Source organism: Chrysoperla carnea, chromosome 3 (assembly GCF_905475395.1).
Source record: "Chrysoperla carnea chromosome 3, inChrCarn1.1, whole genome shotgun sequence".
Taxonomy (NCBI): Eukaryota; Metazoa; Arthropoda; class Insecta; order Neuroptera; family Chrysopidae; genus Chrysoperla; species Chrysoperla carnea.
In genome coordinates this window covers 81,086,427-82,069,089 of record NC_058339.1, presented here as the reverse complement: position 1 = coordinate 82,069,089, position 982,663 = coordinate 81,086,427, and the positions used below count along the sequence as shown (strand labels likewise).

General features: G+C 28.8%; 4 protein-coding genes and 1 non-coding gene across 5 annotated transcripts; 2 read left to right on the top strand and 3 right to left on the bottom strand.

The window, feature by feature from the left end:
• Positions 1-13,872: 13,872 nt before the first annotated feature.
• On the bottom strand, positions 13,873-25,681 carry LOC123294565 (serrate RNA effector molecule homolog). Its single transcript, XM_044875637.1, has 15 exons — positions 25,586-25,681; positions 25,265-25,386; positions 25,025-25,192; positions 24,707-24,892; positions 20,738-20,804; positions 19,807-19,984; positions 18,094-18,704; positions 17,836-18,033; positions 17,630-17,770; positions 17,381-17,569; positions 17,072-17,247; positions 16,869-16,995; positions 15,909-16,134; positions 15,581-15,848; positions 13,873-14,063 (listed from the first exon to the last, which is right to left on the bottom strand). Exons 2-15 carry the CDS (start codon positions 25,384-25,386, stop codon positions 13,988-13,990), a joined length of 2,733 nt encoding a protein of 910 aa, XP_044731572.1. The 5' UTR covers positions 25,586-25,681; the 3' UTR covers positions 13,873-13,987.
• An 11,427-nt stretch (positions 25,682-37,108) lies between these two features.
• Positions 37,109-780,672, top strand: LOC123296297. The gene is made up of 5 exons (XM_044877758.1): positions 37,109-37,530; positions 583,010-583,507; positions 624,766-624,902; positions 777,207-777,486; positions 780,569-780,672. The coding sequence occupies exons 1-5, from the start codon at positions 37,434-37,436 to the stop codon at positions 780,670-780,672; spliced, it is 1,116 nt and encodes a 371-aa protein (XP_044733693.1). The 5' UTR covers positions 37,109-37,433.
• Trnas-gcu lies at positions 154,970-155,040 on the bottom strand. The gene has a single exon. It is a non-coding gene; the product is annotated as a tRNA-Ser (tRNA).
• On the bottom strand, positions 579,915-581,843 carry LOC123295101 (zonadhesin-like). Its single transcript, XM_044876320.1, has 4 exons — positions 581,756-581,843; positions 581,327-581,512; positions 580,210-580,403; positions 579,915-580,042 (listed from the first exon to the last, which is right to left on the bottom strand). The coding sequence occupies exons 1-4, from the start codon at positions 581,832-581,834 to the stop codon at positions 579,974-579,976; spliced, it is 528 nt and encodes a 175-aa protein (XP_044732255.1). The 5' UTR covers positions 581,835-581,843; the 3' UTR covers positions 579,915-579,973.
• Positions 780,673-830,171: 49,499 nt separating the features above from the next.
• On the top strand, positions 830,172-840,161 carry LOC123296296 (facilitated trehalose transporter Tret1-like). The gene is made up of 4 exons (XM_044877757.1): positions 830,172-830,189; positions 832,841-833,051; positions 833,145-833,830; positions 840,048-840,161. Exons 1-4 carry the CDS (start codon positions 830,172-830,174, stop codon positions 840,159-840,161), a joined length of 1,029 nt encoding a protein of 342 aa, XP_044733692.1.
• Positions 840,162-982,663: the final 142,502 nt, after the last annotated feature.

Below are 982,663 nucleotides of genomic sequence, written 5' to 3'. Positions count from 1 at the left end.
GGAGTTCAAATTTATGGTTTCACCTTCAGTATTTTCAAAATCCTCTATATTTAAGTAGTTTTTAACAGAAAGTATTTATTAACTAAATTTAGCGAGATTTTTTTTAAAACTTTTTATTGTTTTGTTAAATATTTAAGTGCCATTAACAAAATTTTTTGCATATAATGGCATTTTCACGTTTTATATGATTGTGCATAAATTAATATTACCCATAAATTATCGAAGGTACTTAAGTCATTTTATTAAATTCAAGTTGGATTTAATTGAGTTATGAATTTGACTTGACTACCGTATCAAAATTTAATGGAAAGAAAACTGATTTCATTATTGAATTATACTTTCAATAATAGTTCAATATCAGTTCAGTCTGCTGCTTTTCAGAACAAAACTTATCCGCTAAAAGATAAAATTATCTTTCTTTTCGTTTAATAATTTTAATATGAAAAGTTTAAATATCATTCGACTAAAATATCGAAAAAATTCACAGAGGAGATAAGAAATTTTAGGATTTTTAATTAATTATATATTTCTAATTGTATATATTTAAATGAAAGTCCGCAAGCAGGATTTGCTTAAGCGTTCACTTTAATCACAAGTAATTGTATTATATATGGGTATTATTAAAATTGAGATTGTTCCGTAATAAGCCATTTTCGGAAAATAGATACACAGAATAAAATCTTTAGCAAAAAAGTTCTTCGAATATTTATCCGATCTATCGAGATAATCTTTCCTTGATTATTTAGTATCCAGATTAAAAGATTGTTTAATGTCCATAAGTGAAAAAAAGCAAATGGATTAATTTTAATTAATGATGGGTTATCTTTTTATTGCAAAAATTTTATTCTCCAAACTTCTGATTTAACAGCATGCGGCTATTACGGAACACTCTCTATAAACAATCTACAATTTCAAACAAATTGCAAGATTTTATACATTTTGTGATTAATTTCCTTTCATTTTTAAATGTAATTAATATCAATAATTTTATTGTATTTTTAAATTATGCTGACAACCTAAACTAAGTCAGAAAAATTATTTTAATTTATATACCGTCTGTTTAATATAAACTGCCATTCAAAAAAAATATTAAACTGTATAAAAATTTAGCAGTGTAACATTGGACACTCGGAATATAAACAAAAATCAGCAGATAAAAATATTATTTGCTTAAAAAATGCTGATAATATTTAAGTATTAAAAAAATTTTGTATTATTTTGAGCCATAAAATAAATATTTTATATTATATATATAATTACTGTAAATTTATACACGTTATTTATACAAAGACTAGTCGCTATGTACTCTTTTTATTCCAAACAAAAAGTGAACACACTATATAAATAAAATAAATACGTAAAAAAACACATACACAAAGTAACCTTTCCAATTTTTATTTTTTTTTAATTTTAAACACAATCAATTTTGCATTCCAAAGTGCCTACGTAAAATCCAAAAAAAAAAAAATTGAAGTTGTTTAAATATTCTAATTTTTTGTATTTGGCGCTATAAAAAAATATACACAATTTTGAGTAGAATATTCAAATTATAATCTCTTTAGACACCAAATCTCATTCCATTTTCAATAAATTCTGGAATTAAATTTTCCACTGTTTTTATAATTATATTTTTTGAATTATTATCATTTTAAAATTATAAAAATTTTTCGTCCAAACCCCAATTGATCCAATTTACGTTAAGCAAAATACTTAATCGGCATGTCTCCAAAGAATTAGACCTCATATCTTCAGAAAAGAGAAAAACTCGATGGTAATACATAAAAATACATTGTCCAAACGAAAAAAATAATTCCAAAAAATATAAACTTTAAAAACAAATTAATAAAATTTAATAACAAATAATTTGTGATTTATTTAAGGTTTTTTCTATAACATTAAAAGAACATTTCCATAATTAATTAAAAAATTGTTTTTAATATTTTTTTTATTTTATTAGAAATCAGTTACCACATTTTATATATTTTTTAATTTTTTTTTATTGTACATACAAATTTTTTTATAATAAATTTTATTCGATATTTTTTAAAGATACGTATTACAAAAAAGAAATTATATTAAAAAAATATATTAATAAATAAAAAAAATTATATTACTATCAATATTGACTAGAAACTAGTCAGTTACACACGTGTTTCATGAATATTATGTAGTTTTAAAAAAACAAGAAAATATTATAAAAATAATTAAAAAAATAAATAAACGGTAATTAAAAAATAAATATTAATATTTTATTAATCATATCGAGTTTTATGATATTTTAAAATACATTTAAAAAAATTAAAAGTTAGTAAAACATGAAAACAATAGTTAAATGGGGACGGTAGAACCATAGTGAACCAAAGTAACATTTTCGTATTTGTGAGAAAATCAAGAAAAAACTTTTTTAGTGGCTAATATTTATAAAAATAAATATTAACCATTCTTAGTAAAATACAAAAATAAAATCATTCAAAACGGCACTTGAATCAAAGTGCTTGGATAAGGATCACTATGGTTTAACCATCGTCAAATATTTTTCACAAATTATATTAAATTGTAATTACATAATTGAATTATATAGAATTTGAAATAACTCAAATTTTGTGAATGATCTGAAGTCCTACATTTGGTGATAATCATTTTTAGTCCTCAATACGTATGTAATATTTTTTCGTGGGAAGGGAAGGTTAACTGACATTCAAAAAATTGAAACTTTTGGTTTAATGTTTTTATTATTTTTTTTTTTTTTTTTTTGGGTCCAATCTGCACGTAGAAAACATTTTTGAGAGTTTTCCATAGAGATAATACCACATAGCTGCAAAGTCGCCGCCCAAACGATTGATCGCAGTAGAGAGAGACCAGATTTGATGGCGCGTATGCTGTGCAAAACATATGTTGTAGTCCCGGGCCAGGTATAATAACCATAATAATACTCTTTCTCTGTGGTCAAGAATTCACTTATTGCGTTTTCTATATCTTTACAGCTGGTGGTTATGGTTTTATTATCTCTATGTACTTTTCCCAAATAAAAAATGCTTCAAAATTGTTATGACAAATCTATATACGAAATTTCAAAGTAATCAATAAAAATTTTTACTAATACGTATTATGGACTATTTCTTTAAGCTATGATTTTACAACACAACTTCCACAATGTTAATTTTTTTAAATGTTTCTTAAAATCTTCATGAATACTGTAAGCATCTAGAAATTTGTGCTTTAAGAATTTCGATAACTTTATAATTTTATTGCATATGCATTTTTGAAAAAAATCAAAATCGTATGATTTATTGCCCCCATAATTTTTCCAATATTTTCGCAATTATCAAAAACTACGAAATCTACTGTAGCTATAGTCGATAATAGCTTCATTTGGTTTAAAAACTTTGAATAATATTTGAAATTTGCTAAAGTATGAAAAACCTACACATTACTCCGAGTAAATTGCGCTAACCAACCAAGCTACTGCTATCATGTGCATATGTATTGTAAAAATTTAGCAAAAATGTAGTTTTAGAAAAATTAGCGCAAAAAATTTTTATCATCAATAATTTTTAAAGCACATCGGTAAATTTCTTTTGACTTAGAACAAAAAAAAAAGAAAGTATGAAATACTTAACTACATTTTTAATGCAAATAAATGAAAAAACACTTTTAAATTAAATTAACTGTACTTATAAAAAATAAATTTATTATTATTGCCTTGTAAATTGATGCCTTATTTACGTATAAAAATATTAATAATATATATATAAATAATATACATATCTTACCCTATTTTGTCTTACCCCAAATACCCTTATCTCCCCCATCCTGAAAAGATATTGACAAATATTATTACACTACTCGATAATATTTTTTTGTTTTATTGTTAGTCAAAATTAAATTATTATTACACGCCATTTTGAACAAACAAAAAAAAACACCATATTTTAGTCTAATTAATATATTTAAAAAATAATTATCAAAATAAAAAAAAATCGTAAAAAATACGTAGTTTTATAAAAAAAAAAATACAATTTTTATATAATTTAAAAAAAAAAAATTTTGTTTGTAAGAAATTTTGTGTATTGTACTTAAATCTTCTATGTTTTTTCTGTGAAATATTTTTAAAAAAAATTAAATTTTATGTCTATAATTTTTACCAGTAAAGTTTCATCGCACTCATGATAATATGCGTCTCAATTTTTCTTTGAATGCAAGGATGTTATTAACCATTATTTTTTTTATTCTTTTCTAATTTCTTGGATGAACCAAAGCTTGTTTGTATATGGAACTTTTCTGGACGTTTTTATATAATAATTAAAAAAAAATTATTTTTAATTTTATTGTACAATTTATGATTAAACATGTGTTAAATACATATTCTCGTTCAAAAATTGATTTTTGAATTTTTTTTTAAGACTAGCCCTTTTAACCATGTTCTTAGTTCCTACCCGATTACTAACATCTTCACAACTTTAAAATAAAACAAAAACAAATATTTTTACCATTAATAAAAGTGGTTTTATTGGTAAGATAATTTTATACCATTTGTGTTTGTATATAATTTCGGCCATGTGGCCGCCGCGATTGGCGCAATATGGATATGCAATTTTCAGGTAATTTTCGCAGCAATTACACTTTTCAACCGTCTCTGATAGATTAGATCGCACGATCTTGGAGCCCAATTAACAGGCCTATTATGTGAAATTAACAAAAGAAAAGGATAAATTTTTAAAATAATAAATTGTGTTTTAAAGAAAATAAAAACACGATTTATTGAGGTCTAAGAGACGTTGCTATAAGGTCGATCTTCACCATATGAGATATATTTTTTATGAAATTTTATTGATTTTAAACACTCCTATCATTGTCTTTCTATCGAAAAGTGTTCATAGCTATTTTTAATTAAATTAATTTTATTTAATTTTTTCCATGAACGGTTTTTTCAGGCAAGCCTTTACCATTATTTTCGTAATTAAATTATCTTTCTTCTGATACCAATTTGAATTGGTTAACAGATCGAATCAATTAAAGAACATAATAAATTATATTAATAATTTAACACGTTTAGATAGATCAATTGAAGGTATCTAAGTATTAGAAATCTGACGATCTAATTCATAAACTTAAAAATCGGTCTAAACAGAAAATTGCATCTATAAAAATAAAGGCGGCAAGAAACCAGATAAGTTAATTGTTATAATATTGTGACACTCATTTATCTGTTATACCTACTGATATTAATTAGCTGAGATTTTTCATCAATTTCATACTACATTATAATTCTCATACTAGAATATTTTTAAGTAATTATAGAGGTTATTTTTTTTTAATTTTACCAAGATTCCTAATGGGACAAGGTTCCTATTATCAAAGATTTTAGAAAATATTAATAATTATTGATTATAAATAAATTTTTTGGTTAAAACAATATTTTTTGAGTAAATCAAATTGATGTACTAAAACTGGCTGTGTAAAATTGAGAAGTACGATTATATTTACTCTTCCCTAGACGTAAATTAGTATACATAAGGCAAGCAAACTGTTTTTCTATGTCTTATTTTATAGCATCTGATATCACATGGAAAAACAAAAATACACGAACATAAAGCTTAAAATATTTATTTCTTAAAATACAAGTAAAGTACCTATAACTAATCATCAGTAACAACGCCATCTAAAAAATCTCGCTCGTATGGATTTCCAAGAATACCTTCCTCCACTTTGATATTCATGAACGAATCGCCAGTAGATTTGCTCTTATTGCTACCGAATTTACTGCTTCCACTGCTTCCCTGAAGTTTTAAATTTGATATACCCTCTGTATGTACTAAACGATTACCTTTAATTTTTCTTTCCATACGATCATCCTTAATTGGTGGGCCCCAAAGAAACGTTGGTTTTATCAATGATATTACATTCTAATCAAAAGCAAAAACATCGCAGCATATTAATAAGTACCTATTCGATTCTGGAACCTAATTCAGAGGCAAATGTCTGGCGGGCATTTTCAACTTAGTAAATAAAAATTTCCAACTTACATTGTCAGTGAATGCTTTTATAAACTTTATAAAAGCTCCCAAGAAAAAAATACTTAATAATATCCCAAAATAAGACTCAACGGCCATTCCACTACTTTCACAAATGTTATCAACTTTTGTTTCAAATGCTGTCATTATTGTGACACAAAACTAAAAAAAATTCATCATTATAATACCATTATCTATCGGGTCCTGAGAAAAATACGAAAATTTTGATGAGGAGCTTTTTTGATAGAGAATTGCAAGTTCTTTAAGTATACAACGGTTTTTTTTTTGTAATTTAGAGGAGATATTTACAATCAAAGTTAATCTGAGCGGAAAAGACCCATAATTATTTTGAGCTATTGATAGACATAAGTAAACTTTTATATTTTGGATTTACCCCTCAAACTCTTTATATCACCAAAAATTTATCTTGCTTGCTGAAAGTAAGATGTTGGTTTAATAATCTGTTATAAATGACTGTGGTATTATCAAAAAATGAACTATCAGTTTTTTTACCCGAAAATGGACTATTAACTATGCTAGCTGCTATCAATATAGTCGGTTCCTAAGATTTCCAATCCGCACTCACTTAATATGTCGACAACGACGGGCGCAGAATTTTTAATGTTCTGGTAGACTTTTTAGGGTGTTCTTTCCAATGGCGCTGCCCATATGTGGAAGACAATACACCCAATTAAATTGGCATGGGCAGGTCTCATTTATCAAAATTTCAAAGCGTTTAAGAAATTCCAAGAGATTCGAAATGCAAATTTTTGAAAATAATTGGAAGTCATACAACGCGAAGGGACAATATCCCATAATTATATCATTCTAGGATAGAATTAAAACCATTTTTTACAGTATCTGCCAATCAAAACAAACATTTTGAATATAAATATCGATTCAGATAATAAAAAATCACAAAGAAATTTTTGAAAAATGTAAGTACAGCCAACAAATGGTTTTTTATGGTTAGAAAAGTAACCTTCACACTTTTTGCTTGCCAACAAAACTTTATCAAACGAACGAAAGCCGAGATTAATATTACATACTAACTAATGACAAAACAGGTATAATGAGCCATGCAATTCGTAAAAATAAAGACGGAAATTTTCCAAATGCATATAAAAAATCGTTATTAATTCTTGGTATGCCATAAAATGCCATATAAATCCAAACTTCGAAAAGGTAACTTATTCCCGATCCATATGTGGTCAATAGGAACATATAATAATGTTGAATACAGTAGACAATATTCTGAAACAAAATAACAAAGTATATTTTATATACAGGGGTGTTCAAATGAGCTTGAACTTTCCTTTCAAAATATTGGTTTTTAAAGGTTAATTATTTCCCATAAAGAGGGTCTGAGGTGCCGGCCTTTAGTTAAACGGATTCGAAATTTAGTAATAGTTTCAAAGGTCACCAAAATAAAACTTGAAAGAAAAATTGTCTGTGGATAATTTACCTTTGAGTGTAATGGTATACTTAATATAAACATTGTTAGGCAAAATGGAAAAATAACTTGAATTTTAAATTCTTTATAGCGTGGAATCCAATCAAACACATTCAGTAAGCAAACATGGACAGTATTAACCTGAAGGAACAAAATGATTTATTAAACAGCATTTTATTATCAGGGAAAGAAGTATTCTGGATGAAAGAAATAAGCACCAATCAGCAAACCTTTAATTGCAACAAGCATTGCCATCTAGTAGTTTAAATTTGAACTAACGCCGAAATAAAAATTTATAGGATAATAGAACATTAATTATTACATTGAGTAATCGACGTCACATCGGTGTAGGTACACTACTTCCATAGTTTGAAAGGTTTGTCCTTATACGTAGTCAATTCTTAGACTATAACTTTTCGACTATATACATACGTGATTTGAAAGAATGTTGATTGTTAACAGCCAAAAATATAAAATAGTTATAGTATTTTTCATATTCGTGTTAAATAAATATTCGGGAATCGTTGCAAATAAAATTCCGCGCTCTGCAAAACAAATATGTAATTTGTGACCAGCATTTGTTCCAATTTTTTGGATATAGGCAAGTTTCTAGCAAAAAATTGGGTCGGGGATCCAATCTAATCTCCACTTGTATCAATTGTTGCTCCAAAAAAATGTATAGCCTATTCCGATAATTTTTGTTCACTTTTACTTTGAAAAGTAAAACCATTTAAAATTGTTTTTTCTTAAATCTGAGCTCCAATCATGGCAATACAAAACTGAAAGTGCTTCATAAGTGGTTATTTAACTTAAATTTAAACTGTTTAGAAAAAGGGCGAGAATATGATCTACATAAATTATTGCACAATTTAATCTACCTCATCCAGGGGTAGGTTAGATTTTATTGGCCGTCCACGAGGGACACACTTAAGCAATAGGGCCCATTTTGATACCATTATCTGTCTCATCCTAAAATATGTAAAAATCCTGAAACGGTTTATCAGTTTTGCATCTTCTGTTGGTAGCATAAATGGTTAAATCGTTGTTTTTGAATTGATAATTATCAGGTTAGACTATAAATTTTAATAATTGAATTTACATTAGGTTTTTGGTAGTATATACTATAATACAATAAATAATTAAAAAATAATATAAATTAATTTTTTTATTGGTGTATGACTACAAGTTTCATTATATTATCTCAAAATTTTTCGAATTTTCGGTCATTCTCAAAAGATTAAATTTAAAAAAAATTAATAAAAATTAAATTTGATAAATTTTAAAAAGTTTCTAACAGTTGATATAAGTGGCGTCCAAATCAGAGTCTCGATCCATTTTTCGGACTAGATACAGCCATAAAATCAATCTAACTGGTCGAATACTCGAATAGCATCGTACCTTCTATTAAAAACATATTACTTGTCGGTATATCATAAATATCCTTCAATTTGTGATCAATAAAATGCAACAATATGATAAATCCCAATAAATATAAATCACCAAATACAAGTAGTAAAGTTGCATACTTTGTTGGATTAAAATTGCCTAAATTATAGTATGCAGATGATGTCATATAAATATTTGGAAAACCAACCGGTGTTTTATACATTGCAAACCAAAATATACGTTTAATCTACAAAATACAAAACCACTTTACAAACTTCCATATCTAATGTTGGTCAAATTCCGTTTATTTAATTTTTATATTACACCAAAACTGTTATTTCCAATTATAAAAATCGATTATTATTAGAAAATTCTTTAACCGTCCGAAATTTTTTTGGGGACGAAAAGTTTGAGAAATTTTTGATCAGTAAAAATTTTGATCGCAAATAGCTTCGAAAAAATAGAAAATACAAAAAAAATATTAAGAAATCAATTCGAAGGATAAAAAATTTTCAAAAAAATGATATTTATACTAAAATTTTTATCCTTTTCTGACTATGTGTAATATTCAGGAATTAATTTTAAAAAATCTCAAAACTTACTGCTTTCCATTCTACTTTATTTTTATGAATAGTAAACACATTTCTCAGGACAGTATAAGTAGTCGATCCACTAGAACTTATAAGAAAATATACTAAAAATACTAGATTGAACATCATAAATACCGTAGAAGCTAAAACTAGCTGAAAAAACAAGTGCAAATAAACAATTGACTCAAATTTAACTGTTGAAATACCCTGTACCAACAGAGTTTAATATCAGTTTCCACATTATATTTTATCAAATTTTTTTAAAAGTAGCTATTTCCGCAAACATCAAGCTTTTATGCTTTCCAGCATAAAAACTTGAACACAGTGCCGGATTAAGCCCATCGGGGGCCCTAGGCCAATAAAATTTTGTGTATCTTTTATGTGTTATTTGTGTATCCATAGCATTCGTACAGCCTATTCATATCATTCCAAGGTTATAAACGAAATAAAATGAACAAAATAATTGATAATTTCCAAATTTGAAAAAAAAAATAACTTGAAATTGAAAATTTTTGTTCAAAAATAATCATATCAGATTTTCGTGGGGGCCCCTGCCCGTCGGGGGCCCTAGGCCATGGCCTAGTCCGGCCTAATGGGTAATCCAGCACTGCTTGAACACCTTTTGGTTGAAATATTTTTTGGGTAAATTAACGTGTCCTTTTCACAGCCGCTTGGTTTCCGCGTATCTTAAAACAAGGTAGGTAATTCTGATCAAGAAAAACCATTTCAAATCCTCAATCATTTTTGAGTTTTAAATTTTCTGCTACGATTCAAAATTATTTAAAATGATAACGATATAAAACGATTTAAATTATTGAATCGTTTCAAACAGTAATTTATAGTTTTCCACTGAACTATACGAAACGGTTATAAATGATTTATTTTCAAACTCTCGAAAACAGATGCACGATTTAAAACCATTCAAAAATATTAAAATTGTAATGTTTTGAATTGTTTTAAATCGTTTTTCTTAAAGCGGGAAACTCTCTGGTTTAGTGATCTTTAGTCTAATTTGATCCTCTAACCAAAGCTAAAAGTATGCACTTTGTTTACAAAACTTATGTTTCTCTTAGAAATAGCTCTTACTTTAGAAATAAAAGGTCTGCCTTTGTAGAGAAAAAAACATGTCAGCGTCCATACGACCATGTGACTTAAGAAACTATCACGAAAAAATTGCGTTCTTTGCAAATATGGATCACAAAAATGGTCCCTAAAACAAAACAATATCGTTATCGTCAAACATATGGAACTAACAAAATAAATAGTGTTTCTTTTAGGAACAAATAAATTTAGAATTATAAGTATCGATATTCGAATTCGTACCTACTTGGAAAATTTGTGATCTATAGCAACTTTTGGCGAGTTTAAAAAACGAATGTCAGTCGACTAATATAAAAATTTAAATTTTTTTGTGGGGTTGACGTCCTCATCTAAAAATATAAATAAAATTACCAAAAATAATGCAATGCCATAAACTGCAAATGTTTCTCATGATTAGAGCAATTGAAGGAAAGACTTGGACTTTTCAACAGTACACAGTTTTCTAGTCTATAATGACCGTCGCTAGGTTTTAAACATTCAATGTCAGCTTTCTCCGTGTCTTTATGAGAACTTCCAGTATGACATTGAGACCAAGGAAACGGAGCTTTTAAAAAGGAAGCTTCGTATGTGTAGATTACTGAATGAGCTGTATTCAACGATGTTATCAACAAAAATCCAATATATAGAAATATATATGTGATTCCAAAACCTTTATTTTAAATTCCAGTTCAATTAAAAAGCATGCACAATTTTTTTGAATTATTATTATGGTGCAAGAGCCAACATGGCACCGTGACACCCGTATCTTGTTTCATGAAATTTCGGAACAAATTATACAAATTTGATTTTAATTCAATTGTCATTTTCCCTTAACGAGAGTATTGGCCAATTACGTTGAAAATAAATGAAAAGACTAGACTTTTTCGGTTTTTACTAAAACTAGTTCCACTGACGGTGAATGTCCGCACTTTCCCCTGTTTTTGGATCGCTTAAAATTTGTCGCCTGCGTGCAACAAAAACCTTATACGCCCACGGTTACAGTAAACATTCAATTCGCTCTTGCACCATTTGAAATCTGTAATTTATTTGCATATCTGCAAAATACTTAAATATACATACCATGAAATAAAGGAGCCATACGCCATATTTGACTAAAAGTAAATTTAGTAAAGGAACCAAAAAATAATTCAAGTATAAGAACTGGATATACAAATACGATATTTAGAATAATTAGTACAAAAAAAAATATGCCTGAAAAATAATGTTTAACAAAGTTTAGTTATTAACATCCTCGCCTCTCTTCAACAAAAAAAAAAAAAAAAACCTGTGCCGCAATTAGAAACAATTATAATTTTTTTACGAAATTTTAAATATCTCTGCGAAAAATAATCGGATCTGCATCACTCACAATCCACCGAAAATATCGAATTAGAAGCTATCAAATTATTAGTAACTGCTAGCTCTTTCAATCGATGGAGGCGAACATTAGAAAGGAATATTACTCCTTAAATTTTATAAATTTTGAAAGTGGCGAAAAAAAAAATTGGATAATTTTTTTTGTAAAGATATCTTTGTCAAAGCTTTTATTTGAGTTATATTGAAACTTCTGAATTTAAACTAATGTATCTCCTGAAATAATGATTGCGCAAAAAAATAAAAATTTATCACCTCCAGTAGTTTCTGAACATATATAAACAGCCATTTGAGTTTGAGGCGTTCCATTACTAAAAGTGAATAAAAACAACAAAAAATCAAAACGACTGTCCCAAGTGTCCTTTCTATTTTGTTCTGATAACTGTAATAAAAAAAATTAGATTCTTACTTTTGAGTTTTTACTTATTTTTGTTTCCATATATAAACACCCTAACGAAATTATAGCTAGTGGGAGAAAATTGAAATATTTCCAACCGAAGTCATGAGTCATGAGCGTCTTAGCATGCATTTAAACGTCTACCCGTTACTAACTGGTTGGTTTCGGGAATTGAGTTAAGACAAGGCAAGAAAAGTTCGTCAAATATAATAATTAAGAGAACGATTGACTGATTAAATTCCTATTCAAAAAAACTGATGATCGGCGTTAAGGCGCCAATGAAATCCATAAACAAGCAATATTTAGGTGTTTGAGTCCGCTCTCTGATTTTTCGGAGAGATACAGCTGCTTAAAATTTTGAGTTATTAAACTTTTCCAATAATACTTTTGATGAGTATATAAGTCAAATTTTATCTGCATGATCTCTGTAATTTACAACATATTTTCATAATAATTATGGAAATATTTCATTTCCCAATTCTTACCTTCTTCAATACATGATGTTGTGTTGATATTTGTTCCAGGAATTCTGCATCGAAACTATCTTTTTTATCTTCACCTGCATTTCGTTCAGAAGAATTTCTAGAAAAGCCAGAAGATGAAGAGGCTGGCATTTTTTTATGTTTGATATTTATTGTTGAATGCTTATTATAGCGTGATGGGACTTGTATCTATGGAAATAAAAGCGTAGTTTTGATTTTATCCAGTGTTTGTACTTTTTTGAAAAACAATTTTAAAATGGAATGGCAAAATAAAGGAGGTGGGGTTGGTGTATACACAAAAGATACACAAAATTGGAGATCATTTCTGTCAACACCCGGAATATTAATTAATAAGCTTTTCTAAACAAAGATCAACTGACAAAATGCGGTCCACACATTTCGCAACTCCAAATTCTTTCAGCTCCTACTCTATTAAAGGATGTGGTTTATTTATCGTAGATTCTCAGAAATTGTAACAATTGTTATTAATAATCAAAGAAAGTAAAATAACTTGATAATTAAATGCGACGGTAAAGACAGCAAACTGTATGTTTTAAGTTTTCGATTTCATATAATTTGGATTTAATATAATGTCCAATTAAATTATTTTAGTTTTTTGGTAGTCCCATCCACATTAACAGATGCATATATCGAAATTTGGTAAATAACTTTTTCGTTCGTCTTGATAAGCTTATTCAGGAAGTGTAGAGTTCTACAATCAATTATAGAACACCCTGTATATATTCAAAAATAACTTGATAAGTTTTGATTTTTGTGCACAACCATAATTTCTGAAGATACAGTAGTAGTTAAATTCAGAAATCTTAATATTTCTTTGACACTATTCTTTGCAATATTTAACTCCGCTAAAAATATTAGAAAAAACTGGTAACTAAAATAAAACACAGATAAAAATAGAAAAAAGATAATCATATTTTTTTTGTTTATGTTTTTTAAACGTTATCTTACATATTTTGTTTATAATATTTTATTCCCGTCATAATGATTTTTTGAAATCAGTAGTAATTTGTTTTTAAAAAATACATTTTTTTTTTATTAAATAAATTTATCATAATTTAATTATGAAACACATGTATGTATGTTTTTTTATGGATATTTTTTATTGTATGTGTTGATTTGATTGGTTGGTTATGTCACCTTTAAAAACTATACAAAATTATTTATATAAAAACAGTTTTTATTTATTTATTTTAAATAAATTCTTCTGGTTCTCTTGGAGCATCTAAATCTCGATAATGTACAACAGGTCTAAAATCTGAACCTCCCCTAAAACATAATATTTTATCACATACGATTGTTTTAATAATATTTCAAAATTTATTACATAATACAAAATTATCTACTGTAATATATATTCACGATCGTTAACAAAATGGCTGTAAAAAGAACTAATTATTTAAATATTCCGTATGTATTAAAATATTTTTAATTTCCATATAAAAATAAATTTAACAAGAAAAACCAAATTGTTTTCGTCTATTACTGCTTTAAAGATAAGATTTTTATGGCAAAATTCTTACGACTGTTGTCTTGCTACACTATTGTCAAAAAGTATTGGATTATATGCGCGGCAAGAGTAAATAAGCATAACGTAAAATTTTGTATCGAAACTGTACCACTCAGTTGCTTCTCATGTTTCTGATTTTCTGCAATAATATACAGTGTACGATGAGTAGTTTAAAATTCTGCTAAAATAGTTATTTCTCTTCAACTATAATAATCTAATGTAGTTGTTTCTGTTCACAAACTTACAAGTTTTAACTCTTCATTCATATATGTAAACAATGAAACGGGCAATTTCTTTTTAAACTCAGAACAAATACAACAATGTTCAGTTAGTTTTTTAAAAATTTCGAAGTTTTTCTAGAATTAAAAATGACCCGAAATTTAATTAATTATATATACTCTTAGAGACGGTCAATCGACTTCAACTTTTGATTGATCCAAGGAAAAAAATTCGGAAATTTCTACAAAATACAAAATTATTCTCGTAACTCGTAAACAAATCATTGCAAGATTCCAGTACGTACGATCATACTATCCTAAACTCAAAACATAACGTTCAACGAAAAAGAAGTTTTTCGCGATCATTTCCAGAAATAATACATCGAAAATAATTTTCTTAAATTTAATTTCGTTTTTTAAAACAATGATAATAATTTGCAACTCGCAATTTGTTCGTCAGAGAGCATGAAATTAAGCCCTTTTGTTATAGATCGAAAATATTTTTTATTAAATACAACAAAATATTACTTGCATGGTATCTCCAAATTTTCGTACGAGCCACACTTAAAATTGTACTGGAGCTCGAAGCGTAAATACGTACATCACGTATCAATAAACATAAGTGACGCAGACACTTCCCACGAAAATTTGGACAAATCAACGTACTTATATCAAATCAAGTAAAGACACTTAACTATTTTCCGCAAAATCAATTTTTATGGTGCGTAAGTTCAAAAACATTAGTGTTATTACTTGCTCCGATGTAGGTGCGTTGGTTAAACCATTCATAAAACATAATTTACATTCTACAGGGTGTCCTAATTAATTAAGAAAAACAAAAAAGATTTGTAGATTTCTCCAAAATTCCCAGAATTTTTTCCAAAATCAATTTCCCAATAAAAATAATTTTTTTAGAATAATTACTTCACACATCGTGATGATTGATGATGGTGCTGTCACCTGTTTTTAAATTTCTTAATAATTTTTTCGTGATTCTTGACTATTTTGTTTTTTTAGAGTTTGCACCCTGTATAAGCAGTCCAAAATAAAACTGTTACCTTGTACGTGCATACCCTCTTGAACGTTGACCATACCCTTGATTATAATAACCGCCACGTGGCATTCCACCATACCCATATATGCTACCATAAACTGGATGGCCTCCATAAGCTGGAGTGGAGTCCTCACGTTTAACCGGTTGTTGTTCGGCTAACATCGGTCGTTTAGGGTCTTTTAAATAATTGTTAAAGAATTGTACTTCTTTTTTGACTTCTTCAACTTTTTCCGCGTGTTTATTAAATATATGTTTTCGTACAAAGTCAGGACCTGAACGAAAAAAAAAACATAATATTTGAAGGGAAAATAACAAATAGTTTTTAATTTTACCTTTAAATTTCTTTCCAGATAATGGACATAGCCATTTATCTTTAGCTAATTCTCTAGTATTTGCAAGTACGAATTTATCCAATTCTGCTTGTTCATCTTTAAGTGCTAATTGTACTAGTTTATCAGTTTTACTATCTCCAGAGCCACCACTGGCTACAGTTTTATCTGGTAAGAAGTGAGACATTTTTGCTTCTACTGCCGATCCCATGAATGTTGAAATGTCGGTCTGAAAACGGAAATCATTAAAACTAATAACAAAATAAAAATTTGGGTTGCATTTGGAGAGAGTAGGGCAGGGTGTCATAAAATGACCCCCTAAGAAAAATTTTTGGTTTTTTGCATGCAATTTCTTTTAATTTGATCAAATTTTTAGAACTATTCAATATTCTTCAAAAGGAATCGTTTTACCGACCTTGTAAGAATAGATGGGTAAACAAAAATTAGTGGCAAAATTATCTAAATCAACACATTCAAGACCCGTCACAAGATAAAAAATATGGGGAGTTATTTACTTATTACAATTTTACACAGAAATGAGGCCCCAATTTACCCAATAAAAAAGGGGATCATTTAACCTGTAACGACATATTTGAATATCGTCATAAAAACTGACTGGGTGAATAGATCAAAAGCAGTCAAATTAATATTTTTTTTACGGAACACCAAATAGTTTTCACATCACAATAAGTCTTTGTTCAGCGATTAATTTGATTACGTGGAAGCCATCTATCGATAAATGTAATAGATGTCTTATTTAATTAAATAGTCACTAAAAACAGCGAGGGTTGATATTATACCACTGTACCCTAATTAGTATCCAAATCATAAAAAATGCAGTATATTTTTCTGAATAATTGATCTCTGGTAAAGGAGGAAATAACACGATCCAAAATTAATGGACTTCATTTGTTAACCAAAATAATAAACTGTGTTGCTAAGATCTGCAAAAATGAAACTGACCTTAGTTAATGGCGGTGGTCCTCTAGCATGTAAAATTCCACATCGATTTGGCATTTCATCTTCATTTGGATACTCACAATGATTATAGTAATCCACAGAATGTACAACTCGAAGATATAAAATAATTCTAAAATATCAGTAACAAAAAAAATTAATTCTTGAATTAAAAATTAATTCACTAAATTAGATTAAATATTACGTACTTATCTAATACTTTAATTAATTGTTCATCTCTTTCTACTATACAACTCGATGTATCTTGTTGTTCTGTACTTGATTCTAATCCTAATAGCTCTTCTTCTTCTGCCGAAGCTTCTTCAATTAAATAATCGGTAATATTTTTTAGTACTGGATTATTTGAGTCCAAGCCAAAGGATTGCTGTCAAACAAAAAACCGATTAATTTTTACGATTATAATGTAAGATTCGCCTTGAAAGATGTTATAACGAAAATTGTTTTTGGAATTTTAGTATTGAAATATTTATTAGCAGCTTTAATTTTTCTTAACTCACCTCTTGATTAGTTTTTGGATTATTCTCATCAACCCATAAATTAACTTTACCATCCAGATGTAACGCAACTTTTGCAGATATTCGTATATCTGATCGAACTACTTGTTTATGAGCAGTAATTCCATTTACTTGTCGAATTCGTCGACTTAAATCTCTATTTACTATAGCACCTAATTCACAATCTCGAAGCTAAAATAAAAAAATGTATCAATAATTGCAATTTTCATAATTTTAGGACAATTTTTTTACCCTTATATTATTTAAATTCCAACAAATTTCCTTTATATTTGCATTCCGTGTAAATGTAACCCATCCTCGTCGAAGCCACCTTCTTTCTGGTTGTGGGTCAGCGAGTGCAACACGTAGGAAACCAGAATATCTTGAGCACATCTATTCGAAAAGAAATTTGTATTATTTTTTTAAAAAAGTTAGTAATTATTTTTAGAAACACTTACAGCTTCAACTTCTTGCCTAGTGATGGTTGGTGCTAAATTTCGTAAGAATATTGATGTTGTTTTGTGTAAAGCTCTAGGTGGTTCGACTTTTGGTGTAGAAGTTGTTTCTTCGGGAATTTCAACTTTTTCTGGGGATTTTTTTCCCGAATCTTCTTCACCTTCTTCTGGTTCATCTTTTTCGCCATCTTCTTTTGAACTCTGTAATTGTTAAGTTATAAAAAGTAATGACGTTAACTTTGTAACATTAAATTAACTTACTTCTTCATTTTCCTCTGGCTTCTTTTCTGGTTCAACTTCATGCTCACTTTCACTGTCACTGGAAGAACTACTTTCACTGCCAGAAAAAGAAGACCGTTTGCGTTTCTTCTCTTTTTTTGATTCTTTAGGTTCTTCAGGTTCTACAGATTCTTCAGGTGCTTTTTCTACACCATTCTCTTCAACTTTTTCTTCTGGTTTCTCTTCTACGTCGTTCTCGTCCTCATCTTTTTTCGTTGAATCATCTAATTCTTCAACAGGATCTGTATCCATTTTTTCATCTTCATCATTTTTATCCTCTTTTGTTGAGCTATCAAGCTCTTCGTCGTTATCTTTTGAAATGTCTTCCAATTTATCATCACTTTTATTTTCTTTGGATTCTTCGCCATCTTCGGATCCTTTGTTATCATCTTTTACAGATTTAACATCATCACTTTTTTGAGATTCTTCATCAGCTGGATCGTCAATTTTTTGCACATCATTTGATTCATCCGATAATGCTTTCTCTTCTTTAGCTTGTTTATCTTTTTCCTCTTTATCCTCTTTTTCAATTTTTTCATTCTTATTATTTTTTTCTACTTTTTCAACTTTTACTTCTTCTTTTTTCTCAGTTTCTAAAAATTTTGGTAATATTTTACTTTAGGAAAGAGAGAATCGATTTAGAAACAAATTCGGGCATATATACAGCAGTTCCATAAATTTTTTTTGTTGATAATCTACTTAATTTTTAAAGACAGATTTTTGATGTGAAATTTCTTTAGGGCCGTATTGTTTGGAGATTTATTATTTCTTCAAAAATCGTTTAAAATTCCCAATTTAATCGTTATTTTGTTTAAAGGTAAAATAAATTAATTTTACAACTTTTTGTTTTAAGTTTGCAATTCCACTTTTTATTTAAAATTATTTAAATTTAGTTGACATGTTTCGGGTTTTATCCCATTGTCGAAACTGTACTGTCACAGTTTCGACAATGGGATAAAACCCGAAACATGTCAACTAAATTTAAATAATTTTAAATAAAAAGTGGAATTGCAAACTTAAAACAAAAAGTTGTAAAATTAATTTATTTTACCTTTAAACAAAATAACGATTATCATGGACTTCCACAAATTGAAGCTCTCAACAATCAATTCCCAATTTAATGTGCTATTGTTTTCTGATTTATTCATTAAAAATAGAAAGAAAGAAAAAAAAAAAATTTTTCGTCGTTTATACGATTTTACTAGAACACTAGAACTCGGTTCTTGATGATTAAACAACTAAATTTCAAAAAAACAAAAATCCAAATAGGAATCATGGTCTCTGTTTTTTTATTTTCTAGAGTAATAGGACCTAATCAATAGAAACATTCTTTTGACTGTCAAATATTTTCTAAAACACTTTGAAATCGTCCCAAGAAACGAGTCCTCGTATGGGATTTTGAATATTTTTTAAAAACTATGCTTCCAATAATTAAAAAGACGCAATTTTTTGTAAAAAATTTTGAATTCCTTGAAATCTTTTTAAGTGTACCCCAATAAATGAGGTATCCTAAAAATCAAGTAGTTTGAAATCGGAAAAAATTATAACGTTTGTTTGAGTTTTGGATAAAGATTAGCTCCGATAATTAAACCCCATAAACAAATATATAAAAATTTTATTGTTTCCCGGTGAGGTATTGATCTGAAAATGGGGAGATAACCTTAACTATGAGATATTTATTTAAATTAACCATACCTGAAGCGACAACTTCTGGTGTTTCATCTAAAACAGCTAAATCAGCCTCTGTTCCACCTTCTAACTTAATAACAACGGTATCTAACAATTTAATAAGATCATCAGTTCGACTACAGTCAACGCTGATATTATCTAATTTACCCCCATCGAGTAATTCCAAAAATACACCAACACGTTTCTATAAGAAAAAAAACAGATATTACAATTATTTTCGAGTACCTAGGTACTTAGAACAAAAATTTGCATGCAAATTCGATATTATTATCAGATACGCAAAAAAAGAATGCTTATTTTATAGGTTACTAACCGTAACCTGCCCACTTTGCTGGACGAATCCAACTTTCTTCAAAAACAATTATCAAAATTAATTTGAGGTTTGATTATATACATAAAAAACAGAATTATACATATATACAGCACACAGTATTTTAAGTCTCATCAACCCTTTTTTACCTTTAATCCACCTGTTTTGACCCCCAAACCCCCTATATGTCATTAAATCTTTTAATACAGCGATTTTAACCCAAACCTCTTTGACTCCTGAGCAATCGTCTAGCCTCAGAGTTTGGTTCACTCGCAATAAAGTTCAGCTAATTACATTTAACTCCCTTTTTTCAAAAAAAACTAAGCCTTAAATTTGTCTACGATAATAAGACAGCGAAAAAAAAACAGGTGGGGCACTTCAATTTACTTATAATTCAATAATAACAAATTTTTACATGAAAGTAAGAAGATTTGATAATGCAAATCTACATTCATTCGATTACACCTCTTTAGGAATTTAATTTAAAATAACAAAATAGCTTAAGTTCTCTGCCAGGATTCAAAATATACTTATGACAAATTTCATCAGAATCGATTCGGCCGTTTATCCGTGAAAATCAAGCAAACAGTATAATAATAGTTATATATATTTAAATTAAATAATTACTTTTAATGCATTCAATTGTTCCTCCTTGCGCTTGACGGAATCCTCAGGATGATATTTTAATCGGAACCTAAAAATAAATTAAATAACAAATGTAAACAATCACAATTTATAAATGGTTCCCAAAAATTAGAAAATCAACTCCAAAAAAATTTGTTTTTTGTTTTTGTTTAAAAATCTAAGGACGCGAACAGACAAAATAACGTTATTTATGAAAATTTATAGCACGCCGAAAATAAATAAGATAAAGACATATTCACACTCCGATCATAACAAAAAAAAATCTATTTATCTATACCCTAAAGTTTTCAGTATAATTGTTCAGTATAAAATTCATTTGAAGAGGTCATACATATTACGAAAAAGAAATCGTTATTAGAAAAAATGATAAACACTTTATATTCGATTTTCCCTAAAGAAGACTAAATTCCCTGATATTACTAGTATCTCAAAATTATCTGACATGGCCATTCATATTGCGCGACTCTCTGAATAGTACGAAATAAAGCCCCTGTATTTAATCCCAACCCATAGATGTAGCTCATACCATTGGACGAGCGACTGAAAGAAACAAAATGGCGCTACTAGTGGGAAATCATGTTTGATTGTCTAGTACATGGGCTGTTAGTCCTCCTATGCTTCTCAATAGTCGACGTCGAAAACAATCGCGCGGATGGTTTTAAAAAAATACGATAAGATTTGAGACAAGGTCGGAAAGATCTCTACCTTACGTTAAGTATATAAGCATGTCAAGAGATCTAATATACAGGGATTTAACTGTGAAACATTAGAGAGCACCTCTATAATTTATTACTTTAAATTTCAATTATGCTGGTATAACTCAAATTTTACAACCAATTTGTTATCTTAGCAAGAACTCTCTGGCTATGACCTGGCACTGCAGCTTTGAACTATTTAATGCCACATTTTGTTAGGATTATAGGTGTCAGTTTTTTAAGATCTTGTAAAGATTAACATTCAAAAGTGTGACAAAGATTCAGCACTCCTTTCACGAAGAAGTTTGCAGTAAGTTAGTAAATACATACCCGATTCAAAAAATCTTTGTATGATCTTAGCCGTGAGAATTTCCCATTTTAATATCAAACTCCTAATCCTAAGATGAATGGGCTCATGTTCTGTTTTATTATTGGATTTTAATACTAAGAAAGACTCTATCAAGCAATGGAAAAAAGAACTGTAGTTTGCAACGCCCATAGATACATAATATTTAACGGATATATGTATTTGTTTACAATCTTGTAGACCAGACGCACATATAAAAGACTACAGCACATTCAAATGTAATTCAAGTAGGTATCTTTTGCCTATTAATTCAATGAAAAAATCAGCTGAGTTAATTGAGTATGGTTTACATTTTTTTTATTCGTGGCGCTGACATCTTAGCGTTAAAATATAATTTTATATTTTAATGGTTCTGCTGTTATTACAACACGGGGCCGTTTGAAATTCTGGTTTCTAAATGATTTCTTTGATTTCAATTCTTGAATGATTTGTAATAAAGTTGATTGTAATTTCCATAGGAAATTAAATTAGTAAAAATTTTATATGTAAGTCGTTGATGTATGACTTTTTCAAGCAAATTTTTACCACCTAGACTATTCTATCCTACAATATAATTGATAAAACTAGCATGAATTCAATCACACCTTTCAAACATTCATACATTCACACACCTATACAAAAATAAATAAAAAAAACATTGCGCGAAAATTTCGAGAAAGGGGGGCGAAAAATAAAAAATTTGAAAAACAAAATTTAATAAATATGAAATATAATTATAATAATTATTATATAATAAATATATAAAAATTTGGTTTTGTTTGGTTTTTTAAAACGTAGATCTCACCTGTTTAGACATTTTTTTATATAAAACCTAACCTAACAAACGCGAAAAGCTATGCATTGCGCGCATTGCTTTATATTATTAAACGGATTCTAACTAGTTTTGAGCTAAAGCCGCTTTCCGGCCGAACAACACACCATTATATATATAACAATATTTTGTTTTCTTAAATTTTTTGTTTGTTTTTTTATTAAAATACATTTCGATAGTTTAACGAAGGTAATATATATTTTCACCACTATTAAATGCACAACTTTTATATGATTATTATATGTACAAACAGAAGTAGAAGTGCGTTGACTGGTCGCTTTATGCTGTAGGGAGAAAGTTGTTTAAAAAAAATCATAATAATTTCATATTTTTAGTTTCTTTTTCCTATACAGCTTATTTATTCTTGAAAAATTTGGATAAAAATCATTTTCATCGTTTTTAATTTAATAGATATTGAAAATAATCGAACGGCGACACGCCAATATAATTATATTTTAATTTTTTTCGACCAGTATGCAAATCAGCAGGTCGCAATTAGAGCCCTTAAGGCGTCAAGATTCCTATCCAAAACAGTCTTTGAATGCTTCAAGAAACTGAATCGCCTGGGACTGAATAACACAGACTAACTGGCCGGAATACCCGGACCACTCTGACGTTAAAGAGATCGAAGAAGCGGACTCACGAAAAGGGTCGTGCATAGCTATAGCTAGACCATTTATGAAGGATGAGGAAATTTCAATACATGCTATTTACACTAGCTTCATCTTCTTAAAATAGCACCTCTTACCTGGCGACGTCTCGCTTTCGGGTGATAGGTAGTTTTCAAGGAAGGTACAGAGGGCCCCTTTGCCTAGGTGCTAGGTTGCCATTTACGGTACCCCTCTTTTATATCATTATCATTATACAAATCAACAGACTTTTTTGACAGTAAATTTACGAATCGATACAAAAAAGATGTTCCAAAAATCGATCAAGATTTACTACCTGCGCTTGCACTGTACGTAATAATTTTGGAAATTTCAAAAGCTAATTTAAATTCCTGAATTCATTATGAATAATTTCTAATTTAGAATTATTTTAACATCAAGTTTTGTACCACCCTTTAGCTTAAAGTATGGCGATATCAAAAATTTTCGAATTTCAAATTTTAATAGATAAATCCATTTTGAATATTTGTGAAACTATTTTGACTAGTTTAAAAGCATACAAAAGAGTCATGTAAAATTTGCATAAAAAATTATATTTACTTAATCCGAATTTAGTGCATTTGTCTATAATAGAGTACTCGAAACGGAAGAGTGATTTTATTACGTATTAAATTCGATTGTAAATATGTGATAATATCCGAGCATAATTTCAACATATACGAATCGATTTGATAAGTTTTTATTTCTTAAGGATACACTCGATTGAAAAGGGCGTCTAAATATCAATTGCAGGCTCCTAATAATTACAATATCAAATTCAGATTGATGAAAATGATTTTCCCAAAAAAATGTGTATTTCGTTTTAATTTTTATAAGCTGTGTTTACCTTTTTTCCTCAAAACCCTGATATTTATTGCGAATGTTGCAAATTTGTTCTTTAAATTGTTCACACATAAATCTAAAAATGTTTTAAGCTGCATGGTGACATCATTGATTCATGCATCTTAAAATTTCGGATACAAATCACAAGGTTCTGATACAAGTTTTATACAAAGAACCACCCAATCTTTTTTAATTCGTGTAGTGTTGAGGTTATGACATATCTAATAATATCTTTAGAGTAATAATTTTTCTTCCCAGCATGAATGAACGGGAATGTCTAAATTATTTAATCGCAATTTTTTTTTATAGAAGTAAATTTATTCAATTTTTTTAATAATCTGATAGAATTTATAATATAAAAATAATGAAACTTCAAGAGTTATGTGTGAAAATTTAAAATACATATGTAACATACAATCCAACATTAAATTGCTTTATTATTTTAATGATGTAAATCAGGGTCAAGGTAGAAGCAGAGATTTGAACTCTACTATATTTATCTTTGAATACAAAGTAAAACAGAAAATTTTTTAAATATAGAAATCAGACTAAATCGATAAAACAAAAAATTTATTTGATGCCACATACCATTCATCATCCTTATGTGCAACGAAAAATTCATTCAACTGTTGACGTTGAAACTCTAATTTATAATCATTGTACTTCTCCACAGCTTCACTATCCGAAATATTATCATCTTGGGCAGCAAGGAACGCTTTGAAGGACATCATAGGTGGTTGTGAACCTTCGGTCACTGGAGCTGGAGCTGGTTCTCTGAAGATTATAACATTCTGATTTCCAATTTTCCATACACTATATTTCATTTTACATTAGGGTACAAAGTGGGATATAGGAACGGTTATCAAAAAGGTTTAAAGGAAATTGTTCATATAAAAAAAAATTTACCTATGCTGAGGTTGATGGTATGGTTGATAATGATTATAATAGCCTTCATGGGGTGGATAATAATCATGACGCATTCGTTTTGATTGAGGTTCTACGCTTGGTGAGTATCCACGATCTCTTGGTGCACCTCGATATTCACCCCGTGGACGTGGTCTTGACCAAGCTTCACTAAATTATTAAATAAGTTAATTTAGGGTGGTGATAGATAAAAAAAAATATATATATTTTTATATTACATACCGATCTTGCCAATCATCTCTGGAACGAACAGGACGTTCAACACCACGATAATTGGGTTCAGCTCTTTCACCACGAAATTTATCACGACGTTTTCGATCGTATTCATCTTCACTATCACCCATCTAATACAAGAAACAAAATTAAATTAATACCGTAAAAGCAATTAAATTTTCATGTTTAATGACCTAATAAACTCAATCCATTCACTGTCTGGCGCCTTGTCATCAAATTATTGTAAAAGAACATTGTGGGATTTTAAAGAGAAATCTTCTAGACAAAAGAGACTTATTCTATTAGGAATTTAAATGAAAATAAACATACCTTTAAATATATTAAACAAATTTAAGCTTATTACAATTTACAAAATTTCTTTAATGGCTGTTGTAAATACCGACGCTGATGCGGCTGATGGCACTGATGACTAGTAATGGAATTATTTCGACTTAATTTATTCATAATTTCATATTAAAAGAGTGTAGTGGTTATTCCATTACTGACGTAATGCAATATAGAAGAAATAAAATAGATAGAGAAGACAAACTTATAAGCTATTTGTACTTTCCATTTCTAATGACAAAACATAGAATATATATGTGACAAAAAAACAATAACTCTAATAATCAACATTAAATATTAGAGTGGATACTATTTAATAATTTTACAATCACAAGGCTACCAAAGAATACAGATTATGCGAGTGCAGGTCTCTATCGGTGAATAAACCAAACCAATGCAAATGTAACGTTCAATCCCTCTGCTTTTCGTACTATTAACCAACAAAGTTGTGGGTATACAAAGCTGAACATGAGCTAGTATTTGTCTTTGTGTGGACAAATTTAATACTTTAAATCGTTTGTTCATGACGTACATGATGGCGTATGGTCCATTTACCAGAGAATGTATACTTGGATTAGTATTACTACATTCCATACTTGGCTTATCAATATGCCATGGGAAATAATTTGAAGATGATAGAGCAGAATTAAATTTTGGATTTTGATTACGTCATAAAGTTCAAAAAATTGATTTTTGGATAACACAGCCAACTGCCGTAAATTTGCATGGTTTTTTTTGAAACTCACTAACTTTGGATTATTCTTTTGATCTGTGATATTAGTTACTCGCTAAAATTCCCCTTTGTGGTAAAAGCCGAGACCACGACCCCACATGCTTGAAACCGATTATGGTGAGGTTAAATTTGACCAGAAATTTGAAAAGTATGATCCAAATTTAGTTGGATTACATACTTGATTTATCAATATTGGATAAAATTTGGAGATGATACAGAAATTAAATTTTTTGGATTTTGATGACGACATAAAGTTAAAAAAAATTGATTTTTGGATAACACAGCCAAATGTCATCCAATTTGTACGGAATTTTTTTTGAAACCTACAAATTTTGGGTTACTTTTTTCACCTGTGATGTAAGTTTTTCGCTACAATTCACCTTTGTGCTAAAAGTCGGAACTAGGGCCTCGCGTTTTTGGAACCTATTATAGTTAGGTTAAATAGGATTAGAAATTTTCAAAGTATGAAAGAAATTTTTAGATTTTGAAGACGTCATAAAGTTAAAATAATCGATTTATGGAAAACACAGCCTAATTTTACTAATACAGCCAAAACTAATGGATTTACACAAAAAAATATAAAAAAATTTCCACTTTGTTTTGGCATTATCTACTTTCGATAAAATAAAATTTGCGAATAATTAATTGATTACAGTGCATGAAAAAAATACGCCAGAAAAATTTTGATTCTGCCATACACATCCATGGATTAAAATAGGTGTCTTAGCTCATAAAATTTGAAGCTAAGAAAATAAACTGTCTGTAATAGTATTAACGTATTAACGTGCTTGATAGAATAGTTTTGTTGATTAGCTTTTTGACTTGAGCCAGAGTTTACTTGAAATAAAGTTCAAATATATATATATATATATATATATATATATATATATATATATATATATATATATATATATATATATATATATTAGAAAATTTTTATTGTCATCAAAATTTCTCAATAGAAATTTTTATTCTTTTAATTAATCATACATCATTTAATAGATAATTCAAGACTCATACAATATTTGTCAAATCGAAATAATTTAATTAATTCATTTTTTATAAGTATTTCATTTTTTATAAGCACTTGCGGCTCCTAGCGATGGGAGGGAATAAATCATAGATTATAGTTTTTATACCATGTATATATGAAATATACATAGTATATTAAGTTTAGTCCCAAGTTTGTAACGCTTAAAAATACTGATGCTACGAAAAAAAATTTTAGTATAGGTAAATCGATCCGAAATATCGTTTTTTTTGAAAATTACTCGGCCAATCGCCAAATAAACTCGATTTTTGAATTTCTTGGGTCAAAATTACTTTATAAACTGAGTTTCATCAAATTCCGAAACAAATAATTTTTTACGATTTTTTCGAATTTTTCTAAGGGGTACCCCTTGAAAAAATTGCAAAAAATCGATTCAAATTTATCGTCTCCAATTTCGATAAAACTCTGTATATATGGTAATTTTGACCCAAAAAATACAAAAATCGGTTTCATTTAACGATTGGGCGAATAATTCTCGAGATAATACCGGAAATCGATCCGAAATATCGTTTTTTTTGAAAATTACTCGGCCAATCGCCAAATAAACTCGATTTTTGAATTTCTTGGGTCAAAATTACTTTATAAACTGAGTTTCATCAAATTCCGAAACAAATAATTTTTTACGATTTTTTCGAATTTTTCTAAGGGGTACCCCTTGAAAAAATTGCAAAAAATCGATTCAAATTTATCGTCTCCAATTTCGATAAAACTCTGTATATATGGTAATTTTGACCCAAAAAATACAAAAATCGGTTTCATTTAACGATTGGGCGAATAATTCTCGAGATAATACCGGAAATCGATCCGAAATATCGTTTTTTTCGAAAATTACTCGGCCAATCGCCAAATAAACACGATTTTTGAATTTATTGGGTCAAAATTACCTTATAAACTGAGTTTCATCAAATTCCGAAACAAATAATTTTTTACGATTTTTTCGAATTTTTCTAAGGGGTACCCCTTGAAAAAATTGCAAAAAATCGATTCAAATTTATCGTCTCCAATTTCGATAAAACTCTGTATATATGGTAATTTTGACCCAAAAAATACAAAAATCGGTTTCATTTAACGATTGGGCGAATAACTCTCGAGATAATACCGGAAATCGATCCAAAATATCGTTTTTTTTCGAAAATTAGTCGGCCAATCGCCAAATAAACACAATTTTTGAATTTCTTGGGTCAAAATTACCTTATAAACTGAGTTTCATCAAATTCCGAAACAAATAATTTTTTACGATTTTTTGAATTTTTCTAAGGGGTACCCCTTGAAAAAATTGCAAAAAATCGATTCAAATTTATCGTCTCCAATTTCGATAAAACTCTGTATATATGGTAATTTTGACCCAAAAAATACAAAAATCGGTTTCATTTAACGATTGGGCGAATAATTCTCGAGATAATACCGGAAATCGATCCGAAATATCGTTTTTTTCGAAAATTACTCGGCCAATCGCCAAATAAACACGATTTTTGAATTTATTGGGTCAAAATTACCTTATAAACTGAGTTTCATCAAATTCCGAAACAAATAATTTTTTACGATTTTTTCGAATTTTTCTAAGGGGTACCCCTTGAAAAAATTGCAAAAAATCGATTCAAATTTATCGTCTCCAATTTCGATAAAACTCTGTATATATGGTAATTTTGACCCAAAAAATACAAAAATCGGTTTCATTTAACGATTGGGCGAATAACTCTCGAGATAATACCGGAAATCGATCCGAAATATCGTTTTTTTCGAAAATTAGTCGGCCAATCGCCAAATAAACACAATTTTTGAATTTCTTGGGTCAAAATTACCTTATAAACTGAGTTTCATCAAATTCCGAAACAAATAATTTTTTACGATTTTTTGAATTTTTCTAAGGGGTACCCCTTGAAAAAATTGCAAAAAATCGATTCAAATTTATCGTCTCCAATTTCGATAAAACTCTGTATATATGGTAATTTTGACCCAAAAAATACAAAAATCGGTTTCATTTAACGATTGGGCGAATAACTCTCGAGATAATACCGGAAATCGATCCGAAATATCCTTTTTTTCGAAAATTAGTCGGCCAATCGCCAAATAAACACAATTTTTGAATTTCTTGGGTCAAAATTACCTTATAAACTGAGTTTCATCAAATTCCGAAACAAATAATTTTTTACGATTTTTTCGAATTTTTCTAAGGGGTACCCCTTGAAAAAATTGCAAAAAATCGTTTCAAATTTATCGTCTCCAATTTCGATAAAACTCTGTATATAAGGTTATTTTGACCCAAAAAATACAAAAATCGGTTTCATTTAACGATTGGGCGAATAACTCTCGAGATAATACCGGAAATCGATCCGAAATATTGTTTTTTTCGAAAATTAGTCGGCCAATCGCCAAATAAACACGATTTTTGAATTTCTTGGGTCAAAATTACCTTATAAACTGAGTTTCATCAAATTCCGAAACAAATAATTTTTTACGATTTTTTCGAATTTTTCTAAGGGGTACCCCTTGAAAAAATTGCAAAAAATCGATTCAAATTTATCGTCTCCAATTTCGATAAAACTCTGTATATATGGTAATTTTGACCCAAAAAATACAAAAATCGGTTTCATTTAACGATTGGGCGAATAATTCTCGAGATAATACCGGAAATCGATCCGAAATATCGTTTTTTTCGAAAATTACTCGGCCAATCGCCAAATAATATCGATTTTTGAATTTCTTGGGTCAAAATTACCTTATGAACTGAGTTTCATCAAATTCCGAAACAAATAATTTTTTAAGATTTTTTCGAATTTTTCTAAGGGGTCATAAGGTCATTTGGGTCTTTGCTGCGTAGGACCTATCTTGCAAACCGTTAGAGATAGAACAAAAATTTAAATGTAAAAAATGTTCCTTATAAAATATTAAACAACATTTTTTCGTAAACATCACTGTTTACCCGTGAGAGCACAAAATTGAATAACATAACATTTTACAATGAAGGCCTGGTTTTATAAATACCATCGTATTCAGTGCAATTTTTTTAGATACAAATTGTCAATAAACTAACTCTTAAATTTTCTGACAGGTAATAACAAAAACAAAAAGCAAACCGACTTTAAAATAAAAACTTTTCCAAAACAAATTAATATGCACTAAAAAGTAAAAAAAAAATTATAAAATAATGTTGTTAAAGTTATTGTTATTTTTAGAGTCGGTGTCAGCCAAGGAAACAACTCTGACAGAACAGTTTGCTACATTAGCTTAGCTGACACTGACTACAAAAATAACAAGTACATTATATTATCGTTATTTTTTTCTTACTTTTTAGTGCATATTAATTTGTTTTGGAAAAGTTTTTATTTTGAAGTCGGTTTGCTTTTTGTTTTTTTAAAGTTTTTTTTATTTTGTGATTTTTAGTGAATCTGAAGTACCTTCACTAACTAATTTATAACTAAAAAAAGAATTATTGAAATTGGTTGACGTAATATTGAGTTATTCGCCCTCTTGTCGTGCATACTTAATGCAAATTAAAGACTTTTATGGTGTTCTCATGGATGCCGTTGTCAGAACTGGACCAAAATGAAATGGGACCACATGAGAAGCATCAGCTTTCAAATAGATAAAGAATCATTACAATTGGTTCACCCAGTCGAAAGTTCTAAGGTAACACACATTAAAAAAAAAAAAAAAAATACAGTCGAATTGATAACCTCTTCTTTTTTGTATGAACTCAGTTAAAAAGTGTACCCGACTCGTCTAATATAGAAAATTCAAGCTAATTTAAATTTTCTTAAAATACAGATTTCCACTTTAAATACCAGCTAAATTTTATAGAGTAATAATTAGACATACGAAAAAAAAAAGTTTATCAAACTGTAATAATAAACACAAGGCATAATAGAAAGACATGCGCATTGTTCAATATAAATTTATTTTGACGCTCAACGTCGCAACGCTTTTCAGTTATCATCAGTGTTGATATATAATTCCCGCGAAACGAATATATACATATATATAACTTATATTCGAAATTTACTATATTATCGAAGGTCCATTGTTGTGTTATTTAATACTTGACCGGTATTTTTTATTTTTAAATTTAAATTTTGTAATTATTGTGGTTTTCGATTGTTAAAAAGTGAAATATCTTGATTGAATCAAATTTAAAAGAAATTTGAAAAGTTTTATAAAGTTTATTATTGTTGGGATAAAAAAGTTTTTTAATGCGAATTTTATGCAATTTGGATATGACAACAATTGAGCGAATTTTTAGCAAAGTGATTTTTGCTCAAAGTGCTGATTCTTTAAATATACCCAAAATTGTGGATATTTCTTTTTAATGTTTGATTACCCTTTTTTAAGGATTTTTTATAATTTTGAGAATTTTACAGAAGAAGAGCCAATTGTTATTAAGATTAGATTATTAACTTTATTAATTTATTATTTGGACCAAAAAAAAATTTACTTGTTAAATTAATAATCTAAATTTCGGAAAAAGCTTAAACAATCAAAGAGCAATTTTTATAATTTTTTTAATAATTTTTTTGTCCCTTTTTCTGAACCGATCAGTGTACGTGCGGTTCATATGAAACATATAATTTTTATCTCAAACGTTCCAAATTTCGGAATATTTTCAGTGTGAATTGGCTTATCTTGAATAGATTATAAAGAGTTAAATTTGTTATCAGTGCCCCAAAGTTAAATGAAGTTTGTTTCTTGGAAGGATGTCCTGATACGCATTATAAGCACTTAATTCGATTTACCTTCTTGTGTCCTTCGAGAATTCGGATAAATACAGAGTGGTGAAACGTTACAGATTGAATTCTATAATACTTTTCCATATATAAGCAATAATTTTTCTTGTTTTCAAAATATCTTACATTATTTGAGAATTTTTTTGAGTTTACTTGCAATTGAGATTCATAACACCAACATTTCGTCTGCATTTTTTCAAAACCTATTCTCGTGGCTAATTAAATAAGCCACTAATTTTGTTTTTTAAATATAAATATTTTTTTAAATAAGTCATTAAATTCGGAAAACACTACAGCGAGTTGAAATAACTCTTTTGCGAATTACAGCCTTAGCTAAAACCATCCATTAAGACCTCAACATAGTCAAGAAGTCCTATGAGGTCTGCGGTGTATCTTTTAGAAAGTTCTCTGACTGGATAATTTCCCTCTAAGGATTTTGAAGGTATAAAAATTTGTGTCAATGAAAACTTCCCTGTTCTCAGACTAATCCCAAACCACGAAAAGTAAAATTTGGTTAAGAAGTTTCGAATGTTCAAAAGACTAGAAAACAGAAAGTTTGTGGTAGGGGGATAAAATTTTTAAAAATATCAAAATAATGCACTTTGTGTATCTTTTTTTTATTGATGAGAGGATAAAACTTTAATAGGCTTCTATTGAAGTAAAACTTTTGAAGAATTTTCGAACTCTTTTGTCCGCTTTAAATCACAAATATTCAACTTTCGATAGACTTTTCTCTACTTCAAGAACTATATCTATAATAATATAAATGAGAACTATTTATTAAAATAATAGACTATGAACAGATATCGACAATATAATTATGACTGCAAGGGAAGAAATTGGGTGGGGGAGGTAGTTATAAAACCACCACCGTATTCTATATATGAGGGTTTGTTAAACTCATTTTGTGTGTATAAATCAACATAACGACAATAAAAAGTTTTTTTTTTGGTAGTTAATAAGATTTCTACTATAGTTTTAGAGATATAAATTATTGTAGTCATCCATTAAAATTTTATACTTAGACAAACTTCGAGATATACAGGTGGTCTAAAAGTCAAGTCAACTTCTTTTTAAAATTAAAATAATTTTTTATAACTCCCTTCCCCCAACAACTGCTTTCTTACCTTATTTGATTCTTAGTCTTGAAAATCGAAAAATCACAGTTTCGAATTTTTAGAATACAGAATGAAAAACTGGTTAAAATGGATTCAAACTTGCTCCGATGTCCCCTTAATAATGTTTAATTAGAGGATTAGAGTGATAAACAGGCTAAAATTAGAAAAAGAAAGGTTCTTTGTAGGTTTCAATACCGATTTATATCATTAAATAGGCAATAGAGACTCGTACCAAAATTTAATCTATTAGCATACGGATGAATTCTTGTTGACTCCGAGTTGAGATATAGTTATTGAAATAAATACCACGATACTCGAAATAAAATTTTATTTCGAGTATCGTGGTATTTATTTCAATAACTAATCTATTAGCATTTTTTTCAATGCTCCAGAAAATAAATTTTTTAATTTTCGACAAAAAATCAAATTTTAATTTTAGAATTTTTTAGAATTTAATTTTAAAATGTCCACTCTATATAAATGTTGAGCTTAAAATGAGATTTAACTAATATTCAAAAATTTCTATTGATGACGTTTTTAAAATCTGAAGTAAATAATACAAAGCTCGTTAATTCTAGAGAGAAATGTTTAGGAGTGTGAAATACTTGTGTGTCCTGTTCACACAAACATAAATAGAATTAAGACACGAAGAAGTTACATATAATTGGAGTCACTCACATAAAACAGGAGTTACGTCCTAGATGGGATAATAAGAGGATCTGGATTCGAGTCTCGATTGCTGTGTAATTTTTTTTTCCTCTCTATTTATTCAAATGAAAATACGCAATGTGCGTTAATCTATTGAAGTGTACAGTCTCATCCTCATATGTTACGTGGTATAATGTGTTAATATGACAAAAGGTATTAAAACTATCATGTATGAAGGACTTTAACTTATATAAAGTACACAAAAGCTTGAAAAAAATGTAAAAAATTGATTTCATTATAAAAATATGAGGCTTAAACTGGGATTCAGTAGGAAATTATAGTAATTTACAACAATACTACTCAAATGTGTGAAGGAACTTATTTTGTGTTTAATAGTTAATCCATTTTATAGACTACTGTTAAAATTTGAGTTTGCTTATGATTGCCATTTTGACTGCTGAATGTCATAAATGATTTTCCTTATAAAAAATATTGTAAATCAGCCGGTTACTTTTGTGATACCCGGTATAAAACTTAAGATAATACATATATAAAGACCAATTCACACCATACACTAATTTTATTTTCCCTGTGTATTGTTGTATGAAGATAATACTGTACTCTATAAAGGGGTGTGTACCTTATAACTATTTCTTAAAGGATAATATATCCTCCAAGTTAAAATACGACCTTTCTTTATGTCTATTATGAAAACATCACACATTACTATTATGTGTATTTGTAGAAGAGGCAGGACGTATCTTTCTAAGACTCATGTATTCAGAAAATGTTTCGGATATATGAATAAAGATATTCGTTTTTAGAGTTGTAATATAAAATATATAAAGCTTAGTCGAAAGATTAAACAGTGTCGGATTTATTGTCAAAAAGAATTTTGAATGTAAAATGATATTTTTTTTTATCTCACCATTATCTAACTTAAGATTATACGAATACAATCTTTCATGAGAATCTTGGTTTCCTATGATAAATTCCGTTTTTCTGTATTCTGCAAGAAAAGTGCATTTTAATGTGTATTTATATCAAATTAGTTACCCACAGTTACTCTTTATATATAAAAACTTCTGAAATTTTATTCACGATTTTAATTCATCATTTCTAAAAATTAGTATGCTCCAAAAACTAATAGATATTAGCTGAATAGCCATTATGAAAAGCTACTTTAAACAGTTAAAAACAAAAGTTGTTCAAGTTATTATAAAAACATCTATTTTGTTTTACACAATTTGCCGAAAATCGCAAGAGTATGTCAAGTACAATTAGTTGATCTTTATTCTCAACTATAGGCAACTCTTTTTACATTATTGTACTAACATTTTTAAATAAATTTTATTTTATTAATAGTATTCTTTGAAAAGATAATACGAAAAGAAAATTACATTTTATTCACTTATTAAGCGTAAAAAATGATAAATTATTCAAAAAGAATTTTTTCGTTCCAAAAAATATAATGTATTATTCTATAAATTATTTTGAAGTAAGTTTTCAGAGGTTTGATAAAACATTCTCAGGTTAAAAAAAATTTGTTGAATTTTGTGCTCATAGTTTACAAATTTTCTGAAAATTTATTAAACTTATTTTCGAAATATTCGATTAATTAGAAAAATTGCAATAATCATTGCCAATATCAAAATAAAAAGCCTTCACTTGAAATGCAACTTTTAACAATAATATTACACGATATAATCCGCTAATCGGTAATAAATTAGGATTACCTTACTTTGTAAAACTTACGATGGTAATGACATCTTTAAACGATCGTAAATATCTTTAAAAATCAAAAAATTATACTTCTAAAAATAAAATACTTTACCTATAAATCCGTCACTGAAACAGTATGCTGCTTTCTCTCTAGTTTAAGCTACAAAAACTAAGATGTTAATCCCTAAAGGGTAACTTTATTTCATTTTAGTGGTAAAAATAAAATATATAAATATTACGTATAAATTTACCACCCTCCAGTGGTGTTACATTTTTTCTTTGTTTGAGAATTTTTTTTTTTCGAGAATATAAAAAAAAAATATATCTATTTGTCCATATATACGAAATAAATACTTATCTTAATTAATAATGAACTCGAATCATTGAATAGAATTCTAGAACATCTGTCTATCTTAAAGAGTTTATCTATTTTTTTTATCGAATCAAATAAATTTCTTTGAAAAAATTTAAATGTTCGATAAATTGTCAAAGCATTTGTTGAAAATGTTTAAATTTCAGTTCACTCTTCATATAAACGAGTTTGATAAAATGAATAATAAATTTAATTTACTTAATTAAAGTAATTAAATAATTCTAGTTCTTAATTTTAAGTTACTTAATTTAATTTTTATCCGAAAAAATATAATTATTTTTATAATCAGAAATTTAGTGTGTATGGTAATTTTTCCCTAAATATTCGGTAAAATTATTGTAGACTATTTCCAAAAATTTTTGTAATGTCTCAAGAGTTGTAAAAAAGCAAATTACCCTAGTTTTTTCAGACAAACACTGCTATAACTTTTGAAAATATTCGAAAATTTTCAATTTTTCTTAGGGCTTAGGTAACTTGTTCTGTACAAATTTTTAATTAGAAAAATTTCCTAATTAACAAATAATAAATTTTAAAAAAGCAAAATATAGTGAGTTTTTCAGCCAAATATGTAATTTTTTATGTGCTTTAATTAAATATAAATTTATTGAGTAATAACAGGAAAAGAAAAACAAAATTGAACGTTAATTTCTCGATAATCTCGATAAAATTTTTGAAATTAGCGGAAAAAACGGAGTTTCATGCATTTTTTCTGAAAATTCGGGAAAAAAATATATCAGACAATTTTATTGCGAGAAATGTAATCTTCTATCAATTATGAGAAATACAATATTTTTTCTTTGTATGAGTTTTAAAACTGTATGACTTAAAATACAATCGATCAAATTTCTAAGTTGCATAAAATATGCAAAAAAATTGTGATCCCAACAATAATGAATTATTCTTGGAAGAATATTATGAATATTTAAAGCTTAGTTTAAAGCTAAATATTTAAAATATTCTTAATATAACTAAAAATATATTAAATTTAATAATAAATTTTTTCTTTTAGTTTCTCGAAAATATTTAAAAAATATAAATAATAATTTCTAAATCGTTTGAAGTGAACTTTATTTAAAAGTGAAATAAACTTTAAAGTTTTTATTTTCCTAAAAAAAAAACAAACAACTATTACCAAAGGAATATATACAGAGTGTGCAAAATAAATTCCAATTACATAACCCACAAAAGTGTGTAATAAATGCTAATAAACAACACCCTCATCTAAAAAAATCATCCCCTTTTAGGTGAAACTTTGTTGGTGTGCGGTGAACGAATTAAGATAAATGGGTTGTTTTAGTGTGTGAAATTGACGGGACAGATAATTGAATTGAAAAATAATATGAAATAGATGGAGTAAAAATCATCCATCTTTTGATTGACCCACCGTTATTTTGTGTGTTTGTTGTTCGTTCTCGCTCTTTGTTATCCTCGAAAATAGAACAACGGTAGTGTGAGATAGATACAACAATGGTGCAACAATACAATCGCAAATATTTTAGTGGTGTTTCAACACTTTTACTTTTTATTGTGCAGCTGTTCTCACAAGTGACGGTTATATATCCAGGTAATGTGTTATGTCAATGATATATGTATTTATAGTGGAGGCAATGAAGGATGAAAATCAAACAATTTATCAAAATCGGAATTGTTCTTGAGACGTAATATACAATTACATATTACGATTTTGATGAATTTATTTTTTGAAATGTTTGCTTTTGTTTATTTTTTGAAATTATTTTAATTAGAGGACAAAAAAGACTGTCTCGAAGAATTGTGTTCGTAAATATATGTAAATATGTAAAAAAAAAATGTGTAAAAATTATCTAATTATTCAAGGATAAACAAAAAATAATTATTAAAAATCAATTTGATGAATGTAAAATTTTCTACAAAGAAGATTTTTAACCAAATTTTTGTATTTTTGAAATTTTCGATATTTTTGTAAGAATATAAACCTTTGATCAAAATCTGCTAACGTGCTAACAAATTTCCCTCTACCAAAATTTTCATAAATAGAGAATTTCTATTTTACGAAGACAGAACATTTTACTCGGCTTCTGGAATATTCATGTATTTTTTTTTATATTTTTAATTCATTGTTTACACCGTTATAACATAGTAAAAAATATAAATACTGTTTAAAAATGCTGTAATTAAGTGTAAAAAAATATTAAAAAGTACGCGATCTGTCAATTGGTGAAAAAAATGAATTTAGAACACATAATTTACACTCGTTATTATTAAGTTTCTAATAAAAAGCCGTAGAATAATATAACTCAATGTAATACCATGTAAAATGTAAGTAATTAATACCCAACAGTATGCCAACAAATTTGAAAAGCCAGTACTATGATGTCACGTCCGTATAAAAATTTGAAATTCGGTTTTTGAAATTATTAAATGCCCTCACTGAATTTGTACTTTTATTAATTTATTTTTTATCGTTTTATTTTATCGAATTTCATTATTTGCCAATTTTTGAAAAAATTCATAAAATAATTTTGAGTAAACACTTTTTATGGTCTCTATAAATATCATTTATTAATCTGCTATGATTTCCAGAAGCCGAGTAAAATTTTCTGTCTTCGTAAAATAGAAACCCTCTATTTTAGGGAAAATTTGCTAACACGTATAAGATTTTGATCAAAGTTTTATATTCTTACAAAAATAACGAAAAAAAATTTACGTTCATCAAATTGATTTTTAATAATTCTTTTTTATCTTTTCCAAGTTTTTGAAGATTATTAACTTTTTGTAATCATTAAATCGTTACTGAAGATGAGTTTTGCATTTTGGGTCCCAAACTTCTAGAATGAAATTTTGACAAAGTTACATGTAATTATTAAATATTTTTAAATATCCTATATCTTTCAAATAGTAAAAAAATCGGTAAAATTATCGTTCTTGTTTGTGTTTAATGTACAAAAATTAAAACAAATCTCATTTGATGATTGAAAGCAATCCAAGATTTTTAAAAAACATCGTCAAAATCGAAACTATTCTCAAGAATTAAGAAGTATCCTTTTTTAGTCGACTATATATTGATGATAGATATATTTTAATGGTTGAATGATTCATACTATTTCATCATCCCTCGTTCGAGTTTCGCCCCTTTGGTATTGACGTTACTGTTGATAATAAATCCCTTTTAACTTAATTTATTTATGATTACAATTTTTTAAATTATCGTAATTATTTTTAATGGATTTTTTTTAGAGTGGTGGTGCTGTATATTTTAGTAATTAATTAAATTCATTAATTTTTTTTTTGCACAAATGTTTTGGCCACGTGTGTTGTTTGTAATATTGAATTTCAACTGAAGTTTGATAAATGATGTCTCAAATAATCATTTGGACGAATTCAATTTGAAGTTTTTTTTTTTTTTTTTATATAAGATTGAAAATGTTGAGTTAATTATTATACAGGGAATTTTAAAAAAGTTAAAGGAAGAAATAATTTCAATTTTAAAATAACTAAATAGAATAAATTTTTTAAAGAAAAGTTATTAGGTTTAAAGAGGAATATCGTATGAAAAACTTGAATTTAACCTAAAACTTTTTAAGATCAATTCTCAGCTCATAGATGACAAAGGATGGAAGGAAATTTAAATTAGACCGATATTAATTGCAAAAATGAGTAATGAGCAACACTTGCAACATGCTAGTTTATTTAATCAAAAAACTTTTTTTCGAAAATTTTTTTTTCGAATTGTATATTTTTATTAAGTTGAAAATCCTTTAAAAAAGCGTTCCCATATCATGATAATATTTGGAGCTTTTTCGTTTAATTTTTTCCTCAAAAGTAAATTTTGAGAATACAAATAATCCTTTTAAGTCAGTTAAAAGGACCATTTCCGAAATGCCCAACTTAGAATTGTCTCTTCGCAATATATTTACATCAATATTCAAAAAATAGTTATTTCTGTATATCGTCTAGTAACTTCGCATTTTGTGTCCAAATCTTCATGAATGGTAAATTTTGACGAATTCGCACGTAATTACTTACAATTTTTGACTTACAGTGTCCTTAGTTTTTCCTGATGGTTGATAGTTGTCCTGTTTTTCCTGATGGTTGATAGGAATCAAATATTACTCGAGGGAATCCAATTCATTGCAAAGAATGAATGCTTATCAAATACAATTTTCGTTCCTTCCAGCATCCTTTGCACAAAATAATTTTCAAATGCAAAATAAAAGTAATTTGATTAGTCTCTTTGAATTTTTAGTTTTAATTAGAGATATTCTACTTTTGATCTCATAGAAACCCTCTATGTTTTTCGACATTCGCTAGTGAGTGTGTACATTATTTTTTAAGATTATGAGAGAATAAAACAAAAACGAATGAAAAATATGATTAATATAATCATTAATTTTCATAATAATATTAGAAGTAAATATAATATAAAGGAATAAAGCAGATATTAAGTGAAGAAGAAGTGGCGGGCGACGACTGCACCCATTTCTCATAAATTTTAATTTAGAGTATGTTGTTTTATAAATTGCTTTTATTGGATTTTCTATTTAAAAATGGCAGACACTTTTAACTTTTCATGTTTTTGTCAATAATAATATAGAATTATTATTTTAATTTTTTTAAATTAAATATAATTCATCATTTTTATTAAATTTGTGTAAAGTACGCCTTAAATAGCTAGGAAATAGTGCTTTACTGTTTTTTCGAAATATGCCTGACAAAAAATAGTTGGTTTTAATGTATTGTCAAATAATATTATTGTCAAAATAATTAATAATATTGTCAAAAAGTTTTTGATTATATTCGCGGTTAGAGTATATAAGCTTGTAATGAAATCAAATATAATTTTATCCCATTTTCGAAACTGGGATAAAACCCAAAACTCGTGTCAATATAATTTAAAATAAAGTGTACTTAGGAAATAAAATGTTGTAAAAATTATTTTTCAACACCTAACTAAATTAAAATGAATTTCCACCAATTAAAGCTCAGTACAATCAATCCGTACTTTAAGTTTCAATCTTTAATAAGCATACAAAAATTTAGAATTCTCTGCGAAATAGCCGTTGCAAGACAACAGCCTTAATTATCAACTTGGTTCAAAATATAAAATTTTTTAAGGTTAGTAAAATCGCGATATTTTTTTGACGATTTTCTTGTTTGGCGTGTATATACTGTGTTTTTAATAGATCTTTTTTAACATACACAGAAGGGAAAAGAATTTGTTGAATAGGAAAATTGAAAACTCGATTAGGATATATTACATATAGTTTTCTTTACCAAATTTACTTTTATCATTTGAATTTATATTAGGTTTTTGGTTGTACGTACTATATTATAATAAGTAATTAAAATAATAAAAATAATTTTATTATTAGTGTAGGTATGAGTACAAGTTTTTTTATTTTATCTCAAAATTTTTCGAACTTGCGTTGATTCTCAAGAGATTTAATCTAATTTATACAAAATTTGTTTATGATAAAAATAACAAAAATAATACCATGGTTTTATAAATTTTTTGACGTTAGTATGATTACCTTGAAAAATGAAATGAAAATTTAAAGAAATTTAATCAAATTTATTATTATTTAGAAAATTTTTTTCTTTTATCATTCTCAAAAATAGGAAGGTAAACCGAATCATTGAATTTTGGCTTTATTGTGTAAGCTCACAATCATTTAAGCTGCCTTGTGTCGAGCATGGGCTTTCAGACGTTTCGTATGAATTTTTTTATATAAACACCTAAAAGACACTCGAAGTAGGTATATTTATTCTAAGTAGAAATAAAATATTCTAAAGTGGAAGGAAACGTTTTCAATCGTTTGCTCTAAAGTCAATAAATATTATTGCTTGAATTTTTTTAATAAAATTTATAAAATAAATTTCTATATTAAAATCCATTAAAAAAGTTTTTGTTAAAAACTTTCCTGTGTCGTTAAAACTCTTAAAATAAAAATATCTGTAAAAACAAATAAAAATTGATAAAATGATTCCACTTCATTTATAAATTTTATTTATTAAATACTCTTAGGTTAAGGTTGTTCGATTATTAAAAATACAAACTAGAGATGAAAAAAAGTTCGAATATTTTGATGTTATCGATAAAGCAAATAAATTGTAATTCAGAGGGATGATTATTTAAAAACTTATCAGTTTTATATCTCGAGAGATATACAACTGAGCGGAAAATCTCGTAAAAACACGAGTTGAGCAATTTCAGAAGTACGTTAATAATGCGTTTTCATATGTATTTCGTACAAAATTTTATCTACGCCACTCAAATGTAAAAATAAACGGTAATTATAATTTAAAATTTATTATTATTTATTGAGAAAATTACATAATTAAAAAAAATTATTAGTTTAGATTTTGACAGTAATTTATCGATTTTGATTTGTTGAAATTGATAAACTATATATTCTTATAGGGAATATTCCTGAAATTTAAATTTGGTTCAATACCATAACTTTATTGGCTGGTCATTTCAACTAAACTATTATTTTAGTAATTAATATCTTTTTAATTACTTAAAATTAATTAATAAAAGTGCAAATTCAAAGAGAGAAATTCAAAATTTCTAAAACGGAAATTAAAATTTTTAAAACGCACATAACGTCATAGTATTGGCTTGCAATTACTTGTCAAGTTCGTTGACATACTGTATGGTATTAATTACTCATATTTTGTATGATATTACATTGAGTTATATTATTCTATGACTTTTGATTAGAAAACTTAAATATAACGAGTGTTAATTCTGAGTCGTAAATTCATTTTGTTAAAGTTTAAATTATACATTGAGCTGTCACCAATTGACAGGTCACATATTAATACGTCATCAGCAGAGAGCACCAAAAAATCTGCGTTTAAATATCTCAAAATTATTCTGTATTTTAAATATTTTTTTACACTTAATTAACGCATTTTTAAACAGTTTTTATACTTTTTACTATGTTATAACGTTGTAAACAATGAATTAAAAATAATTAAAAAATACATGAATAATCCCTATTTTTATGATGGTGAGAGCACAGGTTAGTTTTCTTATTTGTACAAAAACATTATAAAATAATGTAAAATAAAATAATTCGTAAATTTTTTTTGGGTAATTGAATACCCTCAAAAAACTTTATTTATTTCTTATTATAAAAGAATATCAAGTCAATATCATTAAGGAAATAATTAAAATCTATTAAATTCAATTGATAGATTGAGTTCTTTTTTATTTTTTGTTATTTTATATTTTAAAATATTTTATTACCAATAAAATAACATAAAAATTTCCTTGTTATTAAAATCTTGTTAAAAGAGCTTTTATTTCAATTTTTATTATTACGTTGTATTATTTTTATTTAAATAAATATAAATGTGACTCATTGTGTATAAATAAATGAATAATATTAAATAATTTTAAGTATTATTTGTAATTATAAACAAATTTATTTATCGTAAAATTTATACTTGGGGGCAAAGAAATCGAACCATTTGATACATTCATTTATTATTATAACTGTTCATACATGTTCTAAATAGAATTATTCTATATTCGTATTGTTTTTCCAAAAAGGCTTTGTTGAGAAAGTTTCTGTTAGGGAAGTAAATTGTAATCGCTGAAAAATTAGGTATTAGAATTTTCAATAGAAATATCTTGAATCATTTACAGAGCATTGTTGAATTTTTTTTTTTTCAGAATCATAAATTTCAAGAAACAGTGAAAATTTAAAATAGTGTAACCTTTTCAAAATTAATCATGTGTCTTTTAATCACGCAATTAATTATTTTCATCATGCCATTAATTATTTTGCTCTCGAAAATTGACATCTCAATCAATATGAAAGAAAAGGTATGAAGCTAGTTTTAAATAAATTTAAAAGGTTTTCAGTAGTTTTTATAATAAAGATTATGGAAATAAAATACATTTACCTAAATACTTTTTTTTAATTGATTGATTGATTGATTTTTTTAATAATTAAATCATTATTATGTTGTGTACCATTTTCGTTGTTCACAAGTGTATGTATACATAATTTTTATGTATAAATTTTCATTTTAGTTTTATATTATTATTTTTTGTGTTATGCATTACTCGCATAATAAAAACTATGATTTGTATATATTAACATATCATTAAATATTTCCGTCATTATTATTAAGTTGTCATATTTATTTTATTTCTATAATATAAAGTTCAACATAAAAAATATTAGTGTATATTATTATTTTGTGTGAAGTAAGGGTTTTTTTTTGTTTAATAGTTCAATTAGTTTCTGATGAAAAAATCAATTTAATAAATTAGTGAAATATGTTAAATTTTAAAATATATTTTTTATAGGCGTTAGGCGCTATGGTGCCACAGATAGACACACTCACAGAAACACACACACATAGCGGTCAAACTTATAAAACCCTTTTTTTTTAGTTCGGAATTTAAAAAATAAAAATGATACTTAATAATAATTTTTAATAAACTTTTTATACTTATATTTATCATTTTTTTTATTAAGTTTATGCTTTCGTTTTGTAAAAGATATATAAAACGATCGTTAAATCTTCATAAAACATAATTTAAATTACTAATACCTTTTTATAAAATGGAAATTGCATATAGAAACGTCGCCAGAGGCTTTTTACAACAACAAAACAAGGAAAAAAAGTAGAAAATCCATTTGATATAAAAATTACTTCACATATAAAAGCATAGATTTTTTTTTTAAATGCAATATACTTGTTTGTACGTTGAGAGAGAGTATGGTTTGTATACTATGAGCAAGTTGACATTACGTAGAAAATCACTGAGTACAGCGTACAGTGGAGTCATAATCGGAAACGTCAAGTAATTGGAACATTTTTTGTGTGCCTGCGTTCTACTAATCACTCAAAAATGATTTTGTTTGTTTATGTACATGTTACAGGAATGGTCAATAGTTAGTAAGAGTTGACTCTTTCTAGGAAGAGTAAACTTTCTAGGAAGAGTAGAAAATGAGGTATATAGAAGCAAGTTCTCTGAGAAAACTGAAACAGATATGAGGTACGGTCTAAAATTTTCTAAAAATTGTCTTTCTGAAAACATGGCTTCAGGGACACTCTCCTCTATATACAGAGTTGTTCACGTTATACGACACGAAAGGTTATGCCTAAGCGGCTTGATTTTAACAAAATTTTCTTTCACGAATAGATGAAGAATTATTGGTTGTACATTTTAAATTATTTTCGTAATATGTAGGGTGACCGGAAACGTGGAATGTATCAAAGTTTTATTTTTTTTAATGAAACACCCGATGTATTATTTCACTTTGACTTCACCGTTTTCGAAATATTCTGTATTTTCTGTAATTATAGTAGCAATGTTAACGTATAATTTCTCAAAGCTTATATCAGTTTTTCAAACCAAATTTAACTTGGAGTCTACTAATCAACTAAGTTGCTTATCGCAACTGTGAATAATTTAATTACGTATACAGCTTGTCCCAAAAGTATTACTAAAGAATTACAAGTTTTCAACGATATAACTTGTTAAACAGGATTTATAGAAATTGTTAACTATCCTAACTGTTAACTATCAAATATCATCTACTTTCCTATAACTAACTGTGTATGTTTTCATGAGAAACGCACATTTTTAGAATGGAACTGATTTTAGCAAGCCGTTTAGCCATAATGTTCCGTGTCGTATAAACAACACTGTATAAACAATGTTCCAAAAAAAAAAAAAAAAAAAAACTGTCGTGGATTGTCTTGCAAACGTGATTTACACTTTTTTTTTTAAATGTTCTATTTCCGGGACATAAAACTATGTGGTAATTGCTCACCTGGAAATTGTTGTTAAATTTGTACACTCCTGAAGAGCTTGTATGAGGTTGCTAATACATTTTAATGCTGAAATGTGGAGAAGAAATAATAACAACTAATTGACGTCTTTAAATCGACTTTCGGAGGGCAATTAGGTGTTTGTGTAACCAAAGTAATATATACGAGATGGTGGAAATCACCAGTTCGTTACAAGCTCATAAACTTTTCATCTCTCCGAACTTAATGTTACTATCTGAGAATCATTCCATGAAAAAAATAATTCATTATTTATTATTATTATACTTTAAAAATTTTTTACAATAAATACTAACTGAATTGGAAATATATTTTTATATTAAAAATACGTAACTTAAGAACCAACCGAACGATAATAATAAATATAAATAAAAATATTAAAATATATGTATAATAATATTAAAAACTTTAAATATTATTATATAGATTTAAAGTTATTTTTTTTTGTAGTTTTATTTAAAAAATATAATATTTTCTTGTTATATTTTATGAAAAGAACTAAAGTCTGAGTATGTTTTAAATGACTGTAATAAATATAATAAATGTTTATTAAGGCTCCATAACATACATTGAGCAAGGAAAAGCATTACTTACATGGGATTTATAATTTAATAAAGCTGGGCAAAACTATCATTAAATTATATAGAAGTTGAAGCGTTTTTCATTAAGAGTGATCGAAATGTTCATTTTCCCAGCTTAAATTAAAAAAATTATAAATGAGATATCATTAGAATTGTATATTTTTCTTAAAAAACCTCATAAAATTATGCTCTTACATACGAGAACAGTGTATAATACTAAGACATTGTATCAACATGAATTATCAATACCTACACCCATACAACTACAAATTTATAAATTTTTTTGGGTGTGTTTTCTTTTTAACAAAACAAGCAAGAACCGATTTTTTAGTACAAAACAATTCTTCATAAATTAATGTTTCAATACACAAGAAAAGTAAAAACCCTTTTCGAGATACATAGGAAAGTATCTATTTTTTTATACTCGGTATACCTCCAGCATGAACCTAAAAATTCAAAAATCCAGTTCCAGAAAATGTTACATCGAGGTGTCCAAAGAAGTTGCGATTTCCATTGGGTTGATGTTAGATTATCACAGAAATTGCCTTAAAATCTTTTCTCGTTTAAATTAAATTTTTTTTTAAAGTGATATCTAATACAAAAATTGTTTAATTTAAGTTTAAAGCTTTCACACTCTTAATGGAAAACCCGCTATAAATAGATAAATTTTATTTAAGTTGTTGATATGAAAAGAGAATGTTTTTTGTTATTAAAAACTGAATTTTGTTTCTTATTTATAAAATGATTTTTAACGAGATTATACATTTTTACGTAATTGAGCTTTTAAAACTAAAAATTTAAACGGCGACTGCGTATCCTGTTTTAGCGTATACTGTTTAAAATGCAGTCTGTTCTCTGGAATTCTCAAAATAGAGATAGTTTCGAGGGTTGAAAAGGTTCAAAAATATCTCTTCTTCATAGTTAATAACAGAGAGATGAAAATTTAAATTGTAATATTATTCTTTTTAAAAGCATTTGTTTGAACAATACAAACTAATGGCGCCCCTCTCTCCAGTATTTGATATAAATTGTTAAAAAAACTCACTAATAATAGGTGGCATTTTTTGTCTCAAGATAGACATTCCGGACTTATCGATGAACGCGGATTGGTTTTAATTGGTTTTAGTTTATCTAAGCTTCATATAAATAAAATTTCAAATTTTCTGGATCACTTTCATTTTATCGATATCGAAATACCTTAACTGTATTATGCCATATCATTTGTTTCTGTTAAAATCGTCTAAGTGATGGCATTAATTCAATTAAAAAAATTGGCAGTACCATTAAAAAACGGCCCAAGTAATTCTGCTAGAAACTCTTTCAGTTCTTAAATACGCGATTACGCGCCGAATAAACCCAGTCCCGTGTTAATGTCATAACTGGTTCGCGAATTAATCGAGGCGAAATAATCCGAACCAATATTCGCACATACGCACACACTCTCACATACACACAGACATCCCATTGAAAAGGTTTAATTCTGATATTGCGGACTTTAAACCGCGGAAATATGTAAAACTGGAGATTTTCAAAATCGGCGTCATTACATTAACTTCCCCTGGGAAGTTAAAAATGGATAATATTGACAATGAAAAAACTACTTATTCGCAATTAATATTCACACAAATAAATATCAAATTCACGTTTTTTTTTATTTTTCAACTTGTAAAAGGCTTTGTGTAATCAAAGGTAAATAACTTTTATCCTTAAGTTAAAAAGATAAAAAAAAACTTGGAGAGATATACGTACTAAATAGTAGATAGTTAGTATTTCAAGACGATTTCGGATTAACATCATCTAAGCTTCTAGTTTAAAGTTTATCTAAGGATGTTTTATATAATAATAAAAGCACCAAACGATAATTACTTCATTCTAAAACTATGCACTTTATACCATATATACCTTATATGCTGCTCTAGTTTACCAAGCCCCATTTACATTATTAATTGCACTATTATTTATCAACTATTATTATAGTCCTGAAGAGAGACTAGTTTTAGTGCATACATACATGCATACATACATATACATGCTAGGTATTCAAACAATAGAATTTAATTGAAAATATGTACTAGAATTAAATATTTAATAAAAAGAAATCGTTATTCTAGTTTATTTTTTATATTTGATGCATTCTCTGTCTTTAATTTTACACATTTTACAAATTTAAATTGTTTTGGGACAACCGATGTCTTAAGGTATTTCGATACCAAAAATGAGAATGTTCCAAAAGATAGAAATCCATAGAACATTCCAGAATGTTCGAGAAAATTCTAGAAAATTCGACAGAAACCCATGGAACATTCCAGATTGTTCGAGAAAGTTTGATAAAATTCAATAAAAATCTATACAACATTCGAGAATATTCGAGAATGTTCTAGAAAATTCGATAGAAATCCATAGAACATTCCAGAATGTTCGAGAAAATTCTAGAAAATTCGATAGAAATCCATGGAACATTCCAGAATTTTCGAGAAAAATCGAAAGACATTTGCGCCAGTAGCGCCATCTAGTGAAAATTGTACTATTGATAGTGGCGCCATCTATTGAAAATTATTAGAACTATTTTTTTAATCTATTTTCTATGAATTCCTAGATCATTTTTAATTCCACCCCCACCAAACTCCCTTATTCACAATGCACCCCCACCAAACTCCCTTATTCACAATGGGAGCCTAAGGGCTACCCAATGACATAATCCCCTACCGAAGGTCAATGGTTAGTTTTAGGGAAAATCGGGGACATACAAACAAACACTCTCTTTTTATATATATAGATTACACCAAAGATTTGTTTTATTTATAAAATAATCATCCTTTTATACGTCTATTGAGAAAACTTCATATCGATTCTCTGTACGATTTAGGAGAAACAAACTATCAAACTCAGTGTTTTAACCAAAACAAAGTTATCATTTTTATGCAAAGTTCTTAATTTTGATATGATTAAAAAGCTTAAAACTTGAGGAATATTATTGATAACAGTTGTTTATGTCAATGGTAACATTTTAAAAGCACTTATTGACTAAAATGAATTCGTCATATACCACCATGCACAAAGAGCTGTTTTTATTTAATAAATAATTCATTGTAATACGTAGAGATATTCGACTTGAAATGTATACAAAAGGCGCACTAAATACACATTAATTGACACACAAAATTTCAGTTTTTTGCTAACAATTTCGTTTTGGTATTGGAACACCTTAAAAAAGATCTATGATAACAGGCTTGGATTAGGCTTAAGTAGACGAAGAACAAATAGATTGACATTAAAAAACCATGGTAATTCATAATAATACTATTCAAATGTATATATATGAACTGTCTAAAAAAATTGTCTACTGTTCTAATGGTGTTGCCATTCAATAGCATAGTGATAAGGGCCAACAAAAATTGTTGGCCCTGAACGCAGGATATGGATATAAATGAAAGTGAGTGGGGGGTTTTATTTAATATCCAATAATATTATCCTTAAACCAATAATAATTTGTAAAATAAAAAATTTTTACGAAAAGGATGTACATACCCTGAGTTTTACAGCACTTATAGAAAAAAAATTTATAATACACACTTCTCGTGTAAAAAACTTACTGAACCTTAGCACAAACTTACAATGGGTAAAAACAACACAAGGTTGAAAAACATACAAAGTATTTGTATTTTAGGTTTTTTTTAAGTATAAATAAATTCAGATTGAATTTTCTTCATGGAAGAAACATTCTTATATGAAATTAGATTGAAATGATATGAATACAAAAAACGAACTACATAGAATTAATAATAATTGATGGAGAAAATTTTCATTACAAAGATTGTTTGCAATAGTTTTGTTGTGTGAATGTTTACAAATAAAACTTTGTAGGGTTTTAGTATTCCTATGGGAAACAAACAAACAACAGAAAACATTTAAAATAATGTCTTTTCATCATTTTATTAGATATATGGGTGAGTGAGAATGAAAGATGTGTTTCTTATAATAAAATTTGTTATATAAAGATAAGATAAAACATACCTTATTCATCCACTTATCATGATGTCTAGTTAATTTACGGTATGTAAATCTGATAATTGATGCTTATAATTTTAGTTGATACCCGTAAACTGTCTGCTCATTCTAATACCCCTTAGTGTATATAGTCCTGCCAATGAAAATTTAATTGTAGAATGTAACCATCTTTGCAACAAAGTTTTCTCGCTTGTATTATTCATACCAATTACGAAAATGGGCTCCTTTTGATCTGCCAGCGGAAAATGTCCAATACAGACGTTTTCGATCATGTAATAACGTTCATAGAGATTTGAGGTTGTGACCGTTGATGCAAATTTCTAAGCATTTTATTTTAAGTGTGTGATTGAAACTTTTTGCCTTTTCGATGAACATGCAGACGAACTAGGATAGATTGTAGGACATGGTCTTTTGTGTAAATGGTCATTATCATACTGGAAAAATCCCTTCTGTTGTTATATCTTTCCATTCAAATAGCATTTTTTCGAGTCCTTATAGCAGGAGTTTCAAGATAAACGAAATAGGTATCTTTAACGTTTCTAAGAATGATAATGTTCTACAAAGTATTCTCATTTTTCTGCATGTTATAAGATTGGCGAAGCAAAATAGCAACAGAATTAGACGCCAAAGCAAGTTGTTATATAATCGAGAATATTAACATTGGAGATGTACCGTTGACAGGCATAGAGGAGGTTCTTTTCGGATTCAGTACGGTTAATATAGCAGGAAGAACTATGCCGTAAAGGTTGTTATATCACTTTCCTGAAATTTTACTGGTCGGCGAACTATAAACAAGATTTTATCAAAAAAGTAGTAAAAGGTTTTAGTGACTTTATATACCTCTCTTATTTGGTGATATAAGACGACTATTTTATAATACATTGTTTATATAATTAGTAAGGCAAGTGGTTTTAAAAGGTTGTTCTTCGGTAAAACGTCTAAGAAATGTAAGGGTTATAATTTTCCAACGGGTTGCAATTTACCCGATTTATTCAAGAAACAAACGAACTAAGAAATACTTAGTTAAAATCTTTTTTGATCGATTCGTCATCGATTTATGTCACACATCGCTTTTGGAGTTTAATTCTTTGCTATAATATACACGCAAGAAATAGAAAATATGATTTAATACAAAGTTTTTCATGAAAAACTAAAAATGAATAACACGTTTGCATTACACATGTGTATAAACTAACTACATAGGATGTGCTTGCATAGGAAAAGAGTTATTCGTACAGGCACTTAAATGAGAAGAAAGTGTTATATTTTATTGAAAGGTTGCAAGCGACGAAGAAAAGCCGTCGGTAAAGTATAAGAGATACTATAATATAATGACTATCCTACCTAAGCAGTATAAAAGATAGAAGTTATAAAGTCACCTATGTGTTATTTACTAAAAGTTCTTAAAATATTGAGGTTGGAATTACAGTTAATTTTTTAAGCAACTCAATAAAAGGCCTAGAGCAAGGATGTGCATTTTATCCTAATTTGAAAATTTGAGAGGCTTTTACCGGCATCCTTTACTTCGATCGTTGAGCAAAATCTTTTTAGCTAGTATTTTTAATGACTGGGGGTAATATTTAATGCGAATAAATTAGCATGTATCCATGCTACATTATGTTGTTAGATTTATGGTACATTACTTTGCGTATATGAAACTTAAACTCCTCAAAATTTATCATTTAAACTTAAATATGGTATAACAACTGACTAGCCAATAACCAATAACCAAAAGCATCCAGTGAGACCCTATAGCTTTTCGAACATAGCTCAGCAGAAATCTGGATAAAGAGATCGGACATAGTGCTTGACGTTATACACCATGTTTGCCATAATAGCTTAATTCTTAATTCTGTTATGCTAGAAAGAGATATAACTAAATGGTTGGCGGGTTTTATCTTTTTTACATTTATTTATTTAAATTTTATTTAAATTTTTAGTTAACATTATTTTTTCTTGAATGCTGTTTGTCTCATGAATGAGCCATTATTAAAGGAAAAAAAACAATTTTCCTTATTATCAGCTTATATTTTCACCTTTAACATTTTTTAAACTTCCAGTATGTATAATACGCTTTGTATGGGATATATAAAATGTTACACCTGTAACAGAGTCCTACTGTAATAGTGTACGTAAGTATTATTACATAATTCGCTTGTTTACTTATGTACTTTATGCTTCTTTCTTTACTACAAAGAAACTACTAACTGTCTTCTTTATACAATGTATGTGGGGAGGGGGGGTTAGTGAGAGGATGGAACGACGATGGGTTTATACGAAAGAGAATATTATCCATCTTATGCGAAGTATAAAGACTTTGCTGGCTTTTGTAGATTTTACTTAAGATAGTACGAGCACTATACCTAGTGGGGATTCGCCTTCAACATCCCATGTAATTAAACAAGTAGCAAAATACGCCTACAGTTCAGGCGGAGACAAACACTGCCAAGGAATCCAAAAAAGACATTCGTTTTTTTTCTACCGCTGAAAATTCTCTTCCCTTTATTTTTAAGTTTTTCTGTTTTTCGTATCCAATTATTATTTGAATACGCGAACAAATTTTTTTTAAATTACTTTTTTCTTTTATGAGTACCGAGCTCAACGGATATTCAATAATTTTATGTTTTTTGTCCAATTAAAAAGTTTAAATTTCTTTCGCAGTACAAAAATTTTCACCCCTAAGACTTCTTAAGGCGCGTTGGACGCTTTTGAGATGGAGAAAAATCAATGAACTTGCATAACCGCCACGCGGTGACGGGGTCCCAACTACCATCCAAAAAACCTTTGAAAACCAACCCAGTCAAAATATTTTTTTAATTAGTCATTTATCATTATTGAATTTACAAATTATGAAATTTTAATTATTCATATTACACTTAATTTAAAAATTCTTAGAAAAACCCAGTTATTCCAAAGATTGAACTTTTCACTTATGTCGACAGTCCCCATGACTGACGATCATTTTAAAAATTATACTTTAACCATCTAGGATTCACCGTGTTTGTTCAACCTTAGACGAATAAAATCTTTTCTTTACTACAACCATAAGTATAAAAATAAAAAATGATTATATCATTTGAGGGATGATAATGAAAGGTATTGTTGACAAGTAAATAGGGGGATGAAGAATAACGTTTAATAATTATGTGTTGAACTGATTGTTGTTTATAAAATTTCCTTCATTACACACCAATACAACTTTCTTGATTTTCTTTGAAGAAGGGTGTCATAAATTGTCGGGTTTTTTGTATCGAGAAATCAGCCCTTATTTCAATTATGTATATTTGCAAAGATTAAACAATAGCTACTTTCCTTATTAAATATTTCATTAAAATTTTAAGCAAGACCATTTCGTATGATCCTTAAAGTTTTCGTTCGTGCAAACCCTCTCAGATTATTATATGATACGAGAGTGATCTCCACCCGCTTTGCTGGGTTTAAAAGTAAAGATTGATTAAGATTGCTCTCGCTTATCCCCTTTCTAGAGACTTTCTAAAATTTCCCATGAGTTATGGAGAAAACTAGAACAATAAAAAATTATCTCTTGTTTATTAGTTGATATTTTGACAGTTATTTGGCTTATTTGATTATTTTTAAATGCATGTGGTAATGCAAATGCGTGCGATAATAAAATCCCAAAAAAGTGGGATAAGTAGTTCTTTTCACACGGACGTAGATAAAATAAATATTGCATTACATCATCATCAAAGACGGAATAAACAATAAAGTTTCAGGAATATAAAAAAACTTATAAAATATTTACAATCATCTTATTCTAATTTTTAATATTCATTGAGAATAAAAGCTCTATAAACTGCAGAGATATATACACTTACAGTAAAACAGTAAAAGACTATGATTATATGAGAAAATATTCTGATCTATGGTTGAGAGAAGCTTTGGGTAAGAAGACAATAAAGTTAGATTTGAGTTGAAGTATGTGTGTTGTCTTCATATAAACATATTAAAAATGTGTACAGAACAGTTCAAAAATGTTTAAAGTGAATTTTATAATGATTGACCCGAGACTTGACCGGAAAATGTATTTTTGGACTGAGATTAACATTAAACTAATCTTGAAATAATTTATATTTGAGTTCCAGCAATACATAATACAAAAAGCCTTGTTATCTATATTCCCTATCCCGATCCCTATATATTATAAAGGTGACAAAAAGTAAGGCTGTTTGTTTGTTTGTTTGTTTGTGACGCTTTCTCGCAAAAACTACTTAATGGATTTGATTGAAACTCTACAATAATATAGCTCAGACATCAGACTAATACATTAGCTTTAATTTAGAAAGATATATTTAAATACAATAAAATAAATTATTAACTAATTAAATTTTGTCTGACATTTCACTGCACCATCTATCCTATGATCATAATTTTGAAACATAAATTAGAGATTTCTGTTAAAATGTTAAACCATAATATGTAAAAATGGTGAAATACAATTCATGGCCATCTGTTCACTCAATAAATGAATATTTTTCATTTAATAAAATAAAATTGAAAACTGTACATATATTTTACTTGTTTAAAACAATTCTTATCCTTATTTCGAGCGTTATGGAAGGAGGATATTGAAAATTGTTCATATATTTTACTTGTTTAAAACAATTCTTATCCTTATTTCGAGAGTTATGGAAGGGGGATACGTGAGAGCAAGAGAGGTAAAGGTTATACTACGAAGATCTTTTTCCAGTTTTTACTTTTAAGCCCAGCAAAGCGGATGGGTATCAAGTTAATATTTAATAACTTTCTAACGATTTTATTGAAATTTCAACAATTTTGAGCATATTTTTCGCCATTATTTCGTAAACAATAGTCAAAATCAATAGACTTTGACATTTAAAAATTTGTATACGAAATTTAGTAATAAAACATAAATAAATACTTCTAGCTACATCATTGTAGAAACTTTTTGTATATTACATAACAAAAGACGACACATAACATCCTTAAAGTGTTTTGTAAGTTCCTGTTTATGTGATATGCCTCTTAACTTTATAACCAAAGTACTAAATAGTCATACATATTATAACATGGGAGTATAGTTGTTGGTTCCTTCTTTGTGATGAAATACATATAAAATAGTTAGAAGCGGAATAGTTACGAGAAGAAGATTTAGTTAGAAATCTTAAAGTATAACAACTATTTTATGTAGAAAGGGTGGAAGAAAATTATTCTTTTTACATAGAAAACTGCATTACCTACATTTATATAGTATCTAAGTATATATATCAAGTAGCCAATCTGTAGTAAGTTATGTATGCTTCGTATATTTTATACGCGGATGGTGAGGTTAACAAGTGAAGAAACAATTTTATTATTAATTATACAGGGTGGCTTTTTTATGTTTGCATATGCTTGAAGCTCGATCAATAAAATTAATTGAGGAAAATCTTTCAAACGAAAAATTTTAGTCGAAAAATTGAATAAATGTAAGAGAATCTTAATCGCTCGTAAGAAACATCAAATGAGATTTTGTGAAGTATTTTCAATGACCATAGGTTTTAAAAAATGTTGGTAAATAACTACTGAAATGTTGAATCGTATAGAACAATGAATAAATATGCGCTCTCACTCTAACTCATAGGTTTCCATATACATTGCTCTCACTCGCACGGATACGTTTTTCGATTTGGCAGACTGTTGGTGATGGAATTTCATTTTGGCATTAAATATTATGAATTATTAATATATTTTCTTTATTCTGTTAAAATTTCCAGGCTGATGAAATGACAACATTGGATTTTTTTTTAAATAAAGATTTATAGCGTTCTGGCAACAATTAGGAGGGATGTAAATGTTCTGGCAAAAATTGTATGAAGTAAAAATATTGTCGAAAGTAATTTCCTAAAATTTTATGACTTATACTTTAACAAAAATGAGCCTTATTTCTTACCCTCTTTAAAAAATTAGGGTATTTCAACCCGGCCATATTGAGCTGCTAGAAGTGGCTTTTCAGTATCCGTAGGTATTGAGGTTTTTTTATGAAAAGTTTCGTGACTTTTGAAATGACAACCTTAAATTGGTCACTGGCTCTTGGTCTATAATAGATATGTCATCACTGTGAACATTAAAACGACGCATATTTCCGTGATATTGTTTTGTTTGGTAACAAAACAGCAACCTATAAATATTTCTTTTTTTGATCATCGCGTACTTCTCAAAAAAAAAATTCTTGCTATTTCCGTCCCACTCTGTATAATAAACCTATATGTTTCATAACAACGGGTCTTTCTTTTGGGATTTCAATTTGATTTTTTCGTTCAATACATTGACGGTTTTCGACACGATGGTTTAAGTATCTGAAGCATGGGTTTTGTTACTTTTTGACTTCAATCTTCAAAAAGTGTATTCATGTAAGAAATCCCAGTGGAGAGGTAGTATTATTTATTATATAAGCATGCATATTTCAAGAGAATTGAATTTGTACCTATTATTCAATATTAATATATAATAATTAATTATGATGAATTAATTAGTCAATTGAATAAACAGTACAAATAGAGTACTAATAAATGCGGTACTAACAACCTATGGAAGCTTCTACATAGCTTTCGCATATATACGTCATAATAGTTTTGGATATTGAAATTATTATTGTTGTTATACACTATTGCTATATAAATGGTGGAGTATTATGCCTTGGATCAAGAAACAGGAAGTCGCAGGTATGTAAATAAAACATTCAAAATACTACAAGTTTCCCTTATAAGAATCATATTTTCTTATTTGTATATATCATCACTTATTTCATTAACTGTGGGTCAAAAACAAATTTTTTTCCATGTGATTTAAAACCTAAAAAACTATAGTCACATTGTAAAAAATATGCAGTTAAAGCAAAAGTTTTTCTTTTTGCATTAAAAAACTTTAATTTATATTTTGCTAAACAAAAATACAAGGTAATGTACATTCACGCTTACCTTGAAATATAATGATTCAAAAGTTTTTCTCCAATTTCTCCAGATAACAGAAAATGCATATACCAATACATACATATGTATCTATACGTTTATGTGTCTAGCGGTCGCAATTTAAATCCGATTTGAATAAAATTTAGTATCAAGAAACGTTTTGGTATTTGAAAGGTTAAGTTCGTTAATGAGAAAAATCGACATATAAAACAAGGGATGGGTCGGGGTGTTTTTTTGCAAAATACGAAATTTTGATTTTTTTCAAAATAAAAAATATTTTTTTATCAGTTTTAAGAAAAAGAGTTCTCTTGTGATTTTTTTAGACGCTTTGTTTTCGAAATAAAAATTTTTGAAAAATAAAAAATGCAATATTTGATTTTAAGAAAAATGTATTATTTTTTCAATCTTCGAGGAAATAAGCTTAGCTAAGGCAGCTCTTACGGTACGAATTTTTTAAATTTCTGTCTCGCTCTAAAATATAAAGAAATTCAGACGCCATTGATCAGTTTTTTATTCTTTAAAAAGTACGATACCTTTTATGTGCAAGTTCAGCTTTCTACAAGGAAGGAGAGGGTTGCATTGGTTACTCTTCGTATACAGAATCCTAAAACTAAATTTTTATATTTTGAAGTAAACGTGGGTGAGAATTATCATAGTAGGTTTATGCGTTTTAATGGAATCGGAATAATTGATGTAAGTTGCGTTTCGATTAGAATCGCGATTCTTTTTTCGGAAAAAGAACCGGTCTATATAATATCGCTTCTATAGCAATATCTTAGAGGAATCTGAATGGAATCTTAAGGTTTTATCATCAAGGTACAACATTCTAACCTGTGTAATATTGCCTCTCATTAGAATTTCGAATATTATATTAATAATTAGTGTATTAATATGTGACAATAGCTACTTATAGACATACCTTAACTCTTAGCTTCTGCTAACTAACTGGTTCTGGTTCTAATATTCCTTCTATAGTTCCAAATATATAACAATACACAATATTCAATTAACATACAAAGCCTAAAGGTTTAATCTAATTTATATTATAATTTTCGATTTATACAAATATGTTTGGTAGGTACCTTTGATGTTTTCAATTCAAATATACGGTAATGAAACGTTCTACCTGATAAATTATAAAGTCAACAAAATATGTCAATTAAGTTGGAAATGGTATTTCAAGTTGGAAGAGTATTATCTTTAACTAGATTGATACCCGCCCGCTTCACTGGGCATAAAAGTAAAAACCAACGCTTTATAGCCTCCACCCTCTCTTGATATTAGGAACTGAAAAATCGAGGCACGCAGTCTGGTGGTAGAAAAATAAACTATTAATGGGTTACAATTGTCGAGTAAATACATACTGTTTATATTAGCAATAAATTGTTTATAATAAATTATCGATAAATAAAATTTAAATGGAAGTTGGAATTTTTACAGAACGTGTTAAATCAAAAAATAGAGTAACTTGTGCAGTTAGAGATTGTAAGAGTAAAGCAAATACAAATTTATACGTAGTTTTCCATAAATTTCCAAAAGCAAGCGATCGTACAGTGTTATTAGAAAATTTTTTTAATAACAATTTTTTATTACTACAAATATTATAATAATTATTTCGAAGTTAAATTTGTATAATAATAAATTAATTAAATATTTTATCGACATTGTAATACTTTGGGCATTAGTAAGATCTACAAAAATCTTTGTTTTTCCAGTTTCCAGACTGCAAACACTTTAGTTTATATTTTATTTCGCAACTAATTCTGTCTGCCGCTTACATAACATTCAAATTGACTGCCGGGTATTATCTGGTTATTATAATTATTCTGAAGTTGATGGACTTTTGTTTTTGAGTAAACACGCTTCATGTAATAATCGTTCAAAAAACGCCAACTTTAAAGGTTTGAGCATAATTTTTAAGTAATTTTCATTAAAGTCTATATTAATTATAAATAAATTTCTATCAACAAACGACGAATAGAAAACGAAAAAGGTTTTTTTTAAAGTTTTTTTGACTATCACATGAGTTAAAAATTTAAAAGTGTAAGTTACTTTCCGACATTTTTTTTAAGCCACGCCTCCATGTCAGTTCCCAATACCCAGTTTTGTTAAATGTAAAATAGTCATAATTCATTGAGTATATCAGATTAGTTGGCTATGATTTGTTTGACATTTATTATTTTAAACTTTTACAGTGTTACAAACTTGGGACTAAACTTATAATACTATGTATATTTCATATATACATGGTATAAAAATTTTCTATGAATCAATAATAATAGATTCAAATATTTAAAAATTGGATGTAGCTATCATCAGTATGAATTAGCTAATCGTAATTACTCCTATAAATAGTGTTTGTTACTCGTTGCTAATTTATTGACTTTTTTCAAAATTGTCAGCTACTCTTAAAATTACTGTTATAGCGGGAATATTTAGTTTGAACAGCGATGATTTTTTGGCAGTGTGAAAAAATCATTACCATGCGATCGAACGTCATTGTAATTATATCAAGGTTTGCATTCCTGAAAGATGAAAATAGTTTTCCGTAATTTGTAAAACATGCAAAGCTATCGAGTTTTCCCGAGACAAACAACACATAGTTGCACAAATATGTTTTGAACAACAAATTTAAAAGACTTAATTAAAAACTAACCGAAGATTGAAAAACGGAGAACCGTTTGATATTCGTAGGAGAAAAAAAGACATCGTGTCGTTTGTTTTCCAAGTACCTAAAACAGAAAAGATTAAAGGTTGAATGGAGGGATTAAGTTCTTTGGATTTGTTTTGATATACGAAAACTTCCAAGCTTTTGTACATCCATGCTAGCTTTATTGACATGATTATGGATTTTGATTAATCTTAGTAGCTAAAAATAGATCTTTCTTCCCAATTATTATACCTTCATATTCGTCATAATTCAAATACATCTTAAACGTTGCCATGTCTAGCTTCCTGGGTATATTTATAGCAAATAGTTGATATGATGTTGTCTGATCGATATATGAATATCACATAGTAAATAAAGCAGTTATTACGGGTGACTAGGTATTGGTCTTTTTTTTTTCTGCTGTGCTTTGAACGACTATTGTAATAGTAAATGCTCTTCTCTGCTGATAAAATAAATGGAAATCCATAGTATAAATATCTTCACATGGTCTTCAGTCCACTATGATGCTTTTATAAACGATACTACTTCTGCTGATTTTGTATAACATTTGATTGCCTTTTCTTACAATGTATACGTATAGTATTTGAAAAATATATCTTTGAAGTGTAAAATCAAGTTTTATGATAAAAAAAGGAATCGATTTTTTTTTATTGTAATCAAAGATTATTGTTATCTTTTGATATAGAATGGGCATAAAAAATAGTATATCATTAAGAGAGATAAATTAATTTTGATGTAAATAGGTATTTGGTATTGAATTGATAAATTAAGTTTGAGATATTTCTATCGAAGTAAGATAAAACGCGATATTTTCGAAAATTGAAAAAAAATTTAAAAACGCTACACCGCATACTCTCATATATTGCTCATCTATGCACACATCATATCAAGCACTTATGTATTAGGCTAAATATTCAACAAACAGTAATTTTTTTTTCTTTTCGTAAAGTAAACGGCCAATTACATCCTAATGGGCTCAAAGAGTCCCTAATATACTTATATACATATATATAGTATTTTACCGATCACGTAAACGTACCGATCGTACCGATCACGAGCCGATTTTAAGGACTTCAACTACTCAAATTTCACAGGCTCTGAAATTATAGTAAAATAAAAGCCGTAAGTTATTTTTCTCTATTATTGGCTTTGAAAATTTCCCGACGCTTCACTGGCGTTTCCTATCCCTTCCGATACTAAGATAGTAAGTTTACTTACACCGGAAAAAAAAAGTTTATATATGTTGTTACCAGACTCACCAAAATATCATTTGCAAATATTCAGATTGATATCCGAAATCATCAAATTTTTAAACAAAATGGTTCATTTAAATTTAATGGATTTAAATTATGCGCCTGTTAACGATTGAAAGGTAGTGGTAGGTATAGAATAACATTTTCCTGCTACCCGTTTTATTAATATGGTAACAGTTTTGTCACAAAATACAATCTAGGTACCATAAATTAAACCCAAAAATTTAATAACATTCAATTCAAGTGTAAAATATAATATTTTCAAATAATATTAATAATATATTTTGATATATATCTGTCAACACATATTAGAAATCAACCACAAAATTTTAATATAGAAATTTATATTTGTACAGAAAGTTTTGATAATTTTGAGGGTATCTTGATTTTTTTATGTGAATCACACCTTTAGGTACTAATCTAATATTTTCTATAGTCCATTCTTTAAAATAAATTCTCTATATAAACCAAAAAAAAAAATTTAAATTTGAAACTTATTTTCCGCAAGGACTCATTGACTTACAACAAATTTCGATTCATAAATACTTAACTTAAAAGTGCTCTTTTTATTCTTTTATTCTTAGTTATTTACGAAGCTTGGTGTGATATCCATAAATTAAAACGGGATAAATCTTTGCTTGCAAATTTGTACAAATGAACTGAACGTGTAAACTATTCTCATGCAGTATTTTCATTGTCAAGATTTCAACTTTGTTGAGAAAATGGACTTTTATAACAAATTGATTCTCGCGGAAACGGTGGTTTGTGTAACTTGACAGTTTAAAAAATTGAAATTATATTAAGAATTTAAAATTGAAAAAAATTAAAGAGAAGGCAATTTAAATCACGGTTTCATTAAAATCGCATGCATCACCTCATATCAAGGATGCATCAATAGCTGTATAACATCTTAATCGCTGTATTACATAGTAAACTAAATGGTTTCCCCAAGTATTTACGTATTAGACGAGAACACTTACCTTCAATTAATGAATTTAATTCTTCATTTACCAACATTTATACGTATTTGTTAAAAATTTAGCTCATTAGGTGCGGTAGTTTTCCTTGAGATTTATGCAATTACACCAACATCATAAAAATTTTTGAGAGTTTGCATTCAACAGGTAAGAATACTTTAAGGTAGTTCGAGCGCCAAGACAAGCTTAGACTGATTGAAATTATTTGTACGTTATTTTCAACTTTGATGATGAATTTTTGAAAGCTCATGATCGAAAGCTAAATAATTAAACAAAATTTTCAATTTTCGATATTTTGAAAATTACTCCAGATATCGAAAAATTGTATTCTTACTTTTCGTCTTATATTGTCAAGTTATAAAATAATTCACAATCAAAAAGGAATATATATATATTTTTTAAAATTTGTATCCCCACTACCTTCTTCATACATCATTAATTAGTCGGGCAAAACTGGATTGCTTTGTTTTTAATAATTTATTAATGTTTTAACTTTAATTTAAAAAGCTTTTTTTTCCACTGACTAGTATTGGAGAAATTTATGAAAACATGTCATTCATCTACCGTTTTACCATAAGACCAATGTTAAATATGCTTATTTTTGAAGTCATTTAATAATTTAAATAATCGGACAACTTCCCTAAAAAATTCAGAATTGATTTAGACTTCAATATAAAAAAATCGTACCTTTTATCCTAAATTGCTCTGGCGCTCGTACACCCTTAAAGCATAAATATGATTTTTCTTTTACAATTTTTGGAATATTTTGTATTATATAAAAGTGATATTTGGTGAATTTTTCCCTTCAATAATAATATTATAGTATATGTGCGAATTGTATCCATCTATACACAAGAGACCATCTTATAAAAAGGGTATTAGAGAATATCTCTACGCATCGATTGTTACGAAATATGAAACCATCATTAACACTCATGGTTTCATCTTAACGCCTCTTATATTATTATGAAAATAATATTTGTGGTTATATTATATTTATTTATATACAAAAATTCTGTTTAGAAATATTATATGTTCTTAAATTATTAGTTTAGGACGATCATAATGGTTAGAAATAATAAATAGAGAAAACATTAAACGTACCATGATTTTAAGAGAATTTATAAGGTTTTTGGTTTTGAAGAAGAATTATTGAACGCGTGATCCAAAAGTCGTGTTATTATACCATGTATATGAAATATAACAAGGTATACAAAGTTTAGTCCCAAGTTGGTAACGCTTAAAAATATTAATGCTATGCTCAAAATTTTGATATAGGTGATATAGGTGTGACGTCGTATAGACGGTTGTCCGTCTGTCTGTCTGCCTGTGTGTCTGTCATCACGATAACTCAAAAAACGAAAAAAGGTATCAAGTTGAAATTTTTACAGCTTGCTAAGGTTGTAAAAAGTGAGGTCGAGTTCGTAAATGAGCAATATAGGTCAATTGGGTATTGGGTCCGCAGGAAAAATCTTGTAAACCGTTAGAGATAGAACAAAAGTTTATGTTTCTTATAAAAAAATAAACAACTTTTGTTTGAAACATTATTTGAAAACATCACTGTTTATCCGTGAGGGCGCAAATTACGTTCAAATATTGGATAGTATGTATTATGTGGGAATTTCAGTCCAGTGCAGTTGTTTGTTTTCACTTGTTTTATTGGAAATCGAGTCAATTTTTGATGTTTTTCGATGAAACTGAAAGAAGTTGGTAAGGATCAAATGATAACCACTTTCTAAGTCTTTCGAAACTTTAAATTATCCTGTTACTGTTTACACATGCAAGTATAGAAACTAGAACAAGTATTGAAACTTGAAAATCGCACCACCAGACTTACCTTTTCGTTTTGTTTTTATTTTTGGAGAGATTAGTGAAAAAGTGATGTGTAAGGTCTTGTTTCTGTGAATTCCATAGTACAAAAGTACCCTCTTGCTAGATCAAGGTGAGTTGTGCATTTGTATATTACCAAGATTTTCTCCGTGATATTAAAAAACTTTAAAAATAAATAAAAAACTAAAATAAAGACCAATAAAATATGATGATTTCTGGCAATAAAAAAAAAAATTAAAAAACTTTATGCAAAATAATTTTCCCACTGATAATATTTTACTTATTATTATTATTTAAAATTTCTGCAAAAATATAATATTTATACATTTACAGAAAATCTGCATAAATTTTTTTAGTTAACAATTGTTGAATATATAAAACACAAGAATTATGTAAGCAGGAACACACAAGCGAACCATTTCAATGGAATGAGCTGTTTTCTGGATTTATAATAGAAAGTTATTGTAGTGATCCTGAGAATCGAAATCGTCAGTTTGATTATAATTAGTGTCCGAACGAAACTGGAATTTCTACCAAAACCAAAACCGAAATTAAACTTCGGCGTCTGTCTCAGTTTCCGCCGAAACTTTTTTATACATGTTAAAAATTGATTGTTTACTGAAATTTGGCTTATTTTTCACATTTATACAGTTAACACAGTTTTCAAAATAAAATTCACACCGCTAGTGATTAAATTAAATTGCAGTTTGAATGAAATTGTGTACATACTGTGTTTTCTCATTGTTAAAATCTACAAACAAGTATCTGAATATCACACACAATTAAATCATAGCGAAAGCAGGCAGTTGTTTCAATGTTTGAGTGGTTAAAATTTAAAAAACCCAAATCTAAGAACGCACACACAACACAACACATCAAGTCACAACAAAATTACACCGGACGGGCGGCAAACTCAGCAGACACCAACTCACTCAAAGTTAGCCGAACGACGCGCGATAATTCACGAACGCAGAGTTTCGATGTGGCCGACAGTTCGGCAGATTTTCTGCCGAAGCCGAAACTGATGCCGAAACTACATTTTTTGTCCGAAACTGGCGAAACCGAACCTTCGGTCGGACACTAATTATCATATCATGCAATCTGATTGTGCATGTAAATTTTTGGGTAAATATAGTTTTTCATTAAAGTATCCTGTTATAAATAGTGAATGTGTTTTTTTACAAAGTTTGAAAAGTCTTCGAAAAATTTGAACAGTAAGACGGGTTGGAATGAGGTTTTCTGAATTTTATTCGTTACAGCTTCAGGAATCACTGTGACCTAAATTGATTTATAAGAAATTAAAAATATGCAATTTACAATTTATATAATTGAATTTTAAATTAACCGTAAACACTAAAGTCACAATTCGGCTAATAGAGATGAAAAGTTAAACACGAATATCGCGACAGAATTGGCATCCGAGGTATTTGTGTTCAGGGATCCCAAAAACCCCCCGAAAACTCTCCGATTATATACAAATAAAATAAAATTTGAAATTTTGTGGTAGGTAAAAAATAAGACTGCAATTTATCTAACACACCAGCCACACTCGTCTGTACTCTCGATATACTCCGGTACAATAACCGCTTTTTTTTTAGCAAAGTTAGACAAGACGAGGTGAGGCCATGCGAGGACAGACGAGGACTACAAGTATCACCTATTCATTCTCGTTCCTCGTACAACTTCGTGCTACTTCGTGAGAGTATGAAAGAATCTTAAGAATGTCATAATTTACTCAATTTATAAGAAAGTTATTGGGCCGCCTTCTTAAGGTTATTTCCACCATGGCTTGTTTGATTGTAGGTTTAGATGATGAGATCATGATGATTATATACGGGAGAGGTGGGTAAAGAGGTGTGTACAAACCTAAGTAAGCAAATAATTTACGTTATTGCCAGTCAGTGAGTAAGTCACTTGTTTTGTATTGTATTTTGTATTATACCAGAGAAGGTATAATGGGATGATAGTATTTTGCATAGTGTGGAGAAAATTTGAGAGAGACACAGCAGCGATAGATAGGGACAGAGTGCTGGAAATTGTTTTATTTTAGTGCATATATTAAAAACTTTATAATTGGTTATTCTGGAGGGGATTCTCTCATATAATATACAATATTTATCCAAGAATGGTAATAAAAGTTTAGCAGGCCATCATTTTCATGAATATTCTATACTGTTGATGAATTTATTGCAGTTAAGCTTCGTTAAATTTTTTTAATTTCATACTGCTAAGTAATTAATACAGAGTGTTCGAAAAAACTGAGGGAATCGTGAAATAGTTATTATATAGATATATAGATATATCTATTCCAAAAGCATAAAATCTCACCAAGGAGCTGTTAAAGATAATTAAAACAAATTAATTTTCATTTTTTGCGACTATAGTAAAAAACCAAACAAAATTAGTTTCTTTTTCAAGTGGGAAAGCAAAATAAGTTAAATCTTTAATTCATAAAAGGTGCATTTTCGAAACAATAGAAATCATCTTATTTGTAGCGAAATTAAAAATACTCTGAGACGAAGACATCAGGCCTGATTAATTAGGATTTTTTGACAAACATTCAATGGGACTAATTCAATCATAGAGCAAGTACATCGTAAGTGAAAAAGATTTTCGAAAGCTTTTAAAAAAAATGTAAGTACATCTGCATTTCAACAGACTGGCATATCAGAAAAGGGTGGCCAAGAAAATTTTGCAATTTCTGATGTATGGGCTATATTGCTTTACAGTTTCATTAAAACCAATTGGCTAGTTTTTGTGTGAAAGCGTAACAAACAAACAAACAAACATCCTTACTTTCACATTTATAATATATAGGGATAGGGATACGGATTCGAGACAAAACTGTCTAGCAATGCAGACATTTTTTAATTTTAAAATAGTAAATAAATTTCGTTCAATTTTAAATATACGATAATAATAATTTGTAAATATTTTATGTTAAATTTAATAAGTAAACAGTACATAAATATTGTTTATTTTATAGAAGTTTCACTGTCTAAATGTACATATATTGTATAACTTTATTAGTAATTTTATACAATATTATATGTATCTTTTTGAGAGATGGTGGATATCTATCTATTCTACGTTATTTATAAACACACAGCAAGCGATACAGTGATGGGAAAAAGTTCGGTAACTCTCAAATTACGCTCAGACGATTAAAGAACACGGATTAAAATTTATATGATTTCAAGAAAACTGTAAAACAGATCGTGTACGCAATCCTTTTGTAGCAAGTGGCAAAGTAAAGTTTTCTAAAATAGAACGGATGTGAAACGATGAATCGCTTGAAATAATTTTTCATGTTAAATAGACCAAAATTAGAAAATAATTTAACACTTTTTTCACAACAAAAAGCAACCGCGCACACACCCAGATGTAGCTTAGATTAAATGACATCTTTTTGGAACTTTTTTGTAGTTAATTATCTTTAAATACTAATAGTATTGTGAATGAGGCCGTGGTCATGTGTTTACAGTGCTTGCTCTTCATGAGGAAGATCGAACCCTATCCACGTTAATAAAATTTTTTTTAAGTTCTCTTGTTAAGATAAATTTTAATTCTAATCTTTAGTTTTTGACATATAATTTGAAAGACATCTTTCGTTTTGATTACTTCGAACAGTAATCAAAACAAAATTATTCTAATTTTTGGTAATTTACCAATAAAATAAAAATGATACTCATTTAAATATTCAAATTTGATAATATACATACTGTGTCCAAAAAATAAGGTGACATTTGAATTTAAATTGCACGCGTTTGTTGTGCATTATGAATTGCTTCCGCCCGACCAAACAGTCAACAAGGAATATTATTTGATCCTTATGCGTCATTTTCGTAACGCTATCCGCCTAAAAAGGCCAGAATTGTAGAAAGACAATTCATGGTTTTTACACCACGATAATGCACCATCTCATACTACACTCACAATTCGTGATCAACTCAACCCATATCGTTCCGCAACCACCGTATTCACCTGATCTGGCGCCGTGCGACTTCTAGCTGTTTAGCAAGCTCAAAAGACCGCTCCGAGGACACCATTTTGATACGATAGAGGAAATTCAAGCCGCAGCGAACACGGAACTGAAGGCAATCCCGGAAAGTGACTACAACCAGTGTTTCGAAGATTGGAAAATCCGTTGATATGTGCATTGCATCGGGAGGGGATTACTTTGAAGGGGATGAAATTGATTTGGAAGAATAAATAAAGAATTTTCATAATAAATACAATGTGACCTTATTTTTTGGGCACAGTATATATTTTTATAATAATAACATTGGTAGGCAAAAATTTGATTTTTTTTAAAGCACTGATGCAATAGATTATTTTGTACTGTTTTTGGGGTACTGAATTCGAATTCGACTTCAAAATTTTTCTAATGCATAAGGTTTTTGAAATATTTTTACCTAAAAAAATTGAAAAGTCCATTTTTCGATTAGATTCGAAATTCTCTATCACTATTCTTCGTGCCACCACTATGTAATTCTGTTCTCAAATGAAAATTAGAAGCAATCTTTTTTTCCTCTCCCTTTAAAATATTTTTTGATTTATTCCGATTTCCCTTTTGCTCTTCTAAAAATCATATGATATATATAATAGTCAAAATACATACTGTAATACTACTAATATAAATATATAGGTATAATTAATTAATAGACCTTTTTTAAGATTTCCTTGATCTGCCTTTGAAAATCTCTGGTCGATTTTTGGAGGAATTTTATTATTGACTTTCCGAAATGAAATAACATAGACAATATTCCTTTAAAGTTGATATTAACGATATATTAATACAACTGTTGACACTGTTTTATTAACATTGCTTGTCGAATTGACGTCAGAGATCACACAGCAAAAAAAAAAACGTTTTAAATTATTTCAAATATTGTGACTTTTTTACAATTTTTTTCATGGCGTTTTTACTGTTAAAAATGAGTAATTTTGGAGTTACAAGGTCTACTCGATCTATATTTTCATAAAAGATTAACCAAAGGCATTTCTATTTTTCATGAAAAAGGTCTATTCCACTTTGATATGATCTATTTATTCTATTTCCTGTAAATAAATTTTGGAAAATATCAAATTTTTTCTGAACTTTTTTCCATCACTGTATATAAACACACAGCAAGTACTAGGAAATATTCATAATATAATAATATAGTATGCATGCTGTTATATTGTGCGAATCATCTCCATAGATAAATATTAAACTACATAGACATCATACCCAAGCTAGGTGGTGGTGCTAGCTAGAATACTGTGAAAATCTAAACATAGTGTATTGGATGACCCATATAAAAACAATGGTACACAAAATATGATTGCATTGTTTATTTTAGAATCTAGATTATAATCTGTGATTCGATCATTCTCGAAATTTAATTTGACAGTATTGAATTTACTTTAAATATTGTCAAAATGGTGAAAGAGTTAGCAACGTCACGAAAAAGTTGATTTTAAGAAGATTGAATTTATGACATTTCTTTTCTTTTTGAAATTAGTTAGGGATGTAGTATATTTGGCACTTGAGAGCGGTTGCGTTTAATTTGTTTACTAGTGCCCATTCCCGATAAAAGCTTCGAAAATTGCTAATTTAAAAGTCATTTTAAGACATTCTTTTTAAAATACTTGTTTTTTGTCTTTTTAGAAATGAAAACTATATCTACCATAGTTAGTTTTTCCGTGGCTGTACTAGTAAGTGTAACAATAAAGTAATTTTAATTTGAAAGGAGTTCCGTTGCTTTTACTAATGTTGCGACTCCCAGTAACAAGACTTAATGCATTATTACTGTCTTAAAATACTACAATACTGGCGGCACTGCTTGATGTTACAATTCTTTTTATAATTTTTTAAGCTCCCATGATTATATTACCCACAAAGATGAGTATTTATTCAGAAAAATTAGTCGGGACTTTGATCTGTGTGTCACTCACATGAATTGTTAGAATTCTTGCAAATTTTTAGTCTGCTCAGATAATTTTCATTCATGTTTACTTCGAAAAACGGTAAAATTTTTTCCCCATAGATCTACAGATCGTTATTTATAACAAAAAAAAAGCAATAGTTGATTAATCTTATATGGGTTAAGTATTTAACTTAAATTTAAAACCGATTTTAAAAAGGGCCGAGAATTTGATAATACATGGACTTTAGCTTGATGGACTAGCTTTAAGGTTGCCACCTCTCCGGTTTTGGACCAAAGGTTCCGTTTATTAAAGCTTTTCTTCATCTCCCATGAAATGAAAATTCACTAATAATTTTTTTTCACAAAGTTTCTGGTACTTTACAATCGATTTACATTTTCTTATTTAGAAATTCTAGACAACTTTTGCGTGTTTTATAAAAAATAGATACATTTACATACATCGAAAAAGTAGCGCGAATAAATATAAACAAGACATACTTGCTACGGCTTTTTAATTGATATGAATAAAGTCCTATAAGTCCTATAAAGTCCGTGTTAATTTTTGTTGTGCTGAAACTTCATTCCCAATAATTACTTCTTTAATATAAAAAAATTTTGAAAATAACACTTGGAAAATGAAAATCTGAAAATCTTTAAGGGTACCACATACCTCTAAACAGTCTAATAAAATTTTAAAGTTTATACAAAGTTTATATACATATATAGCCAATCTCTATTTTTAATATTCCACCTGGTATAATTTAAAATATACGTAACTGTATACATAAAACTAGGGATGCCCAGTTCATTACATCCTGAGGGAATAATAATATGATATGCATACACATATACAACAATACTATATTATACATACTTACGAGATGTTTGAATTCTCGCTTTTCTTCGACTAAAAATATATAACAAAGTAAACAATACCCTCTGTATTTTTGGGTTAAAGAAAAAATTATATGGAAGTTAACCAGTACAATGAAGATAAAAATTATGGATTGATCTTGTTTTAATCCGTGATTGACACAAGATCACAAGAAGACGCTTTATATTCCACACCAAATTTGCTTTTCCATTTTCATTTGACATTCCACACTTCAACAAATTTTTCTGTATCTCCCATTTTTTCTCTTTCGGTTCTTGTTTATGCCTGATACGCAGGACAAAGTATGCAACATTCGAGAGGACTAGACCTCGGCTAGATGGGCGCTTTTTTACCTGCTACGTTCTCTACTCGAGTTTTATGTCCTGCATATGTTATTGCATGGAACATTTATATTTTCATTTTAACTTTCAACTCTCTACACCAGGCATGGGCAAATGTGACTAAGAGAAGTCCCTCGGACTCCTTACTTAAAATACGAGTAAGACAGTGACAACCTTACCAGCGACAATATAAAATACGAATAAGACAGAGACACAACATTTTTTTTCTACCGCATCTCATTGCTGTTACAGAAACTGAGATAGGTAGAAGATTCGTATACCCGTCTCGCTTGCTCCTCTATGAGCAATGCGAACTTGATACACAATATAGTTTATGACACACAATAAAGCTATAACAATGGTGACTTCGACTTAAAATAACTTGCCCATTTCTCCATTTTTACATTCGAAGGCTGACGTTGTACGAGAGTGAACACCAAAACTGAATGAGAGAGATGAAAAATTGAAGCGTTATGTGTGATATTATTGTTATGATTACTCATAGTAAGAAGGGCAAATATGTATTCTTCATGTTGTTACCTCAATATAATGTTAGTTTAAACATCTTTTCCACTCTATATTATAAATACCCTTTACTTACTTACCAACTTAGTTTTCCTTCTAAAACATCATATTTGCTCCTAAGGTAGTGGTTGTAGGTATTATTATTAGTGTCAAAAAGCTTTGGAAACATCATGTGGAATGTGATGTGTTTGGGTTTATATACTATAAGAGTCAGATTTCAGTCATAAATCTGTCAATTTGTTTCCTTAAAAATAGTTTATATAACTTTGTAATACCTGCCTGCCTGATAAAATCTGTAGAGAATGCAACCCCTAGAGTATTATCAAATATAGAAAGGATAAATGTGAATGATAACGATAGTTGATGGTAGAAAATGGTTTTAGAGAATTTTCAGTAGTAAATTTTCATTGATACGTTACTATACAAGTGAAATTTACAAAATTTAAAAACCAACGAGAAATTTTTCGCTTACGGAACCCTAAACTCACACTTGAAACGTATCTAAGAAAACTCTCGTTTAAATAACCTTTTCCCTTAGGCCTTTTCCAAACTGAACCGATTTTGAAGATCATCGCCAATTTTTTGGTTTTTTCGAGAACGCAAACCCTATACTCGAACTTGAAACACCGCTAAGAAGACTCTCCATTAAATTACCTTCCAAACGAAATAAAAAAAATCCAAATCGGTCGATCCGTTTAGGCGCTACGATGACACAGTTAGACATACAGACACACAGATAGACATACATAGCGGTCAAATCTATAACATCCCTTTTTTCACTTACGATTTCTGACAAAAGTGTGCTTTTTTTTAGGAATGTTCTATTTAAAAAATAATTGGCGAAGAAATTAAAGGAAATAGAACCTGCTTCTAGCAAAGATGTGGTTCTAAATTAAATAAATTATTTATCATTCATAGTTGAAAAAGAAATTTACATAAAAAATTTCCCTGTAGGCGGTGTGGACTCTTTGGGTTTCCAGCAAGACTATTTTACTTGTACAGTAGTACTGTCGTGAAAATAGAATAATGAAAAACGAAATTTTAATTTAGCACATGGTACTGTTTGAATCGCAGCTGGTTTTGCCGTAGAATATTTATAACAAAAACAAATCTAGACTATACAAACCTAGATTTGAATGCAGGAATTTTGTCCATTTACAGTAATGTGTGTCTAACATTGTTATACTAAACAACACTTTAACTATCACACATTTCCTCCTCTTTAATATAAAATACACCAACAATCTGTATATAGGGGAGAGTTGGCTACCCCGTACCGATATTCATAGCTTAAGAGTTTTTATTGACATTGATTAATTTTATTAAAACATTTTGAGTAGTTGAAAATATCTTTTAAGTTGGTCGGTCGGGCATACAGGTAATTTATAGATAAAATTGAATTGAATTTATTATAAGTTGCTAGCTCATACGTATAAACAGTATATTACACATGTAGGGAGTAAAAGTAAATACCTAACATCTCATGTATCATCTTCGCCTCATGTGACAACCATGAGATCTGAGACATTCCTTACTTGCCCGCATGGAGTGTATCCTGTTTTTCTGCTCGACGGGGTCGGAAAGCAGCAGCTTCGTTAGTACAGAAAGAAAGTTGGAGCTTCCAGCTCGGAGGGGAGAAAATAATTTTTTGAAAAAATCTGACGAAGGCTTTTCATATACTTAACATAAATGGAATTTTGACATGTTGTGAATACATGAATTAATGAACAGATTCAAAGTTATAACTTGTGTTCTAAAATTTAATGTGATGGAAAATAGTTGATTTAGTGAGAAATTGTAACATTTAACTCGTTAGCACTCGCGTTATGATCATTTTGCTCGATTTAAATGGTATATGTGGAATGTGGATGAAAGTTTTTCTATTTTCATATAATTTGATCTATTTGCGAAATGAAGTTTTCAGATTTTTCAAGTTTAGTCCCAAGCATGTAACACTGATGCTACGAACAAAATTTTGGTATAGGTGCTCATAAAATGTCTGTCCGTCCGTTAACGCGATAACTCAAAAACGAAAAGAGATATCAATCTGAAATTTTTATAGCGTGCTCAGAACGTAAAAAGTATTGTTTGTTTTTACTAGTTTTAAATATATTTTAAAAGCCTTCAGAAATTGAGAGAATTTCTGCCATCGGGAGGGTAAACTTAACAAAAATAATTAGAGTAAACCTAACAAAAATATATTCACTTCGAATATTTTCGGGGCTTTCGTCTACTTAAGAATCGTTAGTTTAATATATATTCTACTTCATAAATTAAAAGAAACTTACGGTAGAAATATGGTAAAATCTCAAATATCATATAAAAAATAAATTTTCAAATAATTATGTAGAGGCCATGTTTTAAAAAGTTAAAGAATATTTAATGCGCAAAATATTTGACGTATGTGCAGAACACATGAGTAAATCTCGCATCATGCGACTAAATAATACCGAACGGTTGACGAGCGGGCTAACGGGTTATATGGCAGCACGATACACCCACCCAACTCTCCCCTAAATATGTATACAGTTATTGTTGTAGGTACAAATGTGTTGTTATATAACTTATACAACAACTAGTATCCATCTAATGTTCTAGTGTTTGTTTCCTTTATAAACTTTGATAACATTCTCAAAGAAAACATAATTTGTCCATTAACATGTTAATGTCTTTATTATTACCTACCTTGCTTTTATTATAACAGGTAACAACATACGTACGTACTTCTACTGTGTTGTGTTACCTTTATTGGATATATTATAATAATAAATATTATTATTACAACTGCAGTAGTAGTAAAAAGGATCATGAATCCTTTTTTTGGAATTTCATTTTTGTGTGTATGTTGTATGTGACAAGGAGTAAAACATGTTTACACGCACATAAAATTACGTATTATAATATACATATATAATGTTAATATGATGTTTTAATGTGATGTGTTATTTTAACGTGATCATGTTACGACTGTCTTTGGAGAGATTGTTTTGCTTATGTAATGATAAATCATTACTTTCGTAAGATAAAACATGTCTTAAAACCACAAATACAAAATAAAACAACCAAAAGTACTGGAAGTGTTGTGGGACACTTGTTAGGAACTATGTTCATATCGTACAAATAACTGTATTAGTAATTAATTATAAATATTAGTTTTGTGGTACGCCACCTTGCATGTTAGTGAAATAAGTTTCTTTAATTTTTTTTTCTCTCTCGATAATTTTTGCATTTCTATGCGTTGATAATTTTAGGTTTAAAGTATTAATTTAAGTAGTCCAATACTTGTTTTATTGTTATGAATTTTTCTAAGGGTTACCCCTTGAAAAAATTGCAAAAAATCGATGCAAATTTATCGTCTCCAATTTCGATAAAACTCTGTATATAAGGTAATTTTGACCCAAAAAATACAAAAATCGGTTTCATTTAACGATTGGGTGAATAATTCTCGAGATAATACCGGAAATCGATCCGAAATATCGTTTTTTTCGAAAATTACTCGGCCAATCGCCAAAGAAAACACGATTTTTGAATTTCTTGGGTCAAAATTACCTTATAAACTGAGTTTCATCAAATTCCGAAACAAATAATTTTTTACGATTTTTTCGAATTTTTCTAAGGGGTACCCCTTGAAAAAATTGCAAAAAATCGATGCAAATTTATCGTCTCCAATTTCGATAAAACTCTGTATATAAGGTAATTTTGACCCAAAAAATACAAAAATCGGTTTCATTTAACGATTGGGTGAATAATTCTCGAGATAATACCGGAAATCGATCCGAAATATCGTTTTTTTCGAAAATTACTCGGCCAATCGCCAAAGAAAACACGATTTTTGAAATTCTTGGGTCAAAATTACCTTATAAACTGAGTTTCATCAAATTCCGAAACAAATAATTTTTTACGATTTTTTCGAATTTTTCTAAGGGGTACCCCTTGAAAAAATTGCAAAAAATCGATACAAATTTATCGTCTCCAATTTCGATAAAACTCTGTATATAAGGTAATTTTGACCCAAAAAATACAAAAATCGGTTTCATTTAACGATTGGGTGAATAATTCTCGAGATAATACCGGAAATCAATCCGAAATATCGTTTTTTTTGAAAATTTCCCGGCCAATCGCCAAATAAACTCGATTTTTGAATTTCTTGGGTCAAAATTACCTTATAAACTGAGTTTCATCAAATTCCGAAACAAATAATTTTTTACGATTTTTTCGAATTTTTCTAAGGGGTACCCCTTGAAAAAATTGCAAAAAATCGATGCAAATTTATCGTCTCCAATTTCGATAAAACTCTGTATATATGGTAATTTTGACCCAAAAAATACAAAAATCGGTTTCATTTAACGATTGGGCGAATAATTCTCGAAATAATACCGGAAATCGATCCGAAATATCGTTTTTTTTTGAAAATTTCTCGGCCAATCGCCAAAGAAAACACGATTTTTGAAATTCTTGGGTCAAAATTACCTTATAAACTGAGTTTCATCAAATTCCGAAACAAATAATTTTTTACGATTTTTTCGAATTTTTCTAAGGGGTACCCCTTGAAAAAATTGCAAAAAATCGATACAAATTTATCGTCTCCAATTTCGATAAAACTCTGTATATAAGGTAATTTTGACCCAAAAAATACAAAAATCGGTTTCATTTAACGATTGGGTGAATAATTCTCGAGATAATACCGGAAATCAATCCGAAATATCGTTTTTTTTGAAAATTTCCCGGCCAATCGCCAAATAAACTCGATTTTTGAATTTCTTGGGTCAAAATTACCTTATAAACTGAGTTTCATCAAATTCCGAAACAAATAATTTTTTACGATTTTTTCGAATTTTTCTAAGGGGTACTTTTGAAAAAATTGCAAAAAATCGATGCAAATTTATCGTCTCCAATTTCGATAAAACTCTGTATATATGGTAATTTTGACCCAAAAAATACAAAAATCGGTTTCATTTAACGATTGGGCGAATAATTCTCGAAATAATACCGGAAATCGATCCGAAATATCGTTTTTTTTGAAAATTTCTCGGCCAATCGCCAAATAAACTCGATTTTTGAATTTCTTAGGTCAAAATTACCTTATAAACTGAGTTTCATCAAATTCCGAAACAAATAATTTTTTACGATTTTTTCGAATTTTTCTAAGGGGTTCCCCCTTGAAAAAATTGCAAAAAATCGATACAATCTTGTAAACCGTTAGAGATAGAATAAAAATTTAAATGTAAAAAATGTTCCTTATAAAATATTAAACAACATTTTTTCGTAAACATCACTGTTTACCCGTGAGAGCACAAATCTGTATAGTATGTATGTTATGGTTATATCAGTTATAGTATCAGACAGAGTAATCAACACTGTCCATACATGGTATTTCGACAATTAACTCAGTCAATTGTTTGTTTTCTCTTGTTGGATAATTATTTTTGAATTAATGTATTGATAAAATACAGGTGGTAACTCAAACCGGATACGTTTATTGCGTTTTTTAAGTCGTTTTACAGTTCGTGTAATGTTGAATTCGCATTTATAACCCCAACCTGTAGACATATCATAGATTTGGAAAAATAGATTTTAACAATGATCTCAACATTAGATGTACAATGAATCAAAATAATTACATTTTAAAATAAAATGGTTAAAGGAATCATTTTCTACAAACTATTGAATTTAACGACAGTAAATAATTGTTTCACATTATTTGAGTAAATTTAAATAAAATATATAGTTATATTATTTATAATGATAAAAAGTAAAATTTATCATCCCAACAAACAACAGGAAAAATCTGATTTTCAATTTTATTTAAGAAGATTTAATTTTAAATAAGATTTTATTTTGATTTTGACGTAATAAATGTGTCCATAATTTATCAGTGATGTTTTATTATTGAATTGAAATTGTATGCAAATCTTTATTTAGAGCGTTTCCTGAATCGACTACAAAACTTTGCGAAAGAGTATTTGATGAATATTAAGACGAAAATACCTTTTCTTGCTTGCTTCTTAAATACTTGGAGTCTGACGTTATATACATGATATATAATTGCTTAGTTATATAGTGAATGGTTGTAATGTTTCTAACCATCAAGACTACTAATAGATGTAGTTAAATGGTGAATTCGAAAAACGCAAGTAGTCAGTTTCATTTTCTTTATAGTCATTGATATTTCAAATTCCTTAAAACTTTCGAAAAATGATATTTTGAAAATGACTTAACAAAAATTAAATTCTATGATTTTTAATCAAGAGCAATACCAAATGAACCAATTTTATCGTTAAGGCCATTCTCGAACATGCTTAAAGTTTTTTTTTTTCGGAACTTGTTCGACCGAAAATTTTTAACAGCTTATTATCTTGCATGTTAATAGTATTCTCAATCTAAAGGGCGTTTGGTCGAAACCCATCTGCGAAAATATATTTTTTTAATATTCTATTTTATAAAATAGCTTCTGATTCAGATCTTTGGTAACTTCTGATTACTGTTCATAGATGGCTTTTACATAAATTTAGAAAAATATCTTTGATCAGTACAAACAGTAGTTAAATTAAAATTGTTCTGATACTTGGTAATCTACCGATAAATTAAAAATATAAACATTGATGAAATAATTTATCGTATACATGATGTAAATAAATATCGTATACATGGTTAAAAGTAAACAAAAACAAAAAGTAATAATAATAAATCAGTGAATAAACAAGTAAAAATAAAAATTGAATGAATTGAAAAAATTGCACTCTGTGTCTAGAACTCGAATGGCCTAATTGCTAGGGCGTTCGACACGAATCCAAGAAGTCCGAGTTCGAGTCCTGGTTCGAGTGTATATTTTTCAATGTCCTTTAATTAAGATTACTAGACAAGATATTTGTCAATATTTAGTTTACGCTGTATGTATCATATTAAAAATCATCAATTATACTCGAGAGACCATGATGTTAATAAATATCGAATACATGATTAAAAGTAAACAAAAACAAAAAGTAAACATAATTTTTTATCTAGATTTGTATTCATATTTACAAAATATCTATTTTTTCTAATTGATAAAAGAAAATTGTGCTTCTTATTATATAATTCATAATTAAAGTAACACAGTTCCTGCCTAGTGCCCCGATACCTGTCGTTCTTTTTTATCTATTGAAATGAAATCTTCTTTTCATGACAATATAGTTGAGTCTCTTTAGATCGGCTTTTTAAAATACTTTAATATTCAATGTACTTTTCTGGTTAGTTTGAAGAATGTTGTCTCTTACACAAAGCTCAATATTTTGAATTACAAAAAAGAAAATCATTTAAAAAGTAATAAGTTTTTGTTATAATACATCTTCTGTAGTATAGATATTACCAATAAATTCTGCATCATTTCATCATAAAGATATGTCAAACAAAAAAATTACTAAACACTTTGAAGTATTATACTTACGAGAGCTACGTTCTAACGTAGTGTGCCACGTATATCTATTGTAACAATTTAAAAAGACATTATCTGATTGTCATAGTGAAAAGAAGTAGGAGACGAGCTATATGCGGCAAAATGTAGTGCCTTTGAGTCAGTGTACGATAACTGAATTTTTGATATATCATTTCTTATTAGGTGGGGATCAAGTATGTTTTACAACTAATAGCAGTTGCATTAGCTAACACATTTTTACTAACTTTTATTGCTAAAAAGACATGAATTTTGATTTTAACAAAAGTGATTTTAAATCACCAACGCTGTAAACGCAACCGTTTTCAGGTATTACGCGTACTTTATTCCTATATAATTTCAATAAGAAAATAAATTTGCAAAATTTAGAAAGGAAAGGATGTTATAAAAGGCGATCAATTTCTTGAAATGCTGCCCTCTCTAAGACTAGTATTACCTCTTGCCATTGCTGTGGTAAACTCTCTATGCAGATTTTCGATGCCCTTATATAAACTTACCCGTCACTGATTTGACAGACGATCCAGCTGCCAATAATTTCTACTGCTTTTGGTCGGCCCTGAGTAGATCACTCTCATGCCAAGGGTTCATAAGCTACGTGACTAAATTCTAGCGTGCATGGAACTCTCTTTTTCCTCCATAGCATTTACAAGTCAAGAAGACATTTTAAACTTTCTGAAACATGACATTATTGCATTATGCGAATATGGCGTTTATAAAGTATAAATGTACCCAATTTTTGGATGCTCCCCATGTAAGCCATGCCAACCGAGCCTTTACTTTACCACTACATGGGAAGTTGTCTTCAGGAGGCCAACAAACTCCACACGAGGCCAGAACTAAGTAAAGTGGAAACACTTTTTAAGCAAGCCAAGATCCAGTGACGATTTTTTTGCAGCTATTATGTCTTATCCGAGGTACAGGCAGTAATCCCATAAACTTATAGACGTCGACTCGTTCGTCGAGTAGTAGTAGTACTAGATATAGATATTAGCGACTTTAACACATAAGTAAAAAAGATATAATATGAAAATGTGTACTTATAATATATTGTATAATAATCTATTCTTATGAATTAGTATTATTAAATCTTCCATAAAGATATAAAGAATATAAATACCGTATGTTTAATGAGAAATTCACATTGAATTTCACTTGGCGCGTCATCATACAATACATTTATAACAATTCGCTGCTTATAGTTTGAAGAAAAAAAAACATGCAACCGAATACACGAGTAACATTATCCACCTTGCATGAAACCGAAGAAAGATTGTTATTTTCGATCATCTAAAGTTTTGCAGATATTGGTGTACAGGATAAGAAATTTTTTGGGGATATCACTATGTCAGTGTCGGTGTTGATGCTGTCGGTGACTGTGTATTGTATTGTGGGAATAGTGTCGCCCTATTAGCTCAATTGGTTAAGGCGTAACCAATTCCGACCGCGGTATGCTTACGGTAGCGGGTTTGGTTCCCGCCGTCGCAACAAAATTAATTTAATTAATAGTTGTGATGGGCTGGTGTAGTGCATGGTATATGCATGAAGGAGGTGCACCCAGTCTCTGAAAATGAGGAGTTGATAAATGAAATTATCAGTGGACAGGTGGTAAACCACATATATGGTATCACAATGGGCTCCATAGACTAAGTGTGTCCTTCGTGGACAGCCAATATAACCTAACCTCATCTAACATTAGCAATAGTTATAGCGGACGAGTCAATGCCTGACGCCCATACTGGTTGGTGATACACACAATACTTCTGGTGGATAGCCTTATTCAATACTATAATATTACTTTTGTTAACATAAACACTATAATATCTTTCTCTATATTATACCATCGTTGTAGTAAACGCCATGCATTTTTTTACTGTGCATTTTTTACTGTAAAATATAGTTGTTACGGAGGAAATGATGAAACTCAATCTCCTATCATCTTATATTGATCATCGATTCTAGAATACATATTCTATGCTTTATAGAATGCGCCTTCTAGAATCTTTCTTGTCACGAACTTCTATTAAAATTTCTTATACTAGAAGAGTCTAATGAAGTAAGATATGCAAAATTTAATTTCTTTGACAATTATTTTCCTTTTTCTAGAAAGTTTATTGAAAATAATATACTTTACACTTTGTTAATGAACTAAATAATTATACAATCCAATTATGGGATTCAATTTACAACAAACACCTGGTGTAAAATGTATGATATTAAATACATATTTCTCATTCCTTTGTTATTAAGTATAAAAGTAAAATCCTTTTTCTGATACAAAATATGTAACTTCTATGTTACGTATGTATCTGCAGCAGCATTGCATACATATATAGGGTGTCTCAGAACTACCGTGTTAGAAAAGCAGTGCCATATAGAGGATGAAATTCTAGGCAGAAAATTTCTTTCTAATTTTTGGGCCCGACGTTCCGTTAATGAGGAAGGAGAATTATTGTCTGTAATATTGAGATTTCTCGATGAATATTAGTTCAAATTGAATTTTTTATATTAAGCTTAAGTTATAGATTTTAAAATTTTCTACAGTCATATATGCTAGTATTTTTGTCCCTACGTTGAATGTTTACGGAAATATTCGCTAGTTTAATATGTATTAGTATTATATTTATTGTTTTGAATATTAAATTCATACAATCTATATATCGATTGGTACAAATATTAAAAAGTACATATAAAACGATACAGAAAGATTTTAGCCTTAAATTTAATTAACAATATAAAAAGATATTGAAATAATATAATAATAAATTAATACAAAAAGAAATAACGAAATTATATAAATAAAGAAATTAATTTTTTTGCTCTTAATTTTTATGCTTTTGTCATTATGTGTCTCACTGGTTCCTGGCCTTGTAGGAAACATACAAAAAGATATAAAGATGGTTGTTTTTTCCTGGGTATGCGTTAATTCTTTTGTCAAACTCCATGATTTACTGAATTTTGTTCATTATTTGTACATCAAATCATATTTGTATATCACATTTGTAGGTAATAAAAGAGTCTGTAAATAAAAAGAAAATAAATAAATATTGATATTTTGTATCACTTATATATTCTTTCTCTAGCCTGTTTTTAACCACGGGTACCTTACCGCGAAATTTCCAATGAGTCGAGCTAGTTTATACTTAATATATCATGTATATTGGGTTGTATACTTTTTCTAAGAAAAATTTTTCTCTCATGCGATCGAAAGCATGACCATTGAACGAAGAGATAATAGACAGTGACACTATTCAAACGCAGTTGGAATGTCTTGCATCTTATCTCAGTCTGCAAAACGTTCGATGTTCGTAGATGGAAGATTATCCTAATTTTTAAGATAATCTTCACCAACTATGTTCGTTTGTGATCATTAAAGAATTTAGTATACTCTACCAATCCAAAGCTACTACTAGTTTAATGTTTTAAGACAGGACTGCCAGCCCGCTGCTCAAAAGGACTTTGAATGCAGCCCGCAGAGCTAACTTTATATTTGTGGAATTAAGGCCTTTAGCAAAAAAATCCAAGTTTGTATTTTCAGAATCTTAAACGTAAAGTTTAAGAAGAAATGCTAGATAATAAATTTTAGTAAAATTTATTCTTTTAAGCTCTCCGTATTATTTTAGATTTTCTCAAAATTACAAATGATAATTAGCGGAGCTGTATCTTGTTAATGATACATCGAATCTAGAAACTGCAAATGAATTTTCGCTTCAGAATTTCATCTTCGATATCATTCTGCGCTTCGAATGCGATAGTTTTAGACACTCTGTATAAATAATGTCGACAACAAACGACACTTTGGAATGATAAAGGTAAGTAAAATAATTGTATTTGAATGGAATTCTGAATACTTATTACTACTTACATAGTCAAATTGTATCCTAGGCATCTCTACGAATATAGTTGGAATCTACTAGTTATACATAGGTAATCTTCAAATAAAATAAAAGCGCATTGAATAACTAAAAAGTGAATACTGGGTGTTCCTGAATAAGCGAATAAAGCTCTTTACCAATTTTCTATCTGAGATCTTGTTTCCGAGATAATTAATAAAACGTATAAATCTATCCAATGACAGAGGCATTTAGATGTTGTAGGTCTCCTCGGTGTATGTATTGATCGCAAACGTGTACTTATCAGTAAGCATGTATGTACAATACAGTACATAACTAACATACGAAATCATCATATGTGATTAATACACACGATGATATCTCCTACATCTAAGTGCCGCTCTCATTGGTTATTTATTCTTTATTAATTGAGTTGGTTAATTATCCCGGAAAATAGGCCCCAGATCGAAATTTGGTAAAGAGATTTTTTGTTCGTCTTTATTTACTTATGCAGGAAGTTTCAGTAGTCAATTATAGAACACTCTGTATTATATAGTACAAAGTGCTTTTAAAGTTTTAAGGGTGGAATAGTAGTTAAAAAGTATTACTGGATTGAAGTAAACGTGTTTACTCGGCTGTTGGTGTTCTTATAACAAGTAAATATTTCAATAGAAGAAAATGAATATTTCACATTTTAAAAATAAAATTGTAGCCAGTAAATATTATCTTGATACAAGAAAATATTTTACAACTAGCTTGATACCCACCCGCTTCACTGGGCTTAGAAGTAAGAACCGCTTTATAGCCTCTACCTCTCCTTGATCTCTTTGATCCCCCTTCCATAACACTTGAAGGGATGGTTTTACGCAGCTAAAAGATATGCAAAGTTTTCAATTTTTAAAATTGTACAATAGTCATAATTCATTGAGTATATCAGAGCTGCCATGCATTTTTTGACATTTACTGTTTTTACAGAAATTTTTAATTTATGGTTCAAAATGATGATCATTTTGCTCCATCTGTGATAATTCTTTTAAACCATAAATTTAAGATTTCTGTAAAAATTCTAAATAGTAAATGTCAGGTTAAATTTATTTTTTTTTGTTTATACATTAAAAACCATTCGCTAGTTTTGGCTTGAAAGCGTAACAAACAAACATTGTTACTTTCACATTTATAATATACTAGCTTGATACCCACCCGTTTCACTGCGCATAAATTTAAAAACCACCGCTTTATAACTTCCATCTCTCTTGAAGATATTCACTCGAAGCGATTGTTTTACACAGCTTATACAGCTAATTAAATGTATGCATAATTTTCAATTTTTCAAGAAGGCCATGATTTGTTTGACATTTACTATTTAAAATTTTTACAGAAATCTGTAATTTATGGTTAATAATGATGATTAAAGATGGAGCAATAAGATGGTTTTTTTTTTTAAGAATATCTTTATAATATATACCTTGTCTGTTATTCTGATGTATGAGCTATTTTATTGTTAAGCATCATTTAAATACATTCATTGGTTTTTGCGTAAAAACGTAACAAACAAACATCCTTACTTTCACCTTTATTACTTATATAATATAATTTTGGGAATTGAAAAGAGGTGATGATCTTCAAAATCGGTTCAGTTTGGAGAGAGTTATAGGGTAAATGGATTATTTATTGGAGAGTGGTCTTAGCTATGTTTCAAGTGCGAGTTTAAGGTTTCGTACTATAATTTGATTTCGATTATAAATAAATTTTTTGATCGGGAAACTGTAAGAGTGTTGATTTTCTCCTCTAAGGTTAGTAAATACAGCGTCTAAGGAGTAATGGGAATACACATAGTATGGTAGTTGCCTGATGTCCGATTTGCGAAATTACACATAAAAAAATAAAACTGGACTTGATACCATGACAAATTTTGAAAGTGAAATTAAAATTGATTAAAAAACGATGAAGTTATAAGCATTCAAGGATGGTTGGCCATCATTTTTTAACAAAACAAAGTTTTATATGAATTTTATATGTATTTCTATATGGTGATACATCGTACAATGACATCACTCACCCAGTATATTCCTCTTTGGTTAATTAGGAATTTTAGAGATTCATATTTTGCGTAATTCTAAAAAATTTAAAAAATCCACTTCAATTTTGTGCGTGCAGTGAGATTTTTTCACTAGAAGTGTTTAAAAAAATTAAGTCACCATGCCTATTTCAGATTTCAATTTCAGTATTTCATGAACTCTTTTTATACAGATGTATGTGATTATACATATATATTACCTTCATAGTTATTACAGACATTTAAATACAAGAATATGTACAGCATAAAGATATCTACCTACCTACACTCACTGTCAGAAAAAGTGCCACAGTTAAAACATTCTAAGCGTACGCATCATATGTTATGTTATAATAGTAACACTTAGAATGTTTTAAAACGAGCATTTTTTGTGACATTGAGTATACCTACATAGATACTTCTAAGTCGTATATAAGTGTAATACTAATGCCATATTATAAGTATTATTGGGTACTTTCTAAAACAATACAGAATACACAATATAACAATACTTATTACGTAGGAACCTACTATTCGTACTATAAGGTATTTTGCAAATGAGTATGTAACAATAATATGTAATAGTTACATTGTAAAATGATTTTTATCTTTAATGTTTTGAACAAATAAAAAATGTATTTTTAGATAGGTACTATGTGGTATTTTATTATTTCACATAATATTCTATTCCGTATTGGATACGATAAGTTCATAAGCTTGGATTCAGGGGTTGTGATTTCTTCTTTCAATTATTAAGGACTAGCGTGATACCTACGCGCTTCACTGGAATTAAAAGCAAAACCACTATTTAAGAGCTCCCAACCATCTTGGTCTCAGTTATTCTCCTTCCATAATACTCGCAGGAATTGTGTTACACAGTTAAAATATTGACACAGAAACAGTATATCAGGAAAGTATGTAAGAAAAGATGACCAAAATTGTTTGACATTTACTAGTTTAAATTTTTACAGAATTCTTTAATTTATGGTTCAAAGTGATGGTCATAGATGGAGCAGTAAAATGTCACATTAAATCTCATGTGTTATTCCGATGTATGAGCAATATTGTTGTACAGTTTCATTTAAATCCGTTTGGTAGTTTTTTCGTGAAAGCGTAACAAACAAACAAACAAACAAACATCCGTACTTTCACATTTATTTAAAAATATTCGTGATACTACGAAAATTGCTCTGAAATTAAAGCTTTTCGTAAACAATTTTGGGAGATATCATAAATATTATTTACCTATTGATATGAAAGTGATTTTTGAATTTTTAAGATCAAAATTACCCTCTAAATCAAGTTACACCGAATTCCGAAACAAAATTTTTTTCGATTTCCTCAGAAAGTTTACTGTTTAATTTTGACCCAAGAAATACAAAAATCGGCCCTCTGGGAAGATGGATCGAAAAATAAATTGTATTAGTCAAATAGTTGGATTTAAAATAAATGGTGATAAGAGAAGAATCTCACCTTCGTAATGTAAAAAAACCGTAGGTAAAATATTTGGTTTTAAGGAGATGCAAATTGTAGAAAATAATGCATAATACTAGCTTTACTTAAACTAGGAAAAATTAGCAATGAGAATTACGTGCACATGAAAGGATGAAAAGTGAAAAACCTCATCTTAGAAGAAATCTACAAGAATTTATCTTAATATATAACTTAAAATTTAACAAACGTAAAATCTCTACAATAATAACAACTTCACTTAATACATCTTTGTCTCAAAGTAACATTATATACATTTTATAACCAAAAATGATGATGCTAGATGACTTTTAACTAGAATGTACTTTTGTTATTAGAATGTTTTTTGGTTAAGTATTGTTCTGTTTTAGTATTTTTAACTTTCTGAATGGAAAATGGGTGTTTTAACCTCAAAAGCCGAGTAAAAAAAGTATTATCTCTAGGTTTTTTTAGGTGACTTCAATGCGTTTTTATTCTATTTAAAAACAGGCATATGATTCAAAAGTGGGTCTTATTATCAAATTTTGACGGCTTAAGAAGGCGCAAAGTTCAAAATTCTTAAAAAATCGATACATGTTATATCTTGATCATCTTTAATATTAGTAAGAAGATTCAAAAGATTCGGGACATTTTCCAAAAAATTCGGGAAATTTTACAAAAGATTTGGGAGATTTCGGTACGAAACTATAGGTGTAATTGGCGATTGAAAAGGGTTTAAATATGTATTTCTGTGGTATAAAACAATCAAAAACTATAGAGTGAATTTCATCCATAAATCCATAAAAACTGGAAACTGAATTGATGTCGCGTAAAATAATAGTTATAGATTCAAAGAAAATCGTGTAATCTGACTCTCAATGGATTTCACTCAACTAATTTGATTCAAACACGCAATTACAGTGACAGTGTAGAAAACATCGACAGATAATTTCATCCCAGCAATGCTATACCACAAAATACGCACATTTTCAATGGAATAATAAAATATTTAAAATCCTTGGCTATCTTTTTAATTGGTGTATTTATCAATATTCCTATGCAAATAATTCGGTTCAATTTTTCGTTCAGGCATCTAAGTAGCTGTGCAGTGGATGTATAATGGGTTTCCCAGAAAAAGTGCAAAATTCTATTGCTCAAAAGAAATTATCTCTATAAAATTAATTTCTGTAATTTTCATTTTTTTTCATTGCAATTAGTACACTCTAAATTATTTTTCATAAAAAACCAAATATTTTTTCTATAAATGAATTATTTAAATTTAGAAAGTATCTAACATAATTTTAGTAATCGGATATATGTAGTTATTTACTAAAAAATTATTTTATTTGCACGATTTAGCAATTAATAACCTAATAAAAAATTCAGATTTGTTTCTATACATTACCTTTATCCCATCCATCCTAGTGAAAAAGATTTTAGAAGAATTAAAACAGATAATTTTCAAGTTATTAAAGACAAATTTGTACAAAATATAAATAAAAATGATTATAGACCAAACTGGTCTCAACAAAAATAACTTTTTTCACTTGGATAACAAACGGTTTTTCACTTGGTTAGATGGAAATTATTTCCATTTTGACCTAACAAGCTTATCTGCATTGAAATTTGAAAAATATCTTTGTAAAAAAGAAAAATTACTTTTTTTACTTCTACGTGGAAAACTAATTCAGTGTAGTTTATCAATAATAATATAGTAATAATTACAACCATTTATACTTCATCAGAAAGTTACTATTCTAACCCCTAAGGGCCGTATCCACCATAATTTGCCATGGTACTATTGTTCTGGTTATAGTATTTTATACTATACCTCTAGCAACAACAACAATCTTTGTAAACAATACCACCAACCAACAATCTCAGCACACCAAGGGAATACACAAATAACTCTCACATAGTGTATGTTGTGTACGAATACAACACAAATTATTATATATATATATATAGTATATGTACACTAAGTTAATAGCATGAAATTCATTTTAACCTAATGGGTAATTTATGTCCACATATCACCACCGCCAAAACATTACACATTGTGGGTCCTACGGTACCTCAACCGCTGTAAAACAAATGAATATAAAATTCTCTCTAGTCAAATAAAGAATAATGATAATTATAAAATTAATTATACCATACGGATTAGATATGTAGGTATGTATAATAGTAATAAATAGCAAAGAGTGGGGAAAATGTACAGCTTAATATGGATTGAAAAGGTCCAGTACGTTTTGAAATTGAAGTATACACGTGAATTTCGATGGGTTTGGTAGTATAATTAGGAACATTTTTGAGAGTAAACGTTAAGAAGCCTGACATCCGAGAGCGGTAGCGTTAACTAACAAATGCACACTATTAAAGACATCAAATTCTGTTTGGAAAAATTTAATTAAATTTATTCTTTACAAAATAGAATTATATTGAAATTGCAGCTTCATTAAAATGATTTGGAAACCATATAGACCTTTTTCACATTTTTTTTCTTTTTTTTTAAATGAAAGAAAACGATCCAGAAACACAGAATTTAATAGAATGTTTCTATTGTCATAAATAAAAGTTTCTCCACGAAATTAAAAGCTCAAATTAACTTTATAGAGCTTTTTTTGTCTATGAGTGAAATTCTATATAAAAAACAGTTTTTTAAAGATTGTAAACGGTATCTACAGACCTATTCCTGCACATATACTCACTAATCATAATAATCCCTGGTAATAAATTTATAATATACTCCAACTCTACATAAAAACAGAAGATAGTATGAGAGACTTTTGTACCTTGAATTTATTACATTCATATTTTTATACCATGTATATATGAAATATACATATTATACCATGTATATATGAAATATACATAGTATTATAAGTTTAGTCCCAAGTTTGTAACGCCTAAAAATATTGATGCTACAAAAAAAAAATTGGTATAGGTGTTCATAAAATCACCTAATTAATTCATTTCCGGTTGTCCGTCCGTCCGGCCGTCCGGCCGTCCGTCTGTGGTCACGATTACTCAAAAACGAAAAGAGATATCAAGCTGAAATTTTTACAGCGTGCTTAGGACGTAAAAAGTGAGGTCAAATTCGTAAATGAGCAACATGGGTCAATTGGGTCATGGGTCCGTAGTACCCATCTTGTAAACCGTTAGAGATAGAATAAAAGTTTAAATGTAAAAAATGTTCCTTACAAAAAAATAAACAACTTTTGTGTGAAACATTTTTTTGTAAACATCACTGTTTACCCACGAGGGCGTTAATTAGGTACAAATTTTATAGTATGTATTAATATAGGAATATCAAAGTGAATATCTTTTGTTATTTACATGACGTCAAAAAAAACAAACGATTGCGCATCAACACTTGCGCATTATATGAGAATATCAGTTAAATATGTCAGATATGTATGTATGTGAAATGTGACAGAGTTATCAACACTGCCTATACATGGTATTTCAACAATTAACTCAGTCAATTGTTTGTTTTCACTTGTTTAGAAACATTTTTTTTGAGTATCTGTAAATCTGTGGCATAGTAGCTCTTAAGCGGATGAACCGATTTTAATTTTTCTTAGCTGCGTTTCAAAAAAATCTACTCAGATGTTTGAAAATTAGCGCTTTTTTTAGAGTTCTTCCGGGTACGAAAACCTAAACTCTATCATGAAACATGGGTTCTTAGCTATAAACAAACAAATACAAATCAAAATTAGTTGATCCGTTTAGGAGCCACAAACGAATCGATCAGATCAATATTATATAATAATTGAAATATTTAAAAAAATTGTGTTTTAATAAAATAAGATTATATTATAAGAAATAGCCTTTCTTTGTAGCACCATTTTTTCTACACACTTTGAATTATTTTTGAAAATTTAATATTTTAATTTCAAACACCTATCGATAACGACTTTATTTACACTTAACTGTTCGTGATTTATAATGCAAGATCATAATGTAAAATAGATCACACTCTGATCTACTTATAATTACCCTCAGAGATTGTACCCGAAGGCGCTTTCTGCAACATGTTATCTTTATAGTAAAAAGTTATTTAACAGACGAAACATAAAAGTATGTTTGTAGATGTTTCCTCGGGTAAATTTAGAAAGGTTTGTCTTCAAAGCTTACTATTATATAAATGCAGTCAAAATTGATTATAACGACATTGAAAAGACCAAGAATTATGGTTGTTAAAACCGATAGTCGGTATAAGCGATATGTCTCAAAATAAATTTAATATAAATTAAAGTAGGACATGTTTTTTTTTTGTTTAACTGAAAAAGTGTATACATGTAATACTTATATTAATGAGCAGAATTCCAGTGATTGATTATTGGTCGCTTTAGCCGATATGTCGTTATACCGACAAATGTTGTTATAGCTAGTTATATCATATGGTCATTATAATCGGTTTCTTGTTAAAATTGATTTTGACAGTAGTAAGATCAAGAAATTAAATAGTGACGAAAGGTACAATCCTTTACCTTATTATTTACTACAAATGATGTCAACATAGTATACAGTGTGCCTTTTTTAAAAGCACTATGCACGAAACTCGAAAAATAAGTTTTATCGCTAAAAATGATTCAAGCAAAAAATATTGGGTCTATATAGGCGCACATGTAACGCGTACATTAAACTTGATCTAGGTTTTCAGGCTCAGTAAATAGCCCAGTCTATACCATACTTAGTAATAAATAGATAAACAGTTTAAATTAGTAAGTTTTTATTGATTAAAAAGGTAAAATTTTTAGTAACCGTTTGGGTAAAAATGGATTGAAAAGTTTTATCCAAAAATTGTCTCAATGTCTTCTGCGGAATCTTAGTACTCTTCGAAAAAAAAAACTTTCCAATAAAAGCGGTTAGTTTTTCTAAGATCATTTTTGTTGAATTGAATGGAGAAACGCGCAAAAAGCAAAAATTTCTTATAGGGACTTGTAGGGTATCTTTGCTATCAATTACTGTCAAAACGATTTGGTTTACAAAAAATGCTTCAAACAAAAAATTTTTGCATTTTTATAAACAACAACTTTCTAATGTTCGTCAAATGTTTGCCAGTTATGGATTAGAGGGAAGTTTTTCATTTTTCATTTGAAGCATTTTCCTCAACTAAACTTAATTTTCGAGGTTCAAGCATATGTCAAGTTAAAAAAAAAGCATGCTGTATATGTAAAGGTGTACTTAGTAATTGTATATCAACACATTTACTAATGATAGTACTGTTAGTAGTTAATATGAACAGCTACGGTGTAGCGTTACTTACAACACTCATTCATTTACGCTTACAATAAAGCGTACAAAGCGTATAGTATATGAGTACTATTTTATAAACAACATACGTAATTAAGTTTTGGAATTTGAACAAAAATGTAAAATATTTTATATATGAACTTTGTTGTATATGCTATGCTTTGGTACCTACGTGATATGAATTATATTTGAATATGGTTAGTTATAGTATTTATATTTCTTACTATCTTACAATAGTTTTTGTAGAGAGCAAGTAAATTCCTCTAAAAATATCTGCTCGGTGCTGATTTTGATCGATCACCGCCTATAATGTATCAGGGTATTCACCAATTCAAAAAAGAAAAAAAATTCCCTCATTGAAAAAATAACACATTTTTCTTAAAATCGAATATTTCGAAAACTAAGCACCTAGAGAAAAAAATGAAAACAATACTTTTTTTGTTTAAAACTGCTCAAAAAATACCAAATTGTTTTTAAATTCAAATTCAAAATTTTGTACTTTGCACAAACCTAGCCCCCACCCATCTCTTTTGTTTATTTGTCCATTTTTCTCCATAACGAACCTCGCAAATACCAAAACTCTGTTTGATACTAAGTTTTATTCAAATCGGACTCTCCATGAACATTTCAAGAAAGTTTTAGTTAAAAGCAATAGCTCCATTTCCTTAGACAATTAGCTAATAAAAATGATATGAAAATTTCATGGTTTTATCCCATTTAAAGAACCATATGAGTGCTATAAATTACGAATAAAGATGTTTGTCTAAATATATTTTGTGATTGTGTACATATTCGTTTATGGTACGTATATTTAGATTCATACCGCAATTCTCAAAGAAAAATCGGGATCAAAAGTAACCTGAATGAATAAAATATTGAAACCTCGAGAGAATGTTAACGAAATCAAACTAGCCGTTTACTTTCATTTATAAAGATTTAAATAATTTTATTTAAAGTGCTTGCTTCAATTTCATCAGTTTTGACTAACAATTTTCATAAATGCACTGTTATTGCCTTATAAATATGGCCGTGGACGGTGTAATTTCCATCACTACATATTATAAAACAAAGTCGCTTTTTCTGTCCCTATGTCCCTTTGTACGCTTAAATCTTTGAAACTACGCAACGGATTTTGATGCGGTTTTTATTAGATAGAGTGATTCAAGAGGAAGGTTTTTATGTATAATACATCCATATTATAGTAGGGTAAGGGGTTGAAATAGGGGTTGAAAGGGATATGCTTCAAAAAATAAAAAAGTTGTGCATCGATTAAGCTCAAATATTGACACGATATACAACTAGCTTCAAAGATCTATTGTTTTTATCTACTTTTAACCTTCGGAGGGTAGAAAGGTGTAGCGAGAAAGTGGGAAGGAATTATCGAATATTTACAAATATACCTAAGTGTTGTATCAAATAAAAGAGCATGACGTGTACATTACAAAACTGTTATCCCACGCAAGGAAATGTGGAGGGAGGGGTGTAAGTGGGGATGTTGCCCAGCAAAGCGGGTAGTTCACAGCTAGTTGTTGAATATTGGGAAAGTCGTTTTTCCCTCCAACAGACTTATGTACTGTATTTTAAGTGTTGAATAAATAAATGGATATTAAGAAATCATAGTAATATACAACAAAATTTTTCAAAATGTATGCATGAATTGGCACGTAAAAATTACCATCTCTTTTAATGATCTGGTTATAAAATTGGCCGCTGCTGTTTTTTAAACATTAAGTCTGCTTAAAACTGTCATATTGGATGTTCGACTTGAATTTTAAAACTTTTTCTAATTTTATGAATTTACTAACGTCTTGTTCATTTTATTATTTACTATCTTTCTTACTATCTTACTATAGTTTTGTACTATTTACAACGTTACTATATTACGAGGATTTGAACAATAGCTAGAAATACTATGTGCGAAGCGTATTAAGTAGATTTTGTTGTATGAAACAAACTGTATTTATTTACAGTTATTATTTAACAAATCAAGATTCTAATCAACTAAGTATGTCTTTTTAATATTCAACGTTTTCATTTAGAAATTGTAAGAAGAGAAAAAATTAGCTGCCCAATTTCCTTAATGAAAATTCTTCTTATTTGGTCGTCGAAACTCAAGCACTCAATCAATATCTTTTAAAGTTGCTCGAAAATAAAAAAATATACCAGCAGTTCGATTTACATCTAGTTATATAACTATCAGGAGTATGCCAGAGTACATGCGTTAAGCAATGCATTTAAGTAAGGAGTATTATAGATGTTATATGAAATTGCTAAAGTCACTTGTACCGTGGCTTCGATGTCTTTTAAGCTATACAACAGTTCTTCTGTTGTGTGCCTGCAGAGAGTGGGGGTTAGTTGCGCACTTTGCAGCTGATTATCTCGCGATCTAAACGACAAAAAATTCTGCAACTTCTCACGAAAATTCTGCAGGATCTCACAGATAACATTATTGCGAGTCTGTGAAAAAGTATGCTAAATCTGTCGACCAGAGCTGTCATGTTGGAAATATCTTAACAACTATTTGCCTGTCTACAAAATTAAAATTTAGTTATTTTATAAATAATTCATTTTTAACAAGTGAAAACAAACAATTGAATGAGTTAATTGTTGAAATACCAAGTATAGTGTTAATGACACAATCGCTTGTTTTTTGACGACACTTATGTAAAGAAAGATATCCACTCTTAGGTAGCCACATATTCATATCTGAGATATCCCCATATAATACATACTTTAGAAATTACTTAAGTGTTGAATGTTGTATAATCGTAGGGAAAAACAATTTCCTTGTATATGAAAATTGATAGAAAAAGTAATAAACAATAAAAATGTTTTTTCATTTATTGTAAAAATAAACCGAATGTAGTTCATATACGACTTACCTAATAATACAAATTTTCCACCCAAAAAATATAATAATGAAAGTTCGGGAAAAAATATAAAATCAATATGACATGGAAATCTCTTTATTACATATATATTTTTTTTTTCGGACGAACGTGTATTTACAATTTTTCGTTGAAAATGACATTGAAATGTGTGACAACATATGATATACTAAAAATGTTTTAAGGCATTAGCGTAGCTAATAGAATTTGCTTCGGGAGTAGTTTATTTCTTTTTTATTTTTAACCCCCGAACTAAAAAACTGAGTGTTATAAGTTTGCTATGTGTGTGTGTCTGGGTGTCAGGCGCTACGATGCCACAGACAGACTTGTGGCATCGTAGCGCCTGAACGACTAAACCGATTTTAATTATTATGGTTTCATTTGAAAGGTAATTTAACGGAGAGTGTTTCTAGCTATGTTGCAAGTGCGAGCTTAAGTGTATCCGAAAAAACTATAAAATTGGCGATGGTATTCAAAGTCAATAGAGTTTGAAAAGAAATGACATGTCATTTTAATATATAAATAATTACTTAAATAATTACGATATAAACCTGGCTCAATTAATTTCGAAAAGTGAAATGGTAAAATAATTAGGTAATTCAAAACAACAAAGTCAACTCAAATATTTCAATTTCAATTAAAATATTTCAAAAAATTTGTTCCAAAAAATGATAGTTCTCTAAATATCCTTTTCATCTCATCTGATGTACTTGGCCATCATTTTGATATTGATGTAATAAGGAGTGTTATAAGTCTTTATCTGTACGTCTGTGTGTTTCTCAGTGGCATCGTAGTTCCTTAACGGTCGAACCGACTTGATTGAGAACATTTTATAGCTTAATTACATTTCATATAAGTTTCCAAAAGTCAGTTTACAAGAAGACTAAATCGCATTTGTAGGGGATTTTTAAAATTTTGTTTTGAATTTCAAAGTCTTAACCGAATTCGAAAATTAAATCCATTTATATTAAAATCATTTTCATATCACCACTAAGAAGCAATGAACACTTCCATTAAAATTATCAATCCCCACCTCTAACTAAACACTAAATAATCACGCCTAAACTGCTATAACAGGTTTTCAAAAGTTCAAAAGTGGAACAAAGAAAACTAAAGAGTGGAGAAACTGTAAACTACTGTGAACTACGAGCAAAATTTATTACTTTTGTTTTTCGTAGATACTATAAATAATATTTTCATTTTCAATTTCAATTATAATTTTTTAAATAAATATCGGTAGTAATATTATTATTACATCTGTCAATTCGTTATCTCAAATCCTCTGGGGCAATCTATATAACTGCTTTGTGATGACATTTATCTGGTGCTACCTACGTCAATGGTTGAAAATGCAATGAGTGTTGACGACGTAAACTGAAAAATAATATCAAATGAACTTATCACATGTGACAGGAAAATCACTAGTTAAATAAACTTGTGTTGTTCGGTAGGTGGTATAAAATCTATCTTTAAAGGTGTGTACTGGCGTACGTTTTTTTTTATAGTTCTATATTTTGTTTTATTTTTATCCGTTTTCGATTTTCTCAATTCTAATATGTTCACTCTGCACGTTTATATTTTCAATTCGAAAGTTACTCTTTTCATGTGTAATGTTAGTTTTTCGATACAATTCAATTTTGTGCTAAAAGTCGGGATCAGTCCCCGCATTCTTTAAACTTATTACAGTGAGGTTCAATTTGACCGGAAATTTGAAAAGTATTGACCCAAATTTGGTTGGATTACATGCTGGGATTTTCCAAATTGGATATAATTTGGATAAGATAGAGCAAAATTAAACATTTTTGATTGTAATATCATAAAGTTCAAAAAATCGATTTTTGGTTAACACAGCCAAGATATTTTATCCCATTTGTAAGATAAAATTTTTTTACCTACTCATTTTTTATTACTATTTTCATTAAGTTTTTCGCTATAATTAACCTTTGTGCTAAAAGTCGGGATCAGGACCCCACATTCTTGAAAACAATTGAGGTTAAATTTAAAAAAGATTACATACTTGGTTTATCCAAAATAAAAATATTTTTCAAGTGATAGAGCAAATTATAAATTTTTTGCATTTTGGCGACGTCATTAAGTTTAAAAAATCGATTTTTATATATAACAGCCAAATTTTATCCAATGTGTATCGAATATTTTTTGAAACCCACTAATTTTTGGTTGCTCTTTTTATTTGTGATGTAAGTTTTTTACTACAATTCCCCTTTGTGTTAAAAGTCGGAACCAGGACCCCACATTCTTCAAACCTATTATAGTGACGTTGAATTTGACCAGAAATTTGAATAGAATGACCAAAAATTTAGTTGGATTACATACTTGGTTTATAAAAATTGGATATAATTTGGAGATGATAGAGCAAAATTAAATTTTTTAGATTTTGATGACGTAAAAGATAAAGATAAAAAAAATCGATTTTTATATAAAAGAGCCAAATTTTATCAAATTTGTATGGAATTTTTTTTGATTTCCTCTAATTTTTAATATCTCCATCCCTGATTTTCGTATATATGCCTTAAATTTTAAAGGGTTCTTAGATAATACTAAATATTCAATTTTTAATTTAATATTTGCAGTTGTTTGACTTTCCTGGCTTAAATCATATTATAATGTTTTTCTGATGTTATGAACTGATGAATAAATTAGACTTTTCCGTAAAAACCCTTGTCTATAAGATAAAACCCTCAGTTTTTGTAAGGAAATAAAATTGAATCTTCCTGTACATGTATCTGTATAAATAATACATCTGTACATATGTAGTTAATAGAAAGTTAAATTGACAGGTAAGTATAATTTGTTAAGTGGAATCACGTTTCATGGGTTAATTATTCATTGCGTAATTACATTCAATTAATACAGATGATACAAATTTCAATTAACAAGTTTCATATCAATTAAATAATATATATAGTTATGGAAGCTTATATAGGCTGTTACTGAAATACCAGGAACAAGTTAATACGATAAATACGACCCTTCATGTTTGATAAGAGTAAAGATTTCTTTGAAATGTGTTGTGTTTTAATGTTTTTGAAGCGCTGAAAAATTCTGAAGTCAATACACAAAGACACTTAACAATCATTGACGTGAAATTTATTAAGAAGCTTTGAGCGATTTTATTAAGATAGTTTGTAAGTAGGGGGTAAAAATTATATTTTGATGTTCCCATGATTTGGATGACCCGTTACCTCGGAAGCGACAAGCATACAACGTGATATACATACGACTTTGTAAGCACCGGTTCACGACCGATTACTGAAGGTCCAAAAATGTTTATATATACTTTTCAACCCGAATTTATAACGGGAAGAAATATTTAAAAATAACTGTAACAAGGGATGAAGGTTAAATATGTCAAATGTGTTTCTAGACTATATTTATTAACTAACTTTAATAATAAATATCAGACAAAATCAGGACGAAACATGGCCAGGTCTAGGTTGTAAGTTAATAATTTTAATTTTCAAATTGTAAAATATAAATTAGTCAAATGATAATTCAAAAATTGAATTGAAGCTGAAAAGCCTGGTAGAAATGGCACAAGGCTGTCGGACTCACCAATAGGTATCCGGAAGTTTCGTTTGTAAGCTTCCAGCTGCGCTTGAATGAAAATATCTTAAGAATGGCCAATCTTAGATTGTGATACTACAAGACAGATATAGTTTGAGGACAGTTAGATGTTCCGAATATCTTATTACGCTACAAACGGCTTATATAAGTAAAATCGTTGCGACTAATATTGTTGATTGCATGTCATAGTGGAAAAGAGGAGGAATCAATCTCTCAGTTTCTCGGTCAGTGTCTTGCCATGAGGAAATGGATTGATTTAAGACAGCTTTTCTTTGACGATCTTTCCGACCGAAGCCCGTTATCGTTAAATCACTCCTGCTGTTCATATACAGCTCTAAGTGGTTCATCAAGTTCTGAACGGGGATGTGCTAACTCTTTTTTCGGTATCACAACGGACAAAGGATGATATAAGTGTGCTCTGACTCAGGACAGTCACTTTAGCCTGACTTAACCTAACCTTACGTTATCTACACTTTGGTGAAGTCCTGCTGTTATAACTTTGACTAGTCTGTATATACATACACCCATGTGAATCAGCTGTGTAAGAGCTGTGCAGAGCTCTTGACTTCCTAAATAAGCTTAAAAAGACGTACGAAAAAGCTTTTTTTATATTTCGATTTGATTTCTAATTTCCGAGATAATAAACTAAATCAGTAAATAAATTTATCCAATGACAGAGCACTTAGAAATAGATGGGTGAGGTTACATAAAAATTTAAAAAAGTGCGATAGGTAATTTCAAAATAAATGCAGCGATAAAGAAATTATTATATTTCTAATTACTCTTTCATTGGATAAATTTAATAATTTATTTGATTATTTATCTCGAAAATTAGGTCAAAGATCGAAAGGCAAAGAAATTTAAAAATTTTTCGCTTTAGCTAGGAAATCAAAAACTCTCCAATCCATTATAGAGCACCTTATATATAGTAAGTGCCTATACACTTGTAAAACTAACTCTAACAAATGTTAGTTGATATCATTCCATTAAAATGTGTTGTAATGTAAGCGAGTACTAACAGAACAGATAATTGTCATAATAAAAGAGAAATAATAATAATTATTATTAAAATCAATGGATGTTGGATGTTGGATGTTGAATGTTAAAGATAAAGATGATAATGTATTATTATCAATTAATTTGTTATAATAAATTAACAGACTAAACACCAACAATTACTTTTTATTAACAATACCCTACGGATATCATCATCACAGTTGCAGTGGTATGAATACACACAACCTATTGTTAACTTATTCTTTTTTAACAGCGTTATGGCGTTCTTTTTTATTTTCTTTGTTTTTTTTCTTCATGCTAAATACTTTCTTCACTTATACGGGGTGTTGTAGAAACCGTTTTGACCAATTTCAGAATCACTTTTTTCCTAAAATTTAGAATCCATTCTTATTCAATTTACTAGTATAACAGCAAACCATCCATAAATTATGGCACATGTTGAGGGGAGGGGTGGAAATCAGCGAAATGTGATATTCTGTAACAAGTGGTATTCTGTGATATCCTGTAAAAAGTTTTCTGACGATAACATTTTTTTAAATCATTTTTAATTAGTCTTTTGTTTTGTCAATTATCCTAAATATTTGACTTTATAAGCTTAATTATCCAGTCAAATTACACTTTGAAGGTTACAAAAATTCCCATAGAGCTAAAAATTGGTATGAATGTTCAGAATACTATTATAAATGAATTGTGAAAAGTTCCCATCAATCCCCTCTGTGAAAAAAATTTTATTGAGGGGGGAAGTTTGCAAAAATAGGTTTTTCGCGTTTTTCAGCAAAACGGCGAGCTTAACAGCAAAAATAGTTCCAACAAAAATTGTAGATCATTCAATTTTCTACAAAGAGTGTCTGGACACTTTTTTCATAAGTTAATGTCTTTCAAAATATAAAGTGGCAAGTCAATATAGTACACTTTGTTAGAAATTTCTTGTTGGTCTCATGGAAAACAGTGCGGAAAAACAATCTTAATATTTGTGAGAAAACGGTAATGATATATTCTTTTTTATAGGGTTGATGATATCGTGTTTAAAAGACCTTTTACGGCAGGGTGGTAAAAATTGTAATGCAGGGTGATAAATAATTTAATGCATGATCGTTTAACCTAATTTAATATTAAAATTACACATTTAATATTTAAAAAAATGTACATTGTAGATTTATAAACACTGATAGGCTGCATTATTATATTTGGTCCCGGAGCCCATTCCGTTGCATTGTTCTTGATAAATAGACTATCTATTCTCTAGAAATCAGTGTATCGCTTAACTTACGCTTAGCCTTAGAAAATTATTTTAGATTCAGAACTTTAAGCGGCTTGGAAAGTTTTTTTATCACGTGCCCGCGCTTTAATTTGAAGGATATTGATTTTTTGTTGTTCTTTACGAAAGATTGGTAATTAAATAAAAATGCAAAAATTCTATATCTGCGACACTGAATTAGAGAAATTTAAATGTGTTCGCCTACTTGAAAGTTGCAAGTAATCGTAATTTTTCAAATTATCGGGGAATGAAAATTGCTTTTAATACAGGGTCGAACAAATTTTTGTATTTATTATTCAATTAGCTGATTAAAGTAGTTCGTTTATACTCGTGAAACGGCTTTATTTAGAAATTAAAGAAAGAATTCTGATATTATTAACAATTAAATGTGCATAATTAACAAGCTGGAAGTGTACCGAGTATCAAAAAATTAATATTTTTCTATTCGTTGTGTGGGTAATGGTAAGGACAATAAAATCGATGCCAGCGTTGCCAGTGAAAAATTTTGTCGTTAAAGGAGGCTGTTATGTCTAATTTGCAATTCTTTACATGTTAATTTTATAGAAAATTTCAAATTAAAATTATTGAAAAACACTAATTAATTAAGCTTATTGCATTAAAAATTTTGAAAATAAGAAAATAAATTGCATAAATATTATTTTTAAAAGTAAATTATCATAATTATGTATTTAAATTTGTGGTATAATAATATTAAATTTTCAATGTAAGTCATTAATGCAATCCATGCAATTATATATGCATCCATACAATTCTATAATTAAAGTAGTTTATCGTTACTAAGGAAACGCCTCCAATAAAACTGACGCACGGTGCCAATAAGTTTAAGTTGAAAACCGTTATTTTCATAACGGTTAGGTATATATATATTGTTCACTGTTGTAAGAATATAACAGCTTAATGTATATCCGTTATATTGAAGTTTGCAAGTTTGTCAAAGACTAAAAGATTACGCCACGCATAATTAAGTTCACATACATTTTTTATAGGTTTGTAAATCCAGGAAAATATATGCTGACGGGCAACAGGACTAATTCAACAAGGTATATAGATAGGTATCTGATATTTGTTTTTAATTATTATTGAAATAATACACAATTTAAAAATAATTCTTTTTTATTTTTCATGTTTTTACTCTTATTTATTTTTTTTTTTTTGTTGAAAACCATGTTCAACCCAACCCAAAAATAATAATAAAATAATATTCATTAATTTATTTGTATGTGTATTTGTTTATTTTTATTGTGTTTTTCAATAACAATTAGAATAATGATAATAATAATAAATGATTGTTGTAGGTTGTTCTGCGTACATTCAATTTTATTGTTTATTAATATCGATTAATTGTAATTTGTTTGTTTTAAAATATTTTATAATTATACGTTATTTTTTACCTCCATATAGGAATACGATGTCGCAATAAACGTGAGATAACGCATTATTAACGTACTTCTGCGACTGCCCAACACTTGCTACGCACTTGCTTCACATGATATCTTTATTTACAACTTCCATCGAATTTACTTAGAAATTGATGATATCGTCTCAGGCGTCACAATATGGTTAAAAAAAGTGTTTTAAGATCAATGATAAGGGTTTATAGTAATTATAATTGGTTTGTTGATAAGAAACAAATATTGGTCAGAAAAAATGGAAATAACATCAGGGTAATAGCTGTGAGAAGATTGTCTCTAACAAAGCTTTGAATCATTAGTGGCAGTGGAAAGACTATTAGCAAAATACAGCCGCATCATTTGATTAATACATATAATATCCACATTTTTTTGATTCAAGTTACAAATTTAATTTTTGGTGATAATTTAAAGTTTCAAATGTTGAAAAATAGAAGTTAATTACTTTCATTCTCCCTGAAACTTCACTATAAAACAAGTGAAAACAAATAATTGACTGAGTTAACATTACACATACACATACATACATACATGTCACACATACATAACTGATATTCCCATGTAATATATCTATACAATTTGCGCCCACACAGATAAACCGTGATGTTTATGAAACAAAAATTGTTTATTTTTTGGGAAGGAACATTTTTTACATTTAAACTTTTGTTCTATCTCTAATGGTTTACAAGATGGGTCCTACGGAACCAAGACAGAATTGAACAATGTTGCTCATCTAGAAATTCAACCTCACTTTTTACGTCCTGAGTACGTATTAAAAATTTCAGCTTGATATATTTTTTCGTTTTTGAGTTATCGAGTTGACAGACGGACGGAAAATCGAATGGACTAATTAGATGATCCTATGAACACCTATACCAAAATTTTTTTCGTCGCATGAATATTTTTAAGCCCTACAAACTTCGAACTAAACTGAATATACTATGTATATTTCATATATACATGGTATAAAAATGATGGTCTACCTATTATTGAAATACAAATACTGCAAAAATATCATTTGAAATATTGTAAAAAACTTGAATGCAGTATTCTGGCAAAGATACGGTGAATTGGGTCATTGATGTCTCCTTGAACAACGGAAATCTTAGAGTATAGAGGTAAAGTGATGTTTCTACCGTCCGTGATATATTTTTTTTATCATAATATGATATCTGTTAATAACAACATGCTTGTACGTAAATTGATTTATGTATTTAAATAAACATTATTAGCAAAATAATAAATGACTAGAGGGTGGTTTTTTATTTGGCCATGCTATTATCTATGGTTTTTGTGTGTTTATTGTTATTATTATTAGGGTTTGATGTTGTACCTAGAGCAGGCATGGGCGAGTTATTTTAATTCGAGATCACCATTGTTATAACTTTATTGTGTATCTCCTTATCCAAGTCAGCAATGCTCATAGAGGAGAAAGCGAGACGGGTATACGACTCTTCTACCTATCTCAATTTCTCTTATAGTAATGAGATAGGTAGAAAAATAATTTTGTCTCTCTGTCTTAATCATATTTTTGGTTGCCACTGTCTTACTCGTATTTTAGATACATAAGTCTGAGTCAATTTTATAAGCCACGATGCCCATGCTTGACCTAGAGTCAAATGTACGTTAAATTATTGTGTACAAATATTGATATTTACTGGATAGAATTTGTATCAAAATGACGCTGTCTAATCAGAATGCAGGTAGGTTGAAGAATGGTTGCTATAGAAGTTTTGTTCTCAAAGAAATTGAAATTAATTAAGTAAACAATCTTGATTCAGCTGGCTATCTATTTTCCAGCTGACCACTGCATATTGTTGCAAAGGTACAAAAAAGTGTGGCCTATGGTACATTAGGATATTGTACCAATGATTAGACATAATATACCATGAATCATACGTTTTTATCGTCAATATTTAAGTCTAGTATAAATACATAATGTGGGGGGCAATTTTCGTTATCTTATTAACCCCCGAACTAAAAAAGGAGTGTTATAAGTGTGTCTATCTTTCTGTCTGTCTGTCCGTGACATCGTAGCGCCTTAACGTATGAGCTGTTTCTAATTTTTTTTATTTCGTTTGAATGGTAATTTAATGAAGAGTGTTCTTAGCCATGTTACAAGTTTAGAGTTTATGGTTCCGCATCCGAAAAAACTAAAGAATTGGCGATGATCTTCAAATTCGGTTCAGTTTGGAAAAGGCTTTAGGAAAAAGGGTTATTTAAATGACAGTGTTCATAGATATGTTTAAAGTGCGAGTTTAGGATTTTGTAAGCGACAAATTTTGGGGGTTTTTTAAATTTTGTAAATTTTACTTGTTTTAACACTTGGCTCTTAAAAATATATAAATAAAAATTTTGATTCTAGGTAATACACCTTCCCCTTTTATTGCTGCCACTGCTTCTACTGTTTGCTACGTAAGCGTAGCATGGTAGCGTTCATGCATTGGTCATGGTGGTGTGGTGAGAGTATTTATAATTTTGGATGATAGGTATTGTGGTTATGTAAATATTTATGGTTAACAAATGTCCATTGAATGAAAAAAAATTCAGTGGTTAAATATATCAACGTGATATTTATTGTACAAGGTTACTGGGTATTATTTTGAAGTAAATGAAATCATATTTTTATGCGTCCGGGGAGGTAAATTGTATACACCTGGGTAAAATCGTTCACCTGAATATAATTTATTACACAACTGTAGAATTTCACAAATCTGTCGTTGATTTATGCGAACTCATATTTAACTTGTTAACAAATACTTGTCAATACATGGCATTCCCTTGTTATCAGTTTTTTTGTAAATTTTTGTAATTCATGCAGCCATTCAAGTCGCATTCGACGAATATATTTTCCGTTTACTTTTCCAACCAATATGGAGTAACAACAAATTCTCTTGAGTATTGATACGAATCGGATTTTTAAAGCAGCCTCAGAAAACCATTTTCATTAATATTGGTTACAAAAATTATGCTAAATTAAATCTCTTAACAAGTGAAATTTACAAAATTTAAAAAATCCCCGGCAAATGCGATTTAATTCTTGTAAATCGATTTTTAGAAACTTAGCTATAAAATGTTCTCAATCAAGTCGGTTTGGGAGTTTAGGGGCTACGATGCCACTGAGAAACACATAGATGCACAGATAAACACTTTAAACTTAAAACACTCCTTCTTAAATCAATATCAAAGTGATGGTCAAGAACATCAGATGAGATGAAAAGGATACTTAGAGAACTATCATTTTTGGGAAAAATTTTGGAAATTTATTTATTTAAAATTGAAATATTTCAGTTGAATTTGTTCTTTTAATTATGGTTTTGAATTACCTAATTATTTTACCATTTCACTTTTCGAAATGAATTGAGCCAGGCTTATTTGACCATTAATTTCCATCCGGACCAAATTGAAATGGGACTACACGGGAAGCACCATCATTCAAATAGAAAAATCATCAAAATTCGGTTCACTCAGTCGAAAGTTCTGAGATAACACACAAAATACAGTCGAATTGATAACCTCCTCCTTTTTTGTTTGAAGTCTTTTAAAAAGAAAAAATTTTTATAATTTATTTATTTTTAATTTTCTAAAGAGGTAGGTAATGAAAAAATCTGTCGTAAATAGGTCGTATTTTCGACTTTTCCGTTTGAATTTTCTTAGCACATTTTAGAAAAAAATTTCAAATATATCGGTACAAAAAATCCGTTTTCAAAGCAATAGGATATTTATTAAATATATTGATAACCAATAATATGTCCACGTGACCATATTTAAATCCCAATTATTTTCTAGGTATATCATTCTTCGATCGAGGTAGATTATAGCATATACCTTTACCTTTTATAAACATAGATATAATAAGTATTAAAGGTTTTAGTTCGAACTTTAAATAATAATGTTCAGTTATTGGAAATAAAATGGATAATATAATGTTAGAATATTTAATAGCCATTTTGTATCAGCTTGTCTCTAGAATGTATAATATTAACTAGGTACATCATCCTTTCTGGATTGGATTCTGAACTGCTACAAACCTCTTTGATGGAAAAGGATATATGTTTTAATTACATATTGATTAAGTAATCTATTTTCTATACATATAGATTGAATTACAAGCATATACATATACTTTATTTAGAGTGCGAATATTATTGGTATATAACAAGGGTAAATATGTATTTACTGCAACTTTTTCGAAATTATAACTAAAGCTAGTACTTTACTCGATTAAGGTTGATTGGATATTCAGGCAACGAAAAATTAAAAATTTTAATTTAATAAGGTTAGAATGTGACATTCAGTCTGTTTTTCGAAGTGAATTCTGCAAAGTACAGAAAAAAACTTCCATGATTCTGTGTGCATCGACCTCCACAACGCGATGTATATTGAACGAGGACTAAACCGTTTAGCCAATTTTCAGACATTGTCGATCTAAGGTAAGTTTTGTGACGACGCAAGGTTGAAAATAAGCGTTCATTCGTCGCTGTTGTCACAGACAAAACTGCCAGAACGCAAAGCATTTAGTAGACATTCGGAAACGCATCTTTATTGTATATATAGAGTGCTTCGAGTGAATTTTTGGCACCCCGCCCGGCAATGCGTTTCGCTAAATGTATACTTCCGTCTACTCAGATGCCACGGGAATTATCGTGCAAAATTGAATATTCTAGTTCAAAAAGTCGAGCACAAGTTTTCATAAAAATTTTTCATTTTATTGAGAAATAGACAAGCTAATTTGATAAAATATTGCGATGATTCAAAATTTGATCTATAATCTTAAACTGAATCTGTCTGTTTATTCGAGCGTTGAGTCTGTTATGACGCGTACATTGGCTTCAGCACTTCTATGTCGTATTCATAGCAGATATAGTTCATGGTTTTGAAAAATTTCCTGAACTTTTCTGTAACGCTTTCTCTTCTTTCCAGCAAAATATGTTTTGCAGCATCAGTTAGTTCCAAGTACTTGGCTCAAAGACAAATCTAAAGAATGTACCGAGCTCAAAATATGTACGGATATTTGATTCGTCAGTGGAAATGAGTCTCATAAATGAGTGTATTTACAGGACTATATTGTTAGTGCAAAATTTATGTGGACAGATTCTCAATGGGAGGGGTTTTGATCTCCAAAACCTCTCTCTTTCGCATGGGCTTGTCTATTATCATAGAAAACTGAATAACAGGGCCAAGGAAGTCGTAGCTTGTTTTGAGAAATAGTGAACGAATTTTAATAAATATAAACTAATCTGAAACCATTTTTTACGATTTATGTGATAAATTTTTTTTAAATTACAATATGCAAGAGCTTCTCATTTCTTATTTAACATACTTAGATCAAATATAGAACATCTTTTTCATTTTTCTGCCACAAAAGTTTTTAAATTTTTATCATTCAATTTCAAAAATGATTGTAATATACTTTTGTATCACATTATTACTCCTGTTATATACCTGGTAAAGCAGCAATATTTGAACCTTTACCGAATAATAACTTTTCATCATTAATTACTGAACAAATGTACGAGATAGATTTTAATCAATATACGATAGATACATAATAGATAAGGGATATCTACTCTAGTCTCAAAATACTATTTAATACTATTCGCTTGGTCTAGTCTGGTTTGTACCTAGAAATTAACTATTGTTTTTATCTCTGTGAAATAATTATTCAAAATTAATGAGCAGACAAGCATATAATTTGAAGTCAAAAGGATATCCAGTATTACGAACTACTAGTAATCCAGTATTACGAACTACAATAATAAAATTGATCGGACAGTATACTGAAATTTTATAGTAAATGTATAAATTGTTTTTGACAGATATTAAAAATTATAATCTGTAAATTATTTAAAAAATCTATATTATAACCACATTAAAAAATAATTTTTATGACTAAAATATGAGATCAAAAAAACTTGCAGTCATACACTAATAATAAAATTATTTTTTATTATTTTAATTATTTATTACATTATAGTATATACTACCCAAAACCTAATCTAAATTCATTAAATTTATTAAGACAATTAAAAAACGCTTCGTTAGACTATTTTTGTTGTTTTTTTTTTGTGGTAATATATGAGATTCAATTTATAAAAATAGTAGTTTTTCACTTTTAAATATATCGAAGGTGGAGAAACATTAGCGAAAATGCATGGGTCATTCAACATCTGCTATTCACAACATGTTAAAATTCTAATTTTTAATGATTAATTACATGGAAAAAAACCTTTTGCCTTTTTTTTTCATAACATAATTTTTAGGTTATGAAAAATGAATTTTTAGGTTATCACCTAAATTTAAAATTTAGTCATTTGTTATAATTATTAAAACAGAAAAACTTTATTTATTGTTAAATCTGTTGCTTGTCTTGAAAAAAACCTAATTGTGGTCGAAACGTTGACAAATAAAAAAAATTAACTAAAGCAAAAACAACCCACTAAGGCAAAAACAATATAAATTTTCAACGACAAACGCAAAGATATTCATTATCAATCCTGAGAGATTCTAACTGACGCCGTTAAAATATATGGATAACTATTTAACAAGTTATCCAAAAATGTATATATATCTTTCTATACATCAAAAAAGTTCACTAAGGAATCGGAGAAAATTTCAATAAAAATATAAGAACAGAAATGTATTTCCTACGTAAGCCTGAATGTCTCACTGTCAATTTATGAGAAAGTGGCGCTACACTAGCTTATTTTTTAAATGTGTACTACCCACAAGCATAAAATCAACTTTTAAAAAAGTCACTAGTTCACTTTCAACAAATGCACTTGTGATTTGTGGCATTATGGAAACAAACCTTTTTGAAGATGTCGGTATTTTGTCATGTGCCTATTTCTAATAATCCGCATTTTTTTATGAATTTTTGTATATATATTTATTAAATTTACTTTTTAGACAAGACTTTAAATCTAAAAGAAAGGTATTTAAAATTTTGGACATTTTCTATCAATATAAGCTTCATTTTTGTGTCCTATTTTGGAGCTGCGATACAACAACCAGACTAATGATACACACACACACACACACACACATAGGGGTAAAACTTATTACACCCCTCTCTTTGGTTCGGTGGTTAAAAAATGAAAAAAGACACGATACGAATATGACTCGCCCCTACAATCATTACATAATTAAGTAATTAAAGGGACATTTTAAATTTGAATTCCATTTTTTTTCATATTATATTTATTGTAAAATTATAGAAGAATTCATTAATCTATTTAATATTTAATTAAATTTTCAAAATTCAAATAAATAATATTTAAATACTTTTACCATCATTTAATACGATTGAAATGTTTATAAATATTATTAAATTGTGGACATTTTACAAAAACAAAAACAAACTAAATGACTGAGTGACATTCATTATAAAATATAGTTTCCATATTATACAAACATATATTTATTTACGATATAGAATGATACACACATTATTATATAATAAGTACAGAATGAGTCAGAACACTTAGTACTAAGACTCAAAATTTACCATATATGTTAGCATTTACGTCTAGTCACTTGTACTCAAGTCTTAGCAGAAAGCGAAAGTTTCGTCATACTTTAAGTATTTATACTATATAATAATATTTGCGCATTTTTCGAATAATTTTTAATTCTATAATTAAAACCATAAACAACCAGTACTTTAAAACTGATAAAGCTACGAAAATCTTAATAATTACGCGATTGATAGAAGATAAGTAGAACAAAATTAAAACAATTACTTGGAAATCCCAAAGATAAAATCAACATGGAACAACAATCGGGAATATATTGCATTGGATGTCAAAATTGTTCGAAGAAGTATGTAGGTCAAAGTAGAAGACAAATTATCACAAGATTCAAAGAACATATGGGCCATTTAAAATATGGAAGAATTGAAAAATCATGTGTAGCCGCTCACGTTATCGAAAACGACTACAAAATTGACAAAACAAACCTTAAGCTCCTGAAATCAGTACCCAATCCTTGCGAATTAGACGCTTATAAAAGCATCTTCATTGAAAAGATAGGTAATGAAGCAATGAACTTGGACAAAGGACCTATTCCAAATTCGGATCTAATTAAAATTGCAAAATCATGGTTGAATTTTTAAAAATTGTTAATACGTTATAAAAATAAAGGATTATTTATTTTTATGATTTATTTATAGTTTTTTAATTTAGGTTTGATTTGTAATTTATTATTTTAAACGTCAAAAAAATACTCGAATGGGCTTGCGCACAAGTATCACGCTCATTGGCCAGTACTAGTCAACTGATGGAAGTTGATTGGCTAGCGCCACTGATACTACAATTTGACAGATACTGTGAACAGTATAAATTGTAAATACACGAAAGTAACAGTGTGCAGTCCGCCACCAAATTAGCAAAGAGCAACATTCACTAGCTAATTCCTACTGATGATGACTACTTGGTAGTCGAAAATACGTATTTTAAAAATACAAAAAACTGATCTAGGAAATTGGGGCAAAAATCGAAATTTATTTCGACATATCCTAGAGTTCTCATTTATTATCTTCGATAATATTCATATTATTTCGAGTGTTATAGAAAGGGGATAAGCGAGAGCAATCTTTATCAATCTTTACTTATAAACCCAGCAAAGCGGGTGGGTATCACTCTACATCTTTAATAAAATCGAGAAAATCGCAAAAAATGATTGATTCGGAATTTAATGAATCTTGGTTAATAGGGAAATTTGGATCCAGAAAATAGAAAAATCGTGTTCTTTTAACAATTGGGTGGGCAGTTTTTGACCTAAAATCTTTTACGATAATCTTTATTTTCGGAGCAATTTTGGGCATATTTCGAATAATCTGTACGTCAATATCAACTTTCTAACTTACGATATCAACTTCGATGCAAATCACGCCCAAAATTACTTTACCCTTTTCTAAGCCAATTAGGCGATGAGTTTCAATAAAATACGAAACACGTCTTCCGTCAAGTCTGTTAAAGAATGTTTATGAGTTCAGATGCAGATCTCTAAATATCTCAAACAATAGATCCTCCAAGTTTTAGATTTCTACGATGAGCGGTTAAGGCTGACCATTGATCCGTCAGGTAGTAAGTCAGTCAGTCATTCAGGACAAAGCATTTTATACGTATTGATGTGCTTTTGTTAAATATATAAAATAACATAAGTTTTTCTTTGATTTAGAGATCACATGCGTTATTTGTCTGCTCTAAATACATTTTATATACAAATTTATTTTGTTCACGACCCTGAGTAAACTCTACACACGTAGGTATCAACCGAATACAATTAGCTTCGTGAATCACCCTGTAAAAGGTGTAAGGATATTGTGTTTGTTGTAGCTTGAAATATGTATTTATGCCTAGTATAATGTTTGCTGTAATTAGCTATTTAATTTATTATACAAATATTCATTCTATTCATAATATGAAGCACTTATTTACAATAAACAATATTATTAGTTGAACCAATCATATTGTTGTGTGTTTGTGTTATTGCTGGTCATTTCAGTTGGTGGTGTACACACTTAACAATAACAACTAAATCATTGTTGTGTAACAATTAACACATATGTTTGATTACATAACACATGCATTCATCATACGTATTAGTTTTATTATATATCATGTGTTTATGCGCAAATAATTTACCTTTATTTTAGTACGAAAAAAAATCATAATTTAATTTTTTTATCATTTGAACACTCTGACAGTTTGGCTTCATGGAAGTACGAATTAAAACTAACTGGGAAATTATTATTTTTTTGTCACAGAATGAAATGTGCAAACATTTATATTTACTGTATTAAATTCTCAGCTTCTCACAAAAGGTTACAATACAGGGTGGCCTTTTTTTATGTTGGATAGGTTAGGTTAGGTTATGTTATATTGGCTGTCCACGAAGGACACACTTTGGCAATAGAGCATATTGTGATACCATATATGTGTTTTACCACCTTTCCGCTGCCAATTTCATTTATCAGCTCCTCATTTTCAGAGGCTAGTGCTACCTACTTCATGCATATACCACGCACTACACCAGCCCATCACAACTATTAATTAAATTAATTTTGTTGCGACGGCGGGAATCGAACCCGCTTTATGCTGACATATGTTTAAAACTCGAAAAGAACGTTTTAGCGATAAAAATGCTCCAAGCAAGAAATGTTGATTCTATAAGCGTACATCTTACACAGACATTAAAGTTGACCTGGGTTTTCAGACTCAACGAAAATCTCAGTCTACTGCATAACTGGTAACAGATAGATGAACCCTTTAAATTAGAAAGTTGTTATTAACTTAAAAAGTAACATTTTTTGTTGTATACAATTTGTATGTCTTTTGGGGAATCTGGACACTCTTTACAAAATTTTCCAATAAAAGTGGTTTGTTTTTCTGGACAGACTAGAGGTTTGTTTTTCTTATAGGGGTCTTACAGGGTAGTTTTGCTATTAATCCCGGTTTAAACTATTCGGCTTACAAAAAAATATTTCAAACAAAAAATGTTTGCGCTTTTATAAAGAACAACTTTCTTATTGAAAGTGTTCGTCTAATGCTTGTCAGTTATAAATTAAAGGGAAGATTTGACTGAACCAGAAAACTTGAGCTTGAATTAAATACCCGTATAAGATGTGTGCCTTTGAAATTAACATTTTTCGTTTGAAGCATTTTCCTCGAGTTACGCGGATATGTTAAGTTAAAAGCCCTGACTTATATTCATCTTTCCAACATATTTGTTATGTTCATACAATGTGTATGAAATATACCAAGGTATACTAAGTTTAGTTCCAAGTTTGTAACGCTAAAAAATATTGATGCTATAATCATTTATAAAATCACCTAATTAATCCATTTCCGGTTGTCTATCGTCTGTCTGTCTGTCTTCACGATAACTCAAAAACGAAAAGGATTATCAAGTTGAATTTTGTAGCGTGTTGAGGACGTAAAAAGTGAAGTCGAGTTCGTAAATTTTTTATTTGAAACATTTGTTCGTTAACATCACTGTTTACCCGTGAGGGCACAAAATTAAGTGCAAACGATATAGTATATATATAGGTATGTGTAATGTGATAGAGTAATCAACTCTGTCTAAACATGGAATTTAAACAATTAACTCAGTCAATTGTTTGTTTTCACTTGTTGTAATACTCTTTTTTGAGTTGCATAATTTTCTTCTTTGAAAAACAAAATACTGTCTTGTGGAAATTGAAATATATTTCTAAGAAATAAAACAAATGAACTCAAAAGAAAAATAATAGAATTAAAATAATTTCTAAAATAAATAATTATTTAATTTATGTTTGAATGAATGCACAGCGTACAATATTTATTTGTATTTTATTTATTTTTTTAATAAATATTTATATGCTTTTACCGCACAAAAATAAAAGTCTATATTTATAAATAATTTTATTATATATACAATTTTTTTTTTATTATATTTATTTATTGAAGTATAAAGAGTTAGAATATAGTAGTTGAACAAATTACAAACATACATTACAAATTTTATGTAATATTTATGATTTATAACAAAAAAAAAAAAAATTAAATAAAGTTGTTTATTTTAGTAATAATAAAATTGTAAATTGTCACAAAACTAAAATAAAATTCATAGAACAAGCACACAAAATAATATTATTAAAATCGATTAAGTTTGTACACAAAATTTTATGTTCATTGTTTTATTACTTGTTTGGTTCAGTTGATCAAATTATTTCATTAATGGTTGACATTCATACCTGAATATATGCTTAATCTGAATAGTCTGATATTAAACCATGTATATGAAATATACCAAGGTATGCTTAGTTTAGTTCCAAGTTTGTAACGCTTTAAAATTTTGACGCAACGCAAAAAATTTTGGTATAGGTGTTCATAAAATCACCTAATTAGTTCATTTTCGGTTGTCTGTCCGTCTGTATGCTATCAAAACGATAGCTCAAAAACGAAAAAAGATATCAAGCTGAAATTTGCTTGATGCTCATGACATAAAAAGTGAGGTCGAGTTCGTAAATGAGCAACATAGGTCAATTGGGTCTTGGGTCCATAGGACCCATTTTGTAAACCTGAAGAGATAGAACAAAAGTTTAAATGTAAAAAATGTCCCTTATCAAAAATTAAACAACTTTTGTTTGGAAACATTTTTTCGTAAACATCATTGTTTACTCGTGAGAGCGCAAATTAGGTGCAAATTATATAGTTTGTATTATATGGGAATATCAGTTAAGTGTGTATGTATGTATGTATGTATGGCTATGTTTCTTTACTTATATGACGTAAAACAACATTGCATGATTGCATGATCAACACTGTCTTTACATGGTATTTCAACAATTTACTCAGTCAATTGTTACGTGTTTATTAATCAAATTTAAATAAAGACAAAATCAAATTTCGTCGTTATAACTTATAGTTATTATGAACGATATGTACGAACGATATGTTATACCATGTATATATGAAATATATCAAGATATACTAAGTTTAGCCCCAAGTTTTTAACGCTTAAAAATTCACTTCGCTTAAAAACTTTGCTATAGGTGTTCACAATTGCAAAAGCACCTCGAATTTCAATCATAATAATAAAATAATATGCTAAAATCTAGAGGTGTCGTGGGGCTTACAAAAAGATCAAGAGGTGACGTGGGTACCTGGTAGGAACTATATTCATTTCCTACCGTGGTACATTATAAATACAGGGCTTACTTTTTTATTTACAAGATATTTCTCTAAAAATTTAAGGTATTAGGTATAGCAAATTTCCATTTATAGCTACTTTTAGTTTTTACTGTATGAATACATTACCGTTGGGTTGATTATTCTGTTTATTATGACATAACATAAAAATTGCATTGTACTTACTTTAAATTATCTCTGTTTTCTTTAACTTCTGATAACTTTCACAAGGGAGTTTTTTTGCCTTGAGTGATTTATAATTACAACATCCTAAATAAATGAAAACAAATGGAAAATTGTAAAATATGTGTTAAAAAAATTATTTGATCACAGAGCAAATCATTTTATTGTAATAAAAAAATATTACATATAAAACTTCAGACCATATGATTTATACTTGATTATATTTTCAATTTTTTTTTTGTTTAAACTCAAACTAAAATTGAAAATTTTGTGAGTAAACATAAAAATTATATTTAAATCAAAATGAAAGAAAACCGAATGAAAAAGTAACATGATAATTTTCTTTATGATTATTAGTTTGAAGAAAAAAACGGTAAATACAGGAGCTGATAAGAATGGTGAACTGTCTACACATTTAAAATGGGTTAATAAAATATTGTTTTAGTCCGCTGGATTCTTATTTCAGAATAGGAACTCTCATTTTCAACTGTTTTTATTTTCGTTTCGGCTTTTTAGCTCTTTACAATATTCATCTACTTGACAATAGCCAAATTCATTACTACTCTGTTAGCTGTCAAACAAATAAATTATTATAATTAATTAGTTCTTATCTTGAGCAATCAAAAACAGATTATGTGTATAATACAGATTTGGAAAAGTAAGTTAATAAAATTGTATAAGTATTTATATAACGTTTATATTCATTTTCGTAGAAGTTTCGTAAGGAACTTCTTTTATAACTTATTTTTTATAACTTAACAATGAAAACTGTTTACTAACGTTCTTAAACAAAAACCATGCAATTAATCCAAATTACTTGAATATCGTTACGTAGATAATTTTTGTATAAGTATCTTATATAAGTAAATAGAAATTTTCACAGCTCAAGATTTGTGGCAATCTTCGAAAATTAGTGTGCGTGAAAATGTACTTGACAAATATTATATGCTCTATATCATTTCAAAATTTGTACTGATAAGAACAAGCAGGCCAAAAATTAATTATACTTTGATCTCAAAAACCAGCTCAATTTTAGTAATAATTAGTTTTTGAACTTTTGTTTTGGCAGCTTAAAGAATCCAAACCTGCTTGTCAACAATGTCATTCAATTTCTGAAGAAAAAAGTTACACAAATGTCCGAAAAAAATGATAGCTCCCTAAGTATCCTTTTCATCTCATCTGATGTCCCTGACCATGACTTTGATATTCATTAAAGAAGGAGTGTTATTAGTTTAAAGTGTTTATCTGTGCGTCCGTGTCTTTCTTAGTGACATCGTAGCCCTTAAATGGTCGAACCGACTTGATTCAGACCATTTTATAGCTAAGTTTCCAAAAATCGGTTTACAAAAAATAAATCGCATTTGTCGGGGGTTTTTTAAATTTTTTAAATTTCACTTGTTATTGAACATTCTGTGGCATACAATAAAAGTTTTCCCAACACATTTTTTGTTTTATCATATCATACAATCGTTAATCACCAATAATAATAATAATTTTTATTTTGAAAAAGTTGTTAAACTTTTGACTCCTCGACTTTTTAATTTTGTGTGTGTAGGAGACAGGCAATTTTTTTTTCTCGCATTTCTTTTATTTATTAATTTATGGTTCAATTTTAAAAGTGGAATGAATATTATTTATGATTATAAAAAATTATTATTGAATTTTCAGCAGATATTGTTTTTTATTTACAACAGTTTGATAATAAATATTTACTGTCTGTAATAATTATTCATAAATGAGATTAATTGCCCGTTGAAAGAGTAATACATTTTTTTAAATTGAATTTCTTTATTTTCATTATGGAAAAGCTAACAAAAGGGTTTTACCCGATCATCTTATGTCAAAATAAGTGGTCAGCCTCGGAATCTAACAGGATTAGCTGAATTTTTGTACATACCCTTATTTTGATACTACAAATGTTGTCTGATAAGTCACATATGGTCACTCATGCGCGTCCTTAGATATTCAAGGTCAAAGGTCTAATAAATCAGTTTTTGGTGAATATCTCGTTTCTGTATTGCTTTTAATAGCATTAACATTTATTAAAAATTTAGAGGATGAAATTTTCTACAAATTTTGTCTGAAACTTGTTTTTGTATGTTGAACCGTTTTTGAAATAGAGGGTGCAGAAGATGTTTAGCTTAACGTACTTCAGTGCTGGGTCAATATTTATAAATATAAGGTATTCAATAATTAATTATTTAAGTAGTATTTAATGAATAATTAAGAAAAGACCGCATAATAGACTGGGATTCACGGTTGATCCTGTCTATTATACGATTTTTTCTCTTAATTATCGATTTAATACTATTTAAATGATTATTTAATACTTTATATTTACAAATATTGACTTTGTGAATTGACTCTATTTCAAAAACCGCCCAAATTATAAAAAAAGCTTTCTGGCAAACATTATCTCAGCTATACGTACTTAAATGCAGGGTCAATATTTATATATATAAAGTATTAAATAATTATTTAAGTAGTATTTAATCGATAATTAAGTGAAACCGTATAATAGACAGGGTCAACCGTGAATCCCAGTCTATTATGCGTTCTTTTCTTAATTATTCATTAAATACTACTTAAATAATTATTTAACAGCCATGAACCAGCACTGAAGTACGTTAAGCTACGCGCACCATCTTCTGCTTCTCTATTTCAAAAACGGTTCAAAATACAAACAAAAGTTTCAGACCAAATTTTATCGTCTACAACATTTATAATAAATGAAATGCGATTGAAGGCAATAGAGATTCACAAAAAACCGATTTTTGAGGCCTTTGACCTTGAATATCTTAGGACGCGCACGCATGACGATAAGTGACTTTTGAGTCAACATTTGTAGTATCAAAATAAAGGTTTGTACAAAAATTCAGCTTATTCCGTTAGATTCCGAGATAAAACCCTAAGATGAGTGGGGTAGTTGGACGAATGTTGTGAAGCGTTTGGTATTGTATCGAAAGTATTCTGAAAAATTTTTCTCTAACTCATCATCGATTTTAGAAGTCAAAATAATTAGCTCGACCAAAATTTATGTATTAAAATCAGAATTGCGTGGCTTTCAATCATTTATCGAAAAAATTCAGTCTTGTGACAACAGTATTTTAATTTTCATTTCCTCAAAACAACAAACATTGAACAACGTATAGAGGATATTAAGGTAAATTAGTTATACCTATGTTATGATTAATTAACTGTCCAATATGTTTAGAGAAGTTGTGGTAATCAATTCAAAATTATTTAGTTCGTGATAATTTCATCAAATATTCATGTTTGAAACATGGTATTGTCATTTTAGAAAGTTATAATCATAAGTTTCGAAGGTTTTCTTTCCTATATTAATCATCTATATGAAAGTTTTGAATTTAATTTGATCAACAATATAGTATATGTTCCCTGATAATAATTTATTCACTTCTTGTTCTTTATAAATACCTTATCAAATACACCTTTCTGAAGAAATTCTATGTCTATTGAGATTTAAAATTATTTCGTCAGACTTAGATACATTAGATTCCTGTTACGGCCACGTAATGCCTTATGAATCGCCCACTTATTGGTTCAAGAGTAAATTGTAGCCTTAACACTCCTCGGTAAAGTTCATTGTCCTCAGTTTTATCGTCGACAAAAAAATCAGCTTTCATCAGTTGATGTGTTGTGCAAATGCACATTTGTGAAATTTCAACGATTACCCTTGTAATGTCCTATAAATGCAAGCATTAGAGAGGTTTTTTCTCTCTTCACTAGGTTTTAATCGATTTTTCTGTAAAGTAAAATATTGGATATATGATTGCCTGAAATTCAGGATATCCATAAAATTTATCAAATAGAATAAAAATTATCCTTCATGGGTAATATGGAGGTTTTATCATGATCGGTCTTTCAAATTATAGGTTAACAAAAAAATTTACATACACTATGTTTCATTAAATATACCTTAATACTTACTATTTCTATTGAGACATTATCATGAATTGAAAACAAATCAAAAAAACTGAGTCAAACAAAAAACAATTTCTTTCTTTTCTCAACTTTTGCCAAGAAGAAAAGTTTTTAAGTTCATAATTTGTAAATAATTGGAAATATATGTTTATAATACACTCTTATTTTTACATTTTTATAATCATCACATAAATCATTTTTTGTGAAAATTTTTCTTAAACCTCTATTATAGTCAGAAAGCTTATAAGAACGAAAAAATACCAGGTGCTTTAAATAGCACTTTTATTTTCTTCTTTCACTTTTTGTTCTGGTATTAAAAATATATTACGAGTTGTGTTTGTGTGTAAAACATAGATATATAACAGGTGTGTAGATATTGACTTTATTTCATGTTAATGTGTGCATAAGCGTTAAGTGTTTTTATTTTATAGATTCTATAAATTTGTTTCGATGAAAAAGTCAAAGATTATTATTTAAAAATTCAAATTTATGCAAAAGAACGAGCTACACTTGTCTATATTCGATGTTCTTGTTTTATGTTACTTGTACAGAGACCTTTAATATCATGGTATAAAAATGTAGTTAGTCACTTTTACACAATGTAATAACTGCCAATCAAGACATATGCTGGTAATTCATGACGCGAAATGTGCCTTTAAATTTATTTTAAAAAGACTGATGGGGTTTAACGCCAGTCATTGCTCAATCTGTCACTTTTAAACATTTTTAACTTCCAGATAAAGGAAGCTATTGCAATGGGATCGATTTTCGAAAATGAAATTTTCAACATATCTTTATGTTTCATGGTTAGGAACAGTCATTATCACTAATTTTCGAGACCACCAAACTCGAAAATAATTTCATAACATTCGGTCAAGTCGTTTCGTGTCGGGCGAGTTTTTTCTTAAATTCTTTCTTGATTGATATCGTGTGAAAAAAAATATATCGACTTCGTTGAGGTGCCGATCGAAGTGTATTAATGGTAATAATATCCGAAAAGAATTTTATAACATGCAGTCGTTTCGAGTTTTTTATCATTAATACTTTTTATTGTGCTGGGAAGTTATTTTTGTGGACCTCAAGGGCTGCACCAGACTATCCGCGGCTTCTTTTTACTGAGATTCCCCGGATTTTTTATTTCGAAAAAAAAAACATACAAACTAACATTAAAAAATACACAGATTTTTCGAAATTCAATTCAATTGTAAAACTCAATATAATCTACAACATCGATCAAATTTTCAATAGATATAAGAACATAGTAGGGACAACGTGAAAACTCTTCTGTTTGGTCAAGATCAAGTCCTTATTATGGTCTTCAGCATCTATTATATGTTTTGAGAATGCTTTATTCTACAATATCTTAAATCATTAGTTAAAATACTTAAAACTTTAAATCGAAAAAAAAAACACTTTAAAATAAATAAATATAAATATTTTTTATATATAAAATAAAAACAATAAATTAATTTATTTAGAACAAAACAAAACAGCACTACTATATTCAAAGACATATATTTTAAATTACATAAAATAAAAATATATTTATATATAAATAAATATAATAAAAGTAATTTATATCATTATAAAGTAGTTTGTTTGTGATTTTTTTTAGTTTTTATAGTTAAAAACTGTAAATATTCCAGTATATATAGAAAATATGGGAGAGTATCGAGCCTCGAATCACTGTATTTATATATTTTTAAGACAATTTCTAAAAATATAACAATAGAAAAATATATGTTCTTGTAGAAACATTATTCTTACAAGCTATATACTTGTTGAGACTGGGAATAATAAACTATCCATCAATCATAACTTACTATGGATCACATTTGCATTTACCTTTGACCATTCATAATATCATATTTGATCATTTTATTTGCTTGTTACATTTACAGTTCTGTTTAGGGTAAATATGTTGAAACATTGTACAGCTAAAATGTGTCTCTTTTAGATAGCCACGATTCTGGGCGCTCAGTAACAGCAGCAATTTATTTTTTACTTAGTTCAGGCTAGCTTATGCATGTTAAGCTATAAAATTGGAAGAAATAATAGTTATAACATTATATACCTATCTATAACCATGGATATGTGATACAGTAACAACTAAAGTACATAAGGATACATTTATTAAAATTTTACCGTCTCAAAATTTTATCTAATGTTAAAAAACTCACCTAGCAACGCTTGCTGACAAACAGAAAAGTAAAAGCAAAATATTCACTTTTATACCAAAATAAAAAAAACGACTTCAAAAAAACGATTCAAAAACAAATTAATATGCACTAAAAAGTAAAAAATAACAATAATATAATGTAGTTTCAATTATTGTTATTTTTAGAGTCGGTGTCAGCCAATGAAACAACTGTGACAGAGGAATTCGCTACATTAACTTGGCTGACACCGGCCCCAAAAATAACAATAATTGTAACTACATTACATTTTAGATTGTTTTTTTTACTTTTTAGTGCATATTAATTTGTTTTTGAATCGTTTTTTTTAAGTCGGTTTTTTTTTTTGTTAAAAGTTTTTTTATTTTATGATTTTTAGTGAATCTGAAGTACACTAACTAATTTATCACTAAAAAAAAATCATCGAAATCGGTTGGCGTGATACTGAGTTATTCGTCCATTTGTCGCGTACATACCTACTCAATGCAAATTTAAGACATATGGTTTTCACATTGGTATCATTATCAGAACTGGACCATATTGAAATGGGACCACACGGGAAGCATTAGCTTTCAAATAGATAAAGAATCAAATCGGTTCACCAAGTCAAAAGTTCTGAGGTAACAATCATTAAAAAAAAAATACAGTCGAATTGAGAACCTCTTTCTTTTTTGTTTGAAGTCGGTTAAAATTTATTTTACTTGAAAACCGGTTATTTATCTTCTGGTAAGTAAACTATATCTTTGTATAGTTCCTCTCTGATAGATAATATCTAAGAAATTGAACAGTGATCCAACGTACATGATTCTCAAGGTACAACACCTTACTCTATATACTTTATTTAAAAAAAAGATATTTATACGTATATGTATGAAAATTGGAAAATAAATATGAAATATTACAGAAAAATAAACTGTAATTCTGTCAAATTAATCTTATAAGTTTTGAATTTATTTTCTCAACTAATATGTGTACAGTTACTGCGAGGAGCTCTAACCATCTGTATAGTTAGTTGTGTTCTAGTGTTTTTGTTTTGTTTGCAGAAATTTTGTAGAATATAAGGAACAATTTAAGAAAAAAATTGTGTATATTAAAATATTTAAATTTTGTTTTTGAACCGAGGTACGTTTGCTAAAAAAATCATTTTCAAATCTTTATCCATTAGAAAGTAAAAAGATCATCCTTATCTACCCTTAATAGCTCTTTTTCTACACACAATAAAGGAAATTTCTTAAAGTTATAAATCAACTTTCAGTAAGAATATTTTTGCATTTTAAAAGGAAGATAAAATATTCTTGGAGAGAGAAGAAATTTACTTACTGTATATAAGTCTTGAGGTAGTATAGATATTTATACTAACCTTGAAGGCGGTTTTACTATCTCGGCGCCTTTGAGTATACTCTTTTCTATTATGTATTATTTATTAATCTATCTAGAAGCCTATCGGAAGCACACAATGGCCTATTACAAATGTTAGACCTAAGAAAATTTTTAAAAATAACTAGATGGAATATTAGATTACACACTTGAAAACTAGAACAGCTATTTTAGTTTCATGATTAATGATTATTAAATAAATTTCAAGATTATTAAAAAAAATTTTATCACCGTCCCACTCTCCGGTTTTAAAACCAGATTATAAAAGAATTTTTCATTATTTGAGGGCTTTTTGTCTGTGTAAGACATATTTTAAGACGAAAAGTGAAAGAGTTATAAAAGTTTGTACAAAACATGCCACAGTTTAAAAGAAGACTGTTTAAGTTTTTGAATGATTTGATGAAAAGAAACAGGAAATTCAAATCCAGAAGTGTCAATTTAGCATTGAAAGGGAATTTCTAGGTCTTAAAAGCTCGTACGGGAAGAATAATTTTTATACCTCGTTCATTTTCAAGAAAACGAAACCAGATTTCGAGTGGTCTTAAATAATTTGCTTTAATTTAATTTTACGAATTTTGGTACGCTTTCAAATTTCATTTAAAATTTATAGATGACATTTCTCACCCTTTCAACAACTTTTCGTACAAAGTGGTAACTGGTGTTAAAATTTTGTTAAAGTGTCCAAACGAGCGGTTTTAAATTCGATGATTTTTCGCAGAGACAAAGCTGTCCAAAATTTGAAAAAATTTTCCTTAATACTTTTCGTTGAGTATATTATAAAGAAAAGTAACTGTAAAATACATTTTCTTGGCTTAGCAGAACAAACGTAGATTTAAATGAAAGCCATCGATTCAAAGCAAAATTCTTGGAAGTGAAGGTCATGCAAAAAGTTAATACCAATTTCAAATAGTAAATGATACCATAAAAAAATTACTTGAAAAAAAAACTTTTATCTTTTTTTCTTTTATTAACTTAAAAATCCTTTAAAAGAAATTTGTAAAAACAGTAGTAAAAAAACTTCACCATAAACTGTACACTGACATACAGAAAGGACATTTCCTTTCATGTAGAAAAAAAATGTTTCTGCTTTTATAGACAAACAACTTTTTCCTCCCAACTGTTTTTCGTACCTGTATATACATGCTATCATGTGTGTTGCGAAAACAGTAACAAAACATAAATATTTATAAGAAACAAAGTTGTAGAAAATACAGTTTACTAAAAAACAGACCATTTTTTCGCTAAGTTCAATATTTATATGGAAATTTATATTCAGTTGTTATTCCATAACTATGAAAGCGAATTTTTTTGAAAATATTAACCTTATAAAAAATGACTTATTGATAAATTATAATTGACTTTGTTTGCTACAACTTTGTTTCTTATAAAAATATTAGTCAAAAATCATTATATTAGCCGTAATATTAGTCGAAAAATTCTACGATAATTAACAAGTCTTTAATCGTTAACGCTGCGGTGCGTTAAACCGTAAAACGCAAAAAGACTTAGTCGTAGAATGTAGAAAGGAATTCTCAGTTTTTGTTTGACTTTGACTATCTGATGGCTTAGGGCGGAATTGCATTTTATCTCTACACAGATCAGAGCTGAATTTAATGATTCAATATTACAGATGAAAAACTTTTAACTCAACAACTTCCTTGCATGTCATTTACAAATCTGGGAAATGGCATACCTTCTTGCAAGCCTGTGAATAAAATTTAAATCAACGTGACTACATCAAACAGTTTTGAAAACCAGTAATTTGTTTGTATATAGAGGTGGTTTTTCTTGGTGTCTGTTTAAATATCTTGGTAATATTCAATGTATTTGGTTTTGTGTCATTCATAACTAGGAAATGGGGAATATTCAGTTGGATATAATTTGTTTTTTTATTCATTCAGTCAGAGGCAGGTATCTTCTTTAAATGTAATAATATCGTAACATCATGACTCGTTATATTATCGTTTATTGGAGTAGGAAAGTATATAATAATATTTTTATTTTATTTGTACGTACATACGTATATTATTAGTATGATGGTATGCATGTTTTTAATGGGTTTTCTAGCAAGAGTGTCCAAACAATAAACTTAAAATAAACAAATTGTGTATGATATATCATTAATATCAATTGTGTTGAGCTTTACTTTGTGGAATTGCATTTTAATAATTAAAATATACACGTAATATATATTTTTTTTAAATTTTATTATACTTTGCAGTATAAAATTTTAAGATTTCCACTATAAAATTTTAAAATTTTTTTAATAAAAATCTATTGTGATAATTGTTTTGCCTTGATTTAAGACATTTTCAAACAAAAAAATTTTAATCGAGGATTGCTAAATATTTGTCATAAATTAAAAACAAATTAGGATTAGACAAACAAATGCTTTTTAAAACAATAAGTTAAAAACACAATACAACACAGATAAAATAATTATTGATAAAATCATATAGCAAAAATTTAAAATGGTATAAAATAATGATAGGAAACAAAATATTTACATAATTCATATGATTTTGGTAAAAAAGTCCATTTGGTCGTACAAGAGTTCTTTTGGACCTTTTTCATGTTTGTGAATCTCTAACGATTCTAACAGAGTCATTTTTTTCCCTTTTTGTGTGGTATGGAGTATATCAAATTTAAAACTAGGTTTGTGGTCAGATTCTCTTAAATGGTTCACAAAAGTTGAATCCGTTTTTCGATTTTTATAAGATCTTAACATCAATCTAGAAGTGAAGTACCTGGTTATGAAATATAAACATACATAGAAAATTTCGACTTGGGTTTTCGATCCCATTACAAGATCTTCCCTATAAAAGTAAATAAAGTTTGTAATGTTACCTCATGTTCAGTTTGTTCGGACACTGTTAATGGAAAACCTTTTATTTATGTATTTATGTTTGTACGTATATGTAATGTGCAATGGCGCTTAGCCAATCATTTGCATTACTTGTCATTAATTTATTTTTTACGATAAATAAAATATTATAATGTGTTTTACATTTTTTGTTTTGAGTCTCCTTTTTACTAGTGTTTCGTTATTCATATAATTTTTTGCAATGATTTTATGTTTATAATAAAGTTATAAAATGAAACCCTATTTTAAATGCCGTCACAGGATGGAATACTAATGAGATGAAATTAACGCATTTCTAACGACATAAGAGACAATATGATATTTTGGAGAGAAAAAATTTCTTCTTTTAATAGTAGTTGTATTACTTTAGTAAATTTGTCAACGCTACAACTATAATATGTTACCGATCTGTGTACTCAGTATACCAAGGAGTACAATGGTCACACCTAAGAAACAAATTGAACAACGCTATCGTTTGTACAATTCACTTCTTGATAAGTATCTAAATATTCGTCACAAAATAATCTATGTAAACTTCCTAGTATAGAAAGTTATTGCAATGTATCCGATTTTCGAAATTCAATTTTTAACATATGCTTACGTTTCATGGTCAGGATAAGGCATTAAAACCAATTTGGAGAAGAAGACGTATGTACGAATGAACCGAAAAAAATTTCATAACTTTGTGTTTCGAGTCGGTCGACTTTTTTCTTTAATTTTTCCCTGATCGATATTGCATGAACAAAAAAGATATTGACTTCGTTGAGGTGTCGGTCGAAACGGATTAACGGCATCATGATCCGAAAATAATATCATAAGTTTCGGTCGAGTCGTTTCAAGTCGATCGAGTTATTATTATTATTATTATTGTTATTATTATTTTTATAATTATTTATTATGCTAGGAAATTATTCGTGTTGATCTCAAGGGTCAGTCAACTATTACATTCTATTTAGGCTCAAAACATTTCTAATTTGGTTATTTACATTTATTTAGTTTTGTTTGTAAAGTAATGCAAAAAATGTTCAAAAATATCTTGTAAATAGTTTGGATTCATATCCTTTACATGTTAAATATCGATAACTTAGAAAATTTATTGCAGCTAACAGAGACCGTCAGTGGTCCTAAAATTGTATACAACTTTATGTAGTTGAAAACTAGAACTTTGGAATTTTTAAAATTACTTTTTATCACATCGTCGTGAGAAATAAATACCTTAAGTTATGTTAAGTTATTTTTATTAATATGATGGTGTTGGCGCAAGGAAGAATAAGCCTACATTGTGAGGTATATCGAATATTTATGGTATTAATACTTATCGACTCTTCCACCATTTAGTGTTTTTATTGGACGACATATGTTACTTAGTTTTACTTTCCTAATGCATGCTGTTTTAATTTGATGCTGATGGAGTTATTGCAGGAATTTGAATATTTACTCAACAACTCTATATTTATAGCATAAAATTACGCAAAAAATTTAATTTGAAAGTTAATAAGCCTTTTTTCCACTCATTAGACGAAAATCATTAAGATTGAATTAAGTGTTTTAAATAAAAATTTGAAGAAGCCACATTTTTTTTCATTGTTTTAGGACAATATGAGTGACAATTTTGACTCTACTTTTTATTCACTTTAAAATTTACTAATTTTAAGAGTATTTGATTCAAAACCTTAGGTTAAAAAAATTTATCACAACAGGTTTTAAATTTATGTTGCAACTTTGCGAGGTACATCTTGAAAACTTGAAATAACTGATTCAAATTACAATTAAAGTTTAAAAATTATTTAGCAAATAAAATTTTGCTCAAGGTATGCAAAGTTGGTAAGTTATTGGTCATGAAATTTACAAAGGGTAGTAACGTTTTTTCGGGATAAAATTCAAATCATTCCAAATTTGTTTATTTACATACTATATATAGTTTTTCTTGAAAAGTTTAAACTTTTAAAACAAAAAACGGGCACTAAAAATGTTCAACATTGTATTTTAAATAGTGTGGGTTCGTATCCTTTACTTGTTAAATATCGACGACTTTGAACTTCTATGGCATCTAAAAGAAAAGGCCTATGCCCTTTACAATTTTTGTACAACTATCGTTAAAAACTAACTTACCTCTTTTTAATCGCATGCCGTAAGAAATGCTTTAAATGAAAGACTTGTAATATAATAAGATTATTGTTTTAATTCTTTTTTCACGCAGTCGAAAGTTCTGAGGTAACACACATGAAAAAAAAATACAATCGAATTGATAATCTCCTCCTTTTTGTTTGAAGCCGGTTAATAAGATCATTGTCTTAATTCCTTTTTGAGATATTTTATTGAAGATCGAGTGTAATCGCGTTATTTAAAATATTTGAAAAATAATTTTATTAATAAGTATAACTTTTTTTACTTGAGTTTCATCTAACACACTGTATTCTTGCTACAGATTCTAAGATTGAGATACTACACACATTATAAAAATATACTAAAAAAAATATATATAGATGAATGTGAGGATGATATAAATTTGCATATAATAATGATTATTGCCAAATTATCAAATATGAATTTAATTATCAAAATAAATGGCTTATACATATAATTTTATATATTATAAAATATGAATAATTTATTATTTATGATTTTTTATATTTCTGTGTGCTTTTATAAGAATGAGGGTAATAAAGTTTGTTTAAATTTATTGTTATTATTATTATTATTATTATTATTATTTAATATTTTATGAAATTGTTTTTGTATTTATTTAGTTGTTTTATTTTTTTGTCTGGTTTCATATTATTGCTAGAAATTAAATGTTGAATAAATTAATTTATTCTTGTGCTTTTTCTATGTTTTATGAAATGGATGTTAATATTATGATGAAATCTTTGTAATTTCAATCTTTTATTGCTCGTTTTTTCATTTAATTACTTAATGCTTTGTCTAATTGTATGCACTGAAAAGATACAAGTTAGAAGAAAATATGTTTTTTAAACTTAATTAGTGAGATCGTTGGCCCAAAACAACGAACATGGACTAATTAGGCGATTTTATGAACACCTTTACCAAAATTTTGTTCATAGCATCAATATTTTTAAGCGTTACAAACTTGGAGATAAACTTACTTTACCTTGATATATTTAATATACATGGTATAAAAAAACCGTATTATTTAAAAATTAAATAACCTAGAACTAAAAAAAAAAGCAATTGAATTATAAAACAAATTTTTGCTGTCCTAATTTTTAGAGTGTTAACAAAACAAAAATAAAAATTGTAAAATTTAATTTCAATACATATAATATAGACAACAAAATTTTTATCAAAAACGTTATAATAAAATTACATTTGAAAAAATATAACAAATAATATTACTATTTGTATAAAAGTTAAAATAATTTGTTAATAATAAAGCAAAATTTTCATTCAGTATTTTAAACCACTGAAAATACTATCTTTACTTTGCAAAAACATGATACAGGAATACCGAATAACGTGTGTAAAATACAGGATGGCCAGTTTTAGCAATATTATATCCGTATCAAGTGATAAGGGAACAAAGTTTCATATAGTACGTTTCAAATTTAATGTATGAAAAGTAAGATTCTGGACAATTGTCACATTTTTATTGCCGCTTCGAAACATAATAGTGAATTACATTTTTTTTAGGGGTGATTATAATAATTGCCGATCAGGAAATTAAAAATACAAGTAGCTAATAAAGGCTTTTAATTACAAGTGAAATTTTACAAAATTAAAAAAATTAAAAAAACTCCCGACAAATTTTTCGGGTACGAATCTTTAAACTCGCTTAAATTTTGAATCAATATTATTTATGAAAAAAAGTATTGGAATAGTTTTGAAATTTTAAAATTTGACGACATGATTGGAATTGGGGTTTTGAAGAAACTTTTTTTTTTTCGACAAAAATGGAAAGATCATATTTATAACAAAAATGTTTTCATTTTTTATTTTTTAATGATAATTTTAAAGTTACAAACAGTTCTAAAAGAGAAACGAAAACGCCCGAAAAAAAAATTTCGTAAAACATCGTTGTGATGTAATAATTTTAATTGAATAATATACACTGTATGCAATTATTAATTAACATTATGACGTTATGACGGTTCTATACACATTTTTCAATGACTTGAATCACTTTTTGATTTCCGTGAAACATTGTAATATTTTTAAGACTCCTCTCAAATATTCATTGGTGGAAAAAAATTTTTATAAAGAAAAGCAATTTTCCAGATAAGAATGGTTAAAGTTACAATTGAATTTCAAGCACTCCGAGTATACCCTTTACTCTATCAATTTTAAATTTGGATATGTTATAGATACTCATATTCTATCTGCCCTGGTTACTCGGAAATCCTGTTAATTTTCCCAATTTTCATTGTTCACATCTAGGTATAGTGGAATACGATAAAGTGCCTAAGTATGCACAAAGAAAAGTGTTAAAATTAACAGGATTTTCGAAAAATAAAAGTAACCAGGGCAGATAGAATATGGTTACGTATAACCTATCCAAATTTCAAATAGATAGAGGAAAGAGTATAATCGTAGTGCTTGAAATTCAATTGTAACTTTAACTATTCTTATCTGGAAAATTGCTTTTCTTTATAAAAATTTTTTTCCACCAGAATATATGAGGGGAGTCTTAAAAAAATTATAAAATTTCACGGCAATCAAAGAATGATTTCAAGCCATTGAAAAATGTGTATAGAACCGTTTTATACGATCTTTTTTTATTACGACAAAAAAAAACTGCCTGTAACTTTAAAATGATCATGAAAAAAAAAAGTTTTGCTATAAAAATTATATATGATCGTTTCAATTTTGTCAAAAAAAAAAAAAGAAGATTTTTTTCTTTTAAATCCCAATTTTGTGATTTTCGAAAAATTCACTTGGTATTTTTGCGAAGGTAAGTTCTTTGCTTGGTTTACGTCATTTTTTTTGTTTTTGATTTTTTTTTAAATCATCATTTCGTGCTTTTGGACCATTCTGTATCAATGTGTTCATTATATTAAATAAAACATAAAGTGAAGTCATCCCGAAATAATTCTATAAACATAACATATATTTATATTTATTTATATATGTTAACAAACCACGATCAACCACTTAAACATCTGCTACCCTTTTCTATTCTATTTTATTCTATGTGCGCTAGGGTATCTTAAATTTTCAACACCAAATAATATACATAAAGTTCAAACTTAAATTATTATCAAATAACTACCGTCGTACCTATACGAAAGTACAACATAAGTCATTTTAATCGATACATCTTAATATTCGATAACCGATATGTATCAAAATGCATCATTTGAGACGAGGAGCATCTAATCTGACCATGAATAAGACCTTGACTTTAAGCAGGTTTCTAACAAATAAGAAAGTTAATCATTTAGAAAAAAACCATTTTTTTAAACAGTTCGAAATAAATCGAATAAGAGCAAGAAAATTCGATTTAAAAATTCAGTTATTTTTAACTCCCGAACTAAAAAAAATGGGTTTTATAAGTTTGACCGCTTCTGTCTGTCCGTCTGTCCGTCTGTCTGGGGCATCGTAGCACCTAAGCGGGTGAAATAATTTTAATTTTTTTGGTTTAGCTTGAAAGTTTTAACGGAGAGTGTTCTTAGCTATGTTCAAAGTGCGAGTTTGGGGTTCCGTACCCGAAATTTTTTTTAAATTTTGTAAATTTCACTTGTTCATTTTAATGGAAAGAACGTAAACTACATAATATTGGACTACAGTTATTAAGAACAATGTAGGACAACTGTTCTAAAAAATATGCCCTTGAGATAAATTTTCAAAGTCATTTGAAGATCAAAGTTGAATTATGAGGAATAAGTTTCTAATTTATAGTGTTCATTTTTTATCGATTATGGACCTGAATTGACTATTAATTAAATGTATTATTCACTTCTTTGTAATATTGTATTAATTTTTGGATGTATCCATTAATCCATTAAAATGACTTATTGTGTACATATAACATATAAATGTATTTACAAAACGTATTTTACGTTTTACAGAATAACGTATATATTCATTAATATTATTGTTTTACTATATCTTATAAAGAAAATAGTTGGAATTTTAAAGGCTTTTATAGTCATTGAGTTTAGTAAAATGGTAAAGACAAAGCAAATTAAGGTTGCGTGGCAGCCAGTACTGAATATAAGTATAGGTATTCTGACGTGAAGTTTTTTTGAAATGTTTATATCAAATCAATACATAAAATTTAGGAAATTCGAATATTAACAAACATTCAATATCGTTTATTTTATTCTAATAGAGTTATTGTCCATTTTAGCATCGTTGATTCCATTTTGACAGTTTTTGGTATGTATAACTCAAAAATGTGATAATAAATAACATTTAATCTCGCTTTTTTTACATCTTCTTACGAAGGCATATCGAAAATTTTCAATATCTCTCATAAAACAAATATCGTTTGAGGTGGAATCTTCTTTTGAATTTAGTACTGTTGTAACATTGTGTTGAGGATATCCATTTTTAAAACTTCCTTGTACACAGTGATATCAACAATTTTCGAATGTGAAAAATTATTTTGTTTTTCTTTAATCTATTTTCAAAAACTTATAGACGTTCAAGAAAATCATGTTGTGCTTAGGTCAGAAAAGTCATCGTACAATTAAAAATTTTAAATAATTCAGTTAGCTTCTTTATGAACATGAGTGTATTAAGATTAATAATGTAGGGAAGGGTGTCCCCAAATAATTCCACTAAGAAAAAAATGTAATTTACAGCCAAACTATTCGAGATATGTATAACGGCAAAATGTTTTTGGTTTCTTTATTGAAGTGTTGCAATATTGCCATGCTAATTTCTTTTGATTTGTTTAAATTATAGGTATTGGTATTAATAGAAAAAAATTTAATTTTACAATCGCATGAATTTTTCAAATCAGGAACCATAAAGAGTTTCGGAAGGGGTTAAACTTTTTAGTTGACCATATAATAAGTTTATTTAGTAATCTTTCCAGTAGCCTAAATTCGAAAATCTCGAAGATACCAAATTTCTCAAGTATACAAGAAACAGAAGTCTTTACTAAAAATTTATGCATATCGATGCGAGGCAGCTCCTTTATTATCACCATTTTTTTTTCTTCAAATCTGGAAGCCCTCACTTAAATCTAAAATGATTATTTCCGAATTTAGTTTTTTTTTTTTTTTTTTTTTTTTTTAATAAATGTCAATTTTCTGTACATCCAGAATTAAGGGTGACATACTTTTATTTTTTATTTTATTTTTATTATTCTGTCATTTTCCTTTTTTTTTCTGGTGAATATCAGATTTTTTGTTTTGTAATAAGAAAATATACAATGATCATGAAAATTTGAGAATCCCTTAGTCAGACTGTGTGAGACCATGTTGATATTTTATATAAAAATATGTTAATAATGTTATTCAAAGAAGAAAATCTTCTATCTTTCGAGACGAAGGCAAAAATATAGAAGATAAAAATTGTGTATATGAACGAATGAATATCCCCCAACTGTTGTATTGTATATTGCCAAGTATGGATAATATCATGTTTGGATACAAGAATCTTTAAAAGTATGTACACCAATAATGTGATTATACAATCCGTTTTTGTACCATCTAGGGATACCAATATCACTAGTATGACAGAATATATGCGTTAAGCAATGCATCCAAGTAAGAGGTATTATAGGTGTTATATGAAATTGCAAAAGTGACTTTACGTGACTTCGATGTCCTTTAAGCAATACGACAGATCTTCTGTTGTGTGCATACAGAAAGTGGGGGTCTTGCAACTACCTAGCTTCAACACATGTTTAATACCTCTCACTTAGATGCGTTGCTTAACGCATGTATTCTATCATACTAGTGATATTTATATGTCTAGATGTAACGTCGAAATACTAATTTTTGAGGAGGTCTGGTTCAGTTTGTTTAGTAATAAAAAATCAGTGTACCGAATTGGCAAAATTGAATGTCTTTCTAAACTATTGTTAAAAAAATTTAAAGCATTTTTTATATTCCATTTTAATTTAGCCATTTTCCATTTAGAACGAGTAAGTTTTCATAAAGAAAAATTTATTACATGAAATAATCTGTAGCCGAAACTTTTCACTATCTCTCGTATATATTAACTACGACTGTGACAATGTACTATTTACAAATCACATGCAGCACACAATTCACAGAAAAATTATCGATTTATCATTTAAGAGAAATTGGTCACCATTTAGAAGTGTTTTTTTTTTTACAAAGAAAACTATTACATCCGTTCAATCAATCAACTAATCAATTATTCTAAATGTGAGGTTTTTTGAAAAGCTGTGTATTTGATCGTTTTTCAATACCATAAAGTGACCAATCAAATCGGATGAGGAAATCACTATATATATATATATATATATATATATATATACAGATATATCTCAAACATTTTAAAAACAATCTATTCATGTTGTAAGAGAGAAAATGATGCAAAAAGGGACAAAAAACATTACCAAGGAATAAGGAACACAAACCTTATCTAAACGATTATTTGGTCAAACGGTTTGACCTCAATCTTTATGGGGCTAATAATTGTATTTATGAATTCGATGAGTATAATTTTCGGGAAGACAATTATGGAGGGAAATTATTTCTAGTTAAAAAAATCGCTTATTCTTGTTTTATCTTTATTTATTTACCATTATTGAAATAGTTTACTGTTATACTTTGTTTATATTCATCATATTGGCTTTTATGGCCATAATTAGAATTCTTCGTTTACAAATTCGGTGACAGAATATGAAGTCTCTCCGAAATATACCATCAGTATTAATATATTTGAAAATTTTTTCAACATTTGTCTAGTCAAACACCGTCTCCAAATGCTTGGCAATTATTTTCCTACCCGATTGTTTCTGTACTAAATTGTTTCCATTCTGAAACTCATACTAATTTCTTCCACAGATGAAGTTATTCATGGTTACGATAAAATACATCTCTCAAATTTTGGAATTGATAATTTGCACTGGTATAGTTGACATTTTGGTGAAAGCTGCATTCGGTTGGAACTCGTCTAGCAAAAAACATAGGATATTCAAATTTAATCAATACAACCCTCGATCCACGTTACTCTCCCGAAAATTAATTGACAAACAATTCGAATTTTAAGTAAAGAAAATTGAATTGACACTTGCACCAGGAGTCAAACTCGGACCTCTGAGATTCCTGCCAGGCGCCTTAGCTTGTTCGGAAATACGAGCTCTAGACATAGAGAGATTAAATAATAAACTAAAATAAAAATTCTATGAGTTGAAAAAAGTACACTAAGTGTTTAGAACTCGTTCGGCAGAACTGGCAAACGTACATGGAATAAATCCAGGAAGTCCCGGATCGACTCATGAGACAAGTGTATTTTTTTCAATTCTCTTTAATTAAGATTGACTCGACAAGCTATTCATGTAGTATATGTAATTTACGCAATTTATATCATAAGAAATCAATTATAATCGAGAGACTTTGACGCTATATAAATTTGTATACAAGAGTTTAGCAAAACAAAACATAAAAAATAAACATTCAAATTTGTTATTTTTTTAGATTCTAGCATATGAGCATTGTTCCTTAATCTGCCCTTAGGTTTCGACAAAACCATAAATACACCGATTTTGAAAATAATTATACATAGCTTTTTTATGCCTTATATGTTTATCCAGGAAACAAAAAAGAAAAACACAACGAACCAAAAAGAATATTAGAAATAAAGATAAAACAAGAAACCTTTTATATCTATATGTGTATTGTGTACATATATGTTCCTAAATGTATAAGCAAAACGAGGAAAATTGAAAAGGAGTAGTAAAACAACCATACAAACACAAGGAACGCAAACCAAAGCCAACAAGCAGCAACGTAAGATATTCATAAAAAACAAAATGATAAAATCAAATTGAGAAAGAACAAAAACAAATTTATTTATAATAAACAAAACAATAGATTTTGTTTATATTTTTGAAAATCATTTTTTCATCTTATTTTTATTTAAGGAATTTTTTTTTGAATCGTGAATTTCTAAGTACCTACGATTAAATACTTCTGCTTTTAAATAGTCACACTCAATTTCAATAATTGACCTTTTGTTTTCATGTTATGTAAATATGATGAGGTATCACAATAAAAATTGAAGGCTCTAAAATAATGTGACTAGGAACGAACAATTAAATTCTAGACCTCTAAATTTTTATCACTTGTGAGGCACATTTATGCATTGTTGGAGTGGTTTTCTTTAAAAATCGGGATTTTATATCTACCCAATTCATTATTTTGTGCCGAATGCAAGTGATTGATGAGTTGTTGACTTAATTTTTGAAGCGAACTATGCTAAAACGCATGAGGTACTTGAAATTACAATTTATGAAATACCTAACTAAAAAGTTTGTCAGGTTTTTCTTAGATTTTAGCTACATACCTTTCAATGAAAGTCACATGCACTTCATTGGTATACGGTCTGTTATCTTCGGTCGGTTACCTTCTATATTTTTCTCATTTCGCTGGAGGAGGAAAGGTATTGAAAAGTACTCAATTATTTGATGATTCGTTTAAAATTGCTCAGAAAATATCCAATGTTCCTCTGTAAAATACAGTGAATTGGCAAAGTGATCAAAGTTTCCTGCTGGAACTTTTCTGCAGAAGGTGTCGCGAATGTAGGTAAGGTTACCCACTACCCTAAGCATACCGGGAATGAAATTGATAACGCCTTAACCAACTGAGATACCAGGGCTGACGTCGTTAATATAAGAATCGATAGAAAAGAAAATGGAATATATTCATCTATAGAAACTAGTAAGGCGTGATTTAATTATCAGCTAAACTTATTTCTATAAACTATTGGTGTAAATTGTTTCATTTGATGAAAATAAATCATTATCTTCTTAGTGATACATTGAATGAAACAACGCTAATAAACTTTTTTGGAATTTTTTTCCCTACCACTTTTCGCATTGATAGAGCGCGGTAATTACGATACACCCTATAAAGCATTGATGTTAAAAAATACATGCATTCAAAAACAAAAATTATTATTCAATTCAGTTTCAAATATAAAATGCAAATTATTAGATTTATTTAACGCACACACAATTTTGTTTCAAAAAATAAAAAATTCAAACGATTTTACTATATTTTAATACACACTGTATGTAGTGCCTTTTTGTTCCACTATAGCCAACTCTTTGTATTTACAGCGAAAATTAAAACATTTTACTATACAAGTTTTGAATACTAAATACGATTACAATTAATGTGTGTGGGGCTTATTTAAAATTCTAAAGTGATTCTAAAATGTCAATATTAAGTTTTTTTTTTTGGTATATTTTATTTTTGTGTACAGTAGTACGATTTTTGCACATTGTTGTACGTGAAAGTTGAATACAATCGGTGGTGAATATGATCTCTATAAATCAAAACAATAATCTTGAACTCTGATATATATTTGATTCAAACTAAAAGTATTCGTTTTGTCAGGTGGTGGAAAATATGAATTTTCGATTTTCATTTATTTAAATTCTTATAAAAAAGATAAAAAAAGTTGCTCGTTAATATATTTACTATTCTCTTAATTAAATATGCTTCTACATAGAGGCGTTGCTCATTTTTGTCCATTGTTGGCTTACGCACTATTTTCCAATACGAAAAATTTACTCAACTAAAAAGTTTGTGACTTTTCTGATTTTGTCTGCCAATTAACAAGATTGACAGTGCGACACGGTACCAGCTATCGATCATTTAGCTTTTTGTTGGCTTGAAATCCATTTCTTGTCCGCATTGAATTTGGTTTTGGCCCAGAAGCTTAAGCTATAATGCAACTGAGGGCCTCGACTTCACTGGTACACAAATCTTAGCAACGTCTTTTGTACTCTCTCAGTCGTTAAATTCTCGAGAGTGTCCACGCATTTGAGAATCAGAGAATTTGTTATTTTGTTTGAGCAGAAACTCTTGAGTGCATATTGGCTTCGTGAAACTCACGTTTCTTCCAGCTTTGCCACTGTATAACGCAAACCATTCATTTAACAATCGATGACTTATTGACTCAGTAAACTGGCTCTACAATACCCATTTTACCACGAACTCCATCAACCGATTGGCTCTCTTTACGCTTATTATTTTCCGAGGAAGACAGTTTTTTTGTCAAGAACGTTTTTTCAAACATAAGTATATTGTACACTTTTTTTTTGAAATTTTCAAGGTCAAAACAAGAACTTTCTGTTACAGAATTGATGGAAAAAATCATTTCTACATAGTATATATATATATTTATTTGATGTCAAGCGCAACTTCCTGTATATTCTTCCCACTTCCTATAACGTTTTAGTATCTAATAAACGATCCATTGATTCTCTCTGAACCAATTTTTATTTTTATTTTTTCATATTTTTATTACATTTCAGCTAGAGTTTTGTATGTGGATTGTGAAGAACAAAAAAAAAAAAAAAAAAAAAATTGTGGAAATTATTGTGTCATATTTTATTATTTGATTTGATTTTTATCTTTAAATTTTTTATTTAAATATTAATAAATTTATGTGATTGAAAAAATTGATGCTATAACTCATGAATTTTGATTTATTTGATTCGTATAATCTTATTAAATTTTACCATATCTTCCACGATTTTTTAGGCAATATTGATTTAAATATGCTTCAAAGTAAAAGAGTTGCTGACTATTAAAATACGACTTTAGAAATTTTTTCGTAAAATATTCAACGTTTTACCTAATTTGTGACCTAATTAAAAGAACCTCATCGTGAAAAAATCTAAAGTACACGCCTTTATCGTAAAAAAAAAAACAAAATGCCGCTTGATACATGACATTTTATATTGGAGTACCTAAATCTTTTGATCAACTAAGAATTTTCTACGCACCTTATGTTGCAAGTATTGCAGTAAAATTTTAACTTGAACTGGTTGCAAAATAATATTTAACATTTTAAACGTTTGAGGGTTTTACTCCTTCTAATTCTCGGTGCTGCATGTTTGCCACACTGATATCCCCTTTTAATTTCCTATATTTTGATTCTCAACTCGATAGATTTTGTTAATTTTTTTTATTAACGTATACGCCATTTTGTTTTGATTTTTCAAACACCTATCTAAAGACATTTGGGTTATTAAGACAAATATTACGAATGAAGAATTTTACAAACAAATATACATTTTAATTAAATAAATTTTTTAAATAACCATTGAAGTGATAGCTGTCAAATTTTATAGGGTATATTTTCTAAATTTAGTATATAACCTAAAAAACATGTCCTTTATTAAAAGTTGTACACAATTATCGAAACATTTAACACAATTAGTACAAAATAATTATAATTTATTCGGATTTTCATTTAAAAATTACCTATTACTCTCGATAAATGTTCGAACAATTCATACAACATCAATGAATAATGATTTAATGGAATTTTTCGATGATAAAAAGAATTGGAATCAAAGTGAAGTGAAAGTTGGACGATCATGGCGTACAGATGAATTACGATTAAAATCAAATTCTGATTTACATAAACTATGGTTGCGTTCCTGATACGTATGCACACGTATCAGGATCACCACTGACAGTACTAGACGGCACTGATCTCCTAAAACACATTTCTAAAAAAAACCTGGAGAACGAAAACTTAAAATGGGTACAAACAATTCCAATAACCAATAAACTACGAAAAATAAGAAATATATTTAGTGAATGGGAAACATCATATCAAGATGATCGCAGATTTGAAGTAGCTCCGACAAGACTTCGAATAGGGCACAACAAAATAACCCATTCTCACATCTTGAACAAATCTTCTCCACCAATCTGCAGCCATTGCAATACAGAACTCACAGTATAGCATCTATTCCAATGCATTAAATACAGAGCAATGACAATTTCCAGCAAAATTTCATCCGACTTGACAATTACACTCGGAAACGACCAACGAGAAATTCAAAAACTCCACAATTTCCTGCGAAACACCAAACTTCTACATCAGCTATAATCAATGAAAAGACCAGTTACTAACCACACCTAAGAGAACAACATCATTCTTGCTGATACTGCGTATATGACCATAGTAGTTAAACACGCAGTATAATATTTAAAATATATATATACCGGGTTAATCTATATAACTGGTACATGGAGGCGGAGTTTACATACATAAGGGCTTACCCTTATACAAAAATTTTTAAATAGTAGGATATTTTTGAATCATTCAAAATTGTAATTGACCATTTAGATAAATTTTAACCTTTATTGATTCGTTTTAACATGAAATATTTATTGCTTTATTGCTTTATTGCTTTACAATGAGACAGATAATATATTTGAAAATAGATATTTTTTATTATTTACAAAAATCTCCTACTATTGGATATTTGTATATCCAATGAAAATATTAAATTAAATTAAGGCGGTCAACTTAAAATACTCAATGTACTCTATATGTTGGCTGACCCTGTATATATATATATAGAGTTCTATCAAAACTAAGTGGCACTGAACAAGAGAGAGTATAGATACGAGTGCACATACATATACATCATACACTCTTTCTTGCTCGGTGCCACTTAGTTTTGATAGAAGTCTACATACATGCATTTATACATAGAAGATACGCGCGAAAAACATAATCTCTTTGTATGTCCGTCTTTATATACAAAGGCAACTTTTTGTAAAATTAATCGAAATAAATCCTTTTAGACCTGACACATTTTATTATCAATAAATTAATAATCTCTTCATTTTCATATCAAAACGTACATAGTAGAAAATAAAGTTTTTATATTATAATAATATAAAATCCTGTTGAAATTCCCAGGTGATTATTATTACAAGGAAACATACATACACATATGTGATCCTTATAAAACAGTAAGTATTAGGGTAAATATTACACAAAATTTACTTAACTAAATAAAATAATATGATGGTGAGAGAAAATGTGGGGAGTTGTGGTATTTTGGGGTATGAGAGTTTTAATATATGTTTTATATGTACACACATACAATAGGTCTAGAGTCAGTGGTAAACTTTGACAGTCATTTTAGATTGGCTATGGAAATCGGGGAACCAAAGCTCGTGTGTCAAACTTTTAAAAATAAGAAGTTTTCATATTCGAGCAAATTTCTTTTAGGGCTTGGAAAAACGTCCACTTTTGTGATTCTAGACGTGTAACTGCACATAATACCTTTAATCGTATATACAGGATGATCTTTTAAATTGACATTTGAAAAAAAAATTAAATAATAAGTCATATACAAAAAATTGTTTTAAACCAATTTCAAGGTATGCCTTGGTTAGCGGGTTCGATTCTCGCTGTCATCAAATTAATTTAATTAATAGTCATGATGGGCTGCTGTAGTGCATGGTATATGAATAAAGGAGGTGCACTCAGCCTCTCAAAATTATTGAGGAGCTGATAAATGAAATTATCAGCGGAAAAGGTGATAAAGCACGAATATGGTATCACAATGGGCTCTAAAGCCTAAGTGTGTCCATCGTGTACAGCCAATATAACCTAACCTAACTATACCTAAGTTAAGCTCGATCATTTGAAAACCTCAATTAATGCCAAAATCATGTTTATTTTTGGTGGATAGGTTCTAGGTTAAATTGTGGTCAATATTATATTTTCAAATAGAACCCTATATTTTTGCAGGTTATTTGTAGTTTAAAATAAAATATATTTTCATTGATTTCTTATACCAAAGCTATTGTTTTTTTAAGGAAATTCGTAGCATGTGAAAAAATGTTTTTTACTCAAACATTAAATCATTAAGTGATTTCTTGGTACCAAAAAATTCTCTCTAAACTAATATATTAAAGTTGTTTTGTACAAAATCTATTGAAAGGTTTTTCATACATGATTTAAAATATGTGAATTTAGTCAACTGGGGATTTTATAATCCATGGAAAAGGCTCCAACTCAGATAGCGAATATCTTTTTTAATTGATGGGTAATAAATTTTGAATAAAGAAATTCTCAAAAGAACGGTTATTCTTAACGTTTACTCAAAATTGATTTCATTGTGTAAAATAGTGAGTTTACGGAAATTGTACCTTAAATTATCCTTTTATTTTATTATCGTTTTTAATGAACATTCACATTTTTTAAATTCGCCGTTATTAAATTTTCGAATTTTCAAACGATTGATACCGCCTTGACAACAACGTCGTTATATTTCCAACCAAGTTTTTCAACTGGCCCTAGTGTTACAAAGATTACATTATGAAATTAAAACCATAATCCTTGTGGAAGTTCGTACACATATACAAGCACAATACACACATTTTAGTTTAAAATTAAAATAGTGTTTATATATTTAAAATCTGCTTACTTCTTGTTTAGATATAATTTTAAGTGTAGTGTGTTTTCTGCCTTAGCAACCAACCATAATCAAATAACCCCTACCTTACCCTTCTAATAAATATTTTATTCAAGTCATATTATTATAATTTATAATTATTAAATAAAATTTAATTGTATTTGATTTTTGCAATTATGGAAATAATTTGACGTCAATTTATTATGGAGAAACAAGAGTTTGACTCGATATTTACTAGTCACGATATTTTATCGTAGACCTCTTACGCCTATGAAAACTTAGAACTTATGAGTTTGCTCAAGTTAAAGACCCCGCAATATTAGATAGGAAATTCTGTGAAACTTTTTCTAACCCCCTATAAAATGTTCTTTGGATCATTCTGATCAAAAGCTCTCAAGGCCACAAACATGTTTAACGAGCAGTTTTCGAGCTACGGCCGATATTGGGAAAATGGCATTCTGTGAAATTTTTCCAAATCGATCCCAAAATGTTTTTTGGATCTTTCTGATCCAAAGCTCTAAAGGTCGAAAAATTTTTAATGAGTAGTTTTCTGCAATTTTTCGTTCACTCAAGTTTGTTTGTCCACTTCTTATAAGGTTAAAGGAAATATCAACAATTCTGAAATAACTAAGTTTAGGCATTAAAATTGAAATCGGATTAAAGACATCGTCCTTTTCAATACTTAAAGCTCAAAAGAAAAATACACACAAAAGTATTCAACGTAAAAGTCGTAATTCATTTAGTATACAATATTATTATTACATGTTGTTTCTTTTCCCGAAAGATATAGTTTTTTATTTCAATTTTGCTAAAATAAAATTTTTTTATCCTTAGTTATCATCGCTGGTATATATATATATATATATATATATATATATATATATATATATATATATATATATATATATATATGTATATATATATATATATATATATATATATATTTTTTTTTTTTTTTTGTAACCACATAAACTACAAGTATCTTCCGCATAATAAACCAAACTGACTAAAAACACAAGCAACCTCATAATTATTATTTTTATCCTAGTAAAGAACAAAAAATACGTAGCGCAGGAGCTGCGTATGCTAAGCGATTGAAAATTCCATCAGAGATTGAAAGACAAAGTAATCTTTGCTTAAAACTGATTGAAAAACACAAAAATTTATTTTATATTGAAAAATTTCAAAATTTTGTTTTTTCGGATCCCCCACCGTTTGTTTATCGGTCGATTTATCTCATTAACAAATTTGACCTTTCAAATACCAAAAACCTTCTTGATACAAAATTTTACTCAAATCGGACGTAAATTGCGACCGGTAGAGAGTTTACGTCCGATTTGAAATATATATATATATATATAAATTTTAACGATGGCTTTTGACATCTCGCAGGAAGAATCGATGAACATTTGAAGAAATTTTCCCAAGATTCCACCATCAGTACAAAAGCAATAGCTCCATTTCCTTCGACAATTCGCTAAAAATTCGAAGTGATCATCACATAACTTCCGTGTCTCCTTATAAACAACTCAAAATAAATTTAGTGATAGACAAAACTTACATTGCTGTTTAATTAGGAAGATTAGAAGTTTTTGAAGAATTATAAATTTGGGCTGAAACTAAATGCTGTCAACCCTAGTATCTCAGTTGATTAAGGAGTAACCAATTCCATTCGCGGTATGCCTAGGATAGCGGGTTCGATTCCCGCCGTCACAACAAAAATTAATTTAGTTAATAGTTGTGATGGGTTGGTGTAGTGCATGAAGGAGGTGCACTCAGGCTCTGAAAATAATTGACGAGCTGATAAATGAAATTATCAGCGGAAGAGGTGATAAAACACTTATATGGTATCACAATGGGCTCTATTGCCTAAGTGAGTCCTTCGTGCACAGCCAATTTAACCTAACCTAACCTAACCTAAATGCTACAATAATTCTAAACTCTATGGCTTAAAATTTAACATTCTATGGCTAGTACTTTCTAGTTATGTGATTTATCGAAAAATATTGTTACATACAACAAAAAAAAAAAAAAGGATATTCCAAACTTGATATTTTCAAAAATTTCCACATTTTCTTAATAATGTTGAAAACTCAGTAGTAATGCATTTTTTGTGCTAAGAACACCTTCTGTACTTGGTACAAGGGAGTAAAAAATAATAATAATGTATCAAATATCTTACATAGTGGGAAATGATATATTTTTTTTGTATTAATATCATAAAACATATTTATATGTAATATTTTAAGAGTAACATCTTTAGAGAACGTCTTCTTTCTTTCTAAATAAACATTCCTCTGCTATAGTACCTAATAAAGACTACAGTAGTAAACTATATATTTTTAAAAAAAATAATGATTTACTAAACTGGGCAATACAATAGTCTGTGGTGCCTACTCCACACTTTTGTGAAGTATAGATAAAAGTAAGCACAATGGCGTCAGTTTTGCGCGGTACAGGGTGAGTATAGGTGAGAAATAACTATGTCATATCCCTTGGTGACTCACCTCTGCACCAGCAAATATGTACGGCGTTGCTGGATACTAACTTTCCAAAAGTATTCGAAGTGAAACGTAGAAATAAATCCGGTAACTTCTGTACCGAAAGTAAATTTTTTTTTCTCCCGTCAATTTCCGAAGGCCTTTGTGGTTTATTTCTGTACGGCAAATGTGTACTTCGCTTCGAATACTTATGTAGAGATAGTATCCGTCAATGACGTTATATTTGCTGATCCAGGAGTAATAGTCCGTGGGACAGTAAGGGTGCTTTTTTAAATGATACATACATTTTTGAAATACTTCGTGAGTTGCTTCCTTTTGGCGAATCTACCAAGCTTCTTTTTTCGACTTTTTTCGAAAGCGCTGCTTGATAACTTTAATACATATTAAGCAATAAAATATTTTGTTCGACAAAAATACTGCACAGCTGAGTTTGCGTACGACCTCGAACATTCCGTAGTTAAGTATTTTTACCTTTCAATACATACGTAGTTCATTTTTGCTGAATTGTTAAAGTTATCGAAGTATCATAGTGTCTGACAAATTCCCTGGTGCGTTATTTGAGATCGATAGCTTAAAAACGACGTCATTGTGCTCATTTGAGAACGCAGCGATTTCGAAAAAAAGTCGTAAAGAGAAGTTTGATAGAATCGCCAAAAGAAAGCAACTCACACAATTTCAAGTATTTATGCGCCATTTTAAAATGCATCCTTACTGTCTCACGGACTATAACACAAGACTTAAACTTACTTTTTCATATGGGAGCATCTTTTATAACATGATTCCTGGTGGGTCATTTGACCCGAAAATTTTTAGCACAGGCTTGTAGTCTACAATTTCCATTTGCACAGTTCAAATTGTTGGATTTTTTTAGTGCAGCGAGTTGGTTGTTAGTGCCTGTTTTTATATTACACTCGCTACATTTGCCATTCTAAATAGAAACTATATTTATATTTTCTAAAAATTATACACACTCAAAAAATAAGAAAATAAAATGGTACAGAGGATTATATTTATGTTGTTGACAGTGAATTTAATCCTCTAACATGATATACCTCTTTCATACATACTTACATTATTTAAACAAATGTTGAAGTAGAAAATATACTTTATTTACTTATATAAAATACCAGAGAGCCAAAGAGGAGCCTAAGCGTCTGAACCAAGGCACATATACCAGACTCATGCACAATTTTACGTATTTTTTATGCTTTTTCTTTTCGTTGTGTAGGTATGTGTATATTCTTTTCGTACATTACTTCATTCAAAAAACCATTAACTTGACGTAAAAAAATAAATAAAACGAAATTATCTGTTGTAGGAAGTTATAGTACGGCCATTAAGTATAGTGTGTAACAGACGTTAAATATTTTTGGAAATATTTCAAGAAACGGTCTTTTGCATTATTTTACAATTTAAATGTTCACTTCACTTCCAAATAAAATTAAGATTATAACTAGATTTTTGAAGTGAAAGCGACGTTGGGCACTTTTTGGTAGGGGAAAATGTTATGTGTTCGCGTCACCGACATGCTGTGCGCACGCCGACAGGCTTATAGCAGTATACCTGTAGCTATACAGGTGACATATTGTGTAACACTGGTGTTGCATCTATAAGTACATTGAAATTTATGTAAATACAAATGCTATACACAAATCATATGATTGTATATTAATTGTTATTTCAATTAAAGTCTATTTATATTTTTTCATCATTCTTGTACAGCCCGTAATATATTTAAATAAAAAAAACCATATAAACATGCATATAATTATTGCTCAGAGTGTGAATAGTTGTGAAAACCAGATTGATGTTGATAATTTTATTTCAAATATTATAAAATTTCAAATTTTTATACTAAAATTTCTAAGTTTTCATTTTATCGACAGTCCTTATGACTATTGTTTTAATTTAACGCTTATACAACAAAAAATTTGAGCAATTCATGAGCACTCTATTTTTCCCACTATTTTCCCAAATCCTTGCATTAATTAAATTTTTTCAAAATTTTTCAAACTTTTTCCGACACAATGTGTCCTTAAATACCAGACTCTTCTCCAACTTTTTTTGGAAATTTTTTATTATATGGGCCAGGGATATCGAACTCACCATACCGGATACCGGAGTATGTTGAGCTCAACAACTTTTTTTTCTTTACTACGCCATTCTTAAAAGGTAAAAGATCTCTTAGACTCCCTGATACACCCAGTGCAGACATCCTTTCGTTATATTTTAGTCTCTAGTGTGTAGCTGATATATAAAATAAAAAAATATAGCACGCAATCTTTTTACCATATATTCAACCCTAGGTACATATATATTAGTTTTTCGAATTTTCTTACAACATTGTAGTTGAATGAATATCTGTGAGATGTAGAAAAATACCAGTGAAAAATAAACGCAAGCATTTTCTTTCAAGGAAGAAAGGATACATTCATATAATCACAATAAAACAGGTAAAAAAAATTAAATGGTAAAAAATATATATTTTTATTTTCAAATTATGTGTTGTGATATAAACTTATATACAGAGTGTCAATCAAATATTGATAAATATGTGCTAGAATATTTAACTTTGGCCTATATTCCGGTTTCATCTCGGAATACAATGGAATAAGCTGAATTTTTTGTACAAACTTTGATTTTGATAGTACAAATGTCGTCTCAAAAGTCATATATGGTCACGCGTGCGCGTCTTTAGATATTCAAGGTAAAATGTCTGGAAAATCAATTACGTGAACCGCTTTTGAAATAGAGGACGCAGAAGATGGTGTGTTCAGCTTAACGTACTCCAGTGCCAGGTCACTATTTATAAATATAAGGTATTCAATAATTATTTGAGTAGTATTGAATGAATAATTAAGTAAGAAATAGCTAAATAGACTCAGAAAAACCATTGAGCCTATCTATTAAATGTTTTTATCACTTATTTATCGATTAAATACTACTTCAATAATAACATTATACCTTATATTTATAAATATTGACTCTGCGCTAATAGGTATGTATAGCTGAACGCTTCATCTTCTGCGCCCTCTATTGAAAAACGGCCCAACGTATGAAAAAGCATTCAGGCAAGTTTTTTTATTTTATCTCAAAATTTTTCGAACTTGCGTTCATTCTCAAGATATTAAATTAAAGCTTTTATTAAAAGAATTAACGAAATAGAAAATAAATTTAAATCGTCTTAACAGAAATAAATGGAATTGTATCGTGAGCCATTAATGTATGACTAGCTAATTAAAGCTTTTCTTTAACTTTATAGCTATAAAAGGGTTATTCGATTATAAAATTTTTAGTTTATTGAGTTAAAAAATAAACCTACGCTTCAAAATCAATTCCTATTATTTATAATGTAATTGCGTTTAATTGTTTTCAGTTGTTTGTTCATTGTTAATTTTACTTAATAAAATGTGGAGATTGAGTCACGTGACTTACCAAAATCTTTTCGACGATTACATAAATAAAATACGAAAAAGAATAAAATGATTACGAAACTTTTACAGAATCGTATAACAATAAAAAAAAGTTTCTGATACAATATTCATATCTAGTTGTTATAGTTAAATAGTTACACGCATTGAAAATAATCATAATTCAATAAAAATACTCATGAGAATACAACGGAAAGTCTATATCTCTTCCCGAGAATAAAAAACAACAATACAATGCGTAATGGATATGGCCTTTCGATGGCAAGGTTAGTAACTTCCTGATCAAGTTATTTGAAGGTATTTATTGGTAAAGCACTTGATTTTTAATACTTTACTGATAAAAAATATTTCAATTTTACGAAAATCAGTTTAGAAACTCAACATTTCCTTCTTTCTTCAAAGCATTCATTTTTATTAACTGCCTTCCTCTTATGGACAAGAGATTTATTTCAAAGAGCCCATTCTAATTGATTATCATTTATTCCCGCAGAAAAATATCCATTTTGTAAACAGTGTTAAAACGTTGTAGCGATTTCTAGGTGAAAACAATAAACTTCATTCAGAAATGAAATAATATTAATTAATTATGTGTATTGTTCCCGTTTTAGGGAAAAAATAATAATAAGAGAAAATAAAAAAGTTACATTATAACGAATATCTATGTCGATAAATTCTCATTTATTAAGAATTCTTTTATTTTTTCACTTGTATTTTGTGAAACAAGCAAACAACACCTTTATCAAAAAGAAGTTTTGTTTTTAAGACTACTTAAACAGTAAATTTCATAATACAGTAGAATCTCGATAAGTTAAAGTCCAAGGGAAACAAAAAATATTTTAAGTTATAGAGGTTTTTAGTTATCAAGGGTCTATGTTATTGAATGCATCAGAAGGATGGGTTCAATAAAATACTGAAAATTAAATACATATGTAATCATATTTATTCACATTACTTACATTACATAAAAATAAAACAACAACTAAAGGTTTAGTCTACTTATAAAAATCTGTGATTTTCTTTTGTTTTAAAAAATTCACTGTTTCTAAATCGATTTGATTTTCAATGACAAATAGAGAAGAGAATACATTATCTTCTATGTTGCTACACTGATCTATAAATGATCGTACAGTTGTTTTGACACTCTTTCAAAATGATTCATTCACACAATTTTATGTTATAGAGGTTGTGGAAACATTTCTTTTAGTTACTGAGGGCCTAACAGAAATTATTTATTTAAGTTATAGAGGTTGCGTATTTTAAGCTATAGAGGTTTTGGGCTCTGATGGGAAGGGAACGTAGTATTTTTTGAAGTAACTAAGGTTTTTATGTTACCGAGGTTTAACTTATCGAGATTCTACTGTAATTCTTTTTTTCTTCATTCCTGTGCGTTGTTTCTCTTCATCAAAAAAACTTTTTTTTATATTGTTAAAGAGGTTTAACTTTTATAACATAGTTTTATATGTGAAAAAATACATGGAGTATACTGAAAAATCTAATATAATCAATGCGACTTCCTTAACCATCCATTTCGTTATCTTTAACATCAATAGGTTTGAGGTTATGTGTACAAACTGTTCGTCCTGTTTTGGCACACCATTTATTTATCTTGAAAATAAGCATCATTTTGTATAACTAATACTATAAAATAAATACATTCTCATGAGCCTGTTCTTAAAGGACCCCGAACGATTAGATAAGAAAATGGCTTTCTGTGAAACTTTTTCAAACCATCCGCAAAATATTCTTCGAATCATTCTGGTCAAAAGTTCTGCCGGCCACAAAATTCTTTAACCAGTAGTTTTTGAGCTACCGGGGATCGAAGCTTCATATTTATTTTAGTTTAATGTATAACTACTGTCTTAATAATGAAGCACGCACAACGAACGCACCAAAAAACAATGCAACTATACTAAAATACACATACACTAACATACCACTTAGTGAGGTTCTTATTAATCACTCATACTTGAATATTTGGAAAACCTGGACGCGCCCAACTTAAATTATCAATGTTGATTTAGAACATCTCAAAAAAAAAAAAAAAAAAAAAAAAAAATTAAAAAAAAAAATAAAAACGCCTCATAAGAAACATAAGGTTCTACTTTTAAGAATAATAAAACCTTGTCTCTAAAAAAGTAAAGTAAAATGCCTTGTCTGCCTGTTGACACATGCATACAAAATTTCAACTCAATTGGAAACAGGATGACTAGGTCTACATTTATAAACGACCATTAACATTTCTATCGAACTTTCTCAATTTGTGGTCACCCTGTATATTCGATGTCAAAAGTCAACGGCTGAATGTTAATATTTTTGTAAGCAGAGCTTTTTATAAAAAATACATTTTTTTCGTAAATCTTATAATAAAAAAATTTTCCATATGTAGCCAACTTAGCTAGACACCCTGTATAAAAGTGATGCTAAATAAAAGCTTTAAAAGTACTTTTTTGTTGGCATTGTACAATTGTATATAGTTTTGAATGTCACAGCTTATCGAAAGCAAACTTCCGTAATAATTTCTCTATTCTATTTAGATATAATCAGAAATTTTTGATTAAAATTTATAAATCATATTACAAAAAACGATAGGGCGCGATAAATTTGTTGACAAAATTTATAATCAATTTTTACTACCGGGAAATTTAAAAAACAAAAGTGAAACGATACATTTTTTTTACATCGAATAGAGAAGATATCACACGCTTGATATTTTCTATCACAATATTAAAATTTAATTTCCGTTTTCGTATAAGCCAAGTACATTTTTTTGTTTTTAAGTAATTTAAAAAAAAATCTTATATACAGAAAGAATGAATCATACATAATATGCATGCACTAGATCAGATGAAGAGAAGAATTTTATCATCACTGTACTTACTACTAAGGAGATGAAGATGATCTGATACCACAATTTACTAGAACAGCAGCTTTAGATAGGTATGAGAAGATCGTCAAAGTCAGTCATACTTTTATCCATCAATTTCGGAACGAAATGTATGAAAGTCTTGCCATAATGACTTTGACTAAAATAAAAATAATTTTAATTTCTACTTTAATATTAGAAATTATCATTCGAGAAAATGAAATTTATCGCCATATTATGCCTAATATTCGAACTAAATTTTTTGGATATTGTCGTAAAGTAATTCATGACAGATTCTACGATCTTATCTTGGCTTACATAACTGTTGACCAATAAATTAAATTTACTAGCTGACGGACTTGTTCGATTGTTTCAAAACGCCAAGTTTAAATGAAAAAACATGAAAATTTTCCAATTTATTTTAATCCTCTTCCGTTGCAAAGTACGGAAATCTAACGTATCAACCTTGGCATAAAAAATTATCCAATCTTGACGACAATCTCTCCCTTCAATAGTTTCGTTACCTCAAGTACAAACTCCTTATGGAATTGGATTACTGTCAAAATCAGTGATATCGAAATTGGTTATAACGAAGAAAATGGAAGATTCCAGTTGAACCCCTATATCATCGCATATCATCGCTCATACATGAATCGATATCGATTAAAACGACATATCGACTATAGCCACCAATATTCATTTGAATTATAAGCAAATGTATCGGCTTTAACGCCCAATATATATACATTTTCAGTTAATCAAAACAATCCGGTTTTACTCTTTCGGATTATACAAACTTTATTTTGATTCTTATTACTATATTTTTAATTTTATTAACTCTAATATTGGTTATACCACAATCCAAGTCAATACTTTCACTTTGATATAAAAACAAATATCGCTCATAACAATTATTGGTTATAGCGACGAAATTTATTGTTTTGAAATGTCGTTATAATCAATTTTGACAGTACCTCTTTGGCATAAAAATATTTTCATTATATTTTCAGACAATCTGACTTAACATCAATAAAAGGATATTTTACTTAGTTTGAGAAGTACTTCAACATGTTGATTTTCCTAACAAAAAGTCACAAAAAATATATTTAGCCAAAATAAACTCGATTTCTTGCCATTAAATTAAATTAAATTTTAAACCTTTTTCATTCTCGCAAAAATTCTGTCAACCATTTTGGTGACGTAATATTGGTAAAAGAATAGTCGTGTATGTAATTATTATATGTATTAAAAAAGTTGATGGAAACATATCCTACAATTATTGTTTTTGCTTATATGATGTCACATTATGGCGACTCTTGGTTTACGTCACGTGACATACAGAAAAATTACGACTATGAATTTTAATGTAATAAAACTGTAATGACTGCTTTTATGACAAAAAATCAGAATATTTAAGTATATTTCTCCATAAATTTTAATTTTTATGAAATTTCATCATTTATTTTCACTACCGAAAGTACCCTGATTGTAAATGAATAAAAACTTGTATGCCAGTGGATGGCTATTATTACAAGCTTTTATTTAGTTTCACCTGCCCCGTTGTCCGTCTGTAATCAAATTTTGCAAGTCAAATTTGATCCACTTCCCGGTTTCCGATTGAGCTGAAAAGTAGATGCCCATTTAGTTTGAATGGCAATGCATGGTAGGGTTGTAGCGTCCTGATTTTCTCATTGCTTCCACCATATTTGATATATATGTGTATATGTATATATTATATACATTTTTTTAGCCTTAAATTAAAAATTTTAATAAAAAATTCTTTTAAAGAGACAAGCTGTCATTGTACTACTTAAAAGTAGAAAATAATCATCTCATCTACTCCACATGCATAATTTTTTTTCGATTCTTCCTTGATATTAAGGGCCTGAATCTTTAACAAACAGTCGGGTATGAGTGACTCGGGTATGATAAAATTAGTTTCTACTTTTTATTACAATAAAAGCTTGTCCCCTAAAAAGTATTTCTTCTTAAAATTTTTTGTTGTTGACAAAGGACAAAGGACTTACATAGCCAACTTTCTCCTACATCTCTATTTATCTATCCTGTAGCTGCGATATGATGTATTTATTATAAAAACTTCTAATATCTTATGGGAAATTAAATTGAAATTTTTAACATGTAAATCTTAAAAACATATCAAAAGATGTATGAGTAAGTCTCTGAAGTCGTCTCAGTAAGACTATACATAAAAGATATATATGTACTTTATATACATAAATTTATACGATTTTAATAATAATATTCTATTGTTATATTATTACGAGAGCTGACAACAGTTTCAACAGTTGAATTTTGCATATTTCTCTTTCTTGCGAACTTAGATAGCGATGATGTACGTCTTGCTTCTGGGAATGGTTATGCTAATTAATCCGGGATGAGCGCTAATAACGCCAACGAATTGCTATCTAACAAATTAAAAATTATTCTAATTATAAAACTAAATCATATTCAAATAAGTGCAGTAAATACTTAAGAAAATATTTTCCAACAATATAGCTAGGAGAAAAATAGTAGTTTTTAAGAAAACATACTTTGAAAACAATCGGACAGGGTCAATTGTGAATCCCAGTATATTATGCGGTTTTTTTTAGTTAATTATTCATTAAATACAACTTAAATAATTAGTTAATTCCTTATATTTATTAATATTGACCCTGAGCTAAAGGTACATATATAGCTGCGCACTCCATTTTCCACGTCCTCTATTTCAAAAACGGTCCAAAGTGTAAAAAAGAGTTTCAAATAAAAATTGTAAGAAGGCAAAAGAAACTAGATATTCTAAAAAGAAAAAGAAAAGATTTTCGCGACCTGTAAGCTTGAATGTCTAAAGATGTGCGTACGTGACCATATATGTGATTCTTGAGACAACATGTTTAACTATCAAAATAAACGTTTGCACAAAAATTCAGCTTATTTCGTTAGATTCCTAGGTTGACGACATTTTTTTAACTAAGATGATCGGGTTAGAAAGTGTGTATAGATCAGATTCTCAGCCATTTTTAAAACGATTTCAAATGGAAGGTAAAGTGAATCTTTGAGCTATTTAAAGCATTTTAAGTTTTGTTTTGATGTAAATTACGATTACATATTTCGACGTAAATACAAATAAAATTATTTTGAAGGAATCCTAACTATTAAAAGCGATAGGCGCAAAAATCAGAGTCTTAAAGCACTTTTCGGTATGTAGTTTTCTTTTTAAGATTATTTTTCTATTTTTTTTTCTTTGCGATAGCTTTTCGACACCGAACTTCGATCATCAAGAGCGATTTTCTACTTTCGTCAGTTATATCGAGCGTCGTTTGATTTCCCTTAAAAACCCATGGGTTTTCTTGTTTTTCCATTTGATATCAAAAATATTTTTTTTACCTGAAGTTTCACGTAGTATAAATAAATTGCCTATATTTTTTTTAGGTTGAAGTAATATTCAATTATAAATATTACTATTCTGAAAAATATTTTATCCTCTTTATTTTCTATTTTAATCTTTTCTAGATTCTAGAGATAGGTGTGTGATGGTTTTGTGCACATTCACATGACACAATTATGTGAGAATTATTAGAAAGGAAACAAAAATTTAATTCGAATTGACATGTAGCACGTAATACAACTAAAGAACATAGAAAATAACAAAAAAAATCTATATAATCAACATTTGTGTTATAACTAGAATCGAATATTTTCTATAGAAACATAATGAAATTATGGCTATCAAAAGTATAGGGTGTTAAGAAAATATGAGGTTTGTTGTCAGAACAGTTGATGTTAAAAAAACAGTTTTTCCTTCGTTCGAACATGATCTCATTAAGGTTTCGAACAAGTATTTTTTTTCGGCTTAAGAGTTTAAAATTCTTTAATTTTGTTTCTTCATCTAAATATAGAAACAACAAGTGAAAACAAACAATTGACTGAGTTAACTGTTGAAATATCATGCATAGACAATGTTGATTACTCTATCACACATATTTAACTGATATAATAAATATCCCATATAATAAATAATACATACTATACAATTTACGCCTAATTTGCGCCCTCACGGGTAAACACCGATGTTTACGAAAAAATGTTTCAAGCAAAAGTTGTTTATTTTTTGATAAGGAAGATTTTTTACATTTAAACTTGTGTTCTATCTATAACGGTTTACAAGATGGATTCTACGGACCCATAGGTCAAGACCCAATTGACTTATGTTGCTCATTTACGAACTTGACCTCAATTTTTACGTCCTGAGTGCGCTGTAAAAATTTCAGCTTGATATATTTTTTCGTTTTTGAGTTGTCGTGCCCACAGACGGACGGATGGACAGCCGGAAATGGACTAATTAGGTAATTTTATGAACACCTAAACCAAAATTTTGTTCATAGCATCAATATTTTTAAGCATTACAAACTTGGGACTAAACTTAGTATACCTTGCATATTACATATATGCATGGTATAAAAAAATGCGCACTCTCGCCAAATAATGTTAACGTGGAAATAGAATATTCCAATTTAAATAATCTTACAGAGGAAGATAAACTACGCTATCTGATTCAGAAAACCGGGCTGGATAGTGAGGAGTTGGGTACGTCTCATGGTCGAACAAGCCACTCCTTCACTCTATTGAAGATCATACCCATTATTATTTGAAATTCCGCCCATTGATAAAATGATCCCGCCTTTGGCGCTGACCATAAGTTTCTCCAAAGATTGGAAATCCATTTAAAAAAAAATTATGCATCGTCCGGGAATCGAACCCGGGCCGCCCGCGTAGCAGGCGAGCATTCTACCACTGAACCAACGATGCTCTTATGTGTTGAAATGCAAATATAGCTTCATATCTTTTTTCGTTTTTGAGTTATCGTATTGGCAGACAGACGGACAGACAACCGAAAATGGACTAATTAGGTAATTTTATAAACACCTATATCAAAATTTTGTTCCTAAAATTAATATTTTTAAGCGTTATAAACTTGGGAATAAACTTAGTATACCTTGCATATTACATATATGCATGGTATAAAAATGTGAATTGCAACACTCTCCAAGCCAGGAAAATTTGATTCATTTCACGATTGAATAAAAATCGCGATTTATTGGATTAATATCGCAATTTCTTGGAAAATCCAAGAAAGTTATTTTTATCCAAATCAGAGACAAAATAATACTCTCATTTTTCTGAAATGTTTTTATGGGTATAATAATATAAAAGTAAACTTGACACCAAAACAAAATTTGAAAGTTAAATTAAAATTGAATTCAAAAGCGAAAAAGTAATAAGCGTTCAAAGATTGTCGTCCTCCCACTCTGCAAAACAGAGTTATGCGTTAATGCGCTGCAGAATTTTCATGAAATTTACGCAGTAAATGAATTCAGTAAATTTTTACACACCGTACTAAATTCTCAAGAATTTCTATGCTTATTCACTTAAATAAAACCCAATTTATATTTAGTAATTCAAAGAAACTTTAGTGTGAAATAAATTACGACACAATGTTAAATTTATTTCAATAATAAATTTTGTAGAAATACACACATATTCTGTATTTATATTATTTTAAATGTTGTGTAAACAATTTTCAATTTAAATTAATCTCATAAATATGTTTGAGTGTTTTGTAATATATATTTTATTATAATAAATAATAGTAGTATAGTTATTTTAAGTAAGAGAGGAGAGGACACCCTGTAAAATATATATTAGTCACGAATAATATGTCGAATAACTGGAAATAGATGGAATAAATTTTTATCAATTGAACAAATAATAATTTACAAGTTGAAAATAATGTTTCTCTTAATATTAAGATAAAATGATAAAAATTATTGTAGTTGTTATTTTTAATCTAAACCATTTTGTTTAGGTTTTCCTGTTATGTTTAACTATAATTTGATTTTCTTTAAAATTTTTAGTCGGAGTGCTATGTAATTTTTATTACTTCCTCCTATAGTCTGAAGCGTTACAAACTTGGGACTAAACTTAGTACACCTTGGTATATTTCATCATAGTTTAATAATCGGTGATAGCTAAACTAGATAAAAACTTTAAAAAGTCAAAAAAAAAATTTTCAGTAAAACTATACTTCAACAAATAAATTCGTCATTTATTTTATTTCGAAACCTTCATTTATATTCTAAACAAAACATTCTTCACTTCATATGAAATGAACATTTCTAAATAGATAAAAAACATCAATTTGAGTGTTTAAATGTTATTAAAATTTTGTCAAAAGGACAACAAACAGTTTAATGATGAATAGAATCAACCATATTATGCATCGCTGATTTTATTTTTATACTTAGTTAAGTTTATTTTGTTAATGTCGAACCCTTGATCTTTTGTTCCGTTTCCTTTTAGTCATATCATTTAATTTATGTATTAAATTTTAAAGATCTATTGTGTCCAAAAATGACCAGTCAAACAATGAAGTTAAATCTATAGAAATTCTACAGGCTAGTATTAAAATTATTTTCTATTACAAGCATCTAATATTACAAAATTTGAGTGTTATTTTCAAATTTTAAATGGAAAATTCTCACTCACATATATGCAGGTACCTTTAGACTGTCGATAATTTTGTATAGTATTCAATTTGGGACAATTTCATCCACCGCAAGGTCATCCACATCCTTATCCCCATATATTAATAAATGTGAAAGTGAGCATGTTTTTTAGATTGTTTGTTTGTTTGTTACGCTTTCACGCTAAAACTAGCGAATGATTTTTAATGAAACTGTGCAGCAATAAAGCTGATATATCAAAATAACACATGAACAATAATTTATACAGATATATTAAAAAAAAATAAATAAAAAAATTTAATTTAATTTGACATTTACCATTTTTTAAATTATTACAGAAATCTTTAATTTATGGTTCAAAATGATGATTATAGATGGAGCAGATTTATAATAATCATTTTGAACTATAAGTTAAAGAATTATGTAAAAATTTAAAATAGTAAATGTCAAACAAATCGTGGCCAGCTATTCTTATATACTAAATGAATTATGACTATTTTACATTTAATAAAATTAAAAACTGTGTATTTCAAGAGAGGTTGGACGTTATAAAGCGGTGGTTTTTACTTTTAAGCCCAGTGAAGCGGGCGGGTATCAATCTAGTAGCTTATAGTAGTTTAATTTAATAGCTTATAGTAGTTTATTACTTAGTTAGTAGTTTAAATCAATATACGTTATTCAACACGATTATTACAAGGAATGAAATTATTTAACCAAGAATTTCCCTCAAATGTTGTTACAGAATTTTGTATGTCCACACACAATTACTCAAACGTTTTTATGAATCAATTATAAAAAATAAAAAGTGTGTCTACTATTCAACGCTGGCAGCCCGTCCCCCGAAAGGGCAAAAACCCTATCAAAGCTGTACCGATATAAATGTAATATTCAGTTTTTTTTTTCAATACTCGTGAAATAATTGATTTAAGAAGCAAAAATGATTAATATAACACTACTGGGGCTGAGAACATCTGTAAAACATTAATAATTTTAAACAATTCGTGGCTTTTATTTTTCGATAATCCGCCGCATGGAGGATTTAATTTTTTTAACGGAATTAACCACAAAATACACGGAAAACAGTATAAATAACTCAGAGTATTTATGTATGGCTCCACATGAGTTATTGTATTTACGAGACTAAATATATCACTTTGTTGTATACCTTTTCAGTCGATCGAAATCCAAACTTGCTGCTTCGAAGAAAAGTAACATTGGAGTAAATGTTTGCCTCAATTGTTGTTTCACCAGTTTCATGGCGTCAACATTAAAATTGAGAATCAAACGAAATTTGTTCCATTTAATTATTCCTCATACTTTTTAGATAAAGAATAGTAGTTGATAAATCAATCAATATTGATTAGAACGAACAGGATATTGCACATACTTGGTGGATGCCCAGGGAAATTACTTGATAATATAATTACGCAATATTTTTGAAAGTCGAAGGGCCACTTTAACATTGTGCCTTTTAATTAACAGTTGTTTTATGGTAACTGAATAATCCTGTACATAAATAAAATAGGAACCTTTTAGGAAGTATGTGAAAGGATATTAAAGTATTTTGTTAATTATAGTTGTAAACACAGTACTATGGGCATTATGTAATGCTTGATTTTACACACATTTTACAACTATCCCTAGGATATATAACACTTGATTTACGATGACCTTTTACTAGAAAAATTTCTCTTTGTCCTTCTTACTGTGTATAATATTTGATGTAGACATTATTAAAATTTTCATCTTATCTTGGACAAAAAGTTACGCATATTTTGGAAATCAAAGATAAGAATGGAAACCTCATTAAAGGAAATAAAATAAATGGGCAATTTATGAGTGGAATGAAACGATTTTCATTATAGTCATCAAGAAATTTTTTAGAAAAATTTCTGGGCCCTAATTTAATTATATTAACATGTACGCACATAGAAAATAATTGTGAAAATTATTTGCGTTAAATTGAGATAAAAGTTGTTAGACTTTTATGATCATTTTCGTCCAGGTAAAGATCATAAATTTGGTAAAATTGGCCCATTTTCGCTTCTAACTCTAAGGGAAAAGAATATCATTTTTTATTAGATTCAACATATGACTAGTTTTTCGTGGGCTACAGATTTAGAATTTGTTTACCATATTTCTTAATTACCACGATTGTGAAGCCTTTGTCATGATTAGAAAATAAATGTTTGGTATAGCCCAAAAACAAAACTGTTGAAATAAGGGCTTGATTTTCATTTTCCGGTTACATATAAATTTTTGCATTTTAGAAGTATTTTAAAAGTATTGTACCGATGAAAGTCGATACCACCAGAATCATAAAGCATATTGGCATGTAGTCTGAGACTAAATCAAGCAGGTTAAAAACCTGAAAAATAGAAAACGAATTTTTCGAAATGTAATTTTTGCAATAAACTCGGAAATTTCCCCTCATTTAAATCAACAATGGAGTAGTTAAAATGATGCACCTAAACGCTATCATACAGTCTAGTCTGTAAAATTTTGTTTGATTGTCAGAAAACGTATGTAGAACAGCCACAAAAGATACTAAAAGATGGAAGTGTTAAGCCTGAGACTTTTAACTGTGATTCTTTTTTATTTGAAAAGCGGTTTAATCAAAATTGTTTGGTCACAGTATTTCATGCAAATATACTCTGCCGTTTCAAACTTAGGTCTTGCATGTAGCGATCTGATGATATAGGAGAATTTCTGGAAAATTGTAATAAAGCCCAATGCAAAGTATTTGGTGTTTCAAACTTTTATACCAAGCATATATGTATGTAATACTCAAGGTATACTAAGTTTAGTCCCAAGTTTGTAACTCTTAAAAATATTGATAAATTAAACAAAATTTTGTTATTGGACACGATAACTCAAAAACGAAAAAAGATATCAAGCTGAATTTTTACAGCGTACTCAGGATGTAAAAAGTGAGATCGACTTCATAAATGAGCAACATAGGTCAATTGGGTCTTGGGTCCGTAGGACCCATCTTGTAAACAGTTAGAGATAGAACAAAAAATTAAATGTAAAAAATGTTCCTTATCAAAAAATATACAACTTTTGTTTGATAAAATTTTTTCGTAAACATCACTGTTTATCCGTGAGAGTGCAAATTAGGCTAAATTATATAGTATGTATTATATGGGAATATCAGTTATGTATGAGTGACATGTATGTATGTATGAGTAATGTAATAGAGTAATCAACACTGTCTATGCATGGTATTTCCACAATTAACTCAGTCAATTGTTTGTTTTCACTTGTTTAAATTGGATTTTTTAATCATAAATGCGTATTAAAATTGTTCAATATTTTATTGAATTAAAAATTGAAAACTGAACAATTATGAATTACATACAAAATAATTTTGTAATAAAATCAAATAGAAAGTAGGTATTTACATTAACTTTATTAAATAAAAATAGATTTATTTCACACGATTTCTATATGTAAAAGGTATTATTTCGTTGTACACCTGTATGTATGTATGTTTGTATAAATTACCTTATAGACAGGTAATTGTTATACCAAAGACAATAACAATTTATGTTATCGATCGGGATTTATATGCTCACTATTATTTCTATCTATAGTAGTAGTACCAACTATAATTTTCTATTAAAATCTAATACAATTCTCGTCTTCTTTTTTACTATCTCTAATACAGGCATGCTTCCCTTTTTACAGAATGTCTCAGGGCAATGATTTTTTGTTTTTATGAGTTTCAAAAGTTCTCTCTCAGAAGAAACCTAAAATTTTGCAAAAATTGAATAAAAACTTATAAAATTCGTAGCGCAAGAGCTGCTTGAGCTGAGCGAATTACCTCAGAGATTGAAAAAAAAACCCCATTTTCTTAAAAATGAATATTGATTACAATCTTACTTTCTCAAAAAAATTTTATTTTGAAAACTGAGCGTCTAGAGAGAAAATCACGAAAGTACCTCTTTTGCTTAAAACTGAACAAAAAATTACAAAAATTTTTTTTATTTTGAAAAAATTCATAATTTTGTACTTTGTTAGCTATATGTGGCTGCTTTAACTATCTTTATCTGCTTCTTTGCAGTTATTTGCACCTACTTTATTTGTCTCTAGCTATTGCCATCAAATGTTTGAGTGGCGTCTTTGCAGATCTGTGCTATTATCTCTATAGAAAAACTTATCAATTTCTTATGAATTGTATTTTTTTTAAACTAACGTAAATATGTCTACCTACTACATGCTAGTAAGTTATACAATTTGTATTTTCGAAAACGTAAAACATAAATTGTGGGTATTTTATATCGAAACATTTATTTCAAACACAAGAATTACCTGATGCAGGAGATAAAAAGTTTTATTTTGAAGATCCTGTAGCAGGAATACCCATTTTCTTGAAGTAATGGCAATAGTTTAGATTGTATGTAGTACATTTTACAATTTGTACCTCTACTCATGAAATGGAGTGAATCCGTGTCGATAATAAATATAAATTTTCGTTTTTGTAATGTGTTATCTGTGTTAATTTTATTACTTTAACTATAAAATATATTATTTCTTTTTCTAAATACATTTTTTCGAGTTAGTGTGTTCGAAATCTATTGGGGATTATTCATATTAAATTTTACTACACAAAGTGAAATTTTTTCTATCCGGATAGAAATTTTAATTAAACTTGGCTTTTTCATATTTTCCACATAACCTTCAAAACTTAAGGATGCAATGTTAGGTGTCGAACAAATCATATTAAAATTTTAACTCACTGGAATTTTAAAATCTTTTCAATTTCTGTTTATAATTGATTCAAATGCTTAATTGTAATCAGGCTAAAGTGCTTATACGGTCCCTAATTGGATTCCTACCTGAATTTAAACAATAAGTATTATATTATACTTTTCATTTTTCATATTTTTCTAAAAATGTCAGATTTCTGCTGTTTTTATTGGTCAAAAATTGGGATACATTGTAACGTGAACAATGTTTTAATAATTTTCTTCCAACTAGAATATGATAATAAGTTTATTTAAATAAATTAGTAGCTTCTATCACTAGACAAAGGATAGTTTTAGATTCCCACAGGCATAGTTAAAAGTAGATCTTAGTGAATGAAAGACATGTATCATTTAAATATTATAAGTAGATACTTGTATACATTCATCACATGGGATTCAAAATGTTTGAAAACATGTATAAGCCATATATAATATTTATGTAACTATTAAAGTTAAAGTTTTACTACAAAAATAACTGGAAACTATAGAGACATACATTGTACGAAAAAGTTTCAAATAAAAGTGTTCTTAAGATAAATGTAGTTTCGTTAGTAAGTTGATAGATATGCCTTAAAATATAATTATTTTTCAACGATACTCTAGCTATTTGAGGCCGTGAAAAAGCTGGGAGGGAGCTGGCAACGTTATCGAAGGTTTATTTTCATACGTCTGAATTTTGGATATTCCTTATTGATATTAAGTAGTGATGAAATGCTTCTTGCCTGCGAGAGCGGTTTCCTTAACTAACCCTGAATGTGCGCTAGAAACGTAACCGGATTTCTGCTGTAAAATTGAAATTACATATTTCTATACTTTATATTACAGAATGTCGGGCTCGGCGTCTGTCTGTTTATACAGTTACTCCTTCTAAGTTAATAGATTTTGAAGACGGTTTTCATGTAGATAATGTTTTCGGAAAGGCTGATATGCATAGCAAATCCTGATTAAAATTGCCTATCTGCAAATAATGAGGATATTTCAGATCAAAGTCGGTAAAATATTCACTTTTATGGCTACGACATACTTCAAAATAACGTAGTATCGAATTTTAGTCGTGCAAAGGTTAAAAATTCAAATAAAAGCAAAAAACAAGAATCAAGTACAAAAAATTCGTAGCGCTAAAAAAATAAACAAATAATTTTATTTTGAAAAAATTCAAACTTTTGTACTTGCGTATACTCCGCCCCCTTGTTTATCTGTTGATTTATCTCATTAACGAACTTGACAATTTAAAAAAAAACAAACAATTGACTTAGCTAATTGTTGAGATACCATGTATAGACAGTGTTAATTTTTCTGTCACATTACACATACATACATGCCACACATACATAACTGATATTCCCATACAATACGTACTACAATTTGCGCATAATTAGCATTCTCACGGGTAAACAGTGATGTTTACGAAAAAATGTTTCAAACAAAAGTTGTTTCTTTTTTATAAATAACATTTTTTACACTGAAACTTTTGTCCTATCTCTAACGGTTTACAAGATTGTTCCTATGGACCCAAGAACCAATTGACCTATGTTGCTCATTTACGAACTCGCCCTAATTTTTTACGTCCCAAGCACGCTATAAAAATTTCAGCTTGATATCTCTTTTCGTTTATATGGAATAAAAAGATGGAAACTTAAAAAAGTCACTCTGTATGTAAAATTACATTTGAATACATGTTTCTGGTTGAAAGCTCTCCATGATATCTAAGCTACATTAATGTAATACATTTATTTGTTCAATTAGTGAGAGTTTATAACATTATAAAATGTTTATAAAACCTATAAATTAATGCATGTACACGAATATTAAATTATTATCAATTTACAATGTGGTAATCTCTGAAAGTTTTATTCATGTACAATCATGTATATTCTATTCGAATTATTCAAAAACCGATAATATTTCATGTATGTATATTTATTAATATCTTGATTGAGGTTTATTTCTTCCCTGGAACGAAAGTATGATCTCTTTGCAAACACATTTTTAAGAGAAGGAATTACATATTACAGTAACAGTATGCAGAAAAACGAAATCAATTAATATTTACGATAAATCTACATTAATCTTCAATCTAGCGATATATCTATTTAGTTGGGTTACTTGAAAAACTAACCTCAGTTATAATATATAAAACCAATTAGATGATAAAATAAACGTTCACAATCGCGCACATAATTACTTTTTTTTTGACGACAAGTACGAATTTGAAAATTTTAAAACAAAAAAAGAACGAGAGGTGGCGTGAGAAACTTGGCAGGAATTATGTTCCTATCATATCTTCGTACATTATAAATGTAGCGCTTACTTTTTATTTTAGTGACGACCATTTTGATGTTCATATCGTTCCAAATGAGCAAGTTATTCGTTACATTTCACAGGATTTGAACCACCCACTCTTTGTTCCGTTTTTTCAATGCTTCAACCGTTGGGGGTCGGTTATTTTGGCACAAGGTGTCTCTCTACTGATATTCTACTTTGTGGATGTAACCAAAGAAAAAACTCGTATGGTGTTTGATCCGACTAATCTTTAATTTACTTTATTATTTTTGAAATAAATATTATCTTGAGTCAGGGACCTGAATACTTAATTCAAGAAAATAAATGTTTGACTGCTTAAAAATTACTTATAGCTTGTAAATATTTTTTTGAGCCAGAACAGGACAGGTATTAAAGAACCATTTGGTCTTGACCAATTTTACTATCTTGATTGTTCATTATACTTTTTACGGAGCAGAACTCTTTTACTTCCTGGACTAAAAGCTTTCTAAGTTTGATTTATGCAGATTCATTTCGTTCCCCATTTTGATCCATATCATGAACACATATTTACCTTGCGTCTCATACGCTGTGGTTTCTCTACATACTTTGTAACAATATTAAACCAACAAAAAAGTATTTATGTATATTTTATATTTTTCATAAATATTATGTTACGATATTTTTTACCTTAAAGGTATTTTTATAGTTACATAATTTAATAAAACATGGCTCTTGGTTGGTTTCGGTTGTGTGTGTCTGTTGTTTTTTTGCTATATTTTTAGAAAAAACAAAAAAGAAAATATGGGAAAACAAAAAAAACTTTTCTAGTATTTTCTAGTATGTATATGAAATGAAAAAAATGTTTACCTCAACTCAATAACTTAATAATATACTAAGTGTCGAAGTATGTGGAATCTGGGTACAAAATTCCTGAAAGTACCCATCGCTTCCCCCATCAAAATTTATATTGATTACATTTAATGATTTTTTCCTGATGATTCTAATAGGGTACTTTCGGTAGTGAAAAATAAATTATGAAATTTGAAAAATATCGTTTTTTTCGAAAATTACTCGGCCAATCGCCAAATTAACTCGATTTTTTAATTTCTTGGGTCAAAATTACCTTATAAACTGAGTTTCCTCAAATTCCGAAATAAATAATTTTTTACGATTTTTTCGAATTTTTCTAAGGGGTACCCCTTAAAAAAATTGCAAAAAATCGATACAAATTTATCGTCTTCAATTTCGATAAAACTCTGTATATAAGGTAATTTTGACCCAAAAAATACAAAAATCGGTTTCATTTAACGATTGGGCGAATAATTCTCGAGATTAAGCCGGAAATCGATCCGAAATATCGTTTTTTTCGAAAATTACTCAGCGAATCGCCAATTAAACTAGATTTTTGAATTTCTTGGGTCAAAATTACCTTATAAACTGAGTTTCCTCAAATTCCGAAATAAATAATTTTTTACGATTTTTTCGAATTTTTCTAAGGGGTACCCCTTGAAAAAATTGCAAAAAATCGATACAAATTTATCGTCTCCAATTTCGATAAAACTCTGTATATAAGGTAATTTTGACCCAAAAAATACAAAAATCGGTTTCATTTAACGATTGGGCGAATAATTCTCGAGATAATGCCGGAAATCGATCCGAAATATCGTTTTTTTCGAAAATTACTCGGCGAATCGCCAAATAAACTCGATTTTTTAATTTTTTGGGTCAAGATTACCTTATAAACTGAGTTTCCTCAAATTCCGAAATAAATAATTTTTTACGATTTTTTCGAATTTTTCTAAGGGGTACCCCTTGAAAAAATTGCAAAAAATCGATACAAATTTATCGTCTCCAATTTCGATAAAACTCTGTATATAAGGTAATTTTGACCCAAAAAATACAAAAATCGGTTTCATTTAACGCATCGGCGGGAATTATGTCCTGAATCTTAAGCTTCTGAGATTGGTGGTTTCACCTCTATATTTTTACTGAAATTTGTACCAAAAATTTTTCAGGATAGGTACCTCAAAATCTGCCCAGATAACATTGCGTGCATGTGGTACACCTCTATCTTCACCCATATACCTTCCTGTAAAAAATGGTTTTATTTAAATTTACAGAACATTTCAATGAGCTCTTTTTTTCTATTTTTTGTTTCTGTTTTTAATTTGAATAACAAAAATTTTATATTTTGTGAAAACTATAGGTAGTCGGTTTATAAGATAAAAATATCCTGCAGCGTTTTTGAAATATGAAAGGCTTAAAAATGCAACCTTTATACGTTAGTGAAAATAGATTCAGGGGTAGCCAAAATAGATGTTTATAAAAAAAAATTTACAAATTCAAATTTCAACATTTTACGAGAATAATTTTTTTGGTATTACATATGTCTCTACATCCTAAGTGTGTCTTCGACAAGGACGGCCACTCTATTCTAACTTAAGTATTGAGATTGTTCAAAAAATATTCACTTGTTGCATCAATCGCAGATAATGCGCTTACTAGAGTATTTTTTTGTACTGCTTATCTTTCTACGATCGAACAATGTAAATAAACTGTACCTACTCAGAAATTAATCTCATAAAAGTTACGCTAATCACCGTTTCGAAGCAATTAAACGAATAGTTTCTTCTGAATTTATATATCGTCTGTAAAGAACAACAAAAACTTTAATATCAAATTAAATATAAAAAAAAAATCAAATTTGTTTGATAAAAACAATAAAACTAAACTTAACTATAAACTTCATATATTTTTATAAAAATGATTTGTGTATAAAACAATATAAATACTGTCAGTTAAATATGATCGCTTTAGGAGAGCAAAAAAAGAAAGTTTTTTTTTTTTTTTTTTTTTTGTATACGTTGCTACCATACATATAAAAGCTGTCAAGATATTAACGTGATAGAACAAAAACGAATTCGTTTTTCTATTTTTATAGAGAATCTAAAGAAATCTGTTGAAAAATCACTGTTCAAATTATTGGGAAAATCTATCCACTAGCAATGGTCAATGAAAAGAGTGGAATATTTTTTATTCAACAGTTCATTCGTACATTTTTGTTGTAAATAACTATGATATCTTATCCTCCATCTATTTTAAGTAGTTTTATTTTAATTAACCAGGTCAGAACTTAGCAGTTGATGATGATGATGATGCGTTCCATATGAGACCACTTCTCGTCAGAATTCTTTATCTGACACATTATGTACAAGTTACTATAGGTTCATCTTTGGCTACGTTTTATATTATCCTTCCAAGAAATTCTTTATCTACATTTTGCCCTTAGATTGATGTTTCCCTAGTTGTACTAACTGCTGTACATATTACTTATCAGATCGCATAATGTGGCCTAAATACGAAACTTGCCGTTGTTTAACTACTCTGACCAGCTCTTGGTTTATCTCCCACTTAATTCTAATCATACGTTTATAGCACCATAGTTCAAAAGTCTCAATCAATTTTACTTAATTTATATCGCTCCGTAGCGTAGCACATGTTTCACACCCATATAGTAATATTGACCACACATAGCATTTTAGTAATTTATCTCTCAGGCTTTTGTTTATTTTATTATTCAACAGGAACTTTTTTAAATCATAGAATACCGTTTTCGCTTGACCTATTCGAGCTTTAATTTCATTTAGTAGTTTTTTTAACCCACAGTTTTTTTTCTAAAGTTCTGAAAATATTATTTTTAGACACTGGACTTCAAGTATTGGTCATCGGGAATTCAATGCTTTTTTTTATATTTGTTTAATAGAAATTCAATGTAACAATAATAATTATCTATCAGATAGAAAAAATCATAAATAGATAAAAAGAGAAAAATATTTATTTTGACGTAGATTAATAATTATTTGATAGAACATCATATTAATTCAATCAGTAACGTTTGAATCGAAATACATCATTAATAAAATAGTCTTTCTCCGAATTTTTATTTTGTATCTAAAATTCTCAAAATAAAATACGCTTCAAAATTATTATTTGAATATCTGATACATAAAGAAGATACTACTATGTCTTCATTCCAGTTAAAAGTTTTACCGAATATTTTCGAGTATTTAGATGGAAAGCGTTTAAAATTTTGAAGGTTAAAAAATATGATAAAAATTATTTTATTAGAATAAACAAGAGAAAACAAAAAATTGATTGAGTTAATTGTTGAAACACCATGTATAGACAGTGTTGATTACTCTATCACATTACAGCGCTGAGCTTACGCAGCTCTTGCGCTACAAATTTTGTTTGTTTGAAAAGTAATTTGATCAAGAGTATTCTATTAGAGTCTGCTGTTGTTGAAAATACTCACCACTTCTTTTCTAGTTCTTGCGGGTACGGAACACTAAACTCGAAACATAGCTATAAAATGCTCGATACAATTCCACAAAAGCAAGTCTGATCGACTCGTTTGTGACAGCATAGCTCATAAATGAATAATGTATGAACCGATTTGGTTTTTTTATTTGTTTGAAAGGTAATATAAATTAAGTATATACCTTTCCGTTACAATACTTATGTAAGAAGTCAACCGTACAATAAATTTGGCAAGTCTAGGTTCTGAATATGTAAAAAATAAATGAAGTAGCCCCACGTAAACATTTATACTCCTACACCAACCAACCATTTCAATCTATTTAATTATTTAAACTAATACGATTACTTTTTACAATAATAATAAAAATTGTTTGCATAAGTCAATTAACAACGTTTGTATTTAAAAAAATAAAAAAAATAAAAAAAAAACAAAATGAGAAGAAGAAGGTATGAACTTGGATGTAATTATTGTTATTGTTGTCGAGTACAACAAGAGACGCACATTGATTTCTCTTGTATGTTGTTTGTTGGGTGTCGATGTATAGATTCTAACGTTATACTGACAATTGTTAAAGTTAACCATATACTGAGATCTTTTGATTTAGCTACTGATTTTACTGAAATAATACATTTTGTGGCAATTGATGAAACAAGACAATTTCAAACGAGGAAAAAAGTGTCGCTCGAGCGAAAAGAGGATTGGAAGCTTCCTCGAAACGAAAATAAAAAAAGAACGAGAGGTGTCGTGTAGTAGTAATATTAGTTTAAATAAAACCTACATCTGATATAGTAGTAAACCCAAGATGTGCATACATATATTACGTTTGGTTTGATCAGGATATTTATTATGACATAACATAAAAATTTCATTGTACCTACTTACATTAAATTATCTCTGTTAGCTTAAACTTCTGATAACTTTCACAACTCAATTTTCTTAAATGATAAAATATATAATTTTGACAAAAAAATCAAATTGACAAATTGGTTACAATGATAGACTCTATGAACGAATTCATTCATTAAATATGACAAATCTAACAAAATCTATGCTGCTTCGAACAGTGGAAAAGGAGTTGTCCGATATATTAGCCACTTGAAAATTACTATTTATTCTAATTAAAGTTGAAAAAATGGGGCCTTTTGACCTGTCATCAATTTACGGTCTATAAAAAAATAACAGGAACGAATAAGTAGTTAAAAAAAATCGTGTTTCGATGGACTACTACTACCCTTTCGCCACATTAACTCTTAAGTGCTTTTATGCCCATAAAACAAGTTGATCGATATGTTTGTCCTGCATAAACTTCAAAAGTTGCTTGTCATACTCTCTCTGGCTCTTTGATCTGTCCCCACATGAAAAATCGCTGCAATAAACACTAAAGTGTCACCTAAAATTGAGTAAACGCGTTGAAAACGAACAGTTTAAATGGTAAGAGTAGACTGAATTTTTTCAGTAAGATTCATTTTCAATTGAATCATTAAAAGTACCTTCTAGAACCAAGAGATATAGCCTGAAACAAAGCACAAAGTCAAGATAGTACATGAAATACAAATAAAAACTTATCATACATTAAGGTATTTTCAGCATGGTATTTGCAGTTTCTATGTTAAAGCAATGGTACAATTTTTTTTCGACAGAATTTAACGAAAAATTAAATTTAAGAATTTAATAATGCTTACTATTAAGTCCCAAAGTTTCAGAAATTTTGACCGTTTAAAATGGGAAATAATTATGCCAACGTCCCAATTTCGATCAATTTACGTCAAAATTAATATCTCGAAAGTGAAAATTAATTTCTAAATTTTTTTTTTAGAATTGTATTGTATAAACATTTTTTTCTACTTTTTCTTCAATATATAATAATATCATAAAAAATAGTTGGAGAGACCGGACATTTTACATGCTTTAAATGGGACATGACCCTCAAAATCGCGAACTTTGTCTTTAAATATCTCGCGATCTAAACGGTCAAAAATTATGAAATTTTAGGAATTCATAAATAAAGCTATTATAAACCCGAGAAAAAAAATTCGGCCAAATCTGTCGAAAAGTGATTTCATGCTGGTACTTAACACATTTTTATAGATGAAAAAACAAAATATTTTAAAATAATTTTATGGTTAACTTTAACTAGTATCTATGGCCATGCCAAGCTAGTATAGATGATACACATATTAAGTGTAAAGTATTGTTGTAACAAAGGTCGTTATAGCTAATGGTATTGAAACAAAAGTGTAGTGTAATACTGTATGTACTGTACTATAACTGTAGTCACTTCTACTTATATAAGAAAACTTTAATGGAATTGAATGAATGGGAAAACTTTATGAGAAAACCAATTAAATAACGTAAATAATTCTACTTACTTTACGTACGGCACTGTGCTCTGTAAGTGTATGTAAGTTGTGTTGTTTTTATTCAATAATCTTTTAGAGAAAATAATTTTTGAGTTGTTATTATATTATGAATGTATTATGAATATATTATAATTGAAAGTAAAGTCATAGGGGAAGAGAAAGAAGGGAGAAGTTTAAGGGTTTTGAATTTTTAAAAGAAAATGAAAAAAAAAAAATTATATTGTTTAAAAATAATTCAATTTTTTTTAAGTAACTGTGGAATTAATTTTATTTGGCTTCCTTTACTTTTTCAAAAAATCTTGTATCTATGAAATTTATTTGCTCTTTGATTTTATTTACTTTTTCAAAAACTGAGCATGTATGGTCGAGTTAGTTGGACATTTGGCATGAATATTATGGTATATGTATATTTCATTTGATGAGCTATTGGTCTTTATAGTGTACGCCATTGTATTATAAATATTATTAATAATCAAAAGAATCTGATGTTTATAGTCAATAAAAAATTTAGTTCACAAACAAAAAAAAAATAAATTTAAAAACTGATAAGACTGAAATATGCGACAAAAGCTGGTCTGAATGAACTGTTCTAAAAAATACGAATTTAAACTGGACGGAAGTACGTATCTTTAATATTTCAAGGCAGAAACGGTCAATGCCAGTCAAGAAATATCCAAACATATATATTTGTCCTCTAAGGGTCTCCTCAAATTGCAGAACCGCAACAATAGGGTGTTATCGTTAGTCAAAAATAAATTATGAAATTTGAAAAAAGTTAAAATTTACGTAAAATTATACTTAAATATTCTGATTTCGAGTCATAAGCCCTCCTGTGATGTAATATCGGTATGAGCCATAGACCATCAGTTAGTTTAGTGTAGACAGCTGGATATAATGTATCCATAGATAATCAGTATTTATATTTATTATAATCAGATGTCTATGAATATATCTATCAAACTTATTTGTGTTATTTCAGATAATGATACCGATATTATCAAATTGGATGCCCGCGTTTTTGACAGTTTAAAAAAGGTTTAAAATTTAATTTAAGTTTTTGGCAAGAAAGCGTGCGTATTTTTCCGAACTAAATTTTTTGGTGGCTTTTTATTAGCAAAATCAAAATTTTGAGGTACTTTTTCGAAAATAGTAGAATACCTTATTACAGACTACTATTTAGTAAGATAGTGATATGCCACAACTGTTGAAAAAGTTTCCCCTCAACGGTCAGCGTCCTTAGTGATCACTTTTCAATAGCTACAAAAGACCTGGCATGTCTGATATGAAAAAAAAAAACTTGTTACACTGTAGGCAGAGTGATTCAATTAAATCAACTCTGAGTTAAGAATAATGTTAAAGTTGTTATTATATTAAATGTATTAAAACTCAAATAAAGATAAAGGGAAAAACCGGGAGAATTGGGAGGGACGTTTTAAGTTTATTAAAAGAAAAAGAAAGAAATTATTATTGTTTGAAAATTTATTAAGTTATTTCGGCGACCATTTCTTCAATTATAACTTATACATTCTAAATTGGTATTATTAATTTGACTTTTTATAAAAACCTTTTTATTATTTTCAATTTGATTCGATTTTAAATTAATTCATTTGTTTTTTCTAATATTTTTCTGATTTGAAAAAAAAAATTGAATTATTTGATTTGATTTATCAAAGTCGAAATTTATTTATGTTATTCTTAAAAGATTAACTGAGTCTAACAGTTTTTATTTCACCCTATTAGCTCATTTGGTTAAGGCGTAACCAATTCCGTCCGCGATATGCTTACAGTAGCGGGTTCGATTCCCACCGTCGCAACAAAATTAATTTAATTAATAGTTGTGATAGGCTGGTGTAGTGCATGGTATCTGCATGAAGGAGGTGCACGCAGCCTCTGAAAATGTGGAGCTGATAAATGAAATTATCGGCGGAAGGTGGTAAAACACATATACGGTATCACAATGGCTCTATAGCCAAAGTGTGTCTTTCGTGCACGGCCAATATAACAACCCACTCTAACAGTTTCTATGAATTTTATTTTAGGTAATTTTATTATTAATATTTTTTTATTTATAACATATTATCTCAAATATAATGAATTTTATTTCTTTGTTACAGGTATGGAGAGTAATTATATTCTGGCGTCCTTACTCATGTTTATCGATTATGTTGAAAAGGATTATAAAGTACTATGGTTCTATAGACGTTAAGAAAAAATTTATTTTTTGGTCTTTAAAATTGGTATGATTTTCACTTAATTTGACCACTACAAAATACTGGTTCCAGATTTGATTGGCTCCATTGTCTTGTATTCACTTTTGAAAGCATATTTCAACAATGACTTAAATAAATACAAGAAATGGAAATTATAAATTTTCCCAACTAAAATGGACCAAAACCCATTATTATAATTAACCGTAATGGATTTGTGTCTAAAGATGGTTAAGTATTTATAATATATAATTTAGTTATAAACATTATGACATGGTCGAAGGTATATAATATTATGGTCTTTATTAGGGTTTTCCATAAAGAGTGTAACTTTAAATTTTAACTAAACTTGTTCATAAGATATAATGATATTTTACTTAGAACAAGAGTGATACCCACCCGCTTCGCTAAGTTTAAAAGTAAAGATTGAAAAAAATTGTTATCGCTTATCTCTTTTCTATAGCACTCGAAATAATGGTACGGATTGTTTTACACAGCTCAAATATTAGTATGGTTGTCTATTTTTTTAAATGTATAATAGTAATTATTCATTGAGCATATCAGAAAAGATGGCCGTGAAATATTTTATATTGACTATTTTTACAGAAATCTGTAATTTATGGTAATGTCAAATGACTACTTTTACAGAAATCTGTAATTTATGGTAATGTAAAATTAAATTAATTTTTTTTTTTTATTAATCTATCATTATAAATTATATCTCATGTTTGTTTGTCAAACAAACAAACAAACAAACATGCCTACGTTCGCATTTATAATATACATAGAGACAGAGATAACATTTTATGGAAAATCGAGTGGCACTTACTTTTAAGATCAAACCTCTCGTTTTAACAATGTTCTCGTGGTTTTTGAATATTTACTGAACCAGGTGATTTAAAATTCCATAATCGAATAATATTGATAATATGAGATAACTACAACTCAAACCGTCCACGATAAGTACCTAGCTCGAATTGAATCCTTAATTTTATTTAAAAAATTTAATATAATAATAGTTTGTATACTACATTGTTCAAAATGTTTGTATACTACATTCTTTCAAGGAGTATCCTCCTCTATAGTATACTCGCCAAAGTTAGCCGAATTCAAGCACTTACTACCACAATCTAGCCTTACTTCGAAAGTATTTCTTGCTGTGGGTGGCATTGTATTGGCAAGATCTGCTGCAGATGCATATTCTACCTGCACTGGGAACTTTTATTTTTTGAAAATCCCATTTTTCAAATTGTCATTGTTCCCACTTAGGTTCTTTTTGTTATTCCACTGTACCTGGGTGTGAACAATGAAAATTGAGAAAATTAACAGAATTTTCGAAAAATAGTACCCAAGGCAGGTAGGATATGAATGCCTATAACATATCCAAATTTCAAATCGATAGAGTAAAGTGTAAAATCGCAGTGCTTGAAATTCAATTGTAACTTTAACCATTCTTACCTGGAAAACCGCTTTTCTTAAAATTTTTTTGCTTTTTTTCCACTAATTAATATTTAAAAGAATTCGTAAAAAAATTATAAAGTTTCTGGCCAATCAGAGAATATTTCACGCCAATCAAAAATTTGTACTTAACTGCCTTAAATGCTCAATGCATTAAACTATCAATCTTTAAGAATATTTATTTGAAAAATTATGAAATTGAGACATTCTTAATGGAAATTTTTTAACTTTATACAAAATAATAATAATATAACACAACATTAATAAATTGAATCCACTTTAGCCATTTTATGATTTATTAATATCGATTCAGTCACTTCGGTATGTACCTCTTTAGATGTAACTAAATTCTAAAAACCCTAATTTTAACATAAATGTTTATTTATGAAGACGACAGATATTAATAATTATTTAAATTATTATACATCATATCATCCAAAATTTATTTGGTTTGGTACCCTTTTTAATATAAATAATATTGTAATAAATTTATTTAAATTAATTATTATTTAATAAAAGCAAGTGCAATTGGTGATATTCAATAGCCTACGAAATATAACCCAACTTATAAAAAAAAACTTCATTATATTTATATATTTATGCTTTCATATTCTTATAGCAAAATATTGGGCTTATTTTTAAGAAATTTTGGTTACAAAAAAACTTTTAACAAAAAGAACACCGACTTCAAAAGCAAATATTTTCCAAAACAAATTAATATGCACTTAAAAGTAAAAAAATAACGATAATATATTGTAGTTAAAACTATTGTTATTTTTGGAGTTGGTGTCAACCAAGGCAACAACAAAACAGTTTGCTACATTAGCTTTGCTGACACCGCCTACAAAAATAGCAATAATTTTAACTATATTATATAATCGTTATTTTTTTACTTTTTAGTGCATAGTAATTTGTTTTGGAAAAGTTTTTCTTTTGAAGTCAGTTATCTTTTTGTTAAAAGTTCAAAACAAATTTGTCACTGAAAAAAAGAAACATCGAAATCGGTTGGCGTGATATTGAGACATTCATCCTCTTGTCGTGCGCACTTTATGCGCACTTTGGTTTTCTCGTGGTTACCGTTATGGACCAGAACAGTACCAAAATGAAATGGGACCTCACGAGAAGCACCAGCTTTCAAATAGATAAAGAATCATTAAAATCGGTTAAACCAAAAGTCCTGAGGTAACAAACATTTTCAAAAAACTTCGAAATGAGAACCTCCTTTTTTTGTTTGAAGTCGGTTAAAAGCAGAGGAAAACGATTTATTAAAGAAAACTATACTGTGAACTACACGAATGTGGGGAAATATTTTTATTCCCGACACATAATCATAAAAACTAAGAGTTTTTGAAAAGTAAAAATGTTATACTTATTTTATTCAACATTAATTATTTTTTGATACTAAAGAAATACTTTTAATTAATAATTTGGCAAAATTCCAACTCTTGTATTAGATAAACCAATTTCCATGTTACATTTTAACTAATAGTAGAAAACGTACGTTCTGTACGGAGTGTTCCGTAATGATTGTGTTAGGAGAATACTGTCAAATATACCAAAAACAATTCTAAGAAGAACAAGTGAACAAAAACAATTGACTGAGTTAATTGCTGAAATTCCATGCATAGACAGTGTTGATTATTCTATCACATTACACATACATACATGTCACACATAACTGATATCCCCATATAACACATACTATACAATTTACGCCTAATTTGCCCCCTCATGGGTAAACAGTAATGTTTACGAAAAAATGTTTCAAACAAAAGTTAATTTTTTTATAAGAAATATTTTTTACATTTAAACTTTTGTTATATCTCCAACGGTTTACATGATGGGTCCTACGGACCCAAGACCCCAGGACCTATGTTGCTCATTTACGAACTCTACCTCAATTTTTACGTCCGGAATACGTTGTAAAAATTTCAGCTTGATATTTTGACAAACGGACAGACAACCGAAAATGAAGTAATTAGGTGATTTTATAAACACCTATATCAAAATTTTGTGCATAGCATCAATATTTTTAATCGATACAAACTTGGGACTAAACTATACCTTGCATATTCCATATATGCATGGCATAAAAACTTAAGTTCTAGGAAAAGCTTGTATCTGAAAATATCAAATTGAAAGACAATATGGTCAAAGACTGGTTAGAGCTTTGGTTATTTAAGATCTTTAAATTAATGTTTTACTTCCTAAAGATTTATTGATATTTATATTTTAAAATACGCTTTTAGTTTGTTATTTGTAATTATAATTTTGTATTTTTCTAAAGCTTGGTTCAGATGATTAACATCATAATAATAGAGAGTCGTATAAACCCACTTTTATATATAAACAAAAAGAAGCATTAGTAAATATAAGTATAATTTTCTTCAAAAAACAGAAATCATACAAAAGAAATAAATAAATATAAGTATGAAAAGCATTTTAATTTTGTACAAAATAAAATTAGGTAAACATACAAATATTCATTTTCATTGTTTATTTTTAAAACAAAAAAATACGAAAAAAAGAAAAAAAAAGTATTTGTAAACTTACCTACCTAACTAGGTAAATAGAAATATTTTAATTCCAAACTTTTTGAAAACAATCTTTGTTTTTATAAGATATACTTATATATATATTTAAACAACAACAAATTTTTCGTCTTTTATTTTATAAAAAAAAAAACAGAAGTAGATATTGTTCTTGTACCACGTGTGGTTCGGTAATAACGTTTAATTTTTAATACTCAATTAATTTAAAGAGAAAAAAATCAATTTTTTTTAGAGTAATGACATATTTTTTAAGACATAATGATCGATTCTATTTTAAAAAATATATTTTTACCCTCAAAATTTATTAATAGACCAAGAAAACCCACTCTGTAAATTTTTCCGAAAATTAGAAAGGTTTTCAAGACCTTTTTGTCCATTGTATGCTTAAAAGCCACGTAAACTCGGAAAATAATTGGTAGAAAAGTCTTTCCTGTTCGAATCGTCAAAGTTGTGTAATCATTATGGCCCGAGTGCTAAAAAAATAAACCCTAGGTAAAAATTCTTATAAGCATACTATTGTCCCGATTTCTGCAAATTTTTTTAATGAATTTTTGTTTGCATCATCATAAATGAAGTTTAAATTTTGTTCGACTCCTTTTCAAAAATTGTATGGCTTCAGAAGTTTGCATATAAATTTAATATAATAATAACAATAATGATAATAATAATAACATTATACATTTAGTTAGTTAAATAAGACTTAGAGTGCAGCTATAAAAAAAAAATGAAAGGTCTAGGATGAATCTTTATGGAGGGACAAGGACCTGAGATACCAAACAACAAGTTTTTTATCTTGAATTTGAACGGAGGAATTAACGAAATATTAATTTATGAATGTTCGGGGAAGATACAATGAAAAAACTCTGATTTAAACTTTGATTCTTGCCAAAAGTTGCTCTTTTTCTTTAATTAAAAAAAAGTTGTACTTGAAGAAAAAATCCTTCGTTCAGAAACTAGTATTTAGTATGCAAATGAAGTGTGCAAAGTTTAGGCGAAATCGGTCCGAAGGTTTTCGGTAAATTTTTACTACCGTTAAAAAAAAACGCGATTAAAGTTTGAATCATGAATAATACCTTAATGGTTTAGGCACGTTCAGAGGGACCAAGTTGCCGGAGGACCAAGTTGCTCAATTGTCTATAAAGTTTTGCTCCAAATCCAACTTCTTTTCCGATAATCTTATATATTTAAACGAGCATATCTTGTATATATATATTTATATTCGGAAACAGCTCTAAAGATTTTCATGCAAATTAGGATGTAGGAAGTTTTTGGAGCGGATAATCGATCTAGGTAGGTTCATTTTAGAAAACGTCTTTTTATCTTATAATATATATAAGATAAAAAGACGTTATAATAGGTACTATTTCTTATACGTTGCAGCATAAGAAACAAATTTTTCTATTTTCAAATCTTTTTCCCTCCTTATATAAAAACACATTCTTCATGTATCGACTATTATAATATTGGTTTAAACGACAAATAGGCAGTAGTGGGTGGCAGAGAAAATATACTTGCTATAACGTCCAGCACATGTGAAAACACACTTTTTCTATGTAGGTACTTTTTCAATTTAATAATTACACCAATGTAATGCTATTTTGAGCCTTATAAACTTTATTTTGGACCTTATTAAATCATATATCGGTTGTAGCGACTAATCGTTATCGAAATTTCATCAACAATAACGACTGTAGATGTGCACATATTCTCACTTTTATAAAAAAAAAAATGTAGTATCCGATTTACAGTGTAATTTGTTTCATAATAATTAAAGTTTGACATTAGATAAATTCTAAAATAGGTTTTTTAAAATAGGAACTCAACAAGTCAGTTAATTAAATTTTCTACATTCATAAGTAAAGATGTGTAGTGTTGTTACATAATGATTAAAGTTTGATTAAACTCTTGTATTATATATTTTGTAATTAATAAGAAGTTAAAAATAGTATTTCTAAAGCATTAATAAAATGATATTTTAATATAGATGAGAAAGCAACAAAACTAAAATATTTTACATTTTACACGTACAGTCAGTCAGTCTACTGTTTTACAATTAACAGTTTAACAGTACATCATTGAAAGATATTATGTAGATAGATGAAATGTAACAGGCTGTATAAACTGTTCATATTATATAGTCTATATCAAACTTTGTTAAGATGTTAATTTGTTAATAACACCTACAGAGTGAAACGTGCAATAAACTATGTGTATAATAAGCATTTAATGAAATAAAAAGAGACAGGAAATGCTACGCAAGTTTTAACAATCATGTACAGGGTGATATTATATAGATCGGATAAAATATCTTTTGTTATGAAGTCTGTTGTAGAGAAACCAAGAGTTCATATATAAATATGATGAATATAGTGACCAAAATCAACGTGGAGATTATCCGGGACAAACTACCTTTTGTTATCCAACTGGTTTGGCGATACACAACGTTATTTGAACGATAAGTCGATCCTTGTACTACATACAACACAGTGTAGTATTTAGAGCATTCGTAACTTTCGTGAAACATTTTAATATAAAGACGAGGCCTTATTGTGTGCTACATGAAATTTAATTAATGTAGTAAAGGTTTTAAAATGAAAATAACGTTTTCAAGACATATATTCTCTTCAGGATGTACCAGCGCCAGGTCAATTTTGGATAAATTGCTTGTCTTTGTTTAATATGAAGATGAACTAAATCTAAATCAATTCTGAAAATTTTAGGGGGGGGGGGTTGGTGTCCCAAATATTTGAGTAAATAAATGACTTAAAAAGTAGGCATCTTTAACATTGGTCTTATGGGAAAACGGTAGATGGCTGATTTGTTTTCATTGATTTCTCTAGGTAGAAATTTAAAAAAACAAATGTTTAAATTAAAGTTTAAACCTTAATAAATTATTGAAAATAAAAAGAACCGGTTGTGTCAGACTAATTAAGGTTGTATGAGCCATTATTATGATGAGAATATTAATACCTTTAATGGTGGATTTTAAAACCTGAAAAAATAATAAAATATATTCCAATTGCTATCATAGGCTTGAAAATGAAGCATTATTCTCAAACAGTATTATTTTCAACGCCTTTGATTTTGCTCACCGAATCGCCATATTTGGCAAACATGCGATTAGTTTTTAGATAAAGAAAATTAATTTTAGATAAATCTAAAAATTTAATTTTTCACAAACCGAAGAAATGTATTCTAAAATCATCAGAAATACTTTTAAAATAACTAGAAAGCAAATAATCAAACAGAAGATTCATAAGACACTTAGTAAAATCTTAGAATGAAGATTATTATTAAATCTATTTCGAAAATTATTAACTCTATTTCGAAAAATCTTTCGACTCATTTTTGAATGCTACGTGGCATTCCATGGGGAGAATGAATTAACTCATTAAAAAATTGTATTCATTCAGTTCAGTTTGGAGAATGCTTTAAGGAAAAAGTAATTTAATGGAGAGTATTCTTAGATACGTTTCAAGTTTGAGTTTAGGGATCCCTACCCGAAAAATTACTCGGGAGTTTTTTAAATTTTGTAAATATTACTTGTTTAATGAGCGTACCACACCATAGAACTTATATTACGCTCATACATATATATTATGCCTTTAATAAAATCTGTTAGACTTTAAATATATTTTGTTTGATAGTTTTCATATTTATAATAGATTTAGATAGATGTACACTATAAAACATAAATTGTATACTAGTTTATAATAATATGTAATATTTCCTTGTTTAATATGCAACATACATATTATAGTATTAATATTATAATACATATAGATATAATAGTTTAAATTCAGAATAAAGTTCAGTACTACTCCTTAGTTTATAGTTCTTAGTAGAAATATACACGTTTTAAAAGGAAAATATATAAACTATGGTGAGTTATCTATTCAGAAGTTGTACTGCAACCTTTCTGATAAAGATTATTTTTATAATCATTGATTAAATGTAATAGAAACTATTGAGAAAAGCACAAATGACGTCAAACTGCCAATATGACAGACATAATTCTCAAACAACAGCGCCCCGCGGCTCCCAATGAAAATAAGAAAATTTAGATGCAGAAGAAAATACGGTTTTTTATTTTTATTACAATGTCAAAAACTAATATGTTGTGATTTATGTTAAAATTATAAGTGGTGTGTGGCCTTGTTTTTTGTTGCAAATTGAGCCAATTTTAGGAGTAATTTTTGAAAATTTGTAGCCTTGACTATGATTAAGCAATTTTCAATTTTCAATAATAAGTATAGTATATCAGTAATAAGTATGTTGTTGCGAAGGGTAAAAGGAAATTCACCGCTTTGCGAGAGAATTCAAGATATTCTTCCTGTCTGTATATCCAAAAGCCAACTAAAGTCATCCCTTTTTAAATCAGCATGAAATGTTTCACCTACGTTAATTTCTCGCTATGACTCCCGTTGCTTAATAATCAAACACGAATCTATGCATCAGTTGTAACTATACCTGGATTTTGAATCGAGCCTTCAGTATTATCAATATCTTGAAAGAACTTTTTCAGTTCGTCTTCATCCACACGCTTAGCTTGAGCCAGCACTTCAGCCGCTATTACAAAAATCCTGTCGCAAAGCCTCTACTATCAAATAGTGAACCCCTAATGTTTCGCGTATCCTACTTTGCGTAAACCTGAATTACACCATGAAAAGAGTAGGCTATTATTTATTAGACTGTTCATTCATACATTTCAATATTATTTTTGAAAGTAGTTACGATTTCTCAATATCCATTTACAAATATACTGCTAAAATTTGTGAATCAACTGTCGGAATCCTAAACTCACACTTAAAACATAGCTTAGACTCTTCATTAAAATACCTTCTTCCTTAAAGCCTTTTCCAAGCTGAGCCAATTTTGAAGATCATCAATTTTTTAGTTTTTCGGCTACGGACCCTAAACCCGCACTTGGAACATAGCTAAGAACACTCTCCATTAAATTAGCTTTCAAACGAAACAAAAAATCTTAGGCACTACGATGCCACAGACAGACAGGCAGACAGACAGACAAACAGACACACACACACATAACGGTCAAACTTATAAAACCCCCTTTTTTTTTTTAGTTCGGAAGTTTAAAAAAGCCTACTTTTTTCATGGTGTAGTCTTTATTACTCCATAGACACTGATGCATTTTTTAAGATTTAAGCTTCATGATGACTGGTTGACGGCAAAATGAGGTCAGTGATTTTTCCAGTAAAAATATATACAAAAATGAAGAAAAAGTCGTACGTTATAACAGAAAATAAAATAAAATTTTTAATTTCGCTTTTCGATGTTAATTTAATAATTTTCTATCAAAAAGCTTAAACTGATATATCTTTCTTCTGTATAACAACATACATACAAGTTATTTTATTCATAATATTATTTCCTACGTTTTATCAATTTAATTTAATGCCTAAATGTGATGATGAAATAAACATTATGATTATGATTATGATGATTATTATTATTATAAACATTTCATACAATATTAAATAAATATATATTTAACATTATTTCAATTTAACTTTAATCTGATTTAATTTAAAAGATCGAATGCATTTGAAAGGATACAAGAGGAAAATATTATATCAACTACTTATTACGTATTTCTTGATTCATTAAATTAATTTTATTTGAAGGTGTTGTAGAAAATTAAAGAACATACTCTAAACCTACAATTACATTTATCGACTATTCGAAGTTATTTGTATTTCGTATTCAGCCTTCTTTACACTCTTGCAAAGTAGCACGAAATGTGGAGGTATATTTGCGATGCTATTTTTTGTAAGTCAAAGGTTAGTTTCTTTAAAAACATTTTTTCAGCAAACAAAATGATTATTGCTGTTAAATTTATTTAGTTACACTTCGATGCCAGCCATAGCAATGAGATACTTTCAAAGTATGACCAGAGAGTGGTAGTGCTTCATATCGGTTAATTTAGGCCAGTGTTCTCAGCGAGCATTCTACGCGAGAGTCTGGATGAGGGATTAGGAATACACAAAAATTTGAGAGACGTTGGAATTGCTGAAAATATATTGACAATAATCCATATTTGTTAACTCGAGATCATTTAACTGGCTCGTTAAACCTCAAACTCATATAGAAACTCACTAAAAGTGTTGAAAAAGATAAGGCGTAGTAAATGACGTCAGCAACAGTTGTTCGATGAAAATAAATTTTGCACGAATAGAAAGATAGGAAGAAGTTTCGCAACCATTAAATATCTTTTTAACAATATCACTCACGCAGTCCCTTCATAAGGGACAGGGGTGGTAAGTGGTTTTTTTTTTTATCGAAATGGAGAATCGATTGATGCCTCGTTTTGTAAGACACACTGCTCAAAATTACTACCTCCGTTAGAATTGTTTCAGGGATACTTTTTTCTTATTCTTTTGCATTGTATAATGAAATGAATATAGTAACGTATTTGAAATTTTTGTCTATCTCTTATGACCTTAAAGATAGATAACTAAAGCTCCAGGTGCATGTTCACTCGAATTCTAATCTCTCTCTTAATTCTACGTTGTTCGTCATTTTACGGTTTTTAATCTTTTGGTGCAGAACCCTTATTTTTCAAAAATAAAATACAGCCTATGTTACTTGTTGATAGTGTAGCTTTCTATAGGTGAAATAATTTTTAAAACCGGATAAGTCGACGGCTCAAAAATGAGATATTTTCATACAAACCTTCATCCCCTATTTCACCACCAGAGGGAGAACTTCGGAAAATTCTAGGTCTTACAAAGAACACACCCTCCAAGAGTCAGTTCTCTACGATCAACGGTTTAGGCTGTGCGTTGGTTCGCCAGTCAGTCAGTCAATCAATAAGTCATTCAGGGCAAAGCATTTTACATGTATATATTTATGTAAAAGCACTAATCAGATCATTTAAGAACGTAGCTACAATATAATCGCATCCAGAAATTGATAAAATTGAAAAATTTATGAAACACAATTTTGCCTGAACACAACATTTTCCATCATTAATTCACAATTTCTATAGAAATTCTTGGATCATTTACATTTGTATAGTTTTCTTATTTGTTAAGCTATCTTTCTTTTGTGTTTTTTTTTTTGCATACAATATCTACACTGATTTTATATGTTTACAAAATTCATTTTATGTAACAAGGCCATCCTTATCTATTTACACACAGTGTATAACACCGAGTCAAAAAGAACAACCTTTTTTATTTCTTTCCGCTTTTAATTCTGTTTATTTCTCTAAACAAACTACTATAAGCACAGAACGCATAGTCTAATAATGTCCAGATATAAACAAAGTATTATATAACAACAAACAACAACAATTTTCTTTAACGAAATTTTCTTGATTGTTTTTTGTGTGTTTTGTTATACATGAACAAACTTTTTGTATGAAAATAATATATAATAATAATAATCATCATCATCATAATAATAAAATTAATGAAAATCATTTTATAAACTGACAGTAGTTGTTAAATAAAACTTTCTTTTTTATCCACAATAGCAAAACTCATAATATTCTATTATTATTTGTATAAGTAAGAATAAAAAAATGTTCAAAAAAAGTTTGTCCCACAGGAGCCGTGTCACAGAATTTTCAGATAACAAACAGTTTTCAAAATACATCTTAAAACTAGTGCTCAGTCTGAACTTTACCTCCAATACATCTCTCAAGGACCATTGGTAAGCTTGTTGGCAGCTTTCGACTGCTCTAAATGCAGCTCTTTCTAGATCTAGCAAGAACAAATTTAGCAGCCGTGTATAGTGTGGATGGAATCGACAACTTGTCTGGGAGGTTTTGGGGCGTAAGTGACCTATGAAATTTTTAATTTGCAATTTTTCTATGCAAAAAAAGTTCTTGCGGCACTTTGAAACCTACACCATTTTAAAGTCTGATATTCCATCATACGAAATATCATCGCCTGGCAGGCTTTTTTAGCCCCCACCAAATCATGCCAGCGATATATCAGCTCTCCAGCTATTTATACCTTAGCAGTTTCTTAATTGTTAAAAATACAGTCATAATAAAGTTTTAGCATCCAGGCATGATATTGATGCATTTAATTGTTTTAATTAGTGCCCTCATTTTTGGTGGCGATTAAAGCAAAAGACAAGGGTCTATCAAAATATTCCCAATTCGTCTAAGTTGCACAGTTTTGACTTATATACTACACTTGATTCCAAGCAGACTTGCAGATTCTGTGTCTCACAGACTACGATTATTTAGTTAATCAACTTACCATATAGTACTATAAGTTTGACAGTGGAAGATTCGTAAATTCCGTTATTGGCAATTTTATTGGCGGAATCTTGTCTAATTCACTCTCCTTCCCAACTGCACCCTAGTAAGTTTTAAATCAGTAGAGGCTAAATGGGCTTATTATGGCTTCGCATAATTTGTCTGTTGTATGCTTTCTGTGAAAGAGATGGTAAGTTGCAGTCATTATGGTCATTAGGTTTCACCCAGTATATAGAAAGTACAATGAAACCTTTGAATTATATGCATAGTAAAATTTATAAAAATTCTTTTATCTTATAGAATATAGAAAAATAAAATTAAAAAAAAAAAAAAAACCAACAAACTATATGATGATAAATTTTTATACTAATGAGTTACACAAAAGGGATTGTTGTTGTCGCTTCAAAATTGTTTTCTATCTCCGTGTTCAGTTTTTTGAAATTATTTTATTTGTAAATTTAATTCTTTCTGTATTTTCTTTTTTATTTGTAGAATTGTGTGTGTGTTATGGATGAACATAAGAGTTTTATACAGTTTTAATTAGATAAAAATGATTAAGAGAAAAATGAATTTTTATCTATTTATAGTAGTTATCAATTAAATTGCATTTAGAAAATTTTTAAAACAAACAATTCGTTGTGTGTGTTGTTAAGGTAGACACAATAAAATCGATGCCAGCGCTTCCAGTGAAAATTTTGGCGATAAAAGAGGCTGTTATGACTAATTTGCAGTTCTTTACATGTTAATCTTATGGAAAATGTAAAATTAAAATTATTGAAAAACACAAATTAATTAATTAATGCATTAAAAATTGTGAAAATAAGAAATCAAATTGCACAAATATTATTTTTCAAATGTAAATTTTCATAATTATTTATTTAAATTTGTGAGACAATAATATTAAATTTCCAATGAAAGTCATAAATGCAATACATACAATTATATATGCATCCATACAATTATATAATTAAAGTTGAGTATCGTTACAAAAGTTTTAAAACAATTACCATAGTTATTTAAAAAATATTAGGGATTAGTTTTAGTTTCTCGACCAGATTTATTTCTCGAGGAACGAGCATCTTCAATCAGGATTTCTCTGAGTTTCTCGAGAAATTTTGAAAATAACACGACGTTATTTTCAAACTCTCCCTTAAAATACCTTTCAAATGAAAAAAAAAAAAAACTGTTCATCCGTTTAGGCGCTACGGTACCACAGACAGACACACACACATAGCAGTCAAACGTATAACAATCCTTTTTTTAGTTCGGGGGTTCAAAATGTTCTCAATCGAGTCGGTTCGACCGTTATGACATTCCTTCTTAAATCAATATCGTGACGTAGTGATGGTCAAGGACATCAGATAAGATACTTAGAGAGCTATCATTTTTTGGGACAAATTTTTTGAAATATTTTGGCCAGTATTATTAATTGAAATATTTGAGTTGACCTTGTTCTTTTGAATTATTGGTTTGAATTACCTAATTAGTAATTATTTTACCATTTTACTTTTCGAAATGAATTGAGCCAGGTTTATTTGACCATTCATTTCCATAGTAATTATTTCTATGTTAAAATTATACGTCATGCCTTTTACAAACTGAATCGATTTTCAAGATCATCGCTAATTTTTTAGTTTTTTCGAGAACGGAACTCTAAGCTCGCACTAGCCAAGAACACTCTCCGTTAAATTACCTTTTAATTGAAACTAAAAAAAATAAAATCGGTTTTTCCGTTTAGGCGCTACGATGCCACAGACAGACAAATACACAGACACACACATAGCGCTCAAACTTATAACACCCCTCTTTTAAATTGGGGGTTAAAAAAATGTCTAAGACGTACACACACACACACACTCATACACACACACACACACACATACACACACACACCTAACCTTATCCTAACCATAAAACGTAAAGATAAGTTAAAAATTTTGAATTCGAAAATCGAAGTTAAAAAAAACGTTACAAATTATTCAAATCGACCTATATTTCCATGATATAATATATTTGGAAAACACTGCAGCATAACGTTTTTTGTATTTAATGATTGTAAATCTAAGTGTATGTATGGTATGTTGATATAATGCGATGTTGATAATGAGAGAAATTTGTTTTCACTTTGTAGAATATAATGCACCATGCACATCACTTCTCTATGGAGGAGCTAGCGTGTGTCGTTAGTTAGTAGATAGTAGCTTAGAGTTCTTGCTGAGCTTTCGTCTTTATCATTTTTCACTGTTAGTTGTATGTTCATCAACTAAAGAACGAACATCATAAGTAAATAAACCAATAATGTTTTATTCTTAACTGCAGAATAATATACAAAAGTAAAGAGAAGATAGATGTGTTCTATTTAGAGTAGTAAATGAGGTTATACTTTAATCTGCAATTAAGAAGAAATTTATCAAAGTATGGTTACACAATGGTTAAATTTTCTTTTCAACATATTCTAACATAGCTAGGTAAAAGTGTCAAATTGTCAATTGGAGTACTTCTAGAATCAATACTTGGACCTCATGTGTTTTTGTAATAAATATGAAATTTAACAGCAATATGATGGCCTTAAAGTCAAAGTTGAATAAGCTTGTCACAAGGATTAATTTGTGATCCATTTTTCTTCCTTTATTTTATTTAAAAAAATGGATATTTTGTAAATGAATGTAAAAAGATAGCAAAAAGTGGCATTGATATGGGCATTTTAAAGTTCTAACTAAACAGATATTATAACAACACATAGATTCTACATAAACTATGAAGGCCATATCCTACTTTAGCTTCTCCTAGTACGCTAAATTTTGTTTTGTTTGTAAAAGATATATTAATGTAGGAAAAAAATCATGCCATCATTATTGACCATTTCGTCAACAGTATAGCATTTGATTGCTCTTTTTATAAGTTAAACCTTAAAAGATATTCCAGTTAATTAATCCTTTTTAAAAACCAACCATCATCCCTTAAAACTTATTTACAAGCAAAGGCAGAATTTTGGTAATGCCTACGATAGCTTGATATGTCAAATGAGAAATACATCTAGAAATTGCCTATTAGACAGTACCGAAATAACCTGTTCTAGCATCTTGTTAATTTATGACAATGTATGATATTTTCAATTCATTCATAAATTCTGGGTGAATCAGGAGGTTCGGAAATTTTTTGCTAAAGAATTGTCTATCGTGTTGGTGTGTAGAGTACACCTGAAAATAACTCGGAAGAATTTTTTATCTACTCTTGAAAATTGAAAGAATTGTAAAACGTCCATTCTGTATTGGCCAGTTGGGACAAGGAAATAAATAATAGAACCTGAGATTTATGATTCTTTTTCTAAATAGATATGTCAAAGATACTGCATAGGAATATTTACCTTAAATTTTAGGGGTTTCTTTGATAGTAATTTAAGTTCTATTTGGAGATATTAACTTCTGCGAAAAGTGCATTTTTTAGTTTTCCAAAATCGTATGATTTTCCATCCTCTTGCTTGAAAATCCCACAACCTAAAGAACATTAATTTTTTAAGAAGCATTCAAATTATCAATTAAGCTTATAGCTTGTCTGTCATACTATCATCAATCGATCGTTTATCTGTATCTACTTAAATCTATTTAAAAATCTCCGTAAATCAGTGGATCAAAAACTGAATTATTATGGAGATCATATTATGAAGATCAGGTGTAAAACAGATCTTCAAATGTAGCCTTCACAATTATTTACAACTATTGTCGAAGTAGAAAATATCTTCTAATATATATAATATTTCGAACAAACTAACATACAAAGAGAGAGATTTAATGTATGTGAGTGTATTCTAGCGTGATATTTTCTAACAAAAGAAGGACTTCCACTACTAATTCATTATGGATCGAGAAGGATATCTTCGAACTATTTATATGTAACTACCTACCTCTTTCTAACACATACACATAGAATTATTATAAAAATTGTGCTTGGCTTGTATATTACAACATCGAACTTTCTAGATAGTAAATCGAAAGATTCCAAATAGATTCAATTGTATATAATAATACAGTGGGTGTCAGATAAACGGTTAATAAACAAATGTATTACCAAAATATTTGCCTCCAAAGAAATATGTGAAGCATTCTTTCGAATGTGACCTGCTCTCTGAAATTCCACCATCTAAATTTCGATTTTGAATCAGACTATTGAATCTAATGGTAGTAATACAGAAAATTATAAATTTTTCACCAATTAGTTCGATGATAATTTCAGAGAAAACAACGGCACTAATTAAAATACGATAAGAGATATGATTTTCAAGGGATTTTTCAAATTGTGCATGAATTGTCCAATATCTGGGATTCTGTGATGATTTTCATCAAAATTGGTTATAACAAAATTTTCGATATTTTTCGAATGTTTTCTAAGGAGCTAAGAAAATTACAAAAAATTTTATAATAATTTTTTCCCACCAGTCCTATTTAGCGAGAACAATGGTGACTATTAAATTACGACCACACTTATAATTTTCTAGATATTTGCCCTTAAGCGAGGACTCGATATTTTGAATTCTGTTTGCTTGGCGATAAAATACACTCTATGCTTGTTTGAAGCTTTTAGATCAAAATAGCCTTAGAAATTAATTTTCATCAAAATTGCAGATAACAAAATTTCGGCCTTTTGTAATTTGAACCCAGCGAAAATAATGACGATGATTAAAGCATGATCCGGCTTATGACTTTCAAGATATCTGTCTTAAAAAATTTATTGTTTTGAGAATTCATTTTTCCTTTCTACTCTAGAATGATTCTTCGAGATTCCAGCAACTAATAATAATATACAATATGCTTAAAATAATGTTCAAAATTAATATATACAATGAAAATTGCATCTAAACAAATATATGAATACTAGCTTGATACCCTCCCACTTCACTGGACTTAAAAGTGAAGCCTCCGCTTTATAGCCTCCACCACTCTTGATATGCACAGTTTTCAATTTTTTTTAATGTAAAATAGTCATAATTCATTGAGTATATCAGAAAAGTTTGCCATGAATTGTTTGACATTGACTCTTTTAAATTTTACAGAATTCTTTAATTTATGGTTCAAAATGATGATCATAGATCTGTTTCATCTATAATCATTATTTTGAACCATAAATTAAAGATTTATGTAAAAATTTAAAAGAGTAAGTAAATGTCAGATTAAATTTAAATTTGTTATTTTTTTTTTTTTTTTTTTCGGATACATCTATATAAATTATATCTCATGTGTTATTCTGAACAAACAAACAAACATCCTTACTTTCACATTTATAATATATTGGGATGTAACAATAATTACTCGTGCTTCTTTGATATTTAGAACAACATGTATGATAGTATATTGCACTAATTAAAGAAGTATATTTTTTTAAGTAGTTTAGTACCTTGGTTGTAAATTTCTTTTGATAAACTATTTTTGACTTATCTCTTCAAAACTTTAAGAATTCTGAATGATCTTGTAGAGTAAGGAAATCGGATACAGTATGAGAAGATGTTTATACGTTACGGAATGAATGATTCTTCTTCTTTTCTATCACTGTATGTATGTATTTGAAAAATATAACCAGTTCCAATGACAATCACAGTTCCAACACACAGTTTCAAAGATGTTATTCTTCTCCTATTCATTCATACATTCATCAATGATATATGTTTAGAGTTTCTTTTTGCTGTTGAGATGCTACAACATTTAGAATGATTTACAATTCATTTGATTGGTGATGTGAAAAGTTCTTGTGAATGTTGGTTTTTTAATTTTAGTACTTTTGTTGTTACTAAAAACTATTTACTATCATCTCCAGCTCGAGAACTGTACGATTATTTAACTGTTATATAATTTTAATGAGTTTTTGTTGTAATTATGTAATGGAAATTTATTTAATCAATATATATGCAATAAAAGTTTATAGTTTAAATATATATTATATTTTATTTAATAATGGCACAACAATAGTCAGATAGGGTTGGGAAAAAGTATTTAATTATTCATCAATCTTTTATCTTAAACCTTAAAATATTGTCAGTTGTCAATGAAAGCTTGGCTTCAAAGACGTCTAGAAAAACCCAAAAATGAATAAAAGTAAAAAAATGTCGGCGTAAAGTGCGAGGATAACATATCAGAATATTTTAAGCCTTTTAATCTTACAAGATCCTAAATGGCCGAGCGGTCTAAGGCATTAGTCTCTGATCGTTTATATATAATATCCTCGTCCATATTTTGTGTTTTTCGACAATTGGTTCGCTCCATTGTATCTTCGAAATCCATACAAGGAACAGAACGTGAACGAACTCTTTTTTTCAAGATTTCCATTTTTTCTAATTTGAATAAATTAGTACGACTGATATATTGTTTCAATTTTTTCTGCAATACATCGAGCTACCGAGTTCCAAAGACTTTTGAATTTCCGAGCTGATGGGAATTGAATCTTCTGGGTGAGTTACAAATGCATCATCACTATTACATTCATATGGCAAATATAAATTTCTGTTTATAAATGAACCGTCACTGTTTGCTTGCATAAATAAACTTATAAATTACGAAAAAATTTATTCTTGTCAACAATAATTTCAACAATTTTTTAACAATTAACACGTCTGTACTATTTAACTGTATGAATCGAACTACAAACTACGGGGTCTGGCTCTGTCAACTTAATATCTTAATAGAAGATCGTTGAAAATAACCGTAAATTTCACACAAATAATGTATAGTCTCCCTATTTTTTGTAGAAGACGCTTAAAACCATTCAAGAATCATTTTTCGGATTCAATTCCTATGGTATCAAAGAATAGTTGAAAACAAAATTTTTAAACCTGTTTAGAAAATAAGTTTAAAAGTTCATTGAACTACAACACTTTTCATAAAAAAAACACAACAAAAGTGTATTTTTTGATATAAAAATAAACTTTATTTAATTCGATATAACAATATGGTGGCTGTATAGAAACTTTGTTTAAATAAGTTCAAAAAAAAAAAAGAAATATTGTTTGTGTATTACGGTATTAATTTCTAATAAAATTTCACTTGAAACAACACAAAGAAAATTCTATATAAATTACGAGGAAATTACAAATAAATTATATGGCAGGTATCTATTTGCTATACATAATTTTAAGGAAAATTATAATGGTGATATTATATATACAACACTTTCTACTTTTCTGGATGTCTACACTTATGATAGCATTAATAAGTATAATGAATTTATGAAACATTGAAGGTGTACTTAGAATTTCGTCTTCTATTATGGCTTTTGCTCTACTTAAAAGGATAAACATGTATCAATGATAAAAACGGGATTTAGACGTATAAAATTTTTTAACTGTTTTACTGAAGATTATTATAAAGATTATTCAATTCTAGTTGAGAATAGAAAAATATGGAATCGCAACGTACCAGGAAATAAAAATAGGGAAAGTGTATTTTTCTACATAATATAACAATCTTAAATTCAAAATTTTTACCATATTTCGGTTAATGGTAGTTGAAATAAATTTGCGGATACGTAAAGTAGATATTTTCAGGAGGATAATGAAGATTTAGGGTATTTGGAAAACAGTCTAGAATGACAAAAATTAAAGTTTAAAACTATTTAAAAAACACTCTTTCGTACTCAGCTGAACTCAAAAGTACAAAAATATTTCTATGTGAAAGTGAAAAAGAAAAAAATTATGATTAAGTCATTTTATCGTAAAAAGGTGTGGGGAGTTTTTTAAGATATTTTATAATAACTTTACTTTTATCAATATCTGTAAATAATATATTCATGTTTTTCCTAATCATTCGATTTTAACTTAAATTTTTAATTAAGCTAGGTACAAAAGCGTGCTTTTTTATTTTCTTTAAACTATTATTTATCTCTTACTTTTTAGTTTAGTTTAAAACTTTGTTTTAAATTCAAGACTGAAAATCACCTTTCATATTTACCAATTTCTTTAATCCTGAAGACTCCGATTAGAATATTTAGAAAATTTAATGAAATTATCGTATTGTCATGGGTCCATGATAAGTACTAAGTTTCAATTCATTTTGAAGTGGGTGAAAATCACGAGGGGGGGGGGATTTTGTGAAGGCTAAAGTATACTACATCGTTGGAGAAAGGAGTTCCAAAAAGGCTGGAATTGAGTCACGTTGAAGGCTCCAATACAATGTAGTAACTATCATGTGGCTTAGTCTTCAAAAATAATGACAAATTAATTCTACCGTCACTTTTTCTGAAACTTTCATTCAATAAACTATATATAAAATGTATACCTCCTGTGTGTATTAAAGTATTATAATATTTACAAGACAACAGAACAAACAAACAAATAAACAAACAAACATTCAAACAAACAACATAGCTCTCAGTATACGGTACACACATATGAAGAAGAAATTAAATTCTTAAAGTTTGTATGTTGTGTTGTGTTGTTTGAAAGATGAACGAATAAGAACATTAAATCTACATATCTACATTACTTATATAAGATGATGGGGGTATGTATGTATATCTTATACTGGTGTTACATATACACATATTTAAACTAGGGCCAGTTGTAGAATTTAAAAGATACTACAGAATAGCTATAAATTAAATAAAAAGAGAAATGTGGTGAGTCACCCATTTCGTACCTTGGAACATTATAAATGTAGTGTTTGCTTTTTTTTATTTACAAGATATTTTTTTGGTAATAAACCTTTATTTATTTATTTATTTATTAATTTTTGAAATCAAATACTTGTTTAACTTTAATTTTACAGCTACTTTTAGTTTTTACTGTGTGAAATAATGGTAGTATTTTAGTATGAAAACGATATACTTCTGATTAAATAGTTAATCAACGTTTGGTTTGATTAAAATATTTATTATGACATAACATAAAAATTGCATTGTACTTACAATAAATTATCTCTGTTTTCGTTAACTTCTGATCACTTTCGCAACTTTTTTTGAAATGATAAAACATAAAATTTTAACAAAAAATACGAATTGACAGTTATAAAAATATTTTTGCATTTTCTCAAAGTTTGTGGCAAACCTGGATCGATTGAAAAAGTTTTATTTTCCTAGGAAACCCAGATGTCAGTTTTTGGTGTTTTTTTTGGTTTTAACTCCTAACCAGCAAACAAATATCGTGCGATAAGGAACATAGTTACAAAAACAAACTGTTACTTAGATCGTGTTGGATAACTTTTCAAATTAATAGACTAAGATCACAGGGTCCCCAGACCTTTCTTATTTTCTGAGGGTCATAATATGTACAAAAGAGCAGTATTAGTGTGTACAGTGAACGAATACATACCTGCTAGCTAGCCGTAGGCCAATTCTCAGGTATCAGATGTTATACGTACGTAAAAGTTGTACTCACTTTACTTACAGTCTGAGGACTCACTCTTACATATGTTTTAGAGAATATTGTAAAATATTTGAAATGCACACTGCCTTTTGCCGGCAGTATTTATTGCCAGACACGTTAAATATCCAAAGCAAATATCAAAAAATCTTGGCAACCGCACAAAACCGATTCCACATGATAATAAATGTCGTAAGACACCTCCTTAAAAAATGGATACAATTTTGACCAACCGGAATCTTCCGAAAAATGGGAAAAACTCTCTAAAATTAAGTTTTTCAATTCTGAATATGCTTGAAATGATGAAATTTTCAACAATCGACTCGAGAACAGAAAAGGCAAGTGTACATATAAGATAATGTAATACTTTTGACTTGAATGCATTTAATTTCTTATTTTCGCAGTTTTGTAAATTTCTTAATATATTGAGCCGCGGAGCTATATAAAAAAGTATAAAAAATAATAGAAAAAAAATGTACATTTGAAAAAAATATGACATAAAGTTTTCAATCATGAACTCAGTTTTTCCAGCCATTCTGATGTCAGAATATCAAGTGCCACGTCTGGCTCTAGACCTATGAGATATATACGAACATACAAACATTACATACTAAATCGTAAATGAGCACTTTGTTATTCACAACTTGAATACAAAATATATTCATACAGTAAGAATAAAGTATTACCTTACTATGCGAACGTACTATAAAAACCATGCATGATATCATAAATAAATTTGTTCATTTAGAACAGTTTGAATTCAACGTATCAGCAACAGTTTTATTATTTTTAACCTAGAATTTTTGTCGTTAATGTCAATAATTTCGGTTGAAGAAAATTGCATGTGCATTGACACGTCAATAAGCCAATTCTTTAAAAAATATATTTGATGAATGAATTTTTGACTTTTTCTTCCAACTGCATCTCATTGTATTCGAAAAAAATAATTAGAAAAGCCCAGTTGAATCCAAGAGATCTGCAGATAAATGAAAGCCATCAATATGATTTAGTTTTATTCTTAACTAGCTGTGGACTGCCCGCTTAGCTGGGATAAAAAGATAACCTTCACTTCATTTGTCGTACTTTTGTTCACAATATCGTCGACATCATATTAACCTCTTAAATAATGAGTGTTTCTCTACTTTATTATGCAGATATTATACCTAAAAACCTTCCTCTTGAATACACTCTATCTATTGGAAAAAACCGCATCAAAATCCATTGCGTAGTTTTAAAGGTCTAAGCATACAGGTACAGACAGCGGGAAGTGACTTTGTTTTATACTATGGTATTGAATGCTAATACTATATATTGAAATTTTAATTAGAAATTAGGCTTACTTACCAAATCATTCTCAGATATAAAACATACTTTACCCCTACCTAGGAGCAATATGAAAAGAAATATCCGAAATTCAGCTGCAATTTTACCGAGATCTTATATATTTTGTTGAATATATTAGACTTGAATCAATTTCATAGGTAATTTAGGACTCAAAAATTTAATTTATTGCCTAAATAAATAACTTTTGATATATTACCAATTTGTGTGTAATTTTAACATATATCTATGAAACGGTATTAACTTTGTTACGAGTAAGTTCATTTTAACTTAACTAAACAATAATTTATGTATCTTCAATTCTCAAGTATCTTTACTTAAAATATATCTTATATATCCACATCGTATCTTATGAATATCGTACATAATATATCCACTAAGAAGAAGAATATCTTTAACAATTCTCTCACACACATAAATTTTAACATACAATGATCATCATTTTCTCCATCACAAATGTTGAAATTTTCAAAATGTTTAATAGTAAAAGACACTTAGATATTGTGTGTATGAAAAATACAGGATGTTCATGAATAAAGTAGCATTTATTAGACAAATTTCTAGCCCGAATAACGAAGTGGGATTCACAAGCATCAATAGATACTTCTAGGAGTTTCGTTTGCGAACTGCAAACTGCTCCATAAAGAGCATGTCTTAAAAAATGACCATCTTCGATGGTTGCAGGAACGAACTAATAAGACTGATATTCTCTTAGTTCAATCGTAAGCGTTCCGAAGATCTTATATCTTCCAAGGGCCTGTATAAGCAAAATTGTTAAGAATATTACATGACACTGGCAAACTTTGTTTTGACGCCTCTCCCTACTTAAGTCCGTTGACTTCAAAGCATCCAAGCCGTTCTGCAACAACTCCAAACTCTGCAACATTACATTAGAACAATGGTCTAAGTGTGTCCCGCTCCAGGACAGACACTCTCACCTTACCTAAATTAACCTAACGATAATTTTGAATTATGTTTACTTCGGATTATAACGATTGAATTTTTATTTTTTTTTTAAAGCGAAGTGCTAATACAAATCCGAAAGTTCTTGATAGATCTCATATGAGCTAGTTATTTAACTTTAATATATAATCAATTCGAAAAAGGGCTGAGAATTTGACAGAATTTGAACTTTTGCTTAATCGTTTACCTCGCATGAAATATGAATATAAAATTTGTGCAATTTTTTATTAATTTCACGTAATGGACCTGCTAATTGGTTTCCAAGATCGTGCGATCTAACCATTCGATTTTTTTTTTTTTTTTTTGAGGAGATGTAAAGTTGGTTGTCTACACCTTTAAACCAGAAACTGTTGAACTCTTAGAATACAACATTCGGTGAGTTATTGGTGAAATAATATATTTTACACCCAATTACATGCCAGCTGCGACGGCTATTTGACTGAAATCTTATTCAAATCTTAATGGCACAAAATGAAGTGTTCAACAAAGCCATTTTCATTGACATCAAAAATATTTTTCTTAATTTTTATTTTATTTCAAAGTTGTGAACCTCTAAAAAAGCATCCATTTAAAACATTGTTAGACATAGTCTTGGTCAGAGCGTGCGTCTCAAATTTCCAGCCTCAAATTTTTGTGATCACCTGTAAATACACATACATATTTATATTGGGAAAGAGTTGTGAATTGTGTGAAAATTTGAATTGTAGATTGTTTGTTGGTTGCTGCTGGTACTCAAACGTTAATGTTAGCGTTAGCTAACTGTAATAATTTATTCAACTATACTTTCACCATTGTTTGTTGTTTTGAGAAATTGCGCGTAATATTATACGTAACAAAGAAAGTATTTGTTTACTTGTACACGTTGTTGCCAAGAAAATTTACTTATTTTAAATTTTCTTTGTACAACGCGAACGTAAGAAAAACTGGCTTTTATAAATTTGATAGGTTCGTTTATTTGTCTGTGGTTTCATATTTCCTAAATATTTGAACTAAAGTTTGACGATTGTTAATTCTTTATCGATTTATATACAGTGAGAAAGCAAAACTTCATAATTATTTTTAGAACCTGATAGGCAGGGCTGTTGTTGTACGCTGGGAGTTTTTATCGTTTGTAAATACCACTAAAAATTCTAAAATAATTATTATTATGCATCACTCATGCATCACTCTTAATAAAACCTTGATGCGAATATAGTATTTGATGTTGTCATGTATGAGTGACTAATAGAAATAATTATTTTCTACTTGTAGTAAATAAAAGCTTGTCTCTTAAAAATATTTATATTAAAATTATTTTTAAATCACCAATTTTATAATTGATAGTCACTTATTGCTACATATTTTATAAATGTGAAAGCACGGATGTTTGCTTGTTTGTGACGCTTTCACGCAAAAACTGCTGAATGAATTTTATTGAAACTCTACAATACAATTGCTCATAGATCATACTAACAAATAAGTTATAATTTATAAAGATATATTTTAACAAAATTAAGTTTAGTTTGACATTCTACTGCACCATCTTGAATCATAAATAGTAAAATTACAGTTCATAGCCATCTGTTTTGATATACTCAATAAATGATTATTATTTTACATTAAAAAAAATGCGCTTGATCAGTAATTTTTCAAAAACTTTGATTAATGCCCGTTAATGATTGACAACTACTTAGAGCCAACTTGTTTCGCTAAAAACAAAGACTAATATGCATATAATATAAATATAGTGTGATTTTAATACAATTCATCAACAACAGGAATAGATAAGTTGAAACAATTAATCAACGCTTTCTTATGTTTATTTAATATGTATATATTCGTTATGTACTATACTTGAACACTTCTTAGGCTGTGTTCTTTGTAAAAGTAAGTAGGTAAGTAGATATCTGATTATATGAATGCGAAAAGGAAATGTAACATGAAATCAAAAAACAAAATTGGTGTCTTGAAATGGTAGAATAAATATGTTGATCTACATTTTATATTATATGTGTGATAGAAGAAAATTACTTTTACCTCTTCTTTGACTTTTTTAGTATACCGTTACAAAACTTCCTCGAAATGGCAACTCAAAACGTATAATTAATTTAACGTAATTCTTAATTTTCACTTAAGCAAATCTGCGGTGGCGGGGCAGAGTGATTTAATTCCCCCAAAAATTACAAATACTTCTTTCGGAAGATTATTTTGGTTTAAAAAAAGTATTTTTAATGTTTTAATCATTCCTCTGTTTCTTTTTCTTTGTACGTAGAAATACGTCTCCATAGAAACACTTCACAATCTACATAGAATATTTATTTTCAAGAAAAGAATTTAAGAAAATATGTTCCAATAAGATGAATGATAAAAGCTTCCTATTGTAATGGATTTAGGAGAAAATAATTGAATCTCCCCCCGAAAAGTGTTTGGAAAAATTGCGCACAATTTGAAACTTGTTATGTATTTTCGAAATTATAATTGAGTTTTTAGATAACGGAGGTTAACTTCTTCGGAGGTTGTTAGAAATAATATCAGTTTTGATTGTAGTTTTTTCGAGACTTCTGTGTAACTAACATATCGAAATTCTTGGTTTCCCATTTCTCGAAACATCTAAAATATTTGTAGGCTCGCTCTGTTGTGTATTGGAAGACCATTGGCTTTACGGTTGGAAGTAGCAAAGTTTGAAACTAAAGCCTGTTTTTGTAAGGCATATTGAGAATTTTTCGCATGCTTATGAAAATGATACAATGAATTCCACAAAAACATTGCCTTAAAGTTTACGACTAAGTGGTTTATGGTTTGAAAAATGGAATAAGTTTTACTATCTCTGCGAGTCAGATACAACAAATGAGACGCCCTAGTCTGTTACTTTCCTACAGTCTGCTATTAACAATTTGACACAATTAAAAATATATCTTTAGAAACCGATGACACCACTGCTATCAAATAATCTAACTTAACCGATACTATATTTATCTTTTGAAGTTTGATTTATAATTTGTCATTTACAATTCATTTATTTTGTGGTTGATTAACTATTTTTAAGAAAACAGAAAATACCAACTAACCAGGCCAAGCAAGAAAAGTTTTTGATTTTCTTGAATATTATATAAATATTTAACACTGATTATTATTATTTACATTAAGAAATAAAATATATTTTTGAATCAAGTATTTGGTGACAAATACATTTGAAAGTGTTGAATAATTCAAATATGAACTTCTATTTTGGTTCATTAGTGACTTTATTTGTAATTTGGGTCATAATTAACAATTTATGTATATGTATTTTATACTTCTTGTATTCGTTTAAAGGAACAGTCGTATTTCGTGTTGGATATTATTTTGTAGTGTTTCATATAAGAGGCCAAAATAATTCAAAAATTGATTTATTGAACTTTATGACGTCATAAAAATCCAAAAAATTTGATTTTGCTCTAGCACTCGCAAATTTTATTCAATTTGGATCAATCAAGTATGAAATTCCACTAATTTTGGGTCATTCTTTTCATATTTTTGGTCAAATTTAATGTATATCCAATACTTTTGAAAATACAATATCTTGGTTTCCAAATTTAGCATAACGGCTAATATATATGAATAATTACCACGAAAAATGAAAAATATGACCCAAAAATAGTGGGTGTCAAAAAAAATTTCATTCAAATACGATAACATTTGGCCAAAATATCTCAAAAATTGATTTTTTGAACTTTATGACGTCATAAAAATCCAAAAAATTTGATTTTGCTCTAGCACTCGCAAATTTTATCCAATTTGGATCAATCAAGTATGAAATTCCACTAATTTTGGGTCATTCTTTTCATATTTTTGGTCAAATTTAATGTATATCCAATACTTTTGAAAATACAATATCTTGGTTTCCAAATTTAGCATAACGGCTAATATATATGAATAATTACCACGAAAAATGAAAAATATGACCCAAAAATAGTGGGTTTCAAAAAAAATTTCATTCAAATACGATAACATTTGGCCGAAATATCTCAAAAATTGATTTTTTGCTCTAGCACTCGCAAATTTTTTCCAATTTGGATCAATCAAGTATGAAATTCCACTAATTTTGGGTCATTCTTTTCATATTTTTGGTCAAACTTAATGTATATCCAATACTTTTGAAAATACAATATCTTGGTTTCCAAATTTAGCATAACGGCTAATATATATGAATAATTACCACGAAAAATGAAAAATATGACCCAAAAATAGTGGGTTTCAAAATAAATTTCATTCAAATACGATAACATTTGGCCAAAATATCTCAAAAATTGATTTTTTGAACTTTATGACGTCATAAAAATCCAAAAAATTTGATTTTGCTCTAGCACTCGCAAATTTTATCCAATTTGGATCAATCAAGTATGAAATTCCACTAATTTTGGGTCATTCTTTTCATATTTTTGGTCAAACTTAATGTATATCCAATACATTTGAAAATACAATATCTTGGTTTCCAAATTTAGCATAACGGCTAATATATATGAATAATTACCACGAAAAATGAAAAATATGACCCAAAAATAGTGGGTGTCAAAAAAAATTTCATTCAAATACGATAACATTTGGCCAAAATATCTCAAAAATTGATTTTTTGAACTTTATGACGTCATAAAAATCCAAAAAATTTGATTTTGCTCTAGCACTCGCAAATTTTATCCAATTTGGATCAATCAAGTATGAAATTCCACTAATTTTGGGTCATTCTTTTCATATTTTTGGTCAAATTTAATGTATATCCAATACTTTTGAAAATACAATATCTTGGTTTCCAAATTTAGCATAACGGCTAATATATATGAATAATTACCACGAAAAATGAAAAATATGACCCAAAAATAGTGGGTTTCAAAAAAAATTTCATTCAAATACGATAACATTTGGCCAAAATATCTCAAAAATTGATTTTTTGAACTTTATGACGTCATAAAAATCCAAAATATTTGATTTTGCTCTAGCACTCGCAAATTTTATCCAATTTGGATCAATCAAGTATGAAATTCCACTAATTTTGGGTCATTCTTTTCATATTTTTGGTCAAACTTAATGTATATCCAATACATTTGAAAATACAATATCTTGGTTTCCAAATTTAGCATAACGGCTAATATATATGAATAATTACCACGAAAAATGAAAAATATGACCCAAAAATAGTGGGTTTCAAAAAAAATTTCATTCAAATACGATAACATTTGGCCAAAATATCTCAAAAATTGATTTTTTGAACTTTATGACGTCATAAAAATCCAAAAAATTTGATTTTGCTCTAGCACTCGCAAATTTTATCCAATTTGGATCAATCAAGTATGAAATTCCACTAATTTTGGGTCATTCTTTTCATATTTTTGGTCAAACTTAATGTATATCCAATACATTTGAAAATACAATATCTTGGTTTCCAAATTTAGCATAAGGGCTAATATAAATGAATAATTACCACAAACCGGATCTAATATTAATCTTATCTTTGTTTCAGGTATGTCAAACAGTTCGAATCGATAAAACAAACTTGGATTGGTAACAGCCAACAGGTTAAACCATGAACAGGTTAAACTCTTTAATTACTATCAGTAGACTGTTTATTTTTTTTGAAAAACTTCTGAAAAATCAATATAGGCCAGTGAGATAATCTTTAATTAAGAAATTTCATCGAAAATCAAATAAGATTTACCATTCCTAATCAGAAAGAATAATCAAAAATAGTCAATAATTAATGTTTTATTAGGGAAAAGAAAAAAGAAAAGGTTTTTTTTTATATTATTTAACAAATGAAAGTGTACACAAATTATAAAACAAAAGAACGAACAAAATAATTGAACACGTATAGTGTGTGTTCGTTTGTTTTGTTTGTTTATTCTCACATATATAGAAATAGAACTTTCTTTTCTATTTTTTTTTTTTTTTTTGGAACTCGTGTGTTGGGTTTGTACGATCAATCTTCATTATTTTAAATATATCTAATAAATAACAAACAACACCATCATGACTTTTATTTCAAATAATATATAAGTTAAAGTTAAAATAAAATAAATAGGTAAAACATTTTTCAAAATAAACATACAAAAGAAAAAAAAAAAAATCTCGAATGAATGCCACACATCCTCTATATTACTACAAATATTATAATTCCAAAAATCAACGTTTAAATGGCCTAAGAGACCATTAAAGAGCCTACATGACCGAGCGGTCTAAGGCGTTAGTCTTTGATCGTTTGACTACTTAGACATAGGTTGCGGGTTCGAATCCAAGCAGCGGCTGTTGGAACAGTTATAATTAATGGGTCTGTGGAATTGATCACATTGTCGTCGCTTGGATAAGAACGAAGTAACCGATTCCACCCACATCATAAATGTAATTGTTAAATAGAAATGAAATTTAATATATAAAGATAAACAAATAACGATATGGGTGACCTCTGTTGTGGGCGTATGTCAGGAAGACGGAGGTTAAACCCCATTATTATTATTATTGTTATTATAATCAACCAGAGTAAAATATCACGTATCTAATCAGTAACCTGCATAAAACGCGAAAAATACGAAAAGAAAAAATCTCTTGACAAGAAATAAAAAAAAAGTCAATTTTTTTTCTTAAATGGTAGCCCTTAGCGCTCTATGCCTAACGCTAGATAGCTAGATAAAATTATGGGGAAAAAGTTTCTTAACAATGTTTGGATTCGATGTTTTATGAACAACATATACAATAAGAATAATATAAGCTTATATGACTTTAGTAAATGGGCAACGTTCCTTTCTCATTTAAAAAAAAATCGTAGAGAGTTTTTCTTCATTTGGATTCGGATTAACTGCCTACACCCGCTTTTTGTAGAATAAGTTCATTTGTTGTTTGTTGGGTCCATGATATCCGCTGGGATCGATGCAGGAACCACATTCGCAGTTCATAGTTTTTCAGCAGCAGTTGACACTGTCCATGTTTCACATGCATATAATAAAACCAGTTTTATTATATGCATGACATATTAGTCTGTACAATATTTGTATTGGTTAAAGATAGAATTATAAAATTGAATTGAATTGAATTGAATCAATTGAAAACTCCACATCGATGTTTCACATATGGTAAACACTGCCTCAACGTATACGAATATCGAGGTTAAAAGAGCTAAAGAAAAAAATAAAACTATTTATGTTTATATTAAATAAGTGCAAATGTTTGCGTGAAACATAATTTAATATATTTTATCTATCTTCGATGTTGTCGAAGTCGAAGTGGTAAATCAATTCAAATAACTTATCTATCTCAATAAAAGTGAAATTGAAAATCGTGATACAACATATGGAACTTTATTTTATTTTTTTTTATAAAGTGTGTGACTGAGATGGTTTTTATCAAAATTCGTGATACTTTTTCTTATTTCTAAGTCAATGTTTTTCCAATAACAACTTCCTTAGACAAGAAAATTGTTAGACGTAACCTTGAAAGACTGTTTGCTCTCTGCTTATGCTGAATTTAGTTGCTAAAATGTATATCCTTTCCCTAAGATCAATAGTTATTAGCTATTGCTCACTATTTTATCTGTGGAAATGCCATGAAGCATTATTTCACAGAAGAGTTCAATTCTCGTTTTTTTAAATATTTTTCCACTTTTCAGCATCCGTAATAGACAGCGTCGTAAAAATGCTAAAAATATTTTCTCTTATAATTGGTAAGAACTGTACCGCTTTCCCTGGGTAAAATTTTTCCTCTAACACTATTTGTAAACCACTTAATAAACACTCACACTTTATAAGCATCTTTAAACATGATTGCATTTTCTACAGTTCTCAATTCCAGCGGGTGAATTCTTAAAACCATTGCGATCCATATGTTCTAGATTGCAGCCATGTTCTGATATCATTCAGGTGTCAATTTACCTATGTTTGGTTTCTGTATTTGTTCATCCAAGATCTGAGCTAAGTAAAAAGGCGGTTTTCCTATCATCTCATTCAGCTTGCAACTATTATGAATTCAGATTCTCATTCACGATTTCTCTCCTTCAAGTCCAAAAGTCCCTAATCATCAATTCTCTCAATTATGACAGCAGGCAAACAAATGATTATTTTGGCAACTGTTAGAATTGCTTCTACTTTGATAATGTCGAAAGCGATAAAATTCAAATGAACTAGATAATTGTCTTAAACTGCACATAAATTTCAAACAAAAACTATATAAAATCAAGTAATAAAATTACACAATTTTAAATCGGAAAATATTTGATTTATTAAAAACGATCTCAAAGAAATGACTTTCAATTTTATTTTTAAAATAAAACTGAAATTTTCGTCTCGATATTAGATAGATGTTATTATTAGAAAACTTTTTTGTCCATAAGATAAAAATTGGTAATAAAAATCAAAGTTGTTTTTGTGAAAATTGTTGTAATGAAATGCAATTTTTAAAAACTTAAAAACAAACGATAAATTCCTTTTAACATTCTGATAGAAAGATATTGTTTATATTCTGAAAATAAGAAAACATTAAATGATTTCGTTTCAGCTAAATTACCCATTCATAAAATGGTGACGCGAAGTTAAAGAATACATGTTCAACGTCCCTCAGTTTGCCACTATGGTGAGAAGCTTCTTAAGTATAAAGCATCCATTTACAAGATGAGCTGCATGAAATTAAAAAAAAAAAATACTTTATTAAGATTCTTCAAAGCTCCTATCTATAAAACTTCTCGATAGCTCTGCATTTCATGAACTCAATGCATATCATCAGTATGTGTCATCGGTGCGTTAATTTTGAAATCTGTTCAGATCTTCTTTCGACTGTCCTAATATCTGATAGTTGCACCGGGCAGAAGTACAATTTTCCAACAACTTTTTTCTGAATTTTTTTTTATAAAGTTTCAAGATATTGCTAATCGGCATATAAATATATATTTGGCCGTTGTTTCCGATTTTTAGAACATGACTAAAGATATCAAAATTTTTTATTCTTTTAGGGAAAAACATTTCCGACAATTTTTGTTTGAAACTATTTTTCATAAAGTTGATGGTCTCCAAGATATTAGCCAAAAATCGAGTTTTTATGTATACATAGCGTTAATTATCGCAACCCTAGCACTTTTAAGACTGCGCGTTAGTAACGTTTTAAATGAGGTGCCGAAACCTTCCTTTTTTTAAGTTTTTTTTTTTTGGTCTTTGAATACATTCACGTAAAAACATTACTTTGAGCTGACCATAAGTACAATAATTATTATAATGTTAATGATCTCGAATTCAAAAAATTTTTTTAAAATTGAATTTTACCATAATCAATCAAATAATAAAAAGGTCTCTTTATCCAGCAAGTCATTGGTTTGACCACTGCCGGGTCTTGTGCACTAGAGTTTGCTAGAATTTGTACTACACTTATTCATCCATTCATCCATTCATTCGCTGAAACGTATACAGAAAAAAAAGAAGATAAAAATTATTCTTTTTCTCCCTCGTGTTTTTTTGTGTTTGTGTGTGTGTTTTTTATTACTTAATAATATATATGTGGTAGATGAGGGTAGAGGGGTAGGTAAGTAGGAGATAGATGGAAGTAAATTATTTTAGTAAATAAAATTGTGTGGTATATATGAATTAAATTGGCGACATGCAGTAACATAAAAATAATGGCTAAAAGAAAATTACCACTGTGAAGAATACTGACTATATGTATATACTTTTTCATATACATTTGTACAGAATGAATCAAGAAAAACACGGGCAATATATAGCATATAAATCTATTATACTATTTTTCCTTTAAAAATAATTCAAATTTCTATCTTCAATGGTTTTGCCCTCGACTTTTTCTGTCGCATAAAACCTTAAATAGATAGCTGTATTATCATTGTTTCATATATTTCGTACAACGATAAAATATAGTTTCAGACTTTCACTTTATAAATAAGCATTCCCCACATACCGCTTGTGAACATGAAAAACATGCAAACGTTGATCTATATTTATCTATAAAACTATTAACATGAGTATTCCATATACAAAATTTGCATCCCCTTTTTATCCCGTTAGGGGTAGAATTTTGAAAAATTCTATAATCATTTCATCCATGATATTGAATAATTGTGATGGAAATTTATCAGGAGCTTGGATAGTGAGTAAAAACAAATCTTAATTTGTCAAATGTTGTAACGTTTCGTGTACAAACTACTATTTTACTAATGTTTTTTGTAAAAAGATTGCTTGATGAAGTTTTTAACATTTGATTTTACTCCTTCTCCAAGTTCCTGATTTTCCATCACAATGAATGATTTATATTATTTATAAAAATTAAATTAATTTTTGCACATTAAACAGTTGGTATTTCTAGAGGAAAATGATGAAAAATGACATTTGGATAATTACGCTTCTTTCATGCTTACAGGTCAAAATCCTTTGAATCTTGGATCACTACAGTTCTACTATTTGGGGAGGAAAAAACTTCTGCATTAGAATTAGTAAATTTGAATTGAAATCAACAATATAGAAAATAAAATTTACAATTAATTTATCGCTCTTAACATTATTTTCGCTAAGTTTTATAATTATGAAGATATTGGAATATCTCTCAATTTAGAAAATGCAATTTTACAACTCCGCTGCATTAACACGAACAATTCACATAATTTTTGTAAGATGTATAAACCATCTCATCTGGCCAAAATTTGCATCCCCATTTTATCCTGTCAGGAGTAGAATTTTGCAAAATCGGATCTTATCGGATCAATACGCACACAAAGAGCACATCCTCCAAGTTTCAGGTCTCTACGATCAGCGGTTTAGGCTGTGCAATGATCCGTCAGTCAGGCATTCACGGAAAAGCATTTGATATATATATATATATATATATATATATATATATATATATATATGTCGTGACCTCCAATTTCACTTTTAGGAAAACCAATTTGGTCCGAAAATTGTTAGTTGTTCTCCTATGAAATGGATTCGACTGGAAATCCTTCAGTTCAGTTTAACGGGATCGCCACTTGATTTTTTCGTTAAATTCAAGAAACGGAGCTTTGATCTATTGTTGTGTTAACTTCTCGATGCTTTCAATGTTCACTTTTATTTTTGTTGAATGTTGATTACGTCGTATTTAGGATGTTTTTCAAATTATAACACTTTATTAATTTTTAATTAAATTGAGATATTTTGTATTTAATTAATAAAAATAACTTTACATTACAACAATGATTATAACAATTAATATGATGTAAACTATTTTGAACATATTAACAATTCGAAATTAACTTAAAAATTTTATTTTTTCAAAGATTATCAAAGACTAAATAAAATTAGAAAAATATTTTTATTTATAATGAAAATAATGCAATCCTGCAAAAAAGAAGAAATGAATTTATTATGGGAGTCTGCTTAGTCAGCGATTCTCAAATATTCAGTTTATGGGAATCTGTGTTGGAAATCTGATGCACCACAATCCTCCCCTATTAAAAGAATTTACGCAGTTTCTTGAACGAGGAAATTCTTAAAGTTTTACTTGACGGATTGGACGCCGGCCAGAAATGCTTGATGATTCTGAAGGTGCCCGTCTTCTGTTTTGTAGAAGAACAGTTTCTTGATCTGGTTCGTATATGATTTTGGTTTCGTATGGTTGAACTTGATTGTTCCTGTTTTCTCCGAATAGGCAGTTATAAAAGTTAAACGTATCTCCATTTTTCTTTTTGCATGGTAGTAAGCAGTTGATGGTTTTTGACAAAAGGGTTGCGAGGACTTTGAAGATTCCATATTTGTATGTGTAATAAAGAATAACTATTGATGCCATAGCGCTTCCAATGTAACATAACCATTTATAAATTGTATTTTCGTATTTGATTATGAATGGTTTATTTAATTGTGTTTGCAGGTTTTCATCCATTTTCTTCAGTTGATGTTGTGTGTATTTGATTTCATTTAAATCCAGATTTCTTAATTTTATTGGTTTTAATTGTTCTGGACTAAGTTTTTCTTCTTTAAAAAGATATTTACAACAATCATCTTCTAAAATGTTTACTTGTGGAATTTGTAGGTACGTAGTTACATTTCGAATTGTTATTTCTGGTTGTAGAATAATATTGTTTGTTATAAAGCGACAATCTCCAGTAATTTTTAGTAAACCCATTCCATTTAATGTTGATTCTTGGTCTGCTCCAGTATTGCAAAGTAGAGTTCCTTTTGTTAATTTGGAAAGGATAAACAGCCATTGATTTTTTGATACTTGTTGCCATATTTCAGGTTGGGCAATGATGGTGGTAGTTTTACATGATTTTGGTATAATTTGGTTTTCCAAATCGAACATTTCCAATTCACATATATCGGTTGAACGTCGTTCCATTGTGTCGATGTGCTTACAAATGTACAATTCATTTAGGCGAATGCATTTGTCAAGCTGTTTAAGTAATGCGAATTGAGATTTACTTCTGCTAGATATTAAATATGGATAATCAATTGTGATATAGGAAATTTGGCTTGAATTTTTATGTGGAGTTGGTAAAGGAAATACTTGAAATAGGTTAAATTCTGAGATTTGTGCTATTGGGATTTTAATTAATATTACTAATGTAGATTCTTTTATGAAAGCTTTAACATCCATAATTTGATAATAATATTCAATATTTTCTGGTTCTATTTTTATTGGTAATGATAATGAAGTGATTTGTTTTAATTCATTATAAAGTGTGGTAGGATTAATTATATTATAATCTACAATTCCATGACGAATGAGCGTTAGAGTCATGCTATAGGATTGTAGCTGTCTAATATTTATATCGTTTATTTGTTTTATTAATAATAAATGATCTAATATTTCTATTTCTAGAGAGTTTTCGTTAATTGCTGCAGATGATTTATTTATAAATTTATTAAAAGATTTAATATTCGCGTTTAACTCCTGTTCAGCGTCTTGTATTGTTTCTAAGGTTTTATTTAGTGTATTCATGGTGTCTGAAAGTATTTTTATTTGGTCTTTCATCATTAAGTGGGTGGTTTTCCGATCATCGATAAGAGAATTAATAGAATTTGTGTAGAATTCAGAGTCGTCTGAATCGGGTGTACCTACTAGCCATTTCAGGATTTTAGATCCTGCATTTATGAGACCTCGACGTTTTCTTAAAAGAGTTTTTGTTGTAGTCGGTTTGTCTAATTGTAAATTGTGGGATTGAACGGTATTAATTAATGATTTAATTTCAGTTAATTGTTGCACTAATAATTTTTGTTGAAGTTTACAAGCTGCTGCGTTGGAGTGATTACTTGGTATCAGTGAACATAACGTATAAGATTTATGGTAAAAGCGTGTTGCTGTGTTTAAGTTTTCATTGAAGGTAGTAGTATTTATAAAGTGAAGTAAAGTTAGATGTTGGTTACATATTTTTGCTTCTCCGAGGCGTTTGAAGAATAAACCAGGTGATTTATCAATTTGTTCCACCTGTAGTTCTGTTGTCGCCTGGCGAAGTAATAGCAGTACGAACAATCTGATCATCATCTGAAATATAATGTTTCAGATTATTTTCATGGTACGTTTTGTTTGATTTTTTCATTTTTATAGTGACGGTGTGTGATTCAGGATGGACTGAAATGATTTTGAAAGGACCTCTGAATCGGTTTTTTAGTTTTCCTGGGGCTGCTTGGCCTTCCTTGATTAATACACCGTCTCCTACGTTAAATGTGCGTGGTTTGGTTTGTTTTTTGTCATATTGGGCTTTATTAACTTCTTTACTTTTGGTTAAATTTTCTCTTGCAACTGTCCGAATACGTTTTAATTTGTCCTGAACTTCCTTTGATAAATTTTGATAGGTTTTCCTTGTTGTGTTTTTCTCGAATGAAGTGGGAATGTGTGGATCTATTCCGAATACCAATGTGTATGGAGTTTCGTTTGTGGAACGATTTTTATGACTGTTGTATGAGAATGTTGCTAGGTAGAGCATTTCATCCCAATTATCCATTTCGGCGTTAATGTATGCTCGAAGATAATTTTCAATATAAGAATGCGTCCTTTCTAAAGATCCATTGGTTTGTGGATGATATGGTGATGTCAATTTTTGTTTTATGTCGAATAATTTGTTTACTTCTTTTATTAGTGCGCTGGTGAAGACCGGATCTTGATCCGTGAGGATGGCCTTAGGAAATCCGAATGTACAAGCATATTTCAAAAAATAGATAGCTGTTGTTTCAGCTTTTCTATCTGACATTGGAAAAGCTTGCAGATGTTTCGTAAGGTGATCTTGTATGGTTAAGATGAATTTATTTCCATTTGATGTGACCGGTAGGGGACCTACAAAGTCCATTGAAATTTCATCGTTGAAATTTTCCGCAGTGGTGGTGATAACCATGGGCGCTTTATTTAGATTAGAAGATTTTGCTTTTTGACATGTAGGACATTTCTTTATATAGTTTTCAACGTATGTTTTCATTCCCTTCCAAAAGTATTTTTCTCGAAGTTCACTATACGTTCTTGAGACGCCTGGGTGTCCTCTAAGTGGGGAATCGTGATATTCTTGTAAAAGTCTCTTCTTTTCTTCGTCTGTACGGATAATGGTAGTGGTTGTTCCTTCCTCAGATACAGTATTCTCGTTTGGTTCTGCATTATTTGGTTGTGTTTCATTTGGTGGTTCTACCTCGTCTGGTTCTATGTTGTCTGTGTCTATATCATCTGGTATTTCGATGATTTCGTTGTCATTTTCTTTGGAAGTAGATGGAATTTGTTCGGGTTCTTCATTTGATATATTTAGTTCGTTTTCTAATATATTCTGTATTTCATCCTCAGTTAGAAGCGTACTGTAGTTTATATTTTCGACGTTTATCTTTTCGATATTATTATTAAAATGATATAACAGTAGGTTATTTAGATATTTTGTTTGAATTGATTTATCTATAAATGCTAAGTCAATGAAGGTGTTGAAGTCAGGTGATGTAAGTGCTACTTCGTCCACTACTTCATATAAAAGTTTTGGGTTTATTTTATAATTTTCGTGTTGTTTTAGAATTAGTAAAATTATATTTTGGTTAGCATTTTCTTTTCTCAGAACTTGACCAAGATTTGCATTTTTAATTTCATTTAAGGTAAAATTGTTTAGAATAAATGTTTTTAAATTTTCGTTAATATTTAAATTTTTTGCACATGGTATTATTAAATTTTTAATTGTTGCTATATCGCAGCCAGGGTTGAATCTTATTATTGGGTTTGATTTTTTGTTGAATTTTTGAAAATCTTCATAGGATTTTTCTTTGTTTATCATTGCAACAAATATTGGACGACTTAAAGTGTCTGCAGTATAGTTTGTTTTTCCCGGTGTGTAATTTATCTTGTATTGATAGTTCATAAGTTTTAGTCTCCAACGTACAAGTCTGCTAGTAGGGTCCTTAACCGAATTCAGCCATACTAATGGGCGGGTTTTTACCAAAAACTCGCGGCCATAGAGAAAATGATGGAAATTTTTAATAGTTTTTAAAATAGCAAGGCATTCCTTCTCTATAGTAGAGTAATTTTGTTCGGCTTTGTTTAGTGTGTAAGAGTAGTATGCGATAGGTAAATCTACTCCGTCATACGATTGTGTTAGTACCCCACCTATAGCCAGATTTGAAGCATCTGTAGTGATTGAAAACATTTTATTATCATCGGGGTATTGTAGAATTGGTGCTGAAGTAATTTTTGATTTTAAAGTTTCAAAAGAATTTTTACATTTTTCGTCAAATATGAATTTTTGATTTTTCTTCAATAGTTTGGTTAGAGGCTTGGCTATTTCACCGTAATTTTTTATAAATTTTCGATAGTATCCAGTGATACCTAGGAAACTTTGAATCTGTTTAATATTTTTTGGTTCGTTTAAATTGAGAATTTTTTCAATTTTTTCTTTTTGAGGTTTTATACCAGATAAAGTTATTGTATGGCCTAAATACTTTAATTCTTGTTGAAGAAATTCGCATTTGTCCATGTTTATTTTTAGATTATTGTTTTTTAATATTTGTAAAATTTCTTTTAAGTATGCGATGTGTTCGTCTAGACTTTTTCCAAGAATAATTAAGTCATCTAGATAACACATACATTTTTGTTGTAAAATTTGGTCATGAAATATTTCATTCATAAGGGTTTGGAAAGTCGCTGGAGCGTTTACCAAACCAAATGGCATTCGAAGGAATTCGAAATGACCGTGACCAACGGTGAAGGCCGTCTTGGGAATATCCTCGGATTTGATCGGAATTTGGTGGAACCCACTCGCCAAATCAAGAGCCGAAAAGTACTTGTTTCCCCCTAAATTTGATAATATTTCATCAATTCGTGGAATTGGGTAATTATTTGGTATGGTTTTTTGGTTAAGCATTCTATAGTCAATTACCATACGATATTTTTTTATGTTTGAAGCGTCTAGTTTTTTATCTACAATCCAAACAGGAGAATTGTATGGACTTTTACTTTTACGAATAATATTATTTTTAAGTAATTCGTCAATTTGTTTTTGTGCTTCTTCACGTAAGTGTTTGGGTAGAGGATAAATTTTATTTTTGATTGCACAACTCTCATCAATCAATTTAATTTCATGTTCAATTTTATTTGTGCACCCTGGAATATCGTTTTCTAATTTTACAATTTGGTTGTATTCAATAATTACTTCGGTTAACTTAGATTTTTCTTCTTCATTTAATGTGTCCGTACGTAATAGTTTTAAAATTTCATCTTTCCTAGATGGTTCGATTTTTGTATTAAAAATTTTCGCGGGATCTAAAGAAATTGAATTAGTTTTATAGTTAATTACAGCATTATGTTTCGTTAGAAAATCTGTACCTAAAATTCCGTCATATGGTACAGTGTCACTATCCACTAAATGAAAGAAATGATGAAATTTGTGACCATTTTTAGTCATGTAGACTGATACAAGTCCAAATGATGAAATTGTTCCATCAGTTATACCTTTAATTGATATTCTAAGGTTACTATTTATTTCCGTTTTATGATTGGGGTTTAAATTGTTAACTTTTAATAAGCTAACACTAGCACCTGTGTCAATTAAAAAATTAAATTGATTGTTTCGAGAGTGTTCGGAATTAAATAAAAGTTTTTTATCATTTATTATTGCATTTGGAAGTTTAGTGAAGCCCACTCTGTTGACTTGCTCGTAGTTGGGGCTTCCGTTAACCCGAGCGATTTGTAGTTTAAATGATTTACATCATTATTGGGATTATTTGATTGCCTTGAAGTACTGGGATTATTTGAGCCACTATTTGCGTGGGCTACTTTGGGATTAGAATTATTCAAATTTTCGTTAAAACGTTTTTTCCGGCATTCGTCAATTGTATGCCCTCTAAATTTACAATAAGTACATTGTTTAAAATTATAATTTCGATTATCTGAGCGTGATGCCTCTCCAGAATTAGAATTATTAAATTGTGAACTATTATTTTTATTTCGACAGTCTTTAGTATTATGATTATTTTTTCTACAAATTTTACAATACTTTCGCGAATTACTTGAATGAATATTATTTAAGCTTGTATTTCTAAGTTGGTTTTGCATGCTAATGAACGCTTCTTCTTCGCTTGCTATTGATAACGCTTCATTCATTGAGTTGCAATTTTTGTGACGTAGAATATTGGATATTTCCGGTTTACAATGGTGTGTAAACCTTCTGAGTGCCATATCCTCGATTAATGCTAATTTTCCAATTAACATGGATTTCGAAGTAGTTTTTTCTTTTACTTTTTGAATAATGCGAGAATTTAGACGTTCAATGCGAGAGTAAAATTCTTTTATTGATTCATTCGGTTTTTGTTTACATGTTTCCAATTGTTCTTGTAAAAATGTTAAACTTTCCGTAATTTGAAAAATTTGTTCTAATTTTTGTTTTAAATTTGCAAAAGTTGTAATATTTGTAGCGTTTAGTTTATTTTTTACATCGGCAGATACTTTAGAAAATATCAATGCTGTTAAGGCTCTTTTTTGAGAATCTTGTGAAAGACTTAAAGCATTTTCGGCATTTTGTAAAAAATTTTGAAGTTCGGCTGGATTGCCATTATACGGTGTAATCATTTGTGCGAGAAATGATATTGGAATTTTTTCGCTATCGACAAATGAACCCTCATCTTCAGAGATTTCTGGTTCAGGAGAATTATTTCGTGATGGGTGAGAGGACATTGTGAATTGTGTATGGGATAAAAATTATTTAAAAATTTAACAGCAGAAGCAAAATAAACAATTCGCTTACCTTGATACAAGCTCGGCTTTGCTGCGTCTAGACCTGCACTGGTTTGGAACTGCTTAAGCTTTTGTTGTTTTTGTTATCGTTGAACCACTGTTGAATGTAATTATACAAGCACCGTCTTGACCTGGTATTTTTCCAAGCTGGTAATGTTCGTAAATCACAATTTTTTAAGTTTTTCAACTCTAACTAATACGTAGTATTATCCTGGCAGGATCGCCAATTTTGTCGTGACCTCCAATTTCACTTTTAGGAAAACCAATTTGGTCCGAAAATTGTTAGTTGTTCTCCTATGAAATGGATTCGACTGGAAATCCTTCAGTTCAGTTTAACGGGATCGCCACTTGATTTTTTCGTTAAATTCAAGAAACGGAGCTTTGATCTATTGTTGTGTTAACTTCTCGATGCTTTCAATGTTCACTTTTATTTTTGTTGAATGTTGATTACGTCGTATTTAGGATGTTTTTCAAATTATAACACTTTATTAATTTTTAATTAAATTGAGATATTTTGTATTTAATTAATAAAAATAACTTTACATTACAACAATGATTATAACAATTAATATGATGTAAACTATTTTGAACATATTAACAATTCGAAATTAACTTAAAAATTTTATTTTTTCAAAGATTATCAAAGACTAAATAAAATTAGAAAAATATTTTTATTTATAATGAAAATAATGCAATCCTGCAAAAAAGAAGAAATGAATTTATTATGGGAGTCTGCTTAGTCAGCGATTCTCAAATATTCAGTTTATGGGAATCTGTGTTGGAAATCTGATGCACCACATATATATATATATAATATAAAAATTACTTTAATCCATGATATTGAATAACTGTGATGGAAATTTATCAGGAGCTTGGATAGTGAGTAAAAACAAATCTTAATTTGTCAAATGTTGTAACGTTTCGTGTACAAACTACTATTTTACTAATGTTTTTTTGTAAAAAGATTGCCTGATGAAGTTTTTAACATTTGGTTTTACTCAGTTTCCAAGTTCCTGATTTTCCAACAGACTGAATTATTTATATTTAAAAAAATTAAATTAATCTTTGCACATTAAACAGTTGGTATTTCAAGAGGAAAATGATGAAAAATGACATTTGGATGGTGGCGTTGAATAATTACGCTTCTTTCATGCTTACAGGTCAAAATCCTTTGAATCTTGGATCACTACAGTTCTACTATTTGGAGAGGAAAAAACTTCTGCATTAGAATTAGTAAATTCGAATTGAAATCAACAATGTAGAAAGTAAAATTTGCAATTAATTTATCGCAATTAATATTCTTTTCGCTAAGTTTTATATTTACGAAGATTATGGAATATCTCTCAATTTAGAAAACTGGCATGAAATTTTACAACTCCGCTACAATTCACATAATTTTTGTAAGATGTATAACATTAAACCATCTCATCTGGCAATATTAAAAAATTTTTAAGCCGATGTATCCATGATTTTTTAAAAAACCAATGAATAATCGAAACTACCTTTTCTGACTGAGTATTTACTTATGCACTCGCCTATATACTACATTTAATAGAGCTCTTTTCACTATCATATAATAACAGTTCGTTTATTGCATACACTAGATGTTAGCTAAATACCTTCCCCTAGCATGTCCATTTGGAGCTAGTGTTTGCCTGGACTATAAGATACTATACACAACACATTCATAGTGAGAGTTCTGATGTATATGGTTCGTTGGTGACTCTGGCGTCAATTTATCTATGGCAGACACACTATTTCAACTCTATTTGTTATGGGTTTTAATGAAGAATATATTAACTATACAATGAGATACAGTCAAAATATTTTAATATGACACTATTCCAGTTTCGGTTTGCACACGATATTTCATTCCAGGCACTGACAATATGCGAAATGTCTCGCTTAAGGTAATACAAACGCCAAGGAAATTTTATACTTAGTTTTGAAATTATTTGTTTCTTATTTTCAACTTTGACGATTAAAAAATATTTTCAATTTTCGATATTTTGAAAACTACTCCAGATATTGAAAAATTTTACTCCTACTTTTTGTCTTATATTGTCCCGTTATAACATAATTCACCACCAAATTTAAAAACATTTTTTTTTTAAATTTCTATGAAATCTATTTCTATGAAAAGAAATCTATGAAATAGTAATGGTAGTAATTAAATAATCGGGGAACTTACCGCCCCTAAAATTGATTTAGACTTTGTCCAACTATATATAAAAAACAATCAAACCTTTTATCCAAAATTGATCTGGTGCTCGTACATCCTTAAGGAATTATAGATCGTGAATATACAAAAATAAACTTATAGAAATTTGGGAACTCGAGTAGGAAGAGAATATGTCGTTGACCTGCCAAATCGCAATGATCTCAAAAGTCATAATACTTAAAACCAGAAAGTTCCCATTACTGGAAGCTTCAGATTATTGAGACTACTGTATTTAGTTTATTTTTCCCCCGATATAGGATTCGTTTCTACGGCCAAACATAGAGAAGAGAGGCGAATGTGTTTTGTAAGTATATTGTGCTTTGTTTCTGACTGATTCAAGGGTACTTTCTTTTTACCCTAAGACTATATTTCGAACGATTCTAACTCTTTAAAAAAACAATCCGTATAGTAAGTGACGAAAATGCATAAGCATACGCAAGAAGAGTTTTTCTCCATGAATCAAATTACAATATACAATATAGATGATATATTATACGATGATTCATTTATCCAAAAATCTAAAAGCATATCTAAAGGTACTGTATACAGATATGGTAGATGATGTCTTATGAAAACTTGTCTCTATTCTTCAATCTACTGAATGAATGAATGAATAAGTAAATGGATGCAGTTTACAACCAAAACTTTATGTTCTAACTGTTTACATTCAATCACACCACTTCATTTTTAAATGTTTTCTTCAATTTTCTTTTATTGTTTTTGTTCGTTCAAACTATCACAATGTTTTTACATTGTTTTAGGCTTGTTTGGTTTTGTTTTCTTTTGTTTTTTGCGTGATATTTTAATTCGACTTTATAGTTATATATCATGTATTCGAAACGATTAACTTATTTTTGTACTGTTAAAGTCCCTTGAGGTTATTTGACAACTTTGTGGATGCAGGAGATTTATTTCATGATAATTTGGAAGAGTCAAACAATTGTTGGGATACCTACTCAAGCATATATTTTATTGGTCGACCTGGATGTGTCTCCTTAATCGCCCTGTTAACTTCACTAAAGAAGCCATCAATAAATAATTGTAGGAAGCTGTGTGCAATGAACGTTTTTAGTTTGAGCTCTATCAGGTCTTTAAAAAGTCGACCTACCTGATAACAAATAGAAAAAACACTTAAATAAAATAAATAATTAAAAAAAAAGCCGACTCAAGTAAATAAAATTTGAAAATGAAGAAACAAGTCTAGTAGTTTGCTTAGCGGCTTTAATAGTCGGGGTCCATTTTTGTGAAGATTTGAGCGGGTTTTGATTTTTTTTGAATTATTTTTTTATTAAAAACTTTTTTGTGTCGCAGCACTAAAAAAAGCCACTTATTATATTAAAAATTTTAACCAATTTATTATTCCTCATTAAATTTAAACATATTACTTTTGTTTTTAATTCCCTTCTAATTTTCTTTATTTTGATACCCTACTGGATAGGGTTTTTTTTTATTTACATATTACTATTTCGCTCCAAAAATATGTCATTTTGTTCTGTTTTTTCAAACACCTATCTAAGAACACTTTGGTTTATGAGACAAATATAATGATACCTTAAATTGGCTAAATCTATTGAAATTTACAAACATACGTACAAGATTCGCGTGAAAATCATAACCTCTCCTTAACAGTCGGGTGATTTGGAAAGATTTTTCAAATAAATGAATTGGAGGGAAAGCTTTTTCAAAAGCTTGCTGATTTCATCTAAAATTGAATGGAAAAAATGATGGCATTTTTAGTTACAAACTTTGTTTCTATTAAAATTAAATTAACTGCAAATTTTATAGGATATTCAAGTAGATTCTGTCTGTATTGGTAAAAAATTCTATTTCATATAGTAACGATTTAAATTTCTATCGAATCTCATCAATTTCCAAAATTTATGCTAAATATGTGCTGATTTTGACCTCTTTTTGATTCATCAAACTATTTTTATGTTTTTGTTATTTTAAAACGGTTTCTAATGACTTTAAAACTAATAGAATAAGAAATAAAACTTTCTCTACAATATGTACTTTATAGATTCGATAAAAATGGTAGCATATTTTTTGAAAAATGAACAAAATAAAACTTATAGTTTTAAAATTTTCAACAGATAATATTATTCATTCGAAAAATACACATTGATTCCTTAAATGTAAAATAATAGAATATTTTATTTAAGAAAAATACTATAAATTTTATTAAATGCTTTAAAATTCATAGAATCTTGAGCATCGTATGAATGCGACGTATAAAAACTAGAAAAGGAATATGTACCTGGAAACGACACTAATACGAAAACTTGAATTGAAATAAAAAGAAGCAAATATGCGTTTTTAAGTGGTTTGATACATCGGCTGATCATTTTGATCGATAAGAGAAAAAGTTTATGGGGTGACTAAAATACAGAAGAATTTTTAACTCACAATAGGATATCTTTTAAAGTAAAGGTCATCTCAAGCAAGAATAATTCAAATTAGACAGTTGTTTCTCATAAAAAACGAAACATCTGCTATTCGAAACAATTTTTTCACAAATCAAAAAGAGGAAGCTTGAACTAAGCAGAGAGCGCAGCGAGGAAAAACAATCAACTTTTTCCAAATTTTATGAGTTTTTTCCTCCTAAAGTAATTTTAATTTTTAACTAAATATCTTAACAAAATAATCATGATAAAAATACATTTTCAACAGCTTTTCACAATATTTAATAGGTGCACACCTTTTGTAAGAAACATAAAATTTTTAGTCGGTTAGACATTTTAATGAATAAAGACTTAGATTGTAAAAAATTTAATCAAGCAAACATTTTTATCTTAGAACAAACATTAAACTAAAGGCGTTAATAGATGAACCATCAAAATTGAGAATGAAATCCTGTTGAATAAATAATCAACGAAATTCTACAATTTTGTCAGCACTGAAAGACTTGATATTTATAATCATTGAAATGGAAGACATGTATGGTAAGTTATGGAAAGTTATGGTTTGCAACCCACATTACTTAAAGAGAACTTTTTCTTTACATATTTATCGTTTTATTGAGCTGAAATTTTGCATACACGTTTAATGATGACAATGCATAAATAGGTAAGTGCCGTCATTTTAAATCAAATATGAAGGATCTTCAAAGATGGTGGGAGGGTTACCTGAGAATAATTTTTATGGTAAGCCGGATTTCATTTCCTATCGCTTCCACCATGTTTGATATATATGTCTTTTTTTAATTTTAAAATGAAAAATCTTTTAAAGTTCTTAAACGATAAACTTTTATTGTATTAAAAAGTAGAAAATAATTGTTTGTATGAGTCCAAATCATCCTTGATATTATAAATTGAGCGCTGCCAGCTTTTACTAATAATTATTTTATTATTTCTCTATAAAAGCTTGTCCATGCAAATGCTGAAACTGCAATTTTTGCTAATGAAAACATATTCTTATTTCAATCGTTCTTCTGCTTGTAACCTTTAAAGCTACGGTTTTACGAGATTTACTGTAGCCGTGCCAAAAAAGAGCAAAATGTAGCAGTTTTCGGGTCAGAAAACAAGTTTTTCAATATATCAGTTTCGTTAAAAACTTATATAATGTTCAGTTCCTTTACGAGGTAGACGGAAGACAACGAAGCATAAAAAAAACTTAAAACTTTATCAGTCGTTTTGAAATAACGTTTTCTAGCATTTCGAATCCGGAAGATAATAAAAATTATTCCTGCATGTTTTTGTGTGCTTTTCATCCAATTATTTCATATTAAAGTTAATTTAATGTGTCTGGACAGCGAGCGGATGAAATAGATGAATCTAGACATCAGATATTCAAACAAAATATTCATAAAATAAGCGAAAACACCTCTCACTGTTCCTCACACCCACGCACACACAAATAAAAGGTAAAGAATAACAAATTATGAACACACACAAAAAATTTAATTTAAACAAATTTTTGATATAAAATTAAATTATTCAGAAATAAAATGAACAATTTATATTTATTTCATGTTTTACTTAATTTGCCTTTTTTTTTGTCTCGAGTACTTTTGTCTTTGAGTGTGAGACAAAAAGATAGTGCTATAATAGTGTGATGAGACTATCTTTTTTTATATTCATTCAGTGGAAAAAGAACATATCTTATGTATAATGATAAATTTTTATTATGTTCAGACACAGAATTATTACATTTTTTTTGTTGATGTTGTTTGCGCTTGTAGTATATTGTAACTAAACTTATTTCATGTACATTATTATTCTTTGTATACAACAAAGAAAATTATTATCATCACACACAATCAGAGCATACTTTATATTTTACTAGCTTGACACCCGCCCGCTTCCCTGGGCTTGAATGTAAAAACTACCACTTTATCTCCACCTCTCTTGATCTCACTTATCCCCCTCCCATAGCACTGGAGGGGATTGTATTACAAAGCTGAAATATATGATACTATATGATACAGTATATGCTCTTCTCTCAATCGCTTGTGATAATGATTCATTTACTGAATTTAGAAATCCAACCTTTACCTCACTTATCCTCTCTATATACTGCAAGATAAACAATGTTAATAATTTTGAAGACCCAAATGCTATCGAAGAAGAATAAAAAAAACTTTTAACAAAAAGAAAACCGACTTCAGAAGAAAAACTTTTCCAAAACAAATTAAAATGCACTAAAAAGTAAAAAAATAACGATAATATAATGTAGTTAAAATTATTGTTATTTTTGGAGTCGGTGTCAGCCAAGGAAACAACTCTGACAGAACAGTTTGCTATATTAGCTTGGCTGACACCGACTCCAAAAATAACAATAATTTTAACTACATTATATTATCGTCATTTTTTTACTTTTTAGTGCATTTTAATTTGTTATGGAAAAGTTTTTCTTTTGAAGTCGGTTTTCTTTTTGTTAAAAGTTTTTTTTTTTAATTTGTGATTTTTAGTGAACCTGAAGTGCATTAACTAATTTATCACTAAAAAAAGAATCTTGTCGTGCATGCTTAATGCAAATTTAAGACGTTTATGATTTTCTCATGGATACCGTCATCAGAACTCGACCAAAATGAAATGGGACCACACGGAAAGCACTAGTTTTCAAGTAGATAAAGAATTATCAAAATCGGTTCACCCAGTCGAAAGTTCGGAGGTAACAAACATAAAAAAAAAAATACAGTCGAATTGATAACCTCTTCCTTTTTTTGAAGTCGGTTACAAAAACCTGATATTTTACTAACTCTTTTAGTTGTTCTGTATTAAATATTATTTCTAAGATATTTGATTTTGTAACAAAATAATTCTATTATACTATTTTTCCTTATAAAATAATGCTATCTTCAATGGTTTTCCCCTTGAATTTTTCTGCCGCTTAAAACCTTAAATATACAGCTGTATAATCATTATTTCAAATATTTCGTACAACGATAAAATAAAGTTTCATACTTTCAGTTTATAAATAATGATTCTATACATACCGCTTGTGAGAATAATAATTAAAATTCTCTGTAATATATATAAATTACATAAAATTAGAAAAAAAAAAAAATTAGTAGCATGACAAACATGCAAACGTTGATATATAAATGTCTATATTTGTAGATCAAAATTATTAACATTGGTTTTCCATAAACAAAATTCGCATCCCTGTTTTACTCCCTTAAGGGTAGAATTTTGGAAAATCCTTTCTTATCGGATGCCTACGTGATACAAAGAACACACTCTTCAAGTTTTTTGATTTTTTCAAGCTTTTCATGATTATTTGTTCAGTTCTTGATTATAAAAGTACTCACAGAATAATCCATGAAATTAATGAAAATGTAGTGCTCATTTTTCCCTTTTGGACTTATGGGATGTTGGATGTTGGTCCAACAGCTGGCAAAGTTTTTTTTTTCTACTATATGTAAGTGTATATTGAATTAATTACTTTTTATAAAATATTATTTACAACCTAAAATTGGGATGCTAAAATAATTAATGGAGTCGACCCGTTATTTTCCATCACACCGATATTATATCCTGGTGTATTTTGTTGATATACTATATTATAGATAGGTATTAAATAATATATGTCACTTCAATATAATAATACTAGCTCGACCCGTACGGGCTACCGTAGAAACCGTAACCCATGGCTACCCTGTACTTGTGGCTAAAAGCAACAAATTTCGTGAAAAGTGGTGAAAAAAAGTTCTTAAATTAACATTATTAGAACATGTATTTAAAAAAAAAAACTTTTAATAACTTAAAAAAATGAAAAAATAAAAATGCACTAAAAAGTACACAAAATAACAATAATTATAACTACATTTTATTATTTTTTTTTTTTTTTTACTTTTTGAAGTCGGTTTTTTTTTGTTATTAAAAGTTTTATTAATTTTTTTATTTATAGTGAATCTGAAATACAGTAACTAATTTGTCACTAAAAAGGTATCATCGAAATGATACCTGATATCGCGAATTGGCGTGATATGGAGTTATTCGTCCATTTGTCGCGCACTTACTTAATGAAAATTTAAGACTTATATGGTTTTCTCATAGATGCCATTGTCAAAACTTGTCCAAATTGAAAGGAGACCACACGGGAAGCACCAGCTTTTAAATAGATAAAGAATCATCAAAATTGACTCGCTAAGTCAAAGGTCGGAGGTAGCAAACATAAAAAAATACAGTCGAATTGAGAACCTCCTCCTTTTTTGTTTGAAGACGGTTAAATAATAATTATATGTTTAGAGTATTAGGAGAGTTTCTGTTAAAACTAACATGTTTGCCAAATAAACTTATTATTTAAATTTATTTACAATTAAATTTTTGAATATCTCAGTTATCAGAACAGTTTACAAAATGGGTCCCAAGGACCTAATTGACCTATGTTTCTCAATTACGATCTCGACCTCACTTTTTACGTCCAGAGCACGCTGTAAAAATTTCAACTTTATATCTTTTTTCGTTTTTGAGTTATCGTGATGACAGACGGACAGACAGACAGACAGACGGACTAATTACGTGATTTTATAAACACCTAAGCCAAAATTTTGTTCATAGCATTAATATTTTTAAACGTTACACTAAATTTAGAATACCTTAATGTATTTCATATATACATGGTAAAATAATCTTGAAAATGAGGGGAGAATTATGGAATTTGATAAAAGAATAAGAAAGATAAGGATAGGACAGAAAAAATGTTGCTAGAGTAGTAATATATAAGATAACATATATGTCACGTTAATATAATAATATACATGTTATCTCATTATCTGTTCTGTTCAAATTGATTTTTTAAATGAATATTTTGTCATTACACGTTTTCTATCATGGTTGTGTCCATATGTAATCTATATTTTTAAATGAAAATATTCTATCAACAAAGTAATTATTTTATGTATGTTTTGGCAATGTTGTCAAATTTTTAGAATGAAATCATTGACTTTGAATAGTTATGTATGAAAAATACACTTTAGCCTTTGTATTTGTTGTGAAATGTGTAACGAATAATTTGTTCCCAAGCCTCAAAGTGTTTGTTTATGGTGGTTGACAGATATAGAGTACATTTTCTTCATTAACTTCGCCGTGTCTTTTGTTTTTCTTTTTTAATGTTCCAACTTGTTTTTCCTGTAAGAGCTGTCACAGTGGTGAGGAGGAGGAGACACTATCTCATCTTCTCTGCCACTGTCCAGCTCTTGCCGTGAGTTGCTTACTTGAGCCAGACTCTCTTTGATGACCTCTCCGACCTAAAGTCCGTCGACTCCAAAGCTCTCCAACTGCTTCATGGAGTAGTGGCGGACATAGGCCAACCCTTTTTCATCACAACGGGTCTTATGATCTAAATGTGTCAGCCACCATTACAGCCACTCAAGCCTAACCTAACCTTACTTACGTAACTTGCTTGCCCGATGTAAATATCGTTTAATCCACATTTTCTCTTATAGATACTTCACATTTTCTTTTATAGATATTCTATTAAGAGTAAAGCGATATGATTACCCTCTTTTTTCCTTTTTCTCTTTCTAAATTTCCCTGTAATTCTATTTTTGGACATGTTTGGGTTCAGCATCATCTGAATCACTGTTGAATCCGTTCGTAGAGCAAATGGACTAGATGTAGTAATCACTGATTCAAAGTTTCTTTTCTCAAATGGCATATCGATACATACGAGAAATATTCCTTGAATATAAATTATTTAGTCCACAGAGATCTTATTATTTCATAACAATAAAAATAGACTTATCTTACGAAACGGAAAAAGTAATGATAATTGGTAATATCTCTGTATCTAGGAAAATTTTGAAAACCTGTTTGTAATTTTAATAAGATTGTATCGATTGATCGAAGTTCTTAATTATTAAATAAAAATAAAATTACTAACAATAAGTGAAAACAAACAATTGACTGAGTTAAATGTTTAAATACCATGTATAGACAGTGTCTCTATCACATTACACATATACCTATACATGTCACACATACATAACTGATAATATCATATTAATACAGTGAGGTTTTCAAAAAAATGTTTCAAACAAAAGTTGTTTATTTTTTTATAAGGAATTTTTTACATTTTTGACATTTTACCGCACTAAACGTCATAATAAATAATATTAAATAATAATTAATAAAATAAAATCTATTGACTGTTTCTATCTTCTAAGTATCTAATTATTAATTACGTTTTCAAATATAAAATATACTTTATTTTATAATTAAGTATAAAAGTTTTTTACTTATTTATATCGTTCAAAGTTAAATTACACTTTTAACCGTAAATCTACACAAAATATTAAGTTTTATTTTTATTCAGTTCTGATTATGAATATCATTTGCTTTTTAAGCATACCTTACCATAATTACTTATCATTTGAAAGTATTCAAATGAGTTAGTTAATCATTATTATTCATCCAAAATTATTCAAATATCATAATTATTCATCATTGGAAAATATGCGACTATTAACAATCATGCAAATTATTTCAATAAACTACACATTTTGAAAACTTTTGTGTTCTGTTAAGTTTAAAAATTACAATTTTTATACAAATCATAAAGAAACATTTTTTTACAATTAGTCGATAAATAATGGTTCCTTGTTTTGATATTATAAATCTCAGAAATTACGCATTTGATCGTATATATGTTCTTTTGAAATTAAAATTACACTATAAAAGAGTTTTTTCACTTTTTCCAAGGAATGATTTTAAAGGAAAATTGAGAAAAGTGGAGATAAATTTTCTTTCTGATTTGGATAAAAACTTATATATATATATATATATATATATATATATATATATATATATATATATATATATATATATATATATATATATATTCATGGATCAATGTATGGCGATATCTAAGGGATTGTGCATCTAATAATAAACTAAACCAGATCTTTATAATTTTTGGATCAAAATTACTCTTTCAAATCAATTTTCTAAAATTCGCGTACAAAAAGCGTTCGTTGTTTTTTTTTTTTTTTTGGGATTTTTTGGAGAAATCCCCTTTAAATAATAAGAGAAGGCTCAACTAAAATAATAAGATATAAAATAATTTCGTTCTTTAAATTATCCTTCCCCAATTTTAAAAGTATGATATTTGTCTATAATTACTGAAATTTTTAGTCTTGGACGATCGAAGCAAAACTTTCAGTTCAATAAACATTAAATGCCGCCCAAATTGATCAATGTTAAGAATTCTAATTTTCTATTTCGAGAGAAAATTTAATTATGATATCAAAACAATTGAATAAAACATTTTGAACCCTTGAGACTTGAAGGATTTCATGTTTTTAAACTTGTGTGAGGTAATTTTTACATTTATATCTATTTAGAACTGGGCGGAGTATTTCACATTCTTTTCAGAACACTTGGAACCTTTTACTTCAGGGGATCTGGAAAATTCGTAATTGTATGAAAAGCTATATATTTTAGAAAATTTTTAAAATATTTATTTGTTTGTTTATCAAGTTATGAACATAATCATTTTATTATTAAATATTATTATTATGTATAAATATAAACTTAACTCATGTCATTTCGAAATTTATGTCAAAAGCCATCTATGAACAGTTATCTTAAGTTACTTATATACAGAATCAGAAGTTAATTAACAAAGAAGTATTTAAAAAAACATCTATGAACGTGGATGGGTTACGACCTGGAGACCTTCCGCTCAAAATCCGGTACATTTTTTTGTCTATCTCCACCCACTTAGCACGCGATAAACAAACGCTAACTACGGAGGAGGAGAAGTCATCAACCATATAACAGGTTTTAGACTCAACCTCCTGAACGTTCTTTTAAATTTCCACTTTTTCTGAACTTTAATACAAGTTTTTTTTTACCAATACATGCAATGTTCAGAAAATTCGATAAAATTCGATAGGGCAAATAAAAGAACAGAGACGATGTGCAGCTATGGGTGACTTTGTTAGAAACTATCCTCAAGAGTCTCTCAAATAATACGCTTAGCCCCAGACCGAATTTATAAATGTGTGAGTGTGTTTTTTAATAATATTTTTATACTCAACATAAACTTTATAAAAATTTATCTACTTTTTAATCAGATACCCGATGGCGGTACAGAAAAAAAAAGCATATAATATTTGAAAAATAAAAAGTTTGTTCTTTATTTTTTCTATTTCAATTATATGATAAAGTTTTCTACCATTTTCTTTTTTTTTTTTTTTAAATTAAATATAGATAACGAATTAAAATTTTTTGCAAAAAATATAACCGACCAAAAATTTACAAAAAGTAAAAAAAATTGTAAAACTAAATAATTAAGAAAACTAACTCTAATTAGTAATTTTCCCATTTTTTTAAACATAGTTATTTTAAACTTTTTTGTGATTTTAGGTCAACCATCGAGTATTATGTTTCCACTTGGAATGTATACCCTTTCAAACAAAATATTTTCAAAATCGGTCCAGAATAGGTGTAGAAATGGGCAAACATACATAAGATTATGCTTGTCGATCAAATTCAGAGATTTCATCGTTCTTTCCCTATTCAAGTCAATCAATCCCTATTTTGATATCCGTCCAACCATATTCAAAAACAAAAGAGCTTTCAAAATGAAACTATTACTTTATGTTGAGTTGAGAAACTTCCTCTTATTTAATCGGTTAAAAAGTTTATTATATGGAAGCATGGATGGAATTAGTATATTTCCCATTTACATTTTAAAATGGTTTTAAAAATATAAGGTAATACGAGTGTTTAAGGTTTTTGAGGTTATACGGACTCTGCATCTATACTATTCGGTCATAGACATACAATATACTGTGACTGTGACTCGGTTTTAACTTATTCAATCATTACCCTGAAAAAATCGTTTTTACTCAAATAGAAAATTAAACCATCATTTGTAAATTTAAGTCTTTTTTCGCAAAAAAATCAAAAAATTCAATTGACGATGGAAATTGATATCAATCAAAGATATCTGCCTGGAGTTTCGATATCAAGCAATGTCCGGGAAGTATATTGCCAAAAAAATTAGACTTTTCTATTTTGCCTCGGAAAGCACAGCATTTTATGCCTAGCAAATCACGTTTATTGAGTGAACAAGTCGAAGAAATCATTTTGAGCAGAATTCGGAAAAACTCAAAAAATAGAGATCATCATGTCATCATTTAATGATGAACGAGTAATCTTTGAAATATTACTTTAAAATTTTACCTGCGTTTTGATAAAATCGGAAACACTTAGAAAATTATGGAGAACATTTAATTACAAGGCGTTTAGTCAAATCCACACGCGGTATAATCATAAATAAATAAAAAATATTTGTTTGTAAAAATATTTTTTTAAATTTGCTAGCTTTTTTTATGTAAAATTAACTCAAGAACAAATTTAATAAAAGTTGCAATCAATTTAATAGTTTATGAGATATTTGAAAAAAACGTATTTTCGCGAATTGTGATCTTGAACAAGTTTTTATTGCGCTCATGATTTTGCAATGATTTTATGCAACTTTTAATAAGTTGCATAAAAATAAATATAAATCCGATGAAAAAACTTCTCTTGGACTTTTTGAACATATCGGCTGTTCTTTGTCTTATTTCTCTGGATTAATTTACCACCCATTTTTATTTTTTTTGTTTAATAGAATGCATCATATTTTTATAAAAATAAATAGAAAAAAAGTTACCCCAGTGATTATCCACATTCCAACTCAACCTTTGCTAATAAATTTTTTCCAGATTACCCTTTTTCCATGCTTTATGATAAATAAAAGATACCTAGAAATTTCGTTAAAATAAATACCTGATGTATATAATCACAAACAATCGATTTTACCAAATATAATAAATTATTTTGTGAAAGACATCCGATACCGATTATTTATGTATCTATACAAAAGTATTATTATTACCTCATTAATCAATAATTATTTTATAAAGGACAAGTCACACGCATACATTCAATACATGCCTCTATAATAAAATAACATATAATTTATTTCGTTAATAATATTATATAATCATTCATTTATCAAATTCAGAGAGAAACTCATCGAATACGTTTATTTTTATATGACATATAGTACTTCTATAATATATTTTACGTAGAATATATCAAGCATATTAAATAAAATAGTTCGTAGCCGTTGCATTATGTACATGAATTTGTCTATGTGAACCGTTTCCCTCTCTTAAGGTTTATAAAGAAAAGCGGTTTTCCAGATAATAATGGTTAAAGTTACAATTGAATTTCAAGCACTGCGATTATACCCTTTACTCTATCGATTGAAAATTTGGATATGTTATAGGTACTCATATTCTATCTGCCCTGGCTACTTTTATTTTATTAGAAAATTAGGAAACCAACAGGATTTTCGAAAAAAAGTAACCAGGGCAGCTAGAATATGAGTGTCTATAATATGTCCAAATTTCAATTCGATAGAGTAAAGGGTAAAAGGAAATTCAATTGTAACTTTAACCATTATTATCTAGAAAACCGCTTTTCTTTATAAACATTTTTTTCCACCAACGAATGTTCAAGAGGAGTCTTAAAAAAATTATAGTTTCACGCCAATCAAATGATGATTTCACGTAATTGAAAAATGTGTATAGAACCGTCTGAATCAAAATTGCTTTGAAGTGTTTGAGTAGTCATTTTTTCATCCGGTTAAAAATTTTTTTATTTGGATTAAGATATTTTTTTTGGAAAATTTTATTATTTTTATTGTTTTACTCACCCATTTATAAAACTTTTCTATGGGATTGAAGATCACTGCTTAGTAAATAACTAATGCTTTCTCCATTATTGAGCCCGACGTAGAAACTATCTTGCTGTCGTCTGTTTCTAAAACAGAAACTGAAAACACTAATCAGTTAAATTTCTGAGTGTCCGGTATTGAGGACGAGTATTGTGTACTATAATATCTACTCAGTGAAAAGCTGGCAAGAGAAGCGAAAACGAAAATATTGGTACACAAAGTGTTTTTAATCATGCAACTGGTCAGTCCTTTTTTTTCTTTTTGGTGTGGATAAGAAAAAACGTCATTTGTTTCACTGGGTCCAATACTCAGCTCTTGGGATATCAATTTCTGGCACAACTTCCAAGCTTGCGTACTGTCTTTAAATGATTTGGAAAATAACAGCGATATTCATCTATAATGTTTTCATAATTATTATTTTTCATTGTAATTTTTGTAATTTTTTTTTGTAATTAATTTAAAAAAAAAAAAAAAAAAAAAAAATGTTAAAAACAAACAAGAGAGCATTCAATTAATAATTAAATAATAATTTGACAAACAAAATTAATGTACCTAAAGTAAAATATGATGTAAAAATAGTTGATGCTTTTTGTGTATTTTTTGTGTGTATTCGTGATCAGGATAGTAGAGCCTGAACAGTCACACACAAAAAAATGGGAATGGATAGGTGAATGGTGTGTTTTATTATTGCTGTCACTTAAAAACATATATTTATGTCATAATGGTGTTAGATTTTATTAACTAACTAATGAATGAAAGCAATAAAAGGTAGCCATAAACGAATATATTCCATCATCAAAGAGAAACAGATTAGCGGTTTTAGTATTTTTTTGGCTTTTGTAGAAAAGTCGTCAAGTAATGATTATCGTAAAACTATGTGCTTTACGGCGTTGTCAGTTTGCCATTTATTTACACTTAGAAATTATAATAATATAATTTTTGCCCAAACGCTAGATTCAACTTACGGGATCTTGCGTGTAGATTTCTCCACTTCGTAGAAAATGAGACGGGGAGTGATTGCCAAACATCTCTTGCTGGATTTAAGATGGGAGCAATTTTACCTCTAAAAGAATATCAAAATAGATATTTGATATTTATTTCCCCAAGAATGATTTTAATCTGCTTAATAAGCAAATGTTGGGGCAAAACCGAAATGAATATAAATATATTCCCTTTTAATAATATTGAAATATCATCAGATAATAATACTCAAAGATTTTTCAGAAGTGTTAGAAATAATATATTTGAAAAATTTTTTATTTATAAATATTCGTTCTAAAAAAAAAACCCTTTTTTCTATAAAACGTGGTTGGTTCTTGTTAATTTCTAAGAAATATCCTTCTTTTCTTTTCGAAAGTTATTATTATTTTTCCTACACATTTTTTCCCTTTTTCATTTCATCTTAATATAAAATAAAAAAGCGGAAAAAAGTAAACCATTTTCTCTTTTTCAATAAAAATATTTCATTTGAAATTCACGGAAAAAAATATATAATGACTATTGAAAAGTACCTTTTCTGTTATAAATTAATATTTCAGGTTAAAAAATGTGGATTATTACTTATAAATCTAGGGCCAGGTGTTGTATTTGACTTTCTAATATATAGTTAGACGACCTGGCATAGAAAATTAAGTATTGATTTTAGCGCCTTTCTGAAAATTGAGATCTGTTTTTACATGAAAACCTTTATGCCTCTCTTAATTTAATTTAAATCAAATTATTTTTATATTTTTGATTCGCGCTGTTAAAAATTTTTCAGGTGAAATACAAGTCTATGTCTGTAAATTATCGTAGAGAAAATGTATTTTAAAAGAATTTTGACAACAGCCTTGCCAAATTTTCAGTTCTGAAATGATTTTTCTAGACCTAATGTGCCTGTGTCTGGCCTTAAAGCTATAAATCATATAGTCAGTCAGAGAACTGAAGCTATATTTAAATATTAATAATAGTAAACAAAAAAAAAATTTTCTCAAGTTATTTCAAGTCTGAGCTACTACCTACGCCTTTCAGTGAACATGACTAATTTATATAGGGTGTCAAAATTGCAGGAAATCGAGATTTTCTAGTTTTTCTAGGATTTTACAATAAACATTCCAGCGTCATAAATCAAAAATGACAATAGACCTTTTTTATGGAAAACAGAAAACAGCTTTTTGTTAATTTTTTATGAAAATATAATATAGGTCGAATAGAGCCTGTAACTCGAAAATTACGCATTTTGATAAAAAAAAATACTATGAAAAAAATTGTAAAACAGTCACAATATTAGAAATAATTTTAAACGATTTTTTTTGGCTCCACCGCACGCGTGATCTGTTACGTCAATCCGACAAGCAATGACAATGTCAACAGGCGTATTAATATATCATTATTATCAACTTTAAATTACGTCATACCAACCTTCTTGTAACTTCGTGTGTTTCCGGATCGTTTTCGTCAATTTGAATTTTAATGTTTTCATTGTCTGTTTTCTCGGTCATATGGCTTGTAAGAAAAGCTTGAGGCGCTCAATTTAAAATTACAAACATGAATCGGAACGCCTCATTTACTCCATATGCTTAATTATTTTTCGATTCATTGTTGATATTAAGCGCCTCAAGCTTTTACAAATAGTCGGGTACGGGTGACTCATAGAAAAAATTATTTTTTAACTTTTAGTACAATAAAAACTTGTCCCTTATAAAGTATTTTTTATTAAAATTTTTTTTTTTTAAAGCCTAAACGAGGTATTTAATTTAAGACAAAATTAAACATTTTTTCTGTCTAATTAAGTAAAAATAATTTTTTTGTTTTGTTCATTAACTTAAAACAGTACAGTCATAACAAAAACTTATTTACATATTATATTATTAATTCATTTTAATACTTTAGCTAGAAAAGCTAGGGTTATGCAAATAAATTACATCTCCTACACAGTTTACTAATTATCATATCAGACATTTATACCTTCAAGAAATAAAACTAAACATACACAAAGCTTTTCTAGTTTATTAAACTTAGAGTCCTGCTTGATACTGTTAGTTCAACGTAATATCAAATAGAAAAATATTAATACAGGTAGTATCAGTATACAAATAAATCCTCGTCAAACATCTGCTTGGGGTGCTAAACAACTAGTGCTAGTGGCAAAAAGTTCTCTAAGACTCTAAGAGAGGCCAATTTGTGGGGATGTGTCAACAACGAGTATTTGAAAGGAGCTTTCTGAGCTAACAAATAATCGTCAATCAAAATCACATAGTAACGAATCTTGTGGAAAGTACAACTGCACAAATATTCTCAATAAAGCACTTTCATTTAAAAACTAGATACTAGTCAGGCAATATTCAAAGCTCGCATAGGCTATTGCGTAGCAGGAAGATAATTTGCACAAGGCGAGATAAGAGCAACATTAAATATACATAAACAATAGTGTCAGAAATATCGTACTCAAATAGCAGGACTGTAGTTACAGTGCGTTACGTCACCGAGGATGAGTCACAAAGTTGGTGATTAGTTGTCGTGAAAAGAAGTTTTGGTTGCACAAATGCAAAGTTTGTCTACGCTGATGTTCTATATACAGTGATGCGAAGAGAAACTTTGAGACAGAATAGAAAAGGGAAAGAAAATTAGTAACAGGAAAGGATACCTTGAAAATCTGAGCACTATAATTATTTTGATAAAAAAACGCGTAGCAGTAAGCCAGAATCGCGTTGATTATTTATTAGCTTTAAGTCCAAGATAACTGACCGGATAATGAATCATAAAATAATCTCACCTGCGTAACCACAAGAGTTAGTACAAAAAAGTGTGATGTTTTACAAATGGCTGTGTGGAAGTTTGATGGCTGAGCCTCTCGGGTTCATTAATGCACCATTTTAGAAACTGATAAGAAATATAGCACCTTATAAATGACTACTATGAAGAACTTCTTTATCTTCGTTAGAGATAAGTTTTCTCTTTAGTTAAAAAGTACAGGAGAGTTGCAGTATCTGAAATTGAATCACATTGTATTCTGACATAAATTTTAGAATAATATACTTACACTTCGACTTTTTAACATTATAACTTTTTAAAAAGTAAACATTTACCATTTAGAAAATTTTATTACATTCAAACATAATAACATCTTTTACTCTCAAACAATTTTTTTTTTTTTTTTGAAATAAAAACTTTTGTGTTGGTATAGCATTAGGGAAGAGATATAGTAGGTAGTCGAGTATTTTATACCCTGTATATATAAAATACATATCAAGGTATACTAATTTTAGTCGCAAGTTTGTAACGCTTAAAAATATTGATGATACGAAAAAAAAAATTTAGTATTGGTATTCATAAAATCTCTTAATTAGTCCATTTTTGTTTGTCCGCCCGCCATCATGATAACTCAAAAACGAAAAAAAGGATATCAAGGTAAACTTTTTTAATTAATAATTCAATAATCATACACGAATTCTAGCTGCACGTGTTTTCAAGTTTATCAAAACTTCTCTATTACAATGTCGACTTTTAACGACCTACATTACCGAAATTCGGTAGAGCGTCGCAATATTCAAAATTAAGAAAAGGATTTTCTTTACATATATAAAAAAATAAACAACTTTTGTTTAAAATATTTATTCGTAAAACTCACTGTGTACTAATAAGCGAGCCAATTATAACAAAACTTGTTGTCCATTTTTTCCAAAGCTGTAAAAGAAATTCAGTAGAAACTTTGCCAGTAGCTTCAACTATAGTGATCTTGTAAAAGTTTCTCCAAAAAAGCCGCTATCATATGGTTGATTTTTTAAATTTTTCTAATTTTATTAAAAATAATGCAAGCACTGGCATTAAACACTTTCTATACAGAGTATTTCAACAATTAACTAAGCCAATTGTTTATTTTCAATTGTCATTATTAGGTTGAATTTTATTATAATAAATACCTGCACATACATTAGCGAATTTCTTTTTGAAGAAAAATCAGATATTTGCATTGTACAAGGAATTAGTCACACTGGACTCGAATGATAATTGAATTAAGAATTCTATTCTATACAACAAAAAAAACGTCCTTTGTAACAAAAATTTTTCGTAAATGAAAACGATTTGTTCCATTTCTTAAGATATTTTTCCATTTTTTTATAAGCTGAACATTTTTTAAGAAATGTAATGAAATAAAAACTTTGAAATTTGTCTGCTCAAAAATACAATATTTGCAAACGGATTTCTTCATGATCCGAAAGTGATGTGACATGAATGGGAAAATCATTAATGACTTCAATATGGGCAGTCATATTGACTTCTTACGTTATTGGTGATTTAGGACTTACTATGCTAAAATTTTGAAAAAAATGCAGTGGTCTATGGAATGGCTAGACCATTAAACTAGTGGGGTATTTTGAGTTAGACAGGATTTTTAGAATTTATTTGCGCACTTTATGTCTATTTAAATTTTAGCCATCTGAAACCCCGTGTTAGCCTATTCTGGTTGTTTTATTTTAAAGCAAAATTTTTCAAATAGTCAAATGATTTTCAGAATAATAATAAATGTTTTTGAGTTTTTTTGTACATAAAATTGACAAAATAATTCCTTCTATTTATTTTAAATTGTTCTTCAAGGATTTCACTTAACTAACGCAGCTCCCGTATGGTAATTTTTTTTGCATCGTTTCAGTTTTTATTTAAAAGATAATAATTATGTGCATATAATTTTTATTCTTTTTTCCCTTAGTGCCCTCTGTCATTTACCCATCTCCCATTTAGTTGAAGTATAAATTGAGATACTTCAAGCTTTAATTGAGATATATAACAATTTTATTTAAATAACAATAAAACTGCACAATATAATATGTGAAAAATAATAATATGTACTCTGTATGTAAACTCAAACCAATCTATAAACTTGAAAAGTCGCTTTGGTCGAAATTGATGATGGTATCGCTTATCCCATAGTATATTTACGCAGGTTGTTCTTAATAGGTCTGTACAACGGTACACCAGGTACAGTATGGATTGAAAGAAGTCGCTCTAGCTAGGCTATTTTAGCTTTATTTGAGATCTAAACGATCCTAAAGTTGTAAATGTTGTTTTATAAAAATTCAGGTTATTGGAATTGTTTATAGGAAAAAACAAACATACGTAAAAGTTTATCATCAATCCATGAGTGCAGAACGTGGAGTTTGTAGATTTTACATTTAATATATCTTGTACTAACTCTTGTACTTGAAGGAACTCTTAGAAAAAATTGGTTATCCGCAAAATTTGTAATTTTGGATAGTTGGAATTCTTATTAAATGAACATTTTATACTAAAATAAAAAAAAAATCATGTCTTTTAATGCAGATTGTTTGTAATATGGGTTTACTAAAGGAATTCTTTTATAAAAGAATTCAATAAATCAGAAATATGTATTTAATAAAATAAAGGAAATTTTTTCACGGTCAATGGAATGAGATATTAAAAATCAAAAAAAAGAAATAGATACTTTTCTATATATCTCGAAAATTGTTTACCATTTTTATCAAAAATAACATATTGGGAAATTAATTTAAGTCAAATTTTTTGGTACAAAAAAAAAAAAAAAAACGGTTCTTGCCCGCCTTAAAAGATAAAGACAAAAAAAGCTGTGTGTGTATGAAGTGTATAAATGCAATGTCATGGTATTGCACACTGTTGTTACAAATAGTACACGTATATGAAGCTGCGTTCTCAAATAAGCACGATAACGTCGTGCTTAAGCTATTTAGGGAATTTATTGGACATTATAAACACTTGATAATATCAGAGAACACAACCTTTTCGAAAAAGATCGCCGAGAAAAGTTTGGTAGACTCGCCAAAGGAGTGCGTGCCACTCACGAAACTTCGAATATGTATTAATCATTATACAATGCATCCTTTCTGTCCCATGGTCTAGTTCTAGTTCTTAAGTTTAGCTCTAGATAATATATAAAATATCAAAAAACTATTTGCCCAAATTTTGATCGTTTACTTTCCAGCAGAAATTTCATACAGGACTAAATCCTACTTGTAAAAATGCAAATTATATTTTTACGCCTCTAGTACTTAAAACGTACGATGATACTTTTTGTAACTTAGCTATTAATAACTGTAATTAAATATGCATTTTAATATTCACTTAAAAGTTACAGTACAAGTTTTTTTTTCTAATTAATAGCTTTGGGCATTTATACCATAAATGTACGTACTAAGTAAGAACCAAAGAAATTTAATATAATAACTAAAAACAAGTAAAAGTAACTAGAGTATAAATTAACTAAAAACTTGTTGTTAACTAAATTGTTGTTTAACATTTTACCAATGTGCAGATTTGTTACATTGTTTTATAAAATAATTACTAATCATAATAAGAAGTCAAGAAGTGAAGAAATAACGTTATTGTGTTTGTTCTATACTGTATGATTCGTTTCATTTGATACAACTAGGTATATGACTTATACTACAGTTAAAGATGATATAGAAATGAAAGAAACCGCTCGCATTTTCCAAAAACCTCATGGAATGCCTAATTACTTAAGGGAGTTGTCGTTGTACAATATATATATATATAAATATTATGGAATATGCACGCTGTAAAAGTATACGAGCTTGTACCTAAGTGATCCATAGTATTTAAACAAGCCTGTACTCGTGGAGACGTTACACATGCAATATTCATGTGTACGTATACAACACAAATCCTAAAACTCTTCTGTCTGACTCGCTACTATGTATACTCGCTACTACTTCTTTCTGTCTGGCTAGAAACTATGTATACTTGCTTATAAATTGTTGAACTTTAAACCATTTTTAAAAAATAACTAGACGGTCAAAAATTTTTTTTTGGAATCGAAACAAATCAATTAATAGACAGTTAGTTTGTTTTTTATAAATTAATAACTGATGCAAAAGTATAAGGAGTGTATACCATACATGTTAAATATCGAACTTTTAATTAAATTTATTTCGGATTCTAGACGGTCAATCAGATTCAAATTTTAAGGGTAAGTACACAAAAATTTTGAATTTTCTGTCGCTACTCAAATAGCATGACAACAATCTTAACAAATAGAATCGTTTGCGCCACCAACTCATGAGTTACTAATGATATTTGACACCAAGAAACACATCTATGAGGTCTTAGCAATATGCGAGCGCTCCCTTCATTTTCCTTTATTAGCCGATTTTTGTGACATCTTTTACTGAACTATTATATCGCAATGGAAAGTTCAATTAATAGTGATTCAAAAACGAAGAAGTTAATAACTTCCAAATGTTATTGCTCATTATCTTTCTCGCAAAGATATTTTATATGCTGACTAGCTTTTGCCCACGGCTTCGCTCGTGATAATGATTCATTATTTTTTCTATACCCTCGTAAAATCCAAATTGAATGTTCTTTTTTATTTTTTGAGATAGTTAGTCAGTATCCAAAATATACTTTTTATTTTCACTCAGTATTTAAATGAATTATCGAATCCAATTCTCATAGCATCAAACGTCCAATATTTTATATAAAATTTGAACCGTTTGAGTGTGTAGTAAAATTATATAATCAATAATAAATTTTCAATTTAAAATTTTCATAGAAACAATTTTGATACTGATTATTATTATTAAATTGTTCTTTATACAATGTTTATTATACGTTAAATTATTATTAGAAAATTTTGAATAGTATAAAAAAGCAGAGTCGGCTTGAAAACTATCGGTGTAAAAAATATTGTGATCAAAGTTTGGAAAAATCTTGCATTTACTCATAAAGTACAAGCGATTTGGTTCAACTTCTAACAGTCAATTTTCGCACCCTCAAATAGACACCACCAAGTATACACACGGATTACTCTCGGGGTACGCAAAAACAAAATTTTGAATTTTTTCAAAATAAAAAATATTTTTGTATTTTTTTATCAGTTATAAGCAAAAAGTATTATCGTGATTTTCTCTCTAGACGCTTAGTTTTTAAATAAAAATTTTTGAATAATAAAAATGCAATATTCGATTTTTAGAAAAATGTGTTATTTTTTCAATCTGTGAGGGATTTCGCTTAGCTAACGCAGCTCCACCACCGGCAAAGCAGCTATAGAAAAGTAAGATGTAAAAACAAGACAGAAAAAATTCAAGTTTAAGTGTGGAAAAGATTGAATTTTTCATTACTAAAAAAATCCATTTTGTTCCTTACTCTCTAACTATATTCAATAATTTTCCTGGCAATAAAATGAAGATAAAGTTGCCATTTTGTTAATGTAGGTACTCTGTAATTATCGAAAATTAAAACAGAGTTGACTTTTGTTGGTGAATCCGTTTCTGGAACTTATCATTTTTAATATTTGAACACACCAAAGCCACCGCTACCATATTTCCCATCCCTCCGATTACATGATATAAAGTAACAAATGTAGCCAACAAAGCAAACACTAAAGTACATAATATTAAAATAGCTTCTTGCTTATTGTTCGGTTCATGCAATATAATCTGATATTTATTCTTGCTATTGTAAAATTTCATAACAAGAGGAATGGGGCTATCTCTTACAGCCATCACGTTTACTTGATACTTTTTAAAATTTTTATAATACTTTGTTCAAAATTTATTTGTATTCGCACCATGCATGAGATGAGTTCTACTTCAGGAGCTTCCATGTTAACACATTTTATGAATATATTTTTATGGATTGGCATATCAGTCTATGATTTGTATATATGGCTTACATTGAAAATTTAATACTATTTTTTAACAAATTAAAATAACGTTTTCGTTAAAAAATATACTTTATACAATTTTATCTAAAAATTTTATTTTCACAATTTCTAAATAATACAACAAATTACATTAATTACTATTATTCAATAATTTTTAGTTAACATTTACTATACCAATTACATAAAAACAATTTGTAAGTCTTGACCACCCTGAGTACATATATATCCTTTGGTATTAATTAACAGTATAATTTTCCGGAGATTCAATTTCATGCTATATGTTTTTTAAACGATTTTTTAAAGTTAAACGTATCAGAAAATAAAATGTATCTTTAGTTCTTGGTAAAGAGATTTTGTTTAAATATCGGTATGCATATGCAATATTTTCCTCGTTTTAAAATGTGATTTAAGCATAAAATTTCTTTTGCTACAAATTTCTTGATAGGGAACTCTTGTTTTCAAACCGAAAAACCCTAATGTTTCAGGATTTCGATTCTATAAGATTTATATTTTTTAAGATTTGAATGTAAAATACTATGGCACGCCATTTTACTATTTAATGTCCGAAAAAAAATGATCGTAATAATAATACATTATTATTATGTTAACATCATAATAATAATCATTTTCATTATGTACATAATTTTAATTCAATCATTTTTATTATGTACATAATTTTAATTCAATCATTTTTATTATGTACATAATTTTAATTCATATTAAATAGTAAAACGGCGTGCGCTATATTTCCATTATGTACATAATTTTAATTCAATCATTTTTATTATGTACATAATTTTAATTCTCTATTTCCATTATGTACATAATTTTAATTCAATCATTTTTATTATGTACATAATTTTAATTCTCTATTTCCATTATGTACATAATTTTAATTCAATCATTTTTTTTTTAATCTAATACAAATAAAATTAACTGATTTATTATTATGTATCATCATAATAATAATACATTTTTATTATGATGATAACATAATAAAAATGTATTATTATTATGTATCATGATAATAATAATACATTATTATTATGATGATACATAATAATAATACATTTTTATTATGTTATCATCATAATTTTAATTCTCATCTCTCTTTTCTCATCTTATCTTATATCAATCTCTCTTTTACTAGGATTTATTTTACAAAATATAAAATATAAAATATAAAATTTCTGATTGAAAAAAAATAATTAATTAATTTTTTTCTCGATAAAAATTAGTCTATTAAATAGTAAAATGGCGTGCCATAAAATACAAAGTTATATTTTGTAAAATATTATTTAAATAGACCAGAAGCTGATTAACAGAAGCTAGCAAATTTTTCTCATTTTTGTTTCGTAGGGGGATAGTACTTAAAAGTCTGTCAGTGTTGACTAAATTGAACAGAAATTTGGGAGTAAATATTTCGAAAAATTTGTTATAACTACGATTTTATCGAATTTATATCTCAATTTTGTCATGCTTCATGTCAACTTCTACCTTCATCAGAAAGTTATAAATCTACCCCTGCATGTTAAATCCATAACGCTTTATTATAAATATGATGGATACCTGATCATATTGTAAGCATAACTTATCAGGTAAGTTGTAGTACCAAGGACAGAACAGTAAGTATAGTAGATAGAAGCAAGCAAGCCACATAGAAAATGATTATCCATGAGCATTTGTTCCAAGTAAAATAGTAGTGTTTTTAAATAAAAAATACTTGTATGTTTATTGACTATTGTAATTGTTGCGGTCTATTTCTACCTTAAGCATTACATATTGCTGCATAATTTAGTAACGGCATATTAAACGTATTTTAAGCTCGGATCTTGCAATAAGGTACATTTTAACACGTACGCACTAAATTTAGATTAACAATTATTGTGTGTTTTGTAATATATTATCGTAAATCCAAATAAAAGGGAAAACAGAACGAGTGTCATTGGCCCCGATTCAATTAAAACATCTGTTGAAGCTGTTACTACGCGCTTAGAGATGATGGCTTGTACGAGAAACTTACAATTTTATCAATAATATACGATTTTATCCATAAAAAATAATTCAAAAAAAATTCAATCCATGGTTTTATAAAACGCTCATAAAAGTAAAATTTAACCCCTGATACTACACTCTCCCCTATACCTAGAAATAATATGTATGTAAATATAAACAAAAGTAAAATAATTCATATGTTATGTTATTTATTATTATTATGTTTACGTAAGTAAATTATTATTTGTGTAATTTACTCCATATTTTACTGTTACCTACCCACTTACCAACCTTTATCCAACATTACCTTACTACCGATCCATCTATCTGTAAGAACTAAAGATGTTTGTATATCGGGTGTATCAAAAAAAATATTAATAATATATTAGGTGTAGCGGTACTACAAGACAAATCTTTTGGTACAAAGAATATTTGACCTGTAGAGGACTCAGAGCCATGTACATTTGAAAAACGAATCGAATTTTTGCGGTATTTGTCCTCGTTATCAAATGTTGCCTGGTTAACAAGCTTTGATTGTACTAAAAAGTAGAAACCATTTTTTCCTTTGAGTCTCCGCTACACGATTACTTGTAAAAGCCTGAGGCACTCCGAATCATCCGTGATATTATAAACTGAGCGCCTCCAGCTTTTACAAATAGTCTTGTATCAAAGAAAAATTATTTTCTTCTTTCCAATACAATAAAAGCTCGCGTATTTAAAAAAGTAAAGTATTTTTTATTAAAATCAAAATTAAAAAAGCAAATTTTATCAGAATTAAGAAACAACATTTGTATTTCTCTCTAAAAGAGAGATTTTCCGTTCACACGTTCCTCATACCTATGTTTTGGCTTTGGTGTATCATCACTTTAATTATTGACCATTTATTCTGATACACCCTGTATCAGTACCTACATATGTAATGTACCTAAAGTAATAATGTTTTTCCTGTATATACTTGTTTTGTTATTATTATTATTATTATTATTATTATTTGTCAAATAAATGAAACATTTACTTGTTACGTCATCTGAATGTAATACAATAAATTACAAATGTATCTTGGAAGAAGGTACAAGGGGACGCAAAAGTATTCGTCCTGTAACAGTCAATTTTTTCATTAATGATTACTTATTCTGTCGCAATTAAGATGGAGACACCCTCATATTTTGGTTATTTATAGGCATATCTATAACTTTAAACACAGCCTAGTACAAATTGAAAATTAGGGCCGATTCATAATATTTTGTCTAGCGTCAGAGATGGTTAGAAATATCGAAAAAATTCGAATTTTGTCATGCAAATCGGTATCTACGTAAAAAAAAAGTTGTCTAAGCACGTTTTTTTTTTTTTAATTTTTTTCGATATCTCTAGCCCTGGCGGTAGACAAAACATAAAGGATTGGCTCTATTTATCAATTTGTAGTAGGCTGAGTTTAAAGTTCAGATTTCGATTAAGTATCTTAAAAAAAGGTGACACATCACCCTTGTATGACAGTGCAGAATTTTAAATCGATATCCCTATAAATAACGAAAATGTGAGGGTGTCTTCATCTTAAATGCGACACACTGTATAATACAATTTTAGTACCATTCCTTAATGGTGCTTGTTATTTATAACCAAAGGAACATAGTTCCTACCAGATGTCCCATGACATCCATTGTACTTTTCCTCTTTACCAAATTGGACGAGGTCCTGTTGTTTTAACTTGAACCATACGGTATATTTGTTTATAATATTTTATGAAAAATTTACTTATTTCCTCAATCCATCAACTCAAGCCGTCTTTCCGCCTATGTAGTATTTTTGTTTGAGGCTATGCAAAAAAAACGTATTTTCTAAAAACAAATGCAATTTATTTTGTGGTTCAAATTTCTAGTGAATAGATTAATTAGAACTATGTTAGAACTCGATAGTAGAAAATTACATGCATCGTTCTATATAATTAATGCAAAACTAATAATTACACGTAGTCAATTTTCTACGAAAATAAGGTTTTGCTTGTTTACCTAGCTAGGTATGCAAACTCTTGCAACTCGAATATTATGAGATACTATTTAATATAGGTTTATATAAATTATTATATGGTTAATCTATTTTTGTAGACTAAGAGCAAGTGAATTTTTGTGTATTAAAAATCAAAAGGCTTTCTGTGAAACTTTTTCAAACCGCCTCTAAAATGTTCATCGAATCAGTCTTATCAAAAAATTTCAAGCAGTAAAAAATGTTTTGATAAATTTCTCTAATTTGATAAAATATATTCCTGTTCATTAATAAAATCGTATTAAAGTTTGCAATTAAAGTTTGTAACATTTAACACTTGTTTAACATAAATAACTTAAAATAGTCTAAGCCCGGAAAGGAAACCAGGAACATGTTTTTACAAAATTTTATAAAACCCTCAACAAAATAGGATAAAATGTAGCCTTTTCCCCAAGTATTTCTCCATAATAAAAATTTTTTTTTAAAACATAGCTACATTTTCTTAAAACATAGCTTCACTAAAGTACACTCTCGATCAAGTAACCTTTCAAACAAACAAAAATCAATTAAAAACGGTTAATCCTTAAGGAGCTACGATACCACAGGCAGGCACACAGATTCAGAGGTACACAAATGTACTGATACACACCTCAAACTTATAAAATGCCTCTTTTTTGACAGGGGCTAAAAAGCATAGATACAAATAAAAGTTAAAATTTTTCGAATTTATCTTGTTTTTAACTAATTAAAAAGTGGCCATTTTAAAATTAAGAAATACATCTAATTAAACTAATTTTAAAAAAGTATTCTTTTCTAAAAAACGTTTTTTTACGGATTCTTTTTTCAGTTTTTCGAAAGGTCTCCTGTTAAAAAGGGATAGAGAAATATTTTATGCAGATTTTGAAATTATTGATAGTTGGAAATAATATACATTAGTATATTGCATTAAGTATTGATGAATATGTTCTTTCCAAGATCCATTGCCTTTATTCTCTGAACTATTAGTGACAATTCATTAAATACTTTTTATACCATGTATATATGAAATATACATAGTATTATAAGTTTAGTCCCAAGTTTGTAACGCCTAAAAATATTGATGCTACAAAAAAAAAAATGGTATAGGTGTTCATAAAATCACCTAATTAATCCATTTCCGATTGTCCGTCCGTCCGTCCGGCCGTCCGTCCGTCCGTCTGTGGTCACGATTACTCAAAAACGAAAAGAGATATCAAGCTGAAATTTACAATGTGCTTAGGACGTAAAAAGTGAGGTCAAGTTCGTAAATGAGCAACATGGGTCACTTGGGTCATGGGTCCGTAGTACCCATCTTGTAAACCGTTAGAGATAGAATAAAAGTTTAAATGTAAAAAATGTTCCTTATCAAAAATTAAACAACTTTAGTTTGAAACATTTTTTCGTAAACATCACTGTTTACCCGTGAGGGCGACAATTAGGGCGGAAATTTTATAATATGTACTATCCTTGATTATCAGTTATGTATGTGTCACATGTTGGTATATGTAATGTGATAAAGAAATCAATACTGACTATACATGGTATTTCAACAATTAACTCAGTCAATGTTTGTTTTCACTTGTATATATATATATATATATATATATATATATATGTATAATATACATAATTCAGATGTTTTAATTTAACTTTTATATATTGGTACACCTGGTAACTTTTAGCTAGGCGTTGGACATAGCGTGTATCGATTTGACATGTTCTAGTAGTTGAAATCATAATTAATCAATATATTAATTAGAAAATCCATAGATTCAGTTAAAGTGTGAATTATTAAACTTATTGCAATAAAAAAAAACTAAATTGATGTGTTTCGAACAATCTTTAAAACATAATTTTTGTGATAATTAATCAATATAATGCGCTTCAGTTCATGTAAATTACTGTCAATTTTTATTCATTCATTTATTTGATATAATAATCAATTTTACAAATTTTGACATTAAACGTCAAATTATCAATATAAAACAATTACAAAAACAATAATTAATTATAAATATTCTAAATTTTAAACATTAAAATTACATTCCAAATATTCTAAATTCTTAATATTAAAAATAAATTCTATAAATGTTCTAAAAAAAAAGTAATTCTGTAAATGAATCTATTCATGAAAGAAAAAATATAATTTTTAAGTGATAAAAAAGCACAAAATAATTAATAAGTGTGCAATATGTGATTCTGGTTAAAATATGATTTAGATAATCTGTTATGATGGGTACCTTTTTTTCGTCATACTCATTCAAGATGCTTAATGCTGAAAACAGAGTGAATTCGTTGACCTTGTCTCTTAAACATCCAGCTTTACCTTCGCAATCTTCCAACAAATGTTCCACACTTTCTATCCTGCCACATAAAACACAAACACGTTCATCATTTATCCCTCGGCTGTTCCATTTAAAGCCGTACTTATACTTGAAAATTGATTTTTGAAAATTCAAATTGATTTTGTTTTGATTTGTCGATTTTTCATTTACTTTTCTTTGGATAACGTTTTTGTTTATACTATCATAAGGTTCCCTGATATTTAATTCGTTCATTTTTATAGCAAATTCGTCGCTCCAACTTCCGTTCATACATTTTGTAAATATTTGCCACTTTTCATTATTCGTAAAAAGTTACACAAGGCTTTTTGTATGAGTTCTTCAATGGATCTCACACCTAATTCAATATTAATTGCCGAGTTAGGGGTAGATTTCGGAACACATAGAATTTCTTTATAAAAATTATAAGCAAGTGCATTGACAATTCTCAACTCATTTTTGTTGCAGTTTAGGGTCCATATTTCACTGCCATAATGGTAAGGTTTAAATTTTTTTCGAGTGGTTTTTATACTTCATTCTTCTACTATCATTATACCATGCATATATGTAATATGCAAGGTATACTAAGTTTAGTCCCAAGTTTGTAAAAAATAGTTTGTTGCATAAAAATATTGATGCCATGCACAAAATTTTGCTATAGGTGTTCATAGAATCACCTAATTAGTCCATTTCCGGTTGTCCGTCCGTCCGTCTGTGGACACGATAACTCAAAAACAAAAAAGATCGAGCTGAAATTTTTACAGCGTACTCAGGACGTAAAAAGTGAGGTTGTGTTCGTAAATGAGCATCATAGGTCAATTGGGTCTTGGGTCCGGAGGATCCATCTTGTAAACCGTTAGAGATAGAACAAAAGATTACATGTAAAAAATGTTCCTTATAAAAAAATAAACAACTTTTGCTTGAAACATTTTTTCTTAAACATCACTGTTTACCCGTGAGGGCGCAAATTAGGCGTAAATTTTATAGTATGTATTATATAAATTGTATATGTGCAATGTGATAGAGTAATCAAAACTATTTATTCATGGTATTTCAACAATTAACTCAGTCAATTGTATGTTTTCACTTGTCGAATTTAAATTATGTACAAAATTAACAGAGAAACTTTTAACTTGTTCTGTCAACAACAGGTGAAGTATTTAGAATAATTACAGTATTCGATACATTTTAAATAAATCTTTTTCAGAAAATATATTTCAAACAGTCATAATTATTGTAAATTATAGTTTTTGAAACAAAAAATTAATTATTATTTTTATGATTATTATCTGTTTTGACGATCTGTTTTTAATTAGTTCTAGTCGGCGATAAATGTAAAGTATAACATTATCTGTTACGTTCGGAAGATTTCTCAAAGATTTCAGTGCGGTGAAATTAATGCCCCGATGTCTGGAAAACGAATAACAATCTTTCGAATTTAGTTCAAAAATTTTGTATTACGTTTTAATTCAAAACAACCGTCGTTATAATTTCAAATTTACTCATTCTTAAAATGGTTCTGACATTTTCATGTGAAAAAATATTTTTTTTAATTATATAAACAAAAAGTGTTAAATTTCATAATTTCATTATTCGAAAATAATTCGAAAGTAATTATTTTTTACTTTCTTATAAATTAAATAACAATAGCTCCAAAAGTAGATAATGTAGGTTGCTGTTAATTTTCTTTACCACTTTCATGTATTCATTTGGTAGAAAAAATTGAAGCAAATATAATTTCAAGCATTTCAATTTGTACAAAAAACTTTTAACAAGAAAAACTGACTTAAAAAAAATTATTCCAAAATAAATTAATAAGCACTAAAAAGTAAAATAATAACGATAATATAATGTAGTTACACTTTATTTTTGGAGTCGGTGTCAGCCAAGGACACAAGTGTAACAGAACAGTTTGCTACATTAACTTGGCTAACACCGACTACAAAAATAACAATAATTGTAACTACATTGTATTTTCGTTAATTTTTTACTTTTTAGTGCATATTAATTTGTTTTGGAATAGTTTTTCTTTTGAAGTCGGTTTTTTTATTTTTTTATTTTTAGTGAATCTGAAGTACACTAATTTGTCACTAAAAATATTGGTCGGAGTGATACTGAGTTATTCACCCATTTGTCGCGCACATACTTAATGCAAATTTAAGACTTATACGGTTTTCTCATGGATGCCCTTATCAGAACTGGACCGGATTGAAATGGGATGACACGGGAAGCACCGGCTTTCAAACAGGAAAAAAATCATCAAAATCGATTGACGGAATTAGTCTGTTCCGATTTGCAGAAAAAATCAGTTTTAAAAGTAATTTTGATCTGAAAATACAAATATCGATATCTCGAAATTACCTTATAACATGAGTTATATTCAAATCGGAAGCGGAAAATTTTCTTCGATTTTTTGCAATTTTTTTAAGGGGTACCCCTTTGAAAAAATCGAAAAATTCGAAAAAAAATTTTTTGTTTCGGAATTTGATAAAACTTAGTTTATAAGGTAATTTTGACCCAAAAAATTCAAAAATTGGGTTCATTTGCCGATTGAGCTATTAGTTTCGGAGAAAAACGATATCTCAGATCGATTTTTGACGATATCTTGAAAACTACTCGTCTAAATGGTAAATGTACCCGATTTTTGAATTTTTTGGGTCCAAATTACCTTATAACATGAGTTATATTCAAATCGGAAGCGGAAAATTTTCTTCGATTTTTTGCAATTTTTTTAAGGGGTACCCCTTTGAAAAAATCGAAAAATTCGAAAAAAATTTTTTGTTTCGGAATTTGATAAAACTCAGTTTATAAGGTAATTTTGACCCAAAAAATTCAAAAATTGGGTTCATTTGCCGATTGAGCTATTAGTTTCGGAGAAAAACGATATCTCAGATCGATTTTTGACGATATCTTGAAAACTACTCGTCTAAATGGTAAATGTACCCGATTTTTGAATTTTTTGGGTCCAAATTACCTTATAACATGAGTTATATTCAAATCGGAAGCGGAAAATTTTCTTCGATTTTTTGCAATTTTTTTAAGGGGTACCCCTTTGAAAAAATCGAAAAATTCGAAAAAAAATTTTTTGTTTCGGAATTTGATAAAACTCAGTTTATAAGGTAATTTTGACCCAAAAAATTCAAAAATTGGGTTCATTTGCCGATTGAGCTATTAGTTTCGGAGAAAAACGATATCTCAGATCGATTTTTGACGATATCTTGAAAACTACTCGTCTAAATGGTAAATGTACCCGATTTTTGAATTTTTTGGGTCCAAATTACCTTATAACATGAGTTATATTCAAATCGGAAGCGGAAAATTTTCTTCGATTTTTTGCAATTTTTTTAAGGGGTACCCCTTTGAAAAAATCGAAAAATTCGAAAAAAAATTTTTTGTTTCGGAATTTGATAAAACTTAGTTTATAAGGTAATTTTGACCCAAAAAATTCAAAAATTGGGTTCATTTGCCGATTGAGCTATTAGTTTCGGAGAAAAACGATATCTCAGATCGATTTTTGACGATATCTTGAAAACTACTCGTCTAAATGGTAAATGTACCCGATTTTTGAATTTTTTGGGTCCAAATTACCTTATAACATGAGTTATATTCAAATCGGAAGCGGAAAATTTTCTTCGATTTTTTGCAATTTTTTTAAGGGGTACCCCTTTGAAAAAATCGAAAAATTCGAAAAAAAATTTTTTGTTTCGGAATTTGATAAAACTCAGTTTATAAGGTAATTTTGACCCAAAAAATTCAAAAATTGGGTTCATTTGCCGATTGAGCTATTAGTTCCGGAGAAAAACGATATCTCAGATCGATTTTTGACGATATCTTGAAAACTACTCGTCTAAATGGCAAATGTACCCGATTTTTGAATTTTTTGGGTCCAAATTACCTTATAACATGAGTTATATTCAAATCGGAAGCGGAAAATTTTCTTCGATTTTTTGCAATTTTTTTAAGGGGTACCCCTTTGAAAAAATCGAAAAATTCGAAAAAAATTTTTTGTTTCGGAATTTGATAAAACTCAGTTTATAAGGTAATTTTGACCCAAAAAATTCAAAAATTGGGTTCATTTGCCGATTGAGCTATTAGTTTCGGAGAAAAACGATATCTCAGATCGATTTTTGACGATATCTTGAAAACTACTCGTCTAAATGGTAAATGTACCCGATTTTTGAATTTTTTGGGTCCAAATTACCTTATAACATGAGTTATATTCAAATCGGAAGCGGAAAATTTTCTTCGATTTTTTGCAATTTTTTTAAGGGGTACCCCTTTGAAAAAATCGAAAAATTCGAAAAAAAATTTTTTGTTTCGGAATTTGATAAAACTCAGTTTATAAGGTAATTTTGACCCAAAAAATTCAAAAATTGGGTTCATTTGCCGATTGAGCTATTAGTTCCGGAGAAAAACGATATCTCAGATCGATTTTTGACGATATCTTGAAAACTACTCGTCTAAATGGCAAATGTACCCGATTTTTGAATTTTTTGGGTCCAAATTACCTTATAACATGAGTTATATTCAAATCGGAAGCGGAAAATTTTCTTCGATTTTTTGCAATTTTTTTAAGGGGTACCCCTTTGAAAAAATCGAAAAATTCGAAAAAAATTTTTTGTTTCGGAATTTGATAAAACTCAGTTTATAAGGTAATTTTGACCCAAAAAATTCAAAAATTGGGTTCATTTGCCGATTGAGCTATTAGTTTCGGAGAAAAACGATATCTCAGATCGATTTTTGACGATATCTTGAAAACTACTCGTCTAAATGGTAAATGTACCCGATTTTTGAATTTTTTGGGTCCAAATTACCTTATAACATGAGTTATATCCAAATCGGAAGCGAAAAATTTTCTTCGATTTTTTGCAATTTTTTTAAGGGGTACCCCTTTGAAAAAATCGAAAAATTCGAAAAAAATTTTTTGTTTCGGAATTTGATAAAACTCAGTTTATAAGGTAATTTTGACCCAAAAAATTCAAAAATTGGGTTCATTTGCCGATTGAGCTATTAGTTCCGGAGAAAAACGATATCTCAGATCGATTTTTGACGATATCTTGAAAACTACTCGTCTAAATGGCAAATGTACCCGATTTTTGAATTTTTTGGGTCCAAATTACCTTATAACATGAGTTATATTCAAATCGGAAGCGGAAAATTTTCTTCGATTTTTTGCAATTTTTTTAAGGGTACCCCTTTGAAAAAATCGAAAAATTCGAAAAAAATTTTTTGTTTCGGAATTTGATAAAACTCAGTTTATAAGGTAATTTTGACCCAAAAAATTCAAAAATTGGGTTCATTTGCCGATTGAGCTATTAGTTTCGGAGAAAAACGATATCTCAGATCGATTTTTGACGATATCTTGAAAACTACTCGTCTAAATGGTAAATGTACCCGATTTTTGAATTTTTTGGGTCCAAATTACCTTATAACATGAGTTATATCCAAATCGGAAGCGAAAAATTTTCTTCGATTTTTTGCAATTTTTTTAAGGGGTACCCCTTTGAAAAAATCGAAAAATTCGAAAAAAAATTTTTTGTTTCGGAATTTGATAAAACTCAGTTTATAAGGTAATTTTGACCCAAAAAATTCAAAAATTGGGTTCATTTGCCGATTGAGCTATTAGTTCCGGAGAAAAACGATATCTCAGATCGATTTTTGACGATATCTTGAAAACTACTCGTCTAAATGGCAAATGTACCCGATTTTTGAATTTTTTGGGTCCAAATTACCTTATAACATGAGTTATATTCAAATCGGAAGCGGAAAATTTTCTTCGATTTTTTGCAATTTTTTTAAGGGGTACCCCTTTGAAAAAATCGAAAAATTCGAAAAAAATTTTTTGTTTCGGAATTTGATAAAACTCAGTTTATAAGGTAATTTTGACCCAAAAAATTCAAAAATTGGGTTCATTTGCCGATTGAGCTATTAGTTTCGGAGAAAAACGATATCTCAGATCGATTTTTGACGATATCTTGAAAACTACTCGTCTAAATGGTAAATGTACCCGATTTTTGAATTTTTTGGGTCCAAATTACCTTATAACATGAGTTATATCCAAATCGGAAGCGAAAAATTTTCTTCGATTTTTTAGAAGCATAACGAATATTTATCGACGAATAGCATTTACAAGAAGGAGTTCTATCTGTCGATACCTCAAAAATATGACATTTAATCACAAAATAAACCGAAGCTTTGTCTTTATTTACAAATTTTCGGTGTTAACAGACAACGAAATTAACGAAAGTACCGTTCAATGTTCTACGGTAGTAAATTTGGATAATTTTGGACAGAAATAAAACTTTGTATTTTAGAAATTAAAAATTGAAATTTTTCCGATACGATCGTTTCAAGAAAATATGCAAGAGTAAGGATATTTTTAGTTCTAAAATATGTCAGTAAATTAGTTCATTTTTTCCAGTTGGACATGTACATATTTTCATTGAAATCATATAGAAAATATTTTACAAATGTCCTATTATTATAATTCTTAACACATGCAGGATAAGTACTTTCTTTCTGCACTGTTATCACTGTGACAAATAGCACATTATCATTCTTATGAGCTACATTTCGCTTGTCACATGCAAACTTTGCGTACTTTGGTGGTAATTACCTGTTTACATTTGCCTGGAAAATTGTAATAAAAGAGAAAATTTTACATAAGTAAACAAAAAAGTTTTTCCAACTCGTGTAGATTGTCTATTACTTTAATTTTTGAACAGTTTTTTCTTCTTAATTAGAGGTCATATTTAACCGGTGAATAATTTTTTCTAACAAAAAAATTTACGCCATCAAAACATGCCATTAATTCCCCCCCAAAAGCCATTATGAGTTTTTCCAAAATCTTTTTCCAAGAAATAGGAAATATATAAATATAGTAGTTATATAATGTATAGGTATTAGTAATACAATGTATAGGTAGTTTAACTATAATAAATGTCATATGATTTCTCGACGAGCAAAAAAGATATCGGATTGATTCAAAAAGTATTTTAAAGGAATAAGGAAAATAGTATATCGTTTTGCATTTCTTACAACGTTCCCATGTTCTATTGGCAAGTTACGCGCACTTGTTGTACAATATACTATTGTACAACAACACAGTACAGATATTTGATTTGTTATTATATTCATGGAATTTTCATTTCAACAATTATATACAATATTTTGTAAATAATAATATTTTCCTTACATAATTAATGTTTATTTAACAAATGGAAGAAACTGGGAAATATTAATTATTAATGTTGGATATGTATATGTATGTATTTTTAGTGATACATGGAGGATAGGGTAAGTGTGGGATGTTTATTTGTAAGGTAAAATGAAAATAAATAATTTTATTTACATATTGTAGTGTTTTGTATACAATTGATTAACTCTTATTTTCTTCTTCCATTTTTTTTGTACACACTGTTAAATAATATCATGCATATATTTATTTATTCATTTGTTTATCTATATTTGAAACTGCATTCGAATAGAAATAATTAATTTATCTAATTACGATGAATCTAAAACAGGAAACTAATGAATGGTTTGTTTCGTTTTACACAAGAGTTATTTTACATACACGTGGACTAAAAGCATTATTAAAATACGTACGAAACTACGCACTTGTTGTGCGAAACTCGCACAACAATTGCGTAGCTTGAGTTAAGCAACTGTAAAAGTAAGAAAAATTTTGACAGTGATTTGACTAATTTGATTGGTTGAATGATGCGTGCCGTAATAAACTATTTAAGTAAATTGTAGCGAATAACTAACAGCACAAAATAATAACCCAAAATTAGTGGGTTTAAAAAAAATTCCCTACAAATTGGATGAAATTAGGCTGTGTTATCCAAAAATCAATTTTTTGTACTTTGTACGTCATCAAAATCCAAAAAAATTAATTTTGCTCTATCATCTCCAAATTATACCCGACTTAGAAAAACGAGTATGTAATCCAAGTTTTTACTGATTCTCTCTCTGGATAATTTTTCGGACTATAGACAGGTTTATACCGATTTAATTCGTTACACTATTTTAATACAATATTAACTTTCATTTATATTTGTGAGCTAGAATCTGTCCAGCTCATTTACTAGCATAAAGTAAATTGGTATGAGAAAATTTAACCGGTTATTTTTCACAATAAAAATTTACTTTTATTTATAAAACGTAGAATAAAAACACACACATAGATTATATTTTCTGTTTGTGACAGTAAATTGTATTATTTTGAAAGCTGTAAAATATATATCTGTTTAAAAATGTGTCACTGCTGAAGAAAATTATTCAACTGCACCTTTCTACTATGGGTACTATACCTTCAAGTAAAGAGAGATATTTCTACTTCTTTATATAAAGTGAAGTTTTCAAGTCAAGATAAAATCATGTTCAATGAATAATGAATAAATGATGTATATTTGTGTTATATCTCTTTAGCTATTTACGAATAGTGCTGGGCAAAAAACGCTATATTATACTTAAAACTAGTAGAAAGTCGTTGACTTTAATTTACTTGTAGGTTTTTTAGAATCTGCTAACGGCGTTTTCTGCTGACTTAACCCTGTGAAGATATTTTTTTGAGTCAAAGATTTCAAACCAGCTGACGAATTCTATACGAAATCTACCAAGTCAGTTTTCGACTAACAATTAGTAAAAAAGTAAACATATATAACCTAAAAAGTTGAAAGTTCAATTAAAGTGACGTTATGATCGAGAGAGTTTTAATATACGGGCTCGACTAAGTTCTCTAAGATCTTTGGAGGATACTTTGTTTTATTAGTACTCGTACATTTAATGAGAAAATACTGACATCTCTTGAAATTGTACTTTCATAATATGATTACGCACAAACCTAACGGGAAATGGCTGCTTACTAAATTTTCTGAATTTTTTATAAGTTTTAGTTCTATGTAATCTGAATAAAAGTCACAATTGATACAAGGAAAAAAATTAATAATCACTAGGCATTTTCGCAACTGATAAAGAAAATTTTCATTTTTATTAGTTAGTACTATTTTTATTTCTGAAATTGTTGGAATTGGTATTTCAACGAATTTTAATAAATCGTAAAATTGTGTATGTACAAAATAATAATGAAAATTCTCAATAATATATCAAAAGCTATTTAAATTATGATGAAACGAGAAAGAGGTGCACTCAGCCTCTGAAATTGAGGAGCTGAGGAAATTATCAGTGGAAAGGTGGTAAAACACATATATGGTATCACAATGGGCTTTATAGCCTAAGTGTGTCCTTCGTGGGCCAATATAACCAACCAACCAACGAACCGCATATTGAAATGAGAATGAAATTTTGTTTTGTCACTGAAATGACATCAAAACTGTTCACTTATCTTACCTAGTTCCCATTTATTCGGAAAGCTTAGACAATTTATCAAAAATTCTGACAATTCAGTTGGGAGCCATTTCCAAAAAGGTTTGTGGCCCTTGGTTCTCAAATCTGTATTTTGTTAAAGTCTCCAAGTCTTCTGATTAAACAATTCTTATATTGAAATGCCGTAAGATTGCAAAACATACCATATATTTATGTACTTTAAATGTCTCTTTCAACGACGCAACGATTTGAAAATCACAATCTTCGTAACCAACTGTTCCACTTTTCTTTCAACTATCATTATAAAGGTTTATATTTTTATTATTCAAGTTATAAACATAATTTTTTTCACATTACATAAAATAAAAACGTATTTTATTACCATAAAAAGACTATACAGTACCTCGTGTGGTTTTTAAACAGGTTATCTGTATAAAATCTGTGTTACCCTCAAAGAGCTTCTTGCTGACTTCTCATACACTTATAGAAAGAAGTAGAAAGCCGTAAGAAAAAATAACATCATTAAAATGAATTATTGCATTATTTTGTTAATAAATTTAAATACCTTTTTAAGTTGACTCTAGTTTACCTATATTATAAGGATTTTCCATTTCCAACAGAGATTATCATGAAACTTTGATAAGTAGAGGAATTTTTCATAGAGAAATTGTTTGTTGTAGAATTACTCAAAAAAATATTGTTTTAAAATATGCATACGATAATAAAATATACATTACACTATTAAAAATATACATTGCCATTAACCAATTCCTAATCTGAATACAAACGATAGACATATTTTGATTTGAGGGAAAATATTCGTGTTTAATTGTGTTAAAAATTCGCTTCTTTAAATACGTAATTCTCAACATGCCAATAATTTTAAGATTTCTAAATTTTGCGTCAGAAGCGATATCAAGTTTCCTCACATAGAAGAATATTAAAGATCCTTTAATTATAAAGATAATTCCGTCGTCTCTAGTCACGTTCATATTTACCTACAGGATCGATATTTCGAAGAAAGTCATTATATCCCCATCTCATCACCACAAACTACTAAATAAGGTAAAAGTAACTACTTCGGGAAGACTGATAAAGAGATCCTTTAAAATAAAAACCTCAAATTTTGAGGGAGAAGGTTAAAATTGTTTTCTTGGTGCGATTTCAATATATTTAAATTGCTTTGAAGTCAAAGTTTTCATGATAGCATGACGATTTACAATGATACAGATTCACTCGATACATCTTATGACTCGAAACATTTGCTAGTAAATCACAACCTCCTTGAAAATTGTCAAACAAATAACTTTTCAAATGTTATCACTAAATATTTCGCGGTATGCTTTGAGTTGTGGTTATTTGCAAATCACACATAACAGGTACTCAGCAATCACAACAAGCTCCGTTATTACACATCAAAGTGAATTGCAACGAGCATTACAAGTGAATAATGCACCACCAATTCAACCCCCAACCATCCAATCACACGTAGGAAGGTACTACATTGATGGTTCTAGTGCTAGGAGACAGAGCTTTCTAGTTCAATATAATATACAATCTCTCAAACTTGTGACTATATAATGCAACATACTACATTGATTATGAATATGTGTAAGATGTTCCAGCTGTGTTATTTTAAGCCTTAGTTAAAAGTCCTTGTTTTCCGTCATCACTAGTACACATAAAGGATTCGAGGTTGATTTGAAAAGGACACATTTCTTAAATCATGTTTAGAATTATTGATATTGAGTCAAGGAAATTTTTTTTTTCTTGAAATCGAAACTTATTTAATTAGCTTTCAAAGAATACAAATTGAAAAATTCAATATTTATCAATTGATTCATACACCATAAATTATTTGGCATCTTCCGTAAAAAATTAAGCCATAAAATATAAATTTGAACAATTTGATCAAAGTGAAGAGTATTGTTCGTTCAATAAAAACAATTTCCAAATAAGGCTTAACTAGTAATGTTTTTATTGTTGCATCTTTCGGCTGTAATATTGCAAATAACCAATTCCTAATCTGAGTGCAGTTCCTCGCCCAGTTGTTCACTTCCAGATGAAATTGAATTTTATGAAAGTAATCTTTATAAAAGTTAAAATAATGGTGAGATGTTAAGGATATGCCTTATAATTGAGGGTAAGGAAGTGTTTCGAGTGGTTTTCTGAGGTAAAATGGAGAGATTTTTGGTAAAACATTAAATTGGTAAAATTAGTAATGTAGAAATATTTATGATACATAACCACCTTTTCGGAATTAGTAGGAATTTTGTCAATTTCCTTCCGGGGTTCGAGAAGAGATATTGCAGAAAATTCTCACAAGTAAAGCTGATATTTTTATCCAGGTGATGTAATCAACTAAGTGTTACGTTAAGTTTATACGATTCCAGATTTTTTAATACACGAACCAAAAAAGGGGTGTTTTAAGTTTGACCTATCTGTGTAGCTGTCTGTGTAATGTTCACTCCAAAACACATCAGTTTTTCATGTAAGCTTTTTGGAATTTTTTCTGGGAGTATTTTTTCGGAGCCTACCTCCAGCGGTCAGACGTCCGGTAACTGATTTTTAAAGTAAATCATTTTGAATTAACAAATGTATTTTTCTTTTACATCCTGTAAATGCACAGTTCCTATAACACCGTTATGTTACCTGTGTTCACTTTGGCTTTAGCATAACCGACATTGTGGTTTACCACAAAATCGTGCATGCATAATACTACACCATACTCCTATATACTACACACCTGTCTAACAGTCAGTCACGTAGAGGTCTACTATACCTACAATTGTATATATGTATATTGGAACGGCATAGGAACGATGTAGTTTTGGAATATGATGTGTACACAAACAAATAAAATATTATAATACACAATCGAAAATGTTATGATTGACGACGAGTTATTTGTATGACTTCCTGGGTTCTGTGTATTTTTTTTTTTTATTTTTTTTTGTGCTTTATGGATGAAAGCACTTAAATTAAAAATATAATAACAATTTTTGATGAAAAGAGGCGGTGACATTTTGTTAAAATAAACAATACATTTTTTCATGACTGGATTCTGTCAATGGAAAGAGTTGTAGTACAAAACAAACAAAATAAAAAAATACGGATTTGAGATAAATATTTAATTAATATAATTAATATAATATTTGTTATTCTCCATAGAAGTATCGTTCAAAATATAATATAATATAATAATGTTAAATACATTAAGACTTGATATGATATTCACTGATTATGGTCTTACTACCCCGCCCCATTATGGCGACCAAACTGAACATACTCTTTGTGTCCGGGTATATTTAACTAATGTAGAAAATAGGTGCATGGAACAGGTAGTTATAAACATTATTTATGAAAATTAAAAAGTTTTATTTAAAGATAAGCATTTAAATCAGATTAAAAAATTGAAAAAACTAAAATGGATATATAAGTTGCGTGGACATTGTAGCCGGGTATAATTTAACCGCTCGCTCTTTACAGACGAGCAAACTCTACGCACAAAAAGGTCAATCACCGCAGCTACTGTCAGCAACAAATAACAACAATGAAGCCGGGCTAATTATTAACCTTTTAAACAAATTCAGTTATATCAAAATTGATTCAATAATTTTTGCATGATGCTCGAACAAATAGGCTGCTTACAAAGAAAATTAACATAAGGTGCTTACAAAGTAAAAACAAGAAGAAAGAGACTATTTTGATCAAGTTCGTGAGTGAAAGTGATGCGGAAAAATTTTGAAAACTTAAAAGTGAACTAGACTTTAAATTTTGACTAGAATTATGTTTAATTTACTCTAGTAGTATAATGGCCTAGTCTTTATGACATAGTTAAAAGTGATGTCGATATGTGCAAGGTATTATAAAGGAGTGACTTATCTTCAATATAATTTATGTTTTAATGTAGAAGTAGTTCTTAGATTGTATGACAACCCTCAGCAAATATACATCAATTTAAAGCTGATGGGACATTTAAAAATTGCCAAGCTCAACGCTTAAAAAAGGCAGCTCTCTACATATTGCCCTTGCTCGATGTAGTTAGATTACAAAAGAACTATACTCACAGAAATTTTTGATTTCTTACAGTTAAGTCCATAACTTATATGTTTAGCTTTATATCTATTTCATCCCCTTCCATAAATTTTAAAATAAATATTTTTCTAAACTTAATAAATAAATAAACTTACAAAACAAAATATAGCAAAAAATGTAATAAAAAAGAATAAAAATATAATAATAATAAAATAAAATTAATATTATATATAAATAAAATACATAATACATAATATACAGTGGTAGTAAAAAGCTGGGTAAAACCTAAAATTACTTAAAGTAAAGGATAACATTTAACTTATATAGGTGACTATAGTATGAATTGGTTAACGAAATTTCCGTTGTACTTAGAGATAAAGAACTGCTCGTAATACGTTATTATTATTTTTTAAATTAAATGAAACGGCAGCAATGGTTTATTGAAAAGGGTTTTTCAAGATGAATAGAGCTTCTAGCCCGCTGCTACTACTGTTTTCGCGCAATTAAGGGACTCGAAATTTTCTTTGGTTTGTTTGTCTCATAAGTCCGTAAAAAATGTCGTAGTGAACTTTTCCTTGATTCCTTGTTCGTATTGAAAAACGCTTTCAAATGTGTCTTCTGGTCTTTCCTTCTTTTAAAAAATACGTACTTCGTAACCACCATTGCGTCGTATTGACGTTAAACGACGCATATTTTAGTCTCCTGGAACTTATATATAATTTATCCCCTTATTTTGAATCGTTAACTTAAGGATTGTTGAAATTTTTCCAATCACTGTATAAAACATACTTAAGGTACGCTGTGAATTGAACTACTTAACCATAAATACATGGTAGTACTTTTGACTTCAATAATCATAATAATATTATTATCGATTCTTTTATTTGCATTATTATTGTCAAATGATGTTTGAAATTCTTACTTACAATATGTATGTTTTGTATATTATTTATACAAAATGTTTATTGAAAGTTCTCCTTGAAAGTACTGTTCAAAATATAATTATTTTTCTATTATTAATAAAAAGAAATTAAATTTAAAAAATAAAAAAAAATTATCCAAATCTAAATTCACTAATTGAATCAGCTTACAAACAAGATTTTCCCATATAGGTACTGTTGATGGCGGATGCTAGGCTTGTACAACATCGGTTTTCCATGCTTTCATTTGCTAACCTCAGGTCAATCATAGTCTAAGCGTAATAAATTTAACCCTTTCCCCTTGTTGAGCCAGCAATAATTTTCCAAACCTTTGCCTGAGTCTAATAGGTCTCACGTTGAAACGATGATATCATTATTCGATGCTGCTAGAAAATGGGGAAAATCTCGGGTGTCAAGCCTGGTTCGATACTCAATCTCCAAACAGGCTTGTGCCAATACCAATACAAGTTTGGTTCGAGATTTCTTGTAACCTGGTTGTTAATATCTATATGGTAAGAGTATTTATCCTCTATAAGAACAATATCAACTGTTCACTTCTATACGGTCTCACGGCCTCACGATTTTAAAGACACCCGGTATAAAAACATACCCATAGGATAAAAAGAATGTAATATTTGTAATGGTATGGCCTCTAGAATAACGGTTTACATTATATGTATTATACATGTTCAAGTGGCTTTACAGAAAAATGAAAACAAATAATATCCTATGTAGAAGAAGTATTGGATAAAGTAGAATCGATGTAAAATTTATTACAACAAAAAAATAATATTGTTCTTTGATAAATAATATTAAATGAAAACAGCAGAATAAAATCAGTAATATTATAATAAAATAATACGCATCAATTCTTATTAAATTTTTAATTTAACATTCCAGAAAGAATCAAGAATCAAGAGATTTATCCATAGAATTATTTTCTTCAATGAATTTTATATTAAGCTCTGCTTTGGATATTTTACCGATTAGAAAAACTAGGGAAACGTTCTAATTTTAATGATATAAGAGTACAATTTTTTTTAGTAAAGTAACCAAAAAGTTGATTTCGAGACGGTTGTTTTTTTGATATTCCTTTAATTGAAATTAGAAACGGATGAATTATGTCTGGTAGCTGAGAGCGGTTGCACTCATGGCATTTACCAGCGTGTACTTCCGAAAAAATGGGCGGAACTTTCTATTATTAAAATCATTTCTTAGAAACATTTTACATGCCTTTTTAGAAATATCATTTATAAATACCAAACAGTTTTGCTATCCTTAGCTAAATTCAAAGACCAAAAGCAAGATTTTATTCGGAAATTCTTAACATGCCTACACGATAAGAAATATTTTGTGGATATCGCTATGTCAGTATCGGTGCGAACTGATTCGACCATTGAGGGAATAGTAACATTAGCAACAGTTATGGTGGACGAGTCAATACAGACTGGGTACCAGGGCCAACTGGTTGGAAATTTCTACAATACTTCTGGTGGATAGCCCTATTCAATACTGTAATATTACTTATGCTAGGTAAGGTTAGGTCTTAGGTTAGATTATGTTAGGTTATATTGGCTGTCCACGAAGGACACACTTAGGCTATAGAGCCCATTGTGATACCATATATGTGTTTTACCATCTTTTCGCTGATAACTTAATGTATCAGCTTCTCAATATCAGAGGCTGAATGCACCTCCTTCATGCATATAACACGCAGTATTCCAGCCCATCACACCCGCTACCCTTAACATACCGCGACAAAGATAACCTTTTTTTGGGTGAAGTAAGATAAACGCTTAAAATCATCACCAAAATACATGCATTAGTTTGTAAGAAAAGATTTAGCTTATCGCTACTTTTTCTTTATATTCTCTATTACCTATACAGTCATATTAAGAACAGTTTCAAATAACACCTATACAGTCGTATTAAGAACAGTTACAAATAATGGATAAATAACAAAAATTCAGAAATAACAAAGATAAATACACATTTTTAAACAGAATACATAGTTCGCCTGCATAATTGTAAAAAATCTCCTCTGTAAATAATTGTAAAAAATCACTTCAGCAGTGACTACCCATATAAACAATAAACCGGTTAAGATTTTATCTAAATATATTCATGTTCGTATTTTTAAACCGAATCACCTTGAAATTTTTATATATTTTGCCCAGGTTTGTATTATAAAACACCGCATTCAAGTTCCGATTCTTTTATATACAAATTGAGAGACTTACAGAAAATTTACTACTGATTTTTCAAACGAATACTAAAAGAGAGCGAATGTGTTATGTTATACAATAATAATATATTTTCTATTGTTTTTCGAGGTCGTCGAGGGAGGAACAGGAAGGGGGTTGTCTATATGGATGGTTGTATGTATTTTTGTTATTATAATGTCACACTTTGTAATGTTTTCAATGGTGTCACATTCTAAAGTTTTCTTCTTATGTAGCAAGCAAGCTATAGGTGTAAAATAACATAACATTGTCACATATACGTACAAGTAAACATGGGGTACCAACTGTAGTGGTGATGACCCATAGAGGAAGCGCCTCTAACTTTAAGGCTGTACAGATTACTTTTGAAACGATGTTCATTATCGCCTGATATTTGTTTGCTGGTTGGGAGTTTAAACCAAAGGAACTGCAAAAAACACCAAAAACCGACTTCTAGGTTACCTAGGAAACTAAAACTTTTTCAATCGATTCAGGTTGCCATGAATTTTGTGAAAATAAAAACATCTTTTAATAACTGCCAATTTATATTTTTGTTAAATTTTTATGTTTTATCATTTAAAAAAATTGAGTTATAAAAGTTATCGGAAGTTAAAAAAAAAAACAGAGATTATTTAAAGTAAGTACAATAAACTTTTTATGTTATATCATAATAAATATCCTAATCAAGCCAAACGTAGAGTATCTAAAGTACATATTGGGTTGCCCACTAAATCAGAAGTATTTTTTTAGAACTAATAATACAATTATTTCATACAGCAAAAACTAAAGGTAGCTATAAAATTAAATTGTTTCCAGAATCAAACAAGCATTTGACTTCTAAAATTAATAGCTTAATCTTTCAGAAAAACATCTTGTAAATAAAAAAATTAAGCGCTGCATTTATAATGTACCAAACTACGAAAGAAATATAGTTCCTACCAGGTGCCCACGACATCTCTCCATTTTTTTTAATAGCAGCACAACTCCAAAAACAAGCATATTTTTACAGTGAGTAGGTACCCTATTTATTAATATTTTAAAACTTATGGTACATTATTAAGAATTATTCTCAGAATATTTTGCTACATTATCCTACAAAGTTTTGAAAATTCAGCCAGTGGTAGTGGTAATGATGAGAACCAACTAAGCTCGAAAAAAAAGTTTTCCTTGTGGTAGTTAGTATAAGTACTAATTTCCAATTTTCACTTTCCCACTACCTAAAAACTGCACTTTTATTCGCCCCAGTGCTACTATAATGGAATCGAAGTGTCATAAGCCTGACTATCGATTATAATTTTATATTGAAACTTTTATGGTGAGAAAATACAACATACTTTAAGATAAGTTGTTATTTTTTTTTCGGGGATGAAAACAATTATTTTTGATCAGTTGAACAAGTAGATGTAAACGTCTATGTGTGTATATAATATATTACATTTAAAACTGTCATATTTCGTTCGCGACACGTAACTTCGATAACTTTTACAACGTATATTTTTCATTATATTGAATGTGCTAAATATTATGCGATAGACTTAGACTTATTCCGTAGGAATACATTTTATCCACATTTCTTCACCTGATCATAAAAGCTCAGAAGTTATTATTATTTATACTGTATTTAATCTTCAGATTATTATCGGGGATTGGTATTTAAGAATAAACCAAAAATTATTAGACAATTTATTCATTCTTAAGACTAGAAATAAAAGAGTGAAAGTAAAATACGTGACTTGTTTTCTAACTGAAAATTTTTATATGGTAGTCATATAATGTAGGCTGAGCAAAAATTAAGTTAGGACAAAAAAAAAACAAAAGAAAGTAGCAAAAAACAAAAGTAAGTAGGTAAAATAAAAAGCAACAGAAGCACGTCGAATCTCGAAAAAAGATTATTAGCTGTTCTAGTAAAAGAATTTTCTAAATTATCTGAAAAACATTGAATTAGGATAGTTCAATCACGAAATAGCTTTTCTTAGCAATGCAAAATTGAAATATAAGATTAATAAATGTAATAAAAAAAGACAAAATTTTTTCCCCAACTGTAAAAATGCTGGAGTATACAAAAAATAGGCACTATTTTATATATCTCGAAAATGGTTAACGTATTGAAACATCACTTTATGATACATTTTTCGGTACCAATAAAATGGTTCTTGCCAGATGTATTGTAAAGATAAGATAAGCAAAAAAAACACACGTTAAATTTGCAGTTCTGTATCTATGCTTTGTATATGTATAGATGCAATGTCTTATTATTGAACACTGTTGTCACAAATAGAGCTCGAGTTTAAGAGCATGTTTTTATGAACTTGATTACAACGACTAAACTCCCTTAAAAAAAAGTGTGAGAATTAAATATATCGAATTAAAAAATTTATGAGCCTTTTTTGAAACGTTTATTTGTAGAAGCAGTAAATCAACGGTACAACCAGAATGTCCCTTTTCTATTTAACTATTTATTGTCTGAAATAGACAACAAATTAGTTCGTATGAAACTGGGCTTTATAACCACTGAATTCTTGTTGATTTTTCGATGAGATACGTTATTGATATTTGATTTGTGTTTTTATTTCATGAAAAGGGAACACATACGACATATAAAGCCCCAAGCCTCCAAATTAATAGTAACGAAATACACCACAATTTTATAAATATATTGATACAAAAAACAATTTCTACGTAGTGAAGAGCAGTGTTGGATTTACCGGGAAGCAAAGGAAGCAATTGCTTGGGCAGGGGCCCCAAAAAATGGAAAATTTTGAAAAAAAAAAATAACACATGAAAAAAAGAAAAAATCCATGTGAACAATATATATATTGTACCAAATCATTTTCAAAGATGAACTGTTTTCAGCGTTTCCAAATGTTGAAGGCCTCATCAGGCTATTCCTTACAATACCGATAGCTAATAGTACAGGGGAGAGATCGTTCAGCGCATTAAAACGCGTCAAAAATTATTTACGCTCATCAATGTGTCAAGAAAAAGTTAGTGATTTAGGCTTACTGTTTATCGAAAAAGACAAGCTTGAAAACTTGACTTTGATGATGTCATTCATCAATTTGCGACTGAGAAAAGTAGAAAAAAGTTGTAATTTAGATAGTAAATTATAAGTTAACTGTAAAATATATTGATTATGCAAAATTAACTAGTTATTCATTATTTTGAAATATCGGGGGGGGGGAGGGTATTTTACAATGAGGGCCCCAAAAACCTGAGGTTGCTTGGGGCCCCGTCAGAGGTAAATCCGGCACTGGTGAAGAGTAACTAATAGAACAACGAAAATCTTATCAATATCCAGATATGAATTCTCAATGAAGATTACTCAATCATTTCCACAAATATGATAAATTTTTATCATTCGGTTTCCGGTTAAAGTAAAATTTTCCTATCTAGCTATTTGAGACATTTTGTACATTGAAAAGTATAACTAGATTTTCATACATATCTACACTACAACCATTTCCACCAGAGTGTTGCGAAATATATATGAATATTCCTTTTTTTTTAATCCTTCGGGATATTATAATCTTTTGAAAAATTATATCATTTATAATAATTTTAAAATTTATATATATATATATATATGTGAAAAATATTTTGGAACCGTTATATTTATGTGCATGTATACTACGAATGATTAACAACGACATTAATTTTACCCAAAATTGAATTAATGTGTGAAATGTCATACAAAACCGGGTGACTCAAAATTTTGAGCAAGTTAATTTTGTGAAATTTACAAAATTTGTCAAACCCACGACGTAAATCGTTGATTTTTATGTTTTAGATAATTAAAACATCCATTGTAAAACCATAATTACTGGGACTGCATTCAAAAGAAACCAACGGATGTACGCAAAGACAGATTTTGTGAGGAAGTCAAGATGGCAGTAAAACAGCAGTTATCAAATGGAATGGGTAGACCATTAAAAAAGTAGGCTATTTTTGACCCACGAACTAAAAAAAAAGGGGTGTTATAAGTTTGACTGCTATGTGTGTGTGTCTGTCTGTCTGTGGTATCGTAGCGCCTAAACGGATGCACCGATTTTGATTTTTTTTTGTTTCGTTTGAAAAGTTTTTTAGCGGAGAGTGTTCTTAGCTATGTTTAAAATGCGAGTTTAAGGTTCCGTACCCGAATTTTTTTTTGGGGGTTTTTAAGTTTTGTAAATTTCACTTATTTGTTGGTAACTTCATTACATTACAGTAATCTTGTAAGTTACTATGATTTCCAAATATCGGTCCATTTATTAAAATTTTACTGGTTGTCGTATAGTAAAATTACATTTCCAAGGAAAATTTCTGTAGAACAAAAGTTGCCATTCGAAGGTGAGCGTTGTACATTTTTTCAAAGCATTTAAGTTGATTCGCTTGACAACTAAAATTAATCATTTTTTATGCAGGCTAATTTTGTATAAATTAGAGTATATCGAATAATTAAAGTTAAACTGCATAAAGTCTGTCAGATCGTATATATTGGCATCCCTCTTACAGCAACCGTAAAATCCAGACCAAAATGATGCAGAAATAAAGAAACAATTTTTAAAATTAATAAATGTTTTGTCTAAAAAAAAATACCAAAAAATTAGTTTGTAACGCCCTGGTGAGTCTGATTACTTATTTATCTGATTCAGGATCAATTATACCATCTTGCATATAATACTCACCATCATAAGAAGGAACAAGATATAATTGATTCCGATATCGCAAATCGACCCCGAGCCTCTTGAGTTAGAGCCAGGTATATTGGCTCTCACCCAAGCTGTATACCAATGTCTGGAAAATAATTTCAAGAATGTAACCATTCCCAAGCAAAAAAAAAAACAACGCGCGCGAGGAGTATTTAGTATGACGGTCGATGTACTTAATAGTTAATTTATGTCAGTAAGAGAAGCATCTTGGTCGATAAATGACACATAATTTTTTTGTCTCTTATTTTAAAAACCGATTCACTCAAAATGAAGAGTATACATATACAAAAAAACCAAACCTCTTGAGATTTGATATTAGAAGAACAGATCATGAGGTAGAAAGGGAATCGGGGAAGGATGTAGAGACAGATAGTCAATACATGTATAGATAAAATATCTTTAAAAATACTTTTTTATTAACATCATTAATACACTCTCCCACGCAACCGTACACACACACCCGTTCACATACAGAATCCCTATTATTGATGGATGGTTTTCTTGAAATAAATGACATTAAATAAGCATAGGTTCATTTTTAAACTGTTTTGAAATTTAATTCTGTTTTTTCCGATATATATAAAAAAAAAATTATATATTATCGGTCTTATCGATATATTAGTTATAGTATTTAACAAATAAAATGTATATTGGAGAATCTAAGAGATTGGCTGACTTTTGCTCGGCAGGGTACATAAGATATATTCGGAAAATCCGAAACAGCAGTGGTTTATGGAATAACTAGAATAATAAAAGAGTGAGCAAGTTTTTATTGGACAGTTCATTCACATATTTGAGCAGAATTCTTGTAAAATACTTTGAATTCTTAATATACAGGGTGGTGCATTTTAATCAATACACCTAAATAACTTGTCTTGTAGTTAATCAATCAAAAATAACCTAAACAAAAATTGCAGTCATCAGATTGGACCTAGTTCTTTGGTTTTCTTTATCGAAGAAAGATGATTTTTAAGTGTGTCAGTTTAAGTCAATTGGTATATTTAGCCCATGCAGAAAGTAAGAACTTTGATTGCGAATATATTTTTTAATTGACGGGCAAAAAATTGTACTGAGAAATTCTAAACGGGACAGTTATTGTTAGTATTTAATCAATATTTTATTTCAGTCTGTAAAAAAATAGATTTACACGGATATTTTACCTTAAATAAAAATTAATTTTGGTTTTGTTATTTTAACTTTATTAGTAGTTTTACGCTTTCGCAAGTGAAAAATCGAAGTGAAGAGGTCAAGGTCATATTCTAATATAAAATTATTTGTCAAAGACTATTCGAATAGATTATTAAACCCGATGTATGTATGATGTTTAAGCGTTAGTCAGTTAAAAAAAATGCTAACCTACATTTACATGAAATGTATTGCTAAGCCGTTTTTTCGCCATTTTTTATGTGTTCTGTTAAATTATAATATTTAATGTGTACAGCATCAGCCCAAAAAACTTGATATCACTTTCAAAACACTTGACAAAAAAATAACACCTTGTTGCCATAATTCGACGAATGCGACGAATTAAAATTGATACCATGTATAGTGGAATTAAAATTATATACATTACTCTTAAACCATTACAACTTCCAAAACCTGCTTATCCCACACTTTTGTAGTGATCCAAGAGATGGTTATGAATAAAAGTAATAAAAAATGTATTCGATTCATCGTTTGTGCAAGAATCATTTGTCTTACAAAAGGGTCCTAGTACGAAGATTGATTCTTTACCTAAAGATTTAAGTCAAAGTGAACAATTTTTATGAACAAACTTGTACCTTAAGTTGTAAATACGTCTGTCGGTATCGTTTCGTTGTACATAATATCATTAAAACTTTTTGATGTATATTTTATAATACTTTTTATGTATTAGGTCCTAAACACACTTATATCCAATACTGAGCAAATTTTTAAGTTCCTTATCGCACATTATGATTTGTTTGCTGGTTGAGAGGTTAAATCATTAAAAGTGCAACGGACCACAAAATCTGACATGTAGGATACCTAGGAAACAAACACGTTTTTACTGGATTCAGCCAGCAATGAATTTTGAGAATAGGCGAAAACATTTTACAATTTGTTAATTTGTATGTTTTGCACAAAATCTATGTTTTTTCATTCATAAAAATTGGCAGTACATAGTCGGAGTGGTACTGAAGTCGTGTGAGTGCGACCCCTGCAGTCCACACGACTAACTTCCCAGAGGGGGTAAAACATTAAAAAAAAGGTCTTGTTAATCTTCATAGATTATTCTTCGAACATGTACTGCAGCTTTTGCTAGAATGATCATTGTTTCCATAGATAAATGATGTGTTTTATCCACTTTTCAGATTCTGATTATTACTAAAAAACGGCTCAACTAATTTTGCTGAAACTCTTTCAAATCTTAAATACGCGATTACGCGTCGAATAAGCCCAGTCACGAGTAAAGGACACTTATCGTTGTTTTTTTATATATTATTCGAATGCTATTGTGTACGTTTTCTGAGCATATCAATCTGTAACAGAAGCTGTCGACATTATATTTTTATGCTATAGTAATTCTAATTCCAATGGCTGGTGAGATGGTGATTAAGGACACAACAATTTTTGAAGTGTAGGTAAAGCCTTATGTAGGTAGCTACTTTAACAACGTAACACCATCTATTTCCATATTATAAAGAGATGAAGAGATGATTTTTTTAACATTTTTTTCCTTTTCTAGTTTTAGAGCGATGCTGTAATAAATTTTAATAAACATTTGTGAATATTTTTGTGAAAAATGATTTATATACATAATAATACCATTATTATATTACTATTTCCCTTTTTTTATATTTTTAGAAGAAGAAATTGGAGAAAATGTATCTTTCGATTAAAATTCAAAATATAAGATTTCAAGAAAGCCCAGGAATTTTTTATAATTCAAGCGAAATCGAAAAAGAAAATTTTTTTTATCAACCAACCATTAAAGTAAACAGTTGAATAGACCACCGATGTTTTTTGTCCATTTTTTTTAAACTAGCTTCTACTGCTATACTGCAGGCATTAACATAGTTACAACCACCATTGTTTCTTTTAAAACTAAAACCAGTTTAGGACAGCCATATTGACTGCTTGATGTTATTCGTGATTTTTCCAATAAATGTTATTCCGATGATATTCCAACGGGTTTTCCATCATGCTCTCTAAATAAATAACAATTATTAATAATGAAAACTAATATTTTGTAAATATAAAAGCATATTATTATTAAAAACATATATAAAATAAACGCAACAAACATACGTAGTCTTTCAACGTTACACCATAACGTTACGTTGGTACAATATTAACTAAGTTAAAAGTTTTAATTTTAATGTAATAGGAATTATAAATATTACTAAAGTTTCATCTATCAGCTATAGTTTATAAAATATTTATCATTGTAGGATTGGTAAGTATACAATATACGCTGTTTTGTGTTGTTTTAGTTGTAATTTTTGGTATTAAAAGCTTTTAATAATATTTTGCTACATATATAGAATAAATAATTATTATATATTGAATATGTTGTATTTCAAGAGAGATTTCGGAAAAAAGAATTATTAAAATTCTATAAATGTATGATGGGTCGACGAGTTATTATACCATGCATATATGTAATATGCAAGGTATACTATGTTTATTCCCAAGTTTGTAACGCTTCAAAATATGTTTGCTGTGAACAAAATTTTGATATAGGATAGGATTTGATATATGATTTTGATATCTGGCCGTCTGTCCGCCAGTCGGTATGTCTGTAAACACGATAACTCCAAACGAAAAAAGATATCAAGCTGAAATATAGCGTACTCAGGGCGTAAACATTTTTTTTAAAAGAGTTTGTAAATGAGCAACATAGGTCAATTAGGAGTTGGGTCCGTAGGACCCATCTTGTAAACCGTTAAAGATAGAACAAAAATTTTAATGCAAAAAATGTTCCTTATCATATCAAATGTTCCAAATATATAACTTTTGTTTGAAAGATTTTTTCGTAAACATCTCTGTTTACCCGTTCATTTCTACTCCATGATTTCTGACCGTCAGATATATCAGGAAATTCACATAAGGTATTGGTTAATGACTCGCAACAGTCTTAAAGGTTTTGTAGCGGGCTTAACGTAATCAAATTTGTGTAATGAAAAAATGAACTGTCTATAGTCAAATACTTATACGAATTTTTATTGTTAAGTTTTTTTACTACATACAAATACAATATAGTTCACAATGCTTTTATTTTAATGTTATTCTGATAGATGATAAAACTTGACTTGAAGATATCACTTGAATTCGCTTTAATTCACTTCTGTAGTTAACTTGAAAAGTCTGTATTCTAATCTGACACTGTGCGCTGTTTATATAGTTACAATCAATTGTTACCGTAGAGTCTAGCAAATTCTAGAACTGTCACGTATGTTCTATTGCATATATTTTACTTGTATATGTTTTCTATCTTTGTTTAAGTAATATAAAACGGTATTATTTATTTCTTTTTAGAATTGTCTAGATTGCATTTGTTTTTAAGATAGTACTGTGTGTGTGTGAACCGTTGAATGATTATGTCGCCGGGTTGTTTAACACCACAGTTTAAAGGAAAACATAAACTTTCTACAAGAAAATACCTGATGTGCAGAGGTAATGTTTTCGACTGTACTAATTTTGAACTTACGCTTTTAACAAGTTTAGCATTCCAAATTTCGAAATTCCGAGTTTCAATGCACACCATAAACAAAATATTCATTCGCTGATTTCTTGAGTTATTTTCAAGAAACCAACAGAGATTAAACAGTAATTTACAAATTGCAAATATCTTGGAATATATTTATCCAGTGGAACGGAATGTTTGTTTTTGATTCCATTTTCCTTTAAATAAATTATTTTGTAACAAATGTTCTAATCAAATGATTTTGTTTGTTTCAGGTATGTCAAACAGTTCCTCGGACTTAAGTTGCAGCGTAAGAATCAATTTTAATTTTTTTTCTCAAAAATGATTTAACTTTTAATGACGCCATTTATATATCAAAACGTTTTCTTAACGATAATAGACTACCCACACCAAAAATTCTTAGAATATTAAAGAAAATAGACAAACACTAGAATTATCTTCGAAAGTTGGTCAATAATAATACGTTTATTCTTACAGGCTGCATTTCTTATTATTGCATATAGAGAATGAGGTAATAAACATTTTACTTTAACCGAAAGTAACAAATTTTCTTGGAAAATAAACTAAAATAAAAATAAAACTATTAGCTAATTCTTACCGATACAAAAATTAATCTATTCTATGTTTTGGGTGGATTTGAAAATTAATTTCATTACTCTTATTTTAAATACTTGCTGAAGGTGTTCATTTATCGATAGCTTGAAGTTAAAAGATCTTATTAAACAGCAATTCAAATATAATTTCTCATTTTTCTGATTTCTAAGTAACAAAGAATTGAACTATTAAAAATTTGGTACAAATTTTGACTTAATTGATGTGGTCAATTTAAATGCTCAAAGCAGCTGGGAAAACAAGTATTTAATTATTAAAACAATGATAAAAATAATTCATACCTCGATATCTTTTGTATTATTGAAAAAAGCTACAATAAGAAATAAATTAAAAATTTAATGAAACCCCACCGACACAAAATCAGAGTTAATCGATTCGTTTGTGACACCGTATATATATGTTATAGGGTACTGATATATAGCCAAGAACAGTCTCGATCAAATTCTTTTTCAAACAAAAAACATCAGTCCGCTCGTTTAGGAGTTATGATGCCACCAGAAGGAGACATAAAACTCCAACAAGTCAAACTAGTAACACTCCTCTTTACTAGTCAGGGATAAAAAAAAATAGGTTAAGACTTTATAATAATAGATACGCCTTCTTTCTAGTATTATTAAAGAGGTTATACAATTACTTATTGTTGTTGTTTACTTGTAATTATGTATACGTTTTTTTTTTTTTCAATTCTCTTTAATTAAGGTTATACAATCTTAGAAAATACCACCTGTATAATGTATATAACTATCCCTTTCTAAATATATTTATTTGGGGATAATCCTGATGAGGCGTGATCGGACATCTTAAAGAGATACACCCTAATCTGATCTTTCTATGTATATACAAATACTTACAATAAAACTCTTAGAAACATGGTTATAACCTTTACGAAGGACACTTATTTTTACTACATGGTTACCTTACTATTCGACATGTTTTGAATTTGAAATTTTCACATGTTCGAAAAATATTATTTTCAGTTTGGAAATGTAATTGATTAGAATACCCATAAGTAAGGTACATATCTTTTACACTAAAAACAAGAGTATCAATAGCTGAATCATCCTTATTTTCGGAGAGAACATCGAAAACAATATTTTAATTAAGTATATGAATGTGTCTTTTGTAACTATCGAGATGGTTAGGTAAACATGTAAGTTTTGATCGAATAAATATTGTTATAATCTTTTCTGATAATTAAGGACGGTATCGAGATTAGAATTTTCCGATTAGGAAGTGAAAATGTGTTAAAATTTATGGCTATTTTACTTTAGGCCTTATTTGTGATACAACGGGGAAACTTAATATTTATAAAAGTCGAAATTGAAAACGAATTATTGTATTTTGTTGTATACATGGGGGACATTTTAAGCGATGCCTAATAGCTCGTTATGTAATAAACCAATCGAAAAATAACAAAATTTGCAGAATTTAATGGTTGACGTCATTAGATTGAACGTAGTTCCCCAGATTGCTTTAAAAGTTAATTTAGATCCTTAAATATAAGAGATAGAATAAAAATTAAAAAAGAAAGTTGATCTTCTTAAAGAATTAATTAATTTTTTTTATTTAAAACTTTTCTTTAAATCTTCAGCTTTCGGAAGATTATTATTATTAAAATTATATCTTTATTGCATTTAATCGAAAAAAAAAAGAAACACGCTTAACGTATATGGACAATTGAAAATGGAATTAATGGACACAGGCGAATGTCCTATATTGTCATTGAAAACTTTTGCCTGAAGTATTTTTCTGTAGCTAGTGTGTTTTCTTTAAGAACAATAATGACATAAATAAGTGCAATAATGACACATTTTTGCACTTATCATCCGGAAGCCAACGATTTTTGAAAAAATATTTTGAATAAAAAAACTTGTTTTACGTGTTAACTTCAATCCAGTTATTTTATTTTATAGTGTAGCTTAAGTGCGAGAAAAATCTGTGCTACCGGAAATAAAGACGCGGATTTAAACTGCGTTAAGATCCTGAAATATGTAATTTAACTTCGCAGAATGATTTCAGCACAAAACTTTCTGGTGGCATGCATAAAAATTCATCATCCTTTCTCGCATCATGAATTTTTGCCAAACTTCAAAAAGAAGAAGCCAAACAAAAATATCAATAAACTTTATTTTGTAATTAAACATTTGGAATAGATTGGAAGCTCTTGGTTTGAGCCTCAGTAAGATTTTATTAAGAATACCATATTTATTATGTACATATTATTTATGTATGTAACATATTATATATCAAAATTAGTCGAAGAGACCATGATGTAAATATTGTGTGCATGATTAAATGTGAACAACAATAATAAGTAATAATAATAAATAAGTGGATAAACAAAGTAAAAATTCATTGAGTTGAAAAAAAATTGCATTCGTGTCTAGAACTCGAATAGCCTAATTGGTAGGGCGCTTGACATGAATCCAAGAAGTCCGGGTTCGAGTCCTGGTTCGAGTGTATTTTTTTCAATTTGTCAATAATTAGTTTACGAATGTATGTAACATATTATATATCAAAATTAGTCGAAGAGACCATGATGTAAATATTGTGTGCATGATTAAATGTGAACAACAATAATAAGTAATCATCTTTATACGTTAGAAATGGTTTTATTCGAAGTTAGTATTGAACCAAAAAATATTTACAAAAAATAATTTGATAAAAAATATATTGGCTTTTCAATATTCAATTGTGGGAATTCAGGAATATACATGCCTGAAAGCGTCCACTCTCAGTATCTTTTTCAAACATTTCCTAAAAAATAAAAGCAATTCGAATTCAATCTAGATTAACAAAATATTTGTGTATTATATTTTAGAAATTGTAAAAACATAACGCAACAAGTAGATAAAAACGAGTAGGGAAAAAAGGTCTCAGACTTCTTTATTTATTTACAAACCTCGTATCCTTTCCTACATACTCATATTATACCAAGTATTATCCTACTCATATAAACAAAACAAAAGGATAAATACCATTTTTAATGAAATAAAAACAATTTGCCTTCTTTAGGCATAAAATATTATAATTGTTAATGCTTATCAAATTTTAAAATCTGAAAATGTGAACATCAAAGGGCCTCTATAAACAAAATATCCTGTTCCTGGAGGTAAAAACTAGGTTAACCAATGTGATTTTTGAAAATAGGTATCTTTTGAAAATAAGTATCAAGTTATGCGCAGCTTTCCAATTTTTGTACATAATATTGATATTCTGAATTCATCATCATTTTTGGGTGTTTTGAAATTTATTGAATAGCTTTTGGTTCATGTAACACAACAAATAACATGATAACAGATTAATTTACTCCAATTTTAACGTTTATCAAATCAATTTACCTTACGTGATTATAAAAAATGATGAGATGGGGATGGTAGAGCCATCCATACTGATGCAAGCGACATTTTTATGTTCGTTCGAAAAGAAAGAAAATGATTTTTAGTTTGAAGTCATTCAATGATGTTTCCTTTATAATATTTACAAAAATAAATAAAGAACGAAAGGTGTCGTAGGAGCCCAGTAGGAATTAGATTCCTTTCGATATAAATTATGTATGAATAACAAGAATATATTTTATTAATTTTAAATTAATTTTATTGGCAAATTACCAATTAATAAATCCATCAGATAATTTTGTTTTGATTGCTGTTTGCCATTAAATCAGAATAATTTTGTTTTTTTAGTGGTATTTTCAAATTTACGTCAAAAGCCATCTATGAACAATAATCAGAAGTTATCAAAAATCAGAATCAGAAGTTATTTAACAAAGTAGAATTTAAAAAAAATCTACTGGTGTAGATGGGTTCAGCCTGATAACTTTCTCCATGATATTACTGTAAATAATTTTCCGACCGGGTACTTTTTTGTGTAGTTCCATTCGCCCCTCGCGCGAAGAGGAACATTGAAGAATAATATTCGAATAAATTTATTTTATTTAAAAAATTAGATTTGTCTTTAACATAAAAAAAATTCAATTCTTTGTAAAGTATGGGGTTTGGATTTCTCGGGGAAATGGTGACATGATAGAATTATGAAGAACAAGCATGATACTCGCCCGCTTCATTGGGCTTAAAAGTAAAAACTACCGTTTTATAGCCTCCCACTCTCTTGATGTCACTTATCCCCCTTCCTAAATACTTGAAAGGATTGTTTTACGCAGCTAAAAGATATGCACAGTTTTCCATTTTTTAAATTGTAAAATATGAATATCCATTAAGTATATCAGAAAAGGTAGCCATGAATTGTTTGACATTTACTATTTTAAATTTTTACAGAAATCTTTAAAATAGTAAATGTCAGATTAAATTAAATTTCTTAATTTTGTTTTTTTTAATATATCTTTATAAATTATAGCTCATGTGTTATTCTGATGTATCAGCTATGTTGCTGTACAGTTTCATTTCATTTGCTAGATTTTGCGTGAAAGCGTAACAAACAAACAAACAAAAATCTTTAATTTTATATTAATGATATATAATATTAACAAGGTTAGCCAGATTTCTGAACTTTTTTCATAATATGGAGAAAGAAAGTACTTGCCATTCCAATAAGTGGGGCATTTTTATAATTTCGATAAGATTTCGATAAGTAAACCTGTATCATTGTTATCCTTTTTGTTGGGAACTAAACCATCCAAAAAACATGAAAACCATAGTTTTGCTTGTATACAGACGTAGAAAAAATATAAAAATTTGAAACATTAGACATTTTTTAAATAAATTTAATTATAAAATTATTTATTAACTATGTTCATGAAAGCGTACAAAAAACGAAATGAACTGGTTTTTTTTTCATATATTTTGGATGGAAAAAAATATAACAACAAATGTGTTTGTTTTTGACATTTTAACACTTTGCATTTTACAAATAACGTCATAAACTTTTTTGTTTTTTACTTTTGACATTTTGGTGTGAAAAAAAAATGTATGGAAGTTAGAATATTTTTATATTACACAAACTCTCTCCCCCTTAATAAAATAATACATAACGAATATGTCTCTTGAATATTTCATTATGAATTATTATTTTTGGGGAATACAGGAAAAACTACAGGGGTTTATTTTTATGACTACCTGATCTTATATTATTGTCCCTGTTTTAACAAGTAAATATGAAAATTAGTTATTTTATTTTAGACTAAAGTGATACCCACCCACCTGTACCAAATTTTTTTCCGTAGCATCAATATTTTTAAGCGTTAGAAACTTAAGGTACTAAAATTAATATACTATGTATATTTCATACATTCATGGTATAAAAAGCAACATTATTTAATAAAAAAAACTGTATTTGATTTACTAATTAGAATTTTCTCGTTTTAATCAACAGCAGTGAAGCAGCTTTTGCTGTTTATTTTCGTAAAATGTTGCCTTTAAACAATTTTCAAAATTTTACTCCAATAGAGAGAAACTTTACCTGGAAATAAACCGAATAGAGATTTAATTTACTTATAATTTCGTTATATATTTTCTAAAATATATCAGTTGGTTTTTAAAAAGCGTCCATATTAGATCCATAATTTTGTATTTTGAAAAGCATATTCCCTAAGGATATATATTTTTATCTACACATATCGTCCACATCAAATATTACACAAAAATAATTATTTTCCAAAAAAAAAACAAAAATTCATTTTTGTCAATCACTTTAACAAAGTCCAAAAATGATAGTGTAGGAGCGTATAGCCGACAAATAATTTTCACAATTGTAACGATAAAATTTAGTAATATAATTGGAAGGCGTTTTTTTCCCGTTAATTTTCCATTTTTATTTTAAAATATAAAAAAAGGTAAATGCTTTCTATCAGATTAAAATAAAGTTAAACATTCTCAAGTATAAAATTATATTTTCAACTCCTTTCAAGTAAAAATACATTTATTTTCAAAAGGGCAAACTCTTTTCTCCTTATACAGAATAAAGAATTTATGTCGTGCTATAATTAATTAAGAAAAAAAAAGTATATTTTTAATTAATTTACACAAGTAAATGTAAAAAGAAACGAAATACAAAAAAAAAAAAATGATTTACAACTATAAAATCTCTTAAATAAACATTAATTTTACATTAAAATGTAAAAGAAAACTTTTTACTATACAAAAAAAAGCACATACAAAAACGCTCATTGCTCAGAGCACATTTTTGCAGAGAGCTATGACTGAAATGACGTTGGTATCCAAACTAGAGCCTACTTAGGAAAGTACTCTTAAAGGATAGCGTAATATGAGAAGAATACTGTGTTATATTATGTCTGTAATAACGTAAATATATGTACACATACACACAATACAATTTGGCTCAAATTATTACTCCCATTTACTGCAAGCAAAAAATGCATTTGGTTACTTTAATTCTGAAACGAGTGGTTTCTTATCGTTAATTTGGGGATTTTTAATTTTAAGCTCATGAGGATAGTTATTTTACAATTTTGGATCTGAGTAAATAATATAATATTAATAAAAAGTAAGTAACTTTATCGAATCACAGTTCAGTAAAATTTTGAAGGATGGTATTGTATTATTACATAAACTAAGAAACAATAATAATAATAAGAGAAGGGTAATAAATAGGATGTGTTACATTGTACATAAATACAGCCATTCCCACTACTATATTCTATAAATATGCATACAAAAAACTAAACTGATGGTGATTCAGTCAACTAATTCAGACATGCTATGTTGATTATTTTATATTATATATGTATTAAAACACACAGGGCAACTTTCTTCCATCCAACAAATTTGTTGAATATATTGTATAATGAATTGTGTACATTTTTTTACACAATTATGATATGAAACGTATAAAAATATCTAAGAAGTTGAACAAATTTTTAGCAAAAAGTATAAACAGCAAAAAAGGCTTAAAACAAATCAGAAAATTCAGTTGAATGAAGATAATGTATAAAATATCCCAGAAAAGTTGGAACAAAATTCTACCACGTATAGGACAATCCTTTGACTTACTTAATTAAATGCCAAGTTGCTTTCATTATCTTATGATGATGATTTTTATATCAATTGAAAGTTTTTTAATCTAATGTATCATGGTAAGATCACACCCAAAGCTTTGTTTGACGATTAATGGCGGGCAGATAAGTGAAGTTGGATTTTTTGAAATCTTTAGTAGTATGCAACATATGAACGTTTAAAATTTCTAATTAAACAAAGAAGAAGATATAGTTTAGTGAAGTCATTGCACGATATCACCATAGACATTATATATAAAACTTTATTATGCTAAAAAGAGGTGGGCAACAATCTTTGAATGCTCATAATTTCTTATTTTCTAATCAATTTTAATTTCAATTTCAAATTTGTCATGGTGTAAAGTCTGGCTTTACATTTTTATGGGAAATACGGCATATTCGACAATCGGAAACTATTATATTCATAATTTTATATAGTTGTTAATCGCATGTCGCTCCTCACAGATTAGTTTCTGCGCACATTCGCCATTACGTTTGGTGCTTTTTGAACCACTATGTGTCATCTTTATACATCATACATTGTCTAAACAGTTTCCGGTGTATAATAATGGTATATATATCCCCATAAGGATCTTAACGTAAATGTAATATTATGAGATTGGTTGTTTAACTCGTTACCGTAATAAACCTCATATATATACTTCTATCTACGTATGTAGTTATATACTGTAGGTATGTACATTAATATTATATATATATATATATATATATATATATATATATATATATATATATATATTATTATATAATATGCATTATAAAACTAAATGTACGTTATATATAATTATATTTCCAAGTCAACATTTGTTTTAAAAAAAACATGTATACAAACATACCAACAGATGATAGACAAAGAGACAAAATTCCAAATTTTATAGAAATTTTTGAGCAACCTCGGTAAGTATGATATGATTCTACAGCGACGAAAACGCTGTAAGATTTTACAGTGAAGAAAACAGTGAGTTGGCTGATCAAAACTTTGTTGGTTAATCATATTGAATCACATGCAAACGTCTTTGCTATTCACTTATACCTTAGCCACAGTATAATAAATTCAACAGAAATTGCGAAAAAAATTGAAACGTTGTGAGAAGTAAAAACATGACGGTTAATGTATAATAAGATGACAAAACTCTTAAATGACTAGCTATGAACTATCCGCTGCACTGGGCATCTTCAATTTTAAACCCAAAAATTATTGTGTTATAATCTTCACTTCATATGTCGTCACTAACCCTTATTTTGTTCACAATTTCGTTTAACCTCTGTCTCTTGAATCACTCTATCTATTAGAAAAAACCGCATCAAAATCCGTTGCTTATTTTTAAAGATCTAAGCATACATATCGACATGGGTACAGATAGCGGAAAGTGACTTTGTTTTATAATATATATTGATACAGAAATAAGCCTCTCCTATCACGATTTTCTATATTTCTCTAGTTGCTAAGAAAGCTGGGTTATGTACCCAACTAGATACGAATTTCAGACAATTAGTCCCGCTTAAATTTAGATAAACAGTCAAGGTGCACTATTTTCTCATCTGTTCAAAGTCTTATTTCTTTGTATTATTCGTTTTTTGAAAAAACTGCAAGTTAGTGGAATGAGTAAGCACGACTTACTCATAATGAATTAATCATAGAGCTTTTATTAGAAAAGTGTTAGAATCTATTTGGTCAATATTGTATTTCGTGTGGCAAAGAAACATGAAAAGGTTATGCATATTGAAAGTTCGAAATTTTAATCTGGGAGGCTGAAAGAGATTGGCATGAGATTTGCGAATGGCCAAGTAAGATTCGTGACCTGAGAAATGAGAAACAACTCATCAATAAAATAATTTTCGCTCCCTACGAGGAAGACTTGATTAAATTTTATCTATTATATTTTTTGCACAGTTTTTTGCAATCGTCTCTTAGACTAAAATACAAACATATGATATAACATACGTAATATGTAAACAGAGTTAATGGCGCATTTTAAAATACTATAAACTTATATATCATTCCATTTTGAAAAAAAAAAAATGTTTTTCATCATAAATATTTTTATTGTAAGTGATTTACTAATGTCTGTTTTTTTTTAATTAAATAAAATATGTTTTCGACACTACCCCATAATTTTTATGGCTGTTCTAAATGCTTGAAATTTCAAAAACAAATATGGAAAGAATTTTTGTATTTAATTTTATTTTTGTATTAGATACAAATATTTTGTATAGTAAAGTATACTAAAGTTGTACATAAGCCTATACAATATAAAATCCAACTCATATAACACGAAAGCGTGTCCGAGGAATTGTGGTCGCGTAAAATTGTATTTTCATTTCATTTGCTGACCAAAATATTTTAATAATTTTGAAAGTTTTCTTAATGGAATCTTAAATAAACGTTTAAACTTCAGTTCTGACTTTCTTGATAATTCAAGTGCTGTCCATATATCTTAAGGTATGCAAGGGAGGTCAGAGAATCCACTTACACTAGAATTTTTAAGGGATGTTAGCTGCATATTTGTTAACTTTAGATGAAGATGATGAAGAAGAATCGCTTTACGTACTGGATACTAAATTTAGTTTCTGGAATTTTTGTGAAATATGCAAAATGTGATCGTTTGAGATTAACGTCTTTTATATGAATCGTCATACATAATTCCGGCTTTTCAGGAGGAGCCAGGCCACAATCTATAGAGCTTTTTATCCTCTAAACAATTTTAGTTTAATTTTTTAGTAGTGTGCATTAACTCTAGTTTTAAAATTTTATTTATTATGTTGCAAATTCAGCAGCAGCCAACTAATCAATTTTTTTTGAGTATTCCAAAACCATTCAAACATTTCATGTAATAGAACATTTATAATAATTGGAAAAATAAATTAATTTTGGGAAAAGTAAATTTATTTTAAAAGTAATTACATAAATAAATATAACAGCAAATATCGTTAGACTAGAATACAAAATTCTTTCAGAGTACACGGTAAAAAGTTTGTATTAACGAAATATTTGACAAAGTTTAAAAGTGAATTAAAGACTTGAAATTAATGTTGGTCGAAAAAAATTAAGTTTCTACAATCCTTTCCAAAGGGAATAGCTAAGAGGTTGATACTTCGTTCAAATTGTATTGGATCATCTCAGATGGTTCATTTCCCTCTTCTGAAACCGAAAATCATGTAATACTGTTGGTTTTAAGTCAAAAATGTAAGGTGGTTTTCATAACTATTCCATATTTTTGTGTCACAAGAATCTTTTCCAATCATGTTCTTTTTGTTCTAAAAACAAACTATTGATTATTCGATAAAACTGCACATAATAAAAACTAAGAGATATTTCAACTGCAATATGTGATTCTATATCTTTGATTCCATATCATTGTATATATGATGAATGCTTTCGACAATAGCAAAATTGTACGGAAAAGCAGATAGTAGATATAATAATATTCGTAGAGAGAAGATCAAATGTTTTTTTCCAATTTTTACTATTTTCTATCTGAAATAGATGTCAAATCAAATTGACATTCATTTCATCTACATATGCATACATTTAGAGAGATAGATGTACATTATATGATGTCAATTCAAAATGTTAAATTTATATCAAAATAAATATTTTCATACATACAGAGTGCCTCTCCGATTCTCCAAGAAATATTGTATAAAAATATTGGGTCACACATTGGCCATCAAAAAGAGCGAAATACGAATTAATATGATTTACATCATCGATAATTTTTGAAGTTTTTGCTTATTGCTATGTTAGTATCGGTGTGAATGCCATACTGATTTGACCATTGAAGGAATTGTTATGGTGGATGAGTCAACACAGCATGGACGTCATGCCCATACTGGTTGGTGATACCCACAATACTTCTGATGGATAGCCCTACTCAATACTCTTATATTACTTATGCTAGCACAGATACTATATCCGTTCCTATACCATACCAGCTTTGTAGCAAACGCTTAACATTTATTACCGTGTAGTAGAGGAAATAATTCAGTAATTACTTTCTAGGCACTAACTTTTAAGGCACTCTCCATCGACAAAAATGAAGAAAACTAAAAAACTTTCTATTTTGATAAAAAAACAGCATTTATAAAGGTTCAATGGCTCTTTCATTCAAAAAAGGATCCAAATTCGACTACATATTTGGCTTACTAATACTGGTAAAATTTATATGTAATTAAGCAAAATCAATTTGTTTTAAATCTTATATATAAGATGATAAGGTGTCACGGTGTATGTTATTAAACTCCTCCGAAGCGGCTTGACCGATTCTCATGAAATTTTGTGTGCATATTGGGTAGGTCTGAAAATCGGACAACATTTATTTTTCGCGGCCCCTAAATGTTAAAGGTAGTCCACCCCCAATTTTTTTTTAATTTTTATTTTTTTATGGTACAGCGTTAGAAAATACATACAACCCTGAATTTTCAACCCTGTACGGTCAACCCATATTTTTCTAAGAGATTAATTTTTTTTTTCAACTGCCATAATTTATAGTAAAAATATGAATAATTATTTATGATGTTTAGATAGCTATCAAGAATTGTAATTTAAAATATATTCGTTACTTTAATAAACATTAATTTATTACCCTAAATAAAGCATACTTTTATTGTTGATAACGCTTTCGATTATAAGTACATCACCGAACAATTATAGTAGATAGTTATTTTTATTGAACTAAGCACTGTTTCCTAGAAATAATATACATGGCAAATCAATGTTTGCCGAATCAGCTAGTATATGTATATTTTGATAGGATTATAAAGTATAAATAAAATAATTTTTGAATAAATGCAATCAAAAGTAATCAAAATTCATAGGATGAGTAAAGTTCAACTGAAAATCTAATAAATGCGACCCGCGTATAGAATAATTTATAGTATTTTCATTAAGTAAATAAATAAATAATATAATGTGGTCTTTCAAATTATAAACTGATTGACATTTTAGTTTTACTGTTAGGATCACGACAGGACACTCTGTGAAAAGATATTCATTCTTCCTTTTCATGTTTAGAAAAAAATATTTATATTGACAATATTATTATACATGGCTTCTGAAACAGAGCAAATCAAATCGAAGAGAACTCCAGCAATGCTTTAAAAACAAAAGAATATTCATATACAAGAAATAGAAAAAAGTACCCCCACGTGTGTTCAATTATTTTGGACGAGAAGGAATAAGCAAGAAGTTATAAATGTTCCTTCGATTCAAGCCCCTATTCTTTTTGTTTAGTATTGCAAACTTCAAAAATAAAATATGAAAGGGGTAAAAAAGCTTTACAAGTAAAATTTCAATAACTTTAAATTTGCCCGACCTATTTATTGAGCACCAACATAATGACCTGACCTTTTTGTACACCAACAGAATTTGATTCAATCAAATTAGGTTCACTCTTTTCGGGTTGGTGATTTCATGAAATATGATACTAAAGACGATACAAACAATTGCAGGTTATATAATGTAAAGGAGATACTTCCCAAATTGAAGGAAAAAATAATTGTACTGATTAATAAAATTTTTATTTCTACAAATGTAGACAGAAGGTACGCAATAATATTTATATCAAAGGTGACCGGGAAATCTGGATGACCGAGCTTTATTCGGTATTTTTTGAGTTAAAAAGGCACAAATATGATCACATATATAAGAACCATTTAAAATGTCGCCACACAAATATCAATTTCGTCATCAATAAATGTCAGGAAGAGTCACATTGAGCCGTTTCCGAAATTGCTGATATATACACAAGAATTGCTCGTTTAAATATATAAGATTAATTTTAAATGGGAAAATAAATGATGACGTCAAGCAGCAAATAGGGAAGTGGAAAGCAGGCTTAAATCTTTTACAAAAACCGCGGTAGCCTATGAAATGACTAGACCATCAAAAGACTGTACTTTTTCCAATAGACCTTTTCATTGCAATTACAATTCATTATTGTCTCGGATAGACAGTAATAAGTTGGACAAAGTAAGTTGGACAAAGAAAGATACAGTATATTTGTTATTCATTTTTTCACATTATTTTTTAAACAATCTGTCCGAAACAAGAGGTTACCACTTTTTAAAATGAAAAGGTTTATTAAACATTTCGTTAATATATTTGAACAGTATTTTGTAAATTACTTTAGTTTCGTAATAAAAATTTTTTAAGCGGCTTCTGAAATCCAGTTTGAGAATGAGTTTATCGTAGTTCTTTTCTAAGGTCGACTTTGTCAGTTGTACAGGAAGAAAAAAGGATTTTTCTGACAAATATACATGGAATCGGAAAAGTTCTAGGAACTATTACCTTTAAAATTTGACACTCTATAACATGGTATTATCTTATTGAATTTTTAAAAGGATAACCTATAGATTATTATAAAGTATAAAAGCGTGGGCTTAGTATTTTACCCAGAAAAAATTTATTTAAAATAAAATATTTAAAAAAAGGAACGAAATGAGACAACACAGTTTCTATTGTTTTTTTTTTGTTTTCATTTTTAATTTAGTACAAACAAAGGTAAGGAAATATCATTTTCAAAAACATACAAAAAAAAAAAAAAAAAAAAACACAAAACTCAACATAGAAAGAATATAAAAATTGTATGATAATATTTTTATAAAATAAATATCTATAATGACAAATGTAATATATTTTAAAGTTATCAACATCACAGTGAGTTGAGTCAACGACAACGAAAATAAGTTGGAGTTGTATTAGGTCTAGAGCCAGGTGGACTATTTGACGTAGCCTTTTCAGAATGGATGGAAATTTGAAAGTGTATTGTCAAGCTCGTGTACTAGAAATTTTTCCTCCACGATAAATTTCGAAGATAGGGACATAATTTTCTAAAATAATAAAATAATATTTGTTCCTGGTCAAAATATTTTTTCACCATCGATTTTTTGGAACAAATGGACCATTTTCAAATAGGATAATTTAAAAGTAAGTCTTTAAACCATTGAGAGTAGAATTATTTTGGAATTTCATTATAGAATTACAGACGGCGATGATAGATGTAAGAATATTGATACTGTAAAATAAACAAGTGAAATTTACAAAATTTTCAAATCCCAAGACAAATTTTTCGGGTATGGAACCCTATAACCTCGTACTTGAAACATATCTGAGAACACTCTGCATTAAATTACATTTTTCCTTAAAGCCTTTTCTAAGTGGGAGCGATTTTGAAGATCATTGCCAATGTTTTAGTTTTTTCGGGTACGGAAATCTAAGCTCACACTTGAAACATAGCTAAGAACACTCTCCATTCAATTATCTATCAAACGAAAAAAAAAATCAAAATCGGTTCATCCGGTTAAGCGCTACGATGCCCGAGACAGACAGAGAGACACGCACGCACACATAGCGGTCAAACTTGTAACACCCCTCATTTTTAGTTCGGGAGTTAAAAAAAAATTTGATCAGTTTTTTCTTCGAAATGTGGAGCTCGATTCTGGAAAATTTATTAAAACCTATCAACTTAAATATTTGTGCAAACTGTTGAAAATAGCTAAACACCAATCAAACTATTAAAAAAAATATTAATTTTTTTTTTATTACCATTTTTATGTCAATTTGACCAAAAAATCTTTCTTTTTTTTGTTTCACAATGTTTTTTTATAATTTAAAAAAATTTTGTCAGTAAAATGATGCAGTAGTAAAATGAAAAAGTAAAAATATCCGCTTGAGAATATACATATCTTTGACAATAACCGCTCAAATTTCCACTCGTTCTAAAACTTCTATCAAACATTACACTTGGCTCTAGATTTTTTATGTGTATACAGTACAGTAGTCATTTCAGTTCAGTATTCGAAACAACAACTACACATAAGTAAAAAAAAAAAAAAACGACTGAGACTCAAAGCAGCAAAATAAAGAATTGTTTAAATTGAAAATATCTAGAAAAATATATAATACCATCAGAGCTACCAGCTAGAAGGAGCTACATGTTACCAAACCAACAACCGCATCAACGAAAAATATTTTACAATTTATATTTTTATTATAAAGAATGATTTATTATTACATGATTGGTTACTTGGATTCTCAAGGTTAGCCTTGAGAGTATATACAAAATAACTGTAGGTACGTATTTGGTTACGTTCTGGGAAATAGTTTTCGATGAGATTATACTGACCATGTTAATTGAATATTGAACCAGTATTTTCAAGAATCACATTCCGCTTAAGAAGACTTTTTTTTGAGGACAGAAAAAGCTTTCTAGAGAAAGAGTTCTTTTGCGATATTTCAATTCTGTCAGAGGACGAGCCATTAATATACGCTAAACTATTTCACTTAATTTTAGTTTGGTAGCCAATTCTACTACAAAATTCCAAAAAATACCATAAATTACCATCAATTCTATTCGCTTTTCACATGTCTCAAGAAAGTTGTCAGAAGTGAAAAATTATTCGAAAGTACTCTTTATTTCCCAGAATGTAACCACTGATACCTTGAATTCTTCCCCACTTTTTGTGGTTTTAATAACCAAGATTTCGAGAGAGAAATAAAATGGCTCGAACTTGGCGAGTTATCCGCATAGATATTGAAAAATTCATTTTTCACAATTCAGATTGTTAGTCTTCCTCGATTATTCGCAATTCTTATACCAATATATGTTTGTATTAGACTTCACGATATTCAAAAAATGACGGAAAATTGTTTCGATATGTCATTCACGTGGTTCATTAAAGCTTGTTTAGCTTGTTTTGTCCATCTACTTGTTCATTTGCTTGTCTGTCCGGCTTGTAAACATCAAAATTTTCACTAGTTTTGAATTGAACCTACAAATATTTCGCATTTATTTGGAATACACAATAACTGCATAATTTATCAAATCGCGAGTTTTATTTATAAATTAAAATTATGACGGGAGGTCCGTAAGAATTATACAATCAGTGAATAGGTTTGTTTCAGCTTATTCTGAGCCTCGAAAGAAAAAATACATTTCAAAGTTAGCTTTTCTTCAATACAATGAAGAAGAATAAACAAATTTTGTGTTTTAAATGTTGAGGAAATTAGATGAATAAATTTACTAACTTTAGAGGAAAAATGATAAACATAGTTTATTACCGTTTATGTTTCAAACATAACGTATGGTAAGGTAAGGTTATTAAAAACATCCTGTATAATGAAATAATGCCACAGGAAAAGAGAATAAACTAAGAAAAAGCAACATCGTCAAGTCGTAAATCTATTTATTTTTTACTTGAAAATGAAACAAAAGTATATTATTTTATACATATATACGTATGTATGAAATATCTATTGTGTTAGCGAAATAGAATACCAGTAACTGAGTGAGTGTTTTAAGTGAAGGTGTGTATGTATCAAGAAATACATATATCACCAAGAAATACACGCTATTTCAACTAAAATGTGTCTTCGAAATTAAGAAATTTTCCTGATTTAGGCGTAGAAGATTAATCTATTTTAAAATCATAATATTGAAATCACAAAGATTAAAGTCAGAAGAAAATATAAATATTTTAAATGCAGTAGAGTCCCGATAATCCAGACTCAAAAACCAAGGAGTGCTGCTGGGAAACCGATTGCTGGGATTACGTGCAAAATTGTCAATACATTTATGCATTGTAAAAACAGCCCGAAATGTATGTGTCAATCGGGCATTAAATACGTGCTATTACGTTGCTATTAAGTTTTTAAAATCATATTATGCTAGCTGACCCGGCGAACTTCGTACCGCCTAACACTCGATTCTTTTTTTTCATACTTATTCTGCTATTTGGGACATCGAGTCAGCTAGTAAGATAAAAAAAGAAAAAATTGACATTTTACCACAGACAATATACATTTTACCATGGGCAATTTGTTTTGGAATAATGTTACAGTAGTATAAATATTGATAAATATTGACATTAATATTTATACGATACTAACTTCACTCAATTGTTTTGCTTTCCCGGAACCCCTCTGCTAACACTTAAACTTTGTGGAATGCTATGAAAGTTCAAATTGACTTTTAATTATTATTACGAATCTTCTGTATGGGAATATAGAAAGGTGTTGTCTCTACATAAGAATCATCCTCGTACTTCAAAGAAAATAATAAAAAAAGAATTAGCGAAATTGGTTCAGCTGCTCTCGAGATTTGCGCTTAGCAACACATTCAGCAATTCGTTTTTATATTATAAATGTAAACACAAATGGCGAAATTTACACATCGTTTCATGAAATCATGTGATTATTTTGAAGGTCCTTGGAAAATTTATCAGCCATTCGGTCGGGTAAGAAGGAAAAAAAGCATGATTAAATAGTAAAATATTTGCAATCTTCTAAAAGGAAATACACTACATTTCTTACAAAAGCATCCTCTTGTACTTCTGTACTTCCTTGCATAAAGTAAAGTATTTAATGTTTTTGTTCATTTTGAGTAGGTTCGCCTTAACATTTTTGGTATGTGTTTTGCGATAAATTTCAAAATGGAAATACCTTTCGTTTTTATGTCTAAGAGGCAAGTTTGTTTTTATTCCAATTATTGGAAGGAACGGAAGGAAGTAATGTTGTTTCCACCACCAGATATCTTTTTCAAAAGCAATTTTTTGATTTTTTAAACTTATGCCATCAGTAGCTTGGTACAATTTGGAAGGTTCATTACACCCAGAATTGCTTCTATATAAACTAAGTATTTACTTCACAAGCATCAGGCATGAGTTACAAAGACACCCTTAACAAAAATATATATTTTTCAATATTTTATATAAACTGAAAATTTTCATTTATCAAAAAAAAAAAAAAACTTTACTGGTTTTTTTTTTGTAAAACAAATTGTTGTAGAAGTATTAATGTTGTTTAAAATCTACATATTCTATAAACACATTGAGAAATAAGTATTTTCATAACCTTTTCTACTTCATTCCATTCGCCAACCATGGTTTTTACCTCTCCATCCGTACATATCTTTCTTCTCTTGACTAAGTATTTATTATTCACTGAGTTTTGTATATTATATTTCTAAACGATTGATTTTTAAATTTAGCATATAGCGCATATTTTTTATTGTAAAAAATTTATTTTATTTTTTTAGAAGAAAAAAAAATATAATGATGGTTTTCAATTTCCTTTCATTTTATTATTTTAGTTGTGAGATTTGCCTTGAATGTTAATTATATGAATTTTTTTAACTGAACGAGTTTATTTTGTTTTTTGCTTTGGTTTCTTTTGAGTCAGAACCGGATTTTGTTTTAATATGCCCAGATTCAGAAAAGGACGATCGAAGCAATATCGTCACTCAATAACACACAAACTATCCTTCAAACAAAAAATCAACCACATTATTATGTCTTTAGATCATTTTTGCTAAATTAAACTCAAAAAAATAACAATCGAGAGTATTTAACGAAGCGTAGATATATTTCGAGAAATGAAATGGAAGCATTTCTTAGAGGATTTTAGATGATATATTAGAAATTACTCAACCAATTGGTAAATGAACCTGATTTAGGTAGTTTTTGAGACAAAATTACCCTATTACCAAAATTTTCATGCAATTTTGTAATGTTAATGTATTGGTCATTCTAGGGATAAGAAAGTTGCAAAAAATAAGAAAACCTTTTTTCTTTCCGATTTGGATAGTAAAAAACTATCTAGATTAATTATGAACCAAAAAATAATAAAATCTGGTCCTTTTGACGATTGGCCACTTAGTTTCTATAATATCGACTAATATCTCACACGAAGGTTGACTCCAGAACCAGTTTCTTCGGTTTTAAAAAATATGTTTTTTAAGCTCAAATGTTAGTGTCTTTAAATTATTAAGTGTCATAAAGCCCCAAAAACTTGGTTCTGTGTCGAGTTGAAGTCCGATAATTCAAGTTTCACTAAATTTCGGGACTAAAATAGTTCCTTAATTTTCTCAATTTTTTCAAATAGCGCTTAAGAAAATTGCATAAACTAAAAAAAAAACACATCTTTTTGACAATAGGACGCTTAGTTTCTTAGATATCGACGAAAAACTTTAACGTGTCTTTGGATTTTTTTAAAGTTAAAAGGAACCTTAAAAAAATCCAACACATGTGACTCTATTTATGATCTCCAGGTATTATCTCCAAAATCGTTTAAAAAAAATTATTAAAAACTAAATAAAAGTGAAACAAGAATACAAAAATTAAACAAAGGCTTATTTTATGAATTGCTCAAAAAAAAATTTCGTGTTTTTCGAACATAAACAGCTATGTAAACACAGTAAACAAGTAAACTACAAGCAAATAATGTTTTTTGTTACTATGTACACCTTTAATAATCACCAAATACCTTTTACCTTATCAAACTTTTAAGGCTAAACAATGACATGTTTATGAAAGTTAGTGAGGTGATATATAATTTCATTTAACATATGTTTGTTAGTATTTAAGTTGAAAGCATTCACAAAGCTTTACTGTTCTACTGTTAAATAATAACAGTATTTATACCTCTACATAATGTGAATTCATGTATTCATTTACTGTAGCTGTATGGGTAAAGGTGATGGTTGCTTATATGTATGTATATGCAAGGATTAGATCAATGGATCATATATAGACAAAGTATAGTGTCAAATGAACATTCCTATGTCACTCACTCATCTAACACAAAACATTTTGTATCTACTGTCTAAATACAAGAACATTTCTACCTTTATTTATGTTTAAATGGTTTAATATAGTTTATCAGAAAATGTTGGGATAAATCAGTGAAAGTTTGACTATTCCTGGATATTCGGTTCAATGATCACCACGTTTCTTCGAAGATTTTCAAATATTTTTAGATTCAAGGTATGGGAATAATCGCCAATAATACGCCATAGAAGTTGCCAAACAAAAAGTGACCCATATGAAATTTGTGAGGTGCGTAATAAGGAATATTGATTGATTTTGATTTTTGAAAAACAGCGCAATTTTAAAGACAATAAGAAAGGAGAATTTAGGTCTTACTCTTGGTTAAGAAATGAATGATAGAAGAATGATAAATTTTCTTTTATCTGTAAACATAGTCAAAAATTAAAGGTAAGAATTTAGTATCAGTTTTTGGAAAAAAACTTATTTGGAAAGGAATAAATTCTTAAATTAGAATGATCTTTTATCTTTTAAGGATCCAACTAAGCAAAGAAGCTTATTGACAAGAGTGGTATTGGTAGTTGACAAGTTATTTAAGCTTCCTGTTAAAAAAAATTATTCTCTATCCTTAATTGAATTCAGTTCATTTTTTAAGAGAAATCAGATTGAAGGATCGGAATTTTAGACACGGAGACTGTTCAATTTTAAATAATCTGCCCTCTGGGTTCGGTGTGATCTAACTAAATTAATGTGCTAATTTATTGATAAATAATTTGATGGAAAGTATTCTTAGCTATGTTTCAAGAAAGTCAGTTCGTCCGTTAGAAGATCATTACCTCTTTTATAGTTGTTTACTGGCACGGAACCCTTAATCGCACATGAAACATAGCTAAGAACATATACTTGATCAAATTAGTTTTTAAAAAAACAAACAAATCATTATCGGTTCATCCGTTTAAAAGCTATGATGCCACAGATAGACGCACAGATACACAGTTATAAAAGATTCACAGACATGCTAAAGTTATAACACCCATCTTTTTAGTCGGGGGGTTAAAACTATAACATTTACTAATCTAACTAAGGACTAAAACCTTCCAATTTTCTCGTCAATGACGATCCACATTTGAAGTATAATGTGACATAAAATAATGTTGAATCCACTTCTACACACAGACATACACAAACACTAGTAATACTCGTAAATTTACAAGGGTTTAAAATACAACAATACACAATGCTATACAACCCTTATGTTGTATCGTACAATAATAATGCAATACTGTATAAATACAACAATGTTACAAATGTAAAATGGTTGACATCGACATGATTTCAAGTAATTGACTGTAATTACATTAAAACCATTATTTCAAAAGTCGTTAAGTATGTTTAAATATTTAAATTACATTTCAAATACTATATAACACATTTCTGGAATGAAGTTTTAGTAGTTGTTACATATATACAGAGTATATATGGAGTTAAAACCGCATTTCATTTCATTTCATTTAGTAGGTTAGGTGTAGGACTATATGTGATCAACAATGAGCGAGTTTTATCGAATTGACAATTGTTTTGACCATAACAAGTTGTTAACGGATTGAAATGTATTGCGGGATGTTCCGTCTAGAATAGTAATCATTCGTATGATAATACAGTAACCTTGTCGTTTGAAGCTATGGAGTAGTCTGCATCAAATCCGTTAGTTCAGATTTTTTGCAGATTTGTTTTTTGTGTATGTTGTCCTAATTAACAATTCAAGTTTGTGACCTCGAGCGCTAAACTTTGTCTAAAATCGAAAAATCCGTGAAAATTTGGGAATTTGGCGATTGCTACCTTTAAAGAAGACTAAATTTGCTACAATATGCGCCGAGAATGGACTCTGTAGACCCGATACATTCCGAGATAAAGCCTTTCAAAATTTATATACGTAAGTTTATACTTCAGAGCTAACGTCAAATGCGATAGTTCTGATTTTTGGCAGACTTGTTTATAATGTTATCCCAATGAATGATCCAAATTTGTAACCTCGAACGACGAACGCAACTTTGTCAAAAATAAAAAAACGCGAGGAAAATCAGAACTACCGGATTTGACGTTAGCTCTGATGTATAAACTTACGTCGATAAATTTTAAAAGGATTTATCTGAGAAAGTATTGGGTTCTGAGAAGGTTTTATCAAAAAACTAGCCCTTTAGGGTTATAATCGTCATTCAAATTGATTCAATGATTCAAAGTTAACGCTTTATGGGAAAAAAAGTTCGATTCGTTACAAAATTCGTCTTTTGTAAGTAACTGTGGCATGAAATAAACGAATGTGATGTTTTATTCCAGTGTTTTAATTTTTATCACAATGTTATACTAAAAAATTGATTTTTTATTTCACTGTCATTTGTCCTTGATAACGGTTTTAATCTCGTTTTAATTATAATGAATATTTTTCCCCTGTCCTAGGCTGTAACTGTAAATGAGTTTTAAATAAAATTTTATAGGACTAGAAAATTTATTGGAATGATTATTATTATGGACAAATTATAGATTTTTTTATTTTATACACATGCTTTTTATGCTTATTCCTTTTCCCGTTTAATCTGTCCCCAAGGTTAAGTCGAGAGGATCATATTTTCTAGTAGATTAATCCATTTATGTTTGACAAAAATTTTGTTATTATGTTTTCTAAATGTCTTTCGACAAATCGGTTTCGACAAATGTCTTTCGACAAAGGTGTTGGCAACACCTTTAACAAAAAGTGTATATGTAAGTCAAAGCCCCTCAAAGTACGTAATTTGCATTAAATTGAAACTGAATATTTTCAATTATTTTCTTATTAAATGCGTAGAGATCCTATGAATTATAAAAACGTGAAAGTGTTGAAGAAAAGAAAATAGTTTTATTTAGTTTTATTTTTTATAGAAAAGAACATGGGCACATGGCTGTTTATATTGACAAGAATCAATGTTATGATGGAACACATCAATTTATGATCATTTACTGGTTTCGAATCAAAGTTCAAACTATGACAATAATTTTTTTTTATACTGTTTTAGTTATAGGAATTCAAATTATAACATTAATATTCATATTAAATTATTCAATTGAGTAATTCCATAATTTCTGAGAAAATTTTATGATTCTAAAAGTTTATCAATTAAGTTTGTAACAGAAGAACAAGTAAGATGTGTACAAATAACTCTAGCTCGAACTGGAAACATTTATACATATTTTACAATTAACCGTATGTATAATCGCTCATTGGGAATTCTTTGTTGATTATAACTGTGAATAATTTCAGAAAATGATGAGTATGTCTTTTGAAACGGGAATGGGAAAACGATGAATCCTTTTGAGATATTTAGAATTTCCATGAACTTTTCAGTCCTTTTTTCGGAGTTTTTTAACAAACTAGTGAAATTATTGTAGAGGTTGCTTCGATACTGCGCTATTAATGACGATGATAAAAATCAAAGTGACCCTAAAGTTTCAGTTTAGCAAATATTTTGGTATATGAACAAATTATTGTACTATTTTCTATGATTTTCTTTGAGAATTTCCAATCACTAAATGCATGAAGAATTTAAATAAAAATATATTAATAGAATATTAATTTTTCATTATTCTAACAATGGCAATTATAAAATTTTGATAAATATTAACCAGTAAAAAATATCGTATATAAAAAATACTTGAATCACTATGGTACTACCACCCCCAAATTGTCTGCCTCCCTTTATTGAACTTAAAAAATCGAGGGTTGTCATAAAACACCCGGTAGGAACTATATTCCTTTCGTATCTTACTACTTTTTTTATTTACAAGATATTTTTCCGAAAATATAAAGTATTAATTTTAGAAGTCAAATACTTGTTTGATTCCTTAAAGAATTTAATTTTATAGCTACTTTTAGTTTTTAGTGTATGAAATAATTGTAGTATTAGTTTAAAAAAGACATAATTTTGATTTAGTAGCCAACCCAATATGTGAGCACATAACGTTTTATTAGTTATTTATTAAGACACAACATAAAAATTGCATTGTACTTTATATTATCTTTTTTTTCTAACTTTCTGATAACTTTCACAACTCAATTTTTTTAAATGATAAAACATAAAATTTTACAAAAATACAAATTGACAGAAGATTTTTGTATTTTCTCAAAATTCATAGTAACCTGACTCCTGGGTAACCTAGATGTTGGTTTTTGCATATATGTAATACTAAAGGTATATGGGCAGTTCCTATAAGTGGAAGGCGTTCGGACTAAGTGAAACAGATAGTGTATCGTTCTCTCACTCTTCCGATCGCATTTGTCAGCTCTGCGCATTTTTCGTGCGCACTATTTAAAATTTTTAAATGGTAACCATGGTTACCATATTTTAGAGAATTCTCAAGCAGGCGCAGTATAGATAAAATGTCTCGAACGAGAGAGAAAACAAATATTGTCGGCACCGTAAAGTTTGGACATTCTTTCCCGTACCAACTGCCCATATACCTTTAGTATTACATATATGGGTTTTTGGTGTCTGTTGCAGTTTTTTTGTTTTTAACTCCCAGCCAGCAAACAAATATCGTGCGGTAAGGAACATAGTTCCAAAAACATATCCTGTAAAATAATTTCCATGGAAACAAATACATGTACACATATAAACTAATGTTATATAAGAGTAAGAAGTCATAAGCCATTTCTATATGTAATATATTTTACTTCAATAAATGATGATAACAAACCACTGAAAATTACTAGATGTTAAAATTAAGACATCATCGCATCGTACACTAAAACTCATGATCATTACGCTACATAAAATATACTACTTATTTATATAGCAAGCACATAAAGCTATTTACAGAGTGTCACAAAAGTAACGAGACTGTCCAAGAACCATCACAGAGTAGTATTTTATTTAAAAAATGTTTCAAATAAATGTTTCAAGAATAAAAAAATCAAAATCGAGAGGTATCGTGGGACACTCGGTAAGAAGTATATTCCTTTCGTACTTTGGTACATAATAAATGTATCGCCTACTTTTTTCTTTACGAAATATTTTTCTGAAAATTTAAGGAATTATTTTTAGTATTATTAATTTTTGTATCAAATACTTGTTTGATTCTATAAAGAGTTTAATTTTATAGCTACTTTGAGTTTTTACTGAATAAAATATTTGTAATGTTAGTTTAAAAAAGACATAGGTAATTCTTATTTAGTAGTCAACCCAATATGTGAGTACATTTTGTTTGGTTTGATTAGGATATTTATTATGATATAACATAAAAATTGCATTGCACTTACTTAAAATTATCTCAGTTTTTTAAAGCAATATGAAGGACAACTTCAATACTCGAAATGGAAATTGCCATTTTTTCTGCTTGTTTAGGTATTTGATTCGAATAGTCAAGTCCATAAAAACATGCTCTTATATTCGTGCACTGTTTGTGACAACAGTTTACAATACACAGACATTGTATCTATACATATACTCAATACACAGACACAACTGAAAATTTATCAGTTTTGTTTGTGATTATCTTTCAATAAATCAGACAAAAATCATTATTAATTAATGTATGAATACGTTGCTTTTGGGAAAAATTGATAAGAACCCTTTTCGAAATTTATAGAATAGTATCTATTTTGCTATGCGCGGAATACTCCAAGTTAATTATGTACATTTCAATTGTTAATGTCATTCCACAGACGGTTGTTAATGCAATTTCATTGATGGAACAAATTTGATTTTTTTTCTAAAATTTAATATGCCTTTTATTAATCTCATACTTCAATTTTATTGAAGTCTTTAGAAAAGCCACTTCCTGAAGTAATGGATTAAATGAATGTTTTGTGAGGTGAGTGAAAATTCTTTTGACCCTTCTTGTTAAAAACACTTTAAAAAAATTCTTCTTTAACTGATTCCAAATGATTTACTTTTTTTAATTTGGAAAGTTTTTCGACCGTCCCATTTGTTTTGTGACATAGTGTATAGTATATTCGTAGCATAGTATAGTTAGTTGCTACATAGATACACAAAATTTGTGTAATCAAATGTTTTAGTGAATGAAGATAAGTTTCAAAACCTCAACACATGTGTAGTGAAACCCTCACATAGCACAACCTGAAAAGTAGGTACAGGATGATTTCATAAATTTCATAAATTTTACTAAAATGGTCTTTGCTCCAAAATAAAATCAACAAAATAGAAATTTTCACTATTTATTTTTTTTTACTTCTTTTTATTCATTTTAAAAGTATAGCATTTTTTGATAAGTTTCCAAAGTCCTAAGGTTGTCTTTCAAGTGACACTAATTCCTATTTATAATCGCGGTGAACAAATAAACGTACATTATTCGTGCTAACAGACACATGTAACTGTGCATAATATTTATACATCATATGTATACATATATAAACGATACACACACAGTTGCATATTTATAAATTGTATTTCATGTTTATCTTTTTAAAAAGATAGGTCGGATCAATTTTTTTGGATACCAAAAAATTTGTCATAAGTTAAGGTATCAGTAAGGTGTTTTCAAATAAAATCTGCAAAAAGTTTTAAAGGTAAAATGTCCGTAAACTAATTTTTTATACCGAATGAAATAAACTTTTGAGTAGATATTAAAAGTACCCGGTACCTTGAGAATTGCTTAGTTCGAAAAACTTGACCGTCAAAAAAGTTATCTGCTATCAAAGTTGGAACATCTTCATGAGATAAATGTATCATTTGACTAAAACTGACACATTTTAAATCAAAACTGTTCAACATATTTTGTTCAATCACAACTAAATTGTACCTCAAATCATGATACATTTTTTAATACCAAGAAAATAACACAAAGCACAAAAAACAATTTAAAAGTATACCTACGTTTGTGCGTATAGTTTGTATGTGTATACATACTATGTCTAAGAATTACGTTCAGTAACACGTCTTTTTTCACAAAAAGCGTACTTACACATGTTTTTATAAACTCGACTATAACGGACATTCTACCTTAGCTCGCACCACCTCTTTGCCAGTTAAATAAAACCAACCTGTATCTTTCAACTAAATATACATATAATTGATAGAAATAGAAGATTTTAAAGCTGCTTGTAGAGCTAATATCAATAATTTGTATAATATATTTCAATCATTTTGTAATTTGATTTTCTAAATAACTACGATATTCGGTATTCAGCCAACAAAGCTTGCCTCTAAAACTCTACGTTCCAGACAATCGCTATATAGTTAGCGCACATATGTTCAATTTGCATACAATTAAATAAAATATTCTCTTCTGCATTTTATTAAAATACAACAAAATATTTGAGACTTATTTTCAAGTCTTAAACGAAAAAAAAAAAAACAGGATTTTAATTTTGCTAATGATTCAGTCAATATAGACGAAAAAAAGGCCGGACCTGGAAAAAATTAAGCAAATTCATGATATCCTGAAAAAATGAACAAAATGTAACATAAATTTTTAATTCTGAAAAGATTTATTGGAAAAAAAAAAAAAACTTTTATCCCCTTTGGTATTTACATTTTGATATACAGTCGATCGACAAACGAGAAGTCAAGAGTCCCCAATATTTTAAGCTTTCTTAACGAGAAAACTTTGATTTTCAGTGGGTGCCAAGCCTTTCAAATAGGGCAGTACACATGCACATTTGGCCTTATAAATTGAATTAATGTTAAATACGCTCAACTGTTACTCAAAGAAATCCAGCAGTCTCACTTATAGAAGTTCGCGAAGGGTTTTAGAAGATTAAAGTAACGGGACCTGGTAATCACTCTCACCTATATAGTCTTTCTTTTTTACAAGAATGGTAACGAAATGGTTCCCTCCAGATGGCAAACAGAGAAAGACAGACTATGAGATAGGAAGATGATATTAAAAAAGTAACGGGTCTATCATGGACTCGTCGAAGTCAAAGGCAGAAATAAATGGAAAACTTTTGAGGAGGCTTTGTCGGTAAGCATGCAGTAAAAGATTAACGACCGTTAACCGATATTTTACTTAAAATTTGAAGGCATATTTTAAATACATAAAAACAAGTGAAAACAAACTATTGACTGAGTTAATTGTTGAAATAACATGTATAGACAGTGTTCATAACGGAATCGTTTGTTTTTCTATGTTATATAAGTAGAGAAAGATAGCCACTCTTACAAACACACACAAATGATATTCTCATATGATACATACTATTTAATTTGCGTCAAATTTGCCCCCTCAAGGGATGTTTATGAAAAAATGTTTCAAAGTTTGTTAAAGAACACTTTTTACAATTTTGTTATATTTCTAACAGTTTACAAGATGGGTTCTACGAACCCAAGATCCAGTTTACCTATGTTGCTCATTTCAACTCGACCTCACTTTTTACGCCCTGAGTTCGCTATAAAAATTTCAAGTTGGTATCTTTTTTCGTTTTAGATTCATCGTGTCGACAGACAGACGGAGAGACAATTGAAAATGGACTAATTAGGTGATTTTATGAACTACTTATACCAAAATTTTGTTCGTAGAATCAATATTTTTAAGCGTTACAAACTTGGGACTAAACTTAGTATACCTTGATACATTTCATTTATATATGGCATAAAAATCGATTACTTGGCGTCACCCAAAGCGTAATTGCTCCCAAGAAAATTATTGATTGGAGTTGTTTTGGAATCAGTTTTTCTTTGCAAACCATTCTTTATGTTATTTGTCACTTGTTTTTTAGTGTAAATTTCTTAGACAGAGTTGATCAAAAGTTTTAAACATTTCAGAGAAATTATCACACAAAGAAATATTATGAAATTACATCCATCAACTGTTAGATCACATGAATTCTAAAAGTATTCTAATAACGTATATCCATGACAATACAGAAGGATTTAATAAACCTTTTTCTTGTTGATTTCATACTAGATATCTATCTAACAGTGTGTGTGAAGAATCCTTTTATATGTAATAAAATGTTAGAGAAATATTAAAACTTTGGGTTTATTTTCTAACAACTACACCTGACTAGATTACAAAAGCGATATCTAATCTATTCATTTACTTAAAGGTAAAAAAGAAACTATTTTGTGTAAAATTTCAATACAATTTTCAACAATTGAAAGCACACCAGCAAAACAGTAGTATTTGAAAACAATATGTGCTTTATGTAACGAACACGATACACATAGTAGAATTTTAACATTTAATTATATAAGTCAGCGAACATAGTGAAGAAGAAAATCACGTTAAAATGGAAAATATGTACAGAGTGAATCGGTAGAAACGCATGATAAATTTTGATAATTTTTGATAAATAATAAGATTTTTCGCAAATTGCTTTTGCAGCGATCATTTTAGTCTATTAAAAGGTATATGGCTGCATGCCCAAAATCTGGACCGATAATCGAAATTTATTAAACTGTAAAAATTGATCATTTTATTTTACTATAGCTTTAAGTACTAGAAATCCAAATCTGTTGTCCAAATATATTAGAAAAGCAGAAATACTTGCTACAGTATTTCTTCTTCAAGTTTTGGATTGTATACGCGGAAAGAGTATATAAGCTTGTAGTGAAATTAGGTATACTTTTGGTTTAATATTGTTTCGCATACAATGTACTGTATAGGCCCAGTTGCTTAAAACTCTGCTACAATAGCTAAGTTGTTTCTATGACAATCACAATAAATACTCGTATTACAGTTTTGCCTGTTCAACAATAAAATTGTTTAACTTTGCGTTAAAAGATCTCAACAACATATGAATGAACAGGTAGTTGTTGAAAATTTCCGAAAGTCCTTTTTTTCTAGAATTAAAAACTTGCCTCTCTAACGCCCTACGTGTTAATGGCCTGAACTTTAATTAAGTTTATCTCGAGTAACAGACGGTCTTTCGACTTCAAATTTTGATGGTAATTGTATTAAGAGTTATACAAAAAATTATAAATTTCTGTCACTTTGCCCACAGTAAAAACAATAACCTCAGCAAACTTTTCCCGGCATACTCTGTAAGAGGTTCTACAAAATCAACCAAAACTACCGTGGTACTTAGATATACACCTACGATTCTTACAAGGATAACATTGTTACAATATACAAATTATTTTACAGTTTACGTTCGTATCTTGTAGAAATTTGTTTTTCCAAGTACGTAAAGATAACTGTAGCATTACTTTTTCTGTCTGACCAAATTTGTCGAACTAACCGAAATGGACATGGAACTACTTTTAAAATTAAATATGATTTTAAATTTTGTAAAACTGGCTTGAAGGAAGAAAAAAATTTTCAAAAATTCTTTGACTGATTAATCCACTTTGAAGTACTAGGAGTTTCTATACATCAATCCATTGCGGTCATACAAATAGTTTTCAAATTAATAACCTCTACGAGACTCTTACTCTTAATTTGCCTCTTTTATGTGATTGTTAACTTTCCAGATTTCTACTTATTTGTGCATACATTTAGAAAATGTGCAATATATATACAAAGCTATACTGACATATGAAAAAGATTTACATTCACAGGGGTTTCTCATTTAAAATAATCGTTTTAAATGTTTAGACAGAGAGTAGCAAGTAAGGAAATATATGTATAAGAAGCATGTAAATGTTGAATTATTTTACCTTTTCTTTTAACTTGAAAGATAGTGCTAGTGGAAAATCTTTAGAAGATATACTGGTTACATTTTATACAGAATGATTTTCAAATCATGATAATTATGTTAATGTCAATACATTGATTCTTTTTTTGATTGCAACGTCATTCGTGGTACTCTTTTCGGAAATACAACGGAAACTCATAGAAGCAAGCTTTACTGATAATCATTATTGGCGATTATTCATATTTTGCCACTGTTCTTTAGAGGAATATCATCCAAAGGGGTCAGTTCAGATGCAGTAATAATTTTGCAAAAAAGAATTGTTCTTTCAACTACAATTAAGTCGTACAATAAAAAAAAAAATTTAGAAAATTTTTGCAAATTAATATGCACTAAAAATTAAAAAACGATAATATAATGTAAAAAATATTACCTGTATTATATAGAATTTCAAAGATAAACTATTGTATTTATTTACGACGAATCAAATACATTGAAACTCTGTCGATACAGTAATTGCTATAAGCCCGCATGTATATTCGTAAACACGATATTCATATCCTAAAAATAAATTTGTATTTATTTGCTATTAACGTATGCCACTATTAAAGAATTTTCCAGTCTTAGCGTTTATAAGGTGTCGATATAGATATATTCTAGGAAAGATTTTAAGAAACTGAAGAAATTTCCTCTTTGTCTTGAATGAAAGTGAAGATAATTTTGACCCAAAAATGGCAAAAATTGGGTTGATATAACTATAAATTATAGAGCACTTTAACCAATGTTTTTGCTGCGTCCGTCTTCCTATATAGTATAATCTACCTATACTTTAAACTTTAATATTTTTTAAATCTTGCCCAACAGTGAAAACTCGTTCTTTTTTGTGGAACCTTTCATTTAAAAAAAGCTCTAAAATGCAGCTGCCAAGCTGTTTTTGCTTTTTTATTATCAGCACTTTACCACGCAAATGGGCAGACATTCAAAACTTGCGTTAATTTTTGACACCTTTGTATATATATTTAGAGAGTTACATACGTTCGTAGTCGTCAGGTATTATTGCAGTTTGTACGTATAAGTGGTGTAGCTATTTGCGTTATTTAATACCTTACCTAACCTCTGGTGACATTCTCAAGTAGATTTATATAAGAATTTGTATACATAGAAAGAATTTTACGTTGCACTTGTACTAGGTTCTTTTATTTTTTTTATTACTTTTATTGAAAATTTGTTTGTTTCTCTTCATGTTGAAAATCGACTGAGATTTTTGAGCCCATCACAGCTACTGTCCTATATTACGGACTAAACGAAATAATATAATTTGGTATTGGCTTTATCCAATATAGAAACTGTGATTCTATTACTTAATTGACTATTGAAATATGATAAAGTCAAACAGGTAAGACCATGTTATGATAAATTCCCAATGAGACAAACTTTAATCATGGTTCATAACAACGCATTGCTTCGATGCCTCAATTCCCTGGAGATTATTTCATCGTATCTCTCAATTTGTCAATCATACCATATCATCATCGGCTTCAATCATCATACATAATAAGATAACTTATTAGAATGATATTTATTAGAACAAGGAGCAGATGGAGTATTTGATAATCATTTCAGGAAGATTGGAAATTAAAGAGGCTGTTATCAAGGTAATTTTTTTACCTAGAAAATTTTCATATCCGTATATTTCCCTTTCTGATTGCACACCAAGCTTAAAATTTATTACAATAACAAGAAAAATTGCAAAAATAATTTTATCTGACACTGAACAGAATGCTGTTCGTCGTTCGACGTTTACGCTGTCGAACAAGCATTCCTCGGTGTTTTGAGAGTCGGGAAAATAATTTTTACTACATTATGTAATTATCTTCTTCATTGAATGCCGTCATAAAGAGCTACCAACTTTATTGACATAACTTTACATTACCTATATTTACTAGTGCGCATTCACGAAAACCAAAGCTGGGAAAATTGATCATTTTAAAAACATTTTTAAGAGGTTTAAAATATTATTCAAGTCTTTTAGTAATGTAAATTGAGGTTTTTTCGTTGCTAAAATCGAGCCTGATATTATTCTAATAATTTAATAATTCATGATTCATAATATCAATGGGGCTATAATTTTCAGATTATTTAGTTTAGTGTAATTATAATTCGGCACATAGAAATACGTTTGCTTACTATCACGCATGCAGCGTTACATTAAGCAACAGCAATAGTGAACGAGCCGTATATATCCCTGCTAAGACTCAATAAGGAAGTTAAAATTCAAAATTAAGCCATCTTAAAATAAATACTACCAAACCTTGCCAGCTCCTTACCATCAACAATGCTTAGTAGTTTTATTCAAGCTTACCCTTAATATTTTAGATCCCCTTGAAAACTTAGCTCCCAGAAAAATTCGTTGGGCCTGGAAAACAGTATATCAAATTTCCAACTGTTTTAAGCCCCCGAACTGACAAAAGGGGGTCACGAATAAACCGATTTTGTTTTTTTGTTTTGTTGAAAGATGATTAAATGAAGAATGTTTTTAGCTATGTATCAAGTGCGGGCTTAGGATGCCGTACTCAAAAAACTGAAAATTGGCGATGATCTTCAAAATCAGTTCAGTTTTTAAAAGGCTTTTAAGAAAATGGTTATTTAACGGAGAGTGGTCTTAGATATGTGCAAGTTTAGGGTTCCGTACCCGAATAATTGTTCGAGGAATTCTTAAATATTGTAAATTTCGCTTGTGATTGTGTATTGTCAAATAACTCGGTTGGTTCTAGACTCATGAAATTTATTTGAGAACTCCTGTATAATAATAATAATAATAATAATAATGTAGAAGCTTTAACTTTTTCATGCTTACTTGTTATTCATTCATGCTTCACATTACTACCAACTACTTACCTAAAGCTACGCTGCGTTATGCTATTCGTATATTCGTATATATATTACATTTTGTTGCTTGTTAGATTTGTGTTGTACACTTTATTTACATATCTATATAAAGCTTATTTATATATTTACATAAATATGATATATTTTGTGTATATACGATATCGAAGCTGGGCAGTTGCTTTTTCGTCTCGGAGGAGGAAATTTGCATCATCATTTTTTGAGAAATTGTAGTCCAAATATCTGTCCTTATATCAGCTATAAGGACATTCAAGGGAGCAAAAATTTTGGTATAGGTGGTAGTCGTTTTAAGAAACATCGTTGTTATAATGTAGGTACATTTTCATAAGAAAATCAAAGTATGTGCAATTATATATATTGTTGGTCTTTGTGACCATCTAATTTCAATGAAACTTGGTCGCTTTAACTAAAATATAAGTAAGCTATGCGCAAAATAGGGTTAGTAAATCTCATAACAAATTTTATAAAATTTAAAGTACTATTATCATAAATTGTTTAATTGGATTCGAGATATCTCCCTTTTATACGATTTTGGTTGTAATCTCAGAAATTGTATCATATGTTAATTTTGATCCAAAAAAATTCCAAAATCGAGTTCATTTTACACTTGAGGAGTAGGAGTAGAGAAACTGCCTTAAGATATATCCAAAAATACTCATGAAGACATCAATTGGGCGGAATATTTCAGCTTTTTAAGCCTTAAACCCCTTAAAAATTCAAAGATACGGAAGTGTGGTTAATTTTGTGAGTGATTAACAAGTTTTTTGGTAACGCAATTGCTTCGAAAGATTTATCAAAATTTTCGTCCAAATTGAATGAAACTGGGTATAGGGTCGAGTTCATTTAACGATAGGGGGATCAGGTTTTGAGATATTACCTAAAATGCTGTACGAAAATGTTATATTTCAGAGCCATTCTGCAAATATCTCGAAAAATATTCATGTTATCGTCCAATCAAAATACTCATCTTATCGAACTGAATTTTTTTTTTGTTGGTAATTGTCCTAAATAATCCTTTGATATGAATATCTAATTTATTATATCATAGAATATCTAATTCTATGTTTTGCCCGGATTGAGATAAAGTTGCAACCAACAAACACTTGTAGGAAATGTAATGTAATAGAAACATTAAAATATAATTTGCTTAGAATATTTTTGTGTTATAACATTCATGTTAACTCTCTGGCTGGTAAATATGTGTACAAGCTTATTTTTTAAGTAGATGTTTGTTTAAATTAATGAGAGGAAAACTATAATATAGTTTTCACATTTTATATACAAAATTATTTTCAGTAAAATTTCAGGTTAATGAGCAAAACGTTGTTTTTTTATTTATTTATTTATTTTTTTCTGCAAACAAATTTTTATATTTAATTAAAAATAACTAAATATAATACCTTTTTTGTTAAACTGGTTTTAATTATTTTCTGTCGCTGTATTCTGGTTACTTAAAGAATTATTTTAAATAAAGGTCTAGTTTTCCTACTATGTTCCTCAGGTAAGACTTAAGGATTTAGTATAGTAAGGCCTACCCTGTTAAAATGATAACATCTCTGTCTACATGCCTTTCCTGTCGAGTCCGAGGAAAATGGACCTACGGACAAGATGGTTAGTTACATTGTTTTGGAAGTAATAGCTAGATGGCCTAGTTTACACTTGATTCACTTCTATCAGCGAGAAGTTCACTAGCAGCACGCACAGTGATAATGTAAAATCAAAAAGTAATGAAAAACACAGTTCTTCAATCAGCGAAGAGTCCACTAGCAAGCGCAGTGATAATGAAATTAAATCAAATAGTAATTAAAAAGACAACTCATTTTTATATCAAATTGAGGCAAAAAGAAGAAAAGAAAAGAGAAGCGTGAAAAAAAAGAGTATTAGTCTTAGTAACCATTCTTTTACTACCATGACCATCTCTTGCAGATTTCTCGGTACAGATAACCAATCGGGACTTCTGGTAATTTTTTTAAATCATTTTGTTTGATTCGAATTTTGTTGACTACTTTGTGTTTTTTATGGTTAAATGCTTAAAAACTGATCTAAAATAAAAATTTGAGAAAAACTACCACTATAGTTTGATTGTTGCAGTGTCAAACTATGTCAACTACTAAACAATCTACCTTAACGAACCCTATAATTCAGCTTAAATCTCTTCTTCTACTTGTGCGTTGGGTCGTAACATACCGTTATAATGGACACAGATAGGCACGAATGTTCAATATCTCCCCTGCCTCATTTTACTGTCCTCAGTTTTATGCCTGATATATATTTCAATCATTTGTTAATCTCAGCGATTTTTCAACCACAAAAGTTTCCAAATATATAACCCTACGACTATTCCCGATTGTGTCATTGATGTTTTTGTGAGTATGCATTTTTACTATCTTTAATCCCCGAACTAAAAAAAGGGTGTATTATAAGTTTGACCGCTATGTGTGTGTGTCTGTGTGTCTGTGTGTTTGTCTGTCTGTGACATCGTAGTGCCTAAACGGATGAACTGAATTCAATTTTTTTGGTTTCGTTTGAAATGTAATTTAACGGAGAGTGTTCGTAGTTATGTTTCATGTGCGAGCTTAGAGTTTTGTACCCCAAAAAACTAAAAAATTGGTGATGATCTTTAAAATTGATTCAGTTTGGAAAGGCATGACATATAATTTTAATATATAAATAATTACTATGGAAATGAATGGTCGAAAAGTGAAATTGCAAATTAATTAGGTAATTCTAAACAATAATTCAAAAGAACAAAGTCAACTCAAATATTTCAATTTCAATTAAAATATTTCCAAAAACTTGTCCCAAAAAATTATAGCCCTCTAAAGTATCATTTCATCTCATCTGGTGTGCTTGACCATCACTTTGATATTGATTAAAGAAGGAGGAAGGAGGTAGAAAGAAGATTAAAGAAGGAACATTTTATACCTAAGTTTCCAAAAATCGGCTTACAAAAAATAAATCACATTTCTCGGGGGTTTTTAAAATTTTGTAAATTTCGCTTGTGGTATGATATGATGTTGGCGACATATTAATTGTAATGAATTTCGTATATGAATTTAGTTTTTTTTTTTTAAAAAAACAACCATATATACTATATTTTTGTATTACTTTTTATTATTGCAGTAGCTAAGTTTTATTTTTACTTCTCGTTTTCTTTATAATAATATTAATAATAGGTCAGAAGTTTTCCATTGAAATCTAGAATTTATGTTTGAGTATATTTTATTCAAAGATTATTTTATATTATTATATTATATAAAATAAATTTTAAACATACAACATAAAGTTTTATATACGTAATTAAAAACTCATGGAGTGGAAAAAATTGAAAAAGAGTAAAATATCATAACCATAAATAATTATATTTATCAGGTGTATTATTATTTTAGGGTTCCGTAATGACAGCGGATATATAACATAGATATTTTTCAGTAAATTTACGACATAAATAAGTTATTTTTAAAGAGCTTGTATATAAATGTTTTATTATTAAACAAAGTTAAGTTGTTTTAAAAGTTGTATTATGCTACATTCTATTTTTTCATCAGATGACGGTCCGTTGATTCTTACTATTTCTTTTTTCTAGGTTTCACGTCTTTTTAACCCCTGATGTTTCCTCTTGAGCTATCCTATTATTGGGAAAATCATTTTGCCTTGTGACAACTGGTAGCTTAGAGTAGAAAGGTACGATAAAAGGTTCAAACTTGGTAAAGAGTACCATAAAATGTTCAAACTAAGATGCAGAAGACGTTCAATAAGTAAATTAATATTAAGAAACCATAGTAATTTACAACAATACTGTTTAAATGTATGAATGAACTATTGTAAAAAAGGCTCATTCTTTAAATGACCGGAATTTTCCCATCGCTGGGCAGTGACAGTGAGATTTTCTGCAATTCATAAACACTTATAACTATTAAAATATTTAATTTAATTTAAATATTTATTTTAATATTTTATTTAATTTAATTTTATCATTAAATATAATGTTTCCTGTAACTACTTTAGTGGTTGTTAAGGCAATACGACGATAATCACTGCCGCACTTCATTGAAACTAACTTCTTTACTAATGAGAACCCATGACAGTAAGTCTGTTAAGCGTGCTAGTAATACATTTCCGAAAATTTAATTTTTTTTATTTGCATTTCTACGAACTTGTGTGATCATATAAAAATTCTGGTGACGTTGTTCTTCAATAGATTCTTTCTGTGGTTCTGAATAAACGAATCATACTTTTTGTCATTTCACACTTGACTGCTTTCATTACAAAAAAATGACAAGAATGGTATTTGTGATAATAAACATTCACACATACAAATTTAAAATAAAACTAAATAATACTAGAGTGCTACCCACCCGCTTCACTGGGTATAAAAGTAAAGATTGATAATGATTGCTCTCGCTTATCCCCTTTCTATAACACTCGAAAGGATTGTTTTGCACAGGTAAAATATATGTATGGTTTTGTTATTTTTTTAAATGTATAATAGTCGTAATTATTCATTGAGTATATCAGAAAAGATGGCCTTGAAATATTTTATATTGACTATTTTTACAGAAATTTGTAATTTATGGTAATGTCAAATGACTACTTTTACAGAAATCTGTAATTTATGGTAAGGTCAAATTAGATTGTTTTTATTGTTTTTTTATTAATATATTTTTATAAATTATGTCTCATGTGTTATTCTGAAGTACGAGCTATATTACAGTACAGTTTCTTTAAATCCATTCGCTAGTTCTAACGTGAAAGCGTAACAAACAAATAAACAAACAAACAAACAAACATACTTACTTTCGCTTTTATAATATATAGAGATTAAAAATAATTTCATTAAAAAAAGGTTACCTGTGACTTATGCCCAAGAAAAACAACACAGATTTCGATTTGCTAAATTTTGTATTTTGCTATTTTACTCTACTCTACTAAGTTTGTTATATACTTATCTACTTTCCTCTGACTAGACAAACAAGTGTTGTAGTTTACATAGCGACTTTAACAGTGTCCTGACCCTAAAAAAAACCCTCATTATACTATATTACAACTTTTAAACCAATAACTTATCTAAATTTTTGTAGTCCGTTTTTAATTTCCTTTATTTTAATACCCAAATCGAGGGGTTTGGTAATTTAATCTTAGGCCACTTGGGTTTTTAAGACGAAAATAACGAAACCTAAACTGTCGAAATCCATCCAGCCGTTTCGAAGATACGAATAAATAACATTTATGCTCAAGGGAGAAGAAATTGCCGATATGACACACAGTCTCGGCGATAACATGAGCGTCCAAATTTTATTGGAAATATGACAAAAAATTATTAATAATCGATGAAATTGAAAGTCCAAAATGGTAAATTAGAATGTTTCCGAATGATTTTGTCAAGAGGTTGAAATGATATTGTAGATTTTTCAATGGATTTTGTCTAGCATTAAATAAAAGTGCTGAAAATAGTACGAATACAAAAAAATATTTTTATTTATAAGGGTAGAAAAACGAAAAAAAAATGTCGATGACACTCAATCATCCCATTCCTCGATTCAGTGTGCCCAGAATATGCGTGCATGTATGTGTATCTTAGTGGTATGTATATATGTATACAATGGAATTAATGGTATTTGTGTAGACAAAGTAATCACCCCTATGGGACACATTAATTCGGCATATACATGTTACCACTATTTTATTTGAATTGGTCTATATTTATTTAGAGAGAAGACCTACGATGCTGTTTTTATTCTTTTTTAACGAAAAAGAAATTTGTAATTGGATTAAGAATTTAGAACGAAATTTAAGGAATTTTTTGTTTTGTGGAATTGTTGTTTTCTTTTGTTATTGTTTCTTATTGCGGAATTTACAATTTTAAACCAATTTTGTGACTAAAACTGTCATGAAATCGTTTTTTTTTGCCTTCGTTTGGTTGTAGATATAATTCGCCAAAACTGTTAATAAATTCTCAGAAAAAACTTTAAATTTCTCAGTAAGGTCATTTTAAAAAATATTTCTCAGTAAGGTCATTTGTTTTAACCCCGAACTAAAAAAGTGGTGTTATGAGTTTGACCGCTATGAGTGTGTCTATGTGTTTGTCTGTGGCATCGTAGCACCTGAACGAATGAACCGATTTTAATTTTTTTTTTTTTGTTTTTTTTGAAAGGTAATTTAACGGACAATGTTCTTAGCTGTTGCAGCTAAGGTTTCCGTAGCCAAAAAATCTAAAAAATTGGCGATGATCTTCAAAATCGATTCAGTTTGGAAAAGGCATGGCATATAAATAATAATGATAATATGATAATGTTTATAATTTGTCTTATGTAGTTAGCTATAAATTTTTATTAGTTAAAAAATATAATGCTTTAATTACCCTTTTTACTCAGAAGATTAAAAAAAGATTCCCTAGATGGCAACACTGGGGGGGGGGGAGTACAAATATATCCTGCCATCTAGAGGATCTATTTTTAATCTTCAGAGGAAAAAGGCTAATTCATTTCGAAAAGTGAAATGGTAAAATAATTAAGTAATTTAAAACAATAATTCGAAAGAACAAAGTCAATTCAAATATTTCAATTTAAATTAAAATATTTCCAAAAAGTTATCCCTAGCAATGATCAACAAGTATCCTTCTCATCTCATCTGATATTGATTTAAGAAAGAGTGTTATAAGTTTTAAGTGTTTATCTGGCGTCTGTGTGGTTCTCAGGCGCATCGTAGTCCCTAAGCGGTCGAAACGACTTGATTGAGAACATTTTATAGCTAAGTATCCAAAAATCGGTTTACAAGGAATAAATCGCATTTGTCTGGGGTTTTTTAAATTTTTTAAATTTCACTTTTTTACCAGTTTATTTTGAAAATGGTAAAAAAATATATGAAAAAATGAACATTTTGATAATGCACTCGTAATTTTTGTAATGCAATTTCAAAACAATCGCGACTACAGTTTTCGCTAAAAAAAATTCCACAAAGTAAGCACTTTTAACATAGGCTTATATGAAAGCTAGGTAAAATCACAAACGCAATTGTAAATAACTATTGTCGTAGCGATAAGAAAGTTATAAAAAACGAATGATATACTGATATAACGGTAGTGATTACCCATACCAAACGTCGTTAAAATCACGACTACAGTTTTTTTTTTTTTTTTTTTTTTTTTTTTTTTGAAATTTTGACCTACAAATGTTTAAACACAGCTTTCAAAATGTATACCACCTTAGATCATATATTTTAAATAGATAAGCTCAGTGTATACCAAGTATGTATATTTTGGCGTCACAGAGTAAATTAACAAAGATGGAAATACAATATTCAAACAGCTGACAGAGAAAACACCATTTTGGAGGCCTGGTATTCAATGCGCATGATCGTATGACCGGAATCAGCTGCTTCACTGATGTGTTTATATTTCACCTTCACATGGGCTTAAAATAAATAAACAAAATTTATTTTGTTTTAACGTTCAAACGAGTAATATTGTTAAATAATTTTGTTTCAATTCTATGAAAAAAATTTTTTTTAGTGGTAAAATGGTAATTTGTTAAAAATATACTGTTTTAACTTTATTTAAAAGTGTTACAATCTTATTTATTATTTTGTATATTAAGACATGCGTATTATGACCAGGCCTCGGCATTTATTACCCTTGCCAATCTACTTTGAGACGTGGTTCTCACTCTGTTGACAATTCCAGTAGTGAATTTTCAAAGTATACCACATATGGCACTGAAATGAGCGCGAAATTTCATTTGTATTAAAATAGTATAATATGTTTTTTAGATAAACATATTTAATAATTATTTTATACTTTCTTGATTACAAAGAAAGTATAGTTTCAAATAAATATATGTACATTAAAAAATTATTTTATTTAGATAAAAATATTTTACATATTTTATAATATATAAATATAAATAATATAAACAGTAGGACCAACTTGATATTCGTCGTGATTTTATATTACAGTGTTACAAGATTTTTTATCATAAAAAGGACTTCAAAGAAAATCAAATAAAATAAAATACATATAAATCAATTATTATCACGCAACATTTATTAATTTTTTCATAATATTCAAGGGTTTTCATGCTTGTGTGGCAATTATAATATTAAAGATTCACTTGATGAAACTTTTTTCTTTAAAGATGGTAATGGCAAAGAAGTTCCATACATTTAGCATTGAAAGTTTTTCCTCGACCCACCTCCCTCAAGTGCATAACCTTAGTCCCTTAATATAAAATGTCATTTATTTCATGTTGCAACTGATATTTTTCAAAGCATCATTCAGCACATGTGCTAAAATTATTTGTTCATTACGCGGAAAAGGGATATTATCATGAACCCCATCTATTCCCATTGATTTGGTGTTAACATATGTTCTGTTTACATGGTCTGACTGTATGGAAAGATATTGAACGCACAGGACACAGGACATAAAATATATATTATATCATATTTACACACCACAAAACTGTTTTAAACGCAGCAGGATTCATTGATCCATGTGGAGTTTTACTTTTTATTAATGTTTTTGCAAATTTTACGAAAGAAAAATGTGGCTATTGTGGTTGTACCAACGAATTTCGATAAATTATTTCTTTTAGAAAGTAGATGATTTGATTATGAAATCAGCGTCTCTCATTTTATCAATCTTGCTTCGGAGGAGCGAGCATTTCACTTTTTACTAAAGTGGAACGGATAATTTTCAAGTACACTGCATCAAAAACTTACCATTTTGATGCAGCTACGTTTTTCTAAGCACTGTCATGTTCACTGAATGAATTAAGTGAGAGCGAAGCATCGGAAAACGATAAGCATATTAGACTAGATTGATGCCTTGCAGAGCAATAAAAAATAGTGGTATATACTGACCAAGTAAGAAAAAGTGTCCGAAACTACTTTTCATTTCAGAAATACTTATGAATCCTTGCAAGGCAGAGAGATATTTGCGCACCCAAACTGTGCCTTATAACCTAAAATGGGAATCCCTGGTAAGCTGTTGTTTCCTTGAACATAGTTTAACAGAGATGTTTCTGTAAAAATAATTGGAAGTTATGCATCTCAGTTAAATTAACAGTTAAATCTATTATCTATTGTAAAATCCCTTTGTTTTTTTCCACCATTTGTTTGTAATTTGAAACGTTTCTGTACAGGAAGCAAGTCTATGCCCGAGCTTAAATTTTAAGCTAAACTATCACATAAGCGCAGATAATTTCTTCGTTTCTTATTTGTATAGGTACATTCATGTGTAATAAAAATGATATATTTCAAGCGGTCTTCCATCAGAGCACTGAGTATGCCCAATGTTGCTTAAAATAATTAACAAAAACTTAACAAAATTAAATTAAATATATAGGTACACTAATGATTTCTGTCAGAGGCTTTTACTTACGTTTTAGAGAATTAGAGGATTAGGTTTGGATAATTTTACAGGAAAATATGAAGTAAAAACCGGCTCGTGAACCGGTGTTTTCAACGTAGTATGTATGTCACGTGGGATGCCTATGCTTCCAAAGTGATGATCCAAGCCATGGTGGCCACCAAATTAGGACTTTTACCCCTTACTAAAAAAAATTATAATAAAATCGCTCAATGCGACTAAAGAAATTTTCACTTCAAAAACTATGATTTATATGTGCATTGTTCTTAAAAATGATCCGATATATGCTAATTCAGGTATTTGCATTTACATACCGTTTTCGAAGAGCAAGAAATATAAGGGTGGAAAATGATTATAACTGATCTATGTAATACTTGGATATCTTGAACGCTGGTTAAATTGGCAAGTGAAAGATCGGACTTCTTGGAATCAAAATACAATAGATGGTTCATATTTATTGCCTTTAACTGTATCTATCCATATATTGTGTTAGAGAAAACATTTATAGTTCCAACTGCTGGATCTTACAATTCACTAATGTAGAAATGATTCAAGATAAACATTTCTTCTTGATTCCCGATGTTTGCTATATCCAAAAGGATATGGATATGTGTATATATTACCTTCTAAAATACATACAAATACGAAGTTACTCTAGTTTCTAAAACTGTGTACCACTGATCTCTTGGTAACATATTCTTTGATTTACTATAGTAATGCTTCAGTAAAAACCAGTTTTAGTTCAAATAGTGATATGTAAAAGTACGATGAATAACATTTCGTGCCACAAATATCCTTTGTTTTAACGTCACAAATACAAATTGCAATAGATCTTATTAGGCTCTGAAAGCAGACTAATAATTTCTTGAATATGGAAAATTTAGGAATAAAAAACTGGATTTTTCTTAATTTAACAAATATAAAGTTTTCCTTTTTGATTATGAATTTTCGGGAACAATTATTTGGTCGATCAATTCATGTAATTCTTTTTCTCGATATTTGCTTAGTGAATGTATCTAGCATTTCACTCCGTCTACTCGTTGTAAACGAAAATCGAAGATTTCAAAGTTTCATTTTAGAAAAATAGAAATTTATATTAGGTGAAAAATCACAAGAAAACATATGTAAGTCTGTGGCATAAATTAGAATCATATATCTTTTAAGTTTAGACAAATCTCTAGTTTATTCTCGTAATATGAACACTTTCTTCAATTTCTACTTACCATATATCGAAGATAACGTTACGTTTTTGATGTTCGCTTTTTCGTAAATGTTGGGAATTTGCAATGAATTCCCAATTTGTGTATATAAAATATACTTAATGTGTATTAGACCTATGACTACATAAATATAGTAATGGTTCGCTTATAGTAAAAACCACCAAGCAGGGGATGGCTAAGTTCGACAATAATAATGACTAAGTAAACTCTTGACATGCTTATCAACTTTCAGAATTATTTTAACAGAAAGTTTCGATAAAAAGTCAGTTTGAAATTTTATGTTTTATTTATATTACTTAAAACGGGGATATACCGAAAAAACACTCTAATCCAGGAATCGACTTCCCCTCAGTTTCAATTTGTTATGTATGACCAACAATAATTTTAAAACCTTTTTTAAACACTTTTATCCAAAAACTCTGAGAGGAACCTCAAATTTAAACATATTATAATTTAGATATCAAAATTCATAATGAATGAAAAAAATAGGCTTATATATTTTTTTTATTGATTGCTGAAATTGAGACTAAAATACGCGTTTTCAAACGCTTATGTATCGAAAACAGTTAGGTAAGGTCAAAAATGCCAGGGGTCAAACAATATTCAAAATATAAAGTCATGTGTTTTTAAAATTAATTTTTAGCCAGATCCACAAAATAATTTGTATTTTCGTCAATAAAGAATTTGCGATAAAACCCCGTTCTTTTTTTCAAACGCATATATCGATACCGGTGAGATTTGGTGAAAATTGTCGAAAGTCAAAAAATGCTAAGAATTGTCAAAAATACAGGATCTAGTGGCTTCTAGGAGGTTCAAAAACTGTTGATAATTGACCAAAATATAAAATACAATAGTTTTCTTCAATGTTAATTAAAGAGAGTGTGGTGTCTGGAAATAGAGTACTTCTGTTCCACTTTATGGGCGTAATGGGAAAAAGCACAAGTACGCATGAATAATTCCTTAAGTACCTTCAGGTAAATATTTTCGACCAGATCCCATAAAAATCTACTGCCGAGGAGTCGATTCATGGATCAAATGCTTTATTTCTTTGACTATCAATGTAAATCTGTTTTATTTCCAATACAAACAATTTCAATACACAATGTGTATAATAAAACTTCTACCGATAGAAACCCAGAAGTAGAGAAAGATATCTTTCAACTGATAATTCTACTTTGTAAGATCAAACTAACTTAGAATTAATATAACATCTTTATTTTTCTTTAGATAATGTCTTATAGTTTTACTTAAAAAGATGTCCTCGTTTTACAAATGTTAATAAAATACCCTTAATATCTCTACTTAGAACCGGCATCATACTATGTAATGATGACGGTTTGGGCACAGCGTGGTTGAAATTTTATCGTAAAATTAGCTATTTCTATCGTATCTTATTGATAATGTCTCCGTGTTTTTGTACACTTTGAACTTTTCGCAAGTAGAATAGAAAAAAAGCAGCAACTTCTTACAAGCATCAATGTACATGGACTTTATTAGTAGAGTTAGGCGTAGTACCTTGGTGACAATGCTCCTTGCTTTACTCTTCAGTTTCTTGACAGATATTGCTGTCTATAAGCGACTGAATATGAAGGCAAAATTTACTTACGAGAAAGCATTCAATCATGAGAAATTCAACGTGATTTTATTTTCGAGTAAAATAGAAATTGTTGAATATTTGTATAAAATGTGCGGAAGAAAATGTTTTAATAGATTCACCCTCATTTACTTTTGGTCAAAATCCCGTACTGTACCATTGATCAATGATTATAGATATACGACCCAAGTTTTACAATTTTTTGTCTTTTGTTATAGGTTAGTAAAAATATATACAGGCAAGTACTTATTAAATAAAAAGCCAATAGAAAGTGTTTACCTGTTTTTAGAAGCTCGGAAAAAAGGTTGCCTATAAGATAAACTTGTATGACTTGTATACAATGTTTGAAACAACTACCTTATATGATGCTTTTCTCTAGAATGAACTGTAAAGATTACAAGTTGAAAAGATCGTCTTCTGGTATAATTACTGTAGGTGATCTATGGTACCATATGGTATTGTATCATGGATAAAAGATAAATTATTATATTGCTTTAATCGGTATTTGTTGGATATTTAAATTCGCAAAAATATATACTAGGTATTCTATAAATGACTATAGAACTCTGCATTTCCAGAAATAAGGTATGAAAGAATAATACTACTATAAGAATAGAGGCCATTTTCATTGCTATATTAAACAAAATACTTTTAAAAAACCTCCACATTTCAATATGTTCATTGTAATGCTAGGTACAACACTCTCCCACTATAGTTTGGGTTAAGTACACAGTAATATAGTTGAGTTTATTGACTAAAGTTTCTATGTTGTGTGTACATTACAAATTGATATAGTTTGTTTGGATCGTTACTAGAATAGTTATAAACATTTTTATTCGAAATACGTTCTAGTTTAACTAGTTTGCAAAATCTGACATAGTGCGGAGGAATCAAACAGACTTACATACACTCTAATATGTTGAAAAACCTTTTTTCTTTTTTTGAAATAAGTTTATTTTGTAGTTGTATAGCATTTTAACTATACTATCTGAAAATTTTATTCATATCTATATTCTTCTAATGACAAATATTAAAGAAAATTTTATTAAAAAACATTATCAAATTTTACCCAATTTTTACGACCGCTGAATGTATGTTCCAAACATAGTAGTAAGTGAACAATTTCTTGGTTTCAGAAAACATTTACTTGTTATACTTTAATTTTTAAACAGGTAAATACTTATTTTCTCGAATTAGATATTAGAATCGGAAGCTCATGGATATTTACTTGTTATAAGAACATCAACAGCCTAATATACTCGTGTATTACGAAAAGTGAAAAGCTTATGTAATATTATCTTGTTATGTGCCATTTTTATTTTTTATTTTAACATCTATCCAAGGACACTTGGGTATTTAAGACGAGTATAACGATACCTTTACTGTCGAAATCCATCGAGCACTTTGTTGGATACGAGGAAGTAAAGAAATCTACCAACAAATATACATACATACATACATACAGGCAAGATCGCGTGAAAATTTATTACATCCTAATTTGGTTCAAAACATTCCCAAGTTGTGCATTTAAATATATCGTGTTTTGTTTGCAAAGTTACTTTTTAAAGAAAATAAATAATAAAGCAAACCAAAAAATTTTCAAAAATGTCTGCTAAACAGTTCGGATTCCTGCCCTTTACGAGTTAAATATCGACAACTTTGAGCATTTATTGCAGCTAAGAGAGATGGTAATTGCTATTATAAATTTTTTTCAAACTTTGTGTCGTTGAAAGCTACGCTTTTGCAACCCTTTATGCAAAACTTCTTTTAGCCGCATTAGGTTAGAAATACTTAAACTTATCACTGTGGAGCTTGTATGTGTTGTACATATGCACACAAGATTTACGTTTTCACCTATAATAGTTTGTATAAAGTATTTTACATAGGTACTTCATCGAAATAGTTTTAGAATATTTATGATTTACCTACTTTAACACTTATCAACATTCAATGTAGCAACTCTTGTTCTTACGTTGCCTCACTTAAAATACGATCTTTTGTGAATATTTTTTTATATATGCATGATGTTATTCTTTACTGATACGGTCAAAGATTATATAGTCAGAGGTGTACTTAAGCATAATATACAGAACTAAACACCGAGTGTTTCACATAGATGTTTTTGTTGTAATACTTAAAAAAAAAAAAAAGAAAATTTTAATAAAAATAGGATTAAATTGATTGCACATTTTAAGTTTTGAAATTTTTATATTTTATTTATTGCTCTTATGTAATTAATCATAAAAAACTGGAATTTGAACATGTTGTAACTAGCATTTAGTGTTCAAAGAGATTAAAATAATAAATAATTTCAACTTAAATAAGTTAAACCTTGTAGATTGCATTAAAATAACAAAAAAAAAAAAAAAAATTAACAAAGAGTTTTGTAAATAATTTACTGAAAAAGATAAAAAAACTTATTATTAGTAACTATATTATTAATAAGCTCTATAACCAAGTGTGTCCTTCGTGGACAGCCAATATAACCTAACCTAACCTAACTATATTATTACATAAATTTGATTACTAGCGATGTAAGATGCTATTTAAATTTAATTTACAGATTAAAACTTTGAAGGTTTGGAGTGTACCTACTGTATATTTGCCGTACACTCTCATGACCTTGAAAACAAAATAGGGTCTAGGCAATGGGGGTGTACTCATTTTTCAACATACCTACCCCCAAATACTTCTCTTTAATTAATTTTCAAAGATAATTGAGGATTGAGGATTCAAGTTATTTTAAAAAATTTAAATTAGTTCCAATGTTATCGCCAGCACGGACATTTCGTCAAAACTAACGCTAATAATCGAAATGATTTACCCGAAAGATATGTTACTCGTGGCTACTTTGATGACTGTTGTTGGTGAAATAAAGAATCTACAATGATACAATCAAGATGAGAAGTTTTTACAAGAACACCAGGAATATACGTCATATAATATGAGATGAAAAAATATTGTAATATTTTTAAATTATGTATGAATTTTATTACCATCTAAAATAAATTTGAACTTCTACCGAGTGTACTTAAAAGGTGGTGAAGAGGTATAGCTATGGGTCGAAGATAATATATTTTTGCTCATTTGTTAAATTAGAAAAATTTACGACCATTCTATCAAAAGTCTGGAAAATTGTGTCCAGAAAATTTTAAATTTTGATTATGAAAACGGATTAATGATGTATCATAGAATGTGTGTAGCAAATGCGAAAATTTTAAAAAATAAAGTGTATTTGGTTTTAATTGTCTTTCTACCGTCATGTCACTGTCTGTAAGGCCTAAAGTTTATTTAATATTTTCGAGTAATGAAAAAAAAATTGAAAACAACTAGGCAAAAAAATCCAAAAAAGTCATGTATTAATATTTCTTAGAAATTCATCATTGCAAAAAATCAGGAAAATTTGAAATTGTTTTGCCTAAGTACGAAATATCCTTATTAATTATAGATGGAATTTCGACAATTTTAAAAACTAATAGAACTATAGGTGATACTTTAATGGCGGTTGAAGAGGGTATAAACATCTATCTCCATGGTTTAAGCAAATAAAAAAAATTAGAACATACAATTTATTTTATATTATTGACGACTCTAGTTCATAGATGAATTGGTAGAAATTCCCTTTTTGTGTCATTTAATTATATGTTCTAAGATAACGTTTATGTCCTCCTCTTCATTTCATATTTAAATCAGTAGAGGTCAGTACTTTGGAGTCACGACTGCTCCAATCCTATTTTTTCAAAATTTGTTTATTCTGTGATATACGATTAGTTAATACTTCTTTAAGAATTTTTGGATTTCATGCAACGTTTTTCCTTTTGTTTCTGGCACGAAAAAGTACGTACCAATTCCACTTACAACACATCCAAGTGCCAACAAGTAATAAACACCATATATACCCATAAAATCACACAAACCTGGATAAATTTTGGTATATAAACTGTTCATAATTGATCCATAACAACAAACGAACAATGAAGCGAAACTTTTGACATTTGTAGAAAAACTTTCACTAACATAAATAAAGGGTATTGCAGAAATTCCAAAATGGACGGTGACTTGATGTAAAATCAATCCTATAAATGGTAAAAGTGACAACGAACTAATATGTTCATACTTAATGTAATCCAAATGAAAATATACGGCGATTAATAAAAATGGAATAATTGTTCCAAATGTAGCAAGTAATAATAATGGTCTTCGGCCATATGAATCGATCACAAAAAATGCCATAAATATTGATATGAAACCCACGGCTTGGATAATTATTCCACCGATGCTTGGATCAATGGGTGAATTTGACTTTTCTAACGTTAATTGAGTGTATGCAACAACAGGAACCAAACCTGTTAGGGGTTGTATTGATATAACTCCCAAGCATAGAATAAAACTTACTCGATTATTTTTGGCTCGAAATATTTCTGTAAAAATTTTCACTTCATTTTGTTCTCCTTCAACAATTTGTTGCAAATTTTGCAATTGTTTATCTATATTTTTATTTTGTTTCAATATTCTTAAAGATTTTCCAGCTTTTTCTGGTTGATTTTTCATTAGAAAATAGTACGGTGATTCTGGCATCCAAATGAAGATCAAAACTAAAAATATGGGTATTATTAAAGCAATCGACGCGTTTAACGAGATTGTAACATATGGAACCAGCATAAGTTCGAATAATACCCCACCATGAAATCCAAATATAAAAAGAAATCCCATGATACCGCGAAATTGTGGCGATGATATTTCTCCAATATACATGGGAATAATAGCAAAAGCTGCCCCACCAGTAATACCTCTAATAAATTGTGTAACACATAACCAATAGACATCTTTGGCAAATATATTTGCAATCCATGTAAAAATTTCTGGTATAGTTGTTAATAAAATGGCATTTTTTCGTCCAAATCTACTTGCTAATATTGCACCAAATATTGGTCCAATTCCACCGCCAAATGGTACTGCAAAAGCTAACCATGATATTTCTGTTGGTGATAAAGATATTTCGGAATCGTTTGAGGACAGTTTTAGAATCGTTGGTGGAACCCAGCCAGTATGCATTCCAGCTATAAATGCTAACAAGTTTGCTAAAATATCATAATCAATTATCAGGAAAGAATATTCGTTTGAGAGTTTTAAATTTTAAGTCTTAATATTATTTCGATGGGTGATTCAGGATAAAATGTGAATTTCTATAGTTTTGATTTAAAAAAAAATTAAGTTTTTAAGCTGTCCGGCACGAGGGCAAACGCCATACAACAACCGAGATAGCTCAGTTTTAAAAAGGTCAATAGTATCGCACAATGGCTGGATTCTATTCATTTTGTGACGAATAAGTATTTACCTATGTTTGTTGCTGTATGATATTTGCCTTCGTGTCTGGCCACAAGTTCAGTTATTTTACTGAAATTTTTACAGTTCTAGGGACGTACCAACAACTGAAATGCCAAATTGTACCAAAAATTCTTTAGAATACCATAACTTCTTAGGGTGTATATTATTGGAATTTGTATTTGCTTCTATTTGTAGTGTACCCTCTGACAAAATATCATTTTCATTCGCATTGTTCTTAACTTTCGCCTTCGGAATTGTTGCAACAGTCGTTAATGGCAATTTTGAGTAGGAATATTCCCATTGATTTGATGTCTCATAATCAATCATCTGTTTAAAAAAAAAAATTGAATTTGTGAGTTACATTGGTACTTGCGTGTTACAATACTTGATAAAGCATATTTAAATGAAAATCCGCAAATATAGCTATTGTTTCTTTACAATTTTTTCTCCCTCCAATTTTTCACAATCGGATTTGTGACAAATTCACTCTCTTTTCATGAAAATTATTTCACAAGGCATAAAGTAAGATTGAAGTAAAGTATAAATTAGGATTGATGTAAACTAGATTAGTTGGCTTTGGACTCAAGTAAATATTACTTGCTTCAATGATCTCAATATCTAATTCAAGAAAATAAGCATTTGACTATTTAAAAATACATCATAGAAAGTAAATCTTTGCTTTCAAGAAAATATTAATCAGGGTTTAAAAATTTAGGATTCGATTTATTTTACAAGAATACTATACATATAATATAGAATTTCTTGGTATATAGATAAGTTCAAAATTTATTGCGCATATAGCATTCGCATTACCTACTCTATTGTACTTTCAATATTCCGAGGATATGATATTATTTACCTTTCATTGTCAGATACAAAAATTTTTTGAAAGTAAACACATTTAGATAGAGAATGTATCCATAAATCCAAAATTATTAAAATAATAACTTTTAACCTATATTCACTTTTTTTGTGCACTTAACTTCCTACCGTTAATATAAAAAACGAACTTTAAATTATTCTAAGCTATTTTTCCTTCAGATTGTGTGAACATCGATGATAAGTCATACACTATTTTATCAAAAATCGTGTTGTTTATATATTTTATATCGACTACAAATTAAAGCATAAAATTTGTTTTTACTACAAACTGTATGAACCTTAAGAAATCACACGTAGCCATTATATTACAACACATATATGTTAAAAATTTTATAAAATCCCCGACACAAAGTCATGTCTGATAGATTCATTTGTGGAATCGTAGCTCCTATACAGATGGGTCGATTTTGATTTTATGTTTTTTTGTTTGAAAGATAATTTGATCAATAGATGAGTGTCCTTAGCTCTGTTTCCTAAACTTGCAGCTCTGAAACGTAGGATACAATTTTAATTTTTGTTTATTTGAAATCTAATCCAATGGAGAGGTTCCGTTTGGAGAGTTCTAAAAGGAAAACATCGTATTGATCGAGTTTTTTATAATTTGAAGTGCAGATCATTGATATGCAAGTACAGTTATCACTTCCACCCGATCAACAAAATTTTGTGATGTCACATTCACATACGTGTTGAATACAAATAGTGTTTGTCCCATAAATCGTGCATTCGAATAGCGGTACAGAGAATAATATCCAATAGAGTTTGTTTGTAGTTTTTAGATTTGAAGTGTCAGTACCAGGGCTTCGTTATTTATCGTTTTATATTTGAGGATTTCTTAGTTAATATTGATAAAATTTAAAAGAGGAAAGTGTAAAGAAAAAGGTAATTTTTCTTCAGAGCCTTCGCAGAGTGTTCTTAGATGTGCTTCAAATGTAAGTTTAGGTTTCCGTACTCAAAAAATTTGTCGGGGGTTTTATAAATCTTGTAAATTTTATTTATTGAATTGATTGTTTTACTGTAATGTATGTAAATAAATAATAATAATAATAATTGAAGTAAGAAATATATATGGAACCTATGATGTATTTATTGAGTATAAGAAATTCGTTATATATCTACCGTATACTGTAAACTGTAGGAATACTGTATTTATAAGTGAAGGAATTATTAAACTGTAAATACAATTTATTTTTAGTAAACGTATTTTGATCGTTTCAAAATGTATATCATATAAATTCTTATTATTTGTGTTGTTATGATCCTTCTATACTATCTACACTGTATAAAATAGTACATGTAGTTTCTATATTGATTGTCCAAAAAATGTTCTTTAGACATGGCCATATATAAAGGGAGACCCATTTTTGCATGCTTCTGATCGTTGTTGTTTGGTGTTCGCCCGTGTGTCTGGTTACATACATTATTAAGAAAAAAAACTCGCAAAAGAAGGGACGGATTCTGTAGAAATAATATACGAACGAAGTATGAGTGAATTCAAAACTATCTCCGTTTAATCGATATATTATAAAATAGTGAGTAAATATCTCAATAATGATAATAGATAACAGTTTCGAAAATTTCATATAATATAAAACTTTTATTTTCAAAAGTTCTGTTATGTGGGTGGACAATCGCTGGATAGGCTTTTAAAAAAAAAAAGAGTATAATTATTATTGAGGCTTTTCTGCCCAAAAGAATACTTTGCCAGATTCCTGTAAGTGTGTTATTTATTGCTTATTATTTTTAACCTTCGAACTAAAAAAAAGGGTGTTATAATAAGTTTGATCGCTATGTGCGTGTGTCTGTCTGTCTGTCTGTTTGCCGATTTGTGGTATCGTAGCGTCTAAACGGAAGAACCGATTTTGATTTTTTTTTCGTTCGAAATGTATTTTATGTGTTCTTAGCTATGTTTCAAGTGCGAGTTCCGTACCGTAAAACTGAAACCGTACCTGAAACAATTGTCGGGGTTTTTTTTAATTTTGTAAATTTCACTTGTACGTTATTGACATTAATATCTGATTTGTATATGATATTGTTGCCGATAAAACGAATAATTTTTCTAAAATATCGCCTGAAGTAGATTTAAGAAAATATGTTTCTCTTGAAAACAAGTCATATAGTAGTCGTTAAAATAACAGAATTTTTGTTTTTTTAAATGCTCTGTATATTTCGAAGTAGACAAACTCAAATTGGGAATTTCTGTCTGTTTTAAAGATACACCATAGATTTCGTTTATATCGTAGATACGTTGTGACTATGTTTCAGCACCACCTATAATTTATATAAAAATATTATTAAATGTATAAAGAACACCAGGGGACAGGAGAAGGCTTGGTGGTGCAACGAATAAGTACTGTTGATAGTTCAAAGTAAACATCTATATATTTTAGCTTTCTAGTTTTGACCAGACAGCAGCATCTATAATAGACGTGGCTGTAACTCCAACTATCAGATAGATATATAAAAACATAAATACAAGTAAGAGATAATCAAGATAAACTGAGATATACTGTATATACGTGTGGGCTGTGGTGTATTGATGCAATATACCATGTGGGCCACTAAGTATTATCACCTAAAAGTCGTTTTCTAAAAGCCCTTGAATCAAGTTCTAAAGAAAACTTACAGAGAAAAAAAATTACTGACACTTCGGATATATCTTTCATAACTGATAAATTACGTCTGGCACCTGAGTGCTATAACAAATTTCTGTTTGCCAAATAAATCGGTTTTTGGTGTCTGTTTTTTTGGTTTTAGCTCCCAGATAGCAAACAGCGTGCGATAAGGAACAAAGTTCCAATTACATTCTTTAATGATAAAGTTAAAAAATATCAAAATTACAGCCCCACTTAAATGTTTTTAAAGTTATTTTTTATTTAAATATATATTCTATAATTCCACTAATATCTGGCACTCTAAAATTATAATTAATTTTTTTAATTGTCTTAAAAAAAGGAATTTTCCATACATAAGAATTTTTGTATGGCAATAAAAATATTTGTTCAATTGGAGGCGTTACAAAGATTTAATGAGCCGCCCGGTATATAAATGTATATTCTACGAAGATGATCCAAAGTCAGCCGGGTTCATCCGTACTACGACGAACAAACGCAAACACAAGTATTTTGTATAAAGACTAGGCGTTTATCATATTATAAAGGGTATAAGTTTCTATTCAGAAATATACACTGAAAAGGATATGGAAATAATAACTGTAGCATCTTATTCCGGGAGTAAGGAACATTATAAAAGTAGTAATTATAATATATTATAAATGTGAAAGTAAGGATGTTTGTTTGTTTGTTTGTTTGTTTGTTACACTTTCACGCAAAAACTAGCGAATGGTTTTAGATGAAACTGTACAGCAATATAGTTCATAAATCAGAATAACACATGAGCTATAAATTATAATGATATAGATATTAAAAAAAAAACTACAAAAATTAAATTTAATCTGACATTTACTATTTTAAATTTTTACAGAAATCTTTAATTTATAGAACAAAATGCTGATCACAGACGGAGCAGAGCTATGATCATTATTTTGAATCATAAATTAAAGATTTTTGACAAAATTTTTAATAGTAAATGCCAAACTATTCATGGCCACCTTTTCTGATATACTCAATGAATAATGATTATTTAAAAAATTAAAAAATTGACCATATCTTTTAGATGCGTAAAACAATCCCTTCAAGTGTTATGGAAGGGGGATAAGTGAGATCAAGACAGGTGAAGAGGGCGGGTTTAAACCCAGTGAAGAGGGCGGGTATCAAGCTAATCTTGATAATCTAAATAAAATAACTATCTTTATTAAAATTAAGGTTTTAAAGTCATTGGAAACTCAATTCTTGGTCTCCAGTTAAAAAATTCTGGCTATTTGGGAAAGTACATGATAATCACATCCAGAATGGTGCAAGTTATAACAGCAGGACTATCTTAAATAGTAGATAGCGTTAAAATAACGACAGTTTCTCAATACACTTATTTGCGTCCTTTTCTAGGTACAAGTTGTAGAAACTTTAGACAAAAATGATATATTATGAGTAATTTCAAATATGATACACAATGCTCCAAGCATTGGGTATTTCATGAGGTAAAAGTATTTGCAAGTCAGTAGCACTAGAGATTTTTCCGTGAAATGGGAATCATCCTGTAAAATGAAAATATAAAATAAATGAAACGTATATCAAATGAATTTATATGGAAGGAAAATAACTTCCACCGATAACAATTTAATGTTAGAATATAAAGATGTAACTTTCAAAGAAAGTTATAAATATTATTTTTCTTCGTATTATCGCAGAACTATGGTCAATCTAGCTGCCACGGAAAATTTAGCTGCCAGAGAGGTTTAAAGTACCTACCTAAGCGATGTTGTGCCAGTATTGCTTATGTAAGACAATCAGAAAACATTTCGTCGCTATCAAGGACGACAATGATATCCATTCTTTGTGAAATTTCAACATTTTATGTTTTTGACCTCCAAATGTCATAAAGAATGAGTAAAATGAAATGAAGGAGAAAATGAGTTAACATTGAATGTGTTCAAATAAAGATGCAACTGTTAAATTTTATGAAAATCAAATCGGAGTTAGGCGCACTTTGTTCATTTTTTCCACATTCGTCCATTGATCAGTTACGTTAGTTTTAACATAATCTCTTCAACAATTTAACTGATATATTTATTTTCCTGTTTTCCTGTGGTAATATATCCGTGTATATTACTGTAGGTACTGCATTTCATTTTATTTTGCTAAAAATTTCTATTTAAGCTTGTTCGGACACAATTGTACAGTAGGTACAATCTATACTTTTTTTAAACAGAAATTAATAATTTTAATCAGTAAATTAATTATTTAAATTTAGATAGTATCTAACATCACTAATAATCGGATTTATCAAATTATTAAATTACGAAAATTAATAATCGTCTTTTGAGTCTGTCCGTTTGGTCGACGAAAACATTAGTGGATGTTTTTATCTTTTTAATTAAGATATTTACAAGTCTCTTCGTCAGACTATTTTTTTTTTCAACGTAATATACAAGATTTATTTTTAAACTTTAAGTTTTAACGTGAAGTTTTATATTTTTTAATCCATAGACGGTGAACCAATACTATCGAAAATGTATGCCTTCGTTCAACATTTGATATTGACACCATGTTAAAATTTTTTTTATATTACATAATAAAATTAATAATTTTTAGAAACATTATTTTATACATATAAGTTAGTAATTAATAACAAATCAAAAATTCAGATTTTTAATTGTATACATTGCCTTAATGCCCGATTAAATTTAATTAGCCTTTTTCCACTGAAGGATTTAATGAGAATGTTTATAATTTTTCTGTAGTTAATTACAAATATTTGTGAGTATTATTTAAAAAATATAATGCTTTAATTAGCCTTTTTCTCAGAAGATCAAAAAAAGATCCGCTAGATGGCAGCACTAGGGGGGGGGGGGGGATAAATAAATCCATCTGCAGGCTCTTTTTTTAATCTTCAGAGGAAAACGGCTTATTACCATGTTAATAATGATTAGTTAACCAAAATTATTTCTTTTGTTTCAGGTAATGTGGAATTAAGTGACGTCTAGAACTTATGTGTATCTGATTATCTAAATAATACGTTTCTCACATTTGAGCGCGACAATTTGAATTTTGCAGCGAGTTATTTGGATATTATTAAGGAGTCACTACTTTTCAATTTCATTGAATTAAAATGGAATGATAATCATAAGGAAAATTTAAAATAAGTATTAGATGAATATCACGTATTTTTTTATGAAAAACGTAAACGAATTTCTTTTTATAATAATACCAAAATTTGTCATTTAGAAAGAATTGGAGTAAAATATATATAAATTTTCTAAATGTATATAATAAAAAGAGACACAAAGAAAATTAAAAAAGAAATTTTTGAATATTATCCAACCGTAATCAAATTATATTTATCATCTTGTGTGTGTCTCAATGTTTTTCACATGTTCATCTATATATTTAGAAGAAGTTTATTTTTGTTTTTAACATCTTGTTAGAAAACATTCAGTCCACCTCAAAAATTGAAATAAAAAGTTATATGATAGCTGCTATTATATTTACCAATATATCGGGATGTAAAATCAATTAAAAATCAATAGTCTCCTAACATAGGTACTTGATATCATATAAAGCAAGTAAAAAAACAATAGAAGGATAAAATTTCAACAGCTTTGGTAAATGCCATGTTGTCAACCGATTGGCTGTTTTCAAATTTGAAAAGATGAAAATTTATCCTTGAAAATATATTAGAATTATTTTCAATTTGGATTTTGATCAGGAAATCATATTCCAAGAAAATTATGAAAAAATGACAGTCCGTGAGCCCCTGAAAAATTTTTTCATCATGTGTAATGGTACAAAAGAATCTTGACAAATACAATCGGCTGAGCAAAGCCTTAAGATAGTATAATTGCTTGTCGGTTGTAAGAATTATAATAAAAGAGACATTGATTCGGTTAAAGACGTTCATGTGTCATCTTCTTTTCCTATATGCGATCAGTATGCAAATTTTATACAGAATGTTCGATTTACATCTAGGCATATAAATATCACGAGTATGATAGAATACATGCGTTAAGCCATGCATCTAAGTGAGAGGTATTATATACATGTGTTGAAGCTTCGATATACGTTGAGATAGTGTAGGACGCTTGGAGAGTGGGAGTTTCTTAGTTGAATAGATGAACTACATCAGATAAGCCACAATACAATTCACTTTTGCAATTTCATATAACTCTGTAATACTTGAAATATTTATATGCCTATAGTTGCAAATCGAACATTCTGTATAATTTTAAAGTGAGTGGAAAATTGCAAAAATTTGTTAAGTTTTGAAATTAATTTTTGAACAGCATATTTTTCCCTTTTTAAGTCATTTAAACGTTTATATTATCATTTTTTATTTATTTCTCTACTAATATCCTTAATACATGAACATTTTGAAATTACAGTATTACAATTTCCTAAACGAGAAAGTTAATGATCTGACCTCTAAAATCATATTTATCACGAGTTTTATTTTCTCTGTTGTTTCTATTCTCACTAGAAACAGTGAGAGAAGAGTAAGAAAAACTATTTAAAAAAAAACTTTTTTCTCAACAAGTTGAAAAAGATTCAATTAATGTATGGTCCCAGATGGGCAATTTTATATGTTCTATCATTTGTTTATAATTAGATAAATGTTTCAGAACATTAATGTTTATCTTTTCATTTTATTTGTATATATTTTTTCAGTGCTATATCTATTTAAAAAAATTTTCTCAAATATTCGGAGAGGAAATGGTGAGTGTAGGTGGGGCTTTGAACAATTTATATTTAAAAGAAAATGTTGAGTGTATAAAGATTTTTAATCTAAAATTTATGGCTTGAAAAAAAATTTAGTAATTTATAATTTTTATTTATCTCGACCATTTGGGCAAAGTTAGAAGTTGGAAGTACGCTTCTATCTGGCTGTAATTGTTTTGTCAGGTACCTACATGTTTGAGGATAGCTGCATAAATTATTATTAATTTCTACACTATTGTTGTATGGGGTAGTGTAATCGGGATTGTTCACGAAACGATTATTTTAATATTTTGTCCTTTAGGTTACACTGTTCTTTCCGCGCTATCTGTAAGAATTAAAAAAAATTATGATATGAATATGAAGTAAACATTGAGACTGCTTGTTATCGTTTTTTAATCCCTTTCCCTATATAATGTTCGCTAGTCGCTATGTCCTTAAAAATATATTATATATACTATATATACTATGTATATTTTAAAAGCGAAAGTGAGTTTGTTTGTTACGCTATCACGCAAAAACTACGGAATGAGTTTGAATTAAACTTTGCAATAATACATCAGAAAATACATAGGCTATAATTTTTAAAGAAAGCAGTTACCCGATCGCTTCGTTGGAGGATTTCGAAAACTACTGAATGTTAAGATAATATAACTCATTCATAAGCATAAAACATAGGCTATAATTTATAAAGATATATGGGCAGTTAGCCAACCACTTCACCGAAAAATTTAAAAATAGATTGGAATCGAGTATTTAGTTTTTGCTTATCCAAAACAAATATAGTTTTCGGTGCCTTAACATTTATCTCATTTATTAGGTTTTATACCATGCATATATGTAATATGCAAGGTTTACTAAGTTTAGTCCCAAGTTTGCAACGCTTAGGTGTTCATAAATAATCGAAAAAAGATATCAAGCTGAAATTTTTAGACCGTACTCAGGCCGTAAAAAGTGAGGTCGAGTTCGTAAATGAGTAACATAGGTCAATTTGGCCTTGGATCCGTAGGAGCCATCTTTAACCGTTAGAGGGAGAACAAAAGTTTAAATGTAAAAAATATTATTATAAAAAAATAACCAACTTTTGTTTGAAACATTTATTCGTAAACATTACTATTTACCCGAGAGGGCGAAAACTAAGCGTAAACTGTATAGTATGTATTATATGGGAATATCAGTTATGTATGAGTGACATGTATGTATGTGTAACGTGATAAAGTAATCAACACTGTCTATGCATGGTATTTCAACAATTAACTCAGTCATTAGTTTGTTTTCACTTATTAATTTTGAAAATATTTTCATGGATCTTAACTGTGTACGCAAATAAGAGATATATATAAATAAAAATACATATTTATTTAAATTAACAAACCGTATCATTTACAAAAAAAAAAAAAAATTGTTATACTCCTTTTAGCAAATATCGCGAGCCATAATATACATTTATAAATAATGTACATTTTACATGTCTTATATTAATGAGCAGTTCATTTGTAAGAATAAGGTATATATTATATAAAACATATATAAATCGTTGAAAAACTTGAAGAAAATTTAGTTATTTTTACTTTTTTGAGTGTAGGAAAGTTACCTTGGTAGGCATCCTTCAATCAAGGCTACCCTGCTGCAGTTTTTAGTTTTTCGACTTCAAACAAAAAAAGAGGAGGTTATCAATTCGAGTGTATTTTTTTTATGTGTGTTACCTCAGAACTTTCGACTTTGTGAACCGATTTTGATGATTTGAAAGTTGATGCTTCCCGTGTGGTCCCATTTCAATTTAGTCCAGTTCTGACAACGGCAACCATGAGAAAACCATAAAAGTCCTAAATTTGCATGTGCATAAACTATGCACGACAAACGGACAAATAACTCAATAACTTTCGATGATTCTCTTTTTTAGTGACAAATTAGTTAGTGTACTTCAGATTCAGTAAAAAGCACAAAATAAAAAGTAAATTTTAACAAAAAGAAAATCGACTTCAAAAGAAAACAACTTATTATGCACTAAAAAGTAAAAAAATAACGATAATATAACGTAGTAAAAATTATTGTTATTTTTGGAGTCGGTGTCAGCCAAGGTAATGTAGCAAACTCTTCTGTCAGAGTTGTTTCCTTGGCTGACGTCGTCTCCAAAAATAACAATTTTAACTACATTATATTATCGTTATTTTTTTACTCTTTAGTGCATATTGATTTGTTTTTCAAAAGTTTTTCTTTTGTAGTCGATTTTCTTACTGTTAAAAGTTTTTTTTTAATCTATAAGCTATTCCTAAATACAAAATACTGACCTGGCGACTAGCAGTTTCATTATGCCCTTATGGGTAGGGTACAAATACTACCTTAGAACACACAATAAAAGGGTAAAATAAAAATGAAGATAAAGTAGAGCAGTGAATAATACAAAATAAATCCGTTTTTCTCCAAATCTTGGTAGAAATGTTTTTGTGTTGCAAGTGCGGGCCATTTTTCGAGCGGTTATTTTAAGATGGCTGACTTTCAGATATTTTTTCTTCATTAACTTGCTGCGAATTAAGTATGTTTTGCATCTGAGAGTGGTTGCTATAAGTTTTTGTCAGGCAAAGTTTAAAAGAACTGTTTTTGTTATTTTTGCGTTTTTAACTACTCTTTCATTAAGCAGTAGCACCTTTACACCATTATGAACTGAAGTAAAAAATATGACTGACATTGACGACCTTCTCAAATTTTATGTAAATAAGTTACTTTCTTATATTTTCTTTGATCATTATTCTATTTAGTACAATATTTTTCTTGTAAAGAAAAAATACAAATTGTTTCTTCTTGTTATACTATGTATACAGTGAGATTTCGTTACATCTAGGCATTATAAATATCACGAATATGAGAGAATACATGCGTTTAGCAATGTATCTAAGTGAGAGGTATTATATACATGTGTTGGCCCCCACTCTCTGCAGGCATACAACAGAAGAACAGTTGTATAGCATAAAAGACATCGAAGCCACGATACAAGTACCTTTTGTAATTTCATAGAACATACATCTATAATAACTCTTACTTAGATGCATTGCTTAACGCATGTACTCTGTCATACTTGATATACTCTGTCATAAAATCACTTGATTATCAAATTCGAGGGTGATTACATTCAAGGTTGGAAAAATTTCTGCTCCTTCTTTATGCATTTAAGAAGAGTTGGAAAGCATCCTATAGATATCTAACTGCTATTTAAGTTCTCATTAAAATCAAAGAAAATATTTACAAAAATATTAAAATGAAAACTGCCAATGAAAAAACAAAATTTTTAATTTCCTCGCAAAAAAGTATATACTTACGTCACCAAAAAATAAGAAAAAAGAACTGAAATGTTAATATTTACAAATCATTTAACTGTCTCAAATAATTAAACATGGCTAATTCTCAAACATTCGTAGATAGAAGTATTTTTGCATTCTACATAAAGCATAATACAAAGTTGTCATGATTATTAAATTACAGCAAAACTGCTTCATAATAGCAAATTGAAATTTCAAAATATTCGAGCAAATACAGAAAAATAAAAAAGCTAAAAAAAAGCTTATGTAGAGAAAGTTAAATTATATCTTCAAAAATATATCTTCTGTTTGAAGCTTAAATCTGATTTTCTTTATCAAATCATTCTTGTTCTTTCTGAACATTATAGGTAGCTTGTATGATTTTCATGGCGTTATCTGAATTCCATTTTATTATAATTAAATCGATTTAAAACCCAATTAAGATCTTAAAATCTAAAATTAAAAATCCAGTTTATTTAACTATTAAGTTAATTATTTTCTAAGAAATTGTCTGAAATCGATCCAAGAAATTCGCCTTTCGTATCGGTTTTTCGCAAAAATCTCAGTAACTAATTATATGAATCAAATTTATGTAAAATTTTGAATCAAAATCACTTTATGTAGGTACTCAGTTCAGTTGAAGTTTGAGATAAAAAGTTTTTGCTCGATTTTTCGAAACTTTCTTGGAGAGAAAGAAAGCCCTTGGAAAAAATCACAGTCAAGTTTTTGTTTCATATTTTGATAAAACTTGGTATATAGAGTTATTTTTCTCAAAAACTTCAAAAATTATTACACCTGAAATCCTACAGCACAGACAGGTAACATTATTTTGCAAAAGGTTCTCGTCAGTCCCGAGAAATACTCATGGATTTGTCAAACAAAATAGATGTGTTTTTATGACTTCTTTGCCCTTAAAGTTCCAAAAAAGACTGTTGCCTTAAGGAAAATGTGTACAAATCATTCTAAGCAAGACTACAAAAGAAGCTTTTGATATGGATATTTATTAGGGAGGAACGCGGTCCTTTTTAGAGGTAATAGTTGAACTTAATTTTACTTTGCCTATATCTAAAGTAAAAGGTTTTTGACCATTCAAGCTAAAATGTCATCTGGGTTTCACTGTAGACAGTAAATAAGTTGAATCAGAACAAAAAAATAAAAAGTACTGAGAAGGCACAATAAAATGTCGAAAGACAAAAAGTAGAATAAAATAACATAACCTCACTAACGCACACATACAAAATACCAACACATAAAAAGCAAACCACAATTCTAGAAGTCAAGCTAGAATTCTAGTACAATCACACACAGATATAGAAAGGTTCAAGCCCAACCAATGATGTTGGTGTTTGCGACAATGAGGCGAGATGATTTTAACACCATACACACAATAAAAACAGAACAGCATAGAAATGAATCGAATTGTAAATAGTAGTCGCAGTAGAAGAATTGTAAAGTTCAGCACATTCTTTCAAATATGTGTTAAAATGTAACTTTTGTGTATATTTTTACCCTTTATTCCTTTATTATCATTTTGACAACATTTTTACCACCGCTAACAATCCTTACAGAATCGAAGATGAAGGTACAGAAATGTATTTTCAGTGACAGAATCAAATGACCTCTGTACACATGGATAAACAACCATTATAATTTAATCTATAAAACCAGCATTCAAATTCGATTGGCGTCATTCTATGGTGGTATTTTGCGAGAAATTATAATAATGTCAAGGCCACTAAAATAATAGTTGCAATGTTGGTATCAGGTAAAACTGATGATTGAAGGCTAGAAAAGAAATACTCTCTTCTCCTGAAAGCAAGTAGAAACAATTCAAATCTGCCTGGACACACTCAGTAATGATGAAAATTAATTTGCATTGTGGAGAACAGAAAATAGTCTTGTCAAAACTAAAGAGAGTAGAGAGTAGAGTTGCTAAACTGTGTATTCGTAAGTCTCTAATACACCGACTGTGAGTAGAAAACTGCAAAATTATTCTACTATGGAACATAGCAAAGCAGTATATTATAGTCGAAGTAAACAATTGAAATTGCAAAATCAGAACAGAAAAATGCTACCAAAAAAAATGAGACGGCAAAGATACGATTCCCCACTGGCGTTAACCACAAACATGATGCGAGACAGTTTCATAACAAATATGATGGAACCTGTTGGAATAAATAGTAGAGGCTGTGAGCCGCTGAAGTTTGAAAACATAAGTATATGAAAATTAAAGTCGAAAAACGAATATCCTCGAAGAAATAAAATGGAAGCGAGCTATAACGACTGGCAATCTCAATCTAAACTAAACTCAGAGTCTAAAGCTTTGTGGAATTTGTAAGAAAGATAAGATTGTGCCGAAAGAAAAAAGTTTATAAGTTACACTGCTTTATATTTTGACATACATTATTTAAGTTTGCTCAAAATTGGATCGCATCAAATGAACTGAGGGTACGTAATCCACATATCTCACAGTACCTAAAAAAACATATGGTATCTTACTTTGTTTAGCATTTGAAGCTGCAGAAACACAGGTCAGCATCGCATGCGATTCCGCGATAATCTGTAGTCAGGGTTCGACCAACACGTATGGTCACTCGTCGCGCTGAAAAAGTAATATGCATCGTGGACGAAAGGCTGGAGTGGATGCATGAGGAAGATATACATACTACTAACCATTGTCTTCCTGCATTACCGAAAAGCATGGAAGAAATTTGCCCTGTTATTTTAATAGAAAAAGTATATGAATGTCCTTGGAGTTATTACAAAATTCGGTGATGCTTCTATCAAATTTTTGCTTTTAGTTTTATTAAATTTGAATTAATTCTTTATAGGTTATCCGAACATTGTATTATTTTCCAGATTTATAAATCTTACGTATGGGGGAGGAGGTCCAACTAAACCTCACTAAATTTCACCTAAGGGGGTCGAAGGAGGAATATAAATTGAATAAAAAACAGCTCACATAATTAATGGATGACACCTCATATACTCAATGATTCCAAAAAATGTACCTTTGTTCGGAGTTTTGATAATCTCTTCGAAACAGCCCAATATTGAATTCCTAAAATTAAATTTGCTTATTTAACATTTTTTTACTACAATCGCAATAAGTATTCGAACTTTTTCCATATAAAAAGTCTTAATTTATTTAGCTTTGAAACTTGAAAGCTTAAATGCGTTTTCTTGGAAACTAACATAAATGTTTTGCTGTACTCCACAAAAAAAGTTTACGTATAGAGGCAAACATTGTATGAAATAAAGAATATTGTTTGTATGTATATAAAGTTGGAAAATTGATTGTAGCGGTTTTAAGTATATTATTGTAGCTACTAACGAAAAATTTTTACGATATAAAATAATAATAACCTTGCATCTTCTTTTATTATGTTGTTGCCACCACAGTTTATGTCGTACAATTATTTTGGGTTTGGATAGCAAAGCTATATTTCTCTCTGTTTTCTGTTTAACTCACTCACTCACTCTTTTCACTACGTGCTTTTTTAAGGGCTATGTATACAAAAATTAATTATGAATTAAAATTAGTAGGCTGTAAACAATTGTTTTTCAACTTTTAAACTTCATATTTTATTAAAATTGAATGACTTGAAAATTTAATAATTTACCATTGAGAGGAAGGAGTTGCAAGTATAAACGTTAATTATATTAAATATAATAATTTTTATAATAAGGGTTTCCCATCAAGGGAGTCATAACGACAAATAATTGGGCTATATGACGTCATAATAGGTACTTTTTTGTTTATCATACCATTTTCTGTAATTAATACCAGCTAAATGGTAATAGCCCATTTCCTGGATATCATAATGCAATATTTTACACGTATGGAAATTATTAAACTTATTTTATTAAATTGAATCCTACTGTGCAATACACGATTTTGAAATATACTGCTGGTAAAGCCACCATTGGCTTTACCAGCAGTAAAGCTGGCATTACAGAAAACAAAACAAAAACAAAAAGAAGGAAGATATTGCTCCATTTTGTCTAAAAATCAAGATCTAATTGTTTTACATTACATTATATCCTAATTAACAGATGTAATTTACGTTAGCATGGTACAAAAAGCATCTTATTAGGAAGAAAAATGACCCCTGTACTTTGGAAAGAAGTTCCTTAACTCGGCTTGCCATGATATGTCATAAATTGTTCGGACACTCTTAGTGGAAAACCCTTTGTATTGAAATATTTTAATCAAGAACATAAATAAAATTTATTTATTTTATTCTTTATAATATTTTTTGTATGTTTTTGGTATTAATTTACATTAATTAGGTTTTATTATTTTTTACGATTTTGTTAAAAAAATTATGTAAAATATTTTAAAAAATAATGAGATATTGTTTTATTTTACTTTGGATATTTTAAGCTTAAAACAATCTACAATTTTTAAAATTTAAAATCATCGATGTAAATACGATGTTTATATTTTGAACGTCGAATTTAGAACGTCCGTTTATTGGGAACGAAGAAAATTTCAATTCTTCTCATTGTATTCGAGAGAATATTAAATAATTGCCTCATTTTGAGAAAAATTATTCATGAAAATGATAAAATAAGAGATCTTTAGATTAATAGAAAAACTATTTTTCTGTAAATATAATCTTAAAGTAGTTTTCGACTTACACATATAAATTTTACTGAACACCTCGAACTAAAATTATACCGAGTATAAAAAAAGACAAGCACTCACAAATCTGCACATTATTATCCGAACAAGAAAGAACAATTTATAGAAACCTTGTATTCTTTGGTCTTTGATGATGCGAAGAAAAAGATTTAAAAATTAGAAATTAAAAATTTGATCCAATACAAAAATGACGAACATATTTCGGAAATTTGGGGTTACAAGTTGATTCAAAGAATGATATGTGAAAAACGTAAATGCCATATCAGTCTAAATACGCATTCTTTATCACCGTTTTTAGAAATAAATAATTAAAAAAACACGCTCTCTCTCTCTCGAAATTTTCTTAATCTGGAGACTAATACCAATACTAATCAAATACTAGAATAATTCCAAAGAAAAGAATCGATAAAGACAAGTATGCTAACGCTATTTATACCACCAACCTTGCCTCGCGAGACATTTTTAGTATCCTCAATTTCGTGATATTTTTTAAACCCGGGACTAAAAAAGGGATGTTAGGTTCGACCGTTATATGTGTGTTCGTTTGAAAAGTAATTTAAGGGAGAGTGTTCTTAGCTATGTTTCAAATGCAAGTTTAGGATTCCGTACCCGAAAAAACTAAAAAATTAACGATGATGTTCAAAATCGGCTCAGTTGGGAAAAGGTTTTAAGAAAAAAGGTAATTTAATGGAGAGTGTTTTTCGATAGGTTTCAAGTCGATTTTAGTACGTTTAACTTGAGTAAAACGTTTCAAGCCACTTTGTTAATCCAAAAAGGAAGACCATGAGAATCTGAGGGCCGCGAAAACCAAAATCGAATCTGTAACAAAGAATTTAATTATGGCATGAGATAGTTACCCACCAAACTTAATGAATGTTAGTTTTTTTGCAATCTTCGGTATAAAATAAACAACAAATTTTCATGTTATGAAATGTGTGGTTATTTGTTATTTGTATATGTGGTAGGATGATAGTTTTTGATTCTAGAAAAACCAAATGAAAATTAGAACATAAAATTTAATTTAAAGTTGTGTGGAAAACTATATCATTGCATCTCCATCATAGTACAAAACTTTCACATGAAAATACTAGTGAAAATTAGTTTTTGAAAGTTGTAGTTGACATTATAAATACATAATATAGTAATTAAAGCATAACTGAAGCTGTTTGTGCTTGTTTTACCTCCTTGAGTTTCAATGATTAAATTTATACATATATATTTATTTATCAAACATTATTCCGCCATATTTGGATAGTCGATTTAGCTATATTATACCACTTATCAAATCGTAGCACATTTGAGATGCCGCACAGTGGAGTCTTTATACCAAATTTCCGGACAAAACATAATGAAGGGATTTGACAAAAATTAAAAAAAAATTTTTAGTCATATTTGCCTTCTTCATATTCATCTTCAAACCAAAGTATTTCATTTTCTTCTTCAATTTTTTTAAATTTTTTTTTGCTTCGGAATCACTTTTTCACTTATGCTCGCTTTTGTTTCGACGTAAGGTGATTTTGGAATTAAAAGTTAGAAATTTTCACTGGAAAACTGCTTGTTCCCTTTTCAGCTTTTGACTTAAGCTTTGACATATCTCTATCCTTATCTTAGTCTTAAAAGAAAAGGCGCAAGTCCGGGAAAATTTTTTTTGATAAACATGTTAAAGAATACTTAAACTTTGTCCTACTACAAGAAATTTTAACGAGCAAAAAGGGGCACATAAATTAAAAGCTTTGAGTTTGATAAATTTAATGAAAAAAAGTTTTTTAACAGCAAATATGTATCTAACAGCAAATATAAATACTGATAAATAAAGCACAATCCTTCGTCTTCAATATAAAAAAAATATCTTTACTTTTTGCACTAACATACACAGTGAATTGAATGGCTCGGTAAATCGAGAGCAACAAAAATAATAACTAAATCCGTTAGAGCAGGTAGAGTGGAGTTTACAAAACGGGCGGAAGGGGGCGAGGTTCAGGTAACTCAAGTGACCTATTTGTGATGGAGTTGTTCTCTAACTACACCAAAAAAACAATGCAAAACAAAAGAGTTGAAAATTGACTGCAAAACAAAAGAGTTGAGTTTTCTGACTTTTGTCTCGATATTTGGTTTAAAAACTCCACTATGCGCGCTGGAGAACAATGTTCCGTATTTTCATCTTTGCATCTATTTGATTTATTTTGAAAAAATTTTTGTTTATCCATTGATAGAGTATTTATTTGTTTATTCGTTCTCATGGAAGAAAATTTACCGTCAATTTTTATAAATATTTCCTCTGTTTATTAAAATTTATCCAAAAGTTACATTAATTTGTCAAACAGTTTCATGACCGTTACTCACCGCCTCGTAAATGGCACTCCAGTATATAACAGGAACTCATTGATTAGGATTTTTAAGAAGTAGAACTCTTTGTTCTCTAAGATCCGAATTTGTTTTGTTCTTAATAAAACAATGTTAATAATACATAATTAAATAAACCATAAGTTTTATTTTTTATTTAATAAAAATTGAACAAAATAAATAAAAACTCGAAATAATTTGTATGTTCCGTATAACGTTTTAAAAGTACGTTTTCATCAACTCTGTAAACGAATGACGAAATATGGTACAATTTAAAAACTGAAAAAACACGCTTTTGTAACTTCTGAAGAGTAGAAACTAATTTCTATAAGTTAAAAAAAAAAAGAGTGAATAAGAAAAAATAATTTTATCGTAAAATAGCGTGGGCTGCTAGATTTTCATTAGTTTGTAAATAAATATTGATATTGACAGATATCGATAAAAATAAAGTCATTAAAAAATATATTCAAAAGCATCACACGCTTTTTACGATAAAATGATTTTCTTTTAATAACTCTAATTTTTTATTTTTTAGTTTAACTAGTTAAAAAAGTGTATGTTTTTAAACTAGTATTTAATTTCTACTTTCTAGTTCTACTAGCAACAAAAGCGTATTTTTTAGTTTTTAATCAATTATTTATTTTTGCTTTTTATTCTTTAGCGATGATAATTTCATAGTACCTAACAGAGAATACGCTTTTTAGTTAGTGTAGGTATCATATTTATGTGAAAAAGACACCACCGTGTTTTCAGCTATGGAAAAAAACGTTAATCCTGATCGGGATTATTCGAGACACTTTCCGATAATTCGACATTTGGAAGTGGATGAAAATCATGCTCAAAGATTTTTGGTGCGGATTCTTTGAAGGTGATTTTCGCGCATAAATGCATTATAAAGATACATAAATACATGCATATCTTTATAATTAATTGAAAATATCATACGAAGTTGATGTTATAAAATAGGAAAATGTATAAAAATGCTGAAACATTTAGAAAAATATCAGTATCCAAACTTTTTAGATCACAATAGAACGTCATAATAAACTTAGCAAGAAAATAAATTAAAATTAATTTGTTTCTGGAGGATTCTGAAAACTTATAGTAGTAAAGTTCGATTTTATATTTCTTCGTAAGATTAAAGTCGCATGAATAACATACAGGGTTGTGAGCAACTTTATATAAGGTGACAATTTTTCTATGATGATCCACTAGACATTTTTTTAACAATTTAATTTCAATAACATACTCTTCTTATTTTATAATATCTGCTAATTAATTTGTGAAAAACTTTACATTATACGATTAATTATTATCGAAGTTAAATAAAAAACATTATGAAAAGAAAACGGCGAAAAAAGTCTGCTATGCACTATAATAATTAATATACTTCACGATATTATATTTTTTAAATATTATTTATTCTTTCATTTAGTTTGCACACTAATTAAAAATTAATACAAGAGGAGATGAACCAGTCAGTTCAAGATCCGAGGAGTATCTTAACTAATTTATGTAAACAAGTTCATAACAAAAAAAAAAAAAAAAAACCTTTAAAAAATAATAATAGCCTGACAGTATTATATTAGCCACAATGAGTATGATCCTTAAACTCGCCATTTAATGATTTTCAGACTAAAAACCATTTAATAAACACTGATTAAACGAAAGTGCTGTTAACCTTTCTTTAACAAAAACGTTTTGTCGTTTCGATCAACCATTCTTAGCCCGACTAAACAGGAGGAATGTTATTAGTTTAACTTGTCTGTGTATCTGTGTATCTATCTGTGTATCTATCTGTGACATCGTAGTTCCCAAACAAATGAAGCGAATTGAATTTGTTTAACGGGTTAATTTGATTGAGAGTGTTCTTAGCTATGTTTCAAGTACGAGCTTTTTTGGATGAGTGATAACATATTTTTACCCCGACTATACAATGGCGAGGGTTATGTGTTTGATCCATATGCATGTATGTTCATTTGTTCCAATTTGACAAATGCGGTATCGTAAGAAGCCTCTTGATCGCCCACTGGTTATACGCTATATGGCGTCACCATTAAATTGAACATGGCGCCCTCAAGAGGCCATAAAGCTATGATAGCACTATTAAAAATTTATATATATATATATATATATATATATTGTTATACTTTCTCACGAAATTATAACCCCAAAATGGCTTAAATAAAATAAAGTTCAAAAACTTAAAACCAATTACAGAATAGCGCTCTTAAAAGTAAGAAATCAAGAAAATATTTTCATCCGAAATTCTTATAGTAAGTGAAATCGTCATTACAGTCGGGAGACCTCTTTTTGGTCCTTTGGAAAACTGTTTAATCTTAGAATCCTCCGGCTGTAATGACAATTTTACTTGTCCTACCAATTTCAGATGAAAATATTTTCTTGTTTTCATACTTTTAAGAGCGCATTTTTGTAATTGTTTTCGATCTTTATTTTATCAAAGCTTTCCTTACCACCTTTTAACAAAAACTTTTATCAAATAACATCAACGCGTGTTAAACTTAAAATTTATAGAGTCCAGCTCACAAGTCTTTGTTTCAATTTCACCGCACATTTTTTCGAGACATTAAAAACGATTAAACAATTAAACGTCAAATAGACGAATTTCCAATTTTTTTGTGAAATAGTTACGATGAGTTCAAAACGAAAGAATAACAGAAAAATATACATTTCTTTTTTCGAGTGAAACCAATAACTTCTCCATCAGAATGTTAATGCTAGTATTATATAATTAATTTTCAAGAATAATAAGTAAAAAAGTCGACGAACGACCAACGTTGAAGGTTTGATTTGAAAATTAAAAGAAAAACGTAAAGGAAAAAAAAGTACGTTTATAAAATAAATAAAAAGTGTAGAATATTATTATTTTATTTATGTGTACCACTACGATCTAAGATAATCATCATAGTTGATCAACTACTAGAAAATAAAACTAGTAAATTTGTAAAGGTACAGAGAATTTCAATAAAATTGTAGGACAAATTAACACAAATATATCTTTTTTAGAGTTTTTAAAAGTAAAGTGGAGTACAAGGGGTGAAAATATTTTAAAATAAAACTGATAGCTCGGCTTTTTCAAATCACTTTCAAATGAGTTTATTTTTCAATTTGGTTGGCAAAAAATTTGGTTTTATACTTGAGCAAATGAAAACAGTTTAGAATGGGTGAGTCAATCATTATTCACTTTCGCATTAAAAAATATCTTTTAGTGTTTGTATGAAATTCATTATGTTAATAAAAGTAATTATCCATTTTGATTATCCTTTAAGTAATTTTATATTCTCTGTAGATAAATAGTGTAAAACTTCTATTCCATGAATGACATATTTTTTCAATTAATATGTTATAGACGAGTTTTAATTATATCTCAAACTAATATGTTCATAATATGTTTCACTAATTCAATTTTTCCTGAAAATGACTGGTTATTTATTCTGTTAATTTTTTTCGCAGAAAATTTCAGCTTTTCATGCTTTTGTGCTTTATAATTAAGCCAGATGACGCTGAAAATATTTACCCAATAGTCTGTGTCCTTCGATTTGATTTTCCTTCCTAAATTTTAAATATCTTAAAAATTATAGAGGTTTAAAAGTAACAGTTTAGCCTGGAGACATTCCAGACTTATGTGACTAACAAGTGAGTTTCTTCGTAAAACTTAAAAAGAAACCTTTTCTACTCTCCAATCTTTCATTATTGAGGCCAGTTTTTTTTATATTAAAAATTTGGATAATTTTTTAACGAAAAACTATTGGACGCATTTATTGTACTCAACAGTTTATGTCCTATCTACCAAATTTTCCCTGGTCAGAATCCATTGAGCGATTCTTGTTTATTTTGACCGTATTACTACATTATTTAAGAAAAGAGAAAATTCTATAAATTTTTGAAAATTCAATTTACAATTGAATTGCTACAATTTAATGTTTGAATTACATTTATTATTCAAAAACTTTTAATTCTAAAAAATAATGAGTGTAAATAAAACAAAAACTTCTCTATCATCCAAAATACAATTTATTATAACAATTTATATAAAATAATTACAACAAATAAAAAATCGTCCTGTGAATAATAATAATCCAATAGTATATAAATATGTATTACACAGATAAAGTTTATCTGTATTCATTGAACCTCTAACGAGTACCAAGCATCGGTATCAGCATAGCAGTACAGAATCGAGTCTAGGGTCAGGTATAGAATTTGATAAACATTTTCAAATCAGGATTTTGAGAAACTCTGTTGTCAAAATTGCCATTGAAAATTTTCATAGCACAGACTTCTCTTTCAAAGGGCCTGGAAAACGATAACGATAAAAATCTAGAATAACGGGGAAATCTCAAAAATAATGAATTGAGAGAGATATTTTACCCTCTAGCTTCTGATGATTCTCACACGTCTCTCTTTATAATAGTTTTATTTTGCCCCACAAAGAAAACATATATAACAAATCTAAAAATTTTCCAATTCTATTTCTTTGTCAAATTACTTAGCTGGCAGGTATAGATATTTCATATTTAATTTGAAAAATTCACCAGAACTCTGAAATGTTACCACGCAAAAATGACGCCATGATGCATAAACTTACTTTTACATACAGGAGCATCTTTTTCAACATGATTCCTGATGGGTCATTTGGTCCGAACAATTCTAGCATTTGCTTGTGGTCTACAAACACCACGCCTGATTCCAGACCTAGAAATATAAATACGCTCCTCAATCCACATCATCACAGTATTTCATCGCTAGTATTTCTATCTTCTACTTATTTAAAGTAGTATTTGCTAAAGAAATAATAGTAGAATGAGCTCGTAGTAGTAGTAGTATTAGAAAACATTATAGAAACAGAAATGTCGGTTTAAAGCATTAAGATCAGATATGCAGATCAACTATCTTCCGTAATAACATGCTAATAAATACTCTTCTGTTTCCTAATGTAAAAGCATTTCTATATACCATACAGGAAAACAGATATACATATACAAACTATATATGATGATCATCATCATGTCGACGACAAAGGAGTGAGGAAGGTAAGTGGGATATGTTGGTGGGGGAGGGAGGTGTGCTGATACATAGATGAATAATACTAGAAGAGACTACTACACTTTACGGTATTCTTGATGATGATGGAAAGTTGAATACAGAGTGGATATCTAAAATGTATTAATGAAACTAAAAGCAAAAGGTTATTTTTTAACTACTAGTCTAAAGATACATGGAAAAATTTGAAACTGACATCGTAAGTATCATAAATATAGTGAATGTTCGCCTCTTGTCTACTACTTGCCTTACCTACTTGGAGTACCTACTTAGAAAACCATATTTCGTTTTTAAAATTTGAAATACGAGGTAATTTTGACCCTAAAAAAGTACATTTGACATAGCACAGGACAATTAATTTCTAAGATATTACTGGAAATAGTTTCTGGATATTTTTCGAGCTATATCAAGGATGATATTGGAAAATGGTTTTTGTGATGTTATCGAAAATCGGCCCGAACAATCGTCCCATAGATATCTATTTTTCAGACATTGGCTATTCAAACGGCAAACGTATCTCAATTTCTGAGTTTTGTTGAAATTGTATGATGGTATGTTTTTTTTTTTTCGATTAACTGAAGAAAGATTGTTTGTTATCTGAATAAACTAAAAATTAAGAGTTATTTTAAGCATTAACCAGTTTCATGCATAAATAAATGCCCACCTTTAAACTATTCACCCAATAAAAAGATACAATGTACCTTCTCTGTATATCAAATCTCTGACTCGACTAGGTTCTACATTAAATTCATAGTATAGTAAAGATTTGATTAGCGTTCGACAGTAGTGAACTTTACTAAACCTTCTCTCCATTTGGTTCATCAATATTTACATCAATTCCTTATATTATAGATAGATATACCTCATACTCGTTTCAACCACTTTATATAATAACGTTCTTCACTACTCCATCCCACTATGTTCCTTCATTCATCTTATTCTTTGTGTAGGGCGAGGGCCAAAGGCAGTTTTAGGATTAATTTCCGAATAGCTACAAAAATCATTACCGTGAGCTTTTCCTCCAAGGGATACCATATTTTATGGGTAAATCTACCAGATTTTGACAATAAATTCGTAAAATTTTGGGAAATGGCTACTTCTTTTAATAGGTTTCATTCGTTGTAAGAAACAGAGAAAAAGAGTTTTTGGATTCTGGAACGATTCGCATGACGCTCTGTTTGCGGTTTTTATCTCTACATTTTTTTCTTTGGTTTTCTTGGATATCTCTGCTTTTATTAATCGGATTGAGGCAATAGAAAATAATTGTTATTATAAATTTATGCATCGACCAAGCTAGCTATCGAATCGTGAATATAGCTAAATAATCTCAATAGCTCAGAAAAGCGCATTTATCTTATATTTTCAACTTTGTCTGATAACTTTTCCAAAAATGAAGGAATTGAGTTGAATTTCTGAAAAAATATGTAACTTATGATCATAAAAATGTAAATTTTTATCCGATGCATAGCCTCAATTTTGAGAAAACAATTTTTTCTGAAAAATTCCAACATTTCGTACAGTTCAGGTAAATCCACGGGTTTCAACTTTTCTTTTTAAATTGCTGGTTTTTTTAAACGGAGCAACCAAGATTATGAGACGAATTTAAACATAAAATTTTCAAAAAATATGTATGTAGTAGCGTCATCTCATACAATAATGATCGTAAGATGATGTATTGAAGGGTGAGTGTTTCGGGGGACTATATTTGTGCTTTTAAAATCTTCTTGCAGCCGGTTTCGCTAATGCGTTCAATTGCTCTCAGACGCCTACTTCATCGGGTGCGTATCTTATTTCAACCATTTTCGTGGCATTTCTAGTTTTTATAGCATTAAATTTCTGTGAAGCAATAAATTGTTCGCTAAGACAATGACAGGAGTCTCTCAATTTTCCATCCGTTGTGAAATGATTATGAAATACTCTCACCTGATCCTAGATTTATACTAACTCTATAGTATAATATGGTGGCGTAGTATCTATTTGTGAAATATATACATACTTTATTATTCAATTTACAATTAGATTTTATATTTGAAATGACGTCAGTTTATTTATATTACTTATTGTATATATTTCTGATAGTAATAGTAAGTAGTAGTTAGTTTATTTAATAGTACTTACATCTTACAATGCACTGTATAGTTAGTATTTAGTGGTGGACTGACGAATATCGAAACAGAAATTACCATTGATACTATATCGTGCAATTTTTCTATTTTTATTATCATCTAACGTAAATTTAGTTTAAGTTCTTAAATATATCTTGAATAGATTATAAATTATCTGATACGACGAAATGTAACCAAAAGGGGGCCGATTAAACAAAAAACTTTTCCAAGTTTGTATGGTAGTTTGAGCCACACGAAACAGGCTCAGAAATACGAATGAAAACAAAATAACCTTTAACAAAAAAAAAAAAAAATTCAAAAAGAAAAAAAAGAAAAGAAAAAAAAGAAAAGCAAAAAATACACTTAAAAGTGAAAAAAAAAAACGATAATATAATGCAGTTATAATTATTGTTATTTTTGGAGTCGGTGTCAGTCAAGTTAATGTAGCAAACTATTCTGTGACAATTGTTTCCTGGGTTGACATCGACTCCAAAAATAACAATAATTATAATTACATTGTATTATCGTTATTTTTTACTTTTTAGTTTACTATTTATTTTTTTACTTGTTGTCGGAAGTACGCTGACTAATTTATCACTTAAAAAAAAATCATCGAAATTGGTTGGCGTGATATTGAGTTATTCGTCCATTTGTCTCGCACATACTTAGAAGACTTATATGGTTTTCTCATAGATGCCATGAACTGCACTAAATTGAAATGGAACCACACGGGAAGCACCAGCTTTCAAATAGAAAAAGAATCCTTAAAATCGGTTCACACAGTCAAAAGTTCTGAGGTAACAAACTTTAAAAAAAATACAGGCGTATAGAGAACCTCCTCCTTTTCTGTTTGAAGTCGGCTAAAAAGTCTCTGACCATTGCCTCGGATATTGGTTTAAATTCGGTGGTTCAGCAAAGTCTAGCATTTTCATACATTTTCATGTAAGATTTTTCGAGAATCGTTCTATATATGGTTGGTTTATATTAAAACATTTTTAAAAATTCGATTTGTTTCTTAAAACTAAACTAGATAAATAATAGTTGGTAAAATGTAAAGGTTACATTTTTAATTTTGGACAGAAGTGTTAACTTCCCCAACACGAATAAAATGGTAGTACTCTCTCAATTCGATCTGCAAAAGGCAGAAAAGGTCATTCTTGTTCTTGGATGTGTAAAATTTACTAAAACTAGTACTGACTCGGTAGAAATTGCATGAAACATTAATTTCAGCTCTGTTAAAGGTAGCAAACAGATTTAAGTTTGAATGAAGTACAGAAAAAAACTAAAAACTGGTTTAAACCAAGGACTGCAATTTATATAAAACGGAGAGAAGTACAGTTCGAGAATTTTAAGCATGCTGAGTAAGTTGTGAATTCTGGTTCAGAAGCTTAATTTTTTTAAATTTTAGAGGCTTAGAAGATTCTCATATATTTTTGAATCTGAAATATACAGTCCATCACTATTCAGTATCTGTACGAATAGTTATTATACATTTTGTTTTTGTCTATATAGTATTTTATTGTATGGATTACAATTGGGAATTAGTTGGGTTTATACAAACGTTCCAGTACTTTAAAATATATTTTGGTTTTTCGAAAATATACTTAGAAATTTTGTATTTTTATTCATTGTTTGATGACTATAATAATGGGGGATTTAATGAGAAAGTATGTGAGTTCACATAATCGATGTGGCTCGAAAATTGAATTTCGAAGATTTAAAAGAAAATTTATCATCGTTTTGGTAGCGTTGATACAATAACTACAATATTGATGGCTTTTAAAGGTTTTTAAAATAAAGTTTTCATAGTAAAAATGCTTTTACTCACGTCTTGGGTAAAATTAGTTTATTTTTTGAAAATAATTATCATGGAATGTAAATATGTGTAATAATTAATGATAAAAATTAATAATTATAATAATTACTTTTGGGTAATATTCTCTAAATATCGTCTTTAATATGAAACAAAATTTTTGAACAAATAACACTTAAAAAGTGGACGTGTACCTATAGAAAATAAGACATGATAAAGTTTTCCAAAAATTTAGCTAAAAACTAGATTGATAACCGCCCGCTTCACTGGGCTTAAAAGTAAAAAACCACCGATATACACAGTTTTCAATTTTGTTAAATGTAAAATAGTCATACTTCATTGAGTATATCAGAATGGTTGGCCATGATTTGTTTGAGATTTACTATTTTAAATTTTTACAGAATTCTTTAATTTATGGTTCTAAATAATGATTATAGATGGAACAGATCTATCTCAAAATGATGATCATAGACCTGCTCCATCTATAATCATCATTTTGAACCATAAATGAAAGATTTCTGTAAAAATTAAAAAAATGGTAAATGTCTAATTAAATTTAATTTGTATTTTAATTTTTTTAAATATATCTTTATAAATTATAGTTCATGTGTTTTTCTGATATATTAGCTATATTGCTGTAAAGTTTCATTAAAAATCATTCACTAGTTTTAGCGTGAAAGCGTAACAAACACACAAACAAACATGTTTACTTTCGCATTTATAATATATAGGGATAGGGATAGAATTTAAAGCGAGGAAAACCTAAATAATTGTTTTTGATACTTAATCCTAATGTTTCGAAAATGATTAAACGATTTTTTTTCTCAATGGTATTGAAAGAAAACTGACCAAATATTTGTACCTAATAAAAATTATATAAAACATACTGTAACATACGGAACCTATTTGATTTAAATATGATATGGCACATATAGAACAGTAGCCAAAACGTTTCGTTATTTTCATGTGATGGAAAGAATCATTTGCAAAAGCTTTACTATATTCTAAAGCATAACAAACAATTTCTATACTGAGCTTAAGTTATTTACACACTATTGAATTCATTCATCAAATATAAGCTGTTACTATAAATATTGATGATATGAAATTGTGAATGTACAGTAAAACTACTTAATTACAGTTATTTTATTTATAAACATTTTATAAGCTTTTATTTGTCTAACAATCTTTGTAGGCATGTTCGAGACAAATTTTGTAACTAAATTTTAAAGCAGCTACTCTCAACCAATTGAGCTGAAAATTTGTATGCACGTTTAGTTTGGATGGCAATGCATGATTCGCTTAGTAACAGCATTATAAATACAAAAGGGTATAAAATAAAAGGATCTGCTGAAAAGAATACTAATAACATATGTAAATTGGATGATAATGAATTACTTACGTAAGCATGATCTGATATCCCCAAGTTTTATTGTATTGAAATAAAATAATTACCTCTATAAGTCACTCGTACATTACTTTTTTTTAAATTGCGCGCCTCCAGCTTTTACAAATAGTCATGTATGAGTAACCGATAGAAGTAATTATTTTCTATTTTTTATTGCATCAAAAATCAATCTTTAAAAGGTATTTTTTATTTTTACTATATCGAAATATGAAATAAGAAAAAAATTTTGAAGTATCAGATATTTTTCTAATCTAGAGGAATAGAATGAGATTTCATAGTAAAATTGTATGTATAACAACGGCTATTTTAGATTTATTCTCTGGACTACGAATAAACCTGCCATCATATCCACAAACGGAAATATTTCTGTGAAAATATGTAGAGATTTCAGAAAGTAAAACAGTTTATAAAATTCACGTTGGTTGAACAACTGAAGACATTTCTGTAGGGTTAACTGTATTTGGTTAGTTTTAGCGCAGTAACGAAATGAAATGTTAGCCGAAAAGTACGTAAAATTTACGGTGCATCATTAACCAAATAAACCTCCAATAATTAAATTAAATTACCTACACCAAAAATTGCAATATATCCTCAAATTTATTTTTCAATTGGATAGTTTTAATATCCATGGCTGAAAGGAAATCCATATTCATTGAAAATGGAAAAGTGGCCTCATAATAAATTACTGGATCTAAGAAAAATATAACTTTAATTAGTGATGTTTCTCTCTGTCATTCACCTGTGACTCCTTCGATATTTTTACCAAAATATTACAGTTGAATGTATTTAAGATTGATATTTTTACAAGAATAATTTGTTATACCTTAGTTCTAAAACTGATTACGATAAAGTGTGAAAGAGCTGTTACTTTGCAACTTTTTCAAGTTAAATTTTTAATAGCACTTGAAGTTAATTATGAGATAGCCAATTTGTTTTGCTTTTCATTACTGCGGCAAGAAGAATTACATTTCGAATTATGAGGAAACTATTTCAAAAGAAATCCCCAAAGAGGCGAGACAACATGATTTATAAATAAATGATCTTACCGTCTCTAGTGTCGCAAAATATATTTTGTTATTCATTATTAAAGTTAATGATCTGGACCATATTAGGATAGAAAAAATAATGTTTAAAAATATTTTCATCAGTCTCATTGTAAATTATTTTATTTTACAAACAATAAATTTTTAAATGTGCATAATAAATATTTAATCACACAAATGTTTCATTCCGTCTATCTTTTGGTTATAAAATTCTCGCATATCACCCATCCACATTTCTCCCCTTCTATTTCCCATTCCACTATTCCTACTACCTCCCAAATTCAAATATGAGAATATGATATATATTCTCCGCTCCAACTTTATAAAAATATTCTCACATTGTGGTTGTTATAATGTAATTGTCACAATATATAAATTAAAATAAAACATGTATACACCCACAATTTTGAAACAAAAAAAAGGGTGGTTTATTTCATGGATAGCGGGAAAATGGTGGTAAAATATTTGGCATACAGTTATTCTGATGTTTTTATTCATGTTTCTTTTTTTTATTTTATATTTTCGTAAACGAATGATATAGTTTATTTGGAAATTGAACATTTATTTTTTACATTTGCGAAGTATAAAGTTTAAAATGCTGAGGTTTTATGTCTTCAAAAACGTGCAAACAGATTATTCTAAAAAATTTATTGTTAAAAATATTCCAGTGCAAAAATTACCTTGTAAAAGTAGGCAAAATCACAAGCATATAGGAAAAAAAACCAAATGTTTCACAAGACCTCAAGAAGTCAGCCTATAGACGTTTTTTTCCTAACTTCCCTACTTCAACAAGATAGAAAAAGTTTAGATCTTTGGATATAAAGGCAATTATTTTCTCGGGTATACCATAAAATGGTTGATTCTTTTTGATTATGTTGCAAATTTTTATTTTAAACAAATGCAGAATTGGCCTGAATTGAATATGCTGAGCAAGTTTGTATACTTACAACCATTTCATAGAACATGAAAATTTGGCATTGAGTATGGGATATAGCACAACGTTATGGTATTTGCAATAAAGTCAGTGGAACTAGATATTTTTTCTTAAAATTAGGTAACAACACACTCATGCCTCACTGCTGGTTCTTGTAATTTTCCACATTGTCACATCTTAAAGTATGAATTTTCCTTACCTCATTTAGTTAAATTTCCAATTTATCGTAACTGATTTTTGGAGAAAATTCATAAAAGTTCTTTCATGAATAATATCGCAAAATACTCCCAATATCCCTAATATGAAAAATATTTTTAATTAATTTGCTTTTCATGAAATTTTTCCATTTAAATAAACTTGATGACTTTTGATTGATGACTAATTGTAATAGACAAATATTTTTTGTTATTTTTGAATAGAAATAAAAACTCTTCAGCAAAAGCTCTCCATCACAATACTCATATTTACCCCTCATTATATATTTATTATTTAAAAGCCGTTTTTTAATAAAATGAGATATATGTCTTTTCAAGTTTTTGAAAACATGCAATATCTTGAAAAAAGAGCGGTAAGAGAGCCAGAAAGTTGATACCACCGAAATCTTCGACACTAACCAATTTTCAATCACTAAGCCCAATTTGGAGAATCTTTACTAAAATTGAAAACCCTTGTTTTTAGTTCGGGGGTTAAAAATTTTATTTCGGAGGTTCTGAAACGGAATAATGTACCATTGTCCTTACTTTTTGGCCGTTAATACAGTACATAAGTCAATATTTTTGGGGCAAATATGACTTAAAACATATCCTTGATGAGTAAATGTAAAAAACGAATTTTATTTTGTTGGAATAAAAGTCAAAATATATTCTGATAATTTGATTAACTTTCAACATATATACATGTGTAGTTAGTCGGACAATGTTTATTAAACTATTAAAACAATGGGAAATAATGAATACATACACTAAAATTTTAAGCCATAAAACCACGCATCCATTCGTCCATTTAACCAAATTCAGGAGGTATAACATAAACCACTATGTGCGTCATGCTATTTGCCATTATACTATTTAAAGTTGTATCTCTGTGTGTTTTGCTATTAATTTAGTGGGGTGACTTTTGAATATTATACTATTCATAATAATTCTATTTATATGTATTATATAGAAGTTTGCATCAAAAACCATTGTTGTAGTCAAGCAAAATGACATTAATTTCGACCTTACTGAAGAGGTTGAATAGTTTCAGTGTGATTCTGTAATCTCAGTTTCTGAATCTTTGTTGTACAAGCTACCTTGATAGCTTATGGTCAGGAAGAACACTCTTCATTAAATTTCTTTTTTCTCCATAGCTCTCTCCAAACTGAACCGAATTTGAACATTATCGGCCCTTTTTTACTTGTTTCGGGTACAGAACCCTAAACTCGCACTTAAAGCATAAATAAGAACACTGTCCATTCAATTTTCTTTCAAACAAAAAACAATCAAAATCGCTAATCCGTCTGAGAACTACGAGGCCACAAACACACAAATTCAATTAAGTCCAAAATTTAATTATTTTTTTTAGTGAGTGATTTCAATTAAAGCTGATACTTTGAATTGACGTCAAGTTCAATGCAATTGCATACCCATAGCACAATATTGCCACACCACGAGGCCAAAATAGTTACTCTCGGGAAAGGCATTCGTTACTTCCCTGCCACAGCGTCACGAAAAATAGTATATACACAACAGGAACAAGTAATGGTTCTCAAGTCTCATATCTTTTGTTTGTCACCCATGTCTTATCCTTCCTATGTCGGTAATGTACTACTTCTTGATCCCCAAACCGAAAGTATAGTTTCCTCGGCCAAATATAACTCCGAGGAGACCGGCTTTTGTTATTTGCATTTTTGTGGGTGGGTAGAATAGCAACAATCCACGAGACTTTATCTTTTCAGAGTTAAATGCTGCCAGGATGACTTGTGGTTAGAAGACAAGTATACAGCTCATGGTCAGAATGTTGAATGTCACATGTGATCAATCGTATTAAAAAAGAAACAAGTAACAGTTCGATAATGAAAAGGCCTAGAAAATATTTCTAAACTCAACATTTATCTAGAAAACCGAGTACTTTTTCTCATCTTCAATTTCATATTCCAATTTCTATTAATATCGGTAATAGGCTATGAGGCATCAAACTTGATCGGTAATATAATTGAGTTAATTGTTGAAATACCATCTTTTCGTTTTTGAGTAATCGTGATGACGGACGGACAGGCGACCGGAAATGGACTAATTAGATGATTTTATGAACACCTATACCAAAATTTTGGTATATTTCATATACATGGTATAATAAAAAGTAAGCAAGTAATTTTATCTGTGAATGTTGTTCATAAAGAGACTTGTTAAAATATTAGGTGAAAACTTAGGTCCCTGGTAAAATGTAAAAGCATTCAAATTTCTCATCGGACTAGCTATTCCAGAAATGTTTTGTGTACGAAGTTTTATACCATATAAGTGATGTATTTAGTTTGTTACAATTATTATCATTCAACTGTTATACTTGTCTACTTAATTTAATATTTAAGTTTAATGGTTGTAACTATAATTGTATGTGGTTGTACAACTTAAAACATCGCATTAATAATAATAACAGATTGCAATTAGTGTTGTACAATATACATATTATGTAGGAAGATATTTTATATTATTGAAACAGGTAGTAGGTATAAATTAAACCAACTTATAATCCAACAAAACCTTATTTTGTATGATGGTGAAATTCGACAATCTATTATTCACAATTATTTTATACAAATACAATAGAGTCTCGGTAATTAAGACTCAAAAAAATCTACAAACGTTCCGACTACTGCGTCTGTTCCGATTATATGGATTGTATGAGAGTATTCAATAACGCCAAAGGAATATATGTATTTAAACGAAACTGTGCACACAACATTAAGCACGTGTTATTATGTTTTCAAAATCCATTACAAAGAATCATATAAAATGTATATACAAACAAACAATATCATTTTTAAGTGATTGGTGATAAGATGATTGGAACGGGTGGATTGAAAGTATTCTGATTAATGTTTCCGATTATCGACGAGTTCCGACTGTATGAAATTCCAGTCCATGTCACCCGAATATTTTCCTCACAGAAATCGAAAGTCAATGTGAAATTATTCAGTGAAAATACACAAAAAGATCTTTATAATCGATTTGTAGATAATTTTTTTTAATGAAAAATAACGAAATTAGGACGAACACAAGCCGTGGGTATGATAGGGTGGTATCCTTGAGATACACACAAATAATTTCCCAGCATAATAAATGGCTATAAAAAATAAAAATAGTAAAATCTCGACCGACTCGTAACGACTCGAACGAACATTATAGAAACTCCTTGTTATGAAAACTATCCTTTTCGGATCATATTGCCGTTAAAACGTTTCGATCGACAACTCAACAAAATCAATATCATTTTTTATTTGCGCGATATCAATGAAGAAAAAAATAACATACGTATATAGCACACACACACACACACACACACACACACACACACACACACACACACACACACACACACACACACACACACACACGCACACACATATTTTTTCTCCAAATTGGTGTTAATGTCTTGTCCTGACCTTGAAAAGTAAAGATATGATGAAAATTTCGATTTTGAAAATCGAACCCATAACAATAATTTTCTATACTGGGAATTTAAGAAATTTTTTTGGCTTGCAATTTTAAACGAATGGGTAAAGTATCTTGAAAAAGTTGATTTAAAAAAATATTTCATTTGGAAAAGATTACTGATAAGTTTCAAACCATATTTTATACGAAATTTTCAAAGCTACAAATGTTTGAGGTCAAAGTCTCGGAGAAGTATATACAAATTCCAATTTTTAATGCGATCGATCATGCGACGATCACTCATCTTGGTTTCTCAATTTCTTTTTATTTGAAACGGATATCACTCAACCAAAAGTTTTTTATCCATTAAAAATACTCTGATGCCTTAAACCTCTCAGCTATCAATATTTTTGTACTTGCTTGACCTTTCGGGTAACTCAATACTCAATAGTCTGTCATATGTCTCTGATGAAAAAATGTTTATTCATCCTATATCTATTACCAATTCATTTAAAAGACTTTTTTTTTATAGAAAAATTAGGTTTTTATGATGACAAAACAATCTGAAACGAATACATCAAGTATTTGAAAAAATAAACATAATAACTCGTGTGACGTGATGTGTGGTGAAATTGATAATATTTTTAATTACCACACACGTGAAGGTATGTCACAATTCATAAACGTGAAGGTTTATGTTACAGTATATTTTATATACACGTGAAATGTTACAATATTACAGTTTATAGGTAAATGGAAAATGCACATAGGGTAACAGATATTACAGTTGGATAGGAAACATAGAAATATAAAAACAAAGCTTAAATACAACAAATGAAAGCAAACAATTGACTGACCTAACTATTGAAATACCATGTATAGACAGTGTTGATACGCAATTGTATAGACAGTGTTGATGCGCAATCGTATAGACAGTGTTGATGCGCAATCGTTTGTTTTTTTGACGTCACGTAAATAACAAAAGATATTCACTTTTAAATACACAACACACACACAACTGATATTCCTATATTAATACATACTATAAAATTTGCACCTATTTAACGCCCTCGAGGGTAAACAGTGATGTTTACAAAAAAATGTTTCAAACAAAAGTTTTTTATTTTTTTATAAGGAACATTTTTTACATTTAAACTTTTGTTCTATCTCTAACAGTTTACAAGATGGGTCCTACGGAGCCAAGACCCAATTGACCTATGATGCTTTCATTCTTGTTATTTTTTATTCTACGCTGTTAAAGCCATCATTTTATAATTAACTATTGTATAATTTTGTAACTGGGTATTACCCGTTAAATAAATAAAAAAATAAATTTACGAACTTGACCTCACTTTTTACGTCCTGAGTACGCTGTAAAAATTTCAGCTCGATATCTTTTTTCGTTTTTGAGTTATCGTGTCCACAGACGGACGGACGGACGGACGGACAACCGGAAATGGATTAATTAGGTGATTCTATGAACACCTATACCAAAATTTTTTTCGTAGCATCAATATTTTTAAGCGTTACAAACTTGGGACGAAACTTAATATACTATGTATATTTCATATATACATGGTATAACAAATGAAAGCAAACAATTGACTGACCTAACTATTGAAATACCATGTATAAACAATGTTGAATATGAGTGTTTGCATTATTTTTTTTATTTTTTTATTTTAGTAAAGTTTAAAAAACCAACAAATTTATGGTAGCCTTCTACTTCAGACAACAGAGAAATTTTTTCTGCATTAAATTACAGGAGTTATTTTTTTATTTAAATAGGTTTAGCATCGCGCAATGAATGTAAATTCACAAAATCCTAACAAAAATAGGCGGAGGAAGTGCCTCCGTTTTAACGAAAACTATTTTAGACTAAATCTCCATAGCCTGGCACTTTAGAACAAAAACAATGGTCTTTCTTGTAGATAATTAAATTTCCTTCCTTCTTATTAATCTTTAAGGACGTTCATGCGTGTACCTCTTTTGCTATGTGCGTTCATAGGGAAACAGTATGTAAATTTTAAAGAATTTTAAATTAGTAGAAAATAGAAATTTTTTTTGAAATTCTATTAAAAGTTTAAATAATAGGTAACTGGTAAAAGTTTCAAGTGTGGTTATCGATATAATTTTTGAAAAATATCGATTTATATTTTCCATTTAGTCTCATGTTAAACCTTACTTTTAGTCACTTTTTAAACTTAAAATTTAATGAAATTAATTCGATAACAGGATATTTTTCTTGTTTTAAATCAAAGAAAATCATTTAAACTATCGCTTTATCATATTGTTTTTAATTTCTCTACTAATATCGTTGACGCATGAACGTCCTTAAAAAAAAATTCCTTAAAATGCGGGCACTTACTCCACCTCTTTTTGTAAGGATTTTGTGCATTTACATTCAGTACGTGATACTGATCCTATTTAAATAATAAAATAGCTCCTGTAATCTAGTGCATTATGGACAACAGTAAGTAATTCTATATAACCATTATTATTCCGGTCGTCTTTTGTTCAAGTTTTCGAAACGAATATTTATTCAAGAAATTTTTTTTTTCCCCAAAATTTTTTCTAAAGATTCACTAGTTGAAGCTACCTAAGTTTTCTATCCTTTATAGATTTTGAGAAATTGACACCAAAGTTTTGCTCTAATCTGAATTTAGTTATTATTTTTTGTGTTATTGTTTTGTAAAAATTTAAAAAATTCACCGTGTATATTATGTACACCTATATGAATAAAGCATAAATAATTTAATTATAAAAATTTTTTTTCATACTTTTATGAGTGAACATGGTTATTGGTTGAATGATTCTGTTACTGTTAATATATATTTTTATTTATTATTTTGTACAGCGTACTTTAATGTATAAAAACAACATTTTTTCATTATTTATTTTAACATTATTTCTTTTATTTATTTAATAATTTTTATCATATTCTGATATTTTTGGACCTATGTTCCTTATCGCACGTTATGATTTGTTTGCTGGTTGGAAGGTAAAACCACAAAAAGTGCAACAGACCCCAAAATCCAACATATATTTTACTTAGGAAACTAAAACTTTTTTAATCGATTCAGCTTGCCGTGAATTTTGAGAATATGCAAAAACATTTTTTACACATTTTATGTTTTTTTCAAAAAAATGTGTTGTGAGTTATCAGAAGAGATGGTTTAAAGTACGTACAACGAAATTTTATGTTATGTTATATTAAATATCTTGATCAATTAAATTTTGAGGTCTGTACCCACATATTGGGTTGACTACTAAATCAGAAGTGTGTCTTTTTTAAATTAATATTAGAAATAATGCATAAAGTATAGAATTAAAGTAACTAAAATATTTAATTATTTAAACAATAGAACAAGTATTTGGCTTTTTAAATTAATACTTTAAATTTTCAGAAATGCGAATGAAACTTACGTACTTCGAAAGATTTTCAAAAGTCTCAACTTCACTTTCCTGTCTATGCATTGAGAATTCTTCAACTCAAGTAATAAAAAAATCGAGTATAAGGCGAGAAGTGACGTCATGCCTATAACATGCCTTTTGGAGGCGAGAAGTGACGTTGGGATCAGATTTTCGACCCGTTTTTCGAACTGAGTATTTGCTTTTGAGTTAAATACCACAGACCAAACTCAAAAAAAAAATAAAAATAATAAATTTAGTGATAATAAAAAACGCACGCAAAGTTGCATTATTAAAAAAAAAAGCATCGTAATTATTTATAAATATTTTTGTTACAATATGTTGTACATATATATAAATACAAATAGTTAATTATATCTACCATAGCCTACATGTATGTTTTGATAACAATTATATATTGATTACTTAATTGAAGTTATACTACATGGTAGGTATTGATTGAGTACTATCTAAATAAAATTATTCAATTACCTTAATTTAAGTTTATTATTTATAAAAAAAATACATTCCAAATTATATATCTATTTTAAAGATTTGTTTTCCATCTAAAATTGTTAAAATGCAAAACAAATCAATACTTTCCCATTACTCAAGAATTGGTTGGATTTATACAAATTCATATCGATGTCTTATTTAAAACCACCTGCTTCAGAAATCAAATTCTTTGATGTTTCTTGGTATTCATTGAACCAAGCTTTTAGGTGCTCCAACTTTGCGACTTTGTGGGCCTAGACGTGACGCTGGTCTACGGTATCGGAATACAAAATTCTGACACTCGGTCTATGTCGATAAATTTCTAATATTTTATATACTTATAGTATAACATGGATGTTTTTATGTGGTTGAAATCATAACTCTCTCTATTTCTATCTTTACTAACGTATATCTCCCTCTCAACTTGATTACACTTTTCGTAACAAGCTTCGTCATACATTTTAGTCACATTTTGTCAAAGGTGCCTAAAGAAGTTTTGGTTCAAAAACTCAACAAAAACAAGTTCAACGGCGTTTTCTTGCTGAACAATCGATACGATGATACACACGGCAAACTCTACCTCCAATGCTTACTTAATTTTCTCGAACTTTGTTGCGAATTTCTCGATGGTCTTAGTCAAAATAAGTGGTCAACCTCGGAATATAATGGAATAAGCTGAATTTTTGTAAAAACCATTATTTTGATAGTATAAATGTTGTCTCAAAAGTCACATATAGTCACGCGTGCGCATCGTTAAATATGCAAGGTCAAAGGTATCGAAAATCAGTTTTTTGTTAATATCTCGTTTTTTTTTCCCTTCAATCGTATTAATATTTATTATTAAAATTGTAGAGGATAAATTTTTCATTAAATATTGGCCCTGCACTAAGCTACGTATCGCTGAGATATTGGTTGTCTGAAAGCTTTTTTTATACATTGGACCTTTTTTGAAGTAGAGGTCGCAGAAGATGGAGCGCTCAACTATGCGTACCTTAGCGCAGGGTCAATATTTATAAATATAAGGTATTAGAGAATTATTTAAACAGAATAAAATCAATAATTTAGAGAAAAAACCGTATAATAGACAGGGTCGATCGTGAATCCCAGTTTATTTTGGTTTTTTCCCTTAATTATTCATTAAATACTACTTAAATAATTATTTAACACCTTATATTTATAAATAGTGGCCCAGCACTGAAGTACGTTAAGCTGAGGGCACTATGTTCTGCGCTCTCCATTTCAAAAACGGTTCAACGTACAAAAAAAGTTTCGGACAAAATTTTTTAGAAAATTTAATCTTTAACTTTTATAATACATGTTAATACGATTGGAAGCAAAAGAAAAGAGATATTAACAAAAAACTGATTTTCGAGACCTTTGACCTTGAGTATCTAAGGACGTGCACGCGTGACAATATGTAACTTTTGAGACAACATTTGTACTGTCAAAATAAAGGTTTGGACAAAAATTCAGCTTATTATGCTAGATTTCGAGGTGAGACCCTAAGATGATTGGATTAATCTTCCCGTAAAAGTCTATACAAAGTTTTTACAGAAGTGCTATTTCTGTAGAAAAACTGAACAATTTGAATATTGAGCGTAATTGAGCGTTAGACGATTCAAATCATAAATGGAGTATTTCAAATTATCACTTGACATTTGGAACAAGCAAAAGTATTCACACCATTCTAATTTACATAGCTACAAACATAGCAAACTGAAATTGACTCATCCTTTATTTTTCCCTTACCCAAATATTCATTTTTTTTGGTATATACTAACTAATTCATGTATATTTTGTTAATTAGTGTTTTGTATAAAATATAACAGTAATTTGAGCTCATTTTGATGTAATGTCTTTTTAATTATACATCATAGGTACCATACACTCATACACTGCACATTTTTGTTGGTTATCCTCATCCTATTTGGTGATAGGTAAAACTCTATTGGAAATTTTTATTTAAAATATCCAATTTTATGTATAAAAACAAATTATTTATTTTTGTATTATTTTTTATTAATTATTTTTTGAATATTTTATTAATAAATGTAATGTATACCAATGTTGAACATTTGTTCACGCTTACTGATCTATTCAAAAATTGATTAAGACATAAATTATTTTTAATTTAGTTAATTGAAACATCAATTATTTTAGAACAATTATTTATTACTTACTATTTATTCAAATTCTACTTGCATAGGGCATTTTATTAAATGCTGATTAGGATAAGAGAATGTAGGTCAAATGTAAACATCATTTTCTAACGACGATTTTGGATAGTTGAAAAATGCCCAGTGATTTTTCAACTGGGAATTCCTTGCAGACAGCTTTATTTCTCTTAAAGGAAGTGGAATGTTTTCGACAAGGTTTATTGATTGCTATCACAAGAAACCAGTGATTGGCATAAATGATGTTGTATATTCCTTGAGGAAAATAATATCGATCTGAAAGTCTAAAATTGATCGATATTTTGGGGAAATAGGACAAATTTGATAAATGGAGCAAAAAATTTGAAAAAAATGACAAATCAGAGAAATAGGTGAATCCTACCACAATATAAACTGGCACTTTTATGTCCAAAATTTTATACAAACTTTTTGTGGATTTGTCGAAGATCAATGGGGAGGAGTGGGGTCTGTGTAATAAATTCGTTTTATAACTCTTAGAACACAATTTATGCTGTTTTGGAGATGTCTCATATTTGCATGGTTTTTTTTTTCGCACTGCTTTTGAATTCCACCAGCGACCCTGTTTTGATTAAAGTGACCTGAACTTCCATATGCATAGTTATTTACTAAGTGAACCGACATTCGTTTCATGAATTCAGTCACCAAGTGAAGTCCTACCGTACTACGGTTTTTTCGGCATTATTACGAATTTTCGAACTCCTCGAACCTCCTCGAATAGAACTAGGCTGTGAAAATCTCTATGTGTAATGGAAGTGGCTTTGGGGTTTGTCAACTCTCCAGCTATTCACTGCCTTTTTATGTAGAAAATCCCTCCCTTTTTTGTAAATCTTGAAAATAACAAATTATCTTGTCAACAATTAGTGTGGGGAAAATTTAACCATTCTGATGGACCTCTTTTACTCACTAGTTATTTTTTTTTTTATAGTATAAATTAACATTTGTCTATTCATATTCGCTCGATATTTCACCAGATTTTTGCATTATATGTGAAACAGTAAACTCCATTCATTAATTTATACCTACAGTATGTTCAATTAAGTTGACACCATATGGAAAGCTTTAGAGATTTTTCGAAACATTTCAATTCTTCTCATGGTTAAAGATTAATCGTTCTCAGATTATGATATTTTTACTAACTTTTCTCTGCATTAGCATATGCCCGCCCGTGGTTTTCAATTAGGTAATTTTTCTTAATTATTCTCTATTGTCAAAAGTGTAGCAGTAAAGGTGTACCTACGCAGGTCATGCAGGGCTTTTTATTAAAAAAAAATTTTTTTCATAAACTAATACAATAAAAAAGTTTTTTATTTGGTGCCGACTAAATAACCACACTGTATTATCAGAGATGACACATTTATAATAGATTAATTATTTCAAATTGATCAAAACATTTTCTGTACCAGTATATCTAAAGTTTAACACCACAACTAAACTAAATTCTACACAGAAACCCAGTAGTTACTGAGTTACATGTAGATGATGTAGATATAAATATACAGATATATTCTAGACTATTTAACGCAAGTAAAACTCCATCAAAATAATATACCAATTTGTTGGTTGAGTGTCAGGTGTCATTATTTTGATATTAAGTACAAAATAAGTTTATTTTGTAACATACTTACCAGAAAACTTATGATATTTAGATATCATTAATATTTAGTAATGGATTTATGTGAATGATATCTAAATTCAGATTTCATTTAGACCTATCTCAAATTGAAATACAACGTGGTGACATAAAAAGAGAAGAAGACATTGAAAGTATGGAAATCGAGTTTTTAGACTTTTGTCCTGTTTAAGAATTTTTTTGTCTTCCGTGTTTACTAAGGTAGTACGAGCGTCAATGTAAGTTTAGACTTGCGATTGAAATTGTTTGTACTTTATTTTCAACTTTGATGATGAATTTTCATAAATGCCTCCATCAGTTCATAAATGCCTCCAGATACCGTAAAATTTTATGATTACTTTTGATCTTATATTGTCAAGTTATTACATTATTCACCATCAAAATTCAAAAATAAAGTTTTTTAATTTTGTGTACCCACTTCTGTGCTCATACATCCTTAATTAGTCGGGCTCAACGTTTCTTTTTGTTTTCAATTATGTACAAAGGTTTTAACTTTAATTTAAATAGCTTTTATTTTTGAATTTCCATCGACTAGTTTTGTAGAAATCAATGAAAACACAGCATCCATCTACCGTTTTCCCACGAGACTAATGTTAAATATGCTTGCTTTTGATTTATTTATTTAAATATTCGTGCAGCCCCCTCTTAAAATTTTCAGAATTGATTTAGACTTTGTGCAACTTCATATAGAAAACAATTGTAAAAATGGCCAGAAGCTTGTAGCTTTCTAAATGGTTGATCAATGGCGATTGTGATTACTTTCTCTTTAAATTGTCAATAACTTTCTTAATCAATTGTAATGTCAAGGAATGAATATCCCAATCATAAACAGTTTTAAATCTAGAATACAACTGTTTCTTATTTTCCATCTATTTATTCGACGTCTGCTGAGATCCAGTTTCAGCATGTTATCGCGTCAGTTGGTCTATGGAAAATTTATAGGAAAACTCATGGACAGGAAATGTTATCTTCGAAAAAATTGAGTTTCTAAAAGAGGTGTTATAAATTTGATCGCTCTGTGTGTCTGTGTCTGTCTGCCTATCTGTCTGTGGTATCGTAGCGCCTAAGCGGATGGACTAATTTTTTTTTATGTTTCATTCGAAAGGTACTTTAATGGAGATTGTTCTTAGCTATGTTTCAAGTGCGCACTTAGGGTTCCGTACTCGGAACAACTAAAAAATGGGCTATGAACCTCAAAATCAGTTCAGTTTGTAAAAGACTCTAAGAGAAAAGATAACTTAATTGATAGTGTTCTTGGATATGTTTTAGGTGCGAGTTTAGGGTTCAGTACCCGAAGAATTTGTCGGGCAATCTTAAAAACGCAATGAAAATAATCATTCAATTTACGTTTTTATGGACCTACTATCTTATAGATCCATCCACCCATGATTTTATTATGGAAAATTAGTAAGGGTGTTATAAAATGGTATTTGTACGGTAGTATGATGAAGTACTAAAATTCATATATAGTGTTGTAGTGTTTAGTAATTGAATTTCACTCATGTATATGTCAATATTAATTTACATATTAACTAATGAACATTATACAACAAAACTGAATAACACTAAAACTACTAAAACAACTATAAAACAAATGAACAAATGTTTATAATGCTTTAATTATTTTTGATAAATTAATTATTTCAATTTAATAAACTAAATATACATATAAATAAATATTATAAACATAATACCAAGAGTGATATGATAAAATTGGATCAAATAATTATATTTAGGTCTAAAGCTAGTGTACATTTTGACAACGGATTTAATTATCGACGGGAAAAACTTTGTACGATAGTTTTGGAAAATGGCTTTTGGTAAATATCTCTGAGATTTATGTTAATTATTGAAAAGTATACCAATAGTAATAACCTCAAAGCTTAAATGTACTTCGTTTTCGAGATATTTTACCTAGAATTTGATAAAAATGAATTCGATGCATGTGAAAGTTTCATGTGAAGTATCATACATGATACCTTCAATAGCTTTTGTCACCTCAACACATTAAACAACATAATATATAAGGGTGAAGCTATACTTCAATCGATGATGGAGTTTTGAAAAAATTTCTTCAAATGTTCATCGATTCATCCTGATAGATTTAATAAATTGCCACCAGTAAAATTTACATATATATACTAGCTGTTCCGGTCACGCGTTACTGTGGCTAAGGTTCTAATATTACATTGTAGTAAACTATTCAAGGGGAACAGTAGGAGGACATCAGTCATGAAGACTGTAACACTGTATTTTGTTTATTACAAAATAAATTTAGGTTATACCTTAGCCTCAGCAATAAGTGGTGGTTATGCTCTTAAATTGTAGCTTATATGAAACGTTAATATGGATACGAACATACTATAGTAATTTACAGCAATATTGTACACATTTATGAATTAACTATCTAGCAGAAAATATCTACAGAAAATATCTCACTTTTGTACTGCTCTCTCTAGTACGGAAGTCTGAATGGGTCACTGTAAATTTATGAGAAAATGACGCTACACTAGCTTATTTTTTAAATGTGTACCACCCACAAGTATAAAACCAACTTTTAAAAAAGTCACTTGTTCACTTTCAACAAGTGCACTTCTGACTAGTGGCATTCAAAGCATTATATTTTTTAAATAATACTAAAAAATTTAAACTAACTCCATAAGACAAATTATAAACATTAGCATACTATTGTTAACACAGACTGACATCTTCAAAAAGGTTCGTTTCCATAATGCCACAAGTCACAAGTGCACTGGTTGATAGTGAACTAGTGACTTGTGGGTGGTACACATTTAAAAAATAAGCTAGTGTAGCGCCACTTTCTCATAAATTGACAGTGACCCATTCAGACTTCCGTACTAGAGAGAGCAGTACAAAAGTGAGATTTTTTCTGCTAGATAGTTCATTCATAAATGTGTACAATATTGCTGTAAATTACTATAGTTTGTTCGTATCCATATACCAATTCGCATGAAAAAATGATTTTCCCAATGCTGAGCCTAGATTTATGATTAACTAAATTTTAAACTAAATTATTATTATTGTACCTATATCTATGTATTTATTATTTTTAGGAGAAATTTAATTTTACGTTGATTAATTTAAATTGATGAATGATCTCTGATTGTGAATAGTTAATTGATTGTATTAATTCTAAAATTAAAACAATAAAATAAACAATATTTCTTGTTGGCAATTAACTTTGTTGATAATTTAAATAATCTGTATATATTGGAATTCATAAATACCTCAGACTACATGGAATTTTGTTCTGTATTAAATTACAGAAGTTATTTCTTTATTTGCATAGGTTCAGTATCACGTACTGAATGTAAATGCACAAAATCCTTACACAGGGGAAGAAGTTTTACATTTTATGGAAAACCATTTTGGGCTATATCTCCATAACCGGGAAATTGACTAAAAATGGTAGTCTTTATTGTAGATAATTTAATTTTCTATTTTTCTTGTACAATTTTTTTTTGTTAACACTAACCGTTTATGACTTATACGACCATGACGATTTAGTTTTTGATTATTTAACCGATATCTTTTCTTGTATTTATTTAAACAATAAAATGCTAATAACTTATAAATCTACAAATTTTCTAAAACTTCTACTCTGAAATTTTCTTTCTAAAATCAATATTTATGAAGTTATACGCGTTCAATGACGAACTACACCTACAAATAATTGAGAATTTTTTCTTGCTCGAATTTAAAGGTATTTTTTTTTTTTTAATAGGTTTATTATCACGTACTAAATGTAAATGCACAAAATCCTTACAAATTTGGAGGGCGAAAGTGCAATTTTGAGAAAAGTCGTTACGGCCTATAGCCCCGTAGCCGCGGACTTTAAACCAAAATGGTAATGACCTTTTCTGCAGATAATTAAATTTCTTATCTTTTTAGTCAATTTTTTGTTTGTTTAATCTTAAAATAAATTCAAGGGTCAATTGTTGCCTTTGTAGATAAGAAGGCAAATTATTTATTACTAGTTATGTCATTTACATTAATACCTTTTCAGATATTTATTGAATTTTAGAAAGAACTTCATAAATATTAATTTTAGAAAGAAAAGTTTTAAGTGAAAGTTTTGGAAAAGTTGTCGTTTCAAAAGTTAAATTATTAGCATTTTATTGTTTACACAAATATTAGAAGAGAAATTGGTTAAATGATCAAAAAGTAAATCGCCAATATGTATTAGTCATAAACGATTAGTGAAAAAAAAAAAAAATTTTACAAGAAAAGTAGGAAATTTAATCTTGTACAATAAAGGCTATTATCATTTTTGGTCTAAAGTGTACAGTTATGGAGATATAAATAAAACGGTTTTTCTGAAATGGAGGCACTCCCCCTACCTATTTTTGTAAGGATTTTGTGAACCTACTGAACCTGAACCTATTTAAATAATAAAATAACTCCTGTAATTTAGTGTACTATGGACAAGAGTAGTGAGCTTCTATATGTATTAAAAGCACATTCAAATAAATCTCAAGTTGATGGTTTTCAGTAGTACCTATGAGCCGTCGAACAAGTGTAGTAGTTCACATATGTAAATCGTCAAGTGTTTTTTTCTCAATAGATTGGAATTTTCGCAAGTATGATTTTTATCGTTTGTTGAAAATTATCAAACTCTTATTTTTTGTGCTATTAAATATAAAACATTTATAATCGTTATTGGGAAAAAAATTCTCAATACCATTTATGGGTAGATCGTAAAAATTTTTTATATACAAGAAGCACTTATCCCGGAGCTTACTAAAAAGCATAACTTAAAAATTTTAAATGTAAAACCTTAAGGATAACGAACATTATTATTTAAAAGGAAGATATATGTATATATGAATACCCGGTGTTCAAAACCACTTTCCTACTCCTTCTAAATTGTGAAATTTAGTACTCACCTACCTTAACTGTTGGAAATAGTTAAGATGCAAATTTTTTTTTTTTTTTTCTCTGCACAAACAACACTAGTCAGCGCATAATTGTTAAAGCTACGTTTTAATTCATAGAGGAAACAAGTAGCTGTACTGAAATAGGCTAGGTTAACTTATATTGGCGATCCACGAAAGACACACTAAGACCATAGGGCACTATTGTGATAGCCATTATGTGTTTTTCCGCCTTTTCGTTGATAATTTTATTTATAAGCTCCTCAATTATTTCAGAGGCTGAGTACCCCCTTCATGCATATACCATGCACTACGTCAATCCATCACACATGTTAACGAAATTAGTTTTTATTGGCGGGACTCGAACCCACTACCCTAGACGTTTTCGATTATCGTGTATTCTGTTTAGCAAGACTGTAATTCTGAAAAATGTACCATTACTATATCCCTAATAAATCCCTATGAATCATAATAAAAATAAAGAATAAAAAAATGGAATAATACGTGCCATTTGCTTAACTTCCGTAAGTCGCAGGGGGGAAGCAAAAAGCATTCTGTAAATTTTATAAAATAAAATGTAAAAAACCAGTTTTAAAACTCCAGCTGAGTTGCTGAATTTTAGCACCCGGTATAAATTCATAACAAAAAGCTTTTAATTTAATTCCACAGGAATAATAAGATATGTCACATGATAAAACATACAAAAAAAAAATTGGAATTTAAATTTAATTGAAAGGAAGTTACCTGGTTTTTTTTAATACACTAAAATAAAAAACAACATATTTGTTTTCATGAGAAAGAAAATTCATCATTTTCTTCATAAAAATATTTTACCTTTTTATTATATTTTTCATATAATAAAGTATTAAAAACGAAAGAAAAACGTTTTATTTAAAATCGGAAATAATTTTTTTTTTACGTTAGCTATTACAATTTATTTTTGTCGTGTTTTATCGTTAGAATCTTTCGGGATTTGCTAGAAAATATATTGTATATATTGAATATCACAAAAAAGAATTTAAAATCTTTCTAGAAAAGTCAATTTGATGAATATTCTAAATAATAAACTGTATCTCTATTAAGGTTGAGATGTTATTTTTAGATGAAATTGTGGATATTATTCGTAGCATTGGAAATTTTGATAATCGATCACTGGCAATTTTTAGAAAATCAATATATTATCAATTTGTATAACATTAAAAAACTTTCTTTCCTGATGAATTGTGTTACATAATAATAATTAAGTTTTTAAAGTATTTGACAGTTAGAACGAGGCATTTTTATGGACCAAAAGGGATGCACTCACATGGAAAGCTTGTTTTTTGAAAATGTTTTCGTATTAGTAGGTTAGGTTAGGTTAGAGTGTCCTGGGGTGAACACACTTAGACCATAGGGTCCGTTGTGATACCGAAAACGGATTGGCCCATGCCCGGCCACATACATTAACCATTTGGAGCTGTTTAAGAACAGCAGGAGAGCTTTGACGTCGACGGACTCCAGGTCAGGGAGGTCGTCAAAGAGAAGCTGGCTCAAGTAAGTCCATCTCCTCATGACAAGAGCTGAGCAGTGACAGAGAAGATGAGACATTGTCTCCTCCTCCTCACTACTGTGATAGCTCCTGCAGTAGTCGTGGTACACTGCCAGGCCCAGGCGTTCAGCATGCCTACCGCCCAACCAGTGTCCTGTAATAGCTGCACCATTTTGCGAACAGACGCCTTTGGAAGTGATATAAGATCTTCGGAACGCCTGCGATTGTACTAAGACCACTGTGTTGTACTAAGGCCTGAGATTGTACCACAAGTACGTTTCTCCCTCCATCTTAGATTGGCTCTTTTTAAGATATCCTCTTTGAGAAGCAATTTGCAGTTCGCAAATGGAACTCCCGGATATTTATTGATGCTTGTGTCCGGCAGCTTGTGTTCGTATTAGTAATAAAATATCTAAATCCAAAGATTAAAGATATTATCGAAAATTATAACCACAATTAATTAAACAATTTAACCGTCATTTTAAGAATGATATATTTTGTTCTTATTTCAATAAAACTAAATCTGAATATTTAGTTGATAATTAATAGTAGGTACAATACGAAGACATATTATACCTAACTATAGGAGTGTAAAGACATTCCATTGAACCTACACGGTAGGTAGTATGAGAAGAAATGTTTTCGGTATTTGGTAATTAGAGAGAATGTACATATCTACAGAGACGGGCGTAAGTTGGTGTACAATTATAAAAAGTATTCGTATTTTTAGTATTAAAAAGCAAAAAAGAATTTTTGGCCGTAAGAAAAGTTTTACTGAATCAAGAAAATCTTTTCTTGAAATAAGAACTTGGAAGGAGGGAATCTGGGTGCATGAAAATTTTTTCCTCGTCGTAAGAAATGGTTTTTTTTTTTTAAATATTCTTGACCTAAAAAAATAATTTTTTCTGGGTAGCCATTGATTTATAACTGGTTCTGGTTCTATGAATTTGTAAATTATCTGTATGTGGTCGTATGCATTGTATGAAAATGAAAACCATCATGAAAATATTCGGCTCTAGGACCAGTGATTTTCATAAATCTATTTTAATTTTATGGTGGTCTACTGGAGCTTGTAGAAATACTGAGTTTTTTTATATTAATGTTCCACAAGCACGATAAATTAACATTTTTCTGTCCCATAAGATTTCTATATTTGTAAAAGAATAACTGACTGACTGATAAAACAACAACAACAACATCAACTAACATATCATCACATAGACTAAACTACTTTTCATAGGACGGTAAAAATTTGTATGTGGGTTTCTTTGAGACTGTAAGTGAGCACTAAGGAATGAGTTTTGGAAATTTATCTCCTAAGAATGTGAAAAAGAAGATGAATGAAATTTTGTATGAAAATTCGTAATTTTTCAATCTATGGTTTAACTGTCGTCACACTTACTGTTGTTATGATAAAACCTGCATTATTAACGAGTAAAATAGGCTTTATTTAATAGGGCTTTTCATCGATTTTCTATTGTTTCGGACAGTTCTCAAAAAACTATTCAAGTAAAGAAAATAAATATCTTTTATCTTTATCAAGTAGCGCTTTTTGACAAAGATAGAATATATGTGATAGGTCTTTACTGGAACAGTTTTTAGTTTTATGACATTTTTCCGAAACAAAAAGGAATCATTTTTTTAAATGAAAAGGTCTCTAGATAAACCGTTGGAAAACATGTTATAAAAACGGTAAAAAATAAAGCAATTAATACTCTTCAGAACTGTATATCCACTTAGTCATCTCTTTGTATATATTATGTTCCATAGTGGTTGGTAGGTAGTCCTGTTGTGAAGGATGTTACTACATACATCATTATCAGTAATTAATTATAAATCTTTGAGGTGATTAGTGTTTAATATATGCATATTATGTTTGTATCTCAGTTAATATATGTAGATGTTCTATGGCCATATATTGAAATATGTGTTTGATTTGTAATATAAGTCAGTCAAAAGTTTTATTGCATAAATCAAGATAAGGACTTTTTAAACAATAGATATACAATAGGCTTTTGTACTAAATTTGAAAAATTGGTTCAGATATTAATACGTTACATTAATATCTGGATTACACAAAAAAGTATTATTTAAAAAAAAAAGAAAAAAAAGTGAACTTATACCTATACATGTCACACATACATAACTGATAATCCCATGTTAATACATACTATAAAATTTGCATCTAATGTGTGCCCTTGTGATGTGTATGCAAAAAATGTTTCAAACAAAAGTTGTTTATTTTTTGATAAGGAACATTTACATTTGAACTTTTGTTCTATCTCTAACGGTTTATTAGATGGGTCCTACGGACCTATGTTGCTTATTTACGAACTCGGCCTCACTTTTAACGTCCTTAAAAAACTGTTACTGTAAAAATTTCAGCTTGATATCTTTTCTCGTTTTTGTATTATCGTGTTGACAGACGGACGGACAACCAAAAATGGACATTTGGATGATTCTATGAACACCTATACCAAAATTTTATTCGTAGCATCAATATTTTTAAGCGTTACAAACTTAGGACTAAACTTAATAAACTATGTATACTTCATAAATACATGGTATAAAAACACTATTTACATTATTTATTTTGTATTTTCAAATACCAAGTATAATGGCGTGCATGACAATAAATCAAGTAACCTGCTTCGTTCTATCACAATGTAAACCATATTCATAGCATTTGGCATAGCATGACGGAACACTTTCTGATTGGTGGCTGAATGCCTAATTTTACTGAATCTATTACTTAAAAATAATAAAAACCTTTATTTTTATAAAAAATATTTTTGTGTTGTGTTATCTACATGTCATATGGTTAATCATTACAAACTTTTATCAATCCGATTAATTCTGAGACAAAAGCAAGCCTATTGACTTGCTTGGTTGTTAAACTTTCATTATACTTGAATAATATAATTAAATATTCTATTTCCAATAATTATAAAACCAAAATAAAGGATTTGACTACAATAATTAAACACATAATTTATTGCGATTTTTAACTTTATGGATTACAAAATATAAGTACATTGATTTGTGCTAATAGCGTATAATATTGGTATCCACTTTTTGAACAAACGTTAATTATATGAAATGAAATATTCTATCAATAAATTAATGCATACGTTTATATGACTGGGATCAGGTCGAGTATTCTACAGTCATTTTTAAACTTCCGAAAATTGGAGAGGATTTTTCCAAGATCACGCCTAGAAAATATTTTTCTCTACGCAATTTTTCAGAGCTGGGAACATGTCTTTCAAGGTACCTGGAAAATTATAATTACACCACAAGCTTATATTTATATTATATTTCGTCATCAAGTCATCAAGTTCAAAAATTCGATTTTTTAATAACACAGGCAATTTTGATCCGATCTTATTGGAATTTTTTTTGAAACCCACTAATTTTGGGTCATTCATTTCAGCTGTGATGTCAGTTTTTCGCAAGTTATCACTTATGTGCTTAATTCCGAAACCAGACCTCCGCATTCTTGAAACCTATTAGTGCTAGGTTAATTTTGACCAAAAATTTGAAAAGTTTGGCCCAAATTTAGTAGGATTACATACTTTGTTGATCAAAATTGGATAAAATTTCGATGTAATAGAACAAAATTAAATATTTTGAATTTTGATGACGTCATCAAGTTCAAAAATTCGATTTTTTTAATAACACAGGCAATTTTGATCCGTTCTTATTGGAATTTTTTTTGAAACCCACTAATTTTGGACTATTCTTTTCAGCTGTGATGTCAGTTTTTCGCTAGTTATCACGTATGTGCTTAATTCCGGGACCAGACCTCCACATTCTTGAAATCTAATAGAGCTAGGTTAATTTTGACCAAAAATTTGAAAAGTATGGCCCAAATTTAGTAGGATTACATACTTTGTTGATCAAAATTGGATAAAATTTCGATGTAATAGAGCAAAATTAAATATTTTGAATTTTGATGACGTCATCAAGTTCAAAAATTCGATTTTTTAATAACACAGGCAATTTTGATCCGATCTTATTGGAATTTTTTTTGAAACCCACTAATTTTGGGTCATTTTTTTTCAGCTGTGGTGTCAGTTTTTGGCTAGTTATCACTTATGTGCTTAATTCCGAAACCAGACCTCCACATTCTTGAAATTTATTGATGCTAGGTTAATTTTGACCAAAAATTTGAAAAGTATGGCCCAAATTTAGTAGGATTACATACTTTGTTGATCAAAATTGGATAAAATTTCGATGTAATAGAGCAAAATTAAATATTTTGAATTTTGATGACGTCATCAAGTTCAAAAATTCGATTTTTTAATAACACAGGCAATTTTGGTCCGATCTTATTGAAATTTTTTTGAAACCCACTAATTTTGGGTCATTCTTTTCAGCTGTGATGTCAGTTTTTCGATAGTTATCACGTATGTGCTTAATTCCGAAACCAGACCTCCACATTCTTGAAACCTATTAGTGCTAGGTTAATTTTGACCAAAAATTTGAAAAGTATGGCCCAAATTTAGTAGGATTACATACTTTGTTGATCAAAATTGGATAAAATTTCGATGTAATAGAGCAAAATTAAATATTTTGAATTTTGATGACGTCATCAAGTTCAAAAATTCGATTTTTTAATAACACAGGCAATTTTGGTCCGATCTTATTGAAATTTTTTTTGAAACCCACTAATTTTGGATCATTTTTTTCAGCTGTGATGTCAGTTTTTGGCTAGTTATCACTTATGTGCTTAATTCCGAAACCAGACCTCCACATTCTTGAAACCTATTAGTGCTAGGTTAATTTTGACCAAAAATTTGAAAAGTATAGCCCAAATTTAGTAGGATTACATACTTTGTTGATCAAAATTGGATAAAATTTCGATGTAATAGAGCAAAATTAAATATTTTGAATTTTGATGACGTCATCAAGTTCAAAAATTCGATTTTTTAATAACACAGGCAATTTTGGTCCGATCTTATTGAAATTTTTTTTGAAACCCACTAATTTTGGACTATTCTTTTCAGCTGTGATGTCAGTTTTTCGCTAGTTATCACGTATGTGCTTAATTCCGAAACCAGACCTCCACATTCTTGAAACCTATTAGTGCTAGGTTAATTTTGACCAAAAATTTGAAAAGTATAGCCCAAATTTAGTAGGATTACTTACTTTGTTGATCAAAATTGGATAAAATTTCGATGTAATAGAGCAAAATTAAATATTTTGAATTTTGATGACGTCATCAAGTTCAAAAATTCGATTTTTTAATAACACAGGCAATTTTGGTCCGATCTTATTGGAATTTTTTTTGAAACCCACTAATTTTGGGTCATTCTTTTCAGCTGTGATGTCAGTTTTTCGCTAGTTATCACGTATGTGCTTAATTCCGAAACCAGACCTCCACATTCTTGAAATTTATTGTTGCTAGGTTAATTTTGACTAAAAATTTGAAAAGTATGGCCCAAATTTAGTAGGATTACATACTTTGTTGATCAAAATTGGATAAAATTTCATGCATTTTTCTAAGCATGTCCTGATTTCCCATCGATTTCACAGTATTTGATATACATACCTTTTTCAGTTTTAAAATATTTTTTTAAGAGCAAGCTTTTATTTTACCTTCTTAAACGTAGAAAAAAATTATGAAGCACTCATACTTGACTTTATGCAGTGTGTCGCTTTTAAGATGAAGACACCCTCACACCTTCGTCCTTTATGGAAATATCGAGTTGAAAATTATATAAATATTCTAAGCAACTTTTTCTGGCACTTGGCAAAATTTGAAGAATTTGCTCGATTTGTCAATTTGTATTAGGCTCAGTTTAAAGTTCAGGTTTCGGTTTAATATTTTAAAAAATGAGATCCATCCTAATGTATGACTGTGTAAATTTTCAAATATCCTATAAATGACGAAAGGGTGAAGGTGTCTTCATCTTAAATGCGACACACTCTATAAAAGCTTGAGATGCTCATCCCTAATCTTCCTTCATATTTTAAATTACGTGCACTCACCTTTCACAAATAGACATGTATAAATGAATTATAGAGATAATTATTTTCTACTTTTTAGTACAATAAAACCTTGTTCCTTGCACAGAATTTCAGCTGTTTTGATTTGACATATGCAATGAATGGCTGACCCTAGACCAAAAACTAATATCGCTGCTATATTTATTAAATAAATAATATATGAATAACATTTAATTAAAACAATTTATTATTATATAATAAATATAATGTAATACTGTACATACACTACCCATGTAGGTAGCTATAATATGAAAATGAATTGAAATATATATTATTGATTATGGGTAAATGTAATTTTAGAGGTAGGTTATATTAGTAGGTACTAGCTACTAGGTAGTCTATATTATACTAACAATAACTAAATACATTCCGTTAGTAATTATAAAGTACTAGAATTAGTTATTATCACAGGGGGTGATAAAAAATTGATTACGAAACTGTATTATGTCTGTTATTAGCGTAGAATTTTAATAATTTGACGTTCCTAACGATTATTTAGCGTAAATAACATCCTAAAAGATATAATAATCAACTCACTTAAAGCTTTTCGTACAATATTTTCGATAATATCCGATATGTCGACTAAAATTGTACTTCGGAAGTGGCATTTCGGAGCCAAAATATCGGAAACTTGTCATTCAATTTCAAAACCGACCAGATTATTTGTCTGTTGATGCATTGGCTTACTTGGGTCCCTAATAATATAAAATTATATTTATTTGACGATGAAATTAGTGTTTTTCATCAACCAAAATTTTTTTGTCTAGGGATTTATTAGCGAAATCAAAACCCAAATAAAATAAAAACTATATTTTTTGCTAATAAAATTAATATTGGCGTTTAGTTTGAACGAATATCAGTTTATTTTAACGATTGGGAAAATAATTTCTAAAATATCAACTTGAACATATTCTTCAATAAACAGCTGAGATATTAATGTCTATAGATTACCACCCCTAATACCCCTTTACCTGATCCACCTTAAACTGAAAACACATCGATTTAGATATCGAGGGGGAAGTTCGTCTCGATCGCGCTCCCAATCGTAGCGTCTAAACGGGTGAACCGATTTTGATTTTTTGGTTTCCTTTGAAAGGTAATTTAATGACGAGTATTTTAAGTTATATATTAAGTCCAAGTTTAGGGTTCTGCACGCAAAAAAATTAAAAAATTGGCGATAATCTTCAAAATTATTTCAGTTTGGAAAAGGCTTTAAGGAAAAAGGTATTTTAAAGGAGAGTGTTCTTAGATATGATTCAAGTAGAAATTTAGGATTCCATAGTCGAAAAATTTGTCGGGGGTTTTTACATTTTGTAAATTTCACATTTTATTTGTTATCAAAAAATCCAACCACCAAAGAATTACAAACCCTCTGCATACGTATAAATATATTCAATTCATTAGTATAAAATACAAATTGTGTATATATTTCTAACATTGTCTCTTCTAATATAATCGCAAATATATTCTATATAATATATTGTATATACACTTGTTCCTACATTCATATGAAACACTGGTACCAAAGTCCCAATGCAACAGGGCACTACATAACACAAGTGTACATCATACATACAGTACAGTTGATAGGTACAACTGATAATAATACAATGAAGATGCACTTAATAATAATACAGAAATACAATTAATATAACACCTGAGATGAATACATTATATTATGTCAGAAACGTATATATTATAATAGGTTTTTCCATAAAGAGTGTCTGAAATTTAAGCGTAAATGAAACAAGCTCTTTATAAGATATCACAGCTGATATACTTCAAATAACTTTGTTAAATTACAATTAACTATACTTTGTTTTCTTGAACAAAAAAGCTTACATAAAAATAAATGTTATCATCTTCATTGCTATATACGTTGGGTTTTATAGTTCCAACATGCCCAGCCGCACCCGCATTTATACGCCCATAGAAGTAAGGATGTAGAATTTAAAATCAATAAATTGTCTTCTGCATAAAAAGTAATCAAGGGAAGAATCGTTTATCCTTATTGTTTATTCGAAATGTGAAAGTCAAGTTGTTTGATTGTTTGAGTGGTTGCTTGTTTGTAACGCTTTCACGCCAAAACAACTTAATGTATTTGATTGAAGCTCTAAATTAATATAGCTCATTCATTAAACTAACACACGAGCTATAACTTATAAAGAGATATATACATTTTTTTAAGTTAATGAAATTTAGTCTGACATTTCCCAGTGCCATCTATGAGAATCATTTTGAAACATAAATTAACGATTTTCGCAAAATTAATAAACTTTAAAATGTCAAAATAGTAAAAATACAATTCATGGCTATTTTGACATACTCAATGAATTATGAATATTTTACATTTAATAAAAAAAATTGGAAACTGTACATATATTTTACCCTAGTAAAACAATCCCTATCCCGATTTCAAATGTTTTAGAAGGGGATAAGTGAGAGCAAGCACCCCAAGCTCCACAATCTTTAAACCCAGTGAAATATATAACACGGTGATCTTTACTAGTTTTTACGTCTAAACTCGGGCGGGTATCAAGCTAGTTATAGTAATAATTTCAATAGAACACTTAGAACCCATACCAAATTTGAACAGGAGAACCAGCCCTAAAATACGACTCAAATGGCTTTTATTTACTGAACCAGTTGTGTTAAATTAATTTTTTACCCAAACTATGGATAGTTGACTTAGAAGAATGACATGTTCCCCCGCAAATCGTGTAATTCTTGAGCATTATTTTTAATTTAAATTTAAAAAAGGTATATATTTAAAATAGGATGAAAGCGATGTGAAAATGTTTTAAAAATAGGTAGTCTGCCTCTAACCATGCTTTGTGATCCAAACCAAACGTGTTTACAAAATTTCAGTTCAATCGGTTCTTAATGGAAAACCCATTATTATATTACAATAATAATATGTAATTCATATTATCAGTTGTATCCACGATGGGTGTAGTGTCAGTAGTGTTGGTATTGGAGTATTGGTGTTAGCTTTGGAGCTGAAGTCGATACATATATACATGGATTGGTGTTACACCTCACAGATATGGTTCTCTATTATCTCCGTCGTCAATATAACATTCATTTCAATACTAGAAACCAATCGTTACAAGATACATGTAAAAAATAAAAGTAACACTAGCGATGTAAGAACTATCGTTGTTAATTGTTTAAAATCTCTGTATAAATTATCTAAACTATTTCTTCTTTGATGGATGCTTAATTAGATATTTTCGTTTAATTTAGAACATTCAACCACGATTTTTTTTTCGCAATTTCAAAGTTTCTGTTACATAAAGAAAAAATCTTAAAATAATAAAACCAACAGCAAGTAAAAATTTTAAATAATGCTTTTTTATTAGTAATAATAATGTATTTATCTATCCAAAAAAAGTACAGATATGGAAATCGAAAAAAACAAGTAAGTAGAGGAAAGTGGTCTATTATGGTACGTCAGAGTAAAATGATCCCTCGTTGTTTTAAGTAAACCATGAAAGTCTTCTAGTATATTTATCAATAAATGGTTTCCGCGCAATCAAATTAATCGTTCAACAAATTGGTGATGAATAAGATGAAGATATAAACAATAAATATATATGAGATATAAACAAACAAAAAACTATAAATATTAACAAAATATTAAATTCTTTTGAAAAAAATAAAATAAAAAATTATTATTACTAATTAACTTTTATATTAATATTAATTATAATATTATTACTAATTAACTTTAGTATTCGTAATTAAAAAAACGAATATTGTAAGATAAAGAAAGCAGTTTTTCGGCATTTTTACCAAGCAGGTTGCTTCGACAATCTGCGTATATTTATCTAGCGGCACTGTGTTTTCTCGCAGTTAAAATCAACAAACTAGTATCTGAAGATCACACAAAATTAATGTATATCGATAGCAGGCAGTTGTTTTAATGTTTGGGTGGTTAAAATTAATAAAACCAAATTAAAGAACGCATACACAACACATAAAGTTACAACAAAATTACACCGGACTGGCCGGCAACCTCAGAAGACACGAACTCGCTCAAAGTTAGCCGAAACCAAACCTTCGGTCGGACACTAATTATAATAGATAAAATGATCCCCCATCGTGTAACGGGTCTTCAATGTTTTGATTTAAATGAATTTATTAGTGATTTTTGTTTTCATACTAATCGTTGATGCAATGTTAAAGAACAGTAAATATTTTATGTGAACGTTTTGATAAAAAAAATGCAATGGGATCATTTTACCCACTGTCCTTACCAGGTCGGTAAAAACGATCCCTTTAGAGAAATATTCAACAGTTCTAAAAATTTGAACAGATCAAAAGAAATTTACATATTGTAACATTTGAATAAAAAATTCTCAAATATTTCGACGTTGTACATGTGTCGAACAGTTTGGCTATAAATTACATTTTTTGTTAGGATGATCATCTTAGACCACCTTCCCCTACTGATTAGTCAGATGTCATTGCCAAAAAAGAATATCATTTTTCAAAATTTTAATTATTACAAACAATTTATTTGGACCCTTTATAAAATTTACTTGAGTTTTCTTACCTTGATATTATTTCTAAGAATTTCAATTCCATTGCTTTTAAAGACAATCAATTTCACGTTTAATCTAATCTTCCTAAATTATCAGTTTATCTAAAAACTAGTTGGAAACTGTTTTACTTCACAGACGGATGTAAAAGTTGCATACTTCCGCCTGTAAAGGTATTAAGTGTATCCTAAAATATTCGTTCGGTATAACAATAATATATTATTTGTAATACAATATTATGCATATAATTAAATTTCATATAATGCATATTATAATTATATGGAATACATTATTTATCTTCACCACAATTGTTCTAAATTTTCGGTTTAATAATCACTAGATACGAATAATGATCATTTTATTACTAATAATAGTACGCAAATTAGGTTGTTAATTACACTACCTAATCAATATGGACAGTGTTGGATTCAGTCAAAGCTTAATTATACCATGTATATATGAAATATACATAGTATATTAAGTTTAGTGCCAAGTTTGTAACGCTTAAAAATATTCATGCTCTAACAAAATTTGGGTATAGGTGTTTATAAAATCACTTCATTAGTCCATTTTCGGTTGTCTGTCTGTCGTCTGTCTGTCTGTCAATTACTCAAAAACGAAACGAGATATCAAGCTGAAATTTTTAAACCGTGCTGAGGACGTAAAAAGTGAGGCCAAGTTCGTAAATGAGCAACATCGGTAAATTAGGTCTTGGGTCCGTAGGTCAATTGGCTCTTGGGCCTATATTATAAACCGGCAGAGATAGAACAAAAGTTTAAATGCAAAAAATGTTCCTTAAAAAAAATAAAGAACTTTCGTTTGAAACATTTTTTCGTAAAATAACTGTTTATTTGCGAGAGCGCAAGTTTTGCGCAAATTTAGTATGGATTATAGAGGTTTATCAGTTATATATGACAAAGATAGTATGTATTATATGGGTATATATCAGTTATATATGTGTGACATGTATGTATGTCAACACCGTCTTTACATGGTATTTCAACAATGAACTCAGTAAATTGTTTGTTTTCACTTATTTTTATTTAGAAGTAATATTCAGAAGACAGAGCGAGATAAGAATAATTAAACTTACAATTGAAGCTATAGATTTGAAATTCGGATGTGTTATAGGCATTCATATTCTATCTGCCCTGAGTACTTTTTTTTTTTCGAAAATCCTATTAACTTTACTAATTTGCACTTTTCTCAACCAGGTACATTAGAATAAAAAAATTGTATAGTACCAGGGCAGGTAAAAATACGTTCCCATTAAAATGGCGAAAGAAAAATTGAAAAATTTTATTTCGTTTAAGTGCAATACTCTCTAATTTAAAAAGGAAAGTATTTTCACCATTTTAATGGGAGGGTATTTTTATCTGCCCTATGACTATAGAAATTTTTTTTTTCCACTCTATTTGAGTGTGAAAATTGAAAATTGGGAAAATTAACCGGATTTTCGAAAAACAAAAGTACTCCGGGCAGGTAGAATATAAACCTATAACATATGAAAATTTCAAATCGATAGAGAAAAGGGTATATTCGCAGTGCTTGAAATTTAATTGTAGCTGTAACCATTCTCATCTGGAAAACTACTTTTGTTTATAAATTTTGTTTTTCTTTTAATAAGATTATATTTAAGAATATTCCTTAAAAATTCATTAAGTTTCACGTCAATCAAGGAATGTTTCACGTTAATCAAAAGTTGGTACATAACAGCCTTAACGTAATTAAAAATGAAATTATTTTAAATGTTTCATTAAAAATAAAACTGCATCAAATTAAACCACCAAAAATATATTTTAACATATATAAATTTTAGTTTTTTTTTAACGTGATCAGTAACAAGAAGAGCAGCCAGCACACGTGAATTATTCGCGATCCAGGTGTTTCAATCATCAGTTAAATTGATTGGAAATACATTATTTTTGAAACCCTACAGCTATACATTAAAATACAACCAAATAAAATATAGTACTCATCCCAAACCTACCAGTACTCACTAAAATAAATATAAAATGATCAACGTAAAATAATATTGAATCGACATAGGGAGAGCACTATAGGTAGCTATGAAACTGCTATTATTTATATGGCGTATTTTGTTACCTACTTTCGTATGTGATTCCAAATAAATAATTAAATGTTATATCATTATCTGTAAATTATTAAGGTACACGACGGCCCTAGCTAGAGGGCTTCTATGGTAATGAATAAAGTACATAGAGTCCAGCTAGAGTAATCTTATCCTATTGAATACAGAACTTGATCTATCTAGAATGCTAAAATGTGTGAATCTTATGTATAGAGATATTTGATCCGCATGTACTTTGTGAAAATTGATCCAAATAATTTGTGTTTACAATGACAAATAACTGGACGATAGTTAATTCGACGATGTAAACCCATTTAGAATATAAACACAGCTAAGTTAGTTATAAGCCAAGAAGTAAATCGAATGCTTAATAATAAATGATTCTGACTAAATTACTCACGATCATAAGAGTTTTAGATGTGATCAAATCAATTTTCGGCAGATAAACTATCGGGTGGACCGTTTGCCGGTAGTTGTAGTTGAAAGATTTGTTTCTTCGTACCCCCATGCCAAATTCTCAACATCCTAAGTAGATAGAAAACCAATAAATCCTCAAAGTTTCACATTTTGAATTGATCTATAACCTTAAAGTACTAATCGTTACCCCTCATTTCCGTAGTATTTTCGCCAAACTTAACGGAAGTTGAGCAGTCACTACCAAACTTCCGTCTCGCTAAGCAAATACCTCATTGCTAATGAAATGAAGCACGCCTATACTCGCCTGTGTGCCTTGTGGTGACTTTGATTCTAGTACACAAAATCGCTTTATTATCCGAGTAGGGAAAGCAGGTGGGACACCCAAAGAATCACCTCCTAATTTTCGTTTCTTGCCTGATTTTGTGCTACTTCGTGTGGGTTGTGAAAAGGTTTCAAACTTCGTCTTCACATTCCGATTTATACTTATCTACTTTAAAAACAAAAATATGCAAACCTCTTGCCTAAGCATAAAATTGTAAACATTTTTCTATGGTAATATTATTGTTTATAAAAGGTAACTTTTTCATTACTATGAGTATTGTTATTATTATTATAACGCCTATGATTATTATTCTCTACTGTCTGCTTCATGACGTTGCTTTTACTTGTTCTAGTGTTATTTTTACTACATAAAGTGAGTATGATCTTCTATTTCTTCTAAGCATGTAATTCTAAAACGTGTACAGAAGTAAAATATAGTAAACATATAGTAAGACGCAAACTATATATTTATTTTTATATGTTATTGTTGCTGTATTGTTTATAGTCTATGGTTTCTTTATTTTTCATAATGTTAATGTTATTTGTACAGGATTATTCGACAAATATAAGGGAGCGTTGTAGTTTAAATTAACAGGAGTATAGTTTAGGGTAGGAACTAATCATTATTAATTTTGTATTCTAGAATAACAAGCACATTCAAGAATGTTAATAAAATAATTGTATTGAAAGTAGTCCTAAGTAATTAATGCTCTAAAAATATCGTAAACTAGAAAATTTTAATGACGTATATGTAATAAAATGCCCAAAAAATATCGTAAAAGCGTCAAAAAGCAAGGTTTTTTTGTGTTTTATTTTTGCAAAGTGTCGTAAGGTTGCATTAACAGAATCTGTGATAAATTTACCTCATAATCACAATTTTTAAATGAAATCATTCAAAATATTGCCCCGCAGGAGGCTTCAAAACTGAGTTTTCGTTTTTCCAAACCTTTGAGTTGTCGTTTGTCAAATAGACATTTTATTTTTATTAATTATTATAAAACTATATGCAAATTAAACACTAAATCATGTTATTCAAATTATATGTCAAAAACTATTATGTCATAATCTATGAATGATGGTAAGCAGAAGTTACCAAAGATCAGAGTCAAAAGTTATTTAACAATGTAAACAAATACATGAGCTCTATCTTTCTGCCGCGTGGTAAATAGCTCCTGAGTCGTGGAGCATTTTCTCTCATAGGACATATATATGACAGAATAATCATTTTCGAGATAGACAGGAAGGGTCACTTCCTCGAATATAATTTTATACACTTCATTGAACATTTTTATATCGCAGATTAAAAAATCCTTTCATTTATGCTTAATCGCCTGCGTTAAAGGCTTAGTGTTAGAATTTCACGAATATTTATTTGCCGAGCAATTTGTATGACGTCAATGTTATAATTGCTCTAAGAATATCGTAAACAGTAGCACGTTAAGGTGCCCACGGGGCAGTAAGTTAGAGTTCCTGAATTATTGTTTGTGCCTAGAATTTTGTATCCTAGAATATAATTGTATACAGTTTATTGGACATTTTTATATCACAGATTAAAATCGCCTTCGTTAAAGGCTCAGTCTTAGAATTTCACGAATATTTATTCAATGAACTCTTATAAAAATCAAAAAAGCTCAATGTTCTTTTTAAATTTGTTATTTGCTTTAATTTTATTTGCATATGACATTTACTTACGGAAGTTTATTTGAAACGTCCTGTAGAATATGTAGTTTAAAAGTAATATAGAAACACATAAACCGACCGAGGTACTTTTATTTTGATCTAAAGACACATAAGGATATAATATTTATCTTTTATGATCATTTACACATACATGATAACATAGCAACAGCGTGTTCTAAAAACAGCGATTACTAAAATCATTCTAACTGGAGCTACTACTTATATAAATCATATTTAAGATTCATCAAATTTATTTCCGTATAGAAGTATCGGATGAAACCTTTGAACTAATATTTTGTTTGAGATACAGTAATTTACTTAATCTGTAGATATTTTTTATGAAACGCGGTTATGTTTTTACCCGACTGTCAAGGCATGGTTATGTTTTTCGCGTGTCACTCGTATGCGTGTATATATATTTGTTTGCAATTTTCTTAATTACCACGTGCCTTCTAAACAGCGCAATAGATTTCAACATTTAAGGTAGCATTATATTTATCTCAAAAACCCAAGTGTTCTTAGGTAGGTGTTGACGAAACAAAATGGCTGATTTTTTTTATCGAAATAGTATTACGGTAATAAAGAATAACAAGTGAAATTTACAAAATTTGAAAACCCCCGACAAATACGATTTATTCCTTGTAAACCGATTTTTGGAAACTAAGCTATAAAATTATCTCAATCGAGTCGGTTTGACCGTTTAGAGGCTACGATGCCACAGACAGACAAACACACAGACACACACACATAGCGGTCAAACCCCTTTTTTTAGTTCGGGGGTTAAAAATAATTCAAACCAATTCAGAAGAGTATCAAGATAAAGGAAATTTCAAGGGGATTACAAAAAAATGCATAAACTATTTATTAAAACTTAATTAGGAATAATAAATATACTTTAGAGTTTTAGTATAGTATAATAAGAGGGTGATTTTAGTGCCGTGACTCAAAAAGTATAAAATACAATAAATAATTTAAAAAAATAAAAAAACATTACATAACGACTTTAATAGTCGGAGCCCATTATAATTTAGACCGACTCAAATCTTCCCAATAATGGGTTAAAGTCGCTATGTAAGCCACTGGACTTATTTCTTTCTTTTCAAATTTTAATTAACGCAGTTGGGTTTTTCATTTTTATAATTATTTAGTTTATTGATATATTTATAGCTTAATAACTTCCGAGTATAGAGAAGTTTTGTAATCAGTAAGAAAATCCAAACGGAACTTTACCACGTAAGTTTACGTTTCATGGCCAAAGCAATGTATTGACATTTTTTCAGTCATGATTTTATGTATGTAATAACATTAAAATGTGCGAGAAAGATTATCAAAATTAATATCAATAAACTGGAAATATTGATAATAACATATATGTATTTAAGAATGACGAATTTAATAGCCAATTCTATTTATCTTACCAAGTTAGCATATTTAGATTTAATATAAATATCTGTGGTTCTACTATCGTACACCCAATAATACCTTTACGTTATGTTATAACATTTATTCTATATTCTATTATATTGTTCTAAGTACACTTTCATATCAGCTCTCCCACTTCATTCATTCACCCTCATTCTACTCTATTTCATCATTATATATAGAATTCTATAATGTTGTATATAATACGAATGGATGCTATGTGATGTTAGAAGCGAATGGACTTGAACAGTAAATAATTCATTTGTCATAATACAATGTCGTATCTCACTAAGTTAATTATGATTACTTTGTGTATCGCTTGCTAAAACTATAACAATACTGTAGAATTCAAACCATTTACATAGTACAGAAGACAGTATAAGGTAGACCTTCATCCTTCTGGTGAGAAGGCCAAATGAAACATATTTTTATGAATTTTTATTGAAAGATACGCCTTTAATAGTTTGTCTATCGAAGAGTGTTTGTAGCTATTTTTAGTTAAAATAGATTAGGTTAGGTTATATTTGCTGTCCACGAAGGACACTCCTAGGCTGTAGAGCCTTAACTAACTGAGCTAATAGGGCGACTTAATTGAGTTAAATTAATTTGAAAGAAATTAATTATAACGTTTTTTTTCCAGGTAAGTCTTTGATTTTCGTAAATGAATTATCTTTCTTTTTAGACCGATTTCGATTCGTTAACAGATCGGTGTAGGTACCACCTCCATTGACTAACCTGCACATTCCTGTTAACTAGATCAATCTGTTAACCAATCAAAATTAGTATGAGAAGAAAGATACTTGCCTGCAAAAACCCTTACAAGAAAAAAATTGTTGAAAATTAATTTAATTTTAAAAAGCTATGATCATTTTTCTATAGAAGCTATCATCATTGGTGTGACATTCGAAAGGGAAAAATGGCTTTCGATCCTGTTAAAATTATAAAGTTTGGGGTATCAAACACACAATGCTTAAAATCCAGAAGAAAAATTTATTTTTGCATTTGTTATTTGATTGATTTCTTATTAGAAGAAACAAAATAATAGAACTTCAAACATTCTTAGAATGCATTTAAATTGAAAGTTTTCTAGCTGCCATGCAACGACGAAACACTGACAGTATATGCTGACAAACATCTGGACTAATCTAAGTGTGTACATTGCCTTGTATGTACATACATCAGTTAAAACTATTTATATTGAGAAAAGGCGAAGAAGAAGAAGAAGACAACAAATTTCTTCGTCTTTTATTATGGGAGCGGCCCCATTCGCATATATATGTATTCCATTCTGCACTAGTTTTGTTAGTTTACTGATTAAACTGTACAATTTATTACGTTGTAGGATACCAGGGGGTGGATTATTTCTCTTGGAAAATTATATTAACTTTGATAAATGTTATTTTAACATTTTCTCTATAGTCATCTTATTCACACACACACACACACACACACACACACACACACACACATACACACACACATTCTCAGACTCCCACATATGTCAAAAGGTGTGCAATAGTGGAATCGGAAAACGGAATGAGGAAATTATATGAGGGAGCAAATATGGAAGTTGTTTGTTTATAAACAATAAATTTATGTTGAAATGTTTAATTAAAAACAAATTCGGTTATTTGAGAACAGAAAATTTGAGAAAAGTATTAATTTCGGTGCTTTTTATCACTGAGCGTATGCCGTGTTTTTTTTTTTTTTTAATTCTTAGTTTGCTTTACCTACTGAAGGCTAAATTAATGAAGGCCAAACTTCCGCGAACCTGAACATAAAAGTTATAAATTTCGAACGTTCCTATAAAGGTAACTTAGGCTATACAGCCCATTGTGATACCATATATGTGTCTTACCACCTTTCCGCTGATAATTTCAATTATCAGCTCCTCAATTTCAGAGACTGAGTGCATCTCCTTCATTCATATACCATGCATTACACCAGCCCATCACAATTCATAACTAAATTAATTTAGTTGCGACGGCGGGTATCGAACCCGCTACCCTAAGCATACCGCAGACGGAATTGGTTATGCCTAAACCAACTGAGCTAATAGAGCGACGTTTCCATAAAACTGTAGTGCAAATCGATTTTAATGACATCGGCTATAGTTAAAACCGGTTATGGCAACGAAAATCAAAAGTTTCGAAGAAATCTCCGAATTAACCATAACGACATACCTGTTATAGCGAATATTCATTGAAATTATAATCAAATATATCTACTATAGCGATCAGCCCATGTAAAAACAAACTTTTTATTTGTAGAGGCTTACCTTTTCATGTATACCAAGTCTAATTAACTTTATTTGGATCTTATCAACTCAAATATCGGATAAAGAGACCAATCATGATTCAAATTAATCAGCAAAAACGACCAATATACACACATACTTTCACTGAAAATGTACATATCGCATATGACGACTATCGGTTATGACGACGAAATCTGTTGGGCCCTTCAATATCGTTCTAAGCAATTTTGACCGCTCATATTTTTCAATAAAGTATTTCAATAATATCAAACTTATTTAAATTTCTTTACATTCAGTTGTCCAAAAAAAAAAACAAAAAAAAAAAACAGAGAATGACTATTTTACTCCAAGAAAAACATTAAAAATCGAATATTCACCGTAATTTCCGCAAAATCGATTTAAAAAAAGCTATTATGTGCAACATCGGAAATGACAAGCATTATTACGTTTCGAAAAACTTCTAAACTTATTCTACGACACTTTTCTTCTTTTTTTTTTGGTGTTTTAACATGAAATATACAAATGTCGGTTCGTTATTTTAGTGAGCTTCTAACAAAATATACTAAAAAATGTGTTATCTGATAGTTGTTGTAATAACTCATTATTATCGTTATCCTTTTTATCGATGCAGTCAAGTGAAAATAAGTTTTAGTGAATAGTTCGCATGACTACGCGTTTTTATATACAGAATGATTATTTTATATATACCATATATATTTTGTATTCAAGCTTCGTTGACATCATCCGCAAAGTAAACAACCAAACTGAAGCTTTTATATAAATAAGACGATAAAATATTTGTCGTTTATAAGTTTTGAATTGTAAATAATGATAAAATTATTCATTTTATATCATTGCCAAGATTTATTTGTCATTTTGTAATACAAGATCAACTTTTTTCAGACGAATCAAAATATACTGCATTCAAATTTTTAACTTTAATCATTAACTCATAAATTCTTCATTGTCTGGTCTAATAATGCTTCAACGCAATTTTTTCAAAATAAAATAATTTCGGAAGTACTATAAATTTCTCGACTTGCTGCAATTTTTTAAGGTAGTTGCTTTGTTATTGCAATATATTAAAAAATTTATAAAACTTGGAAAAGCAAAATTAAATAGACAAGACACATGTTTGTAATTTGAAGGTGATTTATCACATCGTCTACGAGGTAATTGCGATTAAAATTGACATATTTTACCCTTGCAGCATGAGAGAATAATTTAAAAATATAAGCTATATTTTTTGTTGCTTAGTAGAAATATAAACCATCTTTATGTAAAACTGATATCTACTAGAATATATGTTTAAAATAAGTCTAAAAAAATGAAAATTATTAATCACAAATAATCGTTTCAATGCAAAATTAAAATAATCTCAGAATTAGACTATAATTTTTAGTGGGAGGGAATACGAAAAAAATTGGGTGAACAAGACAACAATAATAGAGTGGTAGTGGTTGTAACAGAAAAAACTAAAGTAGAGTACTGTAAAAAACTGTTCGTACAGTATTAGACAAAAATGATACCTTATTTCATTACAAGCTAAACTTCGATAATATTGTTGAGGAGTAACGTCTTTAAACCCCATTCCCTTTCAAAACATCTAGAAAATCAAACAAAAGTTAATTAGAAGTTTTATGAGACTTGGTATAGGATAATTTTGACTCAAAAAATACAAAAATTCAGGTTCGTTTATCGAGAGAAAAATTTTCGATGTAAATATGGCCTTTATCAAATAGAAAAATATTTTGTTTTGGGTTGATTCTGAAGACATCTTGTCAAACACAGATCGTCAAGTCAACAAGATTTTTATTCTTTATTTATTAAGTTTTTATCTTTTTTTGTTAGGCTAGACCAAAAATTCATATTAATGTCATTTCTTTGGGAGCCAAAGATATAGTAAAAATCTGTTTATCTGATTGTCATAATTTATCGCCCAATTTCCATATGATCCACATATGACCCACATAATATATTATTCCATTACTAGAGTACCAAAACCAATTTACATAATATGAGAATATTAGTCGTTGACTCTTAGATTAAAATGATTTATTTGACTGGTGTTGTGATATATCAAATGTTGCATAAATTTTTCAACCTTACCTATAATAAATGGATGAAGACTACGTCCGTTGTATTGTGTTATGATAGACGTATACATTGTAGTTTTATAAGTGAGAATCGTTGCCAAGGACTATAACATCTGTCATTTACGTCCAAGTAAAATTATAACAACAATAATAATTACACTTATCTTAATATATAAATTATATCCTTGTAAATATATTTTAACTATTATATAACGTAGAGTTATTACAGTGGGTTTGCAAAATAATAACTAAAATACTAAAAATAGTAGGTAGCACATCTATACACAAACGAAAATTCGAGTATGGTGGTATTTATTTCAATAACTATGTCTCAACTCGAAGTCAACAAGAATTCATCCTTATATGGATGCAAAGTCTTTGTCCAATTTTGAAGAAAATCCTAATTCTTACCACACTTTGAATATATTCGAGATCCAATTGAAATTGACGCCTCTCTTTATTTTTAATTATTTTCAGGTACGCGGATTAAATAATATGCAACTTGCATTTTTTAAAAATTTTATTAAAAATACATTAAACTAATTCCCAAGGCACTTAGCCTGTCGGAACTTTATCATATTCGGCGCAGTTTTTGGTGGTTTGCCAAGATTTTTTACTTTTAATTTTTCAAAATTATTTTCTAAATACCTTTTATATCAATAAAACCTTAGCACTTTTAGTAAGGTGTGTTTGTACTCCAGACATGTTAGTCGCTCTATCACCTGATATCGCTGCACGTTAGATTTCACATTCACAGGATATGTCAAGAGGTAGTTTTGTTTAGAATCACATCTATACTATAATATATATATAACATTTCATATCAGTTAAGGTGACCATATTCAAGAATACCAATCAGTTACAAAATGAGGACATAGTTTTTCTTAAATTATAAATCAAGTTTAACAGAATAAACGGGACTCTTTCATAATTTGAAAATGTATCATGAATCTTAAAACGCACCGTGAAGGTCAATTTCAAACTCTGTATCCAAATGCTAACACTAGCTTTATCTAAGTGAAGAATTTAGAATGATCCACAATTATACTTTAAATTCCTTTCAAAAGTGTAGTCCAGTAAAAATTTAGCCATGCGAGATACATACTTGGTTTGTCTACCCTTTAACAAGCGTTTACCAAGGCCTTTAAACAGAGTTTTTCTTATCAAACTTTCACTCGGGCCTTTGGCAAAGACAAGTCAAATTTTGTAGTAAATTCATACTAATTTTTATTGCTACTATTGTAGAAGTGGGTACTGGAGTCCAAGCCAGCTGCTAGCAGATACAGTGATTCAAATGTTGGTTGTAACAATCCCGTTTATTAAATTTATTACTCAATAGGAAATTTTCTTAGTGAGAATTTGGACAAAAAAAAAATTAAACAATTAAGCTATTGAATTTAAAACTGCAACGTTTCGTTCTCAATAATCAAAACCTTTTGCAAGCACTAAAAAATAAAGATAATGACCATTTAACATAAGTCAAACAAAAAAAGGGCATAAAAATACAATCTAAAGTTTTTCTTAATACCTTAAAGCACGTGAATTCTTTGTCATATTAGGTATGAAAGGTATTTAGAAAAAATTTTGATTGTAATTTGATACCCTTTTTTTTTTTATTTATATTAAATGGTCATTATTCATTTTTATTTTTTGTGCTTGAAAAAGTTTTAAATATTAAAAAGAAACGTAGCAGTTTTAAAAACGATAGCTTAATTGTTTTATTTCTTTTTTGTTTTATTTTCCAGTTCCCACTCAGAATTTTTCAATTTTATCATTGGTAGCTTTAAGCTGTATGGGGCATTAAGAGGGTCATATTTTGTTTTTGGCGAATATTTTGTTTGCAGGTTTTTATCGTACTAATTATACATTTTATTATTGTATAATTATCCAATTATAATATAATATACAATTCGATAATAACAGGTATTGGAAAAATTTATAATTGAAATATTTTATATATTTAAATTACTTTATTTAAGTAATTTAAATATATTTGTATATTTAAATTACTATATTTAAGTGCTTTAAAATTTTAATTAATCTATTACGAATAGGTTAATTAAAATTTTAAAGCACTTATTATAGTTAAAGAGCTCAACGACTAGATAATTTTTTTTAAAAATTCAACTTTCAAATGAATCTCGAATCATAGTTCATCTCGCCTTTTTTGAATGAAACTGTTAAAAGAAAAATCTTAAGAACCAACATTTTTTTAATTTTAACTACCACTCCTGGAATTTTAGCTAATAATATTTTTGGGTTCGAAATATTATAATGTGTTAGTTTACTCATATGCCAGTATTGGAAAAGATTATCTCTGGAAACAAAAATGTCTACCAATATTGTTTCTGAATCAAAATATTATGGTTTTAGAAGGAAGTTGAATTTTGAGATTTTAGTTACCAAAGCTTACATTGTAAAAATACGATTCGAAAGTTTATTTCGAATTTTTTGGTTGAAATCTGAATAAAGGCGCCACCTGTAAAAATGCATCTTGTTTGCCCTAATAGCTCAGTTGGTTAGAGCATAACCAATTCCGTCACGGTATGCCTAGGGTAGCGGGTTAATTAATATTTGTGATGTGCTGGTTTAGTGCATGAAGGAGGTGGACTCAGCCTTTAAAATTAATTGAGGCGCTGATAAATGAAATTATTAGCAAAAAACTTGGTAAAACACATATGTGGTCTCACAATGGGCCCTAAACCCTGAGTGTGTCTCTCGTGAACTATCAATATATATAACCTATCATGCCTCATAGACTAAAATAGACGTTTGATAAAATTTGCCATTTCGAGAATTGCTATGTGGATAAATTATTTTTATGGGTAAAATTATTTTTAATACCGTGGTTAATTTATACCAATTAAGATTTCTTTTTACCATTCAAATCGAATAAGTAACAGTCTATTTGAACGTTCATTTGAGATACACATGAAATAAAAAAGATCATAATATGGAAAAAATGGATTTTCAGGTAAATAAATTAACACTCCGTTTTTGTAATTAAGATTAAACAAGACTAGCCACTTTATATTTAGTAAAAAAAGTTTACACAGTAAAAAAAACTACTAGATAGAAGTAAACAGCCAGTTGATATTCTCATAACGAATCAACAATCTCAATACTCAACTCATTTTTTTTAAAATATTTTATTGAACCGAGAAAACTTTACTTGCTATCATGTTAACAACATATTTATTTGCAACTAGTATTTTTTTTTTACTGTGAAGTTACTTTGTGGAGGAGACCCGGAAGGATACCTAAAACCCAGGTCCATCAAGATTACTTGTATTATATTCTAAGCAACTTTTTCTAATAGTATTTCTTCGATACCTTTAATCATCTCTGACGGTAGGCAAAGTATTAGGAATCGGTCCTATTTGTCAACTTTTAGTATGCCGAGTTTAGGTTCAGATTTCGGCTAAGCACTTTACAAAATGTCATTTATCACCCTGTATGACTCGATAAATCGATATTCTTATAAATAAGAAAAATATTAAGGTGTCTTCAACTTAAATGCAACATACTGTACTATAAACTGAACAATATTCTTCGTTGTTTATAAAGTAATTTTTGAACTGCGACAGTGTTTTTTTAAAACATAGTATTAATTTAGATAAAAGAAGATGAAGGTGCAGGTCATTGGGATTGTCCACATTTAGAATTTTTAGCGATTAAACAAGCGAGTGCCAACATCGTACAAAATTCCATAACAGGCGTTGAAAAAAACGACATCAAAAATTTTAATAGGAAAAATCTGGACACAAATTTCTACTATGAATCAAAAAGTTCCTGGTGGTCCAGAGAATTTTTTGTACAATTGGGAGTTGTATTTACTGGTATGTTGAAAAATGAGTTTAAAACGGATACTTATTCAAAGATTTGTGTCATTTTAGTTGGTTTGTTAATGTTTACTGCTGGAATGCATATTGGATGGGTTGGTCCAACAATCCTTAAATTGTCTGGAAATGATTCAGAAATACCGCTCACAACAGAGGAAATCTCCTGGCTGGCTTCAATGGTACCATTTGGTGGCGGAATTGGTCCAATATTTGGTGCACTATTAGCAAATAAAATTGGTCGAAAAACTACGATCCTCGTTACAACTGTACCGGAAATTTTTACATGGATTGCTCTGGTATTCGCCAAAGATATTTATTGCTTATGCATTGCACAGTTTATAAGAGGTATAACTGGAGGGTGTGCATATGTCGTGCTACCAATGTATGTGGGAGAAATTTCATCACCAAAATTTCGTGGATTCATGGGAATGGTTTTTTTTCTACAACATCATTTCGGAATGATTTTTGAATGTGTTCTTGTACCCTATGTTTCAGTATCGTTAAACGCAATTATTGCATTATCCATTCCCACGTTATTAGTCTTAATTTTCTTTTGGATGCCAGAATCACCTTACTATTTTTTAATGAGAAATCAACCACAAAATGCTGGAAAATCTTTGACTACACTTAAACAAAGTAACAATATTGACAAACAGTTGGAACATTTGAAAAGAATCGTTCAAGAGGAGCAAAGTGAGGTGAGAAAATTTACCGAAATATTTCGAGCTAGAAATAATCGGGTTAGTTTCATTCTTTGTATAGGAGTTATGTCAATACAACATTTAACTGGGATTCTTATTTTAATAGTATACTCGCAGTTAATTTTAGAAAAAACAAATTCACCTTTGGATCCAAACACAAGTGGAATTATAATTTCAGGTTTTGGTTTCATAGGTTTATTATTGGGATGTCTTTTGATTGATACAATTGGCCGTAGACCATTGTTATTATTTTCTATATTTGGATCAATTATTCCATTATTTTTAATCGCTGTATATTTTCATTTAGACTACGTTAAGTATGAACACATTAGTTCGTTTTCGGTTTTTCCTCTCGTGGGACTAGTTTTGTATCATTTAACATCGTTTATGGCTATTTATAATATACCATTCGTATTTATAAGTGAGACAATTTCAACGAATTTTAAGGCATTTGCGTCACTTTTTATAACCTGCTATGGATCGCTCGTTCACAGTGTATTGAACAAAATCTTTCCATTTTTATGTTATACAATTGAAACGCATAATGTGTTCTATTTAATGATATTTGGGTGTTTTATTAGCGGGGTTGCAACGTATTTCTTAGTCCCAGAGACAAAAGGTAAAACTTTACATCAAATACAACTATTACTGAAGAAATATTAAATAGTTGTATTCATTATTGTGTTAGTCTTTGAATGCAACTAACTTATTTAGTGGAGAGCCATTAGATTTACACCTCTTAATCTAGGTATAGTCAACGAATCTTTTTAAAAACTGTTCGACTGCATTGTTTAAGGCTTAAAGAAGTTAAAAACAAAAACTTTTGCTATCTTGCCTAGGAAGTGGGAGCCTCCCTTTCTCGGAGACGGAAAAATTTATGTTAAAAATAACAACGGAAATCGATAAAGGGATGAATTCTAAGCAAAAAGTCATTTCAACTTATTTTGAAAAGTCAATACTTTCCGAGTGATTGAAATCCGAAGTATTTAACGTCACATAACTGTTTTGCTTAGAATTCACCCCTCTATCAATTCCCGTTGTCATTTTTAACATAAACTTTTCCAGTCCCAAGAAGGGGTGGCCACTTCTTTAAGTAAGCTTTAAACAATGTAGTCGAACAGTTTTTATAAAGATTCATTGACTATCCCTGGATTCCGAGCTTTTAACATATTTATACCATACGGATCTCTGTTAATTATCAATAAAGTTAAAATTATAAATAAAAGACCTAATTATTTAAATACGTCGCTCATTATTGATTATTTATGTTATCAACTGTTAATTAGGTAATACATTGTAGAAAATGTTAATGAATGAGGCCATCCACATCATAAAAATTTAATTATGTATTGGGTGTAATTTAAATAAAAAGTAAATAAAGAATAAAAAATAATGGTGTGGGTGGCCTCTGTTATCATTATCTCGCTATGTTGGCTTAAAGTTTTACACTGTTTAAACAATTAATCATATTCTGTGGTTGATTTCTTGAAGGTTTTTCATGGATTTGAATTACTTTAGGAATGATTGTAAAGTTAATGATATTATACAATACATGATGTTAATGTTACACTCTGTACGAATTATTAAATCTAATCCAAACAGGCATGTTCTGTTGTATAATGTACGGTTGATCGTAGAAGTTAGTCGTATATAATTTATATTTGCAATTGCAAATTGTGTATGAAAAATATGCCCATATATATAAATAAACGTGTGGCGTTCCCAAATTTTAATCCGAACCAACCTCGAACATTCATACAAATTGCAGGTACTGCCTTCTTGATGAGCTTCCAAGAAGGTTATCGGATTTGGTTAATGCAAAATTGCAGCTGAAAAATATGAAAAATTATCGCCCTATTTATATATATATTTTTTGGCCTGGAGGGACATTGAAGTCTTTAAAACAAACGAAAAATTGAAAAATGTTGTATTCAATTGCAGGACAAAGTCAGCTTATAAGCAGGCTGGGAGGAAATTGAGAACTAAATTGAATAGACTTAAATTGAATAGATTGAATAGAAAAATCGGAAGTGTTTTGGAAAATGGAAGTTTGGGTTAAAATTTTCTAATTTATGAAGAATTTCGAATGTTTTTCACAGGAAAGATTTAGGTCACAAGTAAAGTTAACGCTAAAGTTATTAAGTTTAGTAAGTATACTTTTATCTCCAAAGACACTACACTAAGATTGCTTATTAGAGAAATTATAATTCTGTCAAAATAAATCGTAAGATATTCAAATCCGCCAAGTGTATTTCAAACAAGATTTTTCTATAAATCAGTTGTCGCTTTGACGTTTTTGCATAAGTTTCCAATATAAAACTGCTTGCATAAATCTACCTATTAATTTGCCATGCGACAGCTAAGCACTTCAAATAGAACTGCGATAACAGGTATAAACTGGATTACAGCAGGCGTTGAATGTATAAATGGATATTCAGAAACCATAGTAATTTAATACATATCGCGCAAAATAAATGAAAGGTTTTAAAAAATATAGATTACTTATTTAATGGTCTAGTCATTCCACAGACTATTTTTGTTGTTGAACCCCCGAACTATAAAAGGGGTGTTATAAGTTTGACCGCTATATGTGTGTGTCTGTGTGTGGCATCGTAGCGAGTAAGCGGATGAACCGATTTTATTTTTTTGGTATCGTTTGAAAGATAATTTAACGGATAGTGTTTTATTACGAGCTTTTCGGTTCCGTACCCGAAAAAAATAAAAAATCGATTCAGTTTGGAAAAGGCATTACATATAATAACATATAAATAAACATGGTTCAATTCATTTCGAAAAATGAGTTGGAGGAAATAATTAGGAAATTCAAAACAATTATTCCAAAGAACAAAGTCAACTCAAATATTTCAATTTCAATTAAAACATTTCCAAAAATTTGTTCCAAAAAGTATCTCTGTAAGAATCCTTTTCAACTCATCTGATGTCCTTGGCCATCACTTTGATGATATTGATTAAAGACGGGCTGTTATAAGTTTAAAGTTTTTATCTGCACGTTCATGTGTTTCTCAAAAAACAAATCGCATTTGTCGGGGGTTTTTTTAAATTTTGAAAATTTCACTTGCAAACTCTGTTTATGATTGCTGGACGTCCACATTAGGGATATCCCCAATACACAATTTGTATATCAGTATATATATATATATATACTTAAATACGTACATGTTATGTGTACATACATAGAAGGTTTATAGATTATAGTATCGTAAAGTTAATTTACAATCTTGTTTAGTTAATATTCAAAACTTGTTGTTCATTAAAATATCAGATATCATTTTGAATTTTCATTAGCGAATAATAATCATAATCATAATAATATTGATAAATTAATCGATATAAGGTTTAATTAAATTGTGTATATTATATACAATGGATGTATATTTTCGATAATATCAATATATTTTATATAATTGATAATTTTAAATTAAGAGCCCATGATATCAAACGAATCGTTAAGATCAGCGACTGCTGAGAAAGAAATGACTAAGTATAGTGCGTTGAAAATTTTAAGGAAATTTGAAGTAGTTATTGCTGTGCAAATAAAAATGATATGTTTTTTGATGGTAGGCGTGACATGAGAACGGGTGGACAGGACTGATTTATTTTTATCGAACGGTTTTTTTGCATGGCTCTCCATGGAGAACTAACTGGTAGAAATCGTCATGTAAGCGCGTGAGATATGACGTTTTTGTATGCGTTGAACATTCAGCAGCTTACAATAAGCCCTCTTTCCCTTTCTGTATGTTTCTCGGCTTCTTCTCCCCTTTTTTAACTAAACAAAAAACGTTAACATTTAATTGTCTTGTAGCGGGCTTAACGTAATCAAATCTGTGTAATGAAAAAATGAACTGTCTATACTCAAATAATTAAACGATTTTTTATTGTTTAGTTTTTACTACATACAAATACAATAACATAATAAGTTCTCAATACTTTTATTTTTATGTTATACTGATAGATGATAAAACTTCTGAAGTTAACTTGAAGAATCTGTATTGTAATCTGACTTATTGTAATCTGTCTGTATCGCACACTATGCTCCGTTTATATAATTACAATAAACAGTCTTGCAAATTCTAGAACTGTCACGTATGTTCTATTCACTATTGCATATGTCTTACTTGTAATTGTTACCATACAGTCTAGTAAATTCTAGAATTGTCTCGTATGTTCTATTGCATATATTTTACTACATAAAACGATAAACGATATTACTTAAAACGATATTGTTTGTTTCTTTTTAGAATTGTCTAGAGATTACATTTTTTTAAATACAGTACTGTATGTGTGTGTTAATTGTCAACACCACAGTCCTTTGTATTTTTGTTTTAAATTATATTTTTATTATTTTCTGGTTAGTACAAAGCGCCAATACTGTAGGTACTAGCGCGAAAACGTTAAAATGTAACTTTTGGTTTTTGATTTAAAAGACTACACGCGAGATATTATATTTAAATATTTTTTATTGCAATTAAGTTAAAATTGAAGTTACAGTTAAGAAATAGAAACTGCAGCAAATGTGGAAAAATTTTTTGAAGTTTATTTATTAATTCTTATTAAATTAAATAAAATTAAATATCGTCTTCTGTTTAATATTTTGTTTAATTTATTAATTTTATGTATTATTAAATATATATTACGCATGAATAATTATGAATTTAATATGAGAATAAATTGTTTTTATCGTATCTAGTAAAAAATATTAAATATATTATGTTCCTTCCTTATTAATATCCTTTGTTATTGGACGCAGAGATAAAACGATTCCTATAAGAAAAAAACCGTATGGTTTACAGTGTTTCAATCAAAACTACATTACGTTGAAGAGAATGCTCACACATACCATAGATAATAGTGATCCAAGATACACTTGGATATGACCAATGCTATATTTTAGTCTTGTCCACGATTGAACAATTTTTTAACAATCAATTTTTCTTTTTGTTTCAGGTAAATGATTAACAACATATTCCGTTATTCTTATATTCTTTTTTGAAACAAAATCAACAAACTGGTATTATTAAAAAAGGTAACTATCTAATTTTTACTTCTGGTTTCCGCCTGTTTTAAATTAAAAGTTTCAAATCATGTTTTTTCACCTTTTTTTTTTGTATATTCAAGATTTATATAGTTTATAAATGAAATACTAGATTGTTTCTATGAATAGGAAGGTTGTAAGAGATTGAGTGATTTTGGAATTTATCTCCAATAACCTTTGTTTATAGGAAACTCAACGAGTAAACCATACATATTGTTGCAAACGCCACGAGAAAAGTATTTTGCTTTTTAATCGGATTTTTATTTCTTCTTGATATTGAAAAGTCTACAAGGTGGGAAGGGTTGCTGGCGATGGACTACCGTGTAGTATGAAAAGGCTCTACCATTAACTTTCTTATCATGTAACTAATTTGGAGTTTCACAAAGGATCACAATATGTTCAAGTCTGTTTTTTTGGGGGAAAGTATGACTTTTTTAAAGTGGTGATTAAAATAAAATTGGAGATAATGAAGTAGTAGAATAATTTTTCCTCTACGTTTTTTTAAGGTATGCCTATTTTGTCGAAAATTACGTGGAAAATTAATTTAATGAAACAAAATTTCAAACTTCACCGCAAAATAGTTATGTTTTACGGCTTTCCGTATAACTATTTAGTCAGATATCCTGCGAGAGTTGACAACATTTTCAAGAGAATATTTCTTGAGTTTTTGAGAGTATAATTGCATCTCAGAGCATTTGCTCCCGTACTTAATATCTGGAGAGGTGATAGCAACGATTAAACTGGCTAACAATTATAATTTACATTGCTAAAAAGACATGAGAAATTTAAAAAAAAATCATTTTAAAATGATTCTTAAAATGAGTAGTTTTTGCAGATTTTTCTGGACCGCTATGTAAACATAGCAAATGCAACCGCTGCTAGGTAGCCGGCATACTTTACTTTTAATAATATAATAATAATAAGCCTAATTCAGCCCAATAATTGGACAAAGACCACTTCTAACAGCCTGTAATTATCCCTATCCTTAAACTTTAACCTTTTTTTATACCTTCTAAAATTATAGGGTGGCCATATAGTCGTTACCATTGCCATTAGACGTTGCACCACTATATCTTTTATTTTGCTCTTGTTCCTTCTATTAACAGAAAGGATTTTTTTTATATCCAATATCCAGCTGCCTTGAAATAAACCTTTTCCTGACTTTGCTCTTACACTAATGGAAAATTAAAAAGCACAGGGCCTATTTAGACAACTTTCCTCTGTATTTATATGTAAACACAGTATTATATATTAAATTATATAATGATGTTTCAACTTTCTCATGTAATACGCTCTAGCATACATATACGCTTGCTGATACGCTGGCTATGTACAACGCAGTGTGATATTATTAGCTTACTTAAAACATTATCTAACTAGGAAACCTGCTTCATACATGCATACATACACCTCCATTGTTGATAAGCTTGTGAAACTCATTAAATTTTGTTGCAACACTAGAAGGAGAACCACATAAAATTAGGTTAAAATTTTGAGTGATGAACAATGCAATTATATAGTAAACTTCATGATTTAAAAAAACAAAAATCTCAATTAACATATTTAACTGTTTAAATATACTGTACATATTATGATCTTTTGAATTGATAGAAAATATCTCAGGCAAAATAAATTTTGGCATTAGTTTTATGATGACCCTTCGCTTAGCTTTGAAAATTATAGTGAATAAGATCATTCAAAAGATACCTTTTTTACGAAATACCTGTTTTTGTTTTTCTGGAAAACAATTATTTTTCTTTTTTTAATATACAATTAACTTTGCAACCAGTCATACTTCAGACCTTTGTATTAAAGGTACCTTTCTCATTAAACTAGCAGTCTCAAGAACTTTGGTACAAAGTTACAGCTTCCGAGCCTTTGGAAATCCTGCGATACGGAGGACAAAATTGTAGAATAGTATTTCGAATAGTATGTCGAAAGAAACAATCATACCAATTTTATTACTAAATTCGCAGCCAATTCTTTATTAATAAATTCAAAATTAACGCTGGTGAATGACTCAGCAAGCAATCCTACTACATACGTGTGTAAAAGAAGAGACAACATTCAATAGAAATTGGCCACTTTCCTAACGTCACGCCCGGTTTGAAAATCAAACTTTAGCAATTGGTAGTACACGTATTTTTTCCCTACTTTGGTGTTATTTTCGAAAATTTATTTTGATTGTAGTTTATTAAAAGTCAGTCAAGTGGCTCAGTTAGTTAAAGCTATGGAAGGTAAAGATAAGGAGCACAATCTGTATGCTACGAAATGGCACCCTAAAACTGTACAAAATTAAGATGGCGTTGGTGTTCCAGAGGACCGTATATACATATACCCACAATTCAGTTTAGATCATATCCATCGCTACACAAGCGCCAATCTAGTCCTTTTATCTCTACCCTCCAAACTTAAAGCGTACCAAATAGAGTAAAAGGTATTCTAAGAGAATTGAATTTGATACCTGCTGTAACAACAAATTTTATTATATTGGGCTAAGTTGGTGTAATACATGGTATACGAATGAAGGAGGTGCACTAACCCATTGACGAGTTGAGATTTAAGATTTAAGATCCTGAAGCTCTTCAAACTACCTACGTCTGCACAAGTTCCAATACTTAAAGAATTGATATTGTTTATTGATCAGCTTTGCGAGTGAACGGGTATTTTTTATGGTAGTTGTAGGGACAATCCAGTATAAAATTATTGGCCCAAATTATATTACCCATTGTGTGCGTGTAGCTTGTAGCTTGTAGCTATACAAAAACACTGAATACAACTAAATTTTTACTTCTTACCGGAGTGTACACAACTAAAATCAAATACAACATATTAATACCCACATAGATCTATCCATTAAAAATAATATTCCAAATGCGGAAACTACTTCAACGGAGAGTTTTTTTTTTAATGCTATACTGATGTGTTTAACTACTAGGATCATATACGCAGTCTCAGCCGGTATTATGTTATAATAAATTGTCTTTAAATTTTAACATCGAGTGCATTAGGCTCTTAATTACTTATACCAAAAGTTTTGAAGATTTCATCAGATTTTGCTTAAATGATCCAATTACCTTTAATCATTCATGAAGACTATAATAATATTTATAAAAAATATTATGATTCATATTTTTCAAAAAAGAAACTAGCATTTTTATATTTGCACAACTAAAATAAAACTTACATACCATTTTCTAGTCGTAATAAGTAGTAATTCAACGTTGATATAATAGCTATCATATTACTACAGGCAAAATAGAAACTCATTGCTCTTGTCCATAATGCACTAAATTACAGGAGTTATTTTATTAATTAAATAGGTTCAGTACCACGTACTGGAAGCAAATGCACAAAATCCTTACAAAAATAGGCGGGGGATGTGTCTCCATTTTAAGGAAAACCGTTTAAGGCTATACCTCTATAACTATGCATCTTAGACCAAAAATGGTAATGACTTTTATTGTAGATAATTAAATTACCTACCATTTTTGCGAAATAATTTTTTTTTATCACTAACCGTTTATGACTTATACAACTATGACGATTTATTTTTTTACTATTTGACCGATATCTCTTCTAATATTTGTTTAAACAAGAAAATGATAATAACTCAACTTTTAAATCTACAAATTTCCTTAAACTTTTACTTAAAATTTTTTTTTTTCTAAAATTAATATTTATGAAGTTATAACGCCTTTAATGTTGCAACCACTGGGTGCAAGATTAATACAAAAGAAGTATACTTAGTGTAATGATAAAAATTCCATAAATATATGAAAAATGTTAACGTTATTAACATAATTAGCAATAAATAATTTGACTTCTTACCTGCAAAAGCAACGACGTTATAGGCCTGAACGGTTTTTCCCCCTGCAAATTTGTAAGGATTTTGTTTATTTACATTCAGTACGTGATACTGAACCTATTTAAATAAATAAAAAAAACCTCCTGTAATTTAATGCAGAAATAAATTCTCTGTAGTCTGAGGTATATTCTAGTCTAATATAAATGAATGTTTTAAAAGTTTTCTTACAGTTAGTCGTATAATATAATATGTACATAGTCCACTATCATCCATGATATTACACCATTGAATTGTTTAAGGGTGTTTTATTATTATTATTCCAATAAAAATAAAATATTACACAGCGTGTAATAGGGAGTGTAAGTAACATTGAAGACGGGACTATATGTATAAATAAAATGCAAGAAAAGGCAATGGAAATGTATAATGACACTCATACTGGCATATTATGATATATAAAAATATAGACAATCGGGGCTGGGTGGACAAACGGATGGACAAACGGAAAAGCGAAAATGGACTGATTAATTAATTAGTTTTTATGAATATCTGTATCAAAACTTTGTGAGTAGTATCAATATATTCCTGTTATAAACTTGGGACTAAACTTAATATACTCTGATATAAATCATATAAAATAATACCAATAACCATCAAAAATTGCATAATTAACATGCAGTAGGTATATCGAATATAAAAAAATAGATACTTTTCTATAAATCTCGAAAATTGTCCTTAACATTTTTTTATAACTTATTGAAATATTTATTTATGACAAATTCTTTGGTACAATGGAATCGGTTCTTGTCCAATTTGTTGAAAAGATATGCATAAAAAATATCCGATAAATTTGCAGTTGTGTGTGTATTAAATATATGTTTAGAAACAATGTCACGGTATTGTACACTGTTGTCACAATTAGTGTACGTATAGGAGAGTATTTATGGACTTGACGATTACGGAAAATGACTATCATTACCTTAAGCTTTGGTTAGGTTCGGTTATATTGGCTGTCCACGAGGGACACACATAGGCCCTATTACCCATTGTGATAATTTCATTAACTGCTCCTCAATTATTTTCAGACGCTTACTTCATGCATATACCATGACCACACCAGCCCATCACATCTATTGATTAAATTAATTTTTTATTGTGACTGCGGAAATCGATTCCGCTACCCTAGCCACTAGAGTTGACATCATAATCTCAACGAATTACCTGTCTCAATTATTACGATTGCCTAGTTGCTGGTGCAGAGACTTGATCTCGCTGGATAAATTTTCCAGAAGTTTTTGACTGCATTTTCTGTAGTACATCATGTACTTTAGTTGACTTCCCTCCAGACTTTAACTTATAAAATATTATTAACACAGTATAAAATGTTCTGTCTCTTTATATTTTATAGAACTGTACACAGCACAACAAATACAACTTACAGTAAAAATTTATATGTATTTTTTTTGAAATATTTTTGTTTATTATTTTTTATTTTATTTCCTTATTTGTTATATTTTTTGCTTGTATTTGTTTTTTAATAATACAAACAATTTTCTTAATGATAGCACTGGATACAGCCATTGAGTGATATTCTCAAACTTTTTCTAACCTTTCTAGGATTTTTAATAATTTTTATGATTTTTAATAGGTTCATTTTAATTCATGGTAAGATTTGATTTTAATGGATGCTTTTTTCGAGGTTCAAAATTGTTATTGTTTAAACGAAACCAAGAATAATAATGATTATAGCAATAAAACTAGCTTTGTTGGAAAGATAATTCTATCTATATATTAGTCGTATTTTGACAACAGCCCGTCTGAATGTTGTATTTAAAGTGTTTAACCGTCTATGTTTTATCGGCGTAGACAACAGCCTTTACATATCCCAAAAGAAAATGAACTAATGGGACTAGAAAGATTGGAGGACAAGTAATACTTCCATTTCGTGAAATGAATAAGAAATTAAAAGTTTCAACAATAAAAGATAAAAGTTTGAACAATTTGCAAACTTTGCTCTTAAATGATGCTCTTGTGATTTCACTACGAAATGGCAAACCAAACTATACATAATCTGCTGACAAATAGGTCATCCAACAGAAAAGTGTTGCTAACTCAAAGATGTGAACCTCTAAAAAACAACCCTTATCTTTGATTTTTATATATGGTAAGATGTTTTTATTCAAGAAATATAAATAGATCGGCGCAGGAATAAGTTAATATTACAAATTATATATCCATTAGCTTGCCGTTGATAAGTACACCTTTAGAAATTTCTTAAAGATAACACCCCATTAACTACGATTCACCCAGAAAAAGTTGTTGTAAGTCTAAGATTAATTAAGCAACGCCAAATGTTAAATATTTATCGGATTTAATCGATAATGTTAATATATTTTTGGGAAAATTTATGTGTTAAAGAAGTTTTTTCTGGAATAGGTATGCCGACGTCAGATATTTTTTAAACAATATTCTTGATAAAAGCGAAACGCAAACAACTTTCTATGTTTCTGATAGTTTATTAGTTATTTAAATAAAATTAATTCCTTTTTCTAAAACGCTATGAGTTTTGTGCTTTTGAAAATTAGTAAACTAGTTTTAAAAAATTGAAAAAGCAAAAAAATACTATTAGAGAACCTATCATTTTCCGTCACTACTATAGGTTAAATATGTTGCAAATAAATCCTAGTATAAGCTTTTAAAATAAAGAAGATTTTGTTAGAACATGTGTGAGAATCTCGATCAAAATATACTTCAAAAAAAATTACCATCAAAATCGGTTCATTCGCTTAGTAGCTGTAATGCCACAAATGAATTGATAAGACCTGATTGTGTAGAATCGTCGCTCCCAAACAGATTTACCTATTTTTATTTTTTTAGAGGTAATTTGATCGAAAGTGATCTTCAAACAACTGAGCAGATTTACCATTACCTTTCAAAAATGATATCTAATACGCCACAAAGGAATCAATCAGTCCTGATTTTGAGTCAAGGATTTCTTTTTCACTTTAATTTTAAAACTGTTTAGTTTCTACTGTTGTTATACTTTTGGGCATTTCTAAAAAAAAACATATCGTTAAAAATTAATTATTTTGTGAAAAAGTACTTTTAAATCAAAGAATTATTATTGTTTAATTCATTTTATGTATGATTTTCTTTGTGAATTGTTGTTGAACAAAATGAAATATGATATAAAAATTTAAAAAAATATATATCGTATTTGTAATATAATTCTATTCTATTCCTTCAGTTTTTCATCAACAAAATATTTTTAATGTAATGTAAACAATAATATTTTTAAAACGTTATTATTATTTTTGTACACATTATTATCATTATTTATAAAAACAATAATATTATCATCACACCGTTAATGTTTTAAAATATAAATTATAAATTTATATGTGTTCAGATAACAATATCAACCAAATACATTGCAAATAACAAATATCTGGAAATAAATAATAATGTAAGTTCTGCGTCCAGGTCTAAAAGTATCTCTAAATGTGTGGTCTACTCAAGGTAGTTTGAATTTTCTCTAAAAAATATTGCAAATTAAATGTAAAAAATTTTTTCGAAAAAAAAAGAAAAATCTTTATCGTTAAATAACTCAAAAAATAATAAAGTTGTAGAAAAAACTTTCGGGGGAAAAATTTAGAATTGCTTTGTTTCTATAGGGACGGCAATATTCTATTAATATTAAATTCGAAAATTAAAGAAAGAAAATTAAAGAAATCAGGTTTGATAGATTCGTTTGTGGCATCGCTTCTGAATCTAAGAACCAATTTTGATTTTCTTTGGTTGGAAATGTATTTTGATCGAGAGTGTTCTTATCAATTTTTCAACTTTTCTAGTTAGTTTGAAACGGATCCCTAACATAGCCTTAAGAATAGGTTCCTCGGTTTTGGAGGTATGATGTCACAGGCAGACACATTCAATTTTTAACACCCCTCGTTTTAGTCGGGAGTTAAAAAGCGGACAAGTAAGAATCATAGAAATGTTAGTTCATTATATGGCATATATTCCCTACTTCAATATTACAGTTTTTAATGATTGGCACTCTGATCAAGTTTATTAAATTAACCTACTAAAAAATACCAAATTCCACGATAAATTTGCTAAAATTTTTGTCGATATACTAGCATCTACTAAATTCTGATATGTCAGGGTTGCGGTTCGTCAAATGAATGGATTACTTTAAAGTTTTTTTATCGTGTTGAAATGTTTTGAAAAATGTATTTTCACTCTTAACTATGCAACGCGTTTCTCCCACCTACGTATAAGATGACATAAATAAATTTATATTAAAAAGTTTAAAAGCCACTGGTTATAATGATAATAATAATAATAATAATAATAATAACAATATAAACATATACTTATAATGAAAAAGAGTAAATATAATACTCACAGTTTTTAGTTTAATAATAATAAATGATTATATTTTGTCATATTATTTACAAGATGAAAGTAAATAATAAAAAGATACAAAACACAAGTAACGTACAACAAATGTATATAATGGGTCTAGTGCTAAGCGTCGTATTTGATATTAATTTTAATGCAGCTTTTGATTTTAATAGATTTCTCCTAATTATCTGGAAAGTTGAAAATTGATGAATTTTGGCCACTGAGTTGATCATGAGTGACTTGCAAATTTAAAAACAAAACATGTTTTTATATGAGATCACAGACTATAATTTATTACATAAATAGATAGGCAACTCTACTGAACATGAAATGTTGTCCAAAAAGCCCCCTGGGGTAAGGCACTTACAGTGAAATATTTTAAAAAAATGGAGGGAAGTAGGTACTATTTGAATTATTTCTATTCAATTTATCATTTTTTAAAGTTTTTTTTTCTTTATTTGTTCTAATAAAATAAATTGAAGTTTTTTTTAAATAAAATAACAAGTATTAATAAAATAATAATTTATTGCAATATTTGAAACAAAATAGCATTTATTTTAATATTAACATTATTATTAACAATTATTTACTAGTAAGATGTAATTTAAATGCAATTTCTAAACATTTTAGTTCGTTAATAATCAATAATAATCACAAATAAACACGACCTAAAGGTAATCAACAGGATTTACAAGACCTAAACACTCAAATAAACTCAGTACAAACCAGAAAAAAAAATTTACATACCAAAAAAAAAAAAACAGAAAATAATATAAACACAATTAAAACGAACTAAACTAAATTACACTAATTAATTAATGAAAACACAAGAGGCACAATGAAAACGCCTTAGACAGTTAAATAAAGTCACTACTTTTATTTATTTCTTTTTTTATTAGATTTATTTTTCTTTGACGTCTTACTTCTTATTTGCTTTTGATTTTGGGTCAGTTTTATTATTTTGTAAATAAGGTATAATAATTTATAAATTTTAAAGATTCATTTTTATTACAAGAAAAAAAAATGGAAATGAAACTTTTATTCTATGTTTTGGTTTATTCAATTTTTCAAGCTTGCCAATCCTCAAGAAATACTCATAAAGATTTATCAAGCTCCTGGATGGGGTCCCTGGATATGAAAATTGAAAAGAAACTTGTAAAGCACGATCACTGAAATTTTCAATAGTTCTGAAGTGACTATCAAATACTACGTCTCACCGTGGACTATAAGGAAACACTACAACGTATTAGTGATGAGACGAATGTTGTTTTTAGTACAAAGGCATGTACGAATGTTTACCTCCAATATTCGCGGAATGCGAATGTAAACTTTCAAATGAAGCGCTCGTAAATTGTTATGTATTAACTTAATACATATAATTCTTCATAAGCATAAAAAATCCGTTCTGCCATTCCATTAAACACAATTTGTAAAACTCCATTAAGAACACATCCTATTTATACCATTAAGATTGTTGCCTCGCTATGAGCACAGTGTAAAAAATTCTAAATTTTTTTATTATAATTAAAAATGTGTTAACATAATTACCATAAAAATTTTAAGTCGATATATCGTCTCTAACTCGAGATATTTAATTGTAATTCGGAACATAAACAGGGAGAGGTTGTGTTTTAGCAAGTTTTTTAATTCTACAGTTAAAAAAATTATTGCTATTCTATTCTTGAGATAATTTAACGCAACGTTAAACAATTTTATTGCTGAACAGAAATAACTGTAGTTAGAGTATTGCAGTTGAAGAGAAATAACTGTATTAATTAAAGTAAAGTGTAATTTAAACTCATCGTGCATTGTATATTGTATCTATAGAAACAGTTGAGGTGTAAGGTATATCTCTATATATTGTAAATGTGAAAGTAAGCATGTTTGTTTGTTTGTTACGCTTTCACCCTAAAACTAGCGAATGGTTTTTAATGAAACTGTACAGCAATATAGCTCATACATCAGAATAACACATGAGCAATAAATTATAAAGACATAGACTTTTTTTAAAAATTATTAAAAAATTAAATTTAATCTGACATTTCCTATTTTAAATTTTTACAGAAATCTTTAATTTATGGTTCAAAATGATGATCACAGATGGAGCAGAATGATCATCATTTTGAACAATCATCAAATCAGTAAATGTCAAATTCATGGCCGCCTTTCTGATATACTAAATAAATTATGACTATTTTACAATTTAAAAAATTGAAAACTGTGCATATCTTTTAGCTGCGTAAAACAATGCCTTGAAGTGTTATGGAAGGGGAATAAGTGAGTTCAAGAGGGGTGCAGGCTATAAAGCGGTAGTTTTTACTTTTAAGCCCAGTGAAGCGTGAGGGTATCAAGCTAATATAATTATACATAATCCCATTTTTTAAGACCGCTTGTTCATTATATATCCGTACATAATTTCATTTTTTTATATTCGCATCGAGTGTGAATATGAATGCGAATGTTTAAAAATATGTGAATATTCGTCACATCACTATTACGTATATGCATGCTTAGTGTAATATTAGAAACGGAATTGGATCCCAGCAAGTTCTTTACGTTTTTAGTTAGTATGTATCTATCTCTCTGTCTTATTTTGCTCAGTTCTTATGTTCTTCCTCTGATCATGTTGATGATATTTTCTACTGCGTTTAAAAAGTGTAACGTTGTATTCTTACGAATAAAATATATACATACACAATCTGAAAATGTATAGTTTATGTATAGGGCTCTTCATTTTAAGAGTAGTAAAATATAGAAGTAAAAAAATAAAAAAACATCATTGAAACAGAAATTGATCATGATAGTCTTCAAGCCTATGCTACAATTTTCTGATGGATGAAATGACCCACCAGGAATCATGTTGAAAAGATGCTCCTATATGTAAAAATAAGTTTTAGCTCCATGGCATCAGTTTTTCGCGGCACAGGTGAGTACGGGAGAGAATATGAATTTACACGTTGGTGTCTCACCTCTGCACCAACAAATATGTACGGCCATGGTGGATATTAACTGTACAAAAATTTTCGAAGCGACCTACTTAAAAGCCGTATATTTTCGTTTTTTGAGATTTCTCTGCTGAAATTTGAACCTTTTTGAGTAAAATTCTATCTATAAAAAAATTTTGAACCCTTAAATCTAACATGTTTTTATGCTCATACATTCTTCAGTACCAACAACCACTTTTATTACATTAATTTATGTAGTCCTTTACAATAACTTCTATTAATTGAATGAATAACCCTGTAATTAAGAAAAACACACGATACGTTTCTACAACTGTAAATAAGTATAAGACTATGTATACCGTACTGTACATAGATGATAATTTATAAATGTATGTCCTTTGCGAAGCAAGAGGAAGGAAGCTTTTAAGAATAATTTGTAGTTGTAATAATTTATTGTACATATTTTATTTTAAGAAAGACATAGATACTCCTTATTTTCTTTTACATTGAACGATTACATGCATTATATAAGTATAACAGTACATATACAGTGGCGGATCTTAGTTATATTATCAAATTTTCCACTAAATATGTACATTCAAAAACGTTTTCTTGACTTACCTACTTTTCTTTAATTTCACTTTAACTTTTCGTTTTATTATTTCAAATGTTATTTTCCTTTCAATTTTAAGTGTATAGAATTATTGAAATAAAATTTTATAATAAAAATAAAAATTAATAAATTTTAAAGTAAAAACTGTTCCTTATAAAAAATTAACAACTTTTGTTTGAAACATTTTTTCGTAAGCATCACTGTTTACTCGCGATAAGTATCACTTTTATAATTTTGATGTCCAAAATTCAAAAAGATAGCGAGTTGAAAATTTGCAGGTAGCTTCAGTATTCTTATGAAGCATTCTCGAAAAACGAAAAAATTTCCCGAAAGTAAAGATAATGATGGCAGAAAAGCCGTCATGATTGTGTTGGTTTTTTAAACTCTTCTAATTTATTTAAAACAATAATGCAAGCACTGAGAGATAACCCTTAAGAAAAGAAATAATCCTTTAGGAAATTGCGAGAAATATCGATTTCAATTTTAATTAAACTCAGTAGATAAAGTAATTTTTGTCCATACAAAATCTTCTTTATTTTAGATACGAAGAGTAGTGTTTTAAATTTGAGTGATATAGAAACTAGTCGATAAATTACAAAATGAATATGATTTTTGAGCTTTTTAAATTTATAATATTATAAATACAATAAAATTTTGCGATCGAAAAAATGAACGGCCCCTTATTAGTTTTATCTTCAAAATACGGAATGAGATTTTTTCAAAGTATGATGATGCCATGAAGCTTCACAAGGCACTATTTTTTATATAGAATTAGTTGTTGTTTCAGTACAGTTTTCTTTTTAATCTTTTCTACTGCATTCATATGTTCCATTTCCAATAACAAACGTATAAATCATTTAATCAAAATTATATGGGTGCAGCAGCCTGATGGAAAAAAAGCTTTATTGGATCAGAGAAAAATTAATATAAAAAAATGTTATATAAATAAATGAATAGTAAAATATAGGATTGTTATAAAAATGGTTATTTATTATGAATGCTAAATTAATGGCTTAAAGGCGTGAAGCATAGGTATTATACAATAAATTTATTTATTTCATTGGGCTGCGTTATACACCTGTGTTGTGCTTTATACAAAGTGATTTTTAGAAAGCTTCCACTGTTGTACATTTCAATAAGATAATGAAATATTTATTCATTTTTAAGGTAAATGAAAATACAGTACTTAATTTTTTTCATAGTATTCAAGAACGTCTTTATGGTCACAAAATTAAGATCAATGAAATTTTAAAATAAATTTTTTCATAGAAATTAAGAACCTACTACAACAAATATATAGTTTCACTTAAAAAAATGTGAAAACAAACAATTGACTGAGTTAATTGTTGAAACGCCATGTGTAGACATTGTTGATTATTCTATCACATTACACATACATACATCTTTACATTTAAACTTTTGTTCTATCTCTAACGGTTTTCAAGATGGGTCCCACTAACTAAAGACCCATTTGATCTATGTTGTTCGTTTTCGAACTTGACCTCACTTTTTACGTCCTAACTACGTTATAAAATTTCAGCATCTCTTTTCGTTTTTGAGTAGTCGTGATGACACGTGATACAGACAACCAGAAACTAATTAGATGATTTTATGAACACCTATACCCAAATTTTGTTCATAGTATCAATATTTTTAAGCGTTACAAACTTGGGACTAAACTTAGTATATACCTTGGTATATTTCATTGTTACGTACATTGTAAAAAACAAATTTGAACTTAGTTTAATCTTGAAGACGATACTGTATTTTCATTCTCCCTTAGCATGAGCACAGTATCTCACGCAATTCAAAAAGTCAATTTTTGATTTCCCTTCCTGTTTTCATTTTAAAATAGTGGATACTTTGTAAAAAATCACCTTGTTTATAATTTGGATGAAATATTTTTATTCATAAATATAATTAAAGTATAAGAAAATATTCAGAAACCTTTTTTAAATTAAATTTGAATTGAGAAAATTAACAGTTAATAATTTATTTTTATTTTTCATTCCTTGCAAAAATAGAAAGTCGTAATACTGTCACGTTTGACAGAAACGGATAGATTATCAACCTTGCTTTATTAAAAATGGTGTAGCCAGAAGGCCTTAAAAAATTCTCAGACTGAAGTATTCCAAAAATAAATTCATAAAAAATTTAAGAACGATAAAGAATATTTTTTAATTAAATTAATTATTACGATCTTTGCTCAGTAAAAAAAATTTTTGAAACAAATATTTTAATAACAAAATAATTTTTTTCTTTTTTTATATTTTAATTATTAAACGTACTACAAACACCCGAGTCAAGAAATGATGAAAAATATGCAAACATTTTTCATCCTAAGAAAGAAAATTTATGGTACCTTAGGGGAAATTTTCTTCGTTTTTTTTTAGTTTTCTGTACATATATCACATAATAATATTCTGCTGGTGTTCTATGGGCTTATAATATATGAGAAAATATGTAATTTTTTCTTAATTAACAAACTTTTTAACAAACTTTCAATTAGATTTTATTAAATATTTATAAGAAGATATAATTTCTTTTTTACAGAATGTTATCTTCCAGGAAAGGAGCTATTGTTTTTGTATCTGCTCTGGAACTTATAATATTCCTTCAAACCTTTTCCTTATAAGAGCGGGCGCTGGATGGGGTTGAGTGTGCAAAATATGTGTACCGCATTTTGTCAATTGATTCTTGATCAGAAAAGCTTATATATTAATATTTTGGATCTTGCCAGAAACCCCATTGGTTCAATTTTTGCATCTCCACAGAAACAGTTAAATGTCATTTTTTTGAATCAAGTAAAAGTTACTCTAGGTTCTATGGGTCATTTAACGTCAAAAAGTCTCTTTGTGATTTTTTCGAAAACTTTTTCGTTTTCGAGATATTAACAGTTTAATGTTTGGAAAAATTCCAGAAAAGCCATTTTAAAAGCTGAAAAACGGGGCACACAATTACATTTTTGAGCTTATCAAAATTCTAAGATAATGTTTGAATTACAGATTCTGTAATTCTATTCGGCTTTTTTGGAGTTTTTCCAAACATTAAACTGTTAATATTTTTTTTTAATTAATTATTCTTAAGACCTAATTCGCTTAGTGTATACATAGCCTACGCGAAAGGTTTCTTTTTTATATTCTTTTTAGTGAGTTAATGCTACCAGAGAGAAGGTTTGTAGTATAATAAAAAAATAAAAAAGGGGTCAATGGAGGAATAAATAAAATATGATTAATAAACGAATCATGTGAAAGTTTTTTGTTTGATATATATAATAAATTTTTTACAATTATTATTAACTTTTAATTATTAATTAATTAGCTAAAATATTATGTTACATGAATAAATATTTGTTCTTCCAACTCTTATACCGAGTTATATTTTACAGACTCGATTGCATTAGTGATTATGAAAAGATTCATTCAAATAAAGTGTTCTGACAGGTAGTTTTTTTTAAAAGAATAAATTTATTATGAAAATTAAACCAAGAATATTATTCGTCATGATATTGATAAGAGTACCATGTCGGACTCCAACGAAGCGAATTCTGGAAACATATCAAATTTTAATGAAGAGAAAGCAAGATATACGCCAAAACGCAAAAAAAGTCATTTTCGCGAATCCAAAAATCAGGTTAAAGGTATCCAAACAAACCCCCATTGAATGAATGGATGAAAAATCTAGTGTCACAAAGTTTTTAATCACCCCTCTTCGATTTACGTAACTGCACTGGACTATTATGTGTATTGATATTGTTGCCAATAGGAGGTGTTTTTGTCGTGGGTTCCCATTAAAAACGACAGATTTAGTTGGAAAACCCAGACATACGAGCAAAAGAAAATCAAATCAAATAAAAGGCCATATTATCATTTTTCGGTAATAAATATTTTATACACGCCATACAAAGCCACAGGACACAACAATTTTCAACTCAATATATTTTTTAATAATATCTCTCTTATAAGTTAATAAAACTAAATTAAACTTTATAATATGAAAGGAAGCGTTGGCTTAATTCACAACAGAAAAAGATAATTTATAGATTTAAAAAAAAAAAGTGTATCAAATAATGCTTTTTATAAACAGAGCGTAAAAGATTTCCTCTACTTAATTTATATGTAGCTCTGCGGCCAGACACATTTGACAACCACGGTCGAGCTGCTAGAAATTCGATATTCTGTTGTCAATGTCTTGCATTACATCTTTTGACGAAAATTTCACTGACAAAGATTTCTCTTTCAAGAATCCTGGTTAGACTCAAAATTGATGAATATTCATTTTTATCACGATATTCCTTAACGGGCAATAATTGAATAAACAATTCGAAAGTCAATTAGCTGCATCTGTAAAAAACAAATCTGTAAGCCTGTAAAAAAATTGTAAATAGGATTTAGGATGTACCATTTCTAGTCTACTGCTACACTTAAACCATACAAAAAATTCCGTCTTTGGTAGCAAATATTTTTTTAATTGACGGGCAAAAAACTTTGAATAATTCTGAAAAGGGCGGTTATTCTTAATATTAACTAAAAATCTTCTTTCATTCTTTAAAAATGTTATCGGATATTCTACCTTAACAATCGTTCTCAATGCTCATGAATTGTATGCTTGCTTTGTTAAAAAAATTTATCGGGCTCCTTGAGGACGTAACTCTCAACTATGCAACTTTTCGTAAAACAATAAAATATATAAAATTTCTAGCTATTTTGAAAGAATTTTCCAACATGAAGTTCTGGCCCTTGAGGTTTGGATTATATATGGCCGTCTATCCTCACAAGAACAACAGCATAAAAATATATTTAATCATAATTTTTTTAATAAAATGAAATTATGATATTATAATTAATTATTATGAATAATATTATGGCTGCTAATAAGAAAAAAATATAATAGAAAGGTTCACCTTATTATATGCAAAAAAAAAAAAAAACATTGTACCTAGTGTTTGTACACTCAAATACCAAGAAAAAGAGTCAATTGAAGTTGATTTGACAATGCACTGTAATTTTACAGTATATTCTAAATATTTTCAACTCTTGCATCACTAGTTATCATATTTATGTAATTATTTAATTATTAAAGATAGTGAAAATATTGTCGAAAAATATGCGTTCATTCAACATTTAGTAAAAATTTCAAATTTTTCAAAATTCCAAAAATTTAACTGATTGAATACATAAAAACCGTTCAACAAATTTCCTCCAAAAAAAAAATTTTTTTATGCAATTGAGTATCATATAGAAAATTTAGATTTTTATCTATACATTGCCTTAATCTCCGATCAACCTTAAACTTGATTTATGACTTTTCAGAGGCATCATATTGAACGTTTTCTTGAGAAAACGATAAAATAATTTTATTGCTTTACGATCTTAAAAAGCCAATAAGAAATGAAGAAGCAATAATTTTTATGAGCCTTTTGGAAGTATATTAAGACAAGTATTGTTCTTCAGAAAATTGAGATTTTAACAGTGGTCCAAGTTTTGCTTGTAGCTAATCGTAATGAATAACTATTTTTCACAATACGTATACAAACGGTAAAAACTTTCCACGCGATCAAAATACGAAAATTTATTGAATAAGATAAGTATTGAATAAATATAACTTGAATAAACTTCATGCAATTTTTTCTGTATTTGGTGTTTTGTTTTGAGCCATAACTTTCATGTAACACATACAATATACAACAAAAGGCGAGAAACATGAAAATCAGGAAATCTATTTTCCCTTACGTTTTTCTCTGCTATTTAATCTAAACAGTTTGAGTCCGAAACATTAAACACATGTAACAACATATTACAACTGTAATCAGTGGAAAAAGCAAATAAAAAGAGTTATGATTATAAAAGCAGAAAGTTTCATTTTATTGTTTCCTCAATGAAGGGAAAATTTGTCGATTTTTTCCACTGAAAAGAGTTGAATAATTTGGTCAAAAATAAACGATGTCTATAACCGCGACACAAGATCCACTTTAAAATCAACATCTTTATTACCAAATATTCATAGTAATAAATTTCGATTTTTGACCCAATTTCCTTTATAATTTTTTTTTTTTAATATAATTACGTATCTCAATTACCAAGTAGTTCATCATCAGTATGAATTAGCTGCAGCAGCAAATTAGCAACGACTAACATACGCAATAAGAGTAATTACGATTAGCTAATTCATACTGATGATGGCTACTTGGTAGTCGAAATACGTATTTATATAATACAAAAAAATTGATCCACGAAATTGGGGCAAAAATCGAAATTTATTTCGAAATATCCTAGAGATCTTATTTATCATATTTGATAATATTTATACTTGATCAGTAAATTTTAGAATATTGTTTAAGATAGATTCAATCATTTTGATCAAAAAGGTAGTTGCTAGTGTTTCTATGTTACAACATTGATGCCTTATAAACACCTTATATAACACTGTTCAATGATGGTATGATACAATAAGGAATACTATACTATAACATTCCATATTCTGTTACTTTTTATCATATTATATAATAATACACTTTGTTATATAATATAAAAAGTCATTTATTTTAATCAAGAAACCATTATTTTTTTATATATAACAGACACATACATATAAGGAGAGAAGTCAATGAGAGAGAGAGAGAGAAGAGAAATGAACGGAAAAGAATACGTCATTTTGTCATATTGAACATTGATAAATCTGCTGATATATTATTACGAAACTGAAAACTAGTAGAAGAATCGAAGGTGCACTGTTTCAAGATAAATTGCAGTTGCTATAGTCAATTACATTTTCCTGCTACCAAAAAATTCGTCATAATATCTATTAAATGTTTTTAAAAAAAAAATGGGGAGAATCGTTTTGAGATAAATTTTGAATAAACATTTTGATTGTTAATATCTCATTCCGCAGTTGGTAAAATATTTCCCTTTTTATTAAATACTTTTATTGACATCCATTTCACAAGTGAACTGCCTTAAGTGTATACATTCTTTACTCAAAAACCTTAGTTTACGCTTTCGGTAAAGTCAAAACTTTTATATAAAAATCAAAAAATTTGATCAAAGCAAGTACATTTTCAAAAGGTATAGGTGAGTTTATAAAATTCTAAAATAAATGTGTTCTGTTATCTTTAGGGAGAGATTGAGCTTGTACAAAGAAGAATCATCCTAGATGGGACTTTGATTCTTTGCAAGACCTCTCCAGATTTAATTTTACCTTATTCTAGAGAAGAAAGTCTAGAAAAAACTGTTGGAGAAGATTCGCAACTTTTTCTAAACCATTAATTTGTATTTTGGTTATTTTATTTTGTTTTAAGATCAAAGACAGTGGAGGAGATCAAAGACTATGAGTTGTTAGCTGCCGTAGATATCTGTAGATGCAGACTTAATGGTTAGCAAAGATTGGGATCCACCACTGATCATTCGATTCTAGACTTAGCACTACGAGACGCACTGTTGCTTTGAAGCGAGATTTTCAAAGTGATTTAGAACCTTCAGCGGAATTTGGCACTTCAATACTTATTGTTCATTGCATTGTTCAGTTCGTTAACTGATTTTTAATTTATGGCCAACTTATCTCCCAAGATGCTGTCTAGCGAGTTTTGCTACTATCCTTGAATTAGAGCTTTTCATTTAAGCAGGCCATCGGGATATATACATCGGATAAACAATATAATGATATATATTATGATAAAGCTTACCAGCTTCTTGTACCAATTCTATTGGTGAGTCAAATGTTCTTAGTTGAGATGATGACGAAAAATGTTTTATGGTGGTGTACTGCACTAGGGAAGAGACGAAAAAGGAAGTGATGAATTTTTGTTGATTTTTTTACTACATAGCATAGTGGTTTGATGATGGTTGTTGGTGGTGGAAAGCAAAATAAAATAAAAAAAGTTATTTACTCCGATAATTTCATTTGACATTTTAAAATGTTTTGAAATCAAACTTATAATAAATAATTTTCTATGTTTTTTGTTATTATTATTATTATTATTTTTTTGTTATTTCTTAATATAAAATTTATTATGACGTTAATTGTATGAAATAAATTGAAATAAGCTTTTCATTAATAAATTGAAAGCTTTTTATTTTTTAATTTTTTTTCCCTCCTACAAGAATATTTTTCTTAAAGATACTCGAGTAAATGGTAAATTATTATTGTAATGTAATTACAGCATGAGTTCGAACTTCCAAATTCAAAGAGTCTCAATGCCCACCCTCTATTTAACAAATATTTTATGTTGTATTAAACTTTTAATATAATCTGCGTACATAGCAGATTATATTTTTTATCATTTCTGTTTTAATTATATACAGAATATTCGATTTACATCTAGGCATATAAATATCACGAGTATGACAGAGTACATGCGTTAAGCAATTCATCTAAGTAAGAGCTATGATAGGTGTTATATGAAATTGCAAAAGTGACTTGTATCGTGGCTTATCTGTTGCAGTTTATCTATTCAACTAAGAAACTACCACTCTCCAAGCGTCTTACAACTATCTCAAGCGCATATTGAAGCTTCAACACATTTATATAATACCTCTCACTTAGATTCATTGCTTAACGCATGTATTCTGTCATGCTCGTGATATTAATATGCCTAGATGTAAATCGAACATTCTCTACATATATTTACGGCTGTTGTCTTGCTACAATATTGTACAAAAGTTTTGGAATATATGCATGATAAGAGTATATATTCAATCCTCCAGCGGAGGCTTGACAAACGATGCTTAGTACTGATCACTTGTTTACAAAACTTCTACTATAGTTGTTTCTGTCACAACCACAATACTCTACTATAATCTCTAATAAAGATTATAGTAATCTTTCCATATCCGCTCCACTAAAAATTATCTGGGTGTGTTATTATTTTAATTTTTCATTGAAACTATTTGGTGATTAATTTTCATTTTTAACCGACTTTAAAAAAGGAGGAGGTTCTCAAAACAATTGTATTTTTTTATGTTCGTTACCTCAGAACTATCAACTGCATAAACCGATTTTGATGTTTTTTTATTTAAAAGTTTGTGCATTATCATCCATAAGAAAACCATTTAAGTTTTATATTTGCATTTGTGCGCGAAAAATGGATGAATAACTCAATATCACGCCAATAGATTTCGATACTTCGGATTCATTAAAAATCTCAAAACAAAAAAAACTTTTTGACAAGTATGCCAATTTTAATCGCAATTATCTCATAAATAGTGAGGTAAATCAAATTTGAAAACAAATTTGAAAACGTATGCATAGTGTATTTAAACACTTTTCTTCAATCGCGGGAAAACTACCTTAATCTGCATTCTTCTTCCTCTCAATTTCGTCATTTAACATAAGGATTGCACTTTATATAATTTATTATATAAACTCTCGTAAATAACATAAAATAATTAGCATATTAAATTAAAATAATTTAGTTTGAATATTAAACAATGATTAATATTCCTAAATGTAATATTTATTTAAAATAATGAATGTTTACTAACGTTAACGTGCAGTATATCTAGTTTGTGTAATGTAATATTAAAGTTTTTATACATATTAATAATTTACATTATACTAATATTAATAATAATAATAATAATAATAAAAGACCCATTACATAGTTAATTTATTATAATAATAGTTAGATAATTATTTCATAATAAATTATTATATAAGGATTAATATTTAGAGTTTTAGGAACTAAATCTACTATAGAATATATATTATTTAGTTGCTTATACAAACAGGGTGCTTAAGCCCAAATATCTGTCCATCTTTTACAGATGGAAAATATTTCTTTGTGCAGTAAAATAAATAATCGTTTGAAGCAAATGTGTTAACAACGGCTGAATGTAAGTATTTGACTGGTTACAAATTAAATTGCAGCAATATTTATTTTTTTCCTTGTAAGGAACGTATTGTCGTGTTACTAGTAATTTTTTTAAGTGTGAATGTGAGGGGTGGGCTAGGTTATAATAGCTATCTCAGACTGAGACTCAGTTAGACCATAAGGTCTGTTCTGATATCAAGATAATAATTGCGATGAGCTTGTCCCCAGTTATTATTCTACAAACTCTTTGAAGTTTTAAAGGCTAGCAAGAGTGTTTTGACGTCAGTGAGCATTTAATAGGAGACGTCATCGAATAATTTTGTCATAGAAGGAGCTGCGTAGTGACAGCGGGGGTGAGTCATCATTTCTTCCTCCTCGTTTTTTGACAGGTATTGCAATATTTGTGATACACTGGACGCCCCAGACGTTCAAAATGGTTCATTCAGTAGCATGTAGGAAGGAGGCCATTGGAAGTGAAGAATATTGTAACGCCTCCAAATGCATCTTCAACATATCTCTCTTGTAGAATCGCAAGTATCTTTCTTCCACCGTTTCATATGTTTTGACGGAAGATGGAATATACAGGAATGTGAAAAATCTCCACATTTTCTTTATAATACTTGGATTTTTGATAGCTTTCTGAAAATATAGATTCTGATATTCTTCGATGAGTGTATCGGCAGACTCCATATATATCAAATACTTAAAACTCGTACTTTTGATTTACTTTAACAATAATACCTAACTTTGGTAGCGCAATATAATTATTATCCCTCAGTTTAATCTCAAGAATATGGTTGTCTTCAACCGAAGAAGTCTTATAACTAAGTTTTTCCTCGGGCGAATATTATACTTTTTATAAACTCAGGAATGAGTTTTCTATTCATATATTTAAACTTTGACCCTCCCCTCCTTACCCCTCTTCCGTATCTTAACTTTAAAGACATAATATCTTTGGATATTTTAAATTTCCTCTATTTGTTCCATAATTCATTTGTTGCAATTTAAAAGATATTTTTTGTTGCAAGTAATCCTGGGTTAATTATAAACCTCAGTTTGAATACGTCAGAAATGGCTGTAATGAATTTAGCGCTGATAACTTTCGAGTAAAAGATAGATTTTGTATTCAAGTAAAATATTAGATAAAAATGATGTGAGTGAATTATTTTAGACACCCGTCATATTTAAATATATGTGTATTCACTAGAGTTTAAATATTATGTAATAAGAAATAATATTATAATAAATATCTCTAGTGTACAATAAACAAACAATATAAACATACCATTTAAATTAGGCTTTATATTTAACTGGAGTATATACTGGAGTAAGAACAATACTGTGTTATTGTGCGCAATTATCTAGAAAATATTTAGTGCATATTTTATTAAATGTCTAGACATATTTTCATTTATTTCAAACAATTAAATGCATGTTGAAAATCTGTTTAAATAGATAAATGAAAAAAGAGATTGTTTAGAAAATAGTTTAAAAAATTTACAACCACCTTCACAGAATTTAAACTAGATCATCGGTAGGTTAATGCTCGCATATAATCTAACTAAAGTCCTTTTATAAAAATGTCATCATGCGCCTTCTGCCACGAGCATTACAATCAGTATTACAATAATATTGTTAATATCTTTGTGGATATAAGACTTTCAAAAACAATGCTTACATAAATTTTTGTGAATTCCTACAAGTTTAATCTTTGCATTTCTTGAAACGCGTGAAATCGCCCATCGTAAAAAACTCGATGGTATTTTTCATTCAAGGGTTGGGCAGCGTTGATTCAAGACCTAGTAAAAACTGGTTTGTCTTAAAATAACTGGAGCGATTCCATCTTTGAAGTGAAATGATACCTTCAGAGTGCCTCCTATTTTATTTTGACTATATTTTGTCATAATATAAGTATGTTTCTCCATTAATTATTTACCTTTTTAATCTCCGACTAAGGGCTGTGTAAATGACCATACCATTTAGAAACACAGTATACCGAAAAGAGTGTTATAAGTTTAATCTGTCTGTATGTATCTGTTTATCCGTAGGTTTATCTGTGGCATCGTAGTTCCTTACCGAGCAAACTGATTTTTTGTTTGCTTGAAAGGTAATTTGCTCGAGAGTGATCTTATCTATGTTTCAATAGTTTATGGTTTCGTAACAGAAACAACTAGAAAAGAGGCGATAATATTCAAACAGCTGAGTAGATTTTTAGATTAGAACACTCGCCAAACACATAATCAATATAGGCTCATTTGTTTAGGAACTAACGACTCGATAAGAGCTACTTTTTTGTTGGGAGTTTCTTTAAATTTGCATTTTTTTATTATTTTATATAGTTTCGGCAAGCAATAGCTTAGATTTCATCAAAGTTACCCCCGAATGCTTACTGATACTTCTGCCCAGTTTGTTATACAGCTTCCATCGATATTTTGAGTCAATGTAATCAGAGAATATAGACAGATTTATGTCTCGTTGGGTAGGCAGATCTTAGCAATTTTATCGCCGCTAGGCTGTTGGTAAGAACAGTGACGCCATCGCGTGTTGCAGTATTAAATCGAATACAGTATTCAATCATCTGGCTCGTTAATGATCAACACTACCCCTTGATACACGCAACTAACCCTTAGGTATTATCGTTTCCTTTTGTTTAGTAATTTTCTCTATATGAAATTTCTATGAGGAAATGTAAATATGCACAAGCGAATTGTAAATATGTTATTTTATGAATAACCTTAAATGTTACAGAATACAAACTGTATGGATTTGGTATTTTATTATAAGACATTTTATCGACTTCCCTTGATTTTAAATTGGCTTGCCATAAATGTTTATATATATTTGTACATATTTAATTTATATTAAATGATATAACAATTACTATTCTAGTAGAATATACATCTATCTTTTAAACTTTAGTTTGTTAGTTAGTTGGTATGTGATATGGATGGCTATTTTAGTTTTTGTACGTGACTCTGATATAATTTGAATATAATATACCGCTATATGTATAGTATGTATAATGTTTATAAGCAAAACAGTCGTATCGGAGAATGATTTCAATGCCATTTTAAATGTTATCATTATTGTGAATTTTATTCGTATCGTGTGTACTGTATGAATCATACTTTTGTGGATTTGACAAATATTCCTTACTTCCAAAGAAAGCAATAATCAGGTGATGCTTTTGTTGATTTTTTGAGAGCCTGAGTAGTCGAGTGTTCGAGTATGTCTACTTAGGTTGCGGGCTCAAATCCAGGCAGCGGTAGTATGAACAATTATAATTAATGGGGGCGGTAGAATTGATCTCATTGTCTTCGCAAAGATAAGTTAGCGACTCCACCCACATCAAAAAATGTAATTGTACCTATATATGAATGTAGTTATATAAATAAAGATAAACAAATAATGATGTGGGTGGCCTCTGTTATAGGCATATGTCAGAGAAATGGAGGTTAAACCCCATTATTATTATTATTATTATTATTATTTATTATTGTTGATGTTTTGTTTATCAGTACACAATTTTCAAGTCATCGACTGATTGAAATTGTTTTTAGCATAACGAATGTTTTTGAAGGACCAAGAGATTTTGGAGGGCAAATTTTGAAAAATTTAATTGATTTTGAAATTTAGATAGCTTTTTTAAGTTATACCACCCGTAGGGAAACTCTTGTAATGTGTATGAAAATTCAAATCGAAATTTCTAACAAATTTCAAAAATTAAAATTCGGATCATCAATTAAATTTCTGTAAAATGAATATTTTCAGAAATATCTACTATTGTTTAATTTTATGTATTTGTAGAATTTATTTTTTGAAGTGTTGGGTTTATGTATAAAGCAAGTGCTTCTCTTCTAAGCTACACATTTTTGTTTGAAAAAAGTTATGATTAATAACTATTATTTTCCAGGTTGATGATGTGGACCAGAAGAATCTTATTTATAGGAAAGGCTTGCTATTTAATATAAGAACTAGATAGTAAATTTACTTAACTACATTTATTGTCTACTCTTTCGAAAATTTCATCTCAGCTTGTCATTTTCACGGCAAGCAAGTAACCTACATTAGTTATTAGAATAATGGGCCATGGTCCTAAAATTTGTTACTGCTTCAAAAGACTTTTGTTAAGGAGCCAAAACATCGTGTGAAATCAATTTTTGGATCAAATCCATAACTCGGAAAATATGAAGGATTTAAATGTACAAATAGAAAGAAAGGAAAATAACACATAACCTGCAATTGTCATAGAAACTAAAAATTAAAAGTTGTTTTGCAATAATATGATAGAAAGAATTATTTAATTGCTTATACCTTTTATTTTTTATCAATCGATTTTAATTTTAATTTCTGATTTTGTCATCTATTCTCGCACATTTTCAAATTTTAACGAAAGATACATTGAAATCGACATTAAGACAAAGGCCTATTATTTACTTTTGCCTATTATTAATGCAAACAATTATTTGAGAACAAATCTTCAATCATCTTGTACAAAACCATACTTGAATTCCAGTTCGAAAAAAAAAAGCTTACACAGAAATCACACAAACGATAGAAAATAGGTCAATTCACTTAGAATATTGATTCCATCATTTTTTTACCTACAACATAGATATATTCTGTATACCGATAGTTCACAATTTTATGTATCAATATTTAAAATGATCATACATGATTTTTTTTACCATCATCTCACATAAAACCAGATCAAATTACATCTATAAAATGTAACTATAAACTTTTTTAAACTAGGTTAATTTATTTATAAAAAATAAATAAATAAAAATATACGGCGACAATAAAATACTACAACTTTGATTTGTAGATTTTAGTATGATACAATTAGCGAAATTCAGTTGACAAATCATTTTCTATGAATCTATTGTTTAAAAGATAAAAGCTTTGAGTAATCAAATAATATAATATTTATAGGAAAAATCATTTGCCATGCTACAACTGGTTGAATAGAAGTAATAAAATACTATTCAAATGTATGAGCGAATTGTCTAATAAAAATACCCTTTCTTTTAAGTCTAATCATTCCATTAACCATTGCTTTGTTTTTATACCATGTATATATGAAATATATATCATAGTATGTTAAGTTTAGTCCCAAGTTAGCTACCAACAAAATTTTGGTATAGGTTTTCATAAAATCACCTAATTAGTCTATTTCTGGCTGTTCAACCGTTTGTCCGCCTGTGGACACAATGACTTAAAAACGAAATGAGATATCAAGCTGAAATTTTTATGGCGTGCTCACTGCGTAAAAAGTGAGGCATAGTTCATAAATGATCAACATAGTTCAATAAGGAATATTCATCTATTTTTTTTTCTTTCTTTTTTTTATTTCATTGCTTACACCGTTAAAATAAAGTAAAAAATATGAATACTGTTTAAAAATGCTGTAATTAAGTGTAAAAAAATATTTTAAATACAGTATAATTTTGAGATTTTTAAACGCAGTTTTTTGGCGCTCTCTGCTGATGACGCATAAGTACGTGATCTGTTAATTGGTGACAGTTCAATGTATAATTTACATTCTAAAAAATGAATTTAAAACACAGAATTTACACTCGTTAATATTAAGTTTTCTTGTAAAAAGCCGGAGAATGATATAACTCACTGAAATACCCTACAAAATGTAAGTAATTAATACCATACAGTATGTCAACAAATTTGACAAGCGTGCACTGTGTTGTCACGTCCGTATAAAAATTTAAATTTCCGTTTTAGAAATTTTTAAATGCCCTCACTGAATTTGTACTTTTATTAATTAATTTTAAATAATTAAAAAGATATTAATATTACTAAAGTAATGGTTTAGTTGAAATGTCCAGTCATTAAAGTTACGAAAGAAAAATATTGGAACCAAATTTAAATTTCATGAATATTCCCTAATGGGTTTTGGATCCGTGGGACCCATGTTGTAAGCCGTTAGGGGTAGAACAAAAGTATAAGTATTAAAAATGTTCCTTATAAAAAAATAAACGACTTTTGTTGGAAACATTTTTTTTGTAAACATCACTGTTTACTCACAAGGTCGCAATTTAGGTGCAAATTTTATAGTATGTATTATATGCGAATATAATGAATGTATGGCTATCTTAGAGAGGATATCTTTCTTCACTTACATGGCGTCAAAAAAGAAACCATTGCTTATCTATACATCGTATTTCAACAATTAACTCAGTCAATTGTTTTTTTACTTGTTAAATTTAAGCCTACTTATGACTGCCGTATTAACTTCTTGACGTCATGTTGATTTTCCCAATAAAGAACCCCACAATTTTCAAAAGTGAAATTTGACTTAACAAAATATTTGAAACTGATAAACATTGATGACTTTAGATAAAAAATTGGCAGTACTAGGTCGGTGTGGTACTGAAGTCGTGTGAGTGCGACCCCTGTAGTCCACACGACTAACTTCTTAGAGGGTGAAAACACATTGAAAAAAAGGTCTTGTTAGCCTTCATAGATTATTTTATAACATGTACTGCAGCTTATGCTGGAACGATCATTATCTCCATAAATAAATGATTTATTTTATCCACTTTCCAGATTCTATTAATTCAGTTTTTTCCAGTTTTCTTATTACCATTAAAAGACTTAAGGCTTAACTAATTCTGCTGAATTATAACTCTTACAGTTCTTAAATACGCAATTATGCGTCGAATAATCCCAGTCACGTGTTAATGTCATAACTGGTTCGCGAGATAATCGAGGCGAAAGAATCCGAACGAACATACGCACATACGCATACACACACAGACATCACATTAAAAAGGTTTCATTTGGATATTGCGGTCTTGAAACCGAGGAAATATGTAAAACTGGAGATTTTCAAAAATCGGCCCCATTACATTAACTTCCTCTGAGAAGTTAAAAGTTTCTAGAAAACATTTTAAGGTAGCAATCTCATCAGCAACAATATCTGCTTATCTTATAAAAATTAATGTGTACCTACTTTTATTTTTTATTTTTAAAATTTATTTTTAATATTTATTTATTACTTTATACATACAACAATAAATAAAATATGTATATATGTAAACAATTTCTATTGTTTTTACATTTACAAATATGTTTTTTTTTTTTAACTTTTATTTTTTACATTTTATGCTTTAACAATATTGTACAGAGCAGAATTATGCGATTGATATGGGTAAATAACACGGGGATTTTTACATTTTAATATAATTAAGAATATAATGTAGGGATGTAGATAACAAAACACAAAATTATTTTTTATTAAAAAAATGATGATTATTATTTTTAAGAAATAAATTCATTAAAATAAGTCATTCAGTCACGTGACAGCAAACACCAAACAGAAGAAATTACGGCATGCCATTGCCATTAACAATAATAATTAATAATAATGGCATTACATGTCATGCCAAACGATCAATAAGAATTTCAACTGACGTTTCACTGTCTTGAATAACTTCCACGAATGTGAGTTACAAGTTTCGATATTTCTCACAAGAAGCGAAAAACCAATATAAAAAAATGAATAGTCTATCAATCGTGTTGTTCGTATTACCAGAGTTCAAATTAAAACAAAATACATATCAATTACTTTCATGAAACATTTTCGTAGCTTTCAAACTTCCATTTCATTATCTACATCAACAGGCTTTTGTCCAAAATTTGTAAAATTGGTTTATTCGTTACAATAATATCTGATTTCCACCAAAAAAAGTATTATTTAAAAAAAAACACCATTGGATTACGTATTTTGCATTTTCAAAAACTGGAACTGACTGAATTTAAAAAACATGTAATCAGCTAAAATATAATAGAAACAACAACATTTAACATATGTATAGACCATAATATGGCAGACCATTATTTAGATAATTTATAGGAAATATATTGTTGTATCCGTTACAACAGCTTAAATTTGGTCACAAATTTGAAAAATACGTACCCAATGATATATCCAAATTCGATATAACAAGCGTATATTGCAAACACTTTTTAGATTTTGATAAAGCGTTCACGTACGAAAGATAATTTTGTGTTCTGGATTTTTATTGAAAAATTGTAACAAACTCCTATTATTTACCGCCAACAATCGCACAAAGAGTACCACCTCTGTACTAGAAGAATAGTTACATAAAAAATAAAAAATAAAAATATTTATATAGAGACAATACGTTTTTATTCCCCAGTTGGTTAGTCAATTCAAAAAGTAAACAAAACAATTTATGTACAGAATAACAATATGAAAGAATATAAGATCTCCTCATATTGTTTCTGTTATTATTATTATTATGATTATTATTGTTGTTGTTGTACAGGTGATATTTTGTTTTTGGACTTTTTGTTATATAATGTTATATTTGTTTTTTATCCGGGAATTTAATTAGATCCAGGGCCGGGTGTAGTGTTTCACTATCATTTCAGAACAACAGGAAAATTTGGAGGTTGTTGTCAAAGGCATGGGTAACAAATTATTCCTCTTTACAATGCAAGCTTACAATAGACGAATATTTATTGAGAGTGATATTCACAAAACCAAATAAGAGACCTTTTGCACTTTTTTTTTTCCTTTTTTTTCTTTAAAGAAAAGTAAATGTCTTGATAAATGGGCTAATTTTTTCCCCGATTTTTTAGGAGCAATATGACCGAAAATGAAAATCATTAAAATTCAAATTGGCGAAAACGATCCGGAAACGATACAAATGGCGCTGTTCGTCAGTTGACTTTTATTAATTTATCATAAATATACGAATTGCAAATGAAATAAACCGGCAACGACAGAGATGAAAACTTGCGCATAAAATATATCGGGCGTGTTTTGTGCCTCTGTGCCCAAATACTACTTCAAAACAGCCAGACTTTATTTTTCCGTTTCCAATGGATATGGTTATTAAGAAAAAGTGGTTTAATCGTGCTCATCGCAAGGGTCCGATTGGAAATCAAATTATTATATTTGCGAAAATCGTATTTGTCCATATAGATTAATTTCTAATAAACAAAAAATTGGATCCCACTATTTCGAATAAAATGATTTTTTTTATTATAATTTTTTTTTAATATCACCGGTAATGAAAATTCTTCAATTTCAAACTTGTCGTGTAATTAAAAACTTTTCTGGCACCCTGAAAGATAAGTCTCCAACAATGAAAATTTTCGCAGCGTAAAACTTATACACACCTCAACAAACATCCTTTTAAATTTCCATCCGTTCTGAAATGACTATCTAAAATCCGCCTAGTCGTAGACCTACAGGTAGTACCATTAGGTAGTGTACGTACAAATGATTTTAATCATTTCTCTCTTTATCTTTTGTTGTTTATGATCTCAGTTTTAATCTGCATATAATTTTAGTTGAACAATGAATATAGGTAAATAAAAACTTGTAAATTTATTATTTGTTGCGTGCAAAACTGCATTCAGTGGCATTAGCGGCAGTATCTTTGCTTTCTTTCTCCTGAATTGTTATACCATGTATATATGAAATATACATAGTATATTAAGGTTATATATAGTATATTAGGTCGAGTTTGTAAATGAGCAATATAGGTCAATTGGGTCTTGGGTCCGTAGGACCCATCTTGTAAACCGTTAGAGATAGAACAAAAGTTTAAGTATAAAAAATGTTCCTTATAAAAAAATAAACAATTTTTGTTGAAACATTTTTTTGTAAGCATCATTGTTTTCTCACGAGGGTACACATTAGATGCAAATTTTATAGTATGTTTTAATATGGGATTATCAGTTATATATGTGTAATGTGATAATGTGTATGTGTGACATGTATATGTGTAATGTGATAGAGTAATCAACATTGCCTAAAAATAGACTTTCAACAATTAACTCAGTCAATTGTTTGTTTTTACTTGTTTTATTTTATTATTAATTTGAGATTTTATACACTGTATCTTTAATGTCATAATATTGCCTGTATTTTTAAATAATGGTGAATGAATAAAATTTATGATGAAATCACTGTGTTACATATATATAACGAAATGGTATAGAATTTGTAAGTGTTCCCCCAAAATTTCGCAACGAATAATAGTTTTAAGCAATCATATCATTATACCGCCTTGGTGTCTATCAAAATTATTTTGCTTGTAAATTACTACTGATTGACATATTTTATTAATACGGTCTACTGTTGTACCTTGATGATAGGGTACCTTTGATAACCGATAGTTTTAAAGTGGACTTAGACTGCAATTAAATTTTTTATTTGCAAGGCTTTTTTATTGTGTGCTTTGTGACGCTGGCAGTTTTACGCAAACGTTCTTTAAATGACGCAAGGATTGAAAGTTTTAATTTTGAATTCAGAAATGCAAAAACTGATGTATGGGCATGGTTCAAAACTAAAGTTTACTATATTACTAACTATTTAAAAAAAATTAATTCGTCAACAGGCTAAAATAGGGGACGCAGTGAACTCCATGAGCGAATGCTGCCTTACTTTTCAAGGGGATGTATGTATGGTTCATGTGAAGGGGGCTGGCTAAGCGAGGACAAGTGGGTACAAGGTTAACACGTGCATCTTCAAAGTAGCCATTGCCCATCTTGCAAGCTGTATATAGAGGGGATAAATGGAGTTAAGCTAAGTTCTCTAAATGAATCAATGATTTAATTATTGAATCATGCATGAAATTCAATGGAATGAATCATTATATGATATATATTATATATATTTTATGTTCAGTTATATTGTTGTATTACTCTGTGTTGTATAAATACTCCTAGTGTTTTCGCAATATTTCGATAAATCCTGTAATATTACCATTCGAAAAGTGTTTAAAATTAAAAGTATGACTATCATAGAAATATGTGCATTGCATTAATTTTTAATAAAATTGCATATGATAAAAAGAATAGAATGTCTAGATAAAATCATCAGAGATAAATATCTTTTATAGAATGTGACAAATGTTTCAAATATTCTTTAACTTTTAGTGACAACAGAAAGACAAATCCCATGAAACATTTCGATCACGTTTATTCACAATTTCTTTAATAATTTACGTATAAAATGCACAATTTCTCTACTGACACACAATCCATATCTATACAAAGCTGTGATAGATACTACTATTAGAGGTGCGGATATCAACTTTCTGATTAAATCTTCATTACATATATATTACCTATCATTTGCATTGTTGTAAAATCAATTTACTACAATATGCTGTAAGAGATTCGGGTGCTTCAATATTCCCTTACTGACTAAGAAAACCCAGAAAAGTATTTCTTGATTAAAATAAGATTTGTGACTGAACTGCGTGAGGCACATGTAATTTTTTATTTGAGTGCCTTAATCTTAATAACTTTTGATTAGCAGAAAAAGGCAATACACTTAAAATTGCCTAAAACATTAAATAAAAAAATAATCTTTTAATCGTTAGATGAGCAAGCGGTGTGTTGCTACCACTGACGTCCACACGAATAACTTTCCAGTATATTAAAGAGTTATAAAATATAAACTAAAAGGCTCGACCGAATGTTATGAAGTTTTTTTGGGATCATATTGTAGGTTATACGCTTCGATCAACACCTCAACGATGTAGGCATCAGTTTTCGTTCGCGTGATATCGATGTACGTACGTATATGCACACACACGCACACACATACTTCTTCTCTAAATTGGGGTAAATGCCTTGTTCTAATCATGAAACGTAAATATATGTTGAAAATTTTGATTTCGAAAATCGCACCCACTATAACTATTTCCTACTGGGAAGTTAATAACAATAGCCATAATATAGGAGTCTTCGGAAAGATCATTTTATACCATTTTTTGTTCATAAAGTATTTTTTGACCCCGAGGGCACCGTATTTCGATTTTTATAGAAACCATTTAGGGACGTAAGCCGAAAATGTCTCTACTAATATGGGGTTCCAATTAATCTTATGTGAGTAGATATCTAGCGAATTGACATACACCCACAGAAAATAATCCATGGGTATGAAGACTTGAATCATCTGTCAAATAGATTTTAGTGTGATTTTCGTATAAAGTGGTGGTTTTTACTTTCAAGCTCAGCGAAGCGGGCGGATATCAAGCTAGTATTTAATTAAACATAACCTTTAAAAAAGTTTTCTTTAAAAGTTCAATTTTATTTATAATAAAGAATAGAATTAAATACAAAAATTGAATAATAATTTTTATTCTACAACCAATTACCTTTCCAATGAAAATATAATTGAAAATTAATACTTCTTATAAGAAAACATCGAAACAGTTTTTCTAAAGGACTTTTTCTGGATGATTTTTAATTTTGATTTTCCAGAGGAATACAAACAATTTTTTATCAGAAACTGTATAATACAATACGATATATAGATCTGTTTAAATAAAAAGAAGATACAAACGTATTCCTCCTTCTGTTATCCAATATAAATTTTTCCATCTTGTTTCGTTCTCTGTTACAACTTACAACATCGTTCGTTGCCTTCTTAACCATTATATCTACCTACCTTATACAAAGATAGATATAATATACAAAACATTATATATCCATAGTAAAGTTGAATTATTTATTAAATGAAAATATATATTATGTATATTTATGTGTTATGTGTTATGTGCATAACATAACATAACTGCATATAATATGTTTGAATTATATCAAGTATATAATGTTTACTATTAATATAATATTATATGAAGTTTCTTCTTTATACATATCAGCATACAATGTGCATGTGGGTATACAGGGCATTTACAAATAATTCGTGTATGAAAGCACTGCCGAAGTCATGTGATTAAGCTCATATATTCACTGTTTAATGAATTCATATTTTAGGCCGTCCAAAGTAACTGAAAATAAACAATTTTATTAATTTATTCAAAGGCAAAAAAAATAACTAAAAAAAGGAAGGTTTGTCATCTAGTTTAAGACCCTTCTAACGCGCAATCTCAGAAGTGCTAGGGTTGCGTTAATTATTGGCCAATGTCTCGGAAACCATCAACTTTGTGAAAAATAGTTTCAAACAAAAATTGTCGGATTTTTTTTTCCCCTAAAAAGCATGTATAATCAAAAATTTTAATATATTCAGCCTTTTTGCCGAAATACATATATTTATATGCTCATTAACCATATCTTGAAACAAATTGATTTTATTAAAAAATTTTCAAACGAAGTTGTTGGAACATTTTTTTCCTAAAATAAAATGTAGAGTGAACAATTTCGGTATCTTTAGCCGTTTTCAAAACGATCAATTTTATATTTAAGGCTTTTTTAGGTCCCAGATTGCAAATATGGTGATAAAAAAGATATCGAGCGTACCTGGAGGTTGGTGCGCGCTGGTATCGACGTCGTCTATAGGAGTTATTACCCGATCTTTGGCAGGTGTAAAATTAAGGCTTCTTCATCTAGCTATCTACATCATCGAATGACGTGAAGCAATAGTTCCCATTTGTTCTGTATCATCAAGTTTATTGATTTCAAGTCAAAATTTCTTTTTGCTCTCAGCTTTAAATATTTCATTTATAACTTTGAAAAAATTTGAATAAATTTTATGCAACACCATTTTTATACCATGCATATATGTAATTTTCAAGGTTTACTAAGTTTAGTCCCAAGTTTGTAGCGCTTAAAAATATTGATGCTATAAACAAAATTTTGGTATAGGTGTTTATAAAATCACCTAATTAGTCCATTTTCGGTTGTCTGTCTGCCAACACGATTACTCAAAAACGACAAAAGATATCGAGCTGAAATTTTTACAGCGTACTCAGGACGTAAAACTTAGGACCCATCTTGTAAACAATTAGAGATAGAACAAAAGCTAAAATGTAAAAAATTTTCCTTATCAAAAAATAAACAACTTGTGTTTGAAACATTTTTTCGTAAAAATCACTGTTTACCCGTGAGGGTGCAAAATAAGCGTAAATTGTAGTAGAGTATGTATTATATGGGGATATAATATTAAGAATTAAGAATTAAGAAAACAAAATTATGCACAATTTAAAATAAAGATAAAACGAGGTATTTAACGAAAAAATACTGAAATTTCCTAAAAGGTTTGGGAAGAGGAATTATTTTGCTGCATACGAATAAATTGGATGAAGAAGTAGTATCGGTAAAGTCGTTTTCATCCGACCTTAAATAAAGGGTGTTTGATGTTCAATTAAACAGATTCATAAGTCAAAATTGTGTCAAATTTAAATTTAATGAATATTTCTTATTATGACTATTAACTCTACCTTAAGCATTGCATAAACTCTTTGTCTAATATATATTACATGTGGACGTCGAAGTGAGCTAGATCACAAACCAGAACATAAGCAAACGAAACGACTACCATCCAAACCATACAATATATGGAGCTAGTGGCAATGCAAGAGCAAGGCAAGCAAGAGCAACAAAATAATAATAGTATTCATTTTGTTGTATAAACATCATATAGAAAGCAAGCAATTCGCTTCTCTCATAGTCTAGTTCTCGTGTTTCATTTTGTGAATTTATTAAAAAAGATTTAGGAAGATTGTTAAATTATTTTGAAAAAGGGGAACGGATAAATGAAATTTTAAAGAGGGTAAAATAAACATGTGACATTCATTCATACATACTCATTCATGTCTTGTTATTCATGTATAAGAATAGGAGTCAATTAAAAATCTTAATTAAACTTGAGTTTCTTGGTAAAAGTTTGTAATAATAAATTTCAATTATTATTGTAGACAATAAAATCCCGTTTGATTCCCGCGGGAGCTATACTGATCTTTTCATCGTTAAAGAGAGAATGAATAATAACTTGATTTTTGAGTAATATTTCGACAACTCTTGTGTAAAGGGTAATTCCATCTTTTAAGGCCGATACTTTTTAAAACATGACTTTTCAAAACGCGGGAAAACAATTTACGATCGTTTCAAGACGAAGAAATATTAAAACATAGAGGGAGTGCCTACGACGAGGATTGCGTGTTAAAATCTCGAAGCAAGATAATTTGAAGAAATCAGAAAATAAATATTATTTTTTATAATAGCCTGCTAGGCCGCAATATTTTCTCGAAATTTATTCACACATTTCCTGAAAAGACTCCAGTGGTTTGGAAGATTGTAATAGATTTGAAAGTAAGCAGTCCTTGGGGAGCATTTCCACCAAAAGAAGTACGTATACGTTTTTAACTCTCCTGTTCTTCATAACTTTGTAACTCATGATTAGTTTTGAGATATTTTACCCGTAATTATAAAGTCTCTCATATTCGTGAATTATTGTGACTATTGTGACAACAGTTTACAATACTAAGACATTGTATCGATACATACACTGACTACCCGCTCAAAATTTGAAACTTATTAGTTGTTTTTTCTTTATCTTTCCAACAAATCTGGCAAGAAAAGTAGTCATAAATGAATGCTTCAATAAGTTGTTTGTAAAAAAAATGATGATAATGTTTTTGAAATAATTATGCACATTTTGTTTGTTAAATATTTCATTCTACAGAGAGTGGAAACAAATTTTTTTTTAAACAAATACAAAATATTTTTATTATATTATTTTATATTTATTCTTTTTTTGACATAAAAATCAAAAAATTTTATACAATGAATAGAAAAAGAAAATAAAATTGGCATCAATCAAAATGAAAAACTTAATAATAATAATAATAATAATAGTAATAATAAAAATAAATAATAATAGCAATAATAGTGGTGACAATGTTGATAATACAAAAAAAGAAAACAAAAACAATGATTCTAATATAAAAATGGAAACATAGACGGCTTCACTTGGTGTACGCCTCCCTTTTTTTAAGAATTTATTTGAGTTTAGCTAAAACTGGCTTTATTTTCTCCTGTCCGGACACATTTAGGATATCCAAAGCAGTGTATATATAATATTTTTATTAATAAATACGGACTATTTCAATTTTGACTGAATTCCTAATAAAAGCCATTGAAAATTGCAAAACTACCTTAAATAATTGAAATTATTTATTCATTTATTGAGGTAAAATTTAAGGCTTTCAAAATCCATTTTATACTTTGACTAGACGGGTGATAAACAAAATTTATCCCGACAGTGAAGGAACTTTACATAAGGATAAACTTTGATCCATTTACTAACACACTAGCACTACAGAAATATCTACCCTGTGTCTGCTATGTTAAATAAACTAAATAGTGAATATGATAGCAAATATTTAACTCAGAATCCAATATATAATAACTACATATTGAAGTGTAACCAGAATATTATCAGAAGTATCGAGTGATTATAATAACATAATGTTTGGCTAGTTAGATTTATCAAACCACTGAATAAAGATTCACACCATCAAATATGAAATAATTAATAAAAAGAAGCAGTTAATGATAGTCACTTTCCAGATTATGAAAATAACTTTCCTCAACTAAAACATTCTAATATTTATTAGTGTAAACATGTGTAGTTTAGAGATTTCGTACGTGCGTATATGCAAGAGGTGCTGAGATCAATTCACGGCACTGGAAACGACTGTACTTTTTCGAGAACGAAAAATGCCCCCGATCACATATGTGTACATACATACATCTATGTAAAAGTAGTGTTAAAACATTGTCCTGGTCATGAAACGTAAAGATATGTTGAAAATTTATTTTTGGATTTTCGAATCGTCAACTTTTCTATACTTGAAAATTAAAAATTATTGGCGACACTATTAATTTGTAATAATTTTAGGAATAATGCAGTGGCTTTATTTGTTTAATGTTTTTACGAACAACTGCAAAACTGACACCAGCACAGAGCATAACATCAAATGGTTAAACGTTAAATTAATGACAACTTAGCAATACGCAAACATTCTTGCTACCGGGAAAGCTTCCATTTTAGATACAAGTTGTTAAGCTTTAGGAAGAAAATGGGTATTTTTTCCGACTATCAAGGAATAGTTATGTCACGCGTATCTTGCTTGTTAGTAAATTTCTTCACCTCGCATCTTTCTAACGGCTGGATGGAGTTCGACATTTAGGGTATCGTTATGTTCGTCTTAAAAACCCAAGAACGTTACAGCAAAAAAACAAAATGTCGGATTTTTAGCACAAAAAAGAATAATAATACGTTAATTTAAAAAAAAAAAAAAAAGCATATCGAGTAATGCCTCAAAAAAAAGGAAATTTAATAGGGGCTACTAAGATACACTTAAGTTAATTTAATTAGGAATAATAAAGACAATACAAATACAATATGTGAAATCCATTGAATATCCAATTTGAAAATACTAAGAAGGCTAGGTCAGGCTAGGTTGGAGTGCCTGTCCTGGGGTGGGGCACACCATAGTAGACCATAGGGTCCGGTGTGATGACGAAAAATGGTTTGCCTATCCCCGACCACTATTTCATGAACCATTTGGAGCGGTTTGAAAACGGCAGGAGTGCTCTTCCTGGCAACAGCTGGGCTGCGACAGAGAAAGTGCGACGTTGTCTCTTCTTCTCTGGGGCACCTCCTGCAAAGTCATGATTAACTGCCAGACCCAGTGTCGTCGTTACGCAGTGTAAAACAATAGTGTAAAATGTGAGAAAAGGCAGTGGATCAGTGAATCGCTGCTGGAATGATATACAGTCATTCTGGTGTTATAAATTGAGCGCCTCCAGTACTTACAAATAGAAACGATTATTTTCTAAGATTCAGTAATAAATATTGTTCTTTTAAAAGTGTTTTTGATTTAAATTTTGTATAAATTATTAACTGCATTAATAGACGCTTTTTTATTCACTAGACATTGTTGAACATTTCCAAGTTTTCTTAGGAACAACGATTTTCTGTTCTAGCAGCCTGTATATACAAGCAGCCTGTAAGTACCTATGATAATAGTATAAAACAAACCAATATCATATACATTCACTATTGTGTAGAAATTTCTTTTATGGATCATATATGTATGATGATCTTTCTACTATAAATAAATGTATATATGTGTATATACATTATATGCACATTTAAAATGGCCCTCCTGGGGTAATGTACACCCTCAAGAGTATCACATATAGTACGGGTACTGGTAGTATAGCATGAGCTTTAGAGACCCCCATATGTGTGATTTACTAGTCTCTCAGCCTGAAGCTCTTACATATCATATTAAATAACAATATAACATATCTTCGTCTATACTCTGTATAAATGTTTAGTTGTTATACCGAATACCGAATATGGAATACTTCGTAAATATTATATTATATTTTGACTATTATTATATACTTTATATAAATGTGGCCATATTTATATGTTAAAGATATTATTGTACACAAAATACACAAATCAAAAAGTTGCAAGTTTTGGTTGTACAATGATATTAGTTTCTCGTAAAGGCAAACAAATTTAAGATACCATGGTTAGGTTAGTTTAGGTTAGAGTGGCTGTCCTGGGGTGGGACACACTAAGACCATAGGGTCCGTTGTGATACCGAAAAAGGGTTGGCCCATCCCCGGCCAGTAATCCATGAACCATTTGGAGCTGTTTAAGAACAGCAGGAGAGCTTTGGCGTCGACGGACTTTAGTTCGGAGAGGTCGCCAAATAGAGGTTGGCTCAAGTCCATCTCCTCATGACAAGAGCTGAGCAGTGACAGAGAAGATGAGACATTGTCTCCTCCTCCTCACCACTGTCACAGCTCCTGCAGTAGTCGTGATACACTGCCACGCCCAGGCGTTCAGCATGCCTGCCGCCCAACCAGTTAATATACCATAATTGTAACATAATTTCATAATTAGTGACGAGTACCATGACCAGAATAATGCTAATTTAACTTTCTTTATCTCACAAATTTAGGCTTGAATTTTGCTCTGTGTCTTACATATTGGTCTTATAACAAACTGCTTTTGTATAGTATACGTCGTGTTGTACTTTGATCTTGCTCTTACACAGATGCAAGACCAAACAATATTTACCAAGACCAAGACCAATGAGTGAGGCTAAGATACTAAGCCCGTTACATTTAATTAAGCAAAGATAAAAAAATACAGTGTTGTTTTTGTACTATAACTCCTTATGCCAAAATAAAATTTTTTCCTCTTCTAAGTTTCGCCGTTAAAATAAATTTATAATAATTGGTCGCAAAATTGTTGATTACGATTAATTCATTATCATGGAAATCATGATAAAATTTTTGTGTTTAGTAGGTTCGACGTATTTCAAGCGATGATTTTTAATTTAATTATAATTTTATTTATAATCCAGTAATATTGGTCTAATGAATAATCCAAGTTTGTGCCTCGAGTGCCGAACGCAACTTTGTCAAAAATCGAAAAAAACAGTGTAAATTTCGCTTTTTCATATTTTGGCGATTAGAACCCTAAAGAAACAGTTTTTTTATAGTACTCTGTAGACCCAAACAGTACTCTGTAGACCCAATCCAAGTATGTGACTTCGATTGCCGACTAACCCTAAAGGACTAGTTTTTGATTCTACCTTTTTGGGATGTTTTTAAACAATATGAAACTAGAATTGTCTTATAGATACAATAGATTCGTTTCTACAATAAATCTGGCCAAATTTGGTCCATTATTCTTTTCCAACCTTTTATGCTTACAGAAATACAAAAAAAAACAGAAATACACCAAGACAAAAAAATGTTATTTTAAAACAGTTGTTTTTTGTATTTAAGATTTTCTTTTTTCTCTTTGTTTTCTTCTTTCATCTTACAGTACAGTCGTAGGCTGACTTACTGTCAAAAAGTTTTGCTTTCATCATCATTCTTTCTCACATACAACATAAAGGTGTTCAATTGTGAAAGTATTTTGTTGTGTGCGTATTAGACCGGTATTAAAACCGACAAATAGGTCAGTAATCTTATATCATTTGTTAAAATTGAAACAACAATTCTAGGCATGACCGTATCATGGGCATTTGAAATTTCGGGGTCAGTCTGTCATCACGATTACTCAAAAACGAAAGAGATATCAAGCTGATAAATTATATATAGCTGATAAAAAGAGATATCAAACAATTTTACTTACTTATATCAAGCGTACTGAGGACGTAAAAAGTGAGGTCAAGTACGTAAATGAGCAACATAGGTCAATTGGGTCTTGGGTCCGTAGGACCGCTCTTCTAAAACGTTAGAGACAGATGACAAGTTTAAATATAAAAAATATTCTTTATAAAAAAACTAGCGGCCCCGACGGACGTTATCCCGTAAAAACGTAACTCCAATTCATGAATACCTATACTACGTTTAGCCTGTCCGCTAAACCCATCCCGCTAAACCCCAATTTAACTCCTATTTATTGGAGTGGCCTGACCTTCGACCTTTGGCCTGACCTTTGATAGTAGAGCTCGCTGCGCTCGCATATGGCCCTAATAAATGCCTATTGACAATACCTGAATACTATTAAAAATACATAGTACACATAATATACATAATGTGATATGATTTATATGCGCTCCCACCATTTAATGAAATTTCATTTTTTTGGTACGGAGCCCTCAAAAACAGTTGTACTGGACCAAATTGTAAATCTAAACCATCCTCGAATCCCCTTGAACTCACACAAAAAATTTCATCAAAATCGGTCCAGCCGTCTAGGAGGAGTTCAGTCACATACACACGAACACAAGAAATATATATATTAAAATAACCAACTTTTGTTTAAATATTTTTTCGTAAATATCACTGTTTACGCAAATTAGGCGTAATTTGTATAATATGCAATTATGGAAATATCATTTATGTGTGTTTGACATGCATGTATGTGTAATGTGATAGAGTCATCAACACTGTCAATGCCTGGTATTTCAACAATAAACTCAGTCAATTGTTTGTTTTCACTTGTTTTTACAATATCTTATGCAGCACGAGTTTAATTGATTGCTATTGTTCAATAATTTTGGTATTTACTGTACCATTTACTTGTAAATTAGTCATAACATTCAGCCTCCATTAACGCCAAAATTATCCACTTTTAGCGCGGGCTGCGATTTGTTTCTCTCTGCCATTATGACTAAGCACAGATTCAATAAGTGAAGTGATCAACCAATACGCCAACAATCAAATACTTTCAAACCTAACATGAATTTTCGAAGTAGACTACAATTATTTTAATTTGAAAAAATCCGAACTATTGATATGAGCTACATCAGGATCAGAATTCCAAACTATTTTTCTTATTTAATACCGGTCTATATGTTGCATGTATACACGAACATAAACGTTGCGTTAAGTTAAATTTCACCAGCTTAACAAAATTTGTCAATGTTAAAAAAAATTAAAAACTTTTTGTTATAATTTTGTTGTAAAGTAGAAGTTTTTCATGTACAACAAAAGATATACAAATTTATTATTCTTATAAACAATAACTATATAAAAGTAAATTTGTTATAAAAGGAATAAACATCGAAGTAGTTGTAGCATATACACATTCGCTTAAGGTTCATCAGCTTTCGCCATTTTTCCTTAAATGGGTTTGAAAAAAATATTACTGACGAAAAATAACAAAATTCACATGTTTTACGATTTTTACTTCATATTACTTAACCATGTGTATTCTGTTTCATATTTTCGATTGGCAAAACATATTTTTTTTCAACACAGAAAATGAGATTCTTATTTAAACTCTTGTGCTACATACTTTTACAGGAAAATTATGACCAATTTAATCGACCTATTGAGCGAACAATTCGCATACTTTTGCAAAACTTCGAAAAAACTGTAAGATTGGAGAGTTAGGGGCTCAGCTAAGAATACGCCATTGAATTTCTTTTTGGGGTTTTCTTAAGAGTCACCTCTTTATCACGGACAACGCAAGGGCGCTCATTTGGTTAGAATAATTTTTGATATTAAATGAAATATACTTAATATTCGATTAATAACTAAGATGATCTAAAATTTTGTGTGTTTCTTTAAAATTAAAGCTAGCAAACTCAATTTGAAAAACCCTTTATAGTTAATGGAACTAATACAGCTGTATCAAGGCAAACTTTTTCTCTAAATATTTCTGTAAAACATGGCAAGATATTTCTGAGTAAGAAGAATCTTCCACTGAAACTGAACACTTCAAGACCTGGAAAACCGATTTTGACGAAATGAAATACATAATTATAAATTTAATAGCCGTAAAACTATTATTTTGAATTTTTTTTTGTTAACTTGTTTTTTTTTTTTGATACTGAATGCTAAATATTCACTCGAATAAGATTTGTGATTTTGATAAAATAATATATTTTATACCATTCTTAGAACATTTAAAATTTATTTACGATTTTATATTAAATTTGTATTCTTTCTAAGACACACTAAACGAAATTAAATGAAAAATATTTTCAACGTTTTCCAGTTAGAAAAGGTTCTTATATTATATGGTTGCCATGGTATCCGCAAGGTGTGTATTATTCGCACTGTATGTGAGTATTATTGGAGGCGTTTCCATGGTAACGAAACACTACTTTAATTATAGAATTATATGGATGCATATATAATTGTATGGATTGCATTTATGACTAACATTGAAAATTTATTATTATTGTCTCACAAATTTAAATAAATAATTATGATAATTTTCTATTTAAAAAATAATATTTGTGCACTTTGATTTCTTATTTTCACAATTTTTAATGCATTAAGTTTAATTAATTAGTGCTTTTCAGTAATTTTAATTTGACATTTTCTATAACATTAACATGTAAAAAATTGCAAATTAGTCATAACAGCCTCCTTTATCGCCAAAATTTTTCACTTGAAGCGCTGGCATCGATTTTATTGTACCTTCCATGACTACGCACACAACGAATAGTAACGACACAATACTTCATTAATATAATTGTATGGAAGGACATATAAGTTTATGGATTGTGTATATATTTAACATTGAAAACTTAATTATATTTGCTAACAAATTTAAATAATGAAATATGCTAGTTCACATTTAATACTTTAGGATTTACAAGTAAAAAAATGAAAATTAAGCATAGCAGCATTTTTTAACGCGAAAATTATCCACGAAATTATCAATCAATCAAATAAGCCAAATTACTATCAAAATCTTTATTAATAACAAGTTACTATAGTACCGTTTTTATTGTTCTAGTGTTCTCAATAGCAAATTTTATATTATAATTTCCGTTTGTTTTCATATTTTAAAGGGGTTGTTAATTTTGTTTGATATAAGCGTGATAAAGCATTTTTAACGTAGTTTTGCTCATAGCCCACTTGAATTGTAAATAACTATGAGCGTAACAAAATTTTAATTAGTATTTACACATGACATCCTGTTTGACTCTTTAAATAGGTACTAGTTAAATGAACCGAAAATTTAAAATAACCTTCCGAAAATTTCCATTTATTAAAAAGAAATAAGGTTTATTATCGTTGCAAACCGATTTTTATAATTTATTATAACGTTTATTTATAGAATGCTACGTTTCCAGCAAATATACATGGGCTTAAAACCGGTCAAATAAAACCAAAAAATTAAAACCCTTCAAATTGTGAATAAAAGTTAATACAAGTGAGGGCAGGGGAAGTAAAGGTCATAGCGTTGAATTTTCGAAATTTGAAATGACAGAAAATTAAAGTTGAAATTACCTAGCCAACTGGACATTCATTGATTGTTAGACAGTATAAAGTTCACCGGGTCGGCTAGTTAAAAATAAAAATAAAAATTGAAGCACTTTAAAAGATATTAAATATTTTAAATGAAATATACTTTTTAATTTTATATTTTTCAATTCTTTCTCACAACATAAAAGTGCATGTTGGAAATGTTTTCCATGTATAAAAATATATTTGAAAAAATATTATAAAATTATTCAGTGGAAAATGTATTAAAACCACATCTCAAAGGATCCATTATGAATTATGGAACATATCTAATTCCTCAAAAGATTAATTTAAAATTTTGAACTTTTTCACAAATAATTTAATTTTTTTGGAACATGAAATAAATTTAAGTTATAAATTTCAGTCAAACCGTGGTAAGCATATAAAATTACCACTTGCCATTAAAATCAATTATTGAAGGTCTATAGGATACTCATCTTCAAAAAAAAAAGAAGAAACATCGTAAGAAACAGGTATCCAAAACTCCTTTTAGTGGTAAAGGCATCACAATTTCACCTACTTGAAGTAATAGGTTACTCTACTATTTTTGAAATAGTACTTCAAAATGTTGATTTTCCTAATAAAAAGTCACCCAAAATTTATTTCAGAAAAATACACACGCTGTTTTGCCAAAAACTTAAATTAAATTTTAAACCTTTTTTAAACTGTCAAAAACGCGGGCATCCAATTTGATGACGTAATATCGGTATCATACGAAATAACACAAATAACTTTGACAGATATATTCATAGACAACTGATTATAATAAATATGAATACTATGGAAATATTATACCCAGCTGTCTACACTGAACTAAGTGATGATCTTTGGTTCATACCGATATGACATCACACCAGGGACACAATTATAAAAGAAAAATGTGCTTTTATGACTCGAAATCAGAATATTTAAGTATATTTTTACATTAATTTAAACTTTTTTCAAATTTCAGTATTTATTTTTGACTAATGATAATACCCTATTGAAGAAGACAAAATTATATTGAAACAAATGATGCTCGTGGGAAATTCTGAAGTCCATACTTGTATAAAAGAAGGGACGATAAAAGCTTCTTTGCAAAGCTTTCAGTCAACAAATACAGGATGTCAAAAATTGTGTTTTGGATCCCATAAGGCTAATATTAGAACAGATTCTTCACACAGATATCAGTACTCTTTCACCTCTGAAGAAGATTTTCTTCATCAACATTGGAAAACCATTACTTTGGAAGCCATTTTTGTTAACTAATCAATTACTTGTTTTTGAGTGATATAAAAAAAATTGTGTGTTTTTATTGAAAACGCTAGATAGAGCTGGAAAACCCAACATAGAAAGGAACTGTAGCTAATATAAGGGTTCTTGACTTTTATTCACAATCCATAATTCGTATTTATTCTTTTAAACATATTTTTTTTCCCAGTTTTTAAAATATGCATAGCTCTATCATCATATTCGCAGTAAAAATGTATATAATAAAAACTGTTCTTTACTTATTTCATCAATAAATAACATTTTTTAATATTCAAAAAAATATTAAAAGTTGAAATGGGAAAAAAATAAATTCTGTTCAAATGTAAAAGCACTCATAATTAATGATTTTCAATGTTCGATGTTGTGTATCATTTAGTGAAAAATTCTTTTACATTTTTATTATACAATATTTCAATTTTTTTCCCAATTTTATATTGCAGGCAGGAATATGAATAACTTTATTGACTTGTTAAATTTTAATAGATATAAAGCGATCATTTTTATTGAAATATTTAATACATTAAAAAAATAAAAAAATTCATTGCCATTTCTTATAAACTTTCCTTCGAGTTAAAGCTCAAAAACTATATGATATTGTGAATATACTTCCTAGAGTCAAAATTTGTATGAAAACTCCACAAGTTTCGATTACAGGCATCCACTACTCTGAGCATCGAACAACATGTTTAACTAGTTTTTTTTTAATAGGCCGGGGTTAATGAGACTTTTTCCACTTATACTTCGGCTACCCATACTTGGAAATCCATAAAAACCTAGAATATATTGGTAAATTTAAGGCACATATATAACCATTATGTTTACCATTTTATAATGATAAACCACTTTGCTTATTTGTAACTTTATCGTTTATGTGGGAGGTATCCAATTATATATTATAATAGGTCCGGGATAGGGGGAATAAATTATGTAATACAGAACACAAAATCTTAAACATTGTCGCACTTTACAACGTCAACACACAACATACATACTTTGGTTTGTCTCGAAGTAAATGTATCTAAGCATAAATTTAGCAAAACGGACTGGTCCGTTTTGCTAAATTAATGCTTACGGTAGTTGATATCGCACTGTAGGTTATGTACAACACTGAATTTACAAAGAAAAGCAGTGTAGGTTTTTATGGGTTAGTTTTTATAATAACATAAGTAGCCAAATGGAGTTTTTTTGTAATAATTTTGCATTTAGAGTAGTGTTTTATTGGTTTCATTCAAAATTTTATTGAACTGTGAATCAATAAAGATATATTAATTTATTTTGTTAATTATCTCGCAAAGTAGGCTTCAGATCCAAAAGTGGAAAATAACTTTTTCCCTCGTCGATATGAGCTTATTCTGCAGGATGACGATCTGCAGTCAATAACAGAACGCCCTGTATACATGGTATAAAAACATGAACCAGTCTTTTTATGATGACGGATTTATATACTTTTGCATTTAAGATACTGAACTCTTGACATCAGTGGTAACCTTACTCATTTTCGAATTGTTTAAACTCCTAATTTTCTTTAACAAAAACTTTATTCATTATCTCACACTCCACATATGAAAAGCCATTTGCAGTACATTTTTTTTAACAGTTTTTAAGATAAAAAAGTGTTTATTTCATTTTTATATTTTTTTAACGTTACGATTTAATCCCATTTAGTTTTATATTAAACTTACTTTACACTCTTTTCGTTTTTAGTTATACCTACTTAAATAATATTAAATATTTTATTAATATATTTACCTCTGTGTAGATGTTCGAAAATTATCTTACAGTAAAATCGAAATATATTTTTCATTTCTGATTTCAATAAAACTCAGTATACAAGGTAATTTAGACCCGAATTTTTCGAAAATCGTGTTCATTGGTCAACCGGACGAGTAGTTTTCGAGGTATCGCCAGAAATTGATCCAAAATATCTGATATCTAAGAAATTAATTGCCTAATCGATAAATGAACCCGATTTTTGTAAATTTTAGGTCAAAATTACCTTATAAAATGAGTTTTATCGAATTCTGAAACAAAAGTCTATTTTGCGATTTTTTCGATTTTTTTAAAGGGGTACGTACCCCTTAGAAAAATTTCGAAAAATCGAAATATATTTTTCATTTCTGATTTCAATAAAACTCAGTATATAAGGTAATTTTGACCCGAATTTTTCGAAAATCGTGTTCATTGGTCAACCGGACGAGTAGTTTTCGAGGTATCGCCAGAAATTGATCCAAAATATCTGATATCTCAGAAATTATTTGCCTAATCGTTAAATGAACCCGATTTTTGTAAATTTTAGGTCAAAATTACCTTATAAACTGAGTTTTATCGAATTCTGAAACAAAAGTCTATTTTGCGATTTTTTCGATTTTTTTAAAGGGGTACCCCTTAGAAAAATTTCGAAAAATCGAAAAATATTTTTTATTTCTGATTTCAATAAAACTCAGTATATAAGGTAATTTTGACCCAAATTTTTCGAAAATCGTGTTCATTGTTCAGTCGGACGAATAGTTTTCGAGATATCGCCAGAAATTGATCCAAAATATCTGATATCTCAGAAATTATTTGCCTAATCGATAAATGAACCCGATTTTTGAAAATTTTAGGTCAAAATTACCTTATAAACTGAGTTTTATCGAATTCTGAAACAAAAGTCTATTTTGCGATTTTTTCGATTTTTTTAAAGGGGTTAGAAAAAAAAAAAACCCCTTAGAAAAATATTTTTATTTTTATAATATTTTTTAAATATGACCAAAAACAGATTTCAAATTCTATTTTAAATTTCAATCACTACATTATAGTCTGAACATGGAAGTATGGAGTTCACACTAGATATTATTCTAAAAAAGTTTTTATATATTTTTAATTCACTACAACACTCGCATTCACCCAACCACAAATAATAACTCCAGGTTTCTCCACCGTGTGTACAAGTTTATTTATACTTGTTGCTTATTTTTAATATGAGTAATTAAAATGTTATTTGGGGTTACATATTTAATATTTTTTTTATACTTTTTAAATAATAATAATATTTTGTTATAGTTTACTTAAAAACTTTGTGTGGTGTGAAAAAAAAATTATTAAATAAAAAGGAAAAATATTAATTAAAAAAACATTTTGAAAATACAATTAAAATCGGTTATAACATTGAAGGATTCAAAAAACATTTAAGGGCTGTTTTTGCAATGCATTATTTATTTATAATAAATTTTTCCGTATAATCCCAGTAATCGGAACACTCCTGGTTTTTATTTTATCCCGGACTCTACTGTATATGGATTTGTTGCCTTTAATAAAAACTATAGAAACTAGTGTATCATGATTTTTTACAGAGAAGTTTTTTCTGTTTATGAAACCACTTAGTGAACAATATCCGCCTTTTGTATGACTCCAAAATTCAACAAGCTATATGGATCTGAATAATGGCGTGCGTAGATATTCAAAAATACTCAATATATGTTTTTTTCTAAGCCTTTATTCAAATAACATGTAAAATACGCTTAATACCGAATAAGTCCGAATTATTTTCCCTTTTGCTTTACAGGAAAGGTAAAATCCTGTCTAAAACCGCACATGTTTTTAAACTTAAAAGGTGGATGACAGACAACTTAAAGGTATTTCAAGCTCGGCGATTTTTCCTTTAATTACAAAAAAAATTTTTACACAATTTCAATGAAATCAGACAAAATACTTATGGAATAAGCACGACATACCTAGCTTATTATGCTTTTATACTTTCAGCTTATTATGCTTTTATATATCATTAAAATTGAGATTTAAGCTCCTAAATCAGTCCTTTGAAGTTGAAATAATTTATTAGAAACTGTATGTAAAATTTTATTGAAAACTGACCGAAACTAAATGTTTTAAGATAATCTTTTAGACTTTTTTAAACATTAATGTCAGACAATCTTAGAATTGACATCATAAATCATATAAACATAACCCAAATATTTGGACTTTTACCATACTATAAATCACATTCTTTTCAGTGATTTTCACTGAAATCTTATATAAAAATATACCACATATAAAAGATTTATTTAATATATGACAGAGAAAACCCGTTGAAAAATCAATTTAAAATTATTCTTTTGATAATAACACGATGATAAATTGTAATAAAATTCATGGTAACATTTTTTTAAACATTTCCATCGATTAACTTTATAATTTTCTTTGGTCTCTACCATTTTTCTTTTTATCAAACACGTAGACGAATAATTCAACATTAATCTGTGCTTTTTCGGCACTTTAGTTTAACAGAAAAGTCCTATAGACTACAGTGCCGTATCTGATGGTAATGGGGCCCTAGTAATCCAGAGCTGTCATTTTGTTTTTACCCTTGAGATTCTTAGGGCATCATTAACAGGAAAAACGGCACCATAGGAAATTTGAAGCCAGCAATATAAAAATGCTTAATAAGGAACATCTTAGCTGTCCTTAATATTTCAGAATAAGGTAGACTATTTTCGCATTCGAAGAATGGTCAAACTACTAGTTTACCCAATTCCAGATTTGCAGGACTAAGTGTTAGTTTAAAATAATTTTGAATATTTTAGCTACGGGTTTATGGCTACCTTCGAATTAGGGTCACACACTCGTTAAATTTTAACATTCTAGATTCCAAACTGCATTAATAATAGATTCAGACAGTCGACATGGAACTTTCGAGACTTTTACTTTATATAGATTTCTGATATATACATACGTCAGTATTATGTAAAACACCTGATAATAAGTTTGATGATTTTGCATTTATAGATAGATATATTTTTCTATTTGAATGACGATACATATACACACACAAACACGCAAACAATTGAATATCAGCCAGCAATTCTTTTGTGAAAAAAAAAGCGGGAAGAATTTTTAATAAAATTCTCAATTTCTTCGATATATGCAATACACATACATATGGCATATAAAGGGTGTTTAGTGATATGATATGGAATGTTTAAGAGCATGCTATTATCATAGAAAAATCATTTCTTGGAATTATGTTTAAAAAGAAAAGGATCGAGAGGTGTCGTGGAAAAAATAGGACCAATCATGTTAACATTTTTTAAAATGGGGCAAACAAAAATTTAAAATAAAAATACTTTCATAAGGACAAGCTTTTATTGTACTAACAAGTAGAAAGTATTTATTTCTATGAGCCAGTTATACATGACTATTTGTAAAAGCTGAAAGCGCTCAATGTATCATGACTCATAAAAATAATTATTTTTTACTCATAGTATGTATATTTCAACTCAGAAAAAAAATAAATCGTTTTCAATTATTTCAAATATTGTGACTATTTGACAATTTTTTTCATAGTGTTTTTATTGTTAAAAATGCGCAATTTTCGAGTTACAGGTTCTATTCGACCTATATTTTCATAAAAAATTAACCAATGATATATTTTTTTTTTTATGAAAAAGGTCTACTACAGGAAGTTTGTAAAAACTCACAAGCGATACAAATAGTTTAGAACAATAGTTTAAAAATATAAAATAATAAATATCTAACAGTAGCCTAATCTGATTGTCTTGCGTATATCGGATTGACTTCGGCTATTCCCACTCAAAATTTTTCAAGAAATACTCATGACAAGTCACGTGGCACCCTATATATTATGTAATATGAGATTCTTTTACATAATATATGATTGTATAAATTTGTATATATACCTAGTATATGTATATCTGCCAATATCATGTATCATAATAATGTTTTGTAATTTGATCTATAGAAATATTGTGTCATCGAACAAATGTAGAAACAAAATGTACAATATTTGATTGTAAAAACCACGCTTTTGTTTTGTTTTTATAATAAAAATTTTTCAAATTCAGATGTTGAAATGATGTTTTCTTTTCGAAACTGTTTTTCATCAGTATTCAGTTTTTTCAGAGTTACAATATAAAAATTCTTAGCGGGGAAGATCTTAGTATCCCTTAAAATTTTAGAATACATAGAAGGTTTCCGCTGTTGGAAAATTTCCGCACTACTTTTGGGGCAATCATATTTCATTGCCAGGGGCTTAAAATGAAACTAAGATAACAAGACAAAATTGACAAATGTATGAATAATCTGTCTAATAAAAATTGTCAAATTTTTTAATGGTTTAATCATACATAGACTACTTCTGTTTTTCATACGAATGAGAGTCGCCAAAGAATGACTGATTAAAACACATCATTTTAAAATTGGAGTTGTGAAGCTACTATCAAAATGGCTCATTATAAATTCTTTCAACCGGCTGTAACAGTATAATCCAATAAACATAACAATTGGCGGATGACGACCACTGGAAAAATACCTTTTAATGAAAGCTCCAAGAGTAATATGACAGGATATAATATTTCTGAAAGTTTTCCGTCTTTTCTCTAATCATACCTGTGTTGCAGTCACATAAAATGTGGTTTTCCACTTAATATTGAACTTAAGGTAGGAGGAGTGCCTGAGGCTGTTTACGATACACGTATGTAATGTCATGTTTTAGAATCGAATATTCTTTTAACACACTACTCGTATCACGAATCATAACAAATAAAATAGGATAAATTTGATTCTTCTAAATAAAATATTTAAAATGATTATAAAAACTCAAAAAACCAAGTCCTTCAATAAATTTTCCACTTCCACAGAACAATAAATAAAATAATTTTATTAAATCACCAATAAACTACTGTATATACACCAATGAAGATGATCCAAAAAAACTCACAATTTTATCCATATATGATGTTTATGTATGTGATATTAGATTTAGGGCCAGGCGTAATATTTAACATCATTTCAGTAGCAGATATTTCCGAGTCTGTTGTCATTATGGTACTTTACAACTTTATACCCTAAGAAAATTTTCATAGTCGATGACTTCTCTCCCAGAGACCTTGGAATATTATTAACTACGCGGCAAATTGATGAATAAATTTTTTTTTAATTTCATGTAATTAAAACTTTTGAAGACTCTGTAAGAAAAGACACAGGCTATGAAAATTTATTAATATTTGTAATAGTTTTGAACAGGCAATTTGACTGATTTCTGTAAGTAATCTCAGATTTTTAGAAAATATTTTTATAGAGCCCATAAAAAGTGTTTGCTTTAAACTTTTCATGTGTTTTTAATAAAAATAACAAATAAAATTCTATTTGAATAACCCATCAAAACGATATTTGTAACGTTTGTACAACCGTAATAAGATTTGTGATGTTATCATAATCTTTTATGTTTATCAGAGTAGAAAGAATTTTGCCATATTCAGTCAAATAAGATTGATTTCTATTTCTCTCTTGAGTTGCACTAAAGCCCTCTCTCTCTCCTTAGTTTTTAAATAAACTTTATCTTAATTTTTTTGTCAAATTAGGGCTTTTAAAATGATTTTAAAACGAATAATCTATTCAGGGGATAATCTATTCAAAATTAACAAATAAATAATCTATTCAAAAATAACAAGGGGAGTCTAACGGTTGATGGAAAACCCAGTTGAAACTATGTTCTTTTTGTTATAAATTATATATTATTGAATAACAATCACAATGTAGGAATGGTAATATACGAAAATAGACATTTATTTATCAAAATATACAAAATTCAAAAGCTTTTTCTTGTTTTTCAAATTGATACCAAAAGACCTTTTCGCTTAAGGAGCGAGCACCGTTACCACAACACCATGACCTAATTGAAGATATCATTAATATTTCAAAAAAATTAATTGCGACCCTCGAGGTCCAAACGAAAAACTTTCCAGTATAATAAAAACGTCTTGTTAACATCTATGTATCATGTTTCGAACATGTTTTGCAGCTTATGCTGGAACGATCATTATCTCCATAGATAAATGATGAGTTTCATCCACTTTTCAGATTCTGCTTATCGAGTTTTTTACAATTTTTATATTACCATTAAAAAACGGCTCAACCAATTCTGTTGTAAACTCTTTCAGTTATTAAATACGAGATTACGCGTCGAATAAGTCCATCACTTATTAATTTCATAATTGGTTCGCGAAATAATTGAGGCAAAGAATTGGAACGAACATACGAACATACGCACATACGTTTACACACAGGCATCCCATTGAATAGGTTTGATTCGGATATTACGGCCTTGAAACCGCGGAAATTTGTAAAACTGGAGATTTTCAAAATCGGCCCCATTACATTAACTTTCTCTGGGAAGTAAATAAACTCTAAAATTAACATCAGTTAGACGGTGTTGGAAAGTTTTCTTTGACCCCATCCACCGCAAGAGCGATAGGAACATATTTCTATTACATTTTTAATACTTAACCAATTGTCAAATATTGTACATGAGCCTAGTCCCATTTTGAACGTTTATGTGAACCAATGTTCATCGTTGGTTCGATAACCAATATAACCAATAAAATTCATAAATATAAAATGTTTACAGCTAGATCGTAATATTAGACAGTTATTACTCAATATAAGTATAGTTATGTTTTTAATACAAACATTATAATATTTATAAACCTATATTTTTAGTACACTTCACAAATAATCATATAATAATCATAATATTTTGTATGACAGATAATAAATAGATACATAAATGTAACAGGGTGTGTAAGTCAGACGGGGGGCGATTCCAATTGACACAATTCATGCAATATAAAAACTTTTAATAAAAAGAAAACCGATTTCAAAAAAACCTATTTCAAAACAGATTAATATGCACTAAAAAGTTAAAAATTACGATAATATAATGTTTTTACATTTGTTGTTATTTTGGAGTGGGTGTCAGCCAAGTTAATGTAGCAAACTGTTATGTCACAGTTGTTTCCTTGGCTGACACCGACTCCAAAAATAACAATAGTTATAACTGCATTTTATTGTTATTTTTTGTAATTTTTAGCGCAATTTTAATTTTTTACTTTTTGAAGTCGGTTGCTTTTTTGTTAAAAGTTTTTTTATTTTGTGTTTTTTATTGAATCTGAAGTACACTAAATAATTTGTACCTAAAACTGAATCATCGAAATCGGTTGGCATGATATTGAGTTTTTCGTCCATTTGTCGCGCACATTCTTAATGCAAATTTAAGACTCATATGGTTTTCTAATAGATGCCATTGTCAGAAAAAGAATAGAAAAAGAGGAAGAACCTTATGAATTACTTAATCATTTTTTTTTCGAAATGAATTGAGCCAGGTTTATTTGACCATTCATTTCCATAGTAATTATTTATATATTAAATTTATATGTCATGCCTTTCCAAACTGAATCGATTTTGAATATCATCGCCAATTTTTTATGTTTTCGGGTTTGGTTCATCCTTTCAGATGCTACGATGCTACAGACAGATTGACACACATAGCGGTCAAACTAATAACATCCCTTTTTTTAGTTCGGGGATTAAAAAGATCTTAACCTTTTTGAAGTTACACGTTTTAAACGCTATGTGAATTTATTTAATCTATGAACCGTTAAGTTCTGCCTGTAAGAGCTAAAGTTATTAAAGTAAAACAAACAATCAATATAGAAACTTTCGATATAGAAAATATTTCTGTTATCTTTTATATAAATTTTTTTTTATTATGTGTTTAGATATTATTTTGTTGTGTATGGTTTTTCGGTTTTTGTTTTCAATTTAAATAAATTGTTCAAATGGAAACCAAAGACGAATTTATTAGATTAATAAATCGTGTCTCACACAGAGACTTCCAGCTCATGTGATGAAGAGAGGAAGATGAAATTTTTTGTTGTTGGGTTTAGGTTTTTTTTTTTTAGTAAAATTTCTACTAGAAAATATAGTTATTGGTCTTGTACTGGTGATAAATTTTTTACAAAAAGTTTTTCAAATATTAATCAATTCAATAGGGTATTCTACTATATTGAAAAAGTACTTCAAAATGTTGATTTTGCTAACAAAAAGCCACCTAAAATTAATTTCGGAAAAATACACACGCTTTCTTGCCAAAAACTTAAATTAAATTTTTAAACCTTTTTTAAACTGTCAAAAACGTGGGCATCCAATTTGGTGACGTAATATCGGTATCATTATACGAAATAGCACAGATAGGTTTGACAGATATATTCATAGACAACTAATTATAATAAATATAAGTACTTATTATCTATGGGTATATTATACCCAGCTATCTACACTGGACTAACTGATAGTCTATGGTTCATACCGATATGACATCACATCAGGGCTTGCCCGCATTTTAGGTCACGTGATATACAATTTAAAAATTACGTTTTTTAATTTTAATATTATAAAAGAAAAATGTGCTTTTCGAAATCAGAATATTTAAGTATATTTTTACATAAATTTTAACTTTTTTCAAATTTCAGAATTTATTTTCACTACCGAAAGTACCCTATTCACTAGATGTAATTTCCATATTATCTTCCCATTTGTTGTGAATAACAATTTACTATCCAAATATGGTTTTGCTATTTTTAAATGTAAAGTTCTTCTAATAGTAGATAGGGTGAACGGATACATTGTCCGATAAATTTGGAAAAAATAAAAATTTTTGTAATGAGTAAAATTGTAAAAAATAAATTTAACTACAATTTATTTAAACAATTGAAATGTTAACAGAGATATTTTTTAATCGGATCTAGAAATTGTATGATACAAATTTGGAACTTTTACACGATCATTAGGTGAACGATAATCAAAGCTATATTCGACGAGTAGTATTGGGGAAGTCAATAATGGCGACGAGCCGTCATTATGCCATTCATAAGTACGCTTAATATTAATACAGGTTAGGTTAAGTTAGGTTATAATGGCGGTCCACGAAGGGCACACTTAGGCTGTAGAGCCCATTGTGATATCATATGTGTTTTACCACCCTTTCCGCTGATAATTTCATTTATCAGCTCCCCAATTTCAGAGGCTGAGTGCACCTCTTTCATGCATATAACCTGTACTTAACCAGCCAATCACAACTAATAATTAAATTAATTTTGTTGTGACGGCGGGAATCAAACCCGCTGCCCTAAGCATACCGCGGACGGAATTGGTAACGCCTTAACCAACTGAGCTAATAAGGCGACAATTTTAATATAAAACAAGAGTGGTTTATAAAATGGCTAGGCCATTAAAAGAGCAGCCTCGTGTTTATTAGAGAGCTCATTCATACATTTGAACACTATTATTATAAATTACTATGTATGCAAAATCCCAGTATATGCCTGCTATGGTAAACGTATTTAAGCACCGGTTGTTCCATGGCAAAATGATTTTCGCAATAAAACTACGAACCATACTACGCGTTACTGTAGAAAATTCACAAAACTTATGCTGTTCCTGTAGGATGAATTTTTTTTACTGCTGACCAATGCATTCCACAGTAAAATAACATACACATGAGTACGGTTGGGTATGAGTTTGTTATGCGATATGATTTATTGGTATGTCCTTTTTTCCTGCAGTGAACAGTAGCAGCTTTAAACAGGGGAAATATGTATTGTGATTTTGGTTTTGTGTAACATTGTAAAAAGTGATTGATTATTTTTTACACGAAAAAATTCTGTTTGATTTTAATTTTTTTTGACATTAATATTTTTCAACGAATTGAAATATTTGAAATGTTTTCGCTGCCAAGGTGACGATAACGGCCCCAAGATAGAATTTTTACCTCCTTACAAAAAGTGTTATTTTAGAAATCGCTCAACATGGCTAAAGATGCTTTCACTACAGAAATATAATTTCCATGTGATGAAATTTGTCAAATATATAAAAGAACCACAATCACAAGATTTGTAAAATTGGTAAAATCTTTTTAATAGGTAAAGACATTTAGAAATATTTTAATATGGTACTTTTCCAAGTTATCGTATTTCTCGAAAAATATTTGATGATCGATCGGATTTCCACTGGTTTTCATCACACATTCTTTAGATCTTTGTGGATGAAACTAAAAATCGATAAAAGTTTTGAAATCAGTACAGATGTTTAGTATTTAGCTGAATATTATGTGAATGAATGAAGTGGTATATGACTTAAGGTAGTTCCTCCGCGACCGTTCAGTCAAAAAGTTTTGGACTAATACTATCATTCAGTGCATTAACTGTGCTATGACTATTATACATATACCATATATTATTTTCAAAAGACTGTAGTTCCTCACTACTGTTTTTAGTATACATATAAACACACACACTATGACATATGCCTTTAACATTAGTCTTCATATCTTTTCCACAAAAATCATCGCTAAAACGAGTTATTTATTTAAGTTTTTTATCGAAACTATATGGTAAATAATTTTTATTTTTATTTATATATTTTCTAAATATAGTATTCTACATTATATTAGTTTTTCATAGAGATGGTGGACGTCATTCATTGGTAAATAAATATAATATTTGTAAATTTGTGTATTTTTATACACTTCTCCCATGTACACGTACAAATTGCGTCACTTTTAATTGCTAATATCTCATGTATGGCATGGTAAATCATCTTCTAATTTTAACAGCAAGTGTATTATGAATTAAATATTTTATATTCTGAGTTTTGAGAAATTCTTGGAATATCACTTTCGTGTAGGTACTACCTTAAAAAACAAATCAACAAAAGTAGATAATTTTGCCTTTCATATAAAAGTGAAAAATTTAGCTGTCATACATTTTCCTCGTTTGAGAAAAAAAAATTAAAACGATAAATCCATTGAAAAATTTAGCAAGTATCAACGGTAGTCGGAAAAATACAAACTCAAAAAATGGTCAAAATTTTATAGGTCCCGAGTATTGTTGTAATTACGAGTTGGGTTCTAACGTTTTTAGCTCTTTGTACATAAATCGAATATCAATATTGATATTGGGCTAATCTTTATTACCAAAAATTGAATTTTTTTCTATGACTAAAATTGGAGAAGTATTTGAAGTGGAAAATTTTATTTTCATCTCCGTGACATTTAACTACATTTAAAAATTACACACAATAATAAATAATTAGGATTACACATTTAAAAAAGATCACTGAATAGGTTTATTTGATCTATTGAACTGTTTTAATATAATTTTGATAGACCTAATGAGCAGTAAAAAGTTGGACGTTGCACTTGTGGAATATCAGTTTGAATTTGTGGAAGTTCATAATACAATTGCTAGAACCTTTAAAATTATTTTCAACCCTAAACCAATAATGAAGTAATTGCACTTTAGCTGTAAAAGATGTTTTGTAGAAAGAATTATTGTCGAGTAAATGTGCGCTGTATTGAAAAAAGTACATTGTTTGAAATGTAAAACCTCTATGATGTAACAGATTTATGGGCTTCAACTTTTTGCTTATATGAATATAAATTTCTACCAAATTTATTTCAATATTCTGTATTTTTTCCCACATATTTTCTTTTAAAGTCGCCTTTTTCGTTCTCTTACTAAACTCTCTGACATCAAATACTGTGATATGTTAAATACGACGATATCATATACAACTTTTTGAAAAACAATTTCAAGTATTTCTTTTCTTTCATTTTCGTACAACTTAACATATCATGTCCAAAAATTATCCTGTTAAAGTCTCTTTTTAAATTATTAAACGATGGAAGTGCATTTTATTCGCACAAGCGTTAGGGTACTTTTTCTGATAAGATTTAAGCTGTCGTATATATTTTTTTCTTTAAACAATTTAAATTTATAGATATTTTTTTATTGAATTCGTAAATCGACATTCGTGTAGCAACTAACACACATCGTGTGTATGTAAAAAGTCTTGGATATGGATTGTATGTGGATAAAGAAGATGAAATCAGTATATATATGCCTAAAGTAGGTATAAAAGGAGTTTCAAAAATATTGAAGGCGGAATCTTAAGAGCTTCTTTATATTTAGTATTTTAATATCAATTTGAAAAATTTTATACTTTAAAAGAAAGATATTGTTAAAAAATTCAAAACCAGAATTCATTTATTCTTTACCAACACCCCTTTTAGGTTACTACCCATTTTAGTAGGTTAAAAATGATTCTTTTCGGGAATAGTTTTTAAGATATTGTTTAATATCGATTCGATTAATCACTTTTAGTTTGGAATTTTGAACGATATTTCCGAAAAAATACTTTCAATCATCAAAAAAACCAAATTTTTGTACTTTTTGTGTAAAAATTATCTTTTATATGGAGTTTGAGCAAATTCCGAATCAAAAAATTATTGGCGATTTTTTCGATTTTTACAACAGAATTCCCCTGAAGAAAATTTAAAAAACATTTGGTTTCCAATTTTTGTTTTTTATCTATGTATCACTGTAACTCTGAATCTCTGAAAAAGATTTGCATCCACTTCGTACACTAATCAAGGGTCGATGACAATACAATAATTCAATAAGTTTGTTCGATTATCCTGAACAGGATCAGGATTAACGAACGATTAACTAAAAAATCTTTAATGGTTGAAGTGCAGATAATATTCTATAATATTTAATAAAAAAATTGATTAAGAAAAATCATTTTATCGTAAAAAATCCTGGGGTGTTTCTTAAAATATTTTATAAAGACTTTACTTTTATCAATATCTGCCAATATAATAGTTACAATAATTTATATCTAACATTCTACGATTTTTTACTTTAATCAATCCCAAAAAAGACAAACATTTGGTTTAGCCGACTGGAATAGTGGTTTCTGAGATGTTCAAAAAAATCCTATATGAAGATTTGTCGGATTGATTTTTGGTGATATCTAAAAAATTTTCCCCTCAATCGTTAAATAAGCCTGTTTTTCGTTCTTTTTGTCTCAAAATTTTCCTGTGTACAGATTTTTGTCGAATTCCGAAACAAAAGGACTCACAAATGGATATCCCCTCTTTATCTATGACTTCGATAAAAACCCGTGTATAAACTATTTTTGATTCAAAAATTACAAAAGATTGGATTCATTTAACGATTGGAAGAATAATTTTTGAAAGATATCCTCAAATTTTGTTCTATTCTTAAGAAAAACGATTTCATTCGATCTCTTAGATTAGAAAATATCGCTTATTTTCCTTGAAATACTTCCTAACTTCATTGTATGATAGATTTTCGGTAAAATCGATTATCAATATCACACAGAACCAGTAGCAGTATCATGGTAGATATTTAAGGGTAAGTAGTAGAATATATATTATGCTTCATCTACTACCCCTATGAATTACATTATTTAACATATAAATAACAATATATTAAAGTATAAACCCACTTACCTACCTATCTACCTACTTTAGTAGGTAGCTATGTGTAGCTGATGGTAGGTATTCTATCTATGTACGTACGTAAGCACGTAGATACGCGTTGTTGATCTGAAAATCGAAAGTAATGAAGTAACCGATGTCACAATCATCTGTCGTTATATATATAATACCACCTTTACAAGCATTACATACTTGTATACTGAAAACGATTTTCAATATAAAGAATGTTCGGTAAAGTTCTGAGTGTTGTGCCAATTTGTCAAGGAGAGAAACTGGAGAAGTTTCTCTCCTTGAAACTCCGAAAGCCAAGCTCCGAAATACCTTCGTGGCCAAGAAAGTGTTTCAAGATCCTGCAAAAGCTATTTATTAACTCTTCATCACTTGCGATATGAACATTCTGCTCAAGCTCGATTTAAATCATTAATAAATTTTATTTTCAAATGGTATATGTGGTAGAAACTATTTCTATGTAATAATAATAATGGAGTTTAACCTCCGTTTTTTAGACAACGTCTATAACAGAGGCCACATACATCAATATTATTATTCTTTATTTATTTTTTAAATTACGAATATACAATTAATTTTATGATGTGAGTGAAATCGGTCACTTCCTTCTTACCCAAGCCACGATAGTGTGCTCAATTTACCGCCCATTTTTTTTCACACTATCGCTGCCTGGATTCGAACCCGCAACTTCCCAGCCAGTAGTCAAAGCAAATAAGACACCCTAACAGCTTTTAAAAATTTATTTTTTTTGCGTCTTTCAGAATCTGTGAGAATTTCTCTTGTTATAAGAGTAAAGGTGTTAGTAAAAAAATACTAACTTTAAAAATTTTCGAGCCGTTTTGTGTAATTTCAAGGGATTAATATAAGTCGTACTCTGTAAATTAAAAAACATTGTGAGAGAAATATGGTGAAATTAGTTAAAATGAATTTAATTATTTAGATTATTTCTCCGCTGTAATATTTTCACTCTCAAACACCATTCAATAATCACGCCATTAATTAATAATAACTATTTTATTATTAGCTAGTGCCTTGAAAAATAAATTTGTATAAAATTAGATGTTATCAGAAGTTATGTGTTCATGTGCAGAACGCGCGAGTGCTGACGGGTTAGCATTTTCATGGAAAAACGCTTCAGAGCGTTTGCACCTGTGGAAGAATCATCTTAGTATACTAACTGGCCTCTCACCGACCTTTATAAACATGGTAAGCATATTCAAAAAATCAACCTCCTAAGGAACGATCTCTTCAGATTATGTCATGAAGAGAGGGAATGAGGAAATACACCTTCTATGTAAATGTGAAAGCCTTTCTCTAACACGATACCATCATTTGGGATGTACTTGTCTCCACTCTAATGAACTACATGAAGTGTAGCACAAAAAAATCTTAAAGATTTAATAATCTTAAAGATTATGTAGTTTTTCGACTAATTGCAAAAGTCATTCAATAATTGAAATGCCATTGACTTTGACAACAACAAAAACAGTCCCTTATAAAAGGATACTAAATGAAGGGTCATTACCTCAAGGTTATATATACCTCACCAAAGATTATACTGAGCCGTCTCGCAAACGCCTTATGACTCTAATTTTAGGAATTCATTTCCACTGAATGGAAAAATGACTCATTTTACTCGAGATATGTATTGAGAAATAAAATCTTAAAATATTTTCCATACTTCTACTGTACAAACAAGGAGAAACTCAATAATTTTAATTTAATTTTACATTCATAGATAAAGAAAAGTATATATTACCTGAATTACATCTTATCTATACCTACTTTACTGCAAATTTCCTTTTTTTTTTTCTCCCAGAAAAATATAAATGTATGTTTATTTCTGTAGCTCAATTCCAGATTTTCTTTTACAAATTATTTTTATTATAATCATATACACGTCATATTTTATAAATGTAATCTTACAAAAAAGAAACATCGAGGAAAATATATAATTTATTTTTTATATGAGAACATAAACTGATCACTACTTTCATCCTGCTACTGTTGTGAGTCATGAAAATGAATTTTTAATTTTAGGAATGTTTTGAAAAAAATGTGTAATATTTATCGATTTGTTGTTAACAAATTCCTTACTCTTTTTTACTCATTCCAAAAATGTTATTTTTATAATTTATTAGAGAAAAATAATTCTTTTCAAGATTCTTTGTCTTGATTCTGTCGATAAATTGGTAGAAATTTTTTGAGGAAAAACTTTTTTTAATAATATTATGTCAATTAATGTCGCCCTATTAGCTCAGTTGGTTAAGGCGTAACCCATTCCGTCCGCGGTATGGTTTGGGTGGCGGGTTCGATTCCCGCGCTCGCAACATAATTAATTTAATTAATAGTTGTGATGGGCTGGTGTAGTGCCTGGTGTATGCATGAAGGAGGTGCACTCAGCCTCTGAAATTGAGGAGCTGATAAATGAAATTAGCAACGGAAAGGTGGTAAAACACATATATATATATGGTATCACAAACTTCTGACCACTTTGTTGAATTGCGGACTAAAGCCTGCAGTACGTGTTAGAGATTTGCCAGGCCCATATCTTAGTGCAATTCCCTCAATATTGTTCTTGCCCAGTGTTGTTGGACTAACCAAAAACTTCACCTGGGAAAATTTTTTACTATGATAATATAATTTCGGGAAATGAAATATGTCGTCTTTAGGATTTATATATATTTTAAAATTTACTACGATTTATTAATGAAACCCTAATAATATATTTAACCCTAAGCAAAAAAGAGCTTTCTTTGTTTACAAATTTCACTTATACCTAATTCTTTCAAAATATTGGATATACCTAGAAATTCTAAAAGATAAAAGTAAAAGATTAATTTAAGAGACCATTTATTTATATATGCCTACCTTTTGTAAATCAATTTCGAAAATTCCTGTGATCTTTAATAATACATGCAAGCTACCTGATTTGCTTATATTAATAGAACCAATAATCTCAAATATGTCGTAAGTTCATTATATCCAAAACATATCAAATAATTATATTTCAAGTTGATTGTGGTATTGTATAATTATCCATACTAAAATACATCTATCAATTAATGCACCATATAAAAGCTGCGCAAGCTAAGGGAGTTCCCTTTTAAAAACAATGAAAATGAAATTGTCAGAAACAAATCTATTATTATTAACTTACCTGTCTGAAGTATTTTGTTAGTTCTTGAAAGAAACACCTTATGAAAAATTCAGGCATTGATTTATAAAAATAAATATAATAATACCCTCATGCTTCCTGAAAAAAAGGGCAAATCGTTTATATATGTTTATTTATTGGCAGAGTGGTTGGTTATAGTACAAAACTGTTAAATTAAATTATTTGTCTGGGCTGGACAGAATTTTATTTATCCATTTTTACTTTTTCTTTGAAAAATATCATATAATAAAATAAAAAAACCGACTTCAAAAAGAAAAAAAACAAAAACAAAAACAAAAAAAAAACAAATAAATATGTACTAAAAAGTAAAAAATTACGAAAATATAATGTAGTTACAATTATTGTTATTTTTACAGTCGGTGTCAGCCTAGGAAACAACTGTGACAGTTGTTGCAAACAACAGTTTGCTACATTAACTTGGCTGACACCCACTCCAAAAAAAAAACAATAATTGTAACTATATTATATTTTCGTTATATTTTACTTTTTAGTGCATATAATTTTTTTTTTGAAGTCGGTTTTTTTTCTGTAAATAGTATTTATTTAATGATTTTTAGTGAATCTGAAGTACACTAACTAATTTGTCACTAAAAAAAGAATCATCGACATCGGTTGGCGTGATACTGAATTATTCGTCCATTTATCGCGCATAAACTTAATGCAAATTTAAGACTTATGCGGTTTTCACATGAATATCATTGTCAGAACTAGACCAAATTAAAATGGGACCACACGGCAAGCACGAGCATTTAAATAGATAAAGAATCATAAAAATCGGTTCACCCAGTCAAAAATTCTGAGGTAACAAACATAAAAAAAAATACAGTCGAATTGAGAATCTCTTTCTTTTTTGTTTGAAGTCGACTAAAAATGAGTTTGACTGAGAGAGATTAAGTATTGTTTGAAAAAATTTTATACAGCCAAGCAACAACTATTAATACTTTGAAAGCCACGGAAATCTACTTGGTGAATGAAAATCAATCTTTAAAAGAAATTTACACGCAAATAAAAACCAAATGTTCAAATAAAATAACCATTCGAGGAGTTGAAGAAACTGACGATGAACCTGATATTGACCTCACTGTTATAAAAACTGTCCATTATCTTTGATTATACCCATTAACCATTCATTAAAAATGTTTAGAACTATACAACATACAATAAAACTACAAATTTAGAAAAATTAGCTGGATGCCAATTCTCATAAGATTTTTTGCGGTATGCGGAATTCAAAAGTATGTTTTATTTCAACACGTGACAGGAGCCGCTAGAATGTTGGTACTATAGGTTGAATCGTTTCTTCTCCTGGTTCATGACCCTAGCACTTTTATTCACCAATCGGTTTTTTTTTTACAAGAAATGACTGATAAAAATAACTTTAGAATTTTCAATTGGGCAATTCAAAAATTAATCTTGTATAGCAGAGCGATGAGCAGGCAAGGTTTGTCAATTTTGATCATTCCTAACTGGAAAACAAGTAAAATTAGGAAAGAAATTACTCCCCTCTTTCCCGTAAAGTAAATCATTATTCATCACTGTCTTCTCTTAGCTTTTTCATGTACGTTCAGTTTTGGCCCTTACTAGTCTCAGCCTTTCTTATATTAAAAACAGCTTAGATATCAAATTTCATTCCATCATCGGTACAAAAACAATAGCTTACTTTCCTTCACGAGTAAATTCGTTTATATGTTGTTATTGATTGATAATATTCAGCTTTTATTGTCATAAACATGGATATATGAAAATTTCGTTTGATCATTTCATAATAGGTATGTATGTTATGTTATTAGCAATGGTTATGACCCATTTATTTACCTACTAAGAATTAGTATCTCTATGTATAGGATTATATCTTCAAGGCGATAATCAAACAAATATGGAAAGGAGAGTGCATGTTGTTTTTTGAATCTTTAATGAAGATTATCAATATTGAATAGTAATAGCGTTAAGGAAAATTAAATTTAATCAAAATTGTATTAAATATAAAACATGGTTTGATCTTACATTTTATTATGAACCCGCAAACCACTAAGTATATTTTCCCATTATTCCCATGGATGCCTTATGGTATTATATACCGTCATTTCCTGTACACTGTAAAAAATCTGCCATCTACACTGCAAAAAATGTTCGATGTTTACTACATAACTCAGGAAAATATAGGTATGACTGTTTAAAAAATCAAAGTGAAGTTTTTTCCTCGGGATTATCTTTATTCGGATGCAAGAAATGACTTTTCTAAAGTTCATTAAGGGTGTTCAAAGTCAAAGGTCGCAAAAATACATTACCTCGTATAGCTATTTTAAAATTTATTCGTGAGCTAATTTAACATAAAAAAGGTGCCTTACAAAATTTCCGAGGAAACAATAGTTTTCGAAATATTTAACTACGAAAAGTTAGAGTAAGTCGCTTACTCTACTACACGAAAAATATCAAAAAAGTTGTATGAAATTGAAAATATTTATGAAATTGAAAAATCAATAAAAATAAATATATTTAATTTTTTTAAATATTAAATTTTTTTTAAATTCATTTAAAGTATTTTTTAATATTTTTCTTGATATTTTTTAATGTTTTGTTCATCCAAATAACTACCGCTTCTACGGGTATTTTAAACTTTTTTCTATAAAATTAACTAACGAACTTAATTAATTTAACGATAATATAATTAAAACTGTCATAAACTTAATTGTTTACGAGATATTTGAAAAAAAAAACAAACTTATTTTTGCGACTATTTTACCTTAAATGATTTTTTTGCAAACATGATTTTGCAATGGACTTTTCATAGGTCATTTCGGGCATCCAAATAAACATAATATCGATGAATGAACTTCACATGGGCTATTTGAGCACATCGGCTGTTTTTTTTTTGTCTTATTTCTCTGGGTTATACAATGCTGGTATGGTATATAGAGACAGATACTATAGTATCTATGTTTTACAGTCTTGAACAAGGCTATCCACCAGAAGTATTATGATTATCGCCAACCTGACACCCATGGGCCTGACACCCATACCGCATTGATTCGTCTGAAATAACTACTGATAATGATGCAATTCCTTCAATGATTAAATCAGTATGTCGTTCACACCAATACTGACATAGTGATATCCACAAAAATATTTCTTGCCCTAGATGAACAAGTTATCGACTTCGACCTTCAATGCTGTATCAATGGCCTTCTCCAAGCAGCTGAGAGTTAGGTCACGAACTGATCGAGACTAATCCGAAATATCCTAGTTTTATTTTCAATCCATGAAGAAGTTATCTGCTTCGATCTTCAGTGCTGTATTAATGGTCTTCTCAAAGATGATCCGAGATTGTTCTAGGTTATATAGAACATTTACTGTCACAATTCTACATTGAGAATGCTCCTTTTTCACTTAATTATGTACTAAGTTTGTTGAGATGTAAACAAAATTTATTGAAAATTATTATTTAAATATGGAAAATAGAAGTAAAAAATGTTTTTTTATTTTTTTATTTGTAGTTTTCTCTTCACTAAGTATGTATTTATAAACTCGAAGAAAACTTCTTCTCTCTATAAAAATAATGAGATATATACTTTTATAACATGTAATATACAGGGTTAAACTTCGGAAAAAAGGAAGACAAAACAAACTTTCTGATTATTTTTTATTGGATTAGAAAATTCTTATCAAGCTGTGAAAAAGTCTCTCCTATCTATAATAAAAGCAACTTAGTCTTTAGAAATACAGAAATCTGTTGTAAGTCTCTGATGGAAATAAAACATCTTCCAAGGTTGTTCATTAGCGTGTTTCTTACCTACCATGTTTAAAAAAATATGACTTTTGTATGGCTGCAAATAATAACAAATAAATACTTTAAAACAGTCGAATAATTTTTTTTATTTTCTTGAATTAAGTATTGAGATCATTAAACTCAATAACAGGTTCTTGTCCACCAAGAATAAATTTGTTGGATAAAAGTGTCTAATGATTAATTATAATTTGTCGGAACCAAATATAAAATTATTTCCATAAAAAGTAAGGGGTGTTATTATTTTTATAAAATAATTTTGGTAAAATTCTGTATTCAATCACGTGACAGCAAACACCAACGGAAAAGTATTGAAAATATTATGTCACATCATAACACCGCAATGTAAACAATATTACTTTTTAATAGAACGAAGCAGGTGTTTAAACTTGCATAAACAAAAAAGATTGTATGTCTAGTCGTGATATCATTCAAAACGCCATGACACTTTTTTTCGAAGTAAATTTGAATTGGTTTTTGAAAATGCAAAATACATAATGCAAATAGTGATTTTTTTTTAATAATACTTTGTTGGTGTAAATCAAATACTAATGTAACGTATAAAGCAATTTTTCGAATTTAGGACAAAAGTGTATTATTTATTAGTCATAAAATCATCTGTGTATGAAGTCAGGCTAACCAAAATTTTTCTTTTTTTATCGATTTTTCATAAACTGTCGGCTTAAAACTGTTGAGATTCTTTGACCACAGCAAATTCCATCATTAGAAGTTTAAAGAAAAGCTTAACATATAATCTTACATTTTATAACTTCCATCAAAATTTTCACGCCTAGATTCTTTTGACTTAGGTGTCAAGAACTAGTATGAGTAAATGATAAAAAAGCCATCTTGTTAACAAGACTCGTCGTTTACTGTTCCTTGGAACTGTTAACTAAAGGAAAACTCGTACTTTAGACTTTTGCTTTCATAATAAAAAAATACCGTCACAGTTTAGATTAGAAATATGCACAAATCATTCAGAATTCATGTGTCGATATTGATAATAATTATTAACGGGGACTTGGTAACTGACTTTTCAAGAGAATGTAATTTTCATGACATTTTCAATATCTCGAATCCTAATAATGGGCATTCTTGCATCTTGGCTCCGATCCACTTGGTTGTCATTTTCAGGAATGAGAGGATCGATCGTTTCACTTTTTAGTTCAAAAGGTAAAGCCTATTGATATTTTCAGACTTTTGTTCGTTGTTTGGTCACTTTTCTTACAAGACTATTTTTCATTAAATTTACTGCGTCTTTATAATATGCACCCTGTATAAATACCGAAGTTCCACTTAAAATTCAGTTGAACTTTCAAACTACGGGTGAATTTTATTATGTGTGTATGTATAGATTGATATTGTTATACAGAGCTCACAGTTTGTTTGTACCCTGCTAGAAATAGAATAAAAATTGAGAAAAAAAAAATTCTTCAAAGTACGAAATATAACCGTACCATATAGGATGCGAAAGGCTAATTGTTTAGGTTAGTTTCTTCTAGTATATTTGTAAAATATACTCATCATTTCTTTAATAAATTTTGTCTAAAGTTTATTATGCGTCTTGCCTTCATTAGAATTCTGGATAAAATGCTTAGACTTAGATAATATTCTGACTTAATTCATCCGTATCGTCACTGTTTATTCGACTAAGAAAATAAAATTAAAATAGAAACATATTTTATTGTTCCTTACTTTTATCCCTTTGAATTTTGTTCTTCTAAGTATGTTTCGAGTTTAGATATAATTAATTTCAGGGAATATATCATACACGCTATGAACTTAGTTCAAAATCATACTTTGACTTCCAAAAAAGTATTTTATATAAAAAATATCTTGGTATGCTTTTTAGCGCCCACAAGATTTGCCTAAGGACTCTTTGGCCAAGAAAAAAAATTAAAATACAATAAAAATTATTTAAACTTGAATAAAATCCATAATTTTAACTAGAAATATCATAATTATTTATTATAAAAAATGACAATACTACTCGTATAGTACTCGGTTATAATGAAGCTTTCTTCCGTTAATATTTCTATTATTTCGTAAACTTATAAATAGGGTCCATCAGGGCTCGAAACAAATAATGAAAATAATTTAAAAAATAAAATTTCTAATCAGGTTGTATTGTATTAACTGAATAGTAGAAAATTAAGACTAGTAAAATGTCCACTATTTGTTAATAACAATCATACATTCATAAAATAGTTCCATTAAATTACAGTGTATTTTTTATCTTTTTAACAAAGATATTTACAAAACTCTTCATCAGACTATTTTCTTAAATATTAACGTAACATACGCGATTTTATTTATATAAAATAAAGTTTGGAAACTAAAACCCCGACAAATAAAAAATCACGTTTTTAAAAGTATGAAAACAAGAAAATATTTGTTTCTGAAATTGTTATGATAAGTAAAATCTTCATGTTTGTGTAATGCGATAGAGTAGTTAACACTGTCTATGCATGATATTTCATCAATTAAATCAGTCAATTGTTTGTTTTCACTTGTTTAAGATATTTTCAAATATTTAAAAGAAAAAAGAAAAAATTATGAATAGTTTATAAATTTTCAACATCCCCTTTATGCATAAATTGTTCCTTTGAATTCTTTTCACTGGAATACTTCAAGTTTTTTAAATGTTACGAGTATCAGGTTGCCGTATAAGAAAAAATAAAAACTTTCTTCTATTAAAAAGTAGTTTTTAACTAGATTTCTATGTTACTATAACCAGGTTGGTACTTTATGGTTTATAGTTTCACATACTTTCTACATACTCGGTTTCTCATTTTTACCTCTATATATAAGATGCAGAAGTGTTACAAAAATTTAATGATGTTGAAAATTTCTTTATTTCCATTACACCTTTGCAAGTCAAAATCGGTTATAATGGCATTGAAGGGACCAGTAATTATTCTCGTTGTAACCGATATTTGTTGTGATATGTACATCTTATATATTTAAACGAGCAATTATTGTATATATATATTTATATATATCAACGATCTTGGAAATGGCGCCAACGGATTTTCATGAAAATGTGTATGCAGGGGTTTTTTGGGGCGAAAAGCCGACCTAGCAAGGTTTCATCTTTAAAAAACGTCGTTTTATCCCTTTTTCATGAAAAATTGAATCATGCACAGCAAAATATGACTTTTCCTGACATCTATTCTTGTATATCGTAGTTAATGAAATAAAAGACATTACCGGGACATTCAAATTGATATTTGTGTGGATACTTTTTAAACGGTCGTATATTGATGATAAAATTTGTGTCTTTTTAACTAGAGTAATCAACACAGTCTATGCATGGTATTTCAACAATTAACTCAGTCAATTGTTTGTTTTCACTTGTTTTAATTACTCATCTGTATTTGACTGTATATTAAATCATATGACGCTCCGATTGAAAATGTGTTGAGAAATTCTGCTTGTTTCTATACAGAGGTCACACGGTTTTTTTAAACCAATTTATTTTTTATTTGATTTGTTTCGTTTTACATTTATATTTATTTATTTTTTTGGTTATAATAAAAAGTCATAAAACAAATGAAATTTTGTTTTTTAATATTCCACAAAGTGTTGTAAATTTTATAGGACGTCATAAAAAACGAAGAGAGCAAAAAATGAAAAAACAATTGAAAGTGTCATCTAGATGAAAAACAATTGAATAAATATTTGACAATTGATTAAAAAACATTTGTTTTTTGTTGTAGGCTAGAACAAAGATACATAAGAATATATTTATGATAGTGGTCTTCTAGTACTCTCGTAGTGGTTAGATAATATACCATAGACCCACAGATGGAATTGAAAAATGATAAGAAAATGGTCTAATATAATCACATCATCGACCATCACATATATAAATTGTACATACAACTCCTCATGTAACCTCTATGTTCCAACACATTTGGTTGTTTGCGTTAGAAAGACAAAGTTACACCAGGTTTTTCAAATCATACGATTTTATCATTATTAAAAATACTAAGTAATTTGTAGCTCGAAAAATCTCAACATTCTTTGAATCATCTCCATTTTCCAAGTAATACCGTTCATAAAGACTACTGATTATCGTATACGACAGGTGATATCTCAATCACCTAGAAAATTCGTTTTTTGATTTCTCCAAAAACGTACCAAAAAAAAGCAAAATTCGCTCAATCGTGGGATATATCCGACTTTTGTAGTTTCCGGATAAAAATGATACTATAAAACTATTTTCATCAAATTCCAAAACACAAAACTTTCCTATGAAATTTTCGATTTTCTTAGGGTGGTAGAAACTTGAAAAAATGATGAAATATTTTCTTGTCTGCGATTTGGGTAAACATAATTTTTTGGAGTAATTTGGACCGCCAAAATTCAATAATTGGATTCATTTGACGATTGAACTATGAGAATCGCTTGTAATCGTATACGGCGGATGAACGCCAAATCGTTGGGTCTGATATTGAAAACTTTCACTAAAAAAATAGAAATAATTTGAAGCGAATTTCAAAAGAGTAACAGGGACCTCGTAATGAATCGTAACGAAATTTGAAGCATCCAATTGAGAATTGGCACTGCTGGTGCTGAAGCCTGTAACGATATTGCAATTGCATTTATTTCGGATGTATGTATAAACATTCGTTAGATAAAACTTTGCTGTGTAAATAAATGGCTAAGCAAAGTTTGTTGTTTGTACTACAGTATTGCGCATTAAAAAAAGTTAACTTATTTTGATTTTTATTCCATTTTACCTTTCAGTATTTTCATTTGCAGGAACAAGACTATAACCTAGCCAACTTAAGTATCTTATATCGAGTTTTTGATGGTGCCAACTTCCAGTTTTATCTATCCGTATATAGAAGTAACCAAGATAAGAAAATAGTCTAATATGATCACCATCATCTTTCACCCATATCCACCACCGCTACCATACATATTGTTTTATTGACTTTCCATTTATTTCGCTTGTCTTTCCTCTCTCTGATTCTCCCCCACTAATATGTGTCCATCTACAATGATGGTCTGTGTTCTTCAATTCATTCAAATAAATGTAGGTAGAGTGTAGATAGTCGTAGTTTGATAAACGATGATGGTAGTAAAGTTTATATCGTGAAAATTGTTAAAATATGATCGAATTTCATCACCATTGTCTTTTATTATATTAGTTTTTATTTTTTTATATTTTTCAACAACAACACTTTTATTACTTTTATCTTTATTTTTTTTAGACGGAGGGGTTTATTGTTGTTGATTTTTATAAATGCGTTATCAAATTTTAGGGGTTGTACTAGCTGGAGATATAACTGGAAATTGTGTTGTCGGAATCAATCTTAAATAATATTAAATTCAAAAATTTAAGAAATCTCCCTATAAAAGAAAACCTTTAAAAAGTACAACAAGCAAAATATATCATATTTCGATAAAAAAGGTGTTGTTGAAATACCTGAATAGGCGTATTTTAGATACTAACTGAACTCATATGCAAAGCAATGATTTTAAAACGTGAAAAAACGGTTTTTCTCTTGGAACCTTTTTCTCTTGGAGCAATTTTCTTGAATGACAGGTAATAAAACTTTTAATCAAGTCACCTTTCAATAATAAAATCTAAATGAAAATCGGTTCATTTGTTTGGATGCTACTATAGATAAACTCTTGCTATATAAACGCATCACCTTTCTCTCATTGAGTTGGAGAAAAATTAAACACTTCGCAATTCTCCCTGATTAATCCGGAAATAAGAATCCGGACCATAAACGAAAAAATTTTCCACAGAATGTGACAAAGAATAAGATATGTTAAAGCATCTGAACGGTACTGGATTTTATTATTGCAAATTTAGGAGTAGTTATCGATTCCAGCCAGTTTTATAAGTAGTGCGAAATTTTATCGTGGTCCCTGTGTCTCATTTATAATGACATTTTCGTAATTCAGTCAACTCTAATGGTTCAGTTAAAGTCTAACCAACTGCATGCGTGGTATGTCAACGGTAACAGGTTCGATTCCCGCCGTCACAAAAATAATTAATTTAATTAGAAATTGTGATTGCGTAATGAAGGTGTACTCAAGAAAAATAAGCTACCATTGTGTAGGGTATTGTGGGATCGGTATTTGAAAATAGGAAAGATTAATCGAACAGTGTTCAAAATATAACCTTACAGCTCAAATGTTCAATATAATAATTAATAACTATAAACTAGAACAGATTTTCGTTTCTGGCCTAGTTACTTCAAAACTGCTTTTTAGTAACCCAAAAAATATATACCCAAAGTTACTTTGCGAACTTAATAGTATAAACTCTTCCGTAAATTGTTTCACAAAAGATGTTTTTACCGACATTATTCGTTAGTAAATGTATGCTCATAGGTGTCCTAGGGTGCCAATTTTGTGACTTATCCATTTATGCTTACAGGAAAGAAGTAATGGTATTAATTGAAACGGTTCAAAATAATCGATTCTCGTAAATTGTCGATTATTTCCCAGAAATAAACTCAACATATTGAATTATTTTTCAAGTTGAGTAATTAAAAATATTAACCACTATATTTTGATTGTTTATATAACAATAATAATTGTAATAATGTATTACCACTTTAATCGATGTAAAACCATATGTTACAATTTTATATTTTAAAACAATAATCAGAATATGTAATTTGTAATAATTATTATAACAAACAATACTCAGAATTGTTGTTAGAAACAGTAACATGCAATAAAATTTATTTTAATTATTTAAAATAACATTACATGCGTAATAATGTTAGTTAGGTAGCACTCAATACTCAGTAATAACAAATCATTTTAAAATTACTAATGTTTATAAAATAATTGAGGAGAGTGTAGTACCATGGATCTAAAATTATAATTTTTCTGTTTCTAAGAACCATACATCAAATAAAACAATGGCAATTGTATTTCTTTTCTATGGAACTAGATGTCGCCCTATTAGCTCTGGTGGTTAAGGCGAAACTAATTCCGCCCGCGGTATGCTTAGGGTAGCGGGTTCGATTCCGGTCGTCGCAACAAAATTAATTTAATGAATAGTTGCCTTGTGCTGGTGTAGTGCATGAAGAAGGTGCCTCTGAAATTGAGGAGCTGATAATTGAAATTGTCAGCGGAAAGGTGGTACCTAAGCATTTAACATTACCAAAGCTCATGGCGGATTTGTAACGTGTATTGTAACTCGAGCACGTCAGATTTTCATATTTGAGGTTCAACTTGATGCCCTGGTTATGCTATACATTAATCTGACAAAATACTTTACCCATTATTATTTTTAGTAATGCTCCGACTAGCCGGAAACTATCCAACCACTTATATTTTTCCCTATTTATTTTACCACTTTTTTCCATACTTATTTTTCCTTTTATACAATTCTTTCTTTTTTAAGTCTGTCATAGTGTGGAAGAAAGTATTTTTCAGGTTAAAAACACATTTTTTATTTTTTATCTCATTAATCATATTAATATTTTATTTATATCTTTACAAAATATTTAAAAAGAAAAATTAGTTTCATAACCAAAAAAATAACAAAACCAACAATTAAAAATATTTATTCTTTTTCATCTGAACTAGAACTTGGGACTGCCAATCAGGTTCGATTTGGTCGTCATTTTCTTCTAATCTTTCAACACCTGTAACAAAAAAGTCTTTGTAACATTTTTTTATTATGAAAAACATTTATTGTAATAACTGTGCTAATACCATGCCTACCTGATTCGAGACTATCCACTAAAATAGCTGGTGTTACTACAACGTCTTGGTGTGTTTCTGGAGGGTTGCCCTAACACTTATAACATTTTTTCATGGATACACATTTGCTAATAAATATCTAATTGGATTTACGGTTAGATTTTTTCATCCTGTTTGAAATGTCCCCTTCAAAATAAAAGAAATTGGACCACGCTTGAGCTCCTATAGGCAACATTTTTTTCTATTGCATGCTTTTTCTTGCGCCACACTTGCTTCCTTTCCTTGCGTCACGCTTAAAAAAAAAAATTGAAATGTACACTATTTGACATGAAATTAACCTAAAATATCTTAATATGGAGCGTACTCGAGTTAATTAACTTTCCAAAATGAGTTACACTCATACAAGGTTACTAAAAAGTTAAGATCAGAGTCTATAGAATGAATAAATAAGTGTACGATAAACTATTGTCCTTTGTGACTTCTCTAATTTAAAAGAAAAATAAATTTGTGAGATCTTTTTCTCGCCATGTGAGAGTGACAGCTTCTTAAAGATTTCTTGCAAATGGTCGATCTTACGATCTCTACATTCAAGTCTTAGGCCGGAGCAGATAGAAAATAGTGAATTACGCCGGTGCCGAGGCTGCCTCACACACTCTGGTCTACCTGGTGTACAGGTTTACGTGACAGGTATACTGGAAAGTATATATCGAGTCACTAAAATAACTAGAAAGTGATCTTGATTGAAAAATTGGCTCTGCTCAATAATTATACATCCGTATATTATACTAATTATCCTCAACTGTTTCTCGAATTATGTATAGGAATAATTGTATTTGGTGTGGGATACTAATTGACATATCATTTTCATGACTACAATAGAGCTGGGATCAAAAGGAATCATTATGTTCATTTAATCATAAACATAGATTTGTTTAATTAGTAATACCAGGAACCTATTAGTAATAATACTATATGATGTAATGAATACTAGGTATGTATTGTATATCTGAACATAAACCATTATGACAATGGTTACAAAGATTATCTAATTATCTCACTGAAATGATGATATTAACAAGGATTAAGGGATTCATTTTTTTACGCTAATCGATGGTTGCATGGGACAATATTCTTAAAAAAGTAGTATCAGAACAAGAACATGAATAGGCTTTTGTCCACTAAGAATCAAATCGGTTGAATAAAAATTTCATTTCAATTTCAATCATGATATACATATAGATAACAAAACACTAAATTATTTTTCATAAGAAATATATAAAAAACAAGTGAAAACAAATAATTGACTGAGTTAATTGTTGAAATACCACGCATAGACAGTTTTGATTACTCTATCACATTAAACATACATACATTTCAAACATACAAAACTAATATTCCCATCCAATACATACTGTAAAATTTATGCCTAATTTGCGCCCTCACGGCTAAACAGTGATGTTTATGAAAAAATTTTCAAACAAATTGGTAATTTTTTTTATAAGGAATATTTTTTATACTTAAACTTTTGTTATATCTCTAACAGTTTACAAGATAGATGCTACGGACCTAAGACCCAATTGACCTATGTTGCTCATTCACGAACGTCTCACTATTTACGCCCCGAGTACGCTGTAAAAATTTCAGCTTGATATCTTTTTTCGTTTTTGAGTCATCGTGTCCACAAACGGGCGGACGGAAGGACAACCGGAAATGGACTAATTTGGTGATTTTGTGAACACGTATGCCAAAATTTTATGCGTAGCATCAATACTTTTAAGCGTTACAAACTTGGGACTAAACTTAATATACCTTGAATATTACATATATGCAATACACTATTTTTGTCCTACCCTTATCTTCCTTATTCCTTTCTCAAATTCTATGATTCACACCTCATTTTCAATGTTATCATGTCTAGGTTAGTCAAAAATATACTCACGATCTAAAAATGTACCGCTTTGGAAAAGCCATGCTAGACCATTAATTTGAATGAAAAAATATCATAAATTTAAATAATAACCTTATTAGGCAAACATGTTAGTTTTTACATTTAGAGTATTATGTGCTCCTAATACTCTAAACATATAATTATTATTTTTAATACATGTTCTCCTAATATTAATTTAAAAAATTTTTTTCATCACCATTCTACGAAATTTGTTTTTTATTGTTTTAAGCCACGGATACAGAGTAGCCACGGGTTACGGTAACTACGGGAGTGGAATCCCGCACGGGTCAAGCTGGTGATTATTATTTTTATAAAATAACTTAGTAAGTAGCTAGTAAAATTAGGTATTCGGTCAGGTGACAGCAAACATCAATCAGATAGTATTGAAAGTACTACGTCACACCATACCAAACGATGATACAGTTTAATATAATGAAGCAGGTTCGTTGATTACAACTGCTTAATCTTTCATAAACAAAAACGATTGTATGCCAAGTCGTGATATCATTCAAGGCGTCATGACACTCTACTTTGTTTTCGAAGTAAATTTGAATTTGTTTTTGAAAATGTAAAATACAATCATGCAAATACTGTTCTGATATTAAAATAATACTTTTTAGGTGTAAATCAGATACTAATGTAACGTGTTACCCATTTTTTAAAATTTAGGACAAAAGCCTGTCCGAGTATCTCTTGCTGCTGCATATAATGATGAATAACGGACAGATATAAACGGTGCAAAAAATTTTTTGAACAATACGTAAACGCAGCATGTCTGAAAATCATCATAATAGAAAAAAAAGTATGGTAACTTGTCAAAACGAAATCGCTCACGGAATTTTGGAATGTGTAGTACTAACTGCAAAAAAGTACTGCCATGTACTTATTAAATAATTAATTAATAGTTTTATAAAATGTTGTATAATAGCATAGGTACTTAAGTGTCATCACTGTGTAAATAATATCTATAATTAAATACTGTGATTACTGATATTAAATTGTTATGATTGAACAAAACGTATTGTTTAAAATAATAGCTCTATTTACTAAAGTTAGTGTTTTAAAAAATTAGCCTATCAAATGGTTTTTTTTTACATAGCTAAAAATAATTCCAGAAAATGTAAGAGATTTATAGTATAACATTTTCTGTCCTATACATGCTAGAAAGTTTGGATGTTCACCGATTGACTCGAAACAAAGTCAAATTAACAGAATATTTCGAAAGATTTCTTTTTCCATGTTGCAACCCCTCGGAGAAACTGTTTTTTTTATTTCCCTGGGGGTTGCGTGATGCAAAATAAAATTTTTCGAATTCTTCTGTTAGTTTGACTTTGTTTCGAGTCGATCGGTGAAAATTCCATCTTTCTAGCATGTATAGACCAGAAAATAAAATCTTTATTTTTGGGTGGTTTTTCACGTGCTCTTTTAACTAATAATCAAGCACTTAAAATGCAATTAGGCCAAAACTTTTTGCCGGATGTAGTTGACCTTTACACTACAATTAAAATTTGTCTACACTAGATTGATACCCGTTCGCTTCACTCACTCTCTCTTGATATACACAGTTTTTAATTTTGTTGAATGTAAAATAGTCATAATTCATTGAGTATATCAGAATAGTTGGCCATGATTTGTTTGACATTTACTATTTTAAATTTTTAAACAATTTTTTCTGTAAAAATTTAAAAAATGGTAAATGTCAAATCAAATTTTTTTTAAATATATCTTTATAAATTATAGTTCATGTGTTATTATGATATTTCAGCTATATTGCTGTACAGTTTTTAGCGTGAAAGCGTAACAAACAAACAAACACATTTATAATATTTTTTATGCTCTTTTTGAGAGATAAAAATCGTAAAAATCGTGTTTAAAATAAATTAATTAAAACAATATCCGGGTATAGTTATTCGCCTGGATTTATTGAGGGTAAACTTAGAATTTACTTTCACGAATCAATTAACTCTCTTTTTTAATAGCCAATGTGCCGCTGTTGGAATACCTTAGAAATCCGTAGTTCCCCTTTTCAGCACAACTTGTATGACTTCGCATCAATCTTTAGATAATTTTCTTTCAAATTATAGATCCCTACAATAGATACTAAACACTTTGGTCCTAATAATCCATTTCACATACAGTATAATTAATATATAAATATTATTAAATAAAATAAAATGTATAAATTACAAATATAAACAAAACACTATTTATAACCGCTCACCTAACAAAACAATAGCTGATAGCTGGTGTAACATTGTTAGCGTTGTTAGCATTCGTAGCTGTTGGTAGCTGTTAGGTATACTTACAATATTACAAATTGTTTTTGTTTTATTAATATTAAATATGTTACAGGACTTAAAATACATTATTTGGATTATTGTTATATTTTATATTATATGAAATTATTTTAGTACATACATATATAGTTAGTGTTCGTACTGATTTAATTATAATTTATTTTAGTTTATTTTATTTAATAAATTGTAATATAACTAAACAAAAACAATACTATAAAGAATTTACAGCGTGTCACAGGTAGACATTTATTTCAATTCGGAAACTTATGACGATATTATATCCAGTATATTACTTAGTATGATACTTGAATGGTAAATGAATATTCTCTTTCGGAACTTTTGTGTCACTTAGCCTAATTCTCACCGAATGTCCCACGATACTTCTCTTTCCTTTTTATTTAAAGCACAGAAAAGTGCATATAATTCCCCAAAAATCTTCTAGATACAATTACATCATAACTAATTCAATCACGCCTTATTAATGGATTTGTTTTAAATTTTTTAGTAAAAAATTATGAAACTTAGAACACAAGTGGAAGTAACCAGTTGAAATTTTTTTGTATATTTCTGCTTTTTCGCTGATTTATAAGGTAGAAGTGGAGTACTAGCCATCGTGTCTCATTTTCTCGAACTATATCAGTTTTGACTAGAGTAAAAGGAAATTTTGAAGAATTTAGCTTACAAATCTAAAAATATATTTTTCTAAATAGCTACAATTTTGTCAGCTCTACTGTGTATATTGAATTAATTAGTAGAAAAAGTCTGAAATAAGGATCTTTTTTGTATGACATTTAAACTGAACTTTCAATTCCACTTTTAAGGAAAAGTATTGAATAATTTCCAATCGGTGATTTTCTTACGGTATACGACCGAGAACCCAATAGTTTTGGCAATTGGCTAATTGAATATTTTTTGTAAGAAACTGTATTTTTTGTAAAATTAAAAGAAAAGTAGAGGACATGATTATTATGTTAAAAAAATGTGAGAAAGCACAAAGAAAATCCAGAAAACCCTGTTTTATTTACTATTTTACTGCAGTTTTTAACCCTGCTACATCTGCAAACCTCATGCTGTCCTGCGTGCAGTTTGTTATTTATTTGAATTATAGCCAGTAAAATGAAAAAAATTGTCTTTTATACAGAAGTTGAAGAAAATTAATTTTATTCAATTTTGGACTGGTATCTTCCTGAATTCTTCATATCTTAGGACATTAAATTTGCAAATATCATGACGCATTCTGTATACCTCGAAACAAAAGCAATAGCCTTTGTTGTTGACAAAACACAGGTAAAATAAAGGTTTGAACACAAGAACATGTTTGGGAAAGTCAGGTAAATATAGGACAATACACTCTAGGGGGCTATATCAATATGTATCTTTCTGATTAGAATTAATAAAAAAGAGAATGGGTATGTTTTATGTATATAACGTCAATAGCTTGTCTTCTAAAAAGCCGAAGATAAAACATTGACCTGTATGTTATTTTTAGAAAATATACATAGCTTCAAAACATACAAAAAGTTTGAAAAGTTTCAATAATCAGTGTGGTATTTTAAGCTGAATATATACAGTGTGTCGCATTTAAGATAAAGACCTTAATATTTTCGTTATTTATAGGAAAATAGATTTGAAATTTTCGTTGAGTATTTTAAATTTGATGGAGTGACCTTAAAAGTTTCCACCACCACTAACATATTTGAGATCTAATTAAAATTGTATTTCCGCATACGTGCGTCTCATCAAAGAAAAATATAAATAGGAGTTTTTTTCTTTCTACTAAGAAACTCGAAATTTTCGATTAATGTCCGATAATGAATTATTATGAATTTGTATAGTTAAAAAAATATGATTGCAAGTGTTGGGTGTATGATCCCAGTTAGGGACATAGTTTGACTAATTTTAGTTTCAAGTTCTATCATTTTAAATGGAAGAATCTTTACCATCATCCATATTGTTTCAGGTTTATAATATTTAATATTGTAAATACAAAATATTATCAATAATGAAAATAACATGTAATATTAATTTAATAAACATTAAATTTTAACACAATTTCATTTTAAACAATATTGTAGACCATGAGCCGAAAATGGAGTGAAATTTCTATGTTTTTTTTTTTTTCTTGTTTTTTTTTTTTTTTTTTTAAATCTGCAATTGAAGGATTGTTAAAAATAGTTTTATGTCGAATTCATGAAATTATACGGCTGTTTTCTTTTGAGAATTGCGTTTTTGTTTGTCGTTATGACTCTTGGACAGCACAGTACGTACATACAAGTGGCAGGAAGCTTGCAAATGAAGTGCAAAACAGATTGCAAAATGAAGTGCAATTTTTTTGATTTCTCAAAATTATATTCAACTGTTTCGACTTTTGCAAACTCTTAACCTCTTATAGTTGTAGGGGCTAAAGGGTTTCTTCGGGATGATAAGCCATGAACCTAATTCTTGTTATAAGTGTCATGTTCTCTTTCACGTGGCTCGGCAACTTTTTAATCGTACAAACGAGCTTTACTTTGACATGTATACTTTCTTTTGTTCCTCTGAAAAGCTTAATAATAATAATAATGGGGTTTAACCTCCGTTTCTCTGACATATACGCCTATAACAGAGGCCACCCACATTATTATTTGTTAATCTTTATTTATTTATTTACAAACATATTTACACTTACATTTTGATGTGGGTGGAGTCGACTACTTCGTTCTTATCCAAGCGATGACAACGTGATCAATTCTGCACTACCATTATTTATAAATTGTTCACACTGTCGCTGCCTGGATTCGAACCCGCAACCTAAAATTAAAATTTGCAAGTTTTCAGGCAACATACATTTTATTCTATTCAGTGTCTGACAAGACAATTTTTGAATTTATTATTCAATAATATTTCTATAACAGTAACAAAATAACTGGTGTCATCAGAGTGTAGCTTGTACGTAAGATTAAACAATTTCCAAGCCGCATAAAAACGTTGGGTATCTCTCAAAATGGAAGCCAATTACGAAGTACTACCTTGATACTTATCATCCCTATAAATCTTTTTTGTCCTCCGGATTATGTATTGACTAGAGTGATACCCACCCGCTTCGCTGGGTTTAAAAGTAAAGATTGATAAAGATTGCTCTCGCTTTTCTCCTTTCTATAACATTCGAAATAATGGTAAGGATTGTTTTACACAGATAAACTATATGTATGGTTTTCTTTTTCTTTTAATGTGTAATAGTAATTATTCATTGAGTATATCAGAGAAGATGGCCGTGAAATATTATATATTGACTATTTTTACAGAAATCTGTAATTTATGGTAATGTCAAATGACTACTTTTACAGAAATCTGTAATTTATGATAATGTCAAATTAAATTAATTTTTAAATTTTTTTTGTTTTTTATTAATTTATCTTTATAAATTAGATCTCATGTGTTATTCTGATATATCAGCTATATTGCTGTACAGTTTCATTAAACACCATTCGATAGTTTTAGCGTTGAAGCGTAGCAAATAAACAAACAAAGAAACAAACAAACAAACCAACAAACATCCTTACTTCGGCATTTATAATATATAGAGATAGAGATATGTAAATGGCTGATTTTCAACGAAATTTGACTTCGAACTTACCTATATTAGTCGACCCTAGTGGCTCAGTTGGTTGCAGCGTAATTAACTCCGTACTCCTTATGCCTTGGGTAACGGGTTCGATTCCCGCCGTCACAATAAAATTAGTTTAATTAATAGTTGTGCTGGGTTAGTATCCTGGGTTAGAGCCTAAGTGGCCGAGCCGTCTAAGGCATTAGTTACAGACCGTTAGTTTACTTAGACTTAGGTTGCGGGTTCGAATCCAGGCAGCGGCAGTGTGAACAATTATAATTAATGGGAGTGCAGTATTGTTCACATTGTCGTCGCTTGGATAAGAACGTAGTAACCGACTCCACCCACATCAAAAATGTAATTGTAAATATAATTTGTAATGAAATAAATAAAGATTCACAAAAAATGATGTGGGTGGCCTCTGTTATAGGCGTATATGTCAGAGAAACGGAGGTTAAACCCCATTATTATTATTATTATCATTATTAGTATCCTGCATGGTAAATGCATGCAGGAGGTGTGCTCAGCCTCTGAAAATAATTTAGGAGCTGATAAATGAAATTATCAGCGGAAAGGTGGTCAAACACAAAATGGTATTACAATGGGCCATATTACTTACGTGTGTTCCTCCCTATCCTAACCTATGTTAATCCTACAAATGACAAAAAATTAATAAAATGAACTTGACAATGAACTCACGGTCTTATTATTATAGTATTATTATTAGGAGATAAAATACATAAAATAAATAGACATATTTAAAACCACACTTTTCAATATCAATATCCACTACGCTACCATTTTATAAATACTAATCACAATATTTTAAAATTATTAATTTACAAACATGAAGAGTAGGAGTACTTTTAGTTTAATACAGATTAAAATTATTATTTTTTATACATTCGAATTATCTAAATGAAATTGAAAATGATATTGGAGCCATATATTGTTAGTTTTTGTGATCTAGTTCATCCAATAAAGGTGAGAATTTAAGGTAGGAAGGGCCAGTTAATTTTTCTTTTTTTTAACAATTGAATATCACAGCAAATATGTTTTGTTTAATACTTTACAAAACATATCGAAATTTGTTATTCAAATATGACTTTACCAGAGGAACAATATAAAAATGTCTGATATACATACTAAAAAAATTGATTTATCAAAATGGACAATACAAGACAATTTTGAAAATTAAAAATTTTTAATATCGCTAGGTTCAATGACGTGTAAGTACTAATTTTAAAAATTTCAACATTATACGGTTTATTGTTTTTGCAAATACTTCAAAAACGGAGTTTTCCCAACTGGAATTTTGAAGAAAAAAAAATTACAATAATGGGGATATCGTATATAAGTTTTATAGCAAAACTGTTTGTATTATCTGATAATTTTAAAGTTACAGTCAGTTTTAAAATAAATTTTCAAAAGAGAAACGAAAACGCCCGACAAACCAAATTTGTTTAAAATTCTTTTAAAATTGTCTGTAACTTTAAAAATATCATGAAAAAATAAAAACAGTTTTGTCATAAAAGTTATTTGATGTTATAATTTTCCATTTTTGTAAAAAGAAAAAAAAATGGTTCAATATCCAATTGCCTAATTTCTACGGTATTAAAAATCATAATTAAAAATTTCACTTCTCGCTTAAGAACTTACAAGAAATAGCCAAAAACAAGAATTTTTTGGAAAATTACAAAAGTTAAAATACTCTAAAAACTGTTCCTTGAATTTTCTTGGTATAACACAAAAACTTCGATGAACTTTTGTTGGTTAATAACTTGCACAGTTAAAAATTGATTTATATTATAATTTTCGCGGATTGCTTGGGTTACCAGTAGTTTTTAACCCGCAGAATTTCGAACTTCTAAGTTCTTCTTCGTCAGTTATTTTACGATTAAATATTGTAAGAAATAATTTTTAAATTTTGAAAGTCTTGAAAGTTGTGAATGAAAAATCACAAAATAAAAATTAATACGCATTTAACTTAAATTAATAACGATAATATAATTTAGTTACAATTATTGTTATTTTTGAAGTCGGTGTTGCCCAAAAGGAGACAACTGTGGCAGAACATTTTGCTACATGAACTTGGCAAACACATGACTCCAAAAATAACAAGAATTTTGTTAAAAGTTTTTTAATTTTTTGACTTTTAGTAAATCTGAAGTAAACTAACTAGTTTGTCACTAAAAAAGGATTAGGAAATCGGATGGCGTGATATTGAGTTTTTCGTCCATTTGTCGCACACATACCTAATGAAAATTTGATATTTATGGGCACACACGGGAAGCACCAGCTTTCAAATAAAAAAAGAATCATCAAAGTCGATTAACTTAGTCGAAAGTTCTGGTATAACAAACATTAAAAAACAAATTCTATTCGAATTAAAATCACCTCCTTTTTTTGAAGTCGATTAAAAAATACTTGTCATCTTCTATCTGGTAAACAAAATCCTAAATAGGCCTTTGTAGAGACAAACCAACTGAATTGTTATATTATATGTTGTTTTTTCTCACTAATAAATCCTCCACCCGTTTTTCATGTACAATCAATGAAATTATATTCGATAGACTGAACTATGAATAATTACAAATTCAATAAATTTGTTGTCAATATTAAATAATTAAAATATGGAATAAATAATAGAATATTTATTTTTATTATTTTATAAATATAAATAGTATATAAATATTTATTAATTATACAAATATAAAATATCTCTTTGAATGACTGTTGAATGACATAACATGCAGTATAGATGAAGTATGTAATATGTACCTATTGATCATTATCAATGTTTGACTCTTTGTAAAATGATGTTCAATAATAATAGTTAAATCAATGAAGTGTAAATATTATTTACAATTTATTATGTGTTTCTCTTCTATTCCCATATTCCATGTCTTGAAACGAAAATATGAAAATAGAGAATGTATGTAAAATAAGCATCATTTAAACTGCAATCATTCTTATACTTCTAAAAAATTTTTTTTTTAATAGAGGTTCACATCTTTGTGCTGGCAATACTCTTTTGTTTGATAACCAATTTGACAGCACACAGTTGCATTTTTTGAGTTAGATTTTTCATTATATAATTAATGGACTGAACTCAGAGCAAAGCTTGAAAATTGTTTAAATTTTTTTTCTTTTTTAATGAAAGTTTATGAAATTGTTCATTCGATTTACGATATAAGCCTGTTAGCTCTTCTTTAGTATTGTCATTTATGAGTCGCATAAATAAGACTCTATAATTGTAAAAATATAGCCATCACAGGGTCAATACGATACGACCCGAGACAGCACGAGCAAAAATGGGAAATTTGCGGCGGTATGAAAAAAAATATTTTAGTTATCCTGGATATAATAGTACTGACTCTCCCAACCGCTGGAGGATAGTTTTATATCACAGGCTAGGCTCGTTTTGGTTTCTGATAATACTAAAATATTTGGGAAAACTAGTTTTCATTTACTTTAACTATAAGTGGGTTTCTAGAATGTATACACATAAAATCCGAAGAGCATCAGATCATTTCAAATGGTGAAACAATTGAGATGATATTCTGACAAGAGACAAATAAAATTGAAAAAATTCTAGGAGATAACCTTTTTGTAATTATAAATTAATTTTGTTACCATAATATTAGTTTTTTCATATATTTCAAAATTTTCGCTGGCATATGCAAGATAATTCCTCTGTAATCTGTAACATATACCAGTCGAACAGTCCGTCGACTAATTGGTCAATTTCCGCTATCCATTAGTCGATCAGACTAATTTAGCATAATTGACGCATTACAATATTGCCTAAAAGTTTGGGCGATGAGATAAGCTTGTAATGAAATGAGCCAAAATTTTTCCTCAATATTTACACAAATCCCTTTATATTATAAATGAGAAAGTAAGTATGTTTGTTTGTTTGTTTCTAAATTCACAAAACAATCTCTCCAATGCTTTTTGTGTCACTAATTCAAACTTTAAATAAGTTTTATCTCGATTTAGAGATGGTACATCGGTTTCCATTATTGATGGTAATTCTATTGTAATATCTTTAATAAGAAAACATAAATTTAGAATTTTTTGATATCATGTCGATAGACAACAATTTCTCTTAGGTAACAGCTTGAACATATAGTGTAGTGTACATAACCTATACATTATCAAATAGATTGTTTATATCAATTAGATAAACTTAGTATTTTCAACAATTATCCTTCCATATATTATGTATTGTTATAGGAACGTCTTGGTCCTTTTATATACAAACAACACATCTATAGACATTGTAGAAACAAGGTATCTTGTAAGATATTCCATACAAATTTCCTAATAGATTCATGACAATATATTATAATATGCACCTTATATTGATTTGTGTTTATTGTTGTGTACAATAATTATTGTGTCTTCATTACCATATGTACTAAAAACAAATATGGATCTAATTGTTGTAAGAGACACACCTAGTGGTGAATAAATGAACTATATCGTTTAGCTACATTAAAGTTTTGTACTAGCTCTAAAATTGAATTTCTTAAATCCGTTTGCTTATCTATAGTCACCTATGAAAGAGTAAAATATTCTTTTACTTTGTCAGTCATAACCTCTACATAATTATTATACCATGCATATATGTAATATGCAAGATATACTAAGTTTAGTCCCAAGTTTTAACGCTTAAAAACATTGATGTCAGGAAAAAAAATTTTGGTATAGATTTTCATAGAATCACCTATTAATTAGTCCCTTTCAGGTTGTCTGTCCGTCTGTCAGTACGTCTGCCAACACGATAACTCAAAAACGAAAAGAGATATCAAGATGAAATTATTACAGCGTACTCAGGACGTAAAAAATGAGGTGACATTTTTAAATGAGCAACATAGGTCAATTGGGTCAATTGGGTCCGTAGGACTCATCTTGTAAACCGCTATTTATTACATTTAAACAAAAGCTTAAATGTAATAAATGTTCCTTATCAAAAAATAAACAACTTTTGTTTGAAACATTTTTTTGTAAGCATCACTGTTTACCAGTAAGGGCGCAAATTAGGCGTAAATTGTATAGTATGTATTATATGGGAATATCAGCTACATTAGTTATGTATGTGTGACATGTATGTATGTGTAATGTGATGTTGGGTAATCAACACTGTTAGGCATGGTATTTAAACAATTAACTCAGCCAATTGTTTGTTTTCACTTGTTTTTTTTATACATTGCCTCAATGTCCGATCAATCTTTATCTTATATTTAATTTTTTATTGAATTGAACTACCTTAAACCAAGTGTTATTTATTGTAAGCTAACACATGTTAGCTACATATATTTTGGCTAGTATCGCAGTAAAAATTTTTGGATACTATTTCCCCCTCCCACCACAATCTCTTAGATCTTTCTGTATAAATAGTATACCTGCTAAAACTGATAGCATTATTACTATTATTACTATTCCATTGTTTTAACTGATATATATTAGTGTTATCGTAATAGTGTGCAGTTTACACTTAAGTGCAGTATCAACTAACATCACACAGGTTCTTCTCTAATAAAAAGAGGAACATACAATCTCTCACCACCATGGTGTTGGTACATAGTGGTGATGGGATAAATACATATATATCTATTATTATATATTTAAAGCATAACTTTCAACCTAAGATAAAGATAAATAATACCATCGTCTATTACTAAAGGTCCTATAACTTACTTACCTACTATATTCATGTATATGTTATAATGATAATGTGTCTATTATAGGTCTATACAGGATGTCAAAGAAAAAACGTACCTTAACCCTAAAATCATCAGTGATGTAAACTCCATTTTTAACCCCCAACCCAAAAAGCGGGATGTTATAAGTTAGATCCCTATGTGTGTCTGTTTCTGTCTGCCTGACTGTGGCATTGAAGCTCCAAACGAATGTAGCGATTTTGATTTTCTTTGTTTCGTTTGAAAGATAATTTAATGAAGAGTGTTCTTAGCAATGTTTCAAGTGCGAATTTAATATTCCGCACCCGAAACAAGTAAAAAGGATCGATTATCTTCAAAATCAGTTCAGTTTCGAAGAGTTCGTATGGATAAAGGTAATTCAATGAAGAGTGTTCTTAGTTATATTTCAAGTGCGAGATCAGGGTTCCGTAGAAACGTTTGTCAAGGGTCTTTTAATTTTGTAAATTTTACTTGCTACAGTAAGATATTGGTAATATAAATTATGGGAATACTTAATCAACACCAAAATGCCAGGATACTTGTACACTTTCTGCTTCTTGAAAAATTATAGTGAAAGTTGGCAGAACGTGAATTCCTTAAAATAGCTTTGAAACTGTTAATTTGAAGTCTGACTTCAAAACTTTTAAATGATATTTCAAGATGATGCAGAATAAGCATGTTCTACTTTTTTATAAATTTTTAAGTTTCTAACCAAAATTTAATATCTAGCACTGTTTTTTTTTAGAACAAGAACAAAAACACATCAGCAGTTTTTAGAAACTAACGTGGATTTATACACTCCATGATTCGAATGGGAAAAAAAATTCAATGTTTGTTAGTTTATGTTCCATGGAATCAAAATTATATTTTCTTTTTTTTTTAATTTTCTAAATAGGTATTTGTCAAAAATTACAAAAATAAACAACTAACGTTTCAAACTGTCAAAAATTAGAAGAACAAAATTTTTTTTAAATCAAATGAAATTGATAAAAATGATTTACTTGGCCACACATACCCCAAGAAATTTTTCGGGTACGGAACGCTAAACTCGCACTTGAAATGTATCTAAGAACACTCTCAATTAAATTACTTTTTTCCTTAAAGTCTTCTTCAAACTGAACCGATTTTGAGGATCGCCTATATTTTAGTTGTTAAACACCCCCCATCGAATCACCGTAACGCAACAAAAAAAAAATCGGTTCATCATATAACGCCTCTTTTTTGCTTCGGGGTTTGAAAAGAGCTTTATCGAAAATGTTGATTGAAATTTGTGACATTATCGCACTGCAATCTTACTTGTTAAGCCTAATAGACCTTCTGGAATGTCTTGTAATCATCAACATTTAACTTCGTCCCTACGGATATTTCACTTCCCTTGGATTTTTTTACCATGTATATGAAATTTACCAAAGTATACTAAGTTTAGTCCCAAGTTTGTAACGCTTAAAAATATTGATGCTATGAACAAAATTTAAGTATATATGTTCATAAAATCACCCTATTAGTCCGGTTGTCTGTCTATCTGTCTGTCGTCTGCATGTCGTCTATCCGTCTGTCATCACGATAACTCAAAAACAAAAAGAGATATCAAGTTGAAATAGCGTGCTTAGGACGTAAAAAGTGAGGTCAAGTTCGTAAATGAGCAACATAGGTCCATCTTGTAAACCGTTTGAGACAGAACAAAAATTTAAGTCTAAAAAATGTTCCATATAAAAAATAAACAACTTTGAGGGCGCAAATTAGTCGCAAATTGTATAGTATATATTATATAGCAATATCAATTATATATGTGTGACATGTATGTATGTGTATTGTGATAGAGTAATAGACTTTTTCATCATGTCATATGCGCAAGTGCAGAGTTTATTTTTTCGTACTGACAGCAATAAGTAGGACTAAGATAGAAGATATTTGTTATGCATTTTATCACATTGGCTATAAATCATTTACAGTGCAACCTTAATATAACGAACCTCAATATAACGAATTCCTCGATTTAACAAATTTTTCGCAATCCCCTTGAATTGTCCATAAGAGTCAATATAAAATATACCTCTACATTACGAATATTTTTTGCGAACAGCCTCTTTATAACGAATTTTCAACTACATAAAAAATTTAAATATCTCTAAATAACGAAATTCGTCAATTCAAAACCTTTATATAACGTATAAAGTCCCACCAATATATGACAGTTAGTATACTCCATAGTATGTAATTCATGTCGCGAGAGGTTCCGACACTTTTTTCCTCTTTATAACGAATTTTAGACCAACTTAACCTCAATATAACAAACCTCAGTTTAACGAATTACTTGATATAACGAATATTTACTGGTTCCCTTCAGATTCGTTATATCGAGGTTGCACTGTAGTACGAAACAAATGTGAATCGTGATTTTAAAATCCTATTTTAAAGCCCTATTAACATTGTCTATGCGTGGTTTATTAACTCAGTCAACTCAGTCAAGAATTAAAGCTATATTCTTGTAATTGCAACACTTCCTCAAACCTGTATTCCTGTTACATATTTTCCTATATCCATAAATAGACTACATTTATATTAAAGTAATGCATATACTACCCTACCTACGATAGCTAACAAGTAAAGATAGTGTAGATATCTACATGTAAGATAGTAAGATATCTACATGTTTATATAATAATGCACTCTCTTAAGATAATAGTAATATATTTTAGTAATAATATAAACAGATTATATTGTTGAAATTATATTTATATATTATTAGGTACATATGAACTCAAAGTGTGGTTTTTATATGTATAGTACGTTATACAGAGCTATACGAGCTTGGTGTATAAATTTTATTTTATGAATATTAATGTTTTTAATTTGTATACGTGAAGACAAGAAAAAAAACTTCCTTTATATGGGCGCTGTTTGTATGGTAATTGAATCGTAAAATTAAATTAAAAGTAGTTTTTATGGTGCACTAGCTTGATTTTAGCGTGAAAGCGTAACAAACAATAAAACAATCAAACAAAGAAACATGTTTACTTTCGCATTTATAATATATACAGTGGGTCCCCGGATAGAGGTAACTATACTTGTAAATTTTCTTATTTTGAATTTTAAGAAAAAAAGTCGTTCTTTATAAGAAGTTTTGCTTATTATAAGAGTATGTATTAATATTTCAAACTTCTAAATAATGTATAGGGTAGCCAAAAATTTACAACCTTCAGAAATATTTTAAATTTTTCAGAAATTGTGAAAATTTCGTTTGTAACTAGAATAAAGGTTCGTTAGTTTACTTTTAAGCCGTACTCAGTTAATTAAAAACACTTGTGATAAAAATATAGCGAATATTACAAAAATGAATGTAATTATTTCGAATATTCCTCTGCACTAATACTTTCACTCTCAAAAATCATTCATTAAGCACGTAATGAAAGGCTATTGCATTCAAAAAAAGTTTATACAAAATTATTTAGATGTTATGATTTACAAAGTTAAAGACTATTTAACGTGCGAAATATTTTAATGCAGAATACATGAGCAAATCTATCATCAAGCGACTTAAGAGTACCGATCGGTTGAGGCTAGACCTGACGGGTTAAATAATAATTGTCATTATTGCTAAATGTGAAATGATTTTATTTGAGTAATGATTTGTTTTCTCTAACAGTTTAATTTCAATTTTTGGAGTCATCTAGGGCTCACATATACGGAATCCTTAACGCAAACAAGTGGACACATTTTTCCATCCTTTCAGTCTTTGTTTTACATTTTTAGTTGTTATTTAATGTAACTTATTTTAAAAACATGTATGGATAGTGACGACTATTTTGTATGCGCAAAAAATATATATCGTGGATTTACGCATCGAGAATCCAAGTAGTCTAAGTTTTGAACGTTCAAATATTGTACGATGTTTTTACAGTACAGGCCAAATAATGTAAGTAGGTTAGGTTAGGTTATATTGGCTTTCCACAAAAGACACACTTAGGCTATAGTGCCCATTGTGATACCATGTATGTGTTTTACCACCTTTTTCGCTGATAATTTCATTTAAAATGTTCCCCAATTATTTTCAGATGTTAAAGTGTTAATTTGGTTTTATTGTCCATTATCTCCTGTGGTACGCAGCCAAAGCCAAAGCTCCTTATCCTGGCTTGTTGATCATGCCTTCTTTAGAATGATGCTTTCTCATAGTAATCTGATATGTTTTAAAACGTACGTTTTGTGGTGTTATTATCGCATTTGTTTGTAATTATATTTGGAAATTAGTTTCCAGAACTCAAATATGAGGCTTTCTAGTTTCTATCCGAAGACAGTAATTTCGTAAAAGTGTCTTATACACTCATCTCAGAATTTTTGGATAATTTAGTCATTTTTCCTCTATTCAAAGGAAGGTAATTTTTGAAGGATTCCCTAAAATATTTACTAACTTGCTTTGTAAGAAGGTTCACTCAAAGTCACAATTTTTTTTTCTGACTACAAACCAAAATTAACCGTTGCTTCTATAGACTTGTTTGCTATTTACGGAACTCATTTCGAAAAAATTTCGAGGTAGAAACAACTTGTCAAACATTTGACTCTTCAGCGTCAAAAGTGACTCTGATCTTGCAGAAGTCATTGAAAGAACTTTCACTTACTATGTTATTTTTTCTTCCACCTCAATGAAAAAAGGCTTCTTTAATATTTTGCCTCTATATGGAGTTTTCAAAGAAAGGTTTGGTATTATAAGAGCAAGGCTACACAAACCAACAACACTACAAGACCCCACTTCCAAGACTGCATCACCCACCTTTACAATTTTTCAAGTGCAAGAGTGTTGCAGCTGGTTCTTTTTTAATATGAGTTCTAGCTGGTTCGTTTCTAATTTCAATTATTTCCTAAATATTCATTCTATTTCGGTTTAACTATTATTTTCCGTAGTATAAAGCTGATATTATAGGAAACTGTATACCTCTACACGTGTGTGTAGTATATACTGACAAATAAATAGAACACTAGTGACAGTTTTCCTGCATGGCTTGTAACATGACCGATAACGTAATTACACCATCAAGCTGACTAGAGATGATGTTGTATATTTGTATTGGGTAGGGCGCGGCGTAACACAACGTAGCACAACGTAGTATCGTAGCATAGTATATACATAGTGTAAAATGTAATAATATTTTATGTATCCTCATATGTTCTCTTCTAGAATCAAAATTGAAAATCTTTTAATGGCTTTTGTATTCTTCAAAAAATAAACAAACATTCGTTTTGAAAATAGAATAAAAATGGTTTCAATAACGAGTTTACCGAGTATCGAATATGGTTTTTAAAGATTCCATTATTGTGAATATGATAAACATGGTTTTAGATTTTTTAAACAAAGAAAATTGTGTTATTAGGTGGGTTTTTATTTTAATTTGCTTGTGTAATTATTTTAACCCAGAATTTTTAGCATAATTACCGGGAGTTTTCCTGAAATAGTTCTAGGCTTTCGTTCCCGCCTTGGAAAATTAGTTTTCTTTAAAAGAATAAGTCAAATGAGAACTTTAGTTTTAAGTTTTTTAGTCTAAAATACAACCCAATGTACAAAGTTTTATTAATTTTTCAAACAAGGTTTTTTTTCGATTTTTTCCGAGAGAAATAATCGAAATAAAATTTTATTTCAGGTACGAATAAAACTCATTATATATTCCAAATCTCGTTATATAAATGTTTAATATTCATCCAAAACAATTTCAAAAATGGATTTGGCTTAGGCTGTAGTTTATTAGGCCTGGAATCCATTCCAAACACATTCCATATCTTGAATCGATTTTAGTCAATATCTCAGAGAAGAACTGTTAGTACAAACATCAAATGAATATGATTTTTGTGTTTTTAAGGACAAAATTACCTTTTTAAAGAAGTTTTATCAAATTCTAAATCGAAAATTTGTTAAAAAGTTTTGGATTTTTCTAAAATCCTTTTAAGAAAATTACAAATATGAAAAAAAATTGTTTGTCTCCAATTTTAATAACTCTGTTTATAAAGTACCTAACATCAAAAAAACGAATAAAATAAGTTCATTTTACGTTAGATAGGTAGTTTCGGAGATAAAGCCTGAAATCTTTTATTTTGGACTGGTTTTCAGCGAAATCTCAGAAACCGATTGTCCAAACGTCAAAATAACATAATTTTTGTATTTTTTGAGGACATAATGGCGTTATAATCGCAGGTTCTGTCAAAAAGAGTTCCCCTTCCTAAAATTTCTGCGAAATCGTGAAGAAATTGTTCTCTCGAATTTTGGTAAAACTCAGTAGATATGATTGAATACGTGGATTCCGAGATTAAACTTAAATAATTTATTTATAATTGGCGTTGGAAAGTATTGATTACATCATAAACAAACTCGGGAAGAAAAAAAACCCAAAAATTCAGTATATTTTGAATATAAAAGTATAAAATTGACACAGTGTATACTTTGTTTAAATACGTCCATATACACACACACACTCACCTAACACCCTTCTCACTCACACCTATGAACAACACAAATAGTGTGAGTCCGTTTAATAAATACAATGAATGGACAGACAAAGCATTGTCATTAATATGTACCGTGTGTTTATATTTATATATTCATTCATTCATTATACAACCAATAAAACAAAACCAATATAATATGTCAAACATTTTATTCAATTCACGGTCGATATATCTTTTAACAAAGATACATACACAATAATATTATACACAAAATGCATTTATTTAATCAAATTTTAATTAAGTATCTATGGTAATAATTGAGTTGAATGTTTTTAGTGTTTATAGAGTTGTCTTTGTTACTCGACTATACTCGTAATAAAGTTTATTGTTTTTGAAGTTCAATGTAGCTTATTATTTGTTGGAGATATTTTATATAAATTTCAACATGAAGAGTACTTTTCATTTAACAATCCAATCTCTTTAGCTCCTAACAAACTACAGACAAAGACAAACAGAATCGGGATTAAGTAAGTATCTAGGATTAAACGGAGTGGTCCAGGTAAAACTGTTTTATGTGGAGACTCAAACCAAACAATAAACTTGAAATTATTTTTCTGATAGTCAAGTTCCAACTCAAAGCTGTCTAACTAGAAGCCAATGTTAATATTTTTCGGGTGATGTGACCCACCAAGAATCATGTTGAAAAAGATGCTTCTATATGTAAAAGTAAGTCATGGCGTCAGTTTTGCGTCTTACAGGTGGATACAAGTGAGAATATGAAAGTCACATCCCTTGGTGTCCCACCCCTGGAGACACCAAGGGTTGTGACCCAGCAAATATGTACGGCGTTGCTGGATACTCATTCTGCATAAATATTCGAAGAATTACATAAAAGACGTACAGAAATAAATCCAATAAATTTTGATTTCCCGTCAATTTTCAAAGCTCTACGTCATCTATTTCTCTGCGGCATTCATGTAATTCGCTTTGAATACTTATGTATAGTTGGTATCCAGTGACGCCGTACACGTTCGCTACGGTGAGACACCAAGGAGTGTGATATTCCTTTTCCCCTGTACGCACCTGTACCGCGCAAAACTCATGCCATGATGCTTAAACTTTTTTTTACATATAGAAGCCTGATTTCAACATAATTCCGGAGGGTTTGTATATTTTAGGCGAGATACCAAAACCTCCGCCAAGTTCAAACAGAAAGTGAAACTTTATGTGGCCTGACGCTTTTATTTTTAAGCAAATTTTTTATTTTAGCGAATTGCCAAAAATACACTTGTGTTCATAAGTTGCGCAAAGTTGACAATTAATTAAAATTTTAATGTCAAATTTAAGCTTTGTGAATCTCGGGAACGATAATTTGGAACGAATTCGAACCGGCGGCATTAATTTAATCAGATTTAAGTTTACGTAAAACGAAGAAAAAATTAACGCTTTTGTAGATTTATTTGTTTTTTGACATTACTACAAAAATATAGATTATTTTTAAATCAAATTAAAAAAAAATTATTCTAGCGCTTTTTTGGAAGTTGTTTTATTAGCCTAGAACTTTTTTATAAGTAGATATAATATTCACACAAAAAACTTTTGAAACAAAAATTTTTTCGAGACAAATTAAGTACTTTTGTCATTATAAACTGCCGAGGCGTATCTATTTACAATTAGGTTGGAGTATGAACAACTACGTTCACTTTGCAGCATAAAAATGAAATATCAAAAACATTCTGAATACTTCTATTACTATAAATTTTACATTATCTACACCTAGAATGTGACTTTTAAACTCAAATGTAATGCATATGAGTGTTGTCGCTTTTTTATGATGCAATGGATAAACTGGGGTAGGTACATATTACGTATATTTCGACAACGAGAAGTTAGAAATTACAGTGTTATATTTTGTGTTATATGTGCATCAAAAAAACTAAATATATATGAAGGTGTCGCTTCTAATAAAAACATCGGCAACGTATCAAACAAACTATGGATAAATATGTATGGACAATGAGTTAGCAAATGTTGCAGGAGAACTGGGATCTTCGAATTACATTCAATACAAAGATCCATTAATAATAACATGCCCAAACTAACAATCTGTTAGCAAAAGTGTGAAATTCTGCTGTTATTTGCAGAACCTTGGACTTAAAAAAATAAAAAATACTTGCGTAGGATTTATTCCATTTTATGGTCTGTGTGTCCCTCACTTATATTTTTATTATTAATTTGACTTACTCCTTTGGAGTTAATCCCAATATTTTATTGCAAATTTTTTTCCAATTTTTTCCAGTTCAGTAAAACTTGGCTGGCGTACAGCATAACCGGTTTTATCAATATATTATACATCCTCGCTATAACTTTCACTCATATGAAAATATCTACATTAACTAGAAAATATTCGATGATCTTTCAACCCCTGAACATGCCCTACCTAATGAGTGAAAGCCATCCCGGATAAATCTTTAAATGTAAAAACTGTATATTGAAATTCGTAGTATAGTCACAAAAACAAAACACTAAAAACGGTCAAAGTTCGAAAAATTTGAACATTAAATCAGATTGGAATGCAGTTTTCGGCATTCGATTCGGTAGAGAGTCAGAAAATTTTGTGACCCAAATTGATTTATAAGAAATTAAAAATATACAATTTGTGTCAGAATTGGTTTGTAGCTGATGCCCAGGGTAAACAGAATCCCCGCCGTCCCTTATTGTTTTCAAAAAATTCGTTTTATAATCGGTCTAAAATCGTTACTGGGGAGGGGGATAATATTGTGACAGAATCGGGCACCAGGTCCCTACTGCCCGGGGTACTCAAGGTACCTGGGAATTACCCGAAAACTCCAGGATACGACGGATATACCGTTTACCCTGGGTAACCAGGTACCTCTAAGACCTGTATAATACCTATTCACATTAGTTCGAGAAGTAAATGCATTTGAGAACTAATAACTTCCATACACAAAACAATATACACACTTTCATTGGTTTTTCTCCTTTTTTCGTAAAGAAAATATTTCAGTTCTACAAAGAAATCTTTCGGGGTCATCTGAAATGACCACACAGTGTGACCACCATTCGTTTCCAATAATAAGAGCTGAACAACTTTTGTTTAGAAAACACTTTTAGCAATAACATTTATTTTCAAATTATTTGCTCAATATTACTTAATCTCTATAAAGGAGTTCTTATATTTTTAAGGACACACCTTGAATACTTTACGAACGTTTTGTACCAACACATATGTGCCATGTTTGTTCGTTGTATTTCTCTGACCAAAAATTCGCTATGTATATAATACAAATGAAATATAAATCTGATGTGAAAGTCATATGGTATAGTAATTTTTAGTATGTCTAACAGCATAATGGCCGAACCTGCTATATACTACTCAAATCAAAATTTATTAATGTACGGGTCACTTAAAAATACATAAAAAACTAACACATTTTGACATAAATTTATTCAGGAAAAAAATCTTTAGAATGGGTTTTTATATTAAAAATGAATAAAAACAAATGAAAATATATAATTGTCTGAGTTAATTGTTGAAATACTCTTCATAAACAGTGTTGAATACGTGCTGGTATTATTTTTATAAATAAGTTAAAAAAGAGATTAATGTAGGATAAAATTGTTTCCCGTAAAATTCCGAAATTTTTTCTAGGAATTTTTTCAGTTTTTGAAACCCACATACTTTGAAACAGATTTTTTAATATTATCAGATAAATTGAATATGAATTATAAAACAATAGAAATTTTCGCTAGAAATCGATATTTTTAATATTTTATATAAATAACTCACATAAATCAAAGATACTTACGAAAAAATGTTTCACACAAAAGTTGTTTATTTTTTCTAGAAGACATATTTCTCATTTAAATTTTTGTTCTATTTATGATTTGCAAGAGGGGTCGAGTCCTACGAACTTAAGACTCAATTGACTTTGATTTCAGTCAAATAGTAGGATTAGATGTATCAGTAGTTTCTCGTCTGGTATTGGTATTTACTTGATAGCATTTCAAATGGGCTGCCATTAGAGCCAACTTATACAATGCCGCTGGTCTACTAAAATTATACATATTCTAATATTTAGTGGTTCTTAATTCTATTAGAGTAATTTTCAAAAAGCGCCTGCTTGTTACGATTACCAAACTTCAATCTCTCGATTTTTTTTAACACAAAGTTTTAAAGCAATTATATTAGGCGGATCTATACGAACTGTCTACAGAAGATAACCATATTATTCATTTTTAGTATCCAAGCACCCGATCTGAGAGCCCTGAGCATTTGTATTGAAATGAGGGTATTTTATCAGAATGCGGATAGGCTAAAGACTGATGGTCAATGTGGTTTTGTTTCTGAATAAACTAAAAATGAAATTTTCTACGAAAAAAGTAAAAACTTCGATTATTCTGTTTGCCTATTTAAAAGTTGATAATTCCATATTGTTTCATAAATTATTATCATCGTAAATAATTTTTTATTGGTGAGTAAGTTGTTTTCGCATGTTCCAGTTTTAAACATAGCGTTAAGTTGTGAGGAGGTAAAGTTCCATTTTGAATACCATTTTATCATTATTTAAATATATTAACCTTGTGTATTTAAAGCTTCATTATATGTTGATTAAACAATATCTAATCATATTCTAACGCTGTGTGTATTTTCATAAACAATTTTTTTTCGTTTGTTTCAGGTAATATGAAGGGCATATTCATTCATTATCTCTTATAAAAACTTCAACCAACAACACAGTTTGGATATTCTTGTAAGTAGAATAGTAAAAATACTTTTTGTGTTTGTTTTTAATTAAAACAACTTTTTTTTTTACTAAAAAATTGAAGCGTGTTGGTTAGCAGCTTCAAGTATTTTAATTATTTACAAGTTGTAGTAGATAGATTTATTTTACATATTGTAGTCACTTGAAGTTTCAATTATTTCCATTCATAATACATAGGTATAATATTTGAAACTGTATTCTCTATAGAATTTTTATCCATACACGAATAACAGTATTATTGTATTTACAGGGATGGGCCTAGAAGTCTGTATGGTTATTTTCTAAATATATTTTTATGATTTTGTTGAGACTTTATTAGTTATAAGAATTTTTTTGCATTTAAATCTGATTTAGGGAAGTTATATCGCAGCAGTTCAGGCAAAAATTATTGGCCTATTACCCATGTGTGTTAAAAATGTGATTTTTACTTTCAATCTCATGATAAGTGTGGTAAATTTTCTTCAATTTTTAGTAGCATTTTGAAGATTCCTTTACTCTTGGCTTGCGTGACCCAACTACCTTTAAAACTATTTTGTCTTTAATCACGTGATAAAATTTGAATACAGACCTTCTTGAACTATAATCACCAGATACAACTGAAGCAGTAATTTTTGTTTATTTACAAAAAAGTTTTATTAAAAAAGAGTTCATAAACAACAAGCTTGAATTCTACTTAAAAATAGATAGAAATTACTTTAGCGAGTCTCTTATACATGACTATTTGTAAAACCTGGATGAACTCAAGGGTGATTCAGAGGACACATGACTATTTTTACAAATAGTCATATATGAGTGCCTCAGAGAAATATTATTTGATTTTCCATTTTTTAGCACAATAAAGCTTGTCCTTTAAAAATTATTTTTATTTAAATTTTTATTATTTTATTAAAAAAGGTGGAAGCGATGGACAAATCATGTCATACTTACACATTGCCATCCAATTTTTGTGTGTTATTCGTATTATTCTCAGCAAACCATATTAGACAAAACATATTGAATTTAATATGACGTTACCTAGCTTGCCATGCACTGTCATCCGAACTAAATGCATATGCTATATTTCAATTCAATGCGTTGAGAATAACTGCTCTTAAATAGAGTTGCAAGGTTTGACCCGAACCCGAATAAAAGCTTGTAAAAATTGTATGAAAAACTTATGTAGTTTTGAAAGAAGAAAATCTCCAACAAAGTTGAAAAAGCCCTGAAAAAATTAAACTACTTACCTTAGTTTCAGAAAGTTATATTAATACCATTTTTTGAAAAATAGTTTGTTTACCGCCTCGTTCGTCAGTAACATTAGTGGCAGACATTGTAATTTGTATTTATACATATCAGGAAAGTCCTTAAGCCCACTTTTTTCCGATTGAAATTAAAATGTTAAAAATAACTGCCTAATAATTCAATTAATCTGTTATAAAAGATATTCGCTATTAAAGATACTTTTTGCCCTAGTTATAGTTATTAGTTAATTATTGACGAATGTTTTGATTCCAGGAAAATTTTGTATGTATAATTTGTACATGTATACGTACATTGTCTAAGTATTATTAAGTATACAATAGTGATAATCTTCTTGTTACACACAAATCAAAAAAGTTAACTTGAGAAAATAAACCCATATATGTGTCTGAGAAACAAATTTCTCTAGAGAATTATTTTCCGCACAAAATAAAAAACAATTTCTCCAATAGATTTAATGAAAATAATTCCAAAATAAAAGATTTAAACGGATCCGGCTATTTCAAAGCCGGATCTGTTTAAACATCGACATATGATGCATATTATTTACATATACACTCGTAGATTGTTAAAATGATTATTTTATCAACTCAAGATTATTCTATAAAATACTCCTACGTTAAAATATTTTTATATTCGAGCCTTAATTAGTGCTACTGTATAAACGAGATTTGTTTTTTAGAGTTAATTAAATTTGAAATCTATCCTATTCAATTTTTGCGTATTACAAACAACAAGTCGCATAGATATATTTTTACAAATATTTTAGTTGTTAACAAGGAACTACAGATATGAACTTAATAGCAAAATGAGCAGGGGCTATAATCCGGACACACAGCTCATTAATTTTTAATTTTACGTTTACTTAGAAAAATTACGATTTTACAATTGTACTGGAACAAGTCGGATAATTTCTGGCCCGAAACTTAATATTTTCTTGCTTACACCTTCTCGCGGTGAGAGAAATTCTCACATTTTCTGAAGGACCAGAAAATATATTTTTAAATGGTATATATTAGTATAGGTATATTTTTAAAAACTGTAGTTGGGTTGAAAAATCTGAAAAATTTATAATTAGAAAATAAAAAAAGTTTCAACCAAAATAGTGCTGACGGGTTAAGAGTACAGTTTTAACATAGACATTAAAAAGAAATTTTCTTGGCTTGGTTATTCTAGATGATAAATTTTACAAAATCAGTTTTATATATCATATGTCCCATTATCTAAACCATAAGCCTCATAGTGTCATTTTGAAAAAAGTTTTCATTGCCATGTTGGAATTTAATAACTTCTTTCAAGTATATTTTATAGCATTCGATTCACTGGTAGTCTTCTATTTGCATTCATTTATACTTACCAAAAAAAAAGGAAGGAAATTTGTATAGGATTGACCTACTTACTAAAAAATGGAACATAATCAGATAAATCGACCACAATGTATATAAACATTGTATAATATGATATATGTCCATTTTATACAGGTACCTATAATGCATATAATTTTGAATATTACAATACATATTGAGTGTACTGAAATATACAATATTGGAATTATTCATAGCAGGCAGTTGAAGAATCCGTACATTTCTCTTTATTGTCTTATCAAAATATTCGTAAAAGTATTCCATGCCTATGATGATCATCCTAAAATAATTGTATCCTAATAAAACTGCTTTGTGAGATTAACTACGCAATGAACTTCATGGAATCGAAGTTGCTATATAGAATTTCATACAAACAAGTGCTTTAAGCTTTTGTTCTATCTCTAACGGTTTACAAGATCCCCAATTGACCTATATTGCTCATTAACGAACTCGACTTCAATATTTACGTCCTAAGTACGCTATAAAAATTTCATCTTGATATCTCTTTTCGTTTTCAAGTTATTGTATAGACAGATAGTTGGACAAACGGACAGTCGGACAGACAACCGGAAATGGACTAATTAAATGATTCTATGAACACCTATACCAAAATTTTTTTCGTAGCATCAATATTTTCAAGCGTTACAAACTTGGGGCTAAACTTAATATACTATGTATATTTCATATATGCATGGTGTAAAAAGTATTCGTTTTTAAATCTTAATGCTTTAATGAAATTCTCAATTAATATAGAAGATCTTAAAATTTGTTGTTATAGATATAGACAATTGACAAGCATGGAAGTATTTCTGAAAAATATGTTGAAACAGACTGAAAATCTAAGCTTTCCAGTCTTTTTTAACTTACAGTCATTCCAGTCGCTAGCAAGGACATTAAAGGATTAACTAAAGATTCAGATCGTTTCCTATGTTTTATGACTCGTAAAATCGATTTTGGAAATCAAAATCACTTGATAATCCCGCCATATCCTTGGCAGTCACTAAGAAAAGTCTGTAGCCTTCATTCTGACTCTCCGAAATTTTATCTCGCCATTCGATAAGTGTTTCTCTCGATTATTGTGCTACTTTTCTTTTGAACGTCGAACCATTTATGACTCATTATTATGAATGAAGGCTAGGTTAGAATATTATACAATTCGTGAAATCATTGTTAATTACCCACGCTAGTGGAGCTACGGCGCGAATGGAGCTATCCCGAACCAAATTAGATGAGCATCAAAACCGGAAAGCATTCTTATCATAACATAAGGAAGGTTGCAAAATGATACGGGATACTGGAAGTGTGCAATGAGAGAATTTGGAAGCATACTACGATTTTCCATTCCATATATACAGTACAATTTTCGAAACTCAATAAAAACCAGGAGTGTTTCAATTACTGGATTTGTTCCAATTACTGGGATTGTAAATGAAAAATTTATTGTAAATGAAATGATGCATTACAATTATTTAGCTTTCGATATTTTGAAAAGCAAGACAAATACTATCTCGTACTATCTTAATCATGATTAGGGAGTATTAAAAACAATATTTATAGTTAGATTTAATTTCTGACTTTAGTCACTCGAGTACTCTCCGTATTTTACAATCTAGGTTACCAATATTCCAGGGCGATTTTAATACTATTCACGATTCATTCAGCCATCACCAAAGCAGCATTCAGCCAAACATACAACAAACATATACTCAGTCAATACAACATACACCTATGTGCCATAGATATATTGGTTTACCAATAATATTATATTATCTGTGAAACATATCACAATTTATGTATTTTATACTATTTTGAAATTTTATTTTGGTACTGTTTTATTTGTACTATTTTTTTTTATCGTTTTATAAATATGAATGGATTTTGATTTATCTCTGTACATGTATATATATATCGTAGATTGAATGAGCCAAGAGAAGTTAGGGTTACCAGTAATATATAAGCCTACGAATTATAGGCAATTTTTGAGGTTATATGCGCCATGGGAACTGATTCTAGCGCTGTCTAGTGGTAGAAAATAAAAACTGTTTATGACAAGTCAAATTTATGCATGGCTATGATTGAATTGTTTATTTATATTTTGATAATGAGTGCAATAAAAAAAAATAAATTATTGACACTTTTGACACGTTTGTACTCTTATTTCTGTTGAAATTTGACTTGTCATAGAGAGCTTCTATTTTCTACCACCAGACAGCGCTAGAATCAGTTCCCTTGACAACAGTTACCATCAGTTGCTCATTGTAGATTTCAAGGCAAGTACACTTACAAATTTTTCTAAAAAAATCAAAAGCAAGTGATATTTTGTGAGTCAATTAATGAGTATTTCATACATCTTCTGTATATTTTTCAAGTCGATTCTTTGTACGGTTTACGATAAATTAATTTTTAAAAATAGCCCGTTTAACGTGGTGGAATATGAAGAAGTCGAAATAAATCTTGGGTTTTAAGTCAATAAGTGGTTTTAAAAATGTTTTACTATATACATAAAAGGCTTATCTGTGAAAATGTTGCAAGCAAATAAGTTTAAAAAAATAATAATGCTTTTAAAATTATTTTGTAGACATAACGTATTTTCAAAGAAGTAATGTCTTTAACGAGTTTTATTTAATTAAACGTGTTTTGTTTAGAAACAAAATTTGTGTACCTAATATTAACACAGTTTTAACGGACATTTCCTAGACGATATCTCTACCTAGTATAATATATACACAGACATACTTTTAAAAAAATTACTCGAAAATGTGAATTTTGAGACTTGAAATTTTTAAATTAACTCACATTTGGTAATATTTAGAACATTCTTACTGATTCCCCCTGTATAGACAATTCATTGGCTAGTTGATATTACAACCACACAATCATTTTATTTTCAACCTCATAATATTAAAGTATAGGAAGTATCAAATTATAACCCCAAAAAAAAAAAAATTATTATTATTATTTTTGACCCTGGATGAATATTATTTAATACCACAATAAATTTTTTTTTGTTAATTTAAATTATTGTGGATGTTTGTAATTAATTTGAAATTTCATTCTAACCATAGTTTTTAAAATACTAGATAGAGAATATGATGGATATTTGAAAATTACAATTAAAATCGTATTACTTCAACGCAACGTTTCGTTTTTTTAATTGAATTTATTTAGGCTTTATAAATAATTAACCAATGATTATTAAGGTTAGGTTAGATAATATTAGCTGTCCACGAAGGACACACTTAGGCTATAGAGCCCATTGTGATATGTGTTTTCCCACGTTTCCGCTGATAATTTCACTTATCAGATCTACAATTTCAGCCCATTATAACTATTAATCAAATTAATTTTGTTGCGACGACGGGAATCGAACCCGCTACCCTACGCATACCGCGGACGGAATTGGTTACGTCTTAACCAACTGAGCTAATAGGGCGACATGACCATAAAATCTTATTTGATTAAACTCAATAGTAAGGCTAGTATTTAGAGACTGATCGACCAAACGATTTTGTCATCGAGGCCAGCTATTGTCCAAAGCTCTTAAGCCTCTAATTTAGCAGTCTCTTTATTAACTCTTGACTGAAAAGAAGAGTGTTGTAAGTTTAAAGTGCCTGTGTATCTGTTTATCAGTGTGTCTATGTGTCTGTGTGCTTCTAAAAACATAAACCGATTTGGTTTTTGTTTCTTTGAAAGGTAATTTGACCGTAAATTTTCTTAGCTATGTTTCAAATAGGAGTTGAGTGTTCCGTATACGACAACACTAGAAAAGAGGTGATGATCTTTTAACGGGTGAGTGGATTTTCTAACACACAAATTACCTTTCAAACAAAACAAACAATCTTAGTATTCGTTCGCTTAGAAGCTACGATGCCACAAAAGCATTGCTCAGACCTGATTTTATATCGTAGATTTCTTTAAATTTTTTTAATTTTCAAAAGACAGCTACTTAATATAGCTTTAATCGTTTCACCTTCCTAGTTTCACTTCGTAAACTTTTTTTTAAATCGTTAACGATATTTAAGTAATTATCCTATAATGAACTACGTCCTTGTCATGAATCAAAAGTCAAATTATCGCTAAAATACTTATAGTTTTTCGAACACAGCAATTGAATCTTTAAAGAAAATAACTAATGGCTGTTTTGGAACAAAATGCTAAAAATAAGTGACAGTTTCTCAATTATAATTAACGGCAGGGCATGATATTCTGAATAAGAACTTTGTTGTCGTCTATCTTTCACTTCATGGGCAGCTGACAAATGGAAAACATAACAAACTTGTTGCTCTCGAATGTTTTTTTATTCACCATATCCAATTTTTATCGGAGTGAGAAAAAACGTAATATCTAATGATCAATAAACAATTTCAATTTGAATCGCAATCGTTTGTTATTTGACGACACAAAATTAAAGAAAGATATGCACTTTTAGATAGCCACACATTCAAAACTGATATTCCCATATAATACATACTATAAAATTTGCGGCCTCGTGGGTAAACAAAAAAAAGTGATGGGTAACAAAAAAAATGTTTCAAACAAGAATTTTTTTTTTTTTTTATAAGGAACATTTTTTACATTTAAACACTTGTTCTATCTCTAGCGGTTTACAAGATGGGTCCTACAGACCCAAGACCCAATTGACCTATGTTGGTCATTTACAAACTCGGCCTCTCTTTTTACTTTTTTACGTCCTTAGCACGCCATAAATATTTCTTCTTGACATCCTTTTTCGTTTTTGAGTAATCGTGATGACAGATAGACGATAGACAGTCGAAAATGGACTAATGAAGTAATTTTATAAACACCTATAGTAAAATTTACTTAGTAGCATCAACATTTTTAAACGTTACAAACTTGAGACTAAACTTAGCATACCTTGATATATATTTCATATATACAGAGTATAAAAATTTAGTTGGTATTTTTCAAGAGAATGCATAATGTAGTTAATTTCGATTATAGTAACTTAATTTACTTTCTGTGAATTGGCTAAAATGAACTACGCTGTAAATTTAAACCTTTATAATATCAAGTTTAACTTATTTTTTTTGTAAAAATAGCTAATTGAAACATACAGTAAAATAAATAGCCATACTCATGTATTTATTTTATTTTTTTTCAAATACAATATTGTTTTATATTTAAATAATAAAAACAATATAAATATCAGTAACATGTACCTACTACCATAATATGTAAAATTATTTCATTGTTCCAACAAAATATTGTGTTCCAAATATTTACAGACCAAGAATAAATAACAAAAATGTTTTAAAAATGTTAAAATAAATAATGGAAAATATTTTTAAATAGTCAATCGAAACAATATTTTTTTAAAGCGTTTTGGTATTTTTTCTTTGTTTTCTCTTTTTCCTCTGAAATTGAGGAGCTGATAAATGAAATTATCAACGGAAAGGTGGTAAAACGCATATAGGGCATCACAATGGCCTCTATAACCTAAGTGTATCCTTCGTGGACAGCCAAGATAACTAAACCTGACCGAACCTAATTATTTTATTATTTTTGTCGGGGTGAAAAAATATGCTGTATGGAACTCATATAAGGTGCGATCGTGGGAATCCCAAATCCACGAAGGCGGTTATTTCCAATTTTAATCTTGCTTTATAAAATTATTAAATAAGAAAGTGATATACATTATATTGAAAATTTATTTTTTGAAATTTTATTAGTTAAGGATTAATTTTTCTTTAATTATAGCTTTTAAGACAATTGGTAAAAAGGGTCATAATTCTAAAGGCAACCGTAACGAAAAATATAATATTTACAGTGAAATTAACGTCAGAACGTTAAGTCTGAACGTTAATTTAAAGTAAAATTTATTTTCTAGAGCTTTGCTCATTACAAAAATTACAATTTTCCTAATATTACTGGGAAATTAAAATGATAATAAACGATAGTATACGATGCGACAGATCGAAAAAAAGAGATTTTCCTTTTTAGAAGGAATAATTCACAGTACCTATCTCTTTGATCCAATAATTTTGGACATCCTACATTTTGAATCATAATCAAAATAGTGAGACTATTTGCGGAATAACTGATCCAGTTTTCAGAATTTCAAGGACGTTATTTTTACTTATCAGGCTCATTGTTTATTTCTAAAGCTGACAATTTTTCACAGCGTTATGCATTTTATTAATCATTCCTGGAAATTTTTTCTACGTCACTTCAAATAATGGCGCCTATACAGATTGAAATTTAGCTGAAAATATAGCATGAATTTATTACTTACCTTCTTCTTGATGTAATGAAAATTGATCTCATATATCAATCTTACAAGAATTTGACAAAAGAAAGTTAATATCGTTTGATCGCAAGGAGTTTATTGTTTCTATAACATCGTACAAAAAAACAAAAAAACATTTCCATCATTACAATATTTTCGATTACAATATAATGATATATTTCTTTTATATTCAATTTATATATCTGCCAATATCAGATTTCATTATTATATGTTTTTTGTTTATCACTGCATGATATCACACGAATTATATTCTTACTTTAATGTATAAATGTAATATTTATAGGATAAATATTAAGAAATTTACAGGGTGGTTCAGGTTTAACAGCATATATTGAGGGAAACAGCCAGACTGAGCGCGTATAGCTGTAGAGAGACAGATAATGACAAACAAATTAAAGCTGTGATATAATGACAAAGTCTATTGCCAATTTTTAGTTTTTTCGGGCACGGAACCCTTAACTCGCACTAGCTAAAAACACTCTCCAGTAAATTATCTTTCAAGCGAAATCAAAAAAATCAAAATCGGTTCATCCGTTTAGGCTCTACAAGCCAGAGACAGGCACACACACATAGCGGTCAAACTTATAACACCTCTTTTTTTAGTTCGGGTGTTAAAAATAATTCAGCAGTAGAGATATGCAGTTTCGACAATAATATCTCTAGCACCACTAAGCTTATTGCAAATACATACCGATATGTAGTTCCGCATGTTTGAGGCGTTGGGTACTAAATTTCCAATTTTTTTTTCCATAAAGGAACCGTTTTTGCAATATTCAAAATAATATCCATTTTTTCTTAAAATTCAAACTCTGTATCCAGAAACTAAGTTTTCTTATTAAGAAGTCTTATTATTTTGATAATTTGGACCATCCATAAACGGTGCCACAGAAGAATCTGAACGACCCAACTAACTTTCCAAACTTTTTTTTTTTAGATTTCCATCGAATAGTTTTGGAGAAATCTAAGAAAACATATAATCCATCTACCGTTTTCCTATAAGACAAATTATTAAAAAATTAAAAAACCCGACTTAACAGTCGGAACCCATTAAAATCTAGACCGCCTCAAATCTTCCCATGGGACCCGACTGTCAAAGTCAATTAGTGAACGAGACGCATGATACCAAATAATGAATTTAAGTTTCTTAGCATTGATTTCGAAAAAAATATCATACCTATCTGCATTTTGATAAAAAAATTTTTATCAAATATTTTTGTTACAAATAAAAGTACTACCCTTGTAATTCATACTAATTTTTTATGTCTATTTTAATAAAAAAAGTAGCTGACTTTTGCCATACTTTCATTTTATTTTAACTGAATATTCCCAATTGAACAGTTCACTCATATTGAGATAGATTTGATGACACCACGATAATTATTCTAATCAATAGTTGTGTCTAGATTTTACTCAATTCCGGTTCGTAGAATTATATAATTAATTAGTAAATTCTACGAAATTATATTAAATAAACAAATAATTGGTTCCAAACATTTATTAACAACAATTGAATGCATTTTATAAGCATATTCTAATTGTAAGATTTAATTATGTATGGAGAATTAAATCTGGCAGTAAAATCAATATCTCTCGTCAATGAAATTAGTCACTTGAGTAACAATAACTAATTAATGAAGGAGAAAATTTGGAAATTTTATAAATGAGAGCTGGATATTGAGTGGTTTTCATTGATTTAGGATTCGAATTTTGTCATATTTCTTAGTTTTTAAAATATCTAAATCACTCAGTTATATATGTTTCTATCCTCCAGCGCTAAAACAAATTTTCAGCAGTCTAAATAAAGGTTTTTTCTCCTGAATGTCCTCAATTAACTAAAAAATAAAATCCTGCTTGTATAACACTACGAATTTCAGTTCATTTAAAGTAAAAGAGGCGTCGGTAAATCAGTTTCCCTTCTAGAATGTCTCACAAACGTGTGTCAGTCACTTGTTTCTCTCCGTTCAACTTCGATACATTAAGGTAGTACCAGCATGAAATCACTTTTTGACAGATTTGGCCGAATTTTTTTTCTCGGGTTTATAATAGCTTTATTTATGAATTCCTAAAATTTCATAATTTTTGACCGTTTAGATCGCGAGATATTTAAAGACAAAGTTCGCGATTTTGAGGGTCATGTCCCATTTAAAGCATGTAAAATTTCCGGTCTCTCCAACTATTTTTTATGATATTATTATATATTGAAGAAAAAGTAGAAAAAAATGTTTATACAATACAATTCTAAAAAAAAAATTTAGAAATTAATTTTCACTTTCGAGATATTAATTTTGACGTAAATTGATCGAAATTGGGACGTTGGCATAATTATTTCCCATTTTAAACGGTCAAAATTTCTGAAACTTTGGGAATTAATAGTAAGCATTATTAAATTCTTAAATTTAATTTTTCGTTAAATTCTGTCGAAAAAAAAATTGTACCATTGCTTTAACATAGAAACTGCAAATACCATGCTGGAACATCCTTAATTTATATTTTCGAGAAAAAATATATTTAGTTAGTCCACCGCAAATTATTGCTCTAAAACATTACTAAGAGAGATTATAATCGTTCAAAAAGGTCGGCAGCATCCTGAGAACTATTATCGTTATAATAATTTTATGAAATTACTTCAAAGTAATTATTTATATTTCATTTTCAATAATACTTCTCATAAGAATACCTATTTCTTCTGTAAGGTTTTACATTGAAAATTTAAAACTTAATTTAAACAAATTGTGTATGATATATCATAATAATAATAATAATAATAATAATAATAATAATAACATCCCTTTTTCTGACCAATGCCTGTTACAGAGGCCACCCACACCATTATTTGTTAATCTTTATTTATTTAACTACATCCGTATATATATACAATTAAATTTTTTGATGTGGATGGAATCGGTTACTTCGTTCTTATCCAAGCAACAACAATGTGATCAATTCTACCGCCCCCATTAATTATAATTGTTCACACTGCTGTTGCCTGTATTCGAACGTTCAACCTCCCAGTCATTAGCCAAACGGTAAAAGACTAACGCCTACGACCGCTCGACCACTAAGCCGTTCAGTATGATATATAATATGGGAATTGATGTGATGTATAATAAATTTCAGGGAAATGACAGATTCATCAAGTGGTTTTGTGGAACATTTTCGAGAAACGAAAAAACTTTTTCATAATTTTCGAAAATCAAATAAATGGTAGACGAAATTCCTTCATAATTGTGTTGTTTTCAACTGTTCTATTTTATAAACAATAATGCAAGCACTGACATTCAACACTTTCTATACAAGGAATTTCAACAATTAACTCAGTCAATTGTTTGTTTTCACTGGTTTTCAATTCATTTTATCGTTTGGATTGAAATTTTAAAGTAACATTACATACACGTCATCGAATTATGAGGTTTGATAGATCGCTCTTTGCATTAAGCACAAACAATGCCATCGATGATATCGAACAAAATGTATGCGTTCGAATGAATATACATTTCTATCAATTTCAATGAGAAACCATTTATATACAATGTAAAACTGTTATTATTATTAAAAGGTGATGATTATTTATCTTTAACATCATTTTAAATGCTAAAGCCTTTATAACCACTCTGGAGTCTGTACCTCTACTATAGGTACGTAGCGTCATATTTATAACCTATGTCATATTTATTAAATATTAAATAGAGTAAAGTAATGAAAACGATTATCAATGAAAGAGAGAGAAACAATATTTAAAATTATAATGAGTTATAATTGGAAATTTTCAAATGTAAGGAAATTACTTTACATTGAATATTTTCTTCGAGTTGGGTATGTGATGAGATATTAAAATAGTTTGTAGTTTATTAATAGCAAATATTAAGGTTGTTATGCAGGAAAATAGTTTTTGTACCGAACCTGCTATTCTTGCTATTCTGTAAATCATTGAGAGCAGAAACAATAAGAGAGTTTTAAGGTAGTAAAAACGTCATTTAGACTTGTGGTTGAAATTATTTGTAGGTACCTTATTTTCAACTTTAATGATGAATTTTGTTATAACTCCATGAATGTAGACAAAAAATAATACAATTTTTCGATATCTACCTTGGTTTTCGAAATATCGATAGCTAAATAATAAAAGAAAATTTTCAATTTTCTTTCAATTTTTTTTTCGATATTTTGAAAACTATTCCAGGTATCGAAAAATTTTCTTACTTTTCGTCTTACAGTGCAAATTCTAACATAATTCATCATCAAAATTGAAAAAATGTATTTTTTTATATTTGTGTCTCCACTACTGGGCTCATTATTTAGTCGGAGAAAATAGTTTTTTTTTTTGTTTTCAATTATTTATTTATTAATGTTTTAACTTTAAATTACATAGTTTTTTTTAAATTTTCATCGAATAGTTTTCGAGAAATCTAAGAAAACATATAATCCATCTACCGTTTTCCTATAAGATAAATTATTAAAAAACTAAAAAGGCCGACTTAACAGTCGGAACCCATTAATATCTAGTCTCAAATCTTCCCATCGGCCCCGACTGTCAAAGTCGCTTTGTAAACTACTGGACTACAACTGGAGGTTTTAATTTTTTAATTTATACACTGTATATATGAGTTGTGTATCAAGGTACACAAAGCTTAGTCCCAAATTTTTAGAATTGAATAAGACTTAGACCAACTTCATACAAAAAAAAAATTCAATCCGTTTATCCAAAATTGTCCTGGCGCTGGTACATCCTTAAATAAATATTCAATGTTTTTCATTTCAAAATACTAGTTAGGCACCTTAACTATAATTGAAATAAGTAGTTTGCTCTGTTATATTATATGAAGTTAACTAAAATTTCATTTCATTTCGTGTACATTTTAATATAACCAGAACCATTGATGATTACATTATGAATAATTACATAATTGTGGTTTAAAACCCATTGTACTATGTACTGTAAAATCATATCAAAATTATTAAATACTCTTATTTTTTGGAAAATTTTAAGTAATTAAACTGTGTATTCATGTGTAAACTTTCATATTCGGTTCAGAGGAGAATGGTTTCCTATTTTTTCCATAATTGGTTGACAATTAAAAATAAATGAAATATCGACGACATGGTTTAATAATATTTAACCATGACACGAATTTGTTACAAATAAATGTGTTTGTTAATTGACAATACTCGAAAAATATTTTAACAAATAGAAATTTCATTTGAAGTTTTTACTTCGTAGACCGTTTTACTATCTTTGAATCCTTGCAACTTATCGTCACGCTTTCTACTTTCATGCTTTCGATTTGAAACTTTTAAAGCGCAGAAAATTGTTATGCCTCCTTTGAAATGAGGTACTTACTTCAATCATTCTGCCTTTTTAACTAGACAAGCAGTTACCAGTTGTTCAACTTAAATTTTAAATACATACAAATACTTCAATCAAAATTTGCCCCCGCCTTGCACCTCCTTAGGAGTCGAATTTTGGAAAATCCATCGGATGCCTTCGTCATACAAAAAACACATCCTGCAAGTTTCAGGCCTCTACCCTCAGCGGTTTAGGCTGGGCGTTAATCCGTCAGTGAGTCATTTAAGACAAAGTATTTTATATGTATGGTGGTATTATTGAAAATTAGAAAAAAAATTTGGTTTATAATAGAACCTAAACATTCTGTGCCCTTGGAAATTTTAATCTTGAGCACAGAAAATTGCATTTACGGGAGGTTGTGTATCAAAACTATTGATGATTCGATGAAAAAATAGATCCTGATATTATCTTTAAAAATGAGGTAAAGAATACAAGGCCGAGGCCTATAATTAATACAGAGCTCGGGGATTTTGCTCAACTGTTAACAATATTGTCGCAAAACCCTCACAAACCTCATACTCTCACCGTATTTTATACACCAGTCAAAATCTACAATTTACTACGATTTACCACAAAAATAAATAAACATTAAAAACATATTCAATATGTTTTCAGTATATATTTTTTTTCTCATTTCTCATATTTACTTTATCCATTTCGCACAATCCAATCACCTACAAAACTGGAAAAAAAATATAAACGTATAAATGCAACAACAACGTATAAACCAAACAAACAAACGAACAGACAAACAATATTCGAGATGGACACAGAATAATGTGTGTTGATCTCGAAAAGAAAAAAAAAATATATATATATATACCTCGAAACTGAAATTGTTGTTTTGTTATTGTATAGTGTTGTGTGACGAGGACTGAAGAGAAAAAAAAACAAAATAAAAAAAAAACCTCTATCAATAAAATAATGATAATTTGAGCGGAGATTTCATCATTTTTTTGTTGTGCTTGTGTTATGTGAATTACCTCAACCAATACGTAATGTGTGTTTCATGAAAAGTGAGTACCAATATAGAGGTGTAGAGTAACAAAATTGAAATTATACATTTTTTAATTGGAAATAAAAATAAAAAAATGAAATTTCCATAAAAACAAAAAACAGTAATTTATTAAACAGCTATGCTTTTAGATTTAATAGTTTCAAAAAACACTTGATCGAGGGGATTAAACAATACTTATTAATTTGAAAATGATTACCGATTTGTAGATTGAAAAAGAACATTCATGTAAAGAATTTCTACTGTCCAGGATAAGGCTATTCAGAGCGTAATCCTATTTTCCTTAAAACATCTTAATACAGTAACCTTCTCGTTTGAAAGTACGGGGTAGTCTGCATCAAATCGGGTAGTTCCGATTTTTTGCAGACTTGTTCATGATGTTGGTCTAATGAATATTCCAAGTTTGTGACCTCTAGCGCTGAACGCACGTTTGTCAAAAAATTTATGTAAATTTTGGATTTTGGCGATTATAACCCTAAAAGACTAGTTTTTTAAGTCTTTTTCAGAACGTTTTTAAAGTAGACTAAATTTTCTACAATATGCGATGAGAATGGACTCTTTAGCAGAGTTGCTAAAGATATTGTCCCAATGAATGTTCCAAGTTTGTGACGTCGAGCGTCGAAGGCATCTTTGTCAAAAAACGAAAAAACCCGTGAAAATTTTGGCTTTTTTATTTATTTTAGGGATTATAGCCCTGAACGGGTAGTTTTTGAAGTATCTTTTTTTTATGAGATTAGAATCGTCTCTATAGACCCAACAGTTTCCGGAAAAATCTTTATGATTTTTTCTTACTTCGCAGTTTTTTGCAATATTATGTCGTTTTGAATGAATTTTTACCCGAAACAACATGAATATGAACAACACTAGCAGACTCCGCCGAAAAATTGCGATGTTAGAAAAATGATAAATTTTGAACAGCTTCTTCTCGGAAACTATTGGATCTTCAGTGACAATTCTAGTCTTATATTGTAGGAAATTTGGCCTACTTTGGCATTTTAAAAAGGTACTTTAAAAACTACCACTTTGTGGTTATAATCGCCAATTTTTGAAAGTGGCGTTTGTCGCTCGAGGTCACAAACTTGGATTATTTATTAATACAACATCTTAAACAAGTCTGTTAAAAATCAGAACTACCGGATTTGACGTTAGCTCTGATGTATTTAGTTATGTTGATTAATTTTTAAAGGCTTTATCTCGGAAAGTGTAGGGTCTGCAGAGTCTATTCTCGTCTCATATTGTAGCAAATAAAGTCTACTTTAAGAAACGTTCCGAAAAGGATTTATAAAAACTAGGCTTTTAGAGTTATAATCTCCAAAATTTTCACGGATTTTTCGATTTTTACAAAGTTTCGTTTGGCGCTCGAGGTCACAATCTTGGACTATTTATTGAAATAACATTATAAACAAGTCTGCGAAAAATCAGAACTTCCGGATTTTATGCAGACTGTAATGTATATAGTTACTGTAATATCTAGTATCAAATCTAAAGGTAAATAACACAGATATTGAAGACTTTTTTCTCATTCGTGTCCTTTTTTTCCGGTATATATTATGTGTGTAGAAAACGATGAAAATTATCATTAAATATATTGAAATTTTACGCCTTTCCCTATCCATCCATTCAACCACATTTCTATTATCATCATCTACTCCATTCTCCAATGATAATAATCATGATAATAATCATAATAAGAATATTGTGTCATATCTTACCTACACCTACCTTACACAACACCACTCCCACTCATACAATGCATCGGTTTGGTGTGGTGCTTGCTAATGTTGCTACCACTGGTGTGTGTCGGTAACATTGTGTGTGAAATGTTGTACAGTAATATTGTCGTGAAGTACTACTTACTATACTTAGATTATAACTTCGTATTACTGGGGACGAGGTGCTACTATCTTGTATTATTGTATCATGTGATGTGACACCATTCTAGTTAGAGAATGGATTTTACGAAGAAATCGGGAAAAACAATTTCTAATCTTCAACATAGTTTTTTGTTTATTTTTGTTTACAGAAACATGCTCTGGTTGTACTCTCTTTGCTGCGCCTCTGGATCCTTCTTTTGGGAACTGGAATTAACAAGCCTCGCCAACCTGTTCTAAGTAATCTTACAAATTCGAGCCTGCCTTACACCATTCATATAACTATCGGGGGGTTTTGAATACCAGATTAGGGGATGATATACAGGGTGAATCATTTTAATCTTAAATTTCTAAAAACTTGTTTTGCAGTTAACCAATCAAAAAACTGTAGAGTTTAATAGGGGACAGTTCTGACATCAGATTGGACCTAGATTTTAAACGGTAAGAGATAGAATAACGTATTCAGTTAGAAAGTTGATCCTTCAAAAAATAAAAATTTTTGTTCAAATATTTTTTCGAAAAACATTAGCTTTCGGGGGAAATGCAACTTAAAATTATTTTATTATTGCATTTATTCGAAAGAAAATGCAAATAAAGTTGATAGATAACTGTAGGTCAAAGTCATGGACACAGGACACATTTTTCCGTATTAAGCGTGCTCTCTTTCGATTAAATGTAATAATGATATATTTTTAAGTCGCATGTCTTCCAAAAGCTAACGATTTTCAAAAAAAATGGTTTAGATGAAAAGTGTTACTTTTATCACGAGAATCAACTCTATAACTTAGAGTTTTATTCTATTATCTCTTATCGTTTAGGATCTAGATTGTTATTTGTTAACTACAAAAGGAGCTGCCCCACCCTGTGTTTATCAAAATCAAAGTAACACCATTTGTTCTAAAAATTAGGAACCAATTTGGATACTTATTAATTTTTACCGGCATCTCGTCTACAGGACTGCTTTGAATCTACCAAACCAATCTTTTCTTTGTAATGTATTCGGAGAATCTTAGCTGCTGAACATTAGATATAATTTATTAATGAATAAGCGGTTTTTAATTCAAAATATGGTTTCATTTGAATGGTTTAAAGCTGTATGAGATTAAAATTGTATCTATGTTTTTGGCTCGAATTGAATCTAGAAAATCTAGAAAAGCTCGATCGAATCTAGAAAAAACTCAGTAATTCTGTTCTTTATAAAGTCATTATAAGAAAAAATATGGTATGTTTTTCTTTGTTACCTGATATTATTGGTATTAAATATGTTTATGTGTAATGTTGAGGCGACAATTGTAATCATCTCTCAATCTCTCATGAGAATTCTAACTATCCATTAATATAAAGCTTGCGTAGATCTTTTTTTTTTCCTCCCAGTTACCATAGTAGTATTATATTCTGTTCTGCTACAAAATAAAAAACCATAGAATAAAATGTGTATATGTCTAATCTGTATTATACAGGGTGGATAAGTAAGTATTAACACATTACGTTTCTTCGAATCGTGATGTCCTCGAAACATCTACCGCTAAACAAAAATATGATAGTCGACTTTGTAACATAGAATTAGTATTGTACCATAGCGGTATCCGTTCCATAAAATAAACAGCATGAAAAATATGATTTAAAGTAGTGATAGAGATGATGCGTTTTAAAATCCATACTGGAATATCAAATTTTTTGAAAACATCTATCACGTTATTGTAATAATATTGTAATAACATGTACTGATTCTGTTGTAATTGTAGTAGTATTTACAGGACACAGATACAGGACACAGATGACATTCGCGGCTGTATACGCGACCTTGACCTTCTCTTCTATCTTACTGATGGGAGTATTCACTTTTTACGGGCTCTATGAAAATCATCTAAAACGCAGAGATAGCATCCTGAAATATATCAAATATTCTATTGAAGTCATCTCAATTGTCTCAAGAACTTCTGAATTTAAAGCCGACTTTCGGTTATATTTCTGGTGATATCATTTACTGGCCCACTCGGTGTAGCACACTAACTGTAGATTGTATCATAAAAGCCTTTGCCTGTGTGATTTCAAGTTGAATGGAGAATATATTTTTACAATAATTTCTTTCTTTTTCCAGATGGTTTATTTAATGTTGGTTTATTAAATCTATAAATGCTCTACAAGTATTAAGAAATAAGCTTATTCTTTAAAATTCTTGGAACACTTATTCAAAATGTTTTCATGAAGAAGCTCTCGATATTTACGATTATTTGTTATTCTTATATTTATAAACTTATATTATATATATATATCTGCTATTAAAAAATCAAGATTACAAGATATGATGAAAGATCTTTCGTTTCCTAAAATTCGTGGAACCTATAGCAATGTATAACTATAAGTGAAGGTCATTCACTAATGCATACAAAGTCTTAAGAACGCATAAACATACTAGAGGATGCGGTTTGCCCTCACGACTTAAGAATTATAATGGCGTATTCTCCCACTAGTAAAGATTCTCATGAAAATATTGACATATTTTACGAACCATTAGAATCTGCTTACTGTCACATAAAATCACAAGAAATCGCAATCGTGATGGGTGATTTTAATGCAAAAGTCGGCAAAGGACGGGAAGGTTATGTGGTAGGAAATTTTGGGATAGGAGATAGAAACGAAAAAGGAGACAAATTGGTAGGATGGTTGCAAAATCAAAGATTTGGTTATAACAAATACATGGTACGAAAACCCACCGCATAAAATATACACATGGAATTTTTGGGACATATAATTAGGAAAGGGAAATTAGAATTTGTAACACTGTCGGAAAAGAAGGAAGGGTGTAAGAAGCGAGGGAGAAGGCGATTGAGGTACCCAGATAGCCTGCCATGTGAAAACGCAAACGCCAATCAAATTATTCATACGATCGAGCTAAATGGAAGAGCATGTTGGTCAACGTTTGTAATGTACAAACATGACACTTATTATTAGAGGATGCGGTTTATTGTATTTAACGCAGAATTTCTTAAAGCCTGCGGAAAAATTGAAAAACTTTTTCATTACAACTATTCAACCCTCGAAAAAACATCTCCAAAATTACGTTTATTTGTTCTATACATACAGAGGGATACGATTTTCTGCAGTTGGTAGATCATTTTTTGCTTACATTGTAATTCATGGATTATTATTTTCTGTGACGCACAGACAAGATCGAAGGACGCCACGAGAGACAAAAGAGAACAAAATGGTTTGTATGATAGAGTATACATTGTTATCTCACCAAAAACATTCTGTAAAAAACTAGCCAAGTCTCGATGGAGCTGCTTGTTTATCATTAACTATAAAAATAAAAAAATCGTAGCAAGGAACCTTACTTGGCACGAATTTGTCTAGTTTTCATTACTTTTTAGAGATAAACAAGCAGCTTCATCGAGACTTGGCTAGTTTTTTACAGAATGTTTTTGGTGGGATTTCACTTCTTTTTGTAGAAACGTGAGCATATTGATTTATTTTTTCAGGGTCACCAGGTACTCCAGATCTTCGATTATCCTAGTTTTTATAGTTTTCCTTTTATGCGGCTACTAAACCCTAACTCTGTACCAAAGCTCAGCTCTCTGAGCTTATGTTAAGTACTAGTTCTATTCTAATGATCATGAGTGAGTGTGTGTCATAAATGCGAAACTTTGCTTTCGCTTTACTTCGGAACTAAATGACCTACAGACTTGAAATTTTGGATTTTAAGTATGTGATTATAGCTTACTGGATGACGAAAATTTTTGCGTTCTGATTTTATCCAGAGATTCTCAAATAGGGGCCTGAAAATGCGACGAAATGGTTCCAGTAAAGGATGGTACGGCAGTGTTTGCTTCGCGCACGACTTGACGGGGCACTACCATGGCTCCTGATTTTTAACCTTGTTACATGAATTTTCTGATTAAAAAAATATGTTTTTCTTCTAATTTCTTTTAATTAAATTATCCAGCTAATAATAAAAATATTCGAAGAAAGGCTTTGATACATACAAACATAAATACAAAGTTGAAAATTGTAATCAGTATTAATTTTATTGGGCTTTATTTTTAATCCTTTTTTAAGTGTTTCTAACTTTAAGTGTTTGTGTATTTTATATCTTTTCTATCTTCTTATACCAATTTAACTTTCGACATAATTTTTGCATGTTGTATTTTATTTAGTATTCATCAATTTATATAAATCCTTCAGTTAAAAAAGTTTTTTTTGTAAAGAATAAATATTAAGTTATCATCAAGAAATATTGGTGAATGTTTATTTTATAATTTTGGAGAAATACGAAAAATTTGTAGATTTAAGATAAAATTATATGGTTTTATATTTTCTATATTGGTATGATTCTTCATCGCCAGTTGAAATACGAAATCATGGGATTTAGACCATTTTGATATTTTCGTCCAACAGTTCTTTAAAGTCACAAACGGTATAGTAAATTGCTTTCAAATTTTAAAGCGTTGTGTATTGCGTACTTAATTACGGAAGCATGAAAGTCTCACTGTCAATTTATGAGAAAGTGGCGCTACACTAGCATATTTTTTGAATGTGTACTAGCCACAAGTATAAAACCAACTTTTAATAAGTGCACTTGTGACTTGTGGCATTAAGGTAGTACCTACACGAAAGTGATATTCCAAGAATTTCTCAAAACTCAGAATATAAAATATTTAATTCATAATACACTTGCTGTTAAAATTAGAAGATGATTTACCATGCCATACATGAGATATTAGCAATTAAAAGTGACGCAATTTGTACGTGTACATGGGAGAAGTGTATAAAAATACACAAATTTACAAATATTATATTTATTTACCAATGAATGACGTCCACCATCTCTATGAAAAACTAATATAATGTAGAATACTATATTTAGAAAATATATAAATAAAAATAAAAATTATTTACCATATAGTTTCGATAAAAAACTTAAATAAATAACTCGTTTTAGCGATGATTTTTGTGGAAAAGATATGAAGACTAATGTTAAAGGCATATGTCATAGTGTGTGTGTGTGTATGTATACTAGAAACAGTAGTGAGGAACTACAGTCTTTTGAAAATAATATATGGTATATGTATAATAGTCATAGCACAGTTAATGCACTGAATGATAGTATTAGTCCAAAACTTTTTCACTGGACGGTCGCGAAGGAACTACCTTAAGGAAACAAACTCTTTGAAGGGGTCGGTATTTTGTCATGTGCAGATTTCTAAATATACGTCATAACAAACATTTTATAATACTTTTAAAGGTTAGAAATTAGAAATGTGCAGATGCAAAAGAAAAACATAAACGATTAAAGCATTATATTTTTAAATAAAAAAAATTTTGAACTAACTACATAATACAAAAATTATAAACATTATCATATTATTATTAAATCCGGACATACAATTATTAATAATTCCAGGCAGTTTCGGTACTGTCTAATAAAACGATAGTCATCACCAACTGACATCTTCAAAAAGGTTTGTTTCCATAATGCCACAAATTACAAGTGCACTTGTTGAAAGTGAAATAGAGACTTTTTTTAAAAGTTTGTTTTATATTTGTGGTTAGTGCACATTTAAAAAATAAGATAGTGTATAGCGCCACTTTCTCATAAATTGACAGTGGCTCATTTTCCAAGTTTTTATATTTCTTAATATACGGCAATCACGGAGCAACTCCCTTACGGTATTTAACGAATATCTTATAATTTTGAAGAGATATAATGTAACTTTTACTCATATATCCTATATCGTGTAGTGTAGTTCTATTTTTCAAATTAGCTTATCGAAAATTTTACATATTAAAATATATGGTTTATGCCCCATAAACCATCATAATGGTTTTTTTTTTGGTACGGACTATTAAATAAAAGAAAATAGTCGACCGGTATACCACCATTGTAATAAAAGAAAATTTAATCATAACTAAGATTTGTACAAATGTAACTAACATACATACAGTATTCTACAAAGTGTTTCGGTATTGGGAAAATGAGGTTTCAGAAGGTGTTGAAAAATAGATTAATATTAAGAAACCGTAGAAATCTAAAACTATACTGTTAAAATTTATGACTGAACTGTTTAATAGTCTACCAATTGTAAAGACCATTCCTGTATTTTTTAAAGATTTAGGACTGCTTATTGAGTCCTTGATATTATGAGTGATTTTTCCGACACCTATTTGAAATTTTCTTCGTGTCTTCGAAATTCGTGTTTCAAAATTTATTTTAGATATAGCAATTTTCAAATCGACTTTGACTCGAATCATATAGTGTTTAAACATTTGACTATGATTACTTTTATGACGAGATTGCGTTCTTTCTGAAGGCGGCCACTGTAGGATAGGACAATAGGAATGTCACCTTTAAAGTTGCTGGGGATTCCGTGACACCCAGTATACATATATTATATATACAATATCTATAATTGGATATTTTGCACATTGTTTGAAAGGTTATGGGGTGTGTTTGAAGGTATATACATTATACTTTATATCCTCATATAGAGTAAAGTACCCTCTACGCTACCAAATGCACAAAGATTGCTATTCCTTTTTTTCCTGTTAAACAAATTCAATATATATGGATATATTCTGTTGGTCGTTAGTACATGCATACATATACTAGACTACGGGGTCTGTTATTCTCTATGGTAATGTCATCAATATTCATAAAAAATATCAGACTATACCACTCTGCTCTGTTGTCTTGTGTTTGCTGTTGTTTTTTTTTTACGTATGTTCTTTTGCACTCTTGTGTATTCCATTACATGTAGGCTCAGAGCCAGGTGTAGTCATTTTTGCCAACCCAAAGTTTCTACAAACTTTGGGTTGGCAAAAATGACTCATTTCTACCACCATTTCTTGGTGGTAGAAATGATTGAAAAAGTAGGTTTTTTTCAGCAAATCCTGCTTAAAAGTTGGTAGATATTACCTTTCTTTTTTTTCTGCGTAAGTCACTGTTGTGATCTTTAGTCAGTTTCGGCTTCCCTGTGCCTACAAACTCTACCTGAATGGAAATTTGCATACTGGAAGACTTATTTCGGGAAGCCTGGAATACTTTTAGTAAGATGAAAAGCTTATCGTGTATGAACATACAGTGATGGCGATATATTCAAATGAAAGGATATATTCCAATAAAATAATGATTAAATTCTCCCGTCATGGCGATTGCCGACAGAATTGAAAACATAAAACTTTTTAATTTCTCTGATTTTTTTAATATTTAAACCGTCAGTCTTCGCGTTATGAGGCACTTTAAAAACTACATTATTCAAGGAGACATCGATACACTGCTTCATGTGCGTCATAGAAAATTGTTTCATTAGGTTTGACGAAAAATTAGTAGCGGAAAGAGTTGTAAGCCAAGGTCTAAACATCAGCCTTTCAAATATGCAGCCGTTCTGGAATGACTGTCAAATACTATGCATGGCTCTAGACTTTATGAATTGACTTTGGTATGGCAGTTATTGGCATATGCCATGTTAGTTTTATGTGTTTTCGTCAATGATTACCATTATTTTACTAATAACTTTTGGTAGAATGTTGCACAAATTTGTGATTTTTATACATTGTATAATATAGACTAGGAACAAAATATGATCATCAAATTTGTCAAATAAATGTCCTAATAGTTCGTTTCGTGTTGCAAATCAACTGTCTATACAAGGTATTTCAACAACTAAAACATTAATTTGACTTAAACTAAGCGGAAAACAAACAAATGACTGAATTACTTTTAATTAATTGTTGAAATACCTTGTATAGACAGTTGATTACTCATTCTTTTGTTTTTTTACGTCAGGTAACTAAAGAATGATAAAATGTTTCTAAGCTTATTTGTTCCCTCGCGGGTAAACAGTTATGTTTACGAAAAAATGTTTAAAACAAAAGTTGCTTATTTTTCATAAGGCACATTTTTATTTAAACTTTTGCTCTATCTCTAATGGTTTATAAGATGGGTCCTACCCAATTACTTATGTTGCTTATTTACGAACTCGACCTCACTTTTTACGTCCAGAGTACGCTATAAAAATTTCAGCTTGATATCTCTTTTCATTTTTGAGTTTTCGTGTTCACAGACGGATGGAAGGAGAACCACCTTTTATGAACACCTATACCAAAATTTAATTGTAGCATCAATAAATATTTCAAACTTGGGACAATTTTAGTATACCTTGATATATATTACATATATACATGGTACAAAAAGAAGCAAAGCATAAAACTATGAAAAAAATGTGAAGGAGAAAATAAATAATTCAAATAATTAGTATTTCAGTTCACAAAACAATAAATAAAATTAGTGCAACAAAACCATCACCATACAAAAGAGTTTTTTGCTTTGCTTTTTGTCCCCTTTGTTTACCTGGAATTATTGTTTTAATTGTGTATCATAAACACTGATTTAATACAATTGTTATTAAATTAAATAGTTCACATTGGAATTTATAAACAATATTTATCGATTATCTAACGTTGTCGATGTCAAACGTTTTAAAATGCTGTTTTTTAAATGTTTTAACAACTACTATTTATTTTATTCACCAATTTAAAATAATCATTAAAAATTATCGTTTCAAAACATAATCCCGGTTTTTAAATGAACAATTTTCTTAACAAATATTTACATTAAGAATTTATGAGCCTTAGATATTTTTTCCTTTCGAATTCATTTACAGAAGAAAAAAATAAGTTCATACAGATATCACATACAGTAATATAATAGCATTAAAGAGAAAATATTCTCTAGATATACTACATAAATAGTAAACAGAAAATAATATCATTACATTATGTAATTCCAAATGGAAATTAAATTACAGTTATAAGAATCTAAAAAAATTCTACGAAAAAAAATAGAAACAATCATAGAAAATATGACCTATACATGTCAGGTTAATAACTTTTTGATTAAATGAATTGTTGTTGGTAAAATATAGATATATATCCTTCGAGATATCTGCAGATTTTTGGTTGGTCTCATAGGACTAAGGCTTTTACAATATAATAGCATTGATATCACTGAAGAGTGGGCAGAATCGAATTCGATGGCATTCTTTCTTTTGAACCCCACGTCCTAAGAGGTATACAAATATCCAGATGCAAAAAGGAAAAACTAACAATCTCGGCTCTGCACTTTCATGATCTATCCACTTTCATTATTCGAAGGCAAATATAGTATTTGGGGGGCATTTATTTCAGCCAGTAGATACTCCTGATGTTTTCGATACAACAACAAATGCCTATTAATTTATTTTCTATAAATTTTATTTTATTTTCTATAAATTATTAATTTTGTGTTTCGCTACCTCTGTTATCCGTTGCAATTTGAATGCCAATCTTATCTTAGAACCTTCAAAGAATTGGGAAACATCATAAAACTTTGTATTTCGATTTTCGATGTAAGAACTGTAACTTTCTACCAAGCAGTTAATAAAAATAACATAGAAAAGAAAAAAGCCTATAAATAAGAGGAAATATTTTTTCATTCTTTCATATGTTTATAAATATATATATTTTTTCTTTTAATGTACTTTTTTTCGGTTACTTCTTTTACGTGTATTGTTTTTTTTCCGTGTGCCTTGTAACAGCCAGAAGTAGTAAGTCGATGTGCGGTAAATACAATAAACACAGTCGGTATAAAAATGTTAAGTATTTTTCTTTTAAGTAACTTTCATATGCCAACATGTGTAGTATCGAGATGTTGTGTGAATATATCGTTTGTGCTAATAGAGCCGGAATACCAGCTAATTTTTGTTTATATAGGAGACAAACACTTGAAAACAGTAAAACTGATAATATCTGTAATTAGTTAAATTATAATAATACTAGCCTGATACCCACTCGTTACACTGGGCTTAAAAGTAAAAACACCGCTTTATATTCCACCTCTCTTGAAGTGAAAAGTTTTCAATTTTGTTAAATATAAAATAGCCATAATTCATTCAGTATATCAGAAAAGTTGGTCATGAATGGTTTGACACTTACTATTTAAAATTTTTACAAAATACTTTAATTTATTCTTCAAACTGATTATTATCGATCTGCTCCATCTATAATCATCATTTTGAACCATAAATTACAGATTTCTGTAAAAATTTAAAATATGAAATGTCAGATTAAATTTTATTTTTTTTAAATATAGGTATCTTTATAAATTATAGCTCATGTGTTATTTTGAAGTTTGGGCTATATTGCTGTACAATTTCATTAAAAACCATTCTCTAGTTTTAGCGTAACAAACAAACAAACATCCTTACTTTCACATTTATAATATATACAGATAGAAGAAAAATATATAGAAAACGCTCGCTTAAAAAGATTATGATTACCGCACAATTGAAGCAAGTGCTGACAGAAGGCTAAAACTTAACTACGATAACAGGTTTAATTAAATCAGATTTCTTCGTAGCTCTATTTTAATCAGTTGTCAAATGATAAAATTATTTTCTCAGTCATTTATGTTATTCGTTTCATGGATTTGTTTGCCAAAATTTTGTTTGTTTGCATATTTCGACAGTCTACATACAGAAGTCATTCGGTCTTCATAAATATTTTTTTTTGTTTTAAAGATACTGTAATTTTCTGAAAATGATTTCTTTTTTCAAATAAATTGAACATATAAAAATATTTTTACTGTTATTTCGTCTTTTTAAAGTTTTGTGTAATGGGAAGCTTTTACGTTTATTTTGATTTCAAACTTGGCTTTTAGCTTGTCATATAAATACTAATAATCTATAAATTGTAATATTAACTTTTCCCATTTTCCTGTTTGAAGATTTTGAAGAGGGGCTTTTTAAATGGAAATTTGTGTTCTTTAATGGAAAGCACGCAATATATTTGACACTATATATTCGAAGCTAATAATTCCACTAATAAAAGATTATGAGAGTTGCACAAAAAAGCTCTGAAAACTTTAACGTATGATAATTTAGTAAAGTTCAACTAAAGTTTTTAAATGTCTGTATGGTTTTATTTAATTGCGGACCTTTTTGAAAATCCTAGAAATGCTTTAATATTTGAGTAGTAATACTTGAAAATATACAGTTGGCAAATCATGCCAGAATGAGTGTAGTTACTAAGCTTTTTTAATCATCAGATTATGGAAAAGTATTTTGTATATAGTACAAGAGATGGTATAAAGTCGATCTTCACCCATATAATAACCAGATGAGACATATTTATTATGAACTTTTATTGATTTTTAAACATTCCTATTAAAGCTCTTCTATCAAAAAGTGTTCATGACTATTTTTAATGAAATTATTTCCAGTAACGATTCTTTTAGGCAAGCCTAAACCATTATTTTTGGAATTAAATTATCTTTCATTTAATATCAATTTGAATTGGTTAGCAGATCGGTGTAAATGTGATCATACCTTATAAACAAGTAAATCAATATAGATAACAGCGCCGATTTGATAACCAATCGAAATTGGTATAAGATAGTTTAATTACAAAAATTATGGTTCAAGCTTGCCTGAAAGAAAAACCCGTTTATGGAAAAAATGTACTAAAATTTATTTAATTAAAAACAGCCATGAACACCGATAGAAAAACTATATTATAAGTTTTTGAAAATCAATAAAATTTCATAAAATATATCCCTGGTTGTCAGTCTTATCTGGTTGTCAGATGGGCTAAGATTGACCTTATACCATCTGTTAGAACAATCGACATAATTAAGGTCCATTTTACAAGAAATATTGAACAATATCTCTTTGAACCATTTTATTTCATGTACAAATAGGTAAACATTCAGGTCTTATTTCAACCCCTGCCCGAACTTCTCCAATCTTTATGATACCCGTTGAGGTTTTACGCATTATTTGTTTATTGTATCAAACGTATAGCTGTTACATTTTATGATATTTAAAAATACTCTACCAATATTTTAGTGTTAAATTTTGTATATTATTTCTCATGGTCTTATATATTATTATTTTATGGTATTATTATTATTATTTGGGCTGTAAGGGCTCTTTCTATATGAGTGTTATATTTCTAGAATATTCTATATCATAAATTATATTTTAAAAAGGTATATAACCATATAATACCTATTTATATACACAGAATAACTAATATGGAATATATAAGTGGGAGGTACAAAAATAAATATTGTATTTATTTTGGTGTTCATAGGATTCAGTAGAGAAATAGGAAGAGGCGGAAGATTCACCTTCACTGAGTTTCTACATCTCTTTAAGTTTATTGACCATAAAATTCAATTTATGTTTTCCGAAACAATATAGAAATTTGAACATATTTTATAATAATCACAATGAAACATATGATGCCAGAATTGGAAATGCTGGAAATGAACTAAATTTCGAAGAAAGAATTGTTTTAAAATTATTTTAAAATATAAATATGATCGCAACTTCTTTCAGATATCAGGCGTACCTACATATTGTCTATCTAATATCAATCCCTAATAAATGTCAAAGTAAAGATGTTTGTTCCTTTGTTTGTTAAGCTTTCACCCAAATCTAGCGAATGGATTTGAATGAAACTGTACAACAATATAGCTCATATATCGGTTTTAAAAAAGTGGATTATGCAAAATAAATAAAGTAACACAAATATAACATTTGTTGTTTTAATTTGAATATGGAATTCCACAAAGTAAATCTCAACACATTGAATAATATCTAATAGTAAATGTCAAACAATTCATGGCCTTCTTTTCTGATATACTCCATGAATTATGACTATTTTACACTTAAAAAAAATTGAAAATTGTGCAAATAATTTAGCTGTGTAAAGAAATTCCTTCGAGTGTTATGGAAGGGTGAATAAGTGAGATCAAGAGAGGTGGAGGCTATAAAGCGGTGGTTTTTACTTTTAACGACAGCGAAGCGGGCGGGTATCAACATACTAAGAACATAAATATAAAAAATCTAACCGTTTTAAAATCAACTTTTATGTGACGAACTTCTTTGTCATTCAAAATCGTATCGAAAGAATAATTAAACAAATGAAAGTACACGTAAAAATATACAATAAATAATACTTAACAATAATTGTTCGTTGACAAATAATTAATTTTGTCTAAAATTTATAAATTGTGTGTATTAAATTGTAAAACTAGAATTAGAATTCGAATTAGAATATTTTGAATACAACAAACATAACCATAACATAACATGAATTAGAAGAGTTAGAATGAATGAGACAACATTCATACAATTCACAAAGTTAACTTGAAAACATATTATTTATATTTGCATATCAGTTGCAGAGTAAAGTAATCTAAATTTATGAACGAAACTACATATTAATACACATATAGTTTCATAGAAATGCGAAGAGAATAATCGATGTTTAAACATTAATCTAGATACTTGACTCTGATAAAGATTCGAGGGTTTTTGAATATCGCTCGAAAATTAAAATTTTGTAAATCGCTTGTGTTTAAGATATTATTCAAAATTCCTTAAAATGTAAAAACGTATTGTATGCTGTTTTGTAACAATTAATAATCCAATAGGCAAGCCCAGCTTTGATGGACAACGTATTTGTAAACAAGTGAAATTTACAAATTTTAAAAAGCTCCGGCCAAATTTCGTGCACGGAACCCTATGCGTATCTAAGAACATTAAATTACCTTTTCCCATTAAGCCTTATCCAAATAGAACTAATTTTGAAAATTATCTCTAATTTTTTAGTTGTTTCGGATACGGAACTCGCACTTTAAACATAGTTTAGTTGACTCTCCATTAAATTTCCTTTTAATCGAAACAAAAAAATCAAAATCGATTCATTCGTTTAGGTGCCACGATGCCACAAATAGGCAGACAGACCCACACACATAGCGGTCAAACTTATAACACTCCCTTTTTTAGTTCGGAGGTTAAAAATAAATATTTCCATGACCCAGTTCTTTTATAATTAAAAGGAGCTACGAAATTCCAGTAACTTTAGAAAATTGATTTTGAGCCATTTCATGAAATCGATTCGAGAAGTGTTCTTCTTGTAGTGACTCTCGATGATTATTCAGAAACTATGAATATACAATCATCAAATAAACATGCGATTTTTGTATTTTTCGAATCAAAACTACCCTATGTTATAAGTTTCATTGAAATTGGTGGGAATCGCATATGTGGAGCGGTACAGGGGTCCATTCCACAAAAAATATTTCGTTAATTTTGTGTACTAGTTTTTCATCGGTTTTGTTTTCTTATTTTTTGCAATTTAGCGCCTCAAAACAGAATAATATTAAAAAGATAGATATTAAAAATAATAATATTATATTTTTAACTAAAAAGGGGGTGTTATAAGTTTGATCGCTATGTGTGTCTGTCTGTGTGTTTGTAAGTATGTGATGGTAAGAGCTATGTTTCAAGTGCGAGCTTAGGTATCCGTACCCGAAAAAAACGAAAGAATTGGCGATGATCTTCAAAATCGATTCAGTTTGGAAAGGCGTGACATAACATAATTTTAATGTATAAATAATTCCTATGGAAATGAATGGTCAAATAAACCTGGCTCAATTCATTTCGAAAAGTGAAATGGTAAAATAATTAGGTAATTCAAAACAATAATTCAAAAGAACAAAGTCCACTCAAATATTTCAATTAAAATATTTTCAAAAATTGTCCCAAAAAATGATAGCTCCCTATATATCTTTTTCATCTCATCTGATATCCTTGACCATCACTTTGATATTGATTTTAGAAGGAGTATTATAAGTTTAAAGTGTTTATCTATGCGTCTGTATGTTTCTCAGTGGCGTCGTAGTTTCTAAACAGTCGGATCGACTCGATTGAGAACATTTTATAGCAGTTTCCAAAAATCGGTTTCAGGGAATAAAACGTTTGTCGGGGGTTTTTTAAATTTTGTGAATTTCACTTGTACTCTAAGTCACCTGCATTATCTAATTGAACTTGCTGCTATCCTTTGAACTGTTTAGTCAATTTTCAGCTATCTAAACATAAATTTTTCTCAAAACATCTATGTAAAAAGATATATGATTGTATTATTCTACTAGTAATATTGTGTTGTGTATTTTCAATTCAAACAATAATATTATTACCATAAACCCCTCAAGTTAATGTAATTATATTACTAAGAATAATTAACTATATATGATCATCAACATGTAAATTTATTACCTTTCATTCATTTCAAAATGATGGTGGTTCTATACTCATATACACCATATCAAAATGGTGTATACTACAGGTTTATTATTCTACCATATTTTATTATTAAGTACTTGTGTGTTTAAGTGTATGTAAATCATATGATATTTTTGAACAATCATTTATATTAATTTGATAGGATCTTAAGGTAGTTCCTCCGCGACAGTCCAGTCAAAAAGTTTTGGACTAATACTATCATTCAGTGCATTAACTGTGCTATGACTATTATACATATACCATATATTATTTTCACAAGACTGTAGTTACACACTAATTTATCTCCTATACGTATACACACACACACTATGATATATACCTTTACCATTAGTTTTTATATCCTCTCCAAAAAAAAACATCGCTAAAACGAGTTATTTATTTAAGTTTTTTATCGAAACTATATGGTAAATAATTTTTATTTTTTTTATATATTTTCTAAATATAGTATTCTACATTTAATTAGTTTTTCATAGAGATGGTGAACGTCATTCATTGATAAATAAATATAATATTTGTAAATTTGTGTATTTTTATACGCTTCTCCCATGTACACGTACAAATTGCGTCACTTTTAATTGCTAATATCTCATGTATGGCATGGTAAATCATCTTCTAATTTTAACAGCATGTGTATTATGAATTAAATATTTTATATTCTGAGTTTTGAGAAATTCTTGAAATATCACTTTCGTGTAGGTACTACCTTAATGTAGGTACCTAGTTTTTTATTATTCCTTCAATTATCTAAGAAGCTTATTTTGATATTTAAAAAGGCTGAAGACGAAAAAACTGGACCGGTTACATAAAGAGTAAAAGAGGCACTAAAGCACAATTTTGGATATTTCTTGGAAATTTTTCTTAAAATTGATACTCTCGATTCGAGCATAAGTGAAATCATCAACATGTAGGTCTTTTTATTACCGGTCATTTTCAAATCTATGGAATTAGACGCAGTTCGTTACAGTAAGATCATAATAAAAATTAATCAGTTGTAAGGGCTATGTGGAACAACATTTTGTCCTAACAAAATATTCATACTTAGGGATTTCTTTTTCTAAAAACGAAAGAAGACGTAATTTAAGGGTATGTAAGCGCCAGAGCAATTTTTGATTTTTTTATATGAAGTTGGACTCTAAGTCTAAAACAATTCTGAAAGCGGGGAGGGGTCCCCGATTATTTAAATAAATAAATGATTCAGAACTAGGCATATTTGACATTGGTCTTATGGGAAAACGGTAGATGGATTATATGTTTTCATAGATTTCTCCAAAATTAGTCGGGGAAATTAAAAAAATAACTGTTTACATTTAAGTTAAAACCTTAATAAGATATTGAAAGGAAAAAAACCCGCTGTGCCCGACTATTTAAAGATGTATGATTCAAAATATCGCAAATTGAACGTTTTGTTTAATTATTTACTTTCGATATTTCAAAAACCAAGGCAGATATCGAAGAATTTTATTATTATTTTTCGTCTACATTCATGAAGTTCTTACAAAATTCTTCATCATCATTGAAAATAAGATCTAAAGAAGGCCAGTGTATGCCTCGTTCGACACCTTTTCCGGCCTTTCAAGTATCACTAATAAAAATTTCTGCTTTTTTTATCCAATTATCTTCTAATTTAATTATAACATAAAATGAATAATCATCAATTTAATAGTATACTTAAAAATTTTAATGTTTTTTTTTTAAATTTTAAAGGGACGATGAAATCATTACTGGCAGACCCTTGGTTTATACGTATCGTATGGGTTTGTTTTTCCATCGTATTTTAGTAGCAAATACTGGTACTATAATACAAAACGTGTATATAATCATTTGATATTATTGGACAATAATTTATAATTTTGATAGCATCTATAACAATACAATACTTAGTTCTTAATTATTACTTCAATTTGATATAGTTGAAAATTATTACATCATCAATATTACAGTAATATGTTTTAGATAAGGGATTTAATATCATTAGGTATACTGTATGAACATGCTTACCGAGTGTTTAGAATAAAGCGTTATGAGCTTTAAAGAAAATGATAGTGCGTTATATATAGATATCAGAAATAATTATATGAAGAGCTAATTACTAAAAGTTAATCCAACAAATCAATGATTCATATTATAAATTACTTTAAAAAAATTCTATACTAATTTTTATTTTTTATCGTTTCTTTGTTTGAAAAAAAAAACTGATATGAATTTATTGGAGTGATAATGGATTTTGTTTACTTACTCGGAAACCAAATTGTTATATATTTCTTTCTTAAATATTCATTTATTACACTTTCTTTTCTTATAAGGATACTTTTTCGTTCATTTAAATTTTTTAAAGTAAATCCGCATATTTTAGAATTATAATAGATTCATTTGAATTGAAGGTGCTTTTTCATGTACTTGCTCGGAGACCAGGTTACTATGAGTTTCATTTGCCTATTCTTCTAATTTTTCTCTTTATAAGAATACTTATTTGTAATTAAAATAGTCAAGTAATCACTGGCAGTTTTTATGAATTAATATAAAGAGAATAATCAGTTGCAGCAAGATATAAAAGATGGATAATGTGCCAAAACTGACGAGGTACAGATACTAAGTCTGAATTTTTTTAATCTATTTTCCTATACACTTCTCGAACGTCACTTTATTTCGTGACGAACAAAGACTGTGTAGATTTGGGTAATTAATGAAATTCCAGTGAAAGCAGCGACAAAAAAAAGTGTGAAAACGAACTAAGAATAATATGTATTTTGGATTCCATATACTTTTTTCTGAAAATAAAAATTTGATTTTAATTTGTGTGATTGATCATAGCTAGGGAAAAACCACAAAAAAAAACTAGGACCTTGCGTTGAAGTACAAGTCCCGACAATAGAAAATGTTTAAGCACTTTATAATTACAATGAAGAGATATATAAGAGTCTGTAAATTCTTCACTATTGTACTTCTTGATGACGTAGCGTTGTGGAAGATGGCCTGGTGATGTTGAAGAACAAATAGAAATGATAACGAACGACGTATGTTGAAAGTAGTTGAAATGAACCACCGAATGAAGTCATGATGTGAAGTATGATGAATCAACTCACCAAACCTAGACAAAAAGATAGGTGCTACGTAAAAGTTCTTTATGGATGTAAAGCAATTCTGATATTTTCTTAATAAACACCGTGTATGGTTTTATATTCATATCAAATTTTGACTTTCACAATATAACACCACATGCGCAAACAAATAAAATATCTCAAAATTTTAGATATTATTTTGGTCCCATATCTAAACCATCTACAATGCACAACATATAACAATCGTTTGCATGTTATCTAAACCATACTACCATAAACATGTTCTTTTTGTACCATATACAGTATTTACACTCAGTGTAAGTAGGAAAAGACAGTCTTATAACAATGTAATAGTACTATTCTTTTATGCTTACACCTAATATACTACACCGAGATAAAAAGAACAATCTCTATGGTATATAGTTTTGGAATATGATATGATAATAGTTTTACATGATGCATACAGATGAATATAATAATATATATAATGCACTAGTAATATTCAAACTAGGTACTTGATTATGACAATTGCTATTAGGTAGTAGATAATACCTACCGCTTCATGGTTTATGAAAATAAAACATGGTTTATGAAAATAAAACATAAAATAAAATAATATGAATGTTCTAAGTGAAATAATCATTGTATGTATATTTTAGGAATTAATAAGGTGTTGTAGTTCAGTCTCTTAAACTTTGAAAGCACAAATACCAGCAGATTCGGATAAATTACGGTAGAACTGCCAAGAGAGCAATAAAAAAGTATTAATAAGTTGAAAATTTAGAAATTTACTTTAAAATTGTGCATATTTTGTTGAATAATTCCGTAAAACATACAAAACAAAAATTTAAAAAATTGTATATTGCCAAATTTATAAATTTGGTTAACTTTTTTATATGGTCTTTCAATAAGACAAATACTTTTTTAAAACTGAAAAAAAAAAAAACAATACGGAAGTTGCCTGATGTCAAATTGGCCATATTCCGCATAGAAATGTAAAACTAGACTTGATACAATGACAAAATTTGAAAGTGAAATTAAAATTGATTATTAAACAAAGATAAACTAAGCATTCAAAGATTGTTGTCCATGTACTTTCAGCAAAATAAAGCTTCATATATAGCTCTATGGTGATATCGGACAATGACGTCACTAACCTATATCTGCCTCTTTGTTTAATTAAATTTTAAACGTTTATATTTTGCGTACTTCTAAAGATTTTCAAAAATCAACTTCACTTTTCTGCCCGTGTAAAGATAATTCCTCATCTAAAGTGATAAAAAATTTTCTCAACAAGCCAAATGTGTGCTTTATTTTGTAGCTTACACTAAGGTTATGTTACGAAGTAAATATCGGTCAAAAGCCCAACTCAACATATTTGAAAGCCTTTTGTATGTTTATTATTAACATTATATTCACATTTTAGATATGTCTAAAAATATAAGATTAAATTAGAAATTTAGAAAAATCTCTGACATACAATTAGGTCTTATCGATTCGTTTGTGGCATCGTAACTACTAACCGAAAAAAGAGTTTGATTTTATTTTCGTTCTTAGCTATGTTTCATGAAAATCTACATAGATTTTTGAAGATCGCAGTCTCTTTTCTATTTGACTCGGGTACGAAGCCCTTAACGTATTTGAAATAGAGAACAATTTCGATCAAATTACGAAAACAAAACAAAATCAATTCTCCCGTTTAATAGCTACAACGCCAAAGACTGCGGACACGCAGATACACAGATACATTAAACTATTATCTTTTTAGTCAAGGGTTAAAAAAATGCCAGTGCAAAGAAAATAATAAAAAATTCAAAGAAAACAACCAAATTATAGTCCCATTTTTTTATTACAGAAATTACAAAAAAGTCTTTCGTTAAAAGTATAATTATAACCAATCTTTCTTATCCCGGATAGAATATCAAAACGCCGACTTGTGGGATCATTACAAATTTTTAATATTGTATATTTAACGTGAAATCACCTTTTCATCAGAAAAAAAATTGCTAGAAGAGCGGATGTCTAAAGAAATTCGATTTAGTTTTATTGCATAGAAAATTTTACAAAAATAAAAAAGAGTTAGTTTATTTTATTTAAAATTTAATAAATAAATATAAAAAAAAATTTATTTAAATTAAATTAAATAAATTTTAATTAATTTCTAACAATATATACATAGAGACAAATTATTATAACAATACAATTTTTGCTGAAGTAAGCAATTCATTTATTTAATTTAAATATATTTATTAAAACCACTATGTTAAAATTTATTTTACTAAAATTCATTCTCTGGTCTCTACTAAAATGTGTATTGTGTTTGAAATAATAAAGGGTGTAACCCAATTTAATCAAGTATTTTATAATTTATATCGGACATTGTGATCTCAGCAGGTGGGGAACGGACCCAAATCATATAATGTACCAAAACGAAACCAGATAGATGGTATTGTTTAATGAATATTATTCATATCTATAACATTATTTTAATATGTTTTCCTACGAAATATTATTATATTATCACTTAGGTATTATATTCATAGAAGAATTAATTTATTATAAGAACAATCACTTCTACATTCTGGGTATATTCGAATATTTGAGAAAATTTATAAAACAAATCAATAATTATTACTTGTTATTCTTGTACACTGCTGTGCTTGTGTTCTGCAATAGACTAAGAAATCACGTCAGAAAATGCTAGGTATGCCTTTATATCAATCTAAAATGCGTTTGAAATCAAAAAAGAAAAAGAAAGAAGTCATGGGGACTGTCGACGAAAATTAAAACTTAATACTTTGGAATAACTGGCCTTTGGTCAGTGGAGCTCGCTGCGCTCACATAAGCTCTAATAAATACCTACTCACAACACCCTAATAATAATAAATAAAACCTCAATACTATTCAAATAGCTGTTTACAATTCTAGATAAATATGGTGGGAGGGGAGCGCAAATAAATATATTTGAATAACAAGATGTAATATAATATATTATTTATATGCGTTTCCATCATTTATTTAATAGGTTTTAATTTTTTTGTGCGGAACCCTCAAAATTTTTTTTATAGTAGACCGAATTAATCTAAACCATCCTCGTGTCTACTTGACAACCCACAAAAAATTTCAACAAAATCGGTCTATCCGCTTAGGAGGAGTTCAATTACAAACACCGATGACGCCAGTTCCATGTTCACCAAAAAAGTGAACATGGAACTGTGATTTTAATTTTTACAATCACATTTTGATGTGGGTGGAGTCGGTTACTTCGTTCTTATCCAAGCGATGGCAATGTAATCAGTTCTACCGTCCCCATTAAGTATAATTGTTCACACTGCTGCTGCCTGGATTCTTACCCGCAACCTTAGTCTTAGTAGACAAACGGTCCAAGACACTCTTCTGAAAATTACGACAAAATTAAGAAAAACATTTGAAATTTTTTGTTTTTAAAATTAATAGACGGTTCAAAGTTTAATAATGAAAAAATTAGTCGATTTTTTTTGTTCTTCAGTTTATCATCACTTGTTTGTAACTTAACTTCTGTTCAGCTACTACTTTAAATAAAAACTGAAAGAGAATCCGTTTTCTTGATAACACAGACGACAAGTAGAGAATAATAAAGTAGATACTTTGTTAGAATAAACTGTTATACATTTCTAATAACGTATGATAATTATCAGTTATTGTTTTGAAAAAGTAACAACAAGCGAACAAAACGGAAGTATTTTATAAAGAAAAAAAATGATGTTTTTATGAAGCTTGTGTGTATCGTTACAACAAGTACACAATCAAATTGAAGTATATAATTACAGTGACATTTTCTTTGTACAACACACAACGACATTCATTCAAAAGCACTCTTTTATAAAAATGTAAATCACCGTGCTTTTGGAAATATACGTGAAGAACAGAAAAACAAAGTGAGGCAAAATGTACCATATTACAGGATGTTAACGCGCTATGTGGCTCATTATTAAAAAGTACAAACATTTTCACTATAAAATTTGGTTTGCCATGCAAACAAAATTTTGAAATTTTTTTTGGTCATACAAAAAGAAATAGACTTTTTTCACATTTTTTTTTTCTTTCATAAATGGGCTAATTTTTTCAGACAACGAAAATCATTAAAATTCAAATTAGTGAAAACGATTCGGAAACACACGATGTTAAACGATGGCGCTGTGACGTCAGTTCGTCAGTTGACTTTTATTAATTATCATAAATATACTAATTGCGAATGAAATAAACTGGCAATGACAGGTAAGTCTGTCAATACTGTCTGTCATATCTGTCAAAATTGCGAAGATCATTTTGTAGTAAGTACATTACGAATATTATCATTGTCATGATAAAAATTTGCTTAAAAATTTATCAAAATTCAACATGCTACGAAAGTCCCCATAGCTCTCCCTCGAAGACCTAACAATTTTTAATGAAATTTTATTAATCACATTTTCTTTTCTAGAATGATACGCATTTTCTTATTAAAATTACAAAGTTGCTTTTACTTCACGAACTTTGTTTGCATTAAACCTGTCATCTTACTACAAACTAAAAACCTCTATACCATAAAAATAGTTATTTTCGGTAGATTTCCTTGATCTGCCCTTGAAAATCCTGGGTCGATTTTTGGTGGCATTTTATTTTTCACTTTGAGAAATGGTATAATATAGACAATACGCCTTTAAAGTTGATATTAACGACACATTAATACGACTGTTGTCATTGTTTTATTCTCATTGCTTGTCGAATTGACGTCACAGATCACGTGTGCGGTGGAGCCAAAAAGATTTGTTTTAAATTATTTCAAATATTGTGATTTTTTATAATTTTTCATAGGGTTTTTGTGGTTAAAAATGCGTCATTTTGGAGTTACCGGCTCTACTCGACCTATATTGTTATAAAAAATTAACCAACAAAATAGGCGTCATATTTCCATTTTCTCCCTTTAAAATGTGATACTCCTGGAATTACATACATAAGCAAAAATTCTGCTCGTTTTTTCGGGAAATAGAAACATTTTTAAATATTATTCTTCCTCTTTTAATTAATTTTAATTTTATTTTTTATTTAAAGTTATTGAGTTTTTGTGTGTAGTATACAATGGTGGCCTTCAAGTTACATCAAAATTTCAGTTATTTGAGTTCACAGCTTGAGACGTAGAGATTATGTTACTGCGTCTCTGTATAAATTCATTATATCAAAAACTATATGCCTCTGTGAAAAATAGCGTGTAAAAATTAGTACAAAATAAATATAAATAAAATTTACGAAAAATTTACCGGAACATACATTTGTACGGGAAAAAATGCTCGATAAACCATCTGTGACAGAAATGACATTTTGAACTGTAAAGAGATTTACTTTCTATATAATATACAGTGACTTTTTAAAAACATTACAACAACCGATTTTTTTTACATGATGAAAAAATGTGGATGAAATTTTTTATTTAGTTCTTTGTAGTGATTAGGGCTGCCATCATGAATGTTACCAAGCGAGGACAAATTAAAAAACCCAGACTTTTCGAAATAAAGCCCGGACACAAAATTTGTATACTCATTTATTTATTTATTTTATAATTATGTATTTCAGTCTGCGATAATTCAAAGATACTTATGATTAATATTATAAGATAACATATATTATAGTTAGTTATAAATACAACACATAAAATAATTTGAAATTTCAACAATTTTTGTTATATTTATCTTTTTTCGCTATAGCATCTAAAACATCTTTTTAATATTCTAGACTAAATGGAAGGACAGACTTATATCAAGCCTTTGAGAAATTTTAGGAATATCTCTTATCACGAGAGTAAAAATGTAAGCAAGAAATATAAACTTCGAGAATATTCGGGCCTGATAGTATACTATCGTTAGTTTAATATAATACTATAAAGCTTGTGACAAAAATATGGTAAAATTAGTTAAAATGAATTTAATTATTAGGATTATTTGTCTGTACTAATATTTTCACTCCCAAACATCATTCACTAATCACGTAATCAAGCTATTTTTAATTAGCTAGTGAATGAAAAATACATTTATATAAAATTATGTAGAGGTTATGATTTACAAATTTAAAGAATATTTAACCTGTGAAATATTTGACGCATGTGCAGAACGTGTAGGCAAAACGCATCACGCAACTAAAGATTACCGAACGGTTGACGTGAGTGCTGACGGGTTAGTTGAGTCCACTAATAATTGATATTACCCTAAATGGGTAATCGTCGTTATCGAGCCAGAACATCGTGTGAAACAGATTTTTGGATTTAAATGTACAAATAGAAAGAAAGAAACATAACACTTGGTTAGGTATGAAATAACGCGCAATTGTAGAGGTTACATATAAAAAGTTGTTTAAAAAATTATTTAATTGTTTATATTGATTTTAATATTGCTTTCCACTCTTGATATCTATTTTTTCTTTTTATTTTCCAATTTAAACGAAAGATACATTGAAATCGACATCAGGGCAAAGGCTTATTATGGACGCATTATTTCCTAAGATGATGAATTTTCCATTAAACATCCTATATATTATTTAAAAAATAATATAAGTTAAACATTTATTTGGATATATAAGGTTATTTAGGTTTTAAATCACATGGAATGATATATTAAAACATTTTTTGTTTACTGATATAAACACACAAACACACTTATATATGTATGTATAGAAGAAGAGACGTTCATAGAGAATCGAGTTGTTGCGATGAGGTAATTCAGTTTTTACTTTTTATACACACTTCATTTAAAAAAGCAGTGATTCGAATCATTCGGTTCACCAAAATGTTGTTCAAACTGAATGAATCCATAAATTTCCACATTGTAGAAAATAAATTCACTTCAATCGTACGAAAATATTCAATTTATCTTTATTACGCTAATCCTTATAAACGTGTGTGCGGTGTTTGGAAGGTATACCATAAATATATACATATATTTTAGATATAGGTTCCTATATCTAGGTTTTTATTTTTATTTTTGTAGTGTTTTTTTTTTTTTGAAACTGTTGTTGTTGTTGGTGCTATTTCCGTGGCCAAAAATTGTATTATTCTTTATGTACAATAATCAACAGCATCAAACTATTTTTGTAATTACATAGACTCTGGTGTGAATGTCTCGAATCCTCTATATTAAGTAATGCTTATAAAGAATACACAAAAAGAAATAAAATTAATAAGAATACCTATAGTATAAAAAACTAAAAAACACGCTTGTTGCTTGTTCTAATTATATTGTATGTATATTTTATAGAATGGTTATCGGTAGAATAATAAATGTATATAACTGATGATGTCCTATGCATGGGTATGATATTAAAGACTTACATACAAACATACAAACATACATACATGTGAAGCTTATATAAGCGTGTTAAAAAGAAATAAAATTAATTGTATTACAAAAAGAAATAAAATTAATTTATCCTCCCTCCTCCCCTTAAAAATGCTAAATAATTTTTTTTTTAGAAATAAGAAAGATATTTCATATCCAAGTTGGATATGAAATTTTATATGAGTTAAAAGTTTCAGTTGACTAAAACTGACACATTTTAAATCTAATCTTACAAACTTTTTTAATCACGAACCACAAAAAAGGGTATTTGATTGCTATGTGTGTATGTGTATGTCTATCTGTCTGTGTGTCTGTCTGTGGCATCGCAGCTCCTAAACGGGTGAACGGAAATAGTCTACCGTACCGAAACAACTTAAAAAAAAAAGTGGTGATGTTCAAAATCGGTTTAGTTTGGAGAAAAAGGCTGTAACCAAAGTGGTCATTTAATGGAGAGTGTTCCTAGCTATATTTCTTGTGCAACTTTAAGGGTCCGTACCCGAAATAGCCACACAGATTTTTAATATAACAGATTTTTTAATATTATTAATTTCACTTGTTACAGATTTTGTTTAAAAACAACAACAAATTATACCTTAATTTTCACAAATTTAATTTGTTACAAAGAAAAAGATTCTTATTACAACGATAAACAAAAACAATTTATAAATATGCAGCTGTGTGTGTATAAATTACATATATAACAAATATTATGTACAGTTACAAGTCAGTTGTCACAGTAGCGTTCCTGTATTGTAGCAATTTGACTATAACGGACATATATATACTTAACATATTTTTTACTATACATAATTTTTTTTCTGCTATCTCAAATTAAAGACAATTATAGATCTAAGAAAGATACAACGAGCGACATGTTACAAGATTTTTCCAAACTGTTTTCTTTGGCAAGAAAATTTGATAAAAAAACGTATAATTTTGAAATTTAACACCGCTTCTAGGTGAACCTCGAAGCTTGTACCCCTCTATCCATCCAAATTTCCACAAGACACATAAATACAAACGGAAAGGCATTTTTGGAATCAGGAGACTTAATAACGACATAATTTTGCAATCGAATTTTCGGGTAATAAATTATGTTTCTTCATTTACTGTGTACGGAGGTAACAAAACGTAAATCACTTTTTAAATTAAAATTTTTTTAAATAAAATCAAATGAATTTTGTATAGTTTATCTTTTAAAACATTGAAACAAAAATGGCTACATTTTATTTGAATAGTGCAGTTTTTATTTTGCCTTATTTATAAAATTTCTAACAAGCTGAAAACACTCTGGAAGTTCATGAAATTTTGATCAAATTATACATATCGTATTGAAATATGATTAATTATTTCTCCAATAAATAGATTTTTCAAATTAATGCCTCTTTTTTTTCAAACAATGAAATATGTCACTCGTTTTACCAAACGTAATATCTAAATTTCATCATAATATTAAATTATGAAATAAAATTGATACAAAAATTTTGCGTTAAGAGCATTATATGTTTAAAAACGTTTTCATTTTAAGAACATTTTTTTTTTCTCCAACATAAGTATTTATTATATACATTGATATTTCATATAGTAAGACCCATCATAGATAAGTAATTTTGTGGATTGTTCGATGTTCGAGAATATATATATATATACAGGGTTGTTCACGCTATATGACACGGAAGATTGTAGCTTAATAGCTTGATTTAAACAAAATTTTCTTTCAGGAATAGATGGAGGATTATTGGCTGTACATTTTAAAATTATTTTCTTAATATACAGGTTGACCGAAAATGCGGAATGTATTAAAGTTGTGTTTTTTTAAATGGAACAACCTTTTTCCTTATTTCATTTTCAGGTTCTACGATCAAAATGATGTTTTTTTCATCAGGTCTATCTCACCTAAACGTCACGGTTTTTGAAATATTATGTATTTTACGAAATTTTAATAGCAAGTTTACCGTCTAATTTCTCAAGGCTTCTTTCAGTTTTTCAAACCAAATTTAACTTGGAGTGTAATAATCGATTAAGTTCCTTATCGAAACTGTGAATAATTGAATTGCGTATACAATTTGCCCCAAAATTATGACTAAAGACTTACAATAATAACTTGAATTACTTTAATACAACACAGGGTTGATACCTCCTTGTTTTTATAACCGGCTAGCTTGAAACTAGCCCACTTCACTGTGCTTAAAAGTAAAAACACTTAAAGAGATTTAACGCAGCTAAAAGATATGCACAGTTTTCAATTTTTTAAATTGAAAAATATTCATAATTCATGGAGTATATCAGAAAAGGTGGCCATCAATTGTTGGACATTTACTGTTTTAAATTGTTACAGAAATCGAACTGATCATTCTGCTCCATCTGTGATCATCATTTTGAACCATAAATTAAAGATTTCTGTAAAAATTTAAAATAGTAATTTTTTTTAAATATCTATTTCTTTATAATTTATAGCTCATGTGTTATTCTAAAGTATAAGCTATATTGCTGTACAGTTTCATTAAAAACCATTTGCTAGTTTTTGCGTGAAAGCGCAACAAACAAACAAATAAACAAACAAACATCCTTACTTTCACATTTATAATAAATAGGGATTATGGCTGTAGTTTTAACGGGTTGTCTGTCTTATATGTTTATATAAATAATAATACAAAGGTATATAATATATAAACAGTACTATATAACATGTGTATAGCAACCTACCATAAAATATTTACTTACAATTTTACCATTTCATGTGGAAAGCATTTTTTTTTAACCCAAGCAACTGTATACTGTTTGGTTACTATTCTATACTTCTAGCCCTAAAATATAAATATATTAAATGTACATGAATATAAATATTTTATATCTACACGCTCTCTTAAAGCCATTCATATATAATCATGCATTAGTGTGCCGTAGCATAACAAAGAGAAAAAAAAACTATAAGAAAAACAAGAAAATGTTTCCAAAGGCTATTTTGGAATCATTTACCTATCAAAAATTGATTTATAACGTATACAAAGAAATCAATTTTTAATCGAAATAAGTTTGAGAATAGCGCTTATTTATTAACCTCCCAGGGGAAGTTAATGCAATGGGGCCGATTTTGAAAATCTCCAGTTTTACATATTTTCGCGGTTTCAAGGCCGCAATATCAAAACTTTTCAATGTGATGTCTGTTTGTTCGTTCGAATTCTTTTGCTTCGATTATCTAGCGAATCAAGTATGCCATTAACACGTGACTAGGCTTATTCGGCGTAATCGCGTAATTGGTTGAGCCGTTTTTTAATGGTAATGAAAAAACTGGAAAACAATCGATAAACAGAATCTGAAAAGTTGATGAAACTCATCATTTATCTATGAAGATAATGATCGTTCCAGCATAAGATGTTCGAAACATGATCGATAAATGTTAACAAGAACTTTTTATTATACAGGGAAGTTTTTCGTGTGGACCTCGAGGCTCTCACCAGACTCAATTAATAGTTACTTCATGCGTGGCTTTTATTTGAAAAACTTTAAAAATCAAAATAGGTCATTGCCTATGTTTCCTGATATTTTGTTCAGCCTTTGTGTCAATCACTTACGTTCCTTCAAAAAATTAAACAAAAACTTCAGTGATTCTCATTCAAATATCAAAATAACTCTTTTACTTGTTATTTTAGTTTCCAAAAAAATTTCGCCATAAAATTGAATTCGGTAATTCATCATTTCTATAAATTTCAATGTTTTACGAATAAAATCAAAAAGATGGCGAAGTATGCTCCATGAACTTTCAGATAAAGCCCCCAAAAACAAATTCGTGAAAGTGGTACAGTTAACAAAGAGTCATCCAATTATTGGAGGATAATAAGGGAAGGAACTTAATTCAAGCGGGAGACTTGACAAAATTTGTAAACTAAATCGTAATATTTATAATTACCTTTTGTCATAAATATAATAAATACCATGCAGCTGTTTGGGAACCGAAATTTCTACTTTCTATTTCCCTACCAAACATCATTTTAAAAATATCTTATATTTATTAAATCCGTTTGAACATCGAAATTATTTGAACACCGATTCCCTAAAGTTTATCATTTGAATATTTCATCTTACTGTATATAATTTTTAAGTCAAATATAAATAACATCATTAAAAGTTTAACCCATAAAATGTAAATATTGAAGTGGTTGGGTCCACTTTACTGTGCTTCTTATATGTTATTTATGTATACCATATTTTTTCCAAAATAAATACTTAATCGATTTAGGTTATACATGAATATTTTTTTTAGTTTTTGGAGCAATGATAGATAATGATATGTTTTTTATATGTTAAAAAAAAATCTCAATTTAAAAGTTTTTTAAAGAATAAATGTTTACTACTACAAATACTTTTGCTCACCTCCGTGTTGAAAGTGTTAACTTTCGTCCCGCTGCGCTGTGCAAAACGGAGTTGCCGCTTTCTGCCTCCGTCGGGGAGAAAAATAGTATATACATCATGGGAGCAGGTCAAGAATGTCATGAGTCAATAAACATGAGATCTGCGACATTTAACTTTTGCTCTGTTCATTGCTGAATAAATATCAGAAATAGCCTATCAAAGGTTGATTGATTTCTCCAAACAGAGCACAGAAAATAAATGTTTCAATATGGTATGGTTAATATTGTCTTGAATAAAAAGTAAACATTGTCTTGATTTGAGAAAACTTTTTAGTGGTAAATACTTATTTTCTTGCATTATGTGTTGAGATCGTAAACTTAAAAAATATTTAATTTTTATTTCAATCCAGTCACAGATTATAGTTTTAATTTAAAACAGATCTGCAACTCCTTAAAAAATTTTATTAGTTTGGATAATAATTAACCTATTGCAATGGTTCTTGTGGAAACAATATTTTATATATTTTTAAATAAATAAACAATAAGCCTTTCAAAATTCGTTAAAATTTTGCATGTCGTTAAAATTCGTTAAGTTTCTTTGTGTGTATTCTCAATTGATTAACATTTTGTGGACCATTTGTGTAGTGACTTTATTTAAGTATTAAGGCCGTTTTCATTGTGTCTCTGCTAATTAATTAGTAAGTGTAATTGAGTTTAGGCCGTTTTAGGTGTGTTTTTATTATTTTCTGATTCTTTTTATGGTATGCACTGTGGTTATTTGAGTGTTTAGGTCTTGTAAATCACGTTGATTACCTTTAGGTGTTAATTTGTGATAAGTATTGACTATTAACGAACTAAAATGGTTAAACATTGCATTTAACTTACATCAACCTAATTTATAATTGTTAATAATAATGTTAATATTAAAAAAATGTTTTTTGTCTCAAATATTACAATAAATTATAATTTGATTAATAGTTATTATTTTATTTAAAAACTTTACTTTATTTTATTGAAAGACAAATAAATAAATAAAAAATTTTAAAAGAAATGATAAACTGGATAGAAATAATTCAAATAGTACCTAATTACCGCCTTTTTTTAAAAAAAATAGTTCACTGTTAGTGCCTTACTCCAGGGGGCTTTTTGGACAACATTTCATGTTCAGTAGAGTTGCCTATCTATTTATGTAATAAATTATAATCTGTGAATCCAGTTATTTTTATACCATGTATATGTGAAATATACATAGTATATTAAGTTTAGTCCCAAGTTTGTAACGCTTAAAAATATTGATGCTACGAAAAAAATTTTGGTATAGGTAAATCGATCGGACATCGATCCGAAATATCGTTTTTTTCGAGAATTACTCGGCCAAATAATTTTTTACGATTTTTTCGAATTTTTCTAAGGGGTACCCCTTGAAAAAATTGCAAAAAATCGATACAAATTTATCGTCTCCAATTTCGATAAAACTCTGTTTATAAGGTAATTTTGACCCAAAAAATACAAAAATCGGTTTCATTTAACGATTGGGCGAATAATTCTGGAGATAATACCGGAAATCGATCCGAAATATCGTTTTTTTCGAAAATTACTTGGCCAATCGCCAAATAAACTCGATTTTTGAATTTCTTGGGTCAAAATTACCTTATAAACTGAGTTTCATCAAATTCAGAAACAAATAATTTTTTTCGATTTTTTCGAATTTTTCTAAGGGGTACCCCTTGAAAAAATTGCAAAAAATCGATACAAATTTATCGTCTCCAATTTCGATAAAACTCTGTATATAAGGTAATTTTGACCCAAAAAATACAAAAATCGGTTTCATTTAATGATTGGGCGAATAATTCTCGAGATTATACCGGAAATCGATCCGAAATATCGTTTTTTTCGAAAATTACTCGGCCAATCGCCAAATAAACTCGATTTTTGAATTTCTGGGGTCAAAATTACCTTAAAAACTGAGTTTCATCAAATTCCGAAACAAATAATTTTTTACGATTTTTTCGAATTTTTCTATCATAAGGTCATTTGGGTCATAAGGTCATTTGGGTCTGTGCTGCGTAGGACCTATCTTGTAAACCGTTAGAGATAGAACAAAAATTTAAATGTAAAAAATGTTCCTTATAAAATATTAAACAACATTTTTTCGTAAACATCACTGTTTACCCGTGAGAGCACAAAATTGTATAGTATGTATGTTATGGTTATATCAGTTATGGTATCAGACAGAGTAATCAACACTTGCCATACATGGTATTTCGACAATTAACTCAGTCAATTGTTTGTTTTCTCTTGTTTTAAAAATATGTATATACCTATGCGTCAATAAATCTATTATTATTTTTAGTAAATACACGTCTGTAATATCATAATTAACTTTACTAATTAAAACTATTTGTTTTAGTAATTAGGATATATGTATAATTTTTATTTTATCAATAAACCAGATTTAATCCATGTTTTTACGATAATTATCCAAATAAATTCAATTTCATCAGCCTTTTTTTGTTATCATTAATAATGTAAATTGAGCTTTATTTTTAAACATAAAAAATAATGATTAAAGTATATTCAATATTAAGGTAAAAGCATAATCAGAATATGTACAGATTGTTTGTTTAGAAAAAAATGTCTCATTAGTTTTTCCTATTGTCAAATTTGCATATTTTCTTCATATTTTTAAGAATACTGGATCTCTGACTGGATCTCTTAATGAATCAATTATTTACCAAATGAATCATTATCACAAGCGATTGAGAGAAAATTATACTGTATCACTTTTTTATTCCATTCTTTAAAGGAGCACAGCGAACTCCACAGAGAAATGCCATGTTGTTTTTCAAGGGGATGTAAGTAAAGTATGTTCTCTAAGTCTTTAAAATTGCTTCTCTAAATGAATCAACGATTCATTAAATGAATCAACGATTCATTAAATGAATCAACGATTCATTTAATGAATCATTTATGGAATACATTGAAATGAATCATTATCACGAGCGAAGCCGTGGGCAAAAGCTAGTATATATATAAGAAAAGTACCCTTATGATTTTTCTAGACGCTTAGTTTTCGAACTGAAAGTTCTTGATAAATTAAAATTGAAATTTTCGATTTTAAGAAAAAACTGTTATTTTTTAAATCTCTGAGGGAGTTTATTTCGCTTACGCAGAAATTCTTTGAAATCGATTTACCCGTTTGATATTTCTCAAATAGATACACGATTTCTCAAATTCAAACAGTCTCTTTGACCAGAAAAAATATCTGCAAAATTCCGAAATATGTTATTCTTGCCCCCACCCTTCATTAAAATCCGGTACCAGAAGTTTAAGAAATTTTTGATCTCCCGTGAATTTCTGAAGCTCTGTGTGATTTATTTCTCTACGACATTTATGTAATAAATGCTTCGAATACTTATGCAGAGTTAGTATCCAGCAACGCCGTAAATATTTGCTGGCGTAGAGGTGAGACACTTAGGGATATTACATTCATATTTCCACCTGTGCCGCGCAAAACTGCCGCCATGGTGCTTAAACGTATATTCACATATCGGAGTATCTTTTTCAACATGATTCCTGGTGGGGTCAATTCACCCGAAGAATTAAACATGGGTTTTGTAGTCTATTAGCTTTTTCCAAAAGTAATATTCAGTCATTGTAATTTTTATGTTGAAGTATTTTCACGGCATGAGCTAACTTATTACACGCATCCATTTTAATAAAAGGATAATGAATTAAACAAATCAGGGCAGTAATTTTATTGAATTTATGATTTAATAACACAAAAAACTTTTTTTTGTTTTATGTTATGATGATGATTATTTTTTCATAAAACAAGGGTGAAATCATAAAAAACAATTAATTTTTTTTTTGAACATCAAATAGGTGTGTCATTTTGACATTATTAAAGTTTGTTTTTTATGTGACAGTGCACTAGCCGAAGTGTAGATAGAAAATGATAATGTTATTCAAGATTAACAGAACCATCGTTTATTGTCTACACTTTAGTGCAATACACTGTGACAAAAAGAGCATTTTTATTGTATATGATGCTGCTCATATTATTAATATAAATTGTGGGCATTATCACATCATTATCAATGCTATGATGCTAAAACAAAAAAAGCATTATTAATTCTAAGCAAATTTTTTTTTTGTTATGATTTGTTTTACTTTTAAATTAATGTAAAAAAAGGGGGCAGGGGCATGAATGTGAGTTTTTATACCATGTATATGAAATATACCCAGATATGCTAAGTTTAGTCCCAAGTTTGTAACGCTTAAAAATATTGATACTATGAACAAAATTTTGGTATAGGTGCTCATAAAATCACCTAATTTGTCCACGATCTTGTTTTGTTTTACTGAGAGATTGTCAATGAAAAAAAAAGTGTTTTCACAGGTGTTGGTCGCTATATCCGCTATATTCTCTTTGTTTCAAAGAACATTGATCACTATAGCCGCCAGATCATTAAACCTATGTTGTCGATCATTAACCGATTATCGTGTATATGGATTATTTAATATTTCTAGGATAGAAAAGTAAATAAAAGTCTAACTTAATTTGACGAAGGTTTTTGGCGAGTAGCTTTAAAGATACGCTCTGAAATAATGGCTTTTTGTAGGAAATTTCTTAAAATAGGTTCACCCAATCGTTGAATGACCATACATTTCGTGTATTAATGGATAAAACTTATCCTTCAGACCTATATACAGATTTTCTGATTGAAATTTAGATGGCATTAGGTAGTACAGCAAGTACAAAATCTATTTTTAGACATATTTCATATTCTAGCCTATATAAAAGATATTTTAGTTTTAATATGACGCATCATGTTCAAAACTGAATAAGTAAAATAATTTCTTATGCAATTATATACAGCAAGAATAGCAAGAACAGTATTTAAGATACCTTATGCATGAAATCTTCTTTTTAAATTTAGCCCATTGCTTACAATGAATTACGAAAATATTTTAAAATAATTAGCCTGTAATTAAAGAGAATTGAAAAAAATACACTCGAACCAGGACTCCAACCCGGACTTCTTGGATTCATGTCAAGCGCCCTACCAATTAGGCTATTCGAGTTCTAGACACGAATGCAATTTTTTAGTCTGTAGAATATTTTTAATAAATTTGAAACATCTTCAGACAATTATTCCATGACACACTTAGGTCTTTCCCACATGATTCACCATCTATCTATACCCACCAAATAATAATCCATGTACATGCATACATGTCTCATGGTGTTATATTTCTTTACATCCTGAATTTGACAGTGACGTCACGTGTACATAAATCACTGTACCATGATGACACCGATAGAAAAAAAAAAACTAGAAGGAAGTACGAAAAAAAAACAAGAATTGCTTAAAATGTTGTTGGATAATGTATCATCATTGCTGTGTTGTGCCGTGCTACCAGAATCCATCTATATCCTCCAGTAAAATGTACCATAGGTGTATAAGTATATATATAGGCTGAGGCAAGACAGGCGGCGAGCTACTCTATAAAGGAGGAAGTGCTACTAACAGGCGCGTAGCGTAGGTGAAAGAGTATGTAGAGAATTGAGTGAGTATTATCACACACCCTACTGCTACATCATACGATATTGTTGTGTTCGGGATGTGTAAAAGGAGAACACTACTGATATTAGACAGTATGATGATACTGGTGAGCGTCTCCTTATCTACAGTGGGTTTGTAAAATATCGTTTGTTATAATTGTTTGATGTTAATCTAATAATAATAACATAGAATGCGATTTGTATAAACCAGAAACAAAGACAATTATCCATAATGCAGTAAAAAATAGATTAATCGAACTAAATATGTGTAAAATTATGAAGTTGAAAACGCTTATTTTTTATAGAAATTTACATCACTATAATACTGGGGCGTATTATTTGCAATAAAATAGGGGATGCAAATTTAACCCCCTTTAGGGTACAATTTTCACAAATATTTCAGATAGTGTTTATTTATATCAAATCAAAAGCCTAAAAATTAAGTTTCAAGCTTCTAGCTTTAAAAATGACATAGTTTCAATGCAAACTTGCATCCCCTATTTTAACAACCCTTTTCTCGCATTAAAGGTAGTATATATATTTTCTTAGGCTCTAACCTATCTCTGTACCAAATTTCATTTAAATCAGTTCAGGAGCTTAGGTGTGATTGCTTAACAGACAGACAGAGAAACAGAATTATTTTCGCATTTATAAGTAAGCAAGAAAGGATAACTAAGGATTAGGAGCTTTAATGAATGAAATTTGAGGACAAGACTTTGACTGCTAGTTCAATAGAATTTACTAATTATGGAGTGCATATTCTGGCTTAAGATAAAAGCTTTGAAAATATTATAGAAAGCACAAAAAATTGTGTAGTAATAGTAGGAGAGAATGACGTTTCACTGCCTATACGTCTGCTCAGTGTTGGAAAACAAATCTCAAATTATAACAGAATACCATTTACTAAGAGATACACTGAGGAAAATAAAAGACCTTGATTGGAAGTTGACATAATTAATTCGTAAAATATTTTTATGGTTCCTTAAATACAAATGCCGCATATTTTTAGGCTTGCGAATTGACAAGTTCAATGCTCCTTGCAAATAGGACCAAAATAAATTCAAGCTTAAGAAAAATAGCTCATCACTTTAGATAATTACCGAATCATTTAAATCTGACTAAAAAAATTATCTTTGTTTGAGAATAATTTCCGTCTCAATACGGAACAAATTCAATGTAGAGTAGAACATACACGACCATGTATATATCAACTTGGATGGATGATATTACATTGCCTCAAGTCGTTGTTCCACTGTATGGATATGTCACTCACACAGTGTAACGCAGTAACACACACATAACCTAACACCCTGGTAAAGCTCCGTCAACCACCATGAGCAACCAGATATATATCTACTTATTCATATATCTTTATGGTTCTATATATACAAGGTTTTCAATTAAGAGTGTACTTATAATTTTAAGTTTTTTTGCAAGTTGGGAGATAAAACCAAAAAAAGTGCAACTTAAAAAACGACACCAGAAATCGACTATTTTCATTTATAGGTTACCTAGGAAACTAAAACTTTTTCAATTTCCAATTCAATTAAGCTTGCCATGAATTTTGAGAAAATGCATAGATATTTGTAAAACTGTCAATTTGAATTTTTTGTCAAAATTTTATGTTTTATTATTTGAAAAGATTGAGTGAAAGTTATCTGAAGTTAAACATAGCAGCGATAATTTAGAGTAGGTACAATGAAATTTGTATGTTATGTTATAATAAATATCCTGGCCAAACCAAACGTAATGTACGTACATATTGGGTTGACTAAATGAGAAGTATGTCTTTTTTAAGTTAATATTACAATTAATTCATACAGTAAAAACTAAAAGTGAGCGAAAACTTAATTCTTCAAAGAAGAAGAGTCAAACAAATATTTAACTTCTAAAATTAATATGTTAACTTTTAAGAAAAATGTCTTCTAAACAAAAACAAATAAGCACTACAATTAAAATGTAGGTACGAAATGCATGTAGTTTCTACCGGGTGTCCCACGACACCTCTCTTTTTTATTAGAAAGAATATTTTATATCATTTTGCGATATATATCATCATACAAATCGCAACAACAGTTTCGCTGGACAGTGAAAAATACAATTATTTGGTGATTCGCCTATAATTACCTAATTTGATATCATCGATGGAAATATTTTACCTCACGTTTTGACGTTTCAATGATGCCGTCGTGAAATTGACTGATTTTTTACTGGACCACTTGATTTCGTTTTTTACCAAACTATGGAATTTGGATTAATAACAACGATATAAGGCAATGAAAATCTTATACGCATTAGGTAAACCCAGAAAAGTTAAGGAAACGATAAGGTTGATGTTATAAATCACACAAAATGCGATGAAAACCGCTTCAAAAATAAATTCAAGTAAATATTAGTACTTATTCTTTTTTTAAGCTTAAAGTTCTTACATTCTCAAAGGACAACCTACTTTATATCTAGGTATGTATATATTATATGACACTCACGTTTTTCATGTAAACAGACACATAGAGATACACACATTTAACTTAACCCCACTCACAACCTCATTCCTATTACTTCCCATTCCAATTATCCCATTTTGCTTCCTCTCGTTATAAACCGTAATATGTATCCTCTTTGAAAGAGGACTAAATCGAATGAAAATATATAGACAAAAATTCAGATCCCGTATACTTTTTTTTTCTCTCGACAAGGTATCAGGATTTGTCCATAAAATAAAAGCAAAGTGTCAATATATTTAGAAATTATTGGAGCCACGTGATTGGATGACATATCTAATATGTTGTGTATTTTGGGTTTTTTTTTTTCTCAAGATTTCCATTATCCAGTCTTTACTAAATGTAAAGTAAGTTTTACCTACTTACTTTACTGGTTAGATCTTTACTTATCGATTTTACACCGGTTAGAGCGGTTGTAAGGAAAGGAAAGAAAACGGAAAAGATGGAGTCCGAAAAGAAGGTGGATTGATGGCATGATATAGAATCTTCATCAGATTGTACTTTACATCTGTAAAGAAGTGGCCATGGAAAGGAAAAATATTGAAGCCATGGGTCCGTCTTACCAGCAGTGATAATATATTTATACCGAGATAATTAAAGCAGCCGCGCTCAAATGAAAGACGTATTTCATCCCTTTCTAAGTTCAAATATCTGCAATTCAACCGTCTTAAAATATAACTCTTGAAAACACTAAGAGCTATAGTATCCATTCTTAAAATTTTCCTTGAAGTGTTACAAATGCTTCATCGTACAAATTTTTAATTTTAACATTCAATTTGCTAAATATGCAAAATTTTACTCACGAAATAGCAAAAACTATTATAGTATCATTACGACAAATTCGGGTAAATAACATTCTATCCAGTTTGTCCATTCTGTACAAAATATATCCAATAGAATATAATTCTAGATAATATTGTGGCAAAATCCAGAAGGAGATATTGTAAGAAAACTTTATGGTTTATATGAAGATTCACGTGTCAATATTGATAATGTATTTTAGATATGTAAGTACAGTAAAATCTATTTATACATAAATTTAATATTATATGCGATGATGTATATGTTACGTACATTTATGATTATATTCATATATACTTTAAAATCATCAAATCGTAACATGGTACATTTTTAGGAGGTTTGTGGAGCAGTAGGGATGAGAGGGGATGAGTGTTATTATTATTTAAAGGGTGTTGTGTTGTATGAGAGGTTGCTGGTTGTGACCTAAATTGAAGAATATTTCATTATAGTTTGTTATATGTACGGTATATATGTATATATGATGATAAAATTTGACTCGATTTCATTAATTTTTATCTGATGGTTTCAATTTTATATATTTTTATATAATATTATAAAATATAATATCTTTTTAAATTTTAAATATATTCTATGCCCTGTGGCTCTGCTATTCGCTAAAATGTTGATTTTTTTTCTTGGCTTAAACATCAACTCAAACAAAGGGCAAAGAAAGGACTGCCCTTTATTTAAATCATTGAGTTTTTGGATTGTCAAACAATTTTAGAGATAGTGTGCTATTAAATTTTTTTTAAAGTAAAATTTTTTGACGGACAGATTCTTGCAAATTTTTATTTATACCATCACTACCATCAGTTTCAAATTGATAAGTATCATTGCTTTATCGCTTTAAAAGATGGTAAATAAAAAAAATTAAAAAATATTTTATCCGATATTTGATATTACGACACATTCGTATCCGACGTGCAACACTAGAAAAATTTCTATTATTAGAGCGTCAAACAAGGAGCATCCATTTCGATGTTGACTCCATCTAGGAATTAAATAGATTTCGAAATGTTTAAAATTATAAATTATAATTACGTAAGAAGTTAGTTTTATTGTATTTTTATTATGTCCCAAAAAAAGTAGTAATAAAAATTAATGTGAAAATGTTTTATTGAAATTTATTCTTCCTCAATATTCAATAATGTGAGACCATTTCTGCCATGGTATTGTTTAAAAAAAAATTGCGTTTTTCGCGCGTATATTGTATACTTGATTACCTCGTATCTTCCAAGCGGCTCAATGGATTCAACATTTAAGGTATCCTTATATTTGTCTCAAAAACCAAAGTGTTCTTAGATAGGTTTTTGGAAAAACAAAACAAAAGGGCGAATTTTTGGAGCAAAATAGTAACACATTAATTAAAAAAATTAAACAAAACCTATCGAATAGAGTATAAAAATAAAGGAAAGGGGAATACAAAACTGTATATATGTTATATGATGATGAATGTAGTGTATTGTAGTGTATCGTACAAGTATATTGAGAGGGTTTTTTATTGTTGGGACACTAAAAAGTCTTAAATAAAACAAATAATTAAAAAAATAAAAAACCCGACTGCGTAAAATAAAATCTGAAATGGAAGAAACAAGTCCAGTAGTTTCCATAGCGACTTTAACAGTCGGAGCCCATTACAATTTAGACCCGCTCAAACTTTCCCAATGATAAGCTTCGTCTCTTATAGTCGCTGTGTAAACTACTGGCCTTGTTTCCTTTATTGCAGATTTTATTTCATACAGTCGGATATTATAGTTTTTTTAATTTAGTGATGTAAATTATTTAGACAAAGATACCTTTTCACCTACATCAATGAACTAAACTGGAAAAAGTAGAACTAACAATTATGCGAAATAAGTTCAGATTATTAGATTCATAAATCGAACTCATTAATATCACAACATTTTCCTGTAGAATATTACTACTAATTATGCAGTTTTTAATAGAATAGGTTTGACTATAATTCTTACAAACAAAATTCATGTTTCTCATACAATGTAACAATAATCTATGCATAATATGTGCAGTACAGTTAAAACATTTATATCTACATACACATGTGGCCTTAACAGTCAAACGGTTTTATATTACTTATACTGTATAGAAAATACTACATCTACGGCCAAACGTAATATTTAACGTAAGTTTTTGGACCTTCTGAGAATTTGTGAAATTATTTTCGAGTTCATTCCAATCTGTCAATTAGTGATGGATTTAATGTGCAAATGTAGAAGGGCGACATAACATCCATAATTTTAGTACACACATTTTGTACTAGGGGGATTTGGACAATTTCTCATGTCGTCCACACATCTTGAGAGCAGTACTGTTTCGTTATTTATTAGTTTTTCATTTGCTATATCTACATACCTAAGGTTTTGGTTATTAAATTCAAAAATTGTGTAGCGGTGTTCCAGGTCCTCGCGTTAACGTCATCGTTGTTTATCGTTCGTTTGATTTTAATCAGTTTTTTGTAGCACGTGTTTCAAAATTTTCCATTTTTTCATTAGTAAGGACCATTAATTCCATATTCGATAGGGAGTTTGATCTGTTGCGCCTAAAACATTCTGTGATAGTGTATTTTTGTTGGAATAGCTGTGGCTTTTCTTAATGTTTGATGAACAAGTACATGTAGCGTTCGTTATTACATTCGTTGTACTTTTATTCCTTTCAGGAGAACTTGAGGATAATCTTTTATTTTTGTTTGAATTTTCATTGCTGTGAGTTAAGCTAGAAGGCTTATATGACTGATCTTTTAGTGGTTTGTTGAGGATTCTGATTTGATCTTGGATTAGTAACACGTCTTCACTCGATGACAACTGAAACTAATTAGGTATAATAATTTCTCAAGTAATTATAAATTGATATTTGTTTGACAGCTAACAGAATAGTTATGAATCCGGACACATAATTATAGTACCTGCATTTTGTCATTTTTGTACTATTTACGCCCAAAACTAGTTATGCATATGCATATACATAGTCGCATAACTTGTTTGGATGTAAATAGTAAAAAAATGACAAAGTTCGTGCACTATAATAAATAAAAATAATATAAAGCAGGTGAATATAGGTTGTCATGGATATGGCACACACACAAAGCATATATCACACTGTTACGTGATGTATTTTGCCATTTTTCTTGCCATGACAAATCGCGTTAAGGAACATTGTTCCAAAAAGTTGTCAAACATGAGCTTGTCTACAGCCTATCAAATTTTCAGCTGTTCTTAAATAACTGTCAAGTTCTGCGCCTGGTCTTAGATCTAGTACACTATACAAAATATAAAATAGGTACACCTACAAGTTAACACATACATGCATATATATAAAGCGTAGAGCGTTAAAATTTCAAAAGCGTAAAACTGTCACTAAGATAACATTATCCACTAAACAAATACGATAATAATTAATTTATGATATAGAAATACATAATATGTTACTATTTGCTTTTGCTGCGCTTACACTACAAGTATTTATTTAACATACTTTGTAGATTTTTTGTATTTTCGGTTAATATTCACTAAACGTTTTTAAAGTTCATTAAAATTTTTAAACTGGTCACATATCTTACATATCTATACGTTCGGTTAAGTGTGAATTGGCTGATACATTTGTGTTTCTATATCGAAGAATCATTTATCCCGCCCTACTAGCTCAGTTAGTTAAGGCGTAACCAATTCCGTCCGCGGTATGCATGCTGGTGTAATGCATGGTATATGCATGAAGGAGGTGCACTCAGCCTCTGAAATTGAAAGCTGAATAACGAAATTATCAGCGAAAAGGTGGTAAAACACATATATGGTATCACAATGGGCTCTATAGCCTAAGTGTGTCCTTCGTGGACAGCCAATATATTCAACCTAACCTTACCTAACCTAACCTATCACTTATCCACTGCAAGACGAATAATAATTTTAAAAAATGGATACTAATTTTAATTTTAATGTAAAATTTAAAGCGTGGGTATTCGATATCTGTTAAATCAGCTAATGAACGCCGATTGGACGTAGAGAGGAGTCCACGCTTTGAATTTTAGAATACAATTCAAATTATCCACTTTTTGGTGCAATAAAAGGTGTTGGTTAACAAAATAGAAAAAAATTTATGTTAATTTGGATGGATGTCGACTTCATGACCTTCTGTTGCATGAAAAATTCCGTTACATTCATACTACATATATACAGATAGAACAATAAAAGCGTGTTAAAAATGGTATAGATTCTTATAATTTAGATATTTTTATGATATTTTGGACACAGTAGTACCAAGCACAGAACAATCTCATCAGACAGTCTACAAAGAGCAGTATCAATTAGATTACATACTTACATACTTATTGGACTTTTGATTTACGGAAGTCTAAATACAGCAAATTCACTTTTGCCGTCTTATCCCAGTCCAATGACAACAGGTGAAGTTTTTGTATGCATATTAACTTGGCAAAATGGATATATTTGTAAAAAGGGAAAGTATAGGTAAAAGGGAAGATGTACAACGGTCTATGCTCTATTCGCACATATATATACGAAAGGACAGACGACGATACCAAAATGCAAATTTTGGTTAAAAGTGCTAAACCGCATTTTTTTTTGCAATTTTAATACAATATTTATATAAAACGAAGAATGAAGTAAGAAGAGAACTACTGTAGAGGTAAGAGCCCTTTGTTCGAAAAGTTGTTGCGGCTATTACAGGACACTGGTTGGACGGCAGCCATGCTGAGCGCCTGGGCCTGGCAGTGTATCACGACTGCTGCAGGAGCTGTCACAGTGGTGAGGATGAGGAGACAATGTCTCATCTTCTCTGTCAGTGTCCAGCTCTTGTCATGAGGAGATGGACTTACTTGAGGCAGCCTCTCTTTGTCGACCTGTCCGACCTAAAGTCCGTCGATGTCAAAGCTCAGGGATGGGCCAACCTTTTTTCGGTATCACAACGGACCCAATGGTCTAAGTGTGTCCCACCCCAGTGTTTTGATCGACATTTGGATGTTATATGCTCGTTAATTTCCTTAGATTACGGAATCCTTGCAAAATGTGCAAAAAAAAAAAACAAAAACAAAAACAAAAGCAAACAAACAGTTTAAAACATTGTGACAATGTTTTGGTTTTGAGACATATTATCTATGATGGAGGTCATCCATTGCATGAAAAATGTAACAATTTTAATACGATATACACGCAGTGACTAAAACAGACAACTCTTTTCTATATCTTTTAAAAAATACGTTCGTTTTATTTATAATTTTTAAGTGCACACATATTCATAAAAAATGAAACATACAATAATACGTTAGAAACAGGTTAAAATATAACTGATCGTAATATTAATAAAATAATAATAATTATTATAATGAATAATAATCGGGTTTAACCTGCGCTTTTCAGACATCTATCTATGAGAGAGGCTTCCCACATCATTATTATTTTAATCTTTGTTTATTATATTTAAAACTACTTAGTTTATTACTAAGATACTATTGTCTCGTACTTCTTATTATTTTTCCTGTGTTAGTTGAAAGCCTATTTTTTTAGGCTTTCTTAAACAATTCGATATAATTATCCATTGCAGAAGTCGCTTCATGCTATTGGTGATGTATTTATCTCTTGGTAATACTGCAGCCTTAATTGACCCAACTTTAGAATACATAAATAATAACAATACCAATTGAAGGCCACGTTGCTTACAAAGAGAAGAACCTCATTTAAAAAGTCAGAACAATTTCCTAGAGGAAGATTGTACATTTCGGTTTTGTAAAATCATCAACCAAATAACTATTCTACTATTACAATTTTTTTATATGAAAAACCATTTTCTTCATTTTTATCGATTTATGTGTTGAGAGTTGAGTTTTCTTTTCTCTATTCAATTTTTCAACAATATTCACTGAATGGTAGTAATGTGTATATACTACAGTTTGGTAACAATTTCCTGAAATCGTTATCTCATTCTGTTACCATTAATCAAGGTAATCTTTTAATACTGAAAGATGAGTATAGCAGCAATATATTTTTATGTATTTGAAGGATTTCTTTTTTTATTCATATTATTTATATTTTATTTTTTGAAAATCAAAACACATTAGTGGTAATATATTTTAAAAATGCTCTATATATACGGAATGTCCTCTTTTTTAACTTAAAGGAAGACTCAGGTTTAAAATACAGCGCGACTAATAAACCACATTTAGAAAAAATCTTACAATTTCACAACAGTTTTTTTTTGTTTTTCTTTTGTATTTGCCAGACCAATATACAATATTATACAAGGCATTGTTATCTACATAAATATGTCGTATGAATTTGACAGTAAGAGCACTCATATACGAGGCTCCTCTGTAACTTAAAATTTATAATGTCTATTATCACTTATGTAATGTATTATCACTTATGTAATGTAAACTATCAAAATAATAACATTTATTTAACTTAATTAACAATTTAAAAAAATAATTTTTTTTTTTTTCACTTATACAGTGTGTTCACTGAACGCTTCAACTTGATCACCGTTTGAATAGAGAGTTTTATTTTGGTACTTAATTGGCGGGATGAAAGAAGTTTCACGTAATACATATTTTGTGGCCTTCCACATTTGTTCGTCGCCTGGATTGAATTCGGAAATGTATTGCTGATATAAATCTATTCTATATCTTTCCATTTCTACGTGAATTTCGTTCGTTAATTTGTTAAGGTTATTTTTAATTAGGGGTAACTAATTTTTTTGCCATCGCGTCGCGTTCTATGTTTTTCTTTTATTAATTTCAGTATGTGATGTAGAAGACTATTTTGGGGGGTTATTTGGTCTTTTGTTTGTTCAATAGCATTATTTGCAGATGTTACAATAATGTTCGTCAAGTTGTGTAAAGCTTGATCTATTTCATGTTTTGAATAAATACTACTTTTTATGTGGAGATTTCTATTAATTTCGGGTTCAAAAATTTCCGAAATAACTCTTCTGGATTTGATGGATCTCTTTTTTGATGGTTTTAGGGGTTCTTCTATGAAACTCACCAATACAGCGGTGTGATCAGAAGATAATCCATCTAAGTTTTTTAACATTGTATTGGAGAAATTTCTTTTTAGTACACATTTTAAATTTAGTGACACATTTTTAGTAAATAAGAAAAAAAATAAAATAAATCGTTACAGTGAAACTTCTTTTATACCACTTATGTACATGCACAATAAAATTCGACATGTATGTTCTTTTTATTTCGACACATTTAACTTGATCTAAGATGCCAAATCAAACACCAAAAAACCATCGAAGATTATTTCACTTTTAATCCCCAACTAAAAAAGAGGGTGAAGTTAGTTGAATGTATCTTTGTGTCTGTCTGTGGCATAGTAGTTCCTAAGCGGATGAACTGATTTTGATTTTTTTGTTTCAATGGTTATTTGATCGAGAGTTATGATCTACGTTTCAAGTGCAATTTTAGCGTTCCGTACCGAAACAAATAGAAAAGACATGATGATCTACAAACGGGTGGGCTCATGCAAACGGATGGGTTCATTTTCTTAAAACATAGTTAACAACACTCTCGATCAAATTATCTTTCAAACCTGCCTCGATCAAAATATCTTTCAAACTACCGCCGATCAAATTATCTTTCAAATCCGATCAAACCTAATTGTATGACGGGAGTTGCTCTAAATTTTTAATTTTATACAAATAAATGTATAAAATAATATTTCGTCTTGATTAATAAAGCTTTAATTATTGATAATTCACCCAGTATTGTGCCATTCTCTACTAATACTGAAACTATAATAAGTAATTATATAAATATAAGCTAGAAAAAAATTTAGTTTTTAACAAATAATTAAAATGAAAATTTATCCAGGAAATTTTCACATTAATTAGTTAACTTTTTCTAAAGCTTAGATAACAATTCAATCAAATCCAAACAAGAGAAAAAACTAATTATCTTTTATTTTTTCTTAGTCCTTCTCTAACACAAAACCAACATAAAAGCTAATTTTGCATAAATAACCAAAGTGAATAGAATAAAATCGTTTTTAATTAAAATGAGAGAAATCAACAATAAATATTTATTCTGATCTAGTGTCATCTTTGTTTTTACCTCTGTATACAAGTTCTGAGAAATATTCGTTAAAAGTTGTGGTGTTTCCAAGAGAAACGATATGAGAAAAAATAGTCAGTTCATGTAAGTCAGAGAGAAAATGATAATTAGAATCCTTTTATGGTAAATACTCTAGAGACAAATGACTGTACTCTTTTCCATAATTATAAATTTTTAATATGTAAGAAGGTACTCTCACAAAACAGTAAATCATGTTGGGTGGCAATGGTTTAGCCCTCCCCCCCCCGAACTAAAAAAAAGATGTTATAAGCTTGATCGCTATGTTATTAGTGTGTGTTTGTCTGTATGTGGCATCGTAATGCTTTTTTGAAAGGTAATTTAACGGAGAGTGAGCTATGTTACAAATGCGAGCTTAGGGTTACATAGCCGAAAAAACTAAAAGATTGGTGTTAATCTTCAAAATCAATTCAGTTTGAAAAAGGCATGACATAAAGTAATTCAAAACAATAATTTAAAAGAACAAAGTCTACTCAAATATTTCAATTTTAATTAAAATATTTCCAAAAAATATTTTTATCTCATCTGATCTCGTCCTTGACCATCACTTTGATATTGATTTAAGAAGGAGCGTTATAAGTTTAAAGTGTTTATCTATGCGTCTTGATTGGGAACATTTTATAGTTAAGTTCCCAAAAATCGGTTTAAAAGAATTAAACCGCATTTGTCGGGGGTTATTTAAATTTTGTAAATTTCACTTGTGTAAGTCCTTTAGACTGTTACATTGTTTTCTAATCTATATGTAATGCATTCCTCACAATATAATGCAAAATAATTTGGTAAATAATATAATAAATAACTACAATTAAGACAGTAAATTATTTCCAGTCCGTAAGGACCATTGTAAGTATAGAAAAATAATGACTGTTCATTATCTCAGTCGTACGCATTTGAATGCCAAAACATCAAGGACTACCTACCTCAATTCATCAATTGCAGCAAAGTTCTTAAAATCTGAAAGAAGTAGGTACTCTTTTGTTGATAAAAGAAAAATTTTTCAATTTTTACACTTAAATATATATATGTTACCGTGAGAATTATTAAGGATTAAATATTAAACTGAAAAAAAGTACTAGCAAGAAAATTCGTTCTTAAGGCAGCAAGTAAATACTTTGATTTAAGACTATATTTTCTTGCTAAACTTTAATTTTTAAGAAGTCAAAATACTTATTATATTGAATTAAATTGAATTCAGGAAGTCCTTTCACCGCCAATGTTAATTTTAAAAGAAATTAACAATTTTATATCCATCCAATGCACAATTTACTTCCTCCAAGTGAAAGGATCTCCTTAATCCGGTATAGAGCCAATAGATAGAAGTTACAATATGACACCAACATAAGATTTTTTCACCCTTTCCCCATTCTTTCTTTACCAGTTTATTGTATCGAAAGCAAATGAATAGTAATCATTCTTATCGCCAACAATTATGAAATGTCAATTGTAACAAAAGATATAACACACTAAAAAGAAAAAAAAACACATAATGAATATAAATAAATAAAATAAAATAAAAAAACAAACACAATATAAAACAATTTGTGTTTGCTTGATTTTATTCTTGAAACAATAAAAGTTAATAGACCTTTAGATCATCAAGAGAGATTCATCCATCTCTTCAACAATGGTAGTAGCTCTTGGTTCTATATGTTAACTGTTGGTACTACTTATAACTCTACTACTACAGACGGTCCCAAATTAAAAGTGCACAAATATGTAGAAACTAGACATTTATCGAAAGTACTCTGATTATTTACATTTGTCACAAACTAACGCCTTAGACCGACTCATTGATCGAGCAGTCTAAGGCGTTAGTCTTTGACCGATTGGCTGACTGACTGGATCGTTACGGGTTCGAATCCAGACAGCGGCAGTGTGAACAATCAAAATTAATGGGGGCGGTAGAATTGTTCACATTGCCGTCGCTTGGATAAGAACAAAGTAACCGATTCCACCCACATCAAAAAAAGTAATTGTATATATACGGATGTAGTTAAATAAATAAAGATTAACAAATAATGATGTGGGTGGCCTCTGTTATAGGTATATGTCAGAAAAACGGAGGTTAAACTCCATTATTATAATTACATTTTTAGTTCAGACTTGTCTGACAAGAGCAATGAAATCCTAAGCTTTCCAAATTATTACAACTGGTATGTGGGCATATTAAGTTTCCCTTTCTGGTCTCACAGTATAAATATTGTGCTTGGCATGTTCCTACAGACCGAAATTAGCTTGACTAGTAAATTGTAGGGCTGGTCGTTAAATGATTGTGGTCATTTAGAAGGACTTCTAGACAGTTCCTTTTTTCGCACACTTCTATCGTGAACGAATAATATTTCGTTGAAACTTCACCAGTGTATACATTATTTGAACACTCTGTACATATACCAATGTAAACTCCAGTCGACTGTTGTTAAGAGCGAACGGTCCGTTCCACATCGTCCCATCTATTTATGCTTTTTATATATGTTCGTCTGACATAAAACTTCGTTTTCTAAACATTTATAGATAAATGCCAATATAGTATTAGTTGTAACTCTATTTAGGATTCCGTAATTACCTAAACAAAGCTCCCAGGTACTAACCAAAAAAGTTATGACTGCTCTAAATCAATTGGCTCAGAACTCGTTGCCGTTCAAAACGTAAATTGTACATTTGAGTACAAAGATGTTATTCCTGTAATTTGGGGTACATTACTAGATCAACGAGTCGCTTAGTTACTTTAAATATCTAAAGATGTTTATCAATTAAACGACCACTGACTGATGGGGCAAGGAAGCATACATCGAAAATTCCATCGAAATGAATGAACTAATGGTAAGTAAATGGTGTTAGCGGAACACTTGAGCCAATTTCCCTCCCAAGATTGGTATTAAAAATGGCCACCATCTTGAATTTTTCGTATTATGTCAATTTTTATTGTATGTATTGGTGGAAAAATGATTGCAACAAAATTGTTGAAAACAGTATTTGCAACATGATTTGGTTTACGGGAAACTCACAAAATTGTATCTTTTTTTGAGAAACTGTAACTGAAATATAAACGTATTTAATCTACAAAAATTGGGACAAATTATATTTCTTTTTTTAAATAGACGACGATAAACAAATATTATCAAAGTTACCCAGAACATCAAGATAGTTTGTATACCGTTATACAGAGTCCTGAATACCAAAAATTACCACTTATTCAATTTATCTTCCAATATATTACATTTAGTTGATTTACTTTTGTCGTCCACTGACTCTCCATAGACTAGTAGTAGGTAGATGGTATAGGTAGGTATAAGTGTAACAAATACTCGACTTCGTATGTTTGGCACGTATAGTTAAAAATCTTCAGATATCACAATATTCCTTGAATGTACGTTATAAGTAAGCTTTCTCCACTACACTATGTATGCTATTCTTGTTCTTTTGTTTTGTTTTTCTTATGGTTCTCTATTTTTATTTTGGATTGCATGTCAGAAAATTATTATATTCGACGTGAAAATTTCAGTTAAGAAATTATGGATATATCGTGAAGACTTAATTTTTATTTTCTAATACTAAAGTAAAAGATGTATTATTGTATCCGCGATAGAGGTCTGTATAGGACTGTTATAGCATCTAGACATCTCCCTGTAGATATTGGTTAGCTGGTTGGGAGTTCAAACAAAAAAAAACTACAACAGACACCGACATAAAACCGACATCTAGGTTACCTAAGAAACTAAAACTTTTTTAATCGATGCAGATAGCCATGAATTTTGAGAAAATGCAAAAGTCTTTTTATAATTGTCAATTTGTATATTTTGTCAAAATTTTATGTTTTATCCTTTAAAAAAATGAGTTCTGAAAGTTATCAGAAGTTAAAGAAAACAAAGATAAATAAACAGTAAGTACAATGCAATATCCTAATCAACCTAAACGTAATATACTCACATATTGGGTTGACTACTGAATCAGAAGTATGTCTTTTTTAATACTAACTAAAACTAAAATTATTTCAGACAATAAAAACTATAAGTAGTTATAAAATTAAAATGGTTAAAGAATCTTAACTTAACTTCTAAAATTAATACATTTACATCAAAATGTAAATAAAAAAAGTAAGCGCTACATTTATAATGTTGAAACACACGAAAGGAATATACTTCCTACCGGGTAATATAATCTTACAAAAAAGTTGTGCTACCTGCGTAATACGTAATTATCTTATTTTTAAAATTTTGTACCTTAATACGATAGACGAAGCTAAAACTCAAATATTTTCAATGAATACAATTTATTAAATCAGGTAATTATTTGCCAGACGTATTAATGGCTCATATCCTCCATGGGATGTTCTTCTGTTTTGTTTTTCTTTATATTTTCGTATTGTTTTGTGTCCTATCTTTCTTTCCTTACTTCATACACATAATGCGGTACATTCTTATCCTTTACCCAAATAAACATTCGAATTCTTCTTCACTATTACTTAGATATACATACACACATTCGTACATACATATACATCCACCAAAGGTATCGTATTGACATACGAATTTAATAAATAATTCACACATATCAAGTATCACAAACATTTAAACTTGAATAATATGTACATAGGTACCGTTTCGAATATAGGTAGCTATTCGAATATAAGATTTTTTTTTGTTTCTATATTCACGACAAAAGCACTTTGATCAATCATGGTTAGTCGACTTGAATAACCTAGAGATGAGTGTTTATAAATGATTTCAAACAAGGTTCTATTCGATTTCACCTCGTAATGATAAAATATTTTGTTTTCATGCAATTTGTTTACTAACGATTGTCAATATACGTTAATTCTTATACTCGCCCGATTCACTTGGCTTAAAAGTAAAAAACATCGCTTTATAGCATCCATCTCTCTTGACGTGCACAGTTTTCAATTTTGTTAAATGTAAAATAGTTCATAATTCATTGAGTATATCAGAAAAGATGGCCATGAATGGTTTGGCATTGACTATTTTAAATTTTTACAGAATACTTTAATATAAGGTTCAAAATGATGATTATAGACCTGCTCCATGTAAAATCATCATTTTGAACCACAAATTACAGATTTCTGTAAGAATTTCAAATAGTAAATGTCAGATTTAATTTTCTTTTAAATTTATTTTTTAATATATTTTATAAATTATAGCTCATGTGTTATTCTGAAGTATGAGCTATATTGCTGTACAGTTTCATTAAAAATCATTCGCTTGTTTTAGCGTGAAAGCACAACAAACAAACATTCTTACTTTCTCATTTGTAATATATACAGATTTATATGCAACTTTAAATGAAAACGCCCGTTAGTTAAAGCTGGCTAAGGGATCGTTACTTGGAATTAAATCTGCCAAGACTAGTCTAAAGTTCGAATTAATGATCAGCGAGACATCTTTATGTGTGGCTTCTTTGAAGACGTACTCGAAAACCTACTTTGTCGTGTACTGCCAAAAGTATTGCGTCTTAACTCGAAATCTATACTTTCAGTTAGGTTGAAACACGAAAAATGACGAACCACAAAAGATAATTACCATATGCAACAAGACCAATACCTCACAACCCATCATGTCGATTGTGTCGATTTTTAGATCTAGGAAGCCGATGCTTTGATATTTTGAGACAAAATAGTTTAAACGGACTGGAAAAGGTTCGAGAAACAGGCACCTTCAAAAATGAGCCTTGTAAAATACTAAGAGACATTTATAATTAGTTTGTTTTATATACTAAGGACCACAGCTTATCGTTAGCGCTGTTGTTTAGCGCTGTTGTTTAGCGCTGCAAGTATTTCTTCTACACTCTCAAGATACATAATGACTAACACTCAAGTCAAAGTACCCATATACTTCAAACCTATGCAACCTATTATTCTTCCAGGCAAATATTTATTTATTTTCTGACACTAACTTATTTTACGTTGATTTTCAAACCCTATGCAATGTATGATTACTGCATGACTTGATCAATTTATGTATTATTTACAAATCAATAAATGTTCTCCATAAATATGGTTTAATTTTTGTATTTATAACTCATGTGGAAAAAATTATCTTTATTCAATGGAAATTTATTGCATATTACACAATAAAATAATATTTTTTGTCCTTCGATCAAAGGTCTAACTTAAACAATATTATTAAAATAAATACATAAATAAAAGGTCTAAAGCTAGGCGTAAGATTTCATAGTCATTCCAGAACGGTTGGAAATTTGAAAGTTAGTTGTCTCAATTATACTCTATAAATTAAGTTTCCCATATATGAAAATTTGCCGAAGGAAAAAGTTATTAACAAGACTTTGAAAACAGCCTCTCAAATTTCTAGATATTCTGAAATGACTGCAAAATATTACGACTGGCCTTACACCCATAAATACTGTACTTGAAAATTCTAATAAATATTAATTTTGTCTTTCTATATAGAAATTTCTACTTCATTGAGGATATCATCATTCATTGAGTATTAATTAGAATTAAATAAAATATTGTTTCTCTTGTATTAACATAAATCCTGAACCAAAAAGAGAGGTGTTATAACTTTGATCGGTATGTGGGTGTATGTTTGTCTTTAATGAAGAGTGTTCTTAGGTTTGTTTCAAGAAAATCAAGGGTTGTTTTAATGTCAGTCAAATTTAATTTATTTGAATTTTATGAAATAGTCTTTGGTCCTACAATTTTTTATTGCTTCAAAAGACATTTGTTATCTAGCGAAAACAATTTTAGGATAACATCAATAGCTGCGAAAATATGAAGGATTAAATGTACTATAGCGGGCTTAACATAAACAAATTTGTGTAATGAAAAATGAACTGTCTATACTCAAATAATTATACGAATTTTTATTGTTAAGCTTTTTTACTACTTACAAATATAATACAATTCACAACACTTTTATTTTAATATTAATATGATAGATGAGTTCTTCACTTCATTCGTTCTGTATTGTAATCTCACTTATTGTAATCTGTCCGATTGTAAACTCTCGTATAGTAAGCTTACAATCAAAAGTTTGGCAAATGCTTGAACTGTCACTTATGTTCTTATTGCATATGTTGTATTGGTTTTCCATCTTTGTTTACATTATATAAAACGATATTGTTTATTTCTTTTTAGAATTGTCGAGATTATATGTGTGTATTAATTTGTTAACACCACAGTACAAACAGAAAGAAAGGAAAATAATACTTGGTGACGTTATGACCTGCAATTGCCATAGACACTACATACCAAAAGTTGTTTTGCAAGAATAAGACATTATTTCATTGCTTAAATCTTTTATGCTTATCCATCGATTTTTATTTTTATTTCATGTCTTGTCATGTATTCTCCCACCTTTTCAAAGTTTAACGAAAGATACATTGAAACTGATTTTTAAACTGTTTTTCCGATAAGTGGTCTATCGACAATCGAGTGGTATATCAAGATATCGACATCAGAAAGAGATTCTGCACTAGCAATAAGATATTTTTCGTTTATGTGACACTTTTTTCATTAACTCAATAATAATAAAAGCTAAAAAAAATTTTCTTTTAGCCAATTGGTGCTACCCTTGTAAAAATGACAAATAATATCCACAAGAGTTTTAAGGTGACTGAATATAATTTTAAGGTTCATGATTATAATTCATTAGTTTTTTACTTCTTTTTTACCATAACCACAACCAACGACCTACGAAGCCTAGAGCATGTCATAATTAGCCAAAAATGATTGAATACTTTATCATTTTGTGAAAAAATCGCTGTCATATTATTTTTAAAAAGCGGCCCTGTCAAATTATGCTGAAACATAAAGGAACAAAATGACGTATCACAAAAGTAGATTAATATCACAGTAGTAATAATATCACAAAATAGTTTGTAATTTAAAACAGATCTGCAACTCCCTGGAAAATTTGTACTATTTTAGTTCTCTGAACGTGCCTTACTCTAGGTGGCTCTACACGTTACATTCGTGCAGAGTCATCCATTAGTTTGAATTATAATTTACCTATTTCAATGGTTGTTGGGGAAACAATATTTTATATATTTTTAAATAAATAAACAATACATCTTTCAAAATTCGTTTGCATGTCGTTAAAATTCTTATGTTTCTTTGTGTGTATTCTCAATTAATTGCGTTTATAAACATTTTGTGAACCATTTGTGTAGTGACTGTATTTAAGTGTTTAAGCCGTTTGCATCGTGTCCCTGTTCATTAACTAATCAGTTTGATTTAGCTTACGTCGTTTGAGGTGTGTTGTTATTTTCTGTTTTGTTAGTGTATGTAGGTACTGAGTTTATTTTTATAGTAAACTAGCGGCCCCGACGGACGTTGTCCCGTAAAAACGTAACTCCAATTCATGAATACCTATACTACGTTTAGCCTGTCCGCTAAACCCCAATTTAACTCCTATTTATTGGAGTGGCCTGACCTTCGACCTTTGGCCTGACCTTTGATAGTAGAGCTCGCTGCGCTCGCATATGGCTCTAATAAATGCCTATTGACAATACCTGAATACTATTAAAAATACATAGTACACATAGTATACATAATGTAATATGATTTATATGCGCTCTCACCATTTAATAAAATTTCATTTTTTTGGTACGGAGCCCTCAAAAACAGTTGTACTGGACCGAATGGTAAATCTAAACCATTCTCCAATCCCCTTGAACTCACACAAAAAATTTCATCGAAATCGGTCCAGCCGTCTAGGAGGAGTTCAGTCACATACAGACACACACAAGAAATATATATATTAAGATTACATGTCATTTCTTTCCAAACTCTATTGATTTTCTTTCCAAACTCTATTGAAATCTAAACCATTCTCGAATCTCCACGAACACACACAAAAAATTTCATCAAAATCGGTCCAGCCGTCTAGGAGGAGTTCAATTACATACACACGCACACAAGAAATATATATATTAAGATAATTGCTAATAAATAATGTTAATATTAAAATGAATGCTATTTTGGGCAGCCCTATTTTGTTTCAAATATTACAATAAATTATTATTTTATTAATACTTGTTATTTTATTTAAAAAACTTCACTTTATTTTATTAGAAAACAAATAAATAAAAAAAATTAAACAAAAAAAAAAAATGATTTGAAAACTGAATAGAAATAATTCAAATAGTATCTAATTCCCGAAATTTTTTTTTTTAATTGTTCACTGTAACTGCCTTACTCCAGGTAGCTTTTTGGACAACATTTCATGATCAGTTGCCTATCTGTTTATGTAATAAATTATAATTTGTGATTAATATTGTAAAACCGTAACTCTTTTATCATTATTTTATCATGAACATTTACTTGCCCACAAGTAGCATATCATGCAAAAATGCAAAAATTACAATGTACTTTTCGTGGAAGTTATTCAGAAAAATTGAAAATCATTTCCTAACAAACTCTATGTAATATAATAACCTGTAGCTATAGTTAAAAAAAATAAAAATGGAAACCATTAATATTAGTAAAATATAGTATGTTGATGGCGCCTAAAGAGCCTAAAGAATACACGACCGTATAATAACAATACATGCATAATACTTATACCATAGTACTATAATTATCATACCCAATTTTGTGATTTGATAAATGATAACACTAAAGGATATTAATTTTAATTAAGTAGAAACATCCGTACTAGCAGTCTAGCAAAACACACTAACTGAAGTTAATTTATTTTTTGACATTGATTTATTTAAACCACGTTATTATGTAAATAAAAGACCATTTAATGCCACAAAAAAATATTTATAAATGTTAATACAGATCGTACAAATTAGCGCAGGAATCAAAGTTTTTTCTTTATTCTTCTCTCAAAAATCTTTGATATTCTGTATTATCTTCTGGATATGTTGGGCAGTTAAATATGTGCTGTAGTTTATGAGTTAGTCATATTGTCATTAAATAAAGCTTAAAATAATATATGCAAGTCTGCACACACGAAGCAAAATTGTCGTTTTGCTGAGAAAGAAGTGGAGAAAACAAACGAGGATTTGTATATTTGACAGAACTAAGCATTTTAACATACAAAAGTTTACATTGAAAGACATAGTCTATAGCCCTCTTTCTTTGCTATTTTTAACCTCTGAACTCAAAAAAAAGGGTGTTATAAGTTTGCGCTTAAACGGGTGAACCGATTTTAATTTTTTTGGTTTCGTTTGAAAGGTAATTTAACGAAGAGTGTTCTTAGCTATATTTCAGTAAAGGGTTCCGTATTCGAAATATTTGTTGGGGGTTATTTAAATTTTGTAAATTTACGTTGTTCTTCGTGCGTATGGAAATTGGGATTGTGGCATCATTAGTTGTCATGATTTCGAAAATGACAGATTTTTTACTCTCCTTTTCCCGTCTTACTTTTTTTGGACAGTCTTTCTATTCATAATGAATTTGGCCACCAACGGTCCCAAAAACTCTCTTGCTCTTCCAGGTGGTGAATGAGTTGATAACAGATATTGAATTTGCCACATTATCTATAAAAATGAAACTGATGACTTCATACCATAACAAAATTTGAAGGTTAAATTAAATTATAAACATTCAAAAGTTATTGCCCGCCTCTTTCTTGCCAAACAGAGTTTTATATTTAATCTCTATAACAATACGCAACAATGACGTCGTTTTTAGTTTTATTCAAGAATCTTCTTTCTTTAATTAAGAGTTTTAAACGTTCACTCTTTGATGTTTTAAAAATCCACACCTTTGTTTAGTTGGAAAAAGCGGAGAAAAATATTGAAAATGGGAATTTTTAACAAAGCTTCTCAGTTCATCAACAAATTTACAACACTTTGAAAACGAATGAATTCGCCCATGAGTATTAATATTTGAGCTATGTGTTTCATATTGCCAAAAGTTGATTCAAAAAAATATGAATTCGAGCGTATAATTTTTTCATCTAATGGTAAACATTTTTATATAAAAATATTATAATTTTTTTATTTTCACACTAACTAAATGACCAAAAACATGCAATAATTATTGTAGGTACGTATGGTAAACAATTTAGTGTATGCAAATATTATATTTGAATGTTCATTTTCAAAATATTCATGCGAAAAATTCTCTGATCATTTCTACAAACAAAAATCCTACGCAAAAAGCACTAACAACATTTCTGTTTTATTATTATTATTATTATGAAAAATTATTCAGTTAAAAAATATGATGACAGATTTTCGTCCTAAAATTTCTCGTTTCTGCTTCGAAGTGGAATAAAAAGTATTGCCATGTTAAATGTCTCAACAAAAATTAGTAAAAATAGCTGAAGTTATTTCATGGGCAGTCTGTTTTCGATTTTTCAGATCTTTTAGTTTACCATTCACTGAACTTTTGCCTATAATTTTGTTGGATAAAAAGATACAACATAGAATGATCAACTTGGTAAATTAGTTCATTTTGTCAATCTTTTTCCATCTGCAGCTTTTATACCTACCAATTTCCAATACTAGTCAAATTAAGTATATTTTTATATACAAATATTTTATTTTATTGACCCCTAAATATTTTAACATACAATGCAGAACTAAATTTTTTTGTTTAATAGTATTTATTTTTATAAAATTTTTTTGTTCTGTTTGATGGAAACCCATATTTTAGTTCATTTATTTATTGATCAAATATTTATTTAAAAATATTATTTAAAATAGGAAATTTAGGAAACTATTCAAATGTTTTGAATATTTACTTTTCGTTTGGTATTTTATACCCCATGAACTGAAGGGTAGATTCTTATCTCTATATTTCAAGTCCTTATCTCTACTGTGTATAAAAAGAGAAATCAGATCCTAATTTGTACTTAAGCTACAATGTCCATAATAGTTCATAAAAACATTATGTTATATACCTACTACTTATACTGCTTGTGGCAACAGGCGTGTATCTGTAGATAATACTTATACATCGTATGTATACATACACAAATTGTGCTCACAGCTATACATACATACCACTATACATATTTCAAGTGGAATAATATACTTAATTTATTAAATAGGGTACAATCTAGGTGTGATAGAGTAAAATAAGATTTAATGATTTTGATGACGTCGTAAAGTATAAAAAAACAATTTTTTAGATATTTTGCCCCAATTTTGATCGATTTAAATGAAATTTTTTTAAAGCCCACTAATTTTGGGTCGTTTTTTCTATTTTAATGTTAGTTATTCAGTAATACCAATCCTTGTGACAAATAACGAAACCACGAACAGGAATTATGAAAAAATTGTAGTTTCGTTAAATTTGACAAAAAATTAGAAAAGTATGGCCCAAAATTAGTGACATAACATACTTGTTTTATTAAAATAGGACAAAATTTGGGTGTGATAGAGCAAAATAAGATTTTTTTTAAAGACATCATAAAGTATAAAAAATCAATTTTATGAATGTCTAGGCCCAATTTTGTTTGAATTGAATGAAATTTTTTTGAAACCCACTAATTTTGGGTCTAATTTTACATAATTCGTGTTGAGGGAAAATTCAACCAAAGAATACACATCGTTTTTTACTTGACGGTGTATTATCTCTGGTATGGTAAGAAATCGTAAACGAAGCTGTTCCTTCAATGTTAGAAAGATTTTCGATGATATCTCGAGAACTACTTGTGCAATCGTCAAATGAACATAATTTTTGTGGTTGTTTTATTCTTCTTTACTCTGCCTTTGTCAATAATAGGGACTTTAAAAAAATTATAATCTCTTATTTTATTTTCAAGCATAAAATCACAAAAACAAGGAATTGCTAAAATCAAAAAACTATTGTTTAGGATGGATCATTGTTTATTAAATCAAATCCAAAAAACTACAAATTAATTTTAATTTTAAGTAGTGTAAATAATTTTTTATAAATCCCATCTTCCAATAAAATTTGACTGTAATTGACAATTATCTAACCGAACACATTGATTTGTATATATATTATCTCGATAAAAACCATATTTACAGATACATCCTTGAATGCAAATCTTAGGACAAAAACGCGTTATTGGAGTACATAGGGCGTCACAATGTCCAAAACATTCAGTGAATTCCTCATGTTTCCCTTTACATTCTAAAACAAAGGCAAAAAATTGTATGAATTATTATCAATAGGAGATGAAGAAATTTTGAATCTCATGCCGTTTTCAAGCATAAAATCGAAAAAATTATGGTTATGATGCGGATAAAAAAAATTTTTCTTTTTGACTAGTTTCAATAATTTTTATACTTCTTATTTACCATGGAATTAGGTTGTATTGGACAATCCTCTAATCGAACACATTTATTTATATATTTACTATCTCGATAAAAGCCATCTTTACAAATACATCCTTCCTTGCAAATCAATGGACAATTGCGACTATTTGGGAGAGTACATAGGCGATCACAATATCCTGAACATTCGGTAAATACCTCGTTTTTTCCTTTACAGCCTTAAACAGACAAAACAATTGAAAACAAACAATTGACTGAGTTAATTGTTGAAACACCATGTATAGACAGAGTTGATTACGCAATCGTTTTTTTTTTTTACGTCATGTAAGTAAAAAAAGATAGCCACTCTTAGAGCACCACATATACATACATATCATAGACACATAACTGATATTCCCATATAATACATGCTATGTAATTTGCGCCTAATTTGCGCTTTCGTGGATAAACAGTGATGTTTACGAAATATGTTTCAAAAAAAAAGTTTTTATAAGGAACTTGATTTTTATGAGTAACAATTTTTATATTTAAACTTTTGTTCTATCTACGGACTCAAGCCCCAATTGACCTTTGTTGCTCATTTACGGAATATACGTCACTTTTTATTTCCCGAGTACGCTTTAAAACTTTCAGCTTGATAAAACTTTCAGCTTGATCTTTTTTCGTATTGTCAGTCGGACAGACAAACAGCGAAACAGATGGGCGTCGGGCGGGCAGACGATAGGACAAGCGAAAATGGATTTTATGTACACCTATATCAAAATTTTGTTGGTAGCATCAAATTTTTAAGTGTTACAAACTTGGACTTAGTATACCTTGATATATTTATTTCATATATACATGGTATAAAATTAGAATGGCTAAGAAAAAACATTTTATCATAAGAAAGCTTGGGATTCATTTTAAGATATTCTATAATGACTGATGCTTTTACTTCTATCTTTCAATGAAATATTTACAATAATTGAAATCTAGCACCCCACGCTTTTTGCGATAAAATGATTTATTCTTAATCACCCTTTTTTATAAAAATTTTTTTCTACTTTTTAGTTCAGCTAGCTAAAAGCGTGTTTTTTTTTTAGTTTTTTAGGCTTTTATTTATTTTTGAGTAGTTTCAAAAATGTTTATACTTTTTATTTACCAATAGGCGGTATTGGACAATCATCTAATCGAACACATTGATTTGTATATTTATCTCGATAAAAACCATGTTTGCAAATGCATCCTGGTTTGCAAATCTTTGAACAAGCGCGCATTGTTGGAGCAGTACATAAACGGTCGCAACGTCCGGAACAATGGGTGAATACCTCATGTTTTTCTTTACATCCTAAAACAAAAAAAATTATTAATTATTATAAACAGAAGATAATCCTTAAATTAAATGTCGAAGTAAGTTATGAGAAGGGCCGTTCTCAATTAAATTAATTTAATTATCAAGTTACAATAGAAATTACATGTTTAAATATTAAACAGTATAGTTTCCAAAATTTTACGGTGATTCGTTATCCTAACAAAAATATTTTCCCTGAAAACAACCTATATAAAATAAAAAAATTATATCTTCTCGTACCATGTCGTAAAACTTTTCGATCAGTGCCTTGTAAAGACGCACTAAAACCAGTTAAAATAACAATTAAAATCACAAGCATTCTATTTATAACTTCTATAAATTATTAGAAAATTGAAAAGTCAAAAATTGCTCAAATCTTTTATTAATTAACAAATTATAAACATTTGTTGCGAAACATGTAAGAATTGTTTAAAATTTGATAATTGGATCAGGTTTTTGACTAATAATTTGGTAAAATCATGATTCAAGTTTTTGAGATTTTATTGGTTGTATTAATAATTATCCACACATCATTTCAGGATTCGTCGGTTCATGGACTGTGCGTAAATTTTATTATAAACAATGTATTTATGATACATGTTGATAACTAAAGGTTTTTTTAGGGTAAAAAAACTTGGAAGGATAATTGATCCATGGTGGGTAAATGATCCAAATGGGAGAATTCAATTTTAAGTAATGTTGGCTGGGGAAGTCTACTTCGCCATCTTTCGGAGCACTGTTATTTCTTCACAAATTGCCACAGCTATAATTTGGATAATTCTCACCAAAAATTTTCATTTACATGATGGACTAAGTCTAAATCAATAATAAAAATTTTAGGGAGATTTACCCGATTATTTAATAAAAAAATGACTTCAAAAGTAGGAATATTTAATATTGGTCTTATGGGAAAACGGTAGATGGATGATATGTTCTCATAGATTTCTCCAAAACTAGGTCGGCGGACATTAAAAAAAACTATAAAAATTAAAGTTAAAACTTTAATAAATTATTAAAATTAAAAAAATCTCGCTGTGCATGTCCAATTAAGGATATATGAGCACGGTAGTGAGGACACAAAATAATATATATATATTTTTTTTCAATTTTGATGGTGAATTATGTTATAACTTGATAATATAAAACGAAAAGTAAAAATAAAATTTTTCGATATCTGGAGTAATTTTGAAATATCGAAAATTGAAAATTTTGGGTAGTTATTTAGCTCTCAATATTTCGAAAACCAAGGCCGACTTCAAAAAATTGTATTCTAATTTTTCTTCTACCTTCATGAAGTTATAATAAAATTCATCATCAAAGTTCAAAATAAGGTACAAATAAACAAAACTGCAAGTCTAAGTTTCCATGGCGCTCGTAATACTTTAATCGCTGTATTTAAGTTTTCAGTTTAATTTTCCTGAATCATATATTATTATGCCAATATTCCAACATTCTTAAACATATATCTAATTATTTCCTTTTTCTTTGTTATAGAAAAAACTAGTGGATTACGGCTCATAGAAATGTCCGTACCAACAATAGCAGATCCGCGTGAGTCAATGGAAATTTCATGTACTTTCGATATGGGCGGTGAAGAATTAAATTCGGTAAAATGGTATAAAGATGAAGAAGAATTCTTCCGTTTTATGCCATTGCAACATCCACCAGTTTTAACATTTCCGGTTGCTGGTGTACATTTAGATAATCATATGCATCAACAACATTCATCGCTATCATCATCTGAAATGATTTATGATCATCAAAGTGATGATCACCATATGAGTGGTATTGCTGGGGGTGGCTTGGATGAGAATCATGGTGTTGTACAAAGCTATCATGATGGTATACAAAATAGTTGTACAACATCGTATTGTAAAGTGGTCTTACGGAATTTAACGCGAATACATAGTAGTGGAGCGTATAAGTGTGAAATATCTACGGAAGCGCCAACGTTTAAAGTGGTTTTTGGGACGACAAATGTAACTGTAATTGGTAAGTAGTCGTTTCACACATTTCTTCATTTTTTTCTCAAAACTTGTTAAATATCTAACAGAATTCTAAACGTTCCTACTTGAAAAAAAAAATTAAAATAATAATAACCCAGTCCCAAAGTTGGCAGTTTTATATGAGTTTCCTAATGATTGGAATCAGTACAGCTAAATATTTGTATTTACAATAGAATAATATTTATATAATAGAATGATTGAATTTGTAATATAATAGAATGGAATTGGATTTAAAATATGAATTCATTGATACAAAATCACTGAAGTTAGATAAACAAAACCATTACTTCTATTAAAGAGATTGATTTTGGTTTAAAGTCATGCATTTTATTGATGGAAAATAAAATTGTACTGAGTTGGAATATATAATCGTGTAAATAAAGCGAATTAAAAGAAAATTTTCTTGCGTTTGCTTTAAATAGAAGATTTGGTTATTATGAACACGTATCTATCATGTCTAGTCCATATGTGATTGAGCCAACCACATGAAGATTGTTGTTACTAACTTACAGAAAGTTGGAAATAAACTTATTGATCATATTTATAATATATAGTATATTTCTTGGTAGACTAAGGACACTAAAATCAATAGTAATCCATATATCGCTCTTTCAAATCCGACTTGAAGAAATTTAATTTTTTGAAATAAACTTAATAAAACTGCTTATGTGGTTGTGATAATCACATAAGTGTTTTGTTATAATATTTATAAGTGGTAGAACCAATAAAAAAAAGATTGTTTAAAACTATGTTGCATTTCAAAACAACAAAATTTGTTAGACAGTATATTACTTTCATACAAACAACTAATGCGTTTATATTAACTTCACCACTCAACCTCGTACAGTAGTTGTGTCACATTCGTGGCACCCTTCGCCAAAATTGATCTCGTGACAATCACATACATTGGTATTAAGAAGTTTTTTTTTTTTAGTGTAATCAATTTCATGGCTCTTTCTGTAAAGAGCTTTTACGAATCAGTAAAAGATTCGATACCTTACACAAAGAAAGTAATTTTCTATAGAACGTTGACAATAACAAGTGATAATAAAGTTTACTAAGAATACTAAATATCTTTATTTAAGCACCATGGCGTCAGTTTTGCGCGGTACAGGTGAGAATATGGATGTCACACCTCTTGGTATCTCACCTTTGCACCAGCAAATATGTATGGTGTTGATGGTTACTAGCTCTGTATAAGTATTCGAAGCGAATAACAAAATGCCGTACAGAAATAAACACGTAGGGTTTTGGAAATTGACGGGAGATCAAAAGTTTTTTTTAACTTCCGTTACCTTACTTATTTCTGTACTCCTATTATGTAATTCGCTTCGAATACCTATGCAGAGTTAGTATCCATCAATGCCGTACATGTTTGCTGATGCAGGGCTTAGACACCAAGGGGCTTGACATTCATATTCTCACCTGTACTCGCCTTTACTGCGCAAAAGAAACGCCATTATGTTTAAACTCACTTTTACATATAGGGGCATCTTGTTCAACATGATTCCTGGTGGGCCATTTCCCCCGAAAAATTTCAGCATGGGCTTGTGGTCTATAAATCTTTTCCTCACAGTAGAAGTGTTCAAGTAATACGAAAGTATAATTGTTTGTTAAAAGTTTAACGAATTCTTTGTACAAAATTTGGCGATAATTAATAAAATGATCCACCCGACAATTACTTTAAACAATCAAGAAATAAAATTATTATACCATGTATATGAAATATACCAAGGTATACTAAGTTTAGCCCCAAGTTTGTAACGCTTAAAAATATTGTTACTATGAACAAAATTTTGGTATAGGTGTTCATAAAATCACCTAATTAAACCATTTCCGGTTGTCTATCTGTCGAATGTCTGTCTGTCATCACGATTACTCAAAATCTAAAAGAGATTTGAACCTGAAATAATAGCGTACTTAGGACGTAAAAAGTGAGGTCAAGTTCGTAAATGAGCAAACATAGGTCATTTGGATCTTGTAAACCGTTCGATATAGAACAAAAGTTTAATTGTAAAAAATGTTTCTTTTAAAAAAATAAACAACTTTTGTTTGAAACATTTTTTCGTAAACATAACTGTTTACCCGTGAGAACGCAAGTTATTCGCAAATTGCATACTATGAATTATATGGGAATATCAGTTATATATGGGTGACATGTATGTATGTGTAATGTGACAGGGATAATCAACACTGTCTATACATGGTATTTTAACAATTAACTCAGTCAATTGTTTGTTTTCACTCGTCTTTAGATATTAAATTCGATATTTGGTTAGTGGATCAAATAATAATAATACCACACTGACTAAGAAGTGAAATATGTATTGCATAAATGCATGAATAATGAAGTGTATTCTATATCGATGTAGATAAGTAAATAAAATGTAGATACCTGGGATGTAAGTTAAAACTTCTACAACAAGACTTCTCCTACTTCTAGGTAGATAGTAGCTACTAGACACTAGCACCACCTTCAGTTAGCTAGTAGAAGTATAGAAGTTAGTATGTCAAAACTTATGAATTATTTTATGTTTTGCAAAACATTTGTAGTTAGTTCTTATTGCATTATATGACCTAAATTTACTGCTAAAACTTATACCTCCTATATCAAGGAATATATATTGTTGTTGTACATACATTAATATTTTAGCAAGAAAGTTTTTTGTTTTGACATCATCACACCTTTACATATCAATTTAATCAGAGTTTATAGTTTTTATACATATAGTGTTTTATATACGAAACTCATGTTTTATACGCGAAAGAAATATTTTAGTCGATCATATTTGAATACGCTTACGAAGAAAAACACATGACAAACACAAAACAAGTGAAGACAAACTATCGACTGAGTTAACTATTGAAATACCATGTATAGACAGGGTTGATGACGCAAACGTCTGTTTTTTGATGGCACGTCAGTAAAGAAAGATATCCACTTTTAGATAACTACACATTCATAACTGATATTCCCATATAATACAAACTCTAAGATTTGCATCTAATTGGCGCCTTCGTGGGTAAACAGTGATGTAAACAAAAAAATGGTTAATCAAAAGTTGTTTATTTTTTTATAAGGAACATTTTTTATATTGAAACTTGTGTTCTATCTATAATGGTTTACAAGAGGGGTCATACGGACCCAGGACCCAATTGACCTATGTTGCTCTTTTACGTCCTCAGCACGCAATTTCAACTTGATATCTCTTTTCGCTTTTGAGTTATCGTGATGACAGACGGAGCGACGACAGTCAGTCAGACAACCGGAAATGGACTAATAAGGTGATTTTATGAACACCTATACCAAAATTTGTTCGTAGCATCAATATGTTTAAGCGTTACACACTTGGGACTAAACTTAGTATACCTTGATATATTTCATATACATGATATAAAGAGTGAAAAATACCTGATACGAGTGTACAAGTGCAAATTCTGTGTTGTAAATTCATTTTTTTATCGTGTAAATTATACATTGAACTGTCACCAATTGACAGGTCACATATTAACGTCATCAACAGAAAGCGCCAAAAGACTGCGTTTAAACATCTCAAAATATTTCTGTATTTTAAATATTTTTTACACTTAATTAACGCATTTTTAAGCAGTATTTATTTTTTTGACCATGTTGCAACGGTGTAAACAATGAATTAAAAATATGAAAAAAATACATGAATATCCCCTATTCAATTTGAATTTTTGATGGTAACATTTATATTTATTTTTTTTTTGTGTATGTGTAAATTATTATGATTAATTTAAAACAAATTTGTAATAAATAAATTTTTTTAATTGTAATAATATTTAATAAAATATTCTATTTTATTAAATATTAAATAACATTGTTATTTACCAACACTAGTCAGTTATTATCTATTATTACCTAAATTGAACTATGATGATGTTTTTAAATTAAAATATTATTATTTTATAACTAAAATTTTATTTTTATGTATTATTTTTATATTAGTTAGATGTATAGTAAATGTTTAGGGAAGTGTGAGTTTAAACATGGGGAAATGGAGGGGTGGTGTTTGCATATCCGTACATTTTAGAGGTTGTTTTAATAAAATGTACATTGCCTGGAGATTTCAGATTTCGTTTTTCTTTAATGAAAACAATATTTTAATTCATTTTATTAATTAATTGAAAAAATGAATTAAGGTATTTCGATGCCGTAAATTGGAAATGGTAGATACCAAAGATTTGAAATTCTATTTATCCATTAATCATCCTTTTATACTTTTGTAAAATTCATATCGATTCTCTGTACGGTTTAGGAGAAATTAACTATCAAAGTCAGTGTTTTTACCAAAAAAAGTTTTACATTTTTATGTAGAGTTCTTAATTTTGATATGTATTTAAAGCTTTAAACTTCATGAATAGTACAAGATCCGAATTAAGGTACTTCACTCATCGGTTTACCGAACGAAAGTTGTTTTTTAAGAAATGTAAAATATTTACAAATATTCCTGTAGTAGGTTGCCTAAAAAAATATGGTCAAGAGAACTTTTGATAAAAATATCAAAACTTGGAATGCTTGTAAACTTTAATTTTTGAGTGATATTTTGTGGACAAAGATATATCACCGTATTTGCAATAAAATTATCTTTATTGAGATATGCGAGTTAATGAATTAACAGATGATTGTAATTACTATTCACAACGTGTTTAAATGCGATAATAGTGAACGAAAAGAGGCAGACAGCATATAGCCGCTGCATATTATTTATGACTTTTACTTTCGGGCAGATCAAAATTCGTTAGATATGCAAGTCAATGATAAATTTCAAAAACTTTTACTCTTGAAATTTTCAATAAAAGTAGTCTTGACAACGTTTTTTAGGCAACCTATTGCAGGGATATTTGTTAACATATAATATTTCAAAAAAATAACTTTCATTTGGTAACCAGATGAGTGAAGGTCGATCCTAATTGGTATCTTAGACTAAATATTGACAAAAGTTTTTATGTAAATGGTAACATATTTAATAGCACTCATTGACTATAAAACTCATTTATTACGATTTCTTCATATACAACAATGTAAAAAGGGCTGTTTTTAATAAATAAGTTTCACAAGGTAATCAACTTTCTTTGGCGTCACTCCATAATTGTACATATAATATATAGAAATAAACTAATATTTTATTATTTTATTCATTATGCTATTATTTAATATAATTGATATTTAATTATTATTTTTCGATAGTAACATGTTTATAAATTAGCTTTTTAAAAATTAATTGTTCATTATGGCCAATTCAACACAATATTTTTTGTAAATGTTTCGTATTTTATAGGGGAAACTTTAATTGAAAAAAAATTTTTTTCCAATACATATTTTTTGAGACCTGAGCAAAAAATAATTATAAAAATGGAATATAACCTCCGTTTCTCTGACATATGCCTATAAAGAAGGCCACCCACATCATTATTTATTAATCTTTATTTATTAAATTACATTCATATACATACAATTACATTCTTGATGTATATTATATAGCTCATACATCAGAATAACACATGAGCTATAATTTATAAAAATATATAAAAAAGAAAAAAAAATTTAATCTGACTATTTTAAATTTTTTTCTAAGGTTCATATTTGAACCATATATTAAAGTATTCTGTAAAAATTGAAAATAGTAAATGTCAGATTAAATTTTTATTTTCTTTTTTATATATTTTTATAAATTATAAATTTCTTTATTGAATTCATCAAGACGTTTTATACTGATTTATCATTCCATATTGAATATTTCATAAACTGCTTGTACAAAATGTAAAATAATCTATGAGTATTTATTTTGTTTATTGATAGTTTTGTGTTTGTAATATTAAATGTTTATAGAGATTATATGCATTGAATGTTTTTGAAATCAATTGTATGTGATATGGATAATGTGAAATGGCCTGTGCTTGTTTAATACGTATATTATTCTCATTCCAATTTTGAAAGTACTTTAAATATCATTAGCTTTTTTGACATAAGGCTTTTTTGACATTAATTAATTCGTCCCGATTAATGTATTTTGAGTATTTTTCATGGTTATTTTAGAAGGATTCCAAATTAGAGAGATAAAAAATTACTTTTTTTATTTATTATTCAATCGATATATTCAAAAATTTTTCTCTTCAATTTTTTTTACGTATATATTTATTATTCTTAAGCTAGTCCCACAGTTAATAGTTTTCCATACTTAAATGAGAAATCTTCAGTCATGAAAATTTTCGTAAAAGAAAAAGTTGTACAGCATGACCTTGACCAGAACCTTTTAAATTTCTAGCTGTTCTGTTATAAATGTCAAATACAACGACATTGGTTTTTTTCTTATCTTTTTTCTGAAAAAAATCCGGTTTGTCACTCTTTTCCGATTTTATACTCTGTATATATGAAATATACAATCAAGGTATACTAATTTAATCCAAAGCTTGTTACGCTTAGCGTTAGTGATGATATGAACAAAATTTTGGTATAAGTGTTCATAGAATTACATAATTAGTCCATTTCAGAGTGCCCGCTTGTCTGTCCAACCGTCATCACGATAACTCTAAAACGAAAAGAGACATCAAGGTAAAATTTTTATACCGTGCTCAGGACGTCAAAAGTGAGGTTGACATGGTAAATGAGCAATAGAGATCAATTAGGTCTTGTTTCTTATAAAGAAAGAAATGAATATTGTTTGAAATACTTTTCTTAAGCATCACTGTTTACCCATGAGGGCACAAATTAGGACAAAAGTTTGGTGTCCATTTTCTACAAAAGTATTCAAGATAGTGAGTTAAAAATTTCCAGATAGGTTTAGCTAGTGGTATTGAGAAACATTCTTGAAAAAATATCATGTAAATACTTTTCGAAAACTAAATAATTGTATTGGTTTTGAATTTCTTCTAAGTCATAAAAAGAAATGCAAGCATATACAGGGATTTTTCCAAAGAATTTTTTAGTTATTTTTGTGGTAATTATCTCGTCAAAAAACGGGACGGGTTAATATTTTTTAATACTGAGATATTTTGCTCAGCACATATATATAGAAAATTTATCGTGTCCTGGTTCGAGTGTATTTTTTTCAATTCTCTTTAATTAACATTACTAGACAAGCATTTGTCAATAATTAGTTTACGATTGAATGTAACATATTATATATCAGAATTAGTCGAACGGACCATGATGTAAATATTGTGTGCATAATTAAAATGTGAACAACAATAATAAGTAATAAAATTTATATATTTTCGAATCAATAAAATAAAAAACAACTTATTTTCAAACAAATAAAATAAATTTAAATCAAAATAATATGATGATATAATAAAGTACCTACCTTTATTCGTAGGTACTATAAGACTATTATTGACTATGGCACAAAGGTCGTTAAATAAATATACTTACTACAATATACTTATACGACCAGATAGAACCATTAAAGACATGATATGTTTATGAGGTTCGAAGTGTACGTGTAATAAATATTCATAGAAAATTCTAGCACAATGACGCATAAAATAACGATACCTTTGTTGTGATGTATGAAGTAAGCACCTCCCCCCCATATGTACCAAAAGTTATATAAAAATTGGTTATCAGTCGAACTTTCTGAAATCTTTTTCAAATGCCTAAATTATCTCTGACAAGCCTAGACCATCTTCGAAAGTCTTTCGAAAATCTTTTTGAAAGTCCCCTAGAAACTGATCCTTCTTGTTTTAATTTGAAACCAGTGATAACAATTTCAGATTATTATATTGGATAAACTTTCCTAAGATAGTGATTTTGATATGTTTGGATTTTTCCAGTTAAGAATTTCTGAAACTAATCATCCAATCGCCATGTGTATCCATTTTTTTTTTTGTTTTGTGTTAAAATTACTCTGTAAATCTTGTTTTCCCAAATTCTAAATAAAAAATTTAAAGATAATTTTTTCCTTTTGTTACAAGGGGTTAAAGAGAATTTAAAATAATCGAGAAAAAAATTTTGATTTCAATTTTGATAGAACTGATTTTCTAAAATAATTTTGACCCAAAAATTATATAAATTGGATTAATTTGACAGAATGGATAGTTTTGTAGATAGTTCCCAAATCCATACTAGGTTTGAGCGATTTCAAGATAACTCCCTGAATGATATTTGTCTAATAGTCCAATAAACTGAACTTTCGTCATTTTTGTTTAAAAAATTACTTTCAAAAAAATCCAAAAATAAATACCCAATTTTTTTTTTTTTTTAGTTTTTGGGAATTTCTTAAAATTTATCCATCTGTTATGGAAATCAGAAAAGTTTTCTTCGATTTGAAGAAATATCTTTATTTAGTGTAGTTATGACTCAGAAAATACAAAAATTCAATCCATTTGATCATTTGACGAATAGTTTTTTGTACAGCGATGTTAAAAATTACAAACAAAAATTAAAAAATTAAAATTATTTGGTTGTTTATGTTCTCACAACAAGTAATTTCAGCAAATAAGCATTTGCCTGCTAAAAAATAACGTATAGTAAGTAAATTTTTTTTTTCTCTTAGAAAAAAAAACCTATTTCAAGAAAACCTATTTTTTTGTTTTTGGCATCGTAGTGCCTAAACGGATGAACCGATTTTAATTTTTTTGGTTTCGTGTGAAAGGTTTTTTTAATGGAGAGTATTCTTATGTGCGATCTTTTGTACTCGAAAAAACTAAAAATTGGCGATGGTCTTCAAAATCGATTCAGTTTGGAAAAGGCATGACATATAATTTTAACATATAAATAATTACTATGGAAATGAATGGTCAAATAAACATGGCTCAATTCATTTCGAAAAGTGAAACGGTACAATAATTAGGTAATTCAAAACCATAATTCAAAAGAACAAAGTCTACTCAAATATTTCAATCAAAATATTTCCAAAAATTTTCCCCAAAGAATGATAGCTCCCAAAGTGTCCTTTTCATCTCATTTGATGTCTTTGACCATCACTTTGATATTGATTAAAGAAGGAGTGTTGTAAGTTTAAAGGGTGTATCTGTGCGTCCGTGTTTTCTCAGTGACATCGTAGCCCTTAAACGGTCGAACCGACTTGAATGAGAACATTTTATAGCTAAGTTTCCAAAAATCGGTATACAAAAAATAGATCGCATTTGTCGGGGGTTTTTTAAATTTTGTAAATTTCACTTGCTTACAGAATATTAAACGGTTCTTTTTTTTTTTGGTAATTCGAGAAAGAGAAATCAACTTGCAAATAAGGCGCATTTTAGGGTGTGCTTAATTCACACATTTCCCTTTGTGTTCATAATCTTTTTTTTTGTCTTTTTACTGTATACAATGATGGTTCGTTGTTGGTACTATAACTGGTTAACCACTTAACTGTCACATTGTATTGCCTATAGCTTGTGTGTGTGGTGGAAAAAAAACAGCACAAAAGAAAAAATAAAATAATAGGGGCTATTATCGTTTGCCTAGGTGTAGGTAAGAGGAAGTTTACTATACAGTCATGTAATAATGTAACGATATTGTTTTGTCTGGTGGTAAACTGTAATGGCTTCATTTAACAATACATATAAATGTATCTATTTTTACCTTTTATTAGACTACAATGTAGTATTATATAATGTTTAATCAAGAGGCTTGTGTGCAAGTTCCATTCAAAGCTTGAAAAACCTAATAAAGTAGTGTCATATGCTTAGCGGTGGTTTTAAAATGGTTCAAATGGTACTGACTTCATCGGGCGTTACCATTGCAAGACGCTGCTGGCACAGTGATTTATAATACTTTTTTATTTATTTTAGAGTGTTTCTTTTGAAGTCGGTTTTCTTTTTGTTAAAAGTATTTTTTTGAAGTACACCAATTAATTTGTCCCTAAAAAGGAATCATTGAAATCACTTGGCGTGATATTGAGTTATTCGTCCTTTTGTCGTGCACACTTAAAATGCAAATTTAAAACTTTTATGGTTTTCTCATGGATGCCGTCAAAATCGGTTCACTCATTCAAAAGTTCTGAGGTAACATACAAAAAAAAAAAAATACAGTCAAATTGATAACCTCCTCCTTTTTTGTTTGAAGTCGGTTAAAATGGCAAATTTCAAAATGAAACAGTTTCATTAAATCATTATATATTCCAATAATTAAGTATATATGTTAGCTTACTTATAATGTATACTTGTAGTGTGTGTTGCATATATTTTACATTAAATTAATAATTACATGTTGTTGTAGCCGACTCTATTGTTTCTTTTATAAGTATTTAAAAGTACACATAGTGTTATTGTCCTGTACGATAGTTTGTATACGAATTAGTGAATGTATAACAAGACTGCTTACATTACAAGGTGGTTACAATAATAAAATCTTGCACTTTATTTTTTTTAATTTGAAAAAAAATGTCAAACGATTATAAAACGAACTATTATACTGCTTCTTCATGATGTTAGTTTCAAAATTTTGAATATTTTACTTACTTCTTAATACCAAGCAATATTTTTACTTCAAACTCGGATCTATGAGCAATGCGGATGCAAACTTCTAAGCTAATTATTTATAAAGTTAATTGATAATTCATTCAATTTTTTTGTGTATCTGCAGTCATATTTGAATATAATTTTATTAAAATATATAATAAATACAAGAGGTTTTAAAATTATTTATGGTGGAAATATGTCATGTAATTTTTTAATATTTAAATTTTCTACCACGAAATGGTATTTTACGCGATTAATTTTATTTGTTTTTACTTGTTTAATATTCATTTGTCTCAAAATTGGCTGTACCTACACCGGTTATATTGAAGAAAATGAAAGATCCCGAAATAATCAGCATGTCTAAGCACATGTATGAATGTATTCGATTTAATAACATCGATTATAACGACATATCGCCCATTGCAACCAATATTTATTGAAATTACTAACTCACATTTTACAGGTAAATATTTTGTAGTTAAAAAAATTACTCGCTTTGCTCGCAAACTTCATTACATGAAAAAAACAAATATTGTTTCTAGCTTGTAAAAAAGCGAGGGGTAGTTTTAGGGATGTTTTCCCATTTTCGGAGGGTTGCGATGTTGGTAATGAATTTTTTCGAAGTATTATTTTAATTTGACTTTATTTCGGCTTGATTGGTAAAAATCCTTTTTTGCTAGCATGTACAGAACAGAAAAGCAGTGGGGACCGGATTTCAAAGTTTTCCAATGTTTCTCGTATATGTCAAGCCATTCCACGTCGAGTGCTGAAAATCGCATTTTTCTATCTTTTCCAAAAGTACCTTAGAATTTGTTTAGATGAGTGTATCTGTCAGTCAGTCAGCTTCAAATACATTGTATTAAATTTTGCGCTAACTTGGACTTTATTTTGTACCTTACAATTCGTATATCAATTATAGCGATCAATTTCCATTGGAATTAGTCACAGCAATAACGACCAACTACTAATGATGCACATGTTTTCATTGTAGTATTAGCTCCGTGCGTGAGTTTCGTTTCCATGGTAACGACACACTACTTTAATTATAGAATTGTATGGATGCATATATAAGTGTATGGATTGCATTTAAGACTTACATTGAAAATTAAATATTATTGTTTCACAAATTTAAATAAATAATTATGATAATTTACATTTGAAAAATAATATTTGTGCAATTTGATTTCTTATTTTCACAATTTTTAATGCATTAAGTTTAATTCGTGTTTTTCAATAATTTTAATTTGACATTTCTATAACATTAACATGTAAAGAACTGCAAATTAGTCATAACAGCCCCTTTTAACGCCAAAATTTTTCACTGGAAGCGCTGGCATCGATTTTATTGTCCCTACCATGACTACGCACACAACGAATACAAATCCACTTAGTGTTAACATAACATAATGATTATCGGTTACAACTCTCTAAATTAATAATCCCTGCAATGTTGATATATGTCGTCATACACGATTTTGAACATAATTTACTTCAGTATTTTCTGAATACTGTGTATTAAATTAAATATGTAAACAATATAATATAAACATAACCTTATTAATTAATAAATTAATAATACAAATATTGTTAATTAAAATAATACTACAGGTACTTATTATTAAATCAATATTTATGTCATTCGAACCGTATTCCAGGTATAGATACCTACAAATACCTATATTATGCGTACTTTTAGCTAGTCACATATATTAAATTCATTAATGATAAAATAACAATAAAATTTGAATTCTATTAAATGTATATTTCCATTTTCTATTCGAGCACACTTTTCTCCTATGTTAGGAATATCGTCTTCAGGCTTATACAGGGTGATCAAATTCTGTGTATAGATTTTTATTAAAAGCAAAACGGTATGAGATGTCAATAGGTTTTTTTTTTTATTTAAGACTTTGTGTCATCGCAATTTAATTTAAACATGATGTCTTGTAGAAATAAAATCAAGGCTATTTTCTTTTGGAAACAAATTTATAGATTTCCATACCACAAACCACTTTTCTGGATGTAAACATGGTTAATGAACAATATTCTTAGCTCCAAAGCGACAATTATGGTTTTTCACGACACCATTTACCAAAAACGAGCACCGACTCTTTCATGAAAAAAAAGGTACCGAAAGATTAAGATAAACTCTGCGATAAACAGACATGTTCAGGAATTGCGTTAACTTCCACAAAAATTAACCGTTTGGAGTGTGTTTGTGGTATGGGAGAGTATATAATAATAATAATAATAGGGTTTAACCTCGGTTTCTCTGACATATACGCCTATAACAGAGGCCACCCACATCATTATTTGTTAATCTTTATTTATTTAATTACAAACATATTTACAATTACATTTTGATGTGGGTGGAGTCAGTTACTTCGTTCTTATCCAAGCGACGACAATGTGATCAATTCTACCGCCTTCATTAATCATAATTGAGACCTTTAGGTGTTCCTAGGATTGGTATAGGCTACATATCCAGGAAAATTCGAGAAGGCCCAAAACCTTGGGAAAACCTTTTTAATAATTTTAGTAAACTGTTTAAGTTCAAGTGCAAGTGCAATTAAACCTCAAAAATCGAAAAAATCGCATGATAAAATCGTTTAATTATTCAAATTGTTCACATAATCAAATAAATCAATTAAAGAAATAAATAAAACTTAATTAAGCCAAATTAGTAAAGTTAAGAAACTAAAACTTGTCCTTGTTTTTAAATAATTCTTACAATTGGCTGCTTTCAATCAAATTGTTACAAGAATAATATATCAATTTTATAATATAATAAATTCTGTCCGATGTTTCGGACCGTTTATTATTTTTATTTTAATTATATCTTTATAAATTATATCTCATGTGTTGTTCTGAAGTATGAGCTATATTTCTGTACAATTTCATTAAAAACCATTCGCTAATATCAGCGTGAAAGCGTAACAAATTACTTTGGCGTTATAGATAGAGATGTGCCTAAATTATTTCCAACCTAAATATAATAAAGTTTATCACTGTAACGTCATAAAATAATAATTTACGTATAAATCGAATGCATTTCATTCAAATGATTGATTCAACCTTACCGTATTGTATGATAAAGATAATTGGAGTCGAGTTTCGAGGAATACAATTCATTCCATTCAAATTGGTATAATAATAATTGAGGATTAGAATCTATATTCAAACATAAACTATTATTGATATAATACTTATTTGAATGAACTAATATCGGCCTAGACCGACCTACTATTGTGACATTTTATTGAAAACTAAAATTAGGAATTCTAGTCCATTGAAAAATTATTGTAGACAACAAAATAATTGGAAAATGACCATATTTTTTTTTATACCAAGTGTATGAAATATACTAAGTATACTAAGTTTAGTTCCAAGTTTGTAGCGCTTAAAAATATTGATACTATGAACAAAATTTTGGTATAGGTGCTCATAAAATCACCTAATTAGTCCATTTCCAGTTGTCTGCCAGTCTGTCATCACGATTACTCAAAAAGGAAAAGATATATCAAGATGAAATTTTTATAGCGTGCTTAGGAAGTAAAAAGTGAGGTCGAGTTCGTAAATGAGCATCATAGGTCAATTGGGTCTTTTGTCCGTAGTGCCCATGTTGTAAGCCGATAGAGATAGAACAAAAATTTAAATGTGAAAAATGTTCCTTATAAAAAGTTAAACAACTTTGGTTTGAAACATCATTGTTTACCCGTGAGAGCGCAAATTATGCGCAAAATGTATAGTATGTATTATAGGAGAATATCAGTTATATATCTGTGTATGTACACTCACTGTCAAAAAAAGTGCCACAGTTAAAACATTCTAAGCGTACTCATCATATGTTATGTTATAATAGTAACACTTAGAATGTTTTAAAACGAGCATTTTTTGTGACATTGAGTATATGTATGTGGAATGTGACAGAGTATTAAACACTGCCAATACATGGTATTTCAACAATTAACTCAGTCAAATGTTTGTTTTCACTTGTTATAAATATTTTTAATCTATTAGGTATATAGGGCATTCAAGTGATAAAATCTTTGGTCAATAATTCATTATGTTATTTGTATTACTGGTAAGTGATTGAAACTCGTTGAAATATTAAAAATACTATCTCCACACAGACTTGACACTATACGCGTGTTGATAGACGGAATTCTATTTTTTACAAAGTCGCCAGGTATGTTAATAATATATTCATATACGTAAGGCAAGAATAGAATTTAAGATAAAATTTATTACTTAGTTTTTTTTTATAAAACCGCTAATAGATATTTTACCTCGTCTATCGTCTTGGCAGACAGACGGACAGACGGGCAGACAACCGGAAATGGATTAATTAAGTGATTCTATGAACACCTATACCAAAAATTTTTTCGTAGCATCAATAGTTTTAAGCGTTACAAACTTGGGACTAAACTTAGTATACCTTGCATATTACATATATGCAAGGTATAAAAGTTATTTTAATAATAAATTGCTCACTATGACTTCATTATTTTAAGAATTGAGTTTTATCAGAAAAATCTACGTTCCTATTTGTTTAAAGGTTGATTATATTGAAGAAACCATAAAATATTTTAACCATGTAATACGATATCACATGAATTGTTTTAGGTTTCATATTTTCAAGATTTCTTCATCATTTTTCGTGGTAATTTATAGAGAAGAAAAAGTTGTAAAATATTATTTTATACTTTTCATTGAAAATTGTTTATTTCCGCCCTGAACTTTTCATAACGGAAGGTTTAGTTAAATTCTCTTTCAAATTTTAAAATATGTATGATTTATTTCAGCCGAAATATTTGAAGTATCGGAACTTTTACTCTATCATGACTTGTTGATATTCCATTGTAGAAAAATCTCGGCGGAAATCCGCTTGTTCTATCGGCTGATGAAAATCCAATTTTCTTCAATTCTTCTCAGCAAAATTGGAGACAAAAGCTTGTATATGTTTGATGTGATAGTAATTGGACTGTAGTTTTTAATTGATCATGTTCCCCTTCTCTTGAATATTAAAGATATTAATGAGTACATCCATTTTTGAGGGAAGCATTCATTTTGAAGCACAATTTTAAATAAATTAGTTAGCACTTCCACTAAGCACTGACCACCACATTTTATAAATTCAATTTTTATACTGTCACAACCAACACTTTTTTAAGTTTTTAGCTTATTCGCGACCGAGGTTACTTCACTTTCTAAAATTGCTGGGACGTTTTCATTTGTTTTTTTAATAAAAACTTAACTAACCCTTAACTACCGACACCTTGTTCTATGCCAAAAAATTTGAGTACGAATGGAAGACGGAGGTAACGAAAAATATCGTTTATATTTGTTCGAGCGTCAATTGGTTTGAAATCTGAAATAAAATTTGCCCAGTACATTGTTTGTAATTATTGTTAAACAACAATAATATATATTTTATTGTATTTAACATATTGTTATCTATTATAACAATGTATAGACGTATTGTACGTATGTTAAATGCACGAAAATAACACGTTAAGTTAATTAACTAAATTCAAATTGGTATATGTAATTAGTTAATAGCCAGTTTATGTTATTCACTCTAGCTGAAAATTTCAATTTTAACTACTTAATTTATTGTATATAAAATGCAGATAAATGTATATTATAAATGGTATTTGTAGTTCTACAAAAAAGTTGTAAACTTTTGAGGATGGAATTTATGCTAAAATTTTTTTAATGTTATAAAAAAGTGAATAATTTATAAAGCTCTGTATATGTCATATATATGTTTTCGAAGCGGTGCAGTTTTACGTGGTGCTAAAATGAATTTACTAAAGCTGAATATTGTTATACAGTTTGTATATTTCACATAAATAACATGATTGTCAGTCAGTTAGGTGAAAGAACAGGACTGGTCAGTCAGCCCTTATTTATGAACAATTAATACATCAGATTCATTTATGATTTCCGTAGTATTTAAATGAATTTACTAAAGCTGAAAATTTTTATATAGCTTGTATATAGCATATAAATAACAGTTATGACAGTCACTAAGTATAATGTTAGAACAGCCCTTATTTATGAACAATAATCAAACAGTCATCAATAGTCTAAAAATAACAGTTTCACCTTCAGTATGATTTAAATTCCCTTTTTATGTAAGTTCAAATGCAAAACTGTAGTTAAGTATTATCCATTTTCTTTCTAAAGGCTGATTATTTATCTGTTTTCGATGCAAAATTGATACGCAGGTATCTTTGTACATTTTTTTACTGCAAATATAAACAAATATTGCAATCAAATATTAGTTCTGTTCAAAACAGTATTTCGCAACCCTCCGTTACAGGTCTTTCTTAAATTTATTTTTTTGAAAGATACGAAATCTTGAAACAGAAAATCGAATGACTTGAAATACGTAAATAGCCTATTGAGATGGACATTATTTTATTTTTTTATCGAATCTGAAGAGACAATTTTTTTATTTTGTAAATTTCATTTTCAAAAATATCAAAATAACGTGGTGTTTGTAATTTTCTTTCCTTAATTTTGCTACTAGAAAATACTCCTAAATACGATAGGGCAAGTTAGAGTGGCTGTCCTGGGATGAGACACACTTAGACCATACGGCCCATTTTGATATCGGAACAGGGTATAAGTATTACCAACGATTATAAATGAGAACTAAGATTTTTCGAAATAAATTTCGATTATTTCCCCAATTTCCTAGATCAATTTTTGTATTAAAGAAATACGTATTTCGACTACCAAGAAGTCATTGTCAATATGAGTTAGCTATAAATAGCGTATGCGATTCTTTGCTAATTTGGTGAAAAAATACCATTTTGCAATATTTTGGTGTGTTCACTCCCGGCCATTTCTTTATAAACCATTTGGAGGAGTTTAAGAACAGCAAGACTGCGTTTGGCATCAACCGACCTCAGATCGGAGATGTTGTCAAAAGCTGGCTCAAGTTAATCAATCTTCTCATGTCAAGGAAGGCACTAGAAATTAATAAAGAAAATGAGTCAACCTTTCCTCCTCCTCCTCCTCACTGTGAGAGGTTCTGCAATATTCAGGAAGCAGTTCTGCGTATCTGCCTTCTTTCTTTACAGAAGCCCTTTGATGTAAGTAAAGATCTTTGGAACGCTTACGATTGTATTCTGACCATATCTGAATATTGACCTTTCTTTGGATTTACTCTTTAAAGAGCATATTATAGCTTGCAAAGAGAACTCCCAGGTGCCTAGTGATTCCTGTGTCTATATAAAGATCAGGTACCCATATTTGTTACGTTAGGTCATGTAAGGTCTGGTGCTATCTTTGAGGCTAGGTAGATCGAGCTTCAGGATTTTAACTCTACTTGGCTGTCACTACATATTAAAGTTCACCTGTATACAAATTTCCTCCAACATGTAATTACTTAATAGTTAGGTATTTTGTATATATTTATACAGAATAATACGTATATATTCCTTCTATCTATATATGTTATTCAGTCCAGCATATCGACACAATTTTCCCCAAATTTCCATATAAAACCACCCCAATTTAATAATATACTATGGATATATATACACATACATCTACATTCGTAAATATATAATAATTTAACAGGACCATCCTGGGGTATGTACCTACTTAAAAGGGTTTTAATTTATATATTAATTTATATTTATTTTCTGTACCTACTATTTAATATTTGCTAACCATTTTTTTCATCATTTATGTGATCTATTTAATTGATTCCTTATATGTTTTTGAAAATATGGGTGTAAATTCATTCCAGGTAAGAATAAACATGGAAGATAAAAAGAAAATAACTTCTAAAACTCGAATGATTTTCATTATAATTAAAATAAACGGTCCGAAACATCGGACAAGACTTTATTATATTATAAAATTGATATAGTATTCTGGTAATATTTTTATTGAAAGCCGCCAATTGTAACAATTATTTAAAAACAAGAAATGAGGAACAGGCTTAGGTATTTATTGGATTTAGTATAATATTTAGAAGGTTGTAGATTGGTAAGGGTGGGGTTAAGCAAAGATTTCCAAGTTACAAAAGTTACTTAAAAAGACATTTTAAATAATATTTGATCAATTTTAGGGTTGGTAATTAGGTAGGGTTGATTTGACCACTTTGGACGATTTCATCCCCTCCAGCTCCACGGCTCCAGGGAGAGGGGTCCCAGAGGGGAGTTATATCAAACCTAGGACCTTGTTGATATAAACCCTGATACGATATTTCACTGCTGTCTCCTCAGCCCCTCCCTAGAAAATCCCATTTTCCTGTATTTGGAACGGTTTTCCCTAGGGTGTGGGCCTTCTAGAATTTTCCCGGATATGTGGCTTATACCAATCCTAGGAACACCTTAAGATCTAGTTTTGTGCCAAGTTTAATCGAAATCGTTACAGCCGTTTTTGAGAATACTTCCAAAATCCTGTTTTGCCTTGAAGGAAGTACCCTTGAAAAAAGGCCTAGAGAAAAATGAACCCATGTACCGAGTTTGAGAAAAATCGGTTGAAAATTGAAGGGTCCAGCTTGGTAACAAACATACCGACATACCGACGGACGCAACATTTTTTAAAAACCACTTTTTTGGAATCAGGGACACTCAAAACGTGTATTTCCGTTGAAACCCCGATATCGATTTTTTTTCGATCGCACTTTATTCTATTTATAATATAATAAAGTAAAAATAGTTTACTAAATATTTTTCGCGCTTTTTTCCCTACAAGTATTAGGGAAGCACATTAGGATAATTTGTGCAAAAAATTTCGTTTTTTACATTGAAAATTTTAACAGAATCAAATAAATTAAATTTTATAATGTTTTTTCCTTCATAAATCATTATTTCAAAAACTATTTGAAGAAAAAAAACACATCAGTCCACGAAATATGTTACAAAATATTTATTACAGTTTGCTTTTCTTTTACTTTTTTCACCTCCATGTTTGCAAAGTCCTAAATCAAATTTTTTATGGATAGCCATTTCGATTCTGTATATGTGTGGATTTGTATTTCTGATCATACAAAATATAAAATACATTTAGCATGTCCTTATATAAATAATTAACTTCATTTATAACTAACAAAGTGAAAAAAACTCAAATTTGCACTTAGGTCAAATTTGCACTTAATAATATTTTAAAAGTAGCTTTTTTTTTTAAATTTTATTGTAAATTGTGTTTACAGGCAAGTCTATACCATTACTTTCGGTATTAAATTATCTTTTTTCTGATAAAAATTTGGATTCTTAAACAGATCGGCCTAGTTACCTATATTCACTTACCTGTTCATATGGTGTCAACAGATCTACACCGATCTGCTAACCAACTCAATGTCAACAGATCTACACCGATCTGTAAACCAACTCAATTTGGTATCAGAAGAAAAATAATTTAGTTAGGCTTGCTTAGTTAGGTTTAGGCTTGCGTTCAAGAAAAAAATTAATTAAAATTAATTAAAAATATCCAAAAGTCAATAAAAACACACCATCTATTGTATAATAATAATATTTTACTGGGTTATCGACAATGATTTTGGAAAGGCGGAAATTTTAGAAAAATAGCTACAAAAGCAACTCAGGTCGTTTATACTTAGTTTATATACAGACGTTGTGTGGAGTTAAAGCAAAATTTTTATTAATATAATGTTTTGTTACAATAATCTCTAAGGGAAAACGAAAGTAGATATTGAGTATATAATAATGTGAAAGCCCCTATATTATAATACATGGTGGATTCGTATCGTACTAAAAAGCGCTTACATGCTTCAGACCTTCAGACCTTATTTAATAGACATATTATTATTATTTGATATTTAAATTGAAAAATTGTTTATGATTTTACCGTCTTTACAGGGTGGTCCAAGTTCTAACAACAAGACTATATGAAACGATTAATATCTTTAAAATAATGACAATTTTTCAATACACCTATAGGCGGGATGCTAAATGATATCGACAATAGTCATTTGTTGGTGCATAAGTAAATGAAATCGGTAAGCATGAGATCGAGAGTCTAAAACGCTTGGAAGAGTATCGCCTCACAAAAAAAGCCAAGAATGAAATAACGATATTATGAAGAGAGTTTTTTTTTTCATATTGTTCATTAAATTCAATAAAATCAAGTCTTCATAAAAAACAAGTTCTTAAATGTTATTCGAAATAAAATGACTGGCAAATACCTCTTCTAGTCCCCGTCACATATAGTTTTCGATAAGTTATTTTGAAAAAGTTGTTAATAGACACAACTTAAAGAGATATGCTTGAGTAAATTTTCAGTAAGTTGCAGAATAATATTTTCTTCAAGGATAATATTACTTAAAACAATAAGAACATTATCCTTAGATACTTTTTAGCAATGATTTTTTTGCTAAATATTACATAATTTGGTAATTTTCCATGTTATATAATGATTAAAATAATTAAATAATGATATAATTAAAAGTGTTCTTTTAAATTGGTTATTAAATTATAATTGAATAAAATCTACATATTATTGAATAAATTAAAATATATTGGTGTATGAATATATTCGGTGTATTAAGTTGGAGCTGATAGTTACATACTAGAGTGAACTGTATAACGTATGAAGTTATTCTGAAAACTATTCACTTAGTCAGTCAAGTAGTGAGTTAGTCGTCACCATGGTAGGCGACTAATATTACTTAATATGACTTTCTTTTATATAAAAAGATTCTTGTTACAGGATGGTTAAACGATAGTTACATCGAAAATATCTAGTTAGAAAAAACAAAGTAAAAAAGTCGAACTCAAAAGTAATATTTACCTTGATAGAAGACTTACTTGACGTAAACACATCTGGTTGGAAAAAAAAAATGCTAAACTTGAAATTTTCTAATTTATACTGGCTCTTGTCATAGTGCGTGATAAGAACTTTTGAACATTGAGCAGCATCCAAACTCTGAAGTGATTAAAAATTTTTCTAAGGGGTGGTACCCCTTGAAAAAATTGCAAAAAATCGATACAAATTTATCGTCTCCAATTTCGATAAAACTCTGTATATAAGGTAATTTTGACCCAAAAAATACAAAAATCGGTTTCATTTAACGATTGGGCGAATAATTCTCGAGATAATGCCGGAAATCGATCCGAAATATCGTTTTTTTTCGAAAATTACTCGGCCAATCGCCAAATAAACTCGATTTTTGAATTTCTTGGGTCAAAATTACCTTATAAACTGAGTTTCATCAAATTCCGACACAAATAATTTTTTACGATTTTTTCGAATTTTTCTAAGGGGTACCCCTTGAAAAAATTGCAAAAAATCGATACAAATTTATCGTCTCCAATTTCGATAAAACTCTGTATATAAGGTAATTTTGACCCAAAAAATACAAAAATCGGTTTCATTTAACGATTGGGCGAATAATTCTCGAGATAATACCGGAAATCGATCCAAAATATCGTTTTTTTTCGAAAATTACTCGGCCAATCGCCAAATAAACTCGATTTTTGAATTTTTTGGGCCAAAATTACCTTATAAACTGAGTTTCATCAAATTCAGAAACAAATAATTTTTTACGATTTTTTCGAATTTTTCTAAGGGGTACCCCTTGAAAAAATTGCAAAAATCGATACAAATTTATCGTCTCCAATTTCGATACAACTCTGTATATAAGGTCATTTTGACCCAAAAAATACAAAAATCGGTTTCATTTAACGATTGGGCGAATAATTCTCGAGATAATACAGGAAATCGATCCGAAATATCGTTTTTTTTCGAAAATTACTCGGCCAATCGCCAAATATACTCGATTTTTGAATTTCTGGGGTCAAAATTACCTTATAAACTGAGTTTCATCAAATTCCGAAACAAATAATTTTTTACGATTTTTTCGAATTTTTCTAAGGGGTACCCCTTGAAAAAATTGCAAAAAATCTATACAAATTTATCGTCTCCAATTTCGATAAAACTCTGTATATAAGGTAATTTTGAGCCAAAAAATACAAAAATCGGTTTCATTTAACGATTGGGCGAATAATTCTCGAGATAATGCCGGAAATCGATCCGAAATATCGTTTTTTTCGAAAATTACTCGGCCAATCGCCAAATAAACTCGATTTTTGAATTTCTTGGGTCAAAATTACCTTATAAACTGAGTTTCATCAAATTCCGAAACAAATAATTTTTTACGATTTTTTCGAATTTTTCTAAGGGGTACCCCTTGAAAAAATTGCAAAAAATCTATACAAATTTATCGTCTCCAATTTCGATAAAACTCTGTATATAAGGTAATTTTGACCCAAAAAATACAAAAATCGGTTTCATTTAACGATTGGGCGAATAATTCTCGAGATAATGCCGGAAATCGATCCGAAATATCGGCGTAAGAACTCTCGAGCATGAAATGGAAACTAGGAAACTAGCGAGTCCAGTTGGTGACATGGAACTTATAATTATTTTACATAATTTATCCAACATCTAATCATACGTAAAACATACTGTATAAAGACTGAATATTTAAAACAGTATGTAACATACATTTTATTTTGCAATGTATTTAAATGAGTGAATTATGCAAATTTTATTACTAATGAGGCTGATATAAGAAGCTTTAATAATATTTATATAATATTTATACAAAACTGTACTACATGAATAAAAATGTTGACAAAAGTTTTATATTAGATATTATTATGTAAGATAGTACAAAAATGGGAGTTTTAAGGGGAAGGAGTAAGCAATGAGGCTAGACTATTATATACAGAATAAAAAAAATTTTAACAAAAAAAAACCCACTTCAAAAAAGAAAAAACAATTCAACAACAAATTAATATGCACCAAAAAGTAAAAAATAACGAAAATATCATGTAGTTACAATTATTGTTATTTATGAAGTCGGTATAAGCCAAAGAGGCAACTGTGACAGAACAGTTTGCTACATTAACTTGGCCGACACCGACTCCAAAAATAACAATAATTGTAACTACATTATATTTTCGTTATTTTTTACTTTTAAGTGCACAATAATTTGTTTTTTAAAGTTTTTTTATTTTATGATTTTTAGTGAATCTGAAGTATATTAACTAAAGTGTCACTAAAAAAAAATCATCGAAATCGGTTGATAATGAGTTATTCGTCCATTTGTCGCGCACATACTTAATGCAAATTTAAGACTTATATGGTTTTCACATTGTCAGAACTGGACCAAATTTAAATGGGGCCACACGGGAAACACGAGCTTTCAAATAAATAGAGAATAATAAAAATCGGTTCACCCAATCAAAAGTTCTGAGGTAAAAAACATAAAAAAAAAAAATAAAAACATACACTTGAACTAAAAAAATCTTTCTATTTTGTTTGAAGTCGGTTAAAAAGACTCCATACAGTTTATTCAGTAAAAAATTTTTGTAAAGATACATGTATCATATTCAAAACTGTATAAACAGACACAAAATATGTGAAAATAAAAAATTGACTGAATTAACTGTTGAAATACCTCATCTATATAGTCAGTGTTGAATTTCAGTACTTGTACTATTTTTATAAATAGGATTAAAAAACCAAAATGATTAATTAGTTGCATCAATAAATGTTTTTACTCGGGAGTCCTCAATAACAGCTCCGATTTTGATGATTTTTTTTAAAAATGATTCTTCAAGCAAAATGTTAAAAAAATTAATTATTTGTGTTTAAATTGGGCGTTGCGTCTTGTTAAGGAATGTGCAAATTCAAAGAGAATTCAGAGAGAATTTCAAAATTGTTTAAGAATAGGAGATGAGGCATATAGTAAGGACCAAACTACCCATACGGGCTTGGGAGCTTAGGAGCATTGGTCTATGTTCATTAAAGAGTGGACAGGCGAAGGTATAAAAAAGTTTAGATGAAAAAAAAAAATTAATCGTTTTTTTTTTTGTTGGTATTTTAATCTTTGTATTGTATAAAAATTACAAACTATAAATACTTTTTGTCAAATTTTTTTTACAAATGAATTGATATTGTATTTTGTGTTCACAAAATAATATAAAAAATAAAATATAAAAGTATAAAAATTGAGCTTGAATTATAAAAAGGTAATGAAATAAATGAAAGCAATGAAAGCCTATGTTGTTGTCATAGGCATTGGATACACACAATCACATATTAATACCAAAATTACATTCATTTTATATCGTTTATATTTTTATATCGATAGATATGATGAGAGAATCAATAGCAATAAAAATTGGAAATATTATAAAGAATGATTCATAAGTTGTTTTATTTTAGGTATTACATGACCGTTTAAACTCGAAAATTCGAATGTAAATGAAAGAGCAATGCTAGTCGTAATTTGAAAGGACGAGTACTTAAAACTATAAAGCATATGAATATAAACAAGTGAAAACACACAATTTACTGAGTTAATTGTTGAAATACCATGCATAAATAGTGTTGATAACTCTATCACATTGCACATACATATACAATTTATACATATAATGATACTATACAGTTTACGCCTAATTTGCACCCTCACGGGTAAACAGTGATGTTTACGAAAAAATGTTTCAACCAAAAGTTGTTTATTTTTTTATAAGGAGAAGTTTTTATATTTAAACTTTTGTTCTATCTCTAACGGTTTACAAGATGGGTCCTATGGACCAATAGTTCAAGACCCAATTGACCTATGTGGCTCATTTACGAATCGACCTCACTTTTTACGTCCTGAGTACGCTGTAAAAATTTCAGCTTGATATTTTTTTTCGTTTTTGAGTTATCGTGTCCACATACGGACGGACGGACGATCGGACGGACGGACAACCGGAAATGGACTAATTAGGTGATTTTAGGAACACCTATACCAAAATTTTGTTCATAGCATCAATATTTTTAAGCGTTACAAACTTGGGACTAAACTTAGTATACCTTGCATATTACATATATGCATGGTGCAAAAACTGTCTACAAATAAATTGTTCTTACTATAGTTAGGTTAGGTTAGGTTATATTAGTTGTCTACGATGCGCTATGTGTGATTTACCACCTTTCCACTGATAATTTCATTTATCAGCTCCTCAATTTCAGAGGCTGTGTACCTCCTTCATGCATATACCATGCACTACACCAGCCCATTTTTAATAAAAATAATTTTTTAGGAGTTGCATTTACGTCTATAAGTAAAAGCTTGAGGCGCTCAACATAAAAATCAACAATGATTCGGAGCACCTCAATATATATCTATGTTTGTTCGGGTGGAACCTTGCAGCTCAATTTTTATATTGAGCGCCTCAAGCTTTTACAAATAGTCATATATGTGCGACTCCTAAAAAATATTTATATTCTATTTTCTACTTTTTAGTACAATAAAAGCTTGTTCTTAAAAAGAATTTTTTATTGAAGTTTTTATTTAAAAAGTTTTTCGTAATCCGTAATCTCATAGCACCGAGAACCAATTTTCGCAGATTTTTAAAGGATTTTGACGTTTATATCTTAAATATTGAATACAAAAATGAAATTATGGAAACAAAATAATAAAAATATGCAAGAAAAAGTTCGCTTTAGTATTTTTGCCAATTTGCTTGAACTAAATAGTATATCTAATTAAAACGAGTCACACCCTTAAATTCAATTTTAACCGTCTTAATCTTACTGATTACTTTTAAAACATTACTCTTATATTATTTTCATCTGAATAATATGAAGAAAATAATCAAATTTATATCTTATAACATATTTCTGACAAGTAAATTATATAAAAATTAAAATGTACAATACCTAATATAATTATATATCTATATTATATAACATACACCATATGTATAATATATAAATATAATATAACAGATATCTATATATCTATAACAGATTTGTTGGATTCTATTGTGACAGGTCTCTAATATTATATTTACATAAATATATATCTATGAAGAAGATTGATGAATATTTTAAATAAATTAATCAATGCTGGGCTATAATATACGTATATATATTATGTGTATTTTATATTATATGTATATACCATGTGTGTTTGTACCATCTAGGCATATACATATCTGTAGTATGACAGAATACATCCGTTTAGTAATGCATCTAAGCGAGAGGTATTATATACGTGTATTGTAAGACTACAGATACGATACGACAGATCTTCTGTTGTATGCATGCAGAGAGTGGGAGTTTTGATGAACTTACTAGTTGTCTGTAACTAGAAAACTCCCACTCTCCAAGCGTCTTCCAACTAATGTTCAATACATGTATATTATACCTCTCGCTTAGATGCATTACTAAACGGATGTATTCTGTCATACTACAGATATGTATATGCCTAGATGGTACAAACACACATGGTATATGTTATGTGTACATATAGCTCCAGTTAGTTACAATCCACTGGGTAGTAGGAAGCAGCTACATGAAATGTTTATAAGTATAAAGCAGTTAATATTATTGATGTTTATGTAAAAATTTACCTACTAAAACATCACGTTCAGTTAAAAGATGCTTACGTTTTATAGAAAAAATTCTTTTGTTGCAACAACAAATCTACAAAAACCGATGAATTAAAATAAAACTATGATAATAACTGTCATAATCGAGTGAAAAGATGAATATTAAGAAACTATAGTAATTTACAACAAAACTGTTCAAATGTATGAATGAAATAAGTTGTTATTCGTAGACTACTCATTTAATGGTCTAGTTAATCTATAAACCACTGCTTTTTATACCGTGTATATATCAAGGTATACTAAGTTCAATCTCAAGTTTGTTACGCTTAAAAATATTGAAGCTACGAACAAATTCTGGTACAGGCGCTCATAAAATAAACTAATCAGTCGATTTCTGGTTGTACGTCTGTCTATATGTCTGTGGACAGGTGAACTTAAAAAAAAAGAGATATCAAGCTGAAATTTTTATAACATGAACATGACAAAAATGAACAGCATTGATCATTTGGGTCTTGGGTTTATAGGACCTATTTTGAAAACCGTAGGAGATAAAACAAAAGTTCAAATATAAAAAATGTTCCATATAAAAAAATCAACAACATTTGTTCGAAACATTGTTTCGTAAACAGCACTGTTTCTCGTGAGAGAGCAAAGTAGGTTAGGCATTTATTTATGCCTGTCTATGACTACCATATTGACTGCCTGCCATCTTCAGTGGTTTTCCAAATAGCCAAAAAAAATTCCAAAATTTTTTATAGTATCATGTTTATTTAGCTCTTATCTCGTTCATCTCCTTTTATAATTTGATGGTTAGTATGTGTAACATTTCTTCATGTATCTTTTAATCAGCTTTTGATTAAAACTGATTAAAAAATACAAAAATATTTTTAATTTTGAAAAAAACCAAAATTTTGTACTTTGCGGAGCCCCCCATCCCTTGTTTACCGGTCGATTTTGCTCATTAATGAACGTGACTTTTCAAATACCAAAACCCATCTTGATACTAAATTTTATTCAAATCGGACTTAAATTGCCATCGCAAGAAAGTTTACAGACACTTAAACGTAGTGATACATATATATATATTTTAAAATTCCACCTTCAGTGCAAAAGCAATGGCTCCAATTCCTTCGGCAATTCGGTAACATCAATAACAATAAAAACAGAGTATGCCTTGATTTATTACCTTTTACTTTGAATAAGGTTAAATATCAAGGTTTGTATATTACGTTGAATAATACTTGGCCAAGTGATGGCCAGTCTTAAAGTTAATTATAAGGTACTAAATTTATTATTATTTATTTATACCAATGCATGGTTTATTACACTCTTTTCAGGTTTTAATTAATTGGATTTGTTTGAGGCTTAAGCCAGGGCTGGACTTGGGAATTTACTACTTGGCATTGAATATTGTACGAGCCACGTGAAGGATAGACACGTCATTATGACTTTCAGAAGACATTTTTCCAAACCAATGATTACATGTATTTTAATTCCACATTACAAATCACATACTCCATACTTTTATATCATATAGGTACACTCACTGTCAAAAAAAGTGCCACAGTTAAAACATTCTAAGCGTACTCATCATATGTTATGTTATAATAGTAACACTTAGAATGTTTTAAAACGAGCATTTTTTGTGACATTGAGTATACATTTATATAAGTACACACAATACATACATATACAATAAAATTATATACATATCGCAATGTTTTATTTTATCTTTTCTACCATAAAATAAATTTGATGGCTTATTCAAATAATATTTGGTTAAAAATTTTTATGCCTCAGTAATAGGTAGTAACATTAAATTTTATAATACCATCATCATCCATGCTTATGGCATACATACCATGTATACCATGTACTTACAGTCCGTTACAAAATTATACGGCAATATACGAATGATATTTTTTATTATTTTGATTTTTATTAGGTCACATAAATTGGATGACGTGGTAATACTTACTAACGAAATAATAAATATTGATTTGATTTTGAATGGTTGGAACCGTTTTATCCTTAAGGATACGTGAGCACAATAGTTTCAAAAAGACGAATTTACATTAATACCGCGATTTTACCTTTTTATCTATTTATAAGTCGCAGGCCTACTCACAAAGAACTTACTGACTATATCGCCATTGCTTCATTAGGTAACTTTATATCCTGGCCGGAAACATCTTAACATATTAAAATAATTTCTTAAACGAACGACCAACGATTTTCTTTTTCTATTGCAAATGAAAAATTATTTTGACCGAACGTCAATAAAACTGGTTCCCTATCGCTCAACACCATGAAAATTGCACCTTCGGTACACCTTGTTATATTGAAAATCGGAAAAAATGATTGATTTTTTAATTATCTTTCTGTTAGAATAAAAACACATTCAGTTCAGTTTGAAGCTTAGGAGGGCAATAAAAAAAAATTCCGATTTCACATATAAAAAATCTTACCGTGGGAGAGACAATAGTATTCAGATTTGTTTCCCGTGGGCAGATTATTACCTTTTTTCATAATTTTTCTATCCAAATATTATTCAAGAAGAATGTGACTGAATGAAAAAGGCGAGGAGTAGAAAGTGCAAAAAACAAATCCATTTTTAATCAGAAGATATCCTATCTTCTTGCCGTTGTATCTTCTTGTGTATCAGTCGAAGATATCTTATCTTCGTCCATTGTATGCACTTTCACTCCACCAAACCAACATTCTTTTTAGAACATCATTTTCGATCTGTTTATTTTCGATACCATATTCCATTCTCATGTATTAGTTTGGCGTGTTATAGAATAAATAACATAAAGCTTTCAAATAACGTGTTAGTACCGCTTCTTGTTTGAAACAGTACAGAGGAGCTCACACTTCAGAGCAGTACAATAGTACCGATTTAAGAAGAAAGAGAACAATCTAGTTTTTATAGGCCAAGAGTCAGAGTGAGATTGAGCTCAAATTTCTCGTTTTTCTGAAGCCAGTTGTGCTTTTTAACAAAAGTTTCAGCTATGTGAGAGAAAAGAGCGGATGAGGAGAAAAATACATCCAAACATACAAAACTAGAACAGGCGTTTATTTCCACTCCATTTTAATATAGTGAAGACTACACGAAAATTCATCATTCTATCTTGTTTTCGAAAAACCACAATTGGATTTTTTCTACATTTACAATCAAGGGGCAAAAACTAATACTGACTGCTATATTCACTATTTGACGACATTAATGATTTTCCAATAACAGAATAACTAGAAAATAAAAAGTTAAATCAATTTGCTATAAATTTTTGTGATGAAAAATCAATTTTACAGATAATTCACAATATTTAAAACATTTAAATCTATTTTCCCATAAAATAATAATCAAAAACTTTTCAAGGTTCATTTAACTTTTACCAGCCAACCAAACTTTAAACGTTTTGACATCAAATCTCAAATGACATATATGTAATTTAAATAATTTTACATATTTTATTTATTATTTATTTTAAACTAAACACTATATTATCATCAACTCCAGCACACATATTATTATTATCAGATGATTGTCTAACCCCATTTCACTTAATGTGTTTATTCATATGTAAAATCAAAATCATGATACTATGTAGGTATAGAACATGTAAACCTTAGTAACTTTCTGCAAAAAAGTGATTTTGGTCATCCTGATATTATGGAATTACTATATTTTCTTATAAAATCAGATCTTTCTTTCAATCTTTTTTCCCCTTATAACTCCTTTATCTACCGCTTTCTGATTCTAGATTTTACAATTTTCTCACATTTTTCAAAAATTAAATTCAGTTTCTCGAAAATATATATATATATATATATATAAATATATATATATATATATATATATATATATATATATATATATATATATATATATATATATATATAAATTTATAGTTAATTTAAAATGTCAAAGCATTCATGGCCAACTTTTCTGATATACTCAATGAATTATGAATATTTTACATTTAACAAAATTGAAAACTGTGTACATCAAAAGAGGTGGAGGCAATAAAGCGGTGTTTTTTACTTTTAAGCCCAGTGAAACGTATCAGGCTAGTATTCCTTAAAACTAATTCAGCGAAACAAATATATCAGCAATAGGCATTCATCTAAGTCTCCCGCCCAAATATTTCGAAAAGGAATTCATAGCTCATGATCCTGCAAGATTCAGTATCAGATTTTGCTTTCGTATCACGTGAAGTTATAGTTATGGAAACTTCTAGGAATTAACTCTGTTGATATGGCACAAAGCACAGCATGGGTATGGATAATACAAATTTAGATTCATGAAATCTTTTTGGATAGAAAAAATTATTATTTTTTATCAGAAAATTGTAAATCAGATAGCAGAAGATCATTTCCACTACGGCTCTGTTTAAATAGGAAATGTTATCAAACATGTTACAATGTTGAAAGAGAATTGTCGTCATCAGTTAACCAAAAAATTACCTGCTGTGAATTGTATATTAACTTTTAATAAATATTCTTCTACTTTTCTTCAACCTTCGCCCTCCATTTTCCCCGATAGACAATTACTTGTAAGGGAAAATATATTACCCTATATCTTCTTCGTATTTTAAGAATTATATTAGCTTTTTCCATGGTATTTATTAAAATTTATAAATTACCTTCAGGGTTAGTTCTAGATTTCATTCTAAATTAAATTACGAATGTAAATTTAATAAATTGTTATCAGTTTTTATTTAGAAACAAAATTCACCAAACAGGAACTGCCTAACCTAAATGAATTTTCATAGCACACGGTCACAATTTGCATATCAGGGATATAAAAAGATTCATAAAACTGTTGTCCACTCTTTCGCAGAGAAATTTCAAAAAATCTCCCTTTTTATTCTACCTTTCAGACAATTTTTGCTATTTGCTTACAAATATCTTTTAAATATTATAATTATTATTTAAAGAGCAATTTGATGACAACCTAGCTTTAATGTTTCAAAATGTAGGTATTTTTAGAATCAGAGGCTTTAAAATTGAAAAGATTACAGCCGTTAAAATTATGTTAAAAATTGCAACAAGAAAAAATTTTTTATTAAAACGAAAATAAAATTAATTATATAAAATATTCAAAAAGATTTCGATAGTAAAAATATTTTTCTCTAAGAATGTTTGGTACTTATTTCCTTAAGGGCAATAAGGTTTTATTAAAGAATTTTCCATTTAAAAATTATATTTTAAAACGATTTTACTTTTTCCCAACCCTTTTTTGTTTCTACCACATAAATAGGAAAATTATTTAAATGAATGCGTCCAAGCATATTAGAAGCAGATTCTCGAAATGTTTTCCATATCAAAAATCAAAAGATTTTATATATCACACATTTTTCTTTTTCATTAAAATCTTTTACTCCATTTACAAAATTATGAAAATAATTATTATAATGAATTAAATGTATTTAAAATAAAACAATTAATTAAGATGAGGAAATTTGTTTAATACGGTACTTTAAAATTTTTTCAAATTATTATTTTAATTATTTACGAAAATAATAGGTACAGCACTGAGGATGAGAACTGTACTTTTGAACCGTTCCTGGGAAAAATCGATTGAATTAATTCAAGTGAAATGTACAAAATTTAAAAAACCCGTGACAAATTTTTCGGTTTCGGACCCTAAACTCGCATTTGACTTTTTGACGCAACTTTTTCTTTAAAGCCTTCTCGAAACTGAATCAATTATGGAGATCATCGTCTTTTTTAAGTTTTTTCGGGTACGGAACCCTAAATTCTCACCTAAAACATAGCTAAGCACACTCCCAATTAAATTACCTTTCAAACGACACAAAAAAAATCCTATTCGGTTCATCCTTTTAGGCGCCACAGACAGACAGACACACACACACACACACATAGCAGTTCCTCAATTTAAGAGGCTGAGTACACCTCCTTCATGCTTATACCATGCACTACATCAGCCCATCACTACTAATAATTAAATTAATTTTGTTGCGACGGCGGGAATCGAACTCGCTACCCTAATCATACCGCGGACGGAATTGGTTACGGCATAACCAACTGAGCCATGAAGAAATACTATGAAAGGAGTGTTTAAAACTCACTAAAATTTCATGAAAAAATATATCTCATCCAGTTATCAGATGAGTGAAGACCGATATCATCCCGTCTCTTAGACCATTTATCATTCAAAAGGATTTCAAAGTCGTTATTTAATAATAAAATTTGTAATCAAACACATTTGACAATAATCATATCTTCTTGTTGTCATATGATGTTGTCTGTCATTATGATGCGAATGAGATGAATGGATAGATCAATGTGCTTGGCTGTAGGTACTTATAACACTTCATCAAACAAGGATATCCGGTGATGTTGTTGTGTATCGCACAATATGTTTTATGGTAACCATATTACATAGTCATAGAGGTGATTTCAAATACGATTCTAATTTCTGAAGAAATCAAACTTTCAGAAAACATAATGCTATACTTGATCTGTGAGACTTTAGTCAAACTACACTCAATTGACACATCTGAGAAGAATTATCTCGAAGCGCATTGTAGCTAGCTAGAGAGTGGGTTCTGGATTAGTTGACTGACTCATATTTTAGCTCCATCCTATAATCTGTCGAGTACAGTCGTCCAATGTAGGTCAAACTGAAGTACTAACTACCACACTCTCGTCTTACTTCGCAAGTATCTCATTGCTATTGCTGACATCAAAGTGGTAACAACCGTTGCGATAGCTCTCTATACTTGTAGCCTCTACAATTTATTTCATGTTAAATTCAATTAAAAATGTATGTTAATTGTGGTTTATTAAAATAAAATAAAAAAAATTTTTCATAAATTTAACAGCAGCAATTATTTTGTTTTATATAAGCCACAATAGCTACTAAACTACACAAGTATTCACAAGAATGTGGAGAAAAAGCTTGCCTGTGAAAGCGTGGGTGCCTAGTGTCGTCCTTGACACAAGATGAAATTTTTACAGCGTACTCAAGACGTAAAAGTGAGGTCGAGTTCGTAAATGAGCAACATAGGTCACTTGGGTCTTGGGTCCGAAGGACCCATCTTGTAAACCGTTACAGATAAAACAAAACTTTAAATGTAAAAAATGTGCCTTATAAAAAACAAAACAACTTTTGTTTGATACATTTTTTCGTAAACATCACTGTTTACCCGTGAGGGTGCAAATTAGGCGTAAATTGTATAGTATGTATTCTATGGAAAAATCAGTTATTATTGGTTATGTATGTGTGACTTGTATACGTATATGTGTAATGTGATAAAGTAATCAACACTGTTTATGCATGATATTTCAATAATTAACTCAGTCAATTGTTTGTTTTCACTTGTTAGCTGATGTGTTTAGTTAGAGATGGATTACATCAAATATTCTTTTTTTGCTTCGGAAGAGTTTTATTTTTATATGCGTTTTTTATATCGTATAAATTTTTATTGAACATGGCAACAAACTGTATCCTCATCACGTCGCTTACTTCTATTTGTTTCCATAGTATTGTCGTGAGATTAAATGCCCAAGAATTGTGATAAGAGTTACGATTTGTTATGTCGTTCAGTATCAAGACGAACAGAAAATATATTGACATTTTCTTTAAGTTAGAGGCATCCTGAACTTTTACTAGCCTTTTTCTATTTTACTATTCTTGATAACGCTGGTGAAAAGTCATTCATATAAAGTCTGAGGATAGCTTAGTTACACATTTCAGTTCTGCCGAATATAATCATGTCAAATTGTATAATTCTCGCTCTGTTAAACATAATTCAATTAATTTTGCTGATCGAATTCCTTATTTTATCTGTTCAAAGCATTTGAGTTTCGCCATGAATGCGTATTCGAAAGCAAAATGGAAGTAATCGGTTGATTTTAAATAAACCAAATATTACAGACAGAATAATTTTTTTTTTTTTTTGCAATCACCTCTTTGACTATAATTAGGTACGTTGGATATTGATTAAAGTGACAAAGACAACAGCTTCTCTCTGTAAATTACCCACCACATCCACACATCTATACCCATACATACATATCCACAATGACATTTTATACATAATTCAATAATGATTGAACCATTTAATCAAATTACAGTCAAGACAAAGGGAACGGTCTTGTTGACTACCATCAAACCAATTCAATGTAATTTATATAAATTGAATTTTGTAAAATTTAATGAAAAGAATATATTTTATTGAATATTTTTTCTATGACACATATAAATAACAATACGAGAATATTGAATGCTGTCTGTGATGTAGCAAAACTAATCTATCCGTTGTGATTGAACGTCAATTTTTGCTTTAACGTAGTATGGCTATTATAGTTAAGTTCATAAAAACATTCCCATATACACGATCACTATTCGTGACAACAGTCATTTTACTGCACATCATGCTTAGACGTAGTGTGTATACATATACTCAATACACAAACACACACACACAACTGCATATAGGACTACCCAACTATGAGATGGTTGCGTAAAATCGAAATCTCATATATCTCAATCAATTTATCGGTGAAATCTATTAAGTAATTTACGTTTTAAAGGTGGCCCGACTGAGAATTTGCTTGCATAAATAAGCTCTCGTGTGGAAAATTTATTTATTACTGAAAAATGACCCTTTTTAAAAATATTCTTTAGTATGTTGTTATTATTAAGTTGCAGTTATGTTTCTATTCGATAAAAACTGAAATTTAAAGTAAGTTGCAATGTTGTAATTGTTGCTATTGCGAATACGTGCAAAATCTTAACATCAGATACCTAGCGAAGCCTAATATTGTCTACTCGATTCCAGGCTTCCCCCTTATATTGGCTACCCGATATGGGGCTTCGCTCTATTATCGGTTATCCGATCTGAGGATGCCAAAAATTACTTCGAGTAGCTGAATTCAAAGTTTAAAATATAATTTGTTCTTTGCAATCCCATGAAAAATCGGAAAAACACTCCCCAGAATTACATTTTTCAGTTTTATACATTTTGGCAAACGGGGTGGTATCAAATCGACCCGAAATAAATTAAATTAATAGAAAACTTCGAAAAATTTCTCTGCCAACATCGCAACCCCTTGAAACTAGGGTAAACTGCCCTTTTCTTTTTTATTTACTTTAGAAAGATCGATCATATCAAAATAAATGTTGAAACTATGATTTTTTTAGTGTCATTAAATTTACGATTTCTATATTTACATTGTTATCCATAATACTATTTTTCACTCAAAATAGGTTCAAAATTATAAACAAATACTAAAATCTTGACCAAAAGAGATACGAGGCTAGAATAATTGATAATGTTACTCTCACGGCAAAGATATTCGAGAAGCTAAGACTTGGAGGTTATCATCATATTGTGATGTACTTGATAACCACACTTGTTTGCTAAATCACGAACAAAGTTCGTTTTACCCAATAGTAAAACACAACAAACAACAACAACAACAATGCCCATAATTACATATTCTAATTATTTTCAAGAAAATAATCATAAAACAACAAAAATAAATTTTATCTATCTACATGTTTATATAAATTTACAAAGCAATTATATTAAAAGCTAGTTCATAGTCCGTTCGAAAAGATACATTTTGATAACCCTTTCATTTCAGTTTCCCATACAACATTTAGGTACAGTGTGATTTGGACGGAGTGATACTAATATGTAAAGAATGAATGTAAAAAAAGCTTCTCTTCTGGTCGTCTCTTTTTTTCAAGTTAAAGCATTTCTTCATTTTAGAACTTCATACGTATTGATGATTGATTGTTCAATGATGATTTTGATTGATTGTTCATATCGATTTGAAATTTTGCTCAGTCATACATGGTGAGAGATGGTTAGAGATATCGAAAAAAATTATTAGAAAAAGTTGCTTAGATATTTTTTGATAACCTTATATCGATTTTCATGGCAAAATTTGCATCTTTAATTATTTCTGGTAGGGATAATAAAATCGATGCCAGCGCTTCCTGTGAAAAATTTTGGCGATAAAGGAGGTTTTTATGACTAATTTGCAGTTCTACATGCTAAACTTAGAGAAAATGTCAAATTAAAATTATTGAAAAACACTAATTAATGAAACTTATCGCATTAAAAATTGTGAAAATAAGAAATCAAATTGCACAAATATTATTTTTCAAATGTAAATTTTCATAATTATTTATTTAAATTTGTGAGACAATAATATTAAATTTTCAATGTAAGTCATAAATGCAATCCATACAATTATATATGCATCCATACAATTCTATAATTAAAGTAGTGTATCGTTTTCATGAAAACGCCTCCTACAAAAGTCAAGCACGGTGCGAATACTCAAAATTATTACAAGTTTATTTTCGAATGTTATAACTAATGTGCTAAGGAGTGTAAACACTGGACCAATCGATAAATTAATATTGTTATTTATTCAAATGTTTCAATAAACCTGTAATAATTTTGAGTGTGAACCAAATAATGAAAAAATTAAAAATGCTAATTTTGTCATGAGTCATCGGTATATGGGTATGAAGAAATATTCTCAATCACTGTCTACTTGGCTGAGTTTAAATGATTCAGATTTCGGTTAAGTATCTTAAAATATGTGACCCATCACCGTGTATGACTGTGCAAAATTTCAAATCGATATTCTTATAAATAACGAAAATATGAGGGTATCCTCCTAAATGCGACACACTGTATATAGAACTCATACGATATTCAGTTCTAGGGAAATTTAATATCAAATTGACAACAACAATTTTGAATTGTAAATTGTTTAGTTAAACAAAGTACATAATCAAATCAACTTTCCGCATACGAATAAAATAAATGTATGATTGTTTGTTTATATACAATATTGTTTTGTATAACTTAATTAAAAATAATTGAACCAATATGGTGTAATTAATGATAAGCAGACATATCCTTCTATCTTATAACTTGTTTACAGCTAAACCTTCTTAATAAGTCACTTATTTTGGTGGTTTAAATGGTTCTTTAGAAAATGGTACTTCGGGAAATAATAATGAAAAACAATAAGTCCTTGCCAATTTTAAAATTCGCTGCGTATCCGCTAAATGTCAAATGCCCTATCACACTAACCTCTGATTCAACTAGATAATCTTTTTTATTGTTTAATCGGTGGAAGTAAATTAATTAACCCTCATTCCTCGTTAGAACCCACCCAAAACAAGGTATAGCTGTGCTGATTTTCACCACTTTACGTAAAGTACAGGAAATATTGTACTGTGGGAAAAATTTCGGTTTGCCTATATTTATTTACGAGATATACTGTCACTCTGAAAGTTTCCCAACCAGGTAAAAAATAAGTAATATCTATCCTCGGCAGATTCTGATGTGAGCAATCTTCTCTCTATTCTCTTTGTGTCTTCCTCAAATTCTTGGATTATTGAGAGTTTCATGGCTTGCTGTACATATTTACTAAAAGTTTCCCTTGCTGCAGAAATTCTGTGAATCCCTATATATTATAAATGTGAAAATAAGCATGTTTGCTTTTTTGTTTGTTTGTTACGCTTTCACGCTAAAACTAGCGAATAGTTTTTAATGAAACTGTACAGCAATATAGCTGATATATCAGAATAACACATGAACTATAATTTATAAAGATATATAAAATCTATATATATAATAAAACTAAGTCGATAAAATGTGCGGGCCGATAAAACTTAAAAAGGAGTCCCGACACGATAAAGGGACTTATGTGGTGTGATAGCCCTTTATCCCTCCTCGAACAAGAAAGTTCCCGTTTTAATCTAAAGGGCATGTTTTTAAAGATATAAGGGACTTTCCGACCCTTCAACTTGGAAATTAAGTGCATTGGCGCCATCTGTTATCGAATATTTGAACTTCGTTCAAGACATCCAATAGTCATAGTGTATAGTCTCCATAGTGGCGCCATCTGTTATCGAATATTTGAACTTCATTAGAATACTCTAGAAGGTGTGAGAGAGAAATTTCTCGAATATTCTAGAGCCTAGCTCTCTGAATATATAAGAGCCCGGTGTCGCTCACCAGAGTTAGTTTAATTTGAACAGCGAAACCAAATATTATTCAGAATTATACTAATGCAGAGTGGTTATTTCAAAGAGCAATTTTGGCCACTAAAAATAATATTGTTGACGATATCAATTTTAATATTCTAAAGAAAATACCTGGTGAAGAGAAAATATATAAATCGATCGACACGATGGTATCCATTGAAGAAAGTGTCAACTTCCCCACTGAATTTCTAAACTCTTTACAAGTACCAGGAATGCCATTACACTGCCTTCGTCTGAAAATTGGAACTCCAATCATACTACTCAGAAATCTCAACTCCCCAAAATTATGTAATGGAACTAGAATGATCGTAAAACAGCTATCGAATAATATCATTGAAGCTGAACTTATTTCTGGAAAGACCAAAGGACAGACAGTATTTATACCTAGAATACCTCTGATCTCTTCGGAATTGCCATTTCAATTTAAAAGACTGCAGTTTCCAATAAAATTAGCCTTTAGTTTTACAATTAACAAAGCGCAAGGACAAACTTTAAAATATTGTGGCATTAACCTCAAAGAATCCTGCTTCTCTCACGGTCAGCTATATGTAGCTTGCTCAAGAGTAGGAAATCCAAAAAATTTATGTATATATACTCCGGACAATAAAATGAAAAATGTTGTTTATAAACAAGTATTGTAAATAATGAGAAAACGTTTTCAATAAACTTTTTTTTTTTACTTTTTACGTCATAGTTTATTTTTTTATTTCGACTCTACCACGTCATCTCATATCAACTCCCGGGCGAAGCCGGGTTTTTAAGCTAGTAAATAAATAAAACTAAATTTAATCTGACATTTACCATTTTTTAAATTTTTAGAGAAATCTTTTATTTATGATTATCATTTTGAACCATAAATTAAAGAATTCTGTAAAAATTTAAAATAGTAAATGCCAAACAAATCGACATGGGCTACTTTTCTGATATACTCAATGAATTATGACTATTTTACACGTAACAAAATTGAAAGCTGTGCATATCAGGACAGGTTGGAGGCTATAAAGCGGTGGTTTTCACTTTTAAGTCCTGTGCAGCGGGCGGGTATCAAGCTAGTTATTAAAAATTTACAAATGTCAATATCCACGGGCTGTAATATTTCATATTTAGATACTTCCACGCGCCTCTTTTTAACGTTGAATATCCAGTCGGAACATGCCAAACATTCCTTACGAATAATTCGTCTCTGCACTCCATAGTACTTACTGAACTCTTAACAATTAATAAAATGTTAATAATATTATAGAATTATCAAGTATGTAGAAATTATTGTCAAAATACTGTATTTTTAATAGACACTATCAAAATATTCTATCCTCAAGGGATAGACTCAACATTAATAACATATATATCCTTAAGGATATCTTAAACCTAAAAATTCATATTATTATTTACATTTATTTATTATACAATATCCAGATCGGCAGGGACTTTGTGTAGTTTTTACATAATAAGTTTTTGGTTTACAATAAAACATATAAGCTTTAATAAAACATTTTAAATTGAAAAATACATTTGTTTTCAATATTATTATGAATTTTAGCTTTTGTTGTAAATAAATATTAAATATGTTACTAAATTTATCTATGTTTATTATGTGTGTTGGTCCTTAATAAAATTTTTAAGGGCATTATAATATTATAAATAAATTATTTAATAAGCTTAAATAATAAATATTATCTAATAAAGAAAATATACCGGCTTGTTAATTTTAATATTGCGCCCTTATAAGATGTGCCTTAAAATTAATCTGTGTTCTAAAAACTAAATAATTAGGTCGTGGTGTTTTAAACCGTCAATGGTTTTAGAATGTCGTAAAATGCGTAAAGCCTTGACAGCTTCTTCCATTTATGTAATTGTAATGAAATTTTTATCTTACTTAAATTTTACTCTTTTTTTATTTTAAAATCGGCTGGATTTTGGATCGAAAGTATCTTTTCTTCAAATCTGTTCATCCAAAGTAATTATATTTTTATCACTGTACTTGTATTTTTAGGAATTACTAATCTTAATTAATGATATTCATCCTTACGTAACAAAATAAATTGTGCTTAATAAAATAATTGCTGAAATATATGAATTCAATGTGTTTTGTTCATTTTATTTACGTATTATTAATTGGTGATAATACTACCTAGATAGACAGAAAAGTTTAGCAAAAAATTTCATAATACAAAATCCACCAATAAAATATGGAACATACATTTGATTGGCATACTATATACACATATATTAGCTTAACGTTTCTATTAAAAGGTTAAAATATGTATTATAAATTAACTGATCCAAATTATAAACATCTGACATCACCTTCTAATTATGATTTGTGGGTTTGTGTGTTGTATTGAATGTAACATTTTGTATTATTTATTGTTACAGCATTGCCTCGAGGAAATCCACGTATTGAGGGATTATCACCCTTCTATACAGTTGGTGATTTAATAACAGCAAATTGTACATCAGGTCCTGCAGATCCACCACCTACATTAGAATGGCAATTAAATGGTAAACCATTGGTAAGTAAGAACATTTCTATTTATGACTAAGCACATTTTTATTTTTAATATTAAGTAAATTGATATATGGCTCTAGGGTACCTTTTTCTATTACTAAATTTTTAGTCTAAATAAAAAGAGATACGAACAGTTTTGCAGAAATATATATTTTAGAAAAATGGCAAGGTATTTAATATTTATTTTATTTAACATGGTTTTATTTAAAGGGGCGAGGCAAAACAAATCAAGTATTAAAAACTCAAAGCAAAAAGCATTTCGCTGTAATTAAATAATAATACCGTTAGTACAAACATCTGTCGACTCAGTCCTTTATATCTTGATATTGTACATTATTCTTTTTTCCAAAATGAATCTTTCGATTTTTTTTATTAAAGTTTTTAACGGTGTTGCTTGTAGCAAAAATATGCATCAATACATTTATTGAACTTCTCAAGATTAACAAACATTCGAAATCTGAGTACCTGGGAATAAAATTATTAAACTAGCAAGATAAAAGTTCCGGCTCTGTAAAACATCATAGTTGAACTGTTGAAACCAATTCTATCACAAAATAAGAATTAAAAAAAATTAGAGTAATTTTTAATCATATGTGTAGGTAATTAAGAAACTAAGGTGTACCCATTATGTATAAAAAGCCCAGAGAACCATTATTCGTCTCTTTTTTATGGATAAAAGATTAATAAGGTAAAATAATTTTTGACTTTGACTTATGAAAATCACGTAGTTTTGGAGATTTTATAAACAGTTTTCGACATATCAAATGAAATCTGATAAGAAAAAGTGTATCTCGGAAAATATTCATCTTAAATTTATAAATCCCACTTGATCATTTAATCGTAGAGGAAAAGAAATCAATTTTACTTTTCTTCCCGGTACTACAGAGAATTGTTTTCTACATTAAATACCAGAAGTTATTTTTTAATTTAAATAGGTTCAGTACCCCGTACTGAATGATAATGCACAAAATCCTATTGGCGGGGGAAGTGCCTCCATTTTAAGTAAAACTGTTTTGGGCTATATCTCCATAACCGTGCTCTTTAGACCAATAAATGGAGACACTTCCCACGCTAATTTTTGAAAGGATTTTGTGCATTTACATTCAGTGGTAATTGATAATCCTGTCCATGATAATTTAGTGCATTATGATCAAGAGTAACTGGCTTCTATATAACCTATATTACTGATATAAAAAGGTCAATCCATCATATAAAGATCATATATAAAGGTACATTCAAAACCGATTATAACGACGAACCGGTTGGAATGACGAAATTGATGGAAATTGGTCCCAACTTAATCTCTATATACAAACAAATCTCTGAATATACCGGCTACAAGAACGTAGTTTATAATAACATATCGTATTCAGTGACCAATATCGATTGAAATTCTAGACAGACATTTCGACTATAACGAAAAACGCATGAATATACTTTTTTTACATTTACTTACTTTTTCTGTTAAACAAGATGACATCATAGTAATATTTTGAGTTATATATAAACTATTCAAAAATTTATTTTAAGCAGTACTAACTCGTTTGTCGGTTATAGCGACCAAGTTTTATTGGAATTAGCCAGTAATAACGAACAAAATGTGTGCATCAGCACATACTTTCCCTATAATATAAAAAAGTACGTATCACTTATAATGGCTATCGGTTATAACAACCATAATTGCTGGTTCTTTCAATATCCTTAAAACCGATTTAGTTTCCTGGTATGTACCTCCAATACTTAACTTTACAAGCAGAGAGATTATCAATATGGGTGATATTTTTGATATCAGCGATATCAGTTTCATGTTTAGCCAATATAGGGAGAAATTTTTTATCTTTAATAATAGCTTTATTGAAATAATAATTTAAAACATAAATTAATATCTATGATAAAATTTTGTATATAAAGTAAATTTAATTAAATGAAAATATGTATAAATAAAATAATTTAATAAATTTTAATAATATGAAAAATTGAAACTGATGTGAAGGGGTTGTAAATGATGTAAAAGAGTCGAGGAAAAGCCATGTTTGTTTACAAACAAGTAATTAATAATAATTGTTTACAACCATAGATATATTTTATATATAACACAGCGATATTCGAACTTGGTAGTATCTGATAGTCAAGCAACAACTATAAGCTTTAATATACAGAATGCTCGATTTACATCTAGGGCTATAAATATCACGAGTATGATATAGCACATGCGTTAAGCAATGCATCTAATTAAGAGGTAATATAGGTGTTATATGAATTTACAAAAGTGACTTGTATCGTGGCTTATCTGTTGTAGTTCATCTATTTAACTAAGAAAGTCCCACTCTCCAAACGTCTTACAACTATGTTAATTCATATCGAAGCTTCAACACATGTATATAATACCTCTCACTTAGATGCATTGCTTAATGCATGTATTTTGTCATACATATAGACATACGGAATAAGTACAAATTGTAGGCGTATAAGAGAGACATATATGATAGACGAATGCGCCTACTTTATCTGCTTCTCTTTACTACGATCAACAGTTTGGCAGCTCTATTGTATTATCTCTATGGTTATTAAAATCTTCATTATTTTACAGAACCCATAATTACACTTTTACATAAAAGCCGTTGCCAAAGAAACCATGTATTATTTTTGTTATTCTCACAGTCACCTTGAATGTCGTATTTTTCTAGATCTGAACTTCAAAGCTATCCACGATACGAGACTCAGTAAAATATGCTATACTACAATAATAAATGTAATAAGTCATACGAGATAATAAATTTTATTCAGGATCTGCAAAAACTAAACGAGTTCACCTATAATTATTACAAAAATCAGGTTGTTACATGTTTACATTGATAATTCACGATGGATATGTCGAGTTGAACATAAATAATCAGATCTCATTTTTTGAGCAAGCTTATAAAAAGCAATTCCATAGTTTATAGAATAAAATCATGGTTGCTATTAAATAATATTTTATATGAACGTTATTTAATGCAAGTTAAACATGAATGAACATAAGTTTATGTAGTTATAGATTGGAATAATACCGATATAAAAAATTATAAAAATCGCCATTAGCTAAACGTTTATCAAAGAACGAAATGTTAGTTTATCACAAAATGCAGTATAATGTCAAAAAATAATATATCATTGCAATCGATGGTTTATTATGTTATATGTTATTGATATCGATGTGCTTGAATTTGCTTGTGTATAGGTTTTACTATGTACACACTGTAACCCGTAAGCACTGTAAGCTGAAAAGTTGTTGTGAAGACTCCGCACAAAGCTTATGGGAATTGTCTCCCAGCTAAATTGTCTAAATTTTTAATACGTTTTAGATCTAACCATTCTGAATAAATTGTTTCAATGGATACAAAAAAAATTATTAACAATTATGAATTTATTGCAATTTTATCCACAGATTATAAAAGAATTTTTTCATACAAATTATAGTTAGTTAATTATTAATAGTACTTATTTATTTTTTTGACAACAAAGTATTATTGAATCAAAATTTACTCTCATTTCACAATATACATTTTTTTTTTATTGAAAATTTCATGATTACATATATAAACAATTTTATTACACAATTTTAAAATATGTAAAATTCCATTATTTCAAAAATTTAATAAGTAAATATATTGAATTTTGAATAAAAATTATTAGTTTATCAATGCAGAAAATACTTACTAACTCCAAAATTGCCATGCAGTTTGTGGTTAATCATTTGGAAGAATATATTTTATACTCCAAGCTATACAACTTGATCTTCTAGATCCTTGAATTAATTGCTAATTAATTTGGTAATTGACAAAAACTTGCATTAATAAAAAGATAGAGCAGTGTCGTGGGACACTCGGTAGGAACTATATTCCTTTCGTACCTTGGTACATTATAAATGTATGGCTTACTTTTTTTTGTTTACATGATATTATCCTCAAAATTTAAGGTGTTAATTTTAGAAGTTAAATACTTGTTTGATTCTTTAAAAAATTTATTTTATGGCTACTTTTAGTTTTTACTCTATGAAATAATTGTAGTTAAACTAAAAAAGATCCAATATGTGAGAACATTACGTTCGGTTTGATTAGGATATTTATGATGGCATAACATAAAAATTGCCATGTATTTACTTTATATTACCTCTGTTTTCTTTAACTTCTGATAACTTTCACAACTCATTTTTTTAAAATGATAAAACATAAAATTTTGACAAACTCAATTGAATTAAAAAAGTTTAGTTTCCTAGATAACCTAGATGTCGGTTTTTGATGTCTGTTGCAATTTTCTTGATTTTAACTCCCAACCAGCAAACAAATATCTTGCGATAAAGAGCATGGTTACAAAAATTTCTTAAATCATAAAATTGATTGATGTTAAGAAAAAGCAAATAGCGTTTGTTAGTAAAATATTTTCGAAAAACTGGTCGAAAACAAATACAAACATAATTTTCTATTGAGAACTTTGCAGGTATTTAGGTAAATCGTTACATTTCTAGGTAATATTAAAATATTATGCCGAAAATTCTCAGAAAGGTAAATTATATTTTAGAAGGCTCTGTATCTCGATAAGAGTGCGTTATATGGAAAACTGCGAATCCAGCACACCTCTCCATTGGCTTTCTATTATATGGACTGTCGGATTTATTTTCCAGATTATGACAAACATCGTCGTTTCAAACCGTCCACATTAACTATAAAGATACACCTTCTATAAATTTTACATATATATTATGTCTACATTAACGTATGTAAAATGTAAACGTATACACACATACAGAGATAGAAATACGTAGAACAGATACATAGTGGCGTAGCGTAATAATATAATACATAGTTGCAAGTTTTCCACACGTAAAATACATTAATGTGCGGACTTTTAAGCCAATAGAGGATATTGAATTATCCAAATGGGATATAAAACTTTTTCCACTATCCTATACAACAAACCGTTCTCCGTTCGTTGTATTCAGTGCCAACCATAGATAGTCAGTCTCATCTATTTTAAATATATTATTATTATTTTATACATGGTGTTTTATTAATAATGAGATTTAGTAAAACAAACTAGAAACTATATTGAGTGAAAAGTGGTTAGATTGAATACCAGAGAGGAGTAATTACAAATTTTTAATTTAATCAGAAACGACTAACTTTTATGCGTCAACACGCAACAAGAAGCCACCAAGATATTTACAGTGATTCCATGGTTACAAATAGGTATTGCACTTCAAATTATGATTGCATACGACTTTACTAGTAAGGTAGTCAGCGACTGGCGAATATAATAGTACATTTTTCATTTTTTGGGAAATTAGCCAAGAGGAAGGCCAAAATTAAGGTAACGAAATAAAAATGTATACAAAATATTGATTATAGTAAAATTTATTTTCTACAACTTAAAATTGATGTTAAATACTCCATTTAAATAATATGACCGAGACAAAAAAAATTCCCAATTTTTTCAAAAATAAATTGCCCCAATTTATTATTAGAATGTGTATGAAAGAGTGTCAAGTGAGTACGATATGAAAAAATATTTCAAAAAAAAGTCTTATTACAGAAGGAATATTAATTCTTTGCCATTCTTTTAACTATAAAGGTTTAAAAACAGCATTAGTATATCTTTTTTTTATTTTAAGGTTGATTTTGAAAAGTTTATTTGTTGCCATTAATTACTCGAAATAAAAAGTTCCTACCTATTCCTAGATTTTCTTGTACTATATTCAAAGAACGGTGTATTTTTTTGCGACTGTCCTAATACAATGAAAACCGATTACGAACAAAAATGAATGAAATACCAGCTGAATCTCTATATAAGCACATACATGAATGGATCGGCAAGAATGACATCGGTTTTAGAGACATATCCCTTACAGCGAACAATATTTATGAGTATTGTATAATCACATTTATTGGTTATAAGTAATATTATTTTGAACCTTATAAACTTTATTTTGAGTCTTATTAATTCTATTTTTAATCTTATTAACTCAATCTTGATTGGAATTTGTCAGCAACGAATACCGATATGTGTTCATAAACACATTTTTATGTGTAACTACATATCACATCACTTTCATATAAAAATGTACATATGGCTTATAACGGCTATCGGTTATAACGACGAGATTTGTTGTTCGCTTCAACGTCTTATAAACAATTGGGATCTCAATAAGGAATATTCAAGAAATTTAAATTTTGTTTAAATGTTTTTGTTTCCGTAATTTTATTGGCTGGACATTTCAACTATCCCATTATTTTAGTAATTAATTACTTTTTAATTGCTTAAAATTAATTAATAAAAGTACAAATTCAGTGAGAAAAATTCAAAATTTCTAAAACGGGAAATTAAAATTTTTAAACGTACGTGACATCATAGTACTGGCTTGTCAAATTTGTTGACATATTGTATGGTATTACTTACATTTTGCATGGTATTACCAAATATTATATTGATTTCTGTTATTCTACGGCTTTTTATTAAAAAACTTAATGATAACGAGTGTAAATTCTATGTTGTAAATTAATTTTTTTAATGTGTAAATTATACATTGAACTGTCACCAATTGACAGATCACGGACTTATTCGTCATCAACAGAGAGCGCCAAAAAACTGCGTTTAAATATCTCAAAACTATAATGTATTTTAAATATTTTTTTACACTTAAATACAGCATTTTTAAGCAGTATTTATATTTTTTACTTTGTTATTCGCTCCGCGCGTGAGTTTCGTTTCCATGGTAACGATACACACTACTTTAATTATAGAATTGTATGGATGCATATATAATTGTATGGATTGCATTTAAGACTTACATTTAAAATTTAATATTCTTGTATCACAAATTTAAATAAATAATTATGATAATTTACATTTGAAAAATAATATTTGTTCAATTTGATTTCTTATTTTCACAATTTTTTATGCATTAAGTTTAATTAATTCGTGTTTTTCAATAATTTTAATTTGACATTTCTATTACATTAACATGTAAAGAATTGCAAATTAGTCATAACAGCCCCCTTTAACTCCAAAATTTTTCACTTAAAGCGCTGGCATCGATTTTATTGTCCCTACCATGACTACGCACACAACGAATAACGGTGCAAACAATGAATTAAAAATATAAAAAAAATACATGAATATTATTAGTGAACACCCTATTATTAGTGAACACTCTATAGTTACAATATATACAATTCAATTTCAATATGTTTGTATATACCTATCTATACTATGTGTATATACTAAAGGTTACTACTTACTATAAGTATATATACGTATATACGTGTATAGTATATACATAATATAAATCTATTCCCATTTTTAGTTATAAAACTATTATAAATTAAAATAATTTTAAAATGACTTTTTTAAAGTGAATTATAGTATTGGATTAAAAAAAAAAGTATTAAAAAAAACTGACTACCTACATAGCAGAGATATTTATCATGATATAGATATAAAATAGGTATGCTATTCCAAATATATTGAATGTTGGCTAGAATCACAGCAAAAAAGTACTAGTTGTATAGAATATGTTCTTGGTTCAAGAAAATTTCTCTTTAACATAAGTTATAATAACTGGTTACAATAATTTATCAAGTTTGTTGTTATAACATTTTTCTTATAATATACCTTCTTTTTCTACTGGAGGATATAATACTAATTAACCGACTTCAAACGAAAAAGAAGTAGGTCCTCATTCAGAGCTTTCTCACTCAGAGCTTTCGACTGGGTGAACCGATTTTGATGATTCTTTTTCTATTCGAAAGATGGTGCTTCCCACGGGGTCCCATTTCAATTTGGTCCAGTTTTACTAATTACTCATGAGAAAACCATATGAGTCTTAAATTTGAATAACTCATTATCATGCGAACCGATTTCGATGATTCTTTTTTTAGTGACAAATTAGTGTACTTCAAATTCTCTAAAAATAAAATAATAATAAAAACTTTTAACAAATAGAATATTTAAAAAACTACTTCAAAACAAATTAATCTGCACTAAAAATTAAAAAATAACGATAATATAATGTAGTTACAATTATTGTTATTTTTGGAGTCGGTGTCGGCCAAGTTAATGTAGCAAACTGTTCAGTCACAGTTGTTGACTTGGCTGACACCGACTGCAAAAATAACAATATTTGTAACTACATTATGTTATCGTAATTTTTTAATTTTGATTGCATATTAATTTGTTTTGAAATAGAGGTCGGTTTTCTTTTTGTTAAAAGATTTTTTAAATTTAAGTATCATTTTCAAGAGTCTTATTTTTATATACTTCTATTATGGTTTAATATAATATTCTATGGTTTAATCGCAACTCATTTTTCTTAAATAACTAAACTTACTGCTTGATTATCGTAGTTTAATAATAACTCATTTCAAAAATAAATAAAAAACTAACTTAATATATGTTTGTATTATTGCTTAGAAATTAAAAAACAAAAATTAGTTTCAAAAAATTGATTCACTGATAATGTACACCTACATTCGATTAACTTCGAAACATACATATTCAACTAACAAACCTATTGTTTTTACATCCTGGTAGATTATCCTTAAAAAAACTAAGAATATAGAGATATATTAAAGTTTTTATCTTTTATTTTTTTATCTATAATATTTTATAAATTTTGTATATTATTTGATAAATTCAATTTTATTTTATATATATTATAAATAAAAGTTGTTTACTTAGAAAAGAGATTCCGATCTTATTAACTTTATATAAAATAAATTTATTGTTTAGAAACAAATCTATAAAGGAAGGTAGATTATAGTAGGTTAGTAAGTAAAATTATTATTTACTGAAATTTAAATTTATTTAAAATTAAATATTGTTTTGTACGGAAGCCTAAAAGTCTCTCTGTCAATATATAAGAAAGTGGTGCCCCACTAGCATATTTTTTTTAATGTGTACTACCCACAAGTATGAAATCAACTTTTAATAAGTGCACTTGTGACTTGTGACATTATGGAAATCAACCTTTTTGAAGGTTTCGGTATTTTGTCATGTGCAGATTTTTAATTAAACGTCATAATAAACACTTAATAATACTTTTAAAGGTTAGAAATTAGGAATGTGTAGATGCAAAAGAAAAACATCAACGATTAAAGCATTATATTTTTAAATAAAGAAAATTTTTAACTAACTACATAAGACAAATTATAAACATTATCATATTATTATTAAATCCAAACATACAATTATTAATAATTCCAGACAGTTTCGGGACTGTCTAATTAAACGATAGTCATCACCGACTGACATCTTCAAAAAGGTTTGCTTCCATAATGCCACAAGTCACCAGTGCACTTAAAAGTTGGTTTAATAATTGCTGGCAGTACACTTAAAAAAATATGCTATTGTAGCGCCACTTTTTCATACATTGACAATGAGACTTTTGGGCTTTCGTTGTTTTGGGATCACAGTCATATCTTCATGACTAAATTATGAATGTTAAAAATTACAATTTTAATTAAATAATCGATGAAAAAAATCAAATATTCGGTAAATAAATAGAGTACAATGTAAAAAAAACAATTGCAGGTAAAAAAAATATTATACCAAGCTTACATAATAATACACAAAGTGTTTTTAATACAATAATAATAAAATTAAAGCCAATAGTATGCAAATATAGTATTTAGGTATACAAAATTAATCCAAACTACACTGATTGAACCAAGACCCGTCACTCATCAACTACTAATAACGAAGAAACAGATACTTTTTATAACTGTTAATTCCTAATCGCCCCAGTAACGTTACAACTCGGTCATTATTATCGGAAGTCAGAGATCAAAATTTCTAGAAAATCCCTTCGCAGTGCAGGTGACTAAGGTTGTAGATGAATAGCTAATTAACAGAAATTAATAAGCCCTTATATTTTTGTTTATTGAGTTTATTGATTAAACAAATTTTTTTCGTTGTTTCGTAGCTAAAAACATAATTTTAAAAAAAACATTGACATTAAAAATTTCCCAATCGCAATGTTTTTATTGAATTTGATAATCGACGAGCATAATAAACAAGGAACATGACAAATTCAAAACAAAAAAAATCTGGCAACCAATTTAACAAAAGTTTTTTTTATTACTTACATTTGAAATATTTTTCACTACAAATTCAATTAAGGAAAATATTTAATACTAGCTTGATACCCGCTCGAGTTTTGAGCCAAGACTCTGTTTTTAGTTATAAGCAGTTTAGTTTGAAGTTTTGAAATTGACAAGTTTTTTTCTCGGAAATGGCGGGCATATTATAAATGTGAAAGTAAGGACGTTTGTTTGTTTGTTTGTTTATTACGCTTTTACGCAAAAACTAGCGAATGGATTTGAAAGAAACTGTACAAAAATATAGCTCATATATCTGAATAACACATGAGCTCTAAAAAAATTTATTCTAACATTTTACTGCTCGATCTATGATTATCATTTTGAACTATAAATTAAAGATTTCTGTAAAAATTTTATGAATTATGACTATTTTCAGTTAAAAAAATTGAAAACTGTGTATATATTTTAGTTGGTAAAATAATGCCTTCGAGTGTTATAGGAGGAGGATAAGTGAGATCAAGAGAGGAGGAGGCTATAAAGCGGTGATTCTTACTTTTAAGCCCAGTGAATCGGGCGGATATCAAGCTAGTAAATAATAAAAAACGTGCCTATACCTGTTTGTTTCTGAAAATTTGTGGATCACCGCTGACAATTGAGTGGATTAGCGACCAGATCGAACTTCCTTAAGTCGTTGTAAGACTAAATATCTACAAAATATTAAAAAATATGAGTTTTTTATTAACTTTGGTATTTTTTTTTAAAGATTATTTTAATTTTTTATTTAAAAAATTCTATGCAACCTTTTTGGATTTTTGTTTTTGATAACATTTCGAACTGAAACCTCATGGTCACGAGGTGTGTACCTTCAAAAATACAATAGTTTATTTTTAAAAACTTTATTTATTTTTTTTTTAAATTTTAATAATAAACTTAAATATACACTATGTAATTTTAAATTTAAACTTGACTAAATTGATATTGGTGTGAAAGGCTTATTTATTCACATAGGTGATGGAGGCAGTGTATTGGATTGGATGTATGTATTTATAGACAACTCTACGAGATTGAATTGAAAAGTACACATAATATTATTGAAACGCTACGATGCTTTTGTAGCATTTTTACAATAATTCTGTATGCTTTTTTTAATTAGTGTTAGTTTTTTTTTTGTATTTTTGTAAACCGAATAGCATGAATAATACCGCATATTACATTTATCTGAATGTGTGTATAACTCTCAAATTGTCGCGTATAAAAATGGTATCTATATCCGATGATTGTGACAAAAGTTCTTTTGAAAAATGTCTGGATCTTATTATTTTTATAAAAAGTATATTTTTTTAGGATATAGGAACTAGGTAGCAAAGATTAAGGGTTGATTTTTTAAATGTGATTGAAATACATATAAATAAACAATCCGTTGACACAAATGCTATATTAAAAACAAATGGAATCTAGATAATTCTAAAAAGAAAAGAAACAATATCGTTTTATATTACGTAAACATAGATAGAAAACTTATGCAAGTAATATATAGGCTATAACATACGTGACAGTTCTAGAATTTGCTAGACTGTTGATTATATGATGACTATATAACCGTTGCACAGCGTGCGATACGGTCAGATTATAATAACGATGAAAATAGTTCAGATTCGAGTGAAGTGAAGAACTCATCTACCATAATAACATTAAAATAAAAGTGTTGTGCATTGTATTATATTTTTATGTAGTAAAAAAGCTTAGCTTTAAAAATCTGAGAATCATTTCAGTATAGACAGTTACATTTTTTATTACACAAATTTAATTACGTTAAACCCGCTTCAAAATTATCAAAGTTTCAGGGAGGTCACCGGAGTCTTAAGATATTTATTAAGTTACGCATTCCTCTTATAGAGAAAGAACAAAAAACCACATATTTTTTTGATAATTTTCATTTGGAATAAAAAAAGACGAACAAAAAAAAACTTTTTCATAGAAAGTAAACATATTAGCAAAGACAAAAAAAAGAAAAAAAAAGTATCCAAAAGAAAAAAACCATCCATATAAGGTATGTTTGAGCAGGGTAGACTATATTTTTATCTTTTTTAATTTTGATGATAAGTTTTGTTATAACTTCATGAATCTAGATGGAAAATAAGAATACAATTGTTCGATATCTCCTTTGGTTTGCGAAATATCGGAAGCTGAATGTTAAAATATAATTTTCAATTTTTCATATTTTGAAAATTACTACAGATATTGAAAAATCAAATTCTATTATTTTCTGTAAAAAAATATGGAAAATATTCATAAAATTGGATTCTTGTATTTCGAACAAAAATTTTTTAGAATGATACTGTTTAAATAAAATAAAAAAAAAACTTTTAACAACAAGAAAACCGACTGAAAAAGAAAAAATTTTCCAAAACAAATTGATGTCACTAAAGAGTAAAAACGCAAGTTTAAGACTATTATGGTTTTCTCATGGATGCCGAGGTCAGAACTGGACCAAAATAAAATGGGATCACACGGGAAGCACCATCTTTCAAATAGATTAAGAATCATCGAAACCGGTTCACCCAGTCGAAAGTTCTGAGGTAACACACATAAAAAAAATACAGTCGAATGGATAACCTCCACCTTTTTTGTTTGAAGTCGGTTAAAAATTTGAAAATTAACAGTGAAAACAATGGAAAATATTTTATTACAAGCGCTCGGTGGTCATTGAAGAATGGTTATAAGGGAAAGTATATAAGCTTTTAAAAAAAGTTTTACCTTCTGGATTTAGTTAAATCAAGTGTTTAAGATATTTTTTTTATAGTTTTTCATTCTCAACAAAAAGAGACAATTTTTGGCACATTTTAGACTTTTTTAAAATTGACTGAATTGATGATCATCCATTTCTAGTAACGTTTACTACAGTGTAGTTTATATACATGTTATGCGACATTAAATGATATTGACAAAAGAGCTTTTACATATATTTTCTATTTAAATTTTCATTTGTAAATTGTTGTACTTTTTAATTTTATACAACAGTGCAAAAAAATGTACAAAAAACAAAAAAACTTGCATAATTGAAAACATTTTACAGACAGTATAATTAGTCTATAATAATTGCTTCGTTTTTGAAGGCTATTTTATTAGGCATTATTGACAAACAAACAATTTTCAATTAAAACTAAAATTTCTCTTAATTAGTCGATTTAAATCCAGCAAAAACATAAATTTTTTCATTGATAGTACTAAAAAGATTACACAGCTTGATGTTAACAATTATAAAAACTTAAACCTTTGTAATATGTTTGTAATGTCAAATCATAAACACAAACCAATTACGCAGTTTGATGACAGAAAATAAACTGCCTTTTAGAATATTTCGTCAAAGATTTAAATGATAAAATACGAATTTAAAAATTTTAACTTTTTTTATTTATTTTTATTTTATTTTTAAATATGTGAGTATTATTGCTTGATTAATTGGTTGAAAATTGGAGCAATAGCAACTAATGACCAAAACAGCCATGTAGTTGATAAAAAAAGATCAACAACTTTTTTTCTTTGAATCTCAACATAAAAAATGCTTCCAAATATAACGTATATTCTAGGTCACACAGTACTAGCCCGGAATACCAAAAGATTTTTTTGAGCTGATAAACATAATAATATTACGTAAGTAGTTTTGTTTCGACGAGACGATCAAATTATCTACGGAAATTCGAATGTGATATGTTCTCTATCACGCGGGAAGCTAATCGTTTTGTTCGAAAATTAATTAACAAACGTGCATCCTCTACGTTGTCTGTTAATATGAAAATTACAATTTTCAAATTGTCAAACAACAGCGACATTTCATTTTATTAAGTCTCAGTTAAATAGATTTTTGTATTTTTAGTTCAATTATCATCCTATTTGAGTATCAAAAAAGAACGTTCCCTAAAGTAAGTCTTCGAAAGTTTCGAAGTCGAGTAAAAGAGCATATACCGCCTACAAGAATTTTTGTAGGTAAAGTAGTTGGACATTTCGTCAAAATGAAGCCACTTACGAAATATTAGCTTGATGGTTTTTATCCCCAAAAAATTAGTTTGGTCTCCTGCAAATTTCAATGTTTTCAAAACCTTTTGTATAAAATTCAAAGACTTATTAAAACAACATACACAAAAGACCATATTTTATTAGAAAAATCAATGAATGATAATATGCCATCTTAAGGATGTTCCAGCATGGTATTTGCAGTTTCTATGTTAAAGCAATGGTACAATTTTTTTTTCGACAGAATTTAACGAAAAATTAAATTTAAGAATTTAATAATGCTTACTATTAATTCCCAAAGTTTCAGAAATTTTGACCGTTTAAAATGGGAAATAATTATGCCAACGTCCCAATTTCGATCAATTTACGTCAAAATTAATATCTCGAAAGTGAAAATTAATTTCTAAATTTTTTTTTTAGAATTGTATTGTATAAACATTTTTTTCTACTTTTTCTTCAATATATAATAATATCATAAAAAATAGTTGGTGAGACCGGACATTTTACATGATTTAAATGGGACATGACCCTCAAAATCGCGAACTTTGTCTTTAAATATCTCGCGATCTAAACGGTCAAAAATTATGAAATTTTAGGAATTCATAAATTAAGCTATTATAAACCCGAGAAAAAAAATTCGGCCAAATCTGTCGAAAAGTGATTTCATGCTGGTACTACCTTAAGGAAATTTTCTTTTCTTTTTTTTCTTTTTGTCACTCGTGTTTGTGTTTGTGTTTGTGTGTGTGTGTGTGTGTGTACACTAAACAACCACAACAACAAAAATGTTACACACATTTTTTGCTTTGTTTTGTATATCCTGCGTAATTTACTTAAAGCGCTCGACGCATATTTATAATATAAATAAATATAAACATAATAAAAATAATATTCCCTTTGTTTCCTGTAAAAGAAAAGAGTGTTATGTGTTGGTATTTTAACAATAGTCCTTCTTTTTGTTAATGTACAGGACGTGTATTCAAACTTTCCATAATTCTGGAGATTCTAGAAGGACAAATGTACGTTGTACGATATAAAAAATTACTGGATTGAAGCAAACAAGTTTACTTGGCAGTTGATATTCTTATCACAAGTAAATAGTTCTTGACTGAACGATCTCAATATTTAATTCAAGAAAATAATTATTTTAATGTTTAAGAATTTTTTTGAATCAATACTAGTTTTTTGTTACAGTGTAGCTATATTTACTAGCTCCCACTTAAGAGGAAGCATGGAAATGTATTCTTTGAATCTTAGACTAGGTACAATGTACCTAAATGTGTCTTTAAAAATATGTTGAAAGAAACGCATATCGGAATCTATTACAAACAAGAATTTATAGAATGCAAATTCATTCATTATTCCTTTTTGAAACCATTGAATACTCATCAATTTTCTGGCTCAGGCTATAACAAATAGAATAAAGACTCGAACAGGTTACTATTTCGGTGATTATTTACAGATTACACGTTATTATTTGACCCACTCACATAGAACAGGTGACGGAGTTGGTAACGACCTACACCGTATATCTAGAGGACCTGAATCAAGTGTCATTTTTGAATTTTTAATTCAATTGCGTTGTAATTTGATTGCTATCCTTAAAGAATACTCCACAACTTGTCCGTTTCTGAAAGATGAGTCCCTTCGGTTCTAAAACATGTGTGAAGAGAAAAAAAAGTCTCAACCTTCACAGATGACTCTCAAAAGTTTATTTTAAGATACTTGAATTATGTCTAAGATTCTTGAATATGTTAGACATAAGTCTCTAAATCTTAGATACTTGAATTATGGGCTTGAATTACGTTCACTGTCATTTGCAATCTGTTTTGTATACCTCATGATCCAATACACACACAGTGGTAATATTTCTTGATATCAAACAACATACAACACATACAATATTCATTCAATTTCACAAGAACATACACACTTTTATAAAAACGACAATACATGAATGTCTTGAGTATTCAAGTAAGTACTTATGTATTGTGAATCCTAGTAAAGGGTTTTATATTAAGAATGATAAAAACTTATACTTAAGGTTGATCGACCAGCTGCTCGCCCGTTATAATAAAATCAATTTTTTTTTAAAATCCTTAACAATAAGAGTTAGAATAAATCTTATCGTTTAAATTAGAAAGTTAATCCTTATAAAAAAAATTAACTTTTTCGAAAATCCACACTTTTCGGAGGAAACGCGGTTAAAAGTCATTATTGCATTAAATCAAACAAAAACACGCTATCTATAGAAAAATCCTTTAGCCACAAGTTGTCAACGATAATAGAGAACATTCGCCTGTGTCCATGACTTTGACCTACAATTATCAACTTTAAGTCGCATTTCCTCCGAAAGCTAACATTTTTACGAAAATGTTTTATGAGGATCAACTTTCTAATTTAAAATGTTATTCTATCACTTTCTGTTTAGGATCTAAATTGGCTATCAAAGAAACTCGAAGAACTAGATGCCAGAGCAAGATATCTCTCTTTAAACTTTTGCTTAAGATATTTTTTGATTGGTTAACTACAAAGCAAGATAGTTAGGTTTCTGGATTAAAATGGCCCACCCTATATGCCAAACACAAGTTCTTTAAGTTTAAAGTTCTATCATTCGTAAATGGCAAACCTTTTAAATGGCATGCGTTACTTACTGCTTACTGCTATTATATGTATATAGAAAGGATGGATAGATGATGATAAAAGAAAAGAAGATTAAATTCCACAAATAACTAGACAAAGCAGAAAATGAACATATGTAAGAGATACATAAAAATTTCATTACATTTCTTAACAGAAAAAAAATTTATTTATATACTATATAAGAAGGGAGAACTCTAGCTAGAAAGAACTCTAAGAAAATATATTTATTATTATTATAGTCATGGTTGAATATAATGAACATGCAGCTTAGGCCCTGTGATTATGGTCGCATGGTAGATTCGAAAAATAGAACTTCAATTTGCTTTTCGTATAACTATTACTCCGAATGGAAAGGTCCCCCAATATTAGATAGGAAAATGACTGTTTGTTGATTTTTCAACCCATCCAAAAATGTTCTTTGCATCAGCCTGATCAAAAGCTCTCACGACCACAAAATTTTTAACGAGTAGTTTTCGAGCTACGGGCGATCAAACCTCCACCCCCAAAAAGGTCTTTAGATTGTTCTGATCAAAAACACTCACGGCCACAAAACTTTTTAATTTTTTACCTGGTAGTTTTCGATCTACGAGCTATATAACTAAAATGTATCTGTAGCTTTGATCGCCCATAGTTTTAAAACTACCCGTTAAGTATTTGGTGATCTTCAGAGCTTTTGATCAAATCGATCTGAAGAACATTTTTGGATCGGTTTGGAAAACTTGCACAGAAAGTCATTTCATCATAAATATAATATACTCGGTTAAAAGTTTTGTGACCGCAAAAGTTTTTGATCAGAACGATCTGAAGAACATTTTGGAGGTGGTTTGAAAAAGTTTCAAAGGGAAAGAATGCATAATATCTGTTTATTATTTTACTTTGCATCTTTTGAAAGAAATTATTTCAGAAAAGTTAGAAGGCTTTTCCATAAAAGATTTGTGTATCGCCCGTTAATTAAATTTTTTAATTATTTGACCACGTATGTACCAAAGAATAAATTAATTTCGCTTTAATCAGAAAGTATAAATTACTGTTTTAAAATCCATTCATAGCAAACATAAAATACATATGACCATTTTAAATCACTTTTTGAAAAAAAGTGGTAGAGTTTTTCTAATTCAAAAGAAGTGAAAACTTTTTCCCATCTCTTTCTATTTATTTTTCTTGTCAAATATTACATTCATTAAAGAATACATAGCTGAAATACTTATTTATAAGTAAAATTTGATTGTTCCTCATTTTCTGATTTATTTTCTGGGATGGTTTTAAAAACAACATACTATCAACAGACAACATTTTATGAAAATATTTTTTAAGATTTTTTAAATTTTTTGCAATATTTACATCATTTTCCATTAAATATACCAAGAAATAAATGATGTAATTCCTTTCTTTTTTTTTATTATAAATTATTTCTATGAAATAAATTTTACACCATCAGAATTCTTAATTCTAACTAGAGAGAATTTTGGTCGCCATATTAGCTCAGTTGGTTAACGCGTATGCTTAGAGTAGCGGGTTCAATTCCCGCCGTCGCAACAAAATTAATTTAATTAATAGTTGTGATGGGCTGGTGTATTGCATAGTATATGCATGAAGGTGCACTCAGCCTCTGACCATGAGGTGCTGATAAATGAAATTATCAGCGGAAAGGTGGTAAAATACATATATGGTATCACAATGGGCTCTATAGCCTAAGTGTGTCCTTCGTAGACAGCCAATGTAACCTAACCTAATCTAGACGAATTTTATAATTTTTCCAAGTTTTGAAAAATTACTGCTGATATCATTTTTATTCAAGAACTACGAGCGTTCCACATTTTTTGTGCCTCCAAATTGGTTTTATTATTTTCAATAGGAAGTTGTTTAGATACTCAAAATCAAGAAAATGTCGAAAGAATGAGCTACTTTCAATTGAAATTTGGTTCCATACAATTTCAATATTCCAGTCGGAATAATTATATGAACGATGATATTTTGATGCAATAAGTTAATGGGTCAGGTTTATTTTGAAGGTCACCTTTTGCACAAGCATAACCTTGACATAATAATGTTTTTGTCAATGCAAGATATCACTTACACTTTTCTACATAGAAACAAATTTTCGCGAAACAGTTTTACAAGAAATCAGACAGATTTATGATAAATTGTGTTACAGTAAACAAGGTACCGTGCAAAATTTTTATGCAATTTTATAGATAATAAAGAATTTATATGAAATAAATTATAAAATATATTCCTTCAAAACTTTACTAGGAACGGATATAAAAAATCAGCTACCAAGTATATACAAATGAAATATTAATAGTTATTATCGATGATAGTTGAAGGTAAAAATATTAAGACATAAATTCAGACCATTTAATTTAATGTTTATGGTGGTGGATATCGTAGTAAAATTTAATGGAATGTCTATTCAATACATCATAAAAAATCGATATATAGATAATAACAAAGTGGTTTGTAAATGTATGCCCGCATATAATTAGTCCCCGAATTTAAAAAAAAAGGGGTGTTTGACCGCTATGTGTGTGTGTCTGCCTGTGGCATTGTAACGCCTAAACGGATCAACCGATTTTAATTTTTTTGGTTTCGTTTGAAAAGTAATTTAACGGAGAGTGTTCTTAGCTATGCTTCAAGTGCGACTTTAGGGTTCCGTACCCGAAAAAAAAATTGGGAACGATGTACAAAATGCTTTAAGGCAAAAGGTTATTAATTTTATGGAGAGTGTTATTCTATATCTATAAAGTGCGAGTTTAGGGTTCCTTACCAGAAAAATTTTGTCGGTGGCTTTTTAAATTTGGTAAATTTCACTTGTTTAGGAAAATATGTTTTCAACTATTTAAACAAAAAATTTAAAATTGGTTTTTTCAAAATTTGTTGAGTAGATGAGTGAATTTCTTTTTCAGTGGGTTAACAAATTAAATTAACTCTGAAACTAATAGAAAACTACAAAGAGCTTATTTTAAAAGATTCACATCTTTGAGTTGCAACACTCTTTTGTTTGATAACCGATTTGATAGAAGATAGTTTCTCTGTGCACAGTTTAGTTTGCCATTTCATATTGAATTAAGTTACGATAGAGCAACGCTTGCTCTGAATTGCTCAAATATTTTTTTAATGAAAATGTATGAAACTTTTTTTAAAAATTAATTTTACGTAAGGGAACTGTTACTTGACCTACAAAATCATATGATATTTACCCATTTGATTATTTTCTTTGGGGACATATAAAATCACTTTCCTAAATTGATAAACCAGAGTGTGTGTCTGTCTGTGGCTTCGAAGAAGATGAACCGATTTTGATTTTTTGTTTTTGTTTCAAAGGAAGTTCGATTGAGAGGTTCTTAACAAAGATTCGAGTGCGAGTTAATTGTTCCGTACCTGATAACATTTAGAAATGATGTTTATCCGTTTAACAGCTACGATGGCACAAGCGAATTGATCATACTTGATTTTTCGGGATTATAGCTCCTAATCGGAGGAATCGAATTTAATATTTTTGTTTGTTTGAATGTTAATTTGATCTAGAGTGTTCTTAGCTATGCTTAGTAGAAAAGAGGCAATGATTTTTGAACGGATGATAAATTTTCATGACACAGAGCTAACAAATTAGAAATTTGTTCATCCGTTTCGGAGCTACGATGCTACAAACAAATCAATCAAACCTGATAATATGTCTAGGGTTATTATTCTATTTTGTCAATACAATAAATAGTATCTATTATTCTGTTAAATAACTTCCCTTTTCATAAAATAATTAATATTTATATAAATGCCTTAAAACACTTTTTACATCTGTCGTATTAAAAGTTTTATACGTATTAAATGTTATATATATATTTTTTATTATTATTCAACCTTAATAAATAATACCTTCCTAGGTGTGTTAATTATTACTTGAAAAGAGCTTTAGGGTGTTAAAAATAATACGTATATATAGTTGTGTATTTTAATATAATTTAATCATTTTACGCATTTTATATTCTAAATTTGTTATAACCGTAGGGGGTTGTGTTGTGGTATTGTTTTATTAAAAGTTTTTTACTTTTTTTTTATATTTTTGTTATATATACTATATATAAATATAAATATATTTCGTGTGAAATCGTTTAGATTCATGAGTGTTATCTGTAATATCTGTTTTATCTGTGTACATGCAAAATGGATTAAGATCAGTGTTTTTTCGATATATCGATTGATAAACCTTAACTAAATAATACTAATTCCATGATTAACTAAATTCAAGTGTCATCAATTAAAGAATGAAACATTAATTAAGGATGCTTGGAATAACAAAATATCAAAATTCAAACAGTTTAGTTGGTAGCCAACTCAAAAAGCTAAATTAACGGTTGGCCAATTAGTTTCGAAGTATCTAATTCCCTACTGTGAACGTAAGGATGTTTTTTTGTTTATTTGTTAAGCTTTCACGCAAAAACCAATGAATGGATTTGAATGAAACTGAACAATAATGGAGCTCATATATCAGAAGAACACATGAGGTATAATTTATGAAAATTTATTTTAAAAAAAATAATTTAATCTGACGGATGTGGTCTGTGTCAACATTTTGAACCATAAATAAAAAATTTCTGTAAAAATTTATAATAGTAAATGTTAAACAATTCATGGGCACCTTTTCTGGTGTACTAAATGAATCATGTCTATTTTAAACTTAAACAAGTTGAAAACTGCATATATTTTAACTGTGTAAAATAATCCCTTCTAATGTTAGGGAAGTGGGATAAGTGAGATCAAGAGAGGCTGAGCTATAAAGCGGTTGTTTTTATGTTTAATCCAAGCGAAGCGGGCGGGTATCAATCTAGTACTTATATATTATAAATGTGAAAGAAAGAATGTTTGTTTGTTTGTTAATTTATTCTGAAATTTTACTGCCCCATCGATGGTCTTTGAACTATAAGTTTAACATTTCTGTAAAAATTTAAAATACTAAATGTAAAACAATTCATGGTCATCTTTTCTGATATACTCAATGAATTATGACTATTTTACACTTAAAAAAATTGGAAATGGTGCATATATTTTAGTCATGTAAAACAATCTCTTCGAGTGTTATGGAAAAGGGATATGTGAGATCAAGAGAGGTAGATGCTATAAAGTGGTGGTTTTTGCTTTTAAGCAAAAACCACCACTTAATGTGGGTATGAAGCTAGTTACATATAAATGGCTCTTAATCCTTTTGTCTTTAGGGTTTTTCACAGAATATCATTTAGAGAATAATAATTAACAAATATTAGTTTGAATGACTTTACTGGCTTATAGCTGTAAAGCTGCTATGTATATCATATGGAATAGTGATTTAGAAGTCTACAAACTTTAATAAACATTACTAGGAACAATTTGATTCAAGTCCATCAATATACAACATATACAAGTTACAGTCAAAACTTTTTACCGGTTGAAAGTACTTTTGTATTTGTATAGTATTTTTGACTAAATTAACAGTCAAAAGTAGTTTTGAATATGATTTTTGATTCTTTCCCCTTCAATTAAAATTTATAATCATTAAAAATAACTATATAACGTAATTGTCTTTTTTCGATATTTTTAGTATACTCTCAATTCTTTGAGCACTTGTTACTTTTTCTTTGTATCAGTTACATTACCAAACCTTTGCACTCACACAAATATTAAATATATAAATAGTTATATTTCCAATCCACCAATTAAATGTAAAGATTAACTCTTTAGTGAGGTTACATACCAAAACAACTCGGTACAAAAACCACTAATTACGCGTGGTGATGTTTTTTCATAACAAAAACGACTCTCGCGTGGAGCAGTGAATGAACGCCATGAAAGCAAGCTTTAACCCCATTCAAGGCATGGCCAACTCGTTAATCAGTGAATGAACGCAATCACAGGATTAACTTAGAAGCCAAAAAACCCACCGACCCGTGCTAACTAGACCATTTAAGCCAGGGCCAACACGTAGATCACTGAGTGAACAAAATCACAAGGTTAACCAGAAAGTTAAAAATCCGCAGACCTGTGCTAATTTGACTTCATTTAAGGCATGAGCAATCCGTGGATCAGTGAGTTAACGCAGTCTCAGGGTTAACGCGAGTTGTTTTTGTTTTTTGAGACTTATTTTGGCATCGGTTGTTCTTTTGTCGAGTTGTTTTTACCGGAGTTGTAATGGCCGAGTTGTTTCGACTAGAGTTATTAAATGACCTTATCAAAAGTACTTTTCTCTCTTTTTGAGTTCGAAGTACTTTTGACCGGCAAAGAGTTTTGACTGTGACATACACACAAGCATAATATACAGACTCCTCTCTCCGAACACTTAATATAAATCCTTTTAATTACGTTGCTATAGGGCTAATTGTATGTGTATACATAAACAGTTTTCCCCTATTTTACGATCATATTACAAAAGTTATTTATTGATTTCATACATTTTGCAAACAGTATGAATCAAGGAATTTCACGATTTAAATGAAATTGTGTAATATTGATAAAAATTGTCATTGTGATATATCAATGTATTATGGATTTTAAAGTCGTTTGTCTGTAATTTGATTAAAAATTATGGACTACCAGAGTGATACCCACCCGCTTCGCTGGGATTAAAAATAAAGATTGAGAAAGATTGCTCTCGCTTTTCCTCTTTCTATAACACTCGAAATAATGGTAAGTATTGTTTTACACAGGTAAAATATATGTATGGTTTTCTATTTTTTTTAAATGTATAATAGTCGTAATTATTCATTGAGTATATTAGAAAAGGTGGCCGTGAAATATTTTATATTGACTATTGTTACAGAAATCTGTAATTTATGGTTATGTCAAATGACTACTTTTACAGAAATCTGTAATTTATGGTCATGTAAAATTAAATAACTTCTTATTATTTATTTATTCTTTTATTAATATATCGTTGTTAATTATATCTCATGTGTTATTCTGAAGTATGAGCTATATTGCTGTACAGTTTCATTAAAAACCATTCGCTAGTATAAGCGTTACTTTCGCATTTAAAATATATACAGATAGAGAAGAAATTTTGTTAATAATTCTCGAAATAATTTAAATATTGTTAGCTGATGTCGCGTGATTGAAACGGTTTGGATTGGCAGTCGTTGTGATGAAATTTACTTAATTTATTATAATAAAAAAAAAAAAAAAAAAAAAAAAAAAAAAAAAAAAAAAAAAAAAACCCAACAGACAGAAGCCAACACAAGTTAATTATTTGTTCCAGCATATACAAACAGCTCCTAAGTCTTCGATTGACTACTATTTATAGATTATTTGGCTGAAAATGTCGTTATGTTAACTCTACCCAAAACAACTTTGGTATAAATAATACGTCATTGAATATAGTATGTCATTGAATATCCCATATTATAGACAACTTCTGGTATAAATAATAATCTATAGATATATACATAAAATATAATGTCCCAATTGATATATCAACGCCCAATCAAAACTACAAATGATAGAAGTTTGACATTTTTGAAGGATATTGATTTTACACCGTAGATGTCATGTAAGATTTTTCGAAATTAATTCATCTGTCATTTTTGAGTCCATTACTTTTTACCGATACTTTTTACCGATTTTAAAAATTATTTCACTCATAAAATACTACATTATCAACAAATAACATGGGTTATATTTTATTTTCAAAAAAATTATAGTCCGCACAAAAAATTAAAACTCTAAAATAACAAAAAAAAAGGGAAGTTAAGTGTGGATTAGGAAAGTGAAGGCTATTACGTTGTAATCTTTGTTTTTAAAGTTGAAATTGTAACTGAAGGTATAATATAAAAATGGTAGTTTTCACTCTACTATATGGTATTTCACTATTAAACATCCCTCTATAGCTCACCTCACCCATAATTTAGTGTTGCCAATAACCAATAGATGAATCATCCATCTATTATTATAAGGTTCGTATAAAATCGAATACGTGTGGTTCACATATTGCAAGCTATTTTTCACCCTATATGTCAATATATATTTGTTGTTGCTAGTTCTTCTTACGATGTAGTTAGTATAGTTATACTTAGAAGAACAATTATAGCTGAGCAAACTTTATTTACTTAAAACATAAATCGGTTGGTTTTAAATCAAAAATTTAAAATTTTTTTTAACTATTCTCCATTTTGCACGTAAGACGAATGGAGACTAGACAAAAAAAGTGTCTCTATGAGGCCATGGTCTTGTAGTTACGGTGCCTGATTTTCATGATAAATTCTAAAAAATTAAGTTTATGTTTATGTCGATTTATAGAAATCTAGATTTCCAAGGTTTTCCTTGTCTCGTGAGTATAAAGTCATTTACAGCCAAATATGTAAAAATATTGAAAAAAATTTACAACCTTTGAAACTATTGAAATGCATTTATCTTAAGATGGCCTTAATTACGTTTTTACGTTTTTCAACGTTATCGGCTAGCTGTCTAACATATTTTTTGGAAACTAGAACCATTTTTGAAACCTCAACTTTCTGCAATGCCAGACATACCAATTCTTCAAAGGTTACCTAAAAATAATGATAAATGTTTCCCTCCAGCGTAGTTTCTCGTTACATAGACATTTCTGTGTTTATCGATCTTTACTTTAATAACGTAAACTTCTTTTATACTATATTATTTTAAAATATTTATGGAATTGTCCATGATGAAATGGTCTTGTGGTAAGGGTGCCCGCTTTTCATGCAGAAAGTCGTTAGGTCGAAATATAACCACGATAATTGATTATTTTTTGAATTTATAATCTTATTACGTTTACCTTCATATGCTTGATGATCAGTAATACATAAATTTTAGCGATATTTTTGATAGTTCCCGCCGTGTGTTCACGCGTGCTCTGTTTTTATGTATTACAGCTACTCCATTATATTTGACTAAAACTAAAATCGTGCCCAGCTCGATGTATAATAGCTGGAAGCTTGCCTATATCTATTATATATTACAAAAATAGTAGGAGGTGTTTTTACTGAACGGAAATAGGACAGATGTTAAAAAAATAGAAGAAATTACCAATACAATAGAAGCGATTACACACGCAATCAATTAATCATTAAAGATGATATTTTTCTTCGAGGTAAAATAGTTTCCATATACAGGATGTCCCGTGACTCGATGGACAAAGCGTAAAAGCATATCTTTGGACAACTTTAAGTCAAAATAATACTTAAGCATTATTTGTTGTGTACGTAGTCATGGTAGGAACAATAAAATCGATGCTAGCGCTTCCGGTGAAAAATTTTGGCGATTAAGGACCCTGTTATGACTAATTTGAAATTCTTTACATGTTAATGTTATAGAAAATGTCAAATTAAAATTATTGAAAAACAGTTATTGATTAAACTTTATGCATTAAAAATTGTGAAAATAAGAAATTGCACAAATATTATTTTTCAAATGTTAATTATCATAATTATTTATTTAAATTTGTGAGACAATAATATTAAATTTTCAATATAAGTCAAAAATGCAATCCATACAATTATATAATTAAAGTAATGTATCGTTACCATGGAAACGCCTCCAATTATTCAAAACTCAAAAGTGAAGGATTTATGTGCACTGCTAACTTGTGTATTACTAACATAATTTTTCTAGTAACTGAAGATGGAGGTCTCTGCAGCCATAGTAGACAAGAAATGAGCTAATTAAAATATTATGGCTACAGCTGCATCCATACGAAACGATCCAGATACTCTTCAGAGACCTACGTCTTCAATTACTAGAAGAGCAATAATGTCTTGCGAAGCAACAGGGAAACATTTTCAACCAATATTGTAGTTACAATTCGTATTATCAATACACAAGATTTTAGTTAGTAAAATATTAAACTACTGTTCCCAACAAGATTTTTACTTTCTTGGTTAAATTTAGTAGTGAAAACAAGCAATTGATTGAGTAAATTATTGAAATACTATGTATAGACAGTGTTGATACGCAATCTTTTGTTTCTTGACGACACATTAGTAAAGAAAGGTATCCACTTTTGGCCACACATTCATAACTGATACTCCCATATAATACATACTATAAATTTTGCATTTAATTTGTGCACTCGTGGGTAAACAGTGATGTTTATAAAAAAAATGTTTCAGACAAAACAAGATCCAATTGACCTATGTTGCTCATTTACGAACTCGACCTCACTTTTTAGGTTCTGAACACGCTGAATGTAATTTCAACTTGATATCTTTTTTCGTTTTTAAGTTATCGCGATGACAGACGGACAGACGACAGATAGACAGCATTTTGTTCGTGATATCAATATTTTTAAGCGGTACTTGGGACTAAACTTAGTATACCTTGATGTATTTCATATACATGGTATAAAAACACTTCAACTATTGGGTTTTAGAAAAAAGTGTATAAGACACTTTTGACTACGCTCCTAATTTACGTCTTTCAAGTCACGGGACACTTTGTATATGTTGTTTTCTAAATATATGTTGCTTCTTTTTTGCTCGCTTATTTGTTAGTCGAAGAAAGTATTTTTATATTTTTTATATATGCTTCCATATAATAATTAATATATGTTCATTAATACTTTCATGTAATTAATAATTTTTTTTTTTTTTTTTTTGTTATTTTGGTTGAATATAATAATACCTTTTTTGTCGGAATATTATCCAGAGTAGTTAGTATAGTCGGGAAAAGTTTTTCTATAAAAAAACATTACCCAGGTGTTTTTATTTTTGTATTACAGGTGAAAAAATATTTAGTGAAATATAATTATTAAGAAATATTTATTAGAAATAAATTATAATCCACATGTATTATCGTTACATTCGATAACAAATAATCAAGAGTGAAGTCTAGAACAATAAGTTAGATTAGGTTAGAGTGGCTGTCCTGGAGATACACATTGGTTCCATTGTGACACCGAAATTTCGCTATCCCATCCCCAGTCACCACTTAATGAAGTATACGGAGCTGTTTAAAAACAGCAGGAGTTATGTTTCGACCTCAACATAACATATCTTCAAAAAACAGGGAAGATGAGATATCATTTCTTCCTATTCTCACTGTAATAACTCCGGCAATAATGATAATGATAATGACTGGTAGGCCCTGGTCATTCAACAAGCCTGCTGTCTAGCCTAGTCCTGTAAAAGTCGCTACGATTTTGCTTACAGTTGTCTTTTGAAGTTAGGTAAGGTCTTCGAAATCCCTATGATTGCACTCCGACCATATCTACCTGGCAGTACTTGATGATCCTAGTAATAGATGTATCTGACACCCTTGTGCCATTTCGTCAACAAGCTCGTGACATAATTTTATTGCTAGGTATATTATCTGATTCAATATGGTAGAAATTATAATGAAAAATATGATGGAAGGGTTGAGAAAAATAAATTGATTTTCAGGCTTAAATGGAATCAATTCGACTGAAATCATAAACTAATGTCTGTAGAAAGGAAAAAATTTCAAGATTTGACGAGGGCTAATATATTGGAAATTATCTGGATCTATGATGTTCACTAAATGGATTTTATTTAAGAATAGAGCCTTAAAAGTTCATGAATCAAAAGGAATGAAATTAGATTCTAGTTTTCTAAGGAAAATAAACGATTGCATAACGTAAAACTCGTTAAAAATATTTGCATAAGTATTGCAAATGGCCATGTAAAATTAAACGCTTGGAATTAGAATACTAATATTTCGATATATTATTCATGTAGATACTCTTCCGATATTTAATCATAGATTTGTCCCTTGGTGATACGTATACACGAGCAACCAGGAAATTTTGTTAAGAGCAAAATTTAAATTCATCTTTGTTGGTCACAAATAAAATAACTGAAAATATTAAAGTGTCAAATTTCTAGCTTCAAAGAATACAAAGTGAACTAAACAACAACGTGTAGAGTATACCTTATCATTATTACTCCTTTAGGTAATATCGATAATAATATACGTAGAATTTTTCTAGAAGCTCTCTCAAGTAAGCTCAAGCATTCAATAATACTATTTATTTAAACAATAAAATATATTGAACGTGATTTTCATAAATAAAATTGGTAAAAACTACTAGACATTACATTGGAAAAATATTATATCGGGCAAGGAGCAGACGAAGGATTTGACAGTTATTTATTTTACAAGAAATTCGAACAGCTGGAGTTTGAGATTAGCATTTTTATCGTGGGAAACTTTAAGGGAGATTAAAATTGTGCGGGCGCATAGAAATAGCTTGAATATTTGAAATATTAAAATTGTTTTAATATTTCCGATTAACCAAAAAAAAATTACTATATTTGACTATCGGTTATTGATTATCCACAAATAGTTAAAAATTCAAAAAACTTAAGGATCAATATAAATTCTTTACGTAACAACGTGATTGTGCTCACAGAAACATGGCTATCATCGCAAATCCAAACCAAAATCTAGAAGTCGAAGTTTACTAATTGTCGTAATATCTTGTCCCAGTCTCTACTTCAAACTACCGTTGATCGTTGAACATATTTTTATCACAAACAAGGCTTATTCGGTATGTTTCATCATTGATGAAGTTAACCTGCCGCCTGACTTATCGGCTTAACTGTAAAACGAGCAGTAATATATTAAAATGATTCACCCTGTTTATACATATAGCTAACCTTTTAGGTTCTGTGTCAGGTTTTGTAAGTAATTAAATGATTTTGTCTGATACCTCCGCAAAGCACGTGCCCGTAATTTGACACTCTGAAAATTGTTTACCAAAATTTCACCGCTTACGCTTATGGACTGTTTATGGAAAAGAGAAGTGTTCCACATAAATTTGACTACAGCCTTTTAAATTTCAAATAGTTCTGAATTGAATCTCAAATATAACTGTTGGTCCTAGACTTATTTTATTGCAGATTAGGTATATGATGGCGGCGAGTAGTTTGAGAAGGCAATCAAAACATATTTTTAAAAAAGCTCAATTTTAAAATCGTTTTTAAATGTGATTTGTTATCGATATTATTTTTATTGAAGGTATGTTGTGTGGAAATATTAACGTTTTTTAAACACCATAAGCAACATTTGTTTCGAAACATGGGGGTGATGGATATGACGTGTAAAAATTCAAACTAATCACTTTTTCATTAAAAGTGTTATTATAGATTGAATTATACCACAAAAGTCGAGCTTAATAAATTATTATTAATCATTTTACATTTATAATTTAACTGCTATGGGGATGAGCGGAAGTGTGAAAACTTTGGAGTAACTGTGTTTTTTTTAATTCATTATAGTATGAATATACAATATACAAAAATACTACAATGTTATTTCAAAATTCTAAGCCCAAAATATTTATTAATCATCAAAACGTAAAATTGTTCTAGAAATATTGATTTCTGTTTTCGTGATAAAACAATAATTTTGTATCAGAAAGCTAGAAATTTATAAATAATTTTTATTATTAAATTGTTGTTGCTATTACGTTTCAAATCATTTTATTCTATTTTTTTTCTTGTTATTAGCAATATTTATTATTATTGCAATTCATTGTTTATCTAGCCTAGCACATAACAGCGAGTTTTCCAAAGTTTCTGTACTATAACTTCCGCTATCATAATTTTCTATTTTTTTAGTGATTTTTGTTAAATTTCACGGTATTCACATATTTCTTAAAATTTGTTTTTCTTAAAATTATTACTCAAAATTATATTTTAAAAAATATTAGTCAATCGAACTAAAGTGCAGGTTAATTTCAGCCTAGAGAAAAGGTTTTCACAAATTACGATTTGAGCTTTCTAAATAAGCACTAGTGAAAGCTTTCTACTATATTTTCCAGTAATCGTTCGCCGATACATACTATTTATATTTTAATATTGGCTATTTAATAATTTTCATTTTCATTTCGATGAAATTATAAAATTCCTTTTTTAATTAAATTCTATTTACAAAAATTTATTTATTTTATAGTGCTGCGTTAAGCTTAATTGTTCAAGCTAGCAACACTGGAATTGTTCAAATGGGACGGGAAAGAAAATAAAATTACAAACTTTCATTTCATTGGTTTTCATAGCTTTACATTCTTTTTCTCCAAAAAAATACTAGGAAACCGAAAATCAGGATGAACGCTCAAATTTATCGACATTTTAAATTATCGACTTATTATGGTCTATAAAAAATATGTCTCTATAAGGTTTCATCTTAAATGAGATTTTAGCAAGGCTTTGAAAATTTTAAAATTTTTCCATTTATCAATTATTTGTATTTTGTTTTTACCCATTAATCAATATATTATTTGTTGGCTTAGAATTATTTGATAATTTTTTTAATAATTAAAACCATTAAAATTTAACCATTAATATTGTTAAAAATGTTTATTAACAAATTCAATTATGATCAATTTCAATATTTTATTATTAATAATTTTTTTTTTCATAGATAATTATTACGACCCTAATTTTATTATTTGAAATTAAATAATGCCTGCCAGTGAATCATCTAGTGGCAAATAAACCACACAAACCAGTATTTGGATATATTATTCATAGAATTAATATGAATAAAACAAAACAAAAATATAATTAGTATTTTTGTCGCAAATATTTTAATTTTACTTAATTGATATTTTATTCAAAAAAGTAGTAGGAGAAATCAGTGTTTTCTGTGTTTCTATTTTGTGAAAACGTATACCAAAATAAATACCTACATAATTTGCACTCATACTTTCGAAACGAACCTTGATATCGTTGGCTGTACATCTAAAACCACCCTGTCATAAACACACGCTGGTATGGCTTTAATCTGAATCCAATAATATATGCCAATGATATCATAGATCCCAAACGAATGTATGTATGAATGTAATGGACCTTTCAACGTAATTTTTCCGTTTAAGTCAAAAATACTAAATAAAATAAAGAGATCAAAACATTCGCGTTCGATGAAAAAACTCAAGGCAGGGATAAAACCACTTGCTTTATTTCTCACATTTGTCAAAACTCCAAAAAGTAGGCTATGATAATTATCATAGCCTACTACATGATTATAATCATAGTTTCATTTTCTTATCATCTAACGGTTAATTTTGCATATGGATAGTTATCACTTAACTTAACGCTCCCAAGCTTAGTTATTCCCTCAAATTATATAATTGAGGGGATACCAGCAACCGCCCCTTTGTTTTTGGATGCTTTTTTCCGAAAATTTCGTGGGGCCGCATCAAAATAATTTTATTTTTTGGATGGTGAGATATGGACGTACTGTCATAAAATTCATGATTTTGAAAAATCTTAGGGGACGTACATCTCCACTCTTTCTGAAAGTTGGGGGGACAAAATTTGGTGTAATAGATACGTATAAAAGTCGCATCGTTTACTTATCTGTTCATATTTCACCATCAAGTCATGTTTTAAAAGCTTTAAAGAAATTATTTCAATTTTGGAGATTTTTTCTTCCACTTAATGGGAATTTAGGTTTCCTTAGAATTCATCCTTCTATCGACTTCCGTTGTCATTTTTTAACATAAACTTTTCCACCCCCAGGAAGGTTTGGAAACGATCTTGCCCACCGCCTATGCAAGATCGCACAAATTTTTGTTTTTAACCTCCTGTAAGCTTTAGACAATGCAGTCGAACAGTTTTTTTTAAGATTCATTGACTATCCCTTGATGCCGAGCTTTTAACATATATGAGTTTTAAATATAATATTCCACGCAAATTGTTGTGTTTACAAATATTATGATTTCTACTCACAATATAAAACAATCTGTGTTATGATAATAATTATCATTTTTACCGCATTTAAACGTATAAATAATTCAACAATCTATGAGATTTTTAATATATAAATATATATATTGTTATGTAATCAAAACTAAAAACATATTTATACAATGAAAATGTTTATTTTATTTATAAAATTTACAAAATGTTTATCTCATAATAAATTATTAGTTTTTGTTTTTATAACCTGCTTCCATTATTTAAAGCGCAAATAGGAGAACATTGTTTTTAAAATGGAAGTATACGTATCTGTGAGACTTGTATACCGGGCGTTCTGTTATTAACTGCAGATCGTTGGCCTACAGGCTCATAAAGACGATCAAAAAAGCTCTTTACCAAATTTCGATCTGAGGCCTGATTTGGGAGATGTGACTATGGGAAAATAGATAGATTTATGAATTCACAGACCTATGAAATTCATTAAATTAGTAGGTGTCACTTTAGAATATGGAGGAGACTTTCATAAAACAATAATTGATTGTAAATTGATTTAATTAGGTAGTGAGCATATAGCATATATTTAGCAAAACGGAAAAGTCCGTTTTGCTAAATATATGCTGAGATACACATACAACTTAACGTATGTGATATTCGCACGCAAGAAACGTAGTGTAGGTTTTAATGGGTTAGCTTTTATAATAACAAAAGTAGCCAAACAGAGTTTTTTTGTAATAATTTTGCATTTAGAGACGCCTTCCACTATGATAAAACACATCCTCTCTTTAAGTAGTGTTTTATTGGTTTCATTCAAATTGTTATTGAGGCAAAAATCACTTGAAATTGAGGCAAAAATCGAAATTTATTTCGAAATATCCTAGAAATCTTATTTATTATCTTTGATTATCTTTGATGATTCGCCATATTAGCTCAGTTGGTTAAAGCGTAACCAATTCTCTCCGCGGTGTCCTTAGGGTAGCGATTTCGATTCCCGCCGCCACAAAAAAATTAATTTAATTAATATTTATGATGGGCTGGTGTACTGCACGGTATATGCATGAAAGAGGTGCACTCAGCCTCTGAAATTGAGGAGCTGAAAAATGGAATTATCAGCTGAAAAGTGGTAAAATACATATATGGTATCACAATAGGCTCTACAGCCTAAGTGTGTCCTTCGTGCATAGCCAATATAACCTAACCTATCTTTGACAATATTTATACCATTTAATACGAAAAATGATGTCAACTAAATGACCGATTCTAGACCTTCTGAGGCAGCTTATTGGTTACTGCAGCAATGCTTACAGTTTACATTAAGACGATTAAATTGGTTAAAATTCACGTAAAACCCTTTGCCCAATTCTTACAAAATTGTAACATCTGTATAACAAGTGAACAATTTGAGCGTTGAGCCTTGTTGGGCGTTAGTTAATTGATTGTTTGCAACAAGAAGAAGTATTCATAATATTCTAATTAACAGAGTTGCAAACATTAAAACTATAAATGTATCACTCTTTATAATGGAAGTGTACACTCATAGCTTTCATTAATATCTTTTTACCATATTTTTGACATGTATTTTATTTTCTACAATATCTCATCAATTATTTTCAATAATTTAAAAGACTACCCCTAAGTCTCTAGTCTCTACTATCTTTTATAATAAATATTTCTGGTATGTAATTTTTAGGTTCTATTTATTTAGGATAAACATGTATGTATCTAACGTAAAGGGTTTTATGTTTTAATATATTACACATGGGCTAAAGTAGACACACGCTTGCTTTTCTAAATAGATCGGAGGCTTACAACAATTTAAATTGAGGAGCTAATGGCAATATGACGTGATATTACACATTTTGAGAATTAATAATGATAAAAAGGAACATAATAGAAGACAACTTCTCTTTTTTAAAGATATCTAATGCATGAAATTTATTATCAACCTCGAAATAATTCTATTAAAATTCTCATACTTACAATTTTAAATTTTTCCACTGCTATTAACACGCCCTTCTTAAATAAATTGAAATTAGAAATAATAAGCGTAGTTAAGAAATGTCTAATTAACGCAGTTTTTGGAACATAATCGTAATAAATTGGTTGCCAAAAGCTTTATTACCTAAAGCGAAAGTCTTCGACTTTTTGCTGATTTATAAGACAAAATCAAAATAAGAATCTTGTATTGAAATATGTGTTATCTACGATTAGGAATGCGTCCGAGATGAGAAAATCAAATTAGCTTGAAATCAATTAACCAAATAATGATCAAAATCTAAACTGATAACTAATTAATTATAGTTTCCATAGTGACTTTTTTATTGTCCTATTTTTTTCAATAGCTGATGACAATTTATTTTATTAAGAGCCAGGCCAAAACAAATTCGTTGAATTTACTAAAGCTGATGATTGATTGGTTTTAGTAGTTGTGAATACTGTCAGTCAGCCCTTATTTATGAACAATAAATAGATAAGATTCATTTATTAATTCCGTGGTATTAAAATGAATTTATTAAAGCTGAAAATTGTTATACAGCTTGTATATTGGATATAGATAACAGTTATGACAGTCAGTCAGTTCAATGTTAGAACAGGGCTGGTTAGAAAGCCCTTATTTATGAAAAAATTACTACTTTATAAAGAATAACATTCTACTATAAATTTTTCTATTTCTCTTACCAGTTAAGAGTTATTTTTAAGATCTCTACGCCCGGCAAATAGTGGGGATCAGAAATTATTCATTGTCATATTAGCAATAAAATGCCTGTACAGAAATTAGTTTATAAGATAATTTAAATAAAGTGTTGTTAGCAGCCAGCCCATAACCTTTGTACCTATCTTAAAGTATATATTTTTTAGAATTAGAGGTAGAGGTGGGTAAACTTACCTACGGTCAATGTTTATTTATTTATTTTATAAAACATTAATTAAATATTTACTTGAACAGTACTAACTAACTACTATAATAGTATATATATATTATGTTGAGGAAACTGATTAAAAAAATATTATTCTCTTATAAAAATTAATTCATTAAGTTAATTGTAAATAACACATAAATTAATAAATTGGCAGTACATAGTCGGTGTGGTACTGAAGTCGCGTGAGTGCGACCCCTGTAGTCCACACGAATTACTTCCCACAGGGGGAAAAAACATTCAAGAAAAGGTCTTGTTAGCCTTCATAGATTATTCTTCGAACATTTACTGCTGTTTATTCAGTTTTTCCAGTTTTTTTATTACCATTAAAAAACGGCTGAACTAACTCTGCTGAAAACTCTTTCAGTTCTTAAGTACGAAATTACATACGTACACACACTGCCATCATATTGAAAAGGTTTGCTTCGGATATTACGGCCTTGAAACCGCGGAAATATGCAAAACTGGCGATTTTCAAAATCGACCACATTACATTAACTTCCTCAGGTCTGATTAATTGTAAATCCTTAACGGATTTAGATATTTTAAGGGTAACTTGATGGTGAGTGTTCTTACATTTCTATTTTCAAATTTGACCAAGATTCATACAAACTTTCAACTCTCATTTTAATCGATTAGAAGATGAATTTCCAATAATTCTTTCTTACATTCCTTCTTCTTAGTGTACATTTTCAACATTCAAGGAAAATTTATACAAAATTTCATGAGTCTAGACCCAGCGATCTCAGCTGTACGTTGATTGATCGAACAACTAGACGCTGTGCAAAGTAATGATAACCATAAGTGAGAAAATAGAAATGTTTAAAAATCCATATTATAATTTAACAAATTGTTGCTATGCTACAAAAATAACAAGCCACGGCTAGGGTAAAAGAAAAAATTGTATTATTACCAAATATAAAAATGTAAAAATATAGGTCATTAATTCTGTGCCCCTGTAACCTTTAGTGAAAATATTATTTAGAGAGCGTAAAAACAATAGTAAAAAAAAATTTATGTACTATTTGGGTTATCAAACATACAATATTGGCTATAGTTTATAGTTTTCAAATACATGCCACCATACCGCTCAGCACGATTTATTTTTGTCATTCCAATCTATTTAGTAAAAGAACGACAAAGACAAACCGCGGTGGGTTCCATATGATGACATGTACTTTGAAACAGAATGTAAAATGAAAAAAACTTTTAACAAATAGAAAACCGATTTTAAAAGAAAAACTTTTCCAAAACAAATTAATATGCACTAAAAAGAAAAAATAATAATTTATAATATAAGGTAGTTAAAACTATTGTTATTTTTGGAATCGGTGTCAGCGAAGGAAACAACTCTGACAGACTAGTTTTCTACATAAGCTTGGCTGACACCGACTCCAAAAATAACAATAATTTTAACTAAATTATATTATTGTTATTTTTTTACTTTTTAGTGCATATTAATTTGTTTTGGAGAAGTTTTTCTTTTGAAGGCGATTTTCGTTTTGCTAAATTTTTTTTTTTTAAATTTTGTGATTTTAAGTGAATCTGAAGTATGCTAACTAATTTGTCACTGAAAAAAGGATCATCGAAATCGGTTGGCGTGATCTTGAGTTATTTGTCCCCTTATCGTGCATACTTGATATAAATTTAAGTTTTTTATGGTTTTCTCATGGATACCGTTGTCAGAAATAAACCAAAATGAAATGGGACCACATGGGAAGCACCAGTTTTCAAATCAAAAGAAGAATCATCAAAATTGGTTCGCCCAGTCAAAAGTTCGAAGGTTAAAAAAAAATACAGTCGAATTAATAACCTCTTCCTTTTTTTGTTTGAAGTCGGTTAAAAAGGAACAAAAATGTGTTATTATAAAAATTATTAACCATTAACTGAAAATAATTTACTAAATATAAACGAAAAAAAAAAAAATTATTCATGCAAAAAATAAATATTCATAATTGAAAATTATAATAAATGAAAAAGATTTGCATTCGTAAAATATGTGAAAATATAATAATTATTTTTTTGCCATTTAAATTTTTTTAATTTAAATTTTATATAAATGTTTGCTATTTATTGCATAAAAATGCTATCAAATACATTTAGAATACTGTAGCGATTATTATAGTTATATAGTATAAAATTTTTTCCAAATTATCTTATCAAATCAATTGTACTTTTCTATTGTCTTTTCCAGGTTTAATATTTTGGTACAATAGGGTACTTTCGGTAGTAAAAACAAATTATGAAATTTGAATAAAGTAATAAATTTATGTAAAAATATATTTAAATATTCTGATTTCGAAGTCATAAAAGCACATTTTTCTTTTATAATGTTAAAATTAAAAATCGTAATTTTTAAACTGTATATCACGTGACCTAAAACGCGGGCAAACCCTTATGTGATGTCATATCGGTATGAACCATAGACCATCAGTTAGTTCAGTGCAGACAGCTGGGTATATTATATCCATTGATAATAAATATTTATATTTATTATAAATAGTTTATATTTATTATAATTAGTTGTATATGAATATATCTGTCAAACTTATCTGTGTTATTTCGTATAATGATACCGATATTACGTCGCCAAATTGGATACCCGCGTTTTTGACAGTTTAAAAAGGATTAAAAATTAATTTAAGTTTTTGGCAAGAAATAGGGTGTATTTTTCTGAATAAAATTTTTGGTTTTTATTAGCAAAATCAACATTTGGAAATACTTTATCAAATATAACAGAATACCCTATCAAAATCCTTGCTGAAGTTACCGGGTCTATCTTAGTTCATACACTGATTTTATGCTTGCATTTTATGTTTTCAGTGTTTAAATGACAATTGTTCTTAATTTAACATCTAATCTCAAACAAAAAATTTAATACACTCATTGACACCCAAACTGAAGCAAAAATTTTATTACTTTTATAAATATGATGTAAAACTGAATTAAAACAGCTTTAATTTTTAGGTAATTACAAAATAATCATATAGAAAAATTACGATTATATAAAATCTCAAACCAATAATATAGCGAATTTTAATCAATATTTAATTTAGTTTTTAAAATACATGAACAACAAAGAATATTCATACATATTAATATTTAATAATTACAAAAATATTTTGAAATTAATTTAACTGTTTTTTTCAATAAACAAAGCATTTTACAAAAACAATATAAAAAATTTAAATAATAAATAAAAATTGTTTTTTAAATTAGAAAAATATTTATATATGATAACATCGTGATATAATACATGCATGATAAGTTTTTCGAAAGCTGATGTGAAGCTATCCTGCCCAAAAATTAAATGGTTGCACTATTTTAAGAATTGGACCAAATATCCCTATCCCTATATATTATAAATGTGAAAGTAAGGATGTTTGATTGTTTATTACGCTATCACGCAAAAACCAGCGAATGGTTTTTAATGAAACTGTACAGCAATATAGCTCATACATCAGAATAACACATGAGCTATAAATTATATAAAGATATAAATACTAAAAAAAATTTTTTTTTAATAAATTTAGTCTGACTTTTACTATTTTAAATTTTTATAGAAATCTTTAATTTATGGTTCTGGGTGATGATCACAGATGGAGCAAAGTTAAGATCATCATTTTAAGCCATAAATTAAAGATTTCTGTAAAAATTTAAAATAGTTAATGTTACAATTCTGAATAATGTAACCTTTTCTGATATACTCAATGAAGTATGACTATCTACTTTACAGTTTAGAAAATTGAAAACTGTGCATATATTTTAGCTGCGTAAAACCATCCCTTCAAGTGTTATGGAACGTTGATAAATAAGATCAAAAGAGGTGGATGCTAAAAAAGCGGTGGTTTTTACTTTTAAGCACAGTGAAGCGGGTGGGTATCAAACTAGTCCTTTTACTCAACTCTCGTGATTTGTAAAGTATCGACCTTCGTTCAATGGCAACAAGAAATTAATAAAAAAAAAACTAATGAATTTTTAATCGGGAGTAGCCCATGCTTTGGATAAAACACAACCAGTTAAAAATTTGCTCAGATAAATAAGATAATTTGTAAATAAATTTAGATTTTTGCCTCAATTTCCTAAATCAATTTTTTGTATTACATAAATAAGTATTTCAACTACCAAGTGGTCATCATCAGTATAAATTACCTAATCGTACTCTTATTGTGTATGTCACTCCTTGCTAATTTGGTGACGAAAATTGAAATTTATTTCGAAATATCCTAGAGTTCATATTTATTATCTTTGATATTATTTATATACGATAATTTGTATTTTAAGGTGCTAACTTTACATGGATTAATACGAAAAATGTGCACCTATTGAGTTTGTTAAAACACATTATAAACTAATTAGTGTGAAATAACCATATAATAAAATTTATATTTGGTTGACCAATTTATTGGGTAAACTTTTTCAACATAAAATTTTTGGGTTTTATAATCTAAATGAATCAAATTAATTTTATTTTATTCTGCAATTAATAATAAAAGGCTAAATTTTATTTAATACTCGTTTCATATCGTACAACATGTTGACATAATGTTTAGAAAATTGTCAGAACATCGTCAAACATTCCAAAAATGACGAGAGGCAAAGACGAGAGATAAATCTTATGTAAAAAATACTTTTATATTATTTTGTTTCCCAAGCATTTTGCGACGTAACAAAACGTTTTCTCAGACATAAAGGCGTAAAAGCATTTGTCTCTTAAAGCTCTACCTCTATTCACAGTTCAAAATATTGCAATTTTGAGAACCAGAGCCATTTATAATTAATTTGACTTACAGTTTAGATTACAATTTTGCCTGAACCGACGAAGCTTTAAAAACTAAACAATTACGGTCCTGATTTCTTCTTAACGTCTTCTTGATAGATACTATGATCTTCTTTTTCATAGAACTATCTGCTTTCTGGTTTTATTGCTAGCGTTCTTTGGTTGGAGTTTATTAAAACCTAATCTTTTATTTCCATCGCGGAAGTTAAAGATGTTAAAATAATTAATTCTAATACGCAGTCATATTAAAATCGCGATTTGCTTAAAAAAAATTATATAACTACCTGTTTGTATTTAGAATTCGTAGAAGGAAAATACTTTTACCTCGAAACACATAGAAATATCATATGTACTATTTATTATGTGAAAAAAAAAAAATATATAAATTTCTTACATCACAAATAATAATACGAACATTTTTTATAAATAAATAAATCGATTTTATATATTTTTTGCTACAAACATTTCTTCTTCTTCTGCTCTCAAATTTCGCATGTCATGCACGTTTTCTATTCTATCTCTCAACAGAGAGTATTACCACAACAATCATTGTTCCCGTCTACTCTGTTCCTATACTTTTTACTCTTCAACAAGCCCTTCATTTCTCATCTTACACACATGTATGTATGGTAGAGTATTGTACCTCAATGATAAGTGACGTCGAATTGTCCTTCAGTTTCTGGAAATGTATTGCTGACTCCTTATATTGCTATAATAACCATATGAAGACTTTTTTTACTTACCGACAGAAATTGTCTGTCTATGTGTCTATTAAAGAACTTACAAAAAACTTACATTTCGCTAAATATAAACATTTCGATTGCAACGCAACCATCATCAGTAGCTGAATGTATTCATATAACAAATTTCAAACATTCATTAGAAAGTTGTAAATATGTAAATAGTATAAAAAATATCACAAACTTTTTGGAACAGTTCACAACAAATGTTTTAACGCGAACTGTTTTAATCCTTGCTATAAGTTAGTATGTCACTTAGATCAAGTAGATAACAAAAAGTTTAATTTTGCATGCATATGTAAATCGAAGAAAAATGCATGATCTGATTTTCCCATCGCTTCCACCATATTTGATATACATACTTTTTAATTTTTTAGTTAAACGTCGAAAACAATTTTTTCTATGAGTAACTCATGCACGACTATATCTAAAAGCTCGAGTCGCTCAAATTAAAATTTCAAGGATGATTAGGAATGCATCAAACTTATACAAAAAGTCGTGTATGAATGACTCCTAGACATAATTATTTTCTACTTTTTAGAACAATAAAAGCTTGTCCCTTAACAGAATATTTTTTATTTGAATTAAAATTTTTATCAAAAAGAGGGAAGCGATAGGAAAATGGAGTTATGCTTACAATAAAAATGCACGGTTATTCGATTAATATATGCATGCAAAATATGCATATCAAAATTCAATCGAGGACGGGAAAGTGGGTTAGATTTAACTTTGCAATTTTTGATCATATAGACACCGAGATAGATGAAACTAAATAAAAGCTTTTAAAATTGGCTTTAAAAAGCATATCCTAATGTAGTTTATTTTGATACAAGGTACAACAGTACCTCATATGTTGTGTATGTAAGAAGAGAACACATAAATGGCTGGTAAAAACCCCTCAAGACAAGGGATGAAATTATGTTTGGAAAATTGCTAGTGTAACTGCATATAATATCGATGGTACTTACTTTTATGGAAGAAAGATGAATACAGTATGTATCATGAATATTTATTATATGTATTTAAAATTATATTAATCTCAAAAACTGACAGAAATGTTCGTATTGGGGAATAAAAATGTAAGGGACATTACGTGCGAAAATGAAAACGTTAGCTTCAATTACTTGAAACATATTACTATGTTTATACAAAATAAATTAGGTTACTTATTCCCTTAATATTTTTTTGTCAAAAATAAATAAATAAAAACAGATCATCACGTAGTAAATGCGTAGTAATAGTGATATTTTCTTTGACGAAACACAAAGTACATTAATCGTTTGATTTTTACATAGAAATAGCTATCACGCTTGTTTACTTTAGATACATTTCCATATTTCAAATATATATCAAGAAATTTCCTGTTCGCCATTGCTCAACAACACTAATCTACCGGTACTTTTACAGAATCTGTCAAACAGGTTTTTTCATCTGTATAATTGTTTTTAGAACCAGAAAGATAAATTCTGTATTACCTTCAATGTTTCCCTGAAATCTTCCTTTTAGTGATTGAAAAAAAAAAAAAATTAAAATTTGTGTGCAAAAAACATATTGTCAATTTTTCGTCGAACATTCGGTATAAATAAACGTTATACAAAATTGCATCACGAAGATTTCTTCGTTTTTTTTTTTTTTTTTTTTGTTTTGCTCGCTCATAGTATTTGCTTGTTCATTTGTTCATTCATCAATCTATATTCACATAGTGCACGGTAAATTTATCGAAGTGTTGTTTGTACATACAAACACTATCCACATATTCGACAAACTCAAAATACGCTACTGTATTTTAAAATTGTACATTGTGTTTTAAGAAAAGATCCCAGTAAAAGGGGTATTTTCAGTTGAATTATATTCAGTTGTATTATTGAATGTGTTTAGAATTATAAATTCAAAAAATTATAAAGCAAATATGGACCAGGAAATTTAGCATAAATTTAGTCAAAACCGCAAAAATTTTCGAAGTAAGATAGATCGAGATGCGGTTTTTTGCCCAAGGTTCAAGACGCCATTTCATAACCTTTGTGAATATTGCATTTTTTTGCACGCAATGTCCCTTGGTAACTTGGTAACTTGGTAATATTATGGAAAACGTTTAAAATTAAAACGGCAAGAGGATTTGAACGTTAGATTCATTTTAACACTTGATTCAAATCATTTAACACATAAAGAAGTGAGATTATTTGATCTGTTATTAACTAACAGTCTATATCCCCATTTGAAACTCAGAATCATATCATATTCAAGATAAGAAAAAAGTTTCAACTATGTACAGAAAGTCGATACTCCTGTCCTTAGCAAATTAACTGCACATAGTTTCATGAGACATCCGATATCCTTTTCATCTAGCGTATACCTTTATATAATATATTCCATATCATCTTCATGCATATATTCCTTACTTACTATATATAACGTACAGCTAGCTAATAGCAATATCTAGAAGACAAGATCTATCCTTATTAGGTAGAATAGTAAGTAGATTCTAGGCACCTAGAACGATAGAGGATAGTTTGATATATAACACATCATCTATAAACTATCTAACATTTTAATGTACTTCATAATTCACTAAACTGTATGTAATGATTTCTGGTTTGAAGATCGAACGAATCTTATAATATTATCAAAATCAAAATATTTGTATGCCATAAATTTCAATATAAATTTATGTTTAATTTTAATTATGTTACCATAAATTCTAGACTTAAGTAGGTAAACCGTACTTAATATCAAACTTTATTATTACTTTATGATGTGATAAAATTTGATCAAATATTAGTCAAGGATGTACTAGCGCCAGAACAATTTTGAATAAACGGCTTAATTTTTTTGATATGAAGTTGGACTGAGTCTTAATCAATTCTGAAAATTGGGGGAGGGGGGGGGATGGTTGCCCGATTATTTAAATAAATTCAAAATATTTAGCATGGTCATATGGGAAAACGATAAATGGATATTATGTTTTCTTAGATTACCCCTCCAAAACTAGTCGGTGGAAATTGAAAAAACAACTATTTAAATTAATGTTAAAACCTTAATAAATTATAGAAAAGAAAAAAACCCGTTGTTTCCGACTGATTAAGAATGTGTGAGCACGCTAGTGGGGACAAAAATTTAAAAAAATATATTTTTTCAAGTGGTTTTCAAAGTATCGAAAATTGAAAATTTTGTTTAATTATTTAGCTTTCGAAAACCAAGGCAGATATCGAAAAATTTTACTCTTATGTTTCGTCTACATTCATTGAGATATAGTAAAATTCATCATCAAAATTGAAAATAAAGGTACAAATAATTTCAATCACTAAACTTGCCGCGGCACTCGTACTACCTTAATATGGTAATCAAAGTTTAATATCAAGTTGCTGTATGGATGCAGAGCGAACAGATATCTAAAAGTATACCAAAACAACAATACTAATTCTTGAGAACTTGAACGGTACTATAAAAAGTTGTGAGTTTTTCAAAATTATCTCATGTTCATGATACCAGGTCAAAAATCAAGTCCAAATTCCATTTTATGTAATTTTGACTTTATTCTTGACCTGATATTATGGACCGGTGTTCACAACGAGGATGTTAACCTCAAAAAATCTTTACATAAATTAGCATTGTTGTTTTGTTCTTACATAAAAGATGAGAACACACCGGATTTAAAGTATAGCTTTATAAACCACTTTACCTATGTAACACATTACATTTTTCTACTGTTTTTGCTTATATAACCTTAAGAATTTTTCGAATTTCGATATCCCGAACATCAGAAGTTAAATCTTCAATACAGAAAGTGAAAAATTTTAAAGATACTTTTAAATCATCTGTCTCAGTTAAAAAGGATTTCAAAATAAATTTTTTTTTAAATGAGTGGAAATGGTTAGTTAATACCTACCTTTAGGAAACTATCAGCGAAATACCTAAACAAAAGTTTTTAATATTTAATATCGTATTTGGATATTATATTTTTTGAAACATGTAAATCATTACTGAAATTACTAAATGAAAATGAATTTCTCCGAAAACTGATTTCATAGTATAAATAATGGTAACTAGCCTTTGCCCACGGCTTCGCTCGTGATAATGATTCATTTCAATGTATTCCTTACATGATTCATTTAATGAATCATTGATCATTTAGAGAATCAATTTTAAAGACCAACATTCAATCTTTCAACCTACTTTTCCTCCGCCATATAAACATCAATTTCACTTGCATTCCTTTGCAAAATCTCTTTAAAGAATGAAATATAAAAGTTGCACAGTATACTTTTCTCTGATTTGCTTGTGATAATGATTCATTTAGTAAATCACCCATTCATTTAGAGATCCTACTTTTATCTCACTTATCCCCTCCATATATTGCAATATTCACAATGTCAACTTTGAAGACTCAAATGCTACCCTTCAACCCGCTTGTCTGCGCTTAGTCCACCCCATAAAGATCGACTTTACTTACATTCCGTTGAAAATAAGGTGGCATTCGGTGATGGAGTTCGCTGTGCTCCTATAAAGAATGAAATAAAAGAGTAATAAAGTATACTTTTATCTTAATCCATGAGCACATTTATCAATTTGTACGTTCCAACCTTAAAAACTGACAAAGTTTCATTTAAACTTTCACAACGTATACGTCCCTTGAGTCTGAGCTCATATATCATTTTTTGAATTTCTAACTTCAAAATTCATCAAGTTTCATGCATTATTTCCTTCCGATACCAAATTCGATTAGTTACCAGATTGGTGTAGATCTGTTGATACCATATGGACCGATGTATATCAATATATGTTACTACATCGATCTTTTAACCTATCTATGAAGTTTTTAGAAACTCACTGTAGAATAATTAATATTAATAATATCTGCTGTTTATATTATTTTCGTCCAAATAAAAGCTTTAAAAAATTGAAATAAAATAATAATGAGAACAGATACAATGCTACGCGTGTCTTAAAAGCATTATAAATATCATTTACAGTAAACTATAAAATATAAACAGTGAGGGAAGGTAGGAAACTGAATTCTATTTATTCTATTATTATGATTCTTAGTCTTTTTTAATGATGACAATATAAAACTGTTAAATTGTAAGCTATTAAAACATTAACAGACAAAAATATGTATCCATATTTTTTATTGAGATATATTATTATTATTCTATTTTATATTTTATAGGATATGTAATGATATTTTTACACGATATTTACTTTTTTGGGATAGTACTACTTGTATGGTTTGTTATGGTTTTCAACTATTTCCATGGCTGACACCGACTCCAAAAATAACAGTAATTTTAACTACATTATTTATATTATCGTTATTTTTTTTACTTTTTAGTACATATTAATTTTTAAGGAAGAATTTTTCTTTTGAAGTCGGTTTCCTTTTTGTTAAAAGTTTTTTTATTATTCTATTATAGATAGTAGATAAAAAAGATATATTATTGAATCACATTATTTATAATAATAATAACACTTTCATTATTCAATTATAGAATTAGATGTATGGTCTATATAAAAGAAATATGATATTTTTTTTTTATATACCATCATATTTATAACATGGACATTATATGATTATATACAAAATATTCTATTTCCTAATAAAATGTATATATTTTTACACGCTTACACCCATTACCAAAAATAATCAGATACACGTATTATAAAAGTCGTATGATAATATTTAAGTAATATAATATGATAAAGAATATATAAACATTTTTTTTCTATTTTGAGGGACAATTTATTTGGGGAAACTCATCATATAGAGTTACTGTGGAATTGATTAAAATGATAAACACATCCTAGTGCTTGATAAAAAGAGTGTAAAGTATTCATTACACAAAGATAGCATGTTATGTTTTTGGAGTTTATAGAATAAATATAATATTATATCGTATAAATAACTTTTCACAGTTAATGTAGTTTTTCATATTGGTCAAACTGTTTGTGTATCGAAAAAGCAAGTCATGAAGATACTGGCGACAGAAGTGAAAATAAATAAACTTTGTGATAAACTTTGGAATAAATGTGTTTTTTTCAATTTTTAAATTAATTATAGTAAGAACAAGTGAAAACAAACAATTGACTGAGTTAATTGTTGGAGTACCATGTATAGACAGTGTTGATTACTCTGTCACATTAAACATACATACATGTGACACAAATACAAAAAACAATTTTGAGTAAAAATTTTCAATCCCTTTTTGGTTAAACTGTACGGTTTGCGGAAAAAATGTTTGGAAGAAAAATTGTTACATTTTTAATAATTAACAACTTTCTAATTTAAAGTGTTTATCTGTCTATTAACAGTTATTAAGTAGACTGAGCTTTTCATTAAGCCAGAAAACGTATACTAGGTTTGCTTAAGATGTGCGACAATAATGCTTGCTTAAGATGTGCGACTTTGAGGATATGTCAACTTGGGTATAAGAAACTATTATAAAGAATAAAAATGCAACATCAGATAACACTCTTATTGTTTCTTAACTTCAATGACCGATGTTTTCAGCATGTTATGCTCCAAACCATGCTGAGCACCAAACTTGAATGTTTACCTCCTGCTTAGAAACTAAAAAGTTTCACTTTCAAAATCGAATAAGAAAAGACAAATATTTCATAAATTATAAACTTGTTTTTTCCCATTTTGTTATATTTTAAATTAATAATATTTTAGTTTTTAATTGCATACTTAGGTATCTACCTGATTTTATATCGTAATTAATGATTCAAATAAAGCTTAACTAAACAAAGGCTTACTTGTACTTACTCGTATAAACAAACGTTTACTTGTACTACTGTGCATAATACATTGAGTAAAACGTTTCATTAATAATTCGCGACGCATACATACATTAATTAAACGGTAATACCTTCTCTTAATTAAAAGAAAAAGAGAATGAAATAACGTTAAAAAAATATAAAAAACATTTAATGTAAATGAAAACATCATACAATAAAAAAAAAGAGTAGAAATTCTATGAATATTCAATTCATTTACAATTGACACGAAAATCAATAAATTTAAGGCATGTAACGCATAGAGTTCATTTACGTGTTATAGACAAGAGACGTTTAATGATTTAGAATATGATTGAATGTTATTTAATCGTAAATAGCGGAATGTTTTGGAGCTATTAGAGAAGATGGACTGACTAAGGGAGGAATTTAAATAATCCAAACAACCATTGATAAAATGATTTTTATACCATGTGTATATGAAATTTGTAACGCTTAAAAATATTGATGCTACGAAACAAATTTTGGTATAGGTGTGCATAGAATCACCTAATTAATCCATTTCCGGTTGTCTGTCCGCCTGTCTTTCAACACGATAATTCAAAAACGAAAAGAGATATCAAGATTAAATTTTTATAGCGTGCTCAGGACATAAAAAGTGAGGTCGAGTTCGTAAATGAGCAATAGAGTCTTGGGCAATTTTTTTATAGTTGGGCGAACAGTTTCTAAGTTTGTATCATTTAAAATGTTGCAAGAATGGTTATGTCACGAGCAACTTTTTTATTCGATACGTTACAAACTTGACGCCCCAATTTTCAAATAAACCAAAATACAAAAATTAATTTTTTTTTATTTCTCAATTTTTAGGAAGGAGTAGCTTAAGAAGAGAGTAGCTCCGTAAGGTCAAAATCAATTTTACGTCTAGTGAATTGAGATGTCACCTTAAATTGTTTACACAGGGCAATATCTAAGAAACCTGTTTCATAAAAAGTTACTCTTACCATAAACTTGCTATTATTTATGGAAAATGATCTTTACCATCTAATCTAATATTTATCTGGGTTGTAAGGGACCATAACGTTATTTTTTTCTACGGATATACCTTCCATAGCTTTGGAACGTTATGGAAAGAAAATATATTTTTTAAACTTTAAGACGTCATCAAAATAAAAAAAATTGAATTTTGCTCTATTACATCCAAATTATACCCAATTTTAATAAATCCTTTTACCTATAAAAGTTTTGAGGATAGTGGAGTCCTGGTATCGATTTTGCAAAAAGGTGAATGTAAGATTAAAAAATGAAAAGTTTGATTCAAAATAAGTGGACTTAAAAAAAAGTTCCAATCAAACCGGGTAACATTTGGATGTAATATGAAAAAAATTGATTTTTTTAACGATTAAAAAAATCGATTCTTTATGACGTCATCCAAATAAATAAAATTGAATTTTGCTCTTTCACATCCAAATTATATCCAATTTTAACAAACCAAGTATCGACAATTTTGGGTTATTTTTTTCAAAATTGTGTCAAGTTTAACATACCTATAGAAGATTTGAAGATAGTGTTTATTTCTGAAAGTATGGAAGTTATCACCGAACAAAATTATAACTTTATTTGTATTAACGATTTTTCCCAATATGATATGAATGTCAGTCCATTTTCTTAAACTCTTGCAAAATATATCGATAATAATTTTTTTGATATCTTTCATCTTTTTGTTAAAAACTTCTTGTATGTGTTTTTCCGTATTTTCTAATCATATTTCGTGTTATTAGATAAGAAACTTCGCACATAGCGAGCGAACAAAGTAACGGACACATATATACATAAAGAATAACAGAAAGTAAATTAACTGTTAGCTCATAAATTTCATATGAAAAAAATAATAAATAATTGTTGCTGTTTCAGCAAAAATATGAGTTTACCAATAATATATTTCTTTAATTTATAGCCTTTGTGTTTCTTTTGGTGTTTCTAGAATGGTTCGAGCAACAAAAAAAACTAACTATTTTACGCAATTTAGATGATTAAGTCACGTCATTTAAACATATGTCTTAGTTTATGAAATACTTCATAAAATAATACCATCATGTACTTAGTTATCAATTACTTCCGAAATATTTCGTGTTTTTGCAAATAGATTGGTATAATTTCATGAAAAGTATTATTAAAATATTAGCTGCTGTAAAATAAATGTTTTGAATACAGTCTGATGTTTTCTTTTAAGTTATTAGGGGAGGATATATAGCTCTGAAGGAGATGCATATAGAATAATAAATTGAGTCTGGTGCGACCCTCGAGGTTCACATGAAAAACTTCCCAGTATAATAAAAAGTTATAAAAAGATTTTGTTACCATATATAGATCATGTTTTGCAGCTTATACTGAAAAGATCTTTATCTCCATAGATAAATGATGAGTTTCATCCACTATTCAGATTACTCTGTCACATTACACACACATACATGTCACACATATATAACTGATAAAGCCATAACATACGTACTATACAATTTGCGAATAATTTGCGCTTTCATAGGTAAACAGTGATGTTTACGAAAAAATGTTTCAAACAAAAGTTGTTTATTTCTTTATAAAGAACATTTTTTACTTTAAAACTTTTGGTTTAATTTGACCCAAGACCCAATTGACCAATGTTGCTCGTTTACGAACTTGACCTCATTTTTTACGTCCTCAACACGCTCTAAAAATTACAGCTTGATATCTCTTTTCGTTATTAAGGAAGCGTTATAAACTTGGGACTAAACTTGATATACCTTCGTATATTTCATATACATGGTATAAAAATATTATCTTACTGAAGTCATTTTTATGACTTTTTCGTATTCAAACTATCGTTTATTCTTGAATTGAAAAAAAAAAGCTTCAAAAAGAAGGTTGGGAATCTTTTTATGAACATAACTGTAGATAATTTTATAGGTAGTCTCCTTAGTCCTGAGTCCAATATACTAAATAAATTGAATATTGGTCTTTGGCTGGTAATATAGGTACCATATGGATGTTATAAATTTATTTATAAATTGGTTAAAAGGGTGTTGTTTCTTGTAATTAAGTATATTGAATGTTAAAAGGTAACAAACAAATATACAACCTTTATAAGGTAAAGGTACCTCTATCTACCTATCTATAACTTTTGATTGTAGTTTTATGTACTAAACATAATAGACATACAAGGTGTAATAAGGTTTATTGCTTTTTAAATTTTAAAAACTGTAACAGAGTGAAAATCAAATTTCCTGATGGATTTCTTTATAGTGGATCAACGATTATCATCTTTCTTTTAATGATCAAAAAAATGGTGTTACTTTAGTGGAATCGCAAGTGATTGCATTATTTTGAGATACAAGTGACTTACGTTGAGTATTGTCAGTGTATATCTGTTTATGGGTTCCTTTTATCCCCGGATGCTGCTGCAAAAATTTAATTATAAAGTTATTTATATCAGATTGGTGAGAGAGTACGCGATATCTTACAAAAAATATAGTTCTCTAAATAGTAATTGTATTCATGCAGTAAACCTGGCCACGCTGATTCTCGTACATATGGCTCATATGTGCAAACGGCACAGTAATCAGCACATGGTCACTGCACAGAAGTGAATTGTGCAAGCGGCAACGTTGTCGCTTTAACTAGCTGATTATTAACTCGAATTCGTCAAAAAGTATTGCTTGTTTGTTTATTGTTTTTCTATATACTACACAGTAAATTACATCCTATTTAGGCTCAAAACGGTAGAAAGAAACCATCTTGTCTTCCATTTTTCAGCCCTGATACAGTAAAAAAAATTACTTGTTGCAAGAAAATATGTTCTTAGCATGGTAGCAAGTAAATATTTTCTTGGTATAAATAAATATTTACTTCCTATAACTTAAGTTTTAAGTTGTCAAATACTTATTTTTCTTGAATCAAGTATTGAAACCGTTGACTGGCGAAATGTTTATTTGCTACAATAACATCAACAGCCAATTTTTCTGGGTCGAGCATTTCTTAGGAACATCATAGCATTTTGAAACAGTTTTTTTTTCTTTGCACTGAAACTTAAACGAATATAGTTTTTCATAATCCAAAACCCGATCTTTTTGTGCACCCTGTAAAGGATTACATGATCGTACTTCTTGTGTGTGTATATTATAATTATTTTGTTTATGTGGTTTGGTGAATAAGTTTTACCCGTTGTTGATGTTTTGTTTACAATTGCTAGTGGCTTTCATAACTTAATAATTCTATACGTCTTTTGTATTTTATGTACACAGAGATTCTAAGGTGAGGAATACATGCACATATACATACATAAAGACCGAGTGGTGATAACTGGGCACTGCGCCCCCTATCCTTTTTTTCCTTGCCTTTTTACTCGACTGTCAAGGAGCGGTTGTATTTTTCGCGTATATCATGTATGAATGTATGAATGTATATACTTATGTATATTTTTTGACAATTTCTTTATTACCCTGTATCTTCCAAACGGCTCAATGTATTTCAACATTTAAGGTAGAATTATATTTGTCTCAAAAACCCAAGTGTTCTTAGATACGTTTTTAGAAAACAAAACAGAATGAGAAATTTTTGCAGAGAAATATTAATACGTGAATAAAAAAGAAAAAGAAAACAAATCGAATTGGGTATCATAATAAAGCAAATTAAATAAGGATTACAAAATTATATATATAAGTTATATATGTTTCAATTTGATTAGGAATACTTAATTGGTTTAAAATTTTTAATATAGAATAATGAATGGGTTTTTTTTTATTGCTGGGACACTAAGAAGCCTAAAATAAAATAAAAAATAAAAAACGTCTCTGTGCTAAAAAACATCTGAAAAATCAGAAACAAGTTAAGTAGTTTACATAGCCACTTTAACAGTCGGGATGCATTAAAATCTAAATCGACTCAAATCTTTCCAGCAATGGGCCCCGTCTGTTAAAGCCGCTACCTAAACTACTGAACTCTTGTCAGATATTATTAAGCGCAGTCGGGTTTATTATGTTTTAAACTATTATATATGAAATATATCATAGTATATTAAGATTAGTCCCAAGTTTGTAACGCTTAAAAATATTGATGCTACGAGCAAAATTTTTTTTATAGATGTTCATAAAATCACCTAATTAGTCCATTTTCGGTTGTCTATTCGTCTGTCTGCCAACACGATAACTCAAAAACGAAAAATGATATCAAGCTGAAACTTTTACAGCGAACTTAGGGCATAAAAAGTGAGGTAAATGAGCAACATAGGTCAATTGGGTCTTGTAAACCGTTTGAGATAGAACAAAAGTATAAATATATAAATAAACAACTTTTGTTCCTCATATAAAATAAACAACTTTTGTTTGAAACATTTTTTTGTAAACATAGCTATTAACCCACGAGGGCGCAAATTAGGTGCAAATTTAATAGCATGTAGGTATTATATAGGAATATAAGTTACATGTGTGTGGTTATCTAATAGTGGATATCTTTCTTTACTTACGAGTCGTCAAAAAACAAACGATAGCGTAATAAACATTGTCTATACATGGTATTTCAACAATTAACTCAGTCGATTGCTTGTTTTCACTTATTAATTTTATTTATTGAATGTTTTAGCATCGAAAATTTTTTTATTAAGAACGGGATTTTTTTTAATACTGTAATTTTCTGTTTTTTACAAATTTCTGCTAATCAAATTAAAGTGGTTACTTAGTAGTCCAAAAAAAAAAAAATACTGCGTGTAGCCAAAGAAAAATTTAGAACAACATCTTCTTATTTTATCTAAAAAACCGAAAAGATCTCATAAATATCTTTCAACCTTTTTTTTGCATTAGAATTACGAAAACGATGCACTCTATATATTTCTCTAACTTACGATCAGCTTTATACCTAATCCTTAAAGACTGTAGTTTTAGAATGTACACAAAAGTTTTATACACTATCAATGGCATCTGTTCTATGTGTTATTATTTGTCTTTAGATTTACTATATCTACATATCTACAATATATCTTGAAATTATTTTCTAGGTTTTGTAGGATTGGTTCATACCTAAAACCACCTATATACACTTTGTTTTGATTCCAATTCAATTATACCTTATGCAAACCTTTAAAACGTAAATACATATTTACATTCATATATATTTATCATTGTATGAACGTACAAGTAGTTTCAGAATAAACTGTGTGGTAATCCATTCAATGGTAATCAATGTTGGTCATCCATTGCTTGCTTAGAACTGGAAGATAAACTGTCGCAACAACAATAATAATAAAGTTACTATACAGGGTGTTCTGTTATTAACTGCAGATCGTCGGCCTACAGAATAAGCTCATAAAGACGAAGGAGAAAGTCATTTACCAATTTTTCACTGACTATGATTCGATAACCAGCAGCCAATGATAATTAGTAGATATTAGTATATTTCATTCAATAATATTAAACTAAAGAAGGGATATGAACTGATTTCAATTGGATTATATCATTTTGAAAAAACATTTAAAAAAAGTATTTGATTGGTTTGATCAAATCCTATTTTTTTTTATTTTTATTATATTTTTCCGTTATTATTACGTTAAATTAAAACAACGCCTTTTATGACGTAATTTGTTTTTTTACTAAGAATCTAATGTTTTCTTGGAAAAAAAAAAGTAGGATTTGACCAAACCAATCAAATACTTTTTCAAAATGATATAATCCAATTGAAATCAGTTCATATCCCTTCTTTAGTTTAATATTAATAAATGAAATATACTAATATCTACTGATTATCATTGGCTGCTGGTTATCGAATCATAGTCAGTGAATGAACAAATTTATCAATTTTTGACATACCTGTAGCGCCCAAACTAGGGCTCAAATCCAAAATTGGTAAATGAGTTTTTCCTTCGACTTTATGAGCTTATTCTGTAGGCCGACGATCTGCAGTCAATAACAGAACACCCTGTATATAAAATATGTTTTTTAAATGTTTTAGGTGGTCACACTCATTTGTTGATAGCCGATTTGGCAGCAGAAAATTGCATTGCATTAAGTTCAATTTTCGTTTCATAATAAACACCCTGACGTGAGCTTAAAATTGTAGAAATTATTTTATTTTTATGAAAATTTATGAAATTATTTATTAATTTTTAGTAAGGGACCTGTTAATTGGACTCCAAGATCGTGCTAAGATTATTTTCTAAGAAGATATGTAAATTCATTTGCCTACGCTGATAAACCAAAAACAGTTGAACACAAAATACAATCGTGTTTTCTAATCGTTATTTGATTGGTATTAAAAATGTTATTTATTTATTTATTTTTTGATTTAAAGTTTTAGTTATGATTGTGAAGTTTTCTTCAGTTTCTTTTCACGGTCTCTGTTATTTCTGTTATAACGTCCTGGTAATTTCTCCTAGTTATTTCTGTTGGATTATAACGTATGTTTGGTTGTGACATCAAAGCTCACAATCGAATTCCGAATTCAGTGCGATAATCTTATTTGGTTTTTATTACTATCTTATGGAAAATTTAAAAATAATTTTATTCTATTCCATCTGCTCCACTCTTAAAAATGTGCTAAGTGTTTATACATTTTTAACCTTTGAGTGAAAAAGATTTTCTGACTTTCGTTGTGGCTCGTGGATTTTCAAAACAAAATTTTTAAAGGAAAATATTATAGAAATTGATTTATTTCAAACTTTTGTTTCTCAAGATATATTCACATAAGTCATGCAGATGACAAAATTCACCTAATGCTCAGCGAGGCATCATCATCTGTGAAACATAAATTAAAATTTTGATTTACTAATAATATTACCTAAACAACGCCTGTTTTTTTGTACTCCAAGTAATTGCGGAATAAATTCTCAAACATAGTTATTTTGGTTTTATTTCGAATTTTTAGATTTCTACATTTCAGATGTAAGAGCAAACTCTTACAAAAGCCATACATTTTACCGCACATAATTTGTCTTTGAAGTTCGTATCTATTTCCTCAGTATATATGTCCGAAGTATCCCAAAATTTTCTTTTTAATTAATATAACTAAACATCTTCCATATTTAACTTTACGGAATACTTACCTAATTTCTCTATCCAGTTTATATTTAAAATTTTCCTCATACATCCTGTTTCAAATGCATTCAATCTGGCTTCGCATAGCGCGGACCACACATAGCATCTTAACATTTTAAATCCATTATTAAAACAAAATGTTCTGTTGGTTAAACAAGCCTTAAGTTTAAGTTAGTTTTTGCGACAGCTATACGTTTTTTAATTTCGCTTATTTGGTCGTTATTATTGCTGAATAGTTTTCCTAAGTACTTCATTTGGATAATTTTATGGCATTACATTTTATATTAAGTGTTGGTTGAACAGATTCTTTACTGAATTAATCATACACAGTTTTTTTAATATTGATTTTTAAACCGTATTGGTCACTTACGCTGGTTATTTTATTTAATATAGCTGGATTTAATTCTTAAAAAAAAAAAAAAAAAATACTACAGTGGTCTATGAAATATAACTGAACTCATTAAAAGAGTGGCCGGTTTTTTTAAGACAATTCAGTTATACATCTGTACTGTATTGTTGTAAGGTACTATGGTTTCATAATATCCATTTATTCATTGAAGGCCATTTTTCGTAGCTCCAATTTAAACACACCGATTGTCGCATGGCAAAATAATTTTCCAACTAGAATAATAATTTTCCCAGTAGAATTAATAGAAAATTATTTTCAAACGTATTAAGAAAGATGTTTTTCATTATTTCAAGAATAGTTTTAAACTATTATATTTTATTATATACTAGTCAAGTCAGTTTTAATCTATAAAACCTTACTCATTTTATGATAATAAATATAAACACACACCTGGTCTTATATTATTTATTTAATTTCACCAAAACAAACCCCATATTTTGTTTATATTTTTCTTAAAATATATTTTATTTCTCAAATGTCAAGTGAAATTTTCACTGATAAATTACCCTCATCTACCATTATTACAGATAGTATAAGTATACATTATATAATGTTTGTATATTATTATTTACATTTTAACTTCATTAGACACAATTTCACAAACATAAACACATTCTAGTGTATGTGTACTAGTACACTATATGAACACTAAAAACAAACCAAAAAAAAAAAAATATCATATGTCTGTTTTAAGTCACGTTATTTATAACGTGAAAAGACAACAATAATATATATTCCAAACATATACGTAAACGTTATCCGTAATGCACGAATTCCACCGTGGGTAGAGATTTTATATTCGGAAAATCTCTTATACCATCAAGCATTCATAAGCAAGCATAGATTTTTAATAAAAAAAACTTTAAACAAAAAGAAAACCGACTTCAAAAGAAAAACTTTTCCAACATATATTAAAATGCACTAAAAGTAAAAAAACAACGATATAATGTTGTTAAAATTATTGTAATGAAGAGTTCAAAATTTTTAATTCTACATTATTTTCATGGAAAAAGATTTCCGACAATTTTTGTTTTAAACTATTTTTCATAAAGTTGATGGTATTCAAGATATTGGCCAAAAATTTTTTTTATCTATACCATAGCTTTTATTAACGCAACCCTAACACTTTTGAGACTGCGCGTTAGTAGGCTTTTAAATAAGATTCCGAAACCTTTCCTTTTTTTTAGTTTTTTTTTTTGCCTTTGAATAAATTCACGTAAAAACCTTACTTTGAGCGGACCATTTCCATTTTTGTCAAAAAAAAGAAAAATTTTTTTTCTTCATAATCCCACAATATATTTAAACGTACAATGGATTATAAACTTCAACAACGATTGAATTCGGATATTTCTCTCAACTATATAATACTGTATATTGTAGAATGGTGTTAGGTATATTATTGTATGGATGTGAGAGTAGTGTATGTCTATTTTCATAGAACATTAAACAAACACCCCTGTGAAAAACAATTTCATACAAAATAAATATAATGACCATTCTACGTACATCTAAACTCTTCTCATGTTCTGACTCGGTTCTGGTCGGTATCAGTTGGTCAGTCACTTTGTTCATTATTATTAGAGTTTTCATATACCCTTACCTTACACCCTTTACCCATTGCATGTGCATGTGTATGGTCAGTCGGAGAGACTGAACGGGCATCTGTTTTCATTATCAAAAATAACTGTTTTTAAGTAAAAATACATACAGAAAATTATAATTGGGAAAATGTTATGTAGTTAATATACAGAGTGTTAATCACTGCAAATGACATCTGGGCTATTGGAGGGAGTTATTGTTACGGCTACACAAACTGGTTGTTAAAAATATAACTCATCTAATCTTTGTTTAATACCATAAGCTTGTAATGCCAAATCATAGACAAAAAAGAATTGCGCCGCCTGGTGATAAATGTGGTAAACCAGTTCCAAATATATCGAAAAAGTAATTTCTGAGATATCCTCCATAATTTAGGCAATATCTTAGAAGCGTTAACTGTGATCGTAAAATTGATGTCAAGCTGGCCTTATAATAGGTTCCTTCCTTTGCATAGAATAATTTAACATGCGTTGTTAGTCGTTTCTTATGCACACCTTAGAACGTGACTCCCTCACATTCATCATCAAAGTTACATTCTTATTTGCGACCTAACCCGAAAACAGTAATGTTTACAAAAAAATGATTCAAGTAGTAAATTGATAAGGATCGTTTTTTTACATTTAAACTTTTGTTCTATCTCTAACAGTTTACAATATGGGTCCGTAGGAAGACCAAATTGACCAACGCTGCTAATTTAAAAACTTGAAGTCACTTTTTATGTCCTGACCATAAAATTATCAGCTTGAAATAACTTTTAGTTTTGAACAGTCGCAGAGACAACCCGAGATCGACTAATTAGGTGATTTTATGAACATCTATACCAAAATTTTGTTCCATCATCAATAATTTTAAGCGTTACAAACTTGGAACTTAACTTGAAGTATAACTTGATATTTCATATACACAGGATATAAAAACATAATAATTTATCCATTTGATCATTTAACAAACGTTTTTAAGACTTCATCTAAACTTTTATGTAAAAAAAATCGCCAGTTTTAGGTATTTAAAATTGACACCCTATATACATGTATGTATGTACACAATTAAGTAAATCATTTTGATAACTTTATTCTCCCCCAATATTTTAATACCTTGAAAAGTTTATTTATCAGCCAGTCAGTCATATTGAAAATGGTTCATGTATTTAGACGTACAGTATTTACCGCGTCATTGGAATGAAATAAAAATAAAAACAAATGTTGAATAAAATATTTTTTGGTTCAGAACAGAAAAGTACTTAAAATGTTTTGATTAACTTTTATTGTTCTAGATGGATTGATGGTTTTAGATAATAAAATTTATTTGTTTTTCATTGTAACCACTACATGAGTGATAAAGTAATTTAATGGGGTGATTTTTATTTTCATGAATTGTAGACAATTTTTAATGAAATAATTCCTAATATTGATAAATGATAAGTCATCAGGTGGTCTAAATTGAAACTACAGAAATAGCGGTTCATTTCCTGTTTAAAAGTACAAATTTTTATCGCCAATTGGCGGGATTTATTTGAATTTGAATATTTTTATTGGACTTAAAATATTTTAAGTACAAGTATTGCCATCTGGTAGTCGAAATTGTAACTATTGAAATTGGAGCTTCTTCTGATTTTAATTACAACGAATTATTATCGCCAGTTGGCGAGTTGCAACTCCTGAGATTATCAATAGCTCAGGAGAAGGCATGCAATTTGGCGAACATCTGAAAATTTCAGAAAGGCTGAAAATTTTGAGACTGTTGTGGAACTTTTGTCTTACATTGTTTCCTCCGGAAGATGTGTTCTCTTTTAGGGGACCTGAAAAATTTGTAATTGCGCGCCCATCTTAAAATTGATTAATATTGGTAATAGTTGTGTAAAAAAGTTGGACCAAATTCATATAGAACAGTCATGGAAGCGTTCACCCACACTCTCGCGGAATATGCTCGCTGAGTATGCACGCAAAAGATAGCCGAAATGGTGCACTCACCATGCTCTTGTTTTATATCACAAGTTTTTTTAAATTGGATCTTTGTAACACAGGAAGGCATGGTGAAATTACAATAATTCCTTGATTCTTGATAACAGAATGCCAAAATTTCTAAAATAATTTTTTTCCAAACTCGAATGAAAGTTAAATCTGAGTCTGTAAAAATCGTGATTTAAAGCTGACAAAATGTTATAAAACTATATTTCTGGATTATGAAAATATCAGAACCAGGAAATAAATCATATGCATAAAATGTATTAAAATATATAAGTCAGTACAAGCAAAATATATTTCCGTATTATTTATTTATTCTATTTTTTTCTTTGCTATTAAAACTTTAAAAAGAAAAATAATATTATAATAATGCTTTTATTATAAACTTATACAAACAGTTGAGGTTAGACGGTGCAGACATACAAGCAATGTATAGTAAATAATAAACGCTGACATATCAATGTAGGTTCGGTGTAAATAGAGCAAAATTTTTATAACCTTAACTTTTATAACCTTAACCAGTTCATTCAGCGAAGAAACATCCGAAATTCGAAAAATCGTTTTTATTTCTTCAGTTTTTCAGGATGTTAAGAGGTTGAATGAAAAGTAAACCATTAATAGATAGACATTTTAAAACAGATATTTCGACGGTTTAAATAAGCCCGATCAGAATATGAAAATCGAGAAAAACATCAAGAGAGTTTCCCTCTTTCTGCACTCGCCTTTGTTTTCTCACATACATTATCAGTGATCACATTTTTCTTTTTTCGAAAATGAATTCAAACAGGCATAGTTTTCAATATATCTGAGTCTCTTCTATTGACGTCTTTTATACATTCATCGGAATGTAGTGAGTCAATTGCTCCGAACTAACAAGCTTTGGTTATACAAATTTTTTCATAATACTTTGTCAGTTACTTACGACTTTACTATTTGACGTTATGTGATTATATTTGTTCGTTTTATGGCAAAGGGACTTGATTTCGTGGTCTTGTCATCACGTGTTAATTGAATGACACAAACTTAGTATTTTAATGCCCAATTTACGTACGTGTTATCCTGCACGTATATTGTACAATATATACATACAATGATTGAATTTATAATAAATAATAATAATAATGAAAGTTGAAAGTTTTATATAAAATAAAATATACACTCACTACTAACTTAGTAGCATAATAAATAAATGCAGCAGAATATATTATTATAAAATGTATGAAGATAGATGGTAGAGTTTGTTTATTTATTTCATAAATATTTAATATTTAAGTTTTATGTATGAAAGAAAATATGTAAATATTATTAATTATTATTATTATATATGAAGATTACACATTATAAATAAATAAATTAATATATAACATGTTTAAAGAGTTAATGGGTTGGTAAATTTTAAAAGAAGTGTTCTGTCATTCGAATCGCGTATGAGCGGCCACACATAATATTTTCGGAGTATATATGAAACAATTAATTTCTTACCACAATTTTTTATCTACATATCTAGGGTAAAACTACCTACTCATAATCGTACTCAACAACTTCAAAGAGTCAATGTATTATTACAATTTAAATCAGGCATGGGCGAATTATTTCAAGTCGAAGTCACCATTGTTATAACTGTATTGTGTGCCATAAACTTTATTGTGTGTCTCTTTATTCAGGTCCACATTGCTCATAGAGGTGGAAGCGAGATGGGTATACGACTCTTCTACCTATCTCAGTTTCTCTTATAGTAATGAGTTAGGTAGAAAAAAAATATTGTCTCTCTGTCTTACTCGTATTTTTGGTTGTCACTAGTTAGGTTGTCACTGTCTTTTTCGTATTTTAGATACATAGGCTTGAGGGATTTTTCTAAGCCACGTTTAAGTTAGGTTATATTGGCTGTCCACGAAGGACACAACTAGGCTATAGAGCCCATTGTGATACCATATATGTGATGTACCAACTTTACGATGATAATTTCATTTATCAGCTCCTCAATTTCAGAGGCTGAGTGCACCTCCTTCATGCATATACCATGAACTACACCAGCCCATCACGACTATTAATTAAATTAATTTTGTTACCTTAAGCATACCGCGGACGTTACGCCTTAACCAACTGAGCTTATAGAGCGACTTAAGCCACGTTTACTTATGCCTGATTTAAATAAATAAATTTGTTTTTTACCTGGCACGCTCATTATTATATACAGTTGGATGTACTTTTGGCAAGCCCTTCAAAAATTGTGAGAACTTCTCTCAATACTTTCGAAAATTTTCCGACCTGTTCGTATACTTCCGTTAGTTTACGGATATTCGGCTCTGTACGGAACCGTTTTTGTTTCAAAATTTTATAAATTGCCATTTTAATTTTAAACTGATATTTCTACGAATTTCAAAAAAATTTATAAATAGAAATAATAGAGCGAAATAATAAGTGACATAGAGATTCAATGGATTTGTAATCAATTGGTTTATTAATATTTCGAGTGAAATATTTATTCAAAATACAATTTCCAATGAAATATATTGTTTACATATATGTATAAATAGCAATAAATTCTATCATTTAATGTGCCTAAAATAGTGCGACAAAACACGCGTACACCTAATACTACGAATATGCATGCATGGATATGAGAATAGTTTGATGTTAGTTCAGAAATACCTACCTGTTGCAATTCGTTGTGTGCGTAGTCATGGTAGGGACAAAAAAAACGATGCTAGCGCTTCCAGTGAAAAATTTTGGCGATAAAGGAGGCTGCTATAACTAACTTGCAATCTTTACATGTTAATGTTATAGAAAATGTCAAATTAAAATTATCGAAAAACACTAATTAATTAAACTTAATGCAGTGAAAATTGTGAAAATAAGAAATCAAATTGCACAAATATTATTTTTCAAATGTAAACTATCATAATTATTTATTTAAAGTGATAAAATAATATTAAATTTTCAATGTAAGTCATAAATGCAATCCATACAATTATATATGCATCCATACAATTCTATAATTAAAGTAGTGTATCGTTACGGAAACGCCTTCAATAAAACTCAAGCACGGTGCGAATAATTAAAATTTATATATGAGTATGAGTATAGAGGTTAGCGGGCCATGCTCGAGCATCGGGCCTCGAAGCAATGGTTCAGAGCACTTAGCCAAATAGACCCTTGTACTCTATCCCCGCTACGCATTTCAGTGGCTATTATAACCAACAAAATTTATATAAACTCAGCAGAATTCATTCAACTGACAATTCAGTAAAATATGATATAGATTAAATCAAATTTTGATCGCAGTTGCGCCAATAAGGCCTTTAGCCGAATACTCTATGCCTATTTTCGTTTTGACTAAATTCAAAATCCGAAATGAAAATTTTTATTTCAAATTCTGATAATTTAGTTTTATCTCATCTGAAAATGCCTGTTTTTTAAGTAATACTGTTAAAAAAAGTTCAATTCTTACTACAAGAAACTGCTTTATTTCTTGATATACAAAATTTTATCTCGTCTCGATCCGAAACTCTCAATTCTGGTTTCTAGTAATAACATCAGCGATAATACTTTTGCAAAAAAATTTTGTACAGAGTAGAATTCCCACTTAATTACACTTTATCTTATTACCAAATAAATCACAACTGGGATTCCTTACTATGACAGATATATTAAAATTTCATTTTCGAAATCTCTCAGTTATTGGAAATAGGTGGACAAAATGGTTTGAAGAAGATAGAGAAAAATAATAAGAGCATACCCAAACACTAGTTCTGTGAATGGTTAATAAACTACAATTTGAATAGCTTCTCTACTACTTCGATCAATCAACAATATATTCGAAAAATGGTGAAATTCCATTAAAGTCTATTTTCAAATTGGCGATATATTAAGATTCTGAGTACTTCAAATATATTTAATTATTCGAATCTATGACAATACTTTCTTTTGATGAGTTTTTTTCGTTTATGGTTGCATTAACAAATCAACACAGGTAGAAACTGGGATACTATTGAACACAAATATCAAATATATCACTTCCAAACTTAAATAGAATTTTTTTTAAACATATTGCTGCATTATATTTTTAACTGGGCTAATAGAACCAGTAAAATCCGTCACTAAGCATGCATAATTTTCGAATAGAAAATTTTTGCAAAATCCCGTTTAAAAGACGCTCCTAAAAACGTTAAACTGTAGGTTGTCAGTGGATAATCTGGTGTATTGATCGAATGGCTTCGGAAAAAATTTTATCATGTAATTGGGGTCAAAATTAACAAAAATGTTCTTAAACTTTTTTTTTTCTAAACCTTCCAGTTTTCGAAGAAAAAATTCGTAAAATTTGAAAAAACTTGATTTTTACATTTTTTCCTCAAAAAGTCTATAAAAAATCAAATTTTGAATATGTATAGAATTTTATTTGCAGTTAAAAGCTTCTCCAACAACATCCTGCAAAAATTCTTGGCCTAATTATATTTTAAGTGCTTTATTGTTAATTATTAAGATAGCGCGTGAAATACCAAAAATAACGATTTTCAGTTCTATACAAGCTTGAAAGATGGGATTTTCACCAAACGACTCGAAAGAAAGTTCAATTAACAGAAAAGTTCGAAAAATTTCATTTTCCACAACGCAATCCCGCGGAAAATCGGAAAACTGTTTTTCTGGGTGTTTAATCGTGCCATGCTTTATTTAGCACATTAAAAACTTGAAATTAGTACAGCTACACTTATTCGTGTAAATAACGAGTGAAGAATCGCAAATGTCTGTATTTTTGAACCTGCTATAGTAATTTATCTATATATATATACTATGATATAGTAAAACTATTAAGGTGAATAACATATGATTATATAAACGACAGACACCATATTAACCAATGTATGCTTGTTACCAACAACAACGATCTATTCTATAGCATATAGCAAGCATTATTATTATTAGTTGGTACTGAATCAGCAGCTTAACTATGGGCTTTACTTGCTAACTCACTGTATATGCAGGAGTTAATGCTATACCTACCTAGTTAGTTATCCGCCAATTGTTCTTCTTACCCTACAGTGTATGCACTTCTTACACTAAGTGTACGAAGAAAAAGATAGTGTTATGACACTGTAATAGCATTATCCTTCCCTAGATACATCCAGTGTACTACACTGGCACACTGGTACAAAAAGAACAAATTTATTACGGGTTTAAAATAATTGTCTATGTACTACACCTACCAGAGTTGTGTTATTAATTGTTCTAATATTGTGTATTATTAAACATACGAAAATCATGTTACACAACTAATAAAAATTGTACTAGCAGTTACCCACCCGCTCCACTCAGCTATTTCAACTTTAAAAACTACCGCGTTACAGCTTTACCATTCTTTGCCTCATAATTTATGCCCTCTTTAGTCCCTTAAAGAATGAATTTTGGAAAATGAATACAGTAAATTTTTATTTTGAACAGAAAACTTTCAACCCTCATTTAAGCCCCTTAGGAGTTGGATTTAAAAAAATTTTTAGTGCACACTTACATCATTTAAGGACAAGCTTTGTACAACATATCATGCACTAGACATAGCGGTCAGTCAGTTTTCAAAAACGTAGAACAATTACAATGACCATAAGATACGGAAAACTTAGTTCGCACTTGAAGTAGCTAAGAGCACTCTCCGTTAAATTACCTTTCAAGCGAAACCAAAAAAATTAAAATCGGTTCATCCCTTTTTTTAGTTCGGGGTTACAAATGACCAGTAAAAAATCCTTTCAATAAAAATTATAATATAAATAAATCATAAAAGAAGTTACTTACAACAACGCCATCTGCATTTATTAAATTTAATATTATTACTTTATATTAAAATTAATATTATTACTAAACTTTGACATTCAACGATTTTTACCATATAGAGATTCCATCTTTACTCTCGTAATGAAAGAAATTCTCAAAATTTCTGAGAGAATTGAAAAAGTTATATTTAGAAACAAACAATTGACTGATTAATTGTTGAAATACCATGCTTAGACAGTGTTGATTACTCTATCACATTACACGTACATTGCTCCCTCACGGGTAAGTGATGTTTAAGAAAAAATGTTTCAAACAAAAGTTGGTTATTTGTTATAATATTTCTTACATTTAAACTTTTGTTCTATCTCTAACGGTTTACAAGATGGGTCCTACGGGCCCAAGACCCAATTGACCTTTATTGCTCATTTACGAACTCGACCTCGCTTTTTACGTCCTGAATACGCTGTAAAAATTTCAGCTTTATATCTTTTTTCGTTTTTGTGTTATCGTGTTGACAGACAGGCGGACAGTCAACCGAAAATGGACTAATTGGTGGTTTTATAAACACCAAATTTTGTTCATAGCATCAATATTTTTAAACGTTACAAACTTGGGACTAAACTTAGCAAACCTTGCATATTACATATATGCATGGTATAAAAACTGTAGATAGGTTGAAAAAAATCGAAAATTGACAAAACTATAAGAAGATAGAAAAAGTTTCAACCACCTGTATACTATTTTGAAAAATACAATTTCTTTATCCTTAAAGAGAGTGCTGCTGGGTTACCCCTTTGTTAGGATCGAAGATAGTGGGGGTGGTTTTGTAAAGAGGGCTTACTTGCTAGGATTAGCCTTATTTTAATACCAGTGAACATTCTAATAATTACCTCTGCATGTAACTCGTAGTTTTTATATAAAATTTATTTCTGTATACGTATGTGAATCCACCACAAATTACGTAAACTAATTACATGCAAATCACATTAGATAATTTATATAATAATAAATAAACATAAGGCCACCTTGTATTTTAAATTGTATACCGTGTAGCCTCTCGCTCAAATACAGCGCCATAACCTAGCTGTTGTTGTTTAGAAAATAGTATATTACAGCTACCTATATATACAACTAACTATTTAATATAGTAAAATTTAACATCACTTGCAAAATTAGTTGAATTAATTACAGGATTATGCAGGAGAGGGTATCCAATCCTATCCTATCCCGACATATCCTATTAAATACGTTCTGTTTTAGAATTCAACACTAATTTTATTATCTAAATATAAACAAACTATCATTGAATTTCTATTTATGTTGTATAGTTTTAGTCTACATTCCCTCATATGCTATATGTCATCTTACCCACCCACTTTAAGGTAGTTCATTCGTAATAATAAGGTAATATCTGAATGACCGAGCTTTGTTCTTTTTTTGATTTGAAAATACACAAATTCTATTACAAACATAAGAACAGTTTAAAATGTCTCCACACAAATGCCAATTTGAATGTCCCGGTAATGTACTTTATTTCGTTATCTACGATATAAGTATATATTTTTAAGTAATTTCAAACAAGAAAACTAATTTGTTCCATAGATTCAAAGGAAACTTACGAAATATCCGCTGAAATCAGTTTTATGCAATTCCTCGGAAAATATTCGTCTCAACGTAAAAGAGACTTTTTTTTGTAGGTCAAACTTATCTTAAAGTTTTATCGAAATTAGAGTCCAAAATTGAATTGAAATTTTTTTGCAATTTTTTAAGAATCACTATGAAAAAATTGAAACTATCAAATTCAACTTTATGTTTCCGAAATTGATCAAACTCGGGTCTTAGTTTAATTTTGAAAAAGACAACACTAAAACCAGATTTGTTTATAGATTGATGATCTGAATATCAAAGGTAGCACCCGTAATCCATTACAAAACGCTATATCTTGACCAGAATTGGGAGAAATTTCTTGAACAATCAATTAAGTCATCAAATTAATTAATTAAGTAAATTTTTGGGCTATAATTTCCTATATTTAAAATAAAAGGAAAATTTGTTGTAACCCAAGACATTAAAACGATTCTTTGAAAAAAAAAGGAGTTTTAGAATTTGATATCGGTCTGTCTGTGTACTTCTATGTGCGATCGTAATTCCATACATATGATCATGAGCAAGCGCAGGGAAAAATTTCCATTATAAAAATAATTTCAAAAATATTTAGAAAAGTTTTTTATTACAAATTTCACTTGATGAAAAAGAAGAAGCTACGAGTAAACTACCTTAAAACATTAATTTGAGGTACCTGTGAGGACGTATAATATGGGTGGTTTGACGGGGACATGTGGGGATATTGTTTTAATCTTATTTTATATTATATATTATATTATATATTTCATATATAACCATTTTACAGTTTATATAATAAATGGTATCTGTGTTTATAAAATACTCCCCTAACATCCATCCCTTTATCATTTTAGATCGGTGAAGAATACATTCAAAATAGATAAATTATTCATAGACGGTAAATTTATTATTATTATTTTAGAAACAAATTTTATGTTTCTTCAATATTTGATTTGTTATAGACATGGAAAATATTTTAAGTTCTTGATGATGATAGAATAAGATGAAGGTATTCCGAAAGGAACTTATAGGACAATCTACTGATGTAACTAGAGTTTAATATTTGTAAGAAAATTGCTTGAAAGTTTTCTAAAAATAGGAACTATTAGTTTTGGCGTAAGACATGACTGTTTTATTATTGATTTTTTTACATATTTCGTCTGGGAAATATACAAATATGTGCTGCATATATCGCTGGTGTACAACGATTCTCTTCATAATGAAACTTCATAGCCTAAGAGCCAGTTACTGGCGTATCTATGTATAAGCGGCTAAGGGCGGTCTAATGTATTCTTTGTGTATTACACACCATATGCTTTTGTCATTTATTCTCTCATTTGGTAGAGATTCGTTAGTTTGACCCGGTGGTCCTTGTAGTAGAGTCACTCAAATTGGAAATTCATGAAAGTTTCTACGAATTTAACGTTCTGGGTTAAGGATGTACGAGCGTTAGGGCAATTTTGCATAAAAGGCTTGATTTTTTTTAATGAAATTGGAAGTCTAAATCAAGTCTGCCCGGTTATTTAAAATCATAATTAACTCCAAAAGTAGGCATATTAAACATTGATCTTATGGGAAAACGGTAGATGATCGATATGTTTTATAGATTTCTCCAAAACTAGTCGACGGAAATAAAAAAAAACACTATTTAAAGTTAAAACCTTAATAAATTATTGAAAACAGAAAATAAACCCACTGCCCGACTAAGGATGTATGAGCACTGTACCTAGTGGGGACACAAATTTTAAAAAATATATATTTTCAATTTTAATGGTGATGGCTTGCAATATAAGACGAAAAGTAAGAAAAAATTTTTTCGATATCTGAAGTAATTTTCAAAATTTCGAAAATTGAACATGTTGTTTAATTATTTAGCTAACCAAGGCAGATATGGGAAAAATTTATTCAAATTTCTCGTCTACATTCATGAAGTTGTAACCAAATTCATCATCAAAGTTGAAAATAAGGTACAAATAATTTCCACCGCAAGTCTTAACTTGTCTTGGCGGTGTTACTACCATAAATATTTTAAAATACTAAAATAACCCATTATTTTATCAAAAACTATCAAAAGTTTTCAAAATCATGCCAGACTTCTTTGGAAAAAAGAGAGGTGTTATGGGCATCCGGTAGTAACAAATTTTCGTTTCATAAATTGTGTATTTTTCAAATTAAGAATAAATTTTATAATTTTTTAAACTTAAAATTTTATTATAAAAATCTATTATCGTGGATGAGTATCCCCTTTTGACCTGACGACCTTCTATTAATATTTTTAAATAATAAATTTAAAAACACAATAGCTCCTGTCAACCGGTGTGAAAATGAAAATAGATTTCAGCGATTCTCTAGAAACCATTTCACATTCCTTCGCTTTACACATACTGTAGAAATCCTTATCGCTTTCTGTACGAAACGACCCCGCAACATAGGAAATAGATACACTACAGAACCAAATATAATAGTTTTTGATGATAAATTTCAAATGATTATATTATTTCATTAAAACTAGGTGGAATGGATTCAGTGGTTTTAGTTCAATTTATACACCACATCCACGTTCAATTATATGCGATCTAGTATTTATATTGCACACATTTATATGCATGCATCATGCATGGCATATTCTGTTTATTTGGATAATATTCAATCAGTGTATTTTGAAACTTAAAAAATAATTAAAATATATACGATATCGAAAAATTTTATCCTAACGTTGTTTAAAATTATTTTAGGGACCTTTCACATATTTTTTTACTTTTGTCCAGAACCCTGTCAGAATTTCCTTTAATCCTCATCAAATTAGTAAAAATTTATTGTTTAAAACATATGCTATGATATTTTTCGTTAAAATTATTTTAATGAAACCCCTTGCCTGTTGTTTTCTTACCGGTACATTAAATCGTGAGTATATTTTTCGTCAGTAGCCAGCAGGACAAACTTAAAAATGAGGGGTAAATCATGGGATTTGGTAAAGGAATAAGGCAGATAAGGTATGGATAGAAAAAAAAAACATGCTAGAGAAGTAATATATAAGAATTAACTCGATAAAACATCAATAATAAACGAAAGACTATCACTTAAATTTGTACTAAAAATTTAATAAGAAATTTTTGAAAAAAAGTATGAAAAATGCATGTTGCATGAAAATTTAAAAAAAAAAACGAATAGAAGGTTTTTAGAAAGATTTTGAAAATTAGTACGAATAGCGGCTGGAAGGCGATTAAAAGCTACTTTTTTGGTATAATATTTGGACCCCATAAGGAAGTGTGGAACTACGTTTTGTAAACAAAAAAAGTTGTGCTTCAAATTTTCTAAAAATAATCACCTTTTTCAGTTTTTCATGTATTTGCCGGTAGTTCAACTCTATGTCGCTTGTAAAAATCCACTAAGGGGTCCAAACAACATACCAAAAAAGCAGCTTTACATCGCTCCGGCCGCCATTTGAACTACTTTTCCAAAAATTATTCAAAAACTTCTCTCTAACTTTCATATTTTTGGAGAACTCAATTCAAGTTTTTCCCTTATTTGGTCTTTCACGAGAAAACAGTTATGTTTAAATTGTTCAATACAAAAGTTGTTAATTGTTTTATAAGGAACATTTTTACGTTTAATCTTTTCTATCTCTAACGGTTTAATATAAGCAAAACTCAAAATTTTAACATTTCGGAAAACCATGCAAATTTTTCATGATTCATATCTCAAAAACTATTAGACATACGAAGCTGTGGGTTGGCTTCAACTGTTTCAAATTGAATATCGTTCTTAATTATTGATAGTTGCAACTAATGTCAAATGCTCATAGTTTTCTAACTGAACACCAAAAAGTGCAAAAAGTCCGAAAATTTTGCAGTTTTTAACGGATAGCGCAAGTAACACAACTACTTTTTGCTTAACACTCTCCTAAGGGATCTTAATAACATACCAAAAGAGCAGCTTTGCATCGGACTTTTCTAAAGATCTTACTTACGTATATGTAATTCAGTTTAACTACTTGCAACGGAGTCCTAAAGTAAACTACGAACTCATTAAAAAATAAATAAAATCAAAAATATATACAAAAACAATTACAATTAAGTATACATACTTCTTCGATAAAAAGATTTTGATATAGAATTTTGAGATTTCTTGATGTGAGTAAAAACATTCTTTTTTTCTAACTTCTTTTGTAAAAGCGTAATCTTATATACGTATATAAAGATAATTAAAACTTTGAACAATAGTTATTTTTTGTTGGTTATTAACTGACGACTTCAATTCTAGGTAGAAAACGTTATTGTATTCTCAACACGTTTGTTCGATTGTATAGTACCCTCTTTTGTACAGTACCGATCGTAAAAATGGATTCAATAAAAAAATTTATCAATTCAGCAACACCTGTGTAGTCAACTTTAATTATTATATTTTTTAGAATATATAGCCTATCGCCTATCGCCTATTACCTATAAGCGAATAGAGTGCTCCTAATTTACAAATACTTATAAGCGATAATAATTTTGACTTTAAAAATTTTTAAAGAGGAGCTTTTTCTTTATTATAATTATCAATAATAAAATTATAAAAACAACACTTAATTGTAAAAAACATTTATTATTTTAAATATAAGATAGTAATTCAATATATTTGTCAAGGGTAAAAACTTATATAACCGGATCAATAAATGATTTACTCTGATTTTTTCAATAACAGCTCCGATTTTGATTATTTCTTTTAAATGTTCCTGTTTTTATATTATTTAAAATTTCGAGAGGATATTGGACACTGCAGGTGTTATTTAAGAAAGGATTTTTCGCATTCATCCTCTAAAAGGGTGAAATACTGTTTTTAAAAACTATTTCACTAGTAGAATACTACATTATCAGCAAGTAACATGAGCTGTATTTAATTTCGAAAATATCAGGGTTCCGCATCAAAAGCTAAAAATCCATTTTTATTGTTAATAAATAAAAATACAAATGTATTCAGTGATTTTTTTTATAATTTGCACAAATATAGTTTAAGCAATATAAATAGCTAGCTGTTACCTACGATATTGCCTTCAATTACCTTACCTTCACTTAACTCTTTTTCTGTTATCTATTTATTGGATTTTAACTTTGGTGCGGAACCCAAATTACTTGCTGGTAATGTAGCATTGTATAATTGAAATAACTTGTAATATCGTTTAAGTAGTGAACTAAAAATGACGGTTTGTATATATTTTCATACAAACCTTCATTCGATATTTCACCACTAAAATGACAAAGTATAAATCAATATTATCTGGAAATTTCAAACTTTCATCAGTAGCGATTTTGGCTCTGCGGTGATATATCGATATCAGTCGGGACATTGCTTCCTTCTTCCCCCTCTCCTCGATTATTTCTGGGAGCTGCTATTGATGACTTCCTATGATTGGCTATTTTATGTATGCATTGATGCGACTAATAATAAATATAATAAAACATAATATTTATAAAATGTCAAGTCACTTTTACTAAGTAGTACATTACCAAGGCGAATGCAATTATAATTTAAATTATTACGCTTATAAAAGCTGAAAAGCCCTCACCAATTATTCAACATGACATTTGGTGTCATTGGTAGATTATCAGTTTTTTTGAATTCGGTAGTATTTACGGCATCGTCATAAAGCCCCCGTCATTCATATATAGTTCGTCCTTTTCTTTCTGTTCTAAGTAGCTTTATGACGGTACCGTAAATACTAACGAATTCGATATATATGTCGAAGCCAATTTGCTTAATTAGCCATACTCAACTGCGACCTGAACTATATTCAGTCATTCGATTAAACAGCCAGTCAAATGACTTGTATCGATAACGTTTAACTACCTGCCTAGCCTTAAACCTACAACGATAATATGACGTCGACAAAAAACAATATTGTTGGTGTTTCTCACAGTTTGATTGCGTGACAAAAAGTTGGAGCTTAATATGGTAAAAACAGATACAAATTATGGCGATGAAAATTCTAAATAATTTGAGAGAGGCAGTGGCAAGTAAGTCACCGTTTGGTGATCAGAGATTCAAAAAATGTGGTTGTTAGCCTACTATGTATGAATCAGTTTTTCAATAATAAAATTCAAATGCCATGGAAGTTAAATAATATTATTTTTTGACTTACATGTGTAATGTCAAATATTTCATATTTTGATCACCATATTGTATGAATGGCCTAAGCATATGCCAGCCAATTCATTAAAACTTGTATATGACAATATTGAACGGAGCAATCTATTAAGAGGGCTAGGGTGTTTACTGAACAGCTAATTAAGTAAATCAGCTGTGACATATATATATCTTTAATTCCATTTTGATTCAATAAACGTGTGGCGTCTTTGAAGGGATTTTTTTCATTCAATTGTAATTTCGTATTTTTTGAGTACTTGTGAAAGATTGTTTGATTTTCTGTGTGTTTATGTTAGGGAAAAGATAATGAAAAAGTAATAACAAAGTAAAGTTTTTATACCATGTATATATGAAATATACATAGTATATTAAGTTTAGTCCCAAGTATGTAACGCTTAAAAATATTGATGCTACGAAAAAAATTTTGGTATAGGTAAATCGATCGGAAATCGACCGAAATATCGTTTTTTTCGAAAATTACTCGGCTAATCGCCAAATAAACTCAATTTTTGAATTTCTTGGGTCAAAATTACCTTATAAACTGAGTTTCATCAAATTCCGAAACACATAATTTTTTACGTTTTTTTCGAATTTTTCTAATGGGTACCCCTTGAAAAAATTGCAAAAAATCGATACAAATTTATCGTCTCCAATTTCGATAAAACTCTGTATATAAGATAATTTTGACCCAAAAAATACAAAAATCGGTTTCATTTAACGATTGGGCGAATAATTCTCGAGATAATACCGGAAATCGATCCGAAATATCGATTTTCTCGAAAATTACTCGGCTAATCGCCAAATAAACTCGATTTTTGAATTTCTTGGGTCAAAATTACCTTATAAACTGAGTTTCATCAAATTCCGAAACAAATAATTTTTTACGATTTTTTCGAATTTTTCTAAGGGGTACCCCTTGAAAAAATTGCAAAAAATCGATACAAATTTATCGTCTCCAATTTCGATAAAACTCTGTATATAAGGTAATTTTGACCCAAAAAATACAAAAATCGGTTTCATTTAACGATTGGGCGAATAATTCTCGAGATAATACCGGAAATCGATCCGAAATATCGATTTTCTCGAAAATTACTCGGCTAATCGCCAAATAAACTCGATTTTTGAATTTCTTGGGTCAAAATTACCTTATAAACTGAATTTCATCAAATTCCGAAACAAATAATTTTTTACAATTTTTTCGAATTTTTCTAAAGGGTACACATTGGGCGAATAATTCTCGAGATAATACCGGAAATCGATCCGAAATATCGATTTTCTCGAAAATTACTCGGCTAATCGCCAAATTAACTCGATTTTTGAATTTCTTGAGTCAAAATCACCTTATAAACTGAGTTTCATCAAATTCCGAAACAAATAATTTTTTACGATTTTTTCGAATTTTTCTAAGGAGTCATAAGGTCATTTGGGTCTTTGCTGCGTAGGACCTATCTTGTAAACCGTTAGAGATAGAACAAAAATTTAAATGTAAAAAATATCCTTATAAAATATTAAACAACATTTTTTCGTAAACATCACTGTTTACCCGTGAGAGCACAAAATTGTATATTATGTATGTTATGGTAATATCAGTTATAGTATCAGACAGAGTAATCAACACTGTCCATACATGGTATTTCGACAATTAACTCAGTCAATTGTTTGTTTTCACTTGTTTTTTACTTCTTCGTTTTTTTTCCATATAGAATTACACAAACAATTTTTTTTTACTTGACATAAATATTATCTTTTTATTTATTTAGATAAGGTGGATAATCTGGTGAGGGCATGACATGACTTCCTTCTACAGCTATAAAATAGTGAAAATGAATTCTAACATAGAAAAATAAAAATTTTTTGTTGAAATATGATAATCAAAAATCATTTCATACAAGGGAGTATTAAATTAAAGGAGTACAGTTGAATATTACAACAATCCAAAGATCAATTTCAACTCAGATTCAAAAAAACTGAAAATTTAAATGCCAAATATTCTAGTATTCGGTTTCTCTACAATTGGTTATATTTTTTAGGGCACTAATTACTAAATTAAAGTATGCCAACAATATTTCTTCACGGCTCAAGTGGAAAATATAGTGAAATTATGGTATTTTTCCAATTTTATGCTTGAAGTTACGTATTTGATCGAAAAGAGACTATTGTATACAAAATTATAGCAGATAGAACTTAGTACAAATATAATCCAATGGTTTTAAAGCGAAAACCGGTAGGCAGATAGTGCAAGTTATTATGTAGTATAGAAAAAATTCACGGAAGTAAAATCTTTAACTGAAAAACAGAAACTCTTCTGTTCAGACTGTTGCATTGCTATAATATTGTCAAAAAGTTTTTGGATGTGCGCGTTAAGAGTGTATATAAGCTTGTAGTGAAATCCTTAATTAAACTTCTAGCAAAATTGAAAAAAAATGTATAAATTGTATTATATCCAAAAGCCATACAAAACAATCATTGTATATAAATTTTTGACTATTCATGGTTAATCAAATATAATTTATTTATGATTGTTTTTACATTTATAAATGATGCGATTAATCATCAAATTATTTTTAATTAATTTACTTAATTATTTTAATTAAATTTGTTTGTTAAACATTTTATTTTTTGATAAATTGAATTAATTAAATATGATTTATTAATATTATTATATTATTTTATGTGTATATAAAATGTTTATATATGTTATTTTATACCTGGTTTTATATGTATTTTGGTTTTAATACTTACAGGATGTCACCCCTCAATATAATAACAAATTTATTAAGGATAAATAACATATAGTTAGTTATAGCTATAGCAAACATATAGTTAAAACAACTTTTATACAATGTATATATGAAATATACATAGTATATTAAGTTCCAAATTTGTAACGCTTAAAAATCTTGATACTACCAAAAAAATGTTGGTATAGGTGTTCATAAAATCACCTAATTAGTCCATTTTCGGTTGTCCGCCCGTCCGTCTGTCAACACGATAACTCAAAAACGAAAAAAGATATCAAGCTGAAATTTTTACACCGCACTTAGGGCGTAAAAAGTGAGGTCGAGTTCGTAAATGAGTCTTGTCAATTGGGTCTTGGGTCCATAAGATCCATCTTATAAACCGTTAGAGATAGAACAAAAGTTTAAATGCAAAAAATGTTTCTTATAAAAAAGTAAACAACTTTTGATTGAAACACTTTTTTTTAAACATCACTGTTTACTTACGAGGACCCATATTAGATGCAACTTTTATAGTATGTCTTAATATGAGATTATCAGTTATGTATGTGTGACATATGTGTAATGTGATAGAGTAATCAACACTGTCTGTACATGGTATTTCAACAATTAACTCAGTCAATTGTTTGTTTTCACTTGTTTTTTACATTTATTTATCGATAGTAGTTGATGGTATTATTTGATCGTGGTGAGGAATATTAGTGCTTTAAACATAGACAATTTTCATTTTGATATTTCTATGCATGGCTTTAAAATTCATAAATGTAAATTTTGAATTTCAGTACCACATATTTCCCTCTAAGGAATGCGAGAGGAATGCGATAAAGAATGTCCTTATTTTATCTTCGTAATCGCAGTTACAATCGCAGAGTGAAAATCACTCTGTTAAATAAATATTATAATTTTAAATAATTTTAGAGGCGCTCTTGATACGCAGTGAATAATCGATGTTTTTTTTATTAATTGCTTTAAATTATTTAATTAAAAATAACTATATTTATTTTCAATTTGTTGAATTACCATGGTAATTAAATATATTAAATGTTTCCACACATTAATTAGCCTGAGGGACAATATTCTGAAATACAAAGTATATTTATGAAATAATGAAAAATATTTTTTTTATTTATGGTTTTAATACGTTTCCATAAAGTCAGATAAAACTCTACATGCAAATTGTAAATGATATTGTTCATTGACTCTTCTATAAGTTTTAACTTTGGTACCATAGATAATAAAAACCCAATAGAACGATGTGCATAAACCCAGATTTTTACTGAATGGAATAAAATTTTCAGTAGAAGTTAAGAAAAATCGTCCTCTTGAGAATTACTAAATTCTAATTTTTTTGTCCGTTAATAAAAAAAAAGTATTCGCTATCCAAATTGGAATAAGTTGCATTAGTTTAATGTATCATTTGACTAAAATTCATACATTTTAAATAATGTTAAAAACTTTTCTCCAGATTTTGTTCCAAAACAACTTAATAAAACCGACTGCAATATTTCATGAATTTTTTGGAACCAAGGAAACGGTTCGTCAAGTCATTAATAAACACAAAAATATAATAAATAAAAAAAAGGAGCTGTGTTAGCTGAGCGAATTTTCTCTTGATAGATTGAAAAAATAACACATTTATGAAAATTGTTAATCGAATTAAAAAATCGAATATTGCATTTATTATTTCTCTATCTTTCTTATTTCGAAAACTGAGCGTCTGGAACAAAAATCACAAAAGTACCTACTTTTTGGTTTAAAACTCAAAAAATATATAAATATTTTTATTTTGAAAAAATTCAAAATTTTGTAAGTGAGCATTACGATGTGGTCATAGTAAGTAATAACTAGAACTAGAAATAATTTTATAGAAAAAAGTTACGGTTTTAAATCCGACTTTGAAAGCAAAGAAAACAAACTTTTTCAACGGTTTTCACTGATTATTATCATAAAAGAAACAAAAACTGACTAAAATACTAAAAAAATCTCATAACGAAAGATGTAAAAAGATAATAAGTTTTATATAAGATAATTTTAATATTGTAAAATTAATTCATCATAATTGATATACAATATCATGTTACTAATTGACCTTGTCCTACATTTTACAATATACAAAATATAAAAATAAAATTTCAATATATTATTAAGCTAAAAATAGAATAAGGCATACGTATTAGAACCAGGATCAGGCATAGTAATTTCTAAAAGGCTAGATATTGGAAGGAAAGCTGCAAAATCTTTTTGAGTTGAGAAAATAGTCAAGCCCATAAAAATATTCGTTATTTATATTCGTGTACTATTTGCCACAACAGTATACAATACAAAGACATTCTATTTATACATATACTTAATAGACCCACACAACTGTAAATTTATAAATTTTTTTTTTTACCAAGATAGGCAAGAACCGTTTACTTGGTACCAAAAAATTCGTCGTTACTGAATGTTTCTATACATTGTCTTTGAAAAAACTAAAAGAACCGTCTTCGAATTATAAAAAAAAATTATCTATTTTTAACAAAGCTCCGAACAAACCTCCAAAATGTTAATTATATGCACATTTTGATTGTTAATATCTCATTACACGGACAATAAAATCTTATTATAATTTTATTAAATTAAAATATATAATTAAAAAATTAAAAATTTGATTGTGTTAAATAAAATCTAAATAGAAAGAAATAAGTTTATTTCTTTTTAGATTTTATTTAACACAGTCGATTTTTTAATTATTTATTTTATTTTAGTACCCCAGCACTTAAAAAATTTCTGATGATTAAAAATTTAAACCAATTTATTATTCCTAATTAAATTTAAATATAAAACTTATATATATTTTTGTATTCCCCTTGTAATTTCCTTTATTTTCATACCCTGCTAGATAGTTTTTGTGAATTTTTTTTAATTGACGTATTACTATTATGCTCCAAAAATCCGCCATTTTGCTTTGTTTTTTCAAACACCTATCTAAGAACACTTCGGTTTTTGAGACAAATATTACGATTGCTTAAATGTTGAAATACATTTAGACGTTTGGAACATACGACAGTCAAGTAAAAGCATCCCTTGATTAAAAAACAAGGATTTTTTCAAAAATTGCTTTTTCAATCAAAATCTTGAGCACTCGCCTAGCTCACTTTTTATTACTTCTATTTCAACGCTAAACTATTCAAAACCCATTACAAATGAGCTCTGACACAGACTGTTTAAAACCATACAACGATGAATATAGCCAAGAGGTAATTTCCATTCATTTCCTGCATTGTCCTTTAATTGACAATCAAGTAAGATATATTCAAATTTCATTAAAAAAGGTGCATAAATGTCTATCACCAATGAGGACAATAGTAAAGAACCCCATATTTAATGGCAGTATGGTTTCATCAACTCATCCATTTCTAAGTGTTTTGATTATATTTAGAATTATTTCACTATGAAAATACGAATGATAAATAAACAAAACCAAACGTTTGGTTGGTCTCAATCTTTATGGCTTAAAAGATATAATACTATACGTGTGTCAACTTATACTCCTTAAGGCATTTAATAGAGAACTTTCAATCCCTTATTAAAGGATTTTAGTAAAGTCAACTAGATAGCTAGTAGCGCAAGCTTCTGCTATAGCTTCTCTAATATTTTATAATGTTTACATCGATCACAGCACACCAAGTGACTACGTAAACGTGCTTGATATAGTTTGTTATCTTATTCATATACGAACGAACGAAGACATCTCTAACATCAACGGGGTATTTACAGTAAGAAGGTGTTGTCTACGTGTATGTCCTTTGTCCGGTCAAAGACTTTAATATTTCAGCCACTCCTTATTCACTCTCCAACACTAAGGGAATGAAAATACCAACTCTGAAACAAAAAGAACGAGAAGTGTCGCAGGACACCCGGTAGAAAGTATTTTCCTTTCGTACCTTTGTTTTCGCCTCCTTTTTTATTTACAAAATAATTTTCTGAAAATTTAATTTTAGATGTCAAATACTTGTTCTTCTTTAAAGAATTCAATTTGATAGCTACTTTAAGTTTTTACTCTATGAATTAATTGAAGCATTAGTTTAAAAACACATACCTACTTCTGAATTTAATATTCAGGACTTGTATTATGAAATAACATAAAAATTTCGTTGTACTTAAACTATCTCTGTTGTCTTTAACTCCTGACAACTTTTTCAACACAATTTTTTTAAATGATAAAATAAAAAACATGACAAAAAATACAAACTGACAGTTATAAAAATATTTTGAATTTTTCTCAAAATTCATGGTATGAATTGATTCAGGTGAATTGATTGAAAAAGTTTCAGTTTTCTAGGTAACTTAGATGTCGGTTTGTGGTGTCGTTTTTTTTTTTGTGGCCTATTTTTTTTTTGGTTTTACCGCCCAACCAGCAAACAAATCCGAACGATAACTTGCGATAAGGAACATAATTCTAATACTTCTAATAAAAATTGCATTGAAAATGGAAATTTCACAAAATAAAAAATTCGGTTAAAAGTTATTGCCCTATAGAAATAGTATTTCTTTTATGTTTGGTTTTTGAAAATCAAATTGTAGCAAAAAAAAAAAAAAGAAAGAGATTTTCAGTTGTTGTAAGGGTTAGGCAAAGATACAAAAGTTTCGAATTAAGTGTTTGAATTATAACCAAGACACGATTAGATATGTATAAACATTGAATACTTTTAACGATCCTTTTTCACACCCTTTTTTCGCAAACCATATGCTCTTTTCTTTTAATTTGCATTGGTTTTCATTTCCCAGTTATATTATTTATATATCCCTGAAAAAAAAGTTTATGATGGAGCATTTTTGGATGCTGTAAAGTGTCGCAGAAATTAAGGAATGCTATGGCAATTGTGCAATCGCCTTCTCATCGATGTACGTCTTTAGATTCATTTCTACGCCAATTATTTTTATAATTTATACACCGGTTGCCTTACATACAATGTTTTTTCTGCATAAAGGGCTACATTTTCTGCGGCATGCTTAGTTTTGCTTCTATCAAATTGATCGATCAGACCGAAAAGAGTTGATCAAATTCAGCAAAGGCTCACTTTGTTTTTCTGCATCCAAAACTACACCTGCTTATTATTTAACGTAAGAAACAGAAAACTATTACTAAATGGGATTAAAGTTGTTAATTTTCAATGGGTTTCAACTAGAGTAGTGTGGTATATTTATCACAACATGTAGTCGGTAATTAGAACATGCAAAATAACCATTTATTCCATTGGGAACATGGTTTATAAATTTATTTATTAGTCTATACCTCTACGTGTGTTAAGGTTTAAAACTTTTTAATAAAGTTATGGTCGTTTCTCGATGTATAGACAGACTAGAGGTAGATAATTTAAAATTTTTCATTTTCAATAAATAATATTAATTATATTCTTTTATAACAAATAAACTTACAAAGTCATGTGAAAAGTGAAGCAGATTAGATGGTTATCAAAAAGTCTTTACAACTTTAATTGAAAAGCTCAAAGACGAAAGATCAAAGATCACAGAATCACATGATGAATACAAAATTTGAGTTGTTAAAGCACTTTTGCTGTTCTTAAACAGCTCCAAATGAGTGGGCTAAGCCACGTTTTTTGGTATCACAACGGACCCTATTCTCTAAGTGTGCCCCTCTGAAACAGTCACTTTTCCGGGGATACTTGATAGATATCTTGATGTCCAATATCATATTTTCGTTGAAAAGACGTAAATGAATGAACAACTAAAGCCTTTTTTTCTGAAAGGAAATGTCTCAATTCAATCTTAAACTATATATTCGAGATATTTTTCAATCGCAAGCCTGGTAAATGGTTAAGATGCCACTTATATCAATTTTAAGAATTCTTCCAAGAAACACTTGTAGCCTACTCTGAATGACGTCATAATTTTTATATATATTTGAGCGAGACGTTAGATATATAAAATTCTCGGTTCTTTTTTGAGTTAAATAATTAAACCATAAATGAGCACTTTAAGTTTTATATTGACATAAATATAGCCGATTTACGGGAAAAATTGTCATTGTTACTTTCAAAATAATTGAAAATTTATCAGAGTCAGTTTGAATTATATTTGAAAGCTTATTTCAAGAGTAAGTCTCAATCTGATTCACGACCTTGATGATTTTAAGAAAAAAACTAATGAGGTCAATAGCCAAAAAATCGATTTATAAAAAGATGCTCGTAAAATAAATTCATTAAACGCTTTCCTTTGACAGTTCCCTTTTATTTATAACCTATCGAAAAACGACTTACTACCGTTATACCACTTTTTATAAAATAATTTACTGGAAAAACTGACCATATAATAATACTAGGCGTGTACAATGATTATTATCGGATATACACGGCACGCGTATATTATCTAGAAACCTTAGAAAATAAATCACTGTACGTAAAAATAAAAATAAAAAAACAACAAAATTAAAATAGCTAATCATATGTGAAATAGATTAAGGTATAACATGCTTTTAAAAAATTTATAACCTCTCAGATTTTCTCAACGATATAGAAACAAACGAAACACACTTTTAATTTATGGGCAATATTTCATATAAATAAATGAAAGTAAAATATTAGTACGAACTTTACAGAAAACCAAAATACAGATTATCTAGGCTGGCAAATTTGTTATATGTCGTTTTTAAGATTTACACATCGTTCAAATAACATACACACCCTTAGAGTAATGGGTCTAGAGCCACGTGTAGTATTTAACAGTCATTTAAGAGCGATTAGAAATTTGGCTTTTTCGTATTGAGAACTTCATTCAACAAGGTGACTTTGAAAATTTCTATTTTTACCCCACTGTCAAGGAGTGATTATATTTTTCGAGCGTGTTTTGTATACATGTATGTATACTTGTTCGTAAATTTCTTTATTACCTCGTATCTTTCAAACGGCTAAATGGATTTCCACATTTAAGGTATCGTTATATTTGTAGATAAATGTTTGAAAAAACAAAACAAAACAAAATGGCGAATTTGTGGACTGAATGTTTAAGTACTACGTTATTTGAAAAAAAATAGCATAACCTATCGAGTAGAGAGAGTATCAAAATTAAGAAAAATTTTTAAGTGGATTACAAAATTTGTAGGTTATATTCTTTAACTTAAATAGGAATAATAAATTGGCTTTTAAGTTTTAATATTGTTTAATAAGACGGTTTTTTTTAGTGATGGGACACTAAAAAGTCTAAAATAAAATAAATAATTAAAACATCGAAAACCCGACTGAAAGTTAAATAAAATCTAAAAAGAAGGAGACAAGTTCAGTAGTTTACATAGCGACTTTAACAGTTATGACCCATTAAAATCTACATCGACTCAAATCTTTCCAATAATGGGCCCTGACTGTTAAAGTCGCTATGTAAACTACGGTACTTGTTTTTATTTAACGTTTTCTTTTCAGATTTTATTTAACGCAGTCGGGTTTTTTACTTTTTTAATTTAATTTATTTTATTAATATGTTGCACAATAGAATCTTTCTTTTGAATGACATAAAAAAGTATTTCAATTACTTTGTTCTTTGTATAACGTCTTCAATAAACATTAATAATAATGAAAATGACTTAGACGTTTAAAATTTGTAAACAAAATATAGTTAACAAAGATAAATAATGAATAAATAAGTTAATGTTGACAAACAAAACAAAATACAATTCGTTGACTTGAAAAAAAAATTATACTGTCCAGAGCATTTTACATAAATCTAACAAACTTCAATTTTTAGCTTCCTGAGCAGTTTTAACTTTCCAAGCTTTTGGAAAAAGAACTTCCCGCCAATAAGAAATTTTCAATGAAAAAGTTGAGTAAAAGTTTTTAAAATTTCATTCAAGTACTTTGCCTGATTCTAGACCTATAAAACAATATATGTGTAGTAAGTTTACCCTCTCGACTCATACCAGTTCTTTTACACCTCCATGTCTATATAGTCTCCTTTTGTGTTACTACGTATATATTATATTGTCTAAATTAATGTTTTCAACAAACGCAAATTATCTAGAAAATGTACGAAACATATATTTTATAAGGATTTAAATACTGACTAGTTACATTCTCAAATAAAGATTTTTAACTACATAACAGGATGAATCGGAATAACAGCGGAAAAAATACCAAAGGCAAATTGTTTTCAATTAAAAATCCGATTGAAATAATTACTACTCGTTTTTTTTTTTTTTGATTATTCCAATCACTCGTTGATAAACTGTGAAACATTCGAATAAATTTTTCAACAAATACGACAAAGTCACACTCGATTCATAAAAAATGATATTCTTATTAACAATTAATTTCCAAAATTTTTCTTATTTTCTACGAAAAGATCTCACTATTTTCAAGTGTTAATTATCAAAAAAACTTTCAATAAAAATACTTTTTAAGGGACAAGCTTTTATTGTACTTAAAAGTAGAAAATAATTTTTTCTATGAATCACTCACACTCTACTATTTGTAAAAGCTTGAGACGCTCAATTTAAAATACCAAAAATGAATCGAAGCGTCTCATTCACTCCACATACCTAATTATTTTCGATATTGATCACCTCAAGCTTTTACAAATAGTCGAGTATGAGTGACTCTTAGAAAAATTATTTTTTACTTTTTAGTACAATAAAAGCTTGTCCCTTAAAAAGCATTTTTATTGAAAGTTTTAATTTAAGACTAACAAATATGTATATGTATATTTGGTGGAAGCGATGGGAACATCAAGACGATACTTTTAACCTATCCATGCATCGTCATCCAAACTAAGCGTGGGTCAAATTTGACTTGCTAGATTTGATTATAGACAGACAAAGGGTCAGGTCAACTCTGTACAGGTCAGTACGTTTTTCTGCCTTCAAGGTAAGCGTATTATGAATCTTTGTTTTCACATCACTTGTCCAGCAAATTGATTTATTTGGTTGGCTATTCTATCAAACGAACTATCTCGATAGATTGCCACTACCACTTCTATAAGAGGATATTACTACCCAATGCTTACATTGTATTGTAAGATACATTGTATCTAAGATACATTTTCATTTCACCACTGAAGTGAAAGTAGTGACTACCCCCACTTCCTGCATTGACACTTTCCACCCTCTCTGATCTGGCAGTCTGGCCGATGACTTTTGTTTTTCTGTCTTATGCACTATATTTCCTTGCCAACAAAGTTCGAGATCGGGCAATCCGTATCATACCTTCGTTTTTAAGGATATTTTTTACTCTCCAATCCATTAAAACGACTTCATATATCGCTGTCATTGATGTCGCCGTATTTATTTCAACTATTACATGCTTCAGTGCGATAAATTACTAAGTTTTATTAGCAGTAGACGAGATGTAGAAAGTTATATATCAATGCTATGATATATCATTTTCCTTCATTCTAATAATTGAAAGCTTTATCACCCTGAAACATTCTGTACATCCTCACACACAAAATTTCGTCGCTTTGTATGTTTTCGTTATAGGTTTTTATAGGTTTTCTCTCACTGAATAAAACTGGTTTGGTTTATTTAATTCAATTGTACGTTTCCAAAAAAAAAAAAAAAAGATATAGTTATATTATTTGTAGAAATGTAACCTATAATTCCACACTGTAAATTACCATGTTTTTGTTAATATTTTTATTTTTTAAGACTTTTGAGACAGACATATTATACGGTGAGAAATTTATTACGACTGTGTTATATTATGATCATAAATTTTAGAATTTGTACCACTTTTTGTGTGTTTGTGTTTTTTTTAATCGTAACTTTAAAATATAATTTAAAATCTTGTTACGAATTAATAAAATGAACTATGCTTGTAAATCTGTCTAAGGTTTTATTACTTTTAAAATTAAAATCAAAACGAATCAAAGTTTCTTAGTTAACGGGTTATTAAGTAAAGACAATATTATTGTCCACTAAATATCGCGAGACGATTTCATGTTTTTCTCTGATTTTTAAACGGTATAAATGGAATTTTTTCGATTTATGCCAGAATCAAAAAGCCAAAATTTCTATACTCGTTTTATGTTAATAACTCAAACAGGTTGAAAATGACTTGCAACACATTAATTTGCTTTCATTGTTATTATAAATAAAGGATAAGCTGTATCCTTTATTTTAGTTCGACGTTTTTCCTTCGAACATTAAACAACTAACTGCTAATTATACACCATAAGTTAATTTGATGCACGTAATGATCATTTGGAAATGTAAAGCATCGAAAACGTAGAAAAAACTATCTAAGATTTGAGCATCATTTTTCATAAACAATTGTGGTTCTATCTTTTATTTATAAATTAACGGACAAACACTTCACACGGAAAACCATTTATAATATTTTCGAAACTCTTATTGGCTCTTAACATGGGAAAAAAAATAGAATTACCAACCTATACAATAAAAAGTAAGAACACAAGCGCGAGACATACTCTCGTATCTAGGATTCTATAACTTTTTTTTTTAAAGGTACGTTGGCAATTATTTTCGAGCCAGATTTTCTTGCGGCTCAAGGGATCACCAAGGAGGAATCGTGAGGAGTGGTGTGGGAGTGCATCAATATGTACCATTTTACAATTCACGTCGATACATAAGCAACCATATTTACTTCACCCAGCTTTCAAGTATTCTTCGTTGTACTTATTAAACATGCGCGACAGAAAAGACACCAAGGAAGTTTCATCGCAAGGGCTAGTTAATAGCATCCAACCAAAAACGACAAGTGTGTTACCGAAAAAGGGATGGTCCATCCCCGGCCTCTAATTCAAGAACCATTTGGAGCTGTTTAGGAACAACAATGATTTTGTTTGTGTTTAGAAACAAGAGTGCTTTGACGTCAACGGACTTCAGGTCGAGAGATCGCCAACGCAAGGCTGATTCAATTCTCAAAATTTTGATAACAGAGGCCCTTGAAAGTGATATAATAAGACACTCAGACCATATCTGCAGTCTTGTAGTTCCACATGTACGCTCCTCCTTCTATCTAAGATTGACATTTGTAAGGTATTCTCTTTGAAGAGCAACTTTCAGTTCACAAATAGAACTCTATTAGTAGATGGATGTCTATTAGTAGATTTTCTTGTATTTATCCAAAGCCTTTAAACATTTATGTAAATGTTTAATACTGTTATCTTCTATTTTAAGCCACCAGTTATCGCAAAGCAAAATGATATTCCCAATATCCGTATACAAATTTTTCATTCCCGAAAAAAAGCTTTGGTTTCATTTGTGGAAACAGCACCCTTAAAATCCATTTTGTATACTTTTATATGGGTAGATAGGTTTTTGTGTTTGTTGTATTATTGTTGATTTGTTGGTTTTTTATTTTTATCCCCTTTTTTGCCTTTTTGTTATATTGTGTGTTGTGTGTTTGTTTGTGTGTTATTTGTTTGTTGTGTATACTCTCAAATTCGATTACATTGTTGCTATTTGATTGACAAAAACAAATGGTAGTATATGGTGTAGATAGTGCAGATTCGTATAAAAGCAACATTATAAAAAGAAAATAGAATAATTTATTTCACATTGCCAAAACTAATTTTCAAGATCGTTAATAAAAAAAAATAAAAATACGAAAAATGTGTTTTAGTATTTATTGTGAAAGTATTAAAAGCTTGTACAAATTGGTATTTAAGTTCATTCGTTTTTCCTTTAATTTTTTTCCGTTTGATTTTTCCTTCCTATTTATATTTGAGAAAGAAATAAAAAGTTTTGACGATGACGAGTTATTTGTTATATTGGATTATTGGAGTATGGTTTTGAAGATACTTTGTGGGATCCTATTGAAATGTTCCTATTTTTTTAGGTTCAAAAAGCTTCTTTCTTTAAGACTACAAGCGCATACTAAAATTTGATATGACCCACCAGGAATCATGTTGAAAATATGCTCCAGTATGTAAAAGTAAGTTTAAGCACCACTGTGGCCGTTTTGCAAAGTAAAAGTTAGTACAGGTGAGAATATAAATGTCATAGCCCTTGGTATCTAACCCCTGCACCTGCAAATATGTACGGCGTTGCTGGATACTAACTCTGAATAAGTTTTCGAAGTAAATTACATAAATGCTGAAAAGAAATAAATCACGTCGGGTTTCGGAAATTGACGGGAGCTCGATTATATTTTTAACCTCGGGTACCGCAGATTTAGTATCCAGCAATGTCGTACATATTTGCTGGTGCAGGGTTGAGACACCAAAGGGTGTCACATTCATATTCTCTCCTGTACTCACCTGTATCGCACAAAACTGACGCCATGGTGCTTTAACTTACTTTTACATATAGTAACATCTTTTTCAAAATTATTCACCCGTGGGTCATTTCACCCGAAAATTAGCATGGGCTTGTAGATTTTTAGTAAAAGCTCGCTTAGTTTATGTACCAATTATAATAAAAATATAGATTTAACAAAAATATATCTCCAAATTAGTAAAATTACATCTCCATTCTACTAAAATAGGACTGCATTTCCTTTTGTCATAATCATTGCACCATTAATTTTCTGAATCACATAGATGAAGCCGCAGGCACCATCTTATGATAAAACATATTTCTGTTGTAAAATTTATGAAAATTTTAATAATAATGTTACAATTATTGATTCAGTTATAACGACTTTAATAATATACATAGTTTACAATCTGTCTACATTCTTCAATATCTATTTATATTTATTATTAAAATGTAGATACAACTGAACAATTTACAGACATCATAAAAACTTATCGACTAGACAAGTAGACACACACAATTGTATGTGAGGTACATTAAAATGATTATTAAATAATATAAAATGAATGATTATAAAAAAAAATGATTATATCATACATTATATTATATTATTATTTAGTATTTATTATTGTGGGGATCATAACATATGAATAACATTTCATTTAATATATATGATATGTGTTATGTGTAAATATTTATCATTTTATTTATTAGTATTTGAGACGGGGAAAGCTTGTTGATTAATTAATAGTACATGCATTATGCAGAGCAAATCTTAGTTCTCTATATTTGAGCTATTATACCGAGGCCAACTTTTTCAATTTTAAAGTGTGTTTTCAATCCTAAAAATACAATTTAATTGATTCGAATTTATAACTTTGTAAAATATAGGGTCTTCTCTTATTGGCTGCAGAACTTTTGATATGAGGCATAATTTACGAGATAATTATCCTACTCTTATTATAATCAATTAATAAAAAATGCATCCCTCAAGATCAAATTCATTCAATAAAACACTACTTAAACAGAGGATGTGTTTTATCGTGGAAGGCGTCTCTAAATTCAAAATTATTACAAAACAAGTGAAAACAAACAATTGACTGAGTTAATTGTTGAAATACCATACATAGACAGTGTTTATTACTCTATCACATTACACATGCATACATGTCACACATAAATAACTGATATTCCCATATAATACATACTATACAATTTACGCCTAATTTGCGCCCTCACGGGTAAACAGTGATGTTTACGACAAAATGTTTCAAACAAAAGTTGGTTCTTTCTTTATAAGGAATATTTTTTACATTTAAACTTTTGTTCTATCTCTAACATTTTACAAGATGGGTCATAAGGACCCAAGACCCACTTGACCTATATTGCTCATTTACGAACTCGACCTCATTTTTTATATCATAACCTCGCTGTAAAAGTTTCAGCTTGATATCATTTTCCGTTTTTGAGTTATCGTGTTGATAGACAGACGGATAGACAACCGGAAATGGACTAATTAGGTGATTTAATGAACACCCATACCAAAATTTTTTGACTTTGGACATTGGACAGAGAATATTCATCAGAATTATATAGAAAAAAACGACTATAAAAATAGCTCAAATACACATTAAAATGTTTTTCTATAGAATGTAAGTAGTCTTTTATGAAACGATTATATATGAATACTGAAGAAAAACTAGTGGTCACTTTTATTGAGCTAAAATTATTCTTATTTATAAAGGTCCGAAAAAATAGGTTACCAGGCTGATAAATGTAATCCAGTCTGCATTAATGATAATACATATTTATAGTTAAATAGCTTCTTATATTTTTTCTTCTAGAATCATTATCCTAGAATGAAAAACATGTTAAAACTATTGAATCAAATTTTTGGAAATAATTAAAAAAACAATCATTTCTAAAAGGCCTAATCCTTAACACTTAAGACCTAAATAGAAATTAGTCAAAATTCCTTTTTTTTTTTTTAAAAAAAAAAGATTCAAAATATTCACATTTTATTCTACGCAATTCAAGACATAATAAGAAACATTTTCACCGTAAAATATTTAAATAAAAATGTCTATTAAATTGAATTATCAACAATTTTCGTGGTAATTTACCATTATAATGAAAAACATTTTGAAAATTACATGATGATCATGCAATAAGCATTTAAGATATATTCAATTATCATTATCAGTATAACACTGTAAATGGAATGAATTTAATAATAAAAATGAACAATAACCTGTAAAAATAATATACAACTCTGTTACAATTTATTACGTTTCATTAAATTATATATTCAGGTGATTCTTTAATTTGACAAATAATGAACTGAAAAGCTAAGCAAAAATTTACTTAGTTAGTTTGATTCCTCAGTAAAACAACAAAAAAATCAATTCGAATTATTATGTGATTCGATTTTAAAAATTCTTCACAAATAATGTGGCCATTATTGCTTATAATTGCTTACATATAAGTAGAATAAAAGATAAACGTCGGGTAATTGAATTTTTCGTCTTTGTAGCAGTGAAAGTGCAGATATCATGAGTTCTGTACACAATGCTCCTTACCGGAATTGCTCTTTCTTCATTCACTCTTCTATTAGTTTTCCAATTTAAAGCTATTACAGCTGAAAAGGACAGCTAACACATTATTAACTTCCGCTTTTTCAGTTAGAAGTATTGTTTTTTTAACTATTCGTTGTGTGCGTAGTCATGGTGGGGATAATAAAATCGATGCCAGCGCTTTAAGTGAAAAATTTTGGAGATAAAGTGGGCTGTTATGACTAATTTGCAATTATTTACATGTTAATGATATAGAAACTGTCAAATTAAAATGATTGAAAAACACTAATTAATTAAACTTAATGCATTAAAAATTGTGAAAATAAGAAATCAAATTGTACAAATATTATTTTTCAAATGTTAATTATCGTAATTATTTATTTAAATTTGTGAAACAAGAATATTAAATTTTAAATGTAAGTTTTCAATGCAATCCACACAATTATATATGCATCCATTAATTCTATAATTAAAGTAGTGTATCGTTGTCATGGAAACGAAATTCACGCTCGGAGCGAATAGTAATAATTAATACAGATACACTTTGACGAGCTCTTTGTATAAAATAAATATTTCGGTAGGCCAAACCAGACTATAGTTTGTGATGCAGTTTAGTGATGGAGACGCCTCAGTAATATTTTTCATTTTGAAATTTTATTGCGAGAGAAATTATCAACCTTTATGACTAGACAATGGTTTGACCTTTTATAAGACCATTTTCATTGCGCCCAAGCTTGAAAATTGTCTGATTGTAAATGATAGCGTGATTGTAAAATTGTAAATCAGGAGATGAAGAGAACATTGTAGAACGCAGGAGTCTACATCAAATCAACCAAATAAAATTGCGCGAGGACAATCAATGTCAATTCATTAATAATTGTGAAGACAAAATTATGATTTTCAATATTTCTTGGTCATTTAACAAAAAAGAATTCTATGCGCTTGGTAATAAATTTTTTTCCGATAAGTTGATAGACTGTTTTCCAGACAATATGAAGATAATAAATTATATATTCTTATAAATCATCCCCTATTAATTAGTGTAATCGACTAAGGAGTGTTTTGTATTCATATATATATTTATTATCTATATTGAACCTTTACTAAAACAGGTGCATGATATGAAAACATTTAATTCAAATATAAAATAGTTCTGTGTGGAATAAATTTTCACATACCAAACCACCACAGCTAACAAACTATTTTCAATCATTTATTTACTATTTACAGCTATAACTATAACTAGACTGTTGCTCTCACTACTAGTATGTTGTACTCACACTACAAACACACCTACCTACCTTTTGTATTGTAACGTTAAAGATTCTTATCATTATGAAGTGAAAGAACTTTATTGTAACAAGTTGTATACATTTATAGGAAGACTGGCAAGGTCAATCTTAGCTTGGACTAAGACCAGGGTCCATTTTGGAAAGTCATTGTAGATGAGACATAAAATTATAGACCATCTTTTTTAGGTCTAACAATTGAATTTTCCTTCGCAAAACTTTTCGTGAACGTTCTTTAAAGGATATAGAGGTAAATCCAAATTCTTCTGAACCTTTCTCTTAAATTAACCCACGCTTTCTAGGGAATATAATAAGTTTGAAATGCGATATTTCTTACGATTATTTGCGAAAAATAGGATAATCAATTTTTTTTTCGTATATCATGAAATGGTTGAAAATTATATAGAAAATGATTTTATGTCGCGTTTAATAAATTAATTTTCCTCCGCGAAACTTTTCATAAACGTTCTTTAAAGGATAATGTGAAATTCAAATTCTTCTGAACCTTTCTCGTAAAATCGAGAATTACTTCACGCATTCAAATGAGTATAGACATTTTGAAATAGAATAATTTTTACCAAGCTACGATTATTTGAGCGAAATTTCGAAAAATAATTGAAAAACCAAGCTGATCGAAATATATGATAAACAATTTTTGTTGCATATATCATGAAATGATTGAAAACTTTATGGAAAATGATTTGAATGAAGTAAAATTAATCATTTTATTGATTTTTTTGCTCTATTTTACAGAATTACAATTCAAGAGTTTGTAACGTCTTATTCTTAATAATTCGTTTAAATTCTTTCCAAATTATGTAACTGATTTCAGAATAGCTGTAATTTAGGCACTTTCAATTTTTATTTTACTATATCTACCCAGACAACTCTCCCCGATGTATTTGTAAATTTCGTTCTACACAAAATACCCACTATCTTTAGTTTGTGTTTGTATGTTTGGGTTCTGCCCTTTTCATCACCTTTTGTTATCTATGGTATAATATGTTTGAACAATAAAGTACTCTATACACCTACTTTATATGAAAATATATATCAGAATCATATTATAGTGAATAGATATTTACGTAATATATTTATTAAATTGTTATTGTTGAAATTACAATTCATGTCATTATCATCAATTTTATACTTGGTATATAAATAATCCTACCTGTTAGATTGGTACTAGAAGATTTTTGTTACTATGGATCAGAGAGTATAAGCAAAGAGACTTCCGTTTTCGGCGAAGAAAATTCTACATTCAACTAGGTTTAACTCGTCAAGTATACTGGTTTTGTAGGAACAGACCAATCTTTTTATACCATGTATATGAAATATACCAAGGTATGCTAAGTTTAGTCGCAAGTTTGTAACGCTGAAAAATATTGATACTAGGAACAAAATTTTGGTATAGATGTTCATAAAATCACCTAATTAGTCCATGCATATCGAGAAGGTGAATGAAGGTTTTCCCTTGATAAGTATTCTATACATCATTCCACATAAGCTTCTGTGGAACACTTAGTTAAAATATATTTAAATTATCTACAAATATATTTTTGAAAATTTTGTTTACCTTAAAAAGCAAAAAAGTACCATTAAATCTATCCTAAAAAAGACCACAAGGTTGCTTTTTGATATGCTTTTGGAATACGTATTAATAAAATAAACTCTTGTTTAGAAAGTACTCAAAATTCAATATTTCAAGAGTGAATAATTTCTTCCCTTTAACATGATCACAAAAATATATCTATCATAGTTTTTATGCATCGAAAGATTTTTCTTCTGATACTTTTCTGTTTCACAATACAATTCGAACTTCATTTTTATGTAAATAATTTAAAATGTTAACCACAAATTAAAACTTTTATTGAATTATATTTACCTATATCTACAAACAAAATATTGAATAATTATCCGGAAAAATTGTATACTGTAAAATATTGAACAATTTAAAACCAGTATATACTATACGTTCAACCCACTAATCACTACTGAAAGTATATATTTCGACCTAATTTTACAACATAATTTATATGCCCCAAAGTCCCCAAAGTTTATAGCCAACACAAAAACGTAAATAAATAAAAAATGACTTTACTAAAGGTATATATATATCAAATAATCTATATGCTTAGTGTAAAAATGTGCAAAAATTTTGTATACAGTGTCTTCATAGTTATTTTACGAATAATTTGTTTTCATTGTTCATGGATATTAAGTAAATAATTTATATAAAATCCGATGTAAACATGACTTACCGATAAACACTTTAAATTGATTTCTGGTATAGTTTAAATGAATTTTGTTGTTTCAATCTGAGAAACGACAAATTTCGATATTGAGAAATACATGGAATTCTAAAATAGTAAGTTCACTATTAGCTGTGAACTATGCATTTTATTACTGGATCTAAATCCAAAATATGTGTCAGGACTCTGATCCTGGCTTAGTTCTCATTATTGCTGAAATTCCTTTGAAACTCACTTTGATATAGGTTATTTAGTTATACTTAAAAAAAAAAGCGATTTAACGATTGGTATTTTAGATACAGGTTAAAATGGATTGAATCGCCGTTAACACAAAGAATATAGATTACTGAAATAAAACTGAAACAAAATTGGTAAAGGGCGTCTAGATTTGTATGTACTTTGGGACGAGACTGGCAACTAAACATAAGTCTTTGAAGATATGAATCTTTTTTAAACTTTTTTTTAAAATCAGTTTCAACGCCTTATCAAAGATTGTCAGTCTAATTTTAATAGAAGTAGTCATAAAATTTGAGGCAAAACATAAGCCGTTTTATTTCGAATTAAAAGTGTAAAACAATTATCAGAGGAGGCTAAGAAATGTTTTTTGAACGAATCCCAGAATTTTCTATAAATTTCCTTAAAATATAACCCATTTTTCTCAGGTTAAAAGCCGGTTTAAATGTCTGACTGATTTAAATTACATTTAAATACAGTTGTAAGCCACTGTACATTTCTCTATACATATAAATTACAAATTTACATAATTAAATTAGTTATCATGAATTAAAATTACTGGTAATGCGGTTGAAGCGATGAACGAAGAAGACGTATATATAATCCAATATTATATATAATTTTTTTTTTTGTATACAAAAACCATTAATCATTAGGAATTTAAAATACATACTTTTTACTCATGATTAAAACACTGTGTAACACAAATACACAAATGAAATAATATATACACACACAAAAAATTGAGAAGAATGAAAAAAAACCATGTACAGGATGCTCAAAAGGTGACATCATGTTAATATTAAAACGAGATAGTCCTTCAAAATACAAAACTAAGCTTAAAATGTAGTGTTAAAAGAAAAATAAATTTCTTGATATTTATCCATGTAAGAAAAGGATTTCTTGAAATTAAATAAGCTACACTATTTCGAGACCAATAGGCAAGATTTAGTTTGAGACAAATGTAATATAGTTGCTAACAAATGTTTCACTCTTCTTCACTTATATACGAGCACCATGGAAATTTTCTTATGACTTATAAAAAAGGAGTATAAGCACGGTAGTAGGGGACGCAAATTAAAAAAACATTTTTTTTTTTTTTTTTAAATTTGGTTAGTGAATTATGTTGTAACTTGACAATATAAGACAAAAAGTAAGAATAAAATGTTTCGGTATCGGGCTTAATTTTCGAAATATTGAAAATTTTGTAATTTGAAGCTTTCGCTATTTCGAAAACCAAGGCGGATATCGAAAATTGTATTGTTATTTTTCGTCTACATTCAGCAAGTTAAAAAAAAATTAATCATCAAAGTTGAAAATGAGGTACAAATAATTTCAACCACAAGTCTAACACTATTTAAATGGCGATAGGCTAGTTTTATATTGAGGCAAGTGTTATACATGTACCAAAAAATGTTTGACTCCACTTTCCTTAAACGAAGTTTATAAACAAGTATTTAATTTTATTAATTAATTTTAATTGTTCCCAGACTTCTCGATCAGATTTTTGGAACACATTGTATACATTTATATCGAAAGAGTAGTGTTGTTGCGATACATCACCAAAAACAGTAATTTTTTGTCGATGAAATGCTGAAAAAAGAAAGTGGAAAGGGAAAAAAGTAGGTAGACTGTTTCGAATGAAATTTAAGAAAGTTTAATGAATAATTTATTTGTAAAGAAATTTTTTATGTACCGTTGACAAACAATTGAAAGTTTTTTTTGGTTTCTTTTAATTTATTTATTTTTTCTTGATATGATATACTTTATTTTCAATTTCGAAAATATTATTTCAGTTTACAAGAGATTTATATCTTTGAAAATATTACTTGGTTGGTTTTTGCTTTTCAATAATAAGAAATCTCTAGATTAAACTTTATCTCAGGTTTCTTCAAATGAGACAATTGAAATCAGATTGTCACTCGACATTTCAAAACAAATGGACACATTATTGTATCAAATTTTCAAAAAGGACGCATTCATACAATAAATTGACCCGGAACAAAACAATTCTGTGGCAAGAGATGCACAAGAAGTGAATTTTGCTACAAATAATATTTTTAGGAATATTTGCAGTTTCAATGTGATATGTACTTTTGAGTACATCTAGGAACAGTGATCAAAACATGAAGATCTGAATAGCCAAAAACTTTTTTGTCATTTCATATTCCCTTTCTAAATTTTATCTTGTCGGAATAGTTCTCGCTACGATTCATTAGCAATTGATATATTTATTGTAAGTGTTTTTAGTAATCAGTAATCGAAATTTTTTGGCATTTATTTAGTACATTGGTCTATGGCAAAGAAAACCTCTCACATTACCTATCCTAAATTTTTTCCTGAAACAGGAACTACTTTCTGTAATCAAGAATTTAAAACGTAAAAAATTATTATTGGAGCGAGTTATGGCACGAAAAATGTATTAATGTAAGAACTGTTTTTCTTGTCTCAAGGAAATTTTTTTTCCTTTCAATATTGTTATTTTATTTATACTTGTCTTTATAGAAAAACAACTTTTATTGGATTTATTAGAATTTTTTTTGTACCTAGATTTGTCTAGGCACCGTGCCTTGATTTCGCAGAAACAATTTTACGAAATAATAATTTTGATACGAAACACGAAAAAACATTTTTGGATAAAACTTTTCTGTCTGTTTTTGGCTAAACTGTACGGTTCGCGGAAAAATATTTCTAATACAAAATGTTACCTTTTTAATCAATAACAACTTTTTAATTTAAAGGGTTCATCTATCGATTACCAGTTATGGAGTATAGAGTTTAATGTCTGCGTAAGATGTGTGCTTGCACACCAAACATTTTTCGCTTGAAGCATTTTTTATCGATAAGAGTTATTTTTCGAGTTTCAAGCATATGTCAACTTTAAAAAGACATCCTGTATAATGGTCGATCAAAAACTGAAGTGTTTTTTAGGTAAAACCGACTTAGATTTGATACACTTTAAATGTTGTGGCGATGTTTTGGTTGAGAAAACAGGTAAGTAGACATCGTCAAGTTATTTGGATAAATGTACTATAAGCATGAATCGTATTTCGTTTTGAATAGGGTTCATGGAAAGAAAACAGACAAACTTACATAAAAAATAGTATGATGGTATGAGGGAAAACCAGGGTATTGAATAAGACGAAGAAGACGTCCACAGCATTAACTAGATATGTGTATATAGATATATCGTTTACATTACCAATATATATATACACTGGTAGTTAATTAGAACATGCGAAACAGCCATTTATTCCATGGGGAGAGATATAAGTTTATATTTATTTGTACATGTGTTACCGACATGAAGGTGTATAATACAGAAAGTTTGTAAAAGAATGAAGTCGAGTAACATAGCATCGGCTATGGTTAGGTTAGGTTAGGTTACATTAGACAAACCACGATGGACAAACTTAATGGCTATTACCAATTGTGATGAACCGAATTTTATATTTTCTGTAGGTTCTTACCACTCTGAATAATTCGAAAAAATATGGTTGGTTTTGTGAAAGCCATGTTTATGATTTATGGACTGAAAAATTGTATACAATATATCATCCCCCCCTCGTATACGCTTTTCGTCGTTTTCTCAGAAACAATTTTTTCAAATTTTTAAATAGGATAAATAAATCCAGATAACCATAAAATTGAAAAAAAATTTTGTTTTCAGAATTTGATAAAACTGTGTTTATACAATACTTTTGACTAAAAAATAAAAAAATTAGACTCCAGTAAGAATAAGGTGGTAATATTTGAGATATTGCGGAAAATATCTCATGAAAATTATTTTCCACTCGATTTTTGCCAGTAAAAAAATGCTATTTTAAATATATTTATTAATTCTATGAAATCTAATTTTCGAAGTTGGGCGGATTTGAAATGTGATAACTCTTACTCATTTTCTCAACAAAGATACCTTAAAATAATATTTTAATCTCTAATATTTCATTTACACCCTGCAATAAGTAATTGAAGGAGTGTTTGTTGGTTGATAGATGATACAAAGATCGTAGAGTAAGCCTTTTTATTTATTTTATTTTGAAAATGTGTTATCAATTATTTTGTTTCGTTTTTTCTGGGTAGAAATAGAAGTAGATGATATAAAATTGATAAAAATCATTTCATTTAATACATAAATTAAATATTTATTTATGTGTTTCTGTGGTTTGTAACAACACGGGCACCCAAACATAATCGGTCTGGAGCCAGGTGTAATATTTGACAGTTATTTTAAAGTTTCTGAAAATTCTAAAGTCTACTGTCAAAACAGTATTTAAAATTTTTCCTCTATGCAAATTTTATTAACTTTAAACGATCCGTGCCGATGATATTCAAAAAAGAAAATGAATAAATAATAAAACCCAAAAATCATTTAATCCGATATTCAACAAATTGTGAAGGTGCCAAATAACGAACATTTCATACTACATCAAATTTTTGCAATCTTTTCAAAACACATCACCAAAGTGGACAGGAGGTAACAAGTTTTTTTTCTTACTTCAAGACATTCGAAAAAATTAACCAAATATTCGTTAATTTATATCCGATGTATAGTTTTGGTTCGAAAGATCGAATTTTCCTAAGTATTTATTGTCTCGAACTTTTTTTTTTTAATTTTTTAATTTTACAACTTACATTGTTACCTTTCAAAAAAATTTTAAATATTTGTTATTTTGCTTGAACGGTGTCAAAAATATATTTCGGAAAAAAACTGCTGTTTGATCTTAAATGAAATGATTTCGATAAAAATCCTCCAACCCCTTGGTCTCCTTACTGGCAGCGCCCTTGTTTTATACTCAATTATCTTCTTACTTGAATATTGTCCTCAATGAATTTCATTAACCCTTGAAAAAGAAGTCCAGGAATATGTAAATTTTCTGAGAGGAAGTAGTATTTCAGAAATGACTGTCAAATACTGCACTTGGCCCTAGACCCAAACACAGAGCAAGCCATCCTATGTTTTTGTTTAGCTCCATCGTGAAATACGAGACCATATTCAATTTTATTACTGTGATATAAATTTTTATGATCATTTAAAATTCGACATAGAATCATTTTAAGTTAATTTACGAGATTTTAGTTGGCTTGGGAGGTTTATAACTGTTTTAGTAGTGTACGAAACTCACAGAGAGAGAGAGCTTTAGTTTTCAACTATAGAGGATTTGTGCTCGTAATAAAAATTTTAAATCGTAAATAAAATATTATAATAGGTATTACACTATTTTAAAACCGAATCTATGTCGAAAATGCAGGATATCCTGAATTATACTGTAGGGGAAGTATCAACGATCGTACCACTTTAAATAGCACATCAAAAATGTTTAGATACATATTTACAAATTTTTTTTAACGGTTTGATAAATAGCACTCTCCGTTTTGTAAATGATACTTCATTATTAAAAATAAGGAACTCATTGATCTCCCAAATCAAACTTTTTTTTTGTGAATAATTAAAGAAAGTAAATAATACACAGTTAAGGATGTTTGAGCGCCGGGCAATTTCGGATTAAAGGGGTTGATTTTTTTAATATTAAGTTGTACTAAGTCTAAATCAATTCTGAAAATTTTAGGGCGGATTGATGATTTTAACAAATAAATACCTCAATAGTAAGCATATTATCACGCAACTTTTCCAATTTGAGGCACTACATCACTACTATGATGAATTTAAAAATAAATATGAACATTTTTTAAGCAAAACCAGAAATAAAAGCCTTATAAGTATGCACGACAAGAGAATGAATAACTCAATATCACGCCAACCGATTTCGATGGTTCTTTTATTAGTGACAAATTAGTTACTATATAGTTATTAGTTTTTTAGATTCACTAAAAATCACAAAATAAAAAAATAAAAAACTTTTAACAAAAAAAAAACCGACTTCAATGAAAAAACTTTTCCAAAACAAATTAATATGCACAAAAATAACAATAATTTAATGTAGTTAAAATTAATGTTATTTTTGGAGTCGGTGTCAGCCAAGCTAATGTGGCAAACTATTTTGTCAGAGATGTTTCCTTAGCTGACACCGACTCCAAAAATAACAATAATTTTAACTACATTATATTATCGTTATTTTTTTACTTTTTAGTGCATACTAATATGTTTTGAAAAAGTTTTTCTTTTAAGTCGGTTTTACTTTTTTTAAAGTAGTTTTTATTTATTTGAAAGTATGTCAACAATTGATATGAAAGAGATTCGAACCAGATCAAACTTGATATGAATGGTGTATCGAATAAACATTTTTCGAAACAAATAAATAAATATTCGTATAGAACATATATTTTGATCCAAATTAAATAATTTAAATAGTTAAGTCTCAGAACAAATTATGAATAATTTTTATCTTCTATTTTTTTCTCATTAATGAACCTACAGATTTTCCAATATAATGTTATGAATAATGGATAAAAAAAGGACATTATTATACTTATTATCATATTCATATCATAGAGTCACGAGGGGAGTTATGGAGTTCTATTGTACATAGTATAACATTATAAAATTTATTTGCACAGTCATGATACTAATTTAATTTAGATGAATTACCAAGCATACTATTTTATATATCTAGATATATATCTATCTATATAGATACTGATGGTTGTTACACCGATAAATGCGACAGATATTCCAATGGGACATCATTAATTTATCGAATGATTGAGCTTAACATTATAAAATATAAAATACGTATGTTTATGATGATTATGATGATTAAAATTGATTGAAAAATATTTTTAGTCATAAATAATAAATAAAGTTTAAAATGTCGACGAAAGATCTCTCGAACTTAATTGAAGTAAAATTTGATATCGCTTTTAATAATTTTATTTGATTAGATATTTTCATTTTCATTATATTTGGGGATTATGGGATTTATTATGTTTACTACTTAATTGAAGAGTTTAAAATTATTTATTAAACGAGATGTACAGCTATGTTCAGTTAAATAATACTACTGTGTTATTAAATATATTTTTTAATCCATTGTTTTCTCAAAAAACCTGTCAGTAACTAAAAAGTAGAGAATTATGATTAATTTCATTCATTTTGAAATGAAAGTACATAGTTTTTTTCCAGATTCCTTCTCTTTGCTGCCAAAAGCAACTCTTTGTGTGAAAAAATTGTGTCCTGTACTATTTTTACAGTTTTAATACCAAAAAGCCATAAAATGAGGTACCGAAGATTGAAGACTAGGAAAAAATTTTCGAACAAAAGTTTTTTTGACAAGAACTATACCTGTTGCAAAAAATATGTAGATTCATTTAAAAAAAACAAAGTTGACTCCTTGTTTGATCCAATACTATATTTTATTTCTTTTACTAAAGTACGAAAATGTATAAATTTCTTGTGTAAGTTTCTCCTTAGTATATATTTATTATTTATTTTACTACGGCAACTTTTTCCCGTAAAATAGACCTTAGAAAAAATTTTTTTTACAAAAGTTGTCAAGGAAAATAAAGGTCTTTTGCCAGTATTAATAATACCTTTTAAGTTCAGTTAAATTTTCAAGGTCATTTGAAACTCAAGGATAAATGACTTGGAGACTAGAATTTTAGGTCAACGTTATGAACACGCGTGAATATTCTCTATTGCCATTGACAACTTTTGAACAAAGCATTTTTCTATAGCTATAGTATTTTCTTTCGATTAAATGCAATAATAACATATTTATAAGTCGCATTTCCTCCGAAAGTTAACGATTTTCGAAAACAAATTTATCATTAAACAAGTGAAAACAAACAATTGACTGAGTTAATTGTTGAAATACCGTGTATAGACAGTGTGGATTACTCTATCACCTTACACATATTACATACATGTAACTGACAATCCCATATTAATACATACTATAAAATTTGCATTTAATGTGTGCCCTCGTTAATAAACAATGCTGTTTACAAAAAAATGTTTCAAGCAAAAGTTGTTTATTTTTTGAGAAGGAAAATTTTTTACATTTAAACTTTTGTTCTATCTCTAACGGTTTACAAGGTGGGGCCTACGGGCTTAGGTTGATAGACATATATTGCTCATTTACGACTCGACCTCACTTTTCACGTCTTGAGTGCGTTGTAAGAATTTCAGCTTGATATCTTTTTGCTTTTTTGAGCTTACGTGTTCACAGACGGATGATGGACAACCGAAAATGGACTAATTAGATGATTCTATGCAAGCCGGTCCAAATTAGGTCCTTTTATAGATTAACATGGTCCACCCTGTATATAGTTTATTAGAAAATAATTTCATTAGAAAAATTAAAATATATTCGAAAAATATTTACTCATCAATGACAAAAATTCCACAGTTGAATCGCTAACGTATCACTTTTCAATATAAATATCAATATGACATGCTTTGTCAAAAAATATTTTTATAAAAAAGAAAGAGGATAAAAACAAAAAAAAAATGCAACCCCCCAATAAAACAGTACACTAGTATAGATACAAAAGATATGATTCGAGACAAGACATCGAATCGAACATAATATAATAACTGATTGATATTCATGAATTTTCTACTATGCACAACCATGAGATATTGATAAATAACAATATAAAAATGTTTAAAATTATAATAAATTTTTATATTGAATATGAAATTGAAAGTTTTGTTTTTTATTTGTATATTATTTTTTACCTTTACAGATACAGTTATCAGGACATTGTATTGGTATAAAAGCATTGTTTTCTTAGGAATAACTAAAATATTTCTCTTTCCTGAATAGAAAAAATATTTTTGTTAAAGACTTTAAACACACAGTTTGTTCCAAATTTAATGTATAGGTTAGGTTAGGTTTGTTTATATTGGCTGTCCAGAAGGGACACACTTAGGCTATAGAGTCCATTGTAATACCACATGTGTGTTTTACCACCTTTCTGCTGAAAATTTCATTTACCATCTCCTCAATTTCAGAGGCTGAGTGCATCTCCTTTGTGAATATACCATGCACTACACCAGTCCATCACAACTATTAACTAAATTAATTTTGTTGCGACGGCGGGAATGGAACCCGCTACTTTAACCGCGGACGGAATTGGTTACACCTTAACCAACTGAGCTTATATTGCGACAAACATTGTATATCTTTTATTAAATGTTTTGTGAAATGAAAATTTCATTAGCCATTTTTTTCACTTTTGGGATGGGGGAAAGCACTGAGGTCACAACGGTCGAAACTAACGCTAAAATTTCAATCTGATCTGTCTGGCGGATTAGTTGTATCACTGCGGGACTACCGCTCAAAAAACCTGCGTTCGTAACCTGACACAGTCAAATATAAATGTAAAATAGTTATAATATTTCTTTATACCCACGTTAATAATTTCCAAATTATTATACCATGTATATGAAATATATCAAGGTATACTTAGTTTAGTCCCAAGTTTGTAACGCTTAAAAATATTGATGCTATGAACAAAATTTTGGTATAGGTATTCATAAAATCACCTAATTAGTCCATTCCCGGTTGTATGTCTATCAGTCTGTCGTTTGTCTGTCTGTCCGTCTGTCATCACGATTACTCAAAAACGAATGGAGATATCAAGCTGAAATTCGAGTCGAGTTCGAAAATGAGCAAAATAGGTCATAGAGTCACACTTAGGCTATTGCATCTTCTAAACCGTTAAAGATAGAACCAACTATAGAAATTAACAACTTTTGTCGGAAACATCAGTGTTTACCCGTGAGATCACAAATTATGCTCAAATTGTATAGTATGTATTATATGGGTATATCAGTTACATGTGTGTGACATGTTTGCTGACACTGTGACAGAGTAATCAACACTGTCTATACATGGTATTTAAAAAATTTACTCAGTCAATTGTTTGTTTTCACTTGTTCATACTATAATTAATTAAAAAATTTATAAAAAAATAACACAAATATTCCAAAGCTTCAGATTTCCCTTCTATCGACATTGGACCATTTTTTAATTTCTATTCGAGCTTAACCTGGCGTCATTATTGCCGGGTAGCTTTAAAACAAAATTACATAAGTTAGCTCACAGTAGCTGCATTCGTTGATGTTTTTGAGTGTAATAGATATTCTATTTAGTGTCGCTGCGATAAGGGTGGAGTTCGAAAGAACGCGAGGCCAAGTTTTACCCGGCCAAAATGGTCACATAAAATTTATGTATACAGTTAAGTTTGTTCAATTTTTCCGCATTTCCCTAATACAGAAAACTAATATTAACATATAAGATTGATTCAGTGTACAATAGTGTAACGAATCGAAATACGAAATTAAATGGATAAAATTGTTCGCCACAATAATGCCTAGTTAAAAGGGCTCGTAGTTTTCATTATTTTTCAATTTTTTAATTTCTTCAGAGGAAAGTTACAATAATATTCGGAAGGTAGTTTTATTTAGAACTATTAGTTTTCAAGTTACAAAACAAAAAATTGCATTCATCCAGAGTGTGAAATGTAAAACAAAAAATTTATACTTTGCCAAATTTTCGAGATTTTTTCTTCCATAAAATGTTTCAATAGTCTTTTGGGAATTAATTTAGAAAATAATTTTACTATACATATATTTGTAGAAATGGTTTTTAAAGCACAACTTTAAACAATAAAGCTTTACAACATTATGTTTTTATTTATCGTAACTTTTCATATAAAATAACATAACTCATTTGGGTATCATTTTAAGCTTTTAGATGATATTCCGTACCAGAACAAAATATTGTTACTTTGTTTGTAGCTGATGTAGTCACTAACTTCGACTGAAAGCTCTTTGTCATTTCATACTTTAGACACAATAAATTACTAACATTAAACTTTATAAAAAATACGTTTTTTCCAATTTCTCTTTTTCATAATTTTTGTAAATAATATTTTACGATAATGGCATTGTCTAGCATTGTGCATAAATATCGAATAGTCAACGTATCCGAACATTGGAAAATACTTGAAATTATTGCAGAATAGCGGTTTAGAATGAAACAAAAAAATAGTGTACAGGAAGTTTCTAAGCAATGCAGGGGTGGAATTACTACGAACAAAATACAAATGTTTTAAATTTGTAGAAAGTTGACAATTTGACGTAATATCGTAACCATCACTGAGCACATGGTAAATAAAAACTTTTGAAAATTTGAAGCTACGAAACGGTTCAATCGTTCGAGTCGCTTAATTAATGCGTTGAACATAGTGATGTAAATTCACTCTACTTTTAATTGTGAAAGTTACTGGAGGATAAGACTACTCTTTTCACAAAGGGTGTAAATTTTGCTTACATATCACTTGTTTTTGGCCTCATACCTCTCCCATAAAATGATGATAAACCAAAACGACAAATCTTAATCAAAGAACTATCAAAATTGAAATTGTATACATCCGTTTTTCTTTAGAATTTAAATGAAAATAATATGTTGGGTTACAATAGCTGTCCATGAAAGACACATTTTTTCTATAGAGCCCATTGTGATACCATATATGTGGTTTACCACCTTCTCCGCTGATAATTTCATTTATTAGCTCCTCAAGTATTTTGGCCGGCTGGGTGTACCTCCTTCATGCATATACCATGCACTACACCAACTCATTACAACTGTTAATTAAATTAATTTTTGTTGTGACGGCGGAAATCGAACCCGTTACCCTAGGCATACCGCAAACGGAATTGGTTACGCCTTAACCAACTGAGCTTCTATGGTTGGCATGAAAATAATAATAACAATCACTTCTCACGAAAATCTAATACAACATTAATATCCTGTTTAATATATCAATTTGTATATCCATACTAATATTATAAATGCGAAAGTAGCTCTGTCTGTCTGTCTGTTACTCTTTCACGCCTAAACGGCTGAACAGATTTTGATGAAATTTGGTATGGTGATAGATGATAACCTAGAAATGGTCATAGGCTATAAATAATCACGCCATCGTTCTTAAGGGGTAGGCAGTAGGCAGATAACTAAATTGAGTTAGTGATTTTTAATCGTTTTTGTTGGGACTTTTGCTCTTTCACGTCTAAACGGCTGAACAGATTTTGATGAAATTTAGTAAGGTAATAGATGGTTACCTAAAAACGGATATAAGATCAAAATGATCACGTCATCGTACTTAGGGGGTAGGAAGTAGGCAGAAAACTGAATTGAGTTAGTGATTTTTTTATGGTTTTTGCTGGGAGTTTTGCTCTATCATGCCTAAACGGCTGAACGGATTTTGATGAAATTTAGTTAGGTGATAGATATTAACCTAGAAATGGATATGGAATATGGGGGAGGGGTGAAAGTGGGAATGTTGCCCAGCAAAGCGGGTAGTTCACAGCTAGTATATATATATATCGGATATTGGAATAGAGGCTGATTAAATGACTCTGGCTGTTAAAAGTGTAGTAAAAGAAAGTCAGTTAATAAGATCGACTTTCAATTTATAACTAACACTCAATAAAAAAAAAGAAAAATCAACCACATTGAAGTATATACAACGATTCGATTTAAACAAGAAAAAAACATAAAATTCTTTATCATCGCAGCAAAAAAAAGATTGTCTACACGGTTTTTAACGAAAATAAATGTTCCTATAATCGGAAGAATATGATTTGAATATAAATTTTACACAATCATTTAAATATTCTTCGTTTTTTTTTTTTACCTGTCATAGAGAAAGTTATTTTATTCGCCCCGAAAATCGATATCAAAAATTTCATAATATCTTTACGTTTTCTTTGCTCTTTATTATAACAATATAACTCCAAGTTAAATCATGACATAGAAAACAGAGTATTCGCATCGTGCGTGAATTTTATTGGAGCCGTTTCCATGGTAACGATACACTTTAATTATAGAGTTGTATGAATGCATATATAATTATATGGATTTCATTTATGACTTACATTGAAAATTTAATATTATTGTCTCACAAATTTAAATAAATAATTATGATAATTTACATTTGAAAAATAATATTTGTGCAATTTGATTTCTTATTTTCACAATTTTTAATGCATTAAGTTTAATTAATTAGTGTTTTTCAATCATTTTAATTTGGCATTTTCTATAACATTAACATGTAAGGAATTGCAAATTAGTCATAACAGCCTCTTTTATTGCCAAAATTTTTCACCGGAAGCGCTGGCATCGATTTTATTGTCTCTACCATGACTACGCACACAACGAATAGAGAAGGAAACAAGGGAACTCTAAAATTGGAATTTCTCGTATTATGTTACTAAAGTCTAAATATTTTTACTATCGATAATAATACTATTTATTGAACAAATCAATGAATGATTAATAAAGTTTATCAGAAAATTCATGGCTTCATGTCTACAGGACATATATCCCAGCATGATGGCTTGTTTTTTGTGCTGTTGTGTTATTCAATATCAATAACGTTCAATATTTTTTTATACTTTTTTCTTTTTTTAATAAAATGTTTTTAGATTAAATAATATACATATTTACCGATTTCAATTTATAGAGCTTTCCTTTTAAAACCGGGGGTGTGGCACAAATGTATTTGTGCAAATGTACTTAACTTCCTGTTTTTTATCATTTTGAATATTACATTTGAAAGTGGGGGAATAATTAAATTAAAAGGTTCCGTTTTGCTATACGTGGAAGAGACTTTACCCTATTGTGCTTGTGTTTTATGAATCTAAAAGTAGATTAAGAAAATGTTTAGTATAGGTACTTTCAATTGAAAGAGTGAAAAACCACGTCGTTCCATTTTGGTTCAGATGTCTTGCCTTTGAAATTTCGGATCGATAATCTTTGACAAATTCCGACCACAGCATTAAGTGCCTCAGTTAGAAATATGTCGCTAATTTTAATTGGGTATTCTACTATATTTGAAAAAGTACTTCAAAATGTTGATTTTGCTAATAAAAAGCCACCAAAAATTAATTTCGGAAAAATACACACGCTTTCTTGCCAAAAACTTAAATAAAATGTTAAACCTTTTTTAAACTGTCAAAAACGCGGGCATCCAATTTGGTGACGTTATATCGGTATCATTATACGTAATAACACAGATAAGTTTAACAGATATATTCATAGACAACTTATTATAATAAATAAAAATAAATATTTATTTTCTATGGATATATTATACTGAGCTGTTGAGCACTCTACACTGAACTAACTGATGGTGCATACCGACATGACATCACATCAGGCCTTGCCCGCTTTCAGGTCACGTGATATACAATTTAAAAATTTCGATTTTTAATTTTAATATTATAAAAAAAAGTGCTTTTATGACTCGAAATCAGAATATTTTAGCATATTTTTACATAAATTTTAACTTTTTTTCAAATTTCATAACATATTTTTCATTACCGAAAGTACCCTATTCTATTGATATCAAAATTAAATTCCTGTACTTAAGCAGACCTGAGGATGTGTTAAATTTCTTTGGGTATCCTTCTCTCGTGATCTTAGTTGTATCCTTCTCTCTATCAGTCATTACGTGGCTAGAGTGCGTCGTTGTTTCATTTCTGTCTCTTTTCAATGCTGGGATGATGTGGAACAAATCATTGAAACAGTTTTGACTTTATTAACTGTGCCATGTTCACGGTAGGTATGACTTTTCATAATATGAGGTGGAAAAAGTGGGCTTCAAATAATATTTACATCCGCACAACCAAGTAAAATTCTCTTACAAATGGGCTTTAGGGCTTCCTGAGGCAAAAACGATCAAATGGAGCACTATTTTGCGGCTTATTTATTAATTTCTTTTCGGGTACGAAATCCTAAAAAAATTGTAATGAAATTCTAAAATATATCTCTAATAACATTTGAGAGTACCTAGTACATTTCAGCAGAAATGACTCATCAAAAATTTTATAGATATTGTGTATCGGTTGTGCATGTTGTAGTCGCGTAGTTTTGCAAGCACACGATATGTTAACAAGTTTCGGTAATAAATGATCGCTATCTATTTTTATTGAGAGAAAAACTGTTTGTCATTATAGGTTTTTTTTTTTTTCGTCGCTGTTGTTGAAAATATAGTGATTTTTTTTTCATATTCGATAAATGTTTTTTTAAGTTTTAATAAAAAGTTTATTAAAAAAATATGATTTATTCAGGTACTTAAAAATATTCTATAAGGGAAAGTATACAAGTGAAATTTACAAAATTTAAAAAACCTCCGACAAACGCGATTTATTCCTTGCAAATCGATTTTTGGAAACTAAGCTATAAAATGTTCTCAAAAAGGCGGTTCGACCGTCTAGGGGCTATGATGTGACTGAGAAACACACAAACGCACAGATAAACACTTTAAACTCATAGCACTCCTTCTTAAATCATTATCAAAGTGGTGGTCAAGGACATCAGATGAGATGAAAAGGATACTTAGAAAGCTATCATTTTTTGAGACAAATTTTTTGAGACACAGACACACACACATAGCAGTCAAACTTATAACACCCTTTTTTTTATTCGGGGATTAAAAATAGAAAATGTTATAATCGACAATGAGTAATCTTGAATTGAGATCCAGTGAATCTAAAGATGAGAATCTGTTTTTGTTGACATATGCTTGAAACCCGCAAAATAAATTTTATCGATAAAAAAGCTTCAAGTTAAAAATTTTGGATGTATAAAAGCACATCTTATGCAGACATTAAACTTGACCTAGGATTTCTGGCTCAATGAAAAGCTCACTCTACTCCATAGCTGTTAATACATAGATGAACGCTTCAATTTAGAAAGTTGTTTGTTTATTAAAAAGGTAGCATTTTTTATTCGAAACATTTTTTGAAAACCGTATAGTTTAGCCACAAACGGGCTTTAGAATTTCAACCAAAAAATTATTTTGCGAATCAAGCGGAATGGTAGTTTTATTTATGGGTCCTAATTACTCTGAATAATCCATAGGCATAAATATCTGAGAACTGGCATTTTTTTTGAACATGCAAGACGTACAAGTACTAACATGTGAACACTCTTAAACTGATCAAAATCATTTAAAATGTAAAAGCTGTACTTTCTTTATTTTTAACAAGTCAAAACTATTAATCAAGAAAAAAAAGATAATGGGGGCGGTTTTTTTTTTCGTTTTTAACATATATTTCAATCGATGAAGTTTTTGGCTTTTTCTAACGATATACTATTTTGAATGTGGGCAATTTTTTTAGGTATATACAAAACTAAGAGAGATACAAATGTTTTTAAATAGAAATAATAAACTATGATGTCATATAAAACTGTATCGTAACTCATGGATAAAAACGAAAACAAGGTTTTTACGACCATCATAACATTTTAATTTTTGTATCCACAATTTATTTTCCATTAAAGTTATAAGAACTGAAGCTTCCAAACAAAATTAGGTCGATTTCAATTCATATCGCGTTTTTCAATTCTTACAGCCCCACATTCTTTCTTCTCCGTCAACATTTCTATGATTTCCAACGATACGTAAAAAAACATATAATGTATGCATATTGCATGGTGAAAATTTCTCTCCCATTTAAAAAAAAAAGGAGAAAATTGAATTTATTTTATTTATTCAAATCATTTAAACTCTCTCCAAATATATACCAAACGAAAAAAAAAAAAAAAAATCAGTGAAAAAATTCCACTGACTGAATGAAAATGCACAAAGGACAACTAAATAGTGTTGATTAAAAATGAAAGGGTTATTTGTGTTTTTGTTTCTGGTATCTCTAATACATAGGCACCCCCAAAAAAAAAATTATTTTCCCTTGAAATATTATTCCCTTGTTACCAAAAAATTTTAGGTACAGATAACCATCTGAAATGTTTTTAAAATTAAAAAAAAAAAGGGAAAACAAGTGAAAACAAACAATTGACTGGATTAATTGTTGAAATACTTAGTATAGACTGTGTTGATTGCACTGTCATCAAACATGCATAACTGATATTCCCATATAATACATACTATATAATTTGCGCTCTGACGGGTAAGCAGTGATGTTTACGAAAAAATGTTTCAAACAAAGGTTATTTATTTTTTTATAAGGAACATTTTAATTTAATCTTTTGTTCTTACACTAACGGTTTACAAGATGGGTTCTCCGAACCCAAAACCTAATTGACCCAATTGACGTATGTTGTTAATTTACGAACTCGACCTCACTTTTTATGCCCTGAGCACGCTGTAAAAATTTCAGCTTGATATCATTTTTCGAATTATCGTGTTGATAGACAGACGGACAGACAACCGACTAATTAGATGATTTTATGAACACCTATACCAAAAGTTTGGTCTTAGCATCAATATTTTTAAGCGTTACAAACTTGGGACTAAACTTTATATCTATAAATATATAGGAGACTTTCTATAGATATAGATAGATAGATAGATAGTCACTCATCACGATATCTCTGGAACTATAAGACCTAGAGACTTGAAATTTGGCAGGAATATTCCTTTTGCCAAGTAGAGGTCAGCTAAGAACGGATTTTACGAAATTCCACCCACAAGGGGGGTTGCGGGGGTGTTCATGAATAAAAAATTCATATTTTTCAATTATGGCTTTTAATAGTTCAAAACTTGGTCAGAATGTTTTAAATTACATTTAGAAATTTTTTTAACCTTTGGAGGGTAGAAAGGTGTAGCGAGAAAGTGGGAAGGAAATATCGAATATTTACAAATATACCTAAGTGGGGTATCAAATAAAAGAGCATGACGTGTACATTACAAAACTGTTATCTAACGCAAGGAAATGTGGAGGGAAGGGTGCACGTGGGGATGTTGCCCATCAAAGCGGGTATATTTTACGCCACGCATAGCGGGCGGGTACAGCTAGTACTATGATATATTTCATATATACATGGTATAAAAATCAACACACACACACAAATTTTCATTATATTCGCATATAAATACAATGTAATTAATTTCGCTCATACAATTTTGTGTCCCACATTTTGGAGATGTATTCTACAAAAGAAAAGTTCTAAGATTTAATAGCGGATGTCATTGAATCAAATGTTGCTTCAAAATGTTTTAAGGAAAAAGGTTATTTAATGGGGAGTGTTCTTGTATACGTTTCAAGTGCGGGTTCAAAGTTCTGTAAAAATTTGTCGTGTTTTTTGAATTTCACTTGTTGGTCTAAGGGTTTCGAATATAGGGATATAGGCCGAAACGGTTTTTCAAAATGGCGGCTCTTCCACACTCTTTTTTTGTAATGACTTTTTGAATTTACATTCAACACGTGATACTGAACCTATTTAAATAAAAAAATAATTATTGTAATTTAATGCAGAAACAATTCTGTGTAGTCTGTAGTATTAGGCCCAGATGGCGTCATCAAAGATCATATTTTGAGATTATAAAACAATAGAATAATTTTTGTATAATTTTATCACTGATTTAAATCAAATTTTTCTTGATTCTAAAACATTCTTTCTTTTCGATTGAATTCCCTTTCGGACAATTAATCATCAACTGTCATAAATGTTTCCAATCGTTCATAAAATAATCAAGAATGACATTAAACAAAAAAAAAATAAAAATACATCAAATAAATAAATAAATGATTTTTTAAACGAATACAAATAAAAATAAAAATAATTATCAAAATATTTGTCATTATAATTAATTATAATAATCATAAATAAATTACAATAGAGGAAAAATGGAAAAATTATTTAAAAAAATAACAACAAAAAATGAATAAAAAGAATATTAAAACGAATAACATGAACAATCAAACAATAACACAGATTGACGACAAAACAAAACACAGAATATTCCCGAATTGTGTAAACCTTAAAACAAAAGCAAAAAAAAAAAAACTTCCCTTCCTCAAACTAAAACACGTACCATTTATATTTTACACCAAACCATTCTTCTTCGAATGGAGTATCTGGTATACATATATATTGTGTCTTACCCCTCCCATCCCCGACACAATTTGACAAAATGTCGGTGACGGTGGCGGGAATACAATAAATACATTGTCTTCTTCAAAAAACCTCTTACCATACTTTTGACTAATTTTGCAAAAGAACATATACTACAACAAGGAATTGTTAGAACATACCACACCATCTGAGGATGAGGTACTTGGGGTAAGAGGGTATATTGTTGGGGGATAGAGATATAGAGGAAGTGTTATAACAACTGAACACACACACACACACACACACATACAACTGCATCACGCGCGTGTCGTATTTCCTCAGATAAGCCCAATAAATGAAACTTCTTGATAACAACTTATTGTTGAAGAACTTTTTAGGGCAATTTGCATATATATCTTTAAATAAAATCAACTTTTGTGTTACAATGTATATATTTGTGTTTATATATGGGCGAATATAAATTAAAAATAAAAACAAATACAATGATATGAAAAACAAAATAAATAGTCGCATCAATGAATGTTTTAGTCATGAGTCCTCAATGACAGCTCCGATTTTCATGATTTTTCTTTTCAAAATGATTCTTTTTGTATGTTATTTAAAATCCGATACATTTTAGTTGGGGAAAATAATCTGGAGAGGGACAGGCAATGTCGCGACTGATATATCGTAGCCTAGCCTGAATTTCTAATGATAGAAGTTTAGAATTTCGAGAAGATATTGATTTTATACTGTAGGTTTCACATAAAAATATATTTGTTATAATTTATCCCCTAAAAGGGTGAAATAAGGGATGAAAGTTTGTATGAAAATATATAAAAACCGTCATTTTTGGGTCATTACTTAACCGGAGCTGTCTGTCATTGAGGACTCTCCAAGAATGGCTATTTTATGTATTCCCTTATCCGACTATAAGAGGATGCAAAGTTTGTGGGTTTTGTGAGAAAAAAATTACTCTCGCTGTCCTATCTTTCTTCTGACTCTATTTAATTAAAGCTGAAATTTTTCACAGAACCGCGATAAAGAAAAGAATGGAAGGTATATCTCGATAATTTGCTGTTTAAATAATGAGAAATTTCTATTGTTCAGCGCAAAATGTGCCAAACAAAAGAGCGGCTACCCTTTCTGTAAATTTTTCATCCCACACATTATCTATCTCTTTCTTAACACAGAAAAATCATATAATAAGAATGTGCTAAATTAACAGGGACAGGTACTCGCGCTCTTTTGTTTTCGCATAAGAGACGCCATCTGTAGTGATTTCCTATGAACAGTTTTGAACTGTACTGCATGACATATTAATAGTTAGTGACAAGTCCCATATTTCCAATAAAATATGTCATAAGAATTAGAAACTAAGAAAGTAATCAAATTTTTCCAAATTTGTATTCATCAATTTTTAAAATATACTTTAAAAATTACCAAATTTAAAAAAAAAAGAAAAAAAAGCGAGAGACAAAAGTAAATTTTAATTTCCATATAGTTCTTGGTTTTTCTAAAATCATTAAATATTTTGAAATCATCCTTTAACCTACCTAATTCTACAATTTAAATTTTATAATGAAACTCCTTTATATTTTTTCATTTGAAGTAAAAGAAATAGTTCTTAACATTTAAAATATTTACAAAGAAAAATGAAGGCTTTTTCGTATCTTAGTTACTCTTTTTTTCTATCGAATTTTTGTAATCAGTTTTATTCACAGATTTATAGAAAAAAATGGAAAACAGAGAAGAAAGAAAATAAATAAAAATGAATACGGAAATTCGTAAGAAAACAGTAACCTATATAAATAGCTAAGCCTTTTTTTTCTGAGAAATTTATATTATATTAGTATTTATAGAGAAAAGACAATAAATTTTTGTCCTTTAATTTTTGATCTCTGAATATTTTTTGTCGTGATGTATTCCTATACTCTTCTTAAACATTGAATGGAAATTTACTATAAAAGATAGATGTTAAGGTAGGGCGCTTGATATGAATTCAAGAAGTCCGGGTTCAAGTCCTGGTTCGAGTGTATTTTTTTTCAATTCTTTTCGGAGTTATTTTAATTTTGTATGTTTATTTCTCCCTCTTGATTTGAACTATGAGAATCTTTGTATAAAATCTGATATCTTTGACTGGCATTACAATTTTGACGCAACCATTTTATAAAGATTTTTCCTTTATGTATCCCGGATCAAAACATTTGAGTGTGCAATTGTTTGGGAGTATGAGAACTTCATATTGATAAGGTTGAAGTATTTGTCTATAAAACAAATTACCCAATTGGTTTTTTCCTTAAATGAATATAACATTATTTTATCTTATACAAAATAATTTTATATTATTACCCGATTTATACTTTTCAAATAGTACTTTTTTTCCTTCCTTAAGACAATTTATTTAATAATAATCGTAAAAAAGAAGCACCAAACCTTATAATGTGAATGGTGTTAATGCCTTAGGCCAAGATAAGATTACAAAATGATATTTATTTTTATACGCATATAGTAGGAATCTTATTTGTCGCTTCATTTCAATAAATTTAAATCTTAATAAAATATTTTTCAAAAAAAAAAAAAGAAAGATATACATGCAGTGAGAGTTTAACACTACAAAATTTAAACGTAAATTCTACAACGACTTGTGAATTTTTTTTTGGTTTTAACATAGTGTATATATCATTTGAATCCATAATGTACAAATATCTTTGTGAAATCGTATCCAAACCTCCCATTTTTGCGGTTTGATTTAATTTAATGCTTTCGGCTTTCATTTAAACTACATTTTGTGATTGAAATTAATACCACGATACTTTAAAGTAAATTCTACATTAATAAATTTTATTCAAAAAATATAATTAAAAAACATACAACAGACTATCTCGATATTTCATTTGCCGGACAACCATCGTCAGTAGTTAAATTTATTCATATTGCACATAAATAGAATTTTTACAAAGTTAAAAATAAATATGAAATACATTACCAATAATTACAGTTAGTGTTACAATCGAAGTAAGTCTGTTGTAATATTTGTGAAGAAAATATAAAAATGTTTTCGTTTTAAGAATTAGATTTTTCCATCAAATCACAAAAGTCGAGTTTATTTGCGCATTTGACAAATCCTTTGGAGATAGCACCTGAAATCGAAATTTGGAATCAATTCTCGTGTGTGATTTTGAAATTGAAAAATTCACAAATAGTTTTGTTTCGGAATTTTTTTATGAAGTTTGTATGAACCGCCTTATCTTGAAGGGACTATCAAGAATATCTCCAGAGCTAGTACTCGTTGATTTAGATTTTTTGTCTGCAATATCCTAAATATTCAAAAGCAGAGACAACAAATTTTGTACGTTCTTCAAGTTGTTCGATTCAAGCAGTTTTAATACTGCAGATCGTTTTATCTACAAAAATGGTTTTTTTGACTTAAGATAAAGTTGCGAGTACCACAAAAATGTTCTTGCCACAAGAAAATTTGTTTTCGCTACAATATTATTTTTTCATTCTTTTAAATTGTTAAAAAAATTTGTTGGTTCATACAAAAATTTCTTGAGTCAATAAATCCTTTTTTTCTTTGTGAGTCATATATATTTAGGTGGATCCTCTCCCTTCCAAGGTGGTGGAATTTAATTCCAAACACAAGGTATACAAATAAACAAAACTTTTGAATTTTCTAATGTGTTAATTGAAACGGCGGAAAACTTAATGTGAAAAATATTATCTACATACAACTAACCATTATATGCATGAAAACTTAACCACTATTTTATTATGAAAATAGAGATAGATGATACCCTTCCAGTAATTTAATAAGAAAATAACTATATACCATTTTACTATACTCAGATGATGATGGGTTGAATGGATAGCACACTAGATGCTAGTAGCACAGCTACCAAGAGCATTTGTAGGTACTTCGAACTGGTATAGTTGTAGTATGTTAGTGTGTACTAGATAAAATAGTTATCAAACATCTGGGGTCTTTTCCTGCACTAACAAAACAACATACCACTTTACTTTTCAACACATTCATCCATAACATATTATACATACATAGATGATACTCCCTCCATCCATATCCAGGGAGAAAAACGAACTGAAACTTGAAAAAACCTGGATAAAATAACACCCTGTGTCCAGTAATTTTGTTAACAAATATTATAAATATATCTTTTCTCAAAAAAGATTATTTGAAATATGTAGTTTTAGCTTAAATTGATTTATTTTATTTACTTCCTTGTTCAAAATAAAGACATTATTGTAATCCGGAGAAAATTTGGTGTTAAAATTTTGCAAAAATATATATTTTGAGGAGTGTTATAAGTTTAACCGCTATGTGTGTGTATGTGTTTGTCTGTCATGCGCCTAAACAAACATCCTTACTTTCACATTTATAATATATAGGAATAGGGATCAACAAGAAAAATTTTGGTTTTGGAGATTAATGAGAGCTCAAATTTAAAGAGGCTATTTAAAAACATACAAAAGAACCATCCAATCTTCCCTTCTTCGAAAGTTCAGAACTGCAACAAATATAATATTGTTGGACATCCAGATGTTTCTCTGTTAAAATGATAGGATGGTCTGTTTGGTAAAGTTGTAGGAATAAACAACGTTAAACATATTGTGGTATTTTGTAGGTAACTGTAAGTCGATATCGAATGTATATACCCGAGTTATAACCGTTGTTTTAAGTGAAGAAAGTGTGAGATAAATATTTCTTGGACACAGATGGTAGACAATTTGTAATTATTTAATTGATATATACATTGTATGTATACATATATATATATATATATATATATATATACACTCTTACTATATTCTATTTATACTCTAGTATATGCAATATTTTAACTGAGTGTAAATGGGAAAAGATAGTCTTATAACAGTCTAATAGCATTATCTTTTTCTACTTTTCCAAAGTGTGTTACACTAAGACATAATGATCAGAATTTCTATGTATAACTCAACTTGGTTGGATTATCAATTTATGTCAAAATAAATATAGAAAATTCTTTTTCTTTTACTTTCTAGGTTTACTATTTCGAATTGTATAGAGAAAAACACGACAGCAATGATTATTTGTTTACTTTTTTTTAATAACAATCAATTTGATTTGAAAAATAAAAATAATATTTATTATTTTAGTAATTTTTGTTTTATAAAGTTGGTAATTTATAATGACAATTGTGTTTTTAATATGACGGGTTTGTAATGCTTCATTTAATTTTAATAAAAACACAATTGTATTTCTGAGAAATTTGATTGAAAAAAGGATTTATAAAACTGAAATTTTAAAAATAGAAATTTGGAATCGATTTCAAAAATTAAGAAAAAGGAGTTAATCTGTGAAGGGGAGGGGGTGGGGATAAGAAAACAAATTTACCAAATATTTTGTGAATCTTATTGGGTTCATTTTCTATAATTTTTATTTAAAACTTTTTTCTATAGTTAACGGTTGAATATACATCAAAAATAGTTACAAGGGAGAACAAACTATTGTCTGAGTTTATACCCTGTATAGAAAGTGTTGAATGTCAGTACTTGCAATATTTTCAATAAATTGGGTCATACGTATCCTATATATTGGGTTAACAAGATGGGTCCTACGTATCCAAGATCCAATAGACTTATGCTGCTCATTCACGAACTCAGTTTCACTTTACATGCCTTGAACATGCCATAAAAATTTAATAATGAAATATCCAAATTTGTAGAACAAGAAAAAATTTTCCTTTAAATTTCCTTTGAAACTTTTTGCCGTAACATTAATAGTTTAAGAGCTATAACGCTGTAAATGTCCAGTCGACGCACAATAGCTACTAGATTATAATGTTCGCAAGGGCGGCCTTAGGAAGGGTTAAGGAACCCCCGCGCCACAGAAATTTACATTCCATGAATTGTAATGCCAATTGTTATTGTATTACATTTAATTATTATACATACAATAATTTAAATATTTTGTAAATCAATTAATACTAATAAAAAGATCAACCAATTTCGGGGAAGGACAAAAAAAAGCTGGTATCAATTTAAATGTTCAAATTTAAAAAAAATTTAAATTGTTAGCGTATATAATAAAACAATGATACGACTATTAAATAAACTAAAAAAAAAAATAAATAAAACAACAAAATTTTTGATAATTGAATAAATATTGTGTTTAAATTAAAAATAAGTGGCCATTATTTAACGGTATAAATTGGAATTGGTAAATAAATTTTAATAATAATAACAATAAATTTTGTACTTGCTATAGAATTAATTATTTTATGGTTTGACAAAAAAAACCAATATCTATAAACAAATTTTGAATAAATTTTGAAAAAATTGTTTATAATGATTTTATGATTACTTGGTTGTCGAAATACGTATTTATATAATAAAAAATGTATCTAGGCAATTGGGCCAAAATTCGAAATTTATTACGAAAAATTTTGTTTTTGAAAATTTTTAAAACCAAATATTTCGTATTAAATTTCACTAAATTCCAATCAGAAATTATCCGATCAAAATGGAATTTTTTTGATACCCACTAATTTTGGGCCAAACTTTTCATTTTTGGTGTTAATTTTTGGCTGACATTCACCTTTTTGCAAAATATCGATGCCATCTGAATTTTTCACTACAAACTTGAAAATTATGTCCGAAATTTTGTATAATTATCGTACATCGTTGGAGGTCATCTAACTAAAACGTAATTTAACAGAAATTGGTGATATTACTTTATCAAACGAACTTGGTAATCCAGACAGAAGAACTTAATACCGAATTAAATATTGGATTACATAATTACAAGTAAAGTTAATTCTTGAATACCTGCAGAACTGAATGAAGGATAAATGAATTACTCTTTTTTTATTTTAAATTTATCGATTTATCTGGTTTTAAAAATATTTTCTAGGTATTAGGCTATTCTAAGGTCAAAATTCGTTCATCAGCAAACTTGAAATAACAAATTCTGATTATGACTAAGCTCTTATAAACAAATAAAAAAACACTAGACCCGCGAGGGATTCTGCAGTTCGGTTCTCGTGGTTAAAAATAGGCTTAAGAAATAATATTTAAGTGATACAACATATCAATAGTAATTAAATGCCTTTTTAATTATGGGCAATTTTATTACAGATATGATATACAAATTACATAATGAACAAATTTAAATACTAATATTATTTCTCTAGCTTGTTTTTTCCTAAACGATACTTTTTTGACCGTGAGTATATTTTTCGTATATAAATCATAATAAAATTTTATATCTATGCTGCTTTTGGTAAGGAAATAGAAGAAAGGTTAAATTTGTTTAAAGGATAAAATCAGAGAAAATATTTCGAAAAATAAATTTGATTTTTTTAATGATTTGGGTGATAATTCATTATATAAAAGTCAATTCTAGTTCTGAATTGAAAAAAAGTTAATATCACACTCTAAAATTCTTTCATGTAAAACTACTTACATATTTATGTTTTAACTAGCTGTGAACTACCCGCTTTGCTGGGCAACATTCCACTTTCACCCCTCCCCCCATATTCCATATCCTTTTCTAGGTTACTAATTATCACCTAACTAAATTTCATCAAAATCCGTTCAGCCGTTTAGTCATGATAGAGCAAAACTCCCAGCAAAAACCATAAAAAAATCACTAACTCAATTCAGTTTTCTGCCTACTTCCTACCCCCTAAGTACGATGACGTGATCATTTTGATCTTATATCCGTTTTTAGGTAACCATCTATTTCCTCACTAAATTTCATCAAAATCTGTTCAGCCGTTTAGACGTGAAAGAGCAAAAGTCCCAACAAAAACGACTAAAAATCACTAACTCAATTTAGTTATCTGCCTACTGCCTACCCCCTAAGAACGATGGCGTGATTATTAATAGCCTATGACCATTTCTAGGTTATCATCTATCACCATACCAAATTTCATCAAAATCCGTTCAGCCGTTTAGGCGTGAAAAAGTAAGAGACAGACAGACAGACAGACAGACAGAGTTACTTTCGCATTTATAATATTAGTATGGATTTGTTATAAACAGCTCAATTGAATCATTAAATGCAGTATTTAATATTCCATTGTTTTCGCGTTGTAAGGAGATATTTTGAAGAGAATACCAGTAGTAACCGTATCACATTAACAAATTTATTTTGACCAATAGACATAAGAATAATTAACACATTTCCAAACCTCTCATTATCAATATTAGGAGCCTTCTAGAACCATATATCCATTACACTGAACTGTCGATTTATGTATGTGTGTACATAAAACATAACGAATAAATTATGTATTTCATAAATACATAACAATTTTAAATAGAAGTGTATATATATTATATAGGTAATGTATATAATAATAATGAATTCAATGCTCCAATGGGAAATTAAACTATGGTGGGTACTATATGTATACATGAGTAAAACAGTAAGCTTTTGTTTTACATGCTTCAACCCTTTGGCATTGTGTGAATATATACACACCATCATTATATGACTACCTACGTAGGTAGTATATTTATCTACCTAATATAATAGACCGATATTGAGTTAGAAAAAAAGGCTCGATCGAATTGCAATCTAGTTGCCATTCAAATTCTATTATTGGGATTTTTTGAAAATATAAACCTAGACAAAGCTTGACAAATTTTATTGATGGCTACTTTAAGATAGTTTATTTATTTTTATCCTGTTTGGTAGAGGGATTTGCTACTTTAGTAGTGCGATCATGATCCCGAATATAGCAGACATTGGCAAAATTTTCGATAAAGGTACCCAGTAAAGGTATCACCCAGTATATTACGAAAATATTTTTAAACTGTTCAGCAAATAACTGTCCATCTATTCCTGAAAGAAAATTTTATTAACATGAAGCCGTTCAGCCATACTCTTCCGTGTCGTATAACGTGTTGTATAACATGTGGTCTAACTACAAGCTTAAATCGTTTAAAACTTCTAATTCATTAGTCATAATTTTGGAGCAACCCCTATACGTAATTTAATTATTCACAGTTGCGACAACAAACTCAATCAATTAGTAGATTCCAAGTTAAATTTGGTTTGAAAAGCTGATATAACCTTTTAGAAATTATACGTTTCAATTGCTTCTATAATTTCAGAAACAAGTGAAATTTACAAAATTTAAACAACCTCTGACAAATTTTTCAGGTACAGAACCCTGAACTCGCACTTAAAACATATATAAGAACTCTCCGTTAAATTACCTTTTCGTCAGAGTCTATTTCAAACTGAGCCGATTTTGAAGATAAAAGTCAATTTTTTTTTTTGCTTTTTCGGGTACAGAGCCCTAAACTCGCACTTGAAACATAGCTAAGAGCACTCTCCATTAAATTACCTTTTATACGAAACAAAAAAAACTAAATCGGTTTATCCGTTTAGGCGCTACAACCCCCCATTTATTTTTGAAAAACAGAATATTTCGAAAACAATGAAATTTGAAAAAATTCCTGTCACCCAGTATGTTACGAAAATAGTTTAAATTGCTCAGTCACTAACCCTCCATCTAAAATAAAAATTACGTTAAAATCAAGCCCTTAAGCCAGAATCTTCGGTGTCGTATAATGTGAACAATCCTCTATATAAAATAACTATAGTCAGAAAATCCTATGACCCGTTTACGCGAAAAATTAGATTTAATATAAGTAGTTAAAAACCAGATCCAATTGAATAGAAGAGGGTTTATAAGATGCTGAAATATTTACTAATCAGAAATTATTCATGACCAGTAAATATCTTCAATCTAATTTTTTTGTTTATTTATCCTATATTCAAGTAGCTCGAAATTTACCCTTTACGAGTATGAAAAGTGCTACAAGAAAAGGAGTTGGAACGTGTAAATAAAGCACAAAATACCTGTTGAAGTTTTTTTTTTACTCGGGTTTCCTTGCAGAAATTTTTTGCATCAGATATAACTTAATAATCTAATAATAACAAATCTTGATTTATCGGAATTCCATAGTACGGACATTTTCGATACAGTACTATAACCTGCTAGAAGTTTTTAAATAATTTATTGCTCTTAAATTAAAATAAAAATTACATTAATTATAAGTATTAATACCTACACAAAAGTGTTTACATATCTCTATAGAATGTATCCAGATTAATTTATATATATAGATAGATAGATATATATCTCAAAAATATAATGATATCATGATTATCATGATATTTATAGCATATAAATTTATAAAATAGTTTAAAGTTGAATAAATGAACAGTTTTATGTTCGTTCTGTACTAAACTAAATGCTAAAAGGTACATTTTATATTTCACTGATTTAATATTTCATATTTTATACATAGGCAGAAAACCTGTTAAAAATTCAATGGTAGCGTTTTAAAGTTTGTTGTTAAATTCCGCCTTTTACTTTAAATATGAATATTGATATTTGAATTTAAATGATACATCGATGAAAAGTTTTTAAATATGAAATATTAAGAGCCTATATTCTATGATATTGCATGTAATAAAATCTATGAGCCCTAACTTTATTTCGCGTGGTACATGTTCTTGAATTCGTTGTTTGATATGACGCATTTGAGGAAAATAAGATGATTTAGAATTATTTTTTTCTGTCTCTTACCAAAAACGCTCTTTTTTGATTGCACAAACGTTACATACTGCTGCAGATATTTCCCTGACTCTCTCTCCTTCCAAATTAATGATTTGATTGATATTAGTCGAGATAGGAAGGGCAGTTGTTAGGGAGCTTATTTGGTAAAGAACTTTTTTCAATTTTTACTCACTTTATTTACCCCATACCCTTTACCTCGAAAATGGCCCCTCTGCCTATGAGAGAAAATGCTCCACATCGAGTCTGGAGCTTATTTACCACACGATAGAAAGTTTGGGTTCTTGAAAATTTTTACGTACCATATCCTAGAATACAAGTTGATATATATTGTACATCGAATAATCACTAAATTTTTACAAATGAATTTTGAGAAAGATAAAGGGTCTTAACAAAGGAATACTACAGGTATTACACCTCCTATGCAGGCAACATTAATAATCCATTCATTGAAGTAAACTACTTGATATTCATGTACTTAAATACAGACATAGAGGGCGTAGATAGTGGAGCGTAGACGGTCACATTGGTCACAAAAGTATTTAAATAGTTTTAATTTTTTACTGTGTTTTAAATGGTTGCATTTTAATTACTTCCTCTTTAACTGCAAGAGCATTTTCACCAATTTAGATTATAATTATTTTAATATTGTGTTTATGTAAACTGGGCATTAAATTGCATGAAAGTAATTGATTACAGAAAGAAAAATAACTATCTAGAGTTAAAAAAAAAGTATTTATGAAATTTTATGTTTGTATCAACACATTCTCCGTTTTTCTCGCTATATAGCTATACTGTCTTAGATCAAATGCACACAATCAAAATTTTAATGCACACAATCGCAAAAAGATATCTGCAAAAAAGATAGATCCTTATATCTAACACAAAAACGAAGTACCTCTTAAAAACAGACATAATAGGCTTTTGTCCTAAATTTGAAAAATTGGTTTATATGTTACATTAATATCTGATTTACAGCAAAATTATTCTTCGCTTCACCGTCTGAGATAAAAGCAACCATTACAAAAAAACCGCGATCAGTAACCAACCTAATTTTGGCAGATAAGTTAAATATAATATACAAATTAAAAAAAAAATTATGAAAATTCTTTGATAACTCAAAATATAAAACCTATAATATCCTCAAAATGAATAAACTCTCCTCGCTTAAGAGAAGAATTCTCTTTTTTGGGTTAAAATTGCACTAAACTGCTTCTATAGCTGAAATTGACATCCTTAAAATTACCAGCAGATTGTACTTTATGTGCGTAATAACGTAATTAGTTTGTTTCATTGTTGGCTTTTGTATATTGAGCTTAATAAGAATAAATAAATATGTATTCCAAACTTCCAGGGAAATGTACAAAGTTGAATATTTTATAATTAACATAATAAATAATTTCCAGATCAAATAACCAATTACTGTTCTCGTTTTTCAAACAAAATTTTACTAAAAATTAAAATAGCAAAAACTAAAATTGGGTATAATTGTAGTTTACAATTTTAGAAGTTCATATTTTAAAACGATACGAGAGAACGGACGAATGATATATGAATAATTTACTAACTTGTACAACTGGTACTAACTATAAACTAACTGGTAATAACTCATGCAATTGAATCGGTTGATTGTTAGTTGTTGGGATAGTGAGAGGTGGGGGAGGAATTCATCCATATTTTATTGATGGAAAATAACGAATTTTTTTATATTCATTTGCGAATATTTACATGATATTTTTTCCTATCTAATATTCCCTTTCTATCATAAAATTTATTATTGATACAGGCTGTTTCGCTAATTTCAAGAAAGGATGGATGGCCTCATGAAAATAATGGTTTTTGTATTTTTAACCGACTTCAAACAAAAAGAGGGAGGTTCCAATTCGACTGTATTTTTTATTTTTATTTTTTTTTTGTTACCTCAGAACTTTTGACTAAGTGAACCGATTTGATGATTCTTTATTTATTTGAAAGGTGGTGCTTCCCGTGTGGTCCCATTTTATTTTGGTCCAGTTCTGACAACGGAATCTATGAGAAAACCCTAAAAGTCTTAAATTTGCATTAAGTATGCACGACAAGAGGACGAATAACTCAATATCACGCCAACCGATTTCGATGATTGTTTTTTTAGTGACAAATTATTTAGTGTACTACAGATTCACTAAAAATCACAAGATAAAAAAAAAAACTTTTAACAAAAACAGAACCAACTTCAAAGGAAAACTTTTCCAAAACAAATTAATATGCACTTGAAAGTAAAAAATAACGATAATATAATGTAGTTAAAATTATTGTATCGAATTAATAACAGTCGATACAAAATGGGGCTTAAAATTAGTAAAACCGACTGCAAAAAATGCACAATTAAATAAAAAATAGTTTTCAAATACCGTCCCCAATAAATTATTTTCTTCAGAGCAATAATGCATTGAAGTCGACACTAACCAAATCCTAAGCCAACAATCGATTAACTGTCGTCGATGGCAACACTAGAGGGGTGGGGGTACAAATATATCCTGCCATCTAGAGGATCTTTTTTTAATCTTCAGAGGAAAAAGGCTAATTGATTCAATCCAGTGATTTTTATAAAGGATAAGTTTGACTTTTACAGATTACAAAGAATTCTCTTGACTAATATCTTAAGTAATATATATTTGAGCTTGGCTCCAAAAGCATGCTCCATAAAAGGTCAAAACATTTATTTTTTTTTAATTTTAAAACGACAATACATTTATTGATATAAGAATTACATAACTGGAATGACATTTTAGAGAAAAGTTTCAAACGTAATTTAAAATTTAATTTTTAATTTAATTTTTCAGAAAAATAAAAAGTTTCTCTCTCGTTCAACAGTTCATAGCAAAAGCGATTGCACGTATAAAAATTTTTTTCACTTATCGTTTTGAATGTTTTTTTAAGTTTACAAAATGAATTAAAGAATTTTTATTCAATTAATAATGTATAAAGTGAATTATATAATATCACATACAGGTGATTCAAAAGATTATTTTTCTAAACTTTGATGTCGAAAAAATGATTATTATTAATAAAATATTATTGCAAGAAAATTGCAATATATTTCGGTAAAGGTTCAATAATTTTACCTGAGTATATTTAACGTGTAGTAATCATTTATTTTTCAATTCTCAAAATTGAGTCGATAGAGCATTTGCTAGAGGAGTGCCCAGGCATCGCTGGCGACTGTCGAAATGTGTTAATCAACTTGAACATTAAATCTGCTACTGGTATACTCAATACCCACGATACTTCATTAATTAAACATATTGTCAAATATTTAAAATATATTTTAGAAAAAAGAAAACAAATGCTGTTGCATGAATATAATATGTACATGAATAGCAAAACTTCAAAAGATTTCTCAGAACTAAATTAAGAAAATGAAAATTGATCGGATTAATCCCATGACAAATTCTACACGTGTGCTACAGCTCCATTGTTTATCTTTGAGCGTGAGATAATTTTTGATAATTTCTATGGAACGTTATATATAAATACTCTTACTGTGTATGTAAGTTTGATGCTATGGTTCATAAAACGAAAGAAAATATAATCTCAATTTTCTTCTTGGTTACTTTTTATCCCGTAGTTGTTGTTTTTTTTTTTCTCTTTTTTTTTAATATAAAATATTTAAAGGAAATGTTTTAAAGAGAGTAGAGTAAGTAGTATATACACTTACCTAGGTAGGTATGTACAAACAAGAAATATATACTTAGTATATACTCTCATTCTACACGGAGAGCGGTTGGTTTTGTTTGAATCCTATCCGATATCGAATAAATCTTTCGGAAAGACAGCTAAATGATTTAATATAAAGAAAAACTTACTTGAAAATTCAATTTTCTTAAAGGTATCCTTAAAATAAAAAAAAATGAAAAAACTTTTAACAAAAAAAAACCGACTTCAAAAAAAGCAATTCAAAAACAAATTAATATGCACTATAAAGTAAAAAATAACGAAAAGATAATGTAGTTACAATTATTGTTATTTTTGGAGTCGGTGTCAGCCAAGGGAACAACTGTAACAGAACAGTTTGCTACATTAACTTGGTTGACACCGACTCCAAAAATAACAATAATTGTAACTACATTATATTTTCGTAATTTTTTACTTTTTAGTGCATATTAATTTGTTTTTCAATTTTTATTTTTTTCGGTTTTTTTTTTATTTTATGATTTTTAGTTTTTTTTATTTTATGATTTTTAGTGAATCTGAGGAACACTAACTAATTTGTCACTAAAAAAGAATCATCGAAATCGGTTTTCTCGTGGTACTGAGTTATTCGTCCATTTGTGGCGTACATTTTTAATGCAAATTTAAGACTTATATGGTTTTCACATGGATACCATTGTCAGAACTGTACCAAATTGAAATGGGACCACACGGGAAGCACAAGCTTTCAAATAGATAAAAAAATCATCAAAATTGTATTCAATTTACGGTTGGATGTAATATCGCCAGAAATCTGTCCGAAATGACGCATCTCGATCGGCTAAGCTACACGTCGGGTAATATCTTCGAAAATATTCGACCAATCATGACATAAACTTGATTTACGATTTGCTGAAAGGAGGAGTTTTTTATCTTCAATTTTGTAATGAAATTGGGTTCATTTGACGATAAGGTTAGTCATTTTTGAGATGTCGCCAGAAATTCCATACACATAGCGATTTCTTGGATCGATTTCAAACGATATCTATAGTATTTAATTGTGGTCAAGTGGATTCTTGTAAATTTAATATTCCTATTAGGAAATCCATAATAAAGACAACCTAGAAACAAAATTTTAATTTAATTATTTTTAAATAAATTTTTTTTTTACACAAAAACACAATTTTTATCATTAGAGTAATTTCTCCGTGTACCATATAGTCCAGGGGGATAAGTAGTCTTGGGTTATACTACACACTATATTCCATGCGATGTTATTATAAAAGCACTTGCCACTATTATGTGGGTTTTAATATGTTGCATTAAATATGTATACAAAATTTAATAACACGTAAATTTTATAGAGTGTCTTATTTTTATTGAGAAATAGCTGCCCACAGATCATTTATATTTAAAAGACAAATTCTTCGAAGAGCTTGAAAACAGTATACGAGTTGACTTAAATTCAAAACTAAGCGATTAAATTGTCGAGGCACAGTAAAGATTATACAAAATAAATAGTATCAGATTCTTTCAAAATATGTACTCAAACTTTGCCTTATAAAGTGTAAAGTTGTTTCAACCATGGTTCCAGCTAAGGCCTTTAAACATATTGATCGAGATGCCATTATAAGCTTACTTGATTCTAGCTTAATACATAGAAAATATATCAAGTTGAAATACGACGTCACAACATTCTAAATCAAATTTCAACATTCTACGTCTAATAGTTTCGAGCAGCAGATGTGTTCAGCAGATGAAAAATAACACGATTTTGATTTAATAAGACGAAAGTTCGATATCAATATCTTGCTTTCCGATGAATGGGAACTTGTTATTTCTACTTTGAATTTCTCGAAGTTTTAAAATAAACAATCAACTGAGTTAATTGTTGAAGTAAATATTCACTCTTCCACGCAAAGTAATAAGTGTCTCTTTCTTCTCACTTCCACAGTATACTTTAATACAATACATGCATACATACATTATTTGTTCTAACCTAATGTGCGTCCTTGAGTAAACAGTGATGTTTAAGAAAAAAGGTTTCAAAAAAAAAATTTTTTATTTTTTTATAAGAACTAATATTTTATTTAAACTTTTGTTTAATGTCCAACGGTTTACAAGAAGAATCGGTCCAGACCTAATTGACCTATGTTGCACATTCACGAAGTCAACTTCACTTTTTACGTCCCAAAGACGCTTTAAAAATTTTAGCTTGATATTTCTTTTCGGTTGTCTGTTCGTGTCGACATCGTGTTGGAAGATGGACAGACGGATATTTTGAAATGGATTCTTTTGGTGATTTTGAACACCTATACTAAAATTTTGTTCGTAGCATCAATATTTTTAAGCCTTACAAACTTGGAACTAAATTTTGTATACCTTGAAATATTTCATTTATACATGGTATTAAAGTGTCTTACTTCAATTTTCTTAACTTTTTCTGTTTTTTGCAATAAGTATTAAATTTTGTACAAACTTGCTTCTAAGTTAAATTTTTAGGAAACCAAAACTACCCCGTTTAGATATCTTCTAATAAATAATTTACTTAGTTCAGTCCTGGTAAACATAGCAATCATACATACAGTATTATATAAATACATATAAGATTCATGTTATATATTTTTGGTTTTTACTTGGAAAAGCTTTTCTTAAAGCTGTTTCCATTCAAGGCTATAATTTCCGCTTGTCTACAGTTAAGTTATTACATTTATAGTCACCAGTAACACATACAGTATGTACCTATATATGTTTGTATGTTAGATATGTAACGGCATGCAGTTGTTAACCTCATACAAACTCCCTTCATATTTACTCATTCCCATCACATTTCTTTGCACAGAGCAGCTACACAGTTCTTTGCAGCATAACCGTTCTCTCCCACCATCAATGAAATGCATTTTCCAATTATAAATGCAAAATTCACTTAACGTAAAAAGTGTTTATTATTATTTTCTCATTTTTATTATATAACATTAAAAATGTTTGTTTAGTTGAAAAGAAAGTAGAGTGAAAAAAAAATGAATGTTGAATGTTATTAGAACTTTCTATGTCGTCTTTAAGGAGAGTACGGTTTTACAAGAGCTTAAGGCCATGTAAATTAAATATTATATGTAAATGTGTTGTTATGGGCTTTTACTTTTTTGAACCAATTTTGAAAAATACAGTCAAAATCACTTACAGCGAGATTGGCGGGACCAACTATTATAGTGATTATAACCCATAGTCTATTGATGAGCATAGGCAAACATGGCTAATTTGACTGTCTTTATCTAACACACTTCAACTTTGCTCTATGTCTTACACATTGGTCTTGGTTCTGTTGAATTAACTGCTTCTGTCAAGTATATACTTGGTGTTGTACTTTGATCTAGCAATGAGTAAGACAAAGATGTCAAACACATTACACTAAATTCGATAGACAAATATATGGAAATACAGTCTTGGTTTTGGTCTAGGTCTTGGTCTCGCGCAAACAGGACAATAGTCGTTTTAGCCATTATGTACATATTTATATTAATCTGAAAGAATTTGCATTTTTAGTAATTCAATCTTAGGCTTTCATCCTGGAATCTAATGAAATGTCTCAAAATTTATATGGTCTCGTGTCTGCATCTTTAGGATATATGAGTTGACGAGGCCCGGAAAAAGTTAATATATTAAAAATAAAGTAGAAAAGTCCATGAACCAAAAGTGTTTAGTAAGTACATGCGTTGATATTTAAAACCGATTTAACAGGCTATTTACTGGAGGTTTTCGATTATCGAGTGTTCCGATTATCGAAAATTTACTGTAACTGAAAGATAATTGAGAATATATCACAGTATTTTATCGATTTATCCTCAAAACATTGGGAAAGAACATCGACTGAGCTTGGACATCCAAAAAGTAAAGAGTTTTATAAAAATAAGCAATTATTTTTGATAGATTTTTATTTTAAGAACAGAGCCGTGCAATTGTTCTAAGCCTCACGAGTAAGACTCAGTCCTGATGATCCAACTCATTCCAAAATTTATCTCATCAAACAAAACCAAATTGTTTTCTATAAATTTATAATATTACTCAAAGTAGGTTAACGAGACATAGCTATGGTGAGTCTTTTACAGTCTCCTTAAAACAATTTTTACGCAACATTGTTTTTGTAAAGAAATAAAAACAGCAAAAAAAAAACATGGGAAAAAATAAGAATGACATTATTTATGTACCTATGAATGTTCCTGTGTTGTTTTTTTGTTTGTCATAATGTTTTGTGTTGTCTCTTTAATAATTTTTCTCTGTTTAACAACACTCAAACATAAAAATCTAGCCATTAATCCTTCATAAAAAAACGGTGGAGAAAATTTATTATTATGAAAAATTCAAATGTGAAAAACATGAAGAAGAAAAGTTGATAACGATTTCTTTTATGAGAATATTGTTAATTTTTATGAATTTAAGATTACACAAACCGAAGTAAAATTACTTTTACAAAACACATGTATAATTTTCTGATTGAAAAATTATTTTAGTCAATGATAAATAATAATAAACCTTATTTTTACAATTTTACAAGATAATTATATCAATTTTACTAAAAGAAAAGTTAGTAATTTAAATTTTTTTGTCCTGTAATATTTTTTCATAGTAATTTCTTAATTTGGTGACTCTCTTCATTTTTCTTTTCTATGCTTTGGGTTCAAAACTGTGATATCAATCAATGATTTTACTTTAAATCGTGGTATCAATCATTTTACTCTTATTTTCGTAAATAGGCTCGCGGTTTTCAATATATTTGAAAAGGCAAAACAAATTTTTCAAAAATACCAGCCTCATGTTTATAGAAGAATTTACAATCTTTACTCAAACAAAAATAAAGATATTCGGATAAAATAACGACGGAAATAAAAGAGTGGAAAAAATAGACTAAGAAAAAATAGACCTGAAAAAAATATAGTGAAATTTAACAATCTTAAGAGATGCTCATTAGCCTTTTCTGTTCAATTCCCAGCTAAAATTTTATAATGATTTGGAAATTGTTAATACTTGTTATCCAGAAAGGCTTTTAAGAATAGAAAAAAAAATTCGCTAGAGCAGCATTAGCTAAGCGAATTCCTTCAGATGTTGAAAAAATAACATATTTTTCTTAAAATGGAATATTGCACTTTTAATTTTTCAAAAATTTTTATTTCGAAAACTAAGCGTCAATAGAAAAAGTCACAATAGTACTTTTTTGCTTAAAACTGATCAAAAAGTATAAAAATATTTTTTATTTTATAAATAGTAATTTAATTATACCATGTATATATAAAATATGCATAGTATATTAAGTTTAGTCTCAAGTTCTTAACGATTAAAAATATTAATGTTACGAAAAAAATTTTGGGATAGGTGTTCATAGAATCATCTAATTAGTCCATTTTCGATTGTCCGTCCATCCGTCTGTGAACACGATAACTCAAAAACGAAAAAGGATATCGAGCTAAAATTTTAACAGCCATTCAGGACGTAAAAAGTGAGCTCGAGTTCGTAAATGAGCAACCTAGGTCAATTGGGTCTTGTAAACCGTTAGAGATAGAACAAAAGTTTAAATATAAAAAAATTTCCTTATAAAAAAATAAAGAACTTTTGATTAAAACATGTTTTTGTAAACATCACTATTTACTCACGAGGGCACACATTAGATGCAAATTTTATAGTATGCATTAATATGGGAATATCAGTTATGTTTGTGTAACATGTATAGGTATTATATGTGTAATGTGATAGAGTAAACAAGACTGTCTTTACATGGTAATTTAACAATTAACTCAGTTAATTGTTTGTTTTCACTTATATTAATATACATTTTGTAAAAATGTACCGACTAGACTTAATACATACTACTACACGAAAATATCCAATAATGACGCTGGCAAAGAAGTCACTTCCTTTTAGCAATATTAACATAGAAAATGATTAATAGCTGTGGATATTTTGATCATATGTGATAGATATTGTTATGATTATTATTATTGACCAATAACCGATGACCAATTCACCATTCACTATAGATGTATAATATGATATAAATAGTATATAACTAAAATTATCAGTTTTAGAGATATATTCACCACATTACATATTATATATGTATTTATAATATAATATTGTAAATAAATGGATATTTAAACTATAGTGGCTACCTACCTATGTATGTATTATATAATATTATATTATATTAGATAATGCATTATTTATATTTATTAACTATTATATACAGATATATTTAAACTACTATAACATGTATTTTACTATAAACATATGTGGAAAATGAATTATGGTGTATGAAAAATATATCCATATATTCTAACTCAATTTGTATAAAATTCTATCAAAATAAGAATCATTAGGGAATGTCTCCTTCAACATTTGTAAAGAGTCTGTTTCCATGAATTACACTTTTTAATAGCACTTTAGTAGGGTATCATCACTGTAATACTTTTAATTTTTTTGTATCTTAAGTGCTTTAATAATAATTTTTTTCGTAAGTGTTAAGTTATCATTAAAAGTGCATTATTTATGTCTATAAGAACGTTAAAATTGCGATTATTTAAAATTAATTTTTTTTACTAAGCTCAGCTGTTATATGCACATAAGTATTCTAAAATCTCGTTTCTTTTAGAGTTTTAAACAGAATTATACGTGACTTTTAGATTCTTATTAATTATACTCAAAAATAGCATTTTAGTACATTTTTTAACCCTCGAACTTAAAAGTTTGATCGCATGTGTGTGTGTCTGTGTGTTTGTCTGTCTGTGGCATCGTAGCGCTTAAACGGATGAACTGATTTTAATTTTTTGGTTTCATTTGAAAGGTAATTTAACGGACAGTGTTCTTAGCTATGTTTCTTGTGCGACTTTAGAGTTTTGGACCAGAAAAAACTAAAAAATTGGCGATGATCTTCAAAATCGATTCAGTTTGGAAAGGCATGACATATAATTTTAACAAATAAATAATTACTATGGAAATGAATGAAACATGGCTCAATTCATTTCGAAAAGTGAAATGGTAAAATAATTAGGTAATGCTAAACAATAATTCAAAAGAACAAACAAAGTCAACTCAAATATTTCAATTTCAATTGAAATATTTCCAAAAATTTGTCCCAAAAAATGATAGCTCTCTAAGTATCCTTTTCATCTCATTTGATGTCCTTGACCATCACTTTGATATTGATTAACGGTCGAACCTACTTGATTGAGAACATTTTATAGCAAAATTTCCAAAAATCAGTTTACAAAAAAAAAAAAAAAAAAAATACAGTCGAATTGAGAACCTCATTTTTTTTGGTTTGAAGTCGGTTAAAAATAAATCACATTTATCGGGGTTTTTTTAAATTTTGTAAATTTCACTCGTATACCATTAAAAATATCACTCGTATATTATTATTTTGTCGCGCACATACTTAATGCAAATTTAAGACATATGGTTTTCTCATGGATGTCATCGTCAAAACTGGACCAAATTGAAATGGGACCACACGGGAAGCACCATATTTTAAATAGAACTATCAGAATCGATTCACCCAGTCGAAAGTTCTGATGTAACATACATTAAAAAAAATACAGTCGAATTGAGAACCTCCTTCTTTTTTTGTTTAAAGTCGGTTAGAAACTACTATAGATGATGTTTTAATGCACAATCAGTAAAATATCCTATTATACATATTATTATATTCATATATAAAATAAAATGTATACTATTTAATATAATATTGATTCTTTACACATAAAATAGTAGTTACATGAATATTTTGATGTAAATTCTAGGGTACCTACCTAATTTTATTTAAATTTTGTTATTTTATCACTATTATTATTATTACTATCAGTTAATATAATTTACATTTATAAACTCATTTATACACTGAATTTAATAAATTGGGATGCTTACTACCTCCAATCTACTCACGTAGGTGGTACCATTTATACTAAAAGTGAAAAGTGAAAAAAATATGTGAAAACTATATACTAAAAGTTTGACTGAGTTAACTGTTGAAATGTATAGATAGTGTTGAATGTCAGTGCTTGAATTATGTTGTATAACTTGACTGGCGAGTTTGGGGACCTACGTCGGAAATGAAAACTTAAAACTTTGGAAAAACTGGCCTGTAGCCTGGCCTTCGACCTGGCTGAAGCCTTTGAAAATGGAGCTCGTTGTGCATGCATATAGCTATTCACAATAATAAATACCTGTTCACAATACCTGAAAAATAATAAATAATACATCAATACTATTCAAATACAGTTCACAATTCTATTTAAATATGGTGTGAGCGCAAATAAATACATTTGAATAGTAAGATGTAATGATGTATATCATTTAAATGCGTTTCCACCAATCATTTTATGGAATTTAATTTTGTGGTGGTGATCCTCACATCCTCACATAGTAAGTTATGTGTGTTTTCTAAATATAATCAATTGATTATAATCGTTGAGTTTGTTAATGATTTTAATTTCAAATGTTTTGTAAAAATACAACAATAACTAATCAAACGAGTTTGAAGATAATATAAAAAAATATTATACATTTCATTATTCAATTTATGGTTCAAATTTTTTCTGGTGTACACACTTTTGCGCCTGTACTTTTGAAATATCTTGTTGAATGTAAATTAATTATATGAATATGATATGATTTTCAAACAAGATAATTTTGGTTATTTATTTAGTTGATTTGATTAAGTTTATAAAATCCATTGAGGTTAGTAGGTGTATTCATTTGTTTTAAAAACAAGTGAAAAAAAAAACAATTGACTGAGTTCATTGTTGAAATACCATGTCCTAGCATGTCAGCTTGATATCTCTTTTCGTTTTTGAGTTATTGTGTTGACAGACGGACAGACAAACAGCCAACCGGAAATGGACTAATTAGGTGATTCTATGAACACCTATACCAAAATTTTGTTTATAACAACAATATTCTTAAGCGTTACAAACTTGAGACTAAACTTAGTATACCTTGGTATATATATCATATACATGGTATAAAAATGAGCACCGATATCAAAAAGTATATACTTAGCGTCGGTATACTGCAATTTCTGTTTTTACCATTGAACAGTTGTGAAATGGAAGTCAGATCCATACGATTTAATACAGTATACACTCAATGTGATTTTTTTCCGAATAAAATTTCTATTTTTATATATCCCAATGAAATAACTCAAATAAACGCTTTCTCTCATATTTAAAAAGAGATCGAATAAAACTTACCGGGATAATATTTTTTTTATAAATAAAAAAAGTCATCGTAGAAAGTCGTAGAAAGTTTTCTATTTATACAAAACTTTATAAATAATCATAATAATTGAGGAGCTTATCTGCAAACCGGGTTTTGTCCAAAAATTTCCAAAGTGGGGTTTTGATTGATTATTACTCTATAGGCTCGTTTACATCAGAAACAGTATTCCATTTTGTGCAAAAAAATATTTGTCCCATTAAAAACTGATGTTGAAAATGAAGGTTTTGTGCAAAGTGTGTTTTGTCCACCAGAAGAGGTAGGGTTCTAGCAATGCAAACCGTGTTTTGTCCACTCAGCCAATAGGAACTGTCCTTTTGCTCATGTGACTAACCACCTATTGGTTACTTCAGCTTCAAAATGTACCTGTTGGTCATGTAATTACGCAAGCGAAGAAGAATGATGTGAACAAACTCCTACAGAAAATGTTTGATGAAAACTGGGCTGACAAGGAACCTTTAGAAGATCTACGGCTTATGTGGTATAAGAACATTATTTTTGAAAATCCAACAGCTATTCAAGAAGCTGAAGAAGAAGAGTGTGACTGTCTGGCAGAGGAAAGGTGCGACCTTCACATATAATGAACTGTTTATGAACCCTATAACAGAACTGTGTTTACCTTTTTGATGTTGATATCAATAAACACGTTTGCATTCAAAACGAGTTTTGTCCAAGATAATTTTATTCAAACCGAGTTTTGTCCAAACATTTCCTGCAAAACGGGTTTTGTCCAAACTATAATGTTGATTTTTAATACTTTATTGTTTACTTAAAGGTAAAGTTAGTATTTAAATTGATTTAAGGAGTTAATATAAAAGAGCAGAAAAAAATTCAACAAATAATTATAAAAAGAGATAGTTGTATCAGTTTTTTCTCCCTCCTGAAAAATCCACCGAATGTGACAAAACCCGGTTTGCAGATAAGCTCCTCAATTATCGGTGCCAAGTTTTTAATAATTTTAAATATATGACAAAACTTTATATTCTGATTTTATTCTTCTGATAAAGCCATATCGTATAGAAGAAGATATCATATCCCATTATTTATATCATAAAAAATAAAATCTTTACCCAATTCAAACCACATAATAACCTAAATATATTTTTCATAGCTATTGAATGAATTTTCTCGTTACCAACGCAACGACGCTCAATTTATGTATTTTTAAACGCATAATGGGTGTTTTTGATAAATCAAGACTTTAGTTTATTCAAATTTAAACGCTATCTTCAGTATCTTGAAAGAGTTATAAACGTCCAATTTTGTGAGACATAGAGGATTAACGTGTGCATACTTTCAACATACATATACCCTGGTATATTGTTTTTTCTTCCCAATTATTAACGATATAATAATAATAATAATAATAATTTTATTTGATTTACCCATTTTGGGTTTTTCAACAATACAATTTTACGTAAATAATAATACAAACATATTTAAATTAATTCCAATGATATAATAAAGTTATAAATAAAAATAAATTCACTATAACCAATATATTTTGTTCCTCCTCTTCTGCATTACTTTTCTTAAAAACTTTGCAATTGCTAAATAATCTGCTTTTTCCCAAAAGTCTAATTTTTCCCAATCTACATCTCTTTTTTAGGTTCTTTGCTCTACACTCTTCCAACCCTACACATTCTGAAATTAAGTGCACTTCTGTTTTGACTTGTTGCTCGCAGATCTTACAGATTCTGTTGCCACATAAGTCTTTTTTGTTTATGTACCCCTAACTTCCTAATCTAAATGAAGCCAATTCTCTTCTCCATTCAAATTCTGTTGAGTGTATGTATTTTGCGCCAGTGTCATAATGTGCCAGCCTGCTGTAGAAATTCAAAGATGCTTTTTCTACTATATCCTGCATCATTTTTTTAAAACCCCGCTGTCTTAATTCTCTTTCAAAAAACAGAACCTTTGCAGGAATCTAACTGCCGCATCTCGTCACTAACGTTTAAGCAAGTCTCTTAATACGTGCTTTATTTTATTTCCGCAACTTAAATCACTTTCTGTGTTTTTTCCTTGCGTACATTCCCACTGTAACACTTTGTTATTGTTATTCACTAACTTAATGTAATGTTTGCCGATATTTGTATAGACATTCAATTGGCGTTAGCCCTAGTTCTTCATAATTTACTGTGCCATAATTGACTCCAAGTACCTGCATACAAAATTTGTGCTTCACTTTACCAATTTCGTCAAAATTTCCATCAACTCCCCTGCATACATGACAGGCGTAAAGTAGAATTGGCTCAATTAGCACATTTAACATTCGTAAAATGATGTCCGCGGTTATTCATTTATTTGCATACATAAATTTTAGTATGACTCGAGCGCGATTATTAACGGTATTAGGGGATAAGTAGGTTAACAAATTGACTTTTTAAAATTTTTTTTTCACAAGAAGAACTTATTATTATTATGGGGTTTAATAATAATAAGTTCCTCGGGCATACATGTCTAGAGAGGCCACCCATCACATTATTTTTTTGTGGAGTCGCGTCTTTTATTTCGATCATATCCAAGCGACGATAGTGTGATCAATTTCCGACCCATTAATTATAATTGATCAGACAGTAGTCACACGGTATAGGGCAACTGCGCCTTTTTGCTCTGTCACTTACTCGATTGGGAAGAACTAACTATTAAATGTCAAAGCGTAAAATGTCGATAAAAAAAATTTTTATCCAAATATTAATAGAGATATGTTATTGTAATTTTGGAAAAAATCTTGTACACAAAATGTTAATAATTAATATATTTTCAAGTTTCTTATTGTGGTTTTTTTTTTATTTCGTATTTTAGTAAAAGTAGAAGCTATATAAATTTAAAATATAAGTGGAAATTTAAAATATTTACTATAAAATCACATACAAACCACCTTTTTGTTAAATAAAATATAGTTTTAAATATAAATAAAAGTAATAAATATTTTATATATTTAAATAAAACTTACAAATTATTATTTATGAAACTATTACCAACGTAACATTTTATATAAAACTAAATAACGTAAAATAATAGTTACTAAAAGCATTTAAATAAACCATTTTTAGTGAATATTTATTGACATTTTTGTATACCAATCCCATGTGTTTTTTAGCTTTTAACATGCAATAATGCAATTTTAATTTGTTAAAAAATTACCTTCGTTGTCATGATAGGAAATTCAATTTTTTGAAAAATGCAATAGCATGATAGAAAATGCAATTTTCTGAAAAATGAATAAACTAATTACAAGTAAAATTTGCAAAATTTAAAACTCTCTCTAAACTGAACCGATATTGTTGAGAGCTAAAAACTCTCCATTAAATAACCTGTAACAAAAAAGAAAATTCATATTCGGTTCTTCTGTTTGGGAATTAAATATTTATTCATAAATATTTACCCCAATCTAAAGTACGTACAGCTAAGAGCTTCATCTTCTGCATCCTCTATTTCAAAAGCGCTTTAACGTTTAAAAAAAGATTTCATACAAAATTTGTATAAAATATTACACTCTATAACTTTAATAATAAATGTAAATACGATTGAAGGCAAAAGAAACGAGATATTCTCAAAAAACTAATTTTTGCAAGCTTTGAACTTGAATATCGTTCGTAGTTTAAGAGCTATAGGCCATTAACCAGGAGCGTCGGTTTTTCATTATTTTTCACATTTGTAGAAATTAAAATGTCCAGATCGGTATTTTTTAATAATTCAAAATTGCATTTTACCTTTTGCATTGTTTTCGTACATAACAATATCGTTCTGATGATGATGCTGACTATTGTATTAATTTTCCAGTATTATTCACTTTATAATGGAACTAAATAGTTTTCTAAACTATAATCCAAATAAACATTATTCGTTGGAAATTTTCAATTAACTCTTTATAATTTTCACCGTTGGAATTGTCATTTTGATCGACGATATCCGTTAGCACCTATCAATCTAATCCTCAATTCGTTAAAAAAATTCGGTTTACAGTACCTTGTGACTATCTAACTAAGCCTGATTGTGCCACTAACCAAGCCAATAAAATTAAAGTTTCCATGATAAAACCGTTCGAAATTCTCTTCAGCTTTCTGACAAACGCCATGTCGTTTATTGTTAATTGTTCAAGATGGTGTTAATAGTTCAAGTGTGCGTAGTCATGGTAGGGATAATAAAATCGATGCCAGCGCTTCCAGTGAAAAATGTGGCGATAAAGGAGGCTGTTATGACTAATTTGCAGTTCTTTACATGTTAATGTTATAAAAAATGTTAACTTAAAATTATTGAAAAACACTAATTAAATAAACTTAATGCATAAAAAATTTTGAAGATAAGAAATCATAAATATTCATCAATTGCATAAATATTATTTTTCAAATGTCAATTATAATTATTTATTTAAATTGGCGAGACAATAATATTAAACTTTCAATGTAAGCCACAAATGCAATCCATACAATTATATATGCATCCATACAATAAAACTCACGCATGGTGCGAACATCTGCGACGAAAACAAGAATACGTTTCAGCGTTTTGTAATGTAATATCCAAAAATCTTTCAATTGAAAAAAAAAAAATGTTAAATTGGCAGGAAAAATTCTTATGTTCGATGTACATTAATGATGAAACAGGATAATTACAAGTACACCAAACCTTTGAAGAACGTCTTTTTCGTAAAAATAAAATGAAAACCTGTGATTTTTTCATCACTAAGAAATAAACAATTAAATTTCGTAATTTTATTTTGTCATGACTATAATATTTAAAAATCGTTTTTAAATTTACATATTTCACGGTTATATGACACAGAAAAAAGAGGTTGGCACAAAAATTGCACTTGCATAGAATATTAGTTCATAACAAAACAAAAAATGAGAGACAAAAAAACGTTAAAATTTCATTTTGTGAATGCATACATGCATACATTGGTATCAAGTTTTATTTAACATTGACATTAAATAAATAGCTGGTTGATTTTGACAGTTTGATTTTTGCATACTAATATGTTATTTAATCATACGGTAGCGTATTCAAAAATAGTTTATTTTCAGCGAGAAATCAGCCATTGGAAATTTTTTTCGACTCTACTTTTGGACAGAAATGGTTTGCAATAAAGAAAGCATATTCAAATAATTCGAAATTCTCGTGGAATATTTTAGTATATATATGATCTTCACGTGAAACAAAACTTAATTATCACGCTAACGAATGACTGAACTCTGTGTATTTTGAATTTACACAAGTATTATACATTTTACAAAATTCTTTGTCTTTTTTTGTAATTTTATATTTCAATGAGAATTAAAACGGTGGGCTATCAATAAATTGTCTAGAGGCAATTTTTTTTTTAAATAACAGTGGGCTATTTAGTAAATTTAAAAAATAAAATAAATAAAAACATTTGACTGAGTTAATTGTTAAAACACCATGTATAGACAGTGATGATTATGCAGTCGTTTGTTTCTTTACGTCATGTGACTAAAGAAAGATAGCTTCTCTTACACGCAAATTAATAAGAAAATTTTTTTTCTCACTTCCTCATTAGATAAATTTTGCTATAAACAAACAAATAAACACATTTATAATATATAACGTATAAATTTAAAATATATACAAGAGAAAACAAACAATTGACTGAGGTAATTGTCGAAATACCATGTATGGACAGTGTTGATTACTCTGTCTGATACTATAACTGATATAACCACAACATACATACTATACAATTTTGTGCTCTCACGGGTAAACAGTGATGTTTACGAAAAAATGTTGTTTAATATTTTGTAAGGAACATTTTTTACATTTAAATTTTTGTTCTATCTCTAACGGTTTACAAGATAGGTCCTACGCAGCAAAGACCCAAATGACCTTATGACCCCTTAGAAAAATTAGAAAAAATCGTAAAAAATTATTTGTTTTGGAATTCTTGAAACTCAGTTTATAAGGTAATTTTGACCCAAGAAATTCAAAAATCGAGTTTATTTGGCGATTGGCCGAGTAATTTTCGAAAAAAACGATATTTCGGATCGATTTCCGGTATTATCTCGAGAATTATTCACCCAATCGTTAAATGAAACCGATTTTTGTATTTTTTGGGTCAAAATTACCTAATATACAGAGTTTTATCGAAATTGGAGACGATAAATTTGTATCGATTTTTTGCAATTTTTTCAAGGGGTACCCCTTAGAAAAATTCGAAAAAAAAGTAAAAAATTATTTGTTTCGGAATTTGATGAAACTCAGTTTATAAGGTAATTTTGACCCAAGAAATTCATAAATTGAGTTTATTTGGCGATTGGGGGAGTAATTTTCGAAAAAAAACGATATTTCGGATCGATTTCCGATCGATTTACCTATACCAAAATTTTGTTCGTAGCATCAGTATTTTTAAGCGTTACAAACTTGGGACTAAACTTAATATACTATGTATATTTCATATATACATGGTATAAAAATACCTGTATACACACTATATAATGTTTCTAACCTCACTCAAACCCTCACGGGTACACAGTTATCCTTACGAAAAAATGTTTCAAACGAAAGTTGCTTAAGTATCAGTTTTTACTTTTAAGCTGTTGTTCTATCTGTAACGGCTTACAAGATAGGTCCTGCATGCCCAAGACCGAATTGGGCTTTGTTCGTAGCATCAAGCGTTTTTCAAGCGTTACAAACTTGGGACTAAACCGAGTATACCTTGATACATATGGATTAATTACTAATGACGTCAAAATGACAGTCATAATTCTAAACTTTTTTTAACTTATTAAAGAATATTTTCGAAAACCTAACGAATTATTGATGTAGGTATTTACTTAAAAAAAAGAAAAGCAAAAAATTTTTAACCGTTTCCTTGTTAAGATATAATAATGCATAGTTAAAAAATTTAATTGGTGAAAAGAAACAATTACAGTATTGTGGCTTTAAACGAAATAACTATTGTAGCAGAATTTATATAACTCATCTATCATAATATATTGTATGAGAATCAGTTGAGTTGTACAGTATAAATAAAAATTATACCTTATTTCTCTACAAGCTTATATACCGCGCTTATAATCCAAAACTTTTTGACGATATAGTAGCAGAACAACAGTCTTAAGTCTTAAAATAAACATGTTTAAAATAAACACATAAACACTTTTCATTCATACATTTGAACATTTTTGTTGTAAGTTACTATGGTTTCTTAATATCAATCTTAAACCCACCTACTGTTGCATGGCAAAATTATTTTCACAAAATTTTCATCTTGTTTCCATTTCCCTCGAGTGAAATTATATTGTTAACATATCAATAAAATGGCCATGACCTGACACATTTTATCCCAATTCATACGCATTATCGAAAATTAATTATTAATGTTTAATATTATTGACAAGGGTCAAATTTCTTGAGGTGTAAAATTTCTTAATATATACAAATGAATTTTATACACAGCGTTTATGAAATATTATATGTGGAATGATTAGTTTATTTTTATTTACCGGAATTACATCTGATGCGGTGCTAGCACGGCATAATTACCTAATACTTACAATTTACATTGCTAAATGAATATGGTAAATGATTTAAAAATAATAACAGAAATATTAGCGATTTTCAGTATTTCTTTTTATTTGTTCTCTTACGTATCTGCTTCCAACTCATTTTAATTATAATATAAACGGGTAAAATGACATCTAAGTCATGGTTTAGCAAGTTTCGAAGTAGCTATTGAAATGAATATGGAAGTAATTATATCAACAAATGATTAATTTTTTGTACTGTTTCCAGTACCTGAACAGTAGCTTTGCAGTATTATGACTTTTCGCTTCACCTCAAAAAAGAATGATATCCATCTACGGTAGTGGTTATTCAAAATAAGTCTGTTTTCTCTCCGGTACTTGGTCTTATAGTATCGGAGGCTAACGCTTTAATTTCATTTCAGATTTCAGAATTCTTGTTTTTGACTATATTTATATATGTTTATTATAATAATGTACTTGATTTCGCAATAAATTATTGAAACACTCGACTGAAAAAAATTGTATTCATTTTATTTGGCAAATAATTAGGAGAATGGAGTTCCTCTCGCCTTTGCTGCTCCAGAAACTATAAACCTCTAAATCCAGCTCTGATATCAGACAAATCTCTATTCAAGACATTTTGTCGGTTGCTGAACTTGAATCGGTGATGTCATATACTTTAAATGCATTAAACATTTAAAGATTAGTAAAAATTCTTCTTGGATAATTTTGTATCCATAATATTTTAGAAACGCATTGTTGAAAAAATGTTTAAATTTTTTGTAGCTGTGTAAGTATTTTGCTATCGACGTAGGTACCCCAACTAGTGAGATGAAACTTTTCTTTATTAACTGTGTATATATTTCAGTTGTTTTTTCCTTTTTTTAATTAAAAAAATTTAATATATTCACCTTGATTTTTAGTAATAAAATACAGAAATCAATTTTGAGTTTAACTTATTTTAAAAACTGAAATATTTACCAAAAGATATAACTGTACAATTTTTTTATACGTTTTCATCAAAAACCAATTATTAATCAAATTAACCATTTCTGCTCATCTTCTATAGTAATAGTTACTTAAACCTATACTTGTTTCTTAATGTGTGTTTCGCACTTATATTTTAAAATCTTGAATCTCTTTAAATCTTGAAAACTGTATATTTTGGTTTGTTAGAAAACCTTCCAAAAAACTTTAAAAGTCACTGTTAATACAAATTTTATTAACTTAAACTTAAAAAACCGTTACATGGAGAAAAAAACTATGTAAAATTATCATTGCCTTTTTTTATTAATACTTATGTTCATTTTCAGTTTTATTAAGAATTTAATAATTGAAAATGAAAATTTATGCGAAAAAAGTAGCTGTCATAAATCAAAAATTGTTACGAAATATAAATATTAAATCAAAAATAGCACACATGATAAGGTCTTTCACATTCTTTCATAGCCAAATATAAGGAAAAAGTTCTTAGTTATTTATTTTCAGTCATAACATTTTGTGGGTCATGTTCAATTGCTTGGAGAAAGACCCGGACCCGGACTTTTTTAGCAAGCCACGCATCATCACGAAACTTTACTTAATTGTAATAAATTCATGGTAAAAAGGTAATCAAATAAAAAACAGAAACTTTCCTGTCCAAAATGTCCCAACATTTTGTTATGAACACGTAGTGCTTATTACAAAATAATTTTAACTATTTAAGCCTTTTTTCTTCAATTATAGTTCACATTTGATATTATAAAACAAAAACTCATTTTGTAAGCTCACTAAAAACTAAAACCCAACGTTAAAATTACTGCTTATTTGCGTCTAGGTGGGGTTTCCTTTTTGCCTGTGATAGCTTTTTGTTCATTGTGAACTATGATAGGATCAGGAACATCATTGGTCACACTACCTCAAAAATTACCCGCTTTTTCACCACCAAGAATTCTGCGTGAAGATAAACACTATATTTTTCCACATTTTTTATTTATCTACAAACACAACATTTTTGGTATTGTCGGAAGATAATTTTTTTTTTATTGTTCAGTTGTGTTGATCGTAACCAATATCGTTCTCGGTATACCGGTATACCGGTGTAGTTCATCATAAATTCAGGGGATTCTCCATCTTTATGAACACCCTGTATAACAGCTAAGCAGCCGAATATTATCCATAAGTGAAGTGAAATTATCTGTAAACATTAAATAGCAATGAATAATTTGTTTGTTGTGAAAGAAATTATAATGTTAGACGAAGAGATAAAACGAACAATGATTATAAACTCAATATATTCATTTCTTATTATTATTATTATTAGTATTGTAACAGGGGTTCCGTATAATTAAACAATACACATCAATCAATTTAATTATTATCTGTGTTCATGATGATAGTGGATATCAAACGTTTACGACATGACCCTAACACTATTTCATTTGCCTAAATTGTGTTTGCGACATCATCCTCACACTATTTCATTTGACCACCATCGTTGATAAGAGCATTATTATAACAGTGATAAACACTACTGTCATCGTGAATGATTTTGATCAGTTGGTGAAGTCAAAATTATTAAAACATATAATCGAAGTATACAAAAAAGGAAACATCGCTTCTTTTTGCCAAATTTTGCAGCCCTTAATAAAGAAAACTTTTACTTGCTAATTCTAAGTAGTGCAAACACATAATATTTAATACGTTCTTCGAAAAAATAACGTAATAAATAAGCAACCAGGAATCCAGGATTGGTAAAAAAGCCAGGAGTTTCTATTTTTCGTTTTTCGCCTTATTTAGTGCTGAGCACCCAAAAAGTATACTTTACCTGTATTTTTTGCTATATTCTTAATTTCACCAACATCCTCATGATATCACACCCGAATTATCTTTCGCACAGTAAGGGGCAGTGCAGAATAGTAGAATAATTCACACTATCATCCATTTTTTGTATACATACGCTTATTGATATTTTCATAAAAATTGGTCTATATTTTACTTCAATTCAAATCCAATTTATATTATTACCGGTATACCTGTTAAAAATATTATTCACCTTCGTAACCTTTAATATTACAATAAAACTCATACTTGTCCGAATAATATCATAAATAATAGCTAGAATTATTAATGATAGATTATAATAATATATTTATTGTATATAATTTTATTGTATATCGTTCGTTCTCTTCTGATAATGATTAAGATTAGTATACCATACTAAATATATTTTATATATTGTACTATATTATATTATATTTAGTGGAAAATATAATGTTATATAAAGACAATAATATCTGTATTTGATTTAAAGAAATAAAATATTAATAATTAATTATATTATATTATATAATAATTCTTAAGTGTATTTGTATATATAATGTTTGATTAATTAATTTTATTTATATGTATAATTTCTCATTTATATTTTATGATTAAAAAGTGAAAATAATTATTCGAAAGTTTCAAGATTAAGCATTGGAAAAATTTTTTTTATGTTAGACTTACATTAAAATCATTTTAGTAGTTTTTTCGAATTTATTTTATATCCACGTTTTTCTGCATTTCACCGGTTTTAAGTAGTGATGCCGCAAACGAACGAGACAGGATCAACAAAAGATAAAAAGAGTCTTGAGCCGATCCGATAGTCGTTCATGAAACAGACGATAAATATTAATTGTTTCAAATCTGGAGATCTTTTATTTATTCGTAACACGTACTACTAATTACTACAAAAAAAATTTGTTCAGACTTAAGGCTTTTCTATTTTACTTCGAACTTGGAACATATTGGTAGAGAGTTTTTATCCAATTTTATCGATATCCTTTAACAAAAGTGAACAATACAAGAATTTGGCAACACAAATAGACAAATAGGGTCGATTCTAAGAGAGATATAGAAAATAATTATCAGAAAAAGTTGCTTAGTATATTTTTATCCCCATTTACTGATTTTCTAGACAAAACTACTAGTTGTAAAAGTTTATTTTGAACTTGATGGCTAGTGTTCTATGAAGTAATAAATTTCAGTAAACTCCAAAAGTAATGAAAAAATTAAAAATTAAAATTTTGTCATGGAAATCGGTATACCAATGTATATAAAAAAATATTCTATGCACTTTTCGTAATTGTTTTTTTTTCAATATCTCTAACCATCTCTGACGCTAGGTAAAATATTAAGAATCGGAAATATTAAGAATATTGAAATTTGTCAATTTATAGTAGGCTAGGTTTAAAATTCTGATTTCGGTTAAGTATCATAAAAAAATGTGACTCATCACCCTCTGTGACTGTGCAAAATTTCAAATTGATATTCCTATGAACAACGAAAATATGAGGATGTCTTCATCTTAAATGCGATACACTGTATAAAAATAGTAAATAATCTGACCTCTTTAATTTTCTGACGGAAATCAATGATTTTGACTTCAATGCGATTCGGCTATTAAAGAATTCGATTCATTTGTTATCACATCTATGATACCCTGTCTTTGTTGATGTCATTAACGTGATGAGTGGTGTATTTATTGTCAACAATTTCATATTCTCTCTCTTTAAAACAGTGGTTGGTTGATAGCTTTACTTATATCTAAATCATATATTATTAGTACAGTAAAAGATGTTACAAAAATTGGCCAAGAAAGGAAAATGAAAGAAATGGCTCGCATTTTGTTAAAACCTCATGGAATGTTTTTCTTAGATGATATATATCATTAGTAACGCATAAGTTAGTGGCGCAAATGTTTCTTTTTGTTCATAAACAATAAATTTTTAATTCAATCAATGTTAAAGTTCACTTAAAAAATTAGTAATTAGGCAACTTGTAGGTGTTAAGTGTTTGTCAAATAAGCAAAACTATTATACGAGTATAACGTATACGTAATTCAAGTTGCCTATTTATTAACTTTGTAACTTTAACATTAATCGTTCCATTGAATTAACAATTTATTGCCTTAATATGCCTAATATATGCCTTAATAATGTTATTTGACACCTAAGAAACACATTCCATGACTTTTTAGTAAAGTGGGAGCGGTTTCTTTCATTTTCTTTTATTTGTAACATCTTTAACTGTACTATATATATCGTTGTTTGTGTTGCCTGTAGTGATTCGATTCTGGTTTACTATTTATTTTATTATTATAAATTTTATTTGTTTGTGAAGATAAAATGTAATTGATGCCTGGTTTGATATATCTATACTGCTGTTGTAGAGCACTACACATTACATGTGACAAATTAATCATAAAATTGATGACATAAACAACACAACAAAACAAATGAAATGAATTTATAAGCCTCATATATGTTGTACGATACGATACAATACGACACGACAAGACACGACATATGTATTACGTAACGTTATTATTTACGTTTAACCTTGTTGTATCACTTAAGGTAGAATGCCCGTGGCTGAACTTTTGTACAGAATAAAGTAAATTTTTTCGTAGATGTTAAGAAAACGATAAAAATTTGATAATTTACCAAATACCAATTTGAAAAAGTGAACAATTTTTCTGGTACAGAATCCTTAACTCGTATTTAAAATATATCTAAGACAGACAGACAGATAGACACACACATATAGCGAGCGGTCAAACTTATAACACCCCTTTTTTTGCTTCGGGGGCTAAACAATCAAAATAATCATCATAGTCATCATAATCATATTCATTAATTATACAGTAAATATTTATTGAATTAATTCTTTGCATATTAAAAATGACGATTTTATATAGAAAATAAATATACTTATAGGTTATGTACCAGTAAGAATGCTTTCAATAAAAATTATAATATAAATAAATCATAATAAAAGTTACTTGCAACAACTTGTCTGCATTTATTAAACTTATAATTAAAATTAATTATATTATCAATTAATAACACTAAAATTATTGCACAATTACATATTCTGACATTGTAATGTTTTTGACAAATTAATTTCAACGAAACTTCAGGAACAGGCTCAAATAGGATCTTTTTGCCCACAATTTTAGTCTCGTAATGAGAGGAACTATCTCAAATTCTATCGTAATGAGAGGAACTATCTTCACATATACCATTTGACATATAAGTTATTTATGTTTTAAATCGAGCGTGAGCAAAATGCTCGAACCAGTAATGCGGACGGGTTAATAATAATAAATTAAATTTGAATAATATTTTATCAAAGTAAATAATTTGTGAAAATTGACAATTTAATTAACACAATATATCAAAAATTCGAACATATCACGAATGAAGAATAATTTAAATGACAAATAGGCATGTTTACTAAAGACATTATTAAATTTTATGTAAACAAGCAAGCGAGCACAAACGTACAAACAAACATATAATACCCGTACAATATTATTTAATTCACCTGGAGAAATAGGTAAACATATGAATTTGATAATGTATGATATCTTTATTAAACCTCATATCTATATTACAAATACGCAACTAGTTCTAGCTAGCAGAGTGTTGATATGTACATAAATGTCTATTTAACAATATTGGTTTCAATAGTTCACACTACAATGACTTACAACTGTTAATATTTTCCATGGATGAGATTTAATCACTTAAATTTCCTTAATTTGGTTACTGACTTATCACTATTAAATTATTTTTACTTCACCAAAAAATGATTTAGCTACGAACATAATTCTGGGAAAAAAGAATGAAATTAACAATATGAATCACATATAAAGCTTGAAAATATACGCCTTTCTCAGAGATTGCTTCTGCCGCCTGGCAGCTAATAGGCTAAATCTTAGGTATTACAAAAATTAGTACCTATAAACATTATGAGCAAAGGTTTCCTGTTGGGTAAAAAATTCAATAAGTGTTAGGTAAGCCATTATATATTCAACTCCAACACACATAAAAATCAAACTCTTAAAGGACTGAGGACTGTCGACGGAAGTGAAAACTTAAAACTTTAGAATAACTGTGTTTTTATATAAATTTTAATTATAGTATGCATATTTGAAATTTCATAATTTGAGCGAAAATTTGAAAAGTCGATGCCAACAATTTCGAATAAAACAAGTGAAAACAAACAATTGAATAAGTTAATTGATGAAATACCCAGTATAGAAAGTGTTGAATATCAGTGCTAGCAAAAGTTTTTTATAAATTAGAAGAGTTTCAAAAATCAACACAATTATGATATGAAAATTTTCGAAAGTGATTTCTAGAGTTTTTTTTTTTTTTACGAGAATATTTGACCACCAAGACCACTAATTGAAGCTACCTACAAATTTTCAACTGCCTATCTTTTATAGTTTTGGAGAAAATGGACACTAATTTTTTGTCTTAATTTGGGTCCGCAAGAGTAAATAGAGACATTTATGAAAAAATATTTGAAACAAAAGTTGTTTAATTTTTTAGAAGAAACATTTTTTACATTTAATTCCAAAGTTTTACAAGTTGGACGGACCCTTTTTTACTATGCGTAGGTTGAAAAATTTACCATGTGTAAATGAACTTACATACAGGGTATCCCGTTACTCGATTGATATGGCTTAAGAGCGTATTCTTAGGACAATTTTAAGTCAGAAATACCTAACATACTTTTATCCAAAAACCCAATGGTTAAGGAGTTATGTGCACTTTTTGTCCGAATCCTTTTCGTTTATTTCTGCACGGCATTTATGTTATTTGCTTCGAATACTTTTATTAGTTAGATTAAAGTTAATTCCAGCAACACCGTATATATTTTCTGGTGCAGGGGTTAGATGCAAAGGGGTGTGACATCCATATTTTTACCAGCACTTAAGACATTATTCTTAAACTTACTTTTACATATAGGAGCATCTCTTTCAACATGGGCTTGTGGTCTAGTAGCTAAGAACATTCCCATTGACTTATATATTAAACAAAATTTTAAAAAATCAATATCGGTTCATACGTTTAGGAGCTACAATGTCACAGACATACATAGCGGCCAAACTCATAACAGCCATTTTTTTCGTTCAGAGGTTAGGTTAAAAATAACTATCCAAATCAATTTATAAGCCACTGTACAATATAGTAACCATTAATCATAATAATAATAATACTAATCTATAATATTATGAACTGGTAGTTAGTTGTACCTAGAGATATCTATAATATTATGTGATGTGTAAAATGATGATGACATTTTGGTTTCTGCTTCTTGGTTTACAGACATCTCGTGCACTAGTTGGTCCTACCACAATATCAGAACATGGCGATGAACATGGATTAGTAAATACCACATTAGCATTACATATGATCGCTGAGAAACGTCATTTTCTTGGACCTAATCATATCATGGAAATACGTTGTATATCAACAATACCATTATTAATACCACAACAACATGCATTAGCACCACCACAATATACATCTGTTACGATATCATTGAAAGGTTCACATGCACAACATTTGAATAATCAAAAATTGATTAAATGGCCGAATCATTCAGGTAAATTTTATTTTTATATATTTTTAAAGATATATTACTTTCCATAGATTATAGTTTTTAAATTTAAAACAGATCTGCAAATCCCTGAAAAATGTATACTATTTTAGTGCTTTGAACGTGCCTTACTCCAGGTGGCTCTACACGGTAAGTTCGTGTCGAGAAGTACCAAAATAAAATGATCAGCAGTGCTATGTATTAATCCAAGTTATAAACTATCATGTAAACTATATTCATTTAAATCCGTTTAGTAGTGTTTGCGTGAAAGAGTAACGGACATTCATGTTTCCATCCTCACAAACTTTCTCGATTAGAATATATATCAAATAGTTTCGTATAGTATATAATACTTGCAGATACCTACTCACTTCACTATGTAAATTCAACTTTTAAATCAAAGACTACCACGAAGTCTTGTGGAGATGTTCTGCTCATCGAAATTGTGATCATGAATATTGTGAAGCTTACAAAAAAGATTGGCATAAGTTGTATCACTGATCAAATAAGATTAAGTTCCTGAAAATCGCCATTCGCGATATGTTATTCATGGAACTTAACCCTCTCCCACCTAGGCAAAAGCACAAAAGAAAAAATAATAATAAGAAACCCATCTATCTATACCTAATTCTCACCTAAAACTCGAAACAAGGAAATCAAAAGAGCGAAGCATTATAATAATTTTATAACCTGCATAAAGTTGGTCTGAATTTATTGGTTTTTCCGTCACTGATAATTAGAAAAGTGATCAAAATCTACTTAAATTACTAAATAGAACAAAATTATTAGCCAAAATTAAGGCATATGTTTCTGAGCACCCTGTAAAAAAGAAATCTTTTCTTTTAATTTGATGATACACAGGTCACGTGAGAGTTTCATATCAGGTTTTTTATTTTACATTTTAATAAAAAAAAAAAATCGTGGAAGTATTTTAAAAGATTTAAAACATCATAATTTTTTTCAACATCAATAATCTCTTCATCATCTACTTCAGTTTTTCTTATGTTTTTATTAAGGATTCCGTTGCATAAAATGTTGAGTATCAAGTAGTCAGGATACTTTCGCCAATATTCTCCATGATTCTAGATTTACCCTATTATTTTTCCCGCTGATTTACCAAGGTGAAGGTAACAAGGCAATCTTCTCTCCAACATGTCTGGCTACTTACGTGGACTTGGAATTATGCTGGCCTGGACATTAAGGTTAATGAGGTATTTCCAGTCTATGTAAATATCTGACATTGACTTGACAACTGAGTCATTGTATATCCAAACGAATTGTGGCCCCCTAATTTCTTTCCTATTGTGATGGTGGAGTTTTCGAACGGAGTTTGTTTGCTTCCTTTTTCTTGAAAAGATTTCTTTGAGTCATTATGCTGATGGACGAACTCCGGATGACAAAATAAGTCTTTCTTCATTTTCATAAATTCCTCAGTATTGATATCCAAAATATATTGGAGATAAAGATTTTTTATCAACTATTTTGAGTTGAGAGATTTCAACAAAATATTGGACGCTTTCATTGTTAGTTCCCACACTGAGACTATCGTTTTGCCAGAAAACCGAAACTGCACCTCGTACTTTTCACTACCTTACAGAAAATTTTTTTTATTCCGTTCAAAATCTTTCTACATTTTTTTTTTCTATATATGTATATAGATTTACCGTGAAGATATCATTTTTAATGGTGTTATTTTATACCCTTTTTCGTTACCATAAATCGTTTTTTTATAACTTGAAATTGCACTTGTAATAATACTAAATTTTCATACTACTTTAAAAAAAATAACATTTTCATAAAAATCTGTATAGTCATGAAAATCCCTAAAGTATTTTGAATAAAAAAATTTGTGTTCCTTTTATTTTTATAGACATGCTTGTTCGTCCACCGCCGTGTGTGCTCTTGACTCACGAACGCACTAAAAAAATGCTACTTGAGTACTTATTATTAGATTTTTTTTACATCTTTTACGACATTCAGAGGAAAAAAATAAAAGGCAAAAGTCAAATGTTTTTTAATGTCAATGAAAAATTTAAACGTAATTAAAATCTTTTATGTTTTTTTCATTGAATATACATTTGAAAAGATTAAACACTCAATTTTCTTCTTCTATTGTAGGAAAAATTTTATGAGGCGTTATTTATTACCCACATAATTATGTTCATTTTCATGGTATGCAAGTTCATTAAAGCATTTTGTTATTGTCCTTGGGTCAGATTCCTTTTGAAAAGCAATTATAGCTTCTTGGACGATTTCATTGTGACAAATTCAACATACTTTTTAAACAAGTTTTTAAACAAAATTTAAAAAAAAAAAAAACTGACAAATTTTTTGGCTACAGAACCCTAAACTCACATTTGGAACATATCTAAGAACACTGTCCATTCAATTATATTTCAAACAAAACCAAAAAAATCATACAGATACACATACAGACACATAGCGGTCAAACTTATAACACCCATTTTTTTAGTTCGGGGGTTAAAAAACTAACCCATAAAAACCAAGTTTTTGTTATAATCCTTCTCTTTGTTTAAATTTCTCTCTTTTTTAAATTTTTATGGTCGTCACAAGTCTGCAAAGTTTCAGCTCGACGAAATCACGAGGAAAGGGTTAAAAATCGATCCAAAGTTTTTTCGGCAGACAGACAAACAGACACGCAGACACTATGAGTTAAAAGAAAGGGAGGAAAAAGGAATATTCTCTTCAAAATATTGTTTAAAAACGCACTTAAATAATTTTTAATTTAATGGCCAGCTTGAAATTTGCAATGTGTAGCAAAAGCTACAATCATTTTATTCTACATTTCATGTAGCATAATAAAGCAACCAAAATACTACCATAGTTAGTTTGCTGAATTATTTATTGGCGATTCAGTCGAATTCAGTATTTGATTTCAGTATATCATTATTTAGTTCAGTTGGTTTTTTAAGTTTAGTTCAGTTGCTTAAGTTCTTTTATGTCTATATGACCTAATATGAATTTTTGATTATATATATTTAATAATACCTGAATTTGAATTCAGGTAAAAAATTTAATTAATTCGAAATAATTATAATTAATGTAAATTATTTTTCTTTTTTTCCAGATACATTAAAATCAACGAATATATTTTTATTAATTACAATAAGTATATTCAGTCTATCATTGTCAACCATATTGGATGAAATCACCATATCTGTAATAAATTAAGTATAAAATATATTAAATTAATTTATTATTAATTTTAATTTTGTATGATATTAAAAAAGAGAGAAAAACAAAAAAAAAAACATTTGGATGCCTAGATGATAAGTTTTTTGGTGATAAAACAAACATACAAATTCATTTGCAACAAAAAACAAAATGATTTAGTAAATTAAACAAAAAAAAATTTAAATTAAATATTAAGAAAAATTAAACGCGTGCGCGAATGATATGTTGTGATAGATTTATTAAAATATAGTGTTTAAAAATTAATATATAAATTAAAAAATAAAAATTTTATTTCATTTTTTTTTTCCGATTTATTTTTTAATATTATCAAATTGAATGTATAATGATAAAGAATATTACAAATAAATTTTATACATTAACGAAAAAAGTAAAAAAATATAAAAATCGCATTTAGATTATATTAAAAAAAAAAAGAAAAGTATAATATTAAAAAATTATTAAAATTAATATAAAAACGTTATTATTATATTCAATGAAACAAAAATATAAATAAAATAGAGTTAAAATAAAAATTAAAAAAAATATCACGAAAATTGTAGAATAAACAACGATATTTTTTAATTTTTTTGTCGAAGTGAAAAAAACAATCAGTGGCGTAACTTTCTAATTCACAAATTCAAGAAAGAGAATTCACAAGACCATATATAAGTGTATTTTTGTACGATAAAAGCTTATTTAAAATTAATTTAAAAAATCTGTTTTTACACATTTTTATGTGTAATTGACAGTAGCTAATTATTTTCAATTCATATTTAGTATTGTAAAAGTAACGAGAAATTGAGTACCCGTATGTATTAGTTACTAAAGTAATCAGTACCCGTGTCATTACGTTACTCGTTATGATATGTCCACAGGATACAGACTGAAAGTCTGAGTAAAAATGTTCTTGTAAAGACTTTACCATCATATTTTGTTTGCACTGATTTGTTGCGCAGACAAAATTCTATAAAAGTCTGTGTGAAGTTGGTATCGTGTGGACTTACTATTACTTTTGAAGCATAGTACCAAATAAAATTTCAATTAGTAAGATCTTTTGTCAGTTATATACTTCAACTGTATAATTCAAAGTGTATATATTAAAAATTAAAATTTGGGGTAAAGAAAAATGCCAGTAACGAGGTAAATTCGTGTGTAACGTTTCAGCACTCGAGGTAAGATGACGTACTCGTTACTCAGTATTCGGAATATATGGTTTGATAGAGCTCTATTTATATGTGTGTTTGTGTTTCAATGCACGAAAAGTGTGTAGATATAAAAGCACCTGACGTTAATTCAATTGTATTTTCAGAAAATACTACTCAAAATATCAATTAAAATATCCATATTTTTTAAAAGTTATATTAATATTATTATTTTTTAAAAGGAAAAATTGTCACTAAAATTACATCCTGGTAACGTTCAATATTGAACAACAATAGACCCACACTACGTTTGAACTAAAAAATAAAATAAAGAAGTAAAAATTGAACTAAAGATTAATAGGAAGACTTCAGGAAAAACTTTTAAACATGAATTTAAAATATATCTAAATATATCAATACTTAAGATTATTAAAAATATTTATTACGGCTGATGTCTGATCCATTTTTAATTAGATAACGATTAACAATCAACTCAAACGCTAGAATTAACTCAAATACTAACAATTTACACAATTCCTCTGATATTCTATTTTTATATTGATTAGCAGTGATACATAACTAATTCGGAATATCAGTAAAAAAGAAACACACTGAAGTAGTAAATACAATTAGACGCGTATACCCTTAATAAACAGGTATGAAAATATAAACATAATTAACAGTGTTTATTTGTTACGTCACTGATATAAACAATATGGTCCATGAGTCGATCATAGTAAACCCTCTTCCGATAGCAAAAAATCGCTATAAAAATACTTTTTTCAGTGGTAATATTATTATTATTCCAGGTCAGAATAATTATTAAATTCCATTAAAATTAAGTCGTTGTAAATAATTCTAAAATACTTCAGACGTGTCGATACCATAACGAAAGTTTTACCAAAAAACTGAAATTTACTGTGTTAATTAATAAGTATTTAATACGCCTTCTGTATAAATTTCAAATCGATTTTCTGTAAGGCTAACGATCAATTAATTATTAAAAACAGTCCCTTTTAAATGGTGGTATATGAAGAAGTCGTAGTAACTGTTGATTTTTTAGTCAATAAAGTGTTTTAAAAATGTTGCAATTTATATAAAAAAACTTTTACCAATATTCCTCAAGTTTTAAGCTTTATAAACATACCAAAATTAAAAACTGTGCATAAAAATGAAAAACTTTTTTTTGGTAAAAACACTGACATTGAAAGTCAATTTCTCATAAACCATACAGAGCGTCGATATGAATTTTTCACTAAAGATGTGTAAAAAATGATTAATTTATAAATAAAATATTTTCATTTTTACGGTATCGAAATACCTTAGACTTGAAATGAAAATGATTAAAAAAATTTTAAATTTCATATAAATTCATATTCTTTGATTTATGAGAAATGTGCACTGTTTTTGGTAAAAACACTGCCTTTGATAGTTAATTTCTTCTTAACTGTTCAGAGAATCGTTATGCATTTTTCACAAAAGACGTATAAAAGGATGATTAATCACCTAATAAAATTTCAAATTTTCGGTATCATTTTCATTTTTACGGTTTCGAAATACCTAAAAATCTTCGAGAGCATAATATTTTCCAGAAATATTAGTCGGCTTTATGACATAAAATATTTTCACTAGAAGTAATCTTTCTTCGACTTTTCGTTTCGATGATTATGACTTACCTTTTTGAGTACTTCGAAAACTACAAAATAATCTGAACTTCAATGTTACATGGGAGAGTTTACTATTATCGACTCTCTTACTATTTGTATGTATTTTATTATTATTATTATTATAAAAGTATACAATTATTATGTTCATTCATAAAACAACTTTCATTATTAGATACAACAAGTACTTTCATATAATGTATATATATAATATAAATACGTACAGGAGATTTCAAAAATAATGACTCAAGTCTGGATGTTCCAATGTAGGATTCTATGTAGACAAACATCACATATGTAGTTATGACTATATTTTGAATTCAGGTTTTCGAGCTATAACTTCAACTTTGGGTAGGATTAATAAGCTTATAAAGACGTATTAAAATGTTCTTTACCAATTTTCAATCTGAGGCCTAATTTTCTAGATAATTAATCAAATCAATTAATTTAATCCAATGTTAAAGCGCTTAGAAATATAAGGATGTCTTTATTGTTGCATTTTATTATCGCATTATCTATCTCATTTTTTTAAATTTATTAAACTCAATCCAGTAACGCCTGTGAATTATTACATACCATGGTAAATACCTACTGAGTGAGTTGTTATATTGACAACAAAAATTGCTGTCTTTATCGTTGACGAGAGTTATCATATATACCATATATACCATGGTAATAACTGGGTGGGGTTTAATAAAAATTTTAAAGTGAGATAGATAATTTGATAATAATCGATAATTTTCAATAAATAATAGATAATTTAAATGCAACGGTAAAGACAATTGTCGTTTTATTATTGTTGTCTTTATAAAATAATAATTAAAAAAAATACTAATTTTGCTTAGTTTACGAGATATTTGGAAAAAAACCAAAAAGGGTGCTTTTGCACCCCTATCTTCAATTTCGAACCTTTAATTTAATGGTAATCCGCGTTTTTTCTTCTTCTTTAATAACGTTTTGAACGATTCCTGCAATATAAAACCGCGAACGCCTTAGTTCCTTATTGCTCTATTTTTTTATACATAATCAATAACCTACGATTTGATACTTGCACTATGTTAATTGTTTGTTTTTTGCCTTCGATTTCGAGGCACAGCACAAGTTCAATATTTTAGAAACATCCTGTAAAAACCATACATACATCATATAAGTAATATTTAACAAAGCGTAATATTTATTTATTTATTTATAAATGTATATGAGTAGGTACAGATGAGATGAGTTGTAAGCATGATGTTTGTTGAAGGTGGAAACATAGATTGGGGGGGGGGGGGGTTTTGTGGAGCTATATAGAGCTTACAATAACTGAAGCTAAAATATTATACATAATAATAATAATTGAAAACTTGGTTATTATGGTAGGGTATATATGTATGTTATTATTTATGTAAAAAGACTGACAGACTTTAATGAATATAAATAAAATAACACAAAGTAAACATATTATTATTATTATTATTATTATAAACATTACTACTTAAATGTTGATGAATTAATTGACTTTAAATATTTGTACTCAACGGCGAAAAATATTTTTGAAGTAGGAGGAATAAGAGTGTGGAATAAATAACATATTCATCATTTTTAAAACTGGTATGAATGATACGAGAGCTTGCAAGAGTCTCGAAAATTCATTTTGAGACGAATTTTCGATACTTTTTTTACTTATAGAACTTCGGTAGAGACGAAGTACGCTTTGTTCATGAGAGCGGTTTTACGTTAAAAAAGCCACCGAATTTATGTCTGAAAAATTAAAATTACATTTTTAAATAATTATAAAACCAAAACACATACGTCGCCAATGCTATTTAAAAAATATTAGATTACAAGGAAAAATACTTTTTTTAAATAATATTTTAAGTTTTTATCTATCGTATAGTAAAGTTCCGATCATACTTTTCCGTGTAAATTTTTGTAAAAAAATTTTCAAAAATGTATGAAATACGTGTCTTGCGAACCCTACCATCTTTTTTTGAATTATTCTACGTTATCGATTATGGATGGAGTGAAAAAAGCTGAAAAATAGTTTTTCGAATTATTCAGGTTTCTATTTTTGCACTTAAATATATACTTTACCGTGAAATTTATTGAGAAACAAATAATAAACTGAAAATGAATGTTCTTGGGTTAGGTTGGGTTATATTGGCTGTCCACGAAGGACACACTTGTGATACCATATATGGGGCTCCCCAATTTCAGAGGGTGAGTGCACCTCCTTCATGCATATACCATGTACTACACCAGCCCATCACAACTATTAATTAAATTAATTTTAAGCATACCGCGTACGGAAATGGTTGCACCTTAAGCAACTGAGCTAATAAGGCGACTGAATATGTTCTTACTATTCTTTAATTTTTAAGAAGTAAAATACTTATTTTATTGAACTAAAGAGGTTCTGTTATTAATTTAAAAAAAAAAAAAAAAAAAAAAAAAAAAAAACTTACTTTCAGCCAGCGAAACAACCTCCAAGGACGAACATTCATGAGACTTGTTCATAGACAAACCAACAAAAATTATGATAATATAAAAGTTTAAACAAATTTGACTGGTTTAAGGAAATAAAATATACTGTGTTAGCAACGAGTCCTTACATTGACAATATTTACAGCTTTTTTCAGGAATGTTTTTGCTTTCAGTAACCAGACGTCCTTCATCCCTACCTAATTTCAATAAGAAAAATACTACCCAAAATTCAGCTGTCTTTAAGTAGACTTTTTTGTGATAGTTTCGGCTTATTATTTTTCCACGAAAAATAAGCTTTCAAAATTTTAAACAGAAGTACTAGATCTGTCTGTCTTGTATCCTTTAGAATACGATATGAGAGAAAATGATATTGTCAATCTTTATATACAATATTTTCCCTTCAAAACATCAATACTTAGGCATTTCATTTTCGACAATACCATTACTGCAAATTTTCCTGATAGATTAGAATTATAAATTAGATTAGATTAGAGCGAAACTTTGAATTGACAAGCCTCGTCAGAGAATCATTTGGCAAATCTTGATTTATTTGCTCAAGCAAACTGTTCTTCGCTATTAATATTTTAGTGTCGTTGAGGCAACAAAATACCGTCATGAGTGGGCTAAATCCAGTTCATAGCACACTTCTCTAACGGTTATTAAACTTAAGTGATTCAGTTATAGAGTTTATGAGTATTACTGAAAAAATTTGGGTAAGAATGGTATCAGTCTATCATACTGGAGTAAAAACTCAATTATACAAATTATTATATTTATAAGATAAATTACATCTTTTTCCAAATATTTTGCTTTATCCAAGCGAATATTGTCATTGAAAACTTCATCAAACTATCAAAAAATATCAATTATTTATGTAATATAAATGTAGTTTCATTTCATGTGTCCAAAATTTTGTTTAAATAATTTATGATTGGAATAAGTAAAACTTAATTATTTCAAATAATTATTCAAATAAAAAAAAATTAAAATTTTATTCTAGGATTTTCATTTAAAATAATCTCAATCCAGATTTTTATTATTATAATCTTTCAGAAAATTAAATGGAAATTAGTTCTGGTAAATATGATTTTATGTACTTTTTTCTTCAGAATTTAAATCGCAACAACAAATTTCTCAATTGTGTAATAATAGTATCATCTTCAGAAACATTTCTATGGTTTATTGTAGAATTGATTTTTTTTTGGTATTTATCTTCTTTTTTTGTGGGAAAATTACAGGTTTGATTAATACTAGTGCAAAAAGTTAGCCATTGTTTACCTGTTTAAGCCTCCTGACCTTTATTATTCATATTCGTAACCTTTAGCAATATTTCATGAAAATTTATTGATGCTTGAAAGAACATTACCTTTTCCAGTTGTAAAATATCTTCATATAGAAGTTGGGCCATTTTAATCTATACACTTAAATATCTCATTTTGTAGCTAACCAAAATAATTTAAACAAATGTTGCAGAGGTTGATTAAGGACATCATGTTCTGACATCAGATTGGACCTAGTTCTTCGGGTTTTTTTAATAGCCAATTTAGATCCTAAATGGTAAGAGATAGAATAACACTTTAAATAAGAAAGTTGATTCTCATAAAAAAACTAACAATTTTTGTGAAAAACAGTTTTAAAACGTTAGCTTTCGTAGGAAATGCTACTAAAAAATATGACATTATTACATTTAATCGAAAGAATGATCATCAAACTCTGAAACTCTTGTTTAAGTTATTTTGTGATTGGTTCACTACAAAACGAATTATTTAGGTGTGTTGATTAAAATCGACCATCCTGTATAATTCGCCACAAAATTTATTTAAGATTTTAATGTTCCCAGAGCCTCCACCATAATTACGTCAATTATGGTATTTATTGATTTTTCATGTAATGTTGCCTTAAAATTTAATTAATCTATATTTGTTCAAAATCTTTTTAAAGGTATTTATGTTGAAAACTTTAAAATTCTACAAGTTCTGACTGTTGTCGAGTAAATCGATGGCGTTATACTGTGGTCATATTGTAACGATGAATATACAAACTATATGACTTTGAGAGACAGAGACGGCTGTTAACGATCTCGTATCTCGTTAGTAGTTCAGATCAATGAGTCGCAAAGATATTTAATTTTTTGGAATTTCTTCCACTTTATCATTATTCTCTTCTTGGAAATCCGAGTCAACGCCAGTGCACGATAAGGTAACAAATAATTTATTTTTATTATTATTAAATATCTCACAAAGCTCACTCATAATAATAATATGAAGTACACATAGCTCTTCCATGAGTTTGTAAAATCATTCTTTGTTCTTCAATCATTCTTTGTTTTTTCACATCGACTATTATTTATATATGCCAATTATTGTTGTCATATATTTTTCAATTTGTAACATATATGACAATGGTAGAATCATAGTTATTCAAGTATTATTTTCTATAAAGATTTTGGTATGTAGGCCAGAGAAAAACATAATTGAGTTGTCGAACAAAAAATTATTTTTGGACAAAAATTGAAAAATCGCATTAAAAAAAATGGAAAGTACCTTAACAAAACTGTTTTTATTTTTATTTCTTCGTAATACCTAATTTGAAAAACTTTTCAAAACAGAAATGAAAATGCCGGAAGTAATAGTTTTATTTTTGTTTTTATATATTTATACATAGTTTTTTTTATTTTTAACACTTCTACGTCACGCTAAGAGCACACTACGTCTTAATAACGTTTGTAACCTGTTAATTTTTTCTATATTTTATTCAATCTAATTAACTAATATTTAATTAATTATGCATAGCTTTTAAAAAAAAATTTTGGAGAAAAGAAAATTTTTGTTTAAGAATTGAAATAACATACAAAAATTTATTATTATTTTTTATTTCGTAACCCAATTACCATGTCACATTCATCTAAATGCCATTTCGCCTCATTTTACCCGAGAATACTCAAACTTATCCCTCATAAAGAATTGATTCGTTAAGGTGTTACAGAACCAATGTCTATTTTAAATAAAAATAATTTTTGATATAAATAACTCAGCGGTTTAATAATAAAAACCATTAATTTCCCTACTAAGCTTAAAAAAGCATTTTCTTTACTTTCTCACGATTAATAAAACGTTATTTGGATCACTGTGGTTCTAGCGTTCCCATATATACATTTCTGTAAATGTGAATTATTTTGTTTATATATTTTGTTGACACTTATTTTATTTGTTACTATATATAGGTTTGTTTTTGTGTGTCTACTTTTTTTAGAGTCGGTTGCTTTTTTCGCTAGAACTCTGCTTGTTTGTAATGTATGAAGGGTATTTCATATTGAGTCTTAGGTTTTGTTTATCACAAAAAGTATTAAACTAACCTAATATAGAATGAAATGTAATCAATATTAGGTGAGAAGAAGAAATTATTTATGTTTCTGAGGGATAATTGTTGTCGGAGACGTTCTACTTTCGTAGTATCTCTTTTCGCAATATAACAGTGGCTGTTACAAGATATTGCTTAGGAGTCCAGTTTCCTGAGCGCTTGACCATAACAGCACATCACCATTCCTGTTTGGGCTGTCACGATAAGTAGAAGAGAGAAATGATGGCTCACCTACTCGTTCGGGCTGGGCTATTGTTTGAGGATATCTTATGCGTTGCTTTACTTCCCAGCCATTGTTTCATGGTCTCCTTTTAAGTCTTCTATGGGACGATTTTCTATGGGACGACCTGGTATGTTGCACATGGACAGCCACTCCTGTCCATCCTTGCCTACTAGCAGACTAGTTATTATAATTCAAAAAGAGGACAGACGCAGTCTTTCAATAGCTCTTAAATTAAGTCATCCAGCCCACTAATTTCAATGTATATACGCGTGCGAAGATGCAAATGATCTGCATACGTATAACATTAACAAATGTAACAATATTAGAACATTAAAAATTATAATACGCAAACATAATCACATTCAGAAATCGAAAACAATTTGTTTCGATTGTTTTGTATCGCAAAAATTAATTAGCTTGTCAATAATGTTTGATATTTCACCATTTATTAACAATTCAGAATTTAAACAAAACATATCGAATTCTAGGTGGTAAATATGTAAACACTACCGCTGTGAATCACATTCAAAAACTATTTTAATATAAAAAAAATGTTTTCATTGGGGGAGAGCGTAGTTCCAGCGAATTTTAATGACACTTATGTGTTTTTTTAATAAATATTGACATACAAATTGTCTTTAATTAAAGCATTTTTCTTTCTGCATACTAAGTATTTTTTTTGAGAAGTTTGAGGTTCATGGCACAAAATTTATTACCCAAATTACAACAACATAATGTATCATAAAACGTACTCTAATGTTCAAACAATTAGCCCCAATAATTATTCCTAAAGGCTGTTCTTCAACAATAAATCATATCAGTTCACTCTAAAATCGACATCGTTTAATGTATATTAAATTGAAACATTAAAAAAATGTTCAACTTTCTCTTCCGGACATCCTCTTCTCTGGCCTTCAAAAAGCTTTTTCGATTGAAATTTTTGTTGGCACAGGGTGACCGAGACTTGCGGATTGATTATAGTAGTTGTGTACACACACATACTGCGGTCAAACGAACGATAGTACAGGGGTCAGATATTTAAATCAATTTATTAAAGCTGAAAATTGCTATACAGCAATATACCAGTTGTATAACAACTTTCAACTTTAATAAAATCATTTAAATGCCACGTAAATCATAAATGAATCATATTTATTTATTGTTCACAAATAAGGGCTGACTGACCAGCCCTGTTATAACATTGAACTGACTGACTGTCATAACTGTTATCTATATGCAATATACAAGCTGTATAACAATTTCCAGCTTTCATAAATTCTATCTTATACCACGGAAATCATAAATAGATCTGATGTATTAATTGTTCATAAGTAAGGGCTGACTGACCAGCCCTGTTCTAACACCCAAGTGACTGACAATCATAACTATTATTTATATGCAATATTCAACCTGTATAACAATTTTCAGCTTTAGTAAATTCATTTTAGTACCTACCTCGCAAAACTGCACCGTTTTGATAGCATATATCTGACCCCTTTTATATCGTTCGCTTGACTGGCCGCAGTATGTGTGTGTACACAACTACTATACCCAATGCTCAAATTTTCAGCTTTAGTAAATTCAACGAATTTTTTTTGGCCTGACTCTTCCATTATAAATGCACATCTTAGCTTCAAGTAAATAACATTGACTCAAGGCATATTGATCCAAGGCTCATTGATTTCGGGGCACTGCATAATACCCTATGCGTGCTTGTGCTACTGCATAACGCTATAATGATGAAGTTAATTAAAAATTTCAATTAGGTGTATAGCATTTTATTTATTGAATAACTCTACCCTACAATATAATAAAATAGAGTAAGAGTAGGCAATATAATACAAACAATGGTAGATTTTTATTCATACAGCACAAATTTTTCTATTTTCAATACGTTAATTAATTTTCATATACAATTATTTTTTTGTTTTTAGCAGGTATGCCTGTGTACGGATAATTTAAAATTATCTAATAACTGGTATAACAAAAATTTACTTGTATAGCAGGTTCCCAATATGTCGAAGGTGGAACTAGAAATTGGTTTGAAAGCTTTGTATTTTGCATCATTATCTTTATTTGTATAATTTGTTGAATTATTGATGAAAGCCTTTCTTCTCTGGTTCCATTACAATAAAAACGTTTGGTCCGCCCCACGCGATACTAATTGTGTCTGTCCTTCGCAATCCCCAAACCTATTGCCAGGAAATGGAAAATCTCGGTTGAGATTCCCTATTTCCCTTCCGATCAATATTCTTATCCAAAAACACAATAATTTTCTCCAAATATTCTACACAGTTGGTGATCTTCCAGATATCTAAGTGTTTTGTGTGTTCAAATTAAGAATACAAAGAGCTGGTAAATATTGCCAATTGGGCAAAATAAATCCGATTTTCGCAATTTTCGGGTCAAAGGGTTGAATTTTAAGAACTTTATTGACGTTCTAATAAATTCAAAATTGTCGGGGAAGTTAGTTACGTCCTAAGAATATTTCAGAACATATTAAATACAGGCAAAATAAAGCAAAAGCAGAGCCTTTCTCACCCTTCTTGAAATTCACATGCGTATTTTAGTAATTGAAATTGTTAAACTACATGGGGTAAATCCACTTTCAATTTTCTATGAGCTTTTATTTTAAACTATTAACTTTTTAATTAGAATAGTCATTTTTAGGTCTGACTTTTTAATACAGATTATTGGGCATGGGCTGTGTTTCCTGCATTCAAATGAATTCGAACATATGCTGTCATATACAAAAAATTATTTTTACTGTTCCTATATAAAAGTTTAATTATAGATAGAAAAAATTCATATTTTAGTTGATTGAATTTCGAAATTGATTTTAAAATTTAAAAAAATTGTATTCAAATAGGTAAAATGTATCCACAATCCTAGTTAAAATACTGATTTGTTTATCAAAGAGAGCTCAGATTCATCCCAAAAAAAAAGCATTTAAAAAAGAAATCGTATGTATGTCCAGAGGTGAAACGTACACAAAAACAAACTATGAACAATGAACATACATTAAATGGCGTATTACTGATTTTTATACCATGTATATGAAATATACCAAGGTAAACTAAGTTTAGTCCCAAGTATGTAACGCTTAAAACTATTGATATTATGAACAAAACTTTGGTATAGGTGTTCATAAAATTACCTAATTAGTCCCTTTCTTGTGTCTGCCTGTCGATAACTCAAAAACGAAAAGAGATATCAAGCTGGCATTTTTATAGCGTGCTAAGGACGTAAAAAGTGAGGTCGAGTTCGTAAATGAGCAACATAGGCCAATTGATTCTTGGGTCCGTAGAACTCATCTTGTAAACCGTTAGACATGGAACAAAAGTTTAAATGTCACATCACTAATTACCCGTGAGAGCGCAAATTATGCGCAAATTGTATCAAATGGATTATTTGGGAATGTTAATTATATATGTGTGACATGTATGTATGTGTAATGTGACATGTATGTATGTGTAATGTGAGTAATCAACACTGTCTATGCATGGTATTTCAACAATTAACAATATAATTTTGACCCAATATTGTAAGCAAAACCTGAGTTGCAATTTCCAGGATGTTGTACTAACAAAATTCTAACAAAAATATTGCGATTTTGGGACCAGTGCGGAAACCTAAAATTGTTACCATTACCTTTTTTAAAGTAGATTAAATTCTATAAATCAAAGCCTTTTTCCCAAGTAAAATAGTTACAAAGATATAGCTCTTCAAATATCGGAGTTTATCTCTCTAACTCATATTCTTTGCAGGTGCAAAAGTGATTGGGAGTAGATAAAATCACTACAGACTGGGCGTGTTATTTATACGAGCTGGGGCTCTTACTAGTTATCATCGAAATGGAACTGGCTCCACAAACCTTTTTACAATTTATTTCCTGTAAATGCAAGAAAATAAAATAGCAGTGTATTATCGAATCAACCTTAATTTATCAATCACAAATAAAATAAATACTAAGAGGTAAAAATTAATGATAAATTCACTTACTTTTTAAACTTTCTGAAAAACGACTAAAGAAAACATATAATTTAAATATTTTTCATAAATAGATTCATAATTATTATTTTTTTTATAAATTTAATAAAAAAATATAAAAGTTTTTTAATGTTTTCTTTGAAAAGAACAACATTTATGCTTCAAAAAAAAAAAAAAAAAAAGGAAAAAAAGAAAATACTATGAAAAATGTGAAGGAAAAATTGAAAAGCATGAAAAAACCCTCTATTTGTAATGTCTATATGCATACAGAATGAGCCGGGAGGCATAAACGGAACTGTAGGAGTGAATATTTTTATCCGATTGTCTTTTCTTTTCAAGTCACACGAATTGTTTGTTGTAAAATTTTATGGGAATATAAAACGCAAAATGATTAAATGATAAATTACAGTTCACTTTATTGTCTACAACTTTGCTAATTATTAAAATTACAATTTTGTTAATATAAGAAGAGAAATAATAAACATTGAATATTTTAATTATAGTGTTATTATTACAAAGGTGTTAATTGTGCATCGGATCAGCCAGCAATTTTCCACTAAATAACTGCCCTGGGTAAAATATTCTAGCATTTTCCCATTCCTCCGTTCCTAAGGTTAGTGTCTTTCTTCCCGAGTCAGCCTGTGTATGTATACGTGTGTATTTATCCTTGTAGTAAATATATAATCTAATAAAACCGAAACTTTTTTTTATTATGGTCACAAATTTTTCTATACATATATCTACGAATTTTTTTTTCTACAGCTTTGTCACATCGCTGCTCAATGCCTCTATCTAGTTAGTAATGTAAACCAGAGGAAAAAGTAAAACGCACAAAAATTGTTTTGTATTGTCATATAGGTGATTCTGAAGTCATGAAAAAAGTTGATGAAGGAAAAAACTTTTAGAACGGCTAGAATAGGTACTTCAAAAAATTCATTGAACAATTTTTATTTGAAATGCAAATAAACCTTTACCTATCCGTAAAGCTATACGTATTATTTTCGGTGGTAATATTGAAACTTTAAAAAAAATTATGATAAATTTTTGCAATTTGTAACAGATACAGCAGTAAATTTTCTAAACAATAAATTACATAAATAATTAATATTTTTTATGGTCTACCATATTAGATGTTGATGTTTCTATTATATTAACATGGTTACCTAAATGTTATGTAATAAATTATTCATTTAACAATAAATTTTATACGTCTTAGTTGTTTCTCTCGATTTCTTCGGTTTTCAGATATATTTAAAGAATTGCAATAACTTGCCAGTCCAGTCGTGCCCTGGATAAACTCTGTTGGCTTCTCTAGTTACAAATATTTTTCACTGAAAGGGAAATAATGTTGAAAAATACTTCCCCCAGAAAGGGAAATAATGTTGAAAAGTACCAGATAGAAGATACTTGTTTTTTCTGGACAGCTTCCGCTGTACAATTATTCTTCAAAACGCAGGTAACCATCCACAGAATATACACAAGAAAACTTTTCCGTTTTTATTTTAGTAAGAATTTCCACAAGATCTTTCGAAAATATTAATAAAATTAAACCCAAGCGAACATTTCAATATCTAAGCAAATGTGTAAACAAAATGTTCCACGTCTTTTAGTAATGAGGGCTAAAAAATATAAAATCAGAAGCCCAAACAATAGGTCTTTGTCATGATATCAATTGCATTATCTATCTTTCGTTGAAGCTTGAAAATGTGCAAGATTAGATGTCAACGACATTTCGTGCTATTTTCTTCTTTTTCTATCCGTACATTTATATCCTTCAAGTTTTTTTGGTTATCCAAAAATTGACGCAAAATGTTTTGGCTCGATAACGAAGGTAGATTAAGGTAATAAACAATTTTTAAGACAAAATCCTATTCTTGAATAATCCAAAAGCAAAATTACCAACAATTTTTACATTTATGTATCAAACTCTACTATACTGAATTATTGACTAGGACTATAAAAAACAAGTTAAATTGACTGAGTTAATTGTTGAAAAAACCATGTATCGACAGTGTTGATTAGTCTGTCACATTACACATATATACTTGTCACAAACATATATAACTGATATTCTCATATAATACATACTATACAAAAATGTTTCTAACAAAAGTTGTTTATTTTTTATAAGAAACATTTTTTACATTTAAACCATTGTTCTATCTCTAATGGTTTACAAGACTCAATTGACCTATGTTGCTCATTTACGAACTCGACCTCACTTTTACGTCCTCAGCACGCTATAAAAATTTCAGCTTCATATCTCTTTTCGTTTTTGAGTTATCGTGATGACAGATGGACAGACGACAGACAATCAACAGACAGACAGACAGACAACCGGAAATGGACTAATTAGATGATTTTATGAACATCTATATCAAAATTCGTTCATAGCATCAATATTTTTAAGCGTTACAAACTTGGGACTGAGCTTAGTATACCTTGGTATATTTCATATACATGGTATAACAATTACTGAACATTTTTAAGTAAAAATGTATAAGTACTTTTGATCATCCTAATAACATGTTTATGCGTATACATAAAATATAAAAGCCACTTTTCACTGTCATTAAAAATTTATTGTTTACCAACAGAATTTTTCTTCTTTTTTTTACAACTTAATAATATAAATTATTAGCAAAAGAGAATTTTCTTACTTCTTTATTTTATAAAAATTATTCAAAAAATTTGTGTGTGTTATTATAAAGGAAGTTCTTAAATCATTGTAAATAACCGGAAATTTAAAATATTTTCGTAAATACCGCTTTTATAGTTAAAAACGAAAAACATTACATTAGGTCTGAACGTTACGTTTCCACAATTCTAGTCGGTGATAGGCTTTTAATTCGATTCATGATCTAGCGAATAAAAACTTCTAAGAGATATACTCAACAAAAAAAGCGTATGAAATTAAATTTTAATCTAATTTGTTATTGTCGTGGGAAAAGCATTATTGTGGATTACTGCCATTCCATCAAAATTCGCAAGGTGAAATTGATTCAAATCGGCGTGTTCTCAATACAGCTGTATTGGCTAACTTTGATGATAAATGTTCGTTTTGTTCTAAATTTTTTGTCGACCCGATGGGAAATATTTTTTACATCAATGAAGGCGTAAAACTAGTTCACGTGAGTGGAGATACTAAAGTTAACGGCTTCTAGCATCGCGCACCCTTATAAACTAGACTCAAAATGTGTAAACGGTCTTTCTTGTTTTTTCCACAAAAACTACGTTATTATTTGTCTTTATAATTTAATCTAGCATCGCCTTCAGTCGTCAGAAACAAAAAAATCCAACAAAATTTTGATAGTTATATCGCCTTCCTATCCGCAAATGTTAGTTACAGTTAAAGTAGTCCGGTCGTCACGTGACTAATCAACTAGTCAACTAGGCAATTTGTATGACGTTAATGTAATAAAATGCTCTAACAATATCGTAAACTAAGAAATTTGTAGGACGTCGATGTAATAAAAGCTCTGAAAATATCGTAAAATCGTCAAAAACCAAAGTTTTCTAATGTTTTCTTTTTGAAAAACGCCGTAAAGTAAAGTTTTTTCATGTAGAAAACTTTTTTGAAGCTCCATCACCGATTAATTTTTGTACAATTTTTAAAAGAGAATACCATAAGGTATACTGTGTTGAAAAATCACCATTTTAATATTAAATAATTCAAAATTTTGCACCGTAAGAAGCCCCAAAACTGTGTTAATTGTGAACAAGGGACTATGAATTATCATCTACAGCAGAAAAATGAACATACACCGCCTATTTCACATTTCACAAAACTTGGTATAAAAAAAAAAGTTCACTAAAATGAAATTATTTATTTTCTTGGCAAATTTTAGACATTTGGGAACTGATTTTAGTTATCATCAAAAAGTTGCACAAATATAGTAAGTCGATAGGTTAAATTTTTTTTTTTATGTAATCAATATACTCAACTATTATTAATCAGCAATTCCTGGACAAAATAATTCCTCATAAGCTTTTTCTTGTTTCGTAGCTGCTGTTTGGCTTTTTACTTTTTTTAGAAGCAATTTTTATTACGCGCGTTAAATAACAAACATAAAAAGATTTTTTTTGAAATTCTCTTAAAAGATTATTTCAAGAATGTTCCTCTAATATATTAATTTTTTTTAAAAATACAAAGTTTTGTCTTACAAGAAGTGTATTCAAAACACAATAAATAATACAAAAAAAGCAAAAGAAAAATTTTTTTTAACTGTTAGACCCTTTAAGTATAGATATTTGAAAAAATGTTTACTGTAAAAAGTTAAATTTTTTATAGGTATCGAATAAACTGAATAATTTAATGTAAAAAATCAACAAAAATATTCTCGACTAAACGATCATAAAAAAAATGTTCCATAAACGTTACCAATAATTTTTATTATTTATTTAATTTTTTTAACACACAATACAAAGCCAACGTATTTATGTCTATATTCGTTAAAATAATAAAAAAACATTTCAACCACCTCTTCGTTCCCATATACATGATTTTGGGGAAAAAATTATATAAAAACAGTTTTGTGTTGATTTTTTTAAAACATTTTGGTAGAAACTTAATGTTTTCATCCCGAAAATTGGATATGAAATGTTGATCTGTTGTGACTGTTAATTTTTGTATTATTCTGAAACCAGGCATTAAGGCGAACGCCAAAAAACAACTAGGAAATAGGAAAGTATCAAATGAGTATAAAACATCACATAATGAATGGATTGTATTCACTTTGCGCTCTTTTATACTGTTTGGTATTTGCCTATTTTCGTTGTTGTGTGGTGTTCGCCTTCGTGTCTGACAGCAGGTTAAGATTAATACAGTGGAAGTGGGTTATAACATTGGTTATAACGACAAACCGGTTATAGCGCTGGAAAAAAAAAAATCCCTACAGAAACTTTCCGGCTGAATCCCTACAGAAACACATACAGGAACGGCTATAATGACCAATATTAATTGAAATTATCAGAAAATATATCGTCTATAGCGATCAATGCATCAAAAATTCCTTGTACTTACTTTAAATTATCTCTGTTATCTTTAACTGCTGATAACTTTCACAACTCAATTTTTATAAATGATAAAACATAAAATTTTCACAAAAGATAAAAGTTTGGCAAGTTGACAAATTATAATAATATTTTTGATTTTTCTCAAAATTCATGGCAAGGTGAATCTATTGCAAAACTTTCTGTTTCTAAGATAATCTAGATGAATATAGTCAGTTATGGGTGCCATTTTTTTTTATCGCTTATAATGACTACTGAATATAACGATGAAATTTTTTTGCTCCTTTCAATGGCGTTCTGACCGGTTTCGATATCTAATCTTGGATTTCTCTGTTAATAAAAAACAAAACAAAGGTTTATTATGAGGAAACATCTCGAAAGTTAATTTTACTTCAACTTTCCAATGAATGGAAAGCTATTAATCAGAACTCTTAAGATTATATCCATCGCGGTTTGTAATTTTTTTTAATAGCTATAATATAAACACCGAATATGTAGTGTTGAAATTACCATATTGTTAATGAGCGAACTTGTTTAAATTCAAAATCATATATGTTTCTGCAAATTATTATTTTTTACAATAACCTGGTTGGCGAAAAATATGAACCATTTAAAAATATTCACTCATGTTTCAATAATTTAGAGATAGCTCTGTCATAAAAGCACAAACCTTCAAAGTGTATTCAAACCTATTACAAATATTCCCAGTTTCTCAACGTTAAGTTGTCGGTTAAAATAAATGTAGGTATTTATTTTTGGTAAATGTGAAATTAGTGAAATTATGAAAAAATAATAATTTAAAAATGTAGTTCAAGTTTTAGTTTAACCAAAAAATGCCACTAAAACCATTAACATGGCGTATAAATTTAGCAAAAAAAGCTGCAATAAGGGCTTCTTCTTAAATCTTATTGAGGATTTTTAACTCAAAAAATACTTTTTTTTTCCCTTTTAGAATTGAAAAACTTGTTAAAACACAACTTCTCCAAAGCTCTGCTTGTTAATTATCCAAAATTTAATTAAGTTTATCTTAGTTTTAGAGCAATCGACTTCAAATGATAACAATTATATACAATATACAAAATTAAGTATAAAAAATTTTCAGACACTATGACCATAGCCCGATAACTATTATAAACATTTTAAATTTATATACATGTTTTAAGGCCAATGAGTAAAATTAAAAACGTTATATGTATATACAGAGTGATCGAAGTTATAACAGCAGGTTTTCATCGAATGGTAGATCAATTAATAGCAATTCATCAATACAGATATAGTCGCGAAAGCATATCTGTTTTCTTGATAAAACATAAATTTGTTTTAATCTATTTGTTTTTTTGTTTAAATCTATAAATAACAAGAAAAATAAACAATTAACTGAGTTAATTTTTGAAATACCTTGTAAAGACAATGTTGATTATCAATAAATTAGAAAAGTCGAAAAAACTAACAAAGCAATGGTAACCTTCCGGCTGCCATTTGTTCAATTGTTCGATAATTGTACGAAATATTTTCTATAGAAAATATTTATTTTAGTTATGTTTCAAAAATCTTTTATAAGGCTCACTATTTGAAGCTGCCATCAAATTTTCATTTCGCTATATTTTATAGTTTTGACGAAAATGGATTAAACTTTTGTTCTTTCTCTAACGGTTTACAAGATGATTCCTACGGATCAAATGACCTTGCCCATTCACGAACTCAAACTCACTTTTTACGTCGTGAGCAAGCTTTATTTTAGCTCGATATCTCTTTTTCTTTTTCATCAGTATTTCTAAAATCTAAAAATAGTGTACCTTGGTATATATTTCATGTATACAAGATATAAAAAGATATAATTGTTAATTTTGCCAAATATTAATTGTAATTTGTAATAAAGTTAGTAGTGCTGGATATTTTCCTCTTAAAACGGAGCATATCAATATATTTATTGGTCAAATTTTCAATTGTTCTAAGCAGAACTTCGACAATATTCACAAAAATAAACTTTAAAAATTTCAACATCCTGCATCTAAATACGCTTTTCCGTCTCTAAGTATATTTTTAAATTGTCATTATTTAAATGTTATATATCATTTGATCCTGCCGTTATATCTTGGACCACTCTGTATGTATTATACCTTTCATCATATTACTATTTACCCTGCATCGTGTATTTGACATTTTTAAAACATGAAATGAAATACAAAAAAAAAAAATTTATATATGCATAAATATATTTATATTTTATAAATAAATAAAAATTGCGATCGATGACGCTTTAAATAAATAAAGAAATTTTTTTTTATTATTTTTTATTTATAATGAACAAGAAAAAAAAACAAAAATTTTTGTTATATAAATGTAAATGTATTTAATAATGTATGATTTTGTATTTTTTTCTTTAATTTTTTTTCAATAAATGTTTTATAAATATTTAATAAATTATAAGAATCTTTTATCTCAAGAATTTAAAATAGAAACGGTTAGCTTTCAGCTTTAAGATGGGAAATTTGTTGAAACATCCCTTGTTAAAATACATCAATATACATCTATCTAATAAATAGTGGCTGTCATTTTCGGAGAACAGAAGGAATAAAATTATATGTAAAATCTTTTGTAGTTTTACGATCCGGTGTGCTACTAACGAGATTGGCCATAGGGCATCATCTTAATTAATTTTGACAATTTTTCCAACTAGAAAGGAACTTTTTTAATTAATTTTTAAGAATGTTTCTAATCAAGCAAGAGAAGATATTGGTAAGTTTTGGAGGAAACATTCTTAAAGAATTTGTAAAGGATATTTAACGTATAATTGTACTAATGTACAAAGATGATTTCTTCTTGAGTTACTAGTAAGCATTAACTGGTTAACTATACTCCATTTTTATCTTATACTTACTTTTTGAGGAAAAACCTTTGTGCTAAGCTAGTGCACTATATGTCATCGCCATTCTCTTTCAGGGAACTTAAGTTTTACCAGCTACGACTTCTCTTGTGAAGTGCAAATTGAAAAAGAAATTATTAATTAACATTTTTTGTAAACTAAATTTCACACAAAAAAACAAATCTAATTGTTCAAATATAGAAAATAAGTTAAATATTATATAATTGACGGTAATTACAAAATAATACACAACCAGAAAAAAAAGATAAATAAACTCACACAAAAAATTTATTAAAAATTGAATATTTATATAAATTACAAAAAATGCAAAAATCTACAGATTACCCTTTAATTAAACTTGTAAACAAAGCGTATATAAATTTAAATAAAAATAAAAAATAAAATAAAAATAACAAAAATTAATAAACTTGTAAATATACATATTAAATATACCACTAGTTCGATTGACATCTAGGCATATAAATATCACGAGTATGACAGAATATATGCGTTAAGCAATGCATCTAAGTGAAATGTTTTATATAAATATGCTGACCTCCGCTTTCTGCAGGCATACAACAGAAAAACTGTTGTATAGCATAAAAGACATCGAAGCCACGATACAAGTCACTTTTGCAATTTCATATAACATCTATAATAACTCTTAGATGCATTTCTTAACGCATGTACTCTGTCATACTCGTGATAGTTATATGCCTAGATGTAACTCGAACTAGTAGTATACATATATATTTATATATATAGTGAGCAGCATAGAAATTGGGAGAATCATTCTTTTTTTATGGCTATTGATTTTTGCTTTTGTACACGTGTGAAATTTCTAATATCTGATACCGTAATAAGATAAGACATTGTCTCCTCCTCATCATCACTGTGACAGCTCCTGCAGTAGTCGTGACACACTGCTAGGCCCAGGCGTTCAGCATGCGTGCCGCCCAACCAGTGTCCTGTAATAGTCGCAACAACTTTGCGAACAGAGGCCCTTGGAAGTCATATAAAAACTTCGAAACGCCTACGAGTGCACTCAGACCATATATGTATTGTACTACCACGAGTACGTTCCTCTTTCCATCTAAGATTGACCCTTTTTAAGATATCTCTCTGAGGAGCAACTTGCAGTTCGCAAATGGAACTCCCGGATATTTATTGATGCTTGTAGGTAACTGATTTGACGATTTTAATAATCAGTAGACGTATTATTTCCGAAATATAGCCTTTCGTACTTAAATAGGTCATATATATTTTTCTTGAGTACGATTGGAAGTAAAAAAAACTACAATTAGACATAATTTATTAAAATGTTAAAAATTCTCCACATTTTTATGCCTCTCAATATATTAAATCGAAAAAATAAATAAATAAAATCGTTTAATAAATACATCATATCTGAATTACTGCGTAAATTTAAAAAAATAGCATTAAAAAAAAAACTAAATAAATAAAATAATAAAAAATTGTAAAACAGAACAGAAAAAATTCAATTACATGTATTAATAATTAGTTTATTATATAAATAAAAATAAAAAAAACAAAAAAATATGTATTGTAATAATGATAAATATTTTTTTTATTTCTATATATAAATATATTCTCCATAATATTGTACATAATATTCATTCATTATTATAAATATTATTTATTAAATGTATGTGTTTTACATATTTTAATTATTATTCTTATTAATTATGGTAATTATTATTAGCATTATTATAATTATTATTATTGCATAAAATTATAAATATATATATTATATATAATTGTATATTCAAATTTATGAAAATAAACAAAGACATGAAAAAACAAAATCAGTTTATTCTCAATATTTGCGTTATTATTTAATATTACCTACATTCAATTTTTCTATGTTTTTCCAGGAGTACACGACTGTTGCATCTTAATGATTCAAATATCGGTTTTCTTAAAAAAAGATTTTGGCATGAACGAACAAAAAAACGTAAGTTTTCATAGTTTTTCTATGCCATACTTATCCAAGTACGGAAGCCTGAATGGCTCACAATCAATTTATGAGAAAGTGGCGCTACACTAGCTTATTTTTTAAATGTGTACTACCCACAAGTATTAAACCAACTTTTAAATAGCCACTAATTCACTTTCAACAAATACAAGACAATTTTTACAGCTTGCGTAGAAAAATGTGCTCTTCTGGTTTCGCTGGAACTGTCTTTCGGGTGCAATATAGCAGGAGTATTATAATATGCTTCAACAACTCAACTAAAGTTTCAATCGTCCCATATAAGATTTAAGTTGTTATAAAAATCAAGGTAAGTTTATTTAGGTAAGTTATAAGTATTTTATTCCCTTGGTTGGTGTGAGTAGGAAAATAGACAAAGTGAAAAATTAGTTTTGATAGAGATTAGAATTTGAAATTATTATTCAGCTAAATTGTGCATAAAGTAGAAATGAAAAAGATTGCATAATTTTTTTTAAATTTAACTTTTATATAAGGGCAAAAGGGTATATTCATGTATTTTTTTTATATTTTTAATTCATTGTTTACACCGTTATAACAAAGTAAAAAATATAAATACTGTTTCAAAATTATGTAATTAAGTGTAAACAAATATTTAAAATACAGAATAATTTTGAGATGTTTAAACGCAGTCTTTTGTCGCTCTCTGTTGATGACGTATAAGTACGTGATCTGTCAAATTGGTGACAGTTCAATGTATAATTTACACTTTAAAAAAATTAATTTACAACATAGAATTTACACTCGTTATCATTAAGTTTCTAATAAAAAGTCGTAGACTAATATAACTCAATGTAATATCATATTGTAAGTAATTAATACCATATAGAATGTAAACAAATTTGACAAGCCAGTACTATGATGTCACGTCCGTTTAAAAATTTGAATTTCCGTTTTAGAAATTTTGAATTTCTCTCACTGAATTTGTACTTTTATTAATTAATTTTTAGTAATTAAGAAGGTATTAAGGTAATTACTCAAATAATGATTTAATTAAAATGTCCAGGCATTAAAATTACGGAAAAAAATATTTGAACCAAATTTAAATTTCATGAATATTCCCTATTATTTGTATTAATGAAATTTGAATCGGAATTAATAAATGTATTATTACATTTTAAATTCGAAAAATTGGATGAAAAATTCCTTACATCAAAACATCCAAATAAATGTCAAATATTTAAAATGTCAGTTATGTTAGGTTTTGAAAATATAGCGTGTTATTTCCTGAAACGACCCTACCGAAGATTGGAGCTTGAGCCTTCAATCGATGTATTTTCCACAATATATTTAAATTATTCAACTGATTGCTCTTATAATTAAATTTCTAAAAGGCGGTTCATATTATTTCTAAGTTCTATGTTTTTCTACTTAATTTGGACAATATTCTTTCTTTTTTTTTTGAGTGATTTACATGTCGGATCATATTGCAAAATCCAGAAAAAAAATTCTCTTCGCCGTTATTTAAAAATAAAAAAACCACACTTTGCAATTATACAAATCAAGAAAGCGTATTCAATACTCATTCTGAAAAAGATAGTTTTCTAATCGGTTGTCTGTTTTTGGATGATTTTCATGTCATAGTTAAAATAAGATCACGAACTTATCTACCTTTTGTCAAATTATTATAATTTATTCATTTTTTTAATTAATTAATTTTTTTTTTCAAATATTAAATTAACTGTTAATAATTGAATATTTGTTTTTCACATCAATAACGTCGTTACATAGTTACATGAAATGTGTTCATTAAATTTGATATTCCTATCCACGGGTAGATATACTAAATTTATGACAAATATAAAAAACGATGTCATGTAAAAATGTTTGCTGTTGAAAGCACCACGTCACTTCCTTGTACGTTTAAAAACTAATTAAAATAGATAGACCGATTGGATTTTTTTTCTCCTATGTCGGTGCTAATACTGCCAGATATTACTTAACTTTGGTGATCGGACGAGAACCAGTGTTGATTGGATTTTGTTTCATGCAGTTGTTCTATTCAAGGCACGAAATACCCAATTATATTCTTTCAGGTTTTACAAAGACAGAAGATATAGTTATCGTAATTACTTGAAATGTTTCTTGACCAAAAAAATTCCCAAACTCACAATACAAAAAGAATTTATTTTCGATTATAAAAAAGGTCGCCTTTTTATTAGAAAAGGAATTTAGATTCGATGCATAAATAAATTGTTTATTTATCCAATAATTTTATTCAGTGGTTTTGGTTAGCTTTAAAAATAATTCATTTTGTTAACACGATTCATGTTTGAATTAATTTCGTTGTAATTCAGATTAAATTCTAGTTTAAAATAATTTTTTTTTTATATAAAAAAAAATACTAAACCAAAATTGATTAAACCATATTTTTTTCAAAAAGATATCATTCATTTATATTTTTTAAATAAAATTTTGATATAAATTGAAAATTGATTGAATCATGTTAAGTATCTGCATATAAAATCTGTGTGTCTGTCTGTTCATCTCAAATACCTACAAATACCACGTATCTCAAAATAAACGTGTCCCAATTTTAGAAAAAAATTAAAAATGTAGACATGAATAGATGTGCATTTTTATACTAAGTATATATAGACCCGTTAAATTCCGTCATTGGGCATTAATATTGTTAGATTATTGCTTAAACTAATTTATTTTAAACAAATAAATAATATTGACCGAACCAGTTCGGAAAAATATATATAATATAATTGGGGCCAAAATTAACCAAAAATGTGTCTAGATATTTTTCTCTGAGGCTTCCAGGTTCAGAGTAACAAATTCGTAACATTTGAGAAAACGCGATTTTTAAGATTTTATCCTTAAAAAATTGTCTCAATAATCATATTTTTAATATGAATAAAAATTTTTGGTAGTGTAAAGCTTATTTAACAACATCCTGCAAAAATGTTTGGCCTAGTTGTATTTTAAGTGCTTGATTGTCAATTGCTAAGAAAGTACGCGAAAAATAAAGATTTTTTGTTCATTACATGCTAGAAAGATGAAGAAAGAAAGAGAAAGAAGCCACCTTAGAAAAAATTATTGAAAAAACAAAAAATAAGTTTTTTAGAAAATGTTTCAAAAAATTTTCCAGATTTTCGGAAACTGGCGGCTGAAAGGCGATGTAAAGCAGCTTTTTTTAATAAAAACATTTTTTCACCTATTACCTACTCAGGTAGCACATAGCCTTTTTTGCATTCAAAATGTAGGTTCACACTCGCCTAAGGCTTTTTGCGATTTTTTTTTTTGGGTTTGTTTGGCGTTACAGTTTTCAATAATTTCTGAAAACGATATCAACACTTTTCAACTTAAAAAAACGAACATTCGTTAAGAAATCCTTATATTTGAGACTTATTGTACCCATAATTCGTAATCGTATAGAAGAATGATATATGATGATATATATATGCATGGATTCTCTCCATCTCAGTTTAATGTATTATATTTTATCTCTTTTTCTTATCACATCAAAAATTTTTAGATAATGAATCAATCAACTTTTTCAATCTTTTGTGGATGACTATGAATTGTGTATGTGTATACGAGTATGATACATACGATTGTCGTTTTCTGAGTCCATTGACAGATGACACTTAATATATGGATAGAAGGCAGTGGGATCGTTTTTTTTTTTTTCTAACGATAATTTTTATTAACTTTGTGAGATAAAGATATGTTTTTATTCTGAAAATCGACATAAAACCGCGTTTCATATTTAGTTTCATATTTTAGAGCCAGGTAAAGTATTTGACAGGCATTTCAGAATCCCTAGAAATTTGAAAGTTTCACGTTTCGCTGTGACTTGGTCTGATATTAATATTTATATGACTTGCATCTATTTTTTCTGTTATTTTTAAATAATCATTCCTGTGACAACTTAGATAATTATTATTAATACAAAGTAATAATATAAGATAGTTAGAGATAAAAAGTATGTCTAAAGTTCTTGGTTACAAAAGCAAGAACCAGTCAAAAATTCAAGTCAATCCATCGACTTCTTCTCGAGTTTTGCGACCATAAACATACAAAAGCTGTTTTTATACATAAGATATACAATGAATATAAAAAAACTATTATAAATAATAAAAAGACAACACCTCACAATGTTCTTAAGCGGTCTCTCATCCGAGTACTGATTATGCCCACTGTTGCTTAACTTTAGTGATCATTTGTGAACCGGAACTTTCAACCTATTTTGCATGTCGCGTGGTATGCATGTCGCTTCTGATCAGACGTTCCAAACAGAGAAACAAATATATTTACCTACAAATCATATTTACCACGGGAATTTTTTGTGCTTTTAATATTAAAGCACATAAAGAGTAAGGGTAACAACATTATATCAGATAAATACATTAAGAGTCATTATTATTACTTTTTTTTTTCAAAGTAATTCATTTGCATAACAAACATTTTTGTTCGAAAATTCTATTCGAAATGGAGATAGATGATCACTTTATTAACTGTATAATGAAAGCTTCTTAGAAAAAAAATCCATTGTTAGAGTAACTTAATTTAAATTTGAACATTTGAGAGTGAAATAATACAGAAATTTTCATGATAGAGATAGATTTGACGAAGCAGCTGTTTTATAAAAGTATCGATGTAATTTTCTAACTGTATATGAATTTGTCAAAGATAAAGGTTTATTCTACAGAAAATATAAAAATAAACTACCAATAACGGATCTTACTAAATTTTTTTAATCTCTTCAGATGATGAATTCTCACTTCACGAATAGAAAAGTGAAGTTGTTTTTTAATATCTTTACTAGTATGATGAACGTTTAAAATTCCTAATTAAACAAAGAGGAAGATACTCACTAGTGCCACAAATATTACATATAAAACTTTGTTAGCAGGATATGGGCAACCTTTCGGCTATTGCTTAGCCATATTTGAAAAGACGACCTTTATACCATGTATATATGAAATATACATAGTATATTAAGTTTAGTCCCAAGTTTGTAACGCTAAAAAATATTGATGCTACGAAAAAAATTTTGGTATAGGTGTTCATAGAATCATCTAATTAGTCCATTATTAGATGATTCTATGAACACCTATACCAAAACTCGATAACTCGAAAGAAAACTAAGAAAAAAGATATCATGCTGAAATTTTTACAGCGCACTCAGGACGTAAAAAGTGAGACAAAAGTAAAAAATGTTCCTTATCAAAAAATAAGTAACTTTTGTTTTAAACATTCCTTCGTATACATCACTGTTTACTCGTGAGGTCGCAAATTGTATAATATATATTATGTGGGAATATCAGTTATATATGTGTGACATGTATGTTGAGTAATGTGGAAGAGTAATCAACACAGTCTATACATTCGCTCCGAAAAATATGAAGTGTAACAACTTATTCATATGGGAAAATTCGAGCAAAAAAGATCCAGAGATAGGAAAAGAATAACTTGGTTAGATAACATCACACAATAGTCCAAAATCAAACTCACTAAAGTCACCCGAATTGTTAATGATAGAACGAAATGGAATAAAGTGGTCTCCAACGTCCTCTAGAGGATACGGAACTCAACATCATGCATGATATTTCAACAATTAACTCAGTCAATTGTTTGTTTTCACTTGTTCCAAAATAAAATTGATGAAGGAATGCGTCACAGCACATTATCTTTATTCTACGAAATTTCCAGGCAATATACTGGGAAATAATATTACTGACAAAAGAGCCAAAACCAATCAAATTCAAGGGTCCATTATTTGTAAATAAAAATTTATACGTAAATAGAATGTATGCTACAGTTTAATTTTTTTTGAAAAAATTTTGAAAAACATTAAACTAAAAATAGTAAAATTAAAATGTACAAAACTTTTTTGTGAAAAAATATATGTATAGAAAAATAATTTTTCATTCAGTCATGCATAATGCATTGAATCAATTTTGAATTAAAAAATTTTGAACGTTAATTAAAAAAACACTTTTAAATACTTTTTAATAATTACATGTTAAATATTATGCACAATATTTTATTAAAAACATAGCTTCTTAAAGCTTTAACTCACATAGCGCTGTTCTTCAATGTGTTAATGAGCTAGTAGAAAAAAAAAACAAACAACATGTAAGATAGAAGAGAATAATAAGTTAGCGTGATTAAAAAATGAAAAAAACTATATATGTTCAGCATATTTCAGTTTTATTTTTAATGAGAGAATAAAATGTGTGCAGCTTTGGAAATAGAAAAAAAACTCGTCGCTCCTGTGGAAGTACAGATACCAGATGTTAAACCATTTAATACATCTTCAAGTTTAATTATGGTAAAGTCAGTCATTACGTACCTACTCAATGAGTGAACTATATGTAGTGACTGAGAAATGAATGAGCTTTTTGATTTTAACAGCAATTTCATTGTTTTTCATACTTTTTCATTTAATAGAAAAATAAAACACGGTTTATAGAGTGGTAATTTATTCGTTGGGTGATCGAATTAGGTTCTATATGGTTTCGATTTTGTACTATTATATTATTAGAGAAAGAGATAATTGAAGTAATTCCGATTTTTCAGCAGATAAACGTATGAGATCTCTTTTTTATTGAGAAAATAACTTCAATGGTAAGCTCCAAATAGAACTACGTTAATAGGCTTAAACTTGCTTTTAGCAGACGTTGATTAAATAGATCAATATTAAGAAACCATAGAAATTTACAACAAAATGGTTAAATGTATGTTTGGACTGTAAAATAAAAGATGGCTCCCTTTTTTAGTGGTTTTGTCACTCCATAGTACTAATACTTTTTTTAAGAATGAAACTTGCTTATGCACAATTCTAAAAGTTAATAGTTTTCCATTTTCGATCAACAATATCTAAGCTATACGACAATTTGGTGCGTCTGGAATGTTAAAGTTGTAAAGATTTAACCATTTAACCAATCAATACTTTTCTTCCTTTCTTTCCTGAGTTTGGTAAATAATTCACGGTTAACGACAGCACCTTTATTCACAGAACCAGCTGTTAGAAACTCTAAGAAGATCTTCACATCTTACCTCCATAAAAATATAGGTTAGAGAATTGAATCACTGTACAGGTATGCCTATGAAGGCAAGTAATTGGCACACATACCCTAGGAAATTAGCATGACCGCAAATTGGCACGTATCCTCTAAAATGATTTTCAAGCTTCCTTAAAACGTTTTCAAGTATAGATAGATATCTATGATTGTACAAATTTATTTACGCACACGTTACAGAACGAAACTTTCATATTTCACATTGATTTTAACTGTTATATTTAATTTTAGTGCCATTTATTCTAATTTTAATAATAACTATTTATGGATATGGAGATCTTCGAAATAGACACTTCTTAAAATAATTCCGTTGAACAAATCAAAATCGTACAACTCTTGCCTACATATCCATACGAAAAAGAATGTCGAAAGAATGTATATATAAAATAATGAATTATGTGTTATAAGAATAAAAGTACCAACGATATACAGAATGGCTAGCTAAGTTGGCTACAAATGGAAAAATTTTTTATTATAAGGTTTACGAAAATAATTTATTCTTTATAAAAAGCTCTGCTTTCAAAAATATTTACCATTCAGCTAATCACTTTTAACATCGAATATACAGGCTGTTCACAAATTGAGAAAGTTCGATAGGAATGTTAATGGTCGTTTAGAAATGTAGACCATATAGAACAGATAAGGTTCAAGAAATCACTACCGAGATATCTAGGAGTAAATTAGCTAATAGACATTTTAATTACGATGACTGGTTAATTTGAATAACGTGTTTTATAAGTAAGATTTGCAAAATTTAAATTAAAATGGAAATCAAATACCATCCTTAACAATTCATTCCAAAACAGTTATCTTTAGTTCGTTTTGCCTCAACGTATCCACCTTCGTGTTTCATACATGGAATTGTTCTTTTACAAAATTGTTTAAATACACTCCCACATATCTCGGAAGTGATTTCTTAAACCGTTAATCTTATTATCTGTTCAAAATGGTCTACATTTGTAAACGACCATTAACATTCCTATCGAACTTTCTCAATGCGTGGACGTCCTGTATATTCGATGTTAAAAGTGAATAGCAGAATGTTAATATTTTTGAAATCAGAGCTTTTTATAAAGAATAAATTTTTTTCGTAAATCTTATAATCAAAAAGTTTTCCATATGAAGTCAACATAACCTGACATCCTGTATAATACATTCAATGCTTAAAAAGTCAGATTTTTAAACTCTTGCAGCACACACACTTGTCTATATCCGTTTTCCGTTTTTATCATATTTTATCCCTTTTTATCATATTTTATTAAGTAGTTATAATTATTGTTAAAAAATTATAAAAGCAATGCTTTCAATGACAAATTTTATTTATTTCACTGCCACACGTTTTTATGAATAGATCCGTTTTTTCCGAGATGATTTAATTTTTTAATTAATACACGTATAAAATAATTTGTATTGTTTTAAAAACTTCAAAGAACGTAATTTCAGTTGTTTATATTTTTCGCTCATGTATTCAAACTTTCTATTTTTATTATTATACGTCATGTAAATTCTAGTAGAAAATATTATGTAAAAAAAAATCTGGAAATTTTATCAAATAGACCTTGTTTATCGTATTTATCCCAACATTCTTTAAAAGTTCCTAACGCAAGATTTCCGATATCGGGCCTACTTACTCATTAGAAACCGTCAAAAATGTAGTTCCGACTTTTCAAAACTTATAATTTCATTAATTAGTTTCATTAATAAAATCAAGGTTTTAATTAATAAAGAGCACATTTATTCAAAAATTTTGGTTGATACATTTCAAACAGATTCGAAATCTTTTAGCCATCATATTCAAAATACGAATATAGAAATATAGAAATTCAGATACACATTAGGCACTTGAGACCACAAACACTTTTTTTCCAATTTTCAAAGTGCAAATTCTAAATTTTCGATCAATCGTTAAATAAAATACATCAGAAAGTTAATAAAATGAACTAAATTTAAATATAATTATATAGATATAATTATAATTATTAATATTGGTTCGTTATTTATACAATTCAATTCTAATATAATACAATTTAGAACAGTAGAGACGTACCAGTTTCAGAAGTATATTCATCAGATAAAACTGGTTAAAAGTAAAATTTGCAGCTTCATTACATTGATTTTATTGAAATAATTGACAATTTTTGTCTTCACTTCACAAATTAAGATTTATAATTTTACTTTTTACATGAGTATGCGTCATACCTTGACAAATAAACATAGCCTTTTTGACAAATGAAAACATAATTTTTTTTGGAAAATTACAAAAATTTGTGTATTGATAACTGATAGTATCAACTCGCCAACTGACGATAATAATTCTTACTAATTAAAATCAGAAGAACTCTCGAATTCAGTAATTAATTATTTAAAATAATTAATATAAAATTACTAATTAATATAATAATTATAAAAAAACACAGTTATTCCTGTCTTTTAAGTTTTCACTTAAATTTGTAAACTACAAATCTCCTAGTTTTTGGTGTAGTTTATCCAATGTATAATATTTTACCTATTTATGTATTATATATTAATATATGATTAATTATAATTACAATCAATAGCTCTAAACAATTAGTAATAACTTATAACTCTTAATTGAAAATCAAATAAGTTTATGTTACGTTACGTTACGTTTGATCAATTTAATTCATCTCATTAATCATTCATTAATTTAATTTGTTATAATTAGCTAATTACATTTTACAGTGTACAGAATGTAGGTAAGATAAATTTACTGTAAAAATCAATATGAATGAAGGCGTAAAATCTATCTTTTTAGTATACTAAAATATGTTGGAGAACTTTGAAGCAAATTTTTTTTTGATACTTCGGAATTAACACGCACACACCAGTTCATTTTTCGACCAGAAGAAGAGTAATTTGAATAAATTTTTATTATAAAACGGTCATAAAAATACCGTACTTTTAAGAGAATGTGCTTTCATTCTATAGTTGAGGCATAAAGCGCAGACGTAAAAACTTACTGATTAAATCATCGTTGAGACTTTGTGTATGTTGGATAACATTTATGAAGAAAATTCTCTTTAGCCAACAATATCTTTCACAGGGCCCGGAATATTTTTGATCTCTCTCTTAATCTTGTATATATATGTTTTTTACTTAAACAGGAAGATTATCGAATAATAATCATATTGTCCGAAATTCAACAAAATATGGTGTCATTGACTAACACCTTGAAAATTGAAATTTCATTGATGAAATATTGGTAAACGGTAGGACCATTTATATTCGAGAGTACAAAAGCTTTAAGTATAATACAGCTTGTGACGTATCGACTAAAATAATCTACGATGGGTGATAATCCGAAGTAATCTCTTTAGTCGATTCTTCAAAAACTTTAATAATCGCAAAACCATCCAAATTTACATGTTTTTGAATTATTTAGGGTAATAAGAACCCAAAAAGTAAAAAAAAGAGCTCATTACACTTTTAGACGAAGATATTTCTGGAAATATACTTTCATATAGGACTTTAGATAATATATTAAAAACTTTTTGTATTTTTTAGGTCAAAATTACCTTTTAAACCGAGTTTCATCAAATTTTGCATCAAATTTTTTTGTGTGATTTAAGAAAATTGCAAATTTTGCGGGCACTTTTTTGGCTCTCATTTGGATAAAAATCATTTTCTAGAGTAATTTTGACTTTTGGACAAAAATCCGTTTAGTTTTAACTAATGGGTGAGTAGCTACAGAGATTTTTCTTAAAATTATACACTGGTATCTCGTAACAATTTCGACCGATATCGCAGAAAGTTGTCGTTTATTATACAGTTTGGTTGAAGTTTTCATTAATCATTGTATTTTTATTCATATGATCACTTTTTTTCACATTTGGTTCATCTAAAGAGTTGAACTCGATTTAATGATGTTGACAATGATATAAAAAACGAATTCTATAAGCCTACAGTAGCTGTTTAATAAGTTATTTTTAAAATTTTATTAATTTGATTACGACATTATCATAATATCCATAATCAAAATAAATAATTTATCTTTGACCCAAAACGAATAATATTTCATAATTCAGTCTTCGAATTTTTAATAAAATATATTCCGTTCTATTATATACATTTAGTAAAAGACATCGTAATATAATAGTTTAATAACACAAATATTACAGCCTGTTTATATATGAAAGGATTCAAAGCCATCAGGATGTCCTTCTATATACGAAGGGGAACAACCAGACAATGGGTTAAAATGAAAAAAAAAAGGTGTCGATAATATGAATATAACTTTATCTATTCGTAAAATATACATTGTACGCTTACCCATTTACTTATACACTGCGCCAGAAAAGTTCTGTTTTTATTTAATAGAAATTGTGGGCATTTTTTCTTATTTGCATTTATAATTTAACTCAACAGACACGATTTCTTTTTATTTTCTGAGAATTTTTTGTGGTAGTTTTGTTTTGAGAATATCTCCGATTTTTTTTAAGTTCCCAGTGGGATAGTTATTGTAATAGATCCGATTTTGCAAATTGAAAATTAAGATATATCTCCACGTTTCAAGGCATTTAGAGTCGAATAGTATGGTTTTTAAAAGGATGTCCGTGTGTGCACATGTATGTATGTATGTTCGGATTCAATTTTCGTATCGCATATCTTGAGAACAAATGATGATATTGACCACTTTTTTTTGTCACTTTTTAAACTTAACACTCAACGAAATTAATTCGATACCAGTATATTTTTTTTCTTAAATCATTAAAACTTATTTTATACTAAATTTATTTTATTTTATTTCTGAAATCGTTGTTGTTGAAAAACCTGGTTTGGTTTTTGGTTTGGGTAAAATCGTAGGAGTTCCGAAGATCTTATACCGTTTCAAAGGTCCTCTCAAAATTTTTGCGGATATTAATGAATACAGGCTTGGTGGTAGGTGCTCTAAACGCCTGGGCCTGTCAGTGAATCACGACTATTACAGGAGCTGTCACAGTGAGGAGGAGGAAGAAATAATGTATAATCTTCTCTGTCACAGTCCAGCTCTTGCTAGGAGGAGATGGACTCACTTGCTTTTCTCACCAGCTTTTCTCTGACAATCTCTTCGACCTTAATAAGTCCATTGACGTCAAAGATCTTCTGCTGTTCTTAAACATTTCCAAATGGTACATGGAGTAGTGGCCGGAGATGGGCTAATTATTTTTCGATACCACAACGGACTCTTTGGTCTAAGTATGTCCCACCCCAAGGCAGCCACTTTAAGCTATTCTTACCTAATCTAGTATAAAAATTTCAACTTCCAAATACTAACTTAATTTTTTAGAAAAGCAAAACAGACACTTATCGTTACGAAACTAAACAGTACCAAAAAACTATGAACTTTCTTCTATTATATAAAAAAAAAAAACGAAGCGAAAATATCTATATACGTGTATAGGAACGTTTTTATTCCATGCACACTCATAAAAATACCTATAAAAATTTACTATCAGTAAAGAAAAGAACCAACCATCACTACACACTTGCACTGCTAGAATGGGAAAGGCAATGTGGTTTGGTTTGGTGAGCTATGGAAAAAAACCCATAATACATATGATTGTATAATATGATAGACTATTTTTACTATACATATTCTTATACACATGCTAAAAATATTAATCATAATTCTGTTAAATATGAAATAATTATAACGAGCTTCAATTTGACTACCATATAAGAGTCCTTTTAGACGAGTAAATTTAATATTTTACCGCGAAAATTTCTAAAGTAAGATGGATCGTGATGCGGTTTTTGCTTTAAGTTCTAGAAGGTATTTATAAACTTTCTGAACAATGCTAATTATGGGGAGATAACTTTCCTCGTTTGTGCATTAAAAATGCTTCTTTTTTTACATATTTTGTAAATTTTTTTAACATATTAATTAAGAGTAAAGCCATTCATTTCATCACTTTAAATGTATTTTATGGAAAAATGACTGCCGCTTGATATAATTTTCTTTTTAGGAAAATATTTGTCATGCTTTTAACTAATGGGCAATAGTTTTAAAGTGAAAACAAACAATTGAATTGAGTTACTTGTTTAAATAAAGAAAAAAACCCACTCTTAGATAGCCGCATACATAACTGATATTCCCATATAATATATACTAAAACATTTGCACCTAATTGGTGCCCTCGAGGGTAAAAAGTTATGTTTACGAAAAATTGGAACAATTTTTTACATTAAAACTTTTGTTCTATCTTTAACAGTTTACAAGATGGATCCTATGGACCCAAGACCCCGTAAGAGGTATTAAAACATTTACATTCTAATAAAGGATATTAATAAGAATGTGTACACACGATTTAAAGATGATCCTAAGGTGATTTTTGGGAACGTTCTTAGCACTCACTCTAATATTTACTCATTATTAGTAGAAAAAATATTAGGAAAATGGTCCACTTTAATCTGTCATCCTTTTACGATCCATAATGATACATTTCTAAACGATACATGAATGAGGGTATAATACTATTTTTTGTATAGCTGTATTCACATAAAACATTGAAATTATATTATGATAGTATGAGTACACAGCTTAGCATCGTATTCATCTACTCTACACCGACTACTGCGCTTCAATAAAAGATTGCCCTTGAGGGCTACGTGGTGTTGACAGTACACACGTACCAAATGATAGTAAACCGTATGTCAGTCTATCTGTCATGCAGTCAGTAAGTTAGTTAATGCGTCCGTTAAACAATGAGTACATCAACTTCAAATAGTATCACCATATCCTAAATATTGTATATACAAATTATTTTTCTGAGAAAAAATTTTTCTGTAATTGTGAAAATATAAGATACTGAATGCTTGAGATGGGCAATTTTCTCGCTTCTGTCTCAAGCGAAGCGGAAAATATCAAAATTTATTTCCCAAACGAAAGATGTTTTTATATGATTTTGTCGCTTCTGCCAAATTCACTTGGAAATTGAATCTAAGTGGGCAAAGGCCTAAGTTAAACAATGATCTGATAAAGAAAATTCAGCCTTTCCTGTGTTTTTTCCATCTCTGTCGTTTGTCGATACCACAGAAAACAATTGGTTTTCCAAACCATAGAATTTAATGACTTTTTTACATTTCAGTGTCCCTTATTGCAAGCAAGGTTTTTAGTTTTTATAAGAATTTTGTGTACTATAAATCAGGCATTGGCAAATGTGACTTCCCCCACTCAAAATACGAGTAAGACAGTGACAACCTAACCAGCGACAACCTAAAATACGTGTTGTCCCTAATTACAAAGGGACAACATTTTTTTTCTACCTATCTCATTAATATTAAACTAAGATAGGTAGAAGATTCGTATACCCGTCTCACTTCCTTCTCTAAGAGCAATGCGGACTTGGATAAAGAGATGCACAATAGATTTTATGACACACAATAAAGTTATAACAACTTCGTGTGACTTCGACATTAAATAACTCGCCAATGTGTGCTCTAAATATATTCTGAGATTAAAGCAACCTTAAAGAATTGTTTTTGTGATCCAGGCCCAGGATCTGGTAACATAAAGTCACACCAGTGACTCTAGGTCGAAAGGAACTTGAGTGAAATAGCCATTTCGTACGTTTTTTAAAAATTTCATCATTAAGTTGATGTTAGAATGATATTTACTAATTTACTAATATATATTGGAACAACTAGTTTAATATTCGAATGTTCGAAGAGCTTTATTTAATATTCGTTAAAGTAAATATCTCCTAGTGATACCATAATATAATCATGACATATTCAGAACTGTACCAAATCTATACAGTGTACAGTCTCTACATATACAGTGTGTCCAATTAATTCGGCACCAATTAGAAAACTTTTTATTGTTTTATAAAAACAATAAACGATAACCAGAGAGTCAATTTTTTTTTGCATTCGTATGCGAGAAAAAATGTAAATTTGGCTTAAAAGTAAAGTACCTTTAATTTTTACAATATTGATAATTTTTTATAAGAAAAGTCAATTCTAATTGAAAATTACGTTCAGATATCTATTATTATCCAACTACCATGAAAAAACTTTCTGTCTATTAGCACTGACTAAACTCAATCTAAAGCACTTGAGGTAATTCTGCACCTCCTGCACCTCAGTAAAGATCTCCTCAAGATAGGATTTGAATGAGAACCTGGTTAAGCCAAAGGGCGTCGTATTTTACACTGACGGATCTAAATTAGAGTAGAGGGTGGGTTGTGGGATCTTCTCTGAAAATCTCGATCTGTGTCTATCATTTCGGCTGCCCGATCACTGAAGCGTGTATCAAGCGGAAGTGATGACTATTCTTGAAGTATGTGAATGTATAAGACTGAACACCCTTAGGGGCAGGGACATTACAATCTTCACCAACAGCCAAGCAACTCTTAAATCCTTATGAGTTACGTACGTCCTTAAATGAGCTGGCGGAACAAATGAATGTAAACCTTGTATGTGTACCGGGGCACAGGGACATTCCATGAAATTTTGAAGCCGGCGAGCTTGCCAGAAATGGCACAATGCTGCCGAGCTCCATTTGCGAACTGCAAGTTGCTCCTCAATGAGGATATCCTAAAAAAGGCCAATATTAGATGGAGGGAGGAACGTACTTAAGGTAATACAAGACAGATATGGTCTGAGTACAATCGCACGCGTTCCGAAGATATTATATCACTTCCAAGGGCCTCTGTTCTTAAAGGTAGTTGCGGCTATTTCAGGACACTGGTTGGGCGGCAGGCATGTTGAATGCCTGAGCCTGGCAGTGTATCACGACTCCTGCTGGGGCTGTCACAGTGGTGAGGAGGAGGAGACAATGTCTCATCTTCTCTGTCACTTCTCTGCTCTTGCCATGAGGAGAAAGACTTACTTAAGCCACCCTTTCTTTGACGACCTTTCAGACCTAAAGTCCGTCGACGTCAAATCTCTCCTGCTGTTCTTAAACAGCTCCAAGTGGCTGGGGACGGGCCAACCATGTTTCAGTATCACAACGGACCCTATGGTCTAAATGTGTCCCACCCCAGGACAGCCACTCTTACCTAACCTAACCTAGCATTGACTATTTATGTTTACAATTCGATTAACTGGCGAATTCAGCGTATTGTCAATTTGTCTATCGTCGAAATTTAATTTATATAAGACATAGTAAAAATAACAAAACCTGTTTTGTCATGTTAGATGGATAACATTGGGTATCTGGCCGTTGTTTTCCGGAAATTTACATTTTTCGACAAATCGATAAAATTTCATGGACGCACTGTATCTGAAGTATATTAATTAATCTGTATCTACTTATAAAATGATGACTTCAATATCCTGGTTATTACAAATTTGGTTATTTGATTTTCATGAAAATGACTTTTGCTATAAATTTATTGATTACCAATTTGAATGTTAATCACATGATAAGAAATGGACACAAAAATTTTCTAAGATCGGCACTATTTGTTTAAAAAAAAATGGTAATCTAAAATCATAGTGATAACACAGAAACTACGCCAAAAAAGTTGAAAAACTGTTTATTATGCAACCAAATTTATATTTGTCCCAAATTTTCTGTATTTTACATAAGCCAATATATTTTAATAGCTTTTTTCATATTAACTCATTATACTATATAACATATGAGAGCGAGACAAGGATTAAGAGAAAATTTCAAGGATTAACGCGCAATACGTATTTTAATTTAAGAAACAAATAGAAAGAAACGAAAAAATTACATAGAACCCGGGACCCGAACCCGGGTCTTCAAGATATCTAGTCAAGAACGTAGCTAATTCTTAGTTGTTACCTATTCGTCGTATACGTTCGATAACTTCTGTTATACAAACCAAAAAAATTATTTTTATTGTTTTTTCCTAATCACTAGGCAGACATTTTGTAATATTTGTTTTACTCTGTGAATTTAGTTATACAAAAGTGATTTACCACACACAAACACACATGCACATACACGCAACACACACACACACACAAACACACATAAACAAAGAGTATAAAAGGAATTATGGAGAACATCTTCATCATTTGAAATATCCTAAAAATAAACAACATTACAATCTGCCAATGTCATTCAAACAAACAAGTGAATTTATTTTTTTGATTACATTACATATATAAAATTGTGATGTGAAATACACACTCATGGACCAGTACACGGAGAAATTTTCAATGGTAGGTATTTACATTTAGTGGATACAGTGAGATTTATTTATAATACCTCGATATTACTTTACGAGGTGAGATGTAAAAGTTCTTTGAATAATGAAATTATAATAATAAGTAAGTCTTTGAACATCTAAGTGGAGAATGCTGCATTCATTCGCCTTTTTCTGAGCTTCTCTCTTCTTCCTTCTAGTTCGAGGATCAGTACCCCTTTTATTAAATGATTAATACATACTTTTTTTGTGGCTTCCTTTTGGCAAGTTTACCAAACTTTATCTCTACGACTTTTTTTCGAAAGTTCTGCATTTTCAAATGAGCATAATTACGTCCTATTTAAGCTATTGAACGGAAAAATCTGATGTGGAAAATCTTATGTGCGCCTATAAGCGAGTAAAATGAAATCAGCGATTATCAAAATGTCTAATTCTATTCATATATGGATAAACATACACAGTGTATTTTTCACCACAAATTCAATGTCAATCGATAAGACTGTTTTTGCCCGAAAGACAATCGAAACAAAGGCCCTTCTGTTCGCAGATTGTTAGAAAAACCGAGTCATTTCGATTGATATTGGTTCCCCGATGGAATTCACGCAGTGCAACAGGTAACGAGTCATAACTCCGAAAAAACTCAAAGGTAAATATGTATTATAATGATATTTAAACTAGAAAATTTTCTCCCTATTCTTAGAAATTCACAAAACAATATACATCGAAGTCAAAACTATACATATAGACTAGTATTTAACCTCATTACTGATGGTTTTTTTTTCTAGATATATGGATTTTTGTTAATTTTTTTTTTTTTTTTTGTTCTCTTGTTTTGTGTTATTAAGCAGAAAAATTATTTGAAACTAAATACTATTTTTTTTATTTTGTTTTCACATTCATTTTGGGGAAAAATTATTATATTCTCGATATCAAATCAAAGTCAATTATCTATTGTATGGAAAAGAAATACTAGAAAAATTCGATTAAATTTATTACCAAAAATCGAAAAGTATTTTCGATATTCATCGAATTCAAATTAAAATAATGTTATATAAATTACAATAAAAGTTTCTAGTTTGAAGTTCGGTGAGTATTTTTGGTGCCCCATATAGAAAACGTTAATATTTAAAATGAAGTTTATTAATTTTACACATTTTGTTATTCAGTGTAGTAACTTCGAATAAATTTTGTGTACACATTTTAATGCAGCAACGAAAGAATTGCGAAAACATTCATATTATGTTAAATTAGTTTTGAAATAATTTGTGCACGTTTTGACATAATCCCGAATGAATTAAATTTTGATTCCCCTTCAGGTATCGTTATTACACCGCCTGAAACTATAGTTTCATGGTTTATTACTTTGAACTTTCTAATTCGATTATGTTTTTCTTTTGTAGACAGAGCTTTTTTGGATACCAAAGCCAAAATTTATCGAATTCCTATGTAATTTACAAAACAAAATTTGTATTATCAGTATAAAATGATACTGTCATACTTTAATAATATTATTAAAGTATTAAAGAATAATATTATTAAAGTAATAAGAATATCGATCGTTTATCCCGGTAATCTTGGTCAGGATACCAGGATAAAATTATTAATTTTTTTATTGTCATCGAACCTTGATACATGAGCAAACTCTTAAGTAGATCGCACAATTAATTACATATTTGCAACATAGAAGTCCATTTTTTATGGGTTGTTTTGCAACAAATTAGTAGAAAGTAGACGAAAAAGGAATTAAAATTGGTCTACGATGCCACAGACTGACTTCTAGATGAACACAGAGATTCAAGCTATTGTCAAAATCTAATAAATAACTTCTTAGATAATATTTGTTATGTAAAAAAACCCCCATAGATATAATTGATTCAGGGATGAGATAGTAATACAAGTTGAAACATTGGTATGAGATAAGCGTGGAGGTAGGTGATTTTTACAGAGGGTATCTTTATCATCCCATCATGATTACCATTGACTTCATATCGTTGAAATTGCGCACTAGTATAAAAAAGAAAGCTTTTTATTGAAAAATAAAAAGTTAAAAAAAATCGAAGAGTATACTTTCACATATGAAGGTAGTAAGCACACTAGGTTGAGGGTAGGGTAGCATTAGTCTGCCTAATATGTGAATCAGATAAGAAAAATAGATGCATGTCTCTAAAATATATGGTGGAACGATTTTAAACGAATGTTATTAGATTCGAGAAGTAAAGCAAACTATAAAATGGAAAAAAGTGTGAATTTTTTATTCATAGCTCAATTTAGTGTATGCGACAGCCTCAGATATGGCTTCGAAGATTTAATTCGTGGTCAAATTCCGGTCAAACAAATAGAAATTTTATACATATTAAAAATCTGATTCTGACTTTTTGAGGGATGAAAATTGTAAAAATCGCGTTTTTCAATTTTTACGAATTCTGTACTCGAGAACAGAAGGGTTTAAAGAAAACCGTCTAAGACCATTTTTATTAATTTTGATAATTTTTCGAAGTGATTCGAACAATATTACTTATTTATTTAAAAGAATTAGTTTAAACTTCTTTCTTTTAGGATCATGTTTTAAACAGGATCCTGCAAAAATTTTCAATGCGAAAATGAATCATTCTCAATAATGGATTTTGCCTAGCCTCTAATAGCTCCTACAATCTCAAAAAAATTATCAAATATTCCCCGTTCTCGTATTCAGAATACAATGGCACTTTGATTAAGGAGAGGGTATAAAAGACCGATGATTTCGACTATTTTTCTTATATTTTTCACAGGTTTGGTAGACTATAATATGGATTAGGAATGGCGTGTATTTACCTGCCACCATATCTAAACTCGTAATATGATTACATGGTATATGTATCGCGACGTTATCGAGATACATATATTATGTTTATATCCTTATTTACTTTTTTTGTTGTTCGTTTTTTTTTATAGATAAAGTAAATAATAACAATTTAATGCTTGGATAAAAGGATTAGATAATCTGTGTACTCTATGCTATCTCATCCTCTGATGTCCTCCTCACTGCTGTATTGTTATATGTGATGGTTGATTCGATTTTGTTATTTACCTCTGTGAATAAACTTGCAGTTAACTTTGGAGGTACTGGCAATATCTGATAAAGGTCAGGCGCCACGCTTGATATTATTAACTTGAAACTCAGAGACAGAAAACGACACAGCGAAAAAAGAGAAATGACAACAGTTATTGAAGCATTAACCCACTGCAAGAAACTTGACTGGAAATGGGCTGGCCACATTGCACATCGGGATTAAGAGAGATGGCCTAGAACACTTATTACATGAGCTAGCCATCCGGAAAAAGTTAAAAACGACTGGATGAGAATAGCTTAAAACAGGAGAAAGTGGAATGAAAAGGAGGAAGCATGTACTCGTCGAGAGATCCTTGGATAAAATTATTTGAAAACAAAAATTATTATTATAACTACGATTACTGTTATTATTATTAATCAAGGTTCTTCCAAAATTATAGCCACACTAACAAAAACCGCACAAAAAGTAATCCAATGGAGTTTCCTTTCTTGAACGCACGCAATGATGATGACATATGCCTTATCCTTTCTGCAATGCTCTTACAGTTCCGTCGAATTTTGGCAAAATTGATTATGCAAATTGTTCCCATGTTCCCATCAAGTACTTATAGAATTGTTTTTTCTGTAGAAGATGAAAACAATTTGAGCATTGCACGTTATTTAAATAATTCAGATTGCAAATGGAATGTATCAAACTAACATTTGACATTTGTAATAAGCGAAATATTTGCAGCATTCTAATTTACAAACAGTTACAAACATAGGAATCTGAAATATATATTTTATAATAAACATATTACTTGTATATAGATGTCATTTGAGTGTTCTCACCAGACGTTTTGTTGTGTTTATAATAATAATAATAATAATTCACGTTTAATACGTCGATATGTTATGCTTGTTACGTTTACATGTGATTTTAGAGAATTTTGTTTAATATTATAATTAATTTTTATTGGCTTTTGTACAGGTAAATACCAGTACATCACAGTTTTAGCGTATGAGGTACAGAAATTTAACGATTTAATGCTCAGTTCTTCTTAAAATAGTCTAAAGCATCTAATGATATTTTAAATTCGCCGAAAACGATTAATTTCCCAAAAATCACTTGTTTCAAAATTACTACCGTCACAAATTGACCACGAGCCATCACTTAAGAATTGAAGTGTTTTTAAATTACAGCATAATAAATTTTCGTGTTTCTTAGGGACTTGAAGGCTTATGTGTTTCGACATATACAGTTTTTGGTTTATATTGGCATATACTTTGAGGTTTTAGGTGTTTGTCATTTGCGAATTACAGCATATTCCGGCAACAAACGGAAATACGCTGTAATTTAAAAAGGGCATACAATTGAATTTTTTATCTGATAGGCAATACCAACAAAAAAGCATTAGTTATAAATTCCCACGAAGGAGGGGGAGGTTCAAATTAGTCACACATTGTCTAACATTTCTGATTTTTTATAGGAAATATAATTTTCAATTGACCTATGTTGCTCATTTGCGATCTCGACCTTACTTTTTACGTCCTGAGTACGCTGGAAATGTTTCAGCTTGATATCTCTTTTTGTTTTTGAGTTATGTTGATGACAGATAGACAGACAGACGGACGGACCATCGGCAATGAACTAATTAGGTAATTTTACGAACACCTTTACCAAAATTTTGTTCGTATCATCAATATTTTTTATATCAACGATTTATATCAACAGAAGTTGTATAGTATCTGTTGATATGAATGTAGATCAACAGTGATGTACGTTGATGTACTATGATGTACACAGATGAAGTACTGTACAATTGTGTTGTAAGAAGATCTACAAAGACGAACAAGGGTACATCTACTAAGATATAATTAGACCTATTATGATCTCAGTTTTATGTTTTTTTTTTTTTTTTTTTTTTTTTTTTTTTTGAAAGAATTGATTGGAGATATCTTAATAAGTAATTTAGTCTTTTCCGGGTTCCAGGATTACCTATACCAGATTGTTAGTTAAAAACGAAGTTAATATAAGCGACTATATAAACACAAATGTTTGGGTGTTGCAAAAAAACAAAAAATACCCGCTACCTTTATGCCTATATGTTTCAAACTAGGGTAAAGAAATTACTTAAAGAGAAATTAGTAGTCAATTATAAACTCGAAAATTATGAAGAAAATTGAATTAAACGAATTGAAGATGAAAAGTTGGTAGTTACTCCAGATGAAGAATTCAAAACAAAAAAATTTCAAAATAAAATTTAATTAAAAAAATTAGTATAATTTACACAAAAGAAAGTATAAAATAACCACTTTGTTTTCTCGTACTACTGCCTGGAATGTACCGAATTAAAAATAGGTGTTGGAACTAATTAAAATAATAAACTTTTAAAACCCTTTCAATTTCTATGAATAAAAAGTTCTATTTAAAATGATAAACTTTTTTGTCAATTGAACTAAGTTAACACAGTAAACTTTGAGGAGTTAGCAGGGCAATAATTTTCCTTATATTCCTTGACATGAAACGAAATTGGCTATATTATAGAACAAAAATTCATTAATATTAAATAATATGGCAAATGTAAAAATAAATGTATTTTTTTTGTTTGAATTTTAAATGCTTGGAGGTTTTCAAGTATGTGAAACCAAGCTTATTTAAAAAGAATATTTAGGGGCACCAAGTGTCGCGAAAAAATGGATAGGCAAGGGAAAACTAAAAATAAATAATTAGCTAGAAAATTTATTCTACTTTACGTATCAAACAGTGCGGGGGGAGCTAGGATGAGGCAGACATATATTGACATCAATTTTGCACATTTTAAGGATTTTCTGCTGTACGTGTGACATGGTTTTTTCTCAGTTTTGGTGAAAAGTAAATCTTTAAAAACAAAGTATGTTTTATTATGAATTTTAATAAACAATAAATTAGAACTTCAGAAACAAAAAAACATTTTAATTCTGTATGAGAATAATTTTGAATAAAAATTTAATAAAATATTTAGATTTTACAAAGAATTTCTTCAATTACAAAGGTGGATGGGATATGAACGGTAAAGATAGATCATGATTTTCAAATATAATAAAAACTAAACCATAAATACCTAAATTGTATATAGAAGCGAAGGAATATTCCACAGATTAAAGTGTTTGTCACGCTTTCACGCCAAAACTAGCGAATGGTTTTTAATGAAACTGTACAGCAATATAGCTCATACATACAGTTACTTTAAAAAAAAATTTAATTTAAGCTGACATTTACCATTTTAAATTTTTACAGAAATCTTTAATTTATAGTTCAAAACAATGATCACAGATAGAGCAAAATGATCTTCATTTTGAACCATAAAGTAAAGATTTCTGTAAAAATTTAAAACATTAAATGTCAAACTAATCATATCCACCTTTTCTGATATACTCAATCAATTATGACTATTTTACAATTTAAAAAATTGACAACTGTGCATATCTTTTTGCTGCGTAAAACAATCCCTTAAAGTGTTATTGAAGGGATTATCTCTCTCCACCTCTCTTGATAAATGAGATCAAGAGAGGTGGAGGCTATAAAGAGGTAATTTTTATTTTTAAGCCCAGTAAAGCGGGTGGGTATCAAGCTAGTATAATATTAAAATTTTCATTAAATCCACTGTTAGCATTATCCGAAACCTGTGTACATTGGCCTTATTATTTGGTTAATACGTTCACTGGTCTTATTAACCAAAGGAAAAAAAAATGATTTAAAATAAATTGGATTCTTTGGAGAATAGTAGTAGTAAATTCTTACAATTTTTGTTCTCCTTTTTTTCTCGTTTTTGTTATATATTTTTGTAGAAAATAAATCGGATAATAATACCCACACACGACAATAATAGATATCTTAACAATTCTTCTTAACTGCAAATTGGTAAAAATGAAAATAACTAAAATGTGAGAAGATAAAAACTTTTTACGTTATATTTGAATTTGTGTTGTTGCTTCATGCTCTTGTTCCCTATGCTAGTCGCGGAGCCCGTGTTGCCATCATTGATAAAATCAACCTCTAAAAATTGTTGGCTTATTATTATCATTATTTTGACTAAAACTCAATAAAATTGAGTTACCGCTGTACGACAATCGGAAAAATTTAACTCTGTTCAATTTTTAACCTGCCAGCACTCGCGTTATTAGCATTTTGCTGTTGCTCGATTTAAAACATAAATATCTTTTATAATTTCATATCATTTTATCTATTTTCGAATTATGAAATTTTCAGATTTTTCAACCGATCTAAAGTTTTTAATAATATTTTTATTCAAGTCCTTTAGAAATAGGGTATTCCACTATTTTTGAAAAAGTACTTCATTTTTTCTAATAAAAAGCCACCAAAAATTTATTTCGGAAAAATACACACGCTTTCTTTCCAAAAACTTAAATTAAATTTTAAACCTTTTTTAAACTGTCAAAATCGCGGGCATCTAATTTGAGGACGTAATATGGGTATCACTATACGAAATAGCACAAATAATTTTGACAGATTTATTCATAGGCATTTGATTATAATATAAATATAAATACATATCTATGTATATATTATACCCAACTGTCTACACTGAACTAACTGATGGTCTATGACTCATACCGTTATGACATCACTGCAGGGCTTACCTGCGTTTAGGTCACGTGATATACAGTTTAAAACTTACGATTTTCAATTTTAATATTTTAAAAGAAAAAAGTGCTTTTATGACTCGAAATCAGAATATTTAAGTATATTTTTACATAAATTTTAACTTTTTTCAAATTTCATGATTTATTTTTGACTAACGATACTTAATACCCTATTGTGGTCTTTTCTTTCATTACTTGCATAAATGCGTATCGAAAAAAGTATCTTTGCATATTTTCGGGGCTGTAAAAATAACGAATTGTCATTTTTTTTTTTTAGTTAACGTAGGTTTATTTTTTTTTAAATTCCTTTTTATTATTATAATACATAACCTATAAATAATCATATTTATTTCCTATAGAAAATATTTGGTGCATGCACAGAACGTGCGGCAAATCTTTCATCACGCGTCTAAATATTACCAAACGATTGACGCGAGTGTTGTCGATTTATGGTGTAAGGTATCAACAGACAGCCAGTTTTATCTAGTGCCCGGCCAAATAATTTTCCATTTTATCTTCCTATTTTGAATAAGAAAAGAAAATGTATAATAAATTTTTACCAAGTCCGCCCTATCAAAAAATGTCACTTCTGAAAGACTAAATCCTGCTCCACAAACGAAAAATAGCGTAGTGAAAATATGAATAAGTCTAACTACAACTAGGCCATGCCATAATTTCTAAGCAAGCGGGCACCTAGACTATGTATTCGTTTTGTGTACTCTTATTATTTGTACAAAGACGAAGATGGTAAAATACTTACCGGGGATATGTTTGTTTGTGAAATTATATGTTTGTTTTTTAAAATACTAACTTTAGATTAGAAAATCGAAAAATATTACTAATATCATATTTCAACTATATAAATACACTAGAAGTATAAAATTTCGAAAAGCAACTTTCGAAATTGGAATCAATTTTTGTGAAAATTATGCACACTGAAGTAACTCACCAATAACTTCCAATAAGAACGAGAAATTTTGTAAAAATTTATGATTACTTATATATGATATTTACATCTTAATATATATATTTCTTGTGTGCGTGTGTATGTGACTGAACTCCTCCTAGACGGCTGGACCGATTTCGATGAAATTTTTTGTGTGAGTTCAAGGTTATTGGAGAATGGTTTAGATTTACCATTCGGTCCACTACAACTGTTTTTAAGGGTTCCACACCAAAAAAGTTAAATCTCATTAAATGGTGGGAGCGCATATAAATCATATCACATTATATTACAACTTACTATGTGTACTATGTATTTTTTATTGTCAATAGGCATTTATTAGAGCCATATGCGAGCGCAGCGAGCTCCACTGCCGAAGGCCAGGCCAAAGGTCGAAGCTCAGGCCGGTCCAATAAATGGGAGTTAAATTGGGGTTTAGCGGGATGAGTGTAGCAGACAGGCTAAACGTAGTATAGGTATTAATGAATTGTAGTTACGTTTCCACAGGACAACGTCTGTTGGGTCCGCTAGTAATATTATAAGAATGTAGGAATATTTGAAAAGGTTCAATTTAAAATCAATTTGGAATTTAATGAAAGTATCACTCTTCATTCCTTGGTCTACGGTTGCTTTATGGTGTAGAGGATAATTTTTTTAAATTTGCATTTATATTTCTGAGATTTAAAATAATTTTTTAATTACATACTTCCCTTAAAAAATACAATAGTCGGATTCAGTTAAAGAATAAATCTCGAAAAATATTCACCTGATAGCTCTATGAGTTAATTTTATGTTTTTTGGATCCTCATTACCTAAAATAGCTAAAGATACCCTTCTAAATCTAGTGAGTTTTCGATTGAACGACTTATTTATGAAGTATATCTCAGAAACCAAAAAATCCAATTTTTTTAAATTTGAATCAAAACAGCACTAGAAAATTATTTATATCCAATTCGGAGATAAGCAGTATTCTCTTCAGGCAAAAATGGAGACAACAAGTAAGGTATACCTCACAATGTCTTTGAGAAGCTTATCCACTGGCTATTCTATAAAAATGCAGTGCATATTTGCGGGCAATAAATTAGTTATTTTTTATTTAAAGTTGTTCAGTATCACGTACTGAATGTAAGTGCATAAACCTTAAAAAAAAAATAAAAGATCGGAAGTGCCTCCATTTTAAGAAAAACCGTTTTGGGCTATATCTCCGTAACCGTGCACTTTAGTCTAAAAATGATAATAATTCTTCAAAAATAATAGTAATTTCAAAAATATTAATTTTAGAAAAAAAAGCTTACATTAAAATTTATTGGAAAGTTGGTAAAAAAGTTAGGTAATTTTCATTTCATTGTTTAAAGAATTATTAGAAGAGATATCGGTCAAAAGGCCTATAAGTAAATAGCCATAGTCGTATAAGTCATTAACGGTTAGTAATACAAAAAAAATAAAATATTTATAAAAAAAAAAGAAGGAAATTTAATTATCTACAATAGGGGCTGTTTCCATTTTTGGTATAAAATGCACGGTTACGGAGATATAGCCCAAAACGTTTTTATTTGAAATAGAGGCACTTCCGCCCTCTTTTTTTCAAAGGATTTTGTGCATTTACATTCATTACGTGATACTGAATCTATTTAAATAAAAAATGGATCAAAAAATTATCTGTAATCTGTCTGTAGGTGGTAGTACAGTATATCGTTTAGAAATTGGTGGTTTTTCAGAAATATTTGCAACAATTATTTCATCCACAACATTAATTATGAATGATATTAAAAAATAGGTAAATAACTCAAAGCCGACATAATTTCGATAAGAATATAATGAAATTTTGATAAGAAAATTATGAATACCTGAAATATTTTTTATTTATTTATAATGTCACGCCATGACAAAACATATTGTTTTCTTTATTTTATCTTGACAAGTGGAAATATCCTGGTTAACAAAAATTACGAATGAAAATTATTTCCATTTAAATACCAAAATTTTTCCATACATTAATGGCATCAATGATATTAATTTTCAAATCATTTATGATTTGAGGATCATAAGCGTAGCTAATGGCTTTCAAATATATCCAAAGAAAAAGGCAATGATGTTCAATTTTCAGATCTAGACGATCAATTAACGTCTGCTTTACGAACGATTGTTCTATTTCCAAACCGTTGAAACATCAAATATTTCGACGTTTTCGTTAGCTGGAATGTTTTTATGAGATACTTTCGAAGTAACGACACCTTCATTCCTATAAGTACACCGGATTACCACTAAAAAATTATTCAGAAATGCTTAAACCAGAAATTTTCGCTGAAAATCTAACAAAAAAAAATTTTTTCGTGGTTGCAATCCTCCTTTTACGAAAAATGAGCTATTACACAGCTGTTAAACACTTATTAGATTATAATAACCGGAGGTCATTAAAAATATTTATGTGGAGAATTTAGACAATTTATATACTTATAAAAAATTATTCTTAGTACGAGCAAAAAATTCGTTCGATTTTGCCAAACAGTTTAGTCAACGTGAACGAAAGTGTATTTTATTTTGAGAGCATTGTAAATTAATAAGACAGTAAATTGATAACATTATTTAACTCTTGCAGCTCTGGATAAATTTTAGGCACATTTATTTTAAAGGTACGATATAAGCTGTGGAAAAATGTGTGATATTTTATAACTTTTTAGAATTATAATTGAAATAAATTCGATCATGGTTTCATATTAATAATGCTCTTGGAATAAAGTTAAGTGGGATATTCTACCATATGCGTCAATGAGACAGATAATATTTTATATTCACCTTACATAAAACTCAAAAAAAAAAAAAAAAATTGTTTGCTTAGATCGTATGGAATAATTTAATTTGGACTAATGTTTTCTGTAAATAACGAAAAAGCAGATTTTCTTTCTTGGTTTTTAGTTGTGCTTTCCGGAGACACGCCATGGAACAAAAATTTAAAATCGAAAGTGCCAATATCATTAATTTGGAAACATATTTCTTAATTTGAGACTAAGACTGATTAAAGAAAATACCAACGTTTAATATTTTACTGCGGGTTTTTTAATAGTTTGAGTATTTTGTTTTTATAACACCAATAACACTTTTTTGTTTCTCTCTACCCAATCGAACTCGAAAATTTAATGCTACGATTTGTCAAAAATACGGATATTCTTATGGTGAACATACTTTTGAATGATTCCGTATGAAATTGAAGGCATAAACTGAATTTCATCGAGAGGGTAATATAAATTTTATATACAAGACTAAAACCGTCCGTCCATCTGACTGATATCTTAAAGTCAAAAAAATTAAATGCAGTGAAATTACTTTTTAGTACAACGTCTTTAATTAAATAATGGGCATGAGTTTTAAAAATCATCACTTCTTTGCATCATCCGATAAAGCTTATAGCTTGCCCAAAGCAAATGATTGTCATTTGGAATTAATTTCATAGTAGATGAAATTTCCAAATAATTTTGAACTGTAAATAAATAATTTTCATTCATAATATCACAAAAAATACAAGTTTGGAATTTATAAATTCAAAATATTGCTAAACATGTCAATTTATTATTTATGAAATTTTTAACATTGATTTCAATGACTTAATTCAATAAGGCCGTAAATAGCGCGTAATTTTTTTTTTTTCAATTTTAGATGCCGAATAACAATCATGAAACTCCAAAGAATTCGCAATATTCAAGATCTGTTGAATACAATCACGAACAAAACTCTATTGTAATCCAAGAAGTTATTATGCCATTTAACACAGAAGCTAACATAGTTATCGATGAAGAAACAGAATCTAGCAACAAAAGTTTTCATTTTTCAAGAGAGTTTTGTGTACAATTTAGCATTTCATTTACTGGTATGTTTACCGTTTTCTAAAATCGAGGTACAATTGTTAACCGTTTTCTCAAATTGACGTACAATTGTTAAAAAATACTTTTTTATTATTTAGTAAATTTGTTGAGTTTTATCTATGGAACCCATATCGGTTGGATTGGACCAACAATTCTGAAATTATCTGCAAATAATTCTGCAATACCATTAACAACATCCGAAATATCATGGTTGGCTGCCATGTTGCCACTTGGCGGTAGTTTGGGTCCAATAATTGCTGCAATATTAGTGAATACAATTGGGCGTAAAAATGTAATTTTATTAGCAGCTGCACCAGAAATAATTACTTGGATTCTAATCGTTTGTTCAATAAATAACTATTATTTATGTATTGCTCAATTTATAAAAGGATCTATTGGAGGTATTACCGTGGTTGTAATACCAATATACGTCGGGGAAATATCATCACCACAATTTCGTGGAATTAACGGAATGATTATGTCATCGATGATCTTAGCTGGAATATTTTTCGAAATTGTACTTGTACCATACGTTTCATTATCTGCTAATGCATGGATTTCATCAGTAGTTCCGTTAATATTGTTGATAGCTTCATTTTGGATACCAGAATCTCCTTATTATTTTCTAATTAAAAATCAACAAGAAAATGCTCGAAAATCTTTAAAAGTTATAAGACAAAATAACTACATTGATAAACAATTGGAACATCTGAAACGAATTGTTGAAGAAGAACGGAAGGAAGTGAAAAATTTTACCGAAATATTTCGGTTAAAAAATAACCGTGTTAGTTTTTGTCTGTGCTTCGGAGTTTTTTCCATTCAACATTTGACAGGTTTTAGTATTTTATTTTCATATGGTCAAATGATTATGGAAAAATCAAATTTTGTTATTGATGCCCATAGTAGTGGTATTATAATCGGAGCTTTCGGTATCATTTTTGGAATTATTGGATTTTTTATTGTAGACTCAAAAGGGCGTAGACCATTACTATTATTTTGCACATTTGGTACAATGTTCTCCCATTTTTTAATAGGGATTTATTTTCATTTGGACTCAATTAATTATCTTCATACAAATTCACTTACATTTTTACCTATTCTTGGACTAATTTTACATCAATTGACGTCATCTATGGGTTTAATTCCAATACCCTATATTTATTTAGGTGAAATGCTATCTATAAATATTAAATGCTTTGCTTCATTAATTCTTGTATCTTATACTTCAATAATGCACAGTATTCTAATCAAAATTTTTCCAAGCATGTGTGATATTTTTGGTTTACATATTGTATTGTACTTTTTCGTATTTGGTTGCTTTTTAAGTGGGATTGGAACATTCTTATTTGTACCTGAAACAAAAAGAAAAACTCTAGATCAAATTCAAAAACAATTTAAAAATTATTAGCCACTTAGCTACATTAATATCCAGAATTTTAATTAGTTTACGTACGTAGAGGGAATTGATTTTAAAAACACGTATTTAAACAATATGATTTCCCATTTACTAATCGGAATTTATTTTCATTTGAACTCAATTAATTATGATCAAATAAATTCGCTTACATTTTTATCTATTACTTCTCCAAGTTTACACCATTTGACTTCACATATTATTTTGACTTTATTAACTTAGTGTGTCGGACGTTTTAAAACTAATTAACCCCTACTATTGGAGGAGACAATGTTTAAAAGATACATTTAATCGAATCGACGTTCGTCATTTATAACGGACGTGTATTGATATTTTAAAATTTTTGAAAATTTTATAGCATATACATTCTATACATTTTGTGAGGTAAGTGATGTATTATTTCTCATTTAATATAATAGAAAAGTTAGGGGAAAGTTGTCTAGATCCGTTGCCTAAAGCTAACTTTTTTCCGAAAGCTAACGATTTTCGAAAAAAAATTTGAAATAAAAAAGTATATTTGTTTTATGTGGATTCACTTTCTAATTTAAAGAGAAATTTACATTTTTATATCTTACCCTTTAGAATCTAAATTGGCTCTGAAAGCAACCCCTAAAACTAGGTCCAATTGTTTAAAATGGTTACTTTAACAGTCGATATTTGCGTACTATCAAATGTAAAAAATATAAACCATATCGATAACGACGTTAGCGTGATAGTTAAAAGATTAATGTTGGTTCATTTATAAACCATATGTATATGTATTTTAAGGACACATCGTAAATAAACAATTTTGAAAGTAGTTTTTCATTTAAAATCCACAAAAAAAAGACACAACAGTATATATATAAAGTAAATATTTAAATTCTTTTTACGTATTCAAAAGGTGTCACGATATTTTTTTATACATTTTAAAACGTGTTTTACAGAAAAATTCGAATTATTCATTGTAATTTATGTTTGATCTAAGTGGATCAAAATTGGGTCAAGAAAGAATTATGTTCTAGGAACAGGGTACAGGGTACGTATCATTAAGATATTTAATAGATAGGTACATACAAAGATTCAATTGTAAAGTACCTGATTTGTAAAGCACTGAGAATTTAAAATCATTCATTTTTTCTTATGAAATTATGAACTTTGAATTTACGTGGCTTTCTTTGATCTTATTAGCGTAAAGTGATCATCGACTAATTCAAAATTGACCAGAAAATATTGAACAATCGACATCACAATAGCTATCTTTTGCATGAAAGAAACAAAAAAATTATACAGAAGTCGGTACTTGAATCCGAGTTATCTAGGTATTCTGTCTAGGAAGCCGCCACTCCGCCACTTCTATTCTATTAAGTGACCCAATTATATGTAATCTATTCGTGTCATATCTTATTTGTATGGTTATTTATCTACCACACAAAAGCAGAACAAATTGCCCATATAAGTGTTGCAAATTACATATTTTTTATTATGAAACCAAATTTTTATATTTATTTCAAATTCATTGTGTACTTTATAAAAGCTACCAATGACAATATTAGGGACTTCGATTTAAATTTTCTCTTCAGGCATTTTACTAAACTTATATTTTGAACAAGTGAAATTTACAAAATTTAAAAAAACCACCGACAAATTTTTCGCGTACGGAATCCTAAACTCGCACTTGAAACGTATCTAAGAACACTCTCCATTAAAGTACGTTTCAAACGAAACAAAACAAATAAATATTGGTTCATCTGTTTATGCGCTAAGATGTCACAGACAGACTTGTTTGACACCCACATAGCAGTCAAAATTAAAACACCCCTTTTATTTAGTTCAGGGGCTCAAAATATCCGAATTCTTTGATTATTTATGCTATGTAACTTTGTAACTATTGAAAGGAGTTCACTACCTACAGTTTTGCAGATCATCAATCAAAATGTGGAAATGATTCAAAGGACCAAAAACTTCTGAAGTATAAGATTACAATATTTATTATTTCATAACATCTAATTGTTAGACAGGAGTGTCAGAGGGCCATTAATTTTGATTTTTTTCGCTACAAAACCCCTAAAAAAGAAAGTAAAACATGTAATATAAAGAAAGTCGTTTTTTAAAAATTTGACTACGAAAACCTTGAGAATACCGTTGAGTATACGCCGAAACAATACCGTTGAGTATACGCCACTGTTTTAAGCAAGATAGATACAGTTAAAAAGATCACCGCCAGTACGCTATCATAATCATCGTCATCAGTAGTATCTCATCTAAAGCACACCACACATTTATATAGAAGCAAGCACTTAATACCGTTTAATATTCACTTCAACATCTTATTTTCGTTTCGCGTCTCTAGATTTGCTTTTGTTTCACGCACTATAATAAATATCTATTTATTTATAATGTATATGTAGAATGTAGGGTAAGACCGGGTGTTTGAGATTTGAAGTATTATATTAGGTTGCTTTTTAGTTGCGCTTTGTGCCTTACACTTAAGGTAGTGTCGCGAGTGTAATCAAATTCACAATAACATGCATATATATACTCTATGTCAAAAAAAATGCTCGTTTTAAAACATTCTAAGTGTTACTATTATAACATAACATATGATGAGAACGCTTAGAATGTTTTAACTGTGGCAGTTTTTTTGGAACTAAGTATACAATCCGTTTTTGTACCATCTAGGGATACCAATATCACTAGTATGACAGAATACATGCGTTAGCAATAGATCTAAGTGAGAGGTATTATATACATGTGTATATCAATTAATAATATTTGTATTCAACAAAACTCCCACTCTCTGCATGCACACAACAGAAGATCTGTCGTATCGTATCTACAACATGCTCAACACACGCATATAATACCTCTCACTTAGATACATTGCTTAACGCATGAATTCTGTCATTCGGGCTGTATAAATGCACTATTTTCGACAATGGTCGTGTTGTTGTACATAATTCCTAGATTCATAATAAGTTATTCTTTGATTTATTCAGCACTAACCAACCAGCCCGCTTTTCTGGACGATCTCGCTTATAACCCCCTTCCACCCACATTTAAAACGCTCCAAACACATGTTAGTATATTTGCGGGCGAATAACTTGTATCAATTTTGTTTTCGTAACTTATCCTTCATGAAGGAGGAGAACACTCTGTAGTAAGTAACTCAGTTAGGCGTCGGATAGTACACAACCGCACACATTATAATATGTATTTTTATAATAAATACGTACGTAAAATAATAATGTTTGTTTTATTACACAATTGGTAAATGTAATTTTCTCCTTTTTTTTCTGTTCTGAATATATTTCCTTTTGTCTGCGTATGTCTCTATGTTGTTCTGATGATGTCTTTCATGGCGCTTGAAATTCTGTTGTCGAAAATAATAACAATGTTAATATTATGTACTTACACTTCATAGTACATACACACATTATTTTGTAAAAGGGGCGAACACAGGGAGGTGTAACGAAAATACCAGTTTTTTTTTTTTTTTTTTTTTTTAATAAAAAATAAAATACATAAAAGAAAATATGGTTTTTTATTTCTATAAGCATTTTCTTTTATTACTATAGGATTTTTTTGTTCATATGAAATTTTATTTTTGAGAATTTAGAGTTGTCATATTGAGTTTTTAATAACATAATGCGTCTGAATATCGTGATTCTCAGTTTGAGAGCTGACAGAAGTTCTGCGGGCACTGAAAGAATTATTCGATTATTCTACGGTTCATAAATCATTTTTGAGAATTTTTGGAACTATATTTTGAAAGATTAATACTTATTTTCTTCAGGATGGTATACTAGGATGTACAAGGATGTACTTCAGAAAAAAAAAAACCACAAAAAATTATATTTCGGCAAAAAAAATACGCTTTTTGCCATAAATTTTAAACTTTTCTTAATCTCTGAAAAAAGGCTATCAGCCATTTTGGGGACGTCATATTGGTAAAAAAAAGCAGTTGTGTATGTAATTATTATATGTATAAATAAAGTTGATGGTAAAATAACCTACAAGTAGCCTAATATGAAAGCCATCAATAAATTAGTAATTAATGTTGACTATGTTTGCCTATATGATGTCACATCATGGCGGCTCGTTTTTTAGGTTCAGTGATATGAAAAATTAAAACTTTTAATTTTAATATAATAAAACAATAATGTGCTTTTATGACTCAAAATCAGAATGTTTAAGTATATTTCTACATAAATTATAATTTGTATCAAATTTCATAATTTATTTTTCACTACCGAAAGTATCCTATTGTAAATAATATTTCCAGTAGAGCAAACCGCAACTGGATATCATACGCCAGAAATTTGGAATTTTAGGTAATGTCGAACCTTCGAAATAAGAATTTATTATATTCCTAATTCTTGTTGACATTCTGTTATGAAGATTTTTGCATACAAATGTTAACAGACATAAAGTCAACAAATGTCAAAATAAATTGATCAAATATTCAAATATTTTCTCAATCATTCAAAACGTAAAAATTTAATAAAAAGCAAGCAATTATAAAATAAACGAAGAAAATTTTTTGTGTCAAGTTGGAGACTTACATTGATGTATCGTAATAAAATTATGTTAAACTTAAATTTAACTTAAAAATTAAAAACGTAATTCCGTGTTTAAATTTTTATAAATTTTAATTGATGTATTTACAATATAAAATAAGTACATATTTTATTTACTCTGTTAAACCACTAAGATATTTTATACACAAGTTAACTACAAAATCATGTAAGCGCTTTATTAAAATTATTGATTTTATACTCTCTATTACATATATTATTTCATACTGATTGTGTTATAATCATTCGGCACAATCGGTAACGGATCAGACCACGAGGTTGTAGTTAGCATGACTACTCCTCTTCCAAATAAGCTATTAACTTTTGCAGATTTTAATATCCCGTATACATAAAATTAAAACTCCAAACTTCTACATGCAGTGCTGAATGGGGAATTTGAATCTATCGGGAGTATTAAAATGATAATTTTCCCACATGTTGATGGCAGGTTGGTTAGTTTGGGTTAGAGTGCCTGTCCGGGGGTGAGATATAGACTATTAGGTCCGTTGTGATACTAAGAAGTGGATTTGCTCGTTCGTGGTCACTACTCTTTGAATAATTTAGAGCCTTTTAAGAACAGCAAGAGTTCTTTGATCTCAAAGGACTTTAAATTGAAGATTTGTAACAGCTTCTGCACTAATCCTGGCAGTCCCAAGCGTTCCGTGTGCCTATCACTAAATCAGTCTCCTATAATAGCCGCAAAGATTTTGCTTATAGATGCCTTTTGAATGTGATGCATGGCAGGTAACTTTATTCTAAACTATAGGTTCTAGTTCGACTTTAGACAATTGACTAAAGTGATATATTGTTCCTTTTAGAGAGATCAAGGGAATTTTTATTATGGGCTTCAATCTTATACGAGGAAAAGAACGTCTGAACGGGGATCGAATCTTTAAGCGTTAGCATATGATTCTCTAGCTAATTGACCTTCAAGGTGAATAGTAGCAAGGTAAAAATCTGCTTTCCCGTATGTTTCTGTGATTTTGTTCAACTGTTTAACACAGTGAATCCTAAAGTGGTTCATATGAAAGGCTGGTGGTCCTCGATTACATACAAAGGGTCCATGTGATATTGGTGGTTTTTCAGAAATATTTGCAACAATTATTTCATCCACAACATTAATTATGAATGATATTAAAAAATAGATAAATAACTCAAAGCCGACATAATTTCGATAAGAATATAATGAAATTTTGATAAGAAAATTATGAATACCTGAAATATTTTTTATTTATTTATAATGTCACGCCATGACAAAACATATTGTTTTCTTTATTTTATCTGATAATAATTATTGAAAATTGTTATAGAGAATGCCATGTGTTATGCAGAATTGACAAGTGAAAATATCCTGGTTAAAAAAATTTCCAATGAAAAGTATTTCCATTTAAATACCAAAATTTTGGATGAATTTCCATACATTAATGGCATCAATGATATTAATTTTCAAATCATTTATGATTTGAGGATCATAAGCGTAGCTAATGGCTTTCAAATATATCCAAAGAAAAAGGCAATGGATGTTCAATTTTCAGATCTAGACGATCAATTAACGTCTGCTTTACGAACGATTGTTCTATTTCCAAACCGTTGAAACATTTCGACGTTTTCGTTAGCTGGAATGTTTTTATGATATATTGTTCCTTTTAGAGAGATCAAGGGAATTTTTATTATGGGCTTCAATCTTATACGAGGAAAAGAACGTCTGAACGGGGATCGAATCTTTAAGCGTTAGCATATGATTCTCTAGCTAATTGACCTTCAAGGTGAATAGTAGCAAGGTAAAAATCTGCTTTCCCGTATGTTTCTGTGATTTTGTTCAACTGTTTAACACAGTGAATCCTAAAGTGGTTCATATGAAAGGCTGGTGGTCCTCGATTACATACAAAGGGTCCATGTGATATTTTGAAGTCAATTAATTTTCAAAAATGTAATATTAGCTATCCAGGGGGTCCATACAAAACTGAAAAATATGGCAAGTGGTCAACGAGACGAAAAAGTTTGGAGACCTCTGTATTAACATATTATTTTCTATGATTTTCAAACAGCTACCTTCTACCTAGTAGATTATTGGGTTAGAGCTCTGAGTCAGAATATCAATAGCTATGCCAACTAGTCACCTCCATTTGTGAAGGTATATGCTTGTAGGAACTACTTGCTAGTTGCAGCATTTTTTTTTAGTTTATAAGTTTGCCTACACCTTATGGACAGCAACATAGTCAGTAAATATTAAAGTTACTAAGTTGAAGCATATGGTAACGAGATAGACAACTTTGATTCAATTCTAATTTTGATTAGATTGCTATAACATTGTAATATATGTAGATGATGTATGTATGTATGTTTCTACGTACACGTATGTATGTATGTATGTATATACATAGATAGGTTTGTTGGTACACTATACTCTCTATTTGTGATTAAATAATAATGTTCGGCAAAACATATCTCTAATTTACACACTTACTTTGAATATACCATTAATTTACAGTAGTACAGAACAGTGCAGTATACAGAAGGTGATGGGGAGTTACGGGGAGGGGTGAGGGTGTTAGATAATCAAACCTACGTATATCAAAAAAGGAAGTAGAGACGTAGACTATTCTGTATTCTTGATATGACGAGTTATTTTAAATTAGTGATAGATTGAAATCAGGATCATTCAGGGTTTGCGACTCTCAGAAATCAAAAGTAACTGAAAATAGCGGCTAGTTATAGAAAGAAATAAAAGACCATTAACCTCTTTTTAGCTTTCACATCGGAGCTTTTTCAGCTTTTATTAAAACAAATTTTCCAGAATCCATTTTCATCGCTTCTTCCAGCTGATTTTTGTTCGATTTCCAATCTCGGGTATGATTACAGCAGATAGTTTTTCGTCTCCATTGCATTCTCCGCAGTCGTTTTTGTAATGTCGCATCTTTTCAGGTTTAAGTTTCTGGTAAAATCTTTCAGAAGTAAGTATGGTTAAGTCGCTCTATTAGCTCAGTTGGATATTGCGTAACCAATTCCGTCCGCGGTAGGCTTAGAGTAGCGGGTTTGATTCCCGCCGTCGCAACAAAATTTTATTAATAGTTGCGATGGATTGGTATGGTGCATGGTATATGCATGAAGGAGGTGCACTCAGCCTCTGAAATTGAGGAGCTGATAAATGAAATTATCAGCGTAAAGGTGGTAAAACACACACATATATATATATATATATATATATTGCCATTATCTTCATAAATAAATATTCAATATGCATAATTTTATAAAAAAAGGTTCTACACAGTAAAAACATTACGAGATTAAAGTCAATATTTTTCATTGAATAAATAATTATTGAGTTATATCTGAATACTTAATTTGTTTTAAAAATAACCATTTGACTGGTTAATAAATTTCTTGAGCCAAGAAAATTTTGTTACCATGTTAAGAAATAATTTTCTTACAACTAGTTTCCTGTAATATACAAACCAAGTTTCAATGCAGAACAGTTCATAAGCAACACTTCGTGTAAATTTTAACACTATAGGCAATTTAGGAATCCTAAATACCGCTGGTAAAAGCAAAAAAATCATAAAAATTTGACAAAATAATTTTTTATAATTCTATTTCTAATTAGTCTTATTGATGAATTTGAAGATTTTAGGTAAAAATTGGTTTTTAAAAAAATTTGTATACTCAATGTCAAAAAAAAATGCTCGTTTAAAACATTCTAAGTGTTACTATTATAACATAACATATGATGAGTACGCTTAGAATGTTTTAACTGTGGCATTTTTTTTGACAGTGAGATATGTCTGAAAATACATTGATTGATTACATAACAGTCCAACGTCTATAATGATTCGTTACATATATATTGTTTGTACAATTTATGCACTTATTGTAATTATAGAAATTTAAATCGTGTCACGAATTTGAAATGTAATAATAAGTCTTTGTATTTGTTCTAGTATCCACTCTTTCTATCAATGGTAGACCCTTACAACTTCACCCTGTCCTGTGATCCTGTCTTGGAAATATAATACAGGATATTAAATATCATTAAAGAACCAATAGTATTTTTATTTTATTTAAATGTATTAGTGTTATTTTGTGGAAGATAATAATTTTAGTTTGATCCGAATGAAATTTTTTATTTATAGTTTTTAGAAACAGAAATACCCTAAACTGAAATGATTGGTTATAGAAAATTGAATTTTTAGTTTTAAGTATTTTTACCAAATATAAATAAAAAATGATTATGGTATTACAGAAGAGACCCTTGCCCCATCCAAATTGAAATGTTGACAGAGCCCGCCAATCTAGCCTGGCCTGTGTAATCACATTAAATTTTTCAAATGATAAATTTTTACTTTTAATGTATGTATTACGAAATATAAGTTTTGTTGATATTGTGATAATAGATTTTTCTGAGATCCGTAGAAAAAATGCAATCCTTTGTACCCTTTTAAAGCCCTTAAACTGACTAATTGTTAGCAAAATTAAGCCCAAAACCTTAAAATGGTAAAAACAATACAAACTTTTTTCGATTAATCAATTAATAATATATTTTTTTGATATAAAGTATAATGTTTGACTTTCAAATACGAAACCTTTTACATTTTAATCGATTACACACTTGATGAATTTTCCGTCAGCACTCAGAGCTTTGGTGGGTATAAAAAAAAGATATTTATTAGCGTTATTCAACAAACGTGTAGTATTTTATATTTTATATATAAACATATGATGTTTCTTTTATACACAGAATGATTCTTTTGAATCTTGCTGAAGAAATAAGAATGAGATTTCTTTCGACTTGACAAAATGTCAAATTTGAGTGAATGGATTATCTGATCCTCAAAATCGGTTCAGTTTTGAGAAGGCTTAAAGGAAAAAGGTAATGGAATGGAGAGTGTTCTTAGATATGTTTCAAGAGCAAGTTTAGAGTTTCGTACCCGAAAATTTTATCGGGGGCTAAATTATAAAAATTTCAATTGTCCGTCTATTGATCGCACTTGTATAATAAATATTTTATATTGTCATGTGCATCGTTATTGAAATGTGGAAAGACGGAGTGTGGGCCCGCTTATTTTTCTAAGCACCGGGGCACCTAGCTACACCACTGCATATGTCACAATATTACTTTTTTATTTTTTAATAAAGCACAAAGAAAGAAACAAAAAAGTGGAATAACGTGTTTTTATTATTTTAATTTTTTTAAATTTATTCATAAGATTATTCAGGAAATAAAACAGAATTTTTTGCCGAAAGAAATCGTGTTTTCGCCAATTAAAACATTAGGCCATACGAAAAGTAAATTTTTGATGTCAACCCAATGGTATAAAGTGTCCTAAAATGTCGTGTCCTAAAATGGATGTTAATAGTTCGATTGGTTGGCACCTGACGGTTCAACATAGCTTTGTGAAATAAAATCTTTATGAAGTACGGTATTTCGTAAGAAATTGAGACGATAACTACGAAATTGTTTGTCAAATTTTCAATGGATGTAAATTTTTGAGTTTTTTTTTTTGTGTGCAAATTAGAAATTAATCATCCTGTATAATTTATACCATATATAAACGTGTGTTATTATGAATGGTTTTTATAACCGTTGACGACAATGGATAAGAGCGTCTGTTTTATGTACTCAAAATGTCACTATTTTTTATTTCAGGGTTCGTTGTACATATATGTATGTACTAGCTGTGAACTACCCGCTTTGCTGGGCAACATTCCCACTTTCACCCCTCCCCCCATATTCCATATCCTTTTCTAGGTTACTATCTATCACCTAACTAAATTTCATCAAAATCCGTTCAGCCGTTTAGGCATGATAGAGCAAAACTCCCAGCAAAAACCATAAAAAAATCACTAACTCAATTCAGTTTTCTGCCTACTTCCTACCCCCTAAGTATTTTGATCTTATATCCGTTTTTAGGTAACCATCTATTACCTTACTAAATTTCATCAAAATCTGTTCAGCCGTTTAGACGTGAAAGAGCAAAAGTCCCAACAAAAATGACTAAAAATCACTAACTCAATTTAGTTATCTGCCTACTGCCTACCCCCTAAGAACGATGGCGTGATTATTTATAGCCTATGACCATTTCTAGGTTATCATCTATCACCATACCAAATTTCATCAAAATGAAAGAGTAACAGACAGACAGACAGACAGACAGAGTTACTTTCGCATTTATAATATTAGTATGGATGTATGTATGTATTTATTTTTTTTACATTGTATTGTAATATATATTTTCATTCTGATATATATTTACAATTTTTCTACATTTAATACTTAAGTATAATGAATTATGATTATTCTTTGTATTAAAATTGATAAAATAAAACATATAAATAGAGGATTGTGGTACACGTTCGAGAAACATTACGCAAGCGCAAAAATATATAATGAAATTGATTTATGATTGAAGAGATGGACACGTCACGATGAAGTTGATTTTAGACGTTTGGCTTTCTGGTAATTTTTATACCATGTATTGTGTATACAAGGTATTCTAAGTTTAGTCCCAGGTTTGTAACGCTTAAAAATATTGACGCTACCAACAAAATTTTGGTATAGGTGATCATAAAATCACCCAATTAGTTCATTTTCGATTGTCCGTCCGCTCGTCCGTCTGTCAACACGATAATTCAAAAACGAAAAGAGATATCAAGCTGAAAATTTTACAAGCATACTCAGGACGTAAAAGGTGAGGTCGAGTTCATAAATGAACAACATAGGAGATAGAATAAAAGTTTAAATGTAAAAAATGTTCCTTATAAAAAAATAAACAACTTTTGTTTGAAACGTTTTTACGTAAACATTACTGTTTACCCATGAGGGTGCAAATTAGGCGCAAATTGTATAGTATCTATTATATGGGAATATCAGTTATGTATATGTGACATGTATGTATGTGTAATGTTATAGAGTCATCAACACTGTCTATACATGGTATTACAACAATTAACTCAATTAATTGTTTGTTTTCTCTTGTTTGCTTTGAATATTGAAAATTTTTTAACTTGGGGCTTGGGTGTTTTACCTACTATAAGATAAAACACGATCCGGTGTTAGTATTCTATTAGCAGTGTGTACAGCTGAACCCAAAAGCTGTCTTCTGAAGGTTATAAGCATTCGTAGCGCAGTAGCTGCGTTAGCTAAGCAAATTCTTTCGACGATTGAAAAAATAACACATTTTTCTTAAAATCGAATATTGCATTTTTAGTTTTCCAACAATTAATATTTCGAAAACTAAGCGCCTAGAGAAAAAATCACAGGAGTACTATTTGGCTTAAAATTTAAAATTCAAAATTTTGTACTTTTTATGAACGTATTTACTACAAAATTGTAACATAATGAAACATAAAGACTCATGATGACGTCACCAAGTTTAAAAAAAAAAACATCTTTTTCTTTTGTTTTTTATTTTTTATGAGACATTTCATATATGAAGTTATATAAATTCAGAGAATGGTTTTATTTCGTTTTTACTATTTTTTTCGTACTGTGACAAGATGAACAGATGGAGAGATAAAATATTTTGTAATGTGATGTTTAGTAAAAATATATAGTAAACAGCACTTAGTAAGTAGTATAAAGCCACTAGCATAGGTCGGGGTTCAAAGTACACTTTGTGCAAATACCGTAAAATCTTAAACGCTTCTAACTAGTAAACTATAAAAAAAATTTTAAAGATACTTACATTTTTGTAAATTTTTGAATTTGACTTTTACACTCGCTACATTGATTTTTTCTCTAATTGTACTATAAGATTATTGTCTTCGCGTATAGAAAAGTGAAGTTTTTTAAAATCTTTACTAGGAGGCAAGATATGAACGTTTTAAATTAACCAAAGAAGAAGATACCCACTAGTGACATCATACGTGGGTATCGCTATAGAATTTACATATAAAACTTTGTTTGAAGGGCATGGGCAACCTTTGAATGTAATCTTTGATTGCTACTAACTTCTTCGTTTTTAAATCAATTTTAATTTCACTTTCAAAATTTGTCATGGTATCAAGCCTAGTTTTACATTTTTATGAGAAATATAGCCCATTCGACATCAGGATTATCCTCTATTACAATCAAAAGTTGTTTGATGGTCTCTAACTTAATTAAAGTTATCAGTAAAGCTATCGGATCATTAAAACAGAGGGTATTGGAGTGGTTGTGTTTTTAATAAGTTCTTTTTATTCCTGAAAAAAAAAAATCTAAAAATTTTCCAAAATCTAATTGATCCTTGATGTTAGAAAAAGAAACCATTTTATTGTTGACAAAAACACCTTTTGTTGGATATTGTGGGTGTAGAAGAAATTGATACTACACATTTTTGTATAGTTGAACTATTTAACTAGATAAAAATTACACCTTATTTCACTTAAAACTTATATGTATACTCTTACCGCCCATATAATGCAAACGTAGTTAATAGTTTAAACCATTAGTGTGCCCAGTTTGGAAATTTTGACGGGTGTTTTAACCACTAACGTACCCATTATTCGTTTTTTTTAAGAATTATATAGAGATTAGCCAATATGACTTAAAAATATGTCATGCTTGCATTTAATCGAAACCATATCACTTTTACACTATCTTCATATTTGTTTAATTAGGAATTTTAAAATAATTTTCGTATACTTCTAAAGATTTTCAAAAATCAGCTTAACTTTTCTGTACATATAGTATTCTTCACCTGAAGTGATAAAAAAAATTTTGTCATCATCCCAATTACAGTTATTTTACCTTACCAACAACCCGGTAAAAACTATATCCATTCTAATATGGCTTTCAAGTAATACATTTGGTCCTAGACCTCATGGAATGAATGTTTTGTTTACTATATATTTATATATTCTGTGCAATAAAACTGTCTCGGCATAAATGTCACTTAAAAATAAATAATAATGTTTTTTATAATTGAGTTGACTTTTAAACTTACAAAAAAAAAAAAAAAAATATTGTACATTAAAAATTGTTTGTCCGAGAGTCGTAAATGAATTCCGTAATTTTTTATAGCGTTGAATCTGTTCGGCATTGGCATCGGCCAAAACAGCCGCCTGGTCAACATTGGACTAATACGTTTAAATATAACACAATTTTAAAAAACTAATTTCCAAAGGATAAAATTTAACTGTAAAAAAAACTGCACTAAATAAAACGCGATTACTCAGATTTATTTACTGTTGATGTTGATAGAAACAAGTTAATATTTTTTGAGTCAACGATCTCACTCATATAGTAAAGCAAATAAATATTTGACTGCTGTAAAATTGTCGTGAATTAAGACTTTATTTAATTACTACCATATCATTAGTGTCCCACCGAAGATCGATTTTTAACTCACAACCTTCGGCCGAAGCCGAAGGTTTAAAAACATGATATTAAAACTTTAATCTAAAGATTATGATCTCTAGAAGTTGATCTAGAAGTCAATCTAAAGATGATTAAACAAATTACCTTTAAATTTATTTCAAAATAATAACATTTAGAAATAATAAGACAGTTCGTTCGTAAAAGTTCGTTCAATTCCGATTCGTTTGGCCGAAGGTGGCCGAAGCCGAAGCCGAAGCTTCGGTCGGACCCTACATATCATAAACATATTTTCTTCTAATTAACATAAATAAATAAAAAATTAGGAATAATTTACGAAAACAAACTTTGTCACAATATTCCTCATTCATTTGGAAAGTAAATCAACAGATAAAATAAACTTTTTTTCAAACAATGATTTAAAAAAATTCTTTGAAACCTTTAAACAACTTAACTTTTTTTAAAAAAATTTTTTAGCTCTTCTTTTCTATACCCTTTACTCTATTGATTTGAAATTTGGATATGTTATATAGGTATTCATAGTCTACCTGCTCTGGGTGCTTTTATTTTTCGAAAATCCTGTAAATTTTACAATCAGGAACAATGAAATATTAAAATAATGAAAGAATTTTCAATTTTTCATTTCAATCCCGTTAATTTTCCCATTTTTGAAATTTTGCTATGAAAATTGGGAAAATTAACAAGATTTTTTAAAAATAAAAGTATCCACGGCAGGTAGAATATGAATACTTATAGAATATCCAAATTTTAAATTGAAAGAGTAAAGTGTATAATCGCAGTGCTTAACAGTCAATTGTAACTTTAACTATTCTTTTCTGGAAAACCGCTTTCATTTATAAATTTTCTCTTACGCCAATGAATATTGATGAATGAGGATCCTTAAAAAAATTATCAAAGATTGTTTATAAGTACATAACAGCTTTAAACAAAATTGTTCCTTATCAATGAATTACCCTGTATTTTCAATGTTTAGGTACATTTCTGATTATATGCAGATGTTTTGAAAAAATCTAATATGAAATTCTAAATGTGAAACATCAATAAAAATTAGTGTTTAAATTTTATTTTATTTGTTTTCTTTATAAATAATTTTAAAAACTCATAAATAAATGTATTTAGATTTGATGTATTGATGTCCGGTAACTTTTATTAATATATAAATCTATAAAAGAGAAAAAATAAAGGGAGCTATTATTTAAGGGGTTTTACCATTTAAAGTAAATTCGGAATATGATCAACTCATAAAGACAAGTCGAATACTTTCGAATTCATTTGATGCATTATTACTTCTTAATGGTCAAGTCGAGATAATAAATACTTCAATGGTGATTATCGTAAAAATAAATTTTGTAGAATCCAAGTAAAATTAAAGTTTCCCTCAAACTCTAATTTGCTATAAAATTTAAATGGAATCGAACCACAGCGTCGAGGTGAAATATATAATGTTTCTCTTAACAAATGAAATTTACAAAATTTAAAAAACCCCTTATTCCTTGTAACGAACTTTGGAAACTTTGCTATAAAATGTTCTCACTCGAATTGGTTCGACCGTTTAGGGGCTACGATGCCACTGAGAAACACACAGACGCACAGATAAACACTTTAAACTTTTAACACTCCTTCTTAAATCAATATCAAAGTGATTATCAAGGACATCAGATGAGATGAAAAGGATACTAAGAGAGCTATCATTTTTTGGGACAAATTTTTGGAAACATTTTATTTGAAATTGAAATATTTGAGTTGACTTTGATCTTTTGATTTATTGTTTTAAATTACCTAATTTTTTTACCATTTCACTTTTCGAAATGAATTGAACCAGGTTTATTCAATCATTCATTTCCACAGTAATTATTTATATGTCATGACTTTTCCAAACTGAATCGATTTTCGAAACTGAATCGAAGATCATCGTAAATTTTTAGTTTTTTCGGGTACGGAAACCTAAGTTCGCACTTTAATTAATTTACCTATCAAATGAAACCAAAAAAATTAAAATCGATTCATCTGTTCAGGCGCTACGATGCCACAGACAGACAAACACACACACATAGCGATCAAACTTATAACACCCCTTTTTTAAGTTCGGGGGTTAAAAACAAACACTTTTTTTCGACTGTTTTCCCGAAAAATCTTTTTTGACTAAATAATTTACACAAAAACTTTTGTTGATATGCTCGAAAAACGAATTAAAATATAGCATTTTTCAATGCATTACAGTATCTTTAAATAAACTCAATACTCGAAAAACGATTAAATTTTATTCAACTCCTACTCCTTAATTTTTCTATAAAGAATTTTTATCTGATTTAAATGACCATTTATTTTTTCTCTTCTTTTTTTTTTCTAAAATTGTACTTAAATTTTTTTTATTCGCTATTATTACTATCTAATAGACGATGTCAATATAGTAATAATTCTATGGTTATCTTAAAGTCACGTTTTGTTCGTTACCTTTTTTTTCTGGTTGCAATTTTATCAGCCATTAATATAAAAAAAATCTATATCTGTAATAAAAATATAAAATTACTTTTTATCTGTTGAGATACAACATATACGAAAATATTCTATACAATTTTATTACTATTTTTATATACCGGATGTTCCATGTAATGGGAGGTAACGTGTTGGAAAAATCGTATTCCATTTTCCGGGGCTTTAATCTCACTTAAGACGGTTCTATACACATTTTTCAATGGCGTGAAATCATTATTTGATTGACGTGAAACTTTATAATTGTTTTAAGACTACTCTTAAACATTCATTGGTGGAAAAAAATGTCTGTAAAGAAAATCGGTTTTCCAGATAAGAACGGTTAAAGTTACATTTGAATTTCAAGCACTGCGATTATACCCTTTACTCTATCAATTTGAAATATGTTATAGGTGGAAATATGGAAAATTGTAAAAATCATATTGAAAGGGTTTGATTCGAATATTGCGGCCTTGAAACCGCGGAAACATGTAAAACTGGAGATTTTCATAATCGGCCCCATTATATTAACTTCCTCTAGGAAGTTAAAAATTTGAGCTCAATCGATGCAGAACTTTAAAGTTCTTTAAGCAATACACAAACGACCATAACATTTATATATACAAACTTTAAGATGATAACAGGTTATGATTTACCATTTTTCAACGTGGATTCCAGTGAAAGCCACGAGTTTTCCGATTGTAACTCCTTCTATATTTTGCATTAGATCGATCATCGTTTCATTTAATTTTGCTCTACCTTTAATACACTAAAATCTGAATGACTAATCTGACTTTCTGATCTTCTCTCCAGAGTATTCAATACACACAAACCATCAAATAATAATTGTTTGAGTTTCGATTTTAGTCGAAAAAAATTTGCAAGCAATACTGCACACTGTTATATCTGTTTTTTATCTGTCCCTGATGGTCTCAAACAAATAATTTTCCTTTAAAAAAAAATCCTAACCAAGATTGTCCAATAAAAAAATAAATAAAAAAAAGATCTAACTTTATACCGTTAACAAACCATATAGATGCTGCAATACACACGTTCGCGCTACAATATCCATGCTTACTGTCTCTCAAATTCACTCATCTTGCAATAGATAGAAATTGTATGTACATTTACGATCGAAAAAACTGAATCTGACAAACCAAGAGGTAGTAATTACTAAAAGCGATCTTTCATGAATAAATGAAGGATGCCCTAGAAGATTACCTAGAATCATGGAACTCGAGTCATCGTCACCGAGATCGTCTTCGCGTGTATTTGTAACTCACAAAATTCCCCCTAAACGGGCGAGCCCCCCAGAATTGGGTGAAATTCTCATAACTTAAAAAATTTAAAATAACAAATAGTCGACGAAAACTTTATTTTCAAAAATTGAAAGAGAGCAAGTCAAAGCTGGGACAAAAATAATTTAATTAATTAATAAAAATTTCTATTCATTCTAGGATAAAACGTTAAACAAAATTAATATGTAGACGAGATTCTCATTTCTTTTCATAATTCGTTTCATACGCATGATAGAACTTTCAATGTCAAGGCATGCCCCTCACCTTAGAGTCGGGATCCTGACTAATCGAACTAAATATTGATCTACACAAGTTTCAGAATTTTTCTATTTCATTTTCGCTCAATATTTTCTAACTCGAACAGTACAATGGTAAATAGTTTGAATTCTACATATGGTGATTCTACTCTTGCAACTAACTGGTCATAGTGAGTAGATTCAACTCTTTCTATTTTAAAAAAAAGGTAAGTGTGTATGGTAAAAGGGGTTTTATACAAGACCACAACTAAAGTAGATTGTTGGCGTTCTCGTATAAAGAATGACATTTATCAGTATCTCTCTAGAGAATTATCTCTCTGTAGTAGCGAGAGTTAGTGGAATAGCGAGCGGTGGCGATGAGACAGTACAGGATTATTGTACTTTATTGTTTTACATTGCTTTTACTATTTTTATTATTTCTTTATACTTTTTTTATTTTTGAGTGTTTTCTATTTTGTATCTCATTCTTTTGCTGCTTTATTGAAATGATACATGAAATGTACTGAAAAATGTAGAATACTCTTTAGTAACATAGAAAAACCAAATTCAAAATAGATATAAAGCAATCGTTTGGAATTATTTGTGTCAAGTTTTGGAAAAATATTTTTGGGCGTTAGCCCTAGGTAAGTCGGCCCTAGTCACTTAGTTGGTTAGAGTGTAACCAATTCCGTTTGCGCTACGCCTAGGGTCGTGGCTTCAGTTCCCACCGTCACATCAAAAATTTATTTAGCTAATAGTTGTGATGGGCTGGTGCACTCAGCCACTAAAAATAAGTGTGGAGCTGAAAAATGAAATTATCAGCGGATAAGATGGTAAAACACATATATGGTATCACAATGGGCCCTATAGTCTAAGTGTTTACCTAGCATAACCCTAGCCCCTTATCTAGCCCTAGGAATTAAACAAGAGGAAGAAAGGGTGTTCCTTTAAAAAATTTCCGTAAAAGCGAATAGTTTTCATATCAAACATCAAAAACAATTTATAAATTAAAAATATTAAAAAAAATATATATAATATATATATTAAAAAATATGAATAAATATTTTTAATTGCTTCAAATAGTTTTGAAAAATTTATTTTAAATATTTTATTCTAATTTTTTAATTTTTTTTTCAGCCAAATTTCTTGAGAACTACTTCTAGGGATATTTTATATAGAGCCTTTTATATGTAAAATTAACTCAAACAAACAAATTTATATCTTTATACCTAAAACTAATAAACTTTTCAATGGTCATTTCTTACATCCAAATAAAGATAATCCCGGTGAAATACTTCACTCGGATTTTTTAAGCAAATCGGCTGTTTTTTTTTATTATTGGGCTGACGAAGGCAGAATAAATAAAATCTTCAAAAAAGTATTTGAAGAATGTGTTAATTTCTGGAATTTCGAAACTGCAGCACAAGTAAAAATCACTTTAATTTCATTAAAACATTTGTTAGTTTTCACAGAATCTTTTATTTTATTAAGATTCCACGATCCCACAAAAACCAATTTTACCATTCACCTCAGTGAAAAGTGTCAAATGAAAAACTAAAAAAAAAAAAGTTTAAAAACAAATTATAAACAAATTTTGTATAAATTAGATTAAATCTCTTGAGAATGAACGCAAATTCGAAAAATTTTAAGATCAAATAAAAAAACCTGTAGTCATACAGGTTTAAATAATAAAAAATAAAATTATTTTTTATTATTTTAATTATTTATTATAATATAGTATGTACTACCAAAAACCTAATATAAATTCAATTAATAAAAAAAAAAAAACTTTATTCAATTTAAGCTCTAAATTCACTTCATAAGAACAAAGATTGTTTTCGACTTTGACCTATCTTATTTTCTCCAGAAATGGTCATTTTTTTACACCTTTTTTTTACAATTTAAAATACGTACCTGTTTTATTTGGTTTAAAAATGAAGTTCATTGAAGCTTGAGAACCAAACCAATTTATTCACTGTCATGTTTATAAACACCTACATATGTACTACGTCACACATTGTCATAGTTTTCTGAACACCTATACAAAAATTTAAATATTCGATTGAATTTACCGAATTCGAATGTTTTTTTTTTTCTGTTCGACATTGAATAATTATTACCATAATTGTTTTCCACTTTTTACCTTTACATTTATAGTGACAACAATTTAATCTAATAGAACACAGAGATAATGTTTTTAATGTCGAAAATCGATGTAAAGATTTAAGTTGATTTTATTCCGAAAATTTTGTAATTTATATTTCTAATTAAAAGGTAGATGCCATAACATGTCCACTTTTATAAATTTATTTTTCATAGATCCAAATTTCACTCTTGCATCAAAACAAAAAGAAAGATTTTTATCAATTATGTAAACTATTTATTCGCATTATATCAAAACTGTAAGCAAATTATTAGCATTAATTGATTATTGAAATGAACTATTCAAATTGTATTGTAAATTTTTAGAAAGTAGACAAAAAATGTGAGTAAATCTTTTTAAAATCGGTTTTTGAAATTCAGAACTTGAAATTGAGAAAATTGAATGATAGCATTTTTTTTTGGAAAAATCACAATAATTTTATCCTAAAAACTCCAAAAATTGTGATAAAATGGGGATGAAGATAAGAGTGAAAAATAAACACCGGGAAAAATGCAGTAAAATCTCTCTAAGAAGTGAATTCTTAATATTACATGAAGAAGTTTCATTGTATTTTAATAGATGTGTTTATTTAGTGTGAGGTCAATGAAGGATTCATTAGTTTATCTATCAACAAGAACTAACCAAACATTACTAAAACCACCTTGGTTTATTAAAGAGGAAATCAAAATTGGTAAAGTACACAATAGATAATATTGTATACATACATGTGTATAATATGTCTAGAAGTTTTACTAGAACCTTTACATTTCTACTAAACATAAACTATACTATAACTAAAAATAGGAAAGTTGAGATGTGGATATAGCAATTCCCAAAACGGTACAAAACTCTACACATTACATTAATAGGGATATTTTATAGCGGCAATACCAAAAACATTGGTCAGCAAGTTTATTATATATCCGACATTTAAAACCCCGAGTAGATTTAGAAATGGGTAGTCCCTATATTTGGAATTCTTACTTTTTACTTCAAGTGCCAAATTAGATGTCTTTTTCAAAGTAAATGAGACCGTTCAAGGAACAATTATGAATGGTGGTTATAAAAAATTTCATTTTCTAGATACAGGGAATTGAAATTTTGAAAGGCACAGGGTATATAATTGTGAATATATCCAAATTGAAATTTGACAATAAGAGCGAAGATGCTTCACGTTAAGCTTTAGCTCATTTAGCTTGATATGATAATAAATTATCTAAATTAGCGGTAGAGATCTGGGTTTGCTATATGTACCGATTTCGAGTATTCAAGAACTATGTACAATGCTCCAAACTCGGGACATTTTTTTGGAGTGTGCCAAATTTTGCAGTTTTTCTAAGCAGGCGTTTTGGAAATTTGCACAATACCTAACGTCATTTTTTTAAAATTTTCAATATCCTGTATCTAGGAAAATACGCTAGCCCTGAACCACCCTGTACATTATTATGCAAAACCACGATGAATACAAATCAAACTGTATAAAAATATGCCTGTAAAAAAATTAATGATATTGTGGTCAATCGAAGACTTCAGTAATAAAAAATAAAAAATACTTGTGCGCTGATTAGATATAACATTTCAGTTAAAAAAAATTTTATAAAGTTCCCAAAAAAAATCAGGTTTGATCGATTCGTCCACAGCCTCGTACCTTCTAGACGGATGCGAGAATTTTGATTTTTTTTAAGGTAAATTTTGTGGAGAATGTTCTTAACTACGTTTCAAGAAAATTTGGCTTGCCGTTGAAGATCATCACCTTTTTTCTAGTTCTTATCGGTCAAATTCCCTAGACAGACTCAGATACACAAAGGTGTTAAACTCGTAAAATCCTTCTATGCTTATCTGGGTACATAAACCTATTTGCCAAAAAACAAAAACGGTTACGTTCCGTAGGTACTGTTTTCAATGAGTTTCGTCTGGTTAAAAAAATAAATTTAAACGACATTTAATCCTTATAACAAAAGATGAACAAAAAAAAGAAAGTAAATATATAATGCCTCTTAGATATAATAATGAAGGATTGTGGACTATCACCAATTTCTTAAGTTTAATTTATAGATTTTTTTGTATTACTTATATCTGTGTCACGGATCAGCAGTTTTTGTTATATTGATACAACGTGTTCCATCTAAAATCAAAAGAAAAAAGATGGAGCACAAAAAATATTTAATAAAATTGAAAATTAAAATATTTTATTTTGGAGTTCCACAGGTGGAATCTTTTCTGGGCCCTAATCTTAATAATATATTATTTATCAATGATTTATCAAAGGCTGTCGTTAGCTTTAAGAAGCGAAGAAGAAGCTGAAACTTTCCAGCACGGGTTGGGGAAGGTATTTTACAAATATCTCAGTCACTAATGTCTTAAATCTTGAATTTGTTACAATTGCTTGAATTATAAAGATTATTCTTAACCAAACTTATTAAAAAAATTTGGAAAACGGTTGACCCTGCAGGTCATCCCTGTAACTTCCCGCTAAGTATTGACTCATAACGTGTTGGTGACATTCGACGCAGTTTTTGAAGCTTCATGAAGAATCTTTAAGTTTCAATTGATAGAACAAAAAATTTTGAGGTTATTCCGAAAAAACGCTTTTTTGGGTTTTCTTTCGTCAACGATAACTCACGAACGAATCAACCGATTTTGACTGGACTGGTGGTGATCGACGTGGTTTTTTGATGTTGAGAGCTGATTAGTTTTTGGAATGATCGATACAGCCGTTTAAAAGTTATTCAAAAAAAACCACTTAAAAAAAGTTTTTTTTTGCAGTTTTTTTGAGATTTCTTGAAATCTATCGGTTCGGTCCAAATAGGCCTCAAAATCTAAGTTTGGTCAAGCCCTTTCGAATGGCACCAACCGCGATCAAATCGGACAAGCCGTTCAAAAGTTATGAGAGGTTTACATACATCCACACACTTACACACACACGCACACACACACACACACACACACACAGACACACACACATACACACACACACACACACCCTCGCGGAAGTAGTCAGGGAAGCTTCCTGACACCTTAAAACGTCGAGATCTGATGAAAACTCGATTTTGGCAAAACGGGGTGAAAACAATAACTTCCCTATTTTCTTAGCGGGAAGTTAAAAAACTCAGCTATAATTAATTATATTGAAAAGATCAAAAAATATGGTCGTTATAACCGATATCAGTTTTAAACAATGTTTTCAATTTTAACTCTCGAAATAAAAAAAAGGGGTGTTATAAATTTGAAGGCTATGTGTGTGTGTCTGTCTGTCTGTGGCATCGTAGATAAACGGATGAACCGATTTTGATTTTTTTGTTTTGTTTTAAAGGTTTTTTAATGCAGAGTGTTCTTAGCTATGTTTCAAGTACAAGTCTAGTGTTCCGAACGCGAAAAATTTGTCGGTGTTTTTTTTTAAATTTTGTAAATTTCACTTGTTGTATTAAATTCAAGACTGTACATATGTGCACATGCTAGTTATTGCTGACTAAATTCAACGACGATTGGTCGCTATAGCCGATATATGAGTAAATAAATCCCAAAACAAAATTAATAAGGCTCAAAATCAAGTTTATAAGGTTCATAAGTAAATAGTTTCTGATGTTCTTGTTTTTAACTAAAAAAGTATGTATCTATGCACATTTGTCAGTCATTATAACGAAATATAAATATTGGTCGCTGTTATCGATGTGTCGGTATATCTGGTGTTGCTGTAGCCGATACTTTCATACAAATATTTATCTAAGATTCGGTAGGGACCTTTTTATTTCGTCGTTCTAACCGATGTCGTTGTAACCGGTTTTAACTACATGTAAGCAAGAGATAGCAAGTCACAATTTTTTATTTTCTGGTAAAGCTCAATTTGAAATTCGAGGGTAATCAATAGAGTCGATTATAAGATTCCAAAGAATTCCCTACAAAGTGATAATAAATTTATGAAAATTGTAGTGTTATGATGAATATCATCTCCCATTGTCTATTTTTTTGAAATACCCGGTACATGTGTATCAACGAATATAAGAGTGAAGCGCATTAAAGATAACAGAAGAGGAGCCAACTACTATTACAACAGTTAAAAGAAGAATTCAAGCGATTACCCGAAAGAAGAAGAACGTATTTCTTTACAATGATTAAGTGTGTATATAATACATATCTATATATAGATAGAGCTTTTTCTATTGAAGCTTTTTATAATACACTTAACAATAGAAAACTTTTAAAGTGATCAACCAAAACAATAATAATAATAATGATTATAATATATATTGTTATAAATAAAACTGTAAAACTGGTATTTATTATAAATAATGATAATAATTATTATAAATAATAGATATTTGTCTCTTATCAGTTTTAATAAATTATTTTGGTATCCTTTTTATATTTATATTTATTCCGATTCTATTGTAATTAACTATAATACTGTGGCTAATTTCTATTTATAGTAAAGAAGCTCCTCGTAATAAATCACTCACTCAATTCACGAATAGAAACGTGAAATTGGTTTTAAAAAATCTTTGATAGTATGCAAGATATGAACGTTTAAAATTCCTAATTAAACAAAGAGGAAGATACCCAATAGTGACGTCATACGTGGGTCAGTCAGATAAGCGTTGCAAAACCTTTTCGTCCGCCGTGCTTAACAAAAAACGGAGGCTTATTATTTCCCATAACCGATAGCACTAATAAGCCTCTAAATTACCTACTCGAGTCGTAAAATATCCAGATTTAACTTTTTCTTTACATTGAATGATGTGTATTAATATATTAGTATCTTTTTAGCTTTCTCCTCTGTGCAATTTATTCTCCTCTTTTTGTTTCTATAAGAAAATACCGAAATTAAGAGGGATTTCAAATTCATCTTTCATTGCTTGTAATTTTCCTTCTAGAATACGCAAAACAAATTTTAATTTCGATAAATTAACGTTAAAACACTGATTCACACTACGGAATCGTTTCACGTTCATGTTTGGTTCAATGCACGTCGACTTTATGGAACATATGATATTGAATTTGCATTTTTCTTGACGTTAGAATTAAAAGAAAATTAAAACAAAATGGTAGTGGAATAAAAAAAACATATAAAATGCAATTAACTTTGAAAAATATACCATAAAATTAACATAATTATTTTGCATTAACCAACTGTGAATTAAGTGTATTTTAATTGTATACCTTGATGACATACATACACACAGGATGGTTCAGAAAAAGTATTATTTCCTAAATCAGAAAACAGTACTAGTATTTTAAATATATAGATGCTTCTGGATATCCTCAATTTGAAAATAATAAATAATAGTTTAAAAAACTAAAAAACACGCTTTTGTAACTAGCTGAATTAAAAGGTAGAAATAATTTTTTTAAATTTTAAAAAATCGTTCTATCGTAAAAAAGCGTGGGGTGCTAAATTGCATTTTTTGTAAGTATTTAATAGACAGATCTACATATTAATATCTACAGAGATAAATATTGATATCTTAAAAAGAACTCCACGCTTTTTTATGATAAAATAATTTTTTTAAATTAAAAAAATTTATTTTTCACCTTTTAGTTCAGCTAGTTACAAAAGCGTGTTTTTTAGTTTTTTTAAACTTTTATTAATTTTTATTTTAAACTATTATTTATTTATCTAAAATTCAGTATAAATATGGTAGGAGAGTAAGTAAATGTATAAATTTTCAGATATGGAAACCCTGATCCGAAATATCAAATAAACTTATAAGTATTGTGCTGTCATCGGCTTTTGATAAGAAGGCCAAATGTCGAGTTAATCCGACGTTTTGAAATGGGTCAAAATTTTGTTCAAAGTTTCTGTTACATACTAACTACTTATGAAGCTAATAAAAGCGTGTTGAAAAAATATTTTTAACGTCCAAGATAAATATTTTCTTGAAATATAAAAAAAAAGTTTGGCTTATATGAGCGGTAAGGGTATATGAGCTTGTAGTAACATGAGGTGTAATTTTTGTCTAATACCACACAGCTGTTTCAGCTACACAATACTTCTACTATAGTTATTTCTGTTACAACCACAATATTCTACTATTGTTCCTGTTCAACAATAAAATTGTTTAGCTTTGCGTTATTTTATCTTAACAATGAAAAGGACACTAAATTTTTACCCTTTTTTAACTCACAGCAAATACTAATCAATAAACAGTTAATTTTTTTGAAAATTTCTGACAGTAATTTTTTTTCTAGAATTATAAAACTAGATAAAAACACAACCTTTCCAATACTTCCCGTGTTAATGATTCGAAATTTAATTGAGTTCATCACGAGACGATCAATCGACTTTAACTTTTAAGAATATTCAAACAAAAATTAAGAATATTCTGCAAGACAACTACCTTAAACGATATTTCTTTTTTTTCTCCAGCTTACTGTCACTTTTGCTTACAGCTTGTTGTTTACAGCTCTCCTGAACGATACTGTAAGCATACACCAGAACTGCGTAATAATAACACTATTATAGAGCTTACTGTATTCGTATATATTACTAAGTTGAGTTTAAAAAACATGACGTAGAAACTAGAAAGGTACCACTTATGTTTTACATTCACATATTATACAGAAAACCTTAAACTAAAAAGGTATGAGGTAAAATTATTTATTTGTTTGGTATAAGGAAAAACGTTGTTTGTTTGTTTGTTCTAAGTTCGTTTATTTCACAATTCATATATGTTGTAGGTTGGCAAAAATACAAATGCCACTGTTAAAATGTTAAATCTGACCCTCCCAATTGTGTCTAGTCTTGAGAAGGAACCCAAAATTCTCCATAAAATACAAAGAAATATTTATTATTATATAAAATACAGCTTTTATTTTCTTCGCCGTAACTTCGCCGGTACGATGATAATACCGATTAACACAGATGTGTAGATGTTACCGCGAATAGATTCTATAGTGTGCCAGCCACACATCTTGTTAACACTTCCATTACACGTCATTTCCTGGGGAAGTGGTCATTGTAGGTTAGCCGTCTTAATCCGTTAGCACTCACGTCAAGCTTTCGGTTACATAATGACAAATTTTCTCACTCGTTATGCACATGCATCAAATATTTCACGTGTTAAATATTCTCTCAATTATTGAATGATGTTTGAGAGCGAAAATAACAAAGTAGAGAAAAAATTAAAATATTTTAATTTATTTTAACTGCTTTGTCCGTATTTCTAAACTAACAATACACGAAAGTACACGAACAGCAACGAGAAATTCCGAAGTTAATATTTTTGTTTACACCTTTACTCTCGTTATGAGAAAAATTCTCACCATTTCTGACGCACTTGAAAAAAAAATATTAAAAAAAAACTATGTATAGGAGAAAATATCATAAAAATTCATAATTCGAAAATAGACAAAATTAACGAAGCTAGACAAAGTTTTAACCATATCATTTGAAAGAAAAAAGTTAGTTATACTTTAATTTGAGCGTGGGTAAAATGTTCATAACGTAAGTGCTGACGGGTTAATGCTTTTACCGCAGAACTTACGTCTGCAAAGTCGGCCAAAGATTCACGTCAACATGTGAAACAAGTTCAGGAGTTCTACGTTGTGATAACTACCTGTGCTCTCCTGATTTTCCATCAATTATCCTTTGCTGGAATAATATTACTAAAGGTGATCGAAAGAATTTTAGCCTATTTGAAAAACTATTGACATATAAGCTGCTTATATCGGCTAAGGAGCAAAACGGGAGGTTTTGTTTCAAAATGGTCCAAACAGCATATGCTAATGGTTCAGACGCTTAAAGTTTTAATTCGTATTTCAAGACGTATAGGCCTGTCAAAATTATAAATATCTAAACGTAATTTATATTTTGAATCATGTAAAATTTCGTACAAATCAGTAAAACCCTAACTTTACAAACCTTCAGCCATAACCAAAACAAACAGATTTCTTCTTGGTTCCCTAAAACATGTGAACCACTCTCGTAGATATAAAATGGATAAATATAGTTGTCTTAAAATAACATTTAAATATTTTCAAAATTAAACATTTTGTTGTATGTTTAGTAAAGTAATAAGATTATAATAAAAATGAAAAATGTGGTGTATTTTAACTGTAATTAAAAATATAATTGTCTCTTATTATTATTCCCTATTAATTATATCCTTTTTAAGTTGTAGAGTAGTACAAGTAACAATGTATTTAAAATGTTGACAAAATGTATTATTATTCTTACTATTTTTGACAAATGAAACAATTCATTATTTTACACTTTCTTTGTTTTAATTTTTTCTTGAAACTTGAAAGATAAATATTGAAAGTTTAAGTTTCATTTTTTCCTTAACGAAGTTACAGTGTAATCTAATATATATTATAAATTGCTAATGTTAGTACGTGAATACAGGGTTTTCTCTATGACCACCAACTCCAATCAACTTTCCGTTGGGACGGTAAATACCCCTTGGTCCTGGTGAAAGTAAGGGAGTTTGGTTGCGGTGGATGGAAGCGAGTGGTTGTGGGTGGCAAAAATGTGAAAAAATATATATCTGTCCTTTACTTACTCATATGAACTTTCGGAAATTTTCAGAACAAATTTCTGGAATGATCTAGAAAGTTCAAAATGTGTGTAACAGTCAAAATCGATTCGAAATTTTCTAGAAAACTCTAGAAAGTTCTATAAATGATCTAGAAAGTTTGTTTAAACGGACAACTACAATCATTATCAACTTTAAACTAACCGCCGAGAGCTGTTAGCGCCATCTCTCGACGGCCAGCAGAACTATCAAGCTAGAACCGGACACGAACTTTCTGAGCCTTCTTCCGAAATTTAAATCTTTTAATTTCAACTTAGTTTAGTGTTTCTTCAAAGGTTTTATTGTTAAAAGAAAGTTATTTATTTTAAATTTTCTGTTTTTCGATATCTCTAACCATTTCTGATTAAGAACCGGCCCGATTTGTGAATTTGTAATAGAGTGCGTTTAAAGCTCTGGTTTCGGCTAAGTATCTTAAAAAGTATGACTTACCACCCTGTATGACTGTGAATTTCAAATCGTTATTCTTATAAATAACGAAAATATAAGGAGTTTCTTCATCTTAAAAGCGACACATATGTATGTAGTGTCATCAACATATGTAGATGATTGATATGTAATGATGACTAAGATTACTCCAAAAATTCTGGAATAATACAATAAGACTTAATCGAAACGTAAAAGTTCAAAACGTGATTAAGGCCAGAACAAAAACGAGACTCGATTGATCAAAACTGAGATTCCCAGACGTATTTTGATAGGAATAATCTCTAGATTATTTTAAACTTAAATCCTTATCCTATGATTAACGCCTGACGTTAAATTCGTAACCATTTTTAAAATCTTATGCTGCCATCGTTAAATAATCTTCGACTAATACTGCTCACAAACCAATCAACATTTCCCATTTTGAGGTATCTAATGAAATTCCCTTACTAAAATGTTATTTATGCTTAGAGCCTCGCCAATGAAAAGCTCACCAGTGTGGGTGGTATACTGAAAAATGGATGGTTTTTTTTCGACTTCTAAAAATTATCGACACTCATTAAGAAACTTTTAACGAAGCCCTCCAACCTACCCTGGTATTTCCACATTGTTATTACATTTGCGCAACTACTAAACGAACTGATGACTTTCAAACATCAATTTTCACAGGTCTACACATTAAACTTGGCTGATAAGAGAGGTTTCAATCAAACGCCTCACAAGATTGTAATGCATTTTACGCAGTACTTTTATCTAGTGTATGCTACAAACTATAAAATTTAATAAATCATAGTGGAATTACTAAAAGGTTTTATATTCATTAATTTAGAATCACACTGTAAAAATAATATTTCATAGTAATGGTTTTAGAGTAAGTAAGTAATAACATTAATAATTTTATATGTAACAATACTTGCATTTTTAATTGTTTTGTTATATGTTAATATCTTAATAAATTTATAAAATACAAAAAACAAGACTTTTATAGCGAAGTAGGTAAGTATGACTCAATTTATATGTTATATTTCATACGTACAGTATATGCATATTATATTATTTATATCAAACAGTAAAACCCTTTAATAGTACCAATCACCTTAGAGTTTCACCTCGGAATCTAACGGAATAAGCTGAATATTTTGATAGTACAAATAATGTCTTAAAATTCGCATATGGTCGCGTGTCTCAGGTATTCAAGGTCGAAGGTCGCAAAAAATTACTTTTTTGAGAATTTGTAAAGAGAATAAACTAGACCGGTATTCACGATTGACCCTGCGCTAAGATACGTATAGCTGACCGCGCTATCTTCTGCGCCCTCTATTTCAAAAGAAATTTGTTGAGAATTTTATCCTCCATAACTTTTAATCGTATGATAAATGTAAACACGTAAAGAAAGACAAAGGAAACGAGATGATCTCTAAGGATGCTGATACATGACTATATGTGACTTTTGAGACAACATTTGCACTATCTAAAAAAGGTTTTTACAAATATTCAGTCAACTAAAACAGGTCATTCTTTTAAATTCCAATGACCCCTTATTTAACTAAGATTAGTGAATTATAAAAAGAATCCGCCTTTTTTATTGAATTTTTGACCTGATAAAAAACTAGGCAGCACTGACCAAAATGTGTGAAAATGACTCTTTATTGTATTTATTCTAAAACGAACGTAAGAATAAGATTTCCATTATTTCAACTATTTCTAACACCCACATTTTCATTTCTTTTTTAAGTTTTCTTCTCCATTGCGTAACTCGTTGCTAGCTTACACAAGTGAAATTTACAAAATTTAAAAAACCCCCGACAGATTTATTCCTTGTAAACCGATTTTTGGAAACTCAGCTATAAAATGTTCTTAATCAAGTCGATTCGACCGTTTAGGAGCTACGATGCCACTGGGAAACAGTTAGACGCACAGATAAACACTTTAAACTTATTACACTCCTTGTTAAATCAATATCAAAGTGATGGTCAAGGACATTAGATGAGATGAAAAGGATACTTAGAGAGCTATCATCTTTTGGGACAAATTTTTGGAAATATTTTAATTGAAATTGAAATATTTGATTTGAGTTTGTTCTTTGAAATATTGTTTTCACTTTTCAAGATGATTGAGCCAGGTTTATTTTGCTATTCGTTTCCATAGTAATTATTTATATGTTAAAATTATACGTCATGCCTTTTCCAAACTGAATAGATTTTGAAGATCATCGCCAATTTTTTAATTTTTTCGAGTACGGAACTCTAAGCTCGCACTTAAAACATGGCTAAGACCACTCTCCGTTAAAATACCTTTCTAATGAAAAAAAAAAAATTAAAATCGGTTCATCTGTTTAGGCGCTACAATGCCACAGACAGACACACACACACATAGCGGTCAAACTTATTACACGCCTTTTTTTAGTTCGGAGGTTAATAAAACGTGTAGATATCTTTTAGAACAATAGGAGCCATAAACAAAATTAGAAAATTCAAAATAATGCTAGAATCGTGAAAATAATAGAATCGTTTCTAAGAATGTTGGGTAACTTTCAAATAAATATTTTTTAACAATTTTTTAATTCTGAATCTATCATTAAATTAAGATTGAGTCAGTTCTTGGCTAGAAATGACCACGTTAGATAAATGGGAAGAAAACTTTTTTTATAATCCTGTGCGTATCACTCATAGTTTTCATTGTTTTTCAATTAAGTTTTGTATGATTGCTCCTGAGATATTTTTAATGTAACGTTTTCATTCATGAGATCAACAAAAAATTAACTGCAAACTTTCTAAGCAAATTCAAATTAACGCAAGATATACAGAATGTTCGATTTACATCTAGGCATATACATTTCACTAGTATGGCAGAATACATGAGTTAAGCAATGCATCTAAGTGAGAGGTATTATATACATGTGTAGAAGCTTCGATATGCGTTGAGATAGTTGTAAGACGCTTGGAGAGTGGGAGTTTCTTAGATGAATAAATAAACTACAGATAAGCCACGATACAAGTCACTTTTGCAATTTCATATAACACCTATAATACCGCTTAGTTAGATGCATTGTTTAACGCATGTACTCTGCCATACTCGTGATATTTATATGCCTAGATGTAAATCGAACATTCCGTATATTATTTATGCTGTAGTTTCACTGTAATAATAAAAGCCTGTTGTTTCTGTCTTAGTGGTTTGATATTGTCTTTATTTAAAGCATATATAAAAAATAATATTTATATCTTATATAGAGATATTTTTATAACTTTAAAATATGCATTTAAGAAATAGAATTTATGATATTTTCATTCGTGATAAATTTTAATATACTCTCTTTTATGTGCATTACGAAAAATTTTGGTAAAAAATTTTCTATTCCATAGTATTTTATTTAAAATTTCTCTGTTTTCGTTATGTTTCTATGAAAGCATTACTCATTTGTAATTCCGCCAAGGAGTATTTCACAGTGCAGAACGGATCATGTGGCAATCCATAGATGTAGCTTAATATGCCGTGTAATTCGACGACAATTTCTTCCAATTATAATAAGTTTAATGTATACATTTGTTGCTACAGCGCCTCAAGCTTTTATAGAGATCACCGAATTATGACGAGTCAAGCTCACACCAATTGTTTAAATATTGTTAATAGTGCAATAATTTACTAATGCCTTTTAAATATCTGGGCCAGGAAATCTCATTTAACGAGAGTATATATAATGAAGAAATTTTTTTACTCAAAATTGATTCAAAAAACTATTCCAATGCAAAATTACCTTTTATTTGGCCAAAAAAAAAATTTCATATTCGTCTTCAAACATAATTATTTCATTTTTTCTTCAATTTTTTTTAATTTCTTTTGGTTTTGAGCCACTTTTTTTCTAATCTATGCACGCTTTTGTTTCCACGTTAGATAATTTTTATACCATGCATATATGTAATATGCAAAGTATACTAAGTTTAGTACCAAATTTGTAACGCATAAAAATATTGATCCTACCAACAAAATTTTGGCATAGATGGTCCGTCCGTCCGTCTGTGGGCACGATAACTTAAAAACAAAAAAAGATATCAAGCTGAAATTTTTTCAGCGTTCTCAGGACGTAAAAAGTGAGGTCGAGTTCGTAAACGAGCAAGATAGGTCAATTGGTCTTGACCTATGAGTCAGTAGGACCCATCTTGTAAATCGTTAGAGATAGAACAAAAGTTTAAATGTAAAAAATGTATAGTATATATTATATAAATTGTATATGTATGTGCAATGTGATAGAGTAATCAACACTATTTATGCATGGTATTTCAACAATTAACTCAGTCAATTGTTTGTTTTCACTTGTTAAATTATAAGTTACAAAGTTTCACGGAAAAACTGCTTGCTCCTTTTTTTGACTTTTGCCTTCACGTAAGTTTTTTTTTCATAAACATATTAAAGAATACTTAAACTTTGTCTTGTTTCGAAAAACTTTTGCCCGACAAAACCTGAAATATAAACAAAAAGCTTTGAGTATGATAACTTTAATGAAAAAAATTACTTTTTTAACAGCAAATAATAACCACAAATATTTAATTAAATTAATAGAATTAAATAATAATAAATAAAGCACACACCTTCGCCTTCAATGAAAAAAATCTTTACCTAATTTCACTAACAAATACAGCAAACGTAAATTGAATGACGGGGTAAATCCATTTGCGACAAAACAGGCAGGGGGGAGGAGGTTGAGGTAACTCAAGTGACCTGTTTGTGATGGAGTGGTTATCCAGCTACACCAAAAAACACCTTTCAATGCAAAACAAAAGAGTTTTCTTCTAATGACTTTTGACTGGAAATTTGGTTTAATACTCCGCTGTGCGATGTGCAATATATTTTTTTCTCAGAAAAGTGTGTTCTCAATTAAAATCATTTGAAGCCATGTGGAGTTGAGCGGATGTTACGAGAATAAAAGTTGATAAACATTACGCTGTGTACGACTAATAATCACACGAGAGTATCTGGCAGTCTTTTTTCATTTCACGGAATACTTCATCGAAAAAAATTTTATCAAAGTTCAAAGCTATATGAATTACACAATTTAACCTGAGCTAACTACCCCAAACGCACACGTTAGTGGTGTAAAATAAAAACCTTATAAAAAAATATTAATATATACATTTAAACATAAAGAAAAAAACGGGAGGTAAGAAAAAACTAAAAAATATAAATGATAGCAGGATATATATCAAATTTTGTAAAATGTTTCACGTACGGTTTTTGAATGTTGTAACAGAACACATATTTCTGACTGACACTTCATCCATCACTGACTCAAATATTGTATATTCGTATTACTTTAACAACACACCTTGTATACAAATAACAAACAAACACCTAGGCTATATATTTATAAACGTAACGTGTGTATAGTGTTTGTTTGATAGTTGTAGGTACAACCTATGTTAAATACAAAGTGAGCCAATTAAAAATTCTCGCTCGAAGGAAGGATAGATTTATAATAGATTGTTATAGATGTTATAGAATGAAACTGTTCTGTGACCGTAAACTATTTGTTGACAACAAATATTTGTAAATATCTAGATAATTAAGGAAGCAATCTAGTTAATTTTTTTTGTTTAATTACTAGCGGCGGTAATTTATTTGTTATAGCTAGAATTGTGCTACCAATAGGGAATATTCATGTATTTTTTTTATATTTTTAATTCATTGTTTACACCGTTATAACATAATTAAAAATATAAATACTGTTTAAAAATGTTGTAATTAAGTGTAAAAAAATATTTAAAATACAGAATAATTTTGAGATGTTTAAACGCAGTCTTTTGGCGCTCTCTGTTGATGACGTATTAACATGTGACCTGTCAATTGGTGACTGTTCGATGTACAATTTACACTTTAAAAAAATGAATTTACAACACAGAATTTACACTCGTTATTATTGAGTTTTTTATTACAAAATCGTAGAATAATATAACTCAATGTAATACTATACAAAATATAAGTAATTAATACCATACAGTATGTAAACTAATTTGATAAGCCAATTCTATGATGTAATGTCCGTTTTAAAGTACAGTATGTAAAATTTTAAGTAATTAAAAAGATATTCATTACTAAAATAATGGTTTAGTTGAAATATCCAGCCAATAAAGTTACGGAAAAAAATATTTGAGCCAAATTTAAATTTCATGAATATTCCTTATTGTTTTACCACATCATGTACTTGTACATTCTGTATAGTAAATATATATTTTAGGAATGAATTTTCTTACAATATGTTTACATAATGGGTGTTTATGTTATACAAAATAAATTGATATGCTTTTGTGAATATCACATCGAATACAACGAATCAAATATCATACACATTAATATTGTTAGAATAACAGTTCAGTTCAATATTGTAAACCATTTTACATCAAAATTTGACATAATTTAATTTTTTGATAAATTAAATTTCTTAAAAGTAATCAGCATTAAATATGCTAGAAACAATAACGCTATAAAAGATTTTACATTTGGTTTGCCCCCAGTGAGTGGTTTCTCATTTGCCCAGCATAGGGCAAGTGATTATTATGTAGCTTCCCACGTCATCCTCCTAGATTGTCCTCCTTGTCCAGTGTTTAGAGATCTAAGTTCCAACCTAACAGATATCATATTATGCCTCGAGTCATATTTATATTATTTATTCGAAACAAAAGACCTACTTCATTGGCTCCACTTTTGGTTTGTCAACCTTATCTATCCAGGCAAGCTCTAATAACGAAAACCTTAGCTAAAACGATGGCGAAAGACCTTAGGCAAGCCACTGCGATCTCTTTCTTGTTCTCCTAGCTACTAGTACGGTTGCATTTAGCCCCAGAGTAACCGGTCGCATTTAGCACCGGAAACTTTTGTAGTTTCTTTTTCTAGAGAGTTGCTAACTATCGAAACACAAAAAGAAAGTCATAAAAGTTGCTTTGTTCTGATTTAAATGTGGTTGGAAAGAACTTAAAGTATCAACAAAATAAAATTTTTAATTCAAAGAAAATCAATATCCCAGTTTCTAAATCAAACAATTTGAATTTAGAAACTTAGCTGTAAACAAGTGAAATTTACAAAAACCGATTTTTGGAAACCTAAATATAAAATGCTCTCAATCAAGTCGGTTCGACCTTTTAAGGGCTACGATGTCACTGAGAAACACACGGACGCACACATAAACACTTTAAACTTATAACACTCCTTCTTAAATCACTATCAACGTGATGGTCAAGGACATCAGATGAGACGAAAAGGATACTTAGAGAGCTATCATTTTTTGGGCGAAATTTCTGGAAATATTTTAATTGAAATTGAAATACTTGAGTTGAGTTTGTTCTTTTGAATTATAGTTTTGAATTACCTAATTATTTTACCATTTCACTTTTCGAAATAAATTGAGCCAAGTTTATTTGACCATTTATTTCCATAGTAAGAATTATTTATATGTTAAAATTATATGGCATAATCGCCAATTTTTTAGTTTTTTCGGGTACAGAACCCTAATCTCGCACGTAGCCAAGAACACTCTCCCTTAAATTACCTTTCAAATGAAACCAAAAAAATTAAAATCGGTCCATCCGTTTAGGCGCTACGATGCCAAAGACAGGCACACACACATTGCGGTCAAACTTATAACACCCTTTTTTTGTTATAACGGGGGTTAAAAAACCACGTACTATTGAATGTATTAATTAAATCGTCGGAATGTATATTGCATATATTGCATTTATAAATTGAAACCCAAAATTTTATTAGTGTCAAATCTATCCAAAAAAAAACATATAATATAGCAATAATTAGTGCAATTTTAATCAATGTGTCATAAAAACAATGAATAGAAATGTAATATGCTATCATAGGTGTATACATTTTAGTTTTTACAAACACCTGTATTTATTTTAAAATAGATACAGCCAATATTAATGAATCCATAAACCAAACTATTTGTATAAAATATTAAATAACATTTATATTTTATATCGAAAATTAATGATCAATTTATTTATACCAGATGTTTTTGAAATGTTCAATATTGGTAGTGTGATAGTTATGAAGAATGCAATAAGTTGAAAAAATATTTCCTTGCACCTTAAGCTAGTTTTTAGAGATTCACTACTTGTGAATTTAGTTATTTATTTTCAAAGTTTTTAGTCGCATCAATGAATGTTTTTACTCAAGAGTCCTCAATAACAGCTCCGTTTTTGATTTTTTTTTAACAATATTTGTGCAATTTGTATAAAAAATTCATTCTTGTGTGATTTTTTTCCACAAAAAATGTATTTTAACTTAATGGCAATAAAAATTGATTTTAACTTTTGGTGTTGGTGCGGAATCCAAACTTTTTTGAAAATAAAATTCAACCCATATTAATTGGTGATAATGTAGCATTCTATAGGTGAAAGAACTTTTAAAATTGGTTATGTAGTGAACTCGTATGTATTTTCATACAAACTTTCATCCCCTATTTCGCCATTTTAAGGGATGAATTTCGAAAATACTTTCTTATGTGACTCTTACAGTATCATTAGCAATTTTTGCTGGCTGTCGTTATATCAGTAGCGACATTGCCTATTCCCCTTCCAGATTATTTCCCCCATCTGAAACGTATCTGATTTTAAATAATATACAAAAGGCATCATATTGAAAAAAAATCATTAAAATCGGAGCTGTTATTGAGTACTCCTTAAGAATGGCTATTTTATGTATTCCTTTATCTGACTATTTGTAAATTTCTCAATATACCTATTGCAACCGCGTAGCTAGTTATCAAAAGATCCAATATTGTTTACTCATAATACCGAAGGCCATCATAAATATATCTAGAACAACAAATTAGGAATCGTTCTTTAGTAATCATCCTGTATTTAAAAAATGTTTCTGTTATAATTTTAAAAACAAAACATACACGGCCTTGTGAAAATAGCACCCCCAAATTCGAATTTTCATAAACTGTTGATTGGATTCGTTTGTCCATCATTTGTCCACATTTGTCACACCCAAAATTTTCGTTTGTCCACCCTCAAGTTGGAATTTATGACCGAATTAAAAATTTTTACATCAGCACCCCCAGATGCTGGACAAACGAATCCAATCAGCAGTTTATGAAAATTCGAATTTGGGGGTGCTATTTTCACAGGGCCAACATACACATATTGTCAGTGAAAAGAGATCCATTGGGATGGATAGTAATTTTATTTTGTATAAAATATTTTGACTGATATGAATGTCATAAACAAAAACATCGAGCAAATTTATCGATATTTTATAGGCTTGTATTTAATTTTGGATAATTAATCAAATTATTATATTTATGCATAGACATGTTTTTATTTATAAAATATTTATACAAACATACATACATAGATACCTATATAGGGGAGATTGGCTGAAAATGATCCCCCTAAACAAAAATATATATTGGTATTATTCGTTAAGTTTTATTTAAAAATGACTATTAATTGTTTACATGTAGTTGATAAGAGTAGGTTAGATTAGGTTAATTTATACCCGATGGGCATAATTTAATATTAAACGCTTAAAAACTAATCTAAAAATTCACTATGGAAATACAAGAACATATCATATTATTATTAAAACTCAACGGAAACCATGTGTGAATCAACAACGTCATTCATATTTCTTAAAATGGCAAGGGAACCCATTTTATATCGAAGAATCATTTTTACCCAATCTCCTCTACATACCTACATACAGAAACAGAAGAGTGAAAGAGACAAGTATCACTTCAATATTATTTTAAAATATCATGATATGTTGAGTTAAAATCAGTGGAAATCTCATTCATACATTTTGTGTTTATGGCTAAACAAAAATAATTTAATTCTATAAAATTATCAAGTATTATTTTTTTACCACGTATTTTACAAATTGTATAAATTCTATACTTTGACGCTAATTCAAACGGCGAATATTCTCGATATTTAAAATTGTGTTTTTTTTCCGCAATCACCGAAGGGAACCCTAAATATTATAAATGTGAAAGTAAGCATGTTTGTTTGTTTGTTACGCTTTCGCGATAAAACTAGCGAAGGGTTTTTAATGGAACTGTACAGCAATATAGCTGATATATCAAAATAACACGTGAACTATAAATATATATATATATATTTTAACAAAAATTTAATTTAATTTGACATTTACTATTTTTAAAATTTTTACAGATATCTTTAATTTATGGTTAAAAATGATGACTATAGATCAAGCAGATCACTTAGTCATAGAACCAAGCTTTTCCTACTTTAACTACAATAAAGTCTATTCCTTTTTAAAAATAACCATGGGTTGATTCGTAGATTGAAAGAGTTTTCACTTGACATATTTATTAAAAAATTACTCTTTAGGAACTGCAGTTGAATGTAAAATCCAGTTCCAATTGGCATGACGAATAAAAACATGAAACTAAACCAAATTAGATTTCAAACAAAAATTATTTTATGATTCAGTTTTTCATTTAAAACAAAAAACAAAATATAACAAACCCCCAAAGGTAAGTGTTTGAGTATATATCATGGTACAAGAGCTGTGAACGTTTTCGAGAGGGAATTTTAAAACAGCTGAAATTCAGACAGATTCACAGCTGAATTTCTTTCCTGAAATTAGGAATGAATTTGGCATCTGGGAGCGGTTACGTTAACCTATAGCGCGACATGATTATAAAACTAAATCATATTAAAATTACGACCTCAATAAAAATAATTGGAAAACGTTTTCATACCATGTATATCTGTTATATATCAAGGTATACTAAGTTTAGCCGAAGTTTGTAACGATTAAAAATATTGATGCTTCCACTAAAATTATGATATAGGTTTTCATACAATCACCTAATTAGTCCATTTCCGGTTGTCCGTCTGTCTGTTTGTCCGCCTGTGATCATGATAACTCAAAAACAGAAATAAAGCTGAAATTTTTATAGCGTGCTTAAGACGTAATAAGTGAGGTCGAGTTCGTAAATGAGCAACATAGGTAAATTGGGTCTTAGGTCCATAAGACCCATTTTGTAAGCCGTAAGAGATAGAACAAAAGTTTAAAAGATAAAAAATATGCCTTGTATAAAAATAAATATTTTTTATTTGAAAAATCTTTTTTCGTTATCTTCACTCTTTATCCGTTAAAGCGCAAATTATGTTGAAAACATTATATATATATATATATATATATATATATATATATATATATATATATATATATATATATATATATATATATATATATATTTTAATAATGTAATCAACACTGTCTGTACATGGTATTTCTACAATTAACTCAATCAATTGTTTGTTTCCACTTCCTTAAACTATTAAAATAATATCTGTTAATTATAAGCAATTATAAAAGATATTGCTAAAAGAAAATAAAATTATAATTCCTGCCATATGAAAAGGAAAGTCTAAAATCCAAATTTTCGTGACGTTTCCAGCTTTTATACCATGAGCTAACAATCATTTTTGACATGTTTAGTAGATTTTGTTTTCCCAACAAAAAAAAAATTAAATAAATATGTAACAAAACAACTTTAATTAGTGTGCACATGATAAAGTAGAATAAAAAAATATTATAAAAACAACTGAAACAAAACGGTATGAATATATATGTTGTACATATATTTTGTGAATTTTAATATGCAAAACACGAAAAAAATACAAATTTTACAATATTGTATTGAATTACCACAATTTTTTAATACTCTTAAAATAACATCACATTTCTAGTGGAGAGAGTCTGTAAACTATTGATAATAAAATAATTTTGATGTTTATTGCTTTAAAATTAAGAAGCTTTAAAAACGACAATTTGTGTTAATCTTATTAATATTATAATTCTGAAAGTATAGTGATTACAAAAATTGTTGTCCCTTAGCGCAGGATATGGCTGAAAAATGAAATTGAATGGGGGGTTTTATTTAATATCCAATAATAATTAATGCATCCTTAAACCAATAATAATTTGTATATAAAAAATTTTTACGAGAAGGATGTACTCTGAGTTTTATGGCACTTATAGAAAAAAAATTATTTTTATTATGCTTAGGAAAAGGGTAAAATATCTATGATTAGTTTTACATACACCTACGACAATCCAGTGGCCAAAAAACATATTGTAAGTGTATTGGAAATAACCAAACTGGCATAAATAAAACATGGTTATTTAAAAAAAAAAATGACGACTTTAGATATTTATTTTGAATTTGAATTTTTATATTTAAATGTACCTATTTAGCCAACAATTTGACACTATTAAAAAATTAAATATTTAAAACCAAAATAAAAATTTCAACATAAAATCAAGCAAAACAACAAAAGATAAATGAACAATAAACGAACAACATAAAGTTTATTCGCAAAAGTAAATTAAAGTAAATCCAACACAAAATATTTTCTTTTACAATAGAAATAAAAATTCCAAGCGAACTTATTTGAAAGCCACTGATACGCGAATAATAACTATATTTATTTGATTAATCGTTTATTTTTTCATATTAATTTGCTTCTTACATAATATTTATTTAATTATACTTACTTTTCATTCAAAATGATAGAGGGTATAGTATTTTTTTTTTTCATTTACGTGAGTATCTAGCCTTAGCACACTTTGCTTTATAAACGCTTGAACAAAATGAATTTTATTAATTAATTATTAATTTTTATTAATACCGTTCACAATTAAGAAAACAGACAATACTTCCCAGATGGTCAGTTATCAAAATTTGTAATTGCTAAAAATTATCAAAAGTATCACCCTAACAATCCTTAGAAAGATAGAAATAAACCGCTTAAAATATACTACGATTCCATATATAACCTCACATCCTTTCCATTTGTTTAAAAGTCTAGCCCACCTTGACCTTTAAAAGCCTACTGTATCTAATTTTTTATATTTTCACATAAAGATATTTTAACCTATTTAGATTACAACAACACACAAAAAGTATCACATTTAAAGATGAAATATGTAAAATGTTACTACCTATCCTAACATAAAAAAAGCTAACCATATAAAAAAGGTTTCATACGAAGACCTTGTATACCATATACCTAAATAAAACTATAACAATTTCAAAATGCATTCTAAATATTATATTATATTGAAACTATATACACGAATTTAATGCTTATAGTGTATCCGAATCCCCACACAGTAGGTAAGTAGTTATGTATGCCCACAAAATGTTTTTCAACATCCAATGCTATTATCAATTGTATATACAGGGTATCAGAAAGTTACCTAGAGAAACCAAAACAGAACAGAATACCCTTGAATATGCTAAGGTTAAATGACCCGCAGTACCTTTTGACTCTAGAGCCAAAAATCCCCTTTTCCCGGAGTTAAAAACGACCGAGAAGCTCAGACCATAGACCAGAAAGTTGAATTTGCTGGTATTTGATCTCCCAACCACAGGTATAGCCATCCCAACCGAATTTAACTCCGGTAACAGCAATTTTTGTGCCTTGCAAGAGTATTGGTTTGCTACCGAACCAAATATTTCCCGGAGTTAAAAACGACTGAGAAGATCATACAGAGATTCAAGAAAATAATTGTTTTTGACTAGGAAACACTGAGACAAAATTGAGAAGCATTTATTACAGTTCGACTATCAATTAAAAGACCGAATAAGGCAATTATTGAAAGCAAAGTGAACTCCCAAATGATTAGTTAAAAAAAATAAAATCTTTAGCAAGTTCTTTTCAATCACATAATTTATTAACTTGTCGCTGTACTGTATCAAAAGGATACTATGGATAAATGCTTTGGTGTTAGTCTCAATATCAGCTTTTTGTAAGGAAAATCTTTCCCGTTTCAAGTATTCTACAATCTCTTAGCAACTGCGAAACAGAGCATGCTTTGGAATGATTCCCTAGGTCAACATTAAGTTCAATCTCAGTCAATCTCTAGTAATAAGCTTACCTTACTAGAATAGGAAAGACACGTTTTGGAGATAATGAGACAATTTTGATATAATTTTTAAAAATCCCTTTATACGAGCCTGTATGTGTACCATGTATGAATGTAGATAGCGTCACTCTCAAAAACGTACATATTTGTACAATTCTATCGTTGTAGTAACGCTGCTTTAAGATATATGTATAATATCGTTATTAATGCATAGTTTATTCAAAATATAATGAGTTCTGGAAATTTACTTCATCTAAAGACTTTTTTTAAAAATCTCCCAAAAATCCTTACAAAAAAGCGGGAAGTAGGAATAGTTGATCTGAACATATCTACATCGATGGTAACCATCGGTGATCTTATAAAAATGAAAAGTTGAAATTTTAAATTTTTTGATCTAAATTTTATTTTTCTTAGTGGGGAATATCCGATGGATATTTCAACGACAGCATATTTGAGTCTTTCGAAAAACGCAAAGAACCCCAAACTAAACAAAGCATTTACAGATTTTTCTATTATTTGATCTAAGTTCTCTTTTTTGAAGTGAAAACTTCTTTAGGCACGTTGAACACTTTTTAGGTGAACAAGAATCCTGGAACTCGCGTCATCGTCACGATCCATACATACCACATTGAATACAATGGTTCAACTCGCCCGATAGCCTGAAGTTAAGCAACATTGAGCACAACACTTAGTTCTAGGATGGACGACCGCTCGAAATCAATATAAGTTATTGCTTTTTTTTAATTTATAATAGTTTTTTATACACACGTTAATAATTTCAGTTTACAAATGAAATTTTAATTATTTTAATAAAGAAATTTTAATTTAATGAAATGAAATTTTAATTATTTATACTATAATTAATTAAAAACAATTGAAAACAAACAAGTTAATTGTTGAAATACCATGTAAAAACAGTGTTGATCACGAAATCGTTTGTTTTTTTACGTTAGATAAGTAAAGAAACATAGTCAAACATACATACCTACATACACACTTAACTGATATTCCCATATAAAAAATACTATACAATTTGCGAATAATTTGCGCTCTCACGCTTGTTAACGAAAAAATGTTTCAAAAAAGGTGTTTATTTTTTTATAAGGACCATTTTTTACGTTTAAAATTTTGTTCTATCTCTAACTGTTTTTAAGTTAGGTCAAGATCCAATTGACCTATGTTGCTCATTTACGAGCTCGACCTCACTTTTTATGTCCTGAACCCGCTATAAAAATTTCAGCTTGATATATTTTTTCGTTTTTTAACTATCGTGTTGACAAACAGACAGACAGATAACCGAAAATGGACAAATTAGGTGATTTTATGAACACCTATTTTGCTCGTAACATCAATATTTTTAAGCGTTACTGGGAATAAACTTAATATACTATGATATATTTCATATGGTATAAAAAAATATAAAAAAGTTATTCCAAAGTTTTAAGTTCTCTTCCACCGACAGTTCCTATGACTGACTATCTCTTTTCTTTTGGTGAGGGATGGCCGAAGAACTCCAAACCAAAGAAAGCATTTGTCGCTTTTTTCTTCTTTTATCCTGTATAGATGTCATATAGAATAATCTTAACGATAGTGACAGATTAAGGTAGCTCATTTTCTTACTTCTACCTAAGAAAAAGATGCAGAAGCTTTCTTTGTTAAGTTAAATAAGGGGAAATGTGCGATTGAACCACAAACATGTTAAAAATAAATTTTAATTATTATAATTTTTTAAATGTTAGATTTTTTTAAATTTATTTAGTGAACGTGTGAACGGCAGATAAAAACTTACCTAATAAAAATTGCAAACTAATTTTTCGATAACGTATACGTCAACTTGGAAGTATCATTTTATTTAGAAATGAATATAAAAAAATATTCGGTTCATTTCGTTATATATTCTATGTTATATTTTTACGGAATATTGTTTGGTATTATTATTATTTTACCCAGAACCGAAGAATATATAAATAAATACAAGAAACAAAAATAAATAGAATGTTTCTTTTTTCAAATATAAAAATATATATATTGTTAAATTTTCAAGTATCCGTATCCAACATACATAATTTCGTAGTTTGTCCAATGTTTCATGTGGGTTATTCTTTCATGTGTACGATATTTGAAACATTGTTTCTTGTTCTTTTTTCTTTCACATATTATCAGAACTGAAAATTTTTGATTATTTATATTATTGTGAATCAAATACGGTAGTTGGCTGATGTCAAATTTTCAATATTACGCATAAAAATGTAAAACTAGTCTTGATAGCATGACAAAATTTGAAAGTCATTCAAAGATCCATATCCTATTTCATTTTAGCGAAAGTTTTATATGTATTTTATATGTATCTCTATGGTGCTATCAGACAATGACGTCAATAACCTATATCTTTCTCTTTGTTTAATTAGGAATTTTAAACATTCATATTTTGCGTACTTCTAAAGATTTTCAAAAACCAACTTCACTTTCCTGGCCACTTTTCAATTCAATTCTCTTCGAAAAACAGTCACTTACGTTGCGTATGTGGAAAATATCGTTCTTTCTCGGCCTTAATTGTTTATTTTGAAATGAAACATTTCTCCGTATAGTAATTAAAGTTATTTTCGTCACAAGGATTTACCTCTAATTTTAAGCAAACGAGATATAGAAGGAACAAAAATCATAATCGCTGAGTTACGCGTCTAAGAACAAAGTTATAAAAATGTTATGTTCGTTAGTGTATGCTTCAAAATTTCTACATCGATTGAGCTCAATTTTTTTAAAGTATAGCTTTTATCGATTATTAATCCCCGGTGAAAGTGGGGTATGGGGGTAGAACTGTTGATAAAAGTTGAATATTTTCAAAGATACCCAAGTGGGGTATCAAATAAAAGAGCATAACGTGTATGTTCCAATACCGTAATCCCCGACGCAAGAGGATATGGAGGTGGGTATGGAAGATGATAGTGGGGTAACAATCAAACATTATGAAATTTACTCATGTAGGATATCAAATTTAAAAGCATGACGTGTACATTACAAAACTGAAAATCAATTTGTTTTTAATTTTTATATTCTGACAAATTTTTTTTAAGTCACTAAGAGAATTTTTTTTAAAGTATGTTAAGTATGTAAATAAACAATCAATAAAATATTAAATTTTTTATTTTATCTAACAACATGAGTCTTTCGTAACGAATTGTAAATTTCGTGTACTGGTGAGTTATCAACGAGTAATTGTCCTCGTATTCATATATAGTTAATATTTTATTTTTTAATAATGTCACTAAAACAAATAAAAAAATATGTAAATACACTATATTTCAAACAGAAAAATATACACACAAAGAATACTATCATTCCCGTGAAATGCAAAAAGCAATTTGATTTCTTATGAAATAAATGACATAAAAACAATATAAAAACTTTGTATCTTTTTCAGAAAAAAAATTTTCTTTGCTCAATTTTGTCGCAAAGCAAAAAAACTGAATAAATAATTGACCTAAAAGTGCTGGTTAGCTACAGTTTAAATTAATATACTTACTCTAGCCATTGATACTAAAAATTTGAGTTTCATATGGCTATTACATATTGAATTGCAGAAAAAAGTTAAGATGAGGTCGATCTTCTCTTACCCAACGGAGAAAGTTTTTTTGTTAAAAATGGTTACTCCAGGATAAAACTTTAAATCTATATTTTTATTCACAATAGTCTAGAAAACACACGAAAGAACTTCGTGTTTCATTAGAAAAACCTAACTTTCCGCATTAGTACAAACTACTATCCTACTAATACGTTAAGATAAATAAAATCTATGTCCTATTCGTTGTTTGCGTAGTCATGGTAGGGACAATAAAATCGATACCAGCTCTTGCAGTGAAAAATTTTGGCGATAAAGGAGGCTGTTATGTCTAATTCGGACTTCTTTACATGTTAATGTTATAGAAAATGTCAAATTAAAATTATTGAAAAACACTAATTAATTAAACTTAATGCATTAAAAATTGTGACAATAAGAAATCAAATTGCACAAATATTATTTTTCAAATGTAAATTATCATAATTATTTATTTAAATTTGTGAGACAAAATATTAAATTTTCAATGTAAGTCATAAATGCAATCCATATAATTATATATATATATCCATACAATTCTATAATTAAAGTAGTGTATCGTTACCATGGAAACGCCTCCAATAAAACTCACACACGGTGTGAATACATTGAGCTTTATTACTACCAAGGAAAATTTCCACCAAATGTTTTATGGTGTTGATACTATTACATCAACACTAGATAATACAAAACCTGCTAAGTATATTTTCCTAAAATTTGTGTTCAATGACCATTCGATTGAATTTCCGTTATAATAAAGTTTTCATCATTGTGTGTTTACCAATATAATATGAACTGAAAGTAGTATTAGTTATTCATGGTACAAACTTTCTACTATTTACTACAATACATACAGATTGATTTATTAATACTCTGAAAGACTACAAACAGTTCATTTTCTCACCAGAAGCGAAAAAAATTTAACGCATGGCCAAAAACTTTTCATTTTCAAGATGCAGGATGGCGTGAATAAAAAATGTGATGTAAATAATTATTATTTTGACAATTCTTTTACCAAAATAACAAAAGAAAGTCAAGTCTTTGATTATTTGTGTTATATGACCTTATTTTGTAATATTTACAAAATATTTTAGAAAATTACATAAATTGCGACTTTTCTTGTGAGTTTACCTAAAAAAAAGATTATTAGGAGAAGAAAATCAGGAGAAAAAATGTATACCACGATAACCGACCATTAGTAGATGAATCACTTAAATAACGAAATTGGCAATACGTTTGAATGGAGGTCATCGTTTTTTGTGTACAGTGACATTCAGTTAATTTAATATAATGCTTTTTTATGTAATTTAATTATTTAAGTTTTTTAAAATATCAACGTAATTTAGTGAAAAATACAATTTAGATTTGACTTATTACGTACACTTCTCTGCACCACTCTGTATTTACAAATCGACCTGTATACATCTATAATGTTTTGTCACCCAAAAATCCCACACAGATGTCAAGAAGTTTCCTTTAGTATATTGGTTTTGGTAGTATTCTCTATAATATACATGTTTTGTAGTTAATAGGATATATATTATGTGAATTGAAAAGCCTTTAGCTATATAAACCGAAATACAAGTTGTTTTGAAAACAAAGATTATAATTATACCTACTTCAATTCTTATACTTTGCATGTGTTATAAAATTTTCTATTTCTTCTGATTCAGGAGGTCGATATTCAAATTTGGATATGATTGAATAATTAATACACAATAATGAGGACTAAAGAGAGTGCGACGGACTGGTGATTCTTATTTCTTATTGATCGTATTAAAGATCAATGAGATCCATGGTTACCATCCCGTACATATTACTTTGGTTTCACAAACAAAGAAAGTGGATTTAAAGACATCAATTAGTCGTTGTTATTTCTTCTCCATATTTCAGCAAACTCATACAAGAGTTTAAATAACTTACTAAAAGGAATAAATCGCCTAGTTTAAAAATCATCAAAGACAATTTTAGTTATAAGGATGAAGCTGGAGACATAATTCTTGAAATAAACACCACGATACTCAAATTAAATTGTATATTAAGAAGTTTTAATTAAAAAATATAATTAAAAAACAAACAACAGACTTACATTTCGCTAAATATCGATATTTCAATTGCAACGCCACCATCATCAGTAGCTAAAATTATTCATATATTACATTACAAACTTTTTTATTTTTTTTCAATTTTGTGAAAATTCGTATTGTAAATGCTGTAATTTGTTCTTAATGTTTTACATATTTACTTTTAACTTTTTAGAAAATGTGTGCAATGTGTCATATGAATAAATTTAGCTACTGGCGATGGTTGCTTTAAAGAAAATCGATATTTAGCAAAATACAAGACTAGTGTATGTTTTTTAAATATATTTTTTAAATAAAATTTCTTAATATACAATTTTATTTCGAATATCGTGGTAAGTATTTCAATAAAAATATTAACTTTAAAAAATTCGATTCCGTTGTCCAATAAACAGTGTAGGCAGAGGCTTACGGTCTTACTAATTTTTAGGTGTCTGCAGCACTATCAACTATAGAGGTCTCTGACTAAATGGATTATTTGACACCGGAGTCGCTTTTTTTAAAAGTTTTTTAAAATTTTTTAAAATTTTTTTGAAATTTTTTTAACCACTTGTGTTTGCCCGCTAGGTTTGTTATTTTCCAAATGACCTATTATATGTCATTTGAACTCTTATCAGGACTTAAACGGTACCTTAATAGTTTGCTTAAATCATTAAAAACATTTTTGTCCTCTGACGAGATACTTTTGATGGATATTATTATCGCTAATGTCTGCAATACTCGTATGTTTTAAGAATTAACCTATTCCAAGAATATTTTACCCGAACTATCCTGATGTTTCTACGGAGACCACAGGAAGTATCCGAAAATTTTATTTTCGATTTAAAAAAAAAGTTCTTGAGTATGAAAATGGTTGCAGTCGAGTACGAAAAAGTTTTTAGCAGTTCAGAAATCACTGTCAAATATCACACATGATCCGTGTTGACGTAATTAAAATTGAATTTTATAGTCCACTCCATATAAATAGCTCATACAATTAATCTTGTATTGAACATAAAAGATTATTATTATCTAAATTCTATATAATGTGTGTTCAACAAATGTGTGTATTATTTTGGACTCAATAATATATTATATTAATAATAAATTTCAGATATTTACAATTTATTTAAGGTTCAAACACCTTTATAGGTTTATTGTACGTTGATTTTACGAAAATACATATAATAAGTTTCTTAAATATAAATTGAAGATTTAGATGTCTTTACAATTCTAAAGAATATGTACAAATTACAGAAATATTCAAACATATTACTGTTTTTAACGAATTTGAACTGTAAACGTTTTACTTGATTTTTGTTTATAAACATTAATCATGTAAAATCACTTGTTAAAATTTAGGATTAGATGTAGTTCTTAAGGTTTGAATCTTCTGTAGTTTCTCGGCAGATATTGCTATTTACTGGACAGCATTTGTATAGAAATGAGATAATTTTATGGCAGTGCATATAGACTGAAGACTAGTTGTCAATGTTGTCAAAGAAAAAAATTTTTTTTTGCTAAAAAGTACATAATTTTGACTATTTTAATTTTTTTATTTTCTAGATGGCAATTTCATATTGATTTATAAATTACCCTCAACCTAAACTATTTTGTGTTTTCGATTATGTACATTTATATCCTTGAATCTAGTGTTCCACGAGGTACAAGAGGAACCGTGGTTTTGATATCACCTCGCCTCGCCTCGACCGAGACACAATATTTACCACCCTCGCCTAGCCTCGACCTCGGCCGAGATAAAATGTTGACTAGCCTCGCCTCAGCCGAAGAAAAATTTATACTAGCTTTCAATTATTTTGCATGAATATACATAATATGGTAAAAAACTTTAAAATAAATTTCTTTAAAACTCGGAATATAAGTTACTTATTCTCTAAATTTTTATGACTCCTCAAATGAAAACAATAAATTCAAAAAAAATTATGTCTAACAAAATATTATGAAAAGTTGAAATCCCGTGATGTTTTAAGTACTATATAAGAGGTTTCTCTTTCTGTGTCTTTAATTCTTTGTTTCTCTATCTCTTTTTATTACAAAATCTCAACACTAAAATGATATTATCTTTTGTTTGAAAATAAACAACAATTCTATTTTCAATTTCAGTAAATATTATTAATAATATTATAATATTGTATGGAAATACTAGCTTGTGCCCACGGCTTCGCTCGTGATAATGATTCATTGCAATGTATTCCTTACATGAATCATTTAGTGAACCCATTTTAAAGACCCACATTCTATCTTTCAATCCGCTTTTCATCGCTTAGCCCGCCTTCTTAACATCAACTTCACTTACATCCCTTTGGAGAATAACGCTGAATTTGGCTTTGTACATAACACATTATACTTTTCTCTCATTCGCTTGTGATAATGATTCATTTAGTAAATCATTGATTCATTTAGAGATCCAACCTTTACCTCACTTATCTCCTCTATATACTGCAATATACACAATGTCAACTTTGAAGACTCAAATACTACTCCTCAACCCGTTTGTCTCTGCTTCCATTCGTTTTTTGGAACAATATTCCTCGCCTCACCTCGCTTAGTAACGAGGATTAAAATTTTGAACTTCGCAAAAAGTGATCTGTAACGATTACATGTTGACGAGAGCACCTTTTGGTAAAACATAGTTTTGAGGAATAACAGTGCTGTAAACAGAGAGATCATCCCCATTTCTATTATGATATTTTAATGCATGATTTTGAAAGACATAGGCGTGTAAATTTTGATTCTACATTAAATACATACTACACCTTCCCCTGTACCATATTGAAGAGCTACTTGACTCTATAATGACAAACATAATTGAAGTTTGTTGAAATATATTTATATACATATATTATAACTATAATATCATATTTCACATGAAAAATATTTTATAATAATGGTTTTATGATAACATTGTGTCATAATTGTATGCAAATATATAATGAAAGTCTACATAATATATATAATAAGGGAGAGTATAGTTACATTGATTTAATATATCTGGTATTTCACTCTAAAGATTCTCGGCAGTTGCCATCTCATACATGGCAACCATATTTCTTGAAGAAGGCAAGCTATCTAGAGAAATATTATGAATGTGCCTTTGTACACAAATTAAAATATAAATAACATTGTTTTGTTAAAGTAAAAAAATTTAAATAACAAGTAATTAATTTAGTAAATAATAGAAAAATTAATCAACTAAAATACATAATTTAATAAACATAAAAATACATATGTATACTTATTTTCAATTTTATTTTTAGAAATAATGAAATTCATACAGCAGGTTTAAATTTTTTTATTTACCTTCAAAATAATCATACAAGAAATCGGTGCAAAGAGTTTATGTCATTTTAGAACTCAATTTTCAAAAAGGTATACCTATGTCATAAATTTACTTGTCAGTACCGTGCTATTGATAAACTTTATGAACTATTGATTTTTTTCTATCATAAGTAATAATTTTTTTTTACTTATTACTTGCCTAATTTTTCGGTAAATGGATATTATTGAATGCATAACCAAATACTTACAGTGGATATCTTAAAGGAAATTGTCAGTACCGTATCTGTCTGTACCATGTAAAAAAAAAAACAATTTAAAAGTTGTGTTTAAATAAAAAATATGCATCAAAGACTTAAAAAATTTTAAATTTTAAATCTTAGCATTTTGAATAAAAAAAAGTAACAGTTAAAAGAAAATCACTCGTATACCTCGAATCAAACAACGTACTTTACTGCTGATATATGACAATAGGTATAAACTAATTTACAATAATTTTCCTGTTTGTTATAGGATAGTTTTTTATATTGTTTCAAAAATATGGAAATATGGCGATTCTGTTCTCCAGAGTGAACTTTGAAGATTAGTTATTGAAGAGAACAACCGCTGGGAGTGGTTAAGGGCAAAAGAGTGTAAATAATACATTATAAAGTTTTCATCGATAGCCGTTTAATATTAAAAATTTTCAATATTTCATGGAGTAATTAATTTATTGTTAGACTAAAAACAGGGCTTTAATTAATGTAAATATTTTATCTCTGGTACAACACACTTCCTTAGTATGTAGTAATAATATATGTACAATTCATATTCTATTATACTTATTTTAAATATTTACATATAATTATTATTTAACTTTTATAGTTTTTTTTTAATAATTGACATTAACGATACATATTTTAACTAGTAGTATATAAATAGATACAGATATATTCGATGTTTGACGAATATATCCTAGAAGTTTTTCTTTTCTTTCCATACTATACCGATTTTTTCCTTTATTTCTCTGTATTTAACATATTTGATTCGATTGGCTATAGGGATATATTTAAATTGGATATGGGTATCCCATTCAAATAACCATACGGATATTCAATTTCTACTTACATACTTTGTCTTCTACTTACTTTTATACTCATAAACGAGCGGTTTAGGGCGTATACCGACCATATCACATTAAATGTTTAATTCGAAGTGGTCTCATGTTTGAGGTTTATCAGCACAATCTAATGACTCCATATACCCACACAAATAATGATCCATAGATCTGAGACCATACAAATCGCGTACTTTTTAACATTTTTGAGGCATTGTTATAGTATAGAATTATTTACGCTGAAATAACATATTAAGCAAAAATCATCTCTCAGCTATCCAAATAAATCCCACTAACAAAGCAGTGTCGTCTTAAATCGTTTCTCACACCATTTTTTCACACCACTGTAATTTAAAGTAAGTACAAGAAAAACTTATTGTGTCATAATAAATATCCTGATCCAACCGAATGTAATTTACGCACAAATCGGGTTGACTACTAAATCAGAAAGAAGAATGGATTTTTTAAACTCATATTACAATTCTTTTGTATTTGACTTCTACAATTAATACTTTAATTTTCAGAAAAATATCTTGTAAATAAAAAAGTAAGGGCTACAATGTACGAAAGTACGTAAGGAATACCAGACGTCCAACGATACCAATCGTTCTTTTTATTGCTTACAGTACAATCCATAAAACGATATCTTCAAGATTTGTTCGATTTAGAATTTTTTTAAACTCATGAGTTGCTGAGCTCCATCTCTAAGGTCATATTTCCTCCTCATTACAAGCTCCTTATTATAAAATTTTTCTTTTGAAATGTGATTCTTGTCTTTTAATGTTATTGAACAGATGAAATATTTACATAAAATGCTAGAAGAAGAACCGGAAAGTCAAGACTACCAAAGTCCAAAATACATTTTCTAAACATTAACTCAATCGTCAGGCAAATTTTCAACCCCAGATTAAATCAGCACAAAGAGTGTGTTTTTGTGGGGTTGAGTTAGCTCGGGTTGATTCGCTTCTTGATATCCCATTTACAGTCTTACGCGAAAAGTACAATCTTCCGGTGACACATATATTGGGCATCACCAAAACCACCCAAATCGTATTTTGGAAGTTATAAAACGAATTTGTAAGATACCTTCCATCTTCTCGTTGACGCTTGATTTGAGTGCATATAACTGCGGAGGAAATATAACCAAAATACAGTTATTTTCCACAATTTTTCAACATGTATCACTAATTCTATATTGTAGTAAAAAATACTAGTCACAAATGTAGAACAACATATTTTCAATGTTAGATATCATCTCTATGTATCTATGAAATTCTCGTGTCGACAATATAATAGTTAATAATTTTGGTTTGTGTACATGTTATATAAAATGTTTGTAGATTGTACTACAGTTTTCTATGTGTTATTTTTTTTATAAATAATATTCTATGCTAGAATGTTCTATAAAATATATGGACCAAAATCTATCCCACATAACAAGTAAATTTTATACTAAACACTCTATATTATATGCATGTAATTTCTTGTATGCAACCATAGATATTGTGTATGTATGTTAAAATGTGTAGTAAGTGGTTTACTATATGCAAAGAATTTATACTAAAACTTTAAAACATTATTCGAATAATATAGAAAAGTTTTTTTTTATTTCTTTCACTTTAAATTCGGTACCAAAAACTGTTTATTTAAAACAATTGCCACAAACTCTAGACAATGGTTGCAGGATGTACTCAACTATTAATCAGACAATGTTTAATTTATTAACCTGCCATCATATAAATACCCTTAATTAGCAGAAAAAAGCTTCAAAACGCAGAATAATTATAATTTATCCCCCAGAACTTCAACTGAGATATTGTGGTGTTAACAATCCGTTCACACACATACTATCTTAAAAACAAATGTAATCTAGATAATTCCAAAAAGAAATAAACAATATCGTTTTATATTACGTAAACAAAGATGGAAAACATATACAATATATGCAATAAGAACATACGTGACAGTTCTAGAATGTGCTAGATGGTACGACAAAAATTGACTATATAAACGGAGCATAGTAGGCGATACAGTTAGATTATTATACGACAGATTACAATACGGTGAGATGACAATACATACTTTTCAAGTTAACTACGGTCAAGTTTTATCGTCTATCAAAGTAACATTAAAATAAAAGTATTGTGAATTGTATTATATTTGTATGTAGTAAAAAAGTTTAACAATAAACATTCGTATAATTATCTGAGTATAGACAGTTCATTTTTTCATTACACAAATTTGATTACGTTAAGCCCGCTACAATATGAAATATAACATCTTTAGTTCAATAATAATTGTAGGAGGCCTTTTATTGGAGATATTAACCTCCTCATTCTTTGATTTTTTTGGGGTCTTTCCCATAACTGGCTAGCATAAAACTTTTCTTCTTAATTCCTTGAATTTTCTAGTCAAAGTTTAAATTTCAATGAATATTTATAAATATGACAATATTCGAATATTCAATGTACGTACGAGTCGCTAAACAATTTATAAAGAGGATTCATAAACTATTGAAGAAGATATTAAATGTTCATCAGAACTTTCTTGGAAATTTGAGCAAGTCTTTTTCTATCCTTTATTGTTTTAATAAAGGAACTGAAAAGTCTTAAAGCCATCAGCTTAAACTACCTCATTTCGAATTATCAGCTATTTGTAGATAGTTGTATGAGAGATTCATGTATCGTTAACTTTGATTCGTTATCGTTATGGAAAGAAACCAACGTGCTAAAAAGAGATTTTCACCATAAATCATGTCCATGGGAAGGTAAGTACATATTAGAAAGAAATAATTTGTTTCAAAGAGCAGAATTTTTGATTTCGGCGCACTGTACAAAATGTTATATGAGTAGCCTTTTTAAAAAACTACAAATTTGATTGATGTTGCTATTTATTGAATAGCTTGATATAGGGTCCCGTAATAGTTAAATAGTAATAAGACAAATTCTGGCCTAATTCTAATTTTCCTACAGAAAATCCAAGTGAATAATAAATAAATTATAGCCATTTACTACTACTGGACGAAGAACTGTAAAAAAATTGTTTTCTTCTAGGAAAAGCCATAAAAAATTAAAATTTTAAAAGTTTTAAAAATATATTTTGAAAATACATAAGTCGCAACTCCCGGAATTGCGACTACAGCTGCTTGAAAATGAAAATGAATTTTACTTGTTTTGGAAAAACTTATGCTATCTTGGACGAGTGATTAATCTACTTTCCACATTTCTAAACTCCCATTATATAGTAGACAACCAGAACAACAACAGTAGAATAACATAACCTAACATTGTGCTGTTGTTATTTCGTACAACTTTTTTTTTGTTTTTCCATAACAAAATTTTCCTCCAATTCTATATATACACATAAAATGTGTCTTTCCACAATAAATACAGCCATGGTAGTAGTATGGTATAGTAATACCAAAACCACTGAGTATCTTTATGAATAAATAAATTTCCATTTAAAATGTTTTGTAATGTTATAGGTCTAAGGCCATTCAAGGAATTCAATTATCATTTCATAACGGTTGGAAATTCAGACATGTGATGCGCCGAATAACATTTTCCGTAAGTATGGAATTCTCTTTCAAGAGATTTGAAAAATTTTCTCTTGCACTATAATCTTAAAATTGATGAATATTATTCATTTATTGAGGACGATGTTCAAACAAGAAGATAATAAGAATAAGAACTGCAAAGATAGTTTTTAACGATTCTCCAAAGAACCAGCGATTTTTATTCACCTTCTTTCTTAAGGAGATATGCAAGGATTGAATAATACTAGGGATTTCAATAAAACTTTATAAATACATTTTTTGATTAACAAAGTTTCCACAAATCACAAAAAATTCCTATACCATCGGGCTTTTTATTATTATTATTCTGTCGTTCAAAGTTGGCTGAAAAAATGATAAATCATACAGGTTATCCTTTTCAATTTAATATTTCTATATCAAAAATCTAGAGATCTAGAAATATTGAGACAATCTTGCAGTTTGTAATAATACCATAAAATATAAGATTGCCGATGATATAAAAACAAAATTTTATTTTAATTATGAGTTCATCGAAGATCCATTATTTGATTAACAGAGACGAGTACAGTTAGAGTATTGATGGTTAAAGAGCGATATCTCTATTATCAAATTTATAAGCAGCACTTGCACACAATATATTATATATTTTTGTAGTTGCGTGGTATTGTAAAGCTAAACTGTAGGTTTACAATCAACTGCAATACTGTAGGTTTACAATCATCTTAAAAAAAGACATTCAATTACTACGCCTGACCCCTAACCTATGTGTAAGTAGTGTGTGTTCAAATATAAGAAATAAAGTTTTAAAAAAAATTTTACAATTCGTGTTGGGAATTTCAAATATGAAACATACTATATATAAAGTGCTCTATCTCACTTGTTATCTAAATATAAATGTATTTGAAAATGGGGGTACAAAACGTCTTCTTTTCACCGACAGAAAAAAAGGAACAAGTCACATAGTTGCGGATGGTAACAATTGACTTTTAGTCAATTATTTATGTACCTTGTGTAGTTTTTAAGGTATTTAGCATCAATATCAAACAAATTTAACTCGCATTTTTTCAAAATTTTGTTTTCACAAAATCACGTAAGAGAGATTTTTATTGCTATATTTCGCTAGGTTCTAAGAAGTACAAAACAAGTCATAACCAAATTTTAAAAGCCATGCTAATAGCTTCGATTAATATCGGAAACTATCACTCTATCACTAAACTACCATTTAACCAAGAAAATGAAAGTTCATGGATAGATTTTTACCAAAATGAAGCCAGATAAATAACGGTTAAATGTGCGTTTAAACAAGATGATAGTTAAATAATTATTGCAAAAATTGATTTTCCCGATTCTCGAAAGAACAAGATATTCATTGTCCAAATTTCTGCTTGTGCCACTCAATTTAGCAATAGCCAGCTCAGAAGAGTTGCTCATTTTCATAAGAAATTTTATTAGAATAGATTGTGTACGATTTTCTATCAAATTGCTAATTGAAAACCTTTTTGACTGTAGCAAACTCCTTGTTACCATTTAAGGGTTATAATTTGTCTTAAAGAGCACTATATGAATTTTAGCGTGAGCTACCAAAAAATATACCTTATAATTAAGTTGTCATTAAAACTCGAACAATAACTTTTATCGATAAACATGCACATCTTACACAAACATTAAACTTGACCTTGGTTTTCAAGCTCGATAAAAATCTCACTCTACTCTGTAACTGGTAATCGATAGATGAACACTTTAAATTAGAAAAAAATTAAGTTTTTTTAAACAATTTTTTACAAACCGTACAGTTTAGGCAAAAAGGTACTGAAAAGTTTTACTCAAAATTGTTTTTTTTGTATCAAAATTGTAATTTCGTATAATTGTTTCTGCGATAATCTAGATACTTTTCGAAATTAATTTTCCATTAAATCCAATAAAAAGATGTTTCTTGTTCTATAAAGATCATTTTTGTTCAAATTGAATGAACGAAAGTACAAAAAGCTAGATTATTACTATCAATTGTCTAAACTATTCGGTTTTCAAAAAAATGTTTCAAACAAAAAATGTTTGCGTATTTATAAGGAACAACTTTCCAATTTAATGTTTGTCACTTACGAATCAGAGTGAAATTTTTATTAAATATGAAAAATTAGATCGAATTCGATACCAGTATAAGACGTGTGCCTTTGAAACTAACATTTCTTTGTATACACAGGGTATAAATTCTTTGTACAAAACGATGATGGTACATACCTATACAGACTGACTGGTTATGTGTGTATGTATTAACTAAGTGGGTCAAACGGATGCTAATTGAAAAACTAAATTGTACTCTTTTTATTTTTTTAAAGACTAACAAAACATTGATGATGTGAACTTTTTGAATGAATGTCAACACAAAATTTTTTGTTTTGTTTATTTATACATTTTAAATATAAATGTTCATGTGCCTCCATATGTACAAAGTTAGGCGTAAGTAAAGATGCAGTTATACTAGCTGCTTAAACTAATTTTACAGACCAGGGGGGACAGAAAGGGTGCTTTGTTATATGATTAATACATACTTGGAACTTCGTGAGCGACTTTCTTTTAACGAGTCTACTAAACTTCTCTGTACGAAAGCGCTGCGTTTACAAATGAGATGGATGATGTTATATTTAAGCTATCGGTCTGAAAAAAGATAGGGAATTTTCGGACACTATGATCACTTAATAACATTAATTGTTATTAAACAATAAAATATTTTTTCCGATAATGATCCTACACCGATGAGATAGACTCACCAAAAAGAAGTCAATCACGAAGTTTCAAGTATGTATTAATCATTTAAGAAAGCCCCCTTTATGCCCCACCATTTTTCAATTTTTTGTGGGGAAAATTAACAAATTGTTACTCGCCAACGCTTTCTAAATAGAGGTACTGGTTGTAATATAAACAATAAAGTTACAGCTTGGCGATCTTTAAATAAATTGTGCTTTCAATTGAAAACTGATAAAAAGTGAACGCTCGAACACTACAAAAATAGATTTATCGTAAAAGCATCCGAGCGTCGCCATATCCTCTTATGCATCACTCTGTATACTTTGCTTGCTTATAGACCGCCCCTGTGTAACTTCTGTGCAGCCTCTGTGTATGTTAGTTTGATATTCTTTTTAATACTTTTTTGTGTTTGAGCAAAATTTACGTACACAATTTTGTTTTATTTTTGATAAATATTTTAAAATTCAAATAAACATTTGTTCACAATTAACATATTCATTCAATTTTTCATCTACCTCCAGATTTGATTTTATTAAAATTTTAACTAGTCGCTTCATTGTCGTCTCCTGTGTCGAGTTGTGTGGGCATCACTTTCAAACAAAATACTCAAATCATTTGAAATTGTTTATGTTTATTAAAAGAAACTACTTAAATAGATTCCAAAAAATTCAATTCAATTTTAACAAGTTGCATAAATTATTTACGTTCGGGAACGATAAAGAATATTTTATTAAAATAAATCATCAAAATTCATCGAATAGATTTTAATTTATTTTTTAAATTTTCTTCCAAATTCAGTTGAAGTTAGCTCAGTCATTTATTTAAATACTTACAAACAAGAAATTAGAAAAAATCTCGTTTGTATGAGCTACCTCAGAAATAAAATGGGATCCCTCGCGATTGACAGTAGAATTTTTATTTTATTTTTATAGTTGTAATAAATTAATGGTGGAAGCGAAGTGAAATATTAATTATATACTGGCAAAAATTCAAAATTAACCTTTCTTTATCAAATAAATTTAATTTTTAGCAATGCATTTAACCAGAGAATATATACTTGGTGATGAGAAAATTAAATAATAATTAAATAAAATTAAATAATTAAATAAAAAGAGAGCACCTATTTTTAATTTCTATAATTTGAAGTCATTCATCGATATACAGGCAGGGCTTCAATGTAATTATCAAAGGGTTGAAACAACTTTATGAAAAAATACTCTTTTTGAGCTAGCGTAACCTTAATTAAACAAGATATTTACAATGGAAATTATTGACAATTCTATGAAAATCTTTAATCATCACACGATATTATATATATGTTCCGTTTGTGATTTTATTCGACCCATGCTTTTCTCATATTCTTATTTCTAAAAGAAACATAGATAGCACTGTAATGGCCGTTGAAGTGAGTGCAAAAATTCTTCTCTGTGGTATAAACAATCACTAACAGCTTTAGTTCTTAGAACAACTTCTCTTTTTTCTCATTTATATATACGTTCTAAAATGTTGTCTACACCCTTCTCAACCTTCATTACGTTGCATTCTATGGTATCTTGGAGTCGCAAATATTTTCCTAAAAAGTTGCTCAGAATCTCTAATAAAAAAATAACAAATATTTTGTACTTTTTTTTAGTGTTTCAATTTTTTTGTTGATCAGTATACTAAAAGATAGGATATTGCCATCAATACCGATATAAAATTATACAATAGTATGGCTTTCTTCTATAGAATACTTAGCACACTTATGATAAAGAATATGTGATATTTCATATTAAGCTACAATCGATTATGCATAACTTAATATGTGCATTATATATACCTCAGACTGTACAGAATTTATTTCTGCATTAAATTACAGGAGTTGTTTTTTCATTTAAATAGGTTCAATGTCACTTACTGAATGTAAATGCACAAAATCCTCACAAAAATTGAAGGAGGAAGTTCCTTCATTTTAAGGAAAACTGTTTAAGGCTATATCTCCATAACCGCGCACTTTAAAAATAAATTTTTTTTTGTATCACTAACTGTTTATGACTTATACGACTATGACGATTTACTGTTTGACTATTTGACCGATATCTCTTAACTTTTAAGTTTACAAATTTCCTAAATCATTTACTCTAAACTTTTTTTCCTAAAATTAATATTTATGACGTTATAACGCGTTTAATGTTGCATTATAGCTACAGATTTTTTCTTGCACTTTACAGGAGTTCTAAAAATAGGTTTATTATAACGTACTGAAAATTGCAAACACACAAAATACTTACAAATTTGGAAAGGGGAAGTGGTAATAACCTTATTTTTAGATAATTAAATTTCCTATCTTTTAAGTCTATTATTTATTTTTTTTTTTTTTGTAATAAGAAAACAACATTCAAGAGATGTGCGCTGCTTTTGCAGGTAAGAAGAAAAATTATTTATTGCTAATTATGTTACTAACATTAGCATTTTTCATATATTTATTAAATTTTTATCATAACACTATGTATACTTCTTTTTTATTTATCTTGCACCTGGTAGTTGCAACATTAAACGCGTTAACTTAAATATTAATTTTAGAAAAATTAAAGTAAAAGTTTTAGGATTATAATGTAGATTTAAAAGTTAGTTATTATCATTTTCTTGTTAAAACACAAATATTAGAAGATATCAGTCAAATAGTGAAAAAAAAAATCGTCATAGTCGTATAAATCATAAACGGTTAGTGATTCAAAAAAAATTTTTTTTAAAAAGGTAGGTAATTTAATTATCTCCAATAAAGGATATTACCATTTTTGGTCTAAAGTGCGCGGTTATGGAGATATAGTCTTAAATGGTTTTTCTTAAAATGGAGGAACTTCTCCCGCCTATTTTTGTAAGGATTTTGTGCATTAACATTCAGTACATGATACTGGACCTATTTATATAATGAAATAACTCCTGTAATTTAGTGCATTATGGACAAGGGTTATAAGTTTCTATATTACCTGTAGTAATAAGTACATGGTAATAATTGAAACTTTGATCCGATTTACGATTCACTATTCTAGTTAAAAGTCAAGATGAAATATATATTCCATTGAAGTATATTCTTATCTACAGTATGTGGTATTTAGTATGTTCTCAACAAGTATTAAAAACTTAAATTGTCATTGGATGTGTTACAAGGAATCTTTGCAACAAGGCTCTGTTCGTTTTCATTCATCGCTCAGTAGAATTCAATAATGTTGGTTTTCGCATGTTGGGCATATGATTGATCTAAAAAAAGATCTACAGATAATTTGTCAAATTTCGTTAAAAACCATGAAATAAATATCTCCTAATAATTCGTTATCGACTAATATTTCATTCTCAAATTTTAGTAATAAAAATGTTATATCTATATCTAAATTGTAAATTTTATAAAATTTACAAGCTGATAAACTTCTAATCTATTTTCATGCAATCATAATGTGCTACAGCGAAGCGTGAAAGGGTACAGCTAGTTGTGTATAATTTTCCATGAAAGGTTTTATTATTGATTTATTTATCATTTAACAACGAGATTTTGTTCCATGAAAATGATTGTTCCATGAGAGAATACCCTTACATGGTTTTATTTTACTTCCTATTTGTTTTTTTGTTTTTTATTTTTAGATTTACTAGAAAATTGTTTTTTTCGTGACTTTTTCCTCTACCACCACTCGTCCGCCCTATAAGAAAGTCGATTTTTACTCTCATGAACCTTCAAATGATGATTGAAAATATAAGCTTGACTTTCCCTCTTAAATCCAAACAAGCCCTCAATTTCAAAATGCGTAGCCACGCTTGAGCATTTAAGAAGGTTTTTTTTATCTCAAAAATCTTGGTACAAAATTTCAGCTTTTCTAAAAATTGACATTCCAATCATACCGTGAATTGTCAGTGATGAGTGCATTTCTTTGTTAACTTCCCAGTATAGGAAGTAATTGAAATGGGTCCAATTTCCGAAATATCTTCACGTTTCATGGTCAGGACAAGGCATTAACACCTATTTGGAGATAAGTATGAGTGTCAATATCGCGGGAACGAAAACTGACCTTCATCGAGGTTTCGAACGAAGCCAATTAACGGAAATATGATCCGAAAAGAATTCATCAGAATATCAGCACTGATAGAAATACAAACCGTATTAAGGACATATATACAAATATAATTATAGTGGAAGCGAAGATTTAATGGCTCAATTGAAATTTCATTGAGTTTTATGGTGTTAAGGTTGAAAACCTGCAGAAAAGAAAGGCTGTTATGTATTCACAAGAAATATCTGCAGAGCAGAATAGAAAAATAAGACTTTTATGTATCTTCAGAAAAAATATATTCTATCTTTTCTAAAAGGTATACCGTACATACAATATCATTTATATATTATTATTTAGACTTGAATATTAAATAAAAATGTAATAAAACAAAAATAAAAATATAAAAACAGTGTATCTTTTTTAGAAATATAATGGATTTTATATGTTTGTTTTTCCTTAATATTGCGTACAGTAGTAGTAAATATACATTAAATTATACAAACAATTGGCCTTACGCCCAATGTTGTTCATTCTCATATTATTATTTCTGTATGAAGAGATAATACCATCATTTCATTCAAAAATACCATAGTGTTTGAATTTTATTCATATGTATACACCAGTCTAAATACATATAAAATTAGTCACTTTTTGAATAAAATTATTTGCAAGACCGGACCCGTTTATTTTTTGGTGTAGGTAGCTGTAGATGTACAAACTGTCACCAGGAAGAGAAAAAAAAGAAGAAAGTTAATGGCGAAAAAATAATTTTATGAGTTACTTAAAATTGTGTAATACTAAAACAATATATCTGTTCCAAATTCTAAGTTTTTCGATTTTTCTTTCAATTATTTAAAAAATCTAATATTTCATTCCTAGCAATACAAAGGAAATTTTTTTTGAATATTTATATATAAAATGACAGAGCAAAAATATTAATTATTCAAACGTTTTTAATTTCTAATGGTGTAATTATCATAGGCATTAGACATATACATGAAGCAAAAACGTATACATGAAAGAATTGAATTTTTAGTTTCTGGCGATTTCAACAATGTTTATCCATTGCAATGATTTGTTTTTATTTTTTAAATGAAAATATACATCCCTACAAAAAAATGAGACAATCTTCAACTCTGTACGACGACAAAAAATTGATTTTTCATCCAGCTCTAGAAAGGGGTGGTTTTTGCTAAAACATTGAATATCTTAAAAACTATTCAATTTTTTTGAAAAAAATAAAATTCTACTTATTGTTAATAAAAAAAAAACGTTTCCTGAAAATTTCAAAATGTTCCAATTTTTGGTATACGATAATGCGGATGTGATCCTTGGATCGCCTTTTCCGACTATCGTGCCTTTTCCGGCTTTATGTTACTTTGCTTCAATTCAGCCACTAAAAAAATTAATTTTTGGTACCCAAAAATCAGATCACACAAGATACCCCGGCGAATACAGACGATTGTTTTTTAAAAGTTTTTGTTATCGATAATTAATTTCTTACTAAACGGTTCTTCTTAAAATAAAAAAATTTTTGCTGCTAATTTTAGAAAAAGAAATTCAAAATGTATATTTCCGATGGAAACATAATGTAAAATATTTTCTTTATTAAAATAATTCCATTTTGTTTGTACAAGTAAAAACTGTACTGGTTCAATCTCAGTCCTGATTCAATTTTCCAACACATACTATGCTCATGTGCATGCTCGTTTTAGAAAACATTTTTCTATCTTTTTTATATTTGCCGCGCGCTCATCGTCCGTCGCTCCTGTGTAACTTTTATTTATTTATTTATTTTCATGTGTATTTTTCTCTGAATAAAACTATTACTGTCAAGAGTACAATTACCAAGATTGGAAAACTAAGATATAAGTTCAAAAAAAAAGGAAAAAATTACTTACATATAAAGAACTTACTAACATTGGTTTTTCTTTATAAATGTTGATAGGAATAATTTGAAATCCAGCTACTTACTATAAAGGCTAAGCTAAAAAAAATTTTGCAATAATTTGACTTCATATTAGTTAATAATTGTGTAAAAAATCAGCACATAAATTAATACAAAGATTCATATTTCGAGGGTCTAGATTGCTAGCATGTAAATTTTCGACAAAATTTCCTTTTTTAACCCTCGATCTAAAAAAAGGGGTGTTATAAGTATTACCGCTGTGTGTGTGTGTCTGTCTGTCTGTGGAATCGTAGCGCCTAAGCAGATGAATCGATTTTGATTTTTTTTTTTTGGTTTCCTTTAAAAGGTTATTTAATGGAGAGTGTTCTTAACTATGTTTCACTATGCGATTTTAGGGTACCGAACCTGCAAAACTTAAAATTTGGCGATGATCTTCAAAATTGGTTCAGTTTGGAAAGAGCTTTAAGGAAAATGGTAATTTAATGGAGAGTCTCCTTAGATATGTTTCAAGTGCGAATTTGGGGTTCCATTTGTTACCTTAGGCCAGCCCCAAAAACAAAACTGTAACTGATGAATAACGATAATAAAAGATTTTGTTTTCAAATTACTCTGAAGACTTTCCAAATTCTGGATGGCCATATGACCAAAATCATATTCAAATGGAATTAAATTATCTTTCCAATAAAGATAATTTCATAGGCATTACAAATAGTTTGAACAGTTTTTTTTCGTTTTATTTTAATTTAAAGCTGTGAACCTCCAGAAGAAAAACTCCCTTTAAGGGGCGTTCTGGCTTCCCCCAGTAAGGGTCATACTTGGGAGTATTCTTGGTGGGCCGATGGCATCAAAAATGAGAAACAGATTGCCAAAAAAATTTGGAGAAAAGATTTTCTATATTAAAATACATGTTGCACTCATGTTGTCACCTACTACGTGATGGGTTTTTGAACAAAAATATTTCTCTTTATCCAATTAGTTCTACAAAAAAAAATTTTGGAACTTCAAACTTGGGTAAACATTTGTATATATTTTTAGTCTTTACAAAATTTGTTCGAATTATGTTATTTACCAGTCCATATTTCTATAAATAGTCTTCTCTCCGTACGTAGTATACAGTTTTTCAGCAAAAACTATTTACACTGTAAATAAAAAACTTAAAGCATAAAGTTTCTGTTCTTCACATACAAACACGATCATTATTTTCATCATAATAGTAATCAGTTTGGTGGAAATTTATTTATTTGTTATATAATTTTCCATTAAACTGTTTCTCTATTTGTAAATACTTCAAATTTAATTCATTAAAGATTTTCACCACAAGAAAAGTAGAATGAAATTATAAGGATTTTAAATATCTTCATATTTTCGGAATATTTTTACTGTATTCCGGTATGGATACTGCCCAGATACATACATCATACATGCAGAGATACAACACGTTGCAAGCACTCAAAATTGATTTAAGAAGTCCAAAATAGATATTTCCGTAATGGAAGGAATTATACAAAAAATATTTGGTATGTTTTGAAATAAATACTGGATCATGCCTTTAAAAGTTGATGAACTTTGTTTTATATTTCTTCTCTTTCATTTGGTCTCTGATGTATAATATGCATTCCTGTTTAAGAAGGGTACAAAGACCCTTGTTTGTAATAAAACAATAAAGTAATATGGAAAGTACTCAAAAAATAAGCAGTCATAGGGACTACTGACAGAAGCCAAAACTTTAAAATTACTGTGTTTTTTTTTTAACTTTTAAATTAATTATAATATGAATAATTAAATTTTTATACCATGTATATATGAAATATACATAGTATATTAAGTTTAGTCCCAAGTTTGTAACGCTTAAAAATATTGATGCTACGAAACAAATTTTGGTATAGGTAAATCGATCGGAAATCGATCCAAAATATCGTTTTTTTCGAAAATTTCTCGGCCAAATAATTTTTTTACGATTTTTTCGAATTTTTCTAAGGGGTACACCTTGCAAAAATTGCAAAAAATCGATACAAATTTATCGTCTCCAATTTCGATAAAACTCTGTATACAAGGTAATTTTGACCCAAAAAATACAAAAATCGGTTTCATTTAACGATTGGGCGAATAATTCTCGAGATAATACCGGAAATCGATCCGAAATATCGTTTTTTTCGAAAATTACTCGGCCAATCGCCAAATAAACTCGATTTTTGTATTTCTTGGGTCAAAATTACCTTATAAACTGAGTTTCATCAAATCCCGAAACAAATAATTTTTTACGATTTTTTCGAATTTTTCTAAGGGGTACCCCTTGAAAAAATTGCAAAAAATCGATACAAATTTATCGTCTCAGATTTCGATAAAACTCTGTATATTAGGTAATTTTGACCCAAAAAATACAAAAATCGGTTTCATTTAACGATTGGGCGAATAATTCTCGAGATAATACCGGAAATCGATCCGAAATATCGTTTTTTTTCGAAAATTACTCGGCCAATCGCCAAATAAACTCGATTTTTGTATTTCTTGGGTCAAAATTACCTTATAAACTGAGTTTCATCAAATCCCGAAACAAATAATTTTTTACGATTTTTTCGAATTTTTCTAAGGGGTACCCCTTGAAAAAATTGCAAAAAATCGATACAAATTTATCGTCTCAGATTTCGATAAAACTCTGTATATTAGGTAATTTTGACCCAAAAAATACAAAAATCGGTTTCATTTAACGATTGGGCGAATAATTCTCGAGATAATACCGGAAATCGATCCGAAATATCGTTTTTTTTTTCGAAAATTATTCGACCAATCGCCAAATAAACTCGATTTTTGAATTTCTTGGGTCAAAATTACCTTATAAACTCAGTTTCATCAAATTCCGAAACAAATAATTTTTTACGATTTTTTCGAATTTTTCTAAGGGGTACCCCTTGAAAAAATTGCAAAAAATCGATACAAATTTATCGTCTCAGATTTCGATAAAACTCTGTATATTAGGTAATTTTGACCCAAAAAATACAAAAATCGGTTTCATTTAACGATTGGGCGAATAATTCTCGAGATAATACCGGAAATCGATCCGAAATATCGTTTTTTTTCGAAAATTACTCGGCCAATCGCCAAATAAACTCGATTTTTGTATTTTTTGGGTCAAAATTACCTTATAAACTGAGTTTCATCAAATCCCGAAACAAATAATTTTTTACGATTTTTTCGAATTTTTCTAAGGGGTACCCCTTGAAAAAATTGCAAAAAATCGATACAAATTTATCGTCTCAGATTTCGATAAAACTCTGTATATTAGGTAATTTTGACCCAAAAAATACAAAAATCGGTTTCATTTAACGATTGGGCGAATAATTCTCGAGATAATACCGGAAATCGATCCGAAATATCGTTTTTTTCGAAAATTACTCGGCCAATCGCCAAATAAACTCGATTTTTGTATTTCTTGGGTCAAAATTACCTTATAAACTGAGTTTCATCAAATCCCGAAACAAATAATTTTTTACGATTTTTTCGAATTTTTCTAAGGGGTACCCCTTGAAAAAATTGTAAAAAATCGATACAAATTTATCGTCTCAGATTTCGATAAAACTCTGTATATTAGGTAATTTTGACCCAAAAAATACAAAAATCGGTTTCATTTAACGATTGGGCGAATAATTCTCGAGATAATACCGGAAATCGATCCGAAATATCGTTTTTTTTCGAAAATTACTCGGCCAATCGCCAAATAAACTCGATTTTTGTATTTCTTGGGTCAAAATTACCTTATAAACTGAGTTTCATCAAATCCCGAAACAAATAATTTTTTACGATTTTTTCGAATTTTTCTAAGGGGTACCCCTTGAAAAAATTGCAAAAAATCGATACAAATTTATCGTCTCAGATTTCGATAAAACTCTGTATATTAGGTAATTTTGACCCAAAAAATACAAAAATCGGTTTCATTTAACGATTGGGCGAATAATTCTCGAGATAATACCGGAAATCGATCCGAAATATCGTTTTTTTTTCGAAAATTATTCGGCCAATCGCCAAATAAACTCGATTTTTGAATTTCTTGGGTCAAAATTACCTTATAAACTCAGTTTCATCAAATTCCGAAACAAATAATTTTTTACGATTTTTTCGAATTTTTCTAAGGGGTACACCTTGAAAAAATTGCAAAAAATCGATACAAATTTATCGTCTCCAATTTCGATAAAACTCTGTATACAAGGTAATTTTGACCCAAAAAATACAAAAATCGGTTTCATTTAACGATTGGGCGAATAATTCTCGAGATAATACCGGAAATCGATCCGAAATATCGTTTTTTTTCGAAAATTACTCGGCCAATCGCCAAATAAACTCGATTTTTGTATTTCTTGGGTCAAAATTACCTTATAAACTGAGTTTCATCAAATCCCGAAACAAATAATTTTTTACGATTTTTTCGAATTTTTCTAAGGGGTACCCCTTGAAAAAATTGCAAAAAATCGATACAAATTTATCGTCTCAGATTTCGATAAAACTCTGTATATTAGGTAATTTTGACCCAAAAAATACAAAAATCGGTTTCATTTAACGATTGGGCGAATAATTCTCGAGATAATACCGGAAATCGATCCGAAATATCGTTTTTTTCGAAAATTACTCGGCCAATCGCCAAATAAACTCGATTTTTGTATTTCTTGGGTCAAAATTACCTTATAAACTGAGTTTCATCAAATCCCGAAACAAATAATTTTTTACGATTTTTTCGAATTTTTCTAAGGGGTACCCCTTGAAAAAATTGCAAAAAATCGATACAAATTTATCGTCTCAGATTTCGATAAAACTCTGTATATTAGGTAATTTTGACCCAAAAAATACAAAAATCGGTTTCATTTAACGATTGGGCGAATAATTCTCGAGATAATACCGGAAATCGATCCGAAATATCGTTTTTTTTTCGAAAATTATTCGGCCAATCGCCAAATAAACTCGATTTTTGAATTTCTTGGGTCAAAATTACCTTATAAACTCAGTTTCATCAAATTCCGAAACAAATAATTTTTTACGATTTTTTCGAATTTTTCTAAGGGGTACCCCTTGAAAAAATTGCAAAAAATCGATACAAATTTATCGTCTCCAATTTCGATAAAACTCTGTATATAAGGTAATTTTGACCCAAAAAATACAAAAATCGGTTTCATTTAACGATTGGGCGAATAATTCTCGAGATAATACCGGAAATCGATCCGAAATATCGTTTTTTTCGAAAATTACTCGGCCAATCGCCAAATAAACTCGATTTTTGAATTTCTTGGGTCAAAATTACCTTATAAACTGAGTTTCATCAAATTCCGAAACAAATAATTTTTTACGATTTTTTCGAATTTTTCTAAGGGGTACCCCTTGAAAAAATTGCAAAAAATCGATACAAATTTATCGTCTCCAATTTCGATAAAACTCTGTATATAAGGTAATTTTGACCCAAAAAATACAAAAATCGGTTTCATTTAACGATTGGGCGAATAATTCTCGAGATAATACCGGAAATCGATCCGAAATATGGTTTTTTTCGAAAATTACTCGGCCAATCGCCAAATAAACTCGATTTTTGAATTTCTTGGGTCAAAATTACCTTATAAACTCAGTTTCATCAAATTCCGAAACAAATAATATTTTACGATTTTTTCGAATTTTTCTAAGGAGTTATAAGGTCATTTGGGTCTTTGCTGCGTATAACCTTTCGTTTAATTTGACCAAAAAGTTAAACCAAATAAAACCCAAAATAAGGGTCATAACCTACTTAGTTTATTAAAATTTGGGCGTGAAATAGCAGAATGAGATTTAACTTATATATCATTAAAACTAATAAATATTATATGATTTTTCAAGGAGAAAAAATAATAACGGAAGGATTCAAAAAATATTTTAAAAGAAGAGATATGGAGGCTTTTAATTTCAATATGATTACATAGTGATGTTACGAGATTTGAATATAACCGAAATACGAATTTTTCCATTGTTTAGGTAAAAATATATCGAAAACATTATGTATTAGAGAAATTCTGAAGCCGAATTCCGTACTCCAAAAGCTATAAGAAATTAACAAATTGTTGAATAACAGAGAAACGATCTATTGACCAGTGATAGCACAAGTGTGGCTTTCGAATGCATGCCACATTAGGCGTTCCTATTTGGCAGGGACATTTACATCCGTTACGTTTTCATTCGGGGCCTATGTGGCTGCCTTACTCGAACCAAATGGAGAATTCAAAATCCTTTATTCAAACCAAAAAAAAGCTGAACTGAAATTTCTAGTCGTGTTAGTGCCTATGTATTCATTTTTATTCACCTAACTGTCCCCGAATCTTAAAGTAACTCTGCTTACATAGCCTAAACGAAAATCTAATCAAGCAGCCATAACTTTAATAATTGACCACATATGGCTTAATTATGAGTTCAATCAAGAAGATATTCAGGAACAAGACAATTTTTTGTTATAACATTTCTCTAAATATTTTATAAAAAAAAACTTTATTGTTGTTATATCGAACTTCTTAACTTGTCGATAATATTTTTACGAGTACTACAATATAATCCTCCATATACAAAAATATATATCATTTATGATGATTGCTTATACACAATTACTTTTATGGTCGTTTGATGTGTCTCTACCAATGTGTATGAGTGTTAGTATATTTTTTTTTCAATGCTTTTAATAAATAACCACAAATAATAAAATATAGATATATATAAAATTGAGATGAAAAATGAAGTTGTAATTTTTTTCCAATATTTTATTTTATTTATATAAAAATTTTTATTTTTATTCTATTCGGAAGGAATTGAGGAGAAAGTTATTGTATATAAAAATATTGTATATATATATATATATTTTTTTTTTTTGTTGCTGTTGATAATTTAGAGTATTTTATACAGGGTGTTACAGGAACTATTAATTATGAAACTTCTAAGCAATTATAACAGGCGCCTGATATACGATGCTTGGAGTGTCTCGTTTATCCTTGATTCGCCTTGTTCGACTTCGCTTATTAAAAGGTGATTTTTTATCCAAGTAAAAGACAACACGGAGTATACGGACTAGTATAAACTAGCTTCATCTCCACATTCTCGTGATATCTTGTATAGATTCACTAGTTATTGTGGCTATTTTCAACCGACCGCGACCTTTCGTTCAGCAAGCAAACGAAAATAGATCCAACTTTCCCAGAAAGATGTAGAGTTATGTAATATATGCTTATTCACTCCGAGAATACAAATCGTAATTTTTTTTTAAAAGAAACCGGATAGTAACAGACCTTGTTAAAGCGTCTTAACTTGCTTTGACTACTGGCTGGTACGTTGTAATTTTATATTTGGATATAGTTTAACAAATAAATAAAGAAAAAAAATAATGATGTGGGTGGCGTCTGTTATAGACATGGTGTGAGAAACGAAGGTTAAACCCCATTATTATTATATTTTTAAAATAGTATCAAATTATTTCTAATAATGTTCATTATCAAATTTCTGTTTTATAAAAATATAAAAAAAATTAAAACATCCCCAATTTATTCACAATTTCTGTTTGATAAAATACCGCCAAGAAATAAGTACATAGCTTCTTACATCCATTAATTTGGACCGAAAAACGACGTTAATTATGGTTGGCATCTGATATCACGAGGACGAGAATTCGGAACGGATAATGGCTCTCAGCAACGTTTTCACTAGTTCATATTTTCTCCAGACCATAACAAAAATTAACTTAAAAGTTTTCAAAAAAGTTGAAGGAATAAATTATTTATCGAAATTTTACGATGTTCTTTTAAGATCATATTGCTTGCTACCTTTAACCTTAAAATTATTAAGGAACCGCAAACAGGCCAAATTCATATAATAAACAAAATATATAAAATATATCACCGAAGAAAAAAAAAAGAAAATAAGAAAAGAATTTTGGTGTTTTATCACCCATATTTTCTTATTCTATTTCGAAAACTCAATTGGATGTCAATATTATTATATAAGAATTTTTGACATACTATTCTCTATTTATATTATTCACATCGAATTTCCTAGAACAATATTTGATTGAACGAACTTATGAAGTATATTCTTTTTATTGTATGTATAGATGGCATTTCATCAAATTTGTGTCAAAAATAATATTACATAAGCAAAAATGTAATTTATAAAATATTGAACAAAAATTCTCATGTGAAACAATCATTTTTGTACGTACAATGGAATTCGCTTTTAGTTCGAATTATTACAGCAAAATTAAACTATACAATGTGTATGAAACAAACTTTTATATACTTTGTATTAGGAAAAAGTAGCTTACATTAAGTTCTTTTAAGTCCTTCCCTTCACTAGAGTGGTAATCCAAATTACTTAAAAATGTAAACCAATTACAATTTACTGTAGTAACTTTTTTAATTTTCTATTTTCCCAATAATTTAGAACAAATTTTAAATAACAACAAGTGAAAACAAACAATTGACTGAGTTAATTGTTGAAATACCATGTATAGACAGTGTTGATTACTCTGCCACATAACACATACATAAATGTCACATACATATAACTGATATACCCATATAATACATACAATTGACCTATGTTGCTCATTTACGAACTCGACCTCACTTTTTACGTCCTCAGCACGCTTTAAAAATTTCTTCTTGATATCTATTTTCGTTTTTGAGTAATCGTGATGACAGACGGACAGACACGCAGACGACAGACGACAGACAGACAGACAGACAGACAGACAGCCGGAAATGGCCTAATTAGGTGATTTTATGAGCACCTATACCAAAATTTTGTTCATAGCATCAATATTTTTAAGCGTTACAAACTTGGGACTAACTTTAGTATACCTTGATATATTTCATATACATGGTATAATTATCGGTTTATTTTCACATTTTTGAGGCGAAGATAAAGTTTTGTACAATATACGAGTGATAACGCATTATTAACGAAGGTACTTCTCCGATTGCCCAACTCATGCTTTTGAATGGATTCGAACCCGTAACCTAGGTCTAAATAATCAAACGGTCAAAAACTAACGCCTTAGACCGCTCGGCCAGTTAGGCCATTCCTATGTTAACTGCAATCTTGGAATAAAAATATGTTAGACATATCGCAATTTGGTTTTGTTGGCCAGACTACCTATTATAAATCGCCTAAAAGAATTAGGAGTCTTCAGTCGTACAAATTTCATACGTTAAATTTGCTTTACATATGAAAGCTTGAATCGGACATTTCTTAACAAATCGCTTACTTGGCATACATATTGCGATTACTATAAGGCAAGTGTTAGGCAAATTTACGTATTAATTCAAATTTTAACATATATTTTAATTGCATTGCATTAAGATTTATCACAATAATTGGTCGTAAATATAATAATATGTTCCATTTTTTATACCCCTCAGTGTAGATATATTATAAAACATAAATATACATATATTTTGTTAATAACATTATTTAATCATAAATCATATCCTATCCGTATCGTAGTGTTATACAGAAAGAGTAAAATAGTAAATGAAATTAATTAATTGATATAGAATTAATTTACATACAGCGACAGATGAAATAAAACAAACTAGAAACACATAGAATTATTACTTGAATATGGATAGAAAGATCTAGCTAATATTTGAGATCCTACCAGTAAATTGTGTATAAATAAAACTGTTATGTGTTAGAGCTGAGCAAATTTTTCATTTGTTTAAACCACCAAAATATATTCTGCAATGTAAATACAATGTCTTTGAGGCTTTTAATGTTTTTTAGTTTTCCATTGCTATTTTCAAACTAGCATAAGGGGTGACTTTGAACTGAAGATGATTTTGAACAGAAAGAAGTGTGATTGTGTCCTTGTTTTTTATGCTTTCACGCTAAAACAACTGGGCGGATTTTCATGAACTACACAATATGAGCTTATAAATCCGAATAAGACATTATTCTTATATATTCTAAAATGATATGTTTATGCTATATTGCGAGGGCATCGAGTACCGTGCCCGATGGAAGAAGCCAGGGTGAGGAAAGCGTAATTGTCCAAGGGATGGGAGTAAAGTTAGTGTTTAGGGGTAAGTTAATCGGGAGCAACTATTGGTTTAGGATATTATTTGATGAATTTGTCCTTTGAAAGTTGACATTGTCTTTATTATAAGTGCTATGGAGCAGGGATAAGTGGGGGCCATGCAACTTCAATGCTGGAATTCCCCAGTATAGCGGGCGTGTAACTGTCAGGGCGTACTAAATTTTCAAAATCGATGCACGGGTTAAAGTTCTCAAAACGAACACAGGATTTACAAGCAATATTGTTCACCTATTTTCCTTGCATCGTTCTATGGTAGCAGAAATGTATGAAGTTGTTAATTTTTTGATACTTTTTGACGGTCTATTTGCTTGCATCAAGAGAATTTTGCTCAGCTTCATTATAAATTTGAGCATTTGAGTATTTTAACAAACATATAGTAAATGAAATAACATTAATAATTTTCGTCCTCAAACTAAAACCACTTGAACCTATAAAAAGTTGACCCTAATTTATAACATTTGTAATATTCAAATCAGATAAATAAATGAATTATACACAATCATACAAGAAATAGAATCCATAGAATTTATACGACTTGTTAATTTTCAAAAATTTACTTTATTCAAACTAAAATTTTTAAAAACAAATATTTTGCCCTGTTAAAGTAAAAAAACATTGTCGCAGCAATTTTTTTTTTCAAACTTAATGAACCGGTTTTCAGCAGTTTTCAATTTTTTTTTCTATTTTCTAAAAAATCTACTAACGTCAGTTTATAGAAAAAAGTGCATTCAATTCTACGAAAAATTTTCGATTATTATAAGTCAGAAAATGTAGACAGGCTAGTCTAAATTTCTATCTGAATAGGGAATATTCATGTATTTTTTTATATTTTTAATTCATTTTTTACACCGTAAAAAATATTAATACTGCTTAAAAATGCTGTATTTAAGTGTAGAAAAATATTTAAAATACATTATAATTTTGAGATATTTAAACGCTCTCTGTTGGTGACGTATAAGTACGTGGTCTGTCAATTGGTGACAGTTCAATGTATAATTTACCTTTTAAAAAAATTAATTTACAACACAGAGTTTACACTCGTTATTATTAAGTTTTCTGATAAAAAGCCGTAGAATAGTAAAATTTAATAACCATATAAAATGTAAGTAATTAATATCATACAGTATGTCAACAAATTTGACAAGCGTGTACTATGATATCACGTTCGTATAAAAATTTGAATTTCCGTTTTAGAAATTTTTAAATGCCCTCACTGAATTTGTACTTTTATTAATTAATTTTAAGTGATTAAAAAGATATTAATTACTAAAATAATGGTTTAGTTGAAATGTCCAGTCATTAAAGCTACGGAAGAAAAATATTTGAACCAAATTTAAATTTCATGAATATTCCCTATTCTTGAAAGAATAGCCTATTCCTTTCACAAAGAAGTAAACTTATTTGAAAATGATTTCATGAAAAATTACATCACATTTTTCTCTTACAGCTTCTGTATTATATATTTCTTATAATATATTCCAGTTGAACAAATTAAGGACCTTTTCATTCATTTTAATTCGTAAACCTTACATATAGAATTAGATGTATTTATCATATATCATTTCTTTAGTTACATACATATAAAGCTTTAAGTTACCTGTGTGCCAAGAGGAGTAAAACAATGGGCGATTTTAAAAACTCAGTAAAAAGAAATCCCTTCAGTTTTTTCACATTATCTTTTAACTATCTTAAACTATGTAAAAAAGTATTTAAGTATATTAAATTAAATACTGGAGTAAATTAAGTAGATTAATTGGAAATCAGTTTTGATAAATTTTTTTTTAAAAAGTTTTTCTTGTCATTCATTGCGCCTCAATGAAACAGTTAATATTCTAGTTTTATGAGGTCTCTGAGGCATCGTACCTATTGAGGAATTGTTCTGTAAAATGGGTTTACGAAAATTCTACTTTAAAAGGAAATTTAATGGTATCCTCAGTTTAAGTTGGTAAAAAGGTGGTTATTTGGAAAAATTGGTGGGCTTACAGCGTTTTCAAAATCTCACACTTCCTTCCACCATCGTGAATAATAGGTAAGTATTTTTTTTTAAATTATTTGTAGCAAATTATATAAAAATTTTTGACAAATCTTTATAAACTACACATTTAGTACATTTATATATCTGTATAGGTAGGTTTGCAATAATCGTACCCTTATCATTTTCAAGGTCTAAAGGATAGTTCGATGATAATAAGTGAATGTTTGCTCCTCATCATGTATCAATATCACACCAGTGACGATGGCTATTCGCTCACATTACCTATAAATACCATATACTGTGACTGTCAGTAATTTTTGTATTGTTTTGATTCTTGACCCTAGAATTTTCCGATATTTGGAGTGATTTCGATTCGGAAAAAAAATATCGTTATTGATAATTGAATATACAATAGCTAGCGAGATATTTCTTGTATATTATTTCAGGGAATATTTTGGAAATTACTATCAAGAGAATTTGATTATTTGAATACTTTTTGTATTATGTTTGTAACTTTGTTTATATTAGAATTTTATGCTATTTTTCAATGGACTCATAGGTAAAATAAGTTATCACCATAAGTAACAACGAAATATTCACAAAACATTGGGATTTGATAACAATACGATTTCTTTTTATAAATTTTTGAAGATATGTTTTAAAATATTATTTGATTAGTTTGATGTCTTTTTGTTCCATTTTCACAAAACAATAAAACGACATGATTCTACAAGAAAATAAAATATTTAGTATTACTGAAAAAAAGTAAATCCTGTGTTTTTCAAATACTAAGCTTCCATTTTAAGTTTTTCTAATTTAAATCATATTTACAGTATGTGTAACAAGATATTGGACCTTAGATAATTGCCTGCAATTTATAAAACATATTTAAATGTTAAGAATTAATGTCTGAACATATTAAAATATTGAATCGGATATTTCAAATATTTCCATAGAAAATCTGTTCGTAAAATCATATTAACAAGTCACATTAACATAGAAATAAAATTAAAGAAGAACAAATTGAACAATGAACACAACCTGTAGATATTGTAAATATAATGATAATAAAACCGTAACAAAAATGCATAGTAATAACAATAATATGTGTAGAAAACCGCCACCAATTATACAATTCGAGGAGAATTCAAATGAGTTTGAATGTTTTAATTACAAATATTATACTTTTATAATTTGCATAGAAATCTTTGTATGAATTTAAGTATAATAAAAATATAATAGAGTCCTATTACGAAAATACTCATTGGCTAGACAAAAAAAGCACTTTTGCACCAGTCGTTTCAGTTGTTAAAAACAAACTTTTACAATTTTATAATTCATGTTTATTTGAAATATTATAGTTCATAATTAGAAGTGAAGTACAACTTGAATCAGTTTTTTATCAAATTTTTCAATAGAATATTTTGGATATATTTTCTTATTTTCCAAACCTAAGTTTCTTTTGTAAAAATATTTCAACTTCAGAGGTAAATTTGGATGATTCATCATTTAAACGATAATATTAGACGAGTCGAGATTTAATTGAATGAAACAAAAAAACAATAATTGAAGCAAATAGTGACAATGAAAAACGTTTCCTAACAAAACTCCTTGGAAATTAATGACTTTTTACCTTAAACGGTTTCAAAATGGGCTTTTGAAGCATCTCTTTTTGATTCTTGAAAATCATATTGAAAATACTAAAGTGTAAAATAATGGCAGTCAAGTGTCAATGGTAGATCTTATTTTCGCTCTTCTAGAAAACTACCCTAGTTTTGACTAGGATGAGAAAAGGTTCCCACATGGCTAACATATTGAAAAATCTGTTTTAAGAATTGCTACTGAGGTAACTACGCTTTTATTGTCTTTGTCATTTTTATATAATAAATTTTGTATCAGAGAACAATTTTAAAACTATTATTTCGTTGGCAAATCCAAGAGTTTAAACTATTTTTGACAAGATCGACGATCGGATAGACGCATTCGAAATACATAATCCGAAGAATGCGTTTCGGTTGTTTTTTCATTTAAGAAGTATTTTTCATTCTTTGATGGAACACATTTACTAAAAATACATAAAAAACTTAAACAATAAATGTATACAAATCCTTGAAATTACTATCTATATTTGCAGTACAGAGTAAAAGACCAAACAAAATATAATCATTGTAAATTTTTATTGTACAATTTTAGAAAATACATTCCAGTAAATGCAAACAAAAAGAGTATCAATGTAAACGCCACAATGTCTGTAGTCAGAGGTTATATGGCATTTCTCACTAAACTTTCCATATACATTTTTAATTTAAATATCGAATTTGATTTCTTTCAATAAAAGAATTACCCATCTTCACAATTGTACTGGCTTCGTATTGTTTTTTTTATAAATGCATTGCAATCTGAGCATTTATCAATTAAAAGAGAATAAAATATTAAAATTTAAGCCAGAAGTTGCCAAAGAAAGACATTACAAGATCGTTCTTCCGACTGTTAAAGTCGCAATATAAACTACTGGACTTGTCTTTTCAGGTTTTAATTAACGCCAGTGATTTTTTAATTATATATTTTATTTTAAGCTTTTTAGTGTCCCCTAACACTAAAAAGACCCTCTTATAATATATTAAAACTTGTTAAAGCAATTTATTATTACTTATTAAATTTACACATATAACTATTAATTTCCTTTATTTCGCTCCAAAAATCCAAAGTCACATAATTTATTTTCAAAAAAAATTAGGATTCTGTACTAAAAAATTAAAACCCATAGGCTTTATAGGTAGTTAAAGCCCAAATTGGGCTGCGAAACGGGCGAAAGCTTCTAGTAAGAAATAAATGATTTGCTTTTAGAAGCAAGAGGAATTAATAAAGCTTATTGAATAAAAATAATGATATATTTATTGGGCTTCATACATTATGTTAAATTTTAAAAATTAAAATACACAGTACTTTTTTTTCGTAGCACATGATACATAAGATAGGTACTACGTACTACGTTTTATAAAGGACAAGCTGCAAGCATTTAAGATCAATACATTAATTTATATTTAATGTTTTATTTTGTACAAGGAATATTGTTAATTATGTTTCTCCATCCATACTAATAAGAGATTACTTCATTAGTAATTTAAAATAAAATTATTTATTCAAGTTTTATATAATATATTATACATACATAATACAAATACGGGGTGTCTAAAAAATTTATCTTTCAAGGAATATCATTACACAAGAGGAGAAATTTTACATTATTTTACTTTCATTTTACTTCATGTCTAGTTATGCAGTGAGAAAGGGTTCGAATAAATTGACGCGCTTTTCAAAATCCTGGTATTTTTTTAAGTAAAAACTTTAGAAAAGCTTTAGAAAGACACGTTAGAAATTTTTTCGATGGGGAAAAAGCATTGACCTCGCGTGACCATTACGCTAAAAAGCGAACTAAACGCTAAAATTGAATTAAACCTGCCTGGCGGATAACTGGTATCACTGCTGGGCTAGCATTGAAAAAACCTACGTTCGAAACCCAAGTCAGTCAATATGTTTTTTTTAAATTATTTATGATAAATTTAAATCGGGAAAAAGAGAAAAAGTAGATTATAAATAATTTCTCTATCCACGAGCAGGTTGTCACAGGAGAAGTAAAACAGAGAAAGAGGGATATTATCGTGTTCGGAAAGAGTTAAACAGAAAACGTTTTCAGTTACAGATAGTATAGATATAAAACAAAGTTTACTTATACAGGAAGCTACAGATTCTTTTTTTGCATAATATCCAATATAGCTTACAAAAATTACTTTGTACTCGATTTCAACATGATGAAATATTGTTATGACAGAGCCATTATTTGTTCACACCGTGTACATATTTATATATCAGTTACTGCACAGAATGAATATCGAATGAACACAGATGAAATGAGAGTTACCAGCTAGCTCATAGTAGAATTGGTTAGCAGTCAGCACTGGGCTGGGTATGTTATAAGAGTACATTGTAAAAACCGGGTGATTGCATTCCTTTAAAGATAATCATATATTTAACATAACCGTTGGAATTCTTTTACGTCCAGGCTCGATTTAGACGTATTTATATTGCCAACTGGAAGTTGGGTGAAGGTCGACAAGACAAAAATAGTGAGCAACCTTCAAATCTAAACACAAATATTAGAACAATACGCAGTATTTACTTCGCGTTTTTTAACCGTCAAAGTTAATTTCATATCCTGTTCCAAGATGGTGAAAATTGTGAGTGAAGAAACCGACACAGAAAATAAGGACATTGGAAAATATGCACTTGATTTGAAAACTGAACTTAAATAATTTTCTCTTCGATTTTCGATTCTTCATTCAGACTGTCATGATTTCTATCTTCGAAAAGGTGTCAAGATTTCCGCCTACCCAATTTGAAATATCTCCAAAATATCTTTATGGTTTAATTGTATCTATAAAATTACAAGGTGAACATCTTTGTGAAATAAATTATTTAAGAGATTCACCACCAAACAATCACAAAAAAACTATTCGTGATAGGACTGAAGCTTATGTAATGAATCATTCAGTAAATTCAACGTCATCTCATATTCTTTGCTTTCTTTATTACAATATTCATTTAAAAGCAACTTTAAGAGTTTTTTAATTGATATTTAATTAAGAATTTAAATATATTTGATACGGGTATAGATATAGATGAAGGTGAATGAATTGTCTGTATGAGTCTTATTAAACTTTTTATCTATTTTAGTATATTTTTTATGTTGGAATTTATGTTTTTGACGTCATCAATATATTGTTGCCCCAAATTAAATAGTTCAGCAACTTTTTGATGAGTTTAATGATAGAAAGATATACATAGATTTGAGTCTTTCTATTTAGATAACAATGTATAAATGCAAAAGATCAACAAATCCAAAGATAGTCAAAGATAGTCAAAAACGGTTTTGGACTTCTCATCATTAATAATATAATATTTTAAATAATTCAAAAAAATCAAAGAAATTTGTTTCTTTGTAGTCAACAGCGACCCTCCTGTAATAACTTTTAACTTTAATGACTGCTATTTTCGAATAAGAAGATTATTGAATAAAAAAATGCAACAATAGTTTTACGGCAATTGAAAAAATGATTTGTCTTAACCTCCTAAAAATTGAAATTTTCAAAGTCCTTAATGAATTTTCCTCAATTTTACTCATATGGTGGTTCTAAAAAATATTCAGTCCCCCTGATACAACAGTTCCTGATTACGGATATTTTCACTCGAATAATATAAATCACTCGAATATGTAGCCGTGCTTAAATTATTGGAAAATACTAAGCTTGATACCAAGCCTAAGAAAAAAACAGGTTCCGCATGAAAGCAAAGAAAATGAAATATATAACCCCACAAGTCTTTGTTTAAATAGTTGCCAAAGTTGGTAAAGACGCGGGCAGATAAGTGCTAGTGATAATAAAAATATGTTATCATTCTAATAAAATAAATACTCTATATGTACTTTATTCGACCAAAAAAAGTAAAAAAAAGAAAGAAATTACTTTATGGTAATATTTTCTCGATATTTTCCTAGAAAAAGACATCTGGTTGTCAAACATAGAATATTTTACAATGAATATGTGTATAAAATGAAATAGAATGAAAAATGACAGATATATTTGAAAAACATCGTTTCTTAATGCATATCAAATATAGAAATATATATATATATATATATATATATATATATATATATATATATATATATATATATATATATATATATATATCTATTATTAATATTGGCGATATTTCTACACTTTCGAATACTTTCTTCTTGTTTGTTAGGGTTCCCATTCTCTATGGATTATATTATTACAGACAGTACATTGGTTTTATCTGTAACGCTCCGTATCTGGTGAACTTAATAATAAAAGCTGGTGTTCCTTGGGGATCTGTTTTTGTCCCAATAATACCCACCATAATTTAAAACTTGTTTAGTTTCAACCAATATTTATTATCAATATTTTCGTGGATGAAATTAAATGAGTTATCCTACATAAAAATTCATAAATATTTAAATTATTTTTTTAAAGAAAATAATAAAATCTTTTCGATCAAAGTGATCGATTTACAAATTTTAATTGTATTTCTAAAATTTTATTAAATGAATATTTAATATTTACAATTAATTATACATATTAAAAAACTTTTAACAAAAAGAAAACCGACTTCAAAATAAAAACTTTTCCAGAACAAATAAATATGCACTAAAAATAACGATAATATAATGTAGTTAAAATTATTATTATGATTTTACTTTTTAGTGCATATTAATTTGTTTTGGAAAAGTTTTTCATTTGAAATCGGTTTTCTTTTTGTTAAAAGTGTTTTATTTTGTGATTTTTAGTTAATGTACTTCAGATTCACTTGTAATTTGTCACTAAAAAAGAATCATCGAAATCGGTTGGCGTGATATTGAGTTATTCTTCCTCTTGTCGTGCATACTTAATGAAAATTTAAAACTTCTAGATGCCTTTGCCAGAACTGGACTAAAATGAAGTGGGACCACACGGGAAGCACCAGATTTCAAATAGATAAAGAGATAACACACATAAAAAAATAATAAAGATGAGATATCATACATAATAGATTCAATAATATTGCCAGTTTTATTTGCCTTATTTTATTGCCTATTTTATATGAATAATTGTAAATCAAATTATTTATTGAAAAATATAAGCGTATCTTAATAATGAATCATAAATAACCCTTAAATATTTGTACGTGCGGCGCTAAATAATGTTCTGCACGCAACGAATTGACATTATATTGATTTTAAATATTCTTTTTACGAAATATAATTTCAATATAAAATTGTTTTTTTTATTTATTTAAATACAAACAAATTTTTTATGTCTGATACGTTTGATGTGATATCCTAAAGCTATTTTTTGAACTTAAGAAGGATAAAAAAAATGGTCATAATTTGATATTAAATCAATATTTATTGATAAATATTTGTGTATATTGATGTTGAAGAAAGATAGTTTTTTTAATATATTTATATTATACAGATTGTAAATAGAAGTATTGCGTATTAGGAAAATCATTTTATCATTGACAGTCGGATGATGAAAATATACCCCGACAACAGGTTAGTTAGTCTAGATATTCTACAGACTACTCCTCAGTGCTGCATTAAGGCTTAGGCCCGCGAGGTCCGTTCCTAGAGCGGCACAAATTTAGAAGCGGCAAAGCAGTAAAACGAATTATTAGAATCAATTCACGTATGAAATTTTCCTGTAGGTAGGTATTATTAATCAGTTATTAAAATGATATGATCTACAAAGCATTTTGAAGGCTAAGGTCAAAAGAGAGATTTTAAGCATCCCTTACCAACCTCAACAATGTGAGACAATTCGAATTAAAATTTTTCCAAAATACTGTATTATCTAATAAAACCGTATGTCGATCTTTGACTTTGTCTATAGATCTGTCTATACTCGTTAAAAATGGCGACATGTGCACGAATAATTCACAAAAAAAACAACACAAAAACACACGAATAGTAAGTATATTGCGGTAAATAAATTATAATAATAACGTATATATATATTTTTATATTTCGTAACCAGTTGTAAATAATTTTTAAGATTATTATGACATGTTTTTTTTTTCTTTTTCGTACTATATTATAAATGTAGAAAGTTTATTTACAGGTTGGACCTGTAAAAAATGTATGAGACTTGGGAAAATCATTTTATCATGCGACAACCGGTGGCTTAAAATAAAACTACGAGATGAGGTTTAACTTTTACTTAATTAAGCAGGTGTTGTATAAATAGATTTATATTAAGTAAGAAACCATAGTAATTTACATCAATACTTTTTATGTCTATGAATCTACTTATAATAATCTAGTCAATAGTCATTCCATAGATCAATGTTTTTGTTTGGTGATATTAGTAATTTTTCCAACATAAATCCGCAAATTTTTACTATTCAGAAAAAGTTATTCGAATAGCATCAAATTTAGTATATCCAAAGAAACGTTCAAATTTGTTGCGACATATTTTGGACTATACACCAGGTACATTAAGGGTATGTCCGAATACAATTAATTCCAGATTCTGTTAGGGAACGTCGCAACAAAGTTAATTTAATTAATAGTTGTAATGGTCTGGTGTTGTGCCTCAGCACTCAGCCTCTGAAATTGAGAAGCTGATAAATGAAATTATCAGCGGAAGGTAGTAAAACACATATATGTTATCACAATGGGCTCTATAGCCTAAGTGTGTCATTCGTGTACAACCAATTTAACCTAACCTAACCTGTTAGGGATAATGAGATGAAAATCCATATTTTTGAAATATTGATGCCTAAAGACTTATAGAAAGTCACTTTTTCTTAATACAAATGCCATTAATTCCATCACTTGAAATATATTTTATGGGAAAAAACTAGTGCCTCTTATTATAATTTTCTTTATGGAAATGAATAATAGTTTTCCAAATTAATTTTTAAAAAAGTAGCCTTGTAACATAATAAAACATACCTTTAAAAACACTTCAATAACAAATTCATGTTTAAAACGCAAACTTTAATATCTCAAATCTAAAAATTTAACACATCAACGGGTATTAAAAAATTTATCTGCTTATAAAAGGCATTAATAAAAACGTTTAAACGATTTAATTTTAACGTCCTCAATGTCCAATTACCATTGAATTATGATCAAGCAACATTAAATCATTTCTACATTACTGATAATTCAACAACATTGGACCTTGCATCAAATCAGGTATTTTTGTTTTTTTAAACGACTTCAGAAAAAAAAGGAGGTGGTTATCAATTCAACTGTATTTTTTTTTATATGTGTTACCTATCTTTCGACTGGGTTAACCTATTTTGATGATTTTTCTCTATTTATAAGTTGGTGCTTCTCGTGTTGTCCCATTTCATTTTCCAGCTCTGACAACGGCACCCATGAGAAAACCATAAAAGTCTTAAATTTGCACTAAGTATGCACGACAAGAGGACGAATAACTCAATATCACGTCAACCGATTTCTATGATTCTTTTTTTAGCGACAAATTAATCAAATAAAAAAAAAAAACTTTTAACAATAAAAAAACCGACTTCCAAAAAGACTGCTTTTTCCTCAAAAACAGTAATAGATATTTTAAACGAAGTTCAATTTTCAAAGTTTGTCTATGATTTCATGGTACATGGTTATGCGCAAAATCGCATTTTATAAAGCGTTAGAGGTAGAACAAAAATTTAAATATAAAAAATGTTCCTCATAAAAAAACAACTATTGTTTGAAACATTTTTTCGTAAACATCACTGTTTACCCGTGAAGGCACAAATTAGACAAAATTTTGCTACCCTCCGAAGGTTAAAAGTAGATAAAAACAATAGATCTTTGAAGCTGGTTGTATATCGTGTCAATATTTGAGCTTAATCGATGCACAACTTTTTTAGTTTTTGAAGCATATCCCTTTCAACCCCTATTTCAACCCCTTACTCTACTATAATATGGATGTATTATACATAAAAACCTTCCTCTTGAATCACTCTATCTATTAAAAAAACCGCATCAAAATCCGTTGCGTAGTTTCAAAGATTTAAGCATACAAAGGGACATAGGGACATAGGGACAGAGAAAGCGACTTTGTTTTATACTATGTATTGATGATTTCACCTTGTTTATCTTGTACACTCTGTACAAGTATTTATATAATATATATAGTAGTAAATATTAAAACACATTCCTCGTTTTTTTTATGAAAACATCAAAAAATATATGATCATTGTTGGTTGTGAATCGTGAATCATAATAATATATACATATACGTATATAAACAGATGTATGTAAATTTTAACCGAAAGGTACATTTGGGAAAAATGCCAGTACCTACTATTATACAGTCATACACATTCATTCACTGTACATGTAAGTAGGTATACGTTTAAATATAGAACAGCAATAATAATGGGAGAGATGAAGAAATAAGATGTAAAACGCTTTTTATCATCAGATTGTATTTGTGATAACTGTATACAGTGCCATCTTTATGTAAAGGTTTTATCGACTCGATTTTAGGGCCTCACGTTTACCTAAGACTACAGAGAATTTATTTCTGCATTTTAAATTACAGGAGTTTTTTTTTATTTAAATGGGTTCAGTATCACGTACTGAATGTAAATGCACAAAATCCTTACAAAAATAGGCGGTGGAAGTGCCTAAATTTTATGGAAAACCGTTTTAGGCTATATCTCCATAACCGAGCACTTTAGACCAAAAATGGTAATAACCTTTATTGTAGATAATTAAATTACCTACCTTTTTTGTAAAATAATTTTTTTTGCATCACTAACCGTTAATAAATTTACGCGTATATACATCTCTGAAGCTGTAATAAGCTGCTCTGAAACTTACATATATAAAATTTTTATTTACATATATCCTGTACGTAATTTTCGTGATTTTAAACAATAATCTAAAACTTTTCATCGAATATTAAATAGTTATAATTTTTACAAAACTTTATGGGAGTTTATATAAAGATATTCGAGAAAAATCGATGGAATTGTAGTAAACATGGTACAAGACTCCAAAAAAATTTTGTGAACTGACATTTAACATTCGAAAATAGAAGTTTTTCTATTAAAATAATTAACATATTGCAATTAAAAAAATCAACACAATATAGTGCTGGAAGAAAAATGACGTTAAAAAATAACGTTTTAAATTTGTCAAGCTTTTTCGTCAAGTGAGTGTCTGAATTTAAAGCGTATATATACTGCTAAAAGATGCATAATGTATAAGATATTGTAGCAACCAAGACGAAAAGCATGTTACATCTTAATAAAAAATATATAACTTACCTTCTCATGTCATATCAGTCGGCATATGAACTAACAATAATATTTTGTGTACGTTTTGAAATAATTATTATTGATGAAACCCGTTGATAACGGAACAACACATACATGTCCACATACTAGTGCATAGAAATAAATTTATGAGAGATTTCTTTTTGTTCGTACGATGTAATATCAAGCTACAACAAATAGAGTTTCTCACAAAAGTATGTGAAATTTAAACGAAATATCGCTTCCATTTTTATAAAACACAGTGTATATAATACCTCATTATATTTAATATTTATAGATATAGATATAATATAATATTATATTACTATGATAGTTATAAAAACTATACATTTGTAACAATATATATATAAAATTCGTCAAGTAAGAGCTTCGTCAACTAAGCAAATTACCTTGCTGAAGGACAAAATAAAATTGTTATTTTTTTGAAGAATAAACTTTAATTATTCATGGAAGCTCATTAGTATTAAGGATAATCTAAAAAAATTTCGATCAGGCGATAAATTATAGTTCAATTTATAATCCATAACTTCTAAAAAATAAAGCTGTGGTCAGATACGAAAGCGAATACCGAACAATAACGAAATTAGGTAAGTTCGTAGTACCATTTATAGTACTTATTAAATAATCCAGGCAGCGGTAATGTGAGCAATTATAATCAATGAAGTGGTAAAATTGATCACCCTATCTAGTTGTAGGATGTAGCTTAAAAATAAAATAAATGAAGATTAAAAATAATAATGTGCTTAGCCTCTCTGTTAGATAATAGATAAGAATCTGAAAAACGGAGGCTAAACCCAATTATTTTAATTATTATTATCATCAATAACCATTCACAGTACATATTTTCGTTGTTATTTGGTGTTGGTGCCTTCGTGCTTGGCTGCAACACTCAATAAAATTATAAGCGTTAAATTATGCTTAAAACCCATTTCTTGTATCCTCCGATATTGCTCATTTGACTTCTTATAACAAAAACAGGTTAGATATCAAATTTCATTACGATTTAATAGGGTACTTTCAGTAGTGAAAAATAAAATATAAACAAGTGAAAACAAACAGTTGACTGAGTTAATTGTTGAAATACCATGCATAGTCGTTGTTGATTTCTTTATCACATTACACATACGAACATGTGACACATACATAACTGATAATCAAGTATAGTACATATTATAAAATTTCTAAAAAATGTTTCAAAAAAAAGTTGTTTAATTTTTGATAAGGAACATTGTTTACATTTAAACTTTTGTTCTATCTCTAACAGTTTACAAGATGTGTCCTACGGACCCAAGACCCAATTGACCTATGATGCTCATTTACGAACTTGACCTCACTTTTTACGTCCTGAGTACGCTGTAAAAATTTCAGCTCGATATCTTTTTTCGTTTTTGAGTTATCGTGTCCACAGACGGACGGACATCCGGAAATGGACTAATTAGGTGATTTAGTGAACACTTATGACAAAATTTTTTTCCTAGCATCATTCTTCATCTTTTCCTAGCTTAATATACTATGTATATTTCATATATACATGGTATAAAAATTTGATTAAAATTAAAATTAATGTAGATAAATATACTTCTATTTTGAAATATTTTGAAATATTCTGAAATGTTCTGATCATGAAATATTCTGATTTTGAGCCTAACAACATTATTGTTTTATTATATTAAAATTAAAAGTCGTAATTTTTAATATATACATCACGTGGCCTAAAAATCGAACCGCCATGATGTGACATTTTATAGACAAACATAATATACATTAATTACTAATTTGTTGATGGCTTTCATAGTAATTATAGGTTATGTTACCATCGACTTTATTTATACATATAATAATTACGTACACGCCTGTTGTTTCTACCAATATTACGTAACCAAAATGGCTGACAGCGTTTTTGCGATAATAAAAAATATTTCAAATTTAATTTAATTTTATGGAAAGAAAGCGTGTTTATTTTGTCGAAATATAATTTTTGTGGCTTTTTTATTAAGAAAATCAACATTTTGTAGTAATTTTTTAAGCATAGTGGAATAACCTATTGAAATAATCCAATAGTTTATTTCCTTTAAAGCAGAAATTTACTAATATTTACGAATGTATTCATGCTCTTTCTCTAACCATTAAAATAATTACCATTATCAACTGTACAAGATCTAATAATAATAATAATAATAATAATCATTAAAATAGTGTAATGATAATTTTTGTAACAGGAAATTAAAAACATCTATTTATATTACATAGAGAATATAAATGTTTGTATGAATGTAATACCCTCATTATTACATACTTATATTTGTTAGTTAGTGGTTTGTTGAATCTATTTTTATATATTTTATATTATTAAAACTATGTTCTAATTTAAAATAATTGATTCAAATAATTATTAATGAATAAATTAACACAAATAGGTAAAAATATCTATCAATCTATTGTTTATTTATTTATAGAAATAATTAATTTTAAATAATGAAAACTCGATTGCACTAAACATTAAATAAAAAAAATTTTAATACAAAATACCTTTTTAAGGGACAAGTTTTTAATGTACTAAAAAGAAGATAATAACTTTATCCATGAGTCACTAATATCCGACAATTTGTAAAAGCGACATATAATTTGATTAATTTCACAATCTCACGACTCTCTGGTTTATCTTCCGACTTCTCGAAACTTTTGAGGCACTGTTATCTTGAAATGTACATTTATTGGGAAGAAAAAGAAAACTTTATATTTATTTTTTTTTTATTCTAAGCACATTTCATTTATAAACCTATTTAAGAAACTATTTCATAACCATCTTTCTTCTGCTTTTTTGGAATCACAATTTTTTTTTCATATATAGTCATTAAATACCCATTAGTCATTTGCAATAAAATTTAAGCAACGAAGAAGACAATTTGTAGCATCATTAACTACCGACTAAAAAGATAGAAAAATAAAAATTTGGTGGAAGATACTCACATCATCTCGGTATTCAGACATTTGACAAAAGGTATTTTGTGCAGAAAAAATACACTATCAAATTCAAAATTTATTTAAAGACATCAGTGGGAAAAATTGTTTACAAAAAAGACTGGAAATTTAATTATCTACAATAAAGACCATTACCATTTTTTGTCCAAAGTGCGCGGTTATGGAGATATAGCACATACGGTTTTCCTCATAATAGAGGCACTTCCCCCGCCTATTTTTGTAAGGATTTTGTGCATTTACATTCAGTATGTGATATTGAATCTGTATAATAAAAAAAAAACTCCTGTAATTTAATACAGAAAAAATTCTCTGTAGTCTGTAATATTAGGTTTCCATATATTGTTGAAAGTTTCGACAATATGATCGCATGTTGGCTTTTCAAATATACTTGAAAACAAAAAATTCACCGAATAAAGTTGTCACCATCTTCCAATCAATCTTTACATAGAAGTTAAAATAACCAACCATTTTATATATTAAACATTAAAAGCAACATAATTTTTGATAAATTCTAAATAATATAATATACATATACAAAATACTGTAGTAAATGAGGGATGAAATTCTGGAGTTTCACAGGGAGCAAGTAGAAGCAGGAACATGTATATGCATTTCAAACTGTCAAAAGGGTTGAATATGTAAAGACAGGGTCGAGTTTTACTATATAGTGCATAAAACAGTTAGCTATTAGTGCATTTGTTCTCGTCTACTACTTAAAATATTCCTTCGTTTTATTATTAACATAATTCATCATGCCATAAAATGACCATCTACAATTATGATATATACAGATTGATTCAAAAATCATTATACATGCTTATAGATGATTTTGGGCAACCTTTTTCAATATGTGAAACTTTTTATTTTAGAAAATGATAAAGCAATGATGCTTGATTCAAATTGAATATAATCGATAAATTTATTATTCAGGACTGCCGATATTCTCTAAAAGTACTACCAGTCAATTTTTAAGTTTAATCTGTGATTGGGCCATAGGGTTGTTATTTTTGCAAACTGTAAACTATTCCCTGGATGAAACTATCCTTAGAAAGGCTAAAATTAAATGGAGTGAGAAATTTATATACCTATGATACTACAAGACATATATGACCGGAGTACATTTCGAAGATATCACCTGTTAGAAAACCCTCTATAACCCATGTCTTTAATTTAAAACAGTCTTTAGAGAGCACTTATTAGGAGGCAAAAATACTCCACCCCATTGGGCATATCTTTACACCAACTGTATTGCAGAGGCTTCCTCAATGAGAAATATAAAGAAATGACTACAAATCTTTGTCTATGCCTAACGCTTGATAAGTGGCATATTTCTTCTCATAGCAAGAATAAGATCAATCATTACTTTTTAGATCCATCATTCTTTTTCTATCCACGAGCAGCTCCAAATACTTCGAACAGTAATGGTGATTCAAAATTCTGTTTCAGGAATCGAATTTTTTGATCGGATGAGCCACTAACGTTATTAAAATTCGTTAATTAAAATTAATAAAATAAATAAAGGTTTAATAGATAAACGATTAATAAAATGTAACACCTGGTGGTTTAGAAATAAATTGTATAACTAGAACCATTTTCTCAGTATTTAATCTGATACGGACTTATAAAAAGTTATTATGGGGTTATACATGCATTATATGACTTTGGTACATGTGATAATATAAGATTACATTTCTAGTTCTAATATCACCAATAGTTACTATATACGATTGCTGACCTTTTGTACTATTGTAACAATAATATCATGTAGTAATGCTAAATTGAAATGAAATCGGTTACTCATATTGATATCTTCTGGTTATTTGATATGAAACCTTGTGTCGTGTCCGTGTTAAAATTGATTTTACAATTTGATCTCTGTTAATATTCTTACATTGTAAAAGCTATTCCTTCAATTTTGAACATAAAAATGAAATGATGAAATGTGAGAAAATGAGAAAATAATACCTTCTGAAGAAATAACTTAGAGATTTGATTAAGAAAGTATAAATTTCGCTTGAAACTGTACTCGCGAACCCTAAATATTTTCTGATTACAAATGTGTAATCATCAATTCAGCTGCATTCGATGAAATTACAAGGAACTGTAGATAAACAGCTTACAAGAAGTTTATGCACAACTACACAAATTCTCTAAGTCGTGGATAGGAACTAGCGAATTTACCAAAAAATAGAAGGATTGTGCTATGGTACTAGGTAGGCGAAGCATTTTTTTCTGAGAAAGGCAAGGTTGCTAGGAAAATTTCTATCAAGTAGCCGCATCTGTTATGAAAAAGAGATGTAGTTCCTTAAGCACCTTATTATTTTGGTACGCAAATTTTTATAGCATAAACATGGTTAAAGGAGTTCAAGCCTTTAAAAATAGTTTAATTCTGGAAAAGTAGCGCAATCTGGGAACCAATTCAATTCAAAACTAGAAACCAACATCTTTAGGGCATAGAGATGCCAAAAGTATGATTCATAAACATTCATCAATCAATTTCAAATGAATATTTACTGTGTTTTGACAAGATGTAATCGCTTTAAATAACTAACTGTATAAATGTGTATATTTTAATTTTTTTATTAGTTTTAACACTTAATAATAACCGTGTAAGTTCCATAGAAATATTATACACTAGCAGATACCAGCTCGCTTTGTTGGGAAATTTCAACTCTAAAAACAAAGACTAACGTGTTATAGCCCTCACTTTTCTTGCCCTCACTTATCCCCTTTTTGTTCACAATAGGGAATTTTCATGTATTTTTTTTTAGATTTTTAATACATTGTTTACACCGTTATAACAAAGTAAAAAATATAAATACTGCTTAAAAATGCTGTATTTAAGTGTAAAAATATTTAAAATATATTATAATTTTGAGATATTTAAACGCAGTTTTTTGGCGCTCTCTGTTGATGACGTATAAGTACGTGATCTGTCAATTGGTGACAGTTCAATGTATAATTTACACTTTAAAAAAAATGAATTTACAACATAGAATTTACACTCGTTATTTTTAAGTTTTCTAATAAAAAGCCGTAGAATAGTATAATTTAATGAAATACCAAATAAAATGTAAGTAATTAATACCATACAGTATGTCAACAAATTTGACAAACCCGTACTATGATGTCACGCCCGTATAAAAATTTGAATTTCCGTTTTAGAAATTTTTAAATGCCCTCACTCAATTTGTACTTTTATTAATTAATTTTTAGCAATTAAACAGATATTAATTACTAAAATAAAGGTTTAGTTGAAATGTTCAGTTATTAAAGTTAACCCTAATTATTTTGAAAATAAAATTTAGCCCATAATTTTCGCTGATAACTTTCTACAGATAAAATGATTTAAAGCTATCGTGGAATTATTGAAAGTGGCTACCGCTCAGTTTTTGCGTGAAAGAGTAATAAACATCCTCACAAACTTTCACGATTACAAAGAATATATGAGATATCAGATTGAGAATTTAACTATGAGTAAATTCCATAATTCCGATACTCACTTATACCACTAGCGTTTACCTAAAGAGCAACTTTAGTGAATTTCAAATTCATTCGATACATTTAAAATAATAATTTTAATTTTCGTATTGGATACCAAGTTAATAAATTTTTTACATTTTATTTTACAAATCATGATTTAAACAAAAAATTGAGTCACTAAATAAAAATGTACGACATGAAAATAAAAATACGGAATTTGAAAAATGTGATTGAGGAAACGATGACAAATATAAAACTGTAAAAGGGAATGACATAGTCGGTATATATTCCCACATAGATGAAGACAACTTAACTAATGTCTAGACGAGCCCTAAATACATACCGAATAAAATAGTAGGGGAAAGGGAAATGTGTATATTATTATATGTAAAAGAAAGGGAAGGATTATATACATTCACGTACAGTTTCACATAAGTATTGTCCTGTCACAATGAAAAAATGATACATTTATTACGAAAAAATTTTAACAATGTGCACAAAAAGTATGAAAAACTTTCTATATTCTAGCCGAATGTGTTCTTATAAATTATATTGCATGCAATATTTTACATACTGAGTGGTATAAAGAAATATGCGATTATGAAAACACTGTAAAGGTTTTTTAACTAAGAGTGTTTTTCAGATATACTTAAAAAATTTAAGGCAAATGTTTCATGATTAGTCGAACATCGTTATAATTGTCCTATGGTTCGTATCATCGGTTTATTTCCAGGTACTTTTTATTTAATTAGTAAAGTAAATTTTGTAAAAATCCATTAGTTTTATTCATCGAAAATTATCTTAAAATACTTTTGTCTAGCCATAATTTGATCTATTAATCAAAGTTAAATGAAGTTTTTATATTTAATAATATGAATAATACATACACAATAGTTTGTTTCTATTCTTTTCCCTTGATATAAACCATCGTATTTACGTTGGAAAATCATTGGAAAATTCATTCAAGTATTTTTTTCTTCATATTATTAAAATATGTTATATAACATATAATAAAACTACATACATGGCTTATATTGTTCGATAAATGTATGTATATTTTTTTATAAAGTTGTTATAATCGCTTTCAATGGTTCTCTTTCTAAAGCTTAATATATTGGATGTCTAAAAATAACTAGAAAAAATTTAACCTGAGTATAGATGTCTAGATAAATTGAAGGGTTGTAAGTTATAGGATCTGAGTATATTATTCTTAAGGTAAGGGTGAGGTTAAGCAAAGATTACCAAGTTACAAAGGTTACTTAAAAAGACATTTTAAATAATATTTGATCAATTTTGGGCAAGGTTGATTTGACCACTTTTGACGATTTCATCCCCTCTAGCTCCACGGCTCCAGGGGGAGGGGTCCCAGAGTTGCATCAAACCTAGGACCTTGTTGATATAAACCCTGATACGAAGTTTCACTGCTGTTCCCTCAGCCTCTCCCTAGAAAATCCCATTCTCTTATACCAATTTTAGGAGCACCTTAAGGTCTAGCCTTGTGCCAAGTTTAATCAAAATCGTTAAAGCCGTTAGAAAACCCCAAAAATCCTGTTTTGGCTTAGAGGGAAGTACCCTTGAAAAAAGGCCTAGGGAAATAATGAAAAATCGGCTGAAACTGAACCTATGTACCGACCAAACTGAACCTATGTACCGAGTGTTGAAAATTGAAGGCTCCAGCTTGGTAATAGACATACCGACATACCGACATACCGATGGACGCAACATTTTTTAAAAACCACTTTTTTGAATCAGGGAGCCTCAAAACGTGTATTTCCGTTGAAACCCGAATTACTTATATCAATTATACACTTGTCTTACAACTACCAGAAATCTTAAAAATAAAAACAAATAGGAATCGTGGGAATTCATACAAAATAAACATTCAATAATTTAGAATGTCTTAAGTGCCTTATGAAAAAATATTGAAAAAAGACTTTTACCGATTTTTATTCAACTGACCACAAAAAGTTCCAATAAAAAAGTTTATTGGTCTCTGAGTGAACTTTAAATTTAAAATTCGCTCAAATATCGATTAACTATCACTTCAGTACAAGTAAAAAGAGGATAATATCGGTGATAAGTTCAAACAAACATAAAAATCTTCTATACAATAAAGTCTTGCTTATAATGTATATATAATATATGTACATATTATTCTTTTATTATGTAATCTAATAATAATATTAGAGAAAAGGTTTTTATTTATTATTTTATATTAGAAAAAACTTTATAAAATTCTAATATTATTTTCATGAATAGTTAATGAATTATACAGTTGGGTACAAGCAAAAAATAAACCGAATAATCTTTAGTACATAAAACTTGAAATATTTTCATCAATTTATAGTTTTTTTGTTCGAAAAAAATCCCACAAATTATGCACAAAAATTAATGTGCACAAATGATTAAGAAGTATACGTCAATTTCAGACGTTAAAAGGTTTCGTGAATCAAACTCAAAGCAAATATTGTTTACTAGCCTGATACCCGTACGTTTCACTGGGCTTAAAAGTAAAAAAACACCGCTTTATAGCCTCCCCCCTCTCTTGATGTGCACAGTTTTCAATTTTGTTAAATGTAAAATAGTCATAATTCATTGATATCAGAAAAATTGGCCATGAATGGTTTGACATTTACTATTTTAAATTTTTACAGAATACTTTAATTTATGGTTCAAAATTATCATATAAAATTATTAATGATTATAGATCTGCTCCATCTATAATCATCATTTTGAACCATAAATTACAGATTTCTGTAAAATTTAAAATAGTAAATGTCAGATTAAATTTTAATATATATATATATATATATATATATATATATATATATATATATATATATATATATATATATATATATATATATATATATATATATCTTTATAAATTATAGCTCATGTATTATTCTGAAGTATGAGCTATATTGCTGTACAGTTTCATTAAAAACCATTCGCTAGTTTTAGCGTGAAAGCGTAACAAACAAACAAACATGCTTACTTTCACATTTATAATATATACAGGAATTTAACATATTAGGAATTATCAAATGTTTCTAATTTTAAAATACTTTATATTTTGAAGATTTAAGATAGATATTGAAGAAAATAAGTTTAAGATGTTTAAGATAATGTTAGCGAAGATTCAAAACTTTGAAATTACAATTCGCAGAAATCAGATGAAAATTAAGAGTAGGTATTATTTTTCAACATATTGCTGAATTTTGAATAATTTTTTAATTGTGAAAATGGAAAAAAATGCACTGTTTAGGAGTCACAACCTTATTAAATATTTCTAAAAATATATGAGATGGTATATAGGACATGGACTGGATACAGCATGCCTACTTAAGTTGACTACATGTGGAAAACTGTTTATTATAAGATTTGCGAACTACTTTTTATAAAAATTACTGCTTTCGAAAATATTAACTTTCAGCTATTCACTTTTGACATCGAATATACAGAATGTTCACAAAATGAAAAAAATCGATAGCAATGATAAAGGTCGTTTAGAAATGTAGATCATTTAAAACAGATAATAAGAGTCCTACGATAGCTACGTCCAATCTGATATCCGAACATGATGTCCCCCATCAAATTATTTTTTGGTTAACCACAAAACAAGGTACCAGACATAATAAATAATACTGGCCCACCCTGTATAATGGCAATAATCGTATCAGAAAACTACCAATCTACCGCAGATGTATAATGATTTGTTAAGATATACTTGTAACACGTTTATGGATCCAAGATTCTTTTAAAACTTTCTGCTGTAAATAATGAATCCTGAACAAACTAAACGAAAATAAATGCTTATTATTAAAACTCCAAAAATAAAAATAGTAGATAAAATTTTTTATGTTTTTTATTGAATCTAAATTTTTTTAAATAGATTTTTTTAGCTAAGTTTTCGAAACCCATTTTATGAAATGACCCAAGTAATTCTCATTGTACATTATGTTTACTGGGCATGAATTTCCAAATGCGAATATTTGTTCTTTTTTTTCTAATTTGAACAGAATTGATTATTATTAGTATTTCATTAACTGAATTATGTTGTTTGCAATATTTTTTAATAAAAATATAAAATTCATAATACATTATTTATTAATTATATCCAATGTACAAAATGTTTGAAAATTATGTTTCATAACTCGAATCATAATGAATTTAAATCTTAGCAAAAAATTTTGAAATACCCGTTATTTATCGATGTATATAACATGAATATTGTCACATAAAATAATCATTAATAATGAGTTTACATTACATTATAGAAATTTTCAAATAATTTCTAAATGAACTGAAAAATTTTATTATATTTTTCAAATATAATTAATATTATTAAATTAATAATTAATGAATATATACACAATATAATTAATAAATCCAATATTTTTTGTAATTAATTAAAATGAGTCGGTTTTTTTTCTATCACTTTGAAATAGAGCATTGAATCAATGTACCAGTTTTCGTTGAGAAATTTGGTACAGGAAATGGCTTATGAACTGTTAAATTTTCTCTAATTTTAGAATTCATTTCTATGTTTTTTAAATTTTTGGTACGGGTGCCTATTTCTTGTTGGGATTTAAAATAACATATTTTATAAATAATTGGTGGAAGCGCAATTAAACAATATGATATATCTAATCTTACTATGTACCAGACATTTCCTTGCGATTCCACCATTTTAAATAAAATATCTTATTTGTGAGTGATTTGCACTTTAATCTTCTAAGACGAATACAGTATATAAAAGAACGAGAGGCTTCGTGGGACCTATTTTTTTCAAATTAAATACAGCCTACGTTACTTGCTGTAATGTAGCATTCTATAGATGAAAACATTTTTAAAATCAGTAAAGTAGTGGATTTTCTTTACAAACTTTCATCGCTTTTTCACCACCTTAAGAATTTCCATAAATCCGTTCGAAATGAGGCTCTACATAGCAAAATGAAAAACTATGAAAACTAAGATTCAAGTCGTGTTTTTAGTTTTATTGATCTGGAAAAGAGTCAATCAGTGGTATTTCGTTTATATATATTATAATTTTTGGAGTCATTAAGGATGTATGAGCATGATAACCATGTTTGATTTAAAGACTCAAAAATTTTTATGGGCAGACTTTTACTCAAAGAGAATGTGGGTAAAATTTCAGCATAGGTATCTGCGCAAATTTTTAAGAGAAAAGTCATTGAAAATCGATATATAATACACTGGCTCCAAGGAAGAATCTCAAAAAACGATACATCTTGAAAATTTTTAGTAATTTTTCTTGGAATGAATGAAATTTAAAAAAAAAAAAACCTTTTAATAGACAGTAAGCATATTAGCAATGACATATAAAAGAAAAAAATCAAGTGTCTCCGTCTTCTTATTTTCAACTTTGATGATAAATTTTGTTATAACTTCATGAATGTAGACAAAAAATAAAAATAAAATTTTTCGATGTGCCTTGGTTTTCGAAATATCGAAAGATGAATAATTCAACAAAATTTTTAATTTTCGATATTTTGAAAATTACGCCTGATATCAAAAAATTTTATGCTTACTTTTCGTCTTATGTCGTCAAGTTATAATATAATTTATCATCAAAATTGAAAATATATATTTTTTAAATTTATACCACCATTACCGTGCTCATACATGCTTAAATAATACAAAATATTTGCTTTTCTTTTAACTGAAAAGATACCCCAATTTGATCACCTTATATTAGTGATTATTCAAACATGCCCAAAACAACGTATAAATTCAATATACAATTAAAATAAGATATCAGTATTATAATAAACTGAATTATCTATAATCGACCTAATTTTCTTTAACAATTTCAAGCTTGATGAAGTATCATGCGGTCATTTTCTTCTTCTTAAAGGATTCATTATCATACTATATTTTACGAATGAAATATTTCATATTATTGTGATAATATTTGTTTGCGAACTAATTATTTTCTACATACAAATCTGATTTACTTACTATGTTTATGTAATAAAGTTAAGATACCAAATGACATCATACTTACTATATTTACTGTACATACTACATATATTCATAATTTTAGCTTTGTTATATTGTTGAAAAGCGAAATAGAAATTTATGGTTAAGATTTCTATGTAGAACTGGGTAAAGTATCATAGAAAAAGAATATCGGCCATAAGTTATGGATTTATGACTTTCCTATCAAAACTTGATAACAAGATCGAAAATAGTGCTAATGTTTCATTCTTTAGAGTAAAATTTTAGAGAGAAAGGATATTATTGTGAACAACTCTGTTTTACAATTTATCAACATAAGCCTTAAATCTCGAAAGATCTTCAGCTCATCCTGGAAAATTTTCAATTTTTTTTATAAAAAAAAAAATGATTTAGTTCGACAAGGCTGAAGGGAGCTTTATCTAGAGAAAATAGCAAGCTTAGCAATGGTAATATCGGTTTTCATAAAAATTCTGGCTGAATTATTTTAATTTCGACGAAATTCTGTACAGATATATTATAATAATATAAAATTAAAAATTTAATAAAAGTTGCTTAACTGATTAACCGATATTAATGTTTTTTTTAAGTAATTTGATTGTGAGTGTTCTTAGTTATTTGACACTGAAACATAGCTATGAACACTCTCCGTTAATTTACCTTTAAAAAAAATCACCCAATGTCACAAAATCAGGTCTGATCGATTCGTTTGTAGCATCGAACCTCTTAAGCGGATGACTGATTTTGACTTTCTTTTTTAAAGGTAACATGATCGACGTGTTTTTTCTTATATTTCAAGAAATTATACTCGTTTGTACAGTGAGAAACGTGCCAACATCTGAGGTAATTGCTTAAGTAAGCTACGGGTATTTATAAACAAAATACATTTATCATATCACAAAATGTTTTACACAAAACATCGTGATTTCACTGAACTTTTTCACATTTTGACTTAAAAAAAATACTTATCACGTATCACTTTACATTTTTTTCTTACGAATCTACAATGGTTGGACCTAAGCAATTATCTCATGTGTTGGCACTATTAAAATCGTTTGACACTCAGTCTATATAACTCTAAAGTCAATGATCATCATCTTTTCAGTGGTTATCGGGCACGAAAACTTAAACTCGATTTTAAAACATATCTAAGAACACTAGTTCGATTAAATTATCTCGATTTATCCGTTTTGGTGCTACAGACAGACACACATGCACACAGATACATAGATAACAGATACACAGACACAGGTGAAATTTTTTCACTTTCCTTTTTTGTTGGGATTTAAAATAACATATTTTGTAAATAATTGGTGGAAGCGCAATTAAACAATATGATATATCTAGTCTTACTATGTACCAGACATTTCTTTGCGCTTCCACCACTTTAAATAAAATATCTTATTTGTGAGTGATTTGCACTTTAATCTTCTAAGACGAATCGTGGGACACCTGGTGGGAACTATATTCATTTGCTACTTTAAGGTAAATTTTTTTATCAAATACTTATTTTATTCTTTAAAGAATTTAATTTTATAGCTACTTTTAGTTTTTAATGTATGCATTTATTAATTGTAATATTAATTTTAAAAAACATACTTCTGATTTAATAGTCAACCTAAGATGTGCGTACATTACGTTTGGTTTGATCAGGATATTTATTATGGCATAACATAAAAATTTCATTGTACTTACTTTATATTAGCTCTGTTATCTTTAACTTCTGATAACTTTTCACAACTCAATTTCAAATGATAAAACGTAAAATTTTGACAAAAATACAAATTGGCTATTATAATAATGTTTTTGTATTTTCTCAAGTGAATCGACTGGAAAAGTTTTCTATGTACCTTTGATCAAAATAGTCGGTTTTACCTCCCAACCAGCAAACAAATCAAAACGATAACCTACGATAAAGAACATAGTTCCAACTATGAAATGGTAATTACGGTTACGTAAAATCTATGATAAATTTATAATAGAATATTAGCATTATTTTTGCTCAGCTATGATATTTATATTCATTGTCATAAATGCATATATTATGGACTTGAATAAACTTTAACTTCCATTAATAATAATAACTTGTACATTACTTAAAGTAAGTTATTAAGTAAGGTATATAATACAGTAACGACCAACATATAAACAACAAGTAACAAACATTATTGCATAGAAGTCACTATATATAATACGTATGTGTGGATGCAACTTGCAAGTTGAGAAATTTAATTGTATATGAATATAATTAAAATATTTATGAAACTAAATAACTGCAACGGTCCTTTTTTATAATTTAATATTGACGTAAAATGTCCGTAAACCCATTTGTTTTTCGAATGAAATAAAATTTCGAGTAAGAATAACCTAGAAAATTGTTTAATTCAAAATTTTTGCTTCTTAATTAAAAAAGATTTTTGCTATCAAACTTTTTTCATGGATATAAATATAATATATGTGCAGCTATGATCCCCGTAGCTCAAAAACTACGCGTTGAAAATGTTTATTTGTTTGTGGCCATGAGAGTTTTTTATCATAATGATCCAAAGAACAGTTGAGAATAGGTAAGAAACAGTTTTTCTATCTAATATTTCGGGGTCCTATTAAGAATAGGAAATAACTGTAATTTGCTCAAATTTCATGTAGATATTAGATCAAAAATACACAGTATTTCTAGATATGTTTATTTGTTATCCTTAATCCTTTAAGGCTCAACTCTCTAAAAAAATGTCAAGTATTTTTTTCAAAAATTGAGTAAAGTAGAATTTAAAGAGTACATATGATTTTATATTAGCTGTTTTGTGCCTTTATAAAATTGAACTAAAATTGAATTAATTTTAAAAATTTCGAAAAATCATACCGCTATGAAGCGCATATCGAATTGGAGAGGGTAATGGGAGTCGAGTATAAGAGCATGATGGTTGCAGCAAAATATTCACCATTATTTAACGAAAGACATTCATATTTACCTAATTTCAGGCGGGATTTAATGGAATATTACTTCAGAATCATAAACCATCAAGCAATCATATCTAAGTATTTTATTTAGTATTAAATTATATATTTTAAAATAAATATTTTTTATAGTTTCCAATATGATTTATATTTAAAATCGTTGTAATAAACTTTAAATAAAATAATTACTATATGAAGAGTATATGCAATGAAGTTTTACAAAATACTGAAGGTGAAATCTCGTAACATTGGAAAATAGAGCGTTAGGAAAAGCCTAAAATGCATGAGCTCATTTCACGACTAGATGACTAATTTTCGGTATGTCGTAGAAAATCTATCTAAATATCACTAAAAAAACAGCAAATTCAAATTTTTTTTGAAGGTTTATGCACAAGTACTTTTTTTTTTTTTTTGTAAAATTTCAAAAATTCATTTTAAAACCTATAAATTATGATTATATGTTCGTAAGGAAAACACTAACATGTTTGTCTCAAATTAAAGATATCTCTACTCTTCAAATTGTGTTGGATTACCATTATTTATAGTAGTTGTGTACACACACATACTGCAGTCAGCCAAGCAAGCGATAGAACAGGGGTCAGATATATGTAACAATTTTCAGCTTTAGTAAATTCATTTTAGTGCCATGTAAAACTTAACTTTTCCGATAGCATATATCTGATCCTTGTTCAATCGTTCGCTTGACTGACCGCAGTATGTGCGTGTACACAACTACTATAACCCATCCAGCACAATTTGTTTCGTTCTAACACTATTCCCGAAAAAATAATATCGATCCTAAGAAAAAATGGATAAGAACGAAAAATGTGGGAAATTTCATTTCAAATAACTTTGGTAACAGCCATTTTTTGTGAAATTCAAAATAAGCGAGTTATTCAATAAACGAAAATTCAAACTATGTCAAAAGAGTGTTTGAAAATATGTAATATTTACTAATTGTCATCACAGGTCAGTAGCCAATAATATTACGCATTTTTATTGTTAAAAATGCGTAATTTTCGAGTTGCAGGATCTACTCGAACTATATTTTCATAAAAAATTCATAAAAAGCATTTCAATTTTTCATGAAAAAGTCTATTGATTTGCAAAACCGATATTGATTTTAACTGATAGTGGAATTTCAGTAATTTGTTGAAACTACGGATCGAAATAATTTATGTTAAATTTAAGATAAAACTTCACCTAAAGTTAAACGCGAAATTTAAAATATGAATTGTTCGACTAATATAAATTAGATTTTGGAAGTTTTTCTACATTCAATATTAAAAGAACTTCGTATACAAAATGATTATAATAGTTTAGCACTATATAATTAAATAAAATTATATAACTCTGGAATCTATACAGTAAAAGTTATTTTATTATCGAGTCAGTCGTTATTATTATTATTATAATTCGTATCCTTAGAGCAAGCAGGAGTTCAGGAGTAACAGGAGTACATTATAAAAGGTTTAATATAATTATTTCAGTTCATATTACATACAATTCAATTGACAATTTTTATGGCTTTCAATTAAAATTTTATTTTATAATTTTTATGATTACGTTAATAGTAAAGAACAAAAAAAAATAGATATTTCACATATAAAAAATAGCATATTATTTGCTTAGTAACAGGGATATTATAAAACTACGTAACGGTAACCGAAACAAATGAATATCCGAAAATAAAAATTAAAAATCCGAAATTCTCTCAAAATTTAACTTTATATTTAATATTGACATATGGTATTAAAGCTCACTAGTCAATAGTACGATTTATAAAACAATTTTTTTATAAATGATCAACTTGAAAATAGACAATCAGAAGAATTAAAATTTTTTACTTTTTTCCCAAAAAACTTTTATTTTATTGCTTATTGGAAAATAACATCTCAAGGCAATTCTTCAGTCTACACGCATTATATAATACCTTAATTTCAATACAAATGCTGTCCAGTAAAAGGCAATATCTATCGAGAAACTACAGAAAATTAAAAGTACAGACGACTTTAGGCAGAACATCTTACCTATACAACAGTTAAAAAGAATATTTTGTTCTGTGGAAAGTATTCGTACTAACGCCTTAACATTCTAAGCGTAAATAATAATGCAGAAAACAGTGGCTTAAAATTGTCTAGAAATCGAAAGCTCATTTTCACAAAACCGATTTATTGCCACTGAATGTTTCCATTTGACCCATAACTTGTTGTAAAATCAACACACATAAAATTATTATTATCGACTTAAAGATTGTAAAATTGTAAAACAAACATTGTAATAATATCAAATATTTTTTTGCGGTGATAAAATACAAAAAACTTTTCAAACTATTTTCAATAATTTGAAAAGTTTATATTTTCATTACACTCCTCAGAACACACAGAATACAAAGCATATAATTTCCATAATTATTGCTAAAAGAAAATACTCTTTCTTTATATAAAGAAGATATACAGAATGTTCGATTAACATCTAGGCATATAACATCTAGGATAGCGTGGTAATATCACGAGAATGACAGAATACATGCATTAAGCAATGCATGTAAGTGAGAGGTAATATATAAATGTGTTGAAGCTTCGATATGCGCTGAGATAGTTGTAAGACGCTTGGAGAGTGGGAGTTTCTTAGTTGAATAGATGAACTACAACAGATAAACTACGATACAAGTCACTTTTGTAATTTCATATAACACCTATAATACCTCTTACTTAGATGCATTGCTTAACGCATGTACTCTGTCATACTCGTGATATTTATATGCCTAGATGTAAATCGAACATTCTCTATATATATATAAGGTGTTTCAAAAATATACGTTTCATTTCTAGAGATTAAAGGGGACATCTATCCAAATAGTTTTAGCCCAAAAATTTATATAACATAACGGTTCGTTTTCGAGATACAAGGTGATAAAGTTTTCACATACAAAAATATAATAGTGGTAGGTAAATTATTTTTTTATCGACGAAAAAAACGATTCTCAATACAACCCGAATGATTTTTTTATGTATGAACAAGTGTTTACATAGTAGTCGAAATTCGATAATCTTTGCTTTATTGGATAGGGAATACTTCCAAGTTGTTAAGTAAAAATTTTGCAGGGAATGGTTGATTGTTCACCTACTGAATTTGCATCTGCTAACCGATTTTTATGAATATTCATCGATTATTTTTTTAAATACTACACTCTCCTGACTGTCTCAAAATTTGGTTGTCAAAATCGGCTTAGTAGATTTTAAGGTATGGGCTAATATGTGTGTTCATTTTGATAACCACGTACAAAATTAGATCTATAATCACCAAAAAGTTCAAAATGAAAATTTTTTGCAAAGAATTGACAAAAAAAGTACAATACAGTAAAAAATAATTTTCTTGTGAGCATATTACGCCTAGAAATTGACGATAATCATATCGTTAGCTAAAAATTCATTTATTTATTGGCATGACTTTAAAGCGTTAGAAGAAATCTGTTTTGATATATTTCTTTAATATCTTTTGGTATTTAAAATTATTTTGTTCAATTTTTGTTGGTTCCATTTTTTGCAAAAAATGTTTAAGATCATATAAAAATAAGATTTTTCAATTTCGATACAACAGCTTCTTTGTGGGCATATTTATAAAACACTCGATATACTTATAATAAATATTTGAAAGATAAAAATAAAAAAAAAGATCAATTAATTTTAATCAATTCGTTCGCGTTCGTATTTAAAACTTTTTCAATTTTAAAGTATTTTCTTCTCTTGTCTTCAAATATTGTTCAACGATTTCTTTGAATACAATTAATAATACTATCTTTATAGAACGTATATTATTATTATTACTTTTCGTAACTATTTTATTGATTGTGTTTTAGATATTTTTCCATATTTTGTTAATTATCTATTAATGAGTGTTCTTCCAGTAAATAGGCTGACCTTATCACACTAATCTACGGTACACGTCTTTTTCTCTTGTTCATCCATTGTGCCACCGAATATATTCACTTTAAAAACAGTAACTTTGCTTTTACACATATATTTTTAGTTTGAAATATGTTTTTACTAGATTGATACCCGCCCGCTTCACTGGGCTCTTAAGTAAAAACAATTTTATTAAATGCAAAATAGTGATAATTCATTGAGTATATCAGAATAGTTGGCCATGATTTGCTTGACATTTACAACTTCAAATTTTTACAGAATTCTTTAATTTAATGCTGTACAGTTTCATTAAAAACCATCCGCTAGTTTTAGCGTGAAAGCGTAACAAACAAACAAACAAACAAACAAACATGCTTACTTTCAGATTTATAATATACTAGAGTGATATCCACCCGCTTCGCTGAGTTTAAAAATAAAGAATAATAAAGATTGCTCTCGCTTATCCCCTTCTTATAACACTCGAAATAATGGTAAGGATTGTTTTACACATATATGTATGGTTTTCTGTTTTTTTAAATGTATAATAGTCGTAATTATTCATTGAGTATATCAGAAAAGATGGTCGTGAAATATTTTATATTGACTAATTTTACAGAAATCAAAATACTTTTATGGTTTTCTCTTAGATGCCGTTGCCAGAACTAAACAAAAAATGGGACCACACGGGAAGCACAAACTTTCAAACAGATAATGAATCATCAAAATCGGTTCACCCAGTCGAAAGTTCTGAGGTAACACACATAAAAAAAAAATACAGTCGAATTGAAAAGCTCCTTCTTTTTTGTTTGGAAACGGTTAAAATTTTTTCAATAAAACTGCAAAGAAACATTTTATTAATTCGATCTATAGTTTTTTTGATGGCAAGTAAATTTATTCGAAATCAAATAGAAATCTCAAGATTTATTGCATCACTTCGCTTGCATGTAATACACTCGAATACACAATGTGTAAATTAACTCAGATTTTATATATTCGAACATAGATAACGAACCAAGAATTCATTGGTTTTGAACTAAATTGATTGTTCTTTTACTTTTATCATTTATTTGAAACGTTTTCTTCATACAATAAACAATTTTAAGTTTTATTTAAGATTAGTAATTATCTTTCAATACAAACAAAACTCTCGTGTTGGTTATAAAGATATAGAAAATGTAATCCAATGTTATTTGGTTCTATTTGTTTGAACCAACAGTCTTTTTGTATGTCTGTGCTATTTAATATTCGACGTTTCTAAATTTATTTTAGTGAAAAGTACTTTCTCATTGATGACTTCAAATAGTGAATATAGCAGTCATAAACAGACCTAAATTTAAAAAAAGAAAATTTGTAGCGCATGCGTTGCGTTATCTAAGCGTATTCCCTCAGAGATTGAAAAAATAACACATTTTTCTGAAAATCAAAAATTGTATTTTTAGTTTTCCAAGAATTTTTATTTCGAAAACTAAGCGTCTAAGCCTTCGGAATTATAATATTTAGTTATATCATATAACAGTGCTCTATGATATAACTAAACCATTTAAAGCGTGGCCTATCAATGACCACTAAGTTCATTCACACAATTGAACATTATTGTTATAAATTGTCATGGTTTCTTAATAAATATTTAACGTCTGCTGAAACTCTGTTTAAGCCTGTTATCGTAGTTCTATTTTAAGCCACCGATTGTCGCATGGCAAAATGGCCCTTTTAATAATTGTATTATTTTAATAAAGATGTTGCTTTCAATGTTTTCAAGTCGAATTAAAATCCAAAATTACAAAATGTCGCCTGGTTTATAGTAAATAAATAATTGTTTATTCAAATTTTCGTTATTGTCTTATTAAGGTGGATAGTGTCTCTAAGAAAACCTTTGAAATAAAAATTGTTTGTTATTGTCTTTTGTTTTTAATTTTAATGAAAATCATTTATAAATGTAATTATGACCCAAAAAATAACGAAAATCGGATTTATTCATGGTTTCGATAGTTTCATTAAAAACCATTTGCTAGTTTAAGCGTGAAAGCATAACAAACAAACAAACAAACATGCTTACTTTCGCATTTATAATATATAGAGATGTTATATCGCAATGAATAGGAAAAAAGTGAAAAATAACTTTAATTTCAATTATTTAATTCGATATTAAATATTTAAATAAGGTTTCAGAGTATCAGAAATTATATTTTTCGGTTCAATCCCATTTGTTCCGATTCAAGTGTTTTTTAATAACGTTATTAAAATTACAGGATATGATAAATCTGAAAAGTAGGATACATACATATAGGGGAATCGGGGACGATATTATATGCATATAAATTTATTCATATACTCGCTTGCATGTATTTTATAGTAGGTCTCCGTTGGTCGTATTGAAAATTGATTGAAAAATATGAGGAAGAAATTGAACAATTTATGTTATAATAGTTGTATCCTATTTACAAATACATTGAACCCTCGATTTACCATAATTTTATATCGAAAAACTGTGTGCTAGTTTCAAGGTTTTTAAGTTTTTTTTCTCTAACTAACGCAAAAATGTTTAAGGAGTGGTAGATTCATTCCGGTCATTTAATCCCATAAATAGTTATTTTTCCAATATTTAGAGATGAGTTTACGTAAAACCATAGATTTAAATGTTAATATTTTGAAATTGGGAAAGCTATACTATATTCCCGTTGTAAAAATGATAGAATATTCGAATTGAAAATTAAAAATAGCAGAGCCTTTATTTTAGATTAGAGTGATACCCACCCGCTTGGCTGGGTTTAAAAGTACAGATTGAGAAAGATTGCTCTCGCTTATCCCCTTTCTATAACACTCGAAATAATGGTATGGATTGTTTTACACAGGTAAAATATATGTATGGTTTTCTATTTTTTGTAAATGTATAATAGTTGTAATTATTCATTGACAATATCAGGAAAGATGGCCGTGAAATATTTTATATTGACTATTTTTACAGAAATCTATAATTTATGGTTATGTCAAATTAAATTAATTTTAAATTTTTTTTATTTTTATTAATATATCTTTATAAATTATATCTCATGTGTTATTCAGAAGTATGAGATATATTGTTGTACAGTTTCATTAAAAACCATTCGCTAGTTTTAGCGTGAAAGCGTAACAAAGAAACAAACAAACAAACATGCTTACTTTCGCATTTATAATATATAGAGATAGAGATAGCAGGCTCAGGCATAAAAAATTTCGGATTACATCACCGCTGAGAGTTGCATATGCGTTCTCTAAATTCTGTTTGACAACTTTTAGCACAATAGAATATTGGTTTTTTCGGGGAATATTCGCCAATTGGAAACTTAGGAGCCAAATAAAATATTTAGCGGATCCCGTGAAAGAAACCGCCTCACTACCGACAATTTTCTTATGAAAAAAGTTATGCAACAGAATAAAGGCGCATTTAGAAAGTCTCACGTTTAAGTAATCAATGTTTTTTTATGTGTGGATACTCTATATGAATAAATAACAAACGACTTTTGTGTTTATGTTTATAGCAAGACGGGAAAGGGCCGTCTTCTTGGTACCAAAAACGTAGTCATTAATTAATGTTTCTATACATAGTTTTTGAAACCGTTCTCGAGATATATTGGAAAGTATCCATTTTTTTTATTCCCGTCATACCTCCAACTTGTTAATTATGCACATTTTAATTGTTAATATCTCATTCCACAAATACCAAACAATCAAATACAGACTTATTTTTATTAAATTTATATTTCAACTTTATTGCATTCCTAAGAAAAGCCATTTCAGCATTGAACTGCCTTAACAGCAAAGAATAAAAAATTTCGATCGTAAATCGAGGGTACAATATGCATCTTGCATGATTGTGTTCATATATCTTCCCAAGTATGTATGGAATAGATGTCTGCAGGCTAAAACTGAGAATAATATATAATTCTATATTTTAGATCATCTGACATAACTTGAGAGATGTTTTTAACCTGCTTACTACATTGATTGGGAAAGATCATATTTGTGCCATATAAAAAAACACATAAAAGTATAGTGACCGACTAAAAAATTGAAATAGCATTGCGGGGAAAGCTTTCGCAACGTGTTATTCTCCTTTTTTTCTTGTCAATGTTTAATAATTGATGATTTGTTTGTCAATCAATTTTGTCCTCCTGATGCATCTATGTTTTAGTGATAAATAACATACAAGTATCGCAAGCTTTGATAATTGATGGTATTATTTGCCCAAAGAGCTTCATGCATTTATTTGATGGCCTGACGTTTTTGGTGTTTGATGTTTTATCTTAAGCAACGGTTTCGGTAAGAGTTTTGATAGTGTAAGATGCTATTTATTCAAATTTCGCTTTATTTCACTTTTAAAGTTAAATTAATCAGTTCTCGGCTAGCAGTAAGTGAAAAGAATGGAAGTAAAACAATTTAATTGAAAGAGACCACTTTTCAGAATTTTTAAAACTTACAAAAACATGTGGCTTTTTAAGGGCACTAAAAACTATAAAGTAAAATAAACACTTTAGTGCTATCAATTTCCCTGATTAAGGACAGCTTTTGCACCATTTTCATTCAAAAATAAGTAATTTCTTTACCATCTTTTTTGATAAGCATGTACAAAGACTATATGGATTTTCATATTATCACACAAAGGCAATGATAATGCTAACATATCAATAAAAGTATTATCTATTTCAAACAGCGACAACTTTCACTGTGAAAGAATAAAAATTGTCGACAGTAGAAAAGATTATTTATTCAGTTTTACTTTGAGTTATTATTACACATATTTTAAATTGTAATACTAATGAAATATTCAAATTGTAATTTATATATTTTATTCTCAATTTAATGTCAATTTTAAATAAAGAAATATTCGAATACATTGAAGGGGTAACTTTGGACGAAGAGATAGAAACGTGTTCTGCTCGTGAACTGTAGTCCTTCCAATGTTGTTATCATTATGTAAAGGGGTTGTGGAGGAAACTTTTTCGGTAATGGTGTATAAAATCACTGATGCGGGGGTTGAGGATGCGAGGGTGAAAGTGAAAATCTGCTCGTGATATGTAATATGTCCGCCCTTTTTCCAATATAATTTACGTCACCTAAGAACTGAAAATTGAAGTAGGCAGATGATTAGGTCTTGCCTAAGGAGTTATAAAAAGAAATTTAAAAAATCATCTTTTTGGTTTTGACATTTCATAATTTAATAATTTATGAAAAGGCAAAAGAAGATATATGATTTTTTTATTTCTTTTTTTTTTCACTCCTCAGGCAAGACCTATTAATCCATCCACTTCAATTTACACTTCTTAGATGAAATTATATTGAAAAAAGAGCGGGCATATTACATATCACGAGCAGATTTTCACTTTCACCCTCGCATTCTCAACCCCCGTATCAGTGATTTTATCCACCATTACAGAAAAAGGTTTCCTCCACACCCCTTTTTTAATGCCAACAACATTGGAAGGACTACAGATTACGAGCAGAACACTCTCGTTCTTAGTCCACTTGCTATTAACTTTAATTTTATTAGGAAAAATTATCAATCTTAATATGCATTCAACAATGGTGTTATTTTCCAATACTAACTTGTAATATTTTATTCAGTGAAGTTTTTATTATTTTATTCAGCAAAAGTTGTTGAGTGTAAAGAAAGAGATCGTTATTTGACCTTGAATTTACCGCAATCTTCAAAGTAAGTGATAATAGCAATACTTTTGAGACATTTTAACTGACACATCCTGTAACAACAAAATACTATAAACATATGTTTTATATAAGTATGTTTTTAATAAAATATTTATATACAACTGAGAAACAGAAAAGGGAAACTGAAATGCTTTATATTATGAAAAAAAAAATTGATGATGATACTTGTAATGTTAAATAACAAATAAAATATATAAGAAATTTATTGACGGAGCCCTCAAAATATTCTTCAATGGTATTTATGTACATTTTGATCAACTTTTAAAGATATCAAAAATTCTTGTATAACACAAAGTGGTCTAAAAAATTTATCCCATTAGTGCATTTCGTTTGCATATTTTATAAATATTTTATTCAATTATCAAGAGCACTAAAATTTTTCTCCCGACACGAAATCAGGACTTATCGAATCGTTTTCGTCATCGTAACGCCTTAGCTGATAAACTGATTTTGTTTTTTTTTGTTTTTTTTAAAAAGTAATTTGATCTAGAATGTTCATGGCTATCTTTCAATAAAATATGCTTAACTGTTTGAAGATCAGTGCCTCTTTTTAATTGTTATCGAGTTCGGAACCCTCAACTCTAAATTAAAACATAGCTAAGAACACTCTCGATCAAATTACCTTTCAAACAAGAAAAGAAATCCAAATCAGTTCAGCCGTTTAGAAGATTTGAAGCCAAAGACACACAGATGCACAGATGCAAAGCCACGTTAAACTTATAAAACCTCTTTGTTAGTCGGGGGCTAAAAATAACTCTCTAGAATATAAACCCTCGTATACGGTTTTAGTCGATATCACTGAATCTTGCCTGACTTTATATGGAAATCCTTATACGAATTTAATCAAAATTTGTTCAACAATCAAAAGATCTCAATTTATATGTTTTTTTGTAAAATATTAATCTAGAAAATGATTTTTAATCAAATAGGAGAAAAAATTTACCCAATTTATTACAATTTTTTTACTGGTTACAGGACGAATGGCTACTGTGCTTCGGCAAAATTCGAAAAATGGTAACTAATATTTTAATCGGGATTTTTACAAAACCTGGTTGGTATGTATGGGAATTTAGCCCAAAAATGCACTAATTAGATTTACTGAACGATTGAAAGTGTTGAAAATAGTTTTTGGGATTGCCTCAGATCTTCTATCGATAAATATAATAGATGGTTTTAATGGTTCACTCGAAACAACGAGGGATCATTTTACCTTGAAGGATGATTTCGTAAGACTTGTCCATAGATAAATAATAAAAGGTCGAGAAATTCTCAAATAGTTTTCGTCAGTTGTACACATTCACTAGTTTTAGCGTGAAAGCGTAACAAACAAACAAACAAACATGCTTACTTTCGCATTTATAATATATAGAGATTGTATATAGAAGATCCAATATACAGTAATCTCAACTTTCTGAAATCATCTCGTCGATGTAATGAATCACCTTATATTTCAGTAAACATTGATATATGTACTAAATTTACTAATGTTTTCCATCCATTCCTTTTAGAAATGTATGTTTTTCACAATTGTTCATAATGTTAGAATAAGATAGACAATCACATCTTTCTATACATAGGTGTACCATTCCTACGGATACATAGAAATGTGAATGTTTCTTTCACGGTTCATCTTCTTTTGCTTCTTTCTACAACTGACGATGGTTATAGATACTTTTATCTATTGCAATTATTCGCGTTTTCCGGTCTATTTATCGCTTTGAACGTGATACCCCTTCACAATGTCACCCTTAAGCATCCTTCACAACGGATGTACACGCTATCGATATATTTTATAACAGACCATAGACGTTCCAAAGCATTTACTTTTGTTCAATATAGAAGATGTCCAAGACTTTATAATCCCCGAACTAAAGAAGAGGGATGTAATAAGTTTGACCGCTATGTGTGTGTATCTGTGTGTATGTGTGTGCCTGTCTGTGTCATCGTAGCGCTTAAACAGATGAACTGATTCTAATTTTTTTTGTTTTGTTTGAAAGGTAATTTAATGGAGAGTGTTCTTAGCTAAGTGCGAATTCAAGGTTCTGTACCCCAAAAAACTCAAAATTGGCGATTATCTTCCAAATTGGCTCAGCTTGGAAAAGGTCTTAAGGAAAAAAGCAATTTAATGGAGAGTGCTCTTAGATATGTTTCAAATGCGAGTAAAGGGTTCTGTAGCCGAAAAATTTGTCGGGTGTTTTTTAAATTTTATCGTGTCCAGAAGGATTTTAGGAAAATTAAGGGATTAAAAGGATGATGGTAGAAAATCAAATCATATAGCGGAGATGTTGATATTGGAAAATAGCTTACGCGCGTGTTTCAAAAATATAGAACCAAATCAGTCATTAAACGCATAATAAGAGAAAAGAAAAAATTAAAAGATCAAGAAAATATTAAAATAAATAATTAAAAAATAAAAAACCTGACTGTGTTAAATAAAATATAAAAAGAAAGAAACAAGTCCAGCGTCTTTAACCCATTCAAATCTAGTCCGGCTGAATTATCTTCCCAATAAAGAGCACCGACAGTTAAAGTTGCTATGTAAACTACTGGGATTGTTTCTTTCTTTTCAGATTTTATTCAGCACAGTTGGGATTTTTTTAAATTATTAATTTTATTTTACACTTTTTCCCCGGCTCTAAAAAAACCCTCTTATTATACTATATTAAAACTTTTTAAGCCAATTTATTATTCTTAATTTTTGAACATATACTTTTTTAATCCCCTTTCAATTTCCTTTATTTCCATATCCTACTCGATTGGTTTGGCAATTTTTTGTTATTAGCGTATTACTATTTCGCGCCAATAATCCGCCATTTTTTTTTCAAACCTACTTTTGGACACTTGGGTTTTTTTGACGAATGTAACGATACTTTAAATGTCAAAATCCATCGAGCGATACGAGGTAATAAAGAAAACTTTCTGTTGAAGAGAAACAAACATAAACATGGGTGGTATGTGGGCAGCTTTAGATAGGTTTACTAGTAATATTACCTAATAGTGCATAGATAAATGAAAAACTCTCCTTCTCTTATTGCAAGAGTAAGTTAAAGATTATTTGTTATTCTTTATTCTTTTTAAGGATTCATTCTACTTACTCTCTGCGTTTTTTTTCTAGTTGTTTTTTTCTTTCAATATAATTTTTTTTTTGCCTTCGATATAAACGAAAGGTTATACGTTACCTTATATACCCAAACTCCTTGAAAATTAATGCTTAAAACTGAAAGGAGTTTATAAAATATTGGAGGTTAATTACAGATCTAAGACCATGGGCGTAACGACTGCAGATAAATGTAGTTGCTACAATGAATTTTTGGATTTATTTAGTTGGCAGTATGTGTTTATGCCAAAATAATGTTAATTTTTAGACAAAAAATATCTTTTTTTTTACTAAACAAAATATACTAATTAACTTCACGAAAATTTTCGTATATTTCTAATCGTGAAATGACTTTCAAATTCTATGTCTGATTCCGAGCCTATAACATTTAGCAAACCAAACATATATTTAAAAATATATTGTCCTATAGAATGCAATAAAAAAAAATAAAGGCTCCAAATTCCAAGCTACAGATGCAAATGAAAAAATACCTGGAATTTCTTGTACAAAATCTCAACGTTAATGTTATCAGTAAGTTTTTTGAGTATGGACTTACGGGCTAATAATCGAACTTTAAATTGATGCAATGTTAAATCGCCAGAAAATTAGCAGAAAAGATTGTTGAAATGAAAAGCAATAACTTTACCTCGAATATTTCACAAACTTCTTGTATATAAGTTAGCTACATGAAATTATTTAACAGGTGAATAATTTTTGAAAACATAAATAAAATATTGTATCATATTATCTCAATACAACCCTTAACCAATAAATGAATATCATTTAGATATTTCATGTCTGTCGATAAAACAAAATAAATAAACAGTTCCTTAGGGTGCTTTGTCGGGCCAACGACTTTCTATTCATAATCAACTGGAAGCTATTGAAACAGAACTAAATAGAGGAACATATATCTATAATTTAACAGCTGTTTTGAGGGACCGAAGAAAATACTGAAACCAGAAATCGTAAAATTTGGAAATTTTCTATAAAAATGGAAAAATCTTTTTGATATCCCGAATGAAAGGGAATCTCTGTTATAAAACATTTCAAGTCAAGATTCAAACCCTAGTTTTTCAGACACCCTATAAATTTATGGACACTATATTAATGTGGGTTTTATGTAAATCGTAATTTTATTCAATTCCAACAATTCCCTGTGTTATCAAAAAAATCGAATTTTTGAACTTTATGACGTCATCAGAATCCAAAAAATTTAATTTTTCTCTATCACATCCAAATTTTATCCAATTTTGATAAACCAAGTATGTAATCCTACTAAATTTGGGCCATACTTTTCAAATTTATGGTCAAAATTAATCTAGCTCTATTAGGTTTCAAGATTGTGGAAGTCTGAGCCTGGAATTAGGCACATATGTGATAGCTAGCGAAAAACTGACATCACAGCTGAAAAGAATGACCCAAAATTAGTGGGTTTCAAAAAAAATTCCAAGAAGATCGGATACCAATTCCCTGTGTTATCAAAAAATCGAATTTTTGAACTTTATGACGTCATCAGAATCCAAAAAATTTAATTTTGCTCTATCACATCCAAATTTTATCCAATTTTGATAAATCAAGTATGTAATCCTACTAAATTTGGGCCATAATTTTCAAATTTATGATCAGAATTACCCTAGCTCTATAAGATTTCAAGAATGTGGACGGCTGGTTCCGGAATTAGGCACATATGTGATAGCTAGCGAAAAACTGACATCACAGATGAAAAGAATGACCCAAAATTAGTGGGTTTCAAAAAAAATTCCAATAAGATCGGATAAAAATTGCCTGTGTTATTGTGTTATTAAAAAAATTGAATTTTTGAACTTTATGACGTCATCAGAATCCAAAAAATTTAATTTTTCTCTATCACATCCAAATTTTATCCAATTTTGATAAAGCAAGTATGTAATCCTACTAAATTTGGGCCATACTTTTCAAATTTATGGTCAAAATTAATCTAGCTCTATTAGGTTTCAAGATTGTGGAAGTCTGGTCCTGGAATTAGGCACATATGTGATAGCTAGCGAAAAACTGACATCACAGCTGAAAAGAATGACCCAAAATTAGTTGGTTTCAAAAAAAATTCCAAGAAGATCGGATACCAATTCCCTGTGTTATCAAAAAATCGAATTTTTGAACTTTATGACGTCATCAGAATCCAAAAAATTTAATTTTGCTCTATCACATCCAAATTTTATCCAATTTTGATAAATCAAGTATGTAATCCTACTAAATTTGGGCCATAATTTTCAAATTTATGATCAGAATTACCCTAGCTCTATAAGATTTCAAGAATGTGGACGGCTGGTTCCGGAATTAGGCACATATGTGATAGCTAGCGAAAAACTGACATCACAGCTGAAAAGAATGACCCAAAATTAGTGGGTTTCAAAAAAAATTCCAATAAGATCGGATAAAAATTGCCTGTGTTATTAAAAAAATTGAATTTTTGAACTTTTTGACGTCATCAGAATCCAAAAAATTTAATTTTTCTCTATCACATCCAAATTTTATCCAATTTTGATAAACCAAGTATGTAATCCTACTAAATTTGGGCCATAATTTTCAAGTTTATGATCAGAATTACCCTAGCTCTATAAGATTTCAAGAATGTGGACGGCTGGTTCCGGAATTAGGCACATATGTGATAGCTAGCGAAAAACTGACATCACAGCTGAAAAGAATGACCCAAAATTAGTGGGTTTCAAAAAAAATTCCAATAAGATCGGATAAAAATTACCTGTGTTATTAAAAAAATTGAATTTTTGAACTTTATGACGTCATCAGAATCCAAAAAATTTAATTTTTCTCTATCACATCCAAATTTTATCCAATTTTGATAAACCAAGTATGTTATCCTACTAAATTTGGGCCATACTTTTCAAATTTATGGTCAACATTAATCTAGCTCTATTAGGTTTCAAGATTGTGGAGGTCTGGTCCTGGAATTAGGCACATATGTGATAGCTAGCGAAAAACTGACATCACAGCTGAAAAGAATGACCCAAAATTAGTGGGTTTCAAAAAAAATTCCAATAAGATCGGATAAAAATTGCCTGTGTTATTAAAAAAATTGAATTTTTGAACTTTATGACGTCATCAGAATCCAAAAAATTTAATTTTTCTCTATCACATCCAAATTTTATCCAATTTTGATAAACCAAGTATGTAATCCTACTAAATTTGGGCCATACTTTTCAAATTTATGGTCAACATTAATCTAGCTCTATTAGGTTTCAAGATTGCGGAGGTCTGGTCCTGGAATTAGGCACATATGTGATAGCTAGCGAAAAACTGACATCACAGCTGAAAAGAATGACCCAAAATTAGTTGGTTTCAAAAAAAATTCCAAGAAGATCGGATAACAATTCCCTGTGTTATCAAAAAAATCGAATTTTTGAACTTGATGACGTCATCAGAATCTAAATAATTTAATTTTGCTCTATCACATCCAAATTTTATCCAATTTTGATAAACCAAGTATGTAATCCTACTAAATTTGGGCTATAATTTTCAAATTTATGATCAGAATTACCCTAGCTCTATAAGATTTCAAGAATGTGGACGGCTGATTCCGGAATTAGGCACATATGTGATAGCTAGCGAAAAACTGACATCACAGCTGAAAAGAATGACCCAAAATTAGTGGGTTTCAAAAAAAATTCCAATAAGATCGGATAAAAATTGCCTGTGTTATTAAAAAAATTGAATTTTTGAACTTTATGACGTCATCAGAATCCAAAAAATTTAATTTTTCTCTATCACATCCAAATTTTATCCAATTTTGATAAACCAAGTATGTAATCCTACTAAATTTGGGCCATACTTTTCAAATTTATGGTCAAAATTAATCTAGCTCTATTAGGTTTCAAGATTGTGGAGGTCTGGTCCTGGAATTAGGCACATATGTGATAGCTACCGAAAAACTGACATCACAGCTGAAAAGAATGACCCAAAATTAGTTGGTTTCAAAAAAAATTCCAAGAAGATCGGATAACAATTACCTTTAAACTTTTGTTCTATTTCTAAGGTTATAATATAAATATTATCAAAGATATATCTCAAAGATTATTCTATGTCTAACGGTTTGTAAGGTGTGTCCTACTCGACCTCACTTTCTCGACCTCAAGTCCTAAACACACTTTAAAAATTTTCAGATTCGATATCTCGTTTCGTTTTTGAGGTACCCTAATCACAGGCGGAGAGACAACCAAATATGAACTTTTTAGATCATTTTATGAACACCTATACAAAAATTTGGTTCGTAGCATCAATATTTTTAAGCGTTACAAACTTGGGATTAAACTTAGTATACCTCGATATATATTACATACATATATGGTATAACAATTTATTCTGACATAAAAGTATAATAAAAAGATTAAGTTTCATAAATTTTTAAAATAATATTTTAAAGAAAACTTTTTAATCTAAACAACGCTCTATATAAATACTGGAAGTTTGTAAAATAATGAAAGTATAATAAATAAAACATTTAATGTGTGGGGTAGTAGTTCTATCAAAAAGTGGCTTCTCAATTATTTTCTTTAACTTTGTTTTTCTTTATTTTCTTTTTACTATCAACCTTACAAAAAAAAAGTGTTAAATTAAAACACAAAGAAGACGTAGTTTCATACAAAAACGATTTTACTCGACTAAACTTGAGGAGGCGCGCCATAAAAGGATATCGAAATTTTCATTTCTGAATTCTAAACTATTTTATCAATATTGCCTCTTATATTACTTGGATTCTACAGTACGCAAACTACAAACCAAACGTAACAAGGCCTACTATTGGCCAAAAGATTAAAAATTTGATCATTTCAATCTTCTGGTCACTTTCAACATTTTAATTTATCCATTATGACTAGTTTTAACGTATATTCCTCCTTTCTCGGAATCATAATTAAGTATTTAATTTCCATCTGATACTTATTCGCTGGTCTTTCAAATTTAAATGTGGTATTTGAAATTTCCCGATGAGTCAAGGGCTAGAAATAGAAATAAATAATAATAAATAATTTTAACTTATCGAGATTCTGCTGATTTTGAGAAATAGGTCATATGTTGAGAAGACAAACAGCTGAATTTCGCATGAGTTGGTTTATCAATCAAATGACAACTTTATTTAACTTTGTGGTTATATAACATTATATTTATGATATTTGTATAATAAAATCACCTTAGTTATTTAACAAACTTTCTGTATAAAAATAATGTTTTTATTGAACTATTGTGAGTAATGTTTTTGTAATAGTTGTACTTGAATATACACACAATATATACCAAAAATAAACAAACATACATGCATGCAGAGAGATATAAATATATTCACTTAAAGGTACCTATAGATACTTTTTACCCGACTACGTTATAGAATGTATTATTATTATTATTATTATATATGAACTTTAAGTTAGGTATATGTAACTAAAGTTGAAGTATAAACTTTATACAAAACATCCTGAATAATAATTTAATAATATCCTAGTACAGGGATGCTCAAATAATTCAGGATATCAAAAATATCTTCGGCTAAGTGGCCGAGCGAGTAAACGCACGATTGCATTTAACCGTTTGACTACTTAGACTGGAAGGTTACGAGTTCGAATCCAGGCAGCGGCTGTCTGTTCAATTATAAATAATGGGGCGGTAAACATTATAAATTTAATTATATGTATTCGAATGTAGTTTAAATAAATATAGATTAAAAATAATGATGTGGGTGGTTGTCTGTTATAGAAGTGTATGTCTGAAGAACGAAGGTTAAATTGAAGATAAATCAATTTGGATAGTAAAGCTGTTTTCCAATCGTGTTGTACAAGGTACCATAAAAGTAACAATTAGCCCAATATGAATAAATTCAGCAAATTATGTCGAAGTGGACTTAATCTCATCTTAGAGTACCATCACCAAAAAACAGATATGTGAGCTTAAAGTTGTCTTAGAAATACTACCAATCTTAGGTCAGCACTTGGGTATAAGAATGCTAAAGCATATACGAATTATTCAACCTTCATTTTATTACAAACATATTGTAAAAACAGGATTTATATTGAATGGTACACTCAAGGAAACTTATACACATTGTTTAATTCAATTTAATCCTTTTTTTCTACTCTGGAGTAAATGGAATATACACAAGAGCAAATTATCTTTACACATACTAGATTTGTTGCCCTTAAGTTGAGCGTTTTCCATGTTTATTACTTGGTTGGCTTAGCCGATTGGCGGGGATTATTAATAGTATATAACAGAGAATGAAGTACAATCAATTTCAACGATACCCATTTAAAAATTAAATACAGGCAAATGCTTCAGGCGAAAAATATTAGATGTGGAGGCGAATATATTATGCAGACATTAAACTTGACCTAGGTTTTCATGCTCATCGAAAAGCTTACTCTTCTGTATAACTGGTAATCGATAGATGAACGCTTTAAATTAGTAAATAAAAAGTTTCTGCGAAGTCTAGATAATCTTCGAAAAAAAATTTCAAATAAATTCAACAAAGGGGTTTGTTTTTCTATAAATATCATTTTGGTTCAATTTGAATGAACAAACGCAGAAAAAACTAGATTATTGCTATTTATAAAGAACAAATGGTTGACAGTTGTGAATCAGAGTGAGGTTTTTACTGAACCTGAAAGCATAGATCGAATTCGATGTGGTTGGTTATAAGGTTGGTGCCTTTGAAACTACCATTTTTCTATAAAAGCATTTTTCTCGATTAAATTTATTTATCGAGTTTCAAGCATATGTCAACTTAAAAAAGCACTCTGTATATAAAAGACGAAAATGTGATTGTACATGCGTTAGTCGTTATAGTCGATATGTCGGCTTATAATTCTAATGAATATTGGTCAAAACCGATATATCGTTACAACCGATGCGGTTATAGCCGATACATTCATAAATATGTATATAATGTGTATAGAAATCCGACCGAGACCTTTCATTTTCATCGTTATAGCCAGTTCGCAGCAATATGTCTTTATAAGCTGTTTTAACTTTATATATCTTTATAAACTGTTTTCTCTGTAGATGTACAACAAGTACATTTTAAAATTGGACACAACGTACATTGAATGTGTGTAAGGAATGCAATGTATCATTTTATACAATATATGACGTATGTATTAGATCCTGTGTATATGTTATGATATGTTTCAGTTTTTCAAGAAATATATATAATATACTCGTTTTTTTTTTCGAACTTGAAACAAGAAAAATCGTTTTATGTAATCTTTCCAGCTGTCACCAACATTTATAACATTTTTCTACATACATATATACAGAGTGTCTGTGACTCGATGCATTAGCTTAAGAGTGTATTCCTTGGACAATTATAAGTTGAAATTGAATTTTCTACTTTTGCCTTAAACCCAATAGTTAAAGAAAATTTATTTTTTATACAAAATGAAGATGTACATTTAAGAAAATTTCTTTATTATGAATTCTTCGACCAGGACCGTCACTGATATTTCCACACCAACGCTCTTGCATTGCCGTCACAGAATCCGTAAATAAAGTTAATATCGGCACATTTTTTATTTTGAAACGAAGCCATTAAATTAATCTTAAAATTAATTAAATTAAAATAAAAAATTAAATAAATTTAAAAAACATAAAAAATAAAAACACAAACATAAATAAATAGTGGATAATCCTCTTGTCGAATTACCTATAAAATTGCAACTAGACTTGATATCAGGACAAAATTAGAAATTGACATTAAAATTGATTAATAAATGAAGAATTATAATCAATCAAAGATTGCATTCAATGGTTGACCATCTTCTTTTAGCAAAATAAAGTTTTATGTAATCTCTATGGCGATACCCACTTATGATGTCACTAGTCGGTATCTCCCTCTAAAGATTTTTAAAACACAACTTTACTTTTCTATTCGTGAAGTGAGAATTCTTCATCTGAAGTGATACAAAAAATTAAGTCCGATTCTCTATTACATGGCCTACTAGATTCATTATACCATGTATATGAAATATACCAAGGTATACTAAGTTTAATCCCAAGTTTGTAACGCTTAAAAATATTAATACTATGAACAAAATTTTGGTATAGGTGTTCATAAAATCACCTAATTAGTCCATTTCCGGTTGTCTGTCTGTCTATCGTCTGACTGTTCGCCTATCATCACGATTACTCAAAAACGAAATGAGATATCAAGCTGAAATTGGTATAGCATGCTTAGGGCGTAACAAGTGAGGTCGAGTTTGTAAATGAGCAACATAGGCCAATTAGGTCTTTTGTCCGTAGGACTCATCTTGAAAACCGTTAGAGATAGATCAAAATTTTAAATGTAAAAATGTTTCTTATAAAAAAATAAAAAACTTTTGTTTGAAATATTTTTTCGTAAACATCACTGTTTACCCGCGAGAGCGCAAATTATGCGCAAATGGTACAGTATGTATTATATGGAAATATCTATATAGTCTATAATCTATATAGTTATATAGTGTATCCCCGGATAGAGGTAACTATACTTGTAAATTTCCTCATTTTGCATTTTAAGAAAAAAAGTCACTCTTTTTAAGAAGTTTTACTTATTCTGAAAAGTATGTAGGTATATTTAAAACTTCTAAATAATTTACAAGGTAGCCAAAAATTTGGAATCACTATTTTTATTTTGGGTAAACTAGCCTTCTTTTTTATAAGTTGGCGAAATGTTATTAAGAAAAGTTAAACGCAATTAACAATTATGACTGTATACAAAATATCTAATTATAAAAAAACGTAAGAAAGAAAATAATAATAAATCAATTAACATTTACTATCCGAAAGTGTATTTTTTTGTGGACTAGTTTAGAAAATTAAAAAGAAAATTTATTTTCTCGGATAAACATTCACTGAGAATGGAATTGTCAAAGTTGGAAAGATCTGCTTGATATTTTGTATAGAGTCATAATTGTTAATTTCGAAAAACTTTTTTTTGTAACATTTTGTCAACTTATATAAACGAAGGGTAGTTTACCCAAAAAAAAATAGTAATACCAAATTTTTGGCTACCCTATACATTATTTAGAAGTTTTAAATATTCCTACATACTTTTCGTAATAAGCAAAACTTCTTGTAAAGAATGACTTTTTTTCTTAAAATGTAAAATAAGAAAATTTACAAGTATAGTTACCTCTATCCGGGGACACACTGTATATGTGTGGCATGTATGTATGTGTAATGTGACAGTAATCAAAACACTGTCTATACATGGTATTTCAACAAATGACTCAGCCAATTGTTTGTTTTCACTTGTTTAGTATTAAGTTTACTCCTCTAGAATATTATATTTGCGGACATAAGGTGCACAGAACTCCTGAATTATTGGATTTTGAACAAACGTATAAAAGACACTATCCACTAAAAATTATCCAAAGAATACGCTCTTATGCTGTGACCATCGAGTCACAGGACATCCTATATAATATCCGTATGTATTAAATTACGTTACGTCTATGGACCATTACAACTGCACATAGAACTCGTTAGAAATTCTAATAATAATACGTTAAAAATTATACCCAGATTTATAGTTTTCTTTAAAGTTTTGAAAATTTTTATAGAATATTTTGAAGCTAGTAGCTAAACTTCAAAAAATTACAATGTGCACAATAACCAGATAACAAACAGTGTGAATCATTTCTTATCCATTTAAACTTATCCAAGCATATCGTAGGATCGATAGAAGAAAAACATCCTCAAAAACTATTCGGAACACTGTACTACATGCCTTATTACGAGCATTTCACAATTTATATGACTTTTACGGTCAATTTCCAGAAAAATCACAGATAAAATGTCTCTGAGCTCCGCTATTTACTAATTAACGCTAGCGCTAACGAATATGAAGGTAGCTTCCTGATTGAAATTTCTACCTCTTCGGAAAAACTGACTTTTTAAATTCCACAACTTTTGTTTCAGATATTTTTCTCTCAAAACTTACTTTTTTGTTTCAAGTTTGAAGTTCTCGGTAGCTTTGCATACAACATTTCAAGTACCAAACTTTGAAATAGAGATAGCAGAATTAGACTGCAATTATGGTATTAAATGTGATTTTGAGATTATTGTTAGCAAATCTGTTTTTCATTATGAAATTTTCACATACGACTGTAAAATAAAAAATTGTTACAAAAACGAACACTGCAAATGTTTTTTTTTTAATTTTATCACCAACATACTACAATTTGAGAAAGAAAATTTATGTTGAAATAAAAACCATGTACCATCTTATTCTCTATATATACTGTACGAAATGTTTAGTTGAGCAGGTGACGCTGTCCATGTGACACTTTATAAATTATATAGAAATATATATGTACTAGCCAATACCCGCCCGCTTCGTTTGTGGGTTCAAATATTCTTTAAAAATCATTCGAAGAGTAGTTATCTGTCAATAGGGAATATTCATGAAATTTTTTGTTTGCTTTAATAAAAGCTTATTCATATACAAAATAGCTGGGAAAAATTATTTTTCGAATAACTATAAAAACAACAACAACAAATTAGATGCAATCAAAAATTTGTTTATATCACTTTCAAAGAAAACAAAATATAGCATATAGTTTGTATGGCAAACATAGTATATGACGTCAAATACTATGTCCGATCTCTCTGCCTAATTAATATTTTAAAATACTTACATCATCCGAATTTTTGGCCAATTTTAATTTTCATTTCATTTTTTATCATCTCTTTTACAATATTTTCATATTTCGTAAAGAAATGCGAAAGAAACATTTCATGAACTGAATGAATGATTTTTGTATTTTCTCCCTTCAAATTATTCTAAATATCCAATTTTTACAAATTTTTTCGATTTCATTTTCAAAATTCTTTAATTGTACTTTATAAAGGTGTAGTCTTTAAGAAAATATCGAAAAGGCAATTTTACTATTAGTCAAAATGTTTCTTAGAAAATTTTTGCCAATTAGTTAAATGAACTGGATTTTCAAAATGGACTGGAAAAAACATATTTTATATGTTTTAGGCTATATATATAATAGATAATATTCGACCAATTGTCAAATGAACCGTATTTTTATATTTTCTCGGTCCAATATTATTCTAAATATGCAATTTTTACAATTTTTTTTTCGATTTCATTTATCAAAATTCTTTAAGTATACCTTATAAAGGTGTAGTCTTCAAGAAAATTTCAAGGGGTACCCCTTAGAAAAATTCGAAAAAATCGTAAAAAATTATTTGTTTCGGATTTTAATGAAACTCAGTTTATAAGGTAATTTTGACCCAAGAAATTCAAAAATCGAATTTATTTGGCGATTGGCCGAGAAATTTTCGAAAAAAAACGATATTTCGGATCGATTTCCGGTATTATCTCGAGAATTATTCACCCAATCGTTAAATGAAACCGATTTTTGTATTTTTTGAGTCAAAATTACCTTATATACAGAGTTTTATCGAAATTGGAGACGATAAATTTGTATCGATTTTTTGCAATTTTTTCAAGGGGTACCCCTTAGAAAAATTCGAAAAAATCGTAAAAAATTATTTGTTTCGGAATTTGATGAAAGTCAGTTTAAAAGGTAATTTTGACCCAAGAAATTCAAAAATCGAGTTTATTTGGCGATTGGCCGAGTAGTTTTCGAAAAAAACGATATTTCGAATCGATTTCCGGTATTATCTCGAGAATTATTCGCCCAATCGTTAAATGAAACCGATTTTTGTATTTTTTGGGTCAAAATTACCTTATATACAGAGTTTTATCGAAATTGGAGACGATAAATTTGTATCGATTTTTTGCAATTTTTTCAAGGGGTACCCCTTAGAAAAATTCGAAAAAATCGTAAAAAATTATTTGTTTCGGAATTTGATGAAAGTCAGTTTAAAAGGTAATTTTGACCCAAGAAATTCAAAAATCGAGTTTATTTGGCGATTGGCCGAGTAGTTTTCGAAAAAAACGATATTTCGAATCGATTTCCGGTATTATCTCGAGAATTATTCGCCCAATCGTTAAATGAAACCGATTTTTGTATTTTTTGGGTCAAAATTACCTTATATACAGAGTTTTATCGAATTTGGAGAGGATAAATTTGTATCGATTTTTTGCAATTTTTTCAAGGGGTACCCCTTAGAAAAATTCGAAAAAACCGTAAAAAATTATTTGTTTCGGAATTTGATGAAAGTCAGTTTAAAAGGTAATTTTGACCCAAGAAATTCAAAAATCGAGTTTATTTGGCGATTGGCCGAGTAGTTTTCGAAAAAAACGATATTTCGAATCGATTTCCGGTATTATCTCGAGAATTTTTCGCCCAATCGTTAAATGAAACCGATTTTTGTATTTTTTGGGTCAAAATTACCTTATATACAGAGTTTTATCGAAATTGGAGAGGATAAATTTGTATCGATTTTTTGCAATTTTTTCAAGGGGTACCCCTTAACATAAGCAATGAATACTTTGCGTTTGCCAATACATGTTTTATCTCTTATACCAAACGGATGAGCTATGACTTTGTAATTCCTACCCTTTTGACGAAATTAACAATATTTCACAAAGGGAATGAATGTACAATAAAATATACAGATGAAGCAAAAATATTATTATAGGTACATAAAAACTAAAAAACATTTTAGTTTATAAGTATTATATGAAGGATAATGATTTCATCATAATGTTTAGGATAGGGTTTTTCAAAAATAAGGGAAGTCTAAAGTGATACACAGTAAAAAAATCGAATGAATTTCAAACTATACACAGGCAAACTAACAAACTGTGTATTCCAAAATTCAAGATTTAATAAAATTTTTCGAATTGCTGTATAATTTTATAAAACATTATAAATATATTTTATATAGCGAAAAATCAGTCATGGAAAAAACAGTTCAGCAATTTATAATTATTATACAACCAAACACAGGATATGATATGTGAAGATGTAAGAAGATCATCATCGTATTTGACGTGTATTCGAATTCGAGGAGAAAGACAGTGAGAGTTCAATGTTCTTCTTTGTCAGGACATTGTCAGGATAAACGTTGCCGGTTTACGACAATATAATATGTACTATAAAACTACTACCAACGCACTAAGAATAAAGGTATTATTAAGTCTAACATCAAGCGTAGTAATTGACAGTCATTTCTGAACGACTGGAACTTTGAGAGGCTGTAAGCAAAGTCGAGCATAACAACTTTTTTTTTCCAATAAAATTTGTGCAGTCGGATTCTATCCGTCCATCTTTGCTGGTTTTGCAGGCAGTGTTACACGTAGCCCGCACGGTTGTCACTTTCCATGCATCACTGACGCGCAACCCAATTCCATTTTTGCTTTATAATACATACTTTTAATATCTTATTTTAATTTTGGCTCTACAGACGCTATTTTGCAGGCGCTGATTATAGAGGCACAACAATGAAGAGAGTGCTTGAAATTGCATTGTTTAAAGATTCAGGCAACGAACATCACGATATTTACTCAATAAACACTCATCAATTTTATTTCAAAATTTTCTTAGCTCTTGGAAATTAAAATCCTCGGCTACTTCAACTTTCTTAGAGACAAAAGCTGTTTAATTTTAACAATAGTCTTTCAAATTTTCAGTCGTTCTAAAACGATTGTTGTCAAATACTACTCCTGTTCCTAGACTAATGTGTATGTATACATTGACTGTATGAATGTTGGATAGGATGATGATGTCACTAATCCTCCAGAAGTTATACTATTCCTACGTATGACAGATACAATCGCACCAAAGTTATTGGATGCCTCACAAACAGTATGCAAGGATATCACTCAGGTATCACTCAGAGTTTGGGATTGGCGAAATTCTTACCAGATAAATTGAATTGACAAAATTAGATATAATGTCTATCAAAACTTTTGGATTTAACTATTATCTAACCAATTTGGACTCTAGTGCTTATCTTGTTTAAGTCAATTAATTTTCACATTCTTCAAAACTGAATCTCTAATTCGATTCCAGACAATACAGTTTACATGTTTCGTTAAAATTGGCATTTTGTGTGTAGTACGGCAAAATACTTGTTTAAGGATTTTGATGGTTTTAACGAAGTGAAAAAAATTTTTTTTTTTGAAACTATCTTATTTTAATGTTAGTCATGATTAAAAATAAAATTGGATACAATTTTAGTAATGCAGAGCAAAAACAAATTTGAATGGATTTGAATGAAATTTTTTGTAATCGACTGGTTTTTGGGTTATATTTCTAAATTATAGTGTTACCAATAAGGGTATTCTACTATTTTTGATAATTAATATGGTAAGGTCGTCAGTTGAACAAATTTCGCATCAATCTTCACTATGAGTGTTTAAATTGTAATAAAATGTTTTTAAACCACAAATTATATTTGAAAAACATTGTTAAATCAAAAATTCGTAATTTATTAAAATTACAAACTATACAAGCAATCTGGCTGAAGTATGATAATAAAAGTATTAAAGAGTAGACATATATCTGCGTAAGAACATTCCATGAAGGTTATAAAGAAGGAGAACGATCGCTATGTACTACTGTCCCTGAAAATTTGTAGAATTTATAGTTCATTTTCAGCCACCAGCCGCGCTGTCGTCGGTAAGAAGTATATTAGCGCACAACAGCCCGCATTTAATGATACAACTTAGCGATCCCAGCGCCTCACTTATTTTTTCAAAATATTGGGGACAATATTTTCTATTGCGATCGTTCTCCTTCTTTATAACCTTCATGGAACATACCGTATTAATTCTCTCTATACCGTGGATTCTACGATTCAAAAAAAAGATTCACCGCGGACATTGCACTATTTCTCTTGTCACATCTGGTATAAAAGCCACCAGTAGCAGTATTCATAGACTGCTTAGCTGGTAACACCAAAGGGTTCGTTCTACTGCTAGCTATTACTATTTCTTTTCTTCTTCTTTTACATCTTATCTGGTTGTTTCATGGTTCACAGCGTTCTTCTCGTCATCGCTACAATTCGCTACCTATCTCTAGTAATATTCTCGTATACTCTATTCATTGCTATAGTTAGATACACGATTACTATGTTGTTATAACTGCCTCATATATTCATCTTACACCATCATTTCATCCCTTACAGGATTTCGTCTTCCCTTTTTATGCCATCACATGTTCCTACAATATACATGGAGCATAATATACTTACATATATTCCATGTATGTATATGTATTAATAATTCAAAACAAAAATTTGTTGAGACCTGCAGATCCAACAAATAATAAAGAAGATTTTTATAGCTCCAATAATTTGAAGGGGCCGTCATTTTTAAAATTTACAGAAAATATTTCCAAAATTTCGCTTGAGAGACCATAATTGTATAAAGGATAAATGGTCTAAATGAAGGCTTCTGTTTTAGCTGGTATTTGATTGAAGATCCTTTGGAAAAGAAAAGCATTGGTGTCAGTTTAGGGTTTCGGAGTAAATGACTGTGGAAAAGTTTATACTTCCTTTATATGTGAATCATATGAAGCCTTCATATTAAAATTAATATGAACGAGTGATAACAAACAATTGACTGAATTAATTATTAAAATACACTGTATAGAAAGTGTTGAATATTTTATATTTATATTGAAGTATTTTCTAGAATTTTTTTTTTTTGTTTTTCGAGAATATTTTACAAGACCACTAGTTAAAGATACCTGTTAGTTTTGTCCGATTTTGCACCCTTAGGGATAAACAGTGACGTTTACGAACAAATATTTCAAAGAAAATTGTTTATTTGTTTATAAGGAAAATTTTGTATATTCAAACTTTGGTTCTATCTCAGAACAGTTTACAAGATGGGTCCAAGACCCAATTACCTATGTTACTCATTTACGAACTGGACCTCACTTTTAACGTGCTACGCTATAGGAATTTCAGCTTGATACCTTTTTTCGCTTTTGAGTTATCGAGTCCACAGACTGACAGATAGACAGGCAAAAAACCGGAAATGGACTTCTTAATTGATTTTATGAACACGTATACCAAAAATTTGTTCGTAGCATCAATATTTTTAAGCGTTATAAACTTGGAACAAAACTTAATATACCTTGATAAATATTACATATATACAGAGTATAAAAAGCCTTTGTTGGCATCTTGCTTCGAGGCTTTGTTGGCATCCTGTATTATTAATGAAGTATCGATGAATTATCAATAGTTTTGAGATTAAATGAAATGATTAAAACTGACAATATGATGAATAAATACTTAGTGATCACGATCGTCCTCCTTTTAACCTAAAACATTTCAACAAACCAAGAAACATTATATAATGTCGAATGTCGTTGTCATCATAAAAGAATGTTTAGTGTTGTATATATTTAAATTTTTATTATATAGATGCTCCAGCCATATCACATTTTCAATGTTTAATGTATCTCATTTTCGGGAACAGTTATTATTATTAAGGATATTTAGACATAAAAGAAAACAATCATAAAATTAACATTGTATGTTGTATTTATGTATTATACAGTAAAATCTCTTTAAATGTACTTATATCGAATTATAAATATAAATATTTTTGAAAAAGAAAATAAATTCACCCTTCTGTTAATTTTAATTAATTTTAGAATACAAAGAAGAAAATGTTTTTTATTTTTACTCCACAAGAACAAACGTGTTTTGGCCAGTAATTAGATACTCATCTCGAAGAGACTGACTCAAGGGGTAATAGTAAAAGATGAAAGTTCCGAAATATTCATTATGCTCAGAATACCTTTGGCTTAGCTGTCTGTATATGTACAAAATAACTTTCAAACATCAACCAAGTTTAAAATTTAAACGAGTAAGCATCGCTTCTTATCTTAATAAATAATAATAATAATTCTTTATTGATGTGCTCAAATGAGCTAATCAAATAACAAATCAAATATTCTAATAAAAATAAAAAAATTAATTACATAATCAATACATGTATAGTAATCAAAAATTTTAAAATTTAATCCGTAAATCAAGGACACTTAAAAAGAGCAAAACACACCATTCATTATTTATCAGCTCTTCTATCCATCAAATCTTTCAAAAAACAACCTACCATTTTAACTTTATACTCATTCATTCAGCACTTGATATAAATTTTGTAATTTATTTTCAAACAGATTTGCTCGCATCATTTAATTCATACCTCTACATTCAAACAAAAGGTGATAACCAGACTCATCACCATTACATAGCGCACATATTCGTTCACCATTCACCTTACGCTTATTCTCCCATACATATCTACCCAGTCGAAAGTTCGCAAATATCCTTCGACCTTCCCTATTTGCAACTGATAGGTAAGGTGCTCCGTACCTTAAATATTAAAGGCTAAGGCCTTTGACCTTGGATATCTAAAATCTATGAAAACATATCATCCATCTGACGTTTTACAATAATGCCAATGTCAAATATGCCAACTTTTGAAGTCTTTTATTTATCTCTCCCCACGAAAATTTTCAGAATTAATTTAGATTTAGTCCAACTTCATATAAAAAAATTAAGCCTTTTATCCAAAATTTCAATAAGTTTAAAACCTATAATTAGAAATATCTCTTTTTAATGTCTGTTTGACTTAGCTGTTTTTTTCCTCTACCCTTCTTTTGTAAAAATGGATTACAGTAAATTCTTTTTAAATTAAATTATCATAGAACTTAACGATATTTTACTGTATATAGTAAGTATAAAAAATAATTTAATATAAATGAGTTGAAATAATAATATTCTACGATAGCGACAATGATCTTTAGGACTTCCATTATCGAATATAACTTATTTTTTATTATCCATTTATCTTTCTTAACTGATGAGTTTTCGTTGATGATAAGAGAATTAGAAAATATGTTATATCTCATCAAGAACTGAAAGTAGAGACCCTCTTGTTGTTAGAGATATAAATATAGCATACTTCCCATATCGTAAAAGTTTTAGAATTTTGTGCTCGTGAAGACTTTTAATCTACTTTTTTCTCCGTTTTTATTAACAATTTTAAGATTAAAAAACAAAAAACAAAATGAGCATGAGATTAATATCAAATAAACTTTTGTTGCATTTTTCTCATGTCGTCAGGTTTTGCATTTCTTTTCGCCAACGGAACACTTGTTATTGTTTTGTCTTGAATCTTCCAATCGCTTGAGGTCTTTCCCTGAACCGATGTCACTGGACACAAGTGCCTATAATAAATTTTTGCCAATTTATTGGTTCCAGTGTGTTTTTTACGCAGAAAGCTGCTTCTTAAATAATGAGTCCATTCAAACGATATGTCAAAAATGAGTGAAGAGAAGACGATTAGTAATTTAAATATTTCAAATATTTGGAGCAATTCCTTTTTAAGCTTTGGAGATGATTAGGGTAAAAACGAAATTGACCATTCTTAAGAACCTCAGTAATCATACTCTGCCCAAGGAGATTTAAAAAATTCAACTCCATTATCTAGATATAATATTTAAGGGGAATTTTAGGTTCTCGCACTGAATTTTCATCGTAACTCATTCTTATTGGTATTCACCGATTTCTTTTCTTTTGTTAGAAAGGGTACACTCTTCACGTGATCCCATAATTGTTTCATTAAAATTGGTTCAGTAGTTTTTATCAATTCAATTTTTATTTAAAAAAGACCTTTTATAAGCATTGAAGTAAAATGATGTTTTCAAATAATATTTTATAATGTTATACGCCTTTTAAGAAATTCATCTTATAAAAAGATATTCGAATTGTATTAGTAAAACCGTTTTATATTCATGAGATACACTTTAAATGATATACACATACATAAGCAAGAAAAGGCAAAAGCAAGAAGCAAGCAAGCAAAAAAAAAAAAAACAGAGAAAATAGTGTCAATAAAACTCGTTAAAACTTTTTATTTTTGTGACAAAAAAAAAAGTTTTTTTTACAATTACTGGTTACACTTTTAATCCATTACACTTATGAATTCATTTCAACGAACAATCATCCCCTAAAATTGAATATTCTAATTCAATTCTTTTCTACAGTTTTACAATTTTACCCACAAAGTGGTTTTTATTTTTAACAAGCTTTTCTTTTCAATTAAAATGAGCTATTGGTTTTGTACCGATGATGATATTTTAGAAAAATTTCTTTAAATTTCCATCGAGCCTACCAAATAAAAATAACGTTGTTTTTTATATAAGAATATTAAAATTAACAGGCGAAATCGGAGCAAAGGTAGCTGAAACACAATTTTGGAAACTTGGGGATTTTAATTTTTTTAATGGTTTTACCACAATTGATCATCATCTCTTCATTTTCCATCCTTTGTTAATTATCTTACACTGTCCATGCAATATCTTCCTTATTACACTCATTTTCAAGATTATCGTACTGATTTCTCACATAAAATAGACTCACGGTCTAAAAATGTACCCCTTAGGTTAAAACAGGCTAAAGAAATAATTTTAACATTTAATGCTATATTATTTCTCTTCACAAATCGAGCTAGTAAGTTTTAGTTTTCAAAATATCTCGATTAACATTTGTAAAAATGAAATTTTTGTCAGAAACAAGGTTTGAAACTATTATTTTTACCACAGTATTTATATGAGTTTTGACCCGGCGTACACTCGTCGATAAAAGCCCTTGTTGAACACATTACTAATTTTTAAGAATTTTTTAACAGGTGCGTGACACTTTAATTTGAGGTATCCTTAAGATGGAATTCACTTCGTTTACGCACACACGAAAAAATAAATATCTGTAAATGTACATTTTTTTAGATTTACATTTCTATCACTAAAAAATGGCTGGAATGATGATAAATTGTGATATATTTGGATGAAAATAATTCGAAATCAGAAAATATATAAATATGTAAGTGTTTTTTTATTGGTTTTTTTAATAAATATTTGTATTCCCAAAATTAACTTCGTACAGTTTTACTATTTAAATGGTATAGCGAAAAATCCATAGTTCGAATTCTGACTGTGTTTTTACCCCGGTTGGAAATATAAATAAATATTGATTAATGTTCATTACAACACCTGAAAAATTGCTGTTTTCAAAGTCTCGTACTATTGAATGATTTTTTCATTTTTTATTCAATTGGGTATCTTCTTATTTGAATAAAGCCCTTATATTTTCAGCCATTCTGAAATAAAACCTTTTACAATTCCCCGACCTAGGCTTGTGCGTATATGCTCAGTGTGTAATTGTAAAAAAATATTTTACTAAAATTGTTTCTGTTACAACTGCAATAGTTATCTAGTCCACACAATTCTTTCCGTGGCTCCGCTTAATATTATCGTGTAAATGTGTGATTATTTTTAATTGAAACTTTTGTGGTGAATAATTTTCAATATTTTAGTGTTTATAGTGTGTTTGTGTTTAAAATATGTCAATTTTAATCGCAATTACCTCATAAACAGTGAGGCTGTTTAAATTATTTTCCAAGTTTTAATATTTTGTAAATTCCTTAATATATTACAATCGCGGAATAACTACCTTGAGAGGTTGTAAGTTTTACATTCAAAAATATATTTTAGAATTTTTAGAGGGAAGTTACAAGTCCGGTAAGTATAGGACACCTGGTATATAAAATTTATATATTTCAATCCAAATTTTTTGCTATCATATATAATTAACGATAACAAATTTAACCTATGTATTAGTGTCATTGTTTGTGATAATACCACATTTATCATCAAATTTCCTCTATTACCCCGTTATTCGTCATATTTCTCATTATTATCTGTACGTACACATATATATCATATCATATATTTCATGAAATATGTAAACGAGAACTCCATGATATATTTTATTTATCAAATTTAGAAATTGAGATCCTCATCAGTATCATAGCAGGGTTCGTTAAATCGTTGATAATTATCATTGATAATTATCTCGATAATTATAATTATATTTATATCTCGATAAATATCCAAATATTAATAATTATACGATTAACAAGTGAAAACAAACAATTGACTGAGTTAATTCTTGAAATATTAATTATTGAATTATAGACAGTGTTGGTGACGCAATCGTTTGTCTTTGGCGACATATAAATAAAGAAAGATATCCACTTTTAGATAGAAACATATTCATAACTGATACTCCCATATGATACATACTATAAAATTTGCAACTAATTTGCGTACTCGTGGGTAAACAGTGATTATTACAACAACAAAAAATGTTTCAAATAAAATTTGTTTATTTTTTACATTTAGCCAACTTGGGTTTACACTTGGAGGATACCCCTGAACATATTCCAACAAGAAAAAAAATTTCTGCAGTAAATTGCAGAAAAAAATTACCCAGTTATTGGCCTAGTGTGTTTATAGTATTTTCTGATTTTTTTATAGTATGTACTGAGTTTATTTTAGTGATTAGTTCTTGTAAATCGTGTTACCTTTAGATCATGTTTATTTGTGATTATTATTGGCAATTAACGAACTAAAACGACTAGACATTACATATTTTATCTTCCATCAAACTAGAAAAATGATAAACTGAATAGAAATATTCAAATAGTACCTAATACCTGCCATTTTTTTTTTTAATAATTCACTGTAAATGCCTAACTTCAGGGGGCTTTTTGAACAACATTTCATTTTCAGTACAGTTGTGTATCTATTTATGTAATAAATTATAATCTGTGGACCAGGATCCCACAAATACTATACTCGTATATCCCGCACAAAAATGCACACAATCGCTACCATATCTTGTGAAATAACTTTATGATTAACTTCACTATGTACTACTACACAAGATACATATTTAGTCATTTTCTATTCTTATCTTATCTTTAATAATAATAATGTCTTCATCATTGTCATCCACCACTAATTCAACTTAGTTGCCACTCCTATGCTACAACCAGCACCACCACCATAAATGTGGTGCTATAAAATGTGCCTTATAACACCAGCTATTATTAATATTATTATCAGTTAGATCATGATGTGAATACTAATTCAAAAATAATACAAAAAAATATATATTTTAAAAATAAAATTGTTAAGATAAATGTGAGAGATGTTCTAGCAATTATAAAGCACGTAAAGCGTGCCAAACCACGAGCAGAAAATTTTCTTAGCGCGTCATAAGTTACATTTCAGTATGTCACTTCATTACCAAGGTCATTTCCCTAAATTAAATATCACTTATATGTTTAAATGTATTCATACGTATGTTAGTTTGTTAGTATGAAACGAAAACTTTGAACATAATTTTGACTCCCTTCAAAACGTCGGATTAACTGGAAATTTGGCTTTTTTATCAAAGACCGATGACAATACAATAATTTAATAAGTTTATTTCATTATACTAATAAGGATGTTCAGGATTAACGATTTAATGTGAAATTAATCCTACTATTCTAGGAAATAGCATGTAAAAAAAACCTATGAAGCCGATGTTTCTGCAGGGGGGAAATAAGCTCCTGGGTAGCTTATTTACCAAGTTTACTTCCCTTGACCAAATATGACCCATCCCTCTTCCACCTCCCAAACACCCGAAAAAAAGGTAACATGGTTTGATTGATATTAGTCGGGAAGGGAAGGGGGGATATGTCCGCTAGTATTACGTAACATTTGTGCAGTCGTTGGGAAACTTGTTTGTCAACGAGGACTTTTTTCAATTTTTACTCATTTTATTTTCCTCTTCCTCACTATCTTGAAAATGACTGCTCTGCCATATATAAGTTCTATGGGAGAAAATGCTCCACATCGATTCAAAAGCTGATTTACCATGTGGCAGAAAGTTAGGGCTCATGGATTTTTTTAAGTGCCATATCCTAGAATACACATGATTATTTTATAACTAAATTTCTTGATTCAAAACTTGCTGCGTCACTAACTTCGTCTTTGGAAAAACTGTCGAAAAATTTAATTTCCATTAACGCAATCCTCCTGCTAGTTTTGAAGCTCTATGTTATCAAAAAGAATCAAAATTTTTACTTCATTAGGGTCTCACTAAGTTAAGTATCGTTTTTTTTCTACAGTAGAGTCTCGGTAATCAGGACTCAATACAATCTGGAGGTGTTTTGATTACTGGATTTTTTCGATTACTGGGATTATATGGAAAACTTCATCATAAATAAAATAGACTATTGGAAAAACAGCATTAGAATGTATGTATTTATGTGAGACTATTGTGTTTTTAGAATCATTACAATAAATCATAGTAGATGTTTATACAAACAAACAATATGATTTTAGAGTGATTGGTAGAGAGCGGTGTAGAAAGTGCAGCTAGGTGAAAAGAGTACCGATTACTGGACGTTCCTGACAATCGAGTGTTCCGATTATCGAGACTTTACTGTATATGTTTTTTTTTTTTTGCTGTTTTGAATCGTTTATGAATAATACTAAAATTTCTGTGTCTAAATACATACAGCACTAGAGAAACAGGTGTATTTTTTCCCATCATGTGAAATTTGTAAACGAAAAGAAAGGTAAAATTATAAGTGGTGTAAATATATTTTGCTTATTGTATACTATATGTATACATACTAGTGATGTATCGCATATCCGTACCCGTTCACATCCTCTATAAATGAAAGTACCATATACATTGTTGAAACTGTTAGTGTGATCAAATAAAAAAAAAATGGCGTCAATTGTTAGATAATTCTGAGTTCGGAGAAAAAAATTGAATTTAGTAGATCATTATGATACAAATTGAAGAAACTAAAATCTAACATTTTTTGATGGTCGGAAAGGGTCCAAAAAAAATGGTAAAGTGGCCTAATCCGGTCTTTCGCGTCAGACACCCTCGGCTTGAGTTAAAAATAAAAAAGCGTTTAATAAGCTAAGGCGCCGTAAAAAGGCGAAAAAAATGAGCTGCGAACAAACCCGATTGGTCCATCGATGTCCCCACAAATTGCAAAAAACCATCGATTTTGCTCGAAATTTCAAAACTTCATAACTCTTGTTGTTTTAAAGATTCAAAGCTGAGATTTAAATGGATTGTAGCTTTTATGGCCATGAAGTATCACACACAATTTCAGCAAGATCGAATGTATACTTTTTGCAAACCGCAGCTGAATGCAAAAAACAGGACTTTTGTAAAATGGCTCTAAAAAAGTTGTGGTGCGGTAACGCGCTATTTTTTTTACGCGATCGTATGCTTCAATAGTTAAAATAATACCTACTAAAGTGCCAACCTCTTATCTTTAGTAAAAGTTACTAAAATATTAATTTTAAATTACTATTATTTTAAATTATAACATTAAAAATAGGATGGGAGTAATGGGAGCAATTGTTAAGAGACAAAAGTTATGTAACATTATAACAACAACAGTCACTTATGGAAGTACTAGGATTATTCTTGCTACCCGGGTAAAAAAAATTATATATAATTATTTATAATTACATATAATTATATATAATTATGTATAATTATATATAATTATATATAATTACATATATTTATATATAATTACATATAACTATATATAATTATATATAATTACATATAATTATATATAAATTACATATAATTATATATAACTATATATAATTATATATAATTATATATAATTATATATAATTATATATAATTATATATAATTATATATAATTATATATAATTATATATAATTATATATAATTATATATAATTATATATAATTATATATAATTATATATAATTATATATAATTATATATAATTATATATAATTATATGTAATTATATATAATTATATATAATTTCATATAATTATATATAAATAACATATAATTATATATAATTATATATAATTACATATAATTATATATATTTATATATAATTTCATATAATTATATATTATTATATATAATTATATGTAATTATATATAGTTATATGTAATTATATATAATAATATATAATAATATATAATTATGTTTAATTATATATAATTATATATAATTATATATAATTATATATAATTATATATAATTATATATAATTATATATAATTATATATAATTACATATAACTATATATAATTATATATAATTACATATATAATTATTATATGAAATTATATATAATTATATATAATAACATATAATTATATATAATTACATATAATTATATATAAATTAAATATAATTATATATAATTATATATAAATATATATAATTACATATAATTATATATAATAATATATAATAATATATAATTATATATAATTATATATAATTATATATAATTATATGAAATTATATGAAATTTTATATAATTATATATAATTATATGTAATTTATATATAATTATATGTAATTATATATAATTATATATAGTTATATGTAATTATATATAATTTTATATAATTATATATAATTATTTATAATTATATATTATTATATAACTATATATAATTACATATAATTATATATAATTTTATATAATTACATATAATTATATAAAAATTACATGTTTAATTATATATATTTATATATAATTATATATAATTTTATATAATTATATATAATTTTATATAATTATATGTAATTATATATAATTATATTTAATTATATATAGTTATATGTAATTATATATAATTATATATAATTATATATAATTATATATAATTATATATAATTATATATAATTATATATAATTATATATAATTATATATAATTATATATAATTATATATAATTATATATAATTATATATAATTACATATAATTATATAAAATTATATAAAATTATATATAATTATATATAATTACATATAATTATATATAATTACATATAATTTTATATAATTATATATAATTACATATAATTATATATAATTATATATAATTACATATAATTATATAAAAATTACATATAATTATATATAATTTTATATAATTTTATATAATTATATGTAATTATATATAATTATATATAATTATATATAATTATATATAAATATATATAATTAAACATAATTATATATTATTATATATTATTATATATAATTATATGTAATTATATATAATTATATATAATTACATATAATTATATATAATTATATATAATTATATATAATTATATATAATTATATATAATTATATATAATTATATATAATTATATATAATTATATATAATTATATATAATTATATATAATTATATATAGTTATATATAATTATATGTAATTTATATATAATTATATGTAATTATATATAATTATATATAGTTATATGTAATTATATATAAATATATGTAATTATATATAATTATATATAATTATACATAATTATATATAATTATATGTAATTATAAATAATTATATATAATTTTTTTTACCCGGGTAGCAAGAATAATCCTAGTACTTCCATAAGTGACTGTTGTTGTTATAATGTTACATAACTTTTGTCTCTTAACAATTGCTCCCATTACTCCCATCCTATTTTTAATGTTATAATTTAAAATAATAGTAATTTAAAATTAATATTTTAGTAACTTTTACTAAAGATAAGAGGTTGGCACTTTAGTAGGTATTATTTTAACTATTGAAGCATACGATCGCGTAAAAAAAATAGCGCGTTGCCGCACCACAACTTTTTTAGAGCCATTTTACAAAAGTCCTGTTTTTTGCATTCAGGCGCGGTTTGCAAAAAGTATACATTCGATCTTGCTGAAATTGTGTGTGATACTTCATGGCCATAAAAGCTACAATCCATTTAAATCTCAGCTTTGAATCTTTAAAACAACAAGAGTTATGAAGTTTTGAAATTTCGAGCAAAATCGATGGTTTTTTGCAATTTGTGGGGACATCGATGGACCAATCGCGTTCATTCGCAGCTCATTTTTTTCGCCTTTTTACGGCGCCTAAGCTTATTAAACGCTTTTTTATTTTTAACTCAAGCCGAGGGTGTCTGACGCGAAAGACCGGATTAGGCCACTTTACCATTTTTTTTGGACCCTTTCCGACCATCAAAAAATGTTAGATTTTAGTTTCTTCAATTTGTATCATAATGATCTACTAAATTCAATTTTTTTCTCCGAACTCAGAATTAAATAATTCAAAAAGTTAATTTGATCACACTATGTTTATATCATCGTTAACAAATGATCGGAAAAGATCGGACTCGGCTGTGAAAACATTTTGTTGTCACTGAACTAGACAAGAATCATAAAATAGTTAATTTGAACCCCAAAAGAAGTGTCAAACTTTTTGAACTTAAAAAATGATTATCTCGAAATTTAAAAAAAAATTAAACTTTTACCCTCCCGGCTAATAATTTTTAATGAATTTATGTAATTTTCGGGTCAGGGTGTTCCTAAAAAATTATTATTATTAAAATCGGTGAAAAATATTATTTTTAGATTTTTTCGAATTATTGAAAAGTACTTCTATAAAATTTCGAAAAAATCGAGACTATTTTTTTGTTCTGAATTCTATCCAATTATTTTTAAGATATATCTTGTACACCCTTGTCTAGGCAGACTAGGATTCGGCAACGAATATTAACAATTATTTTGAAAACTGTATTTCAAATCAAATTGTCAAATAGGTTTTTGTAATTTTCGAGTCAAAATGACCCTAAAAGTAATGCCAGGCTTGTTCCTTAGAGATCCCTTCAACGTCTCTATCGTCTAATTCATAAGTAATTCATAAGTAAACGGTTTGAGAGGGTTCTTGGCCATATAAACGATACTACTGAAGGTAAAGTGAGCGTGAAGTTGGTTTGAGCGGGATTAGAATATTATAAATTTCACGAATACCCAAATAAAAAATTATTCGATGCTTCTCACGATGGAAATTTTATCATGTGAAAAACAATTTCAACAATTATTTCATTTCAACCAAACTAATTGAATTACACTTAATCAAATATATGGCACCAAAATATAGACCATAAGTGGGGATTGAAAATTCTGCTGATCCGGTACATCACTAATACCTTCATACATACAATTCATGCATGCTATACAAGCAAATGATACCGCCATAATAAACATCAGATTACATAGAATGAATCATAAAGTTTATTTCCATTTTGATATTTTCAAAGTATTAATAATTTTAATACACCTTTATACGATAGTGGTTAATTTGTAAACGACATTTTCTGAAATAAAAAGGTACAGTATTCTAAAGAGAATTACAGGCGCTTAATTTGCTATTAAATTTCAAAAAAAGGACGGTGTACTCAACAGAATCTCATGAGTTTTTCAAATTTCTTTCGCTTTTCATTAATGAAGAAAAGTTAAATAATTTGATTAAAAACTAAAAAAATTTAAAAATCCCAAAGAATAATTTTCTCTCACATAACATAAAGTAGTATTGCAAGTGAGTTTATGATTCTATTAAGAGAAATTCAATTTGCTAGCCTTATCCCAGGGATCTAAAAGTTCACTTAAATGTGAAATTTTAATGTTGTAGATATTTTTCGGATTCAGGGGATCTTAAAACATTAGTCTATTGAAAATTCATTATCGAATTTTCGGATGAAAAACATTAATTTTCGAAAAGTAAAATATACGTCAGCACTTTTAATCAAAATACAGCCCTGTATATATGTATGTATTACAAATTACTTTACTATAGTTTATAATACATCATAATATGTGTTGTATATACAGTGTGATTCAAAAACACACTGGCAATGGTTTATGAGTTTCTTGTATTTAAAGAAGGAAAAAAGTTCATACGAATATATAAAATTAAACGTTTTATTCTTAAGAAACGGGGTAATAAAGTTTTAAAACAAGTAAATTATTATTGAGATCTCATATAAACATTTCAAAAAATTTGTCATCTAGGACGCACGCCTGGAGTTTACTTCTCAAGTGTTAGTGCGCTGTGTCCGCCATGTTATTGTCAGTTTCAAACAATAGATGCTTTGTCAATAGCACACAAGTATACAAGCTCTTTACACGCTTTACTAAAAAGTGAAAGGTGTGCATAGTAGATTGCGCACCAAAAACATAACGACGTCATTCGATCACTAGATTTTACTCCTCATATATGAAAATCAATTCTTAAAGAGTAAACTCCAAGAATAATTTTGTCAAGTGCGAGTCGAACTCGCACATAAAAAAAACGTACCATCGCACAAAGATATAAACTCTATGCACTTTATTTGTTAAAGAAAAAAAAATGTATAACATTTTCATTTTGAAACTTGTTCGCCCCGTATCTTGAATAATAAAATTTTAGACCATTTGCTCATAATAACTTATTTGCTTCTTTTGATACAAGATGCTCATGCCCGAAATTATTCAGTGTATTATTTAATCATCCTGTATGTGTGGTGTTTATTTGTATTAAGGGTGTTTGTGGTGATCATAGAGAATGAACAGTGAACATACCATGTTTGATAATGTTTATACGTATCAACGAGAGCTACAGTTTGTGTCATTTTTCATGGTTCTATTCAGATTCAGAAAAAAGTTGTTGGGTTCAAATAATGGCGTCTTTTGGTTTTTTTTAATTTAATCCTGTCCTGCAAAGTCATTCAATATGTTCATAATTGTACTTTAGTTTATGACTCAATAATTCAGAAACTACTCAACCATTTCTCACTCAGACATTGAAAAAGTAAGACATTTTTCCTAAAATTGAATATTGGATTTTTAATTTTTCAAGAATTTTTATTTCCAAAACTAAGCGCCTAGAAAAAAAAAATCACAAAAGTACTTTTTTGCATAAAACTGATAAAAAAATACAAAAATATGTTTTATTTTGAAAAAATTCAAAATTTGGTTCTGCGTGTTTTTTTAGGTATGACTAGTTTTGACATTTACGGCCAAGAAATTAATGCTAGAATGAAAACCGTTTTTTAAAGCTATGACCATCAACGTTTTGTAAACATATATTTTTAGTCGAAAACTAAAAAACATCAAACATTTTGTTACACTCTTTTAACGATTTTTTGTCTAAAAGACAAAAGATACCTCGAATCGCCTAAAAAGTGAAACTCTACGAAAAATACTCATCTTATCGTCAAATGATATGAATTTTATGTTGTTTATGTGGCAGCTACCCTTAATAATGAAAAACCTGGGTTATTTTTGCAAACAACAAATTTGGTATCTCAAAAACTCAGTCAAAATTACAGTAGAAATTTTTTTTAACCCAAAAAGAGACAAAAGAAAATTTCTTTTTCTTTCTTTTTAACCCTTGAACCAAAAAACGGGTGTTATAAGTTTGACCGCTATGTGTGTGTCTGTTTGAATGGTAATTTTATGGAAAGTGTTCTAGGCTATGTTTCAAGTGCGAGTTTAGGGTTCCGTACTCGGAACAACTAAAAAATAGGCCTCAAAATCTGTTCAGTTTGGATATGGCTCCAAGGAAAAAGGTAATTTAATGGAGACTGTTCTTAGATATGTTTCAAGTTCGAGTTGAGAGTTCCGTTCCGAAAAATTTGTCAGGGATTTTTTAAATTTTGTAAATTTCACTTGTTCTTAAGGGGTTCAGTACACGTTCTGTATAATAACTACAATGTTTGTATATAATATTAGTTAATATATGAATTGAGACGAAGCTTCGCATCATGCATGCTATATAATATATTAAAGAGAGAAAATGCCTGAGCAGCAAATAGTAAGCAGCAAACACCAGCATCAACAATAACAACAACAAGAACTAATACAGTGAACTGTATGGTGTCTGTGTGTGTGTGGAACAGTGGAACAGTGGAACAAACCCTACACCAACTTATTTAATAGAGAACGTTGGTTGTAATGGAATATTTTAAAGTGGAAAAATAAATACCAGCATTATAATACAGTGTGAATTTTAAAAAATCCGATGAGAACGTCATACAATCTCTTCTATGAAGGGTCATACAGGCTCATAGAGTCATGAGCGCCGGGAAAGAAAATACACAATAAAAGATTAAGAATGAATTTTTTTAATAATTTGAATTAAAACCACCGTTTGAATTAAAACTTGTAGTAAGATTTAGGGTTGAAATTATTTGAACCTTATTTTCAACTTTAATGATTAATGTTTTGAAATATCGTTAGCTTAATAACTACACAAAATTTGCAATTTTTGATATTTTGAAAATTACTCCAGATATTGAAAAATTTTATTCGTACTTTTCGTCTTATATTGTCAAGTTATATCATAATTCACCATCAAAATTGAAAATTGTGTCCTTACTACCGTGTTCAGACATCCTTAAAGGGTCGTGCATAACGGTTTTTTTTTTTCAATAATTTATTGAAGGATTTAACTTTAATTTAAATAGTTTTTTTTTTTTAATTTCCACCGACTAGTTTTGGAAAAATCTATGAAAACATTTCATCCTTCTACCGTTTTACCATAAAAAACCTAATAAAATATCCCTACTTTTGAAGTCATTTATTTATTTAAATAATCGGGTAACCCTCTCTAAAATTTTCAGAATTTATTTAGATTTAGCCCTACTTTATATAAAAAAAAATCAAGCTTTTTTGTTAAAATTGCCTTGCTGCTCGAACATCCTTAAGGTGCCTGGATTGCTGACCAAATATATCACCATGTACATAAATTCAGTGTCCTTCTCTACTACTATTTTCCTATCCTGCTTAGCCTTGCGGCTCCCACCGATAACCAATTCCGCATCTTTGCACTTTTTAACGTCCTAAATGAACGTTTAATTCTACATGTTGTTGCTGGAATAGTTTAACCATTTTTGATTGCTTCGTATACCGCTAGATAAAACGGGTTGACTCGTGCAATCCAATCTTCATATTCAACATTGGATTCATTTAAAGCCGCATCGATTGCTTCATTTGCCTTCAATATCTGTACCATGTGATGAGGGTCGAATCAGCTTAACCAATAAACTTCAAAATCTAATCAGATCCAGCTTTTAATGAATCCTTTTGAATGCCGCAAAGATTATTCGAATTGGTTAATTTCCCTCTATAATGTTGTTACTACAATTTAAATACATAGGTACACACGGACTTCTAGGGAGAAATAGTTTGAAAAGCTTTCAAAAACTCGAATTTTATTAAAATTATTAAAAACTTCGAAAATCGGTATGCTTTGAACGTTGGAAGAATTTTCACCTAACTAATCCTCAATGGTCTATTAGATTTTTCTTTAAATATTTTGTTAGAAAGTTAATTTCACAAAAAATTGTCGTTAGGGATGAAAGTCATTAT

Excerpts from the sequence above, each read along its gene's own strand:
- LOC123294565 (XM_044875637.1), bottom strand. The coding sequence starts at position 25,386 with ATGGGTGATAGTGAAGATGAATACGATCGAAAACGTCGTGATAAATTT. Across the intron at positions 24,893-25,024 it reads TACCATCAACCTCAGCATAG|AGAACCAGCTCCAGCTCCAG; the intron begins GTAAATTTTTTT and ends TATAATCTTCAG. Across the intron at positions 16,135-16,868 it reads GACCACCGCCATTAACTAAG|ACCGACATTTCAACATTCAT; the intron begins GTCAGTTTCATT and ends TTCCGTTTTCAG.
- LOC123296297 (XM_044877758.1), top strand. The coding sequence starts at position 37,434 with ATGGTGCAACAATACAATCGCAAATATTTTAGTGGTGTTTCAACACTT. Across the intron at positions 37,531-583,009 it reads AGTGACGGTTATATATCCAG|AAAAAACTAGTGGATTACGG; the intron begins GTAATGTGTTAT and ends TCTTTGTTATAG. Across the intron at positions 624,903-777,206 it reads AATTAAATGGTAAACCATTG|ACATCTCGTGCACTAGTTGG; the intron begins GTAAGTAAGAAC and ends CTTGGTTTACAG.
- LOC123296296 (XM_044877757.1), top strand. Across the intron at positions 833,052-833,144 it reads ATTTAGCATTTCATTTACTG|TAAATTTGTTGAGTTTTATC; the intron begins GTATGTTTACCG and ends TTTATTATTTAG. Across the intron at positions 833,831-840,047 it reads TTCGGTTAAAAAATAACCGT|GCTGGTGGTCCTCGATTACA; the intron begins GTTAGTTTTTGT and ends TTCATATGAAAG.
- LOC123295101 (XM_044876320.1), bottom strand. The coding sequence starts at position 581,834 with ATGCTTGTGATTTTAATTGTTATTTTAACTGGTTTTAGTGCGTCTTTA. Across the intron at positions 581,513-581,755 it reads TCGAAAAGTTTTACGACATG|GATGTAAAGAAAAACATGAG; the intron begins GTACGAGAAGAT and ends TTTTTGTTTTAG. Across the intron at positions 580,043-580,209 it reads CAATACAACCTAATTCCATG|AATGTAAAGGGAAACATGAG; the intron begins GTAAATAAGAAG and ends CCTTTGTTTTAG.